The sequence below is a fragment of the Mesoplodon bidens genome (genome assembly GCF_964165515.1).
Source record: "Mesoplodon bidens genome assembly, chromosome: 9".
Lineage (NCBI taxonomy): Eukaryota > Metazoa > Chordata > Mammalia > Artiodactyla > Ziphiidae > Mesoplodon > Mesoplodon bidens.
Genome location: NC_138166.1, coordinates 69,217,937 through 70,145,381, shown reverse-complemented (window position 1 = coordinate 70,145,381; position 927,445 = coordinate 69,217,937). Strand labels below are relative to the sequence as shown.

At 39.5% G+C, this 927,445-nt stretch overlaps 5 protein-coding genes, 1 long non-coding RNA gene and 1 pseudogene across 13 annotated transcripts; 2 read left to right on the top strand and 5 right to left on the bottom strand.

Moving 5' to 3' along the window:
• Window positions 1-124,564: 124,564 nt before the first annotated feature.
• Window positions 124,565-125,814, top strand: LOC308623076 (vacuolar protein sorting-associated protein 37A-like; annotated as a pseudogene). Its single transcript has one exon. The product of its transcript is annotated as a vacuolar protein sorting-associated protein 37A-like (transcript).
• Window positions 125,815-199,915: 74,101 nt separating this feature from the next.
• Window positions 199,916-213,906, bottom strand: LSMEM1 (leucine rich single-pass membrane protein 1). 2 transcript variants are annotated; one of them, XM_081243428.1, is made up of 5 exons: window positions 213,214-213,906; window positions 212,675-212,810; window positions 206,708-206,839; window positions 204,462-204,590; window positions 199,916-200,494 (listed from the first exon to the last, which is right to left on the bottom strand). In XM_081243428.1, exons 2-5 carry the CDS (start codon window positions 212,700-212,702, stop codon window positions 200,364-200,366), a joined length of 420 nt encoding a protein of 139 aa, XP_081099554.1. In that variant the 5' UTR covers window positions 212,703-212,810; window positions 213,214-213,906; the 3' UTR covers window positions 199,916-200,363. The 2 variants fall into 2 exon arrangements, with proteins under 2 accessions (XP_081099554.1, XP_081099553.1); XM_081243427.1 differs by having other exon boundaries at window positions 212,675-212,756.
• A 639-nt stretch (window positions 213,907-214,545) lies between these two features.
• IFRD1 (interferon related developmental regulator 1) lies at window positions 214,546-259,463 on the bottom strand. Of its 2 annotated transcripts, none has more exons than XM_081243426.1 (12): window positions 259,362-259,463; window positions 234,470-234,574; window positions 234,242-234,326; window positions 233,277-233,401; window positions 231,299-231,456; window positions 228,552-228,602; window positions 228,291-228,469; window positions 228,093-228,201; window positions 218,325-218,459; window positions 217,696-217,824; window positions 217,146-217,241; window positions 214,546-215,304 (listed from the first exon to the last, which is right to left on the bottom strand). In XM_081243426.1, the coding sequence occupies exons 1-12, from the start codon at window positions 259,378-259,380 to the stop codon at window positions 215,215-215,217; spliced, it is 1,281 nt and encodes a 426-aa protein (XP_081099552.1). In that variant the 5' UTR covers window positions 259,381-259,463; the 3' UTR covers window positions 214,546-215,214. The 2 variants fall into 2 exon arrangements, with proteins under 2 accessions (XP_081099552.1, XP_081099551.1); XM_081243425.1 differs by lacking the exon at window positions 259,362-259,463 and adding an exon at window positions 239,220-239,453.
• LOC308622197 (uncharacterized protein) lies at window positions 239,354-239,544 on the bottom strand (the record flags this gene model as incomplete). The annotated part of the gene is made up of 1 exon (XM_081243429.1): window positions 239,354-239,544. Exon 1 carries the CDS (start codon window positions 239,510-239,512, stop codon window positions 239,354-239,356), a length of 159 nt encoding a protein of 52 aa, XP_081099555.1. The 5' UTR covers window positions 239,513-239,544.
• Window positions 259,464-281,720: 22,257 nt separating the features above from the next.
• Window positions 281,721-293,421, bottom strand: LOC308622571. The gene is made up of 3 exons (XR_014016654.1): window positions 293,086-293,421; window positions 287,274-287,330; window positions 281,721-281,855 (listed from the first exon to the last, which is right to left on the bottom strand). It is a non-coding gene; the product is annotated as an uncharacterized lncRNA (long non-coding RNA).
• A 25,162-nt stretch (window positions 293,422-318,583) lies between these two features.
• On the bottom strand, window positions 318,584-437,498 carry ZNF277 (zinc finger protein 277). 4 transcript variants are annotated; one of them, XM_081244674.1, is made up of 13 exons: window positions 437,377-437,464; window positions 407,097-407,235; window positions 376,733-376,934; window positions 368,997-369,085; window positions 368,647-368,729; window positions 347,271-347,362; window positions 342,447-342,557; window positions 340,300-340,432; window positions 327,416-327,483; window positions 324,934-325,030; window positions 323,299-323,341; window positions 321,885-322,059; window positions 318,584-321,117 (listed from the first exon to the last, which is right to left on the bottom strand). In XM_081244674.1, the coding sequence occupies exons 3-13, from the start codon at window positions 376,789-376,791 to the stop codon at window positions 320,931-320,933; spliced, it is 1,137 nt and encodes a 378-aa protein (XP_081100800.1). In that variant the 5' UTR covers window positions 376,792-376,934; window positions 407,097-407,235; window positions 437,377-437,464; the 3' UTR covers window positions 318,584-320,930. The 4 variants fall into 4 exon arrangements, with proteins under 4 accessions (XP_081100800.1, XP_081100798.1, XP_081100799.1 ...); XM_081244672.1 differs by lacking the exon at window positions 407,097-407,235 and having other exon boundaries at window positions 437,377-437,498; XM_081244673.1 differs by lacking the exon at window positions 407,097-407,235 and having other exon boundaries at window positions 376,733-376,930; window positions 437,377-437,467.
• A 269-nt stretch (window positions 437,499-437,767) lies between these two features.
• DOCK4 (dedicator of cytokinesis 4) lies at window positions 437,768-925,458 on the top strand. 2 transcript variants are annotated; one of them, XM_081243754.1, is made up of 52 exons: window positions 437,768-438,096; window positions 652,169-652,252; window positions 654,802-654,842; window positions 657,074-657,129; window positions 661,296-661,392; window positions 667,558-667,706; window positions 673,446-673,530; window positions 681,053-681,204; window positions 704,243-704,324; window positions 704,862-704,922; window positions 708,921-709,053; window positions 713,054-713,142; window positions 734,596-734,721; window positions 751,492-751,616; window positions 752,403-752,565; window positions 758,669-758,775; window positions 780,188-780,344; window positions 785,808-785,905; window positions 786,014-786,097; window positions 786,290-786,390; window positions 788,709-788,790; window positions 789,842-790,012; window positions 800,601-800,793; window positions 815,995-816,122; window positions 818,655-818,789; window positions 831,669-831,767; window positions 843,681-843,775; window positions 854,346-854,421; window positions 856,345-856,445; window positions 857,193-857,251; window positions 866,331-866,479; window positions 868,149-868,234; window positions 873,268-873,363; window positions 874,233-874,293; window positions 878,678-878,771; window positions 886,143-886,291; window positions 888,570-888,656; window positions 890,465-890,569; window positions 895,801-895,942; window positions 897,302-897,468; window positions 900,180-900,266; window positions 908,603-908,779; window positions 909,550-909,633; window positions 912,687-912,806; window positions 913,164-913,285; window positions 913,616-913,682; window positions 914,714-914,795; window positions 914,944-915,053; window positions 916,754-916,826; window positions 918,565-918,678; window positions 921,442-921,503; window positions 924,757-925,458. In XM_081243754.1, exons 1-52 carry the CDS (start codon window positions 438,060-438,062, stop codon window positions 925,189-925,191), a joined length of 5,835 nt encoding a protein of 1,944 aa, XP_081099880.1. In that variant the 5' UTR covers window positions 437,768-438,059; the 3' UTR covers window positions 925,192-925,458. The 2 variants fall into 2 exon arrangements, with proteins under 2 accessions (XP_081099880.1, XP_081099879.1); XM_081243753.1 differs by having other exon boundaries at window positions 913,616-913,736.
• The last annotated feature ends 1,987 nt before the right edge of the window (window positions 925,459-927,445 follow it).

The window sequence follows — 927,445 nt, the reverse complement described above, 5'->3', positions numbered from 1 at the left end:
AGCAGCTGTGCCAGTTTGCCTGTGTCAGCCTATTGGAGAACTGGTTCCAGCCTGTGTTGGAAGGGAGTGTGTGGCAGGAGCTGACATGGCCAATAACCTTGGCTAATATATGTCTCAACTCTGAAAATCATTGATTGACGTTTTCCATTATCAGTCATTCTTACCTTTCCTGAAATGGTCAAATGCCGGTTCTCTGTCTCCTGTCCCACCCTTCATACTTCCCTAGGCCTACTCAAAGTTTGTCCTCATGACCCTCAGCCAATGTTTGTCCTGGCTCCTCTCAACGCTTCCTGGAATATCAGAACAGGCTGATCACTGGATTCTATCTCTGGACCGTTCTGACCCCCTCTCAAATCTACAGTCTTTACTTAGGCTCTTTGACAGTTTTTCTGATTCTGCCGCCCTGTAGGCCTGTCTGTTGCTGGCTGCACCTTAGTATAAAAGATGACTGAGGAAATTGCTGTGGACCCACAGGTTTCTATATCTTTGCAGACAATTATGAGTCCTCCTGAACTATTTTCTTGCCTTCTGCTCTGTATCCTCTTCCCCCTGCCTGAGCGTTTCATAAGAAATGGAAGGAATGATGAGCATGCTAGTAGGTAGATGGGTATAATCACTGTGGCCCATTTCAAAACTGTTTTCTCTCCTTCCCTCCTTCTCTACAATACAACCTGCAGCAAAAACGTTGGGTTAGCTTCCTTCTGGTCTCCCATGATGGAGCTGGGAGGAACCCAAACCTATCCAGAGTTGATTGACCAAGGTTTTTCATCTTGATTCTTCAGAAGAAATCAAGAAGAAAATCCAGCCTGTGTGGCAAGGTCCCCCAACATGCCCACCAGTGGAAACACCTAGGAGCACAGCACATGAACCCTGTTTCCTGCCTCACTGCAGACACAAACCAAGACAAGTTAGAGCCACAGACCTACTTCCAATAAGAGCTCTCCTCACTCCAAGGAGATGATCCAAACTTAAGGATTATTGGTGCTTCTGAATTCACACAGGCCTATGGCTGTTGAGCCAATTCTCAAGAAGCAAGTGGAGGTCTTTCCTATTCTTCCATTGCCCGTTAGCTTCCAGCATTGCTAGAGCCCACTCAACTAGAGAGGACTTACCAGTAATTTTCTAAAGTGAGCCAACCATTGTAACACCATTCAGCAATAAATAGGAATGAATTCCTGACACACATAACATGGATGAACCTCAAAATAATCATGCCTAGTGGAAGCCAGACAAAATCAGAGTACAAACTTACTATGTGATTCCACTTACATAAAATTCCAGATAATGCAAACTAATCTATAGTGACAGGAAATAGATCAGTGGTATCAAGACGATGGGGAGGGAACCCACAAGAAAGAAAGGGAGAAAAGGATCACAGCATGGCAGGAGGAAACTTTTGGGGGTGATGGATATGTTCATTATCCTGACTTTAGTGGTTTCATGAGTATACACGTGTCAAAACTTACAAAACTGTCCATTTAAAATATGTTCTATTTATTGTAGGTTAATTATATCTCAATAAAGAAGTATAATTTAAGAAGTGTATATCCACCTCCAACTATTAATATGGTAAATTATATTACTGAATTTCCTAACGTTAAACCAACCCTGCATTCATGGGAATATATCTCATGTGGTCATGATGTATTAGTTTCTTAATGTGGTATTGAATTCTGTTTGCCAATATGTTTTTGCATTCTCAATCTTTTTATTTTGTCTTTTATTTCTTTAGGTAGTTATTTTATTGCCAATATTGGAAACTCCCATTATCTGAATTCCATATGATCTAAATCTATCATTTGTTGTGTTTGCAGACTTTCAAACAAGAGTTTGTTAATTTCTCACTGGGAATTTTTATTTGTTTTAATCTACTATGTTGGAATTCTCAAGGCCTCAAGGAGGAGATGCTGTCTCTAGGATTTGTATTTGTATATGGCAGGTACCAGGAATACTTCCAGTCTGGAACTATTTTACTTTTCAGTTTGGGATTTTCCTGTTTGTCAGTAGTATAAATTCAATGAATAGTATAAATTTAAACCCCCAAATCACAAATGGGTAAGGTTAAAAATTCTCAGAAGGGATGATATTGTTGTTTTGTTATTATTGTTTTTTATCCAGTGTTGCAGCCCAGATAAATTTCCTATTAGCTGCCCTTTGCTGGCTGTCAGATTTGTTTTCTTACACATTATTTCATTGGTGTCACAGCCCCTTCAAAAGGGTCCTGACTTTATATTTGCATCTCAGGCTCTGTTTCCCTGTTTTGCATGGAAACAAAGCTTACCCCTTCATTTCTTTAGCAATTATAAGCCCCAAAGTTTTAGATTCCAGGTATTAGCATTTGCTCTGGGATAGGGCAGGCTTTTATTTACTTATAACCTTGATTTCAGCTCACAGTTTTTTCTTTTGGTTCTTGGGAATTTACTTTCTTGCAAACTCAGTCATTTTTTAAAATATATTCGTTGTTCAGGATCTTTGTGTACTTCAGCAGGATAGCTTTTCAGAATATCTGACCCATAATACTGCCGCAAATGGAGCCCCACTATGAGACCTCTCCTTTCATTAAATTGGACTTCTGAGTAACATACAATCTGGTATGAAAGCAATCAGTAGGTGAGTAGAAGTCTCATTCACATTTCCTAGGCTATGCCCTTGGGCTTTTTAACATCCTAAGAATCTTTAGGGTTTTATGAATAATCTTTCCAGGATTTTCTAAACTGTTGATTGTCGCCAGTGGGGACAGCAGACACAAATAACAAATGCTTATGGTGCTCTATATACCATGTTACCAAGAATGAGAGTTGTGAATTTCTCAGTTCGATGATTCTCTTCTCTTAGCTTAGACAGCCACTGGTCATTAGGCTTTGCATGCTTTACTAACCACTCACTCACTGCATCATGACCAGTGACCACAATCACTACGCCACTAAAACAATTAACAATCTCAGAAGACAACTGAAGTCCAGCTGGCTTTCTCACAGAGCAACATAAACTTTTCTTTAGCATGAGTTCAGTGAAACCTGAAATACTTCTACGAGGTTGAACCACATAAACTAAGTTGTCCTGTCACAATGATTGCAGATCATGTGTGAGAAGCAACCTAAAGGGTTCACACGTCAATCAAAGTTTGCATTTCCCACCTGGGATGGAAAACCCAAACCAGAAAGAAGGCAAAGAATAGCCCTGGTGCTCGGGTTATTGGGCTATTACCAGGTACCAATATTAAGAGCCACACCTGTCCTGCTTTTTTTTTTTTAAGCCATTCTCAATTACATTTAATGGGAATTAAATGGAAATCCCCACACAATTACCATTTCTTGTGTTGTTTCCAGGCTAGATCTCACCAAAGCTGGAAGATTCCCACCTTGAAAAGAGGGGACTAAAACCTAGTAGAGGGCTTCCCTGGTGGCGCAGTGGTTGGGGGTCTGCCTGCCGATGGGGGGGATGCGGGTTCATGCCCTGGTCTGGGAGGATCCCGCATGCCACGGAGTGGCTGGGCCCTTGAGCCATAGCCGCTGGCCCTCCGTGTCCGGAGCCTGTGCTCCGCAATGGGAGGGGCTGCGGCAGTGAGAGGCCCACATACTGCAAAATAAATAAATAAATAAAACCTAGTAGAGTGGGCATGGGGCTCAGTCAGCCTTGCCTTGCTCAATGGCCTTGCCATTGCCTGGTCTCTCTGGTTGTTTCCGACCTGCTCTCTTGCTCCTTCCTGACCTCTTCATCTAGTGGTTCTCAAATTGCTGTCTGCATCAAGATCACAGGGGAACTTCCTAAAAACATTTTTTTAAAAAAAGTCCTGATTCCACTTTAAAACTAGTAAGTGAGTCCTGAGGATATATCCAGAGAAACCATAATTCAAAAAGATACAGGCACCCCAATGTTCATTGCAGCACTATTTACAATAGCCAAGACATGGAAGCAACCTAAATGTCCATCGACAGATGAATGGATAAAGAAGATGTGGTGTGTGTATATACACACACACTAGAATATTACTCAACCATAAAAAAGAATGAAATAATGACATTTGCAGCAACATGGACGGACCTGGAGATTATCATACTAAGTAAGCCAGACAGAGAAAGACAAATATCATATGACATTGCTTATATGTGGAATCTAAAAAAATAATACAAATGAACTTATTTACAGAACATAAAGAGACTCACAGACATAGCAAACTTATGTTTACTAAAGGGGAAAGGGGGGTGGGGGAGGGAAAAATTAGGAGGTTGGGATTAACATATACACATTACTATATATAAAATAGACAACCAACAAAGACCTATTGTATAGCACAGAGAACTACACTCAATATTTTGTAATAACCTAAAAGGGAAAAGAACCTGAAAAGGAATATATATATGTGTGTATATATATATATATGTACATATACACACACACACATATCTATATAACTGAATCACTGTGCTGTACTCATGAAACTAACACCATATTGTAAATCAACTATACTTCAATAAAATACAAAATAAAATAAAATGAAAAAACCAAAAAACTAGTGAGTGAGAAACTGAGAGTGGGGCCGGGAGTGCTTAGCAAGTTTGTCAGGTGATGACACAGATTGTCCCAGCACTACACATGGAGAAACACTCTAAGGACCCTGTTTCTGACTGACTGGGGAATTACTCTGGCTCTCGGCCCTCTGATATTTGCTCACCTTGTTCACCTGACCTCCTGTGTATGTCTATCTGAACTGATCTATTTGGCCCTGCCCTCTGTTCCCCCTGCACTCTTCATCCAAGTGGGCTGTAGCTTCTTGCTTCAGCTGCTCTGTGACTGAGGCCTGCCTTTTGCACGCGGTGTGGTGCTACCACCCCAGCAGATCACATCTGGGGTAACTGAGGAGTCCAGCTCCTGACGAAAAACCATGTGTGAATTTTCAGGCCTGACTATAGGCAATTACAAAGGCTTTGCTTGGTAGGCCTTACGGGGGATTGGTGCTCTCCCTATGCCAGACTTTGTGCACAACCAAGGCATTACAGTCTCTGAAGGGCATTTCAGTCAAGAACTGGAGCCCGTCTGGCCAACCCAGGCACATTTCAGCCAAGGCATTCCTCAGGTGCCTCTATGGGGGAGGGCTTTGAAGATATTTTTTTCAGACTCTGACTCAGTACTCTGTACTTTTCCACTCCTATCCCTCATTTCCTCCCTGCCTCATGCATGACCAGCACAGTCCCCTATGGGAGAAAATGGAATGGGGGCAGTTGACACCTTTTCCAGGTTTAGACTCTTGCTTCTACCATAGCAGTAAGTGATTAAAGGGTCCACTGTTAATTCTTTTCAGGCCTGTGCTTTAACCAGCTACTCCAACACCTGTCAGCTCAGCTCTTTCTCAAGCTTAGCTAAGCTCCTGACACCAAGAGATCCTGAGCCAAAACCAGTTAGTTTCAGAAACTGTGTGAGATAATAAATATTTGCTATTTTAAGCTGCTAACTGGGGTCATTTGTTATACAGCATTCGATAGTTAACACTAATACTTTTCACTTATCTTATGTACATCTGGACTTTCAACCATTTCAAAGTGTTTTCACATCTATTATCTCACATCTTCCTGAATATAATAGCATACATTTACAGAAAACTTACTTTGTGCCAGGCACTGTATTAAGTACTTAGCAGGCAATATCTGAGCAAACGGCCACAACTACTCTGAGATGGGTCCTTTTATTGTCTCTGCTTTATAAGTAAGGAGATCGAGGCACTAGGTGCTCAATAATTTGCCCCAAATTACACAAACAGTAAGTGAAGTCATGATTCAAACCTTTGATCCTACCACTAAAATAAAATAAAGCCCAGAGAAGTGATGCTATTTGTGTAAGGCCATACAGCTGGCTAGTCCTGGAGGCAAAACCAGGAATCTCCTGATTCCCCATCCAGGAGTCTGGGATCACCAGGGGTCGTGAACAGACTTAGAAAACAGTTTTAGCTGCTAGCTGGGCAGAGAGACTTGCTCAGAGGGCAGGTGGTAGGAAATGCACTCGGGTGGCAAAGTCTTATGCAACTGCATCTTCACCTATAGCTGGAACAATAATCTGACTGGATGTAGAATCCTTGCCTTCTGATGAAGTGGATCAAGGCTTCTCCTCACTTCCCAACAACACCAGACAAAAGTCACTTCAGCATGACACGAAAGATAGTGAAGAATAAGGTACACAAAATAAAGATACAGATGGGATTATTCAAGGACATTGTCTCCATGGAAATATGCACCCCAGGGGTGGATGGCGCAACTGCAGAGGAATAGGATTTTAGGGGGATGATTTTCTGGAATTAAGAGTTCACTAATTTAGACTTACTAAATTGGAATTCATGATAAGTCTGGGAAGCACTGAGCTAAAGCTACACACTGGTATAACTAGAAGCTGTATTTATCTGTGTATTAATTGGATACTATTGGGAAAGGAATGCTTAAACTATTTGTGATAACAAAATCTTCAAACTTTCAAACTCTTTGAAGCACTTGAAATGCTATGTGGAATAAACCTGACAGGGTTCTAAGGGGAGTTGTCATTAGTTCCTGGGGAGTTTGGAGAAAATTCAGGTTTCTAAGCTTTCTCTCAGATACTGATGCCGTAGGCTTTTTGTGGGCCTGGGAGTTAATGTCTTAAAGCAACACCAGGTGTTTCAGATGCAACTGACTCATGCACAGTTGTTGGGGGATCTCTGCTAATTACACAACCATACATCTTATCCATTTATTTATTATTATCTATTAGTTATTAACAGGTACCTTAAGGACTTCCAGTCCTGTAATAATTGAAATCTAGGAATGCTTTCAAAAATGCCCTGTGAAATTTGCAATTACTAGTTGTTCACACTGGAATTTTATCAATTTATCACCACTGCAGTTATACCAAATTAGTAAAATTTCATTTGCAACTGGCATTCTCCTGCTCCCCACAGAACTTGTAACTATGACAATGTACCTGGAACCTGAAGACTAAGCCCCAGTCCAGGCTCTCACACAGCCCTTAATCAGTAGAACTTAAGAAACAAATGACCACCACTGTACCTTAGGTCTGGATGTCCTGGAAATTGTCCTTGTACCAAGTTCCTGCCTGAGCCCCAATTCCAATAGCAGCATCCTTGTACCCACGTACCAGCACAGGGGTCTTTCCAGATTCCTTTATCAATTTCATCAGCGACTTCTTCGTGTTCTGAACCCAAGGGCTGAAACTCCACCTATGAGCCGGCAGTGGGTCTTTTGAGCTTTCTGGCTTGACCTCTGACCCTCACGTGCTACGAGATTGCGCCGATGGTCCAGCTGCCTTCACTGATTACCTTCTATCACCCATTTAAGGAACTTCCTTAATCACCTCCCACCTTCTGCTGGATGACTATTCACTATGGCCCTCCTCCAACCCAGTTTAAGTTCTGATATTGGTTGTGTTTTTTACAGCCTTGGAAAACACCCAAATAGAGTGATTTTTGAAATAATACCTACGGCATACTTAAGATATATTAAATCTCTTTGGTTGTAATCACTTAAAAAAAAACCCTCTGAATTAATTTAAGAAATAAAATAAACTACCAAAATAAAACCCTCACATTTTTGAATATAACAAAAAAAAAAGCAGACTCACAGATATAGACAACAAACTAGTGGTAACCAGTGGGAAAAGGGAAGGGGGGAGGGGCAATAGAGGGGCTGGGGGTTAAGAGGTGCAAACTACTATGTATAAAATAAGCTACAAGGATGTATTGTGCAACACAGGAAATATAGCCAATATTTTATAATAACTATACATGGACTATAACCTTTAAAAATTGTGAATCACTATATTGTATACCCGTAACATATAATATTGTACATCAACTATACTTCAATAAAAAAGAAAACCTCACATTTTTAACAATTTAAATTTTCTGGTTTTTCGGGTGATTTCTTTGTATTTTATTCAAGTTCATGAATAATGGATCACATTTCTTGTAAGATGTCTCATTATGTTTGCAGCATACAAATATACAGTTTCTTAAAATGGCCTCCTGTCAAATACATATGATTTCTATTTGCTGTTAATGTAATTGACTAAACACTAGATTCCACTGATTATGCTTTCCCTTGTAAGCCACTTACTTTATAGGCATAAGCAGCTGTGTTTATGCTTCTGTCATTTGGGTCTCATTATGAAGTTTTCAGCACACGATTCAAAAGCAATAGTCAGTCTAAGCACCCAGGCACCAACGGGCAGTTCTTTACCAATTAAGGCAGTATGCCATCAACACTTGTGTATGCCATGTAGAAGGATACACAGATGCACATAAAACCACTGCAAGCACAATGATTGTGAATTTGAACAGGAAGAAAAACACTGTTAACTCTTCAGGAAGGAATTGATCAACAAAACCTGAATTCAACCAAAACCATAAATGCTTCCTCTCCTGCCCCTCCCTCAGCTGAGAAGTATGAAGAGTTTTGTTTTTTAACATAGGTGTGTGGTATAAGTATTCAGAAAGGTGGAGTTAAGAGAGGCTGGCAGACAGAGGGGAAAGGGAGAAAGGTTGTAGAAAGCAGCCACCAAGAAGATGAGGAGAAAATCCATGCAGAGAAATGGCAGGAAAAGGAGCCAAGGGAAGGACACTGAGGGGAACTGACAAAGGTACAGGAGAAACACTGTGGCAAAGAAGCTCCATAGTCACCCAGGAGGTGTCTGTTAGCCAAACCTCTGTGACACGTGATTACAGTTATTTATTTCGACAACCTCGTGAAGAAGAATATTAGAAGAAGGGCTGGTTTAAAACCTGGTTCTGCCTTCCACCATTAGCGTAACCTACGCCAGTTCCACAGCCTCTGCAGGATTCAGTTTCCCCATTTGTAAATAATGGGTAGTAGGTGGCCAGGTTTGGGTGAGGATTAAACGAGATAACAAAGTAGTATTTGGTTAAGAAGCTAGGCTTTGTGATCAGCTGCATAGTTTAAATCCCAGCTTCTAGCTGGGGGACCTTAAGCAAGTGACTCACCTGTCGGGCTTAGTTCCTTATCTTTAAAACAGGGATAATAAAAATAATGCCTACGTCCATGTGGCCATTATGAGGATTGACTGGAAAATCACGTGTAAAACATGACGAACAGGTTAGAATAGTGCCTGGCATTTTGTTAGCACTCAATAAACATTGATGCTTAGGAATAAAAGCAGGTGTGAAGAGTATGGTATTGATGAGGATGTCTCCATCTTGGGAGGGCAGACACCATTTTGCTTTTTTTAAAAAAATACATCTTTATTGGAGTATAATTGCTTCACAAAACTGTGTTAGTTTCTGTTGTACAACAAAGTGAATCAGCCATATGCATACATGTATCCCCATATAACAAATGGTGTATGCTAATGCATATATATGCTTTTTTTACTCCTAGTATCTTGCTGGCACATCGCGAGCATTTACCGAACATGTATTATGCTATCAGAAATGATAGAAAGCTTTTTTTTCACACTAATGTTTTGCACTCTTATGTTAACAACACTTACCTTTGCCTTGTGTATTGTTGATTAGATGATTATCCAGGTTTTCAACTGTTCTTTTCTTTGGAAAATGCTATTTAATTGCACAAGAAATCTTCTCTTGGTTTAAAAAAAGAATGATGCCTAAAACCCATTTCTAAGTTCCAACTCTAATCCTGGTTCTTCCCCCAAACAACCATTTTATTGACTTTGGTGAATATCCTTTCACACCTTGTATTTTACATACATGTATGAACTTAATGTGTGTACCTTTCTTATTCAGGATCCCACCAGAGGAACAGAACATTTTAATGTCCATGGGATCAATAGTAATGGCCCTTTTTCATTTCTGATAGTAGTAATTTGATCTTGTCTTTTTTTTCTTGGTGACCTGGCTAGAGGTTTATCAATTTTTTTTTTAATCTTTTCAAAGAACCAGCTTTGATTTAGTTAATTTTCTCTTTAATTTCTTATTTTCAATTTCATTGATTTATGCTCTAATTTCTGTCATCTATTTTTTTCTTCTTGCTTTAGGATTATGTTACTCTTCTTTGTCTAGTTTCTTAAAGTGGAAGCTTAGATTACTAATTATAGATCTTGTCTAATATATGCATTCAATTCTATAAAATTCCCTCTAAGCACTGCTTTTGCTGCATTTCACAATTTTGACAAGTTCTGTTTTCATTTTTATTCTCCTCAAAGAATTTTAAAATTTCTCTTGAGCCTTCTATAACCCCAATTTTATTTAGAAGTCTGTTGTTTAATCTCCAAATATTTGGGGATTTTCTGGCTCTCTTTCTGTAATTGATTCTTAGTTTAATTGCATTGTGGTCTAAGAGCCTACTTGGCATGATTTCTATACTTTCAGATTTGCTGAGGTGTGTTTTATTTGTATTAATTACCAGAATGTAGTCTATCTTGGTGAATGTGCCATGTGAGCTTGAGAAGAACATGTATGCTGCTGTTGTTGGATGAAGCATTCGATAAATGTCAATTAGATCCAGTTGATTTACATTACTGTTCAGTTTAACAACATCCTTACTGATTTTCTGCCTGTTGGAACTGTCAATTACTGATAGAGGGGTGTCGAAGTCTCCAACTATAACAGTAGATTTATCTATTTTTCCTTGCAGTTCTATCAACTTTTGCCTCATGTATTTTGACACTCTGTTGTTAGGCAAGTAGACATTAAGGATTTTTATGTTTTCTTGAAGAATTGATGCCTTATCCTTATATAATGCCCTTCTTTATCCCTGATAATTTTCCTTGCTCTGAAGTCTGCTTTGTCTGAGATTAATATAGCTACTCCAGCTTTCTTTTGATTGCTGTTAACTGTGGTATACCTTATTTCATTCCTTTACTTTAAATTATTGGCATCTTTTTATTTAAAGTGGTTTCTTGTAGACATACAGTTGGATCTTATTTTTGTATTCACTCTGATGGTTTCTGTATTTTAATTGGTTTATTTAGCGCATTCACATTTAAAGTGATTATTGATATTGTTGGATTAATATTGGCCATATTTGTATCTGTTTTCTATTCATTGCCATTATTGTTGTTGCTGTTATTTGTTGCTGTTGTTCTTCCTCTTCCTCTTTCTCTGCCTCTTCTTTTCATTTACCCTTTTTCTGCCTTCTCTGATTTCTGCTTTTAATTACATATCAATAGCCTTTCTTAAAATTTTTTTAGTTGTTGTCCTAGAGTTTACAAGGTACATTTACAACCAATCCAAGTCCACTTTCAAATAACACTGTACAGCTTCATGAGTAGTATGGGTACCTTCTAAGAGAATATTCCTAATCTCTCCTGTCCCCTGTAACATCACTGTCATTCACTTCACTTATCCATATGCTACAATCACCAAATACATTGTTGCTATTATTATTTTGAACAAATTTTTATCTGCAGGATTAGTGAAAAAAAGAAAACAATTTTATTTTATCTTCATTTATTCCTTCTCTGACACACGTCCTTTCTTTATGAAGATCTAAATTGCTGACCCATATTATTTTTCTTCCTTCTCAAGAGTTTCTTTTAACATTTCTTGCAAGGCAATAAATACCCTCAATTTTTGTTTGCCTGAGAAGGTGGTAATTTCTCCTTCACTTTTGAAAGATAATTTCACTACATACAGACCTTTAGGCTGGTGGTTTTCAGCCTTACTAGGGTAGCTCTAGAATAGACTTTCTCTAACAGCATAGGCCTTGGTCTTAAGGCCTGGCCTTTGTGGTGCCTCATCTGGATGCCTGTCATTCGTCAACATTCTTTCTGGGCTGGAACTCCAATGTCTCCCAGACTCTTTGTTTCAATCTCTACCTCACAGCAAATGCTCTCTGATGAGCCTGTGTCATCTTACCCAGAGCTTCTGTGCCCTCCCTGACTCTGCTCCTTCTTCAATTCCTACCCTGCACATTCCGGTGACTATATCTACCCCAATTCTTATTCTTCTAACTGGGACTTCCATGCTCTGCTCAGACTCTAGCTCACTGAGCCACAATTGATTAAGTGTCTCCAGGCAGAGAGCTGGAATGATTATGGGATATTACCTGATGAGTTTTCTTTTTAGGGATCACAATCTTGTGCTGTCCCTTGTCCAATACCTGAAAACAATGGCCTCATATATTTTACACAGTTATATGTTTTTTTTATAGCATAAACGCTAATCTAGTGCCAATTGCTCTGTAATAGTCAGAAGCCGAAATGCTTCTTATTCGTTACTGTTTTCTCATTATTATCTGGCACAGTTCTTGGCATATAGAGGCAATCAAGAAGAAATCAACACATGAAATGATACGTAAATCAATGAATTCAGGGAAGGGAGAAAATAGAGGAAAGGGAGAAAGAATGAATTTGAGAGAGTTTGGGAGGAGTGATGATATCAGTGTACTCAAGCAAATGAAACCTTTTAGTATGGAATCTGACTCAAACTCAGAACATTTAGGAGTTAGGCTTAATATCTTTGGGGGGAAAACTTAGTAATGGCTCAGGTATTCTCCATTTGTCAATATAATACTTATTGAAAAGCCTGAGCCAAGATTTTTGGTTTGAAATTCACCTTACATATCATGTAATTAATAAACTAGTTCCAAGATAAATCAAGGCATATATGTATTTTATAATATTCTGATTTATAGTAATTGTTAGATTTCAATGTTCTACTCATAAGTATTTTTGAATGTTGATAACTGACAGGATAGTGCCAGATTTTGAAAACTTTTATGTTTTGAGGAAATCGATCTGTCTTTAAGGATTTTTAAAACTTTGCTCCCTACTTCAGACATATTTTTCTGGGCATTATAATCAATCAACTAATTATGTCATTAAGATACATTATTATTACTATGTGATGAAGTAATCAATTTGCTTTTTAGAGATAAATTTTAGAAGAGTAATTTAACAAGTCTTTTATTTCTGTTCATCCTTTTATTATTTTTTTTAATTAATTTTTTTTTTTTTTTTTTTTTTTGTGGTACACGGGCCTCTCACTGCTGTGGCCTCTACCGTTGCGGAGCACAGGCTCCGGACGCACAGGCTCAGCGGCCATGGCTCACGGGCCCAGCCGCTCCGCGGCATGTGGGATCTTCCCGGACCAGGGCACGAACCCGTATCCCCTGCATCGGCAGGCGGACTCTCAACCACTGCGCCACCAGGGAAGCCTGACAATACTTTTTTTTTTAAACCATTTTCTTCAAGCTATTTATTTCTATAACATCATGTAGTTATCTGTTTTCAAGGTAAAATTTCTAGACATTGCAGTTAATTTAAATAAAAGCCATTTCATTCTTTTTGGGTCTAATTTTATTTCTCAATTAATAAGCTCTGATTTATCTCTTGCATTGAAAATACTGTCTTGTGAATATTTTCTGAAAATGAAATGAATATATATCACAGAAAAAATTTAAATATGATATTATTATAGAAAAGGCAGAAGATCTTTTCTTAAAGGTAAGCGTAATCCAGTGAACTATTTAAGGGTGATAAAAATATTTTATAATGAAGAAAATAAGATAAAGAAAACAAGAAAGAAAGAGATTTGCAGATAAGGAATTAGGATTGAAGGGTAAGCACCTGGCCTGACTTCAAAAGTCTCCAGCTACTCGCCTATTATAAAATCTTATGGCCCAGGTAGTGGGAGAATTTAAGTCAAAAAATTTTTTTGTCTTGAATAATATTTTATTTTCAAGTAAAGATTGAAGGAGACAGGGAAAGTTATTTTTGGGTAGTCCTGAAGGAAACAACAAAAATTATTCATTTATAGAAACTGGACTTCAGGGAAAAATTATGCGAAGAAGAATAGCCTGAAGAAGAGACACTTGAATAGGAAGGTCCAACATCCTTCAAAGGTATGTACCTGTGTTAGAAAAGATCTTAAGTGCACCGAGATAGAGGAAACAGATGAGAAAGGCCTGACCTAGAGACCAGATGTTCCCTAAACCTCATAGCACAGGTAAACCTACTGATATTGACACTTTCTTGCTTGATAATGTTGCAAAAGTACAATAAAAATATGTTCACTTAAAGGAGCTGAAATATTGGGTAGATTGAGACAAAACAAAGAAAAACTAAGATAGAAGCTCAGTTCATGTGTCAGACACATTTAAATCATTCCAGCTTAATTTCTGTAACCAAAAATATCAAATATCAGTATCATAAAGTACAATATTGCTACTATCATGGTTGCTGAAATATAAATTGCCAAGAAGAAGTACCAGCTGAACTTGACTGTCTTTCAAGGAAGATATTGTTGCAGAAAAAGCACATGAATGGCTCTCTTTTGGCAAACTACATACTTGGTGGCCTTTAATTTCTCCTCTTCCTACTTCTCATTCTTTTCTCCTTTGCTTAGTATCACTCTTCTGAGTCTCCAAAAGGAAAAAAATTGAAAGAGAAAGACATTTATTTTTATTGCCTTATGGAAGTCTGTTGCAGCTAATAGTCTATTTTAAAACATAATTCAATCAAAATATTACATCTTTTTTATCTGGGTGGAGAACTTATAGTGATTTCTATTCTTTATTCTTCCTTGAGTTTTTCTAAGTTTTCTACAATGATCATACACTACCTCTACAATTATAAGCAAATAAATTTAAAGGAAGTTACGGATTTATTTCTCTCATTCCAGATAGGCAGTTTATGATTCTATTGTCTCTTTGATACTCTGATCACATCTCTTTTAAAAATCTGGAATTAGTTAAAAAATTATTTAGGGAATTCTAAATAAATTGCTTGGCTTAAAGACATTATAATTGAGCACATTTGGTAAACTGAGGATCAAACACAGCAATCTCTCCCAGGTTTAGGGGGAGGGGAGGACAATGAGGGGAAAGTTTTATACTACAGAGTGATACTTGTAAAGATCTTCCAAAAATTTAAGAATTCTAAAAATAAAATGGATACTGAAATAGAGAGAAAACCATTTAGAAAAATTCTGAGTAGAGCTGAAATGAACTAAGGCTAATCAGTAGTTTTGTAATTGCAAAACGGAATGCCTTATGCCCTGAGAAAACCATAATTCAAAAAGAGTCATGTACCATAATGTTCATTGCAGCTCTATTTACAATAGCCAGGATGTGGAAGCAACCTAAGTGTCCATCGACAGATGAATGGATAAAGAAGATGTGGCACATATATACAATGGAATATTACCCAGCCATAAAAAGAAACGAAATTGAGTTATTTGTAGTGAGGTGGATAGACCTAGAGTTTGTCATACAGAGTGAAGTAAGTCAGAAAGAGAGAAACAAATACTGTATGTTAACACATATATATGGAATCTAAAAAAAAAAAAAGTCATGAAGAACCTAGGGGCAAGACAGGAATAAAGATGCAGACCTACTAGAGAATGGACTTGAGGACATGGGGAGGGGGACAGGTAAGCTGGGACAAAGTGAGAGAGTGGTAGTGTATATATAGACATATATATACTACCAAATGTAAAATAGAGAGCTAGTGGGAAGCAGTCACATAGCACAGGGAGATCAGCTCGGTGCTTTGTGACCAGCTAGAAGGGTGGGATAGGGAGGGTGGGAGGGAGGAAAACGCAAGAGGGAAGAGATATGGGGATATATGTATATGTATAACTGATTCACTTTGTTATAAAGCAGAAACTAACACACGATTGTAAAGCAATTATACTCCAATAAAAATGTTAAAAATAAATTAATTAATTAATTTTAAAAAAAGACGGAATGTCTGGTGAGATTATAAGAGTTTACATAAGGTGTTAGCCTCCAAGAAATTAAGAAAATCAGTTATATTCTGATACATTAATACAAGGTAGAGGAAAAAGCTAAGTTGAAATGATTTTAAAGTTTTCAGGTTTTATTGTTACTACTATAAAGAACAAAGCAATAAGATTATATCTGTATCGAGAGAGATCATAGTTCTTGGTATACATACTACATATAGTGGATTGTTTCCATGTTCATTCTGTTTTCAATCAGAATATTTTTTATTATTTTTTTACCTGAAAGTATAGTGGATAATTTTGTCATTAGTGAGTCATGAAAGCCTTATTATTAGATACAGAAGATGGTCCTGGAGTTCTTTGTGTTGTCTTTGAAAACTTGCATCACTATAAATTTTCTATATCATATCATTTTTATACTTCAGTATTTGTTAGCAGTGTTCAATTTCAAACTGTGAATTTTTTTCTTTAGTAATGATTATTCAGTATGTGTTTTGTTGAAATGCTAAACAACCAATCTGACATAAATTTGTTTTCTAAGAAATAATAATTTCTATAATATTTTAACACATCATTATAAGCAGAATCTTTTAACAAATTGGGTAGCAAATGTAAATGCAAATACACAAACACTTACTGTTAATGATTTTACTGCTACATTTCAGATTAGCCCTGCTTATTAATTCAGTAAGATAGCAAGCTGCCCCTTTCAACAAAAATACTTTACTTACATGACTGAACTATCACTAAATACAGAAATGCCTACATTATAAAATAACATATTCAGACCAGCACTTTCTAACCAAGGAGATTTTTTACAGATCTCATTAACTATAAGGTGTACATGCACTAATTTACTAACATTTGATCTAATAATGACATACACAGAGATAGAATTGCTGTTACTCTCTCACTAGACACTTGACTCACCAATGTCTAGAAAGCTGTGCAAATACAGACTTCTCCAACTCAGCTATCAGACCTAGAGAGGTTTAAGAATGTTTAAAAGAAATGCAGGATTAATACACTGGAATTTTCAGTGGTTAAAAGCTCCTATTTCACCTACATTTTGTATTAAACAGGCTTCGATTGGAAATTTGAATATGAATATGTTATCTAAATTCCAGACAAATGACATTTGTGATTAAGAAATATGGGAGTCTTTAGGGCTTTCACAAATATTCCTGTGTTCTCTACTTCTGGGTAAAAGGCAATAATGCACTTGCTTGTCCCCTTGAACCTCAGGTGTGGTCAAATGACTTGCTCTGGCCAATCAAATGAGAATGGAAGTGATCAAGGTCATTTGTTGATATTATGGTCTTCATCTATCTTATTACTTTCTCTTATTGGGCAGGAAAAGGAATGCTATTTATTGGGTCTTCTTAAACACTGCAGTAAGAACTGCTTAGTGTCTTAATTTTTCTTCTTTTTCTTTAATAATGAAAAAATTTAAGGCTTTAAATTTTCCTCTGAGTTTTCACTGGGTCTCTAGTTATGAAGTGTAATGAAATGTTCTTCTTTTCAGTGCTTTCTAAAAGTTCATAAATTTTCTTTTGATTTCCTTTTTGATATAAATAAGGTTTATAAGAATAGATTACTTTAGGGCTTCCCTGGTGGTGCAGTGGTTAAGAATCCACCTGCCAATGTAGGGGACATGGGTTTGAGCCCTTGTCTGGGAATATCTCACATGCTGCGGAGCAACAAAGCCCGTGAGCCACAACTACTGAAGCCTGCGCACCTAGAGCCCATGCTTCACAGCAGGAGAAGCCACCACAATGAGAAGCCCAAGCACTGCAACGAAGAGTAGCCCCCGCTCGCTGCAACTAGAGAAAAGCCCACACACAGCAACGAAGACCCAAGGCAGACAAAAATAAATAAATAAAATAAAATAGATTTTTAAAAAAAGATTATTTCCAAGAGTTATGATATTTTCAGTCACTCTTTTTAACATACTTTTAGTTTTATTGGATCATGACAAAAGAGTATGACCTGTAAATATCTACTTCTTCAAATTTATTAAGGTTTTCTTTTTAGTTGATAACACAATCAATTTTTATAAATCTTTCAGAAATACATGATAAAAAGCTTATTTTCTAATAAAGGGCTAGAAAATATGTATACACATACACACACACACACATTATCCATCAAATTATGTTTTTAAATTATGTGATTCAGTTCTCTAAGTTGTGCTCATTTTGTCCAATCATGTATTAAAGTTTTCCACTATAACTTTATTTTTTAAAAAGCTCTCTTTGTATATCTGCTAGTTTTTGCTTATATATTTATCTGTTATATTGTTTGATTCATACAGAATTATGACTGTATTTTATGCAGACTGTATCTTTTTCATTATGAAATTACCTCCATATCTGTAGTAATTTTACTCTAAGTTCTACATTATCTCATATTAACATTGTCATGTCTACATTTTTTTATGTATCTAATATATCTTTTTCTAGTGCTATATTTTCAACATTTCTTTAGTATTTTAAGTGTGTTCTTATAGAGTGTTTACAACTAGGTTTACTTTTTAACTCAACTGGATATACTCTGCCCTTCAATAGGAGTTAGTTCACTCATATTTAGTGTAATGACATTAATTTTACTCTTCCATCATGTATTTTACCTATTACTTATTTTACATTGTTGTTTTATATTTCTTTTTTCTTATTTTTTATTGGATTGATCAAGTTGCACTTCATTCAATTTTTCCCTTTATTAATTTGAATGTTAAAGTTTTTAAAAATTCTTTTAATATTATTTTCCCCTTCTCTGGTCTCATAAAATGCATATACTTCTCTACTACCATTTGAAAACAAGATGCCACAACAACACTGTTTTTTCCCTACTTCTCTTCTCTTCAATGAAGTGAGACTTCTAAATAATTTTATTTTCAATTACACCACTGATTTCTTCTACATTAGACTTTTAACTGAGAGGAATAAACATTGCAGTTGATCTCTAAGCTGAAATTTCCTGAGTCATGAATCCTTATCCTTCATGATCTGGGAGGTAGGGCAAATGCTGAGGAGGGAGGTGGGGAGAGGCTTCCAGTTAAGTTATCATTTATGTCTGGAATACTGAGGCAGTTTTCATGTACTTATCAGGCACTTGTGGGAAGCACTGCCTCCTCTGAGAGACCAGGGGCTGAGGCTGTGCTGGAGAAAAGGGTTACAGGAGAATGATGGAAGGCATCATAGCTCTCAGAAATGAAGGGACGGAACACATTTTGACAAGGGAAAAAAATGGCTTTCTTTAGCAAGTTCCTATAGAACTGAGTTTTAAAGTTAATTTTCTTTCCAATATCCACTTTTGCTTCTGCTTGAATTCAAAGAAATTCAATTGTAAACTAAAATAATAATAACATACATGTTATCCCTTCTTCCCTCTTCCACTTTCCCTATGAATGAGTGCTTTTACTTTCCCATCCCTACCCTTCTGTACTCTTCACTAACTCTTTAGTTTTGCTAAGGTAGTTTAATACATTTAAGTTCAAAAACTTTTATTAGAATTTACCTTATTGTACATTCCTTCTGTCTCTAGGGTTTTTGCTTAGCATTTACCTTACAATGCTCTTTCTTATCCATTTGGATTTCAATTGAATAAGCAATGTTGATTTAATGTATAAACCTTCGTTTCTTATCACTGTCCTCTCATGTCTTTGATTCCCCATCTTAGGCTTCTGTTGTGTTCTGTGACATTTATTCTTTGTTTTCATTAGTCTTTTCTTGAGAATTATCCTCTCTGAACGCTAGCATATCCTCAAATATCTTTAGTTTTTTCTGACAGGTGGATAATTTCTTGACTGTATATAGTAGTTTCACATTGAAATTCTTTTCTCTCAATAGTCCTCAGATACTGTTCCATTGATTTTTAGGTTCTGGTGTTGCAAATGAGAAGTTCAAAGCCAGTATTATGGGCTTTTTTTCCCCTTTATGGTTGGCTTGTTCTTTTTGACAGAAAGCTTTCAATATTTTCAACTTATCTTTAGAATTCAGAAACTTCCTAGGATATATCTAAGTATATGTCTCTCCTCATGAATATGGCCAGGTACTTGGTGAACATTTCAATATAAAACTTCAGATCTTTCTTTACTCAGGGACACTTTCTTCCTCTCCTGCTTTCCTTACAACCTTATCCCTATGTATGGATTTCTCTCTCAGCTGGAACTGCTTTTGTTTCCATGTTTAGCTTCCTAGATATATATCGTCCAATTCTCTTATCTTTTCTCTAATGATTTTTATCTCATTATATCTCTTGCTTTGTGCTTTGAGATACGTTATGGGTTGAACTGTGTCCCCTAAAAAAAAACATTGATATCTTACCCTCCAATCCCTCTGAATGTGGCTTTATTGGGAACGGGGTCTTTGCAGATGTAAATAAGTTATGATGAGGTGGACCCTAAATCTAATGACTGATATCCTTATTGAAAGAGAGAAATTTGGAGATATAGAGACACAAAGGTAAGAAAGCCACGCATTGATGGAGGCAGAGGCTGGAGGGATGCAAGTCAAGGAATGCCAAAGACAACTAGCAACCACCAGAAACTAGGAAAAGGCAAGGAAGGATTCTTCCCGAGGGCCTTCAGAGATAACATGATCCTGCCAACACCTTGATTTCAGATTTCTAGCCTCCAGAACTGTGAGAGAATAAATTTCTGTTGTTATAAGTCCCTGATTCATTGTAATTGGTTACAGCAATTACAGGAAACTAATACAAGATAGTTCTTCCACTAAATGTTTCAGGTCACTAATTTTAGTCTACTTCATTTTATTTACTGAGTCATTAAAAAATATGTTTTGATTACTGTTTTTAAATTTTAAATGGACTCCACTAGAATCTCCGTAAGTCACTTTGATATTTTATAATTCAAGGTTTTTTTCTTTAATTAATTAATTAATTAATTAATTAACTTACGGCTGCCTTGGGTTTTTGTTGCTGCACATGGGCTTTCTCTAGTTGCGAGCAGGGGCTACTCTTCGTTGTGGTGCACAGGCTCTAGGCTTCAGTAGCTGTGGCACACAGGCTCCATAGTTGTGGCTCGCAGACTCTAGAGCACAGGTTCAGTAGTTGTGGTACATGGGCTTAGTTGCTCTGCAGCATGTGGAGTCCTTCAGGACCAGAGCTCGAACCCGTGTCCCCTACATTGGCAGGCAGATTCTTAACCATTGCACCACCAGGGAAGTCCATAATTCAAGTTTTTAATCTGTCTTATCTAACAGCTGTCTTTCACTAAGCATTTGGTTTTGTAGTGTGACTAATTTTCATTTCTGGGTGGTAGGTTCCCTTCAGTGGTATTTTTCTTAATTGACTGACTGGAGCTCAGGTCTGATTCTAGGGTACCCAAGTTGGCGACAATCCTGTGGGTGGTGGCAGGCAAAGTGATCTCTACCCCTGTGGCAGCTGCTGTTGATGGAGTAAAGGATGAAGCCAATTTCCTGCTAAGGTATTTGGTGAAAGTCTCTCAGCAACTTCGTCTTCCTGTATCCGACCCCCAGCATCAGGGGCAAGGCAGGTTTGGCTCACCCATTCAGCAACTTCTTGGACTTTGGGGAGTCAGGACAGTAGGTCATGTTCATGCTGGACTAATATTTATCTCTCCAGGGAGGTCCATAGCTTTCTGAGGCCAAGCTCTTCCCAGGGTCCTCTGCTTTTTGGTCCTTTACCTGGGAGTTTGTTCTGCTCTCCAGGTGTTTTCTCAATCAAGTGGAAGAAAACTCCACACTAGTTCTCCCTCTTGTACCCCAGCAGCATTACTGCTATACCCACAGTATTTCAGCTGCTTTAATTCTAAATTTTGAAGTATAATGAATAGAGTCCAATGGATATATGTATGTTTAACAATAAATAACTTGCTACATCTGACATTCTAGAGTGGTTACCAGCTAAAACTTTCAACATGGAGCAAGTATAGGGAAACTGGTTGCAAAGTATTACAATATGGAACATAACTAGAGTAGATAGGAAAATGTAAGAGTATTTATGTAAGCACTTGTTTGGTAAACTTGATAAAATGCTAGTCCCTCTGTTTTATAAATAAACTTTGCCTCTGCTTTAACATGGAAGAATTTTAATTCTACATAAATTAGGTAGCCTCTTTAGAAAAATGCAATTTGAAAATAATCTCATGATTTTAGTAACTGTGGTCTTTATGACCTTGATATATGCTTTCCTAGAAAATAGTTTTCTAAAATATTTGTGTAAGTCATTTAAATATCTAACACTCATGGGTAAGTTGATAACCTAACACCTAGTGTAAATAGTTGGATTTTTTCCCATAAACTCTGATTTCCTTTCAAAAATAAATTTTCATCTTTAGTTGGATCAAGATGGCAAGTTTCCCTATGCCTCCCAACCTCCAGGAAAGAAAGAAAAAATGTATTTCTGAAAAGAATAAATTATTAACAGCACTAGATAATAATAAAGGGATCAAAAATTCTGAGAAGTACTTGAAAAATAGAAAGTAGACAAGATCAGATCTCTGGGGTAAATATAGGAAATGATAGCCCAAAGCAAGATGCAAAGAGAAGGCTGCTATGGCCATGGGGTTAGTTTCAGGGAAGCTGCAAGTTCAGAGGCAAAGGACCCAAGAAATGAAAGCTCATTGGGCACATTTTAGTGTGGCCAAGTGGGCAGCTGCTGTTGGAACCCTACCCCCTCTCTCGCTTGCACTTGCTGAGCAGAGTGTGTCTTCTGGCTGTGGGACTCTATTTTGTTTTTTTTGTTTTATTTTTGTTTTGTTTTGTTTTTTGATGGAGGGTGGAGTGGAAACTAGCTGGTGAGTGATATCTTCCTACAGGCCAAAATGGGAACTATCCCCTCTGGTATCAGCAAGGCAAGGTAATGCCCTGGTTTTACTGTTTTCCTACTAGCTTTATGGCTTACCATCCCTCCAGGAAATAGCTACTCAGAAGATAAATTATGGCACACCCTTTTCAGCATTACGTCTTGTCCTTCTCCTACAATTACCAGAAGCAGGCTAATAGGTCACCAGATTGAAAGATGAGAGGAGGTTGCACTTATTCACATTTCTCATGATTCTATATGAAATTGTTTTGGCTAAACTAATATGCCTGGCCTCCTCTATGCCAAATTACCCACACACTTTTTCCATGACTTAGTCTATTGATGTCATATATATCCAAGAATTAAGAATTCCTATTTGTTTCTTATTAACAGTATCCCTACAAAGCTTTTAAAACAGAACAAAGAGATATCAATATCAGTGCAAACTGAATTCAGCACAGCATAAAGATGTTAAGAATCGTGCTACATTAAATAGTAGAGAGTTAACAATAGTGGTTTTTGTCTCCTTTTAAACAAGCTTGCTCGGAGGACATACCGATCTAGATTTTCCCCAGTGTCTATAACTGCATCCAAAGAGGGATATCAGTTCTGTCTATCTATTACCCTCTCTCTATATATATGGAGGACAATGTTCTATTTCTACGAAAAGGGAAACTAATCCGAGTGAAGCATTTCAGGAGATTTAGGACTCACTAGTTAAGAAAATGCTTAAACATCTCTGGGGGCACAGATCTTCACTAGAGTCTTGTCTGACCGAGAGATTTTGCTCTCTTCTAGGGTGATTGGCAACCAGCAAAGTGAGTTAGTCATGCATGTCAGACAATTGATAGTATACCCAGTGGGGAGCCCTAAAGATCCTACTGCAATCTTATCAATCTCAACTGGAATGAGTCCATTGACCAGAGGACAAATTTTATTTAAGACAAACTTTCTTTTCAGTTTAACTAATCCTAATTCTTGCCCTTGCCATTTGGTAAATTCCTTTTTCTGATTCAAGAACTCTTTTTAAGATAATCACAAAAATGATAAATGTACATAACCCCCCCCCACCACCATATCAATGTGTTGGTCCACTGCGATTCTCTAGATGATTTCCCTATCTTGTTTCCATTCCTTATCAATGATCTTTTGAAAAATAAAAATGTAGTCTGAGGAGAATAAGGAGACTAAATGGGGAAAAGTACGAACCTTAAGAATTAGTAGTACAAAGGAGGAAACAAAAAGTACTATGACTAGGTTTTGCATGTTAGAGAAAAGCAATGCCCTGCAAGCTTGATAATCATCTGGTAAATGTGAAAGAAATCTAATGGTAATTTGGTAAGTTTAAAAAAAAAAAAACAACGGCTGCATTAAATGGTTTTTTACTTGTTGGCTCTCCAAAATCCATTTTTACTTCTCACGATACATCAATTTCCTTTTAGTTTTTTTCCACATTGAATCAGCCTTTATTAAATGCGTCCTATTTGCTCTGATGACTTCTCCAGAGAGAGCTGTGCTGACTTCAGGGAGGGCACTTATTCAGCCTGAAGGGACAATTCTGTGCTCTCCAGTAGAGTGGTACCTGAGGCCATGATTATTTATGCTTCTGCAGCTGTGGTCATTGCTGTAGGGAGCCATATTCCAATGTCTGCAGGATGCAAAGGACTTTCACAAGAGGGTACTTGTATTAGTTTGCCAGGGCTGCCATTAAAAAGTACCACAGACTTAAACAGTAAGTCTGTTGGCTTAAACAGTAGAAGTTTATTTATTTCTCACAGTTCTGGAGACTAGAAGTCCAAAGTCAGGGTGTCCGCAGGGTTGGTTTCCTCTGAAGGCCTCTCTCCTTGGCTTGTAAATGACTGTCTTCACGTGCCCTCACATGGTCTTCCCTCTGTGTCTCTGCATCCCCAATCTTCTCTTCTTAATAAGGACACCACTCATATTGGATTAGAACCTACACATATGATCTCATTTTACTTTAATTACCTCTTAAAGATTCTATCTCCAAACACAGTCACATTCTGAGGTACTGGGGTCACGAATTTCAGGGGATGGGAAAGACACAATTCAGCTCATAACAGTAGTCTTCTCTTCTCTAGTAGAGGGTGTTCAAATGGTGAGATCTGCTCCATGTTTCAAAATTTACCAGAGTCAGAGTCAAGCAGATCATTTATCAGAGGGTGAAAAGTTTGAGAAGAGCATAGAAGTTTGCACAAACTGAAATTTGCCTCAGCATGAGCACCAAAGCAAGATGGCTTGAATAAAGTGCTGTGAGGTAGTTTTTTAAGTTCAATATTTGGACACATACTAACTCCTCACTTCTTTGTCCTTCAGGTCGGTATTAATTACAAGGTTAGGAGTAGAGAACAGGGTTAGCATAAAAAAGGACTATTTACTGTTCTTCACATCCCCAACCTTACCCTCACTTTCCTCGTCTCTTGGGAGGTGAAGGCTACTCCATGTGAGCTCCCTCAGCTTCCCTTGCTCTCCACTCCAAGCGCTTTGTTCCTTCATCCATCCTGTGTCACTTCTCTCCTCACTCAGAGGGTACAGGCCCTTCTATCTTCCCAAGGCCAACTCCTCTACATGTGTCTTTGCTTCCGTGGTCAATCAGAACCTCCAAGACCTTTCTCCTTCAGTGACTTTTTCCTATCTCCACTGTCTCTCCCTCTCCAGGGAGAGGCCATAAGTCTCTCCTTCTCCACAGGTTATTTCTCCTGAGTTCACCAGAGTTCCAGTATTCTAAAAGCAAAACAAAACACAATTCCCTCTAATTGTGTGCTATCCCTCCTCTTTACTGCCAAAGATCTCAGAATAACTGTACACTTGAATTCATTGGTCAGTCGTCTTCCTTAGTCCTGGGTCAGAGATGGGCACTACTGACAACATCTCCTGAAGAACTTCCCTCCCTTGGTTTGTTCTGGCCCTGCCTGTCCTCACTATCCCCACAGCCCAGCTCTTGACCCAGTCCTCTTCTTGCCCTGTGTCCTCTCAGGAGGTGATCTCATCTGCTCCTATGGCTGCAATATAAACCTCAGTTCAAATATTTACCAGATCAACATGATTCGCCTTGACCTAAGCTCCTGACCCACACTGTCAACTGTTTCCAGAGCAGTTCCATCTGGATGGTCAACAGGCACCTCCAACACAACATGAGCAACACCAAATCGATCATTTTACCCTAATACCCACCTCTTTTTTTTTTTAACAAGTAAACTGCAATTAAAAAAAAAACCAAGAGAGAAATGTAAGGGAAACCTATAGATTAAGAGACTTAAGAGACATATCAACTGTGTGGATCATATGTTGAACCTGATTCAGAAAAGCTGGAAAAAGATATGGTACAATCAAGGAAATTTGTAATATTATGAACTTACTGATAAAGTTTATGTGTGATAATGGTATTGAAGTTATGTTTTAGAACAGTCCTTATCTTTTTGAGGTGCACACTAAAATATTTATGGATGAAATTATGTGATGTGTGAGATTTTTCTTTGAAATCCTCTATCAGGAAAGGGCCTGGGGGTTTTAGATGAAATAAGATAAGGCATGAGTTGAAGCCAGTGATGGTTACACAAGGGGTCATGCACATAATTATCTTTACTTTGGTATTTGTTTAAAATTCCTCATCATAAAAAGATTTTAAAAATAAAAGATTAAAAATGAAATTAAGTTTTAAAAATCTACACCTCCTTCTCATGTCTCTAATTTTTTCTTCCTTCACCTTTGTCATTTTGCTATCCTTCACCTCCCCACGACGTCAAACATATAGGAAATGTACTGAGCCCTGCTTGCTTTCCCTCCAAAGCATACTTGGTTTTCTTCCTCCTCTCTCTTTTTTTTTAATCACCTGGGTGGACAGGTTCTCTTCTTTCTTTCATTTGTAATAACTTCCTGTCTCCCCAACCCTGATTTTCCTAAGACCAGAGTTTATTCTACCAAGAATAAATATTATTTTAACCAGAATAAAATAATATTCTAATTCCACTTGTATTCCCAGACCATTCTCTAGAACAGACTTATTCTGAGAAAACAATAATCTCTGAGAGGGTTTCCTATTCAGAATGAAGCACAAAAGGATTTCTGACCTTGTAATTGGTGGGAGTGAGATTAGGAAGGAAGTTCAGGACTTGATTTTCCATTTGCATTCCAAACTTGAGTTACACTTTTCTAATAATTGTTCAATAGGCAGAGATAGCTGAGTGTACTAGTTAAGAACCAGACAGCCTCCCAGCTCCAGGGGTTCGGTTCCCTACTAAGTAAAGTAAGAAAATAATTGTGCTTATGCCATAGGATCATTATGAGGATTAAATGAGATAATATGTATAAAATGCTTAAAATAGACCCTGGCACATAGTAAGTGCTATATAAAGTTGGTAAAATACAACTCCTTTGGTGAGTTAGCAAATCCTTCTGTTTTGTTTTTTAAATTTATTTTTATTGGAGTATAATTGCTTTACAATGGTGTGTTAGTTTCTGCTGTATAGCAAAGTGAATCAGTCCCATGTATACATATGTCCACTGTTTTTTCAATTTTCTTCCCATTTAGGTCACCACACAGCATGGAGTAGAGTTCCCTGTGCTGTACAGTAGGTTCTCATTAGTTATCTATTTTACACACAGTAGTGTATGTATGTCAGTCCCAATCTCCCAATCCATCCCACCCCTCCCCCCCAGCAAATCCTTCTGTTAATAGAAACTGCCAAACCTCATAGAGTTTCCAGATTATATTCTCTAATTTTAATGAAACTAACCTTCACAAAATGAATAAACATCTTTAAAAGATGTCTGCAAAGGAAATGAGGAATAAAGACAGACCTAATAATATAAGTACAGGCAAACAGTGAGAAAATAGCAGACCTGATTCTTCTATTCCTAATATAAGCCCTTCGTAACCACATTGCAATGTAGAAACAACGATGATGAAATTAGATCTGACAGGAAGTCAGCCAAAGAAGAAGAAGAAGAAAGAAGTAACCAAGAATACTATTTGAAATATGAGTATATACATCCACAATTGTTAGGAATGAGCCCCTAGGTTCTGAAACACACAGAGCTCCTGTTTTGTGAGTCAACAAATGAAAGATGCATCAGAAAAGATATAGTCTCCACAGTAACTTCTTAGGTTGAAAAAATGTTTTGTGGGAAAACTGTGTTAGTTAGAGCTGCAACTTTAACTGGAACAATTTTCAAAAGATTATTCTAGGTCAATATTACAGGAAAAGATTAAAGTCAGGAGTGAACAAAATGCTAAAGCATATAGCAATGTAATTAATTATATAAAGACAGGACATTGAAATATAGTATATTCCCAATATTTTATAAAAAGATGAGCAGCTGATAGTGAATTTTAAATTTCAAGCAGATGTTGACTGGCTATCTCATACTTAAGAGAACTACTGGATTTAAAGATGGTGGATATTTCTCTTTTCCAGAGACAAATGTGATGACTGGTGGCAGTTTGATAGTATGCTATCCATCAAATGTTTTCAAACACATGAAGACACCTAATCCATCCTTTAAAAGTTAAAAAGAGAGAGAAAACACCAGATTTTTGAAGGAAAGTCTTTCAAAATAAATTGTACTACAGAAACAGTACTATGAAAACACATATTTGAAAATGTTCCCATTGCTATGCAATGTCTGGGGCAAAACCAATGTAATTTATCACTCTGGTACATTTTTATGTCTGAACACTTTAAAAACTTGGAAACAATTTTATTATTTGTTTTAAAATCTTTCAAATGAAGAGTTTCATTGGGCTTGAACCCCTTTTCAAAAAAATATTAAACTGCAAAACCATCCAACTTAGTTTGCAAAAACAAGTGATAGGCATGATGGGAGATGGAAATTTACTAGTCATGTTTCAACAAGTCTTTGCTTCATTGCTGAATAAGATTAAGAGTGATTTAGTAAGTACATCCAGCCACGTACTTCTTCCATTCAGATCTAGAGTTCTTTGTTAGGTATTTTCCCAGCTAAGGCACCATTAAAACCAAGCATCAAAATAAACTGTATCAGAACTAGGACTTTAAAAACAAAGAAGCATTTCAATCACACTACTCTCACTAAAAATATTAGTATAATTTAATCACTTATAATATAATAACCTATTTTTTAAAAGAGCAATATGATACTTTGTACCACAAATACAAAGTACCTTTTAAAAAGTTTATTTGAAATAATTTTATCATTCAAAAATTTATATAGTAAATTATAAATATTTATAATATGCATAATGTATTAGTAAAGCATGTGTGTATGTATATACATGTATGTATACACATGTGTGTATGTGTGTGTGTGATTTCCAATTAATTAAAATCAAATTCTACTTCCAGCAAGATATTGTAAGGAGTTCCACAGACCCACTTCCATTTTACCAGTGAAATTGGTGTCAATTATTTTTAAAAAAACAACCCACCATTTAAAGTCAAAGGAAATGGTCTGAAGGATATACAGCAAATAAAGAGTTCAAAATCTACTAAAACTTAGTAACAACAGAGGCTGTGGTATTTGAACCAATATTTACATCCTTGCTATTCCCTCCCAGCTCAGTGAGACAAAACTCCTCTCCAGACTGGTTCAGACAATTACACAGGGCTCGCTCTCCCCACAGGTCCCAGCTAGAGAGCTGTCATCCAAGAGAAGCACAATGTCAACATTTCTCATCCTGCCCCCAGCTACCTGGTGCTGAGGTTAAGTTCTGGGTGAATGTAGCTGAGAATTGGAGGCTCTCTTCTCTCCATCACCCACTGGTGTGATGCAGGCTCTACCTTGGGTACGGAATACTAAGAATGCTGGGGCCCTTGCCATGACTCATTTGTAGTCTTTAAATCAGAGGTTCCAAGCCAGGAGAGGCAAGCTGAGAAGACCTGAAGCTACTGGTCACCCCCTCCACCAAGTGCTCAGCTCCTGGAATGAATGTATCACTCAGAGAGAAAAGCAACCTTGTCCCCACCTCCAGCCCAAGCCCTGGCTCAGAGACTTTGCTCAGAGTAAGAAGAAGGCCATAAAACAGACAGCTCCAAATCTTGTCCTAAACTAACTGACTCCATTTGTAACAGATTGTAGAGAAGTTAAAGTCTAAGCATCCTCTCAAAAGCAGTGAAGGTTTGGTGAAAGAAAACTGGGAAGAAATTGATAGATTCATTGGAGATAAAAGCTAAACTGTACATCAACTAGTTTGTCAGATAGAGCAGACAGCTGGGAAGAGACATCTTGGAGGAGCCCTCCTGGGCTCAGTAAAAATCTCAAGCACCCACATCTGGAGCACCCCTTCAAAGAAGCCTGAATTTGATTGGATTAGAGGATGGTACAATCTATGCCCAGGGCATATTGAAAACAATAGAGCAGTCAGCCAGCAACTAGGACTGAAAATTAACAGATAGGTGTAGTCAGAAAGAAGACAAACTAAGAAAACCCTGGCAAAACCCAGGGTGATTGTGGCCTATCCAAGCCTGTGCCCCTAACCCCCTACCTCCCATGCCCCCTGGAGCAACATCAGTGGCTTCATATGGCAGGGAGGAAATAGATTTCACTAAAAAAATGCAGCCAGTGACTCAACAAAGAAACAGCAATAACAAACCCTGGTATGGGATGACAGGGACCAGCACCCAGAGTCGCTACAATATATTTTCTAAAATGTCCAGTTTCTAACAACAACAAAAAAATTATGAGACACAGAAAGGAATAGGAAAGTATGATCAATATCTTAAAAATGCAACAGGAACTACCTGTGAAAACAACCAGATCGCTGGAATTAACAAAGACTTCAAAGTAGTCATTATAAATATGTTCAAAAACTAAAGGAAATCATGATTAAAGAAGTAAAGAAAGGTATGATAATGTTGCATCAAATATAAAATATCAATAGATTAAAAATTATTTTTAAAAATGAAGATTCTGGGCCTCCCTGGTGGCGCAGTGGTTGAGAGTCCGCCTGCCGATGCAGGGGACAACGGGTTCGTGCCCCGGTCTGAGAGGATCCCATATGCCGCGGAGCGGCTGGGCCCGTGAGCCGTGGCCGCTGGGCCTGCGCGTCCGGAGCCTGTGCTCCGCAACGGGAGAGGCCACAACAGTGAGAGGCCCGCATACCACAAAAAGAAAAAAAAAAAAAAAAAAAAAAAAAAAAAATGAAGATTCTGGAGTTAAAAAATGAAATGAAAAATTCACTACATACAAGAAAAGAAAACTGCAGACCAATATCTCTCGTGAGTGTAGACAAAATTCTTCAACAAAATATTAGCAAATCCGAAAAGGTTTAAAAAGAATTATACTCCAGGACCAAGTGGAATTTATCCCAGGTATGCAAGGCTGATTCAACATTTGAAAATAAATGAATGTAATCCATCACATCAACAGACTAAAAAAAAAAATCACATGATCAAATTGATAGATGCAGAAAAAGCATTTGACAAAATCCAACACCCATTTATGATTTTTTAAAAAAGCAAAACAAAACAAGCAAACAAACAAACAAAAACACCTCTAGGTAAACTAGGAATAGAGGGGAACTTTCTCAACTTGATAAAAACCTACAACTAAAATCACACTTAAGGGTGAGAAACTACAACATTTCACACTAAGATTGGGTACAAGGCAAAGATATCTCCTTTTATCACACCTTTTTATCATCACACTGTACTCCTTGCTAATTCAATGAGGCAAAAAAGGAAATTAAATGTATACAGATTTGGAAGGAAGACATAACTGTCTGTTCATAGATGACATGATTGTCTATGTAGAAAATCTTGAAGAGTTGCCATAAAAAGCTCCTAGAATCAATAAGGAATTATTGCAAGGTTACAGGATACAAGGTTATTACACAAAAGTCAATGCCTTTCATATACACCAATGAAGAAATTGAATTTGAAATTTAAAACACGGTATGATTTACATTAGTACCCCTAAAAATGAAATCCTCAGTATGAATCTAACAAGATATATTCAAGAGCTATATGAGAAAAACTACAAAACTGTGATGAATGAAATCAAATAAAACTAAATAAATGAAGAGATAAATGTTCATGGATAGGGAGACAAAATTGTCAAGTTGTCACTTCTTCAGAACTTGATCTATATATTCCATGCAATCCCAGTCAAAATCACAGAAAGTTATTTTGTGAATATTGACAAACTCATTTTAAAATTTACGTGGAGGGGCAAAAGACCCAGAAGAGCCAACACAGTATTGAAGGAGAAGAGCAAAGTTGGAGTACTAATGCTATCCAACTTCAAGACTGCTATGAAACTGCCTTGATTTTCATCCTCTTCAACTGAGTGAATTTTATATTCACTGTAACCTTGAAAACTAGACAGTGGGGGAAGGAAAGATCACCTAATCATTCCCAGGGGTCCCAGATAAGAAACTTTCTTCCTTTTCTCAAGTTCTTCCTTTTCTCTCTCTCTCTCTTTCTTTCTTTGATTTATTATCATTCGTAACCTTACACTTCCAATCACTGTGTTACTTTCTAATACGTAGGTTGTAGCTAAGGAACATAAAACTGGTTTTAAAAAAGTGAAAAAAATCAACCTACCAAATTATAAATTTACTTCTTTATAAATTGGTTTCACTGGATTTTCAAAACTGAACTGACACTAAACATCATCACCCATACGCACAGCTGGGACCCAAACTTGTCTTTTTTTTTTTTTCCTGCAGAGACTTCTGGTAGCTTTGCTTCTGGTTGGAAATACACATTCCCTTCTTCATTTAGTCATCATTGGTTTTAATAGCTTGAAAATCAACATTTACCTAATTAACATTTACCCCCAACTTTAAGCATACGTACCTAGATCTGAATACATTCTGCTAGAAGATGAAGTATGTCTTTCTGATAATTTTACCACTGTGATAGTGTAAAGGATGTCCAGAGATCACTAGAATCTAGAAGAAAGACAATTTTAGTAAGCCAAATGTAACTGTTTTCTTTACTTGCCTCAATTTTCTTTACCGTTTTGGCTATTTTACATGTAATATGAACTCCATACATTTTTGACACAAAAAGATTAAATGTTACTCACAATAGGAAAAAAGAAAAACATTAAAACTGGAAGAAATTGTTATCTTCTCCAAACATAATTCAATATAGCAATAAGAAGGCAAATCACATTGATATACATGGGAGTGGGGGGTCATTCAGGTTATGATTCAGGTTATGATTCATGTTATATTTGGTTCCAATACATTCACATTTATTTGGCACAAGCATGCCTATGGCTCTTTTCTGTGGACTTAATGAAGTGTATTCACTTTTCTGGTATCATTATCCTTTTCTATCTTAAAAATTTTTTTTTCTCTAGCCCTTTTGGACAAATTTAGAACAGAATGTGTTCTAACTATGGTGAGTCAGGAGTGTAATCAGTGTAAAATGGGTTATCAGAATAATTTTTTTAAATGTTACAATAATCTCTTCAGTGTATTGTGATATCTTTACGAAAATGGTTAATGAGACTTGATAGTTAAATGACCCGTGGTGGGGAAAAATGCAACAACAACAACAAAAATTTGATAGTATATGAATTAGACTCAAGCTTTTCTGGGCTTCCAAAAAACTAATGGGAACTCCTGAATTATGAATTTCTTCCCTAGGCAAGTCAAGCTCTAACTTTAGGAATTTCTTTGAGAAAATTACAACCTTGCATTATTTTCAGTCTGAAGTCAAAATATTCTTCTGAATTTTGGCTTAAAAACTTAAACAATTTTCCTAAAGTCACCAGACACCAGACACCAAGCTCAGGGATGTTGCACAAATTTAATGTAGACACATTTTAAGTTCTCCAAGAGTGGCAAAGATGCAAATGGGCATACAGTTAATTGAAACAGTCTCCAACTGTTCTAGAGATTTGGGGAAAAAAAAAAAAGAAAACAGTCTATGAGATGTGGCCATCAAATATACAAATGTTAGGTATTCATGCCCTACATGTGTTCTCTCTCAACCCATGTGTTTGAGTCACTTATAGTTGCTTGCTCTGACATGCAGTTCATAGTTCTAATAGTGACTCAAGGGAAATAAAACCATTTGATGATGGTCTAAAATCATTATTATGAGTTCTCATACTTTTTTTAAAGCAGGAAAACTTTATTTTCAAACAAAATTATACATGGAATTCCCAGGGTAGAGTGTTGATTTTTAAAAATAAGAGCTTAGAGTGTAGATTTTTTAAAAATAAGAGCTTACTTTATAAAACACAAGCAAGCAAGATAGATTCACTAAATTAGGGGTTACCCACCAAGGCCTCAGGGCCAAATCTGGCTTATCACCTGTTTTTAATACAGCCCACAGGATAAGAATGGTTTTTACATTTTAAAGCTGTTGAAAAGTATCAAAAGAAGAATAATATTGCATGACACATGAAAAGTATATGAGATTCAGATTTCAGTCTCCATAAATAAAGTTTTATTGAAACACAGCCATGGTTATTTGTTTACCTATTGTGTATGGCTGCTTTCACAGAAAATTTTCCAGAAAATTTGGAGACATGTACGGGGTGGTAGGAAACAAGCTAAACAAGAGTAGAGTTTGAATAATAGAGGTTAAATGGAAATAAGAGACAAGCAAGCAAGATATGGCCAAAGGGTTGGGCAAAGGTAAAACTTAGGAAACGAATGGAGAATCATTGTAAGTTTTTGAGCGTATGAGTAGCATAATGAAATTTGCACTTACTGAATGTGGGTATTGAGACTAGATTCAGGGGGACACACTTAAGGCCAAGTGGTCAGATAGGAGGATGTTGTAATAACCCAGGTGGAATATGGTAAGAGCCTGGACTTCAGTAGGAGCAATGGGGATGGAGGGGGGGAAATGGCTATAAAGATTTTCTAGAGAAAAAACTGATATGACATAGCTTTAGGGAATGAGGGAGGTGGGGAAGAGAGGAGTATAAGATTTGACCCTGGATGTCCTGAAGAATCGTGAAGACATTATCAAATATATTATTACCTTAAAAATAAATGTATAATTTATATCTTTCCTACTTTCATAAAAAGAAACCAGTCTTCTTATAGAAAAGGCACGTACATAGGGAAATAAAATTAAGACAGACTCTAAATTAATAGAAAAAAAGGAAACAGAGGATGATGTAATCTTCTCCCTGAGTACTAAATTTAGCTCTGAACTTCCTTGCAGCTGAGACAGGTGGCTTCACAGCTGTAACTATCTATACTATTTTCTCCAGAGACCATCACTTGCCTGGCAGTAAATTCTGGGAAAAAATCACAGTGATCTTTACTGAGTAATGTAATAGATACACTCTCAGTAGTGGTTCCTTAAAAAGATGCAAAAAAATGCTCTTCATGTGGCCAAAGCATTGATCACCACTTAAGAAAATCTGTGGGCATGGTGTTGTCATAGTTCTGTGAAGGCTTTTCTAAATGAAATGAGGCTGGTATGGATCCAGTAGGATGATAAATGAGCCGGTTCAGGACTAGGGTGCAGAGCTGGACTAAGGTGGAGTTGCAAGCCGTAGCATATCCCTCCTTGCACCAGAGATATCCAACCCACCTTCTAGAGGAAAAGGGAGATGCTAAGACTTGACTCAAGAGTCAAGGAACAAGAGGACAAGGTGAAAGTGAAGCTAGCTGGCCACAATTCTTCAAGAACCTCTGGCCATTCCTCCATCTTCTCTGGAATCTTATTGACAGAGAACAACTAGTCCATTACTTGCACAGAATCCTCACAAAGTGAACCAAAACCACCTTTCATTTCAATGGGAAGTTATCACACATGGCCCCTTCCCAACCTGTTCCTTGGCATGGTGTGGGAGGTGAAGGAATGCTGAGGGAGTGAGCTAGGCGACATTCATATGCTCCACCTGGAGATAGCGGGAAAGAAGCATGACCCATGTGAAATCTTAAGAAGAGGGTATTATATAGTTACAACTTTCCTCCCTTATAGTTGTTACCATTAAAAATTTTAAAACACTCCTCTTCAAAATTTTCAGAAAAACATATAGTAAATCCTAGGCTGAACACAAAACGCATGCCCTCAAATCACGCTGTCCTTCTTAACACACTGTAATTGCTTGTCCCCTTGTCTGTCTTTCCAGTAGAATGATATGTTTCAGAGGTCAAGACCTTGTCATCTCATTCATCACTGCATCCCTGGCACCTATCATTGTGTTCAATAAATACTTGTTGAATAACGTAGAATGAAATTCTTCCCACATTTTTCTCCTTTGGCTATTTCTACTGTTCTTGATCCTGACCTAATTTCTTCCTAAGTAAAGGCACTGTCTCTCATTCTGACTCAAGAGTCCTGAAGCTGGGTATTTGGAGTCATAATTATTAATTGCATAGAATTTTGTCCTATTATTTTTGCATTAACAATAAGGGTATATATCAAATATTCTTTTGTCTTCAATCCCCTCTATTTCCTTCTCTGTAGTTCCTCCCAAAGTCACCAAAAAATCCTGTGTTTCGTGGAAGTCCCTATTACCTCTTTGCTTACCTTGTAAAGAAAATTAATGACATGGCATTTATTGGATGTTTACCATATGCCAGCCTTTGTTCTAAATCCTTCATTTACAAATAAGGAAAAAGAGGCACAGAATAATTTTTAAAGACGCCCAAGATTCAGGGCTATACATGTGCAGATTGTGCATTGCACAACTCCAGGGTGTGCCATTAGACGCCCTACACTGCTATATGCAGTTTCTCTGCCAAGGTGATAGAGCTAGTAATCAGTGTAGCTATGATTCCAACCCAGGTGTTCTGGCTCCAGCCCCTACCCTTAACCATTATACTAATCTAGGACTTTTTCCTTTTACATAATTCCTCTCCCCATGGGCTTATTCCTAGGAATGTTGGCAATACCAACCCCTCCAAGCGCACTCTTGGTAAGTCCCTGATTCCATCAAGGTCAATTCTTTTATATTATTCGGGGACTATTCATTATCATGCATATTGATTTTATACTCTAGTTAAACAGACCTTCAAGTAACTAGAATGGTAACTGGTAGGTCACAGGTAGAAGTTGAGGAAAGCAGAGAATTATTCTTTAACCTAAACCAGAACTCTGTCAGGTAAATTAGTTCCTTTCCTCATACATTTATAAAATAATTTTTTTATTATGCTAGCAGGATGCTTGAGGTCTCCTTCATGTTTGTAACAATAAATATACATTTATATTACACTTGTACTTGGCAGGGAATTTTTTTTATTGATATTTAAAACAAACAAAAACAACAAACTGACTTCAGCTGCTTCTGCCTTCAAATAAAGGGAGAGGAGATAGAAGGAGAAGATGGACTCTCCACGTAGAAACTAGCAGCTGAGCTAAGGAAGCAAAGCCTCAAAGTTGAATCCTATTAAAACTTAAAATCATCACATAAATGTTCTTCTAAGGGTGGAGACACTCGTAGGTGGTCTTGTATTCAGCAAAGTAGTTTTGAGTATTGGAATAAATAAAGGTTTGTAAACCACGGCACTACTGGCATTTTGGACTGATAATTCCTTTGGAGGAGGGGTGCTGTCCTGTGCATTACAGGATGTTTAGCAGCATCCCTGGCCTCTACTGTGAGATGCAATTCACACTCTCCCCCCAACTGTGACAATCAAAAATGTCTCCAGATGTTACCAAATGTCCCTTAGGGGGCAAAATTGACCCAAGTTCAAAACCACTAGGATAGACAAAGGTAGGCTCAGACATGGATAGAGACCAGAGTTAGACTGTTCCAGGCCAGTAGTTCTAAATGTGTGGCCCTTCGACTTGCAGAACCAACATCACCTGGGAGCTTGTTAGAAATGCAGAATCTCAGGCCCCACTCCAGACATATTAATCAGAATCTGTATTTTAAGACGATCTCCAGGTGATCCAGGTGCACATTAAGCTTGAGAAGGACTGCTTTAGTCTATGCGAGAAAAGGAAGGCACTTCTGGAGAGAGTGGCATGGACATATATACACTCCCAAATGTAAAATAGATAGCTCTTGGGAAGCAGCCACGTAGCACAGAGAGATCAGCTCGGTGCTTTGTGACCACCTAGAGGGGTGGGATAGGGAGGGTGAGAGGGAGGAGATATGGGGTTGTATGTATATGTATAGCTGATTCACTTTGTTATACAGCAGAAACTAACACACCATTGTAAAGCAATTATACTCCAATAAAGATGTTAAAAAAAGAAAATGAAGGCTCTTAGGAAACCCTTTAGGTATTAAGGGATTCTAGACAGCTGAGAGAAGGGGAGACTGACAGGGATCTGGAGAAAGGGGGAGGGGGAGAGCAATATGATGTCGGGAAAAAATTTTCTAAGGCAGATGGTTAAAGACCTCCAGAAAAATAATGTTTCATTTTCAATTAAATTGTTTGCTGTGCTGTGAAACAATCCCTTGCCCCTCACACCCTATGTCCTCTATGTATCCAAACCTGCACTACTACTCTGCTATAGGCAAGAGCCCTGCATTTGTATTGAAGAAAAACTGGTTGCTCTGTATTTGTGTTGGTCTGGGGCAGACAGAAGAAGCCAGTTGCAGGAGGCAAGACACAGAGGAGAGCAAGAGCTCAAAGGAAGCAGGAACTTAAAGCAAGAGAAACACAGGCCCCCAAATCTTCAGCAATGTGGGAAGGGGCGGGTTTGCTGGTTCCATGCATGGAATGGGGATGATAGTAATTTTCACGTTAAAGGAAGAAAACCCCATAAAGCAGGAGAGCAGGGCTGGGGACAGGCATCTGTAAATTTGCATTCAACTCTCTATGTTCTATGGCTTGTGTGTCAAACTTGGTTACTTACTGTTTCTAAGGAGATGTGTATTTCCAGAAATAAATCTTTTTCTGAGATTCCTCATTTCAATTAATTTCTATTTATAACTAAAATCTCCATATAATGCAAATCTATGTGGATATTTTAGTAACGATCTTTCTATTAACCTCAAAATAAACAAGAGAAGAAGCAGAGCAAGTGACTGACATAGTTGTGCGACAGCCCACACAGTGGAATGGGTGCTGCAAATGGATAATGAGATTATATTTGTCATATTAGCTCTAAATAGATTGGAAAAAATCTATTGGAGCAAACTTTAGCATGTCAATCAAAAATTCTAAAACATGTATCAACTCAATTAAGACTAATTGTATTAATGAATTTGAACAAACACACAAACACACCAGGAATCAACTGTTTCAAACAGTGGCAAGTTAAAATTTATGTTGAAGAAATGTTTGTTTTTTAAACAATCTGCTAGATTTCCATTTTTAGAAAACAGTTTGGCAGTCTCTTAAAAAGTTAAACATACATTTACCATATCATCCAGCTATCCCACTCCTAAGACAACTGAAAGAATATAGCCATACCAAGACTTGTACATAAATGTTCATCGCAGCTTTACTTGCAAGAACCCCAAGTTAGAAATAACCAAATCATAAACTATCTATCTAATGGAATACAACTCAGCAATAAAAAGAAAAGAACTATGTCTACACATTAACAGCATGGACGAAGCTTAAATTATTTACACTGGGCTTCCCTGGTGGCGCAGTGGTTAAGAATCTGCCTGCCAATGCAGGGGACATGAGTTCGAGCCCTGGTCCGGGAAGATCCTACATGCCGTGAAGAAACTAAGCCTATGCGACACAGCTGCTGAGCCTGTGCTCTGGAGCCCGTGAGCCACAACTAATGAGCCCATGCGCCTAGAGCCAACGCTTTGCAATGGGAGAAGCCCGCACCCCACAACAAAGAGTGGCCCCTGCTCACTGCAAGTAGAGAAAGCCCGCGCCCAGCAATGAAGACCCAATGCAGCCAAAAGTAAATAAATTAATTAATTTTAAAAATTATGCTAAGTGAAAGAACCCAGACCAAAAGAGTACATATTGTATTATTCTATTTATATAAAACTCTAGAAAATGCAAACTACTCTGTAGTGACAGAAAGCAGATCCATGGTTGCCTGGAGAGGGGAGCGTGGGAAGTGAATTACAAAGGGGCACTGAGAAAATTTTCAGGGTGATGGATATGTTCATTATCTTGGTTGTGTTGATGGTTTCACGAGAGCAGTATGTCAAAACTCATCAAAGTGTACACGTAAATATAAGCTATTATATGTCAATTAACCCTCAATAAAGCTGTTAGAAAACATTAGGCCAAAAACTGTTTTTAAATGATGATCAGCCAAAAATTAATCATGAAAGGAATGAGTGCTAAGTGCATTTAACATTTTTCAAGCAAAAATGAGCCACACTTTCCTACTACATAGGAATCATTCCAATTAATCTTCAGCAGCAGTGGAGCTCGTTGTACTTTTCTTTAGCACAGTCCAATGCTCAGCATGTAGGCCACTGTAATTTTGGATGTTAAACTGCTCTCTTTGTGCCTCTCATATTAATTAAACCTGTTATTCATGTTGCGACTGATATTTGGTCCACATAAACTTTTTATTGAAATAGGCCTTGGGACAGAAGTCGATCTCTATGGCTGTGAGAAAAGGGTTGCCTACCCTTATTTAAATATATCATTTTGTTTACGTAAAGAGCCAGCCAAAGGCATGCTGCACTCATTGCATGCTCATTTATCCAATGAGATAAATCTGTGAGAATGCTTTGTAAATTGTAAAATACTAGAGAGCTGGAGATGGTTACTGCCACTGCTTCTGCTGCTGTTAATTAACTAGGATGGTGACTGGTGCTTATTAATTCATTTGGTCAATATAATTAGCTAATTTAGAAGACTCGAATTCCAAAGTGAGCTGATGCATTAATAATAATGTTCACATGAAACTGACATACGAATAAGTGAGCTATGTGCTCCACAGGCACACTCCCAAAATGGGTGTGATCAGCATTGCTTTTTCCTTCTCTAAAAGAATTATTATACTTACACACATATACACAGGTGTGTGGCGAGGGGCAGGGGTGGACTGTGTACATATGGCAGCCCCGGGGATTATCAAGATCGTAAAGAAATGAGAAAGGTTAGGTACAGGCTAGGCATTTTTCATGTCAAATAAAACTCTGGTCAATGAGTGTCATAAACGTTTAAAATGAGGTCAAAAAAACATCTCAAATAACAACCCCTCTTTTACTTTTCCGCATGTTAGAGAGTATCATCTTGAAGCAAAGATATCTCACAATCTCCTGTTTTACAGAAGCTTCTGCAGCTTCTTTTTCTACCCCCTACATTTGACATTCCCTGTTTCGTTCCCAACCTCCTTTCTTTAATTCCCTCTGGTCTGCTGGGCTCTTGTAGGACAAATCACAAGTATAGTTTCTCTGCCTCGTTCTCTCCCTAGGCTTTTTCTTTCCTGCAGGGATAATCTGTGTCAATCAAATCCTTACCCAACTCCTTCTTTCACATAAATTTTTTCAGAGCAATGTCACAATGGTAAGTTTTGCTGAAATCTGTAGTTTTCCTTGTTCATTTTGAGCACATCATATACACAGAGATCTTTGCATGCTTATTTATTTGCACATTCCAAAGGGTTTGAAATGAAAACATAGTTTCCTGCTTCTCAACTGAAGCCTTTAAAAACCTGGAATTATCTTTGACTCAGGCCTCTCTCTTATTTCTGAGCCTGCAAATGGTCTGGGATTATCACCCTTGGGCCTGATTTCCCTTCTCAGTGCACCATATAATGGATTTTTAAAAACACATCCACAAGAGTACTGACTTAATTAGTAGAAGCCTACAGACTCAAATTCGTAAACAATGTAATATGATGATATAAATATTGGTTTGCATTTCAAATAATGTGAATAATTGTGTGGAGCAAAGAGTAAATGACTGGATCATCTGGTAGTAACTGGTAAGAGCCACAATACCCCATTAGCCTCATAAAAAGAAGATACTTTTCCCATGAACTTGTTTGGATTAGCAAGGTCTCTCTGGCCAACCATGGACACTGCCTTCTCTGCTGGGACCTGATGACAGAAGGAACTATAACCCAGGGTCCCAGGGGACCGGCAGGATGCTGAGGCCTGACTCCATTAGAGCAGACTGAATACCACTCAGCTGGAGAGATTGCAGGATGCACCTTTTACTGGGAAACGCTCCCACCCATAGGAGAAAGGATCAAAACTTATATTTTTAATGTAACATATGATATGACTGCTCTTTGCTGCAAGGCACAGCCAAAAGATAAAACATCCAAAGTGACAGTCCATGTCCACCATCAATACAATCCCACAAACCAATCCAAGTCTATCTGATTTTCCTTCAAAATATTTATTTCATTAATTTGCATTACTGGTATCCAGCCCAGGCCTGGGTTCTTTCAAGTGCAGACTGCATAGCTGACATATCTTGGAGGCCTGAGATGGGACAGACACTTTATATGCATTATTATTGTTATTATTAATTATTATTAATACTCACATTTACATTATAACTCAATAGTAAAGCTTTTACAAATGAAGAATGGAAGAAAGCTATTGCTTTTGTCTGCCTGACACCCCTTTCTTCCCCTCATAGTCTTTTGGGGCATTATCTCTCACCCCGCCAATGGTGCCAATGACAGTGCACTTATCCCTCCTCCCAGGCATGTTTAGGTCAACCATGGAACCATAATGATGGTCCAGGGATGAGCTAATAACACTTATACAACAGCAACAATTATAGCTTTGTGCTGGCAACTATTCCAAATATTTTAAATATCTTAAGGTATTTAATTCTCACAACAACCTTATGACTTAGGTCCTAGTATTTTCCCATTTATCAGATAAGGAGACAGAAGCACAGAGAGAACTTGCCTAAGGTCGTAAGCTAGTCTTTTCTCAAAACTTAAGAACTGTAGCTATGGAAAGAGTCCTTTTCTCTTGGTGAAGGAGCTAAGAAGAGCTACAGGTACCAGTAGCCACATCCCTACTTCACAGTGAAATCTGCTCACACCGCTTCCCCAGAGAGGAAGAGAGAATCCTGGCAGTTTTAAATCTCTAGTTTCATTTCTTGAGTCCCCCACAGTTGCCTTGGTTTGTGTTTCCCAAAGCTTGGTTGTTCCACTTTCCCTCAGATTTGCGAGTCAGTCCAGTTTACTGTCCAACACTTTTTTTTTTTTTTAACATAGATTGAAGTGAGATTCAGTCACTTGCCAGCAAAAGATTACTGATTCACACAAGGAGAAGGAGGTTTAGAGAGGCTGGATGGTAGAGCTGGGAGTACAGCCAGGCTTTTCTGACTTGAAAGCCCCTGTCCAGTCCACATGATCAGTCCTCAGCCGGCCTGTCCTTCACAGAATCTCACCACTGCAGTTCCTTCCACTCACAACTGCACAGTTAGCTTTTCTTAAACAATGCTTCCATCACTCTTCAGTTTCTCTAACAGCTTTCCACATTTCCTGATGCATGAAATCTACATCCATCTGCCTAGTTTTTGATGTTTTCCAAATCAGGCGTCACTTAAATTTGGACTTTCCCCACCATCCACCACCCTTCAAGAACCCAGCCCAAACCAGGTCGTTCACACTTCTGTGATTTCTTTACTCAAGTTCTTTCAAATGACTAAAATTAAACTCACTCAAGACCGAGTTCAAGTCTTGCCCCTTTCTGGGAATCCTGACTATTTTAATCATTATTAATTTATTTAACCAAGAACATTGGAACTATTTTGTCTAATAGAAAGTTAGCTTAACAAGGCAAGTGGGACCAGTAAGTATATTTATCTTCATATCTATATATACTTTTATTCCATCTGTTAGATATTTCATGAAAGTATTACTAATTGGAAGTATAAAAAGGAGTTGTAAAAAAAAAAGAAAAGAAAAAGAAACCAAATTGTAGCACTGATTCGATTTTAAGTAAAAGTGAAGTTGATTTCCCTTAATACTTTTATCTTTCAGGTAAATGGCTCATGTTTTATTTTCTGTTCAGTGATATATACACCAGAATTAATATAAAAATCCAACTGAATGGAAAAAAAACAAGGACTATGATTTTTCTCCAAACACATATATCTTAGTCGAGATGTATTGCCTTTCCTGCAAGTTCAAAGCCCTTCCTCTGTATGAGGTATGCGGCTCCCCATTGATGGTCTTCAGTGAAGCTGGGCTTGCATTCCTGACATGTCCAAGCAACTCACTCTTTAGCACACTCAAGAATATTGTAATCCAATTAAGTGGAAAATCACAACGCCCACAGCTGCCAGGATGAACCACCATTGTTCCTAAAAAATGCTATTTATAGGGCTTCCCTGGTGGTGCAGTGGTTGGGAGTCCACCTGCCGATGCAGGGGACACGGGTTCGTGCCCCAGTCCGGGAAGATCCCACATGCCGCGGAGCGGCTGGGCCCGTGAACCATGGCCGCTGAGCCTGCGCATCCGGAGCCTGTGCTCCGCAAGGGCAGAGGCCACAACAGTGAGAGGCCCACATACCACAAAAAAAAAAAAAAAAAATGCTATTTATATCTTCCTTCTTCTGAACCTTGGAGTATATAATTTTTTCTTTAAGTAAAAACTGCTTGAGCCCTTGACTTAGAGCCATTTATATTGAACTTAAGATCCTCCACTTTTCATAAATAATGTTCCTACAAGCCTTGTTTGGTTTGTTCTTTAATTCCCACAACGTCTGGAAGTGATTTTTAAAAGGTAAATCAATAAAATATTTAGACAATATAGGAAATATTCTCATGCCTTCGGGATGAGAGGCTGACTTCTTTAACAAAATATAAAAAGTGCTAACAATAAAGGAAAAATTGACAAATATGACTTTATTGAAATTAAAAATGTATGTTCATCAAAAGACACAGTTTAGATAGTAAAAGGCAAGCCACAGACTAGGAGGAGATATGTGTACACATATAACCACAAATCAATGAGAAAAAGACAAACAACCCATTTTTTTAAAATGAGCATGAGCCTTGAACCAGTGCTGCACGAAAAAGGAAATCCAAGTAAACGACAGACTTGTGAAAAGTGACACATTTCACTAGTAATTAAGGAAATGCAAATAAAAAATGCAATGAGATATAACTAATCACCTACCAAAAACAGTTAAAAGTTAAGACTCAAAATAAGGTTTTTATAGAACCCTATAGCTTTGGTGGAGACATAAATTGTTATCACAATTTTAAGAAACTTTTTGGTATTGTCAACGACAGTTGAGAATATTCATTCTATGACACAGCAGTCTACTCCTAAATATATAACTCAATAGAATATGTGAACAAAAGTGTTATGGAAGCATTATTCATAATAGAAAAAACCTGATCAAAGGCCAAATGTCCCACAGCAGTAAAATGGGTAAATTATATTCTCTAAAGGAATACTCTATAGAAAGATAAATAAATAGCTACACCTAATAACATAGAAGAATTTCAAAAATACAGAGTAAAAGAAGCAGGGGTGGGGGGAAGCTGTATGGTTATATTTACATAAATTTCAAAAATCAGGCAAAACTAAACCATAAAGGTAAAGGTTAGTAGTTACTTTTAGAGGAGAGAATTCATTGAGCTATACAGTTATGATCTGTGCATTTTTCAATGTCTTATGTTAAACTTGTTTAAAATGTATTAAAAATTATTGGCACTGGCAATTAGAAAATTCACTGGATTTCTCAGAACATTTTCAATAGAGTAATTTGGCTAAAAGACAGATTTAAAGTTTTTATGTAAGGTGAAAGTAAGAAAGAAATGGAGGCTGTTGATAGATAAATGTTGAAAAGATTGAAGCCACTGAGATAGGCTGGGACCCGGGGCCCTTTACTGGAGTGCTTGTACCTGGACAGAGGTCTCCTAGAGCAACAGAACACAAGGAACTATAAGGGACTAAAAATAACCACATATTGTACATGTGCAGTTGGGGCAAATTATGAACAATAAGATACAAAAAGGCCCAAACCTACTGCCACCTCTGAGGTGCCGGCAGCAAAAGCAGGGTACTGCACAGGATCCCTGCACACAGCATCACCAATGAGGTGGGCAGACCAACTAAGCCACACCTCCAGCCCAACCCACCTATCCGCCCCTACCCGCCCTCCATTTAAGGAACCAGCACACCCTCCTCAGGGAGCAAGCAAGGACACCTGTTACTTGTTTTCTCTCCCCTTTGCTGCAGCAGGAGTCTCAATAAGGCCTTGCCTGAATTTCTCCTCTGGCTTCTTATCAATTTCTATTGATTAAAAGGTCCAGGGACCGGAGTTGGTAACACACCCAGTAACAGGTCATCCCAATATAAACAATATAAACATATAAATCACAATATAAATATACCTGTGTATGTGCACATTAAAGTTGCTGATCACTCAATTATTAATTTCACTTGAGTGCAAATCTTCTCAAAGTTGCTCTGGTTCCTATTGTTTAAATTAATCATAGTAACCATAAACTCAGTAATGAACATCCAAAACCCTATCCACAGAAATGAGAAATATTTTCAGTTTGGAGATATTAATGGCTAATTTTGGAGGAAAAATAATTTTGACTTTAAATTAATACTACATCTGGCTTAAAAATTTGTTTTTTAAAATAAAGCATATTGAAAGTGAGTTTTAATCAACGCACATAAAGTTTATCTCAACTCCCAATAACAATTTAACTTCAGTATTCTTATTCTATTTTTCACATCCTGAGTAGGATGACTCAGAAAAACCTATTGTAATTAAAAACTTAATATAAATATAGGAAATACACTCTACTTATAAAAGTTAATACAGAGGCAAATGGAACAAAATAAATTTTCATTAAAGAAAGCAATTAATAAGAACTTTGTTGTCTGTGTTCATAAGTCTGATTTCCTCATTAGAATTAGCTATTCAGTCTTCCATTTTGGAATTTGCTTACTTTCTTTTTATATAACACAAAAGCCATTATCATTTAATTAAAACTATTCCATTAAATAGCTGACCTTTCACTTCAGAAGACTTGGTGCTAAATTTGATTCAAATTCCAAGTTAAAAGCACACTCAGCTAAAGGCAGAGGTTGTTTGTGAGTCTCAGATTCAGGGAGCTGGCTCTAAACCAGCTCTCTGTGCATTAAGGTTCTCTGCCTGAGTCAACAATTCATATTTTGCACATCTTTGGGAATGGTGTCCCTTGGGAGTGATTACTGCAACTCTGAGTCACAAATTTGAGAGTGTTAAATTCCATGGTCACTCTTGAGGGGAATAAATGGAGCTGGAGGAATCAGACTCCCTGACATCAGACTATAGTACAAAGCTACAGTAATCAAGACAATATGTACTGGCACAGAAACAGAAATGTAGATCAATGGAACAGGATAGAAACCCCAGAGATAAACCCACGCACCTAAGGTCAACTAATCTATGACAAAGGAGGCAAGGATAGACAAAGGAGAAAAGACAGTCTCTTCAATAAGTGGTGCTGGGAAAACTGGACAGCTATATAAAAGAATGAAATTAGAACACTCCTTAACACCATACACAAAAATAAACTCAAAATGGATTAGAGACCTAAATGTAAGACTGGACACTATAAAACTCTTAGAGGAAAACATAGGAAGGACACTCTTTGACATAAATCACAGCAAGATCTTTTTTGATCCACCTCCTAGAGTAATGGAAATAAAAACAAAAATAAACAAACAAACAAAAAATTCCATGGCCACAGAGTTATCCAAAAAAATAATTTGAAATGTTGATTAAATGTTGAATTCCACCGAATCATAATTTATGAAGGTATTCTCCAAATGAAAGTCAAGGTTAAATGCATTTTGAAAATTTATCAAAAATGTAAAATTAATAAATAACAAACTTTTTTGATGGTTACAGGTTAAGATTATGTCAAAGGGCATGATCATTTTCCTAGCTATTAATACACATTGCCAGGTTACCTTCCCAAAACAGGAGTAACAGGTTTTTTCTGTGTGCTACATTCTGTTTTACTTGGATTTTTTTTTCCTGGGGGTGAGTCTTTTAAATTACATTTCTAGTGTTAAGGTGAGGCCACTGCCACAATACATTAATGTGTTAATCTTTCAAATACATGAAGCAAAATGGTCTGTTTCTTTTTTTATTGGCCTGTTGCTTGCAACCAACAACCTCTAACTGATACACCTTCCCACATGTAGAACACTTCCAAATAGTTTACCTGCCATTCTACCTGGACCTGAAACTGCAAAGCAGTAAAGGTGAATTAAGGTAAGACCCAAGACAGAGAAGGGTGAGCAAGTAAATATTTGGTTGTGGAATTCTATTTTTCTTGTCCTACTTGCACATTTTTCCTGAGACCCGGATATGGGACTGAAAGAAATCTGTGTAGGGCAGCCTTCTGCAGGTTTGCCTTTCTGCAAAGACCTACAGGACCTGATAAAGGTATAGGCAGCATTCTATGCAATTTCCTCTCCTCACAGGATTATAGGTAGACCCAGAATGTTTGCCCTAGTAACCTGCGGCTGACCTTGGATTACACTGCTCTTCCTCTCTCAAGGAAAGCATTGAGGGCTGCCACACACAAATAGGACATGCTTTGAATCTCTCTCTAGTGTTACAAGAAGAAGACAGATAATGAGAAAGTAATGGTTTTACATATTTCTGTTTTCTAATTCCATTAGATTCCAGATCAAATATCTAAAAACCTGCGTGCAGAGTATGGTTCCGAGCAGGCTACTGAGAACAAAAAAGACCACCAGTTTAAAGATGAACCAGTACTTTGTTTCTCAAAGAAAATGAAATTAGCAGCTTTTTGGAAAATGGAATGAAATAGAAATGGAATGGAAAAATGCTTATTTTAAAAACAACAATGCAGAATTTAAATTTTCTATTGCAAAAATCTTGACAAGACATTGGAAATACCATCTTGAAATGATAATGATTTAAGATAAGCATAGCATTTTCCTTTTATAGTAAATAAAATGTCATTGCTAACTTTCTTCCATGGAACAGCTGTATAGGTAAAACGCATTTTAACAATTTCAGACTATACCATTTATACCTACACCTTACCAAGTATACCTAGCAATTTGCATACAGCATTCACTTTCAAAGAGCAAAGGAAAAATAAACTAGTAATTAAGCAGAAGACACAGCTGTTAAATTCAATGAATTGAATAGCTGATATGAATCTTTGACTTTTAAGTGCATACAAAAGGGACATTAAAAGAATCCTAACCACACAACAATAGATATTCATGTTGCCAAATGTTTTTTTCTCACTGAAGCCCAGAAATTTTATGCAAAACTTTCATTTGAATTTCAGGCAAAATTTCGAAAGCATTTTACTTTTAAAAAACAATCACAAATCTGTTCCTCCAATCTGTAAGGGAATAAAACATAAAGACTTCTCTGAACTTTCATCTCTATTATCAATAATCCCTGAATCCTGCAGGATGTATCTAATTTGAAATTTCTTCACCCAATCCATCAAAGCAGGTTGCAGATGTATATAATTTGTATTTACTTTTTTTTTCTCTCACTCAACCATAAACCCTCTGAGGGCAGAGATTATTTTAGTCATGATTGTACTCAAGGCCAGACACAGAGCAGGCAGGCAGGGCACATCTCTCTTTAGTCGATACATACACAATTGTTCACACTGAGAAAAAAAATATTACACAATTGAGGAAGAGCCTTTTCTACATCTTCTGCAGAGGAACTGTATATAAGTATTTAATATTTAGTATACAGTGTTCATCTGAGTCAGGCCAAGTACCTAAAATGGAATTCACCCCTTGCAATTCTCAGTGCTCGGCTGAGATTTGAAGGTGTCCAGAGGCAGCCTTTGGTGAGAAGGAGGATGGGCAGGAGAGAGCATGGATTGGAAAGAGGGACTGTTCACCTGGATGAGGAGCAGTAGGTGGTAATGGAAACATCCACACCCTGATGCTTTTAGTCTAGTAGGTCCACATCACTCACTGAATATAGTTCCCAGAGACTTGTAGGATAACTGATTCATCCTGTCACATTCAATATACCCCTAAAGCTACTGTGTAAGACTCATTCATTATTCAAAATTAGTCTGGTACTGGGCAGAGAGAGGAGTATAAAACAAGATCCCTGTTCTCAGGGAGCTTGTATTTTGGTAACTGGTAGTTTGGTGCAGAATTGAAGAAGCCCATCCCCCAAACCAGATGAAAAACAACAACAAAAATAACAAATAACAATCAGTATTGCCAATAGGAAAGAGTCCAAAACTCAAACTTCACATTTTGAGAAACACTATCTAAAACCAGAGCAATTTGGAGCTAAGTGAAAAAAAGTGCCAGAAATCAACACGCCTCTTGGGAAAACAGTACAGTGGACTGAAAAGGAAGACAAAATTCTGAAAAAAAAAAAAAAAAAAAAAAAAAATATATATATATATATATATATATATATAAACTCTACTTTGAGGGATGAGACTTGGGCATGTGGCTATCTGTGAAAAAACAAAGTACACGCCGAGAAGAATTCTTCCTTATGATCAGCAGACAGTGACTTGGCGTGGGCTGAAAGAATCACACAGATCCTGCTCTTTAAAACTTTCTAGCAGGAGAAGACAAGCAAAGAGGGTATAAGAAAAAGAATTTTCAGGGTAATGTTCTTGACAGTATACATAAGCTTGACCAGATGGAGAGGAGAAAAATGAGAGTAAGGCAAACTCTGAAGCCACTGGAGGCTTGTGCATCAGATCAGAATGAGAGCCCTTCTGGGGAAGACATAGACCTCAAGTCATGGGGTGGCCTTTGTGTGGGTTTGGAACATAATTTCAAGAGAAAAGAACATGGCAGATCTGATACAGCTGCTCAGGAAGGCCTGAGTCCCCTTCCCTCCCCAGGCTCTCAGGCCTTGGCATTGACGCATGTTTATACTAACAGACTGAAAAAAAATTAAGCTGATTTCATTATAACAATGAATTTTTAAAAAGTAACTTAAATTCTTCTCATCTGTTACACCACTTGTCATAGAAATCAGCCATTTTAGGACTGTTGAAGTCTGTAACATCTAAGACATGCTTATTAGTTGGGCATATTTTACAAACCTATTAAAGAAAAAAATGGCATCTCAACTGCATTAATGTGAATTGCTAATGCTTCATTAATTATGCTTAAATGCAGTGATCACTGAGTGAACAAAAGTATGAGAAATTTTTAATCTCAAAAGTCATTACGTTTTAAGTCATCTGTTTGTTTATGGCGACTAATTGTATACTTATTATTATACAAAGTCTATGTCTGTGGTGCAAATAGCTGTTTTCCAATTACAAGGAATCTAATAAATGAATCTGAATAGTTTGATGGTAATGTAAGCATCCAGTGATTCATTTTTTTACACATTGCATTGCTTCACTGCAGTAAGAAACACCATTGTTCAGTAATACATGGAGAAGAAACTTTTTAGACCCATGATTATTAACTTTTTCAGAAAACAGCAGGCTGAGTTTTTCTACTTATAACTCAATAAAACCAAAATAAGCTGCTGTATTTACTTAATTGGAGCAAGGATTCCAGCAGCCAGGGTTTATGATTGGATGGCTTAAATAACTCTCCATTCCACTGCATTGTCAGAGGGTATTCATTTATCTATTACTTATGAGCACATGAAACTTGCACAAGGAACATTTTCTCTTGTTTTTCCACATTTTCTCTTCTGGAGACTGAGGAAAACATTGTGGTTGGTTTTCTATAACCCTCAGTTTTGGCAGTTATTAAATCTTTAAGTTAAGGTCAGAGCTGATTCTCCAAGTATTCATTAATTGAAATTCATTCATTGAAATTGAAATTGCTTCATGTTTGGTAGCTTCTTATTCAGTATATCATTGGGGTGTGTGTACGTGTGTAAACAGAGCATTTTAAAAAGACTCATCTGGTTTTTCTCCGGCTGCAGGATACCTGGATGCTCAGAGCCTGAGGCCGACGCCGCCATGACCGAGGTGGGGAAGGGGGGCTCTGCTTTCGTTTTTCAATAAAGCTGTTGATCTGAAAAAAAAAAAAAAAAAAAAAAAAAGACTCATCTGAAAATTGGAGCATTGCTTAGACTTTGAAGTTTCAAATACTACGAAGTCATAGAAAAGAAGAGGTCAATGTGTATATATTAATATGGAAAGACATACTGTTAAGAAAGCAAGTTGCAAAATAATATTGTGGTATCTTCCTATTTGGATTTGAGTATCTTTAAAGAATATGAATCCTCTAGGAAAAAACTACCTGCTTACACCTCCTGGAAGGATACACCCGAAACCGCTACTGACAAGAGAACTGGAAATCAGAAGTAGAAAGAAGATTCACCTCTCATGATACATTCCGGACTCCCAATCTCTCTGTTTCTTCTTATCTCTCTGTCTTCCCCTTGTCAGTTTCCTTTGCTTGTTCCTCCTACTGTACGCACATTCTACATGTCGGCAAGCCTCAGAACCTATCCTAAGCTCCCTCCTCTTCTCCATTCTCCAATAATGACCTCATTTAGGATGATGGCTTTCAATATCCTCAAAAACTGATGACTCTCCAGTCAAAATTTCTATTCCTTATACCTTTCTGGAAAATTTGAATCATATAGCAAATTAGTCACTTAATATAACTGCATCGTTGATGAATGGCATCTCAAATTTAATTTGAAAAAAACAAAACTCTTGTTTTTATCTCTGAATCCTTTTCAGCTAAATACATTAAACCATTATTCCTCCAGGTAATTAAGTCACAATCCAGGAATTATCCTTCATCCCTCTTTTTTCCTTACACTGAATATTCAATTTATCAAGGAGTCTTCCAGTGTTATTTCTGAAACATCCCTTACCCATCCATTTTCCTCCATCTCTTTGACTACAGTCCACAATTAAACAACTATCATATCTCACATGAACTTCTTATAGGACTACTCCCTGCTTCTGGTCTTGTTTCCCCATAACCCATTTCTCCCATGGTAGCCAGAATGATCCAAGTTTTTTTCCCCTTCTCCTTAATATATGCCAATGGCTTCCCATTGTTCCTAGGACAAATCTGTACTTCTTACACTGGCTGGAAAGCCCGACTAGAGCTAGGCCCTGCCTACCTCTGTGACCTCATCTCAGATTGCTCCACCCCTTTTCCACTAAGTTCCATCCACGTTGGCTTTTTTTTCGTTCCTCAACTAGACCAAGTATGCTCCCACTCTTGTACCTTTCTACTAGCTGTTCCTTCTGTTCAAATCTTCTCCTTAACCCTCAAATGGCTTATTTTTTCCTGAAACAGAGACTGATACTCAGAAGTGGAGGGCTGCCATTATAAAAGCCTGAAATATGGTACTGGCTTAGCAGTGTGATGGCAGGAATAAAGGACACAGACATTGCAAGCTAAAAATCTTGTGACTCATTATGCTACAGCAAAACTTTTGGTAACAGTGTCTCCCATGATAATCTGGATGGCAAATCATATGCTTACATGCCTACTGCTTTAGGGGAAGCAGCTAAACAAAAAGCCAGAATGTCACCATGCACCTGCAGATTCTTGCCACTTTTTGGCAAGTTATTATGAGAGAGAGAGAGAGAAAGAGAGAGAGATATGAGATCAGGCAAGAACTGGCCAGTTTGCAAGAGGTAAAGGGCTACAATATCTAGAAATCTGGGGCTTGACAAGGTTGGAAAAGCTTAACTATGTGTGCACTCCCAAACAGCAGGAGATAAGATTGTTATTACTTAAAGCCTTTTCCAAAAACCTTACATGAATACAAATAGGGGAATAAAGCAGTGATTTTCAACTGGGAGGAAGTTTTGCACCCCCAGGGAACACTTAACAATGTCTAGTGACACTTTTGGCTCTGACAACTGAGATAGAGGGTGATACTGTCATCTACTAAGTAGAGGACAGGGATGCCGCTGAACATCTTTCAATGCACAGAAAAGCCCTACACAACAAAGACTTAATGGAGACCTCCATAAAACTTCTAGAAGGAAACACAGGAAAAAGTTCTTTGACATTGGTCTTGGCAATGATTTTATAAATATGACACCCAAAACACAAGCAACAAAGCAAAAATAAACAAGTGGGACTCCATCAAACTAAAAAGCTTTTGCACAGCAAAAGACACAATCACCAAAATGAGGTAACCTCAGAATGGGAGAAAATATTTGCAAACGACATATCTGATATGGGGTTAATATCCAAAATATATAAGGAATTCATACAGCACAACTGCAGAGAAACAATAAAGACACAAGTAAAAAAACCAATTCAATTCAAAAAATGGGCAAAGGATATGAATAGACATTGTTCCAAAGAAGATATTCAAACAACAGGTCCATGAAAAGGTACTCAACATCATTAATCATTAGGGAAATGCAAATCAAAACCACAATGAGATGATTACTGACACCTATTAGAATGGCTATTCTCAAAAAGATAAGAAATAACAAGTGTTGGTGAGGATGTGGAGAAAAGGGAAACCTTGTGCACTGTTGGTGGGAATGTAAATTGGTGCAGCCACTATGGAGAACAGTGTGGAGGGTCCTCATAAAATTAAAAATAGAACTACCATATGATCCAGCAATCTTGTATCTGGGTATTTATCTGAAGGAAACAGAACACTAACTCAAAAGGATATCTGCACCCCCATGTTCATTGCAGCATTATTTACAATAGCCAAGACATGGAAACAACCTAAGTGTCCATTGATGGATGAATGGATACGCATACACACATTATATACTGGAATATTATTCAGCCATAAAAGAAGGAAATTCTGCCATTTGCAACAACATAAATGAAACTTGAAGGCGTTATTCTAAGTGAAATAAATCAGAAAAAAGTACCATGTGATCGCACATAATTGTGGAATCTAAAAACCTGAACTCATAGAAACAGAGAACTGATTGGTGGTTTCCAGGGACAAGAGATGGGGTGGGAGAAATGGATGAAGGGGATCAAAGTGTACAAACTTCCAGTTATGAGATAAATACACTTTGGGGATGTAATGTACAGCATGGTGTCTATAGTTAACAGTACTGTACTGTATCTTTGCAAGTTGCTAGAAGGGTAGATTTTTTTTTTTTTTTTTTTTTTTTTAGTTTCTGCTTTGTGACAAAGTGAATCAGTCACACATATACATCTGTTCCCACATCCCTTCCCTCTTGCGTCTCCCTCTCTCCTACCCTCCCTATCCCACCCCTCCAGGCGGTCACAAAGCACCGAGCTGATCTCCCTGAGAAGGGTAGATTTTAACAGTTCTCACCACCAAAAAAAAAAAAAAAGCTACTATGTAACTATGTGAGGTGATGGATGTATTAACTAACTTTATCGTGGTAATCATTTTGCAATATACACGTATATCAAGTCATTATGTTGTACACCTAAAACTTACACGTGGTTATGTGTCAATTGTATCTCAATGAAGCTGGGGATTAAAAAGAAACCTGGTTCAAAATGTCAGTAGTGCTAAGACTGAGAAGCCTTGTAAAGATGTGTGGTGAAAATCAGGTTAGATCTGCCTTCTCCCAGTAACAGAGGTGAAGGAACTATGTCCATAAAAGAGCTCTGAGTACGATTACTGGCAATAGATCCAACTGAAACAAAAGGACTAGAAGTCTAAGCTTTCTAAGTGTTTTCAGTTGAACTCAAAAGCATTCCATGAGATTACTTCAGAGTCATCATGGGAGTGCCTCTTCCATAATGCCAAAAGGTAGCTTCAGACTCTGCAAAGTGGGCTTTCAGTAAAAGTAGAAGGACTATTTGCAACTCATTTCATGCTTAATTAATGGATAGATGCCATAAATGTGACAATGAAATAACAGGTATAAAAATAAACATTTCTTTCATGCATTTCTTTCCAAGATATTTATAAGTGTAAAGATTTAAATATCTTTTTTCAAAGGTAATTAATATATAAAAGTGTACGTTAGTGTATTATACTTTGAGAGTTTATGTGATATACCTTTACATCACTCATGTATACAATGCCTTACTTTGTTTTATAATGTGGCTTGGGTAATGTTATCATGATGCAATAATTTCTACATTTCTCCCCCCAAATTTATAATTACTAATTTAGTGCTTTTCACATCACATTTCTTATTAGAGTTAAAACTTTAGACATAATAGAAGGAAAAAGTATTAATTTCAAATCTGTGATGTCAAAACCTTTTTGAAAATTTTGTTTACCTTTTCATGATCTTTATTCTCATCAAACTGATCATTTTCATTTCCAATAGACTAAGTGATAGCCCCTCTTAATATTAAGGTACAAATGTAAGAAGGATTTAGCTTGAAGCCATAGTTTAAATCATAAATGGCTCTTTTGGTTTCTTTGCATGAATTCCACACGAGAGGTCTAACACAGTACACATCCTGGAAAACATAAAACTCATTTTTTAAAATGTGGTTAATCTTTAGGCTTTAAAAAAAAAAAGAATCAAAACAAGTAAAAAAGACACAGGCAGGTTAGAGTAACATAGTTTAAAGAGCCCCAGCCCATGAGTTCAGAGATCTGGATTTTGTCCCATGACTTCCATTAACTAACAGGGTTGTACTAATTGTGCAGCCATGTAGGTTGTGCACTGGAAACTCGGGAGCACCATTCACATGCTCCAAACTTAGATCATGTGAACCGTGCCCCACAGGGTTGCTGTCATTCACAACCTGGTGGTCCTGGAGCCCACATAACTTTAACCAATCAGTTCCCTGGATTTACTTTCTTCATCTGCAAAGTGAGACAACTGCAACAGATATCGTTCAGGCTTCTCAAGTTATAGACTTACAACCATCTTCTCCATGCATTTTCATTCACTACATTCCTTAGCTCTGCCTATGTTTTCAGAAAACTTCATATGCCATTTGGTGATAAATTGTTAATAATGTTAATGCAACATTTTATCAATCTATTTCACAGAAAGTGAAGTTTTTAGAGGCACATTTTATGAAAATGACGTATGGTAGTAAATCGCTATAGTATAGTGTTACTGACTGTAATAGTTTTTAACTTAAGTGTTCCTAAATTTCATTGGGATTTCACTGTGCATCCCAAGGTGCACAGTTTTCACTGACTTAAAAACTAGTCAAGGAGATACATAGTGGCACAGACATACATAAAAATAGGGAGAGGTAATTACAGTATCTAAAAACTAGCAAGCAGAGATGACAAAGGAAAGAATCATAGGAATAGTACACTATTATTAGTCATTTATTTACATTAAAATTTATCAAACCTACCAGGTTAAGAATGTCCAAAGAAATAGCTTTATTAGCATCCTTTATTGCTTCTCTCATCTGTCCTAAATCAATGTAGAGAAGGTGGAAATTAAGTATATTTTTCCATAGTCTCTCTTTACATTTCATTGCCAAGGATAAACTGGATAATAAATGCATATGATATTCTGATATTCATTTATATGACATGTGTATAAACGGTTTTCAATTTACTGAAAAGTACTGCAGGACATGCTGAAATTCTTACAGATTTATAAAGTGAGAAAAGGTTTTTTAAAATAAAGATGAGCCACTGAAGTAATCTAAATACAGTTGATGGTAGTAAAGTGTCTACCACCTCAAATCAGACTAGGAGGGTTGACTTTGGACGTAGCTTGAATTGGAGATGAAGATAAGCAATGTAAAAGAGCTAGAGAAGAAAATAGAAGATTAATCTGAGAGGAAAACTGGTTTTAATAATTCTTTACTTCTTTGAATAGAAGCTTGCTAAAATGCTTCAGAAAGATTTGACGAATCTTGATAAGATGAAATATAATTGTTTCCCCCTCAAAACTTAATATTTTAACCATTTTTATAGACTGGAGATGAAAGTAGAGATTATCAGGGGCATTTGCTTCCTATGCTAATGTATTAGTTATCTATTGCCCAGTAAAAAATTACTACCATACAAAGACCCAGGCCAGGGCTGGGTTCTGGTCTGGTGGTTCAACTGGGGAAGGATCCATTTCCCCACTCATGTGATTGTTGTAAGCATTTGCTTCCTTGAGGCTATAGGATTCATAGAGGCTGACTTGTTTAAAACTACAAATGGAGACAGAAAGTCAGCTAGCAAGACAGATTCTAGTATAACATAACAATCAGTAGAGTGGGATTCCATCACATTTTCTATATTCTACTGGTTAGAATCAAGCTAGTCACAGGTCTTATAAGAGGAGATAATTACACCAGGAAACGGAGGTCATAGGGGCCGCCTTAGAGTCTGCCATAGACCACCCTCTGGCATCAATAATTCACATCTCTTCCACATGCAAAATACATTTTTCTCTTCTTAAGATTCCCAAGAGTCTCACTGCATTACAGCATCAGCTCAAAGTCCAAACTCTCATCATCTAAATTAGGAATTAGGTCCAGGTGCAGACTAGGCTCTTAGGTATAATCTGTTAAGTATAACTCCTGAGAAACAATTACTCTCCATATTCAGACCTGTGAAACTAAAGTTACCTGTCCAAACAGAGCCAACATGCAATGGCAGGAAAGGTGTAGGAAAGCTGCTATACACATCCTAATTCATAAAGGGGCAAAGTCAAAGGTCAAAAACCATTACTAGTCTACAGGAGTTTAGAAATCAATCCAGCCAGACAAAAGTTGGGAGTTCCTTTATTAATTTTCAAAGGCTGGAAATAATCCTCCATGGCTCTCGGCCTAGTCTTCTGCAATCTTGGTTCTGCCCTTCAAACCATCTTTCCTTTTTCATAAATGGTAGCATAGGTTTACAACCAGGTAGATTTATCAGCCTACTTCCTGCCAGAAGAATGTTGGGAGTCCAACAACCTCCTTTCATTTTGTTCTCTCTCTGCCCCTTTCCACCCAGGCTGGAAGTGTTTCTGCTGAAACAATTTTCTCAAAAATTTTGTGGGTCTCTCATGGATTTCAATGGGGGTTCATTCCATTAGACAAAAGCCATACCCACAGATCTTTTCAAGATAATCTTTTTTCTATCTTTGGCTCCTATTGAGATAGTTGAAGAACAACAAACTGCTGGAAACAATTTGCTTACTTCCTGCTATTATACAACAAGAATCTCCCTTCCTCCATGTTCCAATAACAGGCTCACTTCCTTTTGAGTCTTCCAAGAGTCCTTAAAGTCCAGATATCTACTAGCAACTTGTTTGAAGGAACTTAGGCCTTTTCTATTATAACTTAAAATCTCTCTAGACTACCCAGTGCCTGGCTTCAAAGCCATTCCCACATTTTTAGGTGTTTATTATAGCAGCATCCCATTTCCAAATACTAAAATCTGTATTTGTTTGCTATTGCATGCCAAATCACCACAAACTTAGTAGCTTAAAACAACATACATTTATTATCTCACAGTTTCTGTGGGTCAGTAGTGTGGACATGACTTAGTTGGATCATCTGCTTAGAGTCTCACAGGTTGTTATCAAGGTGGTGACCACAGCTGCATTCTTATCTGGAGGCTCAACTATAGAGGGGTTTGCTTCCCTGCTCGTGTGGTTCTTGGCAGCATTCAGTTCCTTCTGGCTACAGAATTCATGGCACTTATTTCTTCAAAACCATCAAAGTAAAAGGTGGAGCAAGTCCACTAGCAAGATGGAGTAGTGTAGAATGTAATATTATCATAAGACATCTTATCACCTGTGCCATACTCCACTGGTTAGAATCATATCACAATTTCTGTTTACATTTAAGGGGAGAGGATTCCATGTGAACACCAGGAAGCAGGGATCAGAGGGGCCACCTTGGATCTTTCACTCTTTCACCAAATTCTCTAATCCTATTCTCCTTAACTGCTCCCTCACATTCTATTTTCCTATTGAATGAGAGTATTAGAAATTCCTCAAACATAATACACACCTTCACATTTCTGAACCTTTGTACATTCTGTTTCCTCTAACTGGAATGTCTTCAGTCCACTTCTAGCCAGTGGTGCATGCATGTGTTGGTTAAGTTCCTTAACATTGAAGAGTGGAAGTCAGCTCTGCCCTTAACTCAGCTGCCTGTCAAAATATTGGGTTCTACTCTCCCTACACAGGTTCTGTCTACCTCAAGTTCTTAGCAGAAAAAAAATAACTTGGCCCCATCTTCTCCAAGAGAGTATCTATGGGAGGCTATAGGAAAGATAATACAGGATCTATGTTCCTCTAATTATATTCAATTTTATTCTTGACTCAGTCAGTATCTTTGTTTCGTGGTTCTTGACCTCCAGTGCAGCCCCACCATATTCCTAGTCTGGTCCCCTCCTCCTTAGCTTTAGAACACTTGTCAGAGCTCTGCTTCCAGCTCTAATCTGGGCCACGTCTGCGGATACTCCCCCCTCCCAGCTTTTCCCCTCCCAAAGTTTCCCACAATGAAAACCAGAGTCATCTCTTTGGAGCATCACATTAACTTTATCTGCACTCTACACTATAGGATTTATTAAATCATTCATTCACTCAACTAATGTAACCTCTGTTAGCTGCTTGATATCCAGTGATGGTCTCTGTGCTGAATGACTGACAATCTAGTGAGGGGGACAGATGTAAGCAGATAATGGCCACGTGTTTGTAATGTGCTTTCAAAAAAATATGCGGGCTTCCCTGGTGGCGCAGTTGTTGAGAGTCCGCCTGCCGATGCAGGGGACACGGGTTCGTGCCCCGGTCTGGAAGGATCCCACATGCCGCGGAGCGGCTGGGCCCGTGAGCCATGGCCGCTGAGTCTGCGTGTCCGGAGCCTGTGCTCCGCAACGGGGGAGGCCACAACAGTGAGAGGCCCGTGTACCACAAAAAAATAAATAAATAAATAAATAAAATATGCAAGCAAAGGCATGGAATCATGCAAAGGCCTCCTGGTTTGAGGAAATTAAAACAATTTGCTGTGTCAGAATTAAATGTGAAATGCATAAGAGAGCGTTGGAAAAAACACAGCTAGAAGAGGTAAAGGTGGGTGACCAATTCCCAGGCTTTAATTTTCAAATTAAAAGAAATATGGACCTTTTTTGGCAGCCAGTAAAGAGCCATCAAAGATTTTTAATATAAAAGTAGAAATTTTTGAAACAGTGTTTGAGGAAGATAACTCTGGTAGAAGCCTATCAAAAAGTTAATACAATAGTCCAGGTATAGAAATAAACAGGGAATCAACTCAAGAATCATTTTAGAGGTTTAGTTGACAGAAGTTGACAGTTTTTGGATGAAAGAGAGGGAAGCCTTGGAATATCTCTGAAGTGTTTCTCTTAGGTAAATTCCTGAAAGATGGAACCATGAATCAAGATAGGGAACACAGGAAGAGATGCAGACTTGAGGAGAAAGTCTCAGGAAGGTGGAATCTTGTATGAAATTGGATAGAACACTATTGTTTGAGCTCAAGCTATTTGCACCCTTCTCTGCTCAATCCACAGAAGCAGATTTCTCTCCAAGTCAGGTTTTGGGAAATCTAGGAGGTGAAGGATAAAAACAAAGGGATCTTCATTCATCTTCCAAGGGATGAAAGCCTTGGATTTAAGTACATCTCTCCTGGCATACAAAACATGGTTTTCCTAAGCGGTACCTCCCTCAAAAAGAGTAGTTCTGTATTTGAACCTCTGTGTTTAAGTTATGTATTTGAACCTCTGGGTTTATCCTGTGCATATGAAGATGTTGTCCCAATGCACTTTTAAGATGCAGTGCTTTAATCAAGCTGATTGTAACTTATCAATGTATAAAAACATCTTAGTATAGGAAGCACTTGACATTTCAAAATAGTGGCTTTTTGTTAATTACTGCTTATATACAGTGAGTGTAAAGTCTCCAGTGGAAATTTAATTTCATAGAGGAAACAGGTTTGTTAGGTTGAAAATATATCAGCCCAATCCAGAGAGAAACAATGCATTTTACCACATACTGCATGAGAATATGCCATTCTTGAAAATATTGGTGTGTGGAAGAAAGTTTCATATTTACAGCCAACATTACAGCCATACTGGAAATAAATGAAGAATATTATTAATAATCTTTGAATTAACATTTTCTTATTAAAGCATTATAACAATAGTGCAGAATATTTGAAAAATCGATGGGGAAATATATAATCCCACTATCCCTAAATAAGTTACAAACAATTTTTTATATTTCCTTTCCGTCTTCTCTACATAATTGTTTACAGCTATCATAATAGCCTGCATTCTATTTCCTGTACTTATGTTTCACTTAAGATATTAAGGGTATTTCTACATTGCTATGTTACATTCACGATCATTTCTTCTAATTGCACAGTCTTCTAACAAGTAGGTCCACTCTAATTTACCTAGTATGATAGTATTGTGGGATACTTTTTCTTCTAATTTTTTTGCTGTTATCGATAATACTGCAATGAACATCTTCCTCAACAAGGTTTTCCCCTTATTTTAGTTTACTCTTACAGAATAAATTCAAGAAACTGACTTGCTGTATAAAATACTACAAATCTTGGACTTCCCTGGTGGTGCAGTGGTTAAGAATCGGCCTGCCCATGCAGGGGACACAGATTCGAGCCCTGGTCCGGGAAGATACTGCAGAGAAGCTAAGTCCATGTGCCACAACTACTAAGCCTGTACTCTAGAGCCCGTGAGCCACAGCTACTGAAGCCCACGTGACTAGAGCCCGTGCTCCGCAACAAGAGAAGCAACAAGAGAAGCAACAAGAGAAGCCATTGCAATCAGAAGCCCGCGCACCGCCACAAAGAGTAGTCCCCGCTCGCTGTCTCTAGAGAAAAGCCCACACGCAGCGACAATGCAGCCAAAAATAAATAAATACATTTTAAAAATAAATAAATAAAGGTCAGAGCCTTGAGAATGGGCTATCCTGTATATTAAAAAATATATATTACAAATCTTTTCATGGCTCTTGGTTCCTGTTACCACATTGCTTTTCATGAGGGTTGTATCATTTGTCTTCCCACTTGCAAGGTATAAAAATACCATTTTCATTGTCTCTTCTCAACCATTTCCTTTAACTAATCTGAGTAGAAAAATAACTTGTTCTGCCTTTTAATATTATTCTATGATTACTAGCAAACACAAACATTTTTACTGGTTCCTAAATAGTTCTACTTCTTTTTGGATGAAATTTTGTGTTTGCCAATTATATTGGGGTACAACTTTTTGCTTCCAGCTGAATGTACTTTTCATATGTCATCTTTAGCTCTGATTACATACACTAAAATACTTTTCTTTGTCATTTCTTTGGTGGCACAGTTTTTCAGAGCAATTTAATGGTCAGCTAGAATTGACAAATATAAAAATCCCTCGCAACAAATCTAACAATAATTTTATACTGTAATGGATGAGCACAATTGGTTCTTTGTTTTAAATCACCATCCTGGGCTTCCCTGGTGGCGCAGTGGTTGGGAGTCCGCCTGCCGATGCAGGGAACACGGGTTCGTGCCCCGGTCTGGGAAGATCCCACATGCCGCAGAGCGGCTGGGCCCGTGAGCCGTGGCCGCTGAGCCTGCGCGTCCGGAGCCTGTGCTTCGCAACGGGAGAGGCCACAACAGTGAGAGGCCCAAGTACCGCAAAAAAAAAAAAATTAAAAAAAAGAAAATAATAAATAAATCAATCACCATCCTTATTCATCTTAACAGGGTTCTAGAAAACTACTCCAGGACTTTTGCTATTCCTTTAGGGTTGACTTATGCCATCATTCCATAAATGATTTCCTATAATAACACTCGCTTTTTTTTTTTTTTTTTGCAGTACGCGGGCCTCTCACTGTTGTGGCCTCTCCCGTTGCGGAGCACAGGCTCCGGACGTGCAGGCTCAGCGGCCATGGCTCACGGGCCCAGCCGCTCCGCGGCATGTGGGATCTTCCCAGACTGGGGCACGAACCCGTGTCCCCTGCATCGGCAGGCGGACTCATAACACTCGCTTTTTAAAAACAACATGAAAATTCAAGAGGTTGTTTTAAAAACTTGTAACATTAGCCACACATTAATATAAATCAATTCACATCCTTAGAGATGATAATTTTTAAACTACATTTAACAGACATAAAAATTACAGTTAACAGTAAATATACTTTCAAAACACAAAGGCATCACAGAACATTTATGAAAATGAAAAATAAGCATTTATGTTAGGTTCATTTGCAAGCAAATATTATCTTCAATGTCTGTCCAAGGGTGATCAATACCCATGGGAAACAGCACAACTGCAAAGTGAAATGGTACGATCACAGATTCTAGAGTCAGAAAAACTGATTTCAAATCCTGTTTTGCCAATTAGCAGTAACTGAGTGAACTTAACCTTGTTATTCCACATCTGTTTCTCATCTATAAAATATAATATAACCTTCCTCTCAGTACAGGGAGCTTTGGATACTTTTATTTATCCCACATTCTTACAACATTGCTTTAAGGCAGAAATTGTAGCTTCCATTTTTCATGGGGATCTCTGACTTCTCTATTTAAACAATAACCTCCCCTTACACACCAGACTTCCTTTCCCCCATTATCCACCTTCATTGTTCTCCATAGCACAGCTCACCATCTGATATACTATTTATGTTTACTGTCTGCATTTCGCCACTAGGAAGTAATCTCGAGGGCAGGGATTTTGCTTTTTTCACTGCTGTACCTTCAGCACCTAGAAAAGTGTACTCAATAGATATCTGTTGAATAAACTATGATACCACTCTTAAGCCAGGTTTCTCATATCACTTTTCTCTACTATTTATAATTTCTTTAAAAAATTATTTTATAGGCAAAAATATATTCTAAGTTATGACAAATCTATTTATTTTCATTTGTTATCTAATCGGTAAATGAGAGAACATTTTTGACTGGGGAAACTTCAGCAATGTGCTTGAAATTCCTCCTACACATATTCAAAACGCTATCTCTTATGAAGTGTCAAATCTATTCTTTCCAATTTATTTTGAGTTGAGATTCAACATTAAAATATCAAGACATTAGATTGTGCATTCAATATAATCTTCGGGCATTATGTTGAATTTGTGGTGAAATTCTTCAAGATGGACCTCAAAATCCAAGTCAGCATGAATATACAGGGCTAAAGAGTTTTCAAATCCAGTGTGCATATTATCCTGCACAAATTTATATATATAAAAAAAGAAGGCCATCTTTGTCCTATAAATCCATGTGGGAAAAAGAGATACAGAAATAGTTTTTTGTACAAAAATAGTTTTTTTGTGTGTGTGGTTGACTAGGAATGACAGCTTTGGAAACAGCTGAGTCTGTCTACTAGCTCTGCCACTTATTAGCTGTGTGACTTTTAATATAGTATTTAATCCCCCGAAGCCTCAGTTTCCATGGTTGTAAATGACAAGCCTTACCTTGTGAGGCTGTGAGGATGGACCGAGATCAGCAGGGAGGTAACCAGTACAGTACCTTACATAATGGAGAAGCTCCATAAATCACCTCCTTCCCTCCATTCCTTTCACAATTAGGTAGTGGAATGATTGCAGAGGACTGAGTGTTAATCTACCTTCCTTCTTACCAGCTGCCTGACTTTTCCTAACAGCAGTCATACTAATAATTTTCATTATCTGAGAAGCATTTACATCCAAACGAGAAGTATTAACAGTAGACCTCACCTCCACAAACCTTGAATGACTAAATGGGTGTACTCCACCATACCACACATTTGAAGAACCAGCATACGTCAACCCAAAATGATCAATAAAGGAAGGAATCAAACCCTCTCTAATCGGTTTCAAGCCAACATCATAACCACTATGTCTTTCTTTATAAATGAGATATTAGTAAAATCTTACATAACTTTGTCAAAGTTAAGTCACAAGTGAAAATCCTGTATATCTCCGTGGCATATCCCTTTCAACTAGGCTTCCAAGATGCAACATCACCCATTACAGAAGAACTCCTACATTTCCATGATCATACATTAATCATTGTTTTCCTAATTAGCTCCTTAGTCCTCTATATCATTACCCTAATACTTACAACCAAACTAACACATACCAGCACAATCGATGCCCAAGAAGTAGAGACTATTTGAACTATCCTCCCAGCCATCATTTTAATCCTAATTGCCTTACCCTCCCTACGAATTCTTTACATAATAGATGGGCTCATTATACTCTCACTCTGCTTCCATTAATCCACCTGTATTAAGTTACTGGGGATCCTGCCAATCTCCTAGGTTTCTCGTGAGGACAAAGTGAGATAATTCACATGCCGTGCTTAGCATTCTGCCCCAAACCTGTCAAGGGCTCAGGGAGAAAGTTTATTTTTAGTCGTAATAATAATATAAGTAAATGTAAGTAAAATGACACTGCAGAACAGTCAGAAGAGCCAATTTCTCCCTAAACTTACTCTACTAGACACAAATTTAATGGAAAAGAAAAGAAAAATTCCACTCGTAACGAAAGTCTCTCATTTACTTATTTGAGAGTGATATCATTGTTTTAGGAGATTCAGAAGATACTATGGTTGATGAGATTTGTACCTTTCTTCATTTTCCAAATTCTCAACACAGAATACATATGACCTCTACAACTGGAAAAATAGTCACTTAAAACAACAACAACAAAGCATGAAGCAGCATAAAATATTCAGAAGAACGGTTGATGGTGATGCCTGATACGAACCACGTAATGTGCTGTGTTTTCTGGGTTGGAGCATTTCATGTTTTTTACATGATGCCATGTATAGCTGCTGGAAACACATGGCTGTCATCAAATAGCACATTGCACTCCTACAATTTTCATCTTTTTGAAAATTCTAAGCAACAGCCCCCAGGTTTACCTTTGGTATGGAGGCAATCCTTGAAGCATTTGTTAATTGCTGGATGGCTTTCTTGTGGAGATTCAGGTTCTGGAGAGCAACTACTAAATGAAAATGACACTCATAGAGCTGGAAGAGAAAAACGGTGTCAAAATACTCAAGGTTTCTGTGTTTTTGTTTTGTGTTTTGAAGTAGCAAGCTTTTGGCTAAGCTTAAACTATAAAAAAGAAGTTCTTTCTGCCCTTTTACTAATGTCATCCATGATGTCGGGTAAGTTGCCTCAGTCTCCCCAGTGCCACTGAGAACAGACCAGTCCAAAGACACATAAACCAAAGTAAGCTCATGAGTCTATGATGACACGCACCTATAGATCCCTACACAGTACAGCTCCAAGCCCTCACTAGTCTAGGAGTTTAGTGGTTTGAAATGGCAGACACATTCTCTTGTAGCACAAACTAGCTTACAGTTCCCTCTTGACAGTATGACAACACATTTCCTATAGGTTCCTGGATACTGTGAAAGTTTTTGTCCATCATTTTACATTCCTAACCATGTAAGAGCAAATCTCCTGGCTTGTGAGTAAACAGATACATTAACAGCCAGAAGGACAGGCAGCAGAGGTAGAAAAATAACAGGGCTGATTCCAGCAGCCTGTCTTCTACCATGATGTGCTAAACTACACAAAATTACACAGAAATTCATTCTTAAAATCTCAACCACTGTTATTTTCAATATTTTCCAATGCTGTAAGTTATGTGCCACAATTTTAAAGTCTTTAAATAGATATCCATTTCCAGAAAAAGTATGTATTTCATTCTGACACTACTGATTCTAAATACGTTATTATGTCTAAAAGAGGCACTGAGGCAGTCAAAGCATTGAACCAAACAAACCAGACACAGCTCAGTGTTCTGATTCAACAATAAAGTTTTTTTTTTAATATCTTTCTTTGGTCTAGGGTCTCCCTCTGTTATATGACATTGGTGCAAGCCAAGATACAGTCTGCCCTCTGAAACTGCAGGTTCCACATCCACAGATCTACACTGTATTTACAGCTATTTACATAGTATTTACATTGTATTAGGTAATATAAGTAATCTAGAGAAGATTTGAAATATATGGGAGGATGTGCATAGGTTATATGCAAATACTATACCATTTTATTTAAGGGGCAGATTTGAGCATCCAAGGATTTTGGTACTGGTTGGGGAACCAACCCCTGTAGAAACCAAGGAAGGACTGAATACGTAAGTCAGAAGAGAGCCTAAGGCTTTTAGCTGATGCTACCGATTATTCCAAAGCCATGTGGAGACACATCAGAAAGAGGAGGGACCTGGATCTGGCTCAGACCTCCAGGCTCATCTCAGGGAGCTGCTCAGATGGGAGTCACTCAACCACTCTGTACTTCAATTTCCCCACCAATAACGTGAAATGAACCAGGACACACTCCTGAGGGCCTTCTCAATGCTAACATTCTGTGGTTCTCTGACTTTGCTGGTGCCTAAGTTCTGGGCAAAATTTCTGGGGCTTGACCCAGAAACACTCAGAAAAGCAATAATTCACTCTTTCTGTTGCCAAAAACAAACAATAAAATACCAGAAATGAGACAAAATACAACTTAAAAATGAGTAAGACAAAATAAAGTGTAGTTATATCTACTGCTACTTATACTTAGTATTTATAAGTTCGTGGAGGTCACCAAATCTGTTTTTTCTCATTCATCACTCTCCTCCATTTCTTTGAAAGACTTAACCCTTTTTTATTCCTTGCTCATCTTTCAAGAAAGTCTCTACTGGGTGGGTTCTTAGCCCTACTCTCATTCTCTTCCCCCTTTATGACTGTTTCTCTCTGACTTTTCTTCCACTTCTCCCATCTTAACCCTGTATTTACCATAAAGTTCAGCTCTTTCTCCTTTGCTCTTCTGTCTGTATATTTACTTGCTTGCTCATCTATTAACCTAATGTCTGAGTGACAGCTTAGCTTTTTGAGGTATCATGAAAGGCAATCACGATCTCTGAAAAATGTCCCTTATCACTGTGAGGAATAGAAAGCCAGGTTGCAAGGAATTCTAAATCTGACTGGCAATTCAACAAACAGGGTTTTTTCAACAGTGGTCAGGCCCAAGATGGTTTTGGTAATATGGTCCAAAATACTTTTTAGTTAAGCATAACAGTTGCCACTTTTATTGTTTTATAATATTTCCATCAGATATCATTGCCAATACATACTTAGAATAATATTTATGGAAACAAATTATTTACAAAGCATGTTGAATTTCACTGATTGAAACTACAGCTTCAGCAGAGTTAAAAAAAAACTTTGAAATATGCGCTACCTAATAAATATAGATGGGTTTGTTATTCTTTCCTAAAATATGAGACCAACAAAATTTATGGTATTTAATAAAAGTGAGGAATTCAAAACCTCGAATTAATAATTTTTAATAATTAATGGGTTAGAAGATGATTTATTAAAAATGTCTAAACCCAACTTAATGGTGGTAGGACTGGAAGAGACTTATTGAGGAAAATGCCTTGGGGCTAATTTCTGCTCTGTTCCAATGAGCTTTTGAAAACCAATCATGGCTCATAAGCACGAAAACCTCATCTCTTGCTACTGAGCTCAGAATAAGTGAGTGGCTTTCTGAGGAGGATGAGTACCACTAAGATTCTAAGAGAAGAGCGGGTTGGCAAAACGAAGGGTATCATCACAGAAGATACTCAGATACAGCTCTCAAAGTGCACATTCAAGCACTTGGCATAGCTTTAATTCTACCTCTTCAATATCTTTAAGAGGAAGAAAATAAGTTAACCAGAAGAGTTATTCCAGCCTGAATATATGAATAAATGAAAATCATCTGGAGCCCGCCAGCCAAAAAAACAGTGAGTGCTTGTAAAATCAACAACCTTAGTGTCTCCACAGAAAAGACAACAGGATTGGATGAGACTTCTTTTCACACTCAGGTTTCAAGTCATGGTGATGAGCATGTTTCCAGAGACTGCCATGAAACAAGTTTTCCTCAGATGTTTCCTTCCCCCAATCTAAGGAATTGGATTTTGAAGTATCACAATGAATTAAGAATCTTTTTACACATTGCTTTCTTGCCTAAAATTCATACCATCTTGGTTCCTAATTCTTCCCCTTTTCAGTCAGAGAAACAGTATGAAAAGAACTCCACATTTGCCTCTGTGATCCCCACATTAAAATTTACATGTATTTTATTTTTTGTGTCTCTCACATATATATATATATATATACATATTTTTATACAGCAGGTTCTTATTAGTCATCCATTTCATACACATCAGTGTATACATGTCAATGCCAATCTCCAAATACATCACACCACCCCACGCCTCCCCCCCCGCCGCCTTCCCCCCTCAGTGTCCATAGGTTTGTTCTCTACATCTGTGTCTCAATTTCTGCCCTGCAAACCGGTTCATCTGTACCATTTTTCTAGGTTCTACATATATACATTAATATACGATATTTGTTTTCCTCCTTCTGACTTCCTTTACTCTATATGACAGTCTCTAGATCCATCCACGTCTCAACAAATGACCCAATTTCGTTCCTTTTCAATGCTGAGTAATATTCCATCGTATATATGTATCACATCTTATTTATCCATTCATCTGTCGATGGGCATTTAGGTTACTTCCATGACCTGGCTATTGTAAATAGTGCTGCAATGAACATTGGGGTGCATGTGTCTTTTTGAATTATGGTTTCCTCTGGGTATATGCCCGGTAGTGGGATTGCTGGGTCATATGGTAATGCAATTTTTAGTTTTTTAAGGAACCTCCATACTGTTCTCCATAGTGGCTGTATCAATTTACATTCCCACCAACAGTGCAAGAGGGTTCCCTTTTCTCCACACCCTCTCCAGCATTTGTTGTTTGTACATTTTCTGATAATGCCCATTCTGACTGGTGTGAGGTGATACCTGTAGTTTTGATTTGCATTTCTCTAATAATTAGCGATGTTGAGCAGCTTTTCATGTGCTTCTTGGCCATCTGTATGTCTTCTTTGGAGAAATGTTTATTTAGGTCTTCTGCCCATTTTTTGATTGGGTTGTTTGTTTCTTTAATATTGAGCTGCATGAGCTGTTTATATATTTTGGAGATTAATCCTTTGTCTGTTGATTCATTTGCAAATATTTTCTCCCATTGTGAGGACTTTTTGTCTTGTTTATGGTTTTCTTTGCTGTGAAAAAGCTTTGAAGTTTCATTAGGTCCCATTTGTTTACATTTGTTTTTATTTCCATTACTCTAGGAGGTGGATCAAAAAAGATCTTGCTGTGATTTATGTCAAGAGTGTTCTTCCTATGTTTTCCTCTAAGAGTTTTATAGTGGCCGGTCTTACAATTAGGTCTCTAATCTAGTTTGAGTTTATTTTTGTGTATGGTGTTAGGGAGTGTTCTAATTTCATTCTTTTACATGTAGCTGTCCAGTTTTCCCAGCACCACTTGTTGAAGAGACTGTCTTTTCTCCATTGTACATCCTTGCCTCCTTTGTCATAGATTAGTTGACCATAGGTGCATGGGTTTATATCTGGGTTTTCTATCTTGTTCCATTGATCTATATTTCTGTTTTTGTGCCAGTACCATAGTGTCTTGATTACTGTAGCTTCGTAGTATAGTCTGAAGACAAGGAGTCTGATTCCACCAGCTCTGTTTTTTCCCTCAAGACTGCTTTGGCTATTCAGGGTCTTTTGTGTCTCCATACAAAACTGAAGATTTTTTGTTCTAGTTCTGTAAAAAATGCCATTGGTAATCTGATAGGGATTGCATTGAATCTGTAGATTGCTTTGGGTAGTACATTTTCACAATATTGATTCTTCCAATCCAAGAACATGGCATATCTCTCCATCTGTTGGTATCATCTTTAATTTCTTTCCTCAGTGTCTTATAGTTTTCTGCATACAGGTCTTTTGTCTCCCTAGGTAGGTTTATTCCTAGGTATTTTATTCTTTTTGTTGCAGTAGTAAATGTGAGTGTTTCCTTAATTTCCCTTTCAGATTTTTCATTATTAGTGTACAGGAATGCAAGAGATTTCTGTGCATTAATTTTGTATCCTGCAAGTTTACCAAATTCATTGATTGGCTCTCGTAGTTTTCTGGTGGCATCATTAGGATCCTCTATGTATAGTATCATGTCATCTGCAAACAGTGAGAGTTTTACTTCTTCTTTTCCAATCTGTATTCCTTTTATTTCTTTTCTTCTCGGATTGTAGTGGCTAGGACTTCCAATACTATGCTGAATAATAGTGGTGAGAGTGGACATCCTTGTCTCGTTCCTGACCTTAGAGGAAATGCTTTCAGTTTTTCACCATTGAGAATGATGTTTGCTGTGGGTTTGTCATATATGGTCTTTATTATGTTGAAGTAGGTTCCCTCTATGCCCACTTTCTGGAGAGTTTTTATCATAAATCGGTGTTCAATCGTGTCAAAATATTTTTCTGCATCTACTGAGATGATCATATGGTTTTGCTTCTTCAATTTGTTACTATGGTGTATCACATTGATTGATTTGCATATATTGAAGAATCCTTGCATCCCTGGGATAAATCCCACTTGATCATGGTATATGATCCTTTTAATGTGCTGTTGGATTCTGTTTGCTAGTATTTTGTTGAGGATTTTTGCACCTATATTCATGAGTGATATTGGCCTGTAATTTTCTTTTTTTGTAGTATCTTTGTCTGAGTTTGGTATCACAGTGATGGTGGCCTCACAGAATGAGTTTGGGAGTGTTCCTTCCTCTGCAATTTTTTGGAAGAGTTTGAGAAGGATGGGTCTTAGCTCTTCTCTAAATGTGTGATAGAAATCACCTGTGAAGCCATCTGGTCCTGGACTTTTGTTTGTTGGAAGAGTTTTAATCACAGTTTCAATTTCATTACTTGTAATTGGTTTGTTCATATTTTCTATTTCTTCCTAGTTCAGTCTTGGAAGGTTATACCTTTCTAAGAATTTGTCCATTACTTCAAGGATGTCCATTTTATTGGCATAGTGTTGCTTGCAGTAGTCTCTTAGGATGCTTTGTATTTCTGTGGTGTCTGTTGTCACTTCTCTTTTTTCATTTCTAATTTTATTGATTTGAGTCTTCTCCCTCTTTTTCTTGATAATTCTGGCTAATGGTTTATCAATTTTGTTTATCTTCTCAAAGAACCAGCTTTTAGTTTTATTATCTTTGCTCTTGTTTTCTTTGTTTCTATTTCATTTATTTCTGCTCTGATCTTTATGATTTTTTTCCTTCTACTAACTTTGGGTTTTGTTTGCTCTTCTTTCTCTAGTTCCTTTACGTGCAAGGTTAGATTGTTTATTTGAGATTTTTCTTGTTTCTTGAGGTAGGCTTGTATAGCTATAAACTTCCCTCTTAGAACTGCTTTTGCTGCATTCCATAGGTTTTGGATCGTCAGTTTTCATTGTCATTTCTCTCCAGGTATTTTTTGATTTCCTCTTTGATTTCTTTGGTGATCTCCTGGTTATTTAGTAACGTATTGTTTAACCTCCATGTGTTTGTGTTTTTTACATTTTTTTCCCTGTAATTCATTTCTAATCTCATAGCGTTGTGGTCAGAAAAGATACTTGATATGATTTCAATTTTCTTAAATTTACTGAGGCTTGATGTGTGACCCAAGATGTGATCTATCCTGGAGAATGTTCCATGTGCACTTAAGAAGAAAGTGTAATCTGCTGTTTTTGGATGGAATATCCTATAAATATCAATTAAATCTATCTGGTCTATTGTGTCATATAAAGCTTCTGTTTCCTTATTGATTTTCTGTTTGGATGATCTGTCCACTGGTGTAAGTGAGATGTTAAAGTCCCCCACTATTATTGTGTTACTGTTGATTTCCACTTTTATAGCTGTTAGCTGTTGCCTTATGTATTGAGGTGATCTTATGTTGGATTCATATATATTTATAATTATTATATCATCTTGGATTGATCCCTTGATCATTATGTATTGTCCTTCCTTTTCTTTTGTAACATTCTTTATTTTAAAGTCTATTTTATCTGACATGAGTATTGCTACTCCAGCTTTCTTTCGATTTCCATTTGCCTGGAATATCTTTTTCCATCCCCTCACTTTCAGTCTGTATGTATCCTTAGGTCTGAAGTGGGTCTCTTGTAGACAGCATATATATGGGTCTTGTTTTTGTATCCATTCAGCAAGCCTGTGTCTTTTGGTTGGAGCATTTAATCCATTCACATTTAAGGTAATTATCGCTATGTATGTGCCTATGACCATTTTCTTAATTGTTTTGGGTTTGTTTTTGTAGGTCCTTTTCTTCTCTTGTGTTTCCCACTTAGAGAAGTTCCTTTAGCAGCTGTTGTAGAGCTGGTTTAGTGGTGCTGAATTCTCTTAGCTTTTGCTTGTATCTTAAGCTTTTGATTTCTCCATCGAATCTGAATGAGATCTTTGCTGGGTAGAGTAATCTTGCTTGTAGGTTCTTCCCTTTCATCACTTTAAGTATATCATGCCACTCCCTTCTGGCTTGTAGAGTTTCTGCTGAGAAATCAGCTGTTAACCTTATGGGAGTTCCCTTGTATGTTATTTGTCATTTTTCCCTTGCTGCTTTCAATAATTTTTCCTCGTCTTTAATTTTTGCCAGTTTGATCACTATGTTTCACCGGTGTGTTTCTCCTTGGGTTTATCCTGTATTGGACTCTGTGTGCTTCCTGGACTTGGGTGGCTATTTCCTTTCCCACGTTAGGGAAGTTTTCAACTATAATCTCTTGAAAGGGAAGTTTTCAACTATAATCTCTTCAAATGTTTTCTCGGGTCCTTTCTCTCTCTCTTCTCCTTCTGGGACCCCTATAATGCGAATGTTGTTGCATTTAATGTTGCCCCAGAGGCCTCTTAGGTTGTCTTCATTTCTTTTCATTCTTTCTTCTTTATTCTGTTCTGCAGCAGTGAACTCCACCACTTTGTCTTCTAGGTCAATTATTCGTTCTTCTGCCTCAGTTATTCTACTATTGATTCCTTCTAGTGTAGTTTTCATTTCTGTTATTGTATTGTTCATCTCTGTTTTTTTGTTCTTTAATTCTTCTAGATTTTTGTTAAACATTTCTTGCATCTTCTTGATCTTTGCCTCTATTCTTTTTCCGAGGTCCTGGATCATCTTCACTATCATTATTCTGAATTCTTTTTCTGAAAGATTGCCTATCTCCACTTCATTTAGTTATTTTTCCTCGGTTTTATCTTGTTCCTTCATCTGGTACATAGCCCTCTGCCTTTTCATCTTGTCTTTCTTTCTGTGAATGTGGTTTTTGTTCCACAGGCTGAAGGATTGTAGTTCTTGCTTCTGCTGTCTGAAATTTACATGTATTTTAAATTCAGTTTCATATTTAAAAGGCTTTTCTCAATGTTTAAAGGAATGAAATTCATTAACAAGGTGATACAGTTATTCTTAACTCTCCAGCTTCACTGCCCATTGAAATTGCTTGGGGAGCTTTAAAAAATGTACAACCTAGGTCACACCCCCAGAGATTCTGATGTATAGCCAGGGCATCTGAACATTTACAAGCTCCCAAGGTGAGTCTAATGTTCAGCCCTTGTTGAGAAGCACTGCTCTGGAGGGTTGGTGCTCCTAACAATACAAAGTTTATAAGTTTATCAGCCTCATTAGGTTGCACACTCTTTGAGCAGAGTGGATAGATTTGGTTTTTCTGTCTACTACTTTGATTTCTATTTTGTTCTATTCTTTGCAAAGGTGAACCCAACAGAATGATGCTGCATAAATATCCTTTAAGGAGGCTGAATAATGGCACTGATCCAGTCTCACTGGTTATTCTGAATGACAAACAAAGAAACCCTACTTTGTATCCACAACTGGGTACTTCTTAGGATAATAATAATAAACAACACTCAATAATGAAAATCATAATACATAGTTTGCACTTTTCATTCTAGAAATTCAACTCTATCTTCAAGTATGATCTCATTACCACCCAAAATAATACTCTTTGGCAAGGAAGTTAAAAATTATCAGTAGGGCTAAAGGAATGTCAGGGTTGTATATCTGGTATATTTCCACTTGGTTTAGAACGTCCAGGAGTTCAGTGTAATATTCAACAACCTAAACTTGGAAGGGAAAAAATTTAATAAATTGTCTAGCTTGGTCATATTAATTTCTAGAGTTTGACTGTCACCCTTATAATTACCATGGCAGAGCCTTATTTTAAGAGCAATAAGAAGTTTTGGCTTCACCATTGAATCTTAATATGACTAGATCAGGGTTTCAAATGATACCTTTCTGATATTAATGTACATGATTATTTTTCTTAAAAGAGATTGCAGTCTCTTGTAATGCATTACATTTTGAGATGTTATAGACTAAAAGTACTTTTTCTGTTTTAAAAGTGGTTCCTGCTCTGTATAATACCTTCAGATCCTATTGCTGTCTCCAGTTTCCTACTGCTCCACTTAAAAGGTCAACACGTCTCCTTGTGTAGAAATGAAAAGACCCTCAACTTTTACTTACTCAAGCTAGTTGGCTTTGCCTCCTATGAACTTGTTCCAGCAGTTATGGAACAAGTATATAACTTGTATACCTTCAAGTTATACACTTGAAGCAACAGTTTCTTCCAGTTGCTTTCTTGGGAGAATGAGTTAAAGCTTCTGCTTGGATTGGAATCCTGGTAACACTCCTTACAAACTTCAGGTTCTATAACCTCTCAGGTGCCTCAGTTTCTTCATCAGTACACAAGTGATAAATACTAGCTACTTCACACAGGTAATTGAGTAAGTACTGTAAGTGTTAATTAGCATCATTGTGCCCAGTTGTCTTTGCCATTTCTTTTCAGTTTTACTGTTTGCTTGTTTGTTTGTTTGGGGTGGGTCGGTGGAGGTGAGGAACGTACTATTTGCAGCTCCATCTAGCTTACAACACAGCCATGGTAGGAGTAGCGGTCCATCCTTTCTAATTTATTGGCCTCGCTGACTCAGGGACTGTGATTTCGGTGTGCCCTGGCTTGCCAAAGCAAAAGCAAGGTCCATGGGAATTTCTGGCACTCATTTCCCAGAGAATGTAAGTGACACTACATGTACACTCAGTCTCCACACCAGTAAACACGTGAGTCTGTGCATATAAAATTCAGCCTCTTCCCCCTAAGAAATAGATGTCATAGGATCCCGATCCCTCTCCCCCTCTCCCCTTCAAACACACACACACCCCGTTTTTGGTGGGATACTGAAGAATAAATCTGAGAGTAAGCCTGAGGCTGGGAGGCCAATTGGAAAACTAGTGCAGTCATCTCTGGGAATTTAGGGAGATAGGGGTGCAGCTGCAGAGTTAAGTATAGAAACAGAAAATGATGCATTTATAACAGCAAGCAACTGAACAGTACATTTTACCTGTTTTTAATGCACTGGTGCTTCTAAAGTACACAGGACATTGGGAACAGGGCTATAATCTCCACGATCCACAGGGCAGAGAGGGCTTTATGGGAACTGCGACAGCCGAGCCCCGCCCAGCCTTAGCCCCTCGCAGCACCTGGGGGCCCGGCCTTCCCACCGCAGCCCCGCGGGTCCCGCACGGTTACCTTCGTCCAGGAGCGCTTGTGCTCGCTGACCAGGGCCCTGTGCAGCGCCACGGAGGCCGTGTGCTGCAGCTGGGACTGCCTCGCCACGAGACCGACGACCTGCTAGACAGGGACATCTGACCCCCTGGGGCTGGGCCTGAGGGTCGGCGACAGGGGAGAAGACTGAGGATGGTCATGGAAGGGAGTCGTCATTACATCCCCCTCCTGGGCACCTTCAGCAGCATCACAAAGGGACCCTGGGGACCTGGCTCACCTGGGGAGGGGCAGACCCTGAGAAGGGACAGCGTCCCTCTAGGAGGCCACCTAGACCCCAAAGGCGGGGCCTGCGGGGGGCCACCCTGAATTCTTTAGACAAAAACTCTTTCCTCTAAGCACATCTGGACCAACATTTCCATTTATTAACCTACTGCTGCCCCCTGTTCTATTAATAATGAGACAAATCATTGTTGTTACCTGGCTAATTTTTCCTTTGCTACTCCCTTACATTCCAGGGCTAGTGGCCGGGAACAACTCCTCCCAGCCTCCCTGCGGGGCCTCCAGGTGCAGCACATCAGTGAAAAGCTTCTTCCTACATTGCTTCCCCCTCACCCGCCCCGCCCCCCTTACCTCCCCGCGCTGGTTGGGGACCACAGCCTCGCCCAGACCTTTGGGAACTTCTTTGAATGTCTCCTTTGTTTCCAGCCTGAACCCCGACTGATACTTATATTTGCCTGCAATTCTTCACTGTCGTTATACAGTCTAAAATTCACCTACAAGCACTAAGCTTTCTATTTAAAATACAGACGGTCTTTTTTACCCAAATCGGATACGTTCGGTCACGTTTTTTTCTATAAGGCTAAGAGAGCAGTTTCAGAGGGAAGCTGGTGTAGCGCAATCAGTGAACTTTGGTGGATAAAGTACTGGGGGCAGATAGCCCTCTTCAGCACGCCAAGCAGGGGATTATATTTGCTATGGATAGCATGGACCTCATAGGCACCAGAGGCCATGGAAAGGGATCCCAAGCTAAAAGAATCACTTTCCTACTTTACCAGGTCCCGGTGGTGTTTGGGTATCTGACATAAAAAGTCAGGAAAAGGAATCATAGGTTATGACACAAACACTAATGTGTTAATTACAATCAAAGATTTTAAGCCAAAAATAATCATTAAAAAGCAACCTAAGACTGTACCAAAATCTGCAAAACAAGGAGGGAAAACTTCATAATCTACAGTAAAATTTAGTAATGTCTGTTCCCACCTGCCCTTTCTGTATCTCATACACACACTATAGATGCCCCTTCAGGTCCTCTCTCGAGAACCTCACACTCCCCCTAACTTTTCACCCCAACTCAGAGAGACCATGGATTCTTTTGTTTTCTTAATCTTTGAAAATATTTGATCTGTTGGAACTAAAGAAGAAATGTTGGCTCTCATTGTAATTCCTTGACAAACTTTTATCTAAACTGTCAGTAAATTTGTCACTTTAGACAAAAAGAGAAAGGAAGACTGACTTTATTTTTTAATAAGACATGGGAGTTGATTGTCCTGTCTCCCTAGTTTTCTATTTCTTCATGACTACTTGCTTTGCATGTTTTCTAAGATGCAAGACACATATTTCAACCTGCTTATTAGCATAAGAGCAGCTTTCTTTTCCATCTGAAGAATCACACAGTGTTTGATTTTTACACTCCAGAAAGCTAGAGATGACATGACCATCTTCAGTTCCTAAAAATAAGGAGATATATAAACACATAAGCAAAAACAGGGGACTACATTTATTTGCAGATATTTCACAAAGTTCTAGCAGAGACTGCAAATATAAAGACTTGTGGAATTATCAGTGACAGTAGCCCATGGGAACAAAATAATTTTGGGGTTTTTTTTTTTGTTTTTTTGTGGGGTTTTTTGCAGTACGCGGGCCTCTTACTGTTGTGGCCTCTCCCGTTGCGGAGCACAGGCTCCGGACGTGCAGGCTCAGCAGCCATGGCTCACGGGCCCAGCCACTCCGCGGCATGTGGGATCCTCCCAGACCGGGTCACGAACCCGTGTCCCCTGCATCGGCAGGCGGACTCTCAACCACTGTGCCACCAGGGAAGCCCACAAAATAGTTTTCAATCAAATTTTTAAAAATACATTCTAGAAAGAACTGACAGAGACTACAGGTCTCCTGACTTGGTGTAGAAGACTGATCACCCTCCCTTTGGACTGAATAAGCCCAGCATTATGGGACGATCCTAGGAGAAAGGCCAATACTAGATATTCTAGAAGATCACACCTTGCTGGACGTCCTGCCATTCCAGGCAGGTGAGGACAACAGGGACAGAAAGCATCGGTGCAGAGTCTCAGGAGTTACCACTCCATTCCTAATTGAAATCTACATCAAGGAGTTCCTCTCTCCTCCACTTTCAGCTGCCTCACCCAGGGATCATTTTGGAGCACAATATCATCACTGCTCCAAATTACTTTTTACTAAGCTAATTTTCCTCTGCTGGAATCTTCTTCCTAATTATTTAGCTTGAAAAAACGTACTGTATGCAAATTATAAAATTCCTTATATGTACAGGACCAGGAAAAATAGAAAAATATGGAGAGAAAGAGCAAGGTGAAGGGGAGAAGAGTAGGAAGGAGGAGGATAAAGAAAAAGAGAATGATGGTTTGCTGTGTTGCCTTTGTCTTCCACTAGTACACAGTGCTTGTCATCACCATGCCCAGAATACAACATGCATGAGAGAAAGAGAGAAGAGAGAGGGAGAATTACCCTTGAAGTAGTCATCTATTCACATAACCTCAACTGTCATCCTCTTTGGAAGGTCCCACAATGTTTATCTTCAGCCACAAGCTTTCTCCTAGTTTCATATCTCCACTTGTCTGTCTACTAGATTATTTCCACTTGGATGTCTTACTGTCACTTCAAGGTAACCATTTCTAAAATCATTTTAACTGGTTTCATCCCCAAACCAGCTCCCTTTCCCTGCATTTGCATTTCTATTAATGGCACCAAAACTTCCTCAAACACTCAGCCTAATCCCCAGTGCCAATGCTAACTCTCCCTCCCTTTTCTCACCTTTGTACCATCAATGTTTTTTTGGCTTAAAGATTTTTTTTTTTTTGGATGTGGACCATTTTTAAATGGTCCATTGAATTTGTTACAGTATTGCTTCTATTTTATGTTTTGGTTTTTTGGCCACGAGGCATGTGGGATCGGACCCACACCACCTGCATTGAAAGGCAAAGTCTTAGCCACTGGACCACCAGGGAAGTCCCCTGTACCATCAATGTTTTGATCATCCTGATATTATCTCTGTCCTTCATCCCTTGCTTCCCATTCTCAACCCTATCAAGCCTTATCACTTCATGAGCACCTGAAGTTCTAAAGATAAACAATAACTTCATAGTTTTTTTGAGCTTATCCTGATTGAGGATATTCTGAACTGAAAGGAAAAATTACTAAAGGGGATAAATTAAAGGAGAAGTAAAAATTGTAATAATGATAATAATAACAGTTAATATTTCTTGAACACTATTTGTCAAGTACTTCTTAAAGTTCCTTTACATAGATTAACACATTTAAGAGTCACAATAAAAGTCTGTGAAATGGACACTATTTGTGCCTTCCTTATAATAGGCAGAGAAACAAAGCAGTGACAGTGAAATTTGCATGGTGTACTGGAAGTCAGAGGACCTGGATTCAAGGTCTCAAAATCATTCTTTTTAAAATTTCCCCTTGGAAACAATCTTAAGATTCTACCTCATAGCTGAGATAAGAAATTTGGTATGAAAAAGAAAGGGAATCTTAGAATTCTCCAAATTCTATTCAATTCTCAAGGACTTATCTGTAAAGAAACAACGATTCAGTCATTCAAAATATTCATTGAGCATCTATCAAGTACCACTGGAGATGGATGGTTGTTACGTCATTTCATATAGACTTCTCGTTTACGTCAGCTCTTCCCTTATTACTGCTAAAGTCTTACCTGCAGCAGATAACAGAGCAGAGGAAAGAAGAGCTAAGAAAAGGTAATGAATCTTCATAGTAAGGCAGCTCATAGACAACTAAGTGCCTCAAAAAACTAAACCAATAGAAATGGAGATGATTCTAGAATCAGTCTTCCTGTACTTAGAGACTTTCAAACTTGAGCAGGACCTTACATGTCTTGGTCTGTCTCAGATTTGCGGAGAAGCCAACTCCCCACCACCTCTGTGTACTTCCTATTTGTTTAGATCATATTATGACATGGGTAAGCCCTTATTACATCTTTAGAACACTTCTTGCTCATCTGCATCCCTCCACACTGTCTCGGTGACTCACCATGAGGGCTTAACTGTGGGGCCTCTTATCACTTAGCAGATCTCTATTTTGATGGCCCCCTTCAAGGTGGCACCACCTTTCTGGACACCTATTCCACTCCCTCCACACAGGAGCAGTGCTTTCCCTTAGTCTACACATCTCCTTTCCTAGTCTGGATGTCGTGTTCACAAAGGTCAATGTTGCCTTGAATAGTCCCATAAGGTTGTTAGTAAACCTGAATCTTCATAGACCTTAACTTCCTCTCCTCCTAAATCCAACAAACATTGTTGAAGATTGTCATGGGATTATGCTAATGTTTCATTTTCACTTGCTTTCAACTAGGCCCTGGTAGTGGCTTTCCTCTTAAGCGTGACACCCATGAGAAAAGGGATTGTATCTTCTGTGACCCCGTGCCTACACGGTATCCTACCACAGTAATGCTCATAGAAAATTTGTTGAACTGTTGGATTGACCTCCCCACTTTTTTTTGTTAATCTTTTATTGAGTCCTCTCACCTCAATGAGACGTTCATATCAGAACTAAGACCAGTCCCTCCCTTTTTCACACAGATTACTTAAAATCTTCCCCTTACTTCTTTCTTTCCTGAAAATATTGAGCCATCACTTGTTTATTTCTTCATCTCACCTTCTATCCATTAGAATATCTCTTTTTACCTACACCCTTTCTTTTGTTTCAGATATGATATAACTGCCTCCTTCAAAATCTGTCATCTTCCAAGGTTCTCTGTCCCATCTTTTTCTACCATTTCCCTCAATCCTAAACTTCAAAATCCTTTACCCATTAGGTAGACTACAGATGCTTACAGATTGATATCATCTTGGATCACAATTGCTTTAAACATCCCTGAAAATAAATGAGGAATTTAAAGTTGGGCATAGTTAATGCAACCCTTAGCACAACATTAGAGTCGGTCTGCCCCAAGGAATTAATGATGAATCCTTCAAATAAGTTATGATTATATATATTTGTCTCATATATCCTTCAAAAAAAGAATTTAAGGCAGCTTATTGAATATACACATGAGGTGAAAAATGAGCAGATTATAAAATTGGGTTGTATATCACAGAAATTCCTCTGAGAATTTAATACATTGTAGGCTTTCCACCTTGAAGAAAAAAAAAAAGAAATGCATCCATGCACATATCCATAAAAGTCCATATACAATGTAAGAAGTTTTCATAGGCTCCCCCTACCTCTATCCAATGCCTTAAGAGTACATGATCCCAGGTTGATTTCTGCTGTAGAAGAAATCAGATAAAGGAAGAAATAAGAAATCTAAGAGATCAAAAATTTGGGTGATGCTGGGGAGTCAGAACACAGGCCAATAAGCTGGACAGCTAGGGATCATGAAACAGAACACTCAAAAAGACTGAAGGTCAAGGCATGACCATCATTTTGCCCTCAGGATACAAATTCACGCAACCCACTGTCACAGTAGAAAAATAACCCTAAAGGCCAAAGAGTCACAAAGCTCTTCCACCTCCTCACCCCTGCCTTCTCCAAATAAACTGTACAATAGCCACAGGGCAACAATCACAAACCCTCCTTAATAGTTAGAGATCCTTACTATCCTATTCAAAATCCCCTGGTACTTCCTAAGGCATCAGCCAATTCCAGGGCAGGACCATTCTGAGGCCTTGAAGGCAGGATAAGTAGACTGGGGTGAAAAGTGTTTTGGAAGTTCAATAACAAAGACTAATGGTGGTTGGTGGGTACGGCGGTAGTGCAGGGGTTAGAGCACAGATTCTAGAGCTGTACTACTTGGATTTGAACCTTGAGTTCTCCAACCATGTGACCTTGGGCAAGTCACTAACCTCTGCATGCTTCAGTTTCTTCGTCCCTAAAATGGGATTAATTAAGAGGGCATCCTGTGTTATTTGAATCTGTTTGGTTCCTGAATTAAGACAGAAAGGCAAACTCTAGCATCTATTTCATGGGGCTGTAATGTGGAGTAAACAGGTTAATACACACTTGATGTTATTTACACCTGGAACATATTAAGTGCTATGGAAGTGTTTGCTGTTATTCTTAGGCACTGTATTTTGCCCACTAGATGAGATATCAGCCTTCCAATATGTATCGGTCCTCCAGTGTCTGTCTGGTGCCAGGGTATGGGAAGAGCTCACACTGCGCATATTCCCAGCTGGCTGTCTTACTGCTATTAACTGGGTTATGCTCATTGGGTCTGTCTCTGGAAGACCACTAAAGAAGACAGAGAACACATTTATCCTTCAAGCAGAAGACAAATGACAGTTTCCAGATCTTTAATAGAGAAGCAAAGCAGTAAAAAGCCTCCAGTCTAGAAAGAAGAGGTTAAAAAAAAAACAAGTCCTGCTATACCCAAACAAATGAATGGCTCAGACAGGAAATCCCTTTGTGGGCAGGACCTATATCTATTCAATTCACCAGTGTATACCCAGAAGATAGCACAGGGGCTGCCTGACATAGAGGAAATACTCAACACATCAATGACTTAAGTCTCAGCAGTTTACTTCAATACTATGATTTAAGTCACAAAGAAGTGAGTAGGAACTTCAGGCTATCTTCCTGAGTTCTCCCAAGTCTAGCTCTGCTGCCAAGAGAAATCAGTAAAGTGAAACCCACCTCTCTGCTCTCCTCACCTGCTGGCATCTCCTCTGAGGAACACTTATGAATGGCAGAGATTCTCTTCAAATTCTCTGACCCCTTCCCTTGGAGCCTAACTTTTTCTTTTAAGTTTTGTTTTCAAATTTAAAATATATTTTGATAATACATTTCAAAACGCTATAGCTCATTCTTTTTTTTTATGGGTTAAGCTTTGTATTTATTTTAAATAACTTGGAGTGGGGAAGAAGGGGGAAAGACAGGTGCCAAAATCTGTTCAGTGCGCTATAGCTCATTCTTATTCTCTGTGTGTCAACCATTTTTTCTTAGTCTTCCAGCATTAGCAACATATAGTTAGTACTTTTATTTTGGCGCTACAATAACATGCCTAAAGTTAAAAAAAAAAAAGATAATCCATTCTTAATAATTTGTGTGTATTTCTTGAGTCCTAACTGCCTAAGGACAGAAGTTGTTTTGAAATCTTAAAAAATATATATATAAATATGCATGTGTGTGTGTGTGTGTGTATATATATATATATATATATATATATATATATATAATTTTGATGTATAGACATTGCAGAATTTTTTAATGAAAGGTTTGATGCCATGATACAAACAAACCATCCAGCTTAGGTCAACCCTATAGAACAAGGCTTCTGTGAAACAATACAAGCCACCAATTTCAGGTGCTTTATTTTAGTTTCAAATCCTTAAATCAGATGACCCACATACATACATTTTTAAATTGAGGTTTCTGACCTAAGTAAAGATCCATCAAAAAGCTAAAGAGGAAATAGAAATCTTCTGTATTAAATTTAGAACAGGGAACATCAAGCCATTCTATATTTTAGCTCTGTACTATATTCAGGTTAAGGTAGAGAGTAACAGATGAGCGGGGGGAGGAAAGGAAAATCTAAGAAAGTAGGTAGATGAAAATTCATATTCATCACATCCTGAAAGGACAAAAGTTGAGTGGATTCACCAGTATTACTTGAAGTCATCCCTACCTAACCTCAGAAAATCCAACCATTTTGAAATTATTTTTGTTTTTCTAATTTTAAACTGGAAATAAACAGGCTTTACAAAATTTGTAACCATTGAGTGAAAAATAAACTTTAATACCATTAATTACGTTATCTAAGTGGTTTCCATTTAGATTCCACAAAAAAATTTCTGAGTCTTTTGACAAAGAAACAGCAAAAGAAATTCATCAATTTCCAAGCATGATGCCAATTGAAGTTCTGCTTGCACTCTTATAGCAATGTCTGAACTCTAATATCTTTTTCTACAGTCATTCTTCTGCTGCTTTTAGTATTATTCCAGATAAAGCATTTTTTCCCTCAAACTCATCAACATGGTACTGTAAATAAATTGTGACTCATTCATCAAAGGAAGCTATAGAGTAGCCAAAATTTATAAACTGGAGTTACATTTATTTTGATAGATAAATCTTAAACATAATGTGTTTAGCAAAAGCAATTTGCAAAAGTATACATACAGTATGATCCAATTATATAAAGCTTAAAAACTTTATATAAATTCTGTGCTGCTTGTGGGCATGTATGAATGTAATAAATAGAAAAGCATGATAGATAGCTTAGTAGTTTTCTGTTGTGAAGGATATATAAGGGACTTGCTGACCAAAATATTTTATTCCTTAAAAAAACTATCTGAAACAAATTTGGCAAAATATTAAGATTTGTCTAAGTTTTATGAGGAATATAGACATATCCTTCTCTAAACTCTTCTATTTGCTTGATATAATTTATAATTTTAAAGAAATAATAAAGTAAATAAGTTAATTTCTCAGGTCAGGTAGCTAGAAAAACAATAATAAAATATCTTCAGAGAAAGAAGATAAAGGAATTCATAAAGTTAAATTAAAAAGAATGTAATAGAAAACATAAAGGAGTAAAATTGATCAATAAAATCAAACATAGCACTTTGAAAAGTCCCATAAACTAGATAACAGCTTTGAATCTTTTGTTTAGAATAAATGAGAAAAAATAAATACCATTCATAATGAGAAAAGAGATATATCTACAAATACAGAGAGATTATTTATACTATAAAAGGATACTGATTTTCTAATACCAATTAATTTTAAAATATAGATGAAATTATTTTCTCCTAAAAATATAGATTATCAAACTAAACCAGAGAGAAGAAAAAAGTGTGACTATAGCAATAACTGTAAAAATAATTGCAAGAGTTGTCAAAGCTCTATCCTAAAAATAGGCTCCACTCCCAAGTGGTTTTATAAGTTTTACTAAACCTATAAAAGGCAGGTAATTACTATGTTATATAAACTCTTTCAGAGCACAGAAAGCGTGAAGATCTTCCCATATCATTCTATAAGAACAGCTTACCTTTATATCAAAAATAAATAAGGATGGCTCAAAAACAGAATGCTATAAATAATCTCATTTATCTCATTTTGAAACACTGATGTAACAATCCTAAATAAAATATTATCTAACAGAATCCAACAGTTTTTTTTTTAAAGTAATATGTCAGAACTATCAGGGACATTAGTCATTCTTCTGGGCTACCTGGTATCTGACAACCTATCCTTTGTTTAGGGAATTCCCAATCTCCTATCAAAGAGGCTTCCCATGCCACATATTTTCTTTCCCAGCTTCTCTCAAAGCTAAAACAAGAGGAACATGACCTAGGCTTTGCTCATCAGATAGCACCACTCCAGGCTTTGAGTTGAAAGCAACTGATATGAAGAAGCAGAGACTGCTCAGAATCCATCTGTTGGGCAGTAGAGGCTACATCCAAGCACAAGGATGGTGGGGACAAAGGAAGTATCTGCTGACCAGCTTAAGTGATAAAAATTGTGGTATCTGTGCTCTGCAGTTTCTGCAGTGTATCTTTGCTGGACCACTTCTATGAAATAATGTGAGGCTTTGTTCTGGACCATGTAGCCTGATTCTTTTGACTTCACAGAGATTCCAGGAGTTCTCTGATTGCTTTCTATAAATTGCTTTTCTGCTTAACTTAGCATGAGTTGGTTTTGTTGCTTGCAAATAAAAACATGGACTAATTTTTTGACAAAGTAGAGTTTATATCAGTAATGCAAGGATAATTTAACATTAATATATTTATGTGATTCACTACACAAACAGATTGAAAAAAAAGAGCCATCAATTTTATAGGCCAAGACTGATGACGTTCAATATCTCTTACTGACTAAAAATAATACAAAATAAAATCTTATCAAGCTAGGAATAGTTGGAAATTTTCTTAATTCATGAAGGATATCTACCAGAAACAGAGAACAAATGTCATACCAAATTTTCTTAATTCATAAAGGATATCTACCAGAAACAGAGAACAAATATCATACCAAAGTGGAACAAATTGGAAGTAATTCCACTTGATATCATGAACAGGACAAAGATGTCCACTCTTACCAGGACTATTCAGCCATGTACCTGAGATCCTGCCCAATGCAATTAGATAATTAAATAAATGAGATAAATAATAGAAAAGGATCAAATTTTCATTATTTACAAAGAAATACAGTTGCTTACCTAGAAAATCAAGAGAAACCAACTGAAAAATTGTTAGTTTTTAAGGAGGTTTAGTAACATAGGCAGATATAAGATAGGTGTATAAAAACATCTATAACATTGTGATATACTAATAATAATCCATTATTTTAATATAGTAAAAAAAACCCTACCATTTATAATAGCCAAAGAAATATAAAATATATAGGAAGACACCTATCAAAAATGCTCAAAAAGTATATGAAGTACACAAAACTCAACTGAAGGACATAAAATTATATTTTAATAAATTCAGAGGCCCACATTGTTCTTGAATGGTTTTCTCCAAGGGAATTATTATTAGTTTAATTAATATAATTTTATTCAAGATCCCAACAGGATTTTTGTTGTGTATGTAACTTAACAAGCTGATTCTAAGGTTCACCTGGAAGAAAAAATACTCAACTGTATCAAAAAATGTTCAAAAATAAAAAGAATAAGAGAGGAGCTGCCCTAAAATGTATTCAAATATGCTATGGAGCCCCAATAATAAAAACAGAGTGGAATTGGCATTGAGATATACAAACACAGATCAATGAACCAGACTAGAAAGTCCAGAAATTGCTCTTCAGATTGGTATTCCATGGTATTCCATTTCCATAATGGAATACTTGATGAAGTTGATGTTTAATATCTGTGTGGAAATGATGAATTTTCCTAAATATAATAACTGGCTATACCTTAAAGTAGGGGAGAATTCAATCTCTTCTCGCTACCAAACATAAAATTAAATATCTAAGCAGAAAAGAATTTGAAAAAAAAGAAAAGTTTCAAAATCTTGGTAAGGGAAAGGTCCTGCTAAGCAAGACACAAAACCCAGAAATGATAAAGAAAAAGTCTAATAAATTGTACTACACCAAAACATAAACTTTTATATGGTACAAGGTACAAAGTTGTTTTTATTTTTATTTTTATTTTTTTGCGGTACGCAGGCCTCTCACTGCTGTGGCCTCTCCCGTTGCGGAGCACAGGCTCCGGATGCGCAGGCTCAGCGGCCATGGCTCACGGGCCCAGCCACTCCGCGGCATGTGGGATCTGCCCGGACTGGGGCACGAACCCGTGTCCCCTGCATTGGCAGGCGGACTCTCAACCACTGTGCCACCAGGAAAGCCCAAGGTACAAAGTTTTTAAAAGGGGAGAGTGAGGACAGAGTATCATTATCTCACACTTGGCAGGCACTTAGTGAAAAGATTGTTGATATGATGATTTTGTGTGTATTTATATTTTTACGTTAGGAGTTTAAATAAGCTCAATGTAGCTGTCTGCCAAACTAGAAACAGTATCCGTAAGTATAAGAGCTATGTCCTCTACTTCTCTTGTATGGTTCAGAGTTTACTAAGATGTAAGGGTTTAAATGCCTGATGAATAAACACACCTTTATAACCACAGCTCTGCAGTTTCAAATGGATGCACAACATCATTAAATAACATTGTTATTAAACTTGCTTAATTTATGTTTAGAAGCAAAAGGCTGACGACACCACCTTCCTTGAGATGAGGCTTCTTCATCTTTTTCAGTGTCAGAATCCTTCTAACACATAGAATTTAGTAAGTTTTTTTATAGTCCAGACAGTTTCTTCCATAATACATACCTCTCCCCATGTTGCTATATGCTTGGCGTTGCTCATCTTCCATATCCTCAAGTGAAAAGGAGAAAAATGAGTTTCTTTATAAATATTTTGATAGTGATTTTAAAATACAAAAGACTGATGGGAAGAATGCCAAAATTGAGTTAAATCATAAGATTTATCAAGATGAAAAACTTCCATTCAGATTTAAATGATTTTAGGGGTTCTGGAATCTGCTGTATGTAGGAAATCAGTCCAGTTATCAGACTAGAAAATATATGTGAAAAAATTCTTATCAAAATCTTATTATATTTCCTTAAATGTACTTTTAAAAGTTATACCTGGGACAAACTGCCATTTTGTATCTCAAATGTCTTTCAAAATCAATTTATCACAAAAGACAGACTGAAAAAATTTAGGAAAGATGCATTGATAAAGGAAATGTTAAATAAGCCAATTTAACCATTATATGGTATTTTAAAGTAAATATATAATGGAAAGAAAGAGGAGAACTAGATGGAAGGGAAAGCGAAAAAATGAAAGAATGGCTGTTTCTGTATGGGAAAAAAATTAGGTATAGGAATTCAAGTGGAGAAGGATGACCCAGGCAGGTCTGGGAGAACATTTTGCTAGCAAGACACCTTCCACAGAATGGGAATTCTATGAATGTTAAAGAGGAAGAAGCCAGGGAGAAGGAGATGGAAGATGAGAGAACTGTCATTAAGAGGAAAATATCCTACACTGAAGTATTTGTATCCACTGTTGTTAGCTGTAGTTAAAATACCAAGGTCAGAAAAACCAAAGCTTAGAATAAAAATGATTGAGATCTGTTAAAAGGTAGAAGGCAGGGCTTCCCTGGTGGCGCAGTGGTTGAGAGTCTGCCTGCCAATGCAGGGGATGCGGGTTCGTGCCCCAGTCCGGGAAGATCCCACATGCCACGGAGCGGCTGGGCCCATGAGCCATGGCCACTGAGCCTGCGTGTCCAGAGCCTGTGCTCCTCAACAGGAGAGGCCACAACAGTGAGAGGCCCGCGTACCGAAAAAAAAAAAAAAGGTAGAGGTCAACTTACCTAAATATACCTAGATGTTTATCTTTCTTTAAACCTTGATATTCAATGGAAGTTGTCAAGAGAAAGCAGAGTGCCATTGAACTAGGAACAAGGCAGATATGGGTTACAGGCTTGATCCTGTCTCTTATTAGTTCTGTCTCCTTGGATAAGCCATGAAAACTCTCTCATTTCCAAATGCTGCCACTGATAGTTTGTTTCTCATTGGATGGTTCAGAGTATATAAATCTAAACTCTAAAATTATATGATTCCAAGTTTATGGATTTGTTATTGTAATGGAGATAGATATATAATTCTGTGAGTACACATATACAGGAATGATATTTTAGATATTTCAACTAATGCAACATTAATTAACCATGACAGAAGCTGGTTGCACACAACCATATGGTCATACCAATATATGCCTCCTGGATATCAGCTCTGCAAGGAAAATAAGATATAAATAGATAGGTAATAGATAGATGGATAAATAGATTGTTTGATTTTAGTGTAAAGATGGCTACTCGTATTTTCAGTGAACCCCATCTATATTCACACCATAAAAATGCAATCCGTGTGCTACTGTTCACCTGATGTAACGTTTCTGCACTGTAGACAGCTGAGTAGGAGAAAATACAAAACTTCCAGGAAGGAAGAAAGGAAGAAAAGGAGGAAGAAGAGAGGAAGGGCGGGAGAAGTAACTGCATTTTAGGATTGTGATTCCTACATGTAGCAGAGGTTCTGGTTAGACTATAGCCAGAACTTGGAATTGCTTGGCAAGTAAATACTTATTTTCATCCTCTGATTTACATAGGAGTGAAGGAACCTCTTGGGGGAAAACATTTCAAACCACAAGTCAAATTCAGCTGTACAGAGTTCAAAGACTCATCATTATCATTGTCAAGTCACTCATCTGATGAACCAGAGCCTCAAGCAGGGAAGTTAAGAGAATCCAGGTGAGTCCCTGAGAGAGAATTCACCCCTAGAGAAGGAAGAGTCTGGCATGGGGCACAGAAGAAAGGGGAGGCTCTGATGCAGTCAGCAGTTGGGTGCAGCTGCAAGGCATTTGTCTTGGAGGTAAGAACATGGCCCCTAGGGCTTCCCTGGTGGCGCAGTGGTTGAGAGTCCGCCTGCCGATGCAGGGGACGCGGGTTTGTGCCCCGGTCTGGGAAGATCCCACATGCCGTGGAGTGGCTGGGCCCGTGAGCCATGGCCATTGAGCCTGCACGTCTGGAGCCTGTGCTCCGCAGTGGGAGAGGCCACAACAGTGAGAGGCCCACATACCGCAAAAAAAAAAAAAAAAAAAAAAAAAAGAACATGGCCCCTAGACCCTCCTGATAGCAGCTTCTGAACTGCCTGTGGCATCACCTCCTGTGTGACCTTGGCAACTCCTCAGCATGTCTAGACTTCGGTGTCTTTATCTGTGAAATGGGGAGGATGATGGTAGTAGTCCCTGTACCATCCTTCATAGGGTCGCTGTGAGGATAGATGGAGGTATTGCATGTAAAGCCCTTAGAGAGAACTTAACACGTATTAACTGTTGTTACTCTGGAAGCTCAGGTGTGTTGGAAGAGAAAACAGTTTTCTGAGTGCAACCTGAAAAACCTAACAATGATAACAGCAATAACAGCAACAGCTATGACAACAGCCTCACTAGATTTTGTATCATTTAGGGAACCTGCTCAGGGTGCCCCACCTCCACTCCATCCAGTCCTGTCTGTCCTCATAGGAAAGCATTTTTCTTTTCCCGTCCAAGAGAGTAGCTTGGGCTTGGGGTTGGAGAATTTGGAGCTTCCCTCACTGTGGATGAGAATATGAAGCCTTTGATTTGAAAGCTGAGACGCCCCCAGAGCTGGATTGTCTGAGGGAAAAGAGCTCCTAGCATTGAAGCAGGTAGAAACAACCTACCCAAGAGAGCCGGAGAGCACTAAGGGAGCCGAAAGGGACACTTGTTCCCCCATTCCCATCAACACGTCAACATTTCCAATTAAAAAGAACAAAATGTTAGGAGAGAAGAACATCTTTACAATGATTTAAAGCTGCTACCTATCACCTTTTAGAACAGGTTGAAGAACTGGCTTGGGGATGATGCCAGGGTTGAAGAAATAAGAACCACCTGCAGAACAATTGAGGCTGCCTGGCACTGCCCAGAGTCCAAGTCCAAGTCCAAATCCAGGGTGGATTAAGTCTAGAAGTTAGAAGATGGAACTAGGGTCAAGGTCATGTAGAATCAGGTGCCAGATCATCATCCAGAAACAACACAGGAGGTAGCTGACCAACCCTAGGTGCACCTGGCCTTCTGGCTCCCCAAAGGGGAGCCAATAAAAGACCAGCCCTCTAAGAAGGGTCTATCTCATGACATAGGGCTTAGTTTGCCCTGGAGGGTTGGGAAGAGGAAAGGAGCTTGCAGGAGGTCACTTTTAAAAGGTTAGAGAAATAAATTGCTTAAACTATTAGTTCAGAGGTTGATTATTTTGAGGTTTTATCCAATGTCATGCACTGATATAAAAAATAATGCTAATTATAGACAAAGCCACTGCTTTGAATTATTAAAAATGTCATAAGCAAGTTCTCAAAATTAATTAGTCAACTAGAAACATGTGCATGCTTTTATCCAGTTATGTATGCAGTTTGGGGTGAGGATGTGGGACCATAAGATATATAATCATGAAAACATCTTTGTATGAAAGAATTCACTTTTGGTTTTGAAATGTAAAAAGAGCATCTTTATTATTTCTAGTCTACTCTGCACCCTTATGTGATAATGAGTTCTCATATAAAAGCAGTTACCATGGTGGCCCCTCCCTTCTCTGTAGATGAAACATGAGTATTAATGTTTCAGATCCATTGTTTTCAACTCTGTTCCTTCTATGTGTCTTCCCCATTAATATTACAACATTATGGTGATCCACAACACACTTAAACTCTTTGCTCTGACTATCAAGATGACTGAGCCACCCTGTCCTATAAATAATAAGGTTCCAACATTTACAGATTACTCCTGTTAACTAAAAAGTGGTTAAAGTGAAAATTACCCAGTCCTGGCAGATGTTCATGTGACCTAAGGTCTGGGTTTTTTCTTGGGATTTATAACCTTGATAGTTAATTTTGCGGGCCTCTTTAAAGCCTGTAATTTAGCACAAATTGACATTTAAGCAGCTTTTCAAAGCTCTTGTATAAAAATGTTAAAACAGCCTGGGTTTTTTTTCTTATTAACATCGCCTATTATTTATTATTGTAGTCAGAGAATTGAATCAATTTTCCTCTTTCAACATTTTCTTAGGAATTGGAGGCAGTGGAGGAGACAGAACATCCTCAGTCAATTTTATTTCCTTCTTCAAAAAGAAAAAAATAAGCTACTTAGATTAACATTTAAAATTTGTGTACAGCAAAAGACACTACAAAATGAAGATAAACCACCAACTGAGAGTTATGATGCATTAACAATAAAGGGTTGGCTACCATAAAAAAGACAAGAGATAATAAGTGTTGGTGAGGATGTGAAGAAAAGGGAACCCTTGTGCACTGTTTGTGGGAATGGAAATTGGTGCAGCCACTATGGAGAACAGTATAGAGGTTGCAAAAAAAAGTTCTTAAAAAACTATCATATGATCCAGCAATCCCACTCCGGGTATTTATCTGAAGGAATCAAAACACTAATTCAAAAAGATATCTGCACCCCCATATTCATAACAGCATTATTTACAGTAGCCAAGACATGGAAACAACCTAAGTGTCCATTGATGGATGAATGGATAAAGAAAATATGATATATATGTGATATATACACATATACATATACAATAGAATACTATTCAGCCGTAAAAATGATTGTGACAACATGGATGGACCTTGAGGCCATTAAGCTAAGTGAGATAAGTCAGAGAAAGACAAATACTGTATGATCTCACTTATATATGGAATCTAAAAAAAAGATCAGATTTGTGGTTACCAGAGGCAGGGGGAGGGGGATGAGGGAATTGAATGAAGGTGGTCAAGAGATACAAACTGCCGGTTATGAAATAAATAAGTACCGAATGTAATGTACAACATGATGACTATAGTTAACACTTCTATATGGTATATTTGAAAGTTGCCAAGAGAATAAATTCAATAGTTCTCAATGCAAGGACAAAAATATTTTTCTTTCTCCTTTTTTTGTATCTACATGAGGTGATGGATGTTAATTAAATTTACTGTGCAACCATTTCACAATATATATGTCAAGTCATTAGGCCATACATCTTAAACTCATACAGTGTTGTACGTCAATTATATCTCAATAAAACTGAAACAACAATAACAAAGGGTTAGTCCAGAATATATATATTTATATTTGTAAAACTACAAATATTTAGAAAAAAATAAACAATCCAACAGGAAAATGGGAAGGAATAGATAGTAGCAATTTTAAAAAGAGAGAGAAGGGTCATATAAAAAGATGCTCACTTACTAGTCATTAAAGAAAGTCAAATTAACACAATGAAATGTCATTTTATGCTCATTACGACTGACAAAAAAAAGTCTGAGAGAGGAAGGTGGTGGTTTGAACTGGTCTCTGTGCTCTCATATTCACTGGCCCTCACCTCAATCTAACTGCCACACCACTTTCCAGCCAAATGGCTCCTGGGCTTAGAGGGTGTGGGTAGGCTGCAGCTCTGGCCAGTCCTGAAGGAGAGAGATGAACCCAAGGAACAGCTGGGGACCAGTAGCGAAAAGGCTTAGGAGGAAGAGCAGACCAGTCTGAGTATTCTAGAGAAAGCTTGGCAAGTGGAGATCCTTGGTCCCCTGGGTGAAGACTGCTGTTCCCTCTGTTCCCTGAGGAACTACAGAGGAGCCAGGCAGTCTTCCCTGTCCTGAAAGATGGGAGAATGACACTCTTTGCTAGCATTTTGCTTCTTTTAGGAAGACCGTATTTTATTTTTTTTGAACTCCAAGAACACAGAGTTTAGTTAACTTGAAGGGATGCACGTTTATTACAAAAGGCCACACAGGAACACCACAGAAGGACTTCAGTTTCAACAGCATAGAACTCAATCTCCTTAGAAAGAAAAGAATAAGATCTGGTTGATGAAGAGTGGGGAAGTAGGAAGGAACTTGCTATGCATCATTCCCACTCTCTGTCATCATGTACAAAACATCATCAAGGCTGCAACATCAGTCTTTCATTATAAGGTGAGGTCCATGTATGCTTACTTCCCCATCAGCATCATTATTCAGGAAAATGGTCTCTCTTCCTGAAATCTGAAATTGCTTGGGTGAAAAATATATCCACAGATTTGGGATAAGGCCAGGCTATTACTTGTTTAATATCTCAAGCTGAGAAAGATGAGTTAGTTCTTGAAGGACACAGCTTTAAACTTGTATTGAAGCTGCTTCAATTTAAAAAAAAAAACATGCTAGTTAAAAACAAGGGTATCAGAAAGATTTTGGATGGTATCTGTCTCTGATAAAGGAACAGTTCAGTGGGCAGATGAACGATATCTGGGAGTTGCCGAGCTACAGGAACAATGAAATGCTGAATGACACTCACTACCTGTTTGTGATATTTAAAGAGCACAATTGAAATCATCTATTGAAAAACAGGTGGGAGGGTAAAATAAAGGCACTTTGAGATATTTAAAATCTTTTCTAAGTAATTCTTGCATCAAAGGAGAAATCACATCTAAAATTACTGATAAAATGAACATCAGTGAGTGTACAGCACTTCTCCTGTATGGCATGCAGCCAAAGCAATAATCAGCAGAAATGTACATTCTTAAGTACATTTACAAGAAAACAAGAAAGACAGAAAATAAATGCATTATACTTTTAACTCTCAATGATAGAAAAAGAACCAAACCAAACAAAAAAATTAGGAAGGAATTTAAAAAGATAAAAACAGAAATAAATTATATAGAAAATAACCCCCAAAGGCAGATTAGATTAATTAAAATAAAGTTAGTTCTTGAAAAGCCCAGTAAAATTCATAAGCCTCTGGTAATTCTGATGACAGAGAAGAAGAGAGAAATAAGACAGAAATAAGAATTAAAACATAGCCAAAGATACAGGTAATAATTGCAAAATCAAAAGAGAATTTTATCTAATACTTACACCAATAAATTTAAAATTTTAGAGGAAAGAATTGTTCAGGACATATAGACTACTAGAATAATATCAGAAAAGATGTAAAACTGGATAAACAGCCATAGAAAAAAAATTAAAAACATAATTTTTAAAAATCTACAATTTAAAAAAGGCATTGGTCCCAGACTGTTCTATGGGTGAGTTCTACAAAACCTTGAAATAATGGATTGTTTTTTCATGTTTTATTTAAATTGTTTCAGTGTATAGAATAAATATAAAATTCCTTTTTTTGTTCTGTAAAGCTAGTTTAACACCAAATTGAACAAAAACTGCCCAAAACAGCCTTTTCACATAAAATTATAAAAGTAAAAATCTTTTAAAAAATTATAAATCAAAACTAGTAGCATATTACAAGAAGAATATATCATGACCAGGTAGGACTTTTTATAAGAATAAAAGTGTGGTTAAATGGTTAAACAAAGGGATATGTATTAATTCCTTGTATACATAGAAAAACAGAGAAATTCTATATGATCTTGCAATAGATGTTGAAAAAAGGAGTTAAAAAAACCCCAATCCTATTCCTGAAATAAATTTAGTAATCTAGGAATAGGAATGAGAATTGGATGCTCTGTAAGAAATTAATGTGAATTTTATTCTCACTCCTTTAGACTGGTTAGCTAGGAATAAAAGAAAGTGTTACCCCTTTCCAACAGGACAACCAAGCTATGGTCTATGTTCTCCCTAACCCTAGCATGGATGGAGCTTTTGTGTTTCCAGGCTAGTGAATGAGAAGTTAGCACTCAAGTACTGGCTGCCCTGGATATAATCAATCAGTCTCTGTGATTAGATCTGGTTTCCCACCAGCCACCCCCCTGCCAGGGTATTTAAACTAAACTATCCAAGAGAAGGGCTTTGACTTGGTGGAATTTGAAAGGAATAACAGCTCGACTGAGAACTCAAGCGAGGAAAACAATGCAGTTTTCAGAGAGGTAGTGACTTGAAGGGTGTGGAATGACCTGAGCCAACTGGTATGTTGCTCTGGTTCGGATTTGGCAGGGATCCTATTGCTGGAGGAATAAATGTAGACACTGAGTCAGCAGGGCTGAGACCCCAGATGCCTGTTGAGGTCCTTTGTGCTCTGCAGCATACCGTGCATGCTCATGTGTGCTTGTGTATGCATGTGTGTCCTTTGGGTATGCATGTGTGTGCACACACGTTTATGTGTATGTACACAGCTGTGTGTGATGTTCTGGATTTCGCTTATCAGTTACCACAGTGAATATATAATACTTGCAAAAATATTTTAAAACTATGAGAGCAGGAGAATTTTGTCAGATGGCCAAATATAAGAGCAACATGTCAATGTGACTTGCTTTTCTGCATGCCAGCATTAGCAAATCTGCAAAGTAATGGGGAAAATATTCACTCACACTGACAACAAAACTTATCAAACATCTTGGAATAAACATCACAAGAAATGTGTTAAACTTATGAGAAAAAAATCATAAAACTTTATTGAAGGAAATGTATAAACACTTGATTAAGTGAAATGACATACTATGTTTCTGGATATACTGTTTTTCTAGTTGTGTAAGTAGGGTAAATTATTTAACCTTTCTGTGTCTTCTCTCCCTTGTTGGTAAGATGGAAATGAAAATAGTATCTACTTCACTGGGTTGTTATGAGAATTAAATGAATTAATTTATGTAAACTATAATATAATCATTATTATTATTAATAAAAAATATGTCCATTCTCAATTTCTATAATTTCAATGCAGTTCTAAATAAAATCCCAAAAAGACTTTTATGAAGCTTCAAAAAGATAACTCTTATTCATCTACATATATATAAATGTTAAAATTATCTATGGACATTATGAAAACTTATAAATATGATGGGTAAATTGCCATGCTGGATTTCAAAGCACACGTTGGAGAACTTCAGTAATTAAAACACTGTAGTATTTCTTAAAATAATAGACAAGTCTTTCAAGGGATAAATAATAGAATAAAATAAAGGACATAAATGGACTCCTACATCTGTATAGTGGGATATGATGTAAGATAAATGTTACATTTGAAATCCATGGGAAATAATTGATTATTCAAAGAATTTTGTTGGAACTAATAACTATCCATTATATCTTTACCCAGCACCAAACACAAAAATAATTCCAGATGTAGTCCCAATTTAAATGAAAAACCACAACTACAAAAGTATTAGAAGAAAATATGAGAATGAGTGTCCAACTTAAGGAGGCATTGCCAAATATATTAATCAGGCTTCAGTTGAACATAACAGAAATTATTCTATCTGGCTTAAGTAGAAAAAAATTAAATACAGAGAACCTAAAGCTTTGAAAATTATTAGAAGGGATTTGTGGAGCAAGATCTAAGTAGAAATTTCAAAAAATTTCTAGAACATCACTGCAGATCTGGCCCACCAAAATTATCAATAATGAACTCTGCTGTGATCAGAAAACTCCATGATCAGAAAGTGGGTGAATTGGCTAACTTTAAGACAACTCCACGGATAAAGAAGATGTGGTACATATATACAATGGAATATTACTCAGCAATAAAAAGAAATGAAATTGAGCTATTTGTAATGAGGTGGATAGACCTAGAGTCTGTCATACAGAGTGAAGTAAGTCAGAAAGAGAAAGACAAATACCATATGCTAACACATATATATGGAATTTAAGGAAAAAAATGTCATGAAGAACCTAGGGGTAAGACAGGAATAAAGACACAGACCTACTAGAGAATGGACTTGAGGATATGGGGAGGGGGAAGGGTAAGCTATGACAAAGCGAGAGAGAGCCATGGACATATATACACTACCAAACGTAAGGTAGATAACTAGTGGGAAGCAGCCACATAGCACAGGGAGATCAGCTGGGTGCTTTGTGACCACCTGGAGGGGTGTGATAGGGAGGGTGGGAGGGTGGGAGGGAGATGCAAGAGGGGAGAGATATGGGAACATATGTATAACTGATTCACTTTGTTATAAAGAAGAAACTAACACACCACTGTAAAGCAATTATACTCAAAAAAAAGAGAGTAAAATGCATATTGGAACAAGGTAATGGATTTTTATCAATCAGATTATCAAAAAAAATTTTTTAACTGGTAATATACACAGTTGATGGAAGTATAAATCAGTGTTGCCTTTTTGGAGGGCCATTTGATAACATCTGACAAAAATTTAAATGCACGTGCCATTTAACTGAACACTTTCACTTCTAAGAATCAGACTTACAGAAATCTGTTTATGAAGCATAATTTGTGGTTGTGAAAAATGTAGACAACTTAAATGCTTTCAAGAAGAAAAAGTGTTAAATAACTTAGGTATGGCCATTACACAAAATAACAAGTGATCAGTTTTTAATATCTATATGTAGTCATAGTATCCTAAAAATAGACAAAAATTTTCTGGGGCAGGGACAGATTGCTACTTACAATAACCACAGTGTCTCCCCCTTGTCCCAATTCCTCCCCTTTTTGGGATGATAGAATGAGAGCCTGACAGATGTCATCCCACATATGTGGTGAGGAACCCCATAAACATGAATCTGGAACAGCTGCTCACCCTGCTTCTCTCCTGAGAAAGAAAGAAACCTTTGTTCCCTAAAATAAGAAAACTCTACTTGGGAACAAAAGGGAAGGGATGCTAGGCTCTTTCCCTTTGGAATATAAATAAATGTCTCCAGAGGGACGATAGAACAAATATCTCTAAGTTTACAACCTTGGAATGTTTCCATAGATTGGAGGAGATACGTTTATTACTCTTTGGATGGGAGCAGATGGCTGCAGTTCTAAAATCCTTGAATGTGAGGAGCAAATGGATCTGAGAAAATGGAGAATTCTGTAGCTTGTCAGTTTCCTTTGCTTAGGAGTTCAAACTATGCAGAAACATGAGAATATTCTCATCCTGACAGTAAGCAGATGAATAAAATGTAAATTTATGATATTGGCACCCAGAGTAATCAAAATATAGAATATTAAATGAAAAGTCAAGTGAGAGAACAATGTATAAATAGGATCTCATCCATGTGAAACTGGTAAACCAAATCATTAACATGGTATATCCAGGGGGAAAGGAGACAAAAAAGGGACTTCTGTTTTAACTATATATATATTTGTTATTGAATTTGAGTGTGGAGCCAGGGGTGACTTTTAAAATATCATCCTTTCTATATTTTTCAGATTTCCTACAATAAACATATATTAGTTTTATAATAAATGTCACCATTTTAATAGTCGAATCCAGTTCATTTATCACCAGTTCACTCATCTTTATACTTCAAAACAGCCACAAGATTAATCAGCTGTATCTGTTATTGAGTTTATTATTTAGTCCAAAAGGGAAATGGTATACTATTATTGATAGAATGTGGTTCTCCTCTTCTGCTGTTTATCAATGTTTGCCTCACAATAACTTTTAAAAATCCCATTCATTTAGCAACATTTATTTATCTATTACATAATTGGCACTATAATTGGCCCTGATGTTACAAAAAATTACAGTTGGTCCTTCCTTGAACAGTTCACAATCTTCTGCAAGGTAAAAGACCTGTGGTAGAATATACTGTAGTTCCCTGTGAGGGACTTCCCTGGCGTCCAGTGGTTAAGACTCCATGCTTCCCGGGTTCAGTCCCTGGTCGGGGAACTAAGATCTCACATGCTGTGTGGCATGGTCAAAACAAACAAACAAAAAAGCAAAGTCATTTAATATATTGTAGTTCCCTGTGATAAACAGCAGCGTGTGAACTAAGTGCGGTGTGGACCTTGCAAGGGAGGCTCCCTCTTGCCTGAGAGAAATGGGGAAGTGTTCATGAAAAGGTGACGTTTGAAATAGCTCCTGAGGAAATTATATCACAAGCAGCTGAAGGGAATTGTGACACCAGGTAATTTGATCTTTATCAACCCACTGAAGAGTACTGACACACCTTAAGCTCAGTTTGCAAATTAATTTTTAAACCAAATGATAACACAAGTTTCCAACATGTCAGAGAAACTTAGTCCATGAGTAGACAGAGAAGTACATTTGATTGAGGTCTGTGGGGTCTCTAGAACTGGTATTATAACAAGTTGGGAGAGTTGTCTAGGTGAATACAATTCTTAACTCTTAAAAAGTAAGTCATGTGAAATAGATGTTCTTGACAAAATTAAGGTAGTGAATAATTTAGGGATTAAATTTAGAGACTTAAGGTCCTTTGGTTCAAAGTGAAAAGTTCTGGTTCCTGCAACATCCACTCTTCATTATTCCAACAGAGACTCAAATGAGGGGAGTCAGATGAGAGTGAAGGTTAGGCCAGTAGACCCCAAAATGTGGTCCTCAGATGAGAAGCATCAGCATCACCTCAGAACTGACAAGAAATGCAAATTCTCAATGCCCACTCCAGACCTCCTAAATCAAAAACTCCAGAAATGGGGTCCAGCAATCTGTGTTTTAACAGGCTCTTTGGATGATTCTGATGCACATTGTACACTCAAGTTTGAGACCCACCATGCTAAAGTAAGCTCTCAGTCATTGACGTACAGCCAGGTATTGGCTTTAATTTAACCAGCTATCTTTATTTATGTACCATTGGTAAGGAGGAAGCATGGCAGAAAGGAGAATTTAAGAAAGAAACATTTTACTATTTTTCTAAAATACATGTATGTAAATAATATTTAATAGAGGGTGCTTCAGTAAAAATACTCTTTTTGTTTTACAGAAAGCCCTTCAAGTGGTGGGGTGGATATTTCGGTCTCTATTGTTCTTGGGCTTCAGAGAATCAATGGAAGATGCACCAGGACCAGTCTTAACAATAATAAAGCTGGTGATCTTTGATTCATCATGACTTGGGTAACCAGGAAGATTCCCCTTGTCTCAAACACATGTCCAACCAGAGGCTATGTGACTAAAAGTCCAGTATCAAAGACTCATTTTTTCCCCTTAATCTAAGCATTTCCCTGAGTATATACTCTTAAAATTTTGAATCCTGTCTGGAGGAATAACATTTAAAATTGTGACCAGTCTGATTCAATCATGAATTCATTAATCATAACCTTTTCTTCTGAAATGAGAGGTCCAGGAAGTATACACAGTAGGCCCTGGTCCATTGGGGAGGGGAATGATTCAGATAAGGGAGGCGGGGTCATTAGTCATTGGAAATAAATTTCCACTTTTTTACCCACAATAGACTTAGATTCTTCAGAGTCTAATTCCAGCCTAACTTTAGATAAGCCCTCCACCTCTTCAATGCCTCAAATTCTCAGCTGTCAAAAGTTTCACAAGTTTAGGGTCTTAAAAATGCTTGGCAATCTTTGAGTGTTAAATATGTGAAGAGGAAAAACATCCACATCAGTGTATGGGGGATAATCATTCTGACTGACTTCACTCATTACTCCTATTATTAGCACCAATCTAAAGACCATCTAGAGTCTTTGACGAAATCAGGGAAGTCATTTGGCACCCAAGTATCATCTCCTGGTGACAGCTTATTTTACCACAGTGAATGAATGGCTGAATAAAGTATAACCAAATGTTAATGGATGCTCAAAGCCTTGACTTACTTTTGTGGAGACAACTGTGGCAAGGAGACAAGTATTATTTTTCAGTAACCTACACACTCATGTTGCTTATTTTATGTATTTTGCTTTCTTCAATATTCCTACAAGATGAGGAGAAAGAATTCCTTATACTTTAGTATAGAACTGAGCTAAGTGGCTAATTAATAACTTTGACAGGGACTTTAAACCACTTCCCCTGCCACCTAATGAAGAATAAGATGTCTCAGGATTTTCTTTCTATTCCTGGCAGCAGAGTTGCTGAAGAGATAAACAATCAGAGCTGCTAACATAAATCACTCTCGAGGAGATACACTGCGTGACCTTTGGGGGAACCAGTTATGCTTGTATAACACCGAAACCCGAGGAGCTCAAAACTCTTGGGGAAGGTTATTGTGCATACACACTTCTATGTATTTAACCTTGCCCCCTTAAGAAAGGAAATAGACACAAAGCGTTAAGAATATACTTTCCTGGACCTACATACCGCAACAGGGAGAGATCAAAGAAAGCCCCAATCTTCTGACATCCTAGTTCTGCCTGTTCTTCAGCTTCTCCCTTTACAAGCAGAGTTTTCTTGGTGGCAAGGATGCCCTTGGGCAATAATTCTTTTTTTTCTTAATTTTTAAAATTGAAGGATAGTTGATTTACAATATTGTGCCTGTCTCTGCTGTACAGCAAAGTGACTTAGTTATACACATATATACATTCTTTTTTTTTATATTCTTTTCCATTATGGTTTATCACAGGATATTCAATATAATTCCCTGTGCTATACATTAGGACCTTGTTGCTTATCCATTCTAAATATAATAGTTTGCATCTACCAAGCCCAAACTCCCATTCCACCCCTCTCCCTCCCCTGCCACCCCTTGGCAACCACAAGTCTGTTCTCTATGTCTATGAATCTGTTTCTGTTTTGTAGATAAGTTCATTTGTGTCTTGGGCAATAATTCTTGATTCTCCATCCCCACCCCATACACACAAATCCTGTTCCTCAAATGATGACACAACCAGCCACCTGTTGCTCAAGCCTAAACCCTAGGAATCATCCTGGATTCATCTCTTCCCGTGTCCCCCTCACAGTCAATCACATCAACAAAGTCCTACCTCTAGTTTGCACATGTCAAACCGAAGCACTTCTCACCACCTCCACTGACACTCTCTCTGCCCCACCAACAACATCCCTCACTTGAACCCACTTCCTTTGCCCCCCACAGTCCACTCATGACACAAGAGTCTAAATCATCTAAACTATAAATCAGATTTATGACGACCTTACTTCAAACCCTCCCACAACTTCTGAGTATAATTAGAATAGATTTTGAATTCCAATCATGGTCCATAAGGCCCTGACTAGCTCTTCATCCTCCCCGTGTTCTCCTTGTCCCCTCAGTTAGGACACTCCAACTTCACTGGTCCTCTGTGGGTTTTGGTCCCTCAAACACACCCACTGGCTGGTGGGAAGCAGCTGCATAGCACAGGGAGATCAGCTCAGTGCTTTGTGACCACCTAGAGAGGTGGGATAGGGAGGGTGGGAGGGAAACGCAAGAGGGAGGGGATATGGGGATATGTGTATACGTATGGCTGATTCACTTTGTTGTACAGCAGAAACTAATGCACCATTGTAGAGCAATTATACTCCAATAAAGATGTTGAAAAAAAACCCACACCCAGCTTATTAACTTCTAAGAGTCCTGTCCTGGAAATCTCCTCACCCAGATCTTTGCACAACAGGCACCATCATATCATTCAGGTCTCAGCACACATTACCACCTCAGCACACATGTCATACACGTTACCACCTCAGAAGGGAATTTTCTGAAATGCTTGCCCACTCCCTGGCCTGTCATTTTATTACCTGATTCATTTAAATTTTCTTTGGATCACTCACCATTTATGACATTTTCTTACTTATTAAATATCTGTTTCTCTGTACTAGACAATAAGCTCCATGAGAGCAGGAACCTTTGTCTCACCATTGAACTCCTAGAGCCCAGAGCAATGCCAAGCACCGAATTCATGAATAAACTCTTCTGACTAAACCTATTCTATAAAAGTTTTAATCATATATGTAACACTAATAACAGTGACTTCAACATATGTTTTTATGTGTCTATCAAGTGCCAGGCACTGTTCTAGGCATTTCAGTGAGGTTGCTTGCATTCATCTACTAAAGTTGAATAGAACGTGATTTTGATCATGATGATATGCCAGTTAATTGCCACCTGAAGAAAAACCCCATTCAAGGTGCACAGGCTGTGCCACTCACTCCTGACATGGGTATTGCTAATGGGGCTCCCAAGGCACCTCTAAAAAGCACAATCTTATCATCACTTCTGGAAAAACAAATCACAGAGCACCTTCCTTGAGGATGGCGGCAAAGAAGTGTCTCTACAGGCATGCAAGAGTAAGGAGACAGGGTACAAGTCCCAGGTCTGTTATTTACAACATCTGTAATTTTGGCCAAGTTACTTTATCCCTCTGTGCCCCAGTTATACATCTGTTGGAGATAACAATATTAATAACTTCCCTGCCTACCTCAGAGAGTTATAACCATCAATAAAATATTGCAGCTAAGAACACTCTGTATCCTGAATACATACGAGGCTTAGGACTATAATCATGCACCTGCTCACCTACACAGAAAGGATAACAATCAAATATTAAATGATTTATGAATTATAGTTGCCACTTATAACCAATTAGGTCATGTTCAATGCAACTGATTCCTCACTAGAAGAGTAGTTGAATCTTTCCAAACACATTAATAATAGATTTCCCCAACACAGCCTCATTTCTGGAATCTCTTTCTTGATCTGTCCTTATACATGAGTCCCCTACCTAAGGAGTCCCAAGCATTCAGGACGTTCCTCATCAGTAGCAATGTCTCCTTCCTAAAGAGAAACTGAGCTCAGAACACAGACTAACCTTCAGTTATGACAGCTATGACATGCTTAGTGAACTAAAATTCCCCAAACTGTTCCTTCCTGAAGCTAAATTTTAACCACTGATGGTGATACCAGTCAGAGAGAATAACTGACGCACTGAATCCCTAGTGTGAGTGTAACATGTAGATGGGCCGGGAGAGTCCACCCTGGTAGAACAGTCTATGTGGATAATTCTCAGGCCTCTCTGGACGCAGTGTAGATACTCATAATCAATGAACTTCTCAACTGGCCTAGTTTTTCCAGCTACAGATTTGATAAAGGGGAGAGAAGACAGTGCCATCTTAAAACTCTAAATTTAGTGACTTCTTGACAAATGTCCCTAGACAAAACCCAAACGATATTTTCTAATGCTTCCTCTTGACTATCTTCCCTTGGAGGCTAAATCTGCCGTTGCTCTGTCTTTCTAGTTCAAACTCATTTGTATTTCATCAATTATTAGGTATCTATTTCATTTGACAATTTCTTGAGGCTCCTTTTTAATTATTTAAATAACTCAGGAATATAAACTAAATAAGCTTGTGTGAACATCCAGCTTAAAAAGACTTTTAACACTTTTCTCAGATGGGCAAGTTTAAGAATTAGATCATAAAGGAGCCAGAAATGTGTGAGGAGGATAAGAATCTGTAAAGGAAAAAATGAATGGTAGTTCCAGTTTAAGTATCCATCATATCTGCTTGAGAATATAATCTAGATGTTAGGACTCACCCTTCTTCCTATCTTACATGCATAAGTCCATCCTCTGTAATCTCACTCCTTCTAAACCTTGCAGGGGTCCAGCTGTAAGACTGACTTCTAAATGACCAGAGTGTATAAGATTCTTGGTGAAAGAAGAGGGTAACTTCAGAATCAAGGATAGTGGTGCCTGCTGCTTATTGCTGCCCCATTATGGTTCTGTACGTGGTTTCAGGGCTTGTTCCTGAATTCTGGGTCTGCATCTAATCCAGAGCCTGTGTTGGGTGACTGCTGATCTAAACATTTGTACAGTCCCAATTCCTATGGGATCCAGAATTAAATACAAAACTATATGTGTGGTTTTGTATGTGTGTTGTTGTTTTTTTTTAGAAAGGGAGATGATAGGTTTTATTAGAAGTGAAGAACCACTGATCTCCATTATCTGTGTTCTCCTGGTTTCTTCATTCTTTCTAGTTTCATTCATTGCCTTGCTTCAAACTCAAGCTTCAGGATATGCCCAGATATAGAAGCACAACCTCACTCTGGCCAGTTTGGACAGCTCATCTCATCCCAGCCCTCAGCTATCCTTAGCCATCCTCCCCTTGGCACTTTGCTGGTCTTATCCTTCTCCTGATTCTCCCCTCTTCTTTGAACACCTTGCTATAGTTTTGTTCTTGGTCCCAAGGTCAACATGCAAATCCATAGTTCAACCACATGTGCTAATCTTTGACCCAGTTCTTATGATTCTACTCATTGTAAAAACTATTTTCTCTCACAGACTTTAAGTACATTATCATAAACAGATCCCCTTTACTTGTCACTCAATGCTACTGAAGAAAAAAATGTGTATGTTTAGTAAGAACTTCGACACAATGTGCTAGCTGGCCTGTGGAAGTGGTCAGGAAAAGGACTTCTCATGAAATGTTGCTGGTTTTAAACATAATATAAGCCAATCAGAACGGGAGTTTTTTATTAGCTATCTTGGTCCATAAATGAATTCTCGATACTGGGCAACAGACTTAGGAAAGAATGAGTCCTCAGGCCTGGCAGGTAACAATTGGGAAATTTCTAGGAGATTTCAGCATTGAAGTGAGCATTTAGATGACCTGAAAGTCCTGCCTGTAGAGATGAAATATTTTGTTCAAAATTCAAGAGGAAGTATACCTTTAAATTTGGTAAAAGATCTTACATTCTTGTACCCTAATTTCTGGCTTACATGTAATATACAAATGATATTATATACTGTCACAACTAGTATTTTTCCCAAAGATAGCAGCCTATTATCAGCCAATTAAAATCGAATAATATAGGTTGCATATATAATATAGATTATATATATTTATAAATTATAATAATTGTTTTATCATTTAAATACTGTCCCTGTCTGTTTTAGCCAGAATTCCAAGATGGATTTCCAAAATTCCTGTCTCCTAGTTATTCAGCTGAACACTAATCTAGGTACTGCTGTAATAGATTTTTTAAGTTGTAAAGTCCCAAATCAATTGACTCTAAGATATAGAGGATATATGGGTAGGCTTGACCTAATCACATGAGCCCTTTTAAAGGCAGGATTTTTTTCTAGCTGGTAGCAGAAGGTGAAGCCAGAGAGATTTGAAGCATGAAAAAAATTTTGATGCACCATTGCTGGCCTTGAAAATGGAGAGGGTGCCATGCAAGGACTAGAGAGTTGCCTCTAAGAGCTAAGAAGACCCCCAGCCAACAGCCAGCATAGTAATGACAACCTCAGTCCCACAGCTGCGGGGAACTGAATTCTGCCAACAACCTGAGTGAGTGTGGCTGCAGATTCCTCCCCAGAGCCTCCAGATAAAAACTGTCCCTCTCCCACAAGGCCACTGCCTTGGTTTCTGCCTTGTAGAGACCCTAACCAGAGAATTCAGTCAAGCCCCTGCCAGACTTTTGACCTCTGGGTCTCTGAGCTAATAAATGAGTGGTAAGCCACTAACTTTGTGGAAATTTTTTACATAGAAATAGGTAATAATCCACTATCCTTCCATAATCTTATATGTCAGGCTTCTTTTATATCTAACATTTTCATGCAGCTTTGTACAACATTCAAAATCTGATTCACACGAAGAAACAGCAAAGCCCCCAGGTGAACATCAGGAACGGTCTGTTGACTATTCTGAAGATCATTTGTTAAGTTACAATGAGCTATAATAAGAAAATGACTCACTTGGCTTCAGTAACAAGCCTAAATAGAAGAATCAGCAGAACCATCTAACTAAATGACTCTAACAATCATTTTCAAGACTGGGTTGCATATTAGGAAGTTTTAGCAGAGGTCTCTGCTGAAGTTAAATGCTTAATTTTAGAATAACCAATTTTCCAATAAAAGCAAGTGATTGCGAAAACAAAGAGGCAGAACTATACTGGATGATTCCATGGAAACACACAAGTAGATTCCTACCTACAGACATGCAAAAGTAGGCTTTAACATTCTGCTACCCAGCATATCTCAACATTGCTCAGCTGTGCTTACCTTTCCCCAACTTTCTGCCTTCCTCTCCACAGAATAAATATAATCGGAGGATGAAGAAGTTGGTGGTCTGCAGGGACCACAGAGACGGTGCATTAATGAGAATTGCACCAGGAAAGCAGTACTGCGCTGTCTCCACTCAGAGTCTGGAAGTGTCTCAGCATGATTCTTCAATTAAAAATTAATCAAGTGAATAAGGCCCTGCAATACAAAACAGCAAACGAAAGTTAAACATCTCCCCAGGGAAAAGCTGACAAGTCATAAAAAATTAAAACATAAAACTGAATATTTACAAATATCATTTACAAACTTAAGATTGTTAATGACTCATACCCATGGCAAGATCACAAGTCCTCAGGGAGCTTCAAGACTTTTCAGGGATCAAGCAAGCTTCTCTTGCTAGAGTGTGCACCAGAACCACCACCTGGGGGTTCGTGGGGGCAGATGCTGAAACACAGTCTCTCAGAACACACCCCCTGTGGTGCTGACTCAGAAGGTCTGAGAAGCAGAAGGCCTGGCATCAGTAATTGAGATAAGTAACCTGAAGGGATTCTGATGGGCATCTAACCTGGACAGCACTGGCAGCGCCAGTTTCCTCACCATTGTCTCACAAGTCTGGAGTCCTCACAATGCAACACTCTGGCTATTGTTCTGCTGCTTATTTGGGACCTACACTGTATTTTTAAATTATTCAGGCACTTTGCAATTTTCTTTCACCTTTACTAATGAGATCATCCTAAGCAGAACTAACTTGAGAATAAATATCAGTGAGTAAAGTTTTTCCCATTGCTATTTCCTCCATTCATTTATTAATTCAACAGATAATGAGAAGCTATTATATGCCAAACACTGGAAAAGGTCCTGGAGGTTTAATGACAAATAAGTAAGAAATAGGCCCTACTCTCAGGGTGTTCCCAGCATAATGTCATTAGTAAGCAAGTATAATACAATATAGTGAGTGGTGGGAGGGGAAAAATACAAGGAGCAGAAAGAGTGTTCCTGGCAGTAGGAACAGCATGTACAAAACAGAGTTAAGAAGGAGACTTAGTATGGTGGGGTGGAGTGTGTCTGTCTGAGAGTGTGTGTCTGGTGTGTGCATGAGCACTATGGGTGTTAGAGGGAATAACGAAAGATGAGATCGAAGAGAAAGTAGGGGCCAAATTACTCCTCCTTCAAGGTAATCTCATTTGGCAAAGCCATCTTGGTTAACTCAACAAGAGCCATTATCCAATGGACTCTATTCACAGGAATACAAAGCTAATATGGCTGCATAAGATGTGTTTTTAAGATTCAGAATCTTCTAACAGCTTAACACTTCCTGATACAGCAGTTCCTGTGTAAATTTAAGATGTATGACTTTTTTTCTTTTTCCCATTTGCGTGACGGTTTCAGGAGAGGTTGGTACAGTAGACAGTGATCTGTAAAGACAAGTATTGTGTACTTTGGCATGCTACCAATATTGTCATGCTTCTAACTCACAGTATTCATAGACTTCATAAGTCATGGTTCAACGGTCCACCCAAGGCAACGATCTCTTCTAAGTTTTACACATTCTTTTGGGAGGGAAACATCAGATAGAACCTCAATTCCCTTTGAGTGGCTTGTCCCAAATTTAGGAAGCCAAGCTCATCCAGTTCAAGATACAGCTTTTCTGAACTGGAATGAAGATTTGAGCTATAGTTCTAGAAATAAATGACTTGGGTGGAAAAATGTAGGTGAGATAATCCAGTATGTACAATAGAAAGAAAAGAAAGTGTGAGAGTAAAAGAAACATTTGTCAAGAAGGAAGTAATTGGTGACATTCAAAAGAAGGAGTGATGTTATCTGGGCCAATAAAAGTTAATTGACTCCAAATGAATTGATATAGGCCATAGATATCAGCCTAGGCTGTGAGCTGGATGTATTTACTTGCTCTTCCAGAGCAAATTCACTCTTGATGCTTCTCTTCCCTACTTTGTGTTCCAGAGGCTGATGTACATGAAGTGCACCAATGGGCTGTGTTGTCTTCTGGCCTCCATATGGGTCCAGCCAATGGGAGACACTAGTAGATTAAAGTGAGCGAGAGGAGAGTGAGACTAGGTATCTGTTCTCTTGACCATGGTTGGACTCTTTCCCTCTACTAAAGACCACAACACCATCAAAAACACTCCTACAGCTGCTCTCTCTCTGGGTTTGGGTAACTTCTCCCTTGTCTTGTTGCTTCAGGCCTAGGGAGGTGATATTTCCCTACTATTGCTAGTTCTGTTGTGCTTCATCATTCCCTGCTGGTTCACTTCGACCTTGCCTACTTTCCATGCATCTTTGTAAACAGTCCTTTCATTAAGCTCTCCTCTATTTCTTGGTTTAAGTGAGTCATTTATTTTTTGTCTGCATCCTGACTGATAGAAGTTGCCACGGACTTCATGCTTCTTCCATTGACTACAGAGAGTTAGCCTGTCTGTTAAAACAGTAACTGTTGTTGTTAACAGTTACATAGAAATTACAGTTCACTAAGTGTATTTACATGTGTTATCTCTTTTTTCATTCTTTATTCATGGCTAATAAAACTCAGACCTCACTGGCTCTACTGGAGTAATAATTATACATAATGAATGTAAATGTGGATATTTACTACCAAATCCAAGTCTAAACCATATTCTTAAGAATTCCAGAACCCAAATGTTGTATAGTCTTTTTAAGCTGAAAAAATTGGAGCCTCATTATGTAAATTGTCTCTATTTCCTTCATCTGGGTTCCAAGTTCTTCAAATTAGCTAATACTTATTTTTCAAGATTTTATTTCTATTGGAAAATTTCTAAGGGCACATTGTGAGAAGAGGCAGCATTATGAATCAGAAATTAATCATCAGCTGATAGATATCTAAGACCATATTTTACAATGATAATTGAATCAATTAAGAATAGAAGTCTGACAAACCAGTTGTTTACTGCCATATAGATAGATAAATGACCATATTAACTGTTTCCCCTATTTTCAACCACTTATTTCTTCTTTATATGGACACAACCCAAATCTCTTTACTATGTCAGTAAGCAAAACCTACAGAATCATTTAAAAATGCAAAATTTTGTAATTCTAAAGAGAGAAGGGCAAAGAGTAACTATATCTATAATAAATTTGATAACCTTCATGGGATATTCAATTCCCAAAATAAGTAACTCCACAATGAGTATACACAAAATGGAGAAAAGAAATATGCAAAATGTGACCTAATTTTTGAGCATATAGTCTGTGCCTTTATGGTAAGGATATTGTTGTTGAAGTTCTTATGGTAAAATCCAGGGAGTTTGGTGGTCTTCCCTCTAAAGTAAGAGAAGGTGGATAGGACAAAGTTAGAACTCAACTTAGATTACTTTTAGCAAAGTTGGACTTTCCCCCTGGACTCCCAAACCCTATACCCAGAAAGCCAAAAAGCCTGAGTCATTGGATATCAAAAAATGAGATTTCTAATTTACAATAACCAAGACATAGAAACAGCCTAAATGTCTATCAACAGATGAATGGATAAAGAAGATGTGGTGTGTATATACAATGGAATACTACTCAGCCATAAGAAAAGAATGAAATAATGCTATCTGCAGCAACATGGATGGACCTGGAGATTATCATACTAAGTGAAGTAAGTCAGAAAGAGAAAGACAAATACCATATGATATCACTTAAATGTGGAATCTAAAATATGACACAAATGAACTTATCTATGAAACAGAAGCAGACTCACAGACATAAAGAACAGACTTGTGGTTCCGAGGGGGAGGAATGGGGTGGGGGGGGATGGAGTGGGAGTTTGGGTTTAGTAGATGCAAACTATCATATACAGAATGGATAAACAACAAGGTCCTACTGTATAACACAGGGAACTATATTCAATATCCTGTGATAAACCATAATGGAAAAGAATGTATATATATGTACAACTGAATCATTTTGCTGTACAGTAGAAATTAACACAACATTGTAAGTCAACTACACTTCAATAAAATTAATTTTTTTAAGTGAGGTTTCTAAAATCCATGTTTACTTCTGATATATGTGTATCAAATATAAAATAATCCCCCCAGCTGAAAAATTGCACACAAGACCCTATCTCCTTTCAGGAGAGAAAACATCATCAGTTGAAGGTATATTCCAGATGTAAAAGAATGAAATCTATGACCTGAATATATGACTTAGAATACTCAGAACTTCAACTTAAGTGGCTTGCCCCAAATTTAGCAAGCCAAACTTAGATTGTTCAAGATAAAGCTTTTCTAACCAAGCTTATCCAGTTTGAGATAAAGCTATTCTAAACCAGAATGATTTGAGCTACAGTTCTAGAAAGAAATAATTTGAGGGTGGAGAGAAGAGCTGAAGGAAGTCATACAATATATACACACACTGTGTACAATAGAAAGAAGAGAAGGTATGAGAGTAAAAGAAACATTTGATTTTTCAATAAGGAAGTAATTGGTGACATTCAAGGGTGCAGCTTAGAAGGGGGATAGTCATGTACCAAACTGTCACAATGAGAGGACAGAAAGGAAATGAAGGTAGTAATCACAGTCCACAAAAAGAAGAAATAAGTGGTTGAAAAAGGGAAAACAATTGCTATGGTAGTTGATCTATCTACATAACACTATAAGCTGGTTTGGCAGATTTTTATTCTTAATTGATTTATCATAATAAAATATGGTCTTAGATATATCTACCTGCTCATGATTAATTTCCAATCATTCAGAAAGTTTGCTTATGAAAAGGAAAGAGCCCGTCCTGGTGCTTCTCTGTACCCCTAGGACTTAGCAGCTAATGCCTGGTAAATGGATGCCCAGACCTTGTTCTCAAGTCAATCACTAATTCAACCAGTGATAGAAAGGGCTCAAGACCAAGGGAAGGTCTCTTCATGTTAGAAGAGAGCTGTGTATTTTTGAAGGCAAAGCAGATGAAGTCAATGAAGGGAAGAAATTGATCATGTTAAAAGAAAGAACTTGATTAAAGAGAGACTTGGAAAAAATTCTCAGTGGTGAAGGTCAAAGATGGTACAAGAGCCTTCCTCACTGTTTCTAGGAATTGTTTCCATGCTTACTTTCCTCACTCCCATCAATCTTCCTTTCCCCTCAACTTCCTGGTCATTCCTTTTCATTTCTCCTTTTCATCTACTTTCTGCTTCACCTTACTTCTCTCTCTCCCAACCAGCTGTAATATAGAAGTAAAATAAAAATAATAATGTTCACTTTTGTAAAATTATATTGTTTTATGACTGTTCTTAAGCTAAAAGTAGATGAATTGAATGTTTTATATTTATCTCTTTCCTAGCTCTAGAATAAATAGCTTTCCTTTAGATAAAAGACAATATAAGAAAAACCTCACCTTAACTTAGACTCTTGGAAAAAGAATTTGATTTTTGGTAGAAAGGGGGTAGTTTGTGACAGGAAGCATTATGATATAGTTTAAAACATGGTCTCCAGGGTTAAGCAGAGCAAAGTTGAAATCACAAATCCACCACTTACTGGCTGGGGGATTTGGGCAAATTTCCTCATCTATGAAGTGGTGCTGTTATCTTCCTCTATAAGAGTGGTTCTATAGTCATAAATGCAGGAATGGATTTAGCCTAGTACCCAGCACACAGTAAACACTCAGTAATGGTAGCTATTGCCATTATTAGCTGCTTTGCACGTCCTAAACTCTCTGAAGAGATGAATTAAACCAAGAAAATATTCTTCTAGACATTTAGCTTTCTATGGCCCCAGTTTGTACTGGTAAATTTACCAATACCATAATTCTCATTATCCTTCTCTAAGGTCAAAAACAAGAAGAAAAGAGAAAAATGAACTCAAATCCTATCTCCTGCTAAAATGCACAGAATTAACTATGGATTGCAGCCAACTGCCCCAAGCTGTAGCAGTGCTGAAAAAGCAAAAGCTGCTTGTGTTTATTTGACAGTTCAAGAGACAAATAAGCATATCAATTTTAATTTAACTTCCCAAGTTCACAAGCTGTCAGTCAAGATAATTGTTATGCCAATTATCTGGTACTAAATATTGTTATGATTTCTGATATCAAATTTATAGTAAAACACTGTCTTAAGAGTGACATTTCAGTGGAAAATTCCCAGTACTTTCCCTCTGCAATCTGGGCTGGTAAGGTTTAATTAAAACAGCCAAATTACAAACCGCCTCAGAAGGTTTTGTAACAAAATTGCTGGCTGGCCTTTAGTGATAATGGTGTTACAGATCACTGCTTTCTGTCACATGGGTTTGCTTAGATAGGAAAGGATTGGTCATCGATTAGAATAGAAGCCAAGACTTTTTATTGCTGTCATTTCTGCTGCTTTTACTGACAATGAAAGTAGGAGATTTAAAGTTTCAGTTGTTCTCATAAATATGCCCAATCATGGAAAAGCAAAGGGAAGGACTGCTACTTTAAAGTTCAGGTATCTGAAAATCTACTGAAGGCTAAATAATATAAAAGCTTAAGGACTTCGTATTCTATTCCAAACACTAACAGAAAAACACAGTGTGGTCTGGGCTCAGGCAAGTCACTGTTGAGCCATCCTGCCCCTGTCTGCCTCTGCAGCTTACTCCCAAGCGCTTACAGAAGAGGAAGAGGCCAGCCGGTGCTTCAGGACTGTTGGGTGAGGATGTAAATAGGACATCAAGGGACTTCCCTGGCGGTCCAGTGGTTGGGACTGTGCACTTCCAATGCAAGGGGCTTGGGTTTGGCCCCTGGTTGGGGAACTGGGATCCTGCATGCTGTGCAGTGCAGATGAATAAATAAATTAATTAAATTAAATTAACTACTGGTTCTCAAACATTTTTTTAAAAAAAGAATGTATATTGAATTTAAAAAATATCAAGCTTCTTGCTTCAGCAACATCTTGTTCCCCTGTGAACGCTCTGGAACTTTAGAGCCAGAGAAGCCTATCTAAGGATACTGTGAATTATTCCTCTCATCCTAGTGAAGTTAGCTTGCAATCTTGCTAATTAATATCTATTCTTCAGCACCTTTCTTTACTGTTCTTCACACACCTCTGTGTAAGTCTTTCAAGGTTTCCATCCACTTTTTCAAACTAGTCTCAGTCCTCTTCTTTCCTAACCTGCTCAGACTAGCTGCCGAGACATCAACAAAATAGTCCAACTCCACCCTTCTTTATTTCTCTAGGCATAATGCTAGCATCTTACTACAGCTCTGAAATTGTATATATTTATAAATTACATGAAGAAGCAATCTTCAATTCAGGTCAAAGTGTGAAAAATAAGCAAAAAGAAAATCACATTTATTTGTATTATAGTAAATAGATTTAATGTAACTCCTTTGGAAATATAATATCTAAAAGCTTCTACTCCCATTATTACCACTCAGGAATGTCTAACATGGCATTATATCCTTCTATTTACTCTTTATCAGGACCTCCACTCTTTCAAATCTTTAGAATTAAACTGTGAAAGAAAAATATATTGACAAAATATATTATCACACTCCTTGTTTTAAAAAATACATAAACATAACAGTGAGAATTGTCATATTGGTCTATAAAGAGAAATTTTAGTTCAAGAATCTTAAGTACTAGTGTCAAAAGTTTCACCCAGTGTCTAGTAAGAGTCCCTCAATTATTCAAGCAATACACGTGAAAAGATTTTTGATTGACAAAGGACACTAAATTACTATAAAATGTTCACCCATTAGTAAAATAGTTGCCCATTTGGAGTTTCATCACCAAACCTCTTCCTATTTTACTTTCTCCTGTAGTCATAAACAGGTCACAGAGACAGCTCTGGAACTATACTGCCTGGGTTTGAACTTGTCAGTTCCTATTAACTGTGTGACTATAGGCAAGTTTCTCAACTTCTCTGACCCTCAGATTCCTCATCAGTAAAATGACGATGGATAATAATAGCACCAATAATATAGAGCACTTGTGGAGATTAAATGGGTTAATATATGTAATGCACTAGAACTCTGCCAGGCACTAACTAAGCACTCCATCAGGACTAGCCTGATACTCTAGGATGTGAGTGCCATAAGGGTAGGAACTTGGGCTCCACTGTGTCTGTACCTGCAGTCCTGGGACAGTGCCCAGCACAAAGTATGTGCTCAATAAATATTTGCTAAATGAACAAACCAGAACATTCAACTATAAAAATAGGTTACAAAACCACTTTCCTTCATCACTTTTCATTTGTTCACTTAATATTTATTAAACACCTATTGTGTACATTTCCTCAATACATTTCTGTTAATGAAATCCATACAAACAAGGAAAGAAAGTAATGGGAATATGGGCTCTGCCAACAACAGGTAATATGACTAATTATAAATTCTGCCAGCATCTATTAATTCTGTAAGAAAACTTGGTGTTTAAGCAATTTCTTATGGCTTCGAGTTGTAGACCTAATTAACTCAAATTTTTAAAAAATGTATTGAATGTTTTCATTCACAGTAACTACAACCTAAATGCATTTCCCCTCTATTCGTCCTTGAAATACACTTGTAACAGTTAATTCTTTCATAAGATTTCCCCCAGTTTTGTTGAGAAATAATTGACGTACATCAGTGTATAAACTTAAGGTATACAGAAGGATGGTTTGATTTATGTATATTCTGTAATGATTACCACAATAGATTCAGTTAACATCCATCTTCTCATATACAAAAAATACAAAGAAAAGAAAGAAGGAAAGAAAAAAGGAAAAATTTTCTCTTTGTGATGAGAATTAGGATTTACTCCCTTAATAATTTTCCTATATATCATACAGCAGTGTTAGCCATAGTCATCATGTTGTATTGGATATATCACATCCTTAGTATTTATTTATCTTATAACTGGAAGTCTGTACCTTTTGACCACCTCCTTCCTCCAATTTTTCCTCCCCTGATTCTTTACCTCTGGTAACCACAAGTCTGACTCTTTTTCTATAAGTTTGGTTTTTATTTTGTTTTGCTTTGTTTTGTTTTCTTTTTAGATTTCACATATAATTGAGATAATACAGTATTTGGCTTTCTCTGTCTGACATATTTAGCATAACTCCTTCAAGGTCCATCCAAGTTGGTGCAAATGTTAGGATTTCCTCATTTTTTATGGCTGAGTAATATTCCATTGTATTTATATACCATAACTTCTTTATACATTCATCTGTTGTTGGGCACTGAGGTTGTTTTCATGTCTTGGCTGTTGTAACTAATGCTGCTATGAACAAAAGGTTGCAGATATCTTTTTGAGTTAATGTTTTTGTTTCCTTTGGATATATTCCCAGAAGTGGAATTGCTGGATCATATGATAGCTTTTTAATTTTTCGAAGAACCTCCATACTGTTTTCCCTAGTGGCTGCATTAATTTATATTCCCACCAACAGTTCACAAGGGTTCCCGTTGCTCCACATCCTTGCCAGAACTGGTTATCTGTTGTCTTTTTGATAATGGCCATTCTAACAGGTATAAGATAATATCTTATTGTGGTTTTAATTTGCATTTCCCCAATGACTAGTGATGTTGAGCATCTTTTCATGTACCTATTATATATCTTATTTGAAGAAATGTCTATTGATGTCCTTAGTCCATTTTTTAATTTGGTTATTTGTCTTTTTGCTGTTGAAACATACCACAAGATTTTTTAGATATAGAAAATCTAGTTGGTGCACCATGATTTACGTCACTATTCGATATTTCTTCATCCATACGTAAATAAGTAAAAATTGTAATAGTATTTGCTGATCATGTACAGTGGCTTACAAAATGCACACCACTCAAAAGCCCTTAATCCTATATACCAAGTTAATTTAAATATGTGTTTTTAACTATATATAGTTTGAGCCACAGAAAAAGACTTAGAATACATCTCTCCAAACTGACTATGTTTTCTAGACATCAAAAATGTGTGGAGGAAACTTGCATAAGCCTCCTAGATAGCCTCTTCCATCAAAGGGCAGACAGCAGAAGCAAGAAGAACTACAATCCTGTAGCCTGTGGAACAAAAACCATATTCACAGAAAGATAGACAAGGTGAAAAGGCAGAGGGCTATGTACCAGATGAAGGAACAAGATAAAACCCCAGAAAAACAACTAAATGAAGTGCAGATAGGCAACCTTCCAGAAAAAAAATTCAGAATAATGATAGTGAAGATGATCCAGGACCTCAGAAAAAGAATGGAGGCAAAGATCAGGAAGATGAAAGAAATCTTTAACAAAGACCTAGAAGAATTAAAGAACAAACAAACAGAGATGAACAATACAATAACTGAAATGAAAACTACACTAGAAGGAATCAATAGCAGAATAACTGAGGCAGAAGAATGGATAAGTGACCTGGAAGACAGAATGGTGGAATTCACTGCTGCAGAACAGAATAAAGAAAAAAGAATGAAAAGACATGAAGACAGACAAAGAGACCTCTGGGACAACATTAAACACAACAACATTCGCATTATAGGGGTCCCAGAAGGAGAAGAGAGAGAGAAAGGACCTCAGAAAATATTTGAAGAGATTATAGTTGAAAACTTCCCTAACATGGGAAAGGAAAGAGTCACCCAAGTCCAGGAAGCACAGTGAGTCCCATACACGACAAATCCAAGGAGAAACACACCAACACACATTGTAATCAAATTGGCAAAAATTAAAGACAAAGAAAAATTATTGAAAGCAGCAAGGGAAAAATGACAAATAACATACAAGGGAACTCCCATAAGGTTAACAGCTGATTTCTCAGCAGAACCTCTAAAAGCCAGAAGGGAGTGGCATGATATACTTAAAGTGATGAAAGGGAAGAAACTACAACCAAGATTACTCTACCCGGCAAGGATCTCATTCAGATTCGATGGAGAAATCAAAAGCTTTACAGACAGGCAAAAGCTAAGAGAATTCAGCACCATGAAACCATTTCTACAACAAAGGCTAAAGGAACTTCTCTAAGTGGGAAACACAAGAGAAGAAAAGGACCTACAAAAACAAACACAAAACAATTAAGAAAACTGTCATAGGAACATACATATCGATAATTACCTTAAATGTGAATGGATTAAATGCTCCAACCTAAAGACACAGGCTTGCTGAATGGATACAAAAACAAGACCCATATACATGCTGTCTACAAGAGACCTACTTCAGACCTAGGGACACATACGGACTGAGAGTGAGGGGATGGAAAAATATATTCCATGCAAATGGAAATCAAAAGAAAGATGGAGTAGCAATACTCATATCAGATAAAATAGACTTTAAAATAAAGAATGTTTCAAGAGACAAGGAAGGACACTACATAATGATCAGGGGATCAAACCAAGAAGAAGATATAACAATTATAATTATATATGCACCCAACATAGGAGCACCTCAATACATAAGGCAACTGCTAACAGCTATAAAAGAGGAAATTGACAGTAACACAATAATAGTGGGGGACGTTAATACCTCACTTATGCCAATGGTCAGATCATCCAAACAGAAAATTAATAAGGAAACACAAGTTTTAAATGACACAATAGACCAGATAGATTTAATTGATATTTATAGGACATTCCATCCAAAAACAGCAGATTACACTTTCTTCTCAAGTGTGCATGGAACATTCTCCAGGATAGATCACATCTTGGGTCACAAAGCAAACTTCAGTAAATTTAAGAAAATTGAAATCATATCAAGCATCCTTCCTGACCACAACGCTATGCGATTAGAAATGAATTACAGGTTTAAAAACGTAAAAAGCACAAACACATGGAGGCTAAACAATACGTTACTAAATAACCAAGAGATCACTGAAGAAATCAAAGAGGAAATACAAAAATACCTAGAGACAAATGAAAATGAAAACACGACAATCCAAAACCTCTGGGATGCAGCAAAAGCAGTTCTAAGAGGGAAGTTTATAGCTATACAAGCCTACCTCAAGAAACAAGAAAAATCTCAAATAAACAATTTAACCTTACACCTAAAGGAACTAGAGAAAGAAGAACAAACAAAACCTAAAGTTACCAGAAGGAAACAAATAATAAAGATCAGAGCAGAGGGCTTCCCTGGTGGCACAGTGGTTGAGAGTCCACCTGCCAATGCAGGGGACGCGGGTTCGTGCCCCAGTCCGGGAAGATCCCATATGCCGTGGAGCGGCTGGGCCCATGAGCCATGGCTGCTGAGCCTGCACGTCTGGAGCCTGTGCTCTGCAAGAGGAGAGGCCACAGCAGTGAGAGGCCCGCATACTGGAAAAGAAAAAAAAAAAGAGAGATCAGAGCAGAAAAAAATGAAATAGAAACAAAGAAAACAATAGCAAAGATCAGTAAAACTAAAAGCTGGTTCTTTGGCAAGATAAACAAAATTGATCAACCATTTGCCAGACTCAAGAAAAAGAGGGAGAAGACTCAAATCAATAAAATTAGAAATGAAAACGGAGAAGTTACAACAGACACCACAGAAATACAAAGCATCCTAAGATATTACTAAAAGCAACTGTATGCCAATAAAATGGACAACCTGGAAGAAATGGACAAATTCTTAGAAAGGCATAACCTCCAACAACTGAACCAGGAAGAAATAGATAATATGAACAGACCAATCACAAGCAATGAAATTGAAACGGTGATTAAAAATCTTCCAGCAAACAAAAGTCCAGGACCAGATGGCTTCACAGATGAATTCTATCCAACATTTAGAGAAGAGCTACCACCCATCCTTCTCAAACTCTTCCAAAAAACTGCAGAGGAAGGAACACTTCCAAACTCATTCTAGGAGGCCACCATCACCCTGATACCAAAACCAGACAAAGATACTACAAAAAAAGAAAATTACAGATCAATATCACTCACAAATATAGATATAAAAATCCTCAACAAAATACTAGCAAACAGAATCCAACAATACATTAAAAGGATCATACACCATGACCAAGTGGGATTTATCCCAGAGATGCAAGGATTCATCAATATATGCAAATCAATCAATGTGATACACCATATTAACAAATTGAAGAATAAAAACCATATGATCATCTCAATAGATGCAGAAAAAGCTTTTGACTAAATTCAACACCCATTTATGATAAAAACTCTCCAGAAAGTGGGCATAGAGGGAACCTACCTCAACATAATAAAGGCCATATATGACAAACCCACAGCAAACATCATTATCAATGGTGAAAAACTGAAAGCATTTCCTCTAAGATCAGGAACAAGACAAGGATGTCCACTTTTATCATTATTATTCCACATAGTTTTGGAAGTCCTAGCCACAGCAATCGGAGAAGAAAAAGAAACAAAAGAAATACAAATTGGAAAAGAAGAAGTAAAAGTGTCACTGTTTGGAGATGACATGATACTATACATACAGAATTCTAAAGATGCCACCAGAAAACTACTAGAGCTAATCAATGAATTTGGTAAAGTTGCAGGATACAAAACTAATTCACAGAAATCTCTTGCATTCCTATACACTAATGATGAAAAATCTGAAAGAGAAATTAAGGAAACACATTTACCATTGCAACCAAAAGAATAAAATACCTAGGAATAAACCTACCTAGGGAGACAAGAGACCTGTATGCAGAAAACTATAAGACACTGATGAAAGAAATTAAAGACAATACCAACAGATGGAGAGATATACCATGTTCTTGGATTGGAAGAATCAATATTGTGAAAATGACTATACTACCCAAAGCGATCTACAGATTCAATGCAATCCCTATCAAATTACCAATAGCATTTTTTATAGAACTAGAACAAAAAATCTTAAAATTTGTATGGAGACACAAAAGACCCCAAATAGCCAAGGCATTCTTGAGGGAAAAAAACAGAGCTGGAGGAGTCAGACTCCCTAACTTCAGACTATACTATAAAGCTACAATAATCAAGACAATATGGTAATGGCACAAAAACAGAAACATAGATCAATGGAACAAGATAGAAAGCCCAGAGATAAACCCACACTCCTATGGTCAGCTAATCTATGGCAAAGGAGGCAAGGATATACAATGGAGAAAAGACAGTCTCTTCAATAGTGGTGCTGGGAAAACTGGACAGCTACATGTAAAAGAATGAAATTAGAACATTGCCTAACACCATACACTAAAAAAAACTCAAACTAGATTTGAGACCTAATTGTAAGACCGGACACTATAAAACTCTTAGAGGAAAATATAGGAAGAGCACCCTTTGACATAAATCACAGCAAGATCTTTTTTGATCCCCCTCCTAGAGTAATGGAAATAAAAATAAAAATAAACAAATGGGACCTAATGAAACTTCAAAGCTTTTGCACAGCAAAGGAAACCATAAACAAGATGAAAAGACAACCCTCAGAATGGGCCAAAATATTTGCAAATGAATCAACGGACAAAGGATTAATCTCCAAAATATATAAACAGCTTATGCAGCTCAGTATTAAAAAAACAAACAACCGAATCAAAAAATGGGCAGAAGACCTAAATAGACATTTCTCCAGAGAAGAGATACAGATGGCCAAGAAGCACATGAAAAGCTGCTCAACATCACTAATTATTAGAGAAATGCAAATCAAAACCACAGTGAGGTATCACCTCACACCAGTTAGAAGGGGCATCATCAGAAAATCTACAAACAACAAATGCTGGAGAGGGTGTGGAGAAAAGGGAACTGTTTTGCACTGTTGGTGGGAATATAAATTGATACAGCCACTATGGAGAACAGTACAGAGGTTCCTTAAAAAACTACAAATAGAACTACCATATGACCCAGCAATCCCACTACTGGGCATATACCCTGAGAAAACCATAATTCAAAAAGAGACATGTACCAAAATGTTCATTGCAGCTCTATTCACAATAGCCCGGAGCTGGAAACAACCTAAGTGTCCATCATCGGATGAATGGATAAAGAAGATGTGGCACATATATACAATGGAATATTACTCAGCCATAAAAAGAAACGAAACTGAGCTATTTGTAATGAGGTGGATAGACCTAGAGTCTGTCATACAGAGTGAAGTTAGTCAGAAAGAGAAAGACAAATACCGTATGCTAACACATATATACGGAATTTAAAAAAAAAAATGTCATGAAGAACCTAGGGGCAAAACGGGAATGAAGACGCAGACCTACTTGAGAATGGACTTGAGGATATGGGGAGGGGGAAGGGTGGGCTGTGACAAGGCGAAAGAGAGGCATGGACGTGTATACACTACCAAACGTAAGGTAGATAGATAGTGGGAAGCAGCCGCAGAGCACAGGGAGATCAGCTCGGTGCTTTGTGACCGCCTGGAGGGGTGGGATGGGGAGGGTGGGAGGGAGGGAGATGCATGAGGGAAGGGATGTGGGAACAGATGTATATGTATGACTGATTCACTTTGTTATAAAGCAGAAACTAATTTAAAAAATAAATAAATAAACTTAAAAAAAAATGGATTTAAAAAAAAAAAAAAAAAAAACTAAAAATAGAATTACCATATGATCCAGCAATCCCACTACTGGGCATATATCCAGAGAAAACCGTATTTAAAAGGACTCATGCACCCCAATGTTCATTGCAGCACTATTTACAATAACCAGGTCATGGAAGCAACCTAAGTGCCCATCGACAGACGAATGGAAAAAGAAGATGTGGTACATATGTACAATGGAATATTACTCAGCAGTGAAAAGGAAACAAATTGGGTCATTTGCTGAGACATGGATGGATCTAGACCCTGTCATACAGAGTGAAGTAAGTCAGAAAGAGAAAAACAAATATTGTATATTAATGCATGTATGTGGAACCTAGAAAAATGGTACAGATGAACCAGTTTGCAGAGCAGAAATTGAGACACAGATGTAGAGAACAAACGTATGGACACCAAGCGGGGAAAGCGGCAGGGGGATGGGGGTGGTGGTGTGATGAATTGGGATATTGGGATTGACATGTATACACTGATGTGTATAAAATTGATGACTAATAAGAACCTGCTGTATAAAAAAAAATGTGTGAATAATTTGTTATTACTCACTCATTATAGAAAATATTTCTTGAGCACTCACAATGAGCCAGGCCCTCTGTTACATATAGGGAATAAAAGACGATCTAGCTCATATTATAGAGATCGTTTTATATTTCTATTCCAAATTTTATTATTTTAGCTTTTAAGATTATACAATTTGATTTACCTTCATTGTCCTAAGAACAGTAAAATAAAACCTTATCTGAAAACTTCAGTTTATCGGCTGGTTGGGCCGTCAGGGCCGTGAAGGTAGGATTGCTAGTCCTGGGCGGCGAGTTCCCTGCCTCCAGCTGTCCGCAGTCAGAGCATGGCCCCCTGACCGAGGACCCCCGGCCGGCTTGCTTAGAGAAGACGTGGTTCCCCAGCACTTGAGCTGGGGCATCCCTGCCCACTCCCCCTCTGTCGCTGGAGAACCGCTGCGCTGAGCAGCTGGGAGAAGCAGGCCAGAGCCTTCTAGGGCCTCAGGCCTGGGCACCCGTGGAGGATGAGCTGGCTGTTTCCCTGACCAACAGCGCCTCCTCCCCCGCGGTGGGCACCCCCCGGTGGTCTCCCCAGCCTCCAAAAGCAGAAGCGGCACCTGATCGAGTCCCTCTGGAGCGCACACTCCAGTGTAGCTGAAATACAGAAAGATGTGGAATACAGGTTGCCATTCTCCGTAAACACCCTGACAATTAGCATTAATACATTGCTTCCTCCACAATTTCCTCAGGAAAAACCAGTGATCGGTGTTTATCCACCAATACGACATCACTTAGTGGATAAACAAGGAGTGTATGTTACCTCTCCATTAGGAAAAAATTTTTACAATGCACTCAGATCTTGGGAAGGTTATTCAGAGTCTATTGGATGAGTTTTGGAAGAATCCTCCAATTTCAGTTCCTCCTTCAACAGCATTCCCATACCTGCACAGTAACCCAGGTAGGATTCCTCCTTATGCTTCTCAGGGTTTTCCATTTCTTCCTCCATATTCCCCACAAGAAGCTACCAGGACTATCAGTTCTTTATCTATTGCTGACACTGTTTCTTCTTCAATGACAAGTTATACAACAGCCCAACCCGCTCTGCTGCTCCTTCATTTGGTGTCCTTTCAAATCTGCCTCTGCCTGTTCCCACAACAGACACTTCAGCACCGATAAGCCAAAATGCTTTGGGTTACAAGATGCCTGATATCCCTGATGCATTTCCACAACTCTCACAACTAAGTGTGTCACAACTTACAGATATGAATGAACAAGAGGAGGTATTACTAGAACAGTTTCTGACTTTGCCTCAACTAAAACAAATTATTACTGACAAAGATGACTTAGTAAAAAGTATTGAGGAGCTAGCAAGAAAAAAATCTCCTTTTGGAGCCCAGCTTGGAAGCCAAAAGGCAAACTGTTTTAGATGAGTATGAATTACTTACACAAATGAAATCAACTTTTGAAAAGAAGATGCAAAGGCAGCATGAACTTAGCGAGAGCTGTAGTGCGAGTGCCCGATAGGCAAGATTGAAAGTAGCTGCACATGAAGCTGAGGAGGAATCTGCTAATATTGCAGAAGATTTCTTGGAGGGAAAAACTGACATAGATGATTTTCTCAGTAGCTTCATGGAAAAGAGAACAATTTGCCACTGCAGAAGAGCCAAGGGAGAGAAACTTCAACAAGTGATAGCAATGCACAGCCAACTTCATGCTACACTATAGATTTTACTGAAAACATGAACTGCCAAGAGAGGAATGGGACACAAAACTAAGCACATTTATATTTATGATTTGAAAGTTTCATCACAGTGGCTGAATTCATAGATAAACTATATAGATTGTATACAGAACTGAGACTAATTTTGTACAGATTAGAATGATTGCTATGATCTTTGCTTTGAGAAATTTTTCTGCACTATTTGCACTAAAAATGTTTATTTATTGTTGATAAATCCTATCATATTCAAGTTCCACTGCTGTTCATCTCTTACTCTTGATTAATTACCTATGCATGTAATTTTAGCTAGTTTCAATATTTTATAAAATTACTTCATTTAAATTTGTAATTTTAATTTGAAACTGCCTCATTGCTTTATCAAGAATGGTTTATATTTTTTCCTCTCAACGTTTTTTGAAAAACTACTATTTCAACTGTAGAAAAACTCTTATTCTTTCTGTTTCTTTCTGGATGATAAAACTTTCAAAAATAATTTGTTTTTAAATATTCACAGTGTCAGGAAACACCAAACCTGCCAATGTGCCATCTCAAGGAAGTAACTTTTAATACATACAATAAATCAAAAGAATAAACCAGCTGTTTTTACAAACAAAAACAAAAACAAAACAAAACAAAAATACTTCAATTTATCCAACCATCTATGAATCGTTTCAAATCATTTGAAATTATCACAAGCCAAAGGAAACTATTAGTTTCAGTAACTCACAAGCCTGAATATCTGTGTCAAAATAGTCTCTTACAATAGAGTTATTGCCTATTTTTATATTTATGGATTTGAGAGAAAAGAAAAACTTAAAATTGATTAACTGTAATAAATATACACTAACTGGAGGGCGCATGTGGGGCTTATAGCATGAGGACCTAGAGTCACATTGCTGACTGGCAGGGGAGTGAAGTAGGACTGTGGTTCTTAGAAAATGTTTGAGTTCTTTAGTAAATAAGTAACCATTTGTCATTAACATATTCATCGGTACTATTCAAAAACTCTATGGTTTTCCAAATGTTTTTGAAAATAGCTTATTGGACTAAAGGACCTCATTCAAATAAGCTATTCATTTCCTTTGTTTATATGATTAATATTCATATCAAACACATTTTTCTTAATGCAAAGACATAAAAATTCTGACTACAGGTCAGAATTATCATCGATTCCAATGAAGTCTGTTAATGAGGTATTTGTTTTTGTGCAGAGTACTATTCAAACCATTAATGTACATCCCAAGTAGTTCATGGAGGCTTTTTTATTATGCAATCAAGCATATTCATAGGGACAACATGCCCTTGTCTGTTAACCATGTCTCTTTGTTTATTTGCTCATTGATTTATGAAGTGCAGTACATTGAAAAGGCTCTCTTAGGAATTATGGGAAATTACTAAGGTTCCTCTGCATAGTATTTCTCATTATACTCCAACAAGAGTTCACAGAGAACTCGATTATGTAAACTAAAAGTTAACATTTGTGCCCAAGTGATGAGAAAAATCTTGGTAAATCCAGTCTGAATTTCAATTAATTCAGAGAAAAAGAAACTCACTCAATGTTTGATTGATCATGTAGACCAGTGGTTGGTAATCTTTTGGAGTTCCGAAGACTGCTTTGACAATTTAGTGAAAGTTATAGATTCTCCCTCCCCAAAATCTGGACCAGGTGAAGAACTTATGGTGGAGAAAAAGAAACAATGATTTTTCACTTATCAACCAGTGATATTGTATGTTATTAGATAGTCTCCTACTGCCAATGCCTTATCATTTTCTGAGTTCTAACGGTTTCTACCAGTATATTTATTAAACAAGTTCTACTGAACCACAAGTTCATAATTATAACTTGAAAATAAGTTCATGCCCCAGAGATTTGCTTTACTCCTACTCTTACCTAAAAGCCTCCACAATTCAGCATAGCAAGTACAGAAAGGTAAGGTTCCTAAGATATCTTACCACTGAGATAAGTATTGAGACCCTTTGGCCCTCTCGGGGTAGAGACTTCACATCTACGATTCTATCCCTGCCCTTTTAGAAGTCCACACTCTTCCACTGTCATCAATTTCCCCCACTCTGCCCAATACATCCCTGCATCTGACCCAGCACACCACCCTACCTTCCCTTCCAAATGTTGCTCTTGAATTCTCTAAAATTCCTCATCAGTAAACTGTAAACTGTATCTTCAATGTCTTCTCTGAATATTCCCTTCTCTTCGCATTAAATGAAATGAGGTTACCTCCTAATGACATTGCTTTTTCTGTTATCTTCTCAAGTAGAGGTGATTTTTTCCCCTCTCACATTGCACATACAAAAAGGTTACAAGGTAGATTATCCTCCATGCTTTCCATTGCAACATCAAATCATTTCCCCCTTCCTTCTATGAATTTGAAGCTCATGCCAGCCCACTATACTAGCTGCTCTACCTCCTCAATGCTATCATATTCTTATCTCCTAGTTACCCCACTCCTTCTTTGACAGTATTTGCTCCTAGATCCTAGACCAGAGTCTTCCTTGTCACTCCGACTTCTGTCATCATTCTTAGTGATGATGACATCCATACAGATGACCCATCATACACCTCAGTGTCTCAATTTCTCAACCCAATCAATTCCAGAGACTTTTTCTTCCACAGCATCTCAGCCAGCCATTCCCATAATCTGTTTCAAACATCCCATTTCTAGCTCCCACCTTCTGTTTCTTTGAGCTCGCTTACTCTCTTAACAACCTCCTCCACTGCTACAATTTCAATGACCCTGTTATCTATTGCTAACATACCCTTGTTCTGTCTTCAGCTATCTATTTTGGTAATCATCAAGACTACCACTCCCTTTATGCTTTCACCTTTGAGTGTACAATCCTAACAAAACCCTGGTTGAACCTGAATAGCCTTTTTTCCTGTATCTTGGTGATGCTAGAGCACATCACTTAAATTCATGAATACATATCTCAAATGGGCATGCAACACATCCTGGAAAGTCTACAGTGTTTTCCTAGTAAGCTCACTTTCCCACTCTCTAAGACAATTATTTCATACCCTTTCCCTCTCAAAAAACCTCCTACACCCCCTTCCCTTTTCATTCTCAGTTGATGACCTTGACTGTTGACTTTTTGAGGAAACAGACATTATTAGATGGGAACACCCTCACATTCTCACCTCCATATGTGAAACCACCTGTGTCAATACCTGTTTCTCCATCCTTCTTCCTGTTACAGTGGAAGGTGTGTCTCTCTGCCTTCAAAGGCTCATCTTTCCCTTGGACTCTAGTTCCTATCACATCACTCTTTCAAGTTAGACAGGCTGCCCTCTCACAAATCTCACAGACTAGTGAGGACAACTATAGGCTGGTGAATCCTAAATGCCGGAAGAAGCAATGCTTTGTCTAAACCACAATCCAAACCCTACTACACTCCCCAAAGGATCTTGTCTGGCTCTAATTATGGAGCCACTCCAAGACACAATCCATGTGTACCACCCATGTGGCAAATCTGGAACCCTTGCCATGATTACTTTGTTTTTCCCCATCCCTGGCTAGGTACCCATTCTGTATAGAAATGGACAAGGTAGCCCATTGTCTCCTGTGACTTGGGGGCTAAGGCACAAATCTTTCCTCCTTGGAAGGCTACATAAATATTTTGACTAACCTTTACAATTTTTTATTCTCGTTTTGTAGGGTGACGATCTGTCCATGTACTTTCTAAAGTCTTTCAATACTTGTTAGACTCAGGAACTTTAGAGTGAGTGAGGAGATTAGAGACTATTCATTTAACTCCCATTTTAAAGCCTCAGCATAGCAAAGTGACTTGGCTAAAGTCACACTTTTGATACTAGTGAACACAGTATTAGAATCATGTTCTCTAAGACAGAAGCTATTTCTACTGTGCTACTTGTGATTGTGAGCTCCTTGGAGTAATAATACCCTAGAAGTATTATTATGTAAGCATCTGACCAAAAGAATATGAAATAGATTTGTGGATTCCATATGGATACCCAAAAGAGATCCATAGTTACAGACTGGAAACCACTCACCCGTGTGTAAAATTAACAATATTCCAGGAGTGGACCGGCTCATTAACTACATTGTATATTACTTCTCCTGAACAGTAAGCTTTTTCATGGCCTTATTGTGAAAGGAAACCCAATTCTAAAGAATTCTGGCCTTAGACGCTGCCTCCATTAGACAGCTGGACATATCTGGAGATAGTTACCCTCGGTCTCCTTTTTGTTTTTATGAAAACCCGGGGAATTGTAAAAAAATTAATATTATTTTGTAATTCATCATCAGCGACCAATTAAACAACCACATACTAAGCACCTGCTACTGTCAGAAAATGTGCTAGACACTGGATTTGCAGAGACAGCTGTGACGTAGCTCCAGCTCTTGGGAACCCATGATTCTGCATAGAGGCCCTCATAAAACATTGGTGTAATGCAGCCACCCAAGAGGGCTAGCACAAGTGATTTGCTATTAATAACAAAGTACTGAAGTTGGTGAAATATTTACTTTAAAAGATTAGAATGGATTTGGTTATCCTTACAATAACTTTGTACTCATTTACTGGCATCATGATACACATTCTTGAGTAGGAATAGAAGGGATAGAGTTACGATTCATCTGGATAAATCCATGGAGGTGTGCCAGCAAATGAAAATCACTATCATGTGTCAAAGTAGAAAAAAATTGTTGACAAGCTCTAGCCTAGATCTAGTGAGAGAGGGAAACAGGCAGACAGACAATGATTACAGGATAGTCCATTAGGTGCAGTCATAAGCACCTGGTGCAAACACAGGATGCTGTGGGCAGGCAGAGAAAGAGAAGGGGTCACACAATTGCCAAAGCAATCCTGAGAAAATGAATAAAGCAGGAGGCATAACCCTCCCAGACTTCAGACAATACTACAAAGCTACAGTAATCAAAAGAGTGTGGTATTGACATAAAAACAGACATCTGGATCAATGGAACAGAATAGAGAGCTCAGAAATAAATGTACACACCTATGGCCCATTAATCTTTGACAAAGGAGGCAAGAATATACAATGGGAAGAAGACAGTCTCTTCAGCAAGGGATGTTGGGAAAGTTGGACAGCTGCATGTAAATCAATGAAGTTAGAACACACTCTTACACCATACACAAAAATAAACTCAAAATAGCTTAGAGACTTAAATATAAGACATGAAACCATAAAACTCCTGGAAAAGAACATAGGAAAAACATTCTCTGGCATAAATTGTATTGATGTTTTCTTAGGTCAGTCTCCCAAGGCAATAGAAATAAAAGCAAAAATAAACAAATGGGACATAATTAAAATTACAAGCTTTTGCACAGCAAAGGAAACCATAAACAATATGAAAAGACAACCTATGGAATGGGAGAAAATATTTGCAAATGATGCAACTGACAAGGGCTTAATTTCCAAAATATACAAACAGCTCAAACAACAACAAAAAAACAAACAACCCAATCAAAAAATGGGAACTAAGAACTAAATAGACATTTCTCTAAAGAAGACATACAGATGGCCAACAGACACATGCAAAGATGCTCAACATTGCTCATTATTAGAGAAATGCAAATCAAAACTACAATGAAGTATTACCTCACACCAGTCAGAATGGCCATCATTAAAAAGTTTACAAATAATAAATGCTGGAGAAAAAGGAACCTTCCTACACTGTTGATGAGAATGTACAGCCACTATGGAAAACAGTATGGAGGTTCGTCAAAAAGCTAAAATTAGAATTACCATATGATCCAGCCATCCCACTGCAGGACACATATCCAGACAAAACTATAACTCAAAAAGATACATGTACCCCTATGTTCATAGCAGCACTATTCACAATAGTCAAGACATGGAAACAACCTACATGTTCACTGACAGATGAATGGATAAAGAAGATGCGGTACATATATACAATGGAATATTACTCAGCCATAAAAAAAGAACGAAGTAATGCCATTTGCAGCAACATGGATGGAACTAGAGATTTTCATACTAACTGAAGTAAGTCAGAAAGACTTACCATATGATATCACTTACATGTGGAATCTAAAATATGACAGAAATGAACTTATCTATGAAACAGAAACAGATTTGCAGACATAGAGAACAGACTTGTGGTTCCCAAGGGGGAGGAGGAGGAGGGATGGTGTGGGAATTTGGGGTTAGCAAATGCACACTGTTATATATAGGATGGATAAACAACAAGGTCCTAATGTATAGCACAGGGAAATATATTCAATATCCTGTGATAAACCATAATGGAAAAGAACATACAAAAAGAATGTATATATAAGTATCACTGAATCACTTAGCTGTACAGCAGAAATTAACACAACATTTTAAATCAACTATACTTCAATTTTTAAAAAGATTCTAAAAGGGTATTATTTTTTTTAAAAAGACAGAAAGGGTCAGAGAAAACTGTGTTGATAGGAGAGGGTGCGGTTAGGATTAGAGGAAACTGTGCCAAGCCGCAGCTAACATGGGATAACCCTGACTAAGAACACAGAACCAGGACCTGGGTTGGGACAGCTTGGGCAGTGCTCAGGTTATGGATCTTGGTCCCATCAGTCTTAAATCAAAGCAGAGTTGATAGCTGAACTGGAGAGGCCTGGCAAAGTTCACAGTCCAGTACAAGTTCTGAGTCAACTTCCAGAGGTATATGTTCAACAGACGCCAGCCAGCGTGTACAGCATAGCCAAACGCTTGCTGGCCTGGGTCAGAGTTCAGATTCAGATTCAGCATTTGGACAGATAATCTGGAAGGAGGCCCTCTGCAATCATCAGAACACATAGGACCACAGAGCAGCAGGGGCAGGGTGTGAGGTAAACCAATACAGAACTGTCTGATCTTTCTTCTTAAGCTTCAATTTCAGTATGTGGCAGGGATGAGCCAGCAGATGTCAAACAGAATCAAGCAGTGAAAAGATGCAGAAGAAAACCACAGTGGCAATATCTTTGCCAGTGAAAAGCTCACAGTCTAAATAGGGAGAAAGAAACACATGAGCAAACAAGCTCCAGAGATGCTGTGATAGAAGTTTGTATAATGGACCACAAAAGCCAGAGTGGTCAATTCAGCCTGGGAAAGTTGGATAAACGTTTTAAAATGGAGGTGACCAGTGAACAAACCTGGAAGATAAGTAGGTGTTTCCCTGGCAGAACTCAGAAGAAGGGGCAATTGGGAAAGACATTCTGAGCAAAGGAAACAACATGAACAAGAGTTAACTGGACTCACGGAGCAGTCTGGAACATCCAGGGACAGTATGGGGATGAAACACTGAGTCAGGACTGGTTACATAATTGTGGAGCCCAGTGATGGCATACTGCTAAGCATGCGGCCATGAAGCCAGCCCTGCACAGAATGCAGAATGGGTGAGATGAGATTGGGCTTTACTATGTAGATCACTAAAGGTTTTAAAATTTTTATTTATTCTAACAGCTTTACTGAGATACGATTCACATACCATATGATTCACCCATTTAAATGTACAATTCATTGGTTTTTAGTATATTCACAAATGTGTGCAACTATCACCACAATTTTAGAATATTTTCATTACCTCAGAAAGAAACCCACAACTTTTAGCTATCAATCCCCATACCCCATGTCCTCTGCTAGCCCTAAGAAACCACTAATCTACTTTATGTCTCTATAGGCTTACCTGTTCTGGACATTTCATAGGAATGGAATCATATAATATGTGGTCTTTTGTGACTGGCTTTTTTCACTTAGCATAATATTTTCAGAGTTCACCTGTACTGTAGTATGTAGCAAGTATTTCATACCTTTCTATGCCTAAATAATATTCTATTGTATGGATTTACCATATTTTATTTATCCATTCATCCTTTGATGGACATCTGGGTTGTTTCTACCTTTTGGCTATTATGAATAATGCTGCCACAGGTATTTATGTACAAGTTTCTTTGTGGACATAAGTTTTCATTTCTCTTGAGTGTATACCCTGGAGTGAGATTGCTGGGTCATATGGTAACTGATATTTAATCACTCAAGGAACTGCCAGACTACTTTCCAAAGTGGATACACCATTTTACAATCCTACGAGTGGTGTATGAGAGTTCCAACTTTTCCACATCCTTGTCAACACTTGCTATTATTGCTCTTTTTTATTCTAGCCATCCTACTGGGTATCAAGGAGTACTGGTAAAGGTTTTTAAAAAGGGAAGAAATAAAAATTTTAGTTTTAGGAGGATGACACTGACATCAAGATGTGAAAAGAATTAAATAGAAGTGGGACTAGAGACAAAGTATTCTAACAAAGGATGAACCTCTCTCTGTCACTGGCTGCTTAGAAAAGGTAAGAAGTTAAAATGGCACTATTGCTCCAACTACTTTCTCTATATCAGAGTCTTTACTTCACATTGTTTCTTCTAAGAATTTTTCATCATAATTTTAACAACTGTTGCAGAAAAAAGGGGGGACCACTTTTTGAGAATGTGCCCTAAGGGAGCCTCCGCTTCCCAGCTACCATCAATTCCAACTTTCCCGTCTGTCCTTCTAGTGTTCACCCACCCTCAGCGATGCTTCTGGACACAACTAGAGACAGTCCAGTTTAAAATGTATTAGCAAGAGTTGGCAACTGATTGGCTCTGGAAAGTCGAAAGAGAGAAGAATATTCCTCTTCTTCTAGTAACTTCCTGGTTTTTAGCAGGGGTGACTGGGTAAAGTAGCAGTTCTTGTTACTAAGATGCAAAAATTAGACCAGGGGAGGGAGTTAAGCAAAGAGGAAGTGTTTGGATTGAAGCACACTGACACTGAGGTGTCTAGGGGATAGCAAGGGGAGTGGCTTTGCAGGTAGCTGGATAGAAGTCCTGGAGGTAGTAGTTCAGTTGTCTGTTTCAAACATTTAAACTACATAGACACACAGAAGCTCAGTATTTGCTATTTTAAATGCCTAGAATGACTCTTCCAGCTTGTCCTTTGCTATAGGAAATGGATTTTGAAATTAGGAAATTGTGGGACTTGCCTGGTGGCTTAGTGGTTAAGACTCCACACTCCCAATGCAGGGGGCCTGGGTTTGATCTCTCATCAGGAAACTAGATCTCACATGCATGCTGCAACTAAGAGTTTGCATGCTGCAACTAAGGAGTTGGTGAGCCACAACTAAGGAGCCCTTGAGCTGCAACTAAGGAGCTGGCAAGCCACAACTAAGAAGCCGGTGAGCCGCAACTAAGGAGCCTGCCTGCTGCAACTAAGACCCAGAGCAACCAAATTAATAAATAAATAAATATTTTTAAAAGAAGATATTAGGAAATTTTCCCAGGTACTCAGTCAAAAGAAATTTTGGGGGAGTGTTTAGTTAAAAAACAATAGCTATGCATTTCCCCGGTTCTCTTCTGTTCTTTGCTGGTGGTATATGTTTCAAAATCCATAACTAATCACAGACTTCCCCCAGTACCTGAATTCATTCATTCACTCAGTCAGTCATTCACCAGAAGTTTACTGACTGTCAGGTTCTGTTCAGGTGCTCAAGATGAAATTTGTTGAACAAAACTTACACAGTTTCTGCCTCTCTATGGAATTATCTCCACGTTTTTTCTCACTCAAAAGCTATTCATTTTTCTGGGAAAGGCAATCATCTAGCATCTGGGAGTTGAACTAGAGAGGAATATTTTATTTCATGGACCAAATAATTTTTTAATAACTGCTTAAACCATCTTAGAAAAACATTTAAATTGTTGGCCGTTCTCTTAGGATATTAAACTTTATGAATAGCATTGAAAAATGATTACAAAATTGTTTAAATCTCCAAAGGATATGTTTTTAATTTTCTAAAGCAAGATAAGAATTGAAAATCTGGTTTAAAAATGGAAATTCAGAATAAATATTAACACAAGACTGTAAAGCACTGCAGCACTGCTTGACCCTGGCTCAAAAAACAAACAAACAAACAAAAAGGCGGGAGGCAACATTAAGCTTTGCAAGACTTTTAATTAATGGTGCAATTTCAGTGATAAAAATGACTAAAACCCTAGACTAGCCCATTAACACCTTTTCAATCAAAGAGTAATTTTTATTGAAGTGTAACTTATATACAACAAAACTCATTAATTCTGTGTGTACGATTTGATGAATTTTGATAAATATATACAACAGTGTACCATTCAACACAATGAAGATATAGAGCAGTGCTATCCAATAGAATTTTTGGTGCTGGTGAAAATGTTCTGTAACTGCCCAATATTGTATCCATTGACCACATTGGCTATTGGGCACTTGAACTGTGGCTTGGGGACTGAGGAACTGAATTATTAACTTTAATTTTAATTCATTTAAATCTTAATTTAAGCAGCTACATGTGATGCGGGACTATCATATTAGTGCACAGCATTTCCATCACCCCAAAAAGTTCTTGTTGCTATCATCTTGCAACGTTACTCCAGTGCCCTCTACTGAGCTTAGCATCACACTAACTGGCAAAGAAATGTTTACCAGTTGCAGCTCCATTATTACAAAGCCTGGACTAGAAGAGTGGGTTTGGAGCTGAGAGAAAATAGATGACTCATCAAATACATGTATTTTTAAATGTAATGGATTTCAATTTATCGATTTTTTTCTTCATGCTTTTTGTGTTCTGCCTTAGAAGTCTTTGACTAATAAATGGTCATAAATGTTTCCTTCTATGTTTTCTTTTAGAAGTTTATAGTTTTAGCTCTTACATTTAGGACTATCATCTAACCTGCGTCGAAAATTTTATATGGTTTGAGGTTAGGGTGGACTTTACTATTTTCACATATGGATATTCAATAGCTTTAGCACTTGTTGAAAAAACATCTTGTCTTTCTATTACTGAATTACATTAGCACATTTGTCAAAAATCACTTGAATGTACGTATAGGTCTATTTCTGGACTCTCTGATTTATATGTCTATCCCTACACCAATTGGACTATCTTGATTACAGTAACTTTTATAGTTAATCTTGTAATCAGGTAGAATGAGTTCTCCAACTTTGTTCTTTTTTCTCATTCAAAAGCTATCCAATTTTGCTCACTCAAAATTGTTTGGTTATTCTAGGTAGTTTATACTTTCATATAAATTTTAGAATCAGTTGTCTATTTATATTTTTCAATACCCACTGAGATATTTGTTGGGGTTTTATTAAATCTATAAGTCAGTTCTAGAACAACTAACCTCTTAATTATGCTACATCTTCCAATCCATGTACATGGCCTTTCTTTCCATTTATTTAAATTTTATAGAAAAGGGAAATCTCCAACACTGTTGGTGGGAATGTAAGTTGGTGCAGCCACTATGGAAAACAGTATGGAGGTTCCTCAAAAAACTAAAAATAGAGTTGCTATATGATCCAGCAATCGCACTCCTAGGCATATATCCAGACACAACTATAACTCAAAAAGAAACATGTACCCCTATGTTCATAGCAGCACTATTCACAATAACCAAGACATGGAAACAACCTAAATGTCCACTGACAGATGAATAAAGAAGATGTGGTATATATATACAATGGAATACTACTCAGCCATAAAGAAGAATGAAATAATGCCATTTGCAGCAACATGGATGCAACCAGAGATTATCATACTAAGTGAAGTCAGAAAGAGAAAGACAAATACCATATGATAGGGCTTCCCTGGTGGCTCAGTGGTTGAGAATCCACCTGCCAATTCAGGGGACACAGGTTCAAGCCCTGGTCTGGGAAGATCCCACATGTTTTGGAGCAACTAAGCCCATGTGCCACAACTACTGTACTGAGCCTGTGCTCTACAGCCCACAAGTCACAACTACTGAAGCCCATGCATATAGAGCCCATGCTCCACAACAAAAGAAGCCACTGCAATAAGAAGCACACACAACACAACAAAGAGTAGCCCCCACTCACCACAACTAGAGAAAGCCCACGCACAGCAAGGAAGACCCAACTCAGCCAAAAATAAATAAATAAATATTTTAAAATACCATATGATATCTCTTATACGTGGAATCTAAAATATGGCACAAATGAACCTATCTACAAAACAGAAACAGACTCAAAAGACATAGAGAACAGACTTGTGGTTGCCAAGCAGGAGGTGGAGAGGGAAAGGGATGGACTGGGAGTTTGGGGTTGGTAGATGCAAACTATTATATTTAGAATGGATAAACAAGGTCCTAATGTATAGCACAGGGAACTGTATTCAATATCCTGTGATAAAACATAATAGAAAAGAATATAAAAAAGAATTTATGTGTGTATAACTGAGTCTCTTTGCTGTACAGCAGAGATTGGCAAAGCACTGTAAATCAGCTATACTTCAGAAATAAATAAATAAATAAATAAATGTATGTTATAAAATCTCTCTTAGCAGTGTTTTGTAGTTTTCCTCAGTTGCTATTCTGGGTTTTAGACAAACTCACACTTCTTACCCCTTTAAACACTCCTCTGACTTTCATCTGCTTTGGATAATTTCCATAATCTTTAAATAATTTCTTAACTATTTAACAAGATTTTATAATTATCTGCTCAGAATCTGTGGGACCACTTCATGTCTCCATTATTACTAAAAGCAAATTCCTGAAGGTTTTTAAGTAATAATTAACAAATCTAGAGCAAAAATTAGAGATTCTTTCTGCTCTAAGTTCTATCAACTTTTTCAGGGTTCAAACTGTTGAATATTATCTATTCATGTGCTTGCACTAAGATAACATCTTAGTTTCAGTCAGCTACAATCTGAAATGGGAAGAACAATATAAACACAGCAAACAACTTCTACCAAGTTTCTTATATTTGTGAATTACACAGATCAGAACAGACTCACTGATCAGGAAGCCCAAATAATGCAGTCATCCTCTTGAAACACTAGATAATAAAACACAGAAATATTCTCGGGGAGGTAAGGTAGTGAGGAGAGAGGGGCAGTCTAGGTAAATATTTTGAAATATTATGCAATGTGTTTTATTTCTCACTTCCAGTATTTCCTCTTGCCCTGCTGTAATTCCTCCCCCCCCCACCTCCCCATTCAGAGAGCAGCAGCAAGAACAAAAAAAGTCTTGTATTCACTGCCTTCAAGTTTGCACAGTTACAGCAGAAATGAAGCTGGAAAGAAATGAGTTAGTACTCAGCTTTTGGAGTAGAAATTAGACTTGACTGTTGGGCAAAGACAATATCCTTATTAACTATTTCATTTTATTAGAAAATATTTGACTAGGTAATACATGTTCATAGTACAACATTCATAAAGTACAAGAGTCTACAGTGAGAAAAGTCTCCTTGACTCCTTATCCCCCAAGAAGTTCCCTCTCATGTTTGCTTCTATAACTTTGATAGTTTTTTTTTTACATTAAAATCTTTGACTCATCTGAAAGGTAATCGTTTCCAGCTTTACTGAGATATTATTGACACATACATGTAAATTTAAGGTTTACAATGTGATGACTGGATACAAGTACATATTGTTAGATGATTCCCACAATAATGTTAATTAACACACCTGTCACCTCAAATATCCTGTGTGTGCATGTGTGTGTGTGGTGATAACATTTAAGATCTACTGTCTTAACAAATTCCAAGTATGCAACAGAGTATTGTTAATTACAGTCACCATGCTATACATTAGATTCCCAAAACTTACATTCTACAGGTGGAAATTTGTACCCTTCGACCAACGTCCCCTTTCTCCCATTCATCCAAACCCAACCCCTGGCAATGACCATTCTACTTTCTATTTTTATGAGTTTGGCTTTTTTAAATACCACATATAAGTGATATCATATAGTATTTGTCTTTCTCTGTCTGACTTATTTCACTCAGTATAATGCCCTCAAGATCCATCCATGTCGTCACAAAAAAGGAGGGTTTCCTTATTTGAGGGGCTGAATATTATTCCATAGTGTGTGTGTGTGTGTGTGTGTGTGTGTGTGTGTGTGTACTGCATTTTCTTTTTCCATTCATTCATCATTAGATGCTTAGGTTGTTTTCATGTCTTGAATGTTGTAAACAATTCTGTAATAAACACGGGAGTAGAGATATCTATTCAAGATAGTAGTTTCATTTCCTTCGAATATATACCCAGAAGTGAGATTGATGGATCATATGATAGTTCTATTTTTAATTTTTTGAGGAACCTACATATTGTTTTCCATAATGGCTGCACCAATTTACATTCCCACCAACAGTGTACAAGGGTTCCCTTTTTCATCCTCACCAACACTTGTTATCTCTTGTCTTTTTATGATAGCCATTCTAACAGGTGTGAGGTAATATTTCATTGTGGTTTTGACTTACATTTCCCTGATAATTAGTGATGTTGAACATCTTTTTGTGTATTGTTTGACCTTTTGTATGTCTTCTTTGGAAAAACATCTATTCAGTTACTCTGCCCATTTTTAACTGGAATTTTTTTGTGCTCTTGAATTGTATGAGTTCTTTATATATTTTGGATATTAACTCCTTATCAGATAGATGGTTGTAAATATTTTACCCCATTCCACAGGTTGCCTTTTCATTTTGTTGATTGATTCTTTTGCTGTACAAGAGCTTTATAATTTGTAGTCCCACTTGTTTGTTTTTGCTTTTGTTGCTTGCATTTTGATGTTGTATCCAAAAAATCATTGCTAAGATCAATGTGAGGGAGAATTTTCCCTATGTTTTCTTGCAATAGTTTTACAGTTCTGGGGCTTAAATTTAGATCTTTAATCCATTTTGAGTTCATTTTTGTGAGTGGTGTAGTTTCATTCTTTTGCATGTGAATATCCAGTTTTCCCAACACCACCTATTAAAGAGACTCCTTTCTCCACTGGGTATTCTAGTCTCCCTTGTCAAATATTAGTAGACCACATATGTGGGAGTTTATTTCTGAGCTCTTGGTTCTGTTCCATTTATCTATGTGTCTGTTTTTATGCCAATACCATACAGTTTTGATTAGTATAGCTTTGTAATAAAGTTTGAAATCAGGAATAGTGATACATCCAGTTTTGTTCTTTCTCAGGATAGCTTTGGTTATTTGCAGTCTTTTGTAGTTCCAAAAAAATTTTAGGTTTTCTTTTTTTTATTTCTGTGAAAAATGCCAGTGGAATATTGATAGGGATTGCACCAAATCTAAAGATGGCTTTGGGTAGTACAAACGTTTCAACAATATTAATTCTTCCAATCTGTGAACACAGATTATCTTCCCATTTATTTGTGTCTTCTTCAATTTCTTTAATCAATGTCTTGTAATTTTCAGTGTACAGATCTTTTACCTCCTTGGTTAAATTTATTCCTAAGTATTTTATTATCTTTGATGCTATTGTAAATGGGATTTTTTCAAATTTCCTTTTCTGATAGTCCATTGTTTGTGTATAGAAACACAGTTGATTTTTGTTTGTTGACTTTGTGTTCTGCAACTTTACTGAATTCATTTATTAGTTCTAACAGTTTTTTTGATAGAGTCTTTAGGATTTTCTATGTATAAGGTTATATCATCTGCAAGCAGAGATAATTTTCCTTTTTCCTTTCTAATTTGGATGAATTTGTTACTTTTTCTTGCCTAATTTCTCTGGCTAGGAATTCCAGCACTATGTTGAATTAGAGTGGGGAGAGTGGTCATCCTTGTCTTGTTGCTGATATTAGCAGGAAACCTCCAACTTTTCATTGCTTTTTCTTTGTTTTTTAAATTTTTATTGGAGTATAATTGATTTACAATGTTGTTAGTTTCCAGTGTACAGCAACATGAATGAGTTATACATATACAGATATCCACCCTTTTTTAGGTTCTTTTCCCATACTTTCATTGTTGAATATGATGTTAGCCTTTGGTTTGTAATAAAGCAATTCAGACTATGTATACGTCTTTTTCACTGGGTTATATCATTGCTTATTTTTGTATAGTTTTTGCTTTTATGTGATGACAAAAGTGAAATTTTAACTTGGAAAAAAATACTTGGGAGGAGAGATTTGAGAAGATGGCAGAAGAGTAACACACAGAGATCACCTTCCTCCCCACAGATACATCAGAAATACATCTACACGTGGAACAACTCCTACAGAACACCTACTGAACGCTGGCAGAAGACCTCAGACTTCCTAAAAGGCAAGAAACTCCCCCACGTACCTGGGTAGGGCAAAAGAAAAAAGGAAATACAGAGACAAAGAATAGGGACGGGACCTGCACCAGTGGGAGGGAGCTGTGAAGGAGGAAAGGTTTCCACACACTAGGAAGCCCCTTAGTGGGGGAGGGGGGGAAGCTTCGGAGCCACAGAGGAGAGCGCAGTAACAGAGGTGCGGAGGGCAAAGTTGAGAGATTCCCGCACAGAGGATCTGTGCTGACCAGCACTCACCAGCCCGAGAGGCTTCTCTGTTCACCCTCCAGGGCGGGCGGCGGCTGGGAACTGAGGATCGGGCTTCGGTCGGATTGCAGGGAGAGGACTGGGGCTGGCGGTGTGAACACAGCCTGAAGGGGCTAGTGCACCACGGCTGGCCGGGAGGAAGTCCGGGAAAAAGTCTGGACCTGCCAAAGAGGCAAGAGACTTTTTCTTCCCTCTGTTTCCTGGTGCGCGAGGAGAGGAGATTAAGAGCACCGCTTAAAGAAGCTCCAGAGACAGGCGCGAGCCGCCGCTATCAGCGCAGATCCCAGAAACGGGCATGAGACGCTAAGGCTGCTGCTGCCACCACCAAGAAGCCTGTGTGCACACACAGGTCCTATCTACACCTCCCCTCCCGGGAGCCTGTGCAGCCTGACACTGCCAGGGTCCCGTGATCCAGGGAAAACTTCCCTGGGAGAATGCATGGCACGCCTCAGGCTGGTGAAACGTCACGCCGGCCTCTGCCACCGCAGGCTCGCCCCGCACTCCATGCCCCTCCATCCCCCAGGCCTGAGTGATCCAGAGCCTCCGAATCAGCTGCTCCTTTAACCCTGTCCTGTCTGAGCGAAGAACAGACACCCTCAGGTGACCTAAACGCAGAGGCGGGTCCAAATCCAAATCTGAACCACCGGAGCTGTGCGAGCAAAGGAGACAAAGGGAAATTTCTTGCAGCAGCCTCAGAAGCAGCGGATTAAAGCTCCACAATCAACTTGATGTACCCTGCATCTGTGGAATACCTGCATAGACAACTAATCATCTCAAATTGAGGCGGTGGACTTTGGGAACAAGATATATTATTTTTTCCCTTTTCCTCTTTTTGTGAGTGTGTATGTATATGCTTCTGTGTAAGACATTGTCTGTGTAGCTTTGCTTTCACCATTTGTCCTAGGTTTCCGTCTGTCCGGTTATTTTTTCTTTTTCTTTCTTTCTTTCTTTTTTTTTTTTTTTTTTACTTAAAACTTTTTTTCTTAATAATTGTTTTTTATTTTAATTATTTTATTTTATTTTATTTTATCCTGTTTCTTTCTATTTCTTTCTCCCTTTTATTCTGAGCCGTGTGGATGAAAAGCTCATGGTGCTCCAGGCAGGAGCCAGTGCTGTACCTCTGAGGTGGGAGAGCCAACTTCAGGACACTGGCCCAAAAGAGACCTCCCAGCTCCACGTAATATCAAATGGTGAAAATCTCCCAGAGATCTCCATCTCATCACCAAGACCCAGCTTCACTCAACGACCAGCAAGCTACAGTGCTGGACACCCTATGCCAAACAACTAGCAAGACAGAAACACAGTCCCATCCATTAGCAGAAAGGCTGCCTAAAATCATAATAAGTCCACAGACACCCCAAAACACACCACCAGACATGGATCTGCCCACCAGAAAGACAAGATCCAGCCTCAACCACCAGAACACAGGTGGTAGTGCCCTCCACCAGGAAGCCTACACAACCCACTGAAACAAACTTAGCCACTGGGGACAGACACCAAAAACAACAGGAACTAAGAACCTGCAGCCTACAAAAAAGGAGACCCCAAACACAGTAAGATAAGCAAAATGAGAAGACAGAAAAACCCACAGCAGGAGAAGGAGCAAGGTAAAAACCCACCAGACCTAACAAATGAAGAGGAAATAGGCAGTCTACCTGAAAAAGAATTCAGAATAATGATAGTAAAGATGATCCAAAATCTTGGAAATAGAATAGAGAAAATGCAAGAAACATTTAACAAGGACCTAGAAGAACTAAAGAGGAAACAAGCAATGATGAACAACACAATAAATGAAATTAAAAATACTCTAGAAGGGATCAATAGAATAACTGAGGCAGAAGAACGGCTAAGTGACCTGGAAGATCAAATAGTGGAAATAACTACTGCAGAGCAGAATAAAGAAAAAAGAATGAATAGAACTGAAAACAGCCTCAGAGACCTCTGGGAGAACATTAAACACACCAACATTCGAAGTATAGGGGTCCCAGAAGAAGAAGAGAAAAAGAAAGGGACTGAGAAAATATTTGAAGAGATGATAGTGGAAAACTTCCCTAATAAGGGAAAGGAAATAGTTAATCAAGTCCAGGAAGCACAGAGAGTCCCATACAGGATAAATCCAAGGAGAAACATGCCAAGACACATATTAATCAAACAATCAAAAATTAAATACAAAAAAAACATATTAAAAGCAACAAGGGAAAAACAACAAATAACACACAAGGGAATCCCCATAAGGTTAACAGCTGATCTTTCAGCAGAAACTCTGCAAGCCAGAAGGGAGTGGCAGGACATAATTAAAGTGATGAAGGAGAAAAACCTACAACCAAGATTACTCTACCCAGCAAGGATCTCATTCAGATTTGATGGAGACATTAAAATCTTTACAGACAAGCAAAAGCTGAGAGAGTTCAGCACCACCAAACCAGCTTTACAACAAATGCTAAAGGAACTTCTCTAGGCAAGAAACACAAGAGAAGGAAAAGACCTACAATAACAACCCCAAAATTATTAAGAAAATGGGAATAGGAACATACATATTGATAATTACCTTAAATGTAAATGGATTAAATGCTCCCACCAAAAGACAAAGACTGGCTGAATGGATACAAAAACAAGACCCATATATATGCTGTCTACAAGAGACCCACTTCAGACATAGGGGCACATACAGACTGAAAGTGAGGGGATGGAAAAAGACATTCCATGCAAATGGAAATCAAAAGAAAGCTGGAGGGCCTCCCTGGTGGCGCAGTGGTTGAGAGTCCGCCTGCCGATGCAGGGGATGCGGGTTCGTGCCCCAGTCTGGGAGGATCCCATATGCCGCGGAGTGGCTGGGCCTGTGAGCCATGGCCGCTGGGCCTGTGCGTCTGGAGCCTGTGCTCCGCAACGGGAGAGGCCACAACAGTGAGAGGCCTGCATACCGCACAAAAAAAAAAAAAAAAGAAAGCTGGAGTAGCAATTCTCATATCAGACAAAATAGACTTTAATATAAAGACTATTACAAGAGACAAAGAAGGACACTACATAATGATCAAGGGATCGATCCAAGAAGAAGATATAACAATTGTAAATATTTATGCACCCAACATAGGAGCACCTCAATACATAAGGCAACTGCTAACAGCTATAAAAGAGGAAATCGACAGTAACACAATCACAGTAGGGGACTTTAACACCCCACTTTCACCAATGGACAGATCATCCAAAATGAAAATAAATAAGGAAACACAAGCTTTAAATGATACATTGAACAAGACGGACTTAATTGATATTTATTGGACATCCATTCCAAAAACAACAGAATACACATTTTTCTCAAGTGCTCATGGAACATTCTCCAGGATAGATCATGTCTTGGGTAACAAATCAAGCCTTGGTAAATTTAAGAAAATTGAAATTGTATCAAGTATCTTTTCTGACCACATCGCTATGAGACTAGATATCAATTACAGGAAAAGATCTGTAAAAAATACAAACACATGGAGGCTAAACAATACACTACTTAATAACGAAGTGATCACTGAAGAAATCAAAGAGGAAATAAAAAAATACCTAGAAATAAATGACAATGGAGACAAAACGACCCAAAACCTATGTGATGCAGCAAAAGCAGTTCTAAGAGGGAAGTTTATAGCAATACAATCCCACCTTAAGAAACAGGAAACATCTCAAATAAACAACCTAACTTTGCACCTAAAGCAATTAGAGAAAGAAGAACAAAGACACCCCAAAGTTAGCAGAAGGAAAGAAATCATAAAAATCAGATCAGAAATAAATGAAAAAGAAATGAAGGAAACAATAGCAAAGATCAATAAAACTAAAAGTTGGTTCTTTGAGAAGATAAACAAAATTGATAAACTATTAGCCAGACTCATCAAGAAAAAAAGAGAGAAGACTCAAATCAATAAAATTAGAAATGAAAAAGGAGAAGTAACAACTGACACTGCAGAAATACAAAGGATCATGAGAGATTACTACAAGCAACTCTATGCCAATAAAATGGACAACCTGGAAGAAATGGACCAATTCTTACAAATGCACAACCTGCCGAGACTGAACCAGGAAGAAATAGAAAATATGAACAGACCAAACACAAGCACTGAAATTGAAACTGTGATTAAGAATCTTCCAACAAACAAAAGCCCAGGACCAGATGGCTTCACAGATGAATTCTATCAAACATTAAGAGAAGAGCTAACACCTACCCTTCTCAAACTCTTCCAAAATATAGCAGAGGGGGGAACACTTCCAAACTCATTCTACGAGGCCATCATAACCCTGATACCAAAACCAGACAAAAATGTCACAAAGAAAGAAAACTACCGACCAATATCACTGATGAACATAGATGCAAAAATCCTCAACAAAATACTAGCAAACAGAATCCAACAGCACATTAAAAGGATCATGCACCATGATCAAGTGGGGTTTCTTCCAGGAATTCAAGGATTCTTCAATATATGCAAATCAATCAACATGATACACCATATTAAAAAACTGAAGGAGAAAAACCATATGATCATCTCAATAGATGCAGAAAAAGCTTTTGACAAAATTCAACACCCATTTATGATAAAAAAAAAACCCTGCAGAATGTAGGCATAGAGGGAACTTTCCTCAACATAATAAAGGCCATATATGACAAACCCACAGCCAACATCGTCCTCAATGGTGAAAAACTGAAACCATTTCCACTAAGATCAGGAACAAGACAAGGTTACCCACTCTCACCACTATTATTCAACATAGTTTTGGAAGTTTTAGCCACAGCAATCAGAGAAGAAAAGGAAATAAAAGGAATCCAAATTGGAAAAGAAGAAGTAAAGCGGTCACTGTTTGCAGATGACATGATACTATACATAGAGAACCCTAAGGATGCTACCGAAAAACTACTAGAGCTAATCAATGAATTTGGTAAAGTAGCAGGATACAAAATTAATGTACAGAAATCTCTGGCATTCCTGTACACTAATGATGAAAAATCTGAAAATGAAATCAAGAAAACACTCCCATTTACCATTGCAACAAAAAGAATAAAATATCTAGGAATAAACCTACCGAAGGAGACAAAAGACCTGTATGCAGAAAATTATAAGACACTGATGAAAGAAATTAAAGATGATACAAATAGATGGAGAGATATACCATGCTCCTGGATTAGAAGAATCAATATTGTGAAAATGATTCTACTACCCAAAGCAATCTACAGATTCAATGCAATCCCTATCAAACTACCACTGGCAATTTTCACAGAACTAGAACAAAAAATTTCAAAATTTGTTTGGAAAAACAAAAGACCCCGAATAGCCAAAGCAATCTTGAGAACGAAAAACGGAGCTGGAGGAATTAGGCTCCCTGACTTCAGACTATACTACAAAGCTACAGTAATTAAGACAGTGTGGTACTGGCATAAAAACAGAAAGATAGATCAGTGGATCAGGATAGAAAGCCCAGAGATAAACCCACGCACATATGGCCAACTTATCTTTGATAAAGGAGGCATGAATGTACAGTGGAGAAAGGACAGCCTCTTCAATAAGTGGTGCTGGGAAAACTGGACAGGGACATGTAAAAGTTTGAGATTAGATCATTCCCTAACACCATACACAAAAATAAGCTCCAAATGGATTAAAGACCTAAATGTAAGGCCAGAAACTATCAAACTCTTAGAGGAAAACATAGGTAGAACACTCTATGACATAAATCACAGCAAGATCCTTTTGGACCCACCTCCTAGAGAAATGGAAATAAAAACAAAGATAAACAAATGGGACCTAATGAAACTTCAAAGCTTTTGCACAGCAAAGGAAACCATAAACAAGACCAAAAGACAACCCTCAGAATGGGAGAAAATATTTGCAAATGAAGCAACTGACAAAGGATTAATCTCCAAAATTTATAAACAGCTCATGCAGCTCAATAGCAAAAAAACAAACAACCCAATCTAAAAATGGGCAGAAGACTTAAATAGGCATTTCTCCAAAGAAGATATACAGACTGCCAACAAACACATGAAAGAATGCTCAACATCATTAATCATTAGAGAAATGCAAATCAAAACTACAATGAGATATCATCTCACACCAGTCAGAATGGCCATCATCAAGAAATCTAGAAACAGTAAATGCTGGAGAGGGTGTGGAGAAAAGGGAACACTCTTGCACTTCTGGTGGGAATGTGAATTGGTACAGCCACTATGGAGAACAGTATGGAGGTTCCTTAAAAAACTACAAATAGAAGTACCATATGACCCAGCAATCCCACTACTAGGCATATACCCTGAGAAAACCATAATTCAAAAAGAGACATGTACCAAAATGTTCATTGCAGCTCTATTCACAATAGCCCGGAGATGGAAACAACCTAAGTGTCCATCATCGGATGAATGGATAAAGAAGATGTGGCACATATATACAATGGAATATTACTCAGCCATAAAAAGAAACAAAACTGAGCTATTTGTAATGAGGTGGAGAGACCTAGAGTCTGTCATACAGAGTGAAGTAAGTCAGAAAGAGAAAGAGACAAATACCGTATGCTAACACATATATATGGAATTAAAAAAAATGTCATGAAGAACCTAGGGGTAACACGGGAATAAAGACACAGACCTACTTGAGAATGGACTTGAGGATATGGGGAGGGGGAAGGGTAAGCTGTGACAAAGCGAAAGAGAGGCATGGACATATATACACTACCAAACGTAAGGTAGATAGATAGTGGGAAGCAGCCGCAGAGTACAGGGAGATCAGCTCAGTGCTTTGTGACCGCCTGGAGGGGTGGGATGGGGAGGGTGGGATGGGGAGGGTGGGAGGGAGGGAGATGCATGAGGGAAGGGATGTGGGAACAGATGTATATGTATGACTGATTCACTTTGTTATAAAGCAGAAACTAATAAAAAAATATATATATATAAAATAAAAATAAATAAATTTAAAAAAATAGATGCAGAAAAAGCTTTTGACAAAATTCAACACCCATTTATGATAAAAAAAAAAACCCTGCAGAATGTAGGCATAGAGGGAACTTTCCTCAACATAATAAAGGCCATATATGACAAACCCACAGCCAACATCGTCCTCAATGGTGAAAAACTGAAACCATTTCCACTAAGATCAGGAACAAGACAAGGTTACCCACTCTCACCCCTATTATTCAACATAGTTTTGGAAGTTTTAGCCACAGAAATCAGAGAAGAAAAAGAAATAAAAGGAATCCAAATCAGAAAAGAAGCAAAGTTATCACTGTTTGCAGATGACATGATACTATACATAGAGAATCCTAAAGATGCTACCAGAAAACTACTAGAGCTAATCAATGAATTTGGTAAAGTAGCAGGATACAAAATTAATGCACAGCAATCTCTTGCATTCCTATACACTAATGATGAACCATCTGAAAGTAAAATTAAGAAAACACTCCCATTTACCATTGCAACAAAAAGAATAAAATATCTAGGAATAAACCTACCGAAGGAGACAAAAGACCTGCATGCAGAAAATTATAACACACTGATTAAAGAAATTAAAGATGATACAAATAGATGGAAAGATATACCATGTTCTTGGATTGGAAGAATCAATATTGTGAAAATGATTCTACTACCCAAAGCAATCTACAGATTCAATGCAATCTCTATCAAACTACCACTGGCATTTTTCACAGAACTAGAACAAAAAATTTCACTATTTGTGTGGAAACACAAAGACCCCGAATAGCCAAAGCAATCTTGAGAGCTGGAGGAATCAGGCTCCCTGACTTCAGGCTATACTACAAACCTACAATAATCAATACAGTATGGTACTGGCACAAAAACAGAAATATAGAACAATGGAACAGGACAGAAAGCCCAGAGATAAACCCATGCACATATGGTCACCTTATCTTTGATAAAGGAGGCACGAATATACAGTGGAAAAAAGACAGCCTCTTCAATAAATGGGGCTGGGAAAACTGGACAGGTACATGTAGAAGTATGAAATTAGAACACTCCTTAACACCATACACAAAAATGAACTCAAAATGGATTAAAGACCTAAATGTAAGACCAGACACTATCCAACTCTTAGAGGAAAACATAGGCAGAACACTCTATGACATTAATCACAGCAAGATCCTTTTTGACCCACCTCCTAGAGAAATGGAAATAAAAACAAAAATAAACAAATGGGACCTAATGAAACTTAAAACGTTTTGCACAGCAAAGGTAATCATAAACAAGATGAAAAGACAACCCTCAGAATGGGAGAAAATATTTGCAAATGAAGCAACTGACAAAGGATTAATCTCCAAAATGTACAAGCAGCTCATGCAGCTCAATAACAAAAAAACAAACAACCCCATCCAAAAATGGGCAGAAGACCTAAATAGACATTTCTCCAAAGAAGATATACAGATTGCCAACAAACACATGAAAGAATGCTCAACATCATTAATTATTAGATAAATGCAAATCAATGGTACAATGAGATATCATCTCACACCAGTCAGAATGGCCATCATCAAACAATCTACAAACAATAAATGCTGGAGAGGGTGTGGAGAAAAGTGAACTCTCTTGCACTGTTTGTGGTTATGTAAATCGATACAGCCACTATGGAGAACAGTATAGGGGTTCCTTAAAAAACTAAAAATAGAACTACCATATGACCCAGCAATCCCACTACTGGGCATATACCCTTAGAAAACCATAATTCAAAAAGAGTCATTTACCAAGATGTTCATTGCAACTCTATTTACAATAGCCAGGACATGGAAGCAACCTAAGTATCCATCAACAGATGAATGGATAAAGAAGATGTGGCACATATATACAATGGAATATTACTCAGCCATAAAAAGAGACGAAATTGAGTTATTTGTAGTGAGGGGGATGGACCCAGAGTCTGTCATACAGAGTGAAGTAAGTCAGAAAGAGAAAGACAAACACCGTATGCTAACACATATATATGGAATCTAAGAAAAGAAAAGAAAAAAGTCATGAAGAACCTAGGGGTAAGATGGGAATAAAGACACAGACCTACTAGAGAATGGACTTGAGGATATGGAGAGGGGGAAGGGTAAGCTGTGACAAAGTGAGAGAGTGGCATGGACATATATACACTACCAAACGTAAAATAGATAGCTAGTGGGAAGCAGCCACATAGCACAGGGAGATCAGCTTGGTGCTTTGTGACCACCTAGAGGAGAGGATAGGGAGGTGGGAGGGAGGGAGATGCAAGAGGGAAGAGATATGGGAACATATGTATATGTATAACTGTTTCACTTTGTTATAAAGCAGAAACTAACACACCATTGTAAAGCAAAATACTCCAATAAAGATGTTAAAAAAAAAAATACTTGGGAATTCCCTGGTGGTCCAGTGGTTAGGACTCGGATGCTTTCACTAACATGGGGCTGCATTCAAACCCTGGTCAGGGAACTAAGATCCCATAAGCCACTCACTGCAGCCAAAAAAAAAAAAAATAACCTTCATAAAATTGGCTGAAACATCCCTCATAATTAGTTTCCTTAAATCAGTATTTATAGAATGCCTACTAAAAAACAGGTAACACATTAGGTATTGGGGAAATGGAGAGGCTTATTTTGATAAAAGCTTTAACTCAAAATTCATTCTATGACAGAGTATATCTGGAAACACAAGAAATTGTTAACAGGTTTACCTCTGGGGAGAAGACTTAATTTTTATAGTATAGTATACCCTTTTTCACATTTTGAATTTTGTATTCTATGTCTGTGTATTATTTACTCAAAAAGATTGGTTTCTAAAATCCTATGCATTGCATAAATCCTCTAGAAAATAATTTGTAACATGTAATTTGTTTTTTATGTCTCATTAAAAGCCCTTCCACATTGTAGCAAGTTAACAAATTCTGACAAAATTTTCTGTTTGTTCATCTTAATTTTTTTTTAATAAAAGAAATTTTACCTCAATTTTCCAACCACCATACAGTAGTTTATTGTTGGTTACTGAGGGTATTATGACCCTGAACATATTCTTAATTAACTATGGTAGCTCCATAGGGAGGATTCTAGTATGTAGCATTCATCTCTACTTGAAAATCAGCCTATCTGTGCTTAGTACCAGCTCTTCTGAAGCTCTCCCATGGTTCTCCACCAAGTCCTCCTTCCCATGGTAATGTATCATCTCAATCCCTGTGTCAATGGAGATTATGAAATGATTTTTCATCTATTCCCTTGCCCACAGCACTCATCACCATCAATGAGACCTGTAGCTAGGAGGAACTCAGCAAGGTGCTGAGAAAAGCTGTAATGAACCCTCTGTGAATACTAAATACAGTGAGACTAAGCTCTGAAAGGACAGCTGACTAGCTACTGTTTCAGTTGCTTAAAATGAATTAAAATGTTTATCAAGCTGGGGTTGTAGAAGAAAAGAGAAGATGGGTAAAGTATTACATGAGACATTGCTTTGAGGGTGTATAAAGGAGTAGTCTAACACAGAGGGGTATAAGCCAAAGGGTTTCTTGGTTTGTGGTCAGTCTCAGAAAGGGGTTCAGATCTTGCTGCAGTGTGGAGAGGATTGAAAGAGGATAAGATGGAGCAGAGAGACCATTTAGAGGACTTGATTAAGGCAGTAAGAGCTGGATAGAAAGGACAGGTCAAATATGTCACACATTAAGAAGAAAGGTCTAAAATATAATTGCCAGGTAGAGTCAGTAAGACCTGAGAACTGATTGGCAGTTAAAGTAGAGCGATTAAGAGCAGGACTCTAGATCCAGTGAATTATGGCTCTGTATTATTAATAATTCTGGCTTAGTAAGACTAACAGAAATAGCAGCTATTAGTATTATTATGTATATTGCATAGAAACAGAGATAGGGATGACTTCCAGGTTTCTGGATTACATGACTTTTAAACAGACATGCCTTTCACTGGGCTGGAAATACAGAAGGAGAAACAGGCTTGGGTGAGAGGAAGGAAAGATGAAAAAGATGCTGAGTTAGAGGTGCTTGGGAAACACGCATATGTTGCATATGTGAAAACTAGTCAGGAGAGGGGTTGCGGTCTAGAAACAGATTTGTGAGTGGCCACACATAATTGGTAGTTGATGCCATCAGTGTAAATGAGAATGAGAGAACCAAGAGAAACATACAGCGTGTAGAAAAGGGAGAGGTGTGGTGGGAAGGAAGACCAGAGAGCTTGCAGGGAAACCAGGAGGAGATAGTGACACAGGAGAAAAAGGGGAGCATTTGAGAGGGAAAGGCCTGATCAGGTGTTCCTTCCTCATCAGATCAACCCAAGTGAAGTTTTGTCTAGAAATGAACAAGGTTTGAGTCTTCTCTAGGACCTCAGGCCCAAGTATCCAAGAGCAGCCCCTGGAGTGCAGGCTTCCTGGAAGCCTCCATGACAGCAATGGCCCAGGACAGAAAATCCTCCTCTGCACTCATATCTCAGGTCAGCCAGAAGGCCCGTGGCTTCCTTGAAGCAGAAAGAAGAGTTTATCCCACTGTTCAGCAGCTGGCCAACGGCAGCTTCAGTTCAGTGAGAAAACTCTTAAAAAGCATGGAATCATGGAAGGTTGAAAAAACCACCTGCCTATTAACAAATAAGTTAGAGATTACAGTTTTGTTGGAAATATAAAGTTGGCACCCTCAAATTCCTCTATGTTATAGTAGTAGAAAAATGCCTTATTTGTATGAGTGAATTTTCTAGATAAAGTTTACTACTTTAGGAACTAAACCTTTAATTTTAGCCATCGTTTTGTCACTAAAATTTCCCTACCTTCCCAATACCCAGTACACTAGACATAATATAATCTTGCTTGCAAACTCAGGATCATTGTTATGATCATTAATTATTATGGTAAAAGATATAAAGGATGAGAGGTAACATTTATTGTGCACTTACTATGTGCCTAATGCATAACATTTAACTTCCTCAATGATCCTATACACTAGGCACCATCTCCATTCTACAGATAGAGACACTGAGGTTTGGAAAGATTAACTTGTTCAAAATCAAACATATCTTTAGTTAGAATTTATATCTAGTGTCTGATTCTAAAGCCTTCCTATTTCCCTTCCTGCGCTTTCCCCTCCAACTTTTGAAAATTGTTTTTTATAGCTATTTCTTGCTGGGGGTTCCCTCAGGGACTGTTTACTCCATAGCTAAACAGGTCAGGTTACTGAGCTTTTACAGGATGATTTAACCTCTCTCCTCCCTTGATACCAATGATCACTTTTCAATATATCAGCTTCCGCAGTAATCCTTCCCTTCTCCTAATATCTTTTTCCTGAAACCTAAGTAACTTGCCAGGGAAAACTAAATTACCAATTTTATTAAATGAGTAACATAATTTAACACAATATTTAAGAATGTGTTCACATCTCTCTTGTGAATATTATTTTCACCCCTTCTTAGAGACTTGTTCTTACTGTCACGTTTATGACTATATTCAAGAAGGTTAAAGTTCACCAAAGTCTAAATGTTAGATAAATTACTCTCAGTTTGCCCAACAAGCCTTCCCCCAGTCACCTGCCCATATTTGGGCCAAACTGATTGGTTCAGAGGAAGACAGGCACACAAGTCAAGCAATCAGAACCTTTCTTGGGGACTTCTCCTGCTGGAGCTATCAGGTAAGAGATGGTCTCATCACTGAAGCTATTACAAGATGAGTTCAGAGCTTTCCACTAGTCTTTGGAGATAGCCCACTGCTGTAGTAGAGAGTGATTGCCACTTACAGAGAGGGCAGAGACAAGAGATGAAGAAAAAGAGGATCCAGACAGCCTTAGTCTCTGGATTCAATTATTCCTAGTTCTGCAACTGCCATGACCTTGTAAACTTATAAATCTTTCTCCTCTTTATTTTTCTTCAGCGAGTTGTACTTCTACTTCTGTCACCCGTCACTAATAGACTTTTGGCCAATAAATGTAGGCATTAATCAAGAACAGTAGTTCTCAATTGCGGCTGCATATTAGAAGCATCAGGGGAGTTTTTAAGAGTCCCAAAGCCCAGGGTGCATTGCAAACCAATTAGACCAGAATTTCTAGGGTTGGAACCAGGCATCGGTATTTTTATAAAGCTCCCCAGGACAGCCCAATGTGCATCCAGGATAAGAATCACTGCTCTGGAACAACTTTAACTCTAAGTAGTCTATCAAAAACCAGCAGCAAAGGATAATCTTGGCAACATTCCCTCACTGAAGTAAAAACCAGAAAAATTGCCTTTATTCCTTATACTATTCAAGGTATACTGAAAGTCATAATTGATTCAAGAACACTGAAAAATGTTGTAAGAAGTTTCGAAATAGGATGTGCAGAGATGAAGTTGTCATCTTGCAGAGAATATATGATTGCCCACATAGATATCCAACAGACTCTATAGACAAAATACTAGCATTAGAAAGGTGATTGGATACAAAATCCACACATGTACAAAGTGTCAGTTCTCTCCAAAAAAGTATGTGCAATCAGTGCAAATCCAACAGGACTTCTCACAGAACCTGAACAGCTGACGCTAGTATTCACCTAGAAAAATAAAGGATCAATAAAAGACAAAATAGTTTTAGAAGATAACAAGTTGGAGACTTGCCTTACCAGATATAAATTCTCCCATCCTCTTCTAAATTTTTACTTAAACACACAGACACACACACACACACACACACACACACACACACTGTATACCTACTCACACTCCAGAGATTAAAGCCATTACAAATACAGTAAAAACAAACAAACAAACAAAAAACAATAGGGAGGAACCAAGATGGTGGAGAGGAAGGACGTGCTCTCACTCCCTCTTGTGAGAACACCACAATCACAACTAGCTGCTGGACAATCACTGACGGAAGACGCTGGAACTCACCATAAAAGATATCCCACATCCAAAGACAAAGGAGAAACCACAATGAGATGGTAGGAGGGGAACAATCACAGTAAAATCAAATCCCATAACTGCTCATTGGGTGGCTCACAGACTGGAGAACACATACCACAGAAGTGCACCCATTGGAGTGAAGGTTCTGAGCCCCACGTCAGACTTCCCAACCTGGGGTTCAGGCAATGGGAGGAGGAATTCCTAGAGAATCAGACTTTGAAGCCTAGTGGAATTTGATTGTAGGACTTTGACAGGACTGGGGGAAACAGAGACTCCACTCTTGGAGGGCACACACAAAGTACTGTGCATATCAGGACCCAGGGAAAGGAGCAGTGACCCCAGGGGAGACTGAACCACACCTACCTGCTAGTGATGAAGGGTCTCCTACAGAGGTGGGGGTAGCTGTGGCTCACTGTGGGGACAAGGACAATGGCAGCAGAAGTTCTGGGAAGTACTTCTTGGCATGAACCCTCCTAGAGTCTGCCATTAGCCCCACCAAAGAGCCCAGGTAGGCTCCAGTGTTGGGTTCCCTCAGGCCCAGTCAGTCAAGCGGATTAAACTTTTACTGAGCTCTGCCCACCAGAGCAACAGTCAGCTTTACCCACCACCAGTCCCTCCTATCAGGAAACTTGCACAAGCCTCTTAGACAGCCTCATCCACCAGAGGGCAGAAGGCAAAAGCAAGAAGAACAACAATCCTGCAGGCTGTGGAACAAAAACCACATTCACAGAAAGGTAGACAAGATGAAAAGGCAGAGGGCTATGTACCAGATGAAGGAACAAGATAAAACCCCAGAAAAACAACTGAATGAAGTGGAGATAGGCAACCTTCCAGAAAAAGAATTCAGAATAATGACAGTAAAGACGATCCAGGACCTCGGAAAAAGAATAGAGGCAAAGATGGAGAAGATGCAAGAAATGTTTACCAAAGACCTAGAAAAATTAAAGAACAAACAAACAGAGACAAACAATACAATAACTGAAATGAAAACTACACTAGAAGGAATCAATAGCAGAATAATTGAGGCAGAAGAACGGATAAGTGACCAGAAAGACAGAATGGTGGAATTCACTGCTGCAGAACAGAATAAAGAAAAAAGAATGAAAAGAAATGAAGACAGCCTCAGAGACTTCTGGGACAACATTATATGCAACAATATTTGCATTATACGGGTCCCAGAATGAGAAGAGAGAGAGAAAGGACAAGAGAAAATATATGAAGAGATTATAGCTGAAAAATTCCCTAATAAGGGAAAGGAAATAGCCACCCAAGTCCAGGAAGAGCAGAGAGTCCCATACAGGATAAACCCAAGGAGAAACACACTGAGATACATAGTAATGAAACTGGTAAAAATTAAAGACAAAGAAAAATTATTGAAAGCAGCAGGGGAAAAATGACAAATAACATACAAGGGAACTCCCATAAGGTTAACAGCTGATTTCTCAGCAGAAACTCTACAAGCCAGAAGGGAGTGGCATGATATACTTAAAGTGATGAAAGGGAAGAACCTATAACCAAGATTACTCTACCCGGCAAGGATCTCATTTAGATTCAAAGGAGAAATCAAAAGCTTTACAGACAAGCAAAAGCTAAGAGAATTCAGCACCATGAAACCATTTCTACAACAAATGCTAAAGGAACTTCTCTAAGTGGGAAACACAAGAGAAGAAAATGACCTATAAAAACAAACCTACAACAATTAAGAAAATGGTCATAGGAACATACATATCGATAATTAGCTTAAATGTGAATGGATTAAATGCTCCAACCAAAAGATACAGGCTTACTGAATGGATATAAAAACAAGACCCATATATATGCTGTCTACAAGAGACTCACTTCAGACCTAGGGATACATACAGACTGAAAGTGAGGGGATGGAAAAAGATATTCTGTGCAAATGGAAATCAAAAGAAAGCTGGAGTAGCAATACTCATGTAACATAAAATAGACTTTAAAATTAAGAATGTTACAAGAGACAAGGAAGGACACTACATAATGATCAAGGGATCAAGCCAAGAAGATGATATAACAATTATAAATATATATGCACCCAACATAGGAGCACCTCAATACATAAGACAACTGCTAACAGCTATAAAAGAGGAAATCAACAGTAACACAATAATAGTGGGGGACACCTCACTTACACCAACGGACAGATCATCCAAAACAAAAATAAATAAGGAAACAGAAGCTTTAAATGACACAATAGACCAGATAGATTTAATTGATATTTATAGGACATTCCATCCAAACACAGCAGGTTACACTTTCTTCTCAAGTGCGCATGGAACATTCTCCAGGATAGTTCACATCTTGAGTCACAAATCAAGCTTCATAAAATTTAAGAAAATTGAAATCATATCAAGCTTCTTTTCTGACCACAACACTATGAGATTAGAAATGAATTACAGGGAAAAAAATGTAAAAAACACAAACATATGGAGGCTAAACAATACGTTACTAAATAACCAGGAGATCACCGAAGAAATCAAAGAGGAAATCAAAAAATACCTAGAGACAAATGACAATGACATCACGACGATCCAAAACCTATGGGATGCAGCAAAAGCAGTTCTAAGAGGGAAGTTTACAGCTATACAAACCTACCTCAAGGAACAAGAAAAATCTCAAATAAACAATCTAACCTTACACCTAAAGGAACTAGAGAATGAAGAGCAAACAAAACCCAGAGGTAGCAGAGGAAAGAAATCATAAAGATCAAAGCAGGAATAAATGAAATAGAAACAAAGAAAACAATAGCAAAGATCAATAAAACTAAGAGCTGGTTCTTTGAGAAGATAAGCAACTTGATAAACCATTAGCCAGACTCATCAAGAAAAACAGGGAGAGGACTCAAATCAATAAAATGAGAAATGGAAAAGCAGAATTGACAATAGACACTGCAGAAATACAAAGCATCCCAAGAGACTACTACAAGCAACTCTATGCCAATAAAATGGACAACCTGGAAGAAACGGACAAATTCTTAGAAAGGTATAACCTTCCAACTCTGAACAATGAAGAAATAGAAAATATGAACAGACCAATCACAAGTAATGAAATTGAAACTGTGATTAAAAATCTACCAACAGGGCTTCCCTGGTGGCGCAGTGGTTGAGAATCTTCCTGCTAATGCAGGGGACATGGGTTCGAGCCCTGGTCTGGGAAGATCCCACATGCCGCGGAGCAGCTGGGTCCGTGAGCCACGGTTGCTGAGCCTGTGCGTCTGGAGCCTGTGCTCCGCAACAAGAGAGGCCGCGATAGTGAGAGGCCCCCGCGCGCCGCAACTGGAGAAAGCCCTCGCACAGAAACGAAGACCCAACACAGCCAAAAAAATAAATAAATAAACAAATGTGGGGTTTAAAAAAAAAAAGAAAAGAATTTAAAATTAATCAATACAATCATAAATAGCATGTAGGTCAAATAAGAAAGCATAATTAAAATTAGAAAAATATTTTTAAAAAAAAATCTACCAACAAACAAAAGGCCAGGACCAGATGGCTTCACAGGTGAATTCTATCAAACATTTAGAGAAGAGCAAACACCCATTCTTCTCAAACTCTTCCAAAAATTGCAGAGGAAGGAACCCTTCCAAACTCTAGGAGGCCACCATCATGCTGATACCAAAACCAAAGATACTACAAAAAAGAAAATTACAGACCAATATCACTCATGAATATAGATGCAAAAATCCTCAACAAAATACTAGGAAACAGAATCCAACAACACATTTAAAGGATCATACACCATGATCAAGTGGGATTTATCCCAGAGATGCAAGGATTCTTCAATATACGCAAATCAATCAATGTGATACACCATATTAACAAACTGAAGAATAAAAACCATATGATCATCTTAATAGGTGCAGAAAAAGCTTTTGACAAAATTCAACACCCATTTACGATAAAAAACTCTCCAGAAAGTGGGCAGAGAGGGAACCTACCTCAACATAATAAAGGCCATATATGACAAACCCACAGCAAACATCATTCTCAATGGAGAAAAACTGAAAGCATTTCCTCTAAGTTCAGGAACAGGACAAGGATATCCACTCTCACCACTATTATTCAACATAGTTTTGGAAGTCCTAGCTATGGCAATCAGAGAAAAAAAAGAAATTAAAGAATACAAATTGGAAAAGAAGAAGTAAAACTGTCACTGTTTGCAGATGACATGATACTATACATAGAGAATCCTACAGATGCCACCAGAAAACTACTAGAGCTAATCAATGAATTTCACAAACTTGCAGGCCACAAAATTAATGCACAGAAATCTCTTGCATTCCTATACACTAATGATGAAAAATCTGAAAGAGAAATTAAGGAAACACTCCCATTTACCATTGCAACAAGAAGAATAAAATACCTAGGAATAAACCTACCTAGGGAAACTAAAGACCTGTATGCAGAAAACTGTAAGACACTGATGAAAGAAGTTAAAGATGATACCAACAGATGGAGAGATATATCATGTTCTTGGATTGGAAGAATCAATATTGTGAAAATGACTATACTACTGAAAGAAACCTACAGATTCAATGCAATCCCTATCAAATTACCAGTGGCATTTTTTACGGAACTGCAACAAAATATCTTAAAATGTGTATGGAGACACAGAAGACCCTGAATAGCCAAAGCAGTCTTGAGGGAAACAAATGGAGTGGAGGAATCAGACTCACTAACTTCAGACTATACTATAAAGCTACAGTAATCAAGACAATATGGTACTGGCACAAATACAGAAATATAGATCAATGGAACAAGACTGAAAGCCCAGAGATAAACCCACACCCCTATGGTCAACTAATCTATGACAAAGGAGGCAAGGATATACAATGGAGAAAAGACAGTCTCTTCAATAAGTGGTACTGGGAAAACTGGACAGCTACATGTAACAGAATGAAATTAGGGCTTCCCTGGTGGCGCAGTGGTTAAGAGTCCGCCTGCCAATGCAGGGGACATGGGTTCGTGCCCCGGTCCGGGAAGATCCCACATGCCACGGAGCAGCTGGGCCCGTGAGCCATAGCCACTGAGCCTGCGCGTCCGGAGCCTGTGCTTCGCAACGGGAGAGGCCACAACAGTGAGAGTCCCGCATACCACAAAAAAATAAAAAAATAAAAAAATAAAAAAAATAAGAATAAAATTAGAACACTCTCTAACACCATACACAAAAATAAACTCAAAATGAATTAGAGACCTAAATGTAAGACCGGACACTGTAAAACTCTTAGAGGAAAACATAGGAAGAACATTCTTTGACATAATTCACAGCAAGATCTTTTAAAATCCACCTCCTAGAGTAATGGAAATAAAAATAAATATAAACAAATGGGACCTAATGAAACTTCAAAGCTTTTGCACAGCAAAGGAAACCATAAACAAGACGAAAAGACAACCCTCAGAATGGGAGAAAATATTTGCAAATGAATCAACAGATGAAGGATTAATCTCCAAAATATATAAACAGCTTATGCAGCTCAGTATTAAAGAAACAAACAACCTAATCAAAAAATGGGCAAAAGACCTAAATAGACATTTCTCCAAAGAAGACATACAGATGGCCAAGAAACACATGAAAAGCTGCTCACCATCACTAATTATTAGAGAAGTACAAATCAAAACTACAATGAGGTATCACCTCACACCAGTTAGAATGGACATATCATCAGAAAATCTACAAACAACAAATGCTGGAGAGGGTGTGGAGAAAAGAGAACCCCCCTGCACTGTTGGTGGGAATGTAAATTGATACAGCCACTATGGAGAACAGTACAGAGGTTCCTTAAAAAACTAAAAATAGAATTACCATATGATCCAGCAATCCCACTACTGGACATACACCCAGAGAAAACCGTAATTCAAAAAGACACATGCACCCCAATGTTCACTGCAGCACTATTTACAATAGCCATGTCATGGAAACAACCTAAATGCCCATTCACAGATGAATGGATAAATAAGATTTGGTACATATATACAATGGAGTATTACTCAGCCATAAAAAGGAACGAATTTGGGTCATTTGTTGAGACATGGATGGACCTAGAGACTATCATACAGAGTGAAGTATGTCAGAAAGAGAAAAACAAATATCGTATATTAACACATATATATGGAACCTAGAAAAATGGTACAGATGAACCGGTTTGCAGGGCAGAAACTGAGACACAGATGGAGAGAACAAACGTATGGACACCAAGGGGGGAAGTCGTGGGGGGGGGTGTAGAAGGGTAACTGAGGACATGGGAAGAGACGTGACCCAAGAATCGGCTCACCTTGCAAGCTGGGTGCGTGCGAATGTTTCAGGACTGCAAGCAGTACTGATTGTTCTGGGCACTGACCCACGCATGTCCTCGGTATAATCGGGAACATAAGGAAATAAGGAGGTGCATTGATTAGATGTTCAAGGAAGGCACAGCCTGCGCTAAATAGAACTCTTTGTATTAGATAAAGTTATAAGTAAAGTACATCTAGCTCTTAGAATGTGGTTTTAATTACAAAAAGTATAATAGATGTAAGATAAAGCTTAAATAAATACGCCATAGTGGACTGAGGGCTTTGCTGTTTTGCCTGAGCGAGCAACAGCCCTCTACCACTGTGCTTTAATGCATACATCTCGTGTGTTGGACTCATTTTCGTCTCTGACTGAACAATTGCAACATTTGGCGCCCGAACAGGGACCTGAAGGTGAGTACTGGGACCACACGGGACCAGAGGGGACTTTTTGTATGCCAAAGGAGAAAGGCGAAACCTCTGGGAAGGGTAGAGTCATGGGGAATTCCCCCTCCGTGGAAAGTCAATATATTAGGCTCCTGAGACAACTATTACAGAGTTCAGGGGTAAAAGTGAAACAGGAATCATTTAATGAATTATTTACGAAGATTCGAAAACATTGTTATTGGTTTCAACCCACGGGCCGTAATCAATTAAATTTAAAGGTCTGGAAACAAGTTATACGAGCATTGCAGCGAGCTCATCAACATGGGGATCCTATTTCAGTGCGAGTTTGGTCACTTTGTAATTTAATTTCCTTGGCACTTGAACTGCTGCAATCTGAGACAGAAAGTGAAAGTGACATACGGCCTCGAAGGCCAAACTCGGCCCATGACTATTCTGCTGCTTTTAGCACCCTTTTTTGTGAGTCACCTGCGGAGGATTTTCCGCCACCTCCCATCTCTGACACTGGGGAATGTCTCCTTGAATCTAAAAATGAAACATTTAGTGACTAAGCTAGAAGAAACTAAGAATAAAATTGCAAGTCCTTCTTATCAGGAGCCTTGTTTAACTTTCCCCCTTTCTGTTTGATAATAGAGGCCCCCTGAAACAAGAGGAAGAAGGGAGAATAGTGGAAAATTATACTGTTGGGGTCAGTGGACCTCCAATTTGTATGGGGAAAGGAGATCATTGTCTTAAAATGGATTATCAGGCATGGTTGAGTATTGTTAAGAATAATAGTCGCCATCAAAGTTTGTATCTCTTAAGCGCCTATAGTTTTGCCAATCATAGTTTTATTGATAATATTTCAGCACCATATATGCCTCCATGCCACGTGCCTTAGTGGATCAACTTTCGGATTGGGTCCATTGGACTCAATGTCGAGGTAAAATGGCTCGAGTACTTGTTAATACTTCCTGGGGAAGTGTCATAGATTGGAGCCCTATTGGCTCTGCTCGAGCTAAAAGAACCCCGAAAGATTTATTCTGGCATATAACAAATTATACTATTTCTACCAATACCACTAATGATACCATAATATGGCATTCTGGAGGATTTTCTCCTCCAGGTCCCCATTTAATTGGATATCCTATTCAGAGGGATTTGTGGAAACTTATGGCAGCTTTAGAGAAAGTAAATGCTTGGGTAGGACAAATTACCAATCGGTCAGGAAATTTCAACCTAACTTTTCATAAAAATGTTACTCGTTACAGTCGTAGCTGTGTTAAGTTACCTTATGTGTTGTTAAAGGGACCGGCTGAATGGAATGAAACTCAAGGTATTATAACTTGTATAAATTGCTCATTGTATACTTGTATAAACTCTAGTATAAACTTCAATATATCAACAGAAAGTTTATATATCTTGTGGGCTCACATAGGTCTCTGGCTTCCTTTCAATCTCGATAGAGAATGGCAGGAATCCCTTCCAATGGCTATTTTACAACATTTAACTGATGCTCTGAAAAGAACTAAAAGATTTGTAGGAATGCTGGTCGTGGCAATCATGGGTATTATTGCAATAACTGCTACTGCCGCAGTGGCTGGAGTTGCGTTGCAACAATCCATTCAAACAGTTGACTATATAACCAATTGGCATAAAAATTCTGAGATGCTTTGGTCCTCTCAGCGACAAATTGACTCTGAAATACATTTGGAAAATGAGGACTTGCAGCAAGCTGTTGTTACGTTAGGAGTTCAGCTTGTGAATTTATAAAGGCAGATGAAGCTGCGTTGCGACTGGAATCAAAGTACCTTCTGTGTCACATCTGTTCCATACAACCAGTCTGCATTCCCCTGGGATAGGATAAAGAGACATTTATTACATCCTAAAAACCTGACGGAAGAGATTGTGGAATTACAGGGGGAGATTCAACAGACTTTTCAAAAAAGGTTACAACAATTAAACTCCCAAGAAGTCTGGACAGGAATTATCCAAGGACTCAATAATTTCAATCCTATCCCTAAATTGCATGCTTTGTTTGGTTCTACTGTGGAATTATTAATAATAATAATGATATGTCTAATCTGTTTAATTATAGTGCGCCGAAGATTGCAAGCCACCCACAACCTAACATCTCAACAAGCTTCTGTGTTCTCCTTGATATTACATAAGCTGCAAAACAAAAAAGAGGGAAATGTAGAAGGGTAACTGAGGACATGGGAAGAGACGTGACCCAGGAATCGGCTCACCTAGCAAGCTGGGTGTGTGTGAATGTTTCAGGACTGCAAGCAGTACTGATTGTTCTGGGCACTGACCCACGCATGTCCTCGGTATAATCGGGAACATAAGGAAATAAGGAGGTGCATTGATTAGATGTTCAAGGAAGGCACAGCCTGCGCTAAATAGAACTCTTTGTATTAGATAAAGTTATAAGTAAAGTACATCTAGCTCTTAGAATGTGGTTTTAATTACAAAAAGTATAATAGATGTAAGATAAAGCTTAAATAAATACGCCATAGTGGACTGAGGGCTTTGCTGTTTTGCCTGAGCGAGCAACAGCCCTCTACCACTGTGCTTTAATGCATACATCTCGTGTGTTGGACTCATTTTCGTCTCTGACTGAACAACTGCAACAGGTGGGGGGATGGTGTGATGAATTGGGCAATTGGGATTGACTTGTATACACTGATGTGTATACAATTGATGACTAATAAGAACCTGCTGTATAAAAAAATAAAATATAATTCAAAAATTAAAAAATAAATAAATAAGAAAAAATAAAATAAAACACTGTAATCATGAGTTCATCTCTGGTCTTTCAAGAAGACTGTAAAAGAGTCATTTTTTTCTTTTTTACACATACCAGCCCACCATCAATTTAAATGACTACCCTAAAACCACAAGGAGGGTGCTAGAGGGTTACCACTATAACCGAGTCCCACAAAGCTTGAAAATTGGTATAAGACAAAATTCAGTCTTGGATCTTGTACCATAGATTGTAATTCTCAAAAAAAATCACTCCACTATATTCTAATGAATCCATAATTCCTTGACACAACTCCCAAAGTCTGTATTACGGTAAGGCTTCAGAGTATTTGACAATTCATTAATTCTACAATGTTCAGTACTGTATTAAACAAAAATTTAGTTTCTCTTCAGACATGAAAGAGAGTGGACACTCCCTTGTGAAGATATCCATCCACATATGAGTTGCCAGGGTATTTTTGAAAGAGAGCAGAAAAGGAAAAAGATATAAAACAAAGGGTGCCGTAGTAAAAAAAATTTTTTTGTTCCAATTGGGTTTGACATCCAGGCAAACATTTGAGGCCGAAATTTGGCCTAAGACCCCTCAAACAGAGCCTGCTGCCATGGCTGCTTAATCTTAAAGCAAGAACCTCTTCAATGCCAAATCAACCAAACAGCCTGATTTTAAAATGAGCAGAGGATCTAAATAGACATTTAAAAAGATATACAGGTGGCCAACAGGCACATGAAAATTGGTATAGATGCTCAACATCACTAATTATTAGGGAAATGCAAATCAAAACCACAGTGGCTATCATCGAAAAAGATAAGAAATAACAAATGTTGGAGAGGATGTGGAGAAAAACCTCATGCACTGTTGGCGGGACTGTAAATTGGTGCAGCCACTATGGAAAACAGTATGGAGATTCCTCAAAAAGTTAAGAACAGAACTACCATATGACCCAGCTATTCCACTTCTCAGTATTTATCCAAAGAACACAAAAACACCAATTCACAAAGCTATATGCACCCCTATGTTCACTGCAACATTATTTCCAATTGCCGATATAGGGAAACAACCTAAGTGTCCATCAACAGATGAATGGATAAAGAAGATGTGGCATACACACACACAGACACACACACACACACAAAATGGAATACTACTCAGCCATAAAAAAGAACAAAATTTTGCCATCTGCAGTAACATGGATGGACTTGGAGGGCATTATGCTAAGTGAAATAAGTCAGATAGAGAAAGACAAATACTGTACGATATCACTTATATTTGGAATCTAAAAAATACAACAGACTAGTGAATATAACAGAAAAGAAGCAGATTCACAGATATAGAGAACAAACTAGTAGTTACCAATGGGGAGGGACAGGGGAGGGGCAACATAGGGCGACTAGGGATCAAGAGGTACAAACTATCAGGTATAAAATAAGTTACAAGGATATTATACAACATGGGGAATACAACCAATATTTTATAACTATAAATGGAGTATAACCTTTAAAGCTGCAAATCACTATCTTGTACCCCTGTAATATATAATATAGTACAGCAACTGTACTTCAGTTAAAAAAAAAAAGGACCTGGAATAGGGAACAGGGAAGTCATTAGAACTCTCTATCCCTCCTTTCTGATTCTTTGTATCTGCTTTGTTCTTCCCTCTCAGGGCAGATGCATTCTCTCTATTTTCTAGCCCACATGGAGGGGTATGTGGGCCACCCCACAGATAAACCCAAGTTCACGTGTGTAATAGATTACATCATTCGCTTTGATTTTTCTCACCACCCACCACTCACCCCTTGGGCCTCATATCCATGCAATGTGCCTTATGACTACAGTTCTACCAAAGGGCAGCGTATATGTATCTACAACTTAATGTTGGGTTCAACGCTTGACTTGTCAGGCAAACAGAATGAGGCAGATGTGAAAGCCTGCCAGTTCCAAACCCAGGCTCATAAGGCCTGCCTCACTTCCGCGTGTACATTTGTGCTCTGCCATTGCCCTGTGTCCTAGTCCTTTCAGGCTGCTGTAACAAAATACCATAAACTAGGTGGCTTATAAACAAGACAAATTTATTTCTCACAGTTCTGGAGGCTGGGAAGTCACTCACAGAGACTAAGCGTCTGTGTCCGAGTCCCACCCTCACTTTCTGAGGAGAGAGACTACAGTAGACCCAGTGTGGGTCAAGTGTCAACCCTTATGGCTAGAGGAGGTGGTCAAGACTCTTAGTATCAACCTGGCTCCTGGGGGCCACCCTACAGATCAGGAGACCGTTCCCAAATGAAAGCAGCGTGGGGTAGTCATTGTGAGCTGAGCAGGTAGCCCAGAGGACTCTACTTCTACTTGATGTACAAAGTGCTTCCAGCAGAAAGAACTGCCTGAAGGGAAAAACTGTTTCCTGCGAGAAAAACTGTCTCCTACAAGAAAGCTCTGAATTTCAGAGACAACTTAACTTTGAAGAAAGAAAAGAAGAAAAAGAAAAACAGCCACGTTCTTTAAAAAGGGAAGATAGAGAGCAAGAAGAGATGTTTAAATGCTATTAACAGGATTTGGGTAGAATGTGATCAATGGTTCGCTAGGAAATCAAGTGTGAAATAGAAGAGGCAGCAAGTAATTTCAGCACTCAGTTTTCTGTGAGTCCGGAAACATCGCTGCTCCTGGCCACTCATGCAATTGGCTATCAGGCACGGATCTGCACCTGACAAGGGATGAAGAGTTGTCTCCTAATAAAGAAAATGGTCCAAGGTAGGAAAAAGAAGTTGACATAATCAGAACCATTTCAAATTTAATGAGTACACAGGTGATGTTAGTCCTTTAGTTGAATGGTGAGTTTTAAATCAGAGTTATTACACTGTAAAAAAAAAATTTATTCAAATTAGCTTCACAGTAACAGGAAAAACTAATAACGTTCTAAGTTGTTTTTGCCTTAAACAGAGGATTCTATTTCCTCTAATCACTCTTTGAAGAGATGAGAATTTTTAGATTTTTGAACATTCAAATGGAGAGAAATTGTTCATAAAAATGCACATTTGCAACTAATATTTAAATAACTGATTTCCAAACCATTTCTCAAAATACTAACATGAGGATAGAGATTACATTTTCCCTTTATGTGACTTCTAGAGAAGAAAAGACTGATTATGTTTTTACCTACTTATATAAAGAGAAGCAAACATCCATATATACATATTTTTGAAATAGCATGCTTATTACAGACTGTGCTGAAATTTAAATTGAATAAGTAACATCATAAAATAAATCATAGCCAAATGGACTAGAAATAGTTCTTAAAATAACTGATATAATTCTGAAAGCAATGCACAGTACTTGCCAAGAAGCAATACTTTCTGAAGGATTCTATTTGGAAACAATTAATTAATAACAGTCACTAATGATAATGAAGGTATTTGGGAGGTACATGGTGTCCCACCAATTATTTGCCAGGCAAGCAAGAAAATTTTTTTGCAGTATGCGGGCCTCTCACTGTTGTGGCCTCTCCCATTGCGGAGCACAGGCTCCGGACGCGCAGGCTCAGCGGCCATGGCTCACGGGCCCAGCCACTCCGCGGCATATGGGATCTTCCCGGACCGCGGCACGAACCCGTATCCCCTGAATAGGTAGGCGGACTGTCAACCGCTGCGCCACCAGGGAAGCCCAAGCAAGAAAATTTTGAACAAAGAATCTAATTTAAAGAGAGAGTTGCAAGAAAGTTGAGAAGAAATGGAAAGCTGTTCCAAATATTTTACAAGAAATCATACTGGGACCAGAGTCAGCAAGCAGACCAGCTCTAGGCTTTGGGTTGTATTTTCTCCTAGGCAAAAATCCCAGAGGGAAGGAAATTCAAATGGCTGCTACCTACCCTGAAGACAGCATAGGTCCTTACGTCTACCCTAGACCTACTGAATCCGATATCCCAAACTGGACTAAGAAGTTGTATTTTTAATAGGCTTTTCTGGGTGATTCTCTTGAGCAGCCAGGTTTGGAAACTATTACTCTGGAGAGAAAAATATCAAGCTAATGTTGACACTGTTGGTAACCTCTCTGGTGACAGTAAGGCAGGACTTCAGAACACTCAGGGACCATGTGCCCAGGAATCAGCTCTTTGGTTTAATGCTCCCCACACCTTCCCCTCCCTCCCAGAGATTAAGAATCTCCCTTTTTTTAGATATACAGTAGAAGGTGTTTCTATCACCTTCTACAGTAGAAAACTATGGGGGTTTTTTTTGATTGTTGGAAGAAGTCTCAAGTGAAAATCAGATCACTTCAATGACATGAATGATTTGGGATTAAACTGGCATAGGGTCATGACAAATGAATCTCTAACTTATTTATTGGGGACCGTGATAGGAAGAGGAACAACTGAGCACAGACATGGTTTCCCTTTAAATGTGTGTTTTACATCTACTTAGGTGCTGTTTTAACTTTGAAAAAAATCCACAGCACGCTTAATTCACAACTCCTTCATTCTTTGTTCATTGACCTTTTAAATTACAGAGCCCAAACTGCGCCAAGTTGCCTAAGTGGGATTACGCTACGTGACAAACTGCTAATAAGTGAGAAACTGAAAAGAGCCTCCATCTGTCCACCCAGCTTCCTGATGAGCAATCAAGGCAGCGAAGCTGTGCTCAAAGCCCAGCTCCACCTGCAGGACTCCTGGCAGCCTCTGCAGCCCGCGTGTGCCCCCGGCGCTGCGAGAAAGGTGACTCCGCTAGAAGCAGTGCACCTGAGGGGCGGACAGGGAGAGGCGGGTGGAGATGCCCTTCCACGGCGCTCTCCTCGAAGCTCAGGTTGCAGTTTGGCTCTTTCCCTCGATGTAAATAAAGCCAGTAAAATCTGAAGAACCTGTGCTCAGAGGCCTAATGCGCTTTAGAGTTCCAACATGGTTGGAAGGACAAAATCTACTTCTCTGACTTTCATACACTGTTTTTGAAGGTAACCAAGAACAATTCAGCACAGTCCAAAAGGAAGGGGGCAAGAAGTGCAGCCTACTCCTGGATTTTATTTATGGTGTGATGCAAATAAAATGGAGAGAAGTGGGCATATAATTTATATATAACACACATGCACAGAGATGTGAACATTTATGTCCATGTTGGGGGGCAGGTAAGCAAGAGGTTGGGCTCACCCCAGGAAGAAACAAGAAAGGCCAGTGTGGGACAGACCCCCATGGTTCTATATGTATGAGGAATCAGAACCCACTTTTTAAAAGTCTTCCTAAAGAAAGGAGAATAAAGTCATACAAACTTGATCCAAGGACACCAGGTAGGGGTAGGAAGGGAGAGGCGATTTAGGGACAGCTGTTTGCCTGAGTCCCAGAAAAAGAGCCTGAATTGCAAGAAAGGAAAAATAGAAGGTCTATTTCACTAAATTTCCAGTTAGATGGAGAACATAAAAAACAATATGGAGGAGTTCAGTACCCTTTCATATCCCTTGTCAGAGGAATGTGGATGGAGCTCGTTAGAGCAGAGGGATAGAACAGGCTGGTCACAAAGTGGGACTCACCTCTCCCTGGGACAGAGAAGTAGGAGAGAATGACATGCGTCTTGGCTCCTCTCTGGGTGACAGGCGAGATCGCCACAGCCAAGGCAGGAAGAGTGGGCACGTTGGCAGAGAGGACCGGCTCCTGAGCACACGCAAAGCATTTCAACATCTCCCTGAACCAGCTGGAAAGGTCTGGGAACCATTTGAGTTTCCGTAATTATAAATGGGAGCTACAGAAATCCTTTCTATCCTCTCTTGCATTTTGACCCCACTATAACCTCCAGGATGGCATGGCCCAGGGAAATAGGAATCATCACATTTTTAAAAAAAGAATGTGATGATGTAATAAAAGATGGCTCATATCTTGGACTAGCATATGGCATATGGATGAATAAAAGGAGAGATACATATATTTATGAGCCATAATACACATATGTATTATGGCTGTTTTCATGTATATCTAAGTGTATACACATACACACTTTTATACAGGCCTTTTTTTTTTTTGGCAGAAATGACAGATCTTGCTGATGAATTTGATGATAGTCCAGGCGGTGGGTGGTGATGCCATTTACTGAGAAGAGGAAATCAGGAGAAGAGTCAGATTGGGTCAGTAGTGAGCTGTAAACATGAGTTCAGCTCAGGATGTGTTCTGTTTGAGATGAAAATGCCATGTAGGCAGTGGATACACTCTGTAGAGTTCAGAGGAGAGACTGGGTGGAGATGTCAAATTGGGTGTCCATCCACAGTTAAAGCCACGGCCTTAGATGAGCCCTCCTCTGAGGAGAGGACAGATAGAAAAGAAAAGCCTCTCCGAATTGAGCCCCAGGGAACACCATTTCTGTGACTAGGTAGAGGTAGAGGAAGTGGAAGAATGGAAAACTAAGCTTTATATTTAACTCAGCAGAATTTCATAGAATTGTGTTTTTCCAACTCTAGTCCGTGGGATACTCAGTGGGAAAAGGGTTTTAATGAACAAATCAGTGTGTGATGTGCCGCATATATAGTTCTCCCTGGGAGCTTCAGAGTACCAGAGTAATATTTGTAGATGAAAGATTCAAAGATGTCCTACAATGAAAAACTTGGTTTAATTTTATTGAAAAGAGCATTTCCTAAACCAGAGGTCCTTGAAGTGTGGCTCCAGCCCAGCAGCAGGGGCATCACCTGAGAACTTAGAAATGTCAATTGCTGTCCCACCCAAGACCCATAGAATCCAAGGGTTTGGGATAGGACCCTGAAGTCTGTGTTATCACAAGCCCTCCAAGGTGACTCTAATGAGTGGTTTGAGATTCACTGTCCTAAACATTGTCCCTTTTTCTACTTTTGGCAAATAATAGCATTTTCCAAAGTGATTTATTTGGAAAATATTGTTATTCAAACTCTAGCTTTTAGATTCTTAGTTTAACAAACCTTCAAGTGAGGACTCACTACCGAGGATTAAATCCAGTATCTCACCATTCACTTGTTTGTTGTTAAATCAACATGCCACGAAATATTTCTATCAATAAAGGCTTTACTTGCCAAGAAGCAGCAATTGATTATAAGCTAGTCTGTGATACATTTAAAAATATTTTTTCACATTAAAAAAAAAAGTGATTCCTTGTGCCTTGCTGAACAGGTCAGATTATCTAGACCTGCACTATCCAACAAGGTAGCCAATAGCCACCTGTAGCTATTTACATTTAAATTGATTAAATAAATTGATTAAGATAAATAAAAATTCAGTTCCTCAGTCACATTAGCCACCTTTCAAGTGCTATCCATGTGTGGCCAGTGGCCAGTGTAGATATAGAACATTTGTTGAACAGCACTAATTTGGACAAGGAATAATTCCTTCCTTTTCTATGTTATCAATGAATGCCTCACAGTCAACCGTTCAGAGAGGAGAGCAATTGTGATGTGTGAGCACGATCCTCACTTCTCTAGACAACATCCATCTTGATATGGAAGGGACAGTGACGAGCACAGGTAAGAAAAGCAGGGGTCTAGAACTTTAAGCTCGAATGTCTCCCTCATTTTTTCCACATAGTCTTAGAAGTTGCCCACTCCCCGTCTATGAAAATTCTCCTTCTGCTGCCCAGGATACCCTCTCCCTCCACCACTTCACGACCTTGTTCACCCATCATCCCTTCACCACGACCGCTGCCACTGGTATAAATTCTGGCCATCACTGCCATTCTCGCCAAGACACTCTGGCCCCTCAGTACCTTTGAAACTCCTTTCTTTGCTGGGCACGCCCAGTAAATGAACCCATGCTTTCTCAAAGTAGATGCCTTCCCCTTGCCGGCCTCCCTTGCAGGCTACAGAGAGGCATGTGACCTACACTCCACCAATCAGGTGCATCCATGGAGATTTCAATGTGGGAGAAAGCCACACAATTAGAAGGCAGCACCTGGGCACTGCATGACAACCTGCTGGCAAGGATGCGGGAGGGTGGCAAGAGAGACCGTCAGCTTACAGAGGCAGCAGTGGGGATGGTCTGGAGGCAGTGCCCACACTCAGTGTCAGGACCAGCATGGTACGAAGACCTCCACCGGAACAATGAACTGCCATAGCTTGCATCTTGCTCCTGGCTATAAAAGAAATCCAAGTCCCGTTCTCCAGCTTCTTGGAAATCCTGTGAGCTACCTCATATCTTTTAATAGATTCCTTTTCAGCTCAAATTAGCAAGAGTGGATTCCGAGTAGCATCCGAAGCAGAAATTCCTACCAAGTAGGAAAGAATTCTCTCCATAGCATTTACCCACACACGTTAATTATGTGGCTTGTGTCAGACTCTGCCAGGGAGTGGGGATGCAAACACTGACAGGACATTCTCAAGGGCCTTAAGATTCAGGGAAAGAGAGAAATCAGCAAACCAAGAAGAACTTTAAAATATCGTAGATGGCCATGACAGAAATACAAATGCAGCATCATGGGGGCCCAGAAGATAAGGAGAAGGAGGGCAAGTTCAGAAAATCTTCAAGGAGATGGCTCTTGAGCTGCCTTGTAAAATATAAACAGATGGTCGACATGCAGGCGGGCAATAGGACAAAGGCAACAGTACTAGCGAGACAAGGAGGCGACCATGGTCTTCCTCGTTCTGGGAGGACAGTCGAAGCCTGGGGTTGGGGGTAGAAGGAGGAGTCTGGGCAGCAAGAGAAAAGGTTCGAGATATCAAATCAACACACTGTACACCTTAAACTTACACAGTGTTATGTGTCAATTACACCTCAGTAAAGCTGGGTAATTTTTTTTTTTTTTTTTTTTTTTTTGCGGTATGTGGGCCTCTCCCTGCTGTGGCCTCTCCCATTGCGGAGCACAGGCTCCGGACGCGCAGGCTCAGCGGCCATGGCTCACGGGCCCAGCCGCTCCACAGCATGTGGGATCTTCCTGGACCGGGGCACGAACCCGTGTCCCCTGCATCGTCAGGCAGACTTTCAACCACTGCGCCACCAGGGAAGCCCTGGGTGATATTTTAAAAAGGTTGGAGAAACCCTAATAATAATATCACCTGAGTGCTTATCGTGTGCACTACATAGCCTACACTGCTTTAACTCATTCACTCCTCACACAACCTCAGGAGGTAAATGACTCCATTACCCTTATTTCACAGACAAAAAAAAAACCCGAGGCAGAGAATCAGTTACATGCCCAAGGTCACACACACCTAGGGAGCAGCAGAGAGGGGGTTTTACCCCCTGACCCAGCTCGAGTCCACACTCTTAAGCACTGTTCCTATAGTCAGGCGAGCGCCAGTTCAGAGAGGATTTTCCATCCCATCCTAAGGAGCTTGGACTGGACTCTCCAGCAGCACTGACTTTAAGCAGATGAGCAGAATGATCAGACTTGTGTTTTAGGACAGACGTAAAGTGTTTCCAGAATGGAGGGCAGAACCAGTGTGGGTAACGCAGCGAGAAGACAACTCCACTCTCCACCACACAACCACACGCACCCTCCTCCTGGGGCCTGCCACACAAGCCAGGAGAGCAAAAAGGGCAGCTTTGGGGGACGTGGTTCAAAACCAAGGCAGAAATACCAACTCTTAGCCGAATAGCTCGAAACAGACCTATGTTGGAACCATAGCTCTCAATGTAGCAGCTCTGTGACCCCAGACAAATTACTTAACCTCTTTGAGCTTCAGTTTTTCTATAGAAGCAGAGGATAGAATGAAAATCCCTCCTCCAAAACTCAGAGTGGAGTCAGATGTGTTTCCAGAATTCAGATGTTCTGGATTATAGGACAGAAACGCATTGCCTTTATCATATGTTACCTACGCAAACAGCGAGGTCTGACGCAGTCCTGTATAATCAAATCCATCAATATTTCTGCAGCAAAACACGTGAATATTCACACTGAGTGGGGTAAGTCAAAACTATAAATAGCCTCACATAAGTTCAAGTCAGGTTTTCCTGTCAAAAGATTTCAGGTCAGTTTTACATTCAAATGAGTTAAGAAAAACTCTCAAATCTTTTGGGATTTCAGAATTACAGATAAGGGATTATGCCCCTCTTATAATAATATTATTTGTTTCAGAGTTGTTTAAAGACTTAAATGAGGTACTGCATACAAAGCACTTGGAATCTGATATTCTCCTGCCTGACAACAAACATGACCCAGTATCCCACTTACAGAGCCCAAGCTTCAACTCTGCTATCTCAAAGAGCTCCCAAAGCAGGGGACGTCTTCAATCACCCCTTTAATCGTGAATTCTAATCTTTACAGTCTCTGAGCCCTACCACCAATCATAATGCCCACCACCATTTTTCTTGGAAGCCCTAGCAAGTCTGTGCAAACAGTCTCCAAATTCCTAAGGTGGGTCTTAGTGAACAGCCCTGCCCTCACCCTCATGCATAGACCTGTCTGCAGGGCCATCATGGGAGGTGTGAATCTGGGGTTAATCACACCATGGGAGACCTTCTCCTGCATCCAGAATGGTTTTTTTTGTTTGTCTTTTTTGTTTGTTTTTTTTGCGGTACGCGGACCTCTCACTGTTGTGACCTCTCCCGTTGCGGGGCACAGGCTCCAGACGCGCAGGCTCAGCAGCCATGGCTCACGGGCCCAGCCGCTCCACAACATGTGGGATCTTCCCGGACCGGGGCATGAACCTGTGTTCCCTGCATCGGCAGGCGGACTCTCAACCACTGAGCCACCAGGGAAGCCCCAGAATGTTTTTAAAAGTAAAATGTTGTTAAAATCAGCAAAAGTGAGCATGAAGTGTAAAAGATGGGGGAAAAATACCAGGAAAACCACATAAAACCTCAGTGAGACAATGGTCAGCAAGGAAACATTTATTGACTGTATACCATGGACCAGACATGGTGCACCTCGTCCACCTGCCCTACCCTAGGACAGCACAGTGTCTTCCTCCTATCTTCTCCAGTCCTCCATTCTGCTCCCTTGCCTCAATCAGAGTTCTGCTAAATCATCATCACCATCACCATCATCATGCGTCCACAATACAGTGCCTTAAAATCTACTTAGGATTCTTACATACGTCACCTTGTTTCTGCCTCACAGCCACATGGGGTTGCTATCATTAAATCTATTTCACAGGTGAGGAAACTGAAGCTGTGGGAAGTCTGGTACCTATGTCTTATCCTTCTTTTCTATGGTCATGATCTCCTCAGTCAGCCAGCCTTCTCACAGCTGGTAATTTCCATAAAATGCTGGTTGTTCTGGTGGGCAGAAGCCATAGAGAAAAAAAAAGTCAAGTGACGCAGACAAAGACCTCTCACACCCACACACCAAGCCATTTTGTGTTTCTGCCTGGGGATCCAGGGACCTCCTGGACTGGAGATCAGGCCCGACCTGAAGAATGACAGCAGGCTACCCGTCAGCAAAGAACAGGAGAGACGCTAAGTATCGCCAATTCCATGGTTATTACAAAGAACAGTGGTTCCCGAACTTGGACTGAGCATCAGCCTAACCCTGGGAGATTTTTTGAATCCAGATTCCCAGGCCCCATCCCCAGAGACTGTGAGACCATGGATGTGAGGTGAAGGCCGGGAATCTGCACTTTGTTATGCTCCCCGGATGATTCTCACATAGGGAGTCCTGGGAACCAATGACCTAGAAAATCAGGAAACACAGATTACAGAAAAAATCACTTTAAACATACCAAATTCTAATTTCTGTCAACTATGAACTCTGTGGCCACACGGGAGACAGAAAGAAAATGACCTTGAAATATTAATACATGCAGCTGTAATAACTATTCACGTTGGATAACTTGTGGAGAAATGACATAGAGGTTTTGTGAGGGAAGGACAAAATTGTAAAATGCAAAGCCTAGAACTGGGCGGAACGACGAATGAATATCGGGCATCTAGAAAATGCTCTCCATCAGCTTTGTGTGAAGGCTTGTTGCCCATTCCTCACCTCTCCTCTCCCCTCTAGCTCCCCACTGCCCTCCCCCTGCTCTCCCCAGGTGGAAGCTGCCTTGGGTTGCAGGACGACGCTTCAGAAATCAAACAGAAACCTAAAAATTACTTCTCTGGTTAGCATCTGTGTGGCAATATGCTTACTGCCTCTATTCAGCCCTGAGCAATTGGCAGTAAGGCCAAAAAGAGGGCAAGAGCTCTATTCATCTAATTGCTTCAGCAGAAGAAAAATGTGTTAATTAACTGACCTTAATAATTCATATATATCCAAACCAAGGGATCATTACATTGCACACAAGGGCTGGCATCTGAAGAAAAGATCACCGAAATGATCTCAGGGACAGCCTCATTTTGGAGAGGTGATCTATTTTTGTTTTCTCAAGAACAAATCTACCACCTTCAAAATGATTGAAGAACCTCTCTGCAAATTACGGGTTTGCTATAATACCTTGATTCCCCCAATTTCCTCAGCCCCTCCGAGGGATGTGAAATATTTTCAGAATCACAACAGCCTAACACATTAATGGGATTTCATTATGCTGGCTGCTGATTGGAACATTCTACAGGAAAGGGGAATGTGACTGTGTGTCCTCTGCAGACTTCCAAATCAGAAAGACGAGGGACAACAAAAAGGCTGGCTTTTCTGGGGGAGTTAACAGAATCATTCAAATCACAGTTTCCTATCAAATATGCTGCTGCATAGAAACCAGCCAGGAAATTAGATCAACAGGCCTCCACTCTTAAAGTCAGTCAAAGAAAGAGAAAGGATGCTAATAATTTCATTCTCAAAGATAGTGGGACCCCCAAGCAGGTATGCTGTTTACATGTGCCTTCCTGGGGTTTTAGCAGGTGGAGGAGGAGACCCATTTTAAGGTCACAGAGAGAAAGGGGGAAATGGATCATGGGGCACTTGCAATTGGGATGAAGTCACTTTCCAAAAGCATTTATTAAACAATTACACAGGCATCACAGACACACAAGTACACAGATGGAGGCTGGGAGTCTATTTTGCAGATGACACACAGGAATGGTGAACAGAGAATAGCAGGAGGTTCTCCAGCAGGTCAGCAAGACATGATGGTGATGACAAAGATGCAGCTAGCAGTGATGGCAGGGGAAAAACATTTGTCCCTGGCAGAGACTCCAGTCTATCCAGCCAAGGCCATGGCTACAGCGTGCATGCCACAGCTGAGCCCCAGAGCCAGCAGCGGAGCCAGAGGGACACCTGCTTCTTCAGCAAAGGGGACCTTGCCAGGGGTCCAATCAGAGGTGGGAATAGGCCGAGAGGACTGCCTGGACACAGGACCCCTGTCTGTGGGTCCCTGGGTATTATGGGTTGAATTGTCTCCCCAAAATTAGTATGTGGAAGTCCTAATCCCCAGTGCATTAGAATGTGACCTTATTTGGAAACAGGATTGTTGCAGATATAATTAGTTAAGATGAAGCCATCCTGGAGGAGGGTGGGTCCCTAATCCCATATGATTGATGTCTTTATCAAAGAACACCATGTGAAGAGACAAACACATGTATCAGAAGGATGCTTTATGAGGATCTGAGTTATACTGCTCCAGCCAGGGAACGACCAGAATCTAGGAGAGAGGCCTGGAGCAGATCCTTCCCTAGCAGCTTCAGAGGGAGTATGGTCCTGCTGACACCTTGATTTCAGAGTTCTGATCTCTAGAACTGTGAAAAAAATAAATTTCTGTTGTTCTAAGTCACCCAGTTTGTGGCCCTTTGTGATGGCAGCCCTGGGAAATATACACTGGGCCAACGAAGGTCTGAGTGGGTGGAGGAAGGCTCCATCCCCTGGCACTGGAATCCAGCCACCATGCTCCAAAACCCAGCCTGTGATTGGCTAGCTCTTCAAGCCTGTTCCTCCAACCATAACATAGGGCTGCTTAGATAGTGCCTTTCCAGAGGGTTGCTATGAGGATTAAATGAGATAATCCTGGTCACATGGTTAGCCCCGTACCTGGCACATAGTAAACATTCAATAAATGTGAGTTAGCTCCTGTTAAGGGGCCACAGAATCAAATTACCAAATTACAGTGACAGTGGACAGTGGACATCCATCTGCAATCTTTTCCATCCTAGATTTTACTTTGTACACCCCATAAATTGTGATGTGCATTCTCTACCATGACAGCTAAAATTATTTATCTGAATGGCTGATTCACAAACGTCACAACTCTCCTCAAATCCTTTTCTCCATATGGCCGCTTCACTAAATCATTCCTGGCTGGCAAATCCTCCATCAGCCCCTCTTTCTGCACCTTCCCCTCTCTGTGCATCTCCATCCATCTCCACCCATCTCCATCCACAGCCTTCCCTCCCAGGAAGATGCCTTTTCCTCCTCGCCCTTTCTGCTGGCTTCACCCACCTCCAGCTATAAATCTTCCCTGCTCTCTAGCTGCTCTGCCTGGAGCCATCTCCCATCGTGGGTCCTCCCCTCCTTTCTTTAAGCCCCCTCTCATCCTACCTTCTCCTCAAAAACCCATCCACATCCAATTACAGTGAATGGAAATAGGAGGCAGGTTACCACTCACACCTAAACCGTGTCAACTACCTTCCAACTCCGAATCACCCACAGCTGTGATATAAAAATAATCCTTTAAAAAACAGAATGAATCGGGCCTCCCTGGTGGCGCAGTGGTTGAGAGTCCGCCTGCCGATGCAGGGGATACGGGTTCGTGCCCCGGTCTGGGAGGATCCCATATGCCGCGGAGCGGCTGGGCCCGTGAGCCGTGGCCGCTGGGCCTGCGCGTCCGGAGCCTGTGCTCCGCAACGGGAGAGGCCACAACAGTGAGAGGCCCGCATACCACAAAAAGAAAAAAAAAAAAAAAAAAAAAAACAGAATGAATCAAATTAATCCAGTGTCTCCTCATTGCACCAGGAGGAGCTCTGTCTCCATACCCTGCGCAGAAACAGCGTGTGCAAGACAAGGGAGGTCTGTGTGGGTGACAGTTCACTAGATAAAGCTGCTGGGAGGTGGCCTGGGCCCCTCACCTTCCCTGCCCTGCACCAGTATCTACTAGACACTCCCAGGGGAAAGGCAGAGACAGCACCCAATAATTCATCTGCAAACCCACAGAAGGAAAGCCAAGTCACACAGGCGGTCCCTCCTGCACTTCACCACTCTTATCTCCAGGAGTCAACCTTTGGGGACTTCCCCCACCTATTTTAGAAGCAGCATCCAAGATATGGGTTGAATCAACCGCCACAGCACACAGGTCTGTGGAGAGAGAAGCTGTTCAACTCTTTACCCAACATCTTGCTATCCATCAACAAGAGTAGATGGTTCTTATTTTTGCCTGCCAGCGACTCTATTTCTTTGGGGGAACCATTCCTTTTCTGTTGTGTATGAATCTCATGACAATCAAGCAGTGGAGTCACTCCACTGACCCGTCAATGAAAGATCTGGTCCCATGTGATTCCATTCACTAAGAATACAACTGTCAGTTTCTCTCAAACAAAAGACTCAAGGAAAGCAGCCTATGGGACACCTCGTTATACAAGGGGAGGCAAAAGGATGCATGAGGGGAAGGATGGTCACCCCATATGCGAGATATAGCTGCATCTCTGTTCTAGGCCTTGTGACACAGATACACATTTACCATGTTGAGACCTATTAATTAAATTTATGTACAGGTAATTCTGGGAGAAGAGTTGAGGGCATGTGAAGAGACAGCACTTGGCAGGGCACAGCGAGGATGTTAACAGTGGCCAGGTGCCTGGAGAGTGTGTGAGAGACACTGGCTTTGGGGGACCCTCCTCAATAGGTCCCTTCCTCCCAACTTAAGACGCTGCCAATGGTATGGGAAGTTCTGAGAAACAGCACATAGAGGGGGTCATCTCCTTTCCACACTCTGAGAGGCATGTAGCCAGCCCATCCCTGCAAGGATGGAAGACAGTCAACAGCAGGGAGATTCGCAGCCTTTCAGAATGAAAGATTCGCTGCATTGTTTCCTCCGCGCCCCGCAAGGAAAGGGGAGGAGAAGTTCCCCCGTCTCCTGCCTCGGCTCAGCCTGTTACCTCCCTGGGAACTTGGGTATGTTTGTTTTCCAAGCTCCAGGAGCATCTGCTTGGGGCTTTGCAGAGTCCCATTTAAATCCCTGGCTTTGGCTTTGACTTAATTTATGGTTTTGCTGCCACCATCAGGAAGGCTCTGGGCAAAAGCAATGGCAATTCAATGACTCTGTAGACGAGAGGGCCCAGGGGTCTTGGGAAATTTTGCTTGGTTGGGGGAAACACAGAAAGCAGAAGCACACCCAGGGAAGGCATTTTAGCTCTGTTCATCCCCAAAGCATCTTTACAAAGAGAAATTAAAGGCAAATTTAAACTCGAGTTAAGTAAGGGATATTGTAAACACAAAGTGTTATGGGTCTGCTAGGAAAATGAACATTTGGAAGTTACTGAGAGAAGCTAGATCTGTATACCCTGTGCTCTGGATAAAGACTGAATTATCTGGCAGATACCACTGGTATTGAAGAAGCTGTAAATTGAAATGGGCGGGGTGGGGGGGAATACCTGAAGAGAAATAAACCTCAAAGCCGTTACTGATGTTATTGATTAGAAAATCATTCACATCAATATGGTAGATAAAACTTTCTTACAGCACATCAGAATGGTCCAAACAGGTTTGTCACTGGAGGCACTTATCAAGAGCAATTCCCCCCACAGTGCCTGGAAGGAGGACTATTCAGAGGTCACTTTCCTAATCTGAGACTTGTGGGTGGGGTAAGTGGTGGTTCCTGGTGCCCCAGAAACTACTCCATTCACTGTCTCTCTTCAGGGCCTTGACACCAGCTGCTCTTCCCACCTGAGCCGCTGGCCTCCACCTCCCACGTTACTGGGACAGGGCTGCCACCTCCACCACCACTGCCATTCTGAAGTCAGTTAACATTCTTGGATGCTCGACCGTGTCAAACGCAAAAGCTGAATTCAGGAATATACTCCTTTCCTCCTGTCCTCGTCTCATAACCAGGTCCACTTCTTAGCTCTGCTTCTGACAATAGCACCTGAGTTCTCTCAGTCACCAGACTGAAACCATCAAGTGACTTTTTACTTTCTCTCCACTAACCCTACCAGTAAACCCACTGTGTAGTAAAGAACTAACCTCACCCAAACAGAGGTCTGGCCTTTGCCCTTGGCTCCTGGAAGGTGATCTCTAGGCCCTTGAAATGTCCTTCCTGATGAGAGTGCCTTCATTTAGGTGGAGGCCTTGGGCTACATCAGATAAGGTAATGTGTGATTTATGAGGCACTAGATAGTAACTGAGTTAGGAAGGATTTTCCAAAGATGGCCACAACGATATCTTTTATCCCACATGCTCTTTGGAGCCCTGAGCTGACCACATAAGGGATCCAACTATTCTAAGGCTGTCATGTTGTGAGGAAGCACACATGTGGGTGTTTCAGTTGATACCATCTGCCCAGGTGCCAGACATGTGAGTGAAAACACCAAGGATTCAGCCCTCAGCCATTGAGTTGCCCCCAGCCATTTGAGTCTTCTTGGCTGAGGTCCCACACATTGTGGAAGAGAGAAGAACTGATCCCACTGAACCCTTCTCAAATTTCTGACCAACAAATTCTGAGTGTAATAAAATGGTTGTATTATGCCACTAAGTTTTGGTCCAATTTGTTACCCAGCACTAGGAACTGATACACTTTCCTGGCCACCCAGGTATGAATTAGACTCCCATGGCAACTTGTGCCTTTCCCATCCTAACTTTTCATACTGAATTATCACTGTCAACTCACTCATCTTTACCCCATGCTAGATGTTATCCGTGAAGTCAGAGACCACATTACACATCTATGTCTCCTCGGCACTCTGCAGTGTCTGGCAAAAAATAAGACAATCAGTAATAATTTTCCAACAAATATCCCATAACAGAATGCCCCAAGAGCACCAGATGACCTCCCCAAAACATCATACAACAGGGAAAAAAGTCCAGAACATGCACCCAGTGAGTCAGATGTATCATTTTACTCAAGTCAGTGTGAGGGTTAACAAGAGCCTAAGCCCAATTCCACTACAAAAATAGCTTTCAATTTGTGAAGTTTTCATGAAAGGAAAGCAAGCTCTGCCCTGGAAGAAAGACCTAGATAGCAGAAAAGCCAAAAGTTCGGGGCTATGGCTCTGGATGGCAAATTATACTGTGAGTTTAGACCACAAAAGGATTCAGAGAAACAATGTCTAGCCAGCCTTTATCTAAGGCCTGAAATTATTAGTCATAGAGCCTGACCCAAATATATTGAGGTGAGAGCTGAATCTTGTTTTCCACAGAGTCTTCTGTGGTGCTCAAAAGATCCAGGAAAAAGGGCTAGGGTGTCACCAGGGGAACGATGAAAGGATAAAGAAAATTAAAGGAGTTTAGCTAAGGAGACAAGATTTTATTCAGAGAAACTAGATGGAAATATAAACACTTTAATTCCTTGGCCAAGTAAAAAACTTTAAAAACAGGGAATATTATCTTATCTCTTCATTAGAACTAGGAATAATGGATTAAAAGCATGTTTTGTGGGATGTACAGTAATTACTGTTATCAACACAATAACATTTAAGTAAATCAGACAAAGGAGGTTGATTTAGAATGATTTCCTTAACAAAAAACTAGATGTTCAAGAAAAACTATTTTGATAGTAAAGAATTTTATCTTTTGAGATTTTTCTCTCTCCAGTCGTCTGAGTTTTCATTCTCAGAAGTACTAATATTAAAAAGAATGTTGTTAATAAAATAATCAATTCTGGCAAATGCCAGAGTGACATACTTGCTAAAAGACACTCAACAATCAGAGAGGACTGAAGTCTTGCTAAGATTCAAGATGGTTCTTTAAAAAGTTAAAAGAATCAAATTTTTTTAATATGTAAAACACACATGATATAAAATTCAACAGGTATAATAAATCATAATGAAAAAGATTATATATAACTGAATCACTTTGCTGTAGACCAGAAACTGACACAACATTGTAAATGAACTATACTTCAATTTAAAAAAAAATTCAATCGGTATTAAAGAGCATAAACTACAAACTAAGTCTCCCTCCAAGAGTATTCTTTAAAGTCACAGTTTTATTCTGAAATTTTACAATCCTTGAATTGCGTTATTTGGGGCCTACTTCAAGAAGAGCATTAGGCGTAATTTTCTGTGTTTGTACCAAGAAAAAAAAAATCTATTCGATCAATGTGTAGTGTCATTATTACAGTCACTTTCCTTCTTGATTCAACTCTTTCTAATTTGAAGTTACTTTCCCTTCTCCCAACATTTTGAGACTTAGGACCATGGCCCACCACCTAGTAGAAAAACTCTCCATTCTTTACTCTAAATCCTTTTTAGAATTTAGAATGCATTAGCTGTTAGCCATTAGCTACACATGCAAGTTTTAAGGGAATGCTAAAAACCCCTTTAATCAATGAAAGATTGTGTAAATTTTGGCCTCAGAGACTTCAGCAATGTTACCACCTCTTGGGTGGGCAGTAGTTACTGGGAACTGCAGAGATCTACTTCCATTGTTAGGACTTTTTTCCATTTTTGTGTTTTGTGTTGACAACACAAGTGGGTGACATCAGGCATGGTTTTAACCTCTTGCACATGTTAAGCATAAATTCACATCCACATCTGTCTCTGGGAGTCAATCAAACTGAGAGAAAAGACAAAATCTTCTCCTTCAAGTCTGTGAAGCAGGGTCCCATTCTTCCAATAGATTTTGAGGTTACACATTTACAATGAGTAAACAATTCTGTTTATTCATAGATATGAATTTTCCAATGCTTTGTTTAGCTTGGCTACTCCATCACAGGCAATAGTGTTGAAGGCACAAAACTTGCCACAGAAATTATGGACCAATGATCTGATTAAGGCAACAGGGAAGAGAAAGAGAGGAGAAGAGGAAGAAACTGATTAATTTTCCTGGGAGACCTCAGTCTATTTCAACACTAAATCATCATGAGTTGACATTGAAAGAAACACAAGGTCTTTGCACTTCTCCACATTTCCTTCCGTCTTCCAGATGGAATTTTAGGTTTAGTTCATGCCATCACTGACCCCAGCCCAAGATGACTCCAGACAAGGTAGAAGAAAAAAACACCTGTCAATAGGGACATAGGAATAATACTTCTGGTATTCCAACATCCTGCCTGGTATGTGCTATGCCTTGTCTGCTTATCTGCTGGAATACCCAGGTGCTTACACATCACCTGGCATTTGATTCATTCACCTTGGGATTCCTACACCATGAAATAGTGTCCTGTTTCCCCGTTCATCTTTTACTTTCACATTTTACACTCTAAAAGTCATCTACCTCCATTCCTTACACCATGTATGAATGCCCTGTTATCTTAAATGTGTCTTCCCTTTCTTCCTGCCTCCTCTGTTGAGGAAAATGCTGGCTGCCTCCTGTCAACAGGTTCCCTCCCTGCCTTTTAAAATGGAGCTTTAATCTCTTCTGGATTATATTGTCTTAATGAGGAGATGAGATCACAAGTATCCTCTTCAACTCCCATCTTCTGAAGTCCATGTCACAGCACACTTGGAGTCACCAACACCATTGTCTACCCACATTCAGAGTTTATGTGCTTGCTTCTGGCAAATCTGAGCCCAAGCTAATGTTCTCTCTCCATTCTCACCCTCTGCCATAAAATATGGTCACCAAAGATCCTTGATGATCTCTCCTTGGCATTCCTATTTCTCAATAGATTTTTAGGATTGATTCAGATCGAGATATTTCTAGGACACTTTCAATGAAAGGATAGGATATAAGGCAATTAAAGGCTCAATCAGTCACCTTTAGGTGTATGTCCAGCTCATAATAAAACTCTTTCTCTGAGAACTACCCCTCAAAAGCCATGCTTGTATAGTATGACCCCACACCTCAATTCAGCCACAGGTGAATGGACCAGAAATAATCGGTCACTTGGTAAAAGATGAGCCACAGATTCTCCTATAAATTTGGAATGGGGTCAAAGAGAGCCAGATTGTTTCTGAAGCTAAGGACATATAAACTCAGAAGCTGTTGAGAAGTTATTCCACAGTAAAGCCAAGATTGGTCTGCAGAGACAGAAGAATGAAGCAGAGACAGAATAACCACATATTCCCACAGGAAACAGACTGAGGAGGTGCCTGTGTTCCATCAGGCTTCCTTGTCTCTAGAACCTCTCAATTCTTGCTGGTAAGGATTTTCTTTAACGTCTTGTAGTGTGGATCTATTGGTGCTGAATACTTTCAGCTTTTGTATGTCTGAACGATTCTACTTCTTTGTTTTTAAAAGTCATTTTTTCTGGGTTCGGAGGTTTTGTGTTTTGTTTTAAATTGTGGTACTTTAAAGATGTTGTTTCACTCTGTCTTTTAAAAAAAAAATTTTATTGGGGTATAGTTGATTTGCAATGTATTAGTTTCAGGTGTACAGCAAAGTGAATCTGTTATACATATACATATATACACTCTTTTTTACATTTATTTTTTTAACATCTTTATTGGAGTATTATTGCTTTACAATGGTGTTAGTTTCTGCTTTATAACAAAGTGAATCAGCTATGCATATACATATATCCCCATATCTCCTCCCCCTTGCGTCTCCCTCCCACCCTCCCTATCCCATCTCTCTAGGTGGACACGAAGTACCGAGTTGACCTCCCTGTGCTATGGGGCTCCATTCCTTTTTAGATTCTTTTCCCATATAGGTCATTACAGAGTATGGAGTAGAGTCCCCTATGCTATACAGTAGGTCCTTACTAGTTATCTATTTTATATATAGTAGTGCGTATGTGTCCATCCCAATCTTCCAATTTATCCCTCCCTTCGCTTATATTTTTCACAATGAGAAATCTACTGTCGTCTTTTTTTCTCTGATTGCTTTCAAGATTTTCTCTTTATTACTGGTTGAGAAATTTTATTATAATATGCTTCCTTCATCTAGCTTGTGATTGGGTTCTGTCAAGCTTCTTGGATCCGTGGAGTTTTTTTGGTTTTGTTTTTGTTTTTTTTTCGGTACGCGGGCCTCTCACTGCTGTGGCCTCTTCCACCATGGAGCACAGGCTCCGGATGCACAGGCCCAGCAGCCACGGCCCACAGGCCCAGCCACTCCGCGGCATATGGGATACTCCCGGACCAGGGCATGAACCCATGTCCCCTGAATCGGCAGCCGGACTCTCAACCACTGTGCCACTAGGGAAGCCCTGGATCCGTGGAGTTCTACTTTCCATCAAATGTCTGGCCTTTATTCCTTCAAATATTTTTTCTCTCCTCTCCTTTGAAGACTCCAACTACACAAACATTAGACTGCTGCAGTTGTCCTGCAGCTCACTGATGGTCTATTTCCTTTTGTTGATTCTCTTTTCTCTGCATGTTTCATTTAAAATAGTTTCTATTGCTATGTCTTCAAATTTACTGATAATTTCTTCTGCAATGTCTAATGTGCTGTTAATACCACGTACTGTGTTTTCATCTCACACATGTAGTTTTTACCACTATATGCTTTAATTTAGGTCTTTTTAATATTTTTATTGTCTCTAGCTTTTTAAACATATGCAATACAGTTCAAGGCAGTACACTGGGACAATTGTAGGCTCATCTTGTTTGTTTCCAGTCTCTAGAAATAACAGTTGCTCAATGCCTGATGTCAATTGTCTTGAAATCATAGCTGCATATATTTTCAGGTGATGGGGGAGGGGGGAATCCAGTTCTAGTTACTCAGTCTTGATCAGAAGCGGAAGTCCCATCTCCCATTTCCTAAGGCTTGTTGTCAATTTTTTCTTGGATTTCTTCATATTAACCAATGTCCTTCAAAGAAATTCTGTTTTTTTGCCTAAGCAAAATATCTGATACATTGAACAAGTAGAATTCATGTGCTTTTTAAATGAATTTTTAAAATAAAAATATGCAAAACTATCCTTTTTTCTCCTGTACCTTTAAATCTCTTCATGGGAAGGTAACTATTCTTCTCCTGATCTTGGGAGAAAGATGCAGACCAGACAGTCTGCAAGGAATACTCAACATTGGCATCCTTCCATGTATATCTAACTTCCTAAAAAGGGGCAAAAGAGAGCTGATTGCAGGGGACATTTTACATCCCTGGTATAGGTCATAGTTTGGCAGAGGATGTCAGGAAGTCAAAAATCAAAATAAAATAGACTATATAAGCAAGTAACTACAAAGAAGAATACAAGTAATATCATAGACTACAGATCCATAATGTGTTTTTAATTTCTAATCACTCAGATGAGCTATGGAGAACCACTGTATTCACCCATAAAGTATCTTTGAGAGTCAGAGGCAGAATTCTAAGCTAAATAAATCTCTGATCTAACCCTTTCTTAAAAAGGGTGGGCTTTCTTAAATTAGGACAACAATAAAGACCAAAAAATAAGTTGATACAGAGCCAAAGACCGTAGAGAAATAGACACAAAAATCAATCAAAATTTAACTAAAGGTGAGTGCTAACAAAAATAATTGGAAGTGAAACTTTATGTAGGAAACCGATACTGAATAGATATAGGAAAAGCTTGAAAAGAGGAGATGCCAAGTATATTGTGAGAGGAGCCAATTATGAGAAAAGAGTGTGGATATAATTTGGGTCATAACAATGGTTAGGAGTTGGTGAGCCATCCACTGATAAGCTGGGTCTCCTGAGATAAGGCAGCCTAGCACTGCCTACACATCCACTTTATTTGCTGAAGACCAAGTGAAAATTGGAAGGAATCCAAAGAAAACTAAAAGTGACCACAGAAGGGTAGATATTTTAAAAACAATCTAAATGAATTAAAGATGGAAAATCTGGTTTAAAGACAGCAAAGACAAAGAAGGAAGGATGCACAGATGAAATCTAATAATAAAAACAGTACACAAATTCTTAATAGAAAGGATGAGAGCAGAACAAGGCCATGAGGACAAAAGAATTAAACCTGCAAAACCCATAATACAAGGACTTTGAGGGTTTGGGGCAGGAAAACAAACAAACAAAAGTGTGAATCATAGGGAACACAGCCTAGCTTTATGAAGGAGAGAGGACTTGCTGGCTGGGTGTTTCTTTTTCTAAACTTAATGGGTCAGGAACTGAGCTGAACACAGTAGAAAATGCCAGGAACACACCAACTTTCTTATCTGCCAACACTGTTACAGCCTCTAAACCTGGGCAGTTTCATGGGTGGTCACCTCATACATTTGCACAGGACCCTGGGCTTGGTTTAATGCTCTACTGTTGCCATCCTGAAATTCTCAGTAATCTACAAACAAGGGGCCTGCATTTCCAATTTGCACCAGACCCCACAAATTATATAGCTGATCCTTCAATACACTCAGATTGTAAATAACTTCACCACTATTAGCAAAAGGTCTTTGTTTCCCCACCTCTGAAATAACAGACAAATCTGGAGAGAGACTAAAGCAAGAACAAGGACAATCCATTCACCTCCTTTCTCTGCAAGATCCCCTTCCTGTCTTCCCTGTTGAGTGAGCTTCCCCCAGTCATCCTGCCCCAGGACAGCAGACACATGTTTAAAGAGGATGTGCCTTAACAGCAAAAGCTGCCTGGTCAGAGTCCACTAAGCAATGGGTTCCTCCACAGAGGTCACTATGTGTTAACAAAGTCCTTCTTTGGTCAACTGACATCTCTAATCTTTCCATATTAAATCACCTTTCTTCTTGCAGAATGAATGTGATGAGTAAAGAGCTACACTATTAAATAGGAGAGTGGCCCTTCAAGGTCTAGGAGAATTATAGATTTCTTATCCCAAAACATTATGAATAAGCAGAAAATTGTAGGACAGATGCATGTACATAAAAACATTCCTAATAGCTACAATTTCTTTATCCTTTTATTTAAAAAGTCTCCTTCTGTTGCCAGACACTGTCAGGCACTGAGGATTCAAGGGTGAATAAGATAGACACGGTTTCACATTAAGGCAGGAGTTGTTGGTGCCATAGTTCCAATACCTGGAAGGATTAATCTGCAGGAGAATAAAAAAAATTAAAAAGAATAAAACCGACACACAGAAGAAGAGGACCGAGAGGGGAGTGGGATGGTCCTGATGGCTTTTGAGTTCCTAGTCTCAGTTGTCCCTGAGACCCAGGTTCTGTGAGCCAATAAAGTCCCTTTTTTGCCTTAACTGGTTAAAGGAAAAAAAAGACATGGTTTCTACTGCCAGGGTGGCTAGAGTCCAGGGTAAAACTATGAGCCAAGACCTGTGCTAAGTACTTCACGAACATGTCATCTCCCTTCAAACACACCATGGGGTTGATGATTATCATTCTCACCTGTATAGAGGAGAGAACTAAGGTGGAGAGAGGTTAAGTTTCCTTCCCAAGGCCATGCAACTATCAGGAAGTAGACCTAAGATACTAATCCAGTATGCCCGACTGTAAGTCTTTCTGGTGCCTGAAAATATTAGGGTAGGTCTCCTTGAGGTGATAAATTCAAAAATGTTTTAGAGACTATGTCTGAGAAGCCTCGATATCTGAAGAAGAGGTGTTGAGCTGGAGGGATTAGAAAAGGTCCCCCAGACAGAAGGGACTCTATGAACGAAGGCATTGCAGTGGAAACGACAAGCTGTAAGGGCCCACAAAGCAGGATTTGGGAGCTATTAAAGATTTTTCACCGGGGAGAATATGGATTTATATTTTTAGAAAGATTATTCTAATGACTTTGCAGAATGAAGACTTGAAAGAAATAAACATTGAGTCTGAGAGACCAGTTAGGAGGATATTGTGATCATTCGGACAAAGGGCAATGATGACCTTAAGTTGGGCACAGGTCGGAGGGATAGGGAGGAAAGGATGGATTTGAGAAATGATTTAGAAGGTAAAATAACAAATCCCTGATGACTAACCACATACGGTAAGTAAGGAAATGAGAGAAGTCAAAGGTGATCCCCCAGGTTTCTGGCTTGGGTAATTGGGCAGTTGGTGATGCCCCCAACTAAGCAAAGAGATACAAGAAGAGGAGAAATTTTCATGAGGAAAGGCAATCTGTTTTGTGTTGGACATGTTGAGTTTATCTAGGTCCAGATACTGAGCAGGCAATTTGTTCTATATCTGAAGCACAGTGGAAATATCTGGATTGAAGAAATAGGTGTAGAAGTCATTCTATAAATAAAAATGGCATTTGAAACCATAAAATGAACTAACCCAGAAATAGTGTGTAGAGATAGAAGAGCAGGAACAGCAACATTGAAGAGGCAGGTAGAGCAAGAGGGGCCCTAGGAGTAAACAGAATAGAAACCCTAGAAGCATCCAAGGAAAACCAAGAGAGTGCTGACCCAGAGGTCAAGGGACTAAGGAGTTTCATGAAGGGAATCATCAACAATGTCAAATGCAACATAAATATCCATTAACAACAAGTTTGAAAAATGGTCATTGGATCTGGCAATGAGGTCATCAGTTATAACCTTAGCAAGGACAATTTCAGTAGACAGGTGGGGGTGAACGGCACATCTCTGAGGAATGGATGGGAAGTTAAACAGTAAGAGACAACGAGTGTAGCCTACCATTTTTGAGAAGTCTAGACAAGGAAAGTAAGAAAAAATGATAGTGGCCATTGGGGGTAATTGGGGAAGGATTTACAAGGATAGGAGAGACTTAAATGGGTATCTATAGGAAAAGGAGCTAGTGAAAAGGAACAGACTGACTAAATAGAACATGGTCCCTGATAAGGAAAAGAGATTGGGATCAAGGATAGAAGGCAGCTCACCTTGATCTGATTCTTGAGGAAAAGCCATGGCTGGGGTAAAGTTGTAGGTAAGTCTGCAGAGAGAGAAGGTAGCCATCCAGAGGAACCCTTCTGGCGGCATCAATATTCTCTCTGAAGGTAGAATAATCAATCATCCCAGCTTGCCAGGGAATGAAGACTTTCCCAGGATAGATGGCCTGCCTATTGTCAGCTCAGCAAGATGCCTTCCCTCCCCTGAACTATTCCAGATCTTATTCTCTGGATCACAAAATTGGGAACTTAACCATGCCTTATTTCTTGTTTTGCCTCTGTCTGGTAATCTTGTCTCCCCACTTAGGGGTAAGCTCCATGAGGGCAGCATGTCTGCATGGTGAAAAGACATTGGAAATTAATAAATTCCTATTGCTTCATGGGAAGATACTTCCCAACAGAGGCCTGACAATAAGTTACCTTCTGTGGACCTTCCTAAAAGTAGGATCAGAGAGGCCCCTTCCAGGGAATTTTTCCAAATTCAGAAGAACTATAAGCCCTTCACTAGAGCCAGAAGAACACCTCTCCCTCACCTCAAACCCTGCTCTCACCTTCTTTATGGTGAATAAGGGAACTAATAGCCACTCTCATTAATCAAGAGCTTACCAAGCACCAGGTGTTTCGCAGCAACATTGTGAGGCAGGTATTATTCCCATTTTACAGATGAGGTGACCAAGGCTCAGAAAAGGTAAGTAACTTAGCCAGGGTCACACGGCTTGTGAGCAACAGAGCCAGATTCAAAGGCAGGTCCTTCGACTCCAAAGCCCACGGTCTTCACCACCATCAAGGTGGCCTCCTAGCCTGGTGGCCATTTCTCCCACATGTAGCCCCCAGCTGTCCTATGTCTGATGCAACAATTCACTCTCCCTCCAACATCACACACTATATTTTAACTCTTGCCTTCTTTCTTCCTTTCAAATTGACCTCCTTCCCCCGAAATAACCAACTGCCACCAGGTGTCTCTCCTCTTATTAGTGAGCAGCACTTGGCTCTATTGCAAGTCAGAGGCAATGCAGGCAGCATGGAAACCCGTCCTAGATTAATTACACAAATTCCCATTACTGAGCCATCACTATAGCCCGAGGATGCCCAGATGAGAACATCATGCAAAGGGTACAACACAGGTACACAATGACAAGGCAAAATCTGAGAGGTTCACATGAAGTTCTAGGCTCAAAGGATTGCATTGAGTCCATTGGGGAAAAAATTACGAATAATTCCTTTGTGACTTCTACAAGTAATATGGAAAGAACCTGGGTTTTCTCTCATCTGTACTAAATGAAGGTTAAACATAGGTCAGGGAACGTACCTCAAAGGCTACCTAATGTCTTTTCCATCATTGTTTTTTCTGAGCCTGTAAGAAACTGTTTGAGCCCCTGAATGGATTTATAGTAATTCAGAAGTTGACCCCAACTCATCAATATTAAAGACATTTGCTAAATTGGGGGGAGGGAGGAGGATGTGGCGTAGAATTCTAATTTAGTCTATTTGTGGCAATATTTAAAACCACTTTGGGACGTGGAACATTAGACATTTTTAGCATTTGAGAGGCCATAATTAGATTATGAATTGGTTTGTCCATTGTTTGACCTGCCCCGTTTGTTCATCAGGCAATAAATGCTCTGTGGCAGCAGTATTCCACATTCAGGAAGGATATTCCTCATGGAATAAGCTGTTACAATCCATTTCTTTGAGGATTCATGCATGAAGAATGAATCATGTTTCATAATTTGAAAGGGGATGTGAGAGTCAGAGGAGGCCAAGAAACAAAGAGAAGTTAGGATCATGACTTCCTTTTCTACAGCCCATTCGTTCTTCACGTACAAGAAAAGACGGGACAGAGCTCATCTGCCTTCATCCAGGAAGACTTAAAACGCCACAGCTTGACAGGTGGGATCTATACTTCACTCCAGGGCTGCTTTCTCTGCCCTTATTTAAACTCATCCTACTTCACACATTCCTGGTCTAAAAGCAAATGTCTACAGAAAAATCCCTACGTATTTTATTGGCAAGACCAGCCTTGAAGGCAAAAAAAGAGAGAAAGAAGAAATGAAACAAAATTAAGTTTCTTTGATTTCTTTTTGACCAATAACGTGCCTTCCTCTAGGGTCAGTTTGATTTCTCTTAGGTGGTGAGAAATTTAGGGGTAACACAAGTTGTGTCCAAGTGAACTCTTGCAAAGACAGAAAATGCACCTAAATTGAAGACAAGTTTCCAATCCTTGCAGTTTTAAGAGCTGCACCTGGCCTAGTCCCTGTTTCAACTGTTGATTTTGCTCCTCAGGTGCTGAGGATTGAACTAATTATTTGCCTCACTTCATGGCCCATGACTGTCATTGGTTTCAGGTGATTATTTGGTTTTTTTTTTATCCCAGCAACTCTGAGTCATTTATAACTGTTATATCAAAGAGGAGGGCAACCATTTCCAGACATGATTCTCAATGTCCAGGGAATGTCAATATTCTGTCAAAGGACCTATAAAATGTCTTCAGATGAAAATATTTAAGACAGGAGGTTCCCATTCCAAATGACCAGGAGGCAGATCCTGACCATTGGGGCCAGGGCAGGGGGGACTCTAAGGTGCCACCAGGCCACTCACAGGTAGGGCCTTGAACAGCATTAGTTTTCTTAAAAACAAAACAAAATGGAAATCTGAATCATTTGTGTCTTGAGATCAAGATTGATCACAGTTTTTCTAACATGTGAAAAGACAAACTGCTGGGCAGTCTACCAGCCTGGCCAGGCCTGCGTGTCTCACATTCCCAGGAAGCCCCTAGGTCATGGTGCCACAAAGCTCCTATGGCAAGAATAATTCTTCTCTGCTCTCCTGGGGCAGGAAGTGGAGCAGACCCCTCCGTCTGGCTTCTCCCTACGTTCCTCGCCCTTCAGCATTCCCAGGTTCTCACTGACACCTTCTGCTCTCAAAACAGCCCTCAACCAGCTCTTCAGTCAAATTGAACAGTCCCCTAAACTGGATCTTCAGCCAAGCACAGCTGAGAAGGGGGAGGAAAGAGAAAAGACAGGTGAGGGAGGAAGTGGAGGGTTCTTCTGAACACTTTTATGGTTCCTTTGACAAGAGGTTAATAGTGATCCCTGAGGATTAAAAATAACATCCACAATTGGGCCCCCCCTTTAACATACAATTTATGAGCCGTTTATAAACAACACAGAGCCTGAAAGACTTTCTGTCAACTTCGCTGTTCTCACCAGCAGCAACACCCTCCCACTATACAGATGAAACTCCCAAAAGTCAGGGAGGTTAAGAAACAGAGTCAAGGGACTTCCCTGGTGGCACAGTGGTTGAGAATCCGCCTACCAACGTAGGGCACACAGGTTCGAGCCCTGGTCCGGGAAGATCCCACGTGCCGCGGAGCAACAAAGCCCGTGCGCCACAGCTACTGAGCCTGTGCTCTAGAGCCCATGAGCCACAACTACCGAGCCCGCGTGCCACAACTACTGAGCCCGCGCACCTAGAGCCTCTGCTCTGCAACAAAGAGAAGCCACCGCAATGAGAAGCCCGTGAGCCACAACTACTGAGCCCGCACACCACAACTACTGAAGCCCGTGTGCTTAGAGCCCATGCTCCGCAACAAGAGAAGCCACCACAATGAGAAGCCTGTGCACCGCAACAAAGAGTAGTCCCGGCTCACTGCAACCAGAGAAAGCCTGCATGCAGCAACGAAGACCCATTGCAGCCAAAAACAAAGAAATTTAAAAAAAAAAGAAACAGAGGCAAGAGAGGTGAGGGCCTCACTGTAACTTGTGCGCAGAACCAGAATCCAAACACAAGTTTACTCCGAATACATCATTTGTCCAGCCACTCAACTAAACTGAGCATCAGACTCATCACAGCAGCTTTTTAACATCATGAATTCTCAATCCCACCCGCCCTGCCTGCTAAGTCAGAATATCTGAGAATAGGATCCAAGAACCTGGGTCTTTCTAAGCCTCCCAGCTGATCCTTGGACAGCCACACTGGGGAGCTGCTTTCTCCTGTTCATTATTACAGGTCATTACTGGCTTCTTACATGTCTTATTTGCATGACCAATTAGCCTCCTCTTGAATCCTCTGTAGCATCAGCCCACACAGGCGGGCACCACATATATGCTCAACACCTGCTTGTTACAGGGAATTAAGTTTTTTCTAAATTGCTTGTCATTTTTTTAATCCGTTTCATTATCGTGGAAAGCAGAATTATATTTCAGTAAGGTTTTGCCTATAAAAAATTTACTGAGAAGTTTTTATCTTTACCAAATGAGAATAAGTACACACATGGGTTCCAATAAGAATATGTTTAATTGCCTCTTTTTTAAAAAAAAATACACTTCCTGATTCTGTGGAAAGATAGCTCATAGTCCTAATGCTCTTTCTCCTTTTCACAGCTTCTTCTGAGCAAACTCATTCACAGAGGGGATAGATTACCAGTCTTTTCTGATGATGTTTCTTTTGGTCATCCTCTACCGAATTTAAATGGGGTCATTATTTTAAGCGGGAATAAAATTATTTTATACACCATGACTCAGAGAGACCTTGTTTCCATTAAAATTCTTTCTAAGCAATAAAAATGGATTATAACACCATGGTGTGAGCAATATTTCCCAAGACACCTCAGTCCAAATGTCATGCACACCAAAATTTTTCTCTTTTCCACCACAGACTGCTGTTAGAAAAAAAAAAAAAAAGCAGTTGTGTTGTTTTTTTTTTTTCCGGCCCCCCCGCATGTGGGATCCTAGTTCCCTAACCAGGGATCAAATCCGCCCCCCCCCCCGCATTGGAAGCGCAGGGTCTTAACCACCGGCCAGCCAGGGAAGCCCCTGCAATTGTGTTATTTTTAACCCTCCTGGTTTTCTTGTTCTTACCTAAGAGGCTTGCTTTGGAGATTGGTGTCCACTGGTGGAGTCCTGGCCAGATGACCCTGGTCTTTGCAGGAGAGAAAAGTACCCCGTATTCCCTAATCTGCAGCCGGGCAGCCACACTGGGAAGCTGAAGCCTCCTCCTTCCAGGTTGTTCCACACCCCAATGGCCTCCAGGTGTCACAGCTGAGTGTGGTGGGCGGGCCTGGGGCCGGCTCACCTGCAGGTGGTTGTCAATCAGAGCAATTTGAGGAGATGTAGGAAGGCTCTCCCAGGATCCTCATGGTGGACTGAAAAGTGCATGGCATTGTTCCTGGGGTCAGAAGACGTGGATAATCCTTCCATCACGGCAACACCAGGAAGGGCATGCAGACAGAGCCCATTGCCAGAAAAAAATCACCTCTCTCTGAGCCTCTTGTGAACGTGTACAAAGTCCAAAGAAAGATACAAAACTTTCTTTTCTTTCCCTATCAGGACATGTCTCCGTTCAGCAGTCCCTTCTTTCTTTTTCTACTCCTTTGCCTCACATTACTGTCCCGGCTCCCTCCTGCCACTGCGCGTTGTGCTTTGGTCCAGGACAGACCTCAGCGAGGCAAATGTGGATTCATATGTTCTTCAGACTAGATCGTTTGGAAAACCACAAACCCTCCTGCTTATATTGATCGCCTCTTGTAAATTAGCTTAACACGTTGTTTTGCCAAAAGCTCGTACCCCACCATCCCTGGTCGGATCAGATCAGGATGCTATGGTCTTAAGTGCAGCAGAAAAACATTTGGCCCTAAGTCCCCATCAGTAGATGTTAAATTTAGTGGGTTATTTCCTTTATACAACACCTACTACTTTTAACATTAATAATTACAATAACTAGCATTTATTGAGTACTTTGTTTCTGACACAGTGTAAGTCATTTATCACCTCTTTTAAGCCTTACAACAACACTAAAAAACATTTTGTAATGATCTAATTTTACTGATAAAGGAGGAAAGAGGTTAATTTCCCCAAAGCCACAGTAAATGGTGGCACCAGGATTCGAACCAGACAGTTGGGTTCCCCAGCCCATGTCTCAACCACCATATTTGACTGCAGTGAGACTACATGTAACCAAAGGGTATGAAGGTTCAGCTATGCAAGATGAACAAGTTCTCAAGACCTAATGTCCAGAATGGTGACGATAGTTTAACTATACTGTATTGTACACTTGAAATTTACTGAGTATAGATCTTAGATCTTTCCATACACACCACACACACACATTCATACAAATAGTAACTATGTAGAGGTGATGAATGTTAATTAGCTTAATTATGGTGATCATTTAACAATATATGCATAGATCAAAACATTGTTATACACCTTAAATATATAGTTTTTATATGTCAATTATATCTCAAAGCTGTTTTTTAAAAAAAAAGGAAAGAAAAAAATGGATGATTTTATTAAACAAAAATTCTGCAAATGTTAACATTTACCATAGTGGCTTTATACACACATAAATTTTTTTTGAATTTTTGAATTTTATTTTTTTTTATACAGCAGGTTCTTATTAGTTATCTATTCACACACACACACTTATTTTTCTGAACCATTTTGGAATTGAAGACATGATGTCCCTTTATCCTTAAATGCTTCCATGTGTGTTTCCTAAAACCAAGAACTGTCTCATGATAACCATGATACTATTAGTAAAATCAGGAAATTAACATTGATATAATACTATTATCTAGTCTACAGACCCTATTCAGATTATTCCAGTTGTTCCAATAATAGCTTTATTAGCAAATTTAAATCCCTGTGTTGAAAAAAAAAACAAGACTACATGTAGCCAGCCAATATTTTAAAACAGGATCAATAGAAGTTGCGAATCTGTGAATCCAAATACCAGGAGCTGTAATGCCTGGAGTTCCCCAGGCTGTGTATGTGACCATGGCTCCATCGATGCCATACAGGCAGGACAGTGCAGATCCAACAAGATGGATGCAAAAAGATGGATGAAATGATTTATCAGACACTACACTACTCCATGTTATAAAAATCATAAATTCCTTGGAATAAAGATCATTTATTACTGAGCACAAAATATCCACTGTGTAGGGGAAAGAAAAAAAAAAAAGGCATAACAAGACCAAACAGCTTCAAAGAAAGAAATGTGTATTTTTAAAGAGTTGTTGCATCAGCTCATCTGTAGTTTGTGAAACTATGTTATAGCAAATCCTGATAAATTATTTTGCCACACCCCATCAACAGGTCAATAAGAATTTTCCAATAAATACAAATCAGATTTTTAAAATATTCTGCATGATATCAATTTTTAAAAATTAAGTATGCAGTACAATTTTTATTTTATTTTATTTTATTTTTGCGGTACGTGGGCCTCTCACTGTTGTGGTGTCTCCCGTTGAGGAGCACAGGCTCCGGATGCACAGGCTCAGCAGCCATGGTTCATGGCCAGCCGCTCCGCAGCATGTGGGATCCTCCCGGACTGGGGCACAAACCCGTGTCCCCTGCATCGGCAGGCAGACTCTCAACCACTGCGCCACCAGGGAAGCCCAGTACAAATGTTTTTGAGTGTAAAAATGGATAGGTGAAATGTCTTGTGTTTATTTCATTAACTATTTAGTGTTATAAAATGTGTGTTTATGTATGTGTGTAACTTTAGAATAAACCCAGATGTTTCTGATGAACCCAAAATGATAGAATTGCAATAGACTTCACACAACAGACTTACACAATATATTTATATTAAATAAAAATTTTTCTAAGACTCATGCTTTTAAAGCTGATTTATATCACAACATATCCAATTTCATAAATTCTGTGCCTTACCTTTTGTGCTAAAACAAGGCAGGTTCCAAATATATGGTTTCCCACTGTAGTTTAATAAAGGCTACAAACCTATCAGATTTCCTCACAATTAATCAGCAGGGTACTGAAGGATTTTTTTCCCATCAGAAACAAAGTCAAAAAAGCTTATCTATCTATATATAACTATACATCTCCTTTGTTCCTCGCTTGAATGTAAGCTTCTCCCGAGTATGGTGGTTTGTACAAAGCAGCAGCTCAATAAACATTAGTTGAATAAATAGGGCTCTCTCTTTTAACCCCACCCTACCATAGGCACATAACTACTATTAGCAAGTACAAGTAGGCAACTAGCTTGGAGGCCGCCCACCCCCTGTCCCTGGAGAAATGAGTCAAAGTGTAATCACCTGAGCAGAATCTATTTTATTGCAAAGAGTTATCACCTGATTCCCTTGAACACAAATAATTCAATGAATTCCTTAGGCTTTCAAGGGAGTTCATAAAGTTACATGAGGTGCCATGAAATTTACTGGCCACAGTGAACTTATTCTGGTGCCAAAGCTCCTTTTGTAAAAGAAGCTGTACATAGAGCCAAATTCCCGTTCTTGTTTCCTGTTGGTTCTCTTCCATGCCAGCCACCTTTAACCCCATGAAAGCTGAAGGACCCTACCACAAAATCAGCCCCCTTCTGGCGGCTGTCCCCAGCCCCCCTTGCCTTGGAGCTGCTCCCATCCCTGTAGTGGAAAGTTGGCCTTTTGTTGCCTGCAGATACGCCCTTGGTCGGTTCTTAACCCTGTACCCTCCCAGGACAGTGAGAAGCTCAGGTGTTAGCAGTTGCTCTTGGAAGATCATTCCTTTAGTTCTGCTCAGAGTCCAGTTGGTTGAGTCTCTTTACAATGATGCTGTTGATTTTCTTAAGATCATCTATGTCCTTTCCCTCAGCTGCTAGTCTTCTTGACACATCTTCCATCTTGTTGCCAGTTTGAACTTTAAAATGAGAAACAGACATTGTTACACTGGCTTCCAGTGTATTCCATCGGGACTCATCAGAGCCCCGTTGGGGTGCTCGGCTGGAGAGCTGAGAGGCCCTCTTGGCAAATCCCCTGCTCCAGTATCCCATGCAGCCCAGAAGCCCAGAAGAGAAATTGATGAAGACTGAAGTTACCTATCAAGTGAATTATTTTTACGACTCCTTGGTGAAAGACTTGACTACCTTTGGCAGACTCCACACAGATTTTCGCTAAGAAAGACTCTGCTGTGAGCAACCGAAGGAAACCACCAGTGTCTGATTATTCCCACAGAAGTGACTGTTATGTTGTCTCATTTTTGAGACCCATTCTCAGAAAAGGTTTTTCACTTCACATGTGGGAGGTGGGATATTTTGGGTTCCAGACTACTTTGATATACACAGCTCTCCTGGTTCTAAATTACCAGCCCATAATGAATGTATAATAATTCCCCTCAGACCACCCTGAGAGCAGAGAGTCCATATTTCCAAAATAAATAGAATCCCTGGTTATTGAGTAAGTCAGGGAATGGAATACTCTGAGGTCTGCTTATGAGTTAAAATTTCCAAGAAAAGCAGCACAAAATCAGTATTTAATATGTGAGCTCCTTATCATTTCCATTGCAGGCAAGTTTTTTCCAAGATATCTTTCAGGAACTAATGATGGTGGTAACATGCCACTGGGTTTAGCCAAAAACTAACATGGGAAGGTGTTAGAGCCTCACCTTCCAGGCTTGGGACAAACTGTTGCCCAGAAGCTGCCTTTCCCCCATATCTGAAAAATTATGTTGGATGAATTATGGTCCAAGACATGACAGAGAGGTTTTAGCTGAGATTTGATGCAGAGCCAGGCAGAGATACCACTTGCTTCTGGAGAAAAGTGTGAAACAAATAAATCCATAGCATGTGACATACTTCCCCTCTTGGGAACATTCTACATTAGTCAAACACAGAAGGAAGTAGCAGCCATGTTGGACTAAGTCTGTTCCACAATACAGTGGTTCCAAGTTAAATTCCAAAAGAGAAAAAGGTTTCTATATGCAAAAACGTTAGAGAAAAATCATGCCTGACCTGCTTTTTGGAAATTCACAAGAAGTAAAATAAAATACCTTAAGTATTACTAACCCAGCAATTCTCAAACTCATTTGACCATAGAACCCTTTTTTAAGTTAAGGCAATACTTGCATCACATCCCACATATCTACATTGCGTGGCCACTGGAAACTGTTACAGAGGCAGGTAGGCATCCACGGTAACCTATCCTTGCTGTCCGTTATTCCTCTTTAGGACAGAGATTGTGGCAAAAACACAAGGCCCAACAGTTTATTCAATGTAATCAGTATAAAATAGCCTTGGGGCTTCCCTGGTGGTCCAGTGGTTGGGAGTCTGCCTGACGGTGCAGGGGACACGGGTTCGTGCCCCGGTCCGGGAGGATCCCACATGGCGCGGAGCGGCTGGTCCCGTGAGCCATGGCCGCTGAGCCTACGCGTCCGAAGCCTGTGTTCCGCAATGGGAGAGGCCACAACAGTGAGAGGCCCGCGTATCGCAAAAAAAAAAAAAGAAAAAAAATAGCCTTATTTCTCTTGCATAAAAATGTCAGGGTTATAAAGAATATAAGTTCTTACACTTCAGTTAAAATGACACAAATTGGCACTGAACCCCACTGAGAGCAAAACGGTTTCCTTGTTAAGGATGAGCACAGGCCAAGTTCATTTATAGCTGCCTGTGCCAACTCTGGTCTTAGGTTGGGCTAAGGTTTACCTGAAAACCACAGGAAGCCTTTATTATTACTTCAACACAGGCAGTGGAGGGCCAGGGAGGTCTGGAGGCAGACAGCTCAGGGTATGAATCCCAGTTCTGCTTCTGACTAGCTGGATAAATGTGGAGAGTTAAACTCTCTGGGCCTTAGTCTTTCATCGGTAAAATAGAAATATTAGACACTACCTTGAAGGGTAGAGTAAGGACTTAAGATAATGAATTTAATGTGTCTGGCAAAGAGTAATTGTCCAATAAAAAGACACTTCTTTATTCACATTTTCTTTCTTTTTTTTTTCTAAGATTTTTTTGATGTGGACCATTTTTTTTTAAAGTCTTTATTGAATTTGTTACAATATTGCTTCTGTTTATGTTTTGTTTTTTTGGCTGCAAGGCATGTGGGACCTTAGCTCCCCGACCAGGGATCAAACCCGCATGCCCTGCATTGGAAGGCAAAGTCTTAACCACTGGATTGCCAGGGAAGTCCCTTCATTCTGTTTCTTGATATGACTTTGCCCTCAATGTAAAACACTAGAAGCAAACATAAAATAAATCCTATTTATACAACGGGGTATAATAAGTGAATGGTCTTTGATGTCAGGCAGGGGTGTCTCTGAGCCCTGATTAGGCACCATTGTCTGTTGGCCTTGGGCATATTAATTAATCTCTCTAAGCTTCAGTTTCAGCATTGATAAAACCAAAATAACAATAGGTCCTACACCACAGAGTTGTTATGAGGTGGTGAGCAAACAGACATAAATGCTTAGCACAGTGCCTGGGACAGAGTGGGCACCCAATACATAACATTTTTAATTATCATTGCCCTAAATCTTACTACTTATTTTCCCACAAAAAAAAGCAGTCCCTTTGGGTTGCTCCCAAGTCGGTAGGCATACCTAAAATTTCTCAATAGTTTAACTTAGTCATTTCCCAGGCAGGTGAGGCAGGATGATATTTGGAGCATCAACTTATGAGGTATAACATTTCAGAGGAGTAATCCATGTGCTCTTTCCTGCAGGTTCAGGGCCACCCTCCTCCAAAGAATAATCACATGCAAGGGCACCATTATTGTAAGGAGGGTTCACACTGTAGCTTCTAAGTGCAAAAGGGCATCAGCAGGGTGACAAAGAAGCAATTAAACATCACCCCTTTGCACCAGCTCTGAAACCTATACCAGGAAGAGACCTTTAAGCTGGAAGAGAGATGAAGTTTTAGGGAGGAAAAGGGGTTAGAAGCTGTCATGCCCTCTGCCCACTTCCCATCACCACCACTGCTACACTACCTCCATTGATCCTGAATGAATCTGAAATAGAGGCATTTCAGAGACATGGGATCCACCTCTCATTTAGGAGTTCTGAAGGCTACAAGGCCTATAGGGCAGAAGAAATGACAATGTGGTGGATCCAGCCAAAAGGGTATAAAGTATGACTCCTTCTCTCAGGCTCCGTCCACTCTTAAGAGGGGTGGGAGGGAACTGAAGTAACCCCAGATGGTGGTCTGCAGAGGACAGCTCAGGGAGGATGCTGGTGGGCTTTCCTGAAAGGGCAACATGCCTCAGGATGGACAGCAGCCCTCCCGGACCTGAGGCAGAGAGGAGAGTGGCACTGAGACCTCAGGGGATCTCTTGGCTGAGGGGCTGTGTAGGAAAGCCTGGGTCACCACTCAAGGGCGGACACGCAGGGCCCAGGCCAAGGGCAGGCAGGATGCCAGCCTGGGCGGTGGCAGACAGGAGCAGTCTCCTCCCATCCCAGCACTGCCTCTGGGCCCTGGCACAAGCCCAGTTAGTGCTTCTAATGGATTTCAGGGAAGCGAGGGAACCTGGAAGAGGGGGTGAACCTGACTGTGACTGAAAATTATAGACCTGAGTTCACGGAGAACCCATGTGTTGGATGAAGAAAACCCCGAGTTAGCTAGAATAAGCTGCCTACCATTGGCAGCTAGGGACTCCAGGTGAGAAATTAAAGCATTATAGAAACATTTAATGTCCATGTTTGCGAACTCCTGGCACTGAGGGCTTATGAGTGCCCAGCGGTCCGGCCCAGAGCAGTAGGTACCCTAAGCATTCACGCCCCCTCAGCCTTCAGCGGCAGCACTGACTGCCAGGAAGCTCTGCCTCATTACCGGAGCAAAGCTAAACAACCAGCTACAAAGTAAGTGCATAGCAACGAAGAAAAGTGTGTCGATGGTACTTACCTATCAGAAATATCACGAAGGAAACCAGTGCCAGGCTGACAATCAGCACGATGATCAGCCCCACCAAAAACAGACTGTGGTTTCCATTTCCTGAGTTAGTGCCGATGTCTGGGATTTTCTCCTCTAGAGCTAATGTGAAACAAACAACAACAAAGACAAAAACTCCTCAGCATTAAAAAAAAAAAAGAGAGAGAGAAAGAGAGAGAGAGAGATGTAAGGGATATGCCCATTTTCCCTCTGATCACTCTGGAAAGAGACTTATGTTTGAGGACTGTCTTTGGATCGGGTGCTCTTTGAGAATTTTTCACCTTCTTCTATATCAGTATCCAAAGAACAAGTCAGGTCAAGCTATCTCCTCAGCCCCTATTTGGAAAATTCTTTGAAGATCGTGTTAACGCTGATGTAGCTGGACTTGGATTTTTCTTTTGCTTGGGGGAGGGGGGTGGTGGGCAGGGAATAAAGAAGTTAAGGGTTCAGAGTGATGGAGGCTCTATTGCCCTTTTCCCAAAGTGAGCCAAGAATAAAACACAGCTGGCTGTGGGCCACTGACTCTGGGTGAAAGGCTGAACACTCTGAGATATCTCCCAGAAAACTTTATGTCCTATAAAAATAACCAGTTATGCTTATATCCATTTAAACAACAACATCAAAATGACCCTGATGTAATTTGGTTTCTAAAAGCTGTTTCCAGGATGGACACGCTCTGGAAGCAAGGTTCTCTTAAGTGTTTTACAGTTGAACTGAAAATGCAACCATGCTTATAAAACAGCTTGGTTCACCCAAACCATGAATTGTCTGCATTTGGTCACTGTTTTGTAAGGCCTATTTGCCTAATAACACCCAAATTAAATTGCAAAAGAAATAACAGAAACTTGCGGTAATGGAGATCCTTGAATTGCTTTCTGTAATCCCTCCTACTTTGTATCAGTCCCACACCCTCCGCTACTTGATTATGGAGAGATGGGGGCTTAGGTCCTGTGCTTTATAGGGACATCCTGTGTCACACCCTCCAGAGCTTTTCCTTCCTAATCATAACCACGGCATAAGCCGGCACCCAAACACCTGCATTTATTGAGACCAACTGCAGTAAAAACAGGTGAAAATCTGAACAAATTAAAATGAAGAGAAAAACAAGAATTCAAAAAGGATTAAGGGGGCTTCCCTGGTGGTGCAGTGGTTAAGAACCCGCCTACCAATGCAGGGGACACGGGTTCGAGCCCTGGTCCGGGAAGATCCCACATGCCACGGAGCAACTAAGCCCGTGCACCACAACTACTGAGCCTGCGCTCTAGAGCCCGTGAGCCACAACTACTGAGCCTGCATGCCACAACTACTGAAGCCCATGCACCTAGAGCCCATGATCCCCAACAAGAGAAGCTACCTCAAGGAGAAGCCCGTGCACTGCAATGAAGAGTAGCCCCCGCTCGCCGCAACTAGAGAAAGCCCACGCGCAGCAACGAAGACCCAACGCAGCCAAAAAATAATAATAAATAAATAAATAATAAAATAAAAACAAAAAGATTTAGAAGGGGAATAATGGACATAAAATTGGGACAGTAAGAGTTTCGAGTGCATGTGAAACAAACAGCAAGTGGGCATTTATCACCTGCGTTGGAATGTCAGCGTTTAAGCTAGAAAAGATGGGGCTCAGAATAACCTGATAGAACTCGTTTATAATATTTAGGGGACAAGATACACATGTAGTATTTAGTATTCAGCAGCCTTTTATTTTGTTTTCCCCCTCCTCTTTCTAGTGCTTTAATTGAGGCAATCTGTAATCTAAAAAAATGAAGCTTTTTTGCCCAACAAAATCTTAATGATTTTTTTTAAACTAGATAAACGTGTGGAACAATCCGCTATGAAGTAAGACCTCTCTAGGAAAGTGGGCACCCTCGGTGACCTGGCTGTGGTCACTAGAAGGCACAAAAGCGGCCAAGAGGGATGAGTAAGCCTCATCTCAGCAGCCTCCACCGCTTTCCAGGTAGAGAAACTCCACAGGGAACTTCTCAGAACTTTTAAAGACAAGAGTTCAAATCTTGCTTAAGAGCCAAGAAAGCCCACAAGCCTGGCAAGTATTCAGAGAACAAAAGCAAAAATTGCCTAATACTAAACAGCATCTCTAACGCGGAGGCTTCCTAATGCCCACCCCGCCCCCAGCCCACGACCACAGGTCCAGCTCAGCATTCGCTATTTTTAGGTGGCCTAGAAGCCCGGACAGGCGGCCAAGCCTGGGAAGGCACACATACGGAACAGATGCTGCGATCCGGCAGGACAGAGGTTTAGTTTGTTTAAGTCATTTATGGAATCCACAACATAAAGCTTTCTATCTTCAGGAATGCCGCCAGAGCCGGTGTCCTGGGAAGAAGGATTCATTGTCCCTGGAAGAAAACACTGCTGTTAAACACGAGAGGCGGGGCTGGGGAGACGGCCTTCACACGGATTACAGCCCACAGGAAGTTGGGCTGGCATGTGAAGACCCACCCACACATACTACTGCCAAATGAAAGGCTAGAAAAGTTTAGCTGTTCCTTTTGGGGACAACATGGAAACTCTTCTTTTTGCTTTGCTTGACAGGAAGCTCAGAGTCAAGTGTGTTTCCCAATTTTAACGCTTTAATACCCTGCTTATCTGCACTTGCTCTTTCTTCCTGCTCAGATTTCTCAATTCTGTCTATATTTACCCTGGGCCTCTTTTAATTTTTTGTAATTGATTTTTGAATATTTCTCTTTATTACACTGTTCGTATTCCGGTGAGATTTCTCAAATCCTTTGTGCAAGAAGACGATGTATAAACACATAAAAAGATAAAATTAAGCTAGGCAGCCTGTGGCCATAAAGATTCTGATAGAAGAAGAAAATGTTACTGTGAACCATTCTAATTGATGAGGCTTTAATACAAAACTATACTTTTTATACTCTCCCTCAATATGGTATAGGAGTCCCCACCTTAAAGGTATCCTTTAGTCATTATAGACTGGCTCTGAGACCTCAAGGCAAAAATCTTAGCAAACTGAGTACGGAGATGAATACTGCAGTTGTTGGAGGCTAAACTTCAGGACCAGGTCTCTTCCTTCTGTGTTTCCTTAGAGTGCGGTCACTTATGTAATAAGTAATTCTAAAATTGTGGTTTACATTGAAGATAATATTCTCTAATGAGAGCACAAGTTCAAGCTACACTGAAAAATCTGAATGGATTAAAAAGTTCTATTTTAAGATGTCCCTCTAGCACAACAGAGAACTTGTGACCTTTTAATTATGTGAAAAGAAGGTTCTAGGAAGACAAATTCCGATTGCTATCAAAGCTTTCTCCTTCACAGTTACCTCTTTTCATAAAATGAGTCTAATAATGGATGTGGGATTTTTTGATCGGGAAAGGATTTTAGACGTGCTCTCATCTAGCCCCCATCCTTTCCACAAATGAGAAAATTGAAGCTCAGAAGGTAAATGCCCAAGATCATACGTTAGCTAGTTGCTGGGCTGGAAGCAGGCCTCATGCTTCAGAGTTCACTGCCCCTTCCCTTGTGCTACCTTTCTTCTCCACACCCTTCCCGAATCCTTTGTCAAGACTCAGCTCAAACCTCACCTCCATTAAGAATCAACCTGTCTTTCCCTTGTGCCCTTGCTGGATACTGTACATTCTTCTATCAGAACATCTGTTCTATTTTATCGCATTTATTTGCCTACATCTTTGATTTCCCCAATTGACTGAACACTCCATAGGGTAATCTCCAATCCTATTCTTCAAATGCCCAGTGCCAAGTTTAGAAGCCAGTGATTTATGTTAAGTTGGAACACCTAAAATATTTTATTTAGGATTTAAATCTCATTATTTCCAAAAGAATTTGAGGCAGTTAATAATAAGTACACTAACATAAAACTGAGGTTAAGAATCCTCGTGTCGTATCTATCTGGACTTTAGTAAAAGCAGTGCAGAAAACTTCACGTCTGCCTATATGTGGCAACACACTATTGACTTCCTCTTAACATTTAAAAAATTTCCTTTAACGCCCAACTACAGAATGAAGGCAAATATGATTAGAGTTAGGAGAAACCAAATTCAGGAAAAAAAAGATGAACACCTATAGAAGATCTGAAAAAAAAAAAGTATCAGCCATTTACTAAACAGATTAAACTGCACACTAAAATATTAAGACCGAACAATTTCCCAGTAATAACTAAAAACCTACTAGTACTTGTAAAAAAAAAAAAAATGTTCCCCTAGAACCCTAGCTAAGAAAAACAGTGAGCTCGAAAAGTCATGAACTAGTTAAATTTTTTTTCAAAGCAAAAATCTAAAAGGGTGTTTCAGTTATGCTGAAATTTTAATTAACAAGAACACTTAACTCCCTGAATATTTTAGGTAAGATACTACCGAAGCACTTTAGATATAGATATTACTGAATTCCAAATATACTTCATGGATCATTCCTAAGGGAATGATTTTAAGTGACAAAAAAAAAAAAAAGTAACAGCATATAGAACAGAGGGGCCTTAGAGATCAATCAAATCTCATCCTTTTACAGATAAAACCAAAAGTGTTGACTGATGCATGGTCACAGATTCCTATTCTTTTAAAAATGTTTTCTATTTTATCCTCCCTTTATATATTATCCCAAACACTAATATCTGATGAGGCATAAAGGTTGTGTCCCATCATAGGATCATCGTTCCAGACACAGCGTCTATTTTAGGCTTGGTGGCTGACACATGGTTCATTTTTGGATCTCTGACTTGACATCCTTGAGCCTTAGCTTCCCCTCTAGGGATGTAATTACTATTGCTTAAATCTCATACTGAGGCTTGAATCAGTGTTTACAAAGTAGAGGACTAGCTAGAAAATCATAGCTATAAAACTGACTTAAGAGCTGCATGACTAATAAAATCTCCAAACTACTGGCCTTGCTGCTAACTCAAAAGGTGATTCAATGCGACATCAAACCCAGAAGCATTAACATAACAACTTAGTGTGAACTCTGAAGCGCTCTGAACGGAAATCTCTTCATTTGGGTAAAGTCACAATGTAAATAGATGCTATTTCAATGCATTTTTAATTAAATGCAACATGCAAATGAAAAATAAAGAGCCACTAGAAAAAACTGAGTTGGGTGTGGTTCACCGACGCCAAGAGCCTGCAAATGACCCCGTGAGTAAATGGATACAAGATCACATGGTCCTCAAGCCAGGACCCATAGCTGTTTGACACTCAGTTGTTGCTATCTTTGCATCCCCACATGAGAGCATCTGGGAACAACCAGCAGTGCTGAAGCAGCCAGAGTGTTACTAAATTCTGCATTGCACTAACCTGACCCTCCTGCTTGACTGTGGTGTGCAAATTTGCTCATTAAGTAAGACTGACCAACCAAAGTAGCATCCTTTTCATGGAACCCTTTCTAATACCTTGAGCTGAAACACGTAAGTAATTTTATTTTCCTCCAGTTTAGGTCAATGCTAACAGCTGATTCTTTTTGTCATTTAAGAATTCTTTGACTACCTACTAATAAATATTCTGACCAATATCATCATCTATGAAAATTTGCTTTGCTCTTTACTTTTTCCCATAGGTGCTTAGTATCAAACCAGAGAAATAACTCAAACCAGCACTGCTTGCCACAAAATCAAAATTGTTATAATAGGATTTAATTCAAAGCTAATAGGAAGCTTTACTGAGCAAGTCATGGTAATTTGTTCTATAATTCCATTTCAGAGTCAGTGCCTCTTCACATCCAGGAAGTAATTTTTAAAATCAAGTCTAAATCATCTGTATCAAAAGTTAAAAAAGCACAGAGTAGGGCTTCCCTGGTGGTGCAGTGGTTAAGAATCCGCCTGCCAATGCAGGGGACACGGGTTCGAGCCCTGGTCCCGGAAGATCCTACATGCCACGGAGCAACTAAGCCTGTGCGCCACAACTACTGAGCCCACGTGCCGCAACTACTGAAGCCTGTGTGCCTAGAGCCCGTGCTCCACAACAAGAGAAGCCACCGCAATGAGGAGCCTGTACACTGCAACGAAGAGTAGCCCCTGCTCACCACAACCAGAGAAAAGCCCGCGCACAGCAACGAAGACCCAACGCAGCCAAAGATAAAATAAATTTAAAAATTAAAAAAAAAAAAAGCACACAGCACATGCAACAAAAAACATCCCAGCCTCAAGAATCATAATTCAGTCTCAGTAGAGTAATAGCATGCAAATTACTTACAAAAATGTGAGCTCTGACTGCTAGGTTACCAGGAAAAACAAATTATTCAGAAGCAACTATAATGACTTTCTAGAAATTCTGTAGCTCTTTCTTTGCCTCCCTTCAGCACATGGTGCTCCTATAAAGCCCATAAACCCCAGCATGAAACTGCTGGTCTATATTTAGTGTTAACTTAGCCAAGCAGTGTAAGATTCCAAATATTGACTTTTTTTCATAGTGCCTAAGGTTTTTAGTAAATATAGTACTGGGACTATGTTTTAAAAAGAAAAAAACCCACCATGCCTTGATTTAATTGGTAACTGATGAGGTTCTGATTGGACTGAGATTTATGTCCTTATTTGGCGGATGTGTAAACTGACACAGTTCCTGCACTTCTGCCAGGAGGTGCTCCCATATATAAATATCGGGTAGCAGGCTGGAGCTGCCACTCTGACAACTAACTTGCACAGGACTCCAGTCAACAGGAAAAGAATAAGGCTGACCGTCTAACCAGGATGAGGGCAGATCAGAGGACACCTAGGGCTTGCAGTAGCTACAGAAGCGGACTGTGCGTGGGAGATTGCATGGCTACAGACCCAGTGCCCCCACTGCCGGCAATGGAAGCACTTTATCTCATCAACTTTCTTTCCTTTTCAAAGGCTTTATTCTGTGAGTTTTTAATGCGTCCTCCTTTCTCAGGAATGTCAGCCTCTGACATGGTTCCCTCTCACACATGCCAAGGACCATCTGCCCTCTGGGGTACATAAAAGCAGCACAGTGAGGAGTAGACTATACCACAAGCCCACCCCCCTGACTATCCGAGCAGGATACTGAGGGTTAAGTGGTAAACGGATACGTAACCCTTTATAATCCTACCCTGCATTGCCATCGCTAGACAGACATTAATTCATCCTTGAGACATATTGCACGTCAATTAGGAAATGTTTGCTCCACAAAATTCCTTTTACGTCTGTATTCAGTATGGACCTCACTCTCCTTCTGGGGGAAAAGAGTGTCATCTTTCAAAGCTTTATCTATACCTGAGGACCAGTTCATGAAGAAAGGCAATGTAACTAGTAACTTTTTCTCAGAAGCATATAATACATTAAAAGCTATACCAAATTTCTTGGAAAATGAGAATGTTTGTTAGCTATTATTTTAATTATCATATTCAGCTTTAATCTCCCAACTACCTCATCTGTTTTAAACCATCTATTCTTTGAAAAAATAATAGGATGGCCTCATTTTGAACACTGTTTTTCTCTCTCCTGTAAACCAAACCCTTGAAGTATCTGTCACCTCCACTCCACCTCAAAGGTGAGGAAAATGGAGACTAAGCAACTCCTCCTGCCAAAGTCTGAATTCAACCCTATGTTACACCAGTGAGGGGGATGAGATTTTTTATGGCTTATGAGCCGTTAGACTTCTGGAGAACCAGTGAAGAACAAAACAAGACAACCTACCTCATTTTATCTACTCTGTATCTGAAAGGCCACATCCAGAAGAGTTTTGAGTCACAAAAAGAAAATAGGTATTCTCACATGAACTGTTCAACCTGGGGATATTTTCAAGTATTTCTTGCTTTTTCTTTCAAATATTATATCTCATTCCCAGGAAATTAAAACAGGCTACCAAAGACTTGAGTCAAAGATACCAATTGGTTCAAAATTAATGACTGAACCTTGAAGAACTTACTAGGCAGGGACCATTTTAAATTCCTTTAAGCCAGCAAGATTAACCAAGAAGCAAGGAATGAATTGGTCTCTCATATACCATTTTACTGCTCTGAAGAAAACTCAAGCATTCTTTCACATTGAATCCCCAGTTATCCTGTCTAGCAACTACCCATCAATTTGACAAAAGGCCCCCGTCTATAAATTTAATATACAAATTAACACTTACTTATATCTTCTTCCTCCTAAAATCCCAGTAAAAAGGCAGAATAAAAGTTATAAAACCACAAGTATAAAAATAGGAGGAAACACTGAGCAAGATTTCAACAAATGTATCAAATATGGGAAGGAGAGAGTGGTTGGTACCCGCCTTAGCAGACCTCCGGAGGACCATCACTGCTGAGTGAGGTGACAGACAGACCCTGCAGAATTCAGGCAGGCTCGGGAACTGGCGGCAAAAGTGAAGTATGGAGCTAAATACAGGCAGGTAATTTCACGTTAGCTGAAAATATAATGCAATAAGAAGACTGGAAAACCACGTTACAGAAATCTCCCAAGAAAAAGAAATAAGGCCAGAGGCTCAACCCAGCAGCTCTAGTATCTCATGGGAGTTCCAGATCAAAGAAAATGTCTATGTGTGTGTGAAGGGGGAGGGGAGGTCAAGAACTTAGTATTTTCCAGATTGCCAGAGTCCACCAAAGCACAGTACCACCCGCTTTTAGAACAGTAGAGACAGATTCAAAGAACAAAAGAAACAAATCAGAAATTAAAATCCCATCAGATATCGCAACACTTTAATTAGGATAGAGCAATGCCTTCAAAATCCTGAATTTGGTTTTCTACCTAGAATTTTATATACCAAGCCAAAGTATCTGTCAGACATTTAAAGTTCCAAAATAACTGACCTCCCACACACTCATTTCCAGAAGTTACTGAAGGAAGTGTTCCACTTTAACAGGAAAGTAACCTAATAACGAAGACAGGGGGTCCAGATGTGTAATCCAACTCGCGAGAGGAAAACAAATCCCAGGATGATGAAGTCTCAGGAAACAGCTGTATACTAAGATGAGAGAGAAGTTAGTCTAGACTGAAACAAGTACTCTGTTGGGCTTTGACCATGTGGAAGATAGATTAAAGAAGAATTTTACAAACTTACTTGGGACTATTTTGGAAAAGTTAGTGATGTGTGTGTAAAACCAAGACAAGATGTCCTGTGAGAATGGAAATGTAAGCATAGTAAACCATCTAGTTCAGAAATGAATAGAAATATGGTCCCTATAATGCAAATGATGCTGATTTAACCAAAAAAACAAACAAAAAACCGAAACAAAATGGGAGAAGGGAAAAGTAAAAAGGCAGAAATCTTCACCTATCGAATAAAGAAATAGCTGTGTAAGCATACTACTTAGAAATCTGAAACCAAGGTGCTAGGAAAAAACTATAAAGGCTGAAATGAAATGCCTCCTGAGATATGGGAAAGGATGGCACAGGGAGCTAACTTCCTTATAAGCCTTGACATACTGTTATGTATATACATCACTTTAATAAAAATTCATTAATATTTTAAAATATACATATATGAAATTGAGAATTTAGAAAAAAATATTACTTGCAATCTCTTCTCCATGGTTCTAACCTACTTGGAATATAAAGAGATGACAACACATAACACCAGGTTCGAGATTCCAAGTCTGTTTTCCATTGCACTGTTTCTGAGGGATGGAACTCATACTCCCAGAAGCAATAGTGGTTGCACAGGCCGGCCAATGATTTTCAACGAAGAGGGCACATCAGACCTTCCAGGAGAGGTTGAAGATGTGGCAGAGAGATGCTAGTTTAGAAAAAATACCTCTATTTTGGTCCTTATCTACATGCTTCCCCACCCCTCTTATCACTATTTTCTGCATTAATATAAAGAAATAAATCTATGAATTCTAAACTGCAGGTATTACTTGTGCAATGTAATTTTAATATAAAGTTTAATAATAACAAAACCCTAATGCATTGTCAAAATGCTTACAACTTCCCATAAAGTAAAAAAATCACCTCATGGGCAACCAAGCAGCAATAGTCTTAATAGTTGGAATGCCAATGATATATTGCTACATTTTTTCATTTATTTTCATGTTTCCAAATATACAAAGCAAGTTCTGTTTCACTCTCTCCCTACCCCATTACACCATTTTGAACTCTGAACTTCAAACCCATAAATGTTTCTTCTATTAAAAAAGAAGCACTTTTAGTGTGAAAAGATCTTTATTTCAAAATAAAGAGCACAAGGTCTTACACAGAAGATAAAATTAGTGTTACTGCCCTCAGAGGTCAAGGCTAGCAAATTTTCTGGCATATACAAATTCATTATGAATAACAGATGGACTGAATGGCCTGTAAGTGCAGCTGTAAGGTCTCATGGTATAATTCCCTTTGTTGATCCCAGTGACAAAATTATTAGGTTCCATTTAAAATTGAAAATAATAGCAGCTTTTCCAGAAGATCTAGCTCCCAAAATTGCATCCAGAACTCATCTAAGATCTTAAGTTAAATACCTTGTATATCTATATCATTATAATCAATATTTCTGACAACCACAGCGTAAGAAATTTAACCTCAGTTAATAGTTTTTCTCATCATGAAATCAAGTGAAATACTATATTTTTGCTTTCTTCATAAATAGAAAATGACCACACACTACAAACACTTTATTCATGTTTACTGATTATACAGAGAATATTCAATAAACAGAACTCATCATTTGCAATACTATACATTAAATTATAAGATAACCCCTACTACAAAAGCTATCTGTTGACCCAAGATAAAAAACTGTCTCTAGAGTTTAAATACATTAGAAATTATTTTTTTTTAAAAAAAGGGAAATTAGAAAGTGGTCTTCAAATGCTAAAAACCTAGAAGAATTCTCCAACATCTGCTCTCTTATCTCGACATTTGCTTCGAGCTTTTGTTCGAGCTTTGAAGGCAGCAGAATTATATAAATGCTGAAATGAAGAAAAGGAAAATACAGATGAGCCACTAAAGCTTCAGATATTCTTATAAAGTTAAAAAAAAGATAAATAAAAAAATCACAAAGGAAAGAAATGAACTAATTTGACTCTAGAAATATTTTAAATGTTTATAAGACAGAAGAATGAGGGGGAAAATTAACACATTATAGTTCATGGCTATTCTGTATGAAAAAAAATAGCCAAACATGTAAAATACCAAGAAAATTCCAGCCAAAAAATTTTTTTAAGTATATAAACATTTATTCTGATCAAGGAAAAGACAAATCATGAATTAATGTGAACAAAATACTCAACTTTGCTGTTAATTAAAATAATAAGGAAAAATATCATAAGGTTTCATTCAAACTAACAAATTTTTAAAATTATAAAACCCAATGCTGTCAAATATGTGTGTAATAACTACATTTCACCACTGAAAATAATTTAAAATGATAGAATTATTTTGGAAGGTAATTTGGCAATGCATATCAAAAAATCATCATCAAGCCCTGTAGTCCCATGCAAGGATTTCTTCCAAGAAATAATTCAAAAGAGAAATTATGTAAAAATGTTAGTAATTATTTAAAAGTTTTAAAATACCCAACACTCAATTATATGGCCATCAAAATGATTAAATGTAAAGATTCTTTATAATATACAATTAAACAATTCAGACCCACCAGGATGGCTATAATTTAAAACAAAAGTAAAACCAAAAAAGTGTTGGTAGGGATGTCAAAATTTGAACTCTTATACTGCTAGTGGGAATGCAAAATGCACTACAGTCACTGTAGAAAACAGTTTGGTGGTTCCTTAAAAAGTTAAACACAGAATTACCACGTGACCAAGCAACTCCACTCCTAGGTATCCAACTAAAAGAATCAAAAACAGGTGCTCTAACAAAAACTTGTACATATATGTTCATAGCAGCACGATTTAAAAGGCCAAAAAGTGGAAACAAGCCAAATGTCCACCAACTAACGAACAGATAAACATGTGGCATATCCACACAATGAAGGATTATTTGGCCACAAAAAGGACTGAAGTAATGACACGCTACAACATGGATGAACCTGGCAACATTATGCTAAATGAAAAAAAAACAGTCACAAAAGGTCACATTATATGATTCTATGTATACGAAATATCCAAAATAGGTAAATCCAGAGATAGAATGCACATTAGTGACTGTCAGCAGCTGGGAGGAGAAGAGGGGAGGGGAACGGAGAATGAATACTTAATGGACATAAGGTTCCTTTTGAGGTAGTGAAAATGTTTGGAAACTAGATAGTGGTGACAGTTGTGCAACACTGTAAGTGTACTAAATGCCACTAAATTGTACAGTGTAGAATAGTTTATTTTATGTTATGTGAATTTTACCTTAGTAAAAAAAATAAAAATATAAGGGTTTTTGAAATGTTAAATAAAAATATTAACCACTATTTAATGTTACAAACTCTCTGAGCACATTTGTTTCCTCATTTGTAAAATGAATCTGGTACTTACTAAGTTTAGGCTCAGTTACCTGATACGAAAGAAGCACTGTGTAAATATTTATCCTTAACTATATAAACTTCATAGAGCAAAAGGAAACAAAAGACGAAAATAGCTTCTATGTTAGTAGGATTATGGATAAAAATTTTTCATCATAACCCTCCATACTCTAAATGCAGTGAAGTTTCTATACTTTTAGTCCAGCTACGCTGTGTCTGAAACATCACGAGAACTAAAATCTCACAGACATAGCTAAATACCTATCACCTGGCAGAATCAAAGCTTTGGCTCCACTTTTCTTCTGTGCATTCAGTTCTATTGAAAACAAAAACCAAACCTACCCTTTCAAAACGAGAAATCTTCATTGATTTAAGTGTTGCAGCATCAAGCATCACTGGGGGTCCAAGTTCAAAAACATTGCGAAGGAATTCATTTGACTTAAATAAAAGAGAAAGGTAATAAGGCTCAGTATTAAATATCAGCTCTTTTTTTTTAACTAGATAAAAGTGAAATCTGGTTAACAGAAGTTATGTAGAGCTTATAAATATGAATGTAAGTCACTTATTTTCTTTGTTTCTCATAAGACCAAATGGTTTTCCAATGCCTTGAATTCAAGAAAGCTATGTCAAACTATCTGCTTCCCTACAAAGATATCAATAGTATTCCAACAGCCACATAGATGCTCCACTAGGCTTACACAATACAAAAACAAAAAGAAGAGTTTCATATTTATTCAATTTAACTTTCAAAAATAAATTTGCTATTTTGCATATAATATGCTGAAAACATTCTGTATATTCAAACTAACTTCAAAAGCCAGTTAAGTAAGGTAGATTTAAAACTCCTCCCTAACTTAAAAGCAAACATACAGAAAGGATGTCACCCACTCACCTGCAAGTGGTACTGCATCCCTGATCCAAGAACCTCCTTAAAGGTGTCATATGTATGTTTTTTGACCCAGCAATCAATATACATGCGTTCAGGACCAAATTTAACAGTTTCTGTTGGAAAATCCCGTTCCTGGCCAATAGAAGAACAACAATTGTAAGAGGAGCCAAAATGATCTAAAGAGATCCTACATAAACACAATTTCTAAATAGACATGTATATGGTGAAATGAATAATGTGGTTTAAACCGGTACCTCCATCCCTGAAATATAAATAGACTAGAAAGTGGAACTACTATCCCACGTATAAGGGTATAGAATTTGCTTAGTTGTAGTAGACTTGAAGACACAACTAAGTTTGGATAAATATTAATGGCAAAACCACCTTGTTGTGAATGTTTTTAAATTTCAAAAGCACTCAACAAACTTGGTGAAAAAGTCAGATATTTATACTGGTCTAGGATTGGCAGGGGCGGAGGGAGGGTAGGTTACAGGACAAGTCAGAAAGACAAGATACCCTCACAAGCCAGTGGTGAAATGGGGGGAAGCAGAAATCTAGGAAAGGAAGGGAAGATAAATGGGGTTTACAGACCAACCATCAAGGAGTATCTATTACAGCATTAAGTGGCCTACCTCTACCGCCCTCAGGATGTCTCTGAACACCGACCGCTGCTTTCTCTTGTCCACTTTGGCCCGGTGCTTATTTCCATCTGTAGCCAAAGCCCTAAGCATCTGAGTCAAAGACTCCATGTCTTCGTAAAAAAAGTCCTGGTCAGAAAAAAAAAATTTGGTGTTGTTTGTTGTTTGTTGTTTCTTTCCCCCCAAGTTCTTCTAGAGTTAACAAAAAACAGTCCACCTTGGAAATATCCAACAGAGTTACAAAGAACAACACAAATCTTTGAGCTATTTAGAGATCTTGGCACAGATACACATATAAACACTTATTGTCATGCAAAAATTTAATCCAGAAATGTTGCCTACAAGATGATACACTACCACCAAACAATGAACATTCCTCTTCCAAGTATAACCAGATGCATTCAGCCAATGCTTACCGTGTTCCTACTGTATTCAAGACATTACTGGGATTTCCAAGTTCAGTGATAGTCAGATACACATAAACCAATACAGCTTCTACCCACTGGCTCCCTAGTCCCCAAAGCACATATTCCCAGAATTCCAAATATTCTTATTCCAAAAGGGCAAGCTATCAGTAATGCTTTTTAAAGCACCTAATTTCTAATTTATTGGCCATATTTCAAATAAGCAACCGAGTACTTACATCAGGTGCACAACTCAAGTGATTAAATTATTTAAGAAAGGAAGATATTTTAATCCCTTTTGGAGGGAAGCCACAAAATGTATTACTATTTGCTATGACCTTAAGTTGACTGTGGGCTTCCTTTTTACAGTTTAAGTGGCTATACTTTGAAAGTCTCTTTATTTTGGGTGTTTTTACTCCCTGATTAAATTTTACAACCACATTAAACTAAAAGATGATTCCAAGTTCTTTAGCTGACCAAAACTAGAGCAGACACTCATGGAAGCCAGAAGGTGACCCACCTCCAGTTCTAGTTATTAATGCCTATTTAACATTTTTTGCATTGGTGGTAACAATCACTTAACTTATCCTATTAAAACAAACAGCTCAGACTTCCCTCGTGGTGCAGTGGGTAAGAATCCACCTGCCAATGCAGGGGACACGGGTTCGATCCTTGGTTCGGGAAGATCCCTCATGCCATGGAGCAACTAAGCCCATGCACCACAACTACTGAGCCTGCACTCTAGAGCCCGAGAGCCATAACTACTAAGCGTGCACACCACAACTACTGAAGCCTGCACATCCTAGAGCCCGTATGCCACAACTGAGCCCGCATGCTGCACCTACTAAAGCCCGTGCACCTACAGCTCATGCTCTGCAACAAGAGAAGCCACCGCAATGAGAAGCCCGCACACTGCAACGAAGAGGAGCCCCCGCTCGCCGAAACTAGAGAAAGCCCACATGCAGCAACAAAGACCCAACGCAGCCAAAAATAAAAATAATAAAACAAGCAGCTCTTATTCTAGGCATTCTTCACACTGTATACATAATTGTTCAATCTCAAAAAATATGATTTCTTTTAACGTCTAAAATGAAAAAAATTATTACACTCATGGAAAGTAAGCTTGAAATTAACATTCTTTTTCTTTTAATTTATTTATTTTTGGCTGTGTTGGGTCTTCGTTGCTGTGCGCAGGCTTTCTCTAGTTGTGGCGAGTGGGGGCTACTCTTTGTTGCGGTGGCTTCTCTTCTTGCAGAGCACAGGCTCAGCAGTTGTGGCTCACGGGCTTAGTTGCTCCGCAGCATGTGGGATCTTCCCGGACCAGGGCTCGAACCCGTGTCCCCTGCATTGGCAGGCAGATTCTTAACCACTACGACCAGGGAAGCCCCAGATTTTCTTAATTTAAAGTATTTTCTCATTGTCAGTATTTTAGAGATTGTATATTCTTAACTGTTCTAACAAATGTTTTCTTCAAATGTTCTGATTCAACTTCCTATGTCTGAGTTAGCTGGAAATAACACCTGTCAAGAAGATTTTCATCTAGAAAAGCAGGTACCAAAGCTGATAAGATACATGATCTGTATATTTAAATTCCAATAAATTTGATTCCATCATAACAAAACGGGAATCATTTTACTGCTAGAAACAAATACATTTCAGGGACTGGAAGTTCTCTACTCATTTCATTGACTGCTTGTTCTTTTGTATTATTCTCAAAAAGAAAATTTATGGAAGATTTAAAAATATATATATGGGAGAATACACCAAAAATTAACAAGACTTTATGCATTACCTTAATTTGTTCTAAGAACTGGGAACTACTGCTAGTGGTCTCAACAATCTTACCTCCCAGCATACATCTGGCCATGTCTAAAGACATATTTGGTTATCATCATCTGCCAGGAGGTGCTACTGGCCTCTAATGAGTAGAAGCTAGGGAAGCTGCTAAACATCCTGAAATGTACAAGACAGCGCCCCCTCCAACAACAAAAACTATCCAGCCCAACGTATCAACAGTGCTGAAGTTGAGAAACTCCATGGTAAATAACCTTAGCAATCAATAAAACTCAATCTAGTTTACAGAGTCTGAACCATTGAGTTGAATATAGTACTTGTGAAAATAAATATTAAGTACTGTAGGGAAATGTCTCCATAAAGTGCCTGTGCTTTAAAAAGAAAGAAAACATAAAATATAACAAAAATAGTCCATAAACAGCATCCAAAAGCCAATTTACTGAAGTTTGGGATAACTGCATAGTAAAACTTTACACTCAGGGACAAATGAAAAATGGGCTCCTAGAGGGACAAATACCTAACTCTTATCAATAATGATAAGAAAACTGCACAGTCATTGCCACACAACGGGGTCAAAAGTCCTAGATCAGAACCTCAAGCCTACTACTCACTATACCAAGTTTTAAAAATTACGAATCTGTTTCATCACCAGTAAAATGAAAATATCCACCCTCCCACCACATGATAGTTTTACGGATTAAGTAAGACAGGAAATATAAATTTGCCCAATAAATTATGAAGCATGAACTATTATATCAATATTCTAGATTTAGAGGAATTTACATAGAATTGGACTTTTAAAAAATCAGTGTAGTAATTACAGCTACATGAGGAAGTTTATTGTCATACAAAACAGGTTTTGCAGTCAGAACATCTATGTTTGAATCACAAACATCCATTACTTAGACATATATAACCTTGGGCATAATGACATTAGCAATCTGTGTCTCAGGTCCTCTGATATAAAAAGGGGATAGTTAATACTACCCACATCTCACAGGTTTATTTAAGGCCTAAGTAAAATATATTTATATAGTCTAAAAATATATAAAACACAGTACATAAACATCCATTATGCTACAGCTCTTTTATGATATAGCCTGTTTCAGTCTAACAATATAAATGCTTCAAATAGGTCAGCTAAAGATAATTATTTCATACTAAATGACTATAAGTTAAATGGTTTCAAAGGCTGAGTGGCATTAGAATGAAATGAAACCACAGAAAACTTTTAGAAGAGTTTAAATACACAGGATGAGATGCTTACGGTCACAAAAATCATCCCTCAATCTAGTATTTCTATACAGAAGTCACTGGAGCACTGATTGTAAACAAAATGAAATAAGCTGGATCTTGCACAGCTGTCCTACGTGTTAAAAAATAATCACAGGGAAGCCTAACATTAAAACAGAATTTGATCTCTCCCCACTTCACCGCAAAGTGCTGACTACTATTTCTAGAATGGTTTTATCTGACTCTACTCAACTACAAAGACTTTTATTCTTTTCATTCCCTGCTAATTGAGGCAGAATGTCTCCATCAGGGTATGGAGACATTTTTACATGAGTCAGTTATCCTATAAACAAAGGCAAGAAATGAGAAGCACGTGGGGTTGTCCTTTCTGAAAATATAAAATCTAAGTGATTTAAGGCCCGGGGAGTGTGTTGTGAGTCTTCAGAGTTTCTTTGTTTCTGCTCTGTCTCTCTGTCCTGAAGCACTTCCCCTGTCAGCTTAGGTGGGGGATAGAGCAGGGAAAATTAGGGAAGGTCTGACTATACTATATTATGGTATATTTTCCTGAATCAGCATATCACATGGCCCTCAGACCTATAATTCCACTCATTAAATAGTCCTTGTCTTGTTTTAAGTTACCCTAGAGAGCTCCTAAAAGGCCACTACTAGAGTACTAGCAAGAGGGAGGTAATACATGATTCAGTTAAGAGTGCAGGAACTGCTACCACTTACACTGTACTTGGCATGTGCTCCCAAGAACCATATAGGTAGTGACTATTATTATCTCCATTGTAAACATATGGATACTGAGGCATAGAGAAGTTGCCCAACATCATCCTAATAAGGGTAGAAGACAGAATTTGAACCCAGGCAGAGCAGCTCCTAAGTACACTCTTCACCTGCTTGGATACATGGCAGACACACACAGTAAAGTAAGGGAGCTCTCACAAATGAAGGATTACTAATTCTTCATATCAACTTTGAACAAATAGCTATTATTAATATTTCACCAGCTCATTCTTTAAAACCCAACCTAAAAGCCAGCTCTTCAGAGATTTTTACTACGTCTCCCAAGCTGATTTCATCACATAGCTAGATTTCCAGGTTAATAATAACACAAAATAATTAATGTTAGCAAAAGGCTCTGAATAATTTGATGCCACACATGTGCTAAAAAAAATCTAATTTAAATCAACCTATGGTTTAACTAATTTTTTTGAACACCTTGTAACCACACTAACACACCACTCCCCACCTTTCAAAAAACTTAACAAAAATAGCAAAGAGTGCTCCCTTCGGCAGCACATATACTAAAATTGGAATGATACAGAGAAGACTGGCATGGCCCCTGCACAAGGATGACTGGCAAATTCGTGAAGCATTCCACATTTTTAATCATAAAGATCAGATCAGAAACAAATGAAAAAGAAATGAAGGAAACGATAGCAAAGATCAATAAAACTAAAAGCTGGTTCTTTGAGAAGATAAACAAAATTGATAAACCATTAGCCAGACTCATCAAGAAAAGAAGGGAGAAGACTCAAATCAATAGAATTAGAAATGAAAAAGAAGTAACAACTGACACTGCAGAAATACAAAGGATCATGAGAGATTACTACAAGCAACTATATGCCAATAAAATGGACAACCTGGAAGAAATGGACAAATTCTTAGAAAAGCACAACCTTCCGAGAATGAACCAGGAAGAAAGAGAAAATAAGAACAGACCAATCACAAGCACTGAAATTGAGGCTATGATTAAAAACCTTCCAACAAACAAAAGCCAAGGACCAGATGGCTTCACGGGAGAATTCTATAAAACATTTAGAGAAGAGCTATCACCTATCCTTCTCAAACTCTTCCAAAATATAGCAGAGGAGGGAACACTCCCAAACTCATTCTACGAGGCCACCATCACTCTGATGCCAAAACCAGACAAAGATGTCACAAAGAAAGAAAACTACAGGCCAATATCACTGATGAACATAGATGCAAAAATCCTCAACAAAATACTAGCAAACAGAATCCAACAGCACATTAAAAGGATCATACACTATGATCAAGTGGGGTTTATCCCAGGAGTGCAAGGATTCTTCAATATACGCAAATCAATCAATGTGATACACCATATTAACAAACTGAAGGAGAAAAACCATATGATCATCTCAATAGATGCAGAGAAAGCTTTCAACAAAATTCAACACCCATTTATGATAAAAACTCTCCAGAAAGTAGGCATAGAGGGAACTTTCCTCAACGTAATAAAGGCCATATATGACAAACCCACATCCAGTATTGTCCTCAATGGTGAAAAACCGAAACCATTTCCACTAAGATCAGGAACAAGACAAGGTTGCCCACTCTCACCACTATTATTCAACACAGTTTTGGAAGTTTTAGTCACAGCAATCAGAGAAGAAAAAGAAATAAAGGAAATAAAATCCAAATCGGAAAAGAAGAAGTAAAGCGGTCACTGTTTGCAGATGACATGACACTATACATAGAGAATCCTAAAGATGCTACCAGAAAACTACTAGAGCTAATCAATGAATCTGGTAAAGTAGCAGGATATAAAATTAATGCACAGAAATCTCTTGCATTCTTATATACTAATGATGAAAAATCTGAAAGTAAAATTAAGAAAACACTCCCATTTACCATTGCAACAAAAAGAATAAAATATCTAGGAATAAACCTACCTAAGGAGACAAAAGACCTGTATGCAGAAAATTATAAGACACTGATGAAAGAAATTAAAGGGGATACAAATAGATGGAGAGATACACCATGTTCTTGGATTGGAAGAATCAACATTGTGAAAATGACTATACTTCCCAAAGAAATCTACAGATTCAGTGCAATCCCTATCAAACTACCACTGGCATTTTTCACAGAACTAGAACAAAAAATGACACAATTTGTATGGAAACACAAAGACCTTGAGAAAGAAAAACAGAGCTGGAGGAATCAGGCTCCCTGACTTCAGACTATACTACTAAGCTACAGTAATCAAGACAGTATGGTACTGGCACAAAAACAGAAATATAGATCAATGGAACAGGATAGAAAGCCCAGAGATAAACCCACGCACATATGGTCACTTTATCTTTGATAAAGAAGGCAAGACTATACAATGGAGAAAAGACAACCTCTTCAATAAGTGGTGCTGGGAAAACTGGACAGCTACATGTAAAAGAATGAAATTAGAACACTCCCTAACACCATACACAAAAATAAACTCAAAATGGATTAAAGACCTAAATGTAAGGCCAGATACCATCAAACTCTTAGAGGAAAACATAGGCAGAACACTCTATGACATAAATCACAGCAAGATCCTTTTTGACCCACCTCTTAGAGAAATGGCAATAAAAACAAAAATAAACAAATGGGACCTAATGAAACTTCAAAGTTTTTGCACAGCAAAGGAAACCATAAACAAGATGAAAAGACAACCTTCAGAATGGGATAAAATATTTGCAAATGAAGCAACTGACAAAGGATTAATCTCCAAAACATACAAGCAACTCATGCAGCTCAATATCAAAAAAACAAACAACCCAGGGCTTCCCTGGTGGCGCAGTGGCTGGGAGTCCGCCTGCCGATGCAGGGGACACGGGTTCGTGACCCGGTCCGGGAAGATCCCACATGCCGCGGAGCGGCTGGGCCCGTGAGCCATGGCCGCTGAGCCTGCGCGTCTGGAGCCTGTGCTCCGCAACGGGAGAGGCCACAGCAGTGAGAGGCCTGCGTACCGCAAAGAAGAAAAAAAAAAAAAAACCCAATCCAAAATGGGCAGAAGACCTAAATAGACATTTCTCCAAAGAAGATATACAGATTGCCAACAAACACATGAAAGAATGCTCAACATCATTAATCATTAGAAAAATTCAAATCAAAGCTACAGTGAGATATTATCTCACACCAGTCTGAATGGTCATCATCAAAAAATCTACAAACAGTAAATGCTGGAGAGGCTGTGGAGAAAAGGGAACCCTCTTGCACTGTTGGTGGCAATGTAAATTGATACAGTCACTATGGAGAACAGTATGGAGGTTCCTTAAAAAACTAAAAATAGAACTACCATACGACCCTGCAATCCCACTACTGGGCATATACCCTGAGAAAACCATAATTCAAAAAGAGTCATGTACCAAAATGTTCATTGCAGCTGTATTTACAATAGCCAGGACATGGAAGCAACCTAAGTGTCCATCAACAGATGAATGGATAAAGAAGATGTGGCACATATATATATATAATGGAATATTACTCAGCCATAAAAAGGAACGAAACTGAGTTATCTGTAGTGAGGTGGATGGACCTAGAGACTGTCATACAGAATGAAGTAAGTCAGAAAGAGAAAAACAAATACCGTACGCTAACACATATATATGGAATCTTAAAAAAAAAAAAAAAAAGAAAGAAAATGGTCAGAAGAACCTAGGGGCAAGATGGGAATAAAGATGCAGACCTACTAGAGAATGGACTTCAGAGTACAGGGAGGGGGAAGGGTAAGCTGGGACAACGTGAGAGAGTGGCATGGACATATATACACTACCAAACGTAAAATAGATAGCTAGTGGGAAGCAGCCGCATAGCACAGGGAGATCAGTTCGGTGCTTTGTGACCACCTAGAGGGGTGTGATAGGGAGGGAGATGCAAGAGGGAAGAGATATGGGGACATATGTATATGTATAACTGATTCACTTTGTTATAAAGCAGAAACTGACACAACATTGTAAAGCAATTATACTCTAATAAAGATGCTAGAAAAAAAAATCACAATGAGGAATCACCTCACACCTATTAGGATAGCTATCATCAAAAAGACAAGAGGTAACAAATACTGGTGAGGATGTGGAGAAAAGGGAACACTTGTGCACTGTTAGTGGGAATGTAAATTGGTGCAGGTACTTTGGAAAATAGTATGGATGTTCCTCAAAAAATTCAAAATAAAATTCCTACTGCAAAAAAAAAAAGCAAACAAAACACTAGGTTGTTTTATAACCCAGTTCATTTTTGTCTTTGACAAGGACTTCAGTCAAATTAAATACATCTGGATGAGTTCTCGCTATCACATATTATTTATTAAGTCAGAGAACGTAAGATATATAGGTAGTAATATATTTACATTTATGCATATTTAAACAAATTCAACACATACACTTTAAACTACATCATTAGTTCACTTTTAAGATGCATTTCAAAGGAAAAAGAAAAGAAATTACCATTTCTAGTCAGTAGAGGAATACAAAATTAAAAACGGGGACATCTGGCTTCTGTGCCTTGAGGTTAAGGAGCCATTAAGTAGCTCAGTAAAATTACATGGATTGCCAAACTTCAGTCCTCCAATTTCTCACATAAGGAGACTCATTAGCTACTGACAGCATTAATAACTTACTTTTACCTCGTACCTGCTCTCTTTCAAAGTAAGGAGGGATGTGGGGGGCAACGAAACACAGGCCTAGAATGGAATGTGAATAAGCAAGGCAACCCAGAACACGTATTAATCTTATTTAGAATTATCCACTGTTAAATAACTTATTTAATTGCAGACAAAGTTTCATTCCAGAAATAATCTTTCTCCTTAAATTAAGAAGCAGCTAGTAAGTAACCCAAGATTCACAATAGAGGTCACAAACCAGGGTGACCAAATGTCCCATACAGCCTAAGACAAAGGGTTTCCTAGAACACAGGACTTTTCAGTGCTAAACTTGGAATACCATCAGGATGGTGGATCACCTATTGGTCACCTATCACAAACTCAAATACCTTCAAAAGCCAAACTGTGGTTTTAAAAAAAAAGCAACTATGAGTCGACAGTGGTAGAGAACTGCAAAGCACATGTCCCAGACTAAAGGGCCATGTTTATTTCCATCTTTGGCTTAAAAGTTAAACATAACAGTAACTAAACTCATCTGACTTACTCCCAAACCTATGTTGACTTAATATTTCATTCATTTGTCCAACATTTATTATAAAGCATCCATGCATGAACTACCTTAATGTGTCTGATGTCTGAGAAATCCAAGCAGATCCAAAAGATTATACGGGACAGCACTCTCCATGAGTAATAAGAGTGTACCTAAACTTCAGTTCTGTAGGCAGCAACAATTAAATATAATGAACTACACTTAAATATTGCTCTACCAACCCCTATTGGTTTATGCTCTTAAAAGTATTACATCACCATTAAGAAGCAGGACGATCAATCACTAGGTTCTCAGTGGGCCATGCTCTAAAGTTATCATCCACTTCTTAATTGTGAGGATTATGATGGAATAATGGTCCTTGTGATGCAAGCTTTTTGTTTTACCTATCAGATACTTACACTCTCTATTCCTCTGGCCAATTCAAACAGAAGTGCCAGAGATTCACCAGCAGCTATTCTCATGTTTACATCATCAGAAGAGAGGAGGCTTGGAAGTTTATGGAAATGCCTAGAAAATAGTCAGTCATTATTATGTGCACACAACCGATTATGTCAATAAATGTTGATTTTAGAAAATAAGAAACTAAAAATACATACACTTCAAGCTTTTTCTTCACTTCATTGATTGGGCATATGGTCAGTAATAATGTCCACATGAGAAGCGAGCTGATATGAAGCGCTGTAGTAGGGGTGCTGCAGACAACGTTAGTGTCTTTCTCTTTGAGATAGGACTTGGTGAAGATATTTTCCAAACACTGCAGAGTTGAATACAGCTCCTAATGCATAAGAACAGGAAATAAGATACCATCTTAAATGAGAAATGTGCGAACAACTGGATTCATAAGGTTGTCTACTTACAGTAATGTCATCTGTGGCAATAAAACAGCAAACAGCAAAGCAAGTTGCACACTAAAAAAAGCAAAACGAAAACAGACATTAATGTTTGCCATTTTCTTATTAATTCTACATCTTCCTGCTTTTATAATTCAATGTGAAAAATTTCTCAACTACATGACTACATTAGGTCCCAAGTACAGTATTAAAAAGAAAGAAAGAATATAAGGTCAAAAGTTAAGGGAAGTGGGTTTTGGCTAAAACCCACTAAGGTCTGCTACTAAACTCAGAGTATGACTTCAGGGAAGTTACTCCATTTCTCTCAGGTTTTCCTTCATTAATCTAGCAGATCATTTCAAACTTCAACTCCAACTCAAAGACAGAGATAAGTGTGGACATTTGAGATAAAGAAACCTACTCTATTAAAAACCTTTAAAACACAAATCTCAAAAAATTTAAATAGCTGTCCTCAAACTTCCGACTTAAAGAAGGATCTCATTAACTCAGATTTTACTTATTTTGGAATATGTTGAAAAGAGGTTGGGAATCCTATAATTGTTTATTTTTTTTGGGGGGGGGATGCTAAACAAGTGAGTACACAGTCCAAGATTACCAAGGTAATCTTACCTAATAAAACAGATTCAGAATATCTATATACAATCTATCTGCAACATAAATAGGAGCCATGAATTCTCAGAACACTGCTCTAACAAATTAATCATACAAAAACAGAACTTGAAATTCGTAAGCCTTTATTATTCTTCATTTCCCTTTTCCCCGTATGTTATCACTAAAATTCCCTCATGTTGCTCCAAGTACCATTAAAGCTTAAAGCTTAAGTCTTTAAAGTCATCATTCATATGCCCAGGTTTCAGCTAGTTCTGTTCCAGTAATATGAGGACACTTGTAATATTAATCTGCTTGGTGTCACTATTTTATTTTCATTAGTTTATCCTGGTGAAAATTGGACATTGTTAAAATTCAAAAGTAGCCTACGCATTATTCTTAGTAAAGAAAAATTTCAATCTATCATCCCTTCTCCTAAGTAAGCAGCAGAAGCAAGGCCACATCTCTCCTTTTGATTACTAAGAGAAATGGCAGATTAAAAATTAGGACTGCCTACGTTTAATAAAGATTCCTTCTGCTAATATGCAGAAGACTGCTCGTTTTTTTATTTTTTTTATTTTAATTCACAGCAAGAGTGAGAAGGATGAAGAAAGGGCCTTTAGATGACCACATAAACCCACATGCAACCAAAATTAAGTGATCACCTCAAATGTCTGATCAATAGTGTTTTCTGTCAAACATTTCAAATACCCCATACTCCTGCACAATTTAAAAGTTGCATGAAACTACACAAAAAGGAAGAACAGAAAGATAAAGAGCAAAAGCGTGAGTAAATATTTTAGGATTACTAAATATTGCGGGGCAGAGATTCCTATAATGTCACCGAACTCCTATTCCTTTGCCTCTGGGAGAAAGAGCTAGACTATTCCCAGCAGCCATACAGTTGGTAAACCAAGGAACTCTTGGCAGAAGCGATGTGCCTCTGTCCTCTAGCTTTCCCCATCTAGCTACCATAGTTGCCATCTGAAAGGACCTAGAGGTAGGGCAGAGATGCACGATGGATGCCTAGGGACCCTGCTGACTTGACTGGGCAGTGATATAAACAAGAAGTTAACTTTTATTAAGCCACTAAGACTTCAGGGTTTATCTGATACAAAGATTAATGTCATTTACCGTAAGTAATACTAAAGAGGAAGCTAATTTGAATAATCAGTATTAAAAAGCTTTAAACTTAAACTGGTTCTCTTGTTAGGAAAACAGCTTAAGATTCAAATCCACTAAAATTAAATTTTTAAGATCTATTAAGACTCTTAAGATTCTTAAGGTCCATAACATTCAAATCTTAAAATCCATTAAGATTCAAATCCACTTTTTAAATCCACTACAACCACCTCATGTTTCTGTGAATAAAGCAAAACATGTTCATGTGATCATTTAAATCACTTATTAGCACACCAAAAACTAACAACCAAAAACAAAAACAAAAACAAAACCCCCACAACCCACAGTCTTAAGTGTTGCAAGTGGTATATATCAATTAGAGAATGAAAGCTATTCCAAACCCCAAAACCAGATGAATATTTCACAAGTCAGAGTTTCAGAGTTTCCTACATCTACCAAATCCACCTGTGTAACTACAGCATTCAGCTCTCTCATAAGGACTTTTAGGCCACAACAGCCAGAATTTTTTTTAAAAAACCACTCCATTATATTTCTTAGAATAAAAAGTAACCACACAATAAACATTGTCTAGACTATTTCTTTAAGCTCCAATAAAAACTGGATCATCCTAAATAACTCAACATAGCACTGTATTTCATATCGGCAAATGATGTTCAATTTCAAACATGTAGAAATCTTCTCTATATGGGATGCTCTATTGAGTCTCAGAAAATTTAAGAGTGCAATTGTCATATTAAGCCTGCTCACTAAAATTAAAGACAAATGGGGGTGGTGGTGGGATGAATTGGGAGATTGGGATTGACATATACACACAAATATGGATAAAATAGAGAACTTATGAGAACCTGCTGTATAAATAAATAAAAAAAATAAAATTCAAAAAACAAAGGGACAAATGAGAATAAAAATGTTAATAAAAAACCTGCTATATTTTTTAAAGATGCTGTTTTCCTAGATCATTCATCACAAGGTCTGGCTGTCATTCCTAGATAGATCTATAAATTAAAAACTCCTATACTTACAGTTTGCCTAGCCTGGATACTAGCTGTTCCATCACAAATTATTTTCTTCAGGATTGGTCCAAGAGTCTTTAAAACCTCTTCACTTTCAATTCCAGGGCCCAACTGAATACAAAGAACAGATGCTAATGCTGCAGCTGCACGCTGCTCATCACCTTTACCTATAAAAGAAGCCACAATGCAACTATGACAAATCATTTTCAACAGACTTATTAAGGCAGCAATCTCCCAAATTTGTTCAATTTCAAAATAGCATCTACCAATTATGAAACTCGTAATATGCTCAAGGCTTTGACATGAGCTATAAATCTAGTGAGGTTAAAGAGCTCAAACTCTGGAAATAGACCTCACTCAAATCCTAGATCTACCACGTATTAGCCAAATGATCTTCAACCAGTTACTCTTATTCTCAAAACATTTCCTCATCTGTGAAATGGAGATTAACACGATTTTTAAGGGAGTACTGTAACAGTTCAGCCAAATAATGCATTTCAAGCTGATCTGACCTTCCAAATCCTTCATGTACTCATAAAATAGTGCTCAAGTAGCCCTTGAATTAATCTGACAAGCATTTCAGATGTACACAGCCCATGAGGTAAACTAAACTTCCAGGGCTTCCTCCACCAGTGTTTTTTTGTTTTGTTTTGTTTTGTTTAATAAATAAGGGATTAAAAATAAGGCATTCTTGGGAATTTCCTGGTGGTCCAGTGGTTAGGACTCTGAGCTCTCATTGCCGAGGGCTCGGGTTCCATCCCTGGTCGGGGAACAAAAAATCCCACAAGCTGCATGGTACGGCCAAAAAATAAAAATAAAAATATTTAAAAAATAAGGGATTCTTTAAAGCTATAGAAAATAGGTTAATATAAAGGTAAATGTAAGTTAACTCTTGAGAACTGTATACACCAAAGGATTGGGGCAAGTTTTGAACTTAAGTTGTTATCTGATAAATTAAATATTTATGCAGGTTGTAAGAAATTTTTAAAGGTCACCTAGTCTAATTACCTTGTGGATACAGTTTCAATGTAAATAAACACTTTTAAAAAAGCCATTGTAATATCTCAAAAAAGTTGGCTCTGTTATCAACTATACCAGTAACAAGGTATATAACTTTAGACCAGTCTCCTGTTTCCTAGGCCTTTCTTTTTCCTATACAATGAGAGGTGGATTAGATCAAAGGTTTCCAAACACCCATTCTTGACAAAGCTTTCACCTGAAGCAAAATGAGAATAAGAACATAAAACTAAGCACATTCAATTTAAAGGAACATGTGTGCTTCCTACACTTTTGGTGCTACAAATACTCTGTTGATAAAGTGACAACGATAGTTGAAGCTAATTATTTTCATAATGTCCTTACTTGGCAAAATAATTAAGCTGGCAGCCCCAAATCTTTTTAAATCTGGCAGTTCCTAAAATTGAAAGCTTGATAATACTAGACTTAATCTTTAAGGTCTCTCTTCATTCTTAAAAGTTCTATATCATAAAAGTTCTATGATCATAATATGAATTCCAGAATCTCCACTACAAAGTTCTAGAATTCAAATATTCCAAGGGATATCCTGAAATGATGTCATTGACAGGTACGACTGATGTTTTAAATAAGAAAATGAGGTAGATAATTATGATACTTTTTTAATTTTAGAAAAATGAAGTAGGATGGCTTATAAATAATACTTTTGGTTGACATCTGACACATGGTTTCAAGCCTTCCTTACATACAAAAGAATGGCAAACACCTCTTCTGATACAACTAAAGTTGATAATCCACCCCAATCCTTCCTAGTTTCAAACTGTTTATTACATAAACAAAACAAAGCTAACAAGTTTGATTTTGAGTTCTAACAAGCCTGGCATATTCCCTGCCAATTACAAAGTTATAAGAGTGAGCCAGACTTCTAAGTGCTATTAACAAATATTACTGCACAGAAGGTAGCAAGTTCCTTTTCAGTTCTGTGACTGTGACTCAAAAATATGGACATTACCTTTTTTCAGGCAGCGTTCAATGCTATCAGTTAAAGTCATTCTTCTTTCCAGAATAAATTCATACAGCATCTTTGAAGCCAGTATATTTTTAATACCTTCAAGAGCTGCCTGCCTCGTCTTCGCACTGTTTAAAACAAAATGTAAGAGAAAGAATATCCAATTGGAGTATACCATCGGTCAATGAGACTTTTAAAAACTTAGCTTACTTCCCTCTCAACTTTTTCCATTTATAGATTATTTAAAATCTAATTTTCATCAAGCTCTCACAGTTCTTCAATAATAATTTAATTTTCATCTACAACTCACCTTATTACACAAAAGATTTTAAGCTACTCTGTACCATAATGTTTTCTGTTTATTAGTTTAATAACCACAATGTTAAATGACCACATAGAATTTTATAGTTTCAATGTATAAGACATGTTCTCCTACATTACATATTCAAGTAAACTCACACTTTTTTTTAACACTACAGAAGTCTAGAGTTCTTGTTTGAATCTTCTGGGCTTTTTAATTCCATTTGTTTTAAGTTGGTTCTAGAGCTACTGTTAAGTAAGAAAACAATTTAGCTTTGATACTTTTTGAAGTTTAGTTATACTTTCTAGTTGAAGATTAACTTTTAATTCAACAAATCCACTTCAGTTATCAAATACAGTTATGTGCTCTTATGCTGAACAACGACTAATCTTAGGCTATTAATCTAAATTCTAGTGGCATGTTCCTATCTACTGATACATTAAAAGTCCAAAGGAATAAGAAACACTAAGATATACAAAGTAAACAAATCGAGCTTTAGAAAAACATAATGTTAAATGAAAGAACTGCACATACTTTAAACTGATAAGAACAGATACTACACTTGATCTTAGCCAAAAGGCCGAGAAGCGACAGAACTGCACATATTTTAAATAAAAAGTGGCTGACAGAAATCACCCAGAAGAAAAGAGTTTCCAGTAATTCCTACCTCTTATCTAGGGTCAGGTCAATGAATCCCTTCAACTTATACTCTAAGTCTTCTTGAGTTCCTTCCTCATCGAGGACTTCTGGTCCTAAAGAATAATAAAAACCAACCACTGTAATTTAAATAGAAAAAAGCAGACAGGGAGCGGTAATAGTATACTTAGCAACAAGAATTCCTCCACCTAAATCATCCTTTTATCTAACGTTGCAAATCTTAACTGAAAACTCATACCATCTTCAGCAAAACTGGAAGGATCACTGTAACCACTGCAATGGCTCATTGTTTCAATCGATGCATCCTCATCACTAAAAGGTTGAACATTTCGATGCTGGCCACCTAATAGGTAAAAGAGGGTGAAGGTAAATGATTTTGTTGTCATATATGCAAATACTTAACTTGGGATTTTAAAATTTACTTACAAAAAATCCAGTAATAAAAACCCAAACTTATTTATGAGATGATTTTTTACAAAAGGATACACTTAAATTCCTAACATAAGTCAATTCACCTAATATGTATTTCAGTGCACCAACTGTTTACAATATACATCAACTTCAGAAATATATCAATCATCTAACATGCAGCACCCATTTTTGGTGATACAAAAAGTGGTATTACAGATGAAAAAACTACTTCAAATCATGACAACAATGAAAACTGACCATCATAAGAATAAAACGAATATATGTTCCAATGAGAATAACTGGGCTTAGTAAACATTAACTGGTGAATGGGTTAGTTTTTAGGTTACACATGTCTTATGTGAAGGGGAATTTAAGAAGTTAAGGGATGGTAGTTTTAAAGACAACTTGAATTGAGAGGGTCAAAAAAGGCTTAAAATTGAAGTTTTGGATGGGGATGTTGACAAGTGGATCCAGAATGGCATAGAAAGTAATGATAGGAATTGGATGAAGTAATTGATCACTAAAGAACTACAGTGCTGATGAGATGTGTATGAAATTATAAAGAGCTCTGATGGGCTATTTGGGTGATACCCAGTGCAGTGAACTACAGGATTTTTGTTCCTGAGTCATGGAAGTTGGAAGAGCTGAGAAGTCGTGTGAACTAGCGTGTGAATCACTTAAGAGGCAGGGCTTCTTAAGTGAGGACCACTTAAATGGTCCTCAAGCACTGCACAGAGGCCCTCCTTTCTCTCGGCCAGTACTCTATGGCAGACTTCACAGTGCCACGTCCACTGGAGACAGAAAGCATCAATTTGAGAGTCTTTACAGAACTGCCTCATTTTTGCAAGTAAAGAACTATGGGCAAGCTGCAAGCTGATCAAGACTGTAGACATGGTGTGTTTAAAACTGGGACTTTGCTTCGAAGATTTTGAATTATTTAAGTGAGCAATGTTTAAGATTTGACTTTTTTCACATGCCGATTTCAAAAGTGACTACAGTATTTTAAAAACCCACTTTACTGTGGTGACTGGTGACTAATTTGGATGATGACTTTCCTACTACGATGGGTGCACACGTGAACATTTGTTCCTAGTCACAAGTGCTGACACTCCTGTCGCTTCCTTGGGAAAACTGATAGTGCCCTTTTAAAGTTTGTGTGAGTATTTTCCAGCAATAAAGAGCCAAGATTTAAGAACTAAAAAAAAAAAAAAAAGTTTTGGTATTTGATGTAGCATAAAAAAATAGATAAAAGCCTGACAGATAAATTACCTTTAAAAGAAAGGTTCTAACAAATCCAACAGTTTTAAAATATCAGCGCTATTACTAAAAACTTAAAATCTTTTTTTTTAAGCTAGAATCTTTCTCTCACCTTCATTAACTTAAGGAGTAAATGTACATTCCTGGTCACTGTCATTTCTAGTCACTTTTGTTTTGTGGGAATTTCATATTAATAAAAAGATTACCTAGTCATCAATTACACTGAGCACTGAGTTAAAGTAAGTCCCAAATTCTGCCCCAAAAGTGACTTGAGTCATCTGATTTACCTCTGAGCTCGAATCAAAGATTGTACCTAAAATTGTATCCTTAGGTACAAGGATACAATACAAACCTAAGATTGTATCACTTAGGTCTCTATATTCAAGAAATCTGTATCATTTACTATATCATAGGATAAGCTTTTCAAAAATTCTCTAAGTTTAATTAAGCCTGTTGCTGTTTTTTTTTAAATGGGGGGGGTGTCTTTTTTTTTTAAATCAAAACAGAGGTGAGACTTCAGCAGATTTTTAAATCAACACAGGAAGCAAGTGGTCTTCAAATCTGCCGGCTATCTGAAAGAGAATAAAGTGTGCCAATCAAAGTAGTGAAGCATAAAGAATAAGCAATGAAACCAAGATCCCAAAACTTCTTAATCATAGTGCTTAGGACAGGAATAAACAAATAAACAAAGACCTATGCCATCATACTCTATTTCTGGATCTATCTTCATGTTTTTTCATGATTTGAAGTTATGGCAACAGTTGAGTCATCTACTTAACTTTTACTAACATTTATTCACAAATCAATTTACGTTCTTTATTTTTCGTATTCAGCCTATTTTTAAACTGTCAAGAAGAGTTTCCTATCCAGGTCTTACACAGCTCCCTTCTCTAAGTTTCAATGATTTCCCAAGGCTCAAGGGAAAAAGAGATTTAAAAAAAAGAAAAAAATGAGGAAAAAAATCCTGTATGAATGTCTGATATCTAGGTCACACTCACCCACCTTGTGATCCTAAGTACCACTAATGAGGTGGCACTTAGACACATAAAGTCCTTATTTCTTAGAGGGCTTATGTATTAACAAAGTTTTGTTCTTTCCTAAAAATGCTCTCTTCAAATTAAGTGCCACGAAAAATAAGCACACTTGAACAAAAGGTCAATTTTATTAGTTTCCTAGACCTGTCCACTAACTTAAAGAGCAGAGAATTTAAAAGGGAAACCCAAAGTGATAGAGAGAAGTTGGTTATCTTTCAGCTGTACACGGGAAGATCTCATTTGAATCCCATTTCTTCTAGATGTCACTTAAAAATACCAGTAAGATAAGTGACTTTTAAGTACAAGTTTGTGACAATTTTCCACCTCTTCTACTCAACTATTATTTATTCATTTATTGATTTAAGTAATATTCACAAAGAACCAAATGAAACTTTTCAAAAAGTAAAGCTCACCCCCCAGGCCCAATTAGAGGCAAGCACAGTTAATAAGTTCTAGTGTAAACTTCCAAAGATAGTCAAAGCATGTATAGTTTTATAAACTAATCAAATAATTCTTTTCCTGACGATGAAAGGTCGCAAATGAACCTCAAGGTAAAATCTGAAAGGCAATCCCCCACTGCCTCCTGGTATTATTCTCTAAGTACCAGGAAGGAAGGAGGCTGGACAGGAAGTTCCAGAAGGGAATAAAGGTTTGTTTGTGATTCAAGGAAGCCATTAGTAACATCATTACCATTTTCAAAATGACTTTAGCTTGCTACATCTCCATAATTAATAATAATAAATGATAATAAAAAGGTAAACTTAAAGAAGAATAAAATTAATACGGACCTTCTAGACAGAATTTAAATGTTTACTTCAGATGAGGAAAGCTGAAGCAGAAAGGTAGAGAGGTATGTATCCTCAATTCACACAGAGCAACTAGATGCCACAACAAACTATGTATTTTATATCTTGATCAAGATATAAAATATCTTGATCATTCTTGATCAAGAATGAATTTCATGAACACCGAAAGCATTCAATCAAAATAAAAAGCGATATAAAGAAAAGGGAAAAAACTGCATTTATAATAATTCATTCTTGTCAATTATTAAATATTTAATACATGATCACAAAGTTTTCGTGCTGCTATAAATCCTATAGGAAAGCTTTTAAAATACCAGCTTCCAATCATCTTTAACAAGAAAACTGGCCTATTTACTTGCTAAAGAACAAAGGCATATCATTCTGAGGGTCAAAGTGGAAACTGTGTTGACAAGTATATATGGCTGGTAGTAGTTCCGATGTGATAACATCTGAGGATATTCCAACATTTAATTTCAAAGCTTCAAGAAAGCAATTATTAAACGTGCTGATTTTACCCAGTTTAACACTAGCTTTCAGTATGCTGTGTCTCGTAGGGCTTTCTGCTTTAAGTCCTTTTTTCTTAGCCGTATAGTTAGGAGTAAAGAATCATTAATTCAGTTAAGCACCTACCCATCCAGGAAAAGCTTCAACTTTGCAAAGAGGAGACAAAAATACCCTAAACTTTTGGCCAATTGCAATCTGAGCTCCTCACCATTCCCGCCTATCCCGGGCTCCCATCAGAGAACCTATAGAATACGGCATAAAGGAGAACGCGGTTTCTGCCCCGAGGAGTAGGAGGTCGCCTCGACTGGTCGCAGGAGAGCTGGGGGCTCGGGATTTGTTCGGGTGCCAGATAGGGACAGGAGCAGAGCCTACTCTGGGACAGTGGCCCCCCGCCTCCGACGCCTCCGCCAAGCCGGGTGGACACGCGGCATGCGCAAGAAGGCAGCGGAACGGATACCACATGGGCGCCTCTGCGTCACCCCGGCCCCACCACGTAAGGCCCAGGCCGCGTGACGCAAGAGCCAGTCCAAACCCGCCGGACGTTTGGCATTCCCGAGAACTCCATGTTGGAGCCGGGTGGTCAAAGGTGACCAGTGACAGCATGGACGGAACTCCGAGCCCGGCCCCACCCTCCGTCAAGGAGAGCTCTAGAGAGCCAGCACCTGCCTCTGAGAACAGTTCCCCTCCTGCCAGCTCCCGGTCACCCCCGATGCCAACCCCTTCCCAGACCCAAGGACCCTTTCGCCCCTCCCAGACTCCACGGCCGGTGCCCGAGTTCGGCTCGCATGCCAGATCCAAATCGCGCGAGGTGCGGCCTCCGGGGCACGCTGGGAAGTGTAGTTCGCCGGCCACCTCAGGTGCCCCGCCGACGCAAACGTCTAGAGGAAAAGAACTACACCTCCCACGGTACCCAAGGTTAAGAGACTTGCCAGCCTGGCCGGCAACTGGGGCGCCGGCGGCGGGGATACCCTCGTACCTGCTGTCGCCGCCGTCGCTGCAGCTGCCCCTGAGCCGCCGCCACCACTGCCACCGCGATGGGGAGTGTTCCGCTTCTTATTCTTCGGCATCGTGGGACGCCCGGTGCCGCCTAAACTCGGAGCTTAGCGAAGATCAGCCGATGGAGCTGCACTTTTTACTCGTGCGTCTGTGCGGCGGGCGGCTGAGAGGTGAGTTTTCGACTAACAACAGAGGCGAGAAGCGGCGCGGGTAAGAGTGGGCGGTGGCGGCAGCAGAAATCCCCGTGAAGAGCTGTGATCGGAAACGATACATGTTTCTCTCTAGCGCTGGAGCTAAGGCGGGGCGGGTGAGGCCACGACGCCTTAAGTAGCAAGACCGCCGCCTTTCGTCACCATACGTGGGCGGGACTCGAACTCTCACTAGCCAATCCCTATAGACCTCCCCACCAGAGGCGGGCTTAGGGCGGCCGAAGGATGCTGACTACCGATCCCATGCCGCAAGTCTTCCAGCGGCAGCCAGGGAGCCGGTCTTCGTTGCCGTCTTGAATTCTGGGAAATGTAGTCAGCCCTGGGGAGCCGGCTCCCAGCTCCTCCCAACGGGCTTTTCTACGCGCTTGCTTCGTTTCTCGAGACCCTTCCCCTGCCTCCCGTGGCCCCGCCTTGGAATTGACGGAGGCGGTAGCCAGTGAGGAGCATGCCTAATGACGACAGCCCGCTTCCAACTGGGATTGCTTCCAACTGGGAGCTACGCAATCCGCATTGCTGGTCTGTCTCCAGAAGCTCGTGTTCTTCTCCTTAACCTTTACCCTACTTGCCTGTGAGCTCTGCCCAGGCTCAGCCCATACCCCTCCTTAGGTACGTTTCCATGGTTTTAGTTGTTGAATTAGTTTAGCGATCATCAATATCTATCATTGTTGTGGTTCAAAACATAGGAGCACCTCAATACATAAGGCAAATGCTAACAGCCATAAAAGGGGAAATCGACAGTAACACAATCATAGTACGGGACTTTAACACCCCACTTTCACCAATGGACAGATCATCCAAAATGAAAATAAATAAGGAAACACAAGCTTTAAATGATACATTAAACAAGATGGACTTAATTGATATTTATAGGACATTCCATCCAAAAACAACAGAATACACATTTTTCTCAAGTGCTCGTGGAACGTTCTCCAGGATATCTTGGGTCACAAATCAAGCCTTGGTAGATTTAAGAAAATTGAAATCATATCAAGCATCTTTTCCTACCACAATGCTATGAGGCTAGATATCAATTACAGGAAAAAAGAAACTAAAAAATACAAACACATGGAGGCTAAACAATACACTACTAAATAACCAAGAGATCACTGAAGAAATAAAAGAGGAAATCAAAAAATACCTAGAAACAAATGACAATGAAAACACAGCAACCCAAAACCTATGTGATGCAGCAAAAGCTGTTCTAAGAAGAAAGTTTATAGCAATACAATCCTACCTGAAGAAACAAGAAAAATCTCAAATTGTGGTTCAAGGCTATGTGCCACACCCCTTTGAAAAAGATGTGCTTTAATCTACTTAGTCATGTAGTTCCCGTATTTCTCCTGCTCTAGACTAGAAAGATCTGGCGATTCAGATTTCTATACAAGAATGTGTCCTTTGTCAAGTCTTCCTTCCAGTTAGGAGGTCAATCTGAGATAAGGATTGGGTTTTGGGAATTTAACAGCTGGTAAAACAAACATGAGCTACGAATACCAATACTTTCCGTGTTTTTTATTTTCCAAGGTGCGCCTAAGATCTCTGTCTTCCTTGTTACATTTGTCATGTATTTAGGACCTGTTTTTAAGTTTATGTATTATGCTTATGACAGACCAAACTCACTGACTCACCTCAGTGTAGGTGACTCATCCCCCACTCCACCTCTCTCCTGAGTCCTTCTCTTATTTTCTTTTCAGTGGCAAGTAGCACATTTCCACCTGAATGTTCCATATGCACCTCAGTCCAGCATCTCTAATACTGTTTCCCTCTTCCTGTTTTCCCTTTGTGTGTTCACAGTACTACTGGCCTCCCATATGTCCAAATTCAAAAACTCAGAGTCATACCTGGTTTCCCTAAAAATAATCAGTTTTACCATAAAACACCTAAATTCATGTCCTCTTCTCCGATCACACATGACCTCAGTTGGTGCCTGAGCATTTTAAGGGATCTTGCCAGTCATTTCACCATATTTAATGCATGATAATATTGCCAGATTTATTCGTATATCCCCTATTTTACTAATTCACATGGTTTAGTAGTTGCTCAAAAACATTCCTTGGTTCCCATTACCAATATATCCAATGCCAACCTTCTTCCCCTGGCCTGGACTCCCTCTTCAGCCCATCTTTCACTGCTTCCTGGTACACGCCCTGTGCTTCAGCCACATTGCACTGCTCCTCGCTTCCAGTACACAGCTCTGTTGTCCTGCCTCCATTTTATCATTCACGTTGTCCAGTGCTCTGTAATGTCCTTCCTCCCACGTTCACCTTGGAAAATTTTATCCATCTTTCAAGATCTAGCTCAAATTCAACTTCCTTCCTTCCTAAAGCCTCCAACCAAAATTGTTTCTTTTTCCTCCCAACTCTTAAAACTCTTTGTAATGCTCTAATGGCACTTATTACACCCTCACAGGCCACACAGCCTATTCAAGGATGCTATTCAAAGGGCATTATTACAGCGTTGCTTTTACTTTGTTTAATCCTGAAGCTGCAAGTAAACCAGATAAGGATGCCGGTTGGTGGACACAGCTCCCACTGATGCCCTTATATCATCCCTTCAGATGACTGTATGTCTGAAGCCCAGTGGCCTTGGCCCACACTGAGTGAGATGACCCCAGACTGGAGGATCATAGAATTATACCTTTCATAACCCCAGGCTCTTGGTCATCCAGAAACAACTCATACTACAAGTAAGGCAATAATTTTGCTACTCTGTGAGCCACATCACCCAGGCTTAATGTCCAGGTTTCAGGCCTTGAAACTTGTGCTTTGCCTACATTTGGGGCATGCTCCTTTTATCTACATCCATTCACATCCACTTGGAGGTTTTTACTGGGCAGGCCTAGCTATGACCTACCACATCATATACATACTTGCTTTACATTTGTTTGTAAACACATCCGTCATCTCGTGAAACTGTCAACTCCCCCGAAACAAGAACCCTGTTTGCATCATCTCTTTCCCTCATGGCATGTAAAGAAGTGTTATCTTTGTAATTATAGGGGGTCAGTATATGTTAAATGAATGTTCAAGAAATATTTGTTGACTAGATTTTGCTCGGTCAAGAAAAGGCAGCAACATTACATACATGGAGTGTTACTTTTAGTATAATGAACTCTGAAAGATATTTTTGATAAAATCCTCTTACTGTCTTTATGTCCATAGTTTAGTTTCAGATCAGTACAGGTACCAGAAAGATTTAGCCATAGACGTCATAAAACAGTGGTCCTTAACTCAACGTATTAGTTTTGCAATATATTTGTAGAAATTAGAAGACTCCAAACAACATCAAATAAGCACAGAATAGCTACAAATAACCAGGAGGGAAGAGGAACAGGACAAAGGGATTTTCTCCTAGCCAGACTTTGCCTCTGCAGGGACTTCTGCTTATATCTCAATGGCTACACTTTTGTCAAATACGATTCCTAGTCACAAGGGAGTCTAGAAGACAAGTATTTTTAATTAAGTTCTTTGATAATCAAATCTGAGGTTCTGTCGATGAGAATGAAGATCACGCCTATAAGACAGGCAGCTAGCAGTGTCTCCCTCAGGTACTATGAGGCAAAGGTCTCCCTTGAAATGCTCTAATAAATATCACGTATTTGTTTCCAACTTGATGTTATGTGCTCCCTCATACCTCTTACTCATAGGAAGATGTATCCTCCTCCTATAAACACAACCTAATCCAGTTTAACATTCCACCTAACAGGTATCACCATCATGGTAAGTATATTCAGATGTTGCAAAAATAAATCTTACATTAATCTGAATTTGTGGACTTGAGAAGAGTTCTAATCTCTCATGGGGTATATATATTGAGGATTTTGGTTCAAGAACAAGTAACACAAGACTTGGTATTCAAACCTCCCTTGAAGACATGAACATGAAAGGATTTCTTTGACTGACTTTAGTCATGGCTTCCTTGGGATTCTTTGCATAGCTTTAAGCAGAAATAAATGCCTCCCAGATTCTCCATCTAAGACTTGTCATAATCTGGTTCCTGCCTGTCTCTCTCAACTCACCTCTTATCCCCTAACAACAAGGCCCTTCCTTACTGCCATACTGGATGCTTCGAAGGTCTGTGAGGTCACCATGCTCACACAGGTTTGGTACCTGCCCACTCTCCTTCTCATCTCAGGAGCCTCTTCTCACCCATGCCAATTCAAACACACCTCAAGCATCTTCTTTGCCAACTCAAAATACAGAGTTCCTTCCTCCTTAAGACTTTTGTAACAGCTCCTCCCCCAACCTGATAAGATCATCAGCTGAGCTTTCTACAGTTGCCATTTAAATCTCAGCCTAAATGACATCTCCCTAGCAATGCCTGTCCCACCCTCCACCCTCGCCCAACCCACCACCACCCTGCCTGTGTTATTATCCCAAAGCACATCTCACTACCTAATATTTTTCTAGTTCAATTATCATCGTCTCTCTGTCCTACCAGAATGTTAAGATTATGAGAAAGGAGGTTTTGTTTGCTTTATTTACTGCTCTTTCTTCAAGTTTAGTGTTGGAAGTTGGTAGCTATTCAATTTGTGTTTACTGAATGAATAAATGGATAAATGATTGAATGTCACTGCTCTGCCTGAAACATTGTCCACAATCTCCCCCCTCATCCTTTAAGTCAGGGTTCCCTAACCCCCCAGGCTGAGGACGGATATTGGCCTGCACCTGTTAGGAACCGGGCCGCACAGCAGGAGGTGAGCAGCCGCCAGTGAGCGAAGCTTCATCTGCTGCTTCCCACCGCTCTCATGACCGCCTGAACTATTCCCCCACCACCACCCGTCTGTGGAAAAACTGTCTTCCAGGAAACCAGTCCCTGAAGCCAAAAAGGCTGGGGGCCTCTGCTTTAAGTCACAGATTCTGATTATCCCATCCCTCACCCCATCTCATTTAAGTGTCTCTCTTCTGTGTGCCTATAGTACCTTCCCTATAATAGCATTAATTATATGTATTATAACCTTTGATTACTTGTCTGTGTCCCATCAGTCACAAAGTGGGCAAAGTTCAAATTTATTATCCCTGAATCAGATGCCGGGGCTTTACAAGCACACGTAACACGTTTCTGCAAATTAGAAAGAGAGCCAGGGCACCCAGCTTGACGAGTGCTAATGGGCCGGAATGCACCCCCCTCACTTCAGCAGGGAGCAACCTGTGCACCTGTACATAGTGGCCCTGGTAGACACTAACTGTTTAATTCAATGAGGGAGTGAATTTCCTCTATATCTTAGTTTCTTAAAGGCAAAGAAACTAAGGTGGGGGAATGAATGAGACAACAATTGTTAAAAGCCTGCTCTGTCGCTGCTACTATTCTAGAGTATTTTTTTTAAACCACTTTATTGAGGTATGATTGAAATATAAAAAGCTGTACATGTTTAATGTATACAATTTGATGAATTTGGATACAAGTATATACCCATGAAACCATCAGCAAATCAATACTGTAAACATATCCATCATCCCCAAAAGTTTCCTCTTACCCTTGTGTGTGTGCGTGCACACGTGTGTACTTGTGTGTTAAGAACATTTCATTCTAGGTTCTTTTCACACATCTCATGTACTTCTTACAACACCCCATGAAGGAAAGATTAGTCATTCCATTTTGTGGATGAAGAAATGGGCTCAGAGAAGTTTTGCAACATTCCCAAGGTCATACTGTTGGTAAACAGTGAGCCTGTGATTAAAACCCAGGGCCATCTGATTTCAAGGTTGTCCCTGGCTGGCCTTGGCTACACGGGAACATGACTGCGTGTTTCCAGGAGTCACGGGTTATGTATGAAGTCCTGCTAGGCCAGGCCCATCTGGGCAAAATCTTGCCTTATTCCTTTTTTTCAGTGTCTCTCAGCCCCTAGTGTTGTTGACTGCCTGATGACTAGCAGATTTAGATTTTTCTGATATTTCTAAGGCTGTAGCAGAATTGTATTATCAAATAGCAATGTTAATCAAATAATTTTTAAAAAATGGATTATCACTTGTTATGTTTTTGGTTACATTGCTTTCTTAACATTTGCAAGTTTTGTTTTATTGCCAGGAATGGTGATAATGCAACATGCTAAATTTGAGGTCGCTGTTTGTTTCTTTTAAGAAAGGATACAGAGGCAAATTTAGTTAGAACTCTTAAGCCTTAAAATATATTTTGTTTGCCTTTTTTCTTATTTAGGAGATATTTCTTTGTGGTGTTCAGTTTTGAAATTGCATACACTTTCTCCAATGAAATTTCTGACAAATAAAAGACAATAAGGATAAGTTCAATTATCTTTTTCTAAAAAGAGAATGTTGCTTATCTCACAAAGCTATGGTATTATCCCCAATACAGTATAAGGCTGTGTTAGAAAAGTAACATGAGCCATAACTACCATTATATGCACAACCAGTCAGTAATAGTTATGACTTCCTGTGTTGAAAGAGCTTTTCATGGCAACAGCACACGTATGAATTATCTTTTCTTTCAAGCTAAAGATACTATTGGACTTTTTTCATTTGGATATCCTCTGACACTTCATACCAAACATAATCAAAATCAACTTGTTCTCTACCGATCCCTCTATCCTTATACAACCAGTTCTCCTTCCCTGCTTTCTCTGTATGTGTTGGCACCAATCTCCTGGCCAAACAATCAGGGAATCTCAAAGTTGAAAAATACTTGAGAGCTAATCTACTTCAATCTCCTGCCTCATCTAGAAACATTTGGACAACATGACTAAGATCCAGATCTCTAACTCAGTCTTCTAGGGTTCAAATCATGGCCACACAACTTGCAATGAATTCTTAAGCAAGTCACTTCACCTCTCCATGCCTCGGTTTCAATGAGGATAATAATAGAAACTGTTTCAGGGGATGGAGTGAGGAATACATGAAATAATACATGTAGAGCACTTAACCCAGTGCCCAGCACATAGCAAATGCTCAATAAATATTAGCCTTTATTATTAGCAAGCAGATATTTATCCATCTTTTCTTAAACTCTGCCAGTGCTAGGAATCACCCAACTTTTCAAGGCAGTTCATTCCAATATTGAAAAGTTATCATTTTTAGGAAAGTCTCATATTCCTTCAACAAACATTCATCGAGAGTCTGCTATGGGGCTTCCCTGGTGGCGCAGTGGTTGACAGTCTGCCTGTCGATGCAGGGGACACGGGTTCGTGCCCCAGTCCGGGAAGAGCCCACATGCCGCGGAGCGGCTGGGCCCGTGAGCCATGGCCGCTGAGCCTGCGCGTCCAGAGCCTGTGCTTCGCAACGGGAGAGGCCACAACAGTGAGAGGCCCGCGTACCATTAAAAAAAAAAAAAAAAAAAGAGTCTGCTATGTACCAAATACTGTGCTAGAACCTGAGAACAAAGAGATGAGTGAGAACAAGGTATCTGGCCTCAAGAAGTCCCCAGTCTAGCAAGAAAGCTCAGCACCAGGTGGCTTGTGGCTGTCCTGCCCTGTCCACACACTTGGGTCTCCCATGGACATGACCAAGAAGATCCTTCATCTACTCCTAAGCAACTAGTCCACCTCCCCAGGGAATTTAGTCCTCTCTACTAGAGCAAATCACCTTGCCCCTGTGAACCTCCATTTCCTTATCTGTAAATGGGAGTAAATAATTCCAGCCAACCACATCACTGGACTGTTGTTAAATAAAAGGAGATCATCGTGTGGTCTTTGGAACCTGTCAGGTACTCTATAACGATGAGATACTCCTTGTGTTAAGAAAGAAATGACTCTTCTAATGATGGGAAGGGAAGATCTTTTGGCTGGGCGTTGATAGAGGCAGTGAGAAGAAGAACTGTACCAAGCTTCCAAATCAGGCTTACCTACAAACACAAGACTGGACTGAGTCAACAAGGTATCAAGCATTGCTCCTGAAAATCTCACTGGTGTTCACATACGTTGTTGGAAGGTCACCACATTTTAGATCCAAACAGACCTAGAGTCAAAATGCCTTATCGGGACTTCCTTGGTGGTCCAGTGGTTAAGATTCTGCTTCCACTGCAGGGGGCGCAGTTTTGATCTCTGGTGGGGGAACTTGGCCAAAAAAAAAAAAAAAAGTCTTTCTAGTTGGGTGACCTTGAGCCTTCCTTGAGTTGGGTGATGCTTCATTTAAGCCACAGTTTCCTCATTTGTAAATCAGATTCTCTTGCCTGGGAATTCAGAATTAGAACTGAGAGACACTGAGGGTCTGAGAGACACTGAGAGACATGAGGAGAAGTGATGTCAAGGAATAAAAAGTGGCTCTCATCTGCCCACCACAGACATGATAAAACAAGAAAGCATTTGCAGAAAGAAAAGAATGAAATAGGACTATAGTGAGAAGCAGAGACAAGAGATGGAACAGCCCGGTTCCCAGTGATCCTCCACTTCCAGGCAGCACAACTTCCAAAGACTCAACTGAATTCCTGCCTTTGGGTTCCAGGAGACACCCCTGAACTCTTAAAACAAACTCTTTCTTTATGCTTAAGCTAGGTCCAGTTGATTTCCATTTCTTGCAAGCCAGAGTAACTAATAATTCTTCTTAGTGCTCCCCCTGTTTTATTGAGTCTAGTGTCTCTGGAAAACCGAGGAAACTGCCCAGGTAGTTGCAAATGGGACTTGCAAAGCCTATCTTTTAGTCTCCAATGAAAGGCAGTAGGAAATAGGAACAGATTCTGCAACACTTTGGAGGCATGTTAGCATTTTTCCTAATTATGGAGAATGAGACAACTGCCAAATTTCACCCATCATCAGTGATATTAATGTGAATCAATCCGGCCAAAAGAATTCTGAAAAGATATTTTAGAAAACTTAAGCCAAACTAGGACTTCCCTGGTGGTCCAGTGGCTAAGACTCTGCGCTTCCCCCGAAGGGGGCTTGGATTGGATCCCTGATCAAGGAACTAAGATCCGGCATGTCGTGCAGTGTGGCCGGAAAAAAAACCCAAAAACTTAAGCCAAACTGAACTGACCATACCAGGTTTATCACACTAAAACAGTTATATTAAATAGTTCTAAAATTATCATTTTTATTATTTTACTAAAAATAAGAGAAAATTGGCCATTTGAACACAGAGTTAAAGACTAAAAATTTTATTAGTAAGAAACATTTAATGAAAAATGTTTCTTCATTCAAGAAAGGCTTTTGTAGTTCATTTGTAACAGACACCACTGGTTGCCTACCCCAAAACTATCCAACCCTCCTTCTTCATTCACAAAACCCCAGTTTTGTCCAGACTTCCAACCTGCTATGCGTGGCCATGTGCTTCAGGGAAAGCTGGACCTGGCCTTGGCCCCAGGAATTGGGTCATAACTGATCCCATGATTGATTCCTCTTACAAATTGTTGGTGTAGTCTTAGACATGCAATGTAATTCTAGCCAATGAAGTATAAGAGTTGAGGGGTTTTACAGAAGGATTTCTCCTTTCCAAGAGAAATACAAATGAAAAGATGGTTTTCTCTTTCTCTGGATGTTGTCATTTGTGACCATGAGGACAAACAAAGGTAAAATACCAGAAGTGGCCAAAGGGAAGGATTAAAGAACTCATAAGAGATTTTTGTATCACTCACCCAATCACTCACCAACCGGCACCACCTACCACCTCTAGACCACCCATTTTGTGAGACAGTGAAGGCCCTATATATTTAAGTCAATTTTAACTGGAGATTTCTGTGACTTGGGGCTGAAAGTATCCCAACTGATACTGTTATATCTAACAATCCCCTTAAAAAGATGGTAGCATTTGGCAATTTCTAACATTCTTATATGTGTTCAAAAGTGATTTGAAAAAAAAATCCCCCAACTATTCCTCTGCAACCCTTAAAAGTCCCATATGTTCTAAGAGAGGAAATATCTTTGAAATCCTCATTCCTGTCATCTGCTGTTTTGTACCTAGAATGTACCAACACAGCACCACTAGCCACTTAATGATGCCTCTACAGAATTCTGTCCAAGAACACCCCGTTAAAACTCTTTCTTTGGAGAATTTCCTTTCCTCCACTCCCACCATTATCACACACGAATGTTTTGTGGGCTATTTTCCCAGTATCCTTTTCTTTCTCCATCTTTGGCATTCCTAATTAAGAGTTTTTATTTCCCTTAATGGTTCTTAATAGGGTCGTTTGTTGCTGTTAATTGGCATCAGAATTTTTGTAACTGAAGCATCTTTCAATGAGAAGAATCAATTTTTCTGTCAGTGGTATCCCAGGTGGCTAACTTTCATTATGCTTAGGTTGATGATTCATGAATGGTAGTTTTCCTTCTAAACAAGGGCTGCCATGATGGGTGAGCAATGATGCCCTCTCTATATTCTAAAGACCAAGGGAACAAAATGTATTCTACCCACATGATAATGGGGTTAATTTAATTCTAAATATATAGGTCATAACTGTAATTTCTTTGAAGAGTATTTTTTTGTTGGCTTGATTTCCATAGCCTAGTCTTTTTTGTATAGGAGATATCTTCTAGTCTCAAATTATTTCCATTCATGCATCAATGCAAATTTGCCTTTGTCCCCTGAGGCTGATCAATGAACTCTAAAAATAGGAAGTAAACCAACAACTTTTATACTTTTGTGCTTTCCATATGATTAAGGCAACATTCAGTAATGTTCTTTCCCTACTCTTGTTCTCTGAAGTTCTACCTCTTATATCTTAATCCACCTTCTCCCCATCCCTGGTGTTCGCCCACCCAAAGTTACGCGCAGTACAATACCATTTATTCACAGCCCCGGAAGCTAGAATACCTGCCTACATGTTTTCTTTAAAATGGGGTGGTCCATTTTGCCAGCTTCACTATTTGCTTTCTAGTGGTATTATCCATTTGTTGTATTTGACCCAATTTTTTGGATAGAATCGATAGTTATGATTTGACATTTAGAGAGATACCTTTAATTAACTAATATATTCGTTTTTAAATCTTCAAAGTGACACCCAATATAATATCTAGCTTTGATATTTCTCCTAAACTCCAGAACTGTATACCCAGTCACTGGCTTTTACTTATATTTATTGCCCTACAGACTCCACAGATTCAACAAATTAAAAATGTACATATCTACTCTACCCCTACCCCACACCTACCTGTTTCTCCTTTGGTATTATGAATCATGGTTAACGGCTCTACTATCCACCTTTATATCCAAGTCAGAAACCTAACCTCATCCAGCATAATAAACCATTTCACATCTAAAATATCTCGGGATTCTATCCTCTCCCCTCATTCCCACTGATACTACCAACTGTTACCTAGCCTCCTAACTCACATTCCCACTTCTGGTCTTTCCCAGCTCCAAGCTGACAGAGTGATCTTCCATAAGGCAAATCCCATGACTATCTCCACGAAGACTTTCCAAACCCTACCTCTGTTTCTGCAGAATGGATAATGTGGCCCCTAGTGCTCTTAGAAATCAGACAGATTTCTGTCATGGGGAAGCAACATAGTCCTTATTGGTAAAAGTGTATTTTTTGGAGTCAGACCACTACGATTTGAACCTGGCTCCACCACTTACCAGAGGCAAGGTATCAAATTTCTGTGCTTAAGTTTCCTCTTCTATAAAGTGGCACTAATCAATAGTGTTTTTTAGGGTTATTGGGAGAATTAAATAAGACAATGCGTTTTAGCACTCAGCACTATGCATGTATGTCTGGCACACAGTAAGTACTCAATAAATATAATAATAACGATACTACTTCAGAAAATCTATGACTTCCATTGCACTAACTTGTTTACCGTTTTCTTTAGTAGGCTTTGAGTTTCTTATATCTAATTCATCCTTGTAGCTCAGCACCTAGCACTGGTCTGAAAAGCTGTGGTTACTCCATAAATACTTTTTGATTGAATGACCATGTTACTGCCTGGCTCATAACACTTCATTGGCTCCTGATTGCCTGTAGTATAACATCCATACTCTTTAGCATGGTTTGCAAAACCTCTGAAATCTGGCTCCTCCCCATCTATTCTGCCTCATCTTCTACACACCAGCTAAACAAGATCACTTGCAGTTCCCCAAACATACATTTCCTTCGATCGCATTGAATGTCTTTCCAGGCCCTTTCCCCAAACCTGGTGAACTTCTTTTGGTATTCAAGACCCAAATCAAGTATCTTCTCTTTAAAGTCTTTCCTGACCTTCTTACAGATAACCAGCAAGTCTAAAAACACAGGCAAATACATAAATTGTTTGCTGGTATTATATTACAATACAGGATGAAATAAGGTATCTTCATTTCCAGACTTCATGGCCACCCTGTAGCTAAAACTGATCCCTCCCTTCTTCATGCTCCCACATCACTCTTTGCCTCTTTTGCGAAGCACTGGTGACTCAAGACTCAACACACAGAGGCTCTGCCTTATTCATCTTTGTATCCCAACCACCCATCTCCATGATTGACACAGATGAGGCACTCACCAGATATTTTTGAATGAATAAAATGTCAATAAATATTTATGGATCCTCTATGTATAAGGCAAGGAAAACAGCCACCCACTGAATCATTGATAGTGAATATCCCCAGCACAAATCCCCCCCTGCAATCACTTTCATCCCTGCTGCTCTAGGTGGTGAAGCAAAATGCTTGGCATGTGTCCTGGTGATCTCATACTGCATTTCTTGCATTCATGATGTCATTCATGAATGTCTTTCATGATTAAAACATGTCCTCTTTGAACAAATATTCCCCTTTTTTTTACAAAGGAAAAAGTGTCTACTTTAATCAGTCACCATTATTTGATACCTTCAAAAAGAAAAACATTGATAGAGAGTAAAATAAATAAAACATTTCAATATTAATGAAACATTCAAGTATGAATGTTCATATTAATAAGAGTCAGTTAAAACTTTATAAAGAGCTATTCTCTGAATTGACCAGATAAGTATATTGCTGTTAAGGTCAGCTTTAATTTATACTCGCTGATGCAGCTCACGTATGTGGCTGCAGTCAGATCACAGAGCATTTTCAACTAGTAAACTAGTTAGTGGTCCCCCACCCCATCCACCCGCAGCAGATTTCATCTGGCTCATGATAAAAATCCCAAGCCAGTCTCTTTTCAGCAAACTCTCCAATGAAATATTTCTTAAAGGTGACATGTGACCAGGAAAATAAACACTTAACATGACAGTTTCATGACATAGCCTGTGATATGGAAGACAGCCTCTGGCTAGTGACAATAACCACACTGCCAGAGGCGTGTTTTACAGTCGCACACTGGCTGGTCTAATAAGGGAGCCATGCTTTAATAATGACTCATTGTCCAGGAAAACTTCCCTTTCTATGAGAATGAGCCCTGGAGTAGCTCGTAATTTCATGGTCACTGTGACAACTCTGAACCTTTCAGAGACACTCTGGATCTGTGGATCTGACCTTGAGGGAGCGTTGTAGTGGGAGGTAATGGCACCATCACTCATTGAAATCTAAAGGCAAATTACTGTCATCTGATAAAGCATTATTCTGTTCACCATTAACCCAACCTATAAAAGGCACCCTGCAAAGTGAGCCACAATAAATATGTACTCATGGCACACTAGCACCCAAAACCCGGAGTGCTGAGTTGCCATTTAAACCCTCTCAGAGGAAGCTGTTAAATGACACAGGGTGATTCAAAAAGAATTAAACACTTCCAAAATGGACTACTCAGTAACCAGTAAATATACATCATGTGGGTGACCTTTTAAGTGTCTAGTCATGGGGAAAGTATTAGGTTTTGACCACATGTTTATATTTGTTATAAACAAATACTACAAACACATAAATACATTATATTGTCAATTCTTTTTTGAATCATTCTGTACCATAATATAGGTATGCTAATCTGAGGTCCAAAATGGGATTTAGATGGTCTGTGAAATGCCTGAAATTATATGCCAAAATACTGTGTAGGTGAGAATTAAAGTTATAATATTTCATTTTATCCCACATTACAGTTTGGTTTTATGTAATAACATGGATTCAATAAAATTTTTCATTAACAGATTCTACAATGTTGTTAGTTATTACTTAATTACTGAGTTAATCTTAAATTTAATTTAGAATTTAATAAACTCCTACCGTATTTTAAAGTCTACAGTAGACATATAAAAAAACTGTCGGGTGGGAGGGAGACGCAAAAGGGAGGGGATATGGGAACATATGTATATGTATAACTGATTAAATTTGTTATAAAGCAAAAAAACAAAAACAAAAACAAAAACTGTCATATTTAACACCACACTTCAACCATGGCTGCTACAGCACCATTACTATTGTTCTTGCTGTGGGACCCAGGGTCACTGCAAACCCATAAACAATCTTTTCTAACTCCTACAAAATTTAAAAAGGCACCAAGATGTCCTTCCTTTTGGGAGGGAGGCAGTCTTGCAATGGGGAGCATTGTTTGGCATGGGAAATGCAGACTGGATTTCAGCGCCCTCTCACCCCCTCAGCTGGGTACTTTTGTATAGTACACAAATTGTACAATTGTACACAGCAGTCCTGCTGGGACCCCAATGAAAGTGAAAATATATTATGACTCTTTTCTACTTTCTCTACTTAAAATACCTTGAACATAGACCAAGACACACTCTTACTAAAGAAAAAAAAAAAAAAGAAAGAAACTGTATTTAATTGATTTTAAGATGCATATTTTTAGCAATTTAATATCTCTGAAATTGAAATGTCTCTTACAGTTTTATACCCAGTCAGCCACTCAATAAATTTTATATAATGAATATACTTACTAAGCCAAAAAACAAAAAGGAAGTGAAATAATTCTAACTTCTATTTATTATGTTTTCACTCAGAATAACAGATTATTTCCTGCTTGAAAAATGATACCCTGTAGATTTATCACATAGAGCACTTCCCCTGTCCTCTGTTTTCAAGTACTCCTTAGACTAAAATAATCCCTCCTCAACCCCAAAGCACTTTATTTATATTCTTCTTGTGGCCTTATTCCTTTCTGCTTTGTACTGTAATTGTATTTTACTTCTCTTGCCTGGTGTCCTGTAAGCTCCAGCAGGGCAGGGCCTGTGGACCATGGTCTTCTCTGCTACACGGGGCAGCAGCACGGTCAAGTGGAAGCAGAATGGGCTCTGGAGCCGGGCCACCCTGCATCCAGATCATGGCCCTGCTGTCTACCAGCTATAACATCATGAGTAAGTTACTCAGCCTCTCCAAGTCCCATTTCCTCACTTGTAAAATGGAGATAATAACACTGAACATATGAGATTGGCCTGAAGGCTTGAAAATGGGTGAAGTTGTGAAGGACTGGCACTTGGGGTCTTTGTAACTAACTATCACTATGTTTTGGAGGCAGCATGAGTTTTGTAATCAGATAGACTCGAATCCCAGCTTGGTCACTCAGTGTGTCCCCCTAACTACAAGTCACTTCTCTAAGCCTCAGCTTCTAAGCCTTGTGAATGTTAGATTTTGTCTGTCTCATTGACTGATGTGCCCTTACCATCTAACAGCGAACCTAGCAGTTGATGAATGGACCAACGAATGAATGAAAAATGAAGGTAATTCTTTACAGCACTATTGCAAGAATTACAAAGAATGTATATATAAAGTACCAGTCACGGTTACTGTGCCCGGTACATAGTAAGCCACACTGATTTTTGATTGTCAAAACAAATGGATATGAAAAAATAGGATTAAAAATGCTATGAGCATCCATGCCCATGTATTTATCACATACTCTTACTAAAAAAGAGAAAATTTTATTGAATCCATGTTACTACATAAAACCAAACTGTAATTACAGGAAGAGGCGATAAGAGGACATGGCTACACGGCTGGCCAATGACTAGTGCCTTCTACTATTAAATTGTGCTCATACCCCCAATGCAACACTGATAAAGGCAGCAAGACTCATTTGTTTAGTAACTATTTATGGAGCACTAAGGATGTGGAGAACACCAAGGTGGATAAAATATTTAGGAATAAATACATCTACATCAGGGACCGAACATGGAGGTGCTTGCTTTCCAAGAATCTGAGATCACAGATGACTGGAATTTCCATGTAAAAAGAGATTCCAAAAAGAGCTTAATGAACAGACAGAATACCCGTCTCTTTATTTCAAATACTACTTTCGTAGCTGTGACCTTTCTTCTCCCACCTATTTAGGCAAGCGGAGGTAGCCCCTATGACTTTTGTCACAAATACAGATAGCATAGAAACACAGATTATGGAGGTCAGGACAAGGGAGTTTCCTACTGCCCTGGATACTACCCTCCCATTAGTACAAGATGGGACTATGTAGATATGAGGACGGGTAAATCAAAGCTGGGAGTCTAAAGATAAATGATTACACTTCATCTGTAACCTGGCTCCTAGGTGATCTCACCTAAAACATTCCAAATCGATGCATGTCATTCTTGTCCTCCAAGATAGGAAAGCAGACTCCATCAACCATATTGGAGTACTACTGATCGAAGAGGAGGGAAAAGTCCAAGGCTGAGTTAACAATTTGAATTTTACATGTTTCTATATTGAGATTCTTAATGCAAAACATATAATAGGACATAGAGTTAAAACAATGTTTTATGTCTTCATATAATCATTTCTAGGCAAAAAGATCTAAGTAGTAACCTTGAAGCCTAGACTTAAGCTTCCTCGGCTCCCTTTGTGCTCTCTAAGCCTTTAATGATGGGAGCAGATTTCTGGCCACTGCAGGGAACACAGGACCCTAGGAACAGCAGCAACACTGCTTGAAAGATAATGAGCAGAAAACTTCCTAGGACCAACGATGTGAGAAGGAAAGAAGGGAGGGCAGAGAGAAGATGGGAGGAAGAGGAGACGAAAGATGAGAGAAGAAAGAGGGAGAAAGGAAAGAAATAATAAATGAACCTAACAAGTTCCATCCATCTCAAGGATTAATTATGTAAAACATTGAGCTGAAGGAGCTCTGAGAAATAGCCCTTCCACTCCCACTGGCCTTTGGGGGTTGTTTTATCAATTAGCTGAGAAACATGATGCTGACCTCTATGAAACAGGATGCTGGGAGAATCCTCGATTTCAGACAGCAGGCTACATGAGTGCCCAGGGCCACTTCTGGGGGTAGCAAGCTGCAAACAGGTGATGTGAGTCTTTGATATCCTCCTTGCTCCCTTTATGTAAAATACCTTCTAGTTTTCTCCTCCTGCTTGGGCAGCCCCCATTGGAAGAGACAGAAGTGGCATGAAAGGCACCTAGGAGTGAGTGTGTGTGTGGATGGGAGGTGGGAAATAGCCCCATTCCTGGACATGGGCTCAGCAGTGTTTATCCTGGGCAGGCCAGATGTCAAAGACCTCTCTAGTCTTCCAAAGGCAACAAGGATCAGAGCTCATGTCATGTGTGACAAAAAGGAACTTTATCTTTTACCAGGTTCTCCTTCCAGGTTCCTCTGAGAATCCTTGAAGGCTGTTCGCCCACTCCCACCTCTGCACCAGCTGATGTCTATCCCCCAGGAGTGGCAGGGAGCGAGGCCCAGCTCTCAGCAGGTCACCTCTCCCATCTCATAACCACTTTCCCAGGCTGCTGCCAGGCTTCCTTTTTTGCTTTACTTCAGCCACCCACACATACCCATCCCTGAACCCTTCAAAGCTGCAGAGATCAGAAGGCTCGGGCTAACAGAAGAGAATTACAACATAGAAAACAGTATATTCCCAAAAGAGAATTGGGCTCCCAAATCCTCCTCCTTCCCCAAGTTGCATCTGTTCTATGTCACTTAGAATCATAAATTTTACCTTCCTTGGTTCATAACTCCTTTTGCAGAATTACAGTGGGCAGACCCAAATCCCGTTGTCCCAGGGAAGACCTTGGGCCTCTGCAGGTGCTGTCAGCCTCACCACACCTTTGATTTGTATCTGCTAACATGTAACAGAGAGATGGAGAGACTGAAGGAGTACAAAGACGCTGAGAAGGAGGAGGTGAGAAAGATCCGGTATGAAACATCAGCACTGTGCTCTAGGGCTCAGCACTGTCTCTTAATAGTAATGTTATAGCTTTATTTTACTTATAGAACAACATTTCTCCATAAGAAGTTATCTCCTTACAAAAAACCCCAAAGGACTGTCAGTGGAAATTTTAACCAAGCTGCAATTTTTGTAACATGAGGCCACACAGTATGTTCTTTTTAGGAAGATGCTAGGCCCGCCTTATCCCTGAAGAAAAAAGAACATGGTGAGACTGCCTTGTTTACCGAGATTGCTAAGATAATAAATCGATATTATGAGTCCCATTTTGGTGTGTCTGAGTGAGAATCTATTGAAGCAGAAGGGACATTATGGGGAAAAAGGTTAGGAAGTGAATTAGGTTTTTCGTACCCGGTGTAGGAGCTATTCAGATAGCAGAAAAATCCTATGAAGTCACTCATCAGGCAGCAATGCAACGAACACTGAAGACAACTCTTCTTTCAGATGAGAGGATGGTCCAGGAGAGCTCTGTGACTGCAGATGACTGCATGTCATATTCCAGATATCAGAACTATTGAATAACTAATATTCAAGGGTTTATAGCCCAGAATGAACATTCTAGAGTACAAACTGCCTTTGACTCAACATTATCAAAAACCAGAATTTTAAAGTGTCATTACATGTTGGATGTACACCAGGGCCACACTATATAGTGATGTTTGCTTATGCCAGAGGCTTTCTGTGGGTATGAGACATTCCCGACACCAGTCACCACTGAAAGGCCAAGTCAGAGATTAGACACATATTTAAGGTAGAAAAGCCACAACTGGTATAAAAATAAAGCAAGAAGACTGGTAGTAAACAAAGTTCAACAGAGTACAGGTGGCCCTTGAACAACCGCATTTAACTGCGTGGGTCCACTTATACGTGGATATTTTTCAATAGAAAATACCACATGGTTGGTGGTTGGTTGAATCTGCAGATGCTGAGGAACTGAGGATACGGAGAACTGACTATAAATTATACATGGATTAACCTCCGTGTTGTTCAAAGATCAACTGTAATTGCAACTAAAGCAGCTCTACTAGTAGATAGGTCTTAAAGGGCCAAAGACCCTTTGGCAGACAGGGATGTCTGAAACTATAAACACTTTTTGGAGAGCATTTCAGTAAAAGGCAACCTCAAGGTAAAAGTGTCAAGTTGGCAAAAAGCCATTGACACAATGACAATAGCTTTTGAGGATAAGAATGACACGATGTCAATGGTTTTCTTTGGAGGATTAATCTAGTGGTAATCAGCACAATGAATTGAAAGAGGATGGGCAGGGGTGGATTCAGGTTCTGTGCAACTGAAGTTAATACCAGCTTAAAGAGGGTCTGGGCCCTCTTCAAGAAAACGAATACAGACTTAAGAATATAAAATTGCTAGGGCCAGTCCCAGAGATCTTGAACGGGCCCATGCCTGCAAAGAGGCCTGAAGGTTAAGCTTCCTTACCTTCACAATCAGCTACCTCAGGGGTGACAGCTAAAGCCACTAACGCCGTCACCCCCATCTATCCAGCACCCACACTAGAAACATGGGAGTCATCTTTGATCCTTCCTGTTATTTTCTCTTCAGTCACCAAGCCATGCCCATTTTATTTCTTGAATGTTTCTCAAATTCATTTCCTTCTTAATTTTTCCTGCCAATACCTTGGATCTAGCCATCACCACCTCTTACCTACTCCACTGCAAATAGCCTCCTAACCAGTACCCTGTTTCCACATTTGTTTACCTCCCAGAAATCTATCCTTCACCCAACCACCCAGAATACAACATCTATCTAAAAGGTAGATCTACAGTTTCACAGTTCTGCTGAGTACCCCCTTCAGTAAGGCCTCCTCAGAAGAAAGCCCAAGCCTCCTTAGCATGACAAGCAAAGCCTCCATGACCTGCATCTCTCCACCCACAGCAAAACTTCTCACAGTATCAGCACCTTGTGGCCTATAGTTCCTTGCAAACACCTTGAAAGTCTTCATTTCCAAGCTTTTGGTTCCTTGCTGACCTCTTAGCTTGGAATCATCTCCCTTTCTCCTCATCCCTCCTTCTTTCTTTACCTTTCTTTACCAGGCTCATCTTCTCCTGGAGGCCTTCATCAATACCCAGCCCTCCACACCAACAAGCTGGTCAGGTGCCCTCTGTAATCTCACATGAGAGCTCCATCAGGTACTCAGCACACTATGTTCAAAGGACTTGTTTATAACCTGCCTTTCCTTCTCCTCTCCAGCTGGTGATCTTCTTGGGGGGAGGAGACATGTCTAGTTAATTTTTAGCAGAATGTAGGTCCCTGGCACTTAGCAGAATGTAGGGCCTCAGTACATTTTTGGAAATGATTGAACAATTTAATGACTAAATCAATCACTACATGCGCCATTCTCTGTGACAGAGTACAGAGAGACAAGAGAGTAGAGAACTTAGTGCTGGGCTATGCCCAAGATTGTAGGTGGAAGAAAGAAAGGAAGGCAATTAGGCATAGGCTAGGGGGAATAATCAATCAGAAAAGGAGGATCAACAGGAATTTGGGGGTCATCTTCTTTCTACTTATCATTCATTTCCTACAGTGAATGCATATTACTTTTTAAATAAGAAAAAGGAGTTTATTAGAGTACAGGCTAAGCTGCTTAACAAAAAAAGACCCCCAAATAGCATGATTAAGATACAGTATAGTTTATTTCTCTCTCATGGAAAGATCCAGAGGTGATCTGTCCCAGGCTGGTGGAGCAGCACTGCTGTCCTCAACATGCCAACCCCCACAACTTGACCACCAATTTCCAAGGCTGCTTTTCCAAGGAAGAGTGAGAACAAAATAGGAAAGACAGGACAGTTAGCTCTCAGAGAAGCAGGAATTTGCCCCCAGCTTATGGCCAAATACCCACGTCCAGCTGCAAAAAAAGACTGAGAATTGTAGTCTCTAGTTGGGCACCCATATGTCCAGCTAAAACTCGGGAGAGTTTTATTCATTAAAAGGAAGAACAGGAAAGGAATACCAGGGACAACTAGCGTTCTGATGTAATGTTCTGTTCTGTTTGTTTTCTGTAAAAGAGAGAGAAAAAGAATATTTTAGTAAAGTATTGTAGTAGAAACAGAAGGAGAAGCCAGGTTTCAAGGGATTAAGAGTTTTAGGTAGTGGAAAAATGAAGATAAAAAGTGCGGATCAGGGCTTCCCTGGTGGCGCAGTGGTTGAGAGTCCGCCTGCCGATGCAGGGGACACGGGTTCGTGCCCTGGTCCGGGGAGATCCCACATGCCGCAGAGCGGCTGGGCCCGGGAGCCATGGCCGCTGAGCCTGCGCGTCCAGAGCCTGCGCTCCACAACAGGAGAGGCCACAACAGTGAGAGGCCTGCGTACAGCAAAGGAGAAAAAAAAAAAAAATGCAGATCATTTCTTCAAGTTTAACAGTAAATGGAAGAAGAGAAATAGAGTGATGACTTAGAAAGAATGAGAGTCAAACCAGGTTTTGTTTTTGTTTTGTTTTTCTTGAAGGAGGAATACCTGTGTTGTTTGAAGATGTCAGTGGAAAGAAAGGTCAAAAATGCTGGAGAACGCCTAAAACTAGTGATGTAAGCCTTGGTAAATCAGAAATCTGCTCCTGAAATTGAAGGAAGGATGACAGGACAGTACAGAGTACCTTGATATTGAAGTGGGGAGGAAGGTGGATTGGGAAGTTGACACTTCCCACCAGCTGTCCAGGGTCTCCTGCTCTAGAGCCCCAAGCTCCAGTTTCCTGTCCCTAATCCTACCCAAACACACCTCCCCCCGACATATTACCTGTGACCCATTCCTCCTCATTTTCTACTTTGCAAAGTCAATGAATCAGCTAGACAAGAGTATCAACAAAGGCTTCAAGGGACTCTCTGCCTACTGTTCATTTCTTGAATTCATTTATTTATACATTCTTAATTTCATACATAAATATCACCTTCTACATTCCTAGGGATATGAGGCAACTAGACAAAATCCTTGCCTTCATGGAGTTTAACTTTGAGGACAACACGTACATTTCAACAATAACCTTCTGAAGACAATGCTCAGCCTCCGCAGCCTCACCCAATTACTTTAAGAGTGAAATTTCAGGGAGAGTATGAGATGGGGCAACAGTATGACAGATGCCTCTCCAGTCACTCTGAATACACACCAATCCCTTGGTAGCTGGAAGAATACAGATTTAGGTAATAAATCCATGGAATGCATACATGGAAAACAGAGATAACAAAACGTGTCCATCTTGAAGACATGTTAACAAGGTAACCTAGCCTCTAGGTAGGACCTTATGTGGCCATAAAGGGCCAATGGTTTTCTCACCTTGATTTTCTGCCAGCTGCATATGCTTCCCTCCCTCTGTTCTTCTCATCACATTCCTGCCCCACTGTTTGCTTTTCATCTTCTCCATGTTCTCCATGATCACCTTCTGATTTGTGTTTCAGCTCGATAAACCATTTCTAGTCTCTGCCAAGCAGTAGAGGGTACAGGTGAAGAACACAGACTCTTAAGTGAAAAGGCTTGAGTTAGATTCTCAGTCCTCGAGCAATTAACATCTCTCAGCCTCAGCTTACTCATCTGCAAATGGAGATAATAATACCTACCTTGTGGCCTGCTTCTGAGAATTAAAGGGGATGTTCCTGTAAAGTCTTCAAAAAATGTCAGCACCTGATGATCACAAATAAAGGTTACTTATTATTATGTGACAATGCGACCAGATAAAGCAGCAGATGTCAGCCCAAAGCCTGACCAGTTCAGGTTATTGGCTGAATACCAGGATGAATTACACATCCCTTCTGGAATAGCCTTCTACTATGTAGACCTAGAATGAACCAGGGACCAGAAGAACAGTCTGGTTTTTAACAGCAGTCAGCCTTGCTAGGGCCTCTGGGGTTGGCCTTAATAATAGTAATAGGAAATGCTGAGTCATCCTGCCCCTGGAGTGGGGTGGGGACTGAAATCCTCTGTGGCAGGCCTCCTGGCAGAACCTTCCAGGGCCTACCCATCCAATCTGATCTCCTGACCCACTTGCAGCTGACCTTTTCTTTGTCTCAGCCCTATTTATGATCTCATCTCTCACCCACTGATCCAACTGGTTATTTTCCTTCCGTAGGCACAAGCCTCCCAACCTCAGTTCTTGAGCCACAGCCAAATGGGCAGGTGCTCTTATCTGGGAATTTCCACCTGCTGATTAGGGGAGGCCCTGAGCAGAGAAAGGTGCTAACTTTCTTCCTGGGAACATTGCTCAGGTTCTTCCTTTAAAAGAGTTAAATGAGAGTAAGGAGGAAGCAAATTAAAAAACCTGCTCATAGTGGAAATGGATGAAAGCAAAGGAAAGGGAAAAAGTTCGATGTGTTTTGCAGAAGACAGATGAGTGCAACTACTTTATTAATCTCCTAATTCTATCTGTGCAGTTTGAGGGTGCTGCCAGATTTATAAAGGTGGCTTTCCATCTCCTGTTAAAAATTCTCCCCATAATAAATATCAATTTTGGTAACTAACTGACCCTTGCTTTATGTGGTAGGCCTGTGAGATGAATGGTTGGTTTGGGTTTTCAGGCTGCAAAGCTCCGCGACAGACTGCAGATGCCCAGAGTTAGAGGGCTGGTCAGCACTCTATAAAAGAAGCCACACGAGAAATGAACTTCAGCATCTTCACTTACCGGAGAACTGTACTGGCAAAAATGCTTGCCCTTTGAAGTCCTGAGTGTACGGCTGCCAGCCCCATGTCCCCTTCTAGGCCCTCACTTCCTATTTCCTCGCTTGTGAAATGCAGGGTGGTCAGAAGTCTCATGCACGAGGTCTGTGCGGCCACCAATGCCTCCTTTCTCCCCAGTGCTCCTCTTGCAACCCTGACCACAGCCCTGCAAGTGACAGCAGAGGGGAGTGGCTGGCAGGTCCGAAGAGCAGCAGCCACCAACTCTGCCACTTCCTTCCTTCTTGGGTTCCAATCTCTGATAACTGCCCACTGCCCCCTGTCCCCCACCTGGCTGTGACATCTTTCTCCATGCTGATCACCAAGGGTGGCTGCAGTGTGGCTGAGTGCTTCCCACCTGGCTGCTCCATGCATGACCCTCCGAAAGGGCCACTGAAGAGGACGCCTTCCCTGCAGAGAGAGGGTGCCGCTCTCGACAGGAGACGTGCACCTCACTCTGCTCTCTGCCCCACAGAGGCCACTCTGTCGGCCAACGCTTTAAAAGACTCGCCATCGGCTCACTAAGTCCTAAAAGTTCCGACTTCAATGTTTCTGCCAAAGGTCAAGTCCTCAGTTTTCATTCTTATTCACATTTGTTTGCAGGCTGCTTTTTTTTTTCGGGCCCTGGGTCTGTGTGTTCATATTAATTCTTTTGGTGGTACATGAAATGAACCGACACAAATTCTCTCATTTAGTTTGATTTTTTTTTTTTTTTTGGGCTGCTTGTGGGATGTTAATTCTCCGACCAGGGATCGAACCCAGGCCCTCGGCAGTAAAAGCACAGAGGCCTAACCACTGGACTGCCAGGGAATTCCCTTATTTAGTTTGATTTTTGTTGTGAATTATTACTGAGAAATGGGACAGAATCACGGAAGGATAAATAATTTTTAACTGTTAAGGATTATACAAATTATCATTTTTACTCACATTTTCTGATTATAAAACTACTATGTAATCATTTTACAAGATATGACAAGCCCAGGACAGTTTAAATCACCAAGATAAAAGGCACAATAATCTCAACACGCCACAGTAATAACTGTTCACAGTTTGATATATTTCCTTCCAATCTCTTTTTCCTACAATTTCTAGTGGGAATAGGAGGCCTGTTTTTATTAAAAGCACCCTTCAGCCAAGAATGGGCGCTGTGCTAGGAGAGTGGCATATATATTTGCTTTCATTTCCAGCAACTTGGAAAGATAGGGGTTGCTGAAATTGTGGAAACTGAGCCCCAGGAAGATGAATTAGTTCAAAGCCACATGTCTTACTCCCAGAGCAAAATTTTCTAAGAAGTAGACTCCACACTGAAGCCTTTTAGTCAGTTTTATGGAGAGAATGAAATGATGAGAGAGGAATGTGGGAAGATTGATGCTATTCTTTTTTTTTTTTTTTTTTTTTTAATTTTTTGGCTGCACCATGTGGCATGTGGGATCTTAGCTCCCCGACCAGGGATCGAACCCACACCCCACCCCTGCATTGGAAGCACAGAGTCTTAACCACTGGACCACCAGGTTGATGCTATTCTTAGTGAGACTGCACAGTCAGATCTATCCAGTTTATTATGAAATCCGACCTACTGAAAGAAATTTCTTCAGCTGTATATAGTCATTTTAAAAAGAGAGATTTATTTCTTTTTGAATCCAAAACATCACTGCTTGTCACTGTAAGCTGACTAGAAAGAAGTGGAGAGATACCTCTGAAATTGCAAAGCAGCTCAGCTGGAAGTTTGTACACTAAAGGAGAAAGGAGAGTAAATCTTCAGCAGTTTGGGCCATAGTCAACACAGCACGGGCCTGGGCAATGTCTTGGCTGCCAGGGACTGCCAGCTGCAGATAAAGTCACGGCAGTGGGGTCCCAGGCTATTGGCCAGACATGAATAATGACAGTGAGGACAGAAATGTAGTTGGAGTTCTGCTAAAAAACATCTGGGCTCAGATAAAAATATATATTTAGTAATTCCTGTGCTAGCCCACTACCAGCTTTGGGGCATTAAATAAAGTACAAACAAGACATGGCTTCCTTCATGTGCAGCAGCATGGATGGAGCTAGAGATTATCTTATTAAGTGAAGTGAGTCAGAGAAAGACAAATATCATATGGTACCACTTATATGTGGAACCTAAAATAATGATTTAAATGAACTTATTTACAAAACAGAAATAGACTCACAGACATAGAAAACAAACTTATGGTTACCTGAGGGGATAGTTGGGTTGCGGGCAGGGGCAAGGATAAATTAGGAGTTTGGGATTAACACATATACACTACTATATATAAAATAGACGCACAATAAGAACCTGCTCTATAGCGCAGGAGACTATATTAAATATCTTATAATATCCTATAATGGAAAAGAATCTGAAAAAGAATGTCTATCTATCTATATATATAAAACTGAATCACTTTGCTGCACACATGAAACTAACACAGCATTGTAAATTAACTATACTTCAATTTTTTAAAAGTTTTTATTTTTTGTTTTTTTAAAAAATTGGAATATAGCTGATTTACAATGCTGTGTTAGTTTCAGGTGTACAGCAAAGTGAATCAGTTATACATATACATATATCTACTCTTTTTTAGATTCTTTTCCCATATAGGCCATTACAGAGTACTGAGTAGAGCTCCCTGTGCTATATAGTAGGTCCTTATTATACTTCAATTTTTTTAAAAAGGATTAAAAAAAAAAGAAATTGCTTCCTTGCCCACAGGAGTTTCATTCATTCAACAAATATTTATTGAGCACTTACTATATGCAAAACACTGTATATGCTGTTTGGATACATCAGTGAACAAAACAAATATAGATCCCTGCCCTGTGGAGCTGACTGTTCAGTAGGAAAAGATAGACAACAGACAGTAAACATAATTGAGGCAAGTTGTGCAAATTCCACAGCTTTCCATGGTTTGGGGAAGAAGAGCAAGACTTACTGGGGAAGCTCACAAGTGGAAGGTCAACAAAGAGATGCTCATGGTCCCTCAATCTGTTATTCACATGAAATTAATTTGTTTTCAATGTTAGGGTTTGCTTTTCCTCTTTCATTTTATTTTATTATTATTTTTAAAGTTAGTAAGACTTTCCGTTGTTCAATATATTTAGAGAAATGTCACCTCCATCTCTGTCTTCTCAGGCCCTTTTTCCTGCCCCTCTAGGAAACCATTTTTACTAATTTTTGGCTTACCATTCCAAGACTTTAATTTGGGGCAAAAATAAGCAAACATTCTTATTTCTCCTCCTTTCTTACATAAAAGATAATGTTCTATATCTATCTTTTATCTATCTATTTAATCTGTGGTTCTGAATCTTGCTTTTAGGGAGCATTTCTTCTTATTCTTTTTCTTTTTTAACAGCTGCTCTTTTTTTTATGTAACAAGTCCCCTACTGATGGATATTTGGATTGTTTATAATCTTTTGCTACTATAAATAATGTCAGAATGAATAACTCCTTGCACATAGTCATGAATTTATCGAGATTCCTAAAAGTAGAACTGCTAAGTCAACAGGCAAATGCATATGTAGCTTTATTGGTTAATTCCAAATTACTGTCTCTAGAGGCTGGACCATTTTGCATTCCCAACAATTAGGACAGCACCTGTTTCTCCACAGCCTCATTCACAGAGGGTACTATCAAACTTTTTGAGTTTTGTCAATCAGATAGGTGAGCATTCATATTTTAAAATACTTATTAATTCAATTTTCTCTTAATATAAGCAAGACTGAGTAGCTTTTTAGCTATGTAAAGGCCATTTTCTTTCTTTTTTTTTTCCTTCTTTGAAGAGCCTGTTCATATCTTTAGTCCACTGTGCCTCTTTTTGAGGGCTTTCCTGAGTATTCTTGCTTGGAATCAACTTTTCTGATTCCAGAAAAAAAATAAATGGCCACTTTTAACACAATCACAATAAATGTACATATTAGCTTGGGGAGAACTGGTGTCTTCCTGACGCTGTGCTGTCTAATCCAAGAACATGGCATGTCTCCCTATTTGTTCAACTCTTATTTTCGTGCTTCACCAGAGTGCTCTGAAATTTTCCTCCTAGCTGTTTTGCACATTTCTTTGTACTCATCTGGCAAAACCACAACAGGATGCAGCTGAACGGAACGTGGCTGACTGGTCTTACTTTACATTTATTACCACAAACCTCAAGTGTTGCCTTCATGCTCCTAGGCAGTCATACTGTCCTCCAGTCTCCTCTCCTCCCCCATCCTCATTCAGCTGATTGACTTGTTTTCTACCTCACCGAGAAAACAACACAAAACAAAAACTCGGAAGAAATCAGAAGAGAACTTCTGCAGCTTTTCCATAGGATAATAATGCCAGCCTCCCAAATTCAAATCTATCCACCCACCCTCCCTCTGGGGAAAAAAAAAAAGGTACAGATTAATAAAAAGAGAGAGGGAGAGAGAAGCTTGCACCTTCAGAATAACTAGGAGACAGAATAATGCGGATTGCAATTTAGATGTAAATGGGAAAGCAGAAACCCAGAGCAGCAGCCACTCAGAGTTTCCCCAGAACATCAGACTTGTGAGAATTAATGTGGAAGAGAGGAGAGAGCAGCAGGTTCTCAGGGATAGTAGAACCTAAATAACACCAGCTGGGGTTCACCACCAGCAGGAGAGTGGGGGGATCAGATCTAAGACTGTGAGCTGGTTCCCTCTCCTCCTCTGGGCTCACCAGGGAAGGGCTGACCTTACCCAAGTGTGTGCGCTCCATCTTGACCACTGCAAGTAGACTGGAGGATGCCTGGTTATGGCAGGGTCACAGCAAGAATGAGGGCTCCCTCATCACTCCATGACAGTGTAGGAGGTGTGTGAGGGCTTAGTTTTCATGGCCGAGGCCTCTTTTAAATTCAGCTGAGAGGGTTGAAGTCCTAGAGAACTGACAGTCACACTGGGAAAACAAGACAAACACCAAGCAATTAATAACCAAGACAGAATGATACCGCTTATACTTACACACTGATATATCTGTTAAATCATTCAGTAGAGACAATTCAGGAATAGTACAGTATATAATAAGGTGCTAATCATAGGCTGCAGGGGTAAATACAAAAGATGCTTGAGAATGGACAGGTGTCCTGAGCTGGTCATGGATATCTTGATGAGAAGTGGTGGCCTCAAGCTAGATTTTTATCTCTGGCATAAGGACTGTTAAGGAGGCTTTTGTCAGATGGACCTAAAAATGAACAAGATGGAGGGTGTATATTGGTGACCATAACGTAGCTGATGGACACGTTTCCAAAGAAGGTCTCAATTTAGCCAGCAGAGGGCAAGAGAACACAGAAACCATTCCAGGATTTATGATCTTAGAAATGTTTGGAATTGAAGGACTGTATAGGTGTCCTTGCAAAAGCAAACAACAAAAACAATCACAAATGCGGCTCTTTGGAAACAAATATATTTTAAAACTGCATGTCTAAAGCAGAGACTTATTACTGTTGATGCTGCAACAAATTCTTGCTCTTTTATAAAAGGTCAGACTTTCTTTAAATGATGCATGCATTTCTTTATAAATCCTTAACTGCTTGACAAAAATATGAGAATATGTCTGAATATATGACCTAACATTTTAAGAAACACTTTCATTTGAAGATCCCATAAAAATGATAGTCTCTAAAAACTTTAATAAGCCTACGTAGCAGTGATTAATTTGATAAGTCTCAGAAATAGATTTCTCTGAAGAACATGATGCTATTGTAAATATAGCATGTTTGTTAAAATGGGCTAACAAATGTTAAAACGGTAAATGGGTATTTATTAAAAACAAACATGTTTAATCTACCAGGTAAGTAAGAGTGGAGGTGGGAGGAGTGAGAGGAAGAGCTCCCTTTTCCAGTGGATAGAGGGCAAGAGCAGGCTTAGACCTCACCAAAATCCTGAGGCCACTGGCCACGTGTCTGCTCTCTCCAGGGTCCATCAGCTCTCCTCATGTTGCAAAAACTGTACTTACTATTCAAATGAAGCTTCAAGCCCAGATTCCAGACCCAGTTAGAGAAATTGCAGCAAAGTTCCTCCAGGTGTTTAAAATGTGCCATCCACTTAATTTGGGGATGGTAGGAGAGTGTAAAATCCCCCGGGTTGGAAGTCTAGAAACCAGGGTTCTGGCTCTAAGGTGGAGATTATCTGGGTAAACCACTGAACCTCTCTGGTTCATAGTATTTTTCATCTACAAAAGAAAGGTGTGAGTCCAGGTGACCTCAAAGATCCCAGTTAACTCACAGAGCCTAAGATTCTGTTCATTTTGTCCCCATCTTACATTTCCCCATCTCAGTTAACACTTGAGCTAATAAGAGTGTAAGACGCTAGTCTCTGCACAAGCAAATATGTAATTTAAGAAAGGACTCTTGAAGACCCTGAGAAAATTAATCTCTACCAATAGAATTTCAGACCTGAAAGCAGGATATAAGGAAATTCATTTTACTTTATTTTGTATGCTGGATGGAGGATTTTGGTGCCTTTCAAACTGCATTTTTAGAGGCCAGCTCCAGCTTGGATCTACAGGCTGCTTTTACACATCCCTGAATCTTAATGAACCATAATCCTTAGGGCTCTTAGGTCGCTGAGTAATCAAAGTAGCAACTAAGAGAATGAATAGAAGGTAGGACAGCCAGTTCTAATACTCCTGTAGGCTGCAGTGTGAGGACGCATTATCTCTTACCCGGACATTAGACCATCTGTAGTGGCTACAGCGTATTCGGCTCTAATTAACAGAATAGTCAACCACTTAAGCTTAAACCATAAGGAACAAGAAATTCAGAGCTAGCTCTTCCAGGGTGGTCAGCAGCTCAGTGGTTTCATCCAGAGAATTAACACCTGACGGTCACCAGATGTCTGCCAGGTTCGAGGCAGCCCAGCCTCACATACCAGCTTTATAAACAGGGAGGGATGAGTGGGCAAATTAACTTTCTTCTCCTGCATCTCTTGCTCTTATCAGGGAGGAAAATCTCTCCCCCCACCCCCCACCCCCGACTTCCTCTTATATTTCATTGGCCAGAACTAGATCACAGTTATTTTTCACAGTTCTAGAGGCTGGGAAGTCCAAGATCAAGGTACCAAATGAATGCAAAATCCTCACAAAATACTAGCAAACCAAATTCAACAGCATTATATAAGGATCATACACCATGATCAAGTGGGATTTATCACTAGGATGCAATGATGAGTCAACAATCACAAATCAATAAAAGTGATATACCACATTAACAGAATAAGGGAGAAAAATCATGTGATTATCTCAATCAATGCAGAAAAAGCATTTTTTTTAGATTTTTATTTTATATCAGAGTATAGTTGATTTACAGTGTTGTGTGAAAGCATCTGTTTTACAAAGGCACTAATCCCATTCACAAGGGCTGTGCCTTCATATCCTAATTATCTCCCAGTGACCCTATTCCAAATACCATCACATTGGGGATTGGGGCTTCAACATACGAATTTGGGGGAAAACAAACATTCAGAGCCCACCAAAGGAGTTTTAACATATTTTGTTTTCCACTCTATTGCTTAGCCTATTGGGTTTCTCTTGCACTTCGGCTGAAAGTAGTCTCTGTGTTGAATAAGCAGCCAGATTATTCCCAGGGAAGTGATTGGGAATATTTCCTCGGGAAGACTTTCTTGGAAGACAAACAAAATGCATCCTGTATGTTTCTGCAGCAGCCCGACAGAGAGCAGCACTGCACTGCTCACTCCCTCCTGGGGACGGAACTGTACCAACTGTCAAATTAATTTCTTTCTTCTTTCTTGAAACGCACAACACAGTTCATTCTGAGCTTCTATCTATTCAAGCGTTTAGAGCCAGCACCTTAGACAAAGGGACTTTAACTGCATGCTGATAAAATGTCAAAACTATTGTGCATAAGGTAACTGCATTTAAAAAAATAAAAAAAAAAACAACAATGCCTTCAGGATTACAAGAGAGATTTGCCCCTGTGAGTGAAATCTCATTTATAACTCATCAAAACGTCTTCAACCTATGAGCAAATTCTCCACTGTAAGCCATTAGACTGTATCTTTCTACCTTTCAAATTGCACAGTAATACAGTACACTAAAATGAGTAGTCGGCAAATTTGGTTAACCTATTTTTAACTGTGAAAGCCTTAATGATGAATAAGGGTCATTGTTTGGGAAGGTTGCTTATTTCACAGAACACAGCTGGTGTGCCTCATGTTAAACCATGAGGAGTATACCAGAAGGTCACCTTCTCTAACCATCTTTCTTTAAAAAGAAACACCCAAAGACAAGGCCATGGCTTGACTTTCAAGGTTATCCAATGAGATAAAGAGGTGCTCTAGGTTAAGTCAGAGATGCTCAACCAAAGCACAGTACCACCACTGGTACCCAGACAATTGTTAACACTTAAAATACAGAATCATCTCCCCAAATGGAAGTTTTTGTTTCTATTGGGGTAAGACACTTACTTTGAGGGAGTGCTTAATGAGACGCAAGATATAAAAGGTCTAACGCGTTTGTCACTATCCTTAGTATTTAAGCAATAAGACAAAAATGTGTATATATACATATACATACATACATATACATAAAAGTAGATATTTCTATTTGAGGTGATAAAATGCCCTTCAGTCACCTAGCTTACTTTTCAGTCGAACTGACTCTTCTTGATTTCAACAAAAGAGTTCATATATATCTCAGTTCTAAAAAACCTATTCAACAAGTCTGAAGTTACAAAACAAAAAACACAAATACCCCAGCATTCTCATTATCAAATCACAAGCCTTTTAGCTGCTGGAGTTCTTTCACTTGCAGCTTGTAGCTCTTGAAAGCCTCTGATTCCTCTGTTACACTCTCCAGGGTACACAGACATTGCCTCATTATTTTGGTTAATGGTGATTGCAAATGAACCCCTAGGTCACATAAGTATGCTCACCACTGCTTTAAAGAAACCCTGTGGCATGCCCTTGTATAGCTAATGAGGCTTCCTACTCACATGTGTGTGTTCCTAAGCTTGTCAGGCGTTGTAGCTAAGCAACTAGAAGCTAAGTTGTAACTGCCAATGCAAGACAAATGTTCAAATAAACTTCTTTATTGAAGTTTAGCATACTTGCAGAAAATTACAAAAATATGGAGTACAGGTCAATGAAAAATTACTATCACAGGACTTCCCTGGAGATCCAGTGGTTAAGACTCCGTGCTTCCCATGCAAGGGGCAAAGGTTCAACCCCTGGTCAGGGAACTAAGATCCCACATGCTGTATGGAACGGCCAAAAAAAAAAAAAAAAAAAAAAAATTACTATCGGGAGGAGGGATAAATTAGGAGTTTGGGATTAATATATACACACTACTATATCTAAAATAGATAACCAACAAGGACCTACTGTATAGCACAGGGAACTATACTCAATATTATGTAATAACCTATAAGGGAAAAGAATCTGAAAAAGATTCTTATATATATATAAGATATATATATATATCTGAATCACCTGAAATTAACACGGCATTGTAAATCAACTATACTTCAATAAAAAAATTTTAAAAAGAGTTCCCCAGCAACTAACAAAAAAAAGAATTACTCTCAAGGAAATTGATCAGAGAGAACTTTCGTGAAGGAGCTGGCAGCCTACAGTGAAATGCTTTACAGGAGGAGAGAGAGGCCAGTGAAGGGACTGCCATGAGACCGAACGAAGTAAGACTGCTTGACACTCATCCCCCAGAGACTGAAGAATATGGTAATTGGTACTTGATTCTCACCTGCGGGAATGTAATGTGAGGGACTGGCTAGAGCTGCTAGAGCAAGCAAAGAGACATGCAGTGGAAGCAACACTCCCACCAACGGTGGGCAAGGGTGCTTGTTTCCCACGGGCCGACTTGACATCACAGAGGGCCACCATGCTACGACCCCAAAGGAACATCAGTTGGGATGAGGATGTCAACAAAAAATTAATCAATAATCAATCTAAAAAAGAAATGGAAAATTTTATTCGAACCGACTTGAGGATTATAACCTAGAAGGTGGTCTCTCAGAAAGCTCGGAGAACTGCTCTGAAGAGGTAAGAGGGGAGGTCAGTACAAATGTGACTTTGGTGAAGGGGGTACATGCAACCAAGCATATATCTCAGTAGAAGGTCACTGCTACTCAGGAGGAACAGACATCTTAGTTAATGTCTTAGTGCTTTTCTAAGTACAGGAAGATGCAAGAATCCAGATTCATGAAAAATTTCTCCTGAAAATATCTCATTACCTGAGGGCCAGTTCTGTCAGTTTTCCTAGAACACAAAGTGTTTGAATTCTTCGGCAGGATTTTGGGTGACATGGAGAAGACTTTTAATTCAAGAGAGTGGCTAATGGTAGGTTACATCAAGTTCTCCCTGGAACTTCAAAGCAGGAAGATGAAGATGACAGCTTGGATACCTTTACCATCCTAAGAGTAGACAAAAGTATTTATTGAGTATAGTCTAGTATAGGATTTCTCCACAAGATTCCTGAGCAGAAATAATCTGCCTCACTGGTTATTATTTATCGACCTGGCCCTGTCACAACACACCTAGAGTCAAGGATTTCATTCCAGGGGCCTCACCTTTAGAGGCAAGTGGCCTCAAAGTAATATAAGAATTGTAAACAGGAGAGGGAGAAGATTCTAAGCCCTGATGCATGAGCAAGTGGAAGAAACCTGGGATGTTGAGCCTGTAAGAGACTTAAGGGATGCATTCTGAGAGCTGTGGCCTGTCTCACAGTGGCACTCATATGTGTGCTTCCAGATGGCACGCCAGCCACTGTGAGTGTTAGAGGGTGGTGAGTTTTGTCTTAAGAACCTTTGTGTCAAATTGACCCCAAGTTATCTTTTAGGAGAGATGGTTATCCTTAGACCTAATGCGTGAGGCCATTCCCTTCTGGTGAGCTCCCTCTCCCTTGAAATGTCCAGTGTCAAGGAGAGAATAATTCTTCAGACATGGAACTAGAATTCAAAGGGGGGCTGAGAAGCAGGCAAGGATGGAATTGCATATCTTAGGTTTTGTTCTCCTAGGTCTGCATCTCAAGAAAGAAAAGCATTCAGAATTGACTCCTGGGGAAGAATGGGAGGGATTCTGGCTTCTAATCCATAGTGAGGTTGGCCAGAATGGAAGAAAGAAATCTTAGCAAATCTAAGCAGGTCAAATAGAATTTGATTTACTGATTTCAAGTTACTTTCAAGGCCCCCGAATTCCCATATTCCGTTGATATTACCAATTCGGAATTCCAAGGGAATATAGGGGTTTCTGGTCCCATGGCTCCTTGGTCTTTGGGGGTGAATGGTGGACAGTAGCAGAGCAGAGGCCCTGGAGTGTCAGAGAGAACCGTATGTTTTTCTCATCTGCCACTCAACCAACTTCAAGATGTCGCTATTGAGACCTGTGGGAAACAATTTTGAATTATAAGAATGCAAGACCAGGGGCTTCCCTGGTGGCACAGTGGTTGAGAGTCTGCCTGCCGATGCAGGGGACACAGGTTCGTGCCCCAGTCCGGGAAGATCCTACGTGCCGTGGAGCGGCTGGGCCCGTGAGCCATGGCCGCTGGGCCTGCGTATCCGGAGCCTGTGCTCTGCAACGGGAGAGGTCACAACAGTGAGAGGCTCGTGTACGGCAAAAAAAAAAAAAAAAAAAAAAAAAAAAAGAACGCAAGACCAAAACTCTTTGACAAGTAATATCTTAAATCTCATCTAAGAACTCCTGCCTCCCACTTCTTGTCCTTGTTTTTCATAGCATCTGTAGCATATTACAAGAACAGGCATGAAAAATAAACTACTTTTATGCCCTTTAGAAGAATCATTTCAAAACCTGTGTGGTAGATTGATGGCAGTGATTTTAAATGGACGATCCACCCTCATCCACCTCGTCTTTTGCTGCAAGTGTGACCCACCGCTATTATCACAGGATCCTTGAGCTGTTTTATTTTAGTAATTTGTAGTGGTAATGAGTTTAAACTGATCCACTCAACACTCTCCTAATGAACACATATTGCAAGGCAGCCAGCTAAGCTTAGAAGTATAATCAATCCACGGAGGGGAGCAAATACCCATGGATAAAGAAATAATCATTATAAAGAATATTTATTGAATGGTTGGTATGTGCCAGGCGCCGTTCTACTATTTTATTCACGTGTATAATCTCATTTCCTCATCACAGTAGTCTAATGAGATAAGAGCTATCATTATCCCCCCTTGCTATGGATGAGGAACCCAAGGTACAGAGAGGTCAAGTGACTTCCAAAGCCAAACAACTTGTAAGGGCTGCCATCTGGATGCTGCCCAGCCAGGCCTGTTATTTTGTATTCATTTGCACAGTAACATAATAATTCAGTGCTCCCAGTAACAGCACTTTCTGGACACAACCTATCTGCTCCAATATATGCAATTCTAAAATTTCCCCAAATACCTACATCTTCTGCCAAGTATTCAGCCTTTTGAAAACAGAGTAACAGAGCCAGGCGAGTCTGACTTAATGAAAATCTTGAGAATGAGTTCAAGGTTTCTCATTAATATTTCTGAGCACGCACTGATCTGTCTGACATCTTAAAATGACACTTGAAAGTGTATGTTAAGAGTGAGTCCGTTATGCTATTTTTCTCTTTAAGACAAATGAAAAGTCCAGATATGTCAGTTGTGTGCTGTCATTAAGTTCACTATTCAATTTCCTCGGAAGACAATATGTTTTTCCTGCCTTATAACACCCACTCTTCATTGCTAGTTTCAATGTTGGCAACATTTACACCAAATACCACCAGTCTCATTGCTCTGCCCACCCCTGAGATTTTATTCCTCCCAATTTGCCCCTCCCTGTGTCCATTTGACCCAGCTTGGGCCAGGAGAAGGGGTTTTGGCACATTTAAAATGAACTGGGACAAGTTATAGTTAAGAATCAGATTTCTGAAACAACAAAGTGGGCCTAAAAAAATAGGCCGTTAGGGTCAGATTGCTACACTTAGGGCAGAGAGGTCTAGCTCTGAGAGAAATGGAAACTCGGCAGGCTTTAATGTTTGTAGGACCAAGGGCCCAAGTAAAACTAAAAATTATTCTTTATTGGGCTGGTCAAGATTTTCTCTGAGCTGTTTTTCAGTCTGAGACTTTTCCTACCCAAACTTCCTTCCTTTCCTCTCTCCTTTCATCGGTGTTAGACCTACCTTGTGGTCTGAAGGCTTTTCCTGCCCACTCTTGCTCCCTCTTCCCTGTATCTTTCACAGGCATCTCCCCAAACAAATCTCTTGTTCTTCTGACTCTGTCTTGGCATTTGCTTCCTGGAAAACTCAAACTGGCACAATATTATCCATTTAGTCAACAGTGCAAAGCATTGGTATTGCACTTTACTCATGTTACACCTAGGCCTACATACAAACACATTTTAAAATAATACGAATTAATATTGCAAACTATTCCTTGGCCACCATATGTGATTGCTGTGAACGCTGCGCTCTGGAACCACAGATTGGAACATGAGGAGCAGCAAGAACATGAACACACGGCATTACTGGAAAATGATATTTCATTGTGCGAGAATCTATTGCATTCAAGTTATCTGAAAGGAGGCATTCAACAGTTAATTTGTCTTCTCTTTACTACACATTTCTGCCACTCAAATCCTCATGCCGGGCTTCCCTGGTGGCACAGTGGTTGAGAGTCCGCCTGCCGATGCAGGGGACACGGGTTCGTGCCCCGGTCCGGGAAGATCCCACATGCCATGGAGCGGCTAGGCCTGTGAGCCATGGCCGCTGAGCCTGCGTGTCCGGAGCCTGTGCTCTGCAACGGGAGAGGCCACAACAATGAGAGGCCCGCATACAGCAAAAAAAAAAAAAAAAAGCAACAACAAATCCTCATGCCAAGGTAGCATCCATCTCTAACGTGTGCTGTGGTAAAACACAGACCTTCAGGGCACTCAGATACCATCACCTGTTGTTTAAAAGCAACTTTGGCAAAAGTTGTGGATAAGTGTTTCCCTGGGTTCTGAACAGTATTAGTCACAAGAGTAGATGTGTAATGCTACACGTTGTACCACGCCAGAGCTGAGCTCTGGATCCCAGTGACAGGATATGGTGTGTTTTTAATAAATGTATGTTTTCTGTATCTGTGAAATACAGATGTCGAAAGCACAGGGATCAGGACAGAAAAACCATCTTGCCTGGATCTAAGGATGGTGCTGATCCTTAAAAATGGCATCCAAAGGACGAAAACAGGGAAGCAGCCACAGCAGCTCCTGAGCACAAGGGGAGCACCTGGTAGTCAAAAGTTTCCAGCTGCACCTGCTCCTTAGCTTGCTCCAGGCTGTGGGAAAGCCAGGATAACAGGTACTTGGCAAAAATGTTTGCTGAGGGAATACTTGTGGAATCAATGAGCCCAGCCAATGCCACAGTCCCCCTGACATTGTATCTTCTTCCATGCTCTTCTTAACACTTTTCCACTCTTTCAAAAACCTCCTACACACCGTCTTCCTATGTGAACTCCTTGCTATTTAAGACATAGAAAAGCAACTATACCCTAATACTTAGCACTAGCTGTATATTTGAAAGGCAGACTAATCAGAGTTCAATTAGCCCTAAAATGAAGATTATTCTATACTCTAAAAGTTCTTAAAAGTAAAATTCTATATTTATTTTGGTTTCATCATAAAAATTCCACTACAAGCCAACATGGAATAACAGGAACCATATTTATTCTCTCACCTTAAACAGCTAGAAAAATGGACAAAATATATGAAACAACTATTTTCACACATTGGAGAAAAGGCAGAGCAGATCTACGATCTCTGAAAGAAAGGAAATAAACAAGGTCAGCCCTACAATTGTACCAGTTTACTGCCTGGAGGTAGTTTCCAGGCTGCAGTACAAAAGCAGGGAACCCAAACAGACCACAGAAGTCTTGCTGAGTTGAAAGGCAGATATTGGCTAAGGCAAGTAGAATTTTCAAGACAAATTACCAGAAAGGAGGGAGCTCCTGAGAAAGAGAGAGCTCTGGAGATCTGCAGAGAAACACCCTCAAGTATTTGGCTGAGCTCTACTGTTTGCTTGTGTGAAAGGAAACTACCCAAGGCCAGGAAAAGACCCACTGAAAAAGCGAAGGCATAACAATTCCCAGAGATCACACAGGGCTGGGAATGGTTTGCATTGCACAAGCCTGGGTGAAAAGGTTTTTAATACATGGGGCATTATGAAGAATTATCAAAAGTGTGCCACCTTAGTGGGAGGGCTAAATTATTTCCTGACTGAAGGCAGCTCAGGACTTGCCCTGACAAAGCTTAAAGGCAAAAGTTGAAAGGATCCAACTGACTCCAAGTAACTTAACTGTGTGCCGAAAAAAAATCCAACACAATTTAAAGGAATACAAGAAAACCAAACATTCAGAGATGTAAAATTCACAGTGTCCAACATCTAACCATAAATCACCATGCATGCAAAGAGGCAGGAAATATTATCTATAACCAAGAGAAATTTTGATTAAAAAAACATAGAACCAGAAATGAAAAACATGATGGAATTAGCAAGGATGTTGAAACAGTTATTATAAAATGGTCTATATTCAAGAAGGTAGAGGAAAACAGGACCATTATGAGGAGAGAAATGGGAGGTTTTTAAAAGACCTAAATGGTGCTTTTAGAGATGAAAAATACAATGTCTAGATAGAAGATACACTAAATGAGATTAATAACAGGTATGATGCTGCAGAAGAAAACTGAAGTTGAAGAAATAGCAGTAGAACTATCCATGGTAGGTAGAATTCTAAGATGTTCCCCCAAGATTTTGTGCCCTAGGTGTACACCCCCAACATAATCCACAAGACTATGAACACGATGGATTCCACCCTGGTGACTGTTATATCCGAGGACACAGATGATGTTAAGAAAGAGGGATTATCCAGGTGGGCCTGACCTGAGCACCACAGCCCTTTGAAAGCAGAGAGCTTCTCTGGGTGATCACAGAGAGGAAGTCAGGGATCAAAAGCAGGAGAAGTATTCAAAGTACTGCTGCTGGCTTGATAATGGAGGAACCCATGTGGTAAGGAAAGTGGGCAGCCTCCATTTGCAAAGACCAGCAACGTGCTGAGAAGCAGCAAGGAAATGGGGACCTCAATTCTATAACCCCAAGAAAATGAACCAGTCAACAACCAGTGAACCTGGAAGAGGATGTTGAGCCTCAGGTGAGAACCTCATCCTCAGTCAACCCTTTGATTTCACCCTTGAGAAATCTTAAGGAGAGAAACCAAACATACTGTGCCAGACTTCTGACCTACAGAACTGTGAGTTAATAAATGGGTGTTATTTTAAGTCTCAAAGTTTGTGGTAATTTGTTACACAGCAATAGAAAACTTACCCATGAAGAAGAGAGAAAAAAGACTAACATACATGTGCACACACGCACAGCATCAGTGACTAAGCAATATCAAGGATTGTAATACATGTGTAGTTAGAATCCCAGAAGAAAGGGGGAGGGGAGATAGTTGAAGATATAAGGGCTGAAATTTTTCCAAATTTGATGAAAACTATAAATCCACAGATCCAAACATCTCAACAAACTCCAAGCAGAATATACATTAAAAAAAAAGCCAAATTATGAAACATATGTACAGAGAACAAAGATAAGAATGAGAGCAAACTTTTCATCCGAAACTATGCTGGATAGAAGAGACTGGTACAATATCTTTAAAACATTGAAAGAAAAAATTGTTGTGCTAGAATGCTTTACTCAAAGAAAATATCAGATAAATAAAAACTGAGAAAATTTATGCCAGAGGACCTGCGCTAAAAGAAATATTAAATGAAGCTCTTCAGGCAAAGAAAATGATATTGGTTGGTTTTATCATAATGTATCTTCTGCTAATTGATATAAGCACCTAGAGATTAAAGTCATGAACACACAAACACACATTTGTCTTACGTTTAGGGAGAATATATAACATTTAGCCCAGTCATGCCAAATATACAATAAGCCAAATTCTTACCAAGTAAAATGTACTTTCTGTTCATTAATTTAAAAAAAACGGGAGGAGTAGAAATTAGTTCATTATTTAATTTACTGAAGGAGAATTTACTAGATGAACTTTAATGAACCTATAAAAAATACTATGTAGATTTTACAGGCTCAGTGCCTCCATAAAACTGTAGCTGACATTAAGCATGTTCTAGGAAATTATCAGCAGATACCTAACTTCACAGAGCCTCATTTCATTAACAAATATTCAACATTAGCTACTATGTAAAAACAAAATAATTTTTAAAAATGAAGGCCATCTGCCAAACAATTATTTCAAAATTATAAAACTCCAATGCCATTGCTGTAGGAAGCCTCTAGGAAAATCCCTAACGATTCCCACTATCTAATATTCATGCCCTTGTGTACTCCCTCCCAGTCCTGTGGACTGGACTTATTGGCTCATTTCTAATGAATGAAATATGGCAGAAGTGATAACATGTTACTTTGGGGATTCAATTATAAAAGACTAGCTTCTGGTTCTCTCTCTCACTGGCCCCATGAAAAGCCAGTTGCCATGTCATGAGGGAACCCCACGGAAAGGCCCTAGTGGCAAGTGATTGAGGCCTGTCAATGACCACGTGAGTAAGCTTTAGGGTGGACCCCAGCACTACCACCAGCTGAGCTGTTAGATGAGATCACAACCCTGGCTGATAGCTTGATTGCAAACTCCTGATAGACCTGGAGTCAGAGGCACCCAACTATGCTGTGCTCAAATTCCTGACCCACAGGAATACTTTTAAGTCTCTAAGGATTGGGGTGATTTGTTACACAGCAGAGGATAACTAATACAGCTATTATTCAGCAGTTTCACTATCTTATTCATAAAGAAATCCTGAAGACCCTTTCTATATAATATATGGGGCAATCATTCTACTTGCTACTTTGTGTATGATGGTATTTTCATGGATTGGTAAACAAGTCAGCATGTGGCAAGCTATCACATAGAGATTCAAAATCTGTAATAATTTGGCACCACGATCTATTCAACTATTGTCACCAATGAGCAATGTGGTAAGAGGACAGAATTTACCAGGAACCAAAGTAACTCTGGCATTATCCAACTCTTGTTACTGTTTGATAATCTTAGAGAATTATTAGGTTCTTTTAAAAGTGTTCCAGAGAGATATCTTTAATTGCTGATGCTAGGTTCAAATTAAACAACTTTCTACCCACACAAAAGGGTAGAATTCATGATGACTCACTAATTCTCCCACTGAACAGAGCTGCACACAACATTTTGGCCATCGGGCTAAGATAGATCTTTGGGACTAATAACCTAGGACTCTCTAGGACCTAATAATTACATCAGACTAATACATATAACTCCAGCTGGCTAAATAGTAACACCTGGGCTGGAGCCATGACACAAAGAAGATGATGATTAAAATAACACTGGTGGAGCAGTCTAAAGTTGATAATATTATTTGTCATTCACAGTTTCATTTGTTTCTCACCAAAAATCTTACATACTAGATACCATTTTTATTATAGGCCCCTTTCACCATGCTACATTCTTTGTCATGTATCTAAGACAAGGTTTGATAACTCTAGAATTCAAAGACAATTTGCCACAAACAGAGTAGTTGTTGATCCCTTAAGCCATGAAATGCCTGCATAAGAAGTAAATAGATCCATCATAATGAGAAAAATCCTGATACCCTAACCACTTCCCAACCTACCCTTGGCTGGACTTTGAAATTGTTTCTATTCCACATCGCTTGTTTTTTTTTTTTTTTTTTGGTTGCTTTACGCTGACTTAATGAGCCAAATTCTTTGAGCCAACGACTACCTTCCCTACCAGCCCCATAAACAAAATAGACCGTATTTGTTATGGGAAAAAGCAGTCCAAAGACATGGTAATGAGTACTTACTGTGGGATTTTCATCTCCTGCAGAAATTTATGGCCCCATTCACCACAGCATCATATGCCTCCTAGAAAAAGAAGCAATGGGTAGTTTATTCCTGTCTAGAAATTGATGTGTAGCCAGGGGTAACACGTGCACATTCACATCTGCCTAAAGCAGGGTGTAAAATGTGCCCATGCATCAAAGATCCTCTAGAATTTTTAAATCACAGAAAGTCAGAACTAGCTGCAGGAGGCAGGCTTTTGCAGCCAGGCTGCACTTTGCTGAAATATGTGCCTTGACCTGTCACTCTTCCATCTCCCAGACTGGATGTTCTCTATAGGTCCTTTTGACCCTAATGTAAGATCTGTGGAGTTGAGCTGAGTTGGTTTAAGAAACCTTCCTAAGCTGTGCTAGCCGTGTGTTGGATCCTTGATGTCATCTAGTATTTTTCATGGGTGCTTTGGATTAGAAGACACAGTACATCATGGAAGGATATTACAGCATAGTTATGACTAGTAAAGAGTCATCAAAAGTTGGAAAAATTTTGAATGAAAAAGAAAACAAGTTACGCAACAACATGTTTGGCAAAGACCACTAATGGTGTCCCAATTTCCATTCTCCCCTATTTCCTTTATATTAGAACTCCTGGTTTTATGCTGAGCACACTGCCATCTGAAGCAAAGATATTCCTCAATAGCTCACCAGTAGATATGGTCATATATCTCAGTTCTGGCCAATGAGATATAAGTATCGATATAACTATTATGTGCAACATCTGAAAAACGTCTTGCTGGCTGGAATGCAGACAAGATGACTGGAGCACAAGTAGCCATCCTGAACCATGAAGTGGAACTTTTATGCTGAGGATGGTGGAACCACAGATAAAGGGACCTTAATCCTTAAACCATGAGTGCTATCTATACCAGCCTTGAACTATCTCCAAACTTCATTTATGTGATAGAGAAATAAACTGCTACCTTGTTTATGTTACTACCATTTTGGATTTTCTGCCACTTACAGCAGAAATAATCTTGCTGAAAAAGCAGAAATATGTGTATCCCATTTTAATAAACGTATGTAGGTGTGTATGCATGTATGTGTGGATGTGTGTGTGTGTGTGTGTGTGTTGTATCCAGCCACCCAGCATCCATTCTCCCCTTTTAATATCATTCTGATTTCCCTTTAGTGAACTGTCCCTCTCTTGCTGTGTGATGCCATGGTGGATGGTCAAGACTAGATGCCTAGCCTCCCTATAAATGACCCAAGGGGGTCCCCAGGGGCTCTGTTTAGTAAGGCTTCTTCTCACTGCCCTGTTTCAGTGGGAGGCAAGGTAGAGATTCTTTTTTTTTTTGCTGTACACGGGCCTCTCACTGTTGTGGCCTCTCCCGTTGCGGAGCACAGGCTCCGGATGCGCAGGCTCAGCGGCCATGGCTCACGGGCCCAGCCGCTCCGCGGCATGTGGGATCTTCCCAGACTGGGGCACGAGCCCATGTCCCCTGCATCGGCAGGCGGATTCTCAACCACTGCGCCACCAGGTAAGCCCAAGGTAGAGATTCTTGAAGCTCTATCCTAAACACTCTCCACTCTGTTCCCCCACAAAGGAGTTTAATCTCCACATCTGCTCTGCTACATCTACAAACAGGTGATTCACAAAATACATCTCCAGCCTGAACCTGTCCTTTGAATTCTGTATGCATGTATCAGTCAGGACTCTGGCAGAAATGAATAATACCCTCAGATTGGTGCAACTTGAGTGGGTGGACAGAATATAGGGAAATTATCAGAGGTAGCACAGTATTCTGAAAGAAGCAAGGGCACAGCCAGACCCTGGAGAGAGAGGGCTTGGTGGAGAAGGCTGTCTGACAGAGCTGTGATCTTTGGTTCAGGGTTGCAGCCAGCCCACAGCAACTCTGCAGGGAAGAAGCCAGTAAAATAAAGACCCACTTCACTCCTTTTCCTCCTCTGATCTCCTGCCATTGCTCTCCATTGAACCGACCCAATCTGAAGCCAAAAGCAAAGGGAGTTGGTTGCTGCACGTCAGCCTCCCAGGACTGCAGGCAGGGTAGAGAGGAGGTTGGAAATGCAGATAGAAAAGCTGCAGCACAACCTATGTATCCAGTTGCCTACTTCACATCTTTTCATGTACCAAGGCACCTCAAATTCAGCATGTACCAAACCAAACCATTCATCTAACCCCTCCCAAAATTTAGCCAGCCTGGTCCTCTTTCATGTTTCTAATCTTAGGAAATTAGCATTAGCTAATAAATACATTAGCAATGTATTTATGGAAGCCAGAAACATGGAGATCATTCCTGGTCCCTTTCTTTCCCTCTCCACCCATAGTCAGTCTATCAAGTCCAATCAGTTTTTTCTTTTCTTTTCTTTTCTTTTGCGCACTTTGCACGATCTTAGTTCCCCAACCAGGGATCGAACCCAGGCCCCCGCAGTGAAAGCACCAAGTCCTAACCACTGGACCACCAGGGAATTTCCCACAACTAGTTTTATACAACTTAAATTCAGCAAAAGAAAACAAAACAAAACCCACTCTCTCCTGGTACTTTGATTTTTGAGGGGAGATGGGCAAGCAAGGAAGGCAGGCCAGGCCAGGACCTCTAGATCTCTGTTCATATAAGCCCTGTTCTTCAGCTTCTCTTCAATCTCAGGAGACACCTATATTCTTATGGCAGAGTCTCTTTTTGCTTAATCTATCGAGAGTTGGTTTCTGCTACTTGAACAAGAGCCTTAAGGAATAAAGCAAAATGTTTAATTCAGAAACTAAGTGAAAAAGTACTTGCTCCTCAGACATGTCACCATTCTTCAGAACTCACAAGGTGTCTGAAACTATTCTCTATTTCTAAATATATTCTCCAAAGGGAAGCAATAAAAGAGAATTTTGTTAATTAAAATATGTAAAGTACAGCTATGTATAATTCAATCATAGCACGGGTTCATATGTGAACAATAGGCATCTCTTGGAGGAGGGATTAGTGGTGATTTGTATTTTCCTCTCTGGATCTTTGATCCCCGTGTTTTTTATTCTGAGTACCTATTATTTTTGTAATTGGGTTTTACAAAGCAAGTAAGTGTTACCTTAAAAATAAACTAAATAAATTATAGTGTATTGATGCTGGAAAAAAATAGTAAGAAAGCTTGATACTGCATACCAAGGCAAAAAGCAAGAAACAGCTATTATAGAACTGTATTAAAAAACAAAACTAGGGGCTGGGTCTGAGGCAAAAGACAAGAGAAGCATTCCTTTAATGACAGAGAGCTATCAGCAAAAGTGACTTTTTCACCAGGTTTCTAACTACTCAAGAAAATGGTTATATTTCTTCTACGTATTTAAGAGTTGTTTCTGAGATTATCAACAAGTAAGAAAAAAAGTGTTTTCTTTTTCCAAATTAGGCTGTGGAAATTCATTTTTAACCAGCCTAAAAGAGGTTAATCACACTTGGGACGCTTCCTTAGAGCATAAGATGGCAACATCCCCGGGTTGAGCCTCCAGACGGAACTCATGGGTTACTCCTACAGCTGAGGAGACAAGCTATCAAATGCAGACAGTGATCCATGGCAAAATCTCAGTAGAAGACTTCTCTGCAGTGAGCTAATCGAGTAATAACAACACTGTAGTAACAGTTACACAGCAACAGCCATGCAACCTTGTAGAAACTACCTATTAAACCTCAGGGCATTACATGTAGTTCATGTTTCCTTACCCAAATGAGCAGTTTCACTAACGGGTCTTAATTGATAAGGTAGAACATTTGCCTCATACAAGGATGAAATCTGTGAAAAAAAATTAAATATGTGTGTGCATGCACATGTGTGTGTGTGTGTGTACATACATATATTACTATAGAATTTGGCACTTTTATCATCCACACTAAAATGTATAGGCAGAGAGCCAGAAACCTCAGAGTATGCTTTCTTTTGGCCCAAATAAATAATAATAATGTATAATTTAAAAGAGTTCATTATACTGGATTATAATTAGTAATATCTAAGCATGAGATTATGATGTTGCATATTTCATGCACTGTTCAATCAACTAATTATAGTTTTGGTTATGTTTTCTGCAACAATACAAGAAAAATATCACATGTACTAGTGGATTATACCAACAGGCATAACAATGTTAAGAAGCAATGAATGCTTGAGTGTGAATCCATAAAGAAAATTTATATATGCTGTAGCCTAAGAAAATTTTAGAAAATATTGCATCAATATGTATTTGAATGGACTCATAATAATAGGCAAACAAATACTAGCAAAGAACCAAACATTCCCCTTACTTGATAAAACAAACAATGCAATGTCAATTAGCAAAAAACTTTGCAAGAGAGAGACAGAGAATCAGGAGAGAAAGAGTAAGAGAGAACAGAGAGAGCCTGAAAGATAAAATACCAGGTATCAGTTCCCGGAACAAAATGATCTTTAAAATGTTCTCTTTTCCACATAAGCCATGGTACCCAAGTGGAGAAGAGCAGGGGAAGCGTGAGAGAAGAGAGAAAGGAGAAAAGAAGAGAAGGCAGGCGGCATGAAGACAGCAGGGGCACAGGTGGGAGGGGCGTGATGAGGAGCAGCGGAAAGAACACAGGGTCCACATCTGCTGACAGTGAGGCAATGTTAGCTGTCACGGAGATAGAGGGGATATGAACACAGGTGTCGGAGAGCCAAACCTCTAGCCCACCTTATAACTCTGGAGGGTTCTATAGCCCAGGAAAATTATGATTTTGACTCATAAAGAAAAAGTTAAAATGTGACCCAAAGAAATGAGTTGTTTTCATTTTATTGTATCATGAGGTGACACTATCTTTGGGAACATTCTGCCAGACATGCCCCATCACTTGTAGCATTTGTGTTCCATGCAGGGTCTGCTTTTAGTTACAATTTTAAGCTGTTTTACATATAAGCATACACAGGTTGCTATTGGTAGGATACAAAATATCCATTTTATAATCAGCCCTTGGAATATTCCAAGACAGATTAGTATATAAGGGAAGAAGACAAAGAAATTCCAAGGTCCAGTGCTGGGCAAACCCAGAGAGTGAAAGCGGATTTCTGATAGGTAATCTCAGACAAACTGACCAATCGGACACTGGCCCCTGTCCCTGGTAAACAAGCAGAGGATGCAGGACAGAAAGAAAGCCCCTGGGAGAGGAAGGTGTGTGGGATGTAGAGATGGGTGTCTTCTGCGGGCCCCTATTATATCTTCTCTGTCTATTTCATTTCCAAAGTCATGTTCATTCATTGTAATTTTTTTCCTAAAAATTAAAGGAGGATATGAATTTTAAAATCCTTCCTCTCTAATCTCTAACCAAAAGTCATCACAGTTAACAATTTGATGTTTATCTTGTAGATATTTTTCTGTGCATATATGATGCCTTACCTATGAATGTATATTTCATATATACTCACATTACAGACACCCACACAAAATTATTTAGACAATGAAAAACGAGGTATGCTTTTCTTACTGTTCTCCCCTTCCCTTTCCACTTACTTCTTCATGGTCTTCTCTCTGGATTAGGATGAGATTTGCCTCACTTTATGTTTTTTCCTGTTTTTTAAAAAATAGGATTTATTAAAAAAAATTGTGGTAAAATATATATAACATACAATCAGCCGTTTTAACCATTTTTAGGTGTGCAGTTCAGTCGTGTTCAGTACAGTCACATTGCTTTGTGCCTCACGCTTCTTAAGAGAGGACAGAGGAGGGGTCAAACATGTGGGCTTTGAAGTCAGACTGCCTGGGTTCCACTCCCAGCTCCCATGCCTATCAGCTATGTGGCCTTGGGCAAGTCATTTAATCTCTGGATCCAACAGTTTCTATGTTTGTAGAATGTAACAACACCATCTATCTCATAAGAGTATCTTGAAGATCAAAGGCATATTAAGATTTAAAGTGCTCAGAACAAAACTTAACATACAAGAACGTTTAACTACAGGCCAAATGATATTTCGTTATAAGGATATATCATAATTTATCCAACCAATTCCCTACAAATGGTCCATTAGTACGTTTTGGTAGGTAGCTGCTCGGAGGCAGCTGGAAAGGTGAGAGGGCACACATCAGCTGACCTCTGAGACTAGAGGGTGTTGTTGGCATTTAGCAGAGGAAGAATAGCTATGGCGAACACCACACTACAATAAGCAGGACAGTCCTGAACAATGACGAATTTGCACTCCCTTAAGGTCACTAGCAGAGAAACACTGCCATAACTCTTAACGCTGCATTCCCACTTCTTGTCATTTTTTTCCCACAGATTTACTTGCACACAAACAAAATGTTAAATGTAGAAGTTTATTCAATGTAGTTTTGTTTATAACAGTAACAGATAGGAAATAAACCAAATGTCCTTCTTCACATGGGACTAAATAATAACTTGCAGTACTTTCAAACGATGGAATGCTATGCAGCTGTTTACCAAGATTCAGAAACTTCCCCGTATGCTAATATGGAAAGATTTGCAAAATGGTATATTATGTGGAAAAAGAGTGATGTACATAGTATGCTAATATTTGGGGGTAGAAAAGAAGCCATATTTACATATAGTTTTATTCATGTACAAAATATAAGAGATTGATAAATATGGTTATGTGGGAAAGGGTTTGTAGGCAGAGGTAGGAATGGGGTGGATGGGACAGGGTGGTAATTAGACTTTTCAATGTTTGCCTTTTTCTGATTAAAAAAAAATTAGAGTCATGTGAACATTGTGCTTTTTTTTTTTTTAACTAAGGAATGAGGGGGTAGGCTTCCCTCAAGCTTTTGTGGAATCTGGGCCAAGAGCACAAATGAAGACCCACGGACTCTAAGTCTAAACATGTAGAAGTTACATGATGAGATCAGGCGTGTTCAGGGTGGTATGGCCATACACTATGTAGAAGCTATAAATCAAACTAACAAACTGTTAAATAAAACATATTCTCTTCTCCTACCTTGAAAAATAAACTTTCTTGATGATAAAAACAGATAAATAAATGTAAAGTTGACAGTTGGCAAAATGCCAAACACAAAAGAATTAAATTATTGTGTATAATGGATGGTTTGGTGATGTTTGGAAGAGTAATAAAATAACGATGTGCATAGTTTGCAATGTGTTTTGTATTTATTTCACACTATTTTTGGCCTTTATTTCAATAGAACCACTAATTATGTAGTTTGAATCAAGATTTTCACATATTTTCAGTTCTATTGATAGTATATTAGACAATCTTTCTTGAATAATTGAAGTTTTTTCCTTAATTAGTTTCAATTTGAGGAAACTGCCCTGCTGAGGCAGAAACAACTGGAATTGTCAATAACTTTTTAAAGCAATACTTAGATTGGAAACAAACTGTGGAATTTAAATATTATGTCCAAACATTATAATGGGGTCTTTATTGCAAAAATTATTTTTAAATATTTAAATTTTATCATATAAATCAATAGCACTCAATTGCCCTTTTCATCATCTCTCAAAGTTATATCTATTATCTATACAGTATTTCTTAAATTCTTCTCATTTCCAAATTTTCAATGCTGAGATATTACAAAGAAAACTAGAAATAGCACACCTCCTTCAGTGCCCTACTTCAAAGGACTCAAAAATCTCAGAACTTGCCCAGGTCTTCCTGAAGTATGAATACCATTGGTTTCTTTTAAATTGGGAGACTACATAAATCAAAATAAAATAAATTATGGAAATGCATCTGTAATATTTAAAATCTCGAGATTGATACTGTGGTTAAAAAAGGAACTCTGAAGTAAATTGATACAGGTGAGGATGTGGTCAAAATAATGCAGACAGCAATGAACTACTCTTCTTTCAAAGTATCTCAAATCATGACAGAGCTGAGGAAGTAATGGCAAACAATTTCACAGAACCACTAAAAGCACATAGGAAAACCCAAAACAGCCATCTAAGACAGATGGAGACAAATACATAGGGTTAGGCAATAAAACTTTCTCTAAAGAAAGTTACTAGGGGGAGAAAAATCCCAGGTCTCAGAAGAGAAGTCAATTAATACAATTATTTCAATAAACTTGAGATTCTTGCTAAAATATTTCTAGAACATCCATGTGACTGTGATCTTGACAGTATGGTCATCTATTTATAATATAGCAGCAAGGATCTGACACAAAATTATAATACCACAGGGGTACTTTATTAATATATACAGTTAGAATTTGATATTCTGATTACTCACTAACAGAATATATCTTACAGTTAACTGAATAAGGGGAAATGGTTATTAAAGAGCAAGAGGAAGAGAGAAAATTGAAGGAGTACATCAATACAGAAAGATGATTGGATGAGGTGAGCACTGAGTGGACTGATTTATCAAGGTGGACCTATGTTTATTCATAACTCCTATGTTCACCTCTTACAGCATGTGAACTACATTGTGTTGCAACGACTTTTATCTGATTTCTTTACCACTATAGTCTAATCTTAAGGAGAAATATGGTGACTACTGTGTTCTTCATTGTGTCTCCAATAATCACACAGGGTCTAACACACGGTAGGTACTGGTATCTGGATGGGTGGATGGGTGGATAGGTAGGTGGGTGGATGAATGGATGGACGGGTGGGTAGGGGAGTGGATTAGCTCATGCATCTCTGGTGTTAGGGAGCTGCACAGTCCTTGGCTACAATAAATAGGAAAGTTTCCTCATACCCATGGGAAGCTCAACTGCCAATGCCACAGTCACAAATATCTCTCAGACATCACTAACTTCTTTGCAACAGTTTGCTCAAATTTCTGGTGTTTAACTTTAAAAAATTCCAAGTATTGGAAGAGAAATCTTAGAAATTTAAACTTAAAAACTGATATAAAATACATCACATTCTCACAATTGGCAACACATTATCAATCTCGAGTTTTTAAGTATTACGGATGCTTTTCCATAATTTATTTTATTTTTATTTATATAGTCTCCCAATTTAAAAGAAACCAATGGTATTCATACTTCAGGAAGGGCTGGGCAAGTTCTGAGATTTTAAGGCCTTTCAGAGACAGCTCTGGTCAGGGTCAATGCAAAGCCATCTTTTTTTAGTTGAAATATTTTCTTATTTTAAAGCTTTATTGAGAAATAATTCACATACCGTGTGAATTACCCATTTAAAGTACACAATTCAATGGTTTTTAGTATTTTCACAGAATTGTGCAACCACCACAATGAATTTTAGAACATTTTCATCACCCCAAAAAGAAACCCTGCACTGATCAGCAGCCTCTTCTCATTTCTCATTTCTCCTTTCCCCAGCTTCTGGAAACCACTTATCTCCTTTCCGTTTCTGTAGATTCCCTGTTCTGGACATTTCATAAAAATGCAGTCAGAGAATGTGGTCTTTTGTGACTGGCTTCCTTCACTTTGCATAATGTTTTCAAGGTTCATCAATGTTGTAGGATGTATCCATACTTAATTCCTTTTTATTGCCAAATAATGTTCCATTGCTTGAGCATATCATATTATGTTTATCCATTCATCAACTGATTGACATCTGGGTTGGTTCCATTTTTTGAGGTATTATTAATAATGCTGCTGTCAACATTCATGTGCAAGTTTCTGTGTGGACATAAAGTTTCAGTTCTCTTGGGTATATAACGGAGTGGAATTTATGTGTCATTCGTTAACTCTACGCTTAACCTTTGAAGAACTGCCAGACTCTTTTCCAAAGCAACCGCACCATTTTACATCCCATCAGCAATGTATGAGGGTTCCAACTGCTCCTCATCCTCGTTCACCCCTGTTTTTATCTGTTTTGTTTTTTTTTTTGAACACAAAGCAGTCTTGTAAGGTAGGCAAATTCTGACTCCTGGACCCTCCTCTTCCCCTTTCTTCCCTCTCCTTCCTAACTAGGTCTCCTGCCAAGAACCCAGTGCCTCTCCCAGTGCCCTGTCTCTTTCCATTCCTATAAGCTGCTGTTGCCCAAACTCTAGAGCACTGATTCCTCCTCAGTTCCTCAGCCATTATGCTTTTCCCTTGAAGACTCTGAGGGGTGTCACATTCAAGAAGCAAAGGTTAACAAGCCAAAACATCATTTTACAATAACTCAAGTTCTTTCCTTGACCGAGAAAGGGGCTGGGGTACACACAGATGGGTGGCCCAGACCCCCTTTAAAGAAGGACTTGCTTCCAGCTGGGAGTTGGGGAAGGCACATGTGGTGCAGTCAGCTGCAGGGAGCTGCTTCTCCTGAGTTCTCTCCCTTTTCAAGGCAGCCCACACTCTGACTGAGCAAACTGGGGATGTAAAGGCACATTCATTCTGGTTCGGCACAGAACACTCTCTCCACAGCTCCTTGCCAACTGGCCAAGGCTCTGTTGAGCCTGCACTGCAGTTCAACTTTGTCCTCTTCCAGTCTCGTTTTTGTCTTCTTCCCTTCACAGGTGTTGATTCCTAATAAACACCCTACACTCCAAACTCCATCTCGGCATCTACTTCCAGAGAAGCCAAGCTATGAGAGCTGGTATCAGGAGTGGTCCAAGAAAGGAGGTAATAAGACAGGGTTTTGGAGCAGTTTGTCAGTCAATCACCTTGGGCTGGCAGCGAGGACACCAGTCACTGGTGGTAGGAGGAACACAGACAGCCCTGGAGCAAGGGGGCAGCCCAACTGTTAAAACTTTCACCTGTGGGAGCAGGTATTGGTAGAAGGGAATTAACTAGCTAGAATGATTTATCAGGCGTTTGAGATGTATGGAGAAAAGAGCAGCTGCATGGATAAGAGTACTGGAGCGATTGTTAAGTGCCAGTGATGCTCTACAGAAATATAATGAACATTGAAGGGCTGAGTAAGAGGCAACTGAAAGTCAGGCATGGAAGCCAGAGGGCTTCCTTAGGTGTATACAAAGAAGGTCTCATCTCCTCTAGGAGGGTGGAGAAAGCCAAGGGCCAAGTTCAGGAGGCTTCAATACCCAGTGAAGGCCCCTGAGATTTTGACTCTCAGACTTCTCTGAACTTGCTGAGCCTACAGACGTATAGAAGCCACTCATCTACACTACTAAGAGCTATTACCCCTCCATCTCCCCACCCCAGAAGACAAAGCAGAAGCCTCTGCCTCTTGAAGGCATCATGTGGCATGTCACGTAATTGTGCAATGGAGAAAGGGGAATTCCTAGACATTTAAAGGACTGCTGGAACAAGATCTGAGTAGACATTGATACACAGAGACTTGAAACATTACCACAGGCCCTTGATTACAGTGAAATGATATGGAGACTAGATAATAAATGAAATCCTAGCCAAGTCCTGGCTTAGTGGTCTGCTGTGTCAGTGAGCACACCCTGTGCTCTGTTCCCCTCTCACCAAATGTACAATTGGATTGACATACTTGGCAGTTGCTGTAACTCCCAGTCCTTGGTCTGTGGGGTAACAGCTGTCATGGGAAAAGCCATACGGAAGGCTCTGAACCCCTTCTCCCCTCAAGATAGTGATTCTGCAGCCTGGGAGAAAAAGCAGAGATTAGTGTCACTCTTAAGGATAAAAAGATGCAGGGGTGGTGGTCCCCCAAATACCTCCATCTAATTTGCTAATCCAGGCCCTGAAGAAACCAGATGGATCGTGGAAGATTACTGTAGATCAGGGGTCAACGAACTTTTTCCATAAAGGGCCAGATAATAAATATTTAGATTTTGCTGGCCATATAGTTTCTGTTTCAACTACTCCATTCTGCTGTTGTAGCATGAAAGCAACTATAGACAATTTGTAAATGTGGCTGGGTCCCAATAAAACACAGTAACGTATTTTTAAAATAAAATAAATTTTATATACAAAAATAGGCAGAGGGCTGGATTTGACTCTGAGGCTCGAGTTTGCTGACTCCTGCTACAGACCACAACAAGCACGCCCACACAGGAGCCTAAATTACAGCCACCAGGCAAGATGTGGCATCTTTGCTAGAGAAAGTAACATGGCCTCAGGAATATGGCATGTGGTCTTGACATGGTGAATGCATTTTTTTCTATTACAGTCAAGAAAGGGGATCAGAGATAGTTCACATTCATAACAAATGGGCCACAATATACATTTTAAGTTTTACCCCAGAGCTATGTAAACTTCTGCCCTCTGTCATATATATTACATAGATATATTACAGGAGATCTCTGGACTATCCTGGTATTCCTCAGAACATGATATTTACATATTACATCTATTATGTTGATTAGGCCAGATGAGCAAGAAGTGACCAGCAGCCTAGTGGCCTTGGTAAGACCTTCACAGGTGCTCCAGAAGATGGGAGATAAACTGAATATATACGGGTCTGCTTCATCCATTAAAGTTTTATGGTCTAGTGGTCAGGGGCATGCTGAAATCCCCTCCTAGGGGAAAGACAAATCATTACATCCTTCACCACCTACAATGAAAAAGGACACACAATGCCTGGTACGCCTCTTTGGGTTCTAAAGACGTTGTGTTCTATAGCTACTGAGAGTTTCATGGTCCACGTACTGAGTGAGGTGAGTGGCTATGGATTTGAGGGCTGCAAAGCAGGAAAGGGCTCTACAGCAGGCCCAGGCTGTGATGCAAGCAGCCATTCTGACCACAGTGGCAAAGATGGAGGCGACGCATGGGCCAGCAGTATGCACTCTCATTTTCCAAGACTGATATTCCTACTGGTCATCCCTTTTCAGTGGAAGAAAAAAGGCCTACGGTTAAAAATTGCCACTGTTGGGGCTTCCCTGGTGGCGCAGTGGTTGAGAGTCCACCTGCTGATGCAGGGGACACGGGTTCATGCCCCGGTCCGGGAAGACCCCACATGCTGTGGAGCGGCTGGGCCTCTGAGCCATGGCCGCTGAGCCTGCATGTCCGGAGCCTGCGCTCTGCAACAGGAGAGGCCACAACAGTGAGAGGCCCACATACCACAAAAAAAAAAAAATTGCCACTGCTGAACAGAGACCAGCACTGAGCCTCCAGTATGGTACCATTCCTTGAAGAGACCAAGTGGCTAACTTGGCAGCAAATTGACTATACTGGGCCCCTTCGATCTGGGAAAAGCCAGAAGTTCAGGAATACACATGTGTTCTGGATACAGATGTTTCTTTCCCACCTGTAGGCCTCAGCCAAGACCACTATCTAAGGGCTTACAGAGTGTTTGATCCACTGGTATGAGATTCTATATAACATCACATCAGACCATGGGACAACTTCCCAGCAAAGGAGGAGCAAGGGTAGGCCCAGGATCATGGGATCCATGGGATCCATGGGCTGCAGCACATTCCACATCTCTCAGAAGCTGCTTGCCTGAGAGAGCACTGAAACAGCCTGCTGAGGGCACAGCTGAAGCACCATCAGAGGCATTACTCTGATAGGGTGGGGTCCCAATCTCTAGGGTGCAGCATACTCATCAAATAAAAGAACTTACATGCTTTGTTTCCAAGAGAAAGAATAGATGAGATCAGGAACAAGAGTGGAAGCAGGAGTTGACCCACTCACTGTCACTCTGAGTGACCCAGCTCCTTCAGTTCCGGGCTCTGCAGGGTTAGACCTGGTACTCAAAGGAGGCACACTCTGGCCAGGGGACACAGCAAGAGTCTCTTGAATTATAAGCTATGGCTTCCACTGGGGCAGTTTGGGCTCCTTGTGTCCAGGGACCAACAGGAAGAAGAGAACTTAAGCATCTTGGTGCCTCTGTCATCAGAAGGAGGCTGGCCTGTTGTCACGCAGTGGGGACCGTGAGGAACATAGGTGCGCCCGCCTTGGGCAATCGCTGGCATTCCCTTGCCCAACTGTGATGGTAAAATGGGCATGTGTACCAGACCCCACCCAAGAGCATGGTGACCAGAACCTGAGGCCTCTTGGAAATAAAGGTCTGGGTAGGTCATGGCACCAGGTAGGCCACCGAGGCCAGCAGAGGGACAGTTTAGGAGGACAACAATGAAGAGTAGCTGCCACTGTGACCAGCCCAGCGGTGGTGGCTGCCTTCTGTCCACTCACCTCCCTCTTCCAGGTTTCCCTCAGGAAGCGAAGCTCACGACAGAGCAATGGAGGAAGCGCACAACAAATGGGTGCGGAAATGGGGCTCCCAGCCCTGGGCTGGGAGGATGTGAGAGTCACAGAGCCGAGGAGTCTAGTCAGCAGCCAGCTCTTCCCAGACACATGGAGGGACTGAGGGACGGATGGAGACTGAGAGAGGCGGAGTGGGAGGGCCTGGGGGTGGTGGCCTCGTCTGAGTTCCACACTGATTGGCCGAAGCTTGGACGAGCTCCACACTGACTGGCTGAGGCTTGGAGGCCAGGCCAGTCCTTGTTTCAAGGGCACCCACGTCCCTTCCCAGATGTACGGACTGATAAATCTTCGCAACCCAGGCTCCATCGTAGGCCTGCTGCTGGAGAACCCCAACTGAAACAAGGGTTATGTCCATCATAGCAGTGATTGAGAGTCCCTTTTCCCCCTTCTCCCAACTTTCTTCCTAAACTTTAACCGCTTCAGGTTTTTCCCTTTTTAGTGCTTCTCCAAAGCACTCTTTCTTCCTTCTCAGGCCGCACAGTGGAAGGTGGGCTCCAGACTTCAGGCCTACCTGGCAGGGGACCACCGGGGGCTCCAGACTTCAGGCCCACCCCTCCCTCCATTCTCTCTTTCTCTCTCAAATCATATTTCACCTCATTCACCGCCAATCCCCAGGGGAGGGGAAGCTCTGGACAATCACATGTTATATTTTTGTCCCAATCACACATATCCTATCAGTGCAAATGAGTGCCAATAGTTTAATGAACTACACCCTAGAGTTATCTGTGTTTTGGAAAAAGTTATTCACCCCAAGAATGCCTCTCTAATGGAGAATTTCAGGCAACAATGACATAATGACAGGGTTGAGCCTCCCCTGTACCCTTCAGAATGCACCGTTACTTTGCCTGCACTCAGCCCTTTGGCTCAGTCAAATACCAAAGAGCATTAAGACAACAAAAATAACAAATGACTGGGTCTTTATTATATGCTAGCCATTGGGCTGGGCCTTTTACATTCCTCTAAACCCCACACCAACTTCGGGTGAGATAAATAGCTGAGGCTTGGAAACCCAAATGTTTCCCCAGGGGAAAGCAGCTTGGAAGTGGCAGAGAGAAAATCCACTCAGCTATTTTGACTTCCAGTGCCCAGCCCACTGAAGCAGCCGGAAAGCCACTCCCGGCTGGCACACAAGCACGGCTGCCTTAGCAACAGCTCAGCAGCACACCACAGGGATTGGTACACATTTTATTGTTGAATAATGTCCAGAAGGCATTGTTCATCATTTAGGGTCTGAAATAATATACCAGACTGTGAAGAAAATGTTTGGGTGGGACATTCTTGGATCGACAGAGAAATTTCCAAAGGTTTGTGTTAATTTCCTTACTTTAAAGCAAGAATGAAGCCATCTACCTATACATGTGCTGTGAGTTAGGAAAAAGGCCCCCATTTCAGGGTGGGAGCTGGAGAGCTGGAGAGCTGCTATTTAGCCACTTTCACTCAGAGATCCGAGTCTAGATTTTAGTAGATTCAGTTGTTTTAGACATGTGCTCAGAGCCAAGGAGAATGCCATGGCCTCAGTCCTCCAAGGACCACAGTGCTTGAGCCCCAGTGAGAGGTTTGGTTCAGTGAATGACAGCTGACATGGTAGAGGCAAAGTGCCTATGAGCTGCCTCCCCTTCTATGCAACATTGCCCTTCCTTGTGAATTTCATTCAGTTCATCCAGTGATAGTATTTTTAGAAAAATGTACAGAAGTGACACTGGGGTCCTTTACACAATCATCTCAGCAAGTACTTTCCCTTGTGAAAGTGGCAGAGATTTAGGGGCAGGGGAGAGTAGCTATGACCATGAGGACAGTCAGAATATTTCAACACTATGGACCGAATGAGGCCCATATGGACCCAAAAGTGACCCTTGAGGGAAGGCAAGCAGGACACTACAGACTTGGGGTGTCCAGGTGGGCACTGGGCATATTTCCCTACAGGATGACAGTCCCTCTCCCAGGAAGGCTAGGGTCTGACATGCTCTGGCAGCAATGGTAGAAGGTGGGTGGAGGAGGGGGGACATGCAAGACAACCCCAGGCGGCTGGAGACTTAGCCAGTTCCAGTGCTTTAGTGCCCACGAGGGCTTCCTGGGGCCAGGGTGTCTGGAGAGGTGGAAGGGCACGCAGGGAGCTCGGGCCAGTGCCTATTCACTAACCAGTAAGGAGCATTTAATATTTTCTTAATGCTCGTTGCTGTACTGGGAGCAGCCCTGGTTATGACACATGGACACAGGATGGCTTCCTGAGGAACACTGGAAGATCTTTGCAGAGCGCTGTGACCTGACCAGAAATCCCTGAGTGACTGATCATTCCTTCCAGGGGCCAGTCTTCTTCAGGAGTTTTGTAGACACCTGGGGACTCACTGCAAATACTCAGCAAAAGTTCAAAAGACTTCCCCATTGGCAGAAGAATCCCAAGACAGATATAATAATCCAGGGCTATGTCTTAATCTCCAAGTGGACCTGAACCTTGTAGAACCAGGAGATGGACTGTCATTGTGTCAGTTCGTTCTTACTGACCAGAGATGTTAAATAGACATCATCTCAGAGGCCAACTCCAGTTGATTGCTGGTGGTTGTCTGATGTACTGTGTTGAGTAGGATTCTGAAGTTAAGTCCAGTCTCTGAGAGAAGCTGTCCCATGATTAGTGCAGTGGTGACATCCTTCCTCTAGACTTGGGCTTTTTTTTTAAAAGCTTTTTTGGCATGTCATCGGCCTGTTGCCACCTGGTGAAGACTATGGACATTTTTTCAGAGTAATAGCTTTCAAAAATAAAATTAAATGCAGAGGAAACAAAATATGTTAAATATAGTTATAAAAATATTAATAAAAGTTAAGATACTGTAATATATGTGCATCTTTATTAACGCATTCAACAACAAGATCCAGTGGTGGGTACAGTAACTGTTGAATTAGTAATGAGTGTAAATGATATTTTGAGATGCCTGAGACAGCTGAGTGTAATATGAATATGTCTGTGGTTTCTATTATCAAAAGCACTGCTAGGGCTTCCCTGGTGGTGCAGTGGTTGAGAATCTGCCTCCCAATGCAGGGGACACCAGTTCAAGCCCTGGTCTGGGAAGATCCTACATGCCGCGGAGCAACTAGGCCCGTGAGCCACAACTACTGAGCCTGCGCGTCTGGAGCCTATGCTCCGCAACAAGAGAGGCCGCGATAGTGACAGGCCCGCTCACCGTGATGAAGAGTGGCCCCTGCATGCCACAACTAGAGAAAGCCCTCGCACAGAAACGAAGACCCGACACGGCCAAAAATAAATATAAATAAATAAATAAATTTGGAGGAAAAAAAAAAGCATCCAAACCATGAAAGTTGCTCAGTTAAAAAAAAAAAAAAAAGCACTGCTAATTCTACTGACTTGTTGCCGACATTCACAGTGGAAGGAAGTGCCAAATTTGACTTTAAGGTTAATGACAATATAGAGGTCATTTTTTCCCATTCACATTCAGAGACCCCTTGGGGAGAGCCCAGGGACCCCAGGTTACTAACCTCCAGTTGAGACTGTAGCACAGACCCAGCCCCTGATGTGTCAGGTTCTCTAAGACATCCAGAACTCATGTCCACTGAAGTCCAGAGCTGTGCACACCAGCAGCTGGTACCTATTTGTTTACCTAAATGCTTATCATCCCATGACTCCTTGGCAGGTGGTGAGGGGGCACACCAGTGTCATTCTGATTTTCATCATGGCCCAGTTCCTGGGAAAACAGAAAACTCTCCCTTTGTGTAAATTCCCTGGAAAGCTCAGGTTGCCTTAGGGTCTCCAGTATAGAGCTGCAGACACCAAGGATCCTGGTAATCAGTGAGGTGACAGCTCCCTATTATAGTGTGTGAGTGTGGGAACAGTCACCAGCTGCCTCGGGTAGGGTTGAGCCATGAGAGAAGGGCAGCTCCAATAGAATCCACCTGTGATGGCATCGACAGCACGTCATGGCTGGCACCCCTTCCTCGGCGGTGTTTGTAAGAGTTATACCTGCTTGCAGGTTGATGAATTTATAATTATCTCCTGGTGAAAAATAGGACTGAAGACAGACCATCTCCCACACATAGTCCTTTAAACAAAACTCAGCAGTAGTAGACTTTTACAATGGCATGAGTGAAGTAAATGGGGACTAACACATTTTGCAACATGAAATGAAACTCAAATTTGGTCATTACAATTGACTATATTTAAATTGTAGCTATTAAATTAGGGAAGAAAAAAGCAAACAGCTTCCACCTGGGACATCAAATAACGTTGCTCTCTGTGCTGTACACTTCAAACTTACATGATATTATAAATCAACTATACTTCAATAAAAATTAAAAAAAAAAACTGCTCGGAGAGAATGTCAACCCAGAATTCTGGCAGTTACTGATAAACCTCGGAAATTTTCTTGCCTCTTGTTAAGCCCCTTTGGAACTCCAAGAGTAGTTGTAGCTGAAGGCAGTGAAAAACACATGCGCAGGCCTTGACGTCTGAGTTGTGTACCCAACATTTTATTCCTTGACCTCAAGGATGCTCTGAAATCACCTGCACAATAAAATTCTCCTTTAGACTGTTTGACTGCTTCATTCTCTGTGCAGTCAGATATTGAGAATGTACCCAGGAGTGTGACATTTAAGAGCACAAGCCCCATTTGGCCTCCCATATGCTGAAGACTCTATATAAAGTTGTGAACAGCAGCCAGGGGTCATAATTGGCTTTGTGTGAGCTATGTCTTTGCCTATAGACTTGCTGACCACCACTGCTCATCCAGTAACTCCCAGAGGTGGGACAAAGATAAGTACCTTCATTTCTATTCAAAACCCTGGAAGGTAGAAAAGATTCTGTCAGGTTGAGTCTTTGGGGCCTAATAAGATTGGAACATGTTCTTCCTCACTTAATTCCTGCCTGAATCACAGGTCTCCTTATACCTACTCAACACTTGCCAAACTCAAAGTCTATAAAAGAAGTGAAGAAATTAACCTGAAATAAATGACTGGCATCAGTGTGCAGCATACTGAAAAGGAGGCTGGGAGAAAAATGGGTAATTATAATCAAGCTTAGTGACGGTGATGGTGGTGGTGATGATGATGATGGTGGTACATTTATTAAATGCCTCATACATACATGCTGGAAACTATGTTATTTCTGAGCTCCCTATTCTATTTTATTGATCTTGGTATCTGTCTTTATGCTAACACAACCCTGCTTTTATTATTGTAGCTTTGTGATATGTTTTGAAATCAGAAAGTGTGATATCTCCAATTTTGTTCTTCTTTTCCAAGATTGCTTTGGCTATTTGGGTCCCCTGAGAATCCATATGAATCTTAGGATAGAGTTTTTCCATTTGTGCAAAAATGACATTGATATTTTGATAGGGATGCACTTTAAAAATACAACCTCATTTATTTCTTATGACAACCTATGAGATACGTTCTATTATTATTTCCAAAATACACATAAGAAAGTGGAGGCACTGATCTAGTACCTTTTTACAAAAATGTTAGCACTGAGCTATGGAAATTCAGGCAAGTGCTTTAAATTTCTTTCCCACTAGTATTAATGAATATTATTATCATCATCAACTGTCTACATTCTTTTTACCTTGTTCCTATAATCATCTGCTTTTGTCTGTGGGGAGTCTTTTTTAAAAAAATTAATTTATTTAATTAATTTATTTTTGGCTGTGTTGGATCTTCATTGCTGCGCTGGCTTTCTCTAGTTGCATCCAGCGGGGACTACTCTATGCTGCGGTGAGCAGGCTTCTCATTGCGGTGGCTTCTCTTGTTGAGGAGCACGGGCTCTAGGAGCGCAGGCTTAAGTAATTGTGGCATGTGGGCTCTAGAGTGCAGGCTCAATAGTTGCTCCGCAGCATGTGGGATCTTCCCGGACCAGGGCTCGAACCTGTGTCCCCTGCATTGGCAGGCGGATTCTTAACCACTGTGCCACCAGGGAAGCCCATGTGGGGAGTCTTGACAGGAGTTGGAGATTTGGCCCCAGGGCCCCAGACAGGTCCTTGTGAGCTGGATTATCCCAGCAGTGAGATCACAGTCTGCCTGGAAAAACTGACTCCGTAGCTCTGGTAAATTGGCATTGTATGTGCTGGGATGGTTGACATTCTTCACAGAGGGCCCTGCTAGGGCCATGAATAAACCTCACACTTTGTATGTATTGTTGTCATATCAGCTCTCCAGCAATTCACATGTGGTAGTAGTTCCAGAGGTGGTGCCTGAAATTCATTGCCCAGGTGTAAATTTCACATGCTATTAGTCAGAGCCATCCTTAGGGAGGGTGTTTGGAGCAGTTCAAGTGAATAATGAGTTTTAAAAACTTATTATTAAGGAAAAGTTCTAACATATTCATAAGTAAAGACAGTAGTATCACAAGTGCCCATGTCTGAATATTTTTATATAGATGAAATCAAGTTAAAAAGAACTTCAAGGACAGCTTTGAAGAGGAAAATAATTTGAGAAAAAAGAGAAAAAGGAAGGTGGGATAAAAGGGATGGGTCACACCCAAAGTCTCTTTATAAGATGGATGACAAAGGCCACAAGGGTGATGGCTCACCTTGTCCTAGGAACATTTGTGAGGCCTCCCACAGGATTTAATAAATCCATCATAACGAAATAGTTAATATTTATTAAACCTTTGCTATGTGCTAAGCACTGTTTTACAAACTTATGAGGTAGCCATTATTATTATTATGCTCATTTTACAAATGAGAAAATTGTGGCTTTGAGATGTTAAAGTTCACTTTCTCAAAGCCCTGTAGCTGATCAATATCAGAGGCAAGATTGGAACCCAGTATCTTTTGACAGAAGAGCCTCTGCTAACAATATGCCTGTGTTTATTAAGTCTGGTCCATGGGCTTTTTGACTCAAAACCACTAGGGCATTTGTTAAAAAGGCAGATTTCTCACTCCCATCCTAGATTAATGCATGAGAATACCATGGTGTGAGGCCTAGGAATATGCATCTGAAATAAGTTTTTTAGGTACATCCAAGTTTGAGAACTGTGGCCCCAGGACTTCTTCATCAGAAGTTCTCTGAACTTTCTTGATTCACCACCTTTATCTGTAAAATGTTTTTTTTTTGTTGTTGTTGTTTTTTATTCTGTACGTGGGCCTCTCACTGTTGGGGCCTCTCCCGTCGTGGAGCACAGGCCCCGGACGCGCAGGCTCAGTGGCCATGGCTCACGGGCCCACCCGCTCTGTGGCATGTGGGACCTTCCTGGACCGGGGCACGAACCCGCGTCCCCTGCATCGCCAGGCGGACTCTCAACCACTGCGCCACCAGGAAAGCCCTGTAAAATGCTTTAAAATATGTCTTCCTCAGTGTGTTCCCATTCTCTCTCCAAATTATATCTACTCTTTATAAATTACTCTTTACAATTTAATATATAGATGCCATTGCTCTAATTATTATGTATGCCATATATATATACACACAAATACAAATATTTTTTAACATCTTTATTGGAGTATAATTGCTTTACAATGGTGTGTTAGTTTCTGCTATATAACAAAGTGAATCAGCTATACATATACATATATCCTCATATCTCCTCCGTCTTGTGTCTTGCTACCACACTCCCTATCCCACCCCTCTAGGTGGCCACAAAGCACTGAGCTGATCTCCCTGTGCTATGCAAATGCTTCCCACTAGCTATCTATTTTACATTTGGTAGTGTATATATGTCCATGCCACTCACTCACTTCATCCCAGCTTACCCTTCCCCCTCCCCGTGTCCTCAAGTCCATTCTATATGTCTGCGTCTTTATTCCTGTTCTTCCCTGAGGTTCGTCAGAACCATTTTTTAGATTCCATATATATGCGTTAGCATATGGTATTTGTTTTTCTCTTTCTTACTTTGCTCTGAATGACAGTCTCTAGGTCCATCCACCTCACTACAGATAACTCAATTTTCTTTTTATGGTAATATTCCATTGTATATATGTGCCACATCTTCTTTATCCATTCATCTGTTGATGGACACTTAGGTTGTTTCCATGTCCTGGCTATTGTAAATAAAGCTGCAATGAACATTGTGGTACGTGACTCTTTTTGAATTATGGTTTTTTCAGGGTACATGCCCAGTAGTGGGATTTCAGGGTCGTATAGTTTTTTTAAGGAAGCTCCATACTGTTCTCCATAGTGGCTGTATCAATTTACATTCCCACCAACAGTGCAAGAGGGTTCCCTTTTCTCCACACCCTCTCCAGCATTTATTGTTTATAGATTTTTTGATGATGGCCATTCAGACAGGTGTGAGGTGATATCTCATTGTAGCTTTGATTTGAATTTCTCTAATGATTAATGATGTTGAGCATTCTTTCATGTGTTTGTTGGCAATCTGTATATCTTCTTTGGAGAAATGTCTATTTAGGTCTTCTGCCCATTTTTGGATTGGGTTATTTGTTTTTTTGATATTGAGCTGCATGAGTTGCTTGTAAATTTTGGAGATCAATCCTTTGTCTGTTGCTTCATTTGCAAACATTTTCTCCCATTCTGAGGGTTGTCTTTTCATCTTCTTTATGTTTTCCTTTGCTGTGTAAAAGCTTTGAAGTTTCATTACATACCTTTTGTTTATTTCTGTTTTTATTTCCATTTTTCTAGGAGGTGGGTCAAAAAGGATCTTGCTGTGATTTATGTCATAGAGTGTTCTGCCTATATTTTCCTCTAAGAGTTTAATAGTGTCTGGCCTTACATTTAGGTCTTTAATCCATTTTGAGTTTATTTTTGTGTATGGTGTTAGGGACTGTTCTAATTTCATTCTTTTACATGTAGCTGTCCAGTTTTCCCAGCACCACTTATTGAAGAGGCTGTCTTTCCTCCATTGTATAGTCTTGCCTTCTTTATCAAAGATAAGGTGATCATATGTGCATGGGTTTATCTCTGGGCTTTCTTTTGTGTTCCATTGATCTATATTTCGTTTTTGTGCCAGTACCATACTGTCTTGATTACTGTAGCTTTGTAGTATAGTCTGAAGTCAAGGAGCCTGATTCCTCCAGCTCCATTTTTCTTTCTCAAGATTGCTTTGGCTATTCAGGGTCTTTTGTGTTTCCATACAAATTGTGAAATTTTTTGTGAAAAATGCCCTTGGTAGTTTGATAGGGATTGCATTGAATCTGTAGATTGCTTTGGGTAATATAGTCATTTTCACAATGTTGATTCTTCCCATCCAAAAACATGGTATATCTCTCCATCTGTTCATATCATCTTTAATTTCTTTCATCAGTGTCTTATAGTTTTCTGCATACAGGTCTTTTGTCTCCTTAGGTAGGTTTATTCCTAGGTATTTTATTCTTTTTGTTGCAGTGGTAAATGGGAGTGTTTTCTTAATTTCTCTTTCAGATTTTTCATCATTAGTGTATAGGAATGCAAGAGATTTCTGTGCATTAATTTTGTATCCTGCAACTTTACCAAATTCATTGATTAGCTCTAGTAGTTTTCTGGTAGCCTGTTAGGATTCTCCATGTATAGTATCATGTCATCTGCAAATCATCTCCCATTTACTTCTTCTTTTCTGATTTGGATTCCTTTTCTTTCTTTTTCTTCTCTGCTTGCTGTGGCTAAAACTTCCAAAAGTATGTTGAATAATAGTGGTGAGAGTGGACAACATTGTCTTGTCCCTGATCTTAGAAGAAATGATTTCAGTTTTTCACCATTGAGAAAGATGTTGGCTGTCGGTTTGTCATATGTGGCCTTTATTATGTTGAGGTAAGTTCCCTCTATGCCTACTTTCTGGAGGTTTTTAACTTAAATCGGTGTTTAATTTTGTTGAAAGCTTTTTCTGCATCTGTTGAAATGATCATTATTGTTTTTCTCCTTCAATTTGTTAATATGGTTTATCACATTGATTTGTGTATACTGAAGAATCATTGCATTCCTGGGAGGCTTAATAAAATTTAGATTTGCAAATATTTGTTTAGGGAAATTGGATTTGATAAAAACAGGTCACAAAAGAAAATTTACAATGGCAGAAGCTATAATGGATGTAATTTGTTAGATGTATTAAATACTTCTGTATACAAAACAGAAAAAACAGAAATACAAAACAGAAATAAATCCTTTGAAAATAATTTTAGTAAAATAAAAATAAAAGTAAAAAGTATTAGATACAAGTTTACATGACAGAATAGGAATGATGCAGGAATTAAACTGGCTTAATGGAATTCACTTCAGAAAATGTATTACATTTGCATTCATAAACATGGAGTCCAAGGGACTGCAGCCAAAACATTCAGCTGGTGCGAATGGTCAAGGCCACACTCTGTGGAGAGAATGCCCAGTTCCCACCAGAAGGCAGTTTCCTGAACCCAGTGGAACTCAGGCACAAGTGTGGAAATAGCCTGGTTAATTCTGCTCAAACCCCACAGCCTACCAGTTAAGACAGCCATGCATGGGCATGATCCATCTCTCTAGCCATCCCTCCTGCCTTCCCCCAACCTCCTCCAGTTAAACTGGGTGATTCCCCAGCCTGGGTTTCCTAGCTCACACCATTTTCCCTGCCTGGCAGGTCTTTCCGTGCCCTACTTCCTACCCTTCCTTCCAGATGCAGGTCCAACTCTTCCTCATTGCTTCCCTGTGGCCTCCATCCCACCGCGATCCAGACCTTGTCCCTCCGCAGATATACTTCTCCTGCCAAGGTCACCAAGGACCTCTACGTTGCCAAATCCAATGGAGTTTCTCAGATTGCCTTCTCTGCCCATCACTCCCTCCTTCTGGTAGAAATCATTTCTTCCCAAGTTTCCACGACCCCTTGTACAATGCAGCTTCATTTGGCCAACGGCCATGTCCAGAGAGGACTGCAGCTGTGGGCTGTTATCAACTTGCATCCAGGCCAGCTGAGGGAATGAAGACCTCAGTCCTGATGGAGAGAGCTGGGCAATATCCACCACACGCCTCAAACTCAGCAGGTCCAAAACCAAATGCTTTTGGTCCTGACCATTCTATTTCTAATTTTTCCCTGACTTTCACTGCTCTAGTTGAAGTTCTCATCACCTCCTGACTAAATTAATGTGTCAGCCTCCTTCTTGGTAAGTTTGACCTACTCCAGTTCATCCTATACACAGTTAGCTAGATTTTTTTTTTAATCTCTTCTTTTTTGGTATTTTTAAAAACTGTGGTAAAATATACATAACATACAATTGACGATTTTGACATTTTAAGTGGCATCAATTACATTAATATGTTGTGCCATCATCACCATTGTCTATTTCTAGAACTTTTTCATTACACCAAACAGAAACTCTGTAACCATCAAACAGTAACTCCCATGCCCCCTCCCTCACCCCTGGTAACCTCTAGTCTGTTTTCTGTTTCCCATGGAATGTTTTTAAGGAGACAACTGTGCACCAGGCATCGTTCATCAAAATATCTTCTAAGTCCTCTTCAACTCTCTCTGGTGCTGAATGGTCTGCTCTCTCTGACCCCTGCACCTCACCTTTCAGTGCCTTGCTGCGGTCTCTCCCTCCACCTTCTCCTCGTGTCCCAACCCTATAAGCTCTCAGCCGAGACCTTCTAGACCCACATAACTGGCAGCAAAGTGCAGTTTGGCTTTTGTCTCAGGGGGAGCAGCCTCTTGGAATTCTTGGCAATAAAATTCTCCATCTTAGCCCCAGAAAAATTTGATGTCCCCACAAATCTATTGTATAATTTCCTCCCAGAGGTGACAGTGGAAGGAGAACAAATGCAATATTTGCTTGTGGCACCCAAGATTATTATTTACTCACAGCCTGAGTGTCCCCCTCTGCTTGTCTTATGGGGTTGCTGAATTTGAAACTGCACTGGCAGCAGAAGAGTTAGTGCAGGGATAGAAAGTGGACTGGGCCAGCAGGTGGGGAGAGTCAAAGTGTCACCTGGACAAGGTGACATTAAAGAGCTGGGGCAAGAGTACAGAGAGAACAGAAGTGCTGAAAACACAGAGGTGGGAAAAGCATGGTCAGTTCAAGGAACGCAAGGAGGCCTGGTTGCCTGGAGAGTAGCGGGCACAGGAGAGTGACATGAAACAAGGGTGGAGATGAAACTCCTGAGGGCCTTACAGATCATGTAAGAAGTTTAGACTTGCCTCCATGTTCAATGGGAAGCTCTCACTGTATGAGAAAGAAAACCCCATGTCAAGGGTTTAAACAATAAAGGGGATTTATTGACCCGAGTAACTGAAAAGTTCAAAGGACCTTGAGGTGAGGCCTCTGGCTTCATTTCTCAGGAACTCTCTTCTTTGCTCTTCTGTGAGAGTCCTTGGGCTAGTTTCTCTCAAGGGTGGCAAGATGCTTTTTGGTAGCAACCAGGGTACAGGTGTCTTTTTTTTTCAACAGAAAAGGGAAGGTCTAGCTTCTTTAAGCAGGTGAGGAATGTAACAGAATTCCTCACCTTCACTCTGATTGGGTCAGCCCGGACCAGTCACTGTGGGCGGGCCCTTGCTATGCACCTCTCTGCATAACCTCTCTGCATAACTCTGCAGTGAAGTTCTTATGCCAATCAGGACGCCCCTGAAGCTAGGGCTGGAGTCAATCCCAGTGGCATGGCTGCTACTTAGTAAGGGTAGAATAGGTTCCCCCAAATTTGGAAACTATTAGCAAAGGAAGAAAAGGGAAGATGCTAGGTAGGTAATCAAGAAAGTTCACTATACCAGAGAAGGATTTTTAAAGCTGCTCTGAGGAGGACAGGTTCCAGGAGCCAGCAAGGAAGGAGGGCGACCAATTAGGAGACTGTTGCAGTAGTTCGGTCCCGAGATGATGGTGGTAGAAACTGAGATGCATTTTGGAGATAGAATTGACTGGACTTCGTAATGGATGGGGTGTTGGAGGAGGTAGTTTCGGCCCGACTCTGCGGGATCTCAAATACCAGGTTTTGGACTTCATCTTTGTAGTCAGCAATGGAAGTGTTAAAGTGGGCTGCCTTTTGCGAGAGTAAGAGATTAATAATTTTTATTCGTTTGGTTTGCCTTTCACTTTCTCTTCCTCCTTATTTTTTTTTTTTTTACTTTTTACAATTTACCACAGCATATTCTTTTGTTCTTCTAATGTTTTCCAGATGACGAAAACACCAAAATCAGAATCTATGGTTTTACAAGAGTTTTATTTACTGCTCACTGTGTATCCAAGTGACTGAGAATATCCTCAAAAATCTGTTTTTTGTAGTCTAATTTTACAAGGACCAAAGGACACATCTTCTCTTGAATCTTAGAATACTCTGAGATTAATATTAACTTAGCTGAATGTTTCCAGTTTGAATTAGCATGCTGCAATGCCATTCAACCTTGCAACTTGCTATCCTCAGGAATTGAATGTGCTTTAGCTTTTCAAAATATCAATTATCAGGCATAAGAGTTCAATGGCAGCTCTGGTTTAACCCCTTAGCTATCTATCATCTAAAGCTTACAGAAATAGTTGAATTAAACTTCAAGGATATAGGGTGACTATTTTTGCAGCCTAAGCAAACAATAGCTGCAATTTGATGCCCTTGATGGAAGTGGACTGGTATGTTAATTCTGCATATGAATTCAGCAAAGCACTTACATTAAAGAATTTACTCTTTTCATTCAAGTTCGACTCCATCCTCTCAAAAAGAATTGCTATTTCTCCATTCACTGAAGAAGTCCGGGACCTTGGCTTGGTCTCATTTTAAGTTTCCATATATTATTTTGTCATATATTACTTTGCTGTGCTTTGCCCCATCTCTCTGATCTTCAGTGTTCTCATCCTCTCTTTACCCCTGATTAGGATCCAAGTTCCTGATTAGATACGTCACAACATTGTTTTGAAGGTCAAGTGAGATGATACATTGAAAAGTTGTGAGGACTGCTAAGGTCTCCATAAAACTTTTACTTTTGTGATAATGCAGCATCTGCAGTTGTAGCAGTTACCGTCGGGGCCCTTTTTCATTACAGCTTCCTCAGTCTTTGTATGAGGGACTTCTCCAGCCTCCTGAGGACACTAGACCAATGTACAAGGCAGGCTGAAGTGCCAGGACATTTATGCCCCTGAGAGCAGTCCTCAACCCATGGCCAGTGGAGTTGGTGCATAAATATCCCAGCCTCTTGCCCCTTGGTGATGCTGGTAGGTGTGGCACACCTCTAAGAAGTGTCCTATGCAGTCTCCCAGAGGTCCTCAGTAAGCTAAGCCCCATTCCCATAGTAGTAACTTCATTAATGCACAGTTTTGTGTTCCATTTTATGTTTTACTTCCTCAATTCCTGAACTGGTATTTCCTGGGTTTACCTCGCAAACAAATGACCTGCCCTCAAATTCTTATCTTAAGGTCTGTCTCTGGTGGAACTCAACCTAAGACCCTAGTTCTAATGGTCTTTCAAAAAGTATATGTGCAGCTAGCTCACCGATGACATGTTAGAATTCTCTGGCTTTATCGCCCAGCCTTAGTCCTGGATGGAACTAAGTCTGTTTTGCCTCCTGATTGCTGGGACTTAGTGTATTTAGTGTTAACTCTCTGAGAGGTGGTCTCCAAGTAATTCTGGCCACACCCACCATACCCTGAGAGACCATATACCTTATAGAAGGGCCAGCTGAAACATGAGTCAAGCAGACGGAGATTAAATACCACCATTATTGCTAATAAAGATGATACTGGAGAATGTGGCTTGTAGCTGTGGGCAAGTGAGCTTTCTAACACTGAACCCCAAAGTCAGGCAGACTTACCTACATAGTCGTAGAGAGTGTTGGACAACTGAAGGCTTCAACTGCCCTGGCAGAGCCTGCCAGTCTAAAGTTTGCAGAAAGGAGGAGCAGAACAGGATGTGTTCTGTATGCAGAGACAGATCCCAAAGAGAAAAAGGAGGAAGGGGCTGAGTCACACATGCCAAGCTCCTGTTCTCCCATTCCTCCCTTTTAGAAATGAGAGGGGCCAGAAAGAAACCCAGAATGTTATTGTAATGGATTCCTTTCTCATGGAAACAAGATGTTAGGGGAAAGGAGTTCCCCTTTTCCCACATTCCCCAGGTTTGTGTTCTCTTAACTCCTTAGGCTTGACCATTAAACTCCAGGCCAACTGAGAGTGTGCCTGTCTCCCCTGCAGGAGGAGATCAACAATCTAGGATGACAGTACAGCCCTTACCATGAGCACATCCCCGACCCCTCCCGCCCAAACGCCAACTACTCTTCCTTCGTGTGTTCTCCTGAGCCTGGTGGTGAAGAGGGTAGCTATTGCCCTTGGAAGGCAATTTATCGACTGAAGTAATTACAGGCCACGCTGAACTCCAGCTGAAAGCTCCCCGTTCACTTTTCATTCTAAATTACATCTAACCATGTTGTTTAGAACAGTCTATCAGAGGTTCTGCAAAGAGATTATATGACACTGTAAAGATGCTTCAATAAAAAACATTCCAGTAAAATACTGATGTCCCCAATTTAAAAATAACCCCTCTACCATTATGAATTTCCCAGGGAGAAATTAAAGTTCTAAGATTAGATTCTCTTGTCTGCTTGAGTTAAAGTTAAAAGGCATTAAAGTCTAAAACTCATCCTTCCCAATTTCTGATTCTGCTCGTTCTGAACCAGAGGGGTTCTTCATACTTGAAGAGCACTGTGGTTCTTTCAGCAGCTTGGACAGGGTCTCACTAGAACCACTAGTGTGGTTTTTTTCAGTCTCAGAAGTTAAACACCAAATTTCTGTTACACCTCACTTTTTAAAGAGTATCATCAAAGCACTCAACACCAACAAAATTAAACAACAGAAAAAAACCCAATACCAAGATTTTCAAGTAATTATCAAGACAAACTGGTGCTCCCAGAACCTTGCACTTTCCATAAAACAGACAGTGAAATCGTGATTTGGGCTTCACCAGGATGCTAGTCCATCTGTGTAAGTTACCTGAAATCCTTGATCCGTAAACAAACTCCACTAGGAGGAAGCTCCCTCAAGAAGTTAATGTCGGCAACATGTTTTATCATTCCTATGGGAAGAATCAACACATATTTCTCTCAGGGTGACATATGAGACTGTAGGAGGTCAGAATACACCATCCCAATACATGCCACTCTGGCATAAGGATTATTTTGAGCTGAAGGCAACTCAGAAAAAACAGGCACAGGATGAGCTCTCTGCTGTCCCCTATCTTTTGGAAAATAAGATCACAAATTCCCCTTGTGAAGGTGTCTCCCCACTGCCACCCCACCCCACCACTGTCCATGGGAAGGGAGTAACAACTTCCAGTGATACAGGAGACAGGATGGCCCCACGAGAGTCTACACAAACAAACCTTACCAACTAGGCCTTATCTACCATTAATTTCCCATATATTTGCTTTCCTACAATTTGCTGCCCCTAGAAGCTCGAAGTCCTTTCCATTTGTCTTGACACTTCTTTATAAATGTAACCTCTTATGTTCAAATGCTATAAAGGCCTCCAAGTTTAGCTGTTTTTTTGTAAGTTTTCTCTTTCTAGGAAGACCCCACATCATGTAAACCTTTTAACATCAAAGAAATTTGTATGTCTTTTCTCATATTAGTATGTCTGTTGTCAGATTATTTTGCAGACCCAGCCAGAGAACCTAAGAGGGCAGAAGAGAATTTTCTTCCCCAAAAGATTTTTACACTCTTGCAAAGTTTAGAAACAGCAGTGATGGCAAGCCCAGTCATTAGTCTGTTTTGAGATCTTTCTCTCCCCTCTTGAACCTTTTAAACAAAAATTAATTGATTTATTTATGTTGGTTATGCTGGGTCTTAGTTGCGGCTCCATGGGTCCTTAGTTGCAGCACGTGAACTCTTAGTTGTAGGGATCTAGTTCCCTAACCAGGGATTGAACCTGGACCCCTGCATAGGTAGCACAGAGTCTTATCCTCTGTGCCATCAGGGAAGTCCCTCTCTCATCTTGAATCTTAAACACCTCTTAACTTCCATTTCCCCTTTGAGCCCTCTGTCTCCAACATTCCCTGATCCATGGAACCTGGGCTCTAAATAATGACACAGTGGCTCCTGCTGTTGCCTTTTGTTGTGAAATTGCTCGGGCATGTGAAGCCTGCCATGCAAGGTGAGTTTCTCCTTTATTTCCTCATTTGTTTCAGCTGGAAAACATCCTCAGCAGATTCCTGAACTAAAGCTGTTGTCGACATTTCTGCAGCTTGAATCTCTAGGTGTGTTAGGATTAGTTTTGGACATGAATGACAGAAAACCCAAAATAACAGGGGGAAGGTTGTTTATTCTGCTCACATAAATGTCTAGGTCAGCATTCCAGTGCTGGTGTACCCTTCCATAGTGTCAGGGATCCAGAATCCATTGACACTGTTGCCCTGCCATGCATGGCTTGGACCTCATTGTCTCATATGCAGAACATCTACATCCTAAGTGACATAAGGTAGGAAAGGATGTAAGTAAAGCAAACAGTGCTTGTGTCCAGTTTCTTAAGGAAGACACATGAGTTCAGGCATACCTTGAAGATACTGCAGGCTTGGTTCCAGACTACTGCAACAAAGCAAGTATCTCAACAAAGCAAGTCACACAAATTTTTTTGATTTCCCAGTGCATATAAAAGTTATGCTTACACTATACTGTAGTCTATTAAGTGTTCCATAGTGTTATATCTAAAAAAACAATGTACATACCTTAATTTAAAAAGTTTATTGCTAAAAAATGCTAACCATCATCTGAGCCTTCAGTGAACTGTAAATTTTCTGCTGGTGGAGGGTCTTGCCTTGATGTTGATGGTGGCTGCTGAAGGCTGGGGTGGCCATGGCACTTTCTTAAAATAAGACAACAATTAAGTTTGACTCATTGATTGACTCTTCCTTTTATGAATGATTTCTCTGTAGCACGCATGCTGTTTGATAGCATTTTATCCACAGAACTTCTTTCAAAATTGGAGTCAGGGGCTTCCCTGGTGGCGCAGTGGTTAAGAATCCACCTGCCAAGGCAGGGGAGCTGGGTTTGAGCCCTGGTCTGGGAAGATCCCACATGTCGCGGAGCAACTAAGCCCGTGTGCCACAACTACTGAGCTTTCGCTCTAGAGCCTGCAAGCCACAACTACTGAGCCCGTGTGCCACAACTACTGAAGCCCGCACACCTAGAGTCCATGCTTCGCAACAAGAGAAGCCACCGCAATAAGAAGCCCACACACCACAACGAAGGGTAGTCCCTGCTCACCACAATTAGAGAAAGCCTGTGTGCAGCAACGAAGGCCCGACACAGCCATAAATAAATAAATTTATTAAAAAAAAATTGGAGTCAATCCTCTCAAACGTTGCTGCTGCTTTATGAACTAAGTTTATGGAATATTCTAAATCCTTCATCAACCTTGCTGTTTTATGAACTAAGTTTATGTAATCTAAATCCTTTGTTGTCATTTCAACCATCTTCACAGCATCTTCACCGGGAGTAGACTCCATCTTAAGAAACCACTTTCATTGCTCATCCTTAAGAAGTAACTCTGCATCCATTCAAGGTTTATATGAGATTGTGGCAATTCAGTCACATCTTCAGGCTCCACTTCTAGTTCTAGTTGTCTTGCTATTTCCACCATATCTGCAGTTACTTCCTCTGCTGAAGTCCCGAACTCCTCAAACTCATCCTTGAGGACTGGAATCAACTTCTTTCAGTCTCCTGTTAATGCTGATATTTTGACCTCTTCCCATAAGTCACAAATACTCTTAGTGGTGTCTAGAATGCTGAATCCTTTCCAGAAGGTTTTCAACTGGCTTTGCCCAGACACATTAGAAGAATCACCACCTATGGCTACTATAGCCTTAGAAAGTGTATTTCTTAATAATAAGACTTTAAAGTTGAAATGACTCTTTGATCCATGGGCTGCAGAATGGATGTTGTATTAGCAGGCATGAAAACATTAATCTGATTGCACATCTCCATCAGAGATCTTGGGTGAACAGGCGCACTGTCAACAAACAGTAATATATATATATATTTTGCAGTACGCGGGCCTCTCACTGTTGCGGCCTCTCCCGTTGAGGAGCATAGGCTCCGGACGCGCAGGCTCAGCGGCCATGGCTCATGGGCCCAGCCGCTCTGTGGCATGTGGGATCTTCCCGGACCAGGGCACGAACCTGTGTCCGCTGCATCGGCAGGCAGACTCTCAACCACTGTGCCACCAGGGAAGCCCAACAGTAATATTTTGAAAGGAATCTTTTTTTCTGAGCAGATCTAAACAGTGGGCTTAAAATACTCAGTAAACCATGTTGTAAACAGATGTGCTGTCATCCAGGCTTTGTTGTTCCATTTACAGAGCACAGGCAGAGTAGACTTAGCATAATTAAAAAAAAAAAAATTATTTATTTTTGGCTGCATTGGGTCTTTGTTGCTGTTTGTGGGCTTTCTCTAGTTGCGGCAAGCAGGGGCTACTCTTCGTTGTGGGTGTGCGGGCTTCTCATTGAGGTGGCTTCTCTTGTTGCAGAGCACAAGCCCTAGGTGCGTGGGCTTCAGTAGTTGTGGCATGCAGGCTCAGTAGTTGTGGCACACGGGCTTAGTTGCTCCGCGGCATGTGGGATCTTCTGGACCAGGGCTCAAACCCGTGTCCCCTGCATTGACAGGCAGATTCTTAACCACTGAGCCACCAGAGAAGCTCAGACTTAGCATAATTCTTAAGGGCCCTACAATTTTGGGAATGGTAAATGAGCAATGGCTTCAACTTAAAGTCACCTGCTGCATTAAGCCCTAACAGGAGAGTCGGCCTGTCCTTTGGAGCTTTGAAGTGAGGCATTAACTTCTATGAAAGTCTAGATGGCATCTTCTTCCAATAGAAGGCTGTTTTGTCTACATTGAAAATCTGTTGTTTGGTATAGCCACCTTCATAAATTATCTTAGCTAGATCTCCTGGATAACTTGCTGCAGCTTCTCTATTACCACTTGCTGCTTCACCTTGTACTTTTATGTTATGAAGATGGCTTCTTTGCTTAAACTTCATGAACTAATTTCTGCTAGCTTCAAACTTTTCTCCTGTAGCTTCCTCTCCTCTGTCAGCCTTCAGAGAACTGAAGAGAGTTAGGGCCTTGCTGTGGATCAGGCTTTGGCTTAACAGAATGTTGTGGCTTATTTGATCTTCTATCCAGACCATTAAAACTTTCTCCACATCAGCAATAAGGCTGTTTTGCTTTATTATGCATGTGTTCACTGGAGTAGCACTTTTAATTTCCTTGAAGAACTATCCCTTTGCAGTCACAACTTGACTGGTATAAGAGGCCTAGCTTTTGGTCTCTCTCACCTTCCAACATGCCTTCCTCATTAAGCTTAATCATTTCTAGCTTTTGATTTAAAGCGACAAATGTATGACTCCTCTTTTCACTTGAACACTTAGAGGCCATTGTAGGGCTCTTCACTGGCCTAAGTTCAGTATTGTTGTGTTTTAGGGAATAGGGAGGCCTGAAGAGAGGGAGAGAGATGAGCTGGTTTGGGGTGCTCATGGCACCCCATAACAATGACAATAGTAACATCAAAGATCAATGATCACAGATCACCATAACATATATAGTAATAATGAAAAAGTTTGAAATACTGTGAGAATTACCAAAATGTGAGGGACACGAAGTGAGCAAATGCTGGTGGAGAAACGGCATGGATAAACTTGCTTGACGCCGGGTTGCCACCAACCTTCAGTTTGTAAAAAACTCAGCATCTGAAAAATGCAATACAGCAAAGTGCCAATAAAACAAGGTATGCCTATACCCTGAACTACCAGAGAGGCTGAGAAATGTAGTCTTCATTCTAGGCAGCCATATACCCAAGTAAACTTATTATTATTAAAGACATATATAAATACTGGGGGCAACTGGACTACCAGAATAATTGCACTGGCGAGGACACATACTTCTGGCGAGCCCTCCTCAGCACACCACCTTCTCCTGCTTTTGACTGGTCCAGCCTCCAGCAGTATTCCTCTCGGCTCTGCCTTTTCCAGCAATAGTGGGTATGTCCTAGGGCTCGATTTCCCTCTACACCTTTCTGGGAGGAACAGCTGAGTTGGTCACAGTATAACTTATTTCTTAAGTTGTTCCCTTTCCTTCCCTAACACATATAGGCGTAACAGTATTTGTAGGATCTGATGCTTCCTTCCTTCTTTTTTTTTCTTAAGCTTTCTCTCCTTTCTGGCCCAGATAATGTTACCTTTCTCATCTAGATTTTGTCTAACGGGGTCTTCTGTTCTGAGAGATAAGCCACTAGGTTCTGGTCTGTCAAAGGCAACTACTGTCCAAAAAAAATCTTGAGCACTCTCACTTTTCCGTGAGATAATCAGCATGTATTTTCTGACTGGGCCGACAGCCAATCCAGGGTTGGATTCCATTTATCACTGCCCTGCTCACTCTATTATGCTTCATCTTTCTTGCTGCCCTCCTTTAGAGTTTTACTGCTCAGAATTTCTCAGGTGTGCCCACTCTGGGCACAGGTAGCACTAACGTCCTTACCTACAATCACAGCGACAACTGGACACTCATTCAATACCCCCCAAACAGTCTACTTGCATTTGACTGCTATTCCCCTCTCAAATGCTCCAGACTTTCAGGTACACTTGGCACCACTGTCCCAGTCTTTAAGGTGCAATTCCCCACTGGTTCTTCCCAAGGAGTCTCTGTGTGGCTCTAAGAGAGCACTTTGCCAGTAGTGGCCTGTATCCGTGCTCCCTCTGGGACAGTCAGTACAGTTTGCTGAGACTTTGCTTATATTCTTGTTCCATTTCTTTGGAACTAAGTTATTATTTCTGTCCTTATGGTCCAGATGATCCCCCCCAAATATCTACCAACCTAAGAAAAAACCTCTTAAATGAATGAAACTCCAAGTATAGTATCATGTCCCTTTTATCTTGTCTTTCATTTTTCCTTTAATATCTGTTGGATCTGTTCTCTAAAATCTCAACTTTATCTCCAAAAAGGCTTTCTCCTTCTCAAGCTTAATTACTCTTCATTTATTTTGTTCTCCTCCTGTCATTGCTCCTGTTCTAAGACTGAAGCATATTCTAGAAACACCCCAGACATTCCTTGATTTTCCAAACAAATCTGATTCCTAGAGACACAAGTTTCTAGGCACAGGACTAACTGCCTTCTTGATCTTTGGTTTTAAAACAACTTAATTGTGTCTTTAACTTCGGTAGCTTTTTCATTAAATAAAGGCTCCCATTTATTGTTTGCTGGTTTTCAATGAAAAGCATTGTATGGGTGTCTGCACAGCTCAAGGCTTGGATTCTAAAGTGTTGGCCACAGCTCATATAATTTACAAATCCAGTCAATTTTGGATCACATGGTGGGAGATTAGTCTTGAGATTCTGGACAGGCTGTACCACATGACTTCAAGATTAGTCTTGGTGCACTGCCTATATAGGCTTGCATTAACAGTTGAAAACTAGAACTTCAGACTCCAGTGCTCTCTAGTACACGTGCTGTGTAAAGTACTCATTTGTAAAGAAATGATAGAAGATCACCATTTTGCAAGTCCTAAAAAAAATTCTAGATAACATAAACCAGTGGATACTAAAATGGTTTGACGGGGAACTTTATAATGATGCACCAGACTGACAGCACCTGAATGCACTGATCAATTGTGACATCTCTAAAAGTGGCACATCAGATATCATGTGCCTGATGTGATGTGAGAGAAAGCACACATCTCTTATGAATTATTTTTGTAAAAAATTTTTTGAACACAAATTTTTAATGGAGCTTCTAGATCTACCAGCTTGCAGGAAAAATTGGTGATAGAGGAACATGTTAAATGACACAAAGAGGATATGCTATCCAAATTCAGAAAGTGAGAAACATGACCTAATTTCTTTAACAAGTAAGTGGCAGTTAAAATGAAAGGAAGCATAAACTGTTACACATAAGTTCCTTAAGGACCACACCAACCAAATGCAAAGTATGTATCTCACTAGAATCCTGATTTAAGCAAACCAAGTAAAAAGACATATTGAAAACTTTTTTTAAATCTATTTTTACCTATAGAAAAGTTGCCATAGTACAAAGAATTCCCACATACCCTTCACTTTGATTTCCCCAAATGTTAACATCTTATTGCATCTACTTTATCATTCTCTCTATATATACATACCCATATTAGGTGTGTGTGTGTGTGTGTTTTCTTTTTTTTGTTTGGGCTGCGCTGCATGGCATGCAGGATCTTAGTTCCCCGACCAGGGATCAAAGCCGGGCCCCTGGGTTTCCCTGGGGCACAGTGGTTAAGAATCTGCCTGCCAATGCAGGGGACATGGGTTTGAGCCCTGCTCCGGGAAGATCTTCCATGCTGCGGAGCAACTAAGCCCATACGCCACAACTACTGAGGCTGTGCTCTACAGCCTGCGAGCCACAACTACTGATCCCAGGTGCCACAACTACTGAAGCCTGCGTGCCTAGAGCCCGTGCTCTGCAACAAGAGTAGACACCACAATGAGAAGCCCGCACACCACAACGAAGAGTAGCCCTCCGCTCGCCACAACTAGAGAAAGCCCACGCACAGCAACAAAGACCCAGTGCAGCCAAAAAAAAAAAAAAAAAAAAAAAAGCCAGGGCCCTTGCAGTGGAAGCCCGGAATCCTAAGCACTGGACTGCCAAGGAATTCCCCATATTAGTTTTTTTTTTTTTTTTTTTTTTTTTTTTTTTTTGTGATACGCGGGCCTCTCACTGTTGTGGCCTTTCCTGTTGCGGAGCACAGGCTCCGGATGCGCAGGCTCAGCGGCCATGGCTCACGGGCCCAGCTGCTCCGCGGCATGTGGGATCCTCCCGGACTGGGGCACGAACCCGTGTCCCCTGCATCGGCAGGCGGACTCTCAACCACTGCGCCACCAGGGAAGCCTCCCCATATTAGTTTTTTATTGCCAACAAAGTGCTCCTTTACCCTTAACAACTTCAGTGTGTATTTTCTAAAGACAAGAACATTCTTACACGTACTACAGTACAATTGCTGAAATCTGGAAATTAATATGAATACCATAACATTTACTACAGACCTTACTCAAATTTTGCTAATTGTCCCACTAATTTATTTTACAGCAGAAGAAAACCATATTTTCTTGGTCCAGGATCCAATCCAGGATTACACAATGTGATACCTCTCTAGTCTTCTTTAATTTGGTACAGTTACTTCAGTCTTTGTTTTTCATGACCTTGATCTTTTGAAGAGTAAAGGCCAATTATTTGTAGACTGTCCCTCACTTGGGTTTAGTTGATGTTTCTTCAGTATATTCTCATTACACATTTTGGGGAAGAACCCTGAAAAGTGACGTTTTGTCTTCCTCATTGCATCTTATCAGGAGGCATACAGTATTTGTCCTGTAACTGGTAATGTTGTAAAAAGACATTTTTGAGACAACTAAGGAAAACTGAAAACATATGATATTAAGAAGTTATTGTTAATTTTGTTAGATGTCATAATGGTATTGTGGTTGTTTTTAAAAAAATGGTACTCATCTGTTAGCCGTATATACACTGTAGGGGAAAGAGTTTAGTAACTCCAGGTGGAAAACAATAGTAATAATATAGTCAGATCTTGATTTTTCTGAAATAGTGTCCAATTTGTGCATCATCCAGGACTTTGACCACTGCTCCTCTCTTCTGTGGCTCCTCTTTTGGTCACTACATTCACAGCTGACCCAATGTAGTACAGAAAGCACGTCTGTCAAATTTTGTGACTTGCTGGATGACGAAAGCCTGTGGGGAAGAGACTGAAACTACTGGTTGAAATTAGGTTTATAAATAATTTGAACATTTCACTTGTGATTTGCACATCTTCCTTATTATAGATAAATATGAGTCTAATGAAATGAGATCATTTACAATGATTACATAATAAAACTTCAGAGCCCATAACAAAAAGTCTTCATTTTATTTAGTTTCTACTTTATTTTGGGGAAAAATATTCATTTTTTAAAAGTTTATTTTGGACTTCCCTGGTGATGCAGTGGCTAAGAATCCGCCTGCCGAAGCAGGGGACACGGGTTCAATCCCTGGTCCGGGAAGATCCCACATGCTGCAGAGCAACTAGGACCATGTGCCACAACTACTGAGCCCACACTCTAGAGCCCACGAGCCACAACTACCGAAGCCTGCGAGCCTAGAGCCCGTGCTCCGCAACAAGAGAAGCCACTGCAATGAGAAGCCTGTGCACCGCAACGAAGACCCAAGACAGCCAATTTAAAAAAAGAAAAAAAAAAAAAAGTTTATTTTACCAAAGACTAATCCTTTGCTGATGTTCAAATTTAAAGTATTCTTTTGCATCTGTCTCATTGGAGAAAACATGAAACATTGCTTCTGTGGCAGTTTCTTCTAGTTTTTCAAGGACTCATATAGTAGCAACTGGTTCAAAATACTGCTTTGTTTCAAAGCATGCAGTTTAGATGTATCTTCACTAATGATGGCGATATTTCCATTTTGTTCCTGAGCTGTCAGGTCACTTTCACTGTCAGACAGGGTACATAGCAGAGTGTCATTTTCATAGGTTGGAAAATAATACCTGAAAACAACCAAAGATATACTGAATAACCAAAACTATATATTATCCAGAAAATTTCTAGGCAGCTGAATGTACACATCACTATAATTTTGCTAGGTTTCCTTGCCAACAATTTCAACTGCATTTTGCAAAGGCTGTAAGGGAGAGAACTTCTGAATTACTTTTACTTTGACCTTTACTGGCTGACATCAGTCTTACTAGTATCCTTCTAGCTGGCAATTCAGCCTTTGCTTGATATCTACCATAACACTTACTATGTTAAAAGGTAGCCTACTCCACTATCAGGCAACTCTAGCTATTAAATAATACCTCCTCCTATAAAGCTAAAAATGACATCTCTCTCATTTCTACTCAAAGGTCCCGGTTCTTCCCTAAGGTTAACAAAGTTCAAATACAGTTACTCTTTCATACACTGCTCCTTTTATCAGTTGTATCTGATAAAAACAATTGCTTCTGCTTGTGAGGTTTTTTTCCCCCTCTCCCAATCTAATCATCACTATTTCCTTCATTATAAATTATCAAAAATTAAAACATCTAAAGAATTTTAAGTCTATTACTCTGGTTCCTTCTCTGGACACACTTTGTAGTTAGTTCTGAAATCTAAAGGTTTCGACCTGTATGAGAAGACTTATAGGAACAGAGTCTCAGGTCAATCCAGGGCTGACCTTGCCTCTCATAAATCTGGGATTTTCTAAAGAGGAATTAAATAAAGGGATGAAATAATGGAGAAGGGCAAAGAAATGTATGTCTGGTTGAGCAGTACTCACTGTGGTTGATCCCATGTCTGTCTTTCAGGGAGCAGTGAAGTATGTTTAGCTTCTTCCATGTGAGTCCTTAAGTCTGCTTTGGACTTGAACTTCTCATGGCAGCCATAACATCTACATTGGTGAATTTGCCTCCGAATGAAATTGACTAGTTTCACCTGCTGATAGAAGTTCAGTCCTGAAAAAGACAGTACATAGAATCATCAGACAACTGGTCAGACCCATTTTTGCATTTTTATAATTTTTTAAAAGAACCGCTTCTCTTTATTAACCAACCTGAAGAGGAAGTGCAGTTTTAAAGCATATTAATAGATACCAAATAATAACAGCCAATACTTATATAGGGCTTATGTGCTAGGCACTGTTCTAATCACTTTCCATGCATTAATACGTTTAATCCTCACAATATCCTATCACATAGGTGGTATTACCATATCCACATTATACTTTAGGAAACTGTCCAAAATTGCACAGCCAGTAAGTGTAGAGCCAGGATTTGACACCAGGCTGTTGGCTCCACGGCCCATGTTCTTGACTATTAATCTATTACATATATAACATATACACGTGCCTATAAGAGCAGTAAAGTAAAGAAACATGTCCAAGAGTCTAGGAAAGTAGTCGGTGGGTTGAGGTGTGGGAAGTGAGCTTTTTTTTTTTTTTTTTTTTTTGCTGTACGCGGGCCTCTCGCTGTTGTGGCCTCTCCCGTTGCGGAGCACAGGCTCCGGACGTGCAGGCTCCGGAGCCATGGCTCATGGGCCCAGCCGCTCCGCGGCATGTGGGATCTTCCCGGACCGGGGCACAAACCCACGTCCCCTGCATCAGCAGGCAGACTCTCAACCACTGCACCACCAGGGAAGCCCGGAAGTGAGCTTTTTATGGTCTTGCATACATTAGCAAGTCAGTACTTTATGTCTTCATGACCCTAGTCTTTCTATCATAGTGATCCAATTGGGTACATCTATAATAAATAATCTAGCTACACTACCAAGCAGCGCAGTAGGTGTTTTACATACTCTATTCACTCTCTGTAACACTCTGCTGACCTGAGGCCCAATGTCACACAGCCAGTAAGTGCTAGAGCTGGAATATGAACTCTAGTGTGACTTCAAAATCCATGTTTTTCCCACTAGTCCCCACCACATTGATAGATATTAACCATTAACTTGTATTTTATTTGAAGCAATCATATATGTAGAAAATAAAAAAGACTATATGAAATCAAAACCATATGTGAGTATTATAGTTCAAAATGGTTGTGAATCACTGCTTCAGGCAGTTCTGTTGAGACCATCTGTGGAGAGACACATTTTGGCTGTGCACTCTCCAATCACAACTGTGCAACGCAGGCATCGTTTACAGGATGGTGTATAAAAAAATGCAGCATCATGGAAAACAACTTCCGAATCAAACTTACCAAGTTCTGACTTTATTTTGACGAGATCAAATTCATGTGCATCCTAAAAAAAGGAATGAATATATCTGTGAGCATATAAATTATTTAATCTTTCAGGCTGAAGTTATAAACAGACTGCTTATTCACAGGAGTTTGAACACTGTAGAAACTCAGTCTCGGTTCATCATCTGCTTTTGAAGTCTTCGAAATCTAACTGCTTCCCCCCACATCCAACTGCTTTATAAAGCACAGTCCAAACAAGTCATGTCAATCAGTTAAAACATTTTAATTGTTCACAGCTTTATCTAGTCTTTATAATTTACTCTGTATGCATTCTGCAGTCTGACAGAAGTGTCCTCAGTCGCTAGGTAAGATGTGGCCCTACTGTACTGTGTGTCTGGACTAGAATTATGAATATAGGTCCTTTGCTCCACAAGCAGATATGTAATTTAAAAAATTCTGCTCTTAGTTTTATGCTGTCAAATACAGTGTTTAAATCTGCAAGTTACTCTTCACTCATACCTTCCCACAAATTACATGTCTTGATTTTCATGATGCATAGACTTATTTTTATTCTGTTCCATCCCTGCAATCGCCCATCTGGGTAAATGCTTCAACTTATAAGCTCACAGAGAATAAAGACCGTCTAACTCTCTGTGAAGGTATTCAGTGTAGCATCACAGTCAGGATAATTAAGAATTGCATGATATGTTATCACTGAAAGTAACTGAGCAGAGGTTGAGGACACCAGTCAAGGATACTGCAAAGGGAATTCTTACACAGGATAGGGGGACCAAGGCTCCTTTCAATTCAAAGATACTAGGATATTACGAGTTACATTTAAACACTGGAAACTATACACACATACTAGTGGCAACCTGTTTCAGACAAAATGACTCTGTTTTCACTTGAGTAAATGCCCATAGCCTTTTGAACATCTTTCAGGTGCTTGTTTTTACGAATGAGAATGGAATGAACATGGGTGAAAAAGGAGTCTGCTCCACTATGACAGAGCTGAGTGGGGGGAGGGGAGGGAGGGCACATCAGAATAATACAGTAATATATTTCCATTACACTCAACTCTCTACTCCCAATATAACATAAAGATGGCCTCCAGAAAGGAAAGCGCAAACTGGAAATGTCCTCAAATTTCTTCTCTCCAAATCCTTTTAACTGAAGGAGCTGTAAGACCACACCCTGTGCCCTCTCCACCTCCATGGCTCTCCCACCCCCATTTCCCCCAAGGGCTCTGTAAACGGCAACTTTTTCTCTTCCTGCTCTCCTTGTTCACCAGCATGGGAAGCACTGGAAAAAGACTCAGAACCTGTCCATATCCTGGGTATTGTTAACCGTGGTTGCAGATCCCACAGTCTAAGCCAGAAGTATCTCATAAGCATCTCAGAGGTGGGATGGCATCAGTGGTCTGTGAAATCCCAAACTAACAGTTCACCCAGGTCCAGTCAGTTGTACTTAACTGCCCTGAGTTCTAGTTCTCCTCCATGGACCTGCCCTGTCTCTTCTGTTTTGCTTATAGCACTTTTAGGAAGGGGAAAATAATTGAGAAACTAAAGGTATAAGATGATGAGGTTGCAGTTATCGTCAGCTTCTCCCTGTTGGAACAACGAAACAAAATTCAAATGAATAAAAGTGTCTCACCTCCATGTGGACACATAATTTCTCAATTGTTTCTGCTTGCTTTTCACAAAATAGGCAGACAGCAGAGAGAGGGTGTTCTTCCCAATCAGACCAGTCACTGTGTTAGAAAGAAAATAGCAAACATGGAGATTCTCTTCATTAAGAGGGCGTCCTGCACAGTGACTTGGTATTACTTTCTGCTCCCTAGGAAACCCTGCCATTCTCTTTCAACTCTGACATTTCTGTAAAGACTGTCATATCATATTATGACTTTTTGATACAGTTTTTGAAATTCAAAGTAGCACCATGAAATTAATATAAATAGCAAACAGGTGCTGCTCCATTTTCCTACATTTGCCTCTCCGAGCAGCTATTTCACTATGAGATCAGTGTAATGTGTTTCTGAGACAACCAGCTTTAATTTGCAGAGAAGATATATCAGGAAATGTAAGCTCTCTCTCATTAACCATGACCACTAAGTGCGCATGCTGTGAGGTGCAGTGCTGGGAGTGTGTTTCTGCATGATAAATGGCGTATTTTAAAAAGGCAAACCTTTATCTATCATGTGGGAAATACTGATCATTTTAAATGGGGCAAGTGTTAAATTTGATGGCAAATAGAGAAATCAAAAGGCATACAGGGCCCTTTTTACCATTTTCTCCCCTCATTGCATTTATTTTTTGAGATACCGTCAACTTCTTGTCATTCTTAAACCAGGAGAACCAAAATCCCGGGAGAGACAAAAGGCTGAACAGCTTTGAATGAAAAGAGGATGAATAACAGGGAATCCTTTTAGGTTGAAAAGAATATTTTTCAAGCTTATAATTTCAAACAAAGAAGCTGTGACTGTTTTAAGTTAGTCATCAACGGGATGAACGCAGAACAAGGTTAACCTCCATTGAGTTATATTCACTACTCCAATGGCAAGCAGCATGGAGACAGAGTTCAAAGATCATATCACTTTAAAGTCTAGGGGGCTTCCCTGGTGGCACAGTGGTTGAGAGTCCGCCTGCCGATGCAGGGGACACGGGTTCGTGCCCCGGTCTGGGAAGATCCCACATGCCGCAGAGCGGCTGGGCCCGTGAGCCATGGCTGCTGAGCCTGCGCATCCGGAGCCTGTGCTCTGCAAGGGGAGAGGCCACAACAGTGAGAGGCCCGCCTACCGAAAAAAAAAATAAATAAATAAATAAATAAATAAATAAAGTCTAGGGACCAATGGACTAATAAGCAAAGCACTTTGGAATATATTTTTCTCTGAATTGTATACTACCTGTATGTTCAATGAATAGCTTTAGTAGCAAAACACTATTTAGTTGGAATAACAGTTGCTTTAGTGATTCTTATGTCCAAGTTATTTTGGTATTATGATTATTATTTTTTATTGAAGTATAGTTGATTTAAAATGCTGTGTTAGTTTCAGGTGTACAGCAAAGTGATTCAGCTTTTTATATACATATGTATAAAATCTTTTTATATACATATATATTTATATACATATATATTCTCTATCAGATTCTTTTCCATTATAGGTTATTACAAGATACTGAATATAATTCCCTGTGTTATACAGTACGACCTTGTTGTTTACCTATTTTATATATAGGACTGTGTATCTGTTAATGCTGAACCCCTAATTTATCCCCCCTTTCCCCTTTGGTAAACATAAATTTGTTTTTTATGTCTGTGAGTCTATTTCTGTTTCGTAAGTAAGTTCATTTGTATCATTTTATTAGATTCCGCATACAAGTGATATCATATGATATTTGTCTTTGTCTGACTTACTTTACTTAGTACGATAATCTCTAGGTCCATCTATATTGCTGCAAATGGTATTATATCATTCTTTTTTTTGGCTGAGTAATATTCCATTGTTTGTATACCACAAACAGTTTATCCATTCAACTGTCCATGGACATTTAGGTTGCTTCCATGTCTTGGCTACTGTAAACAGCGCTGCCATGAACACTGGGATGCATGTATCTTTTCTTTTTCTTTCTTTTTCTGTTTTGTTTTCGGCCACACCTCACGGCACGTGGAACTTCCCCGACCAGGAATCTTAACCACTGGACTACCAGGGAAGTCCCATTTATCTTTTCAAATTAGAGTTTTCGTCTTTTCCAGATATATGCCCAGGAGGGTGATTGTTGGATCATATGCTAACTCTATTTTTAGTTTTTTAAGGAACCTCTATACTGTTCTCCACAGTGGCTGCACCAAGTTACATACCCATCAAAACTGTAGGAGGGTTCCTTTTTCTTCATACCTTCTCCAGCATTTATTATTTGCAGACTTTTTGATGATGGCCATTCTGACTGGTATGAGGTGTCAAAGTTATTTTGAATTCAAGTTTTTGCTATATTACATGCAATGATGCATGGATTAGAGAGAGGGTTCTCTTTCTTTTTACTCTGTCTTTTCAGAATGGTAATTTTAAATCAAACTAAAGAACTGTTTTCCTTCTCTTCAACCACTGTAATTAAGTAGCATCAATAATAAGTCTTACTCTTCCTGATGATCTAGCAACTCCCGATCATCTTCTAGTTGAACTTCTTCCCAGGATTTTCCAAGTTCCTTTGTAGGAAGAACAGAGGGATTAGAGATAAACAGGAGGGGTGAAGGAGGAAGAGACGAAAGGAGAAAGTAGACACAGAACTCAAAAACAAAACAAGACAGAACCCAAACGCAAATGGTTTTAAAATAATGCAAACAGAATATATTAAAGCTGTTATTTCAGGGATAAGAAATGATAATCAAATTTTAGGATTTAGGATATATCCTAAATGGTTAGGATTTGGGATATATACTAAATCAAACATTTAAAAATATGCAAAAATGTTTAATAATATTTTCATACGTTTTTCTTTTTGAAGAAGCAGTGATAACCTTTCAGTGAAATTCTTTTCTCTTAAATGTTAATCAGCATTTCTCAACCCTGGATCCACATAAGAATCTCTTGGGGATCTTTAAAAAAAACCCATTAATGGGCTTCCCTGGTGGCGCAGTGGCTGAGAGGCCGCCTGCCGATGCAGGGGACAGGGGTTCATGCCCCGGTCCAGGAAGATCCCACATGCCGTGGAGCGGCTGGGCCCGTGAGCCACAACTACTGAGCCTGTGTATCCAGAGTCTGTGCTCCACAACGGGAGAGGCCACAACAGTGAGAGGCCCACGTACCGCAAAAAAAAAAAAAAACCCCAAAAACCCACTAATATCTTTTGACAGACTCTGAAACATCTTCCTAGCTGGACTCTGTTTCTATTTGAGGTCCCCTACAGTCTATTTCCCAGACAGCAGCCACTGTGAGCTTTCTAAAGGGCACCTCCCTGTTTGTATGACCCCTCCCAGGGCTTCTCACACACTCAGAACAAAATTCAGAGGCCTTACCATGGCTTAGAAGGCCTCCATGTTCTGCCCTGGCTCCCTCTCCATCACTATGTCCCACCACTTTTTCTCTTGCTCAGCTGGCTCCAGCCAGACTGCTCTTTTGCTATACTGCTTGAACACAGCAAGCTGACTTCCACCCAGCTACTTCTGTCCTTGTCGCATTGTCTGCCTGAAACACTGCTCCCTCACATATCCTAACATGGCTCCGTCATCCTGGTCTCTGCTTAAACGCTACTACCTCTTTTTCTGACTACTCTGTCTAAAACACTCCTCCTTCAAGTTACTTTTTATTCCTCTAGGATGTTTTATTTTTCTTCAAAGCATTGATCACACCCTGAAATCATTTTGTGTATCTATTTGTTTTCTTATTTGCTCTCTGTCTTTTCCACCAGAATGTCTGTTTGGACATGGCCTTTGTTCATTGTTACATTTCTAGAGCCGGGCACACAGTGGGTACTAGAGTATTTTTTTGAATTAAATTTTAACTGAAAACATCTAAAAAATGTGATGTCAATTTAGATCCTACCTCAAAAGGTTTCTGTAATGTGGTTAAATAGTTAATGTATAAAAAGCACATGGTACATGGTACCAGGTAATAGTAGGTACTCAAATATCTACTCAAATCCCTTTTATCTCTTACAGTTCATGGAGGAGTTCCACCCTTTTAGGGCTACGTCTGGAAAATTTAGTCATAGTTTCAGCAAAACTTTATGTAGTGATGAGAAGGAATGATTTCTTTTGGCCCAACCATGTCTCTTTTATCCCTTGAGTCCTTTCTTTCTTTCTCTTGTCCTTTCTTCTCTCTCCACTCAGTCTTCCCACCGTGCCATGCAAAAGCAGACAGTGCATTAAAGAAGGATGTAGAAATACTAGTGGGCACTTTTTCAAGCAGTTAAACTATGGCAACTGTCAAGTCCAACCTCACCTGATATAATACAGATATCCTTGTTTGATATCCTTCTTTTGGAAAAACATTCCCAGAATTCACCTCATGAACAATTTTTTTCTCTAAAAAGGTATTCATTTAACTAAAAACAAAGAACTACAAGAGCCATTATGATTTAGAGAAAATCTATCATTCATCAACTTAATGAGAGGTTTTGAAGCTGTCATTGCCTATCAGCTAAATGACGCATAAACTCAGACATGCAGAGATTTACCATAACATCATTAGAGATAGTTAATTTGGACTCTATAATGTACTTCCCAGAGCAGTCATGAAGTGTCTAAGCATCATTATGAACATCAAGAATGGCCTCACCATTGCCAACAGGATCCTTGTTAGATGGAATTTTTGGTGATGAATTCAATCTTTTATGTATTACGTAGTCTCTCTGGACTTGGACTAATACCCTGATGGGCCATTTGGGGTACTATCATTCTCAACAATACAGGCAAATGTTACTTATCAATAATTGTTTTGAGCCCAAAATGATGAAAAATATCTTTCACTGTCAAACTTCCAAACTCAAAGCATTACTTTGCAGCTTTCTCAGTATTAAGTACAACACGGGGATTTATCTAGGCAATACAGCACTAACCATTTACCATTTGAGAGGAAAATGGAACTCTGTGTTCATTAGAATAGGAAACAAGTGATTTGCATGTGACAGCGGCTGAGACTTTCCTAGAATGCTCTGCCTTGGTATGGTTAAATATATGACTTATTACAGGAATAAGACCCAAAGAGAAAAAAAATTTAGTCTCTAATTAAGACGCTGTGCCTGCTAATGAATCATGTTAGGAAAGAAAAGAATATAAGAAAAACAAAGTTTGGAAGGCATGCCAGTTAAGATGTTCAGAACACTTCCTCAAACCTCTGCATCAGCTGGCTTATGATCAATGACAGGGTGCAAAAAAACATGGAAAAAACTTAACACGTGCTTACACAAGAAATCCACCAGAAACAGAGACAGTGTCTTAAATGTAAATATTAATAACTGCAGTAGAGAGAACTATAACAAAACTGAAAAACAGGTTAAGAGCCTACTTTTGTTACAAATGGCTTTGTGTATTTTAAAAATAAAAAAAATTTAAGTCAAAATGATAATAGCACTGTAAAAATAGTTCCCTTTAGAAAAATTCAGGGCTTGAAAGGTGAGCACTTTAGGAGTATGTAGGTAAAGCCTCAATGATGATGTTAAGCAGTCTGCTGCCCTCTGAGGCAGGGGTATTTGAATGGGAAACTGCCTGGGACCTCGTCCCCTTAGCTTGCTCCACTCTCCACTGAACCCTTCTGTTTGTGACAAAATAAAGCAAGAACTCTAAGTAGATAATCTAGACTATGCAAAAGACCTTTAATATACTTATTTGCTAGTCTGTTAATATTAAAAAACTGATATGAGTAATTAAACATGGAAATTATTTCACCCAAGAAAGAAAAAGGAGTCTATCAATTTGCTGAGCTGAGACCAAAAACAGCCTCATGTCCCGACTAGGGATTGGGACACCTTTTATGGCTCTCCCACCTTTTATGACTCTCAGAGTGTATCTTGCCAGGAATATCCTGGATGCTTCCATTACTGCTGGTCTGAAAATTCTCCTTGGAGGTGAGACACAGTGGATGCATGACTCAGTGACTATATAGATCTGCTACAGGAGAGGTTGAAACATTAACTCTGTACACACCATTACAAAGTGTTGAAATTAATGTGTTTACATGTCTGGTTCTCATACCAACCTCTAAATTCCTTGAAAGTAGTGGCTTAAATCAACCACCTGTTCTGTCATATTTTTCTTTCTGTTCCACCAGGGTCTGGTACCTAGAAGTCACTCAAACATTTGTAGAATGTATGCAGCCAATGAAATTGCTTCTGAAGGGAAGAGGATGTGAGAAATGGATGTGCAGACACCAGTTACTAACATAACAATTCAATCTTTTGCCCACATCCACATACTCGTGTCAGCCTTTTCCCTCAGAGGAATAAACAATGAATGACTCTCGTTTCTTTTCTTTTTCTTTTTTTTAGCTTTTTAAAAAACAAAGTGGGAATTCCCTAGTGGTTCAGTGGTTAGGACTCTGAACTTCCACTACCGGGGCCCTGGGTTCAATCCCTGGTCGGGGAACTAAGATCACGCAACCCGTGCAGCACGGCCAAAAAAGAAAAACAAATCTTATTGTTGGCCTCAATGGGAAAGCATATAGAGCTAAGATGGCTAAGGTTGTGGGTTAGAGCCCTTAAGGAGCTGATTAAAGTTACTTCTACCTTGACCTTGGTTTACTTTCTAGTTTGGTGTAAAAGATAATAGGCAAAAGTGTGTGGAGATCATTATGAATTTATCACCATTAATTGACCAAAAAACCCAACCCAAAGTATAAGAGGTAGGTACTACTATTATTTCAATTGTAAAAACTGAGGAAAAATGGAAGGAAACTGATGCAGAAAGCTCCAGCTACGTGACCCTGGGAAAATTACTGAACTTCTCTGTGCTGTAGTTGCCTAATCTATAAATGACGATAATGACAAAACCTGTGTCATGAAGATGTGGTTAAGAGTAAAAGACTTAATTTAAATACCAAAGACAGTACCTGGCACATAGCAGGTACTCAAATGTTGCTAGTTAAAACCAAACCAGAAACTTCTATCGATATTACCCTAAAATGATTTAATTTTCATTTTATATGTTACTGAAGCCTTTACATTCTCTTGAAGCACTTCTCTCAAGCCATGATTCATCCCACGTGAAATCTGGGCACTCTGTGGGCAGTACAATCTAGCACACTCATCTAGAGACAGCTGGTCCTCACAGATAATTTCAGTTTTCACAGTCACACTACTTGATGCCCAGGGAATGAAGTAACAAACTTTTCTAAAAGTGACAGCAGAATTGAGTGAGCAGCTTCTTTGAAGTCTCCTCTAAAAGATAAACACCTCCAGCTATATACAATGTTCTGCTAGTCCCAAGCTCTTGACTATTAGTTTAAAAGAGCCCCAGAAGGAAGTGCTATTAAATTGCTTCCACAGCTTTCTGCAGTAGCTGAATATTTCTTAGAGTTAACACTGAAGTCCACCCCCTGTAGGATTGGGCTGGGCCCTGAAGCAGCGTTTGCTCTAGGAATTAACGACTGAGTGATTTCAAGAGAAGATTGAAAGACTCAAAGGGTGCCTTTGCCTGTAGCTAGTTGTAAAACATGTGTAGCAAACCATGGCGACCTCTCAGAGCCAAACTTCAGACACCCTTATTCCACTTGTTTCTCAAGGGGAATTTTATTTTAATATGCTAAGGATTAGTTAGAACAGGCAAAAATTCTATCCTAAAGCAGAGATTTCCAATATAATTCAGGATATTCTTGTTTCTGTCCAATACATAAAATGGCTCATTATTATCAATTATGCCTTTCGTGGCCAATGGGTTTGGATAAAAATTCTTTCAAATTGCAGAGCAAAAAACAATTTCCATTTGCTTTAGAAAAGTGTCAGAACCAGAACTCCCCATCTTTCTTTTGAGCCTTTATTAAAAAATTTTTTTTTAGTTTATTTTTTTATACTGCAGGTTCTTATTAGTCATCCATTTTATACACATCAGTGTATACATGTCAATCCCAATCGCCCAATTCATCACACCACCACCCCCATCTCCCAGCCACTTTCCCCCCTTGGTGTCCATACGTTTGTTCTCTACATCTGTGTCTCTATTTCTGCCCTGCAAACTGGTTCATCTGTACCATTTTTCTAGATTCCACATATATGCATTAATATACGATATTTGTTTTTCTCTTTCTGATTTACTTCACTCTGTATGACAGTCTCTAGATCCATCCACGTCTCTACAAATGACCCAATTTCGTTCCTTTTTATGGCTGAGTAATATTCCATTGTACATATGTCCCACATCTTCTTTATCCATTCGTCTGTCGATGGGCATTTAGGTTGCTTCCATGACCTAGATATTGTAAATAGTGCTGCAATGAACACTGGGGTGCATGTGCTTTTTGAATTATGGTTTTCTCTGGGTATACGCCCAGTACTGGGATTGCTGGATCATATGGTAATTCTATTTTTAGTTTTCTAAGGAACCTCCATACTGTTCTCCATAGTGGCTGTATCAATTTACATTCCCACCAGTGCATTCCCAACAGTGCAAGAGGATTCCCTTTTCTCCACACCCCCTCCAGCATTTGTTGTTTGTAGATTTTCTGATGATGCCCATTCTAACTGGTGTGAGGTGATACCTCACTGTGGTTTTGATTTGCATTTCTCTAATAATTAGTGATGTTGAGCAGCTTTTCATTTGCTTCTTGGCCATCTGTATGTGTTCTTTGGAGAAATGTCTATTTAGGTCTTCTGCCCATTTTTGGACTGGGGTGTTTGTTTTTTTAATATTGAGCTGCATGAGCTGTTTATATATTTTGGAGATTAATGCTTTGTCCATTGATTCGTTTGCAAATATTTTCTCCCATTATGAGGGCTGTCTTTACGTCTTGTTTATGGTTTCCTTTGCTGTGCAAAAGCTCTGAAGTTTCATTAGGTCCCATTTATTTTTGATTTTATTTCCATTACTCTAGGAGGTGGATCAAAAATGATCTTGCTGTGATTTATGTCAAAGAGTGTTCTTCTTATGTTTTTTTTTTTTTTAAATTAATTAATTTATTTATTTTTGGCTGTGTTGGGTCTTCATTTCTGTGCGAGGGCTTTCTCTACTTGAGGCAAGCGGGGGCCACTCTTCATTGCGGTGCGCGGACTTCTCACTATCGTGGCCTCTCGTTGTGGAGCACATGCTCCAGACGCGCAGGCTCAGTAGCTGTGGCTCACGGGCCCAGTTGCTCCGTGGCATGTGGGATCTTCCCAGACCAGGGCTCGAACCCGTGTCCCCTGCATTGGCAGGCAGATTCTCAACCACTGCGCCACCAGGGAAGCCCTCTTCTTATGTTTTCCTCTAAGAGTTTTATAGTTTCTGGGGTTACATTTAGATCTCTAATCCATTTTGAGTTTATTTTTGTGTATGCTGTTAGGGAGTGTCCTAATTTCATTCTTTTACATGTAGCTGTTCAGTTTTCCCACCATCACTTATTGAAGAGACTGTCTTTTCTCCATTGTATATCCTTGACTCCTCTGTCATAGATTAGTTGACCATAGGTGTGAGGGTTTATCTCTGGGCTTTCTATCTTGTTCCATTGATCTATGTTTCTGTTTTTGTGTCAGTACCATATTATATTGATTACTGTAGCTTTGTAGTGTAGTCTGAAGTGAGGGAGTCTGATTCCTCCAGCTCTGTTTTTTTCCCTCAAGACTGTTTTGGCTATTCGGGGTCCTTTGTGTCTCCATACAAATTTTAAGATATTTTGTTCTAGTTCTGTAAAAAATGCCATTGGTAATTTGATATGGATTGCATTGAATCTGTAGATCGCTTTGGGTAGTATAGTCATTTTCACAATATTGAGTCTTCCAATCCAAGAACATGGTATATCTCTCCATCTGTTGGTACCATCTTTAATTACTTTCATCAGTGTCTTATAGTTTTCTGCATACAGGTCTTTTGTCTCCCTAGGTAGGTTTATTCCTAGGTATTTTATTCTTTTTGTTACAATGGTAAATGGGAGTGTTTCCTTAATTTCTCTTTCGATTTTACATCATTAGTGTATAGGAATGCAGGAGATTTCTGTGCATTAATTTTGTATCCTGCAACTTTACCAAATTCATTGATTGGCTCTAGTAGTTTTCTGGTGGCATCTTTAGGATCCTCTATGTATAGTATCATGTCATCTGCAAACAGTGACAGTTTTACTTCTTCTTTTCCAATTTGTATTCCTTTTATTTCTTTTTCTTCTCCGATTGCTGTGGCTAGGACTTCCAAAACTATGTTGAATAATAGTGGTGAGAATGGACATCCTTGTCTCATTCCTATCTTATAGGAAATGCTTTCACTTTTTCACCATTGAGAATGATGTTTGCTGTGGGTTTGTCGTATATGGCTTTATTATGTTGAGGTAGGTTCCCTCTGTGTCCACTTTCTGGAGAGTTTTTATCATAAATGGGTGTTGAATTTTGTCAAAAGCCTTTTCTGCATCTATTGAGATGATCATATGATTTTTACTCTTCATTTTGTTAATATGGTGTATCACACTAATTGAATTGCATATATTGAAGAATCCTTGCATCCCTGGGATAAATTCCACTTGATCATGGTGTATGATCCTTTCAGTGTGTTGTTGGATTCTGTTTGCTAGTATTTTGTTGAGGATTTTTGCATCTATATTCATCAGTGATATTGGTCTGTAATTTTCTTTTTTTGTGGTATCTTTGTCAGGCTTTGGTATAAGGGTGATGGTGGCTTCACAGAATGAGTTTGGGAGTGTTCCTTCCTCTGCAATGTTTTGGAAGAATTTGAGAAGGATGGGTGTTAGCTCTTCTCTAAATGTTTGATAGAATTCACCTGTGAAGCCATCTGGTCCTGGACTTTTGTTTGTTGGAAGATTTTTAATCACAGTTTCAACTTCATTACTTGTGACTGGTCTGTTCATATTTTCTATTTCTTCCTGGTTCAGTCTTGGAAGTTTATACCTTTCTAGGAATTTGTCCATTTCTTCCAGGTTGTCCATTTTACTGGCATAGAGTTGCTTTTAGTAGTATCTTAGGATGCTTTGTATTTCTGCGGTGTCTGTTGTAACTTCTTTTTCATTTCTAATTTTATTGATTTGAGTCCTCTCCCTCTTTTTCTTGATCAGTCTGGCTAATGCTTCATCAATTTTGTTTATCTTCTCAAAGAACCAGCTTTCAGCTTTATTGATCTTTGCTACTGTTTTTTTTTGTTTCTATTTCATTTATTTCTGCTCTGATCTTTATGATTTCTTTCCTTCTGCTAACTTTGGGTTTTGTTTGTTCTTCTTCCTCAAGTTCCTTTAGGTGTAAGCTTAGATTGTTTATTTGAGATTTTTCTTGTTTCTTGAGGTAGGCTTGTATAGCTATAAACTTCTTTCTTACAACTGCTTTTGCTGCATCCCATAGGTTTTGGATCGTCGTGTTTTCATTGTCATTTGTCTCTACGTTTTTTTTGATTTCCTCTTTGATTTCTTCAGTGACCTCTTGGTTATTTAGTAACGTATTGTTTAGCCGCCATGTGTTTGTGTTTTTTAGGTTTTTTCCCCTGTAATTCATTTCTAATCTCATAGTGTTGTGCTTAGAAAAGATGCTTGCTATGATTTCAATTTTCTTAAATTTTATGAGGCTTGATTTGTGACCCAAGATGTGATCTATCCTGGAGAATGTTCTGTGCGCACTTGAGAAGAAAGTGTAATCTGCTATTTTTGGATGGAATGTCCTATAAATATCAGTTAAATCTATCTGGTGTGTTGTGTCCTTTAAAGCTTGCAAATATTTTCTCCCATTATGAGGGTTTCCTTATTTATTTTCATTTTGGATGATCTGTCCATTGGTGTTAAGTGAGGTGTTAAAGTTCCCTACTATTATTATGTTACTGTCGATTTCCTCTTTTATAGCTGTTAGCAGTTGCCTTATGTACTGAGGTGCTCCTATGCTGGGTGCATATATATTTATAAATATTATATCTTCTTCTTGGATTGATCCCTTGATCATTATGTAGTGTCCTTCCTTGTCTCTTGTAACATTCTTTACTTTAAAGTATGTTTTATCTGATATGAGTATTGCTACTCCAGCTTTCTTTTGATTTCCATTTGCACGGAATATCTTTTTCCATCCCCTCACTTTCAGTCTGTATGTGTCCCTAGGTCTGAAGTGGGTCTCTCGTAGACAGCATATAGATGGGTCTTGTTTTTGTATCCATTCAGCAAGCCTGTGTCTTTTGGTTTGAGCATTTAATTCATTCACGTTTCAGCTAATTATCAATATTCCTATGACCATTTTCTTAATTGTTTCGGGTTTGTTTTTGTAGGTCCTTTTCTTCTCTTGTGTTTCCCACTTAGAGAAGTTCCTTTAGCATTTGTTGTAGAGCTGGTTTGGTGGTGCTGAATTCTCTTAGCTTTTGCTTGTCTGTAAAGCTTTTGATTTCTCCATCGAATCTGAATGAGATCCTTGCTGGGTAGAGTAATCTTGGTTTTAGGTTCTTCCCTTTCATCATTAAGTATATCATGCCACTCCCTTCTGGCTTGTAGAGTTTCTGCCAAGAAATCAGCTGTTAACCTTATGGGAGTTCCCTTGTACATTATTTGTCATTTTTCCCCTGCTGCTTTCAATAATTTTTCTTTGTCTTTAATTTTTGCCAGTTTCATTACTATGTGTCTCGGTGTGTTTCTCCTTGGGTTTATCCTGTATGGGACTCTCTGCTCTTCCTGGACTTGGGTGGCTATTTCCTTTCCCATATTAGGGAAGTTTTCAGCTATAATCTCTTCATATATTTTCTCTTGTCCTTTCTCTCTCTCTTCTCCTTCTGGAACCCGTATAATGCAAATGTTGTTGTGTATAATGTTGTCCCAAAAGTCTCTGAGGCTGTCTTCATTTCTTTTCATTCTTTTTTCTTTAGTCTGTTCTGCAGCAGTGAATTCCACCATTCTGTCTTCCAGGTCACTTATCCGTTCTTCTGCCTCAGTTATTCTGCTATTGATTCCTTCTAATGTAGTTTTCATTTCAGTTATTGTATTGTTCGTCTCTGTTTGTTTGTTCTTTAATTTTTCTAGGTCTTTGATAAACACTTCTTCCACTTTCTCCATCTTTGCCTCCATTCTTTTTCTGAGGTCCTGGATCGTCTTCACTATCATTATTCTGAATTCTTTTTGTGGAAGGTTGCCTATCTCCACTTCATTTAGTTGTTTTTCTGGGGTTTTATCTTGTTCCTTCATCTGGTACATAGCTCTCTGCCTTTTCATCTTGTCTGTCTTTCTGTGAATGTGGTTTTTGTTCCACAGGCTGCAGGATTGTTGTTCTTCTTGCTTCTGCCATGTGTCCTCTGGTGGATGAGGCTATCTAAGAGGCTTATGCAAGTTTCCTGATGGGAGGGACTGGTGGTGGGTAGAGCTGACTGTTGCTCTGGTTGGCAGAGCTCAGTAAAACTTTAATCCACTTGACTGCTGATTTGTGGGGCTGGGTTCCCTCCCCGTTGGTTGTTTGGCTTGGGGGAACCCAACACTGGAGCCTACCTAGGCTCTTTGGTGGGGCTGATGGCAGACTCTGGGAGGGCTCACACCCAGAACTTCTGCTGCCAGTGTCCTTGTTCCCACGGTGAGCCACAGCCACCCCCGGCCTCTGCTGGAGACCCTCCAACACTAGCAGGTTGGTCTGGTTCAGTCTCCTATGGGGTCACTGCTCCTTCCCCTGGGTCCCGATGCGCACACTACTTTGTGTGTGCCCTCCAAGAGTGGAGTCTCTGTTTCTCCCAGTACTGTTGAAATCCTGCAGTGAAATCCCACTAGGCTTCAAAGTCTGATTCTCTAGGAATTTCTCCTTCCGCTGCTGGACCCCGAGGTTGGGAAGCCTGACATGGGGCTCAGAACCTTCACTCCAGTGGGTGGACTTCTGTGGTATAAGGGTTCTCCAGCCTGTGGGTCAGCCACCCAGCAGTTATGGGATTTGATTTTACTATGATTGTGCCCCTTGTACCGCCTCATTGTGGCTTCTCTTTTGTCTTTGGATGTAGGGTATCTTTTTTTGTGAGTTCCAGTGTCTTCCTGTCAACGACTGTCCATCAGCTAGTTGTGATTCTGTTGTTCTCGCAAGAGGGAGTGAGAGCATGTCCTTCTACTCTGCCATCTTGGTTCAGGGCCCATCTTTCTTTCAATTCTACTGGAGAACTACTTAACTCCCTCTCTTTTCATGAGTAGTTTTGTTAGGGAACCACTGACTGAAACTGCCCACCCTGGATAGGCACGATAACCACCTGTATAATTTATTGTACAACAGGAGATCCTGGTAAGCAACGTGGAAGTAACAAAGTACCACCAACTGGAAGAATCTGAGATAGGTCAAAAGGAGAGAGGAGATGCCAGTCCATATGTCCTAGCAACCTTCCAGAATCCTTCTTGCTGGAATCCATCTTGGCTGAGAGATGTGCACGCCACCAGGAAGAACCATGAGTCAGAATGATTGGCTAGAGACAACCCGGAAACTAACCACATCACCATAAAACCTGAGACTGTGAGCCACATGGCGGAGTACTTCTCCTGGGTTCCCTCTGCTGCTCTCCACCCAGGTGCCTCTTCCCACTAAAGTCTCTTGCTTTGTCACCACATGTGTCTCCTTGGACAATACATTTCTGAGTGTTAGATAAGAGCCCAGTCTCAGCCCTGGAAGGGGTGCCCCTTCCTGCAACAGTTTCCCTCCTTTGTTATGTATAGCTAAAAAATCAGCAGACTGGGGGAACTCTCCAGTCATTGTGTCAATCAAAATTCCCTTCTTAAATTTCCAAATGCCTCTGTAGAGATGGACATTTGTCTCCAACTGAATACGTCTTCTTAAATAAAAAGGACTGTAACCTACAGAGGCCAGCAAATGGTACTGAGGTTTCTGGCCTAGGAGAGCTTTGAAAGTATTTAAAATCTTTGACATGCTAGTCCCATTAATCCATCCTATTAGTCCAAAAAATGAAAGTCCTCTTGATGAGTGAAATCACTTGGTTTCTCTAAAATTTCCATTAAAAATAAGCTGGCCCAAGAGAATGAAAAAGAGAAATTTTTATTATTTATTTGATGGGAAAGGGGAAGATATTTTAATGGGGGAAAAAGGAATGAGTGAAGAGACTGTCTGTAAACATTTATCTAGCATAGCATCTGGCACATCCAGAAGTCAACGTCTTTTGAGTAGAGTACAGAAGTCCCTGTACTCATGGTAATGGACAATCAATGAGGGGCGATGCATGGCTATCCAGGTATTTAAGGTTATTTATTTATTTATTTTATCAAGATCACTGTGAGCTGTAGAGACATGACCTTTTTACTATATAAACATCTGGCAAATCAAAGACAAATCAAATCGAGTTACGCTTTGTAAACTAACCATTTTAAAGATAATCATTGCTTGAAAGAATCCCTCAATTACATTTTGATGTTTGTAGATATGCAATCAAATTGTAAATTATGAAGAGAAAAGAAAGCCTTACCAAATAATTGATGACATAAAATCGGTCATATTCTCTGTTCTTAGGATTGATCCTACGATGCTGTTTTTTCCTCATGTGATCTTTAAGTGTATTTTTGTCCCTGAAGGTCTTCTCACAGTACAAGCACTGCAAGCTACAAGAAAGACACAAATGCTGAGATTAAATAAGTCTCTCGAATAGTTGTTGCAATAGCCCTTTATTATTATTATTATTGGGTCTTATATTCATTCATTTTAGGACTCACAGAATCTTCAAATGGGGTAAGATATCCTTCTGGAATCCCTCTCATTTTATTCATTTGGCTTTAGAGGATGCATGCTGTGGTTTATTTTGTAGTTGGCTAACTTGGCCAACTTGGCTATTTAGTTAAAACTGTGATATAGATAGCAATTATCCAAAAATGATTTTGGTGCTTTACTAATCGAATTACCTATTCTAAAAATGAAAATGTAGGTATGTTCTTCAAATAAATATATGATAACTAGCATTGGTTGCCTCCATTGAGTATAACAATTAGTCCATGGTTTGGTATATCCTGTGACCTAATTTGCAGGTCTGGTTCCTAGTGCCAGCTGTGGGACTTGGTCAAGTTACTTGACCCCTCTGTTACTGCTCATTTTCTGCTCTCTAACCTGATGATAAAACCTACATTTTAGAGAATCTTTACGATAATGTATACATATATATGCACATAAATTCATAATCATGAGAATAATTCACACAAAATATAAATATATGTATACATGTTTATTGATAAATATATAAGTAAAATACCTAGCACATTCATAGCATACAGTAAGTGCTATTTTTACTATCTTATCATTCACATGTATCTTCTGCTAGAATATTTCCACTGACTGGGAATTCATTACCTAATGAGGCAGTAATGACCAGTTTTGAACAGATTACTGACAAAATGTCTTTCTCATACTAAGCTTGACAATTGATACTGCCTGGATTACCCAACAGTCATTAGAGTTCTACTTTCTGGAGTAACACAGAATAAGTATACATGAAAACGTATTCAAAAACCAAAACTCTGATGTTTCGTTTGTTTGGCTTCACTGTTTGTTGGGCACATGAACTTGGGTTCAACAACAAAATGACTGAAATCAGTTGTTGTTTCTATTCTGAATTCTTTTTCATCTTTACTAAACACCCTTTCAATTATTTCTTATGCCACAGAAGTAACTATATTCTTTTATAGTAAACAATTTATAGGCAATAAGTTGATATGGGATATCATTACTGCTAATCTTGCTAGAAAGCACACCTGGTATTATTTTATAAATGAAGGGTCATTCAATAAAAGAGTGAAGAGACTTGTTTTAATGTACTGTTGACACCAGAATTTGAATTCAGAACTTTTTATAATGGGTATTTCTTTCTCAATGTTATTGCTCCAAATATTGTGGTCTGAGATACCACATTCATTAGTATTATATTAAATGAATAAAGCTAGGTTTTGAGAGTAAAATCTTGGGCCCTTTCCTAGAAAGAAAAGAGGATAGATTTTTGAAAGCCATTTTGGTGATGTAGAGAATTTCCTTCCCTATTTCTACAAGCTAAACTCCAGATACTCACGGTTGTCAGAAAATGACCTTGAGAAAAGTGGAGTGTTATGATATATAAATGTGAATAAATACTAAAAGGTAAAAGAATGCAATCAGTATGTTATGTTTCACATAAAACTGAATAACAACTAGCAATGTGACAATATATTTACTTTACTAAATGTGTAGAAAAATTATAGAGAAAAGTAAAGAAATTATGAATCTGAAATGAAGAATAGTGGTTTCTGGGGGAGATACTAATGAGGAAGGGCACACAGGGAGATTCAAAGGAAATAATGACATTCTCTTTCTTAGGCTGGTTAAGTATATTTTTCATACCCTATATAATAACATACCTTATAATGGCATATACATTGTTTGGTATATATGACATTTATATTTTAAAACTACTAAAAGGCAATATGATCTACAAAAAATAAGGATTGTCATACAAAATGTGAACTCCTCCAACACGAGAAATGAGAAAATTCCATTTCTTGAGTTACTTCTGACTATTAAATTAATTTTTAAAAATTCACAACAGAATCCAAGATTGAGACAGCTTCAGGTCATGTTTCATAAAAAAGTACTTACTTGTCAAGCTTTTTCTGTAATGTACACAGAAATTCATTGCAGTTTACAATGTTGTCTGGCAACCCAATGTTGAAAGTGTGTTCTCTGGCCATGTGGTTCAAAAGAACAGATCTAGGAAGAAATTTGAGCAGTGTGCATTATTTATAACTTATCTAGGAACAAATCAGGTCATGAGTAGTGTTTGTATAATGATAACAACACTAATTAGAAGTACAAGCAAAGGTTAAACACTGAAACACACATTTGGGCTATGAAAAAGTGACATGTTATAAAGTATGCATATAAATACTATCATATGAAAAGAAAGTCAACAGAGACTGTTGCTGAGGAAGCCCAAATGTTGGACTTGTCAGACAAAGACTTTAAATCAGACAATAAGAATATGTGTAAAGAATTAAGGAAAACCATGTCTAAAGAATCAAAAAAAAGGTATGAGAATAATATCTTATAAAAAAGAGGATACTAATAAAAAGACAGAAATTAAAAAAAACATACAAATCTGGAGATGAAATGTACAGTAACTGAAATGAAAAATTCACTTGAAGGTCTCAAAAGAAAAACTGAACTGGCAGAACAAAGAATCAATGAACTTGAAGATCAATTTAGATTTTCTAGTCTGTGGAATAGAAGAAAAAAGAATGAAGAAAAATAAACTGAGCCTCAGACACCATCCCATCTACCAACATCTGTATAATAGGATTCCCAAAAGGCAAAGAAAGATAGGGGAAGAAAGAATATTTAAAGAAATAATGGCCCAAAACTTCCCAAATTTGATGGAAAGCATTAATCCAAACAGAAGAAGCCCAATAAACTTCAAGTATAATAAATCAGAGAGACCCATACCAAGAAAAAGTATGAAGATGAAATCAAGACAGGTCCCAGATAATAAAACCTGAGAAAATTCACTGCTAACAGATCTGCCCAACAAGAAACTAAAAGAAGTCCTTTGGGCTAAAATGAAAGGATGCTAGATAGTAACTCAAATATACATAAAGAAGTAAAAAGCTCCAGTAAAATTACAGTCAAATATAAAAGGCAATATTAAATGAATTATTGTTTACAAATCTTTTCTTCCCATATCTGATGTAAAAATAACTGCATGAAGTAACGATTTTAAAGACATGTTAATGAGCTTATAATGTATAAAGATGTAGTTTGTATGACAACAATAGCACAAAGGAGTGGGGAAGGAGCTAGCTATGTTGGAGCAAAGTTTTTGTATACTGTTGAAATTACGTTGGTATTAATCTGAACTCAATTGTTTTACGTTAAAATGTTAGGGTCTTCCCTGGTGGCACAGTGGTTGGGAGTCCGCCTGCCAATGCAGGGGACATGGGTTTGGGCCCTGGTCTGGGAGAATCCCACATGCCGTGGAGCAGCTAGGCCCATGCGCCACAACTGCTGAGCTTGCGCTCTAGAGCTTGCGAGCCACAACTACTGAGCCCTTGTGCCACAGCTACTGAGGCTGCATGCCTAGAGCCTGTGCTCCGCAACCAGAGAGGCCACTGCAATAAGAGGACTGCGCACCACAATGTAGACTAGCCCCCGCTCGCTGCAACTAGAGAAAGCCCATGCACAGCAACGAAGGCCCAGTGCAGCCAAAAATAAATAAATTTATAAAAAAATAAAAAATAAATAAAATGTTAATTGTAATCTCTAGTGAATTGTAGTGGATAGTGAATGGGCCACTAAGAAAATAACTCAAAAAATATAGTAAAAGAAACACGGGAATAAAAATGGTACACTAGAAAATACCTATTTAACAAAAAAGAAGGCAGTAATGGAGGGGAGAAATAAAAAAAAAAACTTAAAAACATAAAACAAACAGCAAAATAGTCTAAGTAAATCCCATCTCATCAGTAATTACATTAAACATAAATTAGACACTCCAACCAAAAAGCAGAAATTAGCAGAATGGATTAAAAAACATGATCCAACTATATGCTGTTTACAGGAGACACATTTTATTTTTATTTATTTATTTATTTATTTATTTATTTATTTTTGCGGTACGCGGGCCTCTCACTGTTGTGGCCTCTCCCGCTGCGGAGCACAGGCTCCGGACGCACAGGCTCAGCGGCCATGGCTCACGGGCCCAGCCGCTTCGCGGCATGTGGGATCTTCCCAGACGAGGGCACGAACCCACGTCCCCTGCATCGGCAGGCGGACTCTCAACCACTGCGCCACCAGGGAGGCCCCAGGAGACACATTTTAGATTAAGGCTGAAAGAAATAGCTTCATACATTCCAGAGTCAAAAGTGTATAGGAGGGGGGAAATAGATGTAGGATAGCAAGAAAGTACTTATTCTTCTATCCTTATCATTAACCCATGTCCTTTGTCTTTCTATTCTTTTTTTTTTTTTTGCGGTACGCGGGCCTCTCACTGCTGTGGCCTCTCCCGTTGCGGAGCACAGGCTCCGGATGCGCAGGCTCAGCGGCCATGGCTCACGGGCCCAGGCGCTCCACGGCATGTGGGATCTTCCCGGACCGGGGCACAAACCCGTGTCCCCTGCATCGGCAGGCGGACCCTCAACCACTGCGCCACCAGGGAAGCCCCTGTCTTTCTATTCTTTTTATGTCCCTAGGCTGGGAGGACACAAATATAACCCCAAAATATTGCTAATAAAGTACATAGCTGGAATCAGGTTATATCTTTAATCTTTTATTATAAACTGACCTTTTCATAAACAAGAACTGCAGAAGGGGACATTTTATAAAAATGAGATGCTGCTTATCTTTGGCATTGGTTAATTTCTTAAAAATTTAATTTATTAGAGAACAATGACATAGTCAATCAAAACTACTGAGGAGTTCACTTAATTCCCATGTCACCCCAGTCAACAGAGAATAGAGATACAGGTAGTAAAGAACAGGAGGATTATATTAGGAATTACAGGAGCACCAATATTCAGTAAATTGAAATACCAATATTATCAGAATTTCATATCATATGGACAAATACTTCAAATCACATCAGTCCCTACATTTATCATAAAAACTTAAGCTTTATATAAATATAAAATATTTTTATAAAATAAACTTTACGTAAATATAAAAATATTTATAGCTTTTTAATACTAGAGATTCCTAATAATAATCACACGTCTCCTCACTAGGTTAATAATAGTTTTAACATAAAATCAGAAATAACATGCTAAAAAGAAGCAGCAATGCTTGGTAAACTTTTTGATAGTGAGGTGGTCCTCACTGCCATCCCCATAAAGCCCTTTGAAACTGACAGGGTTAGAAGCATAATTAGTGACCTTGGCACAGATTTTTCTCTATGCTAACTGATCTAGATGAGAATCAAATCTTCATCACTGGTGTTTTCAACATTGATGCTTCATCCAAACCGTTTTCTAAATTCAAACAAATAGCTATCCTCTCCTCTTCAATGTTTTTTCAGACAACGATGTCAGTTTGTGCTAGGCTTTTCTTTTTTTTTTAGAAACTAAAGACTGCTTTCTTTCAAGTGGGTAGAAGAATGATATTTTTCTGATTGTCCATTGTATGCTGTCACTGAAACCATTCCCATTTCCTAGAGGATGTACATTTGTAAATATTACTGTTGCATAAAAAGAAATTTGTCTGGTCTTTGTCCCTGGTTCCAGGCACTGAGCTTCAAAAATCCTTGGAATTTCTCTATGATAAGATTACCTTTCCTAATAAAGTGACTTGTGGTAGGCCTCTAGAAAGCTTCAGGATGGGGACTGGTTACCAGAAAGACTAACAATGTGATCAAAGGGTTGGGACTTAGAGCCACCCTGAACTCCAGAAAGGAGAGAGGGGCCAGAGATTAAGTTCAATAATTAAATCAATCATGCTTACATAATGAAGCATGTAAAAATTCTGGATACCAAAACTCAGTGAAGATTCTTGGTTGGTAAACACACTGATGTGCCAGGAGGATGATATATCCTGATTCTTTGAGGAGAAGGCATAGAAGCTCTGTGTTCAAGACCCATCCAGACCCTGCTCTATGTGTCTCTTCATTTAACTGTTCCTCATCTGTATCCTTTATAATAAACACTTTCCTGAGTTTTGTGAGCCATTCTAGTGAATTAATGAACCTATGCAAATTATTGGTGGGAAACCATGAATTTGTAGCCAGTTGGTCAAAAGTGCAGGTGTCCTGGGGAACCACTAAACTTGTGGCTGGTGTCTAAAGTGTGGGCAGGCTTGTTGGGGATGATGCCTTTAAACCTGTAGAGTCTGATGCTAACTCTGGGTGGTTAGCATTAGAACTGAATTACAGCACACCAGTTGGTTTTGGGCCAGTTGGGGTTGGTGACAGAATTACCAATTCCCCATTTTTTCCCCCTTAGATCTTTATCATTTTTAATGTTCAAAAGTGAAACACCAAAAACTGCTAAAGGATTTTTTCTTTTGTCCACTTGGCTCACCATTTGGGATCTTAGATTCCCAGCCAGGGATCAAACCTGTGGCCCCTGCAGTAGAAGCACAGAGCCTTAACCACTGAACTGCCAGGGAAGTCCCAGCCAAAGATTTAGAGTTAACAGGTTAATACAGAAGGGCACGTCTGTTGTAGTTTGCTGCATGTGGTCTTGACTGTTGGACAATTTAAAAAGCCCTACAACATTAAACACAATTCTATTTCTGGCATTTAAAAACTTTATCCCCCTACTCTGCTTAGAGCAACTACATTCCATCTTTGATGTCTGGTGAATTAAAAAAAAAATTCCTGTGGATATATGAAAGGGTTCTGAGCCAATCCATAGAACCTAGTCTATATTGTCATTGTGGATGTTTTGTTAAGTCTTCAGATGAAAAACAGTAAAATTTAAAGACATACATAATTGCTACCTGTTTCCGAGGAATGCCTCATTGCAAAACATACAACTGCCTTGAAAATTGTTATCATTTCGTTCTTGTTGCTGTTGTTCCAGAATTTCTTTCTGTAAAGTAGAAACACAGATATATGATATTATCTTTAATAAATCCATAGTTAGCTAATGAAAAATGTCATAGTCTGGATGGGAGGAAATTGGGGTAGAAGCATAAAGGAAGTGTGTGAACACTGATGATATTTTGAATTTCTCCATTCCTGTCCTTGTACCTAAACTCCAAGTCTATACTGTTAAATGCCAGACAACATACCATTAGGATAGCTATGTAGGAAACTTGAAGTCAATAGGGTCTCACCATCCTTCACTACTCTGTCCTTCCTCCTGTCTTTATTAATCATCTCCCAACCTCACTCTCTTCCAAAAGCAAAAATGTGCTCCGTTCTGTAATTCTCAGTTTAGTTTGTAATCAAGTTCTGATCAATTTTTCACTTGGACTGTCTTTCATATTACTTCTCTCCACCATTCCCAATGCCATCACCCTGAATCCAGTCTTTAATCAGTCATTATGAGATTACTATCAGTAAGTCTCTTAGAGGGTCTGCCTTATTTCAATCCTTTTTTTCTATCATATCCATCCTCTCTTTTGTTGCTAGAAAAACTTCTTAAAATTATTTTCATGTACAATTATCCTGTTACTCTCCAACTCAAATAATTTAAAATATACACTGGTAACACCCTATTCTAATCAGGGTGGTTCTTCTACACATTGTTTTTCCATGAGGTGATTTTATTTCTCTTTGCTTTTTCACTCTTACAAACATTAACTGTTCTTTAAGGTCCAACTTGATTCCCATTTCTGCCATGTAGTCATTTCTGGACTACAATACAATAGTTAAGAGCTCAGACTCTGAAACATAAAACAGAACTAGATTTGAATCTGGCTCTCACCTGTACTCAATATTTTATTTAATGTCTTTAATACTCAGTTTTCTCAATTTTAAGATGAAAATGAAAATATTACCTCATAGCATTGTTTATAGGGTTAGATCAGAAATTTATGTAAAGAATTCAAATTGTGCATGTGTATGGTCAGGCCACTCAAGATGGCTGTTCTCTTGCTCCCTGTACATCCCCCGCCCAACCAGTGCCTGCTTCACCTATACCCTACGCACATGACTGACCTTCCTGTGTACTTGCCCCAGGCCCCAGCTAGTGATTGTTCTCATCAAAGGGGCGCTGAGGGGTGTGCCCCTCTACTGGTTTCCCTGGTAACTAATAAGCTCACCTGATGTCAATTCCCCAATAACTGGTAACTTGCTTTACCATCATCTCTTTTGCTTGCTTTTATCTTCTGAACGGATATGAAAACTCTTTGAAATTAAAAGAAAGTCTTTATGCTGTTCTTATTTTACAGTTGCATACGACTCTCCAGCTACTCTTATAACACGAAACTCAAAATACGAACTTCATAAAGTTTATTGCTGATTCTGTAAATATTTGTAGGACAGCATAAAAAATGAGCTTGTATCTAGAAGCTTAATAAATTCCATGTGGCATTTCTGGAAATGTATCACCAAACATTTATAAATATTAATCCACTGAAGAAACAAATTAAGAAGCTGCCAGGATAAAAATCAATTCAATCAACTTCTGGTTTCAGCCATGATGAAATAATGGATATAACACTTCTCCTCCCCTTGTAAACTACTGTAAAACAAATTGCTTCATATATCTTATCTTTTTTCAGAAAATGTATAATAGGGACTTCGCTGGTGGCTCAGTGGTTAAGAATCCGCCTGTCAGTGCAGGGGACAAAGGTTCGAGCCCTGGTCCAGGAAGATCCCACGTGCCGCGGAGCAGCTAAGCCTGTGCGTCACAACTACTGAGCCTGCACTCTAGAGCCTGCGAGTGACAACTACTGAGCCTACGTGCCACAACTACTGAAGCCTGTGTGCCTAGAGTCTGTGCTCCGCAACAAGAGAAGCCACCACAGTGAGAAGCCCGCACACCACAACGAAGAGTAGACCCCGCTCACCGCAACTAGAGAAAGCCCACGTGTAGCAATGGAGACCCAACACAGCCCCCCCACCACAAAAAAAAAGAAAATGGATAATAGCACATGGCTGTGATCGATGAGCAAAAAAAATAATACATTGCCAGTTTTCTGTTGGGTAGTGTTTTCCAAATTGCAACATAGGGAAGTTAAACCCAAATGAAGGTTATATATCTATCTACCTCACTTGGTGGAGAAGAAACAAAAGACTGGCATTCAGGATACAAAAGCAAGAGGAATTTGTGGGACGAGGTACTAGAAAGAAGAGAGCTGCAGAAGAGGAGCTCAAGAAACCTGGACTGGGATTCTTTTTACCTTGGTCCAAATACTGAGCTGTACATGTATAGGGCAGGACTCTGTGAGACTTTACAGAGGAGTTTACAGGGGCTGTGAAGCTTAATGGGGATTCTGGAAATTACAGCACTCAATATGTTGGAGCTCTGACATACAGAATGCAGAGACCTTGCTCAACACTTCAGGCACACAGCAAATATAAAAGAACACTGTTTACTTCATGAAGTTTAGGGCTTTATGCTGGCAGCAAGTGGATAGATAAAAGCAAAAAAAATAAAGGGAGTAAGGTTGATGTATCAGACAATTTTAATTATTGCTTTTTAAGTGAATTTTACATAAAAACTGAAAGTGACAGTAAAAGTCAAATTAAAGGAAAACCGAACTTTTACAAACATGTATAGTTTGACTATAAAAGGGAAAACACATTTCAGAGCCCTATATCTACAACTTTGGTAGCCGCAAAACCAAAAACCCAATAGATAAAGCTCTTGATAAAGATCACTATAAACATCCCACAGTAAGGCTGAGCAATACTTTCTCTGCCTGCTCCCGTTTTCAGCCTACAAGACCTGTTAATGCTTATTAAAAATCATCATCTCATATTTCTCAGGCTGGTGATGATATAACCCAAAGTTGGCTAAAGAAAAATCTTATTCAACTTAATATTTCCTTGGTTTTGACTCAGCACAAATATAACAGATTTGTGAGTCTAAACCAGAGTGATACTAAGCCATCTACAGTTTTCTTTGGCCAAATTTAAGTTTTATCAGTTGACCCTGAATTGCACAACCTGAGTGTAGACACCTGAAGTTGTGTATAAATTGATTCTTCTTAGGAGAGCCTAATTTACATTTTGGTGAATTAGAAGGAGCATAGAGTAGACAGGGCACTAAAGCAAGAAGCCACTTTTTTAAAAAAATTAATTAATTTATTTTTGGCTGCGTGCGGGCTTTCTCTAGTTGCAGCGAGTGGGGGGCTACTCTTCGTTGTGGTGCATGGGCTCCTCACTGCAGTGGCTTCTCTTGTTACGGAGCATGGGCTCTAGGTGTGAAGGCTTCAGTAGTTGTGGCACGTGGGCTTATAGAGCGCAGGTTCAGTAGTTGTGGCTCATGGGCTTAGTTGCTCCGTGGCATGTGGGATCTTCCCGGACCAGGGCTCGAACCTGTGCAGGCGGATTTCTAAGCACTGCGCCACCAGGGAAGTCCCCAAGAAGCCACTTTTTAATGGCAAGCAACTAAAACCACACTGTTCTTTTGTTCACATTCTGGAGCTTGTCTCACATGGTGATGAGGTAGCACTGTGAATTCTCTGCTAGTTTATCTGCACTACCTACAACCACAGTAAGAGAGACAAGGGCTCTAGAGTACCTGTGTCGTCCCTAATCTGGCAGGTTCCATACAACTCCTTTCATTTTTATCTAAGTTCATTCTTTCAAGATCTGCCTTTTGTTCACTGCACAAACTCTTTTTTTTTTTTTTTTTTAGTGGTACGTGGGCCTCTCACTGTTGTGGCCTCTCCTGTTGCAGAGCACAGGCTCCGGACACGCAGGCTCAGCAGCCATGGCTCACGGGCCCAGCTGCTCCACGGCATGTGGGATCTTCCCGGACCAGGGCACGAACCCGTGTCCCCTGCATCAGCAGGCGGACTCTCAACCACTGCGCCACCAGGGAAGCCCCACAAACTCTTTTTAAACTCTTTCCCAGACCTTCCACCAAGGGGAGCTACTTAAACCATTTGTTGTTTCATCTCTGCTTTCTGTTTATTTCATTTGCATAAGACTTTTCTCATTTTAATAACATCAATGTAAGAAAGAATTCTATAATTGGGAAAAATGGACATGGCCACCAGGTAGTTCAGCTTTGGTTGGATTCTCTGCTGCAACTGTTCAGCTCCAACTTGTATTCTTGCCATATTTGACTCTTGTGGTTGCAATAACATGAATACACTACCTATTCCTTCTTGGCTATTTTCCTGTCTCCCCATTAACATTCTATTTCTACTAACCACATCTAACCTCTCCAGTAAGATTTCCTTCTGACCAATGCTGCTCAGTACTGGCATTTTAGAATTTGAGAACTGAAAGGGACCTCATGAAACTATGGACTAACTGCCTATAAAGAGATATTAGGGTGACCTGTTTAAAGCTACAAAGCTACTTGGTGCCATGTCTGGATAGCACATTTGCTTTTTTTTTTCTCAGAACGTACCCACTGTAGCATATCTAGACACATAGCATATAACAATAACCTTTCTATTTAGTGAACAAACAAGTTCAGAATCCAGGGGATAGGTATCTGGAAAGGTAGGGCAACATAAAAATCTTTCTTACAAAATATCCACACAAAAACTTCATTTAGATCAGTCTTAGATGGATTACTTCTCAGCATTTGAGGCTTTAGAACACGGTAAAATAACAGGAGAGATAATATATACAAATGTGATCATGCCTTATTTCTGACAATTATAAAAAGAGGTATACTGGCTAAGTAGATTTTCTTGATCGTAGAAATTTCAATTTGGTATTTAAAGGGTTAATAGTTTTACACAAAATGGTTTCCAAGACACCTCTCATGTTTTCCCTACTTTCAAAACTTGAGATATGATTTAACCTTTTTTGTATGATGTAGGGTCCTTGCTATGAACAATTACTACTATATTGTACTGTAACGTATCAATTTACTTTCAGGATCTCTTTGTCCCTACAAATGACTCTAAACTGTTGTGCTCTTCTGGTTGTCCTTCCTTCTCACTCTTTTATGGTCATCACTGTCAGTGAGTCTACTTCTGTATCCACCAATTGGCTCTGCCATCTACACCTCCTTTTCATTTGCTATCCTCTGCATAGACCTCCTGTTTTTCTCCTTAAGCTAGAACAAGATTATAGGAATTCCTAAAATCCAGCTAAAGAAAAATAGATAATCAAATTCTATGGATAAAATTAAGTCAAATTTGTTTGGTATCTGAGAAAGAGTAGCTCCCAGTATTTGGATGAGCTTTGTGGAAGTTATTTTTACCTCATAGGGATGCTTTTTCTCTGATTTCTGTCTTCTGTGCTACTTGGATCTACTGAGGTTACCAGATACCAGATGGATAGATTTATAGGAAAGACTTTCCCTGTACACACACATTTAAAAAGTAAGTTTATCCGAAGCATGTCCAGAGAGATGGAAGTCAAAATCTGATTGTAAATGGACCTTAAAAAAAAAAACCTAGTATATAAATATGTAATGACTATATCTGAAAATGAAACAATTAGAACTGGTACTTAAAGTAACATGAAATAGCTCCCTGTTTTCTACTGAATAAAATCCACAATCTTTAGAATGGCATTCACATTGCTTTGTACCTGATTCTACTCTAGGTTTTTAAAAGACTTCTCTTGCATTGCTTCCCATATAAACTCTATTACAGGGAAAAACAAGAACATCTGCTATAATCTGTGTATTACTCTTCTCAATAGCAGTTCTCAATTACTTATTGTGATTCCTCAGGCCACTCAATGGCCTGGAGTAACTGTTCTCTCTTTTTTTCATCCATCTTTGCCAACTGGAGTTCTCTTCCCTAATCCTTCAGAGATCAGTTCAAACACTACATCTCTGTGGTGAGTGGGAACAACAACTGATGGGGACTCAGGAGATGTGTATTCTTGTCCTGGTTTTGTGACTAACTAGCTCTAAATGTGGCCTTGAGCATGCCACTTCTCTAGGACTTAGGTTCTGGTGATTTCTAAATTGCTTCTGAAACACTCTACAAATCATAAAGTGGACTGACCCTGACCACTTCTGTGCTACAAGTATCTTCTTTTGCCACCACAGTATGTAGTGTTCCATAGACATCTATATTGCTTGGTCTTCAAAGAAAACTATGTCCCAACCATCTCTTCTAAGAGAACATGAGCTTCTTTATGTCACATGTATACAATTTATTACTGTAGAGTCTTAATAATACATGATAACTAAATTTACACCCCCAGTGCAACAACAAACACACTACAAATCTGAATGCTCTCCTGAAAATCAAAATGAAATTCTCAAAGGAGAGGAGTTTATAAAAAAATTGATTATCTCTTATTCATATAGGACTGGCACTTCATATAGACTATAAAATGGAGAGGTTTCTACAGCAATAGTAAGTTGATATTTACTTAAACAAAGATAATAGCCTACTGTATATGTAAACTACCCTAAAAAATGGAATTTATTATTGGTTATTAATTTAAAAGTTCTAAAGTAGCTGTTTTTTTTAAAAACTCACAACTGATAATTTTTAGACATATAAAGAGTTACATAGAGAATTTTATATTGCTATGGGATAGGAATTTGGAGAACAAGTTTTTACTTTTTTTTCACTTAATCGCTTTCATTTTAATACAGTATATATACTTTTAATAAGTATATATCTTAAAAGCATAACTATCAATTCATGTTTCTCACTAAAATGACTTTTTGAGAGAAACAGGAGATGCAAGTCAAGATAAGAAAATGAACTAGAATGATAATTATTAAATCCAACAATTAAGGAAACTAAGTATATTGAAGTAGAACATTGTTTTTGTTTTATTCTTTAAACATATTAAGAAATAAAATAATGGCAACATACTCTCCCTCTTATCTAATAAAGCCTACTCTATGAAATGTCTGTCTGTACATTATAAAACAAATAGGAAATTATTCTTATTTCTTAATATAGGAACATAAAATATATAGATACACTTTTAATCAAATTTTACTTATACATAAAATAAATCATGTGAAGATGAAAAAGAAATTATTTTAATTCTGCAACTATTATATCCTATAATAGCTTTCATCATCCTGTTGTAATCAATTCAGTAAATTAAGAAGATAGTTCTCATTTATTTGTTGAAATTGGCTGTGCTGACAGTTATGTCATGATATGCCAAATGAGTTAGTAAACCTGGAAGCTATTCAAGTCATGTAACCCTGTCAGTGTCTCTTATTTTCTTACCATTTTTTATTATGAAAAATTTCACAAACAGGAAAGTTGAAAGACTAGTACAATGAACATTCCTATACTCAATATATATATTCAATAATTGTTCACATTTCACCGCTTCCCTCTCTCTTCACACAAACACAGACACAAACACACACACACACAACTATACACACATATATTTAGCACTAAACATCTTTTGTTTTGCTGAATCATTTGAAAGTAAGAAAGTGAGCTGCAGACCTCATGACACTTCACTCAAATACTTCAGCATCCCTCTTCTAATAAGGACTTTCTCCTATACACAACCACGGTGCCACTATCATTATACATAAGAAAATCAATAATAATTCCAAAATAGTATGTAACATCCAGGCAATATTTAAATTTCTTCAACTGTCCCAATAATGTCTTTTAATGTTCTTCTCTTCCCCAACTCCCACCAAGACCATCCTCGGTTCACACATTTCATTTGGTTGTTGGGTGCCCTGCTGCCAAATCTTTGTCCCCCTCCCCTTCCTCTTAAAAAAATTATTTTTTCATCCATCCGATTCCCCCACTCTCTAAATCATAAACCACAAAATAACTAACCAGCCTGGGACTTAGGCTCTGAAGTCTGGTAAAGGGAAACTTTTCCCAACTCAGTAATGGTCTTCTAAAGTATATGGATGACTGCTAGGAAAACCTTGTTAATTTTACTACTTTTATGTAATGTACCCCACCAGATAAAAAGCTTGCTAAGGGGCAGAACTGCTTGGTTCATCTTTGTAGTCCCTACCGTGCCTCATCGACAGGAGTAAGCAATAACTGTTGAATGGAGGTGATCTGTTTCCTATGGTCTCTACTTCCTCAGACTCCTTGAACAGTCAGGAGGAATCTAGGTAAAAGAGAGCCACATCACCACCATGTCCCTCCACCCTTATTCCCACTGCTGCTAACTTGGTATGATGTGACAAAACAACACGCAGCTTTAATGATTCTGTATTTCCTTCTTCTGTAGCACACATGTTGATTGCTGCTGATCAAGCGTTAGTGAGGAAGAAACTGGGTGGAAGACACTTGGGCAATCAAAAACAAAGTTTCTTTTCTTTCCTCCTGCCCTTCCTTCCTTTCTTCCTTTGTTAAGCTTGGTATCTGATAGGATTAATCATAGCATATGTTTGAAGTCACTTATGAACAGAAAAATATAATATTAGGAGACAATCCATAGAAAGCATCACAAAGATGTGCAAATCCAAGCCACCATTGTGGTGCTTTTATTTTTCTAAAAAATCCCATGCTGGGTAGATATACTAGATTTTATTCATGGATTTATAGAATAGAGGGATGAAAAGAACGTCACACATGTTATACGTTGTAACTTCTGAAAGCAGCTGATGAAATCAGATAAAATTTTCATTACAAAATAGGCTTGGATAAAAACCATAGCTGTGGGCTTCCCTGGTGGCGCAGTGGTTGAGAGTCCACCTGCCGATGCAGGGGACACGGGTTCGTGCCCCGGTCGGGAAGATCCCACATGCCGCAGAACGGCTGGGCCCATGAGCCATGGCCGCTGGGCCTGTGCGTCCGGAGCCTGTGCTCTGCAACGGGAGAGGCCACAACAGTGAGAGGCCTGCGTACTGCAAAAAAACCCCACAAAAACCAAAAAATCATAGCTGTAAGAATACAGCTGATGTATTAGGCAAAGAGTCATAATAACAAGCTGTACGTTTATGTAATTGGTTTAAAATGTCAAGAATGGTAGTAAAGGGGTCAGTGCCTAGTCTTTTATCTTTATTCATAAGCCAAAGCAGAGGAAACATTAATGAAACAGTAGACATAGCAGATGGCATGCAACATAGTCACAGGGGACTGACATATAGGTAGAAAATGAAATTTGTGAGTTAGGTTGGAAATTATAAAAATCATCCAATTTGGGAAAGAGCAATTTAGAAAATGTCAATTTAGGTAAGTATTTGTACACAGGAAAGAAAAAACTGATGCTTAAATGACAAATCCAATGGAAACTGCTTGCATTAACATAAGGAAGTAAAACTAAGGCTGATGTTATTAATTACAGATATCAAAAACATTTTATTGATACTGACATATTAGATTCACAATAGTTTCCTGGCTAAATGGCTGTATGAGTGACTATGAGAGAAAATCACACACTCCGAAGGTTCCCTCCCAACCTAGCTCAAAGGCAGCAGCATGGCAGAACCTGCCAGGAATTCTCAGTCCAGGAGCCCAGTTGCCTTCCTCCAATAAAGAACACAACAAATCTCCCTAATAAAGGTAGAGCAGTGGACCAAAGGCTCCACAGAAGGGCAGGAGAACTCCTTATTCCTCCTGCTTTCTATTTCTAGAATATTTATCTCTGAGGTATTTGGAATGATTTCACTTAAGTATTTCAGGTGATTACAAAACAATATAGCATAAAAATGAGTAAAGGAAGAAAGAAAAATTTGTGTGGGATGGGCACATAAATTGAAGATAAAAAATAAAAAGAAGAAATATACACGTACACATATATACACACCCAAACCCACACATTCACACTTATAGGTGGGCCTCAAATTTGGCTATCAGCTTTCTTAGATGAGGGAAACAGATGGACAGGAGTTTGTGTAACAAAGAATTTGGCTGGCTTTGTCCCCTGTTCCTAGGAGATAACCTCTAAAGCCTTGGAATTTCTTTTTTTTTTTTTTTTAATTTTTTTTTTTATTTTAGATGTTGGGGGTAGGAGTTTATTAATTAATTTGTTTATTTTTGGCTGTGTTGGGTCTTCGTTTCTGTGTGAGGGTTTTCTCTAGTTGTGGCAAGCGGGGGCCACTCTTCATCGCGGTGCGTGGGCCTCTCACTGTCGTGGCCTCTCCTGTTGCGGAGCACAGGCTCCAGACGCGCAGGCTCAGTAGTTGTGGCTCACGGGCCCAGTTGCTCCGCGGCATGTGGGATCCTCCCAGACCAGGGCTCGAACCCGTGTCCCCTGCATTAGCAGGCAGACTCTCAACCACTGCGCCACCAGGGAAGCCCAAGCCTTGGAATTTCTTGAGTGGCTGGAGTGTCTCTGTTATTCCTGGTAGGCCCTTTGACTCCACCTGATAGTTTATGCCAATGAGATAACTCAGAATGGGGACTGCCATGCCACAAAGACCAACCATATGATTAGTGGGTTAGGGCTTTGAGCCACAGGATATCAGTCTGACTTCAGGAAGGGGAGGGGAACTTGAGTTTGAGTTTAACCATGTGGTCAATTAGTCAATCAATCAAGCTTAATGAAGTTTCATTAAAAACTCTGGACACCAAAGCTCAGGTAAGCTTTCCTGGTTGCCAATACTGTGTGTATGACACACACGGATGTGCCAGAAGGGCAATACATCCCTGGGGACAATGGAAGCTTTGTGTTTGGGGCTCTCCCAAACCTTACCCTATGTATCTCTCTGGCTGGTTCTGATTTGGACCTATTTCTATAATAAAACTGTAATCATAAATGTAGTGCTTTCCTGAGTTTTGGGAGTCATTACTGCAAATTAAAAAACCTGAGGGGGTTAGTGGGAACCCCTTGAATTTGTAGCCAGCTGGTCAGAAGTGAAGGCGGCCTGGGGATCCCCCAACTTGTGGCTGATGTTTGAAGTGAGGATAGTCTTGTGAAGTCTGGCCTAACGCTGGGAAGCTAGAAGTCACTGAAAATAAGTATACTATGTGATATAATGGGCGACATACCAAGAATAAATAGACCAAACAAGATGGACTGTTTCTCATATTGATTCTCCAAAGCTGTCTCTCGTGTCAAAGCATATCCCAAAACTTAGTGAAAGCAACGCAGAGGGGTGGGATAAGAACTGTCATTATACAATACAGATACCTGCTTCCTCTTGATTGCAGGTTGAGAGTTTAAGATTTCCTAGAAAAATTATGAACTTCCTTAAACAATTTTCCCTGAACATCGTTTTTATAAATATCGGTTGATAATATTCTTGACTTTGTCCTTCCAGTCAAGTAGCTGGAATGTTACTTTTCTAAGCTCTCACTTGGATGCAGAGCCACTGGACTTAGAAGGTAACCAGAAGACATCTGAGTTGACACTCTCTTATAAAAACTGCATAGTCCTAAACGTGGACTGGAGTTGACATGGAAAGTCATTTAATTCTTTGTCAAAAATGACTCAAGGGGATAGCCAAACACTAGACAAAAGAGTCCCCTAGAAAAATCATTTTAAATCCCCACCTCACCCTCCCAACACCAACTACTAGCCTCCAAAGTTGTACTTCATTTATCATGGTCACAATTTTTAACATGGATTAAATTTTAAGGAAGGTGTCACCAGTTGCCTAGCTCTGACTGGGTGGGTGAGTGGGGTGTTGTCAGGAATGTACCCAAAGAACACCTGATAGCGAGTGACATAATTTGCTGGCATATACTCCATAGACAAACTTCTAGCAAAATGTATACCAAGGTAACTAAATGTAGTAATTTACTGATAGAATATTCACTGATACCTTGGTCAAAAGTCTAAGATTAGATACTAAACAATAACAGGTTTTGGAATTTATTTACGACAACTAGTTAGTAGAGCCAATTGTCTCTTTTAGTAGACAGATACATATATATGTATATGTCTTTCTGAATTGTATGAAAAGAGGAAAAGCATCTACTTTAACCAAAAGTGGCACTTAGTCACTAAGATATTAATTAAAATAAAGCAGAAGGAGGAAGAATTTCACTCTGCTTAGGATGAGGAAAGCCACAAGAGAATATCCTTACAATGAGAAAAAGGTGGATAATAAAAAACCCTAGAAAAATAAACAGAAAAACCCACACACAACTTTTTTTTTAATTTTTGGCTGCGTTGGGTCTTTGTTGCTGCATGCGGGCTTTCTCTAGTTGCGGCGAGCAGGGGTTACTGTCATTATACTCCATTATATGGATAAACTGTAACTTATTAAAGCACTGCCCTATTGTTGACCATTTGAGTTTCAGGCAACTTTTGATTGTTGTAGCTATAAGCTAAGCTGGGATAAACACATTTGTGCCAATCATGTTTGTCTTTTTTTTTGCGGTATGTGGGCCTCTCATTGTTGTGGCCTCTCCCGTTGCGAAGCACAGGCTCCGGACACGCAGGCTCAGCAGCCATGGCTCACGGGCCCAGCCGCTCCACGGCATGTGGGATCTTCCCAGACCGGGGCACGAACCCGTGTCCCCTGCATCGGCAGGCGGACTCGCAACCACTGCGCCACCAGGGATGTTTGTCTTTTTAAAATAAATTTGTTTTATTTTTATTTTTGGCTGCGTTGGGTCTTCATTGCTGCGTGCGGGCTTTCTCTAGTTGTGGTGAGTGGGCACTACTCTTTGTTGTAGAATGCGGGCTTCTCATTGCGGTGGCTTCTCTTGTTGCAAAGCATGGGCTCAAGGCGTGTGGGCTTCAGTAGTTGTGGCTCATGGGCTCTAGAATGCAGGCTCAGCAGTTGTGGCGCATGGGCTTAGTTGCTCTGTGGCATGTCGGATCTTCCCGGACCAGGGCTTGAACCTATGTCCCCTGCACTGGCAGGCGGATTCTTAACCACTGTGCCACCAGGGAAGCCCCACACAACTTACTTTGACTCCAAAAAGCTGAACTCAAAATGTAACCGGACAAGGGACTTCCCTGGTGGTCCAGTGGGTAAGACTCTGTGCTCCCAATGCAGGGGGCCTGGGTTCGATCCCTGGTCAGGGAACTAGAGTCCTGCATGCATGCCACAACTAAAAGATCCTGCATGCTGCAAAGAAGATCCTGCGTGTCACAACTAAGACCTGGTGCAGCATGCATGCATAAATAAATAAATATCTTTAAAAAAAAAAGGCAAAAAGACAAATTGAATTCCAAAAGGTGACAAGCTCTCTGAAGAGAGGCAGGGACTCAAGAACTACTTCACCTTTGGCAGAGCATGAGACGAAAAGGGCAAGTAGGAAGAAAATAGCTGAAATTTTAAAGAAGTTTTAAAGGCTAAGTCCCTGGGAGCCTTGGACACAAAAGGATCCAGCTCTTTTCCACAGGTTTCCTCCAAGTTCTCGGAAGAAAGATTGGGAGTAGGGCAAAGAAACATGAGGATGAGCTGCATGTAGAGGCAGGAATAACTGGATTAAAACAAGGATTATCAATGACACAATACAGTTTCTTAAAATACAATAAAACCCAGTGTTCTCAGCATTTTGAGATGAGGGAAACTTAAGTTTATGGCAATATCAAGACATCTTAACTGAGTAAGAAAACGCATGTCAATGACTAAAGAAAAACAGTAAAACAAAAAAGCCAGAGAGAAATTTCTTAACTGGATGATGATATACTTCCCCCAAATCCATGAGATTTGATCTGACTAATATCTCACCTTTTTGAAAGATATCAGTACATCCTACCCTTTTTGAAACTGCAATGATAAAGGCAATAACCATCTGCTTGCTACATAGGATACACAGTCAGTATATTTCTCCTACTTTGAATCTCCGTGAGGTGGCTTTTGAAGAGTAAGCAAGAAACAGAATAGACAGAACATCTTTTTTTTTTTTTTTTTTGCGGTACGCGGGCCTCTCACTGTTGTGGCCTCTCCCGCTGCAGAGCACAGGCTCCGGACGCGCAGGCTCAGCGGCCATGGCTCACGGGCCCAGCCGCTCCGCAGCATGTGGGATCTTCCCAGACCGAGGCACGAACCCGTGTCCCCTGCATCAGCAGGCGGACTCTCAACCACTGCGCCACCAGGGAAGCCCCGACAGAACATCTTTAAAAAATTAACGAGTAGAGAAAAAAATTATACAGATTTATCATTTACACGGAATAGGTCATCACAATGAAAAAAAAGAAAAGTTGAAACACAGAACAAAAAAATGCAAGAGTTAAACACATGAGAGCTAGAAAAGCCCTACTTCTATTTGTATTAAAGATAAAAGGGAATCCAGCCTAGGCAAGAAGAGGAGGACTTTTAAAAATGGAAAGATGGCTATGGGAGACTGCAAAATAATTTACACTGAAGAAAAGAGAAGCTATCAGCATGGCATGGATCAGTATAGTATAATCTGTCTGAGGAAGTATTTTACTGGCTAAACTCAAGCTCAGGTATAGCCCTATGTTTCTCTAAAGATAGAGGCAACTCCAAAAACACACTATCTTCAAGTGTTAAAAGAAAATATAAGCCGCTTAGGCCCAAAGGAATAAGAAATTCCTATCTATGACTGACCTAATAAGAAAGTAGATGAAAAAAATTCTTAGCAATGGAAACAGAATACTATTATTTGTTTACATATGTATTTATGTCCTGTTCATCCATTTTTATTAATTCTAAAAATTGACTATTTTGAAAATGTCACATTTGCTTATAGAAGGAAGATCCAATTTGATAAAGAATCCTGATAGAGGATGGTGCTTAGAGTTGGAAAACAGGAGTTTGAGATCCTCCCTTCCTATTTAATACATTATATAACTGTGGCCTTCAGCATATCTCCTAATATCTTCAAACTTGTTTTTCCATCTAAACAGAGATAATGATATTGCCTTAGTGATCTCACAGAGCCAATGTATATAAAAACTGCCATGCAAAATTTAAGTTCTTGTTGAAGAAGTTCAAAGTGGCAAACTTTAGGATTCAGTTTAGTATTGTTTCAGACTGGGTTTACGTTTGTTTCCTAAATGAAAACATTAATTAATCTGAAGGTTAATATTACTCAGTGGTCACTCTAGCTAACTTGATCTTTGTTGCACTGTTAATAATAACGTTACATTCAATGGGAAACATCATCTTATATTTGGGAAAGTTACTGTAGGTGCAATTAGAAAATTTGTGCTACAAAGCTAGGAATTATGCAGGAAAGGTATAACATTATACTTTATAAGTCACTGATATAATTTGATCCTTTATTAAAAATCTCTGAAATCTATACAGAAAAGTGGCACAAGGGAGAATAATCTTCTTAGTGGGAGATATGTAATTTCATTTTGTTGTTTTACTGTCGGGGGAGGTGGGATATATGAAGTAGCATTAAAAAAAAAACAAACCAAAAAAACACTGTTTCTCTCCAGAGGATCAAATTGTTATATAGGTTAAAATTTTCATAAAATATTTATAGCTGTCAAGAATGACCTCTCAAGCTGACATTTATAATAGTGATTTAAAAAATCCACTTTGATGCAGCTAAATGGATGTTTCCCCTCGTCCCAGTTTAATTAAAAGTTATATCTTGCTCTGGGAGCTTATGACTGCCATTTATCTTCTACTGTAGGCAAATGTAAAAACTAGTATTTTTTTATGCTTAAGTGAAAAGTGTAACCTGTGATTAAAGATGTCTGCCTCGGTTATTTCACCTCTCTTCTTTAAATCAGGGAGATCTGACTATATGGCTGTATCGAAATGCCACACAAATACTTCAGGATCAAATTTAAGTTAATGCTTTATGAACAAGGCTCAGAGAAGATACAAAACTGAACATGACAGTCCCAACCGTTAAGAGGCATCTAATCCAGTAAGAAAGAAAGATTTTTAAACAACTAACTATAATTGAAAAGCCAAGTAAAATACTGTATTAACAGAGCTTAGAAGAGGTTACTAATTCTGATTGGTGGCATCAGGAAGCTTTTGTGGAAAGTACGGTATGTGAACAACGTCTTGAGGCCTATGTTATTTCCACAGGTGGGGCTGGCATTCCTGATTGATGAAGCAGATTCCTGAAACCACCTAACATATGAGTAACTGTGAGACAAGTAGTGTTTTCACTAGAGTGAAATCTCTAGATGGGCAGGGGCTGTGGCTTATTTCATCCACTGCTATATCAACAGAATTTAGAACAGTGTCTGGGACAAGATAAATATTTATTAAATAAATGAATAAACTGGACCCTGGGTAATTGAACGAAAAAATGGGGAAAGATACTGGAAATGTAGTTTGAGCCCAGAAAAGCTTAAGAATATGTAGATGAAAAAGACCACTGCAGGTTTTAGGGGAATAAAATGATCCGCTATGTATTTTAATATTAAAATTCTGGAGGCAATGCCAATTGATTAGAGAAGTGATTCCACATACAAGGTAAAAGGCACTAGGAGTGCAAAGAAAAGGATGTATATGGGACTCAAAGGTGGAACTGACAGGACTTGACAAATGACTTAGGTATGGGGATGAGTTAAAGATGATTCCAGAAATTTCCAAACTGAGTGACCAGGGGAATGGTGGTACTATTATATAAGAAAAGGGAAACAAGCAAACTACAAATTTTGGTAGAGAAAAAAATAAGTTCAGTTTTAGGCACCTTAAAATTAAGGTGTTCATTGATAATTTATATGGAAAAGTTCAACATAATGCAAGTTAGAACTGGAGTTTAGAGGTAAGCCAGGAAGAAAGCTGGAGATGAACCAATCAATGGATATTTACTCTGACTGCCTATTGTGTGCCAGGACCAAAATTTAAGCCATCAGCATAGCAGTGGTATGGATGAGAGTGCATCCCCTGGATGGGGAACCTTGGAAAACTTACCCATTTAAAAGAAAAGAGGGAAAAGAACCACTGGAGGAGATTAAGGTAGAATGATGGGATCAAGGGAATATTTTTAAAGAAGGAAGCTAAAAGGGAGGAAGGTATACAAGCTATTCAAACCCTCAAGAATCTTTCCTAATTCTGTAGTTCCACCTTCAGAGTACAGATGAAAAATTTCAAAAAGTGTCAAGTAGGAATCAAGCTCTTCAAAAAGAAAACTGGGAACTCAGACAAATCTCATAAATGTCACAAGCAACCAGTGAGGTCTAAAAAAAAATGGAAAAAATGGATCATTTAGATTCTATATGCCTTCAGCCACTCACACAGGAACAGATTTTTTTCCCCCCAAAAATGGGGCTTGGAAAAAACACCAATGTGAACTTAGCAATATAGTGAGTGCTAAGGAAGGATATTTAAATATAAGACATAATTCCTACCTCAAAGAAATTACAAAGTCATTTTGAATTAACAGCAAATCATACACAGGTATTTACACTAAATCCTTTATTTAGAGTTCCAAATGATTTTTTATTAAACACATTTTTTTGGCCATGCCACGTGGCTTGCGGGATCTCAGTTCCTCGACCAGGGATCAAACCTGTGCCCCCTGCAGTGGAAGCACAGAGTCCTAACCACTGGACCGCCAGGGAATTCCCTAGAGTGCCAAATGAGAGAGTACATATGAATGCTACCTATGCAAGTCATCACTAATGCAAATCAGGAGAGCAAATGCCACTCTAGTTTGAGGGTCCTCTCTCACGGACTTGAGATCCTACTGACACTGAGCTGAGTTCATTGAAAAACATAGACTGGATTATATACCCATTACCATGAAGCAATTTAAATGGTTGAAGCTACATTTAAGTGCCTTTCAGGAATGGTATACCAATTCACACTCTTTTAAGTGGCTGAAAAAGTGCTTGTGCTTTTCTTGCCACCATTTAGTGTTATTGTTCTCAAATCTTGTTAACTTGATAAGAAGAAAAATGGTGTGTTATTACTTTCGTTGAAGACTGGTTCATTTGATCAACTGGACTTCTTTCTGGAAATGTCTGTTACTGACTTGTAGAGCTCGTTGTACATAAAAGAGAGACATCCTGTCGTCACTGCCAACTCCCAAAGGAAGATCACCCACACCAACCTCCTGCTTCCACACTACAGAGCATAAAATTACAATGAAATGTCTGACTGCAAATTCAGCCTGTCTTCCTGTTACTTGGCAAACCTTTTCTTTTTTGTTGATCTTCTAGCCACCATTCCCAGTGGTAGCCTATTGTAAGCCTCCTCTGCTTTCCTGAAAGTCCAATCCTAGCCTGAATCCCCTCCCTACACAGACCTATAAGATAATGAGCATCCAGGACAGAGCAACTATCAGAGTCTAGAATAAAAAAAGAGTACAAGAGTTGTGGGAAGCAGAGTAAATAACTACTAGACTTGCACAGCGTGGCATGGCTTAAAAAGGCAGGTATTAGGCACACCACTTAGCTTAAAGCCTCAGCTTTGCTTCTCATTCACTAAGTGCTCCTGGGCAAAATCATCTTCTTATGCCACAGTTTCCTCATCAGTAGAACAGCACTTAATAGCTATCTCACAGGGTTGCTATGAAGCAAGGATCTAATGCAAAGGCATAGCATATGGCTGGCAGTCAGTAATTGTTAGTTTCTTTCCACATCTCCAAGTTGGTCTGTAGTCAGAACTTGCCAGCTTTAAATGGATTTTTAATTTTTTATTAATTTTTATTTATTTATTTTTTTGCGGTACATGGGCCTCTCACTGCTTTGGCCTCTCCCATTGCGGAGCACAGGCTCTGGACGCGCAGGCTCAGCGGCCATGGCTCACGGGCCTAGCTGCTCTGCGGCATGTGGGATCTTCCCTGACCGGGGCACGAACCTGTGTCCCCTGCATTGGCAGGCGGACTCTCAAACACTGTGCCACCAGGGAAGCCCAAACTGGATTTTTATACAGCTACACTTATCTTTTCTTCATTTCACTCTCATGGGCAGTGAAGAGACATCAATGGGTCTTTCTCATTAGAAAGTCAATCCTGGCACCAAAGGATTTCCATGATTTAGCTTCATCTTACCTCTTCAAACCTATCTCACACTCCTCCAAAAATCTTTCAGATCAGACTTAACTTTCCTGAATATACCTTGAACATACAGATCCATATGTATTTTCCTCCCTTTTCTACAACTCTCCAAATACCCAAATCCATCTCACTGTTAAGACACAATATATTGTTATTTGTATTACTGGCAACATTTATTGAGTGCTTTCTACATAGCAGATACTATTGTAAGTATATCACATGCATTATCTCACTTAATCTTCACAAGCCCTACATTCTATCATTATCTCCATTCCCAAGAACACATAGTTGCGTTTCTTTTCTAGATTGTACACTCTTTTATGACATGAACCATGCCTTGCGCTTCCTTGTATGATCATCTAGTTAAGTAGGAATTCAATGAATATGAATGTATGTATACACTGACTGCAGTTTCATCATATTTTGTTTCTTTTAAGCTGCCATAACACTCACTTTCATCAAATCTACTACTTTGACAAAGTATAAAGTTGGTAAAAAGATGGGATGTTGTGATTTGTCATAAGAAATGTATATTTGGCTTTAGCCCCCATTCCTGGCACTTAGCTCCTAAAATCCAGGGAATTACTAAGTGTTGAGAGCTATAAATGTGTTTCTTGTTATGTTAACGAGCTGACTTTCAGAGAGTACCAGGTAACCTAAGGATGAGGGCCAACCATGTCATTTTGAGGGTTGGAACTTTCATTCCCCTCAATGGTCAATGATTTAATCAATCATTTACAATGCCTAAGTAAAGAGGTTTCCATAAAAACCCAAAAGGACATGGTTCAGAGAGTTTCCAGGTTGATGAAGCTCTCTGAACTTCATCTACATGCTGCCTTGGTGGGCCTCAAATTCCATGGGGACAGAGCTTCTTTGTTCAGAATCTCACCCTATGTATTTTTTCATCTGGCTGTTGATTCACATTCATTAATATCCTTTGTAATAAACCAGTAATCTAGTGAGTAAACTAGTTTCCTGAGTTCTGTGAACCACTCTAGCAAATTAATCAAACCCAAGGAAGGAGGGTCATGAGAACCCCTTTATAGGGGTTCACAGCCAGTTGGTCAGAAGTACAGGTGATAACCTGGATTTGTGATTGGTATATGAAGTGGATGGCAGTCTTGTGGGACTGAGCCCTTAACCTGTGGGATCTGATGCTATCTTTGAGTAGACAGTGTCAGGACTGCGTTGAATTGTAGAACATGCAGGTGGTGTCAGAGAATTGCATGGTGGTGTGGGGAAAGAACCCACATATTGGAGTTGGTTTCAGAATCTTAAAAGGTTATCTAAGTTTTATAGATGTAGATATTTCTAGGGACTTGAGTCTGTCTACAGACATACAATAAAGACTCTGTATTGAGTAACAGTAATGGCTGCTGTGTTACAGTTTGAGTTCTTATAAAGAAATACATAGGGGTACTAGGATTATGTCAGTTTGGTCATTTTTGATTAAGACCACTGTGAGTAAGAGTGAAAAAGCTCACGGAAATAAAAAATTATGAATAAGTACTACCAAACAAAATCCATAAAATTTTACAGTCAATTTATCCTTATTCTGCAGATTTCTTAGATATTACAATAGGGAAAGAAGAGAAACTCAGAGAGTCCTGTTTCTTCACTGGGTTTGTTGCTATAGGAAAAGCATACTTTTTCTTAAATAAATCAGTATCCAACAACATCATCTCATGTTTACATAATATAATGTGCTTCAGGGGACTTTCTCAAATCTTATGACTTCGGTAGACAGGATTTATTTTCCTCCTAGATCTCTTGAGGATTTAGCAGAAACAATGAAATCATAGCTTTCTTTCACAACATATCTAGCTAAGTCCAAAGATACAGGGAATACTTATAAGTAACCACTAAAGGAAGAGCAAGTCATTTTCAAGTAATAGTTGAGATTTAGTGACAAATAATGGAAAACTGGATACTTTTAAATAAAATTAGTAACTTCAAAAAATTAACCAATTTCTGTTCAACTTCTGAAAATGAAAATTTTCACACCTGTATATGCTGTTATCTTTTTAAAAGACTAAAGATGCTGAGATTTTCAAATCAGCTTCCTTATCATAAGTTAAGGCTGAAAATGAGAAAGACTATTATGATCAAATTATATGCTTAATTCATAAAGGGGAACAAAAGAAGTGCTAGTGCATAGCACATTCCAGAGGGAGAAAAAAAGTTAATCAATTCAACTCAATTTTAGCTGAGGGCATTCTTCCACGATTGCTGAACCCTAGCATGTGTCAGGCAGCTAAAATTACACTAAAATGTGTAAGCTCTGTTGTTATTTTAGAGATAATCCAGGAAGCAAAACAAAGCCAAAAATTCTCTCTGCATTTTTAACATGAAATGCTTTAATCTTCAGTCAAGTGTCTACCTTTTCTGTTTTAAGATCTTTATGTATTATCTCCTCTTTTGTGTATGTTTGAAAGTTTCCAGAATAAAACAAACAAAAAAGGGCAATAACAAAAATGATTTTGTATGTGTTCCCAACACACTGCTCATTCTTTAAAATAACTCTTACCAGTCTCTGCTTCTGAAGTTCTTCTCTAAGTATTCTATCTTCTGGTAAAACATCACACAGCAAAAAATAATTGTCTTGTTCTTCTGTTGAGAGATCAGGAAAATAAATAAGAAATGATATTTATCACTTTTTCAAAAAAAATTTATCTTTCTTAAGAGAAATATATCTATCTATGTCTATGACGATCTCTCTTCTGGTATATAGTTCTGTTTCAACTTTACTGAAGTTATACAACATGAACAGAGCAATTTAATTTTAGCTATTATTTTAGAGAATTATAATTTAAGAAAGATTATTCCTTTGAATTTTTGGATTGCAGGGAAAAGATGGTAGTCAAGATGTACACTTACCAAATGGAGCTGTGGAATTGATTCTTATCACACTACAAAAATCTGTAATGGGCTGTTCAGTGAACCTTTTCCTCCAATATGAAATGTACCTTAGAACAATCAAAAAGAAAGAACGGTGAGAAGACTCAACACACTACTTACTTTAGAATGATAGGATTTTATAAGAACATTTAATTACCCTAAAGCAATAAATCAAATGTTGACTGAAAACTGCTAGCTAGAAAATTTGTAAATAGGAAGGCAGTAGAGCATTGTAGAAATATGAAATAAATATTTAATGAAATGACATTACCCTGTAAAGGCATGAAAATGATTAAATTTTACCATCCCCAAATTCAATAAACAGACATGGGAAAATTAAAATGAATTATTTTTATGTGATAATGAAGTTTTTTTGAAATCACATCTAAGTTTATATGAATTTAAAATGCAACAATGATTAAATAGGCTTTATCACACATTTTCCAATAAATTGAAAGTTAGGTGGTTATCTTATCCCTCAAAAGAACAGATCATGATAATGAAATGAGAAGTCAGTCTAAATTCAATATCTATATAACAAGATAGAACAATTCCTGAAATTTAGCTTTTAGAAAAACAGCCAAGCTTGCAATTCCTGTATCTAATGAGCTGAGTTAGAAGAAGGACACTGGCTAAATGTAAAAGCAAAGCATAATACCCAGATCTGCATTATTTGATGAAAGAGGGAGTAAGATGACAGGATTCAACAAGCTGTTCATCTTTCCATTTATCTAACAAGATTTATATTGACAATTACAATCTCATTTATCAAAGAAGAAGAAGAAGAAGAGAATGTGATCTGCTTCAAGGGGGAAAAAGGAAATGGAAAGGTTGACTCTATAGTTGACAATTTATCAGGCTACATGTTGATGGATAAAAAAACGAAACTTACAACAAAGGATCAAAACCTGCACAAGAGATGGAACTTAGTTAAACAGACAAAGCACACAGAAAGAGTATATTTAAATGGCTTGATATAGCACCTGTGTTCTGCACATAGTAGGTCCACACTAAATGTTTTAAAGAGGTAGAAGAGCATTTGAAGATTCCTGTAAGGTTCTCTAAGTAGCCTCCAGCTCCCAGTATTCTGACTCCTTTTTAATCTCCCTTTTTCTTATTTTCCCAACCCATGGTGCTCTATAGAAAGGGCATTCATTATACATTAGGGAAAAAAAAATGTGCCGGGAAAGACGTCTGAGAGAAAAAGAGAAATGTGACATGAGCTAATATAAAATATAAATGGATGACAATACTGAATATAGAATATATAAGTAAAAGAAGTAAAAGATGGGCTTCACTGGTGGTGCAGTGATATAAAGAATCTGACTGCCAATGCAGGGCACATGGGTTCGAGCCCTGGTCTGGGAAAATCCCACATGCTGCAGAGCAACTAAGCCCGTGTGCCACAACTACTGAGCCCGCGTGCAACAACTACTGAAGTCCGTGCGCCTAGAGCCCATGTTCCGCAAAAAGAGAAGCCACCACAATGAGAAGCCCGTGCACCGCAACCAAGAGTAGCCCCCACTCACCACAACTAGAGAAAGCCCGTGCGCGGCAGCAAAGACCCAATGCAACCAAAAATAAATAAAAATAAATAAATTTATCAAAATAAAGAAGTAAAAGAATAATGTATAAGAACAGAACCACATGTTTTAGCTCTTCCTTCTCATGTATAACCATGCTGTCAACCTGGATGGGTAAGAAGGGGTAGGACTCTTTCCTTATAAAACAGTGTTAGACCTTATTTTAAGAGATCTGAAAATGATGTATCTTAGGCTCCAGCTCAGCCTCAAACCATAAATACTATAAATGATGAACCATGACCCTATGTCTAGCTCCCTGGCTCCCACATTATAAGTATCAGAGCAGAAGGCATTTCAGGTCCATCAGAGTACACAAATAGAGGAAAAGCACCTACAAACGGCTGACACGTTATTCCCTTTGCCATCCTGGCCAGCTTCAGCACCCTCCACTCCCCAGTTATCTTACACAGTTACTCTTATTCTCCTCTTTTCCATTCCCCACTAGTTGCTTTTTCTTCCCCTCCAGAGGAAACAGAAAGAAAAGGGAGTCAAGTTTTATCTGGAGTTTCCTCATGGCTACCACTAGAATACACCAAGGAGAGGTTCATCACTCTTGACTACTACTCCACTGAAGGCTATGTGGGTGCCACCCTCTGGAGAAAACAGAATAGTTGTTGTCAGCCCTTTATAATATTATTTCCACTATGAGCCTACAGTTCGTTAAAAGGCAGTGATAATTACATGAAGCAGATGACCAGGTAAGAGCAGATACTAGTGACCAGACTGTCCTTTGAATTGTCATTGACTAATTCTGTAACAGAGTCAACACAATAAGAGTCTCTTATCTGCACAGATCTTGAGCTAGAAGTAGTTGTGCTTTTTAAATTAAGACTATGGTCCAACCCTTGTGGCTGAGGTTTTATTAACTGACTCCACCAGCCCTGCAGGCAACAGGGAAGAGAGGAGCAGGGACTTTGCATTCAGAGATATGAACCTGAATTAAAAGATTTTTTAACCTTTCTGACACTCAGCTTACTCATTTGCAAAATGGATTGTTGATAATTAAACAGAATAATACATGTAAAGCAGTGTCCACCATGCTGGGTGTGTAATAAATAAAATTATTATAAGAAAAAGTCACGTATTTAGATAAGATTAAAGTAGTAAAGAATTTGTTTATTCCAGAGAAATATTGGTATCTAAAACAACAACAATGATAATATTTCATCAAACATTTAATGAGCAAGTTAAAATAGTTGTATTAGTAGTGTCAGAGGGCACACACAAGTGGCTGAGGCGGGGAAGAGTAGAGTGATGATGATGATGATGATCAGAAGGATATCAATTATTAGCAGCTACCATTACTGAGACCCTACCTGCCCAAGATCACACACTTAGAATGTTAGAATTGGGACGAGAATTGGGATCTGTTGTCTCCAAATCCAAACTCAAGTCTTCTACAACACAATGCCTCTTGTGTCACATGAGGACCAATCTACACAAGAATTTCAGAAAAAGGCAGAAACAGGAGAAAGCCTCTAGAATTACAGTTGTAATGGATACTTGAAGAATTTTCTTCCATAGAGACCAAGGAGAATGCTTTTTGACATGGCAAAACTGAAGTACAGACATGAAGTCCGAAGGGAGAGGGAAGGTCTTCCCTTTCTGAAAAGCATATTACCTAAAAGCAGCTCTTGGTCTGAACTGCTCCTAACTTCCTGCCCAAGTACTGAAAGTTGACACCAGCTGTTTGGGGCTGTTGAATTGGAACTGCTTGACTAGGCAAAAGGTACAGTGCCTACAGAGGCACTGATTCCTCTGATGTCCTGATTCCAAAAGTCAATGGCTCTTAGTCTCTAAGGACTTCCATGTTGGGTCCTATTCTCCCTGATCTTTGAAGAGAAGGTTCACATCACGTATTTGTTTTGTATCACATTTACCTCAGTGTGGTAGGCACAAGGGAAGTGATTACTAACATCGGCTGACTTAAAATCATGGGGAGATTCTGTCTGACAGAACCTCAGTTATCCTCTTCAAATAGTTAAGGAGTCCAATGGGATGAAGAGAGAGAAGATACTGTTATATGCTCATGTCTGGTAGTCTTTACATTGGTTAAAAGCTATTTTACTGTTCCATGAACAAGTGGTCATGAATTCTGGAAAGGATGTTTTTCAGATACCATCTCTAAGAGCATCTCTGAGACGTTGTTAGGTAGCTTCTGGGGGAAGAAGGATAAAGCAGGTAATAGGCCAGTCCAATACGCACAAAGGTGTCATCTGAGTGGTCTCCTCCTGACCAAAGGCTGGGTGACAATAACATCAAAGGGAAAAAGAATCATGTTACAAAAGCAAAACACAACCATAAACTACCATATAACTGAAATATATACAATTATGTATCACATCTTATTGTGGAATACTATATAAATAGATCTGAATTGCAACAAACTTTTGACCTAAGTCTAAATTTAAGATGTATCCTAGTTATCACATAATAGTACTTTTTAAGTTTATAATTAAAATCAAGAGGTATCAATATGTCCATTTCCCTGTGGTTGGTAAAAGCATTCCGATAAATTGTATTCAATTGAGAGATGTCTTAAAGATAGCAGATGTTTAATACATGCACTGGTGGCATTTTTCCCACCCACTAAAATTTATTGTTCCATGTTAAGAAATCATTTAGTACTTCTTCATTTTTTCCTACTTCTTTAGTTTGTTTAAAGCAACCACTCAATATATAAAGGAAGCCAAGAAATAATATATGGTATGAACCCTTTATTTGGAGGACAGTTATCACAGCATTTCATATTTTATTAAAAAGCCATAAAAGTAATTATTAGGTCATCAGCAAATACTTTCTTTTAAAAGAACTTTAATCACATCTCACAAGAAATCCTTGTAGTAATATCATCTTGCCTGCCCAGCTCCCCACTGTAACTGGTGTGCTTATTGACAGAAGCATTAAGATTTGAGATACAGTCGTTAATTAAGTAGCACTGAATGAGTGGACTCTAATATAGAAAGGCGCAATAATTAGGAGTTAACATTTTTCTTCTGGAAAAATTTTATCTACTGAATAAAGCTAGCAAGTAGCTCAGTATAAATAACTATGTTAATAAACGGCTCAAAGGAGAGACTTTTACTTTTGTTTTTGTTTTATTTGCTCTGAGAAAATTTTACTGTTACTTTATTCCAATAAAGAAAATGTTAAATATATTTAAACGGAAACTTTAGAGCTTATTTCTTACAAAGGACAAGGTAAGTCCATCTCTTATCTATTATCTATCGTCTTTATTACTTATTGTACTCGGAAGCAACAACTCCTCTCTGAGAAGTTTTATATATATGTAAGAATTATTCAACCTATAAAGAAGTTCTGAGTGAATTAACTCATGCCAATTGAACCTCTCACTATCCCTCCCTCCCCTCAATAACTGCTAAGAAAAAGTCACATAGGTTGTTACATAATATTGAGCAGAGTTCCCTGTGCTATATACAGTAGGTCCTTGTGGAACCTAAATGGGAAAAGAATTTGAAAAAGAATAGATACTTGTATATGTATAACTGAATCTCTTTGCTGTACACCGGAAACTAACACAACATTGTTAATCACAACATTGTTAATATATTAAATGGTATTTAAAAACAACAAAGTTTAGTCATATCCATTCCTGGTCAGTGTGAATTAATCACATTTTTACTTCCTGAGGGTGAAACTTTTATTTAATTAGGAGGAGAGTTCACAAGGAAAATCTAGGTTTCCAAATTTAAAGTACATGTTAACTACACACTTTATTTAGAAAGCACTTATATCAGACATGCATCTTTTTCTTTTTAATTAAAGCATCCATTTTATTACATAACTGCATTTATAGTGTGATTGATCTCAATATTTAATTAATAACTCCTAAGCCCTGAGACCTAGTAAATAATTTGATTTTCCTGCCCACATACAGATGAGATTGACAACAATGATAAAAGAGATTGATTAGTACAAATATAGCCACTTAGCCATCATACATAAGTACAAAGGATAAAATACTAACTAATTCAGACATTTCTCACATATTTTAGAAGAAGAGAAAGAAAATCTTAACATTACTCAATTATCACTGGTTGATCATCATATTTTTCTGCAATTCCTGAGGGAGAATTTGCATTTATGTGGTAAAAAAGAGTAAAAAAAAAAAAAGTTTTACATCAAAGAAAAGCCAAGTGATACAAAACTTATAAAAGAATAACTCATTTGATAGTCCTGTCAATGGTTATTTGAATAAGAAAAGAATTCAAAGCTCTCTAGCCTAAGAAGTGTCTAAAACAAAATCGACAGATCTGACCACCTATAACTAGGTACCATATAAGAGAAAACTCCCAGAATACTCCCAACACACACGTGTGTATATACATATATATACACATACAAATTTTAATTGAAAATAAAGAATAATGAATGAGAATGAGAAGCACAGAGTGTTTCCTCTGAAAGCATGTAAGAATTAGTTTATTCCAGTAGTTGGTGGCATATATTGTTCATATAACTCTCCTTCCCTATTCTGTCTCTGCCCCCTAACCATACAGCCCCAAAGTCTACTCACAAGTAGCAATGCTGAATGGATATAAGGGGCCATAATACAGAAGGCACACAGCAGACATTCATTATTGGTGCTATGCATCTGAGAAGGACAAGAGGGCTAGAGAGTAGCTAACGTTACCCCTTTGAGCACTGTGGCTATTTGTCCTTAAAAACACACTGCCATTCTAGAAGTTTAGAGTACTTAGAACCTTAAATGAAAATTTCTCAAAACAAATTTTACAAATGATAATTAGGTCTTCAGACCAGCGTAAATGCCTACTGAAATCTTAAGCTACAGTTGCAGGAAGCTAAGACTTCAAATATATCTTTTGTAATCAAAATATAATTAAAAATTTGGCTACCATTTATTGGGTATAAAAGATATCTCAGACACTGGTGCTATACATGCCCTGTTTTATATAATGCTCAACAATATTATGAGGGCTGGTGTTACCCCCATTCTATGGATGAGAAAACTGATGCTTAGAGTGGTAAGTAGCTTGCTGGAAGCCATGTGGTAATAAGAAAGTCACCGAGTCTGCATTCAATCCTAGGCCTTCCAGGTTTCACAGTCCACTCTTAATAATACAGCTTGCTGCTTGCAAAACCCATTCTAAGAAAGAAGTTGCTTGCTAAGAATAATGTGGTCTGGGAGATACAGAGTTTAGATGCAGGGATATTATAATATCTGGGCTACTCTAACGTTTTGTAGGGAAATCAATGCAGAACATCTCAAAATGGGACCCTACCAGATATACCAAAATATGTGCTTTCAGTAACTATACAAAGCCAGTTAACTACACTGATATTGTTTATATGGAAAATGATTCCAAATTTCAACTAATAATGACCTGTACATAACTACTCCACTGTATCTGCTTAAGAGAAGGCATTTCTCTTAGACAATCACTACCAAGAATTAGTCTAGAATTAGTGACTATAATTAGCTCACTTTGGGCCCTGGCTGTACAGGTCAGGTTCTTACATTTCACACATGCCCAATGTTGGCAGTTCCTCAACTACTCACCTCTATCTACTCTTCATCCTCTTCCTCTAAGTACCTCAGTCACTGACCTTAATTGCTGTCTACCCTTATAGCCCTCTGGCTGGTTGAAAGACTCAATATTTTTCTGGTTTTCAACCATATAACAGCATTTAAGCTGACAGTTGTTTGGATGATAAGCTTTTGGATTAAAAGGCTCCAAGTATCTACTTCCCCCAAAACTGCCCTTCGGGTGGCCTTTTACCAAGTCTATTCTCACCTTTCTGGAAGAACTCACTTAGTTGGAGAACGCATATGTCCTGAAACACGAAAAGAACATCAATCTGATAGAGATCAACAATGTCCAAAATTTCATGGAATGTGGTAAAGGGAATATTATTGACTCTTTGGAAAGTTGGTCTGCTTCCAGAATTTGTAGGACATGCAAAGGTATGTGACATTTTCAAACATAACTTACACACTCAAGAAGGCAAATAAGTACAAAGTTTAAAAAAGACTAAGGTGAAACCTGATAATATGAATTTTCATATTTCTATAGGAATAATTTTATATATGTTATGCCTTTCCTTTAAGAAATAATAAAAAACTCTTTTATGGAGAAAAACAAAATTTACCTTTGGAAATCAGCAACCAACTTAACATCAGCTATGACAGTCTTATGTTCAATGATCATGTGCTTCAGAAGTTTGTCTTGTTCATCTATAAGAAAATGTTCTTCACAGAAAATACAAGGCACAGATGGAGAACCTTCTAAACTGGTGGTGCCACCTGGACTTTCTGGCAGGGAAAGCGGCTCCAGGATACAATCCTTACTGTCTGGGAGAGACAAAAAGAAAAAGAAAAAGAAAAAAAAAGCTGAAATCAACTCTCTTTAGAAGGATGATTTCTCACCTCCTGCATTAAAAGGACCCTAAAGATATTTACATAATTCCAAAAAAGAAAATACACAGTATCAGAGAGCAGGATACTTTATTACCATTTTAAATAGCTTCTGTAACCCAGAGGCAGGGAGTATAACAAAGCAGCTCAAACTCCCCATTTGCCAGCTTGAATTGGGAAAACCCACTTGTCAGGACAGCTGTTCAAGCCTTCTTCTTGGATACCGGCCAATGGCAGCAAATCTAGGGGTACTTGGAGGGGGAAGGCTGCAACACACTGGGTTAAGGTTCTAAGGCCCATTTGTGACCTATGGCTGAAAGTCATCACGCTGGGAGGCAAATGGTATATATTGAGGCTACAGGTGATGCCAGGACAATCTTTTAAGCTGCTTTCTGTTACACCTGCAAACTCTTTCCTGTTTCTGATTATTTGTCATGTGCGAAGAAGACAGGTCTCATATTGGGTTAACACAGCACGTGCTGGGTGGCCCAGGTGGCAATTTTTGAAGTTGATTTATATCTATCATTTGATTATATAATTATGTATCATAATTCAAGTTCTTGCAAACAAAGAGATGAATGCTCAATTACTAGACATACATGATAAACATTCTTCTTGTCTACACTATTCCTTTTCCTAACATCACCTATAGTATCCTTAAGAGTTGAAGTATGTAAGGTCTACAGCTCTGAATTCAGGGCCTCAAACTATAGCCAGTTGTGTCAGGAGTCCTCTTCAGTCTTCTAGGGTGGAAGGCTGGACCTGTCACCTTATGCAGGCTACTGAGTAGTCAGCAACAAGGTAACTAGCGTAAGACATTTGGCATCTGAGGAAGGGCAGGAGACCTTCTTTGGAAAGAAAGACAGCCATTTCAGAGACAGCAGCCTTTGGAATTAGGTTACTATTAATTCTACTGTTAAATTTTATTTCTTATTTTTATTTTACTTTACCTATTTCTAAAGGCCTTCTTAATTGAATAATTAATTGAATCAGTTACTGGTACACTGCTGACCATGGCCTAAGAACTGGATAAATGATGTAAGAGGGCAGCATTCATTCACTCACTTAACAAAAATTAGCTGAGTATCTACTGAGTTTTTTTTCTGCTTGACTTTGCATGACACTATTCTTACCATCAAGGCCTAAGTGCTTGAAATTTGTCTGAAGGTACAGATAAGTTAAAAGGATAAAGAGAGAGAGAGAATGTATAGGATTTATGGGAGCATGGGGATACAGCAGTCACCTAAGTGAGCTGGAGAGGGAAGGTGTCCCATAAGGGATGTCCTCTAATACATCACTCATAATAAAGTACGCTAAATCAAACTGTTTATCTTAGTTACCTAAAATTATTAAATACCTAGAAAGAAGAAAACAGGGTACACATGACAATAGGGAGAATATTAAAAATATTTAAGCACTTTAGAAGCACTATTAGTAAGACTGGTGTGTTACCCATTATTATATTCATTAAATTAGGTAATGAAATCAAGGAGTTCTGGAATTCTATAGCTCTTTAGTTGCAGGCTACATTTTTCAGTTATAGGTTAAGTTCTGCAGGAACTTAAACCTGCATGTGAAAAATAGGATGGGGAAAGAGGTAAGTGATATACTTATGAAACTCTGTAATAATATTTTACGTTCCCTAGAATAGGAAAACAAAAGGTAGCATATTATAAATAAATGTTAGTAACATTACCTGCCATCTAGGAAATAACAAGTACTGTACTATATTCTTCTTCCCAAATTTGACTGAGGTACCTGTAAATTCATTTTTCTTAACTGAAGAAAGCAAACACTATATTAATAATCACCACCAATAGCAAGAACTAACCTTACTAGGTGTTTGCTATTTGTAAATTACCAGCAAAGTGTCTTAGGGCACTTTCTCAATTAATCCTAACTACCTTATTCGATTAGTACTATTACAACCTCCATCTTCCAGATGAGAATTGAGACTTAGAAAAGTTAAATAATTCCCCCAAGTCACAGTGTTAGTAAATGGCCTAAACTTACTAATTTGAGCCTAAATTCAAACATTACATTTTTCTGCCTCCAACCCCAAAAGGCAATTCCTCAACTGTGTTTCTTGTTTAAACTATGTTCAGTGCTGTTTTGAATTCATATATACTTATAAGTCATACTACATTTATATGCATTCTGCCGTGTCCTGCAGCACCCCCCATACCACCTCCACCAGCAACTCTTAAACCTCAGTAGCCCACATCCTTCAAAACCACTGGGTACTCTACCATTGTCTTCTTTCTTGAGACTTTACTGCAAACTCTCTACTATTCTTCTGTGGCTCATGTCTCTTCCCTTTTGTTTGTTCAACGCCAGTTTCTCTTTTTTCAAATTATTCCTCAGAGAAGGGACCTAAATGTTCACACATACTAGAACCAAATGGCTTACTGTCACTGTAAAGGTATACAGGAGCAAAATCATGAATCTACAGATTTCATGTATGAGGAACTTGTGGTTTGAGAGGTACTAAGTTGTATTTGGGAACTTGAGTTGCTATACATCCATAAAATAAAAAAAAATTAATAGAAAAAAACATTTTTAGATCACAAGATTCTACAATTTTCTCCTGATTCCATAATCATTTAGCATTGTGTTCAAATTTATAACAGCATTGATCATAAGAAGTAATCTGTTTACCTTCAGACTGTTAGTCTCTGGAAGACAAGGTGAGTCCTGGTCATCTTTATTTACTTGGCACAAATACTGTGTATTATTATCCTACCATGAGTACCCACCATCACTGTGTTTACTTTGTGCCAGGCATTGTTAAGCATTTTACATGTACAGTATTAATTCAATTAACCCTTACGGTAATCCTATGACAGAGAGTCAATTTCTACTCTTATTTTACAGTTGAGGAAACTTAGTCACTGAAAGGCTAAGTGACTTGCCCTTCAGATAGCTAGTAAGTGGTGGACTCAGGATTTGAATCCAAGCAGTTCGGCTCAAGAATTTGCACTCTCAAACTATACCTAACTCTAAGGAGTTTAGACCTTTTCCTATAGGAAGAAGGGTCTCTCCTGTTTTAAACTGATATGGGGAGAATGGATTGGAAAGAGGCCAAGTCTAAAGATGGGGAGACCGACCAGTTAGGAGACTACTGCAGATGTCCAAGTCTGAGAGCTTGTCTGAGGCAGCAATGTTAGCAGTGCTTAGAAGAGAGGAACAGAGAAGAGGCTACAAAGATGAAACTGACAGTTCCTGATGAATGGCTGGCCACAGGGAGTAAAGGAGAAGGAGACGAGGAAGCCTCCCAGGTTTCTGGCTGGAAAGACTGTATGAATGGGGGTACCAGTCACAAATCTAGGAATACATGTAGAGAAGCAGGATTTTTGTTTTCTGAGAGGGATGGATAATGAGTTAAGTTTTAGATAGCTCAGGTGATCTGCTCAGAATTTAGATATTACTGACAGGGCTTGTGGACAAAGGCAGCAGTAACTGGTGTCTCATGAGATGCACTTGTGCTATTCTTTGTGTTTGCCAGCTGTCCCTCACTCTGTAACCCCACCCTCACCCCACGGATGCTTGTGGGCTTGACCTACTCCATCTCTCCATGCTCAACAATACAAATATCTCTGTTGTAATTAATTGTTTTCATGTATATCTCTGCCACTAGGGTAGACTGTGAATTCCTCAAGGTCAAGGACTAAGTCTTACTTATTTTCAGGTCTCTGGTATCGATTATACAGTGCCTGAAACATAGATTGTATTTGATAAGTGTCTGCTGAACAAAGAAATAAAAGAGGGGCTTCCCTGGTGGCGCAGTGGTTGAGAGTCCGCCTGCAGATGCAGGGGACACGGGTTCGTGCCCCGGTCCGGGAGGATCCCACATGCCGCGGAGCGGCTAGGCCCGTGAGCCATGGCCGCTGAGCCTGTGCGTCCGGAGCCTGCGCTCCGCAAGGGGAGAGGCCACAACAGTGAGAGGCCCGCATAACGCAAAAAAAAAAAAAAAAAAAAAAAAAAAAAAAAAAGAAATAAAAGAATAAATAATGGACCAGAGGTACTTACAACTAGAGTTACACCTTTAACTCAGTTTCTAGGTAAATTCTATTTTAGGGAACACCTGTGGCTGTCTGTCTTTAGGAGAACTTTCTCTGCCCAGGATTGAGAGTAGTCCAACTATAATTATAGCCAGATATTCAGTCCTGTGGGCCTTGGTGTTAACAGGCCCACTGCTAATTAATAAATAATGATGTAAAAATTACATTGAATTCTGAGATAACAATAAATACTATTGAGTGTAATAAAAGTATTTCATCTTTAATTAGGGATTTAAAAATTATTTTTAATTTTTCATGTAAAGATACTCTCTACTAAACAAGGAACAAGCGTCATTTGGAATGCTGGGTCAGTTATAACCACTCCATCTGAGGATGTTTCTATGGGATAGACCCCAATCCTCTGTATATATTTTACTTTAGAGCAGCGACTTCCAAATTAAGTTTCATCACTTGGGAGGCTTCTTAAAAGTACCGATTTCAAGACCTTATTGTAGACAGAGGAACTGTAATTTTTACCAAGCAGTAGTCTCTACATTGAAGCCTGGGAATCAATGGTTCAGAGGATGATCACATGGGGATGGTGGGTCTCCGATCATATATATATGAGAGTGTGGATACCTTGGACTCATGGAAAAATCCATAAATTAGGTGACAATGCCTTGTGGCAAAGCTAACTTTATAGTGTAGTCTGTCCTAAAGAGAGCCCCTCAAATGCTAAGCACTGTGTCAGCAGAGGAAACTCAGTAAGATCTAACAGTTATTTCCAGCTGTCACCACAAGAATCATATCTACATCTTACCACATGATAAAAAGACAACAGACGCAGAAATACGTAATTCTTTGCTGTAAGAACTTTGAACTCTAAAAGGCCAAAGGAAGTAAATTATATCTAGCTCCTTTCAGCAAAGAGGCAAAGTATCTTGGAAATTCTGCTTTGGCTCAAAATCTGCTTCACACATTTGTTACAAATTAACAACAAATTATCTGCTCTAGTTCTCACTTTGAACAGCAACTCTGTTCAAATGAACTGTAAAAAATACCACTCCGAAAGAGCTGAGTTTTTGAGGAGATCCTATGCTGATTATAAACAATTTTATTGACTCTGGGTAAGAGTCTCAAAGTGTCAAATTATTATTCTAGGGTAGTGCTTCTCAAAGCTTAATGTGCATATAATCACCTGGAGATTTTGTTGAAATGCACCTGATTCAGTACGTGTGGCGGCCAGGGAACTGTGCCAATCAAATCTCTGGCTGCTGTGACCATAATGCAAAGAAGGCCTTGGGTGCTGTGCTCTGAAATCCCACTTGCACTGAAGCCAAGCTTTCCATACACTGCTTTCATTAAATGATTGGAGGCAGCAGAAATAGCAAGGCAGACTCATTCCTGTGAGAGACGGAACTTCACTGACATGGGACACTGGCTGGAGGACTCCCCACTGGCTTGCCAGAAACTTGCTTAGAACTGTGCTGTACTCCGAGCTCCTACACAACCCTCCTTTCCCTCTTTCCTTCACAAAGGTCAGACCTACCTCTCCTTTTTCCCTCTGGTGTCTTCCCTAACAAATCTCTTAAACGTCAAATTCCATCTTAGTGTGTGCTTCTTGGAGTACATGAAGTAACAAAGTTGGCCTAAGAGGTAGACAGGACTGAAATTCTGCATGTCTCATTTCCCAGATGTTGTCAGCCCACTCATCCACAAGCCACACTTTGAGTAGCAAAGTTCTATCTAGGGAACAAACCCGTCATCAATTCATAATATACCATAGGCAGCTCTAGACTTTGTAATATATCATTACTGCCAAACAAATAGCTGGCTGCTTGTGCTTTGAAGAAAAAATAAGAAGACTGAGGTTTCTGTCTCCCTTAAGTTGAATGAGAGAAGAAAAGCCCAAATCAACAAATAATTGATAAGAACTTTTACAGCATTCCATCGTAAGGAATTGTAGAACATCTCACACATCATTTCCCCTTTAAAGAAGTCCCTGCAACCTGCTTTGCACCCTATCACCACACCACTACTGAAACTGTGAAAACAAAGCAGTAATTTGGTGATATACTCAACCCAGATAAAATTGGTTTAGTTGCTACTCTCATCACACTCTGATCATCTAATTGATATCTATCATAAAAACTGGAATATCGAGATAGGTGGAGTGTTTTTGTTTGTTTTTACTGTTTTAATTCTGAAAACACTGTAAACATACTCTAGTTTCCAAAGTAAACATTTCCTTTACATATGTTCTTTATATATATTAGTGTAGTTTATTTGATTATAGCTCACTTACGTAGTTTAACAAGTCTGGATAATATTTTCAGGCCTGTTCTCTAAGCTTTTGATCTGACAGATATATATTTCCATAGGATTTCAATGCCTAATGAATCTCACTGATTATATGTTGATTTTATTCTAAAAATTAAACTCCAAGAAGGTAACTTTATTTCTAAATTCTTGAGAGTATTTTGCTCTTACACCAAAAAATGGCCTTCTACTTCCTAAACAAGTCAGTCCTTTGATTCTAAGAGTGGCTCCCCAGCAGATGCATTTGGAAAATTGCAAAGACTAGGTCTAGTCTTTTTTTTTTTTTTTTTTTTTTTTTTGCGGTACACGGGCATCTCACTGTTGTGGCCTCTCCCTTTGCGAAGCACAGGCTCCGGACGCACAGGCTCAGCGGCCATGGCTCACGGGCCTAGCCGCTCTGCAGTATGTGGGAATCTTCCTGGACCGGGGCACGAACCTGTGTCCTCTGCATTGGCAGGCGGACTCTCAACCATTGCGCCACCAGGGAAGCCCTAGGTCTAGTCTTTTTAATCATTATCAATCTCTTAAGTCCAGAGTCAGAATATAACACCCTTATTTAATTACCCCTGGGCTAATAATTCATTTTGTAAATTAAGGAGGCCCCAAATTTAAAAGATTAATTTACTATACTCCTACTAAAAGTGGGAATGTTGGGGGATGGACTTAGATCAGCATTGTTAAATAGTCTCAATACCACATTGAGACTGCTGATGAGGCTGTGCTGGATTAGTACTCATCTATACAGCTGGAAAGTTTGCCACTTCCTCTGGTATGGAAACAGTTACAAACATATTCTACCCTTAAACCTAATAAACCCATGCTTGAAAATTTAAGGAGCGAATTTAACAGGCAAAAAGGTATGAAAACTTTATTACAGCATCACCTATAAAGTAAAGTAATGGAAACAACCTAAATATCATGCAAGTGAAAATTGTTCTATAATATCTGGCATATCTGTGCTATATAACATTATGCATTTGCTAACTGGCAATTATAAACATACATGTGCATACACTCAAATACAAGTACAAGGTTTGAAAGAAAATATACAATACAATGAGATTATGAATGCATTTATTTACCTCCAATTTTTTTAACATTGAAAAATTCTTAAATAAAAAGCATGCCAACTGATGAGTTCCTAAATGTGACTGTGACAGACAAAAGAAAGTAGAGCAAGCACCGTTTTATTCAGTCACTTTCTAAGTCTTAAGATCTAAGATGAAAAATTTTGATTATATTTACCATTTAAAAATTGAATGCCTATTATGCATAATGTAAATTCTAGATACTAAAAGAAATACAAAGATTATTAATAAAAATCCCTATCCTGAAGAAATTGTTAGTCTAGAAGAAAATATGAGACAACTGTACAAACAATTATAATACAGGTTAACATATGTGAAGTTGACCATATAAATCAAGGGCTTAGAATAGGGAGGAAAAAAATAACTTAAAACTGGAGAAATAAAGGGTAGTCATCACAGAGGATTCCTGAAATGGTAAAGAATTCCAGCAAGTACATATGGGTAGTTAAAAAATCAAAATAGTCCAAATAGTGCTAGAGTCTAAGTAAGAAAAAGCTGTAAAGGTAGATGGATCACATGTTGGTGAGCCTTAATGCCAGGCCAAAGATTTATATTTAATTTGAAAGTTGTGAGTAGATCCTGAAGGTCTTTAATCAAGGAAGTAACACAACATATTAAGTCACAAAACAAGTCTCAACAAAAGGAAAACAAATCCAAAACCTGTGGGATGCTGGAAAACCAGCAAAGTTTATAGTGGTAAATGAGTATGTTAAAAGGAAAAAAGATCTCCCATAAACAAACTTTGTAACTCAAGGAACTAGTCAAAGAAGAGCAAACCAAGTTCCAATTTAGCAGAAGGAAACAAACAAGATTGTGACAGAAATAAATGAAATAGAGAATAGAAAAAATATAGAAAAAAATCAACAAAAATAAGAGTTGGTGTTTTTTGAAAAGGTAAACTCAAAATCAGGAATGAAAGAGGGATATATTATAACTGATAACACAGAAATACAAAGGATCATGAGAGGCTACTATAAATAATTATACTCCAACAAACTGGATAACCTAGAAGAAATGGATACATTCCTAGAAACATACAATATTCCAAACCTGAATCACTGAAGAAATAGAAAATCTGTAACTATAAGGAGACTGAATCAGTAATGAAAAACCTCCCAACAAAGAAAAGCCCAGGAACAAATGGCTTCACAGGAGAATTCTATCGAACACTTAAAGAATTAGTGCCAATTCTTCTCAAACTCCTCCAAAATACTGAAGAGGAAGGAACACTTCTAAACTCATTTTATGAGGCCAGCATTACCATGATACCAAAGCGAGACAGACACTACAAGAAAATTACAGACTAATATCCCTAATGTATAAAGATGCAAAAATCTTCAACAAAATACTAGCAAACCAAATTCAACAGCACATTACAAGGACCATACACCATAATCAAGTGGAATTTATCCTTGGGATGCAAGAATGGTTAAGCATATGAAAATCAATCAATATGATACACCACATTAACAGAATGAAAGATATAGATCACAGGATCATCTCAATAGATGGAAAAAAGCATTTGACAGAATTCAACATCCTTTCATGATAAAAACACTCAACAAACTAGAAAAAGAAGGAAACTGTCTCAACATAATGAAGCCAATATATATAAAAAGCTCATAGTTAATATTTACAACTGTTAAAAACTGAAAACATTCCCTCTAAGATGAGGAACAAGGTAAGGGTGCCCACTCTTGCCATTTATATTCAACATAATACTGCAAGTCCTAACTAGAGAAATTAGGCAAGAAACATACAAGAAACAAACAAACAAAAAAGGCCTCCAAATCAGAAAAGAAGTACAATTATGTTTGCAGATTACATGATCTTGTATGTAGAATACTATAGAGAGTACACACACACAGAAAAAAATGCTTAGAACTAATAAATTCAGTAAAGTTGCAGGACAAATAATCAACATACAAAAATCAGTTGTGTTTCTATACACCAACAATGAACTTTCTGAAAAGGAAATTAAAACAATTCTATTTACAATAGTATCAAAAACAATAAAATATGTAGGAATAAACTTAACCAAAGAGGCAAAAAGACTTGTACACCAAAAACTACAAAACACTGATGAAAGATACAAATATAATTGGAAAGACAGCCCATGTTCATGGATAGGAAGATGTAAAATGTTAAATTGTCCAAACTACCCAAAGCAATCTACAGATTCAATGCAATCTCTATCAAATTCCTTTGGCTTTTTTTTTTTTGCAGAAATTAGAAAACAAAAAACCTTAAAATTCATATGGAAACACAAAGGACTGTGTGAATAGCCAAAACAACCTTGAGAAAGAAGAACAAAGCTAGAGGCCTCCCACTTCCTGACTTCAAAACATCCTACAAAGCTACAGTATCAAAACAGTATGTACTCACTTCATGAGAGATGTATATAGATCAAGGAACAGAATAGAGAGCCCAGAAATAAACCCAAACACATAGGGTCAAATGACCTTTGACGAAGATGCCAAGACTACAGTGCAATAAAGAAAGGATAGTTTTTTCAACAACCATTCGTTAAAAAATACTATTATTGGGTAAACTGGATATTCATGTGTAAAAGAATGAAATTGGACCCTTACCTTATTCCACACACAAAAAATCAACTCAAAATAAAATAAAGACTTAAATATAAGACCTGAACTTATAAAACCCCTAGAAGAAAATATAGGAAAAAAAAACTTCCTAACATTGGCCTTGGCAATGATTTTTTTTAATTTTTATTTTATTTATTTATTTTAACATCTTTATTGGAGTATAATTGCTTTACAATGGTGTGTTACTTTCTGCTTTATAACAAAGTGAATCAGCTATACATATACATATAACCCCATATCTCCTCCCTCTTGTGTCTCCCTCCCATCCTCCCTATCCCACCCCTCTAGGTGGTCACGAAGCACGGAGCTGATCTCCCTGTGCTATGCAGCTGCTTCCCACTAGCTATCTATTTTACATTTGGTAGTGTATATATGTCCATGTCACTCTCTCACTTTGTCCCAGCTTACCCTTCCCCCTCCCCGTGTCCTCAAGTCCATTCTCTATGTCTGCATCTTTATACCTGTCCTGCCCTTAAGTTCTTCAGAACCATTTTTTTTTAGATTCCATATACATGTTAGCATATGGTATTTATTTTTCTCTTTCTGCCTTACTTCACTCTGTATGACAGTCTCTAGGTCCATCCACCTCACTACAAATAACTCAATTTCATTTCTTTTTTATGGCTGAGTAATATTCCATTGTATATATGTGCCACATCTTCTTTATCCATCCATTCATCTGTCCATGGACACTTACATTGCTTCCACGTCCTGGCTATTGTAAATAGTGCTGCAATGAACATTGTGGTACGTGACTCTTTTTGAATTAGAGTTTTCTCAGGGTATATGACCAGTGGTGGGATTGCTGGGTCGTATGGTAGTTCTATTTTTAGTTTTTTAAGGAACCTCCATACTGGTCTCCATAGTGGCTGTATCAATTTACATTTCTACGAACAGTGTTAAGAGGGTTCCTTTTTCTCCACACCCTCTCCAGCATTTATTGTTTGTAGATTTTTTGATGATGGTCATTCTGACTGGTGTGAGGTGATACCTCACTGTAGTTTTGATTTGCATGATTTGCATTTCTCTAATGATTAGTGATGTTGAGCATCCTTTCATGTGTTTGTTGGCCCTCTGTATATCTTCTTTGGAGAAATGTCTATTTAGATCGTCTGCCCATTTTTGGATTGGGTTGTTTGTTTTTTTGATATTGAGCTGCATGAGCTGCTTGTATATTTTGGAGATTAATTCTTTGGCAGTTGCTTCATTTTCAAATATTTTCTCCCATTCTGAGGGTGGCAATGATTTCTTGAATATGACACCAAAATGTAGGCAACGAAAACAACAATAGATAAGTAGGAGTACATCAAACTACGAAGTTTCTGCATAGCAAAGGAAAAAAAAAAGACAACAAAATGATCTATGGAATGGGAGACAATATTTGCAAACCGTATATCTGCAAAAGGGTTAATATCCAAAATACCCAAGGAACTCATACAACTCAAAAGCAAAAACAAATAACCCAATTAAAAAATGGGCAAAGGACCTGAATAGACATTTCTTTAAAGAAGACGTACAAATAGCCCACAGGTATATGAAAAGGTGCTCAACATCACTAATCACCAGGGAAATGCAAATCAAAGTATAATGAGATACTACCTCACATCTGTTAGAATGACTATCATCAAAAATACAAGAGATAAGTTGATAAGGGTGTGGAGAAAAAGAAAATCTGTACACTGTTTTTGGGAATGTAAACTGCTACAGCTATTGCAGAAAACAGGATGGAGGGTCCTCAAAAAATTAAAAACAGAACTACCATATAATCCAGCAGTATTTATCAAAGAGAACTGAAAACAGGATCTTGAAGAGATCTGCACTTCCATGTTCAACAAAGCCTTATTCACAATAGCCAGGAGGTGCAAACAGCCTACATGTCCATCGACATACAAACAGATAAAGAAGTTGTGGTACAGATATACAATGAAACATTATTCAGCCTTATAAAAGGACATTCTGTCACACAGTACAACATGGATGAACCTGAAGGACATGTAAGTGAACTAAGCCAATCACAAAAGGATGAATACTGCATGATTCCATTTATATGAGGTATTTAAAGCGGTGACACTCATAGAAGCATAGAGTAGAACGGTGGCTGTCAGGAGATGGAGGAGGAGAAAATGGGGAGTAGTTGTTCAATGAGTATAGAGTTTTGGTTATGCAAGATGAAAAGGTCCTAGAGGTCCACTGTACAACAATGTGCATATACTTAAAAATACTGTACACTTGGTCCCATTAACCAATCCTGGGTGAGTTACTTAACGTCAAGTCTATTTCTACAACATAAAATGGATTAATTATAATAGTTACCTGATGGAGTTGTTATGAGGGTTAATTGAGGAAACTGATGTAAAGCACACGGGTGGTCGACACATTAGTGCAATAAATGTTAGCTCCCATTATTACTACTGATAATAATGAGTATGGCTGTAAGTTCGAGGATGGAGAGAGACAGGCATCATATGCACTGAGAGGTACTGCAATTCCTGTACATTAATTCAAAATACATATTCCATTGTCCTAAAGTCTATCTAAAGCACCAAACCATGTAAGAGTGGAGCCCAAACTTCTAACAAAGAATAAGCTCACTTTGTAACTGTCTATTTACTCTTGGGTCCTGATTATATCGTTAAAATTCAAAGGCTTTTGCATTCTCTTGATCACCTTGCTATTTCTGTAGCACATTACAATAAAAGAAAACACGATGAGATTTTTATACAGAGATAAAGGGAAGTTGAAGGAATTTATACTGATAGCCTCAATTTTCTGAACATAGGAGGTGAGGTCTACAACTACACTGAAGACAAGAACTTAAGGAAAAAATGGAAAAGATTTAGAACTACTACTAATGGAAAATGCAATTTAGATAAAAATCATTGTAGAAAGTCCTGAAGGTCCAGCTGAGGTTAGCTAGCTGCCTTACTTTGAGTCCTATTTATATTTTGGGAACAGATCTGTATTGTGTCAAAAAGAGCTTGACTTTTCTTACAACATATATGTTCTGGGTTGTCAAATCATGCAGCTCTACACAAATACTTATACATAAATACACATAATGATAAGATTCTTAAATAGAGTATTTTAGAAACACCTAACCCAGTGCTGTCCAAAAGAACCTACTGAGAGAAAGGAAATGTTCTATATCTGCTTTGTCCTATTGGCTATTGTCCATGGTGGCCATTAGCTACATGTGGTTATTGAGCATTGAGAATGTGGACAGTGAGACTGAGGAACTTCAATTTTGTTTAATTTTAATTAAATAGCCACATGTGATTATTGGCTATCATATTTGACAGAGCAGATCTAACTAATGCAGAAGACCTTAATCTTAGGTCCATGAACACCTACACAATTCAGACTCAATCTGTAGAGTTCAATGTGAAATTGTATTCAAAATCATGTGTGTATGAATTTTTCTGGAAGGTCTTTTGATTTAATTCTTAAAGTGTTCTGGGGACTCCAAAAAGTTTTAAAACCATGCATCCTGTCACACTATATTTTTTATCATTTAGTCCAACATTTTTATTTACGACGTGTATGTGAATAGTGTCCTTATTTTGGGATTTCAAGCAATTACATAACTAAATTAACCACCATTCTGCAACAGGATTTAGATGACCTCACTTTGCAGGCAGAGCAGAAGGAGACACCCTGAAGACAGAACAGGCAATACTTATATAGGGTATAATACAGAAACTACAAACAAATCCCCCGGCAAAAGTAACTTTTTAAATTGGTTATCACAGTGCCTGAAATCTCCACCATTAACATTAACCCCTGGACTACTGTTTTTGAAAGTAAAATATACGGTATCTTTTATATAAATACAGGAATTTACTGAGAACAGATGTAATAGGAGGGATTCTTTACCTGTGGGGATATATATTCCAGAGAGTCTCTAATAGGACCAGATTACTGCATCCTGTCTACAGTGAAGATTTATTTGAGAAAAGGCAAAATGTTGTTCACATAGAATTAGGATTAACAATTAACTCTCTTGTTCTTCAAAGATTTTCCTTTTTACATTCCCATTCTATAAAGAAAAACTGTAAGTGTTTTAAGTGTTAAGTTCTATAGCATATGCTATCACCTGATTATTTCTAGTGAGGCAGGTTTGTTCAGTTCGTATGCAAGCAAAATCAACAGCAAAGAGAAGTCAGGAAAAGATTGAGAACGTGTGGCAACCATCCTACTGTTATATTAAAGCTATTAACAGGCCCAATCTTTCTAGAAATACTCAGAAATTGCTTTCTCATACATCCCCAAACCATTGTCCATCCTACCAAATTCCCTGAGGGTGGGCTGGGAAGTTGGTTATTTGTAGATCTACTCTTTTTTAAAAAAAATATTTATTTTTTTTATTTGGCTGTGTTGGGTCTTAGTTGTGGCACGCAGGCTCTCTAGCTGTGGCGTGTGGGCTTAGCTGCTCCGCAGCATGTGGGATCTTAGTTCCCCGACCAGAGATCAAACCCACATCCCCTGCATTAGAAGGTGGATTCTTAACCACTGGACCACCAGGGAAGTCCCCTGTAGATCCACTCTTTTTGTCTAGAAAACTCTCAATTAGTTTAGGAGTTACTAAAAAAAATGGAACTCAGGAACAAATGATGTAGTAGACTAGAGGATGCAGAAATGACTTGATTTCCTGCTCAGATTATGACTGAGATGATATTAATTAAGCTCCTTTTCCTTACCGTAATATGAAAGCACTGCAGAATCTAAAATATTGGCTGGGGCCTCCCTTTCCATGTTACAGTTCCTACTTTCAAAACTACTTAACAGTGAAATGTGATTAAGTTTCCTTTCTCAGGCAGCTTTTTTGGCTATCGATTACTTGTTTCTGGTTTACACATGATACCTTCTTATCTTAATCCATTCCATAAAGAGGAATTAGTAGTGTCTACTTTAATAATGCAGTAGTAACAATAATGTGAAAGCAATAGCTGTTTGAAATATAAGTTCATGACATTTCAGAGGGAAATAAATCCTAGGAAGAGAAAGTAAATGGATAAAAATAAATCCTTCCTTATTAATATGATAAATGATTATTTGTAAATTTAAATCAGATTAAGATTTCTACTGTTAAAAAGGTAGTTTAAGAAGACCTAGCGGCTTCCCTGGTGGCGTAGTGGTTGAGAATCTGCCTGCCAATGCAGGGGACATGGGTTCGAGCCCTGATCTGGGAGGATCCCACCTGCCGCGGAGCAACTAGGCCCGTGAGCCACAACTACTGAGCCTGCACGTCTGGACCCTGTGCTCCGCAACGAGAGGCCGCGATAGTGAGAGGCCCGCACACCGCGATGAAGAGTGGCCCCCGCTCGCCACAACTAGAGAAAGCCCTCGCACAGAAACGAAGACCCAACACAGCAAAAATAAATAAATAAGTTAATAAACTCCTACTACCCCCAACATCTTCTTAAAAAAAAAAAGAAGACCTAAAGAGACATTTTTCCAAGAAGACATACAGATGGCCAACAGGCACATGAAAAAATGCTCAACATCGCTAATTACTAGAGAAATGCAAATCAAAACTACAATGAGATATAACCTCACTCTGGTCAGAATGGCCATCATTAAAAAGTCTACAAATAATAAGTGCTGGAGAGGGTGTGGAGAAAAAGGAACCCTCCTACACTGTTGGTGGGAAGGTAACCTGGTGCAGCCACTATGGAGAACAGTATGGAGGTTCCTTAAAAAATTAAAAATAGAGTTACCACATTAAAAAAAAAGTACTTTAAAACATACATGGTTAAGTATATTAATTTCTTCAGAAATATTTTCTCTAACTCTAATTTTATTGGCAATGAGAGATTTAGAATCCAAAAGGAGTTGGGATGAAAGATAAAAAACCATACTCTGTGTTATTACTTTATTCTCTCACATCACTGATATTTCACATCTTCTACTGCTCCTACTCTACACTATCAAAGATACTTCAGAGTACTTAAATGTAAAACTACTACAAGTTTTTATTTGATAGGAATGCTGGGACTCCAACTAGAAATGAAGGCTGGGTATATATATATTTCATTCTAAGTAACAGAACAAATCGGAACTAAGTCCTCAACATTATCTCCCATCTACCAGTAGAAGGCAGTAGTAGGCAGGAGGCAGACATCAGGAATCTGGGAATATAAATCTGGAAATAAACAAAAAAGGTAATAAAATTTTCACCTCAGTTAATGGAAAATTTAATTAACCAGGATAACCTATTTGAGACATAGGATCATCTCCTGGTGATCCTGACAGGAGACCAATGTAACAAAAGACACTGACAAATAAGAGTTTTTGGCAGGAATGGAGAAACAAAGCAAACTGATGAATACTCTTATTTACTGAAATCTATGGGGGAAAAGATGGAAAGGAAGGAAGGGTAAATTCTGACTCATAAACACCTGATTGGTTATTGGCCTACCTTATGCTTTCTAAATAAGTAGTGCTCAGTGGAGATTTCACAGTGCATCCACAGAGGCTGGGTTTAACCTAATTTAATTGATTTGATTTGACAGGCAATTACTTTGGAGTTAGTATTCTAGTCAATATTTTAATGAAATGGGCTGGCAACTAGAAAATTGTAAATTACCTATCTGATATTTCCCTATTAAGTATAATTAGTGTTTTTGATAGAATCATAAATTTTGAGTTGTGGGACTAACATATCTCTATTTAAAAAATTAAATAGCTATGTCATCCTTTAATTTTAATGTTTGATGTCTTAATTCATCAATATGAATAATCTGTTAGTACAATAGTTTTGTTAAGAATAATTATTTTTAGGCACAGAAAAGCACATTAATAAATAGGAACTTTTCAAAAGTACCACATAATCACTGATTTAAATTCTTGTTTTAGAACAGTTTAATTCCTCACACTTATATACATATATATGTATGTATATATCAGATATCACAATTAGATCCTTGAAAAAAATTAGTTTTTGTCTTTCACTGAATGAAAAGTGTTGTCTTGTTAACAACTCTACCAACGCATTTCTTTCTTTGGCTTATGTCCCAAACATAATAATTTAGAATAAAATCAAGCAGTAGTTTCAAATCAGTATCTATGCTGAATGGATTTTTCATGTGGAGAAGTCATTGAATACGTTCTCTGCTCTTCTGACAAGCAATTTTGCTATCTTGAGCACTAAATATCATGGCAAATTATAAAACTAAGAAAATTTGCTAATTCTTTGGGTGATATGTTAAAGTTAACAATTACTAATTTATTCTAACTTCTTTAGAAGAAAATCTATTATTAATACAGTGAACCTTGGCTATGACAGTATTTATTAGATTATCCAGCACTGGTTAAGTCAGCTGAGACTCCATCTGACGGATTTTAATTGTTGAAATAGTAAAAGACCTCTTTATAACAGCCTTCTCAGCAATAAAGCAGCTCTGTAATAGCAAGGCTCTAAAGGATTTGAGGATGAAAATACTAACAGATTACTTCTCAGCCCTGATATTGAAATAGAAACTTTCTGAAAGTTAGGTGAAATCTTGGCTGATATTCATTGTATCACTCTGTTTTATAAAAATATTTCCCCAGAAAGTAATTTTTCTTTCCAGCCCGCTTTCAGGCAAAAGGCTGTGCTAGATACTGGAGAGCAAATAAAGAAGAATAAGAACGACCCTGCCCTCAAGGAACCCACATCTTTTCCACCAGGGAGGCTGGTCATGTTCACAGATACATCTCACACGACCTAGAATGTAAGAAGCACCAGAGGAGAGAAAAGAACAAAGCACAATGGTAAGGTAGCCTATATCCAGCAAGTGAAATACTGAAGCACTGGATGCACTTCCTTAGTTCCAGTTACATGCCAGACTGCGTGGGTAGTTGTTTGGTCTTACTTTGAGGTATTTAACAAATCCTTTTTCTTCAAGTTATCTGGAGCTGCTGCTTTTATAAAGACAGTTGTGAGTAGTCTTTTAAAGCTTCTGCAAAACACTTGTGATCCAATCATTTTCCAGGACATTTAAAAAAATATAATTCTCAATTTACTTGTCTACCGACAACCTCTCCCGTATCTTCAGTGAGTTTAGTATAAATCCCATCTCCATGATGTAAAATAACCTTCTCTAAATGTGACTACATCACAAAAGTCACTTGGAAGAGGAAATAAAAAGTTGCTGGACAATAAAACATACAACAGATTTTAATCCTAGAATTTCAGATGTAGTACTAATTTCCCATGGTTTACCTCATAATTACAAAAATTAATCCCAAAAGTGATATATATTTTGCATCCCTAAAAGAATGGGTCGAAGTTAGTTAACATAAGATAGTACATGTTGCAAATTACTCATGCAACAGCAAACACAGAATTTTGTCAGCAGTTCATCTGACTAGCACTGGCTTCACTGGATGTCCAAATGCAACTTTACTATATTTGATGAATATCTTTAGTTATTTTTATTTTCAGGCAGTGATTCTCAAACCTGATAGTACATATAAATCAACTAGGGAGCTTTGGAAACATGATGTTTTTCACACAGTGATTCTAATGTAATCATTCTGTGGTGACTGGTACATGTTTTATGTGAATCCGCAAACTACTGTTCTAAGGAAAACCTGTTATGATCAATTCTATGACTTCCTAATTTAGTGTAAGAGTAAAAAAGATAGACATTTTATGGGGGAAGATTAAAAAATGGTTTCTGGCTTTGGGAAAAACAACATCTTTGCACTTTATTTATGAAAGGTAATCAAATTAAAGTCATTGATACAATATGTTTCTTTACTGTGAATCTGCTCATACACATTTGATAAACTGAAGAATAATGTCAGCATAACACAGAAGTTGTATTAGTTCATGTGTATTTTTTTCCAGCAAAATAGTGATTTGAAGCAATCACGGCATGCTTTCTCATTATTTAAAGAAAGCCTAAGCAATATACAACAATCTTTAACAAAACTCCTGAAAATCTAGTTAAGTTCTTCCTTACAGCAAGTAGGGACTTCAAGAACTGCTACTCTTTCCATTATGTTAAGCTATGCAAGGAAGCTGATGATACAGATGAACAAGGTGCAATGGCATTTCTTCCCGTGTTTAAATAACACCTGACTGACAGAGTGTCTTTTCAACAAATGGTTGGAACAAATGGACATTCACAGGCCCCTCCCCACACAAAAAAAAATCAATCTAGGCACAGACCTTACACTCTTCACAAAAATTAACTCAAAATGGATCACAGACCTAATCGTAAAACACAAAACTGTAAAACTCTTAGACAATAATGCCAACTAAAAAATGCCACTGGCCATCCAGCTCCACAAGGATTGAGTCATTAGCCACCGCAGTTGCTGATCTTCAACACGTCCTGAAAGGAGTTCAGGGTGGAGATCAGAAATGAGGTTCTCTGTGCTCTGGGAAAACTGGCAGAACAGGCCTTCAGATAGTGAGATATTTTCAGAAGAAACTTTTTTATGAACCTGGATTCTTGCATCTTCCCATATTTAGAAAAGCACTAAAACCATGAACTAAGATATCTGCTCCTCGTGACTACCAGCAACCTTCTACCAAGAGGTGTGCTTGGTTGCACAGACCACCTTTGCCAAAATCACAAATATACTGACCTCCCTGCTTACCTCTTTGGAACAGTTTCCCAGAGCTATCTGAGAGGCTGTCTGCAGGGCTACAGTCCTTAGTAAGAAAATGAATAAACCAGACTCACAGCTTTTATGTTGTGCTTTTTTTTTTTTTTTTTTCTGGTACGTGGGCCTCCCACTGCTGCAGCCCCTCCCGCCGCGGAGCACAGGCTCCGGACACACAGGCCCAGTGGCCACGGCCCACAGGCCCAGCCGCCCCGCGGCATGTAGGATCCTCCCGGACTGGGGCACGAACCCGCGTCCCCTGCATCGGCAGGGGGACTCTCAACCACTGTGCCACCAGGGAAGCCCTATGTTGTGCATTTTTAAGTCAATAATAACATAGGAGAAAACCTTGATGACCTTGAGCATAATGATGCCTTTTTAGATACAACACCAAAGACAGGATCCCTGAAAGAAATAACTGATAAGGTCAACTTCATTAAAATTAAAAACTTCCTTAAAATTAAAAACTTCCACTCTGAAAAAGACAGTATCAAGAAAATTAGAAGCCAAGCCAGAGACTGGGAGAAAAGATTTGCAAAAGACACACCTGATAGGGCTTCCCTGGTGGCACAGTGGTTGAGAGTCTGCCTGCCGATGCAGGGGACACGGGTTCGTGCCCCGGTCCGGGAGGATCCCACATGCCGCCGAGCGGCTGGGCCCGCGAGCCATGGCCACTTGGCCTGTGCGTCGCGGAGCATAGGCTCTGGACTAGAGAGGCCACAGCAGTGAGAGGCCCGCATACCTCAAAAAAAAAAAAAAAAAAAAAAAAAAAGAAAGACACACCTGATAAAGGACTGTTATCCACAATATACCAAAAAACTCTTAAAACTCAACAAGATAACAAACAACCTGATTAAAAAATGGGCTGAAGATCTTTATTATTTTTTAATTGAAGTATAGTTGATTTACAATATTATACGGGCCTGAAGATATTAACAGACATCTCATCAAAGAAGATATACAGAAGGCAAACAAGCATATGAAAAGATGCTCCACATCATATGGTATGAGGGAAATGCAAATTAAAACAAGATCCCACTGCACAGCTATTAGAATGGCCAAAATCCAGAACACTGAACACACCAAATGCTGGTGAGGATGTGGAGCAACAGGAACTCTCATTCGTTGCTGGTGGGAACACAAAATGGTACAGTCACTTTGGAAGACTGTGTGGCAGCTTCTTACAAAACTAAACATACTCTTACCATACAATCCAGCAATCGTACTCCTTGGTATTTACCCAAAGGAGCTGAAAACTGATGCCCACACAAAAACCTGCACACAGGTGTTTACAGCAGCTTTAATCATAATTGTCAAAACTTGGAAGCAACCAATATGTCCTGCAGTAGGCAAATGGATACATCAATTTTGGTACATCCAGACAATGGAATATTATTCAGCACTAAAAAGAAATGAGCTATCAAGACATAAAAACACATGGAAGAATCTTAAATGCATATTACTAAGTGCAAGAAGCCAATCTAAAAAGGCTGCATACTGTATGATTCTAACTATATGCCGTTCTGGAAAAGGCAAACCTATGGAGACCATAAAAAGATCAGTGGTAGCTGGGATGGGGGTGGGAACAGATGATTATGCAGAGCACAGAGGATTTTTAGAGCAGTGCAAATACTCTGTAGGATATTATAATAATGGATATATGCCATTATACATTTGTCCAAACCCTTAGAATGTACAACACCGAGGGGGAACCCTAAAGTAAACAAAGAACTTTGGGTGATTATGATAGGGCAATGTACATTCATCTTTGGTAAAAAATGTACCATTCTGGTGAATAACGTTGATAATGGGAAAGGCTATTCATGTATGGGGGTAAGGAGTATGTGGGAAACCTCTGTACCTCTGCGATTTTGTTGTAAATCTAAAACTGCTCTAAAAAAATAGTCTTAAAAACAAAACAAAACACTTGATTGACAGAAGTCTACACAGTGAGTTGGGTATTTAATTTTGATAAAACTGGTCTTCATTAGGAGTAAATGTCTCCAAGGAACTACAGTTTGAAGGAAGCAGCATGAATTCCAGAGTTCAATAATGCAAAGAATTAACTGGACTGTAAATCCAGTGGAGACTTAACCATGCTGCTCTTTTTATTAGGATTGCTATGGTTTACAAAGTTCTATTGGTTTGGAGTGATCTATCCCTAACCCAATCCCCCACCCCCTGCCACGTGCAAGACCTGTTATTTGTGTAGCGTACTTCTGTAGAAGGCAGTTTTTCAGGAATGCATAAGGTTACTAGAGTAGAAGCACCTCTGTTATTTGTATATAACAAAGTATTTTTAGGGCTGAATACACCGGGACAGACGAGGGCATCTACTGATAACACAGATCAGCTTTTAGACTTAAAAACCCTTAATAAAAGAACGTGGGACTAGGGAATCACAGTACTCCACATATTGAAAAAGTGCTTCTGGTATAGCATATCACAGCTTACAGCGAGTGAGGACCTAGGATCAAAACTCCACTTCAGGGATGAGAAAACTATAACCTACAAGTTATTTTCTACTTCGCATCTTGCCTCCCTAGTAAAGTGTTACAACAAGCTTTCTTGTATAGGCCAATGTTCATTATGCCAAATAACTGGCCATCTTAACAGTTTCTGCATCACGTTACAGCCAAGTCAACAAGGAGGCTTTGTCCTTCCCCAATGCAGTTCCAGTTTTATTCTGCAAAACAATGAGAAAATAGCACTTGTTTTATCAAAACATGCTTTATAACCAATTTTACTGGAATGGATTTATCCCTCAAAATCCAGATATAAAATTGCCATTCTGAGAGAGAAAAATACTAAATAGAGGAAGATAATAAGTATCACTCAAGAGTGCCAGTCTGTAAGATTCAGGGTATTGACTCATGGAATAAAAAAAACACTGATATCAAAGAGGTGCAGAGTCTTAACAGTGAAGAAACCTCTCAAGAAATCTAGATGAAAACAAAATGCTTAAATGACTGTGTATTTGAAGTTATTAAGTGGCAATCAGTGAAACCTCACCAGATGTTTATATAAACCACCTAAAATAGATACACAAAATATCTTCAAAAAATTGACAGCAATTCAAAATAAGCAAGCCAAGGAAAGAGTATATGTACTGACAAAACAGCAGCAAACCATCCATAGTTTCGGTATGTTTTACTTTGATCTGAAGATACATAATTCCACAAAATCCACTTTGGATTTTAATTTTGGACGTGCCAAAAAAAAAAAAAGTTCAGAAGCAATGACCTATAAATTATTCTTTGTACTTCTTGTGTTATAAATTCATTCCAAATTTCGAGTGTTCATCAAATGATCCTATGTGGGATAAAGTTCTGTACAAAAAGAACAGAAAAGACAGAAAAGCAACACACTGTAAATCCTTAAGGAACATATAGATAAATTCACCTTCAAGTCAAATTGTCATAAGGTACTTTTGACTTTCCAGAAATGACACTCAAAACCATTCAGAATCATTTGGATGGGTCTTACACTGGGCTAGAGTTAACAAAACTATAGCCTTCCCCATGAAAGGAGAGGGTGAGTTCCAGCTGCCTGAGAATTTCAATCATCTGAGGGAGCATCCAGAGAAATCTTGGGGAAGGTCTCTGATAGGGCAAGCTGCCACCACTGTTATTTTGAAAGTGCAGTGGGTTCAGATCCCCTTTGTGGAATTAGGAGATGTCAACAGTAGAGAACACCCTGTCTTCCTCTATGCTTCCTAGGTCTGATGACTCAAACCTCCTAGTCCTCTTCCAGTCAGCAGATATTCCCTAGCAATTAGAAGTGCACTAACAAAAAAGAATGGGGAAAACAGGAAAGGGAAAAAAAACCGAAGGGGACTAAAACACAATAGGGAAATATTTGACTGATAAAATCAATAAAGATAAGATCAGCATCAAAAGACATTAGGTTTCCCAAATCTTAGCACTCCACTGAACGTTGGTAATTGATCATGCATGATAGCTACTAAATAAAATATAAAACACAAAATAAGTAATTTGGGCTGTATAAAATAAACTCTATTCAACACACCCCATATACTTAAATATAAGAGGATATAGCAGTGGTCAAAGGAATCTATTACAGAGCATAAAGGTGCTTCACTCTGAATCTCACTGCCAGCTGTCATTTCTGCTGTGCTCCAAACATGTAATTTACAGTGGGGGAAAGGGATATTGTTATAATAATTTGGGAAGCTTCATAAACCACTCACCCAGATGAAAGCCACTGGGTTGAACAAACTCTTACTTAAAAAAGAATAAAGAGTAGAAAGTTTATTAATATTAAAGAGATGAGTCCTATATTCATCAAAATATACTTTTTTTTGTTGCATTAAGGATTAAGAAACTTCAAGGATGAGCTCTTTAAATCTAACATATACGTGTGACACCAAGAGCTCCATAAGAGAAGACCTCCAACTACAAATAGCCAAGGGATATTTTACAAATTATTGGCACTGCTAGTTTTTGGTAAGCAATTGTTTTAGGAGTACAGTAAAACTTTAGAGCTTTCAGTGAGGTTTTCAGTATTCAACAAACCTAAATTTTATAATTATTTTCAAAAGTTTGTTATGATGAGGTGAGGTCTTCAAATATCTTACTGGAAATTGATGAAGTTATTGCAACTCTTACCCAATGTCCAAAAAAAGTCTTCATTTCTTGGTCTGTGATTTTATAGCCTGTGATAACCCTGGACCATTGTTAGTGATCCACTGGCCAGACAGTAACTATACAGTCATCTTAAGAATTAAACTAGGGCTTCCCTGGTGGCGCAGTGGTTGACAGTCCGCCTGCCATGCAGGGGATGCGGGTTCGTGCCCCGGTCCGGGAAAATCCCACATGCTGTGGAGCGGCTGAGCCTGTGAGCCATGGCCGCTGAGCCTGTGCGTCCGGAGCCTGTGCTCTGCGACGGAAGAGGCCACAACAGTGAAAGGCCCGCGTACCGCAAAAAAAAAAAAAAAAAAGAATTAAACTAATAAGTGTAGAAATGTTGGTAATAGGCAGAGTTCCCTCTGTAGTTCGATGGCAATACTACACTTGGTTCTTTCTGCCTTTACCACTCAAAGGCTAACAGGGCAGTCTCCAGCAGCTTCCTTCTGCACCCTTCCCTCCCCCAGCACTGACCTTTCTTTAATACGGACGGAGAAGCATCCAGTACTGTTCTGAGACTTTCACTTTTTCTTCTTATTCAAAATGTAAGAGAGTACTCTCAGTTATTTTCTGTACTTCTTGGTTGACTGGTGTAATAATTGATTAAAATTCTCACTAAAATAGTTTAAATCGTACAGATTTCTAAAGCAAAATTTTCAGACAACAAAAATGAGTACATAGTAGGACTTTTAAGCAAAACAAAGGGGAAACGCACCCATGATCCCACGATTCAGAAATAAGCACAATTAACGTTATGATGATTTTTCTTCATATGTATCTCCACACTTTTAATTAAAAATCCCCAAAATACTCTCCTGATACATGTTTTTTTCCCTCCACTTAATATGCCATAAGGAACTTTCCACACCACCAAATATCCTTCTATAAAACTACTTAAAATAACCAGAGTATTCTAACAATGGAATATAACAATTTATTTAACCAATTGTACACATTTCTTGCTATTATAAACAAAATTGCAGTGAGTATACCTTTAGCTAAATCTCTGCTCTTTTTAAAATAATAATTTTCTTAGGATTAATTAGAAGTAGAATTTCTAGGTCAAAGGGTACCAATATTTTAATGTGGATCATTTATATCTTTAGTTATGGAAGTGGTTAAAGAAAGTCTGGTCACGGAACTTCCCTGGTGGCGCAGTGGTTAAGAATCTGCCTGCCAATGCAGGGGACAAGGGTTCGATCCCTGGTCCGGAAGGATCCCACAATGCTGCGGAGCAACTAAGCCCATAAGCCACAACTACTGAGCCTGTGTGCCACAACTACTGAAGCCTGTGCTCCTGGAGCCCACGTTCTGCAATAGGAGAGGCCACGGCAATGAGAAGCTGGCACATCACAATGAAGAGTAGCCCCCACTCACCACAACTAGAGAAAGCCTGTGTGCAGCAACGAAGACCCAATGCAGCCATAAATGAATGAATGAATGAATGAATGAATAAATAAATAAAATTGATTCTTAAAAAAAAAAAGTCTGGTCATTAGCAATTAGTAGGTGAGATTAGTAGGGGTAACCAGATACCGTAATTGTTGACTTTGAACATGAACTTGATTTCTTTCTTTTCTTCTGATATGAAGAGAATCAGAAAAGATGGTCAACAATCTCTCTAGCTATAGGAGCTCCTCATTTCCTTTCTAGGGAAGCATAACCTAGGTAGGGCCCTATTATAAGTGTGACCTATTCCTGGTTATGGATGCAGCCTTTGCTCAAAGTTTCTCTCAACTAGAGTCAGGCTAGGGTCCAGAGGAAGCACTCTGCATTTTAAAGTCAGGGTTGCTGTGGTTCCCTTTTTTTTTTTTTTAATCTTACTAAATAATTTACTTAAAAGTTTCTTTCTGCCTTTGTCCCATTCTCTCAAGCGTGAAGACATTTCTGCAACACTTTTATTGACTGTTAGGCACTAACCAAGAGCAATTATCCCTATCAACTGACCTAGAGTTATTACAAATAATTACTTAACACAAGTTAAATTATTGAGTTTGAGTAGCTGGTATAAACAATCTCGTGTTTGTGACCAGTGGTAAGTGGGCCTAGAGGACCAATGATACATCAATGCCTTGAGCAGTAGTCCTCGAAGTGTGGCCCCTGGACCAGCAGCATCAGCATCACCTGAAAACTTGTTAGAAATGCAAATCACTGGGCCTGACCAGGACCTACTAAATCGGAAACTCTGGGGGTGGGGCCCAGAAATTTGCGTTTTAACAAGCAACCTGTTTTAACAGGTGATGCAATTTAAGAACCAAAGGCCTAGTGACCTGACACCGGCAAAATCTTCTAGTGAAACACTTATGTTGTATCAGAGGATTCCTTATGGTGCAAGAGAGACAGACATTAAAAAAAAAACTGGGCTGGAGAGGAAAGTGGGGAGAACTTGCTATATCATAACAATGTTTGGATTTGATAACTTCAGTTTTCCTTTAAGAGTGGTTAGGACCAGAATCATCCAGTGCCAGATCTAATTAATCAAATTTGGGGCGTTGGGCCCAGAGCAGGATCCCAGGTGTGCTTCTGTATACTAATGTTCAAAAGCTACTGCCCAGCCTGCACTGTTGCCTAGAAAGGGCCACTGTGGCCTCTAGGAACTGGCACCTTTTTGTCTAATCCATTTCAACCTTCACCCTCAATCTCCAAGATACATTTTATGTTTTCTATCATAAAGGGCTATTTTTATTGGTATTACCCAGTGTCCTACAACTGAAACCTATGCTTCTAGATGTAAAGATGCTCACAGAAAACTATCTTTTGGAACAGAGGTAGTTTTGAAGAGCAGGGCCTGAGCTTTCATGGAATCTGAGAATCTAAGAAATTGTATATAAAAATATGTATATGCACACAAACATCACTCAGGGGAAGAGTTCACAGCTTTTACCAGGTTCTCAAAGAGATCTGTGATTCTCACAAAAGCTTAAAAACCAAACCAAACCCACAAAAAGCCCACTGGTCTAGAAAGCAAACGATATCTACTTAAAAGTGAAATAAACACTGCATAAAATGTTGACACTGTAGAGCCGTGTATTAAGCACACATAAAAGTGAAAATGGGGACTTCCCTGGTGGCGCAGTGGTTACGACTCCACGATCCCAATACAGGGGGCCTGGGTTCGATCCCTGGTCAGGGTATGAGATCCCATGTGCATGCCGCAACCAAGAGTTTGCATGCCACAACTAAGGAGCCCGCCTGCTGCAACTAAGACCCAGCACAACCAAATAAATAAAAATAAATATTTAAAAAAAGTGAAAATAAACAGTATGTATTATATAACACTGGGGAATGAGGCCAATGTGAGGTGCTATACGACCCAATATGATGATCGAATGCTCTAAAGGCTTTACAGTCTACCCTCTTTAAGGCCAGACTGATGAACATGATGGCTTTTTTCTTTTTTAAAATTTATTTATTTATTTTATTTATTTATTTTGGCTGTGTTGGGTCTTCGTTGCTGCGCGCGGGCTTTCTCTAGTTGCAGCGAGCGGGGGCTACTCTTCATCGCAGTGAGTGGGCTTCTCGTTGCGGTGGCTTCTCTTGCTGCAGGGCACGGGTTCTAGGCATGCGGGCTTCAGTAGTTGCAGCATGCGGGCTCAGTAGTTGTGGCTCACGGGCTCTAGAGCACAGGCTCAGTAGTTGTGGCGCACGGGCTCAGTTGCTCCATGGCATGTGGGATCTTCCCGGACCAGGGATCGAACCCGTGTTCCCTGCACTGGCAGGTGGATTCTCAACCACTGCACCACCAGGGAAGCCCCGATGATGGCTTGTTTTTGTCAGGCATTATGCTAGGATGTTTATACACAATCTCTGACTTAATTATCAAAAAAAGTCCTATGAGGAAGGCAGTTTTGTTATTGTTAGGTAGTAAGAGAATCAGTTTTAAACTTATTCCAGTGGGTGAGTGACAACTCAATCCATTACCATACTTGTGAAAGTCAGTTAATTGGTAATGGCTTCATTCAGCGACTATACTGCTATAGCTAAAGGTCTACCAATCCCCACACAATACTGCTTCTGAGAGCCCAACGGTCTCTGATCTCTATGATTCCCAAAACCCAAAACAAGATCAGCAGTCTGCTTTGTCAGAAAGACTATGCCTTTTAAGTACAGGTCTCCACTGTCCAGCAACAGTAAATCCAGCTTTTTGATTCAGAGATTGAGCAATGACCTCCTCGACCAAAGGGTTCCACAGAGGATTGGAATGCAGGCAGTCTGATTCCAGAGCCTAACCTTGGAGTTATTATACTCTCCCTGAGCAAATATCCTAATATCTGGATTATGATGGAGAGACCTTGATGCCCCCACCCTTTCATGACCATAGAAATGTTGTTATTAAAATGTGGTTTATAGTAACTTATTATTGCTCCTTTCTAATTTTATTACTATTTAATGGATACCGTGAATGGCAGAGTCCCCATGAAGTTAGGCAGTATTATTCATCAACATTTACAACCAAAAGTATCCATATTTTTAATTGAAACAAATCTAAAACAAAATAGCCTCTTAAATACTAAGCTTTGAAGAGTATCTAAATATGATTAACAGCATACTTTTGTATTAATAAGACAAAATGTATTTTAAAAAATATATAATCCTCTATATCGTTTATAAAACATTCTGAGAGATAATCCCATGGAACAAATGTTTTATGTCATTAAATTACCTTTATTAATATAATTCACTTATTAGGCTTTTAACATATTAATTGAGAAAATAAATCACACGCAGTTAATTTTTTCGTAAATAAAAAGTATTTAAGGCAAATAGACCAAAAAAAAAAAAACTCTTAAAAAAATGAAATTCAAAATATTACTTACAATGGGAACTTTAAGTCCAAAGTTCTCTTTGTAAGACAATACTCCCTGCATTGCTCTCCCCTTGGCTTTCTTTCTGAGCTTTAATATAAGGCTGAAAATTCCTGGCCAGCAGCTTGACAATTTTAAGATCCATAAATTTGGGCAAGCAGTCTATACACATGGCTCAATAATAATCTTTTTAAATTTAACTGCTTTTAAAAATGTCTCAGTAATTTGGAAGACAGAACATGAAGGGAGATGAAATCTACTGAGGCCACAAAACTAGAAGGGCAGATTGTAGGAAGGAGGAGAGCTATGCAGGCAGGCTGAGAGCAGTGTACAGAACTCACTGTAGAGAAATATAAAGTAATGAGTTAGGGAACACCAAATTCTACAGAAAATGAATACACCCTTGGTACTCATATGCTACAAGACACTGAACAGAAGAATAAATGTTTAGTAGAGGATAAGACTTTAAACTTTTAGCACGGCACTTAAAAAACTAAGTAGATTTTTTAAATGTTTATTGTCTTGGTATAAGTCAAAGGACGTTACTTAAAAATGAAGCAATTTTATTTGGAACTAAGGGTAGTTCAGGTCACCTTGCTTTAAAAAAGTCTTCTATTACAGAATATTCAAATAAAAGCAAGCAGAATGACACAAAAGCTTTGACTAGAGGCTTTGATATTCAAGAGGATTAAACAAATGAGCACTGGTGTCTTTTGATGGACAGCAGATTATGAAGAAACTCCTAAAAACACAATTCTAAAGGGACCATGAAGGTTAAAGAATATAAGGATTTGGGGCAAAATGTTACATGTGGTAAAATCCAGACAAGAAGCACAAAAATACATTAGGGGAGAGGTTAAAAATCTCTATAAAAATGAGATTTTGTTTCCATCTTCGATACAAGTTATTCTTTTCTGCCAGAAAAAGCAAGAAATAAGGACCCAAATGACAGAGTTGACCCTTGAACAAGGCGGGGATTGGGGCGGCCTCCTCGCAGCTGAAAATCAGCCTAGAACTTTACAGCAGGCCCTCCTTACCTGTGGTTCCACAGCAACCTCAGCAACTGCACATCACGTAGTACTGCAGTATTTACAGAAAAAAAAATCCGGGTAAAAGTAGACTCTCACTGCTCAGACCGCTGTTGTTCAAGAGTTAACTACAATCACCTTTCTCAATCTGAAAAATCAAAAACACAGCCAGAAAGTAGACATAGCTAGGCATATAAAAATGTCATTCATTAGCTCTTTATGGGATTTAGCAAATATATTTTGCATCCTCTCAGGTTTTTTTTAATAGGCAGAAAACCTAATTGTTGGCTGTTAGGTAAAACTGACCTTACAGATTGTGAAATGAGACACAGTTGGTCTCCAGGTACATTATTACTAGTTTTGAAGGCAAATAAATGTCAAAGCTGAACCTTCATTCCAATCACCCAAGCACCTGGTTGAAGCTAACAACACCAGACAGCCTACAGTATTGAATACAGGGGAAGCCCAGAAGGGAATTCAAAGACGCTAGTGTAGCAACCAGAAAGACACTCGAAATTCACGAAGCTACTTAATGTCTCAAGTTTTTATGGTGGTTGGAATCTTCTCCAAGCTGCCTGAGCAAATTTATAAGTAGGAGAACCACTGAGACAAGTTCTACTTAAGAGACTATTAAATATTAGGGATTATGGTAGCCTATCAATACAAGGTCTAATCTCTGTCTCACACACATTTCTGTGGTTGTATATGAATGATATTAACAATCCTACCAAATCCTTGAAAGAAGTGTTAAAACTAAAAGAAAAATATTGCAAAGCTGTAAGAAGTGAACATCAGATGAAAAAAAAGCAATCACTCTACGCTGTAACTTCATTGCAGAAGTTGGGATGGTACATAAACCAGAGTAGGTACAACTTTCTGTTCCATCACCTTTGCTTTCTGCCTGGCCTACCTGCTTGATTTCATTCTCTTCTTGCCCTAGTTTTAGAAAACTGTTGCATTCCTTACACTCCGAAATGTAATGTGAAAATCAAAATTTAACTGGTACCTAACTAAGGCTGATCACTTCCCAGAAATAACTACCATATAAAAGCAAGATAGGGGGGTTTACTAAGGAATACCTATTGATGTTAATTTAATGATAGAAAAAAATAAAATGACCTAATATCCAACAATAAGAGAATGATTAAATGAATTATAGACATTAAACAAGTCATTAAAATGTGTTTTGAGAGATTTAGTGGCATGGGGAAATACTCAGGAAAAAATTGTATAAATCCATATTTATACTATGAGCCCTATTTTTAAAAAAAAATACATATTTTTAAACAAAAGGAACTACCAAAGAAAAAAACAAAAAAGCTGAGCTGGAAGGGTGAAAGGAATTACTATTGTCTTCTTCCTCCTCTTTAGCTACTCTGCAAGTCTTTATACCCCTACCTCAAGGAAGTGTGCCCAGGATGGATGAATTTACCCATTTGGTAATTTTTTTAAGAGTTTTTTCCTAATGTATCTGTAATTTGCTTTGTATCTGAGTATTGCTTAATTCATGTCATCTACTGACTTGGTATCTGGGACACTGCATAGAATCCTTTCATTTCTTTTCTAGGAAGGGCATGCTAGAGGCTGAAGGTCCAAAGTGAGGACTGCTCAGTTTGTCTGAGCTGTTACCTTTGCGCATGCACTAACACATTTAAAAGCTTCCCTGCCAATTTCTCTAATAAAAGCCCTGAACATTAAAATCTCTCCTAAAACTTTGCCTTTTTCTTTTTCTCTGTTTTAAAGTAAAAGTCCCTTTGAATACTGCAAGCAAAACCATGAAAAGCAAACAATTAAAAAAACTCACTAGATAGTGTCTCTGGAATTACAGTTCTTAAAGTAACTTTCTTATTGGTTAATTAATTTAGAAGATGCATCACCTATCAAAGTACTGACAGAAAAAAAAAAAAACCCAACACTTTGGGATGCATCTATGGCTTAGTTTCCTTTATATAGATTTGAGGGTCAGGATACTCTTTACTCCTAGACCCTACTCTTGTGCCAGTTAAGAGTCAGGTGAGTGTTTTTACAAGGAAACTGATTTTCCTTCTGATACTTGGAATACAATGGTAACAAAACTCCATCAGTTAGCCTTTTATAATACATGACAGAGTAACAAATCTTGATTTAGTTTGATTTATGCAAAAATATAAAAATTCATTGTATTTTATTATATTTGGGGACAATTAAACAAAACCAGAACATCTGCTGGCATGTTAAATATCTTTCTAATTAAATCTAGAGTTGAATGAATCGATTCATTAGCAACAAGCCTGGTTTATTATCTCATTAATACAGATGGTTAGTATCACGAAGGGAAGAATAGGAGAATCTCAAAAAGTACAAAAGAAATTGCACAGTGACGTGGGCATCAGGGAGAATACTAGTTGAAGCAAAGTGCTCAGAACTTAGCTTTTCAAAGATTAAAATAAAAATCAATGTGCTAACATGGAAATGACATTTACAAAGATATGTTTTTTTTTTTTTTAAAGTTCATAAAGGCAAGTTGGTAGCATGGGGATAAATACGTAGATAAAAATGTTCATTTGGACTACAGAAAGAATTATTATTTTTGTGCCAAAATAATAATACACTGTAAAAACATTTTTAGAAGTTTATATATAAAGGCTAAATAAGAAGGCTTCCCCATAGATAGCCAGATTTAAAAAACAAAAAAACAAACAAAAAAAACCCCTATTCCTATTTGAAGGTATGCCCAGCTTGGCATACAGCCATCACTTAATAAAAATTAAAATTTTAATTATTTACATTAATTATTAATAAATTGGGAAAATAATTAAATATTTCACCCATAGGCCACTTATTTGGCAAACTTAAATTCAAAACAGTAGACAGTACTAGAAACAGGACTGCCAGATAAAATATAGGATGCCCAGTTAAATTCGAATTTCAGATATACAACCAATACTGTTTTAGTATAAGTATGTCCCAAATACTGTATGGTATTGCATAGTATAAGCATATCCTGTGCAATATTTGGGGTATATACTAAAAAGGTTATTAGCTGCTTATCTGAAATGCAAATATAATTGGTCCTCAATCTTTATTTTCATTTGCTTAATCTGGTAATTCTAACAAGGAAGGAAGAAAACAAGGCTTCTGTGTATTGAAATTAGATGCTAAGACTCATGCAGTTTACTCACAGGGAGCTCAGACTCTGAGTCTATATGCTGGCAACCCTCATGCCAAATCTACTCTGATATATTTTATTTGATATGTACAGTATTTTAATTTCAATTAGCTACCATCATTAAAACTGAAAGAGTACACATTAAAAAAATTTCCAGACTCTGATAACACTGGGAGTCCATTTCCACATGTCAATAATCCAGATCTAAATGGCTGCTTCCTCAGGCAGGGTAGGTATGTTCCCATTTGCCATGATCCTCACCACCCCCTATTATTCCAAAATCAAGCTGAAAGTAGCAGTAATTCAAAGTGGTCATCTTCCACCCCACTTCCAGCACTTCTGTTACCTGGCAGTTCCTTGAATTTCACTGAGTTTGTGGCCTGGGTTCTGCTATATATATTCATTTTATACCCAGTTCTTTCCACCAAAGATCTGAAGCCACAAATTATGATACGGAGAGAAGATGAAATTCTGCTAAAGCCTATTTCTCCCACTAGTTTTTTTTTTAAATAAATTTATTTATTTATTAATTTATTTAATTTTTGGCTGCGTTGGGTCTTTGTTGCTGCGTGTGGGCTTTCTCTAGTTGCGGCGAGCGGGGGCTACTCTTTGTTGTGGTGTGTGGGCTTCTCATTGCAGTGGCTTCTCTTGTTGCAGAGGATGGGCTCTAGGCCCGCGGGCTTCAGTAGTTGCAGCACGCGGGCTCAGTAGTTGTGGCTCGCAGGCTCTAGAGCGCAGGCTCAGTAGTTGTGGCACACGGGCTTAGTTGCTCCGCAGCATATGGGATCTTCCCGGACCAGGGCTCGAACCTGTGTCTCCTGCATTGGCAGGCGGATTCTTAACCACTGCACCACCAGGGAAGTCCCTCTCCCACTAGTTTTAAAATTTGAAGAAGGCAAGTTTGTCCGCTTTATACATTCTTCTGGTTCTAGCCCCCCAGCCCAGTGTGCAGCATACAGTAGATGCTAAGTGAATGTTTGTTTGATTAATAAATGAATGATCATCAAAGAGGGAGAAGAATAACTATGGCAACAAAAACCAAAACAAGTAAAGCTATTTAGGAATTTTTGAGTGGAATCAGTATGTAAAAATATGTGTGTTTATTCTGCTGATAGTCATCAAGACATGATGTTTGCAGTCAGTTATGTATAGCCCTTTGAAAAACTACTCAATGTAATAATCTTCAGAAACCTGGTAAGCTACTTAAACAAAACATCATATTGTTTTCTGAGATGCTGCCAGATAAATTAAAGGGCATTATAAACCATTACCCATGGAAAGAATCTAGAATTTCTTTTTATCTCTCAATTCCAACCACATTCCCCTAGTACTCTGAATTTTGGAGTAGCATGGAAATGCAAAGAGAGGAAAGAACAGAAGAGGTTTTCTATAAGGTTTGAATAATTCGGTCCAAGAATTATATTAATTAAATACCTCAAACAAGCACAGAAACACCCTATTCCAACATCCCACCTTCAGATTTTACTAATGGACTTCCCTGGAGATTTTCTTAAATGGCTAACATACCCTTCCCCAAGGGCAGAGATATACTTTTCCATCTTTCCAGATCCCTGGTATATAGTAACTTTAAAGGATTTTTGTTATATCTGCGTATAGGTCACTTAGGAGATAAATTTTGGGGCAGTGAAACAGCTGAAGTTACAGTAGCTGAGAGAAAAGGAAAAAAAAATTTCAAATCAGATTTCAGAAAATCCATAATTTGTTTGCCATGCCTATAATACATAAAAATCTCTTAAACATTCATTTAAAAAATATTTATTGAAAATCTACAGTGTGCTAGGCACCAAGAGAAGAGAAAGGATTAGAGATGAAGATATGGATCCAGCTACCAAAGCACAGGTAGAGACACAAACAATTACAATACATGGCATTTGTTATAAATAATGGTAAGTACAAGGTATAAGGGAAATCCAGGGTATAGAGAGGATCTAAGTCTGCCAGTCAAAGGTGAAGAAGTTCATTATTTGAACTAAGACCTTAAGGGCAAATAATGAGTAAATGAGAGGAGCAAACCTAGTTGGAGAGAGCACGGTGCCCCCAGGCACTTCAAGGAGTAATATGGCAGAAAGGCAGAGACAGTATATTCAGGGAACTATGAATATTACTAATATTCAGGGATTTGACCCCAATATGGAAGCAATAAGAACAGTCTTGGTGAGATACAGAGAGGATCTGAAATAGGGCAGTGGTGATCAAGAGGTAGGAGCAAATGTCAGGTGCTGGTAAGAATCACTCTGCTTGTATTGTTTGCTTGGACTCTCTGGATTCCTGACCAGGGGTACCTTACTTATCTTGGTTTCTGAACCCCATCTGGTTCTTTTTTTATAATGCCTGACAGACTGGCTTTCAGATCGGACCTGACCACCAACAAGTACAACTTCCTTAGGTTCTGTTCCAACATCCTGGTATACAGATGGTTCAGCTTTGTGATAACCAGCAGTTTAAAATAACTTTCAGAGTGCCTCTCTCCAGCTCAAATTTCTGCCTTGATATCCATGTTTTGGGGCCTACGTGCCACTTAAAACTTTAGATAACAAAATAAACTTGTCCTCTTTGTAATTTTCTACTACATCTGATTCCTATTTTTTGTTCTCTAAATCATGGCCTCAAAAAGATTCTTGCTTTTACTGCCTGCTTTTGGTGTGTTTCTGCACGTAAAGGACGAATTACTTACCACAAGCAGAAGAGGCACTATTTAAAATACAGTTGACCCTGGAACAACATGGGTTTGACCTGTGCAGGTCCACTAACACACGGAGTTTTTTCAATAGTAAATACTATAGTACTACACGATCTGAGGTTGGCTGAATCTGTGGATGTGGAACTGTGAATATGGTTATACTTGAATTTCCAGCGTGTGGAGGGTCAGAGCCCCAACCATGGTGTTGTTCAAGAGTCAACTGGACTCCTTTCTAGAAGGCGAATACTTGTCAGCATCCATACATTAAACATAAGAAACAGAAAAAAACGCATGCTTTTACAGTCTGAGCCATTACCTATTACCATAGACTTACTGGCAATTACTTGGCCTTTCTAATGCTTGTTAATAATGGATAAATAAGGATCAGGAGACATTTTCAGTAGCTCAAATCAATTACACTCTCCACTGCCATATTTTATCTTAACACAAACTGCCATTTAGCTAATGTTTCATAGTATAAATAAGTCTAGGTGATATAAAAAACAAACAGTAAAATAATTTCTAACCGTGTTAGCAAAATCCATCAAACTGGATGTGATGTCGTTGCCTACTACAGTTCTATCGTCTACACCAGTGGTACTCAAACTTCAGTGTGCATCCAAATCACCTGGAGGACCTGTTAAAACAGAGCACTGGGCTCCAGCCTGAGTAGCTGGTTCAAAAGGCCTGGGGTGTGGCACATGAATCTGCATTTCTAACAAATGCCCAGATGCTGCTGATGCTGCTGTGGAATCACATTTTGAGAACCACTTTCATACTGTACACCAACATGGGGCATGAATGAAGGGGAGGAAGTGGTATTCTAATCGTGGTTTATCACCTTCGAAAAATCTTCTCTAAATTAGAGGCTCCAATTCTAGCCAGAGAGTTTGGGAAGTTAAGCCTCCATCATGGGAAAGACCCCAAAATATCGATTTCTTTTAAGCAAAGAAAATAAAGCAACTGTGTTTCATGGCTGTTTTAACAGAGATGCTCTGTGGGAGAGCTTAAGATGTTGCAGTTTCATTAGCATTATCCAGTGTTGCTATGGGGACCAACTGGAGAGGAATCATCAGTACACAAGAAAATGAAAAGAGGGAATTGATGAATTAAAAAAAAAAAGAACTTAACATTTCTGAGAAAATAAAAGTCAAGTCATATCGCTAATTTTCTGGCATTTATGTAACTTAAGGTATAAATACTCCTTTAATAAGTAGATCTATAAAGATCCACATATAAATCTTTCCAAATTCAGAAGATGCATAATCCCTTTGCAATTCAGGGAGGGAAATAAAAACAAAATCTTAAAAAAAAAGGAAAAGGAAAGTGGCATCATGGGGTTTATTAGGCATAAGTTAGTCATGATGACCCTGAAGCCAGGGGCTATGTGGAAAGGATGTGCATTTTGCTCAAATGGGTTCAGCTTTGCACAGAATGAGAGATAGAAGGCTCAGGCAGGTACAACACACAGCTCTGGGGACTGAGAAAGGGGGAAGGATAGGTGGATGGCCTCCTCTCAGTTTCTCAGATGATGAAACTGAGAAAAGCCAGAGAGGAAGGAATAACTTGAGAATAAGAATTAATTCTCTTTCTAAACCATCTTGCACCTGCTACCAGTCTTCCTTCTTCAAGTCTGCTTTCACCACATCAGTTCCTAAGATTAAAACCCCAGTGTCTCCCTATTTTCTGTCTCAACAAATCTCAACTTTTCTGCCTGCTTTTCTGGCTTGAGCTAATGTCTACCTACCTTCCTTACCCAACTTTTTTCTCACTATCCCTATGACTTTTTTTACACCAACTCGAGGACGAATTCCTACTTGGGATTTTCCTCTCTTGTTCAGACCCAGAGTGGATTTTCCCTTCTGTCAACTTACCCCATGTTTATGTGCTAAATTTAATGATTCTTAACTGTCATCCCAGATGCCTTAGATCCCAAGGAGTCTCATGAGGGATGAAGGGACAACAGGAGCAGACGTCTCCCTTGGCTTGCCCTCACCCTCTCGAACCAAAGAAGCCCAATTTTCATAGTTTTTTTTTTTTTTTTTTTTTTTGGTACGCGGGCCTCTCACTGCTGTGGCCTCTCCCGTTGCAGAGCACAGGCTCCAGACATGCAGGCTCAGCGGCCATGGCTCACGGGCCCAGCCGCTCCGTGGCATGCGGGATCCTCCCGGACCGGGGCACGATCCCGCGTCCCCTGCATCAGCAGGCGGACTCTCAACCACTGCGCCACCAGGGAAGCCCTTCATAGGTTTTATATATTGGGATTTTGTGTAAGATAATTTGGAAAACAGGTCCACTGCTCAAAGAAAAAGTTTGAGAAATAATGCTCTCTAATGTACCAAACCATTTGTCACTCAAGAAAATATTTTTACATTTTTGTTTTCTGTGTATATGTTTTGTCTCATAAATTATACTGGAAGCTCCTTAAAATAAGCTGATCTTTCTTTTCCCCATTGTGCTCAGCTCAGCAATGAGCAAAATGCTGTTTTGTTGACCGACTCATTTAAAAATTCATCTTGTAAATGATCTGGTAAAATTCATACTGAGGTGACCTCTACTGAGGTGAGTGACACAATGTATTGCCTCTCTGAGGCAATATGTGAATATTTCACATTTTTAAAAACAGTGCTTCACAGGGGGTGGTGTGTAACGCAAAGCAATGGATTGATAAAGATATGATTTTTTAATAGCAGCAAACAAGAAAGATTTTTGAGGAATGGAGGCTTCTCAATGTCTCTCAAATCAGGCCATCTAAATTAGCAGTCTGTGGTACTGGATCCATTTCGGGACATATAGTTAACTTACCAATCCTATTCATGCCTTTTGGGTTTACATAACTTTTTGTACATTGATGCAAAAATATATGAACTACTACATTTTGCTAAACTAGCTGCATTGCCAAGACCTGTTATTTATGTTTTTCTTAGCTCATTAAGAAATATACAACTAATAAAACATTCACTTTGGTTATTTCCTTTGGATTACAACTACATTTGAGATGCAAGAGGTTAGCTTATTGCAATTAAGGAAAAGAAGGACAAGGCTGCCAAGTGGAATACTGAACAGAGAATAAAGTGCCTTTGTCACCATAGGGCCCTGTTGTTCTTTAAGCATTTCCTTAAAAGGGTGAGTGAACAGAGCAGGACAGCATGGTAATATTGTTCCTGCATCCAGTACAGGAGTACAGCTGTGGTTTTCTTGAGTCACTGAGAGAAAACAAAACAAAACAAAACAAAAAAACAAAACCAAAACTCTTTTCTGGCAAAAGGGTACATTATACATATATGCCCATACTGTCTCCAGGAGAAAACCAATTTTGCCTGATGCCTGAAGTCTGCCAAGGTAGAATAGCAAACCTAGAATCTGGGGACCTTCAATGTTCTCTGCCAGTGATAGCCTTGGATCTCAGACAAAACATTTGATCCTTCCCTGCTTCTGTTTCCTTACCTGAAAAGTAGTGACGAAGCACACTCCTCAAATGTGTTTAGGCCATTGTATTCAAGTGCAGTGACAATATGAATAAGATCCTGACCATGAGATCCAGTAAGACACTAAAGATACTCAGCATTTCAGGCTTTGTAAAGTCGGAGAGTGAGTGCACAGAGAAACAAATGAACTAGAGTATTTCCGAAGCACCTAAATAGAGTGTCTCAGGAAATGGGCTGGTTACTGGGGATAGAACAATGAAAGAAACATTGATTTTCTCCTTGACAAAGTTCCAGAGCGGAAAGCAGGGCTGTAACCAGGCAAAGCCCAAGATGGTCTAAGGAGTGGTGTCTTGTGAAGGGAGGGGACAGGCAGGTTTCTTTGACAAGGAATGCTCATGGAGGAGGTGAATATGACTTTGAAGTCTTCACAGAGGAGAAGCCTCCAAGAGGAGGTTTATTTGAAGTCTACGTTGCTAGGCATTCAACATCAAATTTGAGGTATGATAAAACTTGGTTCTTTGTTGTATAAATATAATTAAGAATTTAGCGGTTTGATTTTCTTCTAAAATCAAAGAACTAAAATTTGAAACAGAAAATGTGGAGAAACTTCAATGGAGACTGGCATTTTTGTTTGCTAAAATTGGGTGAAGTCTAAAATTCTACTATAGACATCCTTCTAAACCACAGGCGAACTATGATGCATAAACAATCAAGGTCCACTAATTTTCTTTTCTTTCTTTTTTTTTTTACTTTTTATTTTATATTGGAGTATAGCCGATTAACAATGTTGTGATAGTTTCAGATGCACAGCAAAGCGACTCAGCCACACATACACATGTATCCATTCTCTCCCAGACTCCCCTCCCATCTAGGCTGCCACATAACACTGAGCAGAGTTCCTGGTGTTATGTAGTAGAAGGGCCACTAATTTTCTAATGACACTTGCCCTCAATCTCCTTCCATGGTGGTAACTGCTTATCAAAGAAAGAAGGTGAGTGTCTCAGTTTTCGATGCTACGGGCACTGACTATTATAAGATGCCCAAAGTTATGGGTTGAATCGTGTCCTCCCAAAAAGATACATTTAAGTCCTAATCCCTACTGTACCTCAGAATATGACCTTATTTGGAAACAGCGTCTTTACAGAATTAAGTTAAAGTGAGTTCATTTGAGGTCATAATCCAACATCACTGGTATCCTTATAAAAAGGGGAAATCTGGACACAGAGAAAGCCACACCACACAGGGAGGATACAATCTGAGGTGGATGGCATAGATCAGGATGATGCACTTCTAAGCCAAGAAATGCCAAAGACTGCCAGCAAACCAGCAGAACCTAGGAGAGGTAGGAAACAGATTCTCCCTCACAACCCTCAGAAGGAACCAACTCTGCTGACACCTTGATTTCACACTATCAGCCTCCAGAACCTTTGAGACAATAAATTTCTCTTGTTTAAGCTACCCAGTCTGTGGTACTGTGTTATGGCAGCCACAGCAAACTAATAAACCCACAATCGCGGACCTGAGCCTCTCCCTTGTAATGGCGTGAAAAGGACATCAGAACAGGATCTAAGAGGTCGCAACCACACAGAGCCCAAGTTCTTCTTCACTTCCTTCCCTCTGCCTGCTCTTCCTTCTCCCGCTTTCAACCTGTGTGAGAACCCCAGGAAGAGAGAAGGGTGGCTGGAGCTTCAGCTAGCATTCTCTCTCATATTCACCCAGCTGTACCGGCCCTCAGAGCCCATGGATCCCAAAGCAATGTATGGGTTAACTGCTGTCAGTGGCTTGGGGTGGAGGTGAAGGAACAACTGAAAAGAGGAAATGAGGACTTGAAGAACCATGAGCCAAAATAACTGGGAGAAGAGTAGTTACTAAGTAATCAGAAAGCCAGGAAGAGGAGTAAGTTTCTGAATGGAAAGTTAGTTAAGAAGAACATGTATGAGAAAAAAAAAATTATTTTGGACATTATAAACAGAAATAATTGTTCAAAAGACATATAATTTGACCTCTTCCTTGCCAGTAACCAGGTATTCAAAGTGAAATAAAATAACAGGATTTGTGCTTCTTTTCCTAGGTTAGCAATGTGTACAACACATTACATTTCATTTTTGAAAATTGTTCATAATTGTCTTTTGAAATTTTTTCTAATCACACAAATAACTGCATATTATTAGGCTTTAAACTATTAAATTATAAAAATTATGTTTAATGCATATATCAGGATTATAATATAAAATGTAGATTTGTTTTAAGAAGCTTATCAACTAATCACATGACCATAAATTCTAATCTAGATAGATTAATACAATTAGGCAACTAAGTGACTTCATAAAGATAGATATCATGTAACTTATCAGAAAGATATAATAAAGAAAACTATATACATATATATATTTAAAAACCATCTGGTTAAAAAAATGTATTTATTCTTTTTTTTACTCTGTGTATCTTTTCTGTATATAAAAATGCACGTATAGTAATTTTTCTGTTTTTTTTTTTTTTTTTTTTGGCAGTATGTGGGCCTCTCACTGTTGTGGCCTTTCCCGTTGCGGAGCACAGGCTCCGGACACGCAGGCTCAGCAGCCATGGCTCACGGGCCCAGCCGCTCTGCGGCACGTGGGATCTTCCCGGACCGGGGCACGAACCCGTGTCCCCTGCATCGGCAGGCGGACTCTCAACCACTGCGCCACCAGGGAAGCCCAATTTTTCTGTTTTAATTCTAAGGAAGTTGAAGTCACTGGTACCCAGAATGTCAAAGGGTCCAACTTGATGGAGAGAAGTATATAATGATCTAAAATTACAACAGAAAACACTACTTCAAACCTCAATAGGTTACATAAATACAGAACCTAGGAGAATGCCTGTTAGGAGAAATATGGGTGACAAAGAAATATAAATATCATATATAATCAGGTTTAATACTGCATTCATTGTCACAGGAACTATATCTTACTTGCACAGAGAGACTCCCTTTTACAGTGTAAATGTTTCTAAAAGTGTTATTTGGGTTCTAGTTTAAAATATTAGATTAATTACAAACATGGAAGGTGAATGATTGTTAGTGAAAGGATTTGTAGAATTTTTAGGGTCAACAAAACTTAAGCTATTTACCATAGCACTCACAACCATTTAAGCTTTTCATCCTAATACTTACTGTGAATTGTACAACATGGGTACTCCATTAATACTGACCCACCAGGAAATCCTCTTTCTTGCCTATACTTTACTTACCTGTTCACTAGAGAAGGAAATAGAAATTACTGAGCCCGAGTTTTTTAAAGGCTACCAAGGGCCTGGAAGGGTATCTGACTCAATGTCTAACCACCAGAAAAAACTAAAGCCCAGAAAGGTTCAGATACCACCTGCCCCAGATTACTACCTGGGTCTAGTGTAATCAAAGAATAGTACCTGAAAACAGCCAATTAAGAAGAGATTTCAAGAGATTATTTTTATGGTAAACCAAAGGGTTACTGCTGGTATTTGTCTTTCTTTTGATGTTCTTGAATGCTAAAAAATCAGCAGGTAAGTAAAAAAAAAAAAAAAAAAAAGAAGAACAAAGTTGAGGATCTCACACTTAATGGACTTCAAAACTTTCTAAAACGCTACAGTAATTAAGACAGGGTGGTACTGGAATAAGAAAAGATAAATATAGATCAATGGAAGAGAACCGAGAGTTCAGAAATTTATCCTCACAATTTATGATCAATTGATTTTTGACAAGGATGCCAAGACAATTCAGTTGGGGAAACAATAGTCTTTTCAACAAATGGTGCTGGAACAGCTGGATATCCATATGCAAAAGGATAGAGCTGGGCCACTTCCTTACACCATACACAAAAATTACCTAAAAATTCATTCGAAGCAGAGATATTTAAAACGATAGCATGAGGGCTTCCCTGGTGGCGCAGTGGTTGAGAGTCCGCCTGCTGATGCAGGGGACACGGGTTCGTGCCCCGGTCTGGGAAGATTCCACATGCCGTGGAGCGGCTGGGCCCGTGAGCCATCGCCGTTGAGCCTGCGCATCCGGAGCCTGTGCTCCGCAACGGGAGAGGCCACAACAGTGAGAGGCCCACATACTGCAAAACAAACAAACAAACAAACAAACAGAACGATGGCATGAGAGAATTTGTGGTTTGTTATAATGATAATGCACTAAGAGTAAATAGATATAGGGGTTCCAATGATAGCACTGCTTGCTAAAAACTAGTTGTGTAACTTGTGCTTTTTGCTCAGTAACTTGCTTATCTTCTAAATGTAGTTGAAGTGATAGAATGAGATCAAGCCTGGAATCATGCTCCAGAAAATATGACTTGGAGGACTGTGACTTTCCATATGACTTGGAAAATATGGGGAGAATTGTGGAGGACAGTCAGTGTAGTATTGGCTCTGCAAGGACAGTAGCTTCGAATAGATGAAAGGCAGGAGAAAGAAGATGAATCCAGGGGTGCCTCAGCCCTGGATATACAGCAGACGGATGTCTAATCCCATCCAAGTGTCAAGTGTCAACTGAGGAGTAATGCTGACGTCACTGACTGAGCATCTGAACATAAAATACAGGAGCACCCTGGTGGTGCAGTGGTTGAGAATCTGCCTGCCAATGCAGGGGACACGGGTTCAAGCCCTGGTCTGGGAAGATCCCGCATGCCGCGGAGCAACTAGGCCCGTGAGCCACAACTACTGAGCCTGCACGTCTGGAGCCTATGCTCCGCAACAAGAGAGGCCGCGATAGTGAGAGGCCTGCACACCACAATGAAGAGTGGCCCCTGCTTGCCACAACTAGAGGAAGCCCTCGCACAGAAACGAAGACCCAACACAGCCAAAAAAAAATACGGGAGCAAAGTGTATTGAGGTCACAATCCCAAAATGGCAGCTGAAACGAGAAACTGATGATGGAAACAAAACATTAAGAAGAGAAAATGTGGGACTTCCCTGGTGGTCCAGGGGTAAAGAATCTGCCTTCCAATGCAGGGTATGTGGGTTTGATCCCTGGTCAGGGAACTAAGATCCCACATGCTGCAGGGCAACTAAGCCTGTGCTCCACAACTATTGAGCTCATGTGCATCATCAAGAGAGTCTGAGGGCCACAAACTACAGAGCCCACGCGCCCGAAGCCCATGCGCCACAACTAGAGAGAGAAAACCTGCATGCCACAACTAGAGAGAAGACTGAGCACTGCAATGAAGAGACTGTGCAGTGCAATGAAAGATCCCGCATACCTCAACGAAGATCCTGTGTGCCGCAACTAAGACTTGACATGGCCAAAAAAATGAATAAAATAAGTAAATATTTAAAAAAAACCCAGAAAATACTGGGTTAACTTTTGGGTGCAGACAAGGAGTCAACAAGAACATTTCACAGAACAGGTGAAGGTGTCATCTAAACTGACTCTTGAGGAATGAGTAGGGGTTGTAAAGTAGAAGGGCAGGGAAAAGATACTCTAGTCAGAGAGAATATGAGTTAGGGTTAGACTGGTCAGAAGATGACAAAATTTCTCAAACTATGCAGGGATAATGGAAGTGGACTATTCAAATAACTGTAGGCTTTTGGAACCACCAGCCATCACTCTCAAGATTATAAGGTACTCCAGTGACTACAGACAAAAGTGCAGTGTAGTGAGGTTGACAGGGTAAGAACTGCATCACTAGATTCTTGCTTTGGACACTGCATACAACAGTTGATTCAGAACTGCTCTAACGACAAAACTGCTATTAAATTATTACTCAGATTCAGGACTTAAGGGGATCTTGAGGAGAGGACATCCCAGACAGCATGCAGTTTCAACTCTTGCCCATTGCTTGCAGCACTTACATTATCATCAACTAGTAGTTGTGCTATTGTTTGTTCACATACACACGTCTACACTTCGAGTAACTTCAGAGAAGTGGCCTCAATTCTCAGTATTTCATTTGTAATCTGGTTTTCAAATTAATTCAAAGAAGGCAAATCAACTTAAAACAGGTACTACAGAGGAACACTTGAAAATTCAGAGCATTACCCTACATGAATTTAAGTGCTAATCTACAAACTATTCCAGACTATGTCGTTCTAATTCTCCAAATGAACACATCTTGATTTCACAAGGTTTCTTCTATTGTCTCGTTGATACATTGTTCCTTTTTCCTGCAATTCATGTTGTCTTCCCCTGAGACTTTAATTCCAATTATATTGACTCCCAATCTCTATCTTAATTCCCCAGATCTCATTATTCACTTTTAAAATCATCTGTCCAGTCTTTAATATATGACACTTATAGGACAAAGGCTTTGAAATCACTGTAGTTAAGGGGGAATAAAACCCTTTTTTTTCGGCAGAAGTGGGTGACAGTCCCTGGATACTACTCTGTTTTTACCAAGGGAACTAACTGGAGAAAACAGCAGACTATTTTAAATTGATACCAATCTTCTTTCCTAATGAAGTGGAAACTACTATCTTGTCTGTGTTTCTGAAATAGTAGATTAGACTCCCCTCCCCCAAATTACTGATTTCCAGAAAATACACTTGATATTAGGAAGGAATATATAAGATAAGCTGCATAATGATCAACTGAAAGATTCCTTTAATTAGTAAGTCCTATGGGTGACTTGATCCTAATACATGATATAAAACAGTACCATGCTGATGTTTGATTATTTTCAGAAATGAAAGATATCATTCATGTTAAAGAAAATTTAAAGAAAAACAGTAAAGAACACTTATTGGCGATGAAGTAACCTGTTACGACAATAAATTATCAAAATGGAAAAATAGGGGAACATGGAGATGGAAGCACACAAAAAAAGCAATCTGAGAAGTTGCAATCCATCATTAGGACCAGATGGCATTCATCAGAGTCTTCATAAGTAACTGGGCTACTCACAAAAATGCAGTTTATCATTAAAAACAAGTACTACAGTGGAGGATTAAATGCCTCTGAAAGGATGACCTTGGATTTATCAGTTGTGCTAAATCAGAATTAAGGATTTGCAGTAGATATGTAAAAAGTTTTCAATAAGAGAAAAATTACAGCAATAAAGCAGCGTTTCCCCTTTCTGGTTAATCAGACTAAACTTCACTCCAATTAACACATCAACATTTAAAAATGGTTACAACAAATCAACTTCTTTTTTTTACATATACACGTGCATGCACACAATTTTAAAGATACACAATCACCCTCTCTCCCAAATGATGTAAGATCTTGTTTGAAAATTCTTAGAAGTTTGTATAAAATCTGGAGCTTAATTAGGAGTATCTGGTAAAACTTGCCATGGATCAAAACAAAAATTCAGAATTGCAGGGTATATAGCCATTTTTAATTATGGAAAAAAATACCAACTTTTCTTAGAGAACAAAAATTTCTTGGAAATAATAAAGAAAAACATTAAAAACTTTAAAAATTCACTTTCATCTAGAAAATAAAATTTAAAAGTGAAGATTTCCACATGACAAAGTCAAGTGAGCACGCAACGAACAGGCTTTACTCTTCCATCTGTGCCCCTTAGATTATTCTTCTAGTGTGGGACTCACACCTGAGGTGTGGTCACAAACAAGGCAGTAAAAGAAAACTCACAGCCATCTCTGTGGTTGAGAAGCAGCAGATTAAATTAGTGGGGTCAGGCAATGAGGAGTCCTGAATAAAGCTTTCCTTTCATTTTGGGATTTTTCCTATAGGCACAGAGAAATTATAGCTGGTTTCTGAGCTGGAAGGTTACATCATGGTTTACACATTTTAGAGAGACTTATTTAGCTTGGCACCTAGTTTGGACTACATAAGGAATGTGCTTTTCTCACAAGAGCCTCTGAAGTCTGTATTCATCTTCACATTATAACTGCCACAAGGCTGTTCCTATCCAGCAAATCTGATTCATGTTTCTCACCCGCCTAAAACACTCCCTGTTATGTAGGCCATAACCCAAGTTCTTCTGCATGGCCCACAGGCTCCTTTTTAATACAGCCTGTGTGCCCTTTTTAGCCTTGTCTCCTACTCTACCACATCATTTCAGACTTTGATAGTATGCAGGTCTAGAGGTTCTCCAAGCCCTTCCTCATGCAGCGTCCTCTATCAAGAAGACCTACCCCACCTGGCAAAGACCAGTGCTTAGGTCTCACCTCCTCGTGAAGCCTACCTAACCTCTCAGACAAGTTGAAGACGGAGGTAGAGTTATGCTGCCACAAGTCAAGGAATGCCTGGTGCCACCAGAAGCTGGAAGAGGCAAGGAAAGGGATTCTACTCTAGAGAAGAGGGAGAGTGGCCCTGCTGACTCCTTGATTTCCGTCTTCTGGCCTTAAGAACTGTGAGAGAACAAACTTCTGCTGCTTTAAGCCACCTGGTTTGTGTAATTTGTTACAGGTAGCCCTTGAAAAGTATCATAGTATATATCAATGGAACTATTAGAATTAAAATTTCTCTCTCTACAAAGCAGGTAATGAGATTCTCCTAGATAATTATATAGTATAATATGATTAAGCTACAAAGAAGTGTGTAGCTAATTCACACTATGTTTCAAGAATAGCTTCACATAAAGTGACATTTAAGCTAAGATTTGAAATACAAGTATAACTAACCCAGAAAGAGAAAGGGAGGAGGTTATATATTTATGAAGATTATAATATTTATGAAGTATAACTTATGAAGGATATAACATTAAAAAATGTTGCCCATAAGTATATGAAAATGTGTATGAGTTTCCACAAGTATGTGTACACTTCACAGCAGGGTCCAATGGTCAGCTAATATTAATAACAATAATTTTTGATAACTATCTATAAGTAAGATGAATTCAGAATCTGATTCATTAATGTATTGTCACAAAGGATATCAGCAAACGTAATTTTTAGAAAATGTGAGAAGATGAAGAGAGCAATCCAGTTATTTCACTTACACGCTGCTTGCCTAAATCAGTCTACTTTGAAACCACATTTAATATAACAGTGAGAATCCTGAAGAAATGGAGACTTGCCAGTTGGCTCTGAATACTGCTAACTAGACGTGAATAACAATGGTCCCATGAATCATTTCTAAGCTGTTTAAAAAAAAAACCTTCACTAAAAAATTCCTCTATATCACACTAGTTGTGGATTTTACATCAAAGAGATGCCTGGATTCATCATTTCATTAATAAACAGTAATTCAGAAATTGACATTTCTGACAATGATGCCAAACACAGGCAATTAGAAAAAAATTGCAACTAACCTACATTCTTGAAGTCAAAGAAAGCTGATAGAAGAATGTGAATTAAAATTTTATAACCTTAAATAATGCATTAAATAGCTATGGTTACCTGGCTTAAAAAGCAGCACAGGCTTGAGTGCTCTGGAACAGTAGATCAGAAATCGGTTACTTGGGAACAATTTCCTTTTTTTATCGTTCAATATTCAAATCTTAATTCTAATGTACTAAGGAAGGGACACTGAAATAAACAAAAGACAACAATTTGAAGAGTCCTCATACTGTGCTAAAGTGGTAGGTTTTATTTATACAAATATTTATTTCAATGCTATCTTGAACATTATCAAAAAAATTCTAGCTTTTGAAAGGGGGAAAAATGCTACTTAGAGGAAGTCACATCTCTCTGAGACAAAACAAATAGCTATGTTTGTTGTGTTTACCTTGGGCTTAATACTCTACATTTATTCTTTCCCCACTAAGGGCTGGAAGTAAAACAGGAAAGCTATAAAATGAATGACAATGGTTATTATTATAGATACAGGGTGAATGATCTCTTCTTGAAGATGTTTACAGATGGAACTGTTGGGTGTGTCGAAGTTCTTAATAAATATGATCTGTTAAATATGATCAAATTCCACAGAACACTAGCATCCCATTAAATGTTAATAGGTGTTATTTGAGAAAAAGGTAGTGTAGTTAAATATTTGGGAAACTGCAATGTAATATTTAACTCTTGGATGGTCACAAAAATTTGCATACTAAAAAGTCCTGAAGTAAGAATGCTACGTAGCTTTATTTACCTCAGTATTTGCACATGAAAATTTCTTTGTGTAAAATGGTATTAATACTTTTTCTGTCGTAGAATTCTATGGAGTCCTGAAATATTGTCCCTAAAAACATAAATAGATATTAAATTTACATTAGCCCTACCTACTTCCATCACATAGATGAACAAAAACAAGAACACAATTTTCTATGAATGTATCTCGAAAGTATGATATCAAAGAAATGAATCTGTTTTCAGTCCATTACTTAAAGGTTTTATTCATTTTAAATTCATTTAGACTCTAAGAACATGTAAATCTATATGGTTGGATATACTCTGGGACTCATGTAATGAAAGGAAAACAGGACTGTGCTCTATTTATGGAAACAACTATAACAACTGATACTTAAACACACCTTATAAATGGGGGAAATAGTTAACATACTTTAATCTGTTTTGTCAATAACTCTAAGATGTTTCAAAAGGAAAAAGATCAAGAACAGGAATCTTTCTCTGTGGTATCAAATACCCATGTAGTCTAGGGGTCATGAAAAAGAAAGGGTATTATCACCCTATACTTGAGAATTATATTACAACTGGCTGATTATTCGGGATTAATGAGCACAGGGTTAGGAGTTCAGTGGCCATATGGGCAACTGTAATGAGTTGCCTGCAGCTAGGCCCCTGCTAACACTGCCAATCAGCATCCGCAGGGATCTCTAAGCTCACCAGCAGTTTGGCTCTGCTCCAGCAGGGGACCACCTCAAGCCAGTGGCTCTATACCAACCCAGTCTTCTTGGCTTCACCTCCATCTGGGACTGGGATGCTAGTCACTGGGCATGTGACTAATTTCTTGGAACCAAGCCTCAACTTGTATACCTTTTCTAGTAAATGAGTCTTCAACCTGCTGCCCTGATACCAGAAACCAGAATCCATGTCTCACCCAGAATCCATGTTCCTCTAAACTTGTTTCTCTAAGGCTTTTGAACTGACTTGAATCCTGTCTCTAAAGTCCAGTTTACTGTGGTTGTGTTCCTGCTAATGACAAAGGTGCTCTCCTTGACCAAACTTTAGTCACGATCCTCTGAACCCTTTTCTGGATCAAGCCATGCTAGACTTGCATAGCCAGGTTTTAGCAAGAATCCTGCTAAATCAGTTTGGAGAGAATCCCCCACCCGCCATCTCTGATGGGGCTCTTCTGCCTCTACTATCCTCCAGGTGATATTACTCGGGCCGGCCTGCAGCAAGAACTTTGTTGAGCCTATTTATACAGTGAAACCGTGTCCCCCTAAAATGGAGTTGCCCTGCTGAGTTTATGATTAACCTCTCTATCTGAAACTTTATTCCCTTTCTTGTCCCCCTCTGACCTCAATCCTGTGCTAACTGAACACTAATCAACCAGAATCAGATGACTAAAACTAATGTCGTTGATATCATCATTAATGTACAAACTCAGGTTATTTCTCCAGGGCATGAGCTAATAGACCCCCAAGCCATGGACCACATGGCCAGAGAACTGTAAACCAGAGACATCCTAACTCCCAAAATAACGATTAAGAAACGTCACAGAGGGCTTCCCTGGTGGTGCAGTAGTTGAGAGTCCGCCTGCTGATGCAGGGGACACGGGTTCGTGCCCCGGTCTGGGAAGATCCCACATGCCGTGGAGCGGCTGGGCCCGTGAGCCGTGGCCGCTGAGCCTGCGCGTCCGGAGCCTGTGCTCCGCAACGGGAGAGGCCACAACAGTGAGAGGCCCGTGTACCGAAAAAAAAAAAAAAAGAAATGTCACAAGATGATGATTACCCCCAGCTTCTTTGTTCTTTCCCTTTAAAAAAAAAATCCTAACTCAAAGACCAAATTGGAGTGGATTGAGGCTTGTCTCCCACTCCCTTGCTTGGTGCCCTGCAATAAATCCTGACTTCGTTGCAAACTCCCACTGTCAGAGTTTGGCTTTCTGCACCACAGGCACATGAACCCTTTGCTCCCTTACACCAGAATCCCCCTGATGTTTCCTATTAGTAATTTTCCATCACCCAACCTCCCCAACCTGCTCCTTGTCTAAAAATCTCCACCTTTCCTTGAATCTGGAATTGAGCCCAATTCTATACAGAGATCTCCTCCCTTCTATTGCAATTGTTGATGACTAAACTCTGTTCTTTACCACTTTAACTACTGTCCAGCTCTGGTTTTCTTTAATAGTACCTGCTCCCAGATCTCTCCACCTGTCTGTACTCTGATGCCTGTTTTGTCATCTATATGGTGTTCTCTGCCTGTACTCCCTGGGCCTTCCTTATGTACAGAGCCCAAGCAGACCCCAACCTATCAAGGAAAGAATCTTTATATACAACCTGTTCTGTCCTGGCATATTTCTCTAATCCCAGGAATTTCCTTACAAGACTGATTAATCACCTGACTTCATTAACAAGGGCATATTATTAAAGTCTAGTATGAGTCTTCGTTATCTTTTTCTTTGGCAAATACCCCTGCCTCCTGACTCAACTTTCCCTCTTCAGGACATTGTTATCTGATTAAACATTGATCTTGTCATTCCCTTTCCTCAAGTCTGCAGAGTCAGGGTCTAACGTCTGAGGCTATATGATCTAGCTTCAAACTGTCCAAACTTCTTTTTATTGCTTCCATTTACCTAACACTTTATCCAGGCAAAATGAATTTGACTTGTTACCTGCTGTAGATGCCCTTAGTTTTTCTGTTGTTCCCTCCCTTTGCCTAGGTCTATAACGCTTTTCCTTATTTCTGCATGTCCAAATCCTATTCAACTTCAAGACCTAGTACCACCTGTTGCACACAATCTCTCTTGCTCAACTCCATCTTGATCACTCTGATGGTCCTTAACACTTTCTACTTTGTAATACAGTTATTTATGCACTTATTATCTTCCTATTAGGCCATAAGATCCTGCATGGCAAGACCTATCTTATTTTCATCTTTGTATTCTATAGCATCTAAAATATAGAAGCTTGCACACAGCAGATGCTTAATAAAATTTTCTGAATGAACTAATTCTCAGTTCTATCAAAGCTCTTTCAGATTTGCATTGTTTATTAAAACATGGAAAGGAGAGGAGATGGGGAAGATGGGATGCATCATAATGATCTATCCATAATCTTTTGGATTAAGAGACCCTAGAAGTTATCTACTGCCAGTGGTTCTCCACCAATTTTCTAACTTGATACACCTGATTAGTGACATTCATATGTGCAACTAATGTGTAACTAATTCTTAAGGGAAAAATCCAGATATATATTCTTTCTTTCTACACAGACTCTAGGATATGTATAATTGGGCTCCCTAGCTGTAAGCCTACCTTCTCTTTCTTTTATTGATGGTTGGAAGATCAGTTGAAAGGATGCTAATATAGAGAATTCTCTCATTTACAAACCAGGAAATCTTAAATACAAGTGCAAATAACTTCTCTAAAATCACACAGCCAGTCAGAAGCAGAAGTGGGATTAAAACCCAGGTCTTTTAACTCCTTGTCCAGTGGGCTTTCCACTAAACAATATAGTCTATGATCATTGATGTTGGAAAAATAACTCAAAGTCCCTGTAGATTATCAGCATTACTTTCCTTCATGTGGGTGCATATTTATAAAGCTTTCAAAAGCCATCCATCAACTAGTTTGTAAGCAAGTCCAATAAGCTTTCAGACTCTTTTTCACTGAACTTCCTCTCCCCTCCTCCATTTGTGGAAATTAGTTGTATGGTGCTTTAGCAAAGACAGCCTGATTGATGTTACGTTACAGTTCAGCAACAGTTCCTGCTATTAACTGCTTTAAAATGGTAATTACGATTTGTGGTACAAGATATTTTCCTTTCTAATTGGCTATTACTGGTGAATAGCAGCCTGTTACATAACAGAAAGATTGTGTTAAATCAATAACCACAATTACAATTCCGAAGTCTTTCTCTTAAGAAACAAATCTTAAGTTTTTGAATAAAAACACTAAAAAAAAAATTGTTAAAGGCAGGGCCTCTGTAATTACTTGTAATTACTCTGTAATCATCTTTCAGTTTAGAAAAAACACAAAATAAGGACAGTGTTAGGAAAACCAGGAGATGAGCATGCATTTCCTTTCTTTTAAAAATAACCACATTTAAAAGCTTTACACTGCTCAGCTCCTCAGTCAATGAATACAAATTGCAGATTCAAATGTATCCAGTTCTTCCCAGAGTGTAATATGGAAACAGAAAGGACTCTCCGATTAGCTCTGGTAAAATATGAATATGGAGCCTCACCAATTACACTGAAAAGTCCCCAAGGATAAGGCCAGGGGTTCTTCTTCATTTGTGCCCCATACAGCACCCAACACGGAGCCCATCCACAGTCACCACTCAACCAACACCAAATGCCAACACAGCATGGCACTGTCCCAGAAGATGAGGTGATCCAAAGCTATATGTGACAGTCCCTGTCCTCAAAGGGTATATTATAAAATCAGGGATATGTCTTGATTCAAACTCTAATGTTAATTAGTATGCAATCATTTTAAAGTCATATCTCCAGATTATTGTAGTAGTAGCAGCAGTTGTGATGATAATAATAGTGAGGTCACCTGACTCACTCAAGGTTACACAGGTTTTAACCGACAGCTACTTTGGAATCCAGTTTGTCCAATTCCAAAGACTCACCACTGCCTCTTGTGACAGACCTTCATCAGCATCATTCATCCCTACATTTTCATAGTGTATCAAAATTTAGAGTGCTTTCATATACAGTGTCTCACTCAACCTCCCAGTAATATCAGCAAGGTACTTACCTGCAGCATTTTTGTGAGACCGAGGCTCAGCGGGCTTAAAGGATTTTCCCGAAATTTACACTGCCACAAAGCATCAGGCTAAGAACCCAGATTTCTGACTCTTTATTTATTTATTTATTTATTTTGCGGTACGCGGGCCTCTCACTGCTGTGGCCTCTCCCGTAGCGGAGCACAGGCTCCGGACGCGCAGGCCCAGTGGCCATGGCTCACGGGCCCAGCCGCTTCACGGCATGTGGGATCCTCCCGGACCGGGGCACAAACCCGTGTCCCCCGCACTGGCAGGCGGACCCTCAACCACCACGCCACCAGGGAAGCCCAGGTGTACTTCTTATTTCTATATACTCATGGATTTACATTTAGAAGAAAGTATGATTTTTATTACATCAATCTGGTCAATATCATCTTCAGTTTTTCAAGATGGGACGTGTATGAGAATGTGCTGTGGAGGACAGTGCTATTCTTCTGCATGAACGCAAGATCTATGTCAATACAATTAGAAGTGTATGTAAACTCAGTGTCTGATACTATAAGTACCCACCAAATCCCGTAACAGAAACCTGGTCTTAAAATGGAAAAGACACGTTAAGATTGTAGCACTCAAAACCATCACCTGTATCACCTCTGGCACACATGCCAAAGATGTCCCTAAACCTATGACTGAAGTAAAAGTCACCATTTATTGAAGACTAGGTACTATAATTATAATCTCACTACTCAATTCAACATTCCAGCAAGACAGATGTGATTATTACCCATTTCACAGATGAGAAACTAAGGTTCAGAGGTTGCTTAACTTGCCTGTGGCTGGTGAGTAACCAGGATTTGATCCTAAGTTGTCCTGACCTCTTTTCTCATACCATATTGTCTTTCTATAGTGACATCAACTTTAGAACAAAGTTATGTTTAAGGAAAGTATGTTTCAGACCTCATCCAATGGAATTTAGTTACTATGAGACATCTTTATAGTCGTAATTGGGTTAAAAGTTCTCTTTCAGTTACTGTGTGGCCTTGTGCAAGTTGCTCTTTGCGCCAGTATTCTCATTTGTATTAAATAAAAAGGGGATAATATGAGTATCTATCTCAGGGATGTTGTGAGACAAAATGATCTCTAAAAGTATTTGAAACAGTACTTGGCACAGTTACTGCTCTACAAATGTTAGCTACCATCAGTATCATCATTGTTATAATACCTCTTTTATAATATCTTCTCAATATCCTGCAAGCTGGGTCCCATGTATGTTTTAAAGGAAAACAAAAGGATGTTCTGAAGTAGATTCCTTCAGAACCTTACTCCAAACCTAGTATCTATAATTATTTTTCTTCCTTGACACCCTCTGGCCTGTACCTTGCAAGGCCATCTGAGTATGTAAGATTATCTAAGCTTCTTGCTGACTCTGAATGTGGGTGTATGTGTAAAGAGCTGGGAGCTGGGTATGAGGGGGCAGTGCTTGGCAGGGCTGAGAAAGGGTATAGAAGATAATATAAAAGGCCTTCAGAGCACATAGTTGCAATACCAGTACAGAGCACCAACAGACACCCTGACAACCCCTAGGAATGCAAGGGCAGCCTAAGCAGTTATCACCACCACATTCCTAAGCTTCCCCTTGGTTACACCGCAATTTAGATTGCTTCTAAGTTAATCAGAGCAGGCAGTTTTAGAGTTCAATTAAGCATATCTTTATATTGAATGCAACTGATATTTACTGAGTTCCAACTTTATAAAAGGAAATACGTTTGGGCTTTCCTAAATGTATAATTCAATGCAATAATCACAGTAACTCTGCAAGGTAGATATTATAGCTATATTTTCATAAATGTAGCAGATATGTAATAAATCTACATTATACAGCTACTAAATATCAGAATTGAAATTTAAATACAGTTTTTCCAACATAGGGTCTAGTCCTCTTTCCACTGTCATGCCAAATACACAAGGCTGGACTTAAGCCTTAATGCTGGAAGTAAGATGACAACCTGTGGAAAACTGGATAAGAGCCACACAGATGATGGAAGACAGATTTCAAGGCCTCTGTAGCAGTTTACTCAGTTATGGGTTCAAAGTTATAAAGGACAGATCTGAAGTATTCTCTTAACTATTTAATCATTATCTAAACACTAACACTTCACTTAGAAAAAGACTGAAAAACTATGCTTAAATGCTAACTATGATTATCTCTGACAAAGTTGATACTTCATGATGACATTCTGAATTTTCCAGTTGGTATGCATAACTTTCACAAGTACACATTGGTATGCATAACTTTCACAAGCACACAACATCTACTCAGTTTTTTATTCTACTTCAATTCCTCTGTTTAAAATAGCAGTCATTCTAAGTACTTTGGATAAATTTCAAAGATTCTAACCATTAAATTGTTATAGAGTGTTTACTACACACAGTTCTGATAGGCACTGGATGTACAAAACTAAAATAAGACAACTCTCGCCCTCAAGAAGTTCAGTCTACTGGTGTAGACAAAACTGCCAACAAATAACTACAATGTGATATGGTGTAAGTGTGATAGTGGAGATTTGGGAGGGGAAGCAGGGTGACTGAAGATGAAGCTGGATAAGTAGATTGGAACCTAAATGCAACACGTTAGAGTTACACTGAAGATTTGAAGTGAAGATCCATGAATACATTTGAATTTTGGAAGGTGGAATAAGAAAGGGGAAATCAAGAGTCAGTGAGATCAGGGCTTCCCTGGTGGCGCAGAAGTTAAGAGTCCGCCTGCCACAGGTTGGAGCCCTGGTCTGGGAGGATCCCACATGCGGCAGAGCAACTAAGCCCCTGCGCCACGGCTGCTGAGCCTGCGCTCTAGAGCCCGTGAGCCTCAATTACTGAGGCCTGCGTGCCTAGAGACCCTGCTCCGCAGTGAGAAGCCACCGCAATGAGAGGCCCACGCACCGCAACGAAGAGTGGCTCCCTGTCGCCGCAACTAGAGAAAAGCCCACGCGCAGCAAAGAAGACCCAATGCACCAGGAAAAAAAAAAAAAAGTCATTGAGATCAATAGGAAGGTTTTGCAATCATCCAGGCTAGAATTCAGTTCTGGTCAAACATTTATTAAACACTGACGAGGTGCCAAGAACAGGGTCAAGCAGACAAAATAAACGACACGGTTTTGGTCCCCAAGAGTACAGTTTGGAGCGTGGGGACACAGGTAATTCAGCAGCAACGGTGAGGGTTAGAAACAGAATAGTGGCTACTTGAAGAGATGGAGAGAAAGAACAGATTCAAAAGATTCTTTCAGGCACAGGAAAATAAGGCGTGGTAGCTGATCAGATTCAGGACCTGAGGGCAAGATAGGAATCAAGGGTGCTTCCTCGGTTTCTATAAAAGGCTTGATGCCATTTATCAAAATAGGAAATACAAGAATGAGGAGTTGACGCCACCTGCTATCCCCATTTCTTCTAGAGACATCACAAATGAATTAATAAGGTCTCCAGACGAAAAGCTTTATAAATCCAAAGAGGCACTACCATGATCATCATCTACTGGACATGCATTTGTAGGGAAAAAAGTTGACTCTGTCAGAGTACTACAATATGGAAGCACAGGTTAACACTGTCGGACGAAATCACTGCCATCAGAAAAATTTCCCCAGTAACATCCCCAAATGTGAGAAATGTTGAGTCTGTTACCTGTTCTTAATTTTAGGGGACAATATGAAATCCTAGTTACCGTTCAAATGTTTGGAAAGCAAGGGCTTCCCTGAGAGATGGAGCCTCAGGAAGCCTGGCACACAGACCTCAGGGAAGGCGTACCTGCCTGCATACTGTCCAGTGACTCATTCTAGCAGAAATCTTGTAGAATTGCACAGATTTCTATAAAAAGACTCCCTAGTCCCTTCTGTCCCAGAATATTAAACACACAGATTGACATTTTAATTAGAATTAGAGGGAAACCTCTTAAAAGAGGCAGTTTTCAAGAAATTAATGATTTTACAGGGAAAGACATACTTGATAGCTGAAGTGGCTGCTTAACAAAAAATATGAATATGCATACTTTTAACATCATTATTTCCACCCATAATTTGTATCACACTTTGCAGGCTTTGAAAAGAATGTGGATAAAGTCACAGAATGATACATAGGTTATTAAGGGAATTTTTTTTTTTAATTTTTAAATTTAATTAATTTTTTTATATAGCAGGTTCCTATTAGTTATCCATTTTATACTTATTAGTGTATATATGTATTAAGGGAATTTTTAATGACAACTTTACCTTGTAAGAATGACATAAAAATCAGCCATTAAGCTCTCCCATTGATTGCTACAAATTACTGAGAATACTGATTCTCACTAATCACTGATGGGCAGTTCTGAACCCGGGTGAGGAATTTTTTTGTTACAGATACAGCAAATTCACTGCTCAATACTTCTGTTGAAAACAAACTGCAACCTAAAATTATGCTTTCTATCAGTTACTCAATTCAATCTAATGGTCATCTAAACACTGATCCTGAATTAATACTGGTCATCCCAGCTTGGTAATTATATGGAGAAAAGGACACTCATATTATTACTGGTAGGAATGTCTACACACACCCGTTAAGAGGAAAATGTGACATCACAATTTTAAACATGTGTCACCTTTGACCAAATTCCTCAAGAAATACACACCCCGTGGACAAGGATATGTATATAAAGCTGTTCACTACATCACTGAAAAACTAAAGCTACACTATATGTTCATTAACAGAGGAATGGTTAAAGTATGGGACGTCCATATTACGGAATACTATGGGCACAGTCCTTAAATAGAATTAACAAATATACTCATAGGGAAGGCTGTCTATAGTAGAACATTGGGAGAAAGACGGTGGCAGATCTTTAAGCTTACATAGAATGATCCCTTTTGATTAAAAAAAAATCAAAACCATACAGATGTGTGTCATATATAAAATTTATTAGAAAAAGCAAACACCAAACTCCCAAGAGTTGTTACTTTGGGAGTGGGACTGTGTGTGGTGCAGGAACTTTCATTTTTTTTACCTTACACATCTCTGAATGGTTTGAACTGTTTATGATGAAAAGTTTTATAATTTTAAAGTAACTAATGATATTTAAAAGTTATATAATGTTTTTGAAAGGCATACCCAATTTTCTTTTTTATGAGTTAATCTGTGAGATAAATTCACCAAAGATTTCACCCTCAAATGTTAAACTGGTGGCCCTCTGGTACTTTGAGAATATGGAAAACCTTTAGCATGTTACTACAAGATAAGAGTTGACTATATGGCCAACCCCAAAATGAACTGTTTAGGGTGTGAATATAACACAATATTTAAGTATGGAGCTTAGCCAAAGATTTCTTTGGTAGAGGTACTGAAATAATTTCAAAGCTAGGGGTTCCACTGATAGGAAGTGGGAAGAAATCTCTGTGCTAAGACAAAATGTCAATTTAACCATGAAAGCAAAAACAAAGAAATAAATTTTTAAAAACCCCAACAAGTACGGAGAACCAAATTTAAGCCCCAAACCATGTCCATTAGAAAAAGACAACTAGCTGTGTTACATGATCAAATCAAAAAAGAAGAGAGTGGGATGGGGATAGACAGACTAAAGGTAAAAGAATGGAACTAGGAATTCTAAAGAAAACCCCCCAGCAGCTTTCAAAGTGTGATTTTTGCTCTCTACATTGCAACTTAAAAGTCAAGTGAAGCCGAAGTAGCTGTGATGATCTTCTCTGGAACCATGACTGCAAATTAACACTTCCCTTCCTCTCGTTCTAAGGACCCAGTGTGGGAAGATCTCCCAGGCTCCACGTTCAATCCTGGAGAACGCCCGGGGCAGTCAACGAGCGAGGGGGTAAACTGTGAGAGCCACACACACTTTCCCTTCAGAGGCTACAGTAGCCAGCAGTTGAGAAAATCTGTAAAGTGGATAGCAGCGACCAACCAGTCTGCAACTGGAAATCCACCCGAACCCAAATAAAACCTATCTCCCGAGGCCAAACCAAGCAAACCGAGGCAGGAGTAGGGTACTGGCGAGGAAAAAGAGTGGCTAATCCCAGAGTTACAATAACCCACGCACGAACGTGACATGACCCACGCCCACTCGGCAGCGAGCGCAAAGGTGGGAGCTCCAAACGTGGGGCAGACGCCCAGGGAACTTCCCTGGCTGCGGAAGCTATGGCATCCCATTTTCTCTTCCCTCCCAGACAGCCCCCAACAACTAGCCGCCTCCGACCCCACCCCATCCCGCTGGGCCCTGCCCGAGGTTCCCTCGTGCTCAGGTGGCCTTAGAGCTAGGGTCCGCCCATCAGTCAGCGGCACTCCAGGTCGGAGAGAAAGGAAGACACTTCAGAGGCACCGTACTCACCCTCATAACTGACACCCCCAGTTCCGCCACGGTTGCCATCACCGTCCTCCTCTCCTTGGGTAGCAGCCCCCTGTGTCTTGGGAGCAGCCATTACGTGGCTGAGGAAAAAAAGGAGGGGCTGCGGACAGGCGCGGAACCAATGGAAACGTGATTGGAAATGAACTCCCCATCGACGCGGCGTCTCCTCCACTCCCACGCCGCGCCGTCACTATCTGGGCCAATAGGACGTGGCGAGCGGAACGTATCCCCGCCCCCAGCCGCTAATTCCCCGCCTCCTTCCGGGATGGAGTGGCCCAGAACTACAACTCCCAGGATGCTGCGGGGGCGCTAGGCAGGGAGGGCTGGAAGAGGCGCTGGCGGGAGGGGGTGCGCCCGAGAGTGCCCCGGCGTGTTCGCTTAGTTCAGTGAATCAGAACAATGACTGCGCCTCCGGGTCCCCGGGAGCGCGTCGGAGGACTGTGAATAGCTGCCGCCGGGAGAGCGGCGGGTGGCGCAGCCTCGGCCGCGCGGTGTCAACGCCGGGCTCGGGAGCCTCCAGCGCAGACCTTGCCCAGCGCCTGCAGCCCGCGCGGAGCCGCCGGGCTCCAGCGCTGCAACCGCTACTCGGGAGCTGTGCATTGTTGTGAGTTGGAGAAGGGGCGCGGGGATTCCAAAGCCCGAAGACCCCGGACCCCTCTCTAGCCATGTGGATACCTACGGAGCACGAGAAATACGGCGTGGGTGAGTCTCAGCTGGGCGAACTTTTATTCCGCTCTGGCCAGAGCGTGTGCGTATTTCGCGTCCTTGCCCCCGCGCCCCTCTCTCTCCACCCGGCTGGAAATGCCTAATCCTAGCATCGCGCTGCGGGTTCGGGGCTTTGCCCAGCCAGCTCCGGGCAGAGGGGTGCGCGCCGGGGTCTCGCGCGTTAACACCGGATGGAAGCTCCAGGCACTGGCTCCCGGAGGGAGCGCTCGGACGGCTGAGGGGAGCGCGCCGCCAGTCCGCCTGCTGCGGGCTCTGCCTGCGGAGTTCGGAGTGGCGACGGGGCGTGTGTATGTCAAGTTGGAAGAGGAGGACGAACGGCGTTCCTCTCCCTCCTTTTCCTTTTTCCCCAAAGACGGCAAGGGCTGTGACGATTTCCCAGGGTGGAAAGGGAGGCAACAACAGTCGCGTAGAGAGAACATCCCCAAAACAGAAGGGAGGCGCAAAACCTTCTCTCTGCCTCCCTTCAACATTCCCGGAGAGCGGAATGTGGCACCGTCCTCAAAAGAGCCGCTCTGACAGAGTCCGGCCCGAGCCTCCCTCCTCCCTTCCATCCCGGGTTACCGAGTGTGTGTTGAGGGGCGGGGGGAAATTGGTAAATTTCAACATCTGCGGAGCTCTGCTCTTTGGTCTTTGGAGGGGAACGGGTATTTCAGCAATGTTTTTACTTCTGACCACCCTCTCTGCCCGGGGTGAGCCCGGTTGGGGGGTGGGGTGGTGGAGGACAGCTGTGGAGTGTTAATGGGGAGAGGGAATCGGAAAGCTTGGGTCTTCGAGGCAAGGAGACAGCTCTTAGGAAAGGACTACCCAGACACTGGTGTTTGGAGGAAAAGGAGCAGGGTAGCGCTCGCTCTTCTGGGCAAAGGTGAACAACAAAGGACATTAATGTTGACTGATGAATACAGGAGTCTCCCTTCCTTTCCCTCCTTTCATTTCAGGCCGATTACAGTTCCCGTTTTTGTTGTTTGGTTTCAGCTGAGTCGCCCCTTGGCAGTTACTCCTTTCAGGTTGAGACTATTAAGCCAGGCTCTCTGACAAGCCTGCAGCAGCCAAATGCAATTATAACCTCTCAGAAGGTTTAACAGAGAGAAAGCATTATGGATTTTACTAACAATCTCTATTTCCTATAATGCCCCGTCCTGCTGATTGGTGTACTTTTTTTTTAATTGGGTGTAGATCTAGTGGTTTAGATGATGTGTAGGTATCTGCTTATGCTCTAAATTCATTTTCCTGTAATTTAAAAAATCTGGAAAGCCTTTCCAGGGAGTCATAGTTACAGGGAATTTTTTTTTTCTTCTAACTTTGCCCGGGGATAGGACTTTGGAGTCCCCTGAAAGGTTTAAACAAAGTCATTCCTGTATATTACATTAGCTTTCTTTCTGGATTTTGACTGGCTAGCAAGACAATAGTTTGTCCAGGACCCACCTTTGGGGAAGGGTTCCACCTTTCCCTCTCTTTGAAGTGTGAGGGGAGCCTTTGCCAGGCACTCTACTGGCAAGGAGTAGATGTTTCCTTCTCTTCACTCACCCCTTTTTTGGAGTAGATTACCCCTGGCTAGGAAAAGACATTGCCTTTGCTGAACTGGTGAGGACCTGGAGTGTTCCCTTGTCACCGGGTTATCACTCAGTGCAGGAAGCACAGACACATTCCAGCAACACTGTCCCGCTTGGAGTTGATCCCAGATGTTGCTTTCTTCCAAGTGTTAAATTATACAGATTATGGATGGGATTTACTTTCTTGATTTCTTTATGTGCCAGGTCACAGCTGGGGTGCTGGTATCGATTAGTTCTTCTCTCACCTTTCTTTGCAAGCTGTGGGCAGAAGATTAAAACATACTCTGGGATTTCCTGGAATGGCAAACTGGATGTTATCACTCAAGTGTTTTGGGCTGCAGCAGACACCTCGCCTTTGGGTGGCTGTGATTTGGTTGCAGAGTAGGGGAGGCGGAAGGATGAGCACACATTTGGAAAAAGGTTGAGTGACATGAGTGGCGAAAGCAGGGGGGTTGTCTGTTGTGCTCATTTATACAATATCACACATAACATGGAATGTTAACCATCTTTTATTATTAATTTTTGAGCATTTGGCTTATGAAATGCTTAGCTGTTTTTTAGAATCCATCTGTTGGGTGTGTGTGTGTGTGTGTGTGTGGTGAAAATTTTGCTAGGATTCTTATGTGTGTACTTTCTCACCACGGAGAGCACTATTTGTAGCTGCCTATGCTGCAAGTTGTTATTGATTTATTTATTTTTATAAACTTGGTTAGTGTATGTGCTTTTCTTGTCTAGTTTTTTATAAATACTAAGGAAAAGATATTTTATGGGCACAATGTTTGGTTGATATCAGGTGCAGTAGTAATTCACTTTCCTCATTCTTTGAAATAAATTGGTCTTTGTGAATTTTTTTTTTTTTTTTTTTTTTTGTGGTATGCGGGCCTCTCACTGTTGTGGCCTCTCCCCGTTGCGGAGCACAGGCTTCGGATGCGCAGGCTCAGCGGCCATGGCTCACGGGCCCAGCCGCTCCGCGGCATGTGGGATCTTCCTGGACCGAGGCCCGAACCCGTGTCCCCTTCATTGGCAGGCGGACTCTCAACCACTGCGCCACCAGGGAAGCCCGGTCTTTGTCACTTTGAGTGCCTGAAGTTTCCATGTAAATTGTATATTTCTAATATACTTCTTATCTACCATCAATTATGTATGAGATAATTATGTGTCTTTATATATTAGTGTTTCAGTTTCAAGCAACATATTGTAAACATGGATAAAATGACTTAAATTTCATACCTGTAGTAAGGTGTACTAGAGATAGAAATTCCTTTTCAAACCTGATGTGTGGGCACTATCTCCTCCATTTAACTGATGAATAGTCTTAAAACAATGTGTACATAGTCATATACCTAAGTGTTCTAAGGAATTAGACAGGTATAGTGATAAAGCTAGAGTCCTGAGTGATAGGGAGCCTTGTTTTTTTAAAAACATGTTAGTAGGCACAATGATAGGCATATTTTATCTTCGAAGATTCTGTTTAGCTTTTGGTCTTAGTCTAGACAATGCTGCCAGCTGTGTGACCTTAGGTAAGTCGCTTAACTTTTCAGGGTCTCAACATCATGGTCAAATGATATCCAAGGTCCTTCCCAGTACTTATTCTGTAGAGCTCTTCCAAACAAGTGTGTCCTTTGGTAAGAAAGACATTTCTATTGTGTCAAGATTGTTATGAGAAAGACACTTTTGCTGTGACACATCCCACATGGTTTTCAACTAAGATCACAGGTAAGCAAACTACCTGGCAAGCTGCCAGAACCAAGGTGATGGTTGCTTGATTTTTCAGTCTGTTGGATTGTCCAGCAGGAACTCCGTGGGCAATGACTAAAGCATTCTTGGTCACCTCTTCACAACTTTCCTCAGGCCCACTGTCTGCCTTCTGCCTGTCCTCATCTGTCATACCCTCTGTTCCCTCCCTTAAAGTGGTGGGAATTAGTCACAGAGAGAGTTAGGACCATTGCAGATCTGTTTCTACATGCATTTGCTCAGCAGGCATTCATGCAGCATTCCCAGGTGAGCCAGTAGCCTTACTGAGCTGCAAACTGCTCCTCTACATCCAGTCAGATGTTTTACATGTGTGAATCCAGTTAAGCTTAGAGGGGGAATATGGGCTGGATTGATCACTGCAAAAATCCATGCGGCTTACAAGAAACAAAACTCAGAACAAGCTGATCTGAAGGTCATGGATGTCATTTAAAAAATGAATTATAATAGTACCAGTATCACTGAGTACTCACAAACATTCCTGTCCTCCATTTATCCTGAAGTGCTTTTTGAACTCATCCAAGTAGGAATTCTGTTCCTTTTTAAAGCCCCTTCTATTTTTAGGGGGAGAGGTACCACCTCTTATTTACACAGGATCTTTAGAATGTCTTTTCCTTCAGAAGCATGCTTTAATGGTAGCCTGTGTGGGAGAGTTATGAGGGAGTGTACCTTTCCTCTTAGCTGTTTTCAGTTTGTTAGCTAGCAGCCTTAAAATGTTTCCTATTTGTGGTACTGTGATTTGTGCAGATAACATGTGTAGCTAGATAAAGATGTGCTGCCTGGAATTGTTTGTGGCATTTAGAGCCTGGCACAGGATTCTAAACTTTCAGTGAGAAGCAAAGAGGAGTGATTTATACCTCCAAGTAAAGTACCATTGAAGGGCTGTGCAGACAGTGGGATGGCAGCTGACATTCTTGATCTGGCATCCTGTGGGAATAGCCTATAAACGTTTCCCCCTTTTGGTCATTCTCCTAAGTGATGATTCTTTCATGAGGCCCCACAGTAACACAGAGATGCTGCCTTTCTTCTTTAGTCTTTTTTTTTCCCCCAGAGGCTGTATGGTAAATACTACAAAGGAGTTAATAAAAATTTCAAGAAACTTAAGGCTTTCCTGTCTCTAGTTCCGTTTCTTAGGAGACTACATTTTCAGAATTATCTTTGTTACAGTATGTCCAAATTTCTAGCATAGTGACTTTATGCTGTTAGCATATATAACAGAGAAACATTAAACTCTAAGGAAACCCAACCAAGATGCTATAACCTTACCATATTAATACAATGTTTTATAGGTAAAAAAATGTTGTGAAATTATTTTACTTGGATCTGCTCTCTGAAGTAGAATGATAACTTCCATTTAAGACATGAGGAAACAACTTCACAGAAGTTAAGTGACTTACAGGCATACCTTGGAGATATTGCGCATTCGGTTCCAGACCATTACAATAAAACGAATTATCACATAAAGCAAGTCACACAAATTTTTTGGTTTCCCAGTGCATATAAAAGTTATGTTTACACTATACTGTAGTCTATTGAGAATGCAATAGCATTATGTTTAAAAAACAATGTACATACCTAATTTAAAAATACCTTATTGCTAAAAAAACAAAAATGCAAACCATCATTGCAGGGTGGCTACAAACCTTCAACTTGTACAAAAAAAAAAAAATGCAGTAACTGGGAAGCACAATAAAATAAGATATGCCTGTACTCTAGATAGTGGCTTTTAATCTTGTTTAGCTGTCATCCATAATAGGAAATACATTTTATTTCCTGACACCACCAACACCACCCCCACACATGTATAAGTGAAACAATATTTGCTCATACTTTCTGTGATGTTCTATTCTTTTTCATTTAAAAATATATATACAAATATCAAATCATTATGTTGTATACCTGAAGCTAATATAATGTGTGTCAATTATACCTCAATAAAATAAATTTATTTATAAACTTAAAAAAAATAGGTTGTCATTAACGTAATGACTCATTAATGGGTCCTGACCCATAGTTTGAAAAGCACTGCTCTAGATACCACATTTGTGAAACAGGAAGGACTGGAACTTAGACCTTGTTGGGTTTCTAGTTAAGTTCATTCATGGTGTTGTTGTTGCTTTTTGACAAATATGTATTTGTGTTTATTTTAACTTAAACTTTAATCATACTTTTTTCTTTCAATATAAGTCAAAATCTGTCTTTTTATATAATATTTCTCATTTACAATGGAACAAGTATACAGAGCCATCAGATACATTGTATAAATTGTCTCTTTAACGTTACATGTGTCTTTCTACTAGGACCTTTTTGACAAGGGCTGGGATCAACTGCATAAAGACCAATTTTGGATTTTTCTGTATAATTTCCTTTGACAGTGATCTCTGGCCACTATAGCAGAAGAATAAATATAATAGATCTAATGAGCTTGCCAATTGTAGGGTTACCAGCACCATTCTTTTCTACTCTTTTACATATTGTTGACCACTAGTAGAAGAAACAAGGCAGCTCGTGTAACTTGTTTTCTTAAAAATCTAAACTGGTAAGCTTATTTGGTCCGAGTATATATAATATTAAAGAATAAAGAAGTAAAGTTCCTCAAGCCTATTTTTATTTAAGCAATTTAAATGTACTTAAGGAACAACTGTTTTACTTTCTGACATTTAAAAAAAATGTGTGCTAAGATACACTGGATATCTACTAAGTAAATAAGAATCACCAAGAATAGTGCTAATGCCTTTTGGTGACAAAGTTGCAGTAAAACTGATATGCATTACCCTGCTGGTTGTATTGAATATTAATGTGATCCTTTTGGAAATGAATGTATGTATCTAATAGCCTTTGTGGAGCACTCTCTATTTGCCAAGCATAGTTCTGAGAGCTTGTCATGTGTTCTCTGTCTAATCCTCGTGACAGCTCCATGAGGAAAGTTTCAGTTATCACTCACATTTTACAGGAAACTGAGTCATAGAGAGGTTAGGTAACTTGTCTGAGGTCACACAGAAATGGTGGAACTAGGATTGGAATGCAAAAAGTTTTAGACTGAGCCTGCTCCCTTAGCCACTATTCTGTATTGCCTAACATGACAGTCATTAGGAGGTGTTTGAGTCAGTAATCCCACCCCCCAAAGTTTACATGAAAAAAAAATCAATAGGGACACAACACTTTATGCACAGAGTTATTCCTTGCCATGTTGTCTGTGAAACAACAACAATTCCAATACAGGAATACTTTAATCACTTCTTATTATCAGCACAGCAGGGTATTTATAGTCAAGAAATGGAATAATTCCATAAATAATGCTATTTCTGAAATACATTCCAGGTATGTAGTGTCAGGTGACAAAATAAATCAAAGGAAATACAGACAGTGATTGAAACTACATAAAATGTGTAGCATTATAGAGAAGATGTAGTTAATGTGTAGCATACAGAGAGGATGTAATTAATGCACAGATGAGAATTGTTAGACTATAAAGATTACCAGCAAATTCTTTTTTTAGGAATTCCTTTTGGTTGGAGATATGAGCAATATTCACACATATTGTTGCTTTTGGATGACAGGGGTGGCATAAAAATGGTCTAAGAGAGATTATTGCGGTAGATGAGGTGAGAGATAAGTACCTGAACCCGGTGAGCCATGCTGCATGGTGAAATGTGGATAATCTAAGATGTTTAGGAGATGGAAACAACAGTAATTGGTTGGGAGGAGTTATGGAAAGGAGGAAATTTAGTGTCTTCCTGGTTTCCAGCTTGAACAACTGGGTAAATATAGGTGCTGTTCAACAACAGAGACGCTTTTGTAGGTGGGGAAGGTTTATGGTGTAAGATTAAGAGTTTGTGATGGCCTAGAGTTGTCCATACTCATCAAACATTCAGGTGGCGATATCTGCATAGACAGGAATAGGATATCACTCTGGAGCAAAGGAGAGAAGTTCTAGACTAAAGACCATGATTAGAGAGTCATTTGGTTTGTGTGTGATGACTGAAGTGATCCACTTTATTAATTGTATTGACTTTGATTATGTAGTCAGCTTGTCTAAGTTTTAAAGTGACAGGTCCTAACTTTTCAAAGCTCAGTCATCTTGAAGCACTTTATTAATATGGGTATGGGGACTGTAAAATAAGAAATATTAGCTGTCCATGTGGAGTTGGTAGGAAACTAGATTTTATGGTCTTTTCTTGCTTCCCATTAGTGCATTGCCTGGTTAAGGCATAAGTTATTTCTATTTCTGTGACAGTTCTCTCCCAAGCAAATGTCTCATGCCAGATTGTGCATGTGTGTGAGATTTCCCCAACATAATGTTGAAAAACAGAAACCACAAATAATATTTCAATAAGCAAGATTTATACATCCCTCAAACAGCATATAGGTGTATATACACATCCACAAATGGGAAAATGCTCAGATATCCAAAGCAATATATTTGTGCATACAGACTGTGTGTGTGTGTGTGTGTGTGTGTGTGTGTGTGTGTGTAGTAAATATGTAATAACTCTTAGGAACCCCAAGGTCAAATTTAGAATTCTTAAAGTTATACCACTGTACTCCTGAAAACTATGTGATTTTAAGTAAGGGATTCCAGCTTAAGATAACATTAGGCTCCCTTCCCCTAATATAGCCTGCATTACTTCCCACGGAAAGATCGATAAACGTACCCAAAGAGGCAAACATTGATAATATTAGAAATGAAGTCTGACAGAAAACCTATTGCCAAAATTCGGGAGGAATTTCTCCAAGGCAGGTGAAACTGCATTAATGAAAACTAATTGGTGGCTTCCCTCTGCTTTCCCTCATTAAGCAGAGCAGCTTCAGTGACCTCAGTGACCTGGACAGGAAGACCCGTTGCCCCTCCCCACTGTCACCACCTTCGAGGCCAGGTCAATACATTCAACTTGGTGTGTGTCCTTTACCGCCTGAGGCCTCTATGGTCCTTCTCGTTCCATCTCATCTTTGTATTTTCTTGAGAGATGACCAGTTGGAGAAACAACTGGCACCGGAAGGTGGGTGGTTGATTGAGTGGAAAGGAGTCTACGGAGAATACCATCTTGTCTTTGACAGGTGTACTGCGGTCTTCATAAAAAATGTGATTTTGTAGTCACCTTTGAAGTATGGCAGTGACAAAGCATGCTGGATTTTATAGTTTTGCTTGCAATCTATTGGTGACAGAGAAAGACATGGTAGGATAAGAGATAATCTTGTTTGAATTGCCAAAAACCATGGTCCATGGCACCTGATGACTTATCACTGGGAACTTGGCTTGGAGCTGTGCACTTCAACCAGGAAGGAAGACTTGTAAGTGGGACCAAACCCACACCTTTATTTTTAGCCCCATCCTTGGTACTGCAGAGAGGTTCAAGACCCAGGTTGCATCAGTCAGTGATCACATTTGTATCCCTATCGAAGAAGGAAAGCTGCTAAATCCAGAAACAGGCGTCTGTCACTCTGTAATGAACTAAACATGGCTGCTTCTCAGCTGGGGAGGAACAGGGAAAGCATGACATTCGTATGGGAGGCTTCGGGAAGCTGCCAGTTACACATGTGTATTTCTTTTCCACCCCCATTCGTGTCCCCTGTGTGTGTGCCAGAAAGAGAAGGTTGGTGGATGGAGGCTGGTGAGAACCCTTCTGGTTATGAAAGTCGCACATCTTCCTGGGTGAATTTGATAACCATTACTCCCCCAAGCTGTGAACTGTTTTGGTTTTTTTGGCTGCTCTGCACGGCATGTGGAATCTTAGTTCTCCGACCAGGGATAGAACCCACGCCCCTTGCATTAGAAGCTCGGAGTCTTAACCGCTGTACTGCCAGGGAAGTTCTAGTGAACCGTTTTCTTAACCAAACAATTTATTGTTCGATTTTATGAGAGTGTTAATTGGGCATTAATCTAAACATAAAGATCTCCTTGAAATCTTTAAGCAGAAATGTAGAGGTTTGGTTCTTTTTTTTTTTTTTTTTCCTCCAAAATGAAAGAATCCTGTCTGCCTTGGTGACTGGAGGTGAACATGTTTGGGAACATGGGCATGCATGTTTGTGAGGCAACTAAAAATAGCCCTAACCCAGGTTCCGGAGAAAACAGTACTCACTATCCTGGGGAGAGGAAAGAACCTGTTGACCTTTCTCCGAGGGTGTCCAGAGTTGGTTGAAGAGTCTGTAGGGCTGCCTTGTTAACAGGCTTAGGGTTTAGCCAGGCTCTCGAAGAAATAGGAAAATCCAAACATGCATAGGCAGTTCTGTAAAGACCCAAGAGAGGAGAAATATCTGAGATTTTTCTCCAGAAATCTGGATGATAAACACTAACGACAAGATAGGAGGAGTCCTATAAAACTCCACACACAGGTAAAAGTTTTTTTCAGGAAAATTATATTTGTATTAATTGCATCCTACATTTCATTTAATAGTCCAATCCATAGTTTATGTAAGTTGATTCAGAAAACCAACCATTTATGTTCTTGGCCCCAAGTTGGAAGAGGAAATATGTATAAATTATGTAAAAATTATGGTAATGAGTTTTAAAATGAGAAAATACTTATGAGAAGTGAAGAATTGGGATACAAAATTACATGTTGCAGTGTTGTTACAACCAGTTGTTACAGTTGAGAGGTGGCATTATTTTTTTATACTTTCTACTTTTTAATAATTTCCAAAAATAACATGAATTGCTTTTGTAATCAGAAATAATTACATAAACTCTTTTATAAACCAAGCTTTATTTCCTATGTAGAGTTCTCCTCTCAGGATTAGAGGTTAGACTGGTGGAAGTTGAGTCAGGAAGGCCTGAATTTCGTTTGTCATTAATTCCCAGGAAGTACTGTGTTCCAAAGTTTCAAAGTGGCTTTCCTTGCTATACCTGCTTGATTACTTGTGATGTTGCGGCTTTATTTCCCAGTAGTCACAAAGCTGTGTTTTCAGATGGCCGTGGGGTACAAATATTTGGAAAAGGGCCCTAATCCCTCTTTGAGAAAGAGCTTCAAACAAATCATCTAAGATAAAAATACTATTCTCTCCAAGAAGTGTTTGTTTAGAAGATGAATGTTGGTGTCACTGCTCACTTTCCATTGTCTGTAAACTCTGTCCAGTGAGACTGTGTGTCCTGGGATAATTTATGCAGGAGAAATTGATCAATGTAGAGAGTCAAGAACTTGAAGAGGTTTTATTTAGCAGTTATGAGGAATAACTGCTTATTTATGGGTGTCACGGATGGAATGTTTGTGTCCCTCCAGAATTCTTATGTTGAAGCTCTTGACCCCCAGACTGGCTGTATTTGAAGTAAGGAGGTAATTAAGTTGAATGAGGTCATAAGGATGGAGCCCTGTTCCAATTAGATTACTGTCCTTATAGGAAGAGACCCTAGAGAGCTTACTATCTCTCTTCAGGAACTCAAGCATGCACGTACCTAAGAAAGGGCATGTGAGGACAGAGTGAGAAGGCAGCTGTCTATAAGCCAGGGAAAGAGCCCTCACCAGAAACTGACCCTACTGGACCTTGATCTGGGACTTCCAGCCTCAAAAACTGTGAGAAAATAAATTTCTGCTGTTAAGCCACCCAGGCTATGGTATTTTATTATGGCAGCCTGAGCTGACTAATACAATGGACTAGAGCAGTTTTAGGCACTGTAGGAAGAGGAACGAAGAAAATAGAAGCAGAATCTTGAGCCTCTGTTTAATAGATGTAATCACTGTAGCCCCTGTCTATGGTCTGACATCTAACTAACTCTCTTGGTCCACCCTTGGAAGCACAGACTTAATTGAGTCAGTGTTTGATGTTGGTCATCTGCTGATAACTCCAGGAATATGTTTATTTGAATAATGGCATTTGTGCGAAGTTGCTCAAATCAATTTGGGTGCCTTCAAAGCAACCAATAGAAGTAGGGTCTTGAAATGAGTCATTTCTCCCTGCTACAATTATTTATGAGAAACTCGGGGTAATAGTTTTGACCATGTGGGTTAACATTTAGAATAGGTAGTTGAAGTTTTATTATACGGAAATTTGGTTGGAGACATCACTTTAGGTGTACTTCGTTTTTGAAAGGCCTGCCTGGGGAGTAAATGCCAAGTCCCTGAGGAGAATAAAGCAATATTGGGGGAATTTTTTGTCCATTTTCTGTCCTTAAGTATGCGTATCCTGGTAGGTAGTACATCCCTCTAAGAGTTTACTTGCATATTTTTTTTCCTAAGTGGTAAGTATAAAGGCATATCTAATGACACATTGGAAAAACTTATGTTGGGTGATTATTTATTGGGTATGCCTGCTGTCTATAAGGCATCATGCTAGCTTTTTGGGGGCACACGAAGAGGTGTAGAACTGAGTCCCTGGACAGGTGAAGAAGGTAGAAGTATTTCATAGTTTTCTATTTAATTTACACAACATTTTTTTCAAAGTAGGTGTTATCCTTTTTTTTTTTTAAATTTCACTTAGTAAGGCAGTATATAAACGTATCATAGAGAAATCAGTGTGAAGGTTAAGACATATTTTCCCTCAAGCTTTAAAAGGAAGATAAGGACTTGGGATGGTGATGCTATTCACTTGTGAGCCTGAGGAAATAGCCCTGAGGAGGGAGTGTCTCATATCCTGGAAAACTCAGAACTTGTCCAGAAGAATAGAGGTTTCATTTTTAAGATACTCCCCATGGAGTGAGTCACCAGCTGCTGAGATTGTCCAGGATAAACACCTGAGTGGAGTTGTACTTTAAATAGCTGGAAAACCTTCTTCTTCTTCCTACTGGGTAATTTCCGCCCCCATTCCCCCCACCCGCCCGCCGCCCCCCACCAACCCTGGATTCATTCCTGTCACCTGACCAGTGTTAAGTATCTTGGACAATGGATTGTCTTTTTTTGTGATTTCCTTCTAAGACTGGGCAGAGGAAGAAAGATGGATTCAATATTAACTAAGAGTGGCTAGGCAGAGGAAAAAACAGCCTTAAGATGAATGTTTACCAGGGGCTAGGCCTGTGTGATTGACCCCAGATATACGCACTGAAGCCTTAGCAAACCTAGAGAGAGTGAGTGATTTGTTCAAGGTGAGATTTGGACACATTATCTAGGTCTGAAGCCTGTGGCCCTGTCATAGTACCACACTCTTCTGCACACACAGGCCTATGGCCAGAATCTGGAGGCACAGCTTTGGGGCCTGTGGACAGTGGTGAAGAAATGGCTCACTATACTTTACTTTTTGAATAAGATGCTTGTATTAATTCCAGTATTATATGAAAGAAGTACCTTCATTGTCTTATATTTTTAATTTATTATTTTTTTTATTTTTTTATTTTATGTTTTTTTTTGCGGTACGTGGGCCTCTCACTGTTGTGGCCTCTCCCGTTGCGGAGCACAGGCTCTGGATGTGCAGGCTCAGTGGCCATGGCTCACAGGCCTAGCCGCTCCGCGACATGTGCGATCTTCCTGGACCGGGGCACGAACCCGTGTCCCCTGCATCGGCAGGCGGACTCTCAACCACTGCGCCACCAGGGAAGCCCCTTCATTGTCTTTTTACTTCAGCCTTAGTCTCTGGTGGTCATGGTCAGGCCCCTCATGTGCTGCCTGCATGTGGGTGAGGGATATGGAGCACAGCGGTGCTGGAGGGGTCATGAGGTGGGTCAGGAGATGGATGGGTACCAGAAGGGGTGGGGGGAATGGGGGGATGAGAGCCAAGGACCGAACAGGGCTGCATGACAGGGAGTAAAAATGTGCATCTGTGAATGAGGATGGACCTTGGCCAAGTGTGACCAGGACCAAGGAGGAACCCTGGAGAAAAATGCAAGTTCTCAGTGATGGGGGGACTAGAAGAAATAGCTAGAAGGGAGGGCCGACCAGCATTGATTGGAGCAGCCATGGAAACCCTAATCTCTGAGGCTGGTGGTTCTGATGTTGGAAGTCCTTGCTCTGCATGGACCTGGGCCCCATCCATGCTCAGGGAAGCCTCGTCCTGCAGGGCCAAGGATCCAATGCCATGGCAACCTGGGTGGACTGGGTTGGTACTTCTTGTATGATTACTGTGGTAGCCTCCTCATTTGTCTTCTACCTAGAGTCTCTTCTTTCTCTAGCACATGCCTTGCGTTGTAACCACAAGTGATCGTTTTTATAGAGCAACTTTGTTGATGTGCTTCATCTGAAAACACAAAAATACCTGTAATGTTTCCTTTGCAGTCAGGATAGAGTCCAAAGTCATTTCAAAGCACACCAGTCCCTTCCTAAATTGGCCCCTGACTGCAGTCCAGTCCCGTATCAGACAGTTCTTCCTCCTGCACCCTGTGCTCTATCCTAGGGAACCAGGTAGAGCCTTTCAGAGGTGCCATGCTGCTTCTGAACTCTCGGTCTCTGCACTTGCCGGAACTCTGCCTGGCCGGTCCATCCTCCTTTGCCATCTTTACCTGGAAAACCTAACCATGATGTCTCTTCTCTAAGAGTTTCCATATCTGACTCCTCCTGGCAGAAATGAAAACTGTTCTTTATTCCACATCTGCGCCCGCAGCTGCCTCTCTCAGGGCTCTTGTTACTACCATTTGAAACTGTCTACCTCTGCTACAGGCTTGTGAAGCCCTAGATGCTGTGCTGTCCAGCTTTGATTTCCTGCGGGGGTAATACAGAGCTAGCTTTTAATATGCTCAGTAAATCAATGAATCAATGAATCAATGGTATTCTAGTCCATTCAGGCTGCTATAACAACATACCACAGACTGGGTAGCTTATAAACAGAAATTTATTTTTCACAGTTCTGGAGGCTGGGGATCCAGCCTGGCCGGCTTCTGGTGAAGGCCCTCTTCCAGGTTGCAGACTTCTTGCTGTATCCTGACATGGTGGAAAGGATTAGGGAACTCTCTGGGGTCTCTTTTATAAGAGCATTGATCCCATTCATGAGGGCAGTGCCCTCATGACCTAAGCACCTCCCAAAGACCTCACCTCCTAATACCATCGCATTGGGCATTAGGATTTCAACATATAAATGTAGGGGGGAAACCGATCATTGAGACCATAGCCAGTGGGTTCCTTGGATGAGGGAGAAAGCTCTAAGCTCAGTGTGTTGTAGTTTTTTGTTAAGTTTATCTACCAGGTTGTCCAGACTGTATAAACCAGGCTTTGAGGACATGAGGTCAACCGGACTAGCCAGGGCCTACCCGCCACATCCTACTGGGCTGATCTAGAAGAAGACAAATATTTGTTAGAGCGAGAGAACTTGTCAAAAGTATATGAAATTACCTACAGAAATCCTGTAGCATATGGCATGGTTCTGTTTGTTCTGTGACTATATGAAGTTGGCATCCAAAAATCCAGATGGAGAATAAAAACCAGAAAGTTGTGAGTGCTATTTCATGAAGAAACCTACTGCTAATCACTAAACTCCATGAAGACAGGACTGGATTTTTTTTTTCTTTTGTACTTTCTGTTCTTAGGGTAATATTTACTACGTAAGAAATTGTAATTTATAATATAAAAATAAAATAAATTTTATTTGAGTCAGCATGGGCAGGTCTAAATTTTTAAGAGTGTTTATAAGTGAAGTCTTCACAATAGCATATGGCTCTTGGACTCCACTTAAAACACCAGATGTTCAGGCACATCTGTTTTTCACATGCTCTGGTCACCATGTACTGGTCAATTGTAGAAAATTTTCTGGCCAACAATGTATCTTAGACATTTTTAGCAAACTTCCTGCAAGTTTGGGGTGCATTTCCAACTTTTTAGTGATTCAACTTTGCAACAAAAGTTTCCTACCCCTGCTTTTTGAGAATAAGAGTATCCTGAGATTGCAAGGCAAGCTACTATCAAAAGACAGAAACAAAACTGCTACCAAATACACAATTAGCCATTGGCGAGAAACAGCATTTTTCAATTTACTGTGTGACCAAAACAAAATATAGAGATATGTGGCCTGCTGAAGAGATAGACTACAGTTGTCATTTATAGCTTCCCACTTTAAAAAAAAAAAAATATATATATATATATATATATTTATATATATATATATATTTATATATATTTATATATATATATATATATTTTTTTTTTTTTTTTGCGGTACGCGGGCCTCTCACTGTTGTGGCCTCTCCCGTTGTGGAGCACAGGCTCCGGACGCGCAGGCTCAGTGGTCATGCCTCACGGGCCCAGCCGCTCCGCAGCATGTGGGATCCTCCCGGACTGGGGCACGAACCCGTGTCCCCTGCATTGGCAGGCGGACTCTCAACCACTGCGCCACCAGGGAAGCCCCCACTTAAAATATTTGTTTTCATGTGAACAGTCTTATTCATTAGAACTTTTTATTAGAAGCCATCTGTCATACCCCACGTATGGTATTGCAGGATGTGCTCTGCACAAGGTGGCTGGATTTGGGAAAGTCTCTGCTAGGAAGGAGAGATGTCCTCTTTCTGATTTGCACAGTGGTGTGATATGGGCTCACAGGAACCCTGATCAGTGTCCTCACTGACTGATTTGATGCTGAGCAGATAAAAATTTGAAAATATAAATCGATTAGGATAAAATGCTGATTTTATTCATGTTAGATGTTGAGATTCTATCTAAGAGTTCATTAAAAGACAAAAAACAGGAAAACTTTACTGCAAAAACCAAAATTTGAAAACCATTGACATGGCAGAATGCCTTGAAATGAGACTGGAGGATCACAGGTAAATTTCTGTTACAGCGAGCTTTGAAATTCCTGTCAGAATTCTCCTGATCAGCTGATATCTTTCTGCTTTGAGTGGTGGTGAAGAGAAATCTTCTGGTTTGGGGTTATGAGTTGTAATGGAATTATTGTATTTTCCAGAGCACATATGCCATGTGGCACATTTTGCACCATTTATATTGATGTAATAAAGCTATTCATGTCTGAAAAAACCATTTGATACCATCATGCTATAAATTACCTATTTGAAAGGATTAACATAAGTTTATCTTATGAAAGTAAGAGCCTAGGGTTCTAATTTTGGTTCCTTCATAATAACTGTCTGAACTGTATGAAAGCATTTATCTCTTAGGGCCTTCTTAGGGCCTCTGTAAAATGAGAGTTGGATGAGGTGATTTCCAAGTTTCCTTGAAATTCTAAAATTCACTGTAAGTTAGAGATTTCCTTGGGCACTCCTCTGACTAGATATCAGTGGAACTGTCTTATTCTGTATCTGAAATGTTTTGGTTTGTGTTTAGGTAAATGAAGGTGAAGTGTGTGAGATATTTACCCTTTGTAGTGTTCTCTTCTGCCAGATAGTTTACTGCATTTGCAGCCTTGTGTGTTTGTTGATGCTCTTGGGCAATTCCCTATAGAATTTGGTTCTGTGAATTTTGGTAAGTGTTTATAAATATCATATAAAACCACTCTATTCCCCTAAGTCTTTCTATCCCTATTAAGGGATTGCCAAGGCTATTAACATATTCAAATGAATAAACTAAGCCCCATACTCCCTTTTTGAGTCACATTGTACCAATTCAAAGAAAGTCAATTTGTGAAAAGGGTCAGATTTGCAAATAATTTATTTCTGAAAAGCTTCTTTTCTTTTGCACATGTGAAAAAAAGAACTCAAGGATGGAAATACAATATTACACTTAGCTGTCAAAAGGAAAAGAATCATCTTAGATCTTATTCCACATTGAAATCATAGCACTCACAGACCACACTGTACAAGATTGGTCAGATTCTATCGACTGGTTGCGATTACTTCCCTAATTGGAAAAAATTAGGACTATTAATCATTGTGACACAAGGCAAAATGTCATCATGGCATGACAATCTTATTTTCCACCTGAGAAATGGTGGCTTCTAAGGGCAAAACCAAACCCTCCTTTCTCCACTTTCTCTTCCCATTTTCTTTCTGGCTGTAGCTCTGTGGAGTAGATCAGACAAAGACTTAAAAAAGCAGAGGGCACAGAAACAGAAGAAGAAAGCTTTCCTTCGTTTTGTATTCCACAGAAACATCTGTGAAAATGAAAATGGGGGAAGGGAAGGAAGATCTCACAAACCAAGGAAATGTGGCTATTGCATAGACATTTAAAATCATTGCAGGTAGCTAATTGACGGAGGTAAAGTCTTCTTAGGCATGGGGACATCAAAATGACTGAACTCTGAATTTTCATTTTATTCCTCCTGGATCCACTCAGAAGGGAAACGTTTTAAGCAATTTGCCAGGATTTTCTTATGAGGATAATAATTTTCTAGCTATAGAAGTAATTTTGGTTGTAACACATGAATTATTTTGGTGTTGAGTTTTGTAATTTCTTAGTGTTTTGGCATACTTAAAATTTACTTGGGCAATTGCTCATTGCACATTTTAAGCAGGATTTAACTGACAAGTGCTAGCCTATCTTGTGGTTAGCTTTTAAAAATATATATATTTTTCTCTGGGCATCAATATTAACTTGTATTAGCTTTTTTAAAAAAAGAGAAACAAATATAAACGTGTACAAAAATGTGTGATTAGATACCACCTCTTCGTCCCCTTACCACTTTTTTTTTTTAATAGTAATGACATTTTTGCTGGAAGATTTTTGTTTCTCTAATGTAAGCAACTTCTTTTATATGTCCCTGAAGTTCTGTCTCCCTTCACACAGAGCTCTTGCTACACTTTAAAGAGTATACTGACCTTTTTGGAGTTTTTAATCTCTCAAAGAAGGAAAATTATTATGACATATTTGTCATGATACTGCTGGGTTCTTTTTTTTTGAGTGTCTCATTAAGCACAATGGGAAGTTTCTTGCATTTATATTTTTACCTTAGTGCTAATGTTAATTTGGTGTCAAATTGTTGATGCAACCATATTTCGTGATGATATAGATGATTACAGGCAGTACCTTGCTTTTATAATAAGAGTATTTACTGAGCTCTTAGTATGTGTCAGGCATCATGCTAAGGTTGTGTACATGTTATTTCGTTTCATGCTCATGACAACTGCATGATGTGGGTGCTGTTCTTATTATTGCCTGTAATTTTACAAATGAGAAACTGAGGCACAGAAATGTTACAGCACCTGCCCAAGATCTCAAGGCTAATGAGGTGTGGAACTGTGATTTGCTGTCATGCCTTCACCGCTATGTCACAGTGTCTCCCTGGTCAGGTCTTTGTTGCTGATTTGTTTTGGTTTTGCTGGTGGTAGTGTAGGACTGGAGCATGTAAATTACCCTCAAGTTAAGCTGTCAACATAAGGCATAGTTATTACTGCAGCACTTAATTTTTTTTTTGTTGGAAACAGGCAGGTCCACTGGGATAAAGAGATGTAAGGTGACTCCTGCCACAGAGCCAAGGCTAGTGGTTGGACAGCCTGTGACTTTGAAACCTTTGCATTGGGTTCGGCCCTTGACCATTTGCTCCCTTTGAGAACCCCCATGATGTCCCAGAGAGGTTCTCCAGCCCAGCCCAGCCCAGCCCAGCCCAGCCCAGCCCATCACTGCTACAGGGCTCATCAGAAGTGTGGGCTGAGACTCAACCAATCAGGGAGTGTTTGCAGGAGCCTGGGGTCAGAGCATCCCTAAGTGTGCAGCTGAGATGGCCCCTCCATCAAAGTGATCCTTTCCCTCAGCTGCAGCCAGCAGTGGCAGGTACCCTCCCACCTTGTGGTAGTCGTCATTTGTCAGGTGCTGTATAAAAGATTAGGTGCCTCTTAGGAAAGGCAGTTTAGGACTATGTTGTCATAATGTGGGAAAGGCAGGTTAGGAAAATAGAATGCATGACAGTAGAGACCTTCTGGGGCTTTGGGTGGGGTCGGGGGGATCTGGGCAGTACCAGGGAAAACTAGCCATAAACCATCAAGCAAGGATTGTGGTCAGACTGAGTGTCTCTTTCATTTCAAGTGACTTTTGCCACAGATAGCCCTCTGAGGGTGTGACCCACGTTCCCACTCTCTTGTGAATTCACTGGGCCTGATAGATAGAAAATGACTTGACTGCTGAAATCATAACTTTCCTGTGTGTAGAATAATAATACCCCATTCCATTGATGTGGGACTTTTAACCATTTGTGGTGCTTTCTCACTTGTCCTTTTATATCCTTTCAGCCTCCTAGAACATGGCTAGGAGGGAGTTGTTCCTTTTTAAGGATGAGATGGTGAAGGCACAGCAAATGAAGTGACTAGTGGAGTGTAAATCAAATGTCACCGGTCAAGACAGCCCAGCTCTGCTGTTCATTTGAAGAACTATCTCAGTTTGTTTCTCTGTATACTCATTTTACATGTCTTCAGAACTTGCTTTGTGCATTTGTGTGTCTAGGTAGTGGATCCAATAAGATCCTGATGGGTAGTCACCATATTTAGATGTGAACACCCGTGTGTAGCCCATACTTCGCTGCTGCGTTCCCCAGACCAACCTCAGCACCACGCTGCCAGTTCTGTGTGCACTGGCTGCTCTGTAGTTCAGTATTACTGGTGTCCTATGGATTCTTTATCATTTTTATAGCCCATGTCAGGTTTTTATTACTTTTTATTTTTTATTTTTGGCTGGGTTGGGTCTTAGCTGCAGCACGTGGGATCTTCGTTGTGGCATGCGGGACCTTTCGTTGCAGCACATAGGCTCTTTGTTGTGGTGCACGGGCTTCTCTCTAGTTGTGGTGTGCAGGTTTTCTCTCTAGTTGTGGCATGTGGGCTCCAGAGTGCGTGGGCTCTGTAGTTGGTAGCACGTGGGCTCTCTAGTTGTGATGCAAGGGCTTAGTTTCCCCACAGCATATGGGATCTTTGTATCCTGACCAGGGATCAACCGGCGTCACCTGCGTTGCAAGGTGGATTCCTTACCACTGGACCACCAGGGAAGTCCCATTTTTTTTTTTTTTTTTTGTAAAGTGTGGGAAGGGTCCTTTTAAGGGAAACTGAAGGAAAGCTTTAGTTCCTTGCTCTGTAAACAGGGATAGTAATACCTGCCTTGCTTATTCACAGTGTAATTATCATGATCAGGTGAGATCATTCTTGTGAAGCCATGTAAATTATAAAGGACTTTACAAGCATAAGGAATTATTATGGATGACCTTGAGTTCAAGATGGAAGTCCACACTAGTCAGAATAATTGGTCATGATACCATCCATATCTCCTTCTCTCAAGACCTTCTCCAAGCCCCATGGGGGAGGTATGGGGGTCACACAGGTGTTTGTGAAAGAGCAGAGAGACTTCTAAAGCCCCTTGGGAAAGACCTGGCTCACACTTCTGGGAGCCAGTATCCAAGACATGTGACCGTAGGAACAGAGATTCACTGTTAGGAAGGAGTCACCAGCTGATTTCCAGGGATCAACTGGGTGTTGGTAAGGAGGGTGAGTGCCACGCTGCCTGGGACGAGGCAAAACAAATACAGTAGCTTGTACCTTTTGCTCAAAAAGGGAAAAAGAAGAGAAATGAAAGACAAGTTGGAGCACGTGCTTTATTAAACCTTGAATCAGTTGGAGTTAGTCCAAATGCTAGTGTTTCCTATGTACTGCTCCTGTATGAAGCTGAGGTGGAGAGTACAGTGCAATGTGAAGAAACTGCCCAGAACAGTACCCACGGGAAGTGCCCACTGATCATGCAGGGGGAAGGGAGGGGGAGAGGGAGGGAAGGAAGGTTTGGAATAACCTGATCCTACCCAGATGTATTAACAAGTGATAGACACCCATGCAGCTACATCCCTGTGATAGTCACTGATTTATGAGTTCCTCTTTTGCCAGGCACTGTGCTGGGTTAACATCGGTCTGGAAGGCGTTTTGGACCTCAGGAAGCTTAAACATTCACTCCTTCATTAAATATGTGTTAGGTGCATGCATTAGGCATATGCAGTGTGCTGTGGGTACAGAGATAAATGGTGAATTCCAAGGACCTCAAACCTGCATGGAGAAGGCAGAGAAGGGATCACTGATTGTGGTCCTGGGAGAGACAGGCATGCCCAGAGGAAGGGACCCTTCTGTCTTGGCAGGAAAGTGTCCTGGAGAAGGTGGTATCTGAATAGAGTCGAGTGGAATTGTAGGAGGTAACTAGGTGGAAGAAATCAGAGAGGACTTTCCTGGATACAGGAATAGTATAAGTAAAAGCAAGTAGGCTAAAGGTGTGTGTGGAATGGCTGGGGAGCTGCACATAGGTGACTCTCATATAAACTGTCATCATCTTAATACTGCTACCTGTAGCTGACACATTATCTTATTCCAGTTTAGATCAGTGCCTCTCAACTTGAATCACTCACCCTCTACCCCTACTCGCAGGGGTATTTGGAAATGTGTTGTTTTTGATGAATAATTGGGAAGTCCTGGTGGCCTTCATTGGACAGGGCCAGGAATGCTATTTACATGCCTTCAGAAGGAAGAACCCTCCCATCTCAAATGCCTATGATGTACACTTTGCAAAGCCCTGATAGACAGAATCTCATGAGGTAACAAGGCAGTGAGTATGCCTACTGTTTTTTAAGACACAAAAGCCAAAGTCCACAGCTTGTAGGTCGTCAGTAGGGTCTGGAATGCTTTTTGCATTACTGTTCTTATGTTTGAAATTGCGTTTTGCTCTTTCTAGTTCCCATGTTTTATTGCTATTCTGCTTTATAACATTCTAGATAATACCTTATGTAGCTGGTATCTTTGTTAAGAGCAAACACTTAATTTTCCTCCTGTTCTCAAGGGGAGAACTCCATTAATGAAACAGTCTGCCCTTTCTCTGCCTCTTCTCTCCTTCCCTCCCTGCCTGGTTTGATTGGTAGTTGTCTGGCTAGTTTGAGACTACAGACCAGGTTGGCCTGGCTCAGTCTTTCCTTTCCACTGGGAGCTGTCCTCTGCAGAGTCTGCCTTCTGATTTGTGAGGTTAGTGATGGTGTGGGAGACCTGCATGTTCATGACCTAAATTCAATATTGGGGACTGTTAGATGGGTCCTGTGTACAGTGGTGTGGTTTGTGTACTGCACAAAGGGGGAAAGTGGCGTTTGAAAGCCAACCAGAGCTCCGCTGGGCCTAGCCAGCTGTGCTGGGACCCAAGCAGTTCCTTTTGCTCATTTGAACGAGGACATCGTGTAGTCTAGTGGCCACCCTGTTGCGCAACCCCAGAGGGCACCTTTGTGTTCTCATGTGTTCCGTGTCAACTGTTCTAGGTCTTGCATGCCCTGCCTTGGTAGTGAGCCAAAGGTCTACACACCCAATTTTGTCCTTCCATCTGGTGTTGAATGTCAAAAGCTGACATTTTGATCCCCCTTGGTTTGACCTGCTTCCTCTATTTCTTCAGTGGATGAAAAGGGTGCTACTGTTTACTTTATATGATCTTTAGTTTCCTTAGTGAAATGAGGCGTTGGTGCTCTGTGAGCTCGAAATTTTGTCTCTCTCACACACATGCAGTTTATACATGCTTGTGATTAAAAGTTTAACAGTATAGAAGAATGTAAATTATGATGCTGAAGTCTCCCTTTACCTCTTTCCCCCAATCTCTTTTTTAGAAATTATCATTGTATTGCTTTGGGGTGGAGCCTTAGATCCTTTTCTGTTCTGTTGGTGTGTATATTTTTAGAAATTTGATCACATTTTTTATGTTCTGCAACTTTAAAAAAAATATGTGTCCATGTAAGTGCATTATAAATCTAGCTCTTTTAAAAACTTATTTTAAAATTTATTTATTTGAAAAATTATTTATACTGATAATAATAACCATAATATAATACTTAAATTTGAGGCTTACTGTGTGCCTGCACTGTTTTAAGACCTTTATATGTATTAGAACAACCTTACAGGATATATACTGTTAGTACTATTTTTCAGCTCAAGAAACTGAGGCACAAAGATCAGGTAATTTGTCTAAGATCATGCAGGACAACAGTATAAAATTGGTATTTGAGGCCAGGTGGCATGGATCCAGAATGCATACTCTTAAATATACTTGACAACATATGGTATAAAATTCAAAAGGTGCAAAAGGTTAGTGATATAGGGACAATTGAGGTTCCCGTCCATTTCAGCCATGTAATCCTGCTTCCTGTTACCTTTTTTTTTTTGGTCCCGGGAAACCACCATTCTATTCTGTACTCTATGTGTTTGAATATTTTAGATCCCACATATAAATGAAGTCATGCACTATTTTTCTTTCTGTGTCTGGCTTATTTCATTTACCACAATGTCTTCTAGGTCCATCCATATTGTTACAAATGGCAGGATTTCCTTCTTTTTTTTTTTTTTTGTTTCACATACACACACTGTATTTTATTTTTACAAGAGATAAACTTTTCTTTGTCTTTAATTTTTGCCAGTTTGATTACTATGTGTCTTGGCGTGTGTCTCCTTGGGTTTATCCTGTATGGGACTTGCTGCGCTTCCTGGACTTGGGTGGCTATTTCCTTTCCCATGTTAGGGAAGTTTTCGACTATAATCTCTTCAAATATTTTCTCTGGTCCTTTCTCTCTCTCTTCTCCTTCTGGGACCCCTATAATGCAAATGTTGTTGTGTTTAATGTTGTCCCAGAGGTCTCTTAGGCTGTCTTCATTTCTTTTCATTCTCTTTTCTTTAGTCTGTTCCACAGCAGTGAATTCCACCATTCTGTCTTCCAGGTCAGTTATCCTTTCTTCTGCCTCAGTTATTCTGCTATTGATTCCTTCTAGTGTAGTTTTCATTTCAGTTATTGTATTGTTCATCTCTGTTTGTTTGTTCTTTAATTCTTCTAGGACGTCGTTAAACATTTTTTGCTTCTTCTCGATCTTTGCCTCCATTCTTTTTCCGAGGTCCTGGATCATCTTCACTATCATTATTCTGAATTCTTTTTCTGGAAGGTTACCTATCTCCACTTCATTTAGTTGTTTTTCTGGGGTTTTATCTTGTTCCTTCATCTGGTACATAGCCCTCTGCCTTTTCATCTTGTCTGTCTTTCTGTGAATGTGGTTTTTGTTCCACAGGCTGCAGGATTGTAGTTCTTGCTTCTGCTGTCTGCCCTCTGGTGGATGAGGCTATCTAAGAGGCTTGATGGGAGGGACTGGTGGTGGGTAGAGCTGACTGTTGCTCTGGTGGGCAGAGCTCAGGAAAACTTTAATCCACTTGACTGTTGATGGGTGGGGCTGGGTTCCCTCCCTGTTGGTTGTTTGGCCTGATGAAACCCAACACTGGAGCCTACCTGGGCTCTTTGGTGGGGCTAATAACAGACTCTGGGAGGGCCCATGCCAAGGAGTACTTCCCAGAACCTCCGCTGCCAGTGTCCCCATCCCCACGGTGAGCCACAGCTCCCCCCCCCACCACCTCTGCAGGAGCCCCCCCCAACACCAGCAGGTGGGTCTGGTTCGGTCTCCCCTGGGGTCACTGCTCCTTCCCCTGGGTGCCCCCCTGGCACACTACTTTGTGTGAGCCCTCCAAGAGTGGAGTCTCTGTTTCCCACAGTCCTGTCAAAGTCCTGCAATCAATTCCCAATAGGCTTCCAAGTCTGATTCTCTAGGAATTCCTCCTCCCGTTGCCAGACCCCCAGGTGGGGAAGCCTGACGTGGGGCTCAGAACCTTCACTCCCATGGGTGGACTTCTGTGGTATAAGTGTTTGCCAGTCTGTGAGTCACCCACCCACCAGTTATGGGATTTGATTTTACTGTGATTGTGCCCCTCCTACCGTCTCACTGTGGCTTCTCCTTTGTCTTCGGATGTGGGATATCTTTTCTGGTGAGTTCCAGTGTCTTCCTGTCGATGATTGTCCAGCAGCTAGTTGTGATTCTGGTGTTCTCGCAAGAGGGAGTGAGAGCAAGTCCTTCTACTCCACCATCTTGGTTCCTCCTTGATGTAACTGCTAGTGTTGGAGGGTCTCCCGCAGAGGTTGGGGCTGGCTGCATGTCACTGTGAGGACAAGGACACTGGCAGCAGAAGCCCTGGGAAGCACTCCTTGGTGTGTACCCTCCCAGAGCCTGCCTCCTTCTTTTTTTAAGGAGGAAAAAAAGAAGTATGTATATACTACATTTTCTTTATCCATTCATCTCTTAATGTATATTTAAGTTGTTTCCACATCTTGGTTATTGTGAATAATTATTCTTTTAAATAGTTGCATACTATTCCACACTAGGAAGTATCATAATTTATTTAAACACCTCTTTTTTGTGGTTTCCAATATCATGTTCTTCTAAACAATATTGCCTCAAAGATGTCTGCATTTATATTAATATGCAACTATATGCAATCATGTAATTACACATGTGTGCATATCTCTGTAGAAAATATTCTTGGAAGTACAATTGCTTGGTCAAAAGGGATGCACATTTAAACTTTTTATAGGTCTTGACAAATTATATTCCCCCAAGTCTCTACCATTTATATTCTGACTGATGTACTTGTTTCCCCTTCCTGTGCCAACATTGGATATTATCGCTAGTATTTTATTAGTCTATAAAAATGATGTCAGTATCCCAAATGAGCAAAATCAGTAACATTTGACATTGGTGATCTTTTAGCTTATCCAGTCATGCTAGGATTCACTTGCTCAAGAAGAGTTATGTGTAAGTTACACAGAAACACTCTGTGTTACTAAGAATTATCTTCCATTCTTTTTCCTTTAAAGTGCAGCTATCATGTGTCATTTTCACCTACTTAAGGAAAACTGCCTTTGTTGCATCACAGCCAAGGAATGCTTCCTAAACTAGGGCCAGGCAGTTATTATTGATTAGGGAGGGAATCTATACCTATACAACCAGCCCCCTTTGCCAACCCCTCCCTTGAAGGCAGAGAAGCAGTGTGTAACCACAAAGTCCCGGGCGGCACTGTGGGCCCCCCAGCTACTCAAAAGAAGGATGCTGTCATTGGGACAGTGCCTCACACAAACTGACATGAAGCTCATGCTGTCATCGTGCACTTGAGAAAGCTTCGTAAGTGACTCTCCAGCTTGTGCTTTTATCACCAGCGCCTTTCTTCTCTGAGCGTTTTCTAAGGAAACGCCAGTGCCTTTAACTACATGACCACAGATTCATTTCGGAACTCCTGGGCTCCAGAGGATCAACTCACAGTAACTTTCAAGCCTGGAAGAGCAGAATTTCCATCTGATCTGCCTGGCAGATCCCAGATTGTGTTCTGTGGGGTACAAGGTTGTTTGCTGAACGAAGAGGGGAATTTTGTGTATCAGGGTGTGCTGTGCCTCTGAGGTCTTCGGTCCTTTGAGTGCTTGTTAGGTGATTTGGGAGGGAAGAGGTTTTGCAGCCACCAGGGAGTTCTGGGTTGGGGTAAGATGGGTCCTTCCTTGCTGTGTTCTGCTGCTGCCCAACCTTGGGCTCAGTGGATGCCGTTTCTCTTGTCTGGTCAGTTTTCTGCCTAATGAACTCCAGGTATGTGGTACTGACAACTGCTCAGGTTGAATTTTTTTTTTTAATTAATTAATTTATTTTTGGCTGCATTGGGTCTTCGTTGCTGTGCGTGGGCTTTCTCTAGTTGTGGCGAGCGGGGGCTACTCTTCTTTGCGGTGTGCGGGCTTCTCATTGCAGTGGCTTCTCTTGTTGCGGAGCACGGGCTCTAGGTGCATGGGCTTCAGTAGCTGTGGCTCAAGGGCCCTAGAGCACAGGCTCAGTAATTGTGGTGCGTGGGCTTATTTGCTCTGTGACATGTGGGATCCTCCCAGACCAGGGCTCGAACCCGTGTCCCCTACATTGGCAGGCGGATTCTTAACCACTGTGCCACCAAGGAAGCCCGTTCAGGTTGACTTTGAAGTTCTCAAGTTTTAGTTTTTACTTTGGAATTTTGTTTGCTAGTCACGTTCTATTAAATTTAGACTTTTGGACTTGCTACAGAACAAGGAACTGATGCTGTGCCCCTTCCCTCCACCTTTAAAACTGAACTGACAACTTGTCAGTTTCCTAATGACATGCCAGAAGTACATATAATAGGAAGAGTCTAAACTGAAAAGTGTTTATGCTTATGCTAAAGTGATACGAGTGTAAGTTTAATATTCATCACACATTTCAGGTACCTGTTTCATTGGCACATTCCTGATTTTGAGGCTTTTCAATAAAGCTATCCTAATCTCCTAAATCTTGACAGAACTGCCAGTTTTATTTCCATATTTCTAATTAAGCTAGGTTTTTGTAAGTTGTGGAAGAAAGGGTTTTGAGGTGCCCTTATGTGTCAGTTAAAAATCAAGTAGTGATTCTAGAAAAACTTCCTTTTGAAGCAGTTGTTTTCCTGAAGGGTTTCTTTGAGTGCCAAGCATCTTTAATTCAGGTTTTTGTATGTGTGTGTCTAGGTTTAAAAGAAAACTCTTTTGTGTTGGGCGTTTTGCTGAGACTCTCTAATGAATAATGATACATTAACACTGTATTACTCAATATCTGTAAGGGAGGGTTTCTAGAGAGTTCACATAGAAACTTTTCTCCTGTGGTCACCTCTGTGTCTATTTCTATTCCTAGATAAGTGTTCTAACTTTTTGGGTACTTATAACTTTTGAGGAGTTGGCTATAGGCAAACATAATTAAAAAAATTTTATTCTTTTTACCATCATAGGTTCATTTTATGTCTGAAGTTGCTGCATCTTTCAGGTAACCTTTATAATGAATATTGTCCTGATTTCTTGTGGATCGGTAAGTGTATTGAGATCTTACAAAAGCCTCTAGTTAAGCAGCCTGCTGCTCTTTGCACGTATATTCCGTGTGTGAGCTCTTCTGTGGTTCTGAACTGAGAATGAAAGGGACGATTGAAGGGAAGTGTGATGCATGATGGATAGAAAATGTATTTTTATTTCTTGGATCACTTTTTTTCAAAGCAGGCAAGCGAATCATTTCCACATGACCAGCTGCTAGCAGCAACAAAATGATGTCCTCGTCATTGTAGTTCAGGCAGCTCCTTTGTAAGGCTGGGACTCAGTGTATGATGTGTGTATCTGGTACTTGCAGGTTGATAGGAGGAGATGGTATATTCTCAGTTCAGCTCTTTCGCCAGTGTTTCTCTGCAGTTTCCTTCTGGTAGGTGTTTCTGTTCCTGGCTAAACTGTAGAGGCTGGAAGCAGAGAAGTTGAAAAGTTTTACTAAGTGCGTCTTTTGAATAGGTATGGCTGGGAGACAGAGGTACTGTAGCTGCTGATTTTCTCTCTCACATCTCCCTCACTCCCTTGCTAACGTCTTGTCTTCTCCCCTCCTTGACTGTCTTCTGGGAAAGCTCTTTATTCATTTACGTTATAGAATGACTTAGGACCATTCACAATTAAATAGGCAGAAAGGCATACCATAAGCTTTGCTTTCTAAGTACATAGGCGACTGATATGACCAGGCTCCTCCTTACATCTTGAAGCAGAAACACTGCAACTTTTAGTACATCCATGACTATAATACTGTGTTGCATTTCATCTATAAATGTGATGAAGGAAGGTGAGACCAGAAGCAGTCTTCAGAAAGGTCTTAGGGAATGAGAGAATGCTTCTGGCATCAGTAAGCATTTTGGGATTATCCTTAAAACAATTTGTTTATTGGATTGACCATGGTTCCACAGCTGTTTTACTATCACTGTGAAAGTCCCAGGGGATGAGCGTCTTAGGATATGTGTGTGCATGCCTGAATGTGCAAGCATGCACACACACACACACACAAACACACACATGCAGCTTATGCTAAGCAGATGACGGCTGGTGGCAGCCAAGAGGCTGCCCATGGTGTCCCTATAGCATGAAGAAGAACAGAATTTCTGTAAAGCAGGTATCCTTTCTTTTAAGCAAACCTAATGTCATGTTGATAAAGATCTGGATTTCCCCAAAAGGGTGACTCATTTTTTTTTAACCTTGTGAAAGGGCTTATTTCAAATTTCTGTGAAAAAAAAATCAATATTCCCCTATTGTATTTGACATATCATTTATGAATTAATTTTAAGAAAAATTGGTTTGCAAATATGTAAGAATATTTTGTTTAACAACAATAGCTACTGCTACATGAGTAATTCTCTTTGTCAGCCAATGGGTTAAGTGCTGTTAAATGGATTATTACCTTGTCTACTTCTCACAGTAACCTTGTGAAGTAGGTGCTATTAATATCATCCCTATATTTCAGGAGAGCTGTCTAAGGTTTGGAAAGGTTGCTTGACCAAGGTAAAGTCACAGGTAAAGTAAGGGATGATACCAAACTTTGCACCCGGAGCTGTCTGATTCCTGAGCATAAACTCGTAACAAATCCCTCAGCCTGTCCTGATTGTGGCCTGGTGTGTTTAACTGCAAGACAGGCGCCACTTCTTAGGGACAACACATATTCCCACTGTTTCTGCGTAACTACTTGGTCTGACTGTGATTATGTGCCCAGGAGCTTAATTGTCTGACAGTAAAGACTGGAATTGGAAGTTGGTTGGCAGGAGAACTCTCTTCCCTCCTACCCTCACCCCACCTCACTGTCTCTATAATCTAGGGCAACCTAGTTCCCAAAAGGATGACCGTACCCAAGGTCTTGATGCAAAATGGTATAGCAGGCTGCTTACACCTAGATGATCAGTATCTGTGCAGCAATTTTGTTAAACAAACAACCAACAACAATCACTAAACTTGCTTTTGTCTTAAGTGCAGTCTCAGCATTGAGTACAGTACTCTCAGAGCAAATGAACTTGGTTAAAGAAGTAGGTACTCAGGAGACAGCTTACTATAATGAGACAGTTCCAACATTGTTACTGAGCAGGACTTGGTGGTTAGAAGACTCCGGGGGGCAAAAAGTGCTGTAATTAAAATACAGTAGAGGGTAACACCACATTTTGAGCCAACAGCATTCCCTTGACCTGAATGCACACTTGCAATGGAGAATATATCATACAGTAAATACTGAATATTCATTTTAAAAGATTCATTTGAGTGGAAATGCTCTTTCTTCCATAGACTGACAGAGTCTTGGTGCTCCGGCCTTGTGTCAGGACTGAGCCTCTGAGGTGGGAGAGCTGAGTTCAGGACATTGGACCAACAGAGACCTCTGGGACCCATGTAATATCAATCTGCAAGAGCTCTCCCAGAGATCTCTGTCTCAATGCTACGACCAGCTCCACCCAATGGCCAGCAAGCTCCAGTGCTGGATGCCCCATGCCAAACAACTAGCAAGACAGGAACACAACCCCACCCATTAGCAGAGAGGCTGCCTAAAATCATACTAAGTTCACAGACACCCCAAAACACATCACCGGATACAGCCCTGCCCACTAGAAAGACAAGATACAGCCCTACCCACCACAACACAGGCACCAGTGCTCTTGACCAGGAAACCTACGCAAGCCACTGAACCAACTTTACCGACTGAGGGCAGCCAATAAAAACAACGGGAACTACGAACCGACAGCCTGCGAAAAGGAGACACCAAACACAGTAAGCTAAGCAAAATGAGAAGACAGAGTAATATGCAACAGATGAAGGAGCAAGATAAAAACCCACCAGACCAAACAAATGAAGAGGAAATAGGCAGTCGACCTGAAAAAGAATTCAGAATAATGATGGTAAAGATGATCCAAAATCTTGGAAACAGAATGGAGAAAGTACAAGTAATGTTTAACAAGGACCTAGAAGAACTCAAGAGCAAACAAACAATGATGAACAACACAATAAATAAAAATAAAAAATTCTCTAGAAGGAATCAATAGCAGAATAACTGAGGCAGAAGAACGGATAAGTGATCTGGAAGATAAAATAGTGTAAATAACCACCGCAGAGCAGAATAAAGAAAAAAGAATGAAAAGAATTGAGGACGGTCTCAGAGACCTCAGCGACAACATTAAATGCACCAACATTCAAATTATAGGGTGTTCCAGAAGAAGAAGAGAAAAAGAAAGGGTCTGAGAAAATATTTGAAGAGATTATAGTAGAAAACTTACCTAACGTGGGAAAGGAAATAGTCAGTCAAGTCCAGGAAGGGCAGAGAGTCCCATACAGGATAAATCGAAGGAGAAACATGCCAAGACACATATTAATCAAACTATCAAAAATTAAATGCAAAGAACAGATATTAAAAGCAGCATAGGGAAAATCAATGAATAACATATAAGGGAGTCCCCATAACGTTAACAGCTGACCTTTCAGCAGAAACTCTGCAAGCCAGAAGGGAGTGGCAGGACATATTTAAAGTGATGAAAGGGAAAAACCTACAACCACGATTACCCTACCCAGCAAGGATCTCATTCAGATTCGACACAGAAATTAAAACCTTTACAGACAAGTAAAAGTTAAGAGAATTCAGCACCACCAAACCAGCTTTACAACAAATGCTAAAGGAACGTCTGTAGCCAGGAAACACAAGAGAAGGAAAACACCTACGAAAACAAACCCAAAACAATTAAGAAAACGGTAATAGGAACATACATATCGATAATTACCTTAAATGTAAATGGATTAAATGCTCCAACCAAAAGACACAGACTGGCTGAAAGGATACAAAAACAAGACCCGTATATATATGCTGTCTACAAGAGACCCACTTCAGACCTAGGGACACATACAGACTGAAAGTGAGGGGACGGTAGAAGATATTCCATGCAAATGGAAATCAAAAGAACGGTGGAGTAGCAATACTCATATCAGACAAAATAGACTTTAAAATAAAGATTATTACAAGAGACAGAGAAGACATAATGATCAAGGGATCAATCAAAGAAGAAGATATAACAATTGTAAATATTTGTACACCCAACACAGGAGCACCTCAATACATAAGGCAAATGCTAACAGCCATAAAAGGGGAAATCGACCGTAACACGATCATAGTAGGGTACTTTAACACCCCACTTTCACCAATGGACGGATCATCCAAAATGAAAATGAATAAGGAAACACAAGCTTTAAATGACACATAAGACCAGAGGGACTTAATCGATATTTATAGGGCATTCCATCCAAAAATAACAGAATACACTTTCTTTTCAAGTGCTCATGGAACATTCTCCAGGATAGATCATATCTTGGGTCACAAATCAAGCCTTGGTAAATTTAAGAAAATATCAAGTATTTTTCTGACCAAAGTACTGTCAGACTAGACATCAATTACAGGAAAAAGAACTGTAAAAAGTACAAACACATGGAGGCTAAACAATATGCTACTAAATAACCAAGAGATCACTGAAGAAATCAAAGAGGAAATCAAAAAATACCTAGAAACAAATGACAATGGAGACACGACGACCCAAAACCTATGGGATGCAGCAAAAGCAATTCTAAGAGGGAAGTTTATAGCAATACAATCCTACGTTAAGAAACAAGAAAATCTCATATAAACAACCTAACCTTACACCTAAAGCAATTAGAGAAAGAAGAACAAAAAAACCCCAAAGTTAGCAGAAGGAAAGAAATCATAAAGATCAGATCAGAAATAAATGAAAAAGAAATGAAGGAAACAATAGCAAAGATCAATAAAACTAAAAGCTGGTTCTTTGAGAAGATAAACAAAATTGATGGAGAACACGCAAATCAACAGAGTTAGAAATGAAAAAAGAGAAGTAACAACTGACACTGCAGAAATACAAAGGATCATGTGAGGTTACGACAAGCAACTATATGCCAATAAAATGGACAGCCTGAAAGAAATGGACAAATTCTTAGAAAAGCACAACCTTCTGAGACTGAACCAGGAAGAAACAGAAAATATAAACAGACCAGTCACAAGCACTGAAATTGAAACTGTTATTAAAAATCTTCCAACAAACAAAAGCCCAGGAGCAGATGGCTTCACAGGCAAATTCTATCAAACATTTAGAGAAGAGTTAACACCTATCCTCAAACTCTTGCAAAATATAGCAGAGGAAGGAACACTCCCTGACTCATTGTACAACACCACCATCACCATGATACCAAAACCAGAGGAAGATGTCACAAAAAAAGAAAACTACAGACTGTTATCACTGACGAACATAGATGCAAAAATTCTCAACAAAATAGTAGCAAACAGAATCCAGCAGCACATTAAAATGATCATACACCATGATCAAGTGGGGTTTATTCCAGGACTGCAAGCATTCTTCAGTATACGCAAATCAATCAATGTGATACACCATATTAACAAACTGAAGGAAAAAAACCACATGATCATCTCAATAGATGCAGAAAAAGTTTTCGACAAAATTCAAATTTATGATAAAAACTCTCCAGAAAGTAGGCATAGAGGGAACTTACCTCAATATAATTAAGGCCATATGTGATATTCCCACAGCCAACATCATTTTCAATGGTGAAAAACTGAAACCATTTCCTCTAAAATCAGGCACAGGACAAGGATGCCTACTCTCACCACTGTTATTCAACATAGTTTTGGAAGTTTTAGCCACAGCAATCAGAGAAGGAAAAGAAATAAAAGGAATCCAAATCGGAAAAGAAGAAAGAAAGCTCTCACTATTTGCAGATGGCATGATACTATACATAGAGAATCCTAAAGATGCTACCAGAAAACTACTAGAGCTAATCAATGAATTTGGTAAAGTAGCAGAATATAAAATTAATGCACAGAAATCTCTTGCATTCCTATACACTAATGATGAAACATCTGAAAGAAATTAAGGAAACGCTCCCATTTACCATTGCAGCAAAAAGAATAAAATACCTAGGAATAAACCTACCTAAGGAGACAAAAGACCTGTATGCAGAAAACTATAAGACACTGATGAAAGAAATTAAAGATGATACAAACAGATGGAGAGATATACCATGTTCTTGGATTGGAAGAATCAACATTGTGAAAATGACTCTACTACCCAAAGCAATCTATGGATTCAATGCAATCCCTATCAAACTACCACTGGCATTTTTCACAGAACTAGAACAAAAAATTTCACAATTTGTATGGAAACACAAAAGACCCCGAATAGCCAAAGCAATCTTGAGAACGAAAAATGGAGCTGGAGGAATCAGGCTCCCTGACTTCAGACTATACTACAAAGCTACATTAATCAAGACTGTATGGTAGTGGCTCAAAAACAGAAAGATAGATCAATGGAACAGGATAGAAAGCCCAGAGATAAACCCACACACATATGGTCACCTTATCTGTGATAAAGGAGGCAAGAATATACAATGGCGAAAAGACAGCCTCTTCAATAAGTAGTGCTGGGGAAAGTGGACAGCTACATGTAAAAGAATGAAATTAGAACAATTCCTAACACTGTACACAAAAATAGACTCCAAATGGATTAAAGTCCTAAATGTAAGGCCAGACACTATTAAACTCTTAGAGGAAAACATAGGCAGAACACTCTATGACATAAATCACAATAAAATCCTTTTTGACCCACCTCCTAGAAAAGTGGAAATAAAAACAAAAATAAACAAATGGGACGTAATGAAACTTAAAAGCTTTTGCACAGCAAAGGAAACCATAAACAAGGCGAAAAGACAACCCTCAGAATGGGAGAAAATATTTGCAAATGAAGCAACTGACAAAGGATTAATCTCCAAAATATACAAGCAGCTCATGCAGCTCTATATCAAAAAAACCAACAACGCAATCCAAAAATGGGCAGAAAATCTAAATAGACATTTTTCCAAAGAAGATATACAGATTGCCAACAAACACATGAAAGGATGGTCAACATCACTAATCATTAGAGGAATGTAAATCAAAACTACAATGAGGTATCACTTCACACCAGTCAGAATGGCCATCATCAAAAAATCTACAAACAATAAATGCTGGAGAGGGTATGGAGAAAAGGGAACCCTCTTGCACTGTTGATGGGAATGTAAATTGATACAGCCACTATGGAAAACAGTATTTAGGTTCCTTAAGAAACTAAAAATAGAGCTACCATATGACCCAGAAAGCCCACTACTGGGCATATACCCTGAGAAAGCCATAATTCAAAAAGAGTCATGTACCAAAATGTTCATTGCATCTCTATTTACAATAGCCAGGATGTGGAAGGAACCTAAGTGTCCATGGACAGATGAATGGATAAAGAAGATGTGGCACTTAAATACAATGGAATATTACTCAGCCATAAAAAGAAATGAAATTGAGTTATTTGTAGTGAGTTGGATGGACCTAGAGTCTGTCATACAGAATTAAGTAAGTCAGAAAGAGGAAAGTAAATACTGTATGCTAACACATATATATGTAATCTAAAAAAAAAAAAAGAAATAGTTCTCATGAACGTAGGGACAGGACAGGAATAAAGATGCAGGCGTAGAGAATGGACTTGAGGACACGGGGAGGGGGAAGGGTATGCTGGGACGAAGTTAGAGAGTAGCATTGACATATATATGCCACCAAGTGTAAAATAGATAGTGGGAAGCAGCTGCATTGCAGGGGAGATCAGCTGGGTGCTTTGTGACCACCTAGAGAGGTGGGATAGGGAGGGAGGGAGACGCAAGAGGGAGGGGATATGGGGATATATGTATACATATAGCTGATTGTTATACAGCAGAAACTAATACACCATTGTAAAGCAATTATAGTCCAATAAAGATGTTAAGTCCCATTTGTTTATTTTTGTTTTTATTTCCATTTCTCTAGGAGGTGGATCAAAAAGGATCTTGCTGTGATTTATGTCATAGAGCGTTCTGCCTATGTTTTCCTCTAAGAGTTTTATAGTGTCTGGCCTTACATTTAGGTCTTTAATCCATTTTGAGCTTATTTTTTGTGTATGGTGTTAGGGAGTGTTCTAACCTCATACTATTACATGTAGCTGTCCAGTTTTCCCAGCACTACTTATTGAAGAGGCTGTCTTTTCTCCACTGTATATTCTTGCCTCCTTTATCAAAGGTAAGGTGACCATATGTGCATGGGTTTATCTCTGGGCTTTCTATCCTGTTCTATTGATCTATATTTCTCTTTTTGTGCCAGTATCATACTGTCTTGATTACTGTGGCTTTGTAGTATAGTCTGAAGTCAGGGAGCCTGATTCCTCCAGCTCTGTTTGTCGTTCTCAAGATTGCTTTGGCTATTCGGAGTCTTTTGTGTTTCCATACAAATTGTGAAATTTTTTGTTCTAGTTCTGTGAAAAATGCCAGTGGTAGTTTGATAGGGATTGCATTGAATCTGTAGATTGCTTTGGGTGGTAGAGTCATGTTCACAATGTTGATTCTTCCAATCCAAAGCTTTTGCACAGCAAAGGAAACCATAAACAAGACCAAAAGACAACCCTCAGAATGGGGGAAAATATTTGCAAATGAAGCCACTGACAAAGGATTTATCTCCGTAATTTACAAGCGGCTCATGCAGTTCAATAACAAAAAAACAAACAACCCAATCCAAAAATGGGCAGAAGACCTAAATAGACATTTCTCCAAAGAAGATATACAGATTGCCAACAAACACATGAAAGAATGCTCAACATTATTAATCATTAGAGAAATGCAAATCAAAACTACAATGAGACATCATCTCACACCAGTCAGAATGGCCATCATCAAAAAACTACAAACAATAAATGCTGGAGAGGGTGTGGAGAAAAGGGAACACTCTTGCACTGCTGGTGGGAATGTGAATTGATACAGCCACTATGGAGAACAGTATGGAGGTTCCTTAAAAAACTACAAATACAACTACCATACGACCCAGCAATCTCACTACTGGGCATATACTCTGAGAAAACCGTAATTCAAAAAGAGTCATGTACCAAAATGTTCATTGCATCTCTATTTACAATAGCCAGGAGATGGAAGCAACCTAAGTATCCATCATCGGATGAATGGATAAAGAAGATGTGGCACATATATACAGTGGAATATTACTCAGCCTTAAAAAGAAATGAAATTGAGTTATTTGTAGTGAGGTGGAAGCAGCTAGAGTCTGTCATACAGAGTGAAGTAAGTCATAAAGAGAAAAACAAATACTATATGCTTACACATATATATGGAATCTAAGAAAGAAAAAATGTCATGAAGAACCTAGGGGTAAGACGGGAATAAAGACACAGACCTACTAGAGTATGGACTTGAGGATATGGAGAGGGGGAAGGGTAAGCTGTGACAAAGTGAGAGAGTGGCATAGAAATATATTCACTACCAAACGTAAAATAGATAGCTAGTGGGAAGCAGCTGCATAGCACAGGGAGATCAGCTCGGTGCTTTGTGACCACCTAGAAGGGTGGGATAGGGAGGGTGGGACACAGGGAGACGCAAGAGGTAAGAGATATGGGAACATATGTATATGTATAACTGATTGATTTTGTTATAAAGCAGAAAGTAACACACTATTGTAAAGCAATTATACTCCAATAAAGATGTTAAAAAAATAAATTAAAAAAATAATTTGGACAATAAAGATGTTAAAAAAGCAAATACAGTAATTGGCTAGTCTGTACAAAATACAGAGTTTTCTATTTTGATTCTGAAAAAGCCCAATAAGGGCATTGTTTATATGAGCTTTTTTTCCCTCATAAACTGAAAGTCTTTAAAAGTTTTGTATTGTTAATAATGGGAAGGTAAAATGAGAGGTGATGCAGACAGAATTGCATTACTGTAGGAGGGAAGAACAAAGCTCCCAGCCCCGTGTTGTTTTCGAAGTCATGGTCAAATAGAACATTTCAGCATCAAGGAGAGATCTTTAGACAGGGGTTCACGGACCCATAGGCTATTGATGAGTACGAGGTCGTGGTGAAGGGTATGAGCGGATTTCAGGGAATCTATATCTAGATCTCAACTTTCATATGTATTCTTTCTTTATTACCTGTAGTCTCCTTTCCCACCGTACTCCTTTCCCTGATAGATCTACCTCTGGACAAGAGAAAGGCCAATCTCCCACCCATCCCATCCAGTAAGATTAGAGAATCTTACTAGGGGACCCTTCAGACCCCGAGGTAGAAAAACTCCTGTGTTCCAAACAAAAGGATGATTGAAATAGTGTTGTTGGTGTTGATGAAAATTAATGACTCTAATGACAGGATAACAAATACTTTTGCAATTCAGGTGGCATCCAATCCTTTATTTTCCAAAAATTGAAAGAGGACTTAATTGAGTTTTCAGTTGATCATTAAAAATAATTTTGATGACAGATCACCCTGAGATTGTTTTTGACATATGTCCCAGAAGGAATTCAAACTATTGAGGAGAATTACTACAACAAATTTGAATTTCCATGTAGTTAGTTGTGTGAGGAAGATTTCTCAACTTTTAGATTAAAAAAGGGGGAGAGCCAGATAGGAATAAAACTAATGCTGAATTTTGTCTCATTTTAGCAGTATGTATGTACAGATGCATAATTTAATTGGAAAAAGTGGCTCATTCATCTCATTAAGTGATGCATTTCTAACAACTAGTTTTTGTTTTAATAATCATTTATAAAATTATAATGTTTATGGTTTTATCAGTTGTATATAACTAATAACTAATGTACATCAATTCAGATAAAAAAATGAGACTTATGGTTACAGGAAACTTAGATATTCACATTTGTATTTTTATGTATGGAGATTTAAAAAGATCCTGTCACCACTCAATATTTATATTTATATGTAAATTTTTAAAGTTTCTTGAGACCATAAGATATTTACATATATATAAAATTTTCTTTAAATTATGCATATATATTGTTCATACTTAATTTGCAGAGATATATGATAGAATGACTGATAAAATTTTCAAACAAAAATATTTACGTTCAGATAAATTTCTGTGGGAATGCTGGAATGGACATATAAATTCAAAGGGAATAAGGAACAATGAAAATGTTTGTTATACAAGAGCTTCTCAGCTTTTTTTTAATGAATAGTGGTAGATAGCAAATAGCTCTGGTGTTTTGATTCAGTTGGATACATTTTAGAGAATCATGTTACATTTTAAGTTTCAAATGTCATTATATGATTCCTTGGAAATTAGATTCTTTCAACTATTGAAATTTGAGATGAAAAAACTTAGGTGTCAACTTAAACATGTGCAAGGGGAAACATAGTTGTCATAGTTCTTTTAGCAGACATACAAGCGAAAACTTTTTGGAAAACGTTGAGATAAAGCATCATCTAGTGAGAACCAGGTGCCAGTCATCCTGGAATATAATACGGAAGTGACAGAGCCTTAAAATCAGGAGATGTTACAAGTCTCTGGAGCCCTTTAGGGTCACGTGAAGAAAGGTGCTGGGAGAAGCATCTTTTACTCTCCTAACAAGGTGGTGAAAACTTCTAATTAAAATAGTAATAATAATAATTATTATTATTGCTGTTATTTAAGACCTGCCTTTATTCCCTAAAATTATGCTTTCTTTCATATAAATGGATGTGTGTGTGTGTGTGTGTGTGTGTGTGATTGTTTGGTGTGATGGTACAGAGAAGGTTTTGGCGTCCTTTTACCAAAAGTAAAAATCAGTGTGTTTGTGATTGTGTGTGATGCGGCACCCACATAACTCTCTGTGTTGGAATGTCCACAGCAGACCCTTAAGCAGTGTGTTGGAAGAGCTTCTCAGTCATTAAGGTCTTTGGGGGAGAACAGATCAAGGTAGGAAAGGCAGAGTGCGATTCAAGGATCATGGTGGTCTTTTCCAGATAATGCTTGCATCTGTGAACAGTTTCTGTTTTTAGATGATAGGGGCCATCTCAGATTGTGTACTAATATCTGATGGGATCCCACTGTCTTTCCTGGCCAGCTGAAAGGTTGAAGGGCTTCAGCTGGTCAAGACTGGGAGTCTGCAGATGGCATGGTCCTGGCCGTGGTCCAAACCATACCTGGCAGGCCAGAGCGGAGCAGGACAGAGGTGAAGAACCAGGAGGGAATTGGTGTAGAGGAGGGGAGGTGGGGAAAGGCAAAGAGGAGGGGAAAGCTTGCATTGGGAGGGCCAGAGCTATCCCCTCTGAGGTGTCCTGTGGGTCACCTGTTGGGTTTGCTCCTGGAGGCCCAGTCTCCCTGTTGTCAGGTTGTACAGATAGCCTGCTTGCTCTCTTGACTAATTTTGGTCACTGTATTGTTGGATGTAACGCTGCTTAGGTAACTTTCTTGGGGGCCATTTTCCACTTGGAATTGCCAGTGGAAAGTGTCTTGCTGTGGGGTTGTGCTGGGCCAGCACCTACCCTTGGGCGTTTCCAAGCCTTCCCTCAGCCGGTATAGCTATGACTCGGGCGTCTGGCAGGTCTTTGTAGTGTATTCAGAGTGTTCGGTAGCCTTTGGGAGCAGGTGATTTCTAAATATTGCCCAACTAATAACTATTTGGAAAGCCAGACTGGATCCCAGTGGAACCCTTTTGAGCTAAGTGCTGCCTGCCTTTAAAAGAGCAGTGTAAGCTTCAGAGCCACTTCTGTTTGGCTCTGTTATTAATCTCTTTAGGAAGTGATTCCTTAGGGATCCGGGTTAAGAGGACCTGCTGCCTACAAGACAGCTGCCTCGCCACTAAGTCTTTAGAAAGAGACAATGGAAAATAATCTAGTACAACAAGGGCTATTCTACAGAAGTGACATTTCCCTCCTTCCCTTGAGTTGAAACAGTTGTGTTGAAACATGGAAAAGTAATTATAAATTGGGGCATGGGGGGCATCATCCCTTTTGCTGTTTCTTTCTTGCACAATGCACAAGGGAGATCATGCTTTTTAGCGGTTTGTTTCCTCCCTGGTTTTTGAACAGAATCCCCGTAAAAATCTAACACTAAATTAATCAGGCAAATGTATAGAATGTCAGAGGGATTACATTGGATTCTGGGTAATCATTGGTTGGCCTTTGAGCTGTTGACATGCCAGATGTCTTTGTATCAGTGAAATGATAAATGTCCATGTGATCAGACTGGTTGTTATGAAAGGCTCACAGGAGGTGATTAAGCTTCTTTCTAGTTCCCAGATTTTGTTTGGATATGAGACTGTGTCATCTGGGCTAAGGTCTACCCACGAGGGTCCTTCAGGACAGTAGGCTGTCATTTTGACCTGTGCATCCATTATAGCCGAAAATAAGATTTAACACTTCATGGATGAAAATGTGGAACTATCAAAAAGTGTAAAGAAGAGAGATCAAAATCTATCTGTGATCCACCACCAGAAATAACCTACTGTTATTTTTTAAGGTCTAGTCTTCTGTCTTTGTGTTTTTTATTTCTATATTTGATGTATTCTCTCTAGTAACAGTATTGTATAATATTTACCATTTTGTATTATGGTTCTTCCACTTAACGATAGATTGCAAGCTAATGAATTTATCTCTATTGCAGAAGAAAAACACTTGAAAATGTGAATTACTGTAATTTTAGTTAATTAGCATAGCCTGGCTTTGGAGGGAGCAGTCTGCCCTGATTTTTACCTCTGTTTCTAACACTGACAGTGAGGAACTAAAAGTCACTTGTTTTCTTCAAACACTGGAAATGGCATTACGTGGCCTTTATTTGAGATCACGTGCTTCCAATGGTTTGCTGTCTAACAGAGATAGAGAGAGGATAGATCTCAGAGATTTGGGCAAAACCCTCTTCTTACAGGGACCTACTACAGGACCCAAAGAGAGAGGCTGGCACGGTAAAGTGAGCCCACAAAGAAGAGATACATTTTTCTTATTCTGGAAGTGCTTCTCTTGTTTTTGTGGGCATTTCTTGTGGCCGAATGAATGTTAGCCTTCTAGATGGGCCATTTCCTTAACTTGCTTTGAAGAATCCTGAGATGCACAGCACCAGAAACTTACTGGAGTATTTGCTTTGAATTTCATTTGGGCAGTGGTATGGGATGAATTGTGTCCCCCCAAAATTTATATGGGGCAGCCCTCATTCCCAGTACCTCAGAATGTATCAATAACTGTCTTTGGAGACAGAGCCTTGAAAGAGATGATTAAGTTAAATGAGGCCTTAGAGTGGGCCCTAATCTGATCTGACTGGTGTCCTTATAAGGAGAGGAAATTGGGATACACGCAGAGACTCCAGTGGTGTGCGTGCACAGAAGGACAGCCATGTGAAGACACAGTAAGAATGTGGCCATCTGCAAGCCAAGCAGAGAGACCTCAGAGGAAACCAACCTTACCAACTGCCTTGACCTTGGACTTCCAGCCTTCAGAACTGTGAGAAAATAAATTTCTGTTTTTTAAGCTGTAGAGTCTGTGGGGTTTTTTTTTTTTTAATGGCAGCCCAAGCAAACTAATAAGGCAGGTAGAGGAATCGTTTGAAATATTTGGTAGTATATTTTCCAAATATAATAATATGGGAACATTTCTATGTGGATGTGAACAAATCACCTTAGGAGCCAGGGGTCAGGGAGAGGTGCACCTGGATGATGCAAGTTTTTGGTAAAGCTCCACCTCTTGGATCCTGTGTCTGTTCATTGTGTTCCATGGCATTATCATGTTTTATAATTTACATCTTTTTAACATTATGTTATTTTCCATGATCAAACATTATATTAAAGATAAAGAAAAAACCCATTAAATATAAAAAAAGAAAAAAACATTTATATGGATTATATTTAGTGAAATAAAATATGACATGGTCAGACTACTTTCTCATTGCTATCATTTACATAGTTTTTCTTTTCAATAGCTAGTCTGTTCTCTCAAGCGAGTCATAATGGTATTCATTAGTTATTTCTTTATGGGGAATAGATTAGTTATTTTTCCATTAAAGGAGAAAATTAATATCAGAAGTGAGCCATTCAGCCTTGCCAATGTGATATGAAAGTGCAGAAGCTTATGCCGTTGAAGTGTGATCCTAAAATATCTGCTGTGAAGGAGGATCAGGACTGTTTATTAAAGTTTTTCTAACATTTAGAATTGAAACTATTTCCCATAACCTGGAGAGTAAGGTGTCGGGGTGTGGGTATTTAGTGAAAGGGGGTCCAATCCACGTTCATGTCAGTTTAGTCTTTTTTTGATACTGTGACTCTAGAGATTTCGCACATTGATAAATCACATTTGAAATTCATGGCAGTGGTTTCAAGGTAGAATTGACTGGAACATTGTGCTGGAAAAACACCCCTTTTGGCACATATGGTACTGCTTCTCAGTATTCTATCCTCTGAGGCAGTAGCTGACAACATTTCTGCATATCTCAATATCTAGATAATTATTCATAGGGAACTTTGGCCTTTAACATTTCTTAGATTAAAGCATTTTATCAGGCTTTCTGGATACCTAAGTTTCTCCCTTTAGCACCCTAATTTAAAAATATGTCTTAAGAAAATTTTTGTAAAACATGTTAATTATCCTTTCCCTCTTAGCTATTCTGAATGTAGCTTGACCTTTCGTGTAATTAATCAAGATCATCATTATTTATGAAAGCAACTCTTGTTCTGCAATATAGTGATGTCTTTGGAGGTACTGATATCAGTAGAGTTTGCTCCTACAATAAATAACCCTAAATATATATGATTTTTGAATGTTTTCCTTGCCCTTTTACTTTTTTCCTTTCCCATTTTGTTATCAGATTATCACTTGGAATTTTCTTTGCCGCTTTTTATAGCCACTTCCCTCCTTGTAGTTTGCTGCTTCTGCTTTGCTTATGAGGATGGAGATTGTAATAATTGAACTTACAGTGGTTGTGTATAAATCAGTGACCTGAGAGGCCTAAGAAACTGCTTCAGGAAGAAGTGATAATGGACTCTGTGGTAGCTAGTTGAGTCGCTCACCTGTTCAGATTAATATAACTTCTACTGGGTGCCTATTATAGGTGATCCCCACCCAGTGCTGGCGCTGGTCAGCTCCCTGAATTGGAGCTGGGGAAGCACAGAGGTGATCTCTCTCCCTGCTGTCTTATCAGCTATGACCATTTATGCAGTTGAAAAATAAAAGTTTCTGCTTCTCTCAGTCTTGCTTTGTACTTTGGAATAGAGGCCAGAAGTCTCATCCAAGGCTATAAGGGAAGGGCCTTAAATGGTCCACAAATGCATAATTTAGACTTATCTGCCTAATTCCACATCCCTTAGCTATTGGCATAGTTTTCAAAAATTTCTTCCTGGAATAAACCACAGAATAGTTTATAATCTTCCTCCATAGAAAGTGCTTCCTTTAAAAGATCAAATATTTGGGCTGTAAAATTCTCATTTTAATCCTTCTAAGACTTAAATGAGCTTGTTCTAAGAGGCATCTTAATTTTGGTTTATAAAATTTCATCCTTCAAGCTGTGTTACTGACGTTTTACTTGGAAAACTATAGCTTTGGAGTGATAGTGATAACATAAATGTATGTGTGTGTACCTTCCTAAAAAGGACCATCCAGGGTACTGGGTTTTTTTCAGATCACCATGGTTAACTTGCAATTTTTCATGGACTTCTAACCCAAATGGGGGAAAACAGATGTACTTGATTTTCTTCTTCAGTGATTTACAAATATAGCTGTAAGTAGAATTAAAAATTATTCTTTTCATCAGCCATGGGCAGCACTTACCTTGCCTAATTCCTTGTATCGCTTAACCGTGTTTATAGAGGAACATCTTGTATATGTGCTGGCAGTTTGTCCAAAATTGATGAGTCTCTTTCTCTGGACACTTTGACTTATACAGCTCCAAACAGTATATCCAGACACCAGAATGGGTGTGATGGGTCTAAGATGTTGCTTTTAAAACTTGATTAATACTTGGGTCTTTTTTTTACTAGGAAGTACTAGATAGGTTTTATTCCAAACTGAGAGATTGTCTTCAAATACTCATGAAGAGTAGTATTTTTCTGCCTGAGAATGTAATGTGTGATGGATTCAATGATTCAAAACTGTGGTATGGTTTTCAAATTTTAATTTAAGTGAACCATGATCATGACTGTATTATGCATCCCAGTCAATAGGTTTTAAAGTGTAGGACAGTTGTTATGTAGAGTCATGGAGAGTGAGGAGGGGCTGGTGAGGAATTTGCTGGCATAGGAGAAAGTCAAAATGTTTTAATTTTATAATGATGAAATGGAAAGGCTTGAATAAGTTGTAGTGATTATTTAGTCTAGTACAGCTGACCCTTGAGCAATGCAGGAGTTAGGGGTGCCGACCCTCTGTGCAATCAAAAATCCAAGTATAATTTATAACTGGCCCTCCGTATCTGCAGTTCGGAATTTGCTGATTCATTCAATCAACTGCAGATCCTATGGTACTGCAGTATTTGAAAAAAATCTGCATATTTGTGGACCAGTGAAGTTCAAAGCCCTGTTGTTCAAAGGTCAATTGTACCTCATTTTTTTTCTTTTTTTTTTTTTCTGAAGAAACTATCAAGGCCCAGAGTGTGGTAATGGAATTTCTTAAGTTTGCTCGGGTATGTGTGAACCAGCGATCAAGGCAACAGTACAAAGTTCTAGAGGCACGTAAAAGGAACTATGAACTGTATAAAGGATGATCACTAAGAGTGAGGGATGGACAGAGGGACAGTTTTGATGATTGATATCTTAAAATAAATTCCTTGAATATAAATTACCCATCCCCACCAAGAATTTCTGTGCATCTTCGCTGTTCCTTCTTTTGCCATGAGCATTTTAAATCAATGGGCTGATCTTCTAATGGCCATTATGACACTAGCAGATTCTATGTTCAGCTGTGTGTTTTCTTAGCCATGCCTTTTCTTGTCTTTCACAAGCATTTTTCTAAAATTTATTTGTGTATTTATTTATTTATGGCTGAGTTGGGTCTTCGTTGCTGCGTGCAGGCTTTCTCTAGTTGCGGCAAGCGGGGGCTACTCTTTGTTGTGGTGCGCGGGCTTCTCACTGTGGTGCACGAGCATTTCCTTGTAAAGGAAGGACTGACCACCGTACAGCTGTGCACTGGGGAGTCACTGGTGACCTTGGCCAAGACTGAAGTCAGGCCATCCGGCTACTGGCTAGAACCGTTGCCAGTTTAGCTACTTGACCACCTGCTTCTGTTTTTCTGTTCCACTTGCAAATGGAGGTTGTTTGTTGTTCTTTGGGCATCAACGTCAGTTTCCAAAAAATTCCTTGGAAGAACTTGGAAAGGGGAGCCAAAAGGTTGATCGTTGTTCCTGGCTTTGTTCCCTGAAGAATAACAACTCTTAATTGAGACCCCGGGACATTGGTCCAGCTATATAGGCCATTTGACTGAATAAAATTTTGTCCACTAAGCAATTCTTTTGTAGTTGTGAACTATCGCAGATGTGTCTGATGGAAACCTTGAAAATTATAAACCATTTCACCTGTTTTTCTTCGACACCTGCCTCAATAAATATGCAGTAGGTTTCATTAAAGTAATGAGAATTTAAACAGTTATAATTATCAGAATTTATTCTTCCAAGCAACTATTGTGACCTAAGAGAAGTTACTTTAAATATTTAATCTGTTTTTCATTGCTACTGCCATTATTGAAAACAGAAGAATTTTTAAAAATTGAAGTATAGTTGCTGTACAATATTATATAAGTTATAGGTGTACAATATAGTCATTCACAATTTTTAAAGGTATACTCCATTTATAGTTATTATAAAGTATTGGCTGTATTCCTGTATTGTACAATATATCCTTGTAGCTTATTTTGTACTTAATAGTTTGTACTTCTTCATCTTGTACCCCTGTATTGCCACTCCCCACTTTCCTCTCCTCACAGGTAACCACTGGTTTGTTCTCTATATCTGTGAGTCTGCTTCCTTTTTGTTATATATATACATATTCACTAGTTTGTTGTACTTTTTAGATCCCACATATAAGTGATATCATACAGTATTTGTCTTTCTCTGTCTGACTTATTTCACTTAGCATAACGTCCTCCAAGTTCATCCATGTTGCTGCAAATGGAAAAATTTCATTCTTTCTTATGGCTAAGTAGTATTCCATTGTATATATCTATACATCTTCTTTATCCATTCATTCATCGATGGACACTTCGGTTGCTTCCATATCTTGACAATTGTAAACAATGCTGCTATGAACATTGGGTGCATTATCTTTTCAAATTAGTGTTTTTGTTTTTTTTCATCTATATACACAGGAGTGGAATTGCTGGGTCATATGGTAGTTCTATTTTTAGATTTTGAGGAACCTCCACACTGTTTTCCATAGTGGTTGCACCAATTTACATTCCCACCAACAGTGTAGGAGGGTTCCCTTTTCTCCATATCCTCTCCATTACATTACATTAATAATTACTCATTATTATGAGTAATCTCATACCAGAGTTTATCACCCAAAGAAAGCAATCCACTTTATAGACCATGTAGTGGACAATTTTTGTGTGTGTTCTTAGACTGAAGCCCAAGTTTATACTCTGCTTAATATTAATTAATTAGTCATATTAACTAATATGACAATTAATATTAATTAGGCAGTTTATGCTGATGATAGTACTTAGAAAGATAAAGATTATTTTATGCCTTAGCAGGTAGTTCTTTGTCCCATGAGGTTGTAATAACATGTCTATCACAGTGGGTGATATTTTCCCAATAGTCTATAGTGGAGCTCAAGTAGATCCTGGTTTGTATTCTGGCTTTGCCGCTTACTAGGTGTTTGAGCCTTAGCTTCCTCATCTGTATAAAGGAATAATAGTACCCACCTCAGGATGGGCATGAATGTTAAATGAAGTAAGACATGCAATGCATTTAATACATTGTGGGGCACGCTATGGAAAGGTTTTTTAAATTAATTGTAAATAATGAGCATGAGATAGGCTCTCAAGACAGTTGCAAGATTGGGTAGATTAGATGTCCATCTATTGAACTTTAGATAGAGCACATAGGCTTGGAGTATATATGTATAAATTAAAGAATGCACACTTAGTATAGTTCCTGACAGAGTGAATAAGTAATCCAGATAGGTTAGAGCTAACAACTCTGATTGTTGTTATTTATTCAGTTTTTCGGAAGTCTAACAAATGCATACCTTATTAATATGGCTATATATAGACGATAGAACAAGAATAAAAGTATGTATTTAAAGCACACTAAGTGTGCTACATAACCAATAAAGATGAGCAGGGTAATCTTAATATGATCAGATATAAACTCCTTCAAGGCAAGGTCTTTGTGTGTTTTGTTCACTGCTATCTCCTCAGAGACTAAAATGTGTCTGGCACATAATAGGTGCTCAAAAAGTTTGAATGAGTGAATGAATGAATGGGTGAATGAATGTATACTAAAGTCATTTCAGAATGTGTGCATGCCCAGCTTCATGCAGTCCTAACTGATCGTGGAATTTTCTGTGGCTTAGTGATTAACAGTATAAATTCTTCCCCCAAGACAGTCTCATCTCATATCCACTTATTGACTGTGAACCTTGGGGCAATTATTTACTTCCGTATGCCTCAGTTTTCTCATCTGTATAATGGGAAAATAATTGTACCTACCTCATTGGTTTATTATGAGTATTAAATTAATGAATATTTGAAGAGCACTTAGAAAAGTATTTGCCTTGCCTCTACTAAGTTCTGTGTAAATGTTTGTTAAATAAATTATTAAATAAATAATGAATGAGTAAATAAAAGGGACCTCTCTTTGGCTACCACTGATCATGTCCAGGTGGACACACAAGCCAGAGATAGCTGTCCATAAGCTGATTGTGGGTGATGTTGGCAGGATGTTGGTCTAGCTCAAAAAGAAGAGCTAAACCACATTCCTCTTCCAGGAAGTTACCCTCGGGAAGCTGAGAAATGAAGCCAGTTAGCTGTGAGAAAGGTGATTCACCGCCCAGAGAAGGGTGGCCATTAGAGGCAACAAGGGCTGCCACCGGCCCGGGCAGTGGTGAGGGTGGTACGTGTTGTGCAGACAGAAGTAGACTGGGGGGCGGGGGGCAGAAGGTGGGGGGCTGGGCTCTGTTACAGTGGCTGCCTTTGGGTAGCCTGTACTTCCTGCCCCCCCATCTTTTTGTTTGTTTGTTTGTCATTTAACTTGAGTGAAGCTCTGTTCCTTGTGTAAACAAAGGGTGGGGTGTGATTAGTCATTCACAGCAACTAGCTTGGCATGTCTTAATTTATTCCCCTTTAGTAAATGGTTTCTGGTCAGTAAATGGTCTGTTGTCGTGGGATATGGCAATAGAGGCAGCTACAAGGGAGGACAAATTCACATCTGGCTCCCACACACTCAGGCAGTGTTATGTTGCTTATAATGTCATAAACACAGGAATCTGTTACAAAGCAGTACTGACCTATGTAGTGAAGAGTCACTTATCCCTGGATAATAGAGTAGGGCTCGAGAATATCATATGTTATGATGTAAGTGACTAGATCAATAAGAAAAGGTTAATTTACCTTGACTATGGCTTTTTTTTTTTTTTTTTTTTTTAAACTAAGGTAGAGAAGCATGCAGTTTGTTTGGGGGAAGTGTTCTGTAACATCAGGTAAACTTTAAATCAGATGAACTCTAGACATTGAATCACAATTCTTTTAGTTGCAAGCGATAAAAACCCATCTTGAAAATGTTGATCATGTAACTACTAGTTCAGAGGCATGGCTGGCTTGAGGCAAAGCAGTACTCAGGAGGTTAAGTGGAATTTCTTAGAGTTCTGTTGTTTTTGCTCCAGATCTACAAGGTTGGGACTTTTGGATAAAGAAGAAAACAAACTCTCTTCCTCTCAATGTCTGTACACAAAATTAAGTGAAAGGGCACAGACCTTGTTTGGGTCACATGCCTACTTCTAGATGTACCACGATATCCAGGGAGTGTTGGCTCTGATTGGTCCAGTTTGGGTCACATGCTACTTCTGAGGCCAGGTGACTGAGATGCCATGAGTGACAGCCAGCCTGGCCAGGCAGAGTGGAGGAAGGGAGGCACAGAAGGGTGGAGTGCTGGCAGGAGAGACACTTCCACTCCAGGCAAATGAATGGCAGAGTGTTTGTTATTCAGGAAACCACTCCTCCAGAGCTCTCCTCTCTTGATGCCAGATAAATAAGGTTTCACACTGTTTGGAGTTACTCCCTTTGGGAACATGCAAAATAAAAATTGTGATGCATTAAAAAAAATTACACTATCATTTTATATCAAACTTTATTACATATAGTATAATGGAAAGTGAACCTTTTTTCATGAGCTTTTTAACCACTACATTGGAAATGATGTACCCTCTTTCCATCCTCCAAATATTAAGAGAAAAGTTGAAACCAGTCTGGGTGGGTGTAGCAACTGTGACTTCACTATACTGTACTCTTTAGTTAGCATGCTCAGGATGAAGGCTTTTGACATCCTTTTCTTACAGTCACAGAGGAAAAAATTACTTTGGCGTAAAGATCCTCCAGTTTTGTTATGCCACATTAACCAAGATGTGTAAATGTCGTAAGTGAACTATTGATATTGCTTAAGTGGTCCAGAGCGACTGTTCCAGAGCTGAAGTTGTTACCTCCGGAGAGCTTAACCTACCTTCCTTCCATAAATAAAGCATCCCTAACATCACGTAAATTAGCCCAATCTCTCTAGACAGTCAGCATGGACTGCATTTTGTTTTAGCCTAAAAGGCTTTGCTGTGTGAAATTGGAATGCAGAATTAATAAGCTGCTTTTGTGTTACACAGGTTGATACTATGATAAAGACAGATCCCAGGATCAAAGCAAAATCCTCTGATTTCCCTTTCTCGTCTAATTAGAATTTATAGGAAATGTAGTCTTCCATTAGATTTTCCATGCCAGGCATGAAAGATGTATTTAGCTTTCCTTCCTGTTACTGTGTGCCTAGCCAGATTGTTTCGTGCTATTAGCTACTAGGTTACGTGGTAAAGTGAAGTAAACTGTCTTATTTGGATTCTGCAACAGGCATATGTGCTATTCAGTTTTCTAAACAAGTACAGCAAGCTTACTAGTCCACAGAAGTGTTTTCTCAACCTTTCCTTTTATATTAAACTTATGTAGGTAGTGATAAGCATGTTATACAAATATTCTAAAAATATTTGTGTATGGGGGATTTTTGGAGACTAGCTAGTTATCACCATGTAGACATAACAGGAAAGGAAACAATAGGAAATTTGCCACTGATGGGCCTTTTCTGTATGTCTGCTTTCAAAGCTGTTTTTTCATAATTAAAATCCTGTGACTCACCTTAGTTGTTAATTCTGTCTCCCTGCAAATATTAGTTCAATGTCTATATCGGAGGAAATGCAGGATCCTGGTGGTGATCCTGGTGGTGGGCTTCAGGTCCTGCTTTACAGAACCCAGAGTCCATGTTGGCCCGTGAAAATATTTGCTAAGCCTGCACTCTCAGGAAAAGTTGTGAAATGCAGGCTGATGAATGCAATGATAGGTTCTTGAATAGAGGCCGTAGCCAAGTACAAGTAAGTCATTTAGAAAGATAAGTGTATAGAAAGCTAAAGTTTAACAAATTTATTGTTGTTCCCCACTGAAGGAACATTCTGTTTCCTTTCCTGCACTGGCCGCTGACCTCTGGCTGGGGAAGTGGTGGTGCTTGTCTAAGGAGACCACCCAGTGCTGTTCCAAAGATTTCTAAGTAACCTCTGACTGCCCTGTTCAGTTTCTCGATGACTAGGGGATTAAGGTGTTTCAGAGAGGCTGGGCAGGCTTGGTAGGTTTCCTTTGTCCTAGCTGCTCCTCTTCTGTTTGTTAATAGAGATCCTATACCTCCCTCAGGGCTTACCTCAAATTCTTCTCTCCAGAGAAAACTTTCCCCAGGAATCCTGTGGAGCCGGGAGTGGTCCTTGCTGTCTTGGAATTCCTGTGCCATCTGATACCATTAGAGCTTGAGGGCATGCGGTCTTGTTTGGGTCTCTGGTATTGTGTGAATGCACATTTGCCTCCCCAATTATGTTATCCTTCCAATTCAATTTGTAGAGTGTTTTCAAAAGAAATACTTTGTTATGTCATTTGAAGTTCACCAAAGCCCTTTGAGAGAGGTACCACAGGAGCCTAGTTTGCAGAGATACTGAGGCCCAGACATGTGGTTCCTGGGGTTAGGTGTTTATGGAGAATTACTCTCAACGCAAGTGCGCTGTGCTGAACAGATGGATGGGTGTTGTTAAGTGTGACACACAATCCTTGTGGTGTAGAAGCTTATAGTCACGCCAAGAAGAGACGTGTGCACAGTTATCTGAAATATGTGACAATTTACTTTGTGGAAAGTGGGGAGGAGATTGTTTATTGGGATAAGGAAGTCTCTTGGGGGAGAAGGGGGTCATTCATGTGCTAGATCTCAATAGATGGGTAAGACTTGCACAGATGCAGGATATCATTGTCAGGGAGGAAACAGAGCAAAAGAAATATGGAAGCAAGAGGCATGTTTTGATCAGAGGAAGTAGGACAGTTTGGCTGGAGTGAAGAGTTTGGAGAAGCAGGAAGGAACTAGGTCGGAAACTCAGGTTAGGATCAAATGATGACAGACCTTGGTTGCCAGATCAAGGCTCTCGGTTGGCCTAGGAACGTGTCTGAGGGAGAGAGTGATGTGATAAAGGCTGTGCAGTGGGAATGCAGCAGGGAGCTTCTGGGGAGGAGGAGAAAGATAAGGGACAGCCGCAGAGGCCTTCCTGATAGGTACTGATGATGGGGGTGATGGGAGCTGGGTGGGGGTGGGGGGGGTAGAAATGCAGATGTGAAGGAAAAAAAGACAGCCCCAGGCAAGTGATGGGGGGGCGGCGCTGTGTAATTTGTAGAGTGGTGTGGACTCGGAAAGGTCCTGGAACTTCATTCCAAGGGAAGATAACATATTTCAGAGAAGGACATGTTTGTGGAGATACACCTATTGGTAGAATACCAAAGGGATCTGGTAACGCTGCTCACAGAGCTGAATTGTCTCTCACTTTCTCTTTGGCTTCTGTAATCTCCATAGCAACCAACACAGAGCAGGCCACCTTACAAATACATGTGGACTTCAGTAGTGGGAGTCTTTTAGTTGGCTTGTAGTAATTTAGATGAAGCTGGACTAAATCTTACCTAAGTGTCAACTTTACACTGTGGTTATAGTAAATGAGAACGGGCCACAATACTTAAAATATTATGGAAACAAATGCTTTTTTTAAGTGCTGTCAGGAGATAGAGAAACAACCATGTATTACTAAACTATTGAGATGCTAATTAAAAATAGTTTTCAGCCACTTATTACAAAAGATTCTCTAAAAACTTTTTACTGGGCAATTCTCTGAACTGTTCTGAGTTTGTTAAAAGTGATAGTTTCTTTGAAGTTTTCAGTGTTTGATACTGTAAGCCTTAATAATAGAGAGATTCCCTATATATGAATAAAGAGGATTCAGCATTTTCACGGATTGCCCAAGAATTATTTTGAAATGTAAATGCGTACTCTTGAGTGTTTATCTTATTTATAGAGGAATATAACTGGCAACTTGAAGGCCATTTTTTGAATCTAACAAGGACTTGTAAATTAGATCAAAACAGTGTAATCCACTGTCGTTAGGATTTCCGAGGATTACAGAAGAAGCATAACAAAAACCAAGTGAAGGTATAACTTAGCCAAACATTAAGCACTAAATTCACTATTGTATCTGTATTGCTGCTTCATCTGTTCACAAAGTATTTATTGAATTCATACAGTGTACCAAGCTATACGCTCTAGGGATACAGAGGTAAGCAAGCATATCAGTAGTACCAAGTCCACTTAGGTTTCTAGCCAGAAACCTGGGCATCGCCCTAGTACAATGGTTCCTAAGTGTGTCCCCCAGGCCAGCATCATCAGCATCATGGGAACTTGGAGGTGGGGGCCAGGAATCTGTTTTATTTCTTAATTGAGGTGTAGTTGATGTACAATGTTTTATAAGTTTCAGGTGTACAACCTAGTAATTCACAATTTTTAAAGGATATATTCCATTTATAGTTTTAAAATATTGGCTATATTCCCTGTGTTGTGTAACATACCCTTGTAGCTTATTTAACCAACAGTCTGTTTTAACAAGCGCTCCTAGTGATTCTGAGATGGACTAAATGTTGAAAGCCATAGGCTCTTAGGGCTTCCATGGGGAGAACTGTATTTTGGTGTTATTAGTTTCTCTTAATTCTACGTGTTTTATTTTATGCACTTAAAAACATTTTGAGAAACATTCTTGGCCTCACCACTACAAAAGCGGTTCATGGCACAGAAGAGCTTGGTTAGGAATCCTGTGGGCATCCATTCCTTCCATTCTCCCTCCTCCTTTTCTCTCTTATCTATCAGTTCATCACATCCTGTGGATTCTACTATTGAGGTATCTCTCAAATCTGCCCTTTCTTCTTTATCCCCACTTGTTTGTTTAGCTTAAGACTCATTTCCTTCTTAAACTATTGCGGTCACAACCTAAGTACCCTGTCTCTCAGCAGGCTCTCTACTCCCCCAGCTCATCCTCCCCACTGCAGCCAAAGGGATGGCTCTTAGCGGCCAATCATTTAACTCCTTCAAATCAGTCACCGATCAGATGGGATCAAGTCCAAATTCATTAGAATGGATTGCAAGAAGTTTTCATGGCCTAGACATTGTCTGCATTTCCAGGTTCCCTTCTTAGGCTTTTCAGCTTTTCACCTTGTACCTTGGCTTCAGCCGAAGCTACTCCACAGTTCTTTGACTGTCCTGTGACATCTCGCCTTTGCACTGACTGTTCCTCTACCTGGAACATTCCTCCCTTTCTTCCTTGCCTGGTGAACTTATATTCACACAGAAGTTCTATAGCCAGGTATTCCTCAGCAACCCAAGCTGGGTTAGAAGCTCCATTCTCTGAGCTCTTGTAGTGGTTTTCCTCCAAATAGTCATTCCAAAAATTATTAGACCATAGACTTCCTATTTTAAAAAACTTTGGGACCCAATGAAGACTTTTCACGCAGGTTACTTAGGTGTGTAGTTGCTATAGGAGGGTACTTCTTCACCCTTAATATGTTCCTATCTCTGGGGAGCAAGCCACGAGCTGGTGCAGAACCTGGTGTGCCAACATTCAGGGCAGGGAGGAGAAGGTGGTGTTGCCAGTGGTGGCCACAGGGAGGGTATGGGCTGAGCGCTCTGTAATCGCTCTCATTGCCTGGTTGCCAGGCTGCAGGGGACCAAAACATATTTGAGGTATTGTGGTTTGAGCCCTTGTCTTTCCGCAGTATGGTGAGCTGCTTTCAAATGACGGGAAACAAAGATGACTGGGGCTCCACCAAAATGAGTAACTCTAAAAGCATTTGTGCCCCACCACCCACTCTCAAAATCATATGTACTCGTTACCGAAATCTAGGAAGATAGATGTGTGAGGGAAAAATTATATGTTGCTCCATCTCTTAATGAAAATAGCTGTTATTATTAATCTTTTCACCTTTCTTCTATGTATGTATGTATATATATATATATATATATATTTTTTTTTTTTCGATACGCGGGCCTCTCACTGTTGTGGCCTCTCCTGTTGCGGAGCACAGGCTCCGGACGCGCAGGCTCAGCGGCCATGGCTCACGGGCCCAGCCGCTCCGCGGCATGTGGGATCTTCCCGGACCGGGGCACAAACCCGCGTCTCCTGCATCGGCAGGCAGGCTCTGAACCACTGCGCCACCAGGGAAGCCCTCTATGTATATTTTTAATTTAAAGAATTATGCTGTATATAATTTTATAATCTTATTTCTTTATTATACTGTAAACCTCTTATTATAAACTCTTAATGATGATATGAAATTCCATTGAATGAAGGTCTCTTTGCTTACTTACATAATTCCACTGTAGTGGAGTGCTAAAGTTGTTGTCCACTTTATTCATTGTAAATAAAACTACACTGAATATCGTGAATAATGTGTGTGTGTGTGAATAGTTTTTTAATAATCGCTAAGGCCAGGTATACAATTAAGGATGTCAGTAATTACTCTTGAACTCTATCTACTTTACAATCAATCAAACATTTATTGAGCGCTAGAGCAATGCTGGATAGTTCATCCCTTACACGGGAATGTAGAGAATTTTTAATCTGCTTCTTGTTAAGACTGTATCATATAAAGTAATGTTTAAACAACATTATGTGGTTTTTATAGTCTCTATTATAGAATGTTATGCTTTGTGAGCTAAGAGAGGAGCATGCTTTAGCTTTCTGGCTCATTACTAAAGCGCAGTTGTAATTAACCAAATATTGAAAAACGAGTACAGTTTATAATGCTTTGATGCCATAAAACTTTTTGCCAACTTAAGATGTAAGCCCAGATGTGATTTTCTTTTTTCTTTCTTAGCTTACTTCTAAGAAGCTCAGATGTTTTTATTGATTGTTCATGACATTATATCTCATAATTACCTGGTAGTTTCCAAGTGTACAGTTCTTTTGGATTGAGAGGATGGGAGGGGGCGTGGTAGGGGAGAGAGACTAATGTTTTACAGTGTTTTGTGTGGTAGACATAGTGGGAGGGAAGCCCTTTCCTCCCAACCATCCTGAGAAATTGGTGTTGAGATCCCCACTATAGAGATGGAGAAGCTGAGGCTCAATAAAGTAAACTTTCAAGGTGGTACAGCTTGTAAGAGACCCTAGTCTGCCAGCCTCCAAAGCCCAAGCACGTTTCGTTACATGGGTCTCAGCCCTGTGATAACAAACTGGGCTGTGCTTCCTGTGTACGGTGATGTCATTACTCTTGAGAGGGGCTGTTCATATGTGGGTCTTTACATTTAAATTTAAGTTAAGTAAATTTACATAAAATTGAAAATGTATTGGGTTAGCCAAAAAGTGCCTTCGGTTTTTAAGGAAAAATAAAAGACACATTTTTCATTTTCGCCAAGGACTTTATTGAATAGTGTATTCACTCTTTTGTTCCACTACCTTCTGCCATTTTTCAGGCAACTTCGTAATTCCATCTTCCCAAAACTTTTTATCTTTTTGAGCAAAGAACTGTTCCAGGTGCCTTTTACAGTCTTCCAGGAAATTGAAATTTTTTCCATTAAGAGAATTTTGTAAAGACCGAAATAAATGGAAGTCGAAGGTGCAGTGTCTGGTGAGTATGGCGGTTGAATCAGAACTTCCCAGCCAAGCTGTAACAGGTTTTGCCTGGTCATCAAAGAAACATGTGGTCTTGTATTATCCTGCTGGAAGATTATGCATTTTCCATCAACTTATTCCAGACGTTTTTCGTCAAGTGCCGCTTTCAGTTGGTCTAATTGGGAGCGGTACTTGTTGGAATTAATCGTTTGGTTTTCTGGAAGGAGCTCATGATAGAGGACTCCCTTCCAATCCCACCATATACACAACATCACCTTCTTTGGATGAAGACCGGCCTTTGGTGTGGATGGTGGTGGTTCATTTCGCTTGCCCCACAATCTCTTGCATTCCACATTATTGTACAGTATTCACTTTTCATCACACGTCACAATTTGTTTTAAAAATGGAACGTTTTCATTGCATTTAAATAGAGAATCACATCTGGAAATATGGTCAGGAAGGTTTTTTCCGCTTAACGTATATGGAACCCAAACATCAAAGTGGTTCACATAACCAAGCTGGTGCAAGTGATTTTCAACACTTGATTTGGATATTTTGAGTATGTCGGCTATCTCCTGCATGGTATAACGTTGATTGTTCTCAATTAATGTCTCAATTTGATCGCTATCAACTTCAACTGGTCTACCTGACCGTGAAGGATCGTCCAGTGAGAAATCTCCAGCACGAAACTTTGCAAACCACTTTTGAAACATTTGATCAGTCACAGCACGTTCTCTATACACTGCACAGATCTTTTTTTGCAGTTATGATTTTACCTTTATTGAAATAATAAAGTATAATAGGCTGAAAAAGTTACTTTTTTCTTCCATCTTCAATATTAAAATGGCTACACAAAAATCCACCAATTTTGATGTTCTTTTTTTAAAATGCATGCTGACATGACAGCTGTCACAATACAGTCTAGCAAAATTGTTTCGAATGAAGTTAAAGACAACTAAGCTCTACTAGAACCATCTTACAGAAAAAAACGAATGAACCTTTTGGCCAACCCAGTAGTTTTCTGCCGCACTAACCATATTTCAAGCTCTCAGTAGTCACGTGTCGCTAGGGACTACTACATTGGATAGTGCAGATATGGAGCATTTCCCTTGTCACAGAAAGTTCTGTTGGACAAGGCTGGCCTGGAGGCTGCCTCTGGAAAAGTCCTTATAGGCTACCAGCCACTATCTTCATTGGTAGAATTACTAATACACCTAGAAATGCTATTTGGGACTCTGAGTTCTACTCACTCTTAGCTACTCATGCACTCTCATATCTCTTTGAACTCTGGAATCTACATTGTCCATAGTCTGGAGCCTCCTGACTGAGGAGGGGAGAGGGCTTGCATAACCCACTGGTTGGGGATTGCAGCATAACCATAATACTAGTATATGTGGAATATTACCCAAAGAGCATTTTTATTTTGAGTAGGTCAGACCATAAGAAGAGTAATGATTTGTTTCTTTGCCCGATAAATGATAAACTGTGTATCTTCCAGGTACAAATTATTCTTTTACATTTGCTTAATATTTTCTCAATGTGGGGTCTTACTTAATTCAGTTGGGGAAGGATAAACCAAAATGGGGAAGAATTAGTGAGAACTGAAATTCAGGGTGTACTCTGGCGAATACTAAAATCCTTAGCATTCTCCTCAGGAAATTTTTCTGATACAGGGAATAGACTTTTTTTTTTTTTGGCTCTGTTGGGTTTTCGTTGCTGTGAGCGGGCTTTCTCTAGTTGTGGTGAGCGGGGGCTACTCTTCCTTGTGGTGTGTGGGCTTCTCATTGCGGTGGCTTCTTTTGTTGTGAAGCACGGGCTCTAGGCGCGCGGGCTTCAGTAGTTGTGGCATGCAGGTTCAGTAGTTGTGGCTCACGTGCTCTAGAGCGCAGGCTCAGTAGTTGTGGCGCACGGGCTTAGTTGCTCCGTGGCATGTGGGATCTTCCCGGACCAGGGCTTGAACCCGTGTCCCCTGCATTGGCAGGTGGATTCTTAACCACTGCGCCACCAGGGAAGACCTAGGATAGACTTTTTAGAGGACTTTTTTGGGGAGGGTGGTTACATAAAATGAGTTTTAACCTAATGTCTATGTATTTTATTATTATGGCTTTCAAAAGTAGTTCAGTAAAAGAGATCATTTTGACAAGTGAGACAGTGTCCTATAGAAGAAAAAATGCTTTACTATGGATCTCTAAGAAGTCATTTAACTCCTCTAAGGTTTATCAATTTCATTATCCATTTCTTCATCAATAAATTAGAACAATAATGTCTGCCTTGCTTGTCAGAGTCATTGGAGACTCAAATGAAGTGATGTTTGTGGTAGTGCTTGGGGAATTACCAGTGCTTTGCAAATGTCAATATGGCATCATGTCATGGATCCTTTATTTTCTGAATCCTTTTAAAATCTAAAGAACAGCAAGGTTTTGCATGAGGTCCAACTCTCCTTCAGGGCACTCTGTTGTTTCATGTCTCTGGCATGCACTTGCAGTGGTAGATCTTGTTCTTGAGAGAGGGTCAGTAGTGATACGATTGACATGATGAAAAATGCTTTGGGGAGGAGGAGTCTTGATGCCACGGACTACATGAGCTGTCTTCACTTTATTAACTCATTCATCCTGAGCCAGTGTTCCTGGGAGATGAGAGAGTCTTTCTCTCTTGGAGGAATAAATACCAGTCTCCATCTTAGCACATCTATAGCAGAGAACAGTTTTCTTGATATATAGTAGACAGTGCTCTGTGTATTAGCTGCCATCTTTATTCATGAAAGGGGGGAGTTATCTAATACTTTCACTAGTTAGGCCTAGAAGGATGTGTGACAAATGTAGAACAACATTGTAGAATTTCCCAGTGATCTGTATTTCAGAAAGCAAGTGCAAAGAAAATGGAGTCATTCAGACAAAATCTAAGCAGAATGGAGTTGTTGCTCTTAGCTGGGAAGGCAGCAGAGTCTTTATTAGTGATAACTGTAACTCTCAAACCTGGGTTTTCTTCAGGTATGGTGTCATTTAAAGATTACTTATTCTTTTAACCTAGAACAATATTAAAAATTTGCTACATCATTATTTTGACAGGAAGTTTGTTATCTCTGTCTCAGTGGTTCATTTTTATTATTTCCAGCTTTTAAACTGAAGGCTGACTCTGCCGAAATATTATTGCTTTGGGTCCTCCAAGGTACCTCGTATGATGGTTTGCACACATCGCTTGCTGATTCAATAACTGGGGTTGGTAGAAATTGGAGGGCGATCTCTTTGTTTTGCTAGGACAATGTGTCCTTCACACACATCCCGCATTCTATATTGGAACTGGCAATTAATTTTCCAGTTGGAATAATATTATAAATAATGGGTTCCCAGAATGGCCCACCAAGCTAAATTAACCCATAATATGGTTTAGCTGAAGGAGAAACATATTTGCTAGAATCTGGAGGTGCTCTCAAAAACTGACTCAGAGCTAAATTTTACACAGCTAATAACTTAATGTTGGTAAGTTGGGAATTGCCTGTTCATTTTTATAATATAATTGACAAATAACTATTGTATCTCTTACATTTTAAGTTATTTCTGACTTCTCAGTGTATGAGTTACCTTCTTTCATAGGAACTTTAACCTGCAATCTAAAACAAACTAAAATTTAGCAACTGGTGGATGTTGAGCTAAATTTAATGTTGCCTGTTTATTTGTCAAAGTTTTGCTAAAAACTAGCGCTGTGGTTTTTAAATTTTTTTCTGCCTTTTGATTAGATATAATTTTAAAATGGTCTCATTTCATTGATTTACACTGTTTTTCCTTTGTTGTAAAGAGAATTCCTTAAAAATTCAACAAGACAATACATAGTAGCAAAGACATGAATCTGAAAATTTATTGTGCTACATCATGAAAAGGTAAATACAGTTTATTGTAAAATAATGTTTATCTATAAAGACCACTTTATATAGATGTTTCCCATCTGCCATTCCAAACTGTAGTCCTTAAATTACTCTTGAAACTGACATCAGTATCCTGTGTGAATACTGATCCTATTTGTGACATGTTTTTGAAATGGCTCAACATGAAAATATGTTTACATTCTTATTACATCATAGACTGTATACATTTACTCTCACAGGACCTTAGTTTGAATAATTGTTGATGGTTTCATTTTTTACTACTTAAGATATATCCTTCAGCTTGATGGGTATAAACTGCAAAAGTATTCTTAAGAGTCAATCTTTGGCATGTTTTGAGTAACAGATGAGTTTTTGTGGTTTAAAATCTGTGATGGGGACATTGGGACTGCATATACCCCCATTTGTTTATTTTTAGCTGAATTGAGGAGACAGAGCCTTTTCAGTACCGCAAGCTAAGAATTGCTGTACACACGGTCTTCCTGTGGGGCTCTGTGGCTTGCCCCCCATCACACCACCGAGCTTTGTCCTTAGGAGGCACGTGGGCCCAATTATCATCCTCGTGACTATTTCACTTGATGGAAAAATCTGTAGTAAATCAAGAATATTAAGTCTGTTTGTTAATATTGAAGTCTTCAGAAGCCAGCTGTGCTGAAACTGTTTATTGCTTATATTTATAGAAGAGTTTGTTAAATGCTAATATTCTCTGTCATGGAATGGTCTAATTGTCCATTTTCTGAGATTGTTACTTACATAGTAAATGGAAGAGTTATTTTTTTTCTTGAGGTCTTCTCAACTTAAAGTTGAGCATGTGCCTTTATATGAATAGAGTATTTGGGAAAATAGCATTCATTTTTCATTTGTACGTCTTTGGATGGATTTTAGTTTTCCCCTCTCTCTCAAATACAACTAGGCATCAACTTATTGCATAATAGCTTCAATCAGTTGGAGTTTGTTTTCTAACAAATCAGCAGCAGTTTGGTGCTGTAGTTAAATATATTCTACATTCTGCATTTGTGTGTGACTGCTTACAGCCAGACATGGGTCCTTTTTTCATGATCAGATTTGTGTAGGTGGTTGGTTCTTAGAAACCTTTATGTTCAACCACATGCTTGCAGTTTGCTGAACTTTCCTCATTATTGAAAAAAGATATCCATTTGATAAAAGCAAAAACAGCAGAGCCCTCTGTGAGAAAAGCATTTAGAGGCCCACAATAACAGAAGTTTATATTTGCTGGATTTAACCTCGGCATGAAAGCGGGATTTGGGAAAAGATGCTCCACTACTGTCCATGACTCAGAGGTGTGTGTTGGTGGTGAGCTCCAGACACAGGGGTGTCCATCTGCATCTCGAATGTGCCTGCCTTCCCACTGAACTAAAAGTTAAATGAATCTTGCAGGTGTCTTTCTCACCCTGGCTGTGTGACCCTTGTGGGGCAGTGTATATGTATTGAGTTACTCCTTTTTTTTTTTTTTTAAACTACTGCTAGTAAGTAATATCTGCTATATTTTGAGTGTTAAGTACCTAACATACATTATTTTATTTACTCTCTACAGTCCTATAAGGTACGTATTATTATTATTGCCATTGTACACGTGAGGAAACTGAGGCTGCAAGAAACTAAGGTAGTTGCTGAGTATGGGCTACCCACTCAGGTTCAGGTGCCATAGCCTCAGGCTTCAGCCACTAAACTGACCTAGACGTAAGTGCAGATCTTTGCTGTTGTAAAACTGCTTCAGAGATGGCTACTGCATCATCTCTCCTAGGAACTGGCTCCAGGGTATAGTAAAAGTATCCAGAATTAAGTTATTCCCCACGTAGTTGAATGCCACTTACTTTATATTGTGCTGTGCTTTAGATATAGAAGTGGTGCTCCTACCCTCTACTTAATAACTCTGGAAGGCTAATCTTGAAGATATTCCTTCCTTAGGTTCTCAGTCTGGCTGGTGCCAAGCGGTGCCTTGTAAATAAGTTGTGAAGATGATGTTAGTCTTGTTAATGTTTTAGAAGAAAGTGGCTAGGAATTGTCATCTGAATGTATGGGAGCCCTGAGAAGGCACTGTTAGTCCCACACTGGGACTTTGAAGGTTCTGGGGAGGTTAGGGATAGGGTTTGTTAAGTCGTCCTGGAGCTTAGGGCTGTGAGGCATGCTGGAGCAGAGGACTTGAAGCCATTCAGAAACTAGGCTCAAGGGCTGAGCAATAGGGTAAGCTGACCAGATGCTGGGAAAGTAGGGAAGGTCTGTGAGTGGAAACTAGGCCTCTGAGCAGTCCCACATCAGAAGGTTTGCAAGTGAGAGCAAGATTGACTTGCTGTTGAAATGGTGGACTTTGTTTCTGTTTTTGAAGCAAACAGTTCAGTACAGGACTCTGTGAGGGGGTAAAGCAAGACTAGACAAGGTGGGACTTCCCTGGTGGCGCAGTGGCTAAGAATCCACCTGCCAATGCAGGGGACACAGGTTCAATCCCTGGTCCAGAAAGATCCCACATGCTGTGGAGCACCTAAGCCTGTGCACCATAACTACTGAGGCTGCGCTCTAGAGCCCGTGAGCCACAACTACTGAGCCCACGAGCCACAACTACTGAGCCTTCATGCCACAACTACTGAAGCCCGTGTACCTAGAGCTCGTGCTCCACAACAAGAGAAGCCATCACAATGAGAAGCCCACGCACCACAACGAAGAGTAGCCCCTGCTCGCTGCAGCTAGAGAAAGCCCGCACGCAGCAAGGAAGACCCAACGCAGCCAAAAAAAAAGACTAGACAAGGTTATCTTTAAGGATGAGGGTGGAGGTTTATTTTTATTTTTATTTATTTATTATTATTTATTTATTTATTTTGGTGTGCCGAGTCTTAGTTGCAGCATGTGGACTCTTAGTTCCAGCATGTGGACTCTTTAGTTGCGCCGTGCGTGTGGGATCTAGTTCCCCAACTAGGGATGGAACCGGGCCCCCTGCATTGGGAGCGGGGAGTCCCACCCACTGGACCACGAGGGAAGTCCCTGGAACCAGTGTTGACAGGAAAAATTCTTCCTTCTTTCCTTTCTCCCTCCCTCCCTCCCTTCCTTCCTTCCTTCCTTCCCCTTCTTCCTATACTCCATTATAGGCAATTACTAGATAATCGCTATAGTTCTCAATTATATACAGTATATCCTTGCTGCTTATCTATTTTATACATTATAGTTTGTATCTGTTAATCCCATACCCCTAATTTGTCCCTCCCCACTTCCATCTCTCCTTTGGTAACCACAAGTTTGTTTTCTTCAAAAGTCTTTGAGTCTGTTTCTGTTTTGCATATACATTCATTTATATATATATATTTTAGATTCCGCATAGAAGGGATATCATACAGTATTTGTCTGACTTATTTCACTAAGCATAACATTCTCTAGGTCCATCCACGTTGCTGCAAATGACAGTATTTCATTCTTTTTTACGGCTAAGTAATATTCCATTGTATAGTTGTACTACATCTTCTATTTTCAGTTTTTCTGAGGAAACTATACTGTTTTACACAGTGGCATGAAGGTTCCCTTTTCTCCACATCCTCTCCAACATTTGTTATTTTTACACTTTTTGATAATAGCCATTCTGTCAGGTGTGAGGTGATAATCTCATTGTTGTTTTGATTTGCATTTCTCAGAAAAACTCTTTTTTTTTTGCGGTATGTGGGCCTCTCACTGTTGTGGCCTCTCCCGTTGCGGAGCACAGGCTCCGGACGCGCAGGCTCAGTGGCCATGGCTCACAGGCCCAGCCGCTCCACGGCATGTGGGATCTTCCTGGATCGGGGCACAAACCTGTGTCCCCTGCATCGGCAGGCGGACTCTCAACCACTGCGCCACCAGGAAAGCCCCAAGACTCATTCTTTTTTAAACAGTTTTTTAAAAAATTGAAGTATAGTTAACTTACAATGTTGTGTTAGCTTCAGGTATACAGGAAAATGATTCAGTTATATATGTATATATATTCTTTTTCAGATTCTTTTCCATTATAGTTTATTACAAGACATTGAGTATAGTTCCCTATACAGTAGGTCCTTGTTATTTACCTATTTTATACATACTAGTGTGTATATGTTAATCCCAATCTCCTATTTTATCCCCTAACTCCCCCTCCCCCCACACACACACCACACTGTCCCCTCAGGTAACCATAAATTTGTTTTCTATGTCTGTGAAAAAAGACTCATTCTTGAAGTAAAGATAATTGAGAATATTGAAACCATTTATCCATAAACTACCTAATCGTTAGGTAATTTGTACTGTGATATTTCTGCCAACTATAATAAAACATTTGCATGTTTTTATGCATTTACCACTGCAGTTGCAATATGCAGTGGTCATTTTGGGAGATGCTTGACTAAAAAGGTAGTGTTAGGGTCCTAGGAGGAGAAATTCCTCAGGCAGGGAAGTATTTCAAAGCTTTGGAGTCCCAATTAGGTTCAAATCCAGACCTAGGCTCTTACTAGTATTGTTATTTTCAGAAAATTACTTAACTTCTCTTAAGTCAATGTTTTCTTTTCTAAAATGGTGGACAGTAGTGCTTTTGTGAGGATTAGATAGTGCATGTGAAGCACTTGGTACCTTGCCTGGCCCATAGTAAATGTTCAGTGAACGTCAGCAGCTATTGCCTCTTCCCATCCTCCCCGAGGATGTGCCAAGCACATGCCGTTGAACCTGACCCAGACACCTCTGGGGGTTGCCCTTAGGGCATATTTCAGAAGCCTCTGCGTACTTGCCAAGCAGATCTGGTGGCTTGGCCAGATTCTATTCTATTCTGTTCCTATTTTCTCTAGCAGTATTTTTCATCCTTCTTCCAGATGTACTGAATCCATGGAATAGGAACCTTAGAAACGATGTCTTCTAATCTGAGATTAATCTTCTTTTCCCAGCTTATGTGAACTTCTGTTCCCCGTCGGTGATAGAATGTTCTCTTCTTTGGTAGTCTTATTTTCTGCAAAATAAGGATTCTCTGTATACTTTTTATAATGTTGTTTTCTTCTCCTTTTCTTTTAATTTTCCTTGTAAGATGTTTCTTTCTTTTCTATAGAAACTTTAAGACCCGATATTTTCATACACAGAGAGACAGACCCATGTTGGCATGTGATAACAGAGAAGTTATTATGTGTGCTCTAAATCTGTACTCTGAAGGGCCCAACTGCTGAAAACATGATTGTTTTGCATTTCCCCCCCTTAGTGCCTGGGTTATATCAGCCTACGGGCTCAGTCCTTGAGCATAGAAATAGTGATATATTCAAGTGGGAAGCCAAGAATTCATAATGACAAAGGGACGGCAATGACACTCTCTTGCAGAGCCTGGGACTGGTCCTGCAGCTGCACCATCTTTTACTCCACAGATGTTAAAGAATCATAAATCCTTGTTGACTTGCATGAAAAATTTCCATGGAGAGTCTTTATATCCACACGCCAGAAAGAGAAGTGTTAGCAAATAGCACTTCTTAAAATGTGAGAAAAAGAAATTAAAAAGTGTTGTTCAAATAACCAGGAACCGAGCAAGACAAAGCAATAGAGCATAATTGAGAATGTGGACCCTGCAGCCATACTGCCTGGGTTAGAATCAAGTTCTGCAACTTAGTAGCTGCATGACCCTGAGCTAGTCATTCAACCTTTGCGTGCCCCGTCATACAGATGAGGATGTTAGCTATTATCGCATAGTCTTATCTTGAAAATTAACTGGGTTAACATTTATAAAGTGTTTAGAATGATACCTGGCACTATGTAAGTATTTGTTAAATATTAAATACTGAAAATGATAATGGTATTTGCTGAGCTGATTGGTTGGCATGTTTCTGCGTAAGACTAAAACACAATTAAGCACTGGTTAAATAGATTCCATGATTCATAAAATCTATTGGCTAATATTTTGAAACTTCGTACATTTCACTTCTCAAATATCTTCAGCCTAAGCACAATATTTGGCATGCTCGGAATAACATAAAATCACTTATATTTCTTATTCAATTCTAAGTCTGAGGCATTCTGCTCCTTCCCACAATCTTTTTATTTTTTTATTATTTTTGGCTGCACTGGGTCTTAGTTGTGGCATGTGGAATCTTCGTTGCGGCACATGGGATCTTTTGTTGTGGTGTGTGGGCTTCTCTCTAGTTGTGGCGTGTGGGTTGGGTTTTCTCTCTCTAGTTGAGGCCTGCGGGCTCATTAGTTGTGGCGCAGGCTTAGTTGCCCCGAGGCATGTGGGATCTTAGTTCCCCGACCAGGGATTGAACCTGTATCCCCTTCGTTTGAAGGTGGATTCTTTACCACTCGACCACCAGGGAAGTCCCCCCACAATCTTTAATGTCTGAAAATTGTATGTATCTTGAAATCCATAGATGTACTTAATGTAGTGTTCCCCCTGCCCCCATAAAGTTCTTGTTTAATTAATGTTGCAATTTTTTAAAAAAATTGATCTTGTCTTTGAATAGGAAACATAGTGATTCATGAGTCCACACAAATGTGCTTATGTATCTTCAGTTGGAAAGTACAAAATTAATGTCTAGGAATAAGGGAGTTGATACACCTACCTGTTGAAGGGAGGAGCAGCATACTCAGCGGCCAGAGCCTTCACCTTAGTTCCAGGGCATCAGACATTAGAACTCCAGAGGCTTCACTGTATTCACAAAACACTGGAGTTAATGTTACACCTTTTGGTCCAGTAGTTGTGAGACCCATAATCACTGAATTGGATGTGGCAATGGATTTGTATTGACATGAACCTAGAGGTCATTCCTTTAAGAACTTTAATCATTTTAGGATCTGGGAAGAATAACTGTGGCAGGGGTTCATAATCAGGGAGCCCATGGATAGAATTCTAGAGTCTCTGAACCTGGATGGGAAAAAAAAAATCTTCATTTTCACTAATTCCTAAATAAAACTTAGAATTTACTTTAAGTATGACTGTAGGCAACAATCATAGTAGCATTTAGCCTTTGAAATTATAGTACTTATGAAATATGGTACTACATCCTGTTATTCACTGTGGCAATAAAGAAGCACAGATACAACTATATTAGAATTTGTTCTATTAAAATAATTTTATAACTGTATTTCAATGTAATTGTGTTCCTTTTTAATCCTGTGTTTTTTATGCTTGTAAAAACATTACTCTGAGAAGTGGCCCCTAGATTTCACCAGATTGCCAAAGGGCTCTGGGGTAAAAAAGTTAAGAACCCTGTTTTCTGGTAGTTTGCTTCTCTGTTGGTCCTGATTCTTAGCCATGCTTATGTTTTCTTCTGCACCGTGTCTCTCTGCCTGCACTCTGGAGAGCTGAGATATGGACTTTGAAAAGTTCAGTATCAATCCCATCTCTAGAATCTGTTCTATATTCTTGACTCTGGCAACAAGGATTCTTTGTCTGGCTTTGCCTGTGGTTTACATGTCTTAAATAAGAGGAGACTTCAGCTTTTCTGCCTCTCTAGGACAGTACTGTCTACAGAAACTTCTAGTGAAAGGTGTTGATTCATGACAGTTTATTGGAAAGCTGGACGCTGTGAAAGCAAGACCCAGAAAGCAGAGAACATTTAGCCGTGGGAGTGTGGGGGAGGGGTGAGAGAGTGTGTGCTTGTACAAAGGGATAATATGAGGTCCGAGGGGAGAGCTGGTGGAGGCTGTGAAATGAGATGGGGAAATAGGAAGTCTGGTGGAATAATAAGAAGATGGAGAGGTAATTAAATTGAGGCTTTCCAGCCTACTCCTGATGGAGACTTCTCCTTATCAAAATCTACATTTGTTCCTGGGAACTGTTCCTGTGTAGTTAAGGATGGATTCTTCACCTGTGTCTATAATTACTTCAGTATGGAGCTTTTGTGACTCAAGGCTTTCTGTGAAGGCTCTCTTACCTAACATATAACTCCCTTATTTTAGCTCACGTTGTTGCCAGAATCTTCTGATGTGGTATTACCAGATTTTATACCAAACCGGGCAAAATAGGCAAACTGTTGACTTGTAGGAAATATCGTCTACCTTTGAGGGTATTTCAAGGTATTGGGCATAGAAATGGGTAAAAAATAATTCCAGAAGAAAATATTTTTAGGCAGACTATCCAGTAACAGTAAGAATGTTGAGTCCTTGTGAAGCCAAAAGAGAAAAGTTACAGGTCAATTGGGTGAGGCCAGAATGTAAAGTGACATGCATGTACTGATATATCTATAAATGGCTGTGCTTAAAAATTAATTCTAGGGATTTATTATTCTAGGAATTAAAAAAATGTTTATTCCAGTAATAGCAATGTTTATTCTAGTAATAGATCCAAGCCTAGGTTCAGATCTCCTTGAAATTCCTGCCTTTTGTTTGGCATTCCTGAAGTTGGGGTGACCAGAAAAGAGGGGGGTCAAGTTTTGCCAGTTTATTAAGGAAAGCCTTGGTAAACCCCTTGCAGGATGACCAAGCTCTGGGGACTTCTGTAGCTTTGTGATGGAGATTTCAAAACTCCTCCCCATGCGAGCCTTAGAAAAGGCTGATTTTACAAAATCTTTCTGGCAAAGCATTTAACATCCAACTGCTTCCCAAAGCTGAGTCCCTCTGTAAAGTCACCTTGGATTCCTGCTGCAAAAACTGATGGATGTTGTAAGTGTGATAAATGCTGCCATACTGTGATTTTAGATGTCGGATCTTCGGATTTGTTACGTGGGCCACTCACTGTAGGAGGCACATTTTATCCTGTTAGACTATTATGTCTTCCAGTCTATTTCATTTCCTGTTTTGGAAATAAACATTTGAACACATTCTAATGAAGTATGCAGTTTAAGAGAAGCTAGATGACATCAAATAATAGATTGTCATAAATACATTTTTGCATACTTGCTCTCCTACCCTTCCCCCACTTTGTTTTAATTTTTTGACTTGGATGCTGTGACCTGGGCTTCCGACTTGAAAGGCAAAGTCAGATGAAAATAAGCATTTCCATGCAAATCATGTTTCTAAAATCATCCCTGGAGTGCCTGTATGTCTAGTGGAATGCAAAGCTTACTAGAGAGAAGGATGAAATTAGGTGAGCCTGAAGGAAGTATAAAAATCCAGTGTAATGACCCTGTTACATTTTTATACAGATTAACTGTTATCAAGTAAAGAATGGTAAGTCCATCTGGAATTTCTCATCCTCTGAATAGCCAGTTTTATAAACTGAGAGGACTTCTGTTGTATCTCTGAATATATAACACGGCAGTATTGGAAAGCCTGAGGCCCTTTTCCTGAACAGCATATGCTTGCGTGTAGCTCGGTTTTACATGAGCTGAACCAATCTCAGGTCTAGGATGGGAGTTTATTACTCTGTGTGTATGTGCCTGTGTATGTTGTTGAAGAGAGGTTTTAAGGCCTGGAGTAATGAGACGTGGCCAGTTAGAGCAAAGCATTGCTTAGGGATGTGGTTTCATGATCACAGCCTGATCTTGAACACTTCTGTTTACGGAATACCCTCATTACAGACCTTGAGTAGATGAGCTGTCTTCCATTCACACTTGCGTTGCCTTTCTGCACTGCTTTCTTGCTGCTCGTTCCCTCCCCTCTGACACCTACTACCTTTATCACTTCCCAAGGTGCCCAGTCCCCGCCTCGGCTCCTACAGTGTTTCCTCCTTCTCACAACGTTGATCAATATTGTTTCCTCACAGAGGGAGCTGCCCTTACAGAGGCACAAGAAGAGGTCTGAGTTTGTAGCTTATAAAGTATAGCATTCCTTAAAATTTTAACAAGCAAAAGTGTTTGATAACCCAGTAGGAAATAAATCTCTGATGATGAAACCCAGGCTCTTGGAAAAGGAGGTCTTTGGGGGTGGGATCCCTCTTTTCACACCTTGGTGCTTTGTCTGTCCTGATAGTCCCGATAGCTTCCTTGATGTTGGCAAGCATTCCAAGGAGAGTGAGCATACCACAGAGTGCTTCAGAGGGATGGCATTTCGGCGTAGGGCGCGATTCCGGGATACCTCTGATGGAAAGACACTTGGTTCCAAAACCACCAGGGTATTTTCCCAGCTGTGCCAGAAATCTGGGTAAATGAGTATTAGATTGTTAGTTTTGGCATCGTGGCACTGAACCACAAAGCTCTGTGGCCGCTACTCTTGCTACTTGCTGACCTGGCATCCTGGAGAGCCCCTGGTTCTCCTGGACCTGACTCAGGCTGCAGCTGTGAGCTGGGTGCCTGCTACCATCCGCATTGGCCAGTGCAGGAAATGCCAAGCGGCCTGGCAGGTTTTAGTGTGGCCTTTGGATCCTCACTGAGCCATATGGTGCTAAAATGTCAAACTGTTCCTGAGTGTGGGCCACGATTGAGGAGGCTAGATAGAGAAAACACACTTCACATAAAGGATCGGCTGAGATTGTTTTTTCCCCAGCCACTGGCTTTATCACTTGGTTACTTTAGCCAACACTTACTAAGTAGTCTTTGGTTGATAGTGAGCTACTTATATTGTGGGAGGTATCAAAAAATAAAATCATCCCATGTTTCTTACTGGCAAGGATTATATCTCCCAGGGTTCATGTATCTTGCATGTAATAAACTGTCAGCAGCAAAAGGTGAAATGAATGGATGATTTATAAATAGAATCGAATGGGAAACAATCGTATTAGAAACTGAAGAAAGATCTTGAAGAAACTAAGTCCCCACAAAGATGATAACATACTTAGGCTGTGGTTGCAGAGATCTTACTGGAAACCACGCCTCTCCTCGTTTCCAGTTCGGCTTCTTTCTGCTGTATTCTGGCAATTGACCTTGTTGATGGATTGACATAATGCCTTGAGAAGTTTACAGTCTGTTTAGGAAGAGAAAACATAACAGGGAGTTACAGATGATCCAAATCAGAACATCTACAAGTGCTAAGTGACTGAGGCCAAAGAGAATGTGCAAGTCCGAAGGGAGAGAGGAGGAGCTGAGTGATGTGGTTCAGATGAGGTTAGTCCTGGCAGGTTTCCTAGGGGAGGTGGCTGGGCTTGGATTTGGCCCATTAGCTCTTCTCAGTCCCTCTCTCTGGACCTTTACATAAACACAATTTTCTCATAGCACAAGGAATCTGCCTGGTTGGAAAGAAGAGGAAGAAAAAGATGTTTGAACTCAGAGGGTTTTTTCCCCCCTCATACTTTAGGTGACCTCAAACTTTTAGATGTGCCCCTACATGCATAGGGTTAAATCTTAGATTCAGTTTAACCCTATGAAAAAGGCAAGTCATTACATATATTGGACAGAGAAGTGCTATAACTTGAGAGGCTTTTTGACTCTAATGAACTTTTGCTGTCTTTTCAATCTAAATAACTTCTTCCTGTCTTGGTTCATAAATATTCAAAGAATTGCTTTGATTTTTTACTTAACATATGTAAGCTCATATGTAAGCTTGACCATATGTAAGGTCAACTATTTGAGGCGTTCTAAACAGCCGTGTTCACATGGCGGAGTTGTGACATTTCTGGGCTTGGGTGCTGAGGAGCTAGCCTCTTCCTGTTCACAGGCCTAGTCTGTGTCTGGTATTTAGCCCACAGCTTTGTAGTCGTATGGAGAGATTGCTTTGAGTGGCCCCAAAGAATGTGTTCTTTTTCTTTTTTAAAAACCATTTATTTTGAACTAATTTTAGAATTACAGAATTGCAAAATTATACAGAATCCCCTTACATCTCTCACTCATTACCATAGTATAATTGTCACCTCCACTTGTCCATCCCCAGAGGAAGCCTCATACTTGTCCACAAGAAGACACGTGTAAGAATGTGCTTTCTTGCATTGTGCATAATGTGAACTAAATATCTAATAGCAAACAAATGGATAAATACCCTGTGTTATTTTCATGCAATGGAATGTTATGCAATACAGAAAGAAATAAATGTCAAACACATCACAATGAGAAAATAAAAGCAAGTTGCAGAAGGGCGTATACACCTTACAGTACATTTACTTCAGGCTTAAAAGCATGCAAAGTGGGGGCTTCCCTGGTGGTGCAGTGGTTGAGAGTCCGCCTGCCGATGCAGGGGACACGGGTTCGTGCCCCGGTCCGGGGAGATCCCACATGCCGCAGAGCGGCTGGGTCTGTGAGCCATGGCCGCTGAGCCTGCGCGTCTGGAGCCTGTGCTCCGCAACAGGAGAGGCCACAACAGTGAGAGGCCCGCGTACCGCAAAAAAAAAAAAAAAAAGCATGCAAAGTGGTATTAGATGCTATACATGCATGTGAAGTAACAGTGTAAACCCTGCCACAGACATGTGAATGATACACACAAAATTCAGGATTCCGGTTTCTTCTATAAGTGGCAAATACTTATGAGTATGGTGCACCTTCTGAGTTGAAAGGCAGAGGAGAGAGGCGTCAGTTGAATTACTGGCTCATTTACATGGGTGAGCCCTTCAGTATGTCTTTAGTTTTCTGTGTCACATTTTCTCCACCTGCAAAGTTTCCATGGCTGCCTTTACGAGCCTATTATAACATCCAGAAATGAAAAATCAGAGCATCAAACGCTTCAGGATGAGGACTGTAGACAAAAGGTAAGCAAAATTGTCTGTGGCCCTGTATTCTGCCAGAATTGATGTCCTGGCTGCCCCACTTACTAGTCATGTGACCATACCTTCTATGCTGCAGTTTCCTGATCTGCAAAAAGGGCATAATAATAGTACCTGCCTATGGCGATGTTTTCAAGACTAAATGAATTACTGCATGTAGAATCCGTAGAGCCTGTTTTCCTCCTCTCTCCCATCTGGCTTACAGACTTGTTTTATTTGATCTCCGTAGGACTGGATTACAGGATGCTTTAAATTTGACTGGGGGGAGGTTACCTTTAAAAAGTATGGATTTCTGGTTTCTCTTGAACAAATGGAACATCTACTGGCTCTGGTTCTCCATTGCAGCCTGGCAACACTGCTGTCCCCTGTAGGTAGAAGTGTCCACTGTTCAGTGTAATTCCCAGCAACTCCCTCATGTCTTCTGGGCACTGAGGCAGCCTGTTCATTGCTATCTGATGTCTAACAGCCACTCTCCCCAGTGACATTACCTACTTGGCCCCCATTGGCATTTGTGTTTACAATCCTGATTTTAAAAGGTCTGTAGTGATGCAAATAGGGAACTGGATTATGTATCAGTAATGGGGCTTTCCAAAGAAATAGAACTGGTGAGATTATATATATATATATATATATATATATATATATATATATATATACACACACACATACATACATATTTATATTTATATTTATATTTATATTTATATTTATATTTATATTTATATTTATGTTGTATCCCTTTATATATAAGGAAACCCTTGGACAAGAATTGATGCTGCAGTTTTGAGGCAGAATTTCTTCAGGACCGCAGTGTTTTCTTTTAAGGCCTCTCAAATGGTCAGATGAGGCCCCATCCACATTATCAAGAATAATTGTCTTACCAAAGTCAGCTCATTACATATATTACCATATCCACAAAATACCTTCAGAGCAGTTAGTTTTGATTCGATCAGTGTTTGATTGGATAACTGGGTACTATAGCCTAGCCAAGCTGACACATGAAACTAACCATCACAGATTACATTTTTTAGAGCAGTCTTATGATATATATATGTGGCACCTATAGACTTTTTTCTGTCCTTTATAGTAGAGGATGGTGGTGGCATTTAGGATTTTTGAAGGAGTTGAGTGTAAAAAACTCTGAGAACCTCTGAGCTTTGCAAATAAAGCTGTTATGTCTGGGTTGGGATCTAAGAGGCTGCATGTTGGTGATTGATGATGCAGAATGCTTCCTCCAGGTGGTGTGTGACAGGAGATCCTGGGTTGGCAGCACTGCCTATGCCACTCAGGGTTGGAAATAATCATGCATAGACTCTCAGGGGAATTTTGAAGGAAAACAGGGGGTTTAGGAAGAACTAGATTTCTATACCAGTTGTAGAGCCTCCTACAAACCAGGTGTACAGGTGTGTGCTGTTCCTGCTTCAGGTCAGGTATTAATGCAGGTTCTGAGTACCTGTGTCCACTGTTAGCCTCATATGGCTTCGTGCGTTGGAAGGCTGCCAACAAAGCTCAAAGGGAATTCTCCCAAAGCCTTCTTTGTTTCTCAGAGCTTTTTGCAAAGCTGCTAAAGAGAAGCTGAAAGGCAAGGCAGAAACAATCTTCCATGTGTGTTTCTCTCCACATTATTATTTTTTGTAATGCATCAGGTAAGATGATTTTGAGCTTAGCTTTTTACTTGCAGAGAGTAGGTGAATAGGGAGTTTGAATAAAGCCTCAAGACTCCATTTCTACCTGTCTTGTGCTAATTCACGACAACTTAAAATCCTGAATATTTGTGTTTTATTTCTGGGAAAAAATAGACTGGCTAGAAGATCCAAAGTTAATCTTAAGGAATGACACAAAAACCTCAGCAGCTCAGCCTCAGAGTTGTAATCTCAAAAAGTATGCTCTGTGTGGGACATACTAAGCCGCCGAGGAGCAAGCATGTAGGAGCCAAGTTCGTGGGCTCTGGGTGTAGTCTGGACATTGGCTGCTTGGCGTGAGGGACTCTGTCCTACAGATGGCGGGTAGAGGCACCAATGTTTCTACATTTCAGAGCTGCCTGTTCGAGGGGAGAGCATAGAGCCTTGTGTTGTAACTGATCTTCTACTTGTATCCTTCATTAGAACCATGCAGGTTAGCCTTGATTTTTCTTGGGAGAATTCCCAACGGCATTAATTTTTAATTCTTGGACTAGGTCAGTAGGAAGGAAGGGTAGAGAATTTGGACTTGGGAGCTGGGTGTCCTGTCTTGGCTTGAGTGGTACCTTAACCTCGCAGCCTTAGGCAGGTCACTTGGGCCTTTCCTTCCTCTTCTTAACCACAAGGGGGTTGAGTGGGATGGTAACTAAAATTCTGGAGATGCTATATTTTCCTTGCTCTATACACCGAGCCTTGGCAAAATCTTGTAAATTGGTTGGAGTCTCTCACAGTCCCTTGATTCCTCTACTTTTCCTTCAGCTAACATCCTCTCTTTATTTAGGGGCGACCTGTGCTCTAGCATATCAACTGCCCTCGTCAGTACTTCCATTCTCTTGCTCTCTTCAAGCCCCAGACTCAGCTATCTCCGTTTCTCCTCCTCAAGGACTTTACTGTCCTTTCAGAATATCTTTGTTGGTTCCCTTAGTTGTATGGCTTTGACTCCCTGCCGCCACCCCCTCCCCCCCCCCCAGGAAAACTTTTAATTATCACTGTTAACCTGTAAAGCACTTACTGTTTTGTCACACCAAGCTACAGAATTATCAGCCTGCTGCTGAATTTGTTAATGTGATACTTTCCCCATTCCCTCTTCTTTTAGATTAGATAAAATGAAATTGCATTCTCACGCATTCTAAGGTTAGACTTAGCTATTGCCCTTTTCCTAAGCTGTGTCTTGTCCACATGTTGTCCTTAATATTTCAGAAATGATACTTTTGAGGACACTGCTGCATAAAGAAACAATGGGAGTGCCTGCTATTGTGATGAATGGTTACTGGAACTAGAACTTCTTTTTTCTTGTGGCAGACTGCCTCGCTTTGGGGACTCATAATGGTTTTATTCAAAGGAATCACCCCTCTTGGGGGGGTATTTTCGTGCTTCCTACTTTACACCCAGGAGGTAGCTTCTTTGTCAGTTTAGAGGTAGCTAGACTCCATGCCATTTGCAGTTTGTTTCCCGAATCCCTGAGAACCGTTTTTTTTTGTTTGTTTTTGTTTTTAGAAAGTGACATAGGTGCTTTTATTGTCCCCACTTTACAAAGACGGTTACTGAGGCATGGCGAGGGTCAGAGTCGGCAGAACCCTTCTCGGGGTTGTTAGGCAGGTGAAATGACACATGGAACGAAAACTGCTTGTTGAACTGTTGTCCTGCCTGCTTCAGCCAGGGCTGAGCAAGCTTCACGTGTTCTGTTTTTTCTAGTCTAGATATACCATCTAGCTTGAGACCCTGGCACCTTTATGAAGTCCTGTTTGGACCTAGCTGATTATCTAGGTGGGTGTTGGAAGCCAGTCTGGCATGTAGGCCCTGGACTTACCATCCTCTTGCAATGGCCCAGGAGTCGCTGCTTGTCTGACTTCAGAGCTGCTACCAGCTGGAAGCCGAGGTTTTGAATGTGTATAAATTGGGTTGCAGGAGTTGCTCCTGCTGGTGGTGCTGCCAGCTTCTTGCAGGGCAGGCACTGGGGAAGACCACTGGGGAAGCCCAGCACACAGCCGAGGATCTAAGGGTGAACACCGAGATCCTCGGTGGAGTTGGGTGTGGCCAGGGATGCTGCGAGCGGCTCCTCTCACAATCGGGATGTGTAATGAGCTTTTCCAATCTATTTGGAGTCAGCAACCACTCATGGCCTCTTCCCGTAGGGTGTTCTGCCATTCTGGTATTCATCCTTGAGCTCCACGTGTGTTACCTGAATATATAAATTGTAGCATTTCTTCTGCAGATTCTCTCTTGGTCTTTCTACATTAGCTCTACCAAAGAGAATAAAGCCCGTGCTCGGTGTCAAGAGTAAGGGCAATAATTGTCCTGTATAATATTCCAGCCAAACCACTGAGGGTATATTGGTTCCTTTATGGATAAAACATATCTTAGGAGAATGTTGACAGGTTGGAGTGACCCAGAAGTGTGCAGTTGTTTTATTAGAAACCATGTCATATGAAGGATGATTGTAGGGAGGGGATTATTTAGTCTAGAGGTAGATGATGATGATGGCTAACACTTTACTGAATGTTGATTGTGTGTCAAGCAGTGTGCAAAGGATTTTAGGTGTGTTATCCCATGTACTGATCATACAAAAAGCCTGTGAGGCAGGTATGGCTGTTAGCCCCATTATGCAGATGAGGGAACTGAAGTACTGAGTTCCATTTTTCTTTCTGGTAAAGTTCAGACTTTTTGGCTCAGCGCTGGGGATATTCTACACTTGCACTCACCTCATCTTGTTTGCCTTTTTGCTTCTTTCCCAGATCCTACAGCTGAATCCCGTTGTGCTTCCCCACTGAAAAGGAATTATGAGATATCATAAATAAAAGCTCATAGCCCAGTGTCAGCATACATACTAGACCTCTGGGAAATGTCAGTGGTCTCTTCTCATTTTTCAAATTATCCATCCATCTCTGCTTTTCAAAATCCTGTTCATCCTTCAGGACCCAATTTAAATGTGATCTCCTCCAGAAAACCCTGCCTGATCTCATAAACCGGTGATAATCTGCCTCTTCTTGACTCTTAGAGTACTTTGTTTATTTCATCCTGATGGCATTTACAACATTTGACCTTGAACTCTTGTTTCCGGTCTTTTGTCCACCACCTGATTATAAACTCGGAGGGGCGGAGGCAAATCTTGTTCCCCACATCATCCTCCAGCAGAGACCTTGACACGTAGCAGGTGTCACAGAGATATGTGGATAAGTGAATGAGTTATGGCATTTCACGACAGACTTATCTTTTCGTAAATGTCTGGATTAAGCTAACAAAAATTATTTTGTGTTCCCTGAGTGCATTGTACTTGTCTGTGGGAGTGGGAACTGTGGCATGATTTTAGGCTGAGTGATTTACAAGCCAGCCTGGGATTGCAGACATGAAATAAACCACAGAGAGAAAAATCCACAAGCAGATAATGGCTTTTTGTGTGTTGCTAGTCCTTCATAGTTTCTATTTTTTTTAAAAAATGAAAATACTTCTATTAGACATAAAACAAGTTTCATTTATTTTGTTCTCAGTTTCTTCAGAGCTTTGAAATTATGCAAGCTATTGATTTGGGTTATAAACTACAGTGAGCTAAAAACTTCTGAGAGTATGTTTAATTTACTGTGACATCTTTGGAATTGGCCCAAATAATTCTCCTTTAAACCTATGGCAGTGGTGTATGACACGAGAGAAAAATCTGATTAGTTCTTGAATGTTGCTTAATGCTTGGTTTTCTCCTTTTGGCTGCAGATTTAGATGATTATTTTGGGGCAGGTGGCCTGTGATTAGGATGAATGTGGAAGAGAACTGATAGGGATGGTTGATGTTTTATATTATTTTCTATAGCAATTGGCCTTTTCAGTTGGCCTTTCAGATATTCCTGGGAAAGCAACAAAATTGTTTTTCATCATTATATATTTGGGGTAATTTAGAGTGGTTTAATTTTTTGATGAGAGGAATGATTAGAATTTTATAACCCTTGGAAAAGAGAGTTAGAAAAAGCTTCTTTGTTTGCTTTTTAAACATTTCTGGTGGTTGAATTTCTGTTCTATATGCTCTTTAATTCCTTGCATAATAGTCTGCATGCAGCTTAAGACAGCAGGCTGTCAAATGAGCGGATGTAATAGTCAATGCTTAGATTGATGGCTTTCTGTTGATTAAAGGAGATAGGATGTAGAGCGAATAAGAACTTGCTTTAGGGAATAAAATTTAACAAATAAGTTAGGCTAATTGGATATTAGAATAAATTTAATGTAATCTTATGTAATCTTTCCATTCAGAAAGCAATTTTTTTCTCAAATACCTACTATATATATGGTTGTATGTCAGGGAAGAAAGAGATAAATGATAGACAGATAGATAGATAGGGATATTTTAATGCCCTAGTTTTGACAAAAGCATAAAGAAGGAGAGAAAGGAAAAGCTTAAATGGATAATAATAAGCCATTTACTTCCATGGTTTTAGCTATCTTTAAATGACTTAAAGTTCAGTCCATCTGAATCAATGAGCTTTATCAAAAAGCTTGAATCATATTTACTTGAAAAATACACTGACTTTTAATTTAGCAATGTAAAAGAATCAATTTAAAGGGCCCCAGTCAGAATAATTATGTAGTAGTTAAAGCAAATTATGTCCTAGTTAAGGCAAAATTGATTGACTAAGGATTTAGAAATAGTGAATTATACAGAAAGGACTTTATTCAATAAAGATTTTATTTTTATTTAAAGTTTATTTGTGTATATATGTTCTAAGGGTGAAACAAGTTTTATAGCAATCAGGGATAAATGATTAAGAAAATTATGGAAGTAAATGTTTTCTTATCATGACACATTACTTCTACTCTGAGATATGCCTGATTGAATCATAGGTCAGGCATTTTTCTTACTAAAAAGATAACACACGAGGATTTTTGAAACATACCTTGATATACTTAACCATTTTAGTATCCACGTCTTTACTTTCCTGGTCTTAGATATTTTATCTATTTTAATTTTTTAAAGTCATTTGAAATATTAGTAAAAACCCTTCTACGGTTCATTGGGTCAGTCCCACAGTTCATGGGGTCAGGACGCCATGTTCAAGTCTGATGTCTCTAGAATAGATCGCTTTAAGAGATATAGGATCTTGATGGTTTTGGATGGTGGATTTACCCTTTCTTCAATTTGTTGCTGTTTTGCAGGCTTTCCACGCCTCAGGGACAAGGAATATTGTTATTGTTGTAAAGGCTCAGTCCATTTTATTAATTTTCTTTATCTTGAGACTAAAGTGTAAAGGGTTTGGGGCTTTGTCTAATTACAGCTGAAATGATTCTGAAACATCGTAATGGAGTTAAGAATTCAAAGTAATGTGAATAGTATGAATAGTGCATTTATATTTTTCAAAATGTCAAGTTGACATCATCCAAAGTAGTGGCTTTTTATTTTAAAAACCAAATCTTGTTCAGCGCTATGGTAAACGTTTTACGAAATAATAGTTAACCTGACAATATGTGATACATTCTAATATTTTCCTTTCCATCCTATTCCATTCCATTGCACTTTATTCCATTCAAAAAGTTGATTTCACGAACCATTTTAGGAACCATCAATGAGATACAACTCACAGTTTGAGAACCATCGATTCAGAGTAATAAACACCTGCCTGTATATGATGCTTTTCCGAAAAGCAATCTTTGTCCTTTATAAGTGTACATCCAAGTAGCCTTTTTATACCATATTCTTTTTTCATTCAGGCAAGGAGATGTAAGATCCAAATCCTCATTATAAGATTAAACAAGAAAGCATGGCTTATGTATTTGAGGAAGTTTGAGAAGACTCATGACAGAAACATTTATGAACTGGCAAGATACATTCTGCCTCCGTCAGTCCTGGATTCTACTCTGGTTTCTTTCTAGACATGCTTCTGCATGTTGGAGGCTTGGTGGCTCCCACAGGTAGCCACATCTTCCTCATCCTCTGACACTTGAGAGAGAGAGATATGACCTGTGTCTGTATTCTGGGCATTAGGTTGGGATGAAGAAATAGAAGTCTCAGGTGTACTTCAGTATTAGAGATGTCAATAATTCTTCTGGAATTTAAGGGTATGTGGTGATTCTGGAATTTGGGATTCTAAATTCTAGGGAACCTGAATACTAAATGTCTGGATTCATCCATTTCACTTCCATCCATTGTCCATTGAAACTTGGGAGTAAAACTTGGAACTTCTGACGAAGAATAAGGGTGGGTTTGTGTGGGCCTCTCTGCTTAATGAATCCTGCAAGGAGACTGGGTCTGTCAAGCCGTGGGACCAAGTGCCCACGGAGCAGTATAAACCAGGAATAAATGTCCCTAAGGTCAGAGAGTATTCTGCTCATCCTTCAATGATCTTCCTCTGTCTGCCCATGCTCCCTCCTACTTTGTAACCAAGCATATTGAATGTAGGTGAAATAGCAAAACCAAAGGCCTTTTTTTTTTCTTTCTTTAAAGCATTTCTCCAAGTGTCTTGCTGTGTGCATGCGTGCCTGTGGTCTGTAGCTTCCTCCTTCAAGGTCCTTTCAGGGGAGGGATGCCATGAATCTTTGTGCTGTTTCTAGATACCATCTCCATGTGAATGTTTGTTGATTCTATTTTTAACATTGCATCCTTTGTGCGAGCTGCCACCAGTCTGGGATGACCAAATGTCCTGTTTTCCCCCCCAGGTTTTTCCTGGTTAAGTTCCATTCTTTTGTTCATGATAGCTCAAAGTCCTTTTGGGATGGCAATCTGTTTTTTGACTGTGTTGAACCGAATTGCAAGCAAAACCGTGCCTTTGAAATTGTGTGGCTGAGACCCCTTTAAGAATCCCTGTAGTTAAGACAAACTGACCACAGAGAAAATGACCTCTGGTTCTGAAGTAGGGGGGCAATTTACATGGGGTTAAGGGATCCTATCAAAATGAGACTCCTAAACCAGACCCCACGACAGGCCACTGTTACCCTAGTGGTCTAAGGAGCTGCCAGCCCCCGCTCCCCACATCCCTTTTATCTTAGCCCTCATGCAGTATTAATAAATACTTCTGAAATGAGATTTTTAAAGCTTTCAGAGCCACGGTGATGATGAAGGCCCTTTGTGTGTGAGTTAATCGTCTGCCCCTAGACCCTGCATGTTCTCCTCCCCACAGGACATCAGCCTCTTTCCAGGGACAGAATTTAAAAGCATCTCCTTGTGCCCCTGTAGCAGTATATCAGTTTGAAATCATGGCATTTGTTCGAACCATACTTAGTCCTTTTCCCTTTCTCCTCTCCTGGGTCCTATCTTTCTCTGCTGTCGCCTATCTGCTCTTTCCTATTCTCTCTTCCTCATTAGCTAGGATGGTACTTGGCCCATTACAAGCACCTGATAAATGTTTATAACAAAAATAAGTGAATTCATAATGTATGTACCACCTTTTAACTGTTTTTTTGCATTGCACCATGCATGCGTTCATTCTATCAGTCACTCATTTAGTCCACACACACGTATTGAGCGGCATCGTATTAGGGACTGAGAATATGAAGACGGGTAAGACTTATTCCTAATGAAGCCTGTGGTTGATTAGATGCGAAGGTAGTTGGTTCCTTCCTTTCTTATAAAGCTGGGGGCCATTTAGTACCTCACGTAGGTGAATGACCCACTCTGATGTTTGACCCTGAAGCTGGCATCCCTGGATCCTGTTGGAATTGCTTGCTTCCTTCTGCCCTCCCCAGGTAGGCAGGGGATCACATGACTGCATGTACCTGATGCTCTCTAGTCATTGCAGAGTGATTGATCAATCACGGGCCAAAGCACATTTGAAAACGATCTAAAGTGCTGAACGTAGAGCTGATCTCATTCAGCACACAGCATGTATTTCATACTCGGAGTTTTAGGCTAATTCAAAGAGCAGAAGACACCTCAAAAACTACTAGAAGCAGAATCACATTTGTTAGTTTTGAGACATATTTATGACATATGGCATGCCATTTCTTCGATATCATGGAGGTTTTCACTATTATAAGCCTGTATATTTCAAAGCTAACTTGACATTGGGAGAAATGGCTCTATTTATTGTCTAAAATACTGGAAGTCAAATGGATTTATTTTTGGTAACTTTTACTGGTGTAGTGACTTGACATAAAATAAATACTCTTCCAGAAATTGTGAATTACTACCCGTGTGAATTCAACTTTGCAATGCCATTAATATTTTACTGCCACAGTGAACAAAGCTGTTAAATTTAAATCAAGAATTATTGGTTCCTTTTGGTAGGATGTTCTCTGTATTTTTACTCACCCCCTGTACCTTTTTTTTTCCAATTTACTAACTTAAATCATGGCTTATGTTTATTTTGCGAGTACAGACAAGCTTTGAGAAAGGGCAAGATTGAATAAAAATAAATATGCTTGGAATATGTTACATGAGATTCCTTTAGCTTTTGTGTATAATTTGGGGTAGTGATTTTGATATCATTCCTCCTTGGCTTAATTTTACTTCCCCAGAAGAATCTACTTGCTTTGCTTAGAAGACAAACTGACAAAGCATCACATTATCATAATTATGGGGAGAATTGTTAGAACCATGATATCTTGTTTATCTTAACTAGCAGAAGGGATGCATGTGAGGAAAAGAAATATCATGCGGGTATTGTAAACAAAATATAAAGAGAAGAAGTGTTAAGAGACTTCCTGTCATCAGTGGAGTGTGGTCGGTGTGTGACCTTGAACTTTAAAACTTTCCGCCTGTAACACAGCACTGTGGACGTTTAAGACCTGGTGCCTGCTTCTTTCCCACGGCTACGTTGCGCTTTTGTCATACCCTCTTCCCTCTTCCTTGCAGCACTCTAAACCTGGGGTGCTGTCCCAGGCCTGTTGCTTCCTGGAATGCTCATTCCTTCCAGTTCTGCCAGGTGACGTCCTACTTCACCTTCAAACTCAGCTCAAATTTCTTTTCTTGGAACAAGCCTCCCCTGACCTTTTCAGGCAGAGTCAATTGCTTCCAAGTCTAGACGTATTCAAGGGCTTGTTCATTTGGGTACGGATTCCCAAGGATTTGACCCCAAGGGAATGGCATTACTGGTACGGATTCGCAAGGACTTGACCCCAAGGGAATGGCATTACTGGTATGGATTCGCAAGGACTTGACCCCAAGGGAATGGCATTACTGGTACGGATTCGCAAGGACTTGACACCAAGGGAATGGCGTTACTGAAAGCCAGAGACCATGGCTATGTTAATACGTTTGTGTTTTCACTGTCTTCCATTATAAAAGGTGTGATGGAGAACGGGATGGTGAGTTAGGTGGCATGGGTTCTAGTCTCCAGGCTGCTGCTAGTTTGAGGAGTTTTGGGGAAATTGCAACCTCATAAAAAGAGGAATGCTGCTCAGGCTGTTTAGAGGTATCCACATAAGGATGAGCTAAAAAGCTGCTTGGGATTTTTTTTTTTTTTTTGCTTTTACTCTTGAAATAATTATAATTATAGACTCATAGAAGGTTACTCCTACATGAAGAGGCCCATGTTCCCTTCACTCAGTTCCCCCAATGATGACATCTTATGTAGCTGTAATACAGTATTGAAAGCAGAACATTGACATTGGCATGTGCCTTGTTCGGTTTGTACATGTGCTAGTGTATATGTGTATAGTTCTGTGCAATTTAATCCCATGTGTAGATTCGTGTAACCACCACCATAATCAGGATATGTACCGTTTCATCACTACAAAGGACCTCCCTTAAGCTTCGCCTTTATAGATTCACCCATCTCTCCACTGGCCCTGGCCTCTGGTAACTACTTGTCTGTTTTCCATCTGTATAATTCTGTCATTTTGAAGATGGTATCTAATTGGAATCATACTGTATATAACCTTTTGAGATTGGCTTTTTTTTCTTTTTAAACTAAGCATAATGCCTTGAGATCCATCTAAGTTGTTGTACAGATCAATAGTTCATCCCTATTTATTGCAGAGTACTGATCCATAGTATGGTTGTTCCAGAATTTGTTTAAGCATTCATCCCTTGAGGGACATTTGGGTTGTTTCTAGTTCGGGGCTATAAGGAATAAAGCTGAAATGAGTGTTCATATACAAGTTCTTCTTTTTTTTATTGATTGATTGATTGATTGATTGATTTTTTTGGTTGCATTGGGTCTCCATTGCTGTGAGTGGGCTTTCTCTAGTCGCGGTGAGCGGGGCTACACTTCGTCGTGGTGCGTGGCCTTCTTATTGCGGTGGCTTCTCTTGTTGCAGAGCACAAGCTCTAGGCACACGGGCTTCAGTAGTTTTGGCTCGTGGGCTCTAGAGAGCAGGCTCAGTAGTTGTGGCGCATGGGCTTAGTTGCTCCATGGCATGTGGGATCTTCTCGGACCAGGACTGGAACCTATGTCTCCTGCGTTTGCAGGTGGATTCTTAACCACGGCGCCACCAGCGAAGTCCCCATATTACAAGTTCTTGTGTGTACATATGTTTTTATTTCTCTGGGGTAAGTGCTCAGAAGTACAGTTACTAGGTAATATTGTTAAGTGTATGTTTAGTTGTATAAGAAACTGCCAAACTGCTTTCCAGAGTGACTCTACCATTTTAAATTTTCACCAGCAATGTATGAGAGGGCTCAGTTTTCAAGGTGGTAGTAACTTGTACACTCAGAAAGTCATCTGGCTACAGGATTCAGAATCTTCTAGGATTAGAGAAGGATAGTACTGGAATCTCCCCTTGCCAGGAGATATTAAGGGACTGTCTAAATTATGTGTTTATGGTGCTGTTTGTCTAATTGAATGTTGCTTTAAGTAAGTGAGCCATAGCTTAGACTTTCTTTACAAAAGACACATGTGCACGTACTTGTTGGTTATATAATATCGATTTATTTTGTGGATATTATTCAGTGTTTTCATTGGCAAACATTTAGTCTAATATGCTAGTATCAGACACCAAGGGGGCAGCCTGATTTCATGTGCGGATATAGATTTGGGAGTGAAAGAGATGATGTTTAACTCACAGCTCTTCCCCATTTTAGCTGTGGTTATTTATCTGAGTTTTAGCTTCATTTTTAATTTGGAGATGATAATACCTAATTCACTGGGCTCTTGGGAGGATTAAGCAGGATAATAGCCTGTTTTCCTGGATTATGGTAGGTACTCAGAGATTCTCTGTCTTTGAGGATTTCAGTGTTATGCCTTTTTGATTAACTTTTATGGTGATTAGAAATAGCTAATATTTTGATTAGCTCTAGTTTTCCAGAAGAGAGAAAAATTCACTGATAATTCTTTACGATCAGAATAGTGATGATGATGATGGACTTTCCCTGGTGGCGCAGTGGTTAGAAATCCGCCTGGCAATGCAGGGGACACAAGTTCGAGCCCTGGTCTGGGAAGATCCCACACGCTGCGGAGCAACTAAGCCCATGCGCTACAACTACTGAGCCTTCAATCTAGAGCCCGCGCACCATTAACTACTGAAGCCCGCATGCCTAGAGCCCGTGCTCCGTAACAAGAGAAGCCACTGCAATAAGTGGTCGCCGCAACTAGAGAAAGCCTGCGCACAGCAACGAAGACCCAACGCAGCCAAAAATAAATTTTAAAAAAAGAATAGTGATGATGAGCCTTCCATTATTGGTAGCATATTGAGTGTGATGCCATGCTTGATGAGTGGGAATTACCTGTCTCATTTAAGCTTCACAGCAGATCCATGCCTAAGTATTCTTATAATACCCATTTTTCAGATGAGGGAAACTGAGGCATAGAGAGGTTAATTAATTTGACAAAGGTCACATATCTTGGAAAGCTGGAATTTGAACCTAGACAGTCTGAGTCTAGTACTCTCATCATTAACCTGTACCTCTTCCTTAGCATCAGTTGCTTTTTCAAATGCAGTTCTCTGCACAGTGTAGTGATAACTGAAGTGCCAGGTACACTTGCTGCATTCATTAGGAGCCAACTCCACTAAGAAGTGCTTTTAAGCTTTGTCTACAGGTTGGTGGAAGCAACCACACATACAAAATCAGCTCACATTTCAGAAAGAAAGAAACCAACTAACCTTAGTATTTTTTAAATAGCTGGTTTGGATTTTTGAGAGGCAAGATAATTGCTCTAAATGATGTGATAGAGAAGGCTTTGGGTCACCCTGTTGGGGGGGTGCAGGGAGGCATTGTCTCTAAAACATATGATTTTCCCCACACACTGTAATTTAAATCATAAAGATATTATAGAAAGTACTAGATATTACAATTACCTGAGAGTCAACTCACCCATCTTTTTATCAGGCACAGAACTTTTAAAATGTATAATTCACACTTGTTTATACTTTCAAACTTGGTGGAGCTGTGGGCTTTCAGGTTTATTCTTTTCAGAGGGAGGCCCAGTTTAACTCAGTGTTTTAGGGCTGTGCTCACACAGGGAGCTTCCTTAAGAAACAAAGTTTTGATACTTGGTAAGCCAAACTCATTTTTGGTATGAATGTCTCATCTAAGTCTGTTCATTTCTTATCATTTATCAGCACGCTAATAGATTCAAATACAGCCTATCTTTTTTTTTAAGTGATTCAGTTATACATGTACATGTATCTATTCTTTTTCAGATTCTTTTCCCATTTAGATTGTTACATAATACCGAGCAGAGTTTTCTGTGCTACGCAGTAGGTCCTTGTTGGTTATCCATTTTAAATATAGCAGCGTGTACATGTCAATCCCAAACTCCCTAACTATCCCTTCCCCCCACCCCGTAACCCTAAATTCGTTCTCTAAGTCTGTGAGTCTGTTTTTGTTTTGTAAATAAGTTCATTTGCAAACACAGCCTATCTTTTAAAAGATTGAGCAGGTTGTAGTTAGGAAAGTGACAGAAAAAAAAAAAAGAATCTAAGTTATACATGAAATGTGTCAATGAAGGTATTACCTTAATGAATGTGGGTTTGTTCTTTATATTAAAAACAAGGAAATTGACCAAGTGTTGTTTATTTTTTAAGAAACAGTATTTAATGAATACCTGCTATGGGCCAGGCACCATACTAGGTGGTCAATAATACATTATTTTATTTTATCCTTAAAACGATCTTATGAAGTAGTTGGTAATATTATATCCTCATTTTATAAGTGAGAAAACAAGGTTTCCCAAGTCACGTGGCCAGTGAGTGGCTAAACCTTTCTTCATTTATTGTTCTTCTGTTTCCAGGCCATGATCTTCCCTCTGTTACACTAGAGGAAGCAGAAATAGAGCTGGGATTTGGTCCTTGGCCAAAAGAGGCTGGTGGAGTAGCCTTTACTGTGGTCACGAGGTCACAGGTGGAATACTCTAACCAATTCATTTCTTATCTAAATGATAGTGATGAAATGTGTCCACGTTACCACTTCTCACTTATCCAATGTGTTACACATAAAAATAAGTAGTAGAGAATGTTGGTTTATGATGTCACCTAAAATGTCTTCTCCATGATCAGAAAAACGGATACCCTATTCTCATGATGAACTCCTGATTATAATTAGTACCAGGACAGAGCAGTAGGGGTGCCACCTAACTGTGGATGTTCCTTCTATTACTTCTAGACAAATTCCTTCTATCTAGACAGAATCCTTCTATAAGGATTTAGAATATATTCTTTAGTTTTTATTTATTTTTTTAAATTAATTAATTTATTTATTAAAACATTTTTTTTGCGGTATGTGGGCCTCTCACTGTTGTGGCCTGTCCCGCTGCGGAGCACAGACTCCGGACGCGCAGGCTCAGCGGCCATGGCTCACGGGTCCAGCCGCTCCGTGGCATGCAGGATCTTCCCGGACCGGGGCACGAACCCGTGTCCCCTGCATTGGCAGACGGACTCTCAACCACTGTGCCACCAGGGAAGCCCATATTCTTTAGTTTTTAAAGCAGATTTTCCTTCCCTGTTACAGCTGATTTAGGGGAGAATGAAAATTAGTTTGACTGCCTTGAATTCTAACAGGAGGACATAGTAAGAAGATAGTTCAAGGGCATACTGGATCCAGAAAGTACAATTTACCATGAATATTCCATGGGTAAATGGTGGACTATTTATTGAGTAGATAATTGATACAGTGGGTAGAGTCATTTAGAAAATTATTTCCTCTTCTATACAGGGGTAAGAGGTTTCCTATCTTGATAGGTAAAACTCCAGATGCTATTTGCTTGAATTATAGAAATGATTGATGGAAACTAAATTTAGTTAACTAGACCTTTATTTTGATTTTGGGTCAAAAGTTTGTTCATGGTACTTTTTACAAAGACCATCCCTTCAGGTCACTCTTTTGTGATCCTAAATTTCTTATCCCTGACTGTGAGACAATGGCAAGTGATCTTGTTCTTGACTTCATCATTAGAGGGTTTAGTGTCTATTTGAGAACTTAAAGATAGCCACCAGTAAAATAAAAACAAGATTTCAACTTCCAAAAGACGAAAGTAAATAAAAGCAGACAAAAACCTAGTCTTTATAATGAAGTGGAAGATAAAGTCCATAGTGTATAAACACACAAAAAGGATTCAATACAATATCAAAAATAAATGCAAACATATCTGTCATCTCAATAAATGTATTTGGGCTAAACACTAGAAGGTTCAGACTTAGATTGGGTTTTAAAAAATCCAACTAAATACTGTTTATAAGACACAGTCTTAAAACATAATGACTCAACTCTTAAGTAATCAAATTCATAGAACTAGAAAGTAGAATGGTGGTTTCCAGGGGTTGGGGGGAAGGAAGGAAGGAATGGGGAGTTGCTGTCTAATGAGTATAGAGTTTCAGATTTTTAGGATGAGCAAGTCCTGGAGATCTGTTTCACAACAATATGCAAATACTTTGCACACTGCACTGACACTTAAGATTGGTACAGATGGAAAATTTTATGTTGTATTTTTTGCCACAAGTAGACAAATATAATGACATGTCAAAATTAAAAATAAAAAGACCAGTTAAGCTTTATTAGCAGTGACCAGTGAGAATCAAATGTGACAATATTAATATCAAACAAAGCAGAATTTAATTAATATTGCTTGCAGCATTTTTTTTTTACTTAGGAATAAGTGTAGATCAAATACTAATAGAAGTAGATGGAGAAATTGATCAAAGTATAGTAGTGCTGGAGAACTTTTATACTCTATATTCAAATACAGGGTAACTTCATCTATGTTAAATAAGAGTTCAGTTTTCATTTTGCACCAGAACATCATCAGCGACTTTGGTGAGAGCAGTTTTGGTGGATGGGTGGGGTCAAAACCACATGCCTTATACCCTGAGAAGACCATAATTCAAGAAGAGTCACATACCACAGTGTTCATTGCAGCTCTATTTACAATAGCCAGGACATGGAAGCAACCTAAGTGTCCATCGACAGATGAATGGATAAAGAAAATGTGGCACATATATACAATGGAATATTACTCAGCCATAAAAAGAAGTGAAACTGAGTTATTTGTAGTGATGTGGATGGACCTAGAGTCTGTCATACAGAGTGAAGTAAGTCAGAAAGAGAAAAACAAATACCGTATGCTAACACATATATATGTGGAATCTAAAAATAATAATAGGGCTTCCCTGGTGGCACAGTGGTTGAGAGTCTGCCTGCCGATGCAGGGGACATGGGTTCGTGCCCCGGTCCGGGAAGATCCCACATGCCGTGGAGCGGCTGGGCCCGTGAGCCATGGCCGCTGAGCCTGCGCGTCCGGAGCCTGTGCTCCGCAACGGGAGAGGCCACAACAGTGAGAGGCCCGTGTACCGCAAAAAAAATAAATAAATAAAAATAATAATAAAAAAAATAATAATAATGGTTCTGAAGAACCTAGGGGCAGGACAGGAATAAAGACGCAGACGTAGAGAATGGACTTGAGGACACAGGGAAGGGTAAGGGTAAGGGTAAGCTGGGACGAAATGAGAGAGTGGCATGGACATATATACACTACCAAATGTAAAACAGATAGCTAGTGGGAAGCAGTTGCATAGCACAGGGAGATCAGCTCGGTGCTTTGTGACCACCTAGAGGGGTGGGATATGGAGGGTGGGAGGGAGACAAAAGAGGGAGGGGATATGGGGATGTATGTATATGTATAGCTGATTCACTTTGTTATACAGCAGCAACTAACACCACTGTAAAGCAATTATACTCCAATAAAGATGTTAAAAAAAACCACATGCCTCACATAGAGGAATGAAGGGGAACCATAAAGAAGGGACCCACAAACTAAAATATCTACATATTGGTCCGTGAGTCTTCCTGTCTAGAAGTATTCTCTACTGATCTGTGCAAATGCAATCTAATTTGTGGACAGTAAAGGTCTTCAAGCAGTGTGTTTCTGTTCTCTCTCATGTAAGAGTAGGTGAGGGTTCCTAGACAAGGAGGGTGAAACAATAGAAGTGAGAAGTTTCTGAAAGTTCAAGGGAATCGAACCTAATGCCAACAGGTTTGTGACTGTGAGAGCATGAAGTGGACAAAAGGAGAAGAAGTGTTGCCCCCCGTGGATTTGTAGGACACTGTGCGAAACATTTTGTCAGTGTTGACAAAATGTCTGAGTGCGTGTGGACCTCCTTAATCAGTGCTTGGACCCTGTGCTCAGCAGAGCACAGAGGAGGACTCATTGAATCTCATCGCAGGATGAAGTCCTGCTCCTGTCCCCAGAAGGAAGAAGACCACTTGGAGCTTAGAGACTCTTTCCTGAGAGATACAGAAGCTATCATATATAATGTAGAAATGCTATTTGAGGCAGGAAGGAGGCATGAGATTTGGAGTCAGGTTGACCAAGTTCAAATCCCAGCTTTGCCATTTTCTATATATGTGATGTCAGACAAGTGACTTAATCTTGCAGTTTGATTATGAGGATAGAACATATATAACACATCTAGCGTGTTGTCTGGTATACAGTAGGTGCTCAATATGCGAGTGCTGCTAGTTCACTAATCCATCCTTTGTAAGTTGACTGCCTGAAGCCAAGGCCACAGAGGGTGGAGCTAGAAACTGAACCCATGCTGTCTGACTTCAGAGCCCACACTTCATCACCTCCCTGACTGCTTTTATATGAAAGGACTGCATTTCCAAATTTCATTTAGGATGCAGTTGAATGGATTTGGCACACATGTTGCCGTAGATGCTGTGTTCTGATCTGTGTTAGGTTCTTGGGCCAGCCTTAACATTTCTGAGGCATCCAAGCGTCAACAGCACCGTAGATCTTAAAGCCATTCTGATATCCTGAGACCGTGTTTGCTTTTTCACTTTGGAGGGCCAGGAGCTACTCTCTCTACAGTGCTGTCCTGTTCTCAGGCATTTCTACCTTCTCCTGCACTCCTCCACCTACTGCCTGGGCTGGTAGTGGTCTACTGCAGCAGAGCAGTGGGGACAGAGGCTAAGGGCTCTAGGCTTTGGTGGGAGTGGGATATAGGCTTCTAACAAAGCCTCTGGGTTTCTGCAGTTCAGTCAATGCCTTATCTTCCTCTGCCTTTTATTCTCCTCTGCGTTTTCTGCTATGGTTTCCACTTCTTCTCTTGAGTGGAATTCCTATCTCCTGTCGCGGGGCCTTGATGAACTGACATAACTCCTTGTCTGTTGTCTAAGGATGTTTCTACTGCCAACAACTGTTGGAAACAGGCAGCTAACAGGAGTGACTATCTCTGGCCCCATCCCATCTCTTTGTAGATGCACAAGGTCATTAGGAAAAGATGAAGACATACGAGAGCCATCTGTGGGCACTGAACAGTTCGATTTCTGGGGAAAGACACATCTACATTGTGGGGGAAATGAAGATTTTGTGCAATCTTCTGGGTAGTCGTTGAAGCAGTTGGGCTGCAACTCCATGTACACAGCAGATGTAAAGTTTGGGAAGCAGCAGGAGGGGTGGAGTAGACGACTGACAATTACCAGAGCTTTCTCCCCTCCTTGCTGCTGCCTGTGTTTGACAGATAGGCCTGTTTGATTCCTAGGTTGAAGACAGGCCCTGGACTGGGGTTCTAGGAGTTAGAAAAGATGATAGTCTTAACCTCTTGGGCTGCAGAGAGCAGGAAGGCAGGAGGGGAATTCGCAGTAAGCAGAGAAGTCCTAGTGGCCACCCGACTATGAGGTCTAGGAGGAAGGCTTTGGGGGCAGTTATTACTGTGTATGATGTAGAGCCATTGAGTATTTTTTACTCGACTTTTATGTGAAGTATGAATTTCATTTTAGTGGAATATTTGGGTACAGTGTGAGGCTGAAATGTTCTTCCCAAATTAATCTGAAATCTCTCATTGTCACCTTGCCTCTCTCTGGATGATTTTCATTTGAAGTAGTCCAATTAAGTCTTGTTAAGTGTGGCAATAAATTACTCAATAAATTCTCTCAAATTTAAGAAGGAGAAAATGGAGTACAGCATAAGTAAGCCCCAGGGATTTTCAGAGAAACGATTTTTAAAATTTTGTGTCCGTGATTCTGCTGTCATTCCTTTGTAAACAAGAGCTCTGCAAGCAGATCACAGATTTTGTGGAAAACGGGGATGATTTGATAAGCGTGAAGAGTTTCTTCACACACCAGCACTGCATCTTGTGCAGGAGAAATCTTGCACGGATTTTTCTGTGGAGGAGGAGGCCGTTCCTACTTATGGTGATGTGAAAATAAGTTTTAAAGCGAGTTGAATGCACTTTTGATAAGTGCAGTGACATCTTTCTTTGGATGTCCAGGACTGAGTCAAAGGAAGAAGCAGGTCATGAAAACTTGGTCTTGGATCCAAGCTTCTACTTTGAAGTAAAAGCCATCCAGTCAGTTCTGCTATCATGCAACTTCCGCCTTCCCCCAAATCACCATGCTGCACAAAGTTGCACAATCTAAACCACAGCACTTATGGGAAAAATTGGGACCCAACATCGAAAAACGTAATCAATGACACATTTTTTAAAAAGACAGGAACCAAATAAAAATGGGGCATGGTTTTACACGTGTTAAATGGTTAAGACATACATAAATACTACAAAAAATATGGCACTTTCACTTGACAAAGACCTGAAGTTTGCTTGTGAAGGTCAGCCTCAGAGGGCTACAGCGTGGGAGTTACTGTGGAAGGAAAGATAGGAGAACTCTGAGGGAAGTCATCGATGTGTGTGGCTTATATGTATCATATATCATATGGATATATAAAATATACAGTTGACCCCTGAATCGTGGGGGTCAGGGCACCTACCTTCCACATAGTTGAGAATCCACATATAATTTATAGTTGTCCCTCTGTATCTGGGTGCCTCCATATCTGAGGTTCCTCATCCTTGGATTCAACTGCCAGTGGATCGTGTAGTACTGTTGTATTTACAATTGAAAAAAATCTACATATAAGTGGACCCTTGCAGTTCAAACTCATGTTGTTCAAGAGTCAACTGTATATAGATATACACATGTTGGCATATATACCATATCTCTGTATAATCCACAGAGACAACAAATTAGTGGTTGCCAGGGGATGGGGGAGGTAGGTTATGGGGAATGACTGCTAATGGATATGGGGTGTCCATTTGGGGTAATGAGAATGTTCTGGAACTAGAGAGTTGTGACGGTTGCAACAGCATCGTGATTGTACTTTGTGCTACTGAATTGTATACTTTAAAATGGTTAAAATGGTAAACTTTCTGTGATGTGTACTTTACCACAAAAAAAAAAAACCACACACACACAACAGCATATCTTTAATCTGTGTCCTGGGCAGGGCTCTGTCCTTGTCACTATAGGGAACACAGTGAGGAATGTGGTGAGGTGCTGTCTCAAAGGATTGTTTGGCTTAGTTGGGAGATGAGATAAACGGAACAAGAGCTAGATTACAAGACAGAAATGAAATATGCCACAGAGGGGGTGAGAATAGTCAGCTGCAGGTATGCAAAAAAAAAAGTACATCTGTTCTTCTGGAGGAATCTAAAAGGCTTTCCTTTAGGCAGTAGCACATAAGATGGAATCACTGGCTCTCAACTGAGTATCACCTAGGAAGCTCTAAAGAATACCTATCCCTGGGCCTGGCCCCCATTCAAATAAAATCAAAATCTCTGGAAGGAGGGGCTTAGTAATAGACCCCTATGGGATTCTCATATGCAGCTGGAGTGGGGACCACAGGTTTAAGGAACAGTGGGATATTGACAGGTGCATTCCGGGCAGAGGAAATTAAAGAAGCAAATGCCCAGCTGGGAAGAACCTAAGTTCTGTTTGACTAGAGAGAAAGATATGAATGCAAAAGATGGGGGAGCTAGGCAGGAAAAGCAGCTTAAGCAACCTCACTGGGCATCTTTCATGTCAGTGTGGGAATCTGCAGTTAATTTTGTTGTCAGTGGGAAGGACTCAAATGATTTAGATGGGGGAGGGAGGAATAGATATCCGTACTCGTGCTTAGATAGGCGAATCTGGCAGCATTTTGAGATAAAAATGATCTGGTGTATAGATCACTGGAGAAAGGAAGGCCCGTAAGGGATGAATTTTAAGGGTCTAGACCCGAGTTTCTCAAAGTAAAATCTGCAGGCTCCTAGGGGTCCCCCTGGACCCTTTTTGGGGAGGGTCTGCAAAGACAAAGCTATTTTCATACTACTAAGATGTTATTTGCCTTTTCCACTGGGTTTGGCATTTGTATTGATGGTGCAAAAGCAATGCTTGGAAAACTTTTGGTGCCTTAGTGCAAATCAAGGCCATGGCGTGGAGCTGTAGTCCTTGTATTTTTCACTTCCATGCACCTGCAGAAAAAAATACTAGTTTCACTTAAGAATATCCTTGATGGACCAGTAAAAATCTCAAATCTCAGGGTCACATCTTTTTAATATAAAATGGGAAACACTTCTAAAGCACTTTTTTTTTTTTTGGTTGCGCTGCATGTGGCATGCGGGATCTTAGTTCCCTGACCAGGGAGTGAACCTGTGCCCCCTGCATTGGAAGCGTGGAGTCCTAACCATTGGACCACAGGGGAATTCCCTCCTAAAGCCCTTCTGCTGCATGCTACACAACAATGATTGTCTTGAGGAAAAGTGCTTCTGCAAATGTTTGAGTTGCAAGCTGAACTAGCTGCTTTATTCCAAGGAACGTCCTTTTTACATGGAAGACAAACTGACGTATTATAGTCCCTCAGTCTTGGGTATTTGGCAGACATTTTCTTGGAAATGAACATCACGAGCCTGTCACTTCAAGACATTTGACAGCAGTTATTGCCAATGATAAAATTTGCCCTCTTGAGAAAAATTAGAGTTAAAAAAGTTTTGTATCTGCCTCTGTGATCCTATTGCGTACCAATACTTTAAAACTTTTCCGATGAGATTTGTGATATTTTGATATTGTATAATGAGATGTATCAGCATTTGCAAGTGCTGTATTACTAAGTGAACCAGTGTTTTCTAACATTAGTCATTGGGAGTGACTGTGTCACAAGGGCTTGACCAGGATGGCTTGTGTATTCATGCCTTAATTCAGGGAACACAATGAGGTAGGTCAGATTTGCAGGATTTGGCCCCTGCATGGGAGATGGTCAGTCAGAAAGCCCAAAACCACACAGATGTTTTGACCTCGTGGACTTAGAAAGCAGTAGTCCTTTCAATGAAAAATGGAAGTCAACCAAGGGAGCTGGTGGGGGAGGAGGGAGGGTAAAGGAAAATTATGTTCTGCTTTTGGCTGGATCCTGATGTGAAATTTTCTTAATCCTTTATCACATCTTCTGAAAAGAAGCTAAACTTATTGAAGCTTTTCTGTTTGGGGATGACTTTATGGAGTTAGATATAGAGAAATCAATTTTCAAAGGTTTTTTCCTTTTCTTACCTTAATAGTCATAATTTTCCTTTTTGTTGCCTTTTAAAATCTTTTATGGTGCCAAAAATCAACCCACTTTGGGCTACTGACCTCATTGTCTAAACCCCTGAATTTTGCATAGCTGCCTTCTCAGCCCTGCTGGTTCTCCAGGGTCCCAGTTCTCTATTGCTTCTGCTCACTTGGGACTTTTCTTCCTGGTCTCAGATACTGGTCATTGTATTTGAGAACTCCGGAGCAGATCTCCCTGGTTTTTAAATTGCTAGAACTGGCCTATGCCCCACTTTGCCTCAGGAATTCCCTAATAATGGAGTCTTTCACCATAGCCTCTGACCTAATTTGTTGCGGGGTTTCTTTTTTTTTTTTTTTTAATTTGCAAGCTTGTTTTCATTGAATATGTGGTAGTGTAATTTTTTATTTTCCTACTGGTAATCCACCACTGCCTTCCAAGGATCCTAACTGGAAAATCTGTGGTTTGCTGAGCATAGAATCAGCTCTCTCACAGTGATAGCCTGTCATGTCCTTGAAGACAGTGTTAAGTGCCAGGTGAAGGGTACAAGATAAGAGGTAGAAACTGGGATAGAACTAAGTTTTTCTGTATAAGAAAGTGGGGGAGATTGAGAGGTCCCTGCAAAGGTCCCCGAGGGGGAACAAAAGCCAAGGAGATTCAAAGACCTCTTATGGAAAGGTGAAGAGAGAGGAGACTGGTGGCGGGAGGCTGAAAAGAAAGAATTGAGAAGAGCTCTGCCTATAGGGCTTGCTGTGACTATGCGGGTGTAAACACGCTGGCACTTCTCTCTGTGAAATCGTCAGTAAAATTCACTTCCTCACAGTTTACTTGGAGGAATCTTCCTTTTTTTTTTTTTTGAAAGTAGCTCACGAATTTTTTTTAATTAATTAATTATTTTTGGCTGCGTTGGGTCTTCATTGCTGCTCAAGGGCTTTCTCTAATTGCGGTGAGTGGGGGCTACTCTTCGTTGCGGTGCACGGGCTTCTCATTGCGGTGGCTTCTCTTGTGGAGCACAGGCTCTAGGCACGCGGGCTTCTGTAGCTGCAGCACGTGGGCTCAGTTGTTGTGACTTGTGGGCTCTAGAGCTCAGGCTCAGTAGTTGTGGCGCACGGGCTTAGTTGCTCCGCGGCATGTGGGCTCTTCCTGGACCAGGGCTCGAACCCGTGTTCCCTGCATTGGCAGGCAGATTCTCACCCGCTGCGCCACCAGGGGAGTCCCAGGAATCTTCTTGATGAATGTGGAAAACTCTTCTTCCAGGTTGGGGCAGAGGAGCAACGTGGAGGCCCTTGGAGAGTATTTGGAGGATTGTGTAGACCATGGAGTATTATGTAGGCTACTCATTCCTCTTCTTTATGAATGAAGAAGTCTGTGCTTAATGAAAATACCTAGTGATCCGAGGTTAGACAGGCAGGTCATGCTCTGTCCAGAATAGGAACTTTAGCCCTGACTCTTGCATGTAGAACCAGGGCCTCTCCAGGGTCCTGTCCCTGGAGTTCTGGGAGCAAAAGCCAAGGATGGTAACTGAAGTATCACGGAGCGATAGGTTTGCTGAATAAACACTTCATAAACATTAAAACTATTCAGTGAAAAATTGCAAAAGATGTCTAACTATGTAAAATAGAAATTACTGGTTGGAATTAAAGAGATAACAAATGACTAGCAAAAGTGCCCCACATAGGCAGAAGTTCTATGTATGGTAACTGATGTCAATGCGAACTAATGATTTCCACCAGTTTGTAAAATGGCAGTGTTTTTCTCAGCCTAATGGAAACAGCATTGAGACCAGGACTCCCACCTATGTCCTGAGGACAAGCAGGCAGAAATAACTGGAACTAAGGCAGTCCCTTATCCCCTCCCCACATAAGGGAGTGTCTCCATGTCTACTGCTCACACCTCAAGACATTCCTAGCCAGTCTGGGACCTTTGAGGTGGCTCCATTCTTCCCCGGGGAGCTTGCATCCCCTCCTTAGTGTCATCTGGTCTACGTGAATGCTGTCAAGAACCAGCTATTGAGGCAGGACCAGGTGCCCCAGATGTGAAGAGCTGAAAGGGCCAACTCTTCCTCTGCCCAGGTGACATCACGTGTTGTGGGTGCTTTTCAGAAATGACTGCACCCTTTTCCTCGTGTGGGTCACCTGCACATCCTGCACTCTGCTACGTGAAGACCCGAGGGTGAATGTCGGAAGGGTGAGGGGAGCTTGGAGGAGAGGGATAGATGGGACATAGGTGGGACTTCTTGCTGAGGTCCAGGCGCCTTCCGAACGGGGAAGATGCAGGCAGCTGCACCTGCGTTTCACTGTGGGAGGTGAGTCGAATGGAGCCCACGGGACAGGCTCCTCCTGTAGCATGTGAACTGCACCCACACTCCAGCTGAATACCTGTCTGATTTCCCTGAGCACGGACCCTGGGTCTATTGTGAGAGTGTCTAAAGGATGGGAGTGGGGAGTGTCTGATCTGAAAAGGCCACAGTCAACAAGTCACCCAGACCAGGAACAGTGTTGCCTCTGAAAACAGGGCCACTGTCTTCTTGGCTCAGAGATTTCTGGATGACCCCCACTGTGCATGATGCTTGCCAGATTCAGCCTTTAACCTGCCTCCTCTGCTGATGAAGGTGGCCTGGAGATCTGTCTGCCATGTGGCCCTTCCCTAGACAGGGCCTGATACCGGAGTAATAACACATAAATGTTTCCTATTCTATTTAGTTTAGTTTCTTGACATATAATAATCTAATCATGTCTTTGAAGCCTAAGGCTCTGAGATGGATGGGTGCGTGGTAGACCTGCATCACCCCAGACTCAGTCCACTGAGTGAGGCATGTGAGTGGAGAGATGCATGTCCCTATACATATTTTTATGAAATATTCTTTGCCTTGGAATTTTGTCCTAATCATAATGGAGTTCTGCAAGTGTTAACAGTGTTTTAAGACAAGATTTCCTATTATTTCAATTTTTTTTTAAACCTTTATTGGAAAGATATCTGTTAATTTATTACATTTTAATGAAAAAAAAAAACCCAGTATCAGGAGATTGGAGGCTCATATTCATGTTTGGCAGTCCTTTGGCTTTTCTGGGAGGCCATCCACAAATGACTTTCCTTTTGGATACAATATTGCATCCAAAGATGATTTTTAATGCAGCTTAACAGAAAAATATTGCTATATATAGAAATGCACCCTGGTTGCTCACAAATATGTGGCTTTTGTTCAATAACCAGTCTCTCCAAACTTTCTTAACACCTGAGGACCTTCCTTTTCTGCTGAGATGCAATATCCCTAAAAATCAATACATCCTTATTTTTAGTTCAGTAGTTTTACCTTGAGAGAGCAGGTGGCCCAGGAGTCTCTATCCTGAAAGCTGGTGGCATTTATGTGAGAGTTGTATTGCCTGACTTTATAGAGCATTTTCTTCAAGAGAACAGTCCTGCTTTTTATATTTTAGGCTTACCATATATTTTTTTCCTTCTCTGTGTCTCATTTGAGGCTGCGGAGGACTTGAGTTGGCCAGTGGCTTAGCCCTCAGTGTTGTCTCCTCCTTAATCCTAACTGGAGGGAAGAAGCCTCTGCAAATGAGCAAAGATCTTTCATCTTGTCTGTTTGGCAATCGGGAAAGAGTTCCCCTGTTGTTCACCTTTGGGTGTGTGTTTGTTTTGCTTGGGGAAATGGCAGTGGAAGGCGGGAAGAGGGCTTTTGGGAGCCAGTGCTACAGTGCTCGTGGGCACCCTGCCTGCCCGTTTGCTTCACTTGGGGAACCTTGGCCTCCTGGCCACGCCACTGGGATGTTGTCAAGTGGCCAGGGAGGTGGTTTTGTTCTCTTCAATGAAGGAAACTTCTCTTTCTGAGAGAAATCCTTCAAGAATGACAAAGCACGTTCTTCTCACGTCAGTCATTTGAAATGGGGTTGTGATTAGGTTTTTTTTCTCACTCCTTTTCTCCTCCTCCAATAAATAAAACTAGACCAAGTACTGGAAGTGATTGGTCACCTTTACATCCCTGGTTCCTAGCAGCATGCGGAAATAAGGTGTCTGACTTTATTTACTGTAGATTAAAATTCCCTACATTCTACTAGATTATATCCCTAAGAAGCAGGATTGCAGCATCCATTTTCATGGATGCAATTTAGCAGTTGTTGGGTTTCTCCTCACATTGGAATGCAATAATGTGGGTATTTTGATATTTGTCTTCAATAAATAGAAAGGATGTGATGAAAGGTTAGCTCCTGAAGTAGGTTTTTAGTTTGTTTTGATATCTGGAAACTTACTGTGTTTGGCCAATGTTCTTCTAATGACCTAAGTTTTAAATACCCTTTTAATTAAGTTTCACTGGGGTCTGCAAATTAAGGGAGTATAAATAAATGACTTGTTGCCAGGAGAGTGTTCTAACAGTATCCTCAATGCTCTCATAATAAATAGTGTAGTTAATGGTCTAAAATATTACACCTTCTCATTTATTGAGAAGGTGTAATAATTGAGGTGGAAATTTCAGTTCTGAAGGAGTGTGTCTCCTTGACTTGTACTGTCAAGCTTAGAAGCATAGCGCGCTTCTAATGAGGGATTTGTTTAGTTCAGTCATTTTCTATTCAGTTTCCTAGAAGGATATGTATCACTCCAGTGTAGTGTGTGACACCTAACGGATTATGAAACGAATATGAATTTAGAATTCGGGTTAGTATCCTTTTTTAGAGAGCGACATTTATTTTTGCAAGCTCTTCAGAATTCAGATGAGCTTGCAGTGAAATAGTATCACTGTCTATCTAAGGATGTAATCCCAGAAATGTTTGTATTATGCTAATCTTAGACTCTTTATAATAAATGTATACTTAGAACTTCAGTGTGTGTGTTTTGAAAATGAAAAACTGAGGAACTTTATTAACTTCATTGCCCTATATAAGACTCTTCTCCATTTTCAGAAATGATCATTCGTGTTGCACTCAAAGGCTGTATAATTGACAATTTATTTCTTTTATGTGCGGCCCTGCCTCTACGAAATTCAGGATAAATTCCTCATGCTGACATTCAAAGCCCTTTGCTGTATGACTTTAAGAGGGTCTCACTTCCTTGCCCACAGTAAAACAGAGTGTCACCAAACTGGGCAACTGGCTGCTTTCCAAATGGCCTACTCTTTGCTACCCTGGAATTGTGGCTTATTCCTGGAATGATTTCTTTCCCCACTCTTCCCACACCTTTATGTTTCAGAATTCCACCCATCCATCCCGTGAGCTTCTTCCATGAAATCTCTCCTGATTCCTTTAGTTAAAAAAATATCACTTTCCTCTTATGGTATGTATCATTACTCCCCCTACGGAGTGGCTTTATTATTAGTCTTCCATGGTGACCATAACAAAATACCACAGACTGGGTGACTTAACCTACAGAAATTTATTTTCTCACAATTCTGGAGGCTGGAAGTCCAAGATCAAGGTGTCAGCAGGGTTGGTTTCTCCTGAGGCCTCTCTCTTTGACTTTCAGAGCTCCCTTTGTGTTCTCACATGGTCTTTTTTTCTGTGCATGCATCTCCCTTGTATCCTGGGATCTCTTCCTCTTAGAAGGACATCAGTCAGATTGGGTAGGGCCCCCCCATATGACCTCATTTAATTTTAATTACCTCTCTGAAGGCCTTGTCTCCAAATACAGCCATATTCTAAGGTCCTGGGGGTTAGAACTTCAACATATGCATTTTGGGGAAACACAGTTCAGTCCAAAACAGTGGCTCTTTGTATACATTACATGTCTTCTCCTCTTTCATTTCTCTGATTAGATTGTGAGATATTTGAAGGTAAGGCCTTGTACAAATGGGCTTATCGGATCTTAGTATAATGCCTTATATGTAATAAATAGTCAATAAATATCTGCTGGATTTAATGTTAATTAAATCAACTCTTCAAAAATTTAGTGTAGTTATTATGCTTTTAAGGAAATGACCTATGGCCAAAACAGGGTACTTAAAATTTCTTTATGGATTTAGCCAAATGCTGCCAAGTAATTTATAAAACAAAACATTGCCAGAATACTATGTTACTCTTCTCTTGCTTTTTCCTTCAGACTTAAGTAATGCTCATTGTTCTTTTGCACACATATCCTCTCTCAGTCTTCTAAACTCAAGGTGAAAATAGAAGTCAAGACAGAACTTAATACATGTACCTTTTAAATCCATACAGTCGTTCTCTGCTTTCGACTGGCAAATGTTAAATAACGCTTGGGTGTAACAAGCCAATACACTCAGCTCTCTGGAGCTTGTGACATCAAAGACCTCATCAGCAAGCCATGCTACTCAGAATTAGATGTTCCTTGGGAATATTTTTGAAGTTATCATTGGTTAGGTTAAGAAAGTCCTTATTCCCATTTTAAAAACCTGTAAGGTTCCAAGCATTTCTGCCAACCTCCGATGTGTGGATTCCTGGATGCACTGTCAAATACATGTCTGTGTGTCAGAGGAGAATTTTTGCTGCTGCCCAAGAAGATGTATTGTTCAGCCCACAGTCTCCTCAGCGCCCCACGTCTGTGTGGATGCTTTGTTTGGAAAGGTCTGGTTCAATTTCTCAACTTGATTTGCAAGGTCCTGCTCTGCCGTCTGCTAGTCTGATCTTCTGTGTGTTTATAGAGTTGTCCTCATCAGAGGTTTGGAATATCAATTTCTGGGCACAGATTAGAGTGTACCCTCAGCCTTTCTGACAACCAGCTTTTATCAGAAACCTGCCTTAGGAGAAAGGGGCATTTAGTGTGCCTAAAGACTTGTATCCGTTCACGCCTCAGAGTTTCAGGTCCTTTAGATTCCATGGCTGCCCCCGTGAGCTGATCCGGAAGATTATGCTCTCTTCTCTTGCTAAAGGCTGCATACGTGTCTTAGTCTGATCAGACTGCTGTAACAAAATATCACAAATGGGGTGGCTTATAAACAACAGACATTTATTTCTCACAGTTCCAGAGGCTGGGAGGTCCAAGATCAAGGCACTGGCAGGTTTGGTGTCAGGTGAAGGCCCACTTTCTGGTTTATAGAAGACTGTCTTCTCACTGTATCCTCACGTGGTGGAAGGAGGTAGGGCACTTTCTCGGTTGTCTTTTATAAGGGCACTAATCCCAGTCATTAGGGCTTTGCGCTCATGACCTAGTCACCTCCTAATACCATCATGTTGGGGGTTAGGATTCAGCATATGAATTTTGGGGGGACATAATTATTCACACCATAGCAATTAGGATCTGCCCATTAGAATCTGCTGTAGAGTCCACTGCCCATTACATGCCTTCCCATCCTTCATAGAACCGTAAAGATTCTTATATTTCTCGTAATGTTTGGAGGCTTTATGCCTTTGCTTCAAGAGGAAACTTAGCACCAAACTTGAAGCTTCATCATGGTTATTCAACTCATGTAGTTATAATGTTTGCATTTTAATTTTGTTCTCCTGATGATTTAAAAAGATTATTTTCAGATAATTATACACTAGTAAAAAGTTGTGAAAATAATACAAAGAAGTCCTGTGTACCCATTACTCAGCTTTTCTCATGCTTTGTGTCTACTTTTTTCTTTCTTTCTTTTTTTTTTAAATTTTATTTATTTATTTTTGGCTGCGTTGGGTCTTTGTTGCTGCACACGGGCTTTCTCCAGTTGCGGCGAGTGGGGGCTACTCTTCGTTGTGGTGCGTGGGCTTCCTATTGCAGTGGCTTCTCTTGTTGCGGCTCTGGGCACACGGGCTTCAGTAGCTGTATGCGGGCTCAGTAGTTGCGGCTCGTGGGCTCTAGAGTGCAGGCTCAGTAGCTGTGGTGCACAGGCTTAGTTGCTCTGCGGCACGTGGGATCTTCCCGGACCAGGGCTCGAACCCATGTCCCCTGCATTGGCAGGCGGGTTCTTAACCACTGAGCCACCAGGGAAGCCCTGTGTCTACTTTTTAAAAAAAAAAAATTCATGTTTTATTTTAGGAGATTTTCACACTGATTTTTAAATTTGTTTGCATAAACTTATTGCTCGGTTCTTGATTGTAATTTTCCATAATTTATTTAGAGAAAGGTTGAAAAAAGCTGATAAATAAGTAAAATAATAGGATCTGTCATGTATGAGTTAATTTAAGCATGTTTCAGATCACCTTCCAAGGTGAAAGGGATTAGGAGTTTTTCTCCTCAGATACAAGCACAGAATAATGTCCTCAATATGGTCTCTGACGTGTTTCTGTTAATGGCCAGTCTTTCCTGTTTTTTAATGATCCAGTAGATTATTAAGTTAATAGTCTCAAGGTACTATTCTAAAATGATGCTTTAATCCCTTTCTTGAGTCATAATATTCTTGAAACTGTCATCCCCCAAACATTACTGATCTCACCCTTGTTGGAACCCATTTACTGTTTAGTATTGATAGATCACACCGTTTGGCATTGGGGTAATTATATACTATCTTATATTTTTCCAAAGTTACTTTTTAGTCTTTTCTCCCCCTTCCCCTACCCCGAGATTATAAGCATTTTGAAACTTCTGCCTTATACTTTTTATATTCTTTCTATATTCCTTAGCATAGATTTAAAATACAGAAGGTCATTTGGATATTTTTCTCCTAAAAAGTGGTGTTTTATACTTGTCCATTCTAAGTCATGCTGTACAATATGTGGGAGCGGGTGGAGCAGATTCCTTCTGATGACTGATTCTCTGGGGTTGTTAGCAGCCAAGGTTAATTGTGAGTTTTGGGGCTTCCCCTGCAGTCCGAGAGCCAAGTTTCACAAGCCGTGGCCTACAATTATGTGCAAAGAGGCTGTAAAGGTTGTGAGTTGGGAGTTTTACCCCCCTTCCTCTTAGAGGGAGGGCCCTCCCTACTCTATGATTAATTTGCTAATGGAGAGAGCAGGGCTGGTTAATGAGGCATTCTATTTCAGTGGTGTACTTAAAAGTAATTCAGTAATAATTGCTGCGTGTTATGATTCATATTCCAGAACACACAGGAGCAATAACACATCTGTTGTGAAAGTACCATTATAAGATCGAGAGGGCATTAACCTACTAGCCCTGTGTTCTCTAATGACCACAATTCCAGGAAAAAAATCAATACTGTTGTCTTTCTAAAGAGCCTGCCCTGCAAGCACTGGCCTCAGCAGGGAAAAGTGTGTTGTGGACGGGGTGCAGGAGCTTGGGTTTACTCTCTTTGTCCTCAGGCTGGTAAGGGGGGTCCACCTCTGAGAAGTTGGCCCTGTGTCGTGTCCCGAAGGGATAGGCAGGACTGGGCCTCTGGTTTCAGAAAAAGGGCGATTGTTTAGAGCTATTCTTAGGGCAAGAGCACTCATGAGTTCATCTTTTTTAAAAAAATCCTATAAGTGGACTATCTTTCACCAATCTACCCTATCCCAAGACTGAGCCCTTGGTTTTAAGGGCCATGAACAAATATTCTGCAGCTCTGATTCCCCTGAGTAAATAGGCCTCCTGCCCAGGCTAAGAGGTGGCCCTTTGGGCTTTCCCACTGGCTCTCAGGGGCCTGGGGCTGGGATTAGAAAGGGAGGAAGGAGATGATCTGAATTTGTGATTATGACTTCTCTGGACTCAAGTTCCCATTCATTTTTCAGTACTTTTGCATCCATAGTCATAGGAAAATTCCACCTTGTTCTTACTTTACATTGGCTCTCTGAACTTTGGGGGTTGTAACCTGAGAATTAGAAAAACTAATCATGTGCTATTGTCCTGTAGTATTGTGGGAAAAATAGGTATAATTGATAAGTTTAAAAAATGGCAATGTTTCATGTAACTTGAGTTAATTTTGTAGCTATTTTAAGCGACTTCTTTGCTGTCATAGGTGAACTCATGCATGTGCACAAGTCAGCATTACCAGAGGCAGAAGTCTAGGCATCTGTGGGTTTGCTTCCTTTCAATAAGAAAACCCTTAAAAAAAATTTGAACCCGTGATTTTATTAATACTTTAAAATATTTTATTAGTATAGAGTAACCAGAATTCTTAAAGCGCTAATCCGCTGTGTAAATGTTAATTTCCAACATGCAGCATGTTTATAATGCTTAAAGACACCTTTCTAAGTGTTTAACATGTATTAACTCAGTTATTCCTCATGACATTCACCAGCTAGGTACCTTTCCTAAGGACTAGAAGATGGCAGGGCTGGGATTTGTACCTTGGCAGTTTGTTCTGGAGTTTTTCTTCTTTATCACCGTGCTGTGCTTACTTTTTAGAGCTCACAATGTTTCTAACTTTCTCTTTCTTCCTCACCCACTTCTCAGGGTCTCAGCCACTTGCTCACTAATCTTACATTTACTGAGACCTGCTATTAATTAGGTGGTGTGGTTGAGTATGTGTCCTGTCCTCAAAAACCTCAGACTAGCAGTGGGAGACAGATACATAAATAGTTGTAGAGCAAGGAGCATTTGAATTCAGGAAGTAGAGCAAGAACTGTTGGAGAGGTTGAGAGGAGAAAGACGGACCCACTCTGTTGGGGAAAGAGGGGGAGCAAGGGAGCACGTGAATCTCAGGAAAGACCTCAGAGCATCAGCATTTAAAGGAAGACAAAGGATAAGGGCTGGGCAAAAAAAGACCTTAGGAAAAATTAGCCAGTGGGCATAAAATGTAGAAAGTTCAGGAATGAACTACAGTTCTATTTGAAGGCAAAAGGAAAAGTGAGTGTATTTGCCAATAGGGGAAAGGCAAAAAAATTATGGTTGGAAAGTGAAATATTGGAGTTAAAAATACCAAGGGAGAGGGGTTCTGAGGGATTTCATTGTGTGGAGAATCATAACAACAATAAATATCAAATTCAACCGAGAATTGCTTCGGGAAGTTGGCACTGGGTCATGACTTTTCTAGGGCTGATTGGTAGCCTTTGTAATAAGCTGTTTTATTGGTGCCATTTGTCTTTTGACATAAAAGTACTTGGTGCTAAGCAACCGCATGTAAAAATCAAGCCTTCCTTCTTCATAGCACATACTTCAACTCCCTGGGGACCAGAGCTATGATGTAGGCAGGGTCACCATCATCTTGATTCAAAAGACATTTTGAGGTATGTATTATAGACAAATTTCTTAACTAGCATGTGAAGTATATAGTAAGTCAGCATGACCTTATACTGGGATAATGGAGCTGAATTTATACCTGGGCCCTCTCTGCCTGTGATAAAATTGCTTGTTAATTCTTAGTAGGTGATTTTTTTTTTTTTTTTTTGGTGGATTGCTGACTGTAATAATTCTTATCTTTAGAAGTGATGCCAAAAGTGAAATCTTCTCACTGTGTGTGTTCCCTCACTCTATCCTTCCATAACACACACACACATTCAGTTCCTGGGAGACCCTCACACTTTTAACAAGTGCTTTACATAGTTACCAATACCTGAATTGTAACTATATCAAAACATTCTATGAAATGCTTCATGCATAATATAATATTCCTTATTCAAAGTTGGAAGGAGGTATGATAGCTGGCATATGTAGGTTTGAAACACAGCTCATTTTCATTGCCAGAATTTATTTTTGTTATACTATTCCATGGAGTCTAAAAATAAAGATATGATTGTAAAATTATAATAACCCAGAATTAAGAGGATAAAATACTATTTGTGAGTCCTTGTTTTGCAAATATTTAACAGTGTTTAATTTGTACAAAAAAATCCACAAAAACAAAACCTGTTCATTATTTTTTTGTTGATTTTTAATTTTTACATCTTTCCAACAGTTATGTCAGTAGTAATATATTAATGGGCTCAAACACCTCCAAATATATTTATAAATGTGAGTGAGGGGGTAGTTTTATCTGCTATTGTGTCCATCTAGCTACTTGTCTATTTAATTGCATCTGTTACTTTTTTTAAAAATTTATTATTTATTTTTGGCTGCGTTGGGTCTTCGTTGCTGCGCGTGGGCTTTCTCTAGTTGCGGTGAGTGGAGGCTACTCTTCGTTGCAGTGCGTGGGCTTCTCGTTGCGGTGGCTTTTGTTGCAGAGCATGGGCTCTAGGCACGTTGGCTTCAGTAGTTGTGGCTCGTGGGCTCTAGAGCGCAGGCTCAGTAGTTGTGGCACACAGGCTTAGTTGCTCCGCGGCATGTGGGATCTTCCCAGACTAGGCCTCGAACCTGTGTCCCCTGCATTGGCAGGCGGATTCTTAACTACTGCGCCACCAGGGAAGCCCTGTTACTTTTCTTATATGTACATATTATGGGGTTTCTTCGTACTTTGTTGATTTAAAAGACAAGTTTTTCTGATTGACGTGTCTGTATAAGGTCTGTCAACCTAAAAGAAAATAGTGTTTTTTCATGGATTCAGTCAATCAGTCTATCAGTGTTAATGAATGCCCACCATGTGTTAGGATAGTTGCTTAGTGGTGAACAGAACTGTCACCTTCCCATACCTCATGGAACTTAACAATGAGGTCCTGGAGACAGGCATCGAATAAGTTAACAAACAAGTAAATACAAATTATCAATTGTGCTTGGGAATACAGTAAACTATTTTTTCCTGTTGAAGAGAAAAAGGGGCTATTATTAAAGAGAGGCACGTGTCTGGAGGATCATACTGTAGACGTGGTTATCAGGGCTAATGTCTGCTGCTATTTCTGTGGACTTTTATTTATTTGCCTTTCTAGATTGTAAATGGTGGTAGTCAGTTTTAGGAATTTAAATTTCTTCTTCACTTTTTCTTTTTAGGTGTTGTGAAAGTATTTCTTGGATTATTTAAAGTTCAGTATATGTTAATTTGGGTCTAGTATTTATCTTATCTCAAATTGTGTGATGTGTATATTAAATTATTCACTGCTAAAGGAAGTGATATAATTTAATTATAAAATATATATAATTTATAGAATAAAAAATAAAATTTCCTCTAGTGGTAAATAGTTTATTTTTTCGTGAATTTAAGTAGAGGAATGTGGATTATCTTTGTTTTTAGTCCTTTTTTTTTTTTTTTAGCACTTAGGACTTTTAATTTTGGCATTTGCTCACATGTAAGCAGTTTCTAATAATTGTGCAGGATGGAGACATTTGAGACACAGGCGGAAGAGAAAGAAAGCATTTCCTAAAAGAGCATACTATTTTCATGGCATATTTAAAGCCCTGGTTATATAACAAAATTTCCATGCTGAAATACACAGTGGAATCCTTTGAGTTCTACCAAAACTTTTCAGCTTCCTATGGGCAAACCTCTGGTGTCCTAAACTCTGTTAGAATTGGGAGTTAGTGTGGCATTCTGACATTCAGCATTCCCTCCTGCATCTTGGCCTAATGACAGGAAAATTATTAATAAGCTGTTCTCAGCTTAGGGGGTACCAATTGGCCTTAAATTTATAGATGCACAGCTTCTTAAGAGTTCTGTTCACATATTCACCTCTGCAATCTCCAGAAGTATGCATGGCTAAGCATACCGTGTTGCTATTAAAAAAATGTTCAAAATATAAGTTTAGTCTACAGAAGGCTTATAGAACAACCTGAATCCTTATCCTTTTACCTACAGCTTTTAATTTATTTTTATTTTTAAATTTTTATTTATTTTTTAAAATTAATTAATTTTATTTTATTTTATTTTTGGCTGCTTTGGGTCTTTTGTTGCTGTGCACGGGCTTTCTCTAGTTGTGGCGAGAGGGGGCTATTCTTCGTTGCGGTTGCACGGGCTTCTCATTGCAGTGGCTTCTCTTGTTGCGGAGCACGGGCTCTAGGCACGCAGGCTTCGGTAGCTGTGGTTCGCGGGCTCTAGAGGGCAAGATCAGTAGTTGTGGTGCGTGGGCTTAGTTGCTCCAAGGCTTGTGGGATCTTCCTGGACCAGGGATCAAACCTGTGTCCTCTGCATTGGCAGGCAGATTCTTAACCACTGCCCCCTAGAGCTTTTTAAACACTTCCGCAGTTTGGACCTTCCCTCAGATCTGAAAGTAATCCTTTTCCTAGCCAAAAAAGTCTAAGAATCCTCATTTTTATGACTTAGGACCAGTATTCTTCACCCCTTGTTTTCTTCTGATTGGTTACTTGGGTTCTATTGAGTAACCTTTTTTTTCCTTTCAATGCGAGTTGGCTCTAGTTGTAGTTACCAGGTCCTGTGTTCATTCCTCCGCCCTGCCTTGGTGTGTTCTATCTGATAAGCATTCCATTTACTCTGTATTGGTGCCCTGCTTTCTATAGACAGACCCCCTCAGTGACTGAATCTTGCCCCTAAACCCCTGCCACTGTGCCTCTCTTACACAGACTGTTTACTTCTCTGTTGCAACACCAGTTGACTTTCTGTTCCTGAATTTCCCAATGCTGTGCCCTGTGGTCCATTGCTGGAACGTCCTGTTGCCCATCTCCATGCTGGCTTGGCTTGTGTCTTTTTGATCTTCTCACTGGGATCTTTACCAATCCGCTACATCTTGATCTTTGGGTTTGGCCAGCACCAAATCTCACTCACTGTGGAGTACGTCATTGACATTTAATATTGTCTTGGCTCCTGGGTGGAATTCAAAGGTATTAGAATTCATTTTGGCTGAATAAACATTTATTGAACACCAGCTGGGTATAAGGCAATGCTTTGTATTGTGACAGAGAGTTGAGTGAGACCTGATCCCAGTTTCTAGAGCCACATAATCAGTTGAGAGGACAAAATAAAATTGGTACATGATACATGATGAGTAAAGGAATGGCCTAAAAAAATGAAGCACACACACATACACACACATAATTTTACATAATTGTAGAACTTGCTTCAGAAAGACCTAATTATACCCATGCTTTATCAGTTCTGGATATACCTGAATTCATGAAACTTGCTTATTCAGTCTTCTTAAGGGAATTTGGTGAAATGTTTCATGATTTCTTAAAATTTCTTGCTTTTATTTTTGTCCCTCTTTACATCAATGAGCTTTATAAAAGTATTTCAAATTAGCATGCATGTTTTAGAAAGAATGAAGCCATTTTTTGATGGGTTTATCCCTGTAACAATAGGAGAAAGACTTCTGTGGAATGTTTGCTGCATTCTCTATCCATAGGATTCATAGAGCTCAATAACTTCAAGAAATGTCATGGGCCACTTAATTACATATTCTGTCTCTCAATAGATTAAAACTTTGGGGTTTAACTCTCTTTTGTGTCCTATTCACCATTCTTCTTTGATTTTTAAGTAAATCTAAACTAAATATTTCTTACAGCATTTGAAATCCCTTACTGTCTCCTAGTTCTTCCTTTTTAAGCCTTTTATTTTCTTTTAGCAACTGAATGTCTTTATCCATTCCTCCATAATTCAGCATTATCCTCTCAACTCATTGTATTGCCTTTCTTTGACTCCATGTTGTCCATGTTCTGTATAAAATAAAGAAGCCTTTGAAAGGCTGATCAATGAATGGTAAGTAAAATAGAGGGATTTTTTTTTCAGGATTACAAATTATTCTATTGCTGTACAAAAGTTAACAGTAAAGCCCCTATTATAATCATTGAAATATAGCCTTAAGAGTTGGTCAGTTTTCAATTTTAGAATTTTCTTTGTTGCTGATTCTGTCGTTTTCTATTAAATATATATTTTTTGATCCCTACATATACGTTTTATTTTAATAGACAGTTGTCATGTTTCTATCTTTCAAGTTAGCTACAACTAAGCTGGTGTAATTTACAAAACTGCATTTCAGCTCTATTTCTCATATTCCCATTTCATCTGTATAGCTTGTCACTGTGTCACAAGAGAAAATTCCCTGTGGCTCATCCCTAAGCCCTGACTTGATATTATTGCATTTTTCCCCTTGTGATGATATTAATTTAACCTATGATGGACCAATGTTTTTGAAGAAAGAAGTGTATTATTTTAGTAGGATTAAATAAATTACAATATTTTTTGAGAGAAAGATAGCATGAATGTGCTTTTGTTTTTAGGTTTTTTTAAATTTATTTATCTTATTTATTTATTTATTTTGTGGCTGCTTTGGGTGTTGGTTGCTGCGCATGGGCTTTCTCTAGTTGCAGCGAGCAGGGGCTACTCTTCGCTGCGGTGCGCAGGCTTCTCTTGTTGCAGAGCACAAATGTGCTTTTGAAGGGTACTGTTAATGTATATTTTAATGTAAATATTTTCTAATCAGTTGCCAATATTTAAGTATGTTTTTCTGCCTGCTTCAGGTAAGTCAAATGGTCTTCTAATATCTAGGCTCAGTATGTTTTTCTAAGATAGAAACTAAATTTACAGTTTTTAGATTTCAAAAATAACTATTTAGCCAGTTTTTTTCTTTTATTTTTCCTATATTACAGAGAGTCATTAATTTTTTTTTTTTTAATAAGGACCAAAAATCCTGATGGTCATTTTTGTTTTCCTTTTTTTTTTTAGATTTTTTTGGTATGGACCTTTTTTTTTTTTTAACACCTTTATTGGAGTATAATTGCTTTACAATGTTGTGTTAGTTGCTGCTGTATAGCAAAGTGAATCAGCTCTATGTATATATATATCTGATGGATCAATTTTTTTTTTTTTTTTTTTTTTGCGGCACACGGGCCTCTCACCGTTGTGGCCTCTCCCGTTGCGGCGCACAGGCTCCGAACGCGCAGGCTCAGCGGCCATGGCTCACGGGCTCAGCCGCTCCATGGCATGTGGGATCTTACCGGACCGGGACACGAACCCGTGTCCCCTGCATCGGCAGGCGGACTCTCAACCACTGCACCACCAGGGAACCCCTGATGGATCAATTTTTAATCTCAAATTTTCAATAGAATTTTTTTAAAAGGCAAGGTTTATAAAGCTAACTTCATATTAGATGGGTATGGGACATTCTGTTTCTTATAAACGAGGAGCAAAATCACTGGATATTTTGTACTAGTCTTTGAGATTAGCCTTTTATTTTCTTTTAGCAACTGAATGTCTTTATCCATTCCTCCATAATTCAGCATTATCCTCTCAACTCATTGTATTGCCTTTCTTTCTTTTTTTTAAATAAATATACAGAGAGTTCTTTATCCTGATTTTTATTTATCTTGTTTTTTTTTTAAATATTTATTTATTTATTTATTTATGGCTGTGTTGGTTCTTCATTTCTGTGCGAGGGCTTTCTCTAGTTGCGGCAAGTGGGGGCCACTCTTCATCGTGGTGTGAGGGCCTCTCACCATTGTGGCCTCTCTTGTTGCGGAGCACAAGCTCCAGACGTACAGGCTCAGTAGTTGTGGCTCACGGGCCTAGTTGCTCCGTAGCACATGGGATCTTCCCAGACCAGGGGTCGAACCCGTGTCCCCTGTAATGGCAGGCAGATTCTCAACCACTGCACCACCAGGGAAGCCCCTGTACTGCCTTTCTTGGAAGTAATACAATTGCCTTTCTTTCTCATTGTATTGCCATTATTATCTAAAATAATCATTATATTACACTAATGAGAGTTTCCTTATGTAAAGGTAATTTTGCTTATACAGCATTTTTCATTTAAAAGAAACAACATCTTTGCTGACTGCCAGCTCTACTGCAGGAATGTTTTAAAACAGAGAATACAATCCTGCTTAGACTTGTTGGCCCACATGAATCAATCAGGGGCATAGTCATAACTAACTTCAAAGTGGTAGTATTAATATAATTGGTTTTTCCCCTTTTTGAAACATGTGATGACTTTTTATTTTATCTGTAGTATTAAGTCATAGGTTATTTTTGTGAAGAGGGTACTAATGATGGTTTGCAGACCAGCTTAAAGGATACTTTTAACAAGTTAGTTGCCCAGGGAGAATTAATTACAGTGTTAATAAGAATAATGATTTGTGGAGGAGTAGCAGGTGGAAGGGACATTGAGAAAGAGCACATATGACAAGAACCCCTGAATGCTTATTTGTGATCAGGTGACCATTAAGCGATTTCTGGGTAATAATATACCCACTTGTATCCTTTCAAGCAGCAGGGTAACTATCTGCCTATTTAAGAATTCAGCAACACACCTTCACTGTGCTTGGGCTACTTTCTTTCCTGCCTTCTGATATAATTATCTCCACCTGTGCTCAAATCTTCCATAATGACACCAATATGGAAAAGATAGAAAAGGTAAATCCTTTGTTGTTAAAGTGGGGTCTGATTCCTCAGGACACCTTGATTTTCTACGCTGGTAGGGATTTCAGTATTCCGTTCCTACTCCTCCCGAATTCCCACCTGAGAGCAACACCTCTTTGACATCCTGAGGTGCGTGGGGATATAATTTACCAGTACCCAGAGCCTGCTGGCTGTGCTTTTTATTCCGTCTTCTTGGGGAAGGAGGACAGTGCAGTTTCAAAACTGGAATGGTGATTATGGCTTTCTGATCTACTGCTGCCTGTTCGGCATGTTAAACAAGAAAAGGAAGGGAAGTTTAATGCAAATCACCGTCTCTTTGAGGCCAGGTCATCTTTAGCTGTTTCACACTGCAGTACCCTTTGGAGAAACTGTTTTTCACTTGGGTGCTTTCAGATGTTGCTTTGAAGAAACTGGAAGCTTGGGGCTGAACGTCCTTGTGTAGGCCCAAGGACAAGCCAGAGCCCAGACTCTTCTTGTTCAGGTGGAGACAGGCTGTCGCTCCCTTGGCTAGAGTTCTCTGATCCTTGACACCAAAAGTATGCACAAGTTAGGTCTACAGGGACCTGTTTTGTGGACATATAAGTGAATTTTAACATCTTCATCTGTGGTAAAGTGTAGGTAAAAATATCTCACAGGGTTGTTGAGGGGATTAAAAAATAGAATGTGATAACCCAAAATAGTTCTTCATACATGATAAGCACTCAATAAATGTTCATTTATTTCCTTGCATGTGACAGACCAGTGTAGCAGACATCTTCCATGGTGGATGAGCATGAGGCAGAATGAGAATATTTACAGTGTTAGTCAGGCAAGAAATAATTCATGGCAGCAGTCTCTGACATCTTCACTGATTAAACAGAGTTACTGCACAAGCAGCCTTGGTGAGGATGTGGGTTGCTAGAGCTGAAAGTAGGCCTGACTCTATTAAGGACACACACAAAAATCTCTAGCAGTTTGCTTGTGGAGTGCTCAGGTTTGGTTTTTCTGTGAGTCATTGAGAGCATCCCACCTAGGACCGAATGACTTGCTGATGTGGTCAAATGGTGGGCGGGGGAGGCTGGTTAGGTTGCTCTGATGATACTCAGAAAGAGATAACAAGCTTATGAAATGGACTTCATAGGTTTGATGCTTTTCAGCTCTTGATGCCTTCAGAAGCTGCAGGAAAGATTCTGGGTGTCAGTTACAGACCGCCATTCATTTCACATCTCAAGAGCATGTACATCGTTAACAGGGGGCTTAGATGAGTAAGAGCCTTCTTTAGGTGAAGAAAGACCTGGGAAAGATGATTGTGAATATCTTCTGTTCTTTTCAGGGCTGTGGTATGGGTGGGTGTGGTGGAGATTACCTTATTGATCATATATACACAGGTATTCTTAAATTCAGGTAAACCTAATTTGCAGCTCTGGATAGGAGGAGAGATGATGGATCTCTAGTTTCAAAGATGAACCTTCTAGAGCAGCCCTGACCAACAGAAATAAAATGCCAGTCACACATATTATTTCAAATTTTTTAGTAGCCATACTAAAAAGTAATAGAAGTAGAAAAGGTGCAAATAATTCCGATACTATTTTATTTAACCCAGTATATTCAAAATATTATCATTTCCATATGTAACAACATAAAAAATTAGATATTCTATATTCTTTTGTTTTTAGAATCAAATCTTCAAAATCCAGTGTGCCTTTTACATTGACAACATATGATAACAAGTGCTGTTGAGCACTTAGTACTTGCCAAGCATCACTGTAAGCTCTTTAAATGCGTTAAGTTATTTAATCAGACCTTAAATGTCAGACCTTAGGTACTAGTATTATTCCCATTTTACAGATAAGAAAACAGACTCAGAGAGGATAAGGAAGTTTCCTCAGGTTATAGAGCAACTAGGTGGCAAAGCTAGGATACAGTCTCAGGCAATCCAGCTCCAGAATGTGTGATGTTAATAGCAGGTTATCCTGCCTCAGTTAACACCATCCTCCGGGGTAGGGCACTGAATGAGTGGAACTTTGCCGTTGAAAAGAGAGATCAATGCTGGAGACTGACATCATCTAAACTGGCATCTGGGAATGTAAAAACTGGAATCCTTGGGCTTCCCTGGTGGCTCAGTGGTTGAGAGTCCGCCTGCCGATGCAGGGGATATGGGTTCGTGCCCCAGTCCGGGAAGATCCCACATGCCGCGGAGCGGCTGGGCCCGTGAGCCATGGCCACTGAGCCTGCGCGTCCGGAGCCTGTGCTCCGCAATGGGAGAGGCCACAGCAGTGAGAGGCCCAAGTACCGCAAAAAAAAAAAAAAAAAAAAAAAAAAGGAATCTTTTACCACAGCCCCACTATAGTGAGCTGTTTCGTCTGCACCACAAAATGTAGAACCGATAGTCCTAAGAGTTTCCTCTTTGTTTTTCTGACTTTTCTTCCTTCTTGCGCTGGCTTTAGCATGCAGTGTTCCTCATTGAAATCCTATCTTTTATGGATCTTTTTTTCCTCTGGGGGTGGAGTGGTAGTGGTGGTGGTGGTGATGGTAGAATGTTCCAGTCCTCCTGAGTGCTTTTGCTTTCCTATCTCTGGTGTTCCTGACCATGTAAACTGTGACATTCTGATCTTTGAGTATTATTTAATTCCCCTGTGTGGGCTTCATTCACAGTTAACATTTAATGAGCTGGGGCAGAATGGCCTGGGCTCAGCATAAACCCTGTCAGGATTAGTTTGATGTGACTTTGGAGTTAGGTTTTATTGACATTTTACATGCCACAGTTGATTTGGGAAATTGCATCTGTTACCAGACCCTTATTCCTGACCCTAATGGGGAAGTTGATATTTGCCACATTTTTAGCAACAACGATTTTAACAAGAGGGACCTTTGTCTTTTCCACAGAGGTTTCCCCACAGCCGTGGACTGGTGAGGAGAAAATAGGGACTCAGTGAATATTTATTAAATGAATGAATTTTGGTGCTCTCAGTTCTATTATATTTTTATTTCTGTTTCATTGACACTCTTGTTATAGAAAACACAACTTCTCCCAAATTTAGTTATTTTAATACAAAACTATAATTTTGAAAATAAAGAAAAAAACAAGAGAGACAAGAAGGTAAACACTAACTGAAATGTGACTAACAGTCCCCAGATTTAAAGAGCATTAGCTGTCGTGGGTTAATTTTTTTTTTCTCTTTCTGCCTTATTTTATTGTGGCAATTTGAACACATATGTATACAAAGGTAGTATAATATATCTTCTGAACTTCAAGAATTAGCTACAGTTTGTTAATCTTACTTATCTAACATCACATCATGTCCTTTTTTTTTTTTTTTTCCTGTCTCTGGAGTATTTTAAGGCAAATCCTTAATAATAGCATGTCATTTTACCTCAGAAGTCTTCAGTATGCATTTGTAACTGAGAAGGACCATTTTTAAAAAATTAATTATTATTTCCTCATCACACCTAATATAATGAATGTTAATTTCAAGGGTTAATATAGCAGTCCATATTTCCAGTGATCTCAAGGATATGTTTTTATCGTTGTTCCCTGTCCCTGTCCCAATTCAGGATCTAAACAGTGTCTACATTTTGCAGTGTTTATTGGGTCTCTTAAGTCTTTTCTTTTATTATTTCCTTCTGTCCCCTGGTATTCTGTTTTTTTCACCTTATGCCTTTGACTTGTTGGCAGAAAAGCTCGTTTATAGGTTCAGATGTGCCATATTGTGGATTTGGCTGATGGCTTTCTCATGGTGTGTTAACCTTTCACTGGTTCCTCTATAACCTGTATTTTCTGTAAGTTGGATATTAGGTCTAGAGATGTGATTAGATTCAGCCTTTTTGTTTACTTATTTACTTTGGGAAAAATATCTCATAGGTGGTGCTGTGTATGTTTACCTTCCTTCAACAGGGACAAGATGTTTGGCTATCCCTCCTTCACTGGCACTCCTCAAGGAGGTGCAGAAGCTGTCAGCCTGATTCCATTATAAAGTTCCCCATCATTCTTTCACCTGATGGACTTGGTATCCGTTGATAATCACTGCCCATTCTTTCTCTTCAGAATTAGAAAATGGTGATTTTTCTAATTCTGTCATTTCTTCAACATATATTGACTCGAATTCTATAAAGAAGAATTCCCTCTCATCTACTGTTTGATTACCTTGACATATAGTTTGCACAGAAAAGGCAAGATAAATACTTGATTCTTTTTCCATATTTATAAATTTGGGGAGTAATAAATTTGTGTCCTTGGAACCTCTAGTAAGGAGTAATTAACTTTCCCCATAAGTATTATCATGAACTCATGAATTTTTAGACATTGAATATCTTTCAATCCATTGCAGTCATTATTCTTTTTGCTCAAGTTGCCCTGTCTTAGGCCACTTTGACCCCTGTGTCTTTCTGACACAACCTTATCAATCTTTGATCAAGTATGGATTTTTAATCTCTAATCTCGTTGACTGATTTCTAAAGGGTGCTTGAAATAACTCTGTGGGCATCTTGACTATCTGATGACAAGTAGGCATTTGGGGATTGAGAGGGAGCAATGAAGTATTTCTCCAGATGTTACCATGTTAGATCTTCTTCATTTTGAGGAGAAAAATTAGAAGGTAGCTTTGTGGTAAGATCTCCGTGGCAGGTTCTGATGTTAAAATGAAGATGATGGAACTGTTTTCTCATAGAATAGGGTATGAGTAAGGGCACTGGTCTGGAGTAAGACATACTGGCTCCAAATCCCTGCCTGACCACTTCCTAGCTCTACAGCTTGATCAAGTTATTCATACTCTTCACATTGCCATTTTTTCATTCTCTAAAGTGCAGATGGTAATAATACGTACCTCTTAGAGTGGCTGCATGATTTACTTGAAGTAGTAAAACACCCAGCACAAAGCCTGCCACACAAGGGAAATGTTCAGTAAGTGGTAGCTTAAAAATGGCAGCAAGTCATATCCATGGGATTTGGCATTAAGTCTGAATCTGTTACTTCACTTTGTGCAGACATGAAGGAGGATTTTCTGAGAAAACAAGGATTTTCTTTCATTTTCATTATGCAGGTCTTGAAGTTTCCTGTGTTGATTTGTGGGACTAGAAGAAAACATTTTCTCATTCCACAGCATCATGCGACTGTTGCTTATTTCTGGCTAACAATGTGAAACCTCAGATGGAAGTATGTTAACTCAGGGTTCAGTACAACTGTTCAGCAAAGCTAAGCAGACTTTATTTAAAAAAAGTGCTTGTTCTCTTTTTCTGGACACACAACTCTTAAGAACTATGCATTACATTGTTAAGTAGTGGCTTGGGGATGCTTTTCATATAAATGAATTTTCCAGTCAGTTGAAAGTTACCCTCTTCAAATGATAAACTTTAAAAATATTTTGATAGCTTTTGATAGAAGTTTTACTAAAAATGTAAGCAGAGACAATTGAAACATCTCTTAACCTTGTCTTTATGACTGCATCAGACAGTTATTGCTACGTAACAAATCCCACAACTCAGTGGCTTAAGATAATTTTCATTCATTCTGTTTTCCCCAGATGCTGATTGGCTGGGGGTCATTCTAGGTTATGTTGCAGGCCTATCTGAGCTTGTGTTCTCACTGTGGATTGGGCTTGGGTCTGAGGCCCAGTCTGAAGGGGCAGCAGACCAAGGAAAGCTTTTCTTATGACAATGGTAGAGATAAAAGAGGACTAGCCCAATGGCTCAAGCACCTTTCAAATCTCTCCTTGTAGCACATCTGATTCCATTCCATTGGTCAAAGTAGGTCCCTTACTGAGCCTAACATCAGTGGCACAGGGAAGTATATCTCTTTCATAAATGTGGGGAAGGAAAGAGTTTGCTGAACAGTAGATCATACTAACCAAGGTCATTGATATGATTATCTAACATGGTGTTACCTTATATGTACAATTATTTTTTGTACCTTTAGTAGCCATCAGTCCTACCTTTCACCTTGTTCATTCTGTACCACAGATAACTAAGTCTTTTAAGAATCATTTTTAGGTAAGGATAAATACATTCTATATGAGGATTTAAGGCCTTCTGGGAAGTGAAGCATTTTCATGGCTATTTTGGATACTTGGTAAACTTTTCCTTTACTTTTCTGTATATAATTTGTTCTAAAAAGAATCCCTGATGTAGCCAGAAATTTGACTTCTGGGAGTAAGAGGTTAACTCAGTCTGTAAAGGTAAACCTCTAGGAAACAGAGGTTAATTCATTTTGTTACAGTAACTGGGTCATGCAATCTACCAGTAACTCTAGATTTTCAGATTCTAATCTTTTATCTTCAGCTGACTTACAGAACAACAGGGGCAAATTGCCTGGGGGGTGCTTGTAAATGTAACCAGTGGAGATGATCAGTATGAAAGCTTGAGGAGTTGTGGTAGCAATCAAATATCAAATAAAATTATTTTCAACTATTTTAAAATCATATTAATATAAAATTCTAATTCCTAATTATTTTGCTTGAGATGCACTGAAATTTACTTTACCTTAGTGCAATCAAAGGAGAAAGGCATTATTTTAAAAAATTAGTGTTATGAACCTACTGAAAAAATGTACATTATAAGAATTATAATTAGTGCTAATTTCAAGTGTGCTTAATCTGTTCACAAAGCAGACCCAATGGACTTTAAATTCACAATCTCCACAATGAATTAAAAGTAATAGAGTGTTTTTTATTTTAAATATTTTCCACAATAAATCATATTTTCTTAATTCAAAATTTATTTTTAACTAAATCACATGGGTAGGATTTTACCATGTTTACAAAATTATGTATTTTTCACACACAAGGAAAGCACTGCCAATCTCATATAGTTACTTTTGATATGAAATGGTTCAGCAAGTGATATGGTCGGTGGCTAGTATTTTTCTCTCCCTTCGAGTTCTCTCTCTCTCTCTCTCTTTTTTGTGTGTGTGTGTGTGTGTGTATAAAGCCTTAAACGTAGCGAATGTAATGTAATCTAACTGGGAGAGAGGAGGAGCTGTCACCTCCATAAGTACCTCCCTATCTCCATTAGCTAGGGGTTTAATTTAACAGTACATTCTCCTACAAACGTATGGACACCAAGGCGGGGAAAGTGGCGGGGGGGCGTTGTTGTTGGTGGTGGGATGAATTGGGAGATTGGGATTGACATCTGTACACTAATGTATAAAATGGATAACTAATAAGAACCTGCTGTATAAAAAAAATAATATAAAATTCAAAAAATAAATAACAACAACAACAACAAAAACACACGATAAATTCTCCTTAGGCCTTTCAGTTTCTTACAGGAAGAAAAAAGAATTTTGTAATAAACTACTACGATGTTTGATTTGATGGGAAATCCCAGCCTGCCGAGGGATTTCCAATCTTGTCATCCCCCAGTAGAGATTTTAAAAAAGGTAGATTTTATACCACAGAAACCACTACCCCTATTTTTAGCCATTCTTCTGTCCATGACTTTCCTGTGGAATTACCAATCCCTACCTGGTGTGTTCTCAGTCTTCCAGACCCACAGATGAGGGCGTGGTGATGGCTGTTATTTCCACTGCTGACATTATGATTTATGAGAATTTCAGGGTAAAATATGTGTTCGAGATCCCACAAAGCATGGTTCAATTGGCATAGATTTTCTCTCATCCCAGTCATGACATAGGTTTTTTAAAAGTTGTTTTTTGTTTTTCAGTATTTTATTACTATTCGTCTTATCATTTATTGAGGGGTTATTCTATGCTGGGCACTGTGCTAAGGATTCCTATACTGTGCATGTATAGAAATCTCATTTAATTCCCACAGCTCTCTTCGGTAAGTGTTCCTCCAACCCATTGGATGCGTGAGGATTTGGAGACACAGAGAGGATCAGCAGTTTGCCCAGTTTGTCACATGGCTGGTAAGAAGCGGGGTAGGGCCCCAGTTTAAGTGTGTGTCTCTGTCGAGGCTATACCCGTGAGCACTATGCCATGTGCCCCATTACTCTGTGATCCGCTTCCTTTGGTCTTCACATTTCGAATTATGGTACTTCAGGCAGTTTTCCCTCTTTTCATTCTTGAGTCCCAAGTTTAGTTACCATCTTTCTTTTTGGTCTGCTAAAGGGAACAACCATTATTTAATCATTTAATTTAATAGACATGTATAAAACATCAGCTGCGTGAGGAGTACTGTGTTAGGAGCTGGAGCTACAAAAAATTGCGTTTTTTTGTTTTTCTATTACAGTCTATAAAACATTTGAGGTAGCTGATAAAATAAGAAAGATCAAAATAAATCTCAAAGACCATGAAGATATGATGGCTTCCTTCAAGGAAACTATCTAGAAGAGTCCCACTTGCAGGTCATTTTTTCATGTTCTTTGTCTATCTGGTCTGCTCTGAGAACATAAAGAATACTTCTGTGGGCACTTTCCATCTCAGACTTTACTTAGAGGTCTCTACCATCACCTTGAGCCCTGGGTTCAAGCCCTCCTGATTCATGATCATGACGACCAGCATCTCCTGTAGATTTTGTAGCGTGCAGAATATTTTCGCATGGATTGTCTTGTTTGTTCCCTACAACTTTGAGAAGCAGCAGTCATACCGAAACTGAGTCATGTAAATTACAGCTTGCCCACATTCTGCCAGGCTCCTCCAAACCTCACTGCTTCCTTGAATTATCCACTGGACTTGCATTCTTCTGACTTGGGGTTCCTTCCTCCTGTTTCGCTTCTTCTTTCGTGGGCTTTTTGCAGCAGCCCCACTCCCCTTCACGTCTCAGCACATTTGTTACTGGTTTCACCCTTGTCTCAGATGGCAGCTTCTCCTCCATGGCCTAGGGGCCACCTGGCAGACCCTCCAGAAATATCCCTCGATGGTCACTTGTGTCTTTTTTTGAAATTAATTAATTGTATTTATTTTTGGCTGCATTGGGTCTTCGTTGCTGCTCGCAGGCTTTCTCTAGTTGTGGCGAGCAGGGCCTACTCTTCATTGTGGTGCACGGGCTTCTCACTGCGGTGGCTTCTCTTGTTGCGGAGCATGGGCTCTAGAGGGCAGGCTCAGTAGTAGTGGCGCACGGGCTTAGTTGCTCCGCGGCATGTGGGATCTTCCCAGACCAGGGGTCGAACCCGTGGCCCCTGCATGGGCAGGTGGATTCTCAACCACTGCGCCACCAGGGAAGCCCTGGTCACTTGTATCTTTAACATTTTTTTACATTGTTGAACAATAGCTAGAAGTTACCTAAATCTACTTTTTCATTTCTCACTTCCCACCATATAACTTTTTAATGACATAAATATAAATGTTGTTCAAACATCCAACTATCTTACTGTCTCCATTTACTAGTTACTAGTTTATAGTGTTCAGGTAACGGTGGATCTATTTGTAGAGCCTGAGGAAAATGACAGAAGATATGTTCTTTGACAATGGTCTTTCAAATATTTGGACACATTTGTCGTGTAAATATTCCTAGAGCAGAGGAACTGTGTTATCTGTGCCTAACAGAGATGAAAACAGAAATCGACCAGAAGGTCTGTCTTCCTTCAGCCAAGTGGGAAGTGATGTTCCTACAAGTTGCCACAAGTACCTGGCTGATGATAACCTCCTCTTGATCAGTTTCAGCTGGCACTGGAAATCTGAGATATGACTAAAGGATGTGTCAGGGAGGAAAAAATTTCTTAAATGATGTTTAAACAAAAAGTGGTAGGTACATAACATTACCCTATCCATGTTAGAAAACATCCTAAATGTAAAAGGATCTTCCAAAAATTAGTTTAAAAAAATGTTTTCAGTTACTTTGCGTTTTGTTAACATTTACCCTTTTAAACCCTTGCCAGATTTAGCAAATAAAAGTACAAGACACCCAGTTAAATTTTAATTTCAGGTAAATAATGAAAACTTTTTTCATAAAAGTATGTCCTGTGCAATTTTGGGGACCCTCTTATACTAAAAACTTAGTTGTCATTTTTTTTGAAATTTATAATTAGCTGGGCATCCTGTATTTTATCTGGAAATCCTACTTTTAAAAAAGTTTAATGATCTATATTTACCTACTAGGTAAGTTAGAGTATTTATTCTTTTTTAAATGTAAATAAGGTTTACAGAAGCAATTGCTCTAAATTTAGTTCTTCTGATAGAAATTTAACTTAGATAACCAAGGAAGCGTAGGCATTTAAAAGCTGATGTGACTGCAACTTGATTAGATTAAAATGAAGAGATGGGGCAGAATCCCTGATATAGGAAAGTAGGATTTGTAGTTAATATTCAATCAGTATTTGTTTTCTTTTAACGTTTCCCCATTGCTCCTAATTCTGTCGTCTGGAGGCTATAGAAGAAAACAATGAAGATGATGTTATTAATGATAGCACTTGCTGAGATCAATTACATGCTAGGTACTGTTCTAGTGTTTGCTTTAATTAATTTAATCTTTACAACAGCCTTATAAAATAGGTGCTTTTATGATTTCTTTTTTACAAATTAGGAAACTGAAGCATGAAGACATTAATTAGCTTAACCAAGGCCATATCTCTGTCAACTCTTGAAGTATTTTCTTTTTTGTAGTCTTCTAAGTTTTCAACTCCTTCTTTTATACCTTACAGGACAAGGTCTCTAGACCCCTTTCTATCTTCGCTCAACTCTGGACTTGCTGTAGTTTGCCAGTGCCCTTGAATATGTTACGGTCAAAATTTAAAAGTTGGCTTCACGTGTAGTATAATTTATAAGCAGGGAACAGCAGGATTTTTAATGGCCTTTGTACTGGATGCTGTGGTTCTAATAGTGGCCCAAGCTTTACATGAGATTTTGTTTGTTTGTTTGCATTTGTGGCGAATATACTTCCATATAACACCATTGCCTCAGACTGAACTTTTAGTCAGATAAAACTTCTAGGGTGTCTATCTACACAAAATGCAAGTAAGTTAAGTCTCCCTCAGTTTGTACACATACAGTTTTGTTTTGTTTTTTGTTTATTTGTATAATTTTTAGGAAGTGTTTGTTGTACCTCACTCTTCCTGCCTGATATCATCTTGTATAATGCTTTATAAGATATCATAACTGTAGTAGTAATATATGTTGAGAACAGAGAGCCAGACTCCGAGGGAAAGCATGTGTATGATGTGTGAGCCCCTCCTGGGCTCTTCTTCACCCTGGACCATCTATAGCCTCTGCCTGTCTTCGCAGTTGTTTTATGTAGACATCCTATAGAGTGACATCAGTGTGTATGTACTCTTTGACCGTCTGGGTCCGTCTTTGGCGGACCGTTTTTGGCGTCTATGTACTCTTTGGGTAAGAAGGTTGGATCTATGTTATAGCATTTTTCTCGCTTATAATCTGACAAACTCTCAAATCACCTTCCTTTCATAATCCACAGCAATCTTGCCTATTCAGATACACTATTCCTAAATCACCATGTCATTCTGTACCCTGCTTGCAGCTGTAAAGTTTCTCCCCAAATAATAAAACTGTGGCTCATAATACTTTGCTCATAGTAATCAAAGTGGAAGAGTTAATAATAGGAAAATGTATTTTCCTGGGCAAGTGTAGACTATTTCTATTTCATGTAAGGAAATATAACAGCTTTAGTGATACTAAATATAGCTGGGGGCAGAATATATTAAGAGAAATAGGGTAGAATGTGAGAGAAAGGGCACTTCTTGTTTGTTTTAAGAAAAGCTCCAATTTAGGTGTCAATTGAGCATCTTTTAACATCTCTTAATTTAAAAAAATGGAGGAAAGAGAAAATTATATTCATACACTGATAAGCCTAAAATTCTAAAAAGAATTTGATAAAATCCATCTATCAGTATCCTATTTAGTAGAGAACAATTTTATATATTTGTCAGCGTTATCAATAAATAGTGTAGCATCTATGAAAATGTCTTCAATAAATACGGTAGTCAGAATTTCACTCACTTTGGCTTGTACTTTTAATTTATACCTACCACAGCGTAATTGATGTTTATTTTCTTTCTGGTACTGCTTTGATATTTCTTAGCTACCTTTTATCCATTAAGTTTGCTGATTATAGTTTTTACTTCCCAAAAGTATTAAAATAAATAATATTTTATAAAAATTTGAGAGGATTATAGAGAAAAGTATAAGTATTACTCAGTGCTTTCTAGTATCATTCAGCTTAAAATGTTGCCATAATATTGCAGACAAATAACTGGCATATTAAAAAATGTATACACATACACATATACAAATAAATGATAGGTACTCTTTGAAGATAATCTGTTAACAAACCATGGCTTAAAGTAAGATTTTATAATACTTGGTACCACAACTCATTACAGAATGCTTAGAAATTAGTGAAAGACTTTTTCTAAATACTTATTCCACCATTCTTTTTTTTTTTAAAACAACTTTATTGGAGTATAACTGCTTTACAATGTTGTGTTAGTTTCTGCTGTATAACAAAGTGAATCAGCATTATGTATACATATATCCCCATTTCCCCTCCCTCTTGCGTCACCATACCACCCTCCCTATTGAACCCCTCTAGGTGGACACCAAGCACCAGGCTGATCCCCCCGTGCGATTTACCTGCTTCCCACTGTCTGTTTCGCATTTGGTAGTGTATATATGTCCATGCTACTCTCTCACTTCGTCCCAGCTTACCCTTCCCCCACCCCGTGTCCTTAAGTCCATTCTCTACTACATCTGTGTCTTCATTCCTGTCCTGCCCCTAGGTTCTTCAAAACCTTTTTTTAAAATTCCATATATATGTGTTAGCATATGGTATTTGCTTTTCTCTTTGTGAATTACTTAATTCTGTATGACAGACTCTAGGTCCATCCACCTCACTACAAATAACTCAATTTCATTTCTTTTTATGGCTGAGTAATATTCCATTGTATATATGTGCCACATCTTCTTTGTCCATTCATCTGTCGATGGACACTTAGGTTGCTTCCATATCCTGGCTATTGTAAATAGAGCTGCAATGAACATTGTGGTACATGACTCTTTGAATTATGGTTTTCTCAGGGTATATGCCCAGTAGTGGGATTGCTGGGTCATATGGTAGTTCTATTTGTAGTTTTTTAAAGAACCTCCATACTGTTCTCCATAGTGCCTGTATCAATTTACATTCCCACCAACAGTGCAAGAGGGTTCCTTTTTCTCCACACCCTCTCCAGCATTTATTGTTTGTAGATTTTTTGATGATGGCCATTCTGACCAGTGTGAGGTGATACCTTATTGTAGTTTTGATTTGCATTTCTCTAATGATTAGGGATGTTGAGCATCCTTTTATGTGTTTGTTGGCAATCGGTTTATCTTCTTTGGAGAAATGTCTATTGAGATCTTCTGCCCATTTTTGGATTGGGTGGTTTGTTTTTTTGATATTGAGCTGCATGTCCTGCTTGTATATTTTGGAGATTAATCCTTTGTCAGTTGCTTCATTTGCAAATATGTTCGCCCATTCTGAAGTTTGTCTTTTCATCTTGTTTATGATTTCCTTTGCTGTGCAAAAGCTTTTAAGTTTTATTAGGTCCCATTTGTTTATTTTTGTTTTTATTTCCATTTCTCTTGGAGGTGGGTCAAAAGGATCTTGCTGTAATTTATGTTACAGAGTGTTCTGCCTATGTTTTTCTCTAAACGTGTTATAGTGTCTGGCCTTACATTTAGGTCTTTAATCCATTTTGAGTTTATTTTTGTGTATGGTGTTAGGGAGTGTTCTAATTTCATTCCTTTACATGTAGCTGTCCAGTTTTCCTAGCACCACTTACGGAAGAGGCTGTTTTTCTCCATTGTATATTCTTGCCTCCTTTATCAAAAATAAGGTGACCATACGTGTGTGGGTTTTTCTCTGGGCTTCCTATCCAGTTTCATTGATCGATATTTCTGTTTTTGTGCCGGTACCATACTGTCTTGAATACTGTAGCTTTGTAGTGCAGTCTAAAGTCAAGGAGCCTGATTCCTCCAGCTCTGTTTTTCTTTCTCAAGAATGCTTTGGCTATTCGGGGTCTTTTGTTTCCATACAAATTGTGAAAGTTTTTGTTCTAGTTATGTGAAAAATGCCATTGGTAGTTTGATAGAGATTGCATTGAATCTGTAGATTGCTTCGGGTAGTATAGTCATTTTCACAGTGTTGATTCTTCCAATCCAAGAACATGGTATATCTCTCCACCTGTTTGTATCATCTTTAATTTCTTTCATCGGTGTCTTAAATTTTTTGCATACAGGTCTTTTGTCTCCTTTGGTAGGTTTATTCCTAGGTATTTTATTGCTTTTGTTGCAGTGGTAAATGGGAGTGTTTCCTTAATTTCTCTTTCAGATTTTTCATCATTAGTGTATAGGAGTGCAAGAGATGTCTGTGCATTAATTTTGTATCCTGCTACTTTACCAAATTCATTGATTAACTCTAGTAGTTTTCTGGTAGTAGCTTTAGGATTCTCTGTGTATACTTTCATGTCCTCTGCAAACAGTGACAGTTTTACTTTTTCTTTGCCTATTTGGATTCCTTTTATTTCTCTTTCTTCTCTGATTGCTATGGCTAAAACTTCCAAAATTATGTTGAATAATAGTGGTGAGAGTGGGCATCCTTTTCTTGCTCCTGATTTTAGGGGAAATGGTTTCAGTTTTTCACTACTGAGAACGATGTTGGCTATGGGTTTGTCATATATGGCCTTTATTATGTTGAGGTAAGTTCCCCCTATGCCTACTTTCTGGAGAGTTTTTATCATAAATTGGTGTTGAATTTTGTCAAAAGCTTTTTCTACATCTATTGAGATGATCATATGGTTTTTATTATGTTTGTTAATATGGCATATCACATTGATTGATTTGCATATATTAAAGAATCCTTGCGTTCCTGGGATAAACCCCACTTGATCATGGTGTATGATCCTTTTAATGTGCTGCTGGATTCTGTTTGCTAGTATTTTGTTGAGGATTTTTGCATCTGTGTTCATCAGAGATATTGGCATGTAGTTTTCTTTTTTTGTGACATCTTTGTCTGGTTTTGATATCAGGGTGATGGTGGCCTCGTCGAATGAGTTTGGGAGTGTTCCTCCCTCTGCTATATTTTGGAAGAGTTTGAGAAGGGTAGGTGCTAGCTCTTCTCTAAATGTTTGATAGAATTCACCTGTGAAGCCATCCTGTCCTGGGCTCTTGTTTTTTGGAAGATTTTTAACCACAGTCTCAATTTCAGTGCTTGTGATTGGTCTGTTTATTTTTCTCTTTCTTCCTGGTTCAGTCTCAGAACGTGGTGCTTTTCTAAGAATTTGTTCATTTCTTTCAGGCTGTCCATTTTATTGGCATATAGTTGCTTGTAGTAATCCCTCATGATTCTTTGTATTTCTGCAGTGTCAGTTGTTACTTCTCCTTTTTCATTTCTAATTCTATTGATTTGAGTCTTCTCCCTTTTTTTCTTGATGAATCTGGCTAATGGTTTATCATTTTGTTCATCTTCTCCAAGAACCAGCTTTTAATTTTACTGATCTTTGCTATTGTTTCCTTCATTTCTTCTTCATTTATTTCTGATCAGATCATTATGATTTCTTTTCTTCTGCTAATTTTGGGGTTTTTTTGTTCTTCGTTCTGCAATTGCTTTAGGTGTAAGGTAGGTTGTTTATTTGAGATTTTTCTTGTTTCTTGAGGTAGTATTGTATTGCTATAAACTTCCCTCTTAGAATTGCTTTTGCTGCATCCCATAGGTTTTGGATCATCATGTTTTCATTGTCATTTGTTTCTAGGTAGTTTTTGATTACCTCTTTGATTTCTTCAGTGATCTCTTGGTTATTTAGTAGCGTACTGTTTACCCTCCATGTGTTTTTTTTTCAGATTTTTTCCTGTAATTGATATCTAGTCTCACAGTGTTGTGATTGGAAAAGATACTTGATATGATTTCAATTTTCTTGAATTTACCAAGGCTTGATTTGTGACCCAAGATATGATCTATCCTGGAGAATGTTCCATGAGCACTTGAGAAGAAAGTGTATTCTGTGGTTTTTGGATGGAATGTCCTATAAATATCAATCAAGTCCATCATATTTAATGTATCATTTAAAGCTTGTTTTTCCTTATTTATTTTCATTTTGGTTGATCTGTCCATTGGTGAAAGTGGGGTGTTAAAGTCCCCTACTATGTTTGTGTTACTGTCAATTTCATTTTGATGGCTGTTAGCATTTGCCTTGTGTATTGAGGTGTTCCTACGTTGGGTGCATAAATATTCACAGTTGTTGTATCTTCTTCTTGGATTGATCCCTTGATCATAATGTCTTCTTTGTCTCTTGTAATAGTCTTTATTTTAAAGTCCATTTTACCTGATATGAGTATTGCTATCCAGCTTTCTTTTGATTTCCATTTGCATGGAATATCTTTTTCTATCCCCTCACTTTCAGTCTGTATGTGTCCCTAGGTCTGAAATGGGTCTCTTGTAGACAGCATATATACGGGTCTTATGTTTGTATCCATTCATCCAGTCTGTGTCTTTTGTTTGGAGCATTTAATCCATTTACATTTAAAGTAATTATCGATATGCATGTTCCTATTACCATTTTCTTAATTGTCTGGATTTGTTTGTAGGTCTTTTCCTTCTCTTGTGCTTCCTGCCTAGAGAAGTTCCTTTAGCATTTGTTGTAAAGCTGGTTTGGTGGTGCTGAATTCTCTTAACTTTTGCTTGTCTATAAAGGTCTTAATTTCTCTGTCAAATCTGAATGAGATCCTTTCTGGGTAGAGTAATCTTCGTGATAGGTTTTTCCCTTTCATCACTTTAAGTATGTCCTGCCACTCCCTTCTGGCTTGCAGAGTTTCTGCTGAAAGATCAGCTGTTAACCTTATGGGGATACCCTTGTATGTTATTTGTTGCTTTTCCCTTGCTGCTTTTAATATGTGTTCTTTGTGTTTAATTTTTGATAGTTTGATTAATATGTGTCTTGGCGTGTTTCTCTTTGGATTTATCCTGTATGGGACTCTCTGCACTTCCTGAACTTGACTGATTATTTCCTTTCTCATGTTAAGGAAGTTTTCTACTATAATCTCTTCAAATATTTTCTCAGTCCCTTTCTTTTTCTCTTCTTCTTCTGGGACCCCCTATAATTCGGATGTTGGTGTGTTTAATGTTGTCCCAGAGTTCTCTGAGACTGTCCTCAATTCTTTTCATTCTTTTTTCTTTATTCTGCTCTGTGGTAGTTATTTCCACTGTTTTATCTTCCAGGTCACTTATCTATTCTTCTGCCTCAGTTATTCTGCTGTTGATTCCTTCTAGAGAATTTTTAATTTCATTTATTTTGTTATTCATCATTGTTTGTTTGTTCTTTAGTTCTTCTGGGTCCTTGGTAAACGTTTCTTGTATTTTCTCCATTCTGTTTCCAAGATTTTGGTTCATCTTTACTGTCGTCACTCTGAATTCTTTTTCAGGTAGACTGCCTATTTCCTCTTTATTTGTTTGGTCTCGTGGGTTTTTACCTTGCTCCTTCATCTGCTGCATATTTCTCTGTCTTCTCATTTTGCTTAACTTACTGTGTTTGGGGTCTTCTTTTCACAGGCTGCAGGTTCGTAATTCCCATTGTTTTTGGTGTCTGCCCCCAGTGGGTAAGGTTGGTTCAGTGGCTTGTGTAGGCTTCCAGGTGAAGGGGAATGGTGCCTGTGTTGTGGTGGATGGATATGGATCTTGTTTTTCTCGTGCACAGGGCTGCCTCTGATGGTGTTTTGGGGTGTCTGTGAACTTCTTATGATTTTAGGCAGCCTCTCTGCTAATGGATGAGGTTGTGTTCCTGTGTTGCTAGTTGTTTGGCATGGGGCGTTCTGCAGTGGGGTTTTCTGGCCATTGGATGGAGCTGGATGTTAGCTTTGAGAGTGAGATCTCTGGGAGAGCTCTCGCTGCTAGATATCACATGGGGCTGGGAGGTCTCTGGTGGTCCAGTGCCCTGAACTTGACTCTCCCACCTCAGAGGCTCAGGCCTGACACAAGGCCGGAGCACCAAGACCCTGTCAGCCACATGGTTCAGAAGAAAAGGGAGAAAAAAAGAAAGGGAAAAAATAATAAATAAATACAATAACATTATAAAAATAAAAAAATTTCAAAGTTATTAAAATTTTAAAAATGTTATAGAAAAACAGAGCACAACCAAACCAATAAACAATTCCACCAATGATAACGATCACTAAAAACTATACTATGATAAGCATGAAAAATCAGAAACAAGTCAGTCGCAGACAGCAAACCCCTAGTGTACCGTTGCTTTCAAAGTTCACCACCTCAATTTTGGGTTGCTTATTTGTCTATTTGGGTGTTCCACAGATGCAGGGTACATCAAGGTGATTGTGGGGATTTAATCCATTGTTCCTGAAGCTTCTGGAAGAGATTTCCCTTTCTCTTCTTTGTTCGCACAGCTCCTGGGGTTCCTCTTTGGTTTTGGCCCTGCCTCTGCATGTGGGTTGCCCTCAGGCATCTGTTCCCACCCAGTCAGGACAGGGTTAAAGCAAGGCTGACTTGGGCTCTGGCTTACTGAGGCCAGGGGCAGGGAGTGGTAAGGAATGTGGGGGAGCCTGAGATGGCAGAGGCTGTGTGACATTGCAACAGCCTGAGGCATGCCATGTGTTCTCCCAGGGAAGTTGTCCCTGGATTCAGGTACCCTGGCAGTGGCTGGCTGCAGAGGCTCCTCGGAGGGGAATTGTGGTCAGTGACCTATGCTTGCACACAGGATTGTTGGTGGCCGCAGCAGCAGCGTTAGCGTTTCATGCCTGTCTCTAGGGTCCCAGCTGATAGCTGTGGCTCCTGCTCCTCTCTGGAGCTTGTTCAGGGAGTGCTCTGCCTTCTCTGAGAAGACAGGGAAAGAATCCCCTCTCCTTGTGCACCCCAAAACAATGGTCTCTTGCCTCTTAGACAGGTCTAGACTTTTTCCCAGACTCCCTCCCGGCTAGCTGTGGCACACTAACCCCCTTCTGGCTGTGTTCACGCAGCCAACCCCAGTCCTCTCCCTGGGATCTGACCTCTGATGCCCAAGCCTCAGTTCCCAGCCCCCATCCACCCCGGCGTGTGAGCAGAGAAGCCTCTTGGGCTGGTGAGTGCTGGTCGGCACTGATCATCTGTGCGGGAATCTCTCCACTTTCCCCTCCACACCCCTGTTGCTGTGCTCTCCTCGGCTACTCCGAAGCTTTCCCCCTCCGCCACCCGCAGTCTCTGCCCGCGAAGGGGCTTCCTAGTGTGTGGAAACCTTTCCTCCTTCACGGCTCCCTCCCAGAGGTGCAGGTCCCGTCCCTATTCTTTTGTCTCTGTTTTTTCTTTTTTCTTTTGCCCTACCCAGGTACGTGGGGATTTTCTTGTCTTTTGGGAAGTCTGAGGTCTTCTGCCAGCGTTCAGTAGGTGTTCTGTAGGAGTTGTGCCACATGTAGTTGTATTTTTGTTGTATTTGTGGGGAGGAAGATGATCTCCATTCTTACTCCTCTGCCATCTTGAAGGTCCCCCCAAAATCCTATTCCATCATTCTTAAGTACATGGCACTACAAATTTATAATATTCTGTTTTGTAAACAATATATTTTTCAAAAGACATGCTAACTTCTACAAATACTAAAAAAATTTTTTTTCTGTTTTTTTGGCTGCACTGCATGACTTGCAGGATCTTAGTTCCCTGACCAGGGATCGAACTCAGGTCCCTGGCAGTGGAAGCACAGAGTCCTAACCACTGGACCACCAGGGAATTCCTAAAATGTTTCTATACTATAAAGTAAAGAATGTTCTAATTTGGTTTCCTTTTATATGGTTTATTTTTCCCATTGTGTAGATGTGAAAACCATTGCATTTTTGTTCTTAATGTTCCAAGAAGACCAAATACGTTGCATTTTTTGGCTAGTAGGGTATTTGGCTAAGTCTTATAGCATCTTTCCTTTTTGGATAACTTAATTTATTCTGTAATCATCCATGTTGGGGTTGAGGGGAAGATTTGTCCCAAAGGTTAATTTTGTCAGAAAACTGTACTGCTTTTGGATTTCAAACTTCTGGTTCATGACAGAGATAAACCTTACTTGTTGCATAGTGATTGGCATTCAGTGGCTCTTTCCCTGTCCTATTGACTTTTCTCTTCCTTTTTCTCATTTGGCATCACATTGAATAAAATCAAATTTGTAACTACTTTACTTACTATATAAACCTTGACATTTATGTTTAACAGATCTCTTGGAGAAAAGAATCTCCAAAGTATACTATTTTGTTGTATACTATTGGAAATAATACTTGTATTTGTCAACCTTTAAGAAGTAGTGTATTTAATTATCTCTTGATTAAATGTACTTTTTCCTGAAAAATGAAATTCTGTGTAATGTTTAGTTCTTCCCTACATCATACACAGGAAACTGAGACTTCAGATCTAAGCTTAATTTCAGTTTTAAATTAAAAATGAATTTTTAAAAATCTCATTTTGTTTCATAAAACCCTGAACACACTTTACCTAGAATTTAGGACTTATTGGAACCATAAAGAAATAATAAAATTCCCAATAAGATGAGTGTTCAGGGAAATGTGAATTAAACCAGCCACCTGGATGATGTCCAAATATTGCAAAACATATTTTGGAACTATCAAGTGGGCCTTAAGGGTGGAATTCCATAAATCATCAAAGAAGCCAGATGTCTTTGATCATCAAATAATCTGTGGAAGTGTGCCAGTGTGTCCTAAGCTTTCCTCATCTGTTTTTTTTTTAATAAGCTATTGAATATGAAAATGAGTTCCAAAAGTTTTAACTGTTTTTCTCAAGTCCAGTTTGTCTTTATTAACTCTGGTTGTCCAGATCCTAAATTAATGAAGAATTTGATTTCAGAATATTTAAATGACCCTTGATTCTCTTCCTCAGTCAACTCAAATCAGCAAATATTTATTGCATTCCTACTGTGAGCAAGAAGTTATGCTTGTTTTCAGGGAATATAAAAGTAAATAAATCACACTATTCAAATTACTGAGAACTATTCTAACAAAATAATTTCACATAATATTTGTTATAGAGTTCTTTAAGTGAATATCTGAAAATACTATATATTTTAGCATACAAATCAACAAATATTTTAGGAATTTCTACTCACTGTGACAAATTCTAGGAGAATATAGCAAAAGTGTCATGTGTGATTCTTCCCCTTGACAGAGTAATTTTGTGATCTAGCTTAAAAGAGAAGATAAAATAACAGATAATGCAAGGACATGAGTCAATGATAATTGTATTAAAATTAGAAATGCTACAGGAGTCCAAAGAAAATCAAGTTAGGAAATCAGTAGTCACTGAATTTATTTGGGTATTTCTTTTGGACTGGAAGAGTTTATTCCTGTTATATTACATATTTATGTCTCTAGAGGATTTTTCTTTCTTTCTTTCTTTTTTAATAAATGCAGATTTTAGCCCTACTGACATTTGCATAATCACAAGTTTCATCATGGTTATGTGTGTACGTGGGAGGGTGGTTGGATCTATGTGAAATTACTTTTATTTTTTGCGGTATGTGGTCCTCTCACTGTTGTGGCCTCTCCCGTTGCGGAGCATGGGCTCCGGATGCACAGGCTCAGCGGTCATGGCTCACGGGCCCAGCCGCTCTGCAGCATGTGAGATCTTCCTGGACTGGGGCACGAACCTGCATCCCCTGCATCGGCAGGCGGACTCTCAACCACTGCGCCACCAGGGAAGCCCTATGTGAAACTACTTTTTAATGAAAATCTTTAGTTTAGAAATTAAAGTTGTCATACCACTTTTTGAAGTGGACTAAAATTCCATTGTTTGCTGCCAATGAGTGTGGCTCAACATTTGGGATCTATTTATGTTTAATTATACAGTATTTAGTGAGTTGTGTCTGAATTTCCTGCTATTATATAAATTTTTAGAGGAGAGACTTTGTCTTAGCACATAGCTTTCTACCTGATTTCCAAGCTCTCCTCTATGCTATACTCCCCTGTTAGCTGTCCTCTACACTCCCCTCAGTGCTGTGCCATGCAAAGCAGGGAACTGCATGTGAACCTCCAATAACTCTCTATTGTCTCCAGGAAACATTTCTTAGCACTAGCAAAAAGTCTCTCCTGCAGCCTTGCCTCTTTTCCCTCCCTCACAAAAATTCTTTCTTTGAGCAGGGCTTTGCCTTTACTGTGTGGTTGCTTCTGTTGTATGTTCTATCAGAATTTCCCTTTCTCCTGTTTTCTTGTCTTGTAAGGTTCTAGTTCAACTATTGATATTAGCCCCCCCCCCGAATCTTTCCCTGGTCCTGCTGTTGTAATATTTTCTTTCATAATCTGTGTTTCCAGACTTATTATAACAAGTTGGGAATTGCATATCAGCAGGAGTCCAGTCAGGGGTAGTAACCACACTAGTTATCTGAACAGCGATACTTTAATATAAAGAATTGTTAACTAGGTATAAAGGTGTGACGTGGGAAACTGACAAGGCAAAAGAGAATATTAACAGTGTCAGGGATGTAGCAACTGGAGGGAAGAGGTTAGGTTACTAAAACTTAGAAACTTAGAGGGGGGCCTTACAGAACTGAAGCAGACCTGAGGAGAGGGTGCTGCCCTGGCTGAGTTTAGAAGAGAGTCCCAGTGGGCTGGGGTCCAGCTCCTGCTGAGGTCTCTGGGTGTGTTGGGTTCTCCTGTTGTGGAGAAACCGGCCAACTGGATTCCAGTGCTGCTGGAGGGACCTGCCACTGCCCAGGGGAGAAGTGTTGCCTGGATGATACTCCCATGAACTGCCAACAGACAGGAGGCAACATGGGAACATCCATCCACCGGAAGGAATATGTCCCTTCTCCCTCTCTGCTCTTCCAGTCTCCCACGACATCGTTTGTTGGCAGACAGAAGAGCCAGCAGCTGGCAAAGCAGAAATGGGGTTTGCTGAGCCAAGCATCCCAGAACAGAGTGTAGAAGGCTGAACTTGGGGCTGATTGGTACTGGCTTATTAACTGATTCAGAGGGATAAATAAATATCTTCCTCTTATCTGTGAGCTCCTTGATATAGGAGTAGTATATTATTTATCTGTCATCCCTAGATCCCTCTAAAATTTACATCTTTCCATAACTCATTTGACAGTAAAACCTAATCTAACTTGTTGATATGATATTCATACATGTTGGTGCAGAGGTATTAACATTGACCCACATCTGCTTGGGAGAGTTAGTAAAACATGATATTTAATCCAACTTACTTGGCAAAACCTGGAAACATACTGAATTACACAGTACATCTGATCCCGAGGTTTCTGATAAGTGATCCTGGATCACAAGGGCCTAGTATCCCTATCATCTTGTGGAGGTGTTCAGTAAAGATTCAGTGAAATGCAAATAAATTGTTGACTGACTTGCTATTGTCATGTTATTTTGCAAGCTGATAATCTGGTCATGGATAGTTTTTTAAAATATTTATTTATTTATTTAAATTTTATTTTATTTTATTTTATTTATTTTATTTTATTTTATTATTTATTTTTGTGAGGCCCACCCTGCCCACTGCCCACTGGCGGGCTCCTTGCATAGACCATGGTGTCAGCTGCGGCTGTCCCTCAGACGCTGTCTGCAGGAGCAGAGAACTTGTTTATTCTAACGCACTCCTGCTGAGTGAGCCAATCCTCAGGTAATCAGAGACCGGAGAGGTCCCTGTGTCTGCTCTGTTCATTCTCGATGTTTATTTACGCTTGTCCCAAAGACATCCCGAAAGAAAGGCACCCAGTCCTTCCTGCAACATCCTGGAGGCTGCAGCCCCCCTGGGTGGCAAGGAAGCCCTGCTGATTCAGCTGGTGGAGCCCAGCACACAGTGGAGACGGGTGGGGAGCATAGCTTCTCCCTGCTGGGTGTCTGGCTGCTGCGTCTTCTGTTTTTACATTTTATCTTATTGTGGTAAGAGCACAGTGGGAGCGCGAGCCTGCTAGCTGATGAGCTTGTACGCGTCCAGCACGGTGCTGTTGACCACGGCCAGCGTGACACAGGATGTTGTACGGAAGATCCTAGCGCCCACTCCTCTCGCCCCCCTGAGACTTTATGTCCACTGACTGCGACTCGATTCCCCGCCCCCCCCCACCGTCAGCCCCAGCAGCCACCATTCCCCTCCCTGATTCTGTGAATTTGGCGATTTTAGGGACCTTATGTAAGTAGAGTCCTGCCATATTTGTCTTGCTGTGTCTGGCTTCTGTCACTAAGCCTAAGGTCCTCAAGGTTCATCCACACTGTCACTCTCTTTTTTTTTTAACATCTTTATTGGAGTATAATTGCTTAACAATGGTGTGTTAGTTTCTGCTTTATAACAAAATGAATCAGTTATACTTATACATATGTTCCCATATCCCCTCCCTCTTGCGTCTCCCTCCCACCCTCCCTATCCCACCCCTCCATGCAGTCACAAAGCACCGAGCTGATCTCCCTGTGCTATGCGACTGCTTCCCACTAGCTATCTACCTTACGTTTGGTAGTGTATATATGTCCATGCCTCTCTCTCGCTTTGTCACAGCTTACCCTTCCCCCCACCCCATATCCTCAAGTCTATTCTCTAGTAGGTCTGTGTCTTTATTCCTGTCTTACCCCTATGTTCTTCAAGACATTTTTTTCTTAAATTCCATATATATGTGTCAGCATACAGTATTTGTCTTTCTCTTTCTGACTTACTTCACTCTGTATGACAGACTCTAGGCCCATCCACCTCATTACAAATAGCTCAATTTCATTTCTTTTTATGGCTGAGTAATATTCCATTGTATATATGTGCCACATCTTCTTTATCCATTCATGCAATGATGATGGACACTTAGGTTGTTTCCATCTCCGGGCTATTGTAAATAGGGCTGCTATGAACATTTTGGTACATGACTCTTTTTGAATTATGGTTTTCTTAGGGTATATGCCCAGTAGTGGGATTGCTGTGTCATATGGTAGTTCTATTTGTAGTTTTTTAAGGAAACTCCATACCGTTCTCCATAGTGGCTGTACCAATTCATATTCCCACAAGCAGTGAAAGAGCGTTCCCTTTTTTCCACACCCTCTCCAGCATTTATTGTTTCTAGATTTTTTGATGATGGCCATTCTGACTGGTGTGAGATGATATATCTCATTGTAGTTTTGATTTGCATTTCTCTAATGATTAAAGATGTTGAGCATCCTTTCATGTGTTTGTTGGCAATCTGTATATCTTCTGTGGAGAAATGTCTATTTAGGTCTTCTGCCCATTTTTGGATTGGGTTGTTTGTTTTTTTGTTATTGAGCTGCATGAGCTGCTTATAAATTTTGGAGATTAATCCTTTGTCAGTTGCTTCATTTGCAAATATTTTCTCCAATTCTAAGGGTTGTCTTTTGGTCTTGTTTATGGTTTCCTTTGCTGTGCAAAAGCTTTTAAGTTTCATTAGGTCCCATGTGTTTATTTTTGTCTTTATTTCCATTTCTCTAGGAGGGGGATCAAAAAGGATCTTGCTGTGATTTATGTCATAGAGTGTTCTGCCTATGTTTTCCTCTAAGAGTTTGATAGTGTCTGGCCTTACATTTAGGTCTTTAATCCATTTGGAGCTTATTTTTGTGTATGGTGTTAGGGAGTGATCTAATCTCATACTTTTACATGTCCCTGTCCAGTTTTCCCAGCACCACTTATTGTTCTAGTTCTGTGAAAAATGCCAGTGGTAGTTTGATGGGGATTGCATTGAATCTGTAGATTGCTTTGGGTATTAGTCATGTTCACAATGTTGATTCTTCCAATCCAAGAACATGGTGTATCTCTCCATCTATTTGTATCATCTTTAATTTCTTTCATCAGTGTCTTATAATTTTCTGCATACAGGTCTTTTGTCTCCTTAGGTAGGTTTATTCCTAGATATTTTATTCTTTTTGTTGCAGTGGTAAATGGGAGTGTTCTCTTGATTTCACTTTCAGATTTTTCATCATTAGTATATAGGAATGCCAGAGATTTCTGTGCATTAATTTTGTATCCTGCTACTTTACCAAATTCATTGATTAGCTCTAGTAGTTTTCTGGTAGCATCTTTAGGATTCTCTATGTATAGTATCATGTCATCTGCAAACAGTGACAGCTTTACTTCTTCTTTTCCGATTTGGATTCCTTTTATTTCCTTTTCTTCTCTGATTGCTGTGGCTAAAACTTCCAAAACTATGTTGAATAAGAGTGGTGAAAGTGGGCAGCCTTGTCTTGTTCCTGATCTTAGTGGAAATGGTTTCAGTTTTTCACCATTGAGGACGATGTTGGCTGTGGGTTTGTCATATATGGCCTTTATTATGTTGAGGAAAGTTCCCTCTATGCCTACTTTCTGCAGGGCTTTTATCATAAATGGGTGTTGAATTTTGTTGAAAGCTTTCTCTGCATCTATTGAGATGATCATATGGTTTTTATCCTTCAATTTGTTAATATGGTGTATCACGTTGATTGATTTGCATATATTGAAGAATCCTTGCATTCCTGGAATGAACCCCACTTGATCATGGTGTATGATCCTTTTAATGTGCTGCTGGATTCTGTTTGCTAGTATTTTGTTAAGGATTTTTGCATCTATGTTCATCAGTGATATTGCCTGTAGTATTCTTTCTTTGTGACATCCTTGTCTGGTTTTGGTATCAGTGATGGTGGCCTCGTAGAATGAGTTTGGGAGTGTTCCTCCCTCTGCTATATTTTGGAAGAGTTTGAGAAGGATAGGTGTTAGCTCTACTCTAAATGTCTGATAGAATTCGCCTGTGAAGCCATCTGGTCCTGGGCTTTTGTTTGTTGGAAGATTTTTAATCACAGTTTCAATTTCAGTGCTTGTGATTGTTCTATACATATTTTCTATTTCTTCCTGATTCAGTCTTGGCAGGTTGTGCATTTCTAAGAATTTGTCCATTTCTTCCAGGTTGTCCATTTTATGGGCATAGAGTTGCTTGTAGTAATCTCTCATGAACTTTTGTATTTCTGCAGTGTCTGTTGTTACTTCTCCTTTTTCATTTCTAATTCTATTGATTTGAGTCTTCTCCCTTTTTTTCTTGATTAGTCTGGCTAACGGTTTATCAATTTTGTTTATCTTCTCAAAGAACCAGCTTTTAGTTTTATTGATCTTTGCTATCATTTTCTTCATTTCTTTTTCATTTATTTCTGATCTGATCTTTATGATTTCTTTCCTTCTGCTAACTTTGGGGTTTTTTTTGGTTCTTTTTCTAATTGCTTTAGGTGCAGGGTCAGGTTGTTTACTCGAGATGTTTGCTGTTTCTTAAGGTGGGATTGTATTGCTATAAACTTGCCCCTTAGAACTGCTTTTGCTTCATCCCATAGGTTTTGGGTCGTCGTGTCTCCATTGTCATTTGTTTCTAGGTATTTTTTGATTTCCTCTTTGATTTCTTCAGTGATCACTTTGTTATTAAGTAGTGTATTGTTTAGTCTCCATGTGTTTGTATTTTTTACAGATCTTTTCCTGTAATTGATATCTAGTCTCATAGCATTGTGGTAGGAAAAGATTCTTGATACAATTTCAACTTTCTTAAATTTACCAAGGCTTGATTTGTGACCCAAGATATGATCTATCCTGGAGAATGTTCCATGAGCACTTGAGAAAAATGTGTATTCTGTTGTTTTTGGATGGAATGTCCTATAAATATCAATTAAGTCCATCTTGTTTAATGTATCATTTAAAGCTTGTGTTTGCTTACTTATTTTCATTTTGGATGATCTGTCCATTGGTGAAAGTTGGGTGTTAAAGTCCCCTACTATGAATGTGTTACTGTCGATTTCCCCTTTTATGGCTGTTAATATTTGCCTTATGTATTGAGGTGCTCCTATGTTGGGTGCATAAATATTTACAGTTGTTATATCTTCTTCTTGGATCGATCCCTTGATCATTATGTAGTGTCCTTCTTTGTCTCTTCTAGTAGTCTTTATTTTAAAGTCTATTTTGTCTGATATGAGAATTGCTACTCCACCTTTCTTTTGGTTTCCATTTGCATGAAATATCATTTTCCATCCCCTTACTTTCAGTCTGTATGTGTCTCTAGGTCTGAAGTGGGTCTCTTGTAGACAACATATATATGGGTCTTGTTTTTGTATCCATTCAGCCAACCTGTGTCTTTTGGTGGGAGCATTTAGTCCATTTACATTTAAGGTAATTATCGATATGTATGTTCCTATTCCCATTTTCTTAATTGTTTTGCGTTCGTTATTGTAGGTCTTTTCCTTATGTTGTGTTTCTTGCCTAGAGAAGTTCCTTTAGCATTTGTTGTAAAGCTGGTTTGGTAGTGCTGAACTCTCTCAGCTTTTGCTTGTCTGTAAATGTTTTAATTTCTCCATCAAATCTGAATGAGATCCTTGCTGGGTAGAGTAATCTTGGTTGCAGGTTTCTCTCCTTCATCACTTTAAATATGTCCTGCCAGTCCCTTCTGGCTTGCAGAGTTTCTGCTGAAAGATCAGCTTTTAACCTTATGGGGATTCCCTTGTGTGTTATTTGTTGTTTTTCCCTTGCTGCTTTTATGTGTTTTCTTTGTATTTAATTTTTGACAGTTTGATTAATATGTGTCTTGGCATATTTCTCCTTGGGTTTATCCTGTATGGGACTCTCTGTGCCTCCTGGACTTGACTGACTATTTCCTTTCCCATATTAGGGAAGTTTTCAACTATAATCTCTTCAAATATTTTCTCAGTCCCTTTCTTTTTCTCTTCTTCTTCTGGAACCCCTATAATTCAAATGTTGGTGTGTTTAATGTTGTCCCAGAGGTCTCTGAGACTGTCCTCAGTTCTTTTCATTCTTTTTTCTTTCCTCTGCTCTGCAGTAGTTATTTCCACTATTTTATCTTCCATGTCACTTATCCGTTCTTCTGCCTCAGTTATTCTGCTGTTGATCCCATCTAGAGTATTTTTCATTTCATTTATTGTGTTTTGAATCGTTGCTTGATTCATCTTTAGTTCTTCTAGGTCCTCGTTAACTGTTTCTTGCATTTTGTCTATTCTATTTCCAAGATTTTGGATCATCTTTACTATCATTATTCTGAATTCTTTTTCAGGTAGACTGCCTATTTCCTCTTCATTTGTTACGTCTGGTGGGTTTTTATCTTGTTCCTTCTCCTGCTGTGTGTTTTTCTGTCTTCTCATTTTGCTTATGTTACTGTGTTTGGGGTCTCCTTTTTGCAGGCTGCAGGTTCGTAGTTCCCGTTGTTTTTGGTGTCTGTCCCCAGTGGCTAAGGTTGGTTCAGTGGGTTGTGTAGGCTTCCTGGTGGAGGGGACTAGTGCCTGTGTTCTGGTGGATGAGGCTGGATCTTGTCTTTCTGGTGGGCAAGTCCACGTCTGGTGGTGTGTTTTGGGCTGTCTGTAGGCTTTTTATGATTTTAGGCAGCCTCTCTGCTAGTGGGTGGCTTTGTGTTCCTGTCTTGCTAGTTGTTTGGCATAGGGTGTCTAGCACTGTAGCTTGCTGGTCGTTGAGTGAAGCTGGGTGCTGGTGTTGAGATGGAGATCTCTGGAAGATTTTCGCCATTTGATATTATGTGGAGCTGGGAGGTCTCTTGTGGACCAGTGTCCTGAAGTTGGCTCTCCCACCTCAGAGGCACAGCACTGACTCCTGGCTGCAGTGCCAAGAACCTTTCATCCACAGGGCTCCTCAATTTGGGATGATTCGTTGTCTATTCATGTATTCCACAGATGCAGGGTACATCAAGTTGATTGTGGAGCTTTAATCCGCTGCTTCTGAGGCTGCTGGGAGAGATTTCCCTTTCTCTTCTTTTTCTTACAGCTCCCGGGTCTCAGCTTTGGATTTGGCCCCACCTCTCCGTTTAGGTCGCAGGAGGGCGTCTGTTCTTCGCTCAGACAGGACAGGGTTAAAGGAGCAGCCGCTTCAGGAACTCTGGCTCACTCAGGCCGCGGGGGAGGGAGGGGCTCGGAGTGTGGGGCGAGCCTGAAGAGGCAGAGGCCGGCGTGACGTTGCACCAGCCCGAGGCGCGCGGTGCGTCCTCCCAGGGAAGCCGTCACTGGATCCCGGGACCCCGGCAGTGACGGGCTGCACAGGCTCCCCGGAAGGGGGGTGTGGACAGTGACTTGCGCTCGCACACAGGCCTCATGGCGGCGGCAGCAGCCCCAGCGTTCCACGCCCGTCTCTGGGGTCCGCGCTTTCAGCCGCGGCCACGCCCGTCTCTGGAGCTCCTTTAAGCAGCGCTCTTAATCCCCTCTCCTCCCGCACCGGGAAACAAAGAGGGAAGAAAAAGTCTCTTGCCTGTTCGGCAGGTCCAGACTTTTCCCCGGACTCCCTCCCGGCTAGCTGTGGCTCATTAGCCCCTTCAGGCTGTGTTCACGCCGCCAGCCCCAGTCCTCTCCCTGCGCTCCGACTGAAGCCCGAGCCTCAGCTCCCAGCGCCGCCCGCCCTGGCGGGTGAGCAGACAAGCCTTTCGGGCTGGTGAGTGCTGGTTGACAATGATCTTCTGTGCGGGAGTCTCTCCGCTTTGCCCTACCCAGGTACGTGGGGAGTTTCTTGCCTTTTGGGAGGTCTGAGGTCTTCTGCCAGCGTTCAGTAGGTGTTCTGTAGGAGTTGTTCCACGTGTAGCTGTATTTCTGGTGTATCTGTGGGGAGGAAGGTGATCTCCGAGTCTTACTCTTCCGCCATCTTCCCCGGAAGTTCCTAGTTTTTTTTTTAAATAGGAGAATTTCTGAAGAAATAGTTTATGAGCATTTGTACTTCCTGAGTACACAGAACTATTAAGGTTTATTAGAGCTTTCCTGCTGGAAGTGGAAGCTCTTTAGTTAGAGCCCTTGAGAAGAAAACCTGAAGGTATTTTGGATTCCCAGTCTGTATGATGTTTGGCAGATTATGACTCAGGAATGAATTTTCCTAACAGTTTATAGTAAAGTGATTTCAGCAGGATGAAGGGGTATGTATTTCACTTGAACCTAAGAGAGTCAAGAAAATTCCACTAAAATTTTAAACATGTAGGAAGAGGAGTAATTTGGGGTTTCATCAGTCTAATCTTTTTAACTGAAAATATCAAGTAAGGCTCCCCTTACTTTGACAAAGCTCAGGTGGTAATCTCCTTCTAGCTTTATTTCTGACAGTATTGAATATTGCTCCTGGTACATTTTTCTAAAGCTAGTGTACTTTTAGTTTTCTATGTTAAGGGCAAGGACATTCAAGTAAGAAGGTAAGTATTTAGCAGGTAATTGTGAATAAAAATCATTTCAAAAGTTAGAAAATATTTAAGAAGATTATAGTTGCATTCCTTTGAGAAGATTGAAGACTGATCTGGGAATGTAACTCTTTGACAGTTTGTATAGCCTTCCTATTGAAATAAGGATCATTCTCTTTTTTTTAACATCTTTACTGGAGTATAATTGCTTTACAATGGTGTGTTAGTTTCTGCTTTATATAAGGATCATTCTTGAGTTCATTCCAGTTAGAGAAGTAATAGAACTATAATTTAAAAAAAAAGTTTTTGCCTTCAGGTGGTGGAACCATAAAGATTTATAACTTAAATCTGGTAGAGTCATTTAAATTTCAAACTATCCTTAATGATGCTAAAAAATTCTTTTTTTTTCTTTAGACAACATTTATTGATGCTTCTCACATGTTTAGTACACCCTGCCAGGCAGGGGCTTTGGAAAATACAAAACGTAGAAGAAGTTCCTGATCCGAAAATACTTAAAACTGCTAGTTGGGAGGAAGATAAAATGAAGGAGAACTAAATAATAATGGTTAAGAAGAGCAGAAAAAAGTGGTGTAAGATGCCAGTATCAGATATCAATAAAAATGCCAGCTATTTTAGAAGGAGAGCCCCATTGTGGGCTGTGGTAACATCATATTATAACCAATGCCGTTATTTTAAAAAACAGAATGGCTTTGTAGAACAAAATGTTTTTCCATCTGTCATGTAACCCCAAACACTGATTTGTTTGCAAGAAATTCTATAGAATGAAGCATCTTCTGCCCCAGTGCTTTACTCTAAACACCTGCCTGCCTGGGGTGAGCAGTGGCAGCGTCTCAAAGAAAATCCCAAGCAAGTGTGGCCCACCCAGCTACATCCTCTTCCTACCTTCAAAGTAAAAAATGCCTGCGGGCAAATGCCATCTTTGGTTTGCCATCTTTCCTGTTCCCTCTTCTTTGTCTATTTAACTATTTCGAGGTAAGTAGTTCCTTTTCCAGGAAGTCTTTTTTTGTGAGTTTCCACTGAATTGGGTACTCTTGATTTGTGCTCTGACCCCAGCCCACGTCTGTCAGTGGCACATCCTCCTCCACCACCACCACGACTGCTAATGATAATCATGTCTTAGTTAGTTCGGGCTGCTCTAACAAATTAACAGAGACTGGATGGCCTAAACAACAAGCATTTATTTCTCACAGTTCTGGAGGCTGGCAGTCTGAGGTCAGGGTGCTGGCATGGTCGGGGTCTTTAGTGAGAGCCGTCTTCCTGGTTTACAGAGAGCTCTTCTTACTGTGTCTTTATGAGACAGAAAGAGAGCTAGGTAGCTCTCTGATCTCATCTTATGAGAGTGGTAGGTCTTATTTTCCCCATATTATATATAAGGAAACTGAGAATTGGAGAAGTTAAGCCATTTTCTCTAAGTCTTCCAACAAGAGGCAGAATTGAGATTTCAAGAAGTTATTCTTGCTGTTGAGCCTCGCCTTTTAACAGTGACCCCATGCTGCTTCCCTCATTGGGCTGAGAGCCCCTTGAAAGCAAGAATTGTGTCTTTCATTAATAGCTGGTCAAATGACTGCTTGAATGAGACTAGCAAAAGTGTGAGTGTTATAAGTGTATTTAGCCTACAGGGCCAAAGATAACTCATTCTTCTCAGGAGAAAAGCATTGAGGCTTCATCCACCTGGTGATTTGGTTTATTGGTTTATTCATTGTCTGGCAGTACTCATGTCAGGCAACAGGCAATCATTTGGGTGCTCAGAATAGCCAGTCAGTGTTATTCAAGGCTCTCAGAGTGCCCTTTAAATGGCAGGCACATTTACTGCTCTGAAGGAGACACATTTTTGTATAGCATGGAGGAAGTAGAGATGAAAGTTGGGAAATCATCCTAATGAGATCATTCATTAATATCTCTCTTTTTTGTTGTTTTTAACTGTTTCACTTGGGTACTTTCATTTTAACTCATTAAAGAAGTGGTTTCCTGGTGAAGCACTTGGGGGTAATCCAAGGAAACAGAAACCCTGCTTCCTATCAGAGGGTCTCTGAATCAATAAGAAGGATCTGGGACCATTAATTGGACCAGAGTATGAACACCCACCAAGTGCAGAGCCCTGTAGGAGATGCTCGGGGATACAGGGATGAATAGGACACCACCTCTGTCTCTAGAAAGGTGAGTCTCCCTCCAGCCAGAAGGGAGATTCCTGAAAGTATCTATCTGGTATGGCGTGTTTTGCTTTAGGTTGCCTTATAGCTGATCCTTGCTTTAGACAGAAGTTATCATTAGTATAATAATTTGTATGTATTTGTAATGTGCCTGAAACTGTGCCGAGCACTTTATGTGAATTATTTTTTTAAGTTCATAATAAACATAGCAGTCCAGTCTTTAATACAACTCCCAGTAGCAATGAAACAAACAGGAACAACTTTTTATGCAGGAACAAAGCAATCTAGAGTTTATTATATTTTCCTTCAGTTCGTTCTTTCCTTTCCCTTATTGTGTGGGCCATGCATAATTTTCTTGGCTCTGTATATAATTACATACCTGCCTTGAGATGAACACTCTAAGTGCAGTGAGTAATGGGCTGAGTTGGGATGTAGTCACCCTGCAGTCAAAGTCATTCAATATCTTTCACCAAAAATGCTAATAATGCAGCAGACATTAAACTGCTAGTGGCAGCAGACAGCCAGAGTTCATCTGATAGGTGTATGTTGTAGATTTCTATGGCAATCACAAGGCAAGGGTGTAAGAATTCCCGGGGATTTCAAATGGTGGCCTTTGAAGGCATGTTTTGTACATCTCTGCTGCTCTGGGGCGTTTTCCTTTTCCCCATAGGTGCTGGAGGCGAGTCAAAGCTATCAGCTCTAGAACGGCTGGCAGGAAACCCATCCCTGCCTGTTTCCTGCAAGAAATGAATGCCTCTTAGCTGCAGTCAGCAGTCCCAGTACTTTACCATGTCATTTACATGTTTTTTTGTTTTGTTTTTTAGCCTTCCAGTTATCACCCAATGAGCATGTAAAAGACTTAATTTTTTTGCTCAGTATATTTTCCATTCCTTTACAACTTAGCTGAAGTTGAACCTCCTCTGGGAATACCTCCCTGGCTGACTCATACCCATACTCCTGTCTCCTGCCCATCTCTAAATGCCTCATATTGCTATGGCCAACCATTCAGGGGGTCGAGGGCACTGCCTTCATGGCCTTTCTGGCCAGGCCCTTGACATTCGGATGCCAGTGTGTTTTGTTTGCTTGGTGTCATGGCACTTCCCAGTTGGATTCTATGAATAGGATTATTTTTAAGTAATGTGATTATTTTTCCTGATTATAAATGTAATAATGTTCATTGTGTAACATTTTTTAAAGAGATAAAAAGGAAGGATGTGAAATCACCCATGAACTCACCATCTGGAGATAACCAGAGTTAACATTTTGGGCCATTTGCTTTTAGTGTCAGGTGTGAATGTCACTGTTTATGTTTGTTCTGTCTTTGGACAGAAGCTGAACACCTGAAGTTTTATCATGTGGGAATGCCATGAATTTCTTTTAATTTTTTTGATCCTTGGATGGAAGCCCCATTTTGCACGCTTGGTGTCATTACATGGTGATGACAGTGATTCTCCCTTCATAATTCTGCCAACAGTGTTTGTTTTATCTTAGAATAGCTTATATGATTACATGAGGGAGGAACAATACCATGACATGAAAGTACCATGGAAACAAATACATTTTAAAGTGGATCTTGGAAGTTGTCTCATCCAGTGGCTCCAAATCCAGCTGTGCATGAGAACATCTGGGGAACTTGTTAAATTGCTACCATCCTGGGCCAGTTGAATCAGAATCTTAGTGATGGAGCCTGAGAAGAGTAAGGTGCCTAGGCAGTTTCTACCATCAGCTCAGCTGAGCACCATTCAGTGGGCTAGAGTTTGAGAGCCAGTTCACTGATTTATTCACCAAATATCTATTGACAGCTTAATGGGGAGCCAGGCACTCTGCTAGGCTTTAGGAATATAATGGCCAGGGTAGACATGGTATCCTCCCTCTTGGAGTTTATGTCTTACCAGGGAAAACAGCAAAATACCCAATAAACAAAAATAATAATTAAAATCATGGTATGTAGTTTGAAGATAAAGCAGTAAGAGAGAGTGACTTTAGCTACTGTGGTCAGGCATAGTCTCTCAGAAAAAGACACAAATTCTCAGAACTTGAGGCTGAGAAAGAGCCAACTGTATGAAGAGCATGGGAAAGAGGCTTCAGCTGAGGAATGGCATACACAGATGCCCTGGTAGGAGCAAAAGCTTGGCATGTTTCAGGAACTGAGAGGGCAGTGTGTCTGAAGTGTAGTGAGAGAAGAAGAGTGCAGAGACGAGCTCAAAGTTGTTTTAACTAGTTAGCCAGGAACCAGCACTGGTAACTGGCAGAATAAAGGCCAGAACCTACTTTGTTGATTGCATGTCCAATCAATGCCCTTTATGTTGCTGTATTAGGCAGTTCCGGCTGCCATAATGAAAGACCACAGGCTGGGTGGCATAAATAACATTTATTTTCTCACATTTCTGAAAGCTGGAAGTCCAAGATCAGGGTGTCGTCAGGGTTGCTTTCTCCTGAGGCCTCTCTCCTTGGCTTGCAGATGGCCACCTTCTCGCTGTGTCCTCACATGGTCTTTCCTCCTTGGTGTCTCTTCATGGGTCCAGATTTCCTCTTCTTAGAAGGACACCAGTCAGATTGGATTAGGGCCCACCCTGGCCTCCTCATTTTAGCCACCCACTTAAAAATTCTATCTCCAAATATAATCACGTTCTGTAGTACTAGGGATTAGTGCTGCAACATATGAATTTTGAGGTGGGGGGAACACACAATTCAGCCAGTACGAGCTGCCTTATTGCAGTTGACAATCCCCCATCACCATAGGAGCTTGTCTAACAAGACAAAGCACCTGTTTCTCTTCTGCTATTAGCCTCAACAGAGAAATCTGTATTACATTTTTGGATTAAAAGAACCCTAAGCAAAAGACTGGCTTAGTGTCCTTACAACCTCTAATGTAGATGGAGGGGTGGTGAGTGGTGTGGAACTGGTTTATGAAATTTTTGCTCCACTGACTGGGATCTTTTGCAATTTCAAAACCTTTCATTACCAGAGAGTTCTGTATCTGCTAGAGTTCTTTGATGCAGATAATAGAATCCACCCTGGCTGGTTTAAATGGGATTTGTTATGGGATATTAGCTGGCTTACAGACTCTGAAAGGACAAGAGAGCTGCCGTTGTGGCCAACCCCTGAGCCACATTGCCTCTGCCGTGACCCACGCAGCTGCTGCACGTCTGACTTCAGTACCCACTCCTCTGCCATCACCTGTGCCAGCACAAAGGGTGTCCAGGGCCTAGCTCTTTCCTCACACAGTTTACTTCCTAATCAAAACTCACATCTGAGTGATAGAAGGGAGGATTCACAGTACAGGGAGCTGTCAAAGATAGCCCCTTCCTTTTCAAAATAGACAAGAAAGAAGATTTTGGATGCCCCAAATGTCCTGTAACAGGTGTCCTCCTCTCTTATCCCCCCTTCCAAGATTTGCTCACAGTGTAAGTCTCCCAACCGTACACTGGCAAAATTGTAGGGCATGAGCAGAGTCTATATTCATTATCTATTCATCTTTACGAGGGTGCAAATGAGATACAAAGAGCATCAAGTAGGAGATGAGACATGGAGAGATCTTAAGCGTCCCATCAGTAAATGTCTTTCTTTTTTTTTTTTTTGCGGTACGCGGGCCTCTCACTGTTGTGGCCTCTCCCGTTGTGGAGCACAGGCTCTGAATGCGCGGGCTCAGTGGCCATGGCTCACGGGCCCAGCCACCCCGCGGCATGTGGGATCTTCCTGGACCGGGGCACGAACCTGTGTCCCCTGCATGGTCAGGCGGACTCTCAACCACTGCGCCACCAGGGAAACCCAATGTCTTTCATTTTTATGATTGTATTATGCAGGAGAGAAGGAGGGTAGAAGGCTGTGAGAGAAAGGCTGGCAGGTAGTAAGTGCAGACTCAGCATTCTGGAGCCCCCTGGCCTCCTGTCTTGAGGCTTCTCTAGAACCTTAGCTTTATTTTCAAGATAGTCTTTTCCAGTTTGGTCGGAGTGGAAGGTATTGTAGATGTCTTCGCCTTTTGTGGTTTATTTTAAACTGGGGAATTTTTCATGCTTTGTGACTTTTAAGTGGACTCTGCTAATGAGTTTTCTGCTTATAACTTCTCTATCTTTTGGTGGGGAGGGGAGGAGGGGGGACCACCTGTGTGCAGATGCTCAGCCACACCTGAGTATACAGGTGAGGTCAAGGCAATGAGTGCTATTGTCCTATCAGGAAGGACACAGTAAAACTCACAGAATATATACTTCTATTTATGCACACGTTTGCAAATAGAATTGTTTAATGTTGACCCTCAGCTATCACTCAAGGTATCACTGTTTTTGGTGCTGGAGATAGAGCAGCGATAAAGATATATTAGCACATCTTAATGATCCTTCCAATATATTCATCAAGAGGTGCTGTCTAAGGCATGAGCTAAATATACACGTATTGACAACTGCCTTTACTTTGGTATAAAATATAAGATTTAAGAAATTAGCCTTGCTTTTATTGGAGACAGAACTGACCCTTCAAAATGTCTTCTGAATGTTTAGTGCTTTTTCCCACTTGCGTGACTTCCCTTATGTTCTTTTCCTCTTTGGAACTTACTTTACTTTATACAAAGTGAATTTCACAGGCAGGAGGAATGGATATTCATTGGGGTTTTCTTTTAAGCTTTTTCATGTAAGTTTGACATTTTTAAAAATATGAAGTTGGTAGGAGGAAAGATGTTGGTCATAATTAGCAACATTATTATTAGAGAAAAATACGTCTTAGGAGTGTCCTACACATAGTAAATATTTACCAGCTCACTGCATGCATGCATGAATGAATGCATGAATGAATGAATAACAGTACTCTTCGGCCAGATCTGGGTTCAAGTTCCTGCTTTGCTCCTTATTAGCTGTGTTATGATGATCTCTCTGAGTCTCAGTTTCCTCCTCTTTATACTGTACAGTTTTACTTACTAAATAGGTCTATTTTGAGGATTAAATAAGCTAATTCATGTAAAAAAAATGAGATGATGTTGATCTGGTTTCTGTTGAACCACTCAGTAAACATTTCTATCACCACCACCATCACCACTTTATTCTTCCCTGGGAAATTCCCAGTGAAGATTAACATAACAAAGACACTGGGAAGTTCTCCAGCAAAAGAATCTCTTAACATCTTAAAAAATCTTATACAGCTGTTTGTGTGTGTGTGTGTGTGTATGGAATATTATTAACATCTTCCTAGAGTATTGTTCCACAAAATAAAATTTGGGAAAGGCTACTATGAGTCAAAGTTACATTCATAATTCTTTTTAAAGGAAAACTTTGGTGTATTTATTTGGAAGACGTTTTAAGTGGCCAGAGAGAGCTTAAAAAGACTTTGCTGTGTGTGCTGACCTTTGTTCAGTATCACATGGAAGGACGGGATAGTGGAAATCAGGTGACAGGAAGGCTGGTGTGTAGCAGGCCCAGGGCTCACCTCCCTTGAAGGAAGGTCTTGTCTGCATCCCAACTCCTGGGCTTCTGTCTTGAGCTATCCCATAAACCAAAGCCTGTCACTTTGGGACAGTCTTTTCCAGTGTGGCCCTCATTCTCTTTGTGACTGTGAACATTTCTGTGGTTTAATTCTGCCACTGCCTGCTCATCTGACCCACTTCTGCAGTCCTCTGGGCACTGGGCAGGCCAGCTGGGGCAGGATGCAGCTGTCCTCCAAAGGGTACACAGCAGCCCCTTCTATCCATGGGCTGCAGCCTCGAATCCATCCATAGTGGTGACTCATGGAAATGATGATGTACACGTGTGTGACCATCACTTTGTAGGAAAGACACGCAGATGGGTCGGGGGAGACGAGTGGTTTTTAACTCCATCTGTTCCCTTTTATACTGGAAAGTGTCCATTTGTGTGCAATGAAGGAATGCAAAAAAAGAGAACAAGTGGTAAAGTAGGACATGAGGGATTATTAACAGTTATCTCAAATACCTCTTAACCTTATGAACTCAGGCCATTCTTTTCCTGTTAGATTGTACGTTTAACCTTTAAATGGCTTAAAATCAAGGAGGGAAGCTCATCCATTCTTTTTCCCTGTAAGTCTCCTTGAAGGAGTTGGAGATGAAATCATCTTTCTATTGGAGTTGGCAGTGCTTTGCAGATGTGTTTTCTCTCTGCCTAACTGTGAAACGTACTACACAGGCTTGATGTCAAGCTTGTGAAGTTCCTGAATTGAATGTGATGCTCCTTTTAGCCACCACCTTGGAAATGATCTTAATTCTTTCCGTTACAACTAAGAATTTTTCTAAAGTTTGCTCTTAAAAGTTAAAGAAATTCTTAATTTTAAAGAAAAAATTTTGTTGGCTCTTAAATGTATTCTCTTTCTTCTTCTTGAGTTGGTGTAGACTTTGACAACAGTACCTGTGAGTGGTTATATCTGTGCAGTGCACTGTGAGGGAGTTTAGAAAATGCTAGTGTCTGAAAAGGAGGATTTCTTAAAGTTTTAGACACAGACATGGGAAAGTGTTCATATCCTCATCTTTATAACTGTGTCCATGTCCCATGGCTTTCATCTTTTTTCTTTTTATGTGTCCATGTTTATCTTAAGGTTTTTTTTTTTTTTTTTTGGCTGTACGCAGGCCTCTCACCGTTGTGGCCTCTCCCGCAGCGGAGCACAGGCTCCAGACGCGCAGGCTCAGCAGCCACGGCTCATGGGCCCAGCCGCTCCGCGGCGTGTGGGATCTTCCCGGACCGGGGCACGAACCCGTGTCCCTTGCATCAGCAGGGGGACTCTCAACCACTGCGCCACCAGGGAAGCCTTAAATTAAGTTTTATATTAATCAAAGAAATATTCCTTTAGTCAACTATCCCTGTTAAATCCAGTGGTGAGACTTCTTTGAGGAGACAGGGTTGGTTAAGGCTGCATATCTAGAATTCTCTTTGATCAATTATATCATGAGTTGGTGAAATAATTGTATATCACTTTTGCTGTTAAATGAAATTGAAGGTAAATATAGGATTATTGTTATCATTACATCTTGACTTGATACATGATAGAGAATAGGTTCCTAAGTTTGGCTGTGATGGTTTTATATTCACTGAAGTGAAAAAATTCTGAAATGTAGTGTACCTTTATGAATGTGAAACTGTTACATGTATTTAAGAACATTATTGTGATTTCATTTGCCTAAAAATATCAGGAGTGGTTCAAAAGAAGATTGAACTCCTGAATCCTCTAAAATTCAGGCCATGTTGGACGAGGAAATCCCTGATGTCCTCAGAGTGGAGCTTAATCTTTCACCCAAATCAGCTTTTCCTTCAGAGTTGTGACCTATGACTTAGAAAGAGCTTTTCTCTCCTCTCTGAACCATAGCTCCCCTCACTTCCCAGCTTCACAGTGTGATCCTTGGAGATGTGGGAAGAGGAAGAGGAAGCAGTCTTTGACCTTTGTCAGTGTATTCCCATAGAGCCCACTTCCAGAGTTGGCTTTTTTTTTTTTAAAGAAGATGTTGGGGGTAGGAGTTTATTAACTAATTTATTTATTTTGCTGTGTTGGGTCCTCGTTTCTGTGCGAGGGCTTTCTCTAGTTGTGGCAAGCGGGGGCCATTCTTCATCGCAGTGTGTGGGCCTCTCACTATCACGGCCTCTCGTTGCGGAGCACAGGCTCCAGACGCGCAGGCTCAGTAGTTGTGGCTCACGGGCCTAGTTGCTCCACGGCATGTGGGATCCTCCCAGACCAGGGCTCGAACCCGTGTCCCCTGCCTTGGCAGGCAGATTCTCAACCACTGCGCCACCAGGGAAGCCCCAGAGTTGGCTTTTTTCCTTTCCTCCTCTCTCCCATTCTTCTCTCCTGCTTACTTTATTGTCTTCTTACTCATTATCTGTCCATGTTTCCTCTGAGACAGCAAACAAGCCTGTAATCGAGGCACTTGCCTTACTGAAGCTCTGAGAATTGGTTACATGAGGTCTTTGCCCACGGGACTCAATATTTAATGTGTTCATGATTGGGTTAATGAAACGGAGCAGGTGACAAATTTAGTTTATGGAAGGCCCATTCAGGGCAGTAAGCATTTGAAAGGGCTGAAAAGACATACCAGAGATCCTAATCAAGCAGGGTGGCTTAGATGAAAGGTCACAAATGAAATTTAATGTGAATTATGCTAGGGTAATTTGTATTACGAAAATAATTTAGGCACATGACATTATGTTATCACTGCATATTGCTTTTGGAACCTTCCAGGAGTAGTGGAGGCTATGCTTGCTGTTCCTTATAACAAAGGTTTTAATGATTTATTAAAAAAAGAATTAGCTAGACCATATATTATAAAAAAAATTTGCCATGGTAGGGGTGAAGATAGAGGAATAAAAGGGGGGGAGATGCAAAGATAAGGTGCTGTCACTGCTACTGGACTTCTTTCTCTCCAAGGACCTATCCAAACACTTTCCAAACATTTCCATTTCGCATAATTCATACAATATCTCCTGTATTAGTGAAATTCCATTGGTAGAACATTGGAGTCTGCACTCATAAAACATGTATTTTTATTTACAAGTTATGTGTGTATACTATATACTCTTATTAAGCATAATATAAAGCACTTCCAAAAACAGATTTTATAAGAGGAGATAAAGGTAAAATAAACTTTATTATTTAATTTTTATTAATACTATAAAGCCCTTTTAATCACGTAACAAAATTATATGATTTTAGTGAGAGCAATGTGATTAAATATGTTTCATTATTTTTAACCTAAGCTTACTTCTTTGTGATACAGGCGTTCGAAGGTTATATCTTTTGCCTCATTTTTTTTTTAATAATATATGTACAGAAAACTCCACCTATTTTAAAGTATGTAGTTTGATGAGTTTTGGACCAGGTAGTTTATTTTGATATCTGGTTTTAATAGCTGATGTCTAAAACACGTGATAGTTAGGACACAATTCATAATTAATGATAGTGGGTATATAATCCATATTTTAAGTAGTTTTCCTGATGATTCAGCCTGTGTTGCATGATTTGTTTTTGCCCTCGTATTTTCAGATCTGATTAGATCTTCAATTTTTACCTGTAACATATGGCTGATTAAGGTAAATCCATAGAAGGATCCATTTTACCATTTTCTGGTTATTTGCACGTGCTTATGTTATTAGTGCTATCCTTTTTTTTTTTTTTTTGCGGTACGTGGGCCTGTCACTGTTGTGGCCTCTCCCATTGCGGAGCACAGGCTCTGGACGCGCAGGCTCAGCGGCCATGGCTCACGGGCCCAGCCACTCCGCGACATGTGGGATCTTCCCGGACCGGGGCACGAACCCGTGTCCCCTGCATCTGCAGGCAGACTCTCAACCACTGCACCACCAGGGAAGCCCTAGTGCTATCCTTAATCCATGTTTCCTTTGAGGGAATCTTTTTAAGCCATTTGTACATTTGTAAAAGAGTTCAGTTAAACTGATGTAATCTTATTTGTACATCCTCTTAGCCAGGCCCAGGTGTGTTGCAGTCTTTCACCATATGCTAGGAGTGAAGAACTGCATGGATTCGTCCCTCCAGGCAGAATCCCCTTTTCTCTCTCCATGCCTCACAGTTCCAGTATCATGTGATTTAGGGAATGCACCAGGGAAAATTCAAACAAGAGACTTTAGGAGAGCTTACTTTATTTTTAAGGTAAAAAAAATTATATAAAATTATATATATATATATATATATCTCATACCATACACACAGACACACGGAAATTCTAATCTGTTCTCCTGTGCCTCAGTGGCTCATCTTGTGGACCCAGCTCTATCAACGGTTGTCAATTTATTGTTTAAACTAAAGCCAGCTAACCTTCCCCCCACCCCAATAACTTCTTATGCAGAGGCCAATTATGTAAGATTACCCAGAGCTGCTATTCTTGGGGCAGCAGTGTTGAAGGGCTGAGGTCTCCTCTGGTCCCACATGCCTCATCCCTTTCCCACCTGCCTCCCCCTCCCCCTGCCTCCCCCTCCCCCTGCCTCCCTCCTCCCTCCCAGGCAAAGTTAGCAGAGCACAGTTTGACCAAGATAGGAAGGAAAAAGTCTTCTCTGATCTTAGTATCAGATCTCACTGTGCTTCTCCTTTGCTGTCTCTTTGTTTTTCTTCCCGGGATCCTGAGATTCTTGTCAGTGATCACATTTTCCTCTTTGCCTTCCTTTAGGAAGAGGTTAGTGCCAGCTCCATCTTTGGTACCGAGCAGTACGGTGTTCAGTTCCATCTGTTGTATCTTTTGCAGTATATGGAGATGCATGGGATGCATTTTTGATACCAGGCCTGCTCCTGGCTTTATCTTGCTTTCATACCTTTATTTTCCTTTGCTTCATAGTTAATTTACATTTTCTTTTTGTATTAAACAAGTTAAATTTATTTTAATTTCCCATAATATATATATAACTTAAATTACTTTAATCTCTTTTGGAATAAGTACAAGGGCTCTGAAAATAGCACACCTGTTTTATTGTTATTCAAAAATCAACCTTATGACATTTGGAAGGAAAGTTCTAAATAAATGTAAAATAAGCGAATTCAAAACATAGCGAATGACTTCGGCTTACTTTGAGAGCAAAGTCAGGTAAATTTGATGTTACATGAAAATTGTTTTTTCTCCCTGTAAGAAAGGGAAAATATATCAATTTTTATTTCTTTATTTTGTAGTTCTTTTTTTTTTTTGGTCAGTAATTCTTGAGTTCAGAGGCTAGTTTAGAAAAGAGGAACATCCAAGCTCTCTCATTCTACGTTAGCAGCTAATATAGTCATGACTTCTGTGTTGTTTTGGGTTGCGGTTTAATGCTGGGATTACTTGGAGAACGGAAATTGTGTTCTCTGAAAATTGGGATCAGTTCTGGTGGGTACAAATGGAGATTTACCAAAGTATATGTAATGATGGATCTCGTTATTTTGGAATAGGAAAGCAATATTAAATAACTTTTATCGGAGGAATTAAAGGTTTTGTAGTCCCAAACCTGATGCTGAGCGAGTCATTATTTTGTGACCCAGCTCAGAAGTGGAGGAACTTGTATTCTGAACCTCCCTTCTGAATACATTAATTTGTTCATTGGTCCCATCAGAGGAGTGCTTCCTAAGAAGCCTTGAGACTTCACCTGCAGAGGGAGCTGGAGAAGCTCGGAGGCTGAGGTCCTGGACGTTTGTTGTTGGCCCCTCCAGCAACCATTGCCCCTCTCCTGGGGCCAGCTCCCCTCTTCATTTGCCATTTGTCCTTCTTTACTCCTTACTTACCCAGGTACTTGGGTCAGATTGCAGCCCAAGGGGTTGACTCATGGTGTGATGATGATGACATTGCTTGACACTGCCTTTCCCTGGGACGTTTCTCAGAGGGAAAGGTTCTGACACATAACTGGTTTTGCAAGACCTAGTAATTACATGCATATCATTGAGTGGGAAAGCAAGCAAAATTCTAAATAAGCTATGGAAACAAATCCTCCTATTTTATAGCCTAAGTTGAGTATTGTCAATTGTTTAGAAAGAGCCTTTTTGTTGTTGTTATTGTGATGTTTGTGACACTTTGTAATTAAGCTGGATAATGCCTTGTTGGGTTGTACTAGTTAGTGGTACTTTCTTTCATGAGAGAGGGCAGAGTTACTTCTTGAACTTTTGAGAAATAGGTATTGGAGAAGGGAGGAAATGAGTGGAATAATTTTTTTTTCCTTACAGAAAACCCTTTTAAAGATATGCACGTGGATTAAGTCATAAAAATGAGATGAACAAGGGTGTTTTTACTTGCTTTGTGGTATGGTCTGCAGTGGTGAAGCCTGATTGTGCCACCTCGCTTGTTCTTCCCTTGAACTTCAAACCCTTGAACTTGATCTGAGGAGTAGGATATAAATAGCACCCTAGGGTCTTGCATGTGGCCAAATATTATACTATAATTAGTAAGGTTCATAGCCTGCTGTTGCCTCTCCAGAATGATGGCTGGTCAGTAAGAATCAGTGCTTTTGTTAGCTCCAGGCTTTGAATGGTTAAGAGAATTGAGTCTCTTTATATATGAGTTCTTTGAAATAACAATAATTGAAATGAATAAACACTGGGTAGGAGAAACTGTAGTATTTAACTGGCTTTTCTATTGGCTTTTTAACTCCTGTCAGTTTGGTGATATAGAAAGCAGAGCAAGAAATTGGAGTCATATGGCTGTGTTCTGTCAATTGATTCTAAAACAGACTGACCTTATATGTGGTGCGACTTAGGCAAATTTCATTGGGCTTTAGTTTATAAAACAGTAACATGAGTGATGAGAGGAAGAATGAAGAGCTTAATAATAATATTGGAGAGGAGAGTGAAATCAGTGTAGGGACATATCAAAGGGGAGTGGTGGGAGGGGGTGGGTGTACAAGTCCAGCTGGTGTTGTGAGGAAGCTGTAACCGTTATTGCTAGTGGGTGAGTGGGAAGCAGCAAAGCTTTTTTTTTTTTTTGGCTGTGTTGGGTCTTCGTTGCTGCACGCAGGTTTTCTCTAGTTGCCACGAGCGGGGGCTACTCTTCGTTGTGGTGCACAGGCTTCTTATTGCGGTGGCTTCTCTTGTTGCAGAACACTGGCTCTAGAGCACAGGCTCAGTACTTGGTGGCGCACAGGCTTAGTTGCTCCGCAGCATGTGGGATCTTCCCAGACCAGGGCTCGAACCCGTGTCGCCTGCATTGGCAGGCGGATTCTTAACCACTGTGTCACCAGGGAAGCCCAGCTTTTTATACAATAACTTGGGGCTGGGTCTACGGCATTATGACAGAATGTGGAGATACAGATGGTAAATTGATATGTTTGGAAACAGGTCTGACCCAACATAGGTCTGGTGATCCAGCACAGAAATAACGTAACCTTGTAATGGATTTCAAAGACATAAAGCATGGAAATCTATAATACATCATATGCCCCAAAAAGGGGAAGAAAGGGGAAATAGGAAAGACTGTTGAATGAAAGTTTAAAATTCTACTGAATGCAAAACATATTTATAGAGCTTTCTTTAAGAGTATTGGGATTTGGATGTTAAAAGATAGCTTAAATATATATGTGCATGTGTGTGTTTTATATATATATATATATGTATATGTATAGAACTACCTGTCTTATATGTATAACTGAATCACTTTGCTGTACAGCAGAAATTAACACAACATTGTAAATCAACTATACTTGAATAAAATTTTAAAAAGACCTGTCTCTCTATATTTACATAAATATAAATATTATGGATATAGATCTATAAATATAGGTATCAGTATATACAGATCTATCTAGATAGACCTTTTTTTTAGGTTTTAATTAAAAGTAGGTCTTCTGAAAAATAAATTGGAATAGCCTGAGGAAACTGTAAGAGTATTTTGTTTTTGCCTTTTTGAAAAATGCCAGAATAATTTTCATAGCAATATCAAATCATCTCATAATCATTTGAACAGCTCCCAAGGTTCTTTCCTTCATACCCTCAAGTTTTTATTGAAAAAATATTTGCAGCCAGGTGCAAATTAAACTTTTTTATTATTACAAAATGTCATTCTTTTCTCTGATCTTTTTCTGACCTATTAATGGCTTCTCTGAAAATGATTGCAATCATTTTTAGATATCTTATTTCAGAACTTAACATCAAGACGTATTGAGGCCGCTTATTCTTCTCCTAACTCCTTCTTCACTCTTCCTGGCTCCTCTTCTGCTCAATAAAAGAGGTTCTTTAAAAAGAATCTGTAATTTAGTGCCATTGATACTTCCCCATCTAAAATGTATAACTAATGTATATGTAGAAACTTCAGGGTGTTTTGTACTCTGATGCCACTGAATTTACCCTCCATCATATGACTAAATCCTGCTGCTGAAATGTCCTACCTCATCTTCTCTGAGAGTTTTTAACCTTCCTCCCACAAAGCCTTTGGAATTCCCAACATGTTCATGAAACTTTTCATTACGATGCCCATCCACCCTCATTTTGCTATTTCATTGCCCTACCTTTCTAAACCTTAACAATAACCATTTTTTTTTTTTTTTTTTTTTTGCGGTATGTGGGCCTCTCACTGTTGTGGCCTCTCCCGTTGCGGAGCACAGGCTCCGGACGCACAGGCCCAGCGGCCATGGCTCACGGGCCCAGCCGCTCCGTGGCATGTGGGATCCTCCCAGACCGGGGCACGAACCCACTTCCCCTGCATCGGCAGGCGGACTCTCAACTACTGCGCCACCAGGGAAGCCCATAACAATAACCTTATTTTTTGTTGTTCCACTAATTGATGCAGGTATGAGTATAGTACTGTATAGTACAGTAGTATTACATAGCACTAATATATACGTGTACCTAATAGTGTCTTTCTTTTTCCTTTTTTTTAAACATTGGGTAATGGGCATATTTTACTCTTAGAATTAAATACCCGATAGGCCATATTGCAAATCCACAAAGAATTTTCGCAAATCATTGATTCATCTGTATATTGCCATAATCAGAAATTATTAATTGTGAAATACTGAGCTAAACAAAAAACAGCCCATAGATACTCTAGCTTCAAAATTTGCATTTTAGTAATATTTGGGAATCTTAGTTTGTCTTGATGAGGTGAAATCTTATGTAGACTTTTAAATCAGTGAAAAATCAAAATTGAGACCAGCAGTTTCCTTACTGTGACAGTTAATGGTGAAAGGAAATTTGCACTGGGAGTTAGAGCTCTCCGTTTTGTTTTTTGTTTTGTTTTGTTTTTTTAAATGACTCCCCAGTGAATTTCATTTGGCTTTTGTTTAAAAAAGTATTATCATGACTACTTTTATAAGTCATTCGTATCAATGGCTACCTTTAATTTTCTACATAAATAGTTGTTTGACAATGTGGAAGAACAATTTGAATTCAATACCTAAAAGTATTTCTTTCTGGATCAGTGTAATGTGCTATAACCTATGCAGATGAAACAGAATACTAAAAGGGTGTTTGAACAAGTAAACATCAAGTTGAGGATTGTTCTGATTTGTGTACAGTTAAAGTCAGGGAATAAACCCAGTGACTTTAGCATTGGATGGCAACAGAGCTACCATCCTAGTCCACTTTCCTTCTATCTCAGTTGGAGGCTGCCCATAAAATTTAAACAACAACGAAGCTGGTCCAAACATGACCAATACTTCAAAGACTTTTAGGAGAGGGAAGTCTCTTTAAGTTCTGGGGGGAAGTGCCAGATTTTATTTCTGATGGTGAATCTCTTATTTTAGAAGGAATGCTGCAACAGACATTCCAAAAGGAAGGGAGAATAACCAATTTTGAGTTCCTGCTCTGTATCAGACATGCTAAGTGTTGAGACAAATCCTCCTAAATCTGTAAAATAGGTAAGTTTGAGGATGTCTGTAACATAGACAAAGAAATGATGCTCTGAGGGGTTTTATCATTTGCCCTGGGTCACAAAAGCAGTGGTAAGGCTAATATTCGGATTTAAGTCTCTAGGCCTCTAAGCACCATACTCTTTCCAGCTCATATGACTTGATAGAACTGTAGTTAGATGTATTTTGAAGATCTGTTGTTAGGTATGTAAATATTTAGGATTGTTATATCCTCTTAATGAATTGACTCTTTTATCATTATGAAATGACTTTCTTTATTCATGCTAATATTTTGTTCTCTGAAATCTACTTTGCCTGATAGCTACTCCGGCATTCTTTTGGTTACTGTTGCCATGTTAAAGTTAACTGGTGCCTTTATAGTGAAGTGATTTTGTTATAGACAGCATATAGTTTTTTTTTTTTTGCGGTACGCGGGCCTCTCACTGTTGTGGTCTCTCCCGTTGCGGAGCACAGGCTCCGGACGCTCAGGCTCAGCGGCCACGGCTCATGGGCCCAGCCGCTCCGCGGCATGTGGGATCTTCCCAGACCGGGGCACGAACCCGTGTCCCCTGCATCGGCAGGCGGACTCTCAACCACTGCGCCACCAGGGGAGCCCAGTCCTGCCTTTTAATTGTGGTGTTTTGACCATCTGCATTTAATGTGATTGTTGATATGTTTAGATTTTAATCTGTCATCTTGCTATGTTGTATTCTATTTGTCCCATCCGTTTTTTTGTCCCTTTCGCTTTTTCTGTCTTCTTTTGGATTGAGTATTTTTTATGATTGTATTTTATCTCTTCTGTTGGCTTATCAACTATAATTCTTTGTTTTGGTTACTTACTGGTTGCTCTAAGGTTTTAGCATATATTTTAACTTATCAGAGTTTACCTTCAAGTGATGTACCACTTCATATATAGTATAAGAACCTTACAGTAATATACTTCTATGTCTCCTCTCCAGACCTTTGCACTATTGTCATATATTTTATTTAAACATATGTTTTAAACTCTAGAATACATTATAATTATTTTTGTTAAAACAGTCAATTAACTTTTAAAGTGACTTAAATAATAGAAAAAATTTTAAATATATCTACCCATGTAATTTCCATTTCTGGTGCTCTTTATTCCTTTGAGTACATTCACATACTGATCTGCCCGAAGGACTTCCTTTAATATTTCTTGTAGTGCTGGTGATGAATTCTTTCAGCTTTTGTATGTCTGGAAAATCTTTAGCCTTTGTTTTTTGAGAAAAGTCTGCTGTCATTCTTATCCTTATTTCTCTGTACATGTTCTTTCTCTTTCTGCTTTTAAGGTGTTCTCTCTACCACTGGTTTTAAGCAATCCCATTATAATGTGGGTGGTGTCGTTCTCTTCATGTTTCTCATGCTTGGGTTTATTTAAGCTTAATGGATATGTGGGTTTGTATTCTTATAAAAATTGGAAAAATTTTAGCTATTAATTATTCAATACATTTTTTTTCTTGCCCCTCCTTTGGTGACTCCAGTTACACATGTAATAGGCCACTTGATGTTGTCACATAGATCACTGATACTGTGTTTATTAAAAAAAAATTTTCCTTTTTATTTCATCTTGAATCGTTGCTATTTTTATATCTTCAAATTCTTTAACCTTTGCTCTGCACTGTTTACTGTTAATCCCATTATTGGCTCTTCTTCCTCTGTCCCCCCACCTTGCACATAGTAGTTTTCAACTCTAGAAATTTAAGTCTTGGGCTTCCCTGGTGGCGCAGTGGTTGAGAGTCCACCTGCCAATGCAGGGGACACGTGTTCGTGCCCTGGTCTGGGAAGATCCCACATGCCGTGGAGAGGCTGGGCCCGTGAGCCATGGCCGCTGAGCCTGCGTGTCTGAAGCCTGTGCTCTGCAGTGGGAGAGGCCACAACAGTGAGAGGCCCACATACCGCAAAAAAAAAAAAAAAAAAAAAAAGAAAGAAATTTGTCTTTCTAATATCTTCTTTTTAATGTTTCTACTTAACTTTTGAACATATGGAGTGCAGTTATAATACTATTCCAATCTCTTTGTTAATTCTAACATCTGTATTATTTCTGAGTCATTTTACATTGGTTAACTTTTCTTAACATGAAGGGCCGTATTTTCCTGCTTATTTGCATTCCTGATAATTTTTAAATTGCATATCAGTAGATTTTACCTTTTTGGGTGATGGACATTTTGATTTTGTATACATATTCTTAACCTTCATTATGGGATGCATTTAAGTTAATTTGATCCTTTTGGGTCTTGCTTTTAAGATTTGTTTATCAGAATAGAGAAGTGGTTAGTCTAGCGCTACTTTTGCCTCTGTACTGAGGGAAAACACTTCTCTACCTAATACCCTATGGATTATGAGGATTTCCAGTCTGACTATTGGGAACAGGTCTTGTGTGAGTTCCAGACACTATTCCTTCTAATCTTTTAGGGTGGTTTTTTTCCCCAGACTTACCTAGTTTCCTAACATGCATGTACTAATTAGTATTCTGAATACTTGAGGTAGACCTTCTGCAGAGCTTTGCAGTTCTTTCTGTGTATCTCTGCCCTCTCTGCTCCTGTAAGCTTCCTTGATCTCCCCAGACTCCCAACTCTGTTTCCTCAACTCAGAGAGTCTGCTGGGCTCCATTCAGGCTTCTCCTCAGGGTGCCATGGCCTGGACCATCTTTTAAGTCAGAAAACTGGAAAAACCATAAGGCGCTCACCCCATGTGTATCTCCTCTCTCAAGGATTACTGTCCTTTGATGTGTCACGTCCACTGTCTTGAAAACTATCGTTAACATATATTTTATTCAGGTTTTTGGTTGTTTCAGGTAACAGGTTATATCTATTTCCTATTACTCCATCTCAGTTGGAAACAGAAGTATCAGGTGTAAATTTTCACTGAAGGATTTTTTTTTCTTTTCCACTTTGGCAGCTTCCTGGGAGACTATTTACCTTTACCTTGGTTTTTACTTTGTTATTACTGGCCTTTATCTTTTATTACAAGAATACAATTTCCCTAAATCTATTTTTTCTACTGTCTGAATTTTCTTAAATATTTCAAGGTGGGACAAATGAGACAGACTTTTGGTTCTTGGCACCAGCACCAGACTTGAACATAGGCTAACTGGTACCCAGTGCTCCCCGATGGATGCTCTTTTTGTTAATTCCAAGGTTGTATGGATGATGATTGCTTGCATGGATGTGATTAATCAGATGTAGGTTTTCAGCTGACAAGTTTTTCTGTTTTTTTAAAGTACAGTTGTTATTCAAGAGACAGGGTATTGAACAATGATTTCCCTAAGCAGTAGTTCAATATACCATGAATATAAACGTATGAATGATAAATGATAGCTAAGATAAATGATAGCTAAGGGGAACCTGCTTGCTTTTTGTTCCATGGAAAAAGTACTGTTATTTTTCTTAACTTCATATCACGAGGCATACTTTTTTTTTTTTTTTTTTTTTTTTTGTGGTACGCGGGCCTCTCACCGTTGTGGCCTCTCCCGTTGCAGAGCACAGGCTCCGGACGCACAGGCTCAGCGGCCATGGTTCACGGGCCCAGCCGTTCCGCGGCATGTGGGATCTTCCTGGACCGGGGCACGAACACGTGTCCCCTGCATCGGCAGGTGGACTCTCAACCACTGCGCTACCAGGGAAGCCCCGAGGCATACTTTTTAATGTATTTTTTTTTTTTGCCAAATGTCAATAGACGTGTATTCCCTCGTCTTTTAAATGGTATTTTGTATTGCAGTGCCTTTGATATCTGTTAGGGCTTTTTTTTCGGGGTGGGGGCAGTAACAGTGGTCTCTTGAATAAAATGGCAAACTTTCACCCCTAATCAGATTTAGAGGCATGACTTTTTTCTGTTTTTTTTTTTTTTGCGGTATGCGGGCCTCTCACTGTTGTGGCCTCTCCCGTTGCGGAGCATAGGCTCCGGACGCGCAGGCTCAATGGCCATGGCTCACGGGCCCAGCTGCTCTGCGGTATGTGGGATCTTCCCGGACTGGGGCACGAACCCGTGTCCCCTGCATCGGCAGGTGGACTCTCAACCACTGCGCCACCAGGGAAGCCCTAAAGGCATGACTTTTGAATCTACTAGTTCTTAACGTCATAGAAAAGAGTTAGTATGTTTCAGGAGGAAAATGCCCTGACATGTTTGATAAATATTATTGAGCAATTATTATCTTTCAGGTAAGTGCTAAATTTTGGGTGCATATGGATGAAAAGACTTGATCCTTGTCCTCAGCCAAGGAGCGTTTAGTGTCAAATGATCGTTATAACACATTGTGATAATTATTTACTGGTTTATTTGTTTAAAAAGTATGTATTGAGAATCTGCTATGTGTCAGATACTATTACAGTCTGTGTGTTCATAGCGGGAAACAGTTCCCTAGTCTCATGGAGTAACATTTCAATGAGGGGATGATGGGAAGGAGAAATAGTAAATGCTGTAAAGTTAAATTAGGGTAAAGGGATAGATCTTCACAGTGGGAAGTTTCTATATATTTTCCTCTAGTTAGGAAAGCCTTTCTTTATAAGGTGGCATTTGAGCAGAAACCTTAAAAAAAGTAAGAGGACAAATCACGGAGCCATCTGAGGAAAGAGTGTTCTAGACAGAGGTAGGTATAAAAACTAGAAATGGGAGAGCATGCTTGAGGCTGATTGTAGAATCACGAAGAGAGTGGAGTGACCAGTGGAATGAGCAAGGGGAGAATGGCAGAAAGTGAGCTCCATAAAAAGAAGGGGTTGAGTGAGGAACCAGATCACCTGGGCTTTATTACCCTGGTGGGAGGGATGTGAGCTTTCATTGGGAGTGAGATGGGAAGGCACTTGGAGGATCCTGCGTAGAGAAAAGATCTGAGGAACTTAGGTGTTAGAAGGAATCCTGCTGGCTGCTGTCCTGTGAAGCAAGGGAGGAAGCTTTGCAGGTGGTCGGGGGCAGTGAGAAGCTATGGAAATAGTCCAGGTTAGAGAATATGGAGAACTCTGGCTCGGGTAGGGCTAGCTGTATGGTGAAAGTGGTCAATTCAGGAATTCATGATATATTTTGAAGAACCCATCCTTGGGTTTGTTGAAGGACTGGATGTAGAGTGTGGAAAAGGAAAGAAATCAAGGATGGCTCTAATGTTTTTGGACCTCACAACTGGTAGAAGAGAATTCTGTTTAGTTGGGAGTTTAAGACTGGGGTGGGGTCAGGGGATTCGGAGGGTTGGGTAGGAAGAAAGATTGTGATTTTCGACCTGGTATGTTTGAGATATAGGTTAGACATAAATGGAGATATCAAATAGATACTTGGATATATGAGTGTAAAGTGAGAGGAGAAGTTTGGGCTAGAGATAAAAATGCGTTATGGCATATTATCATGAAAGTGGAAGAAACAAATTCATGCACATTGATGAGCACTAGATAAAAACAATATTTGGCATTATCTAACACAGAACACACTTTTTGCAAATGAAGACTCTAAAGCCAGGAAAGTAGAGTGAGTTGCCCAAGGACACACCGGATGTTGGTGGAACCCATGTCACTCAACTCATCAGCTAGTACTATCTCCATCTTAGTGCACAGCCTACCATCCATGTTGCTATAGTAATAGAATAGGTGGAACCCCACTAATATAAAAGCCAAGGATAGTGGGCAGTGGTGAAGAGCGTAAATTCTGGAGCAGATTTCCTAGGGTTCTAACCCTGGTTCTCTCACTCACCCTATGTGTGACGTTGAATAAATAACCTAGGTTCTCTGTGCTTTAGTTTCCATATCTGTAAGTGGATTGATAATAGTACTTAACTCATAGAGTAAATGGGAAGATTAATTGACAGGATACATATAAAGCACTTCAGACAATACCTTAGTGCTAGCCAAGTGAAGCTGCAGCAACAGTAATAATAATAACAATAACAACAATTATTATCATTAATTTTATTATTATTCTAATTAACTAGTTGGGGGATCTTCAGCAAGTCTGTTTTTTAACCTGAGTGTACATGGCTCACATGCAAAATAATGCATCCTGCTAAATGTTGTCTTTAAGATTCTTATTTCAGAGTAAGAAATACTCTGAAGCTAAGAGCTTTTATTGCAACTTCTGGGAGACCCAGAATTGGCTAGTATCTGGGGATATTCAAATACTACATATAAACCATATTGAAGTCAGATATTCTTGTATCCCTTCCAGGCTTTCCTGTCCTCTTCGTGACATTTGGATATACTGGTGCTCATAATTAGTTGGTAACAAACTCTGCTCTTTTGCATCATTTTGTTCTTTAAATTGATTGTGTTCTGTGAGAATGGCTTATCTGCCTCTTCATTAAACATTCATGATTCTGTGACATCTCATTCTTTCCACTGATGGCTTTTATGGATGCCTTTTTAACAGAGATCTTAATCTTGCCTTTAACATTTTAAACAATGTCTTGGTTATCTACACCAAAACCTCTCACTGGTGCGGTTTTTGTTTTGTTTTGTTTTTTAACATCTTTATTGGAGTATAATTGCTTTACAGTGGTATGTTAGTTTCTGCTGTACGTATAACAAAGTGAATCAGCTATACATATACATATATCCCCATATCTCCTCCCTCTTGCGACTCCCTCCCACCCTCCCTATCCCACCCCTCTATGTGGACACAAAGCAGGGAGCTGATCTCCCTGTGCTATGCGGCTGCTTCCCACTAGCTGTCTATTTTACATTTGGTAGTGCATATATGTCCATGCCACTCTCTTACTTCGTCCCAGCTTACCCTTCCCCCTCCCCGGGTCCTCAGTTCCATTCTCTACATCAGTGTGTTTATTCCTGTCCTGCCCCTAGGTTCTTCAGAACCATTTTTTTCCCTTTAGATTCCATATATATGTGTTAGCATACAGTATTTTTTTTCTCTTTCTGACTTACTTCACTCTGTATGACAGTCTCTAGGCCCATCCACCTCACTACAAATAACTCAATTTCGTTTCTTTTTATGGCTGAATAATATTCCATTGTATATATGTGCCACATCTTCTTTATCCATTCATCTGTCGATGGACACTTAGGTTGCTTCCATATCCTGGCTATTGTAAATAGAGCTGCAATGAACATTGTGGTACATGACTCTTTTTGAATTATGGTTTCCTCAGGGTATATGCCCGGTAGTGGGATTGCTGGGTCGTAGGGTACTTCTATTTTTAGTTTTTTAAGGAACCTCCATACTGTTCTCCATAGTGGCTATATCAATTTACATTCCCACCAACAGTGCAAGAGTGTTTCCTTTTCTCCACACCCTCTCCAGCATTTACTGTTTGTAGATTTTTTGATGATGGCCATTCTGACTGGTGTGAGGTGATACCTCATTGTAGTTTTGATTTGCATTTCTCTAATGATTAGTGATGTTGAGCATCCTTTCATGTGTTTTTTGGCAATCTGTATATCTTCTTTGGAGAAATGTCTATTTAGGTCTTCTGCCCATTTTTGGATTGGGTTTTTTGTGTGTTTTTATGTTATCAATGCATCATCGTATTTGGATCAAAACAAGTAAGCTCCTGTTTTTAAGACCCCACTTTTGTGGTTAAGAATTGATTTGTGGCAGTTTCTTGAGTGTAGTAGAATTGAATATGATTGTTAGTGAAACTGTTAAGTATTTCAGAGGGAATAATGAGATTGTTGATTATGTTCTTTTTGATTATAAAAGAGATTTAATGACATTGTTTTGGTCAAGACACGTGAAAGTCTCTCTATTTCATTGGGTAGGTGATGATGTCCGTTTATTTTCCACTTCTGCCTGACATGCTAAATGACAAGTAAGGTGAGTGAATAGAGCATTATTGTCCATGGATAATTGGTCATTCCTGTAGCAAGCAGTTAGACAGCAAATATTTAATTTTGTATAGTGTGTACATTATCAACTAAATACCTTCCCCTCCCCCCATTGTATTAGCTCTAATTTTTGTCATGTGGCATTCATGGAATTTTCACTCAGCACATAACTGGTCTAGGTTTTTCCCATATAACTACAAGTTTTATTAATCTTTGCTGTCTTGGATATGAGTTTTACCAGTGGTGTTTGGTAACTTCTTGATCCTTTCTTGTTGTCCATGGTCCACTATCCTCCTTCATATTTTTGACCTGATCTTCCTGTCCCAAGGCAAAAAAGGCATGAGAATAATGTCTTCATCTCCCCATCATTGACCCATCTGGACTACAGTGATGTCTGTTCCAGTGAGTAGAGTTGGGGAGTTACTAAAATGATAGGTTAACATCCTCAGAGATTATTACTCTTTATCACCTTGCAACTGGTTGTTATTTTCATTCTGTCATGAACTGGAGAATATATATTTTGGCAGCTGCTCCCCTATGAGCCCATATGCTGGCATTCTTAAACCAATGGGGGTACAGCTTGGCACTCCAGAAATAGGCTATGCAGTGCATAAGGGGGCAGTCTGGGGCCCAAGTAAATGTCTTCTGTTTGCCATCGAATCACAGAATTCTAGGACTGGGAGGATCATGGATATCATGTAGGTTTGCTTCTTCATTTTACTGATGAGGAAAGGAAACTCATAAATGGGAAGTGTCTTTGGCAAAATGAGAGTTAACAGCAGTACAGGGACCATAACTAAAAAGTTTTTTAGTCCTGTGTTACCCTGCTGGTGAAATGGAACAAGAGATAGAGTGATAGAGTAAGAATAGTATCAGGTTTACTGGGGGTTTTATGCCCAGGTCTGTTGTTACATAGTAGTTGTATGACTTGAAGTAATTAACTGAATCATTTTTGAAATTGTTCGTTATCCACTGAATGGTAGATCTGTCAATGACCCTGCTTTCATCTAAAGTTTGTCTGTTGTCTGTTCATTGAGTTATATCATATTTTAATGCTTAAAATTTGTTCAGGCTGTGACTGGATGAAAAATGTTGACTAATATGGAAATATACTTTGACCTCATTTTCTTCTCTTCCCCATTTCCTTGAGGTCAGAGGAAATACATTTTTTAACTCCTATAATTGTGTATTCTTATCTACTCTGACAGCTACACCTCAGGGTCTCACCTCTCCTGAAAAGAATTATAATAATTGGGCATTTTGTGACCTTCCTGTCACAACAGATGGGTACTTGAGACTCTGCAAGGATTTTTATCAGCAGTGTTCATCAACATTTTCCTGTTAAACCCAAGGAAAATAGTTCATAAGATGTTTCACCTAATGGTTTCAACTTAGGGCTTCATCTCAGCCTGAGCTGGTATGTTATTGTCTTACTAAAAAATAATATTTAGTTACTGTTAAAATGTAAAAAAAAAAAAAGAAAAATAATAAGTACTTCTAAATCCACCACCCAGAGATAACTACTTTAGACATTGTATGTACTTTCTCTCTTTTTAAATGCATGTTTATAGAGTCTAATATATACAACTGTCCATTCTTAATGCATGCATGTATAGTTTATACATTTTTTTAAAGGGAGTTACATTGAATATACTATTTTAGAATGTGATCCTTTTGCTGAATGATACCAGTTTTTCATGTAGTTAAATTTCCTTCTATAATATCATTCTTAATGCTAGTATCCTTCTGTATGGAACGTGATGATTTATTTAATTAAACCTCTATTATTGGACATTTTAAAAGAAAAGTGCAGAGTCTACCTGTGACATAACTTCCCATATTTGTGTCACTTAAACATGAAGGCCTTTCTATTTAGAATTCTGATCAATTAGAAGATAAGATTTGATAGCATAGAAACTAGAGATTTAATCTCGATCGTTTAAGAATCCTGTTGGAGGATTTCCATTTAATCACTTCTTGGTTTTTGTATTGATTTCATTAAATTTTCTCTGTAAAACATTTTGACCTCACTTTAAATTGGGTCAACATACATATGTGGAGAGTCTACTTTTCTAGCTACTGGGCTACATACAAGATGGCTTGAGGCCATGTCTAAGTCACTCACATTTTATTAATGAACATGTATGCAGTATGAACAAGGTAGTTACCAATAGAATATACCTGACATGTGGTGAGGGGCTGGAAATTCAAATGCCTGTTGGTGCCAGGCCTGAGTGCAAAGGGCCAGGGGTAAGCAACAGTGGTAGCTGGAGAGATCTTTTTCATCTGAAGAGGTCAGCTGTTATTGAAATCAAAATAAGTTGTTAGCATGGGAAATAAGGACTCGATTAACGGGATTTTTCTCATTTTTCAAGAAAAGCTGAAAATTAAATTTATTTATGAAAAACTCCTAATTTTCAGATGTTGGTAATAATCATAATTGTTTTAAAACACAGTGCAGGTAAAACGAGAGACATCTGTGGATCTAATCTACCCCACAGGTCTATGTAGAGGTAGCCCCACCGGCAAGTCTTCAGCTCTTTGGAGACCAGGAAATCCTTCAGAAAGAGAAGGCTTTGCTTCCTACATCCATCTTTCCAGAGTTACTTTAAGGATAGGTATAATATTCAGATGATGAGACCTCCGCAGGTACCACCTTCCAGAAACTTACCAATTACCCTGAGATGTGACCTTTGCAGTGGGGAATGTTCCTGTAGCCAACAAGGATCAGACAAAAAGAGGCTGTGGAAACCAGTTGTCTTTAACATCCTGCCACCTGGGGCACCTTCACATCCAGGTTTCTGGTTCCCCTGGCCTGTGCAGTTTTCTGGAAAACATGAACGACATGTAGCCAAAGTAAGATGTTTGTGAAAACTACTATTGGCAATGGTTAATGGAAAGAGCTCACGATTGAGAGTATGAAGACCGAGGTGTGAATCCCCATTTCACCCGGAGATGTGAAATCCAGCAAGTCCAATCATCTCTTTGTGATGCCATCTAGATTTTTATTTATTGTTGACAATCATACCTTAAAAAAAAAAGGGTAGGTATATAATCTTCAGTTTTCTATGTAGCACAGTAAATGCTTGATAATTCAACCTTATCAGCAGAAATTATGACAGGGCTCCTTACACTGTGGGTAATCAGTAAATATCTTTCCATTGAAATAATAATGTAAGAGTAGGAGACAATTTTGACATCCTTATACTTGAGTGGAGTGCATTTGAAGTCTGTGTTTAAATATGGATGATGATTCTGGGAGATCTTGGAAATTCATTGAGCCTAAAACAATACAGTATATCATGATGTATGAATGTTAACACTCAGCTTCTCTGTTCTGGCTCCCCTGTTTAAATCCCTTTCCTGTTATTTACTCTGTGTTGTGAAGAGACTAAACCACTTCTCAGAAGCCAAGGACCTGACTAAGGTGGACGTGAGGACCTCCGTGTGAGTGAACTTGTTGAGATGCACCATTTCTTAGGCCCAGAAGGTAGTGACATTGGTCCAATATGCTGCTTTTCTAAAAAGTCCTACTGAGTGAAATAGACATGATCCTCTTTATAGTCACAAAACATTAGAGTTGGTAACTAAGAGCAAGGGTTGAAATGGGCTCTAGCTGGTGCCAAAAGTTATGTCCTTTCCATAGAACTAAATAGGGTTTGATTTACATCTCTGATTGAAGATTATTCACCTTCTACTTGGATTTTATATTTTTGTCACTTAGTCACCTGGAGGAGAAACATGTTCCTACTGGTGTTGGTTTTCAGAATACAAACTCAATGACAGAGTAGGGTGTAGCCTGTCCTGAGTGTAGTTGAAGCTCCCCAGCCAGCGGTGGCGCTGGCCTGACAATTCTGCCACATCCAAGCTGTTTGTTCTCGACCTCACTTGGCATATTGATCTGTGTCCTCATCCGTTTGTGTGGCAGGATGACATTAGTATTCGTCACCACTAAGCCACTTCTGTTGCTCCTCCCTACAAAGTCCTTGAAGAATCACAAGTCCCCAAAATACAGACGACCTGTTGATATGTCTGTTAATTAATGTTTCAAAAGTACTTAGATTTCACCTCCATATTTTTCTCTCTGTGCCTTTATATGGTGTCCAATCCCCACTAAACAAGAAATAGCTTTACAATTTTTCTAAAATATGAGACATGTTCATTTTTCTAAAATTCAAAGAATATAAAAAAATACAAAGACAGTTACAATCACCTCCAAATCTTACCTGCCAGAAATTAAATGTTATCATTTGGGGAATATGAGCATCTGAAAATTTATGGATAGAAGGATGAATGAATGGACATAGGTAGACGGGCACCAATAATTTGATAACAGTGTGTGTACATGTTATTTTAAATTTTAAATCATTATATTTAATGAAATGAAACTGGAGGAATTTTTGAACTTGTGATTAACTTTCTTTATCGTAAAAACAATAATATCTAAAATAATGCCTCCAAGGTAAGGAAAAGAGTTAAGAAGCATTAGGAGGTTGGAGCTGTCACAGTATTACCACTGTGCACCCATTAGAATGGCTGAAATTAAAAATACTGAAAATACAAAGTTTACATGGGGATGTGGAACAGCTGGAATCCTTGTACACTCTTAGTGGGAATGTAAAATGATTCAGACCCTATGAGAAAGTGTTTCTTATAAAATTAAATGTACTCCTATCTTAGGATCTAGTAATTCCACTGTTATTTCCTCCCCCAAATGAAAACCCATGTCCACAAAAAGATCTGTGTAAGCATGTTCATTTCAGATTCATTCATAAGCACTTAGAAACAATGTACATAAATAAACTGTGGTACATTCATACAATGGAATAGCATCCATCATAAAATAGGAAGGGACTGTTAAGACATGCAACAACACGGATGACTCTCATAGACATTGTTGAGCAAAGAAGACAGATGCAAAAGAGTATATATTCCATAAATCCATTTATGTTATGTTCTAGAACATGGAGAACTTTTCTCTGGTGATAGAAGTCAGAAGAGGGGTTGCCTATGAGGTGAATGGAGTATAGACTGGAAAGGAACTTCCTAGGATGATGTCAATGTTCTATATCTTAATTGGGATATTGGTTAAATGAGTGTTTATATATATGTCAAAACCCATCAAACGTACACTTGAGATCTGTGTACTTTATTATATATAATTAAATCTCAACTTAAACATTTTAAAAACAAATTAAATTTAAACATCTTAGATATTATATGGATTGTCTCCCTGTTAGGAAATGAGAGGAACTAACAAACTTGTGCTTCCTCCCACCTCCCCTTATGTTGCTTATATTAGTTTTTCTTTTTTCAGGCTTCACAACATTCATACTCTGATTTGCAATCATAATGCCCTAGTTATTTAGTTTTAGTTCTATATTTAAATAGAACCATGGGTCCTTTGGCCACAGTTTTTCCATTTCTGAGTTCTTTATTTGGATTCATCTCTTGTTTATCCAGATTTCATGGTCAAGCAGTTTTTTTGGTTTGTTTATTCTAAAGGAGGACTCATGGATATCCTATTTCCTGAGTTTTCAAATGTTTGCAAATGTCTGCCTTTTGCTTTTACACTTGAACTGTAGGTTAGCTGGATTTAATATTCTTCAGTCATACGTTTTGTCATTTAAAGACATGGCCCCACTGTCTTCTGACACTGAATATTATTGTGACAATGTCTGTAGTCAGCCTAGTTTTGTTGTCTTTCCCCCACTAGTAGATGACTTGCTTTTTTAGACTTGATGTCTGAAAACTTTTTAATTCTTATGTTCAATAACTTAAGCTATTGCTTGATTTTTTTTTTCTTTTTTTAAACTGTGCATAAATTTTCCCTGGCATAAGAATGTCCTTTTGGGGCTTACCTGGTGGCATAGTGGTTAAGAATCCACCTGCCAATGCAGGGGACACGGGTTCGAGCCCTGGTCCAGGAAGATCCCACATGTCACGGAGCAACTAAGCCCGTGTGCCAAAACTACTGAGCCCACATTTCACAAGTACTGAAGCCCGTACACCTAGAGCCTGTGCTCTGCAACAAGAGAAGCCACCGCAGTGAGAAGACTGCAGTGAAGAGTAGCCACCACTTACCGCAACTAGAGAAAGCCCACGCACAGCAATGAAGACCCAATGCAGCCAAAAATAAATAAATAAAATTATTTTTTTTTAAATGTCTTTTTGATCTGCAGTTTCAGTTCTTTATTTTAGAGAGCTTTGGGGTAGTGTGTTGTAAGTCTCCACTTTTTGAATATGAACCCTTCTTTTCTCTTTCCTGTGTGTGTATATGTGTGTGTTGCTTCAAGAACAACAATCATCTTTACATTTGCATATCTTGATTCTCCATGTGTCACCTTCTCTCTAGTTCCCTTAATTCCTTTGTCTTTTCTTGCCACATTCAGTGTGATTATCTCTAACCTTTACTCTGGGCCATTAATTAGGTTTTCTTCTCTTTTGACCCTTGCTATTTCTAATTTGTTTATGAAGTCCCTAATACTGTTGTTTTGTATGCATCTCCTTATTTCTATAACCTTCCTTTCATTTTGAACTTTTGTTCTGTCATCATCTAGTCTTTGAGTCCTTGTTTTATAGAATTCATAGTCTTACGAAGTTTTTAATAGAATGTGAAACACTCACTGAGAGTCTTCTGTTTCTAGGGTTATGTTCCTTACAGTCTTCTTTTTAATATACATATAAATTTACTTATTTTTGGCTGTGTTGGGTCTTGTTGCTGCACATGGGCTATCTCTAGTTGCGGCGAGCGGGGGCTACTCTTTGTTGTGGTGTGTGGGCTTCTCATTGCGGTGGCTTCTCTTGTTGCGGAGCGTGGGCTTCAGTAGTTGTGGCACGTGGGCTCGGTAGTTGTGGCTAGCAGGCTAGGAGCACAAGTTCAGTAGTGTGGAGCACAGGCTTAGTTGCTCCGTGGCATGTGGGATCTTCCCAGACCAGGGCTCAAACCCGTGTCCCCTGCATTGGCAGGTGGATTCTTAACCACTGCGCCACCAGGGATGTCCCCCTTACAGTCTTAGTTCCACATCTGTCATTCACATGCTGGATCCTTTTCTTACATTTTTTTGTTTTAGCAGAGTTGTATAATTGTTCTTATTTCTTCTCACTCATGCATGATAGAGGCCACTCTCCACATCATCTATTTGCTCTGATCAAGTAGAAGTGAATTCACTTGATCCTGTTTCTACTTTATCTGGGACTAAATTGTCTTCTAAGTTCCTATCTACAATTTGAGGGCTGGCTGTCAGCTTCACTGCAGTACTCATAATCCAAGGGCACAAGAGTGGTAAGATCTCAACTGGAGCTGAGTAGTCTTTGCTGGAGGACCTGGATCTAGGGTGGCTAATCATCCCAGTATGTCCAGGACTTTCCCAAATTTCACACCAGAAGTCCCACATCCCAGAAAACCCTCTCAGTGTCAGGCACACCAGGATGGTTAGTCACCCTATCTGGATTGACTTTATTTTCTACTAATTTTTAAATATTCTAGGCCCCGTCCACTCCATCTAGCTGCAGCTGGTTCAGCTTGACCCCAATTCTCCTTAGTATCCTGGAATGTGGCAAGCCTGGGGCACTTGAGGAAGTACAGGACTCTTCTAGTCTCATGGATTTTTTTTTTTTCTTTAGGGCTTCTAATTCCAAGTCAGCTTCTCTCCAGTTGTGATCACTTAAGTGAGAATGTTGAGAGTTTCATCAGCTCATCCTTTTCCTCATTACCACTTCTGAGGCAGAGTATATGAATAGGACTCAGAGCTGTGCTGGATGGAGCTCAGAGTCGTGCTCCATCCCTCCAGTTGCACCTTTCAAAAGATGGTACATAGTTAGTTTCCTTTCTTTGTTTAGTTACTTTAAAAGGATATTTTAAAATTTCCATTTAGCCATTTGAGGAAATAGATTCAGTAATCCTGTTTGATTCCTCTGCTGTTACCCAGTCCATTATAAAACTTTGATAAAGTTGGTCAAATGATTCATCCTTGTATATTCTCTCTTTCATCTTCTTCTGTTCTCCCCCCTCCCAGAACACACATCTCTCTCATTTTCTCTTTCTCATACACGTATGCAAGTGAAAATATTAGGCCCCTTAAATAAAGATAGAGGTTTTGAGTGTGGGCTTGTAACCAAAACCCAATCAAAAGCATAATAGATTAGCCCATGAATTGAAAATGAGCTCCTTTATTGCAGGATTTGTCAATTGAGATGCTATCATTTAAGACTTCTATTTCTAGGGATTTTTCCAGACTGAGCACTATATTTAACACTGAAACATTAATGCCAGTGTGGGTTTTATGTTGAGCTTACTTATTCTCTTAAGTTTTTTTTTTTTTTTTAAGTATAAAGAAGATTATGATCCCCCAATAGTGAAGTAGTGGCTCAAATTTCCAAGGACTGTGCTACTCGGGGCAGTGAGTATGAACTTTGGAAACTGGTGTTGGCTCTCTGTCCATGTCCTTTGCACAACTGCTTGAAGAAATTTGTGTCCTCTAAAGTTGATCAAGCAGTCATAAGTGGTGAAGTCGAAAGAGAAGCCCAGTCTTAAATGTTAGGGTCAGGAAAACAATTCTACAGTGATAACAGCCTGAAAGAGGGGAAGGTTTGAAGTATTGAATGAAGGTGAGAAAGCACTGCAAGTAAATATTTTGGCCTATTTTTTAATTCTGTTTTATCTGTCATTGTATATTGTATTTCTTTTGGAATTATTTACTTTATATTGAGCTTTTCAGAAATACGTACAATTATTTTAATTAAAATAAAAAATTTAGGGCTTCCCTGGTGGCGCAGTGGTTGAGAGTCTGCCTGCCGATGCAGGGGAAACGGGTTCGTGCCCTGGTCTGGGAAGATCCCACATACCGCGGAGCGGCTGGGCCCGTGAGCCATGGCCACTGGGCCTGTGCATCCGGAGCCTGTGCTCCACAACCGGAGAGGCCACAACAGTGAGAGGCCCACATACCGCAAAAAAAAAAAAAAAATTTAAATGTACCTTTATGTCTCATTGGATTGTTTTCTTTGTTTGTTTTTTTTACGTCTTTAATGGAGTATAATTGTTTTACAACTGTGTGTTAGTTTCTGCTTTATAACAAAGTGAATCAGTTATACATATACATACGTTCCCATATCTCTTCCCTCCTGCGTCTCCCTCCCTCCCACCCTCCCTATCCCACCCCTCCAGGCGGTCACAAAGCACCGAGCTGATCTCCCTGTGCTATGCGACTGCTTCCCACTAGCCTATCTACCTTACGTTTGGTAGTGTATATATGTCCATGCCTCTCTCTCGCTTTGTCACAGCTTACCCTTCCCGCTCCCATATCCTCAAGTCCATTCTCTACTAGGTCTGTGTCTTTATTCCTGTTTTACCCCTAGGTTCTTCATGACATTTTTTTTTTCTTAAATTCCATATATATGTGTTAGCATACGGTATTTGTCTTTCTCTTTCTGACTTACTTCACTCTGTATGACAGACTCTAGGTCTATCCACCTCATTACAAATAGCTCAATTTCGTTTCTTTGTATTGCTGAGTAATATTCCATTGTATATATGTGCCACATCTTCTTTATCCATTCATCCGATGATGGACACTTAGGTTGTTTCCATCTCCGGGCTATTCTAAATAGAGCTGCAATGAACATTTTGGTACATGACTCTTTTTGAATTATGGTTTTCTCAGGGTATATGCCCAGTAGTGGGATTGCTGGGTCATATGGTAGTTCCATTTGTAGTTTTTTAAGGAACCTCCATACTGTTCTCCATAGTGGCTATACAAATTCACCTTCCCACCAGCAGTTCATTGGATTGTTTGTTCAGATTTATTACAGCTAAAAAAAAGAGATGCATTTAGAATGTAATCAGGGGTGATTCTGAGTTTTATTTTGTTTACATTTGTTAGTGAAATAAATAAAGGCCCTTACCCTTCCCTTTGGGGATATTGTAATAAAGATTTTTTTTCTCCTCAGAGGTTAGAATGTATTCTTCTTATGGAAAGTAAAATATATTAGAGAAAATTATTCAATTAATACTTAAATGTTAATTTGAAGCTACAAATAAAAGGCAATATAGTAGGCCCTCTATATCCTCTATATCTGTGGATTCAACCCACCATGAATACAGAGGGCCAGTTATACGACTCCATTTTATAGAAGGGACTTGAGCATCCTCAAATTTTGGTATCTGCAGGAGGTCCTGGAACCAATCCCCAGCAGATACTGAGGGACGACTGGACATTTGTTTTCACCCCTTCCTTACCCATCCTCCCTTTTTAGGTGAGTGAGGGACATTGGGGTAAAATGAGAGAAAAGTAACTAAGGTTGGGTCACAGTGGAATGGAATAAAACCTAGTCTACCTTTCAGCCACTTCCTTACTTGCTGTTTTATATGGTGTTCATATAACACCGAGGAATCTACTGTAACACACTATCATGTAGGGAGGAATTCAGATTAAGACAGATCTTTCCTGAATGCTTTGGTGCCTTGCAAGGAATAACAAAACACCAAAAGGCCCTTATTAAGAACAAAGCAAGCAGCCCTAGATGTGGAAGCCAAGGACAGCATTTATGAGACATGTCACTTAATAAGACATTAAAGATTTAGTTTTATTTAATCAGCTCATTTGTATAAATAACTTCTTAATTGTATTTGGTGTTTATAGTCATTCACTTAGGATTTCCAATTTTAGATAAGCAGCACCTTAAACCTAATTAGTTATCAGATATTTTAGTTGAAGGTGGTATAATATGTCTTTTAGTTTCCCTGTTAGAGTAGATATTTTTGTACATGCTCTTCCTAAATATTTAATAATTTTAATGCCACTGAGGTTTGGTCAGAATAACAAAATACTGACTTTCCCTCCAAGATGATGTACACATTGTCACCCATCACACTTTATTGCTGTCAAAAATTTTTTAAGCTTGCTATGACCTACTTAAGGGTCTTATAACAAGATTAAAAATTCTGGTGAGTTGCATGCGGCAGACTGCAGTGGATTCAGCAATTGCACTTTGTGTTTTCCAGTCTTGTTCCTATGGAGATAATGGCCAGGCTTGTCATGCAAACCCACTGCCTTCTTTTTTTGGTAGACATGCTTTGTGTTGTGACTCTCAGGAAGCAATATCATTTGATTTGGTTGATTTGAGTTTCTAAGGTACCCTGCATGTATCTTTTGGTATTTTGACTGGAAACATTTTAATGATATGTTCACCTCACTTTAATTCTGGTTTGTCAGCAATTTTACTTATAAGGCTGTATTTTTCAAGGGTTAATCTAATAGTTTCAAAAATGTTCCAAAAATGTTCTTGGAGTAAAGCAAGAAATCACCCCGTAGCAGTGAGATTAATTTGAAGAGGCTTGAAATGATGAACTACACATAACGAATTCTCTTTGAAAAGAAGCCAGTCCATGAGTTACAGCTCGAGAGGAAAAGGAGGAGGGTGAGGAGTGAGGGAAGAGGCTCCGACTTGATTAAAGGTTAGAAAGCAGAGCACACTCTGAAAGTTTGTAAAAACCAGGGCTGGTTTTCTTTTTGAGAAGTTTGTAAGAAGATTTAATCTTCTTTTTTTTTTTTAATTTTTAAATTTTATGTCATTTATTTTTTTATACAGCAGGTCCTTATTTCTTATCAATTTTATACACATCAGTGTATACATGTCAATCCCAATCGCCCAATTCATCACACCACCACCACCACCACCACCACCACCCCCCCGTCGCTTTCTCCCCTTGGTGTCCATATGCTTGTTCCCTACATCTGTGTCTCAATTTCTGCCCTGCAAACTGGTTCATCTGTACCATTTTTCTAGGTTCCACATATATGTGTTAATATACGATATTTGTTTTTCTCTTTCTGACTTACTTCACTCTGTATGACAGTCTCTAGATCCATCCACGTCTCTACAAATGACCCAATTTTGTTCCTTGTTACGGCTGAGTAATATTCCATTGTATATATGTACCACATCTTCTTTATCCATTCGTCTGTCGATGGGCATTTAGGTTGCTTCCATGACCTGGCTATTGTAAATAGTGCTGCAATGAACATTAGGGTGCATGTGTCTTTTTGATTTATGGTTTTCTCTGGGTATATGCCCAGTAGTGGGATTGCTGGGTCATATGGTAATTTAATTTTTAGTTTTTTAAGGAACCTCTGTACTGTTCTCCATAGTGGCTGTATCAATTTACATTCCCACCAACAGTGCAAGAGGGTTCTCTTTTCTCCACACCCTCTCCAGCATTTGTTGTTTGTAGATTTTCTGATGATGCCCATTCTAACTGGTGTGAGGTGATACCTCATTGTAGTTTTGATTTGCATTTCTCTAGTAATTAGTGATGTTGAGCAGCTTTTCATGTACTTCTTGGCCATCTGTATGTCTTCTTTGGAGAAATGTCTGTTTAGGTCTTCTGCCCATTTTTGGATTGGGTTGTTTGTTTTTTTAATATTGAGCTGCATGAGCTGTTTATATATTTTGGAGATTAATCCTTTGTCCGATGATTCACTTGCAAATATTTTCTCCCATTGTGAGGGTTGTCTTTTCATCTTGTTTATGGTTTCCTTTGTTGTGCAAAAGCTTTGAAGTTTCATTAGGTCCCATTTGTTTATTTTTGTTTTTATTTCCATTACTCTAGGAGGTAGATCAAAAAAGATCTTGCTGTGATTTATGTCAAAGACTGTTCTCCCTATGTTTTCCTCTAAGCATTTCATAGTATCCGGTCTTACATTTACGTCTCTAATCCATTTTCAGTTTATTTTTGTATATGGTGTTAGGGAGTGTTCTAATTTCATTCTTTTAAATGTAGCTGTCCAGTTTTCCCATCACCACTTATTGAAGAGACTGTCTTTTCTCCATTGTATATCCTTGCCTCCTTTGTCATAGATTAGTTGACCATAGGAGTGTCGGTTTATCTCTGGGCTTTCTATCTTGTTCCTTTGATCTATATTTCTGTTTCTGTGCCATTACCATATTTTCTTCATTACTGTAGCTTTGTAGTATACTCTGAAGTGAGGGAGTCTGATTCCTCCAGCTCCGTTATTTTCCCTTAAGACTGCTTTGGCTATTTGGGGTCTTTTGTGTATACAAACAAATTTTAAGACTTTTTATTCTAGTTCTGTAAAAAAGTACCATTGGTAATTTGATAGGGATTGCATTGAATCTGTAGATTGCTTTGGGTAGTATAGTCATTTTCACAATATTGATTCTTCCAATCAAAGAACATGGTATATCTCTTCATCTGTTGGTATCATCTTTAATTTCTTTCGTCAGTGTCTTATAGTTTTCTGCATACAGGTCTTTTGTCTCCCTAGGTAGGTTTATTCCTAGGTATTTTATTCTTTTTGTTGCAGTGGTAAATGGGAGTGTTTCCTTAATTTCTCTTTCAGATTTTTCATCATTAGTGTATAGGAGTGCAAGAGATTTCTGTGCATTAATTTTGTATCCTGCTACTTTAACCAAATTCATTGATTAGCTCTAGTAGTTTTCTGGTGGCATCTTTAGGATGCTCCATGTATAGTACCATGTCATCTGCAAACAGTGACAGTTTTACTTCTTCTTTTCCAATTTGTATTCCTTTTATTTCTTTTTCTTCTCTGATTGCCGTGGCTAGGACTTCCAAAACTCTGTGGAATAATAGTGGTGAGAGTAGACATCCTTGTCTTATTCCTGATCTTAGAGGAAATGCTTTCAGTTTTTCACCATTGAGAATGATGTTTGCTGTGGGTTTGTCGTATATGGCCTTGTATTATGTTGAGGTAGGTTTTCTCTATGCCCACTTTCTGGAGAGTTTTTATCATAAATAGGTGTTCAATTTTGTCAAAAGCTTTTTCTGCATCTATTGAGATGATCATATGGTTTTTATTCTTCAATTTGTTAATATGGTTTATCACTTTGATTGATTTACATATATTGAAGAATCCTTGCATCCCTGGGATAAATCCCACTTCATCATGGTGTATGATCCTTTTAATGTGTTGTTGGATTCTGTTTGGTAGTATTTTTTTTTTTGTACATCGATGACCACAACAAAAGCAACAGTGATTGCAATTACCAAACATGAAACACACTCATACTGTGTCATAATTCTTTGCTAGTATTTTGTTGAGGATTTTTGCATCTATATTCATCAGTGATATTGGTCTGTAATTTTCTTTTTTTGTAGTATCTTTGTCTGGTTTTGGTATCAGGGTGATGGTGGCCTCATAGAATGAGTTTAGGAGTGTTCATTCCTCTGCAATTTTTTGGAAGAGTTTGAGAAGGATGGGTATTAGCTCTTCTCTAAATGTTTGATAGAATTCACCTGTGAAGCCATCTGGTCCTGGACTTTTGTTTGTTGGAAGATTTTTAATCACAGTTTCAATTTCATTACTTGTGATTGGTCTGTTCATATTTTCTGTTTCTTCCTGGTTCAGTCTTGGAAGGTTATACCTTTCTAGGAATTTGTCCATTTCTTCCAGGTTGTCCATTTTATTGGCACAGAGTTGCTTGTAGTGGTCTCTTAGGATGCTTTCTATTTCTGTGGTGTCTGTTGTAACCTCTCCATTTTCATTGCTAATTTTATTGATTTGAGTCCTCTCCCTCTTTCTTGATGAGTCTGGCTAATGGCTTATCAATTTTGTTTTTCTTCTCAAAGAACCAGCTTTTAGTTTTATTGATCCTTGCTACTGTTTTCTTTGTTTCTATTTCATTTATTTCTGCTCTGATCTTTATGATTTCTTTCCTTCTGCTAACTTTCGGTTTTGTTTGTTCTTCTTTCTCTAGTTCCTTTACGTGTACGATTAGATTGTTTATTTGAGATTTTTCTTGTTTCTTGAGGTAGGCTTGTATAGCTATAAACTTCCCTCTTAGAACTGCTTTTGCTGCATCCCAGAGGTTTTGGGTCCTTGTGTTTTCATTGTCATTTGTCTCTAGGTATTTTTTCATTTCCTCTTTGATTTCTTCAGTGATGTCTTCGTTATTTGGTAACGTATTGTTTAGCCTCCATGTGTTTGTGTGTTTTACATTTTTTAACCTGTAATTCATTTCTAATCTCATAGCATTGTGGTCAGAAAAGATGCTTGATATGATTTCAATTTTATTAAATTTACTGAGGCTTGATTTGTGACCCAAGATGTGATCTATCCTGGAGAATGTTCCGTGTGCACTTGAAAAGAAAGTGTAACCTGCTGTTTCTGGATAGAATGTCCTATAAACATCAATTAAATGTATCTGGTCTATTGTGTCATTTAAAGCTTCTGTTTCCTTATTTATTTTCATTTTGGATGATCTGTCCATTGGTGTAAGTGAGGTGTTAAAGTCCCCCACTATTATTGTGTTATTGTCAATTTCCTCTTTTACAGCTGTTAGCAGTTGCCTTATGTATTGAGGTGCTCCTATGTTGGGTGCATATATATTTATAATTGTTATATCTTCTTCTTGGATTGATCCCTTGATCATTATGTAGTGTCCTTCCTTGTCTCTTGTAACATTCTTTATTTTAAAGTCTATTTTATCTGATATGAGTATTGCTACTCCAGCTTTCTTTTGATTTCCATTTGCATGGAATATCTTTTTGCATCCCCTCCCTTTCAGTCTGTATGTGTCCCTAGGTCTGAAGTGGGTCTCTTTTAGACAGCATATATATGGGTCTTGTTTTTGTATCCATTCAGCAAGCCTCTGTGTTTTGTTTGGAGCATTGAATCCATTCACGTTTAAGGTAATTATCGATATATATGTGCCTGTGACCATTTTCTGATTTGTTTTGGGGTTTTTTTTGTAGGTCCTTTTCTTCTCTTGTGTTTCCCACTTAGAGAAGTTCCTTTAACATTTGTTGTAGAGCTGGTTTAGTGGTGCTGAATTCTCTTAGCTTTTGCTTGTCTGTAAAGCTTTTGATTTCTCCATCGAATCTGAATGAGATCCTTGCCAGGTAGAGTAATGTTGGTTGTAGTTTCTTCCCTTTCATCACTTTAAGTATATCATGCCACTCCCTTCTGACTTGTAGAGTTTCTGCTGAGAAATCAGCTATTAACCTTATGGGAGTTCACTTTTATGTTATTTGTTGGTTTTCCCTTGCTGCTTTCAATAATTGTTCTTTGTCTTTAATTTTTTTCCAGTTTGATTACTATGTGTCTTGGTGTGTTTTTCCTTGGGTTTATCCTTTATGGGACTGTCTGTGCTTCCTGGACTTGGGTCGCTATTTCCTTTCCCTTCTTAGGGAAGTTTTCGACTGCAGTCTTTTCAAATATTTTCTCGGGCCCTTTCTCTCTCTCTTCTCCTTCTGGGATCCCTATCATGCAAACGTTGCTGCATTTAATGTTGTCCCAGAGGTCTCTTAGGCTGTCTTCATTTCTTTTCATTCTTTTTTCTTTATTCTGTTCCGCAGCAGTGAATTCCACCATTCTGTCTTCCAGATCTCTTATCCGTTCTTCTGCCTCAGTTATTCTGCTATTGATTCCTTCTAGTGTAGTTTTCATTTCAGTTATTGTATTGTTCATCTCTGTTTGTTTGTTTGTTAATTCTTCTAGGTTTGATGAACATTTTGTGCATCTTCTCGATCTTTGCCTCCATTCTTTTTCTGAAGTTGTGGATCATCTTCACTATCATTATTCTGAATTCTTTTTCTGGAAGGTTGCCTATCTCCACTTCATTTAGTTGTGTTTCTGGGGTTTTATCTTGTTCCTTCATCTGGTACATAGCCCTCTGCCTTTTCTTCTTGTCTATCATTCCGTGAATGTGGTTTTTGTTCCACAGGCTACAGGATTGTAGTTTTTCTTGCTTCTGCTGTCTGCCCTCTGGTGGATGAGGCTATCTAAGGGGCTTGTGCAAGTTCCCTGATGGGAGGGACTGGTGGTGGGGAGAGCTGACTTTTGCTCTCGTGCTCAGAGCTCAAGAAAACTTTAATCGGCTAGACTGCTGATGGGTGGGGCTGGGTTCCCTCACTGTTGGTTGTTTGGCCTGAGGCAACCGAACACTGGAGCCTACCTGTGCTCTTTGTTGGGGCTAATGGCGGACTCTGGAAGGTCTCACACCAAGGAGTACTTCCCAGAACTTCTGCTCCCAGTGTCCTTGTCCCCAGAGTGAGCCATAGCCACCACCCGCCTCTGCAGGAGACCCTCCAACACTAGCAGGTAGGTCTGGTTCAGTATCCCCTGGGGTCACTGCTCCTTCCCCTGGGTCCCGATGCGCACACTACTTTGTGTGTGCCCTCCAAGAGTGGAGTCTCTGTTTCCCCCAGTCCTGTCGAAGTTCTGCAGTGAAATCGCACTAGCATTCAAAGTCTGATTCTCTAGGAATTCCTCCTCCCATTGCCGGACCCCCAGGTTGGGAACCTGACCTGGGGCTCAGAACCTTCACTCCAGTGGGTGGACTTCTGTGGTATAAGTGTTCTCCAGTCTGTGAGTCACCCACCCAGCAGTTATGGGATTTGATTTTATGAGCTTAAAAAATGTGTGAATTTGGGGGTATTGACACTTGTAACTAAGAGTACTGGCCGTATACCATGGCAGAGGGAGGCAGTGGAAGACAAGGGTTGGAGCTTTATGAGGCAGAAGACATTGTATCCTCTTACGACTTGTATTCTCTTATGACTTAGAGTTCTTCATGCCGAACACAGGCATGTCAGTGCCCTTCATTTAGTGCCACCAAGCCAGAATAGAGCAGAGGGGAAAATAGTAGGAATATTATGTAAGTAGCAGAGGCATTATACAACCATGATCATTACCCAATAACAACTAGGCAACAAAATCAGGCATACCAGCAACCATAAAAAAGCATGTAGCAATGATACTGGATCCATGGATGCTGAAAGAGGAGCTGGTTCAGATCCTGTCTTAGTCAGTTTGGGCTGCTATACCAAAGGACTGGGTGGCTTATAAACTACAGAAATTTACTTCTCACAGTTCTGGATGCTGGAAGTCTGAGATCAGAGTGCCAGCATCATCTTCCTGGTTTGCAGATGGCCAACATCTCATTGAATCCTTATATGGTGAAAAGACAGTGAGTTAGTTCTGTGGCCTTTTCATATAAGGACACTAAGCTCATTCTTTCTCATCAGCTCTGGCTAAAGGGGAAGGATCTGTTAGACCTTGTTCATTGCTGGGCTGGAGGGGGTGTGAAATGTGTGGGACATTCCCCCTTAAACTACATGGACCATGTAGAGTGATTAGAAAAGATGAGAGGCACACTGTACAAGTGTGTTCACTGCAGCCATCTTGTTAGGGTTTCATGATTTTTGTAGTTTCATTGTGGTTTAGAAACACTTGGGAAACGTGAATCCATTATTTAGCTGCATTAGTTGAGGCAGTATTAACATAGCCAAAGGTTCTCTGTGCTTGGCTTTGGACAGTGACCGTATTTATACAGTGGGATGTGTGTGCCACAGATGTGAGCATTCACTGTTCAGACCCAGCGTGAGCTCCCAGGCCGGCCCTCTTCTCCGTCTTGATGTGTGTTCTCCTTAGGAAACAGATACCTGTAGAATTTGCTGTTCCATGCCCACATGCTAGTTTAGGCTTAAAAGTGCATCTTTATTGCTTTCTGCAAAACCAAGGTCCTGGTTCTTTGGGTTGGTCAGTATGACTCTGAAGCCAGCATTTAAATTAGAGACACGATACACCAGTATCACAGTTCTTGACATCAGTTTTTCCTGCAGATGTAATGGTTTGTGCACTTAACTGCTTTGCTTATATTAAGAAAGTGAATTCCTAAAGTCATTTTGAACCAGAAAGTTACATTTGCAGTGATTTAGACATCTGGATCTTTTTTGAAATATTACAGTTATTTAATTGTCATGAATGTTTAGAGAAACAATTATTCGTGATCCTGTTTAGGTTCAGCCATATTACAAATAATTTCTTTCTGTAATGCCTCAGTAGTTTACCCTTGTACTTCCAGGGATTAAGTGGGATCAGAGTTGTTCATAATAGTATCTCCTGTCGACACAAGCAAACAAACCACCCAGTGAGTACAGTTATCGTCTTTATTAACGCTGCTGTCTGTTGGAACTAATGCATTTCCATGTAAGTTCAAGAGCAACTGTTGGCTGACATTTTAGATTATCCAAACTCAAGTGACAAGTTCTGTCCTTCACATTAGCATGGAGGTTCAAGGGTTAATAAGTTCTCATCCAGTGTCAGTTTGACTTTGCAGAAGATGTTGCCAACACCAGCCGTTGGTCCTGTGCAGAAAATGGATGGTGACATTTTATGAATTATATTTCCCCATTTATTTTCATCCCTTGATGCTGCTTAGGATTTTCATTTTGACAAAGCAGATTTATATCCAAGACGTACCTATGAAAGAAGGGTTTCTATGCTGCATAGTTTGAGAAGTCCAAAAGGCTCTTCCTCCTCCTGTGGGTGCCCAGGGTGTCAAATGTGCTGGAGTGGGAGCATGGGTGTGTGTTCTCCACCCAGAAGGCTATCGTTGAGGTGACTGTGCTCCCTGAAAGTGGCTGGTTAGCCTTTCTGTACTTGCACATTCACAACGATTAAGTTATCAGATTTGCTTTGGATCCTGTGGGTCCAGTGATGCGACACAGAACCAAGGAATGAGAAGGCATATTTCTGAGCTGGGGGCCGCCAGCTCAGTGATAGATCCTTCGAGGGCAGCTACAAGGAGCTGGGTGCTGAGAGAAAGGGGGAAAAACTCATAATGTACCTTGCATGCATCATAATTTATTTATTTATTTATTTTTGTGGTACGCGGGCCTCTCACTGTTGTGGCCTCTCCCGTTGTGGAGCACAGGCTCCAGACGCGCAGGCTTAGCAGCCATGGCTCATGGGCCCAGCCGCTCCGCGGCATGTGGGATCTTCCCGGACCGGGGCACGAACCCGTGTCCTCTGCATCAGCAGGCGGACTCTCAACCACTGTGCCACCAGGGAAGCCCGTGCATGCATCATAATATTGCAGGACCAGCCTGGCTGGGTATCTGACTTACATTTTGGGTAGTCAGTTGGAAAATGCTAGCTCTAGCATTATTATTTTTAAATGATTAGAGTTGTGGTATGATTCAGTGTGAAATGTGTGTTGTCCATGCTGAGCGAGAAATGGATGAAGGCAGCCCAGGGAGGCAATTAGACTCAGAGTACCTCTGTGACTTGCTGTGTAGAGGATGATTGGAGATGTTCATTCTTCTCGAAGTTTTCATTTCACTTGAGCCAGGTCCTTTCAGAAAGCTCTCCTTCTGGGTTAAATTTTTTCCCACTTGATTTCAGCCATGTGATGATTAAGAGAAGAGGTTAACTACATCTTTTTAAGGCATTACCAGGCAATTGCAATGTGGCCATTTACTTATGCTGAGCTAATGCTAGCGAGATGAGATAGTCCTGTGTTAGGAACAGTGGGATAGCAGTTTTCAAACATATACTGATTGGTCCTTTTGGTGCACGCTCTGGCCTCCACTCTGCCAACAAAATGCTTTTGCTCTTGGAAAAGTAGTATGTTTTCATAGTGTTCTAGGAAGATTGGGATCCATTTCTTACCTTTGCTGTCACCTGTTAGGTTGTCAGCCTAAGGAAATAAAGAAAGAGCTCTATGTGTGAACAAATGGGCAGGGAAGGTTGCCTGGGTGGAGGTGACACCCTCTTAGCTGAATTTAAAGTGATTTAGAATAAACCAAGCAGTGAATGGGCTGAAGGCTCTTCCCCGCAGAAGGACCCACATGAGCCAGTAGCAGTTAAGAAACAGCATCATGTGTGAGCAGAACTATCAATACAAGGAACTGATGTTGCTGATGGAAAATAAAGGATGGTGAGAGAGGAGGTCCCAAGTAAGGCAGGCAGCCACAGAGGATAAGAACGTTATGATAGCAGTTGTGGAGGGCCACTGAAGGGTTTTGTGTGGCAGAGACCTGATCAGCTCAGCTCAGGGTAGATTATGCTGGCGCCTTAATGGGGACAGCATCAGAGGTACTGAGGCAGGAGACAGCCTGAGGGTCACTGAAAAAGGAATTTATCATCCTGGTAAAGTAGGTTATCCTCTCCTTGGCTGGTCTGATAACTAAGCACTTGGAACTGAGACAGAAAGGTCAAGAAATATCCACAACAGCTCAAATGAACAATGTGTCGCTACCACCCACAATTTAGATCAGAAGCTGGGTCTGTTTTTAATCCTTGTCTTCATCCAGGGTGTCTCTGAGATGGTGGTGGTTTCACACGCATAGTATAGAGTTGAACTGGGAGTTCTGTGAGAGCTTAGGAAACTCAGTGAGGATCAGGTAGAAGCAGCAGCTTTTTTTAATCCATCACTGGATCCCTAGCCCCCAGCATGGTGCTGCCATATCAGTGGTACTGAGTGAACGATGAAGATTTGGCTTGTGTCAGCATTTGCAAGACATCTGTACTATCATCAGTGTCACTGAAGACTTTAGGTTGGTCTTCAACATTTCTGTTGATTACTGCTTTCGCAGTGACCAGCTGTGTGTGTTATGCAAACCAAGTTTCTAAACTTGGAAATTCGGTTATTTTGTAAATGTATTTAGTGGCATGAAATACCAAGGAAGAAGTTGTATCACTTTGCTAATTTTGTGAAAGATTTTGTATCACTTTGCTAATTTTACATGGCTGAGAACACAAGTCTTGATGGCGGCACTGTGCATAAGAGCAAAATGTATGAAAATAACCAATGTCAGTGGACAGTCAAGGAAGAGATTGTGTTATTTTGAGCAGAGGCACGGCACGATCTGTCTTCAGTTTTAGAAGAATCACTCTGGCTGCTATGAGGAGAATTGACTCCTTGAAAGTCAAGGTTTTGGGAGCAGGGAGAGCTTTAGGAGGTGAATGCAATAATCCAGGTTAGAGATGATGGTGGTTGGATCAGGTAGGTATTGGTGGAGAGGGTAAAAAGTGACCAGACTTGAGATATGCTACAAGTAGAGGACAGGATTTGTTGATGGGTTGGTTAAAGGATGTAAGAGAATAGAGGCAAGGATGACTCTTAGGTTTGGGCTTGAGCAGCTGGAAGGATGCAGTCCATTTCCTGAGATGGACGGCTGAGAGTAGAACAGGTTTTGGACTGTGGAGTCAGGTAGTGTGGGAAAGAGAGATTAAGGGTTCAGTTTAATAGAGAAATCAAGCAGAAAGTTGAATATACTAATCTGGGATTCAAGGGAGAGGTCCCAAGTAGGTAGATCAGTTTGGGAATCATTAGCATTTAGATGATATATAAAGCCAGGAGGCTGAGAAAGGTCTCTTGAAATATTTGGATGATATACTTATTAAGTTTTTAGGGCAAGTTGATTATTTTTATAAAGTCATTTTATCAGAAAATTGAAAGCGTTATTTCCTTGATCGTGTCTTTTAAAAGGTGTGCACATAAGTAATCTTTCTTGAAGACAAACCAACATGTACATGATGAACATTTTCTTGCCTATGAAAGGCATAAACAAAGCAGTTTAGGAAGGAAAGCTATTGACCAGCATATGACTGACAAATCAAGGGAAAGAAATCCTTTTATGTGCTGGTATCACTTGGTCTCCTGGCTAGCAGTTAGCAACAATAAATGTCAAAGTTTTATTTTGTAATGACATGAAAAGAGCTAGAATGTGAATTAAAGAACAAGTCTGTTTTGAGGAATTAACAAAAATAATTCTCAAAGACATATCATGAATTGACACGTTGAGGATTTTCTCTGTGGATTTTCAAGTTGCAGAAATAATGCTGCACAAGTTACATACTACCATCAGTCAGGGGATGGAGTACAAAATGCCCGTCTCTCTTTCATTAGTATTTTAGTGAAATCCTAGTTAGATTCCAATGACAAAGTTTAGGGGGGAAAAAGCCTTCACCATTACTGATATTAAAAATAGTAAGCACAGGCTTCACTGGTGGCGCAGTGGTTGAGAGTCCGCCTGCCAATGCAGGGGACACGGGTTCGTGACCCAGTCCGGGAGGATCCCACATGCCGCAGAGCGGCTGGGCCCGTGAGCCATGGCCGCTGAGCCTGCGCGTCCAGAGCCTGTGCTCCACAGCGGGAGAGGCCAAAACAGTGAGAGGCCCGCGTGCCGCAAAAAAAAAAAAAATAGTAAGCACAATAACCTAAAATCTCTTCTCAGATTGAGAAGGCATAACGTTATCTAATAGTTTACTTTCTTACTGAGATTTCGACCCATGAGAAGCAGATGATGTGTCTTGATGAGTGAGAAGTGCAACTTTGCCCTGTATCTTAGATGGTTTTCTAAGATGCTGGTTTTCTTAGATGCTCTTTACAATTTGAATGGGCGTAAACACCAAATCTTTAGCAGGGAAACAGAGGCCTTTGCAATGTGCCCTGCAGGAACCCAGCACCATGTCATAGTACATGTCACAGCTTCCAAGCTTCTACTTCTACATGCCTCCCTTGGCTTCTGGTAGGGACTCTGGAAGTTCTGTCAGGAAGGCTCCTTAGAAAACGCTTCTTTTTGATAGAAGGTGTACTTTATTTCTGGAGCAACTTGTGGACCTTTAGCTTTGAGTGCTTATTAGTAGAAAATTATAGCCAGTAAATCACAGAGGTTGGAAATTTAGGAAATGAGCATTTTGTCAGGGAAACATTCCTTGACATTAGTGACTTGTCATGTGTTTGTAGTAGTGGTGGTAGGAGAGGTAGCATGGTGACAGCTCACCGATACTGACTGTGCAGGTGTGCCGGTCACTGTCCTGAACGCCTTCCCTGTTCTCCATGGACACATAACCCTGTGAGGCAGATAACTGTTACCACCTCACTTTTACAGTTTGAGGAAACTCAGGCACAACAAGATTAATAGCTTGCTTGAGGGCACTTGGTGAATACGTAACAGAAATGGGATTTGAGCTCACCTGTGCAAAAGTTCGAACGATGCTCTTCCCCACGGCTGTGGTACCTGTTCTCCTCTCAAGCAGCAGTAATCACAGCTGCGACATACATTTTAACCAACTGAGGTTTGAACCCTCCTGGGTACCACTTTCAAGCTTTTGACCTTAAGCAAATGACTTCACTTGTCTAAGCCGAGCTTTTCTCCTCTGTGAGATACAGATAAAAGTGCCTACTGCAGGGGCTTCCCTGGTGGCACAGTGGTTGAGAGTCCGCCTGCCGATGCAGGGGACACAGGTTCGTGCACCGGTCCGGAAAGATCCCACATGCCGCGGAGCAGCTGGGCCTGTGAGCCATGGCCGCTGAGCCTGCCCGTCCGGAGCCTGTGCTCCGCAACGGGAGAGGCCACGACAGTGAGAGGCCCGCATATCGCAAAAAAAAAAAAAAAAGAAAAGAAAGTGCCTACTGCAGAGTTGCTGAGAGGAGTCATAGTCATTATAATACATTTGTGGATGCTCTTGGCTCAGTACCGAGAGCAGTGCCCAGTCTATGGTAGATCTTTTTTGTTGTTGTTGTTTTGTGGTAGATCTTTAATAAACATTTACTGAGTGGGTGATTCTAATGTGCTAAGCACATACAGTAGCATCCTCTGTGGGGGAACCCAGGTGGGGACAGAGGAGATTGCATGTGGAGAGGGAAAGGTAAAACTTTCCATTAGAAGTGTCTCTCACACCATCATGATACAGACTAGCACTAAGTAACGCGCGTCCCTGCCATTAGCTAGTGGTCTTCCTCTAGTTACAATTTTGACATTAATTAGCATAAATAATCAAATACATATTTGATAAAAATAGCATTTTGTATGCCCTGAACATGATGTTGGGCTTTTTGGAGATTGTTCCAGCTGCCTGCCTGGTAGTCTGTGGGTGGTGGGGACCAACTGGCTTATTTAAACTGGGAAATTAGGGAGAAGGTGCTGGGTAGGACACCTGTAAGAAAGAGCCGTGGTCCATTTGTGTAGAGCCATGTTTGACACATAGGAATGGTTTGGGGATTGTCTAAGGAAATACTAGACCAGAACTCTCTGTGCAGTAGGTAAACGAAAAGACATAGATTTTAAGGAAGCTGTTAAAAGATGCAGGAAAAGTAGCTTACTGAGCAGATTTGGGTGAATTTATGAAAATGATGATGAGACCCTTTGTGGATGATAAAAATGCTTAAGTTAACACTCAGACTCATGGAGTTGGATTAGTCTAACTTGCCTGATGGAAGATGTTATACTTCCTCCTGAATTGCAAGTAACCTAGGAAGTTTTCATTCAGTTTATACTGGAGAACTACATATGAAATTCATGTACTACTTCTTTCCTTTTCTAATAAGCTAGTCAAAGGATTGACAGGATTGATTTTTTACTTATTTTTCATTTGTACCTGCCCTTTTCTTCACCTAGGTAGAGGCCCTTTGAGGACAGGTACCTAGTCTTATGTATCTGTAACATCCCATGTCTCTGAGACTCACCTCGCCTTTATACCACATGGACAAGAACTAACAAGTAATTTTCCGAACTAACAGAATAGCTTTGCTGAAGTCCATGCTCTAAAGCTCATGATACTCATTCTAGCAGTTTACTGATTCTCTGTCATGTCTAAATCTAAAGGGATAATTTCTGGACCAAAATAATTTAGAGGAGAAAAATTACAATGGCTTTGGGTATTACCCCTTGCCCTCTGTGCACCCTCCGTGTTTGTCTCCCAGCATGGGTGGGACACGGTGATGGGCCCTTTCCCATCCTCACTTGGCCTCCACCTTAGGTCTAGCAGGTGCTCTTGACCCTTCAAGACTCAGCTTGCAGACTCCATCCAGCACAGGCTCTGGGCTGTTGACTCTGCAGACCTGGCAGAAATGTGATTTTTGTGTTCTCAGCTGCCTTCTACTATCCCCTAGAGAGGGGAGGGAGGAAGGTTACCTTACTGAGACCCAATTCATTTCTACTGTACTTTGGCTACTGTTCTTATTGAGGTCCTTTGCAAAGTACCACAGAACAGGAAGCTCAGACCACTTTGCTTTGGAATTTCCAAACTCCATTAGGGAATCTATTCAACCTTTCTCCCCATTCCTGGGTCTTGGCCCCAGTAGGATACCAGGCAGGCGCTCTGCTTGTATACAACCCCCTGGGTCACATCTTTCTTTCCCCCATCCCCTTCTCTCCTTTTCTAGATTGGTAGAGATTTTCTCCTTCCAATGTTGGGAAACGATTCTGCATCTTTCATGCTCTGTGGTTTATACCAAAAGTCTGAGTTCTCCAGATTCTGATCTGGATATTTAAAGGACAGCCTTCGGAATTTAGAAGACCCTTCTCCCAGTAAAGCCAGGCTCTTGTTAATGAAAGCCTTGGCAAATGGAAGCCTTGACTTTCCCTACTATTGCCTGGGAAATGAGCCACGTCTGTCTGGGAAGTGGAAGACTGAGCATTGTCTCCTTTGTTTTGTTGTCCCCATGAAGCAATGCAGCTGCCTCAGTGGGAGGAGGGCTAAGGAGCACAGGAAATTACTGAGAATGAAAAACACAAATGCTATTGGGTTGGCCCAAAAGTTCGTTCGGTTTTTCTGTAACTTTGGCCAACCCAGTGATATGTGAACATATTGTCCAGCTTGAGAATCAGATGTGGATGGGTAAATCCAAGAACCATCCTCCCAAATTTCCTGATGTTGAAATTTACTGATGACAGTATCCTGTTGAGTAGTGGGAGTGGAGAGTGGAGAGAGCAGAAATACAAAGTGAGGGATGTTCTTTTTTGATTATATGAGTCGATTGCAGTTTTTTAAAACTACACTGTTGTATAGACCCTAAAGTCTTTAGGACCTAATCTCTAGACACAGTGTTCACCTAGAGCCAGGCCGTTGTGATGAGTGGCTACCACACCCTCTCATTATTTCTAGCTCCCTCTCTTGCCTAGCTTTTTGCTCATCCATTAAATTTCTTTAAAACATGTTACGTGTAGGCTATGAGTGGGTCTTTAGCATAAAAAACAAAATCAATTTCAGCCTATTTTCTTTGCCACATGATCTTATAAGCCCTCGGGTTTGGGATACTGAAGTTTTGATCATTTAAGCCTAAGACTAGTTTTCAAGAAATTATTGGCATCTATTCATTTTCCAAAAACAAATGTAAGTCTGACATTTGTTTTTCGTAAGGCCAGGAGGTGCAAGCTGCAGACTAAATGAAGGGCATCCGAGATTCAAACTGAGATTTTTTTGTTTTGTTTTTTGTTTTTTAACAAACAGAAGGACCTGCCACGGCTAAGGAATTGTATGAAGCTGAGCTTTTTCACCTCGGGGCTTTGAGATGCATGCACATTAAGTAGTTCAACATATGTTACTTCAAGCGGAACCCCACTAGTCTTTGGGAAGCTGACAGAATGATTTATTATTTTTACATATGTCTTAAGAACTAAAAAAGGTTCAGTCTTACAGCAAAGAAAGAAAAATATTAGCTTGATGGAGGGAAGAATAGGTACATCTTAACTTATCTATTTTGATGAGATTTTGGTTAATATGTCCTATTTGCTTAACTGTGTTTGTCAGAATTGGGGCAGGTGGTGGGGAGGAGATGATTGAGAAACAGTTAAGACATATATCTGTCGCACAGCTTCAAATACAGTGTAGGAAAGTTTTTCCCTATAATGTTTGGTATTTTTAACTGTGTAGTTCTAATTGTAAATTGGAATTTCCTGGCATGAAATAACTTAGTCCTACAAATATCTCCTATATAAACAAACAAATAGAAAGTTGACCTTGCTAGCTGTGAATGTTTTTAAGAAGGACTCATAGAAAAATGCAGGATTTTTTAAAACTCCATTCTCTTTTAGCCAGATCTGCTACTCTAGATTCATTGAAAATGTTAAAAAAAAAAAAGCACAAATATTTAGTACACAAAATGACCTTAAAATTCAATGATTGGGGGCTTCCCTGGTGGCGCAGTGGTTGGGAGTCCGCCTGCCGATGCAGGGGACGTGGGTTCGTGCCCCAGTCCGGGAAGATCCCACATGCCGCAGAGCGGCTGGGCCTGTGAGCCATGGCCGCTGAGCCTGTGCGTCCGGAGCCTGTGCTCTGCAACGGGAGAGACCACAACAGTGAGAGGCCCGCGTACCACAAAAAAAGAAACAAACAAACAAACAAAAAATTCAATGATTGAAAACTCTTTGAAGAAGTATCTTAATCTTTTGCTAATATTTCACTCAAATGTCAGAGCTAGAGCTAGGAGAGGTGTCAGGACCATTTGTTTACTTATTTGTTTAAATTTTTGTATTTGAAGTTTACAAGAAGTTCATAAATTCAGGATTTTTAAGCATATTATTATGGGATCTGGATAGCCTATGATCAGTTTTTTGATCCATTTATTTATATTTAGAAATACCTAATTTTTCATTTATATAGATGAATATATAACTTCTTAACTTCAAGAATTCACTACACTTACCTACATTTATTATTATTATTATTATTAATAGTGAAACTTTTAGTAAATTGTCAGTACTTTATAAAGCATGACTAACACATGGTTGTTATCAGAGGTTCTAAAATAAGATACTTTTAATTATAGACATGAATAAAAGAAGAAATAACCATATTTTCTTATATGTACTTTTCATGTAGATGTAACTTCTTCTAGTGATGCTTAGGAATTTGACATACTCATTTTTCTTTCTGTTAAATGGAATTATCTTTAAATTCCCACACACCTGTGGAAGAATCCATTCCCTTTTCAATTTCATTTTTTACATTGAGGTTGTTTTTTGGGAATTTGAGTTATCTTCCAAAAAATAAAAATTTCTATGCTGTTTGAAATGTTTTTCTCTTTTTAATCTTATCATCTTCAGGCACTTGTTATTTCACTCTGTGCTGGCTGGAATATTAAAGGCACTCACTTTGTACATAACCCCCAAGGGCATTCACATTGTCAGATTTAGTTCATGAACAGACTGAGTCACCTCCAGTAAGGCTCAGAAAAATAGAAACAAGTGCAAAATTATCCTTCAAACCAAAGAATTGCAATACATGGATTCTTCCTAATTAACATATTGAGAAACAAATGATGGGGTTTGGCCCTAACACCAGGCCTGTTGTCTGTTTTTGAAGATATTTTGGAAAACTTACTGAATTTGCTTAGCAAGTTTCATTGTAGAGGGGGGAAAAGACAAATATTTACAAAGATTTTTAACCCTAGCCAAGCACAGTGATTTTTAATCTCTATGAAAAAAAAAGGAGTATATTTGGGGAAGAATAGTTTTTAAAAGTTTCTTTTCAGTAGTGCATCAATTTGCTAACAAAGAATGCAGATTTCAATTACTGTAGACAACATCTGGGAGCAATAGTTAGCTGAAATTTAGTGAAAAAAAAGGCATGGGAAGCAACTGCTTCATTAGTTTATAAAATTGGAAGAGGCGAAGAACAGAGGGCATGATCCCCCAGGGGAACTTGGTGCCCTCTAAAAACCCTGAGGAAGGATTTAAAAGTTCATTTATAATTGATAAGTGCTGAGTCAGTAATGTTCATTTTTATCCTGGTTCCCTGATTTGGCTATTACAGTTTCATGAGTTTTGCCTTAACTTGTCATTAAAAGCTCAATGATAAACTAGCAGCATTCTTTTCTTAATATCTTTTAATTTTAAAAATAGTCATTGAGGAGAAGCAGAAAGGTTTCATGGAGAATTTATAAAGTGGAAATATCAGGCTTAGATGAATTTCCTGGATAATATAAGCCACATGAATACCAGGTTTACAAATACCACATATATAATGATGTGATCATTTCTATAAAGTCCTTCCAGTCCTAATACTTTGTAAATCTAAAGAATGGCTGGGCTGGGCTTCTACCAGATTCCAGAGGACATGGATGTTCAGTCACTCCCATCCCACTGGTCAGATAGCTGCTGGGTTTGCCCTGTGGATAGGGGTGGGAGTGAAGTTGAGAGAGGTGTTCTAATACAACTACATTTCCTTGGGGAAAAGGAAATGATGAAAGAAGGCCAACATGTATTCATAATAATACAATCTGTATTGGGGGCACTGACTGGTGTGAATGGATCACCAGGTCGTAGCAAAGTTGAGGTACGGTGGCCCTCTCTGGGCTTGGGGTTTTCTAGGAGACCAGGATGAGAAGCATGGTGTTGGGAAGGAGTTAGCTTATGCCTACTGTCTCTCCACACTTGCCAGTACATCTCCACCTCTGCCATAGTATACCTCCCCTACTATAAGTGCCTCCATCCCCTAGTTTTCATTGCATGTGAAATGATTGTTTCAGCTGCTTCATCAATCAAGTATACTATTATGTGGTAACTTGAGAATCCATTTGTTCTAAGTAACCAACTTTATAAAATTTCCAAAATGCAAATCACTTGTAAGTTAAAGACTTACTCTAGTTTGTAGTCAATGTCTTATTTTAAGTAAGATTTTTATAACGAGTTCTAATACAGTATGCAACAGAATTAATAACTTAAGAACTGTTGGGAACATCAGTAAAACCTAAGACTTTAGTTAAAAATCAGTATTATCGTACAAAATTATTAGGAGGGTGTATTAGGGTTCTCCAGAGAGACAGAACCAACAGGGTGGATATGGAGATATATATTATACATACATATACATATATATATGTTCGTATACATACATACGTATAAATATATGTATATACATGAGTACGTATGTACACACGTATATGTATATGTATGTATATGTGTATATGTGTATGTATATGTATATGATTTGCTATAAGGAATTGGCTCATATGATCATAGCAGCAGAGAAGTCCCACGATGGAGGTTGGAGACCCAGGAAAGCCAGTGATATAGTTGTGAGAACCAGAGGGCTGATGATTTAAGTCCTAGTCAGGGTAAGAGAAGATTGATGTCCCAGGTCAAACAGGCAGAGACATCAAATTCGTCCTCCCACCTTTTTGTTATATTCAGGCCCTTCAGCAGATTGGATGATGCTTGCCCGTATTGGGAAGGGCAGTGTGCTTTACTCAGTCCACTGATTCAAATGCCAATTTCTTCCAGAAACACCCTCACAGGCACACCCAGAGATAATGTTTCATCTGGAAACTCTGTGTCTCAGTCAAGTTGACACATAAAATTAGCCATCACAGAAGGCTAGATTCCTTCCCTGAAATAAATTGAAAATTTTACCACAATTCCCTTATCAGTGACCCATAAGTACTGTAAAGACAGAAAGGCTTAATTCACATCTGTGGATGGTTATAGTTAATGACAAGATCCATTCAGTCTTTCTTGAAAATGTTGACTGAAACAGTTCAAAAGTTATCTTTCACCAGACACACATATATCCATTCTTTGGTTAAGAAAGTAGTATTTAAGGAGACCATGTAGTGTACTGGAAGTTAAGCAAAAATATTAATTCTGTTGATTTTCTGAAATGAATGAAATGTTGAGATTGAGGTTTTATTTGATATGATGAGTAGGTCATCTCAAGAATACCTATGGTAGTAGTGGTGTTAATTTTATGCTTAATGCTTAGTAAATCAAGGCTAAAGTCAGGATAATGTGCCACCTTCAAAAAGGACCCATTATAGGTTGTAACTGCAATTAAAATAAACCAGCTGTGTCTGGATAACCCTATGATAAAATGTCAGAGTTAAATTTGCTAAGGTTGCAGACAAGTCATTAATGGTTGCTATAAAGTATGATTAAAAAATGGTGTATTTGCATAGTCTCAAAGTATGTCCCTACGAGATACTTGTTACTTACAAAGGAAGTAGTAATTCTACAGTGGAGAAATCATCTTAACCAAGCGATCAAGGTTAACATCACCAGCAATGAGACACATTACCATCATATGTCTTCTGTTAAGGTACACTGAGCAGGTACACATCATCACTTCTGTGGTATTCTTGCCCAAATTGCACATCCTACACTTGATCATGAGGAAACGTCAGACAAAACTAAATTTAGAGACATTCTGCAAAATAACTGGACAGTATTCTTGAAAGCATCAAGGTCATGAAAGACAAAGAACCTGTCAAATGAGAGGAGACTAAAGAAATATAACAACTGAATGTAATGTGGAAACCTGGGTTGGATCTTTAACCAGACAAAGGACATTGGTTGGACAGTTGGTGAAAATTGTATACGATCAGTAGGCTAGTTAAGAATATTGTATCAATGTTAATTTCCTGGTTTTGGTAAATGTGCTTTATTTATTTAATATCTTAACATTTGCTGAAGCTAACTCAAGGCTGAATCAATTGTTATACTATTTTTGTAAGTTTTTTATAAATCTTCAGTTATTTCAAAATTAAAAGTTAAAAAAATGGACAATAATCTTAATTTTTTTCCCCACACAAGAATGATAGAATTATAAGTGTGTCAGTTTTGTGCATACATTTAAAAATCACTGGGGATACAAAATTCAGCATTGTATTTTGTAGGAACCAAAAGATATAGGAAACGTTCATTCTCGTGACTAATGAACTAGATGAAACAGGTGCAAAGTGTTACCTTCACTGTTGTCTTTCCAGTGCCTGCCACAGTGCTGGCACATAGAAGCGAATGAATGAGTGAACTACATTGTGCGTTCGTTCATTATTTATTGAGTAGCCACTAGGTGGTGTTGGGAGCATAAAGGGGCCTCAAACCTAGAGACCCTGGGTGTAGTCAGTGTTAGAGAGATGTAAATGGGAAGGGTACTGTGGAGTCAGGGAGGCTGGAGTTGATATGAAGAACACCCTGTGGGGAAGGAGGGCAAAAGGGAATCCCAACTAGAGCGTAAAGTATTTGCAGCACTTAATAAGGCCCAGATAAGAGGTTCAGTGTGACTGTTGAATGTGGTTTGTAAAGGCTGAGATTAGAAAAGTGTGCAGGAACCAGATTTTTAGAGAACTTTGAACTTTGTTCCTTTCCTCCATTGACCTGTTCACTGGTTCCCCTTTTTCTAGAGAAATTGCTTTTGACTGGTTTTCAGTGGTCAAAACCAGTCAAAACTAGTGTTTGTTCAAAACTGGAAACTGGCTTAGTCATTAGAGCAGAAGAGGGAGTGATGAATAGTAAGAATGTAGGATTTGATTCTCTTTAGATGGAAGTTCCACGGTGTGTAGGTAGTATCCTAGCAGACTTCTTGAGAAGTGAGCATTGGGAATGGAAGTCAAATTCAAGTTGGAAAAAGAAAAGCCTATGGGCTTCCCTGGTGGCACAGTGGTTAAGGGTCCACCTGCCGATGCAGGGGACACGAGTTCGTGTCCCGGTCCGGGAAGATCGCACATGCCGCGGAGCGGCTGGACCCGTGAGCCATGGCCGCTGAGCCTGCGCGTCTGGAGCCTGTGCTCCGCAACGGGAGAGGCCACAACAGTGAGAGGCCCGCATACCGCAAAAAAAAAAAAAAAAAAAAAAAGAAAGAAAAAGCCTATGGAGGGAAAGTTAGACATACAAGTGCTTTATTGTGTGGGTCAGATGAATGACCAGATGAGGCAGGGCTGAATATTAGCTTGGAGAGGGCGCTAGAAGTGGCTGTGAGAACAAGCTGACCTCTCCCCATTTGGGGGAAAACTGTGAGTCCCTCTGGTGCAGGGGGAGAGGGCTGGGTGCAGGTGTACCGCTTCAGTTCTCCTGTGCTGTTTTTTGACTTTGAGTATTTAGTACTTGGAGAGATAAATCCGAACAAAGCACAGAAAGATGTAACCGTTTTTTTCTCTCTCTTGCCTTATAGCAAGACATTAAGAAAAAAAAAGGGGGTCAGGAAACTTAATCCTGTGTTTGAAAAATTCTCTTAAATAATATAATTTTAACATTAGCCATCTCACACTGGAAAAAGGATATGTACTTTATTTAAGTAGATTTATATATGTATATAAAATGTATATATAAATTTTGTAAACCAAATACTTGGTGGTAGATTTATTATGCTTGCTTGGAGAATGGTATTTTACTTCTTAGTGATAAAATTTTCCCTTGGAGTGTGGGGAAAGCAATTATTATTTTCTGTAACTTCATTCTGCTTTGTGACCTGAAGTCTGGGTTGTAATTTTTCCTCCTGATGCTGTCTAGTATCCCTTGGACAAATATTGCGCTGTTTGGCAGAGTGAGTATTAAAAGCTGAATCTCCTTCCCTTCCTATCTCTGCCTTAGCATTTTAGGAAAATCTCTCTTAACTCTGTTACTTTTTTTTATCTGTCTCATTTGCCAAAGATTTTTTCCCATTTTATTAGAAAAAACAATAGTGTCAGCCTTTTCCCCCTCTGGAGCGGTTGAACCTGAATCTTTCTAAGCTTAACTTGTTAATAATGATTTCCAAGAATCTGTAATAACAGAACAGAGCAAGCAAGGGTTTTTGATTTACGCAATTGTAAACAGAAACCTTATTTTCACCCATGACAGATTCAGATCTAGTCTCCAAGCTTCCAGTTAGCAGTGATGATGGAAAAATAATATCCTATATTTACTTATATTTATAGGCTTACAAATCCAGTTCTCATACATTTATTTGATCCTCATGACATTTCTGTGAGGTAGGCTGGGCAGGTCATGTCATCCTGCCTGCAAACGGTAGGCCCAAAGACTATATGGTTCGTAAGTAGTGGAGCTAAGCCCTGGGCCTCCATCTCCCTGTTCAGTATTTGTCTCCCTAGGGGACCTCCCTGGCTGTCCAGTGGTTAAGACCTCCCTGGCGGTCTGTGCTTCCCGTGAAGGGGGTGCACGTGCAGTCCCTGGTTGGGAATTAAGATCCCACGTGCTGCACAGCCAAAAAATATTTTTAAAAAAGGGGGGGTAGGCTCTGAGCTCTTAATATTATCTCCCTTTCCTAAGTGCTGGGATACTTCTGAGATAATTGTTTCAACTCTGTCTTTTCCAAGATGCTCCTCTTGACTGGCAGTTGGCCAAAACCATAACCTTTTCTATCATATTAAGTTGTTTTTAAAAGTACTGATGGGTGGATGCAGTCATCAGTTCAGAGTTTTACTGTTTGACCTTTAGTTGTTCTGGTAGCCACTTAGGACAGTGCCTTTGCATTTGTAACATTAAAACCAAGGGGAAGAGTATGTTTATGACTCTTTGGGGAATAAAACAGGTTCATTTACTGCCGCAGTGACAATGTCTTCAAATAAATCTTAATGGGGAACAATTCCCTCTTGATGTTCATTCGTTCCCTTGTTTGCCTCTTTCCTCTTCTTTTTCTCTATCTCTAAAATGGGAATAGAAACACCTACATCATAGAAGATTAGAAATAATACATAAAGAACTTACTAAAACCACAAGATAGTACTGTAGTCATGCTACTTTCCTTCTCCCTTGAAAATGCATCTAGCAAGAAGTCAGTTCTGAATGGGTGATGTTGTAAGCTTGGAGCAGGTTTGGCTCTCCAGAAAGCAGACTCTGAGATGGAGATTAGCTTGCAGGATGTTCATCAGGGAACGTTCTTGGCTGTCACACCGATGGCAGGGAGGGAAGAGAAGCAGAACTGGAGAGAGGGAACAGGTGACCTGTGATGCCGGCCCAGTGACAGCCATCATCACTTCAGCTGGAGTGGCCCTTCAGAATTGTACCAAGTTGTGGCAGGAGGGCCTGGCCCTCCTAGTCACTGGGTGCAGGCCACCCTGGGAAGAGGACATGGCCTTGGGCAAAACAGCTCTCTTCAGCTGAGGCAACCCCAGAAGGCTGCCCCTTGGCCACATGCCCTAATGCTCTCGGCAGCTGGGAAAATAAGTCATCCATTTCTGAAGAGGGGTGTTGCTGTGGCAGCACCCACCACTGTCCTTTACGTTTACCTCGAGTCCAAAGGGCAGTGGTTCAAGCAGAGTGAAGTTCTGCAGTTGGTAGAAATGTCCTCTTAACAGTCAAGGACAGCAGTATATTTTCAAGGTGGTACTTGTAAAATGTCAGAAAATGAATACATTTTATTCAGTGTGCTTCTGATTTTTCAAAGTCACCTAGGGCCGGAGAGAGTCCTGTGACCTGTCTCAAGGCCTGACCGACGTACCTGTGGCACAAGAGTGGGGTCCTATTTGTAAATGTGCATATGTCTGCCTCTCAGGCATGCCTGCAAGGTGTGTGAGACCTGCATAGACAATTACGAGAATGGAGGCTGATCTCAAATGCATGGCAAGTCCAAGGGACAGAAAAGACGGAGCCTAGCAAGCGTTTCTTTGATTTTCCTACTGAGTTCATTTTCAGCATCAAAGCAGTGCTTAGGAGCTAGCACCCCATCCCCCCCTCACATGTTTCCTTTGAATTTCTTTTTTTCAATCTTTCTGGACAGCCTGCTCCCATGGCCCTACTGTCATACTGATGACCAGCTGGGAGTCCCTTCAAGTTAGAAATGACACTTTGCTCTTAACTTCATCTCATGAGGGGCAAGATGGAAGGGGATACGGGAGAAAGACGGTTCCATCCTGTGCTAGTGATCGTACCAATAGAAATCTCCAGATGACTTCTTTTGCAGCCTCCCTCAAGCTCTATCCAGACAGCTAGAAAACAGATAGTGTCTTTGATAAGACTGTTAACTTGTTTTTCCCCACCGTATTTCATCTTTCCCTACAGGAGAATTTTGTGCATGTGCAGAGGAGGTGACCCCTTGTCCTCTTTTTCCACAGTTCACTATTTTATGAACTAAAATCCCTGAAAAGAATTTAGTTCTCCTTAATCCACTTCCCCTTTTCACTGTTTCCTCCAGCTGTTATCCAGAAAAAAATCTTCTTATCCTTCAGAAATTCTACCTTTTTCTCCCCTTTTTTCCATTTGTGTCCCCCCCCCACTGCAATGATACTCATAAAAACTGATAAACCTAAATGTAGATACATCCATGACAAACCAAAGCCAAGTACAGTGTGAAATGCACGTGGACATAGGAAGGACCACTTTTAAATGTCCTCTGCGAGACTGTGTTCCTTTACAATGTGCTGCTTTCTCACTGCCTTCTCATTGTTGCTGCCATGTTTCAAGTACCAGCTTTCAGAATTTTACAACTACTCACACAGAAATGTTTATTTAAATTCTCGTGCAGTCATAACTCAGTTCTGTTGTGAAAAAACAGGAGTTTCATTTTTTGTATTAAATGGGATTCCATGGGATAATCTCAGAACTTGAGAATAATAGCATTGTGTTCTGTGTTGTAAATAGCTCACAAGTGACCTTTCAGACCACAGCCTGTTCCTGAGTTGGAGGTCCTTTTATCAGAAAGATGAAGCCAGAACTCCGACTTTGAGGGATGAGTTTCCTTCCTTCGTGTCGCAAGGGACAGAGTATTTCATTATTTTTTTTCTCCTGCATTATGTTCCATTCGTCTTAAATTGTCAACCCATAAAGGGCAAGAGCAGCATTTGCCAGGCTTGACGTGAATCGTGGTGTGTAGCATCGTGGTAAATATTATTTTGACCATGATGAGGAATATGTTATCATCTGTGATGTAGAGCTACATGATTGTATCTAGTAGTTTTTTAATAATTTGTTTCTTTTTTTGCTTTTAAAGGTCATAGAACTCTGTGATTGAGTTTCTCTGTATTAAGGTTAAAAGTTTTAAAGTACAAATTTGTTCTTTGAATGAGCAAGCTGTGTCTCTGAAACTGAGAAATGAGTCCCTGTTTCACAGCACAATTTTGCTTTTTTCTTCACTGCCTTCATAGGAAACACTCATGAGTTATATATGAGGATGTTTCTCACAGACATTTAATTTTTAATAAACTGTCACTAGGTACTAAACTGATATATAAACGAATAACACTGTAAGTGGTAAGAGGCAGCTGTTTATGATATGATTTTCAAGATGGTTACCCTATACATTTAACACTTCCAGCTTACACATATAATGTTAGCCAGTGTTTTTGTTTTTGTTTTTGTTTTGGCCGTGCCATGTGGCTTGCAGGATCTTAGTTCCCTGACCAAGGATCTAACCCGTGCCCCATGCAGTAGAGGCGTGGAGTCCTAACCACTGGACCTCCAGGGAATTCTCCACATACAATTTTAAAGGATTTGAGTATAAACTATGTTTATATGCATGTTTGTTAATCCAAATAAATTTTTATATAGTAGCAAAGGGGCAGAGATGAAAACAATATCATATAGTAGTTTTTATGTGCTGTTTAAAACTGTACTCCCAAGATCCTTAGGACTGAAACAATAGTATTGAACCTTTATGTTTCCAGCTCTATGAATGATTCATTCTCTATGACCTTTCCTGTAGCTACTAAAGTTGTTCAATTGGTAAGAAAACAAACAAGAAAAAGAAATCGAGGGATCAAGACAATGTGTGGCCATGTTCAGTAAACCCAAATATTATTGGTGGGGAAATGCCCCTGGAAAGTGTAGGATGAGAAGACCTTTGGATAAAGACAGAGCTACTTTACAACAACTGGGGACAAGATGAATTTTCAACTGTGGACTTGTTTCATGCAAAAATGCTTGGAGGATTTGGGGATTTAGTTGGAAAGTTGTATCCAAAATGGGATCTAAACATAACATATTCTTCAAGGGCACTTGATGGAAATGCAAATTGAGGTTTCATGAATGCCTGTGTTTTCTTTGAATCTTTGCTTTACTAAAGCAGTTTTCCTTACTTTATGATACATTATGTGCTACCACTAGTAAATTTGAGCCAGTCATGTATTCAGATCTTTTGCTCTTTTACCTAGAACTGCCTTCCCCTTTCAACTTTCTCTTTCATAACCTGAAATATAAAGAGGATAGCATTCATCCATCCATTCATGACTTTCATACATTGCAAGGCAGAGTTACCTGTGTAATTCAAAGGTTGGAAATGACTTGCCATTTTAGAAGGTAAAGATCAAAGTCATGCCTTGAACTATAGCCTAAGAAAGTGTTACTCTGCAATATGATCTGCAGTTTAATATTTATTTTAGATGTTTTAAGTTATGAGAGGTGCCCCGACATTCTCTGAATCCGTCAAAACCTGACTACCACTTTTCAGTGGCTTCATTCATTCATTCATTCCACGTGTGTGTTCATTCTCCATTCACACACTGACACATTTGTATGCTGGTTTATGGAAGATGAATTAAAAATAGTTCAAGTTCTCAAGTAGAAAGACACAGATAAATAAAGTGCTAAATAGTATGTGATACCTTGCCCTATTTAAGGTGTGGTCAGAGCACCCTTGGAGCACAGATGAAAGGGTAAATGATTCCATTTGGGCCCACGGACGGGGAAAAGGAAGTGGGTAGCATCAGGAAATTGAAAGAGCCAGCCTTGGAGCTAGACCTAAAACTAAGGCTACTTTGCAGTATCCATTGTAGAAGGGCTGGGGCATGCAACTCCCGCAAAGGGGATAATATGTATAAAGGCACTGAGGCCTGCATGAAAGAACTTGATGAGAATTTAGGTATGACAGTGTGGAGGGCAGTGTGTGGAGAGGTAGCTGGGATGGGAGCCTGGAAAGGTAGCAGGAGAGCAGTGGTAAAGGACTTTGTAGGAGATACTGAGAACAGGCTTTCCCTCTGCTTCATCAGATGGCTGTTGCAGGTGGGGACAGATGTCCATTCTTTCAGAACTCAGGCAGTGACTAAAACCAAAGCAAGGCTGGTCTAGGGACAGAGTGCTTCAGTTATATATCATGCTCTGTAGTGCTGAGCTGAAGGGCCTTTTCCAGACTCTCAGAATTGCAAGCTGGCAGGGACCTTTCAGTTCACCTTGTCTAGATCCTTTGTTTTATAGAGGAGCCATCTGAAGCCCAGTGAGACTGAAGAACTTAATAGCTTGCCTTTAATAGTTATCAAATATGATATAGCTGAGGAGTGAAGTCAGAATTCACCCACATAGACTTCTTGGGTAAGAAATGAGGTGATACACAGTTATGACCCAGACAACCTGTCATCCCAGTTTTAAACAGCTCCTATGAAAGAATGAGTTTTCACAGGTAATATAGTTTGGTTCTTAGAATTTTGAGCGCCCTCTTAAAATAGAATTGCCCATAATAAAGGAACCTGACTGCCTAAGACCAGAACACGTAACAGTAATGGCTCTGCCCTCATTCATCCCCTCAGCGATTATTTACCGAGTTCAGTTTGTGTGCCAGGCTCTGAACTGAATTAGGTAGACAATTGGGGGCTAGAACTAACCTCGTCCTTATATCCATGGAACTTACAGTCTGTTGCAGGAGACATCATTCAAAAACTTGCACAAATAAGAGGGGATGGTTGAGTGGTATACGGTGCTATGAGAGTGCGCAGTTGGGTTGAGCGGATGTGTGTCGAGGAAAGCTGCTCTGAGAAGTGGCCACTGAACCGACATCTGTAGGGTGAATACAGCTTAACTTGGTGGGGAGGGAAAGGAAGAGTATTCCTTGCAAGGGGTCGATCATGGGCAAAGTCCTGTGTGGGAGGGAGTATAACAAGGAAGGTCTTTGTGACCAGAGTATAGAAAGTCAGGGTTGAGAAGTACAGGATGAAACCAGAAAAGGGCAGGGCCTTACAGGCTGTAGTACTGATTTTTTCTATTATTCTCAGAGCTTTGATATATTTATGAGGATGATGACATCATCAAATATGAATTTTGAAAAGACCTCTCTAACTGCTGTGTGAGAAATGGATTGGAGAGGAACCTGAGTATATGGGCACAGCCCTATAAGGAGACTGCTAGAGAAGGCCAGGCAAGAGGTGATTTGAAGCTAGGGCAGTGGTGGGAGTGGAGATGTTGAGAAGAAGATGGCTTCGGGAGATATCAAAGAGATAAGGCCATTGTGATGTGGGTGTTGGACTGGATATGTGGGTGGGGGACATGTGAATGACTCCTGGGTTTCTGGCTTGTAGAGTCGTTGGACACGGTGCTACCATTTGACAGAATTGGGGGCAATGGGTGAGGATCTGGCTTGGAGACATGTAAGGATTGTATCAGCTAAATGGTGGCATGAAATAAAAGGAAAACAACCCCACCAAACTGTTGTCTGATGCGGCATGATATGTTTTATTACCTTTTCCTTTAAAGAAAAGAAATTGAACTTAATAAAATTTTCCTGATGCCACATATCCAAAAAGCATTTAAGTACAAGTGTGACAGAATCAAAGGGACCTCTGGTGGTCTTATAGACACTGTGATGAGGAAGGACAACCGTGAAGACAGGGAGCCTTCCGGGAAGGCTTTCTAGTGGCCCTTTGGAGTGATGCAGAGAAATCCACCTAGGAATAGCGAGATAAAGCAGGACTAACAGCAGAAGACTAACATTTTAGAGTGGGTGATTGGGAGAGAGAAAATTGCTTAGATTTGGCTGGAGGCGGAGAGGAGATAATGAATTCAGTTGAAGCCATGCTAAGTTTTAGGTGCTTAGACCTCTCAATAGAGATATACAAGTTGGAAGTTTGTGTCAGCTGTTGAGGCCACAGATCAGGACTGGAGAGAAACTTGGCAAGTCATATAGCGACAGGTGATTCTGGACGTCTTAGCACGTTCTCCAAATAGGGAGAATGTATATGGATCGAAGGAAAAAAAGTATAGTTTCCCAATTGAGATATTTATTAAATAGCTAGAATATACCAGACAGTGTGGTAAATTATTTCTGATAGGTGCCTTATTTAATCCTCCACTACCTTTTGCACTTTCTTCAATGTTACCCGCATTTTCCTAATGAGGTAATAGAGATTCTGAGAGGTTGGTATATTGACCAGAGTCACACAACTTATAAGTGGTCAGATCTGGGTTCAAACCCATGTCTCATGATGCCAAGTTTGATGTTATTTTCCTACACCCAGCCTTTTTGACACCAACATTTAAGAAGAGGGTTAAGGAGAGAAGGTCTACAGAAGAAGGCTAGAGAGCATGAGAGAAGCAGTAGAAGATTCAAAAGAAGATAGACTCCTGAAAGGCAATACGAATGTGGTCACAGTGAGGGACAGAGCAGTTTCAGAACACAGTGAAGTGAAGGGCTCAGGCTGAAGCGATGGTGAAGAAATGGAATTCGTGAATGGTACTGCCATGTTCAAGAAGGCGATGAGGGGTAGGAGAGAGCGACCAGCAGTAGGGGACGTATTCATGGCAGCCTTGGGAGTTACAATAGCATTTGTGAGTGGTAAGAGCTGTACACAGAGCTGGGGTGGGTGCCCATACACTTAGACCTCTCATAGAAGCATCAGTAGTGCAGGGTTGAAACACTAGGGTTGTGAGAGGTTAAGGTAACTTCATGAGTGTAGACAGGCAATTCTGGGGACAAGCTTGCTTTGGAGTCTTTTAAATTGTACTCAATCTGTTGTCTATTCAGTTGTTGATCCCTTATAAGAAGAAGCCTCTGAATTATTATTTGAAGTAATCTGTCAAGATATACAGACCTTTGATTATTTTTCAAGCAGACATGTCTTCTAGGACATCAACATGAGGTCATAGGGTATTTATGGTTATAGTTAGAAAATGACATCATGAACTAGTGCTTATCTAAAATGTTCTAACTTGGTTACTATGTAGTTATTTTTATCTATCTCATGTACTTTAGGTTATGTTTTCTGTCCTGTGTTTTGACTGCTACCGCTAATTTTGTTTTGAGATCGTAAAACAGCTTTAGACTTCTCTGAAAGCCCATTATTTATCGGCATGTTTTCATTTTTTGACAGGTTCATGTATTCCTTCAGGCTTTTAAAACACATTCATAGCGATAACAATAATCTATTTTGGGGATTGGAGTTGTATCTAAGTCTCACCATCTGAAAGAGAATTATAAAATTCACTTCCAAAATTTTGGGCCTTTAAAAATCATGCAGTCAAAGCATTTACTATCATTTTTTTGGATGTGAATTGCAAGGTGGTTTCAGCGTGTATAGTAGTTAACAGGAGATGTCTCTTTCCCTTTTCGTGTGTTGAGGTACATTTTTTAAATTTTCTATCCTTGTCTCCTTTATGACTCAAGTGTTACTTTCCCGGGGAGAATCACTGTGCTTTTATTCTCTCTTAACCACTCAAATTGCCTAGAGATGGTTAATCTATGCACTCTTTCTCTCTGGTATCCTAGTCCTGCTCAGCCCTGTGAAATGTTTCAGAAACCAATCAATCTGTAACCATTAGCTAAGGCTAAATGGTGACTCCCCCCAATTCCAAATGGTCTGAGAGCTGAGACATGTGGGAACTGTCACGGTGGCAGTGTGTTTAGACCCATGGGAGAGGTCCAGGCATCACCATTGCTTACTACAGAAGCAGAAGACTGCTTTAATGCTGCATACTGGGCTAGGCCCTGGGGACATATTAATGAGCAAATAGGTGCAGTCCCTTCTCTTGAGGACTTTCTGGAAAAGAAATATCCTGCAAACAGCATAGCAGAAAGGTAAACCAAGCTTATTAATGAGTAAGAAATATATTCCTTACTTTTTTTTTTTTTTTTTTGCGGTACGCGGGCCTCTCACTGTTGTGGCCTCTCCCGTTGCGGAGCACAGGCTCCGGACGCGCAGGCTCAGCGGCCATGGCTCACGGGCCCAGCTGCTCTGCTGCATGTGGGATCCTCCCGGACCGGGCCACGAACCCATGTCCCCTGCATCAGCAAGCGGACTCTCAACCACTGTGCCACCAGGGAAGCCCAAGCCCCCTTACTTATTATTGAACACATATTTATTGAGTAACTACCGTGGGGTAGGCATCTGGATGGGGAGTGATTGTAGCAGTGAGCGAGAGGGGCACACCTCCTTGTGAAGCTCTTCAGGCAGTATCTTTGTTCACGTATGCTATTGGGTGATATTGTTGATATTTTGTCTACTCTCTTAGTAAATTCCACATCTTTGAAATTTGTATTAATAACACTTATTCGACCAAGAAGTTGGCGAATTATGAAACTTAAAGATTGACTTTCTTCAAGAATCTGTCAGATTAGAATATGACAGCCGGCTCTAGCTATCAATGTGTATTTCCTACTCATATTCATTTTTCCTAGTCAATATCATTTAATAGTAAGCAGTATAACTGGCTATAACTGATATGATGATCATCTCCATATATTCTATGTCATTTCTTACAGTTATTGCCAGTTTTCGAGGAACTGTCCCATATGGCCTGTCATTGGAAATTGGAGATACAGTTCAGATCCTGGAGAAGTGTGATGGTAAGTAGACTAGTGTTGATTGTTTGAGGTTGTATAAACCATCTCCTGCAACATTGGACAGCTCATAAAGTTTACAGATTGTTTCCATACTTCTGTCAATCCCTGGAATTTCCCCAGTAGTCACAGTGAACCATTTTTAACAAAACTTTTTTCTTGCATATTGAATGTTTGGCTTATGGGAAAGCATTATTTGGTATTTTTAAGCTGATTGTATTTTTTCTGAATATTATTTACTTATATTCACTAGATGCCAACATAGAAAGCAATTGAGACTATTGAATTTGTGAGAGTTCATGACTCGGGGCCAAACAAGAAGGCCTTGCTTAAAATGTCAGGAGTCTGGTGGGTTCCCCAGGACAGAAAGAAACAGAGGTCCAGAGCAGAAATGCCTTACCCCAGGTTGGGTAACCAGATGCCTCCAGGTGGGACTCCTGCCCAGGCCAACTCTGCTCTAGTCCTGCAGCCATCTCCTCATTTCCCTCAAATTTGGGCTGAAGTTATTTACTGCATTTGAAATGTTAAATGAACCTGTATGATTAATTTATGTAACAGGTATCTCATTCAATCGACCTAGTATGTATGTTCTCAAATGCTTCTATTCCTGGTCAACAAAACATCCTTAAACTCTAGTCCTTAAAAAGATCCCAGATGAAATGACTACTCTTTTTTTCTTATCAAAATGGCCGCATTGTAAAGTCCTATCAGTATATCCATAGATAACTGTTTTTCCTCTTAATATGTTGTCCTTATTAGGAATTTATAATATGGTAAGATTCTATCATATCAAGGTTCATTATTGGCAAAATTGTGTTCTCCCAAATAGAACTATTACTTTTAGTTAGAGCCTGTCATTAAATGGTGGTGATACATGGACATTTATTTTGTCCAATGTAACTAATAAAAATAAAAGGTTTTCTCTGTCATTGCCAGATATATTTTGTTTCTATTTTCTTTACAGATAAATATAAAGTCTGTTTTGAATTGGTGAAAATGGGCTTCACAACTAATGGGAGCTTTTTTTTTTTAATTAATTAATTAAATAATTTATTTATTTTTGGCTGTGTTGGGTCTTCGTTTCTGTGCGAGGGCTTTCTCTAGTTGCGGCAAGCGGGGGCCACTCTTCATCGCGGCGTGTGGGCCTCTCCCTATCGCAGCCTCTCTTGTTGCAGAGCACAGGCTCCAGACGTGCAGGCTCAGTAGTTGTGGCTCACGGGCCTAGTTGCTCCGCGGCATATGGGATCTTCCCAGATCAGGGCTCGAACCCGTGTCCCCTGCATTGGCAGGCAGATTCTCACCCACTGCACCACCAGGGAAGCCCCTGGGAGCTGTTTTATAACCTGAAAACCTTTCTGTATGATGTAGTTGGACAGAGACCTCTCTATGACATATCTGCAATTCTCAAAAAGTTTTGGTTTCTGTTAAAATAGTTGTTTAAGAATGGCTATATTTCTTGGATGGATGTCTTTAAGGGATGTAGTAAACCCTGACATTATAGAGATTCCATTTCTCAGTTCATTCTGTTCTCTCCAGATTGATTTCAAAATGATGTTTTACAATATATTCTTTTGAGAAAACTTATGAGGAACAAAAATATTTAAATGCAAATCTCAAATACTTCTTTCTAAAAGTTCAATTAATCAAAAAAAGATTCAATTCCATAGAACATGTGTTACATGATAAGATAATTTCTTACCAATAAGCAAAATGGTTTCTATTCTTGAAGAAAAAATAAATAGAAAATAATGCATTTATAGGGGGCTATATATTAACCATATAAATCTATATATGTATGTATGTATCTATCTATATATATATGCATACCCTGTAATTGTTTTAAACTGTAAAAAGATATGTTCCCCGTTAAGGATAGTGCCATAAAATTGATTCAGAGTTCCTTGGAGGTTAAGTAGTAGGCATTCTACAGAATAAAACCTATGTGCGGATGAAAGAGTGCCATTAGTTCTTTTGGTAGATGAGACTTGGCTTCACTCTTCTTAGGCTATCAGACTGATCCTAACCCAAGATGGTAGGCTGAAGAAATGTGTGAATTCACTACAGAACTGCTGGCTGAGCACTATGCTTTGATGGTAGAGTCTGAGCTTTGTAGTCAGGCAAAGAGAATTTGGAACTATGTTAAATCTTGTGTAGATTTTTGAATTTCCCTGGGATGTAGTGTAGCGTTTTATAAAATGAAGTAAAACTGAGCTCAGAGAGGTCAATTAATTTGCCCAAGATTCAACAGCAAATAAGTAGCAAAGCCAGAATTTAAGTTCAATACTCTGATTCCAAAGCCTTTATTTCCCTTATGCATGCTTCTATTTTTCATGTACGTTTCCAATACAATTTGTAAATGATTTTATTAATAGAAGACTTAAACTAGTAGTCACTTGACTGTTAGTCTAGCCTAATCCCAACCCCCACTATGTTTATACCTAGAATATTTATATGTAGGGTAAAATTCCATCAGTAAAGGACAGATTGATTTCTAATCATTTCTTCAAAGTATTGTAATGATTTATTGAAATATGACCATGATTATTTCTCCACAGGCTGGTACAGAGGATTTGCCTTAAAAAACCCAAATATCAAGGTAAAAATTATTGCTTTTAACCATAATTATGGGATTTTTAAGAAAGATAGTTAATTTACTTTATTTCATTATACAATTGAAATTACAGTTGGGACTCTTAGTTGAAATACTAAATGGCAATACAGATTTTCATAATTTTGGAAATTCCTTTGAACTTGGATTATAGTTAAGACATGCTATTCAAATGATAATCCTATGTAGCTCTTGAAATTTATACTGAGAAGACCTTAATAGGCTTACTATATATAAAAAAAATCTTTTTGAAGTGTTAGTTTCACAGAGAGTGAAAGTAAAATTCAGGCAGGGGAAATATATATATTCCAAAAGAAACACTGAATAGAGGTATTTAATCTTTAAGTTTTCTGTGGTATCATTTGTAAAAAGTTGGTGTGGAGAAACAGGTTTATTGTAGGGTATATTAAGTGTCCCTTTGGATTTGAGGAGCTGAAATGTGGGAAAATCATAGAAAGAGTCCATCTTTCTTACCATTACAGACAAAAACTAAGACTCATTATCCTTTATATATTTATATAAGTCCTAAGGAATTATAGTAGGAAGTAATATGATTTTTCTTTTACCTTTCATTTATGTAGTTTATGATTTTGACACTAATCCTCGCTAATATCTATATTTTTCTAATACTTTGTTCTAATCTACCCATGCTACCCACATTTCTCTAATATTTTTTTACATGTCATGTTCATTTTTCAGTTTAATTCTGATTTTACTAGGATTGTAGATAAGAAATTGTATCATTTCTCATTACCAAAGTCTAATATAAGTAATCTAAACTCTTTTGTCTGCCTTTCTGCTTAAATATACCTTTTTTTCTGGATCATCCAACTGTGTTTATTACTTTATTTCATTTATTTTAGGTCATTCTAAAGGAGAGCCTGATACTTTAGCCCTCATTTAAAGTTATTTTTGGACATCTGCAGGCACATGCAAATGTAGCTTCAGTATTTAATTTTTCATTTAGTACATGCTTGAGAAAAAATGTGTTACGGTTTGTTACTTCTGTTACTCTTTGAACCTCAAGTTCTGACTTTTTCTTGTTAATTACTATAATTACTCTATTTGTTATTCCTACCATATTAAGGTAAATTTAAATTCCAAAGGAAAAAAAAAGTTATTTTTTTAACCTATATACCTATTTACTACTGTTGTATATTACAGAACTTGCTAGTTAAATTTTATATTATCCTTGGATCCACAATGGTGATAATGTATTCAAATGACATTTGTTTTCCTAAATATTTAATTGAATTTGTCATTTAATTGTACCTAAAAAATCATTCAGGGAATATTGTTGTTTAATGGATAATAAAATTGATGCTCTTCTTTTTAATGTTGTTTTTTTCAATTTCTCATTTAGAACAAAGGAATAATTTCCTTGCCCTAGCTTTTCCCTACAATAAAAAGCTTTAAGCTAGTGTGGCGGCTTTTGTTTAATTTTTATTCCGTCAAAATGGCAGCCTGGTGATTAATTGCTGCTATGTTTTCATCAAAGATCTTCCCTAACATGTAATACACAGATTGTTTCCAGATTCATAGTGGTATTTTTTAGTATATATTTTTAAATAGACACATGAGTATTTTGGAGAGAAGAAAAAGAACTACAACCAAAACAAACAAATAAAAACCCCCTTCTTTCAATACTGCAGTATTAAAAAAAATTCTTATTCAACATGCTTTCTATATAGAATTCTTGAAAATATAAAATTTTTCTGTTTTTTTTTTTTTTTTTTTTTTTTTTTTTTATGGTACGTGGGCCTCTCACTGTTATGGCCTCTCCCGTTGCGGAGCACAGGCTCCGGACGTGCAGGCTCAGCAGCCATGGCTCACGGGCCTAGCCGCTCCGCGGCATGTGGGATCCTCCTGGACCGGGGCACGAACCCGTGTCCCCTGCATTGGCAGGCGGACTCTCAACCACTGCGCCACCAGGGAAGCCCCCCAAAATTTTCTGTTTTATAAAGAATATACTTTTGAGTGGGATTTAATTTTTTGATTATATTTATTTTAAAGTATCTCTAAATTTGTAAACTGGTAAGTAGTAGAAAATAAAATGAATGGGTCTAAGCTACAATAGATTTAGCCTAAAGAATGTGTTAGAGATTCCTTCTTCCTAGTATTGTTATGGTTGTGTGGCTATATTTTATACATATGACTTACAAAACTAACTCTGCTGTAATAGACAGCTAGAACCATAACCTGCATGTTTTCTCTTCCAGGGTATATTTCCTTCCAGCTACGTTCACTTGAAAAATGCCTGTGTAAAGAACAAAGGGTAAGACATGAATTTTATTAATAGTTGAAGGATTTTTCATAGAACCATTACTTAGTTTGGAATTTGAAGACTTAGTAATTGTCTTGAAAAATGAACTATAGAAAAGCATGCCATTGTCTGTGTTGTTTGATAAAGACTACACTAAGGCAGTTGGCGGAGAAAATTAAAGAACCACGTCTGTGTGTTGGACAGCAGTAGGATCTAGGGCACTGGAGGTCTCTCATTGTCCAGAAATCATGGAATCGGCCTAATCTTTTTTTTTTTTAACATCTTTATTGGAGTATAATTGCTTTATAATGGTGTGTTAGTGTTTCTGCTTTAAGCAAAAGGAGTTGGTTTTTCTTGGTTTCCTGCTGTGTAGGGAAGCATGGCAGTCACACCCATCAAATGCTGAGTCATGTCTCAACCCCAGGAATTTCCTAGATTCACTACTGAATTATAAGCAGCCAAGTCTGCCATTATTTTCCTATTTGGGGTTAATACCATATCCTTGTGTGACCATTTCAAAAAGCCGCTATTCTGCTTCAGAGAACATCATTTCTGTGCTATTTGTTTGATTGAGCTCATTGATCACTTAGGATTTCTCATATATTTAAAAAGTTTTTCCCAGTCTGTGTCCAAAAGGACTTAAAGCGGCTGTTATGATAAAAGATTATTCAAATAAAATATCACAGAATGAAAGAGTAGCACTTGCTTATTTAAGTGGTTAACATAAGCAGATTATTCATTTTAAGTGAATCCAAATATTTGCTGCCAGTGTCACAAGGAATATGCATTGGATCACTGAATAATTTTCATTTTATGACAAAAGAAACAATACAGGTTTTACCATAAAAATTGCATTATTCATCAAATAGCAAAAATTAGGAATTTATTAAATTATTAAAGCACATTTTAAAGCATATTAAATTACATCTTCAAACTTTATTTTTACCAGAAAAGTTCCATGGAGGCTATTCAAATGGGTGATTCTTATATCCACTCTCTATAAAGGTAGAGTATTAAATCTTAGCTCAGTGAAATAATTTCTTCAGGTGGCTGAGAGTATATGGTATAACTACTTTGAGTATATGGATAAAATTTAAAGAATCTAGGAGATCCTTATGTTATATGTCTTATATATGTCAGTTACTTTAAGCAGTATTATTATTATTATTTTGGTAGTAGTAATTATTTAAAACAGTAGATTAAAAACATAATTCTAATACTAATAATTACCACTACTATTACTCTTTTAATAAATGTGTGTCCGTCAGAAATGTTGTGCAGTTATAATCCACCAGAAGTGAGTCAAGCAGAGTTATCAATCCTTTTGGAATCCTCCCACCAGACTCTATCCAGCTCCCTTCAGGTAAACCAAGGGACACTCCAGAAAACACATGCTTACTCTTTGTTCTGACCTTTCTGCCCTAGTGATCTGGTCTAGGCAATGTTGAAACCCAGGGTTTCTACCCTGTCCCTTAAAGAGTCCACCTGAGCAGATCCCCTGCAGCCAGAGTTCTTTGCTGCCTTTGCCCCAAGCCCCACCCTGATCCCCTCAACTCTCCAGAGCAGAGGGCCACCCAGCCCCCATCTTACACTCTGACCGAGGAAGAGAAAAGAGAAGATGCTAGCAAAAACGTCAAGCGTCACTTCACCCAGTGAAAGTCCTCTCTCTCAAACTGTATTGGGGTGGGACATAATTTTAATTGAAACAAGTACCTTCTTTTATTTATTTTATTTTTATTTTTGTCCCAGCCAGTAAGTGGTGAGTATCTGGCTCCCTTGAGTATGAGGAAGTTTAAATATGGGTAAAGGTGTCTCAGAATTTGGTCGTGTAAGTTTAAGACTTGGTTGTGGGTTCTCCACCAGACACAGGGCATGATAAGCATTATACAGCAAGAGAACTTCAGGGTAGAACCAAAATTCATTTTCTTAAAAAAAAAAAAAATGTTGTTGGGCTTCCCTGGTGGCGCAGTGGTTGGGAATTCGCCTGCCGATGCAGGGGACGCGGGTTCGTGCCCCGGTCTGGGAGGATCCCACATGCCGCGGAGCGGCTGGGCCCGTGAGCCATGGCCGCTGAGCCTTCGCGACCGGAGCCTGTGCTCCACGGTGGAAGGGGCCGCGGCAGTGAGAGGCCCGCGTACCACAAAAAAAAAAAAGTTGGAATTCATTGAGACTTTAGGTTCTAGGACTATTAACTGGAAGAAAAACTTTAGCCTGAAAACATTCAAGAACACGTATTGCCAGGTGATTGCTTTTCCAGAGAGGAACCTCTTTGGGATTTTGATGTTACCTGCCTTGTTTTCAGGGGATTAGCACCCTGATTGCCCACCAGGATGAAATAGCTGCAAAGTTCATCTCAGAATAACTGAACAAAATATAATTTCAGGGGTAACTATTTATGACAGACTGTTTGAATGTTGATTTGGGTATAATTAAAAGGAAACAGCTGCCTCACCTAAAATGGCAATTCTGTGCTTCTTAAAAATTTACATTTTGGTTGAACAAACCCCAAATCAACTTCCCCCAGACTGAATTGCCTTTATGTTTTTTCCTGGGTCTTTAGAGCAATGCAGGACTGACAGCGGTGCTTAAGTTATAGTTTGTGAGGTCACTCCTCTATTGTTTAATTCCTGCTGAGGTCATTTCAGTTTTTAGATATTAAGTAGGTTGTTGAGTTTTCCTGGAAATTCCTTGTTCCCTCCTGACCTTGCATTCTATCATTTTATAGTCTCTGTCTCCACATATTCATCCTTTAAATTGCAACAGCTGCTTCAAAAGCAAAATAAATGCACTACCATTTGAAAATGTCCTATTATATAGACTTGATAAAAGGTTCTATATATGTCACAGTTCATATATTACTGTTTACTTTTATTTGTAGTTTTACAACCCAGCTTTACATTTTCAGCAGTGTTTAAGCTCTAGAAAGGAGTAAAACATTCACAGCGTCAGTACTTTAGCAGCAGTATGAAATGAGAAGAGGCTCTGTTGGTGAAGAAATCAAGGCAAGATTTTAATTCCCATACTTGCTGTCAAGAAAACTTTACAAAAAAAAATTATATGCACTTTGGACATAACGTCAAAAAGGAATGCAGAGCAGTTATTAGCCTCATGCTACGAAGTAATTTTCCCTTGATCATCCATGTAACCTGGTTCAGTGTCTACATATTAGATATTGTCCTTGGAAAAAAATACTCAAATGAAGAGATAATCCCCATCAGTACAGTCGGTTAGCATTCTTTTGAAAAGCTGTAGTATTAATAGGCACTTACCCATTTTAAGCTGCACAAAAACTGGAAGAATTTGAAAAAAGAAACTAGAGATGAGAAAAAAAGGTTATTGTATGTCAAAGATAGAATACAGAAGACCAATTCAGTCTTCTGTTTTTTCCCTCCATCTCCTCTATATCTCCTTAATATTAGGACCACCATACATACCCTGCTAGATGTTGGTATGAATATTTTCCAAGTATGGTTTCTGACGTTTAGAAAAGAAATAGGAGAAATACATTACCCTAATCATGGAGCGGAGCGTTCTGCAATGGATATTCAAGTATCTGTGATGTCAAACCCTTAATAAGTTCTGTGATGCATGACAACATTACTGATAGTAGTAATCATTTTTCATGGTCTTGTTGGCAAGTCATGAAAATGAAGTGTTAATGAGAACAAGTGAGTGTTCAATCAGTATATCAGTGTCTAGTTGTTTATAACGGTGAGTTAGTTTAGATGTTTGCAGCCATCAAAGCCTGATCATTGAATGAGCCTGTCCCTCCCTTTGAGTCCTATGGTCATAGAGCTTGGAAGGCAAAAGCCATCTCACAGTTTATGTAGCCTGGTGACCTCATGTTACACACAAGGACTTTGAGACTTGGAGAAGTTAAACGAGTTGCTCTTTAGAGGTCAAACTGTGGCTGAAGCAGAACCCTTCTGCTATTGTTGCTTCTCCACCACACTGCTCAGACTTGATCTGAATAAAGTGGCTGGTCATTCTGTTATGGTACTGCCGTAACCCACTTTACATTCCTCACACAAGTTCATAATTGGATCCTGGTTACTGTCTGCAGAACCAAAAATAACTCTGCAGCTTCCTTTCCTGGTTGGTCTTTCAGAGTGTTTAAAAGAAGATTATTGCCTATGTCATTTGCATATACACTTTGTTGTTGTTGTTCAATTTCACAGACAATTTGAAATGGTTATTCCCACTGAAGACTCTGTTATCACAGAAATGACATCAACATTAAGAGACTGGGGAACCATGTGGAAACAACTCTATGTGGTACGTAACTTTTTAATGGCATCCTGTTTCCGATAAAGAATTGTTTTAAGAAATATCTGAACAGGAGTGTCAACTAGCATTTGAGCACATGCTGTAAGTCACTAGTACTCCTCCAGGAATTGGGGATAGAGAGCTTAATAAGACTCAGTGTTGTTTTAATCCCTGTGTCCATCTAGAATGGATTTTGCAAGTTCTTTTTCAAGCCGCACGCAGGTAAAAGATCACTTTCCTGGCATCTAATCAAATAAGATGGTTTACATGGAACCACGGTTTAGCTTTCTGAATACATTTAATTTTCAGGGGGAACTAAACTTATTTTCAATACAATTTTCATATTAGTATTTTTTATGTTCTAATTCTCTATAAATTATTCAAGTATAATAAAAATGATAGGCTGCTTAGCCAGAATCAATGAGAATATTCTAAATATACAAGAGAAAAGGATGTTTCTTGGGGTAAAAAGGGGTCAGTGTTTTGGGTATATATATATATATACCTATTTACATGTTATACTTACTGAGAGTCTTCTGTGGTGCAAACCCTGTGGGAAGTACTCTATATGTAGTATCTCATTTAATCCTTACTACCACTCAAGGAAATAAAAGCCTATGATCATCCTCAGTTTACAAATGAGGAAAATGAGGCTGAGAGTGAAAAACTTGCTGGAGGCCAAGTAGTTGGAAAATGGCTGAGCTGGGATTCAGATGTAAATCTAGCACCCTCCCCTCACTCTGAACCACTGTATATGGGGAATTGGGGGTGACATTTTGGGGAAGATGAATTTATTTCTTCTCTGATTTTCAAAGGAATTTATAGGACAGCTTAATCATTTGAAGGGATGTGCTCAAAATACAAAGGTGTACTTATCCTGACAAAATGATTTGAAATAGCCTGTCAAAGAGAAAATCCAAATTAGTGAGGGATATGGGCACGAAATGACCGTTTTTATTTTCTGCTACATAGAAAATGCAATAGGGGGACTTCCCTGGTGGCTCAGTGGTTAAGAATCCACCTGCCAATGCAGGGGAACATGGGTTCGAGCCCTGGTCTGGGAAGATCCCATGTGCCAAGGAGCAACTAAACCCATGTGCCACAACTACTGAGCCTGCACTCTAGAGTCCGTGAGCCACAAGTACTGAGCCCGCGAGCCACAACTGCTGAGGCCCACATGCCTAGAGTCCGTGCTCTGCAACAAGAGAAGCCACCGCAATGAGAAGGCCACGCACAGCAACGCAGAGCAGCCCCCGCTCACCACAACTAGAGAAAACCTGCGCATAGCAATGAAGACCCAGTGCAGCCAAAAATAAATAAATAAATAAATAAATAAATTTTAAAAAAGAAAATGCAATAGGATAGTTCATTGAGGCAAGAAAATCTTTAAAAGTCACTAATGAAAACCCTTTTGATGTTGGATTTCTCTGACCATGCCCTCCTAGAGCTGGCGGCATTAGGGCTCACTACTAAAATCCACAAGATGATCTTAGGTGAAACACAGTGTCTAAGCTTTGCTGGGGTGAGGTAAATGCACTGTCAAGATAATTGAACTCAAGGGCTCTGTGCTGGGAGACTACAAAGGAAATGCAAATCTCCTTTTTAGATTTAAAAAAATTTTTGTTGGAAAGAATATAAAACCCAAGTATTATTTCACTTAATATTGTACATGACACTAACATGGAAAATGAAACTATGTGAAATTTTCAAATCACTGCATCCTAAGTACCCACTATAAAAATGATGACAGTGTAAGTGTCAACCATTAGCTGAGCTAAGGCACCAGCACTTTTCCTTTTATGTAGCTGCTGGTGAGGAACAGAGTTAAATTTCCACTTGATTCTTCCCTATCTAGCTATTTTTACTTGCTTTTGAGGCTGCAAGCCTCTATTTTGGGGACATACTTGATTGGCTTGAAAACCTATGTGTTGTAAGCTCTAGGAGTAACCTTCTCACCTCCTACTGTCCTAAGTGACGGAAACAGAGAGAGAATTTTTTCAAAGTTTCCTTGGATACTGGAATGGTAGTCAGTTCTATTAGGAAAAAATATAAAGTTTAACCTGGAAGTACCAGATTTTTGACCTTGAGAAGGAGGCTGACTTGACTCTGTTGGACCCTTTTGGTTTCTCTTTTCCTGATGTAAACCTTTTTGCTAAATGTTTTGGTTCAAGTTCATCATGCTTGAGTGTATCGGGGTACTGTCTGTGGTCTTTCCTAACAGTTTTAAGGCTAGCTTCTCCACTGGAAGCTTCTCCACTGGAAGATGCTTGATGAGCCACTAATATCTTGTCAATTGTAAGTAGTATATGAGATATACTTAATATATGTAGGACATTTAGCATAAAAAAGCACATGGCAGATGCTTGAGAAATGCTATTTGCTCTTTTTAATAACATTGGTAATGGCCTAATTAATGTCCTTTAAAATATCACTTAATAAAGTGTCAGTAATCTAACCACAAAACGTTTAGGAGAAATACAGCAGCCATCTTCTACCAAGTACTTTTGTGCAGGCCTTTGGGTGGGTATTTCACATCTCTCTTCTGTGGGACTCTGCCAGGTAGTTTTTATTCTCAAAGCTCATCAAAGATAATCTATCCAGGGGCTTCCCTGGTGGCACAGTGGTTGAGAGTCCGCCTGCCGATGCAGGGGACACGGGTTCGTGCCCCGGTCTGGGAAGATCCCACATGCCGCAGAGCGGCTGGGCCCGTGAGCCATGGCCGCTGGGCCTGCGCGTCCGGAGCCTGTGCTCCATGGCGGGAGAGGCCACAGCGGTGAGAGGCCCGCGTACCACACACACAAAAAAAGATAATCTATCCAGGGTCCCATGCTAAGTGGGAAAGCCTGGCTGTAAACTGAGGTCTGCTGCTCCAAAAATTATATTATTTTCATCTTGAGGCAAATCAAAACTTACCCATTCTCTACAACACTAAAATACTTACAGTTCACTTTTTGCAAAAAATATTGCAGAAATTTTCGGATATATTTTTAAAATGTTTAGATATTTTTCTATTTTGAGTGTTTAATATTGTACCCTACCTTTTTCATTTGACATTAACTCAAAAGCATTCTTCACGTTTCCTGAACAGTCTTCATAACTATCCAATTTTTAAAATCCAGTTTTTAAAGAAGCATCATTTTCTGACTAGCTGTCAAAACAGATATGTACTGTTTTCATGCACTAGTAGGGAGGGTTTGCTGGTCAGGGCTGCAGTATGTCACTGTTCCTGCCACCCCTTCCTGAAAGGGCAAGCAGACCAACTTGTTTTCCTTTTATAAAGGATCTGGCTTCTTCTCAGCTCAGTGTTCTCTTAGACTTAAGAGCTAGAGGTGACATTATTAGGAAATCAAGCCCATTCTTCTAGACAACTGCAGAACACCTTCCCCAAGAGCAGGACAAGTGACTTTCACACTGTGACAGTCATTTTAAGCAGAGCTGACTCTCTCCCCGGCTGCATGAGATTTGACTTATATTTTCCTTATGTAATTTCTTTGACTCAAGTGAACTTTTCTTTCTGACCACAGAGTTCCTCAAGTTTTTTTTTTTTAATTTTTTAAATTAATTTTTTAATTGAAGTATAGTTGATTTACAATGTTGTGTTAGTTTCAGGTGAACAGCATAGTGATTCAGTTATATATGTGTATATGTATGTGTGTGTGTATATATATATACATATATATATATATGTATATATATATTCTTTCTTCAGATTCTTTTCCATTATAGGTTATTGCAAGATACTGAATATATAGTTCCCTGTGCTATACAGTAGGTCCTTGTTTACCTGTTTCATATATAGTAGTATGTGTCTGTTAACCCCAAACTCCTAATTTATCCCCCCCACTTTCCCCCTTTGATAATTATAAGTTTGTTCTCTGTGTCTGTGAGTCACTTTCTGTTTTGTAAATAAGTTCATTTGCAACATTTTTTTTAGATTCCACATATAAGTGAAATCATATGATGTTTGTTTTTCTCTGTCTGGCTTACTTCACTTAGTATGATGATCTCTAGGCCCATCCTCCTCAAGTTTTTCTTGATCTTCCCTGCTTGTTCTTTTATATGATCTAAACAGAACCCACTTCTCAAGATCCACCAAAACTAACAGCTCTAAATCAAGGTATTCCTTCCTTCATTCTTCAGCTGCTGGGACTACGTAGTGCAGTCTCGGCCATTGTGGTTGGGAGCTTACACCAGGTGAAGAACACAGACACTGACCAGTGACTTACAACATTATAGCACCTTTGTAATGACTTGTATGGGAGTGTATAACGTGAGTAAAGAGTGAGAGGTTGTAGAAGAACAGGCTCAAGAGAGTGCTCTAGGAGTTGAGAGCAAGGTTATTGATATCTCAGAGGATCAGGGATGGTGTCATGGAGAATGCTTCTTGGTCAGCTGGCACATTGCCTAACCTGCACAGTACACGAAAATGCTTTTCTAGTCACCAAGCATTGATAAAGCAGAAGATCCATCACTACTTTTTACCAAAAAAAAAAAAAAAGAAAGAAAAAGAATGTTATGACTGACCATCTTTACCCATCACACAGAACTTGGTATTTCTGGCAGCTTATCTCTGTAGAGGACTTTAGATGAACGATAATCTCAATACTTTCATACCACTATTCATATAGCCTACTAATAATTTTTGTAGAAAGTAAAAGCATGACTTCTTCTTAAGAAAGATGAAGGGTTGATGGAAGATGAAATACTTATAGAAGGTTTACCCTAAATATCTCTGGGGAAGAGACATACACTTAGATTTTAATAAAGACACAATTTTTATAAGAGGGTTTATTCTGGATCAAAACCATAATGATAACAGCATTAGTAGCAGCTGATACTTACATGATATTTATTCTGGGCCAAGCATTGTTCTCAGAGTTTTAATATATGAAGTCATCAATCCTTATAGCAAGCCTATGAGATGGGTACTATGATAGCCATTCTACAGATAAGAAAAGAAGCACAAAGAGGTTAATACACTGCCAAAGGTTTCTCAGTCAGTGAAGGGCAAAGTTAGAATGCAGATTGAGGTAGTTTGTCTTTCAAGTCTATGCTCTTTTTTTTTTTTTTTTTTTTGCGGTACGCGGGCCTCTCACTGTTGTGGCCTCTCCCGTTGCGGAGCACAGGCTCCAGATGCACAGGCTCAGCGGCCATGGCTCATGGGCCTAGCTGCTCCGCGGCATGTAGGATCTTCCCAGACCGGGGCACGAACCCGTGTCCCCTGCATCGGCAGGCAGACTCTCAACTACTACGCCACCAGGGCAGCCCCAAGTCTATGCTCTTAATCAGTGTACTATTGGGGTCTCTTCACAAATGTCATCTCTAACCCATAAAATAACCTTACCGGAAGTTAATACTGTGCCTATTTCACAGATGGCAAAAGCCATACTCAAAGCCTATAAAACTAGTGAGTGGCAAAACCAAGATTTGAAGCCAGGAGTTTAACCTGTCTTTTTTCCAACTAAGCCTCCTCTCTTGATGAATTTCACAGGAGATTAGCCTGAATTTATATGAATGTTTAACAAGAAAGAAAACATTTTTTTTAAGTCTAAATACTGACCAGATAATAGCAGTGAAAATTCATCAATGAACTAGTGTGAGAGCCCTCTGTGTACCCAGCTTCTGATGGAAACACAGTAAAGCATTAAGACCAACATGCAAGAAATAATTGGAGAACAGTGTTTTCTGTTGAATTGGCTTTAATTACATGCAGGCATACTTCAGAGAAGGGGAAAAAAGAATGTGAACAAGAGTTGTAAGGGGAAGATTTCCTGAGGGAGGTGGAAGTCGGTTGGAGCCTTGAAGGGCAGTAGAATTGGATGGAGCTAAAGAAAGAGGATTTGAGGTGGAAAGGGAAGCAGAGTAAGTAAAGCCAGAGACCAAGCTTGGGTGTGGAGACTTAGTGAGGACCCTGGGACACAATGTCTGTGTTGGGGAGTCTGAGAAGTGAAGTTGGATTCTTGGGCAGGAGAACAGCATTGTGAAATGGGATGAAAGCATGTAGAGCAGTGAGTGCATTTGAGGACCCGAGGGGAGAGTTTGTCTGTTAATGGAGAATCTGTCCACAGAGTGGCCAGCACACAGAGGGTAAGCAGGACTGCCCCCCATTTCCTCTGTGGTTACCCCATGTCTCAGTGAGTGACCATTGAATCTCCTCATTTGCGTATTTCCCAGAGAAATGAAGGCGATCTCTTCCACCGGCTGTGGCACATCATGAATGAAATCCTGGATCTGCGGCGGCAGGTGCTTGTGGGGCATCTCACCCATGATCGGATGAAGGACGTGAAGCGCCACATCACCGCCCGCCTGGACTGGGGCAACGAGTGAGTACTGGCCACTGAGGGGGTGGTCTCTGGTGGCCGAACATGACAGATGTGACTGCAACACAGGTGTGAGCCACTATGCAGTCATCTCTCTGGAGGACACCAGAGGCGGCTTTTCCATCTTTCCCCTTTGGGGGGCTTAGTGCCACCTCTCACTAGCAGAGTCGAGGACTTCGTCCTCTAGGGCTGGTACGGGTCCCAGGACGTTGTCGGTTCTCTGCCGCCCTGTGTGCTCTGACAATGTGCAAGTGCTCATGAAATACAAAATATTCACTGGGGTCAATCAGATATGGCGTCTGCTAAAAATTCATCTTGTTTCAAGACTTTAAGTTTGGCATGAGAATTTCCTTCAGAATCTATTCCTCTTCTTTATTGTGGTAGTAGGTCGTTGGTACAATCTGGAGGGAAACACTAATGCTAATAGCTTCTGTTAAAAGTCTTAGGACAGGAACCCTGGGTGGGAGGGGGGTGCATTCTCCTTATTGCCCTGATTCTGCCTGTGTGTACATATTAGTCTCTTTGAGGAGCTACTTGGGAGAGCTCAGTAAAAAAGCTGTTCTTGACCAAGATTTACTTTTAAATAAAACTGTAAGTGACTAATCTAAAATAACAGCCAAACACTTTAAATAGTATATCTAATCACTTAAAGCTCTGATGAAGGCTGATATTGTGCTAAGTATGAATGTTAATATATGGGGGAGAAATTAGAATAAACCAGCTTTGACTATGATGTTAGGCTCGTATGGGCTTAAGTTTAAGGAAGGTAGATGGCCCCTCGGTATCCTACAAAGTCATAGCCTCCCTCCCTTTCCTCTCCCCAAATCCCCATTTGCTATTTGGACCTTCAGAGGATCTTAGGGCAACAGAATAAAAGAAAAGCCGACAGAAAAAGGAGAAGGCAGTAAAATGTGCACCACAGATAAATTTGCCTCTTACTGAATCTGGAAAAACTGATCTGAAACGAGAGTGCGCTTCCTCTACCCATAGAAAGTCGCTTTATCAGAAGTCAGTTTTGTTTCCTGCCAAGACATCACATACTACAGGTATGAAGACATGGACCCACTAACACATTTTAAACCTCTGTCTCATCCAGAGTCCTTCTGGTATTTCGTTGAGTGAGCTATGTCATTCATGCTTTTACCGACAGGCGGGAGAGCAGCCCTAATTCATTTATCTCAGGGAGATTTATTCCTTCTGGGGAATCCAAAACAAGAGCAGGTTTGGAATGCAGCAAGACATTGCACTAGGAACTCTGCTTTTTTACGATGGGAGGCAAATTCCAGACTTCCCTCCTTGACTTCAGTTTCCTCACTTGTCGAAGGAGTAAGTTGAGCTAGAAGAGATCCAAGGCCCCTTTCCGCTCCAGGGCAACACGATTCAAAGCACATAGCACTTCCTGAGAGAGACGATTTGCCAGCCACATGCATGGAGCCTCCGGTCTCGCTGTGTGAGATGGGGTAGCACTTTGAGGGGTAGATCTGAAGACTGTTTTTTTTTGTTTTGTTTGTGATACGCGGGCCTCTCACTGCTGTGGCCTCTCCCGTTGTGGAGCACAGGCTCCAGACGCGCAGGCTCAGCGGCCATGGCTCACGGGGCCCAGCCACTCCACGGCATGTGGGATCCTCCCGGACCGGGGCACGAACCCGTGTCCCCTGCATCGGCAGGCAGACTCTCAACCACTTTGCCACCAGGGAAGCCCCTGAAGACTGACCACGACTTAGGCTGCCCATCTTTCGTGTGGTTTTTTTTGTTTGTTTTGAAAAAACTTTGAGCTTTCTCCGAATTTTGTTGGCTCTTAGTCATTGTGCTGGTCCTCCTTTAAAAGACTAGTTTGTAAATAGGAAGAAAGTTGGATGAAGCTAGCTTATCAAAAATAGCTTAGAAATATAGAGCAGGCAGGAAGATGATACTTTTTCAGTTTCAGGAAGGAAGATGACGACAGAAGGAAGGGAAATGAGGGGAAAACATTAATTATGACTGAATCATGGCTCAATTTTGACTCATGTAAGTTCTAGCTTGTACTTTGGGCAGTTCTTCGGCTAATTTATGGTAAGTTGGTAAAACATTGATGCATGAAAGTGAGCAATATAATTTATTTAGATCATCCTCAAATTCATGAATTTTCTGAGGTCTCATTCTGTTTTCTTTGAATTTCTTTGACAACTTATTTAAAATGACTTACATTTTACAGATTGTTCATTTACTGTATTCCTTTAAATATAGTTTTCTTACTGAATGGAAAAGCAAAAGTGGAAAGCAAATTCAGATAATTCTCTTGCATATTAAACTAAATTGTTCTGCAAAATTGTCTATCAGCATGTAGATCTCAGGATGAACATAAGTGAAAGATGTGTTCAATCTCAAGTTGTATGTCAAACTGTTGAAGAGTGGTGAAGAGAAGCCCTCTAGATGGAGGAAGCTTGGGAGGAAGGGGAGGGGGAGGAGATAACCCACCTTGTTCCCTAAAGGGGCCATCAGAAGAAGTGTTCTCGCTTGGAAGTCTTGAACAGACTTAAAATAATAGCACCTGTCTCGGTTCTCCGTAGAGTCCTGTGCTGTCCTTTGACTTTCCTGTGATGATGATACAGGAGGGAGAATCAATTCATTCTTCCTTCCTGATGTCCCAGAGCAGTTCAGTGACTGAGTTAATATAAAACTACCCCCCCCACCCATTTCCCTTGCTGGCTTCCCATGTCCTATGTCCTCTCCTTCCATCCTGTTCCTTCCCTCTTTGCCTCATGTCTTCTTGTTTTTTAGAGCACTGTCCTGATCCTCTTCTGTGAGCTCAGAAGCCTCACACAGTGGGAGGGTTATCCTAAGGATATACCTAGGAATTAACAGAACAAAATAGAAACATATAAAAGTCTCTTCACACAGCTAGGACTCCAGGAAGCCAGCAGAAATGGAATAATCCAAGCCTTATGAGAGGAAAAGACTTGCAGATCACCAGCTCCTGGGGCCCCAAAGCTGAGGAAGGTTCTGGATCCCACACCTACTCCAGAACCTCTGCTGCTGGAGTTGGTCTTAACTCAGTCATTCTGCAGTGATGTAGATCACTTTTCCTTCATGTTTCTCAGATGGTTGATGCTATGTGAATTTCTAGGTTCAAATTCTCAAAGAAGGAATCTCATTGACAGCCAGTATCCATTATTCATGTTCAAACTGAGCATTTTATACCAGCCACTCATGAGCTGCTGGCCAGTCCAGGGATTATTTGTCCTTTGGTCAGGTGCCTACCTGTGGGCCAGTCAGGTGTGACTCTGGAAGGGGAGATGGTCAGATGATTAAACTACTTCAGCTGCCCCCTGCCCCTCCCAGAAGAAGGTATGGTAGGGCAGCTTCTCATGGAACGTGACATGGGGAAGGAGCTAAGTGCCATGATTCACATGTGGTTGTATGCAGGCACACTGCAGAGATACTGCAGGTTCGGTTCCAGACTACCGCAATAAAGCGGATATTGCAATAAAGCAAGTCACAAAATTTTTTGATTTCCCAGTGCATGTAAAAGTCATATTTACACTGTACTGTAGCCTATTAATGTGCAATGGCAATATGTATTAAAAATATACATATCTTAATTTAAAAATACTCTATTGCTAAAAAATGTCAAAACAATTAAGATAGTGACATCAAAGATCATTGATCAGAGATCCCCATAACAAATGTGATAATGAAAAAGTTTAAAATATTTTGAGAGTTACCAAAATGTGACACAGAGACATGAAGTGAACAAATGCTATTGGAAAAATGGCACAAACAGGCGTGCTTGACACAGGGTTGCCACAAACCTTCAACTTGTAAAAAAACGTACTATCTGCAAAGTGCAGTAAAAACAAGGTATGCCTATATCCTCTTTCCTTTGCTAGATAATCTTTCCTCAGCAATACTCACCTGGTGTCTTCTGATATCTTACATTGTAGTGCAGTGATCCTCTCTTGGGACGGGATGGAGAATGGGGAACAGGCCCTATCAGAATCCCCTGATGAGGTATAGCAAGGGGGATTTATTAGTCTGCTCAGGCTGCCATAACAAAATACCACAGACTGGGTGGCTTAAACAACAGACACTTATTTTCTCATAACTCTGGAGGCGACTAGTCCGTGAGCAAGGTACCAGCAAATTCAGTTTCTGGTGAGTACTCTGTTGCTGGCTTGCAGATGGCTGCCTTCTTACTGTGTCCATACAAGGACAATCTCTGGAGTCTCTTCTTCTTCTTCTAAGGACACCAGTCCTGTTGGATTAGGGCCTCACTCATATGACCTCACTTAACCTATATTATCTCCTTATAGTCCCTCTTTTCAAATATAGTCATATTGGGGTTAGGGCTTCAACATACAAATTTTGGGAGGACACAGTTCAGAAACTAACAAGGAGACATGGGCATTTTGAAAATGAATTACCGAGTTTGTGCTTTGAAAGTTCAACAAAAATTAGAGAATGGGAGTGTGACTTTTAAGTTTCTCAAAGAGAAACATAATTGAAGAAAAGTGAGAAACTGTTTTAGTATCTAAAAGCCAAGTCCTACCGTCAGGAGGGCCACAGTCTTGTAATCTTAAAACCAACAATCCCTCAGGTGGCTGGGGAAGTACCTGGCTTGAAGTATGTGCTGAATTAATAAGAGGTTTTTACTTATGAAACCTCTAATGAGGTTTTGGGGAGGTCACAGAATTTTAGGATGTTTTTAAAATACAAAAGTGAGAAAGCTGTGGTTGTATAATTGGAAATGCCATGCAGGAAGTCTTCCATATTAGAGAGAGTAATGATGTGGAAGGGATATAGAGCAAATTATCCTCAGAGAATTAAGTGTGAGACCCGGAGTGGGATAACTGAGGGGAGTCTGGTAGAGAGACATCATGAAGCCTTTGGGATAGTTGTGATGGTTAAGGAGATGAGTAGAATTATACAGCCTTGACATCAGTGTAGTAAGGTGGATGCCTGGAGAGGAGTATGTTATCAAGGTCACTAGAGGGAAAATGGCAAGATTATACTCATTTTCCTCTCTCCCTGGTAAGACATCCCAAATCCGTTACCATACTTGGCCCCACTGAGGCTGGATATAACCTTAGAATATTTCTTAGCATAGTAATTCACGTATCAGTCACAATGAAACCTGACGTAAGAGATCAAGCCATTTTTGCTACCCCAGGCGTAGACCTATGCTGTCCTAATTTCTGTCCCCTGCCTTTACTGAGTTTCTCCTAATGACTGACCCCAGAACTTGCCATGAATAAGGACCATGCACGTGTTGCCAGAGATTCCCATTATTAATGTGTTAGCTCTGGATATAACTAGGTATTTTGGTGCCAGGTCAAATCCTAAAGGCTACACTTCCCTCTCCTCAACTCTGTTTCTAGAACAAAATTATGTCTATCTCTAGTTTCCACTCCAGTACAAGGAGGAAGGGTTTCTGTGGTAATAGCTTGTAGGGTGCTAAGGGTTCCCCACCACAGAGTACCAAGGCCCCCAGTGGTAGGAGCGCTCCACCAAGAGTGCCAGCCCATTCCCACCTGACCCCATTTACTTGCCTTTGTCATCTTCTGTTTCTCAAGCTATGACCAGTGTTCAGCCTACTTACTTACTCCAATCACGGTGAGAGGTTAATATAAGGTAAAAAAATATGGGTGAGAGAAGCATGGTGGGTGATGTATCGAATGTTAGGGTGATACAGTAAAGATAATTATTTTTAATATATTCTATCAAGGTGACTCTTCCGCCAAATGTTTGCAATCTGTTTTCTAGACAACTGGGACTGGACCTGGTGCCTAGGAAAGAGTACGCGATGGTGGATCCAGAGGACATCAGCATTACTGAGCTCTACCGATTGGTAGGTATAGGAATCCTTGGCTCACAGCCTCACTGCTAATTTTGTGGTTTCCATGACACTCCTCATACTTGCTTGATTTTGTAAGAACAGGATGTTCCCGGTTTAATTTGGAGCAAGTAAAGAGAATTGAGAGCTGAGGTGACCATGCCCCAAGTACAAAACTGAGATAATTTACCCACCTCAGAATGCCCTGACATTCCTACTGAGCCCTCAATGCCCAGGCACTAGGAAGTAAAGCCAAAGAAGTTTTAAGTTGTATTTTTCAAATCTTTGTACTTTGCCTAGTCTAGTGAAATCTTTGTATTTTGCCTAGTCTAGTGGAATGGTTACAAGTCATACATATTTATCTGTTTCAGGACATTGTTGTGACTAATGGTTTCCAGTTAGTGCTCACCAATATGTTAGCTCCCCTCCCTGCCCTGCTATCACTGTATGCACAGACTCCTGAAAGTATCTCTTCCTTGGTCTCCAAACGCTAGACTTATCCCCCACCTCTCCCAAACCCCAGGCCATCCCTAAGTGCTGAAGCTTATTAATAATCCTGAGATATTTGGTCATCTTGCCCATCGTGGCATCACCCATGACTTGAGTTTTTTGTCTAGTTACATGGTAAGTTGAAGTCCAGTTATTTACTTGGCATCTAGTTTCCCCAAATCTGGTCCCACCTGCCTTGTATTTTTTTGTGTGGGGGGTGGGCTGCATTGGGTTTTTGTTGCTGTGTGCGGGCTTTCTCTAGTTGCGACGAGCGGAGGCTACTCTTCGTTGTGGTGTGTGGGCTTCTCATTGTGGTGGCTTCTCTTGTTGCAGAGCACGGGCTCTAGACACATGGGCTTCAGTAGTTGCAGCACGCGGGCTCAGTAGTTGTGACTCGTGGGCTCTAGAGTGCAGGCTCGGTAGTTGTGGCGCATGGGCTTAGTAGCTCCGCAGCATGTGGGATCTTCCCGAACCAGGGCTCGAACCTGTGTCCCCTGCATTGGCAGGCGGATTCTTAACCACTGCGCCACCAGGGACGTCCCTAGCCTCGTATTCTTTTTTTTTTTTTTGCGGTACGCAGGCCTCTCACTGCTGTGGCCTCTCCTGTTGCGGAGCACAGGCTCCAGACGCGCAGGCTCAGCGGCCATGGCTCACGGGCCCAGCCGCTCCATGGCATGTGGGATCTTCCCAGACCGGGGCACAAACCCGTGTCCCCTGCATCGGCAGGTGGACTCTCAACCACTGCGCCACCAGGGAAACCCCCCTAGCCTCGTATTCTTTTTTTTTTTTTTTTTCTTTTTGCGGTATGCGGGCCTCTCACTGTTGTGGCCTCTCCCGTTGCGGAGCACAGGCTCCGGACGCGCAGGCCCAGAGGCCATGGCTCACGGGCCCAGCCGCTCCGCGGCATATGGGATCCTCCCAGACCGGGGCACGAACCCGTATCCCCTGCATCGGCAGGCGGACTCTCAACCACTGCGCCACCAGGGAGGCCCTCGTATTCTTAATATTTGTATAAAGTTTTACCTTATCTCTAGATACTCACTGAGCTATTTTAAAACCTCAAATCAAAGAAGCCAGTATCCCAGGTGTAACTTTGCTTTGCTCTAGTTACCGCTGCATCTTACCCCACGTTCCAAGGAGGAGTGACTGTGGTAAATAGCTGACTCCTTTTTGGAAGATCCTACCTCTCTGGGGGTAGCTTCCCAAGCTTAGAGTATTCTTCATAGAATTGCAGATTATTCTTGACCTGAGATTATCTGAAAAACATGGTGGAAAAAATCATCAGTAAATCCATCTGGCGCATGTCTGATTTGAGAAAACAGTTCTTAACACCACTTTCAGTTTTCCCCTTCATCATCAATCTGTTCAGATTATCTACAGCTCATTATTTCCGTTGGAATAAATTCCATTTCTGTGGAGAATTTCCTTTGCTTTACGTTGAGCTTCTTGAGAGTGATGTTTCATGCTGCACCACTCTGTGGCATCAGTGCTAAGCAGGGTATCAGGCCCAGAGCAAAAACACAGTTGAAGGTTGGTTGGAGGGAGGAGGGCAGAGATGGAGGAAGGGCACACAAGGAGAATATTCGCAGTTAATGTCACCACTAACTCTTAGCTTATATAACAAACAAAATCTCTAGAATTTATTTGTCAGCGACATCCTCCAATGGGACATTTTTGTTATAGTTTATTTTATTTAACTGTTGGGCATCAGATTCTGTCTCTCACTTTTGTTTTAATCTCTCACTCAATTTGAAGTTTCCTCAGAGTGGGCACCGTGTCCTATATTGATACTTTCTCTGTTATGTCCAACATAATCTCATTCAGTGATTTGCACTTAATAAGCCATCACTTAATGATTTTGATGTTATTATGGTATTATGAGAAGACCATGGGTATAAATTTCATCTCTTCCTTCCACCAGCTCTCTGATCTTGGACTTACTGCTAAATCTTTCAGAGCTTTAGTTTCTTAGTCTATTAAATGGAGAAATAATTCTAACCATGTTTGTTAGGAAGGTTAAATAAGAAATGCATGTAAAATGCCTTTCCTTGACAGACAATGTTTGCAAAGCACCTAAGCATTCAGCCAGTTTTCATTCCTTTGTCATCTTTATTTCATCCTTATTAAGGAGGTAAGGTGACAAGAATAATTGCTGCCTTATGTGTTAAATCTTAAGATTAGATTTGGCTGTGTTCAATGAAATAAATAAATAATAGAAGCTTAGACATGATGGAAATTATTTCTCTTTTACAGTATGCAAGCCCAGAGGCAGGAAGTCCTGGGCTTGTTTGTGGTTTCATGGTGTCAGTAGCAAAAAAGGCTCCATCATCAAGGATACTTCAAAGTACAACATAGCTGCAAGAACTCTAGCCATGACCTTGCTCTCTAGCTGTAAGAAGGAGAAAGATTTCTCTCAGTTGACTCAACTATTTTAATGAGCCTTCCTGGAACTACCACACAATACTTGCACTTATATTTCATTGGCCAGAACACAGTCACATCCCCATATTTAGCTAGGGATGGCAAATATTTGAGAAGCAACTAAAAGTGTCTGACACAAATATGTTTTATTTTCCCAAGTTTGATTTTGTATGCATGTGATTTTATCTCTCTTCCTTTTACTTAATGTCATATATAGGATGGGAAATTTATTTCATCTCTTTGAACATTCCGATTTGTTAGTTGTGGCTGTTGGGAGTGTTATATTGATAAGATTCTGGGTTCTCTTCCAGGCTGTGATTAATTAACAATGACTGTCATTGGAGGGGTTTTTCATATTTTATAGCTCAGAACCTAGTCCACAGTCTTCATTTGACAGATGAGGAAAATAAAACATTGTAATTTTACATGTAATTGTAATTTCTCATCCATAGTGGTTGCATTTTACTGCTTCTAAAGCAAAGACAATAGCCTAAGAGAACCCCAAATGATTATAAGCTTCAGAAGGACACGTTTTTTCTTTAAGGCAGCTTCAAGTTCCTATTTACGTCCTGGCCCAGCAGTAATCAGGTTCTCTGTAGCACTGGCCCTTTTCTCTGTGCAACCTAAACGTGACCGATTGTATTGACTTTGCCAGGGGGAGTTGGCAGGCACCACCACCAATCCCTTATGGTGAGAGTGGGAGTGGGGTGGTGATTTATTGTCACTCCTAGATCAAGGATCAAGGCATGGAGGTAAAATGCCCCAACACAGGATGCTGGATTAATTGTTGCCACTTCTCCTTCTTTACTATGTCTTCTCCCCGTAATATTGGAAACACAGGTGTTTGCATTTTACAAACTCCCTACTGCATCATTAGAAAAAAAAATGTCTTGTTTTGGGTTTTTGATAGCCCTGTTAGCAGATCTTTCTCGCCTGATTGTGTTCATCTAAGCAGTAAAATGCGCTAAACCTCACCGTGTTGACATATGTCCCGTTGGAACATATGGTTTACTGCCAACAACCAGAGCTCAAACCTTCTGTAGTAAAGAGGACTTTATTGGCTGGGTTCTCTGGTTGTTTGGGCGTGAGGAGTGTCTTTTTAGGAACCTTTCTTGGTTTTTATAAGATACTTAGTGGGTAGGCCAGTGGTTCTCCAACAGAGAACAGGGTACATTTGGCAATGTCTGGAGACATTTTTCGTTGTCACAATTGGGGATGGTGTGGAGTGGGGAGTGGGGAGAGGTACTACTGGTATCTGGAGAGTAGATCCCAGAAAAAGATGTTAAACATCCTACCAAGTCCAGGACAGCCCCACGACAAAGAAATTACCAGCCCAAATTGTCAGCAGTGCTGAAGGTGCGAACCCTGGTGTGGACCATTCACCCAGTACTTAATGCATTAGTGAGGGTTAATCATTTGTATCACTTTAATAAATCTTCAGAATGCATCTGTTTCTTTTCCTAATCAAAGGTCTAGTTAAACTGTAAGCACATTTAGAGTCACTGCTAGGTGCCTTTGTAACCATAAATTATTTCAGAGATGGATTTTTGTCTATGTGTTATAACTACCAAATCATAGTTCTTGAAGCGTGGACACACCTTTTAAATTTTGCTACTGCAGTAATATATTCACAGAGAGATTTTTTAGTAGTTCCCAAAAGCAGTGAATTACCAAACGATAAACATGGCATCCTAACCTATGTAAGTTCAAATCTGTCTCAGGCGTGGAAGGATGGTGGGTGAGGAAGAGAGGAGATTTCAGTGCCGTTTGTGAGGGCCCAGGTCACACATACAAAGGGTAGAATTAAGTGGGCTTTTTACTAGCATGCGTGCAAAGACCAAGGCAGTAATTATACAAAAGATGCAACAATACGTTTTTCACTCTTCTAGGATTTGCATGTCTCTGCACATGATCTCAATCAGTGATTCTCAGCCCTCATTGCACGTTAGGATCACCTGGGGAGCTTTTAAAACTACCACTGTCTGGACCCCCATCCCCTAGAAATTCTAATTTAATTGTTCTGGGATGGGACCTGGGCATAAGTATTTTTTAAAAGCTCTCTTGGTGATTCTAAAGTGCAGCCAAGGTTGAGAACCACTGATCTAGATAAATTGGATTCTTTGCAGGAATAAGGGAGCTAATTTTTCTCCTCAGTTTTTAGTGAATGTCATGAATGATGCTGGGAGCTTTGCACTGTTTGAAGTAAAGACCAGACATCTCTTTGAGGTCTGTTCTTTTCATAATGTTTTTATATCTGTTTTTTCAGCTCTAGCCTTTAGTAGTTATTCATTTCTTCATAGCAGTTTGCACATTGTTACCCTGAACTTTTAAATAAATCAGTAAATAAGTTAGCAACTTCAGAAAATAAAAAGCTTGAGAAGTTAAAGAGATGTAGTTTTATGAATGCGTTATGTTTCCTTTGCCCTGTTATAAAGGATTTTTAAAGCCCCAAATAGAGCAACCCTCATAGAAAAAAAAGGCAGAATTATGCTTTTTTTCTAGTTAGAATATTTCTCTGCAGAAAGCCTTTTCTAGTAATTATGGCCAACACATACCACAATGCTGAGGTCCACTTTATTATTTATTTATTTTAAAGAAGATGTTGGGGGTAGGAGTTTAGTAATTTGTTTATTTTTGCTGTGTTGGGTCTTCGTTTCTGTGCGAGGGCTTTCTCTAGTTGTGGCAAGCGGGGGCCACTCTTCATCGCGGTGCGCGGGCCTCTCACCATCGCGGCCTCTCTTGTTGCGGAGCACAGGCTCCAGACGCGCAGGCTCAGTAGCTGTGGCTCACGGGCCTAGTTGCTCCATGGCATGTGGGATCTTCCCAGACCAGGGCTCGAACCCGTGTCCCCTGCATTAGCAGGCAGATTCTCAACCACTGCGCCACCAGGGAAGCCCCTGAGGTCCACTTTAAAAGAAAATGCACTTAGTCTTCACTGTCACAGAGGCGTGTCCAGTGTACCTGCTGAGTATACAGTAATTATAGATGCATTTGGTTAATTGCATTTTTTTAGCTGTCTACTTTTCAAGTGGTTCAATTTAAAAAATAAAAGCATGAAAAAATTCTGGTGATTTTATGCTGTTGCATCTATAATTGTAAATGGCATTTTTTTGCGTTCAAATCTTGGTTAGTTAGTCATTAGTTATTGAACTGTACTTAGAAACATAAAAAGATGGCTCGTGTAGACATAGAGTTCTGTACCTTATCCTCAACAAAGGATATGACTCCTTTAGAGTTAATCCCTGAGCTATAAATATATTTTTTTAATTGTCAAGTGATCCACAAGAGGTAGCCTCTTTAGTAGTCTGGGTTATGAAAGCAATACTCTTACACATTCTTACTTAGCACCTGTTCTGTTAATTCACAGCCTTTCTGTATGTTTTCCCTGTGCTCTTACCCTGAGTCAGTTCTGCTCACACTGTGGTCCAAGAACTAGCTGGACCATGAACTGTTTGTAACTGGCCCAAGTACAAAAATGGCGAGTAAACGTTTAGAAACCTTTATAATATTTTGACATTGCCATGGCATTTTTATGGTATTTTATGAAAATATCAATCTGCGGTAGGTTAGGGGGAAAAACCAACCTGGTCCTTCACTGCAGGTAGTTTGTGAAGTACTGTCCTAGATGGTTCATAATTCCCGCTCACTCTTTCGCTCTCAGCTAAAGTGTCATTTTTCCAAGAAACCTCCTCTGACCGCTCAGACCCAAGTCAAATTCTCCATTCATCACAGTTGCAGTTTTCTATCCATTTGTGGGAAAATTTTGATGTCTGCTCCCCCTAGTAGAAAAGCTCTATGAAGGCAGGCTGTTTCTGTGTTTACGCATCATTGCATTCCCAGTGCTGGGCTCATAATAGATACGTAACAAGTATATGTTGACTAAATGATCATTCTCATGTTCTCCCCACCCCTGGAACCATGGGTGATTCCTTTCCTTCCTCAACTTGTGGGAACTCTTACTTCCGGTCCCGCCTCCCAAGTATAGCCTAGGCTAGCTGTATTAAGGACGGAAATAAGAGATGGACACAGATTCTATTCCTGCCTTTAGACCCCTCACTGGCTTTCTTAGGTCTGCTTCCCTGTAGCTCCGCAGCAAGTTAGAAACATTTTCTTGCTCTAGTGATTGAATATCATTTGATACTGCCTGCCTCAGAAAACTACCAGAAGTTTGAAATTTAGTATACTTTAAAAGAATTTTTAATTATGAGAAATGTGAAGTCATAGCTACATTGTTCAGCGAAATGATCAGCTAGATACAATTTAGTCTGATTTTTAAAAGATGGCTAATAACTTGCTCTCACCGTGGGAGTTGACGAGGGACCGATAGCATCCTTTGAACTTCACGCTGCCTGAATCTACTCAGTGAGTTGATATCATTTTGACATTAATGATTAAGAAACAAATCTTAAAGCAGGATTCCTTGATGGTCTGCAAACTTCAGTTTTTTATTTTAGAAGTTGGGAGAAAATTTGGAATTTAACATCCAACTAGATACCAAATACACAGCAAAAAAAAAAAAAAAAAAAAGCACAGGACATCATAATCACACCATAGCTAACTAGCTTGTTGGATTCCATTATTTAATTCGGTCCATGCTGATCATGTTTTTTGGGGGGGTGTCATTCAGATGGAGCATCGACATCGGAAGAAAGATACCCCAGTGCAGGCCAGCAGTCACCACCTCTTTGTGCAGATGAAAAGCCTCATGTGTTCCAACCTGGGAGAGGAGCTTGAGGTCATCTTTTCCCTCTTTGACAGTAAAGAGAATCGACCAATCAGGTAACTGAATATGGAGATATGACTTGAACTTCTTAATGCTGGAATTGTGGATGTTTGCAACTGGCAGGCTTCAGGATATATGACCTTGTACATTTTTCTTCTATCAGCCTGTTTTCTCATCTGTAGAACTCTGTGAATTTCTAAGCTGCCTAACTTCTGGGCGTTTCCCCCAAAATTAGATGAAATGATGCATGCAAACGTTTTTTGAAAAACTCAAAAGGGCTGTGGAACCATAATTATTATTAAATGAAAGTATGTCATTGATATCAGGTCTTTTATTTGAGTTATTTTGTATTGATAATGCAAGGAGGACATAATATCTCTAATATCTGAAGTTTGTTTGCTTATCAAGTTCAATACATTGTATTTTTCAAATTTTCAGTAAGCAATTATAAAATTCTTACCCTGTCTGCATCAAATGATATTGAGAGACAACTAAATACTTGGAAACCTTCCCATGAGAGTTTCAGAGCTGGGAAATAATAAACAGTTTTCACCAACATTTTTTTTCTTTCTCTGTCTTAACCTGTTGTAGTTCTCTTATGGCAAGTTTTCAATATTTAGGAGAAACTTACAATGGACGTTTTAGTTGTTATCCAAAGGTCTTGACTTTTTTTGAGACTTTTTTTATGTTTAAAAATTTTTAAGTCTTAAAGTTGAGCACAATCCACACCATCTTTTACATTAAAATTTTAAAATTTGAATTTGGAATTAAAATTGTACCACAAATTACACATAATGACCCAATTGTACCACACTTTAAAGAAATAATACTTACTAAAATAAACATTGACAATTTTAAGCAACAATGAGCCATATATATTGTTTTGTAAATATAAAATAATCCTGGAGTGTTTTCTGGTAAAAAAAAAAAATCTTTTTCTAGGAAATATGTGTGAAGTTTATTTTTAGTGCATTTATTGCCATAAAATCTTTGGTGAATTAACTTATGTTACTCATTACCTACTAGAAAGTGTACTTTCTATTTCTTGGCAGTGGACTGTGTCCATAGAATTTTTTAATTTAAAAATTTTTAATTTTTAAAATTTTATTTATTTTTGGCTGCATTGGGTCTTCGTTGCTGCACGCGGGCTTTCTCTAGTTGCAGCGAGCGGGGGCTACTCTTCGTTGCAGTGCGCGGGCTTCTCATTGCGGTGGCTTCTCTTGTTGCGGAGCATGAGCTCTAGGTGCTCGGGCTTCAGTAGTTGTGGCACGTGGGCTCAGTAGTTGTGGTTTGTGGGCTCTAGAACGCAGGCTCAGTAGTTGTGGAGCATGGGCTTAGTTGCTCCGTGGCATGTGGGATCATCCCGGACCAGGGCTCGAACCCAGGTCCCCTGCATTGGCCAGCGGATTCTTAACCACTGCGCCACCAGGGAAGTCCCGTCTGTGTTCATAGAATTTAAAGCTGGTGGTTTTGTGCAGCAAGGACAGGGTTTATGAGGTGTGGAAATAACAATGGTAATTCATTTTCAAAATCTACTTTATATACTGTTGGAGAAAATGAATCAGTGAGTTAAAAAACCCTTCCCCCTTTCCCAAATCAACACCGCTAAAAAGGGAAGATAAAGCCCTGAGAAAAGGGTTCAAGTTACAGCTTAGCACTGGCTTTAGACATGTGAAAGATTAGAGATAATGCCTGCTTACATATTGAAGTGTGTGTTAGAAAGCTTGGTTTCCAGGTTGTGTAGTTTAACCAAAGTCTTCATAACATTGTCTGTATAATGTATGGTCTCTAAAATATTTAACAAGCTATTGTCTATTATGGATTGTAACAGGGAGAAATGAGGTCACTCTTTTGCTCATTCCTGTTCAGCTAAAGTTTTTGAGGAATATACGTTCCCCTTTGCCACTCAAATTGCATTTATGTAGGATTAATATTAGCTTCTTTCAGTTTTGTCTTGTTACAAACATTTTCAAATGTTCTAAAATGTTCTTTTAGGTTTTGATCGACAGAGTTCCCTTTCTTTTATTCCTACTTATTTGATGAAAGTAGGAAAATAACCTGGCTGCAGAATCCCCAAAATGCTGTTTTTGTGGTCCCTAGGTTCAGGCCAGGAGCTGGGCCTTTTACCTGCTCTGGATGTGGTTGGGCTACCTTATATGCCTGCCTCCCTCCTCTGCCCTCCCTCCTTCCCCCTCCCGGTTTTTTCCCCTCCACCCTCTCCCCCTCCCCTCTTGCTTCCCATCTCCCTCCCGTCTCCCTTTCCCTCTGTTGCACACACCTGATACAGCATGACCCTAGGAGAAATCAAGCCTGAACTTCTCTCCCCTGCTTCTACTCACTGAGTTTGGCCATCGGCTCTCACCTCCCAAACTCATAATCACTATAAAGGTGATTGACAAAAGAATGAGTAAGAGTGAAAATACCCGCTTACTAGGTGTTTGGAACCATCTCAGGTTTCTTTTCTTGACTCTCTGAGGCCTCAGATAGCACAGCGATTATTCTTTTAGGGAGTGTTCAAAACCTTGCTATGAGTAGCTCGGATTCACACTGCACAGGGTGGTGTCACCATTACCTTTTGAAGAGGCCTTAGGATGCACAGATCTGAGGACTGGGCTTGATTCTTGTCTCTGCAGTTGACTGCTGCTGCCCTGATCCTTTCACTTACCTCTGTCTTTTCCTTCCTCTTGAAACTGGTGACAAGTCTTGCTTCCTTCACTGCTTCTGGCGTAGCTGATGAGTGTAAAGTATTTGCATCTTCACAGAAAAAGGTATTATAAATGCAAGATATGATTTTTGAGGTATTGTTGTGTTTCTTCTTATCTCCAACAATGAATGCAGTGTGGGATGTGTGGGTATTTTAAAATCAACTCGTATTACTTTTTTAAACTTCTTATTTTAGTAAATTTCAGATGTATAAAAAAGTAAAATAGTATCTTGAAGCTTCATGGACCTACCACCAGTGACAAGAGTGATTGACTCAGGGCTGATCCTGTTTTAACCCATCCCTTTCTAGTCCTCCTCTTTGCCCCCAGCTTATTGGAGGCAAATCCCAGACATCAAATTTTCATATGTAAATATTACAGGGTGTAACTATCTGTTAAAAAAAAAAAAAAGGTACTCTAAAGAAATTGCCACCCACAAAATAAATATTCCCTTAAACATCATCAGATATCCATTTCCAGTCTATTCAGAGTTCTGCTGTTGACTGATGTATATTGTTTTACAGATTCCAAATTCGGAATTTGTAATTTACGAGATCCAAATAAAGTCCATCCATTGCATGGTTGATAAGTTTGCCAGTCACTTTTCAGCTATAGTTTCCCTTTCCCTCTCTCTCTTACATTCCTTGTAATTTATTTGTTGAAGAGAATGGATAATTTGATTTTTTATTTTTTTTTCAGCATTCGAAGCCCAATCCAAATCATAAAATTTACTAGGCAAAAGATGGTATAGTTCAGGGAATGCGTTTGTTGTTAAATAGAATCATTAGTGCTGTAATTTACAGAAAATAAAATACAATCTAAGTGTAATCTTTATGGTGTTACCCTGGCCATTAATCACAGGAAATTACCTTGTCCAGGTACAGGTGGAGGGGCCAACATGTACAAACCCTGTAGAAGTTTGATTAGGAAAGATAGATGTTTATTCCTCTCACAAGGCAGACAACTGGCTAGGACTTTCTCATTTAACTTACTTCCTCTAAGAAGCAAACAGCCAGCATTTTATTGAGCACTAACCATCTGCCAGACTGTGTTCTAAATGCTTTAAATATATTATCAGCACTGATTGTATAGGTGAGGAAGCAAGGCACAGAAAGGTTAGGGAACTTGCCTAAGTTTACAGACTGGCAAGAGGCAAAGCACAGAGTGGCAAGCCAGTGATCTGGCCCCAGAGGTTGCCCTGTGAACACCCCCCTCCTGCATTGGCCTCAGCCACGTTCCTCCTCAAGGGCTTCAGTATTTGTCTGAACGTTTCCATCATTGAGCAGGATTTTATTGCCCAGAGTGAGAGCTTCAGAGACTGATAGCCCTAATAATAAGTTGTTATAAATTATTGATAGTGATAACACTGAAACTAATATAGGACCTCAGAAATATTCTATGCTATAGAAATTGGTTTTTCAAATTGAGTCCTTCTCAAGATACTTTAAGAATAGCAAAAAAGCATCAACTCTTACTGTGTGCCAGTGATCAAAATCTTAGATTCACTACTTGGAGATGTCAAAGGCAAAAGGAGTCAACACATGAAAATTACCTCCTCTGGTTCACTGTGTGGAGAAATGAAGCACATGGTATTTCCTCAGTTCCAGGAAGGGTATGTTTTCTGACAGAGACTTAAAACAATTTGTCATTGATGTTGAGCTATATTTAGAAAGCCCATTAATATTATTCAAAACAGTTTCTGCCTGAAGGTGACCTAAAATATTAAGCCTCTGATGCATGTTGCAGACACCTGTTACTATACCAGAAAGATGCAGGCATCTTCTGACAGCATCTTGCTAACATACACCTACCCTGTACTTGTTTTCCTTTTTTCTTTCCTCATTTGTTCATGTAACAGCATCTGCCCAGACAGAGCCCCTGGCAGGTACAGCTACTTTGGACTCAATTATCATCAGAAATAACATACTTTAGTTTATTTGAGTGAGTTTTGCACAGTCTTTGACATGATTTCTCACCATAAAAGATAATTTCTTAGTTAAAAAAATGTTTGCCAAATTAAGTTTTATATGAGTAAAATATTTTTAGAGAGCATCTATCTGGTTGAAAGTTTGTAATTTCTCCAAGCTGTAAGGGTATACCTAGAAGAGTCAGGGAATCATTTCCCTAGATAGCATCTGTAATTTCATTTTATTCAGTTCTATTCAGTTTATTTAACTAACACTTATATGCCATATAACACAACCATGTGCCAGACACTGTTCTAAGCTGTTTAATAAATATTAACTTATTTATCCCTTGTAACAACCTTATGAAGTAGGTAATATTAATACAGTCTTCGCTTGGTATCCGTGGGGAATTGGTTCAGGACCTCCCTCAGGTACCAAAATCCACAGATACTCAAGTTCCTTATGTAAAATGGCATAGTATTTGCATATAACATGCACACATCCTCCCATATACTTTAAATCATCTCTAAATTACTTATAATACCTAATAAAATATAAATACTATTTAAATAGTTGCTTTTTGAAACTTTCTGGAATTTTTTTCCTGAATATCTTCTATCTGCAGTTGATTGATTCTGCGGATGCAGTACCTACAGATACGGAAGGCTGACTATATCCCCATTTTTTATAGATGGGGAAAGTGAGGCACAGAGAGATTAATAACTTGCCCAAGGCCACACAGCTGGTATATAGTGGAGTTGTATTTTAACATGCAGTCTGATCAGGCATGACTGTTCTTAATCACTTTTCTATACCCATTCTCATGAACTTCGATATTAATAGTAATCTGTTTTCTTCTGCAACCAATTTTTTACTCACCAGTGTATAGCAAGGGGTCTGTTGAGGGTTTTTTCTTTTGTTTTGTTTTTTTAAGAAACTGAAGTGGAAGAGGCTTGAGCTTATTAAGAATTGACAGGAAGGATCCAGTAACGTGGGAGAGGTTACACTCATGGGAGAGGGGAGGTCATTGCTGGATAAAGGTCCCTTAGAAGACATCAGGAAACAACCTTGAAATTACAGGTGGGAAGATCAGCCAAGGACCGGAGAAAGGGAGAAAGGGCAGAGACTGGATGTGCATAAACTGGGGTATAGGATTGGGAATATCAGGGGAGAGGGGATTTGTATAAAGAAATCAAACCACAGGTTTGGTACCAGACAACTGAAATAAAGTGAGTATCACAATAAAGCAAGTCACACGAATTTTTTGGTTTCCTGGTGCATACAAAAGTTATGTTTCCACTATACTATAGTCTTTGTGTCTGAAAAAAAAGTGCATATCTTAATCAAAAAATACTTTATTGTTGGACTTCCCTGGTGGTGCAGTGGTTGAGAGTCCGCCTGCCGATGCAGGGGACACGGGTTCGTGCCCCAGTCTGGGAAGATCCCACATGCCATGGAGTGACTGGGCCCGTGAGCCATGGCTGCTGAGCCTGCGCATCCGGAGCCTGTGCTCCGCAACGGGAGAGGCCACAACAGTGAGAGGCTCGTGTACCACAAAAAAAAAACAACAAAAAACTTTATTGCTAAAAAATGCTAACCATCATCTGAGCCCTCATCTTTTTTTGCTGGTGGAGTGTCTTGCCACCAGCAAGACACATTGATGGTGCTGACTGATGAGGGTGGTCGTCACTGAAGGCTGGGGTGGCTGTGACAGTTTCTTCAACTAAGACATCAGTGAAATTTGCTGCATCAGTTGACTCTTTTTTTCCATGAACGATCTCTCTGTAGCATGCAATGCTGTTTGATAGCATTTTACCCACAGCAGAACTTCTTTCAAAAATGGGAGTCAATCCTCTTAAACCCTGCCTTATCCACTAAGTTCATATAATATTATAGATCCTTTGTTGTCATTTCAACCATCTTCACAGCATCTTCACCAGGAGTAGATTTCATCTCAAGAAACCACTTTCATTGCTCATCCTTTTTTTTTTTTTTACATCTTTATTGGAGTATAATTGCTTTACAATAGTGTGTTAGTTTCTGCTTTATAACAAAGTGAATCAGTTATACATATACATATGTTCCCATATCTCTTCCCTCTTGTGTCTCCCTCCCTCCCACCCTCCCTATCCCACCCCTCTAGGTGGTCACAAAGCACCGAGCTGATCTCCCTGTGCTATGTGGCTGCTTCCTACTAGCTATCTGTTTTACGTTTGGTAGTGTATATATGTCCATGCCACTCTCTCACTTTGTCACAGCTTACCCTCATTGCTCATCCTTAAGAAGCCACTTCTCATACTTTCGAGGTTAAATATGAGATTGCAGCCATTCAGTCACATCTTCAGGCTCCACTTCTAATTCCAGTTCTCTTGCTGTGTCCACCACATCTACAGTTACTTCCTCCACTGAAGTCTTGAACTCCTCAAACTCATCCATGAGGGTTGGAATCAACTTCCTCCAAGCTCCTGTTAATGTTATTTAGACATCTTCCCATGAAGCACAAGTGTTTTCTTAATGGCATCTTGAATGATGAATCCTTTCAGAGGTTTTCAGTTGACTTTGCCCAGATCCACAAGAGGAATCACTATCTATGGCAGTTATAGCCTTACAAATTGTATTTCTTACATAATAAGACTTGAAAGTCGAAATGACTCCTTGATCCATGAGCTGCAGAATGGATGTTGTGTTAGCGTGCATGAAAACAACATGAGTCTTGTACCTCTCCATCGGAGATCTTAGGTGACCAGGTACATTGTCAATGAACAGTAATATTTTAAAAGGAATCTCTTTTTCCAGGATACTAGGTCTCAACAGTGGCCTTAAAATAGTCAGTAAACCATATTGTGAACAGATATGATGTCATCCAGGCTTTGTTGTATCATTTATAGAGCATAAGCATAGTAGATTTAGCATCATTCTTAAAGGCTTTACAATTTTCAGAATGGTAAATAAGCATTGGCTTCAACTTAAAGTCACCAGCTGCATTAGCCTCAAATAGGAGAGTCAGCCTGTCCTTTGAAGTTTTTAAGCCAGGCACTGACTTCTTCTCTCCAGCTATGAAAGTCCGAGATGGCATCTTCTTCTGGTATAAGGCTGTTGTGTCTACCTTGAAAATTTGTTGTTTGGTGTGGCCACCTTCATGGATTATCTTAGCTAGAACTTCTAGATAACTTGTTGCAGCTTCTACACCAGCACTTGCTGCTTCACCTGGCACTTTGATGTTATGGAGACGGCTTCTTGCCTTAAACCCCATGAACCAATCTCCACTAGCTTCAAACATTTCTTCTGTAACTTTCTCACCCCTCTCAGCCTTCAGAGAATTGATGAGAGTTAGGGCCTTTCTCTGGATCTGGCTTTGGCTGAAGAGAATGTTGTGGCTGGTTTGATCTTCTGTCCAGACCACTAAAATTTTCTCCATATCATCAATAAAGCTGTTTTGCTCTTTACCTTTCATGTGTTCACTGGAGTAGCACTTTTCATTTCCTTCAAGAACTTTCCCTTTGTGCAGTCACAACTTGGCTAACTGGTATGAGAGGCCTAGCTTTCAGCCTGTCTCAGCTTTCCACATGCCTTCCTCATGAAGCTTAATCATTTCTAGCTTTTGAGTTAAAGTGAGAAACATGCGGCTCTTCCTTTCATTTGAATGCTTGGAGGCCATTGAAGGGTTATTAATTGTCCTTATTTCAGTATTATTGTATCTCAGAGAACAGGGAGGCCTAGGAGAGGGAGAGAGATGAGGGACATCTCATGATGGTGGAGCAGTCAGATCATACACCCAACTTGTATGGGCGCAGTTCAAGATGCCCCAAAAGAATTACAAGAGTAACATCAGAGATCACTGATCACGGGTCACTATGACAAATATAATAATAATGAAAAAGTCTGAAATATTGCTAGAATTACAAAAATCTGACACAGAGACCTGACATGAGCAAATGTTGGAAAACGGGCGCCAATAGACTTGCTCTTCACAGGTTTGTCACAGACCTTCAATTTGTAAAAAATGCAATATCTGTGAAGTGCAGTAAAGCGAAGCACAATCAAATGAGGTCTGCTTGTACTTAGCATCATATGCTACAGATGTTTCTTTCAGCTTGCGTTTAAAATTGGATATCGTACTATTTGGTGATAGAAATAGTCGTAGCATTTATGTTTTTCATAGTCTGTGCAGCTGTGGAAGTGTGTATTCTTATCTTTCCTGTGTTGACATATTAATATGTCAGTTAATCTACAACAGAGTATAAGTTACATGGACCAATGAAAATGACATAGTCCACTTGTTGACTATTTCCCTTATAACTTTCAGTACTTTGGTTACTGCTATATTCTAAGTTTCAGGACTAATCTGTTACTGTATTTCATTCTCATCAGAGGATATATTTAATAGGACCTAAGTGCCACCAGTGAGCCCTCAGCCTAGTATAGGGCTGCTTATACGTGTAAGCTGTTGGCATGGGCTTTTATTTGAGAAAATAGCACAGAGTTGTACTTCTCTAAAAAGTCTTATCCTGGTGATTAAATACAAAAAGTCTTTTCATAGTAATTAAGTTCAGATAAAGTTGACTTTCTTGCTGTTACCTTATTCACATACTTGACTGAAGTTATGTGCTTTTTCTACCATCACACAGTTAAACTCTCCATTTTCATTAAATGCTTCATTTCCATATAAATTTTATATTGCCTAAAATTACCTTCTTTTTTAGTATACTCCAGTTCTGTCATTTAAGAAAAAGTAGTGAATATTATTGGTGAGGCACAGATTTTTTTTTTATATGAACTCATTCTGGACTATATCTGAATTTCTCTCCATCCTCAAGACTCAGATCTTGTATCTTGTGCAGATACCACTCTATAGTATATAAGTGGCCAGGCTCTAGAGTCAGAGGATCTGCCATTGCCATTCAGTAGCTACATCAGCCTGGGCAAACTAATTCACATCTCTTATGTCTGTAATTTATCTGCTAAAAGAGGATAATAATAGTACTTCTCTCATGGGATTATTTGAGGATTACATGAGATAATGCATATACTTCTTAGTCTAATGCTTGACACCGGGTCATTGGTCAGTAATGATAAGCTATGATGATGATGATTGAAAACGGGAACTGTACTTTAACATAACCAGAAATGATATGTGGTGTTTGGTCTTGAATTCTTAAAGAAATCATATAGTCTAAGGAATTATTATTAATTTTTAAGGTATGTGTTATTATAGTTATATAAGATTTAGGGAGACTAGTAAACAGGTCAAATGGCATCAGGGATATGATTTGCTTTAAAATACTTTAGCAACAGAAAAAAAAAGAGAGAGAAACACAAAGAAAGAACAAAGGGATAGGTAGAGTGGTGTGACAGAATTGAATGGTTGTGAATTCCTTGTGATAGGTCTATGGGTGCTTGCTTTACCTTTTAGCATATAGTATGTATGGTTAATGAATTACCTCCTTAAAATTATCAATGCTTTATACATGTGGGCAGTAAAGCAATGAGGGCAGGCATTTTTTTCAATCTCTTCGAAAGAAGACGGGTTTATTAATCTGGCCTAGTCACTAGCCCCATACATGGTTTGGATTCCATTCTGCCTTGAATAATAATCCTGGGTTCCTTTGAACTGACAATGATATTTTTGATAATGTTTTCGGCAGAACTTAACAGGAATGTTTTCTGAAGATCTAGGACATTCAGTATTATAATAACACATATATTACAATAGTATTATCTTTAAACCATAAGCTTTGACTCATATATAAAACAAAATAGGCAACTTTTAGAAGATTAATGTTCTGTGGGAGGGAATACCTTATATGCTTAAGCAAAATCCTGTGTCTATATAAGGACCAGCTTCCCCAAAACTCTGAATTAATAAAGGTTTGTCCTAAGCAACAAGATCCTACTGTATAACACAGGGAACGGGAACTGTATTCAATATCCTGTGATAAACCATAATGGAAAAGAATATGAAAAAGAATGTATATATGTATAACTGAGTCACTTTGATGTACAGCAGAAATTAACACATTATAACTAACTCAACTCAACTATACTTAAATAAATTTTTTTTAAAATAATAAAAAACATAGAGATTTGTTCTCCCAAAGGTGAGGAGACCACTCACCACTCCCTTGTTCATTCATTCACACATCACACAGTGCACAGGAGTAACAGTTGTGTGCGAGCAGCGTGAGGTCCTGCTGGAGACCCAAAGGTGACTCCTGGAGCAGATGGCAGAAGGGATCCAGGACACATGTGAAGGCAGCTATTTCGAGAAGGAGGAAGGTCGCTTCTTCTACTAATTTGGGAGGGAGGGAGGGCACTGAAATGGGTGTAAGATATTGAAATGGAAAACAAGGACTAGGTCTGTGGCCTTGATCTTTTATAAGGAAAGTGGGGAAACAAGATGAGCTGCTGCTGGAGAGCAAAAGAGAGAATGAAAGGGAGTTCAGGGCTGAAAGGGAGTTGCAGGAGCAAGATCAGCAGCCTTTGAGCAAAAACGTGATAGGAAGTGAGTTAGTGATGAAAAATGGAACTGCTGAGTGCAGGACGGGACCTCCAAAGAGAGACATCTGAAATTGGTGGCGAATCCTGGCTCCCAAGTTAGACAGCTTTTGCCAGGTGTGCTCAGAAAAGAGGTATCAGGTGGTAGAGTTGGAGTCTGACACATCACAGTTGGAAAAAACTGAGACTGGGAATCTAGCAGGAGGAGGAGAATTAAAGACATTACAACAATAGCTTCCATTTGGTCTCTTCAGAGGCTGATGTGATCTAATTGCCTTTCATTTTTAAGAGGAAATTAAAGAATTAGGGCTTCTTTTGAAAAGACTTAGTTACTGGGAATTTTTTAAAGACCTTACAGAATGTATATGTATAACTGATTCACTTTGTTATAAAGCAGAAACTAATAAAAAATAAAAAAAATTTTTAAAAAAAGACCTTACAGAAGGGAGCTGTTGGAGAGAACAGTTATTTAGCCCACTCTTGGAAAAAATGCTAATATTTTTGTGTCTATATTATAGTACATAACACAGTTAAGGGAGCCCATATGATTCTTTAATTCTCTGAGCACTGTGCTAGAATTTCTCATTTCATACCTCATTTACAACTTATTATAGTGTGATCACACAAGTTCAGTCTCTATATTTTTACATAAATTAGGAGCATTTGTTGTTTTGAACGTAGAAAGATAGTTGGCATAGATCTCTTTTTACAGTTTTATGTTATAAAATTAACTCAAAATTATAACCTCTCCAAAGTACAGCAATAATGGAGGGGAAAATGTCTGACTGGCCATGTATGCAGGGAGCACAACACTATTTGAGAACAGAAATAGAAGAAGGCATTCAGAGGTCCTCCTTAGACTGTGGCAATATCAACAATTCCACGCGGCCCAGAGTGCTTCCTGCTATTTGTAGACATGCTGGCACAGAGTTCCCTGTGGGTGTCTGTACATCACTGACCCACAGTGACCTTCCCTTGGGCTTCCTCTTTAAAGGCATGAGTACTTCCCCCTCTCCCCTTTCTTTGCCATCATTTGATTCTTCTAGCAGGTGCATGAGAATTGGGATTGTTGTCACTTCCAAGTTAATCAGATTCTGTGGTTTGCTCCCCCTTTGGTCACACTTCTGTTGCATACCAAAAAAAAAATTGAGATGTAGTGTTGTTCATAGGAGAGATTTTAAGAAATGGACCAGGAGGAGGATCTAAATTAAAACAAAAACAAGCAAACAAATAACTTTATTCATGCTGAGAACACCCAGTGTAGAAGTGATCCACAGTTCTTTGTAGCATTTTAAGAGCCACACAATTCCAATTATTTTTGAAATTTTAAATTACTACATTATTATAAGGCTAAGTGGCTGGAACTTTAAAGTGGCAGAAAACCAAAAACTCATAGAGTAAATGTATTCAGAACTGGCTTTCTCATCCCCTTTAGCTCTAAACACTTACTCAGCAGATTTGTCTCATTGTACTTAAACAGTGCAGAGTTTTAGAAATTGATCAGAAGGGCTTTCCACCCCTATTCCTGTGTTTTAAAAGATGACCAGATGGGTGTTTTTCTCACCAGGATTCTGGTCGTCTCTGTCTGTTCTCCTCTGCCCTGTGTCTGCTGCCTATAGAGAATTCAGATTAATTTAGTTTTCCTAAATTCACTACCAATCAAGTCATGCTCACACATAGCAACCCACCTTACGAGGACTTCTCTGCTCTGCATTGCCATTTGTGCTGTAAGGTGATTCACCATTGACAAAGGAATTATTCATGATACGGTCCTGTTAGTTCCTTCTCTGAAGATAAGACTTTACCCTCTCCTTATCTTTCTGTTCCCAGCACCTTGCAGAGTGCTTACACTGACTGGGCATCGATGCAGTTGCAGGAAGTTTACAAGTCTCTCACTGTTGTTGAGGCAGAGTATTGAAAGATTGTGTCATTATTGTCTTCATTTTTTCTGCCTTCCTTCCACTCCAGTGGGGATATGCTTAGTCATAAGAGAGAGAACTCAAGGTTGAGTGCATCAGCAATGGTAATGGATTTGGTTCAGGTTCTCCTGTGTTAATCAGCACTCTGCTGTCAGACATGTCTCTATGGGAGCATCATTTGCAAAATCTGTCCTGCTTAAAAAAAAAAAAAGTAAATAAAAATTAGCAGATAAATTTATGGACAGTCCCTGACTTAACAGTAGTTCAACTTAGGATTTTTTGACTTCACAGTGGTGTGAAAGCAATACACATTTACTGGAAACTGTACTTTGAATTTTGAATTTTGGTCTTTCCCTGGGCTAGCCATATTCGGTACAATGCTCTTGTAAAGCTGAATGGTTTTATCAGGACGGAACCCTGTAAGTTGAGAAGTATCTGTGTAGCATCTTCTCCTAAGTATTTCCATTTAGAGATCTTTGACTACAAGTTAAACAGAGACTGCATCTTTTTCTTTCCATTGAGCAACAGAGGTTTCACACTATTGCTGTTGAATCACTGATCTTCATTCATTCAGCAAACAATTGCTGCTTTCCTCGGGGAAAGGCACTGATCTGGGCATTGGGGACACATCAATGAATAAAAAAAAAAAAAAAAAAATTTCTCGCCCTCCCAGAACTTACATTCTATTGATGTTCAAAATACTAGTAAGCTTTAAGTCAAGAAATATTTTTAAAGGCTAGAGTTTCTCTTTGTATGGTAACCAGTATTGCTGTTTTTGTTTCACCAAAAATACTTGTGGTGTCTAAAGCAATGCTACCTAAACTTTTCAGTGCCTAAAGTTCATTTTCAAACTTATGAAAACTATGGAGCTCTACAGAAAATAACGTACCTATCCTCATACACATGAACAATTTGCATATCAGTGTAGAGGCTTTGTAGCTCTCTGGTTAAAAGGAAAAAGCATTTGACCTTTAGAAAGTCCAATTGCATGGGTCATCTTGTTAATAAATAGTATTTAATGATGATTTAGATACTTTTCTTTTTTTTAGATGGAAGTATAGTTGATTTATAATAATGTGTTAGTTTCAGGTGTACAGCAAAATGATTCAGTTATACATGTACATATATTTTTTCAGATTCTTTTCCATTATAGGTTATTATAGTTCCCTGTGCTATACAGAAAATCCTTATTGTTTATCTATTTTTATATCTAGTGGTTTGTATCTGTTAATCCCATACTCCTAATTTATCCCTACCCTACTCCCTTTGGTAATCATAAGTTTTCATTTTTTTAAGTTATAATGAATATAAAGAATCTATCAGTATCAGTAAGCTGTTGAAAGGGACATTTGATTTTGGCTTCTTTCCTTTTAAAAATTAGAACTTTTTTTGAGATAATAAATGTATGAAAGACATTATACTTACTGTTTTTGCAAGGCTTGAATTATTTAGATTTTTTCATTTAGTCTGTTTTCATTAAGGTTTCTTTGCCTTTGCAAAGAACTGCATGCTTCAACCCAGAGTAGTTATAAAGAGCTCAGGTTTGCTTTACTTTCAAGATTGCTTATTACAGATACTTTCTAACAAAAGAGGCATTGTTAAAAAGGTCAGAATAATTACTGTATATAAATCAGAGGATTCCTCCCTCATGAAATGTCAAAGGTATAGTGTTTACCATAATCAAATTATGTAAATTCCAAGAAGAATAAGCATAAGACATTCTGCCTGTAAACAGGCCTTCTTATTTCACAGTCCTTGTTTCTGTTGACCAGATCCTATCATCACCTACTTTTAGTTACTTCTCTAAGAAAGTTATTTTCTAGTGAAATTCTTAATGAGTTCTCTAGAGATAGACATAAGCAAGTTTTTTCCTGAGTAGCTCAGTTAAACAGTTTAGCTGTTTCTAAGGATTTTACTTGAATTCAACAATGAGATTTTTAGGGTCTCAAGTCTTTAGAACTTAGAGTCATTATTGTTTTTCTCAAATCAACAGTTGATCCAAATCTCTTCTTTAATTCATCCGTCAATCAGCAGGTGATCTGTACATCACTTATTTATAACTTTAGAAAGCATTGCACTCCTTTTTCTTTGAGCTTTACCTTCCCCAAAAGAATTCTGATTCAGTTAGCTTTATTCTCTGAAAAGAAAAATAACATGAAGTGGTTTTAAGTCGTTCTAAGTAGTAAGAAAGAATCAGCTTGATGTTCAACATTGGCAATAGAGTTGACTGTAGTTTAAAAAATTATCTCCCCTTTCATCATTCAACTAAGGCAAGATCCTTTATTGTCCTGACAAAGCCATCCCATTAGTTGGTTGCTTAGTCCTTCAACCTCAAATATTTGTAAAGTGAATCTGGACTTGGGTATTAATATTAAAAAAGAAAACTCAGAGTCTTTCTGCTCTTTAGGTAAACTACTGTGGCAACCCTGGTATCAAGGATCCTTCTTGTTTCATTTCCCTTTAATCAGAAGAGCTCATGACCCTTGTGTTGCTTTCGTTTTAAAATTAGAAAGCACATTAATAACTTTATCTAGGAAGACTTGCTTGAGGAGTTGCTTTCATTTATTGCCAAGGAAAAACTTCATTTGTATCAGTCATATGGTTGGGAGAAGAAAGGGGAGAAATCGTTGACCTGAAGATATCAGCCATTTGTTGCCTGTTTTCTGGTTGTATATGACGATCATAAAAGACAGTCAGCAATTCTGACTCATTAGTGCCTAGGCATTTGGGTCAAAACAGTGGTTGTTAAATATGACTGTGCTTTTAAACACACAGGGAGCTTTTAGGTCCATAGTAAGTCGGGATCCCCAGGCTAGGGCCTGGGCTTTATACAGCTCCCAGGAGAATGTTGTACACACCCATGTTCGGAGATGGCCTGGATGAGAGCCCCCTTTTCTGTGCCATGGTGAGCACCAAAACTCTTGGTCTAGTGGCCACCCCAGGGCAGCTAGCACACCTTCCACTCACTTCCCCAGAGTATCTTGCCGGGTCTGCAGTAGCACCAACTCCTGGGGGCGTTACTATGACAACTTAGAATGCTCCTTGAGTTGTCCTTTGCCACTCGTTCTAGGAAAGAACACAGTAACAATTCCCTGCACAGATGGTTGGAAGCATCTTACACTGTTAGTCAATCAGAAAGCGTTTGAGAAAATGCAGGAGGAGCAGTGAAATAGAAGCATTGAGATCACCTTCTATTTGTGTACTATTGCCTTTTGGGTAGAGGGCCTCGAGTCAGCACAGCTGAACCATTCTCCTACCTCTTCTCACTATTCTCCTTCCGTCTTCTTGCTCCCACTGTTTCCTCCCTGACTGCTGGTGCATCTCCCTGCACTACTATTCAGTGTAGAGTAGATATTAATTGTCCTCACACACAGCATAGTTAAATTTAAGACAAGGGACTTGGCTTTTTCAAAGACACTACTATTTTTTGGTATTTATAAAGTGTTTTATAAAGTGTAAGTGTAGGACTTCCCTGGTGGCGTGTTGGTTAAGAATCCTCCTGCCAATGCAGGGGACACGGGTTCGAGCCCTGGTCTGGGAAGATCCCACATGCCGTGGAGCAACTAAGCCTGTGTGCCACAACTATTGAGCCTGTGCTCTAGAGCCCGCGAGCCACAACTACTGAGCCTGTGTGCTGCAACTACTGAGCCCGTGTGCTGCAACTCCTGAAGCCCGTGCGCCTAGAGCCTGTGTTCTGCAACAAGAGAAGCCACCACAATGAGAAGCCCGCACACTGCAACGAAGAGTAGCCCCGCTCGCCGCAACTAGAGAAAGCCCACACACAGCAACGAAGACCCAGTGCAGCCAAAAATAAATTAATTAATTAAAAAAATAAAAAAGTGTAAGCATAAAAGAACCAGACAGTTCTTTTTCCAATTAGTGTACCAGAATACGACCACCGAAGTGTTTGCTCTCTTTTGTTACTGTCACATTTGGAGAACATAAATTTATTTCAGTGACTTAACTGTTCAAAATGATTTTGGAAACATTCTTTGTAATTTTTTGTAGATTAATCAGACTTCAACCCAAGATATTATCCAATCATATATTTTTGGATAGAGTGTACACTGTGTAACTTCCACAAACATTAAAACACTTAGGCAGTTTTGTTTCTTGTGAGAAGGGAGCTATAGAGTGATAAACATGAATCCATATAGAGAAATACAAAAATCTCCTTGGCGTTGGTCATTCCTAACTTTAGGTGCATTGCTCTTTGAAGGCAAATGATTGTCCTAGGAATGCCATATGGGAGAGCCACTTTATGTGATTAATCAGAAGGCTGGGAGGACCCTCCCACATCTGGCCTGGAGGCCCCCAAGACCCTAGGTAGGGCCTTTCCTACCGGACAGCTGCTTCTGAGTGTTATGATAGGAGGAGGGGGTGGGGAGATAGGAGCATCCTATCCTGCTGAGAAGGGGAAGGAGAAGCCATTAGACATAAACTCCCTAAACACAGATATGTTTGTGGCTTTTTTTTTTTTTTGTCTGGCTTCATGCATTTTTAATTATTATTTTTGTACTTTATTGAAAATATTCATAATAAAACCCTTGGTTCATGTGACATGGGTAGGCTTGTTCTTTTTGTCTATTTTGAGGTGTTCTGTTACTTTGAAAACAGCATAACATTGTGGTTAAGAGCTGAAACTTTGGAATCAGACCCTGGAAATTAATTTCCTGGTTCCAACCTTGACTGACTATGCAACTTTGACCAACTTACCGAATATCCCCAAGCTCCAGCTTTCTCATTTGTAGAATGGGGATGCGAGGGGCTCCTACCTTATAGGATGGTTGGGAGAATTAAAGGGTATATTTTGACTTTTACTATTTTTCCCCAGGGATATCTGGGGATGCTCTTGCACACTCTTATTTCATTATCTTGGTTCTCAAATCCTTGTTAGAAGAAGGCAGGTTATAAATAATAAATAATTGTGATTTTTTGTGCTTTATTTCCAAAGAAAGAATTTGAGATTGTTGATTTATAATATGGTGATTTATAATGGCTCACACAAGGAATTCAGGTGGACACTAAATTTCTCTGGCAGTGATATTTCCTCTGGGAGGACATGACACTGTAACTGGAAGTCAAATGATGATTTTTCTCTGCTGGTAATAATATCAACTCTCATTTCTTAATGTGTCTAGAAGTGTTCTGTGTGCTTATTCATTCTTTGCTGATGAAGAAGGCAGTATTCTCATTTGAAAACATATTATGTCACCATAGATATTTCCATTACTGTATGTTTACTATAATAAAGACATAGGATGTGCGTGGCAGAGTTAAATGGCATGATCTAGAATCTGGAGGGGCCATGAAGTTAATTATGTATGTGACTCACATCTGGTGGTAAGGTGCCATCGATTGAAATGTCTCTGGAGAATTTCATACATTTCACTGCTGTGAAGTAAAAGGTATTATAGGGAAGAGAGCAAAAGTCGCTTCCCAATAATTTATATTTTGCTGTATTTTTTCCTGAAATATTGTATTTGTTCAGTCTTTAAACACTAAGGAGATACCAAATCATTGGCTAGCAGCTGGGAATGTAAAGGTTAATTGTCATGAGCCTGTATTCTAGTTAGTCACAGTGTAATAGAAAGAAACACACATACCTCTTATGATTAGGGGGAAAAAAGTGTAAATGATGTAATGTAGGTATGCACATCTTATAATAGGACACTTCTTAAATTCACAAAAGCTAGTTCTGTTTTCTGATGAGGTACCACTCTTTGACTTATAGTAGAGAGTTGAAAATACCTTTGTGTGTGGCCACAAAAGTTTGTGAGAGAATTTTGGAAGATGTGCCAGAGTGAAATGTCATACACTCGTTTAGTCCCCCTGCCTTGAAGGCAACAGTTTGGCATTCTCCAGACGTGTGTGAGCGTGTGGGTGGTATTTATTGTAATCTGAAGATTCTGAAATGTGTTGCTGTAGTTCTTTTTTTTTCTCTGAAACCATTTGCTGATTAAGTGGTTGCTGTATCACCAAAGCTGAAGAGAAATTGATTGAGTTTGTATACCAACAACTTTCACCAAATGAATAAAAAAGGTTTTATTTAATTGGCCATAAAAGGTTTTTTTTTCTTTTAAAAGAAGTCTGGTTTTTAAAAAATTGCACATGATTTATTTCTCCATAGTACCCATATTCAGTCTATTTTTATCTCCCCTTTAAGGCATGCTTAAGCTAAGGGATATGGCTTAGTACATATTGGTATTCTTTCTGTAATAGGATATGATAATAATGCTTGCATAATCAGGATTCTGTCTAGACTAGTGAAATTAAAATAGTGACAGAGCAAAAGGAGTGTCTGAAATAGAATGCTTTAGGAAACATTATTTTACCAGAAGACTGATGAAATTTGTGAATATGGAATAGTATTTTATATCAGTATTAAAGTTAAGGTCTCAATATGTAGAATGCCATGTTGACTTTTGTATATTAATATTATTGTTATTTATCATTTTTGACTGACTTGTCAGAAGATAAAGTGACATTTGTTTCAAATGTTTCAGTAGGGATAAAGAGGAGCCTCAAACATAAAAAAAAGAGCGCATGGCCCATAATCAGGAGAGGGGAAAATGGTCACACTGCTTGTGTTTGGGGCTAAAATACAATCAATAAACATTATATGTTAGTAGGTGACTGATGACTAAGAAGCAAAACCAAACACTGGTCTTAAACCTCCAGAGTTTTGACCAACTAAAGCCAAATACTTAAATCTTTCTGGAGGTTTGCATTTGTTTAGTAAAATAATTTATTTCTCAAGTCATTTTTCTAAGTACGTTTCATTGAAAAAACTACCAAGGAACAATTTCAAACCAGGGATGGCTTTGAAGCCTGCTAAATCAGGATTTCCACTTCTTCCATTCCTCTTAGCCCAGGAAGGACGTGGGGTCCCTCTTGGGACCAAGCTTGACTGAGTCGGTGGTGTCCCAGAGGATGAATGACTTCTCCCGTATCTCAATATTCTGTAAATATTTGCTCAATTATTCTATGAAGCAGAGAAAGAATTTATTTTATAGCATTCAAATGAAGTACGAGCATTTTGAATTATATGTGGCATAGAATTCCTACTCAGCCACCACACACCAGCTCTGTAATCTTTTTTATTATTATTATTTTTTATTTTTTTATACAGCAGGTTCTTATTAGTCATAAGTTCCATACACATCAGTGTATACATGTCAATCCCAATCGCCCAATTCAGTACACCACACACACACACCCCCACCACTTCCCCCCCTTGGTGTCCATATGTTTGTTCTCTACATCTGTGTCTCAATTTCTGCCCTGCAAACTGGTTCATCTGTACCATTTTTCTAGGTTCCACATATATGCGTTAATATACAATATTTGTTTTTCTCTTTCTGACTTACTTCACTCTGTATGACAGTCTCTAGATCCATCCATGTCTCAACAAATGACCCAATTTCATTCCTTTTTAGGGCTGAGTAATATTCCATTGTATATATGTACCACATTTTCTTTATCCATTCATCTGTCGATGGACATTTAGGTTGCTTCCATGACCTGGCTGTTGTAAACAGTGCTGCAATGAACATTGGGGTGCATGTGTCTTTTTGAATTATGATTTTCTCTGGGTATATGCCCAGTAGTAGGATTGCTGGATCATATGGTAATGCAATTTTTAGTTTTTTAAGGAACCTCCATACTGTTCTCCATAGTGGCTGTATCAATTTACATTCCCACCAACAGTGCAAGAGGCTTCCCTTTTCTCCACACCCTCTCCAGCATTTGTTGTTTGTAGATTTTCTGATGATGGCCATTTTTACTGGTATGGGGTGATACCTCATTGTAGTTTAGATTTGCATTTCTCTAATAATTAGTGATGTTGAGAAATGTCTATTTAGGTCTTCTGCCCATTTTTGGACTGGGTTTTTTATTTTTTTAATATTGAGCTTCATGAGCTGTTTATATATTTTGGAGATTAATCCTTTGTCCATTGATTCGTTTGCAGATATTTTCTCCCATTCTGAGGGTTGTCTTTTCGTCTTGTTTATGGTTTCCTTTGCTGTGCAAAGCTTTGAAGTTTCATTACGTCCCACTTGTTTATTTTTGTTTCTATTTCCATTACTCTAGGAGGTGGATCAAAAAATATCTTGCTGTGATTTATGTCAAAGAGTGTTCTTCCTAATGTTTTCCTCTAAGAGTTTTATAGTGTCCGGTCTACATTTAGGTCTCTAATTCATTTTGAGTTTATTTTTGTGTATGGTGTTAGGGAGTGTTCTAATTTCATTCTTTTACATGTAGCTGTCCAGTTTTCCCAACACCACTTATTGAAGAGACTGTCTTTTCTCCAACAGCTCTGTAATCTTGGGCAAAACTATTTACCATTTCTCAGTTTTCCCACCTATAATATGGCATAATAATAGTACCGACTTCCTAAAGGCATAGTGAGGATAAAAGGAATTAAATCCATGTAAAGTCCTTAGCAGAGTGCCCATTCTCAAAAAAATAGTGTTTTCTCAAAAAAACAGTATTACCTAATAATGACTATTTTAAAGTGTAATTCATTTATCCCAAGGTGAATTTTTTGCACATTTCCTTTTAGTACATATTAAATTTGAAATAGTAAATATTCTTCCATTCTGAAGAGAGTTTACAGTCCTTTGCCCTGAATTATAGTAAATGACAATTGGATAAGATTGAATTCTGCATCCAAGGTTGGATCTGTCATTTCCAGCCTCTGCTTCAGAATTGTATCCTATGGGAACTTTATAGTCTTCATTTGAGAATCCTTGCAGCAATTTATATTCTCTTCATTCACATCTCATCAGCCACTGCTCTGTGGAACAAGACATAGGTAATAAGTGTGGAAATGACCCCGTAGAAGTGTGTATTGGTTGCCCTTTCTCATGTGAGAGATCAGGGATAGGCATAATATAAGAAAAGGACAGGGTGAGCCAGGTAGTTGAATCTGTTAAATATATCTAGCTAGATTTAGATGGCAAAAGAGAATAAAAATGTTCCAAAGCAACCATAAAGTCAAATCCATATGCTTCCTTAGAGATCTGATTATGGTCCTCATTTCTCCCTCTGTAGGGGAGAAGGGTGATTTTGGATGACAGAGTCATTATTTACGGCAAGGACCAAGTGATAAATAAGCTTGGAGACTTGGAAGGGTCTGAACCTTACTAATGCCCTACCTTCCCTTTCCCTGCTTGATTCCTAGGCTGAAGCTACACTGACCAAGTCTATACCCTGTGCTAATTTCCCATTTTGGGGATCTTGGCTGTGTGTTCTCTGCCTGAGGCAACCAGCCATTTGATTCTATTGTGGGCACCAGGGTATTAAAATTCAGAAGCTTGTGGTAGCTGGTAGATTAATTTGGGGGTGAGGGTGATATTCATTTTATTTTTTTGAACATAAATAGTGTAACACATTATCTTGGGTATAAATGGTGTCCACAAGTATTTATTGACTTGAATTAGTGGCTGCTCAACAGCATTATTTGTGTTTTCATTAAATCTAGGTGTCACTGTATTTTCAATGCAAGTTCTGTAGACAGTGCGAGGTTTTCTGTTCCTTTGTGGACCAAAGAAAATTCAAGTTTCATTTCTTGGTCTCTCTTTTTGTGTTTTGGATTATAGGTTTATAAGAGCATAAAATGTTAAGCATTCTAATGAATGGTTACCACTCAGAATGGTGTCCTTGTATGATGTTTATTAAATACTATGACACAAAACATGAAAAAAAAATCTTAGGTACAAATACACAAATCACATTGTCACATGTTTTCTTTTAGTGTACTTTTTTCTACTTTTTAAAATAATGATATCACTGATATAGAAGCTTATTCTTTTCAAAGTTAATTTTTTGCTTACATATATATTTATGTTTTCTGCTTTTGCACTTGCCTCTTTGCCAGTTTTGTCAGAAGTGAAGCAAATGTTTATTGTCTTGGGTTCTCTCCTAAATTATATCTGCAGTTTTGATGTCAAATGAAAGACCGAATAAGTTTTGAGTTTAACTCTTAGGATGAAGAGCAGCTAGAAAAGTAATGAGTCCTTACATATTAAATAATTTTCAAAATATTAAACTTCTTTTCTCTTGTAGTGAGAGATTTTTCTTGAGGCTGAATAGAAATGGGCTTCCCAAAGCCCCAGATAAACCAGAACGACAGTGCTCTCTGTTTGTGGTAAGTGGATCTTGTTTTATCCAGGAGGCAGATTCGTTCTTAAATACTTTATCTTATTTAAGAGAAATAAGTTATTGTGAGAGAACATAGTAGATTTGCTTAAACTTTGTAAATAACACATAAATTACAGTAGTGCCCCAAAATCTGAATACCAGCATTCACAGTCACACCTTTGTCCCTTAGTGTGTATTAGAGCCTGTCACACTATGGCCAAAGCCCAATGGTGATAGGGCTCAGTATGGCAGGTGGTATTTTGTATGTACTTAATAAGTGTTTAAAGAATGAGTGAGAGACTGAAATAAGAATGGGCTTTCCTTTTAAGTCTTATTTGACATCATAGGCTTACAGTAAAGTTGATTGCAGTGGTATTTTAGAACAGGATTTGAACTTTATGCTTCTGCTACAGAAATTCCATTAAGAATGTCTATGTTTATCTTTGTCTTCTGTTATTTGTGATGATTATGTGCTATGTATGCCTTTTAAATGCTTCTGCATAAATTATGAGTTCTAAAATGACCAGACTTTGTTTTTTGGTAGGATTTGGGTAGCAGTGAGCTAAGAAGGGACATCTACATCACCGTGCACATCATCCGAATTGGTAGGTATGATACTTGGTGTGACAGGAGCACGACAGGGAGAATTGCTGAGAGGTCTCTATGTAGTTGTGATTTATGTGATGTCTAGATCAGAAAGAAGTCAAGGCCACATTTGAATCCAGTAATTACAGAATTTGGGAATTGTTCCCTGGTCTCCCCAGACTTTCATATCACCATAAATAGATTTTGTTCTCTTTCCGTGTAAGTCCTTAGTTAGTTTGTTGTGTTTCATTTTGTTTTATTGGACTCTCTAAACATATTTGATTCAAACACTTGGTATTTGGTTTTTTTTAATTCTAATTTCTGTTAACAGCATAAATTAAACTTCTAGGAGCTGGATTTCCTACAAGTTTATGAAACCAATTGGCATTTTCCAAAGTGCAGAAGGCCGCAGAGCATTATTACAGAAAGTGCTATAAGAAAAGGGTTATGAAATACTGAAAACGTTGTATATATTTTTCAGTTGTATAATTTCATCAGCTTATTAAAGGGTCTGAGAAGTCCTACAGGGAAATATAAAAATGCTTCTCTAACTTTGTTGACCCTAGCTTTCTCCAAATTTGATTTGACTGTGGGAACATTTATATGATGTAACATTTATTAACATCTTGCACAACACACTTTGAGTGTTCTACAGTGAACTTGCACATCAGAGCCAAAATGTGGTCGCTAGTTTTTACACATATAAGGCATGTAAAAGCAGGCATTTTATGGCAGAAGAAGTACATGGTGTAGCCTACATCATTTTTCTATTACAGCTAACCAGCCGATGCTGGGAATTGCTTCCCGCTTCCTCATTAACTGTGCTACATGACTTGCTGGGGATACTTCTGCAGGATAGTGATATCTCACCATGCGGTCCTGCACAGTGATCTTTATTTTTATAGTTTTTTATTTTATGCACATGATAACCACATTGTGCATTGAGAGAGACTATAAAACATGTCATTTCAATATAGATTTTCTAAGTATTTTTTTTCATAAAAATCTGTTCTGAAAACCCATTTCATTTTATCCTGTTTTTATATTTGAGGGACAATAGAAATAAATAAAAAAGTAAATGGTTTTTGGTTTTGTTTTAATTTCCTTTTTATAGATGAGTGTGGGGTGGGGTGGAAATTGGAAAGAATCTTTCAAAACATTGGAAAAGTTGTAATGCGTGTTGCTGTGTATTTATGAGATAAAGCCTCTGTTCCCAGGATGGCAGGGGTGCAGTTTATGTAATTCTTTTTTTTTTTTAATTTATTCAAATTTACAATAGCAGTTGTTAATGTAAAATGTGGTTCTGGATATCTTCATGTAAACATTGCTAAAATTAGAATATAATCTTCTACAGCCTTGAGAAAAAATGTAAACCACTTTAGCTTTCAGAACTTTTTAAAAGGTATCTATAGGTTTTTGGTGGTAGAAACACACACGGTAGAGTAACCACATGCCCTGCTTGCCCATGGCCTGGGCAACTCTGTCCTTCACTCCCAGGATACAGCTGAGGAAACCACTTCACAGTATTACCCATCACAGGGCTGCCTTTCAAATACCTGGCATTTGATCTTGTATTTTTTACTAAGATTTTTTATGATCATTAAGTCATCAGAATGAATGTTGAATTAGAAATTATCTACCCTCCTTCCCTGAGCTTTGGTCAAATTAATTCTTTATTGACATTACTACAAAAACTTGTCTGATGATTACTCCATAAGACTGAAGGTAAGAAACTCTAAGAAAGATTAAGACTTAGTCTGCTGCAGTGAAGTTAAGGAGTGGGAGATTCTTGTCCATCAGGGACAGATACTTCTTAATTTTTCTAGAGTATTCCTCATACTGTTTAATGGGAAAAGGGCATGCTGACCCTCACTGGCTGCAGAGAGCAGGAAGTAATAGCACCTGCCTCAGAATTTAAGCCCTGATCTTTGATTGGAAAGAAGGGGAGGAAACAAAGAGAAATAAATAGTTTCCCCACGCCAGATTCGTGAATAACTGTATGATTTCTATTCAGCAGTGATTAGGTCAACTTACATCAAAACAATGGCCATTCATAACTCTGAAGGACAGACTTGAACATTAATATTTACATCATTTACTTATCGGCTCAACAAACTTAGTAGGTCTTTCACCACCATTCATTTACACTCACCACGCCTTTCAATAAATTTAGGAATGGCTATCCCTGTCTGAACACGGATAGCCATTCCTGGCTTTCACCATAAAACAAAAGCGCCTCTAACCTATTTTCTACCGCCAGGAACACCCATCCCTCTTTATCAGTATATTAGTAATTATCGGAGCTATCGGCATATTCATCCAACCAGTAGCCCTAGCTGTATGACTAACAGCTAATATTACAGCCAGGCACCTACTAACTCATTTAATCGGAGGAGCAATGCTAGCCCTAATAATCATTAGTTCTACTACAATCTTCATTATTCTTATTTTATTTTACTTATTTATTATTATTATTTTTTTATTATTGTTATTTTACTTATTATTCTTGAATTCACAAGTAGTCAAGTTTACGTATTAACCCTATTAGTAAGCCTTTACCTACATGGTAATACCTAATGACCCACCAAAACCATGCATGTCATGTAGTAAACGCCAGCTCCTGACCTCAGAGGAGCCCTCTCGGCTCTTCTTATAGTATCCGATCTAGCATATGAATCCATTTTAGCTCAACATTCGTATTATCCTTAGGCCTGTTAACCAATATATTAATAATATATCAACAATGACAAGACATCATCCAAGAAAGTATGTTTCAAGACTATCACACATCAGTCGTTCAAAAGGGACTTCGATAGGGAAAAATCCATTATTTCAGAGGTCCTCTTTTTACTGGTATCTTCTGTGCTTTTTAATCACCTTAAGTGGTATTCCAGCTTATATTTATAAGCATTTCTCTAAAGATGATATATTACAGAGGCAATTCTCCTTTATTACTGAAGAATGAAAGACAAATTGGATGTTGCCATTCCTTTTTTTTTATTTTATTTTTCTATTTAACATTGTATTTGGGGAGTGCTAGAGTCATGCAGATGTGCTGTAGGGGAATTTCACTCAGATGGAAACAACTTACGGATCCGTTACCAAGCATCTGGAAACAGACTTACAGACTTTTTTCATTATTTTTCCTCACATTAACTTGCTATATTACAGCTCCAGTGTGCTTTTTGCTTTCAGTCTTCAAAATAACCCATTGGTAATTAAATGCAATGATAAATTAAAACAGCATCTCACCCACACATTTAAAAATGTCTAACAATTTAAACAAGTTGAAACTGTGTCAGAGTAAAAACCATACCTGGAGATTTCAGCCTGGGTAGGAGTCAGGAAAGAGTGTGCTCATTTGATCACCTGTGCTTACTCGCTATACCTTCAGGGAATCTCAAACTGCTTCCTTTCAAAGGTGAAATATTTGAAATGGTTTTTAAATATGGCAATTTTAAAAAGCAGAAAATGAGCACCACTACTGCCTTTTTTTTTTTTTTTCAGTACACGGGCCTCTCACTGTTGTGGCCTCTCCCATTGCGGAGCACAGGCTCCGGACGCTCAGGCTCAGCGGCCATAGCTCATGGGCCTAGCTGCTCTGCGGCATGTGGGATCTTCCCAGACCGGGGCACGAACCCGTGTCCCCTGCATCGGCAGGCGGACTCTCAACCACTGCGCCACCAGGGAAGCCCACTACTGCCTTTTTTGATGTGAGCCTCCTGGGATGCCGTCATGAATGCTTGGGGGAAGGTACCCAGACATAGGCTCAGCTCCCATCTTCATGTTTTATAGATAACAGCTGATGGCCAGAGTTTACGCTGCGTGACCTTGGGCATGCTAGGTGGTTGGAGGGGAGAGTCCAGAGCTGAAGCAACTTCTTCAGTTGCCCCAAAGCTGCGTCTTTTCCATCACCCAGTTACATTTCATATGGCCTATTTTATAGCTATATGTATCTCTATTTAAGGCGAATTAATCAAATGGCTCCTTGGGCCATATGTGCTTTTTAATTGAACAGGTCGGATGGGGGCAGGAGAAAAAAAGAATGCCTGTAGTGTTCAGTACCGACGACCCTTTGGCTGTGCGGTTCTTAGCATTGCTGACCTGCTGACAGGAGAGACAAAAGATGACCTCATCCTGAAAGTGTACATGTAAGAAGCTTACACGCGCTGGGGGCTGGGGTGGGCGCAGAGGTACGTGGGGACCCTACGTGGCGAATCCTGCTTTTCGTGGGTAATGGAAGAGCCAGGGATGGGTTGCATTCATTCCTCAAAAACTCAATAATCTGTAGGTTCACTACAAGTGAGCCCACAAATCAACATTTGCCTGTCAGAGGAATTATGAAATCAAGAACCAGAAAATACAGACAGTATATCAGTTGGGTGGACCATCTACTGCATAGAGTACCTCCCGTGAATTTAAAGCCTAACATGTCTTTACCCTCAGAGAGTTCATTTGTCCTTGGAAAATGGAAATCTTTTTTTTTTTTTTTTTTTTTTGTGATACGCGGGCCTCTCACTGTCGTGGCCTCTCCCGTTGCGGAGCACAGGCTCCGGACGCGCAGGCTCAGCGGCCATGGCTCACGGGCCCAGCCGCTCCGTGGCATGTGGGATCTTCCCGGACCGGGGCACGAACCCGTGTCCCCTCCATCAGCAAGTGGACTCTCAACCACTGTGCCACCAGGGAAGCCCGGAAATAGTTTTTAATATAAATTAATTAGAATTAGGAAAAGGAAGTTCAGGTCAGGTGATTTCCCTCTTACTTCGTGTATTACTAGTTTGCTAGGGCTGCCCTAACAGCACCATAAGCAGTGAGGCTTAAACCACAGGAATTTATTGTCTCACAGTAATGGAAGCCACAGATCCTGGATCAAGGTGTTGACTACATTGATTCCTTCTGAGGGCTGGGAGGGGGAAATCTGTCCCCTGCCTCTCTCTCCTAGTTTCTGGTGACTTGTAGATGCATCACCTGATCTCTGCCTTCATCATCACATGGCTCTCTCCCTGCTTGTGCGTCTGTTTTGGTGTCCAAATTTCCCCTTTTTATAAGGGCACAGTTATATTGGGTTAGGGCCCACCCTAACGACCTAATTTTAACTTTATTAACTGTGTGAAGACCCTATTTCCAAATAAGGTCCTCAGAATGTGGGTTAGGACTTACATCATCTTTTGAGGGTCAGTGGGAGCAGACACAGTTCAGCTCAGACACTGCACTAAGAAAATCACTTAATGTATTCCAAATCCTAAGTTTTTAAAAATGCACATGGTTTTGGATCACCCCACCCTGAGCACCTCCCCACAGGACTGAAAATTGAGAGTTGACATACAGTGACATCCTCAGAGCAGACCCATGGGGGGTTGAAGGATGGGGGATCTGCTTTCCACATTCCCGATTTGAGTGAGCTTGCTTTAGTTTCTGTTCTGGCTCTTGAGTCGATGTATCTAATGTGTGCCAATAGTTTTTCCATATGTGGAGGGAACGCACGTGGTGCACTGCCTGTGGGACATATATTTCAAATTGCTTTTTGACCACAGCTGCAGGGTTTCATGGATTTATCCATCCTCTACCCGGTGCCCCTGGGACCTGTGCCACACATTTGCTAATTAGTTGACAAAGATTTGCTTACAGCCTGTGGTTTAGGACTGGAAACTCTCTTTATCTCTTTTAAGAGCAATAAAATCTGTGACCTTGATTTTAAACTTGAAAACTTCTGGTGAAACTAGTGGGTAGTAAAGCACGCTACTCTTTTTATCATATGGTCGGGCTTAAATCCATGATAATCCCCTTTCTATACTCTACTGGTGTTCATAAAACATAATTTAATTGCAATAATACTAATGATAATAGCCACCATTTACTTTGTGCTAACTACATTCAAGGAACCGTGTTAAACACTTTGCATGTGTCATGTCACTTTATCCTCATGACAAACCCATGAAGCATTTGCTGTTGGCTCCGTTTCCACATAAGGGAAGAGAGAGGCTAAATAATACCCAAAGTCATCTGGCTAATCAGAACAGGAACCAGATGTGAAGTCAGGACTGTCTGACTCAGAACCTGAGCTCTCATGTTATGAGGTTGTATGTTTCCTGGTGTTATTTCACACCACTGTCTAGTGATGGGACAGTGATGCTGTTAGGTGGCATCGCTTTTCAAGAAAACTAAAATTCCTTACAAGCACAGTCTCAGTGTTTCTTAGAGTGATCTTTCCAGGTGTGGGTAGCAAGTGTTAGATTTATCTCGCTACTGGGAAAACTGAGAGACCCGAAGTTCCATGCATCCCCTTTGATTATGCAGCCAGCAAAGGAAGACACATAAATTCCAGTTCTGTGGTAGATGCTCAACACCCATAAAAATAAATTGTCCTGCTCTTTGTGGTTGTTATTGTCTGTTTTTTCAAATGTATCAGATAAGGTTTGGGGTTGTTCTTGCTGCAAGAGAGATCCCTTAAAAATTCCAGTTCAGCAAATTACAAATCTGTTCCAGGAAGGATGCTAGGCAGTCAAAACAGTCATTGTAGATTAAGAAGAAACTATGAATATAGTAAAACGTTTTAGGGAAGTGCCTGTTAGAAACAAATTGGAAGAAATTTCTATTTGTTAAGGTGACCGAATCCCTAGCCCATCTAGGACTCAAAACAGAGAACAATAACAAATGCCTCATTGGAGCCCAGAAGATATTTCGGTCACATACTTTAGGAGCTTTTATTTTATTAGGAGTTTTGTAGGTTAAAAGCATGACTTCTGAAGTTATGACTTATCTATCTAATAAGAAGCAAACCATCTTTCTCCCTTCCCAACTGAGTTGAACTAAGAAAACTGGAAACAGAATGTAGTAAATGGCAATTTTGTATCTTACAGCTGGACAGGTGGAATGGTTTCATTTCATCTTAATTTTCCAGCCTTCTAAGAGTCAGTGGTCTGTTTGGTATCCTACTGTTAACTGGTTCAAAAACAGCCTCCATCCTGTTCATCCTGGAAATAAATAGTGATGAAATAGTGATGAAATAATTATTGGCTATAGACAAGATTGTGAGGAAAAGGACTCTATACTCTGGAACATTTTGATTAATAGTGTATAGAATCTTTGGTATTCAGGACTCTTGGGAGGGAGCCTTTGTGGCTAATAAAAGATAGTAGTGAATTCACAAACACGTCCAGATAAGGGAGGCTTTCCCTAGCCTAATTGGGGGAGGCCCAGCAGTAAGGAGATAGCAGACCCAGATATTTACGAACCATCAGGAGTTACCAGTCAGAGGGAGATCCATCCAGTCATTCATGCAGCTGGTATTTTTTAAGCACCCACAGTGTTCAAAGTACTCAGGGGAACACAGATATCTACCAGTCCTAGATTCAATCCTCAAGAACCTTCAGTGTCTCCTAGGTGAATGTACCATGTATACAAAGATAGCATGAGTCAGTGACTGACAAGAGCTGAAAGACCAAGGTACAGATGGTTGTCAGAGTGAGAAGATGGAGAGATGCCTTTTGGCCTACAAGTGGAAAATCTGGAAGGGTTACCTTAATTCCCCTTCGGTAAATCCTGCCAGCCTTTTGCCAGTGCCATCTGTGTTAACCTCAATTGCATTTTGCTTGACTAGTTGCATTTTGATGCTAGCCAACTTGGTCATGATATAATAGGTGGAGACTCGCTAATGAGAATTAACATTTTTTGAGCATTTACTATATGCCAGGCATTATCCTAAGCCCAAGCTTGTTTAGTGTTCTAGTATTTTACCCCCATTTCACAGATGAACAAATCAAGGTACAGAGAGAGTAAATAACTCCCCAAAGAACATAACTCAGTTAATAGTGAGGATTCGGATCCAGGGAGTCAGACTCCTATTCAGTACTTCCTTCCAGTGTATGCATTGTTCTCTGAGACTGGGGGGATGGGGAGCTCTCATTATCTGAATTGTTCATCCCAGCCACTTCTGGCATGAAGTAGTTGGTCATGCATGACCGGAAATGGTCATTCCTGCTCATCTTGAGGCAACTATGCCAAAACTGACAGTCGCTTGCAGTGGGTTGTTGAGATCTACAAGGAGGTTTAAGGAAGTACATTATAGTGGTTATAACAAAAAGGGCAGGTGTGCTAGTAAGGTCATCTCATGCATCATCAAAACTTAACAGAGTGGTCATGTTTTCATAGGTGTAATACAGAGAGCGAGTGGTACCAAATCCATGAGAACATCATCAAGAAGCTGAATGCGCGTTATAATTTGACTGGCTCCAACGCAGGTGAGTAAATAGGTCTGGCTGAGTCCCTACACTTTTCATTTCGGGTGCTTTCTTTTATTTGTCTGTGAAGAAGAAAACGATCAGCCCTTTGTTTTTTTCTCTACTCCCTAAAAATGCTCAGTCAGCATTCTGGTATGTCTCCTTTTTCTACGATAGGCTTGTAGCTGTAACTCTAAAAAATATATTCTATTCTGGTTTGAATCAAGGTAGAGTATCTGCATTTGTTCTATAGTACCAAGTCTTGGGACCTCCAAGTTGTTACTGATTGCTAAAAACCAAAGGACAAATATGCCTGGTTTCAAGACTGCTGTGTGGAATGGGTTTGATAAATAGGAATTTTTGTCAGTAAGGTCCAGGGAAAACATGCTTCACTGCCTATAGCTACAGTTTTAGGTATAGAAAAATGTATGCATGCCTGTCCAGCAGGAACTGAAATGTAATATAGCATTATAAGTTATATATAATACATTATGTGTCACGTAGTCTTATACTAGTAATATACTATAGATTGTATTATATTATATAGCATATCTAGATCATATAGTATCTAGAGTGATGGCTTAAAGTTTGATCAGTAGACAAAAACTTGGTGAATATTGTTTGCTCCCTATCCCACCTTCAAACCCATGTTGAAGCAAAATAAACTATGCAGTTGTGCGCTTTAATTACATAAAGAAACCTCAAATCAAATTAGCTGGTATTTGAACTGAATGCATTGCTTTTTGTGGCTGATTTTTAAAGTCCCCTGAATATAGATATTTGTGTGATAGTCCCACTTGCCTGGCAATTAGAAGAACCTGAATTTAAATTTAGACCACCCTTTTTTCAGACCTGTGCACATCTTGCCAGGCCAACAGTACCCACAAAGAAAAAGTAACTGCAGACAGAAACTTTGTGGTTCGGTCCCATGAGAGCCATAAGTATCCACAGCTCACACGTGGCAGCGCTTCAGGCCGCAGTGAATGGTGAGGTCAGTTTTTTCTTCCCTCTCCCAAGAGCTGGGGAGGTACCTTGGCTTTTCTTTGATTCACACGAAGTTCTACATCTACCACTAAATAAACAAAAGACTTGCACTTACTGTTGAAGGCAGAGGAGTCTCTGAAGGGCCAGATTTTAGTAGTGACTATAACATGAAATAATACCAATACTTCAGAAACTGCTATGTACACTTGTCTTCACTTTTTCTGTGAAAGAATTAAAGTAGTGCTTACTGTGTAGGGACCAAATGATTTATTTTAAATGTACCTTCAATAAGATGGTAGGGCTGCTGCTTTTTAAAAACTTACCTTGCCGAATTCATTGGCAAACTTCTAGCCAAATCCATTAGTTTTGTTCAGACCTTTTGGTGTTTCTTGATACCGTGAACTATATCATGAACTGTATTCTGTACCTGTGCTGTCCACTTTGATAGACACCAGCCACCTGTGGCTGTTGAGCATTAGGCTAGTACAACACTGGGATTGAGGCGTGCAGTAATTGTAAAATACATACTCGATTTTGAAGACTTGATGCGTATAAAATGAATATAAAACATCCCTTTAATAATTTTTATGTTCGTTATATGTTCAGAGATAACATTGTGGATATATTGGTTTAAATAAAATATATTACTGAAGTTAATTTTGTTTCTTTCTACTTTTTAATATAGCTACTAGAAAATGCTTAATTTCATAGGTGGCTCATATCATAGTTCTGTTAGGCAGTGCTGCTCTAGACTTGATTTAAAGAATTTTCTTTTTGAGTTCTTTTGATGCCTCACAAACATTCATTATGCCTTGCTCCTTTCCTTCTGCCCACTAACTTTGGGTGGAGAAGTCTATAACCATTATATATCTTTTTCTTTCTCCCCAAGAGTGCCATTACTCTTAATTTGGTTGCATTTGCCTCCTATGTGAATAAATAAATATAAAACTAACCCTGACCTTCTGACTTTTCCCATATATTCCCTTCCCTCCTTACCATCATTGATTCAGTCTTGACTAAGCAGGGTGTGTTGGCCTGCTCCAATATACTTCATTCCAAACTCCTTGTCAACTCCCAAGCCTTTCCTCTTTCCGATATGCCTTAAAATCCTTCTGTTATTGGGTCATTTGAATATATCATTGTCCAGACTGAGGTGATACCCAGTTGCCTCTTGAATCATGGTGAAGTACTCAGTGATGGGCTTTGATTTATACGTCCATATAGATTCCGTTAACATAACTGACCCTGTATCCTATGAGATCAGGATACCAGTCAAGCCAAAGCATAAATTTCTCTCTACTTACAGATGGGAGTCATCTCTTAGAGAGTATAGCCCCAAGAGCTTTGCCTCTGGAAGTGGGATGTCCTAAGTTTGAATCAAGTTTTACTGGGGTAGTAGTAGTGTCTTCCTCTAAGGGTTATTGGAAGGATTAAAAGAGAAAATGTATGCAAAGCATGTAGCACAGCACTTGATGCATAATAAGTGTCTATTCAATGTTAACTATTATTATTTTTTACCCACTTTGGAGTAATCATCTAGAATATTCTACCCCTTCCTCTTTAGTCAAGTCACCTTGTTTCATTTTCTCAGAATGGATCCTGATTTGATCTTCTAAACAGAGACTTTGAGAATAATGCAGCTGGATTATTGACAGGTTGAATCATTGAACTGACCCTTCCTACTCTGTTTCTAACAACTCATCTGTGCCCAGTTGACTGCTAACATCTCTTCCCAGGTCTTCCTTCTGATTACATAGATTAACTCCAGGAAGGAAAGGCAGCACATTCTATTTCCTTGGGAAGTTCTCCGAGTGCTTAGACATGCTCCCCACGTTCCATGTGCTTTGTCACTTTTATTGACCAACTGACCACTTATTCTTCCTGGAATCCTGTGTGAGGCTACCAGAAAGCGAGATCCAAGCCATGTTATTCCCTGGGTGTTACCTGTTGTGTTTGTAGCCATTGTGCTGAAATGAAAAACTACTTGTGCATCTTTGGAAAGAGTAAAAGAAACCGTTAGACTGTAGAGCCCTGTCTACCAGGTTTCCTCTCCTTTTGGCAGAATCAGTCCTCCATTTTGCTGCCTACCGTTTGATGCTTAGATTTCTCGGCAGCCGAATGTATACTCTTTATACTTGGCTTTTACTGCAAAGCCCCGTCTGCTTTCCTGTCCTTAAGACCCACCCCTCTCCATCCTCCTCCTTTCAAGCCTGAGTTCCAGCCAGCGGCATGCAGCCAGCATCTACCTGCCTTGTATTTCTTTGGTCTCCTCCTGGTCTCTTCTAGCTCTCTCAAGGCAAGGCAAACCCAGCCCTAAGCTTGATCACTCCAAAATACTGCTCCAGAGGGAGAAAGCTCAGAAAGAAACTTTTAAAAATTAATAAATTAGCCCTTTACTCTTTCCAATTAAGTTTCCACTCTTCAGTCCTGGTGGGTCACTGTTCTGTTGTCACTTGTCTTGAGGGAAGGCAGTTATAAAAACAGCAGATAGGGTTTTAGGAGCTGCTCGGCTTTATTATTGAAAGGGAGGCATCTGATGGCTTACTTAAGGGGGAAGCAAGGGTATACAAAATTGAAGTTGGAAATTGGGGTGCCTGATGTTTAAACTATCACAGTGGTAAGATACGTTGACTTTTTCTCCTTGGACCATGGAGTAGTCGATTAAATGGAAACAGTGCAGTCAAAGAGAATTTTCAAGAGAATTGAGTTCACTCAACAAAGTATTGTTTTTTCCCTGCTTTCCTCCTGCTGTTCCTTGGTCATTGTACTAAAAAAAGAAAAAAATAACAACTTTGAAATTAGTTTTAGAATCAAATTCTACCACCTACTTTCCAAGCCTTTTATGCTTCATTGATGTCCTCCTATCTCTTGGAGTTGTAATCTTGTCTTTTTAATAGATAAAAGGATTTGTCTAGATAACTGGGTTTTTTCCCTCTAACCTAAGACTTATGTAGCAAAGGTACATTAACCACTATCTTTATTGAGTTTAGAAACTGGGAGAAAATTTCAAGTGATTCGTTTAATTTTTAAATATAAAAATATAATTGAATTAACATATCTGTATGGTTAGATTTAGTTACGTTCGGTAATTTGAAATTTCCAAAGTTGTACTCTGTGGGAATTTTAAAATCCAAAAATCATATTGTGAGAGTTTGAAATTCTAAAAATAGTCATTAAAATGAGCCTGGTTTAGGTTTATCCAGCGAATTGTTATTGTAAACATCATTCTGATAGACGTTAGCAATTGAATTCTAGGAATGTGAAATAAGATTGAGCTGGTATTGGGTTCTGTGACTTGAAATAAATTATGTAAAAATCCTTGGCTCCTGTTCAGTAGGTACTAAGAGAAAATTCAGAATCTTTTCATATTATCTGTGTGTTTATGAAATCCTATTTCCTGTAGTTTGCACATGTAACTTACAACTAGCAGAAATCATATTTGCTAATCAGGTCAATTTCTACAATCTGCTTTTTGCCTTAGCAACATGAGCGTTGTGGTTTCATTCCTGCCGAGACTACATTTTAACCCCCACGGAAGGTTAAAAGGAGCTACCTAGATAAGGAGCCCACACATACAAGGAGGGCAGTTTAACTCTGTGGAGGAAGCGAACAGTGTTCTTTATTTAGCTGAGGTGAAAGGAGGCTTTTGAGAGAGTTAGATTGCATTTGGGGGATTGAGCATCCTGTCTTCACATAGTCAGGTGGTCGTTTAATTCAATAGTATTGAACTGGTGTAATTCTTAAAGATTGTGTCAGTGCTCCTGATTTTTTAAAAATAAATTTATTTATTCATTTATTTATCTTTGGCCGCGTTGGGTCTTTGTTGCTAAGCGCAGACTTTCTCTAGTTGCGGTGAGTGCGGGCTACTCTTGGTTGCGGTGCGCGGGCTTCTCATTGTGGTGGCTTATCCTGTTGTGGAGTGCAGGCTCTAGGCTCACAGCCTTCAGTAGCTGTGGTGTGTGGGCTCGGTAGTTGTGGCAGGCGGGCTCTAGAGCACCGGCTCAGTAGTTGCACACGGGCTTAGTTGCTCTGCGGCATGTGGGATCTTCCCAGACCAGGGCTCGAACCCGTGTCCCCTGCACTGGCAGGTGGATTCTTAACTACTGTGCGACCAGGGAAGTCCAATACTCCTGATTTTTGAACACCGCCTTTAGAAACTTTGCTTTCTAATATTGTTTAAAGAAAACTGGTACTTATTGGCACCACCTATTGGCTAGACATATAGTGTGTGGTCTTTTTGCTCACTTTTGGAATTTCGTAATTATTAAACCATGCTCTCTTTTTTATTCTTTTAGAGTTTTTAATTTTCAATTAATTTTACTTTCAGAAAAGTTGCAAGAATAGTACAAAGAATTCCTAATTTCTCAAAGGTTAACATTTTACTATAGTTGCTTATCCTTCTCTCTTTTTCTCTTTCTGTGCACGCACACACACACACACACACACACACACATGCTTTATATATATATGTATATATGTGTGTATAACTATATATGTGTGTATATTATATAGACTCTTTATATAGTAATTTAATATTACTTAATTGGTATAATTCTTAAGGGTTGCATTAATGCTGCTGATGTTTATATATATATGTATGTACATACACATACAGACACATATACATATATATACTTGTACATACATATATAGCACACTTATATACATTTTTTCCCCACCTGAACTATTTGAGAACAAATTGCAGGAATTATTCCTCTCTGCCCCTGCTTACTCCATGGCATGGCCACATAACCACAGTACAGTGATCAAAATCAGGAAGGTAACATTGATATAATACTCTTATCTAATCTGTAGATCTCATTCAGATTTTGGCAATTTTCTCAATGTCCTTTATAACAAAAGAAACTCAAGCTGTGTAGCATGCAGTTGTCACACCTTTTTTGTTTCCTTTAAACCATTCTCTTTTAATGACAGTGAACAGAAAAGATGTAGTTCAAAATATGATATTAAAATATGCTTTAAGATATTTGTAAAGCTGCATGCAGTACTTTAAACAAAAAAACACGCAAATTCAAACCCAATTTATAAGTTAATGGAAGTAGTGATTAGAGCCTAATTTTATTCCCTAAATTACTTATATTTTGCTAATTTAGATATAATCAGTAGCAATACTGTTTGGAAGATTTGCTATGTAGAAAAAATTTGCAGTTTATAGCAAGTATTTCAGTAAATTAAAAAAATCAGATATTACATTACATTCATATATGCTGTGCTCTATATACCTTTTTTTTTTAATGTCTTTATTGGAGGATAACTGCCTTACAATAGTGAGTTAGTCTCTGCTTTATAACAAAGTGAATCAGTTATACATATACATATGTTCCCATATCTCTCCCCTCTTGCGTCTCCCTCCCTCCCACCCTCCCTATCCCACCCCTCTAGGTGGTCACAAAGCACCCAGCTGATCTCCCTGTGCTATGCAGCTGCTTCCCACTAGCTATCTATTTTACGTTTGGTAGTGTATATATGTCCATGCCACTCTCTCACTTTGTCACAGCTTACCCTTCCCCCTCCCCATATCCTCAAGTCCATTCTCTAGTAGGTCTGTGTCTTTATTCCTGTCTTACCCCTAGGTTCTTCATGACATTTTTTTTCTTAAATTCCATATATATGTGTCAGCATACAGTATTTGTCTTTCTCTTTCTGACTTACTTCACTCTGTATGACAGACTCTAGGTCCATCCACCTCATTACAAATAGCTCAATTTCATTTCTTTTTATGGCTGAGTAATATTCCATTGTATATATGTGCCATGTCTTTTTTATCCATTCATCCGATGATGATGGACACTTAGGTTGCTTCCATCTCCTAGCTACTGTAAATAGTGCTGCAATGAACATTGTGGTACATGACTCTTTTTGAATTATGGTTTTCTCAGGGTATATGCCCAGTAGTGGGATTGCTGGGTCATATGGTAGTTCTATTTGTAGTTTTTTAAGGAACCTCCATACTGTTCTCCATAGAGGCTGTACCAATTCACATTCCTACCAGCAGTGCAAGAGTGTTCCCTTTTCTCCACACCCTCTCCAGCATTTATTGTTTCTAGATTTTTTTGATGATGGCCATTCTGACTGGTGTGAGATGATATCTCATTGTAGCTTTGATTTGCATTTCTCTAATGATTAATGATGTTGAGCATTCTTTCATGTGTTTGTTGGCAGTCTGTATATCTTCTTCGGAGAAATGTCTATTTAGGTCTTCTGCCCATTTTTGGATTGGGTTGTTTGTTTATTTGTTATTGAGCTGCATGAGCTGCTTGTAAATTTTGGAGATTAATCCTTTTCAAATATTTTGCAAATATTTTCTCCCATTCTGAGGTTTGTCTTTTGGTCTTGTTTATGGTTTCCTTTGCTGTGCAAAAGTGTTGCAGTTTCATTAGGGCCCATTTGTTTATTTTTGTTTTTATTTCCATTTCTCTAGGAGCTGGGTCAAAAAGGATCTTGCTGTGATTTATGTCATAGAGTGTTCTGTCTATGTTTTCCTCTAAGAGTTTGATAGTTTCTGGCCTTACATTTAGGTCTTTAATCCATTTTGAGCTTATTTTTGTGTACAGTGTTAGGGAGTGATCTAATCTCATACTTTTACATGCCCCTGTCCAGTTTTCCCAACACCCCTTATTGAAGAGGCTGTCCTTTCTCCACTGTACATTCCTGCCTCCTTTATCAAAGATAAGGTGACCATATGTGCGTGGGTTTATCTCTGGGCTTTCTATCCTGTTCCATTGATCTATATTTCTGTTTTTGTGCCAGTACCATACTGTCTTGATTACTGTAGCTTTGCAGTATAGTCTGAAGTCAGGGAGCCTGATTCCTCCGGCTCCATTTTTCATTCTCAGTATTGCTTTGGCTATTCGGGGTCTTTTGTGTTTCCATACAAATTGTGAAAGTTTTTGTTCTAGTTCTGTGAAAAATGCCAGTGGTAGTTTGATAGGGATTGCATTGAATCTGTAGATTGCTTTGGGTAGTAGAGTCATTTTCACAATGTTGATTCTTCCAATCCAAGAACATGCTATATCTCTCCATCTATTTGTATCATCTTTAATTTCTTTCATCAGTGTCTTATAATTTTCTGCATACAGGTCTTTTGTCTCCTTAGGTAGGTTTATTCCTAGATATTTTATTCTTTTTGTTGCAATGGTAAATGGGAGTGTTTTCTTGATTTCACTTTCAGATTTTTCATCATTAGTGTACAGGAATGCCAGAGATTTCTGTGCATTAATTTTGTATCCTGTTACTTTACCAAATTAATTGATTAGCTCTAGTAGTTTTCTGGTAGCATCTTTAGGATTCTCTATGTATAGTATCATGTCATCTGCAAACAGTGACAGCTTTACTTCTTCTTTTCCGATTTAGATTCCTTTTATTTCCTTTTCCTCTCTGATGGCTGTGGCTAAAACTTCCAAAACTAGGTTGAATAAGAGTGGTGAGAGTGGGCAACCTTGTCTTGTTCCTGATCTTGGTGGAAATGCTTTCAGTTTTTCACCATTGAGGACGATGTTGGCTGTGGGTTTGTCATATATGGCCTTTATTATGTTGAGGAAAGTTCCCTCTATGCCTACTTTCTGCAGGGTTTTTATCATAAATGGGTGTTGAATTTTGTCGAAAGCTTTCTCTGCATCTATTGAGATGATCATATGGTTTTTCTCCTTCAATTTGTTAATATGGTGTATCACATTGATTGATTTGCATATATTGAAGAATCCTTGCATTCCTGGAATAAACCCCACTTGATCATGGTGTATGATCCTTTTAATGTGCTGTTGTATTCCGTTTGCTAGTATTTTGTTGAGGATTTTTGCATCTATGTTCATCAGTGATATTGGCCTGTAGTTTTCTTTCTTTGTGACATCCTTGTCTGGTTTTGGTATCAGTGATGGTGGCCTCGTAGAATGAGTTTGGGAGGGTTCCTCCCTCTGCTATATTTTGGAAGAATTTGAGAAGGATAGGTGTTAGCTCTTCTCTAAATGTTTGATAGAATTCGCCTGTGAAGCCATCTGGTGCTGGGCTTTTGTTTGTTGGAAGATTTTTCATCACAGTTTCAATTTCAGTTCTTGTGATTGGTCTGTTCATATTTTCTATTTCTTCCTGATTCAGTCTTGGCAGGTTGTGCATTTCTAAGAATTTGTCCATTTCTTCCAGGTTGTCCATTTTATTGGCATAGAGTTGCTGGTAGTAATCTCTCATGATCTTTTGTATTTCTGCAGTGTCAGTTGTTACTTCTCCTTCTTCATTTCTAATTCTATTGATTTGAGTCTTCTCCCTTTTTTTCTTGATGTGTCTGGCTAATGGTTTATCAATTTTGTTTATCTTCTCAAAGAACCAGCTTTTAGTTTTATTGATCTTTGCTATCATTTCCTTCATTTCTTTCTCATTTCTTTCTGATCTCATCTTTATGATTTCTTTCCTTCTGCTAACTTTGGTGTTTTTTTGCACTTCTTTCTCTAATTGCTTTAGGTGTAAGGTTTCTGAGATGTTTCCTATTTCTTAAGGTAGGATTGTATTGCTATAAACTTCCCTCTTAGAAATGCTTTTGCTGCATCCCATAGGTTTTGGGTCATCGTGTCTCCATTGTCATTTGTTTCTAGGTATTTTTTGATGTCCTCTTTCATTTCTTCAGTGATCGCTGCGTTATTAAGTAGTGTATTGTTTAGCCTCCATGTATTTGTAATTTTTACAGCTCTTTTCCTGTAATTGATATCTGATCTCATAGCGTTGTGGTCATAAAAGATATTTGATACAATTTCAATTTTCTTAAATTTACCAAGGCTTGATTTGTGACCCAAGATATGATCTATCCTGGAGAATGTTCCATGAGCACTTGAGAAAAATGTGTATTCTGTTGTTTTTGGATGGAATGTCCTATCAATATCAGTTAAGTCCATCTTGTTTAATGTATCATTTAAAGCTTGTGTTTCCTTATTTATTTTCATTTTGGATCTGTCCATTGGTGAAAGTGGGGTGTTAAAGTCCCCTACTATGATTGTGTTACTGTCGATTTCCCCTTCTATGGCTGTTAGTATTTGCGTTATGTATTGAGGTGCTCCTATGTTAGGTGCATAAATATTTACAATCGTTATATCTTCTTCTTGGATCGATCCCTTGATCATTATATAGTGTCCTTCTTTGTCTCTTCTAATAGTCTTTATTTTAAAGTCTATTTTGTCTGATATGAGAATTGCTACTCCAGCTTTCTTTTGGTTTCCCTTTGCATGGAATACCTTTTTCCATCCCCTCACTTTCAGTCTGTATATGTCTCTGTGTCTGAAGTGGGTCTCTTGTAGACAGCATATATATGGGTCTTGTTTTTGTATCAATTCAGCCAGTCTGTGTCTTTTGGTGGGAGCATTTAACCATTTGCATTTAAGGTAATTGTCAATATGTATGTTCCTATTCCCATTTTCTTAACTGTTTTGGGTTTGTTATTGTAAGTTTTTTCCTTCTCTTGTGTTTCTTGCCTAGAGAGCATCCTTTAGCATTTGTTGTAAAGCTGGTTTGGTGGTGCTGAACTCTCTCAGCTTTTGCTTGTCTGTAAAGGATTTAATTTCTCTGTCAAATCTGAATGAGATCCTTGCTGGGTAGAGTAATCTTGGTTGTAGGTTTTTCTCCTTCATCACTTTAAATATGTCCTTCCAGTCCCTTCTGGCTTGCAGAGTTTCTGCTGCAAGATCAGCTGTTAACCTTATGGGGATTCCCTTATGTGTTATTTGTTGTTTTTTGCTTGCTGCTTTTAATATAGTTTCTTTGTATTTAATTTTTGATAGTTTGATTAGTATGTGTCTTGGCATGTTTCTCCTTGGATTTGTCCTGTATGGGACTCTGTGCTTTCTGGACTTGATTAACTATTTCCTTTCCCATTTTAGGGAAGTTTTCAACTACAATCTCTTCAAATATTTTCTCAGTCCCTTTCTTTTTCTCTTCCTCTGGAACCCCTATAATTCGAATGTTGGTGCGTTTAATGTTGTCCCAGACGTCTCTGAGACTGTCCTCAGTTCTTTTCATTCTTTTTTCTTTATTCTGCTCTGCAGTAGTTATTTCCACTATTTTATTTTCCAGGTCACTTATTCGTTCTTCTGCCTCAGTTATTCTGCTATTGATCCCTTCTGGAGTATTTTTAATTTCATTTATTGTGTTGTTCATCATTGCTTGTTTCATCTTTAGTTCTTCTAGGTCCTTGTTAACTGTTTCTTGCATTTTGTCTATTCTATTTCCAAGATTTTGGATCATCTTTACTATCATTATTCTGAATTCTTTTTCAGGTAGACTGCCTATTTCCTCTTCATTTGTTAGGTCTGGTGGGTTTTTATCTTGTTCCTTCACCTGCTGTGTGTTTTTCTGTCTTCTCATTTTGCTTATCTTACTGTGTTTGGGGTCTCCTTTTTGCAGGCTGCAGGTTCGTAGTTCCCGTTGTTTTTGGTGTTTGTCCCCAGTGGCTAAGGTTGTTTCAGTGGGTTGTGTAGGCTTCCTGTTGGAGGGGACTGGTGCCTGTGTTCTGGTGGATGAGGCTGGATCTTGTTTTTCTGGTGGGCACGTCCACGTCTGGTTGTGTGTTTTTGGGTGTCTATGGACTTATTATGATTTTAGGCAGCCTCTCTGCTATTGGGTGGGGTTGTGTTCTTGTCTTGCTAGTTGTTTGGCATAGGGTGCCCAGCACTGTAGCTTGCTGGTCATTGAGTGAAGCTGAGTGTTGGTGTTGAGATGGAGATCTCTAGGAGATTTTCACCATTCGATATTACGTGGAGCTGGGAGGTCTCTTGTGGACCAGTGTCCTGAAGTTGGCTCTCCCACCTCAGAGGCATAGCACTGACTCCTGGCTGCAGCACCAAGAGCCTTTCATCCACACAGCTCAGAATAAAAGGGAGAAAAAGTAGAAAGAAAGCAAGAAAGAAAGAAAGAAAGAAAGAAAGGAAGAAAGAAAGAAAGGAAGAAAGGAAGGAAGGAAGAAAGAAGAGAATAAAATAAAGTAAGATAAAATAAAATAACGTTATTAAAATAAAAAATAATTTTTAAGTAAAAAAGAAAACAAAAACGGATGAATAGAACCCTAGGGCAAATGGTGAAAGCAAAGCTATACAGACAAAATCTCACACAGAAGCTACACATACACACTCACAAAAAGAGGAAAAGGGGAAAAAATAATAAATCTTGCTCTCAAAGTCCACCTCCTCAATTTGGGATGATTCGTTGTCTATTCAGGTATTCCACAGATGCAGGGTACATCAAGTTGATTTTGGAGATTTAATCCACTGCGCTCCTGAGGCTGCTGGGAGAGATTTCCCTTTCTCTTCTTTGTTCGCACAGCTCCCAGGGCTCAGCTTTGGATTTGGCCCCGCCTCTGCGTTTAGGTCACCTGAGGGCGTCTGTTCTTCGCTCAGACAGGACGGGGACAAAGGAGCCGCTGATTCGCGGGCTCTGGGTCACTCAGGCCGGGGTAAGAGAGGGGTACGGAGTGCGGGGCGAGCCTGCGGCAGCAGAGGCTGGCATGACGTTGCACCAGCCTGAGGTGCGCCGTGCGTCCTCCCGGGGAAGTTGTCCCTGGATCCCGGGACCCTGGCAGTGGCGGTCTGCACAGGCTCCCCGGAAGGGAGGTGTGGAGAGTGACCTGTGCACACACACAGGCTTCTTGGTGGCGGCAGCAGCAGCCTTAGAGTCTCATGCCCGTCCCTGGGGTCCGCGTTATTAGCCGTGGCTCGTGCCCGTCTCTGGAGCTCCTTTAAGCAGAGCTCTTAATCCCCTCTCCTCGTGCACCAGGAGACAAAGAGGGAAGAAAAAGTCTCTTGCCTCTTCGGCAGGTCCAGACTTTTTCCCGGACTCCCTCCTGGCCAGCCGTGGCGCACTAGCCCCTTCAGGCTGTGTTCTCGCCGCACCAATCCTCTCCCTGCGCTCCAGCTCCCAGCCCCGCCCACCCCGACGGCCGAACAGACAAGCCTCTCGGGCTGGTGAGTGCCGGGCGGCGGAACAGACAAGCCTCTCGGGCTGGTGAGTGCTGGTCGGCACCGATCCTCTGTGCGGGAATCTCTTTGCTTTGCCCCCCGCACCCCTGTTGCTGTGCTCTCCTCCGCGGCTCCGAAGCTTCCCCCTCCGCCACCCGCAGTCTCCGCCCGCGAAGGGGCTTCCTAGTGTGTGGAAACCTTTCCTCCTTCACAGCTCCCTCCCACTGGTGCAGGTCCCATCCCTATTCTTTTGTGTCTGTTTATTCTTTTTTTCTTTGCCCTACCCAGGTACATGGGGAGTTTCTTGCCTTTTGGGAGGTCTGAGGTCTTCTGCCAGCGTTCAGTAGGTGTTCTGTAGGAGTTGTTCCACGTGTAGATGAATTTCTGATGTATCTGTGGGGAGGAAGGTGATCTCCGCGTCTTACTCTTCCACCATCTTCCCCCTCTCTCGTCTCATCTTTTGCATTGCCATTTTTTTCTGTTTCCAAGCTTGAATGTTACTCTCTCAGATATGCCTTCTACAACCACTTTGCCTTTATTATTTTTATCTCAGTCTCTGGTTTATCTTCTTTATAACAGTTATCACAATTAAAAGAGGAAAACTGTGGTAGGATACTCAAGAAGTTGTAAACATTGATTAATTCTAGTATACAGAACTCAGTAACTGAGGTAGGGAAGTAGATTTTCCTCCATAATAGAACCTTTTGTATGTATGCATGTAGTACTTTAAAAAATTTTTTACATTTAGTCAAATTTAAAAATGCCCAGTGTTTATCAGACACTCAGTATCTATTTCACAAATGAATAAAAAACACAATTATCAGATGTTTGCCTCAAGTTTGTTTCTTTAGTTTCGTAGTACCAAATAGGAAAAAAAAATTAGAAGGTAAAAAAATTTACTGGGTCCTAAGGAAGTTGCATTATTTTCCTAGCTTTGAGATTTAAGGCCCTAATTTATGTGTCCAACCCTCACTGTTGGACTCTTAAATGCTTTGGAGTTTTTCACATTTATAAGAAATAATGTGAGGAATGTCTGCTGTATTTTGGAATATGTCTTTAAAATAAAGTCTTAGAGTGGGGGAAGGATAAATTGGGAGATTGGGATTGGCATATACATGCTACTGTATATAAAATAGGTAACTAATAAGAACCTACTGTATAGCACAGGGAATTCTACTCAATACTCTTAATGGCCTATATGGGAAAAGAGTCAAAAAATGAATGGATATATGTATGTGTATAACTGATTCACTTTGCTGTACACCTGAATCTAACACAACATTGTAAATCAACTACAATAAAAATTGTTTTTAAAAGCCTTAGAAATGGGATTATTAAGGGAGAATGTGAGCTTTTTAATGAATTTTGCCACATTAACAAAATAAAAAGCAGCTGAGATGGTCATTTTGGAATAAAACCTGGGACAGTTTATTGAGGACATCAAAGACAGAAATCAAAGATTTTTGGAAAGTTTGGAACCTGTAGATTCAGAATTGCAGTATTAATTAATAAAAGTGGGAAAAAGATGAAGAAATTGTTTGGGGATTGAGTGGAAGAGACTGGTTTTAGAATGTAGGTTTACTTTCACAGTCTCTGTGTGCTCATGATAATTGCTGTAGTTAGTTCTCATCCCCTATAATTACCTATGATATTAAGTTTAATCCCTCTCTAATTCTCACCTAGACTGTTAAATTTATCCATAATATGTATCCTGCCAAATCTTCCTCTGTTGTACTGCCAGAATCCTGTTTCCCAAATAAAAATCTATTCTTCATCTCATGCCCCATTTCAAGTTTTATTGATTCATCAACTTGTGATGCCAGCTTGGCCCCTTCCTGTGGTGTTGCAAGGCAAGCTTCCAAAATCTGGCCCCGTCTCCCTTTCATTGTCTCTCCCTACATTCTGCCTTCAGCCCAACATAACCCTCTTTGGATTATGGTATTAGTAGCCACACAGAGTTGTGATACTATAAGTGTTCATACCCCAGAAGTGAATGCCTTTATACAGTTTTATTAGAAATCAAGCTAGTGATACAGCCTTCAATAATTTTACTAGTAATCAGAAGATCTCAGTGATTTCAAAATAAAACAGGGCAAAGACATTTCTTTTACCCATTCTATGTGTTTCTGTCTTTGCTCAGAGCTCCCTGCTGTATTTTGTGTATCCTCTCCCTACTCAGTTCTTAAAAAAAAATGACCTTCTTTGATAAATTATTCCCTGCCTTTTTTCATTTAGATTTTGCCATGTTATATATGATGATTTTTTTTTCAAATCTTTTTAGTCTTGTTCAAATACTCCCATTTTCTAAAATGAGTTTTCTTAAACTTTAGAATATTCTGGCTGAGTTGAGATAAAGAGACTAATTCAGCGTTCTCTATTTGACACTTTATTTTGAGAAAAAGTAAATGAAGCAAAATTTTTGGTCTTTTCTTAGCATGTGGATATTTTTAAATGCTGAAAATGGAAAGAAAAGATCATTTCAGTTTGATCATCAAACTTCATGAAAATTCTGATTGAGAAAATTAAATGAGTAAGGATTAATAGATATATGCCAACTGTATTCTTTGTTTCCTCCCCCATACGTCACTTCAGGGATTTGTTTGTTATTAGTTTAGGTTTATAATGTGACCTTTGGATATCCCACTTGTGAAAATATTTTTGCACTATTAGCACATCTATTCTTAGCTCAGATGTTTTTAGCACATGTATTTTTAGAACATATACTTTAATATTCTACCATTTTTCTTCTATACTTGTATAGAAACTCAGAATTAAAAAGAAAAATGTAATTGTGTAATGTTAAGTACTTTTTACATTTAAGTCAGTTATTTAATCAATATTGTAACTTTATTTTATACTTTAATTTGGCACATTTGCAAATTTTTTGAAGCAAAGGACAGTTTTTGAATTAAATATTGGTGAGATTGACAGTTCTTAAATACTATATAAGTAGAGTAAATTTTTGCTCCGTTAATTAATTTACCCATTTACAATTACAATTTAATTGTGCACTGAAGACACACTAGTATATATTCTTCAAAGACTGCTTGTGTTATTGTAAAACAATAGGGATTTCAAAATAAATTGGCTTTTGAAACATGGTAGACTGACTCTTGTAATCTCCCCTTCAAACACATAAAAATGCTGGATAAATTACAACTAAGACGTGGTAAGAAATAGAAAATGAAGCTTCAAAGAAAGGAAGGGACATCTTGCTGACATTACGAGGGAGCTCCATACCAGAAGTGTAAACACTCAAATAGGCACTCCAACAGGAAAGGGGGGTGTGAATATAGGCCCTGATGACTGGGGGCTTAAGTTTTAAATGTCTCATGGAAGTCAAGACATGATTTGTTATATCTGCTCCCTCTCCCTCATTGCTGATTATTTCATGATTGATTGTTGTTTTTATTATCATTTTATTGTGACTCAACTTCAGTGGGTGTTGCTTTTTTTCATAGGAATCCTATGCACCGTGGGTGTGAAAGTGGTAGTATGGAGTGATTATACATTTACTGTTTTCAGGCTACTCAACTGGGACCAGTTACTTACCTTGGATTTCATAGCTATGGATTTTTCCAAACTACTGAGTTAATTTAAATTCAGTGGCTTAAGCTTGGAGTTTCTATCTCACCAGAGAATGATGTACCCTCATCACCTTTTTAAAACAGAGAACAGTTCTTTCAAGCCCATTATTAGAGGACTTACTTCTAAGCATTACTTGTATATTCTCTAAGCTATATCTCCTAGAAGTTCAGATAATAAACTATCAGGAAAAGATTAAATAAAAGGTAGAAACATAGGTTCATAATGAAAAAGAAAACATGAAAAAATGAACAAGGAGAGTTTCAAATTCATGCATCAAAAAAATATTGAACATCTATATGTCTGCATTATTCAAGGCACTAGTAATACAGCATTTAAGAAAGCAAATACAAATCTTTGTCCTCTTGGTGCTTAGCTTCTAGTGGTTAGAAAGAACTAAATAGAATTTCTAAAATTGTTTTAAAGAAAAAGTCATTGAAGAAAAATTCGTGCACTGCTTAAATACCAAATGAGCACAACTGAAAAGAGAAAGAATAATGTGATATAACAGCAGTGGCAGTGGTAGTTGTAGTAGCAGCTGCTAACATTTTTGAGCACTTCCTTTATACCAGGTATTGCCCAAAGTATTTTACGGAGTTGGTGTCATTATCATCTTTATTTTACAGATGTGGAAACCAAAGCACAGAGGAGTTAACATTGAGACAGGGTCATGATGCTGTATGGTAGACTTCTTAAGCTGCACACTTAATCATAGCATGTATTTATCAAATATATTTGTCACTATTTTCCATTTTTGTGTTGCTATACATTTGCAGTTAGGTGTTAGTTGGTTCACTGGTGGCAAAATGGCTGATCTAGTCTAAAATTAATTTTGCCTGCTACTTAATAAATCATGCTGTGCTTGCCTTTTTTTATGTAAAAGTGCAGAATTTCATGAATTTAAAAAGAATCATAGAGTGAGTTAGCTCCGATTCCTAAGAAATTAGAGTTACCAAAAAATCAACCACATTTGGTTTAACAGATACCAAGCCTTTCTTTCCTGTAGTTCTGCTCTGTAAGCTAGGTTTAATCATGAAAAACTATTGTTTTGTGACTCTAGATTAATTAATGACTATGCCTCTGTTTAAAATTAGATATCAGATCTTTGTAATTGGGTCTTAAAGATCGAGACTGATTTTTAAAAGTTATGTTTCGTGATTGTTTCTTCTAATAAGAGGAACATTTCCCCCTTAGCCATTTCATTTTTGGGATTTATATTAACAGCCAGAAAAAAAATTGATTGTGGAACATTATTGATCTATTTTGTGAAATTAAAAATTTAACCTAATTTTTTAGCTTATTGGTTGTCATAACTCCCAATTAAAAAAAAATCTTCCCTGCACTTTCAAATTCCCTCAATCAGTCATAATTTTTCCTTATTTTAATATTCCTATCATGCACTTAACCCTTGCTGCTTCATATTCTACTTAGGTGTGTGTGTCTTACTTTCATTATTGGATGATCAGCTTCTTTGGAGCAGAGACCCTATTGTGTACACCCTTATTTCTCACCCTCCACGTTCCACTCAAGCTGGAAGTTACTGTCTGGCCCAAAGTGGACAGTTTGAATTGCGAAAGGAGTAAGTTAAAGTGTGCAGATAAAATTTTAGAAGTTGCTCCAGCCCCAGATGTAACAGGTAAGGCGAGGACAGTGAAGTTGTATGACAAGAAAGAGAATAGGAAGAAGAATACTGCACTGTGAACATACCCTGTATCATAAGCTACACTCCTGAAAGGATAGGACTAATTCTCAGGTCATTGGAATGGGCGAATATTTGATAAGTCTCCCCTTTGTAGTGAAGAATAGTTTCTTTGTCTTCATACATTAGCCAACCTGTTCATTTTAGTCGAGATATTTAAGAACCACTATAAAAACAGGATCAGGAGTTTCCCTGATTGAAAAATAAATAGTATTGCAGTGGCTCTTGGTGGGCTGGTCCCTGTAGATTCACTACTATGTCATGTTTCTTTGTCTTCCTGAAAGTACACCCCCTCTTTGATGTTTCTTTGTTAAGTGTTGTGGTTTTTATGGAAATTGAATTGATGATTTGGGAAGAGCCAAGTACATTGTGGTCAAGCCCTTGGCCCACTTGACCTTTCCAGTTCTTGATTCTCGGTGAGTTCTTCATTCTAAAGAAATTGGGTCACCTCAACAATACCTTCCCCTCCAAGTTGATATCAGTAGGCCAGACTAATGAAATCATTATGCCTGGGGCTTTCATCTGTATCTTTCTAAACCTTCAGATTGAAAACTACCATATCTTCTAACTAAATTTTAGAATGCATTCAACTGTTGAATGCCTAGTTTTCCTTTTTCCCCTCTACTATTTTGTCTGTTTTCCCCCTGTCACTTCCTCATTGCCTTCCCTTATCCATTAGCTGGCTCCTTTCTGTCTGTTGTCTTCTACTTGGGTCCTCTCTATCCTCTTGCCTTCTCTCATCTCAATGGCTCTGGCTATTTCGAGAACATTGATGCATTTCTTTGTTCATGCTTACATCTTATCTGTCTTTCCACAAAACATATTTTTTCTCTATTTCCTGTCTTTAATTGTCTTTAGAATCCACATTGATTGAATGCTTTTCTTTTCTCATTGTCTTATCCTCTGTATTCAACTTATGTAAAAAATAAAATAAAATACATCACTGATGGTTAAATGAATTCTGGCTCCAATAGGGCAAAACAAGAATTCTGGTCAATTTCCTTCCTCCAGTCTCTACCCTGAATAGCATGATCTCTTTGTTTTTTCATTACTGTTTAGTTCTTTTCTTACATTGTACATACCACATAAGGTTGCTAGTATCTCTAATCAGGTCCTTTGATGAGAAGTTCTAGTAAAATGATCTGTCCTTGCAAAACATCACGGGACCTCAAGAATTTTGTTTAGTGCTTGTGATTCTCTATGTGAAAGCATTGCTTATAGTGTCCTGGGGTACTAGAACAGTGTTCTACCCAGCAGGAGGGATGGTTATTATGTACTGTGTCTGGCACACACTGCTATTCTACAAATATCAGCTTCTGCTGATGTTCATAATGATGGTGACAGTGTGGGTGAGTGTTTTGAAGGCAAAAGGACAGAAGTAGGAGGAGAACAGAGACACCAGTAATGAGGTGGGGGTACCGGGAGAGCGTGAGTCAGGAAGAAATAGCTGCTGAGACAGATGGATTATAACATGTGTTAGTTTATCTTCATTCACCAGCCTCTGGGTTTTAAAAGGAACCAGTAGTACCACATCAAAGTTGTCCACATCCAACCATCCAGATGACTCATTCTCCCCTGCTTCATTCCATGTGGCTATCGGAGGACTGATGCTCCTCCACTCTGTCACCTTCAGTCATCCATCTCGTGTGGGCTGGGGGCAGGGAGGGAGCTAAAGGATAGTTAGGTGAAAATAGGATGAAGACTTAATTAAAGTTTCTGAGTGCCTGCCAGATTTAATCTAATTCTCACAACTTTCTGACACCGACATTCTATTAGATCCACACACCAGAGGACACAGTGATGCAGCCACATCCTGCCCTTCTTTTTTTATGTCATTGCCCTTTTGGGTATGCCTCATCTAGGTCAGATTCCAACCCCAGGAAAGGCTCCATCTTCTTTCCGAGCCTAGTACTTTTTTAAAAAAACAAATTTTCCTGATGTTTTACCCACTCTATTGAAAAGCAAGCAAACAAACCAACAAAACACTACTTTTGTTGTTGTTTGTTTCTTCATTTTACTGAAGACAAGTGAAAGGAAGATTCCAATCTAGATGCATGGCAAATGTCTTGCATTTCTGTTGCATCCCAGCATGATTGTTGCCATGCTTATGGTGTATGATTGCAGATAGCATTGTAGTGCTGTGCATTAGGAATTGGGAGTGACTACTTGCACAATAGTATGTATGTTACTGAGTCAAAAGGGTGGTAAGTACTGATGTAAATGGAGGATCTTTGGAGTACAGATTTATCATTCTCTTGATCCACCATCCAAATTCATTTTTAAATTGAATTCAGGTTAATGATGATTGAAAGTTTTTAAAAACATAAGTCACCTTTGACTGGTTTCATTTTCTATCACTAATGTAAGTGAGGGACTTTTTTTTTTTTGTCTTTTTTGTTTTAAAATAATAGAAGAAAAAAGGAACAGGGAATTAAAAGACTGAAAGAGAAACAGCATGTTGGAAATAGGCAAACATAAGTATTCAAAAAGATAGGACATTAATTTTTTCCTATAGCTAGAGTTGGGAGAGTAAGGTATGAAAAACATCCCGCTGTGGTAATGTCACTCTAATTGGGGTAACAAAAAAATTTAATTTTACTATTTTACTGACTAAATTCCCTCTTGTTTATCCAAGTAGCCTGCATCCTGCTCAATTCTGCTCAGTAGAAAATAATGTGATTATGAGTTTCTACTGTATATAATATTAAGAATATAATCTTGGTTTTATTACAATCACCTTCCTTAAATTTTTTAAAAAAATCTCTGAATATCCTTAAGATCCTTGAATTTTTATGTGTTTAGCTTTGTGTTCATGTTTATGACATTTGATTAGTAATTATTCACAGGCCTTATAGAGTTTTAAAGAAATTAGAACTCCCATTTTAAGATCAATATCTTCCAGGGCTGGATAGCCCCTGTCATTTGCTAAGATGAGGTTGGTGCAGGGGTGTTTCTGTCTGGCAGGGTGCTGGAGAAGCGGGTGATGGGACTGGAAGCCAGACTTCCTCGTCTTAGTGTTCTGTTCAGGTTTTTTCCAGCTTCTTGGAACCTTCTTTGTAAGTGGAAAAACTCAGGTAGTCAAGTTGGAAAAGTGTTCTCTAAATATTTGTCTTATAGATTCCATCAATTTTGTCTGAATATTAATCTTCAGTTTAAAACAATGATACCATAGATTTGGGCTTGTTGAAACAATTTCAGTTCCTGTTCATGCTGTTTCTGTCCTTCTTTTTTTAACTCTGGTCTCATTTGTTTTAGGTTTAGCAGTTTCCCTACAACTCTTGCATGGAGACATTGAACAAATCAGAAGGGAATACTCATCAGTATTTTCTCATGGAGTATCCATCACCCGGAAGTTGGGTTTTTCTAATATTATTATGCCTGGTAAGTGACTTGGGATGCACTACATGATGAAATGTGGCTACTTTGTCTGCTTTTGACGCTTGAGAAATTTTTCAAATTGTCAGCTTCAAAGAGTTCAAATGGGCCATGCTTAAGAATAAAATGAGATATGTAATTCCTTTTTTAAAAAATCTTTACATTTTTATTATATTAGGGTGGATAACTTGTGGGGGTCATGGTTGCATTTCATTATGACCATAATAGGAAAACTGAAGTTGAATACAGAAAATATTTTACCCTCTGGTGGGAAGTGTTATTGAAGTCACTTAGGGGAAATCCTTACAGGTTTTGACAAGAACAGTTATTAAGCAATGGTTAGCCTTTTTGGAGGAGTTTTCCACCAGAGATATGTATGTATATGTGTATATAAATAAGCAGCCATATGCAAATGCAATATGTATTTCTATACATCTCCTAGTTCTATTTGTATATATAAATCAGATCTATATTAGCAACCAAAAGAGACTCCAAAAAAGTGTTTGTTTCTGAGTGGAAATGGTAGAAGTTAAGGAGATTCACACCATCAAAGTAAATGCCAAGTAATAGTCTTTCTCAGGGCTCTACATCCTACTTTCCACAACCAAGAAAAAAAAATAGAAAGACCAAATAGTCTCAAATTGTCGACAGTATTTTTAGAATTGAGATCCTTTAAATCACTGTTTAAATCCCATGTGTCATAAGCAAGCAATGGAAGTTGCATCTGACAGGCCCCTGGCGCAGTTATGAGACTGATGGTAGGACTGTTGTCCATAAAGACCTAACATGATGCAGAAACTGACTGGCATTGACTGTCGCGACATTTTGTGATCTCCTGACGGAAATGCATTCATGCAGGAAAGCCTAAGGGAACAGCCTGGAAAGTTTCCTGAGATGGCCTGACCTAGCTTAGGGACCCAGTCTGCCTGAGCACCTTCTGTTAACTATTGTCGAAAATGACTGTTTACAGCGCTGTTTACTTGGTGGCATGTTATTTAGTGGCTCTTGCAACCATTCATCATTTCCTTCAGTTGCTATAAATAGCTGGTATTTCCTCTTTAACAAGAAAGAAAAAAATTTCATCCCACTGGGAAGCAAATTGATGGGTAAATCTAATATAAAAAGCACATTTTAGAACAGAATGCAGCCAGCTGCTAAAATAATTCCTCAGCTTGGTCTCTGAGCAGTATCATTGAGAAATGGAAAAATATCAAGCAACATGACACTTCACTGGCTGAATAATTGTCTGGGGTGTGCTGTGCTCATGCAGCTCTTGTCTGACTTTAATGATGAAAACGAGCTTTCTGTGGAATAAGGCTCACTTCTGTCCCTTTCCCACACCACCTTATGGCGAGGTTCATGCTGACCAGGGAATCAGTGCTCCCAGACACATGTCAGCAGTGCCCAAGACTGCAAGAGATTTTTTTTTAAAGCATTTTCTTCTTTTTCTTCTCTCACTTTTTCTTCTTTGGCTTCTGAGTCTTTCAAATTAGATGGAGAAGGGAAAGATGTGTGTATTAACTTAAACAGCTGAAAGCAACTTTACAACTCAATGGAATGTTTTACATTGGCAAACATAGCAGCCATTGTTTTGTTTTCCTTTGTTATTTTTTTAGAATTTTGACTCCTCAGTTAATTCTCACTGGTGGCTCTGATGAAAACTTGAGCTGAGTTTTCAATAAGAAAATATATGTGAACAGCATTTCTGATCCCAGTGTTATATTGACACTCTGCTAGGATGATGGGTTTTTTTGTTTGTTTTTCTTTTGTTTTTCTAGACTTGTCCTTCAGAGTTAGTATTGTGAATAAGGATCAGGATGGGTGAAGCATGTGTTTATACCTACAGGACCTTCATTAACTTAGTTACTGCCTTTCTGCAGAATGAATTATCTGTGGTCCTGACACTAACAGGAACGTACACAAAACTCTTCTTGAAGATCACAGAATGTCATCAATGCCACACTCTATTTGGGATGCGAAAACCGTGGAAACAGAGATTTGCCCTTTGGTCTGGCTTTTGCATGGGTTGGTCTTGGGAATGTCACCTGGTATAAGGAGACTACCTGCCCACGTGCTTTCGGCCTGTCATGAAGTCCTCTGAACCCTTCCTGTTGCTAAGGGTCAGTCATTCAGCACTTTATTTCTTAGAGTACCCAGTTTCCAAAGAAGAAAAGTTACCCTCTGTGAAGCTCCATCACTGCCACCTACGAACCAAATAACTCTACAGAAAGTTCCATGGTCTGGCCTCTGAGCCCATGAGAGGGAGGGCAGTGAAAATATTTCAGTCAGTGCTCTCCAGTTGAAATACAGTGCGAGCCACAAATGTAATTTTAACTTTTCTAGTAACCATTTTAAAAAAGTAGGAAGAAAGAGATGAAATTAATATATTTTATTTAACCCAATGCATCCAAAATATCGTTTTAATAGGTAATCCATATAAAAAATTTGTAATGAGTTATTTTACACTATTTCAACCTAAGTCTTTGAAGGCTGGTAACTACTATACATTACAGCACATCTCTTTCCAGCCAAGTCACATTTCAAGGACTCAGTTGCCACATGTGGCAGTCGTTATGGAATTGGACAGCCAAGCTCTAAATGTCTTAACAGACTGTACAAAGCAGAGCTCGAGCCGTTGCTGAATATCAGGAAGGACTAAGTTTCCATCCACCAGACGCTTTGGAACAAAGCTAGCTGATGTGTCAGGAATGCCATGGGAGGTCAGGCGGTGTCCTCCTCCCACCCTAAGGGGCCATTCTTATTCTGAGTTTATGCTTCTTTCTAGGCATTCATCATGGTCTCCCTACTTTATCTTCCCTACCTGTACCCTCTCTCCTGGAGACTTGTCACATATCAACCAGTAAAACTATCCCTCTTTGTTAAGGAACACCTAATTAATACCTTCCAGTGCATTCGCTTTTAATACATCTTGGCAGTTCCTAATCCTAAAAAGAATTAAGGAAAAGTGGTGGACTGATAGGGGAGGGAAGGGTTGAGATTTGGAGGCTAGAGGCTCACACTGAAAACGATGAACAGAGCCTATGTTTCAAATGTTTGCCAGCAGTAGTAGCTATGATAGTGATTTCCAGATTTGTTTAAGTTTATTTTACAAATATTTTCCAGAGTAAGCCTCCTTTTCCTTTGGTCTTTAGGCAATAGTTCAAATAAGTCAAATTTCTATTTGGTCAAAGTTGACTAGATAGTGATTTATAAGACTGGGGTAAGAAGAATGTTGTAGAGATGTTTGCCTCCCATTTAAGAAGATATATAATTTTATTATATATTATTATTATTATTATTATTATTATTATTATTATTATTATTATTTACCACTTACTAATAGAGACATGTACATCACCAGATGGAATTGCCTCAAAAAATCTTTCTTTTGGAGAAAGCAAGTGGGACCCTGCTTTATTTGATGTTCCCTAAAAATATATCCTAAATCTAACCAAAGCTCACCATGCCCCAGTCCAAGTCACTGGACCTCCATATCATATAGATGCAACTACTCTGCTTAGATCTGAACCCCTGATCATGCCACCAAGGGGTGGTGGTCTTTCACCCAAGGAATGCCACAGTGACCAAAGAGAGGGGGAGGCGTGTCACCCTGAGGTTGGATCCCAGCCCCAGATCACATTGGGGAAGAGGCTGCTGTCCCCAAATTATGAAGCTTACATGCCCCACTTGCCCAAGGGTGTAGGATTTCCCCAACAGGCACTACCAGAAATGCATGCGTTGTCCTAGAGTATAAAGGGCAGCCCATCCCTGCTCCTGTCTCTGCACACCACTGTCTGGAAAGTCCTTCATGGTTGCTGTTGTATCCTTTGCCATTGCTTGCTTGATAGTCATAAACAGAAATTTAAAAGCTACCCCCTCAAAAGTTTAACATCTCAGAGTAGTCTTTTAAAATAAAGCAAAACAAAAATGAGAACAGGTATGTTTTACTGAAGTGTACTCTATGTGAGAAATCCAAGATTAATTTTTCATCCCATGCGTAAGTTTTCCCTGTGTGTGGTCTGCCTTGATTTCCTGTTACTTGTGAATCTTGCCCTTATCCCTTACCCTGCCCCTCCCCCCTCCTCCGTTGCCCTGAAGATATCCTGAAGTAGTAGAAGCCTAGCTAGGTGTGGATGGCATATTATATTAGTTTCCTATGGCTACTGTAACAAATCGTCACAAATGGGGTGGCTTAAAACAATGCAAATGTACTATTTTACAGTTCCGGAGATCAGAAGTTTGCATGAGTCTTACTGGGCTAATATCAGGGTGTCAGCAGGGCTGCATTTCTTCTGATGGCTGTAAAGGAGAATGCATTTCCTTGCCTTTGCCAGCTTCTGGAGACTCCCTGTACTCCTTGGCTCATGGCCCAACATCATTCAACCTCTGCTTCTCTCATCATATCCCCTTCTCTGACCCTGACCTTCTGCCTCCCTCTTTTTTTTTTTTTTTTTTTTTTAAAGTTTATTTATTTATTTTTTTAATTAGTTTCTGCTTTATAACAAAGTGAATCAGTCATACATATACATCTGTTCCCACATCCCTTCCCTCATGCATCTCCCTCCCTCCCACCCTCCCCATCCCACCCCTCCAGGCGGTCACAAAGCACCGAGCTGATCTCCCTGTGCTCTGCGGCTGCTTCCCACTATCTATCTACCTTACGTTTGGTAGTGTATACACGTCCATGCCTCTCTTTCGCCTTGTCACAGCCCACCCTTCCCCCTCCCCATATCCTCAAGTCCATTCTCAAGTAGGTCTGCGTCTTCATTCCCGTTTTGCCCCTAGGTTCTTCATGACATTTTTTTTTTTTAAATTCCGTATATATGTGTTAGCATACGGTATTTGTCTTTCTCTTTCTGACTAACTTCACTCTGTATGACAGACTCTAGGTCTATCCACCTCATTACAAATAGCTCAGTTTCGTTTCTTTTTATGGCTGAGTAATATTCCATTGTATATATGTGCCACATCTTCTTTATCCATTCATCCGATGATGGACACTTAGGTTGTTTCCAGCTCCGGGCTATTGTGAATAGAGCTGCAATGAACATTTTGGTACATGTCTCTTTTGGAATTATGGTTTTCTCAGGGTATATGCCCAGTAGTGGGATTGCTGGGTCATATGGTAGTTCTATTTGTAGTTTTTTAAGGAACCTCCATACCGTTCTCCATAGTGGCTGTACCAATTCACATTCCCACCAGCAGTGCAAGAGTGTTCCCTTTTCTCCACACCCTCTCCAGCATTTATTGTTTCTAGATTCCTTGATGATGGCCATTCTGACTGGTGTGAGATGATATCTCATTGTAGTTTTGATTTGCATTTCTCTAATGATTAATGATGTTGAGCATTCTTTCATGTGTTTGTTGGCAGTCTGTATATCTTCTTTGGAGAAATGCCTATTTAAGTCTTCTGCCCATTTTTGGATTGGGTTGTCTGTTTTTTTGCTATTGAGCTGCATGAGCTGTTTATAAATTTTGGAGATTAATCCTTTGTCAGTTGCTTCATTTGCAAATATTTTCTCCCATTCTGAGGGTTGTCTTTTGGTCTTCTTTATGGTTTCCTTTGCTGTGCAAAAGCTTTGAAGTTTCATTAGGTCCCATTTGTTTATCTTTGTTTTTATTTCCATTTCTCTAGGAGGTGGGTCCAAAAGGATCTTGCTGTGATTTATGTCATAGAGTGTTCTACCTATGTTTTCCTCTAAGAGTTTGATAGTTTCTGGCCTTACATTTAAGTCTTTAATCCATTTTGAGCGTATTTTTGTGTATGGTGCTAGGGAATGATCTAATCTCAAACTTTTACATGTCCCTGTCCAGTTTTCCCAGCACCACTTATTGAAGAGGCTGTCCTTTCTCCACTGTACATTCCTGCCTCCTTTATCAAAGATAAGTTGGCCATATGTGCGTGGGTTTATCTCTGGGCTTTCTATCCTGATCCACTGATCTATCTTTCTGTTTTTATGCCAGTACCAGACTGTCTTAATTACTGTAGCTTTGTAGTATAGTCTGAAGTCAGGGAGCCTGATTCCTCCAGCTCCGTTTTTCGTTCTCAAGATTGCTTTAGCTATTCGGGGCCTTTTGTTTTTCCAAACAAATTTTGAAATTTTTTGTTCTAGTTCTGTGAAAAATGCCATTGGTAGTTTGATAGGGATTGCATTGAATCTGTAGATTGCTTTCGGTAGTAGAGTCATTTTCACAATATTGATTCTTCCAATCCAGGAGCATGGTATATCTCTCCATCTATTTGTATCATCTTTAATTTCTTTCATCAGTGTCTTATAGTTTTCTGCATACAGGTCTTTTGTCTCCTTAGGTAGGTTTATTCCTAGATATTTTATTCTTTTTGTTGCGATGGTAAATGGGAGTGTTTTCTTGATTTCATTTTCAGATTTTTCATCATTAGTGTACAGGAATGCCAGAGATTTCTGTACATTAATTTTATATCCTGCTACTTTACCAAATTCATTGATTAGTTCTAGTAGTTTTTCGGTAGCATCTTTAGGATTCTCTATGTATAGTATCATGTCATCTGCAAACAGTGACAGCTTTACTTCTTCTTTTCCAATTTGGATTCCTTTTATTTCCTTTTCTTCTCTGATTGCTGTGGCTAAAACTTCCAAAACTATGTTGAATAAGAGTGGTGAGAGTGGGCAGCCTTGTCTTGTTCCTGATCTTAGTGGAAATGGTTTCAGTTTTTCACCATTGAGGACAATGTTGGCTGTGGGTTTGTCATATATGGCCTTTATTATGTTGAGGAAAGATCCCTCTATACCTACTTTCTGCAGGGTTTTTATCATAAATGGGTGTTGAATTTTGTCGAAAGCTTTCTCTGCATCTATTGAGATGATCATATGGTTTTTCTCCTTCAACTTGTTAATATGGTGTATTACATTGATTGATTTGCGTATATTGAAGAATCCTTGCATTCCTGGGATAAACCCCACTTGATCATGGTGTATGATCCTTTTAATGTGCTCTTGGATTCTGTTTGCTAGTATTTTGTTGAGGATTTTTGCATCTATGTTCATCAGTGATATTGGCCTGTAGTTTTCTTTCTTTGTGACATCCTTGCCTGGTTTTGGTATCAAGGTGATGTCGGCCTCGTAGAATGAGTTTGGGAGTGTTCCTCCCTCTGCTATATTTTGGAAGAGTTTGAGAAGGATAGGTGTTAGCTCTTCTCTAAATGTTTGATAGAATTCACCTGTGAAGCCATCTGGTCCTGGGCTTTTGTTTGATGGAAGATTTTTAATCACAGTTTCAATTTCAGTGCTTGTGATTGGTCTATTCATATTTTCTATTTCTTCCTGAGTCAGTCTTGGCAGGTTGTGCATTTCTAAGAATGTGTCCATTTCTTCCAGGTTGTCCATTTTATTGGAATAGAGTTGCTTATAGTAATCTCTCATAATCTTTTGTATTTCTGCAGTGTCAGTTGTTACTTCTCCTTTTTCATTTCTAATTCTATTGATTTGAGGCTTCTCCCTTTTTTTCTTGATGAGTCTGGCTAATGGTTTGTCAATTTTGTTTATCTTCTCAAAGAACCAGCTTTTAGTTTGGTTGATCTTTGCTATCGTTTCCTTCATTTCTTTTGCATTTATTTCTGATCTGATCTTTATGATTTCTTTGCTTCTGCTAGCTTTGGGGTATTTTTGTTCTTCTTTCTCTAATTGCTTTAGGTGCAGGGTCAGGTTGTTTACTCGAAATGCTTCCTGTTTCTTAAGGTGGGATTGTATTGCTATAAACTTCCCCCTTAGAACTGCTTTTGCTGCGTCCCATAGGTTTTGGGTCGTCGTGTCTCCATTGTCATTTGTTTCTAGGTATTTTTTAATTTCCTCTTTGATTTCTTCAGTGATCACTTCGTTATTGAGTAGTGTATTGTTTAGCCTCCATGTGTTTGTATTTTTTACACATCTTTTCCTGTAATTGATGTCTAGTCTCATAGCATTGTGGTCGGAGAAGATACTTGATACAATTTCAATTTTCTTAAAATTACCAAGGCTTGATTTGTGACCCAAGATATGATCTATCCTGGAGAATGTTCCATGAGCACTTGAGAAAAATGTGTATTCTGTTGTTTTTGGATGGAATGTCCTATAAATATCAACTAAGTCCATCTCGTTTAATGTATCATTTAAAGCTTGTGTTTCCTTATTTATTTTCATTTTGGATGATCTGTCCATTGGTGAAAGTGGGGTGTTAAAGTCCCCTACTATGAGTGTGTTACTGTCGATTTCCCCTTTTATGGCTGTTAGTATTTGCCTTATGTATTGAGGTGCTCCTATGTTGGGTGCATAAATATTTACAATTGTTATATCTTCTTCTTGGATCGATCCCTTTATCGTTATGTAGTGTCCTTCCTTGTCTCTTCTAATAGTCTTTATTTTAAAGTCTATTTTGTCTGATATAAGAATTGCTACTCCAGCTTTCTTTTGATTTCCATTTGCATGGAATATCTTTTTCCATCCCTTTACTTTCAATCTGTATGTGTCTCTAGGTCTGAAGTGGGTCTCTTGTAGACAGCATATATATGGGTCTTGTTTTTGTATCCATTCAGCCACTCTGTGTCTTTTGGTGGGAGCATTTAGTCCATTTACATTTAAGGTAATTATTGATATGTATGTTCCTATTCCCATTTCCTTAATTGCTTTGGGTTCGTTATTGTAGGTATATTCCTTCTGTTGTGTTTCTTGCCTAGAGAAGTTCCTTTAGCATTTGTTGTAAAGCTGGTTTGGTGGTGCTGAACTCTCTCAGCTTTTGCTTGTCTGTAAAGGTTTTAATTTCTCCATCAAATCTGAATGAGATCCTTGCTGGGTAGAGTAATCTAGGTTGCAGGTTTCTCTCCTTCATCACTTTAATTATGTCCTGCCACTCCCTTCTGGCTTGTAGGGTTTCTGCTGAGAGATCAGCTGTTAACCTGATGGGGATTCCCTTGTGTGTTATTTGTTGTTTTTGCCTTGCTGCTTTTAATATGATTTCTTTGTGTTTAATTTTTGACAGTTTGATTAATATGTGTCTTGGTGTATTTCTCCTTGGATTTATTCTGTATGGGACTCTCTGTGCCTCCTGGACTTGATTAACTATTTCCTTTCCCATATTGGGGAAGTTTTCAACTATAATCTCTTCAAATATTTTCTCAGTCCCTTTCTTTTTCTCTTCTTCTTCTGGAACCCCTATAATTCGAATGTTGGTGCGTTTAATGTTGTCCCAGAGGTCTCTGAGACTCTCCTCTGTTCTTTTCATTCTTTTTTCTTTATTTTGCTCTGCATCAGTTATTTCCACTATTTTATCTTCCACCTCACTTATCCGTTCTTCTGCCTCAGTTATTCTGCTATTGATCCCATCTAGAGTATTTTTCATTTCATTTATTGTGTTTTTAATCGATGCTTGATTCATCTTTAGTTCTTCTAGGTCCTTGTTAACTGTTTCTTGCATGTTGTCTATTCTATTTCCAAGATTATGGATCATGGAAATAGAATCTTGGATCAGCTTTACTATCATTATTCTGAATTCTTTTTCAGGTAGACTGCCTATTACCTCTTCATTTGTTAGGTCTGGTAGGTGTTTATCTTGCTCCTTCACCTGCTGTGTGTTTTTCTGCCTTCTCATTTTGCTTATGTTACTGTGTTTGGGGTCTCCTTTTTGCCGGCTGCAGATTCGTAGTTCCCGTTGTTTTTGGTGTCTGACCCCAGTGGCTAAGGTTGTTTCAGTAGGTTGTGTAGGCTTCCTGGTGGGGGGGACTAATTCCTGTGCTCTGGTGGTTGAGGCTCGATCTTGTCTTTCTGGTGGACAGGTCCACGTCTGGTGGTGTGTTTTGGGGTGCCTATGGCCTTATTATGTTTTTAGGTAGCCTCTCTGCTAATGGGTGGGGTTGTGTTCCTGCCTTGCTAGTTGCTTGGCATAGGGTGACCCGCACTGTAGCTTGCTGGTCGTTGACTGAAGCTGGGTGCTGGTGTTGGGATGGAGATCTCTGGGAGATTTTCGCTGCTTGATATTATGTGGAGCTGGGAGGTCTCTTGTGGACCCGTGTCCTGAAGTTGGCTCTCCCACTTCAGAGGCACAGCACTGGCTCCTGGCTGCAGCACCAAGAGCCTTTCATCCACCCGGCTCAGAGTAACAGGGAGAAAAAGTAGAAAGAAAGAATTAGTAGAAGAAAGAAAGAGAGAGGGAAAGAAAGGAAGAAGGGAAGAAAGGAAGGAAGGAAGGAAGGAAGAAAGAAAGGAGGGAGGGAGGGAGGAAGGATGGAAAGAAAGAAGGAAAGAAAGGAGGGAGGGAGGGAGGAAGGAAAGGAAGAAAGACAGGAGGGAGGGAGGAAGGAAAGAAAAAGAAAGTGGAAAGAAGAAGGGTGGGAGGGAGGAAAGAAAAAGAAAGAAGGAAAGGAGGAGCGGAGGGAGGGAGGGAGGAAGGGAGAGTAGGAAAAAAAGAAAGAGCAGGTAAAGTAAAATAGAATAAAGTATGAAATATAGTAGCGTTATTAAAATTAGAAAGTAATTATTGAAAAAAAAAAAAAAAACCGGACCGATAGAACCCTGAGACATATGGTGGAAGCAAAGCTATACAGAGAGAATCTTACACAGAAGATTACACATACACATTCACAAAAAGAGAGCTGGGGAAAAATCAAAAATCTTGCTCTCCAAGTCCACCTCCTCAATTTGGGATAATTCGTTGTAAAAAGAGGAAAAGGGCGAGAAGTCTGAAATCTTGCTCTCTAAGTCCACCTCCTTAATTTGGAATAATTCGTTGTAAAAAGAGGAAAAGGGGGGAAAGTCTTAAATCTTGTCCTCAAAGTCCACTTCCTCAATTTGGGATGATTCGCTGTCCATTCATGCACTCCACAGACGCAGGGCACATCAAATGGACCGTGGAGCTTTAATCCGCTGCCTCCGAGGCTGCACAGAGAGATTTCCCTGCCTCTGCTCTCACAGCTCCCGGGTCTCAGCCTTGGACCTGGCCCCGCCTCTGCGCGTAGGTCGCCGGAGGGCGTCCGTTCTTCGCTCAGACAGGACGGGTTTAAAGGAGCCGCTGATTCGGGGGCTCTGGCTCACTCAGGCAGAGGGGAGGAAGGGGCGCGCAGTGTGGGGCGGGCCTGCGGCGGCAGAGGCCGGCGTGACGTTGCAGCAGCCCGTGGCGCTCCGTGCGCTTTCCCGGGAAAGCCGTCCCCGGGTCTCGGGGACCCCGGCAGTGGCGGGGTGCACAGGCCCCCCGGAAGGCGGGGCGTACAGTGACCCGCGCTCGCACACAGGCCCCGCGGCGGCGGCAGCAGCGGCGGCGGCGGGCCGCGGCAGGCGGCGGCGGCCGCGGCGGCGGCGGGCCGCGGCGGCCGGCGGCGGCGGCGGCCCACGCCCGTCTCCGAGGTCCGTGCCTTACCCGCGGCTCGTGCCTGTCTCCGGCGCTTCCCCAAGCAGCCCTCTTAATGCCCTCTCCTCGCGCACCAGGAAACAAAAGGGAAAAAAGTCTCTTGCCTCTTCAGCAGCTCCAGACCCTTTCCCCGGACTCCCTCCGGGCTAGCCGTGGTGCACTAACCCCTTCAGGCTCTCTTCCTGCCGCCAGCCCCAGTCCTCTCCCTGCGCTCCGACTGAAAGCCGATACCCGAGCCTCAGCTCCCAGCCCCGCCCGCCACGGCGGCCGAGCAGACAAGCCTCTCGGGCTGGTGTGTGCCTGAGGGCACCGGTCCTCTGTGCCAGAATCTCTCCGCTTTGCCCTCCGCACCCCTGTTGCTGTGCTCTCCTCCGCTACTCCGAAGCTTTCCCCCTCCGCCACCTACAGTCTCCGCCCGCGAAGGGGCTTGTAGTGTGTAGAAACCTTCCCCCCTTCACGGCTCCCTCCCACTGGTGCAGGTCCCGTCCCTATCCTATTGTCTCTGTTTATTCTTTTTTTCTTTTGCCCTACCCAGGTATGTGGGGAGCTTCTTGCCTTTTGGGGGGTCTGAGGTCTTCTGTCAGCGTTCAGTAGGTGTTCTGTAGGAGTTGTTCCACGTGTAGATGAATTTCTGATGTATCTGTGGGGAGGAAGGTGATCTCCGCGTCTTACTCTTCCGCCATCTTCCTCCGGGGTCCTGCCTCCCTCTTATAAGGACCTTTGTAATTATATTGAGCCCACCCTGATAATCAAAGAAAATCTCCCCATCTCAAGATTGTCAGCTTAATCACATCTGTGAAGTCCCTTTTGCCGTGTAAAGTAATCTATTCACAGGTTCCCAGGATTAGGACCTGGACAGCTTTGGGGAGGTAACTGGGTGCCTGCTACACACATGAAGGGCCATCCAGCTCAACCATGTGTCCAGTGCATGAATGTCTTCCTGAGGTCCCTGAGGATGGTTTTCTGGCTTGTACTTGAGTATTAATAATGGCCAAGATCACACCATCACATCTTACATCTTCTCTCAAAATGACCTCTTTCATGTTGAACTCCTCTCCCTCTACCTTCTATCCATTGGGTTGAGTTTCTCTGCTTGTAACCTCAACATTTTAAAATTCAGTTAACTCTCTTGTCTCCCTCATCTCTCCTCTGATGGGTCCCTTCTCCATATCATTTGTGGTCTGGATGATACCGTTTCTGTCTGTCTCTGTCCTAGAAATGAAATCAGTGCTTCATAATTGGTCTGACCAATCAGGGTGGGACTGTTACCTTCCTTGCTCAAGGCACTAGTCTTTTGGAGACAAAGGCTGAATTGCACTAGCTTATTTGCTGGATGTTCTCATCCTATTGAATTATATTTTCATGGGTAAAGCAGAGATACGGATAGTACATTGGGTGTGTTTCTTAATCTCTATCCTTTAGTTTCCTCATCTGTAAAATGGAAATAAGAGGGCCTTTCTATAAGGTTAATGTGAGGATTTAATGAGATATTCTACTTATAGCACTTGGCAAAGTACCTGACTACTGTCTATCTGCTATTATCTACTACTAATCATCATCATCATCATCATCTAAGTTCACAAGAACCTGGAGTCTTTTATGTATGTTCTTTTGTTTTTAAGAAGGACAGGAACTTTGCTTTTCCAGTGCCAAAAATAACAGCAAATATCTAGCACAGAAAAGGCACTGCACTAGCCCCTGTGGCTGGGGACAATGGTTTACTTGACGTGATGAGCATGTCCTCTATGCCTTTATCCAGTTCATTCATAAGACAGAATCAAGGATCAGGGTTTTCAGCTACTGATAAAAACCTCTTGCCTGTTGAGGTCAAGCCATAAATCAACCCCATTTGATTGTAGTCGCTGAACTCTTTTTGAATTTGTTCCTATTGCTGTGGCCTTATCTCTGTCTTGTCTACAGTGATGTTTTGAGAAGCCTTCACGTGTGTAAAGGCTTCCCAGTCAGTGGGCCTGTGAAACAGGAAAGTGTCAAGCACATCAAATTTACAGAGTAAGAAATTTAAGATGTGCAAGGTATTAATAAACATTGTCAGGCAAGTAGCTTTTCACGATTGATGCTATGACTCCATTTCATACTCAGTTTATGATTTCTCTCTGAATTACCCAAGGTGCTTTCTTAACACCATTTGGGCTTATTAGTTTTCTCCAGAGCCAACCTCAAGTGTATTGACTTTAATTAGCACTTGTTTCAACTTTATCCTTCTGCGTATTTTGGCAAAACGTGGCACCTTGCAGTATTAGAACATAGCAAGCTGCAGATTCCTGGGGGGACACATGTAGAATGGCATCCAGGAGAAATGTTCTTGTCATGTATTCTCTTTTCAAAGAAATCTTATTTTAGTCTAAAAGTTTCGTGAAAGATAAAGAGGGTTACAGGGACAGGGACAGTGACAGTTAAAGAACAGAAAACTAAAACATATGTATAAGGTGTTTTAATTTATGAACGTGTCACAGTCCAGAAGTTCTTTTGTGAGTCACAGAAACAGCAAAGCATAACGTAATAGTCTCGGCCCTCCTACTGCCTCTCCCATCCCTACCTCTGCCTGTACCCCTTCCCCACTTTAATAACACAGAAACTTGAGGCCCCAAGGTTTATCTTACCCTGTCTAGACTAATGTCACAAGAATAGACAGTAGCAGAGAAAGACTTGAATCCAGATCTCCTTATTCCAGTCTTCCTGTGACCCTACATTTTTGTTAGGCTTATTTGAACTCAGAAGAGAGAGAAGAATCCAGCAAAGTTATAAGCTAAACCAGCTCTAGGGGTCCATTTGGGAAGCAAAGGCCATTTTTAACTTTGGTCCCTTTGGAAACACACCATAGCTTCCACAGATGTCTCATCCTCTTAGTGAGGGCCTCTCTCATGTGACACCCCCTCTCCCCCATTCAACACCCCATCTCCTCTTACTTTTATCCACGGCACTTAGCATTATTCAGTGTGCTCTGTGTTTTACTTCTTTGTTCAAGACCTCCTCCTACTAGAATCCCTCCACAGGGAAGGCATTTTTGCTTTGTTCACTGCTGAATCTACTGGGCCTAGAATAATATCTGGCACATAGTAGGTGCTCACGGTATATTTGCTGAATGAATACACGAAGAAAGAATTTCCTGGCACTGGCAGTATGTTACTGTCCCCCCACCCCTGTTCTTCTGTAGGGCCAGCCTGCACACAGCGGGGGGAGACAGGTTGCCTTGCAAACCTCCCTCACCGCCCCCCTCCCCACCCCCCGTCTTTGCTTAAGTCAGAGTTGCTGGTCCTTCCAACAGATGAGAGTTGGAAGTCCGCCTCCCAAGAAACACTTACTCTCCGTTTTGCATGACAGTTAATCACCATGTGGTTTGGACAAGCTAATCACTCATTATGAGAAATTTCTAAGGTAAAAACTCCTGTAGCTGTACTTCCCATTAATCAGTGTGTGTTTTATAGTCTGTGTGTAAGCATGGCCACTCATCATGTGTCACCTACTCCAAGAAGCAAAGGAATTTTACTACTGTTAACTAACGTCTTTTGCTCTGAAATACCTTGATTTTTGTGTTGTGTTTTTACCTGCCAAGTCTGTTTGTGGGAAAACTATTGTCAAGAATTTCCTCTCGGATTGTTGAAATAGCACGTGTGCAGACCATTAGCGTTGCAGACCTGTTTTGAGTTGAAATTGATGGCTTCAGAGGACAAAGTTTGTGAGCTTTATTATTATTCCAATATTCTATAATGGAATTGTTAAAATAAATAGCATTGAGCATTGAGAATGTAAAATAAATAGCATTGTGAGCTTATTTATTCGATAATGGAATTGTTAAAATAAATAGCATTGAGAATGTTATGTATGTATGAATACATATATATATATATATATATATATAATGATAAATTTATAGTAATTAAATGAACTGGGTTATAAAAAACTAGAAAACTTGTAAAATTTACTGGGCCATTTTCTCTTAAAAATTTTTTTAATGGATATGGTTAAAACAAAAAGTCTTCAAAGCATACACATATAATTTTACATGTGTTGAAATACGGTGCTTTTCTCCTGGAATTCCAAGTTCATTGCCTTTCCAGGTTGATTTGTATGAGAGTACTGAGAAATTCATAAGACAGAGACCACTGTATTAGTTGTTTCCACTAATGTATTCCTTATATACTCTTTGTAAAGGGTGGGTGAGACTTCATCCTTTTTAGAACTTACTCAGTTTCTCTCTTTTATGGCCCATCTGTTTCCTGTTCAGCCAAAGTCATTTGCAAATGATGTTCTCATTAAAGTTGGTCTTTATGAAGGAAGGTGACCAGGCACACTGGTATTCCTCCATGCTTTTGAAAGCTAGGGTACTTTCTTATAAACCCTTTGGTCAGGAAGTTTGAGAAATTTCCCAAGTGTGGGCATATTTGTATGGTTATCGTTCCTTCTGGTGATTTACTTTCTTAAGGAGAGATTTTTTATTAGGAAAAATAAATATTGCTTTTGGGCCTTCAAATGTTTGAAAGCTATGTTAAGTAAAAGTCAATTCAACCTTGCCAACCTCACCAACATTTACCTTCAAAAACTTTCTAGTCACACTTTGTTTACTTACTTCTCATGTCCGTATCCACTCACTGCTTACCCCTAGTTTAATTCTTACAGGAGAGATCAAAGCAGGCTGTCAAGCGTGTTTTGCCTCACTTTGCTAGTTGGCATTATATTCTGTTTTTTTCTTTCAGTAATAAGAAAGGGGCAAGATGAAAAAGCATTCAAGTTTATAAATAGCCAATGGAGAAACAAAAATAGATGATATATGTGTACATAGACTGTGTCAGTTTGAATCCAGGGCCTTTCTCATTTGTTTTATAGCTTGATGGCAAGAAATGTTAAGCCAGGTGTGTCTGTATGACTGACTTATTCTACATCTGTGTTCATAAACACTAATCTGGATTCTTCCAGTAGTGAGATCATTTCATCCATGAATTTTGGAAAAGATTTAAATTGTAACTGTACCCTTTGCAGTCCTATCATTTTCTTCCATTTAGGTATTTCTTCTTCTCTAAATGCTGTGACTATAAAGTATTAAGACTAGTTTCTTTGAGCCACCCCTGCTAGGCTGTCACTTTGTAATCGCACCCCCTAAATGAAATGAGGGAAATATTGAAAAATGGTGAAATTTGACAACACCTTCCTACCCAGGCCTAGTACTGTCCTCCTAAATGTGCATCTTCAGTATTGCTAATTCAGACTAGCAGAAGCTGGCCTTTGCTTTTCTTGGATGTTGGTAGTAAGGGTGGGGACCTTTTTATAAAAGTATAAATATTGTATATTTTATTTTTATATGTATGCTATAACACTATTTTTTATGAACTAAAGTTTTTCTTGATAGAGTACTTTATTATGCTTTTTACTATATATAACATGGTTTCAATTTTCCTCTCCTACTAGGTGAAATGCGGAATGATTTATACATCACTATAGAAAGGGGAGAATTTGAGAAAGGAGGAAAGAGTGTGGCCAGAAATGTGGAAGTTACGATGTTCATTGTAGAGAGTAGCGGCCAGACCTTGAAGGTACGTTAGTGCTGGATTCTTTTTTGTAAAACAATTCCACATCCTTGCTTTGGGTTCATCTTGAATGCGATCAGTTAATTTCCGATTTGCAGTATTTCCAATCTTATTTTTCTTTTCCACCCCTGTGTAGTCTTTTTTTTAATTATGAAAATGCCTTTCAGAAAAGAAAGTAGGAAAAATAAAGGCTTTTACGGTTTAATTGTGTCAACAATGTCCTCATAACAGCTATTCCTTAAAAGCAGCATTTTTATGCCATTTCATTTTTCCCCTTTCATCTGTCATAGTTTTGAAGATGGATACTTTTGCTTTTGGCAATGGGTAAAACAAAACAAAAATCATATGTCATCCTATGTATTTTCATTTTAACCAAAATGAGGCGTGAGGATTAAGCTCTTACTAATTGGGGTTCTAATATCACGTTCCTTTATGGAAGAAGTGTTTCATGTGAGCCCGGGGCTTAGTGAGTTTTATAGGAAGGCACAGCACAGGCTTTTGGCTGTGGCAGGTTGAGAATTTTATCATGTAGTTGACTCCAAATTGGGCACGCGGTTGCCCATCTCACTCATGTCACTGAGTTCCACCCTTAGCCGAGTAGACCCTGGGAGACCAGCCTCAGGATGAAACAGACACAGCCTGTCAGCAGAAGCGAGTGCAGAAACAGGCCTGTAAAGAACTGAGGCGGTAATTTCACCTGAAGTGCTATTTGGGGAGCAGGCGGATACGGCAGAGCAATTGCTCTGCTCCTCCAAATGAAGCTGTCTTTAACCTGCATGTTTCCTTTATTAGGATTTTATCTCCTTTGGCTCTGGAGAGCCACCAGCTAGCGAGTACCACTCCTTTGTGCTTTATCATAACAACAGTCCCAGGTGGTCTGAGCTACTGAAGCTTCCTATCCCTGTGGATAAATTCAGGGGAGCGCACATCCGCTTCGAGTTCCGGCATTGTTCCAGTAAGTGTTTGGCAGGATTGTCTCCATGGCTTTGTGGTGCTGGGTAGTCTGCTAACTGAGCTGAAACGGCAGTGTGGGCTAATCGGTAGAAAGTGTGTGACAAACCAGAGACCTCCACAAAGGAGAAACGAAGGTGAGTGAAGTCCTGGGAGGCGAATGGGCTCACTTCTCGAAGAACCAATAACCTCTGTGGAAACATAGATGCAAGAGGGGAAGGAAACAGAATACCTGTGGAAATCTACAGGGTTCTTCTTAAGTTGGTCACTTTCATAAAAACCAGTTCATCACTCTCACAGTCTGGAAAGACTAGATAGAAAGAGAAGGTGCAGCAGTAAAGACCTGACTGGCTCAGGTGGTTTTAGGCAGTCCTGACCCATCTGCTGTCTCTCCAGCCAAGAGCTGATCCAGCTCTCAGACAGCTCAGGGGAACCCTCGGGGACTTTCCTAGGCATGTGAAGTCACTAGAAAAGCCTCTGATTGGCTCCAGTTCATATTGATTTGTATATATCTACATCACCGTGCATTCTCAAACAGTATTCAAATGAGGATCAAGTAATGTCAACTCAAACAGGTCTTAGAGATGATGTGAAGTAATTTCCCCACTTTATAGATCTAAAAAACCCAAGACATACAGACGTTACAGGATTTATTCATGTGGACGTTACTTATCCATAAAGTTATCATTTCCTGTTGTCTCTATTTTAATTCTTTTGCATTCATTACCACCCTCTGAAGCCCCCACTCCCTGTCTCCACCAGCCCCCAGTCCAGGGATCTTCTGGTTTCCCCTGTGCCCCAGAATTGTGCACTTCTGGTAGTGTACATTGTGACCAGAGAAGGTTCTGGTGAATCTTGCTTCAAGAGCAGTATAATAATCAAAAGAGGGACTTCCCTGGTGGCACAGTGGTTAAGAATCCACCTGCCAATGCAGGGGACATGGGTTCGAGCCCTGGTCTGGGAAGATACCACATGCCGTGGAGCAACTAAGCCTGTGTGCCACAACTACTGAAGCCCACACACCTAGAGCCCTTGCTCCGCAACAAGAGAAGCCACTGCAATGAGAAGCCCATGCACCGCAACGAAGAGTAGCCCCCTCTTGCTGCAACTAGAGAAAGCCCGCGTGCAGCAGCAAGGACCCAACACAGCCATAAATAAATAAATAGATAGATAGATAGATAGATAAATAAAATCAAGAGATAGAGAAGAGTCACATTATTGGGGAAGCAGCAGGCTCCTCTCCAGTCTGAAAGGAATGAAGGCATTGCCAGTAGATATGCAGTGACCTCGCCTGAGTGCTATGTAACTCGCCCAAGATTCAGGTAGAGGAGAAGGATTCTGTCTTGTTGTTGGGACTTTGGAATGTTTTGGAATTAGCTCAGAAGCTCCACAAGTTATGCTTTTGTGGATGTTTCAGAATATAGAGAGATGGCTAGCAGGGTTTTACCATTCTTCCAAATTCCTAGAAGAATTTCATGGGTAGGATTTAAAGTGGGAAAAACTAAAGGACTTTCCATGGTGCCATACCCTTCCTTCCACTAGTCTTTGTTAGAAATTCTCACTTGGGCCTAATATGAGCTTTGAGCTTTAAGGAAGAAAAAGAGGGAAATAAAAGTGAAATGGGAGAAAAAGGAGAAAGAACATTTGGAGAAAGTTACTATAACTCAGAACTTGGAAACTGGACTAAAGGTGATTTTCAGTAGAACCTGTTAGATCTCTGCCATCTTGTCCTTGTACTTCAAACATTGTCCACAGGGTTTTGTTTTGGGTTTTTTTTAATGTTCATTGTTAAAATTCAGAAGAAACAGCAACATGTAAAGAAGAAAGAAAATCCCTACAAATAATCAGTGTAGTCATTTTATCACATGAACTTCCAAGTGTTCTTTGTGTGTACATGTATTTATTTTAAAATATTTATTCATGAAACAAATATTTATTAAATACCTGCTATATGTCAGCCATTTTACTGGGCATTGAAAATACATCAGTGAACACAACAAAATGCCTCCTCTCATAGATCTTTCACTCTAGAGATGAAAGACAGACAACACTTGAGCAAATAAATCTATAATATATCAAGTGGTGTTAAATACAGTGAAGAAGACTAAACTGGAGTTAGGTGCTAGAAAGCTGTGGTGCTATGTTGCTGTTTTACATAGGGCAGTCAGGATAGACCTCTCTGATAAAGAGGTGTGTCGATAACAACATAGAAGAAGTGAAGGTGTGAGCCTTTGGCTATCTGGGGAAAAAGTATTTCAGGCATATAGAACAGTAAGTATAAAACACTTGAAGTTGAAACATGGTTGGCACGAAACATGGTTGGCACTTTCAAGGAATAACAGGGAGGCCAGAATGAGCAAGTGAGAGAGTTTGGAGGTGAGGATCAGAGAGGTAGCAGGGGAGCCAGATCCCCTATTGTCTTTTAGGTCATGGGAAGGACTTTGGACTTTATTTGGAGTGAGAAGAGGCATTAGAGGCTTTAGTTTGAAGTCTGGCTGCTATATGGATGATAGATTGTAGGTGGGCCAGATGGGAACAGGCCATTTAGGAGGCTTATGCAGTCCTCAAGTTAAGAGATTTAAAAGGCTTGATTCTTGTCTACAGATTTATTGACAGATTGGATGTGAAAGAAGGAGAAAGTTCAAGGTTGACCCCAAGATTTTGGCCTCATTATGAACTGGTCATTTAATGAAGTGGAGAAGACAACAGGAAGAATCTGTTTGGAGAGCAAAAATCAAACATTCCATTTTAAATATGTTAAGGCTGAGAAGTCTATTAGACGTTCAAGATATCAAGTAGGCAGTTGAATGAGATCCAAGCTGAAGACTTAAACTTGATAATGAGAACATATAGTTCAGTGGTGTGCTGTAAATATTTAACCAGCACTCAGGGTGATGGAGAGGGGAGGGGAAGCCCTAAATTATAGCATTTGCTGATTCCGTGGGGTAAATACTCCCACCATGGTCAATTTCAAGCTGCCAACATGACATCACTGATCTTGGAGTTGGGGAAAATGCACACTGTCAGCTCTTGTGAGCCAGTACAGGCCAGCTCCAGCACATCACAGATGTCGAAGAGTTTCAAAGCCATGGGACTGGTGAGATGTCTAAGTAAGTTAAGATAGCAAGGGAAGTCCAAGGATGGATCCCTGGAGCACTGACACCTTTAGATTTGGGGAGAATGTAAAGTAGCCATTACGTGGATTAAGAAGGAGTAGCCAGTGAGGTTGAAGGAGAATGGAGGAAGAATAGAATCCAGGAGACTAAATGAAGAAAGTTTTTCAAGAGGGAGTTGATCAGATGTGTCAGGTGCCAGTGATAAATAAGGTAAGGACAGAGAAATTATCACCTGATTTGACATCACGGAGGTCATTGAACCTGACAAGTTGTTCTAGTGGATTTGTGGTGTGGCTGGAGTGAGTCAAAGAGTAAGCTGGAGAAAAGGGCAGGCAGTGAGTATAGACAAATCTTTTGAGAAACTTTGCTATAAAGAATACAGGTGAGCAGAGAAATGGGATAGTAGCTATAAAAAAAAAGTGGGTCACCAGAAGTTGGTTTTTTGGTGGTGTTCTTTTTTAAGTTGGAGCATTTAAAACATGTTTGTTAGAGAGAAATCATTCAGTAGAGAGGAGAAACTGGTGTAGAAGAGTGGGGACAGCTGTAGGAGCAGTGTCCTTGAGTTGGGGAAGGAGCAGGGGGCCCGGTGCTCAAGATTAAGAATTCGCCCTGGGTAAGAGCAGTTCACACCTAGTACAGGAAGACAGATGCAGGTGGGTAATAGGTAGATGCTAGGGCATGTGGGAATTCTCTCTACATGAGCTGAAAGTGAGGGAAGTGTCAAGGTATTGGAGGCTTGAGAGGAGAGGAGAATGGATGAAATTATTGTCTGGAAAAGTAGAAGAGTGAGTTTATTAGGTAAATGTAGGAAGTTTGCCTATCCCGGGGCGCTTTTGTGGTTAGTGCACATTAATTAAACTTAGATTAGTGTAGGCATGGAATGAGCCACAAATTGGATTTTACAAGGGTGCAGTGTTATTAGTGGAAGTGTGGAGGGGGAGGGGTTGAGGGTATTTTCAAGGAAGTGATTAGAATGATGGACCACAGAAATGGGAAGTTGGAGTGGAGGGGATGGAGGGATGGGTCAATAAACTGGGGGTCCCAGGGGGCAGAATTGTTGGAGTTGAGGTACAAGAAAGAATGAGTTGAAAAGTTAGGAAGTAGAATCCATGAACTCAGGGTTTTTATTAGTAAAAGGGGATTGTGTTATGCATATTATATGTAACAGTCCATTCAGTTTATTAATCCTGATCTAACAGCTCAGGACAAAAGGCCATGCACTTTAAACTTTGTTTGGTATTTATTTTTATTTTATAGCAGAAGGCAAGTTTGGGGAAACTGTTGCTTTGTTCCTTATCTTTGCTAATTTTATGCATCTTGGATTCTTTTTATCTTTCTGAATTGAATACCAAAAACCACACCAAAATGACAGTCAAATCAACTTAGAAAATTATTTGTAAATAAGTCTTCTCCCCTAAATCATAAGTTCCATACCCAGCACGCTCATTGACATAGAAATCTCTTCCCAGAGATCTTTGCTGTGACTTTTGTTTAACTTTAAAGAGTATTGATATTTCCCCAGTTTACCTCTGGGGTTGAAATCAGTGATTTAAAAAGTAGAAGAACCGTTGCTATAATCACATTTTCAGCGATGTCCTCATGCTAGGGGCCTAAGCTAGCCAGCCAGAATTACTACACATTTTCAGGGATGTCCTCATGCTAGGGGCCTAAGCTAGCCAGAATTACTACTCTCTGTGCAGGGTTCCACATCCCTGTGGTTAAATGCCAGAAGCAATGTGTTTGCTGCTAGAGCCTCTTGTCTAATCCTCAGGATCACCATATCTGACACCTCTAGTGAGGGTCTTACTGCATCCCAAAGCTGGACTTCTCTATCAAGTATAACCTCCACTTATGCACTTGTGTGGGAGAGAATAACCATCCAGCCCATAATGGCTGCCAGCCCTGCAACTCTTCCCTACATGTCTAAATAGAAGGAGAGGGTCCAGTTGAATAAACCAGGTTCTTTCCATGCTTTCTCCATTTTTGGAGAAAAGGAAGGTGTGTGGAAAGAACTGCAGTGACACTGAAGAGATCTAGAACAGGTTACCTGACATTGTAAGATCTCAATTTCCTTCTCTATAAACAATTGCCAATGACCCTTGACATGTTTAGCTGTTGAAATTCACCATTAGGCATCTGAAAACTTCATTGCCTCATTTCCGACTTCCCGAATACTACTGCAGTAAGCTCTTATCAAACTATAGAATGCTGTTTATGTTTTTCAGCATACCTTATTCCAAGGAGGTGGCTTCCGTAGGGCTCTGTGTTTACACACGTGGCTGTAGGGAGAGTTCTGTCATGAACCAAAGCAGAGCTGAGAGCCTCCCTTTCCAGGAGGAGTAAGCAAAATATTGCATTTCACATTCATTCATTCACTCGTCATTTGTTTACTGTACATTTATTGAGAACCTACTATGTTCTTGGCATTCTTTGAGATACCAAGCATAGATTAACTTAATTAGACAAGAATCCTGCCGTCCGTGGGGCTTACATTCAGGAGTGGAGGGTAGGTTGTGAGGAGAAGAAACAGGAAATCCACAAATTAAAAAAAAAAAAACACCATCATAATTTCAGATAGTGAATCCCATGAAGCAAATTAGTCAAGGAATGTAACTTGCAGATTATAAGGCAGGAATATGGGGTTAGAGGGTGGCTACTGTACATAGAGGTCCCATCATAAAAGCTGCTCTTCATTGTGTAAAAGGAGCTGGCGTGTGTGTGTGTCCAGGGGTATATTTCTTGATGATCACGCATCGTCACAGTCTATGTATCTGAACACAGTTGTGTAAGCATACACTTAAATAATTGACTAATTTTCACAGAGAATTATACTCAGTATCCTGTAATAACCTATAAGGGAAAAGAATCTGAAAAAATATATATATATATTACTGAATCACTTTGCCGTACACCTGAAACTAACACAACATTGTAAATCAACTATACTTCAATTAATTCAAAAAGATTGACTGATTTTTTTTTCCCCTACAGCAAAGGAGAAAGGAGAGAAGAAGTTGTTTGGCTTCTCCTTCATCCCCCTGATGCAGGAAGATGGTAGGACTCTTCCAGATGGCACTCACGAGCTCATTGTGCATAAGGTAACGTCAGTCAGATGTTGGGGGCAGCTGTGAAAAACAGGGCTGAATTATTAGCTCACTGTCTTATGCTTACTATGGAAAAGAGAAAAAAATGACTGCAAAGATACTCTTCTGGAAGATTGCTGACAGGGAGAGTGTCTTTTGAGAATATTGTCTCTATGTTCTTTCATATTCTAACACCTACTTTAAAGATGATTTATTTTTTTCATCTTAATTGAACTGTAGGTATTTGGGTCAGTCTATAGGGTGACCTTAAAGTCCTTTCCCTTGCTGTGATAGGATTAGATAAACCTTACAAATAAATTTTTAAATATTCCCAATACCTGCTTTCTTATCTGAAGATCTGTATACCCCCAGAAGCAAATTTAGCAAGGTCAGCTTTACATTTTTCTTGTCTGCTGCTCTCACTAAGCAAGGAGAGAAATGGCTGTTCTTTGTCATGACAACTTTAGTGGTTGTTACTTTCTATTTTTTGCATCAAGAATTGTCATAAAAACATTTGGGGTAAAGGATAGTGTAGGAGGCAACAAAAAGAAAACTCACGAAACAAGAGATCCTTAGAAGTTATCAGAGAATACCAGTAATAATGAAGTATAGAATAAAAACACTAGCAACTATGAAAGAGAGAATTAAAGTACATGATCTTCTCCAAAATATTTCTCCTTTGCATTTCTCCATTTCTGTAAGCACATGCTATTCCAAGCTCTTGTCAACTCTCACCTGGGCTAACTAGTCCTGCCGACCTGCACCTTTTCTCCCTCTAGTCCATTTTCCAGCCAGCCAGGGCGACCCATCTAAGGTGCAGATCTCACCAGGCCCCTTTCTGATATAAACCCACTGAAAAGCTCCCCATTGCCAAGAGGGAAAATTGCAGGCTCTCAGCGTGTGTCAGGCTGCCTCTTCCCTATTGCTTCACCTCTCACCACTTCCGGTCGTCTACCTGATGCCATAGCCACATCCAGCTCTTTCTGGTTCCTCACCTCCTGCCTGCTGGTTCCCCCTGCTCCACCTGGCACTCCTGGCACACCTGCCTCACCCTGTCTCCCCGCAGCTGACACCTCCTCATCCACAGAGGCGCACCTTGGCCAGAACCTTTATTCAGGAGAATGGTCCCCACGCCCCAGCCCCCTACTCCCTGGATTTCCAGCTGGCTAAGAAAAGCTCCCATGAGTTCCCTGGATATCTGCACACACCTCTTACCATTGTCCTCATTACATTGTCCCATGATTGTCTGATGATCCCTTGACTTAACTCTGGTAGATAGAGGAGCCCTTCAGGAGCAACAACTGTGTCAGAGAGGTTCTGGCATGCGGCAGATGCGCGGTGAAGATATACTGAATGAATGAAGGAGATTACAAACAAAAACTTTCTTAACCTTTGGATTATTGCTAGTAAAATGAGTGTCCCTGCACAAGACACCTGGTCATTTTTGTTTGTGTATGTATATGTATGTGTATATTTCTTGAATCGTTTATTTTCTAGTTGTTTGTTCAACACATTGACTACAAACCACAGGGCAGGCCCTCTTCTAGTGACTGGGAATATAGTGGCGAACAAAACAGTTAACATCCCTCCATTTCTGACACGTACATTCCCTAGACTTCAAAAGTGACTCAGGGCTTCCCTGGTGGCGCAGTGGTTGAGAGTCCGCCTGCCGATGCAGGGGACACGGGTTCGTGCCCCGGTCCGGGAGGATCCCACATGCCGTGGAGCGGCTGGGCCCGTGAGCCATGGCTGCTGGGCCTGCGCGTCCGGAGCCTGTGCTCTGCAACAGGAGAGGCCACAGCAGTGAGAGGCCCGCGTACCGCAAAAAAAAAAAAAAAGTGACTTAAAGGAGCTCACAGTGTTAAAATACAAAGAAAAAATATTTTAAAGCAGAGTAACCACTAAAGCAAACAGAAGCGCTAAATGCACTAGACACCTGAGATGATCTATTTATATCACCTTTAGGTCTGAGGCCCCTTTATGTGATATGGGTAACATGACAGCCAATGTCTTCAGCTACAGTTTTCCAAAAGACATAAATCGTACTTGATATGAATGTTTGTGATCTTGCCTCTGCATACCATTAAATCTTCACACAGAAAAGGCAGATCTAAGGTTATCATTATCTTCCTAATAATATTTAGAAGAATAAATCACTTCTTTATGGCATTTCACCATGTGGGCTCTCTCACCTGTGGGTCAGAGGGTGTTTTTTGGGCAGGTGCTAAGTTTCCAGTCAAGTTCAGGTTGACTTCCTCTAAACCAGTATGAATAACACCAAAATTCTTACTTGCTAATTAGAGATACCCATACACTTAAAATGCCAGGGGGACAAGTAGCAGAGCTTCCTTCTCCATGTGAGCATTTAGGAGTCCAACTGGTATTGATTTCCACACAATCATTCTACTCCGTGACCAGGGGCCTGTTGTGGTGCCTTTGGCAGAACCATTTTTCTCAGAAGTAGAGCTTTGAATCATCTCAAGCCCTTCCACAAATTTTCACTGAATACCCAGAATTACAATCCATAAAGCATTATGAAAATTTATTTGAGCATCAACAATTTAAACAAAAGGTGTTCCCAATGATCTTTCTCCATCACAAAGGAGGCTAAGGATGGTATCTGTAGATCATCTAATTTGGGGCAGACCTACATTGTGTGGATCCATCAGGAAGCATTAGCTTCACAGAAAAACCCTAAGTAGCTGAGTTGTCTTATGATTAGGGTTATTGTTGCTTAAAGAGGTATGGAATACCTGCCAAGCATAACATCTTATGTTTTTCGTCTAGTCGATGCCATGGTTTTCTTTTTCATAACACTGAGCCAAGAAGTTCAGTTTCAGCTTAAGGCCACTTGCAGGTTATGATTATAAAACCATATTAAGAGCATAATGCTTACCCTTCTTCTGCCATGGCAGGAAGGATTACAGCCTCCTGATGATTGCAGCCTTGAATTTATTAATTTAAAAAAATTGAGCAAAAAAAACAAAGAAAGTTAGGGAGACGAGTGGATTTCAAATTACTGGGTAAAAAAAATAGCCCATTTAATAAGTGGTGTTGAGATGACCACAGCGGGTGTTAGAGGGAAAAATAAAGAGCTGGATCACTACCTTGCTTCTTAAACCAAAGCAATTTCCAGATTATATGTAAAAAGTAAAACTGTAAGAGCCTATATACTATGAACATTTTTAGAAAGTTTAGGTAAAGGGGGCCTTTCTAATGATGCCTCTCAAATGTTACAAATCAGGTACAAAAAAATGTGTAACTTTGGCTAAATAAAGTTTAAAACCTTTTTATTGATAAAATTATCATAATCAAAGGTAAAAAACACATGATAAACTGAAACATGGTTGCAACACAGCTTACAAAGGGGGACTATTCCAAATTTACCAAAAGTTATCACAAATAAGTAAAAAAAAAAAGAAAAAATGCTACAAACAAGCTATTCAAAAATAATAAATGCAAGAATATAAAATAAATATATGAAAAATCAAAGAAATGTAAGTTAAATAAAGAATGGGAAATCTTTTGGCCTATTAGGTTGGTAAAGACTTTTAAAACTGAGAATTGGCAAAGGTTAAAGGGAAACGAACACTCTCTTGCATTCATAGAGGGAAATGTGAATAGTATTGTCTTTCTGGAGGACAGTTTGGCAATACAGTATTTTAAATATGTATATCCTTTGGCTTAGCCATTCCACATCTTGGTATTTATTGGGAGAAAATAATCAGATAAGGTAAGCAAACATGATTCAACTATGATCAATACAGACTCCTTAAAATATGGAAAAACTTGAAAGTAATCTAAATTACCAAAACATAGGTCTGGTTAGATACATGAGTTAGTTATATCCATATAATGAATGAAATACTACATAATTATTGAAATAATGTCTAGTGGAAATTTTTATGTGCATAGAAAAATGTTTATAATATATTGATAAACAGCATTTTATATATGCATACATTTAGTGTAAGACCATTTTTATAAAATTATGTAACTGCATGTCCACATGTATATAAGTGCATAGCAATGCTTGGAAGGATGTCCTAAAATATTAACAACGACTTTATTTTTACATTTCTTTCTTTTTTCTTCTTCCTTTTCAGTGGTTCACACGAAAGTTTTTTTTTTTTTTACATCTTTATTGCAGTATAATTGCTTTACAATGGTGTGTTAGTTTCTGCTGTATAACAAAGTGAATCAGCTCTACATATACATACATCCCCATATCTCCTCCTCTTGCATCTCCCTCCCACCCTCCCTATCCCACCCTCCTTATCCCACCCCTCTAGGTGGTCACAAAGCACCGAGCTGATCTCCCTGTGCTATGCAGCTGCTTCCCACTAGCTATCTGTTTTACATTTGGTAGTGTATATATGTCCATGCCACTATCACACTTCATCCCAGCTTACCCTTCCCCCTCCCCATGTCCTAAAGTACAATTCTATGTCTGCGTCTTTATTCCTGACCTGCCCCTAGGTTCTTCAGAACCATTTTTTTTTAAGATTCCATATATATGTGTTAGCATACAGTATTTGTTTTTCTCTTTCTGACTTACTTCACTCTGTATGACAGACACTAGGTCCATCCACCTCACTACAAATAACTCAGTTTCATTTCTTTTTATGGCTGACTAATATTCCATTGTATATATGTGCCACATCTTCTTTATCCATTCATCTGTCTATGGACACTTAGGTTGCTTCCATGTCCTGGCTATTGTAAACAGAGCTGCAATGAACATTGTGGTACATGACTCTTATTGAATTATGGTTTTCTCAGGGTATATGCCCAGTAGTGGGATTGCTGGGTCGTATGGTAGTTCTATTTTTAGTTTTTTAAGCAACCTTCATACTGTTTTCCACAGTGGCTGTATCAATTTACATTCCCACCAATAGTGCAAGAGGGTTCCGTTTTCTCCACACACTCTCCAGAATTTACTGTTTGTAGATTTTTTGATGATGGACATTCTGACTGGTGTGAGGTGATACCTCATTGTAGTTTTGATTTGCATTTCTCTAATGACTAGTGATGTTGAGCATCCTGTCATGTGTTTGTTGGCAATCTGTATATCTTTGGAGAAATGTCTATTGAGGTTTTCTGCCTGTTTTTGGATTGGGTTGTTTGTTTTTTGATATTGAGCTGCATGAGCTGCTAGTATATTTTGGAGATTAATACTTTGTCAGTTGCTTCGTTTGCAAATATTTTCTCCCATTCTGAGGGTTGTCTTTTCATCTTGTTTATGGTTTCCTTTGCTGTGCAAAAGCTTTTAAATTTCATTAGGTCCCATGTGTTTATTTTTGTTTTTATTTCCATTTCTCTAGGAGGTGGGTCCAAAAGGATCTTGCTGTGATTTATGTCATAGAGTGTTCTGCCTGTGTTTTCCTCTAAGAGTTTGATAGTGTCTGGCCTTACATTTAGGTCTTTAATCCATTTTGAGTTTATTTTTGTGTATGGTGTTAGGGAGTGTTCTAATTTTATTCTCTTCCATGTAACTCTCCAGTTTTCCCAGCACCACTTATTAAAGAGGCTGTCTTTTCTCCATTGTATATTCTTGCCTCCTTTATCAAAGTTAAGGTGACTGTATGTGCATGGGTTTATCTCTGGGCTTTCTATCCCGTTCCACTGATCTATATTTCTGTTGCTGTGCAGGTACCATACTGTCTTGTTTACTGTAGCTTTATAGTATAGTCTGAAGTCAGGGAGCCTGATTCCTCCAGCTCCGTCTTTCTTTCTCAAGATCGTTTGGCTATTCAGGGTCTTTTGTGTCTCCATACAAATTTTAAGACTTTTTGTTCTAGTTCTGTATAAAATGCCATTTGTAATTTGATAGGGATTTCATTGAATCTGTAGCTTGCTTTGGGTAGTATAGTCATTTTCACAACATAGATTCTTCCACTCCAAGAACATGGTATATCTCTCCATCTGTTTGTATCATCTTTAATTTCTTTCATCAGTGTCTTATAGTTTTCTGCATACAGGTCTTTTGTCTCTTTAGGAAGGCTTATTCCTAGGTATTTTATTCTTTTTGCTGCAATGGTAAATGGGAGTGTTTCCTTAATTTCTCTTTCAGATTTTTCATCATTAGTGTATAGGAGTGCAAGAGATTGCTGTGCATTTATTTTGTATCCTGCTACTTTAACCAAATTAATTGATTAGCTCTAGTAGTTTTCTGGTAGCATCTTTAGGATTCTCTATGTATAGTATCATATCTTCTGCAAACAGTGACAGTTTTATTTCTTTTCCGATTTGGATTCCTTTTATTTCTTTTTCTTCTCTGACTGCTGTGGTTAAAACTTCCAAAACTAGGTTGAATAATAGTGGTGAGAGTGGGCAACCTTCTCTTGTTCCTGATCTTAGTGGAAATGGTTTCAGTTTTTCACCATTGAGGATGATGTTGGCTGTGGGTTTTTCATATATGGCCTTTTTATGTTGAGGTAAGTTCCCTTTATGACTACTTTCTGGAGGGTTTTTATCATAAATGGGTATTGAATTTTGTCAAAAGCTTTTTCTGCATCTGTTGAGATGATCATATGGTTTTTATCCTTCAGTTTGTTAATATGGTGTATCACATTGATTGATTTGCATATATTGAAGAATCCTTGCGTTCCTGGGATAAACCCTACTGGATCATAGTGTATGATCCTTTTAATGTACTGTTGGATTCTGTTTGCTAGTATTTTGTTGAGGATTTTTGCATCAATGTTCATCAGTTATATTGGCTGGTAGTTTTCTTTGTTTGTGACATCTTTGTCTGGTTTTGGTATCAGGGTGATGATGGCCTCGTAGAATGAGTTTTGAAGGGTTCCTCCCTCTGCTATATTTTGGAAGAGTTTGCGAAGGATAGGTGTTAGCTCTTCTCTAAATGTTTGAGAGAATTTGCCTGTGAAGCCATCTGGTCCTGGGCTTTTGTTTGTTGGAAGATTTTTAATCACAGTTTCAATTTCAGTGCTTGTGGTTTGTCTGTTTATATTTTCTATTTCTTCCTGGTACAGTCTTGGAAGGTTGTGCTTTTCTAAGAATTTGTCCATTTCTTTCAGGTTGTCCATTTTATTGGCATATAGTTTCTTGCAGTAATCTCTCATGATCCTTTGTATTTCTGCAGTGTCAGTTGTTACTTCTCCTTTTTCCTTTCTAATTCTATTGATGTGAGTCTTCTCCCTTTTTTTCTAGATGAGTCTGGCTAATGGTTTATCAATTTTGTTTATCTTCTCAAAGAACCAGCTTTTGGTTTTATTGATCTTTGCTATTGTTTCCTTCATTTCTTTTTCATTTATTTCTGATCTGATCTTTATGATTTCTTTCCTTCTGCTAACTTTGGGAGTTTTTTGTTCTTCTTTCTCCTATTGCTTTAGTTGTAAGGTTATGTTGTTTATTTGAGATGTTTCTTGTTTCTTGAGGTAGGACTGTATTGCTATAAACAGCCCTCTTTGAACTGATTTTACTGCATCTCATAGGTTTTGGGTCATCATGTTTTCATTGTCATTTGTTTCTAGGTATTTTTTGATTTCTTCAATGATCTCTTGATTATTTAATAGTGTATTATTTAGCCGCCATGTGTTTGTATTTTTTACAGCTCTTTTCCTGTAATTGATATCTAGTCTCATAGCACTGTGGTCAGAAAAGATACTTGATACGACTTCAATTTTCTTAAATTTACCAAGGCTTGATTTGTGACCCAAGCTATGATCTATCCTGAAGAATGTTTCATGAGTACTTGAGAAAAAAGTACATTCTGTTGTTTTGGATGGAATGTCCTATAACTATCAATTAAGTCCATCTTGTTTAATGTATCATTTAAAGCTGTGTTTCCTTATTTATTTTCATTTTGGTTGATCTGTCCATTGGTGAAAGTGGGGTGTTAAAGTTCCCTACTATTATTGTGTTACTGTTGATTTCCCCTTTTATCGTTGTTAGTATTTGCCTTGTGTATTGAGATGCTTCTGTATTGGGTGCATAAATATTTACAATTTTTATATCTTCTTCTTCGATTGATCCCTTGATCATTATGTAGTGTTCTTCTTTGTCTCTTGTAATAGTCTTTATTTTAAAATCTATTTTTTCTCATATGAGATCTGCTACTCCAGCTTTCTTTTGATTTCCATTTGCATTGAATATCTTTTTCCATCCCCTTACTTTCAGTCTGTATGTGTCCCTAGATCTGTAGTGGGTCTCTTGCAGACCACATATGTACAGGTCTTGTTTTTGTATCTATTCAGCCAGTCTTTGTCTTTTGATTGGAGCATTTAATCCATGTACATTTAGGGTAGTTATCGATATGTATGTTCCTATTACCATTTTCTTAATTGTTTTGGGTTTGTTATTGTAAGTCTTTTCCTTTTCTTGTGTTTCCTGCCTAGAGAAGTTACTTTAGCTTTTGTTGTAAAGCTTGTTTGATGGTGCTGAATTTTCTTAGCTTTTGCTTATCTCTGAAGGTTTTAATTTCTCCATCGAGTCTGAATGAGATCCTTACTGGATAATCTTGGTTGTAGGTTTTTTCCTTTCATCACTAAATACGTCCTGCCACTCCCTTCAGGCTTGCAGACTGTCTCTGAAAGATCAGCTGTTAACCTTATGGGGATTCCCTTGTATGTTAATTGTTGCTTTTCCCTCACTGCTTTTAATTTTTTTTCTTTGTATTTAATTTTTGATAGTTTGATTAATATGTGTCTTGGGGTGTTTCTCCTTGGATTTATCCTATATGGGACTCTCTGCACTTCCTGGACTTGAATGAATATTTCCTTACCCATATTAGGGAAGTTTTCAACTATAATCTCTTCAAGTATTTTCTCAGTCCCTTTTTTTCCTCTACTTCTTCTGGTACTCCTATAATTCAAATGTTGGTGCATTTAATGTTGTGTCACAGGTCTCTGAGATTGTCCTCAATTCTTTTCATTCTTTTTTGTTTATTCTGCTCTGCAGTAGTTATTTCCACTATTTTATCGTCCAGGTCACTTATCCGTTCTTCTGCCTCCGTTATTCTGCTATTGAGTCCTTCTAGAGAATTTTTAATTTCATTTATTGTGTTGTTCATCATTGTTTGTTTGCCCTTTCATTCTTCTAGGCCCTTGTTAAACATTTCTTGTATTTTCTCCATTCTCTTTCCAAGAATTTGTATCATCTTTACTATCATTACTCTGAATTCTTTGTCAGGTAGACTGCCTATTTCCTCTTCATTTGTTTGGTCTGATGGGTTTTTACCTTGCTTCTTCATCTGCTGTGTATTTCTCTGTCTTCTCATTTTGTTTAACGTACTGTGTTTGAGGTCTTCGTTTCACAGGCTGCAGGTTCATAGTTCCTGTTGTTTTTGGTGTCTGCTCCCAGTGGTTAAGGTTGGTTCGGTGGGTTGTGTAGGCTTCTTGGTGGAGGGGAGTGGTGCCTGTGTTCAGGTGGATAAGGCTGGGTCTTGTCTTTCTTGTGGGCAGGACCACATCCGGTGGTGTGTTTTGGGGTGTCTCTGAACTTATTATGATTTTAGGCAGCCTGTCTACTAATGGGTGGTTTTGTGTTCCTGTCTTGCTATTTGTTTGGCATAGGGTGTCCAGCACTGTGGGTTGGTGGTCGTTGACTCGAGCTGGGTCTTAGTGTTGAGACAGAGGTCTCTGCGAGAGCTCTCGCCAATTGATATAATGTGGGCCTGGGAGGTCTCTGGTGGTCCAGTGTCTTCAACTTGGCTCTTCCATCTCAGAGGCTGAGGCCTGACACCCAGCCAGAGCACCAAGACCCTATCAGCCACACAGTTCAGAAGAAAAGGGAGGGAGGGAGGGAAATAAATAAATAAATAAATAGAATAAAGTTATTAAAATAGAAAAAAATTATTAAAAATAAAAAAGGTAGGGCTTCTCTGGTGGCGTAGTGGTTGAGAGTCCGCCTGCCGATGCAGGGGACACGGGTTCATGCCCCGGTCCGGGAAGATCCCACGTGCCGCGGAGCAGCTGGGCCCGTGAGCCATGGCCACTGGGCCTGCGCGTCCGGAGCCTGTGCTCCGCAACGGGAGAGGCCACAACAATGAGAGGCCCGCATACCGCCAAAAAAAAAAAAAAAAAGGTAATAAAAAAAGGAGAAAGAACGAAGGAAGCAGCGATACCAAAAAACAAATCCTCCAATGACAACAAGTGCTAAAAACCATACTAAAAGAAAAACAAAAAACAGACAGTCAGACCCCTAGGACAAATGGCAAAAGCAATGCTATAGAGACAAATCACAGAAAGAAACATACACATACACACTCACAAAAAGAGAAAAAGGAAATGAAAATAATTATATTTATATATAAATTTAAAAAGGACGAGAGCAGCCAAATCAGTAAAGAAATCTACCAGTGATAATAAGCTCTAAATACTAAGCTAAGATAAACATAAAACCAGAAACAGATGCAGAAAGCAAACTCCAAGTCTACAGTTGCTCCCAAAGTCCACCGCCTCAATTTTGGGATGATTTGTTGTCTATTCAGGTATTCCAGAGATGCAGGGTACATCAAGTTGACTGTGGAGACTTAATCCACTGCTCCTGAGGCTGCTGGGAGAGATTTCCCTTTCTCTTCTTTGTTCGCACAGCTCCTGGGGTTCAGCTTTGAATTTGGCCCTGCCTCTGCATGTAGGTCGCCTGAGGCCGTCTTTTGGGAGGTCTGAGGTCTTCTGCCAGCATTCAAGAGGTGTTCTGTAGGAGTTGTTCCACGTGTAGATGTAGTTTTGATGTATTTGTGGGGAGGAAGGTGATCTCCATGTCTTACTCCTTCGCCATTTTGAAGGCGCCCCCAGCTTCAGTCTACTTGAAAGCAGTGGCCTCTAAAATCTCAGCAATGGCAGCATGACAAGAATCCTCTGAGATCTCCTCTCTGAAAAGTAGGACACCATGCCATGTGTCGTTGCAGCATACGGGGAAATCCATGGGTGACATCAAAGTGTCCTTTGTGACTCAGGGGTCTCTCTGTCAAGCCAAACAGCCGTCATGCACAGCACCATCCTCTTCTGAAAATTCCTGCATCCAGGCTTCAAATGCAGAGCTCCATCAGAAGGATCCTGAGTGCCCCCAAAATCCCGCCTGCCTTCAGCCCCAGTGACCTCTCTGAACCTGTTCCCTGTCTTCAGAACAGAGTCAGAGTTAGCACTCAGTTTTGCTGAGAGAATAAGTGCATGTAAAATGCCTGGCTCCGAGCCCTTACTGAAACCAAGCAGGACCCAGTGGGACTCCTGGACACAAAAGTATTTTTACATTTCTTAAAGGTTTTATTAGTGGGCACATGTCATTTAAAAACATTAAAATCTTCATTTTGAAAAAGTAAAAATGAGAAGAGACAGAAAGTTAGACTTAGCTTTGTTTTATACCATTTAATTATGGAGATTGATCTAACTAAAGGCCATTCTTCTGTCATAAAATCTTGACAGTATTGTTAATGGTAAGGTTTTGAAGAAACATTAATTGCCTCAGATCTTTATAAACCATATTCCATGTCATTCATTGACAGGTACTGTCTATGAAATCTAAGGTTGATGAAAGACAGCAAAAAATGCTTTTAAATAAGGTGTCCTTAACTCCTTCTTGTAGATATGACACAGAGAATAACTGTGGCTCATAGTAGACTATTTAGATTTAAAATCTACTTGCTCCTTGTGTAAGGTATTAGTTTGAAAGACTCAATCCTGTGGTGAGCCAAGAAAAAAGCTGCTGTGTTGAAGACTGTTTAATAGCTTAATTTGGGCCTAAAATTTGTGAAAGAGATAGTTTCCCTCTGTGACAATGGCTGGACTCCTCTTCTGAGTGTGTTTTAAGGAAATGGTTCTCACAGAGGTAACAGTCAGTAGTGTGGCAAGGACCTGGACTCATCCTTTATGGCAGGAGCTAAAGAATTCTAAGAGCAAAGCTCCCTTTCAAGGTCGTTTTCACCTTTACATGATTGATAATAAGTTTGGGGGGGTGTTCAATGGAGATAAACTCTGAAATCTACAAAAATCTGAATGTTACAGCTTTAGGAAGGTAAGTGAAAGAACTTGATTAGTCAGCATTAAAGATTTTGTGCTTCCAGAGTCCCTTTTCAGCTCTCAGAACATCAGTAATATCTCCAAGTGTTTGATGGCTAAACCCAAAACCTGTCTTTGGAATTGCTAACTTGCTAGTAACAGTATTTAATCTTTCTAAGTTCTGTTATTTTGCTGCATTCCAGTAGGATTGTTGTCTTCCTTAACTTTGTAGGGATATTTTTGGCTACCCGCTGCCAGCTACCTGCTGGAAAGCAAGTTAAGAAAAGAGATTGAAATAATGAGCTTAAGATAATTCATTTTCCGAAAGTCAAGTCTCTTTAGGAGAATAATGTGAGAATCCAAAGAAGGAGGATAGTAAGTTAATAGCTGTGCACTCAAGTCTCCATTCTGACTTATTCCAGTGAAGGATTTTTAGTTCTTAGAAGTACATTCTAAAATACCGTCAGGGGCTTCCCTGGTGGCGCAGTGGTTAAGAATCCGCCTACCAATGCAGGGGACACGGGTTCGAGCCCTGGTCCAGGAAGATCCCACATGCCACGGAGCAACTAAGCCCGTGCGCCACAACTACTGAGCCTGCGCTCTAGAGCCTGTGCTCCGCAGCAAGAGAAGCCACTGCAATGAGAAGCCCGTGCACCACAACCAAGAGTAGCCCCCACTTGCCACAAGGAGAGAAAGCCCTTGCGCAGCAACGAAGACCCAATGCGGCCAAAAATAAATAAATAAATAAATAAATAAAAAATAAAATACCATCAGGTCTAGGATGTATGCATAAACAAAAAATAATAATAATACAATCTACCTTTAAAGAAATTGGAGTTTTGCAAATTCATTACTGTTGATTAACACCACTATGGCTCAAGTGACCCAACTCAGCCAGCCTGGTGTTTTGCTCGGTAGAGAATCTGATCCCTTAGAGTGGGATCTATTGCTTCTGAGCAAGAGAAGGGCCAAATAAGAAGTCAGCTAAATAGAGGATGATCATGTTTCCTGGTTGGAAAGGGATTAAGTTAATGTATGGCCTAGATTGCAAGAGTCTTTTATGAGTTTGTTTATTGCACTTTTGCTCCCTAAAAGTTTGTTCATAAACCCTTTGTGGCTCATATTTTTTCCCTGCAACTTTTCAGTTTCTTATGCTATATCCCAGTTCCTCACCTAGTCCATGGAAGTCCAGCACGGCCCCATCTGTGAGGTAGATTTCTCAGATTGAGTTGCTCTCCACTTACCCTTTCCTAGAGTATGTTTATATTTATAAGTAAAATGAAAAAAATGAGAGGAATCTGAAAAATTCAGATAGACTGATAGGTTTGTCACCCATCTTGCTGTCCAGAGAACTCTGCATGCTGCTCCAACTATTTTGAAAGAGATGCCCCTGTAACCATGATCAGTAGATCTTAGACAAGCCCGAAACACATCTGTCCACCGTGGGCTTGGGCATAGGAGAATCGGTCCTATAACCCTTGTTTTATTACACATTGTGAGAGAAATTAAATAGTAAACACCTGCAGAATTAAATTAAAAAGTAGATAACCTGGTAAGTTTATCATGAAAGCATGCCAAACTGAACACAGAAGCTGAATAGGAAAAAAAAATTTAAAAAGGCTAAGATGGGGGAATTCCCTGGTGGTCCAGTGGTTAGGACTCTGCACTTCCACTGCAGGGGGCATAGGTTCGATCCCCGGCCAGAGAACTGAGATCCCACATGCTGCATAGCAAGACCAAAAAAAAAAAAAAAAAATCTAAGATAATTTCATAAGTGGACTTGGTCTTAACACTGAAGGCTATTAATGTGACGTGCAGGAAGCCCTTTCATTCTGCCTCAACTGAACCCTTGGCTCTCCTGCCGAGAGAGCTTCCTGTGTGGCCTCTGGAGTAGAGAGGACTCATCTTCTGAAGCCTTGTGCCTAGTGTCTGGACGTCTCTAAATGCCCCACTGCCTTTAAAGATACTGGTTTTCCACCCTCTTGTAAAGAGCTTCCCTGCCCTCCATAAGGCTCATTCTGCAACTTTCTGCTCACTGCTGCAACTTTCTACCCGTCCTAGTTACTGCCTTCTACCTGTATAGATATTCCTGGCCAGCAAGGAAGAGGGGAGGACGGGGTGGTGGGTGGCTGTTTCCTTTCCCACAGTCAGCCTAGCCCCTAGTTCAAAGTTGTCTCCTCCTTTTGGTTGACCTGTCCAGTGCCCTCTCCTCTTATTTCTTGGTCACCTCAACTCCAGCGACCTTCATTTGTGTTCTGCTTCACTGTGGTCTCTCTCTTGGCCATCCTTCATCCCCAGCCAGCAGGACCTCCCCTGTGTGCTAAATAAATACTGGATGCCTGCATGCATGGGTGCACGGATGGATGCATGCATAGATGAATGAGATCATCCAGAGCCACTTCTAATCAAAAATCGTAAATTCTTGATATCCTGACCACAACCTTTCAACCTTCCAATTTTCTATTAATACTATACCTATTTTTCAGTCTTATTCTCCTCCAATAAAACCCACTGACTTCACTTTCTTCTTTTTATTATTCAGACTCTCCCTTGATCTTTAGTTCTGCTGTACCTGCACGGGAAGTGAAAACCAGCCCTAGATCAGTCTGTCGACATTGCCCCCTCCTCTACTTCTCCTTAGGTGGTTAAACATTAATTAGTGGAGGGAATGATACAGTTCCTATAGGTTAGCGTCAGCCTGATGGGTATAGAAGCAGGACCATCCACACTGCAGGCCAACTAATCAGCTCCCGCTCTCAGTCCCCACAAGAGCTATCGACAAGATTGTGCCATTCTGCCTACCTCACCACTTCCCGTGTCCTTAACGGAGAAAACCGAAGCCATCAGACAGGAACTTCCTTAACTTCCTGTGTTCTCTCCTCTGCCATCTGCAAACTGATCTGCATCCTTCCCTTCCTTCCTGCTTCCTGTCTCAGGGGATGGGGCAAGACTCCTTCCCTCCAAGACTGACTCTTCCACCTGCTTCCCTCAGGATCTTCCTCCCTCCTGAGTCCCCTGGGACCTTGCTCCTCTCAATGTCCGCTTTTGCTCCTGCAGCTATGTTTCCTCTCTTCTGGCAGTAGTCTCAGAGTTTTTAACATGCTCAAGCCTTTTTCTTTAAAGACAAACAAAAGTGTAATAGCTACCACACTGCCTCTTCCCTTCCCATCTCAGCCACCTGCAGGAAAGACCAGTCTTCACTCACTGTCTCTGCTTCCCGCCACTCTCTTCCATTTGTTCCTCAGGCTATTTCTGTCCCTGCAGCTCAAATGAGGTTTCTCCCTTGAGGTCACTAACACCAACGCGGGGGCCAACACTACTGAACCCTTTCTAAATCTTTCCTTATTTGACTTCCCTGTAGCATGAAACACTATTGATTACCCTTCTTGAAAATCCCGTATTCCATGGTCTGTCTGACGGTGTTCACCTTAGTTTCATCCTTCTTCTCCTTTGAGTACTCTTCTCTCTTATCTGCATCTTTTTTTTTTTTTTTTTTTTTTGTGGTACCCGCGTTCCCTGCATCGGCAGGCAGACTCTCAACCACTGTGCCACCAGGGAAGCCCTACATCTTTTTTTTTTAATTTTACTGAAGTATAATTGATTTACAACGTTGTATTAATTTCTGCTGTACAGCATGGTGACTCAGCTATACACACAGATATTCTTTTTCATGTTCTTTTCTATTACGGTTTATCACAGGATATTGAATATAGTTCCCTGTGCTATATAGTAGGACCTTGTTGTGTATCCATCCTATATATATATTAGTTAAATCTTATCTGCATCTTAAATGCTGGTGCTATTGTGGATTTAATCCTTGGACACCATCTCATGCACTTCCGTGGGTTAACCTGCCGCATCTCTGCTGCTGACAGCCAGCGCTGGGCTTGTAGCCCAGAACTTTTACCAGCCTACTGAACATCTTCAGTTCGGTTCACCAGAGATGCCTCAAACTCAGCTTGTGCAAAACTGAGTTCTTTATGGCATCTCCATCCTCCTGCGGTGAACAGAACGCTGCAGTTTTTCTTGACTTCTCACACTCACCCCCATATCTAAATGCTTGGTTTCACGACCAGTCAGTGCCACCTCCTTGGTAGTACTTTAATCTAGGGAATTTAAACGAGGTGTCAGAATCACCTTGAGTTTTTCTTATTTAAGATGTTTATGGTAGTCCCAAGGCTTTCTTGCTACTGAAAAGAATCACGGCCTTTAGCCACACTAAACTAAATACAGCTGTCTGACTACACCTGTACTTTTTAAAACAGTTGTTTTTTAAGTTATTTTAGACTCACAGAAGAGTTGCAAAAATAGTACAGAAAATTCCCATATACCCTTCACCCAACTTCTCCTTATGTTAACGTCTTACATAACCATAGCACATTTATTGAAACTAAATTAACCTTGGTATAATACTGTTAACACAAAACTTATTTAGATTTCACAAGTTTTTCCAGTAATGTCATTTTTCTAGTCTAGGATCTAATCCAGGATCCCACATTGCATTTAGTTGCCGTATCTCCATAGTCTTATGTATGTACTTTTTTCCCCCAGTGTCTTTCTATGTATCGTTTCTTCCACATAACCTGCCTTTCTCTCCCTTGCCTGCCTGGCGAGCCTTACTGAGGTCAGATAGCCTCTTTCCCATAAGGTTTCCACTCCCTTCCCCGGCAGAGCTGGAATCGAGGGATCTTTATCACAGCTTTGTAATCAGTATTAACAGATGAATGCAGAGGTCAGGCATGTAATGCCCTCACAGACAGGGACTGTGTTTATTTCCTTGTTACATTCCTTATACCGAATTAAAGGACTGTCAAATAGTAGAACTTTAATAAATGTTTAATAATGACATTGAGGATGACTAATCATATTGAATGAATCCCCAGAAGAAGGTATTTTGCTGCCACAACTGGTTCGATTAACTGGCAATATATCGTTTCAACTGGATTGTCTAAATTACTATAGTTTTTCATGTAATTCTCTACTTCCTGCAAATTACAGGCCCCTTAATTTGATTAATATTTCTCTCAATTAATTTGATTATTTCTCTCAATCACATAGCTTGCATTATTGCAGATACCATGTTTCTGGAAGAGTGTCTATGACTGACCATTGCATCTCTTTCTTGTGCCTAGGACAGTGGTCAAAAAGTAGCCTGGGGTGTGATGCAACATTCAATGCTGTACCAACTGATTTTAATTCTGGACAAAGAAATAGACTGTGACCATGCTATATAATCTTACAGAAGACAGAGGCTACTCCTGCTGGCACATAGCCTGCATTTTAACTCTTCTGTAAGAATCTGAGGGAACACATCCCTCCTGTCAGATCTGATTCGTCTCGAGTAAAGCAAAGGGCTGGCTTTCTCCTCCCTCTTCTCTAATTTGTAATAAATTAACTTCATGCCATTTTAAAATGACTTGCACAGATCCCAGCCTATCAAAGCAAACACAGAGAATTGTCCTTTGCTATGACAATGACATAGTTTTGTTCCCACAATCCAGTAGCAGCCTCAAGACACTGTGGTCATGTCGCCTTGTCTCTCCTAGAAAGAATGGCTCAGTTAATCGTTCCCTCATCTCTCTGTCATCATACATCTACCGTAACGCCAGGAAGACTTTAGCAGTGTCTGTGTCTGTCGCAAGAGGACAGGGAGGACAGTCCTTCTTATTCTCGTATCCATATTGCCTTGTTCCATGCCTGCACTGGATTTGATGAAAAAAATCGTCCCTATGCCAAAACCAAATCAGTTGTGTTCCAAGTGTTCCCGAGAATACAAGTGATCCATATTTAACCCCCCATGTAGTGTAGGGGTGTGACTGGATTCCACTGCAGTGACAAAACCATCTATCCACTACATGCAGTGTAATTTTGTGCAAAACTGCAGTTTCTTGGTGTCGAGCCTACATTGCTCAGATTCGCAGGCCTTCAGACACCCAGCCACAACTCCTTTGTACTGTTTTTCCAATTAAAACACAGGCAGTGCCATGCTGTCCTTTACCAGCTTCATTTCTGTGACTTCATTAACTCTTAGCCCTTCTCGTGGAAGGAGAGTGCTCATTCCTGTTTGTTTTCTCCCATGCATGCTGTGGTTCTCACAGTGCAGGCCCTTCTCCTACCTGGCAGAAGAGCATTTGAGGAACTCACTGCTGACTCTTGCTCACTCCCTGGCTTCTGCTGGTGAGCTGTGTATTTCCTCTTAAGAGTCTGGACAACCTTTTTGGCTTAAACCCCTGCTGACCACTGCCCCTGCCTTACAGGCCTATCTTCTGGAACCCATGTCTGTTCTTCACTGATCTTCAACCTCATTTCTCTTCCATAAATCCTCTCTCATCAAGTGACTGAACGAATGGTCTCTGTCTCATCTGTTGTGTTTCCAGGCTCCCATGTCATGCCTTCTCTGCTCCTACCTGCCCCTCTTCCCCACTGCATCCAGATCACGTGATCCCTTTTGCTCCCTGAGTGGTTTCAGAACGTCAACTAGCCATTTCACTGTAGGACTCATAGCCATTTCACGTATGAAACTATTTCAGATCCACAGATCACTCTAAGCTCTCTCCCAGGGTGTCTTCCACAAACATACCTTTTTTTTTTTGAAAAATGAACTTTTGGGGGGTCTTTCTTAGACATACCCACCATTCAGTATGTTATCTATAAATTGATACATTTTAAATTTGTTACAGCAAAACCCAAAACCTGGTTTAAACAAGAGTCATTGGAAGAGTCAATGGAAGAGTCATTGTAGTCATAACTACTGTGTCGTATAGTAGTTGTAAGCACAAACTTTGGTTCAGATCCTGGCTCTGATAGTTACTAATACTGTGATATTGAGCAAATCACATAAGCTCCCCAGGTTACAATGTCCTGCCTCATAGGATTATTATCAGAATAAGAAAATACACACAGAGTGCTTAGCCTAAATGGTGGTTGCTTGGATTGCCTTTAAAAGCTCCAGTGTTGTGTGATGTGTTCTGGGTGCGTGCTGAAAACCTCAGAGGACAAGAAAAGATAGGCCATGAGATTTTCTCTGCAGGCCACTTAAGTTCTTTGGAAATAGATTAAAACTCTAACCCCATACCTAGCATATGGCCTTGACTCCTACTGGACAAAAAAAACAGCTCTGAACTCTTGGTAAATATTATAGTAAAGGGCTCACAGAGACCAAAGTGTAATTATATACTTTTCTTTACTGAATTTAGGGGTAGAATTCCTACCCACCCACCCCCCACTTGCTCCCCACACCAGCAGCAACACACACAGCACACACATATGCACACCAGTATTGTTGGTGTAAGGTCTTCAGATAACTTTTGTGTCCAGAGTAATGTTTGTATTAGTTACTGTATTTTGCATTGAGTAAGGGTGATAGAGTTTAGCTGTAAGAAGCTCTCAAGGTGTCACATCTCGGAATCAGAGAGACTCCGATGCTGAGGTCTTGGTCCCCCAGGTTGGGAGAGAAGTGCAGTGAACTAGAAAAGGTGACACTGACCTGGCCACAGTGACTGGCCCCGGTGAAGGCAGCCAAGGCTTCTATTCACGGTGCCCGCTATGGACACGACACAGCAGTGACTGGTCCCTGACTGCCAGTTGAACTACATGAGCTCAGCAAGCAGGAATTCTAAGAGGCTTCCAGAAGTGCTCAAGAGCAGGCAGTTAGTTAGCTGGGGGGAAGGGGGTTAAGAGATCTATCTATAGAGGCAGGATTTCTGTGAACAGATGGAACATACCAGACCAGGGCATACTCCAGCTTCTGGGGAGGAGGTCTGGAAATAGCTAGACAGTGTCTAGACTGGGTTTGCATGAGACTTCGGTCCCAATAGGAGGTATGGTTCGACAAATGAAACATAAGTCAGGCTGGGGATGGCAGACCAGAGCATGTTTCTGACCCCATAGACCAGATCCAGGCAGGAAATAGGTCCAGTATGGGTTGCTGTGACTCAAGTTATAGCTTGCTGTGCTCCAAGCCCTGATACCAAGAACAGGATTGAGGAGAGGGGACGGTGACCCCAAGTTCCAGAACATTACTTTGCCTAAGCACTTTTTCTCAGGAAAGCATCTGAAGTGTTCACTTTATAATTATTCCTTAAACTATATATACATTCTTCTGTCTAAATGAAATATCTTGCAGTAATAAAAGAAAGCATTTGGAGTCATACCATGAGAAGAGAGTTATGGAGGCTGTTTATTGTGTTTATTGGTCCTCCCGTTACTGGACAGGTGTGCTGGGAAGAACATCTTGTAATATTCTGATTCTGTTTCTCTCAACTTGTTAGAGAGGTCTTTCTTAAAGATTTATTATTAAAAATTTTTTGTAAATCACACAAAGTAGTCTAGAAAACCAGAGGGATTCTGTGCTTAATTTCCTGCCTGTTCCCAAGACACTAGCCTTGAAAATATTTAAAGAAATAAGGTTCCTAAGTTTATACTCAAAATAAGCTAAGCTATACCATCTCTGTATCTGTTACAATATTTTTTCTCAGAATTTTAATATAAAATCATCTTCATTACAAAAGCAGTATATAGATAAATAAAAACACCAGACTGTCATTACCCAAACAATGTTAACTGTTAACCCCTTAGTGTATATCTTTCTAACATTCAGCATGTTGCTCTGTCCCTCGTATTTCCTGTGAAGTAGAAGTTGAACCTGTAGGTGTAACAGATTCAGGTTCCACAGCTTTGTAAGAACACATTGCAGATGATGATGTGTTTCTTTGCGTTGCCCTGCGTTAGAGGGCTGACAACCCAGTCCCCCCACGGGCAGTTACATCTGTCGTCAGGCCAGTAGGAGGTAACCTGTGTGGCATCATATTAATGTTCATTTCCTCATCAACAGTTTTCCTGCTGGTTTTAGCACTTAGCGACAGTCATTGACTAAAATAAGAATTACACTAGGAATATGAAACTGTATTTTAAAACCTGTAATTCCTTTTACATTTGTTGGCTGGCATTTTCTGTAGAGACTTCTCAACATAGTGGAGCTATTAGATTATCCTGAAATACAGAGTCCTTTAATTGCCAGTTTTCAAAGTTTAATATCCACCTCAGAGGAGATGTGGGAAGAATGTAAGCCCTTTTTTTAAATGCAATGGTCACTGCAGTATGATTTCTTGAGCACTTCCAATGTATCAGCCTCTATGATAAAGGCCTTATGTAATCTAATTCTTATGACGGCACAATGAGGTTTTAGAGAGAGAAAACGGAAATCACAAGAGGTTAAACAACTTGATACAGTTACTTGTGTGGGAAGTAACAGAGATAGGATTCAAACCCAAATGGGTCTGAGTCCAAAATCCGTGTGTAATTCCTCTTAGACGTTTTTGTTGCATTTTACTTAAAAGCCAAATTCTATTTGTAATAATATTTGGAATAGTTCCCAGTTCATAAACACTAGAGATGGATATCATGCTTAATAATTCTCATGAGGTCTCTTCTCTCCCCTATCCCATTTTTTAAAATATTCTTTACAGTGTGAAGAAAACACAAATCTTCAGGATACTACCCGCTACCTCAAACTTCCTTTTTCCAAGGGCATTCTCCTTGGGAATAATAATCAAGCCATGAAGGCCACAAAGGAGTCTTTTTGGATAACATCTTTTCTCTGTTCCACAAAACTCACACAAAACGGTAATGTATAATACTGTTTTATTTGAAAGCCCTTGTATTTAAGTATTCATGTGAAATTTGATAGGATATTCAGTAAACATCAATGTTATGTATAATAACTTTGCACTAGGAAAAATGTTGATCCTTCTGTTTGTGATTTCCAATAATATGAAAACAGTTGTGACCCAATGATCTCTTAAATGCATGTAGTTTAAGTACTATAGAATTATCCCAGTATTGGAACCCAAGTACACAACTCTTCAAAATAAACCATCAAACCCAGCTGCTTTAAAAAAAAAAAAAAAAAGACCAGGATTACCACCACCTTAATCTCTCTTGCTTTATAGCTCCATAGATAGTGCTAATTGCAGACTTTAGAGTGAAGGCTGTTTTTTGTTTAATTAGATGGATATTGCTTTTCTATTCTACCATTACTTTTTATGTCAGTGATTGTTTAGCAAGTTATGATTAATAAAGCAAGTTCTTCTCCTTGGCAAACTGTCGTGAAAACATTGTCTATAATGAAGGAAGAAAATTAAACATTTTTGAGTTCTTCATGGTTGCCATGTAAGCCTTCTGGAAAGCATCCTGAATGTCATATTAATAAAATCAGATTCATTATGTTGAAGAGAATCACTTCATAATAAGGCACAGCTCTTCCTTGACTTAGGATTGGGTTACATCCCGATAAACCCATGGTAACTTGAATAAGGTAAGTAGAATATGCATTTATTACACCTAACCTACAAAACATCATAGCTTAGCCTAGCCTACATTAAACATGCCCAGAACACTTACATTAGCTTACAACTGGGCAAAATTATCTAACACAAAGCCTATTTTATAATAGTGTTGGATATCTCATGTAATTTATTGGATACTGTACTGAAAGTGAAAAACAGAATGGTTGTATAGGTACAGAATGGTTGTAACTGGTGTTGGTTGTTTACCTTCGAGATCACATGGCTGTCTGGGAGCTGGGGCTCAATGCCCAGCATCGCAAGAGGGTATTGTACCTGTGTTAGCATGTGGCTAACCCAGGAAAATGGCAAAACTCAAAATTCGAAGTATGGTTTCTAAATGATTTCGTATCACTTTCACACCTGTGTAAAGTCAAAAAATCTTAAGTCAAACCATCCTAAGTCAGGGCCGTGTATTGTGAGTCAAAAAACGCTCCTGTGCTTAAAATTTTGTAAGTGTTATTCATTCTTTCTTCTGTGTCACATAGTAAGAAATATATTTCTTTTCTTAGAACACGGAATGAGAAAAGAAGCAAATTGTGGCATTGTTATAATGACCACTTTTAAGATGGCACTCAATTTGTCATGCATTGCTACTGTATTTATGTAGACGTTGGCAAATGGCAAATGATTCTTTCACATTCATCTTGGGTTTTGTTTCTCCCCTTCCAAAAGTATTTTTGGGAAATATTTTTAAAAATCAACTACATAATTCATTTTTAGTAAATCTGATTGAAAGTAGCTATTGCCGAGTTATGTCATTATACCAGACTTTATCAGTATTCAGTGGTTAATGATTTTATTTAAATAAAACCTTCATTGACAGGACTCTATAATGACTATAAAGCATTTACCTCAGGCATTTTTTGTGGGAACAGTCTAACCCCATGGAGGTTATGAAGATAATAAAATCAACATGTTAGTGACTCCCTTCGGTGGAATTTTTATTCATCCCATGTGGATTAGTTGTGTGTCTGTTATAGAGTCTAAGTTCACATTTAACTGATTGTCTCCATTAGACTATTTTCAGCTTGTCTTAGTTATCTGTTGCTGCTGTAGTGATTACTGTAAACTTATTGGCTTAAAGCAACAATAATTTATTATCTTACAATTTTGGAGGTCAAAAGTCTGCAGTCAGTTTCGTGGGGCCTAAATCAAGGAAGGTGTCGGCAGGGCCACATTCCCTCTGAAATCTCTTGGAGAGAATCCTTTTACTTACCTTTTCTAGCTTCTAGGAACCACCTGCATTCCTTGGCTCCTGGCCCCTTTCTCCATCTTCAAAGCCAGCAGCATAGCATCTTCAAATCTCTCTGACTCTAACCATCTTCCATCTTTTAGGAACCCCTGTGACTAGAGTGGGCCCACCAAATCATCCAGGATAATACCCCTATTTAAAAGATCCTTAACTTAATCACAGCTGTAAAATCTCTTTTGCCATGTAAGATAAACTATTCACAGGTTCCAGGGATTAGAATACGGACATCTTTGGGGACCATTATTCTGCCAATGACACAAATCTAACAATAGATTATCTGCCATCAAAATATTCGGCCCTGCGTCCTTCATTTTTTCTAGTTCTAGGGTTTAGGATATTAGAATTGTGAACATAAGACAGAGGGAACAAAATCCTGATAATTAGAAGCTGCTACTTTGCAAAAGCAGAGAACATTTTCATGTAAATAAACTATTCATGAAACCATTATATTAAACATCTCACTATATGGAAGGCAATGCTTGACTCATTGTTGAAGACTAATAAGTGCTTAATTATCATTTTGACATTGATTAACCTTGTCAGTGTAACAGCTCAAAATGAAGCCGGAAATGAATAGTGTGTTTCAGACATGGGAAGGAGGAAGGAAGTTAGTTGAGCTTTCTGAAATTTACATGCTAGACACATGTCTCTGTGTAGAAGTAATCCAGTTAGTTCCAAATTGGAATTAAATTGCTTTGTATTCATTTTACTTGACTTGGAAAGTTTACAGATCCCATTACCATTACAATTGGGCATTTAGTAAGTGATGTGGTCTCTAGGAACAGTTTCCTAGAGCAGATTGGCATTTCAGGGTTTCTAAAGTGTGTCTGCACACTCTCTGTGTTCCTGTGTCATTCTTAGATAGCATACCGAAGTCAGAGCACTCAGCTAGACGTCTGTGATTGCCAAATCAAGTAGATATTTTAAGCTTCTTAAAAGTGGGGATCAGAAAAGGAATTACTTTACTTGTTTGTCAGCTTCCTTGGACTGTTAAACACAACTGTTTAAAAAGTTATGAGAAAATAAAAGCAGTGCTTAAATTAAGTCTAACGTTTGTGCAGGTACTGACTGCCCCACGTCCCTTTCCTCCCCCCCAGTGATGGGTGGTTTATTCAGTCTTTTCCTGAGATTGGGATTAAAAAAAACAAAAGTAGGGATCATGCCATCTACCTATTTTATAGCTCTTGGTAGATTAGGCATACAGTCAGTATACACGTAAATGATAATTGAAATGAATGTATAAAATTCACATTTTTCAGGAGTAGGTCCTAGCTCCAAATTGGCAACTAATGTATCTTCAAATGGCTAAAATAGAGGCATAAGAGATGACAATTTTGACTTGATTCTGAGTTCTTGGCATACGTGAATTTTTTTTAAGTATTTAAATTCTTTATTTTAATTCTGTAACAATGACATTTTGCTAAGGAAAAAAAATGTTTCCTCACACAGCAGATCTTAAAATAGGCTTTTGAGGAAAATATCTTATAATATATAGAAATTAAAAGGTAACAATAATGAGAGGGCTGGCATACATGATTAATTATGTCCAGACGGACATACTACTTTCCTCTTGGCTCCACTGGGAGCAGTCTCAAAATTCCTCAGACTTCTCACGGGAAAGGTGAACAGCCCCATCCTGATCTGATTGTCTGGACCACTGTCATCTGTTGCCCGGCTCTGCTGATGACAGTCCTATTCCTGGTCCCCCACTGCTGCTTCTGGTGATGCCACTTTGCAGCCAGTAGAGCTGCCTCCTTCCCCTGCACACCCTCCCCCCCAAGGTGGGCAGCACCCTACACGCCTCTGTAGCAGCCTCACTCTAAAGGGCAGGGAAAGAGAGGGAGGGGACGGAGTGAGCGCTGGACGGGACGTGGGATGGGAAGTGAAGAGTGAATGGCCAGGGGAATTACAAAAGAGGGACTGCCGGGGAAGGGATGCATCCTGAAGTTAGATGCAGGAAGTCAGAGGGGGAGGTAGCAAACATAGGAGAATCCTGGAGGGCCACGTCTACTGCAGCCGGTCTCGCCCTGTGGAATCACTCATCTGAATATGACCAATCATTTTTTAAAAGGTTTCAATCATACCTCCAGGGTGTCCGAGTTCGACATGAATATTTAACATTTTCAGGATTTTCTGTTATGAAAATAGTCATAAATCTCTTTTTCACTGTCAGTATTGAAAAAAAATTCCATCATTTTTCTGGTTCTAAATCCGCCTCCTCCTCTTATCCCTATTTGTTATAGGCTGATATTCTTATTTAGTACCAAATTTCTTTTAAGTTGTTTGTGAAGTTTTTCTTTTGAATCTGACTTTGGTGAAGGTTGCTTCTATTTCCTCTTGAGATTCTTATGCTTTTTTCACATCTTTATTCACTACATCATATTTTCTTTCTCATCATAACTGCTCTTCCTTGATCTCTTGGATTGTGTTTGTGTTTGGTTTGTTTCTTGTTTCCACATCGGTCTTTCTGTTTCTCAGCAAGTCCCATTTGGGTTTTTCTTGAAACAAGTGCTTTGAAGTAGAAAACCCCTCCTGGCTTCTCTCTTGGCCGTTCTAGTCTCTCAGCCCCACTGAGCACCAGGAGACCAGCCCTGCCAGGTTCCCCTGCCCCGGGCACATCCTGCTCGCACGTGCCTTGTCAGTTTTTACTGCTTTCATTGGCCTCCAGACACCACTGTCTCCCTGATCCCTTTGGAGACCAGTGAAGCTGGACACCAGGTTCAGGACCTTCTGCCCAGGAAGGATGAGGGAAGGATTTATTCCCTCACGAGGTGAAGAGGTTCCCTGAGGACCCTGCTAGACTCAGGGCCCACGTGTTGTCAGTTCAGGGAAAGGAGGAAATTGAAGAGCTGGGCCAGAGTCTAGGATGGAAGATGATCATGGAGTCCAGGAACTGGCCCTCTCAGGTCCAAAGGCTCACTAGATGGTCTGACAATTGACTGGCTTTGTCATCACTGTGCAGGGACCTTCTAGTCATGCCAGGTTTGGGCCACATTGTCAAGAAGACCTTCATTGCCAAGTGGAATTTGTTGCTAGGCAGAGTGCTATATGCTGGGGGCACGAATATGAATAAAGTGGGTTCCCAACCCTCAAGAATCTCCCACTTTAAGGGGGGAGGCAGAAAATCATTCAGCCAGTATTTACCAAGTGCCTGCTGTGTACCTGCCCTGTTTCAGTTGCTGGCACTATGTTAGGGCCAAACTCGCACACTCTTCTTGTTCTGCTGGAATTTACAGTCTAGTGGGGACAAAGACAGATAGCTAGCCTGAGAACTGAAGGATAAGTAGGAGTTTGTAAGTCAAGGGCATTGGGAAGGGAGAAATAATTAGAATACACTGTAATAAATGCCATTTAGAGGCCTAGTGGGAGGGCCTGGGAGCCTGCAACTTGGGTGACCAAGAGGCAATGTGTGTAAGAATTCAGCGTTTACAGTAGAACACTTTTGTGTTCTCTATTAAGGCAACTAATTTTCCTTTTCTGTTTGGAAAGGTGATATGCTTGATCTTTTGAAATGGAGAACCCACCCAGACAAGATCACAGGCTGTCTCTCTAAATTAAAAGACATCGATGGCTCAGAGATAGTAAAGGTATACGCTATTTTGTTATCCCTCTCTTAGAAATTCATGGGATAAAGAATATTTAGAGGGGAAGGACAGAGGATATTTTATTTATGCTTTTACTTCTTTATCCAACAGTTTCTGCAAGATACACTGGATACCTTGTTTGGAATTTTAGATGAAAATTCCCAAAAATATGGGTCTAAAGTGTTTGATTCTTTGGTGAGTTTAAATTCACTTTAATTATATCTTAATTTTGTCTCTTAATTTTGACTTTCCTAAGGCTGTTTATAAATGTGCACATAATAGCATGAGCTTACTTGAAAAGAAACCTTCCCCCTCCCCTCTACCAAAAAAAAAATCTTGGTTTGTGTTCAGTTTTATAAAGCTCCATTTTTAAATTTTTTTTTTTAGGTTCACATAATAAATTTGCTGCAAGATAGCAAATTTCATCATTTTAAACCTGTAATGGACACTTATATTGAGAGTCATTTTGCTGGGGCACTTGCATACAGGTAAGGCCCTTTATCTTGTAATTGGTGTAGAAGTAGTTTCTTTTGAGCTTTTTAAAGCAGAACCAACTATACAGGAAAATTTAAAAGGGAGTGTAGGAAGAAATGAAGCACAACCACTGAAGTGTCTCTTGAGACAGTTTCTTCTTTCTCACCCACCTTATTTTAATGGCTGGAACTTAGTTTGATTAAAAGGGGGAAAAAAAGAACTTCCTGAATTCTATTCCTGAAACCTAAAATATAAGGTATTTTCTTCTTGTCTCTATTTCACTTGATATTCTTTAGTCTAAAATATCTGGTTATTTCACTTTGGCTGTCAAGAGCCCCATTTAATCACCACACTCCTTGATGATTCTAGATGTCTTTAAGAAAGAAATATGATGGAAAAACAATCTTTGCCATCGTACCATTTTTTTTTTTTTTTTTTTTTTTTCTTTTTGCGGTATGCGGGCCTCTCACTGTTGTGGCCTCTCCCGTTGCGGAGCACAGGCTCCGGATGCGCAGGCCCAGCGGCCATGGCTCACGGGCCCAGCCGCTCCGCGGCATATGGGATCCTCCCAGACTGGGGCACGAACCCGTATCCCCTGCATCGGCAGGCGGACTCTCAACCACTGCGCCACCAGGGAGGCCCCATCGTACCATTTTAAAGTCATTTGTTCATTCATCTGTTAATATTTACTGAGTGCCTGCTGCATACCAGGCACTATGCTTTGTGCTGATCATATGAAGACCTGGTCCCTGGCTGCAAGCAGTTCAGCCATTGGACTCTACCCTTTGTTACCAGCTGCCATTTTAACTGCTGGTCCTTTCCTGTCAGCTCAGATTATGCAAGCAAGGCTGAAAGTACATGAATAATGACATGCTTTAGCTGGTTCCTGTTTCCACGTAGCCCAGGTGATAGTTGCCAGAAGATGACAATGTCCCTCTTTCTGTCCTATCGTGACATCTTCCCGGTTTGGGGCCTTGCTTAAATACAGCCCTGAAATGTACCCCAAAGTTCTATCTCCACATTACACTGTTGTCATTGCTATTCTGCCAAAGTTTTTACCTTATACTTTAAGCATCTATGGGTATGTACATGCACAATCATCTATTCCCAGAGGTGTGTTTAAAGAGCACGGAATCAGGGTTTTCCCCATCTACGTATTGTATAAAAGATAGTAGGTAATCAATTAAGCGTTTGATCCCATTCCTTTGGGTACTCTCCACCATGGCCTGGTAAGATTTACGCCTCTGACGTTTAAATGAACGGAGTCATTTTTGCAAGACTTGACCCTCTGCCAACATGAGTTTTTCAGAGGGTGAAATGTAACAACAGGGATAGTTTTGAAATGTTGGCCCGACTTTGCCCCTTGGCCTAACAATTTGGGCTCTGGTGTGAGGTGGTCACCACCTCCGACTGAGACTGTCATTGGAAGGTAGAGAACGAGGGTGTAATTTCTAAATTTCAGGTTGGCCAGGAAGGCAGCTAATAAGTCCTAATAAGACAAATAAGGCCCGTGGAATCGTCTTGAGCTGTGGGTGGCCAGGAACTCACCGACAGATCATCTTCAAAATAGCAACTCCCAGCAGCATCTACCTACTGGCACATCCATGGATTCTCTCCCGACAGAAAAGAGGAGCATTTTTTAAAATTGCTCTGTTTCCTAGAAACCAAGAACTGACCAGTGTTAACGGTCACACAACTGCAATCTTGAGAATTTGGGGGGGGTGGAGGTTAATTCAAATTTTGTTTCTTAAAACCATGAGACTTGGGTTTTCTGGAAATTACTAAGGCATACTTTGACGGTAAGCCTCATTCTTCCATAGGTCAGAGAATTGGCTTGATAACTCCATGGGGGTGTGCTTGGAAATGGGGAGGTATTTATTACCTTCATCCCTCCCCACACCCCCTTTTGCCTCCAGCCGAATATTTCATCCAACTGTTTACGTAGTCGCTGGGGAGGAAATCCCAATTAGCAGTTGTCCGAGACTGACCATGACAGTCATATTCAGGCACTCCCTTGGCCAGAGTCCTTTTCTCAGATATGTGTGTTCACCCATTGGAAGCACTGCCAGAAACAGCAGGGCCGATGGAATATGTCCAGATTGAAAGGAATCTCACTGGGAGGAAGTGTTGTTTCTCTCTTCAGCTTCAGAAAAGGGGTAGTGATGTTGATATGCAGACTTTGTAAAATTATTATGTTATGGCAGTTGGACAGAAAAATGTGAGAACTGTTGGGAAATGAAGGCTCCTCATGATAAACATAAGCATTTGATTTGTTGGCATTTAATTGAGAATGAGAGCAATTCTACCTTCTGCACGTCTCCTTGTATTTTAGAGATCTCATCAAAGTGCTCAAGTGGTATGTGGACAGGATCACAGAAGCGGAGAGACAAGAGCACATCCAGGAGGTGTTGAAGGTAATGACACGCTGTCAATAACAGATCACAGTCTAACAGTGCTGTTGCGTGGTGATGCCTAAACGAATTGGTTTCCTCTACACAGACAGTAATTGGTGATGATGTATTACTGACATTCCAATTCAAGGATCTTAATCAGTTTATGGCTACTCCAGAGCTCATGAAATTTGAAAGGGACTTTGCCAGGCTTGCCCACTGGAATCTGCCTGGCATTGAATCCTTACTCCTCTGGGCTCTGAACACTTGAAGTCTAGGATTGGCAGGAGGAAGGGTTGAAAAGAAGAGAAGACCGCAGATGGGCAGTTAAGCTTAGAAGTTCCTGGCTCTTGCTTCCACCACCCTGACAGAGACCATCTGAGGGCCATTTGTCTTAAGAGAGGATAATAGGATGGCTTAGCAGGGATCACAGTGAGGAAACCTGAGGTTTTACTGGGTCTCATGGTTTAACACTGCCCATATCTCTGGGCCCTACGTGCTCAGTATATATGGAGATGTTGATACCTTACCTGCGAACATGTTTATAAAGAATATAGATTCTTAAAAGGATTGTCCAGTAACATCTCTGGCAGTCTTTTGATTTCTATAATTGAGTATACCCTATTTGATGTCAGTAGATAAAAGTAAACAGGTGTACATTTTAAAAAACAAGCATTTTACTCATTATAAATTTGTCATTTTGGGCCAATTGAAGGTAAAATGCAAGTGGCAAGAGTACCTACCAGCAAAGCAAAATAATTTTTGAAAAACAGACCACTGTCTCTTTGTTGATTAAATTTAAAAAATCATCTGAGGATCAGAAACATTTAATGCTCATACCTCTCAAGAATTACATAGAATTTAAAAATTATCTATACGTCTTCTCTCATTAGGCATCAGAGAAAAATGGCTCTTTCCCTACGAGTAAATACTGTTCAAAAATCTCACGGGGCCTTAGTATTTAAGTCAATATTTTAAAAGTCTAATGTTGTGCTATGGTTTTTGTGCTGTGTCATCGTCAAATAAATACCTTTGGTTTCCTTTGAAACTAACGTTTTAAAACTTTTGTTTTAAGGCCCAAGAATATATTTTTAAGTATATCGTTCAGTCTCGAAGGCTGTTTTCCCTCGCCACCGGGGGCCAGAATGAAGAAGAATTTCGCCGCTGCATTCAGGAGCTCCTCATGTCAGTCCGTTTTTTTCTTTCACAAGAAAGCAAAGGGTCTGGAGCATTATCTCAATCACAGGTAATCTTTTTTTCGTCTCTGCTGAATAGAGGAAAAATGAGTCCAATTTATTTATTTTTACACAGCCGCATAAGTGAATATTTTCTCCATCAGCAATCTGTAGCTCCAGCTTATATTTGTAGCTTAACTGACTTTGAATAGACTTTTAAAAAGTCCCTCAGCTTCCGAACGCCAGCAGAGCAGAAGTTAGGTTGCCTTTCCTCGGACTGTTCTCGCTCTGAATGTAGAGCCTGTTGGTTTGCACCAACCTCCATTCCAGTTTCTAGAACACATACTGATAGAGACACCCTGTCACTGTCAGCCAAGGGGAAGGAATTTCGCTGTAGCCAATCTGCTGCAGTTGTTTTCCCCAGGCCTTTTGCTGCTTTTTTTTTTTAGTTCCCCGACCAGGGATGGAACCCGAGCCCCGGCAGTGAGAGCGCCGAGTCCTAACCACTGGACCACCAGAGAACTCCCTTGTGCTGCATTTTAATCTGTGGACTTGAGACTCATTATATTGGTCTCAGCTAAATTGCGTGTTGTTTTGTCTTATTTAACTTGACGCTAATTGTCCTGGGATTGATCTGCTATGACCAGTGCTGAGCGGTTGCTGCCAAATTCTATGACCAGGAGTAGCTCCCCACGTTTTGTTTAAGAACAGGATCTATACACTTTCCAAATAGCGTGGCCTTGAACATGTGCCAAGAGATAATTCTGAATATCTTTCTCTATACTTTCTTAATCCTTCTTGTACACGTTTAATTCTAATAACTTGGTTTAATAACTTGTCAGATGGAGAAGCAACCTCTTTACTACCATTCCCTGGAGACTTGAGACTTATAATCACTGAGAGTTGGGGTATAAAATGGGAGATTAGGAGACAAAACTAGATCCCTAAGAGTATTGTAATTTGGTGTCATTTGACATTTGGAAGGCGTCATATATAATGGCAAAACACTAGAAATGTACCCCCCCCCCAATAATAGAGCCATGGTTTTCTGACTGTTTGGGGGCTATTCTTGTTACTTTCTTCTTTGCAGAGGTGGACTCATCTTCCATCTGGTTAAGGATACAGGCTCTTTTAATGTCATTTTGGCTTCTCTTGTCAATGGTACAGTCACTGCACGTTAGGAAACTTGCCAGAAGCCTCAGTGTTAAGTTGCCCACTAACCAGACCCTACTTATCAGCCATTGATATTTGAAAAGGATACTCTAACAGGTTAACATATATTCCTTTAGATCAAAGTTCTCAGAAGTTCACTACTTTTACAAAAGCTATTGAAAAGTTGAGTTTTCATTTTGAGATTTTTCTGAAACAAAACAAAACAAAACAAGCCTTTATCAGTTACAGGGATAAAACTTACTTAATCCATAACTGAAAAATATTCTCTTACTCTTAAGAGTAACTTTAAGTCATGGTTTCTTAATGAGATGCCTTTGTAGGGACTCAAGAGATTTTTCTCTTCTTTAAAGTTGGAGAAATATTCTTTTACCTTAGTTGTGTTTCCACCAAACCCTAGCAGTCACCCTGAGATGATTTCGGCTGCTGAGGTACAACCACAATATAGAGCAGCCTCCTTTTCTTTGTTTAACATACTGAACTCCAACTGCTCTTGATTCTCTAAGTTCTACCCCTCCATCAAGATAGTAAAACAGGGCTTCCCTGTTGGTGCAGTGGTTGAGAGTCTGCCTGCCGATGCAGGGGACACGGGTTCGTGCCCTGGTCCGGGGAGATCCCACATGCCGCGGAGCGGCTGGGCCCGTGAGCCATGGCCACTGAGCCTGCGCGTCCGGAGCCTGTGCTCCGCAACGGGAGAGGCCACAACAGTGAGAGGCCTGGGTACCGCAAAAAAAAAAAAAAAAAAAGATAGTAAAACAACTTTAGCACCTTCAAAGAATCATATTTGATTCTTCTTTTTTGGCCCTTAGCTTTTTATCAAGAGATGATATATAAAATGTGTAATGGTTTCTAAATATCTTTGTAAACTCTACTGAAGTCATTCTCTATTATTTTATGCAGTTTCCTATACTTGTAAATTTTGAAATGATAATTTTATTTACTTTGATGCTAAGAGAAAATTTATACAAAATAATGAAGGGGTTAGTTTTCTTCATTAAGCAATGAGGACTTTGTTCCTTTATGTTTGGGGAGAATGCTAAACACCTCTTCCCATTCCAAGTCCCCCTTTGACCCCACACCTTCTTAGCTCTCTCTTCCAAGAAGGAAGGTGTCACTAATCTGATTGATCCAATAGTTAGGTTTCTGTTGCTGCATAACAAATGACCACCATGGCTTTAGATAACACCCATTTATTAGCTCAAGTTCTGTAGGTTGGAAGGCTTGGTCAGGTCTTGGTCCTACAGCCAAAATCAAGGTGTTGGCTTTGATGGCTTATCTGGAGGCTCTGGGGAGGAATTCACTTTCTAGATCTTTCAGGCTTTTGACAGGCATCAGTTTCCTTGTGAGTGAGATTCCCATTTCCATGCTGGCTGTCAGCCAAGGGTGGGAGGAGGAGCTGGGTGCTCTCAGCTCCTAGAGGCCACTTGCATTCCCTTGTGTGTGGCCCCTCCATCCTCGAAGCCAGGCACAGTTTGTCAAATCCTTCTCATGCTTCAAATCTCTGAGTTCCCCCACCACGAGCCAGAGAAAACTTCTGCATGGGAACAGCATCAGGGGACAAAGTTCATGGAGATCATTTTAGAACTCTGCCTACCATGTCCAGAGCCATGGTTATCCACTGGTCCTTAAAGATTCTTGCCTGAAAGACAGAAACCCAGTATCCTTGCTCCATTTTGCATTTTTTCCATGTGGGCTACAACTCAGAGCAAATGCCATCTCCTGGAGGTAGAATAGCAGTCCCAGCAATCCTTCAGTTTGGATCAATGGATGGCTCCTCTATAGATCTGGCCATCCTGGTACTAGCAGGTTCATTTAGTACTCCTGGCCTAAGCCCAGCCTGTTAATGACTCTGTCCTTAGGAGCCCTGCCCTGGGCAGGACTGAAGGCTAAGTCAGCTATATACAGTGGATCTTGGTTTCCCATTCCAGGGACAGGTCTCTACCTTGGAAACCCCAAGAAAAGAGGAATGGCAGAAGGAGTTGAGGCCCAAGACCCTGCCCCAAGTTCCTATTAATTACCTTTCTCTATTTGCCTTGGCTACCAAGAAGGTCAAAACAAAATCATGTTTTTATTTTTATTTTCAGTAAAAATCTTTAGCTTAGATACCTATTACAACTGTCTTTCTGCCCTCATCACAACGTCCTTGTTCCTTTATCCTTTTTAATAATTGTATCTTACACTGAAAGCACATTCAAATACCTTTTTGAAATAAAGAGGTATAAATAAAGAATTGATGGATAAATTAAGGGATTCCTGAGGAAAGTCAGCTTAGGTGACTTTAGTGACCAGAAAGCTGGGCTCATTTTATTTTAATTTTTTTAAATTTCATCTGTATGACTCAGCTCTTTGCAGAGTGAAATGAAGGCTATATAAATACAGTCTTTACCAGGGAATATCAGATTATTAATTTTAAGTACATTCAAGAAAATCTATTATTTTTAAGAGTCAAGGGGAAAACATAGCTGTTGACCCCAGCACCTTAAGTATTCTGATGGTTCTGGCATCAAAAACAGGTCTTGGCTCTTCTACAATTTCTGCTGCTGCTATACAGGTAAATACAAAACTCCATGAATTTGAATTTGATTCTGTGTTTGAATCATCAGCACTTGTAGACTTGACCTACCTTCCCCTGGTGTCAGATCTCAGTGGTAAACCCACCAACTCTTGAATCTCATATTACAAAATGTGCCTCTTCCTTCACCAAGTGTTTGAGGCTGATCGACTTTTCTTTCCACTGCCCTCCTTTTGTGGAATTTTAAAAGGCTGAGTTTGTTTTGATGTACAATCCTAATAACACAGTTTTTATTTATTTTTTTTAAGTTTTATTTTTTATTTTTTTCAGAGACAATCATTGCTTTATTTGACTATTCTGAATTCCTGGTACATCACAAATACAATGAATTTGTTTAAAAATTGATTATTCAATATTTTTTAAATATTTATAATATAAAGTGGGGTTAAGTGTATTTTATTTGTTTTCTTTACCTTTTAAAGATCTTTATTGGAGTATAATTGCTTTACATTGTTGTGTGAGTTGCTGCTGTATAACAAAGTAAATCAGCTATATGTATACATATATCCCCATATCCCCTCCCTCTTTCATCTCCCTCCCACCCTCCCTATCCCACCCCTCTAGGTGGTCACAAAGCACCAAGCTGATCTCACGGTGCTATGCGGCTGCTTCCCATTAGCTATCTGTTTTACATTTGGTAGTGTATATACGTCCATGCCACTCTCTCACTTCGTCCCAGCTTACCCTTCCCTCTCCCCATGTCCACAAGTCCATTCTCTACCTCTGCATCTTTATTCCTGTCCTGCCTCTAGGTTCTTCAGAACCATTTTTTTTCCTTTTAGATTCCATATACATGTGTTAGCATACAGTATTTGTTTTTCTCTTCCTGACTTACTTCACTCTATGACAGACTCTAGGTCCATCCACCTCACTACAAATAACTCAATTTCATTTATTTTTATGGCTGAGTAATATTCCATTGTATATATGTGCCACATCTTCTTTATCCATTCATCTGTCGATGGACACTTAGGTTGCTTCCATGTCCTGGCTATTGTAAATAGTGCTGAAATGAACATTGGGGTACATGACTCTTTGAATTATGGTTTTCTCAGGATATATGCCCAGGAGTGGGATTGCTGGGTCATATGGTAGCTCTATTTTTAGTTTTCTAAGGAACCTCCATACTGTTCTCTACAGTGGTTGTATCAATTTACATTCCCACCAACAGAGCAAGAGGGTTCCCTTTTCTCCACACCCTCTCCAGCATTTATTGTTGGTAGATTTTTTGATGGTGGCCATTCTGACTGGTGTAAGGTGATACCTCATTTTAGTTTTGATTTGCATTTCTCTAATGATTAGTGATGTTGAGCATCCTTTCATGTGTTTGTTGGCAGTCTGTATATCTTCTTTGGAGAAATGTCTGTTTAGGTCTTCTGCCCATTTATGGATTGGGTGTTTGTTTTTTTTGATATTGAGCTGCATGAGCTGCTTGTATATTTTGGAGGTTAATACTTTGTCAGCTGCTTCGTTTGCAAATATTTTCTCCCATTCTGAGGGTGGTCTTTTCGTCTTGTTTATGATTTCCATTGCTGTGCAAAAGCTTTTAAGTTTCATTAGGTCCCATTTGTTTATTTTTGTTTTTATTTCCATTTCTCTAGGAGGTGGGTCAAAAAGGATCTTGCTGTGATTTATGTCATAGAGTGTTCTGCCTATATTTTCCTCTAAGAATTTTATATATGGTGTCTGACCTTACATTTAGGTCTTTAATCCATTTTGAGTTTATTATTGTGTATGGTGTTAGGGAGTGTTCTAAGTTCATTCTTTTACATGTAGCTGTCCAGTTTTCCCAACACCACTTATTGAAGAGGCTGTCTTTTCTCCATTGTATATTCTTGCTTCCTTTATCAAAGATAAGGTGTCTATATGTGTGTGGGTGTATCTCTGGTCTTTCTGTCCTGTTCCATTGATCTATATTGCTGTTTTTGGGCAAGTACCATATGTCTTGATTACTGTAGCTTTGTAGTATAGTCTGAAGTCAGGGAGCCTGATTCCTCCAGCTCCGTTTTTCTTTCTCAAGATCGCTTTGGCTCTTCGGGGTCTTTTGTGTTTCCATACAAATTGTGAAGTTTTCTGTTCTAGTTCTGTGAAAAATGCCATTGGTAGTTTTACAGGTTTACATTGGATCTGTAGATTGCTTTGGGTAGTGTAGTCATTTTCACAGTGTTGATTCTTCCTATCCAAGAACATGGTATATCTCTCCATCTGTTGGTATCATCTTTAATTTCTTTCATCAGTGTCTTATAGTTTTCTGCATACAGGTCTTTTGTCTCCTTAGGTAGGTTTATTCCTAGGTATTTTATTCTTTTTGTTCCAGTGGCAAATGGGAGTGTTTCCTTAATTTCTCTTTCAGATTTTTCATCATTAGTGTATAGGAGTGCAAGAGATTGCTATGCATTTATATTGTATCCTGCTACTTTACCAAATTCATTGATTAGCCGTAGTAGTTTTCTGGTAGCATCTTTAGGATTCTCTGTGTATAGTATCATGTCATCTGCAAACAGTGACAGTTTTACGTCTTCTTTTCCGATTTGGATTCCTTTTATTTCTTTTCTTCTCTGATTGCTGTGGTTAAAACTTCCAAAAGTATGTTGAAGAATAGTGGTGAGAGTCGGCAACTTTGTCTTGTTCCTGATCTTAGTGGAAATGGTTTCAGTTTTTCACCATTGAGAATGATGTTGGCTGTGAGTTTGTCATATATGGCCTTTATTTTGTTGAGATAAGTTCCTTCCATGCCTACTTTCTGGATAGTTTTTATCATACATGGGTATTGAATTTTGTCAAAAGCTTTTTCTGCATCTATTGAGATGATCATATGGTTTTTATCCTTCAATTTAAAATGGTGTATCACGTTGGTTGATTTGCGTATATTGAAGAATCCTTGCATTCCTGGGATAAACCCCACTTGATCATGGTGTATGATCCTTTTAATGTGCTGCTGGTTTCTGTTTGCTAGTATGTTGTTGAGGATTTTTGCATCTATGTTCATCAGTGATATTGGCCTGTAGTTTTCTTTTTTTGTGACATCTTTGTCTGGTTTTGGTATCAGGGTGATGGTGGCCTCATGGAATGAGTTTGGGAGTATTCCTCCCTCTGCTATATTTTGGAAGAGTTTGAGAAGGATAGGTTTTAGCTCTTCTCTAAATGTTTGTTAGTATTCGCCTGTGAATCCATCAGGTCCGGGGCTTTTGTTTGTTGGAAGATTTTTAATCACAGTTTCAGTTTCAGTGCTTGTGATTGGTCTGTTTATATTTTCTATTTCTTCCTGGTTCAATCTTGGAAGGTTTTGCTTTTCTAAGAATTTGTCCATTTCTTCCAGGTTGTCCATTTTATTGGCATGTAGTTGCTTGCAGTAATCTTTCATGATCCTTTGTATTTCTGCAGTGTCAGTTGTTACTTCTGCTTTTTCATTTCTAATTCTGTTGATTTGAATCTTCTCCCTTTTTTCTTCAGGGGTCTGACTAATGGTTTAGCAATTTTGTTTATCTTCTCAAAGAACCAGCTTTAATTTTATTGATGTTTGCTATCGTTACCTTCATTTCTTTTCCATTTATTCTTGATCTCATCTTTATGATGTCTTCCTTCTGCTAACTATGGGTATTTTTGTTCTTCTTTCTCTAATTGCTTTAGGTGTAAGGTTAGGTTGTTAATTTGAGATGTTTCTTGAGGTAGGATTGTATTACTATAAACTTCCCTCTTATAACTGCTTTAGCTGCATCCCATATGTTTTGGGCTGTCGTGTTTTCATTGTCATTTGTTTCTAGGTATTTTTAAATTTCCTCTTTGATTTCTTCTGTGATCTCTTGGTTATTTAGTAGTGTATTGTTTAGCTTCCATCTGTTTGTATCCTTTACAGTTTCTTCTCCTGTAATTGATATGTAGTCTCATAGCATTGTGGTCAGAAAAGATACTTGATATGATTTCAATTTTCTTAAATTTACCAAGGCTTGATTTGTGACCCAGCATATTATCTATCCTGGAGAATGTTCCATGAAAACTTGAGAAGAAAGTGTATTCTGTTGTTTTTGGATGGAATGTCGTTGTATATCAATTAAATCCATCTTGTTTAATGTATCATTTAAAGCTTGTGTTTCCTTCTTTATTTTCGCTTTAGTTGATCTGTCCATTGGTGGAAGTGGGGTGTTAAAGTCCCGTACTATTATTGTGTTACTTTCGATTTCCCCTTTTATGACTGTTAGCATTTGCCTTATGTATTGAGGTGCTCCTATGTTGGGTACATAAATATTTACAATTGTTATATTTTCTTCTTGGATTGATTCTATTTTAAAGTCTATTTTTTCTGATATGAGAATTGCTACTCCAGCTTTCTTTTGATTTCCATTTGCACAGAATATCTTTTTCCATCCCCTCACTTTCAGTCTGTATGTGTCCCTAGGACTGAAGTGGGTCTCTTATAGACAGCATATGTACAGGTCTTGTTTTTGTATCCATTCAGCCAGTAGATGTCTTTTGGTTGGAGCATTTAATCCATTTACATTTAATGTAATTATTGATATGTATGTTCTTATTACCATTTTCACAATTGTTTTGGTTTTGTTATCGTAGGTCTTTTCCTTCTCTTGTGTTTCCTGCCTAGAGAAGTTCCTTTAACATTTGTTGTAAAGCTGGTTTGGTAGTGCTGAATTCTCTTAGCTTTTGCTTGTCTGTAAAGATTTTAATTTCTTTGTCGAATCTGAATGAGATCCTTGCTGTGTAGAGCAATCTTGGTTGTAGGTTTTTCCCTTTCATCACTTTAAATATGCCCTGCCACTCCCTTCTGGCGTGCAGAGTTTCTGCTGAAAGATCAGCTGTTAACCTTATGGAGATACCCTTGTATGTTATTTGTTGTTTTTCCCTTGCTGCTTTCAATATTTTTTCTTTGTATGTAATTTTTGATAATTTGATTAGTATGTGTCTTGGCATGTTTCTCTTTGGATTTATCCTGTATGGGAGTCTGCACATCCTGGACTTGATTGACTATTTCCTTTCCCATATTAGGGAAGTTTTCAACTATAATCTCTTCAAATATTTTCTCAGTCCCTTTCTTTTTCTCTTCTTCTTTTGGTACCCCTATAATTCAAATGTTGGTGCATTTAATGTTGTCCCAGAAGTCTCTGAGACTGTCCTCAATTCTTTTCATCCTTTTTTCTTTATTCTGCTCTATGGTAGTTATTCCTAGTATTTAATCTTCCAGGTCACTTATTCGTTCTTCTGCCTCAGTTTTTCTGCTATTGATTCCTTCTAGAGAATTTTTAATTTCATTTCTTTTGTTGTTTATCATTGTTTGTTTGCTGTTTAGTTCTTCTAGGTGCTTGTTAAACATTTCTTGTATTTTCTCCATTCTATTTCCAAGATTCTGGATCATCTTTACTATCATTACTCTGAATTCTTTTTTAGGTAGACTGCCCATTTCCTCTTCATTTATTTGGTCTGGTGGGTTTTTACCTTGGTCCTTCATCTGCTGCATATTTCTCTGTCTTCTCATTTTGCTTAACTTACTGTGTTTGGGGTCTCCTTTTTGCAGGCTGCAGGTTTTTAGTTCCCGTTGTTTTTGGTGTCTGCCCTCAGTGGATAAGGTTCGTTCAGTGGGTTGTCTAGGCTTCCTGGTGGAAGGGACTGGTGCCTGTGTTCTGGTGGATGAGGCTGGGTCTTGTCTTTCTGTTGGGCAGGACTGCGTTCAGTGATGTGTTTTGGGGTGTCTGTGAACTTATTATGATTTTAGGCAGCCTCTCTGCTAATGGCTGGGGTTGCGTTCCTGTCTTGCTAGTTGTTTGCCATGGGCTGTCCAGCAGTGGAGCTTGCTGGTCGTTGAGTGGAGCTGGGTCTTAGCATTGAGACAGACATCTCTGGGAGAGCTTTTGCCGATTGATATTATGTGGCGCTGGGAGATCTCTGGTGGTCCAATGTCCTGAACTCAGCTCTTCCACCTCAGAGGGTCAGGCCTGACACCCAGCCATAGCACCAAGACCCTGTCAGCCACATACCCAGGTACATGGGTAGTTTCTTGCCTTTTTGGAAGCCTAAGGTCTTCTGCCAGCATTCAGTAGGTGTTCTTTAGTAGTTGTTCCACATGTAAATGTATTTTTCATGTGTTTGTGGGGAGGAAAGTGGTCTCCTTGTCTTACTCCTCTGCCATCTGGAAGGTCTTCTCCTAGCCCAGTTTTTAAAGTATGCCCCTCAGGGTTTGATGTTAGCATATTTTTTTCCCCTTAAAATATAATTATCAGGTTTCTTTACTTATATAAAGAATACAGACAGTTCTGGGTTTTCAGTATATCTTGAAGAAACCTAAGGGGTTTTTCTAATGATCTTTTTGTTTTACAGGTGATGAAACTGAAACCTACAGGGTTAAAAAGATTTGTCCAAGGTCACAGAGTTTATTAGAAGCCAAACTAGTCCTACATATAATATAGGTCTTCTGATGCCTTCTGATGTCCTATGTTTTTTTCTTTAATCATAAATTGAGTGCTTTAGAGAATTAATGTGTTTGGCTTCTTAAAAGTAAATGAGATTTAAATGAGCACTTCAGAAAGCTTATCCAAAAAGAATGAAACATAAATAATTACAATCCAGGTCTTAGTTGAGCATTCTTTCCATTTGATCATGCTGCATTCTGCTGATTCTCTGGGCATTTTGTCCATCATCTTGCTAATGTCAGTAGTTTTACAGAATTTCCCAGTTTTTACTATGTTGTACCTTTACATATTTTGAAAAATTGCTCTATTTTGGTACACTTTTTTTTTTTTCTAAATTTTGCCTTTTAACCTTTTTAGTCTTTTTAGTTTCGGTACCAGAAACATTTTACATTCATTTTTCTACCATTCAAAAATATTTGTCACGATCTTAAACTCACTGACATTTTATAGCTGATTTCTCAGGTCATATCTGGGAATTGATTTAAATTTCATTTCTTTAAGGCTGTGTTTCTGAGCTCCTTCCCAGCTGTGTACTCAGAGCTGTTGAAGCTCTTTGATGTCCGGGAAGTGGCCAACTTGGTACAGGACACCCTGGGCAGTCTGCCAACCATCGTGCACGTGGATGACGCCCTGCAAGCAGTTAAACTGCAGTGCATTGGCAAAACCGTGGAAAGCCAGCTGTATACCAACCCAGGTAAGGTGCTGGGTCTCTTGGATGAAACAGTGTCTCTAGAAAGCCATTATTTACATTTTGTCATTATAGGTCAGCAGAAGCAATTAAAAAGGAAACTAAAGGGCTTCCCTGGTGGCGCAGTGGTTGAGAGTCCGCCTGTTGATGCAGGGGACACAGGTTCGTGCCCCGGTCCGTGAAGATCCCACATGCCACGGAGCGGCTGGGCCCGTGAGCCACGGCCGCTGAGCCTGCGTGTCCGGAGCCTGTGCTCCGCAACGGGAGAGGCCACAACAGGGAGAGGCCCACGTACCACAAAAAAAAAAAAAAAAAAGGAAACTAAAAACTACTTTCTCAAAAGCATTGTTTATTTGGATGGTAGAATAAGTTTATTAAAGAGTCAGATACAAAAGTATGGCTCTTTAAACTTTATTTCTAGAAAGAATGAAAACTCTAATGATTAAATTATTAATTCTAATCATAAGTTGTAGTGTAGGGCATGCTTTTTCCCTTGCTCTAGATTTTTTTTTTTAACATTCAACAAAATTTAACATTTTTCTTTCAGAGATGCTTACAGGGACCTGCTATGATCTTTGTTTATTCGTCTCTTTTGTCCTTAAAAGTTTTCCATCAATTTGTATTCTGAAACTGGTGAAAGTTTCAGTGTACTGTCATTTTTATTTTATCCTAATAGCAAGTGACTAATTACTAAATTGATTTTGTCATAATATCTATTGTTAAATCCCATTGCCTCTTGTTTTCTTCTGGTTTTTTTCTGAAAAAAATAATAAAATACCAGTCTCATTTTAAAGTTTAAGAAGTTTCTGTTATTATCATGGAATCAAAAACTTTTAGAAATTCTTCTGAGAATTATGTTTTGACATGAATGCAGATATGTGTGTATAGTGCAGTATTTTTGAAATGGTGTTTAAAATATATTTAATAAACCTTTTTTTACATTATTTTATCCTAAAACATTTTAAACATAGAAACAAGAATAGAGCATAATATGAGTAAATCATTAACAGATCTCAGCAATATCAGATATTTTGCTCTAGGTCTTTTAAGAGATTTGTCATTATAGAAATATTCAGGCCCTCTTGTATATATTCGCTTCCTTCATAGAAGTTTCCACTATCAGAGATTCCATTTCTATCTTCTATGCCTTTATTCTGTAGCTATAAAAACATTTTTTAACCTCTTGAAAATTTTTTCATCTTTTAGTCTTTATATGATGACATTATGTTGAATGTCATTAAGTAGAGTGCTTCTTTCTGACTAATATTACACTTTTATATTTATCCATGCTACTAGATATAGCTGTAGTTCTTTTTTACTCTTGTATAGTATTCCACTGAATATAGATAGATAGATAGATAGATAGATAGATAGATAGATAGATAATGGTTAATTTATTTTTTCTCCTGTTGATAGACTGTTAGTATGTTTCTGATTTTTTTTCTGAAATAAACAATGCTTCAATCAACATGAAAGAAAGTTCAACCTTCTGATTTTTCCACATAAAAACACATCTCATCCTGGAAAAAAGATGTTTCTCATGGTAGTTTTCAAACTCTATCCCTGAGAGCCCTAGAGGTTCTGCTTCAGTGGTTAGGGCTTCCTCCAGGGTTAAGAAAAGGTGGTGTGAAGTGGAAGGGGTTAAGGTCCAGACCAGGCATCCCAATTTGACTAGACTTTCAATTTTTTTTTATCAAACTGAGAAGAGTTCATTCCCCTCTCAGAAGAATAGTCGATTTTTACCATATTTCTCCCTCACAGGCCAGATAATTCTTTGTTAGGTTAAAATCTGACACCAAAAGAGCAACACAGGTAATGAAAACTGTTTTCAAATATAAGGAAATTATCTGGGGCGATTGTGTTCATTATTTGCCCCTGGGAGATGTGTTCTGTCTGTGGACTCAGTTTCTTATTGATTACTGATGCTCAGGAGGTGGTAGAGAAATCAGAACTTAGGAGAAACAAAAAGTAGCTGCTACAAGCCGGAAGAAAAGATACCAGCTCTCTGTGGGAGGTGATGAGATTATTTACTGGGGCCAGGATAGAGGGACTCTAGAGACCAAGGATGTGTGGACCCTGGAGGGTCTGTTCTTGTGATCTGAAGGAGAGGGTCAGAGCCAGTGCTGGGACTTAGTGATGGTGACACTGGTGTGGAGGAGGAAGGGGAGGTGGGGGAACCTGCCTCTGATGATATGTGGGACAGTCACCATAGAGGATAATTATGGGGAAGCATAAACTTTTGGGAAGCAAAGCAGCTCCCGATCAATGGAACACTTAGAAGCATGTGCAGATGCTAGTAAGAGGGTCGACTTCTGTCAGTGCCCCAGGAAGATAGAATTAGCTTGCTGTTTAGTGACTCACTACTGAGGAAAATAGACCGTCATCATGTATAAATGGCAGGGCACATCTGGAAGGAGACCATCTTCATGGAGAAAAACAGCAGGCATTTCTGAGAGCCTTCCAAGGCTCAAACTACCCTCTATTTAAGTCACATGGGACCCAGCAATAGTGTTAGCAAACCTAGAAAGTATTTCTAGTGGCTGAAATTCTAAGTCAGAAACTGTGGACTTGGGGGATAGATGGAGCACATCTGTGTTGTCTGGTTGAAAGATGAGATACTGGAGGCAAAGATGTGCAATGCAAATCATTGGCTCTGTAGACCGTGTCAAAGAACCAGGTAGGAGGTCTTGGCTGGTGGTTAAGAGGAGAGTGTGAACCCTACAAGGGCCATGGCAAATCTCACAAAAATAAGCAGATTCTGTCTAATTGGAAGAAGAAGAGGGACAATATAAAACTGTAACTAAGGGCATTGTGTGGATACAGAGAACCATAGTAAGAGAGGCTCTGGTAGAGAACAACAGGTAAAGGGATTAAGTCTAATACATTTGACGTCTACTTAAAAAAAAAAAAGTACACACACTTCTTAAAACAAGGAAAGGAGTTTTTAAAGGGAGTTTGGAATTTGGTTGCCCCAGTTTTATCTTATTTCCCCCAAAATACCTATAACCAAATGACAGAGAATGGGTAAATATTACCTAGGAAGCATAACCAAAAAAAAAGAATAGCATCACCAAAATATGGTGAAATCAGACTCGTGTTTTACATATAGTTTTGGCCTCTTAGTTTCCTATTGATGCTACAACAACTACCACAAACTTAGTGGATTAATGTAACTCAAATTTCTTATGTTACATGTCTGTAGGGCAGAAGTCCAAAATGCTTCTCACTGGGCCAAAATCAGGGTGTCAACAGAGTGACATTCCTTTGTATAGTGTCTAGAGGATAATTCGTTTTCTTGCCTTTTACAGCTTCTAGAGGCCACCTACCTGCATTCCTTGCTTTGTGGCCCCCTCCTTCATCTTTAAAGCCAGCAGTGTAGCGTCTTCACATCTCCCTCTGACTCTGTCTAGCTGCTTTCACTTGTAAGGACCCCTATGTTTACATGGTGCCCACCTGGATAATCTCCCTATCTCTACATCCTTAATTTAATCATTTCTGCAAAATCTCTTTCATCTAACATATTCTTTTCACATAACATATTCACAGGTTCTGAGAATTAAGATGTAGATATCTTTGGGGGCAACTGTTTATTCTGCCTACTACATATGGGTAAAACAAACAGTTCAGAAGCAGTGTGATGGCGTAGAAGGTCAAAAACACTCAGAAGTCTATGAATTTTATTTACTTATTGAAAGTAAAATAAATGGAACACGAAGTGCTGCAGTCATGCAAGTACACACATCTTGGCCAGATGGAAGTTACAAATGACACTTTTCTGCTTAAAATTATAAATCTGAACAGGGCAAAATAAAGTAGGGATAAGTATGTTACAGGGTATCAACTGGCTATGTATTCAGCTGAAGACAAAGTACTTAATTCTTGACTGCCTTAATGACAGTTCCATTTCTCAGAGCATTGTGTATGGCAAAGATAATTGCTACTCTGAGCTGAATTCTGATCAGCAAAGATGAACTGGTTAGTGATAGAGTAGTGAGAAGAATCTGAGAAAGTGATCTTATTTTCTGGGGGTTCATATTAGCTAGAAAGGCATGTGGAGCACAATTGGCCCACACTTTAAGAAAATAAATTTCAAAACATTTTGGAGAACAAGACGGTAGATGTTACAAGCCCCTAGGAGAGAGAGAAAGTTCTGAAAGTTGGCTTTGTACTAGAATCCTATATTAGGGTTCTGCAGAGAAGCAGACCCAATAGTGTATGTTTGTGTGCGTGTGTGTATGTATGTGTAAGGAGATTTATTATAAGGAATTGCCCCATGTGCTTATGGAGGCTGAGAAGTTCCAAAGTCTGCAGTTGGCAAGCTGGAGATTCAAGAAAGCAGATGGTGTCGTTCCAGTCTGAGTCCCAAGGCCTGAAAACCAGGAGAGGTGATTGTATAAATTCCAGTCTAAATCTGAAAGCAGGAGAAGATGGACTTCTTAGCTGAATGACAGGCAGAGAGAGTAAACCCTCCCTTACTCCACCTTTCCTTGTATTCAGGGCTTCAACGGATTAGGTGAGGCCCACCCACATTGGGGAGGACAATCTGCTTACTTTGTCTACCAAATCACATGTTATTCTCATCCAGAAACACTCACACAGACACACCCAAGATAATGTTTAACCAAATATCTGGGCTCTCATGGCACAGTCCAACTGACATATAAAAGTAACCATCACAAATCCCAAGGAGAAAAAAAGTGGAGGAGACACACAAAGGAAGCAGCATGGCTGCAGAATACCTCTAGTTGAGCTTAGATTAGAAATTAATACATACAGAATACAAGGTCAGCACCACAGAAGGGAATGAAAAAAGCGATAGGAAGGTTCAAGCCATCTTGAGTTAAGGGCCAAGGGGCAGCCTCAGGGCTGGAGGCATTCCACAGCCAGGCAGGACTGAGTCAACCCCTTTGAGCTGTACCCTCAAGGTGAGAGTCTAGGGCATCTGGCCAGACCTGAAAGACTTAGCTCAGATTTGGAATTTAAGCAAGTTGTTATTTGATGTCTAAATCATGTGGGGTCCAGTCAGACATACTTAAGGTATAAAAGTTGAACAACTGACTTTTTCCTCTTTCCCCACAATTCTATTCTTCCTGTTTTTTGAAGGCCAGGAAAAGGTCTCAATGATGTTGGAGAAGACAGCTTTAGCAATGGCAAAAAGAGTAGATTTGAAGTATAGAGGTTGGGGCAGGGAACTGTGGAGAGCGGGAGCAGAGGGATGGTTTGAGCAATGGGGGTGAGAGGGCAGGTGCTGAGTCTTCTCAGACAGCAAGGTCAGGCTCTGGGGGACTGTGGTTTTGCATCACATTTGCACTGGGCTCCATTGCTTGTCACTTGAATTGTTCAGCAGAGGTCTGTAGTCATTGCTGAGCTATTTGCTTGCTAAGAAAAAGTCATATACATTTCTACTTTGGGATAATTGAGCAGTTTATCAGGCAAACCTCAGCACAGATAATAGAGGTGAGGATAAGTGCACTGAGTGTGTAATGACGAGAAACATGACGGTGCTACTTTCTTTTCCTACAAAATAAAGAATCAGATTTCTTAGGGTAGGGATTTCTTAAGAAAGCATCCAAAAGTCATTTTTTTTCCTTTTCACCAGAAACTTCTCGGTCCCTGTTAGCTCTTTTGTGGATTTGATACAAGGTTGCAATGAAAGTAAAGGAGAGAGGGAGGAAGGTGGACTATTAGACTATTCTTACAGTTTATTCTGGGAATGAATGCCTCCACCTCCCCATTCCACCTCCCATTTTAGGCCATAATATAAAGGAAGGATGTGTGATGGTTTATCTATTAATTTGACAACTTTAAGAAGGAAATATTACTACAGTTGACGGGTGCCTGGTAGCTTTTATTTCTTAGAACTATAGTTAAAGCATAGTTGAGTATTGACTTCTCTGTCACTGCAAGTGATTAAATTTCTTTCACTTTTGAAAATGCCATTTGCTTAAAGCTTTTCTATTAGCCAGAGCTTGTGCTGTAGTAGATGGGCCTTATAAAGATGAGCAGAGTTGCATGAATAAGGGCTGCTCTTTTTCCCTAGAAGTAGAATGATAATGCAGGACCACTGGAAGAAGTGTAAAGACCTTAGTTTTTTTTTTTTTTTTTTTTTTTAAATAAATTTATTTATTTATTTATTTGGCTGTGTTGGGTCTTCATTTCTGTGCGAGGGCCTTCTCTAGCTGCGGCGAGCGGGGGCCACTCTTCATCGTGGTGCGCTGGCCTCTCACTGTCGTGGCCTCTCCCGTTGCGGAGCACGCGCAGGCTCAGTAGCTGTGGCTCACAGGCCCAGTTGCTCCGTCGCATGTGGGATCTTCCCAGATCAGGGCTTGAACCCGCGTCCCCTGCATTGGCAGGCAGACTCTCAACCACTGCGCCACCAGGGAAGCCCAGACCTTAGTTTTTTTAATGTAGATTTCATGTTGGTTAGCCAATATAAAAATAGTTTTGTTTTGTTTTTTTGAAAAATCCCCTGAGACCTCAAGAAAGCCTTTGTTAAAATATCTTTAGTGTTTTGCCCCCTCTAGTCTCAATTCCTTCATCCACTCCCTCCTCACTGCCCTTATCTGTGTTTTCCCCCAGGTCCCCTTGCTCAAAGTGGAAAAACTTAGGAGCGAAGGCCTTTCTGGGTGGCCTCCACCATCAGGGAGCTCTGAAAGCACTTGCTGAGAGTTTCGTAGTTTTCATAGTTGTTCAGTCTCTATTCTTGGCTTTTATTAAAGATATGCACACATAAAAATTTTAAGGTGTATATATTAGTTAAAACCATGTTAAAGTGCAGGTTCTTAAAGAAGTACTTAGAAAAGGGCTTCTTTGGAAAAGGATTTCCACATCTTTCCCTAGAAGAGAAAAAGATAAAATTAGGAGTTTTAGGTAATGCGCCACTCTGAACATAGAACTTAAAATGAAAAATATGCATCACCAAAATCGTAGCCGACCCTAAGTTTTATCTGTGGCGTTTGAAAATAAAGGTAAATGTACATATTTTGGGCTACTCACCATCCAATTTCAACTTTGTTCTCTGACCTTATTTCTGATCTCTTCAATACTGATTGAATGAACAAGCACGTTTCTGGGGAAAGGGTGAACCCCTATCTTTTCATTTCTTATCTGTCACTCAATCACATATGCACAGATTTCCGGGGTGGCGGGGAGTGGAGCCGGGATGTGTGTCTTGTTTCCAGTGCCACAAGTAGCTGCCGTGGTTTGCGTTGAAGTATGGTGTTAGGAATAGCTGCTTTCTCCTGGGCACCCAGGGCGAGTGCCAGCACGTGGAGTCACTGCACACTGGATTGTGATAATGTGATGTGCAACCTACTTACTTCCCATTTAAGCTGGGTTAAAATACGAACGCAGGGCTTCCCTGGTGGTGCAGTGGTTGAGAGTCCGCCTGCCGATGCAGGGGACACGGGTTCGTGCCCCGGTCCGGGAAGATCCCACATGTCGCGGAGCGGCTGGGCCCGTGAGCCATGGCCGCTGAGCCTGCGCGTCCGGAGCCTGTGCTCCGCAACGGGAGAGGCCACAACAGTGAGAGGCCCACATACTGCAAAAAAAAAAAAAAAAAAAAAACCACGAACACAGAAATGTCAGGTCCATTTCAGTTGCCCGTCAGATCCAGTAGAACTCATGGTGTAGCTCATTCATTCATTCAACAAATGTTTATTGTGAGCAGACCCCATTCCAGGTATTGTTATAAGTAATGTAGCAAATTACAATACAGTCTGTGTGGCAACACTCTCCACCTAGAGACCTCAGAGTCGTTCCTGAAGCCCTCTTCTCCCTTTGTCCTTCATCTCCACCTACCACCACCACTGCTCTTGGGCCTCCACAGCGTCTCCCATGCCCAGCCATTTCTCCCCTCCCCAGCTCCCACCTCTCCATACAAACTGCCACCTGCTCTGACCTGCCTCAGTGGTTTCTATACTTTTCCCCCATATCTCCCTTCTCCTGTCCACCTGTGTAGCCATAGTTCCCTTTCAGAAACTCATACCAGATGATGTCACTCCCACCCAGTTCCTTTATTCACATCCCAGTTGTTATATTCTGTTTCGAGGGCACACTCCAGGCCTTGTGATCTGGCCCAGCCCACCTGCCTGGTTCCATCTCCATATTTCTTCACTCTGCTTGGAACCCACTTTCTCCTCTTCCTTTCTGAGCCTAGTTGACCCCCATGCACACCCTTCAGGGCTCAGATGAACTCTCATTTCTCCAGAAATCTTCTATCTGCCTCGCCCACCCCATTATTACTCTCATTCTTTGGCTTTTTACTTGGATAACCTAACACATCTGTAATAACGAAAGAATTGGTGATTTAGTTGTTTAATGTCTGTCTCCCACCCGCATCCCAGAAGGAAAGCCTCAGAGAGCAGGGGCTATATTTATCTTGATGATAGTTCTATCTTAGCTTCTGTAACAGTGCCTGGTACATAATAGTTGCTTGATAAATGTTTCGTGAATACTAGGTACTGGATCATGGCTAGGGATCAGGATGGAGCAGCAATAGCTATTGAGTAAATGATGTGCATTAAAGAAGGAAAGTTTTATTACAAAAGCAACTTTTGAGCTAAGGTTGAGCATGAACATGACAACAGAATAGTGTTCAGTGCTGGAGTCCCAGACCACGAGCAGAGCACAGTTGACAAAAGTAAAAAGTACACCTGAGGCCAGACCTCCTTGTGCTGGTAGCCCTGTGGCAGGCATTAAAAGAAATACGAGACTTCTAACCTCACTCCCAAAAGAAATCAAGAAATCACTGAGAGAAGACAGGCGCACACAGATAAAGGCACTTTACCACTGATGGATACTTTGCATTCCTTAGGATTTTGCTTTAGGTGAGGGGTGTGGGAGGGGATTGAACCCACTGAGTAAGAATCACACAGAGATCATCCTTAGCCCTGTATTTTGTTTTCTTCTGTGATCCTGACTTTGTCTGCATGGCATGTAGCCCCTAAGTCATCTGTGATCCTTTCCATTCTGATTGTTGTCTGTCCTCTAATGTCTGAAGGGCTTGTTTGCAGGTTTTGTTGCTCTCTGTAACATTGGCAGTTCAATTCCTGGTGGCTTTGATGACAAAGACCTAACCCAGCTCTGATTTCAGGGTTTCCTGTGCGGCTGGTGCTTCCCTGCAGCCAGCAGCTCTGATACATGCAAAGCTGTGCCACAGCTTGACCTCTTGCCCACCTGGTTTACCATCTCCCCGTCCTGAGGCTGCCACAGAGCAGCTGCTTAGGTGTCCTTGCTGATGTCCAGCCCACGCTGGGATAGTTTGTGGAGAATGGCCAGCAACCCTGCATGCCACCAGAGGACTCACAGACCTCACTCCCGTGGGGACAGATGACTACAGGGATTGTTGTCTAAAGCTTTGTTGATAGAGGAGGCAAAGATGATGACTTTCCTCGAAATCAACCACAAGGAGGAAATTCGTCAGCATTTTTTAGCTGCTTCTCCTCCTTCCTAGCCCCACACCCACTGGAAATTGCTATCAGGAGCTGGCTTTATCCACTCAAGTGTGTACAGGCAAAACAAAAAGTAAGACACAAGGGGCTTCCCTGGTGGCACAGTGGTTGAGAATCTGCCTGCCAATGCAGGGGACACGGGTTCGAGCCCTGGTCTGGGAAGATCCCACATGCCGTGGAGCAACTGGACCCATAAGCCACAACTACTGAGCCTGCGTTTCTGGAACCTGTGCTCCGCAGCAAGAGAGGCCACGATAATGAGAGGCCCGCACACAGCAGTGAAGAGTGGCCCCCCTGCTCGCTGCAACTAGAGAAAGCCCTCGCACAGAAACGAAGACCCAACACAGCCAAAGATTTAAAAAATTTTAAAAAAAAAGAAAAAGTAAGACACAATACAGTGAGCTTTATATGAGATACATAATATGAGTGTTTTGACCCTTTCAAGGATAGAACCTGTATAACGGATACTGTTGTTAAATGTTTAGGAAGTTAGTGTTTGTTCAGCTATGGGTTTTCTTTTTTCTTTTTTTAATTAATTAATTTGGGGGGGGTGCGTTGGGTCTTCGTTGCTGCACTCAGGCTTTCTCTAGTTGCAGCGAGCCGGGGCTACTCTTCAGTGTGGTGTGCGGGCTTCTCATTGCGGTGGCTTCTCTTGCTGTGGAGCACGGGCTCTAGGAACGCGGGCTCAGTAGTTGTGGCTCACGGGCTCTAGAGCACAGGCTCAGTAGTTGTGGCGCACGGGCTTAGTCGCTCCGTGGCATGTGGGATCTTCCCAGACCAGGGCTCAAACCCTTGTCCCCGGCATTGGCACACGGATTCTTAACCACTGCTCCACCAGAGAAGTCCCTTCTTTTTCCTTTGAGGCTTCTTGATGAATCCAGGTATTTTCTTTTAAAGGTAAGCATTAGCATTTTAACCAGTCAGCTTGTTTGGCATTTACCCATCCATTCTATCCTGTGCATTGGCTGATATTGCCCTACTAATGGAGAAGGAGCAAATCTACACACCACACATGAATTATTTGTCTACCTTACTTACTTTTTTGGCAGTAGAGATTTTCTTAACAGTTGGCTGCAAATTGGATTTTTAGAAATCAAATCCCACTGGCTGCAAGAACATATCAGATAAGCTTTATCTTCCTTTCTAATTAAGCATCACTAGACAGTGACTCCTGTTATTTAAGCTTTCAGTTTCCTTTTCTTGGCTCTTTTTCTCAAGTAATTGATTTGTAAATAAGTATTTAAGTTCCCCGGTCACGCTTCCTGTTGAAAGGAAGCCTGCAATGAATTATTTTACAAGTTTGGGTTTTAATACTCGGTGTTCGTTTTCTTAAAGTGAACTGTGCCTGTGCCTTATGTGGTTTGTTTTGATGGTGAACCTAAGGCCATACCTCCTTGTGTTGGTAGCCTGGTGACAGGTGTTAAAAGAAATATGAGACTTCTAACCTCACTCCTAAAAGAAATAAAGACAGTAAGAGAAGTCAGGCAAACGCTGATGAAGGCACTTTCCGAATCGTGAATACTTTGTTTGCATTTCTTATGATTTTCATTAGGATACAGGGTCATATACTTTTTCACCTATGGATATACCTTGTTTTATTGTCTAGGAATCCAGTGCATTGTTAAACTGAGTGGGTGAAATTGGCCATCCTTGCCTTATTTTTGAGCTTAAGGAGAAAGCATTCATTCAGTCTTCTACTATTATTATGTTAGCTAATGGCAGGCATTTCATTAATGCCCTTTATCAATTTGAGAAAATTACCTTCTATTCTTATCTTCCTGACAGCTTTTATCATTAATGGATGCTGAATTTTGCATTTTTCCTACATCTACTGCTAATATGGTGAATTACATTGATTGATTGACTTTCAAATGTTAAATCAATTTGCATTCCCAGGATAAATCCTATTTAATCATTGTGTGTGTGTGTGTGTGTGTGTGTGTTATGTTAAAATTTTATAAGGATTTTTGCACCTGTGTTGATGAGAAATGTCAAATCTGTAGTTTTGTCTTGTAATGTCTTTGGCTAATTTCGGCATAGATAGTGTTGGCCTCATAAAATGAGTTAGTTGTATCCCATGTTTATTCTATTTTCTGGGAGGATTTGTGTAGACTTGATACTCTTTCTTCCAATAAGTGCTTCATAGAATTCATAGAAGCCACCTGAGTCTAGAATTCTCCTTGTAGGCTCTTAACAGCAAGTTCAGTTTCTTTAATAGGTATAGAGTTATTTAGATTATCCACTTTTCCTTTAATGAGTGAAGTGGAATTGTAATTTATGCAAACTCTTTATAAGACACCTGGTTTTTTATAAACCAAAATTAATCCATTTGAATTGTTGCACAGATGACATCTTTTAGAAAATCAAGCAGAGCAGGACAGGGGCTGGGGCATTTGTAAGTACACATCTCGTAAATAATATGCCCATTATTGGCCCCTGGTAGGCACTTATTTTGTGCTCATGACATCATGTTGAAAAATAAACCTTCAGGACAATAAGCGTATTCACTGTTACTTTTTCAAAAGATTGAAATATATACTGCATAAGTCAATTTTTAGATTACTGTCGCCTTACTATTTCAAATACTAATGCCAAGTTAGAGATCGAGATAAGACTTCCATTTAAGGGAGAATTGACACATGTGTTTATTATTCGCAGATTGACTCACTGAAACTTATTTGTAGCCCCCGAATCAGTACTGTGGCACTTTTATATTCATTCATGGGCACGCGCAGATTGGTGAGCACTTGGAGTTCCAGGATGCACACATTCCCAGCTGAGGTCGAGCAAGACGATGCTGTGCTTCCATTTCCACTCATGTGGGGATGAGCAGAGGGCAGAGGCAGCAGAGGGCAGGAAGCTCCAGCTCTGGGGCCAGTTTAATTCCCAGTTTAATAACAGTTTATCCCTGTTAGTGCGGCTCCCTCAGGCAGGTCACTTCACACTTCTGAACCTCATTTTCTCTTTTGTAAAATAAAGAAAATAGAATCTACCTTGATGAGTTGATTTTAGGATTTCAGATTGTAATCTCTGTGAGGTATGCACAAGTACCTATATATTTCTCCTAGGAGAAATTATTCCCTTTTTGCCATTTCACTGTTCCCAGTGACTTTTTAGGAATGAACTACCATGCATAAGAGGAAATCAACCCTATTTATCTTTCTTCCCTGATGAAATGAGCTTTAGATGTTAAACAAACCTTGCTTTTAACATAAACCTCATCTGGTCCTGAAGTAATACTTATTTTATATATTGCTGGCATTGATTTGCTAAACTTTTGAATTGTGGTTTTGTATCTATGGTCAGTAAAGGACTTTTTAAAAAATATGGAATCTCACAAGTTCAGGAGAGTGGGAGAGGAGATGACAACACATAAGAGATATCAACAGTTTTTACAAAGTCTGACAGCAGACAAGAGAAGGCTGAAACACAGACAGGTTTATGGAGTTGAGGCAGAGCCAAGAAACAAACTAGTTTATACCACAGAATTGCAGAAAACTCCGGATGGTATCGGAAAGGATCAGGAATTGAAAATATGAGGTGTCTCTGAAGATTAAGGGTGCTAGAAATTTTTTAAATCTTTAGAAGGAATATTTAGTATCCCACTCCACCCAATCTCAATCCCTCCTCTATTTTGGCAAAAAATGGAAAGTTTACTCTCTAGAGTAAGTGAATGAGACATGCCTGGATTCAGAAGAATCAGACAATGCTAAATTTCGGGGGTGAGGCTCCACACTGTAACCAGGGCCTCAGTAAGCAGATTAAACAGAGGAACCCCTACCAGCCACTTCCCCACCAGCCACTTACTGTCTTGATTCCTCATTACCCAGAAAATGATGGGTTCATGCTCCCCAGAGAGGAGATGAGCAGATTTCTCTCTGGAGAAACTGACCAGCCCAAGAGCAGACATCTCAGATTCTGAAATTTGGGGGTCCCTTAATGAAACATCTGCATGTCTCTCCTCCCTGTGGTGAAGCCTCATCAGTCCACAAGCTTACCTAGGCACACAGGTATTTTTTTTTTCCCAGTTAGCATTTCAGTACCTCACTTGAAAAGATGAATGGACAATAAAAGATCACCAAATACTGGAGAAAAACCTCTAATGGGAAAGGCAGAGGCCAAAACGAAGAAACAAACAAACAAAAAGAACTTGAAAGACAAAGATAATTAAGGGAGAAAAAAAATCAAAAAGTTGTCTCTGATTTCCCCAGAGAGAGAAGATAGTGTATCCATGAAACAAGAATGGGAAGCTATAAAGAGATCATTCAGAGAAATAAAGACGAATGGCTGCATAATGAAAATGCAACACCTCTTGTTTGAAAATTATTAAGAATTTCATGATGGCTGCAGCAGAGCGTTACACCAAGTGTCGACTGAAAAAACAAAAACAAAAACAAAAAAACGCACAACCCCAGAGCTGTGAGTTAAGTTTTATTTGGGGCAAAATGAGGACCATAGCCCAGGAGACAGCCTCCCAGATAGCTCTGAGGAACTGCTCTGAAGGTAGCAGGGGAGGTCAGTATATATGTGATTTTGGCGGGCAAAAGGGGATATGTGCAGTCAAGCACACGTTTTGGTAGGAGGTGGCTGCTAAGCAGATGTCTCTGTTAATGATTTTAGTGCTTTTCTAGATATGAGAAGATGTAAGAAATTGGGCTCATAAAATCTTCTGAAAAATATCTAACTATCTGAAGGCCTGTTCTGCCAGTTTTTCCCGGAGCACGGAATGCTTCATTCCTGATCTCCACCCTGAGCTCCTTTCAGGGTGTGTTGAAGGTCAGTGACTGCAGTAGCTAGTGACTTCATCCTTGTAGAGGCAGATGGCGAGAAACAATTTTTCGTCCACACAAGCGTAGGGCCCTTGTGGGCACAGGGATCTGTGTGACTGCACAGGTTGTACGGCCACACCACTGGACTTGGAAATGAGAAGGACACTTGGAGATTAAATATATGATAGTGTAAATAAGAAAATTGAATAGAGAGGTTGGAAGGTAAAGTAAGGAAATTGCCCAGAATTTGAGACAAAAGATGAAAAAATATTCAAGAAAAGTAGAAGACAGGTGAAGAGATTCATGACGTGAATGTAGTCAGAATTCCAGACAGAGGACAGAAGAAATAGTGGGAAAGAAATAATCCTAGAAATAATTCAAGGCAAGTTCCCAGCACTGAAGGACATAGGTTTATAGATTTAGAGTCAAGGCAAGTCATATAGTCATGAAATTTTGAATTACCAAGAATAATTTCCTGAAAGCTTTCAGAGAGAGAACAACAAAAATACAACAACAAAAATCTGATCTTGGACCAAGGGTTGGAAATCAGGATAACAGCAAACGCCAAGTGTTAATTTAGCCAGAAATTGTATACAACTCTTTTGAGAGGCTGGGGAGAAGAAAAGGGGGTGAAAAAACTAAATTCTCATCTACCATAGTAGGAAGTCAGTAGATGATCCATCTCAAAGAAAAATCTGGAAATAGCAAGAGAAGCATGCCATTTAGGTATTGGGAAGTAAAAAAAACAAAACAAACAAAAAAACCACACCTATTTCAATAAAAGAGTCAAAGGTCTCACAAGTGCAGGAATCATGGGTTGGGGAAGAGACTACTGTTTTTCAATATCAACCTTGTAGAGCTAGTACCTTTCTAACTACATGTATTAATAATTTAGCAATTAAAATTAAATTAAAGAGTAGATAAGGATTTGCACGAGGTTTGCACGGGACTCTTCCATGTGACACTAATGCTTCTTCTCCCTCCAGATTCCCGGTACATTCTCTTACCTGTCGTGTTACATCACCTCCACATGCACTTGCAAGAACAGAAGGACCTGATCATGTGCGCTCGGATCCTTAGCAACGTATTTTGTCTCATCAAGAAAAATAGCTCAGTAAGTAAATACAGGTTATAAGATGTAGTTCCCATCAAATGGCTTCTGGAAATAAAATCTTAAAAGTCTTCAGATAAACTACACCAAAGAGTCATCCTTTGAGACTCTCACTTTTATTTCCAGCTGCGTTGGACTTTTTACTTTTCTTCTAAAGGAATTTATTTTTTAACCTTGTGGGATCGCTGTAACCCCAAATAACCTGGGTTTCTTAAAACTTGTATTTCAAGAAAGAACTGAATACCCAATGAGAAAAATTAGAAATCTCAAAGCCTCCCACATGTGTCTTTAATCTTGATGAATGCTCTGTGGCGAGAATAAATTATTGCTTGCAAAGACAGCCTGTTTGGGCCCATTATGTGAAAGATTGCATGATGATGGTCCAAGCTTGGCCGTGGGCCTTGGGCCCAGCCCTGTGGAGATAGAGAAAGCAAAAGAGAGCCTCAGAAGCCTGGGGGTATCTTGTACCACAACTGTTACTCACCCGACAGTAATCACTCAATTGTTATGACAGTAATCACTCAATTGTTATGGCTTTAGGAATTCCTGTCGTGTTCCTGACTCTGGAGGCAATACAATTGCATTAGACAATGCAATGTCAATAGAGAAAAACCACATGCTTGCTTATAAACGGGGACAACTCGGAGTATGCATGTTCATGGCTCAGGGGTCTGATGTGGAGTCAACATATGAAGTATGCCCTATTCAGTTCTGTCAATCTGCATCTGTTCACTAAGCAGCCTCATCTGTAACAACCTTTACAAAGCAGGGTTTGGCAGTGAGTGCTAAGATTCATTTCTCTGTTTCCCTTTTACTGCTATGCTACTTTCCCCATTTTTGTTCCTCTGACTTATGATCACCTTCTGAAGAGCTCAGCAATCAGCTGTCATGGGCTTCCAGTGGAAGTGGTGGAGATAGGGCCCCAGTGCTGTGGGAACGGAGGTGGCCCTTGAGAGAAAAAGGCCAGAAGCTCTGTGTCTAAAAGTGTGGTACGATAGCACAGGGAACCCTGCTTAATGCACTGTGGTGAACTAAATGGGAAGGAAATCTAAAAAAGAGGGGATATATGTATATGTATGACTGATTCGTTTTGCTACACAGTAAAAACTAACACAACATTGTAAAGCAACTATACTCCAATAAAAATTAATTTAAAAATAAATAAATAAATAAAAGTATGGTATAAGACACCTGCATGGGAAGGACCATTGCTTTTTACACACCCAATTGAATAAAGCATAGCTATGCTGGGCCTAGTTAGAATGTTTTTGCTAACTCTAATTGCTGAGAGTTAAAAGTAAGTCCAGAAGTTCACTGCAGAAAACTGAAAACACCAGGTGATAGTAGAGGTGATTTTTTTTTTTTCTCCCATTTCAGTGTTAAAGTTGCAGTCAGTTTTTGTACTTATCTGATAAGGAATTCAGAGCAGAAACTCTGCTCTGGGGGAAAATCCTTAGTAGTTTTCTAACAAGTGTAAGAAAGTTTATCATAAAATCCTAGCCAGGGCTTCCCTGGTGGCGCAGTGGTTGAGAGTCCGCCTGCCGATGCAGGGGACACAGGTTCGTACCCCAGTCCGGGAAGATCACACATGCCGCGGAGCCCGTGAGCCATGGCCGCTGAGCCTGCACATCTGGAGCCTGTGCTCCGCAACGGGAGAGGCCACAACAGTGAGAGGCCCATGTACCGCAAGAAAAAAAAAAAAAATCCTAGCCAAAAAGCTCTTTTAAACTCATACTTTCTAAAAGTTTTCTTTGCAAAGGGAATCTCCTTGGTACAAAGTATTTGTAATCATAGTGCTTCGTCTGGTGCAGGTATAATAACTCAAATCCGCTACATACAGTCAGTGCAGAGCAATTTGCATTTCTCTCTCAAGTCCTGGGGGCTTAGATAGTACTAATTTTGCTTTGGAGAAGCAGTCCCTCCATGACCAATGACATTAAGTCCAGTCTGTAACTAACAGTATTCACCCAGACTGAATGCTGTTTGCTAACCTTTACATGTAGGGATTTTTAAAAATCATTTTTATAGAAATAGTCACTTGCACTTAAAATAGAGTTTTGGAAAATGACCTGTGCAACTCCAGTGATGAGAAGAATAAATGTAAGCACAAACTGAAATCAAAAAATTATAGACTCTTAAAACCAAGAGGAATGTTTAGTGAAGAATCAGCCCCAGAAAGGCAAACTGACTTGCACAGGGACACACACCATGTTAGTGACATAGCTGGTGTTCTGAATTAGTCTGGGGTGCTTTCCAGAACATCACCTGATCATTTTACTTATATCTCAGGTACACAGTGCACAGTGGAGTTGCATGCTCTTGGATAAGCTGTTAACATCTCCATGCCCTTTGTTTTCTATAAACGAAGGTCATTCACTTAGGTGAGTTAGGGGAGGTTCAGGTCTGTCAAGCTCTCGAGTTCTCTGACTCTTTGCTTCTATATTTGGAAATGTGCTTTTTCCCCTTTTCCAGTAAAGAGAGATTAATATATACTTTAAGCCACAATTTCCTGAACACATTATTTTTTTTCTTAAGGAGAAGTCTGTGCTGGAGGAAATAGATGTGATAGTGGCCAGCCTGCTGGACGTCCTGCTGAGGACCATATTGGAGATCACCAGTCGACCACAGCCATCCAGCTCCAGCATGCGTCTCCAGTTCCAGGATGTCACGGTAAGGCCATAAAGCAAATGGCACACCAAACAGCATAGTTGTGCTTGTTAAAGCCTCAGTTGCTTTGAGGGTGGGTTGCTGTTTATAAGCAGCATACAAGATATTTTTAATATAAGATATTTTTAATTACAGAAAGGCCAAATTGGCGCAGTTTATTTTCACTTTGCCCAATTTAAGTTAACCTGGTTCTAAATCCCCAGTCTTCTTGATAACTTTTCATTCTTTTTTTTTTCATCCATCGAATTGCTTGGGGACGTGAGAATAGTGAAATAGAGCAATAGCAGCTGGGGGTCCTGAGTTCTGATTCTGAATTTTTCATTATGACTAGTAAGAATCTTAATTTGGGGTGGGGTGAGGGGGGCTCAGTTTCCTCAGCTATGAATTGAGAAAGTTTGACTTGGTAACTTCTAAGATGTCTTCAAGCTCCACTATTATGAATCTAATACAACATGATTTATAAGAAATATTAAGACATAATTTATGTGATAGTTCATATGTGTATATATTTATACGTGTGTGTGGAGAGCGAGAGAGAGAGATACATAGATAGATGGATAGGTACATAAATTGATTTCTATTTAAAACTCACGTTCAATTGATCAAACATTTTTTTTTCTTAGGTCTGATTAAGAACATTCTTCCAAATACCATTTGCAAAAATGGCAGTAGATGCTATAGTTTTCACATATAGATTATTTACAAAAATGTCAGCCTTTTGCCATTATTTTTACAAATTGTGCATTATAGAACCCCTGTCTTAAGAATGTTTGCCTAGCCCCTGATGAAAATAATTTTTGTTTTTACTTAAAAAAATAAAAAGTCCACCCTGGCTCTCCTGCCAAAGTTGAACGTTTAAGGATGACCATCTTGCATTGAATTTTATTTTCTCTGCTTTCAGAGCTAAGATTTACCTGATTCCTCCTGCCAAGCCCTGGGTTTGGGAAGTAAAGTTAAATTATTTCTTTTAACAAACTAAGGTTAAAGAGAGTATGAAAAAACTTCCTAATATGTGTAATAGTTGTACTGCCTCATTAAAAGAAAAGAAGAGCAAGCAGTTAATTTCTCATGGTCTGATGGAATTTCATGTGTAAAATGCTGCCTACCTCATAGGGTTGGCTTTGCATATTTAGCTATTATTTGGTTCATAGTAAATGCTCAAAATGTCATTTTTTCCTGAAAACCACTGGAGTTCATTATGGGTTTGAAAGTTTGAGGGGTTTTGTTTTGAATTTTTTTGTTCTGTCTTTTCATGTTTTTCTGAACTTTTTATTTTGCAATAATTGTAGAGTCACGTGCAGTTGCGAAAAATAACATAGATATTCCACGTGCCTTTTTCCCAGTCGCCCCAATGATAACCTCTTATCGAACTATAGAACAGTATCACAACTAGGCTATTGACATTAATGTAACCAAGATGCAGAATATTTCCATCACCCCAAGAATCTCCCATCTTGCCCTTTTACAGCCAAACTCACTTCCCTCCCATCTTCACCTCCTTCTTAAGCCTGACAACCACAAAGTCTATTCTCCATTTCTATACTTTTGTCATTTGAAGAATGTTGTATTTGAGTCACTTCACTGTACGGCAGAGATTGGCACAACAATGTAAATCAACTCTACTTCGATTAAAAAAATTAATTTAAAAAAACGTTGTACATGGGCTTCCCTGGTGGTGCAGTGGTTGAGAATCTGCCTGCTAATGCAGGGGACACGGGTTCAAGCCCTGGTCTGGGAGGATCCCACATGCCGCGGAGCAACTAGGCCCGTGAGCCACAGCTACTGAGCCTGCGCGTTTGTAGCCTGTGCTCCGCAACAAGAGAGGCCACGATAGTGAAAGGCCCGCACACCGCGATGAAGAGTGGCCCCCACTTGCCACAACCAGAGAAAGCCCTTGCACAGAAACGAAGACCCAACACAGCAAAAATAAATAAATTAATTAATAAAACTCCTATCCCCAACATCTTCTTTAAAAAAAAAAATGTTGTACAAATAGAATCATACAGTATATAACCTTTTGTGATTGGCTTTTTTTTTTTTAAGTCAGCATAATCCTCTAGAGATTCATCCAGGTCATTGTGTGTGTGTATCTATATATAATTTGTTCCTTTTCCTTCGTCAGTAGTTTTCATGGTATGGATGTACCACAGTGTGTTTAACTATCCCCATTGAAGGCCATCTGGGTTGTTTCAAGAATTTGGCTGTTAATAACAAAGCTGCTATAAACATTTGTGTGCAAGTTTTTATCTAAGCATAAATCTTCATTTCTCCAGGATAAATACTCCCAAGAGTATGACTGCTGAATTGTGTGGTTGTCGCATATTTAGTTTTGTAATAAATGGCCTAACTGTTTTCCCTAGTGGCTGTATCACTTTACATTCTCATATACACAGTGTATGATGAATGATCCAATTTCTCAACACCATAGTCAGCATTTGGTGTTTTCACTTTGAAGAGTGGAGAGGGGATGGGGGCGTTCTGATAGGTAGGTAGTGATATCTTATCATGGTTTTGATTTGCATTTCCCTAATGGCTGATTATGCTGAACATCTTTCACATACTTATTTGCCATCTATATATCCCCTTCAGTGGGATGTCTTTTTATGTCATTTTCCCATTTTCTAATGGGATTGCTTTTTACTCTTGAGTTTTGAGAGTTCTTTATATATTCTAGATACTTGTCCTTCATTGAATATGTGGTTTACAAATATTTTCTCCCACTCTGTAGATTGTTTTTTTCATCCTTTTAACAGGTCTTTTGTAGAGCAAAAATTTTTTCATTTCAATGAAGCCCAATTTATCAATTTTTCCTTTTACAGATCATGCTTTTGATGTCAAGTTGAAGAACTCTTTTTGTCTAGCCCTGTATCGTGAAGGGTCTCTCCTAGTTCTTTTTTCCTAAGAAGTGTTATAGTTTTCTATATTACATTTAAGTCCATGAACCATTTTAAGTTGATTTTTGTATTAGTTATGTCAGATAATTTTAACATCTCTATCACCTCAGTGTTGACATCTCTTTTTTCATTCAATTTTATATCTTGATTTTGGGTATGATGAGTGATTTTCAATTGAGATCTGGACATTTTTGTATTATAAGACTTTGGATCTTATTTAAACCTGTTTCAGGTGGCTTTTTTTTTTTTTTTTTTTTTTTTTTTTTTTGCGGTATGCAGGCCTCTCACTGTTGTGGCCTCTCCCGTTGCGGAGCACAGGCTCCGGATGCACAGGCTCAGCAACCACGGCTCACGGACCCAGCCACTCTGCGGCATGTGGGATCTTCCCGGACCGGGGCCCGAACCGGTGTCCCCTGCATCGGCAGGCAGACTCTCAACCACTGCGCCACCAGGGAAGCCCTCAGGTGGCTTTATGTCACATGACTTGGCAGGGTAAGGGGTTGGGTGCCAATTCATTATGGCCAGATGGAGGTAGAAGTCCAGGTTCCTCACATTGTCTTAACTGACACAGACCAGTTGTCATGAAAGTCCCTGCTCCCTGTCTTGCTCTCCGCTCTGGAGAGAGATGTTGGGTGCCTCATCACAACCTTGTGAGGATGGAAGTCTTGGCTCCCCATTTGGCTTTTGCAGGTGTGAGAAAGGCCAAAGTGTTTTGCAGAATTCAGCTGCAGTAGATCAATGATTGCTAAAAGGTTTTTCTTCTTAAACTGCCCATTTCCTGATCCTTTGGCCCAAGAGAATAGGCTTTGGGGGGGGGGATTTTCGTTGCAGTAGTTGGTGTTTCAAGACAGCCAGCTTCTTCGACTCCAGGGGTGGAATATATGAGGCAAAAAGAAAACCCAGGGAACTCAGCACTATGTCCTTCCCTGGGTCCAGTGTCTCTAGCCAGTCTTTTCTTTCCACCTTCCAGAGTCGTCTTCTGTTTGTTTTATATATAATGGAGGGGTTTTAGTTGTACTTGGCAGGAGGAATTGGGAAAAACATATATACTCCATCTTCCCAAAAGCAGAAGAAAGGCTCCTTCATTTTGGTTTTGATGGTAACATTTCAACTGCTTCCTGGCAATACGGCTCGAACACAATTCTAAAATTATAATGGCAGAGCAAACAAAATCATAGGAAATGCTGCATGTGGTCAAAGACTGCCCGAGGTTAAAAGCTAGAACACTTTTTCAAACTGCTTTATATCCATAGGCAGGGTTGAAACTGCCAAATTTCTCTGGGACATGCATGTCCTGTAGGGCTTCACAGTGTAATAATCAGTGCAAATTAAGAGACTTGAGAAGGCAATGCATGAAGCTCGTGGATGGATTTGGGCAAGCAGTTTGATCATCTGGTGTGCTACAATTTTAGGAGAATCACATAAAGTGAAACCTTCCCCCACGTAGCTATGTTGTGCTCCTTGCTGTGTGAAAAACCAAGCTCACTCTAGGTATGTGGGATGAAGTTTGCGAGAAAACATGCACTTAAATTGTTTGGCACTTTAGATTTTATGCTTTAAGGCTCTTTTTTTTTGAGTCCTCAGGCAGACCTGGTTTGAATCCTACTCTTCCCTTTGATTAACTACGCATGCTCTTGGGCAAGTTACCTAGTATCTTTAGCTTCTGTTTCTTTGCCTTTAAAATAGAGAAAATAATTGAACTTATCTCAAAGTTAATGTGAGGGTTTCATCAAATCTGTAAAAGTGTTTAAACAATATCAGTACATTTTAGCCATTAGTAATTGTGGTAGCAACAGTGGTCCGTAATATTATTATTATTATTGCAGAAGTAATACCTGTGTTGTTGTTGTTATTGTTACCGAATTAACCAAAATCAATTACATACTCACAAGTATAGAAAAGAAAGGTGGCTTTAATCAGAATGCCGGCAATCTGGGGAGACGGTGGACTCAGCATCCCTCAAAAACCACCTCCGAAGATTCTGCTCAGCCATGAAAGGTTTTAAAGGGAAACAGGGTAGTAATCTCAGTTCATCAAAATTGAGATGGGGGTCAGAGTCATTGCCATCCCCAATGTGTGCAGGCTTGTCAACTCCCTTGTGATCTTCCTCTGGATGTTATCTTGTTCATACAGTTTGGTCACACATTCTGTTCGGGAGATTACTGAAGGGAAAGCTAGGGAAGAGATCTGGTCATCTATTAATTACTTATTCTTCATTTCTACTTCTTTGATGTACAGAAAGAACTGACAAGTTAGGCAAGGTATTGTGTGATTAAAAGATTTGAAATGTGTGCTTGGGCTGGAGATGAGTAGAGCATGGAGGTCCCAGGTTTAAAAGTTAGTTACAATATAGCTTTGCTAAAGTGACAGGAAATGGGGCTTCCTGCTTTTATAGCAAACAGGGCAGTTTCCTGTAAAGAGCGCTTACATTATAACGGATTCTATGGTGAGAAATATGTTCTGGTCATTGACAAGGTCATTTCTCTGGGCACTGAAGACCTGTCTAATTTCTTCATCATTTTCTCTTATTTAGAGAACAGGCTTTCTGAATAGGGAGTCTTTACATGGCAGTCCTACCCTGAGCACCCTTCAGTCTTTACAGAAAAAGTGCCCACAATAAGCAGACATAATGTAGGTAAAAGTCGGTCCCACAGCGTGTCGTGGTGAAGTGTTTCATCTCTCTGTAAGTACCACGGCTGTCACCCTGCCTCCCAGTAACACCAACGGGATGACCGGCTTCTGCTATTGTCATAATTCCAGATAATAGTAGCCTTATTTTTACTATCTAAAAGGATTGTACTTTTTGTTCTTCTACCAACTGCTCTTTTAGGTTTAAAATACTCTCTCTAGCTGGAAAAAAAAAAAGAAGCACCATTGTAATCGGTTCCTTTCAAACATCTAATTTTATGTGGAAGCAGATTTTATAAAGAGGCATATATGGCTGTTTGTTCACACCCTCAAACTAATTGGACTCCAGAGTTCCTTACAAGTGATAAGTGCTTCTTTTCTTTGCACATAATTCTGTTCAGCACCATTTATAGTGCAGGTGCCTCAGTTCAGCAGGAGCCACGTCTAAGACATACTCTGCATTTGTTTAAAGTTTTTGCACACCATGGGCTGTGGTTGGGGGAAGGAGAAGAAGGCAGGAGAATTCTGTGAGATGTTTCTGGGGAAAATTGTGGGTATGTATAATAGAAGGTTTCTTGAAGACTGTTGTAGCCATCTAATAACCTTATTCACAGTTATTGGTGGAAATGCCCAGTATGCTCAATCTAGTTGTAAAATGGATGCAAGCCACTATAGCATAGAGTTCTTTCTGACAGTGATTTGTACATAAAAAAGTTCCAACACTAAAATGAAGTGAATCTTGGCCAACAGTGGTTTTTTATTTATTCTTTTTAATAAATTGTGAGTCTAGAGTTTTCATGTAGACACTTAAAAATCTCTTAGAAACAAAGTTACATTACGGGTAAAAAATATTGGACGTCTAGGCCTCTTAACAGGGCTAAATGTGCTTGGAGTTCCTAAATTGATGAAGTGAATAAATAAAATGACATTGGACAGTAAATACTGGGATTGACGACATGTCTTAATTGTGCCAAGATTAGATATCAGGATGACAAGTTGTTTGCATTGGGCCTAAACCAGATGTGACAGATATGAACAGGTAATGATATGGATTCAAAGAGGTATTCTCCTAGGTATGGTGACTGTAAAGATTTAATGAAAGTCTATTCACTTTTGAATAATTTTTCTTATTACTAAAATTATTAAAAATAATGTCATTTAAGATATTTCACTATTCACAAAATGTATGTTGAAATAAATATTCTAAGAATATTGATCTAGTAGCTGCATTGGAGACAGTGTAGATAGGATGTAGAAAAACTAAGAGATGAAACATTGAATGCATTTCTACCAACTAGATTTACATTTTCATGTCAAGACGTAAGAGAGGCTAAAAAGGGGCTTCCCTGGTGGCGCAGTGGTTGAGAGTCCACCTGCCGATGCAGGGGACGCGGGTTCGTGCCACGGTCCGGGAGGATCCCACATGCCGCGGAGCGGCTGGGCCCGTGAGCCATGGCCGCTGAGCCTGCACGTCCGGAGCCTGTGCTCCACAACAGGAGAGGCCACAGCAGTGAGAGGCCCGCATACCGCAAAAAAAAAAAAAAAAAAAAAAAAAAGAGAGGCTAAAAGGTACAGACATTGGTTATCAACAGGCAGATTCTTATATACCTAATTGTATTTGAAATATAACCCCCAAGCTCAGTTATATTTCCTCAATAAAATAAATCAGTCTGAGCAGCAGGAAGAAGAGCCAGAGATACCTAGGTTAACACTGCAGCTTCACCATTTTCTGACTGTGGAACGTGGGATAAATATGTTATTAACTTTAACAGATCTCACTGTAACGTTAAGTTAATAGTGTCCACCCAACAAGGCTCTAGTGAGGGATAAACTTGATAATATAATCAAATACAGCAACTTACACATAGTGCCATTCCATAAATGATAATATTGTCATAATGTCTTATTTTTTAAAGTTTAGAGATATAATTGACATGCAAAAAATTGCATGTGTTTAAAGTCTACAGCTTGATAAAATTTTGACATAATATATATACCTGTGAACCTTCATCACCGTCCAGATAATGAACATGTCTATTATTCTCGCAAGTTTCTTTGTGCTTGTTTGTATTCCCTCCCTCTTGCCCCTCTTCATTACCTCATCCCCAGGCAACCACTGACCTACTTTCTGTTACCATAGATAAGTTTGCATCTTCTAGATTTTTATATGAATGGAATCATACAGTGTGTGTTTATTGTTATTGGTTTTTTGGGGGAAGGGGGGAGGAGGAGGGCATTTTGACTTCTTCAATATAATTATTTGAGTTTCATCAATGTTACTCTGTTTATCAGTAGTTCATTTCTTTTTAATGTTGAATAGTATTTTATTATATGGATATGCTATAATTTGTTTATTCATTCACCTGTTCGTGGGCGTTTGGATTGTTTCTGGTTTGGGCTTTCTGTTCTATTTATCTATTTTTCTGTTTTGACATCAGTAACACAGTATCCTGATTACCATAGCATTATAGTTTAGTCTCAAAGTCAGGTAGTCTAAGACCTTTAACTTTGTTCTTTTTCATAGTTGTTTTCACTATTCCAGGTCCTTTGCACTTCCATATGAATTTTAAAATCAGCTTGTCACTTTCTGCCCCCCAAAATACCTGCTATGATATGGAGTGGGATTGCATTGAATTTATATATCAATTTGGAGTGAGTTAACATCTTAACAATATTGAATCACCCAGTCTATGAACATAGTATATCTCTCTATTTATTTAGGTCATCTTTAATTGCTCTCATCAAGGTTTTGTAGCTTTCAGCAGATCTTACATATATTCTGTCATATATATCACTAAGTAGTTCATATTTTAATGGTATTATAAACTATACTATTTTAAATTTCAATTTCTAATTGTTCATTTTCATTATGCAGAAAATTGATTTTTGTACACTGAAATTGTATTCTTAAACATTGATTAACTCACTTAAGTAGTTCTAGTAGCTCATTGTAGATTCTGTAGCATTTTCTTTGAACACAAATATGTTGTCTGTGAATAAAGACAGCTTTTTAAAAATTCCTTTCCAATCTGTATTTCTTTATTTCTTGTTCTTGCTTTATTGCACTTACTAGAACCTTCACTATAATGTTGAGTAGAAGTGGTGAACTGTTTAAGTTTTGGGATGTCTGAAAAGTCTTTATTTTGTCTTTGTTTTTGAAAGAATTTTATGGGGTAACATTCTTGGTTGATAGTTGTTTTCTTTCAGTACTCTAAAGATGTTGCTCCACTGTTTTCTAGCTTGTATTGTTTCCAGTGAGAAATCTCTCATCTTTATCTTTAGTTTGTATTGTTTCCAGTGAGAAATCTCTCATCCTTATCTTTCTTCCTCTGGATATAATGTGTCTTTTTTTCGCTCTGACTGGTGTTAAGATTTTCTCTTTATCACTGGCTATCAGCAATTTTACTATGTTGTGCTTTGGTGTAATTTTTTTCATGCTTTGTATGCTTAGGGTTTGTTGAAATTCTTTGATACATAGGTTTATGCTTTTCAAAGAATCTGAAATTTTTTCCCCTTATTTCTTCAACTACTTTTTCTGACCCCTTCTCTTTGAGGTCTGCAATTACGTATATATTTTGCTACTTGAAGTTGTCCTAGAGTTCACTGTGCTTTTTTCTTCTCTTTTAGTTTTTTTTTTTCTCTGTTTCATTTTGGAGGATATCTATTATGCTGTCTTCTTCTATATTGTCTGTTGACTGAAAAAAAATGCACAACCTAAAAGTTGAGAATTATGTTTTATTCAGCAGACTTACTAAGGAGTATAACCCCAGATGGCAACCTTTCAGATATTTCTGAGGGACTGTCCCAAAGAGGTAAGGGAGGAACCAGGATATATAGGAGTTTTTACTGAAAAAAAAAAATGTAGTCAAACATCAAAATATTATTGCTAATCATAAAAAACAGACATCTCAAGTGAATGATTTTAGTGCTTTTCTATGTATGAGAAGATTCAAGAGTCTGGGCTTATTGAAATTATTCCTTTGATGTGTATCTTAACTATCTAGGACCAGTATCCTGTTTTCTCCATCCTGAATTCCCCTCAGGTGCACCATCAGGGGTGGCTGTAGTAGATGATGACTCAACAGCCTTTGTATACTGAAATGGCAGGTGACATTCTTTGTCCACAGTCTAATCTGCCATTAGTCCCATTCAGTGAATTTTCATCTCATACATGACAGTCTTCATCTCTAGAAGTTTAATTTGGTTCCTTTTGAAATCTTACATGCCTCTAATTAACATGTTCATTCTTTCTTCAAGCTTCCTGAATATATAGAATACAGTAATAATAACTATTTTAATGTCCTTAACTGCTAATTCTATTATCTGTGTCATTTCTGGTCTGTTTCTATTGATTGATTATTTTCTCATTTGTTTCATCATTTTTTTTTTTTTTTTTTTTTTTTTTTTTGCGGTACACGGGCCTCTCACTGTTGTGGCCTCTCCTGTTGCGGAGCACAGGCTCTGGACGCGCAGGCTCAGCGGCCATGGCTCACAGGCCCAGCCGCTCCGCGGCATGTGGGATCTTCCCGGACCGGGGCACGAACCCGTGTCCCCTGCATCGGCAGGCGGACTCTCAACCACTGCGCCACCAGGGAAGCCCTGTTTCATCATTTTTTCCTATTTCTGTGTAAGCCTAGTAATTTTTTATTGAACACCAGACATTGTAAATTTTACCTTGTTGGGAGGTGAATTTTTTTTTAATTCCAAAAAATATCTTTGACCTTTGCTGTGGAATGAGGATGGCAGTTTCTTGGGGACTGTTAGATTGTTTCAGGTCTTGCTTTTGAACTTTTTTAGGTAGGATCAGAGCAGCATTTATTCTAGGAGTAATTTTTCCCCACTACTGAGGAAAAGAGTACTTTTAGTACTCTAACTGATGCCCTGATGCCCTATTAATAGTGAGGATTTTTCAGTCTGGCTGGTGAGAATAAACACTATTCTCAGTCATATATGAGCACCAGTCATGTATGAGCTCCTAGTCCTTTCAGGTAGTTTCTTCCTAGCCTTGGGTTGTTTCTTCATACACATACACTAAAATATTCATGATTGTGCCCTTAAATTTTCTATTTCTTGTGTTAAGTATCAAGGGTTCCTTTGTGCATTAACAAAGTAATATGTTGAGCTTAGAGGGTATTTCTGCTAGCCCATACTGGTTAGTTCTTAAATATTTGCCCTAAAAAGTATGTAGGGATAATTACTTGTCATATCTGTGTGTTGCAGATGATTATCCACATGCAAGGAGCCAGCTTGCATCTCTGGTTACCCTGACATGGCCATTAAGTAGCATCCTCAGGCCTCCCATGGCCTTGGTAGGGATACGTTTGACTGTCCTGACTTAGCTGCCTCTCTTGATAAATCCGACTACTCAGGGCTTTTAGTCTCAGATTTTACATGTGAGCCTATAATCTTTTTCCGTGTAAACTCAAAGAAACCAATTCCCAATTAAACTGAATTTCTCTAAATCCACTGTCAATTACCACTGATTACTTCTCCTGTTGTGCTTGTATTGTTTTAAATGTAACTAAAAGTAGATAAATTCTTTGCTGAGCAAAAAAGTTTGCATTGAAAACATATATTTTAAGTTAGAAATGCATCAGGAAATGCAAGTGATAGCAATTCTGTAAGTCTTCAAATCTATGGATGCTATACATATATTTTCTTTTTCATTATTAATTTTTAAGATTTGGACTTTGTAGGAGTCAATCACATAGCACCCAAGCACAAAAGGATCATAGTTAACTTAAACTGTTCTTAGACTTGTGATTGCCAAGGGGGAGGGGAGATGGGGGAGGGGTGGGTTGGGAGTTTGGGGTTAGCAGATGCAAACTAGTATATATAGGATGGATAAACAAGGTCCTACCATATAGCACAGGGAACTATATTCAATATCCTATGATAAACCATAATGGAAAAGAATATGAAAAAGTGTGTATATATATGTTCTGTATTACAGAATCATTTTACTGTACAGCAGAAATTAACACAACATTGTAAATCAACTAGACTTTAATAAAATAAATTTTAAAAGATAAATAAACTGTGCTTAAAAGGAGATTGAAACCAACATTATGCAATGTATGGCTTTTTCGACACCCAACAAGTCAGCAGATGAACACTCTCATGAGCTAGAGAAAGTCATGTGAATTCAAAAATGGAGCATGGGGCTTCCCTGGTGGCGCAGTGGTTGAGAGTCCGCCTGCCGATGCAGGGGACACGGGTTCGTGCTCCGGTCCGGGAGGATCCTGCATGCCGCGGAGCGGCTGGGCCCGTGAGCTATGGCCGCTGAGCTTGCGCATCCGGAGCCTGTGCCCCGCAGCGGGAGAGGCCACAACAGTGAGAGGCCCGTGTACCACACAAAAAAAAAAAAAAATGGAGCGTGAAGGTACAGGAAGAGCTTTGGAGTAGAAAACCCCAGGAATAACTACAGCTCTGCCAGTTTCTAGCTGTGTGACTTTGGACAAGTCTTTTAGCCCACCAAACCTACATTTTACTTTCTTTAAATTAGCATTCCCTGTGCTGTACAGCAGAAATTAACACAATGTTGTAAATCAGCTATACTTCAATAAAAAAAAAAAATTAGTGTTATACCCCCTACCTTATAACACTGATATGAGGCTCAAACAGTATAATGAACAAAGACATAGTAAATGCTTAATAAATGGTCAGGAGCCTCAGTACCTTATCTTCTTTAAGTGTGTGGAGTTACTTCCCTACTGAAAAGCTTCCACCCAAGGTAAAAAAAAAAAAAATCCACTGTAAATTTTATTTTTTCATTATTTATTTATTTTTGGCTGCATTGGGTCTTCATTGCTGCGTGCGGGCTTTCTCTAGTTGTGGCGAGTGGGGGCTACTCTTCGTTGTGGTGTGCGGGCTTCTCATTGTGGTGGCTTCTCTTGTTGCAGAGCATGGGCTCTAGGCGCATGGGCTCAGTAGTTGTGGCACGCGGGCTTCAGTAGTTGTGGCACGCAGGCTCAGTAGTTGTGGCTTGCAGGCTCTAGAGTGCAGGCTCAGTAGTTGTGGCACATGGGCTTAGTTGCTCCACGGCATGTGAGCTCTTCCTGGACCAGGGATTGAACCCGTGTCCCCTGCATTGGCAGGCGGATTCTTAACCACTGTGCCACCAGGGAAGTCCCCACTCTAAATTTTAAAATGCATGTGTACCAAGTAAATGGTAATCATTACAGGGAGAAATTTGACTGTAATATTATGGTTAATCTAGATTAAGACAACATCATAGGGTAAATTTGGATCATAGTGGGTTTTCTTTTCAAGTGTTCTATTTGAGATCAGTTGAAGGTAAGTTACTGATGTTTTTTTTTATGTACTTACTAAAAAACATGCTTCCTTTTTTTTCAATTAGGGAGAGTTTGTTGCTTGTCTCCTGTCCCTGTTACGGCAAATGACAGATAGACATTATCAACAGCTTCTTGATAGTTTCAATACGAAAGAAGAACTAAGGGTAAGTGGCATTTTTTAAAGTGTCTAATATATCTTTTTAGTTTCTCTTGTTCTTATTCATCATCGTTCAGATGGGTTTTTGACAATTGCTTTACCTGATTCCATTAAATTCTGTTTTTTATCAGATTTATCCACAGATTTGCTCTTCTGTCTTGATTCTTTAAAAGTTCTTTACTCAAGCCAAGCAATTAATTCTTATTTTGGACAAGCATATAGGATTTGAAATGCCTGCCATCAAAGTCCAGTAACTGGGCTTCCCTGGTGGCGCAGTGGTTGAGAGTCCGCCTGCCGATGCAGGGGACGTGGGTTCGTGCCCCGGTCCGGGAAGATCCCACATGCCGCGGAGCAGGTGGGCCCGTGAGCCATGGCCGCTGAGCCTGCGCGTCCGGAGCCTGTGCTCCACAACGGGAGAGGCCACAACAGTGAGAGGCCCGCAAACCACAAAAAAAAAAAAAAAAAAGTCCAGTAACCTAGAAACAAAGTAGCAGAACTAATGAGACAAAAGCAAATAGACTGAGTCTAGTTAAGTGGGCTTAGAAATATTGCCTTAATAGCAGATAAGGGAGTATGTATTACTATATTAGCTGATTTCAGGACTTAGAAATATTGCCTTAATAGCAGATAAGGGAGTATGTATTACTATATTAGCTGATTTCATCCCTCTAAAAACACAGTGAGAAGTTCTGGCTACAACATTCTGACTAGGGAGGCAGAGCTGTATTTGACATTCTCTGTGGGCTTTTGGTCTAATCAATATGCTGTGCTACTCTGACAGTGACATTAAATGGAAAATATTGATGCTGGGTTTGTAAAAATCCAATCTTTGCTAAGATTTAGGTGACTTTAATGCTTCCTTCATGGTGTTCACTAAAATCTTACAAGCTGATTGTCCTCAGTCACAGGAATGTCCTATCTTCTGTCCGTATTTACTTTTATTTCTCTTCCATCGCTTCAGTTTCTAGACAGCTTCATACATAAACCATCAAAATGGAAGGGTCACTTAACTGCTGGTGAAACCATACTCTTTCTCGGATGGGACTTGAACCCAGCCAAAACTCAGATTGGGACTCGAACCCACGGTCTGGGACTTGAACCCAAGTCACCCGCAGATTGAAACTTAAACGCGCCATCTCTGACTTAGGAGGGGACTTGAACCCACTGTCTTTTTTTTTTTTTAACAACTTTATTGGAGTATAATTGCTTTACAATGGTGTGTTAGTTTCTGCTGTATAACAAAGTGAATCAGCTATACATATACATATATCCCCATATCCTCTCCCTCTTGCGTCTCCCTCCCATGCTCCATATCCCACCCCTCTAGGTGGTCACAAAGCACCAAGCTGATCTCCCTGTGCTATGCGGCTGCTTCCCACTAGCTATCTATTTTACATTTGAACCCACTGTCTTTTTTTTTTTTACATCTTTATTGGAGTATAATTGCTTTACAATGGTGTGTTAGTTTCTGCTTTATAACAAAGTGAATCAGTTATACATATACATATGTTCCCATATCTCTTCCCTCTTGCGTCTCCCTCCCTCCCACCCTCCCTATCCCACCCCTCTAGGTGGTCACAAAGCACTGAGCTGATCTCCCTGTGCTATGAGGCTGCTTCCCACTAGCTATCTGTTTTACATTTGAACCCACTGTTCAAATGAAACTATTTGAAACTATTCACCTGGTATCCGGACTTACTGAAGCTCAGGTTCTTTTGTCTCAGAAGAGAAAGAAGTCAGCATGAGGCAAAGCGATAGGCAAAGAGTGAGTTTATTAGCATAGGATGCTTGTGAGAGATAGAAGCAGGCCAGCAAGGGAGTATGGCCCCAGGAACAAAGAGGGCTACACTTTTATAATCAAAGAAAAAGTGGGGGGCTTCCCTGGTGGCGCAGTGGTTGAGAGTCCGCCTGCCGATGCAGGGGACACGGACGGGTTCGTGCCGGGGAAGATCCCACATGCCGCAGAGCGGCTGGGCCCGTGAGCCATGGCCGCTGAGCCTGTGCGTCCGGAGCCTGTGCTCCGCAGCGGGAGAGGCCACGGCAGTGAGAGGCCCGCGTACCAGGAAAAAAAGAAAAAGAAAAAGTGGGGAGGGGAGAAGACGACCTTCTCCCTCATTTTTGGGTGGATGTCAAGGCTTACGTCATTAGCTCCTCCTTTGACCCTCTGTGGTCTAACCGGGACTGTCATGGCGCTATTTAAATCATATGTGTATTAGCAAAAGGGTATTAACATATACTTAAATATGGTAGTTCATCTCAGATTTTGGTATAATGTCCCCCTTCACCTGGTTTCTTTCCCCTTTCACCTACATTCCTGTCTTGGCTACATGCAGAATGCTACTCTTCAAGGACCATTAATTCCCTGACTTCGTGTAACATGATTCAGATCCCATATCTACTGTCTTGTGTTTTAACTATCAGGACTTGTGGCTTGAGTGTGTGTGCCTGGCCCTTGAATGCACCTGCTCTTCCTAAAAGGTAGTATAGATTGTTGCTAGGTTACTGGATTATTTTGTTGAGTGGTCATTAGCTTACAACAGTCTCCCAGACTTCCTTAAAGTTCCCTTCCCTAGTGGGATTGCTAAGAATTATAAGACAGTGGTTATAGTCACAGTGTAACATTTGCGTGATTACAGGCCTTCATAGTGCCTTAGAGGAAGATTTCTAGATTTTTTTCAATATAGATAACGCATAGGGATCACTTATCTTTGACTTTTAACTGTTGTATCATCTCAGAAGAATCTTTCAGTTACCTTGGATCAGCTGACAAGCTGAGTCATATAAAACAAATAGGTTTGGGCAGATGTAATCTATCTGACAGTTGATTAGCATATGCCCAAGCCTGAAAATATCATGTTTTTCATGCTTATATTTAATCTTGAGTTTAGCATTAAAAATGGATAAAGATCTTAGAACTTACCCACTTATATACAGAAACCCATATGGTTAAAAAGGAAAATAATTGTGCAGTTATTAATTTTCATCACAAGTTGAATATTTAACACAGCTGAGGAACCATTAGGTTTTACTCGAGAAGTCTATGACTTTGTATTTCAAAATTTCACATAGGAAAAATTACATATTTTCACAGGGCCTGGGAATGAGAAAAAAATAGTAGAAAAGCATAAGTTGAAAAACATGATTTGTTTAATCTAGGTATTGAGTTTTATGCTTTAATAGTCACATTAACAATAATAAAGCAAATGAAAGTAATGAACAAAGTGTTTCATGTGGCTTTCCCTCATTTCAGTCAGCCACACACCTTTTCAAGGGACACATGTTTCCCACTTCAAAATAGCCGGGCCTAAAAAAAATAAGAAAAAAACCTGGGCCTTCAGGCCAAGGACATTTTTTTAACAATATTAATTACTCTATCTGTCCTTCAGATTGAGCAATTCTGACGTACCAAGTGCTACCAGCATTATTATGTAACCAGAAACAAAAAGGCCCGTTCCTGTAGGGGGAAGAGTCAAACTGGTAATGGGCAGTAACATAGGCAAATGACAGTGGTGAAGACACAGAGTAAGCACACAGTACTTTGGAGCATCTAGGAATTGCTGCCAGCCCCAACTCAATGCTAGAGGAAAACTCCCCAAGGGAGGTCTCAGCTGGGAGCTGGGTGGGAGTGTGCTGTCCATCTTTGGCTGAGACATTCAGATCTCTCAACTAAAACGTCACCTGAATATCCTAACTGACACACCACAGCTGCCATTCCACCTTTATAACGGTTATTAGAATCTGGAACATTTTTGTTTATTTTTTTATGTGTATCCCCAACTCCTAGCTACTAGGTTATAAACTTCTTGATGTCTGAAATGACCGCTGGTTCACTGCTGTATCCTCAGATCCCAGAACTTGCCTAGCATGCTGTATGCATTCAGGCAACATTTGTAGATTGATAGACCGACTGTACAGTGTGAGGAAGAGAGATGTAAGACATAAGGCTCTGTGAATGTGCATAGACTTTATCTTGAGGACATTGGAAAACTATGGAGGGTTTTAAGAAGGGACAGACATGATCACATTTGTGTTAACAGAGACCTATCTGGTTGCACTATTGAATTATCGAATGTTTGGTGAACTTGAGCATTTTCAATGCATTGGTGAGGGTGGAAGTCAAGATGTCATGGACTGAGGAATTAAAAAAAAAAAGAAAAAGATACAGTGGATGTGGACAGTGTTTCAAGAAGAGGAGCATAAGGTGTCTACTGAAAGAGAACTTGGGATGTCAGAGGAATATTTATCATGGAGGAGACTTAAAACATATTTAAATAAAAATGATCAGAGCTGGTGGAGAGGGAGACATTGAAGATAAAAGAGGTCCTAACTCACAGGGGGAGGTCTCTAAGAAAGCAGCAGGAGGGACCTAATTAGCCTTGACTGGGAGGAAGGACAGCTTCCCCAGTGTAAGAACAGAAGGGGGATAACTGGAGTGAAGGCAGACTGGAGGGCATTTATTTTACTAAAGGCTAATTAGTCAGCTGGTTTTAATCTGTATTTTTAAAGTTCAGATACCACCTTTTAACAAGTAAAGTTTTCCTGTTCTCAATTTTCTTCAAAGTCAAGTATCCATATTTATGCTACTGAAATCTATGTTACAAGATTTTCCAAAGATGATAGCACTGGTCTCTAGTCCCTTGTTTGAAGTCCTTCTACCAAATGTGTTTCAGAAATCAGAATTTTTGAGATTTCAGAAAGATAATGTGGCACATATACTGTATAGTATCATATAGCACCTCCAGTAGAATTGGGAGTAGCAACTACAGCTGACCCTTGAACCATGTGTAGTTGAAAATCCACATATAGCCTAGTGTCAGCCCTCTGTACACATGGTTCCTCTCTATCCATGTTTCCTCCACATCCATGGCTCTGCATCCATGGATTCAACCAACTGCGGATCATGTAGTACTGTAGTATTTACTATTGAAAAAAATCTTTGTATAAGTGAACCTGCACAGTCCAAACCCATGTTGTTCAAGGGTCAACTGTATAATCAAACATCTCAGTATTTCTGTAGCTAAATAAAATATTCGCTCTAGGTGGGATAAATAAAGACTATGAGTAGTTTGGGTAAGGTTTTGCTGCCAAATGTATTATAAAACCAAAAATCTTAGAGGACTGTGGGATTTGCGTATTGTGGTAAAGGAACTGACGACCTCCAACAGCAAACATTTATATAGAACTTAGTACATGTAAGGCACTGTTCTAAGAGGCTGATTAATATTAACACATTTAATCCTGAAAAGAACCCCATGAGGTAAGCACTATTATTATTTTATTGTGTCAGTTGCTTGACTCAGTAAACATTTGTTGAACACCTTGGCTAGATGTTGGGAATATCAAGACTAATAAAACAATCTCTGTTAATGCCTTAATGTTATCGGGGCATCTAAATCATAAGTTGTAAATGAGTGTGATATGTATAAGCAACAGGAGTGATAGTGGCTAACAGTCACGTAGTACCTCCTCAGCCCCACTCCCTCTGCCGTGAGGCAGATGCAGCGTAAACTCTTTTCTTGCAGCATCTCATTTCACTACCCCCTGTGATGAAGGTCGATACTATCATCATTCCCAAGTTATTGCGAGGGCTAGGAATTCTATTAACGTCTCAGTTCTTTGCTCAGGCAGCTAAACTCAGCTTTTGCCTAAACTTCAATAAACGTTCCTAAACGAAAATCTTTGCTATCAAATTGTATAACATTTCCTTCGTCATCTCTTTAAAAGTAATGAGGTCGTTCTAGTCATGAAGCGAGGACGTCTGAAAAGGCTAAATTGGCAGAGGGAGAGTTTGGGATTTGGGGGGGGGCGATTTTTTTGTATCTACATTTAGGTTGGAAATTGAGTAAATAAGAGAATGATCAGTAAGGAAAGGTACAACTTAATAGAGTGATATTAATGAAAAATGATAACTGTTATTGGGATTAGACACTAAAAATCCCACATAACCCTATTGGTTTAAAGTAATAAAGCGAATGTCCTCTTTTCCTCCACACACATGATTCTGTTCCCCAGAGACAGTTGCTGTTAACACATAGGGGTGTATCCTCATAGACTATTTTCTATGCTGTATCCTCACGCGCGTTTTTTAATGGAATCATACTGTTCATACTGGTTGCACGTCTTTTCACACAATAATACACCATGGACATTATATAGCCCAGTGCATTATTCATTCTTCTGAATCTCATTATATGGTGATCCACAATTTAATTATTTCCCTTTTAATGGGCTTTCAGGATGTTTCCGATTTTTGCCATTAGAAAGGATCCTGTGGTGTACATCTTGATACATATATCTCTATGGATTTGTGCGCTTATTGCTGTAGAATGAATTTCTGGAAGTAGAACTGTTGGATCATGGGATATATACATTTTAATCTTAATTGATACTGACAAATTTTATATTGAGATTTTCAAATTAATCTCTTTTTGGTTGTTCTTTATTCCTAGCATCCCTGCTTTTTTTCTCTTCTTATCACTTCAAAGAGAGATTTGGCCTAGCATTTCCCCATGGGTCTCTAAATCAAAATGAAGGTTGAAAGTCTGTAATTCTCAAGTATCTGCTAAGCCTAGTGCAGTTTTAACTTCATTCTTGCTTGGAGAACCTGGGTGTCTCCAGGGTTACTGTTGGAGTGGCTTCCAGCATCGTGAACAGTAGGCCATTTCTTCTCCTTGGTCCTCAAGTACTTGTGAGTCACAGCGTCACCTGAAGTGTGTAGGAGCGCAGACCTGGGCGCTGGTCCTCTGCATTGTTTCCTTCCTTCTCTAGAACATGCCATTATTTTAGAAATGAACAAAAGCAAAAACTAAGCAGTGATTAGGGTTTTTTTTCCCTTCTTCTGTAGTCAGTAATGTTTTATTATACACCTACCTTCTACTGGGGCCATATCCCTGGCATTTTATGTATATAGAGAGCAGTAAGACTCCTGTTTTTTGTTGATTGTGACTTTTCATATAGAACTGTGGTGATCTTGCTCTAAGCCTGACAGTGTACATGTTCTGGAAGTTATGTACAGCATTATTATTACCTTTCATTGTCTCCCTTATGCTGGCCCACTAGCTTTCAACAATCATATCTGATCAAGTCTCAAGCCAACTTTAAAACTCTGAGGACTTTACATTAACTGCAGGACAAAGTCCAGTCTTTTCGTCAAGTCTTCCTTATCTTCAGTCTACCTTCCATCCTCGTTGTCCTCCATCCCTTTCCAAATACCTTTCATTCCAGTCACTTAAGATTACTACTATTACTTGTATATTCCTAACAAACCATATAGATAATTTTTAATTCCTCTGGATCTTTTTTTTTTTTTTGTCTACCTGAAATGCCTATTCCACCACACCTCACTTCCATTGCCTAATTTGTACCCCATTAATCCCTTCCCTGATTTCAGCTCTTGCTGTAAAATCCGGCCCAGGTATCACTTTTTTTAAATGAAGCCTTCATAGACTACAGTCCCCCTCTGTGACAGCATGTGCAACAATGCATGTTATTATTTGTTGTTTCCTTGTATTCTTGTTGACTATGGGCTCTCTGAGAGTAGGGGCTCTGTCTTTGTGTCCTAAGCACAGAACCTGGAACATTAAATCTTTGTTGAATGAATCAACCCTCATAATAAATGTCTGCCTGCTTCACAAGCCATCTTTTTCCATACAGTTATTTCAACTTATAGTGTTTTTTTTTATTACAGAAAAAATAGTTCTATAGTTCTTGAGGATTGAGGACCATTTGAGAGTTATTTTTGCATGATGTACTTAAATAGTCAATTTTAAGGATATTAGTTTCAATGTGATAACGATTATTAACACTCTTTAATTGAATTCAGACCTTGCATCAAGGGTGTTACACATTTGAAATTTGTGGCAAAATTTTAAAATAAGATTGACTATAGTCTAAATCATAAGTAAAGGAAATGTGTGTCTAGAAGGCTCTGTCCCATTCATTGCTCTTGACATAAGGAGACAGTGTCCCGGGCTGTCTACGCACCTCATGAAGCTTTTTTCCCAAATCTCTTAACTCAAGTTTCATGATTAAAAGGCCTCCTTCTGTGCCTCCCCAGTTCTGTTTCATACACCTGATTTCTATCTGTGCTATTCTGATACTATAGTATGCGTAAACACAAAACAATGTGTTATATATTGTAGTCAGAAAATCTTTGTAAAACTGGAATTTGATCCTCTTACATGTCTGCATAAAGCCCCTGAGTGTCTCCACATCGCCCTCAGGATAAATTTCCAAACTGCTTACCAGGGAAAAGGTATGAGATTTATTTACCTTGTATTTATTTATTTACCTTTGATTCGTCCCTATTTATCATCATCTTTCTATTTATCCATCTTTTTAAAAAAAATTTTTTTAATTTTTGGCCGTGCTGCAAGTCATGTGGGATTTTAGTTCCCCACCCAGGTATCGAACCCACGCCCCCTGCATTGGAATGCGTGAGTCTTAACCACTGGACGGCCAGGGAAGTCCCTATCCATCTTTCATTTATCCCTACTTACCTACCAGCCCCATTTCTTGCCACTCCCCTTTGCAGCCTGGGCAACCTCTGTCTTGAGTCTGAGGCTTGGAGGTGCCCTTTCCTCTGTGTGGAATACCTGGCCCTCAGATTTATCCTAGCTTTTACCACGTGCGTAAATAGATTAGCATTCATCTCTCCCACAAAACTCTGAGCTCCAGGAAGGCAAAGGTCACATTCAACTAACTTAACTCTGGTGTGGCATGTTGCAGGCACTCCATAAATATTATTGCATGAATAAATGAAAGAGTATATTTTACCCCACTAGGTGTCCCCAGCATCTTACACAGTGCCCGGCACATGTTAAAGGACCCGATATTTATGAATGAATAAATGTTAATGATAATGTAACATCATAACAACTGCTCCGGCTTTCTTTTCTATTTGAATGTGAGACTTTTTATTGTTTTTGAAGGTTTTCGCATGAGCGTTCTTACTTGAACCTCTTACACTGCAGAAAAAGTGTTTCTGTAAAGTAACACCTCCCTGTTTTTTTTTTTTTATTTTGAACCCTTATTTGAATAATTAACAGGAATACAGTTAAGTAACCATGTTGTGCTATTTGAAGTAAACAAACAGAAAAGAAACTGCTCCCAGGTGGCCAATTTTGAAATGATGGCATATGAAACACTTATTTCTGTGTGCTGTCCAAACAGGAGTATTATTACAGCAGTGTTCTTTTTCTAGATTATAAAAAGAATCTGTTAATTAGTTATCGTTATGTGTGCAAAATAATTTCACATATCTATGCAGAACTTCTTGTTTAGTGAAATAATCAAAGCTGAAAAGCACTCAGAACAGACAAGGAAATACCATTGTATTGGGGGAGGGAAGGGAGGGGATGCTGAATCTAGCGTTCAGGTCTTAGTGCTTTAAAACATTGGAACTGAGTTTGAAATGTAACCTGTCGCATGGCAGCTGACAAGACATACTTGCTGAACTAAATTACATGTAAGTACCACAGTGGAAGGTGTTTGTGTTACCATCTGCTAAAACATTAGCCTACAGTTGAGAAATAAGAAACATGTTTGCATACTGTATGAATAGATACGTGATCATATTAATTATTTTTAATCTTCTCTAACCACAAGGGACCTTAAAGCCCCCACATTATGAAGCCTCAGAACTCAGTTCCAGAGAGCTTGGTAACTTAAATAAGTTACCAAGGTCACTGAGCCAGTTAATGACACAGGCAGGATTAAAATCTAGATTTCCTGATTCTCAGTATAATGTTCTTTTATTTTCATTGTAAGGTTTCTACAAATGAATGTCTATGGTTCTGTAAAGGTAGATGAAGCTTAGAAACCTACTTGAGACACTGAAAAGTTTTCTTTAGGGAAATAAAGGTTGATGTCAATACATAAGCATTGGCACAAGGTCCCATGCTGGCATGCCTTTTATTATATTTTGTGAGATAAATGGGAATAGGAAAATGAGACGGTACAGAAACAGGTTGTCTGTCTCCACTCCTATACCTGGAATAACGTCACCTTTGTCCCCTGCACTACAAAAGAATGATCCAAGTTGCTAGCCCAGAAGATAGATATCTTGCCTCCTGCCGCCAATTTTTCAGCCAATTTTTTTCTCTGCGCAACAGACATCACACTCTCCTATTTCCCACCGCGAAGAGTGCTGCCTCCAATTTCCAATTCCATTAAAAGACTGGAGGAGAAAAGATGAAACATCAGTATTTTAAAATTTATTTAAACTATTCCTAAGTACTTGTAGACTGTGAAAAAACAAGCGACTCACCACCTTCATGATTTTTTCTTTAATATCTATCTAAGCAAATGCAACAAGACAGGAAACTAAAAGTGAGCTGTAACACTTTGAAAGGTAAATGCAAACATCATTTTTCTCAGGGATTATATGTGTTCATGTCTGGGAAACTCAAAAGAATCAACCGGAAAACCATTTGGGATAAGTTTTAGAAATGCATTAAAAAGGGCTTCTCACAGTTTTAGTGAGCTAATGACCTCCTATCCCAAGGGAGGGCTAGAATGGGAGGTGTTTCCCAAAATTATCTGACCTGTAGTAGAATACATTTGGGAAACTGGTGATTCTGACAACACAGGGAGGATCTGTCTGGCCATTTAAAGAAAGATGACCTATTGGGCATGTTTCCACATGGCACATACTATACATCAACGTATGTGTGCTGAAGCCAAAGAAGCTAAAATAAATTCTTGTCAGAATATTTATGGGTTTGATCAAAGCTGTTAGAATATGTAAACACACACACACAGCTCCCACATGTTTCTTAGTTTTCTAGATTCTATCTTTCTGTCTTCTAATGGTATGAGTGACAATCGTAATCTTATATTCAAGCAGCTTACTTGTTTAACATAATGTATTGTTGGGTTTGCTAAATAAAACTCTTGTGTTTGGGGTGTTTTTTCTAAGCAAAACGATACTGTTGCCTTCAATCAGATTGTTAAATATATTTTCCTAGCAGTACTTAAGTTACAAAAAAAATTTTAAGTTTTCTAGTTAATAAATCTAAATGATAGCTAGATTGAGCCAGTCTCTTTTTGAGTAGGGCAAGCTTCATTTTATTCATTACCTGCGGTGTGTTATCTTCTTGATTCCTTGTTAAGTATAATGTGCTCCAGCACTTTGAACCTATCTCTTGTAACGTTTTAAGAAATATTTCCATGCCTGACAATGGCTTCTTGTCAAGAGTGTTGCCAGGTGATCAGTTTAAAGATAACATCTCCGTAAATACCACTCCCCCTGGTATGGCATCTCTATGAAGAATACCTTGACACTCTCTTCTAAGGACTTGTCACTGGGCTCAGCTTAGCGCACATCTGTTGTTTCTATTTATTCTGCATAGGACCCTCAGATTCTATAAACCTGCATGCATCCCATTAATACTGCATCTTCAGAATGCCCTCTAAGAAACGTGGGTTTTTTGCTTAAGATGCTTTTTAATGAACATAAAATCATCTTAAGCAAAAAATTTCTAAATTTTGACACCCACTTAAAGGAAAGCAAAATCTAACCAGGACCATTTACAGTTCTCTTGAGTTGAAAGGTTCTGAAGTTTAGGACACTGTAATAGAAGAAAGAAAATATATTTCCCTGCTAATCTTCTGTTAACTAGTTTTCCATTTTATTTCTAAAACCTAAATTTTTGGAGCTTGTGAAGAAAAACCAAAAGTCATTTCCACTGTGCATGAGAAAGAGAGGGAAAAAGGAACATTTGGGAAGGGTAGCAAACCAGCTGGGTGCTAAGAATGGGAAGGGTAATGATTCCCTCTCCTGGGTAAACTATTGAAGTAGGGCTCCCTTCTCTGTAATTGCTTTGGAAATGGTAACAACAGCACTGTGTGTGTGTGTGTGTGTGTGTGTGTTGACAGTTATAATAACTCAGTAAAATTGTCTCTTTCCTCCTTATCCAAGGATTTCCTGCTGCAGATATTTACTGTGTTCCGAATATTGATACGCCCAGAGATGTTTCCAAAGGACTGGACTGTCATGCGCTTGGTGGCTAACAAGTAAGACATTTACATTGATAATCATTGCAGCTCATTGCATAGGGGGAAAGGAGACTGCAAAACAGTCTTTTCACTTTGATCTCAAGTTTGAAATCTCCAAATCCTGGAGTTCTTTTTCTTTGCCTCTGAATTAATTTCACTCGTTTTTGGGGGGTTTTTTGCTTGTTTATTTTTTGGGTTTTTTTATTTTTATGATTATTATTTGTTTTAAATAGGTAATATATTAACATAGTTCAAAATCAAACAATATAACAGAGTATGCCTTGAGAAGTCCCCCTCCCATTACCTTATTTATCACCTACCCCCAGCCTGAAGTAACCACTTTTATTAGTTTCTTGCATGTCCTTCCATTGTTCCTTTTGCAGGGCCTAGCAGGTAGCACAATAGATAAACTCTCTTGCACATCTCTCTTTCACTTAAAAATCCTGGCAGTCTTTCCAAATCAACACGTAAAAGCTCCTCATTCATTTATGGTTTCTTTTTCTTTTGTAGCTGTATAATATTCTATTAACTAGATGTACCATAGTTTATTTAACCAGCCCTGTTGCTGGACACTTGAGTCATTTCTGATCTTTCTTAATTCATTTTAACTCAGCAGAATCCATTAAGCATCTCCCATGTGCTGAGCACTGAGAATAAGATATGACCCTTGAGTGGGACACATGAAGATTGAAGATCCTGTTATACACCTGAGAAATGTGACCAGCAGAAGGCTGAAATAGTGCTCTGAAGGCAGTTCAGAACTAGATACAGACCTATGGGAAGTTATTGATGTAAAAGTGCATCTCTGAGAGTTGATTAGATTAGCTTGTACTAAGCATATCGGGGGGCGGGGGAGGTAGAATGATCTGAGGTCAATACTTGGATGAATAGGAGTCAGGAAAGGAGAGTAGGGGATGGTCAGAATGGCAGGAGCTGCTCCTGGAGGGCACAGTGTCATGGATTTATCTGCTGTCACCCTTCTTGCCTCTAGTATCTCAGGATACAAAATGAAGATGAAGTTTTTTTAGGAAAGTGGCCTGATCTCCACGCTTGTAGTTTACCCTGTTTCATAAGCATTCTTTCCTTCAAGCCCACATCTGCCTGCCTCTCCTTCTTCCCTTTCTCCCATTCCCAACACTCCCATGCTTAGGGTGAACGTTAGATTCTCCAGGTATCTATTCATAGGCCAAGGACGCTGTATGTCCTCCCCAGATGCCCAGATATGATGGTGGTAACAGCCTCAGGAAAATAGGGTTTGATTTTGATTAGATATGCCTAATATGGCTTCTGCTGCAGCGTACATTTATAAATGGGGAGGTGTTAAATTGCTGTGTTAAAAACTTGGTGAAGTAACAAACAGTATAATATGGCATATTATATTTTACATAAGTACAGAAACAGCTTTTCCATTTTGAAGACTAATTGAGACTCCTGAAATAGCTCTCTTTAGAGTTTAGCATATTTAGTTTGATATCTGTGAGTAGAATCAAATATCTCTTCATCTGGATGTCCAGATGCTACAGATTTAAGTGGGAGCCGTTGGTCATGTATCTGGCCTTATTACCAAAGAGCAAATATTCCGGGTACCTGGCAAGGGCTATGGAGTGGTCCAGGGAGCTATATGGGAAGGGGTCCAGGCTGCTGACATCATCATCATACAGCATCATCATTGGGTCATTCTGCCTGCCCTGTGTGCAGAGGGATATTTTGACTTGAATTAGAATTTTCAGTGGGGGACTTCCCTGGTGGTGCAGCGGTTAAGAATCCGCCTGCCAATGCAGGAGACAAGGGTTCGAGCCCTGTTCCGGGAAGATCCCACATGCTGCAGAGCAACTAAGCCCATGCTCCACAACTACAGAGCCTGCACTCTAGAGCCCGCGAGCCACAACTACTGAGCCCATGTGCCACAACTACTGAAGCCCTCACACCTAGAGCCTGTGCTCCACAACAAGAGAAGCCACTGCAATGAGAAGCCTGCACACCGCAATGTAGAGTACCCCCCCTCGCTGCAACTAGAGAAAGCCCATGCACAGCAACAAAGACCTAACGTAGCCAATAAGTTAATTAATTAATTAAATTGAAAAAAAACAGCAGCTGTTATTAAAAAAAAAAGAATTTTCAGTGGCAGAAATTCAAACTGAAAGTAAATTTAACATTTTGTTCCTTTTGTACAAAGGCGGTGCTTGAGCTTCTGAAAACCATGGCAACCATGTGGCTTTTGATATGAAATGCCATCTCGCTCTACCCCACCTAAAAATCTCTACGCCATTTAGGAAGACTTTATGGTCCCATAAGTGGGTGGAAGACTTGGAAGTCTAGATTCTGTTTTTAAGTAAACATATGATGTTCAAGATTTTCATCTATAATGTTAACCAAATAGGAACATGATTTTGTTAGAGATGAGCTCTGTGTAATGCATTCAAACAGAAGATTAGTCCCATAGCAAACCCAAGAAAAAAGGCCATAAGCGTTTGCTGAATGCAATAACATCATTCCATTGCCACCCAAGTCAGTGCTGGTAGGAATCTGGCACTACTTTTTCACTGGCGATGACGGGCTGTGGCAGATCCAACCTAATTCACAGACAGGACCCCAGGGCCTGGTAAAGCACCTGCCAAGTTGGAACAGACCACCTGCTCTTTGCTGTTCAGTTTCCCTCTCCTTTCCTCATTTAACTGCCATAGCCATTTCCCATTCAAATTATGAAAGCCTGTGGGATCTTTCTTGTGCTATAAATGCAATGTGGTTCAGAGATAAGCCTTTAGCTATTTGTGCCTTATCTGTAAAAAATATTAACCTCAATAATATTGGTAGAAAAATAAATTTCTGAAAGATGTTAAAGATATTTTAAATATGTTAAAGAGCAGACACCAGAAAGAAAAAGTTTTTACTTTGTTAAACTGTATAGAAGCAAGTTGCAGAAGCTAGATCTAGGTCCCTGAAGTTGACCACCTTTTCTTCCATGATACGAACTTTCTTAGACAAATATTTGATAAGGGCCCCTCAAAGAGGCATTTCAACCTGAACTCCCACTTTTACTACCCACCTGTTTGCTTAATATGTGTCAAATTGATAGTAACTGGCAGAGAAGTCACCATTGCCCTACACTTGAACTCAACTGAATAGCTCATCCCACAAAATATGTTATTTTATGTGCTGGTCCTTTCTTCCTGTGTTTTCAAGTCAGTTACATGCCCTTAACTTTCTTCCATCAACCGTGCTGTCCCAGATCCTGTAGCTTCTCTGCTTTATGTGAAGTCCTGCCAAAAGCTGTGACTACAGACACCTGGCGATTAGTATGGTCTTTTGTTTATTTCTACCAGAATGTCTCATATTGTGTAACTTAGTAAGTGTGTCCAGGCTAAATTTCACAAGGATAAGAAACTTGACTTCTGCCTGCTTGCAAAGCTCTATTGTGCCTGTCCACTGTAATTTCTTGGTAGGATGAGGACAACTGCTCAATCTGAGAAAGAGAACATAAGGGAGATGAAAATTAAGTACCAAAAATACAGGACACTTTGAGACAAGCTTCTCTCCACCCCCTTCCATACACATTGCAAAATGCAGTACAAAAATAAAGTTACAGCTTTATACATATTTTCAAGGAGATAAATCTTGTAACAGACTTACTTACAGAGAAGAGTAAAAACTCCCTGGCCCTGCGGTTGAAATTTCAGGCCCTTATTTTGTTTATCTTGTGTGCATTTGGCTTCAAACATATACTTTTTTGATGTGTTTTTTTCCTACCAAACACTGAATTGTTTAGCTGATTACTGCCTTCACCAGTTTAGCGTTCAAATGAGATCTGTGTAGCAAATAAGTGATTTATTGAATCAAAGATTCTTAGGGAAGGTCTTCCATTCATTCACTGACCCATTCATTCAGTACATATTTTCCAGTGCCTAACGTGTAAAAATAAATGTCATAGAGATAAAAAGCACAGTTCTGTGAGAGGGGTTATGAAAGGAACTTTGTTCTGGACTAGGATAGGAGGAGGTTTTTTGAAGGAGTGAAACTTGAGCTGAAATCTAAAGCAGGAGTTAACAGGCAGATAGCAAAGGAAGACTGTTCTTATCAGCAGGAATAGCATATACAAAGGCCCTGTGGTCAGAGTGAAGGAGCTGAAAGACTGTGTGGCAGAAATGTGATGAAGGAAGGAACCAGTAAAAATGAGGTTGGAAGAAGACAGGGTCCAGATATTAGGGGGTAGAGAGACAAGAGAGAAACCAGGAAGGACCAGTTAGGAGCTTAATACAGCAGTCCAGGTAAGAGATGATAATGGCTTGAATAGATGGATTGCAATGAAGGTAGTGAGAAGATCGATTTTGAAGACAGAGATGATAAGACTTGAGATGACTGGCTGTGGGCAAGAGAGAAAAAAATTTGAAGATGGCTCTTAGAATTTTGGCCTGAACAGAAGGACAAATGGTGGTGCCTTTCACTTAGATGGAAGATACTGAGAGAGGAGTAGCATTAGGGGTGGGAGAGGTGAGGAATCCTGTATTGAACAGAAGTTTGAGATGCTCTTAGGTACCCAAGTGGAGATGTAGGAGAAGAAGCTGGACATGCTTGTATGGAGCTCAGAGAAGAAGTCAAGGCTAGAGACACACATTTGAGGGTCATTAGCATTGGGTAGTATTTGAAGCCATCAAACTGAATGAGAGCACCCTAGAAGAAAGTATAGATTGAAAAGAGAAGACTACTTAAGCCTGGGCCCTGGAACATGCCAACCATTCAAAGGTCAGGATGTTGAGAAGCAACCAGCAACAGAAACTGGAAAGGAGTAGCCTGTGATGTAAAGTGAGAACCAGAAGGGTATAATACCGTATGAGGAAAATATTTCATGAAGGAAGGTGTATCAAGAGCTGCTGGGAGGTTGGAGGATGAGGACTGACAATTATCCCTGGGATTTGGCAGTGCGGTGTAGCTATTGGTGACCTTGACAAATGCTGTTTCACAGAGTGGTGGAGATGAAAGTCTTAGTAGAGTGAATTTGCGAACAGATGGGAATTGAGAAAGTGAAAGCAATAATTATCAGCTCTTTAGAAGATTTTGCTGTAAAAGGGAGCAGAGAAATGGGGCTATATCTGGAAGGAGATATGAGGACTAGGATTCATTTCTAAATATGGAATATTATGCATGTTGGTTTACTGATAGGAAGGGCACAGAAAAGAGAAATATTGATGGTGCTAAAGAAATCAGGCCCAAGTGAAGGAACAGTGTCCTTGGGTAGGCAAGTAGGGATGAGATCAAGTATTTCTCATTGTGCCTGTCTGTCAGCTTTCCTAAGGGGGTGGCACCTGTCCACCATCGACTTGCACTGGAAACTAAATCAACTGTGTAAGCATGCAGTTTAGTTCAACTGACATTGTTTTTGGTGGTGAGACTTCTCAATGAAGGAAGCTCACCACACTCAGAGTAGCACTGATCTAGTGCACACAAGGAAGCTTGGCCTTAGCTAGGAGCATTGATACTTTTTCCATAGTAACAGGAAGGAAGACAGAGTATGCGATACTGACCATGAAAAGTTTTATGTTAGAGTAGCTGATCTGTTGAACACCCATTGTACTATTGTTTTTTGTTGATGGTGGTGTTTTTCTATTAGGGTAATTATCTTTAAACGCTTTTACTGTCCAGGAGGAAAGATAGTGATTTTTATCAAAACTATATATGACTCAGATGAATGTACCAAAAAGTTCGATAGTTCTAGGAAATATTTACACAAGAATTGCCTGCACACTGTATCTCCAGGTGAGTTGTGAGGAGCTGGTAGAGAGAATGAATACATGAGGAAAGGCAAGAATACATTAGGGTTTAAGCCTAAAAGGTCAGAAAAACTGAGGCTTTTGTTACATGAGTGATTTTTTTGCCAATACTGCCTGGAGGAGGAGGTCAAGAAATTTTTTAAAATTCTTCCATTTCAATTCTTAGTCATTCTTTTTACCTCACCCGCACTGCATGCTTCCTTCACCAAAAGCAAAATTACTGATCCTTTTCCCTCTTCCCCATTTTGGCAGATTCTGTGCCCTCTACTTGGAGTGCCTTTCTCCATCAGCTTTGCCTGTCTTAATTTCAGTCTCTTCTTCAAAATATCTATAGAAAAGTATAAAAAGTTCTACAAGCTTTGCATTTTAGAATTATCTAGTACAGCAAGTAATTATCACAAAGCATACATTTAAATACAGGTTTGAGGCTATGGTCATTCAACAAACACTGGGCTAGGCCCTTGGTGATGCAGTGTTTAACAAGGGCAAATTCCCCAAATGTCATTGCTCTCCAAGTTCCAACCCTTGTTTGTCTTCTCTTCCATCTGTAACACCAGACCTCAGAGTGAACTGTCACGTGCATCAGAATCACCTGGCTGGGCCCCGGTGTGATCTCACCAAGCCATAGGCACTGGTGAGGCCCTAAAGTCTTATGTATCCTTCAGGTGCTGCTCATGTACTGACATTTGAGGACCACTAGCTCAGATCAGTTTCCCTGATGGCTGTCCAGGATTCTTATCTGCCCTAAATGTCTTTGTGGTGATTTCTTCTGTCCTCTTAACCTGCCAGGTTGGAGGGAAATTGTCGTGCTCCAAATTTAGATCTCCATAGCTTTTCAGTGCACAGACATCAGCCTCGTTGATGCCCAGTTTATCCAAAAGGTGCTTCTCTCAATCCATTTATAATTTATGGAGATGGGCTTTTGCTTCAGCAGATTATCAGGTTGAAGTCGTTTTCAAAAGGACAGTTTATAGGAGATGAGGTGTCTATAGGAGGGATAGCGTTGCTTAAAAAATACTTTCTAAATGCCAGGAATGAGGTGGCAACTGGAAAACTTGAAGAAAGAGCTTTGATTTCTTGTGCACTAGTTTCTCTTTTATGTATACATTTATCATGCTGTGCCATAGATTAGGGTTGTCAAAAGTGATCCTTATGCCTGCATTTCTAGAGCAGACATCCGTATTTTGACCGTTTATAGTAAAAGATTGCAAAGGCTTTCTTAGCTATTGAGTTGGAGTGCTGAGATTTAAAATGTTCCCATATCCAGAAACTGAGTCATGAGTAAAAGGATAAAACCGAAGGAGCCACATGGTTTTGCATAAATTAGAACAAGTAAAGAAAAATCCTTAAACACTACAGGTATCCACTACAGTGAAGGAGTAATAATGTATATATGCCTTTAGCTGGCTTGGAGACCTGTGTGCCAGGAAACTGTCTTAGTGCTGAGACATAAAAAGCTTTGGGATCTGCCTCTGTGACTTGGGCTGAATGTTATGAGCATAAATGAAAAGCAATTGAAGTAGAGTCATTTTAAAATCTTTCTAACCCTGAGAAGTCTTATTTTTGGAGGTCTTACCCTTCATCATATCAAACACTAAATAGACCCACATGCCGCATGCCAAAATGAAAAGCAATTTCTACAGTTTGCTTTTTAAATTATTGGCCTATGGAGTAAATCATTTAATTCCAATTACCTGTGACTTCTCAGCACTTCTGTATACTTAGGAATTCTTGTTAAGTTATAAAAAGTAACCTCTAGGGCTTCCCTGGTGGTGCAGTGGTTGAGAGTCCGCCTGCCGATGCAGGGGACGTGGGTTCGTGCCCCGGTCTGGGAAGATCCCACGTGCCGCGGAGCGGCTGGGCTCGTGAGCCATGGCTGCTGGGCCTGCACGTCCGGAGCCTGTGCTCCGCAACGGGAGAGGCCACAACAGTGAGAGGCCCGCATACGGCAAAAAAAAAAAGTAACCTCTAATTTTTTCAATATAAAAGAAGTTGCATGAATATTAAATTAGACAATTAATGAAAATGATAATGTTGCATTCTGTGGACATGTTATGAACCTTTTTTTAGTTTTTATTTTGCAGTTTTAGTTTGTGATTCCATAACACCTTTTCAGGGCTCAATATTTTCCAAAGGCCCTGAAAAGACCCTGTGCCCTGTACCTCTTGTGCCTGATGATAAAGCAGGCTTGATAAGATAAGAGGGTGAGGTGTTCAATCCAGAGCAAGGATGCAAGACCCATTAAAGAACCACAGTAGTCATTGGCCTAAAATTCCAGAAGGCAGGAGAATGTGAAGCAGTGTTGTTTGGAATGTGCTTCTGACTCAGACCTACCTCTCTAGAGCCTTGCTCTTCAAAGGGTGGATTGTTAATCAACAGCATTAATATCTCCTGGAGCTTGTTAGGAAAGCAGAACCTCAGGCCCTATCCCAGGCCTGCTGAATCATAATCTGCATCTTAACTAGATTACCAGGTACCTATGAAAGTTTGTCTAACTTTTAAAAGTCTAGAGCAGTGTTTCTCAGTTTTGGGTGTACATAGACTCTTCGGGGAGCTTTACCAATCCTGATGTCCAGGTTGCACCCCAGCCCAGTTACTAAATCTCTGTGGGTGTGATCCTGACATCTGTGTTTTTAAAGCTCCCAAGTGATTCCAGTGAGTGGCCAGCTTGAGACTCACGGGTCCTTCATAAAGCCAGAGAGGCTCCATATTGTTTACCAGCAAGCACAGTTCAAGAAGCCGTGGATTTTGTATGTGTGTTTGGGACCCAGCATATAAATAACAAGTGAGTAATCTTTGCCATGGAATAATCTCTCTCACTTGGAAGATTGAGTTTGGTGGCTCCTTTCCGGAGCATTGGGCCCAATAACCCAAATCCCAGGTATGTCATGTTTCACTAACACTAGAGGTTATTGTTTCTGAACAACAATCCAAGCTAGAGTTGTGGGCCAGAAGGTGGTTTTTGATGTAAAACTCAGGTGTAGTGGGACTGTGTGTTTCTCCATTGGATGTCAAAGCAGAACATTTGTTAAGGATGCAAACTTTTCTTTTTTAAACTTAGAAGCTAACACAACATTTTATATCAACTAGGCTCCAATATAAAATAAATTTTTTTTAATTAAAAAAAATAAATACATAAGCTTAGAAGCCCCACAATCTACTAGATGCTGGGCAAAGAGTCTCTTCCTTGCCTGATAGCATTTCATTTTCTGACAAGTAAGCTTTAGTTTCATATAGTAAGATTTGAATTAACTACTTGGGAAACTTAATCAGTTACCATTATTGATTTCACCAGTGTCTGGACAATTGCCACTTTACACACCTGTTACCTGCAGGTGATTTGTCTCTTTGATAGGAAATTCACTGTTGATATCTGCCATTTGAGGGGGGAGAAGAAACCACAGGACTTCTCAGTCTCATAGACTTTACTTATACTTAATTTTCATAGGATGATTCACTGAAAGATGTAAATGACATATAAAAGGCACATGTATGTAACACAGTGCTTGCTCATGGTAGAGCAAGTGCCCATGAAAATGGTGATTTTCTTCTCTTTCCTCTTCTTCCCTTGAGCTTCCACATTCAACCATCCAACTCCTTAGCCTCGTTAATCCTCTCCTGCCCCACAAGGAGACTATAATAGTGAGTTTTCCAGCAGATTACGATAATGAACATTTAAGTTCTTCAAAGACTATAAATATTCTTGTAATTAGTAAATACTCTTCTAATCTATATTTTACCAGTAGGACAACCAAGGTGTGAGGTTGGTGGGGGTGTTTTGTTTTGTTTCATGTTTTTTACCTACAGGGTCAGACAGCTATATCCTTCAGTTACAAATCCCGTAATGAGAGCTGGGGTCTCCTCACATCACAAGCACTTACTTATGCATGCATCTTAAAAAAGGCCACAGAGGTTTTAAATATCAATCATTTATACGTTGGTGCTTGGTTTTGGGTGGTTTGGGGAGTGACCTATCTTGTTTCAATATAATGCTATATCTAACATTAAATGAACCAATTGGAAATACATTCAATTTTGAATATATACTCTTGTAGCTGTAAAAAGGAGCAGAATTTGAACAAATGGGATAACTCAAGAGTTAACCAAGAATACTCACCAAATCTTCCTTTTTTAATCTCCCTAACAAAATACATATGACTATATATGCCCCCTCTGACAGGCTTTCCCTAATTTCTCCAGCTCAGAGATGCCCCATTCTCTAGATTGCTGTAACACTCACTGTCAGTTTCACATAGCTTAGTACTGGGTTATAGATAATTTCACAGTGCGCAATGGTTTCTTTAGTGGCAATCTTGTCACCATGAGAGAAGGAGTCTGACTTCCATAGCTCTTACATGCCCCCTAACACCTTAAATGGGAGAGAGCAGGAGAGGATATCTAATAAATACTCAATATGGTCAGTCGTTTTATCCTATCCATTTCATCTTTGGGCTCCATCTCTTTTTCTGAATTTTTTAAAAGTCTGACTTTCTTCCATGTTAATAAAATATAGAATATTATAGGTTTATTAAATCATTTTTGCTTTGGAAATTTATAAATTACAAAACATGAAGATACTAATATAATTCTGAGTCATATGAATTCATAGATTTTTCTGCATATCATTTCAGTGATGGATTTCTTTTCCTTCTTTTTTTTCCTGGGCATCTGTTCTCTTTTTTATTTCAAATATGAATTATCTAATATAGTTCCACAGGCTTACTGAAGGTTTTCTTCTGTCTTAGTTACTTTATTCTTGCCTGATAAATGATTTTCACTAACGTGATGTTTCCAACTTAAAATGTATTCTCTTTTATCACTAGCGTTATTATTACAACAGTTCTGTACCTGTCAGATGCACTTCGTAAGAACTTCTTAAATGAAAACTTTGATTATAAGGTGAGTATCCATTTAGATGACTATCCTACTTGGGCTAAAAGGTTTCACATTGTCCCTCAGGAAATTACCTCAAGTATTTTCTTTCTGTTAGTAGTAGAGAAATAAAGTTATTCTGTCTACCTCAAATTAATCTTGGGCCATATTGGTTTCAATTATGAATAATGTTAGAAGAGTTTTTCATTATATTTTTGAACAAGTTAGGTCTATAAATATGTTTATCAACCTGGTGGAAATCAAAGTGCTTAAGAGGAGAGAAAGTTCTTTATTGTTACTGTAAATTTTAATTCTTATTCTTTTTGATCCCTATGCATGCATGACAAAAAGAACTTAGAGCATAATGTTTTTAAGACATCTTTTAAAATAGAGTTTATATGAAGAATGTATTTACAAAGTAAACCCTTTAGTTCCTTTACTTCTCCTTCTTCCCATTTTTTAGGATGAATTAGTGAAAAGAAATAAAAAATGAAAGATTAGTAAGATTCTTTAAGATAGATCTCTATGTAAGTCTGCAATGTAATGTGATATGCCTGGGTCTCTAAGAATTCTCGATACACCATTTTTAAAATGGGAAATGATAAATAAAAATGGACAGTGGCTATCCTGGTTTCCCTTCTTAGTGGTGTTTTATGTTTTTTACATCTTTGTTTCTTATTCTTTTAAAAATAACCTCTTTTATATTAAACATTTAATAAAATGTCCTTATCAGGTACCTAGGAAATACAAAAAGTACAATAGAAACCAGTGAAATTTTAATGGTTCCATAATATGTCTTTATACTTTACAATAATCAAAGTATCAAAATTTCATAATCACAGTGCTACTTTTTAATATTCAAGTTGTTTCTACTGTTTTATTCTTATAAATCACTCTTTTTATGTGTATTCTTACAAAATAAAAGTTGGCATATATTCCTAGTTATTTCTTTGGATAAATATTTGTAAGTGAAAATATTGTTAAAGACTGTACCAATTATATTTGATTGCCTATATGTACGCCAACACTAGAAGAGACAATTTTGGGGGGCAATTTGATAAAGGGAACAATTTTTTTTGCTTTAATTTACATTTCTTACTAGATATGTTATTGATTATTCATTAGTTATTAGCTATTAACTGGTTATTAGTATTGAATTATTGACTAAAATTCATATTTTGTAAAGAATATGTGCTTGATTTTTGTTCATTATTTTGCTTGGAGTGTTATATTCTTTTTTATTTGTGAGAGCTCTTTATGTATAAAAGATATTAACTCTTTATAATGTTTCTCCTATTTATCTTTAATTTTACATGGTGTCAGTAGAAAAGTAGTTTCCTTCCATGATGTCCTCCATGTTTTTGGTTAGGTTTATTTTTGGGAATTTTATTCTGATCTCTTTCTGATGCTGTTTTTGGTATAAGAGAACTTAGAAGATTTGTCTTGGTAGGGAATTTTTATATACTCTCTGAAGTTAAAGCAATTAGCATATCCAAAAGAGTGTACGTATCTTTTTTTTCAGTTCTACGTGAAAAGGGGTTCCAAAAATGAAATCACACAGGAATAAAGTAATCCAACTTATACCTCAGCCTCCTTGGAGGCTGACATGTTATAAGAGAAACAAAACATCTGCCATTTAGCATGTACCAGAGAGCTCATGAAACTTGGGATACAACATTGAAGCAATACAAAAATAGATAGTATTTACTTAGTTAGTTTACTTCTTTGTTATAGAAAATTTCACACATATATAAAAGTAAAGAGTATAGTATGATGAATCCCTCATGTACCCATACCCAGCTTCAACTATTACCAACTCATGGCCAATCTTATTGCAGCTATACCCCCCATTCATTTACCACTTTTGAAGCAAATCCAAGATATCATGTCACTTCACCTGTAAATATTTTTGTAACCCCATAGTATTTAAATATCTCATTCTCGTTTTAGATCTGGGATTCCTACTTTTACCTTGCAGTCATTTTTATAAACCAGTTGTGTCTGCAGTTAGAGATGTTTACACCTTCCAAAAAGAAAAAGGTGTTAGAAAAGTAAGTACCAGTGTATAATCGGGTAAGAATATGAGGCAAATAAAATGTGGTGCCTTTTAAAGAGTATTTTAGTTCAAGTGATTCATAAATCAGATCTCCATAACTAGAAATCATAGTGGAGAGGCATTGACCAAGAGGACAACAAGCAATCCTTTCTGGAAATTTCACTATTTTGAACTTATTTAAACATTTTTGTCCTCAATCTTTCAGGATTCAAAATTACCATAGAAGCAAAACATTATGAGACAAATCTGTTTTACTAAAGGATTTATATGAGGATTTGAATTAGAGGCATCAAGACATGTACAGTGTACAAAGTTCCAGTTATAAAATGAATAAGTCATGGGGATGGTGGGTACAGCATGGTGGGTACAGCATGGATACAGCATGGTGACTATAGCTAATAATACTGTATTGCATATTTGAAAGTAGCTAGGAGAGTGAATCTTGACAGTTTTCATCAAAAGAAAAAAAACTTGTAACTAGTTATGGTGATGCATATTAACTGGACTTACTGTAGTGACCATTTTGCAATATATACAGATATTTAAATTGTTACATTATACACCTAAAACCAATATGATGTTATATCAGTTATACCTCAATGAAAAGTCACCTGCATTAAACATCTTCAATTAAAAACATATTGCCTTTTAATTCAGAATGATAGATTATGTCCTAAAGAGACACAGATAACTTCTTTGTTCTGGAGTCTTTTTAACAGGTTTGATTTTTGTTCTATTTCAGGTATGGTGACATGCGGGTAACGATGGGTTGTGAAATTTTCAGCATGTGGCAGAACCTAGGTGAGTGATGAAAAAAGAAGCACCTCGATTTTTAGCTTATCACTGTCCTTTTAAGTGAACAAATGAAGAAGGACAATTTACCAATGACAGCATTTGAAACCAAATGTCTAAATCAATAGAGAAATCTATAGAGAGTAATTGACACTTTGGCATTGAATAAGGTTACAACTAATTCTGTAAATTGGTGTCTGTCTGAAAAAATCACCTTTCTTTTGTGTGTTTCATTATTACTGAATGACAAATTTTATAATCTAACATTGTTCCAATAATACATGCTATTCTAGCAATGAGCTAACCTTTTAGAGTTTGGAATTGTAGCAACTCAAAATTTCTAGAACTCTGAATTGAGGCTCTGAATGACAATAAGTTTAGACTAAAATGTATGAAACATTGACTTGAGCATCTGTACTCTTAGAAACTTAAAAACCAATGACCTATATCATGAAGAGTATAGCCAAAGGATTTTAAAGCATATGCAGTTGCTAAGAAACAATTAGATCCAATTGTGTTAATCTGCCACAGCAGATAGAGCATATTATCTAGCAGATTGGTTGCATAGAAAACAATAATATTTAGAAGATAAATTGTTTTAAAATCTCATTGGCATAGGGTTTCTTTATTGAAAGTCATAACTTATTTAATCTGGTATGTTAACTATGCAAGTTTATAGTATTCATTTGCTGTTACTGCATTGTAGTTCCTCCTTGTGATTTATTAAAGTGATGGACCTATTTGAATTGAATATATAATGACCTGAAAGTATTATATCTTTCCTCTTGGGCTCATCCAAGCACAACTTGGAGATGGCAGGATTTGTTTTCTGTAAGTGAAAATAGAACCATTATCATTTTACTTCAATTCATGTTACAGAGTGATTTTTGACCAGGATATCCCTCAAATGTACAATATATACAAGGCAATTTGAGGAAGCCTTGTTATATATAACTGAGCCCAGTGTTAAATGCTTGCTGATAATTTCAGGGGAAAAAAAGTGAGTTAGCATCTTGAAAGTAACCTCTGACTGTCTAAAACCAGCCAGAAGAAGCCCATGAGGTGTCTTTAGATTCAGCTCAAAAATAACATCAGTTTGTCTTATTTGAAGAACACTCCTCTCAGTCTTCATGTTTCATTGATTCTTTGTGTGTTTGTTTTTCAAAAACAGATCAAGACCCTTGGAATGTCCCTATTGCATTTGGCATTAATTTAGCAAAGTGTTTTCCAGAGAATGCCGCATTGAAATGCTGTTGTGGTTTAGGCTCTTGTTGGAGCTCAAATGATAAGACCAGGACAGGCTTCCCTGGTGGTGCAGTGGTTGAGAGTCTGCCTACCGATGCAGGGGACACGGGTTCATGCCCCGGTCCGGGGAGATCCCACATGCCGCGGAGCGGCTGGGCCCGTGAGCCATGGCCGCTGAGCCTGTGTGTCCGAAGCCTGTGCTCCACAACGGGAGAGGCCGCAACAGTGAGAGGCCCGCGTACTGCAAAAAAACCAAAACAAACAAACAAACAAAAATGATATAAGACCAGGACAGATTCGTTTAAGTTAACAGGATGTTAGAAAACATGACAGGTTAACCTCTTCTAGATAAATCTCAGCATTGCCGTGTATGGTTATTTCCGCATAAATCTCTCTCCAAGCCTCATACCTGTTCCCTTAGGCCCATGACCCATGGCTTGCTGAATAAAGCTGGCACCTTTTTTCTCACTAAAGATGTCATTGTATACTTCATGAACTCTTCTCTATTTTGTCTTTAACAAAAATATTTCTACCCCTCTGGGTTTTATGTTATGTCTTAGTTTTCCTCAGAAATCTAGAGAATGTGAAAAATCTCTGGAGCATACTGGTCCCCGTAACACGTTATGAGGTCAGTGCTCTTAGAACAGTGATACTTAGTAGACAGCATCACCTGGAAGCTTGTAAGAAATGCAAACTCTCTAACTCCTCCCCAGACCCACTGGAATAGAATCTCTGAGAATCTCTGAGAAAGGCAGAGCAGTCTGAGTTTTTACAAGCTCTCCAGGTGATTCTTATGCACTTGGCTAAAGATTAAAAGATTAAAAGACACTGCTTTAGACAACGCTCTCCCCTTTCTTTGTTTTTCCAGCCCTAAAGGCTAGCTCTAGCACTGTGTTAGAAAAGACTTATTATACTCAAGTACAGATTCCCAGCATGACATAGTTCAAAGATAGGGTGAGTGTACATTTTCACTTCATTCCTTTCTGCATTATTTCCCTAGAGTTGCTGTCTGAGACTTCCAAAACATCAGGTGAATTTTAAAGGTCATTGCTACTATACAACAACTGGAATTGAAGAATGTTTAGAAATTTTAAAACCTCTTTTCCAACATATATTTTTATAAATATGATAATAAAAATTAAGTATTCAGGGTATTTTGACACCTTTGTAGAGCTTAAGTCAGCTTGTTACTTAAGAATATCAAAATACATTAGTTATAATTTGGTTTACCTATAAATATGTCATATTGAATATTTTGAATGCTAAAGGAAAATTTATTCAGATAATTATAGATTTTCATTTTTAATGGAACAGGCTGATAGATTCAATTTAACATAATTCATAAAGCATTGGCCATGTGCAAGTTATTTTGAGGGATATAAGAAAAAATGGTCCATGCCTATTAAAAGCTTAGTTTTTAAATCTGATATGTTAAAATTTTTATCCAGTTTGTGTGGAGCGGTAAAAAGCTTGATAAAGACATATTCACCATGTTTTCGTAAAGCAAGTAAACTGTTATGATTTCATAATTTAAAATCCTCAGTAGTTTTTAGTAGATACAAAAAGCACTAAGTTTTGGAAAATAAATTGAGTAGAGGAAATGCCCAGAGTCACTAAATACACAACTACTTGAAACTTTCCAGTTGGTCTAATTTAGAAACACAAATTTTACTGGACAATATATGAAAATCAGATTTTGGTCATTGGTGTTTACCTCAGAAGTGTGGAAACTCTTCCATATGCTAGAAATAAGTTAGTTTTTGCATTCTGCTGAGGACGAGGAAAAAAAGGACATATATAATTTAGGGACTAGTCTACTTTTAAACATAAAGCTTTTTTTTTTGATACAACATGTATATCAAGAGTTCATATATCATCAATACATAATATAAATATTGCACTATACATACAAGTTTGCATACAGAAATGTATAAACAAAACATAAAGCTTTAGGATTTTCAAATCTGATCATTATAGCTCCTAGATTTACCTGTGAGCAGTGGTTCATATGGTAATTCTGTTTAAGTTTTGAGGAATCACCATACTGTTTTCCATAACAGCTGCACCATTTTCCATTCCTACTAACAGGGGTTCCAGTTTCTCCACATCCTTGCCATCACTTATGTCCTGGTTTTTTTGTTTGTTCTCGTCTTGTTGTGTTTTTTTTTTAAATAGTAGCCTCCCTAATGGCTGTGAGGTGACATCTCATTGTGGTTTTGATAAAACGATTTATTTTTGAAGAGTAAAACGAATAGTGATAAGTGAACACCTTTTCTTAGATGTGTTATTCCTCAGTATTTTCAATTTATTAGTTGAAGGACTAAAAAATACTCTGTTGCAGTGGGAGGGGAGTGGAGGATAAAATACCTAGGAATAAATTTAACCAGAGGTGAAAGACGTGTACACTGAAAACAGTAAGGCATTGTTGAAAGAAATTGAAGGTGGCACAAAGAAATGGAAAATTATCCCATGCTCATGGAAGAATTAACATTGTTAAGATGTCCATATTACCTAAAGCAATCTACAGATTCAATGCAATCTCTATCAAAATCCCAATGACATTTTTCACAGAAATAGAACAAACAATCCTAAAATTTGTATGGAACTACAGAAGACCCTGAATAGCCAAAATAATCCTAAGAATAAGAACAAAGCTGGAGGTAGCACACTCCCTGATTTCAAATTAAACTAGAAAGCTATAGTAATCAAAACAGCAAGGTATTGGCATAAAAACAGAAACACAGATCAATGGAACAGGACCGAGAACCCAGACATAAACCCACACATATATGGACAATTAATTTACTATAAGAGAGCAAAAAACATAAATGGAGAAACTACAGTCTCTAATAAATGGTGCTGGGTAAACTGGACAGCAAAAGAATGAAACTAGACCACCATCTTATACCATACACAAAAATTAACTAAAAATGGTTTAAAGACTTGAATGTAAGACCTGAAACAATAGAATTCTGAGAAAAAAACATAGACAGTACACTCTTTGACATCAGTCTTAGCAATATCTTCCTGGATATGTCTACTTAGGCAAGGGAAACAAAAGCAAAAATAATCAAGTGGGACTACATAAAACTAAAAAGTGTCTGCACAGCAAAAGAAACAATCAACAGAACAAAAAGACAACCTACCAAATGGGAGAAGATATTTGCAAGTCATACATCCAATAACAGGTTAATGTCCGAATATGTAAATAACTCATACAACTCAACAACAACAGCAGAAAACAATTAAAAAATGGGCAGAGGATCTGAATAGACATCTTTTTCAAGGAAGTTATATAGATGGCCAACAGGCACATGAAAAGATGTTCAGCATCACTAATTATTCGGGAAATTCCTATCAAAACCACAATGAGCTATCACCTTATGCCCATTAGAATGACTGTCATCAAAAAGACAAGAAACAGCAGTGCTGGACAGGATGTGAAGGAAAGGGAACACTCATATACTGTTGGTGGGAATGTCAATTGGTGCAGCCACTATGGAAAATAGTATGGAGATTGCTCAGAAAATTAAGATTAGATCTACCATATAACCTAGCAATGCTACTTCTGAGTATTTATCCAAAGAATACAAAAAAAAAACCCCACTAATTTGAGAAGGTATATGCACCCCTATGTTCATTACAGCATTATTTACAATAGCCAAGATTTGGAAACAACCTAAGTGTCCATCAACAGATGAATAGATCAAAAAGATGCTGTGTGTACATACAATGGAATACTACTCAGTCATAAGAAAGGTGAAATCTTGCCATTTGTGACAACCTCGAGGGTATTACACTAAGTGAAATAAGTCAGACCATGACGAATACCATATGATTTCATTAATGCAGAATATTAAAAGTAAATAAATGAACAAACAAAATGAAACAAAAACAAACACATAGATACAGAGAATGGATTAATGGTTACCAGAGGGGAAGAGAGGTGGGGGAGGGTGAAATGGGTAAAGGGAGTCAACTGTATGGTGATGGATGCAAACTAAACTTCTGGTGGTGAGCATGCTGTAGCATATACAGAAGTCAAAATATAATGTTGTACACCCAAAATTCACATAATGTTATAAACCACTGTTACCTCAATAAAAAATAAGAGGGGGGAAGGCATGAATTTTCTCCCCCAAATTTATATGTTTGTACCTATACTTGCAAGGATAGTCTATAAAGGAAGAGGTTATTCTTTACTGCTGTGTCCCACCTTTGCCATTCATCGTGCTGCAAGGTTAAGTTTTTTCCTTCTATTTTTAGTTGAACTAACATTCTTACTAAATATAAAGTGGGCTTCTCTTCCACATTTGCAAACACAGTGTCTTGTAACTGCTGTAGAAAAATCAATACTTCCCTAACAGGCTGCTCTGTGTGAATAAATATACAACAGCCCAAGTAGCAGGTGCCCTAAATACTTCAAAACAAGACCATGTGGCTGACAATTAGAGATGGGAAAAGGATACTAAATCTGTGATTTAAAAAGAAATAATCTAAATGAAGTTTATTTTACCATTGCTATACATAGCTCAAGATTTTGCTTTGCGGATTGGATAAGAGTAAAATTTTCTATGGTGGAAGGCTTGTACGGGTTGCACAGATTCTTTGTCCCCAAACTGTTTTCAGTAAAGAAAGCTAGCCTCATACATTCCTGCACAATGATTTAAATGTGGGTATGGCTTCTCTACTGTCCTAGAAAATCAGGCTACAAAATAGAGCTTATGAATTTTGTTTGCATTATGATTGAAACAAACCAACTGTAAATGACATGTTTTAAGACAATCAGGAAAATTTTGATATAGGCTGGTTTTAGATTAATTTGAGGAATTACTGTTTGCCTTTTTTGAAGGAGTGATAAAGGTACTGTGATTCTATATTTATAAAATGACCTACCTGTTAAAGATGCTTACTGATGTTTGTATAAGTAGAATGTTATGATGTCTCTGACTTGGTTTAAAATTTCCCAGGGAACAAAATAGTTAGGTTGATAGGTGAAACAAGATTAGCAAAAAAATGTTGATAATTATTGAAGCTAGATGATGGTTATGTGGGGATTTATTTTACTAATCTTTGTAATTTTGTGCACATTTGAGATTTTTCATAGTAAAAAAATTTTAAAATGTCTATAAATGGAAAACACTTTTTAAAAAGAGATTCAAGAATACTCAGTGAAATAGTGGTAAATAAAATAAGTGCATGCTAATGATGTTCTTTGTTAGAGAGGTCAAAGGATGCCAGACTCAGGAAAGATTAAAAACAAAGATCCGGGGCTTCCCTGGTGGTGCAGTGGTTGGGAGTCTGCCTGCTGATGCAGGGGACACGGGTTCATGCCCTGGTCTGGGAAGAGCCCACGTGCTTCAGAGCGGCTGGGCCCGTGAGCCATGGCCTCTGAGCCTACGCAGGTGTAGGAGGACTATCCGGGCTGGCAGGAATTTTCATTTTATTTTATATTTCCTGCTTCTCTCATCCCCCTTTCCCCACGCATACCCAAAAGCTATGCAAAAGCTTGGTGTCTTGCACAGTGTCAAGGCAGCAGGGAGGTCCTCCTCATTATTAGTCACATGCCAAGATGGCCCTAGTCCTGAGTACAGAGTCCCTTCAGTCTGTGGTTCTGTGGGAGAACAGCATCTGTGGCTAGACTTTCAAGCCCTGCAGCCATCTCCTGGGGCAGGGTCACAAAACAGATGTAAGGCTCATTAATCTCAGGACTTGCTAGCCTTCATCTCTGCAGGAATCTCCTTCCCTTTTTCTCTTTCTTCCCCTCACTTGCCTGGACATTTTGAATAAGCAGTGAGTGGGTTTAGGCTTTTCCAATTGACACTAAGAGTAATTGAGTTCAGGCTGCTTCTGCTTTCTGCCTTGACAAAAATAATTATGGAAAGGAATTGCAAATGCTGGCTGCTAGTTACCTGCTTGAAATGTGTATGTTGGGAGGATGGAGGAGATACAGGGAGAAGACCTATGAATTGATGTTTCTGTATATTCTGCCACAGTGAGTTTGTTGGTCTTGAAAGTATTGATTCTTCTGGAGGAAAATACACAAGGGTAGGCTTAAGGACGTTTTTTTTTTTTTTCTAAATCTGTTTATTTTATTTTATTTATTTTTTATATCTTTTGATGAATAAGAAGGAAGTGTTCTTGCTCTGATGAGGAAAACTAGGTAGTCCCTTGGGAAAGATAAAGTATTACCTGGGTCAAAAAAAAGGTAAGAAAGCAAGAAGAATTACAAGCCAGCTTCTTCCTCACACGTAAATGGATGTATATAAGTGACTTAGAGATGATAAGAAACAATGAAGTTACTTTTGATGCAACATCAGAAAAAGAGGAAAGGACCATGTGACTGCATGTAAAGGGACTTTCAGATAGAGAGGGGCCTGCCAATTGTGTCCTATTGTCATCCCATATTGAGAAAAAGAGATGTGGGCCACATTCTGAAGACGTCTGAAATATCCCAGCACACTTCCAGTCACAAAACACAGTGACTTCACAAACACCCACTTGGGTTTGCCCATCTCTGACCCTCATCCATCATTTTTCTCCTCTTTCCAGATTCTTTCCTTTATATTCTCCTTCCTTTTACCACCCCTCTAAAGTCAATATAAATTTAAACTGTATGTTTGCACCCTGGGTTTATGTATGTCCAAGTCTGTGGCCACCTTAATGCCTTCTAGGACAAAAAACAAAATAGAGAAAATGATAATTAATGTGACGATATATAACTCCGAAATTGGCAAATAACTCTGAACAGCGTGATTGTGTGTATGTATTCAACACTTAACTACAAAAGATCAAAGGTAGAAAAGAAGAAGAAAGAAAGAAATGATGCTCTTTCATGAAGCCAGCTCTCTTCTGCTCAGCTTCCAAGCTCATTCTTTGGGTTTTCAGTGGGTGCTTTCAGTATCATATGCTTTCATCCATGATATGAAACGTTATACATGTAATGTACATACATGAAATGTACATGGTACATTTGCCATAGCATGCAGTTTTCTTATTATAAAAATAGAAACTCTGAGATTTAACATGGATGACTAGGATAATGGACTGAACTCAACACTCATATGCTAGACAAAATCATCTACGTCCAGCCCACCTTCCACCTTCCTTTCCTCTGAATTATCGATACCATACCTCTGAGCACTTGCTAAACACCATTTTGAGCTCACTATTATCACATTGTAGTCTTTTCAGAAAATTGTTCTATTTTTTGTTTGTGCCAACATTTAAATGTTTATTTAGGCTGTATGTTTATTATATAAAAAAGCAAGAAAATTATATAATACAGATAGGAACCACCTTTTTTCATATATAAAAATCACCAGTAATATCATCACCCAGAGATAACCACTGGTGTGGTTAGTATTAAGGGATATAATCTTCTAGACTATTATATATATTTTCATTTTAAATGAAAGATGTACCTGTGCATACTGTATAGTACCTTGCTTTTTCAGTTAATTATATTGAAAAACTTCATCTGTGTTATTCTTCTTCAACCTCATTTTTAATGATTGCATAAGAATTTTAATGTGTGAATGTACAATAGTATACATAACCAATTCCCAATGATTTATGTAATGTTTAATTGTATCTTATGGCTTTTTTTAAACTGTGAAAAGGGTAAATCCCTAGTTCTTTAATTAAAAATAATGAAGAAATATTAACATATGGAAATTTACTGTTTATATATCTGTCTAGGGGAATATTTTCTTGCTTGAGGAGACAACTGTAATTGAATGTATTCTTGCGACGACAGTTTTAAACAAACTGTATAATACTAATTTTCTGGAATCTTATTCAAACTAAATATACTGAAACATAAATATTGTCTTCAACTTAGGAGAACACAAGCTTCATTTCATCCCTGCCCTGATTGGCCCCTTCCTGGAAGTGACCTTGATACCCCAGCCAGATCTCCGGAATGTCATGATTCCTATTTTTCACGATATGATGGACTGGGAGCAGAGGCGAAGTGGCAATTTTAAACAGGTAGGCGGATGTGCTCCTCGGAGCAGCTGGAAAAGTTCGGTTTTCTTTGAGCATCTCTGAGCCACTGCATTCAACTCTGAGTTGCGGAATGAGCACCGAACCAGATTTCAGCCTGGGCTGCCTACTCCCAAGCTGCATAGCCTCGGACACCTCTCTGGTAGTGTGTTTCACTGGGTCTCCGAGAAGCCCTAAAAAAACATTTCATTCCCTTTCAGCTAAAAAATCCTGTGATTTCCTAGGTCTGTGTTTAAGAACTGGCAGAGACTTTATTTGCTCCCAGCTGGACACAACACAGAGGAATCAGAAGGTTAATGATTCTTAAAATCATTGACCTCTCAGTTGTCTGCACATTGTGTTTGGTGAATGGCTTAGCTTTGAACATTTGATGCACAGTATGTTTTATTGCTCTTTGCTTGAAGCATTGAGAATTCATTTAAAGGGAAAAGCAGTAGAAATTGTTGTAAAGGAAATTCTGAGGAGATGAGCCTAACATTTCTCTTTGACATAGGATCTAATAGTTCTGCTCCAGTTTTGGAAAGACAGACGTTCTTATTCCAAAACCAGTTCTCATAGCAGAAATCAACTGCTTTTGCCATGCCAAGTCACTCCTACTGGAGAGAGCAGACCTACTATCTCTTCACACAATCATTTCACTCACCTATGTGCACTCTCCTGTGTGAAGGATCTTTCTTCCCTTCTCAAGTCTTAGAAATGACTGTCAACTGTACAAGCAAGCTGAATGCATACATAGGACCCTTCTGTTGCCAAAAGCATGGCATTTCATCTGTATCAATCTCTCCATTTATTTTCAAGAAAGCTAATACATGAATGAAAGGCTATTTAAAAATTGTATTGGGGAAGACCCACTTTTCTTCCCTTTTCTCTTTATCCCCTTATTGAAATTTGATTCAAAGAGAATAATTGTGTTTAGTCCCTTGACAAAGTCAAGTATCCCTCCCTACCCCTAGTTGTTTAACTCTCTCTGGCCAGGCAGAGATTCTTCATTTTCTGTCTCCTCTGTTGCCTCCAACAGATGAGGGATATTTATTTCTGCCTTCCTGATACTGATGTCCTAAAGGATTTATGTTCTTGAAAATATAAATGTTTTGACTACAGTTGTCAGGAAATATGTCCTTTCTCATGCTGCCTATTGCTGACTTAGAATATGTCTATGGATCTACCATCTGTACATGGTTAGGACAAATTCTCAACTTTAGCAAAGATTTAGTGCAACCTCGAGCTGTTTTGAGAAAGAAAATAGATACAAAACACATCAAAGATTTAAATGAATGTTTGTGGATATGGTAGTTTGCTGATGTTCTTATATATATCATGATTAAAAAAAAAATGAGACTTGCCAGTTTTTACAGCTCCTAAATAAAGAATTCAAACATTTAAGCTGGGCTGCAGGCATTTGTGTTTGAATCAACAAATAGAAGTCTTTGGTGACAGCACATGCTACCCTACCGGGAGTTTGAAGTATGTGCCTGCATCTAAATTGGCCCCCTAGAATTCCAAGGGGGTGTCTCCTGTTAACCACAGCTGATAATGTCGCTTTCACAAAATTTACTATGGCTTTTTCCTGTGCAGAAATAAATATGTTTCAATATGCCTAGAAAATCCTACTTGTGAAAGGGAGGAAAGAGAGTAACATTTGGGTCTGTTTCAGGTGGAAGCCAAGCTCATTGACAAACTGGACAGCCTGATGTCAGAAGGCAAAGGTGATGAAACATACCGTGAGCTCTTCAACAGTATGTGAGTAGCATGCTTATCTCAAGTGGATTCTGTTCTGGGGATTTGGTGTCAGCACTAAGCAGCTGAGAGCTACAAAGACAGTTTGGGTCTCACAGGAGTGCTTTGTCTTTGTGGAGTGTGAAATAAAGGATAATTGCTTAACTGGCGAATGGATCTTGTTATGTTGTTGATTAGACATATCTCCTTGTATTAATCTCTGATTAGGGCAGGTTGCAAGTGTTATATAACAAATTCCACTCTCTTCATGCCTAATAATTTTTAAACTGGGGCTGCAAGATAATGATTTTAAATAGGGTCAAGAGTGGGAGAGGAAAAGACACAGTAGTGGTGTGATTGTTGTATTTGTGCACAGTGCTTTCCGGAGCGAGCTATCCTTGGTTGATTTGCTGTTGGGAAAATTAACCTAGTTTGCATCTGTTCTTCAACAATTGATTTAATTCATTGATAGTTATTGCTCATTCAGCATTATTAATTTCTTCCTAAATGTTTCTTATTAGAATATCACAGAAGCAAGTCATTTTTAGTAAATTCTGTGGTTAGGATTTGAATGGAGAATAGAGAAATAATATTGTAAGGAGACTCTGAGGTTGTCTTACTAAGGAAAGAATGCGATCACTATCATAAGATGAAGTGCTGGTACCAAGTATTCATCCACTGTGTGAAATGGCCAGAGAGGATACAAGAAGGTTCTAGTGCTTTAGGATTTTAATTCTAGCACTTGTTTCCTCTACAGCTTTCTATGGATCTTAGTCATTTTCAAACCTTTTATTCTTACGAAGTGTTTCTTTTTGAAGGAAGAACCAGTTCATTGTGCTTGGGAAATGTTTGCAGTTCTTTCATAAGTGCAAAAACAATTTAGCAATACATTTTTCTATCACAAAATACGCTTTTACTTATATTTACACCCAAGTATCACCTAAAACTAAATATTAATGCTTTAGTACTGATAGCCAAATACAAAATTCTGCAATTCATTTTATGATCATAAATTTAGGGCAATGGATATATTAATATATAGGTTGGAAAAGTATTATTAGTGACTAATAGATTTCAACTTGCCTGATTCAAAATCATTCTTGAAGCTTTTAAGAAAATTATATTGAAAGGAAAAGCCAAGAAGGGGTACACAGATTTCTTGTGGTAGTGGTGGATGATAAAATACATTCTTTGTACTGAGTCCTGAACAACGCCATTTTCCTCTGATACTGTAATTAAACTGGAACTTTTAATAACTATTCACCAAGCCCTCGTTCATTCTAGTGTACAAAGCATCTGTCTTTCATGACAGCTGGAGTTTAGCAAGAATTCTGATTAAAACCTCATCCAATATAATAAATTGCTTTTGAAAACCATTCTCAGTTCAGTTACTAGTCCTAGGTTTGAACAAAGAACTAAAATGAGAAAGCACTCAGTGAAATGAATCTCTTGAGATTTGTGATTAATTATTTATGATAAATTCACAAGATTAATAAACACTCACATAGCTCCATAGTGCCTCTTATTGACTTTAATAAAGGCCTGATAGCATGCAGTTTGGATTGCTTGTGTGTAAATATGGCTTTGAAATAGAAGATGTACCTTGACATTAAAATCAAACCAATAATTAGAATATTAAGCCTCTATAATTAGGACTATTTTAAGGTGCCTGATTCATTCAATGGAGATTTTTATTCTTTTGTTGATTTTTAACATATTACTAGAAATATTACTATAAATATTTTTCTTTCATTACTACCTGGGCTCAGAAAAGAAAGTGAAAATCCAACTATATTTCAGGAAACAATAAAATGCTTTTTTGTCAATAGAAATCACAATGAATTAGTATAATCACAGTGAGTCACTGCACGCATTATGAATTAGGAACACATGCCGCTATGGTACAGATTCTCATTTGTTCTCTGTATTTCATGTCTAAAACTTGTTAAACTTTGTTCAGAAGCTGAAAGGAGCTCACTGCTTCCTGAAAATGTAGTGTGTACTTGCCAAAATAGCCTCCTTAGAATGAGACTGTACACTTATATAGTAACTTCCTTCCTAAGAACTCATCTTTCGCTGACCCTCACGTCATCTGCATTTACCCACACTACATCTTTTTGAAATAAATAGGGGTCAGGATTGATTGTTTTCGATAATGCTGAAATTGTGGATCATTGCCATCCATGTGATATTCAGAATAAGGTATCAGAATGAAATTCTACTTCCCTGGATCCACTTCATTCACTCATTCAGCTTCATTTATTGAGCATCTCCCTGTGCTAGGTGCTCTTCTAAGGCTGAAGATGCAGCAGTGACTGTGCTGTAGGAGCACACAGTGGGGTACCAGTAACCTCGGGGGTTCTAAAGGGGCTTTCCGGAAGAGGTAACCTCCACCTCAGTCCTTTACTGTGCTCTATCGTGTGTTGCTCTAAATAATGCAGTAAGACTCCAAATCATTTCATAGATCTTTGTTTAGTGATCACACATTTAATTATAGTTTGCAGACAAAGGATTAGCTATGTAGCACATACTTAGGTATCTAACTCTTCTCTTTGGATTAAGAGAGTGCACAGACACAGGTGCTTCATATAAGTGTTGGCCTCCACACAATCCTGTTAGGATATAGAGAGAGGTAGACTGAGGGTCAAATTCTACACCCTTCATATTCCTTCACAGAGTAAAAGCCTGTTGGGCAGTGTGTCATCCTGCAGGACCGTGACTTATCCTGCTCTTCAATGTTACGGAGTCCCGTTGGCTGTCAGTTAGCAATAAGAAATCACCTTGGAGTTGGGGGGGAGATAAATTAGGAGTTTGGGATTAACATAGACACACTTCTATATATGAAATAGAAACAAGGACCTACTATATAGCACAGGGAACTATATTCAATGTCTTGTAATAACCTATAATGAAAAAGAATCTGAGAATGAAGATATATACATATATATGTATATATATATAACTGAATCACTTTGCTGTACACCTGAGACTAACACAACATTGTAAATCAACTACACTTCAGTTTTTAAAAATGGTTTAAAAACATTAGAAAAGAATGATGCATAGTTAATGCTCTTTTGACATGTATGTAAAGTCTAGTGCATTAGTTCGTGTAGCAACCATTTATCATTTTAGTGCCTCAGAAAAAGAAAAGAAGAAATCACCTTTCACTGTGATTAGATGAGTTCCCTGTGTACTCACCATGGGCACATCAGCATGATTATAGATCAAATAGAAATATACCAAATTGTAGATCAGTGTCACCCAAGTTATCTAGAGAGACTCTTCTCTTCTTGTCTGATAGCTTCTCCTTATCAATGTGTATCAGGTAAACTGGGCGGGCAAGCTTCCCCACAGAAAGAATTAGCCTGGCCGAGAAAGCAGATGAACTGGGTTCTAGGCTTGGTCCTGATATTTGGGTCCTGAGCTAGTCAAGGAAACAGGCTCTGCAGAGCTGTGCCTCTTTTTACAAGAGGATTCTGTAGCTCAGATTTCTTCCTGCAGCCAGAGGCTGTGCAAATTAATGAAACTCATGCCTATAAAAGAAGCCTCTATATATTTTTAGAATTATTACCTAACTTGAGTTCTTTGTTTTTCAGCCTCTAAAGTATATGAGGTGTGGGCTGTCACTTGGGAAGATTTCTCCATCATCCTGCATTGCTTTGGCAGGCAGATTTTCATTTGAGTACTTGGTTCAATACCAGTTTGGCGTTTAAGCTTGAAACAGGTGCTTCCCAGAGGCTTTTTAAAAGAAAACACAGTTAGAACAAACTAGGGGCCCTTTCCCTGGGGGATTAGTCAGGGCAAGTTCCATCCCTTCATGTGCTATTTCTTCCCCTCTTCCCCCTCCTTAATCTAGGAAACAGTTCAGAATAAACCAGAAAAACAAATGATCAGGGATTCATAGGCACCAGATGAGGGGATAAGACAGAGGGCTGGGCACTGGAACGGTAAGAGAAAGAAGAAGCAGTGGGGAGTGGGAAGGAAGATTGAGAGAGAACGTAGCCACGGAGCAAAAAAACAGCTTTGACAACATAGCTTTTTTTCTACGAAGCACAGTATAGCATAGGCTGAGATGGTACTTGTACGAAATGGTTTCTCTCTATGTTATTCCTGAAACCAAGATGAAAGGGGAACAACATTTTAGAAATAATGATCATTAAATTTAGGAGGGCAAAGTATCCTCATATTGTCATGCCTGTGTTCTTACTTTTTTTCTTTTGGGGAAAGTTCAGTCGTAAAGGTTTGTGCCAAGTATATGGTTAATTTGCCAAGAGGTGGGAGTCAAAGTAAAACAGAGCCTAATTATTATGATTGTTATTGTTTTGTGTTCACATAGCAGTGCCTCTGCTCCAAGGTGCTTAAGATAAGGGAAACTGTAGGAGGAGAGATGTGGTTCGGTACTTGTCATCAATCTGCTGTAACAGCCACACAGAAAATCCTCTGTGATTAATGACAAAATGAATGGAACTGTTGAGTGAGTGCACAGATAGTACAATATGTATTGAGTGGGCAAATGTTAAGTGAAAGGAAAAAATGCAAAACGTCATACCGTCTGTACAAGGATTTTCCTGTAGCAGTTGCATTGCAGTAAAAGTGCTTGGATGAAGATGCATTCCACTGAGAGGTAGGAGAACATTTTTATGTGAATAAAGCAAGATCTTACTTAAAAGTAAACTTAGAGGCACTCCTGTTTTCGCTTTTCGCAGTGTGGTTTGGTGTGGTGAGGCACAAGCCTCTGTTAGTGGAAGAGAGAAGCTAGGAAACAATGTCTTTGAGCTGTGAGGTGCTTGCATATTTTGAAAATATGATTTATATGCGTGTGTTCGTATTTGATGACTTGGATAATGAAAATCAATTTGCTTTGTCAATGCTTCCTGGATTAGAATTCCACTATTTGGTCCCTATCCTAGGTAAGACATTGTTTGCAAACTGTGCTACTTGTGAGATGTTGCAGTGGTTGCTAAGGCATTTAAGGTATTGATGAAAGTAAAATGGTTGTCATGGTGACTGATAAAAATAAATGTTGAAAATGCCCTGGGTTCTTTCTTTTCCAGTCTACTAAAGAAAATTGAGCGGGAAACATGGAGGGAGAGTGGTGTTTCATTAATCGCCACTGTAACTCGTCTAATGGAGAGGTTGTTAGATTACAGGTAAGCCAAGCCCACCCCCCGCCCTCCCGGTTTTCCAGATATGCTGCGCTCCACTTAGAAAGTCCGAGAGTTAGAATTCAGTCGACAATGCCCTTGGGTTAATCACTCAAAGCAATGATAATCAGACCTTGGAACCTTGAGCAGTAAAATAACAGACCTCTGACTAGCTGGTTCTGAGTTTTTTCTTTGTTTTTCCTTTTTTATGTTTTGTTGTGTGGGTTTTGACAGTTCTTTTAAAGTCTCAGTGAATTGAGTTATTAAAGAAATCTTTTTTTTTTTCTTGGTGTTTAGACTCACCCATTAGAACCAGTAGATCCATTCATCTTAGGGTGATGACAGTGAAACGGACAATTGTACAACCATGCTGCTTTCTTATAAAAGGAGAGGGGGGATGAAACTCACACCGTTAGCTTTCAGAGTCATTTTTTGATTCTGAAATGATCTAAACTGTTGAAGCAGTTCATCCCACTTAAATAAATGCATGGTGTTTTAAGAATAAACGCTTCATTCTCACTGCTGATGGCCAGGCTCAGCAGATCCTTCTCACCCCAAGTAAGATCCTTCTCACCTGCACTCCTCCTCTTCCTGGAGCCCCTGTCTGTTGAGAGGGAGCACAGTCCACCTGGCAGTGAAATTCTCAGCGACACCGGTGCTCAGGAGGGTCTGACCGCCCCCCTCCCCAGCCTCTCCCAAGCTCACGCTTCCTGGGGCACTGCCTCTATTCTGCTGAGCCTTCATCTGAACAGCAACTTGCAAATTGCCTCTAGTCTCTGACAGTTCCTTTTTTTTTTTTTTCTTCCTAAAAGAACAAACTGTGTTCGCCCCTAGGAAGGAAGTTCTGAGTTCTGACTCCTGCTTTCTGTTTTTAGGGACTGCATGAAAATGGGCGAGGTAGATGGCAAAAAGATTGGCTGCACCGTGAGCCTCCTGGTTCGTAAACAATTTCCGTTTTCCTCCTTATATCCTAACGTTTGCTTTTTCACAGAAATACTATGTTTTGTTTGTTTTTCAGCCACCATGTGTCTTTATCTGGGTGTTTCTTAGAAGAGCTTAGAAATGTTTTTGCTTCAGGTTGAATTAAATGCCAGAAAATTCCGAGTTTCGAACACTGCAGAATGTTCCCACTGTAAGATCCCAGAGTGATGCCAGGCTTCTCCTGTTGCATCGCTCCTCTGCCCTGGAGTCTTTTGTTGCTGTCCTAGGGAAAAGCATGATGTCCCTGGAGAAAAGTCTTTGCACTTTTGTGTAGACAGTTTCTTTCTGCCCTTCTTATATGTATTCTAGGTTTTAATAAATATTAATGTTCTTTTCTGAACAAATGACAGTTTCCTATTTAGCACATGAGTTTTCACTCTCTAGCTTCTTTGCAAATTAAATCCATAATACCGCTGTTGTTAAGTTGTGGATTATAACTAGGATGACCACATAATTTCTCACCCAAACAAGACGTTTTTGAGAATAAAAATAAATATTGGGTAAGGATAATAGGCTACACCAGAACAGTTCTAGGAACACAAAATTTGTACTGAAATGTCGCATAACTAATTATCAAATAGAATGGTATTCTCACTACAGAGCAAAAGAAGGATTATACATTCACATTCCTTTTTCAAATTTTAATATAGTATAAATTGATGCTCTTGATAATTTACCTTAATCAGATTTAAAATACAGGAATGTGTTGTGACTGCTTTGGTTCTAAATTAGTGAATATCATGGTTTGTTTTTCTTGTTTTGCAGAATAGATGAAACCTCACCATCTATTCTAAGAACTTGCACAGACAGAATTCTAATTCTTACTCTGATCCATATGAGTCTCTGACATGCCTTTTTTTCTCTATTTGTCTGCACCTGAAAATTTGTTTTGTCCCCCATTCTGATTCTGTCCTGTCTTAGCTCATCGATTTCAGGGTTGTTTTTTTTTTTTTTTTGCGGTACTCTCACTGTTGTGGCCTCTCCTGTTGCGGAGCACAGGCTCTGGATGCGCAGGCTCAGCGGCCATGGCTCACGGGCCCAGCCGCTCCGCGGCATGTGGGATCTTCCCGGACTGGGGCACAAACCCGTGTCCCCTGCATCTGCAGGTGGACTCTCAACCACTGAGCCTCCAGGGAAGCCCCAGGTCTTTTTGTTTTGTTTTGTTTATTCCCCTCACAGCCCCTCTTCAGAGCTCAGGATTTTTTGCTTTCTTATGTCTGTCTTTTTAATCTGTTTCTCTAATTTGTTTTCTCACTGTACTACATCTCTGAGTATATGACTTTATCCTTTTTTACCACACCTACCACTTCCTCTTCATTTTTGCATTTAATTGTTACACCTCCACCTCCAATATCAGTTGCTAAAAATAGTAAGACCTGAGCATCCTCTATCAGGCCGCCTCTTGTTATGCAGTTTCTTCTGTAATTTTTATCATCAGACCCAACAGTAACCTGCAGGCCATCAGGCCAAGCTCACTGGGTCAACCCATTATCTCTCCTCTTAGCACTTATTTCTAACCTTGAGCACAGTCATTTCCACTTTTAAATTTCCCTTCTGTGCTTTCCCAGCTTTTTGCCAGCCTTTCACCGTGGTCAAGGTCCTCAGCCTGATCTCCTTCCACGTGCCTGCTTGTACATCAGTATTTGGGGAGAAAAGCCAAATGCTCTGTCAGCTTCAGGTTTTCTCAGTTTATCTCCTTAATCTTGGCTCTACCCCAACTCCAAACACAAAGTCTCATAAATAGCCTCAAAGGAAAGCCTTTACCTTTTTCCAAAGGAATCGTCTTCCATTGTCTCCATCTCCTTTCACAGCGTCCTCTGTTTAGAGGTACACGAATAAATGTAGACCCTAGGTTCATTTCCTCAACCAGTATAACAGGAGAGATCATTTCCTCGGATGAAAGAATGAATACTTCCACCTAAATGTGTTTATTCTAGTTTCCCAGTAGGAATAAACCAGTGACTTAATAAATAAAATCAGTGGCCCCATCAATATCCACTTGAGACAATGAATTTATCTTGCTAGTTTTGCACTGACCAAGAATAGTCCTTATCAGACTTCCCTGGTGGCACAGTGGTTAAGAGTCCATCAGCCAATGCAGGGGACATGGGTTTGAGCCCTGGTTCTGGAAGATCCCTCATGCCATGGAGCATGCACCACGAGTCCATGCACCGCAACTACTGAGCCTGCGCTCTAGAGCCCGTGAGCCACAACTACTGAGCCCGTGAGCCACAACTACTGAGCCCGTGTGCCGCAACTACTGAAGCCCACGCGCCCTAGAGCCTGTGCTCCGCAACAAGAGAAGCCACCGCAACTAGAAGCCTGAGCACCACAACAAAGAGTAGCCCCTGCTCGCTGCAACTGGAGAAAGCCCGTGTGCAGCAACAAAGAACCAACGCAGCCAAAAATAAATAAATTTATTTTTTAAAAAAAGAATATCAGTATAGAAAATGCTAACATTTTGAAAGCTGTTCTAATTTCAACCAGCACCCGACTACTTATTATTAAAGGACAAAATATATAACTTTGAAGCTAATCTTGTTAGCTTCTACTCCATATGGAAAGCTTTTGATTTCTAGCTGCAATATGGTTCTCTTTAACCACTCACTCCCTCCTAGAGATTTTTCTTAACTTTTTGGAAAGATCAATTCCAGATTGTCTTCAGGAGAGCTCTGGCTTTCTTTACAAGATCAGAGTTAAACTGTAGCATTAGGCTGGTAAAAATGGGTAATCTTTGACATGACTAATACAAGGAAATGTAATTATTGTTTTCTTCTTTGTGTCACTAGTTTTGCCAGACATATGTGAAAGATTCTCATCTGCTGCCTGGAGAGAGCTTTTCTTTTTTTTCAAGAACTATTCATTTGCAGAGTGATCACTTATTTGGTTCCCAAAGAAATCCGCTTCTTACCAGAAAGCTATTAGAACAAATTATCCTTTAATAACATAAAAGCCTGCTATGAGGTTGTTAAATTATGTTTATGGTACAACAATTCTTGCTAATTAAAATGATTTTGGTTATAGTAGAGATATAAAGAGCATTGTTTACTTAGCTTTTTAAAGAATGCCAAGACCTACAAGGCACAAGACGAAACGGGGAAGGATAATGGTATAAATTGGAAAAAAAAATTTTTTTATGATGCGTTCAACTAAATGTCAGTGTCTCGAGGTTAGAAGAGTCCTCATACTGAAGAATGGACACCTGTTAGGTAGTGGCCAGAAAGTACATTGACAGAAGTTCCTCGGGCTTTGAGCCCAAGTACAATTTAAGCAGCCACATTGGCTAATTTGGTCCATTACCAAAGCACCTCTCTAGCTAATCAACTTCAAAAACATTTAGAATTCCTGGCCTTTCCCCCTTAGAAAAACCTGTCACTGCTTCAAGTCAGCAGATTTATCCCCCCATCACTATTCATTTTCCCTTCTTCTACACACCAAGTAGTATCTGTCAAAATAACAACAGCAAAAAAATAAAATAAAATAAAATAAATAACAACAGCAGTAGTAATGATAGCAGTTCAGATGGCTTAAGCAGGGATTTCATAATGTACAATGATCTGCTTTCTAAAATTGCCTTATATAGAGTCTCACAGCATCGTGCTTTTGCTAGACCCCAACTTCTTACACTTTTGCTCATATGTTTACTAAGTTCAGTGAGGACTAAGGTACTGTCTGATGTGGTAAAGGAGTGTATGTGGATACCTATAAAGTGTACCTTTAAAATGGCAACGTAATGTGTCCAGGTAAGTCAGAGTTGAGTTTTTGGTGACAAATGTTAAAACATTTTAGAGAAGTTTAATAAGATCCAGATACCTTTCTTTAATAAACCAAATATTTTCAATAAGTATGGCCCTGTAACAGTCATTTGAAATAAAATCTCTTATTAATCCCTTTATGCTATAGTCATAAACTGGAAACCTTTAAAATAAAATAAGTTTAAAATTAAAGAAATTATCCTTTGACTATCCATGATCAAATTTAATAAACAGGTTAATCTCTTGCATATTTTTAATATTTTTAGTTGAATAGGCTGACTGTCCACTGGCAGTTAAACTAACAAAAAACAACAGAAAGTAACAAATGAAATGTGAATCAGTGGTAATAACATCCCCCCAGGAATTACCAGCCTATTCAATAAATGATAGGTAATGTTTAATACAGACAGTGCTGAGTTAAAAATATGCCACTGGGTCTCCTTACTTAATTTTTTAAAGACATTTATACAGAAAAATTCATCTGTTCTCTTGGTTCAAGATATCAAACTTCAAGCAGAGTAAAAGGCAGATACTTGCCAAGCTAATTGTTGAGGAATTATCCATGCTTGTACTCCTTTTTATAGAACTTCTATAAGACTGAACTGAACAAGGAAGAGATGTATATACGCTATATCCACAAACTCTACGATCTGCACCTCAAAGCACAGAACTTCACAGGTAATTGTGTCTTTTGGCTCAGGTTGGGGGAAGTGGGCAGGTCACTGGTATATTAAAAATAATAACTCCTCTGTTTTTTTAATTAGATCTGAGGACTCAAGCATTTCTCCTTTAAAAGTGGAATTTATTTTTAATTAGATTTATGTTTCTAAGTACTCTATGTTTTTAATATATTGGCTTTTTTTTTTTTTTTTTTTTTTTTTACTTTATCTCTTTGTGTAGTTTTTTAGAGGTTGCTTTTGGGATTATAAAAAGCAGCTTTTCACGGTCTACTTAAAGTTAGTATTTCACCACTTCAAGTTAAATATAGGAACTTCACGACCTCCCCACTTTACATTGTAGTGTCATAGGTATTACATCTAGGTACATTGAAAACTCCATCGGATAATGTCATAATTTTTAAGTCATATCTATTTTAAAGAATTTAAGAGGATAAAAATAATCTATTTTATTTACTCAGATATTTACCATTTCTGTTGGTCTTTCTTCATTCCTGAAATTCTCAATTTTCCTCTGTTAACATTTTCATGCAACCTAAAGAACTTATTTTAGTATTTCTTTTAGAGCAGATCTAATAGTGAAGAATTCTTAGTTTTCCTTCATCTTTACTTTACCTTCATCCCTGAAGGAGATGTTTGCTGGGTAGTGTCTTTGTTTGGACAGTATCATTGTTTCAGTACTTTAAAAATGTTGTTTTACTTTCTTCTGGCCTCCATTGTTTCTGATGAGAGATCTGTAGTCATTGAAATTGTTCCCCTGTATGTAATGTGTAATTGTCTCTGGTTGCTTTCAAGACTTTATGTTCGGTTTTCAGCAGTTCAGTTATGATATATATGGGCATGGTTTTCTTAAACTTTATCCTGGTTGGGTTTGTTGAGCTTCTTGGATCTATAAACTTATTTCCTTCACCAAATTTGGGAAGTTTTCAGGCATTATTTCTTCGAATATATTTTCTGCACTGATCCTCTCTTTTGGGACTCCAGTTTTACGGATGGCCAGTTTTATGACCTTTTGGTATCATTCTATAAGTTTCTCAGACCCTGGTTTGTTTTTTGGTTGTTGTTTTTTTTTTTCAGTTTTTCTTCGTTCTGTTTTTCAGATTGGATCATTTCGCTTCATCCATTTTCATGTCCTTTGCTTCTCCTCTATCATTTCCATTCAACTGTTGAGCCCTTCCAGTGAAATTTTAGTTTTTGTTATTTTTATTATATAATTCTAAAATTCTTATTTAGCTATTTTTTAATAGCTTCAATTTCTTTGCAAAGAACATGTATCTTTCTATTTATTTCACGAGTGTTCACTTTTACTTCAAGTAGCATGGTTGTAATAGCTATTTCTTAGTATTTGCCTATAATTTCAACAACTTAATCATCTTGGAATTGGCATCTGTTATTGCCTTTTCCCTTTGAGATTTGTTTAGTTTTCCTGGTTCTTTGAATGTCACATAATTTTGGATTATATCCTGGGCATATTATATCCTGGGCATTTTGAATATTATGAGAGTTTATCTTCTGGAGAATGTTGACTATTTTTATTTTAGCAGAAAATCAGTTAGTTTCGGACCTCAAGTCCTGAGCCACCTTTTGAAGGTCAGTTTAGTTATCAAAGCCTTTGCAGCACTCTCCTGGTCTTTCCTGCATGTATGTCACCCAGGGAGAGTCTGGGACATGGACATTTATCTATACCATAATTCATTTATCAAAATCTTTGTTATATTGATTCTAGTTCATTCTACACATGTGCAGCTTGGGGGTGAGCCCAGGAAGTCATACACAGAATTTTAAAATTCCTTCCTCCATCTCCTTCCTCTCTCTGATATTTCTCACTATTCCCATCTCCCAGGGGCTCCTTTTCCTAGTACTCTCACTTGATCCAAGCCAAAGTACTCAGAGCCAAGGCTTGATCCTCCACACTATGATGTACTGTGTACAGTTGGTCTCCCTGGGGACAGAGCAGTGAAAGAAAAGAGAAAAATGGAAGCTGTTGCTACTGCCACTGTGATTGCCCCTATTGTCACACTTCAGGGTTACAGCTTTGTCCCTGGGACTCAGAGTGGACCAGAAGAGTCAAAAGTACTCCATCCCACAGAAGGTCCTCTTCCCAGTCCTCTGACTAGAGGAGCTTTTCTTGGAGCTTTTTCTGTCTGTTTCCATTTGCAGTTCCAGGAGACAGGGAAGGCTAAGCCAGGAGATAGAAAAGGCAAAAAATAAAAACAAGGAACTCACCACTCTGTGGTCCTTCTTTTGAGTATTGATTTTCCTGTTCTGTCTACCTTCTCATTTACTGTTCAGAATTCTCCAGTAGTTGCTTTACATATCTTGTCTGGGGTTTTTAGTTGAATCAGTGGGAAAGATACACTAGAATGTGCTTACTACATCTTAACGAGAATGAGAACCCTTTAATTGGATTTAGGAACTACAAATCTTAGTCTTTTGCCACACTGTTCTTCCAAAGAACTCCTGAATCATGGTTCCTCCCTCAGCTTTAAAAGAGTAAAGGAACCTTTCTGAAGTGGTGCTCCTGTTCCCAGAATTTAAATATGCCTCTAGCTACAGTTCCACTGTATCACTTAAGAGCATCACTGTTTACTCTTAAACTGGAGACTTCATGATATCTTTGATGCCTCTTATTCATGAAGTGCTATTGGTTCTGCTTCCTAAACATCAAAACCATTTTCTTTTTATTATTTCCAGTTTCACTGCCTCAAATAGGCCTTCATCATCTCTCACCTGGACTGCTTCCTAACTATCCCCAGAGTTACCTCAGCAAACTTTAACCTGCAGACCGGCCAGCTGGTTTTGTAAAGAAAGTTTTATTATAACTGAGCCACACCCACTTAATTGCATATTGTCTAAGGTTGCTGTTGTGCTCCACTGGCAGAGTTAAATAGTTGCAACAAAGTTGTATTGTGGCCTGCAAGCCTAAATTATTTACTTTCTGGCCCTTTGAGAAAATTTTGCCAACCCCTTCTCTAGATATAACTCTGTCAATTCATGTCTTTTACAAAATAAAGCTCAAACTTTTTATTCAGAGCCCATCATAATTGAACCAGCACCTATCTGCTCAGCCTCATCTTACCTCTCGCACTACATTCCTAACTTTTATCCTTAAGAGCCAGCTCCTGTATCATCTTTTCCGTGAAGTTTTTACCTTTCTTCACCTCCCTCATCAACTCCATGACCCAGCACTCCCTGCCATGGGCTGAGTTGATATTTCCAACTCTTTTCCCATTGCAATTTTTTCAGATTTCCATTAAAACATTTGTCATGTTGTTTTTATTCATAGTTATATAAGTATAGTTACAGTTATATGTATATGTATGTGTGTGTGTGTTAATAGGTACATAGGTAGGTAGTAGAGAGATCTTTAATTGAAGGGTAAGTTCCTGGAGGACAGAGATGATATTTTCTTCGTCTTAGTCTTCTCAGTTCTTTGACTAGTGCCTAGCAGTGTGAGATTTAAATAAATGCATTACTAATGAATGCACTCAATGAGATTTTAATACCCTGAGAGCAGATTTCTCTCCTTCAATACTGGTAATTCCTTAATCACTGAGGAAGCCCCAGTATCTCTTCACACAGATGTGCTGATAGTTTTGATTAAATAAACTAAGATTTTTGAGCTGACTCTGTTGTCTGGGAGTTTAAGTGGTCATTTTAAAGTAGTTTGTAGCCAATTTTTGAGAGAAATGGTGAACCTAGTTTTTCTATCTGTGAAAACAACCTAGTAGACTTGTTTTATTTTAAAGTCCATAAAAAAAAAAAAAGAAAGAAGAGAGGGAAGTGAGGAAAAGCTCTTGCAGATATGTAACAGATACATTTTGGTTTTCTGAAAATCCAAATCTGTCTATTTTGGAAACGAATAAATCTTTTTTCTTTAATTTGTTTACTCAGCTTGCAGTTTTTATGTTCCCCAAAGTCATAAGAAATAAGTTCTTTTCCTATAAAACATTTTTCTTATTTCTCTTCTGTCCTCATTTTTGTGTGTCCTTGGAGAAAGTGAAATTGATGGAAAAAATTCTCTATCTTTATAGGATTCAGTTTAAATGGCTTAACCCTTTCCAGCCCTCTGTGACAGTGCCCTCCATTACTTGATTCATCTCCACTCTTCTCCTGTGTTATTTCTTTTTGCATATTGGTGTCCTCATTGTACACATCTCAAAATGATGGAATGAGATAGCCCATATTTAATTATGTGATGATGCCTTTTCAGAATTATAAACACTTTTAAAAACATTGTCTATTGGAAATTTTGGATGTGATTCATCCTTCTCTTTTCAATATGTAGTATTGTCTTCTAAAGATGTAGAGGAATAAGTATACAACGTATAATAAAACATCTACAATTTGTTAATGTGTTCAAACAACCTTAGTAGTCTGTTGTTAACACCTCAAAGGCATACATGTTTCCTTTAATGCTTCCTTTACACACACTGTTTACCTCAGGTATACATCGTGATTTTCCCGAATCAAATTCTGAAACAGGTGTAATTTGTTTTCACACCTTTCCCGTGTCACCATTCTGTCATTTTTCAGCTTCCTCTGCTGGCCCACCAATGCTTACTTGTTTTTCCACAATTCTCAGGGGCAAGTCACCCACACGTGACCTTCCAGCCATCCCCTGGACCTTACCAGGGCAAACATGATTTGGAAAGCAGTTTAGGGATTAGAAACTCTTCATTGCTCCCCCTTTTTTTCACTTTTTTATTGTGGTAAAATATACATAACATAAAATTTACCATCTTACCTATTTTTCAGTGTACAGTTCGGTGGCATTAAGTACATTCACATTGTTGTGCAGCCATCACCACCATCTGTCTCCAGAACTTTTTCACCTGTCCAATCTGAAACCCTGTACCCATTAAACAATAACTTCCCATTTTCCCCTCCCCCAATCCCTGGGAACCACCATTCTACTTTCTGTCTCTGTAAATTTGACCTTCATTGCCTTTTGGGTACCACCCTGTGGTCAGCTGCAGGCTTCAGCTGTGGGGAGTGAGGAACCTCAGTCCTCACCCCTCCCCCTTTTCACTGTGACATGGTTAGTCTTAAGGGTATTTTTTGAGTGCTCAGGGAGACACACAAGAAATTTGAGAGACAAAGATGATAATTCCTGAGCTGCGTCACTAAGAGAAAATAGGAGTTATTTAGTAGCTAAAGCGGAAAGGCTTGAAGGAACAGGCTGTGAAGGACCATAGGTGTCAGTTGGTGTGATAAGTGAGGGGAACCTTAGTTTGTTCGGATAACACAAGCAAAGAGTGTGGATGGAAAAACAAAGACACACATGGGGTTTTCTTAGGTGCTTGGCATGATAAGAATATGTGGGTAATTAAAGATTAGGAAATTATCTCAGGACACCTCAGAGAAAAGTAGAAGGCTATTCAAATACAGCACAGCTCTGGTGATCTGGTTATTATCATCACCATTCTTGTCCTGTGTAAGGCAGTCTTCCATGGCAACCTGCGTTGTGGTGATTCAGCTGTTTCTGCATCCACTTATTAACCAACACCCTTTAGCGGATATTCCCTCTCTCCATCTCACCACAAGAAAGGGTTTGTCCAGTGCCCAAGCAAGAGAAGCCACCTCTGTCCCTGGTGGGCAGCTGCCTCTGGGTCAGGATGCATCTTGTTTCATTCAACAAAAGCTGATCATGGGGTCAAGGGGGTTGGAGGCTTCTTAGGAGAGACAGTGGTAGGCTCCTTCATACCTGTAATAAGTGGAGGAACAGTGGGAATATGTGAGCGGAGGGACCATATCACGGGCAGCCTTCTCTGTCACTTTAGGAAATATAGATTTGTTCTGTTAGTTACTTAGCATCATTGGCTAGTTTTAATCAGGGGAGCAATGTGATCATTTGCAGTGAAGGAAAGTCATATTGGTAACAGTGCACAAACTGAATGCTGGGGGATAAGAGACTGCTGGTGGGTGATGAAAGCTTTTGCTACAGTCATTGAAGCTACAGGATTGAGCTCACCAAAGGTAATTAAAGAGGAAGAACTGCCAGAGCCTGTGCCTTACAGGACTTCTACACTTGAGAGAAAAGAGAAAAGTGATAGGAATCTAGCTCTTTATCACAACTATATGTTATATATTGAGATAGCCAAATCATAGTACTAGAACTTGACATGTTACTTAAGAGCTCTATGTGTAGTTACCCATAAAGCAAATAAGTGAAAAAAAGAATTACCATTTATGGATATTATGGTAAAAGCTCCTACTGTGTCTTTTGAGACGTGTGTGGAGGTGGTAGTTAAATGAATAAATAACATAAGGGTTTGTTCATTTTATTCAATGCAGTAAACGAGTTGGCTATTATAGTGTTAGATTATTATTAATATAGTCCTTCATTGGTGACAGTGAATTCTGGTTCCTATTCTTGATGTATTTGGCCATATTTATGGTTCAGGAAAAGAAGAGACCTGCAGAATAGCAAGTATTCTATTAAATACACTACGTGTCAACTATGCTTAAGCCTGTGGGTCACCATTTTCACGCGTGTGTAAAGAATGTCATCTCTTTTCATGTTTCCCCAAGAAATTCCAACCACACCAAACATGTCATGACTTCAGCAGCCATTACTGAAGATTTGTTGGGACTAACCATGGGGGTCATAGCACACAGCCCCCGCAGTTTGTTCTCTCTCTCTCTCTCTCTCTCTCTCTCTCTCTCTCTCTCTCTCACTCTCACACACACACACACACACACACACACACACACACACACACTCTGTTTATCCAGTACTTTTACTCTTTCTTGTCCTTCCTCTGTTGCTAGATTTTAAATTTTTTTCTTCTCTGAACTCGGCTCCTCTCTAGCTTTGCCCCTCCTAAATTCTGCCTGTACCCTGACCCCCCCCAACACACACACACACACACACGCACCACTCTCAGATTTTTCAGCCTTTTATTATCCAGGAGAATTTAGCTATCATTTTGTGCTTCCTAAGCATGCCCTTTGGAAGATGCCCATAGTCCCACTCCAAGGGATTTACCTGTGAACTTTGTAGCAAACAAAGACATGTCTCCCCTACCTACATCTTTGAACCAGCTACAGAGATACCCTTAAACATTTTTATTTTTATTATCCTATGCTGGTAGCATATGAACGTTATGGGGGGGAAAAAAAGGAGGGAAGGAGAGAAAGACAGAGAGAATAAAGAGAACCAAAAGATCAAACACAAATCTCTGATAATTCCATCTCCCAGGGGAACTCATCATTCATTAACCTGTTGCATATATTCTGGACATTTTTTTCTTTAGTATCATGACATTCAGAAAATAGTGTTTTCTCCAATTTGTCCCAAACCAGCCCCGTTTGAAGGGAGGTTCTTTGGGGTCCTGTCTCGATCATCACCTTCCCACTTGAATTTCAGAGGCCGCGTATACTCTGCTGTTATATGATGAGCTGCTGGAATGGTCTGATCGGCCCCTCCGGGAGTTCCTGACCTACCCCATGCAGACAGAATGGCAGCGCAAGGAGCACCTGCACCTCGCCATCATCCAGAACTTTGACAGAGGCAAGGTAGGTGGCCCCGCCCACCCATGGCATCTCCCAAGGTGATTGTCACATTTCCTTTAGTTCATTGATGGCCACCTCTTCAAGCAGGGGCCCTCGAATTTCAATGTGCATTAAAGACTCCAAAGAGTTTATTGAAATTAAGATTCCCAGGCCCTACTCCTGGACATTCTGATTAAGTCAGTCTGGCTTGAGGCAAGGGATTCTGTAATTTTAACAAGGACTCCAGGAAATTCCAATGTGTATGAACATGGGACCCCACCTTGATTAACACTGATCTAGAGGTTTTGACACCCAGGCATTTTATTATCTGAAAAACCATTATCACACCTCACTCAGCTCCCCAAATTGGCATGTAGTAATCTGCCTCCTTCCACTTTTTTTTTTAAGGTAAAATAAATGAAACTAAATTTGTTTACAGCATTTTATGGCACCCCGTCATATACTGAGAGTTGCCATGGGGTGTTGAAAACCTCCCTGAGCTAATAAGGCAATTCAGCACATCACCTCCCTGCCCCCTGCTCCCTCTTCAAGGGTTTGCAGTGCTCTTGAAGAAAAATAATTGTGAATCTGACCCCAGTTGATTTGAACACTTAGATGCTTTGGTGATATGTGTCTTAGATTTACATATATCTTCCAAAGTGCCAAGGTTAAACAGGAAATTAAAATACAACCAGTGGCTCTCGTTCTCTTATAAGACATAATTGGGTACACCTAAAAATTTGATGAAAGGGAATTGCTTCTTTCCTATCCTCTTCTATTATTTATCAAACTACACTGACATATCGTTTGTTACGTTAATAGCAAAGAAATGCCTCTGTGGCCTCCTGCAGTAAAGTTTCCACCCTTAAGATAAGCTGTTACAAAACCTCTGGCTGCATCTCTTGGCCCATTCTCAGGAGCTTGTGCTGGATCAGGGCTTGGAGGCTACGGCCCATGGGTCAAATGGTTCACTGACTGTTTCTGTTCAGCCCACAATCTAAGAATCACTTTTACATTTTTAACTGGTTGAACAAAATCAAAAGAAGAATGATTTGACATGAGAAAATTACATGAAGTTCCCTTTTCATTGTCTATAAAGTTTTATTGGAACCCAGCCAAGCTCATGTGTGTCTATACAGATGTGTTTTCATGATTTAACAGCAGTTGAGTGGTTGTGACAATGGCTGTATGGTCCACAAAACCTAAAGTATTTACTGTTTGGTGAAGAAATTTGCTGATACCTAAGCTGGATCAAAGGATTTCTGCATTTCTCCTTAGAGTAACCAGCTGAGTTAAAACCTCACAACTTCCAAGTGAAATTGCGCCAAACAAGGAATCCACTGTGCCAGTTGTGGAAAATTGGGCCTTAGGGGTCGGTGGCACTTCCCCCACCCCAGCACTGAGGGCCTGTTTATTCGTCTCCTTGACCATTGTGGAACAGCAGTTATTTCAAGATGATAATTTTGTTTCTTTGTTTTTTACCTATAAATTATTACTTTTTAAAAAAAAATTTTATTGAAGTAGAGTTGATTTACAATGTTGTGTTAATTTCTTTGGTACAGCAAAGTGACTCAGTTGTACATATATTTTTTTTCATATTCTTTTCCATTATGGTTTGTCACAGGCTACTGGATATAGTTCCCTGTGCTATGCAGTAGGACCTTGTTGTTTATCCATCCTATATATACTAGTTTGCATCTGCTAAACCCAAACTCCCATTCCATCCCTCTCCCACCCCCACACCCTTGGCAACCACGTCTGTTCTCTGTGTCTGTGAGTCTGTCTTTGTTTCATAGATATGTTGATTTGTGTTGTATTTTAGATCCCACATACAAGTGATATCATATGGTATTTGTCTTTCTCTTTCTGACTTACTTTGCTTTAGTGATAATCTCTAGGTTCATCCGTGTTGCTACAAATGGCATTATTTCATTATTTTTGATGGCTGAGTAATATTCCATTGTATGTATGTATCTATCTATCTATCTATATATATCTCTATATATACATACCACATCTTCAACATGATAATTTTGAAATGATGCCAGGAAATGTTGTTTTTGTGCCATATGTTAATGATTTATGGTGAGTTTTCATTTCCCACTCTCTAAAGATTTTTAATAGTTAACACATTAATTACATGCTGTTTTCATGCATAAAATTGCAGTGGTACCTTAAGGGTAGGTTATAAAGGTTAAGAAGTAAGGCTTGATCATCTGAAAGCAGTCACCTCCTGACCTCTGGGTGGAAGTTAGTAAATGTTGTGAGATTATGAACATTTATGTCATTCACTTGTCCACAGTGTTGGGAGAATGGCATCATCTTGTGCCGGAAGATTGCAGAGCAGTACGAAAGTTATTATGATTATAGAAACCTGAGCAAGATGAGGGTAAGGTACCTGGATGCATCCTAATTGGGTTACGGAATCCTTTTTTGCTTAGCTTTCCAATATGACGCTATGAAATTAGCTTTGTGATAGTCTTGATATGTCTTGCAGAAAGCTTTTTAAAGATGCCTTTCCTCTGAAGCATACTCCTCTATTTATACAGAGAAATAGCATGTTGATCTGTGTGATTTTTCTGATTAATATACAAAAAGGGAGCCCTTGATCTATTCTAAACACATCTGACATATGAAATATAAAATTTAACCCAAGATAAATACTTTCAGTTTGTTGAGGAAACTCTCCACACTATTAGAAGAGCTTGCCACTTGCACACAAATCTCTGTAACAATGTACCATTCTTAGTCCCATAATCTGCACAGCAAAATAGTAAAAATGACTAGCTGACACGTTTTTAAATATTTGGGGGTTAACTTCTATAGGTGTCAAATCTTTTTCACTTCAGAAATATGTTTTTATTTGCTAAACTGAAACCAAGGTCTTAGTACCCAAGAGCCCAAGGACTCTAATATTTTGTGCCCCTGAACAAATGTTTTATACCTTCTTTTATTTCAAATTCATGCAAGTCCCTCTGGTACTCCAAGTCCTATTCTTTAAAGTCATGAACATTTGGTGTCATCTTGTAACACTTAAGCTCTTCAGTGTTTCTAAAACAGGATCCAGCTTTTATATATACATTTTTAAAAAAGATGATTATGTTTCCTTTTAATTCTGAGGTAGCAATTTAAGAGATGATCTCATAAACCTTTAACAGCTCAAAATCCCTTACACCACAAGTAACTTTTTCAGCTGGCAGGAGCTGGCCCTGTACTTTTGGCATAGTATTTCATGTCAGCAGTTCATCGATATTTCTCCTAACATCAAAACCAAGGAGGAAAAACCTTGTTTTAACTTCAGTCCATCATGCTGGCACTGGCAGGCACTGCAGTTTTATATAAAAATGTTGTTGTGCTTCTCTTGGCATCCTGTCCCTGGAACAGAATCGAGGTTACAGTGTTTACCCATTAGAGCCCTTGGGTGCCATAGTCACTAAGATTTTTATAAACCCAAGGCATTGCACTTCATGCCAACTGCTCTTTTGGGAGCTGTTACTGGGGGTGGGGGAAGGGGGAATGTTTTCAAGTGACATATTAGTCTTTCTGTGGAAACCCTGGGGATGATAATACCATGAATGGGAAACCATAAGCTTTATGTATTTCGTAGTTCCAACCTTGTCAAAGACACATTTAAGAGCTTTCAGCCCAGACAGCACTTTGCACTATGGACCCCCTTTGGCTTGGTTTATTGGTTTATCCCTGTCCAACCTGTACAAGGTTGCACCTTCCAAATGTCCCAAATTACCATGACCCAGGAAAACCAAATCCACAGGTGAGTACGAGAATTCTCCAGAATTTGCCTCTAACAGTTCATGTTAATTTTTATCTTATTGTGAAGAAAATATTTCCTCAATAGACCAGGTGCATAGAAATCATTCTCCCTGGTGAGAACATGTAATAATATACTCGATCCTTTAAAGCAGGGGTCAGGAAACTGCAGCCTGTGTGCCTCGCAGAATTGAGTAGTTGTGACAGGGACCATGTGGCCTGCAAAGTCTAAAATATTTATTGCCTGGTCATTTACAGAGTAAGTTTGCTGATCCCTGCCTTAAAGCACAGAAAGGGAGTCAAACCTTCTTTTCTGCAAACTGAACTAAAATGATGTTCTCCTTTTTATAGAAGAAATATCCTCTTCTATAAAGTGGTAGAGCTAAAAGGTGAGATAAAATGATTAAAATTTCCCCTGTTCTTTGCTAGATGATGGAAGCCTCTTTGTATGACAAAATTATGGACCAGCAACGTCTTGAACCAGAGTTCTTCAGAGTTGGATTTTATGGGAAAAAATTTCCATTTTTCTTAAGAGTAAGTAATACACTATTTAATTTGCTTTTATACTTCCAATATAGATATCCCAATCAAGCAAACTAAGATCTGAATGACATTTTATCCTTTTAAGACAGGGTAAAATAACGTCATGAGATTTTCTTTTAACTTTGTAGTTTGCAAACACACTCATCTAGAATGACTTGTTTTGAGTAATTTCCCAAGATTTCAAACAATCATTTGATTTTTCTTCTTAAGTTTCTAAGCTTACTATATCTTATGAGCAGTCTCCGGCAATTACAGTTGCTTCCCCTGTGTGATAGAGAGTCTCTCTTCAGAATGCGGTTTCCGTAGAGTTAACATTCAAGAGAAATGGCTGGAGTTGCAGAAAACATAGCGGTTTCACATTATGTGCAAACTCTTCCTCCAGAATCACGTGAAGAGCATTGTTTGGCCTAGTCGATTCTGTGAAAAGCTAAGTGGCACCCAGCAAAGAGATGCAATTTATTGCTAGTAGAAACTATTTCTACAAAGGAAAATTTTCCAGACTCTCTAAGGTACCTACTGGATAGTAAAATACTTGATTCCATTCTCACCATTGTTCACACTGTACTGAGTAGTCTCTTATGTGCTTGAATACTTATATAACATTTCGATAAGTAACATCCCACTTACACTTGCTTACCTAAAAGCATTGGTTGGGAGAGGGAATTCACCTCCCCAAGCAACTAAGGAGAAGTATTTAGGATAATTTTGTAACACTGAGTGAATTCATTACAAGCTTTAAATCTCAATATACAAATATTTTGGTATTTGTGTTGCCCTAAATACCTTGCTTTAACTGTCAGTACCTATGGATAGGTACAGGATGGGGGTACTTGAAGGTGAACAGAGAGGAGAAAGATTTGACTTCATTGTTTCTTTAATAATCATTAACTTACCTGCCTTTCAGAATAAAGGTTTTATATATATAAAACCTTTATTCATATATATATATATATATATATAAAATACCCAAACACCATAGGCAAAGATTGATTTAGTATTACATAGAACAAATGCTCAAATAACAAATTAATCATCTTTAACTGATTGAAATGACCGTGTATTTGGGTGCCACGCAGACATAAGTAAAATCTCTTTGTTGGATTAAAGAGGAGCCACATGATGTACCCGGTCACAGTGTTGGCTCTGCAGATGGACCTGCCTGAAGACAAAGGAAAACTTGATTCCAAATAAAAAATAGTGGCAAACTCAGAACAGATGCTGAATTTGAAAGACTACATCTTGAAAATGGACATGCTTTTCCTAGGCTGTCATCAGCCACCCCCCACAGAGGACACAGGGCCTGGGTCCAAGTTCTGAGGGGAAGGAAGGGCGTTCTAGAGCTGTGAGCAGCACAAAGGGCCGAGACGCCACAGGAGGGTCCAGACATGACTCTGCTGCTGCAGACCCACTTCCTCTCTTGGCTCAAAATCATGCAAAGATGATGTTTTCTTATCGTACTCAGGGCTACCTGATCCATTATGCGCAGCAGATACAGTGTTTAGAGACCATATTATTCTTAGATGGCCCATAAAACTGTTTTAACTTCTTTTAAAAATCAGAAGAAAAAGTGAACTTTTTTTGATTTTTTTTTGATGTGGACCATTTTTAAAGTCTTTATTGAATTTATTAAAATATTGCTTCTTCTTTTTTTTTTTTAATGTTTTGGTTTTTTGGCCATGAGGCATGTGGGATCTCAGCTCCCCGACCAGGGATGGAGCCCACACACGCTGCATTGGAAGGTGAAGTCCTAACCACTGGACTGCCAGGAAAGTCCCAGAAAAAAGTGAACTTTTAGGTTAAAGAAAATGTTGTAGTATATATTATAACGTATATTATACATTAGATTATTATTCATCTATTTGTCTTTATACCAAGTGAGTCATACAATATGATTTTTAATATTTTTTATAGAGAAAGCAGCCCACAAAATGGTTGTAGCCCTGATCAAATTCTGAATTCAGCTAGCAAGTGTATTATGAAGTATCCTAGATGTCTATCTAGTATGTGCAATTAGTATTAATTAAAAGTGTAAAGTTTTTAAAAATCAGAAACAGTTTAGGAGCCATAATTTTAAAGGGAATTTAGCAAATTAGAGGACTGCATCGGCTAATAAAATGAATTTTGTTAAAAAGTCAATTGGAATAAATCGATCTCTGTATCACTGTTCTTTCGAAAACAGCTTTTCTAGAAATAAATGGCATTTCCTTCAAAATGAAAGAGAAGGGTCACCCTCTATTGGTTTCTAAAGAGCACTGTACCCTTTGGAATCATGAGGCTAGACCTTTTTTTAGTAAATCAGATTCTAGTCTGTTCTTTGATTTAAAAACAAACAAATATCAACATTAAAAATTTCCTTTCATTGTTTGATCAATTTCCAGAAAATGTTTAAAGCTCAAATAAATTAATATATTTATATGATTGTATGATCAAAGTAGGTTATTTTTACCCTCATGGAAAATGGGTTCTTTACTGACAATGTTTTATATGCATAGAATATGTTTGAATAATGATTTGTCTAAGGAGAATGACTGAGGTCAAGGTTGCAAAAAAGATTTACTTTTTATTGTATGCCGTGTGCTATTTGGGAATTCTTTATACCACAGGTATGTATTTCCTTTAAAAAAAAACAACAAAGACGATTTAAAAAAAGTAAGTATTAATAAATACGACCCAGCAATTCCACTCCTAGGTATATATAATCAAGAGAATTGAAAACATAGAGCCACACAAAGACATGTACACGAGTATTCATAGCAGCATTATTCATATTTGCCAAAACGAGGAAACTGTCCAAATGTCCATCCACTGATGAATGGATAAACAAAATATGGTACAGTTTTACAATGGAATATTCAGCAATAAGAAAGGAATGAGGTAATGATATATGCTACAAAACGATTGAATCCTTGAGAATATTATAAGTGAAAGAAGCCAGTCACAAAAGGCCACATGTTATGTAATTCCATTTATATGAAATGTCCAGAATAGGCAAATCTATGGAAACAGAAAATAGATTAGTGGTTGCCAAGGACTGAGGCGAGGGGAACTAGGGAGCGACTGCTAATGGGCATGAGTTCCTTTTTGAGGTAATGAAAATAATCTGAAATTAGATAGTGCTGATAGTTGCACAACTCTGTGAGTATACTAAAGGCAACTGAATTGCATACTTCAAAAGGGTGAATTTTATGGTATGTGAACTACATCTCAGTAAAGCTGTGGTTTAAAAAAAAAAAAGCATTGATGGAGGAAATGCTTAATTCCTCTTTATTTCTCAGAAACTCAAATATCAGACCCAAAATTTATGTTTATTCCAAAATGATTTCTTAATACCACTGAATGACTTTATACTTAGAGGAACTCCCCTGATTTTACAAACTGTTGTGATGTATAAGCATATTTTTAGAACTGTTTCAGTTTTTTGAGTATCAGATATTTATTTGGGGACTTCTGTAAGATGCAGGAAGGTATGTATTGTCTTATTTTATCAAGCAAATTTATTATCTTTTTTAAAAAAGTTTATTTTATATTGGAGTATAGTCTATTTACAATGTTGTATTAGTTTCAGGTGTACAGCAAAGTGATTCAGTTATACATATACATATATCTATTCTTTTTCAGATTCTTCTCCCATACAGGTTATTAAAGAGTATTGAGTAGAGTTCCCTGTGCTATACAGTAGGTCCTTGTTGATTATCTTTTGAGTAGAAAAAAAGCAAATAATACAGCATCAGAAGGTATGACTTCTATCAAGAAAGTTTTAAATATAGGATTGTTTGGGGGGTCTTAATTTCTAGGGAGTCTGTCTTAGCTTGTGTTTTTCAAAGGATCGTGATTTAGCAAGAGGCTTGTGGGGAATTGTGGCAGGTTCTCAGCACCCAGTCCTGCTGTTGTTTCCTCTGCGTGCCTGCAGCTGCTTTTTCTCAGCTGCAACCCCGAGCCCTCTGCCCACGGGTGGTTTTTAACTTCCTCACTTTGGCCTAGAGTTCTTCCTCGGGGCATTTGATGCAATCACAGAAACCTCACAGAGCTGAGAAACACTGAGACCCTTGGGCCTTAACTCCCCAGACCACAAATCACTGTATTTCTTAAAGATCTGCAAGGCACATTATCCCACAATCTTTCTTGGTCTTAGTAGCTCCTAGGACTTTTTCCTGGACGTACCAGGCCATGTTCAGAACAGAGGGAGCTCAGGCCTTGGACTCAGGCCTGAGCTTAAATCTCATACAAAGTATGTAACGATCTTGATCCTCGGTTCTCAATTCTAAAATGGAGGGTGGAGGTAACAACCTCTCAAGTTTATTTGGGTTATATAAGCTATGTGCAGAGAGCCTCGTCAGTGATTGTGCTCAACAATTTTAATTTCATTATATTAAACTGTCAGAAAGAGTTCCTCCTTATCGATAACTGAATCATAAAGGCACTTGTTAGAAACGTGCCCATCTTTCCAGCTCTGTGGCCTCCAACAAGGATGACCTTCACCATTCTTTCCTCAGTGAGAGAGAGTCCTAACCACAGAATATTTATACATATTGTAAGAACAAAACCAAAAACAGACAAAAATTTAGCAAGACCTTAAAAGTCCCAAATCTTAGCTTCAGCCAGTTAACAGAATTCCTGGCTACAGAAGGCTGAGCTGAGTTGGGGATGGCAGGGAAGCTTCCTGTGCCAGCCCTGTTGAGAACTGGAATGCAGACAGGCCTAGTCTTCCTTTATATGGAAGGATCTAGGAATGAATGTGTTAAGGGTGATCTCAGTGACCTTTATAGAAAGAATGCAGTAAAATGCATTTTTAGAGATTGCACTTACTTTGCTTTCTTCCAGATTGAGAATTTATCCACTTAACTTGATATCCAGTTTATGAAAATAATCTGTAACACATGTGTTCACTGACATTTGAAGGGAACAGGATTGCTTTGTTTTGTGCTTCAGGGCTCTGAGAACCAGACGCCCCTTTACACCTCATGCAGGTGAACCCAGAAGAGTGAGGCATGCTACTGGGACTTATTAAAAGCAATAGAGAGTTATGCTCATGACCTTTGCTCTGCATTTTAAATATTTGGGTAAATTCTTTAGACTGTTCCAGTGTATTTTTTTGGTTATAGTCTATTGATGTTGGGCCTATGCTTAGTTACCGCCAGTGTCATTTATTTTGGCTTCTCTCTGTAATTAAAGCACCCAATTATATGGTCCTAATTTTTTTTTTTTTCTGATTTCACCTCCAGAATAAAGAGTTTGTGTGTCGAGGACATGACTACGAAAGGCTGGAGGCCTTCCAGCAGAGAATGCTGAACGAATTCCCCCACGCCATCGCCATGCAGCATGCCAACCAGCCCGACGAGACCATCTTCCAGGCAGAAGCTCAGTGTATCCACACCTAGAAGGGCTGGATTCCAGTTAGATCGCACTGGCCTTTAGCTGCAGAGCATTTTCATGCAGGTGGTTCAACTACTGATCCCTTTTCAGTAGCTCTGTTCTTACTCTCCCTCTTTCTCATCGTCTTAATTTTAGGTTAGCCCCTTCCAGACAGAATTATGATAGTTATTCTCATGATTTAGTTGAAAAGAAATCCCTTAAGGATTCTGTTAAAGAATTTTCCTCCTTTTAGTTGCAACTTTTCTGTATCTCAGCCCTGCTTTGAAAGCTCCTTTTTAGGGATTTCCCTTAGAATAATTTTCCTCTGGCATCCCCTGTAGAAACTACTTGAATTCAGTTCAAGGAAAAGATAGCACTATGTTTATTGGGACATATTACCCCCTTTTCCCTTGCTATTTTTATTCTGGATGGAAGGGGAGAGAGTTACCCCCCGTATCTTCCAGGGACTCTTAGCCATGGCATCCTGGACAGCACTTCATCATTTAATAATTGCCATATAATTGACACTCCCATTGTCTAAACATGAACAACTCAACTGAAATTACACAGGCATTAGAGGCAAAGGGAATTCACCCCAGCACTCTTTTCTGAATTCCTCTTTCTTTTTCTGAAACTGATGATCTTAAAGAAGACCAGAAACTCCCCCTGAAAATTACAGATGCCACTTCAAAGTAGAAACTTAAATGCACCAGAAGCAAGAAGTTATGTAAGGAAAAAATTTTGCTATCCTTCTTTGAATGAGAAGAGAAGAAGGTAAACATACAAGTAAATATGATAGCCTTTAAAGTAATTTTTAAAAGTATCAACTACAACTAAACACTCTGCTTATCAATACAAGATTTGAGAGAGTGGATACCACAAATGTGGGAAGGCTGGAGACAGGAGCGTATAAGTTACTATCAGTACTGGTTACTATCTTTGGCTGCATGGGTATTTGTACATTGTTTTACAAACAAACAAATTTTAAAAAGACCATACATGCACTAAAGATGAGAGTGTCTCATGACCAAGGATTAAAATTAAAACAATCCCGAGTATGTGAGATCCAAGCCATTCCCACCCACCCCCAACCAAAATGAAAAAAAATAATGATAAATAAATTCACAGGACATAGAAATTTCAAACTGATACTTTGTCAGAATCACCTAGGTAAAACTACTTTAAGGCTTGTAGTTTGAGAGGTGATTTGCTATGAACCAAGTTCTTGGTACCTTCTTGGCAGTTTTGACTTGGCTCCAAATAGAAACACCAGATTGTTCCCCATCCTCTTGCCTCTGCCACAGCTCAGCTCAAGCCAGACTTCCACGGAGTTTGCCAAGTCAGGTTCCCTCCTTGACTCTTGAATCCTAGATTTGCAGATATATGCCGTGACTCCCATCCCGGACAGCCAGGAGGTCCTGCAGAGAGAGGGTGTCCCGGACAACATCAAAAGTTTCTATAAAGTGAATCACATCTGGAAATTCCGCTACGACAGACCATTTCACAAAGGCACTAAAGATAAAGAGAATGAATTCAAGGTACTAGGCCGTTCTTATGACACGCGGTTTCCTCAGACAGACTGTGAACTCCTAGGGGGCAAAATGCTTGATAAATATTTACTCAGAATAGAGTCAAGTGATAAAGCTAGAGGGGACCAGAAATCATGTGGTCTAGTTGTTCTCAAACTCTACCATGTATCAGGGTGACATGGGGTGCTTTCTCATCAAGCAGATTTCTTAGCCCAGGAATTCTGACTCATTGGGTCATAGAGGAAGCCCTGAAGTTTATGACAATTCTAATGGCAGTGGTCCTCGGTCCAGTTTTTGAGCTCTCATGGTTCATCTCAGTCCTCTCATTCATTCATGTTTAACCAACTGTGGGAACCTCAGGATATTTATTCTCAGTTACATGAGACTGCCGTGAGTAAAGGATACTGAAGGAACAGGGGATTCTGAGACAGAACCACTGGGGAGCCTGCTGGTGCAGTGGGAGAGTTCTGTGCTATCTTTTGCTGCATTTTCTTATTAGAATGGTGTGTAACTAGGACCTCTGAGAGGACCCAGAATAAAAACAAACCATAGACTGTTCGCATGGGTTCAGTTCTCCATCCTCAGTAGTTCCGATACGCCTTGCTAATTCTCTCTCAGCCAGAAAGGGCAAGGTTTCTCACAGCCACCCTGGGGGAAAGGGGCAAGATTGTGCCACCGATAAATTATAATCTGCTCTTTCCTTGTTAACAGTGACAAAGCGAGACCACACAGATCCCCAGTTAGTCAGTATTTCCCCCTAAACAGAGAATGTAAAATGAATGTAGGATTGTGGGCGACTTGGCTTAGCTTCTTTCATCACAGAGTCTCTACTTAAGCTGGGAGATGTTCTCCTATCAGCTACGATTGTCTGATGTGAACTTGCCTTGTCACCCCTGCCTAAGTGTCAGTCCCCAGTGCTCCCAGCCGTAACTTCAGGAGTTACTCACAGCCAAGTGATCAGAGGGAAAGCTGGATAGTTTTGTAGTGTTATGATGGGACTGAGCAAAGCATAGTCCTTTGGGCAAGGAGGTTGATGGGTTAAATATCAAGGCCGGGAAACCACTGGAAAATAGCACTAGGATGTTATTGAAAAGATCCATGACCATTTTCTAATCCTTTTGGATACCTTAACTTTTCTTTTGGCCTTCCAAAACCAATTAAAGATCATTAATGTATCATATAGTTTTCATTGCAAGTTTCCAGTAGGTAAAAATCCAAGATCCACCAGAGTTGGACAGATGACTTGCTCAGAGTGGCGTTCTAGTTACCCCAGACCCTGCACTAGAACCCGCACCTTCTGATGCCGTCTCCATTGCTTTTTCCGCTGCACCACATTTCCTTCTGGCCATCACGTTAAATATTTATCAGTGTTGGAGCAACCCTCCTAAAATAAATAAATAAATCTGGCTCCTTACTCCTGTGCTCACAGCCCTCAGCATCTGGCTCCAAACTGCCCTTGCACTCACCCACCCTCCCCGTCAGCTCCTGCAGCACCGAGCTTCTCCCCCCATCTCCTGCCATGCCCTTTCACAAGCCGCTCGCGTCTCCGCGCCTGCTGCTTCCTGCTGCCTGCACCATCTCCCCCGCTCTCTGCCTGGCAAACTCCTACTCACTTCAAAACTCCGCTCACGTGTCACCTCCTCTGAGAAGCGCTGTCCTCCTCCCACAGAACGCTGGGCACGCCTGCTTTCTCCTCTGTTTTCTCCCAGCACCTGGAGCCTTCCCTTCTCTTCTCCCTGAACCCTTCTTGATCTGCTTACCCCCCTGTCACCAGCACAGCACACAGGGCCCCTGTCACCAGGCCTCTGCCCTATTCATTGCAGTAGGTCTTGGCTGGCACAAAGAAATCCTCCTATTTGTTTTTGTTGTTGAATAAATGGCACTATTTCGGGAATTTTGTCAAGTTTATTATCCACGCAGGAATACGATTTGTTTAAGTAAGAAACATGAGGCAGAGATGTAGAAGCCTGGTTGACAAAAGAGAAAGTCGTCATCCACAGCAGCTCTTACCAAAGGCAGCCATGGTTTCACGTGTCACGGAGGTGCTCATCCTGGCCAGGGGAGCCCTGGCTCTTAAATACAGATCCTCCTGGATCACAGCAGTGAATATCGGCACAAGAAAACGTGGCACAGTGCCTGTAGCAACGGAGAAGTTGGAAGTTCTAGTGCAGGTGTCCTAGGGGCAGCTCTACAGGTGATGGGAATGTAGCTTTGAGCAGGTCACATGCCTCTTGGAGACTTAGTGTTGTCATCTTTAAAACAGATCAGGCTATGTGATTCGTAAAGCCCTTTCCTCCTTGAGGATTCTGTTATTCTAATCCCGTGTCGAATAGCTGATACTACTACTTACCTCTTCCAAGTAAAAATGGCTAGACCCCTTGCAGAGTGGAGAGAGTTTAAATTAGAATCTTAGAGGAAATAGTAAAGAAAATAATGTGATGACCTGTTTTTATATTTTTAAGCATGCTATCTGGAGTAGGTGATTTATTCTACACAGAAAAAAGTTTCAGATGATATACAATGAAATTTACATAAGCTTCAGTGTGTCTTACTGTGATAGCTTCCTGAGTACAAAGGGGTTGCTGAAGTGCTGGAATGAATACTAAAGAAAAGCTGACAAAAACCGAAAACTTGATAAAACTGAACGGCAAACGTTAGTCATAGCTCAGTAACTAGAAAGAAAGGTAACTTGGGGACTTAATTTGTTTTGTATTTCGTAGAGTCTCTGGGTGGAGAGAACATCATTATACTTGGTGCAAAGTTTACCCGGAATTTCCCGCTGGTTTGAAGTGGAGAAGCGTGAAGTGGTAAGGATCAGAGCTTATTCTCAAGAACTTTCTCATCACAGTTGCTCACCTGGTGTCAGTCTGTATATTTATTGCTTCTGCTTTGGACTCAAAGTCCCTGGAAACACTCATAGTAGGTTAGTGAATGTTTGTGATATTTATTGACCGCTATGACCAAAGCTGGAAGGGGAACATTACCATTGACCTAGCCCAGCCAGCCAGAGGGATTCCTCAAAAATAGCTATGGCTGCAGCATGTCAACACCTCGGGCTCTTGAGTTAGAAGAACTGGAATTCCAGCTCTCCTAACTACTATAGCTATGTGACCTTCACTGCTTACCTTCAGTGCCAGGCCACTGGAAGAAAGTTATCTACATTAACTTATTTAATCACCATACCAAAGCTACAAGGTATGTATTCTTTTTTTTTTGTTTTGTTATACACATTTATTTTACTTTCAGATTCCACATATAAGTGGTAACAGAGTATTTTTCTTTCTCTGTCTGACTTATTTCACTAAGTATAATACCCTCTAGGTCCATCCACATTGTTGCAAATGGCAGAATTTCATTCTTTTCTTTGGCTCAGTAATATTCCATTTGTGTGTGTGTGTGTGTGTGTGTGTGTGTGTGTGTATAGATATATATATGTCTCAAATCTTCTCTATCCATTCATCTGTGGCTGGACACTCAGATTGCTTATGTATCTTGGCTATTGTACACAATGCTGCTATGAACATTGAGGTGCATGTATCTTTTTGAATTAGTATTTTCATTTTCTTTGGCTATGTAGCTAGGAGTGGCATTGCTGGATCATATGGTGGTTCTGCTTTTAGTTTTTTGAAGAACCTCCATACTGTTTTCCAAGGTGATTGAACCAATTTACATTCCCACCAGCAGTGGACTAGGGTTCTCATTTCTCCATATCTGGGGTATTCTTATCCCCATTTTCACAAGTTTTGACAAGAGGTTAAAAGCCTTTGCCAGAGGTTCCATAGCAAGATATTGAAAAAAGATAAACTCGAACCCAGATTTTTCTGACTCCAAAGCCAGTTATGTTTATCACTTCTAGCCTTATAAGGCAACATGAAGCCAGTGTCAAGCCCCAGCACAGTATCTGACACACAGTAAGTCCATGCTGTCACAGTTTACAGTAGAAGGGATGCTGCTGTGTTAGTCTCCCTGGGCACCAGTGGAGAAATCAGCGGGTGTCATTATAGACCCTGGAAACCACAGCACCCAAGAAGCCTTCGGGTTGTAAAGCACGCCTCCCGGCTCCAGTCCCCAGTTGTGGAAACAGAGAGAGCGGTTGCCGAAGGCAGCCACATGTGGAGTGAGACTCCGCCCTGTGCCTGGGCTGCTCTTCAAGCTGCCAGCACCTTGCTGTCAGCCACAGCCCTGCAATCTCAAGCATCCCTTCTCCCACCCTTGGTATATCCATTATGTCTGGGGCCAGCCACTGTCCTCTGGCTGATAGAAAATGTGCCAATTGTGAAAATATCATTTAACCCCTTCCTTTTTTGAAGTAACAAGCCCACTCTGTCAATGAATAAGAAAGAGCAGTTCTTGCCCAAATTGTCTTCCAAGGATGGCTTATCCTACCTGAAATCTCTCTAAGCACTGAAACCACCCTCAGCTTATCCTATTCAATCACCCTAAGGATTTAATGGCATTTTCATTTTGCTGAGCGGAAAAATTCATACAGTTCCCTTAACAAATAGAACTCAATCCAGCAGATTACATCAGTGTGGTTGTGTTCTTGTCAGGTCTGAGTCAAGGGTCCACAAAGCTGCTTACTTACATGGTGCACCCTGCAGCCTTCGTGGAAGAGGAGAGGCTCCTGACTTCAGTGCTCAGAAAGTCTTATTGTTATGCTTCCTGCTGAATGGCATGGGCCCAACCCACAGAAATGTTCTTAGTCATCCATACTGCATTAATGATTCAGAGAGCTTTGTCATCTACTTACTACCCAGAGCATTAAATTCTCTGACACTCACCAATGTTCCTAACCTTGGAAATATTATATACACACACACACACATACACCCCGCTAATAAAAAGCAGCATGCTGATAATGATTAAAGGAGCATTACTAAACACAACCTTTCAAACATCAGCTGCCTACTTTATTAGAATATGCAATCGTATATTCTGTCAAACAGAACAAACCCAACTGGGCTATTTTGTTCCCTGAACACAGCCGACTTCTGACAACCTCATGTCTTTCGCTTATTCCCACTGCCTGGCATGTCCCCACCTTCTATTAAAGCTGGTTTACTGCTTTAATTCCTAGTGTGGAAGGTCCTGAAGATCTGGGCACAGAGTAGGTACTCAATACATATATGCCATACTGAATTGAAATTCCTTATGTGCCATGCCAGAATCTAAAAGATTCTGAATACCAAAAGATGTTTTCACATCTTGAGGATTACATAATATACTATATGCACCCTATGTTACCTTTCTAAAATCAGAAATATTCTGAGTTCTGAAAACATGTCGCAGCAAAGATTTCAGATGAGACTGTGGGCCTTTATTCTCTAAATCGTAACCCCAGAACATGTTATTGAACATATTCTCCCATTCTTTCAAAGATGATAATGCCTTTGAACAATTGTTTCCTCAGTAATTGTTTTTATTGTTTTCAAAACAAACAGGATCTTTATTTTTTTTATTAAAAAGTAAACTTATTTAAAAATTTTAAACAAGATGAAAAAGCTGTAAAATAGAATGTACAAATAATGATTTTTTAAACTCTAAAGATAATGACAATATCATCACACTTCACATCATATCCACCAGAAAATCGTGTGGCTCTAAGATACTTTCAAAATTACCCAGAATACCTCACCTCCCTGCTGATAGTGCCATCTAGTGCCTGATTTCTGCAGTAGTATAAGAGGTCACCTTGTGCCCTTGTGCCCTCCCCCTGCTGCAATCACTTCTGTACACAGCCCCAGTGTCCTTTTTATTTTATTTTTTTGCTGTACGTGGGCCTCTCACTGTTGTGGCCCCTCCCATCGCGGAGCACAGGCTCCGGACGCGCAGGCTCAGCGGCCATGGCTCACGGGCCCAGCCGCTCCGTGGCATGTGGGATCTTCCCGGACCAGGGTATGAACCCGTGTCTCCTGCATCGGCAGGCGGACTCTCAACCACTGCGCCACCAGGGAAGCCCCCCAGTGTCCTTTTTAAACTAAAGTTGTATCAAATAAAAATAGAGAAAATATATAATGAACCTGGTTTACCCGTCATTTTATTCCACCAGCTATCAAACAGGCCAATTTTGTTTCATCTACACCTCCTGCCATTCCCTTTCACACTGGATTATTTTGAAGTAAATCTCAGACATCATTTCAGCTATGTAAGAATATTTCAGTCTGTATATTAACCAAAAACAAAACCATAATACCATTATTCCATCTAAAAATTTTAACAATAATTCCTTGATCATAAAATATCCAGTTTATTCACAGTTCTCCAAGTCTTTATTTTATAGGTTTTTGTTTGTTTTTGTCATCTGTTGTTTGAATCTGGACCCAAATAAGGGCCACACATGGAAATTGGTTGAAATACCTCCTAGATCCCATTTGATCTGTAGGTTCCCCCAAATTAATTTGTTTTCCTTTAAGTTTTTTTGTTGAAGAATCCAGGTTGTTTATCCTGAAGTGTTTCCTTAAGTATGGATTTTGCAGACTGTGAATCAGTGGGATCGTTTAACATGTTTCTTTGTTCCTTTTTTTTTTTTTTTGTAAATTAGCAGTTAGATCTAGAAGCTTGATAAGATGTTATTTTGTTTTTATTTTTTCATTTTTTGCAAGACTACTTCATGGGTTGTGTTATACGCTCTGGCTGGCAGCCAGTGATGCTCGTTGCCCCCATCCAGTCATCTCTTAAGGGTTACAAATGGTGATATTTTATCGTTCTTTCTTTGTTTGTTGATTGGAATACTTCTGTAAAGAGAAACATGCCCTCATCACCGATTTGATTACCCTAAGGTATAGGAAAGGAAGGATAATGCTCTATTCTTTCCTTTTATTTACCAGTTTTCATGGTTTCTTTTTTTTTTCCCACACCACACAGCTTGTGGGATCTTAGTTCCCTGACCAGGGATTGAACCCTGGTTCCTCATACAGAGGGCACCCTCAGTAGTGAAAGTGTGGAATCCTAACCACTGGACCACCATGGAATTCCCCTACCAGTTTTCAAAATAATAATTTGGTTCCCTAACACCCTATAAAAGTGTCCAAAGAGGGTTTTGTTTGGTTAGTTTGGGTTTTAGTATCAGTAGTAACTCATGGATTTAAACGTGTTTGTTTTGTTTCAATCCATTGCAATTATGACTCTTACTATTTTTCAAATTGTTCCATTTTGCCCATTGGGAGCCTCTTCAAATTGGTTCCTCAGTCTTTTTGACAGTATCCAAGTTGTCTTTGTTACTGAGCTAACACACAGGACCGGTTTGTCAAATCAAGCATAGGAATCAGCATCAAGCTTTACTAATAACTTTTAGGCAATCAGGAGGCTCAGATGAAGCAGAGAGACATCTGAGACCTCAAGTCTTGTCCTCCACATCCTTCTTCTCCACATCAGTAATAATCCTGATTAAGAGACAGAGTGTCTAAGTGAAGTTCACAGAGTGCCTCATACAAAGGGCACATTTCAATTATGAAATTTAAATTGTGAAATATTCCATTTTATACTCCAGAGAGTAGTCAGACTTCTCTGGGACATTCTCTAGGGACGTGTGCCTTATGGACTCTGGGTTTATTTACTGTAAGCAATCCTTCAGCTGGGGACTTCCTGCTAAGGGCATTCCATAGATACCATCTCTTCCTCCTAGCAGTTAGTCTTTTTATTTGAAGGTTCAATTGACAAGGAGATAAGACCAGGTCACCTGCTTTCTTTTCTGTTCCCCAAGGACATACCTAGTAAAGAGAGTGAATGGACCACAGGCCAGCTGCTCTAATGCCTTCCTCCAGCTGCCTTCCTTGCTTACTGGTATGGCTGGGTATTCCAGGCTCACTTGTACAATCCTGCCCCAGACCCAAAAGCAACCATTTCTCTAATGACTCCTGATTCTTTTTAGTGGTAAATGGGAATTAAGTATCACAAACTGGGAATAAAGGAAAATAATTCCTTGATGAACATTTTTACACATTATTCTTTGCACACTTCTTTAATCATCTCCTTAGAATAATTTCCCTAGAAGTGAATTGAGCTATCAAAGGGTCCACAGTATAACCTTTGATTCATTGATCAGCAATGGCATGTATCAATTTATGCCCTGTCTGGAGTATATAGCTGTTCTTGGGAATAACCATTTTCCCAGCATTCTCTTCAGCACTCGCTGTTGAATATTATTTTAAAAGTTCCAAATAATAGATCAAAAATGATCACAGTAGGGTTGATTTTTTTTGGCATTTGTTGAGTGCTAGTGGAGATGATATGTTTTCATACATTTATTGACTCTTTTTTTGCAAATGCACTGATTATATTCTATGTGTAGTTTTCTTCGGTATTTGAGATATATTAATAATTCAGCTGAAGTATATGTTGGAAATATTTTCCCAAGTTATTATTTGTCTTTTGTCTGTGTTTATTGTATTTTGTTTATTTTTAAAATTTCTTCGTATTAATAGCATTTGAATCTATAATGTTGAGCATGAATTTTTTTAGTTATGGTCAAAAATACATAAAAGTCACCATCATAACCATTTTTAAATGTATAGTACAGTGGTATTAACTATAGCACGTTGTTGTGCACCATCCATTGAACAACAATTTCCCTTTCCCCCCTTCCCCCAGCACCTGGCAACCACTGTTCCACTTTCTGTTTCTAAGATACTTTGTTCACTTTTTAACTTTCAGTTCATCAGAGCTCTCAGACTTCTTCTTTATGATTTAGCTTTTGTGATCATAAAACAAAAGTTTAATGTCCTAAATAATTGGAAAATAAAATCCTGTTTACCACCACTCAGGTAAAGAAACAGAACATTGCCAGTAGCACTCTATAGGCCTCCCGTGTATCCTTTCCCAATTACTACTCCCTCCCTTATCATAACTTTTATGGTATCCATTCCCTTGCTTCATTTACTACCTATATATGCCTCTTTAAACAAGTCAGTTTAGTTATGCCTGGTTTTGAACAGGCATACCTTGGAGATGCTGCGGGTTCAGTTCTAGACCACCACAATAAAGCAAGTCACACAGATTTGTTGGTGTCCCAGTGCATATAAAAGTGATGTTTATACTATACTGCAGTGTATTGTGTGTAATAACATTATGTCTAAGAAAAAATGTACATACCTTAATTTAAAAATACTTTATTGCTAAAAAAATGCCAAAGCAATTACAATAGCAACATCAAAGACCACTGATCGTAGATCACCATAACAAATATAATAATGAAAAAGTTTGAAGTATTGTAAGAATTATCAAAATGTGACACAGAGACATGAAGTGAGCAAATGCTGTTGAAAAAAACAAGGCCAGTAGCCTTATTCAACAGAGGGTTCCGTGAACCCTCAATTTGTAAAAAAAAACACAGCATCTGTGAAGCACAATAAAGCAAAGTACAATAAAATGAGGTATGCCTGTATAACGGTGTCATACTGTATATATTCTATTGTAACTTGCATCTGTCACTCAGTATTATTTGTAACATTAGTCCATGTTATTATATGTGACTTGTTTGTTTTCATTGCTGTAAAGTATTCCATTGTATCCTACAATATGCTTATGCATTCTATTCTTGATAGACATACAGATTTTGGAGATGATTATGAATATTTTTGTACATGTTTCCTGGTACACATGTACACAGATACTTTTCCTCAGATATATGCCTAGGAGTAGAATTGCTGGATCATAAAATATAATATATAGATATCTTCATCTTTAATACATAATCCCAAACTGTTTTCCAAAGTGATTGAACCAATTTAAACTTCCAACAGCAGAAACTGAGAGATTCAGTTGCTCACATTCTCACTCTCATTTGCTAGTGTCATATTTATTTTTGCCATACTGGTGAGTGCTTAATAGTATGTCGTTGTGGTATTATTTTTCACTTCTTTGATCACAGATGAGGTTCAACACTTTTCGTATGTTTACTGGTCATTTGGGTTTCTTCCTTTGTAAAGTGGCTACTTCTTTGCCCATTTTTAATTCAGCTGTTTGCCTTTCTCTTAATGGTTTATAAGGGTTCTTTATATATTCTGGACATAGGCTCTTTGACGGTTTTATATATTACAAATGTCTTCTACTTTCTGGTTTATCTTTCCTTCTCCTTTATTGTGTCTTTTGATGAATGTATATTCTTCATTTTGACATAGTCAAATTATTCTAGTACTTTTCATTGTTGGTTTAAGATGATCTAAGTGACCTTTAAAAACTCTGTTTCCTTAACTGAAAGAACCAGTGTTGAAATGTGCTTACAGTAAGCTTGAATTATTATACAGCTGAGAGCTTAGCAGACCTTCTCTTCAAAGAGAACGTCAGTGACAATAACAGTCACAATGCTTTACATTTGAAGAGCACTTTCATCATTTTCACAATTAGGCCTCCCATAACTGAGAATTGTTAAGTCATTATGATTCTATTTGGCTCTCCTTCAACAAATAGATCCTGCGGCATATATGAGTATCTTATTTTCTATAACTCCCAACTGTGTGGCATCCTGTGCCGCCTTATGGTGCTGTTATATATGCATATGGGGTTCACATGGGCATATGTTCCATCTTCCCAACTAGGCTGAAATCTCCTTGACATCAGAGGATCTGTAAATGCATCTTTGTATCTCCTGTGGTACTTTGCATTAGTATCTAGAAAGCCGTTAATAATATGCAGGACCCTTGAACACTTAGCCTTCAAAAGAAAAGAAAAACAAGTTTTAAAAGACATGCTTGAATTTTCTTTTAAGGTTTAAATTGATTGTTGCAGTGCTAATATGTAATTGATTAGTGCTAATTATCCAAACCACATTTCAACCAATGAATATAATCACCTTCTCTTCCCAGACCTTACAAACAGCTAATTTGTCTTCCACATCCTTGTCTATTCTACTATGGCCCCTGGTAGAGATATTGACGGGAGCCAAGGGGGAGCACAGATAATTCAGAACATGGATAATCTACTTTGTCTTTCTTTTTTTTTTTTTTCTTTCTTTCTTTCTTTTTTTTTTTTGGCCATACTTCACGGCATGCAGGATGCAGGATCTTAGTTCCCTGACCAGGGATCGAACCTGTGCCCCCTGCACTGGAAGCGTGAAGTCTTAACCACTGGACCTCCAGGGAAGTCCCTTGTCTTTCTTCCTGAATGTCACAAAATCCAATATATATTTATGCTCATTTGTTCTCAGGTAGAAATGAGTCCTCTTGAAAATGCAACTGAAGTATTGGAAAATAAGAATCAGCAGCTGAAGACTCTGATTAGTCAGTGTCAGACAAGACAGATGCAGAATATTAATCCCCTGACCATGTGCCTGAATGGAGTTATAGATGCTGCGGTTAATGGTGGAGTTTCCAGGTATCAAGAGGTGAGGATTAGGTATTGTCATTTGAAAGTTTTCATATGTGATTTCTTAAGGTTTCAGAAATCTTTTTTCAAAATATGCACCCATCATATCAGCCTGCTATCATAGGGCTACAATTAACACAACCAGATTTCTTTGTTAGATAGAGCAAACATACAGTCATTTGTGATGCACACTTACTCTGTTTCCCAAAATGTGATATTTTGAGGATAAAAGTGTGTGTGTGTGTGTGTGTTGGTGTGTGTGTGTGTGTGTGTGTGTGTGTGTGTGTGTGTTTTCTTGGATGAATAAAAGAAGTGAGGGTATCGGGATTGTTTAATGAATGTCTACCTAAACCCATTTCCCTGAGTAAAGAGTGGTTCTTGGACATAAAAAAATTTGATCTTGTTTAGAAGATATTTTAAGTGGATTTTTCATCTAGTTTTCATTTAGTTTTAAACAGAAAGGTACAGTAGCTTAGAAGGTGAGGCCACCATCTTGATCATTCTGAGTCTTAAGGCAATTTATTTTAGGATGTGATGTCATAAAGCTTGATTTGGATTTGCTATTTGTTTTACCAAAGGTACAAAGTTTATACAATCTCTGATCTATTAACAATCATTTCCTTATATTACCATCAGATCAGCTGACCGTACTCAGAATCATTGTCTGCCCCCCAAAAGTGGTGTATAATGGTATCATTTCTTTAAAGATGGCTTTAAAAAAAAACAATGGTGTCTTTCACTTCCTTTGTAACTCTCCTGAAGTAAACTGACTATCCCTTCTCTTACTAGGCATTCTTTGTCAAAGAATATATCTTAAGTCACCCTGAAGATGGAGAGAAAATTGCACGGTTAAGAGAGCTGATGCTTGAGCAGGTAAGGGGAGCAGAAGCCCATCACCTTCCCCCTCTTCTGCGCAGATACATACTTGCTTAACTGGAGACCCATCTACATGGTTTTCTACATCAGTGATCTAACTGAAGCTAGCAGTCAGGGGTTACAGATTCACTTGTAATATATCCCAACTTGCTAATTTCTACGTTTTCTTCCCACTTTAATGCAAAACAAAAACAAAAACCAATGAGCAGACTATGGCAGCCCCTTACAACAAACAACCTCATGTAATCTCTTGGAACGTTCTTTGAATACTGTCTCTCCAAAGACTTGATGCCAACTTTTCACTCAAGATTTTGGGATCAAATAAGTTCAGGCTAACTCAAAATGAATAAATCAGTAAATGAATGAATGAGATTCTTACTTAAATGTTAGAATAAGGAAGTGGGCAGTCAATACCCTTTGCTTTAGTATCCTGTTGTGCAGACTAAGCCTATAGATTATATGATATGGACAAAACTAGATACAACCTCATCATTTTCAATGTTACAGAAGTATAGTTGGTTTTTATTTCTTTGGTTCCATCAAGTACAAAGAACCAGAGTGAAAAATCTGTTGCCTGCTGTGCCCCTTTTGATAACTCTTGGCCTGAAAATGGTTTGAAAACCTCTGAGGTGGGAGACATTATGGTTGGGAGGCTGGGTTCAATAGGAAATTTTATACCCATGAAAAATGGAATATGTACGATAAAATGTGACAAAAGCATCTCTTTCCACTTGATAATACCAAATTAAAAAACAAATAAAACATGCTGTTTTGGATTAGGAAATGATGAGGTTGTATCTGGTTTTAGTCCATATTTTATGCTCTGAAGGCTTAGTCCACAAAACTTAATACTGAAGGGAGAGAAGTGGCCATGGACAAGGGCCATGGCTGGAAGAGGGTCAGTTGTATAGATTCTGAAAAAGAGAGAGGAATTACTTAAAGTTGACCTGCAAGGAAATATAGAATAAGTTAAATTCTCAGTGTGGCCCTGGGGGTGACATAGATTCTCTAAATGAAGTGAGCAGCTTAGGTTATCCAGTACTGAGGATTATGGAATGACTTTAGCCTTTTTTGATTTTTAAAAGTCTGTATTTTACCAGTACAGTCTCTTATGAGTGATTTGCCTCACCCCAGGATACTTACCTGCTGTATTCAGTCTGACTGAATTCTTTCCCTCGAGTTAAAATCAAAAGGGTTAAGAAGTCTCTCGAGAAAAATAAAAATCGAGGGACCTTGGTTTCTTCCACATTCTGCCTGATTATGTTCATGGGGCCTTGTGGAAAGAGCTATGGCCTAGGAAGCATTAGATCCTATCATAGGCCCTGTAGTGCAAGTGACTGCCATGTGACCTTGGGCGAGTCACATGTCTTTGTGGGACCATAGGAAGGGGGTTGGGCACCGTCCTCTGGACCTCTGTGAGGTGGTTCAGAGAACCGTCTAGTAGACATGGAGATGCACTGCCCCAGTGCCCCTTCCAGAAGGGAGTTGTGGCCTTACTTGCTTGAAGACACCTTAGGCTCTCAGGTCCTCCGGCATTGCCTCTGCTGCAGAGAGCCACGTAGCCTAAGATCTCCACTTTCCTAGATGACCTGCGTCCAGTGAGTGGGGAGGAGAGACAGAGCCTGGCCATTTGGGCCCAACATAGCACAACAGTGACAGACCGTTAAAGGTCCAGAGCTCCCCTGGGGTTGGCAGAAGGCTGCCAGGCTGCCATCCAGTTCACTTTCTTTTTTGGTCAAGTCCCGCTTCTGCCTCTCCCTCCCACAGGCAGTGACCCCAAGGATAAACCCCAGTAAACAGCCTAATCTCCATGCTGGAGCCTACTTCTGGGAGAACCCAACATGCGACGTTATCTGAACAAAAGGGAGGGCCCCTCCCAGCTAGTGTCTAAGATGCAAAGGACTGAGGCACCTACACTTAGGCTCCACTCCTCCATCCCTCCTGCCCTCCCCACAGAGACCGGGCTCACCCTTTATGCCTCAGACATACACTCCACTCAAGCTGTTCCTTTCAAGGTGTCCTTGATGTTTATTTCAAGGTATTTTTAGCTTTATGCAAATGTGCTGGTGGTAGATGGGCATTCAGAGCAGAAGTTGCCGCAGTTCTGACCCCTTTGGAAGGTGCTGGATGCTCTCACCCCCCAGAGTCAGTACTGTTTGCCCTGGCTTTCAAACTTGAACCTTCACGGGCTGTAAAGATAAAGCGCCATCGTAGTGATGTGTGATTTGTTTTCCTCTCAGCCTCTGGAATTTGTTCTTTTGACCACTATAGCATGGGGAATTTTTTAAAATGTAAAAGACAGCTGCTACTCAAAACAAAGGAATTAAGCACTTTTGATACCTGTACAGAGAAAACTTGAATGTTTATATTCATCTTGGTTTAGGTTCTCACAGCAGGAAAACTTTTTTAAAAATAGGAGCTGTTCCTTTTTGCATTAGAATAAGTGAACAAGAATAATATTTTTTTTAACAAAAACAAGAAGCATAGTAACTGTTACAGAATTTCCGTTCACTTGTCCCTTCCTCCCTGACAGATTTTGAAAATCTGAGAGAGGGAGGGAGAAGAACCTGATGGGAGAGAGAAGGGAAACATGGCAGAGAGGGTGCCATCCAGAAAAGAGGTCCCGGGGGGAGAACCACCTGACCCTCTTAACAGGGAACCCCCATTCCCTGCCCCATCCTGAGAAGTGCAGGAAGGGACCAAAGAAACACTTAACTGTTTTAAAATGGTTGTTGTTATAGGTCAAAAATCATGCGAAAGAAACTTGGGGTAGTAGGAAAATCAAGTCTTTGGAATCAGAGAGACCTAAGTTCAAATCCTCATTTGTCCTTTAGTACATGCAGAATTTTAGTACACGCAGAATTTTAGTACATGCAGAATTTTCTGATCCTCAGTGTCCTCCCTGGTAAACTAAGGATCGTTGCTATCTTGTCAGATTGAGAGATTAGCAATATTGCATGCAAAATGCATGGTACCGTGCTTGAATCCCCTAGCAGGCACTTAGAGGAGGTACCCACTGATGTGGATTTTCTCCTTATGTTACTATCAAGGCACAGATTTTGGAATTTGGCTTGGCCGTGCATGAGAAGTTTGTACCTCAAGATATGAGACCGCTTCACAAAAAGCTGGTCGACCAGTTCTTTGTGATGAAGTCCAGTTTAGGAATACAGGTAAGTACACAAAGTGTCCATGGGGGGGCAGTCTGACCTCTGCCATTTGCTTTTTGGTAGAGGGACGATGAAATATCCAATAGTGACATCTTTTGGTTTTTCTACCAAACTGCACCATTTTACCAGAGAGCCCTCAAATACTAAAATTGCATTAACTTCTGTTTGTCACTCTCAACCTTTATGAAAACAAAAAAGTAAATGAGAGAAAGCTTAATAATAATGAAGCTTACCTTTATAAGGTCCCTATAGAAAGACTTCATGACAATTACAATGCACATCTAGTACAGCGAAATACCTCACGAGTGATTTTGCCCTTGTAATTACTATTCTGAAATATTTTCTTTACTACCTCTTTAGGAATTCTCTGCTTGTATACAAGCCAGTCCAGTCCATTTTCCTAATGGAAGCCCTCGCGTGTGTAGAAACTCAGCACCTGCTTCTATGAGCCCAGATGGTACCAGGGTAATTCCTAGACGCAGGTAAGTCATATTCTGAATTATTTGACACATTGGCGTCCCCACAAGATGGTCTGGAACGATTCTCTCATTCTTTGTGGCACAATTTGTCAAATATGCAATTTCTTAATGAAATAATTAACCCTCGAGGCAGCTGCAGACATCTGCCACTGGTAAAACAGCTACAGCATGAGAAATAAATAAACTCAGACATTTGATCATATTGAGGCAAACAGGAGACAACAAAATGGGATGTGCATATTTTTTTCCCCTTTGGTTTTATACCATGCCAGCATGTGATAAAGTACAATTCAGAGACTGAGTTAACAACCATTTTTTTCCCCCCCAAAACAGCCCATTAAGTTACCCAGCTGTCAACCGATATTCTTCTTCCTCACTGTCCTCACAAGCTTCTGCTGAAGTAAGCAATATTACAGGGCAATCAGAAAGCTCTGATGAAGTCTTTAACATGCAGGTACTTGATTAGCTTTTTTGTCTGGTCCTGTTTATTCCCTTTCTGTCTCAATCATGAGCGCTTCCGTTCACTCTGCTGTGCTTAGGAACAGACCTATGAGCGCAAACTTGACTTAAGGACAAACCTTTAAACACTCGTGTTGCCTTATTGGTCTCTAGAGTCTGCAAAGATGATTCTCTCAAAGCTCGCCCATCCACTGTAAGAAGACCTGAGCGAGCCGTGGGAAAGCCCAGGCAGGCCATGCAGGGGGGGCGCTTTGAGCTCTGCCTCTGAGTTGGGTCTTTAGTTGGGACTCCTGGAGCTTGTCACCACTGACCTCTTAGCATTTCTAAGTGTTTTGTTTTTTTCCTTTAAGAAGATATGGTTTAGGGGCCCATTGTAAGATCTCTCCACTTAGGTACATGTTGGAAATTTCCCATAATAAAACATTTTTGACAAAAGAAAAAACATAGATTTTAGGGATTTTAGCGTCAGTGTAACTCTTGCAACCAAAATTTGTATTTAGACTCGGCTGATAGGGCGTTGATAGTAACTCGGTAAGGCTCAGTGGAAATTTTCCTCACCACTGTCTTTGGAAAAGGGGCATAATACATATTGCCAAATTCATGCTTTGAACACATTACATTGGAGAAAATGCAAAGGCATGTCCTCTGCCTTTTAGAAGCGCTCACCTAGTGACCTGCCCGAGGCTGCGAGTCTTTCTGCTTGTGCTTTAGTCAGGGAGCTCCTAAGTCATAGGATGTATGTAGCTGAAATGAACACAAATGCATTCCTTTGACAGGAGTCAAAATCTCAGATTCTTGATGAATTCAGACAGGCATCCTTATCAGTCTGAGTTAGGGAGATTTTTTCCATATTTCTTACTGGACTTTTTTTTTTTTCTAATTTGAAAAAAGAACTGATGATTTTGTTTCAAATGTGTCAGCGTTGTCTGCAGCCTCTAAGCCGTGTTTGATAACAGCTCCCGTGTTTTGCAGCCAAGTCCGTCTACCTCAAGCTTGAGTTCCACTCACTCTGCCTCACCTAATGTGACAAGTTCTGCTCCGTCGAGTGCTAGAGGTCAGCGCCAGGGTGTGGGGTGGACTAAGGGTGCCCAGAGAACCTTCCAGCCCCCAGGAGCTGTGGTGGCCCCCGCATGCTCACGCTCTCTCCTCCAAACGGGCCCAGCCCACCACCCTGATGAGCCTTTCTTTCCTTCTCTTGCCAGCTTCTCCTTTGTTGTCTGACAAACACAAACATTCCAGAGAAAACTCCTGCCTGTCCCCGAGAGAGCGGCCATGCAGTGCCATCTACCCAACACCTGTGGAACCTTCTCAGGTAGTCCTTGTGGGATGGAAATTCTAGAAAACGAGGAAATGTCTGGATGTTGCTTACGTCTCTCTGCAGAACCTCACAGTATAGCTGCCAGAGGCCACCAGATAGGCTGTGTTGACGAGTCCAGCTGGGTGAAGGGCACACCTCTGCCCTGCGCCTGTTGTTAGGAATTTCTGTGCGAGCCATGTGTCTGATGTGGATACGTGGGTAATTGCCTGAGAAGTAAAGCTGATAGGGAAATGGGAAATGATTTTACCCACCTTGATCCGACTCTGTATTTCATTGCTGCTACTTGAACATTAGGACGGGTGATTGGGTGAATGAGTTGGGGGTGTCGGTCTGCATGTGTCTGTGACAGAAACTTGGAGGAACTTCTTACATTAGCCAAAGACCCTTGAGGAGACGCACGGCTGCCCAGCAGCATTTCTTTTTGCCTCTACCTAACTCGAGAGAGCTGCCACGGATTCCTTGCTGAGGTACCCGAGAGTGAGGAACGTGTCTTTTTACCTTTGCCATTCTTCTTTGATGCACTGAGGAGGAAGCTGAATCCTAGGGCCGCCCCTGCAGCCCTCAGGAGTAAGGCACGTGGCCCTCACCACCCACCCCAGACTTGGTTTTGCAGTGATCTCTGATAGTCCAAGTGAGAGCAGGGCCAAGGTTTTGACCCTCTGGGCCCTTCAAGCGCTTTGAAGGAGGGTTTCAAAGATAAGATTCACATGGAGCCCTGAGTTTTACCGATTATTTGGGGAAAACTTGGGAGCAGAGAATAATAGTTTTTTATCCTCCAGCTCATTTCTCTGCTTTTCTACACCATCCTGGCAGAAGTCTGTAGCTACATCTGGAAAGGGATGAGAGTGAGTGGGGGTTGGCTTGATGGGTTTTATCTTTGCTGGTTGTGTGATCTTCCCCAAAGTTCCGGGATACCTCATCCACACGACACTGATGTCTCGCAGAAATTATATCTGCGTGCATTTGGCTGGACCAGCTAACTGGTCCCTTTGTCACTTGATGTTGCAAAGGAATTTCACAGTTTGTTCCATCTGCTTCTGGAGAGCATGTCACCAGCATGCTGGTTAGCATGAAAGACTTGCTGGTTAGCCTCTCGAGTTTTCTGCTTTGGGTCAAATTTGAAACAGTGTGCATGTTGCCAAAATTTCAATAATACACATTGCTCTGGTGCATCTACTTTTAAGGACTTTGTGCCTTTTTGTTTAATGTTAGGTAGAACCATGTAAAACTGGCATTTTGGGGGGTTAAAAATTGTAACATATGGACCATTCCATATGTTTTAACCTAATCTAGGATTTAAAATGTAAAGTCCATTCACTAGAGATTTTTTGAGCTAATATTCCTCCTTTAATTCTTACTTGCATTTCGTATTGCCAGTCTAGCATTTGTATTTACAAAGAGCACCATAACTTAACCGCTTTACTGTTTATTTTTTTCCTTGCATTTTATTACAAAACCTATTTGCCATTTATATTTGAAATGTAGTATAGACTTTTAAAACACTGTTTGAACCCTAAGGGTCTCTGCCCTTTTTCCCTTAAATATAGTTGAATTCTTTGTTCCTAGCCTCATCACAGCATATAAAAACTTTTTTTCAACGAAAAGGTTCAGTAATAAGATAATCATCTCATTTTCTAGAAGGTCTCACATGTTAGCATATTGCATCATAAAAATAGATTCTTGTGCCTTTCCAGAGGCTGCTGTTTAATCACATTGGAGACGGGGCCTTGCCACGCAGTGACCCCAATCTTTCTGCGCCTGAGAAAGGTGGGTATAAAGCCAGCCCTTCATCGGCCCTGGAATGTGTAATGGTTTGTTTTGGCCTCATTTCCTCCAGTCTCCCGCGTGTCTGTGCAGAAGGCAGATCTCCAGACCTTTAATGATCTGGACTCATTTGCTCTTTAGGAGATGAATGAAAGGCAGTTATTTCTGATGCATTCTTCACAAACTGTGTTCTTGTAGGATTTAACAGCAGAATCTGAGCAAGGTAGGGACTCCTCTGTTTAATGACTTTTGGTGTCAGTCACCGAGGCAAGGCCTGCGCTACCTGAAACAAAGTGGCCAATTAGGCTACTTGTTCAGCGCAATGAAAATAATAAGCACCTTCTCAGATCGATTCCCTGGTCCCACTTTGTGTCTGCCTTACAAAGTTCATTCTGCCAGCTCATCTGTCGTTGGCGGGGACTCAGATGCTCTTTAAGAGTTGCAATCCCGTGCATGCTGGAGTGTGCCCTGCCTCAAGGTCACCTGAAAAAAATGAGACACAAACACATGCCTAGCGGTTCATAGCCAGTTAGCCTCGGTCTGTGCAACACAGCAGAGGAGGAAGAGCAGAGTAAATGCGACTTCCTCAGCCAGGGGGGAGGGGCTGGCAGCAAGGCACCTGCTCACCTCCCAGGGTCAGGCCTCAAAAAATCAGAGCAGTTCCCAGGCCAGTGAATTAAGAGTCACTAACGAAATATCCGTGTAAAGTGCATTGTAACCGTCCTCATTAAGAGCTCGACTGCATCGTCGTTTGAGTACACCGATACATTAAAACTTTCCTTGCGAAATAGAAATCAGTGGAACTGTAGGCAGTTATTTTAAAACACACATTTTGCTTTAAAGTTACAAGTCAGATATTGATCTTTGTCTGGAGAATTTAGGAACGTGGTCTTTTTCTCACCTTTTATACCAAAGAAAACCACAAAGCACGTTTAAAAGGACGGGAGGAAAAGTATTTTACGAGTGGTAGTTCCATCCAATGAAGGTGGTAATATAAAGAATGGTAAAATGTTGAAATTCTACATATGTCCATCAGGTGGCAGTGTCTGTTCAGGGAGCAAGCTACTGGAAATCTCTAAAGGCTTGATGTCGTAAACCTCATCACAGAGCGGCTATTTATAACCTTGTGTGTCTTGCCCTTGTTCCTAAAGGGGTTGTTCCATATTTCTGCATCTTGCTGAAGCATGGAGCAGGCAGATTACAAAAAAAGGAATGATACCGTCAGTACTCCAAATTATTTTTTTAGGACGTTCTTCACTATAGCCCATTGACTTTAGAAACAAGGGCCAACAGGATGGTGTGGCGTGGCTGTTCCTTGCCACTAATTCTGCCAGACAGTGGGGATATTAGCATGCCACTGCCTTCCCCCTTTCAGGGTGCCACTAATCCAGAAATTTCTACTAAAAATCAACTTTAAAAATAGTCTAGTGATTACATCTTCCATCTGTTATCCAGCATCTAAACATATCTGTAGTTCTCAACAAGTTTCTACACTCTTGTGTAGAGATGTATAGTTCTGTTTGACTGCTTGAGGGAAAGAAAGAGACATGCTATCACCCAATTAAATATCAACTATAGCTGTGAGGTAGGCAATTAAGTAAAAGTTTGGTATTTAGGAAGTTTGTTGTTTTTTTTTTAATCCAGTTGATTTTTTCATTCTGGATAATTCTTTCTTCTAAGATTTCGAGTGTTTACAGGGCAAAGTAGACCGTGTGTTTTTAGCTGTGTTATTCCCTTCCAGCTGTGAATCCCACCCCTAGCAGCTGGAGCCTGGACAGTGGGAAGGAAGCCAAGAACATGTCGGACGGTGGGAAACTTGTCTCTCCCCCTGTCCCTCCAAGACCCACACAGACTGGTGGGTATTTGAAGCACTTAACAATCACTTTCATAAAATAACTTTTATTGACTACTCCAGCTTGTCCTGAATTCCTCAGAAAGGTAGGCATTTGGTGTCCAAGGTAAAACCTTAGTAGTAGCTATATAATTTGTTTGTAGTGTTCCCCCCTTTCCTGAACTCCTGTTACACTAAGTCAAGCAGTGCACCATTCCTAATAAGCCCCACAGAGAGATTTTGTAGAATTTTCTTTTCCTACATGCCATCCTCAGAATTTAGGGGGTACCCTAACCTCGCTGAGACACTAGCATTTTTTCTATGCTATCCTGAGTCACCTCATTCTTATCAACCTTTACTAAGTCTAGCCACTTTCTTCAGGACTGATGCCCCAGTTTCAGGTAGCCCCTAAATAGGATTGACTAACTGTGATTTGGATAGGCTTGTGGAAAACAACTAACAGTGCATCCGTAGTTATCTGCTGCTTAGACAGGTCTGTATTCAAGGGTCATATTTCTCAAAGGGTTCATTCAAGGCACTGAATCCCCTAGGGTGTTGGTTTAAGAAGCAAAATTCTTGGGCTTAACCTCAGACCTACTGAATCAGAATTTTACTATTTCTGGGCCAAGACCCTAGAATCTGTATTTTACCACACCTTTCTAGACTTGAGAACCACTCAAAATTATTCTTAAGAAACTTCCTTCATAACAATAATAGTTTATAACAATAATATATGAGTTTATAACAATAATAGTTCCCCTTTCCTCCTGAACAAGCCGTTGCTTGGTGACCTGCATATGGGGGCGGTTTTTAAGAGGGGCTACCTGCTTTACTTATCCTATCCTGGTGATGGGGAGAGTCTTTTCAACACTTAACATATATTTAGAGTAGTTTTGAAGCTTTACAAATACAGCAGCCTAAAGGCAAGAGAAAACATGACACTGTGTTTTTCATGGATTTTTCTGGATTGATCGTCCATGTTTCATTTGCTGTATTTTAGCATCTCATCTTTCTAAGTTTCTTTTTTCACTAAGAAAAATGACTCTCTCTCTTTTGAAAATAAACTATGTGCTACCCAGTTTGTTTTATGCTCGCCAAAGCAAAAAGTCACCAATAGATTTGGAAAGATGTGAGATCTCTAAGCAGAAAAAGAAATAACTTTAGCCTTAATTGATACTCTGCATAAGTAGGTCAGTGTGACCATGGAAGTTTAAAACTCATCAACCAGTAATTGGTATTTTATTCATGTTGTCCATATATTCAGGCAACCTCCAATTTAAACCTGGTTGTGTACCTAAAGTTGGGAACTCAAAAAGCATTTTCTAAGGAACAATAATATTCATGGTATTTAGGTTCCTGCTCATTCAGACTTGTAGACAAGGACACTGATAGAACTATTTTAGGTCTTTCCAGAGAAACATCACTGTAAACATGCGGTACGCACAGGGGCTGCTGTGCATCCCACAGTGACGGTACCGGGGAACACCTAAGTTGAGAGGAAGAGGGTCCCAAGTAATAGTAAACCCTGACTTCTGCCAGACATACTATTCCCAATCAAGATCTGCTTCTCTATACGTGCATGTTTTTCTTCCATACTCAACACCCACAATTGATGCCATAGGAGAGCTAACAGTGTTGATGGAACATGGCACACGCTGACAGCATGCCCTAGCGTGTAAGATGGAGGCCGCACAACCCCACAGTGTGGGGACCAGCCACTCTTCCTGGTCCCTTAGGCTCAGGGTGCACAGACGACCATACCTCTTCCCGGTTAACTTGGCAGGGCTGCCTTCCCTTCTGCACTGATTGCTGTCATGGTCTGTCCTCATGTCATTATGTGTGGTCACTGTTGGGGGATCTGTAACTGTCTCTCTTCCCTTCAGCCTTTCTGTAGTTTTCTTATGAGTTACAGCCCTCACTGTGACATCTGGGAGAATGGCAGCTCATCACAGAGCAACGAACTCTGAGCTCACTGAAACCTCTGTAGGCAGAACTGGGAAATCTGGCTTATACGCACCATGTTGATGGTGTCACGGCAGGCTTTTAGTATGTGTGGTTATGCTTTAGAGAGCTGGATTTGACCCACAAGCGCACACACAGAGCAGTGCCATCAAACAAGCTGTGTCCCGGGTGTAGGGCTTGAAAACCTGGTGGGAGAAACAAAGAGAGGGTTCTTCTTTGCCTTGATGATAAAATCCATAGGGTACCACCTCCCAGAGATAAAGGGAAGACCCGAGGACAAACATTAGGGAGAAAAATGGAAAACTTCTTACCTCTTGTATGATATGGCCAAGGCTTTCCTGTCAATTTCAGGAATATTGGGGGATGGAAGGGGAGGCTGATGTCAGTATATTCCCAGGACCTATTCTAAGCTGTCTGGATGACTTGGGTCTTCCCATTCCTGCTCAGGGCCAAAGTCAGCAGTTATTTCCCGAAGTCTGCTCCCTGGCACCTCACACCTAAAAGCACCTTTTGAAATAGACCAAGCAGCAGAGAAGCATCTGGACTTTGAGGAAGTGGAAAGGACTTTGGACCAGCTTGGGGTCCTGTCACTGTGGTTAAAGCATCATGTATACACTGGTGACTTTTCACTAATTACCCCATGTCTTGGAGCTGCCATCCTTTGTGAAGAATCCGTTTTGGGTGGGCACCATTTAGTCGCTCCCCACCCCCTTGCTTAGACCCTTGTGCACTAGGTCATCTATATGGGTTTGTACTCACAGAGGGCTTTTGCAGGTAGTCAGTTGTCTGGTTTTCTGAATTGAAATGATCTCTCTGTCTTTACAGCTTCACCAGCAAGACACACGACGTCGGTATCCCCATCGCCTGCTGGGCGATCTCCACTGAAGGTACAGGCTCTTGTTTAGATTGAGGCTAGAGATTGGCCCCACGTTACTTTTTTCCCTGGTACATCAATGAGGTGCTTTCATCTGCACAGACCAGGCAAAGAACATATAAAGAAGGGAGAGAGGAAGATGGGTAAGAAAACAGCACTAGGCTTTCCCTTTGGGGAGCCTGCCATTTGTTTTCAGATTATTAGGCTTTTTCTCCAAATGGTGGCAAGAGAATGTACAAACTAGAGTGAGAATATACACTGAATTCGGAAAGAAATGGTCCCCATGTATCTCCTAGGGCATTTTCAGCCTGGTCTTTTGGTTTAAGGGACATCAAAAACAAACACGTATATTGAAAAACAATCATCAAGATCTACTAAATATTCTCCAGTGCCTTTTTCATCAGCCTCACCCATTTTGAAAATGCCAAAGCCAACTTTTCCTCTTTTAATATTTTACACCAGGTTTCCATTTACATTAGAGATACATACTTGATCATGAAAAACAAGGCAGTAAAATGAATTTTAAAATGTCTGGGAAACAAACTGGAAAGCTTTAAAGGTCAGACATTGGATTTGATATGTAGACATAGGCTTCTTAACACCTCTAAACATACAGAATCCCTCACGAAGGTAAAGAATAATCTTTAGGGATTTCCCTGGTGGCGCAGTGGTTAAGAATCCGCCTGCCAATGCAGGGGACATAGGTTTGATCCCTGGTCTGGGAAGATTCCACATGCCGCGGAGCAACTAAGCCCGTGTGCCACAATTGCTGAGCCTGTGCTCTGGTGACCGTGAGCCACAACTACTGAGCCCGCGTGCCACAACTACTGAGCCCACGCACCACAACTGCTGAAGCCCATGTGCCTAGAGCCCATGCTCCACAACAAGAGAAGCCACTACAATGAGAAGCCCACATACCGCAACGAAGAGTAGCCCCCACTCGCCGCAACTAGAGAAAGCCTGCGCGCAGCAACGAAGACCCAATGCAGCCAAAAATTTAAAAAATTAATTAAAAAAAAAGAATATTTAGTCTCTATCCAAATTGAATCAGACTGGCTGCAAGGATTGTCAGTACATTCAGAGGTAGGTGTCCAGAGCTGCTACGCCAGAGGCTAATATGAGGTTGAAGTGAGTGTTGAAAGAATGATTTTGTACCTGAATGACAGGATTTACACACTCCATGTCCTTTTTGTTGATGAGACATTTCTAACTAATGTAAAAGAAAAGGACAAATTAGCTTCTACAAACACATGGGATCACATTGTGATCCATACATCTGTGGTGCTAAGGATTGTTGCTGGTAGAAATTGAGAATCAGGAAGAAACCCCCCCCCCCAAACAGAGAAAATTGCAAAGAAGTTTGATTTTGTTTGCATTGCCAACATTGCTGATGTCAAAATTTGCTGGTGGGTGCAAATTATTTGCTAGTTTGGTTGTCATTCTGTAGAGCAGCTATTAATTGTAAAGTACATGGGACTGCATTCACCCTGGAAGCCATTGACTGTCATCTTGATGTGATGGGAACAAAAGCAACATGGTGTTTCCGCATCGTTACACTTCCCGTTGCTTGCAAAGAGCCCCACGTGTTGCTGTGGAATTCACATATGCATTTTTTAACTTGATTGTGTAGAGTAGTAATAAGGTAAGACTAGGAATTGATTCTTAAAAAATAGAAAGAATCGAAGGGCTGAAAATGTTCAAGTAGCCACCAAATAGTTAGCAAAGTGGTGTATACTGTCTCTCCACAGACCTACCTATGTTCTTACCAGCCATAGGTAGCTTCGTAGCCGTATTTTTACAAAATAGGTTTGAAGAGAAAATGGGTGGAACATTTGTGTTGTAACTCCTGGGTTACATTAGAGGGCGTACTGCTACCAAGTTACTAGCTTTGCTGTGCTTAGAATGCAGAAAACTCCTTGACTGATAGTTTTATCAGCAATTCAATGATGGAATTAACCCTGTGAAGACTCAGCTTACCTGCCTTATTTTGAACTTAGTGTCTAATTTTTAACAAAAAATTGCAGTGAATTTGGATCTCTTAATTAGCCATGCTTAACTTTAGGCTCCTACTAAATGAAAGTATTTGCGTCTACGAGCATTGTTTTTGTTTCAAAAGAGAGACCAAGGTAAAGTTAGTCTAGGGTAACATTTCTTGGTTTTATAGGCCGTTTATGTGATACATGAAAAAAAAATGGTCTGTGGTCAAACAAGTTTAGGAAACACTGGGCTGAACAAAGTCATTTAGGTTGCTTTATTATAAGACCTTAAGAAGCTAATATGCTTTGAATGGATGCAAGGAGTACATAGGGTGCAGTACTTCCCAGTGGAACCCTTAGGGAAGTAGCACATTCCAATGCCAGCGGAGCTAGACAGCTAACAAATGAGTGAAGGAGGCCAGGAGGCCTCAATGTGTTGGGGTGGGAATGGTGGGAAAGTGAATTCATGCCCCATCCAAAGGGGACAGCCCTGCTCAGCTGCAAAATAATATCTCCAGTAAGAGAAAGTGAGCAGTTGTTGCTAGAACTTCCAGTGGTTCTGCTGAGCTAGAAAGGGAAGTGGTACCTCCAACGGGTTTGGTTTGGTTTTGGTTTTTGCCAGTTTCCTATCCTTCAAACCGTGGGACTAATGATATGCCTCTGCATTTCCTCCCTGAGTACTTTTATCCTCTTTCTGTCCTGACCACGAGGAGGAGTAAAGTGGGCAGTGAGGTGAACTGAATGGACTGGCGGCCCTGGCAGATAAATGCCTGATGTATATGTGCGGTTCTGAGGCACACCAGCACTCAGATTTGAGTCTGGGTGTCTGCATGAGTCTTCCAGGGCCGGCAGAGCAAAACCGCACGGACTGGGAGGGCTTCAACAACAGAAATGTATGTTCTTACGGTTCTGGAGCCTACAGGTCCAAGATCACGGTGCCACCATTCTCGGTTTCTCCTGCGGCCTCTCTCCTTGACTTGCAGACGGCCACCTTCTCCCTATGTCCTCAGGGTCTTTTCTCCGTGTGCATGCGTCTTTGGTGTCTCTTTGTGTCCAATTTTTTTTTCCTAAAAGGATACCAGATTGGGTTGGGGTCCACCCTGAGGGCCTCAATTTCACTTACTTGTTCTTTAAAGGCTGTATCTCCAAATGCAGGCACATGGCGGGTGGTGGGTCAGGGGATAGGGCTTCAACCTCCGGATGGGTGGGGGACACAGTTGAGCTCATCACAGTGTCTGTCAGTGACTCTCTGCTGTGTCTCCCCCACCCCTCCCTTTCCACTCCGCACAGGGATCCATGCAGTCTTTCACCCCCTCTCCGGTGGAGTATCACTCCCCAGGACTCATCTCCAACTCCCCCGTCCTGTCCGGCAGCTACAGCAGTGGAATTTCGTCCCTCAGCCGGTGTAGCACGTCGGAAACCTCAGGCTTTGAAAATCAGGTGAACGAACAGTCGGTGGCGCCGGGGTCGGGGTCAGGCCACAGCGGGTCTGAAGAGCTGGTGCGCAAGGAGAGCAAGACGCCGCCGCCGTACAGCGTGTACGAGCGGACTCTGCGGCGCCCGGTCCCGCTACCTCACAGCCTGTCCATCCCCGTCACGGCGGAACCGCCCGCCTTGCCCCCCAAGCCTCTGGCGGCGCGATCGGGACACCTGGAGAATGGGACCAGGAGGACGGACCCCGGCCCGCGGCCCAGACCCCTGCCCCGGAAAGTCTCCCAGTTATAAGAAGTCCCTTTTCTATTTCCCTGCCATGAATTCTCTGCCGTTTACAAGAAATAAGAGGTATGGTGAGAAGACATTTAGTGTAGGCACTTTAATAACTTACTCAGATTTGTCCTTAGTTGAATGGAATTAAAACTCACTTGTTAATAGAATGTTGCACAATATTAAAAGTTACTGATCTCAAACGCCAGGTGTTCCAAGTATGGCTGAACTTTCATTACAGCGTTTCTCATTTGGAAGTGATAAATAGTAATAAAGCCTTCTTTTGTATCTTTTTATGTTCACTTTTTTTACATAGTTTAATCTTAAAACCAATACAATATTGTCGAACAATACGAAGCGTGATAATGTTGTATACTTTTTACTGAATACTTGATGCTTCAAGAAAGCTTATTAAGTCGATGTACAGCCTAACAAACACAATAGTCCTTATTTTAGAAGACTTCTGTAATTAAGGTGAGATTTCTGGCTCTTTCTATGAACAGACTGATGAATGCACATCTTCAGAATTAAAAGCTAAAGCAAGCTAGTGAGACAGTAAACTTAAGGGGTTGCAAGGATTGGGACTGGAAGTGGTTTTGTTCTTGAAGCAAAATACTTCTTTAAGGTTGCTTTTGACCTTGGCTGCTGTCTACATTCTTAAAACGCTACTTTACCAATTGGTTGGTAAACCCTTTAGTACCCTGGCACCATGGTATCTACTGTATTTCTTTTCAAGGTGCAATTTACTTCCAGAGTTCCAATCGGGTACATGAAGCAAAAGACCCTAGGAGAAATGTTTACTTGAATCTTGTGCTTCCTCACTTGATAGTTTCCTCTACCAAATTTGTCACTGAAGAAGAACAGATGTTCATGTGTTAAGTAGGCACAAATTAATGTGTCCCATTAACAAGAGTTCAGGAATCAATACAGGACAGCAGTAAATTAATAGAGTAAATGAAGAAAAGAAACAGAGAGAAAATATATTAGCATGATTAAATGGCAAAAGAACTTTCAAAAGGCAAGGGCATTAACTTTCAATCCTGCACAAAATAAGGAATTCCTCACAACTCTCCATTATTACTGGTGGAGCTTGTCTTCTTAGCTAATCCTGTTGTCTTTTAGTTGAAGGAGGATGGCCGTAGACCACTCTAGCTTGAATACTGCAACACAGCATCTTAGATCTAGATAGGGACGCTCATGCCACAGTCATAGGAGTGTGAAAAAAGCACCTTGTATGTGGTAACGTATTTTGTATCTTTGTTTTCTTTACTGACTGTTTATAACACTCAACTGACAATAGATATGAACTGTATTTTAAATCATACTGTTGAATATTTTCCCTCTTTTGTTGGGAAGCTCAATTTAGTCTAACTGTGTTTGTTTTTGTTGATAGCTTACCTGGAAGGCAGTGACAACTTTTTTATATTCCCTTAATGAAACCATTCAGCAGGTATACGCTGTTGAGGCTGGTTATAGAGGTTTTCTATAATAAATGTTCAAGTATTTTTGTACATAACTGGTTAATTTTAATAAGAGATACCATTATGTTTAAAAATAAGTAAAAATAAAAGCAAACTGTTGTGGATGCAGTATGATTGTTATAATTATGCCAAATACTTTATGTACGGAAAAAAATATTTGTACATATGTGCTTCTAACAATAATTCTGCCATATTGACTTTACAATTTTGAATGTCAGAAAATTAATATATGTTAAAATATTTATGTTTAGTGAAATTATTCATAATAGAGAAAAGGAACATGAATTTTAGCTTTGTATCTTGCAAGTTTTTCAGTTGAAAATTTCTTGAACTAGCTTTTGCTTTTGATGATAACACTGTGTTTGTAATCACATCCTTAAGTATATATATATATATATATATATATATATATGTATGTATATATATATATATATGAAGATCCGTATTTCTATTGCTTTAAAGAAGTAAAGACTTCCTACCATTTAAATAAGGTGACATGCATAAGATAACAAAGCTTCTTTGATTTCCTTTTCCTCTGTAATTTAATAGATTCTTTGACTAGTGCTTGGGCACAGTATAAATCAGTGTTATTTGCTCTTGAAGCCATTTAAAAAAAATTTTTTTTTGGCAATGAACAGTTGTGTGTGTATTTCTGAAGCAGCTATATAGCAGAACATTTCAAGAGATTCTGTTAGCCCAGATGTTCATGTTGGTTGCTGCTGAATGGTAAATATTAAATAAAATTACCTGATTAATCTTGATATTTGTCTTTATTCCTGTCATCAGCATATCTT

What these genes read in the sequence shown, in the direction of transcription:
- LSMEM1 (XM_081243427.1), bottom strand. An exon ending in CGGATCGCAGCATCTGTTCC is followed by an intron (nt 204,591 to 206,707) that starts GTATGTGTGCCT and finishes GTTTCACATTAG; the next exon opens with CTCTAGAGGAGAAAATCCCA. An exon ending in CTTCGTGATATTTCTGATAG is followed by an intron (nt 200,495 to 204,461) that starts GTAAGTACCATC and finishes CTCATTTTAAAG; the next exon opens with TTCAAACTGGCAACAAGATG.
- IFRD1 (XM_081243425.1), bottom strand. Translation starts at nt 239,310, where the DNA reads ATGCCGAAGAATAAGAAGCGGAACACTCCCCATCGCGGTGGCAGTGGT. An exon ending in GTGAAGAAAAAGCTTGAAGT is followed by an intron (nt 228,202 to 228,290) that starts GTATGTATTTTT and finishes ACTATTTTCTAG; the next exon opens with GCATTTCCATAAACTTCCAA. An exon ending in AGATTTCTCGTTTTGAAAGG is followed by an intron (nt 215,305 to 217,145) that starts GTAGGTTTGGTT and finishes TCTTCATTTCAG; the next exon opens with CATTTATATAATTCTGCTGC.
- ZNF277 (XM_081244671.1), bottom strand. Translation starts at nt 397,348, where the DNA reads ATGCGGGCCTCTCACTGCTGTGGCCTCTCTAGTCCAGAGCCTATGCTC. An exon ending in CAATTCCACAGCTCCATTTG is followed by an intron (nt 368,730 to 368,996) that starts GTAAGTGTACAT and finishes ATCTCTCAACAG; the next exon opens with AAGAACAAGACAATTATTTT. An exon ending in CAGACATGGGATCAACCACA is followed by an intron (nt 321,118 to 321,884) that starts GTGAGTACTGCT and finishes GGTTGTTTTCAG; the next exon opens with GTATTATTTTCCAACCTATG.
- DOCK4 (XM_081243753.1), top strand. Translation starts at nt 438,060, where the DNA reads ATGTGGATACCTACGGAGCACGAGAAATACGGCGTGG. An exon ending in TTCTAATATTATTATGCCTG is followed by an intron (nt 734,722 to 751,491) that starts GTAAGTGACTTG and finishes CTCTCCTACTAG; the next exon opens with GTGAAATGCGGAATGATTTA. An exon ending in GAAACCTGAGCAAGATGAGG is followed by an intron (nt 888,657 to 890,464) that starts GTAAGGTACCTG and finishes GTTCTTTGCTAG; the next exon opens with ATGATGGAAGCCTCTTTGTA.